The 1,153,433-nt window shown below is 37.2% G+C and overlaps 2 protein-coding genes, 2 non-coding genes and 2 pseudogenes across 4 annotated transcripts; 3 read left to right on the forward strand and 3 right to left on the reverse strand.

Moving 5' to 3' along the window:
- The first annotated feature begins 375,423 nt into the window (after positions 1 to 375,423).
- On the forward strand, positions 375,424 to 952,380 carry ZNF804B (zinc finger protein 804B). The gene is made up of 4 exons (XM_069588178.1): positions 375,424 to 376,324; positions 847,135 to 847,278; positions 942,762 to 942,892; positions 948,673 to 952,380. The coding sequence occupies exons 1-4, from the start codon at positions 376,217 to 376,219 to the stop codon at positions 952,331 to 952,333; spliced, it is 4,044 nt and encodes a 1,347-aa protein (XP_069444279.1). The 5' UTR covers positions 375,424 to 376,216; the 3' UTR covers positions 952,334 to 952,380.
- Positions 416,283 to 417,041, reverse strand: TEX47 (testis expressed 47). The gene has a single exon (XM_069588818.1). The coding sequence runs from the start codon at positions 417,039 to 417,041 to the stop codon at positions 416,283 to 416,285; it is 759 nt and encodes a 252-aa protein (XP_069444919.1).
- Positions 442,094 to 466,190, forward strand: LOC138439043 (small ribosomal subunit protein uS2-like; annotated as a pseudogene).
- On the forward strand, positions 604,043 to 604,115 carry TRNAC-ACA (transfer RNA cysteine (anticodon ACA)). The gene has a single exon. It is a non-coding gene; the product is annotated as a tRNA-Cys (tRNA).
- LOC138439869 (U6 spliceosomal RNA) lies at positions 634,782 to 634,890 on the reverse strand. Its single transcript, XR_011256816.1, has one exon. It is a non-coding gene; the product is annotated as a U6 spliceosomal RNA (small nuclear RNA).
- A 140,926-nt stretch (positions 952,381 to 1,093,306) lies between the features above and the next one.
- On the reverse strand, positions 1,093,307 to 1,093,422 carry LOC138439864 (5S ribosomal RNA; annotated as a pseudogene).
- Positions 1,093,423 to 1,153,433: the final 60,011 nt, after the last annotated feature.

A 1,153,433-nucleotide genomic window follows, 5' to 3' on the forward strand; every position in this document is an offset into this window, starting at 1 on the left:
AAAGAAAAACACCAATACAGTATACTAACACATATATATGGAATTTAGAAAGATGGTAATGATAACTCTGTATGTGAGACAGTAAAAGAGACACAGATATATAGAATAGACTTTTGGACTCTGTGGGAGAGGGAGAGGGTGGGATGATTTGGGAGGATGGCATTGAAATATGTATACTATCATGTAAGAAATGAATCGCCAGTCTAGGTTCCATACAGGACACAGGATGCTTGGGGCTGGTGCACTGGGATGACCCAGAGAGATGATATGGGGAGGGTAGTGGGAGGGGGGTTCAGGATTGGGAACTCATGTACAGCCGTGGCAGATTCACATCAATGTACGGCAAAACCAATACAGTATTGTAAAGTAAAATAAAAAAAAATTAAAAAAAATTTTTTAAAAATCTAAAAAAAAAAATAAATAAGGATAAGTGATGCATGTGGCTAGTATCTTGGCTGGCCGTGGTGGGTGGTTTCAGTCAGTGTTTTCCCTAACAGTGATGTTCTGTCATAGTAAAGACAGCCCTCTCACTAAAATAGTATCTATCAAGGGTCTTACTGGACCATGTAGTTATCATTTTAAACCTTCCCATGGGCTATACAAGGAGATATTTTTATCCTCACATAACTTATAGCCTAACTGAAGGTCTGAGATGTTAAAGTACTCAGTTAATGTTACAGCTTTTAAGTGGTAAAGCTGGGATGGATTCAGTCACAACCAGCTCTAAAGGCAGCATGTTTTCAGTGTGGTCCTTGGACTAGCCGTCTCAGTGCCTCCTTGGACAATATTAAAATGCAGAATCCTGGGTGCTCATATTATGGGGTCTGAATCTGCATTTTAAGATAATCAGGTGACTTATATTCACGTGAAAATTTGAGATGGGATGTACGGCTCTTAAAAACTTGCAGGCAGTTAAATATCAGACATTGAAAACATTCTATTTAAGACACTTTTCATCTTTGGGCCTTTGTGCTTTTTACCTAATTACAAATTAGATTATAGTTTGTTATCCTTCAGCTGTTTTGCTTCTGCATCTGGCTTTCACCTATTCTGACAAGGGTCAGGTGTAGTGCTGGCTTCTGTGATGTTTCATAATGATCTGTTTTGGTGGCATTATCATTAGTTAAAATGACCTTGTGACTATAAAACAAGAAATATTGATTCTCTCCTAACTGCTTGATTTTTCTGTGTATCCAGGTAATCTTCTTGTCACATTCCTTGCCAGACTTACATTTGCTTGTTTAATTCTTGAAAAAAGTTGACTTTTCCCTTGTCGCTCAGAACATTAGAAGTTAGTTGATAAAAGGAAACTCATAGGAACAAGTTTCAGAAGCTAACACATACTTATATCATGCATATGAAATAAATTGGTTACTACCATTGAAAACTGAATTTAATTCTCTTCTTTTGGGTGGTGAAATCAAATAGGGAAATATAAGAGGCTGCCGAGCTCTCAAAGCAGGATGAATAGAATCATTCATGTTCCTCTGGAGAGAAACACATTTTCTTGCCACTGAATACTAAGAAGAACATATTAGGTGTCTCTTTGTTTATAAGGCCATAATGTAACATCATCTATAGTGTCATATTTTTTAAAAAGAAAATGAAAATAATTTTAAAGTATACTTTCCTTTAGGTTCAGTTCAGTTCCGTTCAGTCGCTCAGTCGTGTCCGACTCTTTGCAACCCCATGAATCACAGCACACCGGGCCTCTCTGTCCATCACCAACTCCCGGAGTTTACCCAAACTCATGTCCATTGAGTTGGTGATGCCATCCTGCCGTCTCATCCTCTATCGTCCCCTTCTCCCCCCGCCTTCAATCCTCCCAGCATCAGGGTCTTTTCCAATGAGTCAACTCTTCCCATGAGGTGGCCAAAGTATTGGAGTTTTAGCTTCAGCATCAGTCTTTCCAAAGAACACCCAGGACTGATCTCCTTTAGAATGGACTGGTTGGATCTCCTTGCAGTCCAAGGGACTCTAAAGAGTCTTCTCCAACACCACAGTTTAAAAGCATCAATTCTTTGGCGCTCAGCTTTCTTCACAGTCCAACTCTCACATCCATATATAACCACTGGAAAAACCATAGACTTGACTAGACAGACCTTTGTTGACTGCTGGCGACGGAATAAAACACCAACACTGCAGAGTGCTTTGAATCTTTATATTTTAACACTTGCTTTTTACAGCTGCTTTATTTTATATCCCTTGCACAACAACCTACAGGGCAAGTTGCCAAGCACTATGATTCAGAGACTATACAGTACGCAGGCACAGGGTGAGATAACCTTTACCTTGACTTATTTACTGCAGCTAAGACTTTGTTTTGGGGAACTTTATCAACTTAGAATCCGTTTTGTCCCTGGGTCTGTTCCTTTTGAGGAATCAGAGAAACATCCTTGTGTGCAAGAAATGTTCTTTTCCCATGGGAACAAACAGGATTCTTAGCTGAACATCTCGTTTGCAAGAATGTTCAGCCCTGGTTGAGAGTCTCGTTTGCAAGCACTTCTCAACCTTCTTTATACCTTGTTCCCTACAGTTGACAAAGTAATAACGTCTCTGCTTTTTAATATGCTGTCTAGGTTAGTCATGACTTTCCTTCCAAGGAGTAAGCATCTTTTAATTTCATGGCTGCAATCACCTTCTGCAGTGATTTTGGAGCCCCCCCAAAATAAAGTCTGACACTGTTTCCCCATCTATTTCCCATGAAGTGATGGGACCAGATGCCATGATCGTTTTCTGAATGTTGAGCTTTAAGCCAACTTTTTCACTCTCCTCTTTCACTTTCATCAAGAGGCTTTTTAGTTCCTCTTCGCTTTCTGCCATAAGGGTGGTGTCATCTGCATATCTGAGGTTATTGATATTCTTTAGGTTAGTCTTCAATAAATGCTAAAAGTCATGAAATTTAGATTTCATGAAGTGATTTTGGGCATGGAATGAAAATAGTGTGATGATAGTATTTTGTTTCTTGATGATTAAACAGCTGGATACAGCGACATGGGCTTGAGAGCTTTATCTAAATGTGTAACTTAAAATGTCCTTTGGATTGAGCCTCCCTCTTGCATTAGGTATATGTGAAGTGGGCTTTTTGGCAGTCAAGCCTGGATTTTTAGATGAGTGTGTTAAGTAACAAAATATTCTGCTGTTGGCTCAAGGAGGCTTAGAATACCAGGCATGTTGGCAGGAGTGTTGATATCCCATTGTGAAAGGCATTTTTCTTTTTTTTATGGAAACTCATTGTTGCAAATCTCTTCTGATGAGGTAATGGAGGAAACCAATTTTTGAGAGCACATAGCTTAGTTGGAAACCCTGTAACAAAAGAAGCAAAACTCAAGTATCTTCCCTAACTGTTATGGATGATTATTTAAAACTATGACTACATAGATATGTATATAGTCTGCTGAAGGCAGAGTTTTTAAAAATGAAAAATCCAGTCAACTATGTTTAAGTTCACTCAGCTTAAACCATTTGCTGAACAGTGGCATAATTATTGAACAAAGCAGGACTCAAATCTCAAGGTATTCCCAGACTGGTAAAGAAATAAACTCTCTTAACCCTTACTTAAGTAGAAACAATATTTTGTGCATTTTTATTACAAATAAGGATATAGCCCTAAAAAAACCTGGTTGATATTTTACCCCAGAATCACTTGAAAATACTTGCCAAAAGGGCAGAAAGATAATTCATGTGGGTTCCAAAATCTCCATTTTAAACCAAATTCTCAGGTGATCCAGATGCAGTCTTTGGTGGACACTTTGAGAAATAATAGATGAGAATGGTAACCTTATATTTAATGGAATGACTGGTCATTTTGGATGCATGGAGACCCAGTTAAAGTGTAATGATGAAGGTCATCTGTAAAGACTGATCTTAATAATCACCTTAAAATTTTATTTGATGCAAGTTATCCATGTTAATCTACTGGCATGAAATGTAATGACCTGTTTTATTATTGTTAATTTATGCTCAAACTTCCTTTTGCTCTTCTTTTTAACCAACATAACAATTATGCAGGCTAACTATTCGCCTCAGGGAGATGTTGTAATAGGACTAATTAAATATTTAATATTTTTAAGGACTTAAACAACCTTGTAATTAATATGTTAAGAGGAGATAAAATCAAGATGTTCCCTTTAGTTGGATGAATGTTAATGAAGAACTAGGATCAGGCATCCCTTTGGTACTCGTGTCTGGTATCTTTCTGGAGGCAGGACAGCATAGTGGTTAAACTAATGGCTTTGCAACTCATGGCAGCTCTTCTACTTCCTAACTGTGAGATGTAGATCAATTTTTTCAGCCTTTCTAAGCCAGTTTCTTTTTCATCATCTATAAGCATGGAAATATGAATAGTCTGCCTTTTTAGATTGTTGAAATGCTTTGTAATATATGTGTCCAATAAAAGAAAGTGGTTTTTATGAATATGAATTAATTCTAAAGACCACAGATTTACCAAATATGAGAATTGCAGATTTCTCCTTTTAAACTAGAACTATGGCTAGGATTTTGGAAATGGGTATGAATTTTTAGAACTGATCTCAAATCTGGAAAGGAGAAAGAGTAATAGGAGATAGAGAAAAGTAGGAGGAGGAGGAGAAAATACCTTTAAGTGCAATCCCATGCATAGACTAAAAACAGAGAGAAAGCAAGCTCTGTGCATAAGATGAAGACATATTGTACATATGTAGAGTCAGTGTAAAAATGTCCTCACTGATGTGGACAAATCACAGAATCATCAAATGTTTGTGTATACAGATTATATAGGATATTCATTTCCTAGGTTATGAGTTAGTAAATGAATTTAATATTGGAATGTTTTCACTGTGAGTTTTTAAATGGCATCTTATTTTTTCAAAGTTTGCTCAGAAAAAGAAACTAGACAAACAGAAATCTAGAAAAGTCAAAAATCCCTTTGACAACTAAAAAAGAATTAATTGAGTAAGCATTTAAAATATATATACAGGTACATCTAGTATATTTTCTGAAAGCTTGTTTTCTGATTTATTATATTTTTGAAGGTTTTTCCTTTATGACTAAGGAACACTTTTCTAAAGGAAAGTTTAAATGTAAAATTTGCACTTGTGGATTTTTCCTGATGATATGAACTACAAAATTTTACTTCAGTTCAATTCAGTCACTCAGTCATGTCCAACTCTTTGCAACCCTATGGACTGCAGCATACCAGGCCTCCCTGTCCATCACCAACTCCTGGAGTTTACCCAAACTCATGTCCATTGAGTCAGTGATGCCATCCAACCATCTCATCCTCTGTTGTCCCCTTCTCCACCCACCTTCAATCTTTCCCAGCATCAAAGTCTTTTCAAATGAGTCAACTCTTCACATGATGTGGCCAAAGTATTGGATTTCAGCTTCAGCATCAGTCCTTCCAATGAACACCTAGGACTGATCTCCTTCAGGATGGACTGGTTGGATCTCCTTGCAGTCAAAGGGACTCTCAAGAGTCTTCTCCAACACCACAGTTCAAAAGCATCAATTCTTCGGTGCTCAGCCTTCTTTACAGTCCAGCTCTCACATCCATACATGACTACTGGAAAATCCATTTTTAATATGCTCTCTAGGTTGGTCATAACTTCTCTTCCAAGGAGCAAGTGTCTTTTACTTTCATGGCTGCAATCACCATCTGCAGTGATTCTGGAGGCCCCCCCCACCCCCCAAAAAAAGTCTGTCACTGTTTCCACTGTTCCCCCATCTATTTGCCATGAAGTGATGGGACCAGATGCCATGATCTTAGTTTTCTGAATGTTGAGCTTTAAGCCAAGTTTTCCCCTCTCCTCTTCCACTTTCATCAAGAGGCTTTTTAGTTCTTTGTTTTCTGCCATAAGGGTGGTGTCATCTGCATATCTGAGGTTATTGATATTTCTTCCAGCATTCTTGATTCCAGCTTGTGCTTCATCCAGCCCAGTGTTTCTTCTGATGTTCTCTGCATATAAGTTAAATAAGCAAGGTGACAATATACAGCATTGATGTACTCCTCTCCCTATTTGAAACCAGTCTGTTGTTCCATGTCCAGTTCTAACTGTTGCTTCCTGACCTGCATATAGGTTTCTCAAGAGTCAGGTCAGGTAGCCTGTTATTCCCATCTCTTTAAGAATTTTCCATAGTTTATTGTGATCCACACAGTCAAAGTTTGGGAATAATCAATAAAGCAGAAGTAGATGATTTTCTGAAACTCTCTTGCTTTTTCCATGATCCAACGGATGTTGGCAATTTGATCTCTGGTTCCTCTGTCTTTTCTAAATCCAGCTTGAACATCTGAAAGTTCACAGTTCACATACTGTTGAAGCTTAGCTTGGAGAATTCTGAGCATTACTTTGCAGGCATGTGAGATGAGTGCAACTGTGCGGTAGTTTCCACATTCTTTGGCATTGCATTTCTTTGGGACTGGGACAAAAACTGACTTTTCCAAACCTGTGGCCCCTGCTGAGTTTTCCAAATTTGCTGGCATATTGAGTGCAGCACTTTCACAACATCATCTTTTAGGATTTGAGATAGCTCAACTGGAATTCCATCACCTCCAATGGCTTTTTTGGCCAAGCAGCCTTTGGCCTGCTTCATTCTGTACTCCAAGGCCAAATTTGCCTGTTACTCCAGGTGTTTCTTGACTTCTTACTTTTGCATTCCAGTCCCCTATAATGAAAAGGACATCTTTTTGGGTGTTAGTTCTAGAAGGTCTTGTAGGTCTTCATAGAACTGTTCAGCTTCTTCAGCATTACTGGTCAGGGCATAGACTTGGATTATCATGATATTGAATGATTAGCCTTGGAAACGAACAGAGATCATCCTGTCAGTTTTGAGTTTGCATCCAAGTACTGCATTTCAGACTCTTTTGTTGATTATGATGGCTACTCCATTTCTTTATAAGGGATTCTTACCCAAAGTAGTAGATATAATGGTCATCTGAGTTAAATTCACCCATTCCAGTCCATTTTAGTTCATTGATTTTTAAAATGTTGATGTTCACTTTTTTGCCATCTCCTGTTTGGCCACTTCCAATTTGCCTCGATTCATGGACCTAACATTCCAGGTTCCTATTCAGTATTGCTCTTTGCGGTATCAGACTTTACTTCCATCACCAGTCACATCCACAACTGGGTGTTGTTTTCACTTTGACTCCTTCTTTTCATTCTTTCTGGAGTCATTTCTCCTCTGATCTCAGTAGCATATTGGGCACCTACTGGCTTTGGGAGTTCATCTTTCAGTGTCCTATCTTTTTGCGTTTTCATCTTCTTCATGGGGTTCTCAAGGCAAGAAATTATAAAATTTGTGGAAGCCCAAATAATGAGATTTCATTGTACTTTTCAAGTCCCTCAGCCTTGTAATTATCTTCATGTTCTGTAGGCAAAGGAAGCCATGTTCACTACTCAGTTCTTTTATTCCACAAGTATTTGTGATTGCTGCCATGTGCTTAGCCATTAAAAAAGAGATTAGGGCTTAAACTTTTTCAACAATTATGTATTTTTTTCTAGTCTTTTTAGTGTACCATCACCGAGTATTCTTGATTAATTCTTAAGAAATTTATTAGATACATATAGCTTTCATTAGAACTTACTGCAAATTCCATTGAGGTTCCATTTCGGTTTCATCCAGGACAGGTTCAGTTGATCTATATTATTCTTGAGTTCCATTTTTGTAAATTCTAGTCCTAGAATTTCTCTGTAACCCTAAAATCAACTCATTGTAGTTTGTTTCTTTTTTCTGATGAAACTGCTACGTATCTTTTTTATGTGTATATTTTTATTTTTAAATTAAATTGTATTGGAGTATAGTTGGTTTACAATGTTGTATTAGTTTCAGGTTGATAGCATAGTGATTCAATTATACATATATTCATTATTTTTCATATTCTTTTCACATATAGGTTATTACAAAATATTGAGTAGAGTTCCCTCTGCTTATATAGTAGGTCTTTTTGTTGGTTATTTGTTTAATATATAGCTGTGTGTATATGTTAATCTCAAACTCCTAATTTCTCTCTCTTCCCCACATTTCCCCTGGGGTAACCATAAGATTGTTTTTGAAATCTGTGAGTCTTTTTCTATTTTGGAAATAAGTTCATTTATATCATTTTTAAAATGTAGATTTCACATATGAGTGATTTCGTGGGATATTTGTTTTTCCCTGTCTGACTTACTCCACTTAGTATGACATTCTCTTGGTTCATCCATGTTGCTGCAAATGGCATTATTTCATTCTTTTTTATGACTGAATAATATTCCATTGCATAAAAGTACCACATCTTTTTTGAGGGGGAGGATCAAAAATGATAGTGAAAGTCATTCAGTCATGTCTAACTCTTTGTGACCCCATGGACTGTAGGTCACCAGGCTCCTATGTCAGTGGAATTATCCAGGCAAGAACACTAGAGTGGATACCCATACCCTTCTCCAGGGGATCTTTCCGACCAAGGGATCAAACTTGGGTCTCCTGTGTAACAAGTGGATTCTTTACTGTCTGAGCCACCAGGGAATGGGGAGAGGGTATCACATGTTTTTTAAAATTTTATTTTTAAAAGGAAGATATTGCTTTACAATGTTGTATTGGTTTCTGCCAAAAACAGTGTACCACATCTTTTTATCCATTCCTCTGTCATGCCACTTTTGCGGTCATTCCTGGATGTGTCAGTGAAAAATTTGATTTGAACCATGTACACAGTCCCAACTGAGGTTAAACAAGGCGGACACTCTGCCCTTTTGATTTAGCTTTCCTATGATAGACACACATCCTTGACTTGGTCTGTTTAGTGCCATGTTTATTCCGTTCTCCTACTTTTAGTTGGTGGTTTGAATGGTCTCTAAGCTTAGTGCTGAAGGGCTCTCAAGAGTTTCTGTGCACAGGAAGGCTTTAATGTGACTTATGGAGAGAATATGTGGGGCAAACTTCACATGGGTATGTTGGCCATGATTTCTATATTAATGAGTCAAGAGTATATATTTTAAAAGGCATCTTTAAACTGAAATACACATTAATACAAAGTTAGGCATTGGTTGGTTGATGAAAATACTGTGATCAGAGGCTTGCAGAAATCTAACCCTCTATTTCTCCTTGGAACTACCAGTATTTTAAGGTTTACAGTGACTTGGAAAGGAACCAGTTCCATTCGCCTTTTTGGGGGAGGTTTGAGAAATGCTTGTTGACCATTTATTCTTTTTAGTGGAAGCCAAGACCATGATTTTTTTTTTTTTTGATCCATAGGCAACTACTAACTAAATACAGTGAGATGGAAAATTATACAGAAGATTCAACCATAATTTTTGTTTTTTTCCTTATGTAAAAAAAATAAATCTGCTGCTAACAAACAACAGAATGAACTTAGAGGGTTCTGAAGCCTAGAGAAAAATTGTAAAGTGATAAAATCTTCTTTGGTTGTAGAGATTTATCTATCCTGTTGGTTCCTAGCATAGTTTCTAACAAATAAGGAGGGCTCAAGGTATATTTTAGAAAATAGAGCAGATGTAAGTTGGCACTGCAAGTAACTTAGTGATTTGATAGGGGGAAAATACAAGAAGCAATTACCTAATGGTGACTAGTCAGAGGAGAGAACTTCAGCCTCTTTTAGGATTGAACCATCTCTGGGAGAACCATCTCTGTCACTGGAGTTGAGTAGTGACAAGTATGTGTATCTCCAGACCTACCTTACTGGGGTTTGTCATTAATTCTCTATGTGACCTGGGTCAAATGGTTATGGTTTTTTGCATCTTGGTTTCTAATTGTTACTTTGATAATCAACTTGAGCATAAGACAACAGAGAAATTCACTTAAATTTTAAAAAATATATATGAGACCTGAAAATATAGGTAGATATGAATTCTGAGGGCCTATACTGGAGAGAAAAAGGAGAAACCCAATTAGTGAACTCCAGGAGTTGGTGATGGACAGGGAGGCCTGGTGTGCTGCGATTCATGGGGTCGCAAAGAGTCGGACATGACTGAGTGACTGAACTGAACTGAACTGAAATTTGTTTTTTATGAATTAAATGTTATTTTGAGCAGCTTGAGGTGGTCTAACCTGTTTGCTTGTTCGCTGATGAAAACCTATGTGGTCTATACTGAACGAAGTTGATGGACGAAACTCGTTGGCAAAATATAAGGAGAAGAATCCAGAACCTTGGAAACATAATAACGTTGAAGTGAATTTATCTCTAGCAACTGCTCACCTCTCATACTATGACCTTTAAGTAGCATTAATTTGGCATTAATTTGATAACAACTTTTGGAACAAGATAAGAAAATAAAGGAAGAAACAAACTTTAAAATAATAAACCTAACGTTTTTTCTTGTATTAAAACTGGAGATTGAATCTAGACCAGTCATCAATATAAATACAAAAATTTTAAAAATCATTTTGGCCAGCCACAGTCTTACCCAGCCCTCTGATAAGCTATTACTCTCTGTATTTGGGATTGTGATCTTTATAAAGCACTTTTAGCATTACAATAAGGCATATAAAAAAGTACCTGGTATTTCATTGTGTTAGTATATTGTTAACTTATAGCTTCACTTTTTTAATGGAACTATGTCTTGGTGGACATTAAACATCACTTGAAAGTCAGCTGGAAACTTTTGCTAAATAATTTATCAATGCTTTGTGACAGGCTTTCACCACATATAAACTAGACAGATATACCAACAACTCCTAGCTTTAAAATGATTTTTATACATTACCTTTTCCCCTAAAGCTTTATACTAGTGTAATTTTTAGAAAGCATTTTAAGGAATCGCAAAAAATGTGATGTCATAAAAAATACAATCATACCCTAAACGCCTCCCAAATAAACCAACAGCAGTGTCAATATAAGTGACAATTGGATAAACAGTTACTGTAGCTTTCTGGCAGTGATAATTTTTCTTCTGCGTGGATGCTTTCAGGTTTTTTTAAATAATAAAAATGTAAAAACGCCAGATTTTAGAAATCATAAAATGTGCATCCTATAATTAAATAAGTGGCAAGAATGAAATACATCATTGCCTTACTTAAGCATCATAGCAAACATATAATATGGTATTACCATACCCTCCCCTTTTAAAATTAGATTAGGAAGTGAGTCTAAGGCTAGAAGATGTGAAACAACTTTATCAAGATCACAAAGCTAATATAGTTTTGGGGCTGAGTTTCCAATGACCTAATGCCCAAGCTTTCAACCACATTTGTGTACTTTCTCTAAACCACAAGCTAAGGACTTGGTGGTCTTTTCCTGGTCAGAAATACCATGCTTTTCATTTATATTCTCTTTTGTTATTTACCAATATATGTACAAACTTTATAACATGTCCATAAGCACTCTGTAGTTCTCTTTTGTATTCTGCTTTTTTTTATTATTATTATTACTTAAGTGGAATACTTATTAAGAAACAAAATCCCCAAACCCTTAGTTTTAGTCATATTTTTCCTAATTTATTTGAAAAAGTACATATCTGGAAATAAGTCCAACTGAATTTGAAAATAATGTTCTCTCAACATGTCTTGGTATGATCTTTATTTTCCTATAAGTGGTTAAAGGCTAAAGAAGAATCATCAAATATTAAAGGGCTTCAGTACCGTAGCAGAACTGCTCCAACATCTGCTTCAATCTCCCTGCAGTGCTCTCTCCTGTCCTGCGGAGACAGGAAATATTTCATTTCCTAGACAACCTTGCAGCTGGAAGTCCCCACATGGTTTAGGTTCTGTCAATCAGGAGCACCTACAGGAAGTTAGAATTTGGATATGCAACACCCATATGCTTGTGTGGATACATCAGGTGGGATGGGCTCTGGAGGCCACAGTCCTGGTGACATCTATTTCTTAGGTCATGGCCAATTATGGTGTGATCCTGGGCACAACTTTCTGGTTACAGCGGTAGTAGTAGACTCTTTGGAAGGACAGTTCTTTGGCATTTTTTTGAGGGTCATTTCTCCTCACACCCTTCCAACAATGTTGTAAGGCCCTAACATGCTCAGTTGCTCAGTCGTGTCTGATTCTTTGTGACCCCATTGACTATAGCCCACCAGGACCTCTGTCCATGGAATTTCCCAGGCAAGAATACCGGAGTGAGTTGCCATAATCCATTCTTAGATATAAAGGTACCAGAATGGCTTCTGTTCTGTGTAGTTGAGTCCTAATTAAGATGACTACCTCTGACTTATAGAATGTTTTCTTCATCCTTACAAACTGTAAGATTTGGGGTAAATAGTTTGCTTTTAATCAAATAGGAGTCATATACTAAAATAACAGAAATTTCCCTTCCTTTCTGGAACTACTCAAGATGAATGTATGTGCTCAGTCGTGTCTGACTCTTTGCGACCCCATGGACTGTAGCCCATCAGGCCCCTCTGTTCATGAGATTTTTCAGGCAAGAATACTGGCGTGGGTTACGATTTCCTCCTCCAGGGAATCTTCCCAATGCAGCGACTGAACCCATGTCTCCTAGGTCTCTTGCACTGCAGGCAAATTCTTTACTTTTGAGCCATTGAGGAAGTTCCTACTCAAGATTGGAACAAGTAAACTGCTCTCCCTAGGAAACAAACTTAAGATGAGCAAAAATCTAAGATATTGAAAGTCCTGAAGTTTAATTTCATAAATGTTTTCTTTTCTAAATTTTTGAATCTTTTGATTTGTATACTTATGGCCAGACTTGTTGTAGGTTAATAAAAATGAACAAAAGACTTTCATTCATTATTAAGTTATTTACATGAACTTACTAAAGAAATAGAGTAAATTATTGTAACTTCTTTAATAGGCTCAGGAATTGTTATCTGGGCACTATAAGTGATTTTAAAAATTATTTTTTAGTATGTTACTATGGGATATTGACAGCCTAGTTAGTACCTGTCAAACATTGTAAAGAAATGGTTATATTGTTTAATTCCAACATGTCATATACAAATGATTTTTTACCTGTTCCTTTACTTTTACTGTTCAAATGACAGAACTAAAATATACAGGATAACCGTGAGAGACCCAATTATTTTGATGACATTTAGTATCCCATTATTGTTAGCCTCAAACATTTTTATTATCTTACTGTCAAAAATTCTATCTAAATTTATTAAAAAATTGGAAACTATAATGACATTAAATCAATTGAAAATTGGCTCCAGCTCCATTGTTACACTTTAGCACATCACTTGATTGAAAAAGTCAGCATCTTCTTACATATGTTAATGTTAACATTTAGTGATGAACATTTGCAGCCATATTGTGTTTTCTCCATAAATGCCTTCCTTGCAATACCTAAGACATAGCTTTATACAAAGTCAGGTTGTCTTAAAAGAGATATTCAGTAATGAGTTGATTATGGGTCAGAGTTTCTAAGCAGTTCAATTTTAGTCTTCAGTTGGAAATTTCCTTTTTAAATCTCTAAAATTGCTTCATTTATAGAGTTAGGTAATCAAAGGTAAGGAAATTTTTATAATCTTCAGAGTAGTGTGAGCCATGGGGATGCTCCATGTATTCCTTCCATTCTGTCCTCATTGATCAGGACTTCTCTACTTCATATGTCAATGTTTCTATACTGTCTGTCCTAGGCTTCCTGGAATGATTTTGGTAAGTTTCAATTCTTTTTTTTTTTCCACTTGGTAATTAAAATTTCTTATCAGGATACCTGAACAGAACCCACCTGGACTTCCCCCTTTGCTCTATTTACTGTGTTCCCTGAGTCCCCATAGAGACTTAATATTAATTCATGTTTCTCATATTTTATTGTTCAAACATGATCAGTATACTGTGCTACAGGTAACATTTAATCAAGTCTGTACACTCCCTTTTTGTTAGGCATGTGGATGTCTCCAGTTTTTCACTACTATGTGTGTGTGTGTGTATTAGTCTTTGAGTTATGTCCGACTCTTGGTGATCCCATGGACTGTAGACCACCAGGGTCCTCTGTCCATGGAATTCTCCAGGCAAGAATACTAGAGTGAGTTGCCATTTCCTTATGTAGGGGATCTTCCTGACCCAAGGAGCGAACCTATGTTTCCTGTACTCCAGGAAGTTGTTTTTACTGTCTGAGCCACTACTATGAAATATGTAAAAAGTTTCACTTTTTCTTTTAGATTAATTCTTTTGTCCATATTATCCAAAGTGGAATTAACAAATTAATGGGCAGGAACAATTTCATTCACTCATTCCTTCATCAAATATTTATTCATTTCCTCATATATATCAGAAATTGTGCCTGCTGCTGGGCATATGATGGTGATTATTAAAAGATAAAAAAGATATGATTTCTGCCCTTAATTTTATAGGTCTTGTCATAAATGCCTGATTGCTCTCCAGAAACAGTGAGCAATTTGCAGAACCCCCAACTTTTATTTCCTCCAATCTTTCTAATGTTTTAACATTTTTATTTCCTTTCCCCTCCCCTAGTTTAGTAATTGTATCATGGCACCTTAAAATTATTTTGATTTGCATTTGTTTGATTATTTGCAGGTGAAGATGCACTTTTCTTTAAAAATCAATTTATTCATCTTTTCTATCTGTTTTATTTTAATGGAATAATTGGTAAATTATTTTTCCTTTGATTAAAAGGAATTTCTGTTTTTCTCTATTTTCCTGGAATGCTATTCTGAATTTTGTATAGACAGTAAGCAGATACAATAGAAGAATGAAGTTTCACAATTCTAATAAATACTCTTCTTCGAATAAAATATACAGTGAATTTAAAGATCATTAAAGTAATCATAATATAGTTGGTTTGAAAGATTAAACAACCCCATGAGATCTAATAGTACTTTTGCTTATCCGTAACTATATTAACACTAATTTTATGACAATATAGCTAGAAGAAAAAGGAGCATAATGAGATACTTAATGAATCCTTTAGGAAACAAAGCTAAATTAAACACATTTTTATTTACTTAAAAAAAATCTTGAAGCAAAAATTATCAAACCATCATTGAATAGGTCTTTCTTCAGGAGCTACAGACACTGTGAATGAAAAAAATCCCCCTTAGTCCGATAGTAATGTAAATGGGTCTCCCAACCTATTACTAACACTTCTATAGCCACAGCACTCACATAACCACTAAGCAACTTTAAAGTCTCTGTTTATCAGAGACAGCTCAGCATTAAAGCATGTGTACCCTGCCTGGCTTTAGTGAGTCAGTGCCTTTCCCTCCTACAGCCCCCAGGTCTTCCCTAGGCTTTTTTCTTATTGGAGTTTTGGACCCCAGGCCTCCTTTTTCATTAGTTTGTATTCATTAATTCATTAACTTGTATTCTAAGGGAAAAGACTGAATATAGAAATCCTTTGAGGGAGCAAACAACATATACAAACAGGCAGCAGCAACAATACTCACACCACTCAGATCAGAGTAGATGTACGTCTGTTTTGGTTTTGTTTTTTAAATTTTAGATACAAACAACATAATATTTGAGCAAATTACTTCATTGCTCCCTCTGAGTTTTTCTGTCTGCCAATTTTCAGATTTCCTCATCCAATCTCCAGCTCTCCAGGACCCAAAAACACACATCACAGTTGATGTGATGAGATGACATTGATAAAATCTTTAAAAAGAAATTCTTAGATTGAGCCACGCAGGGTTACTAATATTTTCTCACTGTTTAAACCAACACCAAGGCCAACTGTGTGTCTTTCTTTAGTTGAAATCCTCCAAAGCATATAAATGTTAATGGGGAGCAGCAAAGTGAGGTGATAAAATCGAACAGAAACCATTGTCTGTCACCACCCAGGTTGATAGTGAGAAATGAACAAGTCAAACAAATCAAAATATATTATAAAGCAAACTTTTTCACTTGTACATTGGTCATAAATAGAAGCAATTATTTTCCCTTTCTTGGTTACTAGAATGCTGGTGCTTCAGGGTAATGAATAGGTCCTTTTGTTCTGTTTATTCATTCATTACTTTAGAAGAATTTATTGAGTGATGACTGCTGGGCAATGGATTCTGCTAAGATTCATGGGGAATACAGAAAATATCTCAGTTTCTCTCTACCCGAGAAGCCCAAGACAGAAATCATGGAATAGTTTGAGAAAGATTCTAAGGCAAGCATATGACAGTAGAGAGCATGTTGAGTTTCTAGGTTTAATAGGAATTCAAAATAAGAGAAAAGTTACCATAAGTATAGGTGATTAGGCCTGGGAAGACTTCTTGGGGAAGGTTTCCAGAAAGAGAAGAGTTTTAATCAGGGAAGCTGTGTCAGGAACCTGCTGAGTGTTAAACACATGTTAGGAACTGGTTTAGAAAAGACACTGTGTCTTTAGGCTTGTCAAGAAGGCTAGTATGCCCTTTAGTTAGTACACTGGTATTTCTGTTTGCTGCATTGTCCCTGAGATAATTTGATTCCATGTTGCTTTTCTAGATTGTTGATTTTTGATTTTAGGAGAGATTAAGTATCTTGATGGGCAGGTCTGTGTTCCCTCCCTGTTGCTTGGCCTGAGGCCAAACTATGGTGGAGGTAATGAAGATAATGGCGACCTCCTTCAAAAGGTCCCATGCGCGCACTGCTGCACTCAGTGCCTCCGACCCTGAAGCAGGCCACAGCTGACCCACGCTTCTGCTGGAGACTCCTGGACACTCATGGGCATGTCTGGGTCAGTTTCTTGAGAGGCCGTGGCTCCTTTCTCTTGGGTCCTGGTGTACACAATGTTTTGTTTGTACCCTCCAAGAGTCTGTTTCCCCAGTCCAGTGTAAGTTCTCGTGGTTCTATGGTGGGGTTAATGGCGACCTCCTCCAAGAGGGCCTATGCCATACCCAGGTATGCTGCACCGAGAGACCCTGCGGCAGGCCTCTGCTGACCCATTCCTCCACAGGAGACACTCAGACACAGCTCTGGCTCAGTCTCTGCAGGTTAGGTGTGAGTTTTGTGCCCTTTCCAGGTCTGAGCAGCTCAGGTGACCAGGTGGCTGGTGAACACACTGTCCCAGGTGGGCCATGCATCTTAATCACCTCCCCAGTCCCGGCTGCTCGGTTTCCCAGATGTGCCATGAGAGCACCATCTCAGGTGTGCCGTATGTCTCCTCTGGAGACCTGATCTCAGGCTGCGACCCTCCAGGCTGATGTCAACCATCCTGGATCTCAGGAAGACATGGCTAGCAGCTGGGAGCCTGCTTACAGTTTGGTAGAAGATGCTGTCTCTCAGGCTGAGATTGTAGCAGTCCCTTGCCTTCCAGCTCTGGCTGTCACAAGCGTGTCTCTCTGCCTCTGGCGGGGAGGGACCTGTACACAGCCAGCTAGCTCTCCTTTGGTATTCCCTCAATCCTTTGTTCCGTGAGTGGGCCAGGCTGCACATTAGGTTGTTAGGTTAGAGCCTTTCGCAGAAAAGTTCTCTTTTCCGCAGTTGCCTTAGGTGTGTATTCTGTTATTCCACCCCCCCCCCCCCCCGTTATATTGCCTTCTGAGATTCCAAAACTTGCTACACACCCACCTGTGAAAGCGTTTCCTACTGTGTGGAAACGTCTCCTTCACGACTCCCTACCCAGGACAGGTCTCCATCCTTAACTCTTTTTGTCTTTTATATTTTGTCCTACCTCCTTTCAAAGAGAATGGACTGACTTTCTGGGTGCCTGGTGTCCTCTGCCAGTGTTGAGAAGTTGTTCTGTGAAATTTGTTCAGCGTTCAAATGATCTTTTGATGAATTTGTGGGGGAGAAAGTGGTCTTCCCATTCTATTCCTCTGCCATCTTTAAGCTTATCTTGAGGCAGAGAACCAGAGGTCAAATTGCCAAGATCCGCTGGATCATCAAAAAAGCAAGAGAGTTCCAGAAAAACATCTACTTTTGCTTTATTGACTACACCAAAGCCTTCAGCTATGTGGATCACAACAAACTATGGAAAATTATTAAAGAGATGGGAATACCAGACCACCTGACCTGCCTCTTGAGAAATCTGTAGGCAGGTCAGGAAACAACAGTTAGAACTGGACATGGAACAACAGACTGGTTCCAAATAGAAAAAGGAGTACACCAAGGCTGTATATTGTCACCTTGCTTATTTAACTTATATGCAAAGTATATCATGAGAAACACTGGGCTGGATAAAGCACAAGCTGGAATCAAGATTGCCAGAAGAAATATCAATGCAGATGATACCACCCTTGTGGCAGAAAGTGAAGAAGAACTAGAGGCTCTTGATGAAAGTGAAAGAGGAGAGTGAAAAAGTTGATTAAAACTCAACATTCAGAAAACTAAGATCATGGCCCCATCACTTTATGGCAAATAGATAGGGAAGCAAAGGAACAGTGACAGATTTTATTTATTTGTTTATTTTTGGACTCCCAAATCACTGTGGATGGTGAAACTAAAAGACACTTGCTTCTTGGAAGAGAAGTTATGACCAACTTAGACAGCATATTAGAAAGCAGAGACATTACTTTGCCAACAACGGTCTGTCTAGTCAAAGCCATGGTTTTTCCTTGTAGTCATGTATGGATGTCAGAGTTGGACTATAAAGAAAGCTGAGTGCTGAAGAATTGATGCTTTTGAACTGTGGTGTTGGAGAAGACTCTTGAGAGTCCTTGAACTGCAAGGAGATCCAACCAGTCCATCCTAAAGGAAATCAATCCTGAATATTTATCAGAAGGACTGATGCCATGAAATTAAAAGACACTTACTCCTTGGAAGAAAAGTTATGACCAACCTAGATAGTATATTCAAAAGCAGAGACATTACTTTGCCAACTAAGGTCCGTCTAGTCAAGGCTATGGTTTTTCCAGTAGTCATGTATGGATGTGAGAGTTGGACTGTGAAGAGAGCTGAGCGCCAAAGAATTGATGCTTTTGAACTGTGGTGTTGGAGAAGACTCTTGAGAGTCCCTTGGACTGCAAGGAGATCCAACCAGTCCATTCTGAAGGAGATCAACCCTGGGATTTCTTTGGAAGGAATGATGTTAAAGCTGAAGCTCCAGTACTTTGGCCACCTCATGCAAAGAGTTGACTCATTGGAAAAGACTCTGATGCTGGGAGGGATTGGGGGCAGGGAGAGAAGGGGACGACAGAGGATGAGATGGCTGGATGGCATCACGGATGCAATGGACGTGAGTCTGGGTGAACTCCGGGAGTTGGTGATGGACAGGGAGGCCTGGCGTGCTGTGATTCATGGGGTTGCAAAGAGTCGGACACGACTGAGCGACTGAACTGAACTGAGCTGAACTGAACTGATGCTGAAGCTGAAAATCCAATACCTTGGCTACCTGATGCGAAGAACTGATTCATTTGAAAAGACTTTGATGCTGGGAAGGATTGAAGGTGGTAGGAGAAGGGGATAACAGAGGATGAGATGGTTGGATGGCATCACCCACGTGATGGACATGAGTTTGGATACACTCCAGGAGTTGGTGATGGACAGGGAAGACTCCTGTGCTGAGGTCCATGGGGTCACAAAGAGTTGGATATAACTGAGCAATTGAACTGAACTGAAGTATCTTGAAACCTGCCTCATGAATTCTCTGATTACATAATTGATCTGCCTAGCATTGTCAGTAAGTTTTCTTGTGGATAGTGTTAAAGACAAAAAAAAAAAAAAATTTAAAGTGTTAATTGTATTTGTCAAGATTTGTGCTAGACTTTTCAGAATGTATAGAAAAAATATTGAAGTTTAGCCAAGAAATTACTATTGATGATTGATGATTCCCACCAAAGAGGGATTGTTTTTTCCTGATCCCTACTGTCTGGGGGAGAAATTACAAGGCTTAGACATTTAACTACTGGGTGAGAGAGCAACTTACAAAACATAAAAAAAAATAATGCAATAATCAATAGTAATGCAATAGTGCAATAATCAATAATAATAATAATGAAATAATCAGTTTTTTTGGGTGGTGCTTTGCATTGAAGAGTGAATACAAATAAGCAAGGTTATCCTCCCTTAGATTTTTTTAAAAAAATGAGTCATAGGACCTCCTTATAGTTTGTGATGGATACAAGTTTTACACATATATTGGAAGGAAGAAATATAAATATGACTTTCACATTTAGCGTCATATTTTAAAGTATATGACTTGTCAGGATAAGACAGACCAAACTATTTAATTTACAGTTCCATAAAATGGGCATACTCTTGTATTCTGATGTGCAAAACATTTCTAAATGTTTATGGACAGCAGAAAAAGATGATGTTACACAGAGGTTTTTAAAAACTGAAATAGACTCACTTACCAAGATGATTAGGAACAATCATGTAGGAAGACAAAGTTTATCATTTGTTATACATTTTCCACATAATTCCTTCTCTAGGATGTTTATTCTTAACCTGTACACAAAAATACATCTTTATTTATGGTCTCCAACAAGGTAGGAATGGAAAGTATTTAAGATCTCTGATTAGGTCGTATACTGATCAATGATTTGCCCTTACCAGAGAATGAAAATTCCTGGAATTGAAATCTGGGCATCACTCCTCCTTTCTCTCTATTTTCAGTTTTGTGTCAGCTTCAGTTCTTTCCATCTATATCAGAGAACACCTGAAACATTGAAGCCTCTAATAGTTTAATGGGACTTATTAAAATGTCTAGACACACCTGAAAAAGCCAAAGTATTACATAAGTTGGCACTTTATATGCTCTCTTCTGTCCTTCTTAAAGTGTTCATGCATATAAATGCGCCCTTCCAGATTGCCAGGCTCCTGGGGGCAGGTACTGTGTCTTGTGTTTCCTTTTGCTTTGCTTCTTTTTTCAACCCATCAATGTGGCCGTTGCTTCTCCTGCCTTTTCCAGCCCCCCACTCCTTATTTCAGAAGACAGAGATCATTCTTAATATTTATTGCTAAAATTCTTAATTCAAAATTATACTAACTAGAGAGAAAAATCTGTGCCAACCAATTCACCAGTACATCTGCACTTTTTGGTTTATTCATTGTGCATTTTCATTTTATGGATTTCTTAACATAATGGGGTAAGAAAAGCCATGAACAAAAAGGTAAAATTGACAAATATTAGGACTTATAGCTGGAGGCTGCCCCTCAACCTTTGTGCTAGGAATTTTGCAGGCAAGCCAGGCAGGATCCTGAGGGAGCAATTTCAGGGCAGAGAGAGGCAAAATAAATCCTATTCAGGTGAATAGAGAAACATTTATTCATTGAGACATAAGTTGAAAGAAAGAAGAAGTGTAAGGGGCTACAGACCTCTGAAAGAAAGAAATAGTTGCAGACTCCTGGGAAGAGATATTGTTGGAAATCTTAAAGTCTGAAGTACCAACTGAGAGTACTGTACTGCTTCCTCTTGGGAAAAAGAGGCCTAAGGGTTCAATTCATTTGTTTTGGACTAATAACACAAAAAAAGTTTCTGGCTCTACCCTGTGATTTTAAATAGGAACAAAACATATGCAAGAAAGGAAAAGCAGTCTACAGTATGTGACCACATTGTACTAAAGAACATTAAATTACAAATCAATGAGTGACTTGAAAGGAGATTAAAATTTGTGTTTGTTAGTCTATTTTTAAGCCTTTCTTTTATAAGGCTAGGAAAGAAGGTTATATAAAGTTTAGCCAGCTTTTGTTAAGATCATTTAAATCCACCTTTTCCAATTTCTGTTCTCATTTGGCAGCAAAAAATTGTTCCGATCACAGTTTCTTGAAGTATCATTACTTTGTCAAAAGAAAATATAATTAGAACTGATATTTTAAAATGTACCATAATTGTATTTAGAGATTTGGTAATTTGCTCATGTATGAAATATTCTGTTAATTTAGCAGCAACCTACAGTACTGGAAATGATCTGACAGTTCAGGATTGAGAACACATGTACACTCATGGAGGATTCATGTTGATGTGTGGCAAAACCAATACAATATTGTAAAGTAAAAAAAAAAATAATCATAAATAAAACATTTTTAAAAAAGAAAAAAAAGAAATGTAATCAGTATATTATGTGCCATTATATCATTGAGAAAGAAAAAAAAATCCTTCCAATTAAACTCTGACATAATGCTTTTGAAAAAAAAAACAATAAAAATACCATCTCTTCTACCCTTTTTGTCTATTCAAAGAGGTATAGTCAGTTTCAGCAGTGCATAGGATTAAATGCTTGACATAGCTTTATGGGCATCAGGACCATTTATTTCCTCTCTTCTACTGTACTTTTTCACACGTCTTGTACCATTACTGCAGCAGCATGACAACAAAAGTACCTCTAGATTCTAATACATCCTTTCCAGTTTCTTCATTCGTAACCCCAATCAGCATAAATCTGTTTCTTATTCCTCATTCCTGCCCTGAAAACTGTGCAAATCCCCTTCTTTCTACTATTTTCATTTTTCACTTAAAAGGAGATTTTTTGTTTGTTTGTTTCTATTTGACAACAGTTCGGTCGTTTGAATTCTCCCCTGAATGGTAAATTCTTGTCCAGTTGCCTACATGCTGATTGAGATCAATGAATCAAAGCTTACTGGGATATAATATTTCTCATAAAAAAAGGGGCTCCTTTCCCACAAACTATAAAACTGCACACAGGCATACCTCAGAGATATTGTAGGTTTACTTTGAGACCACAACAGTAAAGCAAATATCACAATAAAGTCAGTCACATGCATTTTTTTCATTTCCTAGTGCATGTGAAAGTTATGTTTACACTATACTGTAGCCTAAGTGTGCAATAGCATTATGTCTAAAAAACTAATGTACATACTTTAATTAAAAAATACTTGATTGCTAAAATATGATAACCATCTTCTGAGGCTTCAGTAAGTAGTAGTAGTAGTAACATAGAAGATCAGTGGTTGCAGATCACCATAACAAATATAATACTAATGGAAAGCCCGAAATGTTGTGAGAATTACCAAAATGTGACAGAGACACAAAGGGAGCAAATGCTGTTGGAAAAAAGTGGCAGTAAACTTGCTCAACACAGGGGTGCCACATATGTTCAAAAGGTAAAAAAACCACAGTATCTGTGAAGTGCAGAAAAGCAAAGTGCAATAAAATGAAGTATGTCTGTACCATATTGAGACATCAAGTATTAAAGCTGTGTAGAAAACAAATTAAGTGAATCTACTATTCTTCTTTCACATCATCTAAGGTTAGAATCATCGAAGTCAAAAGAAATAGATGACTTTGTCCCTTTTTTCTACTGAGAGCACCCTTCCTACAGCCAACTTTCCTAGTTTCTGGAAACTTGGCATTGAGATGTGAGGCTACATCTGAGAAAGTGTACTGTTTGGGCATAATTTAGAGGACTGTAAAGCATCGAGGCCCTGGAGTCAGATACCTTGACGTCGAATTTCAGCTACTCCACAGAACTTTTAGCAAGTTATTTACCCTACCTAAAATTCTTATTCTTATGAACTCTTTGTTTATTACAGCCTTCCCAACTTTCTTTCCCCTCTTTAAAGTGTTCTCCTCTCTTGTGTTATGGGGATTTACAAGAGACTTGACATAGTTACAGACCCCAAATTGCAATTTTTTCTCATTTCTGAGTTTTGTTTTTTGATCTGATTTTCTAGTTGAAAAGAGAATAAGAGTAATGGTGGTACCTGCCTTTTTCGGTTATTATGAGGCATTTGGAGTGATATGTTACATGACTATTATGCTGGATTAAATACTATGTAGCCAAATATTTTAAACAAAGTATGAGCTGAGGTGGCTTCTATGAGATTGGAATATTTTCTCCTAGTATTTAACTTCTAATTAATTGACGATAACCCCTAATTAGAATCACAAAAATTTCTAGTTAATTTCTTTCCTCTTCCTTTTCAACCAATTTCTAATTGAAGTGACTCCTGCAATGATATTGTCCCAGTATTACATTTAAAGTCAAAATATGTGTAGAAATTATATGAATTCTGAAAGATCAATGAACAGAAACCTCAATTAAAATAAAATCAGAATGCTACAGAAGTTACTCTTATACCTTGAAATGATAGAAGAGCCCAACAAGAAAAAGAAAGACTTATTATCTAGTAAGAGCTCAGCCAATGAGAGACTGTCGCAACTCAGCCAGAAAGAAAAAGCCACTATACTTCAAGCTCTTAACTTTCTCAATGAACTGTTTGTTTATTACAGCCTTCCCAACTTTCTTTCCCCTCTTTAAAGTGTTCTCCTCTCTTGAGTTATGGGGATTTACAAGAGATTTGACATAGTTACAGATCCCAAATTGCAATTTTTTCTCATTTCTGAGTTTTGTTTTTTGATCTGATTTTCTAGTTGAAAAGAGAATAGCTTGAAGAACACAAAGTTATATTTGAGAAATATAAATTTCAGTATCTCACTCTGACTAGGCCTTTCTTTCTTTGGTATTGATTTGCAGAAGTGAAATGCATAGGAAAAAAGAATTAAGATCAATTTAGATAACTAAAATAACTGAACAGAAAGGAAATTTAATGTTTGCTCCAGCTGCAATACAGTAATGAATTCTCATTTGTGACATACACTGTTTAGCACGAAATTGATAAAGAATAGGGTTTTCTTCTTATAATACTTTATCTGAAACATTGGTATTTAAGCCATTTATTAACCATATTCCTCATGTCTTTCCAGTTAAAAATTGTTTTAATTGCCTAAAATTTTTTTCTATCAAGTTATATGACATAGATAAATTTATAAATATTTGATTTTTAAGGACTATGGGATGATACTAGGGACTTAAAAGTCTGTTTGGATTATCATTTGATATTCTAAATAGAAATATTCTAACTAGGTAAAACTATAGAAACAGGACTTTTTAGGTGAATGCAATATCCTTCAGTTCAGTTCAGTTCAGTTCAGTCACTCAGTCGTGTCCAGCTCTTTGTGACCCCATGAATCGCAGCACGCCAGGCCTCCCTGTCCATCAACAAATCCCAGAGTTCACTCAGACTCACATCCATCGAGTCCGTGATGCCATCCAGCCATCTCATCCTCTTTTGTCCCCTTTTCCTCCTTCCCCCAATCCCTCCCAGCATCAACGTCTTTTCCAATGAGTCAACACTTTGCATGAGGTGGCCAAAGTACTGGAGTTTCAGCTTTTAGCATGATTCTTTCCAAAGAACACCCAGGGCTGATCTCCTTCAGAATGGACTGGCTGGATCTCCTTGGAGTCCAAGGGACTCTCAAGAGTCTTCTCCAACACCACAGTTCAAAAGCATCAATTCTTTGGTGCTCAGCCTTCTTCACAGTCCAACTCTCATATCCATACATGGTGACTGGAAAAACCATAGCCTTGACTAGACGGACCTTTGTTGGCAAAGTAATGTCTCTGCTTTTGAATATGCTATCTAGGTTGGTCATAAATTTTCTTCCAAGGAGTAAGCGTCTTTTAATTTCATGGCTGCAGTCACCATCTGCAGTGATTTTGGAGCCCAAAAAGATAAAGTCTGACACTGTTTCCACTGTTTCCCCATCTATTTCCCATGAAGTGATGGGACCAGATGCCATGATCTTTGTTTTCTGAATGTTGAGCTTTAAGCCAACTTTTTCACTCTCCACTTTCACTTTCAAGAGGCTTTTTAGTTCCTCTTCGCTTTCTGCCATAAGGGTGGTGTCATCTGCATATCTGAGGTTATTGATATTTCTCCTGGCAATCTTGATTCCAGCTTGTGCTTCTTCCAGCTCAGTGTTTCTCATGATGTACTCTGCATATAAGTTAAACAAGAAAGGTGGCAATATCCTTACCTGGAGTTAAAAGATTAATCCTTCAAAAATGTGTGAAAATGCTTTCCTATAAAACTGTTAGTTTTCAAATAATACAGGCCATTGAACTCTCTATGTGGATGGCCTTGAAAAAGAACAGCATAAAGATGAGTAGATGTAATCATTTTTTGAAAAGTTGGAAAATGTTCTTTAGAATATTCTTAGAGAATTACTTTTTTGAAAGGTTACGGAATGTTTAGAGAAGTGAGTTTGGTCTAGTACCTTTAATTTTGACTAAAGGTACAGTGATTTTTGTCATAAGAGTATACAAGCTAGAATCACAAAGTGTTAAAAAGAAAAAATTCAAAGAAGTTAAGAATGGCTCTCTGTATTACCATTCTCACCATCAATGAAACTACATGTACTCTCCGTCACTCTTATAGGACTAGCTAAGTCTTCACTGTTGACTAAAGGGAAGTGGCACATCAGTAAACATTCTAGGACCAAAGCATTATTAATAATAACCCTTGGTTTGATTCCCAGGGGGAACGGGAACCTGATTTTCTTTATTGGAATCTGAAGCTTTAAGTTGGGGCTGTGGCCCGCTACAGTATATGTGTTTACCATGCTATGTCTTGCTTTAGGTCACAATATGACAGTCATTGAAAACAAACTATATGCTACATCTCCTTGGGAAAAGGAGTTGTATAATTCCTTAAGGAGTCTGTAAAAGCAGTGTGTTTGGTGCCTGAGATGGTGGAGTAGAAAGACTCTGAGCTTACCTCCTCTCATGGGTATACCAAAATTACAAGTATTCATAGAGCAACCATCAATGAGAATGACCCAAAGACTAGCAGGAAATATTTTCCACAAGTAAAGATGTATACATAAGGAACCACAATGAAATGGGTAGGCAGGGTAGAGATGTGGGATAATTAAGATCCACATACCCAGGAAGGTAACCCACAAATGGGAGGATAATCACAATTATAGAGGTTCTCCATATGGAATGAGGAGTTCAAGCCCCAGATTAGGCTCCCCAGTGTGGGATCCTTCAACAGGAAGACAAACTTCCAGAATGTCTCTGCTTTTAAGGCTAGCAACAGAGCTTGTGTATGGGAGAGCTGGAGGTCTATAGAAAACAGCCTCTACTCTTAAGGGCTCACACAAAGTCTCACATGCTCTGAGACCAAGTCCAGAGGAAGTAATTTGGAAGGAACTTGTTTCAGACCCACTTGATGATCTTGGAGAGCTTCCTAGAGAGGCAGGAGGTGAGTGCATTTCTCCCAGGGACCTCGATGCTGGTAGCAGCCATTTTGGGAGTTTGTTCTATCATGAAGACACTGGTATGGGCAAGCATCATCTTAAAGTCCTCCCTCTAGAGAATTAGTGCCAGGGCCTTACCTTCCTACTATCTGGTCATCACAAGTCCCAAGGTCCCCACGTGGTGCAGCCAGCTACCCTTGGATATAGTGCCATTCACCAGAGAGGGAGTACCAGCCCTGATACCTCTGGGTCCCACATCCATCTGTGCTGGGACCTGCCTTACCAAACAGTAGGCTCATACAATTTGTCTACTACCAGGCATCATACCCAGCCATGCTTGATGCTGCCCTACCTACAAGCATACCTAAGTAACATTTGAGGCAGGATCTGGCAGCTGACTGGGCCAGGGGTCAGCATGCTGACTGGTGCACTGGCACTAAGTGGCTTTGCCATAGCAAAAGGGCCCACACAACCCACATGGGAGCATCCCTCAATCATAAAGCACTGTGACCAGGGGATAGTATGCTGCTGGGCTTTCATGACACCTTCTGCATATGGCCACTTCTCCAAGATTGGGACACAAATCTGACATAGCTAACAATAGAAATAAAAACAGAGAATTAGGCCAAAAGAGGAGACAGAAGAATGTGTTACAAATGAAGGAACAAGAACTAAGTGAACTGGAGTTTCAAAATCCTAGAACTAAGTGAAGTGGAGATAAACAATCTACCTGACAATGAATTCAAACTTGGGAGAAGAATGGATGAACACAGTGAGAAATTTAGCAAGAAGTTAGAAGATATGAAGAAGTAACAAATGGAGTTGAAGACTGTAATAACTAAAAAATGCACTAGATGGAATCAACAGATTACATGATACAGAGGAACAGATCAGTGAACTTGAAGACAGAGTAATGCAAATTACCCAAGCTGTGGAGAAAAAGAAAATAGCATAAGTAGGCCAGAAGGGAGTGGCATGATATATTTAAAGCGATGAAAGTAAAAACCTATAACCAACAATAGTCCAGCCAGTAAGGCCATCATTCAGTTTTGAAGGATAGATTAAAAAGTGTTGCAAACAAGCGAAAGCTGAAAGAGTTCTGCAACACTAAACTGGCTTTACAAAAAATGTTAGAAGGGCTCTTTAAGTGGAAAAAAAAGAATACACTAGAAATATGAAAATTATAAAAGTAAAAGTATCATTGGTAAAAGCAAATATACAGAAGGGTAATAAATCAACCACCTAAAAAGCTAGTGCAGAAGTCGCTCAGTAGTGTCTGACTCTTTGCAACCCTGTGGACTGTAGCCCACCAGGCTCCTCTGTCCATGGGATTCTCCAGGCAAGAATACTGGAGTGGGTTGCCATTTCCTTCTCCAGGGGTCTTCCTGACCCAGGGATCAAACCCAGGCCTCCCGCATTACAGTTAAAAAGCTAGTAGGAAGGTTAAAACAAAAAAGTAATAAAATCACCTATATTCACAAAAGGTGGGTAAGGGATACACACACAAAAAAGATGTAAAACATTAAGCCAAAGAAAATCAAAATGCAGAGTTGTTAGAATGCATTTGAACTTAAGATGTCATCAATTTAAAATAATTATCTATCTATCATTATATATAACCCTCCTGGTAACTATAAACCAAAAATCTGTAATAGTACACACAAGAAAGAGAATGGAATTCAAACATAATACTAAAGATAGTCATCAAATCACAAGGGAAGAGAGCAAAAGAATGAGAAAGTAACACAAAAGAACTACAAAACCAATGAGAAAACAATGAACAAAATGACAATAAGTACATAAAGTGTTAGTAATTTAAATGTAAATAGGTTAAATGCTCAAATTAAAAGACACAGGATGACTGCATGGATTTAAAAAAAAAAGTCTTCAATATGCTGCCCACACTTCTGAGCTAAAGACATACACAGACTGAAAATAAGAGGGTGGAAAAAGATATTCCATGTACAAGTTAGTGAAAATAAAGTTGGGGGTTGCAACGGTTGCATCAGACAAAATATATTTTAAAGTCAAGATAGTTATAAGGGACAAAGACATTACACAGTGATAAAGGGATCAGTGTAAAAAGATACAACAATTTTAAATATAGAGTTGATCCTTAAATAATGTGGATGTTAGAGGCACCAATCCCCAGGCAGTCAAAAGTTTTCATATAACTTTAGAGTCTTCCCTCTGTATCCATGTTTCTGAAACTAAAGATGAAGGGATCATGTAGTATTGCACTATGTATTATTTTTAAAAACCTTCCTATAAGTGAACCCACAAAATTCAACCCTGTGTTGTTCAAGGGTAAACTGTATATAGATCCAACATGGGAGCACTGAAACACATACAGTGAATATTAACATGAAAATAGTAGAAGAATATAACACCTCACTTACATTAATGGATAGATCATCCAAACAGACATCAATAAGGAAACACTGCCCCTGCATAAAACAAACAGTACTCTCTCTATATATAGATGTGTGTGTATATATGTGTGTGTGTATAACATTTCATTCAAAAGCAGCAGAATATACATTCTTTTCAAATGCACATGGAACATTTTCCAGGATAGATCACATTTTAGGCCACAAAACAAATCTCAGTTTAAGAATACTGAAATCATATGACGCGTCTTTTTCAACCAGAATGCTGTGCGATTAGAAATCAAATATAAGAAGAAAATTCTATGAAACCCACAGACATATAGAGGCTAAACAATATGCTATTAAGCAGAAATGAGTTACTGAAGAAATCAAAGAGGAAGTAAAAAAAAAAAAAAACAGTCTGTGGGATGCAACAAAAGCATTTCTAGAAGTCTTCTATAGCGATACAAGTCTACCTCAGGAAACAAGAAAGATCTCAAATAAACAACCTAATCTTACACTTAAAGGACCTATAAAAAGAACAAAGAAAACCAAAAGTTAGAAGAAAGAAATAAATCATAAAGTCAGAGCAGAAATAAATGAAATAGAGACTTAAAAAAATAGAAAAGATCAACAAAACTGTGAACTGATTCTTGGAAAAAATAAACACAACTGGTCAACCATTAGCCAGATTCATCACGAAAAAAGGGAGAGGGCCAAAATAAATAAAATTAGAAATGAAAGAGGAGAAGTTACAACCAACACGAGAGAAATACAAAGGATCCTACATGATTACTCTGAGCAATTATGCAGCAGTAAACTGGACAACCTACAAGACATAGATAAATTCTTAGAAATCTCCTGAGACTGAGCCAGGAAGATGCAGAAAACATGAACAAATAATTATCAGTACTGAAACTGAATTTGTAATGAAAAATCTCCCAACAAAACAAAGTCCAGGTCTAAATGGTTTCATAGGTGAATTCTACCAAATATTTAAAGAAAAGTTAATTCTGTTCTTCTCAAACTATTCCAAAAGACTGAGTATAAAAACACTTCTGAATTCATTCTATTAAGCTAGCATAACTCTGATACCAAAACCACACAAAGATACCTAAAAAAACAAAATTAAAAAAATACAATTCATTATCACTAATGAACATGGGTACACAAATCTTCAAAAAATATTAGAAAATTAATTCAACCATATGTTAAAATAATCATACACATTTATTGAGGGGGATTTATCTTATGGATAGGAGGATGGTTCATATCCACAAATCAATCAATATGATAAATCATATTAACAAATTGAAGACTAAAGATTATATGACCATCAAAATTCATAAAAAGCTTACAAATTCAGCATCCCATTTATGATAAAAATATGTTACAAAGTGGATTTGGAGTGAACATTTATTCAAATAGTTAAAGGATATGTATAACAGGCCCATAAGCTAATATTGTATTCAATGGTGAAAAGCTGAAAGCATTGCCTCTAAGATCAGCAACAAGACAAGGATGCCATAGTCCTCAAGGCAATCTACAGATTTAGTGAAGTCACTATCGAGATATTAAATAGCATTTTTCACAGAACTATAATAAATAATTATAACATTTGTATGGCAACTTATAAGACCCCACATAGCCAAAACAGTCCTGAGAAAGAACAAATGAGGTGGTGTCATGCTCCCTGACTTTACTGCAGTGTCATGGTAATCAAAACTACATACCAAGAGCATGATAATAGCAAAAAGCAGGCATAGAGATCAATGTAACAGAATAGAGAGTTTAGAAATAAACCCACACTTATACATTCAATCAATCTACAATAAAGGAGTTAAGAATGTACAACAGAGAAAAGACACTCTTCAGTAAACAGTCTTGGGAAAACTGGACACCTACATTCAAAAGAATTAAACTGGATCACTTTCTCACACTATACACAGAAGTCAAAATGGATTAAAAAATCATATGTAAGACCTCAAATCACAAAACTTTTATAAGAAAACATAGGATGTATACTTTTAGACATTAATCTTAGCAATGATCTGTCCCCTCAAGCAAGGGAAACAAAAGCAAAAATAAACAAACCCCTTCCCTCTGGCAGTCATCTGTCTGTTCTCTGTATCTATGATTGAAATAGGTGAGGCAGGTTAAGAGGAACAAACTTTGAGTTACAGAATAAATGAGTCACAGGGATGATGTACAGCATGGGGAGTATAGTCAATAATATTTTAATAACTTTGTATGGTGATAGATCATATTTAGACTCATTGTAATAATCATTTTGTAGTATATAGAAATATTGAATACGCTATGTACCTGGAAACGATATAGTGTTGTAGTTGTTATACTTCAATAAAAATATTTGTTTACAAAAAATAATAAATTTATATAAATTAATGAAAGCAATGGGTTGTGCACCATAGCAATTCAAAATGATAGTATTCCTTTCGATTTGGTTCAAGTTTGTTTAATGTATTTTGAGGCTGTACACTGTGCCAAGGTCTTTACTAGGCAGTAGAGGCTATAAAAATATATCATTCTAGTCCTATAGGAATTAATAAAATAAGGGTGATATTGACTCCTAAAAGACAAAACCAAACAATCAAAACAAAAAATGCTAAATATAATGTGTATTACTAGATTGAGGTGAAACAAATAAGGCTTCCCTTTTGGGGGGATGGATTGTTTTTCAGGAGGAGAAAGGAAAAGAGATTCCCAGTTGAGAAATATGATGTGTCAGGGCAGAGAGCTATGACAAGTTCGCACAGCAATTAGTTAACCATGTGTGGTCCAGCTTGCAGTAAAATACAACATAGTTTGTTTCTATTTCTGATAACTGCCAAGAGCTTGGTCATCTTCTTTAACTGTCTTTCTACTTTATTTCTTATGAGTCCTGTAGTGATCCAGTGGTTAAGAATCTGCCATCCAATGCAGGGGACTTGAGTTCAGTCCCTGGTTGGGGAATTAAGATCCCAGCTTCCTTGATGGCTCAGTAGGTAAAGAATCTAGTTGCAATGCAGGAGACACAGGAGACACAAATTCAAATCCTGGGTCAGGAAGATCCCCTGGAGGAGGAAATGGCAACCCACTTCAGTATTCTTGCCTGAAAAATCCCACGAACAGAGGAGCCTGATGGGCTAGGGTCCATGAGGTTGCAGAGAGTTGGACACAACTGAGCAACTGAGTTATGCCAAGGGTCAACGAAGCTCAATCCCTGAATATTACAAGATACAGAATTATAATCACTGAATACTGAATTAAAAATTTATCCATGGTATTACCTAATTTCTTTGCTGAATGTACCATTTGACTTTATAAATGTTAAAACATTTATTAAAGATCTTGGAGTTGGATGGAGGTGCTGTTTATTGTCTAGTTAAAGAACTTCACTTGAGGATTGATTATATTGTTGAATTAGAGATTAAATCACAACTTTACTTTCAATCATTAAATAAAATGTGGGTCTAACTATACTCACAGATGGTTTCAGCTTAGAGGTCAAATTTTAATCTGTGTAATTTTAAAATACTGTGATTCTCAGATCATAGAAATACCTGTATTGTATTTTTCAGAGTATGAATTGACAAATTTTTGTGGAAAGAAAGAAGAGATGTATGAAGACACCACATCGCACTTGGGTCAGATATAAGTCCCATATATCTACTTATACTATTTACATTTTACACTGGAGATAGTGTCGTGATAGTTAGGGTCCCTATTGCAGAATAGTAACCTCTATGACAAAGTGCAAAATCCAACACTAAACTCCAATCTAGAGTGTGGGGTAGAGTTAACTGGATAGGACCATTTTTAAAAGAATTGTTAGAAGTAGTTTGTGGTATAGTCCAGTAATTGTTGATTATAAAAGTTGCCAACTTTAGTTTCTGCTCATGGTTTTAATTAGTTTTGATAAATGTAAACCATGTGGTCTTCTACTGCTGCTGCTGCTAAGTCACTTCAGTCATGTCTGACTCTGTGCAACCCCATAGGCGGCAGCCCACCAGGCTCCCCCGTCTCTGGGATTCTCCAGGCAAGAACACTGGAGTGGGTTGCCATTTCCTTCTCCAGTGCAGGAAAGTGAAAAGTGAAAGTGAAGTTGCTCAGTCCTATCTGACTCTTAGCGACCCCATGGACCGCAGCCTATCAGGCTCCTTCATTCATAGGATTTTCCAGGCAAGAGTACTGGGGTGGGGTCCTACTGAAGTGCATTACTCATTATGCTGTCTACAGCTAGTTGTTTCAGGATTATCTATCATGCTTAGGAAGAAGGACTCTTGTCACTCACATAGCTTCAAGGAAGGACAGTTTTGTGGGGAGTGAAATTTACACAGAGCATTTGACTTCAAATATTTAGTTTGTATGTGTGACCCCATAGAAGGCATGAGAGGAAGACTCATAGATGCCACGTGGACAAAACTGAGGATTTCATGTATAAAGTGGACCCCAGAAATTCCTTTTGCGATATTTGCCTCATTGGTATGTCAATATTTATTATTGATTATAATGATGATGGCATTTTATTTCATTTAAAAGCTGAGGGGAAGATTTAGGACATAAATTTAATGTACCATATCATGGAACCGTTTTACAGGTGAGAGCAAGTCCTTTAGTTGCATGATTTTCAAGTTTGGTTGTACTTTTGAATCACTGGGAGAGCTTTAAAAATCCTAAATCTAGATTTTACCCTGAATCAGTTAAATAAGAACTTTTAGGGTTAATGATTCTACAGTTGTGGGGTTAGGAAATCTCTCTCTAGTTTTTGTTTGGAAATAAATTAAATCTTACAGAAAAGTTGAAAGAACTCAATCATACTCTTTACACTTAACAATTCTTAACATTTCCCATGTTTGCTTTATTGTTTCCTCTATATAGCTTAACATTTTTCTGAACTGTTTGAAGTATATTTTGAAAAGTTTATTTTTTAACTTTTGAAAATTATAGAGTTTACCAGGTTTATTGAGATACTGTTGATGTATACCATAGGTAAGTTTAGGCATACAACCTGATGATTCGACACATGCATGTATGGTGAAATGATTACAACAATAAAGTTTACTAACATCTCTATTCCCTCACGTAATTACCAGGTTGTGTGTGTGTGTGTGTGTGTGGGAGTCACATTTAAGATATGATGCAATGTGATTACCACGAATTTCAAGCTTTCTTAACTTGAAAAATATATAATACAGTATTGTTGAAGATAGTCACCATGTTGTACATTAGATTCTTAGAGTTTATTAATCTTACAGCTGGAAGTTTGTGTACTTTAACCAATACCTCCCATTTCTCCCACCACCCAGCTTCAGGCAACCACTATTCTACTCTCTATTTCTATGAGTTTGGCTTTTTTTAGATTCCACATGTAAGTGAGGACATATAGTATTTGTCCTTCTCTGACTTATTTAGCATAATGCCCTAAAACTCCACCCATGTTGTTACAAAAGTCAGAATGTGCTTCTTTTTATGGCCAAATAATATTCCTTTGTGTACATATGAACACATATCTTTATCCATTCATCCACTGGTCAACACCTAGGTTGCATCCATATCTTTGCTATTGTGAATAACGCTGCAGTGAATATGGAGGTGCAGATCTTTCCAAGGTATTGATTTTATTTCTTTCAGATACATACTCAGAAGTGGGTGGATGGATCATACAGTAGTTCTATTTTTAATTTTTTGAGGATCCTTCATATTGTTTTCCATAGTGGTAGCACCAATTTATATTGCCATCAGTAATGCACGAAGATTTCCTTTTCTCTACATTCTGACCAATGCTTTTTATATCTTGTTTTTTTGTTACTAGCCATTCTAACAGGTGTGAGGTGACACCATATTGTAATTTTGATTTGTATTTTCCTGATGACTAGTGATTTTGAGCATCTTTTCATATGCTTGTTAGCTATCTGTATGTCTCTTTGGAAATATGTTTATTCAAATCTTCTGCCTATTTTAAATTGGATTATTTGCTCTTGCTATGAATTTGTATGAGATCTTTGTATATTTTGGATATTAATCCTCTGTAAGATAAATTGTTTATAAATATTTTCTCCAATTTGGTAGGTTGCCATTTTATTTTGTTGAGTTTCTTTCTCTGTTAAAAAGCTTTTTAGTTTCATGTGTCCCACTGTTTTATTCTTGCCTTTGTTGCTTCTGCTTTGGTGTCAAATCCAAAAAATTGTCACAAATCCCAGCGTTTAGGGGATTTTTTCTTATGTTTTCTTCTAGGAGTTTTATGTTTTCAGGGCTTATATTCAAAAGTCTAATCCATTTTAAGTTGATTTTTGTGTATGGTGTGAGATAGCAGTCCAGTTTTATTCTTTTGCATGTGGCTGTCCAGTTTCCTAGCACCATTTACTGAGGAGACTGTTCTTTTGTCACTGTATATTCTTGGATCTTTTGTCATAATTTAATTGACCAGATATATGTGGTAAATTTCTGGGCTCTGTATTTTGTTCCATTGATCTATATGTCTCTTTTTATGTCAATACCATACTATTATGCTTACTATTAGATCTGAAGTCAGGGAATGAGATGCTTCCAGCTTTGTTCTTCTCTCTCAAGATTGCTTTGGCTATTTGGGGTCTTTTGTCATTCTGTACAAAATTCTGTACAATTTTATTATTTGTTTTATTTCTGTGGTAAATATCATTGGAATTTTGATAGGAATTATATTTAATCTGTGCTTTGGGGCAAACTAGACAATTTATCAACATGCTTATTTCTTTTGAGTGCTGAGTAATGTTACATTGGGCTTTCCAGGTAGCTCAGTGTTAAAGAATCCACCTACCAATTCAGGAGATGCAAAAGATGGGGCTTTGATCCCTAGGTCAATAATAGATCCCCTGGAGAAAGAAATGTCAATGCACTCTGGTATTCTTGCCTGGGAAATCCCATGGACAGAGGAGTCTGGTGGGCTATAGTCCATGCGGTCACAAAGAGTCAGACGCAACTGAACACCACCATGCCAATGTTATATTGTCTGGATGGTCCACAACTTATTTATCCATTTACTTACTGAAAAACATCTTAATTGCTTCCAAGTTTTAATAGTTATGAATAAAGCTGCTATAAACATCTGTGTGCAGGTTTCTGTTGTATCTATTTTGATGTTAAAATTATCCTAGATTTGACCAGAGTCTCATCAGAGCTGATTCTAAATTCTGTAAATATCATAATTTTTTGAGTACTTTTTCTCTGGCATAAGATGATGTTCCAGATGCATTTTTTGATGGCAGTGTTGGGATTCAAACATTTCTCCAAGGACTCATGGTTCTTTTTAGTGGAAACAGGTATTTGGAAACCAAGACATGGGTGATATTATACCCTTTAACAAAGTCAAGCATTAGAATGAGCTTGGTGATATGTGATTATGGAAGCACATATTCTAAAAACTAGATTGTTTATTTTGAAGTAAAATTTGCTCACCAATTCCTGAAACCAAGAAGGATATATTCCATTAAGGAAATAAATAGTTAGATCTTATAGTTTATTTTTAATTTTTAAAGAAAGCATTATTAGAGTCAAGAAAAGGAAAGTGCAATTTCACAATCTATGATTTTCTTGCCAGTAAGCAGTGCTATTTCTGTTGTAAGAAACTGTCATAGCCCCATGCTTCTACAAAATGAATGACACCATTTAGGTCTAAATCAGTTGCAAAATGACCAAGTCTTGGCAGTGGTGAAATTGACTTGACATATAACTGTGTTGTAGATAAATATTTGAGAAATGGAATATTGATGCAATTGAAAAGTTTCAGAAACAGCAGTTGCTTCAGAATGGAAGACATGAAAAATGGACAGGTTGGTTCTGTGCTATAGCTTAATTCTGGGGAAGTAGCAAAATAGGATGGGGGAGCCTGGTGGGCTGCAGTCTATGGGGTCGCACAGAGTCGGATATGACTGAAGCGACTTAGCAGCAGCAGCAGTGAAATAGTACACCCCAATGGGGGAAGAAACTAAAAAGAATTAGGTACCAAAGAGTGAAATACAGAAATGAAAAGCTCTGTCTAGAAAAACCAAGAGTCTATTAAAACATATAAAAAGCAAAAGCAAATCCTTAACTAAGAATGAAAACATGTTGTGAGAACACATATAGAAGTAATCATCAAAACTCTAGGAAAAAGATTAAAACAAATTTTTAATTTTTAAAATTTGAGATAAATAAAATATATTAACATTCATATATTAATGAAATTTATTAAATATGACTCGTGTTGGGAAGTATGGGATGGTGGTGGGTATTGTGGGTGGAGGGTTGGTTAATGATGTCACTTTTAAAACCTAAGGACTTACCATGGGAAGAATGCATTTTCAGTCTTGACATCATACAGGAAGTAACTTTCCTGCGAAAAGGGAAAAAATACTTTGGTCCCATCAACATTTGAAGGATAGTAATGCTGATCCTTGAAGATAGAGCAAAGACCCAATATACTGAAATTAGTTGGAGAAAAACAAGTCACTGATCCATTCAGTCTTTTTTTTTAGCAAGTAGAGGAGGAAGACTGTATTTTGCAAAACATGTTAAGGAAAAGTGAAAGTGAAGTTGCTCAGTCGTGTCCGACTCTTTGCGACCCCATGGACATCAGGCACCTCCGTCCATGGGATTTTCTAGGCGAGTGTACTGGAGTAGGTTGCCTTTTTCTTCTCCAGGGAACTTCTCGACCCAGGGATCAAACCCAGACGCTTTACCGTCTGAGCCACCAGGGAGGTCTCCATGTTAAGGAAAGTGGTGTGTATATCAGTGGATAATTCCTGGTGCTTAATGATTTTACTGTAACCAGTACAAGAGCAACAATAAAACATTTTGTGCAATTTGTTAGAAAACTTAGAATTGGACTAGCATGTGGCACACAGTAAAGATCACTGGACCTGAAAGCAGAGGACTGTAGGCCCAGACAGAGAATACAATATTCTTTGATCATTGTATCTTGAGGGGCTACATCCACTTCTTAGTGAACCAAAGTTGGAAATTGCTCTCATAACTTCATCTTCCCTATTTGCATTTATACATAAGGAAATGCGTATGATTCTTTCTCTTCTTTTTATGGGTGGGTGCTACGAGTTAGGAGAAACCTTTGTGTAGCCTTGCACTTGTCACTTTGTCTCTGTGCCTATTTCCTCACTTATAAAATTAACTTTCTAGCCCTGGTACAGGTGACCTGAAAGGATGCAGATGACACCTTGGCATGTCATAGCCCACAGTTATAGCAGCAGTAGGACTAGCAATGATCAGACTATTTGTGAAGCCTTCCCTCAAGTCTTTCTAAGAGCTTTGTAAATTAATAGACCCAACTGATAGAGGAGAAAACTGAGGTGTAAGAATTCCATTGGCTTGGAGCTACTGTGTGGCAGAGCCTTCTACATAGTTTTCCTCCTGACCTCAACCCCAGCTTGCTGTCCCACCTGCCTGGCACTTCACCAAGTCCCTTGAGAGTCAGGTGGTACTAGCCAGTCAACATGCCCACTCTGTGCCCCAGCCCCACCTGACGAAATGTGTATAGTTCATGTTATACAAAGAGGTTGAAGGTCTCTGCAGAGTTTAATTGATGGATTTCACTCTGGAGACTATGATTATTATTGTGGGAAGCTGCTTGTAAATAAGTTAACCCTCACTTAGTATTGTTTGGGTGCCAAATTTCAGGATTTTGCTAGCACTGTGAAGCCAGAGGACAAGAATGATAAGGCCTTGAGATGGACTCATGTTATGTGTTCAATGCAGATGAGAATACAAAATCTGTATAATATAGTTGGTGCTAGAGACAATTATGGCCATATGGGAACACCCACCATTCCCCATGCTGTGGATTGAATTGTAATCTCCTAAATTTCATATGTGGAAGCCCTAAATCCCAATATGATGGTATTTGAAGAAGAGACATTAGGGAGGTAATAAGCATTAGATGAGGTCACAAAGGGTGAGGCCCTCATGATGGAATAGTAGCTCTATAAGAAGGGGAAGGGAGCAATTGCTTTCTCTTCATTATGTGAGGATACAGAAAAGAAGCTGCAAGTGAGCAAGAGAGCTCATGTCAGGAACTGCATCTTGTTCTTTGGCTTCCCAGGCTCTAAAATTTGAGAAATAAATGTCTACTGCTTAATTATTTTGTTATAGCAGCTCAAGCAGACTAATACACTCTTGTAGTCACATATGGAATGCAAACTCATTCAGAAAGTGCTTTATTAATTTACCATAAAATATCTTAACAGAAGGACTAGAAATACCTGAAGTCCTATTCTTGATGAATTCTCCCTCTACCAGTTGAGTTACATGGAAAATCAGTTCTTAATCAGACAGTGATTGAGTGACCATGGGATCAGAACAGAAGGTATTAGATGAATTGAATGTTAAAAAGATAATTTGATGACAGTATTAAAAAAATCCAAAGGGAAGATTTCTCCATAGCAGTTTTCAACTCGCTTGATTATCTCCTTTATTTCTAGAAACACCTCTCTTTTTGCTCCTAAAACATCACACGTTCTCCATTTTTCTCCCACCTCTCTTACCTTTTCAGTCTCTCTGGCTTGGAGATGGGCCTCCTATCCTGGCCTCAACGTATTGCTCTAAGCAAAACATGTTTTCATCTGAACATGTCTTGAACGTTCCCGCCTTTATACTTTCCTATGGTCTTCTTTTGCCCCCTCAAATGTTTACCTTCTTCCGTTCTATTCCAGCAAACCAACAACCTTTTATGAATCAGCTCAAGTTATCCCTCCATTGTTGAATCTCTATAAAAAAGTAAACTTGTTTTCAAATCTCCTATACTTAACTTTACAGACTGGAGAATAATTATGGGAATCAATGAACTGAATGCGTTATACATACGTGTAACAACATGGATAAAACTTGGAAGTAAATTTGGAAAAATAAGTACATGTAGTGCAATGCTATTTTCATGGGGTCCAGGAATATGTATAGTTACATACATATGATAACATGTGATAAATCATAATGATAAAGATAGGAGTTATAAGCATAACATTTAGCATAGTGGTTTCTTCAGTAAGGATTTGAGGATAGGAACTAGATGTAGCAAGTAGGTGGATGCAATGGTGAATGTTATGTTGTAGTTGGGAGGGAATTCACAGTCACTTTATGATTATGCTAGTAACTTACAGTGTTGCAAGTGTTCTTTTGTAAGTATCAAATATTACCAAATGAAATATGTGAAAAAGTTTTATTTGCTACATATCAGTTACAATATTCATTCAAAACTTAGTAACTTGAATTTTATTTAAGAACTCTGCCACTGAAGAAGGCACCACCTGAGTAGACTGGCTAGAGGACCAGACAAGGGCTCTCAAGGCACAGACCACTGTAAAAGCAGCATCATACGGGACTTAAGGACCCTAGATTAGGAGCCTTCTCTGCCACTCACCAGCTGTGTAACCATAAGCAAATTCCTCGTTTCCCTCATCTGTAAAATGAGGGTAATAATAATTCCTATTGCATAGGGGCTTTCCTGGTGGCACTGATGGTAAAGAACCTGCCTGCCAATACAGGAGACATAAGAACACTGGTTTGATCCCTGGGTCAGGAGGATCCCCTGGAGGAGGGCATGGCAACCCACTCCAGTATTCTTGCCTGGAGAATTCCATGGGCAGAGGAACCTGGTGGGATATAGTCCATGGGGTCACAAAGAGTTGGATATGATTGAAGTGACTTAGCAGCTGCAGGGCTATTATGAGGGTTAAAAATATTGATTTATATAAATTGCTTAGAGAATGTCCAGTATATGATAAGAATGAGTTAAAAGATAGCTATTTTATTTGTTGGGGGAAGTTATAGGTGTGTGGTTCTCAGGTTCAATCTACATAAACAAAATCAGTATCATGGTAAAAGACATAAAGCATCCCATCTTGCGTGGGAAGATTTATAAACCCTAAGGCCCACTCAAGAAGTGGTAACTTTTTCCAGTGATAGGATGCCTGTGTGTTTTATCCAGATCATGTTTTCCTGGTATTGAGGGACCTAGAATGTTCAATTTATTATCAAATGGATATTTGAGAGCATGACTTCAGAGAAAAAAGAAAGTATTTATTCCAGGCCACTGTGGCTTGATAAATCAATTCCTACCACCCAGATAATTGGCTGTGCTCCTCTTGCTCACATGCAGAATATTGCTCACCTGCAAAGTGCTGGTAAACACTGTCAGCTTAAGGTCTTAGAATTTCTTCAAGTTTCATTTTTATCCTTCCATGTTTGTCTTGACTGCCTTGTATTCAGTCTTTTTCCTGAAAGGCTAGAATGCAATTAGTTTACTTCAGTAAAATGCAATCACAGAGTTCTTTATCCCCAGTTCAGTTCAGTTCAGTTCAGTTCAGTCGCTCAGTCGTGTCTGACTCTTTGTGACCCCATGAATCGCAGCACGCCAGGCCTCCCTGTCCATCACCATCTCCCGGAGTTCACTCAGACTCACGTCCATTGAGTCGGTGATGCCATCAGCCATCTCATCCTCTGTCATCCCCTTCTCCTCCTGCCCCCAGTCCCTCCCAGCATCAGAGTCTTTTCCAATGAGTCAACTCTTCGCATGAGGTGTCCAAAGTACTGGAGCTTCAGCTTTAGCATCATTGCTTCCAAAGAAATCCCAGGGTTGATCTCCTTCAGAATGGACTGGTTGGATCTCCTTTCACAGTCCAACTCTCACATCCATACATGACCACTGGAAAAATCATAGCCTTGACTAGACGGACCTTAGTCGGCAAAGTAATGTCTCTGCTTTTGAATATACTATCTAGATTGGTCATAACTTTTCTGCCAAGGAGTAAGCGTCTTTTAATTTCATGGCTGCAGTCACCATCTGCAGTGATTTTGGAGCCCCCCAAAATAAAGTCTGACACTGTTTCTACTGTTTCCCCATCTATTTTCCATGAAGTGATGGGACCAGATGCCATGATCTTAGTTTTCTGAATGTTGAGCTTTAAGCCAACTTTTCCACTCTCCTCTTTCACTTTCATCAAGAGGCTTTTTAGCTCCTCTTCACTTTCTGCCATAAGGGTGGTGTCATCTGCATATCTGAGGTTATTGAGATTTCTCCCGGCAATCTTGATTCCAACTTGTGTTTCTTCCAACCCAGCTTTTCTCATGATGTGCTCTGCATATAAGTTAAATAAGCAGGTTGACAATATACAGCCTTGACATACTCCTTTTCTTATTTGGAACCAGTCTGTTGTTCCATGTCCAGTTCTAACTGTTGCTTCCTGACTTGCATACAGATTTCTCAAGAGGCAGGTTAGGTGGTCTGGTATTCCCAGCTCTTTCAGAATTTAAAGGGGATAACTATTTCTCTGTGTTTGAGTTTGTGATATTTCTAATCTTTTCAGATGAGATTAGACTTTATTTTTAGAATTCTTTTAACCATTGGCAAAGCAAGGCCTACCTGTTTTGTGGAAGGGACACACGTGCTGGGACCTTGGGCCTGAGCAAACGTTCTGTCAAGGGCACAGTTTTCCTTCTGCCCCAGGACTCCATTTCCCATTCAACCTTTTCAGGAAGTTCTAAAAGATGACATGGAGAAAACAGAGGCAGTTGGAGAGAAAGAGAAAAGAAGATAGATTTTAAATAGTTACACAGAACAGGACCAGGGTGGTAAGTGAGCTACAGCTTTTCAGTTATAGGATTTCAGGGAGCAAAAAAAAAAAAAAAAGGATAACCCCTCCTCCCAAATTTACTTATTCAATTTTTTGATAACATTTTCCAAATAGTTCTATTTTTAAGGAAATAACCTTCCCCCCCCCCCCCCCTGAGAAAATGAGGGAGTCTGTATCTCTTGTCCCCAAATCATTCCTGACGCTTCTTTATGAAAATAACAGAACAAACTATTACACATGAATTTTATGGACTGCTCTTGACAATAACTTATTAACAAGTTTCTGGAAACGATTTCACTGTTTCTTCATGAGTGATTTACAAGGATCATGGGATGTAAAGAATAAGCCTCTTGGGGTGAGGAAATGGGGTCACTGTTATAGGAGTCCCCAAAGTGCTCTTAATAAGTCATCAAGACCTGGGAACCTTCATACTTCTGTTGGCTGACCGAGAAGTCCTGCCCTGGGAGAATCACGAGGGAAAGACTGTTTATGGTGTGACCTGGGAGGTGCTAAAAGGGCTGTCAGAAATATCTTCCTCATTGGCTAGACCTGGAGCTGTCCGTTTCCACCGTTAGAAGGACTCTCACCGTGCTCTCCAGAAAAGCCTCTATTAAAAATAAATGTTACCTTTGAGGCTGTGGCACCTTAGTCAATGTCAGCTTGAGGATGTGTGCCTGTAGCTGTGAGTGGGAAGGGACCAGTGTCCCTTCAGCAAGGTCAGTATGTTTTGTAGGAAGGTTTGGAAGATGAAGTGAGCAGAAAGTAGTAACTTCTCACGGGCCCCACCTCAGCAAAGGACCTTAGATTCCAAGCAGCTGATGAAGGTGGGGTTGCAACTCTGTGTCAGGTGGGGCAACTCTTTTCTCTATAGCCATTGACTTTGTCTGTATTAAAGTGATACTGCAAATGAGCTAGTCAAATCCTGATATTAGTGCAGAACACACAATCATTGAGCTTCAAAATGAATTTTTTTAAAGCTTTCCAAATCCCGCTTCTATACCTACTGGGAAGAAGGTATAATTTATAGCATAGCTACATTAAACTAACTACACTTGGATGGCATACTAAGTCAATTAGGGTGCTTCATTTTAACAAGGACTTTTTCCAGTTCTGAGGTGTTATCACACAATCAGGTGTACATATTTTTCTGATCCATGTCTCATGCCTTGACAGATCCTGAGTATTTTTCTTTAGTTCCGCCCCCCCCCCCCCCCCCCCCCCCCGCCAATAGAAGAGGTTCTCATGAAGACATCACAAGTAATCTTCTGGTCTGCCATCTTGTAAATTGGAATGGAGCCTACTGATTTCAAAATAAGCCATATGGTTCTCCCTCTTTCGGAAGAGATGTCTTTCTTCTTCTTAAAATTGATCGTTTTATGAGTATGTGCATTATCGAAGTATCTATGAATTTGTAGGAGTTTTTGTTTTTGTTTTATTTTTAACTGTATAATATCCAGCCATTATCAGGTGATTTGTTAGGTTTTTCCCTTTTTGTGACTCCAGGATTTAGTTCCTGCAGGATTGATAGTATTATTTTTACAGTGATATACTGTGTCCAAAAAGTAATATATCTCCACATGACTTAAGGGAGTTGATATTTGACATAAAATTATGATCATGTACAGCTCTGAAGCTATGTACAAAAAAGATGAAACAATAATTTCATTGAATACAGTACATTTTCTTCTGAAATTGATTTTAGATGAATTCCCTTCATCTCTTCCTCCCTGCTGGGCCCGGCTGCTTGCTGTGAGACACAGCTAAATAGGAAGGAGGCTGTTGTTATTTGATGGCAAATTAATTCAACAATTTCAACAAACATTTATCGAATGCATAGTATATGCCAAATATAATGCTACATGCTAGGCATACAAAGAGGAATCAGATATAGTCCTTGCTTCCAAGAAGTTCACTGTTGAGTGAGGCCAGAGAAGTGTTTATAATGAAACATAGTGTAAAGTGGTAAGTACTGACTTAGTGATGATGCACAGGACACATAGGGAAGGAAACGATATTTTCTTGGGTGACATCTACATATGACTTTGACTCCTAACAGGTGGAAATCACAGAATGGATGTGGCAGGCAAAGGCAAAAAGTAAAAACAACATTCTGTAAACTCTAGGACCTGTTGTATATCTAGTTACAAGAAGAGCCTTTGAAACTGGGCTCGGAACAGAGATGAGATTTCAAACTTCCCTTAAATTTATATAAAACTAAAATTTATATAGTGTTTTCTGCTTCCTTGGTGGCTCAGATGGTAAAGAATCTACCTGCAATGTGGGAGACCCACGTTCAATCCCTGGGTTGGGAAGAGCTCCTGGAGGAGAAAATGGCAACCCACTCCAGTATTCTTGCCTAGAAAATTCCATGGACGGAGTAGCCTGATGAGCTACAGTCCATGGGGTCACAAAGAGCTGGACACAACTGAGCGACTAACATTTTCATTTTCATAATAGACAAAGTGCCTTCCCATGAATTAGATCATTTATGCCTCATAGGAAGCCTGTAAGATAAGAATTTCCTGACGTTCCTCTGCTTACAAAGTTTCAGTTATGAACTTTTCCTAATCCAAATGGATCTACCCTGCAGAGTAAAGGCAGACCAATTTATTTGCTGCTAGCAGTTGGTGATAGCAGTTGTTCACTGTCTTTGTAGCTGCTCTGGGTCTCTCCAGTGCTCATGGTCACTTGTAGAAGTAGTCTTTGCACTTAGTTTTGAGTATTTTATGAGTATTATTAGCTACAATATGTAGATTAAGTACATGTAGCATATACAGCATGGATATGCTAGACAAAGGGTTGATTCACGTCCTGGGTGAGAAAGAGCAGGATGGTGTGAGATTTCATCAGTATTCAGGATGGTGCACAGTTTAAAATTTATGAATTATTTGTATTTCATTTATTATTTTTGGACCCCGAGTTGACCATGGATAACTGAAACTGTGGAAAGTGAAACTTTGGATAAGGGGGATCTGCTGTGTATGTAATTCTAGAAAAGGGAAAACTAATCTACAGCAACAGTGGATTAGTGATAACTTGTGGCCAAGGTCAATCCCCCTAGGGTTGGGGGATTGAATGTGAAGATGTGTGAGGGAATTTTGGTGGGGTGAAAATGTTCCAAATCTGGGTTGGAGTGTTGATTAGTTGATTACATGGTTGTGCACACTTGCCAAAACTTATAAGACTTGTACACATAAAATAGATGCATGTTATTGAATGTAAATTATACCTTAATAAAGTTAATCTAAGGAAGAAAACAAAAAGATCTTCTGTACCCCTTTTGACATGAATTTTCTATCTAAATGATATTGTGTGGAAGCTCAAATATTTAATGTTATGAAGTACTATTGCCTTATATGTTGTGAGTTATTGGTATAATAACATAAAATGTTAGAACACAGTAACAATAGATTTAACAATGTTCCCAAATTGAAAACAAAAACAAAAACAAAAACCTTTGTACATGTAAATTCTAAGTTTGAATTGTCATCTAAAAAATTCTTAAAAATATAGATTGTTATCAGCTTAAAAAACCCATAATTTGTGGAATACAATTAATGGCCCATTTATGTAATTTTAAAGGCACTTCTTGTCATTTTACCTGAAGGAGAGATGGGTACACAGATTTCCAAATGTTTTTTTCATGTGTCTTAACTTCTAATGTGGTTTGTTGTAATAAGGGAAAAAAACAGTGACTCTCAAGCTATTCATCTCTCATATCCAATGTGTTCTTAATAGCAGGTTAAATGAGTGGAGATCATTCGAAAGCAAAGGAAGTCCACAAATTAGGTGTAGGATGTTTCTCCTGTTACATATAAAACTGTCAACTCAATTCAAGTAACTATGAGGCACAAAATGTGACCTGTCATAAAAACTATTGAAACCCAGGAACTCAGTAGACATTTCTCTTTCAAGTGAAACTTCAGCATCTTGAAATAAATGTAAGATTTGATGAGTTCAAGCCATTTCACTACTAATCCAAATTACTTCCCCTGTCTTCTTCCCTTCCTTCTCTAGCCCCGTTGCCATGACATCTGGCGGAATGATGGTGTTTGTGTCATTAGGACAAGTCAGAAGTTTCTTATTTACATAGGCGTCCCCAGTGACAAGAAAGATAACACTCATGAAATATACATATGTTGAATTGAATGAATGTTGAAAACTACAAATGAACAAGTGTTTCTACTTTCAAATAGTGACGAATGGCTCCAAGGTAACTCACTCCATAGGAAAGAGTCTGGACATGTAGGAGAGTGGGCAGTGGCAGAGGTGAGGACAATGTGGAGAAGTTGGGGAGCCTAAACTAGACATAAGAGCAGACTAGTCGAGGGGAAAAAGAGTAGAAAGCAGGTAATAGAGGGATAGACACGTTAGGGCCGAGTGACTAAGCATAGCACAGACACATTACATTTTAAATTCCTAACCTTCTGTCATAGAGGAATGCTACCATGGGAAATTTTTTTTTCTTTCCTTTTCTGAATGGACAATTTGCCTGAGAGAATAAACGATAACTATGTGCAACTGTTGTCTCTCCATATACACACCCTGCTTACAGAAGCATTTATTTTCGAGGAAGGTAAAGATTGAAATTCTCAAGGAATGGTTAATCAAAGTATCCTGATGTCCATCACCATAGAATAACATAACATGTGAATATTTACTTCAGGATTTATCACTAAAACTTGTCAGTAAGTTGTTGCTGTTCAGTGGCTAATTCATGTCCGACTCTGCGACCTTATGGACTGCAGCACGCCAGGCTTCCCTGTCCTTCACCATCTCCTGGAGGTTGCTCAAACTCATGTCCATTGAGTCGGTGATGCCATCCAACCATCTCATCCTCTGTTGTCCCTTCTCCTCCTGCCTTCGCTCTTTCCCAGTGTCAGGGTCTTTTGCAGTGAGTCAGCTCTTCCCATCACGTGGGCAAAATATTGGAGCTTCAGCTTCAGCATCAGTCCTTCCAATGAATATTCAGGGTTGATTTCCTGTAGGATTGACTGGTTTGATCTCCTTGCATTCCAAGGGACTCTCAAGAGTTTTCTTTGACATCACAGTTCAAAAACATCAATTCTTTGGTGCTCAGCCTTCTTTATGGTCCGGCTCTCACATCTGTACATGAGTAATGGAAAAACGGTAGCTTGTCAGCCTACATTTCACTGATGTTATTTCCATTAATAACCTAATGTGAAGAAAGCAACTATACTACAATTCTTTTGATATCTTCTATGTAGAAGCTGGTGATTTATATTCTCTATTCTGTGAATCTTTGTTTTAACAGAGCATCCGTGAAGCCACTCTGGTCAATGACATTGACAGGAAGCTCTGGTTCTATGAGTACCTATACTGAGTATACAGATATGGTCCATTTGTTTCATCAATTAGTCTTTGTCTAATTAAAATTGACCTGCCATTATGGAGTTTCAGGTGCATAGATCTGATGTATCTATTTTAATATGGATGCATTGCTTCTTTTAGTGTAGACAGAGACATTAGGTATATTTTCACTAGTGTTGTACCCAGTCAGTACTTAGTACCTTATTTTGAAATTGTGTGATGAAAATCACATTTATGGAAATAAGGCTGTGTTTTTAAATTGAACAACAAGGTAACACAAATTATAGATGATGTATAAGAAATAACTCACTGAATTGAATATGTTATATGCATAAATATATGGTACATTATGCACCAATCAATTGACAATACAGCCAACTAGTACATCATATAGGACATAAATACTACATTTAGACCAGACAATAACAACATAGGAGTGCAGTGAAATGTAGTATGCTTTCATTAATATTTAAAATGAAACAACCTTTCTATTATGCTATCTCTCATTGAAATCAACACAAAACAATAGTATTTTTCCCCCAATTTTTATCTAGCTAATCTGTTTAAGGCTATTTAGTAATTGAAATTTTAATATTTCTTAAAAATCCAACTGTATTAACCAGTCAGATAAATATGATGATCACAGCTGTAAATAACTAAGATAATTGATCAGTGGCTTAAAAATATTTTTCTTCTGAAATACTCCTTTTGTCTATTAGTTATCCTTTCTTCTCAATGTGTACTCTTACAAGTTCACTTTACTCAGCTGACACTGTTTCATTCTTGTTCTGATAAAATGACCAGCTTCTCTTTAAGGCAGAGTAGAACAATTCAAACTTGCTCATTTCCTTATCTTTAAATTCTCTGATTTTCTATTTATGAAGAGCCTCAGCAAGCTCTTCTTTGTGTAGAATTTCTTCAAGTATGAAGATCCTTTCAGAGTGAGATATTTGCACTGGGAACCCTAGATTATTTCTTAGAATACAGTTAAATTAATACAGCACACATATACACATTTTCTGGTTCAAGATCCCAGGGTAGGAATTAAATGTGTGTGAATATTAAAACGTTGAACAGAATGCAGTGGTAGAATGATATATGTGCTAGAAAGGGAACAAACTTGTTTCAAAATAAACTAGGAATTTATTCTTAACTCACTTCAGTCCTCTCACCCATTAAATAAAGCCCATTGGACTGCAAGCAGCACATAAAAGAGGAGTGTCAGGTACCTGATAAACCTGGCTACCTCATCTACTTTTAAGAGTCAGACCTTTCAGAGCCTGGGTATATCAGGATCTGTGAAGAACAAAGGCAATAGCATTTTATAGGTGCTAGGATCAAAAGCTTTCTCCTTCAGGGAGAAATTGCTCTATTATTTTCCATTTCTAGCCTTGGAGTTAGAATTCAGATTGATTCTCCCAAGAGTATAGTCTGGCTAGAGCCTTCTGCAGAAAGAATTTCACTTACCTGGTTTCTTTATGTAACTTTGGATCTCTAGCAGTGGCATAGAGCAATTGAAGAAACATCTCTGGGATGTACAATTGTTTTTTAGAGTATTTTATTTTTCATCCCCCTGAACATATAGATTTGTGGGCTATTACAGAAAATTCTCAAAATGAAAAGTGTGTCTGCGTGGGAGGAGGTAATGAGACAGAAGTGTCAATAAATAATCACCTACTTTGTTGGCAAGATATGAAAGTATTCAGCATCTATTTCTACTTTTGTTTGTGTCCTCACTTATACTGAGTCAGTGATAAAAATCATGACTAATACATTGCCTATAGACACTGTGTTTACTCGCTACAAAAAAAGTACATTTGTATTCTGTATCATACCTTTGTGTATGTGACTTCAAGTGTGTGTGTGTGTGTTTAGTTGCTAAGTCATGTCTGACTCTTTGTGACCCCATGGACTGTAGCCTGCCAGGCTCCTATGTGCATGGGATTTGCCAAGTAAGAATATTGGAATGGGTTGTTGTTCCCTTCTCTGGGGATTTTGCCAACCCAAGGATCAAACCCACATCTTCTGAACTGGCAGGTGGATTCTTTACCACTGAGCCCCTGGGAAGGCCCATGATTTCAAATATGTTTTCTATGGAAGGAAAAACTTGCATAGAATATTTTAGCCTTTTCTTAATTACAAGTTATCGGATCATAAGGGAAAGAATCTTTACTATTTACAAGCTTCTGGATATACAATGCAAAGTATGATGATATGGAACACACAGTCCACTTTCCATCTGACTGTTTAGAGAAGGGTCCTATAATCAATTAGATTTGAACCAAGCTCATGTAATTGAAGAGGAACTTAAAAATGAATATCACTCAATTCAAGGTCCAAAAGTGGAAACATATTCTATAACTCAGAAATGGAGGAATTGACCAAGTAAGATGTTCCAGTTACAATCTTTCTAGACCTGGTCAGAATATATCTGGTGGGTATGTAGGCAAACCTTTCAATATCAGAGTAATACAAGTCTATGCCCCAACCAGTAATGCTGAAGAAGCTGAAGTTGAATGGTTCTATGAAGACCTACAAGACCTTCTAGAATTAACAGCCAAAAAAGATGTCCTTTTCATTATAGGGGACTGGAATGCAAACCTAGGACATCAAGAAATACCTGCAATAGCAGGCAAGTTTGGCCTTGGAGTACAACATAAAGCAGGGCAAAGGCTAACAAAGTTTTGTCAAGAGAATGTACGGTCATTGCAAACACCCTCTTTAACAACACAAGAGATGACTCTACACATGGACATCACCAGATGGTCAATACTGGAATAGATTGATTATATTCTTTGCAGCCAAAGATGGAGAAGCTCTATACAGTCAGCAAAAACAAGACTTGAACTGACTGTGGCTCAAATCCTTGTTGCCAAATTCAGACTTAAATTGAAGAAAGTAGGGAAAACCACTAGGCCATTTATTACCTAAATAGAATCCTTTATGATTATACAGTGGAAGTGAGAAATAGATTCGAGGGATTAGATCTGGTACAGAGTGCCTGAAGAACTATGGAGAGAGGTTTGTAACATTGTATGGGAGGCAGTGGTCTAAAGGACAGAAACTGTATGGACTTAACAGAAGCAGAAGATATTAATAAGAGGTGGCAAGAATACACAGAAAAACTACAAAAAAAATCTTAATGAATGACCCAGATAACCATAATGGTGTGATCACTCACCTGGAGTCAGACATCTTGCAGTGTGAAGTCAAGTGGGCCTTAGGAAGCATCACTATGAACAAAGCTAGTGGAGGTGATGGAATTCCAGTTGAGCTATTTCAAATCCTGAAAGATGATGCTGTGAAAGTGCTGCACTCAATATGCCATCAAACTTGGAAAACTCAGCAGTGGCCACAGGACTGGAAAAGGTCAGTTTTCATTCCAATCCCAAAGAAAGGCAATGACAAAGAATGCTCAAACTACCGCACAGTAGCACTCATCTCACACACTAACAAAGTAATGCTCAAAAGTCTCCAAGCTAGGCTTCAACAGTATGTGAACTGAGAGCTTCCAGATGTACAAACTCAATTTAGAAAAAAGAGAGGAATCAGGGATCAAATTGCCAACATCTGTTGGATCATAGAAAAAAACAGAGAGTTCCAGAAAAATATCCAGTTCTGTTTCATTAACTACACTAAAGCCCTTGACTCTGTGGATCATAGCAAACTGTGGAAAATTCTGAAAGAGATGGGAATACCACACCACCTTACCTGTCTCCTGCAAAACCTGTATGCAGGTCAACAATCAACAATTAGAACCAAACAAAACAATGGACTGGTTCCAAGTTGGGAAAGGAATATGTCAAGGCTGTATATTGTCATCCTGCTTATTTAACTTATATGCAGAGCACATCATACAAAATGCTGGGCTGGATGTAGCACAAGGTGGAATCAAGATTGCCAAGAGATATCAGTAACCTCATATATGCAGATGACACCACCCTGATGGCAGAATGTGAAGAGGAACTGAAGAGCCTCTTGATGAATATGAAAGAGGAGTGAAAAAGCTGGCATAAAACTCAACATTCAAAAAACTAAGATCATGGCATCTGACCCAATCACTTCATGGGAAAAAGATGGGGAAACAATGGAAGCAGTGACAGACTTTATTTACTTGGGCTCCAAAATCACTGCAGATGGTGACTATAGTTGTGAAATTAAAAGACACTTGCTCCTCAGAAGAAAAGCTGTGACCAATCTAGACAGCATATTAAAAAACAGAGACATTACTGTGTTGACAAAGGCTGTATAGTGAAAGCTATGGTTTTTCCAGTAGTCATGTATGGATGTGAGAGTTGGACCATAAAGAAGGCTGAGCACTGAAGATTTGATGCTTTTGATCTGTCATGTTAGAGAAGGTTCTTGAGAGTCCCTTGAACTGCAAGGATATCCAACCAGTCCATCCTAAAGGAAATCAGTCCTAAATATTCATTGGAAGGACTGATGCTGAAGCTGAAGCTGCAATACTTTGGCCACCTGACGCAAAGAGCTGACTCCTTGGAAAAGACCCTGATGCTGGGAAAGACTGAAGGCAGGAGAAGGGGATGACAGAGGATGAGATGGTTGGATGGCATCACTGACTCAATAGACATGAATTTGAGCAAGCTCCAGGAGATGATACAGGACAGGGAAACCTTGTGTGCTACAGTCCATGGGGTGGCAAAGAGTTGAACACAACTGAGTGACTGAATAACAAAAAAAAATATAGAGAGATGTGCCATTTAGTTAGTTTTTCACACATGACAGGCACTATGCTATATCCTGTGAAATAGATATGGTGACCTCCCTTTTATTTATTTTTTTAATATCAATTTATTTATTTTAATTGGAGGTTAATTACTTTACATATTGTGTTGGTTTTGCCATACATCAACATGAATCCGCCTCAGGTATACACGTGTTCCCCATCCTGAACCTCCCACCTTCCTCCCTCCCCGTACCATCCCTCTGGGTCGTTCCAGTGCACCAGCCCCAAGATAATGAAGGAAATAATCCTAGAGGTCTGAAGTGATTTGTCCAATAACCAATAGCTTATAAATGCAGAGAAGTAAGTTTCAATCTTGATCTGCATGGTTCCAGACTTGTGTTTGTAAGTACTTTACTCCTACAGACCAAAGTAGTTTAAAGTTAAGTTAGTATTGCCAAAGCAGAGATATCCTCACCTGTCTGAAGAAATGATTGGGGTCTATTATTCGGAAGGCAAAAACAGACATGAATAATCTATCCAGTTATTTTTACAGGCTCTATAATAACTTTAGATTGACTTATTAAGTTGATTTTATCAATATGGTCTCTTAAGTAACAGTAAAATAAACTTCTCAGCTAGGTTTCTTGGAAAGTTGCAAAATATAAACTTAAAAAGAAGACCTTAAAGATTATATGTCTTGATCCTCTCATTTTATAGGGCTTTTGTTTGTTCATAATGTATGTGAGATTGCCTGAGAGAATGCTGTTTCATGTTTGTATATCTGTGTTGGAGGTGTGGACTAGACTGTCATATTCATTTGGAGAAAGTATAATCATATTGTTGCATCTGAGAGACTCCCATCCAAAGGAAATAGAAATCTATAGTCTGTGAGAGGAATTAACATGAGTCTGACTCACCTTTTATGTTGAGTCAATTAAAATTATGACTGAATTAATTTTCTGTATACTTCATATGCTTACTTAAGGAGCCAGTATATTTGCAGCCTGTATTATACCTTTTTGTATGTGAATTTAATTTCATCACCTTATTCTAGCTCACTATTTTCTACCTTCTTCAAGTATGAGAATTTTTTTAAAAAATTAAAACATTATTTGAATTCCTATAACAGTAATATTTTTAGCATTACTAATTGAGAAAAGACACAATTTCAAATAGTTACTCTTAATTCAGTAACTCTTTTGAATACTCTTATATTTCATGAATGACAAATGCATCTCCTCACATTTGAATGATAGTAGTAAATATATGCAAGGGAACTATCTATTCAGTGTGTAGATATATCTGATGTACACATGGAGTTTTGTAGGTTGCCATAACACCACTTCATTCATTTACTCATCGCATTAACTTTTCATTTAAAAGGTACTGACAGAGCATGCACTACATGCTAGGCACTCTGTAAGGCAGTGGGCATTCAGAGGTGGTCATATAGGCTGGTTCCTGACATCTCAGAGTTCTGAGTATGAAGTGTGTAATGGAGGAAGTTTTCATGGTGAGAGGGTAACAGGCAGGAAGGCCAGGGGTCTCCAAAGGGAGGAAATAGCCTGCAAGTGTCAGGCATTTTTATCTCTCTTAAGCAGCAAGAGGAAACAAACTAGCAAGAGGAATCAAACTAGGGGTATTTTTTCCTTCTCTATACAAATTTAACAGGTTTCTCTTAAAATTCTGTGTTTGCATGACACCTGGTTTCACCTGAAGTTAACTATTCTCAAACCTAGAGTCAACCATTGCCTTTTTCTTACGGAAATGTTTATCTTAAGCTATGCTACTGTGCTATGCATTTACCCCAAACTCTGTCTTCAAGTCGGTTTGCCTTTTGGGCTCAGAACCTACTTGATAAACCAGTATGTTATACTCCGATATTGTTCCTCTAATCTATGTAAATAACACTATTTGTATGGTGCTCTGCCCTTCTTCAAGGTTCAAGTTAATCCTTTTATGGCCCAAGATAAACCATTTGATGCTGAGATTATCCCAAAATACATCTTATGAGTGAGGGGCCTGGTGCCGTTCTAAGTTTTGAGACATTCCTTTCTTTCATTAACAGACTGCTGGTGACTATATAACATCCAGCTGAAGACTAGCAGGGGAGTACTCTTTCTGCCCCCTTCTGATGCCTATGTCAGAAGCTTTCTCTATCTCCTTTATACTTTAATAATGTTACACAAAAGCTCTGAGCGATCAAGCCTCGTCTCTGGCCCCGGATTGAATTCTTCTCCTCCGGGGGCCAAGAATCCCGGCGTCGTAATTCAACAACCTTTCAATGGTACCAGAAGGGCATTAGTCATGGCACTCTGCCTAGCTTGGGGGTCAGAGAAGACTTCTTGAGTCAGTGTCTTATCTGAAACTTCAGGGATGTGCAGCTTTGAGGATGTTGTAGAACGGCCACAGTGCTAAAACCCATTAGCTGCAGACCCAGCTCTAGCCCAGAGCTGTTTCCTATGGAATAATAGAAGCATGCATGACAACCTCATAATATTCTCCCTTTAATGAATGCTGTGGAATAATTGAGACCATGTCAGAATGTCTAGCAAGGCTTTAGTGAAGGCATGGGCTATCAGTGTAAAGGACTTGGGAAATTCCTACAATGGGAGCCTCAGTATGGATTTATCAGAGGCTCATCATGTGTGCTTCCTCCAAAGCATAAAGGTCTGGCCAAGTCTTTCCTTCAAGGAAAGGCTAGTCTTCCCTCCGCACACATGATGGAACTCTCCTGTAGTCATTTATTTATTAAACAAATATTTAATAAATGCCTCTTATGTGCTAAGCACTCTTTTAGGCACTGGGGATATATACAAGTCCCTGCCTCAGAGCTTCCATTCTAGTTGGTAAAAGACAGATAAATATGAGACACATAAGATGGTGATAGTCTTCCCAGGCGATGCTAGTGGTAAAGAAGATCTCTTGCCAATGCAGAAGATGTAAGAGTTATGTGTTCCTTCCCTGGGTTGGGAAGATCCCCTGGAGGGAGGGCATGACAACCCACTCCAGTATTCTTGCCTGGAGAACTGGAGAACCCATGGATAGAGGAGCCTGGCTTGCTATAGTCCATAGGGTCACAAAGAGTCAGATATGACTGAAGCAACTTAGCACGCAAGATGGTGATAAGTGTTATGAAGAGAAAGCATATGAGGCAGAAGGGAAAGATCAAGGTGAGGGTGGGAAGGATGCTATTGAGTAGAAAGTGTGCAGATTAAGTGTTTCTGACCAAATAACATTTCAACTGAGACCTGGAGAGAATAAGAAAGTCCCTCTACTGCTGGGGGGCAGAGTCCACACTTTCCGCTTCTATCAAGTCAGAGAGAATAATATGACCCTTCTGTTTCTATTCTAAAGCCTAACCTCTAAGGTCACGCTTTCTTCCCATGATTTTCTTGCCTCCCATGATGACTGACAGTGTTAATATTTATTGAATTCTAGAGAAATCTGAAGGGAGAAACTAGTTTGTGAAGGTCTTCTGACCCTGTCTAGGTTCTAACAAATCTCTCAGCTTGGTCCACTAGTTTCAAATGGTTGCTGATGCCTATAATAAATTATTATAACCTTTGCAACTTTAAGAACAATTTTTGTACCTCACATTGTGACTTTATCTTTTTCAATGTTACAGTCCCCTAAGAATAAGGTGCAACAAATAGAGCTTACATGTTAGTCATTAGGGTTGGCTTAAAAATGAAATTTCTCTCACCCTGAGCATATAGTAGGACTGTTTTTCTCTGTCAGTTTGAACTTAGCTTTGGTCATGTAGCTTCATTTGGACAGTAAAATGTGAGCGGAAGTGATCTGTGTGTGTAACTTCCAAGAAGAAAGTTTAAGAGCTGTTGTATAATTCACTGCGTTGTTCTCTGCCTCTAAAATCAGGAAAATGATGTGTTGACAAAAAGCTTTCTGTTAGCTGGGTTCCTAAATGATAAGGTTGAGTGATCCCTGGCTTATATATGGTGTAGTGGGGGGTTAATAAACCTTGTTATTTTAAAGCCACTAGATTTTGGGTTTTTTTGTTGGCCTAGTTTGACTTAGCTTAACCTGGCTGATTCAACAGGAGAGAGAGGGAGTGTTTTATTCTTGCACACATGGCTAGGAGTAGGCAGTTGGAATTTACCTGTAATAGGTTCCAACTGAGCTAGGAGCAATATTATCCATGGAAAAGGAAAGATGAAAGCATAGCTAAGAAAGAACTGGAGGTGAAGTTCAGGAGCAACTGGATCTTACATCAGGTTGTCTTACAAGACACTAAAATAGAATCAGTGATTTTTACTGCAAAGAGAGGGAAACAAATGGGGTGACTATTAGGATGCTAGTAAGGGCAGGCATTTAAGAAACAATAGGCATGTGGCAGAAGATTTCTTTTTATGGTACTTCCCATATCCTGCTAGAATTAGGGTGGCAAATAAAATCACTGCTGAGGAATGGAGAAGTACATTCCTCTCCAACACAACCCACGCCCTGGGATAGTTTGAGTATTCTACACTTGCTCTTGCAGAAGCATTCTATACCTTTCTCTGTGCTACTCCTTTCACAGGGAATATGACTTCTATGAGTTGCCTTGATCTCTGGTTTTTAACTAAGTTTGGGCAACGGGAGGAACAATCAGATGCTCAAAGATGAAGGGAGACCGAGACAGCTGTCATCGGTCTCCTGGCTGTATCCGTGCCAAGTTTCTGCGGGTTGGTTGTAACCCTCCACCCAGAGTCACAGCTCCTGGGAGTGACTCTCTCCAGACAGACATTTTCTCAGGGTGCTGAAACAGCTCCCTTTTGCCATTGCTCTGACTGAGATGTAATAACAGCAGACTACTGTTCCTGGCCTAGGATACTGCAACTTTCCTTGCTGGTCCCAATAAACTTGCCCAGTTCAGTACAGTTCAGTTGCTCAGTCATGTCTGACTCTTTGTGACCCCATGGACTGCAGCACACCAGGCCTCTCTGTCCATCACCAACTCTCAGAGCTTACTCAAACTCATGTCCATCAAGTCGGTGATGCAATCCAACCATCTCATCCTCTGTCATCCCCTTTTCCTCCCACCTTCAATCTTCCCCAGCATCAGGGTCTTTTCGAATGAACCAGTTCTTCACATCATGTGGCCAAAGTATTGGAGTTTCAGCTTCAGCATCAGTCCTTCCAATGAACACCCAGAACTGATCTCCTTTAGGATGGACTTGTTGGATCTCCTTGCAGTCCAAGGGACTCTCAAGAGGCTTCTCCAACACCACAGTTCAAAAGCATCAATTCTTCAGCGCTCAGCTTTCTTTATAGTCCAACTCTCACATCCATACATGACTACTGGAAAAACCATAGCTTTGACTCGATGGACCTTTCTGGCAAAGTAATGTCTCGGCTTTTTAATATGCTGTCTAGGTTGGTCATAACTTTCCTTCCAAGGAGCAAGCATCTTATAATTTCATGGCTGGAGTCACCGTCTGCATTGATTTTGCTGCTGCTGTTGCTAAGTTGCTTCAGTCGTGTCCAACTCTGTGCGACCCCATAGATGGCAGCCCATTAGGCTCCCCCATCCCTGGGATTCTCCAGGCAAGAACACTGGAGCAGGTTGCCATTTCCTTCTCCAATGCATGAAAGTGAAAAGTGAAAGTGAAGTTGCTCAGTGGTGTCCGACTCTTAGCGACCCCATGGACTGCACCCTACCAGGCTCCTCCATCCATGGGATTTTCCAGGAAAGAGTATTGGGGTGGGGTGCCATTGCTTTCTCTGGCATTGATTTTGGAGCCCCTCAAAATAAAGTCTGTCACTGTTTCAATTGCTTCCCCATCTATTTGCCATGAAGTGATGGGACTGCATGCCATGATCTTAGTTTTCTGCATGTTGAATTTTAAATCAACTTTTCACTCTCCTCTTTCACTTTCATCAAGAGTCTCTTTAGTTCTTCACTTTCTGCCATAAGAGTGGTGTCATTTGCATTGATATTTCTCCTGGCAGTCTTGATTCCCGCTTGTGCTTCATCCAGCCCAGTGTTTCTCCGGATGTACTCTGCATATAACTTAAATAAGCACGGTGACAATATACATCCTTGACATACTCCTTTCCTGATTTGGAACCAGTCTGTTGTTCCATGTCCAGTTCTAACTGTTGTTTCCTGACCTGCATACAGATTTCTCAGGAGGCAGGTCAGGTGGTCTGGTCTTCCCATCTCTTGAAGAATTTTCCACAGTTTATTGTGATCCACACAGTCAAAGGCTTTAGCATAGTTAATCAAGTAGAAGTATATATTTTGTGGAGCTCTCTTGCTTTTTAGATGATTCAGTGGATGTTGGCAATTTGATCTCTGGTTCCTTTCCCATTTTAAAATCCAGCTTAAACATCTGGAAGTTCGTGATTCATGTACTCTTGAAGCCTGGCTTGGAGAATTTCCAGAATTACCAACATTTATGGGTAGTGCATATTATATGTTGTATACTATTTTAGGAATTGTGCACATATTTACTAAAAAAATAAACTTGACAAACTGTGTTCAGAGGCACAAAGAATATTTTTGCACATCCTTTGATTTTTCTTATGCAATATTGCACATTTATTTTTAATCAAAAAGAGATCCTATTATATGTTACTTTGTAATCTACTTTTTTACCTAAAATTTGTGTGAACATTTCTCTAGGCTAGTATGATCTATATCATCACTTTTAATAGAAGTGCAATTTTTCATTTTATATTTATATATTCTGCTATTGTTGGACATGTGAAATTATTTCCAATTTTTTGCTATTTTGTGAACAAAATGGTGATAACCATACTTGTAGGTAAATGTTTGCCACATTTCTTATTTCTTTAGGATAAATTCCAGTGCCTGTAATTATTGGGTGAACAAATATGAATGATCCAAGACTTTCATAAATATTAGTGAAGATTTCTATTGAGGGCTGTACCAATTTCTTATTACATCGATATTATAATAGTGTTTTTACATATCCTAGGTTCTCATCCTTAACACTGATCTTTCTCAATACAAGTTTGATAGTATCTCATAGCATTTCTTTAATTGCTAGTGAGACTAAGAATATTTTAAAATGTTAATTGTTATTTGCATGTTATTTCTCATTTTGTGAAATGTCTCCATGCCCTTTGCCTAATTTCTACTAGAGTGTTTGGCCTCTTATTACTGAGTTTTAATGTATTTATTTTAAATCAACATTACAAATGCACATAGTTTAAGGAGTCACTTAAACGCATAATTTAAGAAGACGGTAGTCCTGAGAATTTCCTGGTGGTCCAGTGGTTAGGACTTGACACTTTCACTGCCTTGACCCAGCTTTAATCCCCCATTGATCCTATAAATTGTATGGCCAAGAAAAAAAAGAAAAAAGACAGTAGTCTCATTTCTCCTGCTCTCCATTCATTTCCTTTTCCCCAGAGGCAACCCCTTTTAATATTTTGAATTGATTGTTCTGGCATCTCTTTATCTGTAAAACATGCTGGCAAATTGATTTTCCATTATAGAATATGAACATGCAGCTCTTTTCCCCCACTACTTCCCCAGCATGCCTACACTCATCTCTCAATTCTCATACTATATTTATACCATCATTTTGATTAACTCATTATTCACTGTTTGTATTATTATGAGTATGCATTTTTAAAGATGAATTGTGTTAAACTAAGCTTAATTTCTCTTCTGGCACAATATTTTTGTTTGTTGTTTGTATACTTTGTTTCTCCATGGTTAAAAGTCTTAAAAAAAAAAAAAACTTGTCTATTTTCTTTATTTGCTTAGTTTTCTATGTATTTATCAATAGCTTATCTTCAAATTGTCGTCCAAGTTCCTAATCTCTTTCCTGATAGATTTTCTATCAGATTCATTCTCCTTTCTTTGCCAGAGAGTTATAACCACTCCAATATAGACTGGTGGTCTTCTATACCTGAGACACAGATGGTGTCCTGCGATCTCCCTTTATTTTCAGCTATATTATTTCTTTCCTGTTTCTTTAGTGTTGCATTTCCTGTGTCCTGTACCTCAGACATTCCTTTTTTGGTGTTGACTCCCTCTTATTCTTTGTACCTTCCAAGTTCATAGGGTTAAAATTTTAGATTTTAAAATCAGATAATGTCTACTTCCAGGTATACACTTTACTGGGTTCTAGGTTTTCAATAACTTTTCCTCAAGATTTTTGAAGCTTTGCTTCCATTTTCAGATCTGAAGCTATCCTCTTTCCAGATCATTTGACTATGATCTGCTTTTCCTCTCTGGACACTTAGGGTAATCTCCTTTCAGTTTTCAGTGTTTTGAAATTTTACCATGATATGCGTTGGTGAAAACCTATTTTCATGTAGTGCTGAAAACTTGATGGGCCCTTTTAATTTGGACACACATTCTTCAGTTCTGAGTACTCTGAACAGTTTCTTTAATAGTCTTTCCCCTTCTCTGTTCTTTTTTATTTTTATTTTTGATTCTCCTACTATTCAATTGTTGAACTCTGAACTTTATTGTTTTATTTGTTTTTTCTGTTTCTCATATTTATCTGTATGTTTTTATAAACCTCTTCCAGTTGAATTCTTCAAATTAATCTTTCAACACTTTTAATGAGTTTTAAATAGTATTATTACATTTCAAATTTAAGCTTCTTTTTCTTTTGTTAGTTCCCAAACTTTTCTATGTGTATGGCATCCTGTTCTCATTTATAGTCCTGGGGATTGATTATCTGGAGTAATACAGTTACTGGCCCTTGCCAGTGAGACTTGGGTGTTCTTTGGCAGTGTGGTTCCCTCAGAAACTTGGCAGGCTTCTAATCTAGTTGCTTCCAGTAGATTTAAATGTGAAGAACTACAACAATGTTGTTTAACTTTGAAGCTTGAGAATTTTGGGCTTTTGGCTTCTGTGTTTTGAACACCCTCATTAGCTTAAAGGCTGCTGCTTTTCAGAAATCTGAAATAACCTCTTGGGTGGAATGACTACTCTTCCTGTGAACTGAGCCCTTTTTTTCTTTCCTGCCAAGAAACTTTTAATGGAATGTGCTTAAGACAGCCCAGGGTCACCGACTTAATTTTCTGTCAAGGTTGCTACTTAACAACTTGTAAGAGTTTCAATATGGGGTAGAGAAGTAATTGTTTTTTCACCCTGTAAGAATCCTTGCTATGGGCTCCCAGTCAATCTGGATTGCTTGCTGAAGGCAGAGTGTACCTCAGTAACAACGTATTACTTTCCACTTGTGCAAGCAGAATGGCTTGCTCTAGTCTGAGTTTATCCTTTTTACTGTTGTTGTTGTTGTAGTAGTAATTGGCTGAAGATTGCAAGAACTAGCCATCATATTCCCAGATTCTGAAAAGCCCCATTTAAAAACTACATTCTGTGTTGAAATCCTGGTTTGTGTTCCAGAATGAGTTCTGCCCTAGAGTGAGAAATGTTACTACTATGCAGCCTGGAATGTATGGGTATTTGATATCCAGTTGTTAGTTCCTCCACTCAGGCAGCTCTGTATTTTAGGTTCTGTTGCTTGCAGAACCCTGCTTTTGGGCTCCAAATTCTAGTTGAATCAGTTATTAATTTATTTAGCTGTTGCTATCAAAAAACAAATTAATGGTGGTTTAAACAGGTAAGGGTTTCTTGTTTGTTTACGTTTTGTTCTCTGTTTTCACTTAATGTGTCTGGATACTCATAGTTCAGCTGCTCAAAGATATTCTCTGTCTTCTGGATTTGCCATCCTTAATGTCTGTTTTTCACTTTTGTGTTTGTGAGTTGGCTGCTGTGCCTTTTACTTTCTAGGGAGAAGGAAAACTGGGACACATGCTTTTTTACCTTTGATAAAGTTTTCCTTTAATCCCACCTAGCAACCTCTGCTTATAGCTAATTGGCTTGCCATAGGTCACGTGATCTGCACTCACCCAATCCCTGGATAGGACAGGTGTGCTTTAGATAGAAGCTGCTTAGTCAAACCACAGTGTCAGCACAGACGCTGTGCCTGAGTTATTGGGTCATTTTTCCTAGCTCTTGGCCTGTCTGTGATGACCTTTTATTTCAGCTCTCTTGGACATGATCTCTCTCCTGACCAAGATCCAATCTGAGTCTACGCAGACTAGTGGGCTTTTCAGACTTCTAGTTCAATTATGCAGAGCTGTCTGGCTTTCTACCTTCCATAACGTACTGCTGCTCCTTTCTGCCCTGAATCAGCCTCATTTTCTCTCTATCCATTTTCTTCTGTCTCTGCTTTGTTCAGTCAAACCTTATTTATAGGAAGTTCAGTGCTTTAAACTACAGTGCATTCATATAAATGAACTCTATAAAGATTTTAAGGTGTGGTGAAGTTTCCCACCCTTAGGCAAAATATTCAATGCAGATTTCAAATATATTTAAAAATACTTCAAGGCATGTGAATAGATGATCTATGTTTAATTTCTGGTTCTATTAGAGGATATATGGAGGGTAAGAAAATCCCTTATCAGTTTACCTAATCATATGTAAATTTGGTTTTAATGAGAATGTGGTGATCTCTATTTTCATATTATCATTGTCATTCTCATGTTGATCCTTCTTTGTCCTCTAATTTCTGTCTCTATTAGAGCCCGAAGTCAATTTGACACAGAATTCAGAACTTCTTCAAGTTTCTTGGAAAGAAACCTTGAATAAGCATGGTAGATTTTACTGAAGGAGACAAAAGGAAGGAGGGGATTTATATCCTGCACCCCACAGAAAACGACTTACTCTCCATCTTAAACAATGTCCTTTCTTAATGGTTCTTCTGTGGGAAGTCTCTCTTTGACCATTTCCCAGTAAGTGCTCTGCTTTTATGCCACCTCTTCTTTCCTGCCGGATTCTAACCTCTGCCCTCCTTCAGCTTCCTTCTATCATATGGAGCAATTCAGTTCTGACCTGACTCCCACATGAAAAGTTGTTCACACAAGTTCAGAAAGGGGCTTATTAAAGCAATGATACTTTAATTGCTCTCCTCAGAAGATATAAAACTGTTTTAGGGAATAAAAATGTTTTCGGTTATAATATAATCTCATAGTTTTCAAACCAGACTACAATCGATAAAACTAGAAATGTATTTTTAGATTTTGATTATTTAAGCTGGGTTGTTATATTTTTGAGAGACATGCTGGTCCATAGATTGTTTTGGCTAGATAGTCTTTGAAGTTTTTATTCCAGATAGAACACATAGGTAGAATAAGAAGATGATAGTAAGAGGGTAGAACTCCCTTGTTTTTCTGTATATTTATTGGTACTTCTTTATGCATTATGACTGAGTATCTTGGCTGTCCTCTTTTATAACAGAATCCTTGATTCTTGAAGCTAGGTATAGCCTTTTGAACAATTTATCTGCAATGGGCTATTATTAAAATGTTGTGTGGAATTTATAAAGAGTGTCTTTCTTTGTCTAATTCTCTTTATTGCTGATTGAGGTATAGATATGATTTCCAGACCCCCAAGCAGTCATCTTGAATGTTGAAGAGGAAGCATGCTTGTGGATGGCCCAGAGGAGGAAGACATAAGGAGCCTGACATCCTGGAGCACCAAGTTAGCTCTTGGATTCTTATCTACAAAAATTTGTTTACTTGAAAAAGAAACAAACTCTGTCTTGTTCAATCCACTCTATTTTGTGTATTCTGTAACATGCAACAAAACTCATTTCTAATGACGTGTATATTTTATTCCAAGGATTTGATATATAATCAAAGAGCTGTCACTTTGTAGTTAGCGTGTGTGCATGCTCAGTCATGTACTACTCTTTCTGACCCCATGGACTGTAGCCTGCCACGCTCCTCTGTTCATAGGATTATTCTGGCAAGAATACTGGAGTGGGTTGCCATTTCCTCCAGGGAATCTTCCTGACCCAGGGATCAAACTCACATCTCCCATTGCTCCTGCATTAGCAGGTGGATTCTTTAGTACTGGGCAACCTGGGAAGCTCCTTTGTAGCTAGACTGACCTCTAAAGACATGCTTTCTCAAAGGAGTAACTGTGTACTGCAATATGTACAAGAAACATTGGGATATAGGATGAAAATATTCGAACATTTCTTTAAAAAAATCTAGCAATAATGCAATAATGAAGTTAAGGGTTATTCACATTTAATTAGTGAATTGACTGCAATATTTTACTCTACTCTAAATGCTGGACAATCATGTAATTCAAAGGAAGTTCTACAGCTTGGAAAGACTGGTGGTATCAGTCTCAATTCTTGGTTTCTTTTTAGTATATTACAGCATTCAGTATTTTACTTGTCCTGGTTAAGAAGAGTTATAAATTGTATTCTCTAGTTTTAACTAAACTAATCCTCACAAAGTGGCTAAATGACTTAATAATATTTCAGGAAATAAACTATAAAGTTAATGGTAACACAAATGAACAGCAAGAAAATGATACTTTTCTTGTTCGATGATTTTAGCTATCTTTTTGACTGCATTATAGAATAATTATATCACCCCTACTTTACCTCACTAGGGTATTATTATTTTTTAGTGTGAGGGAAATAGCTCAGTACTGTTAGTAGATACAATAAACCTCTCAAAATATTATTTATTAATATTAATTTTTCATTTATAATTTCTATTTTTGTATCTGAAAATAGTATACATAGTATGAGTAAAATAACATATAAATATATATGTATATTTGTATATATGTTTATGAGATTCTTTTTCCTGATGGGGCAAATTTTTCAAAAGTTCATTTTTTTTAAACCTGAAGGAATTTCAAAGCTAAAAAACTGTATTTCCAAGCCTTCTATGACTGAGATTTGAAAAGTTGAAATGAGGGATGGACTTCCTTCCTGCAGTTGTTAGGCTGTTTCTGAGCTAAAATTGTGATAATTCCATGCCCAGCTTGAAAAAAATATTTTGGCAAACAAATGTTGTTTCTTCTCTCTTCTAGTGTCCCAGCAGGTGTGGCCTAAGGTCCAGAATGAAAAGAAATATGGAACTAAGGATAATAGTAGAAATAATCAATGTCATCCAATGAAACTTACCATAATTCTTGAACATCTTTCCTGGATCAGGTTCACATGCTGACATTGGGCAATGAAGTCAGCTCATTTCAATTCATTGGATGTGTGGGATCACTGTTTGTAGAGGAAATAATTCCTGATATTAAAAACTGAGAAATTCTCAAAGTGTTGAAAAATATAGTGACTCTTTTAATCAAGAGCTAAGTTTGTAGGCAATATAGTAATACATCCATTGGTTTTGCTACTGGGACAAGAATTTCTTTCAGTCTAAGGCTAGATTTATTCATCAGTGGAATTTCAGGAGACATGCATCTGACTAGGATAAATGCCAGAAATGTCTATTGTTATTCTGAAACACAGCAAAATATCATTTTTCCAGAAAGGTTGAGCACTCATTGTTTCTTTGTCTCTGAGAATGAGATTCAAAGTAGAATCCAAGGTGTAAGATATTTAGAGTGATACACAGTGAAACACACGTGGATGAATATTTCGTCAACCTGTCTTCTGTCCTATGTTACTGTGATATTGACTAAATGGTATGAGTGGATGATACTTGATCCTTGCTAGGATTTTCTGAAGAATTTTATAAAATAATGTGTCTGAACACTTCATCTGTGGGCCAAAGAAGGGAATATTTAGCTACTGATTCCCATTTACCCACTTGTCAACAGTGATCTCAAGGGCATTGACTTCTGAGATGTGCCTGGTTAATGCCAAGCTGGTTTCTGTTAGTGTCTCATGATGCCTTGGAGAGGTCATGGGGTAAGAAGCAATAACAGGTCTATCCCACAGATACCAGGTAAAGGACTGTCAGTCCTGCACTAACCCGGTTGAACTTCCATTGAACCTGTCATTATAGGAGAGGCTGAAGTAAGAGGTGAATCAAAAGGATCTGTAGTGGTGCACAAGTGACGTTTATTCTAATGGATAACAGCAAACTTTATTTTCTGGGCTCCAAAATCACTGCAAATGGTGATTGCAGCCATGAAATTAAAAGACGCTTACTCCTTGGAAGGAAAGTTATGACCAACCTAGACAGCATATTCAAAAGCAGAGACATTACTTAGTCAACAAAGGTCCGTCTAGTTAAGGCTATGGTTTTTCCAGTAGTCATGTGTGGATGTGAGAGTTGAATTATAAAAAAAGCAGAGCGCAGAAGAATTGATGCTTTTGAACTCTTGAGAGTCCCTTAGACTGCAAGGAGATCCAACCAGTCCATCCTAAAGGAAATCAGTCCTGAATATTCACTGGAAGTACTGATGCTGAAGCTGAAACTCCAATATTTTAGCCACCTGATGCAAAGAGCTGACTCACCTGAAAAGACCCTGATATTGGGAAAGACTGAAGGTGGGAGGATAAGGGGATGACAGAGGCTGAGATGGTTGGATGGCATCACTGACTCAATGGACATGAGTTTGGGTAAACTCCAGGAGTTGGTGATGGACAGAAAAGCCTGGCGAGCTGTGGTTCATGGAGTCAGAAAGAGTCAGACACAAATGAGCAACTGAATCAAACTGAACTGAATAGAAATACTATCAATTCAGTTCAGTTGTTCAGTCGTGTCCGAATCTTTGTGACCACATGGACTGCAGCACGCCAGGCTTCCCTGTCCATCACCAACTCCCCAAGCTTGCTCAAACTCATGTCCATTCAGCTGGTGATACCATCCAACCATCTAGTCTTCTGTTGCCCACTTTTCTTCCTGCCTTCAATCTTTCCCAGCATCACGGTCTTTTCCAATGAGTCAGTTCTTTGCATCAGGTGGCCAAAGTATTGGAGCTTCAGCTTCAACATCAGTCCTTCTAATGAATATTCAGGACTGATTTCCTTTAGGATGGACTGGTTGGATCTCCTTGCAGTCCAAGGGACTCTCAAGAGTCTTCTCCAACACCACTGTTTAAAAGCATCAATTCTTTGGTGATCAGCTTTCTTTATGGTCTAACTCTCACAACTACTGGAAAAATCATAGCTTTGACTAGATGGACCTTTGATGGCAAAGTAATGTCTCCACTTTTTAATATGATGTCTAGGTTTGTCATAACTTTCCTTCCAAGGAGCAAGCATCCTTTAATTTCATGGCTACAGTCACAATGTGCAGTGATTTTGGAGCCCAAGAAAATAAAGTCTGTCACTGTTTCCATTGCTTCCCCATCTATTTGCCATGAAGTGATGGGACTAGATGCCATGATCTTAGTTTTCTGAATGTTGAGTTTTAAGTCAACTTTTTCACTCTCCTCTTTTACTTTCATCAAGAGGCTCTTTAGTTCTTCTTCATTTTCTGCCATAAGGGTGGTTTCATTTGCATTGATATTTCTCCTGGCAGTCTTGATTCCAGCTTGTGCTTCATCCAGCCCAGTGTTTCTCCTGATGTACTCTGCATATAAGTTAAATGAGCAGGGTGACAATATACAGCCTTGATGTACTCCTTTCCTTATTTGGACTCAGTCTGTTGTCCCATGATGATTAAGATGAAGTAAACTAGCATTATGGATCATTTCTGGTATGGTTCAGTTCAGTTCAGATCAGTCACTCAGTCGAGTCCAACTCTTTGCGACCCCATGAACCACAGCATGCCAGGCCTCCCTGTCCATCACCAACTCCCGGAGTTTACCAAAACCCATGTCCATCGACTCAGTGATGCCATCTAACCATCTCATCCTCTGTCATCCCCTTCTCCTCCTACCCTCTAACTTTCCCAGCATCAGGGTCTTTTCAAATGAGTCAGCTCTTCATATCAGGTGGCCAAAGTATTGGAGTTTCAGCTTCAACATCAGTCCTTCCAATGAACACCCAGGACTGATCTCCTTTAGGATGGACTGGTTGGATCTCCTTGCATCCAAGGGACTCTCAAGAGTCTTCTCCACCACATCAGTTCAAAAGCATCAATTCTTCAGCATTCATTTGATAGCAATTAGCAGTTCATTGTTTTTGGAAATATCTCATTTAATCCTGAAACTCAGGGTGATGGTTATTATTAATTCCTTTCTTAAGAGGAGGAAATGGAGACTCAGATACAATTGAATCATTTGTTCAAGGCCACACATTGAATTTTGTTGCTGCTCTGCACTGAGTGGAAGCTTAGAGAAATACTGATGCTGTCCTGTCTAAGGTAAATGTACTCTAACTATTCCTCTAGGTGAGGAGTTTCAAATTCATGTGAGTTACAGGGACCAAGCAGGCAGAGTTAATGACTGAAGTGGGCACAGAGGGGACAATGGATCCTGGGGGAGCTGCTCTTCAGTTTCCAGTGACCTCCTCAGGTTAGAGGGGGCTTCCAGTGGGTCTAGGTTTACTAAATAAAATCAAACACACACTGGAATTGAATCTTGTTTTAAAATCCCAATTTAAATGTGGGAAACAATAATAATACAACCCCACTTGGGTCAATGAAAATACATCTTTGGGCTATATTTAGCCTATTTTGGTTCCATTCATTTCATTTCCTCTTCTCCAGAAACTTTAAGACCCCATCAGGGGACTGCACCTAACATCATTTATTCATCTTTCTAGAATTGGTTTTACAGCATTGTGATTTTGGGATGTGGTACTTTTGGTTTACACTGTGATACATGTGATCCACGATAAGAAACTCATTCTTGTATTTATTGTAAGGGTATTTGGAGGACACTGTTCACTGTGTTGGTGCTCCTTATAAAAAACTAATGGGAAAAAAATTCTCTCTGGACTCAGTGCTAGTACTAGCTGCATTTCTCATGAATATCTTTTAAGTCTTCTGGATGCCAAATTATGAAACTTAGCATGCTTTTTTCACTTGTCTTGCTTTCTAGAACATTCAGAACAAGATTTGTGGCCCATAATAACGAAAGATTAAGGTAATAGTGACACATGCTTTGCATGTTGATCTTGTAGTGAATTTTATTTCATTTCCTACTTTTATCTTCAGTCCACTTTACTTACTCTTGAAAATAATCTTGTATTTAATGAAGTCAAGAGCTGCCACACACACACACAACATGGTATGAGTAATATATTCAGTAAAGGTGAGAATCCAAATTTAAACTCAGAGCTTCAATTCTAAGTCCAGCCTTCTCTCCTTCATGACACAATTTATTCTTGTTTTCAGACTCTGAAACTAAAAGTCGTTGAGTTGGAAGGGAAGTACAGTTGATTGTTTCAGTACAGTGCAGTGATTTTCCTTTTTTTAAAAAAATATGCTTCTTAGTGTATGAATATGTGTGCATGAATACATATGCACATGTAAGATGCTGTGAGGTTTGAAGGGGACTTGAATTTTACACATTCACAGCAGGGCTGCAAACAATTTGACTCTGAGCTTAATGAAAAGTAACATCTTCCTTCTCTCAATTTCAGCGATTTAGATTTACTTGGTTAGAAATTGTGTTCATAAGAAAGCTCTGAGTGTGTGTGTGTGTGTGTGTGTGTGTGTGTGTGACATCTGCCTGTGTATTCCCTGTTTGTTTGGAGCTAGAGGCAATGCTTAGGGGAAGACAAGATGACAGTGGCAAAATCGGTTCAGGCCACTGTCAGTTGTATGGCTAAAATAAAGCAAAGCATGTATTCTGCTCACCTACTATCCCTTGGTGTGGGGAGGGGGTGGTCAGTAAAGTTTAAAGTACCACATTTAGTCTCACATATTCCTTCAGTACTAAAGTGTTTGGAAACTCATTGTGATACTTCAAAGGAACACCAAAATTTCCCTGGCTAGCTGATTATTGCATTATCAACTTAACATCCAAAAATCTATTCAATTTCTTATTCTCCTTTACCTTTGGGCATTTAATTTATCTAAAATCTTATAGGACTATGAAAGCTTTCCAGAAGTCATTAGTTTAGCCTTCTGCTGCCAAGCAAGTCTGCATTTTCCAGTGTTTCCAGAACAATAGATTTTATAACCTCCTTTGGAAACACTTTTGGGCACTTAATAAGCTCTTGCCTTCTACTTAGCCTTCATCCCTCCAGCGGTATCTTGAGCAGAGTTCTTTCTAAGTGACAAAGAAAAAAATAATCAATGACCTTTACCAGTGTTCTTAAAACTTTGTATCAGAATAACCCACAGTGCTTGCTAAAATGCAGATTCCCAGGGCACCAGCATAAGAGGAATTGAGTAAAAAATGTTGGGTAGCATTGAGGAATCTATAGTGTTCTGAAGCTCTGCAGACAGGTTGCTTACTATTCCATGCTTCAGGAAACATTATTTATGCCTTCTACCAGTGAGCCTCAGACTTTGGATTGAGTTTAAATTTATTGCATAGCCATCTTTCTAGAGAATGAGATTTTATGGATCACATATTGGACCTGGGAATTCAGAGAAACTCTTGGTGATGTTCACTGGTGTTTGGGATCTATAGTGTTGGATCACCTCTAATTTTCTATATAAATTTCAAGTTATTTAGTTTCTCTTTGCTTAAAGTCAATACTTCAATGTGTTAAGTATTATTTTTTATATTTTAGAGATATTTGCACAATATTAAATAATGTGTAAATATTCACATGTCACAATTCTTGTCATCTTGGAGCAAAATTTCTTATTATACATAGTAAGTAGTATTGTTCACTTACAGTGGTAATTTTGTGTAACATTAAAAAAAAAAAAAGCCAAAGAAACCCAAAACCATACAGGAAAGTAGGGAGAATTGCATAACAAATACCCAGATATCTATTACCTGGATTTAACATGTGTTTCCATGTTACTGTATTTAATTCATGTTTCTTTTACTTTCAATAAAATATAGATAAAAATGAAGCATTATTTGGATCCTACTCTCTTCAATTTCCATCCCCCGCCATGTTCTTGTAAGTAAATCTTTATCTACATGTATATGTCTTTTTTCTTAGTATACAATTTCAGAAATTTTACCAATGATTCAGACATATTTAAAATCCTGACAAAATTGCTCCAAGAAAGAGTGTATTAGTTTGTATGATTGCTATTATGTATATAAGCTTGCTCTTGTCTGTTAGACTATTGCCAAACTGGGGATTTGTTATTAAAAGTAATTCCTAATTTTATTGGTATAGGTAGTGTGTTACTGTTTACACTTTAATTTTTATTATTATCATTGAATTTAAACATTTGTGATACATTTTTAAATTTAGTTTTTTTGAGTATAGTAATATATTCACATTGTTCACAACCCACAAAGTATTAAAAGGTATATTGTGAAAAGTCTTTCTTCCATTTTCGATAACAAATCCTCTCAAAAGTAACCATTATTTTTGGTAAATTTGTCTACTTCCAGAGTTTCTGTATGTATATTTAAATATAACATGGATATTTCACTAGACTTTCATCTCCTTTTCTCCTTAACACACCAGAATTAGCATATTTATTTGCTGTTCTGTATCTTCATGTTTTTACCATAACAGTATAGCTTGGAGATGTTTCTACGGTGGTACACAGAAAGGCCTCATTTATTTTTTTCTACTACTCAGTATTGCATTATATACCTGGAACATAGTTTATTTAACCAGCCCCTATTGGTAGATATTTGGATTGTTTCCTTACTTTTCCTATTACACATAGCTTTGACATGAGTTACTTCAAATGTGTGTCAATCAACTGGTCAAGTCAAAGGGTATGTTTATTTGTAATTTGATAGATATTGCATTGTCCTCATTAAGTGTTGTAACAATTTACTTCACTCAGGAAATGCATGGAGTCCCTATTTCGTCATTGTCTTACTGAGATGTGATCAAACTTTTGAAACTTTGCCAATCTGATAGATAAAAAGTTTTCTAAGTGTATTTCTGTCCTAATTTTGTATTAAGTGAACTGAACATCTTTTTATATATTTGAGAACCATTTTTTTAAATGTGTACATTCTGGTTCATATCTTTTGGTCATTTTTATATTCAATTGTTCATTTCCTTATCAATTGCAAAGAATCCTGTATGTATTAGGGACGTTTTCTCTCTGATTTGAAAATGCTTTTTCTTTTTTTTTCAGTTGTCTTTTGACTTTGCTTATCATTTTTATTACCAAAAATAGTAAAAAAGATTTTTTTGAGTAGTTCAGTTTATCTGTGTCTATATCCAGAATCTACATGAAAATCTACCTTATCTCATGTAGATTTTGGATTTTGAGTCATACAGAAAGTGACCTTACAATGTAATTCTTCCATGTTTCCTCTTGCTACTTTTATCACTTCATTTTAAAAATATTTAAACCTTTGTTCCATGTGTAAATTACCCTTGTGTAGGTAGGAATTACATTTATTTTTTCAAATGGTTACCGGATTGTCCCAACACTTTCTTGATTAATCTATTTTCACCACTGGCATGAGACTCACTCCATCTTTATCATAACTGAATCATAGATATTTGGGTTAATTCTGGATTTCCTTTTCTACACCAATGTGTCTATTCATGTCTCATTACAACACTGATTTGATTATTTGTATATAATATAACGTCTTAATATCTGATAATAGTAACCCCTCCTTTGATCTTTTATTCCAGTTTTTTCCTGATGGTTCTATTTGATTATTTTTCTATATGAACTCAAAGATCTACTCATCTAGTTAAGAAAAAAATTTTTTAAGGATTGTTAAATTTATACATTTCTTCAAAGAGAATTAAGATTATGATATTGAGTCTTCCTTCTCAAGAACGTGGTGTATCTTTCCATTTGGTCCTGTCTTTTGTGTCTTTTTGTAACATTTTAAGACTTTCTTCATACTGGTCTTGTGCATTTCTAATTTATCCACAGCATTTTATCTTTTTCAATGCTATTCCATATGGAATTACTTATCCCATTCTGTTTCATACTTGTTTGTTATTTTCACTTATGAAAATATATATATTTCCTCATCTGCTGTGAAGATTATTGTCATCTATTGAATTTTAAATTATAACAATTTTTATATTCATAGAAGTTCTATTTAGAAGCAACCTAGATGTCCATTAGCAGACGAATGGATAAGAAAGTTGTGGTACATATACACTATGGAGTATTACTCAGCCATTAAAAAGAATACATTTGAATCAGTTCTAATGAGGTGGATGAAACTGGAGCCGATTATACAGAGTGAAGTAAGCCAGAAAGAAAAACACCAATACAGTATACTAACACATATATATGAAATTTAGAAAGATGGTAATGATAACCCTGTATGCGAGACAGCAAAAGAGACACAGATGTAAAGAACAGACTTTTGGACTCTGTGGAAGAGGGAGAGGGTGGGATGATTTGGGAGAATGGCATTCAAACATGTATACTATCATGTAAGAAATGAATCGCTAGTCTAGGTTCCATATAGGATATAGGATGCTTGGGGCTGGTGCACTGGGATGACCCAGAGAGATGATATGGGGAGGGTGGTGGGAGGGGGGTTCAGGGTTGGGAACTCATGTACACCTGTGGTGGATTCATGTCAATGTATGGCGAAACCAATACAGTATTGTAAAGTAAAAAAATAAAATTTAAATTAAAAAAAACAATAAAGTTCAGCTGGAGCTTTTTCATTTTATTAATTGTTTTAGTTTCTTAATAATTCTAAATAGTTCATTTTATAGTATTTTTCAGCTCTCAGGGGCCAACTTCACCTGTCGGAGGAATCTGTTTTGTCCCTCATGGAATTACCTTTCTTTAGGAGATTTAAAATTTTGCCCTGAGTTTCTCTTCAGCTCAGCTACCTTCCCCCATAGGAGTCCCTTGAGATCCTGGTTGTGAAAATATTCCTAGAGTGCTTATGGGGATGCTTCTTCTGGAGTCTTAACAACTTTCAGTGGTTGTGAAGAGTCTGTATCTTAATTTCTTGTCAAGATACCTTACCTTCTGATTAGTATAGATTGAGACTCTGCATTTCTGGGGTTTGATGTCTCATGAGTTTACTTTGATTCCCACTTAGAGTCCTGGACAGATGGCAAACTTTTTTGCTCTTTCCTCAGGCTTTTCAGTTTTGTTTGTTTGTTTTCCCATGGAAGTGACAGCTCTTCAACACTGTATATTTTGCAGAAGGTTCCATTTCAGCTTTTCTGCTTAACAGCAGGCAGAGGCCAACCTTCTGTTCCAGAGGAAGTGTAAACACTCCATGCTCACATGTGCCCTGGGCCTATGTCTTCTCTAAAAAATCTTAGGATTGCTAAGGCAAGACTGTTCAAACAGAAATTTAAATGGGTAATTTTGTAACATTGGGAAATATTTGAAAAGAATAACAGTATAAACATGGAGAAATTTCTACCTTTTCTTATAGGGAAACATTGGAGAGAAAGACTGTAGTGCTTTTTTTCCAAATGAATGCCTTGGGGTTTTTGTCAATTTGTGCCTGGCTTTAAGTAAAATTTGATAAGGTCTGCATTTTCTTCTCTCACCTTCATTCCTTTTAATGTCAGAAGTTAATTATCCAGTCTATGTAATTATTACCAGCACACGGAGTCTCAGGGCCTGCAAGAGGTTCAGAATTACATACGGACTTTTAGCAATTTACGCAGTATGGGCTTTGAGCCAATTTGAGAAACATTGAAAGCCATTATCATCTATCTGTAAAATGCCTGGCCCTATGTTTGCTGCCTTCAGAAAAGTGGGTTACAAGAAAGCCACAAAATACCACTGAAATAATTGGGCATGCAGGTTTGTAGATACCCATTTGCTAGCTGTACATCCATTGTGTTCTTACTGGCTTTTTTATTTTGAGAAGTCAGGCAAGTTTTTCTTTTGTTCTAGACAATCACTATCCTATACCAGCTAATCATTTTCTTCAGAAGATTTCTTTGCCATAATCCAATCTTTCCTGAAGATAATTTGATTTTATTCTGGGTCCATGAGCGCCACATCCTTGTTGGCTGACTCAGTCATTTCAGAGTGATATTAAGTGTTTTTCTTTCTTTTCTTTGAGTTTAAGGATTGAAGAACTGGATTTCATCCAAAAATTGACATCCTTGACTATTCTTTCTCTTCTTCATATGCCTCACTCTACTTTTAGTATTTTTCTCTCTACCTCTTACCCTATAGGTATTCATACTAGAAGTCACCAAAGCTTTCGAAAATACTAGGTGTTGATCTTTTGTTTTTTCTTTGACTTTTTACCGTCTTTGTAGAATGTTTCTGTCTTTTGTGGGAACTACCTTTTGGCCATGAAGAAAAGTCTTTTAAGTTATTTAACTCTCTTTAAATTATTTAAATTAAATTATTATTTAAATTTTTAAGTCTTTTGGGAATACGAGACCACCTGACCTGCCTCTTGAGAAATCTGTATACAGGTCAGAAAGCAACAGTTTGAACAGGACATGGAACAACAGACTGGTTCCAAATAGGAAAAGGAGTACATCAAGGCTCTATACTGTCACCCTGCTTATTTAACTTATATGCAGAGTACATCATGAGAAACACTGGGCTGGATGAAGCAGAGCTGGAATTAAGATTGCCAGGGGAAATATCAATAATCTCAGATATGCAGATGATACCACCCTTATGGCAGAAAGTGAAGAAGAACTAAAGAGCCTCTTGCTGAAAGTGAAAGAGGAGAGGGAAAAAGTTGGCTTAAAGCTCAACATTCAGAAAACAAAGATCTTGGCATCTGGTCCCATCACTTCATGGCAAATAGATGGAAAAACAGTGGAAACAGTGGCAGACTTTATTTCTGGGGGGCTCCAAAATCACTGCAGATGGTGATTGTAGTCATGAAATTAAAAAATGCTTACTCTTTGGAAGGAAAGTTATGACCAACCTAGACAGCATATTCAAAAGCAGAGACATTACTTTGTCAACAAAGGTCCATCTAGTCAAGGCTATGGTTTTTCCACTGGTCATGTATGGATGTGAGAATTGGACTATAGAGAAAGCTTTTGAACTGTGGTGTTGGAGAAGACTCTTGAGAGTCCTTTGGACTGCAAGGAGATCCAACCCAGTCCATCCTAAAAGAAATTAGTCCTAAATATTCACTGAAAGGACTGACGTTGAAGCTGAAACTCCAATACTTTGGCCACTTGATGCGAAGAGCTGACTCATTTGAAAAGACTCTGATGCTGGGAAAGATTGAAGGCGGGAGGAGAAGGGGACAATAGAGGATGAGATGGTTGGATGGCATCACCGACTCGATGGACCTGAGTTTCAGTAAACTTCAGGAGTTGGTGATGGACAGGGAAGCCTGGCGTGCTGCAGTCCACAGGGTCACAAAGAGTTCACACATGACTGAGCTACTGAACTGAACTGAACTCTCTTTACAGTTATATAAGATTATATCATCTTTTCACTAGGTAAAAAACAACAGCACTATGCATTCTTAGAAAATAAACAGTATTACAACAATCAGCAAGGCACCACAGGAAACCTCCAATTCATGAGTGAGTGGAATAATGAGAGGAGGCTGGAGTTTTGTTGCATTTGCAGACCTCATATATCCTACTGGACTCAACTGCACACTTGGCTGCAGATCCTAAGAGTAAACCATGCACTTGTGTTGTTATATGGAAAGAAACATATATCTTACAAAGGGAACACATAAGCCTCAGGTATGTTTTGCCAGAACATGTGAGCCAATGCTGGTGGATTCTTTACCAGCTGAGCCACCAAGGAATCCCAAGAATACTGGAGTGGGTAGCCAATCCCTTCTCCAGAGGGTCTTCCCAACCCAGGAATTGAACCAGGGTCCCCTGCATTTCAGGCAGATTCTTTACCAGCTGAGCTACCAGGGAAGCCCAATTTTGTGGCCAAACAGTGTAAATTGAGATTTGCCAATTTGCCACCAGATCCAGAAATCTGCCTTTGGTATTCCTAAATTAATACCAGTTTCCTTCAAGACAACAGACATCCCACACAGAATACGGATATGGAACTGGTTAGAAATGTGAACATCCTTCTCTCTAACGACAGGGATTCCATTTGTGCTGTACGCTGACTGCAAAGCTTTTATCCCAAGCCTCACTAGGGAGGTATTTGGGGGAGAATGTGATGAGGACAGCAAAGTGGTACCTCATGGCTCCCTGGGCTGCCTGCACTGATGTGCTGATTTAATTCAAGGATGTGCTGAAAAAACACTTCTCTGCTTGGAGTACAGCTTCCATAGAGAAGCACCTTTGCAGCCAATAAGAATGAGGAGATGACTTTTTGAACCAAGAGCATTTATTCCCAAATGGAATAAATTATCTCAAAACTTGATAATTATAATTAATGTGGTTGGGTTGAAAGTAAGGTTCCCTCTTCCCAGGCTGACTGGGTAAAATGATCTGTTAGGTCGATGTGAGCATTACAGTATCAGTTCACTGACATGGTTGGTCCATGCGGAATTTCAGGAGAGGTGGGCACTGTATCTAGCCTGTGGGATGGTAGATAATGGCTGTGTGTTGGGGCAATAACATACTTTAAACAGCCATTTGCCCCATCCGTTCCTTCTTGCAGAGAATTATGGGATAATTTGCTCTAAAGTAACTCTAACAGAAAACATATTTGGCATGGACAAGGGCCTATAGTACCATCATGATTTTATATACTACTTTTCCTAAGTAAATCCTGGTTTTATTAAACAAACAACCTGGCAGTACAAATCTCTCCTAATTTTTCTCTTAATGCCCCTGTAAAAGGCATTCAAATAGCTTGAATGAACAGGTTTCATTTTATGTCAGGTTTTTTGCTTCATTCAAATAGAATCTACTTTCAGTGCACTTTGCTATGAAGCTATAATGCTATTACTTCTAGGGCACATTATTTAGGAATTGGCCAGCATAAGAAAACTATATGAATTCTTCCACTGGGGGAAGTTTGTTGCTTCAGGATAGGAGTTTTGTTTTTCAAGAAATAGACACACTATTAAAATACCTGTAAAGTACTGTGAAATACTATATTTGGTTAGCTACCCTGTCACCAATCTGGCTTCATTCAGCCAGCTTTTTAGCAACTAACACTTCACTGTTTGATTATGCTGTTTGGGAAACTTGCTGGCCCTGAGTGTGACATTATTTTGTCCTTATTTATTTGTCTCTGACACAGAACCCTTAAATTAAGGACCTAAAGCATCTTTTAGAAACAATGAAAACAAATCAAAGTGGAATTCAGTTTATGAAAGCATTCCAAATCACTTATACAGGTTGAATCCAGGTTTCTACTTATTTTTTCACCAATACAACCCATCCCTCTGGTCATTGAGCAGACCTTTTTTAAGCACTGAGTGCTAAGCACTGACAAGAATACAGACTTTTACGAAAATCTGGTTTCCTTCCCTGAGTGTGGCCCTCCCACCAAATAATCCTATTGTGTCCCATACTACAGGCTGTGAGAGCCTTTTTGAATTTATTTTTAGAAGTACTTAATTTTTTCCCATCTGTAAGTGATCCTCTTCCTCCGTTGTGGGGACAGGGATTCATAGATGGTGGAGTGGGAGTTAGGAGTGGGGGAAAGAGGCTGGCAGTTCATTCTGTGTGGAAACGAGCCAATTTAAGCTTCCCTGAGTAGTGTAGCATAGATTCTCCATAACTCTTAGTTTCTCCACTTTGGGATTGTCGTTTCTAAAGTGGAACCACATTGGCTTTAATCCATTTTCTACATTTGGAATTTTACTGAAATAAAATAGTATGTAAGGGTATGTAATTTGAAATCATGTATGACAGTTTTCAAATCTGGGCTCACCAGTCACAATCTATGTATTTCCACACAAATTCCATCATCTCTCTGAGCTCAGTTTTCTCATTGTAAAATGAGGCTGATAATCATAGCAAGCCCATGACATTGCTTTAAAGATTAAATTGAATATTAAATGTTTACTGTCTGTTACATAGTAACTCCCTTTTTGTTGTTTTTAAATATAATAAATACCAGGAAACTAGAATCTCTGTTCTAAATTCTGCACTCAGTTCTTGACATCTCAACATCAGATGTTAAATTGGCAAAAGTTAAGGAAATTTAAAAGAAAGGGAGTTGAAACAATTAATGTCAATATAAGATTTATTTACACAAGTAATAAGGATAGATGTATTTTTGTATAAACCATATGGAGAACATACTTCTGCAGAGAATTCAAATATAAAAGCATTAAAATTTTTATTTTTAAGTTAATTTATCATAATGCTTATGCTTTCACTCAAGGATTTTGAAATTTTCACCCATGTTTTCAGTAAGTTTTCGGAAACACATGAGGAAGATGTGTGCGTGTGCACGAGTGTCTGTCTGTCTGTCTGTCAGTTGCTCAGTCATGTCTGACTCTTCGTGACCCCATGGACTGTAGCCTGCCAGGCTCCTCTGTCCAAAATTTTCCATGGCTTAAGAATACTGGAATAGGTTGCCATTACCTTCTCCAATGAGGAAGGTATTATCTCTAAATTAAGGATGTGAGGAGAAAAAGATGCACACAGATAGATGCGAGTAAAGTCACACAACGAATGAGAAGTAGAGACTTGCCCTGGCTCTTTCTAGGCCTTCACTGTTTCGGTCCAGGAGCCTGAATGTACAAGGTCACCAGTAACTACTCAGGAATGTAACACATGCCATCTTGAGTCTACTTCTCAGAATGTGTCAAATAGGAGGGATTAACCAACCAGTGACCAATCACTTTCACATCCCCATGTCCAGCATAATGTCCATGCTCAGTGGCTATAATCTTTCTTTCGTCCCATTCCTTTCATTATACTCACTTCTCTAAACCAACTCTCTGGTTAAATACAACTCTAATTACTCTAGACCAGCACCCATATGGCATAAGAAAAATACACACTGAGACTGACTAGTCTCCTTAAATCATGATCTTTAACCTCATTTGGACTCTGAATGCCCACCAACAATCATTCCAAACTCCACTAATCCATTCACTCTTCTACTCTACTTGATAGCTCGTTTACTCTTTTATTTCTCAGGTTCAACACTTTCATCCCTATCTTCATTATCAGAGAAAACTGGGACATTGGAAAGGATTTCCCCAAATTCTCATGACATTTTACTTTCAAAAAGTAAGACCCTTCCAGGGTCTGCCATCCCTATACTCTGCAGTCTTACCTGTAACCATAGTTGTGTGTCTGTATGCCAATCTCAGCCCCCAGGTCCTATCTTCTCTCACCTACTCAAGGACATTTCTCCAGAAATTCTCCCCTTTCTCTCTGGTATCATTATGTTACTTATTTATTATATTTTTACTAGTCTACTTAATCTTTACTGCTAAGTCGCTTCAGTCATGTCAGCATTCAAACATTTTTATTCTACTAAGAACAAAAGAAAACCAAAGAGCAGTAAGAAAGTAACTCTTCTTTAGCTTCCACTTTCTCCAGCTCTTGTTGCCCACTTTCTTTTCAACAAAACTGTTTGAAGCCGAGTTGTCTAAACTCATTTTAGATGTCTTGCTTATTGCTAAATACAGTGGTCACTTCAGTGCTCCTTTTAGTTCCGTAGCAGTGGACACACTGATCTCCCTTCTCTTTAATAGACTTTCTTCCCCTGGCTTCCAGGACACCATGTCTTCTGTTTCCTTTCTGCATCACTGGCTGCTCCTTCTCTGATGCCTTTGCTTTTTCTTTCTCATCTCCTAGACCTCTTAATATTGGCACACTCAGGACAGAGTCCTTGGTTGTTCTATCTGTGATCACATACAACCTTGTGGCTTAAATGAACAAATAAAAAAATAACTCCTAAACTTACATCATTCAATTGGGTATCTCTTACTACCTCCAAAGTGATATTTTTGATTATTTTCTGCCCAGATATCTAACAAATATTTCAGATTCAATGTCCCAGGTTCAACTGAATTTCTGATCCAGCTCTTAAACCCTGTTCTTCTCATTATAAGTGATAGTAAATCCGTCTTTCCTTCTGCTCGTGCACAGACCAGAGAAATCATCTTTCACTCTTCTTTCTCTTCGTATCCCACATTCAGTTTAGCAGAAAATACTGTTAGTTCTTTCTGCAATGTATCTCCAGATATTTCACCAGCATTTGGCCATTTCTCACCACCTTGACGGCTCCCACTTGTCCAAGGCACCATCACTTCATCTTACTTAACAGCCTTGTCACATGGGCTTCCTGCTTCTGTCCATATCCCTCTGCCCATCTCCCACCACTGTATTGTTTACTCAAAACATAACACCCTGAGTGAAACTTTTAACTGTGTTTGTCTTGTCACTTTTCTGCTCAAACTCTAGCAGCAAATCCCATTTAGGATGAAATCCAGTCATTATGCTGTAGTACAGAGCCCTTCATGGTCAGAGCCCAACCCTCTCTCCCCCTCCATCCTGTTATTCTGCCTCATGTCCACTTCACTCGGGCAACATATCCCTTCTTGCTTATTCAAACTTGTCAAGCATGCTTCTGTCCCAGGATTTTTGTACATCTCTCAGAAACCATCTTTCCCAGATGTGCATATAGCTAATCACTTAACTTCATTTAAGCCTTTTCTCAAATGTCAGCTTCTCCATGGGGTCTAATCTGACTGTTCAATTTAAAATTACAACTTATACCATCTACCTGGTGGCTGAAATGGTAAAGTATCTGTCTGTAATGCAGGAGACCAGGGTTCATCCCTGGATCAGGAAGATCCCCTGGAGAAGGGAACAGCAACCCACTCCAGTATTCTTGCCTGGAGAATCTCATGGACAAGGAGCCTGGTGGGCTACAGTCCATGGGAGTAGTAGAGAGTCAGACACGACTGAGCGACTTTCATTTTCACCATCTGCACATTCCCAAGTCTCCTTGCAATACTGGATATTTTTCTATGGTCTCAGTCACTTTCTGATATATTTGCTTATTTATTTTAGCTGTTGTTTCTTGTCTCTGTCTGCCAGAAAGTAAGCTCCCTGGGGGCTAGAATTGCCTGCTTTTTCCACTGATGTATCCTGAGAAAGTACAGTTGTATCATGCAAAAAGCAAATGCTTGAAACACATTTGTTCAGTGAATAATGATTTCAGGAATCCTGCTGCCCTAGAGTTGCCATTATAGATAGAATTGGCATTGGAGTATTTTGGAGTTTGTGGTTTTCTATTCCTGGGCCCAGATGATTCTTTGTTGGAGTCAAGATTTTCTGTGAGGCACTATTGTCCCAGGATGGATTTCTTTTGGAAGACATCAAAATTCTTTTTTCCTAAGGTTTTACAAAAGAATCCCACATGTTTAGCACATTATCTGGTATATTAACAAATAAAGGAGAAAAGCTCCAGACTTTATCTGAACTTTGAATTCTTGTAAAGTGATATGAGTTCTAGAACATACTGGAGCAGAGAACCCTCTGGGTCCCCTTCATGTCCAGCTCCTTGGACCTTGTGGCCACTTGGCATACAATGTGTCATTGCAGATCTATTGGATTGTTGAACCCAGGTCTCCAGCATTGCAGGCAGATTCTTCACCAGCTGAGCCACAAGGGAAGCCCTTGGACTATGCAATGGTTGTTAGATAGTTCAGGTTAAGGTAGAAACAACAGAAGTCTGAAGTCAGATGTAGGATCGTATTGGATCCTGGATTTAATGCTCCAAGCCTCTTCTTTACTATAAAGTAATTGCAAGGTTCACATGAAATAGTGTGTATAATGTTGCCAGCTCAGGGCAGGCACAGAGCAGGACCATTAAGGGTGAATTTTCTTTTCCTGGAAAAGAACTCTGCATTATCTCCTGTTATTTTCTGGGCATCACAAAAGAATTTACCTTGCCTCAATATATGAACATACACCAAAGAGATTAATTTATGAACTGGAAGAAACAGAACAAAGGACTTCTTGCTTCTCTTTTATTAACTCTGAATGCCTCAGATTTACAATGGAAATTACAAGCTCTAGCAGTTTTCTAGGGAATACCAATGAAAAGACTACAAATCATCATTTCTGGAGATAAAAGAACTAAGTAGCCATTTAAATTTTCACTAAGAATATGTGATTGTGAATATTTATTGAGAACCTACTGTGAGCAGTATTAGATGTCTTCTAGAACTGAGTAAAGAAGAGACAGGACTTGTGAATCCCAAAACTACTAAACGTTAATGTGCTTTAATAGCACTGGGCAAAATATTTTTATCAAGACTATTGAAGAGCTTCTAAGGGACTTTCTCAGAGATTGTTAGGCACACTTCAGAGGATGCTGTTAGGAAGCTTTTAGGAGAGTTGTGCAAATGCACAGTCAGCTTAAAGCTGCTACACACATTAATTAAAGCCAATTATTCTCATGTGGTGGCCATAGTTTCAACTGAGAATGACTGCACCACATCTGTTTCCTTCAGGCGCAACTTTAGTCTTTGAGAGAGTGTGTTGGAGATTGAGGATGAAAGAAAAAAAAGAAAAACCCTTAAGAATGTTAAGAAATTCAATTTCTATGTAGTCCTCTAAGAATCACCTACCCATTTAGTGCTACAATTAATTCACCTGCGAAATAGAAGTAGTAACAGTGCAAATAAGAATTTTTTTTGAAATCTCTAATGGAAGTTTTCCAAAATTGAAGTGGGCTGAAATTGACTACAGAAATTATAATGCAATGTGATGACTGAGGAAGCTCAATTTCATTAGAAGGCTAAGTATAGATTGAATTAGTGCTTGTTCCCTTTTCCCTGAAGTTACTACTGCTTATGCCATGAAGGTAACACTTTGGTAGCCAATGTGAGTAATAACAACTTTGAATTGAATTTGTCTAGTCTTCCATACTGAGTTATTTTCAGCTACTCAGAAAAATGTACAAATGTCATATTCTCATGATGCAAAACCAATTTGGACTCTTGGAACTATTTTAATTTATTCTTTTTTAAAAAATATAAATTTATTTATTTTAATTGGAAGTTAATTACTTTATATTCAAATAATTGCAATGAAACAATTGTTGCTTTCTAAGTATTAACTAGGCTGACATAAATGATGGCTTTAAGATACACTTTAATATGCAGCAATAATAAAGTTATGTATATAATTTGGTGTGTCCTCATCAGCAGCTAAGTGAAAATCCAGAACACAAAATTGAAAATAATCTATGATCTTAATTATGCAAAAGCATTTACATACTTCACATTTTCTTCATGTATACATATGCACAGGATATATCAGAAGTAAACATGGCAAATGTTAGCAGTGGTCATCTCTAGGTGATGAGATTATTGATGCTCTTTTTTGTTCTATTCTTTGTATTTTCAATGTTTTCTGGGTTCCAGTGAAAGTCTATGAATCTGATAACAGTGGGAAAAAGCCATTAAAATTATGCTTAAAGGTGCTTTGCACAGGGCAGGGGCATAGAACAGTGATTGCCGAGTGAGTGAATGGGTCTGTCAGGAAAGCTGACAAACTTTACCAGCTCTCTGGCAGCTGTGTTCATCTTTCTTGTAGGATGAGAGTAAATGTCACATCACAAAGGCTTCATTACAAAGTAAATGATGACGTGTTATAAATCACTACCATAAATAATAAGCATGGACTAATCAAGTCCCTTTTGTGATGAGATGTCTCTAATTGCTTTTAATTTCATGCTTTCCCTTACTGAATTAGCTAATTCTTAAATGTGTAATCTCCTCTGTCCTCTCAGTCATTAACATAAATTAGCAATGTTGTACTGTATGCAAATCAGTTGGCTGAAAAAGTCAGTTATGTGGAAAATACTGTAAATAACCTTTTTCAACTCAATTAAACAATTTTGGTGTGAAATCACAGGCTTTAAGGAATAAGTAATTGACTAAAGCAGTTAAAAACCTCTGGGTCCAATCCAGAAAACCTTACACAGACAAAATTTTCACTTTCTTTAGCACTAATTTTCTACTCCCAAGTGTATAAGGATAAGGCCAGAGATGAAACCCTATGTGGACAAAAGAAGAGGGATATGAGATAACATTTCTCAGTGTTACATGAACTATCATAGTCCAAAGTAAAATAGCATTGGATACACAATTATAAGGGATTCCCGGGTGGCGCTAGTGGTAAAGAATCCAGTTGCCAATGCAAGAGAGATATGGGTTTGATTCCTGGGTTGGGAGGAGGGCATGGCAATGATAGCTTACAGTGAATGATGTTTTGTGATGTACAGTGAATGGGATTTGTGATCTCTAAATAAGAAGATTTAGCTTTGGGACCAGGGACCAGGCTTGATCACTCAAGAAACTTCGCGTAGCAGATTTTTATTAAAATGAAAAAAAGACAAAGAAAGCTTCTGACATAGACATCAAAAGGGGGACAGAGAGTACCCTCCTCACTAGTCTTTGGCAAGGGAGCTATATACTTTTTAAATCGGTTACTACAATATATCAAAAGACTGTCTCATGATTGTAAAAATTTTACCAGACCGACTTCCACAATTTAAGTTTTAAGATAGCAGGTTTAGAATTTACCAATAAAAAGATTTTACCAGATCCACTCCCATAATATACATTCTAAGATATCAGGGTTAGTCAGAAGGTTTTCAGAAAGGAGAAATTGTCCTCAAGCAGGATACATTGTTGTTATTTAATCCTTAGTACAGAGTTTAAACTGAGTTTTTGTTGTGTAATCATCAGTTCTGGGCTTAAAGAAAAAAAAAAAACCGTTTTATGTGACTAAGATTAAGGAATGTAGTAGAAAAGACAAACAAAAAAAACCCTATTGTCCTTTCCTCCTCCTTATGACCCCCAGACCCCTTTCTCCTCCTCAGGGACCCTGGACTTCTTATCAGCCTGCCTAGGAATCGACTCTCTAAGCAAACCCACTCCAGCATTTTTGCTTAGAGAATCTCTTGGACAGAGGGGTCTGGCAAGTTACAGTTCTTAGGGTTGCAAAGAGCTGGACATAACTGAAGTGACTTAGCATGCACACGATTATATATAAACTAGTTAACCAAAAAGGACCTACTGTACTGTATAGCACAAAGAACTATACTCAATATTTCATAATAACCTATAAGGGAAAAGAATGTGAAAATGTGTATATATATAAATCACTGTGCTATATAGTTGAAACTAACATGGTATTATAAATTGACTATACTTCAATTAAAAATATTTTTTAAAAAATAAAACAAGTAATCACTATGCTAGCTTATAAAATTTTAAAGTTAATAGTGTAAACTGAAAAAATAATGTTTGCTATATGCTTAATGTATCTTGAGAGAGATTAATTAAAGAAAATTAAATGGTAGTTGAAGATGCTAGATGACTGAAATTTTTAAAAATGGCTTTGAAATATAATATACAAATGTATATTATATTTACCAACTGGATTCTTCAGTGTTTTCTAAACTATGGTCAGCTGCTGTGTACTCTCCCAGGATGCTTTGTTTGCAAATGGAAGTGCATGATAAAATGATTTGGGAAACTTTTATATCATATATACCTCTCTTGAAGGGTCACAAAGCACATTAAGATATTAAAGATCTGGAAACGTGTGCAATAAAGGAACACCTTTAAATTTGTTTAAAACAGTGTTTAGCTAAATTTATAAATAGAACTTTTTTTTTAAATAAACCTAACATCTACTAACATCCCTTTGTGCTAATATTCCATAGGATTCACCTAAAGACCTAAAAGCATTGCATCAGTATTCTAAACTAATGGACATGGATGTGGCGCACATGTAATTAGGAGGTCATCTCTATGGCTGCCACATTCACTTTTTATCCAATAAATACTGTTGCAAGTGGATGCTAATACAGTCTTTTTTTCCCAGGAAAAACTATATAGTGAACTGATGGCTCCTAGGAGACACTTAGATCCAGGCATGTCTGATAAAAAACAAAACAAACAAACAAAAAAAACCAAAACCCTGTTTAAGGTTCTTGATTTAAAAAATGACATATTTAAAAATAATTCAATGGCACAGCAAATATAAAGTGTCTTTTGTAGTCTGAGAAGTATATAGTAACACAAAGGACTCTTCTTTCTGCCCTCTCTCTCTTATTTCCATCTGCTACACTGATAACCATTATTTTGAGTGAAAAACTTTTTTACTTCCTATCCTACATCACTGGATTGTGAGATGGAGTGGGGAGGTCCAATGTCCAAGTCCCTGTTAGGTTTGTTGTTCCACTGTCTGCTTATTTTTCCTCAAGGTTCTGACAAATCCCTTCTGCACAGAGCTCACTCTTCTACTCAATCACTCGTTTGGGTCCTTGTGGCCAATCTGTATAAGCAGGAAACAAAATTAAATCTCTCTCCCAAGTTCTCCTCTTCGACGATCACCAAATTGTAGTTTAGAGGCATACTCAGGGCTGTAGGGCATCTATTGAAAGCTTGGCCTGATGTTTCCTGCCTCATCTTACAGGGTTTTCTATGCATGACTCACATTCACTCACAGTATACTGACTGAACAAATGATACCACATATAGCAAACTGCAGGCTTTCCAGGTGGTGCGGTGGGAAAGAATCACCTGCCAGTGCAGGAGACTCAAGAGACATGGGTTCAGTTCCTGGGTCGAGAAGATCCCCTGGAGTAGGAAATGGCAATCCACTCTAGTATTCATGCCTGGAAGATTCCATGGACAGGATTCTGGCAGGCTCTAGTCTATGGGTTCACAAAGAGTTGGACCTGACTGAGCATGCGCACACACACACACACACACACACACACACACACACACACACATGCACAGCAAACTACAAAATAAGAGGGATCAAAAACAAACAAACAAACAAAAATGATGCATGATCTAGGAAAGAAATCGCTACCTTAACTGTTATCTTTAGCATAACTTTTACGCTAAGACCCTAATATAATGATAATCTTCATTAGTGCCTTCTACTAAGAAAATTCCAGAAAATTGTGCTTGAAATAATAGAGGGATCTACAGAAAATCTTGCTTTCTCTTGGACTATAAACTGCTCAACAGTGAATTTTTGTGCCTTTTTTTCTACCAGCAATCCTTTTAAAGGTAAACTTACTATTAAATTAACATTTATATGAACTCTAAAGAAGAAACAAAGAAGAGCTTCCAAAGAAGAAATATTTATACACTGTATTTCTTGAGGGCAGTTGTGTTGGAGTTTTTATTCAGTAGTGTCTCTGTCCAAAAACTTACATTCACACTTGATTTGCTTTTTAAATAGAGAGTTTGTTTATGAACCATTGCTTATTATTTGCTGTTAGAATCTGTATGCTTCTCTTCTCCCCTGGGCATTTCCCTTGTTTTTGATAATTATTATTTCTCTCTGGGATTTTTTTACATGTATATTTCTTTCTCTCTTGTCAGACTTGTGTTCAGCATTGTTTTCCTAGTTTAAGGTGACTCCAGAATCTATTCTATCGTGATTCCTCTAGGGAGTTGGGTAAAATATTTGAATTTGAAAGCACTTTGAGGAATACATCTCAATCTAACCCACATATCTGAAATTTAAAGAAGGACCATATATCATAGAATGAGTACAAACAAATGATGTTTTATGTCCTCGGTAGCTTGATAAGTTACAACTGAAATAAAACTCTTATTTTCTTAGTGTGAAAAACCTGACCTTTAAATAAATGAGTAATATTTACAGTTACCAAATAGATTTTCAGAAAAAAATGAAAAATAAGACTGGGATAAAACTCTTATTCAGAGATAGAAAGGTAGTCTTTTGTCATCTGTCTAGATTAGCAGTTTTCAGTGGGCATTAGTCCCCTCTGTGGAATATTTGACAATGCCTGTAGACATTTTTAGTTGCCATATTTGTGTGAGTTGCTACTGGCATCGAGTGGGTAAAGACAAGGGATGATGCTAAATATACTAAACTGCACAGGACAGTTCCTCACAACGAGAATTATCTGGCCCCAAATGTCAATCATGCTGAGGGTGAGAAACCCTGATGTGGATCAGTGGTTCTCAGAATGTGGTCCCCAGATCCGCAGCATCAGGATCAGCTGGGAACTTGTTAAACATGTACACTCTCAAAATCTCACCTTGGGCTTCCTATTCAGAGTGAGCCCAGCATCTGTACTTTTAACAAACACTCTGGGGGATTCTGATACATGCTAAAGTTCAAGGGCCACTGGAATGGATATTTTTATCTTCTTCCTTTCCAGCCTTTTAAAAAGATGTGAATTTTTGCTTTCTATTCAACCTTTTACTTTGACCAGTAGCTAAAATCTGAAGTCAAGACCCTTTACAACTAATGTCCACTGAAAACTGCTAATCTAGACAGATGACAAAAGACTGCCTTTCTATCTCTGACTGCAATTTTTCTAATTTTTTAAAGAGTTTCTTGTACCTCAAGAACCTTCTTGTCTGGTGGTCTTCTTGTCTGTCTCTAGTTCTCTGTCCCAAAGAAACCTCCTTCCCAGCAACAAGTGTGTCTTCTTTGTGTTGTTCTAAAATACTGGCAATAGTCGATCCTGTGCTTTGGTCTCCCAAGACTGGTCCACTTCATTTATTGTCAAAAGCTGGAGCTTTGTCCTCCAGTGAGTCAGTGCTGGGAAGTGGAGATTTCACACAGTTGCTTAGGACATGGCATTAATGAGCTTTTGAAGTTAGCATTCTGGGTCTTCTTTAGCCTTGAACCTGTTACACCCATTTTGTCAGGAGTTTAGGGCCATATCCCTATCCTCAGTAGTTCACCTCACACCTGCCAAATCACTTACATGTAGGGTTTCACATAAAACTAAAATCTATCTTGTAAAATGACTCACAGTACACATCTTAGATAATACTGAGTTAACATGGATTTCTTCATATATGAACAAGTGCACTACCTTTTCTTCTTGCCTGTAGTACAAGAAATGGAACATTCAAAATTGTGAAACCAGGAGCTGAATTTTATTAGTTACACCATTTGGTAACTTGAGAAGGACTGTTAGTCCTGAATACTAGTTAGGCCTTTGATTTGCCAACCCATCCTTTCTCTGTCGTGTATTCAAACCCTTATTTCAATGAAGGGAAAAACAGCTTTTGTATGAGCTTTCATAATAGAGTGGAGGAATGCAAATCTTATAATTAAGAACTTAGTCTTCGTTATTAGCCTGAAAATCATACAATAAAATAAATCTGGCAGACACAGCCAAATGTTCTTACTCAGTTAATTTGGAAATATATTCATCTGTTGTGGGCTGCTATGGCAGCTGAGAGTTTTGGTTTCTTTCATCTCTATTTAGGGTTTCTTGCAAGTGGTGCTGCTAAAGGCAGCAAGAACCTGAACGGGACAATTGTTGCAAACGTAGAAAAGAGGTGTCATGTCACCACCTAGAGTTTTTCTCATGAATCATCCCCTTCATTTTCATGAGTGCTGGAGACTTCAACTGATCATCAGGCTTTTCAACTGGGTGATGGCCACAGAGCCACAATTAAGGAAACATACACATACATCCCTTTATCTAGTCAGATAATCTTGTATTCTGACTTGTCATCTGGTCTCTTCACATTGCATTCAGTGTCATTCTTCCAGAATGGAGCAGTAGTCATGCTCTTCATGGTCCTAGACTCCTTTCTCTTTTCTTGGTGTGAAAAAAGAGAGACGGGAATCTGCATTTATCTAGCTTATTGACGTAAATTTGGATGATATCTCTCTGTCCTTTCCTCATACTCTCTTTTTAAGTAGGCAGTTTATTTCTACCTCTTGATAGCTCTGGCTTCCCTTTTGGCCCAGCTGGTAAAAAATCCACCTGGAATGTGGGAGACCTAGGTTTGATCCCTGGGTTGGGAGGATTCCTGGATAAGGGAAAGGCTACCCAATCCAGTATTCTGGCCTAGAGAATTCTATGGACTGTATAATCCATGGGGTTGCAAAGAGTCAGACACGAGTGACTTTCATAAAAAATAGCTCTAGAGGCTTCTTATGCTTTGAGACAGCAGAAGCTCTTTCTGTTCTTTAAAAAGTAGTTGAAATTCAGTAGGTTGCTGTGTTTCTTAAAGGTGATCAATAAAATAAATGCAGACAGATTTCTTTAGAACAATGATCACCCATCAAAACAAGCAATTTCAGGTTGACATTTATGTGTGTTTGTGTGGATAAAGCAGTTTTTACTTTCCTAAGTCTGTGTTTTGGGGAAAAGGCATTAGAGTGGGTGGTGATAGTCCTTGTTGAGCGTGTATGTGTGTCCCTGATAGCAGCAGACAGTGTACGTAATGTCACGGAACAAAGAAAGGAGTATGTGTTTTAGAGTAAGAGACAGTGGGTTACTAGGGTGAAATCTTCAGGCATTTATCAAATGCTTTCTAATTCAGGCTTCCCTTTTTGGAACCCCTGCCTTGGACATTCTGACATCCTCAGCCATCATTCATTTCTCAATACTGATACTAAGTACTTTTCAAATAGGCCTTCTTCAGAAAAGCTGCCAATATGCACTTTGCCACATCATGCTTATCAGATAATTCAAGGTTCTATTTCATGAGTAAGTATGAGATATATTAATGGACCAGCACAAAATTTAGTTTCCACTCCTAAAACCTCTAGAAACAAATAGCAGGGATATGGGCACATCTCTTGCTCTGTTGGAGAAGGCAATGGCACCCCACTCCAGTGATCTTGCCTGGAGAATCCCAGGGACGGGGGAGCCTGGTGGGCTGCTGTCTATGGGGTCATACAGAGTTGGACACGACTGAAGCGACTTAGCAGCAGCAGCAGCTTGCTCTGTTAATATATATTTTACACCATGCTTGTCACATTGCTAGAACACAATAATTTGTATCTCAAATGAGTGAGTATGTGACAAAGACCAATTTGTGTTCCATTAGGAAAGCTAATACTGTTACCAAGAGCCGACTGAAATAAATGGTGCTTTTACTGGTCACTTAAACCACTCCTTTTTCTTAAAATGAAATTGTACATGATTTACTTCAGGTACAATATGAAAGATAATTTTACAGTTACCTTGTTCAACTGAGTTGTCCATCCCAAACAGGACAACTTAGTCTAAACTAGTGTGATGTTCCTACTCCCACCAATAGACTTGTGTCAAATCAGGTAACCTTTGGCTTGTTTTCCTTTTAGACTGTCGCTTAAAGATACAGAGCGGTAGTTACCCGGTTAGATGCTGAGAATACTGATGATAGGCAGATTTCAGCTCGGTACCTTGAGCAGGGGGTAGGATGGGAGAGTAAGAACCACATCCTGACAGTCAAGAGGGCTAATATAGGTGGGGATAAATATTACCCAACCTTCTAAATTTGGGGTTGCCACCTTCATATCTTTCTTCTGGAGAGTTTCTCTTGCTTAGATGGGTCCCTTTAGCTTTGTTTTAAAAGCTAAACACCTTCTCCTCTTTTCTTGTAGTTGGTAGACATTTAAATGGTTTATACTTCTAAACTGACTATCCTATTTCCTCATTAGCTGGATACCTCAAAGAGTCTGGTAAATAAATGGCTTGGCAAAATGTGAGATGGGGAGTTTTAAAAAAGTCTCCACTGGATCAGTTTATCAGATCAATTTCATCTCCTTATCTTGCTGAACATTATGCGTATTGCCATCTCAGAGGGAGAGGTGATGGCACATACTGTTGCTTGAGTTTGGATCCTGGTTCCATCAATTTTAGCTATGTGACCTTAGGCAGATTACTTAACTCTTCTGTGCTTCAGTTTCTCCATTTGTGAAACAGGGTTGGTAATAGTTATTGATACTAGCATGTGTGTATGCTTAGTCACTCAGCCCTGTCTGACTCTGTGATCCCATGGACTGTAGCCTGCCAGGCTCCTCTGTCCATGGAATTCTCCAGGCAAGAATACTGAAATGATTTGCCATTTCCTACTCCAGGGGTTCTTCCTGACCCAGGGATTGAACCCACGCCTGTTGTGTCTCCTGTTACCCTGTTGGAATCTGTAATGTGATGGGGAGGTTTACAGATATTGACCCATTTGTAATCATTTGTATTAACCCATTTGTATGACCCTAATCTGTAAAACTCTTAGAACAGCCTCTGGCATATAGTAAGCACTAGAATATGTTTTTATTCTCCTTGTGTTTGTCTTCCTGTAGGATTAGGCAGTTCACAACCAGAGGAAAATGTGACCACTCTTGGCAGCCCCTACATTATAGATTCTAACAGGCTAACAGGAGACACAAGAGATGTGGGTTCAATCTCTGGGTCAGGAAGATCCTCTGGAGTAGGAGGTGGCAACCCACCTCCGTATTCTTGCCTGGAAAATTTCATGGACAGAGGAGACTGACAGGCTACAGAGGTCACAAAGAGTCAGACACGATTGAGCACCACCACCACTAACAGAGAAGTAGGGCTTAAAGACACTCTCTAGAAGGAATTGTGAGGGAAGGAAACTCTAGTTAACATTTTTTGCTTCTTTCTTTTCCCATTTTCATACTGATGATGAACATATTTCTAGGGAAATTAAAAAATTTTTATCAGTACAACTTGGGTACCTTTATTGTATCCAATTCATTGTTAGGAATGGGTGACAGAAAAATAATGCCTAACAGAGACTCATTTTTCTCATGACACAAGAAGTCTAGAATATTGATTATTAGTTCCTTGGCTGAGGGTTGTTATGGCTATGACTCTGATTTTTGTGGCTTTGTCTTCATATTTCTTACTTTATTGTTTGTCTACTTTCATCTGAGAAAACCAAAGCTTTCCCAGAACTACCTCCACCTCCACCCTACTTAATATCCAGGAACTTTCTACTAATGTCTCATTGACCAGAAATGGGGCATTCAATAAGCCCTAGATGGAGAGGAAGCTAGGAATGTGAGGACACAGCTGTCAGATTTGGTCTAAACAGATCATGATCCACTGCTTGGAATTACATACTGACTCTGTTCATTCTCAGAATCTATTTGCAAAGAAAGTGGGGGCAGGATGGACATTTGCTGAGCCATTAGCAGTATCTTCCAAATCAGCATCCATTTTACTGTTCTTGCCTGTCTCAGTGGTAACCACCTTTATTTGAAATAATATTAATTATTAATTAGCACATTTTAAAGTGTATATCATTTTGTAGTTGTGAAAAACAAGGCAGCTAATAGGTGATGGGGGCATGATTCAAACTCAGGCCCTCTGATGTCATGCTGGTTCTCTCACCCACTTTTCCACAGTGATTGTATTAGATAGAACTAGAGGCAAAGTTCTGGCATCTCTCAGAGAAAACAAAACATGATTTGTCAAGCTTATTAACAGAGGGAAGATTCTCTGGAGTTTTCTACAAGAGAGTCTTGAGCTGAGAGTTATTTGTCGCAGCAAGTGACCCAGAATTTCCATGAAGCACAGTCTCTCTTCTGAGCCCTTAAACACTTCCATCTCTGTACCCATTTCAGGAATTCTGTCTTGATCTATTATATCCTTCTGTCTGGGATTCCCCTTTTCTGTCAATTTATGGTGAGTCCCAGGAAAGTATAACTCCTACAGTGTGGATGACCTTTGTCACTTCTTGACTTTTGTCAATTACCCTTCTGTGATGAAATCTTTTTAAGAAACACATACAGTAAGTGTGCCTCATTTCAGTGTTGGGAGGAGTTCATAGTTCACCCAGGATGCTGTCACATAATTTCCACTTGGATGATGTTTACACTTGGTTTGAGGCCCGTCCGCTCTGGCTTGTGTGTCTAGCTGTGCAGAGGCAGAGAAGGTGCTGCGCTTACATAAAGGAAATTTATCAGTTCTCTTGCAGAGGACATCTTGGAGCCTTTTGTTTAGACTATAGAAATGCAAGGGCATTCATTTCTTTACCTCTCCTTTATGACAGTGGTGGACCTGGGCATGCCATGGTAAGCATAGTAAAATGCAACTCTCTCATACCTGTTACTGAGGAATAAGACACTCTTCCCATTTAATTCTCCCATTATCAACACTCTTGGCATTGTTCTTTTTCCTTTTTGAACCTTCAACACAGAAGTGAAAAGCCATTCCGCTTACCTGACACATCATTAATACTTTAATATAAGTGTTTTCTGATCTCCTCATAACTTTTCAAAATCTGAGAAAGCTTTGGAAACCTTACCACTTCCTTTAGAGCAAGGCTTAGCAAACTTTTTCTGTGAAAGTTCAGATAATATTTTAGACTTTGCTGGTCATATGATCTGCTGAAAATAATCAACATTATCTATAACAAGTAAATGAATCAGCATGGCTGTATTTCAATAAAAATTTATTTGAGGACTCTGAAATTTCAATGCCAAGTAATTTTAACATCCTAGAATTTTCTTCTTTCATTTTTTTCCAACTATTTAAAACAACAACAACAACAACAACAACAACAACAACAACACTCATCTCATCAAAAAAACACTGGCTTAGGGGCTGTAGTTTGTTGAGCCTTGCTTTAAATTACCTCTGTTTAATAGAACACTCTGTGATGGTAAAAATGTTCTATAATATCAAATACTTGAAATATGGCTAATGCAACTGAGGAGCTGAGTTTTTAATTTTAATTTATTGAAATTCGATTTTAAAGAGCCAGCTGTGAATAGTTGCTGTTGTATTGGGCAGACATAGAACTTCGCTGTTATCTGAAGAAGATTCAAAATTCTCAGTTTTTGTATGTCTTAGATTAGAATTTTAACTTCCTGGAAGAAAAATTCTGATTGGCCTAGTTAGGGCAAAATCATGTAGTGTAATAAATACTTGGTTTCCAGGAGTTTCCTTGTTAGTTGGGGTCAAGGTGAGATGGTTCCTGCAGAGGAGAACCTGAGTAAACAAAACAACAGGGGTTTGCTACAATTTCCTGAAGTCTTGCATTTCAAAAAGAGGTCTCTAATGGAAAGGAATGACTTTAAAATGACATACTGTTGGTAGAATCAGTGTGGGAGAGAGATTTTATGTCTGTCCCTCATTTTAGCACCCCTTAATTCATACTGCAATTGTGACTTCTCTAACCCTGGGCCTGTTAGAGAATTTAGCTGTCATTTTGAAAGATGCTACTTGTATAGTTGGCCAGCAAGCATTATCAAGCATCTGCCATGTTCCAGACACAGTGCTGGGTGCCTTCACGAACTGTTTCAGACTTATTCATCTCATGAATGTTCTCACACAAAAAGCTGAAAAAGCTGTTCTATGAAGATTTAAAATGGAAGTAAATGATCTTATCATGAATATAGTATGGATTATTATTCTGTTAAAGAAAGCATTTCAAGACTATATTATTAGAAATTTAAGACTCGAGCCTTATATCAACTTCTGAAACTCTGAAAAAGCTTATTAATATTCAGAGCTTTGACTTTACAAATTAATGGCCTGTTTACCAACTTAAGCAGCTAGTCATTCTTACCTGCTTTGGTAAGTCCCTACCATCTCTAGAAATGTCCTTATTTGTATATGATGGGTGTATGGGAGTGGGGATACTAATTTTGAGTGAGGAATCCGGTAAGGCACCCCTGGCATTTCATTTAAGACTTAACTGGTAGGAAGGTGCAAACTGGGAAAGTTGTGGAGCAGAGATTTCTAGGAACAGCAATTTCAAGAATCCTTAATGCAGAATGAGCTTCCTTTGTTTAAGGAAGGGAAGATAGTCAGAATCTAATGCGGGAGAACAGTGAGAGGTGAATTCTGGGGATGGTCAATAGTCAGATCTCGATATAAAGCATGTTAAACACACAGCACAGACCAAGGAAGGTGTTTCATATTAGCATACAATAGACACAAGTGACATCACTGACTTTGAAGACTTAGGGCTGTTAATTTGTGACTGAGTTGAATGGGAAGGATCAGCCTTCATGAATGGACATGCATCCAATTGAAATAGAAAGTAGGCTTATAGAATCATGTTTCCAGGGTCATTTAAGGTATCATGGACTGAGTAATTCAGAATGAAATGTCTCCTATGGAATGCAGCAGACTGGCCTGGTTGTCAAGAAATCTCTATGTGTCTGGATTGGAATGCTGGGAAATAGATGAACCCAGATGACCAAGAGAAGCTAGCATATCAACTCACAGAAGATGCAGAGCTAGGGCATCTGAACAATGCTCTAAACAGATAACGACAACAATGTGAGGAACTGTAAAGCAAAACAAAAACAAATGAACAAATTGTCAGATCTCTGGAACCCCAAAGAAGCTGAATACGCTGTTTAGTCTGTAGTCTGCTTGCTGGAGGCTGGCACAGCAAACCGAAGATTTGGATCAGCATGTATAGAGGTGCCTCAGCAACAGTGTCTTACATTTCTATGAATGGAAGAAAAAACTAGGATTCCATGAGAGAGATAATTTACTACTTTGATTGTTAATATTTGGAAATATACCTATGAACAGGGAATTTTCAAGGTAGTATTTTCCATGGAGGACATAGAAACCATTTTAAACACATTTATTTATGGTGCTAAAGTGGGGATGACAATTATTAATGAAAATGCAGTCCCACTTGATATAGACAGAATGGAGCTCTACGGAACCTTCAAATCAGTCAACTCAGTCATCTAGGCTCTGCTTTGACATTTCTGCACAGTTTTTGATCATTGGCACAAAGATGGTATGATGTCATCATCAAATGTAATTTACTAAGCTCATTATGGGTATCAAAGTTATTAGGAATCACACAATACTATAGAGAGTATAGACTTGCTGTTATAAACATGTTTTTTGTTTATGAAGATGCAAAAATTTTATCGCTATCAATGCGTGCTTGATCAGTTGCTCAATCATATCCAACTCTTTGCAACCACATGGATTATAGCCTGCCAGGCTCCTCTGTCCATGGGATTATCCCAGCAAGAATACTGGAGTGGGTTGTCATTTCCTCCTCCAGGGGATCTTCCTCACCCAAGGATCAAACCCCTATCTCTTGTGGCTAGTATATTATACAGAAAATTATTATAATCCCCAGAAAATTGTATGAAGATTTAAAAATTTTATATGGCTATTTGAGGATAGATAAGGCAACAAAAACATATTTGCTAAGAACTTTAAATATAGAACTTAAAAATTATTTAAAAGTTTTAAGCTGTTCAGAAGAACTGACTCACCAGGAAAGACCCTGATGCTGGGAAAGATTGATGGTGTGAGGAGAAGGGGATGACAGAGGATGAGATGGTTGGATGACATCATTGACTCGATGGACATGAGTTTGAGTAAGCTCTGGGAATTTGTAATGGACAGGGAAGCCTGGAGTGCTGCAGTCCATGGGGTGCAAAGAGTTGGATATGACTGAGCGACTGAACTGAACTGAAGTTGTTCATGAGGTCAGTTAGCTCTTTTGTATATCTGTTTCATCAAAACCATTCTGTTTTACTTGTAACCATTGAAGAAGCTTCTTGATGACTGGAGAAGAACACAAAAGTGGCGAATGAGGGCTTGCAAAGGCAGTGAGTGTGGATGTATAGTGTGAGTTTAGGGAGATGTGATCCATTTTCCAAACTGCATTATATCTTTTCATTCGAAGATATAATTAGAAATAAAAAATAAGCCACTAAACTTACCTCAAGCACAAATGATGACTGTGGCTAAGGGATAAGATGTGACTTTATTGTATAAATATTATCATTCTCTTTCTAGCAAGGCTATTTTGCCTGCTTAGCTTTATAATTTCTTGTAAGTTTCAAAATAAACAAACAAATGCCTGTCAACAACCTAGTGCTTAATTCTCACCCACTTCAGTTCTTCTTCTTCTAATTAAATATCTTAAATTATATCTTTGCAGCTGACTAATCACCAGCCTGTGCCTTCTTCCCTAGATGGTATAATTTAAGAGGACCAGTTCTCCTGGTGTTGAGGTATCGATCAGCCTTGATGTCTCCCATCAGATACACTTGCCCTTTTCAACCTAGAGAGGTAAGCACAGTTCTCATATATCTCTGAGTTTGAAAGGCAAGCCAGGAATGGAAAGTCATTTTTCTGCAGTATGGCAGTATGAAGCCTTACATGGAAATACCTACTCTTAACTTCTTTTAAAAGTGCTTATTTAACTATAAAATGACTTAGTTTTAGAAAATGATCTTTTCCTATTCATACAATTTTAGGCTCTGTCTTTTAGCAGCATGCACATAAAGTAGAAATAAAATAGAAGTAAAGTATGAAGGGTGAAGATGCCACCTGAGAAATGAATTATGGCTAAAATAACTGTTGAAGGAGAGCGAAGGTGATTTGAAGCCCACACAGTTCTAAATCTCTGCTTCCTGCTAAAGGAGAATTCTGCCAGGAGTACCATATGATATAATGGGGGAGAAGGGAGGCTTTCCACAGACCACTGAGCACTTATTTTCTGGTAACCAGTTCATGTCCTATCCTATTCCTGTAATCTTTTTTGACAAACAAGAACAAATTTTCTTCACCTTTTGGTCATCAGAGGAATCTGATGCCCCTAATATTGACTTTTCAATGTAATTGCAATTTTATCTGATGGCATTTCAAACAAATGGGAGTAATAGTCCTGGGTGTTAATGCAAATATATGCCATTAAAAGACTTAGTGATGGGAATACACATATACACATATACTGGTTTGGAATGGAATGAAGTGATTCTGATGGTTTTAGATTCTTCTTTAGAAAAATCATCAATTACTTAAGTTTGGAATGCAGCTCTCCAAGGGAGAATGTAATCTATAAGTGGTTGAGATTTTAAATTATATCTAATTTTTTGTCGAATGTCCACTTCACATGGCATGAATGCTTATTGATAATTTTTATAATCTCTAGGTTACTATTCTGATCTTTTAGATCACTTTTTCTTTTAATATTTATACCTTCAAATATAATTAGTGATTGCTCATCAATCTAAAAACTTACTTACTTACCTTTAAACATGCATTTTAAAATGCCTTTGGCTGCTTTGAATGTCTTTGTGTGTGTGTTTGTGAAGTTTTTCCTAAATAGCCACAATACAAGAGTAAAGCATTAAAGACTGGCTTAAATATACAAACTGTTCAATTCAAACCTATGTAAATTATTTTGGGTTCAATTATGTTTATTCCATCTGTTTTTATCATCTGTTGTTACAATAATATATCATTTCTACATGGTATTAAAATGTAAATGAATCAAGAGAGGAAACACATCTGTGGACAGTTAGTTAATAAAACTACATTTGGCAAGTGAGCTAAGTCATAATAATTAATTAAATTTCACTGCCCATATATGCTTGTAATTGTATATTTAGTGTGTATTTGCATAATCACATAATGGGATCTATATGATTCATGCTTTGTTGAGTGTAAACTAGATGCACAAATTACCAGTTCCAAACTAGAGTTGCTTATAAGCATATCACAAAGACATTTGGCTTTTTTCGGGAAATGATGTATAGGAAGTAAATAAGAAAAAAAAAATCTTGAAAATGAAAGTTATATATTCTTAGAGCAAAGTAGAAGTCTGAAAAGACAATTCAAGTCACAGACAAGTCCTGACTTTTTTCTCTGAAATCCTGCTTTTAAAATATCTGGTATTTTATTGTATTTAGTGACTATTTTGGGAGGAAAGGTTTGCTCTTTTGAATAGGTGGTGTAGGCATGTTAGATTAGGTGTTATTCTGAGCTAGGCTGAATGTTTAAGGCCCCGCATATAATAACTTTTCATTTAGTAATATTCCAATTATCCAGATCACACAAATAATTGATTTAATTTTCAAAATAGAGCCTCAGTTCAGTTCAGTCGCTCATGTCCGACTCTTTGCCACCCCATGGACTGCAGCACACCATGCTTCCCTGTCCATTACCAACTCCTGGAGCTTGCTCAAACTCATGTCCATTGAATCAGTGATGCCATCCAACCATTTCTTCCCGTCAGTCCCATCTCCTCCTGCCTTCAGTCTTTCCCAGCATCAGTGTCTTTTCCAATGAGTCAGCTCTTCACATCAGGCGGCCAAAGTACTGGAGCTTCAGCTTCAGCATCAGTCTTTCCAATGAATATTCAAGACTGATTTCCTTGAGGGTTGACTGGTTTGATCTCCTTGCCGTCCAAGGGACTCTCAAGAGTCTTCTCCAACTTCTCAAAAGCATCAATTCTTTGGCTGTCAGCTTTCTTTATGGCCCAACTCTCACATCCATACATGATTGCTGGAAAAACCATAGCTTTGACTAGATAGAGCCTAGATAGTTCTTTTAGGGCCATATCCTGGGACAAAATTGTGCATATTAGCCTTATGCTCTTAAATGTATATAATTTACAGCATTCGCTGAAGGTGAGAGGGGACCCATTTCAGGAGTGACATAGTGAACACAGCAAACTCTAGACAAAATCTATTCTGAGCATGACTACCTCCACCTTCTCAAAACCCAGTCCTCTCTAGTTGCTCTGTGTTGAGCTGATCAAAATAACTCACAGCAAGCTCTGAGTGACAAAGGCTTAACTACTCAGGTTTATCTGCATATTGAAAATGAAGCTTGTAATCCAAATAGATTTCAAAGATGCTAATCTGCTCTTACCATTCCCATGCCTGCTACCATTTCCTGCCCCCCTTAATGGATCAAATATAAGTTTAAACTTCTCCATTCATTTATTATAGCATTGCTTGTCAGGTCCTTCATCTTCTGATCATCCTGGTTTACCTCTTCTGCCTTCCTCATCTCTCACAATTATCTGTCTAAGATTAATTCAATTACCAAGAAACCTCAGTTGAGCAAAGTTGACTATTATTATTATTTTTTATTTTTTAATATAACTTTATTTATTTTAATTGGAGGTTAATTACTTTACAATATTGTATTGGTTTTGCCATACATCAACATGAATCTGACACAGGTATACACTTGTTCGTCATCCTAAATCCCCCTCTCCTTCTTCTCCGTACCATCCCTCTGGGTTGTCCCAGTGCACCAGCCCCAAGCATCCAGTATCATGCATCGAACCTGGACTGGTGATTCATTTCATATATGATATTATACATGTTTCAATGTCATTCTCTCAAATCATCCCACCCTCTCCCTCTCCCACAGAGTCCAAAAGACTGTTCTACACATCTGTGTCTCTTTTGCTCTCTCGCATATGGGGTTATCGTTACCGTCTTTCTAAATTCCATATATATGCATTAGTATACTGTATTGGTGTTTTTCTTTCTGGCTTACTTCACTCTGTATAATAGGCTCCAGTTTCATCCACCTCATTAGAACTGATTCAAATGTATTCTTTTTAACGGCTGAGTAATACTCCATTGTGTATATGTACCACAGCTTTCTTATCCATTCATCTGTTGATGGACATCTAGGTTGCTTCCATGTCCTGGCTATTATAAACAGTGCTGCGATGAACATTGGGGTACACGTGTCTCTTTCAATTCTGGTTTACTCGGTGTGTATGTCTAGCAGCGGGATTGCAGGTTCATAAGGCAGTTCTATTTCCAGTTTTTTAAGGTATCTCCACACTGCAACTACTGCAGCTCAATTCCAGAAAAATAAATGACCCAATCAAAAAATGGGCCAAATAACTAAATAGACATTTCTCCAAAGAAGACATACAGATGGCTAACAAACACATGAAAAGATGCTCAACATCACTCATTATCGGAGAAATGCAAATCAAAACCACAATGAAGTACCATTTCACGCCAGTCAGAATGGCTGCGATCCAAAAGTCTACAAGCAATAAATGCTGGAGAGGGTGTAGAGAAACGGGAACCCTCTTACACTGTTGGTGGGAATGCAAGCTAGTACAACCACCATGGAGAACAGTGTGGAGATTCCTTAAAAAACCGGAAATAGAACTATTATTTTTTTTTTAATTGAGAAAATGGTTCAGACACTAGACTGTTTCAGTCTCACAACTATATTCTTCCCTCTGCTAAGGCCAGATTCAGGAGATCAATTGGGTGGCTGTTCCAGGTACCAGTCATTTGAAGATGCTAAAATGTGATTAGAAGAAATGAGAAATATGGAATCAGTTAACTCATGTATTTAAGTGCAATGCCTCTAATAACCAGACAAAAATTTTAAACTGTTCCTTTTTCTGCCAAAGAAGATAGTACCCTTGATTGAAAATAAAAACACAGCACATTGCAGGTACTCCACACTGGTTTAATTGGTTTATCCACTGAGCATTTTTATAATGGGCAGAGCAGATTCAAGTTGAAGAGATGGGGCAGGCCACCAATCCAGCGAACAACCAGATACACAGCTGAAATTCCAAAGGAATTCAAACACTACTTAATCATTAAGATTGAACATATTTGCTTCAGTATTTAAAATTTAAAATCTTTTTGAAAGGCGGGAGGAGAAGGGGATGACAGAGGATGAGATGGTTGGATGGCATCACCAACTCAATGCACAGGGAGGCCTGGCATGCTGCGGTCCATGGGATCACGAAGAGTCAGACATGGCTGAGAAACTGAACTGAACTGAACTTTTTGAAAAATATATGCTCCCTCCCCGCAAAAAAATTCTCAAAAATTTAAGAAAAACGTGCATGTAGAACAAAATCTATTAAAAAGATGGAAATGCTTTGTTGCTCTAGAAATAAAAGACAAAAATAAAAACATTTTAAACCTATTTTGAACAGGCTTAATTGGGAAAAAATGTAATTCATGACATTTTCAAATAAATTAAAATGCTATATCACATAAATACAATAATTACTTTGAACATAAAGAAGAGATGTGATTTTGATTAAAACAACATTTCTGTCTCTGCTGAACATAATCCTTGCTAGGGTGATATGAAAAGGAAGGGCAAAGGGAACATGGAATGGGTGGTAGGAAAAGGATGTGTTAAAATATTAATAGTCACTCATGATCAGTTACTAGAAGAAAGGCCAGAAAAGATATGTATGTATGTTTTTATATATACAGGTATTCATATAGGTAACGAAAAAGAGTTCTGTGAATATTGAAAAGGAAGAAAAGAAGCCTCCAATATCTGGTAACTGGTCTGCTGCTCATCGCCAGGCCCTGTTTACTCACGTTGGATATAAGCAGTTTCACAGAACATCAATATCAGACAAGGTCATCTGATACCAGAATGAAATGAGACAAAAGCAAAGCCATTGAGCCAGCCACAAGCAAACATTCCTATCATAGATAATAAGAATGACTGCTGCTCCCTTTTCATTTATAGATTTGTCCTCATTCTAGTTTAACACGTTATAGATAAGTTTTATTGAGTTACCAGATTATAGACTTGCCCCTGCTTTCTGACAGTACTCCATCTAGGGGGAGCCCCCACTTCCTCAGAGCCTCCACTAATCAACCAACTAAAATCCAAACCCTATCCTGTAACAGTTTTTTTTTTTTTCTGTTAAACACCATATTACCATGACGCCTTTTAGTTCCCATACTTTGTGTTCTGCGTGAATGCATCAGGTAATAAAACCCACCTTGTTCAATGGATTGTCTTTGGCTAAAAGACATTGACAGTATTAACCACTCATTTCTTTTTTCTGCCTTTTCCTTTCCTTGTCCTACCATTTCATAAAAGAAGCATACTCCTTAATTAACAAGTAGTTTTTAGGTTAGAGAATATCTTGGTAGAATTTTCACTGAGTTAGATGAGAAACTCACTGATGGGACATTCTCTCCCTTTTTGAAGGAGAAGGTGAGTGTATATTAGTTTGTAACATGAAAGATATAGGCAAATGCAAGTAGTTCCTGTTGCATGAAGCTTTAATAGGCATAGAGGGTGAAGACAGACGTTGAGGAGCAGACAAGATAAACTGTGTAAACATCTGGTGGTTCGCTCACAAATAGAGTCCCCTTTTCCACCACACTGATTTCAGGGAGCCTGATAACTATAACCTGCACTATCCAGGCTTCCTTTCCCACTGGCTTCTGATTGGGCTTGGCTGAAGGGGGAGAGTGGCCAGGACATTGGCCTGGAGGCATTAAGAAAAAGCTAATGGTGCTTCTAGTGATATTTAAGAGAGTAGCTACATCTCTGTGGTTCTAGATCCAGTTACACACACTACTATAGTTAAAATAAATAACTAACAAGACCTACTGTATAGCACAGGGAACTCTACTCAATATCTTATAATTATCTACAATGGAAGAGCATGTCATAAAAGAATAGATGTATAACTGAATCACTTTGCTATATACTTGAAACTAACACAACATTGAAAATCAACTATATTTCAATAAGAATTCAGAAAAATGATGTTAATGTCTATGGACATTCACATCCTAAGAAGGCCACCAATGATATTGCTTAAAAAAAAGAAAAAACAGGCATTCCTTCCTAGTCGCTTCTGTCTAGTTCCAGCTCACACATGCAAGCCTTCTCAATTTGCTTCTGATAATACCATCTAATCTGTTTGCTCATTTGTCTTTAAATGGTAGCAATTTCCTGCTGTTGTTATTTTCTGGTTGCCTCAACTTTCCTTGTTTTCATCTCTTCCAACATCTCTGTACGTTGTTACCTGTACTAAATTTCCTCTACTGGGATACCAGGATTAAATTATGTTTTCCTTATCTTACACAAATTGATAGACTCCATAAGCCTAATTTGCAGATTCATTTTAAACATGATCATAGAAAATAGATTATGAGTTTTGGCACAGGTCATTTGATAAACTTACATTTTCTAAAATGAGACAGCTTAATTTTAAGAAGCTCAAAGTGATTTCAGATAACCAAATCCTATGCAAACGCAAACCACAAAAACTAAATGCAAATTTATCTTTTTATCCTCATTCTTCATTTTTCTTGGTTATATGCTGTTCCAGTTATACTTGTAAATATTTGAAACTACTAAGTAAAAACATTCTTTATAGTCACTTCCTGATTGTTTGAGTTTGTAAGAATAGACATAACATGACAGGGTTAGGGAGTTAAGATGAAACACGCATCTTAATGATTCTTCTGTTCCTGGAAACTGGTTGAAAGACATGATCTCTTCTTTTTGATGCAAATAAGCCTGGGTTTAGTTAGAGTTAAACACAGATCTAACTGCAGAAGATTATCTTCATTTTTAAAATTTTCTCAATGGTTACTTGTCTGGATCTGCTTTCTCAAGACTAAACAATACTCCAGGGTGCTTTCAAGATCAGAATTGAGTAAGTCTCAATATCTGTATAAGAGACTTCTGGGGTAGGTCATCATCTTTGCAAATTGCCTAATACCTCAGCAAGGTGAAAGAAAACCAAAGTGTAAAATAATAAAATTAACAGAACACTTGATATCTCTAAACTCTGGATACAGTTTATCATTAGAGTTAAGTTGATTCATCTTTTTTGTTGGCATATTTGCTTGTCTGCTACAATTATAGTTATATCTGGAAGTATTTTTTTAATTAATGATTAAATTGTGAGGAAATAATTCATTTCAGAATAAGGGGGTCAGTGACTGGTGAATGTTCTTAGCTTTAGTAAAACCAAAATGCAAAGTTCTGCTTCCTCTGTGTTAATTAACACACTGTAGAGAGCTTGATGTTTCTCACTGGCTCAGGGGAGAGTCCTCACCCACCTTTGGGGCTCAGGGGATTTTTGTTTCTCTTTTAGTTTGTCACCATATATCCAGTAAATGGGCCCCTTGCGGCCTGAAAGAATTAATGCACCTACTTAACTGCCCAAATTACCTCCAGAGAGTGACTTAGAAATGTGGAAAATTTGGCTCAGTGTCTTTGAAGAGCTTTGAGCAAGTTGGATGAAAGCAATCTCCAAGAAGCAAGGAGAAGTATATGCTACTTATTGAAGTATTGAATATGCTTATTAGATGAGCCTATTAGCCACAAGGGATATTTTAAAATTTCAGCAAGTAAACATTCAAACCAGATTAGCTTTGTGCATCCCTCTTTCTACACATACTTGAATGCATAAGTCATTTTATAGACTTACTTTTATGTTGATTCAGGAAAGGTCCCTTCTATCCCTTTTCTGTTGTTAAATAGGCAGGAAAGTGGGTAGAATTGTAGAGTTCAGTAATGTCAAGGAATCAGCATGAAGGAATGGAGATTTCCACTGTGTATACTGTACACGCATAAGTCCAGGGCTTTGAGATATCAAACCACAAGTCATTTTAGAATTTAGACAAAACTGAAAATATAACCTGGGAATGTATTTTGATTCATACCATTTTCCTATGTCTGAGTTATTTCCCTTTTTCTCTGCAAATCTAAATATCATTTACTTCTGAATACCCAGTTCAGCTCTCCTCTTCCACTATCGGGAATTCTCCAACAACAGTTTAATCTATTAAGATCTCCTTCCTTTTAAACCTTCTTGTTCCTATTGCCTGTATCTCTCTGGGGCAAAGTATTAGATATTCGGTCAAACTCAATCAACATTAGTGAAATGAATCAGTCAGAAATTTAATCTTTATTACTTTGCATTGTGTTTGAGAATCACATAACTTGCATGTTATTTGCATTTTCTCTGTTTTAGACTTATTTGTCTTTCTAGACTATAAACTCATTGAAGGCAAAGATTAGTTTTATATCTTTTGGGTATCATTCACAAGGCCTCCTGCAGTCCTCAGATTATATAAAAACCTATTTATTGGTTATTGATGACCCTGTGATGACTTTTTAAATCTTCATATATCAATGAATGGTTGGCCTGGAGCGCTCTAAGATGATTTCAGTGTTCTTCTCCAGATGTCGTCCTCCATCAGATAGTAAGTGATTCAGCACCCAAAAGCCTGGGTGGCTACCTTGTTAATTTCCCATGAAAAAGGTTCACTGCTTAGCACCAATCTGATCTATCTTTCTTCAGATATAATGTTGCTCCTTTGAGTTTAGTGGGTCAAAATTTGCCATTATGTTGTCACTTTAGTATCTTAGACATTCCATTTTTGGTAAAAATATTTTGTTTTAATATAATTTTTTGCCTCTTAGAGCAGAGCTTCTATGTGATTTAAAGCAGGTTCACAACCTTTATCTGAGGAAGCATTTTTATTTCTCTCCTTACATCTGCCCTTAGAAATTATGAAAGTTCAGAAATGGAAAGAGGTGGTATAATTTGTTCAAAGGGGCAGTAAGGCTTGCTACTGCAGGTTTTTGGAAATCTAAATAATTGAAGATAGGTCTAATTTTTCAGAAAGAGCTTCTTTGTTGAATGGCTTAGTGTTGATAAAGGCTTTTTCATATAGAACAACAGAGCCTGCCGAGATCTCAGAGTTCTATTCTGACTTTGAAGGGAACAAAAGCAAGAAAACAGTATTTAAAGGTCCCCTTAATTCTAGCCAGTCAAGCACAAATAAGATTCAGTGCCTCCTGTGTGCTCCTTTGCTAGGTTCTGGAATAAATGCAAGTCAGACACAGGCTCTGTTGTAAGCAGCTCATAATCTAATGCAGGAGACAGAATATACTTAATAGTATATGAACACTGCAAGAATGAATGCATGTAGAAGATGTAGAGCAGGGGCTGATTATTTTTCCTCTGAAAAAAGGCAGATGACTATAAAGCCTTAAGCAAGCAGATTTTGAACTGGGTTTTGAAGTTGGAATTATACAGATAGGACATAGGAGTGTATATATGAGTTATTTGGGAGCAAGACATGAAAAGGTGGGCATTCCAGGAGAGGCCACATCCTTTATAAAGAACAGGAGTGCCAGATGACATGAAAGTATAAATGATACGGTGTGCTTGAGAGGTTGTAAACTGTTCTGAATTGCTGGAGCAAGTGTGAGAAAGTGGTAGTGGAAGATAAGTTTGGAGTGTTAGTCCACCCATCAACATCATAATTCGCTTGTGAAGCTGAGGAATTTGAAATCTGGTTTGTAAAGGATTGGAATCCATGTAAATACTAGAACAGGAAAGAGGAGACATGATCAGGTAATCATTTTAGAAATTTCTCCTGTGTGCTTAGGAAGTTTGTGAAGAGACACAAGTAAATGTAGGGAGATGGGAAAGGGACTTTACAGGTTTATGCAGGAAAGGAGCATATACCTCCATTTGTAGAAAATTAAAAATTGTTTATTGATTTTGTGACATTATTCTTCTTGGTGAGAATTCAAGCGGGGAACATTTCATGCAAAGATGGGCACAATAAAGGACAGAAATAGTATGGACCTAATAGAAGCAGACGATATTAAGAAGATGTGGCAAGAATACACAGAAGAACTATACAAAAAAGATCTTCATGACCTAGATGACGATGGTGGTGTGATCACTCACCTAGAGCCAAACATCCTGAAATGCAAAGTCAAGTGGGCCTTGGGAAGCATCACTATGAACAAAGATAGTGGAAGTGATGGAATTCTAGTTGAGCTATTTCAAATCCTAAAAGATGATGCTGTGAAAATGCTGCACTCAATATGCCAGCAAATTTGGAAAACTCAGCAGTGGCCACAGGGCTGGAAAAGGTCAGTTCTTATTCCAATCCCAAAGAAAGGCAATGCCAAAGAATGCTCAAACTACCGCATGATTACATTCATCTCATACGCTAGCAAGGTAATGCTCAAAATTCTCCAAGCCAGACTAAACAGTACGTGAGCTGTGAACTTTCAGACGTTCAAGCTGGATTTAGAAAAGGCAGAGGAACCAGAGAACAAATTGCCAACATCCACTGGATCATCAGAAAAGCAAGAGAGTTCCAGAAAAACATCTATTTCTGCTTTATTGACTATGCCAAAGCCTTTGACTGAGTGGATCACAATAAACTATGGAAAATTCTGAAAGAGATGGGCATACCAGACCACCTTATCTGCCTCCTGAGAAACATGTATGCAGCTCAGGAAGCAACAGTTAGAACTGGACATGGAACAACAGACTGGGTCCAAACCGGGAAAGGAGTACATCAAAGCTATATATTGTCACCCTGCTTATTTAACTTATATGCAAAATGCATCATGAGAAACACTCGGCTGGATGAAGCACAAGCTGGAATCAAGATTGCAGGGAGAAATATCAATAACCTCAGATATGCAGATGACGCCACCCAATAGCTGAAAGTGAAGAAGAACTAAAGAGCCTCTTGATGGAAGCGAAAGAGGAAAGTGAAAAAGTTGGCTTAAAGCTCAACATTCAGAAAATGAAGATCATGGCATTTGGTCTCATCACTTCATGGCAAATAGATGGAGAAACAAAGGAAACAATGAGAGATCTTATTTTTGGTGGCTCCAAAATCACTGCAGATGATGACTGAACCCAGGAAATTAAGAGACACTTGTTCCTTGGAAGAAAAGCTATGACCAACCTAGACAGCATATTAAAAAGCAGAGACATTACTTTTCCAACAAAGTTCTGTCTAATGAAGCTATGGTTTTTCCAGTAGTCATGTATGGATGTGAGAGTTGGACTCTAAAGAAAGCTGAATGCTTAAGAATTGATGTTTTTGAACTATGGTGTTGTAGAAGACCCTTGAGAGTCCCTTGGACTGCAAGGAGATGAAACCAGTCAATCCTAAAGGAAATCAGTCCTGAATATTCATTGGAAGGATTGATGCTGAAGCTGAAACTCCAGTACTTTGGCCACCTGATGCAAAGAATTGACTCATTGGAAAATATCCTGATGCTGGGAAAGATTGAAGGCAGGAGGAGAAGGGACTGACAGCGGATGAGGTGGTTGGATGGCATCACCCATTCTACGGATATGAGTTTGAGCAAGCCCCAGGAATCAGTGATGGACATGGAAGCCTGGTGTGTTGCAGTCCATGGGGTCACAAAGAATCAGACCTGACTGAGTGACTGAACTGAACTGAACTGGACTCAGGTTTTCTGGGAAGGAAGATTAATTTTATGTTAGTGGGTATGTTTATTTATTCTCAAATATATCTTACCAGCTATTTTTTATGTATCATTCTTCAACCTGTGTGTGAAATTAAGTTTCAAGATCAGCTTTACAAATTCATATAAAGACAAGCTATGATAATTACAAAAATATTTTAGTTGATAAAGATTAACATACATTATTTTCTTGTGTTTCTGACTATGGGACTTTCTAATATCCCAGGACTATTTTATTTTCTTAGATTGAAATAGCATTTTAATATAACTATCCCTGGTTGCACAGTGATAAAGAATCCACCTGTCAGTTCTGGAGACGCAAGAGATGAGGGTTTGATCCCTGGGTCAGGAAGATCCCTGAAGTAGGAAATGGCAACCCACTCCAGTATTCTTGCCGAGAAAATCCCATGGACAGAGAAGCTTAGCGGGCTTCAGTCATGGGTTTGCAAAGTTTAGACACACCTGAGCACACACAAACACATATCAGACCTTATTTAAAAGTTTAGGCTAGAAAACATTCAGATCATGTTGAAAAGAAATTGTCCTCTGTCAATGGGAATATATTTAAAAATACTAAGTCTCTGCATGACATTTTAGGACTTCAGTAAATTATGAAAACTTGCATCTAGTACCCCAGATATTAAGTCCATTTAGGACATTCACAGGTGGTTCATATGTATAGTAGTCCAGGGAAGACTTTTTTATTTCTGGTTTAAGTTATTTAAAATTTGGAAGAAACTAGACTTGTGCTCCTCAAACATTTTTAGCACATTTTAGAAGCATAAGCACCCTAGGTAATGATTTAAAAATCTTTTGTACTTATTTCAGTGCCCTTTATCAAATAATTTATGGAATGAAATTTTATTAAGTGGTACTGATGTATCAGAATATATATCACATTCAATTCCACTTACGACAGTGGTAAAAATATTCACCAGCATATGCAAAGTGGGACATAATTGATGGGTTTCTGTGACTTTCTATTTTAAAACACATCAAAGACTTAATTGAGCATTATAGGCAATTTTCTTCTGACCCGTAATGCATGAAAATATGAATGTAGTAAATAATAGTAAACACTTATATAGGACGTATTATGTGTCTGGCACATTTCAGGTCTTTACAGTAGTGACTAATTTCAATCAGCTGGCATATTATCCTATAAATTATGCCAACATGTATAGGATTCATGTCCCAGTAGTTGTCAAAGTCAGTAATTATTATCAAGGAGAGTCAGTGTTATCCTGGGAGTAATACTGAAGACTCCTGATAGTTCAAATTATGTTTATGACCAATTTGGGCTTCTTCTCAAACTTAGAGAGTAAACATATAATCACCTCCTCTTATTGTCACAAATACTTTGCAGAGCCCCAAGCTTCATGCTGGCAGGTACCACACTCTGCTTTGCTGAATTATCCAAGGAAACTGGGAACCTGCTTATTCATGGTGTCACTGTTGATACTGAGTTTGTACATCCCATGGACAGTTGTCCACTACAGCCTAGGCTCATCCCTGCATGCAGCTGTTGTTCTTCTGGGGAGGAAGGTTAACCTTCACCCCTCCACCCCCACTCCCAAGTGATGAGCACTGCCAAAGGGTCTATATTCTAGGCCTCCTAGGACCCAAATTCTTTAGCTTACCCAGCAAAACTGATCCATTTTACCTCGTTTCCAGTGTCCTAACCAGCCTGGCTGGACCTTTAGGTTTTCCAGCATTAGAAATGTACTGTTCAGAAATAAGCACTCCTCCTATACTCAGCAGGAATCCAGTGTCACCAGCCTTGATGGTCATGTTACTTTGGGGGTTCCATACCATACCCTGATACCAGACTGTTATCGGAGCTATCTAATAAATCCTGATAAAAAGTTCCCTAGTTTTAAATTTCAGAGAGCAGAAATTAGGCTTTGAAAGTGTGAAAGTCACTTAGTTGTGTCTGACTCTTTGTGACCCCATGGACTATACAGTCCATGGGATTCTCCAGGCCAGAATACTGGAGTGGGTAGCCTTAGTACTTAAGGAATTAGGCTTTAAGTACTATTTATTTATCATGTGATCTCTTTAAAAAATTGAATGGAAGTTTATCTAAATTGTATAGTGCTCTAAAATTTTCAAAAGGTTTCACATTCATGATTTCATATATTCTCATAATAACCCTTTTTTCTCTTCCCCTGTATTACCCCTCTCCCATTAGCTCTCCCTACTGGTAACCACTAGCTTGTTCTCTATGTCTGGGAGGCTGCTACCTTTTTGTTTTATTCACTAGTTTGTTGTATTTTTTTAGATTCCACATATGAGGGGAACATGCAGTTTTTGTATTTCTCTGGCCTATTTCACTTAGCATAGTGTCCTTCAAGTCCAAATGGCAAAAAGTTAAGTGAAAGTGAAAGTCACTCAGTCATGTCCGACTCTTTGCCACTCCATGGGCTATACAGTCCATGGAATTCTCCAGGCCAGAATACTGGAGTGGGTAACCTTTCCCTTCTCCCGGGGATCTTCCCAACCAGGAATCGAACCCAGGTCTCCCACATTGCAGACGGATTCTTTACCAGCTGAGCCACAAGGGAAGCCCACGAACAGGAAAGTTTCATCCTTTTATGTGACAGAACAGCATTCCATTGTGTATATATACCACGTCTTCATATGCTGATTGATGGACGCTTCAGTTACTTCCATACTTTGGCAATTGTAAATAATGCTGTTATGAATATTGAAGGGGATGTATCTTTTCAAATTAGTGCTTTTTTTTGTTTTTGGATATATATTCAGAGTGGAATTTCTGAGTTATATGGCAGTTCTATTTTCAGGTTTTTTTGAGAAACATACAAACTGTTTTCCATAGTGGTTGCATCAACTTATATTCTCATCAAAAATGTAGGAAGAATCCCTTTTTTTCTGCATTCCTCCCAACATTTGTTATTTGTGTTCCTTTTGATGATAGCTATTCTGACAAGTATGAGGTAATATCTCAGTATGGCTTTTGATTTGCATTTTCCTGATGCTTAAGACTTCCCTGGTGGCTCAGATGGTAAAGCGTCTGTCTACAATGCGGGAGATCCGGGTTCGAGCCCTGGGTTGGGAAGATCCCCTGGAGAAGGAAATGGCAACCCACTCCAGTACTATTGCCTGGAAAATCCCATGGACTGAGGAGCCTGGTAGGCTACCGTCTGTGGGATCGCAAAGAGTCGGACACTACTGAGCGACTTCACTAACAATACTAAACGTCTTTTCATGTTCCTGTTGGCCACTGCATTTCCTCTTTGGAAATAAAGTTCTTTTGCTCATTTTAAAGTGGATTGTTTGTTTATTTAATGGTGAGATGTATTAGCTGTTCAACAAATTGTCAGAAAGAGAAATTAATTCCATTTACCATTGCATCAAAAAGAACGAAATACCTAGAAATAAACCTACCTAAGGAAATAAAAGATCTGGGAAAACAATGAGACACTGATGAAAGAAATTAAAGATGACACAAACAGATGGAAAGATGTATCATGTCCTTGGATTGAAATAATCAATATTGTTAAAACTACCATACTACCCAAGGCAATCTACAGATTCAATGCAATCCCTGTCAAATTGCCAATGGTATATTTCACAGAACTAGAACAAATATTTCTTTTTATTTATTTATTTATTTATTTATTTATTTATTTAAATTTTAAAATCTTTAATTCTTACATGCGTTCCCAAACATGACCCCCTCCTCCCACCTCCCTCCCCACAACATCTCTCTGGGTCATCCCCATGCACCAGCCCCAAGCATGCTGCACCCTACGTCAGACATGGACTGGCGATTCAATTCTTACATGATAGTATACATGTTAGAATTCCCATTCTCCCAAATCACAAATATTTCTAAGATTTATATGAAAACACTCATTTGTATGAAAACACTATGACCCTGAATAGTGAAAACAAGAAGAAAAGAGCTAGAGGAATCATGCCATCTAGCTTAGACTTAGACTTAGACTATACTACAAAGCAGTACTGTTCTAGCACGAAAACAGACAAAGAGATCAATGGAACAGAATACAAAGCTCAGAAATAAATCCATGCACTTATGATCAATTAGTCTATAACAAAAGAGGCAAAAATATACAGTGAAGGAAAGATAGTTTCTTCAATAAATGATGCTGGGAAAACTTTAGCTACTTATAAAAAAATGAAATTGGAACATTCTCTAACACCATATACAAAAATTAACTTAAAATGAATTAAAGCACTAAATGTAAGACTGGTTACTATAAAACTCCTAGAGGAGAACATAGAACACTCTTTGGCTTAAATCACAGCAATATATATATATATATATTTTGATCTGTCTCCTACAGCAAAGGAAATAAAAGGAAGAAAAAAAAAATAAATGGGACCTAATTAAGCTTAAAAGCTTTTGCACTGCAAAGAAAACTGTTGACAAAATGAAAAGACAACTTTCTGAATGGGAGAAAATTTGAAAATAATATGACCTATAAGGGATTTAAACACTTTTTAATTCTAAAATTTGGACTTCCCTCACAGCTCAGTTGATAAAGAATCTGCCTACAATGCAGGAGACCTGGATTTGATTCCTTGATTGGGAAGATTCCCCTGGAGAAGGAAATGGCAATCCACTCCAGTATTCTTGCCTGGAGAATCCCATGGACAGAGGAGCCTGGCAGGCTACAACCCATGGGGTCGCAAGAGTTGGACATGACTTAGCTGTTAAACCACCACCATCAATTCTAAAAGTTGCTTGGGTCCTACAGTTTGACTTTCTTTTGGCTTATGAATAATCTCAGAGTACAAGGGTTTCAAGTAGTGGTGTCCCTCAAAGTGAAACTATTAGTTCCTCAGTTCTGTCCAACTCTCCATGACCCCATGAACTACAGCCTGCCAGGCTCCTAAATCCGTGGAATTCTCTAGGCAAAAATACTGGAGTGGGTGGTTCTTCCCTTTTCCAGGGAATCTTCCCAACCCAGGGATCAAACCCATATCCTACATTGCAGGCAGATTCTTTATTGTCTGAGCCAAACCACATCTAAATTTAGAAGAGTTCAGAAGAGTAGGTATATGTTTATTCTAAATTTCTAGAAATATATGAGCTCTTTAAATGATAAAAAATAAAACTTTTCTTATTAAATATAATGAAATCAAACCAAACTGTACAATGTCATACCAAATCAAACTAAAACACAGACAATAAAGAAAGCAAAATTTCCTAAACTATGTCAAACTACATACATATAAAAAGTTTAAATGTATTTCTTTGGTTCCTCATTATTTTTTTATTTAAATATATTCTCTGTCTTCATGAGCTGGACTTGAATTCAAAATCTGAATCCCAAATAGGGTATACAATATCCTTTGTAAGTGATAATTTGATTCTATACTAATTAGGAATGCAGATTAAGTGTTCATGAAAACATTTCATGCAATATCTCCACTTTCATTCCTCTTTGTATAGAGAAAGAGAATAAAAATAGAGAGAGGTAAAGGACAGGTGTGTGTGTGTGTATTTCTTATTCTTAGCTCAAAGGATGCAGAAGCAACAAAATTATAGAAAAACTTTGAAGGTCAGGAGGCGATTTTCAAGGTACAAGTGGCTCACAAAGTGACCTCATTGAGTTGATTGGCAAGAGGTTTTTATACACCTGGATATTATAATTTAAAATAAATATTTACAAGATTCTGTTTTTATCCTGTTTCTGTCACAGAGCCCTTTAATCCCTTGGACTTTCTTAACTGATAAGACTACTAAGGGCTTTTATTATGTTAATAAAGTAACTTTTCAGTTCAGTTCAGCTCAGTCACTAGTCCTGTCCCACTGTTTGCGACCCCATGAATCGCAAAACGCCAGGCCTCCCTGTACAACACCAACTCCCGGAGTTCACTCAGACTCACGTCCATCGAGTAGGTGATGCCATCCAGCCATCTCATCCTCTGTTGTCCCCTTCTCCTCCTGCCCCCAATCCCTCCCAGCATCAGGGTCTTTTCCAATGAGTCAACTCTTCGCATGAGGTGGCCAAAGTACTAGAGTTGCAGCGTTAGCATCATCCCTTCCAAAGAATACCCAGGGCTGATCTTCTTCAGAATGGACTAGTTGGATCTCCTTGCAGTTCAAGGGACTCTCAAGAGTCTTCTCCAACACCACAGTTCAGAAGCATCAATTCTTTGGTGCTCAGCTTTCTTCACAGTCCAACTCTCATATCCATACATGACCACAGGAAAAACCATAGCCTTGACTAGATGGACATTTGTTGGCAAAGTAATGTCTCTGCTTTTGAATATGCTATCTAGGTTGCTCATAACTTTGCTTCCAAGGAGTAATCGTCTTTTAATTTCATGGCTGTAATCACCATCTGCAGTGATTTTGGAGCCCAAAAAAATAAAGTCTGACACTGTTTCCACTGTTTCCCCATCTATTTCCCATGAAGTGATGGGACCAGATGCCATGATCTTCGTTTTCTGAATGTTGAGTTTTAAGCCCACTTTTTCACTCTCCTCTTTCACTTTCATCAAGAGGCTTTTTAGTTCCTCTTCACTTTCTTTTATAAGGGTGGTGTCATTTGAATATCTGAGGTTATTGATATTTCTCCCAGCAATCTTGATTCCAGCTTGTGCTTCTTCCAGCCCAATGTTTCTCATGATGTACTCTGGATATAAGTTAAATAAGCAGGGTGACAATATACAGCCTTGATATACTCCTTTTCCTATTTGGAACCAGTCTGTTGTTCCATGTCCAGTTCTAACTTTTGCTTCCTGACCTGTATGTAGGTTTCTCAAGAGGCAGGTCAGGTGGTCTGGTATGCCCATCTCTTTCAGAATTTTTCACAGTTTATTGTGATCCACACAGTCAAAGGCTTTGACATAGTCAATAAAGCAGAAATAGATGTTTTTCTGGAACTCTCTTGCTTTTTCGATGATCCTTTGGATGTTGGCAATTTGATCTCTTGTTCCTCTGCCTTTTCTAAAACAAGCTTGAACATCTGGAGGTTCATGTTTCACGGATTGCTGCAGCCTGGCTTGGAGAATTTTGAGCATTACTTTACTAGCGTGTGAGATGAGTGCAATTGTGCAGTAGTTTGAGCATTCCTTGGCATTGCCTTTCTTTGGGATTGGAATGAAAACTGATCTTTTCCAGTCCTATGGCCACTGCTGAATTTTCCAAGTTTGATGGCATATTGAGTGCAGCACTTTCACAGCATCATCTTTCAGGATTTGAAATAGCTCAACTGGAATTCCATCACCTCCACTAACTTTGTTTGTAGTGATGCTTCCTAAGGCCCAATTGACTTCACATTCCAGGATGTCTGGTTCAAGGTAAGTGATCACACCATCGTGATTATCCGGGTTGTGAAGATCTTTTTTGTACAGTTTTTTTGTGTATTCTAGCTACCTCCTCTTAATATCTTCTGCTTCTGTTAAGTCCATACCATTTCTGTCCTTTATCGAGCCCATCTTTGCATAAAATGTTCCCTTTTATCTCTAATTTTCTTGAAGAGATCTCTAGTCTTTCCCATTCTGTTGTTTTCCTCTATTTCTTTGCATTGATCACTGAGGAAGGCTTTCTTATCTCTTCTTGCTATTCTTTGGAACTCTGCATTCAGATGCTTATATCTTCCTTTTCTCCTTTGCTTTTCAATTCTCTTCTTTTCACAGCTATTTGTAAGGCCTCCCCAGACAGCCATTTTGCTTTTTTACACATCTTTTCCATGGGGTGGTCTTGATCCCTGTCTCCTGTACAATGTCACGAACCTCAGTCCATAGTTCATCAGGCACTCTATCTATCAGATCTGGGCCCTTAAATCTATTTCTCACTTCCACTGTATAATTATAAGGGATTTGATTTATATCATATCTGAATGGTCTAGTGGTTTTCCCAACTTTCTTCAATTTAAGTCTGAATTTGGCAGTCATGATTTGAGCCACAGTCAGCTGCTGGTCTTGTTTTTGCTGACTGTATAGAACTTCTCCACTTTTGGCTGCAAAGAATATAATCAATTTGATTTTGGTGTTGACCATCTGGTGATGTCCATGTGTAGTCTTCTCTTTTGTTGTTGGAAGAGGGTGTTTGCTATGACCAGGGCGTTCTCTTGGTAAAACTATATTAGCCTTTGCCATGCTTTATTCCGTATTCCAAGGCCATATTTTCCTGTTACTCCAGGTGTTTCTTGACTTCCTACTTTTGCATTCCAGTCCCCTATAATGAAAAGGACATCTGTTTTTGGTGTTAGTTCTAAAAGGTCTTGTAGATCTTCATAGAACTGTTCAACTTCAGCTTCTTCAGCATTACTGGTTGGGGCATAGACTTGGATTACTGTGATATTGAATGGTTTTCCTTGGAAATGAACAGAGATCATTCTGTCATTTTTTAGATTGCATCCAAGTACTGCATTTCAGACTCTTTTGTTGACCACGATGGCTACTCCATTTCTTCTAAGGGATTCCTGCCCGCAGTAGTAGATATAATGGTCCTCTGACCCATTCTAGTCCATTTTAGTTTGCAGAAAGTGAAGAGGAACTAAAAAGCCTCTTGATGAAAGTGAAAGAGGAGAGTGAAAAAGTTGGCTTAAAGCTCAACATTCAGAAAACAAAGATCATGGCATCCAGTCCCATCACTTCATGGGAAATAGATGGGGAAACAGTGGAAATGGTGTCAGACTTTATTTTTTTGGGCTCCAAAATCACTGCAGATGGTGACTGCAGCCATGAAATTAAAAGATGCTTACTCCTTGGAAGAAAAGTTATGACCAACCTAGATAGTATATTCAAAAGCAGAGACATTTCTTTGCCGACTAAGGTCCGTCTAGTCAAGGCTATGTTTTTTCCAGTAGTCATGTATGGATGTGAGAGTTGGACTGTGAAGAAGGCTGAGCGCCAAAGAATTGATGCTTTTGAACTGTGGTGTTGGAGAAGACTCTTGAGAGTCCCTTGGACTGCAAGGAGATCCAACCAGTCCATTCTGAAGGAGATCAGCCCTGGGATTTCTTTGGAAGGAATGATTATAAAGCTGAAACTCCAGTACTTTGGCCACCTCATGGGAAGAGTTGACTTATTGGAAAAGACTCTGATGCTGGGAGGGATTGGGGGCAGGAGGAGAAGGGGACGACAGAGGATGAGATGGCTGGATGGCATCACTGACTCGATGGACGTGAGTCTGAGTGAACTCTGGGAGTTGGTGTTGGACGGGGAGGCCTGGCGTGCTGTGATTCATGGGGTCACAGAGAGTTGGACACGACTGAACTACTGAACTGAACTGAACTGAAATCAGTCTTTATCCACTTCACATCGTTTGTCTTTATCAACTTATATATTGGTTCCTATGTTTCTGTACTTCATTCCCATTCTCCTGGTATTGCATGTAACTATTTTATTATATTTCATGTATAACTTTTGGCTCAAATATTTTCTTTCAAAATGTGTATTGTTTTGGGTATAGGTATTTTAATTTATGAGGTTTCCCTGGTAACTTAGAAGGTAAAGAATCTGCCTGCAAATGCAAGAGCCCTGGGTTCAATTATGTATATCATTATTTTTCCTATTTTTTCCCATTAAATATTAATTCCTAGAATCTATCTTTGTTGCTATTTGTACAGCAAATAACCACTTTGCTCTAACCACTGCAAAATTCTTCATGGTGTGCCACATATTGCCCACTTCTTGTTCCCTGGTGGCTCAGACGGTAAAGTGTCTGTCTGCAATGGAGGAGACCTGGGTCAGGAAGATTCTCTGGAGCAGGAAATGGCAACCCACTCTAGTACTCTTGCCTAGAATATCCCATGGACCAAGAAGCTTGGTGCAGGCTACTGTCCATGGGGTCACATATAGCTGGGCACGACTGAACAACTTCCCTTCCTTTATTTCCTATGACGGATTTCTAAGGATCCTTCAATTTCCCACCATCATAAATATTCCTATATGGATCTATGAAAATTTCCCTGGAATTTCTGAACATTGTGTATGCAGTAGTTAATCTGACTAAATAGGATCATAGGATTTATTTCTGTAAGCGGTATGATAATTTTTTCTATATATCCACATTTTCATCAACATTTAGTGTTCTAATTTTGCTGACTAAAATATGTATTATTTCATTGATTTAATTTGCATTTCTTCAAAATCAATGATTTTTGGCATCTTGTACTATGCTTGCTAAATTTATGTATGAATGTGTGCATTTTTAATTGCCTAATCATATCTATGGAGCTTTTAGGAAGATGATCATTATTTTCTCAATTATTCTCCAGCCCTATCACAATCAATGTTGGAGTGATTATTCATATATTCTCTTTTCCTGTTCTTTGATCTTTGCTTGAAAAACAGCAGTCACTTTATTAAGGTATTGCTAAGCCCTAATTTCCTAATTTCCACTTATTTTGCAACTCGCCTGGATTGTTTCTCCTTTATTTGAATATTTATTTCAAAAATATTTTCACTGTTTGAAATAAAGTGAAATGGCTTTATTAAAATAAAATAAAAATAAATGCTTTTTTTGTTGTACATTTTTTGAGGGAATATATCTTGACTATTTTATTTTTTAAACACTCAAATGATACTGTGCTGGATAGAAAATGGTAAGTTTAAAGTTATTATAGCATTTAAATATATTTCTCAATTGTGTTTTTGCATGCAGAAAAGTCTGATGTCAACCTTGTTGTTGTTTTATCTTTGTAAAAGATCTACTATTTCCATCTACGAACATTTAGAGTTGTATCATTGCCTTCATTAATGTTAAATTCACTGTATGTCTTCGCAGGATTTTTTTCTTATCTCTCACTCTCTGAGCCTTTTCAGTCCACAGCCTTTTATTTAATTTTTTGTAACTCTTTGTTTAGCTTCCTAATGCATTTTAAAGCTTATTTTACATTTTGATCTAGTATTTTCAATAAATTCAGTTGACATACTTTATCTAGTTTTTAAAAATTCCATTGAAATCCTGATGCTCCTTTTTTTGACCTGTGAACCCATTGTCACTTGGGAGATGAGCCACTCTGTTTAATAATGTGAGTTGAGAAAGGGTTGAAAACAGGCTTCCAAGTGTTCACTTGTCTCTTGAGCTTAGGAGGATGGTGGGGATGAACCCCAGCACAGAGAACCTCAGGTACAACGTAGACCAGTCTTGATCACTCCCATTTCCTCCTGTATATCATCTTTCTTCTGCCTCCTATAAAGCCTACAGGAGAAACAGCATTAGGAAGATCCCTCCCTAGGTTGTAACTAACCAGTACTCGGGGATTGGACAGGTAGGGAAGTAGAAGCAAATGTTTGGGCACTGCTGCTTAATGGACACCTGCTTATACAGAACACACACCCCTGTGGGACTTTTGCTCCTTGGACCATCTGCACTGGCATCTAAAAGGCTGCCACTGATTTTTAAGGTGAAGACATAGGAAATGATGATCTCAAACACAGAGGAGAGGGCAAAGCAGTACTTACAAAATTATTCTAATGTATTCTCTCACTGGTCCTCCAACTGTCCTGTCGCAAGTTTTAGGCAACTACTACCGCTCAACACATCTTTAAAATCAGCTTTAGCATCTCTATGGAAAGGTTAGTTGCTGAAATACATTTTCCTTCTTACTTCTGTAGTTACTTCAGGGTTAATTTTATAGAGGGAGCCAGAAGTCCCATGTTAAGTTGCCATATGGACAGGAACCAGAAGTTCCTACTATGTTGAGTAAATATTTTTTTCACAAACTGATGTCCTATTTTACAAAGCATCTGTTCATTCTCTTGCCCACTTATTCTTTAGGGTCTTTGTTTTTTAAAATTGATTTTATGAGCTACTTATCTATTATGGATATCTTTATGTTCCCTGCAATTTTAATAGAAATGTTTTAAAGTAAATATTGAAATAAGGATATTTTCTTACTTTTTGGTTTCCTGTGTTGTTAATGAATAAAGCAAATTTTATACTTTCAGTGTAGATAGGTATATCTACCATGTCCATTGGAATGTCCCCCATTACTTTAAATCTTAGAAAGTTCTGGGGATCAGAGGAAATTAAGGGTAGGAAAAATTTAAATCACTTAGATATATAGGATATATATGCGTAGTGAACATCCTGATAAACATTTTAAAAAATCATGTCCATAAATGTAAAAGGCATATCCATCAGTAACTAGTAATATGGGGGAAAATGCTCAGAGAAAATTGAAACATATAAATTGCTGAAAATGTGTATAAAAATCTTTTAAGACATCCATTGGAATAAGGAAAACCCAGGATCCAGGAACCAGGATTCAATAATCTTGAGTTTCAAAGACGTTTGAAAATTTCTAAAGGATAAGCTTATATACTATTTAGCCTTTAAAAATATGTTAAATGATGATGATAAAATTATTGAAAATGTACAGTTTTAACATTTTAAATCTAATAAAAACTTTATATATTAACCAATGATAATAATGTTAATAATAAAAGTAACAATAAATGAAATGACCAACTGTAAGAAAATAAGACAGAATTAGTTGTTTGTTAAATTATTTTCTGTTTACCTTTTAAGAAGGATTATATAATATCTAGAAAGAATATTCCCCGCCCCCAATGATCTGACTTCACCAATGTAAAAACATGGTAGAATGATACCTAGGCGTTTCCTTTTTTTATTTTTAATTAAGTATAATTGATTTACAATGAAGTGTCAATTTCTGTTGTACAGTAAAGTGATTTAATTATTCACATTATATACATTCTTTTTTTAATATTTTTTCCCATGATGATTTATCCTGGGATATTGAGTAGAGTTCCCTGTGCTATACAGTAGGAGCTGGTTGTTTATTCATTCTACGTATAATAATTTACATCTACCAACCCTAAACTCCCAGTTCACTCCTCCTTCTTCTCCCCCTTGACAACCACAAGTCTGCTCTCTATGAATCTGTTTCTGTTCCGTAGATAGGTTCATTTGTTATATTTTAGATTCCACATATAAGCCCTTTTTTATGGTGTTTGTCTTTCTCTTTCTGACTTACTTCAGTTAGTTTGATAATCTCTAGTTGTATCCATGTTGCTGTAAATGGCATTATTTCATTCTTTTCTTATGGCTGAGTAGTATGCCATTGTATATATGTACCACACATTCTTAATCCATTCATCTGTCAGTGGGCATTTAGATTGTTTCCTCATCTTGGCTATTGTGAATAATGCTGCAATAAATACTGGAGTGTGGTTTTATTTTCAATATCCTGTTATCATTTATTATTTCTATTTAAATGTCCTGCTAGAATGTTGCCATCATCTGTCCAACAGAGCTCGCCATTATGATTATGAGAGTGAGCCATACTGGATGCAAGTAAGCAAGGAAAAAGGACATGTCTCTCATTTTAAGAATATAATCTAGAAATTTCACAATTTACTTTCTTTTATATCTCAGCGATGGACCTTAGTCAAAGGTCTACTTTTGCTGAAAATTATAAAGGGGAATTTGGTCTTTATTCTGAACAAATGTGGAGCTAAGCTTAATATTGTGAGTGAAGCAGAGGATGGATATCAAAGGGACTATTAGTAGCCTCTGCACATTAATTCTTGGCCTTGGACAGCTTTTCTATTCCAATCCAAATTTGTATTATTGTGTTGTCTTAAATTCTTAACAATTACAGATTTGTAACCTGAATTTCTGGCAAGTTTCGAATAAACGTTTAGAAAAATTTAAAGTGATCAGACAGATTCTACTTCATGAACTCATCAAGATTGATCCACTGTCAATAAAACCTTTGAAATGTATGAATAGTAGGAAAAGAAGCATTGGATAGAAGGAGAAAAAGGCAATCTAATAAAATATACTAATTCCATCATGTATTTGACAAATGTATATTATTAAGTACATACTATATTTCAGTATTTATCTAGACACTGTCATTAAAATGGTAAGCCCAAGCCACTTTGGCCCCTGCCAGGAAGAAAGAGAGCAAGCAGTTACTCAGATCATCACACAATTAAGTGTGAAATTGGAGCTGAGGTAATCGTTGTGAAGAAAGTCAAATGGCATCAGGGGAACATATACTAGGGGTATTTACCCAGTGAAAGAAATCAAGGAAGTGATCGTTTAATGTGAGCTGAAAGATTCATTCTCTCTGGAAAGAGATCTAGTTCTCATAGAAGCAAGAGGTCTAAATGATCCCTTCTTCTTCCTTCTTCCTCTTCTTTCCTCTTCCTTTCTCCCCCTCTCCTTTCTCCTTTTTCTCCTTCTTATCCCCTTTTCTCCCTCCATTTTCTTCTTCTTCCATCTTACCATTTAGCTTCTTTCCCTTCCCTCCTTTCTTCCTTGTTTCTTCCTTCTTTCCTTTCCAGAGATGAGGTTATACTCATCTCTGCTTATTTCGCTAACAGGGTTATGCCACTGTTCTGAAGATAACTTGGTTCCAAGCCCAGGTTTTGTACACAGCCATGTACAAGTTAATGTTCCGTAGAGATTTTTAAGAAACTAAGACAGGGATACCAGTATGTGATAGGGTGAAATTTACACATGATGAATCATTTGCCAAGAAGGTCTACTTTCTTTAATGTAGATGATTTTGACTTATATTCTGGCTACTGTTACAGTAATAGAGAAAATGTTGATCTTGACCTTGCTGTTGGACAGCTCTGGGTCTCCTAAAATTTTAAACTTAGTCCTTCTTGGATAAATTCAATCCCTTTGGGTTAGTGATCAGTTTCCTGGCATCTCTGCACTCTTCCCTTTTTACATTTCTTCCTCTGCTTCTTGGCTGATATCTCCTCACTATCACTACCATCACCACCAAAGTCCTACCTCCTTCCATCATTCAAGACCAGGAGAAAGATTATACAACGTAATAGTGATGGGGAGTGTGGTTCACCGGCTCCAGTTGACTTCTGGTTGATGTGTAGCTCCTCTTGCCAGCTCTTTGGAAGTTGATTTATATCCTTGCTGCCTTTCCTTCTGACCTGTCTTTGGCTGCTGTAACCTGTAGTCTCCTTTCTCAACATAGGCAGTCCATGTAATTTATCCTACTGTGACTCCACCAGTATTTTTAGCCCCTGCCCTCAACCTTTCACTGGTGCTGCAGATTCCCCATGATCTTTCTTTTGTTTTCTGGTTTGGGAAGTTGATTCTGTACCATTCTGCTAGAAGATCACAATCTTGCATCTTTAGCTATCTTCTGAATTTACCAAGAAGACAAAAAGGAATTTCTGGATCCCCTAAATGTCAAACACAGACTGAATCAAAACAGAGAGCTATTTCAAGTCCATCCACCTGGACCCTCCCCTCAGTCATTTATATTCTTATCACTCAGACACAGTGTTCAACATGGCACCAAAAAAGCCTCAGGGCTCCTCTGAAAGGCATGTGGCTCTTGGAGGTTGTGATAAGGAATAACTCATTTATCTTGGAATTCTACCAAACTATTGGCATGTTTTTACAGTCACGCCTTCTCCCCAATCTCCCTGTTTGACTCTGGAGCTGCCTTGGAGGGTTGTTTAAAAAAGCCTTCCATCTTCCCCTCAGAATTCTCTTTCCATTCTCTCTTTCTGTCAGGCAAGGATGGTCCTAAGTCATTTCTTTTTGCTTCTCAAGATGGTATTTACCCTCTACTTACTTGTAGAAATAAGTACCAAAGTCATATCTATACTAATAGGCAAAGAGCTGCAAAGAAAACTGCAAGTTACAGACAGAAAAATACCAGCAGGGAATATTTTACAGTGTATCATCCTGCTGTAGAGCGGAGGGACAAATACTCCAGACAGAGGAACAATGCATTGAGAGTCCCTGAGGTGAGAAGGAGCAAGGCCAGTATGGTTAGAATGGAGGAGGGAACAACCAGGGTCCTAGGAGATGAGGCTGAAGGAAGTGCTGACCAGTTAATGAAGAGCCTCCTAGACCATGTGAAAGGGGTCTGTTGGAAATGTTTCTATCCAGGTAAGGAACCTGGCTGTGGTTTCTTCTGAATCTTCAAAAAGCACAAACAAAAAGCAGCAAAAAAAAAAAAAAAAAAAAAAAAAAAAAAAATCCTCCCTGTTCTGAATATCCTGTTTGCATTTTATTTTAGCCTAAGATCTGATAACTTTCATGCTTCTGTGAAGTAAGAATAGATGCTAAACCAGAATCCCATAGATGATCATCCCAGGATGATCATAAAGTGCTTTATGGGGTGGGGGTTGTTGTGTTAAAGATGTGTTACTTTTTTCTATTCTTATATGCTGTCATCATTACTAGTTGTGGCAAAGAGAAAGAGGAAGCAGATTCCAGGTCCAGATTGCACTAGGATGTTATAGGCATGCTGGTCATCTTGATGACAGTTTTAGAACCTGATTTTGGTCTCTGCAGACAGCAGAAAGGAGAACAGTGAAACCATAGGGAAACATGTCAAAGCAGTATGTACAGCCTGAGTTGTGGGCCTTTCCTTCAAGTCAATGTGTGCAAAAACTACACTGCCTGTTGTATTGTAGCTTAGTTATTATCGAGCTAAGAGAGAGGACTGAGGCTTGGATAGACCTATTGTACAGGTAGGTTTGCATTACCTGTTGTTTATCTGTAAAAGATGAATATTGAAATTGTGAAGTACTTGCACTCTTTAGAATAACATACTAACTCAGCCTAAATTCAGCATTTGTTATTTTCAGTGTTAGAATCAGTTCAGTTCAGTTCAGTCACTCAGTCATGTCCAATTCTTTGTGACTCCATGGATGGCAGGACGCCAGGCTTCCCTGTCCATCACCAACTCCCAGAGCTTATTCAAACTCATGCCCATTGAGTCAGTGATGCCATCCAACCATCTCATCCTCTGTCGTCCCCTTCTCCTCCTGCCTTCAATCTCTCCTAGCATCAGGGTCTTTTCAAATGTTCTTCACATCAGGTGGCCAAAGATTTGGAGTTTCAGCTTTAGCATCAGTCCTTCCAATGAATATTCAGGACTGATTTCTTTTAGAGTGGACTGGTCGGATCTCCTTTCAGTCCAAGGGACTCTCAAGAGTCTTCTCCAACACAATTCAAGAGCATCCATTCTTTAGCACTCAGTTTTCTTCATGGTTCAACTTTTACATCCATCTGTGACTACTGGAAGAGCTTTGACTACACAGCTCTTTGTTGAAAAAGTAATGTCTCTGCTTTGTAATATGCTGTTTAGGTTGGTCATAACTTTCCTTCCAAGGAGTAAGCATCTTTCAATTTCATGGCTGCAATCACTATCTCCAGTGATTTTGAAGCCTCCAAAAATTAAGTCTGACACTGTTTCCACTGTTTCCCCATCTGTTTCCCATGAAATGATGGGACCAGATTCATGATCTTAGTTTTCTGAATGTTGAGTTTTAAGCCAACTTTTTCACTCTCCCCTTTCACTTTCATCAAGAGGCTATTTAGTTCCTTTTCACTTTCTGCCATAAGGGTGGTATCATCTGCATATCTGAGGTTATTGATATTTCTCCCGGCGATCTTGATTACAACTTGTGCTTCATCTAGCCCAGTATTTAGCATGATGTACTCTGCATAGAAGTTAAATAAGCTGGGAGACAATATACAACCTTGACATACTCCTTTCCCAATTTGGAACCAGTTTGTTGTTCCATGTCCAGTTCTAACTGTTGCTTCTTGACTGGCATACATATTTCTCAGGAGACAGGTTAGGTCGTCTGTTATTCCCATTTCTTTCAGAATTTTCAACAGTTTGTTGTGATCCACACAGTCAAAGGCTTTGGCATAGTCAATAATGCAGAAGTAGCTGCTTTTTTGGAACTCTCTCACTTTTTCAGTGATCCAATGGATGTTGGCAATTTGATCTCTGGTTCCTCTGTCTTTTCTAAATCCAGGTTGAACATCTGGAGGTTCATGGTTCACCGACTATTTAAGTCTGGCTTGGAAAATTTTGAATTACTTGGCTAGCATGGGAGAAGCGTGTAATTGTGCGGTAGTTTGAGCATTCTTTGGCATTGCCTTTCTTTGGGATTGGAATGAAAACTGACCTTTTCAGTCCCGTGGCCACTGCTGAGTTTTCCAAATTTCCTGGCATATTGAATGCAGCACTTTCACAGAATCATCTTTTAGGATTTGAAATAGCTCAGTTGGAATTCCATCACTCCCACTAGCTCTGCTAGTAGTGATGCTTCCTAAGGCCCACTTGACTTCACATTCCAGGATATCTGGCTCTAGGTGAGTGATTACACCATTGTGTTTATCTGGGTCATGAAGATCTTTTTTTGTACAGTTATTCTGTGTATTCTTGCCACCTCTTGTTAATACCTTCTGCTTCTGTTAGCTCCATACCATTTGTGTCCTTTATTGTGCCCATCTTTGCATGAAAAGTTCCTTGATATCTCAAATTTTCTTAAAGAGATCTTTAGTCTTTCCCATTCTCTTGTTTTCCTTATTTCTTTGCATTGAGCACTGAGGAAGGCTTTCTTATCTTTCCTTGCTATTCTTTGGAACTCTGCATTCAAATGGATATATCTTTCCTTTTCTCCTTTGCATTTCGGTTCTCTTTTTTTTCACAGCTATTTGACCCATGCCTCTGCTGGAGACTCCTGGACACTTATGGGCAAGTCTGAGTCAGTCTCTTGTGGGGTCACTACTCCTTTCTCCTGGGTCCTCGTGAGCATAAGGTTTTGTTTGTGCCCTCAAAGTGTCTGTTTCCCCAGTCCTGCGTAAGCTCTGGGGGCTCTATGGAGGGGTTAATTGTGACCTCCTCCAAGAGGGCTTATACCATACCCAGGTCTACTACCCCTCCAGAGCCCCTGCCCCTGCAAAGTCCACTGCTGATCCATGTCTCCACATGAGATGCTCAGACATTTCTGTCACAGTCTCTGTGGGGTCTCTGTGTCCTGGTGCACACAACGTTTGTTTGAGTCCTCTGAGCATCTCTGGCAGGTATGGCTTTTGATTCTAAATACAATTTCACCCCTCCTACTGTCTTGCTGTGGCTTCTCCTTTGCCCTTGGATGTGGGATATCTCCTCAAAGTCACTCCAGTGCCACACAGCCACTGCTCCATTGTTAGAATACACTTTATCTTTTTTTAGTGAGAAGAGATTTTGGGGATAAGTCTAATGAGATTTCTTGTCAACAGTTTTTTTTTTTTTTTTTTTTTTTTCCGTAAGTGTTAAAAGGTGGTCAGTGTGTGTTTGGAGAACAGATTAAAATTGTCTGAAATTGTGAGAAGAGAAAGTAGTCCTGCATTGAATGAAGACAAATCAAAACTGAAAGAGAGAGAGAGAGAGAAAAAAAGAAAAGGTAAAAGGTCACACTTTCAAGTTTCAAATTCACTTTTTTTGAAAAGTAGTAATTTCCACAATTATGAGATGAGGCATCTGTGATTTAATTTGAGCTTCAATACTAATGATCTTTACCGTCTTGAACAAATGATTTGATATGCTGGTGGCTCGAATTTCAGAAATTAAGAAGAGATTTGAATAGATGAAATGCTGTCTTATTTTTCCTCCTGTATCTTACTATACTGTAATGGTTAATTTTATGTGCCAAGTTGATAGGGCCAATGAGTGACCAGCCGGGTGTCCTTAGTGTGTCTGTGAGGGTATTTTTAGACAAGATTAATATTTAGCATTAGACTGAGTAAAGCAGATTCCCCACTCTGATGGATGGTATTGTTGTTTAGTTGCTAAATTGTGTTAGACTCTTTGTAGACCTGGAGACTCTAAGCCACCAGGCTTCTCTGTCAATGCAATTGGACAAGAATACTGGAGTGAGTTGCCATTTCCTTCTTCAGGGGTTCTCCCTAACCCAGGCATAAAACCAGCATCTACTGAATTGCTTCCCTGGGCTTCCCAGGTGGTGCTGGGGTAAAGAACCCACCTGCAAATTCAGGATACTCAGGGGACACAAGTGATGCAGGATTGATCCCTAGGTTGAGAAGATTCCCTGGAGGAGGAAATGGCAATCCACTCCAATATTCTTGCTTGGAAAGTTCCACGGACAGTGGAGCCTGGCAGACTACATTCCATGGAGTCTCAAAAAGTCAGACAGGACTGAGCCACTGAACACTTTACTACTGAGCCAGCTGGGAAGTCCAAGGCACTAATACTAATGTGGGTTGGTCTCATCTAATCACTTAATGGTCTGAAAAGAACAAAAAGACTGACTCTCAGGTGAATAAGAAGGAATTTCCCCCTGCCTGACTGTCTTGATTATTCCTGCCTTCTAACTCAGACTGAAATATTGGCTCTTTCTGGGTCTCAAGCCTGCAGACCTATAGATTTAGAAACTACGCGATCATCTCTCCTGAGTCTCAAGACTCCTGATTGCAGATCTTGGGACTTGAAAGCCTCTGTAATTGCTTGAGCCAATTCCATATATATATATATATATATATATATATATATATATATATATATATATAACTGAACTCATTAGTCACTCAGTTGTGTCTGATTCTTTGTAACACCATGGACTGAAGCACGTCAGGCTTTCTTCCCTGTACATTGCCAAGCTTGCTGAAGCTTGCTCAAATCATGTCCATTGAGCTGGTGATGCCATCCAACCATCTCATCCTCTGTCGTCCTCTTCTCCTCCCACTTACAATATTTCCCAGCACTAGGGTCTGTTCTAATAAGTTAGTCCTTCACATCAGGTGGGCAAAGTATTGGAGTTTCAGCTTCACCATCAGTCCTTCCAGTGAATATTCAGGACTGATTTCCTTTAGGATGGACTGGTTGGATCTCCCTGCAGTCCAAGGCACTCTCAAAAGTCTTCTCCAATATTCACAGTTCAAAAGCGTCAATTATTTGGTGCTCAGTCCAGCTCTCACATCCATAGATGACTGCTGGAAAAAACCATAGCTTTGACCATATGGACCTTTGACAGCAAAGTAATGTCTCTGCTTTTTAATATGCTGTCAAGGTTTGTCATAGCTCTTCTTCCAAGAAGCAACCATTTTTTAATTTCATGACTGCAGTCAGCATCTGCAGTGATTTTGGAGCCCAAGAAAAGCATGTCATGGTTTCCACTGTTCCCCATCTATCTGCCATGAAAAGATGGGACCACCATCATGAAGTGATGGGACTGTCATGACATATATCTATAGCTATATATATATATCATGATATATATATGCGTTGTGATACACACACACAAACACACACATACACACACACATACATACATGTTCTATTTCTCTGAATAACTCTGAATAATACACATGCTGATGATTTTTTAGTGGCTATTTTGGAAAATGAAGGCAAACTCCTCACTGGCATCATGGGCCTGCTCTTAAAAAATCAGTTTTGCTTGCTTCTCAGAATGTTTACTTTTCATTCTTTGAGGAAAGAATGTTAAAGAAATGTATTGCTTGCTCATTGAGTTTTCATCTCTAATTCCCTTAGACTAATTCTGAACATAAATGCAATAAACACAATCAAGGGATAAGATTTTTCATAATTAACAAGTCTTTGGTATAAAATTAGAGATCAAATATTTTGTCTTCCCTTAATCTTCTGTCATTTTACTTATTTGCCATTCACTTTTACTGCCTTTAGGCTATTCCTGGTGGATACAGCCTCATCTCAGGAAGGAACCACTCATCTGGAATCTGGCCAGGTGCACAGCTTGGCTTCTAAAACCTCTTTCATCTTTCCAGGAAGCTGCCAACTCATGTCTTATGTCTTACTTTGCATTTCTGGAGAACATCAGTAGGAACGTGGGCCTGCTCATGTAGAAAATGTTGAGGAGCATATCATATACTTTGGTGCTAAAATTATAAGGAAACATATACCAGCACTTTATTTAGATTCAGTTTCTTATGGAAATCTTCCCAGATTTAAAATTCTGTACTGACAGCTTAACATCTAGTTGATAATTGAACATTTTTCTACAAATAAATAGATGGCATTATAAAAATATAACAATAGAGAATAAACCTCGTGTTTAATTTGGAGACTTAGCTGATGTTTCCTTCCAAAATCCTAAAATTAAAGGTTTTCATGTCTACCTTTACGTCTTAAACATCTCAAAAGTAAGAGAAAATAACGAGAATTTAATCGTTGACATTTCATGAAAATCATCTCTCTTAGAGATATGGGGCAGACCTATATCAGCAAATTTAAAAAAAATGATTTGAGGGAATTATCCAGATATTTTAAGCAAAATGTACATTTTTATTTATTACTTTAAGACCCTTCTAGTATTTATGTGCTACTCATTCCCTTGCTGTTTTTGAATTTTAGTAACTGATTTATATCTATGTGTTATTTTGTTAGTATAGACTTGAATAGAGAGGCAATTTCAGTACTAAATGAAGATATTTATAACATAATTGAAATATTGCTACAGCAGTCCTTATAACACACTGCTATTGCAAATGAATTTGCACACTTATTTAGAAATGTACTTCACCAGGAAAATAGTATAGAAATCATTGTTAGCAAAAAACTAAAAAATAGAATTAGGATCATAATAAGTAAAAGTCTGAAGTTATTATAAAGGTGAAAAATTTCAAGGCTAACCTCTGTTTTGCTGCAAAGATAGGTGAATTATAGACTTGTTCTTATAATTCAAATGTAAAAGCCTGAAGGTCTTTGGAAATGAACAACATCAGGAATTAACATGTTTAGAATTAGATTGTAATAAGAGAAATGGAAAGGAAATTATTGTCATCAGTATAAAAATTGTCTTTATAGAATACTGTCATTTTTCTTAATCCATATTTTAGCCATAATTATTCTTGTATAAGATCACCTTTTTAACCCTTTAAAAAGTACCAAGTCTCTATGTAATATATATTTATTACATACACATATATGTCCTTTGTAAGGGGTTTAAAAGGTGATCTATATATCTATCCAGAGAAAAGTGGGGAGGAGGATGGGTGGAAGGGAGAAAGTTTGGAGAGACAGATGGAGAAAGTATCACAGAACCTGCAGTAAACATCCTCTTGTTGAGCCGAACTGTTTCAGAAAAGTCCTTCATGTAGACATGGGTTTCAGGTCAGAATAGGGCTATCATTCATTGTCAATTCAGTCATGATTATTTCTCCTCTTCGATGCCAATCAACTAAATTGCATTTCATTTTCAGATTATATCAGAAAATCAATATTGTTAGTAAATTAAGTCTGATAGAGTCTTAGATTAAGAATTAACTTTCACCAATGAACACGTCATTGATTGTCAAATTTCTCCTGGCTGGTGCATAGGGAAGACATGAATTGCACTATGAAACTGTTACTGTACTTTGCTGGTCTCGTTCATTCAATCAGCTCTTTTGTTCATTACACGATTAACAATACACTGCACTACTGCCAAGATTTTAATAATATTTTCCAACAATACAAAACAAATCAGGAAGTTAACTCTTTTTATTTTAATTCTTTTCACTGTATATCAGAAACAACTTAGCTTTAAGACACAGACCAAGGTGTCCTTTTCTGGGAAACCCCTTTTGTTGCCCTCAGCTGTTCTGTCATATCCTGTGCGCTTTCTTTTAACATAGCATATATTTTATTATAATGATAATGTTATTTTTCTACTTCTCCAACTAGATTTTCAACAAGTCAACATTTATTAATCCTTTTTCTGAATATTCAGTATCTTGTATATAAATAGGGACTCACATATTTGCTGAATGAACAGATCACTGGGCAAATATCTATACATTTTCATGTCTCTAAGTCTACTAGATTTCCTTCCTGTAATTCAGCAGGTAGAAAAAGGATGAGCTATTTTAGGTAAATTATACTGTATGGACAGACAGAGGATAGGTGAAGAGTATAATTGGCAGGGAGGCTTCCCTGGTGGCTCAGCAGTAAAGAATCCATCTGCAATGCGGGAGACACAGGAGATGGGGATTTGGTCCCTGGGTCAGGAAAATCCCCTGGAGAAGGGCATGGCAGCCCACTCCCGTATTTGTGCCTGAAGAATCCCATGGTCAGAGGAGCCTGGCAGGCTACAGTCCATAGGGTCGCAAGATTTGGGCACGACTGAAGAGACTGAACTCACACAAATGTGTGTTTTGGGAACAGCAAAGGGTTTAATAGGAGCATAGTACTATCTGAACCGATAAAGACTAGAGAACCACTGTTTGTTAACTGGACACAGCGCTCATATATTCTCTCTTTGGAAAAGACTCATCAGAACTTTTTCCTTTTCTTTCACCCCAGTCAGAATTTACTGCTTCTTTTTGCCATTATTTTGTGCTTAATCGCTCAGTCGTGTTGCTTTGCGACCCCATGGACAGTAGTTCGCTGTCCATGGGATTCTACAGGAAAGAATATTGGAGTGGGTTGCCATTTCCTCCTCCTGCCATTACTTTGCAATGTGTCTATTTCCGTCCTACTACTTTAAATATTTTATTGCAAGTGTTTACTTGCCCATCTTGCTTTAGCTCTTGGCAGAATAGTGGAGAGAACTTGGAATTTGCAGTTTGACATATTTTGGTTGAAATATTGACTTTGCTACTTTACTGGGTAATTGATCATAAACAATCACTTAGTCTCCTTGAATCCTATCTAGTTTCTTGTAAGTAAAATATGGAAAATAGTACAAACTCCACAGCAGTGCCATGATCACATATATTAGGTGCATGACAGATATTGAATAAATTATATTTCCTTTTTTCTTTTACCTTCTCTGAAGACAAGAATCGTGTTTTATTAATGTGTTCCTAGCAGCTACATTCATTGACACTCAGATGTTTAACAGATGCTGTTGAATGAATAAAGTATGTGTTTATTTAAATGTCTAATATCTGTGTGTATAATGTGTTTAAGGATTCCCTGGGAGCTCAGCTGGTTAAGAATCCGCCTGCAATGCAGAAGATCCTGGTTGGATTCCTGGGTGGGGAAAATCAACTGAAGAAGGGAACGGATACCCAGTCCAGTATTCTTGGTCTTCTCTGGTGGCTCAGCTGGTAAAGAATCTGCCTGCAATGTGGGAGACCTGGGTTTGATCCCCGGATTGGGAAGATACCCTGGAGAAGGGAACGGCTACCCACTCCAGTATTCTGGCCTGGAGAATTCCATGGACTGTATGGTCCATGGGGTTGCAAAGAATTGGACATGACTGAGCGACTTTCACTTTCAATGTGTTTAAGAATAGATATTCAGGAACATTTTTGGAACATAAACTATTCCAAATTTAGTATTTCAGAATTTGTACTACTACAGTAGTTCCCATATCTATTACTCTACTGTCTTGGCCACATTTCAAATCATCCTGAATTCATATGTGGAAGATGGGAAGAACATTCTAGGCATTCCACTTGCTCAGGCACTCCTATAGGGAAAGCTGGGGAAATAATCATATGTGGCTTAACACAGCTGCTACATAAATACAAATCATTTATCAGACTATCAAAGCTATAAGTTTTCCCTTCCCTGAGGAGGTGCACAGACAGTTAGATAAATTGAATTGGTGTTGTTTGTTACTGGACTATTATAAATCATCAAGTGAGTGTGTATTATTAGCTAGGTTGCTTTAATGTGACATCTTTGGATTCTCAAGTATAATTGCTGATTAAAGATTGCTTCCATGGAGGCTCAGTTTTGCCTCTTGGCAGCATGTCCATATGAGCATCTTATATCATTTCTATAAATATTAGCCATCAGCAAGGTTGGATAAAGTACTAGGCAAGGTCTAAGGATGACTCAGTCTCTTTCAACTTTTCATTTTACTGTGAGTATTTGAAGTTGGTTGAGCTTGCTTTTTCTCTCCTCTTCCTTATGCTTCTCTCCTCCTACTCTTTTCCTGCCCTTCCTCTCTTCTTCTTACCTCCCACTCTCCTCCCTTTTTTAATTGGCCGGCTAGTGACAGACTGCAAGACCGTGTGCCTATATGAAGGAGGTGTTGGAGGCAAATAAACTTTTCACCCTGGGAATCCCATTTTGGCTCATTTCTGCCTCTTGAGAAAGGTGGCTTCTCTTGCTACTCATTTGGAAAGCCCAATGACTTTGAAAAGTATCTGTGCTTTAGTGAAAGAAAGTGGAGAAATGAGATAATGTGATTATGAGGGGATAAATCTTCTACTAAGTGATGTATCTGTCTTGCTAATTGAACTCTCAGTGTTCAGTTATTATGCGGGGCAGGTAGGGGAGGGCAGTGCTTCCCTGGTGGCTCAGACAGTAAAGAATCTGCGGGCTATGCAGAAGACCAAGGTTCGATCCCTGTGTTGGGAATTTCCCCTGGAGAAGGAAATGGTGACCCACTTCAGTATTCTTGCCTGGATAATTCCATGGACAGAGGACCCTGCCAGCTACAGTCCATGGGGTCACAAAGAGTCGGGCATGAATGAGCGACTAACTCTATGCACTATACATAACATACATGAATTTTCTGTGTACACGTATATTAATAGGAGTAGGCTTTATTGCAAAAAAGTGTAAATTCCCAGCTGAGTTTTATCTTATGTCATTTGATGTTATTCTTAATTTTTTTTCAAATTAAACATAGAATGACTTTACTCACACAGGCAACTTTCTAACATTTACTTTCTCATGTTTGCTTTGTGTCAAACTAGATTTTGACATTAATAAGCAGAGATCACAGATCTCTCCTCATCCTTCAGGAAATCCCAGGATTTGTTTTTAGGTGCTCTTCAGTGTATGATACTCAACAGAGTCAAGGTACATTTCAAAAAACTATGCATTAAAATCTTAATTTTCATTAAATAATGAGAGTCTAAAAGTTGCGTTGAAGAATTTTTTTTCCCAGTATGGGTTAAAAAGATACTTCAGACTGACTTAATGCCTTGTATTTTACCAATGCCAGGCACATTTATAAGATTCATACAAGCATATTCAGATATTAAAATAATTTCTCTAGGTGTGCTGAAAAACTGATGTGTATTAAGGAATAGTCAAGTGCTTTAAGTGTTCATGTGTTTCAGGGATGAGGTATTTTTCTGGGCTTCTTGCCCTTCCTGTTTTGGAAGGCAGGCTTTCCCTCTGCTGAGCTTGTCAAAGCCGATAGCCTGGCACTCTGCCTCTGGCACTGAACTCAGTTCAGCGTTTTAGAGAAAAATGAAAAACATCAACATTCTGTGTTTACACTTTGCCAATTGTTATACATAAAAAAGTTCTCCTTTTGATGTTTTATATTTAAGCAGTGTATTTATAATGCCTTTTTCTTTTCACTAATCAACAAGTGTAATTGAAATGCAACTAACTATGCTATGTACTTAGGAATTCATCCCAATATATTTAATATAGTTCTAAATGTGCTAATGTTATTATACCTTTTCCAAATAACACTAGGTTAAATTAAAGCATATTCTATAAAATGGATACTCCTTACCGTAGGGAAATTATATTCGATTTCTTTATATGTTTTCTTGTATTAGAAATAATGACATTGACCAAGGGGAAACAAATGATCTACCTAACAATATTGTATACAAATTAGAAATAAAATGGTCTTATCATTAACCCTATTAGTCTTATTTCATATACAGGGAAACTAGAGTTTATTGAAAATAAATACTTTTGCCAAGGACACATATATAGGCAAGAGAGAGGTGGGATTTGAACCCAAGTCTTTCTGATACCATAGCTGATGCTCCTAAATGCAACACACTATATTCTTTTTTATAAAATAAAAGCCCTCTGAACAGTGGAATTGTGCTTTTCACAGTTTCTATCTAAGTACCAAGCTGATGTTTTCAGATCTATAATATTTGGCACAATTCTCTTTAGTGAGCATTCTTTAAGTTTCCAAATGGGAACAAAGACACTTGCTCAAAGTAACAATTCAACAGTAGTAAAACTGATGGTGAGTGCAGTAATACAAGAATGTTGAAAGCAGAGAGGAAGAAACGACACCATTTCCTGGGTAGTTGTGTTACTGATGATGATGGCAGAATGATTTGCCATTTTAGTTTCTTTTCTTTTAGTTTTATGTTCTATTTTTTAAAAATACATTGTGCGCTCTCCTTGATATCATATTAATGTGCAGAAACAATACCAATTGAACCAGAATTAAAATTCCTTCAGAGGCTTTGTGCTTAAGCAGTGCATTAATATCACCATTATCTTCCTTCATTGGTTGTCTTTTTGAACAATTATTTTATTTCCTAAATATTGGGCCCTCTCTGAACTCATTCAGCAACTTGGCTATTTTGGAAATGATATTAATGTTTAGATTAAAAAATCACACGGCTGATATAGACATATATTGTCTACAGATATGATTGGCTGTCAGCAGTTTCAAAAACTTCACATGATTCTCTGCCACTGTCATTATCAGCCTATGCCTCTCTTTCCTTGAATCACCAGAGTATCATGGTCTCCTCATCTCCTTTGTAGATGGTTTCTAATCAAATTTCTGCAAAGATAATCATTGTTGGGCTTCCCATATGGCTCAGGAGGAAAGAATCCAGCTGCCAATACTGGAATTCAGGTTTAATCCTAGAGTTGGGAAGATTCTCTGGAGAAGGAAAGGACAACCCATTCCAGTATTCTTGCCTGGGAAATCCCATCAACAGAGGAGGCTGGTGGACTATAGTCCATGGGGTCGCAAAAGAGTCAATGACTTAGCGACTAAACAAGAACAATCAGATTTCTGCTCCCACCGCTGTTTTATACAGCCACATCAGAAGTCATCAGCGACTCCTACCTACCAATCACATCACATTTTCTCATCCTCCTCTTCTTTGATTGGTCTCTGCCCAACACAAGTCCTTTCTCAAAATGCTCTGTTCCTGGATTCCATAACCTGGCCCTTCTTGGTTTCCCCTGTTTGTTCTCTGAAAGGCTCTCAGAATCTTTCATGAACTCCTCTTAACTTCTTTCCTTAATGATAAGACATTTTCACTTCTTCTTCCTTGAGAGTTTCATTCATGCCTGGGACTTGAGCTCTCATCTCTCTAAGGTTGACTTCCAATGTCATCTACTTTTCTAAGCTTTAAATCCCTTTATTAGACTTGACTCTTATATTTCTTAATACCTCTCAACTGACCTCAAACACTTTTTGAGGATATGCCTATTTCCATGTTTTAAAAAGACCGTTTTTCCAAATTCAAACTTTTTATCATGGCTTTAAATCTTTCTCTTTCAACAACAATACCGGTTTCTTGTTCTGTCTGTAGACTTTATTCCATGAGATGCTATATCCATTAGTTAGGAATTTAGACTTTAGAACCAGAATGCCAAGTTTGAATCCTTGATCTTTCAATGAAATTCTGTTATTTTGGCAGTAAGTATTTCTTGTGATTATATTCCTTCTTCTGTAAAATGGAGTTGCTTTCCTGGTGGCTCAAATGGTTAAGCATCTGCCTGCAATGCAGGGGACCTGGGCTCGATCCCTGGGTCAGGAAGGAAATGGCAACCCACTCCAATATTCTTGCCTGGAGAACCCCATGGACAGAGGAGCCTGGTGGGCTAGTCCATGTGGTTGCAAATAGTCAGACATGACTGAGCAACTTCACCAGCTTCCTACTTTTCACTTTCTGTAACATGGGATACTAATCAGGGAGTAGTGATAATGATTGAATGTGTTAGCATATGTAAAGTATTTCATGTAGTGCTCACTACAGACATCACTGTGTAACATGTTTGCTGTTCTTCTCATCATCACTATCATCAGCATCACCATCATCTCTAATCTTCTGTTTTCATATCTATCCTGTTTCAGGTTCTCGTAATATCTTGTTCAGTCCCAAGATAGATATCTTGAATTGTGTTTTTCCATCCTCAGTCTTTCCTTATTCTACTTCATTTCATAAGATATTTTAAAGTTACCATTCCAGAAGCAAAAGCAGATCGTTCTGGCCCCCGATTGAAAAATATTCAGTAGTTCTCCAGTTAATCATTTGTGTGATATCAGAAAATCACTAAACCTCTCTGGCTTTAGTTGTTTTTTCATCTCTACCATGAGAGTCAGGGCTGAATGCTCATAGCAAAAAGATTGATTCTGTAACTTTGATTCCCTATCGCCTGTTCTGTGCAACATGTATCCTGAATCATGACATTCAAAGAATTTTCCTGCTTTGGTTCCAAACCGTAGCCCCAGCATTATCTCATTTTTCTCCTTTTTTTTTTTTTTTTTTGCTACTAACCAGCAAGAATGAAATATAGTATTTGTTATTCTATGAAAACATCTGGTGCTGTCCTCCTTCCATGAATATAATTGTGACATTCTCTTTGCCTGAAATGTCCTCTTTATTTACCTAACAAAATTCTGATCTTTTCCCCATGTTCAGTTCAATGTCACTGCTTTCATAAATCTGCCCCACAAATAAATCCCCACACATAATTACAGTTCCTTTCTACTTCATAATCTTATAATGAATAGATCATATTATACAATTGTTTATCTGTCTCTCCTCCCTTAATTGTGATTCCCTTGTAATTTAGGGATGCACATTTATTCATTATTGCCTTTCCTGTTTTCAAACTTGGCATATGCACTATGCTTGCCACATAGTCTCTCCATGGATATTTATAAAATGAACATGTTGGACACCTAGTGCCAGCAGTATTTTATGTGGCAGCAGAAACTTATGAAAATTCAGGGAACACAGTACCGTTGTATAAGAATCCTATGATGTAAGAAGTATTTTCACTGTAACATAGCTATAGAGAACCCCAAGTTGTTGTATCACCTCACTGAAGGCCCTAGGCCAAAGAGAGACCTTTTTCTCAGTGTCAGTGATTTGTGAGTCTATTTTGCTTTTGCTGTTTCAGATGACTTCATATTCTTCTGTTGGATTAGTCTCTTCTTTCCACTTCTGAAGACAAGTACTGTGTCTTAAATAATATATAGGGAAGCAGTGAAATGGGAACTTCTTATTCACTATGGCATCCCTGTGCAAGTGTGCTAAGTTGCCTCAGCCATGTCTGACTTTTTGCAGCACTATGGACTATAGCCCACCCGCCTCCTCTGTCCATGGGATTCTCCAAGCAAGAATACTAAAATGGGTTGCCATGTTCTCCTCCAGGGGATCTTTCTGACCCAGGGATCCAACCTGTGTCTTTTACGTCTCTTGCATTGGCAGATGGGTTCTTTAACCCCAGTACCGCCTGGGGAAGCCCATGGCCCCCCATGGCCTGGCAAAAGGTGGGTTCTTTGTGTGTCTTTGCATGGGGAGCCATAAAATCATGCCTTTATGGGCAGTGCCTAACAGGCCCATCAGAAGCTTGCATTCAGTAGCTGAATTCATCTATGCCAAGACATGACACACAGAGACAGCAGAATCAGGGTCAACCATAAAGACAAACTGCATAGCCTCTCTCTGGATAAATAACATCAAACTGAGTGATGGTCATCTCTATTTTATTTAGAGGTTTCCTAAAATATATACATTTGAAACAAGTGTCTTTTTTTTTTTCTGGTACTTGATTTTCAGAGACTTTTTTGAGTTATTGGGGTTAAAATAGTGCTGTCCTTTGCTCTATGCATTATTTAGAGAAGTCTGGTGTCATTTGTAATCCAATGCCATCTGTCCTTTAAAAGTTAATTGCTCTTCCTGCTTCTAATGCAAAATCTCCATAAACAGAGAGAGGGTCACTGGATTATCTAAGATTAAAATTCTACTTAACCTAAATTCTCTCACTGACCACATAGAACTAGCTCACAGTGTAATTGCCAATTTTCTGTTTGGTGGAGAAAGAGTCACAGTAGAAGAAACGTAAAGAACTTGGTTGAGTTTGTACAGCAAATTCAGAATAAGGATGGGAACAGATGTTGAACAGTGATGCAGTTCTTACAAACTTTTGTTTCCTTTGCTACCCTTGAGCATCTCTTTAAGGCTATGAGTAACTTTACCCTTGCTATTACGTTTGCCAAAATTAGAATGATACATAAAGGTTTTGGCCTGTGAAATTATCATCTGTCACATTAAAATTTCTACTGGGTCTTATTTAATCTCATACTATGTTGGATTACTACATTTAAATTATTAAAATGTAATGAAGTGACCCCACTATCATGTGTATGCATTTGGAAATATGGGTTTCCTAATGAAATTTAGAAACATAGTTGTTATATAAGCATGAGTAATCCTCAAAGCCAAAAGCTTTGAGGGGAGTTCAAAGTTCAGCTGGCTTTAGAAGATCTTTGGTTCAATTCATTATGGAAGCAATACCTCTCACAATTTTGCCTGTGTTGTTTTTGAGTTATGCAACCAGCAAAAAAAAAGGAAAGAAAAAGCTATCAGTAGACAACCTTTTTACTGCAATACTTCAAATGCTAGTCTTCATAGAGTTGAGAACCTCTTTATGTAAAACATTTCAAATCTCTAAGACTATATGATTTGCTAATATTTATTAAAGGTGCTTTTTCATATCGCTTCTCTAAAGAAATAGTAGATATTATATAAAGTTGATTATAGAAAGTTAAATAACTCTATAGGAAAAGCTGAGTTTCAAACTGGAACCTGAAGAATTTTATGCTACAACACTGATCTTTTAACAAGTGTTAAAAGGAATCTGGAATTTTCCCAAAGACTCTGGGTTACATTTTTGCACCTAAAAAAGCCCCCATCCACAAAATTCACTTATCATGTAAATATATAGATCAACAATCCTCTCAGGAATTTCCCAGGTAAACAACTCCCAAACCAGTAAATTTGTGAGAGAGTTCAGCAGAGAAATATATCTATTAATAGAACATACAGCAAAAGAAGGGTGGTAAAGTGCAGATGGCAGCACCCATAAATCACACAGTGTCATCAATGCCATGTTACTCTAGTAAAATGGATGGGTGTTTGTTCCAATTAGCCCAACATTCATTCAGTGAATTGATGCTGCAGCTGAACGAGTCATGCGCATGCTAAGCATTATGTAGTCAGGTGTCTGCCTAAGTTTGTATGCTCATGGCCACATCATCTTCCATGGTCCCTTGTTATTTTTCCTGTTAAATAATAGCCCAGTTTTCACCCTTTTAGATAGTGCTTCATTCCAGCACAGTTTTTTACTTTTTCATGACTATGTTGTCTTTCTCCTTACTTATTTAAATGATTTTCTACTACTTCTCCCACATGGTTTGCTTTCAGCTTCCTCTTTGTATGTTCAAAATATCACTGAAAGATCATTTCCCTGGTGGCTCAGAGGTTAAAGCGTCTGCCTGCAACGCAGGAGACCCGGGTTTGATCCCTGAGTCAGGAAGATCCCCTGGAGAAGGAAATGGCAACCCACTCCAGTATTCTTGCCTGGAGAATCCCATGGACAGAAGAGCCTGGTGGGCTATAGTCCACGGGTGGCAAACAGTCAGACACGACTGAGCGACTTCACTTTCACTTTCTTTCTAGGAAACAACCCCTAGCCCCTACCCCAAGTCACCTTGTAAAGTCAGAGCTCAGATGCAGTGAAAATCCCAAGAGATTTTCAATATGTATAGATTATAGATTCAGCAGTATGGAGGCTTTGGAGAGATAAATTCATTCACCAACTATGCACTGAACACATAAAATGTGCTGCAGCTCTGCTTATTTCTATGGGGAATTTAAATATTCAAAGGTCTTTGCATTTTAAACATTGCCATAATAAGTTGTGATAAATATTAGGAATGAAGAAATGTATGTTTAGCTAGAAGGATAAAAAGGGAGTGTATTAGTATAGTATTTTCTTCGGAATTTACTCTCAAAGGCCTAAATCTGGTTAGTGACAACTAGCATTACCTAGAGCAAGGCATACAATGGATTCCTTTTCCATTACATACCATTACATGAACACTGAATTTACAATTCACAAGGAATGGGGAATTCTTAAAAAAATTTTGTTGTATATTTCAAAATTTAATTATATAATAGATTTCACCCCATATGAACAAATGAAAGAAATGTGGGATGTAATTAATGAAAACAACAAAATAAGACAAATATTATAACCAAAAAAATGGAGTGGGCATAATCTTAAATTTTCAAAGATGCAAATGGTCACCAAAGCCAGAAGACAGTTGGTTCCAGCTTCTAAGATTCTAGAGAAATAAGAAATTCAAATCCGTGGAAGATGGAATGAAACATTAGTGCATTTAAAAAAATCTAGTATTATTTTTAGAAAAGGGCAGTTGAGGTTAGGTGGTCTTTAGATACATTCCTAACATGTAAAAAAATGCTTTTATTTCTTTCACTTTATTTCTACAAATTTGAGAAAGATATGGAAAATAAATTAGGCAATAATTTATATTTGCTTTCCTAAACTCATAGCACTAAGAAATTTCAATGAAGTTAAGCTTTCTCATTAGTATTTTAATTACATTTTTAGTGTTTATAGTGGAGTATGGGCAATAGCTTCCTTACAAGCACAATCTTCTTGCTGACAAGTACATCGAGATGAAACAACAGGAGCCAAAGAGCTTATTCAGTGTTGCTAAAATTTCAAAAGAATAAATTAATATAGTATTGTTACTTAATCTTCATGCCTGACTGCTTTAGCTGTAGAAAACCTAATAATCAGATCAGTGTCCTCATCTGGTCAGGTGTTTGATGGGATGTATTATAGTGGAGAAACTTCCTTTTCATTTTGTTCACATCTTGATTTTGCCAGTTTCCATTCAGAAACCTGAAGAATTTTCATGTATGTAGCATTCTTTGGTTAAAGAAAGATACCACAGTGAATCCATGTTTAACCCTGAAATGATAGCCAAATACGATTCTTTCAGATAATAGTGAATCGAACCATAAGACATTGCTCATGCTTGGCCATTTTTTACTTTGAAATGGTGTGTTCCTGTGGCTCAGCCCATCAGTCAGCAGTATTTCTTTAATGCTTATTACTGCTAGGCTCTTTTCTAAGTCATGTCACATGCATCTGTCATCTTCTTTGTAGCATTCTTTTAAGGTGAGTCCTATTACTGTTCTCCATTTCATAGATGAGAAAACTGAGGTGCAGAGAGGTTAAGCTGCTTGCCCAGTATTGCCAGTGGTTAGGAAGATAGCTATGAAATTCACCCATGTGGCATTAATATCTGTGAAGAAAAAGTGTGAACAGATTAGTGACTGTACGGATTGTTGGTAGGCTTTTAGAAAAGTCACTCTTGTTGCATGCCAGCATATGACAGTTGGACCTCTCCATACCTCAGTTTTCCTCTTTATAATGGGATTAATATTATTCCTACCTTATATATGTTAGTAGGGAACAAGTATTTTCCCACCTGGATGTTTCTTTGTGTGTCAACCCTGTTAACTGTGGCAGGCCATATTGTCGACAACACATCAAGCATTTAAGTAACAAAGGTAGTATTTTAATCTCCCATTTATCTTACCATCAGTTTGGTTTTCAGTTGATTCAAACTTAGGCATGGGAAAGGTTTTTGTTCCCCTTCAAGTCCCTGACAAATAAGGTTGATGCAAGGGCTAGATAAAAAATGCATATAGAAAGTTTACAAAATATAATCTGGTACTTATTAAGCCTTTATTATATTTACTGTTATGACTTAAATATAATCCCTATAGCAAATTCATAGTATAAAATTCCTCTAAGAACTTTAGGGTGTGAATTAAGACTAGTTAAAATGAATAAAATGCATTTTTTAAAAATAAAATGCATTTTAAAACCATACTCTATGATTCAAATCTTTTGCTTTTACTAATTGGAAATGTTATTTATTTTACTAAGATACAGTGAGATTTAATTATTTCATACTTCATCTAAGCCAAAATGACAGCAAAAGTAGTATATAGATTTATTTTATATGCCATTAAGAAAGACAAATGCTTCTAATTAATTGTATGATGCAATAGATTAAAGATACATCACAATTTGGGGGGGTTACATATGCAGAAGCTATGGTTTTTCCAGTTAGAAATGTATGGATGCGAGAGTTGGACTATGAAGAAAGCTGAGCACCGAAGAACTGATGCTTTTGAACTGTGGTGTTAGAGAAGACTCTTGAGAGTCCCTTGGACAGCAAGGCGATCCAACCAGTCTATCCTAAAGAAAATCAGTCCTGAATATTCATTGGAAGGACTGGTGCTGAAGCTGAAACTCTAATACTTAGGCCACCTGATGTGAAGAACTGACTCATTGGAAAAGACCCTGATGCTGGGAAAGATTGAAGGTGGGAGGAGAAGGGGACAACAGAGGATGAGATGGTTGAATGGCATCACTGACTCAATGGACATGAGTTTGAGGAAGCTCTGGGAGTTGGTGAAGACAGCGAAGCCTGGCGTGCTGTAGTCCATGGGGCTGCAAAGAGTTGGACATGACTGAGCAACTGAACTGAACTGCAGTAAGCAAAAATATCTTGCTTATTGATGAAATATGGTAATAAAATCAATGAGTCAGGTTTTTCCCTTCACCCATGAGTTGTGATAGTTTGAGATTAAAACACAGAAGCAGCAGGCAAGACCATCCATACTTCTGAGCTACATTGATGATTTCCCAGATCCTCCTGGCAGTACCAATAGGCTTTTGCTTCAGATGGGCCAAATTTGGAAAAGTTGTATGTACTGTACATTCCACAAAAATGTACCTTGATCATGGACATCAACTATGTCCTAAACTGAAAGCGATTTTAAGTTGCTGAATTTCAATCCGTATTCAAATTATGCTATTTTTCTACAGTACTAGCAAGTCAAAACTCTTTTTAAAAATACATTCATGCATTCCCAAACAAATGCATGTAAGAATTAAAGATTTTAAAATTTAAAAAATAAAAAAACTAAAAAAAAACTAAAAAAAAAATAAAAATACATTCAAAGCATATACTCATGGATGTGTATGCATGACAGTTTACTGAACTGGCTTAAAACAGAACATTGACAAAAACTAATTAATGCAAAGTTAAAACATTAAAATAAATTCTGCAAAACACCTCACTTATGTCAGTATTTCTTTTGATTTGAGTCAATGTTTCTGAGAATGAGAGATTTAAAGAAACCAAAATGAATGTATACACTTTATGCAAAAATATCATACAAGAATATTTACAGTTTTAGTAACGTATCATATCTTTCTGCTTTCAATTTTCAAAGCTATTAAAAAAGGAAGAGTGGATACAAAATTCCCCCCAGGAGAGGTTTTCTCTTCAACTACTGTTTCTTTTTCTTTTAACAGTATTCTCTGCCACTTGGGCATGTTTATTCATGTGTCCCATTGATTCATGTGCTTACTGTACTCATTTACATCTGGTGCACCGTTCGTAGTATAAATTATGGGTTTGTGGAGTGCGACTCTTGATCTGAAATAGCTAGCCCATAAAACTAAGCTATTAGATTAACAAGTCAGTGCATTAAAGGGAGGAATCAACACAAGGTTGATTTTCAGTCTGTTTATCTCTTTCACACCAGATGAGAGCAAAGAGTGACTTGGCATTTATGTAGTTCTTTGGTCTGCCTGGAAAGATTTCTGTGTGTTTTACTGATGTGCTGCCAACAGTTTTAACTTATAGTCTTCAGATCATTCATTCCATGTCCTTTCAGCATTTTGGGGGCTACTATATGATAAGGCTTACTCAGAACAGCAATAAGCAAATACATACTTTGTAGCAATCCACTAGTACTGTAGTTTCTTAATAATCTCCATCCTTCAAGGCCAGTGACCAAGGTACAAAATATTTTCTGTTTCTATGTGCAAAATTTATTCTGTCTGGGGGTCAGTTCAAGTCATAGGTTTTTGGAGCAATACAGGTGACATAATATATCAGAATATTTAGGACACTACCATATTAAGGAGCCATTCAACAACAGTGTGGCAGATTTTGAGGTTTAAAAAAATTGTTAGTGATTGAGTGCTAATAGGGAGAGCTTGGTCAGTATTATCCTACCCCATGGGTAGTGGCAGAAACCAAGTATAGATTTGGAACTTAACTCTTTTCCTTATTTCTTTTGATCTTTCAGAAGCCTTGATCCTTGAGGTACTATGCCTATTGATAGAATGGTAACAACGGTATTGATTTTTTTTTTTTTTCCTGCTTTACCTTCTATGTCATAGACAGTGCACTGAGTATGAGCTGCCAGCGGGCTATCTGAAATGGGCTGAGACTCAAATTATACATGGGATTTGGAGGCTTAAACCCAGGTATTCATGAGTTCTGTTTGTAAGAAGCAGGACTTACAAGCAACACTGATATTTCTAAAGTGAATTTCTCACCTACTCCATGTGCTATGGATGGCGGTGTTCAGGGGGAATTAAAGTGGATGGCAATCTTACTGGGCACCTGCTAAGGTTAGATCACACCACAGCTCATCCATTCTGATTCTGAAACCTCTGTTTTCATGTTCTCACTTACTACGTTACAGACAGGAGGCACAGGGACAGCACTAAGACAGGGCCTCTAAAGTTTACATGACTGAGTGACTGTCACTTCACTTCACTTCTCCACTTGTGCCGCTTGTTAGCTGTGTGAATTTGGGTAAATTCCTTCCTAACTCAGAGCTATGGGTTCCCCTTTTATCTGACTAACATCATAATATCACCTTACAGAGCTGTTGTGAGAGACAAGATCATATGAAATACTTACAGCTATTCCTGGAACATCCTAGATATACTGGCGATGCTCTTCTGCCTCGACTCCCTCAGGATGAATTCAAGATCCGGAGAATTTATTTGCTAAGGGTGTGTTTACATGAGGCAGATATTTCTTCACTGTATTGTACTGTTAGATTCCCCAACTTTTCTCCCTATCCTCTGTCTTTCTGCTTTTTGGGGGTTCTCTTTTCTGGACAGCCTTATTCAGCTTCCTGTCCTTGCTGATCACTCTTGTGCAGAAGACCAGCAATGATCTACCTTCAGCCCTGATTTTTCTTGACAGCTCTTGGCCCATAGTTCTAATTGCCTATGGATGTCTCACGTTTGATATCCTGTCAGCACTTCTAAATAGGAGCGCCAGACTGAACTGATAACTTTTTCTTTCAGACCTGTGCCATTTTTTCCTTGATTGTATGTCGATTTAACCAACCAGCCTGGGAAATTTGGGATTATATTTGATTTCTCTGTCCTTGACAGTCCATCAGTCACAAAGTCACAGCAAACCCTCTCCTGGAAGTTTTTCACTTCCATTCTATCCTCTTAATTTTCCTCGATCCTCACCACGCCTCACACCTTGTCATATTCTGTCATAATCGTGGGAGTGGCCTTTTCACCGATTTCTCTGACCCTTTACTTTCCCTTTTCAATCCATTCTTCACTCAGCTATGAGAGTTGTCACAGTCTCAAGACTGTCATTTTCTTTATGGAAAACTTTGCTGACTATTTCTTTTAGATTACAGTCTAAAACATCAGTGTGGTAGTCATGTTTATGTCCCAGTTTGGCCTAGAGCTACTTTTTATATTAAGTAAATATTAAAAAAATTAACATGAACTTTTTCAACCATATAGGCTAAGTATAAAGTTATACAACAGAAATTAATATACCAACTACTTATAATTAGCATTTGTTGATATTTTCCATATTTGTTTCATATTTTTATTTACATATTTCAAAGTAAAATCTAAAATGCTGTCTCCTCAATCCCTTTCCCTTTGTCCTTGGTATCTATCTACCTCATTTACCCTTTCCTTTTTCATCCCATGTTCTTGGTGGCTGCGACATGAAAGAGGGCTGGGATTTGGGGATGGTAGAAGATCTCAGCAGACATAGCTTCTCTCAGGATAAGACTTCCATGTTAACATCACTGACAGATGAGGAATAGGCAGTATGACAAAGTGATTTCTAATCATGGCTATGACACTTGTAAGCAAGGTGCTCAATTTCTATAAAACTCAGTTTTCTCATATGTAGACTGAATGTTACCATACCTACCTCAAGGATCATTGTGATGTTTACGTGAGATAATGTATGTGACATGCCCGGATCAGAGCCTGGCATTGATACATCAGTTCAGATTTGTAATTGACCATGATGCACTAAATGACACAGGGCTCTTCTCTCCTTGCAGCTGGAATGTACAAGTGCTATAAATATGGCCCCAGGGATTTTTAGAGAGTTATCATGAAATATGGAATGTTTGAATTTGATTTGAACTTGAAGCTGGCAAATACTAAAGTAACCAAATCCCTCTCCCTTTAGTCTACCCCTCTCCAGCAGCCTCTGTGTTAGCCCAGGTTAAAGTGCATAACCTTGTATTAAGGGGGCTTCCCTGGTGGCTCAGACAGTAAAGAATCTGCCTGCAATGCAGGAGACCCAGATTTGACCCCTGGGTCAGGAAGATCTGCTGGAGAAGGAAATGGCTACCCACTTCAGTAATCTTGCCTGTAGAATCCCATGGACAGAGGAGCCTGGCGGGCTATAGTAGGGGTCGCCCGCCAGGGGTAGCATAAAGTAGGACATGACTGAGTTACTAACACTTTCATTTTTCACTTTGTATTAACATGGGTGTGTGCATGCTAAGTTGTTTCAGTCCTTTCTGACTCTTTGTGACCCTGAGAACTTTTGTGGTCATTGCTGATTGTCCCCAGGGAAATCACTGCTTCAGTAAAGGTATTGCCTCTTGCTACAGGAACACTCCCCGTTTCATTCCATTTATATATGTATTTAGGCCAGCAAATAGTTAAATGGGTTCCTAACATATCTTTGGTTTGAGTGATGTTTAAATGACTTCCTGAAATAAGAAATCAATGTTTTATCTGTCACAGAAGCAAAAAAGAAACCCTGTATATATGAATGATTACATTCCTTGCCCAAGGCATGAGTCCCTCAGTGCTCCAGAAAAGTCCATCAGTCCTTGCAGTATCCTTGACTACTGCATTTAACATCCAGGTCACAGAGTTACAGAAAGATATGTAGACTTGGGGACAGATAGGAGGTAGGTTGCCTATACATCTGAGGAAGTTCTTGTGCCTTGCTTACTCTTGCTGTTCATTTTGTGCTCTTGAAGCCTGGCACTCTAACGCCCTTACCTACTGACAGAAGTTGATTAACTTGTGTACAGATAAAACACATGTCCTGTTCAGAACCTCTCATCTTTGACGACTGGGTAAAGTCCTTCAGGGATAATATATCCCATTTAATACAGGAATTATGAACAACCCTTTCTTGTTCTGATATTGAAACTAAGTCTTATTTGAAGGGTGATAGAATTTTTAGTGCCGAGTATCAAAACACTGTTATATAAAAACCCCAACGTTTTACATTTTAAAGAAAGAAAGAAACATGTAATGTTTCTTTGTGATTTTGGAAATGTTGAAAAATATATTGACAAGGCCAATTCCCAAATAACATTGTACTAACTGAAAAGTCCTAGGAAAAGGCAGAAATAGTGATTGGATGCTTCATATTTGCCTACCATTGAAAATAATTTAGGTTGAGGAAATACATTTTTAGGTTTACATTTTTAGGAATAATTTAGCTTGAGGAAATACATAATTCACATATATTAATGAATGAATGGATTCAATTTATATTGAATAATTTTCATCAAGGATTTGTACCCATGAAAAAGCTGGGTTGGAAAACATGGGTTGATGTTACCATTGCTTATAATGAAGGGAGGAAATATAGTTGACTAGGTTGAATGCCAGGGGGTTGAAACAGTACTGAGTTTAAGAAGAATGAATCAACTATTAAAATTAGAAAGTGGCACAGAATTGTGGTTTAGCTGTACTTCAATAAAAAATAAATGTAAAAAATTAATAATTTGTTAGTTGATTCTTTTATTAACTTCTACATCTAAATAATATGTATATAGTGCTATGTTATTATTTTTAAAATTTTAGGATTTATCTTTTGATTTTTCCCTTAAGGATTTACCAAATTCTCCCATTTTGCCACTACTCACATACACACCTCCCTTTCCTCCAATGTCCCAGTATTATTTTTAATCGTCATTTTGGTTATATTAATGTTCATATTTATCTTCCTAAATATGCAAATTAAGATGAGCCATGTAGTAAACGATAACTGCGCTATTTCTTGCTTAATTGAAGATTATATTGTTTTTGCTTTATCTAAAAATATATTTATTACTAATATAATCTCACCTATTCAGTAGTATTAGTAATTCTATTGCTTTTGCTTGATTTTTGGATAAGGTATTTATCAATAATTTAATTCATACTCTCTTCCAGATATCTAAATCTCTTTTTAAGGTGTTCAGTCCTTTCAGGTACTATATCAGTAACATATGTTCTTCTCAGAGCATTCTGACCTGCTTCTACCTAGACTGCTTGCCCTCTATACATACAGTTAAACTTCTGAGACTTCATGTCTCAAAATGACATCACTTATCCTCACACTGACTAATAATTTGGATGGATATACAGTTCTAGATTGGACAACATTTTCCCTCATGTTGTTGAAATCGTTTATTTTCAAGTATCTATAGTTGCTGTTGAGAAATCTTAGAATATAATTTTTGAGATTTTATGGCCCTTTGCATCTCTTCCTGTAGGCGTGTAGTCTCTTTTCTTTATCCTTAGTGTTCTAAATGTTCTTTGATTTCTCTTTGAGTTAATAATCTGTTTACTTAGTTTCTTTTAGTATGAAAAACCACGTCTTTCAGTTATACAGAATTTTCTAAAATTATTTCTTTGATGATTTCTGCTTCCATGTCTGTTCTGTTTTCTGTAACTATTACTATTTCAGATATTAGACTTCCTTCATTGCTCTTCTATTTTTTTAATCTTTTCCCTTTTTCTATTTTTAATTACTTTGTGTTTTGTTATACTTTCAGGAAGAATTAGACAATTTCATCTTCCAACATTCTCCAATTGAGTTTTCACTTTCTGCTATCATATTTTAAATTTTTTTTTCCAGAATGTTTCTTTTTTATAGTATTCTGTTCTTATTCACGAGTGCAAGATCTTTTATTACCTCTGGAAAATGTTAATATATTGCTGATAAATTTTTGAAGTTTATCTCTATGCACAGTCTTTGCTATCTTCATGCTGCTTTTTTTGGAAAGTTGTTTTAATCCTTGTCTTTCATAGTAGAAATTCTGTATCTTTGGTACTTGGTGGTGCTTGATTACATGTTCATATAAAATTATAGAACATTAAAAAATATATTAATAGTTGCTCTAGTCTCATGGACTGAGTTAGACAATTGTGAATTTCTCCATGGGATGATTCTACATTTCTACTTGCTTAAGAAGTCCCTGCTATCAATGTCTTTGGGTCTCTTCTCTGATCTTGTTGGATTCTCCAGGTATCTTTCTAAAATCTCATATGAAGTGTTTGGTGAGCCAAATTGGGGAAGAAAATGTGGAGCCTAATTAGGAGCCAGGGTATTAATTTTTCCTTAATTTCTTTGTTTACCCTTGTATACTATAAGTGATACAGCTTTTAAGTGAGGTTTTATGATTTATGCAAACCCCTGATCTTTTCCCTGAACCGGAATGGGGTTGCCACCTGGTTGCATGGAATAAGCAGATGGGATCTTAAAATCCAAATGGTTCTTTAACAGATTTTTCAAACTTTAATCTTATTTTTGGTTATCACCACCTCTACTATCAGATTCATTTCGTTTTGCTGTATACATCCACTTCTTCATAGTTTACCCCACTGTCAGTTTAGGATTCAGTTTTCTTTGATTTTCTAAGTCAATAAACATCTCTCCACCAGATTTTTAGTATATATATAATATATATGTGTGTGTGTTGTGTTTTTTTTTGTGTGTGTTCTGTTATACAGTCCTTTCTGACTATTTGTGAATCTATGAACTATAGCCCACCAGGGTCCTCTATCCATGGGATTTTCCAGGCAAGAATACTGGAGTGGGTTACTATTCCCTCCTCCAGGAATTCTTCCTTACCCAGAGCTCCAATCCGTGTCTCCCTACCTCCTGTGTTGGCAGGCAGATTCTTTACTGCTGAGCCACACATACCTATATGTACATATATAATTAGATTAATTACAATATCAGTCCTGGTTCCATCAGGGATTAGAAGAGTTACTCAAATTAGAATATTTTGAACAGATTTAACAAAAGGTTCTCATATTCACAAATATACGAAGAATAGAGATATACTAAGAGAAATCAGGCAGCATGCTAGAGTTAGTAACAAGGAGATTTTACTAATCCTAGGCCTCACAGTGTGAAGAGAGGGCATGATTACCTGTACCTTGAGATAGAGACAGCTGCATATGAAGAGGGCTGCTTGACATAAACTGGATTCAGGTTGGATAGATGCAGCCAGACTCCAGGCAAGCCTGCAGGATAGAACTAGGGGAATAAGCACTGTGACCAATTCTATTTCCTCCTTCATCTCTTGATGGTGCTCACGTTTGGTTAAGTTCACAGAGAAAATGTTAAGGCAGCTGATCCCAGTTAGTGAGTCCTCCCCACCTCTCCCACACTCACAGAACAAACTGAAAAAGAACAGACATGGATGTGTAGAGAAAAATGAACATTAATCCTAATTGATTCTGTGATTCTATGATTCTGTTGTCAACATTATTTATTTTAAGAAAAGGTAAAGTTGAAGGGATGTAAACTGTAAACAGTTGAGTGGTAAGGAATAACTAAAGACGCTTACTCCTTGGAAGGAAAGTTATGACCAACCTAGACAGTATATTAAAAAGCAGAGACATTACTTTGCCAACAAAGGTCAGTCTAGTCAAGGCTATGGTTTTTCCAGTGGTCATGCATGGATATGAGAGTTGGACTATAAAGAAAGCTGAGCACCAAAGAATTGATGCTTTTGTACTGTGGTATTGAAAACTCTTGAGAGTCCATTGGACTACAAGGAGATCCAACTAGTCCATCCTAAAAGAGATCATTCCTGATTGTTCATTGGAAGGACTGATGGTGAAGCTGAAACTCTGATACTTGGCCACCTGATGTGAAGAACTGACTCATTGGAAAAGACCCTGATGCTGGGAAAGATTGAAGGTGGGAGGAGAAGGGGATGATCAAGGATGAGATGGTTGGATAGCATCACCGACTCAATGGACATGAGTTTGGGTAAACTCTGGGAGTTGGTGATGGACAAAGAGGCCTGGCATGCTGCAGTCCATAGGGTTGCAAAGATTGAACACGACTGAGCAACTGAACTGAATTGAACCTTACAAAAATGATGAATTTGACTCATCAATTTATATATACATATTTAATGTGATTTGATTTTTGCAGCTTCTGCATAAAATTGCTCCTGATTGGATTTCACCTCAATATCTTTCATGCTTACATTTAACAAAGATGACTTGAAACTACTATTTCATGAATGACACCTATAGAATAAATGCTATTCACATAATTTGCATTTCAAAATAATATGGTGGAACTTTTTCTGATCAAAAACTCCAGTGAATATAGCAGTTAATCTTGAATTTCTATTTCAAAACTTATCAGGATAGACTTTGTGATTTCAAATTCAAGTACAAAGGCAATGCAAGGATCTTTTCTAGTAATCTTGGTTTAATTGAAAATATTTCAGAGGGATCTAGTTATAAGTAGAATATTCTCAGCATTGTGTTTCTCCATTTTCTTCTAATCCTAGAAAAGGCCATACAAATGTTGAAGACAATGTTAATTATACACAAGGGAGTTCAAAAGTTTAAAAAATTGAAGGGAAAAATTCTTCTAGAGGTATTCAGTGCATTAACAAATAGAAACTTTTTTCTTGCAATATGATTGGTCATTGAAACTATTTCTAAGCATCTGGAAAAGCAGAGACACTACTTTACTGACAAAGGTCTGCCAGTCAAAGCTGTGGTTTTTTCCAGTAGTCATGTATGAATAAGACAATTGGACCACAAAGAAAGCTGAGAGCCAAAGGATGTTTTTGAATTGTGCTGTTGAAGAAGACTCTTGAGAGTCCGTTGGACTGCAAGGAGATCAAACCAGTCCATCTGAAAGGAAATCAGTCCTGAATATTCATTGGAAGGACTAATGCTGAAGCTGAAACTGCAATACTTTGGCCACTTCATGTGAAAAACTGACTCATTGGAAAAGACCCTGATGCTAGGAAATAATGAAGGCAGGAGGAGAAGGGGATGACAGAGGATGAGATGGCTGGATCGCATCACTGACTCATGGGACGTGAGCTTGAGCAAACTCTGGGAGATAGTGAAGGACAGGGAAGTCTGGCATGCTGCAGTCCATGGGATTGCAAAGAGCTGGATGGACTTGACAACTGAGCAACAACAACAAAATAGTCGATTTACAATGTTGTGTTAGCTTCATGTGTACAGCAAAGTGAATCAGTTATACAATACATACATCCACTCTTTTTCACACTCTTTCCCATATAGACCATTACAGAGTATGAAGTAGACTTCCTTGTGCCATGCAATAGGTTCTTATTAGCCATCTGTTTTGTGTATAGTAATGTGTTTATGTCAATCTCAGACTTTCAATTTATCCCTCCCCACCCGTTTGCCTCTTGATAACCATAAGTTTATTTTCTTCATCTGTAACTCTATTTCCCCTTGAGGAGGGCATGGCAACCCACCAAAGTATCTTTGCCTAGAGAATCCCATGGATAGAGGAGCCTAATGGGCTATAGTACACGGGACAGCAAAGAGTCAGACAGGATTGAAGGACTAACACTTTTACTTTCACTTTTCAGTTCAGTGCAGTTCAGTCACTCAGTTGTGTCTGACTCCTTGTGACCCCATGAACCGCAGCATGCCAGGCCTCTCTGTCCATCAACACCTCCTGGAGTTCACCCAAACTTGTGTCCATTGAGTCGGTGATGCCATCTAATCATCTAATCCTCCTTCGTCACCTTCTCCTCCTGCTTTCACTCTTTCCCAACATCAGGGTCTTTTCAAATGAGTTAGCTCTTCACATGAGGTGGCCAAAATATTGGAGTTTCAGCTTCAATATCAGTCCTTCAAATGAACACCCAGGACTGATTTCCTTTAGGAAGGACTGGTTGGATCTCCTTGCAGTCCAAGGGACTCTCAAGAGTCTTCTGCAACACCACAGTTCAAAACCATCAATTCTTTGGCCTCAGCTTTCTTTGCAGTCCAACTCTCACATCCATACAAGACTACTGGAAAAACCACAGCCTTGACTAGAGGGATCTTTGTTAACAAAGTGATATCTCTGCTGTCTAGGTTGGTCATAACTTTCCTCCAGGGAGTAAGCATCTTTTAATTTAATGGCTGCAATCACCATCTGCAGTGATTTTGGAGCCCCCCAAAATAAAGTCCAGCACTGTTTCCACTGTTTCCCCATCTATTTGCCATGAAGTGATGGGACCAGGTGCCATGATCTTCGTTTTCTGAATGTTGAGCTTTAAGCCAACTTTTTCATTCTGCTCTTTCACTTTCATCAAGAGACTTTTTAGTTCCTCTTCACTCTCTGCCATAATGGTGGTGTCATCTGCATATCTGAGATTATTGATATTTCTCCCAGCAATCTTAATTCCAGCTTGTGCTTCCTCCAACCCAGCATTTCTCATGATGTACTCTGCATAGAAGTTAAATAAGCAGGGTGACAATATACAGCCTTGACGTACTCCGTTTCCTATTTGGAACCAGTCTGTTGTCCCATGTCCAGTTCTAACTGTTGCTTCCTGACCTGCAAACATGCTTCTCAAAAGACAGGTCAGGTGGTCTGGTATTCCCATCTTTTTCAGAATTTTCCACAGTTTGTTGTGATCCGCACAGTCAAAGGCTTTGGCATAGTCAATAAAGCAGAAATAGATATTTTTCTGGAACTCTCTTCCTTTTTCCATGATCCAGCAGATGTTGGGAATTTGATCTCTGGTTCCTCTGCCTTTTCTAAAACCAGCTTGAACATCAGGAAGTTCACAGGTCACATATTGCTGAAGCCTGTCTTGGAGAATTTTGAGCTTTACTTTACTAGCGTGTGAGATGAGTGCAATTGTGCAGTAGTTTGAGCATTCTTTGGCATTACCTTTTTTTGAGATTGAAATGAAAACTGACCTTTTCCAATCCTGTGGCCACTGCTGAGTTTTCCAAATTTGCTGGCATATTGAGTGCAGCACTTTCTCAACATCATCTTTTAGGATTTGAAATAGCTCCACTAGCTTTGTTTGTAGCGATACTTCCTAAGGCCCACTTAACATTACATTCCAGGATGTCTGGCTCTAGGTGAGTGATCACAAAATCATGATTATCTGGGACATGAAGATCTTTTTTGTGGAGTTCTTCTGTGTATTCTTGCCACGTCTTGTTAATATCTTCTGCTTCTGTTAGGTGCATATCATTTCTGTCCTTTATTTTGTCCATCTTTGCATGAAATGTTCCCTTGGTATCTGTAATTTCTTGAAGAGATTTCTAGTCTTTTCTTTTCTATTGTTTTCCTCTATTTCTTTGCACTGATCACTGAGGAAGGCTTTCTTACCTCTCCTTACTATTCCTTGGAACTCTGCATTCAAATGGGTGTATCTTTCATTTTCTCCTTTGTCTTTCACTTCTCTTCTTTTCACAGCTATTTGTAAGTCCTCCTCAGCTAGCCATTTTTCTTTTTTCCCTTTCTTTTTTTTGGGGGATGGTCTTGATCTCTCTCTCAGGCACTCTATAAGATCTAGTCCCTTAAATCTATTTCTCACTTCCACTGTATAATCATAAAGGATTTGATTTGGGTCATACCTGAATGATCTATTGTTTTTCCCCACTTTCTTCAATTTAAGTCTGAATTTGACAATAAGGAGTTCATGATCTGAGCCATAGTCAGCCCCCGGTCTTTATTTGCTAACTATATTTCTGTTTTGAAGATAAGTTTATTTGTACTTTCCTTTTAGATTCCACACATAAGTGATATCGTATGATATTTGTCTCTCTGTTTGACTTAAGTCACTCAGTGTAACATCCTTTAGGATCATCCTTTATTTTTTGCCTGGATTTGTTTTTAAGCTAGGAAAGGCTCGAGTGTATTTGCAGGCCATGCACAAGGAGCAGGGAAAGAGGGGCATTTGAAAATATAGCAGAAATGGGATCCAGAGTGGAACAGAGTCTTTGTTCTAGAGAAAGGAGAGAGATGAGACTGAGGTCTCAGGTGCAGGGACTGGCCTGAAAGAAGACCAAAGGACATTTTCAGCTTCTGAGATTTGAAAGGAGTGAAACCAGATTCTGATATTTGTCACTCAAAAAGCAAGAAGCTGAAGGCTATTCTTGATAGCTTCAATTTCTCTCTGCAACAGAAACAAGGTCATCAGTAGGGGAAAGGTGGAGAGGGGGGAGGGACTGGGGTGCCCCTTGAGAATGAGAAGAACTCTGTGTATGGCTATTGTGAGGACAGGGGAGAGTCTGGCTAGAGAAGGACCGAAGGCTTTGCATGGGTTCCCCCTGAATGATTGTGCACTTTTCTGCAGCCCCGTTCAGCAGTCTTACATCTTCTGGTATAAATGGAAAATAGCACACTCAGATCTATATTCTGCCTTCTTCTGTACATTTTACTAACTGAACATGAGACATTTGAATCAGCTCATTTAAAAAGGATCATGTGTTTGCTATCTTAGCTGAAGGAGATGTAATTAGACCTTAGGTGGCTGATGTTATTTTTCTGACCTATCTGTTCTGAACATGTCTGGTGTTTAAAGTAAGTGGCCCCTTGTCTCTCCCATTATCTTATGAATGGCATAACTCCTGCTAGTCAACTGTATAGCAGAATTCTTCCTCTCATTTGTACTACTTCTCTGCTTTTTGTCTTGTTTGCCTGTCACAACTCATGTTCAAATGACTCCGCTTCCTGTGTATTATTTCACACACACACACACACCAATTCCAGCACATTTCAGTGACTCTCATTCGGTTTGAAATCAAATTCCTGTTCTTTTTCAAAATCTCACTATTTGTAAGGATACTGCAAAAGAGGCTTAGACAGGGTACAGCAAACTATGGTCTGTGTCCCGGTTCTAAAGTGCTGCTTGAATTGTATATGTGGCCCATGTGCTCTGCTAAATAGCTTCAGTTGTGTCTGACTCTTTGCAACCCCATGGACTGTAGCCCACCAGGCTCTACTGTCCATGGGATTCTTTAAGCAAGAATACTAAAGTGGGTTACCATTTCCTTCTTAAGGGGATCTTTCTGACCCAGGGATCAAACCCATGTCTCTTATGTCTCCTGTGCTGGCAGGAGGGTTCCTTACCACGGCACCGTCTGGGAAGCCATGAGTTGAGAATCAATTTTGAATTGTTGAATGGTTGGAAAAAATCAAAAGTAGGATAATATTTCATGATCTGTGAAAACTATGTGAAATTCAAATTTGAGTGTCCATGGATAAAGTTTTACTGTGACATACTACACTCATTAATTTATGTATATTTATGGTTGGCTTCAGAGAAGGCGATGGCACCCCTCTCCAGTACTCTTGCCTGGGAAATCCCATGGATGAAGGAGCCTGGTAGGCTGCAGTCCATGGGGTTGCGAAGAGTCGGACACGACTGAGCGACTTCACTTTTACTTTTCATTTTCATGCATTGGAGAAGGAAATGGCAACCCACTCCAGTGTTCTTGCCTTGAGAATCCCAGGGACAGGGGAGCCTGGTGGGCAGCTGTCTATAGGGTCGCACAGAGTCGGACATGACTGAAGCGACTTAGCAGCAGCAGCAGCATGGCTGGCTTCTCCTTACTGTGTCATTAAGAGGTTGCTGGAGAGAGAGCTGTATTACCTGAAAAGCCTAAAATCCTCCCTGTTTAGCCTTTGGAAAAAAGTTTGTTCATCCCAGATCTAGAATATGTCTCTGGATATATTATGTAACCACATGCTTAGCTTTTTCCCCTTGCTCTTTAATGCATTTAAATTATTTAAAGAAAAATGTTTTGATACTATACATTTTAATTTTTTTGATAGATTAACACATTTGATAAACTATTTTATTGTCCAGATTTTGCTTCTGTCACTAATACATTCAGTTGATCTTTGTCAAATCCTTATAAGACTTTTAGGTTCACAGATATTGAGAATATAGTGCTGGTAACATGAATAAGCATAGTATACTATTATATAGTATATTACTTGGCTCTGGAGTCAGACACCCTCAGTTCATATTTTGTCTCTGTTACTTCCTTACTGTGTAAACTTAGATAAGCTATTTTTGTTTCTTTGAGATATTATTCATACTCATCTCAGAACTCTCTTGTATTAAAAACTATGAAAGAAGACAAGTTAATGTAACTGAATCACTCCCTTGATTAACACAACACTGTAAATCAACTATAGTTCAAATTTTTTTAACAAGGAAGTAATTTACATGATACAAACAAACATTATTCAACACTTCATGAAGTGAGCAATCTCTCTTCTCAAGGGTCCAGAGAACTGCAAAATGGGGCAGAAGTTGGGAAACTCTTATAGAAGAAAGTATAAGGAACAAGGAAGAGAAAGATGGGAAATGAATAAGAAGCAAGGAAATAAGTGTAGAGCTCAGAACTGGCTCAGCATTTTGTGAACTGGCTGACTGGATATGCTCTGGAGCATTTGCAGGAACAGAGTATATTTGCAGGAAAGTTATCTCAGTTTCAGTTTGCTGATGTGGCATTTTGGGTGGGAGCCACTCTGCCTTGGGCCTAGAAATTTATTTCAACAGTTGTGACAGTATTTATGGTAAAACCTCAATGACAATCATATACTCATTTTTGTGGTTGGTGTAAATCCTTTAGAAGAAACATTTCTTTGCTGGTATAAATTATTACACTCACAAACCTACATTGTTAGTAAGAGCTATCCTTTTAATTTATGGTCCAACTTGTAGATGAGCTTTATAAAATGCCTTATTCTAGTAATCTGCATTCATAACCATATGATGGGGAAATAATTAGAGCTACTTCAGATGTGCTCAAAAATTCCCATTCTGTTGCTATTGCAACTGACTCTGGTTTCACAGATATTAAAATTGGGAAGAAATAGGTGAGGAAAGTAGAAAGGAGGATACAACTGGAAAGTGGAAACAGTAGGTAATCCAGGTAGAATTCTGGAATCATATCCAGGATCTTAAAGCACCACGATGAGGACAGAAAGTGAAAGTCAGAATACTGGAGTGGGTAGCCTTCCCCTTCTGCAGGGGATCTTCCCAACCTAGGGATCAAACCCAGGACTCCTGCACTTCAGGCGAATTCTTTACTAACTGAGGGAAGCATGATGAGGACACTATCCTTACAAATGGAGAATCTCTGCCTTTGGGAAAATATCAAAGGAGCTGATATGAAATGGTGACCAAGTCCAAGGCTGATTTTGCTTAACTGTGGCAGTCTCAATTATGTATAGACTTGGAAAATATTTCCATGAGTTGGGAACTTTTGGTCCAAATATTTCTAGTAGCAGTATAGTCATACATTTTACGTTGAATATACAAGTCTATCCTTACCTCTTTTTGAATTGTTTGTTGTATTTTGACAACAGAATCAATACGGCAGCATGCTTAAGTGGAAATAGTTTTAGAAAGAAAACTTGTTGGAATCTTGGTATCACATAAATTGTGTAATCTTGACAGGTCTTGTTTTTCTTCATTATTGTTTTGTTTTTCTTATTATTATAAGATGGGAGAATCAGACATATCTCAAAGGATATTGTGTGGTGTATATAAGTAAATATATGTGAAGTTCCTGGCATATATTTAGCATTATGTAAATTTTGGCCATTATCATATTAGAAACAATTTCTCTTTGCCTCATACTCCAGGAAAAGATACAATCATTCTGTCAAACTCTTTTATTCAGAATCGTTTATCTTGGAATAATTTTTTCTAATATATCAATGCAATCTACCATTTAACTGTGTTTTAAAATGGATTTTCAGCAACAATATTCTTTTACAAAATTTGATTTTCACACAAAAAAGAAGCTTATATCCTCATTAAACAATCTGCAGAATGAGAAAATCCATTTAAATGAACACAAAACAGATCCTCTTGGTACTTAGCTTAAAGCTTGGTAGAAATTTAAACAGTTAATTTTTAAAGATTATAACTGGAAAAGTAACAGTGAGTTTTTAAGCAATGATTCAGTTACTTGGAGTACAACCACATCAGGTTGAAAAATGATGTTCCTGACAAGTAAAGAGCCCAAAAGGATCAATGGTGATTAATAATAAAGCATGAGGCTGTTATCATCTTTCTTCATGTACAAAAACATGTATTTCACAGGACAGGAATGGAAAGCTGGATGTAATTAAATATTTATATAGATTTATTTTTTTCCCTGACTCTGTGGATGGCCTTAGCAATATAATCTGTGGCAGAGGAAAATTGTATAGTATATCTGTGAGAACGAGAAGTTCATGGGGTCTAAGAGTACAGCCTCAGATGCAAGGCTTAATAAAAATTCATGAAGAATTCAAGGTAAAATATAAAATAGTTTATCCTCTAAATTCTAAAACACTCTTTCCCCTATAAGATTTATATAATTGCCATTCTTTGGGGGAATGGTAAAATATGTTTATCACAATTTTTTTCTGAAAATAATATTTACCACTAAAAATTCATATGGAAATCAGCAAGTATTAATAGAGCACTTACTCTATGTCAAAAACTGTTCTTCAGAACAAAATTGGTAATGAACAGAACAGGCAGGAATTTCTTCCCTTGAGAAGCTTTTGTGGTCAGAGGCAGATGGCTATATTAATGTCTACGTGTGTGTTTTGTAGAAGATGAAGTCAGGGTGGTCATAATTGGGAAAATTAGATCTTATAAGTTCTCATAGGTCTCTAATGACTTTCATTTTTACCCTTGGTGAGAGTGTGAATCACTGATCTCATGAGTGAAATAATCAATCATATTTTAAAAGGACGGCTCTGGTTGCTGGGTAATTCATGGACTGTAAGGAACAAGAAAGGAAGCAGTTGGGGCAGATTAAAGGGTTTTGTATATTTCAGATAAGATATGATGGTGGCTTGGACCTGGGTAGTAGTAGTGGTGGTACAGGAAAAGTTGAATTCTGGATATATTTTAAAAATAGAACCAACAGGATTTGTTAGTAGGTGGTGTATGAGATATACAGTCTTTCCTCCTGAGTATTTGAAGGGTGGAGTTGCCAATTTCTGAGGGGAAGATAATGGAGAAACAAATTTTGGAGTGGGGTCAGTAGTTCAGTTTCACAGTACTAATTTGAAATAGTCCAACTGGCTATAGGAATCTAGATTTGAAGGGAGAAATACATGCTGGAGTTTTAGATATGTAGAAGTTTCAGGCACCTAGGTGTTATTGGAAGTCTGTGTTGAGATCGCTAAAGAGAAGGTCCAAGGGCCATTCCCTGGGGCAGCCCTAAAATCCAGTTAGTGTTTCTCAACTTTAGCTGCATATGGGAATTACCTGGTGACCTTTAACAATACCCAATGGGGGGGTCTCAACCTTAATGGTTTAGATTTACTTGTGCCTGTCATGGGGCAGCCCGAGTTCTGTGGCAGTTGCATCCCGTCGCCTTTGCTGTACTTATCCTGGTCATTAGAAGCAAGTCATGAGCTCCAGTCCACACTGCAGGGGAGGAGATTACACAGGTTCCAGTCCACACTGAAGGGGAAGGGATTAAACAAGGTTCCAGTCCACACTGAAGGGGAGGGGCTCACACAAGGGCATGAACATAGGGTGGAAAGGATCACTAGAATCATCTTTGAAAGCTGTCTACTATGGCACTTGTGTTTATCTTAGTGTATATTTGAAAAAAGACTCACTTTTTCCCAGTTAAACTATAGTGATAACATTTAATTTATAAATAAATATATTGAATCAAAGAAAAATTCAGTAAATCATAATATAGGTAATAATAAGACAGTAGAAGACAACACATACATTTAGGAAACGATGTATTAAAATAAATGACATTTTGTGTGTTAACATTATGTACTATTTTCTACTGCTGTACTAATACTCCCTCGGCTGCCATAGAGATGAAAATCATAAGCCACTAGGCTCTGCCTTTTAGCAACTTCTAAAATGTATAATTCAAAAATATTCTCTGGGAACCATCAAAAATGACACTTGAAAACAGAGATAACAATCTATGTATTGGATCTTCATTTTGCTGAAACTCAAAATGGTGAACTACTGTAGCAGCAATTACAGCAGTTGCAGACTTACACAGTGAAATCCTCCTTCCTTCCCAGACAGCTGCAAAGTTTGAATATTAGTTATCATGTTACGTCTGGACAAAATAAAGGATGCAATAATACAATGAAATTGAAGACAGACACTCATGGGACGTTTTATAGAGAAACTGAAATAGATACTCAAGGTTTTTGCCAATATTACATTATTATGAGATTTATCCTCTTAAAAGTGTCATGGAGAACCAACCTCCTGCATATTCCTCAGTAGAACATTATCATATGAAAACAGATTTAAGATTATGAACTGAAGTATGAAACATTTAGGCTAAGCTGTGTGGAAGAAAAGGAAAGCACTAGTAAGTGCCTCTCATTAGTAGAATTTTAATCTTGCTTCTTTCACTGCAGCCTGGAATGAGGCTCTTACAAATAGTGCTCTGCACGTGAGGGTGGCTGAGTGAGTCGGAGAGTGTATCTGAGAGCCAGAGTCATGTGTAATGTTCTAGTCCTGAGTCTTTGAATAGATATGGCCATCCACATAATTGAGTGTATGGGTTGAAAAGAAAGGACTGAGACACATTTTCTTTCTTATTTCATGGATTCCTCTAACCATCTACTTCAGCAGATTGTGGCACAAGTGTGTTTTCATGTGAGACTAGCTGTTTTTTTCACTGTGAAATACCAGCAGCAAATGTCATATTGGATAACCTTTTTTAGCTAGAAAATGGATAATTACCTCTGTATAAACACCCTTGTGCTTTAGCCAAATATTCTCGGCCAACTGTGAATCACACCACCTTCACCCTTTTATAAAAACTAGAAACTGAAGGGTCCTCCTCTTATTACTATTTCTCTCCTACTCTATATCCTGTATCCTAATATGTAACTGAATTCTGCAGGCTTTATTCCCTAAATATCCTTAAAATCTCCTGAGTCCTCTCTATCTTCACTATAACCAGTTTTGAGCTACCATCTCGTATTTGCATTGATCATTGCAATGAGGAAGTGAATGACATAATTTCTTAAGTTAAGACTTTAAGGGCTTCAGAAAAGGACTACTTTCAGATGACTGCTGTGGAGTAAGAAATACATTTTGGAAGCCATCTTGTGGAGTCTATCACTTAAAACTAAGAAAAGATTTGTCAAAGGTATATAGTTATTTAGTGTCAAGGCCACAGAGAGTGGTTCCTCAGAGTCCTAACCCCACATGCCCAGACTGGGCTTGGTGTGGGGTTAGGGCATCATATTGATCAGTATCATGGAGTTTGAAATGGGGAGTCTTGACATTGACCCTTGGTGCTGCCAGTTACTAACATATGGTCTTGAGCAATTTTTAAAATCTGTCTGGCCTATTTCTTCTTTAGTAGATCATCCTCAGGTATGCTATTTATTCTTTCCAGGATTATTTTAAGTATCCAGTGCTACACAATAAGGAAATTGCCTGGCAAGGTGTTGGATGCACACTAAGCATTTTGTATGTCAGGCAAAAAGTGAAGAGGAATTAAAGAGCCTCTTAATGAAAGTGAAAGAGGAGAGTGAAAAAGTTGGCTTAAAGCTCAACATTCAGAAAACAAAGATCATGGCATCCGGTCCCATCATTTCATGGGAAATAGATGGGGAAACAGTGGAAACAGTGTCAGACTTTATTTTGGGGGGCTCCAAAATCACTGTAGATGGTGACTGCAGCCATGAAATTAAAAGATGCTTACTCCTTGGAAGAAAAGTTATGAACAACCTAGATAGCATATTAAAAAGCAGAGACATTACTTTGCTGAATAAGGTCCATCTAGTCAAGGCTGTGGTTTTTCCAGTAGTCATGTATGGATGTGATAGTTGGACTGTGAAGAAGGCTGAGCGCTAAAGAATTGATGCTTTTGAACTGTGATGTTGGAGAAGACTCTTGAGAGTCCCTTGGACTGCAAGGAGATCCAACCAGTCCATTCTGATGGAGATCAGACCTAGGATTTCTTTGGAAGGAATGATGCTAAAGCTGAAACTCCAGTACTTTGGCCACCTCATGTGAAGAGCTGACTCATTGGAAAAGACTCTGATGCTAGGAGGGATTGGGGGCAGAAGGAGAAGGGGATGACAGAAGATGAGATGGCTGGATGGCATCATGGACTCGATGGACGTGAATCTGAGTGAACTCCTGGAGTTGGTGATGGACAGGGAGGCCTGGCGTGCTGCGATTCATGGGGTCGCAAAGAGTCGGACATGACTGAGTAACTGAACTGAACTGAACTGAAAGTCATACTCTCCTGTTCCAAATTTTAAAGGCTTAAGATATTAGAACAAAAATATTTTTTCCAGGTGTGATCAAAATATCACATTGTTTTCTAAAGTTTCTCAACTGAAAAAAAATTTAAACCCAACATCTTAGTTCTTCAAATGAGGAAACTGAAGTATCGAGAAGTGAGGTGATGTGTCCAAGGTTACATAGTTAATTGATAATGTGATGTGAAAAGGAGAGGCTTTAATTCTACCGAGATCCCTTAGGAAGATACACATCTACATTTACTTCTTCCCTGATCAGTCTTATCAATGACTTAGCATGCATAATCAGAATTTACTTTGAACTCTGCCAAGAAATCCTTTGCAGATAACATATATCTTTGTAGCAGTTAGACAAAGTTTAAATGGCTTCTAATAAACTGTCACTATGTACTATCTTAACAAACTTAGAAAGGTTATCTAGCTTTTGCAGGGTGTTAAAGGAGATTTTCTTCAGTCTATTTAATCTTTAAAGCATTGTGAGTATTTATTTCACTATCTATATAAAATAAGACATAAATACAAAGTAAACTGGGAACTAACTCTTAAGAACTAGAGTTGGCGGTTTCTCATTCTTTAGACAGATTTCATTTCATATTTGAAAGGACAAATGAAAATTCACACTGAACATGAAATAGATGTTTATATAATAATGCATGTGTGATAGTTATGTAAAAATACCTGGGTATCTGAGCAATGTGCCTAGACCAGAGATCACTTTCTGAAAGGAGAATAACAAACTTTCTATGACCTCAAAGCTTTTCCATAAACAGTCATTGTAGTTGGATTGATTCTCCAAGAAGTGGTTAGCCAGTAAGTGAATAGCAGGGCAAATAAAATGGTAGCTGCACAAAATACTTCTGGCTGCCATTTAATTACAATTACATTCAACTTAAAAAACGTTTTCTTCTCATAAGGTATACTTTTTTTCCTAATGAACATTTGTTAATATACATTATTTTTCCTTTCTAAATAGGATGACCATAAAATTTATAATCCACAGAGACAACAAACATAAACCAGGACCATCCTGGGCAAACCAGTGTGTACAATAATCCTACCTCTGTTACACATATAACCAATTAGAATAATGCATGGGGTTGACAGATTGGGAGATGGATGAAGTTTATTTTGGATGCCTTCCTCTTTTCCTTTCTTTGCACTGTTTACCTGTTGTAAACTCTTTCTCTGTGCTCCAGGCTTTCTTGACACCCCCAGTCCTGCTATCTCTCAGTTCAGTTCAGTTCGGCCGCTCAGTTGTGTCCGACTCTTTGCAACCCCACGAATCACAGCACGCCAGGCCTCCCTGTCCATCACCAACTCCCGGAGTTCACTCAAACTCATGTCCATCGAGTTGGTGATGCCATCCAGCCATCTCATCCTCAGTCGTCCCCTTCTCTTCCTGCCCCCAATCTCTCCCAGCATCAGAGTCTTTTCCAATGAGTCAACTCTTCGCATGAGGTGGCCAAAATACTGGAGTTTCAGCTTCAGCATCAGTCCTTCCAATGAACACCCAGGACTGATCTCCTTTAGGATGGACTGGTTGGATTTCCTTGCAGTCCAAGGGACTATCAAGAGTCTTCTCCAACACCACAGTTCAACAGCATCAACTCTTCGGCACTCAGCTTAGGTAGTACCAATGTCAGTGTTGTTCAGATGAAGCTGCCATGGTCCACCATTCTCAGTTGTTAGTTATGTGCTGGAATCTTATCCAACCAATTCACACTGTGTGTAAACCATAACTTGGTACAGAGAAAAAGCACATTAAAGAAACAAACGAACAATTACAGGTTTGAGCTGTGTCCCTACTCTGTCTGGCTATGGGGCTCCTGACAAGTTCATAAGCTCTACAACTGTTCTCTAGAAATGTTTGGATGGTATCTGTTTATAGGATTAAAGCAGTTTGTTCAGTTAGAATGGAGTGGACTCTGCTATATGCCCAACTTGGAGAGCTACAAACTTCTGAATCTATTTTCCACTCCAGTTTTATAAGCTTAAGCCAAGAACATGACATTAGATCTTCCCAAACAAACTGTTTTCTCAGAGAACAAGTCTCCTTTCCTATCTTTTATTTCTTTGCTTAGAGCCAGCTGTAGTTCTTCAGGATCTGAGATATAGACAGAGGATGCGTGAGAGTTGGACTATAAAGAAAGATGAGCACCAAAGAATTGATGCCTTTGATTTGTGGTTTTGGAGAAGACTCTTGAGAGTCCCTTGGACTGCAAGGAGATCCAACCAGTCCATCCTAAAGGAGATCAGTCCTGGGTGTTCATTGGAAGGACTGATGCTGAAGCTGAAACTCCAATACTTTGGCTGCCTGATGCGAAGAGCTGACTCATTTGAAAGGACCCTGATGCTGGGAAAGATTGAGGGCATTTGAAAGGACCCTGATGCTGGGAAAGACTGAGGGCAGGAAAAGGGGACAACAGAGGATGAGATGGTTGGATGGCATCACTGAGTCAATAGACATGGGTTTGGGTAGACTCCTGCAGTTGGTGATGGACAGGGAGGCCTGGAGTGCTGCAGTTCATGGGGTCACAAAGAGTCAGACACGGCTGAACGACTGAACTAAACTGAACTGAACTGAGACTAATGAAAAGACAGAAAAGCATCTCCTAAGGAGCTCCCTTGCTAACGTACAGGGCTGGATTTTGATGGAAAGTAAGAAAGATCTTTTCTCCTTTTTAAAATGATTCTTCAGAATGTGTGTTCACAGTTTTTAAAACGTTTTTGATCTTGTTGCCCCAAATATATCAAGATATTAATAAAATCTACAGTGTTGTGTGGAATACTGATTTCTAAGTTATCATAGAATTTAAGGGGCCACTGATACTAAAATCATGAACTTAGCACCTAAAATAATACCTAATTTAAAAAATTTCTCAAGAATTAAATTAGATAATGACAGTACCAAGTACATAACTAGTTGCTTAAACGTAGATTTTCTTCTCTTGCAATGTGTCTGAGTTTGCATATCAAAAGAAAGATACTGGAAAATAATCTAACAAGTCTTATGTGCGTGTGTACTCAGTTGCTCAGTTGTGTCTTTGCAACCCCATGAACTGGGGCTCTCTAGGTTCCTCTGTCCATGGAATTTTCCAGGAATATTGGAGTGGATTGCCATCTCCTATTTGAGGGAATCGTCCCAACCCAGGTCTCGAACCCACATCTCCTGTGTCTCCTGCATTGGCAGGTGAATTCTTTACCACTGTGTCACCTGGGAAGCCCTAACAAATCTTATATTATTCCCTAAAGGGAATTTCTGAAGGCCTGACAGGTTTTGAGGAAGTGCTTTTGAGTATTTCAATTCAAAATAGTTGAAAATTTAAAGACGGAAAACTGTCATTTTCCCACCAATACATCTATTATAAAAAATTAATTAATTAATTAAGTATACAAAATAGTTAAAGATTGTATAGTCTTAACTTAGATTCTATAATTAATATTTTGCTATATTTTCTTAATCACATATATATCCATCTATCCTTATCTTTATCTACCAATCAATCTTGGTTTTTGAATAAATTTCAAAGTTAGTTGCAGACATCTCTATACTTTACCCTAGACACATCAACATGCATATAATTAACAGGTTCTACACTTATGTTTCCATTATTAAGGTACGTTTTACCAACAGAGAAATGCATACATCTTAAGCGTAGCATTTGATGAGATTTAACAAATGTATAGAAATGCATAATCCAAAGTCCTATCAAGATATTGAATGTTACCATGAATCCAGAAATTTTGTAATACCCACTTCTGTCCCTCATATTCAGTATATAACAATTATGATGATGTTTTTCACCATTATTTAGGATTTTTGTAGAACTCCATGTAAATGAATGCATATTATATGTACTCTTTGGACTCTGAAATTTACACATGTGAATATCAGCAGTTCAGTCTTTATTGCTGTGCGTGCTTGTGTGAGTGCTCAGTAGCTTCAGTCATGTCCAACTCTTTGTGATCTGATGGACTGTAGCCTGCTAGGCTCCTCTGACTGTGGGATTCTTTAGGAAAGAATTCCTGACTGGGTTTCCCTGCTCTTCTTCAAGGCAACTTCCTGGCCCAGGGATTGAACCTATGTCTCCAGCATTGCAGATGGATTCTTTACCACTGAACCACTGGGCAAACCCAGTCTTTATTGCTAGTAGTAGATAATTGCCTTTTAGAAGCCCCTTTAATTCTTCCTCAGCAACAACATATTGCTCTGTTCAAGGATAAAGCCAGTCCATAGCATCTTTTAAACAAAATGGGGAAAAGAGTTTTAGGCAGATTCTTAATTGAGTTGCCCTATATTTGGCAGGTAAGATGGTCTGGTATTCCCATCTCTTTAAGAATTTTCCAATTTGTTGTGATCCACACAGTCAAAGGTTTTGAGTAGAAGTAGATGATTTTCTGGAACTCTTTTGCTTTTTTGATGATCCAACAGATTGCTGGCAATTTGATCTCTGGTTCCTTCGATTTTTCTAAATCCAGCTTGAACACCTGAAAGTTCATGGTTCACATACAGTTGAAGCCTGGTTTGGAGAATTTTGAACATTACTTTAATAGCATGGTGCCATGAGTGCAATGTGTGGTAGTTTCCACATTCTTTGGCATTGCCTTTGTTTGGGATTGGAATGATATCTGACCTTTTTCAGTCGTGGTCAATGTTGAGTTTTCCAAATTTGCTGGTATATTGAGTGCAGCACTTTCATAGTATCATCTTTTTGGATTTAAAATAGCTCAACTGTAATTCCATCACTTCCACTAACTTTGTTTGTAGTGATGCTTTCTAAAGCCCACTTGACTTTGCATTCCAGGATGTCTGGCTCTAGGTGAGTAATCAGACCATCATGGTTATCTGGGTCATGAAGATCTTTTTCTGTATAGATTTGTGTATTCTTGCCACTTCTTAATATCTTCTGCTTCTGTTAGCTCCATACCATTTCTGTCCTTTATTGTGCCCATCTTTGCATGAAATGTTCCCTTTGTTTCCCTAATTTTCCCGAAGAGATCTCTAGTCTTTCCCATTTTCTTGTTTTCCTCTATTTCTTTGCATTGATCACTGGGGAAGTCTTTCTTATCTCTTCTTGTTGTTCTTTGGAACTCTGCATTCAAATGGGTAAATCTTTCCATTTATCCTTTGCCTTTAGCTTCTCTTCTTTTCACAGCTATTTGTAAGGCCTCCTCAGACAACCATTTGCCTTTTTGCATTTCTTTTTCTTGGCGATGGTCTTGATGCCTAACTCATGTGCAATGTCAGGAACCTCTGTCCATAGTTCTTCAGGCACTCTATCTATCAGATCTAATCCCTTGAATATATTTGTCACTTCCACTGTATAATTGTAAGGGATTTGATGTAGTTCATACCTGAATAGTCTAGTGGTATCCCCTACTTTCTTCAATTTAAATCTGAATTTTGCAATGAAAAACAGACTTGTTCCAAATTGGGAAAGGAATACGTCACGGCTGCATATTGTCTGTCACCCTGATTATTTAACTTATATGTAGTGTAGATCATGATAAATGCCAGGCTGGATGAAGCACAAACTGGAATCAAGATCGCCGGGAGAAATAGAAAATAACCTCAGGTACACAGACAACACCAACCTTATGGCAGAAAGTGAAGAAGAACTAAAGAACCTCTTGATGAAAGTGAAAGAGGACAGTGAAAAAGTTGGCTTAAAGCTCAACATTCAGAAAACGAAGATCATGGCATTTGGTCCCATGACTTCATGGCAGATAGATGGGGAAACAATAGAAACAGTGACAGACTTTATTTTGGGACACTTCAAAATCACTACATATGGTGATTGCAGCCATGAAATTAAAAGACACTTGCTCTGTGGAAGAAAATCTATGACAAACCTAGGCAGCATATTAAAAAGCAGAGACAATACTTTGCTGACAAAAGTCCATGTAGGCAAAGCTATGGTTTTTTCAGTAGTCATGTATGGACGTGAGAGTTGGCCTATAAGAAAGCTGAGCACTGAAGAATTGATGCTTTTGAACTGTGGTGTTGGAGAAGACTCCTGAGAGTCCATTGGACTGCAAGGAGATCCAATCAGTCTATCCTAAAGGAAATCAGTCCTGAATATTCACTGGAAGGACTAATGCTGAAGGTGAAACTTCAATACTTTGGCCACCTGATGTGAAGAACTGACTCATTGAAAAAGGCCCTAATGCTGGGAAAGATTGAAGGCAGGATGAGAAGGGGACGACAGAGGATTAAATGGTTAGATGGCATCACCGACTGAATGGACATGAAATTGAGCAAACTTGGGGAGTTGGTGATGGACAGGGAAGCCTGGCATGCTGCAGTCCTTGGGGCTGCAAAGAGTCGGACACGACTGAATGCATGAACTGAACTGAACTGCACTCCCCTATATCTACTGTTGTGCAGTCGCTAAGTAGTGGCTAACTCTTTGAGATCCCATGGTCTTCAGCCCACCAGGCTCCTCTGTCCATGTGTTTTCCTAGACAAGACTACTGGAGTGGATTGCCATTTCCTTCTCCAGGGAATCTTCTCCACCAAGGGACTAAATCCGTGTCTCCTGCTTGGCAGGTAGATTCTTTACCACTGAGCCATCTTGGAATCCCTCCCCTACTTAGGATCTTCTATTTCAGGGTGTTTTCTTAGTTGTTCCTTAGGAATCTAAGTTCTACTTGTCCTTGTTTTGATAGAAATTTGTAAAGAGTTTATTATTTCCTGGGGTTATTTGTTTCTGTCATTAAGTTGCGTTGGTAGGGTTGGGAGTATAGTCTCTTGATTGCACAAATTTCCCTATTAGTTTCATCCTAAACCACAGAAAGCTTATGTAAAGAAACCTTGACAAAGACCACGTTTCAACTGACACTCATTGGGTATGGATAAATCTATGGCAGGAGTGGGAAAGGGAGATAAGCAACCAATTACCACTGTTATTCCAAAGATATGAAATTGATTCTAGTTAAGGCCTAAAGACATCATTAAAAATATGTGCATGTGTGAAAAATTAAATGAATTTATTTGAGATGATTACCAAATGAAACAAAGTAAAAAGATACTCTAAAACCTGTTTCACTAAAGCCCATGGAAGCAATATAATGTTTGACCCAGTAGCATCAAAGCTAGAGCAAATTGCCTACATGTGAAAGCAAAACTGGGTTGGAAGAGAGAAATAAAATGGTTAAAGACAGAAATGCTGCAATAAATTGTTTTATGGCATAACTTTTTTCAAAACTTATCACATACAAATAAAAAAAAACAAATCACCATTTCCTTTCTTTTATGTTTTTTGTTAGGTTTTTTTTGGAGGGGCGAGGGGCATATGTTTTCTATCATTGGGTGATGTTATCTTTCTTTTTAACAATTTCACAATGTTTCAGAGAGATGCTTTTGTAAAATACAATAAAAATAAATTACTAGAAATATTAAACATAAAATTAAAAAATACAAGTCCATAGGGTTTTTTTTTAAATTAAAAAATTATATCATGGTAATTTAAAAGAAAAAGTAGAAAATGAAAAACACAATAAGTTGCCATGTGCACATTATCCAGCTACAACAGTTATAAACATTTTGCAATGTTATTTCCTCTATCTTTCTACTTTTTTCTAAATTATTTTAAAAACAATAGCCAGGTACCATAAATTCTTCAGAACACTTTCCTTACAGGTAGTGACTTTTCATAAATACATTGCCATTTTCATTATTAGTAATACCAAGCATGCTATCTAATGATCAGTCCATAGTCAATTTGCCAGTTGTCTAAAGCATGTCTTTTTATAGTTTATTTAAATCAGAATCTAAACAAGTACCATGCATTGCATTTGCTTAATGTTTATATACATTTTTTTTTCTCTCTAGTAATTTCTGATTCCCCTTTTCCCCATTGCCATTTATTTGTTAAAAACCAAAGTAGATCTGGAAGAATTTTTCACAATCTGGATTTGGTTTTTATTAAATTAAACAGATATCAAAATCAGTATATCAAACAGCCCTAAAAGTTTACAAACACCTCCTTTCAGTTTCTCTGCTTAGCGTGTTGTGTAACAGTAGCTGACAGTCATGGGCATCAATGTGAGCAGTACTGAGTTAATAAAGGCAATCATTACTGTTTTGAAGGTTAATTTGCCAGAAGAAGGGTTTCCCTGGTTGACTCAGTGGTTAAGAATCTGTCTGCCAATACAGGGGATATGGTTCAATTCCTGGGTTGGGAAGATCCCCAGGAGAAGAACTGGCAACTCACTCCAGTATTCTTGCCTGGGAAATCCCAAGGATGGAGGAGCCAGGTGAGCTATAGTCCACTGGGTCACAAAAGAGTAAGTCACAACTTAGTGACCAAACTTCAACAAATGCCAGAATAAAGATATAGCAATAACATATCCATTTCTATTTTTTAATTCATTTGTATTGAGGTAACATTGGGTTATAACACTGTATTAGTTTCATGTGTACAATATTATATTTGCTTTTCTGTGTAACCTACATTCTGCTAACCACCAAAACTGTAGGTTTCTCTCTTCCATTGTACAGTTGATCCCCTTATCCATATCACCCTACCCCCACAGTTCATTATTTTTTCCTGTTTTTTTTTTTTTAATTGGAGTATAGTTGATTTACAATGTTGTATTGGATTCAGATGCACAGCAAAGCCAACTAATCAGGACCCACAGTTCATTCTTTAGAATAATATTTACTCTTCCATTTACAATTCCTAGAGTGTTTACTGGTTTTTAGTGGCTTCTGTATCATAAGTTGATAAATTGTTTAATTTCATAGGATAAACTTCCACTTAACATTTTTAACGTCATTATTTTCAATAAAGCAGAGTTCTTAATACAGAGTTGTAATCGAAAATGACTGCCGTTCATGATAGGACTTATAAAGTAACATAATCAATGCATTTGTTAACAGATATTCTCTTACAGATACGGGTAGTTTGATTTTCCTAAATATGTAGTCTATTAGGAAAAAGTTGAAGGGCATATGTTCAGGCTTTTCCTCCTTACCCTGCCCTACTTCCCATGGCTTGATGCATTTTGTCCTGTTTCTCCTCTTTCCAGCTTCAATTGCCACAAAAATACCATGCCTTTGATGCAACACCAAAGCAGCAGTGGGCACTGATTGTATTTTCACTGTCGACTAAAATAAATTCCTTTGTTGATCAAAAGATGCTTATCAAAAGGATAAAGTGCAAATAGTTCCAAAGCAATGCTAACTTATCTCTGTTTCTGCAAAGACTCATTTTCACACCAGAAGTGTAAAACAGACAGAAACTGTTACTTCAAAAAGAGAAAATTAGAAATTTAGCTTTTGAGTTCAGAGCACAGAGTACCCACACCCACCAAAATCATAGTGCCCAATAAAGTTTCATAACTTTCATTTTTAATAAAGTTGCTTCAAAACTACATGCTGCGTTTTTACATCTTGAATGCATGATTTATTGTACCTAGCTGGCTATATAATGAGATTTTGCATGAAGATTGATTAGTATATTGCTAGGTCAATCAGTATGATAAAAGGTTGAGAGTGAAAATTAAAACCTGCATTAGCAGTTAAAACAGTGGGGCAGTAAGATGGTGGAGGAAACAGCTGCTGTGTTTATTATATAGTTTTGTCAGCCCATGTTTATGACAGTATTGGATGACATCATAAACAGTTCATAAATAATGTACATTCCCAGCTTATTTCTTCTTGCAATATCGTAAACAATGGCTCTTTTCCAGTCATTGCACCTCTGTGTGTTTAATGGACCTTGCTGGGGGTAGTACTGTTTTTAGCAGAAACTCATTACATTGCAGACATTTCTGGAATTGGATGTGAAAGCAGAGAAAACCCTGCAGCAGAGATGCCCAGCAAGAAGGAAAAGTAGCCAAGAAAATTACTGGAAACAAGATCCGAGTTAGCTAGAAGTCAACGGACACCATAATCTTTGTGGCCTCAAGGGATGATGTGATTGAAATAGCCTGATATAGAGCCAAAGAGTGGCTTATCTATTTATTTTGCTTATGTCTGTCTCTCCCCACTGGAATGTAAAAGTCCATGAGGACATGGATTTTTGTCTTTTTTAATTTGTTGTCAGATCCCCAGTGTTTGGCACATAGTACTCATTCAGAATAGTAAATATTTGTTGAATGAATGAATGCCTTGTCCTTCTGAATGGGCGAGTTGGAGGGACATCCCTTCCACCTCAGAGACTACTAGAACACCATAAAGCACTGTAAGGGGACTGGGCTATGGTAGCCTTGGTCGCTTTTTACATTATATCATCTCTTCAAACAATAGCAGTTTAAACATTTTTAATTAATGTAAGAAATATTTTAGTCAAGAGGGATTACCAGTAAGTAGTTAAGTAACCAATGGATCCACTTGACCCTATTTATATCTGAGGGGGGAACTTTGAGGTTAGTAATAATGTAGTTTGGTTTCCTTGTTTTTATGAACAATTCACGCATTATTTCAAGATAAAATGGATAATGAGAGCACATTAATGTGTTCTTCTTGAGAGAACATGAAGGCTGTGCACAACGGGGCACAGCACAGGGTTGTTTAGCTTCCCTGAATGGCTCTACATCAAATGCACAATGGATTTGGAGATTTAGCAAAAGCACTTGGGGATATTAGTGATATTGGATAGGACCTCAGGGTTTCATATTGTTACCAAAGCAAGTTCATGTGCCGCATATACAGTGAGACCAAACAAACCAAAACATCAGAGTTTTGAGCAGAAAAAATTTTGTTGCAGGACCATGCAAGGAGAACGGTGGCTCCTGCTCCCCACCCCCCACAAACCCCAAACTCTCCCAAAGGGTTTCAGCAAAGCATATTAAAAGGAGCGATGATGGAGGCATGTGGTGGCTGTTGCAAATTTCTTTGTGTAGGAATCTTTTGTTCTTATAGCAAGTAGTCCATCTAGGTCAGATGTTTCTGTAAACCTCCAGCAAGACAAATTTATTCTCTATTGTGCAACTTTTTATCTCTATATGAATAGAAAAGTGTTATACCCTTTAAGGTCAGAGCCTTCAGAAAGAGCTATCCCATATATTTCACTCTGGAGGCAACATTCTTAACTTGAAGCAATAGTAATAGAATACAACTGCTGCTGCTACTGCTAAGTCATCTCAGTCATGTCTGGCTCTGTGTGACCACAGAGACGGCAGCCCACCAGGCTCCCCCGTCCCTGGGATTCTCCAGGCAAGAACATTGGAGTGGGTTACCATTTCCTTCTCCAATGCACGAAAGTGAAAAGTGAAAGTGAAGTCGCTCAGTCGTGTCTGACTCCTAGTGACCCCATGGACTGCAGCCCACCAGGCTCCTCTGTCCATGGGATTTTCCAGGCAAGAGTATTGGAGTGGGATGTCATTGCTTTCTCCAATAGAATACAAAGGTTAAAGTAAAAAAAAAACATCTAATATGGAGTCAGATTTGTTCTTTCCTATTGAAATTTGGTTACACAGGGCTTTTGATATTCCGATAGACTTTAATCATAGCATTTGCTAAAGGAGAGCTATTAAATGCAGAGAAATAATAAGCAAGTCTTGTTCTGAGCATTCACTGTATACCCCCAATTTGACTATAATTCCCTAATCATTCTAACTTTATTTTTGTTTTAATTCTCCACCCTCATTAATCTCCTTTAAAAATGAGATTTATTTTCTTAAAGATAAACTGGTAACTAACATGTGAGGTTCTTCAAGTTGAGATTTAACAATCTTAGTTCCTATTTTGTCATCTACCCAAGCCTCTAATAGCAAAACAAAGTAGCAGAAAACAACTAAGAATAAATAGCTCTCTAATTTCTGAAAGTTATATGAAATCCAATCAGGATTAAGTGACTGTATTGACAGAATGGAAAATAAACTAAAAGTTAACATAGTGTCCTTATGGAATTTTAGGTTTAAAATATGAACACCTCTTTGGGTAGAAATATGGGTGCCATGACTCCGGCTTAAACTTAGATATTTTTTTCTGCTCAATTATTTCATATTTAATATCAACCCTGTTAGCTTATAATCTGTAATTCTATACATCTCAGTGTGTATAAGTTAGTTTCAAATCATTGTCAGAATATACACATGGGTATACACACACACACCAAATAAACACCACCTCTTCCTTTTAATAAAATAAAAAAGTTCAATCAAATCAACAAAATTTAACTCACACACTAAATTCATATTGTTCTGTATAAGTGTGGTTACATATAGTCCAAATTCATCCTGTATCAGGTAAAGTAAACAAGAGCTACCTTAAGAGTCTTTTCATTCAAAGAAATGGATGTTTTTATTTAAATTTTCTGTTACAAATCTGAATTAGTGTTTGTAGTTTTCTTTATAAGAGTCTATATTTTGTATTGTTTGGTGATTGACATCTTTTTCATCATGTTTTCTCTTTAATTATTTTAGTATAAGGAAGACATTGATTTTTACATACAAATGTATTTCTTAGTCACTTTTGTGGATATCTCACATGAATTCTAATTATTTTAAGATATTATAGTGGGATTTTTATATAAACAGTCATATTATGTGCCAAAAATAATAAATTTGATTAATTTCTAATGCTAAGTCATGTCCCCTGCATCACTGATGATATTTCTGATAATATTTCTATTAAAGGGACTGGGCTTTCTCCCTTCCTTAATTTATTTCCAAAGGATCCTGACTGGGGAAGTGAGGACAGGAATAGAGGATGAAGAAGCAATAAGGGCAGAATTTAGAAAATAATAATTAGATATGGAGCAGCAAATGATGTTTGAATTAGTTAAGTAGTAGGGAATGTGTTAGAATGACCAGTCAGAGAAGATTAGATAAGGCTTTAGATTGCAAATCTTATGCTAAGAAAATAGCCTATGGGTTTTATGAGCATATGATGATTTTTCATAAGTGTGAGTTGAAAGTACTTTAAACAACCTGTAAAGATAAAACTTAGCAGTGACCAAGGCCATCACCAAGAAAAAGAAATGCAAAAATAAAAAATGGTTGTCCAAGGAGACCTTACAAATAGTTGAGAAAAGAAAAGACACAAAAGGCAAAGGAGAAAAGAAAAGATGCAAAAGGTGGAGAAAAGGAAAAATATATCCATGAGAGTGCAGAGTTCCAAAGAGCTATAAGAAAGACTTCCTCGGTTATCAATGCAAAGAAATAGAGGAAAACAAGAGAACAGGAAAGACTAGAGATCTCTTTAGGAAAATTAGAGACACCAAGGTAATAATTTCATGCAAAGATGGGTACAATAAAGGACAGAAATGGTATGGACCTAACAGAAGCAGAAGATATTAACAAGAGGTGGCAGGAATACACAGAACTGTACAATAACCACAATGATGTAATCACTCAACTAGAGCCAGACATTCTGGAATGTGAAGTCAAGCGGGCCTTAGGAAGCATCACTATGAACAAAGCTAGTGGAGCTGATGGAATTCTAGTTGAGCTATTTCAAATCCTAAAAGACGATGCTATAAAAGTGTTAGATTCAATATGCCAGCAAATTTGGAGAACTCAGCAGGGGCCACCAGACTGGAAAAGGTCAGTTTTCATTCCAATCCCAAAGAAAGGCAATGCCAAAGAATGATCAAACTACCACACACTTGCACTCGTCTCAAACACTGGTAAAGTAACGCTAAAAATTCTCCAAGCCAGGCTTCAACAGTGCGTGAGCTGTGAAATTCCAGATGTTCAAGCTGGTTTCAGAAAAGGCAGAGGAACCAGAGATCAAATTGCCAACATCCACTGGATCATCGAAAAAGCAAGAGAGTTCCAGAAAAACATCTATTTCTGCTTTATTGACTATGCCAAAGCCTTTGACTGTGTAGATCACAATAAACTGTGGAAAATTCTGAAAGAGATGGGAATGCCAGACCACCTGACCTGCCTCTTGAGAAATCTGTATGCAGGTCAGGAAGCAACAGTTAGAACTGGACATGGAACAACAGACTGGTTCCAAATAAGAAAAGGAGTACGTCAAGGCTGTATATTGTCACCGTGCTTATTTAACTTATATGCAGAGTACATCATGAGAAATGCTGGGCTGGAAGAAGCACAAGCTGGAATCAAGATTGCCAAGAGAAATATCAATAACTTCAGATATGCAGATGGCACCACCATTATGGAAGAAAGTGAAGAAGAACTAAAAAGCCTCTTGATGAAAGTGAAAGAGGAAAGTGAAAAAGTTGGCTTAAAGCTCAACATTCAGAAAACGAAGATCATGGCACCTGGTCCCATCACTTCATGGCAAATAGATGGGGAAATAGTGGAAACTGTGGCTGACTTTATTTTTTGGCCTCCAAAATCACTGCAGATGTTGACGGCAGCCATGAAATTAAAAGATACTTGCTTCTTGGAAGGAAATTTATGACCAACCTAGACAGCATATTCAAAAGCAGAGACATTACTTTGCCAACAAAGGTCCATCTAGTTAAGGCTATGGTTTTTCCAGCAGTCATGTATGGATGTGAGAGTTGGACTATAAAGAAAGCTGAGCACCGAAGAACTGATGCTTTTGAACTGTGGTGTTGGAGAAGACTCTTGAGAGTCCCTTGGATTGCAAGGAGATCCAACCAGTCCATTCTAAAGGAAACAATCCTGAATATTCATTGGAAGGACTGATGCTGAAGCTGAAACTCCAATACTTTGGCCACATGATGAGAAGAACTGACTCATTTGAAAAGAACCTGATGCTGGGAAAGATTGAAGGCAGGAGGAGAAGGGGATGCCAGAGGATCAGATGGTTGGATGGCGGCACCAACTTGATGGACATGAATTTGAATAAGTTTGGGATATGGTGATGGACAGGGAAGCCTGGCATGCTGCCATCCATGGGGTCACAAAAAGTCAGACACAACTGAGAGACTGAACTTAACTGAACTGAGAATAACTGAGCAGGGGTGAAATACCTACTTTGGATCCTGTAGGACTGTCTAATGCAGATCATGCTAACATATTAGAAATATATTACTACCAGGGTTATGAGCATTCACTTCAATTTTTTAAATGTTTGGGAGTGAAGAGACTGGAGCGAAAGAGTTTCTCGGGATAGGGGTGCTGTCTATTATATGTCCACCTGTTCACTACAATGGAGAAGAGTTATGGACTGTGTTCTCAGAACTGCAGTCAGCAGGCTTAGTAGTGGAACTTTGCATAACCTATGCAAGTGCCTCCCAAGTGAGAAATTAGTCAAAATGAAACAGTGCTTGCACATGCATTACATCCAGCAGGAGGAGCACCTCTAACAGCTATGTGATACTACACAGCTTATCTCTAATTAGCTTTTCTCCTGGTCTTGGTACTTGAGATATCAGAACAAAAATGAATAGAGAAGTTGAAAGAGGAATAGAGAAGAAGCAAAACAATCCCCATCCTCCTTTGCTTGCTTAAGTCTGATGCAGATTCTATCAGGGACAGGGAGATGAGGGGAGGAAGGAGAAGGCTTTTAAATTGAATTAAATCAGATTGAGACAGTCTGTGACTAAAAGAACTTTGAAATTTGAGGGGCTCTGCCTATTCCGAAAGACACAGAGAAAGAATTAGTTCACAAACATGTTTGAAAGTGGAATGGAAGAAAGAATAAACCTGGTCTCTGCTTGTACCCTATTAAGTCAAACTGTTTCAATGGAATATTTACACAATGTTGGAAGAGGAAATTTTACTATGAGGAGACATGAGAAATCAGAAAGTCAGCATATAACAAGGCTAGCCAGGAATGAGTTTTGTAAACCCTAATGCTGGAGATTGCAAAAGAAAGAACTGGACAGATATGAGAGAGATTTAAGGGACACTTTATTGTATTTTGGGGGGGAATGAGAGTAGGGGATGATGGCTAATTGAATTGAACAAGAAGATAGAGGATTAAAAGATTAATTTGAGATTTGAAGCTGGGAATAATGGTGGTACTATTTACTGAAAGAGAGTAACCAAAAGGGACTCATTGGGCAAATAAGGAATAAATGAGGAAAAAGAAATGTGTTTTGGAAAATGAGACTAAATAATAAAAAGGGAAATACTAAAAGGTCTTTGAAATCAGAACAATGTAGGAACAGGTCAGTCTTCCAAGAAGACTAGTGATTAAAGATAGTGATAAGGGGAAATCGTTTACCGTAGAACTTGTATCATCTCTGACACTATCTACCAATACCAAATAACACCTATAATAATAGTTTATATCGTTGTTCCTAGGGGGAATACCCATAGAATTATCGTGGTCTTCCTATGTGCCATGTACTATGGAAGGACTTTAAATGCATCATCTTATTTAGTTCATATAACAGCATTCTTAGGTTTGTAGCATTATTATATTAAGGAGGAGGAATGGAAGACTTTTGGAGTTTAAGAAACTCACTAAAGTCTTTTATTTATCATTATTTAAATATCCTGCTGCTGCTGATATCCCAAAAAGATGATCAGATATAGAAATGACTCATTTCCCAAATAAATCAATAGATAAGGAAATAACCTCTCATGTATAGAATGCAAGTTGCAATGATGACTAGTAACTGATGGGAATTTTCTACCCTTATGCTCTGTTTTCTTTTATTGTTGGAAATTTGAACATTGCCTTTCTACTACTTGCTTTTTAAAAATAGTATATTGTGATTTTGGTCCTCATGTTCTGATTTATTATTTTTCATACCAGTGTTCTTTTCTTTAAACTTGCCCCCCATTTCATTTTTCTCAAATATAATGCTTTTATTTTAGAAGTTTTAATTTATAGAGTTACTGTGAAGATAGTACAGAGAGCTCCAGTACTCTACTAGAGTACCTCATGCCTATTTTCCTCTACTGTTAATTTCATAGTTTGTATGGTACATTTGTTACAATTAAATAACAAATATTGATACATTATTGTCCTCAACTCATGTCCATAATTTATTCAGATTTCCTAAATTTTTCCCTAATGTCCTTTGTTTTTGTCTAAGACTGAGCCAGGATATTATTTATATTACATTTAGTTGTCATGTCTCCTTGGAGTCCTTTGACTTTGACAGATCCTCTGACTGTGACAACTTCTCATCTTGTTTTGTATGGATATGTATTTTTTTAGTGTTTCTAAATTTGCGTTTGTCTGACTAGACTGGTGTTATGTTTTCTCAGGGATTAGCACACAGAACCAAAGTGCCATTCTCATCATATATCAAGGGACTATCAGTATGACACCACTTTATGTTGTTTTTGACCCCCTGGCTGAGGTAGTGTTTTCAAATTTCTTCACTTTAAAGTTATTCTTTTATTTACTGGGATCCTTATTTATTCTTTGGAAGAATGTGTTAAGGTGCAGCCTCCATTAATATAATGGGAAGTTACACTCCTTCCTTGAGGACAGAGTATCTACATAAATTGCAATTCCTCTCCATGAAATATTTGTCCCTTCTCCCCCATTTAAAGTTAATTTGATTATTTATTTGTATCATTATGGACTGATGGATATTCATTTTTTATTATTGTAATCCAAAATCATTTTATTATTTTCTTGCTCAAATTATTCTAATTGTGGCCATTGGGAAATCTTCCAGTTGGTTCCAATAACCCTTAAATATACCTCTATCATTGTGGGGTTTTTTTTTTTTTTTGAGCATGTTCTTACTTTTCAGACTTCAATATCATGTGTGTTCTCTGTCATAATCTTGTATTAGATATTTCTTTAAAGAGCATTTGTTCCTTTTATTGGATAAAGGTATCTGGAACCAAGATCTAGATACTAGATATATTTTTGCTCCTTGAGTATCATACTTCTATACTCTCAGCTACCAGAATAAGGAAAAACGTGTATTTACTAACCCATGTATACAGCCATTTGTTGTTGCTTCTAAGTTACTCAGTAGTGTCTGACTATTTGCAATCCCATGGACTGCAGCATGTCAGGCTTCCCTGTCCTTCAGCATCTCCCAGAACTTGCTCAAATTCATGTCCATTGAGTCAGTGGTGCCAACAAGCCACCTTATCCTCTGTCGTCCCCTTCTCCTCCTGCCTTCAATCTTTCCCAGCATCAGGGTCCTTTCCAGTGAGTTGGCTGTTTGTATCAGATGGCCAAAATATTGGAGCTTCAGCTTCAGCATCAGTCCTTATAAAGAATATTCAAGTCTGGTTTCCTTTAGGATTGACTGGTTTGATCTTCTTGCTGTCCAAGGGACTCTCAAGAGTCTTCTTCAACACTAGTTTGAAAGCATTAATTTTTCAGCATTTACCCTTCTTTGTGGTTTCACTCTCACATCCATACATGACACTAGAAAAACCATAGATTTGACTATACAGAACTTGTTGGCAAAGTAGCGTTTCTGCTTTTTAATATGCTGTCTAGGTTTGTCATATCCTTTCTGCCAAGAAGCAAGTGTCTTTTAATTTAATGGATGTAGTCACCATGTACAGTGATTTTGAAGCCCAAGAAAATAAAGTCTGTCACTTTTCTATTGTTTCACCGTTTGCCGTGAAATAATGGGACCAGATGCCATGATCTTAGTTGTTTTGAATGTTGAATTTTAAGCCAACATTCTCACGCCCCTCTTTCACCTTCATCAAGAGTCTCTTTAGTTCCTCTTTGCTTTCTGCTTAAGTGTGGTGTCATCTGTATATCTGAAGTTATTGATATTTCTCCCTGCAATCTTGATTCCAGTTTGTGTTTCATCCAGCCCAGCATTTCTAAGATGATGGACTGTGTATATAAGTTAAATAAGCAAGGTGACAATATACAACTTTGACATACCCCTTTCCCAATTTTGAATTGTCTGTTGTTCCATGTCTGATTCTAACTGTTGCTTCTTGACCTGCATACAGGTTTCTCAGGAGGAATGTAAGGTGGTCTGGTATTCCCATCTCTTTTCAAATTTTCCACAAATTTTGTGATCCACAAAGTCAAAGGCTTTAACATAGTCAATGAAGGAGAAGTAGATGTTTTTTGGGAATTCTCTTGCTTTTTCTATGATCCAAAGTATGTTGGTGATTTGATCTCTGGTTTCTCTTGCTTTTCTAAATTCAGCTTGTACATCTGGAAGTTCTTGGTTCATGTACTATTGAACCTAGCTTAGAGGATTTTGAGCCTGACCTTGCTAGCATGTGAAATGAGTGCAATTGTGCAATAATTTGAACATTCTTTGGCATTGCCCTTTTTGGGGATTGGAATGAAAACTGACCTTTTCCAGTCCTGTGGCCACTGTTGAGTTTTCCAAATTTGCTGGCATATTTAGTGCACCAGAAAGTTGGCTTAAAGCTCAACATTCAGAAAACTAAGATCATGGCATCCAGTCCCATCACTTCATGGGAAATAGATGGGGAAACAGTGGAAACAGTGTCAGATTATTTTTTTGGGCTCCAAAATCACTGCAGATGGTGATTGCAGCCATGAAACTGAAAGATGCTTACTCCTTGGAAGGAAAGTTATGACCAACCTAAACAGCATATTACAAAGCAGAGACATTACTTTGCCAACAAAGGTGCATCTAGTCAAGGCTATGGTTTTTCCAGTGGTCATATATGGATGTGAGAGTTGGACTATAAAGAAATCTGAGCACCAAAGAACTGATGCTTTTGAACTGTGGTGTTGGAAAAGATTCTTGAGAGTCCCTTGGACTGCAAGGAGATACAACCAGTCCATCCTAATGGAGATCAGTCCTGGGTTTTCATTGAAAGGACTGATGTTGAAGCTGAAACTCCAATACTTTGGCCACCTCATGCGAAGAGTTGACTCATTTGAAAAGACCCTGATGCTGGGAAAGATTGAGGGCAGAAGGAGAAAGGGATGACAGAGGATGAGATGGCTGGATGGCATCACCAACTCGATGGACAGGAGTTTGGGTGGACTCCGGGAATTGGTGATAGACATGGAGGCCTGGCGTGTTGCGGTTCATGGGGCTGCAAAGAGTCGGAAACAACTGAGCAACTGAACTGAACTGACCTGAACTTAGTGCAGCACTTTAACAGCATCATCTTTTAGGAGTTGAAATAGCTCAGTTGGAATTCCATCACCCCGACTAGCTCTGTTAGTAGTGATGCTTCCTAGGGCCCACTTGACTTCACATTCCAGGATGACTGGCTCTAGGTAAGTGATTACACCATTGTGGTTATCTAGGTCATTAAAATTTTTGGAGGGGGTATATTTTTTCTGTATATTCTTGCCAACTCTTCTTAATATCTTCTGCTTCTGTGAGGTCCATAGCTATACATTTTTATATGCACAGCTTTCTATATCTATATTAAACTAATTATGAGCTCATGCTGCTGTCTCCAACTCTAATTCTCTACATAATGACCATTCTAACCTTCAAACCTTGCTTATCTGTAATCTCCCACTCCCAACCATGAGAAACCAGACTCCTTCTCCTTGCCATCTGTATACTTAATTGTTTAATTCCAATGTACATTTATACTTCCCTGTTGGCTTAGTGGTAAAGAACCTGCCTACCAATGCAGGAGCACAGGTTTGATACCTAGAGCGGGAACATCCCTTGGAGAAGGAAATGGCAACTCCCTCTGATATTCTTGCCAGGGAAATCCCATGGATGAAATAATTCTGGCTGTCAGGCTAACGTCCCTGGAGTTGCAAAAGAATCAGACAGGACCGAGTGACTAAAACAATAAACAACAAAAAATGTACATATGTGGTTATTTCAGTTAATTGTTAACCCATGCTCTAATGAGAAACAACATTGCCCAGTGCTCATGAATAATTTACTTTACTTTCAGTATTGCAGAATTCACTCATTTCCAAAACTACTTGGGAGTTGGTGATGGACAGGGAGGCCTGGCGTGCTGTGATTCATGGGGTCACAGAGTCGAACATGACTGAGCGACTGAACTGAACTGAACTGAACTGATTCCATTCCCTTCAGTGAGATTTCATACATTTGTAACACAGGGTCTTTTGTAACAGTCTGCATTCCATATTGATATTTGCCAACCTCCTAAGTGATTTTTTAATAATGTACATACATTAAGGTTTCCTTTTTTTTCTGTAACGTTCTATGAGTTTTTTTAATGTCTTGTATTGACCAATATAGAATCATAAAGATACTGCTCTAAAGCATACTGCTTCACTGGCCTAAAAAATACTTCAACCTTTAAAGCATGATATTTTCTGTATCAATTATCTCTGTTTTTTGAAAAAAATCAGGATCTATAATTTATCTTTAAATGAGTATGTGCATGTATTATACATATACACATATGTGTGTCTATGTATACACAGTTAACATATTGGTTGAACCTTTTTATAATATTGGAATTACTTTTACTTCACTCTGTGAACAGAAAGTGATATTCACACTTAGGAAGTTAACAAAGTGTCAAGAATATTGGTATCATTATCACATGATGAAATATATTTGTGAGCTTAACCACTGAAGGATATTGTATTACCTAACCTGTGTCACAAATCTGGTGAAAAAGTTTCTGATTAGAAAAGCGTAATGATTCTGTTCATTCTGTTCATTCCATGGGATTGATACTGAGTCATAGAACACAAAGATCAAACACATATGTTTTGCTCCATGTCCCCCCAAAGCCTTCATTGTCATGTTATTACTATTTAGTAGATATTCATTAACAATTATCTGCTTGTCTTCAGGTGTTATAAATGAGACCCTACTGCTAAAGATAGATAATGCAAGAACATGATCAATTTGAAACATGTAGAAAGAACTGAAGTTCAAATGGAAATAATTCAGGGCCTGCCAGTATGTAACTAAAATGATAACAATAATTTTGCCCAGCCAGTTTGCTAGAGTTGGTCTCTGAACTTTCTACCCCGCTTCCCAAAAGACAAATTGGCTGAACTTATTATTATTTTAAAGAGCTAAGGATAACCTTACTAATGTATTTAGCATCATTTTTCATTATCTTTAAGAAGAAACTGATGAAGCATGCTAAAGTTTCCTTGGGGAAAGCTCACAGGAGATTTGTAAATGTACTCTGGGCTACAATTATTGGGTACCAATAAGAATACTTTGGTCATCTGATGCGAGGAACTAACTCACTGGAAAAGACCCTGATCTGGAAAAGATTGAAGGCAGGAGAAGAAGGGAATAGCAGAGGATGAATTGGTTGGATGGTATCACTGACTCAACGGATATGAGTTTGAGCAGGCTCCAAGAGCTCATGATGGACAGATAGGGAAGCCTGGTGTGCTGCAGTCCATGGGGTTGCAAAGAGTCAGACACAATTGAACAACTTAACTGAACTGAACTGAATAAGAAGCAAGTTTTTCATTGAACATTGAAAAATTGTGCATTTAATCTGGTTCTGCAACCTTCTAGCTATGTTATTTTGGGCAAGTCATTTGATGCTCCTGTTTTATCAGCAAAACTGAAATAATAATACCAAGATCATATAACTATTCATCTGTTTATTCAGCATCAATACATGTTTGTTGAATGCCTCTTGTGTGTCACAGGTGTCTTGATAAGTCTTGGAAATGCAGAAAGGGTTAAGAAAATCTTGATAGATCAAGAAAATCTATCTTCATGAAGCTTTTATCTTAGTTAACAAAATAGACATTATACAAATAATTGGTTTTGTGAAAAATGTAACATAGATATATAACGTATTATGAGCTTTATGTCGTGAGGAACACACAATTAACATAAAAATATGTAATTTCTTGTACATGTTTGGTGCTTAAAAGGTATGAATACCATCTACCATTACCATTCAGGTGTTTATTTATTGAGTTTACAGTTATTGGCATCTTTTATTTGGCAATTGGCCTTCTTTTCAGTGGTAAAGAATCCACCTGCCATGAAGGAGACGCAGGAGACCCGGGTTTAATCCCTGAGTTGGGAGGCTTCCCTGGAGGAGGAAATGGCAACCCCCTCCAGGATTGCTGCCTGGAGAATTCCATGGACTGAGGACCGTGGTGGGCTACAGTCCAAAAGGTCGCAAAGAGTGAACACAGCTGATCATGAGCACACACATACATTTGGCAGTGTAATGTGTATGAGCAGGCACCATGTGTATTTGTTACAATTGATATCCCAAACCCATAGCTTACCTTATAGTTTACTCCTGGTGTTGTAATAGAATGTGAGCTTAAATAAAGGTATAATGACATGTATCCATCATTATAGTATTATGTAGCTTATTTTCACTGCTTTCAGAATCCTCCATGTTTCATTTATTCATCCTACCCTCCTACTCAACTCCTGGCAGTCTTTTTACTGTCTCCATGTTTCTGCATTTCCAGACTGTCATTTTGTTGAAATAAAACATTATATAGACTTTTCAGATTATACTTAGTAATGTGCACTTACAATTCCGCCATGACTTTTCATGGCAGGATAGTTCATTTATTTTTAGCTCTGAATGATATTTCATTTTCTGGATGTAGCACAGTTTATATTATAGTTTCCCCACAGATACTCTTGGGTTTTCTGTGCAACATTATATCTCCAGTGAAAAATGACAATTTTTGTTTATTCCTAATTTTTCTTAATTTTATTTTTATTACTTTATTGCATTGATTAAGACTTAAAAGATTACATATTATCAAATTTTGTAATCATGATGATACCAAACGTGTCAAAAAGTTTAGTATAATTGGTCTAATATTATCTTAGGTTAATAGTTTTAGAGGGAGAAATGTTTTATTCAGTGCGGTTTTTTGTCTTTTTATTGTTTAATTTAATTATTCCTGAATCTGTTTCAGAATTTATATTTTTCCAATTTTTAAAATTTTGTTTTTAATTCTTTTTTGTTTGTTTTTTGTTTTATTACTTTTATTTTTTAATATATTTTATGATTTATTTTTATTTATTTATTTTTTAATTTATTTCTTTACTTCATTTTACTTTACAGTACTGTATTGGTTTTGCCATACATTGACATGAATCCACCATGGGTGTACATGAGTTCCCAATCCTGAAACCCCCTCCCACCTCCCATCCCTATCATCTCTCTGGATCATCCCTGTGCACCAGCCCCAAGCATCCTGTATCCTGTATCAAACATAGACTGGTGATTCATTACTTACATGATAGTATACATGTTTCAATGCCATTCTCCCAAATCATCCCACCCTCTTCCTCTCCCTCAGAGTCCAAAAGTCCGTTCTATACATCTGTGTGTCTTTTGCTGTCTCACATACAGGGTTATCATTACCATCTTTCTAAATTCCACATATATGTGTTAGTATACTGTATTGGTGTTTTTCTTTCTGGCTTACTTCACTCTGTATAATCGGCTCCAGTTTCATCCATCTCATTAGAACTGATTCAAATGTATTCTTTTTAATGGCTGAGTAATACTCCATATTAGAAAGGAAAATGGGTACATAGAAATTAGAAGTAATTTCTTGAAAAATTATTATATTACTTCTAATTTCTATGTACCCATTTTCCTTTCTAATATTCTTTATTTAATACCTTCTTTTCATGAACATTACTTTTAGAGATTTGTTACTCTTTAAAATTTTCTCCAAGAGACCTTCTTTGGTTTTGTTGATATTCTCTTTGCTTTGCTTTTCTATCATTAATAATATCTTTTATATTTTGGTCATTTTCCTTCTATTGTATTTATGTATGCAATATCTTTTAGATTTTTTAAATTAGTTCTGTTTCCAAAATATATATCCCTGTGCTATTGCAGATCTGATGATCTTATTCACCATTGTCCCGAGGCAGAGTTGCAGCTCCTTATCTAGGTCACAAACCCAAATCTCTTCCCATCTCTAGTCTGATCCTTTGCCCTTCTAGATCGTCTTAGTTCTCCACATGCCTCATACCCTTCCTTCTACCTGCAATGCTGATCAATTTTCCTTTCCTGACAAACCCTTCAGAACTGATCTCAGATATTCTCAATGAACCCTAGTTTGGACTAAGAGCTCCCCCTGTCCTGTGTACCTGCACCTGGAGAATCTTTCCATTAAACCATTTAGCACTGGAATTGAGTTGGTCTCTTCATTATTGTATCTTCCCAAGTATGCTCCAATTACTGCAGGATAAGAGTCTTGCCTTATTCATTTTAAAACAGATGTTCTATTTTGAAATAATGTCAGACTTATAGAAAAATTGCAAAAATAGTGCAGAGACTCCCTGTAAAATCCCCATCTGATTTTACTTTCTCTAGTGCTATCATTTATGGCATATCTGTCAAATCTAAGAAACCAACATTGACACATTTTATTAACTAAACTGCAAACTTTATTTAGATTTCACCAGTTTCTCCATTAATTTACTTCTGTTCAAGAATTCTGTCCAGGATGCTATATTGCATTCAGTTGTCATACTTCCTTAGCCTTTGCGGATCTATGACAATTTATCAGTCTTTCCTTGTTTTTCTTATTCAGTTTTATAACCCAGCAACTAAGTGATCTAAACTGATATTTTAGATATAGACAATGAATTATTCAGGCTTTGATAGTTCTGCTCTCTCATTTTGCTGTTTGCTCAGTTTTGATGTTTGTACCTGCTGCTAAAAATGTGCTGCTTTATGCAATACACAAATCTCTGGTTCTAGTGCCAGCTAGCTTTACCTTTGGGCTTTATGCTAGTTACTTCTGGCTCATAGGCCTTTCCTGATTTGAGGCCACAGGAATTTCTTGGCTGGCTAATATGTAAATTTCCATACATATGGTTAAAGTTTACAAAACTGATATGCTCCAATATTTCATATCCACAGACTGCTCAAAATAACATCAAGGGATACGGTGAGATCTCACAATTCTTTAGAGCTCTAGCATTGTAAATTCAATAGTTCTTCCATGTCCACAAGACCAGAGGATATCAGACCTTCCTCAGTATTTGGTACCATTGGCTCCTCGCTGGCTGCAGAAGGGGATGATGTGCTAAAGAGCATCCATTACATAAGACAAACCTCTCTTTGGAGGAAATCCCCCTGGTGTATGGACTCTGACCTTGATTGGATCCAGCAGCAGTGAGAATGTGCCCCCAGGGCTCTGTATATTGCACTGGGACCAATAATTCACTACTTGTAACAACATAAAGTGGGTAAGATGAAGAATTCTGGAAATATCTGCATACAGTACTGTACCTTTAGGTTTAGATTATTCACTCATCTAAAAGCTCTCCTTGAGCCCCATGAATGATACCTTTGACCTAACAGATATGCTTTTAAACAAAGAATTTTTGTTTGGATACTTAACTTTTATTCCCTGGAAGTCTTCAGTGATGCATAAGCTTGCTCTAAAAGCAATGAGTGAAAAAATTACTTGGTCTAACTGGATACAGAAAGTAATTTTATAAATTTACTAACAATATCCCAATAGACTTTTCACATTATCCCCTTTATAGCCCTTTGACAAAAATATAATTTAGACAAATCACAGCTTTGGAAATACCTGCAACTGAGAAATACAATAACGAAGATTATAGGGTTTTTCATGAACATCATCCCCAAAGAGTTACAGCCAAATTATTTAGAACCAGTGGTGGGAAATAAAACTCAAGGTTGCATTTATATGTAATTTTATTTGTCCTGAGGCCAGGCTGACTACCAGAGAAACAAAAGCTGATGTAGGGCACAAAGTTTTTACTCAAGATAGATGTTGGACTTTTGTATAATACTTATCAACATAGTAACTGGTACATGTATAATTCCCTAAAAATTATATAATTATGTAGGATAAAAATTTAAAGCCAAATCTGGAAACCTTAGCCATCAACATAAGACTGATGGCTCTGTTTGAAAGGCAATTGAAAAGGTAATTTAATTCTTTTGTTCATCTTGCTAAATGTATATGACAGTTGCTATCTGCTATTACCTGTTCAAGAACTCATAAAATTTTGGTGATTAGTCTAGAGACTTGCACAAAGTAAGTAGGTGATCAAAAGATACTTCTTGATTGAATACATGATGATGCATTTAATTAATACAGTAAAGTTTATGGAGCATGCCAATGCCTTCTTTGACTCCAAGAATTATTTTAAACTTGAGACTAACTTTGAGGGAGAAAAGTGATTATGCTTCATAAAACTAGAGTGGACTTTTAGGGGCCAAATGAGTTTCCAGCTTTTGTGTAGGGGAAAGGGGAATATTCTCTTAGGTAAACCAACAGTACCGAGCTAGATAATTCCCGCAGAGAATATACTAACCCAGTCTTTCATGAATTCTCACAGGACCCCTATTAAACGCATCTTCACTGAATTCCTATCCTTATATCTTTTCTTTACCTTAGAGAATGCTGCCTTAGTAACTCCTCTTTAAGCATAACTCAGATCATTTCTGCCATAAGGGTGGTATCATCTGCATATCTGAGGTTATTGATATTTCTCCCAGCAGTCTTGATTCCAGCTTGTGGTTCTTCCAGCCCAGTGTTTCTCATGATGTACTCTGCATAGAAGTTAAATAAGCAGGGTGACAATATACAGCCTTGATGCACTCCTTTTCCTATTTGGAACCAGTCTGTTGATCCATGTCTAGTTCTAACTGTTGCTTCCTGGCCTGCATACAGGTTTCTCAAGAGGCAGGTCAGGTGGTCTGGTATTCTCATCTCTTTCAGAATTTTCCACAGTTTATTGTGATCCACACAGTCAAAGGCTTTGGCATAGTCAATAAAGCAGAAATAGATGTTTTTCTGGAACTCTCTTGCTTTTTTAATGATCCACTGGATGTTGGCAATTAGGGTTATTTCTTGCTGGGAGAAATATCAATAACCTCAGATATGCAGATGATACCACCCTTATGGCAGAACGTGAAGAACTAGACCCTCTTGAAAGTGAAAGAGGAGAGTAAAAAAGTTGTCTTAAAGCTCAACATTCAGAAAACTAAGATCATGGCATCTGGTCCCATCACTTCATGGCAAATAGATGGGGAAACAGTGGAAACAGTGGCTGACTATTTTTCTGGGCTCCAAAATCACTGCAGATGGTGATTGTGGCAATGAAATTAAAAGACACTCCTTGAAAGAAAGTTATGACCAACCTAAACAGCATATTAAAAAGCAGGGACATTACTTTGCCAACAAAGATCCATCTAGTCAAGGCTATGGTTTTTCCATTGGTCATGTAGGGATGTGAGAGTTGGACTGTGAAGAAATCTGAGCCCTGAAGAATTGATGCTTTTGAACTGTGGTGTTGGAGAAGACTCTTGAGAGTCCCTTGGACTGCGAGGAGATCCAACTCGTCCATCCTAAAGGAGATCAGTCCTGGCTGTTCATTGGAAGGACTGCTGTTGAAGCTGAAACTCCAATACTTTGGCCACCTCATGCGAAGAGTTGACTCATTTGAAAAAAAAAAACCCTGATGCTGGGAAAGATTGAAAGTAGGAGAAGAAGGGGATGACAGGATGAGATAGTTGGATGGCATCACCAATTCAATGGACATGGGTTTGGGTGGACTCCGGGAGTTGGTGATGGACAGGGAGGCCTGGCATGCTGTGGTGCATGGGGTTGCAGAGAGTCTGAGAGGACTGAGCGAGTGAACTCAACTCAACTTGAAAGATCATTTCAGAGATGCATGAGAAAAATGTTAACAGTTTTATTGAGGTATAATTGATACAAAGCATAATATACATATTTAAAGTGTACAATTTGATGAGTTTTTATCTGTATACATCTGCAAATCCTTCACCATGGTGTGGATAATGAGCATAACCACTACCTCCATCAATTTCCTTGTCCCCTTATAATCTCTTCCTTCAACCCTTCCCGCCCACCTCTTCCATATCACCTTCATTCTCAGGCAACCACTGATCTTCTTTCCATCATTGTAGATTAGTTTGCAATCCATAGAGCTGTATATAAATGGAATCATAAAATATGTACTTTTTTTTCTGATTACTTTCACTCACCGCAATTACATCAAGGTGTCGCAGAAAAGAACAAACATTACTTCATATTAGATCTATTTCTTCAGGGCTAACCCTTATGCTTTATTGCATGTGATTTGTCATGCTGGCTCAGCACCTGTGTAAAGGAATGTTGCCTATACTCTGAAACATACATGATGACACATTCTCAAGGCTCTGACCTCTCAAGGTGTAACACTTCTTTGCAGAACAGAAAATAATAATGACTGTCTTGTTGGAAGTTTATAGGAATATTGCAACCAGAGCTACACTGACAGCTCCAAGTGCCAAGGATTCCTGCCCCAAGAGGTTTGCAACAACCAGCCACATCCCCTCACCTTTTAGCATAAAGGAAGTCTGCATTCTGACTTGAAAAAGATGGTTCTTTATCACACTAGTCCACTGTCTTCTTAGTGTGCTGGCTTTCCAAATAAAGTCCCTATACCTTTCCCCATATGTATTGGTCTGTCCTGCAATGAGCTTGGACTCCCTAACAAAGGTTCATCCAGAAGCCTATTTCTTTTTATTGCTCATTACTATTCTGGCTTTCCTGGTAGCTCAGTTGGTAAAAAATCTGCCTGCAGTGCAGGCGCTTCAATTCCTGGGTTGGGAAAATCCCCTGGAGAAGGGAACGGCTACCCACTTCAGTATTCTGGCCTGAAGAATTTCATGGACTGTATAGTCCATGGGGTCACAAAGAGTCTGACACAGCTATCACTTTATTCTAGTCTATGAGTAAACCTCAGTCTGTTTATGGGCATACTTATTGATGGATATTTGGGATATTTTGAGTTTTGGCTTATATTAACACTATGCCAAAGCCTTTGACTGTGTGGATCACAATAAACTGTGGAAAATTCTGAAAGAGATGGGAATACCAGACCACCTGACCTGCCTCTTGAGAAATCTGTATGCAGGTCAGGAAGCAACAGTTAGAACTGGACATGGAACAACCGACTGGTTCCAAATAGGAAAAAGTGAAGAGGAACTAAATAGCCTCTTGATGAAAGTGAAAGGGGAGAGTGAAAAAGTTGGCTTAAAGCTCAACATTCAGAAAACTAAGATCATGGCATCCAGTCCCATCACTTCATGGGAAATAGATGGGGAAACAGTGGAAACAGTGTCAGATTTTATTTTGGGGGGGCTCCAAAATCACTGTAGATGTTGACTGCAACATGAAATTAAAAGACACTTACTCCTTGGAAGAAAAGTTATGACCAACCCAGATAGCATATTCAGAAAGCTGAGACATTACTTTGCCGACTAAGGTCCGTCTTGTCAAGGCTATGGTTTTTCCTGTGGTCATGTATGGATGTGAGAGTTGGACTGTGAAGAAGGCTGAGCGCTGAAGAATTGATGCTTTTGAACTGTGGTGTTGGAGAAGACTCTTGAGAGTCCCTTGGACTGCAAGGAGATCCAACCAGTCCATTCTGAAGGAGATCAGCCCTGGGATTTCCTTGGAGGGAATGATGCTGAAGCTGAAACTCCAGTACTTTGGCCACCTCATGCGAAGACTTGACTCACTGGAAAAGACTCTGATGCTGGGAGGGATTGGGGTCAGGAGGAGAAGGGGACAACAGAGGATGAGATGGCTGGATGGCATCACTGACTCGATGGACGTGAGTCTGAGTGAACTCAGGGAGTTGGTGATGGACAGGGAGGCCTGGCGTGCTGCGATTCATGGGGTCGCAAACAGTTGGACATGACTGAGCGACTGAACTGAACACATTGTTGACTGAGAGGTTTTTGCAGAAATTAATGCCTGTAGCCAGCAACTTGTTATGTAAGTGACTATTGAAACACACCAGTCTATAACAGTGTGGTAACAAAAGATGTATTAATATCTCTGTGGTAAATAAATTGTTAATAAAATTGTTCTGAATAAGATACCAGACTTTGTATGGGTACATTCTTTCCTTTCTCTTAGGTAAATACAAGGACTGGAATAACTAGGTCATGTGATATGTGTATATTTAAATATTTTAGGAACTGCTCCTTGTTTTCAAAAGTACACGTGACATTTTATATTCTGATCAATGGCACTTGAGTGTTCTAGTTACTTCACAGTCTCATCATCACTTTGTATGATAACATTTTTTTAATTTAAGAAATTCTTGGAAAACTGGCATCTGGATCCCAGGGTAACAGTGGGAATCCCAGGCCTATAGCTTCCTCCCCATTCACCTGGTGTGCATTTCTTGGCCCACGGCCAGGAGTGAAGGGATCTTAGAACCTGGGCAATTGTCTCCCTCAGGTTCCTGAGCCAGGTCTAACCACCAGGGAGGGGAAAGATTCCTCCTCAATATGCTTCTTGACATATTATGGACCATTTGAGACACTGGAATTCACTTTGAAGTTTCACTGCCTGCTGACTTCAGCTGGCAAGCATCTTTAGAAATGTTGCCAAAAGAAAGACATCCTTCCTGTATCATTTTCTGTCAGTGGACACTGTTTGTGCATGGATGAATTTTACTTTTTTTATTTCTACTGCCACAATAATGAAGAAACATCAGAGAATTAGAGTAATAAAAATGCAGTAATATTGAAAAGAAGTTGATGTTTGGCAGAAACCAACACAATTCTATAAAGCAGTTATCCTTCAATTAAAAGATAAATAAATTTAAAGCTAAAAGAGAAAAAAAAAAAAGCACTGTCTTACATGTTTTAAAAAAGGAATTCTAATCAGTATGTTGTGGCATCTCATTGTCTTAATGACTAATGATAATGAATATATATTTATGTGCTTAAGTCATGTATTTTCTGTGATGTACTGTCCATTCAGACCTTATATCTTGTATGGTAGACTATTCAAATATTTTGTCCATTTTTCTTACCTTTTAAGAGCCATTTATACATTCAGGGCACAGATTTTATATATACATGTATATATATATATATATATATATATATATATGTATAATTTGCAAATATTTTCTCCCAGTTGGCAGCTTATCTTTTAAACACTTTAGTGATACCTTTCAAATAGCAGAAGTACAGAATTTTGATGACATTCACAAAGATTTTCTCTTATTCTCTTCTCCAGAAATTTTATAGGTTTTTAATTTATTTATTGGAGGTAAAAATATGGCTATCATGAGATTTACTCTCTCAACAGATATTTTTGGTTGTCAACTACTGTGCTGGTAACTGTAGGCACAGTGTTGTACAGTAGAGCTCCCAAACTCTTCCTTCTCGCATGACTAAAATGCTATACTATTTAACAGTATTCTGTTTCCCCTTGCTGCAGACCCTATCAAGTGTTACCAAATGCCAGTTTCTATGCCCGATGCACAGTGAGGCCAACAAAGCAAAACATTGGAGTTTGGAACAAAAAAAGTTCTGTTGCGGGGCCATGGAAGGAAAATGAGTGGCTCATGCTCAAAAAACATGGAACTCCCCTAACTCCTCCAAAGGGTTTCAGCAAAGCATTTTTTTCAAGGCAAGATGAGGGAGGGGCATGCCAGGGTATGTGATCACCTTGTGCACAATTCTGATTGGTTGATGTTGAGGTAACAAGGTAGTGTCACAGGTGCTAACATTATCAATCCTAAGGGCCAAAAGATCTGGGGCTACATGCTCATGATCATCAAGTAGTTCATTTACTCCTTTGGGTGGTGGATTTTAGCATCTGAAAAACTGAGGAAATCTGCATGAAATACTGTTATCCAGTACATCAAAGAGGAGCTACAGCCGAGGATATAGGGGAAGGCAGACTATTCAAGGAAGGTCCCCTTGGGTCCTGCTGGGTTACACAACCACCATTCTGCTTTCTGCTTCTCTGAGTTGGATGAATTTAGTGATGTTTCATAGTTTTCAATGAACAAGTCTTTTACCTTTTTGGTTAACTCTCTGAGCATTTCATTTTTTTTTTTTTCATGCTGTTGGAAACAGGAATGTTTTCTGTTTTTTCTCCTTCTATTTTCAGAATTGAAGCATAATTAATTTACAATGTTATGTTAGTTTCAAGTTATAGCAGATTCTTTTCCATGAAAGTTATTACAAAACACTGATTATAGTTCCCTGTGCTATATAGTGGGTCCTTGCTGTTTACCTATTTTATATATAGTAGTATGTATATGTTAATCCCAACCTCCTAATTTTTCCTCCCCCTCGCCTTTCCCCTTTGGTTTGTTTTCTAAGTTTATTTTCTAAGTCTGTGGGTATGTTTCTGTTTTGTAAGTTAGTTCATTTGTGTGCTTGTTTAGGCTCCACATATAAATGATATCATATGATATTTGTCTTTCTCTGTTAAGGTTGAGAAACCTAATCAACCTACCACATACGTAGAAATACAAATAGCAATTTAGACAAAATGAGGTGACAAAGGAACATATTTCAAAGGAAAGAACGAGCCAAAAACCCAGAAGAAGAACTAAGTCACTTGGAGATAGGCAATTTACTCAGAAATGTTTTCTTAATTTCCATCTTGAGTTGTTCACTGTTGGTGTATAGAAATTCAACTGATTTTTATATATTGTTTTTGTACCCTGAAACTTTATTGAATTTGTTTATTAGTTTACAACTCTTTTTAAATTATGTAAAATGAAAGAGACCAAATAAAATCATCAAAAGGGGAAATCTCTTGCTTGTTTGGAAACTAAGGAAAAACATAAATTGGATAAATTTTATAGGATCATTGAATAATGTAATGGGGGTGTCTTCAGCAGCAGTTTTATCCAAAGAGTTTCTTCATAGAGCCCTTTATTACATCAGCCCTCAATAAAAGCTGAGGACATAAGGCTAAACCATAGTGCTATGAAGACATTTCTATGATTGATTGATTTCCAATCATGACATGAACTGAAGGAAAACATGCAGTGTGACTTCCATGTGTCTAGGACTGATAGGCTTATTTCTGAAATGCACACCGTAGCAACTGGGGGGAGGGGGGAGAACTACATATTAAGTTGTGAAATTATGGTCAAATATTAAAAATGAGTATCTTTTCCATTTTCTATAGCATAAATATATTACTTCTATATTAGACTAAAATAAGAAATGTTTTATTGATTTTTGCAAAGTTTTGAGGATCTTTGTGTAAAAGTCCATCTCAGTTAAAAGAAGCTCTTAATCTTAAAAATCTTAATTATAACTACAAAGTAACAAAAATCTTTAAATACCTTTTGTAAACAGTTGCAACTTACATTGTGAAACTCTCAGTTTCCACTTTAAATCATTTTTAAAGGAGACCTAATTAGGAATCTTTATATAAAACACTTTAGACAAAACTTCTTAAATGAGATGTAAACAGAAAAGCAAACAGGAAGGTAAACTATCATTGCAATAAGGAAACAAAATGAAATGTGTGTAAAAGCATTAATAGGAGTACAACAGGCTTCTACAACTACAATCAGGAGAGAGATGGGGTTTATATATAGTCTTTTCTTTTTAAATTAATGAACAGAGGAATAGAAGGTAGGATAATCAAGATGGCTGGAACACAGCTCCTTAGAAATAGGTTTTCAGTTTGCACAACTGAAGGAATAGTATTATTTTCTGTAAAGGCTCATGAGGAAACACAAGTAGTAAAGCGGCAGGCAAAACAAAATAGAAAATGTGAATGAAACAGAATGGTTTGCATTTGGGATACTGAAATTAACCAGCTTGACTTAATAAATTATTTTGGGGAAGCCAAACAGAAGTTAAAAACAACAGTATTATTTTTGAAAGCAATCCATTTTATAACCAAAAAAAGCCAAGATTAGTGAATTCTACCTCAATTTTTATTACTGACTAAATCTGAGTAAGTAAAAGAAGAGGGAAGAGATGCTGATGCTTTGGGGGATGGAAATGAAAAATGTTAATGCTTAGTGGTGATACTTTGTCCCACTTTTCAAAGACTCATGAGCATGATCATTGTGATCACACGCTCCTATGTAGCCTGCAAAATTTAGAATATTTACTACCTGGCCCTTTCTGGGAAAAGTTTTCTCACGTCTAGACTAAAAACATTTGAATTATCTTCCACTTAGTTGTCACATCTGCAAGAGAAATGGAATAAAAGCCATTAGTAGAAATGATTGTATGTACTTGACAATATTAGAATCTAATATACATTTATCATGACAATAAGCAACTTAGAAGTAGGAAAATGACTTTAAAAGGATTTGTTGCTGAAGAGTATTAATTCCTCTTTTTTGATCATTTGAATACCAAAACTCAAAGAAGAGAAATGGTGTTTTATTGTCCTTTCCCAATGATCTCAAAATGATTTTCAATCCTTAACTAAGCCTCCTGGCAAATATTATCCCTGTTTTACAAATATAGAATTCAGAGCAATGAGAACTTAAATTACTTCCTTAGAACCAGGTGGTAAAATGATAGAGGAATTGGGAACAAAATTATTCTCACAAGTTAGTATTATTTTATATCTTGATTATTCTCCAGCTTCAGCATACAGTTTATTTTTTATTTTTTTTTACTTTTATTTTTATTTTTTACTTTACAATATTGTATTGGTTTTGCCATACTTCAACATGAGTCCGCCACGGGTATACACATGTTCCCAATCCTGAAACCCCTTCCCACCTCCCTCCCCATACCATCTCTCTGGGTCATCCCAGTGCACCAGCCCCAAGCATCCTGTATCCTGCATTGAACCTAGATTGGTGATTCATTTCTTATATGATATTATATATGTTTGCTTTTAGAAATGTTTCCAATTCTTTTTTTTCTTTTTTGCCCCTTGGTTTAAAACTAGGACAAATACTTACTTGAGAAGTTGTGACCATTTTGGCCATTACAATCAAACAAACCTGCAAAATAAAACTTGATCAACACTTCATTCATATTCTTAGTCATCCCTAGAATGTGAGAGTCAGGTGAGGGCCAAGCAAAACAAAATGTACAGTTTCAGAGGAAAATGAAATTATTCAAAAAATTATTCTTTCATTCTTTTCTGGGTATCAGTACATTGGTTTAAGCCTAGAAAACAAAGTATACTGAGTTGTTGAACAAGGAGACATGGTTTCATATTCATTCTGCAAGAGTAGATTAACCAAATCACTAAAATGAGAAAGAAGAGCCTGAAGGACTATGTCTCTTCTTGAGACTGAAGCAATTATCTCTCAATATCTAAAATTCTGCTTCTTTGTCAAAATGCAGTTCGAAAGTTGAGTCCTCCGTGAAGTATTACTTCTGCTTTGGAAGGCTTATCACATCTCCCTCTATACTCTCTTAGAATTGGGTTAAAGCATCTGCCTGGAATATGGGAAACCTGGATTCGATCCCTGGGTGAAGGAAATGGCAACCCACTCCAGTACTCTTGCCTGGAGAATCCCATGGAGGGAGGAGCCTGGTGGGCTACAACCCACGGGATCGCAAAGAGTTGGACACGACTGAGCGACTTCACTTCACTTCACTTCACTTCTGTCACAGTCGTGCTGAGCGTGGCACCCAGACCAAGAACCAAGCAACATGAGTATCACCTGGAAACTTGTTGGAAATGCAAATTCTCAGAGTCTTCACAGAGGCAGAAACTCAGGGGGCGGGATCCAACAGTCTTTCTGTTCACAAGTCCTCCAGGTGTTTCCAGTCCCCACTAAAACTTGAGAACTATGGCTTTCGCAACTCCTACAACATTTCATTTCTGTTTTATTGTAGCTTGCAACGATTGCTCCACTGGCTCTCCAAGGCTGCAGGTATGTTTGTTTAGTCATTGTTTTTTTTATCTTGAACTCCTCATATTGCTAAGACCATGGAGTTTGCAGCATTTTGCATTCAGTATTAATAGAATGAATATTTGCTGTTAAATTGATATTACACTTGACTTTAGTATGTCAGTACATCACATTAGTTGTAAAATATATACTATTGGATATTTTTCCTAGAAAAATAGCATAGTACTTGAGAAAATAATTTTACATATTTTCTCTTGATCCAGTGAGTCCTTAAAACAAAACAAAACAAAACAAAAAACCAGCACAGGTTTTCAAAGCCTGGTATTCCTCGTACCATCCTCAGAGAAGGTTCCTTAGTGATTCTGCTGTGTGCTTCTTATCCTTTTGGTGAAATTGTAATGATTGACCACAAGCTTTGAAATCAGATCAATAGAAATTTTATCCCAGCTCTGCTACATTTTCTCTGTGCTTGTTCAACGTACTTAACCTTTATATGCTTAAGTTTCTATCTGAAAAACAGGGTATAATGCTCATTTTCCTAAGTTGTTATGAGGTTTAAAAATAGAAACTGTCACATGTAAAGTAATCAATAAACATATGCTGTTATTTAATTTTTGGTTTTATTATTATCAACTTGAGGAAAGAACAAATATACATTTTCTACTGTGAATAATTATAGTATGCTCAACTGATTATTCTAAAAGTACTGCATAATTGCTCTACTGTGAAAGAACATAGTATTTCAGCACTAGGGAAAAAAATACCTGGACAATGGTTTATTCTCTAAATTGCCCAATTGATGAAATTACTTTTTTCTAAAGTCTGAGTTGTTACAAAACCCTTAAAAAGAGACAACATGCTGTTTAGGAAAGAACTGTAGACTTGAAATCAGAAGGCCCGCATTAGAGTCCTAGTTCCCTTCTCTTCATGGTTAGGATTTGAGTATAGGTTACAAATCAAGGTGCAAGTTACTTAGCAATCTGAACTTCAGTTTTTCACCTTTGTAAAATAAAACCAACAATAATTTGTAAATTAGTTAATTTTATTGAGTTGCTAAAAGAAATAACAAAATCATAAACGTAAAAGTTGTAAAGTAGTACATAAATACAAGGTGCAAAAACACCTTGCTGTGGCTATTGTAATTATTATAAAATTGAGATTCTCCACTACTCATTATTTGCTGGATGCTTGTGTTATGTGTGAACATGGTTTGCTTTGGAGTCCAAGTGAGAACAAATTGAGTAATATTATTTTAAATAATTTATTTTTAATTTAATTTTTATTTTATATTTGAGTAGAGTTGATTTACAGTGTTGGGTTAGTTTCAGGTGTACAACAAAGTGATTCACTTTATATATATATATGTATACACACATATCGGAGAAGGCAATGGCAACCCACTCCAGTACTCTTGCCTGGAAAATCCCATGGATGGGGGAGCCTGGTGGGCTGCAGTCCATGGGGTCGTGACTGAGCGACTTCACCTTCACTTTTCACTTTCATGCACTGAAGAAAGAAATGGCAACCCACTCCAGTGTTCTTGCCTGGAGAATCCCAGGGATGGCAGAGCCTGGTGGACTGCCATCTATGGGGTCGCACAGAGTTGTGCACGACTGAAGTGACTTAGCAGCAGCAGCAGCATACACACATATATCCATTCTTTTCCAGATCCTTTTCCCATATAGGTTATTACAGAATTTTGTGTAGGGTTCTTTGTGCTGTCAATTAGGTACTTGTTGGTTATCTGTTTTATATATAGTAGTGTGTATATGTTAATCCCCATTCCATGTTCTTGTTGATGTACTCATACCCGCTAAGAATGGGGTTCAGAACTTTGAAACATTGTGCATGTGCTAATAAAATGCTGCTGGACACAAATGACTTCTGCTCTGACAACTGACCCTGCTTGGATTTAAATTGGTGTCCATGAGGCATGCGGCATTGCACTGTATCATGCAGGGCTATCAGATTCTCCCCCTTTGAAGGGAAAGCGTATTTTCTGGCTTACTGTCACTACAGTCCTAGTTAATCAGTTCCCTGGTGCTTCTCTTTATGACTTCAGGCTGTGCAGTAGTTCTGCAGTAAAACTACATTCTCACAGGGCTTTTGATTTTATTTGAAGTTCTCGTTCTTATGCTTGAGTTTTCTATTTCTTAATATTTATGAATGGCATACGAGCTTGATGGCAGTTTTAGAATCAGCCAAGAAGTCCCCCAGGATGTCTGATCTGGCTGTTTTTATAAAAGAACAACCACCACCAGCCCCTTTCCTTTGCTTACTCTGGAGGTTAAATCAACAAAACCATAAGATACATGCCTAAAGTTTGGAGCTTCTCTTGCTTTTTTGATTGAGGGTTAGAGATAGATTTGCTGTAGCCATTAGATACTAAATATGATGCATACATCAAGGAAGGATTCTCTAGACAGGTAGACAGAAGGACAAGCTTGCCTCCCTACAGTATAAGACTTTGATAAGGAGTGATCTCAGTCATTGGGAAGTTAGCTCAGGATTGAAGTAATTTCCAAAACCCAACTGGGATGGACTATCCTGACCTGGGTACTAAGGAATGCAGAAACATAGGCTATGGCCACAGGAATAATACAGTAAGGAAATACAGAAAAGCATGAGAGGACACTGGGAGTAACATTAATATAACTATGTAGTATATTATGTTTCCTCTGTATGCTTTTCTGTATCTTCCAAATTTCATGTAGTGAACATGTATTATTTTTCTCAACAGGACAAATGTGCAGTGAGACATCAGAGGAAATAGTGTAACTTCTTACAAGATTTCTTCCTTCTCCATTCTTGTATTTCCAGAGGTGAGTATAGTGCCTGGATCCTTGTCGACACTCAATAAATATTTGCTGAGTGGAAAAATTAATTCATCTTGAAAAAAACTGCAGAGAAGTATGCCTCATATGGGGCTTCCCTGGTGGGTCAGTGGTCTTTACTACTGCCAGTGCAGGAGACATGGGTTCAACCCCTGGGTCTGGAAGATCCTCTGGAGAAGGAAATGGCAACCCACTCCAGCATTCTTGCCTGGGGAATCCTGTGGACAGAGGAGCACGGTCCACGGTGTCGCAAAAGAGTCAGACATGACTTAGTGACTGAACAATAGCAACAACAACATTAATGCCTCATAGGAGGATGAATATATTAAAAATATAACAATGTGTAACATTACAGTATGTGTGAAGTCATTGGATGGTTTTAGTCATATGAGTGATATAACCTGAATTATGCGTTACAAAATATCACTTTGTATACCATGCAAAAGAGACATTTGGGGGAAAAAACAGAAGTGCTTGACCATTAGAAAGCTATTCAGGACAAAAAAAAAAAAAGATAAGTTGAACTGATGCTGTTAGTAAGGAGTGGTTGCTGTTAACTGTCATTTTGCATAACAATGCAATTATTGTTAGCAGATTGGACATAGGCTATGGGGAACAGAGAGTGGTAAAAAAAAAAAGACTGCAGGTTTTTTGGAGTGAGGTGCAGGAACAATAATGTACCATTTCCTGAGAAGAATAGTGATGGGGGAAGGAATAACTGGGGGAAAGTGGAGAGGACATAATTCTCTTTTGGTCATAATACATGTGAACTTCTCATTATGTATAAGAGATGCTCAGTTAATACTAATCTTATTATTTCTATAAATCTATATAGTTCAGGAGGGAAATCAGCACTAAAGATACAATATGTGTGTTATATTATCAATGAATATATTTACATTTAAATCAACATTTATACATTTAAACCAGGGGATTGGGTGATTCTACAGATAGATAGATAAATAAGTAGATTCACACACACAAATATTGAAAATGTTAGGTGAAGTCACTCAGCAAGGTTGAGTGCTTTTTCTTAACGGTTCTCTGATGCTCAGGTTCAGGTGTGGATTAGGCAGACAGCTGGATTTAACCAAGGCTTACAGTGTGTAAAATGAGTATGACAGAGTGAGAACAAGAGAGTGGAGGGGATATGAAAAGGAGTGCTTTACAATTATGGCAAACACTCTATTGTATGATGTGAAACTTTCTCATGTCTATCAATATTCTAATAAGAATATATCCAAGTCAATTTATAACATATCCAAATGCATAACCATTTTTTTGATGCCTGTCAATATTGATGATGTTTTCATAGCAGAACCCTCTGCACCTGCTCACATGTGAAATATGGCATGAAAAAGTGGACATTGCTTTTTCCTGTGCTTATTTCAATAAAAGTTAATGAACTCTCTCCCTGGGTACCGGAAACCTTTTCTCTGCAATCAGTTTGACCAATGGTTTCTAAAATTGCTTTGTTCTTGAGTCGGAAGGTACTACTTTCTCGTCTTCAGTCCAGAACTGGCCCTGCAAAAAAAAAAAAAAATCCAATGGCATGCACTGAGAGGAAACACATGGCGAACACATGCTGTTCCTGTCTAGGGAAGGAGGCCTCCCTCCCCCCCTCGCCCCACCATAGAACCCAACAGCATTCCGTTTGGGTTTGGCCCGGTGGCTAGCCCTGTCTCTCAGCCTTCCCTTTTCAGTTGCTGTGAATGCTCTTGTGAAGCCTCCAGAGGAAAACACATTTTACTAGAGAAAATCAAATCCCTGACAATAGACAAGAAGATTCACAACCCCAGCAACTGATGATAGGATAACGTGTGGCTGACTTCATAACATGGCTACAGTGAGACAAAATGTGCCAACTGTTAGGAAATGAAGTGTAATAAACTTGCTATAAAAATAGATTTCGAACACCATAATGTAAGGAGAAACAGGAAGCTGCAAAGGGAAAGTGGCAGGGCCATTAAAGGACTGAGTATTCAAGCTTTCATTAGACTTGGCTGCAGTTGGATATGCGCTCCAAGTTAGTGGTATGAACTGTGTGAGGACTGCTGAAGTTGACTCAGTTTTATTTAGGGGCCTTTTTTTCCAACTTGCACCAATATGCCATTGTAAATTAAGATTCTAACATTTCAGAAGTGCCCTTTTCACTTTATAGCCAAACTTAAAATCTTCTTAGTGTCTGCCTGAAGCTTTGGGAGGTGTGCTCTGTTAGTCCATAAGCAAACATTTAATTAATTAGCATTGTTGAGATGGAGCCATAAATATGCATTGACCGAAAAGGAGGGAGGACTTAGGGTTTCGGCTCACTCTTAAGTGAACAGGATGTGGACAATTCCCATATTTATGTGACATTTGTCCTAGACAACAGAGTTGGTGCTCTTGGGACAAGTCAGTCTTCTGTTTGCCTAATGCCACTGTGTGGTATTTCATGACCTGAAGGTGGGAGTAAACCCTTCTGCATAAAGAAGGCAATAAACAAGCCAAGGAACTAGGGAGCTCTTCTTAATTTCCCTCTGGCAACCCAAGTAAAATGAATTGTAAAAGCCACACTGTTTGGAATGTAAAGACAAGGCCCAAATGTTCTTAATTTACTCCCAGGGAGCACTCAATCCAGCTGACTGTAACATAAGGAATTTAATAAAGTAAAAGCAAGTTATCTAGTCAGACCTCCTGCTGCTTTTTTATAATATCAAAATGAAAATAGGCTTAATTTGGTGTTATTGTAATCGAATTCATTATGATATCCAAACATGTTTTATGCTTTCCTCCCCTTGGATATGATGTTGCTGCTGATTGTATGGATGGGAAGGAGGTTAAATTGCTCACTTGTTGAATGCAGATTAACTAATTCTTGATGCTGAGGAATTGCTCACCAAACTTTACAGATAATTTATAAACTGTTCATTTCTAATGGAAATATGCTGGATAAACTGAGTCATTTTATTTTATTTAATGAGCTTATCAGACAATTTTATATACAAGGTTGTTATTAATCCATCATGAATTGTTTTTCTGTAAACTCATTGTAAGTACAAAAGATTAAAGTTGAAATTATCAGCAATGGCTATGCATCCTGGTCTGCTAGGTGCTCTGCAGGCTTCCTCAGATGATATGAGTGTGCTCTATGCCCATGAGGCTGTTCAACGAGACAAAGGAATCACATTAGAAACTGAGCCTTAAAGAATACAGAGGACAGCAGAAGTGTCAGTCATGAGTTCAGAGAGTGAATTCAAACTAATCCCTTGCCCACTGCAGTATGCTTGCTTGGAAAATCCCATGGACGGAGGAGCCTGGTAGGCTGCAGTCCATGGGGTTGCTAAGAGTAAGACATGACTGGGTGACTTCACTTTCACTTTCACCCCTTAAATAGAGAATTTAAGTTTTCCAGCTTCCTACATGGTGGTGATTTCTCATACCTCTCATTTGCCTTTTTGAAGACTGTGACCAACTGGATTTCACTAAGAATAGTGAAGAAACATCATTAATTCAGAATAATCAGGCTGGCTCATCAGAATGTGCCAAACATAAGAAGCTGATGCTAGGAGAAAACTAGAGTTTAACATACCGTACAGAATGGGAAGTGATATGTATATGCTGTATTCTAAACTTCCCAAATGATGATAGTATCGGGTATGGGCTAAAAATGTTAAGCATGGAAAGGATTATGATATATTGCTAGACAGAAAATTGCTTGTAATACATAAGAAAATCATCATCAGTCAATACAGGGAAGACTGTGATAACTGAGAACATGGGTGAGATATACCTATAGATAAATGGGTAAGGCACAGCATCTGTCTGCAGAATGACAGTGATGACTTGATTCCTGATTGGATTGGTACTTTATATATCAATCAATGACGAATTTATCTTTCCTGGTGGCTCAGACAGTAAAGAATTCACCTGTAATGCAGGAGACCTGGGTTCAATCCCTAGGTTGGGAAGATCCTCTAGAGAAGGGAATGGCTACCCACTCCAGTGTTCTTGCCTAGAGAATTCCATGGACAGAGGAGCCTGGCAGCCTGCGTGCATGGGGCTGCACAAGAGTCAGACACTACCGAGAGGCTAAGCACACACACTCACAAGGACCAGTTAAGGGCAGAACAATTCCAGTGTGAAACAGAGACAGACCACAGCCAGTTCAGAATTCTTGGAGATAATTCTTAACTTTTCTGGTCACTTTCTAGGTGCCATGGGTGATGGTTGTTTGGACTTGCCATCATGTGTTTGTGTGTTGTGGGTTAGGATGAGACATTTCTCTTTTGAGTCAGTAATTAGAATAAAAAGATCACATGCCATCTTACTTTCCCTCCTCATAGCCCTCCATCTGTGATGAAGGGTTGCTATTCTCCCAGCTAATAGATTGTGATGCCTTCCTTCTAGAGGAGCCCAACTTTGCCTTAGTTCTTGGTTCTTAAGTAGGCATGGAAATAAAAGTATTAGTTATTTACTCTAGATAGGACTTTGAGAATTCAAACCCAACACAGTATTTTAGGATTTGTGTTCAAGGAGAAAGAAGTGACCATAGAGTTGATCTGATGAAGAGAATAGGATATTGTCTGTCAGTCAAGATAAACTATGGCTAAGTTATCAGCAACCCTTAGGATATTTGAGTATGAAATAGGACTCTCTCCTTCTGATTCACCCTCAGTGCACTGCTAACCAACTGCAAGACCTCAGCCTACTGATGGAAGAGATTGCTAGTGGAGTAGTCTTAATAGCTAGATGGGAAAATTTTCTAACTAAACAATAATAATTCCTTATATCTCAATGGGGGCTTCACAGGAGGTGCTAGTGGTAAAGAACCCTCCTGCTGATGCAGGAGGCGTGACAGACATGGGTTTAGTCCCTGGGTTGGTAAGATCCCCGGGAGGAAGGCGTGGCAAACCACTCCAGTGTTCTTGCCTGGAGAATCCCATGGACAGAGGAGCCTGGCCAGTTTCAGTCCATAGGGTTACAAAGAGTTAAAAATGACTGAAGCAACTTGGCACACACACACATATATCTCAATGGGACTCTAAAATTTAAAGTAAGCACCAACATATGCTATTTACTTGATTGTCAGTACAATCCCTAAACTATAAAATAAATGCAAATGGTAGAAAAAGTGCACTCATTATTTCCTGATTTACTAAAACAGCTCATGATCTGTATGAGACAACGTAAGTCAATATTATATTGTACATCAATAAATCATTCAGGCCTTTCTAAATCAATACCAATATATATGACACTGTTTTATTAGGTTGGGAAGGACACATACATGCATACTATTCTAGAAACCGAGAACTGAAGATAGAAATTAAATCACACAAGATCACAAAGCAATTAGAGAATGAGCTGAAATTAGAACTCAGAATTCTTACTCTTATTCTAACACTGATAAAGAAGATGGTCTCTGCTAATTATTTAATGTAGAGGCAGTCTGAGCCTGTATACATAGGCTTAGACTATATATATGTATATATGATAGACACTAGCCACATCCTTCCAATTCAATATTTAACTACACATTACATATGATATTAAATTTAAAACTATCATTGACTTCCCAGGCAACATGTGGCATCCTTCTTTTCTAAATTTAAATCATTTCATTCTGAAAGTATAAAAAAGACCAGAGGCAACAGCAAGACTTAACTGGACACATTTTTGAGTAAATGTTGCATTTGATTTCAACATTTTTGTCTTGTAATCACAAGCCTGTACTAGCATTTTAAATGTAAGGATTATTAGATGAATAGCATAGAAAAGATAAATTGTCCTGAGGTGCTCTTGCTGGTGTTACAAAGAAGTTATTTTAGAAAGAATTTTTTTTTTTTTTTACATCAAAGCCTTTTCAAAGAGCTGGTTCAGGGAAGAATTTGATATTTACAAAAAATAGTATTTCTAAAACTGCAAAGCCCACATTCTATTAAAAAGAATTCTCACTTCTCAAAAATTTAAAGAACCCCTAGAGTGCTAAATGCAAAGCTCTTTTAAGTAAATGAAATGGACCAGCTGTGAGAAAAAGCTGCACCATGATCCAGTGAAAAGCAATGGTCATAAGCTCTGTCTCCATCACTCTCGAGGCTTGTTTCCTTGAGAAGGAAGTAACATGAGACCTCAGGTTCCTCATGGGAGACCAAATGGGGTTGGACTGTATAATATGTAAGCATCATTTCAGTTTTCAGTTTTAATAACCTATGGTTGTAAAGCCTATATTTTATAGCATTACATGTTTGGATTTGACTCCCTCACTAGCCTACCAAATAAGATTGTTTTAGCATATCTACCCAGATTTCACTGAACATATTTCTTCTTTTTTGCCCATAGACCTCAGCTTTTTGAAAACTTCACCCATGTATTTCTGGAGATTCCTGTTTGCATGTGCTTGTGTATAAATGTCAGTCTTGCCAGTGGCCAGGGCTGTTCACTGAGTCTCTGTCAGGGACACTCAGCTCCACCGCATCTACCAAAGCATTGCTGTTGCTCTGCTGGTCAGTTGCCACGTTATCCAGACACTGTCTCCTGGAACTCCCAAGCTGTAGATCTGTGAGATCCAAGCCCTATGATGTATTTCCTACAATCTCTCTGCCTCAGAACAAGTTTAGAAATGCCTTTTCTTCTTAAGGCTTCAATCCCAGTCATGGGACTGGACTGAGGAAAAGGGTGGGAAGTATTTATATTTCTTAGTTATAGAACTCATGCAGAAATCTGCTTCTCACAGATTCCTTTTCCTCCTAAGCAAATTATCGGTGCCTAGATTCCTGAGAGGTTGTGGAGCCCACAAAAGCCATCTCAATTTCTGCCAAATCAAGGCTTCTCTTTTACTGAACATTCACAAATATTTGCTGGTGGGAATTAATATTTTAGAATGGTACATTACACCTCCTATAATAATTAGCTGCAGTCTTCTTAATAAAGGGACAGGCAATTAGCACAAGGACACATACCTTCAGATTAGAAGTATCTTGTTCTTGGATCACATTGATTTTCCTATTAGAGAGTCTTTCATCAAAGATTTACTCTTAGGAACTAAATTTTCTATCATTATCTGAGTGATATGGTTGCTACTATCAAGTAGATATTCATAACTGTGACTTCAGTTTTAGAAAAAGGAGGTAATACTAATATAGGCATTGATTTAGAAAGGCAATGAGTAGGTTACTAATATCAAGTATAATATGGACTGACACTGTCTCATATATATAGGCTGGTTTAGGTAACCTGGGAATAGTGTGTACAATTTTCCTACAATTTGTATTTATTTCACAGTTCAGAGGTTGTATTGAAAATCAAATAAAATAGCATATATGGGAGTTTACTTTAAATTTTAGAGTTCCACTCAGATATAAGCAGAAGATATTAAGAAGAGGTGGCAAGAATACAGAGAAGAACTGTACAAAAAAGATCTTCATGACCAAGATAATCATGACGGTGTGATCACTCACCTAGAGCCAGACATTCTGGAATGCAAAGTCAAGTGGGCCTTAGGAAGCATCACTATGAACAAAGCTAGTGGAGGTGATGGAATTCCAGTTGAGCTATTTCAAATCCTAAAAGATGATGCTGTGGAAGTGCTGCACTCAATATGTCAGGAAATTTGGAGAACTCAGCAGTGGCCACAGGACTGGAAAAAGTCAGTGTTCATTCCAATCCCAAAGAAAGGCAATGCCAAAGAATGCTCAAACTACTGCACAATTGCGCTCATCTCACACGCTAGTAAAGTGATGTTTGAAATTCTCTAAGCCAGGCTTCAGCAATAGGTGAACTGTGAACTTTCAGATGTTCAAGCTTGTTTTAGAAAAGACAGAGGAACCAGAGATCAAATTGCCAAAATCCGCTGGATCATCAAAAAAGCAAGAGAGTTCCAGAAAAACATCTATTTCTGCTTTGTTGACTATGCCAAAGCCTTTGACTGTGTGGGTTGCAACAAACTGTGGAAAATTCTGAAAGAGATGGGAATACCAGACCACTTGACCTGCCTCTTGAGAAGTCTGTATGCAGGTCAGAAAGCAATAGTTGGAACTGGACATGGAGCAACCGACTGGTTCCAAATAGGAAAAAGTGAAGAGGAACTAAAAAGCCTCTTGATGAAAGTGAAAGAGGAGAGTTAAAGAGTTGGCTTAAAGCTCAACATTCAGAAAACTAAGATCATGGCATCCAGTCCCATCACTTCATGGGAAATAGATGGGGAAACAGTGGAAACAGTGTCAGACTTTATTTTTGGGGGCTCCAAAATCACTGTAGATGGTGACTGCAGCCATGAAATTAAAAGACGCTTACTCCTTGGAAGAAAAGTTATGACCAACCTAGATAGCATATTCAAGAGCAGCGACATTACTTTGCCGACTAAGGTCCGTCTAGTCAAGGCTATGGTTTTTCTAGTAGTCATGTATGGATGTGAGAGTTGGACTATAAAGAACGCTGAGTGCTGAAGAATTGATGCTTTTGAACTGTGGTGTTGGAGAAGACTCTTGAGAGTCCCTTGGACTGCAAGGAGATCCAACCAGTCCATTCTGAAGGAGATCAGTCCTGGGTGTTCATTGGAAGGAATGATGCTAAAGCTGAAACTCCAGTACTTTGGCCACCTCATGAGAAGAGTTGACTCATTGGAAAAGACTCTGATGCTGGGAGGGACTGGAGGCGGGAGGAGAAGGGGACGACAGAGGATGAGATAGATGGCATCACTGACTGAATGGACTTGGGTTTGGGTAAACTCCAGGAGTTGGTGTTGGACTGGGATGCCTGGCATGCTGCAGTCCGACTCTACAAAGATTTGGACATGACTGAGTGACTAAACTGAACTGAACTGAGATATAAGAAATTATTATTAGTGGTAGTAGTACCATTAGTATTAACCACTGATAAACTATTCCCATCTGGCTTCTGAGGCTACTCTGCTAGCAGTCCCTTTTATTTGTATGGCTTAGTGGAAAGAGTTTGAAATTTGCAGTCATACACATGGGATCAGATTTGACTGTACCCCTCACTGTATGACAGAGTAAGTTATTCACAGTTTGAACCAATTTTCTCATCTATTAAGTGGAGATAATAAGTCACAGCTTGTAGAGATTCTCTGAACATTAAATGAGCCCTAATATTAAAAGTTCTTGATACATTACATCTTAACAAATGTCATATATCTGAAGGGGTTCTTTTCCCTAGGTTTCTTACAGATTATCATTACCTCTTAGGATATAGGAAGTGCAGAATGTCACTGTGTGACATTTATTGTGAAAGTAAATTTACCTCTCTGGTCTTTAGACAGCTTAATGTGAAAATATGAAGGTTGGCTTCAAATGATATCTAAAGTCCCTGGAGTTCTAAAATTAGTGATTCCAGAATTTTAAATGTTTAATTCATTAATAAAATAATGTTATTTTTTTCTCTTTGATACCTGTCAAATCACTTTAAAAACTATTATCATACTCTATTTATTTTCTAATAAATTTTTGACAAATTAGACATTCAAGAAATCCACTGAATTTTGTTAAATTAAACCTATATAATACTGAGAGGGGTTTGAAAAAATAAACTCTTGCATTATGATTATCACACATATTATTTAATGAGGGATCATACAGAGTTTCCAGATGCTATTTATTTTTAGTGAGAGATGATAATTAACTTTATTCTACCTATCAGGCAATGTACTATAGGTTGTTTCCTCATTTATCTTCATTGCTCTATGTATGCAAAAATTAACTGACTAAAATTAATCATTTTTTATTGAATATATTTGTATACATGTTATGTTAGATTCAAGTGTACAACATAATGATGTGACCTTTAATTACATTAGAAATTATCACCACAATGAGCCTAGTACCCATTTGTCCTCATACAAAATTATTACAGTGACCGTATTTCTTATGGTGTATATTACATCCCAATGACTTATTTATTTTATAGCTGGAAGATTATCTCTTAATCCCCTTTACCTATTTTGCCTGATTTCCTAACCCCGTGTGGACTTCCTCTCTGTGTGGTTTCATTTTGTTTGTTTTGCTTTTAAGATTGCACATGTAAGTGAAATCATAGGTATTTGTCTTTGTCTGACATATTTCATTCAGCATGATACCCTCTAGATCCATCAGTATTGTCACAAATGACAAGATTTCATTCTTTAGGATGAATAATGTTCCATTGTGTGTGTGTTTATATCTATACATACCACTTCTATTCCCATTCATCTATCAGTGGACACCTAGGTTGCTTCCATATCTTACCTTTTTATAAATAATGCTACAGTGAATAGAGGAGTGTAGATATCTTTTTGAATTAGTGCTTTTGTTTTCTTCAGAAACATAGCCAGTGGTTGAGTTGTTGGACCTTATGGTAGTTCTATTTTTAATGTTTTGAAGAACATCCATACTGTTTTCTGTAGTGACTGTACCAATTTATATTCTGACCAACAGTGTATCAAGATTCCCTTTTCTCCACATCCCAACCAACCCTTGTTATTTGTCCTGTATTTGATGATAGCCATTCTGAAAGATATGAGGTTAAATTTCATGGTGGTGGCTCAGACGGTAAAGTGTCTTGCTTACAATGCGGGAGACCTGGGTTTGATTCCTGGGTCAAGGACGATCCTCTGGAGAAGGAAATGGCCACCCACTCCAGTACTCTTGCCTGGAAAATCCCATGGACAGAGGAGCATGGTAGGCTATAGTCCACGGGGTCGCAAAGAGTCAGACATGACTGAGCAACTTCACTTTGATTTGCATTTTCCTGATAATTAATGATGTTGAGTATTTTTCCCCATATGTGTCAGCCATCTGTGTGTCTTCTTTGGAAAAATATCTTTTCAGGTCTTCTGCCCATTTTAAAATCAGATTTTCATTTTTGGATACTGAATTGTATGAAATATTTGATATTTTAGATATTAACCTTTGAATATTTGCCTTATTAAATATATTGTTTATGAATATATTCTCCTACTCAGTTTGCTGTCTTTTTTGTTTTGCTATGCAAAATCGTTTTAATTTGTTGCACTATCATTTATTTTTGCTTTTGTTTCCCTTACTTGAGGAGATATGTCCCCAAAATACTGCTAAGACTAATGTGAAAGAGCATATTGCTTATATTTGCTTCTAGAAATTTTATGGCTTCAAGTCTTACATTTAAGTCTTCAATCTATCTTGAGTTTATTTTATATATGATGGGAGTGAGTGGTCCAGATTCATTTTTTTCCATGTAGCTGTCCAGTTTCCCCATATAATTTATTAAAAAGGTTGTCTTTTCCCCATTGTATATTCTTATCTCTTTTATCATAGGTTATTTCAACTTATAAATCATATGGGTTTATTTCTGGGCTCTTTGTTCTGTTGATCTATTTGTCTATTTTTTTGGAGGGGAGGGCTATTTGAAATCAGGAAGTGTGATACATTCAGCTTTGTTCTTTCTCAAGTTTGCTTTGACTAATTAAGGTCATTTTTGTTTTCATATAAATTTTAGAATTGTTTCTTTTAGTTCTTTAGAATTATCAATGAGATTTTGATAAGGATTGCATTAAATCCATAAATTGACTTAGTTAATATGGATATTTTAATAAAATTAATTCTTCTAGCTTATGAGCTGAGCATGATATGGCTTTCCAATTATTTGTATAATTTTAAATTATTTCATCAACATTGTATAGTTTTCAAAGTATAGGTGTTTCACCTCTTTAGTTAAATTTACTCCTAGTTATTTTATTCTTTTTAATATAACTGCAAATGTCATTGTGTTTTAATTTTGGTTTCTGATAGTTTGTTATTAGTATATAGAAAGGCAACAGGTTTCATCGTGCTAATTTTTTATCTTGCTTGCTGAATTCATTGATTAGTTCTGATAGTTTTCTTTATGGAATCATTAGTGTTTTCCTATGTATAGTATTATGCAATCTTCAAAAAGTTACTTGTCAATTTGAATTCCTTTTATTTCTTTGTTTCATTGTTTAAAATATGCTTTTACAAATGTTATTAAAGAATGAAATGTAATGATTTAATTGAAGAATAAGAATTATATAGTTTTCATTAAGAAAAAATTTTAAAAATCAGAAAACAAGTAAAAATAGAAGTCATTCGTCTGTTCCTTCCTATCTCTAATGTAGCCACTATTATTATTTATACTTGAGCAATGTGATTTTCTGGCTTTAAATTAGTCAGGTGTTTTCTTCTCACTTATTTTGATGATGAGTTGCTTAAATGCATTCTTTTGGCATTTGTGAATAACTGATTTTTAGACAGGCAGGAATTAACCTAAATTTCATGTGAATATCTGAGACTGAATACCACTCATTGAAATTTAAAATGTTGATAACAATATAACAGAATTTTATCATGTAGAATTCAAGTAAACGTATTATAGTATACAGAGCTTGAAGCAGATAAAAATGTTGTGACATTTGGAAGACATCCAAATCCTAGCTTTTATAACTCTTTCAAAGATACCTGCTGACCTATTCAGAAGAGTGAGTATCCTGATTCACAACCCAAATATCATATAAATTCCCTTTCCATGTCCTCAAGCACCAAAGAGAAGCTCATGTTAATATAAATTTTCTTTGCCACTTTCCAAACTTTATGACCTTTCCCTCCTTGACCTAATTATACAAGACAAACAGTAATTATTTTGCCTGTAGATTTGCTTATCTTCTAGAATTGCACGGAAAGAACAGGTAATCATAAATGTAAGAATAGAGAATAAACGGCATGGGAAGGAAACAGAAAGTGGTTATTTGCTTCACAAAAGCATTCATTAAATATAATTTTTAAAAGTCTTACCTTATTTTCTTCTGAAAAGAATGGTTGGAATTAATCACAGAATTTTTTTAAACTAGTAAAATGAGGGATGTTGGATTTGGAATTATAGTGTATTTATAATCTATCTGGTGTGCTTATTCAAGAAATATTTATTGAGTTAAATTATTTCTTATTTGAGAAATATTTTATTGCTTTATGTTTTATAAATACTTTTAAGCAAGTATGCTGTGCACTTAATTGCTCAGTCCTGTCTGACTCTTTGTAACCCCCATGGACTATAGCCTTCTAGGCTACTCTGTCCATGGGGATTCTTCAAGCAATAATACTGGATTGGGTTGTCATACCTTCCTCCAGGTGATCTTCCCAACCCAGGGATCAAACCAGGTCTCCCACATTGCATACCATCTGAGCCACCAGGGAAGCCCAAGAATACTGGAGTGGGTAGCCATCCCTTCTCCAGAGTATCTTTCTGACCCAGGAATTGAACCAGGGTCTCCTGCATTGTAGGTGGATTCTTTACCACCTGAACTATGCAAGCCCTTAAGCAAATCTAGTTACCCTATTTGTGGAGGTGTTGTTTAATACTAACCCTGGAGGCTCAGATGGTAAAGAATCTGCCTGCAATATAGGAAACCTAAATACCATCACTGGGTCAGGAAGATCCCCTGAAGAAGGGAATGGCAACTCATTCCAGTATTCTTGCCTGGAGAATTCCATGGACAGAGGAGACAGGTGGGCTACAGTCCATGGGGTCCCAGAGAGTTGAACATGACTAACACTTTCACTTTCACTTTTCATATCACCATTATTGACAACCAGTTGTAGTGAGTTTTGCAGTAAGACTTGTTTCAAAATTGTTCCCAATATTTTTCTTGGGGCATAGGATTAAGCAGTGAGCCAAGGGATGCTGAATTGGTATTATTATTATTTTTTCAAATTATTATTCTATCCCACAGCCCAAGAAATTATCTAGGAAAGTAACATTGTCTAATATGTTCTGAGAAAATATTACTTTATATTTTATTTTTGATTATTTTACTTTGGGGGGGTTAGAAATAAAAAGTTGACAATGATCAGTTTGTGTAGGGATTTCTTATTCAAGCTTTCTCTCCTTTGGAAAATATAGAAAAGACTATATCAATATTTAAATAATAAACATATTTTGACTCAAAATATGTTCATGATCTGAAGGTAACTTTATGCTGGTTCAAAAGATCCCAGTCAAGGAACGTTCTCATTTATTAAATCTGTCTCTTGAAGTCACTGAAAAGGTTTTGAACCAACAAGTCTTAGAAGGAAATACATGAAAGAGTAATAAGCACTTTATCTGCTGCTTCTGAGGTAGTGACATTAAATTGAGAGGCTGGTCGAGAAGTTAATTTTGCTTTTATATAGAGTCTTGAGAAGTTGTAATAGAAGTCAGCTATCTATGAAAATTTTGTTGAAATTAGTTACTAAGTCATTTTATAACAGCCAGAAATTCTATAATGCAAAGTCAACTAAGACTTAGGGAAAGGTCAAATAAGAAATGTTTCTCCTTAAATAACCTAAATTCTGCAAAGTAAACAAAAAATGATGACCATGATGTCACATAGTACAAAATGTTATGACCTATCTATCCATCTACTTATTAGTCAATCATTTACCATCATCTATCTATCTATATCAACTTAGAACCACAGATAGACTCCTACTGGGTTGATTCCTAAAAGGCTTTAGGAAGAAGGGTATACTGGTGAGGGGATAAACATAATTAAGCTAAATAATTCAGTGAGGGGATAAACATAATTAAGCTAAATAATTAAGTGAGGGGATAAACATAATTAAGCTAAATAAGTAAGAGGGAGAAGCATGAACTTTTCCAGAATGCCATGAGAACATGTATTTGGGATCATGAACCTTTGAAGCTACAAATATGTGACACAAGAGCTCTAAGTAAGTATGAGAGAGTGTTAGGCACTGAAACTGAGAGAGGTAGTCAGAAGACGAGATTCTGGAGGAGTGTTGGTTATAGATCCAAGAGATCCAATCCAGTGACAGACTTTATTTTTGGTGGGCTCCAAAATCACTGCAAATGGTGACTGCAGCCATGAAATTAAGATGCTTGCTCCTTGGAAGAAAAGTTATGACCAACCTAGACAACATATGAAAGCAGAGACATTACTTTGCCAACAAAGGTCCGTCTGGTCAAAGCTTTGGTTTTTCCAGTAGTCATATATGGATGTGACAGTTGGACTATAAAGAAAGTTGAGCACTGAAGCATTGATGCTTTTGAACTGTGGTGTTGGAAAAGACTCTTGAGAGTCCCTTGGACTGCAAGGAGATCAAATCAGTCTATCCTAAAGGAAATCAGTCCTAAATACTCATTGGAAGGATGACGCTGAAGCTGAAACGCCAAAATTTTGGCCACCTGATGTGAAGAACTGACTCCTTGGAAAAGACCGTGATGCTGGGAGAGATTGAAAGCAGGAAGAGAAGGGAATAATAGAGTATGAGATGGGTGCATGACATCACCAATTCAATGGACATGAGTTTGAGCAAGCTCTGGGGGTTGATGTTGGACAGGGAAGCCTGGTGTGCTGCAGTCCATGGGGTTGCAAAGAGGTGGACACAACTGAGAAACTGAACTGATTGGTTACAGATAAAGATTTCAAACTTTATCCTTACATCTCTAGAAGGGGCTTCCCTGGTGGCTCAGTGGTAAAGAATCTGCCTGCCATGCAGGAGAGGCAAATTCGATCCCCGGTTATGGAAGATCCCGTGGAGTAGGAAATGGCTAACCATTCCAATATTCTTGCCTGGATAATTCCATGGAAAGAGGAGTCTGGTGGGCTACAGTCCATGGAGTATTCATGAATATTTTCTGCATACTTTTATCTGATTAAGCTGTGTCATTGACTTGCTTATTATTGATCTGCCTAGTTTATTTGGTTGAAAATAACAAAATAGCACTTCAGAAGCAAGCGCTATATATTATAATAAATTTAAATACACTCATGGCTGATTCGTGTCAACATATGGCAAAAACCACCACAATATTGTAAAGTAATTAGCCTCCAATTATAATAAATAAATTAATTAAGAATAGCAAAATTTATAGACAATCTGTAACATGTATACAGATTACTGTGAATTTACACACACATACACACCCTATGAATATGTGGACATAATGTTGAATGTTTTCTTTTTTAAACACTTGTTAATTTTTTCCTAACATGTTTGTTTGAACTCTTAGTAGTTTATTCAGTTGCATTTGATAAATGACTCATGAAATTATGTTTTTTATCATTTAGATACAGCAATACAGTATTGCCCTAGGTTAATTTACTATATCCAATAATTTTTAGTAGAACAATGCCTCCTGGCTAACGAATATTTTAGGCTGATTTCCATTTCTGTATAATCTACTCTTCTTTTGAATAGTCATTATATAAGAAATATATAATACATTAATCTCTGGAAATGGGGAACCAGCAATAAAAATATGATGTTTGCAGAGTTTTTTCAATTTGAAAAGTTGTTTTAGCCAGTATTTTATAGAGATTTTTAGTTCATCATTTTAAAATGTTTTAAATAAAAAATAGCTTCCATTTATTGAGTTCCTATGTTAAAATCCTTTTTGCACCATTTATTAGGTATATGAACTTGGAAAAATTTCATTATATCTGTATGTTTAAATTCCAGCATCTGTAAATCAAGGATGATCATACTAATGCTGTCATAGGTTTTGTGAAGATTGTATAAACTAATGCATGTAAAACATTTAAAATAATCACTGCCGAATAACATGCACTTAGTATTTATCATATTGTTATTTTACATGAGTAAGACTAGGATTCTGTCTTGTAAGTGTTAGGGCAAGTTAGTTGCATCTGATTCCAACTTCATATGTGTAATAAATATTTATCTCTTTGGATTTTCTGCAAGCTGTAATGTTATAACCCTTTCCCTTGCTTCACTGGTTTTAAATACCTTACTAAACTTCCAAGGATTCACATCTGTTAAGGTTTGTCTAAACATCTCCTCCTATGAAGCTCGTTCCTTGTAGGCATCTTATCTTTTTAACACATCTTCTTAACAAGAATACTTTCAAGTCAGAAAGATTTATAATTAGCCCATCCCTTTCAGAGTATGTGGTTGGTTGATAATTCTATTTCTTCCTCTTCATCATCATTCCATAAATGAAACACTAGATTACCTGGATCATAGAAATACTGAGTGAATTATTATTCAAATTATCTTACTCTTTCCAATGTGTCACCTTTGTTAGCCATAACTCACCCATTTATATTGTTTTAATTTTTTTTAGGAACTTTATATACCTTAGCAGCTAAAGTTATATTGGAAGGATTACTGAAATGCATAATTTTTAAAAAGTGCTACAGATGATATGCATTAGTCTTTCCCTAAATTACCTACTTGTTCTAGAAAAATTCAAATTTGAGTGGCACAATTTTCATCTCTCAGAAAAAAAGCAGCTTTCAACTAGGAAAAGTGAAGCTTCATTCTACTGAGTATCATTACAGAACTCCTGACCAGAACTGAAGCTTCCTAAAATTCTAAGAAAGCTTAACTGAATGTTCTGTCCTGCAATGATAATGAGAGAGTTGAGTCTTTCCTGATACTCAAAGTGACTTAGTTTTTTGCTTTAAACATTTTGATGAAGCAATATTTATGCATTCAGGAATTAATTTATACTTTGAGATATATATTTTGATTTAAAATCAAAATATGGAAACAAAATCCAACTTATTTCATTATAGCTATAATGTATGCTTAGTAAAATTTAAATATATCTTTTAACATTTCAAAGAGTAACCTTCCTGAATAGAATCAGTTCAGTTCAGTTCAGTCATTCAGTTATGTCTGACTCTTTGCGACTCCAAGGACTGCAGCACACCAGGCCTCCGTGTCAACTACCAACTCCTGAAGTTTACTCAAACTCGTCTCCATTGAATTGGTGATGCCATCCAACCATCTCTTCCTCTGTCATCCCCTTCTCCTCCTGCCTTCAATCTTTCCCAGTATTAAGGTCTTTTCAAATGAGTCAGTTCTTCGCATCAGGTGGCCAAAGTATTGGAGTTTCAGTGTCAGAATCATCCTTCCAATGAATATTCAGGACTGATTTCCTTTAGGATGGGCTGGTTGGATCTCCTTGCCATCCAAGGGACTCTCAGGAGTCTTCTCCAAAACCACAGTTCAAAAGCATCAATTCTTCAGTGCTCAACTTTCTTAATAGATCCATACATGACTACTGGAAAGACTATAGCTTTGACTAGATGGACCTTTGTTGCCAAAGTAATGTCTCTGCTTTTTAATATGCTGTTTATGTTTGTAATAACTTTTCTTCCAAGGAGTAAGCGTCTTTTAATTTCATGGTTGCAGTCACCATCTCCAGTGATTTTGGAGCCCCCCAAAATAAAGTCTGACACTGTTTCCACTGTTTCCCATCTATTTGCCATGAAATGATGGGATTCAATGCCATGATCTTAGTTTTCTGAATGTTGAGTTTTAAGCTAACATTTTCACTCTCCTCTATTTCACTTTTATCAAGAACCTCTTTAGTTCTTCACTTTCTGCCATAAGGGTGGTGTCATCTGCATATCTGAGGTTATTGATATTTTTCTTGGCAATCTTGATTCCAGCTTGTGCTACATCCAGCCCAGCATTTCTCATGATATACTCTGCATATAAGTTAAATAAGCAGGGTGACAATATACAGCATTGACGTACTCCTCTCCTGATTTGGAACCAGTCTGTTGTTCCATGTCCAGTTCTGTTGCTTCCTGACAGATGATTCTTTTATCTTTCCATTTTGGGAGTATAAAAATTTGTATTTTTCAGGATAAATGAAAGTGATAATTACAAAGCACTTTGCATTTCAGAGAATCTGCCTGCTTCTATAGTTTGTGACCCTCCAAATAGTGTACACCAAAGTATCAAGAGTTTGGAGGGACCTCTCCACAAAATGTTTTGGAGGCCATGTAGAAGGAAGTTATTTCCGTTTTGACCAAAACAAACAAACAAACCAAAAAATGTCAGCTTCAGCACCTTTGCAGTCACTGGGATGGCCAGGAATCAGAAAGCTGAAAGCAAGAATCCAAGAGTTTTGGTGAATTTTACCTACTTTAATAAAAAAAAAAATAGTATGCTTTTTACAAAATTGTGGTGCATTAAAGATCTCTCTCTTTTTACTTCACTCTTCGCTGTACACCTTGGTATACCTTCATGGCGTTTTTCCATTCTGTATCTTATTTTATAGTCTTTTCTTAAAATAAACTGCCCTTATAAAATTGAGATACCTGTGTTCTCTGACTTGTGTTCTGACTTGGCACTTATACAGGGGCTATTCATGGACAATGCTTCATGGATCACAGCCTTGTCATGGCAAAGGGCCTTACATAATTTGTTGAAGCTATGAGTCAGGCCATGCAGAGTCACCCAAGTTGGACAAGTCATAGTGAAGAGTTCTGACAAAACATGGTCCACTGGAGGAGGAAATGATAACTCTGTATGCTTGCATGGAGAATCTAATGAGCAGTATGAAAAACAAAACATATGAAACTGGAAGATGAGCCCCCCTATTTGGAAGGTGTCCAATATGCTACTGGGGAAGAGCAAAGGGCAATTACTAATGGTTCCAGAGAGAATGAAGTGGCTGGGCTGAAGCAGAAACGTAACTGAGGTGTGGATGTGTCTGGTGGTAAAAGTGAAGTCTGATGCTGTAAAGAACAATATTGCATAGGTGGAATGTTAGGTCATGAATCAAGGCAATTGGATGTTGTCAAGCAGGAGATAGCAAGATTAAACAACATATTAGGAATCAGTGAACTAAAATGTATGGGAGTGGGCGAATTTAATGCAGATGACTATTAATCTTCTATTGTGGACAAGAAAACTTTAGAAGAAATGGAGTAGCCCTCATAGTCAACAAAATAATTGGAAATGCAGTACTTGAGTGCAACCTCAAAAATGACAGAATGATCTCAGGTCATTTCCAAGGCAAACCATTCAACATTATGGTAATCCAAGTCTATGCCCCAACCACTAATGCCAAAGAAGCTTAAGTTGATCAGTTCTATGAAGACCTGCAACACCTTCTGGAGCTAACACCAAAAAAAAAAAAAAAAGATGTCCTTTCAGCATAGGGGATTGGAATGCAAAAGTAGGAAGACAAGAGATACTCAGAATAACTGGCAACCTTGGCCTTGGAGTACAAAATGAAGCAGAGCAAAGGCTAACAGAGTTTCATCAACAGAAAATGCTAGTCACAGTATGAAAACTACAGGGAAAAACACATGTTTTCAACAACCCAAGAGATGACTGTACACATGTACATCACCAGATGGTCCATACCAAAACCAGATTATGTTTTTTGCAGCCAAAGATGGAGAAGCTCTATACAGTCAATAAAAACATGACCTGGAGCTGACTATGTCTCAGATCATGAATTTCTTATTGAAGATTCAGACCTAAGTTGAATAAAGGAGGGAAAACTGCTAGGCCATTAATGTATGACCTAAATAAAATCCCTTATTTTTAAATAGTGGAGGTGACAAATAGATTCAAAGGATTAATCTCATAGACAGAGAGTCTGGAGAACTATGGACAGAGCTTTGTAACACTGAACAGAGGGCAATGACCAAAATCATCCCAAAGAAAAAGAAATTCTAGAAGGCAAAATGGTTGTCTGAGGAGGCTTTATAAATAGCTGAAGAAGAAAGAGAAGAAGGAGAAAAATATACCGAACTGAATGTACAGTTCCAGAGAATAGCAAGGAGAGAGAAGGCATTCTTCAATGACCAATGCAAAGAAATAGAGGAAAACAATAGAATGGGAAAGACTAGAGATCTCTTCAAGAAAATTGCAGATATTAAGGGAATATTCCATGAAAGCATAAACATAATAAAGGACAGAAACATTAGGAACCTAACAGAAGCAGAAAAGAATAAGAATAGTTGGCAAGAATACACAGAAGAACTAAACAGAAAAGGTCTTAATGACCTGGATAACCATGATGGTGTGGTCAATCATTTAGAGCTGGACATTCTGGAGTATAAAGTCAGGTGGGCCTTAGAAAGCAGTATTATGAGCAAAGCTAGAGGAGGTGACTAAACTCCAGCGAGGCTATTTCAAACACTAAATGATGATGCTGTTAAAGTGCTGTATCCAATACGCTGAGCAAATTTACAAAACTCAGCAGTGACCACATGACTAGAAAAGATCAGTTTTCATTCCAATCCAAAGAAGGGCAATGCCAAAGAATGCTCAAAGTACTGTACAATTGTACTCATTCCATATGCTGGCAAGGTAATGTTGAAAATCCTTCAAGCTGGACTTCAGCAGTATGTGAACCAGGCACTCCCATATGTTTAAGAAGGTAAGCTGGGTTTAGAAAGGGCAGAGCAACAAGAGATCAAATTGTCAACATTCGTTGGATCATAAAGAAAGCAAGCAAACGCGAGAAAAAAACATTTACTTTTGCTTCATTATGCTAAAGCCTTTGACTATGTGGATCACAACAAACTGTAGAAAATTTTTAAAGAGATAGGAATACCAGACCACCTTGCCTGTCTCCTAAGTGCTGTAGGCAGGCCAAGAAGCAACAGTTAGAACTGGACATTGAATAACTGACCATTTCAAAATTGCAAAAGGAATACAACAAGGCTGTATATTGTCACCCTGCTTCTTTCACTTCTATGCAGAGTACATCATGTGAAATGCTGGGCTGGATGAGACACAAGCTGGAATCAAGATTGTCTGGAGAAATATTAACAACCTCAGATATGTAGAAGATAACACTGAAATGGCAAAAGTGAAGAGGAACTAAAGAGTCTCTTGATGAGGGTGAAAGAGGAGACTGAAAAGCTGTTTCGAAATTCAACATTCAAAAAACTAAGATCATAGCACCAGGTCCCATCAATTTATGGCAAATAGAAGGGGAAAAGTGGAAACTGACAGATTTTATTTTCTTGGGCTCTAAAACCACTGTGGATGGTCATTGCAGCCATGAAAATAAAACAGGTTTGCTCCTTGGAAGGAAAGCTATGACAAACCTAAACAGAGTATTAAAAAACAGAGTTATCACTTTGCTGACAAAAGTTTGTATAGCCAAAGCTATGCTTTTTCCAATAGTCATGTATGGATGTGAGAGTTGGACTGTAAAGAAAGCTGAGCACTTAAGAGTTGATACTTTTGAATTGTGGTGCTGGAGAAAACTCTTGAGAGTCCTTTGGACTGCCAGAAGATCAAACCAGTCAATCCTAAAGTAAATCAACCCTGAACATTTGTTGAAAGGACTGATGCTGAAGCTGAAGCTCTAGTACTTTGGCTACCTGATAGGAAGAGTCGACTCATTGGAAAAGATGCTGATGCTGGGAAAGATTGAAGGCAAAAGGAAAATTGGGCAGTAGAGGATGAAAGGTGAGATGTCACCAACCGAATGGACATGAATTTAGTAAACTCTGGGAGTTAGTGAAGGACAGGGGAGCCTGACATACTGCAGTCCATGGGGTTGCAAAGTCAGACACAACTGAGCGACTGAATAACAACAAATTCATGGACAAGTATTTTGACCTGTTCCAGTATTCCGTTTCCTAATCTGTAGAGGAGGCTTCTGAATTAGATAGCATCAGGTGTCTTCAAACTTCCAGATTCTATGACTTTAGCATGTTTGATCAATATTTCAACATTTCTCCTTCACTGTTTCCCTTCCTTCCTTCCTTCTCTCCTTCATCTTGATGTCAGAAACTGTTCTTGGAGTAAAATATACAGCACGTCTGCCTTTATAGAGTTTATAGTAACCATAAGCTGAAAGAAAATAAGTCTATGGGTATATAATGGTGGTGGGAGGATAGTATCAGTGTAGTTTTCCAGAGAAGGTGCCTAGTATGGCAGAAGATATACCAATTATGGTCAATTAACCATGTGTCCTAAGGAAATAAAATTGACTGTTTCTACTTGATTTAATTAAGACCTACTTAATTTGCAGGAAACCTGAAAATTTCAATCTGAAACAACCAAATGTGCATTTTATTACTGCATACTCGTTTTATTATCTAATTTTGTGAGCTGACCATCTCCTTTCTGGAACAAGAAGAAGCTTAGTAAAATGATGCTATTACAACACTAAATATATGAGTTGTAAATGTTTTAATCTTTGTTCTAGTTGATTGCTTAATTTAGTAAATAGATAGAAAAAGATATTTAAAAAATTGGTGGAGATTATTGGATCCTGGCTCAGTGCTTACACTAATTCCTGATGTTACAGAACACTACTGAAGTCTACTAGTAAAGGGAGGTATTGAGGGTAAGATAATAAATGAAAGTTAGCTAAATATGCCTAGAGAGACAGTCAATCAGGCATAAAACTCCTGAATTTCCCCAATTCCTGATTGTATAATTATATAGGTGTGCTAAAGCCAATTTGCATTTACTTACAGAGTTGATTATATATGTCTCTTTCCAACTCTGCAATTCAGTGACTTCACATTGCTAGCTCAAAGTTGACTATGGTAGAAATGTTTATGGAAATTAGCAAACATTGTAAATCAAGACATCTCTCCTACCAGAATGCTGTTATTAACAATTTACTGTCAAAAGACAAACAGCAAATCCCTATATTGGTTCCCTTTAATTTTTAATATGAGTTATTAGGTTGGAAAGGCAGTGGGGATATTTGGGGTATGGCTATAGGAGAGAAAATTCTGGTTGAGTTGCAGGATATAAACTAGAAATTGTGCGCTGGTGGGGAAGAGGATTTACTTGTGCATGAGAGAGTTTAGATCTTATTAGATGATGATTTTTTGGGATTAAGGAAACAAAAGTGTGTGTGTGTGTGTGTGTGTGCGCGTGCGCACGCATGGGCATGCATGTGTTCCTGTCCTTATGCACATGTGTTGAGAATCAAATAAAAAAGAACATAATGGATTAAAGTAGAGTGGTACTTCATGGGCTCAGTGATGCCCCAGTGATTGTTACCAAGCCTTGTTTCTGGCCATGATTGATTAATTCTAGGACAGATATCAGAGCCACATTTGAATAATCAAATTTACTATCACTGCATTTGAATGTGAACTGAGACATCTGGAAGATGGAGGTCATAAGGGAAAGTGAAAGTGAAGTCGCTCAGTCCTGTCCGATTCTTTGCGACCCCATGGACTGTAGCCTATCAGGCTTCTCTGTCCATGGGATTTTCCAGGCAAGGATACTGCAGTGGGTTGCCATTTCCTTCTCCAGGGGAATCTTCCTGACCTAGGGATTGAACCCGGGTCTCCCACATTGCAGGAAGTCGCTTTACCCTCTGAGCCACCAGGGAAGCCCAAGAGATATATAATCTATGGCAAAATGACATTTTGTTTCTGGAGGGTAGTAACACAGTCTTGGCCTCACTAGGCTTGGCTTATTTCAACCCTAGTGAGATCAAGGATCACATTTTTATTCTTCCCTTGTTCAGTAGAATTATCAGCCTAGTAAAGTGTTTTTCCGGAGAAGGCAATGGCACCCCACTCCAGTACTCTTGCCTGGGAAATCCCATGGACAGAGGAGCCTGGCGGGCTGCAGTCCATGGGGTCTCTAAGAGTCGGACACGACTGAGTGACTTCACTTTCACTTTTCACTTTCATGCTTTGGAGAAGGAAATGGCAACCCACTCCACTGTTCTTGCCTGGAGAATCTCAGGGATGGGGGATGCTGGTGGGCTGCCGTCTATGGGGTCACACAGAGTTGGACACGACTGAAGCTACTCAGCAGCAGCAGAACTTCCATCACCACTTTGTTCCTAATTAAAAAGTAGAGTGAATAATTGAACCCTGGCAATGAACACAGTGAGGGGATGTATGGGTGAAATGTACAAGATGTATCCAGTCTAATATCACTTTTTCCTGCAGTCTTTAAATTCTTTCTTTGACATCAACTAAAGGCTTTCTGGCTTTTTAATATCACCTAGCATGAGTCACTCCAGTACTCTTGCCTGGAAAATCCCGTGGACAGAAGAGCCTGGTAGGCTGCAGACCGTGGGTAGCGAAGAGTCGGACATGACTGAAGCAACTTAGCAGCAGCAGCAGCAGCAGCAGCAGCAGCAGCAGCAGCAACATGGGTCATCTTTTCATAAAGTTTTGCTTTCACTAAACCAGCAAATTCTTGGAATCACAGTTAGCTGCCTGTAAGCTGCTGAGTTCCAAATTGCTCTGTGTTCACCAATAGCAAAGAATTAAGCCCTATCCAAAATCACACTCTATTCTTCATGATTGAGAGCTACCAAAATACTTCTCTACAAATTTCCATTTTTAATGATATAAAATTTTAAATCTATGAAACTTTTTCTGGATATAAAATTTTAAATCCATGAAACTTTTTCTGGATTTAATTATTTTATTCTCTACTCTGATTTTGCATTTCAGTGACTGGGAAATTGAGAGGCTATGAATGTTAGAATTAGGTAAATTATTAGATCCATACAGCAAGAAAGATACAATGGGAACATTTTAGAGTGGCTTTATGGGTTGGGGTTCTCCAAATCCTAAGAATACTCCTGGATATGTTAATTTCAATGGATTCTCTAATTTTCTTATTTCAAAATTCCCTAATTTCCTATTTATATATCATATATTGCATAAAAGTAGTGATGTTGTGAATTTAACTAATTTCTTAGTTAAGCATCCCCTGGAATCAGTTTCAATGACCTTTAGCAGCTTCACTCTATGGCTTCAAGAGATAGATTTTTTTAGCATGGTAACATATAGAAACTGAGTATCAGTCATCACCTTGAGGTAGGATTTTCAAGAACTGCTTTTTAGGGTTCTCTTATTTTAAGTTACACTTTGCTGTTAGATGTAGCAAAGATCCTACCATAGCCCTGGGCTTTTTCATCCTTTGTTGTTTTTCCAGTAGCCAGAGTTACCAACTTGACTGACAAATTCTCTACTCACTGCCTGGCTGGAGTATGGGCTGGCACTTTCCTAATGGGAAAGTATCCCAATGGTTTTGTTTGTTTGTTTTATGTCAACCTGATGACAAATTCCCAAAAGATAAATTTATCCGATGATCTGTGGCCCTTGTACTACTCCTAGTTGCCAGTTCTGTGTTCGTCTGGGTGTTTGTGGTTGTAAGCAGTGGACTCAGTTGCTTGCCACAGACCTGCCAGCATTACATAGTATGATGCATAGAATATTAACACAAAAATATGTTTATATCTGCAGAGATGGCATTGGAGACAATACAAAATTATATGTGAAACAGTTATTAGGATATACACGACCTGGCCTGCTAAATGATTTCCCAGTCACAAAATATCATCATCTTATAGATTCAGGGCCATAAAATGGATAGCATAGGAGACCTGTAAGCCTGTAGTAAGCTCTTTTATGGCTTCTCATGACTGGTTGGGATCTAGGGCCTGAGTAAAATACCATCCTTACCAACCTAAGCGTATTGTCCAAGACTACCTGGAGAGTCTTGAAAAACAATACTCACCCCAAAGTGTCTTTGCTCCTTCTTTGTACCTTCTGTAAGAAAAATATATCAGAATTCTTTCTTCTGAAAGATTAAGCCTCCAACCTAAACTTTTTAGACGATTGATTCACAAACTTTGGTAAATATGAGAAAAAAAGAAATGCTTCATAGAAGGAAAGTGGTATAGTTTACAGACAAAATAGCTGCATAGTTTTGAGTCTCAGGAAGGACAGAAAATTCAACTGAAACTGCCTTAAGGAATGAAAATAAATCTTTATCTATTAGGGCTACTATAAGGTCAGTTTGACCCAGCACCTCAAAACTTTCAAGAAACTAGCGTCTTTTCTCTTACCTGCTTTTTGTATCCTAAAGTTGACTCCTTTGTCAAGTCATGTGTGCATAGCACTCAGTCGTGTCTAACTCTTTGCGACCCCGTGAACTGTAGTGCACCAGGCTCCTCTGACCATGGGGATACTCCAGGCAAGAATGCAGGAGTGGGTTACCATGCCCTCCTCCATGGGATCTTCCCAACTCAGGGACTGATCCCAGGTCTCCAGCATTGCAGGCAGATTCTTTACCATCTGAACCTCCAGGGAACCTCATTCATAGTGTCATCCTACCACAATAATAGGCTCAAAAGTCTTCATTCTTCCTCATTTATGTCGAGAGTGAGTGATTTTGTATTTGTGTGTGTGGAAGAGAAAGAAAGAGCTTCAGAGTTTTAGAGGGATAGAAAGAAATGTCTGTTTCAGTCATTGAAAAAAGAAAGTCCCAACCTTCTCTGGGATTGAACTAATTTGGCCCATGTTCATTCATGGAAAATCACATACTAACTAGCTGGTTTAGACATGGGTTTCTTAGTAAATGATGAAAAGCAGTTCTCTGAAAAAAAATGTAAGCATGTTCTATATGTACATAAGGTTATTATGAACTTTACTTGTGTAAAGGACGTTTACCACACAATTAATAAATAATAAGGATACAATACTTTCCAATATGAATTTCACATGACCAATTAATTTTCACATAGTACTTCTGTTAACTTTTGCCAGACTCATGTCTGTAGCCCATGTATGCTTGCAATCTAGTCATGATTTGAAAATAGTCCAGCTGCTCGGAAACCTTACTGATTCATTCATTGATTATGGTAATTATTTGTTCATTTGGACAATACTTTTCAAATACTGGAAGAATATATATTATTTGGCTGTTAATGTGATGTCACTGACTACAGAGTCAGGAAAAGGTATGCACTTATATGGGCTTTGCTGGCGGCTTAGTCAGTAAAGCATCTTCTGGCAATACAGGAGACACAGCTTCCGTCCCTGAGTTTGGAAGATACCCTGGAGAAGGAAATGGCAGCCCATTTCAGTATTCTTGCCTGGGAAATCCCATGGATGGAGGAGCCTGGCAGGCTATAGTCCATGGGGTTATAAGAGTTGGACACGACTTAGCAGCTAAACCACCACCACCACCATGCAGTTGCACATCATTTTATAGAATTTCCACCTTGTGCAGTAAATATGAATAATCTCGAGTACATGCATTCAAATAAAGTATAGTAAAATCACACAAAACACTTAGAAATGGATCTGGTTTGAGTATTTATTATATTTTCATAGAATTTAAATTAGTTTATATAATTTATTTTTTAATAATGGTGGTGTTAGTAAAGGACTGCACATTTTCAAGAAATTTAGCAGCTGGCTCTTCAGAGCTGGTATGAAAAAGCTCCTGCGCACCCCAGGCTGAGGTCTAGGCTACACATTCCTAATTCATAAACAGTGACATGGGGATGGATTATGCTATTGGCTTCAGCAAATTAGGATGGATCCTGAATGATGGATCAAATACCACTGAAACTATATGAATGAGGCCTTAGGGTACTGTTACCACTGGGAAAGGGAAAGTGAATGCTAGTATCGTGTGACCAGTGTGTGCATGCATGCCCAGTCATGTCCATCTCTTTGTGAGCCCATGGACTGTAGCCCACCAGGCTCCTCTGTCCATGGAATTTTCCAGGCAAGAATACTGGAGTGGGTTGCCATTTCCTTCTCTAGGGGATATTCCCAGCCCAGGGACTGAACTCACGTCTTCTGCATCTCCTGCATTGGCAGGTGGATTCTTTACCATTGTGCCACTTGGGAAGCCTTGAATGCTAGAAAGGTGACCAAAAATTTGTGCCACCAAGAGCCTGAGCTTCCTGGTATCGGCAGCAGCAGGAACATAGGGGCTTTTGCTACAGTGCTGCTCTAGATGCTCCCCTACTTCACTTTACAATTCTGTGTGCCTTACCCGAACCTTCTAATTCCTGGGGGAAAAAAATATGATTGTTCTCCTTAGATCATTAGGAGTCAACATTTCCTCTGAATAAAATTGCTATATGCAAAGGAAGTAGGCAAAATGCCTCTAATATATACTACATAAAATGTAAAGTAATTGTCTCATTTTAATTCTCACAGTTGATAATGGATTCCAAATTTAAATAAATGAAATTTCAAATTATTATATCTTTGGAGGTTTTACAACTAAGTCATGGGTAAAAATTTCAGGGACCTTGTATAGTCCTTGCTATTAGATGTACAAAGTTCTTTAAAAAAAAAACAATGAAAAAATGAATAATAATCTGATTGCTTATGATTATGTGATAATTAAATGTAGATTTGGTTACAGGTAACAGAAAATCCCACAGAACACTGGTTTTTATAAACGAGAAGTTTATTTCTTTCTTAAGAGTCTGAAAATAGTCAGTTAAGAGATGCTGTGACACTCTGGAGTCTGAAAACCTCATGACTTCCCTTTTTGCTCTGCAAAGACCTCAGTTTCCACGATAACCTCATGGAATGAGATGAATGCTTCCATTCTAACTTTTATCCTCATCCCATCTAGTAGTAAAAAGGACATGTTCTGAAAGTTTTATATTTGCCTCTCTTTATATTTCTTTATTGACAACTTACAGGACTACTTTGTATTGCTGCAATGTATACTGAGAAATGTAGCCTCTATTGTAAGACACCACGGTCCATCAAAATATTGAGGAAAGTTCAGTTCAGTTCAGTTCAGTTGCTCAGTCGTGTCCGACTCTTTGCGACCCCATGAATCGAAGCACGCCAGGCCTCCCTGTCCATCGCCATCTCCCAGAGTTCACTCAGACTTGCGTCCATCGAGTCTGTGATGCCATCCAGCCATCTCATCCTCTGTCATCCCCTTCTCCTCCTGCCCCCAATCCCTCCCAGCATCAGAGTCTTTTCCAATGGGTCAACTCTTCTCATGAGGTAGCCAAAGTACTGGAGCTTCAGCTTTAGCATCATTCCTTCCAAAGAAATCCCAAGGGTTGATCTCCTTCAGAATGGACTGGTTGGATCTCCTTGCAGTCCAAAGGACTCTCAAGAGTCTTCTCCAACACCACAGTTCAAAAGCGTCAATTCTTTGGCTCTCAGCCTTCTTCACAGTCCAACTCTCACATCCATACATGACCACAGGAAAAACCATAGCCTTGACTAGATGGACCTTAGTTGGCAAAGTAATGTCTCTGCTTTTGAATATATTATCTAGGTTGGTCATAACTTTTCTTCCAAGGAGTAAGTGTCTTTTAATTTCATGGCTGCAATCACCATCTGCAGTGATTTTAGAGCCCCCCAAAATAAAGTCTGACACTGTTTCCTACTGTTTCCCCATCTATTTCCTGTGAAGTGATGGGACCAACCAGATGCCATGATCTTTGTTTTCTGAGAAAAACAGGTATCAAAGGCCAAGGAGATATTGAGGGAAAAATTTCTGTTACAGAATTCTGCTAACCTCTTCTTTTTAGTAACCTGATATTTTTTTTTTCCTCCAGTGTTAACACTTTCAAGTTTATGGTTCCTAAAAAAATCCCTTTTGATACAATTTTTTTTCACCTAAAATATTTTTCATGTTATCTTAATTTGCTGAAATTACAGTGAGGCCCCCCAATACTATTATTTTAGAAAAATACATGTGGTTTTACATTTTTACATAAATATTATACAGACAAGAGGAAATTTTATGTTGACAGTCATACATGGAAAATCCATCATCACTTTCCCTAACTAGAAAACAGCCATACACATACATAAAGTGTAAGTAATGTTACACTTATCCAGATGGCAGTACTCTGAAGCAGTCTAGGCAATTCCCTTTTTGTTATTTGTTTTGTTTTATGCAGCTTTAATTCCTTCAATTCTTCTATCTCCTATTCTTCACTTTCTTTCTTTTTTAATGTTACACAATGGTCTTAATTTTCTTTTGAGATATATTTAACATGTATTTAAATGTAAATTATAGATATGTGTATTAAAAGAAGAACATGCGAAGACCTTCCTGAACCTACCATGCAATCCAAGTACTTATTGGCTAAGTACTGCAGCATCGCCAACAACTTTCACCCCCTTGCACTCCTCCCTTCCATCACTCTGCCACTTCCTTAGGGGAACCACTTACCAAATCTTGTGTTTGTCCTCCCATGAATTCTTATGGTTCATCACATGTTTATGTTTTCCTGAACAGTTGCTTAATTTTTTGTTTTCAGTTTTATTAAATGTTGTACTTTTCACTCAAGTTATTGTTCATATTTATTGGCTCACCCATTGTTTTTCTGCTGTGAACTTTAAAAAAAAATCGGTAATATACTTGCATGTTTGTGTTGTGGAAAAAAATCATACAGAGGCTATAGTCAAAACAAAAGACAGATGTAAGGGCTGAATTTCTGTAGCAATATGCACTTTCTGAAAGATTTTTCAGAAATATCTGGCTGTGTCATATATAGATGCTTAACATAAATTTTCAATGTGAACTAGGTTTTGTGATTTTAAGCCATTATTTATATCAATCACAATAAAATGAATGAAGCAAGTAGGCAATGGGTCTTAGTTTACCTTATGTCTTTTTTCATAGAATAATTTAAGAAATTAAAGCCATGTATCTTTTGACACATTAAGAGAATAATATTATCTTTATAGGTTTTATAAACTCAGCGCACAATATTGAAAAGAAGGGGTATTTGGACCATCCTAAGGAAAATCCATCAATGGAAAGGACTGTTTATAGTATATATAAGATGAAAAGGAAATCTGTATTTCAGTAGTAGATATGCATTCATTCATTCATTTACCCATCGTGTAATTATGCATCAATGATATAAAGATACTCTAATCTGAATGTGCAAGGTAAATAAAACACACACATAGATATCTGAAAATTTAATGATAGGCCCTAAACAGATTAACCAACAAAGAAACATTTGCTTATAAATTATGATTAAGACTATGATGAAAGTAAGTAGATAGCCATATAAAGTGGAAACTTGTCAGTAAAGTCAATGGTAGAAATTAATTTCCTTAAGAAGCAAAATAAATAAATCTGGGAGAGCTTCCTAGAGAGGCTTTTGATGGGCTAATAGAATTTGTAAAGATTAATAAGCTGGCGATAAGCTTAGAAAGGGTATTTAAATATATGGATAATATAAGAAAAATGACAAATATCCGAAAATGTGGGATTTATTCAGAGTAATATAGAGTCCTGTTTGTTGAAGTTGCATGTGTGAGTAGTATTAGTTATAATCCAACACTTAAACAGCATGTTCTCTATTTTGAACAGTGTTCTGAGTTTATCTTAATTCATTTACTCTGCAAAGCCACCATTTCAGGTAGGTTCTATTAGTTTTCCCATCTTTAGATGAGCAAATTGAGGCATGCAGAGGATAAGTAACTTGGTTACATTCACAGAGCTCTGATTTTAGAAGGTCTATCTCTAGACTCTACTCTTAGCCCTTGGACTGTATTGCTTTAAAAAAGGATAGTTGTCTCTGTGAAGGAGGTCCCTGATGATTGTACTCAATAACTTAGACTTTATTCTGCAGACAGAGGAAGCCACTGAAGACTTTGAGTAGACATAAATGATATATTTGGACTTGTGTTTGGGAGATATGGGTCTTGTACCTGTGGATAGGGCAGATATTACATAGTGCGAGAATGAAGTATTATTTGAGGGGAGTGATAGAAATGACCTAAGAAAATCAATCTGAACCTTGACTGAATAATAATTAAAGCCTTGGAGAGGCTTTCTGAGGCTGTAGGTTTCTTATCTATTGTGCAAATTCAGAATAGAATAAAACAGAAGGAAGGGTTGACTATTTTTCAGCCATGAGGTTTACGTATTGATTATTAATCCTCTCTGCAATGGAAGGGTGAATTCAGAAGCGAGACAGAAATGTTTATTAAATATCTACTTTGTGCCTGGAATCAACTTTGGTTCATATTGTTTTCAGTTCTCACAATGGAATCATATGAAATATGGCTTCTCACGGAGTTTTGCTCATCCTGCAGATGAGGATGGCAATACTAATTTTTGACTAGCTTTGTCAACAAGTGGTAGAAATGGAATTTGGAGTCAAGTCCTTTCTGTCCCTTACACTTTATAGCACTGATGGCTGTGCTCAGCTCAGAAGGTAAGTTTGCCAGTCACACAACCTCCAAACACTTGGCTATGTGCTCATCTTGAGAAATGTTTTGAAATAGATGTTCCTTTGAAGTAATCTTCTCTGAGATTGCCTTCATCTTATACCTAAAGAACAACAGATTGAGGCACGATTAAAGAAATCTTCTTCTATTTCTGAGTTACTCACATGACTAACTTAGAGGTGAAAGTTCAAAGACCTCTTTGTTAAGAGGAAGATGTTAAATACTTCTTGAGATTCCCAAGCTTTTTTGTTTTGTTGAATCTTTAGTGTCTCAGATATGTCACCACCATGTCCTAAGGCCAAAAGAAAGACTTAAGAGTTCCACTTATTATGCAGTGAAGTCCAAATAACTCAGTAAACATTTATGTTCTATGACTTAATAGATGTTTGAAGAAAATTACATGCATACATATATTTATTTTTAGATAAGCACAATTACTTCCTAGTGGAATCTATGCATCAATTAAGGACTGCACAACTCTCAGATACTAGAACTAAACTAGATATCACCAGGACCCTCATTTTACTCATTCCACATTGATTTTTGCTTGCTATTTGTTTTTTATCACAGCAGTCACTTAAAAACCAGTTACACAAAGATATGCCATTAGGAAGAAGTTAGCACAATCTACTTCTGGAACTGAACTTCCTCAAGTTAGTAGTTTGCAGTAATCTGACAGATGTTGAGTTTCACTGTTACCCTTAAAATTTAAAGTATCCCGTAGTGCCTGGTAAATTTGCAATGACATCCTTGGGCACAGATGCCGTTTGGGAAACATGAGTATACATTATGTGACACATACCGAGAATGTTAACCTGAACACATTACAATTTGCATTCAAGCATGATTAATTCAAGATGTGTTTTTCACACTTGATGTTTCTATTCCAAATACAAATTATTTTATAGAAGCATCCAGTTGCTGGGGGTGGGGGGAAGATATGGATTTGAAGTCAGTGTTTCTAATCTGTCTTTCATTATTAACAAACAGTTTGTTTTTGATCAAGTTACCTAAAAACTGTGAGTCTTTTTTTTTTTTTAATCTTTACCATGGAAATAATAATAAGTACTTCTTATGGTGGTTTTCAGAATTTGAGTAAATACTGTATCTGAAATATCTGCCACAATCCTTGATGCCTCATGGGCTTCAGTGAATATGGTTTTCCTTCTACCTTCCTCTACACAGAGAGAATATCTCATAAAATTGACCATGTTTCTTTCCTACATAACACATACTTAAAATGAGAAATCCCTCTGTAAAGTCTGTGAAGGGTAATGGTTTTTTTAATTAGCATAAGGAATCTAATACAGATGAGATCAGATGTTTAATTCTGGAGAATTTTTGCTGCCAGAACCATTAACAATCTCCTTTCCAGGAACAATTATCTCAGCAGGAAAGTAAGCACTAAGTGAATAAGAAGGAAGAAGTAGTCAAGTGCAAGACAGATGAGACAAAGAAGGATGAACAGATAGGTGTTCTGTAACAAAATATGTATGTTTCATGTGCTCCTAAAACATAGCTTCTAGGGAATATTATTCTTTCTGAGTTTTTCCTTTATGTTGAGTGCCATTGATCAACATTTTCATTGGGACAAGTAATTCCTAATACATATTTTTTTCTGTGTGTATGTCATGGTTGACTGTGGCTAAGAGAGACTGAACCACTCAATTTTATTGTCCCCTCCACTAGTCTTTCTTTTGAATTAGGTGGGAAAAATATTTCTACTGGAGAGAAATCTCTTACTCATCCAACATTCTTCAGAGCTACATCAGATCATTAACAAGGATTTTCTCAATTAACTACTAAATCAGCAATTAAGGCTTAAGAGATATCTACTTCAAATAAAAGGGTTATTGATTTTAATTCAGTCACAGCTTGTAATTATGGATATTAATCACACAATATTTAACTGTAAAATATTACTCTTTCTAACAGTTAACATGATAAAAGGAGGAAAACATAAATGATTCCAAGTGGAAACATAGCCATGATTTAGGAATGAGATTATACAGTATGACACTAAATTAAAAATAAAAATGTGTAAGCTTTACAACATAATTTTTAAATGACTTAGAATTGATATTTAGGTTTAGTTAAAATTTATCAGGCACATAATATATAAGCACATTCACTGAAGAACCATATGCAACTACAACATGATATATGAATAGTTAAAACTACACTCTGTGCTTGTACAGACCAGTACATATGCCAAATCATGTTTTCATTATATTACATGGAAATGTAATTTGTTAAGTACAGTAGCTTAATTAATTATTTTATGTTTGTGTTCAGTGTTCAGTTGCTCAGTTGTGTCTGACTCTTTGCGACCCTATGAATCGCAGCACGCCGGGCCTCCCTGTCCATCACCATCTCCCAGAGTTCACTCAGACTCGTGTCCATCAAGTCAGTGATGCCATCCAGCCATCTCATCCTCGGTCGTCCCCTTCTCCTCCTGCACCCAGTCCCTCCCAGCATCAGAGTCTTTTCAACAAGTCAACTCTTCGCATGAGATGGCCAAAGTACTGGAGTTTCAGCTTTAGCTCCAAAGAAATCCCAGGGCTGATCTCCTTCAGAATGGATTGTTTGGAATTTCCTTGCAGTCCAAGGGACTCTAAAGAGTCTTCTCCACAACCACAGTTCAAAAGCATCAATTCTTCAGCGCTCAGCCTTCTTCACAGTCCAACTCTCTCATCCATATATGACCACTGGAAAAACCATAGCCTTGACTAGACAGACCTTAGTTGGCAAAGTAATGTCTCTGCATTTGAATATATTATCTAGATTGGTCATAACTTTTCTTCCAAGGAGTAAGCGTCTTTTAATTTCATGGCTGCAGTCACCATCTGCAGTGATTTTGGAGCCCCCAAAAGTAAAGTTTGACACTGTATCCCCTGTTTCCCCATCTATTTCCCATGGAGTGATGGGACCAGATGCCATGATCTTCGTTTTCTGAATGTTGAGCTTTAAGCCCACTTTTTCACTCTCCTCTTTCACTTTCATCAAGAGGCTTTTTAGTTCCTCTTCACTTTCTGCCATAAGGGTGGTGTCATCTGCATATCTGAGATGATTGATATTTCTCCCGGCAATCTTGATTCCAGCTTGTGCTTCTTCCTGTCCAGCATTTCTCATGATGTACTCTGCATAGAAGTTAAATAAGCAGGATGACAATATACAGCCTTGACATACTCCTTTTCCTATTTGGAACCACTCTATTGTTCCATGTCCAGTTCTAACTGTTGCTTCCTGGCCTGCATACAGATTTCTCAAGAGGCAGGTTAGGTGGTCTGGTATTCTCATCTCTTTCAGAATATTCAACAGTTTATTATGATCCACACAGTCAAAGGCTTTGGCATAGTCAATAAAGCAGAAATAGATGGTTTTCTGGAACTCTCTTGCTTTTTCGATGATCCAGTGGATGTTGGCAATTTGATCTCTGGTTCCTCTGCCTTTTCTAAAACCAGTTGAACATCAGGAAGTTCCAAGCCTGGCTTGGAGAATTTTGAGCATTACTTTACTAGCATGTGAGATGAGTACAATTGTGTGGTAGTTTGAGCATTCTTTGGCATTGCCCTTCTTTGGAATTGGAATGAAAACTGACCTTTTCCAGTCCTGTGGCCACTGCTGAGTTTTCCAAATTTGCTGGCATATTGAGTGCAGCACTTTCACAGCATCATCTTTCAGGATTTGAAATAGCTCCACTGGAGTTCCATCACCTCCACTAGCTTTGTTCATAGTGATGCTTTCTAAGGCCCACTTGACTTCACATTCCAGGATGTCTGGCTCTAGATGAGTGATCACACCATCGTGATTATCCGGGTCATGAAGATCCTTTTTGTACAGTTCTGTGTATTCTCACCATCTCTTCTTAATATCTTCTGCTTCTGTTAGGTCCATACCATTTCTGTCCTTTATTGAGCCCATTTTTGCATGAAATGTTCCCTTGATATCTCTAATTTCTTTGAAGAGATCTCTACTCTTTCCCATTCTGTTTTTTTCCTCTATTTCTTTGCATTGAATGCTGAAGAAGGCTTTCTTATCTCTTCTTGCTATTCTTTGGAACTCTGCATTCAGATGCTTATATCTTTCCTTTTCTCCTTGGCTTTTCATTTCTCTTCTTTTCACAGCTATTTGTAAGGCCTCCCCAGACAGCCATTTTGCTTTTTTACATTTCTTTTCCATGGGGATGGTCTTGATCCCTGTCTCCTGTACAATGTCACGAATCTTATTCCATAGTTCATCAGGCACTCTATCTATCAGATCTAGGCCCTTAAATCTATTTCTCACTTCCACTGTATAATCATAAGGGATTTGATTTAGGTCATACCTTAATGGTCTAGTGGTTTTCCCTGCTTTCTTCAATTTAAGTCTGAATTTGGTATTAAGGAGTTCATGATCTGAGCCACAGTCAGCTCCAGGTCTTAGTCTTTGCCCTGGTTCATTCCGTACTCCAAGGCCAAATTTGCCTGTTACTCCAGGTGTTTCTTGACTTCCTACTTTTGCATTCCAGTCCCCTATAATGAAAAGGACATCTTTTTTGGGTTTTAGTTCTAAAATGTCTTGTAGGTCTTCATAGAACCGTTCAACTTCAGCTTCTTCAGCGTTACTGGTTGGGGCATAGGCTTGGATAACTGTAATATTGAATGGTTTGCCTTGGAAATAAACAGAGATCATTCTGTCATTTTTGAGATTGCATCCAAGTACTGCATTTTGGACTCTTCTGTTGACCATGATGGCCACTCCGTTTCTTCTGAGGGATTCCTGTCTGCAGCAGTAGATATAATGGTCATCTGAGTTAAATTCACGCATTCCAGTCCATTTTAGTTCACTGATTCCTAGAATGTCAACGTTCACTCTTGCCATCTCCTGTTTGACCACTTCCAATTTGCCTTGATTCATAGACCTGACATTCCAGGTTCCTATGCAATATTGCTCTTTACAGCATCAGACCTTGCTTCTATCACCAGTCACATCCACAGCTGGGTATTGTTTTTCCTTTGGCTCCTTCCCTTCATTCTTTCTGGATTTATTTCTCCATTGACCTCCAGTAGCAATTTGGGTGCCTATTGACCTGGGGAGTACCTCTTTCCGTATCCTATCATTTTGCCTTTTCATACTGTTCACGGGGTTCTCAAGGCAAGAATACTGAAGTGGTTTGCCTTCTCCAGTGGACCACATTCTATCAGACCTCTTCACCATGACCCGCCTGCCCTGGATTGCCCCACGGGCATGGCTTAGTTTCACTGAATTAGACTAGACTGTGGTCCTAGTGTGACTAGATTGACTAGATTTCTGTGAGCATGGTTTCAGTGTGTCTGCCCTCTGATGCCCTCTTGCAACACCTACCATTTTACTTGGGTTTCTCTTACTTTGGGCATCGAGTATCTCTTCACGGCTGCTCCAGCAAAGCACAGTCGCTGCTCCTTACCTTGGATGAGGGGTATCTCCTCCCGCAGCCCTTCCTGACCGTCAGCATGGGATGGCTCCTCTAGGCCCTCCTGGGCCTGGGCAGCCACCACTCCTTGGACAGGGGTGTGCCCTTCCCAGTCACTGCCCTGGTCTCGGGCATGGGGTTGCTCCTTCTGGCCGCCACCCCTGGCCTCGGGTGCTGCCCCTGGCCTCGGACGTGGGGTGGCTCCTCTCGGCCATCGCCCCTGACCTCGGATGCAGCGTGGCTCCTCCCGGCTGTCTTCCCTGGCCTTGGGTGCAGGATATCTCCTCCTGGCCATCGCCCAAAGTTATTAAAATAACAGTGCAGTTTTTCTATATGGATATAATCATTTTAGTCTTTGAGATCATGTAAAGTTTCATAAAAAATAGAAAAGTCTGCAGCCCACCTCTCTTTCTCTTTTACCAGATGGCAAGATTTTCTTTAGCATTCTTTCATATTTGTCAAAGCTCCAGCTATCAGCCATGTGTTAACTTTTGGCAACCTGGAAAAGACTATTCTGATTCTAGTGGACAGTGTTACAATTATGCACAAAAAATTTTCCTTGCCCAAGACCAATTCTATTTAGGCTTTGTTTAAATTAGTAATCCCAAACTTAATGCTTATTTATATAAGTGACAGCAGACTTTTCACAAAAAGATAGTTTCTGATTATATCTTGTATCAAATTGTTTTTCTTCTAATCTGCCTTTTCATGATTGCAAATTGGAAGTATATTTTTTCCTGTTCTAAAAAGTTTCACAAGTGTTAAACAGCTTCAGTGCAGTTCAGTTCAGTTGCTCAGTTGTGTCCGATTCTTTGCAACCCCATGAATCGCAGCACGCCAGGCCTCCCTGTTCATCACCAACTCCCAGAGTTCACTCAAACTCATGTCCATTGAGTTGGTGATGCCATCCAGCCATCTCATCCTCTGTCATCCCCTTCTCCTCCTGCCTCCAATCCTTCCCAGCATCAGAGTCTTTTCCAATGAGTCAACTCTTCCCATGAGGTGGCCAAAGTATTGGAGTTTCAGTTTCAACATCAGTCCTTCCAACGAACACCCAGGACTGATCTCCTTTAGGATGGATGGGTTGGATCTCCTTGCAGTCCAAAGGACTCTCAAGAGTCTTCTCCAACACCACAGTTCAAAAGCATCAATTCTTTGGCACTCAGCCTTCTTCATAGTCCAACTCTCACATCCATACATGACCACAGGAAAAACCATAGCCTTGACTAGACGGACCTCAGTTGGCAAAGTAATGTCTCTGCTTTTGAATACGCTATCTAGGTTGATCATAACTTTTCTTCCATGGAGTAAGTGTCTCCTAATTTCATGTCTGCAATCACCATCTGCAGTGATTTTGGAGCCCCCCAAAATAAAGTCAGCCACTGTTTCCACTGTTTCCCCATGTATTTCCCATGAAGTGATGGGACTGATGCCATGATCTTCGTTTTCTGAATGTTGAGCTTTAAGCCCACTTTTTCACTCTCCTCTTTCACTTTCATCAAGAGGCTTTTTAGTTCCTCTTCACTTTCTGCCATAAGGGTGGTGTCATCTGCATATCTGAGGTTATTGATATTTCTCCCGGCAATCTTGACTCCAGCTTGTGCTTCTTCCAGCCCAGCATTTCTCATGATGTACTCTGCATATAAGTTAAATAAGCAGGGTGACAATATACAGCTTTATTCAAGATTTTGTTTATTGCAATAGAACGGGCCAGACTAAAGTCTGAACTCAGTTCCACTGAACAAAGGGTGGGAAGACTTTTAAGCACTAAGGTGAGAGGGATATAGTACAGGACATCTGCATTGACTAACTGATTTTACCTGAAAGAAAAGTAAACTTTCTTGTATCTTTGTAAAAGCAAAAAGTTTCATAATTTGGAGTAAGGCGTCCACTGCAGCTAAGCTCTTAACTTCCCACAGAGATTGGGGAATTGGACTACTGTGCCTCCCTTGATGTTGACATATCAAATCAAGGGCTCCCAGGTCTGGAGAAAGACCGTCCTGGGTTGTCAAACTGACAAGATTTTTAAAAATTTACATCACAAATGGGCAGAGAAGGAATTTACATTTTTTTAAAGTAAATGGTCCAAGAAAGGGATATCTAAGGCCTAGAGTCAAGAATAAGCTGTCTAAAGTTTAATCAAGTTGACAGGAACTTTAAGTCTGTCTTAATCACAGGTATTATTGGGAGTCAATTGTAAGAACTGATGTGGATGATGAAAACCTCAAAATAATGGCAAATGGTTAGATGAATTTCAAAATTTAGTAACTACCATATTCCAGTGTTTATTCCTCGTAGAGTCCGTTATGGTTACGATGATGTACTCATTTAGCACACTTTTGAAATCACTATGAAACCCATTCAGAAGGTGATAATTTTGCTCCCATTTGTATAAGTTAGACTCCTTATTCATTCTCACTCTCTCACAGAAATGCATATGATAGAAATCTAGAACCTGTCATTATTTCCCCTGAAGTCATGACCTGTCTATGTATTTAGCTGATTATGGCATTTGAAAAAGCAGGTTATAGTAAAATTCTGACATAGCCATGCATCAACCATGTGATGGGGCTTATAGTTTCAAAAGTACTTTCTTATTCTTTTTTCATTTGATCCATACAAGAATGTCTTGAAGCCGAAGGGAACAGATATGATGACCGCCTTTTTAAAAGAGACAAAATAAAGATTCCCAGAAGCTAAGCAACTTATCCAAGGATATAGAAAGCAATTAGTAGAGTTACCTTTTACTTTTTTATCTGGGTTAAGTCTTCCCAAATACTACTACTCTAATCCTCTACTTGTAACTCAGCCAAAGTGAGATTTTCTGAGGCACATATATTGTTTTTGTTTTGGGGTTTTTTGAACAAATCTGTCTTACTGTTAAAAAGAATGTCCAAATAATTGAGCAAACATTAGGCTGAATAATGTTGTCATTCCTTTGTCTTTTGGATGCTCCTCCTAATTGCTTTTTTCAAAACTTCATCAAATATTAGGATAACCAAAAACATTTAATTTCTTTATTGTAAATGGGTAGGCACCTTTTATTTCTTGTGCATCCATATGTATATATTTATTTTTATCAGCAAATCTTTAGTTTATATGTGTCTCAAATTATTCCTTAACTTCTAATGTTTATAAAATGTTATTTCATCATTAACACTTTCATAGTTTATGTTAGGGTTAGTTTCCTTATTTGGGGTCCAAACTGGCAATTCTCAAAGTATGTTCCATTATGTTTCCTCTTGGAATAAAGTACAGAATACAAGTATTATATGGGAATCTGTGAAAGTGGGTGCAAAGAATCTGTATTAGAGAAGGTTCCAGAGGACTCTGTGTACATTGTGGTTTAAGATACAGTGGCTCTTATTTTAATTCTTCTATCACATCTTGATCTATATATTTCTTTATTCTTATGCAAATCCTCACGAAAAAGCTAGTCTATCAAGGCTACTACCACTATAACTTACTATAACTTATGACATTATACCAATAATGTCAGCAATTTTATAGTAGCTTTTTTCAAAATATTTTTATCTTCTTATTAACACCTTATGACAACATTGTATTGCAAAAGAAAATAACTTCCTCAGAAACTTTCCAAATGAAAATAAAAGTCAAAACCAAAATTATAGACACAGAAGAGAGTTTTTGGAAAGTGGTTTCTTAACCTGCACTGTGTCAATGCCCTGAAATGAGCTATATTTGTACCTCAAATCCTTCAGTACAGTTCATTTCAGTCGCTCAGTCGTGTCTGACCCTTTGCAATCCTATGAATAGCAGCACGCCAGGCCTCCCTGTCTATCACCATCTCCTGGAGTTCACTCAGACTCATGTTCATCGATCAGTGATGCCATCCAGCCATCTCATCCTTTGTTGTTCCCTTCTACTCATGCCCCCAATCCTTCCCAGCATCAGAGTCTTTTCCAATGAGTCAACTCTTCATATGAGGTGGCCAAAGTACTGGAGTTTCAGCTTTAGCATCATTCCTTCCAAAGAAATCCCAGGGCTGATCTCCTTCAGAATGGACTGGTTGGATCTCCTTGCAGTCCAAGGGACTCTTAAGAGTCTTCTCCACAACCACAGTTCAAAAGCATCAATTCTTTGGCCCTCAGCCTTCTTCACAGTCCAACTCTCACATCCATACATGACCACAGGAAAAAACATAGACTTGACTAGACGGACCTTAGTTGGCAAAGTAATGTCTCTGCTTTTGAATATATTATCTAGGTTGGTCATAACTTTTCTTCCAAGGAGTAAGTGTCTTTTAATTTCATGGCTGCAGTCACCATCTGCAGTGATTTTGGAGCCCTAAAAAATAAAGTTTGACACTGTTTCCCCTGTTTCCCCATCTATTTCCCATGGAGTGATGGGACTGGGTGCCATGATCTTCATTTTCTGAATGTTGAGCTTTAAGCCAACTTTTTCGCTTTCCTCTTTTACTTTCATCAAGAGGCTTTTTAGTTCCTCTTCACTTTCTGCCATAAGAGTGGTGTCATCTGCATATCTGAGATTATTGATATTTCTCCCGGCAATCTTGATTCCAGCTTGTGTTTCTTCCTGTCCAGCGTTTCTCATGATGTACTCTGCATATAAGTTAAATAAGCAGGGTGACAATATACAGCCTTGTCGTACTCTTTTTCCTGTTTGGAACCAGTCTGTTGTTCCATGTCCAGTTCTAACTGTTGCTTCCTGGCCTGCATACAGATTTCTCAAGAGGCAGGTTAGGTGGTCTGGTATTCCCATCTCTTTCAGAATTTTCCACAGTTTCTTGTGATCCACACAGTCAAAGGCTTTGGCATAGTCAATAAAGCAGAAATAGATGGTTTTCTGAAACTCTCTTGCTTTTTCCACGATCCAGCGGATGTTGGCAATTTGATATCTGGTTCCTCTGCCTTTTCTAAAACCAGTTGAACATCAGGAAGTTCACGGTTCACGTATTGCTGAAGCCTGACTTGGAGAGTTTTGAGCATTACTGTACTAGCAAGTGAGATGAGTGCAATTGTGTGGTAGTTTGAGCATTCTTTGGCATTGCCCTTCTTTGGAATTGGAATGAAAACTTTTCCAGTCCTGTGGCCACTGCTGAGTTTTCCAAATTTGCTGGCATATTGAGTGCAGCATTTTCACAGCATCATTTTTCAGGATTTGAAATAGCTCCACTGGAATTCCATCACCTCCACTAGCTTTGTTCATAGTGATGCTTTGTAGGGCCCACTTGACTTCACATTCCAAGATGTCTGGCTCTAGATTAGTGGTCACATCATCATGATTATCTGGGTCATGAAGATCTTTTTTGTACAGTTCTTCTGTGTATTCTTGCCACCTCTTCTTAATGTCTTCTGCTTCTGTTAGGTCCATACGATTTCTGTCCTTTATCGAGCCCATCTTTCCATGATATGTTCCCTTGATATCTCTCGTTTTCTTGAAGAGATCTCTACTCTTTCCCATTCTGTTTTTTTCCTCTATTTCTTTGCATTGATCACTGAAGAAGGCTTTCTTATCTCTTCTTGCTATTCTTTGGAACTCTGCATTCAGATGCTTTTATCTTTCCTTTTCTCCTTTGCTTTTCGCTTCTCTTCTTTTCACAGCTATTTGTAAGGCCTCCCCAGACAGCCATTTTGCTTTTTTGCATTTCTTTTCCATGGGGATGGTCTTGATCCTTGTCTCCTGTACAATGTCACGAACCTCATTCCATATTCATGATGGACACATACGTCTTATAGTAGACTTGTAACACTCCATATTGGGCTTTGGGTTAATTATTTGAATTACTATTGATTCCTGATATAGCCAGAGTGAAAGTGAAAGGAAAGGATTAGTCTCTCAGTCGAGTAAGACTCTTTTCAAACCCATGGACTATAGCCCTCCAGGCTTCTCTGTCCATGGGATTCTCCAGGCAAAAATACTGGAAGGGGTTTCCATTCCCTTTTCCAGGGGATCTTCACAACCCAGAGATCAAACCCAGGTCTCCTGCATTGCAGACAGATTCTTGACTCTCTGGGCCACCAGGGAAGCCCAATCCAGAATTTAAAGTAAGAAACAGAAGGAAGTAATTAGGACTAGATTTATACCTTTTTCAAAAGACTTTTATAACATTTAGAATATTCCAAAGATAGAATTGACTGGCATGGGAGATAGAGAAGTGAAGTGAAATGAAAGTCACTCAGTCCTGTCCGACTCTTTGTGACCCCATGGACTGTAGCCCAAAAAGCTCCTCCATCCATGGAGTTCTCCAGGCAAGAATACTGGAGTGGGTTGTCATGCCCTTCTCCAAGGGATCTTCACAATCTAGGGATCAAACCGAGGTCTCCCGCATTGCAGGCAGATCCTTTACTGTTTGAGCAACCAAATAGAGAACTCCCTGTTAACGAGTGGAAACTGAAAGGAATCACTGTACTGGATGAAAAAGCAGACTATTTGATTTATGAGGCCCTTTTAAATACTCTTCTTAATCTCAGAGTATTTAGATTTGCCATCTGTCCAGCCAGAGCTATTATTACTATCCCATTTAATTATCATTCCTTAAATGCTAGTAGTTGTAACTGACTTCACTTTCTCATTTTTGTGGGGCTAAATCTGTGAGATAATGTTAAATGAAGTATTATGCTGTGAACATCCTTGTCCTGAACATAGGCAAAACAAAAATTGAAATTCTTCTATTTGCCCAATTAAATATACAGTTCAATCAGGTCTCATAATTGGTAAGTCATGTAAAACCACAGTAACTTTGAAGGTCTATGGATTGTTCAAAGAAAATTTAAACCTGAAATTATCATTGGTATATTTCTATATACAAAGTTTTCTCTGATAAATTTGCCAGTGATTAGTTTTTTCAATTTGTCAGGAGGTTTTAAGTTGAGTTTTTAGTATATTATTTTGTGAAATATTTTTTGGGCAATTTGGCTGAATTTTTTATTGATAGTAAAATACACTTAACTTAAAAATGTCTGTTTACAGTCAATTGTCTGGTTACCTTGTCCTTGTTTTGAAAAGGACCCTGAAATTACTAAATGTTCATGTAAGCACACCCTTTAATTTCCTATGCAACTGTATTGCATGAAAAACTCTCAAAAGACTGGAAAGGAACAGGTCTTCCTTCTTTCCTCCCCCTTGTCTTATTAAAATTGTACTTTTCCTTTACTAGCCACTTTTGACAGATAAAAAGCATTTGGTGTGTTTTTAAGATACTTTGTAGCGTTTACTCTCTGCATAGCCATTTCCCCATGGGAAGTTTTCTGAAGACAGCATTTGGCAGCTACTTAAAAATGATTGAATTATATTCTAAGTGTTTATCTGCTGTTCATCTTATATTTTTACCTAACAGAGAAGTGCATTGAAGATAGGCTAATTTACAGTTCAAAAGAAGCTAATAGCAACAGTTGCTTTGGCACAAAAACTAAATTTAATTTCCTGAATTAATTGATTTTGGAATTAGCAAACTGGAACTGTAATTCTGACTTCTAAGAAATAATGCATGTAAATTACACAGAGGATTTTGTTCTGAACCTTGTGGCCAATGAAATAAAAAGAATGCAGTTTTGGAAAATGTGTTAAAGGTGGTATTGTTGCAAATCTTTTTACCTTTAGGCTGAGGAGAATGTGCTTAATTTTGCAAGTGTGACTCTGATAGAACAAAATTGCCTTAGTATAGAGGTGATTGTTAAGGGCACGCAACTACTAAAGCACTGAAAAGTGAAAGCTAGTGACTCAGTCTTGTCTGACTCTTTGCATTCCCATGAACTGTAGCCTGCCAGTCTCCTCTGTCCATGGAAGTCTCCAGGCAAGAATGCTACAGTGGGTTGCCAATTCCTTCTCCAGGGAGTCTTCCCAACCCAGAGGTTAAATCCAGGTTTCCCACATTGCAAGCAGATTCTTTACAGTTTGAGCCACAAGGAAGGCCCAGGGAAGCACTAACTAGTTCTAAATGCAGAGCATTTGTATCATCTATGAAGTTGTGGGATAATGTCCATAACAGTCTAGTAAATATTTTACATGACTCACCATACTTTAAAACTTATAAGTGATTTTTATTGCTAAACTATATACAGTTTATTCCTAATTTGTCAGAAAGTTTGTGGCAAGTTTTAAAGTCAGGTGTTTGGAGTTCAGCCTAAAATTTTCTATAGAAATTACATTATACATGATGGTTAAATCTTTAGGCTAATTCATCATGTGTCAGAGAGATCTGTAGAATTCAACATGGTATCAAAGAAATCCAGCTACCATCTTAAGGACAGTGATTTAGAGTTTTGACCTACAGTTCTGAAATATATTTGCTCCCTTCAGTAAGGCCCCGCACCGCCTTTGTGTTCACTTTTCCACTTAAAACTCAAGAGAATGAGATGGCAAGGTGGCTGAAGACGCATTCAAAGAAAATAATTGAGAGACAATAATAGAAGATACAAAATGGAAGAGGAAGAAAATATTTTTGGAGGTAGATTCCCAAATAACTAAATATTGTTTAGGTAATGGCAGCTTGTCTTCTATTCTGTCCATTGTTTAGGGCATGTGAAGTTTCAGACTATTGGGACAGGAAAAATTGTGGTAGCTACTAGACAAATATAGCTGTTTAAATTAATTAAAATTAAATGCAATTAAAATCCATTTCCTCAGTTGTGCTGACCATATTTCAAACACTCAACAGCTGCATGAGTTTATGACTGTCATTCTGGGACAGCAGAGATACAGAATATTTCCACCATCATAGACAGTTCCACTAGACAGAGTTGCTCTAAAGGAGGGATTGACAAACTTTTTCCAGAGGGCTGTAGAGTGAATATTCTAGGCTTAGTGGCCCTGCAAGGTCTATGTCTTATGTTTTTATAACCTTTTAAAAATATAAAAAACATTCTTTGCTCATGGATTGTGCAATAATTGGCTTCAGGCTGAACACAGTTGCTTTCTCCCACTCTAGAGCATCTCATCCCTTTCTTCTGATAAATGCAGGTTAGGAGATCAGAAATAGGTTCACAGTACAAAGTTTTGCTCTGTCTAAGATGGGCACTGATGCTTCAGGTTGAAGCTTAAGCAAGAAATTTTGCCTCTGCTAAGGAAGATGATTTGGTCTGTAGTTTCTATGCTGTGCCCAGATAAGCCAGATCATATCCTTCATTTCAGTGATCCTGGATGATGGAACTTGAAAAAATTTATTACAATATCATAATTTGTTTGCTCTGGAAGCATCTATCTTTGCATACTAGGCAATTTTATGTCAATACATTAATGAAAATATGTATTGATGAAATGTTTCTATGCTCTGATGCAATCTCATTGTAATTAGTCTAAAACTTTTTTCTAAATGTTTAATGTGGTAAAGTAGAATCTCATAGAGTATTTAGTATCTTTAAAAAAATCTTTATTTATACTTGCAGTAAACTGATTGAAGTTTATGTAAATATTGGTATCATGAAAATGTGAACTCTATTATTTTTTATTATTAAATTTCAAAATATTTTATTTTATATTTCTTCTTTAGTCATCACCATTTGTAAAAGTAACCTTAAGTTTTAAATCTTTACTCGCTTTAAAAACAGAAAAGTAAATTTTAAGAGTATTATTTAAAATATTTATGTCTGCAATTTAACAAGATTGTTGAATATCAACTATGTGCCAAGTATTATGCTAAGCACTGTGGGTAAAAATCAATTATGTAATTCCTGATCTCAAGGAACTGACATGTAGCAGGAAGGCAGGTACATAAATCTGTAAAGCAGTATATGAAGTGCAATATAAGTTATTTAAGAAAAAAATGTGGAAGACAGGAGCAAAGAACTGTACCAGAGTAATATCTATAAAATCTTTAGAAGGGACGAGGCATCTCTTTTGGGCTTTTTGGATTTATGGATGAATAAGATATTTTGGAAATGAGAGAGAGAGCCAAGTCCTGCTGTATGAGACAAGTAACATGAATGCATATATGCATCACACACACATACACTTGGAATGAGTACTCAGAGAAAGGAGAGTATAATTTTGCTTGAGTAGCAATTGTGAATGTAGGCTGGTAAGATATGTGTCTAGATTTGTGGTTAATCTGTGTGACTTACTAAAATTACCAAATGCTATAATAAAATAGGCAGTGAGATGAATTTAAGCATAGCCTTGGCTTTATTCAGAAATTTGATTCTGGTGGCAGGGTATAAAATGATTGGATAAAAAAATTAAGGTAGGATGATGCCATAGGAAGCTCTTTCTACAGATAAGGTAAATAGTCTGCTGCTGCTGCTGCTAAGCTGTGTCAGTCGTGTCTGACTCTGTGCGACCCCATAGACCGCAGCCCACCAGGCTCCTCTGTCCCTGGGATTCTCCAGGCAAGAACACTGGAGTGGGTTGCCATTTCCTTCTCCAATGCATGAAAGTGAAAAGTGAAAGTGAAGTCGCTCAGTCATGTCCGACTCCTCGCGACCCCATGGTGTAGCTCATCAGACTCCCTCATCCATGGGATTTTCCAGGCAAGAGTACTGGAGTGGGTTGCCATAAACATAAAATTAAACAAGTAATACAACAATACAATGGACTCTTAGAATTTTAAAGTAGTTGGGAATAAATTTGGGCATAATTTGATCATTTGATGTGGGGTAAGGAAGAAGTTAAAAAAATGAAACCACATTTTATAGCTTGCTATCCAAGCCAGCTTTGAAACTCTTAAAGGAGAAGGATAATCAAATCCATCAATGTGGAAAAGAATTATACAACATGACTGAGTAGATTTATTCGGGGTAGGCAAGGTTGGATCAAAATTCCAAAATCAATGGCTATAACATTACGTGTCTGTGCGCTTAGTGGCTCAGTCATGCCTGGCTCTTTATGACCCCATGAACTGTAGCCTGGAGGCTCCTCTATCCAGGGAATTTTCCAGGTAAGAATATTGGAGTGGGATGCCATTTGCTCCTCCAGGGGATCTTTCCAACTAAGAAATTGAACATGTGTCTGCTGCATTTCCTGCATTGGCAGGCGGATTCTTTACCACTGAGCAACCTAGGAAGCCCTTACATAACTCATCACATTAATAGGTTAACAGAGAAAAAACATAATCAATAGATGTATAAACTGCATTCAAAAGAAGTCTAACACCTATTCATGACAAAAAACAGCAAATGAGGAAGATAGGTTAACTTCTTCAACTTGATAGACAAAATCTGCAAAAAACCCTGCACCTAACATTATATTTACGTGATGAGAAAGTAGAAACCTCCTTAAGATCAGGAACATAGCAAGAATGTCCCTTCTCACTACTCCTTCAACATTGTAGTGAAAGTCCTAGTTAATGCAATAAGACCAGAAAAGGAACTAAAAATTAGACAAAATGGAAGGAAACAGTAATGTTCTCTTTGTTTATAGATGATGTTTTTATATAGAAATACCAAAGAACCAAGAAAACCATTCCAGAAACTAATAAGAAAATATAGCAATGCAGGATGCAGCAATAATTATTTTAATGTTAAAATATCAGTTGTTTTCTATATAACAGCAGTGAACAATTGTATTTTAAATTAAAAAGATAATGTTACTTGTATGGAAATAAAAACACATCATTTGTGTTTCAAGAAATGAAATATTTAAGTATAACCTAACAAAATTCATGATAGATCTGCCTGAGAAAACCATGAAAACTCTGATAAAGGAAATGTAATAAGATATGAGTAATTGGGGAGAAGGCAATGGCACCCCACTCCAGTACTCTTGCCTGGAAAATCCCATGGAGGAGGAACCTGGTGGGCTGCAGTCCATGGGGTCGCACAGAGTCGCACACGACTGAAGAGACTTAGGAGCAGCAGCAGCAGCAGCAGCATGAGTAAATGGAAAGATATTCTATGTTCATGCATAGGAAGATTTAAGTTGTTAAGACGTCAGTTCTTAACTTTATTTATAGATTCAGTGCAATGCCAATTAAAATCCCAGCAAATTATTCTGTGAATACTGTCGAACTGATTTGCAAAAGATCCAAATTAGCAAAACAGTATTGAAGAAGGGAAGCTGAAAGACTAGCATTATCTGACTTATTATATTTACTACAGAACTAAACAAGAGTGTATGGTAATGGTAAAACAGTAGACAAATAGATCAATGGAACAGAATTACAGCCTAGAAATAGACTCACAAAAATTAGTCAGCTGATATTTGACAAAGAAACTAAGATAATTAAAAAAAAAATCTACCACCAAGTCATGACAAAAACTCAATAGAGAAATGATAAACTTTTCAAGAAATGGCCCTGGAACTACTAGACATCCACATGAAAAACTTAGTAAGTTAAATAATCCTACACTTTGGGGACTTTCCTTGAAATCCAGTGGGTAAGACACTGCACACCCAGTGAAGGATGCTGGGTTCTATCCTTGGTCAGGGAACTAGTTCTCATATGCTGCAACTAAGAATTCTCTTGCTGCAATGAAGACTGAAGATCTTGCATGCCACACCTAAAACCCAGTGCTGTCAAATAAATAAATAACGTTTTAAAAATAATCTTACACTTTTGCAGAAGTTTACTAAAAGTAGCTCATAGACCTACATGTAAAACACAAAACTATAAGACTTTGAGAAGATAACAAAGGAGAAAATCTAGGTGACCTTGGATTTAGTGATGACTTCTTATATACAAACAAAAATCATGACCTAAGGAAGAAAAAATGATAAGTTCAACTCCATTAAAGTTACATGCTTTTGCTCTATGAAAGTCACTGTTAAGAGAATTAAAATACAAGGCATAGACTTGGAGAAAATCTTTGCAACACATGCATCATTTAATAATAAAGTATTGTCTCCAAATATACAAAAAATACTTAAAACTCAATAATAAAAAATACCCAATTTAAAAATGGGCAAAATATGAACAGATAACTCCATGAAAAATTATGTAGATAACAAGTAAGCATATAAAATATGTTCAACATCTTATTTCATCAGTTCAGTTCAGTCGCTCAGTTGTGTCCAACTCTTTGCGACCCCATGAATCGCAGCACGCCAGGCCTCCCTGTCCATCACCAACTCCTGGAGTCCACCCAAACCCATGTCCATCGAGTTGATGCCATCCAATCATCTCATCCTCTATCATCCCCTTCTCTTCCTGCGCTCAATCTTTCCCAGCACCAGTCTTTCCAAATGAATCGGCTCTTCGCATGAGGTGGCCAACGTATTGGAGTTTCAGCTTCAACATCAGTCCTTCCAATGAACACCCAGGACTGATCTCCTTCAGAATGGACTGGTTGGATCTCCTTGCAGTTCAAGGGACTCTCAAGAGTCTTCTTCAACACCACAGTTTAAAAGCATCAATTCTTCAGCGCTCAGCTTTCTTCACAGTCCAACTCTCACATCCATACATGACCACTGGAAGAACCATAGCCTTGACTAGATGGAACTTTGTTGGCAAAGTAATGTCTCCGCTTTTGACTATGCTATCTAGGTTGGTCATAACTTTTCTTCCAAGGAGTAAGCGTCTTTTAATTTCATGGCTGCAATCACCATCTGCAGTGATTTTGGAGCCCCCCAAAATAAATTCAGCCACTGTTTCCCCATCTATTTCCCATGAAGTGATGGGACCAGATGCCATGATCTTCATTTTCTGAATGTTGAGCTTTAAACCAACTTTTTCACTCTCCTCTTTCAATTTCATCGAGAAGCTCTTTAGTTCTTCTTCACTTTCTGCCATAAGGGTGGTGTCATCTGCATATCTGAGGTTATTGATATTTCTTGTGGCAATCTTGTTTCCAGCTTGTGCTTCCTCCAGCCCAGCGTTTCTCATGATGTAATTCATGTAAGTTAAATAAGCAGGGTGACAATATACAGCCTTGATGTACTCCTTTTCCTATTTGGAACTAGTCTGTTGTTCCATGTCCAGTTTTAACTTTTGCTTCCTGACCTGCATATAGGTTTCTCAAGAGTCAGCTCAGGTGGTCTGGTATTCCCATCTCTTTCAGAATTTTCCACAGTTTATTGTGTTCCACACTGTCAAAGACTTTGGAATGGTCAATAAAGCAGAAATAGATGTTTTTCTGGAACTCTCTTGCTTCTTCGATGATCCATCGGATGTTGGCATTTTGATCTCTGGTTCCACTGCCTTTTCTAAACTGAACTGAACCACTGTACACCAATTCAAATTACTAAAATCCAGGACACTGCCAACACTAAATGCTCATGAGGATATGAAGCAACAGGAACTCTCATTTATTGCCGGTGGCAATGTAAAAATCATACAAACATTATGCAAGACAGTTTGGTATTAAAAAAAGAAAAAAGCCAAGCCTAGCCTTAAAATATGCTCCAGCAATTGCCCTTATTGTAGATTTATTTGCATTGCCCAAGAAAGATACATTGAAATCTTAACTCTTAGTACTTCAGGATGTGATTTTGTTTCAAAACAGAGTCTTTTAGAAAGGTTATTAAGTTAAAAATGAGTTCCTTGAATGAGCCCTAATCCAGCATAACTGGTGTCCTTATAAAATGGGGGAAAGTGAACACAGAGAGACGCATCACTGTAAACATGAAATGGTGACACAGAGGAAAGCACCACATGCAGAAGGCAGAGACTGGAGTAAATCTTTCTGGGAACACCAAAGATTGCCAGCACCTCACCTAGGAGAGCAGAATGAAACAGATTCTTCCTTACGGCTGTCAGAAGGAACCCATCCTGTTACCTTTGTTTCAGACTTCTAACCTCTAGAACTGTGATAAATTTCTGTTGTTCATAGGGACCGTTTGTGGTACTTTGTTTCAGCAGCCCTAGGAAACTAATACAGAACTTCTGGGTAATTACTCAGATGATTTAAAAATTTATGTCCACACAAAAACCTGTATATGAATGTTTGAATTGAAAGTCGCTCAGTCGTGTCTGACTCCCTGCGACCCCATGGACATACAGTCCAAGGAATTCTCCAGGCCAGAATACTGGAGTGGGTAGCCTATCCCTTCTTCAGTTCATCTTCCCAACCCAGGAATCAAACCAGGGTCTCCTGCATTGTAGGCATATTTTTTCTACCAGCTGAGCTACCAGGGAAGCCCTCCTATGAATGTTTATAGCAGCTTTATCCATGATCTCCAAAATTTGGGAGCATCCAAGATGTACTTCAGTAGGTGAATGAATAAATAAACTTTGATGGATCTAGGCAAAGGAGTATTTTTCAGTGATTAAAAAAATAAGCTATCAAACCATGAAGACACATGGAAGAACTTTAAATGCATAATTGCTAAGTGAAAGAAAACAGTTTGAAAAGACTACATTCTGTATGATTCCAATGATATGACATTCTGGGAAAGGCACAACTATAGATACAGTAAATGATCAGTGGTTGCTAGGGATCTGGCAAGAGGGAAAAAGGATGAAAATGTGGAGTACAGGTTATTTTTAGGGAAGTGAAACTATTGTCTGATCCTGTTACAGAAAATATATGACTTTATCCATTTGTCCCCATGAAATGATATAACACAGTGAACCCTAATGTAAGCTATGATTTTATTAATGTAAATGTATCATTATGTAACAAATGTACCATAATAGCAAGGTGTTAACAATAGGGAAAACTATGCAGGATGGTTGTGAGAGAGTAAGTGGGAGTTCTGTATACTTTCTGCTCAATTTTCTGTAGACCTCAAACTACTCTAAAAATCGGTCTATTAATTAAGAAAACTGCACTTTAATCTTTAGTAGGGGTTAGGTCTGTGCCTCAGTTTTCTCTTCTGCAAAAAAGGACTAATAATAGAACTACTTTATAGAGTTGTGAAAATTAATTGTGATCAGACTATTAGAAACAGTGCTACAGTGAACGTTGGGGGACAAATGCCTCTTTCAATTCTGGTTTCCTCGGTGTGTATGCCCAGCAGTGGGATTGCTGGGTCATAAGGCAGTTCTATTTGCAATATTTTAAGGAATCTCCACACTGTTCTCCATAGTGGCTATACTAGTTTGCATTCCCATCAACAGTGTAAGAGGGTTCCCTTTTCTCCACACCCTCTCTAGCATTTATTGCTTGTAGACTTTTGGATTGCAGCCATCTGACTGGCGTGAAATGGTACTTAATTGCGGTTTTGATTTGCCTTTCTCTAATAATGAGTGATGTTGAGCTTCTTTTCATGTGTTTGTTAGCCATCTGTATGCCTTCTTTGGAGAAATGTCTATTTAGTTCTTTGGCCTGTTTTTTGATTGGGTCGTTTATTTTTCTGGAATTGAGCTGCAGGAGTTGCAGTGTGGTGATTCATTAAAAAACTGGAAATAGAACTGCCTTATGACCCAGCAATCCCACTGCTGGGCATACACACTGAGGAAGCCAGAATTGAAAGAGACATGTGTACCCCAATGTTAATCACAGCACTGTTTATAATAGCCAGGACATGGAAACAACCTAGATGTCCATCAGCAGATGAATGGATAAGAAAGCTGTGGTACATATACACAATGGAGTATTACTCAGCCATTAAAAAGAATACATTTGAATCAGTTCTAATGAGGTGGATGAAACTGGAGCCTATTATATAGAGTGAAGTAAGCCAGAAAGAAAAGCACCAATACAGTATACTAACACATATATATGGAATTTAGAAAGATGGTAATGATAACCCTGTATGTGAGACAGCAAAGGAGACACAGATGTTTAGAACGGACTTTTGGACTCTGTGGGAGAGGGAGAGGGTGGGATGATTTGGGAGAATGGCATTGAAACATGTATACTATCATGTAAGAAACAAATTGCCAGTCTATGTTCGATACAGGATACAGGATGCTTGGAGCTGGTGCACGGGGATGATCCAGAGAGACGGTATGGGGTAGGAGGTGGGAGGGGGGCTTCAGGATTGGGAACTCATGTACACCCATGGCGGATTCATGTCAATACAGTATTGTAAAGCAAAATAAAGTAAAATAAAAATTTAAAAGAAAAGAAAAGAAAAGAAAGGGCCCTGATGCTGGGAGAGATTGAGGGCAGGAGGAGAAGGGAGTGACAGAGGACGGGCTGGTTGGATGGCGTCACCGACTCAATGGACATGAGTTGGAGCAGGCTTCGGGAGTTGGTGATGGATGGGTAAGCCTGACATGCTTCAGTCCATGGAGTCATAAAGTGTTGGGCACGACTGAACGACTGAACTGACTGAACTGATCTGCACACACACTCATACTTTCCAATGACAACAGCTGTAATAAAGAAATGTTTTACACTAACTAAAGAGTTATTGATTAATGAATAAAATCTTGGCAGTGAAAAGTACAAAGGAAAGAACTGATCTTTCTCAGTCAGGTTGGAGTATTGACTCAGACAGGCAGGTCTGACACAGGTACTCAGCCATCAGAGCTCATTTTTCATCTCTCAGGTGATTCCTCTGCATTGGTGTCTGGCTGAGCCAGGAGTCTGACTCAGTCCCAGGGAAAAGAAACAGCACCTTTTCTGGGTTGCAGCTTCATTCCTGAACTTCACTCTGATTGAATCAGTTCAGTTCAGTAGCTCAGTTCTGTCCGGCTCTTTGCAATCCCATGGACTGCAGCACACCAGGCTTTCCTGTGCATCACTAACTCCTAGAGCTTGCTCAGACTCATGTCCATTGGGTCAGTGATGCTATCCAACCATATCATCATCTGTCTTCCCCTTCTCCTCCTGCCCTCAATCTTTCCCAGCATCAGGGTCTTTTCCAATGAGTCAGTTCTTCACATCAGATGGCCAAAGTATTGGAGTTTCAGCTTCAGCATCAGTCCTTGCAATGAATATTTAGGACTGATTCCTTTAAGATTGACTGGTTTGATCTCCTTGCAGTCCAAGGGACCCTCAGGAGTCTTCTCCAACACCACAGTTCAAAAGCATCAATTCTTCAGTGCTCAGCTTTCTTTATAGTCCAACTCTCACTCAGCTGGGTTTATTTGCCTACCTCCCAACCCATCACAAGTCAGGTGACTTTTTGGCTGTGACAGGTCAAACCCAGTCATGTGACCTGCCCAAGACCAGAAATGCCTGGCACAAAATCACTGGCAGAGGGAGGTCTGATGAACAAGCCTGTAGAAGGATGAAGGTTTCTGGGTGGCTGAATAATCCACTCCATCCCACTCGATTCCAGTGAAGATAAACTCATTAGCAAGAAGTGAAAAAGGAAGACATTGGGACCCTTCAGTTGCACTGTGTAGAACACTAATTAAGGCATTGAATTGCGCTAACACAGATCCCTGTGGAAGACACTTTGTTAAAATGAATACTTACTGATGTCAGGACAATTTTGATTAAATGCGTATATCCATTAAAAAAAATAAAAATAAACAATGTAATAAGACATGTAAATCACTTAGCAAAGTGCCTTGTATGTAGCAGGTAGTCAAGCATGTTCTATCTATTTAAAGAGATGTTGCAGTTTCATAAATATCACATATTTGCATTTGTTTTTGAAATGGAAAATTTTGACATAGCTGGACACTATCCTGTTAGAAATTTAATATATACATTGGCATAGAGCTTAATTTCATTTACATTTGTGATTTGTGACTGGTACATAGTGTTGAGACAATCATCTTAAATGAGAGAATCTTCTGGTATTATGTGTTTTCCGATGAGGGCTAAAGAACTTATGCAGCTTCTTGACTTTATGCAGCAGATGCAAACATTGCATGAAATTTACTAGATGGAGTTACTGTAACAGATAGCTGTAGACACATCTTAAATGCCTCATCCCTAGTGCTCTATTAAAACAATCCTTCAGACAAATAAAAAATTAGGACAATATTAGTGCACATATGAGATCCTTAGGGACATTTAATAATGGCTTATTTCTTCTCATTTTATTAAAAAAATTGCTTTTATTAGCAGGTGAGATTGAAAATCAGCTTTATGTTGTCTAACTCAATTTTCAATCTCCAGCAACATAAAGCTTACAGGCTGGTAGCAGTATTTGTAAATTAAAGATTGTTTTAATCTTCAGTGGCAAAGATTTATGAAATATTGCTTTAAATTTGTGCTTCATGTAGTAAAGCAAATTGAATTTATTTTATAGACAAAAGCAACTTGAAGAAACCCATAGATTACTTTGGCCACTGAAGAGTATAAATTATGTCTAACTAAATTTTGTCAGTACTGTGTGTTGAGCTATTTAGATAAAACATGTTTTTGACATTTATTGCAAAATGATACCTTCTTCTAGACTCCTACATTCTCTGGAGTATGGAGTGAATCATTAAGGGAATTAGTAATCTTTCTGTTGACATGAATCACATTATACAAGATGTAAAAATTTAAATGTATTTTTTCTAAGTAAATTATTGTGAAAAGGTATCCAAACCTATTATGATGAATTTGAGGCATGCCAAAACATTATAAAACCCACATGTGTAATTTCTAGGCAAATTCACTGCCATTATTTAGGACTTTTAATGTATATTTAGTCCTACAGGGTGTAATCCCACAAAGAGGTAAGGTAAGTAAATCATTGTAATGGTAGTACCTGCTAGTTTGAAGTAAAACCATTCTTACAGACTGTGAGGCTTTCTAGTCGACACCCCACCACCAATGTTGGTTAATGTTTTATTCTTCTCTAGAAACAGCATAAAGACATCCTCTATGAACAAAGCTTTGCACTAGAAAGAAAATATATATATATATATATATATATAATTTTAAGACTCCAAGGAACAAAACATTTACATAAATGATATATGTATATGATTTATATGTGTGTAAATATTAAAACATAGACTACCAACCATAGGGCTCAACAACTGAGGGGGAATCAAAAATAAAGCATGGGTAGATGGTTTTAAAAAAAAAAACCACTATAACTGGATCCAGAAATACTACTATTTGGTAATATTTATAATCAAATTAGTGTTAATACTAAAATTTATCTGTATGGCAAATGCCACTGAACAGCATTTCAATTCAATAATTTAATTATGAATTATATTGACTGTCATTAATTTGGAAGGAGATAACGAGTCTTTGGTTCACAGTTGTTCACCTTTTTCTTGCAAAAAATGTTTGTCTAGACAAAGCTAACCCAAAACATTACAACCCATATTTGTTATTTATATCAAACTCTGGTGGCCCTGACATGCATAGTAGGTAGCCCTCTCTCCTCCCATTCTGTACTGCTCCACACAAAGAAAGAACCACTTTGGTGATTCTTCAGTGGGCTTTTTTGTATATTAAAGTTGACATATTTCATATTTGGAGATGCTCTTTCAACCCTTTTACTGAGTAAACTTCAGATTTTGCAAAGAACTCTAAGCCAAGGGTCTGTACCAGGTAGAGATTTCAGGATAACCTATTTTAAATCCAATACATCCACTTGCACTTAAAGGATAGAAAGGTTGCTGCCTGGAGCCTCTGCTTCATCCCAAAGAGAAGATAAGGCAGACTCCTAGGGTTTTGGAGTAAGCTTCTCCTGTATGCTGTATTCTGTAGCCTATTGTTGTTTAGTCACTAAACTGTGTCTGATTCTTTCATGACCCCCATGGACTATAGCTCACCAGTCTCCTCTGTCAATAGGATTTTCAAGGCAAGAATACTGGAATGGGTTGCCATTTCCTTCTCTAGTCTGTGGCCTATATGGAGCATGATTAAAAAAAAAATTCCATACCAGAAATACACTGTTGCATTTCTGACTCAGTGAAGAGGGTTTTATTTGGATGATAATCTGGGTATTACAGTGGAAAATAGAAAATATCCCTAAAATAGAACAATATCCCTAAAACTGGAACTATATTATGGTATATCTACAATTGCACAGGCACTGCTTCTGCAAATCAGAGGCCCCTGGCCACCCTTTTGAACTAATCATTTAATGACCTTAATCTCATAGGGAGAGGCTGTAGTTTTTAAATCCCTTTTGTCTTCATTTCTGGGAAGTTCTGAGCCCTCTCCTTGTAAGTATTAATTAGTTCAATTCCACATACCTTTTTGTCAATTGAGAGAAGCCCCCATCCCTACCTATCGGTACTTTATTTTGTTAATCAAATTTTTTTTTTAAATTTAATATATTTCACATAAATTAGAATTGGGAACACCATCATCTTTTTTAGCTTTTTTTTTTTTAAATCTATAAGCTGTTATACATAGCCTTATAAGAGGAAGATTCCTTAGAAGAATCTATCTAGTGACTCTGTTAGGTTGCTTGGTACCCTTGGATGTTACCTGTTTTTCTGGGAGGAGGTGTAGTTACCCAAGCCATGCATTTTGGACATTTTCTATTTTCATTTCTTTTTACACAGAGTAACTAACACCCTAGAAACACTATCCTGTCTTGGACTAATACACTTAGATTCAGAGGAAAGTGAAAGATGAAAGAATAAGAGCATCATTCCTACTGAATAGTTTAGCAAGTTGTAATGCTTTGCCTGCTCCTCTTCTTATTTCTGGCAAACTCTCTTAAAGACCATTAATGACAATGAAAGAATATTATCCTTGATCTCTGGTTCATGATACAGTCAACACAGGAGATAAGTTGCAATTAGTGACCTGTAGTTTGGATCTTTGTCATTGTTGAATCTTACCACTCTCAGAAAAGTAGTTTCTTTTTAATTATTTTTTAAAAATTTAAACATTTTATTTTGTATTGGGGTATAGCTGATTAACAATGTCGTGATAGTTTCAGGTAAACAGTAAAGAGATTCAGCCATACATGTGCATGTATCCATTTTCCCTCCAAACTCCCTTCCCATCCAGGCTACCACATAACATTGAGCAGAGTTCCATGTGCTATACAGTATGTCCCTGTTGGTTATCCAGTTTAAATATAGCAATACACACATGTCTGTCCCAAACTTCCTACCTCTCCCTTCCCCCTAGCAACCATAAGTCTGTTCTCCACGTCTGTGAGCTTGTTTCTGTTTCCTAAGTAAGTCCATTTGTTTAATTTCTTTTTAGATTTCACATATAAAGGTTATCATACATTTCTCCTTCTCTGTCTGACTTACTTCTCTCACTATGACAATCTATAGGTCCATCCATGTTGCTACAAATGACATTTAATTTTTAATGGCTGAGTAATATTCCACTGTGAGTGTATATGTGTGTGTGTGTGTGTGTACACCACATCTTCTTTATTCATCCTTCTGTTGATGCACATTTAGGTTGCTTCCATGGCTTGGCTATTGTAAATCATGCTGCAGTGAACCAGTGGCACAGTGCTAAAGAATCTGCCTTTCAATGCAGGAGACACAAGAGACACAAGTTTGATCCCTGGGTTGGGAAAATCCCCTGGAGAAGGATATGGCTACCCACTGTAGTATTCTTGCCTGGAAAATTCCATGGACAGAGGAGCTTGGTGGGCATGGGATCACAAAGAATCAAACACAACTAAGCGATTAAGCACACACACATGCTACAATGAACATTGGGGTGCATATTTCCTTTCAGAGTATATTTTTCTCCAGATATACACAGAAGGAGTGGATTGCAGGGTCATATGGTAACTCTATTTTCAAATTTTAAGGAACTTTCACACTATTCTCCATAGTGGCTGTACCAATTTACATTCCCACCAATGGTATAGGAGGGTTCCCTTCTCTCCACATCCCCTCCAGCATTTTCTGCTTGTGTATTTTTTTGATGATAGCCATTCAGGCTGGTGTAAGATGATATCTCAATGTAGTTTTGATTTGTGTTTCAGAGACACTACTTTGCCAACAAAGGTCTGTCTAGTCAAGGCTATGGTTTTTCCAGTGGTCATGTATGGATGTGAGAGTTGGACTGTGAAGAAAGCTGAGAGCCGAAGAATTGATGCTTTTGAACTGTGGTGTTGGAGAAGACTCTTGAGAGTCCCTTCGACTGCAAGGAGATCCAACTAGTCCGTTCTGAAGATCAACCCAGGGATTTCTTTGGAAGGAATGATTATAAAGCTGAAACTCCAATACTTTGGCCACCTCATGAAAAGAGTTGACTCACTGGAAAAAACTGATGCTGGGAGGGATTGGGGGCAGGAGGAGAAGGGGATGACAGAGGATGAGATGGCTGGATGGCATCACAGACTCGATGGACGAGAGTCTGAGTGAACTCCAGGAGTTGGTGATGGACAGGGAGGCCTGGTGTGCTGCAATTTGTGGGGTTGCAAACAGTCGGACACAACTGTGACTGAACTGAACTGAAGAATTAGTGATATTGAACATCTTTTCATGTGCCTCTTGGCCATCTGTATGTCTTCCTTGGAGAAATATCTGTTTAGGTATTCTACCCATTTATTGATTGGCCTTTTTTTTTCTTTTTTAATGCTGTTAAGCCTCATGCGCTGTTTGTAAATTTTGGATACTAATCCTTTGCCAGGCACATAATTTGAAAATATCTTCTCCCAATCTGTGGGTTTTTTTTTTGTTTGTTTTGTTTATTGTTTTCTTTGTTGTGGAAAAGCTTTTGAGTTTAAGTAGGTTCTATTGTTTATTTTTGGTTTTATTTCCATTACTCTACAGTCATCAAAAATGTATGGTACTGGCACAAACATAGAAATATAGATCAGTGGAACAGGATAGAAGACCGAGAAACAAATCCATGCACGTATGGTCAGTTAATCTGTGGCAAAGGAGGTAAGATTATACAGTGTTGGAAAGACAGTCTCTTCAACAAGCGATGATGGGAAAACTGGACAGCTCCATGTTAAAAAAGCAAAAATAAATCATTGCTTGACGCCATCCACAAAAATAAGCTGTAAGTGATTTAAAGACCTAAATGTGAGATCAGACATGGTAAAATTCCTAGAGGAAAATACAAGCAGAACACTCTCTGACATAGATTGCAGCAATATTCTGTTTTCAATCCAGACTACTTTCTTAGCCTTTTATTGATATGTTTTTGATCTTTAATTACTAGGCTCCCTTTGAAGGTTATAATGGATTTGGCTCTCTGCACCAAATTGTCAAACAAGTGAGAACAATTAACCCAATAATACACACATCAGGCATGGAATGATATTTCTAAAGAGAAATTTCTAATATAGGAGAATTAATGGATTTGTAGTTTTCTCTGTATTGGTAATGGAGCAGCACATAGGAATATAAGGCATCGAGATACCATAATCCAGAGAAGGCCATGGCACCCCACTCCAGTACCCTTGCCGGGAAAACCCCATGGATGGAGGAGCCTGGTAGGCTGCAGTCCATGGGGTTGCGAAGAGTTGGACACGACTGAGCGACTTCACTTTCACTTTTCACTTTCATGCATTGAAGAAGGAAATGGCAACCCACTCCAGTATTCTTGCCTGGAAAATCCCAGGGATGAGGGAGGCTGGTGGGCTGCCGTCTATAGGGTCACACAGAGTTGGACACAACTGAAGTGACTTAGCCGCAGCAGCAGCAGCAGATACCCTGATCAGAGATGGTCCCCTGGCTGAAGAACCATTGCATGACCTGGACCTTGGGCTGAGGATTGTAGTCACAGCTCTATTAAGTGATAGAGTTTTTCTCATCAGCCCTGCTCTGCCACAGTAATATTTTCCATTAGGAGAGCACAATAATCAGAGACCCCAAGATTAGAGACTGGGGCCCGTGCTTTGCAGTTGTAAATATATGCTATAACAAATCCCTAGCTTCCAACCCTAATCCACACCACCTCAGCTTTCTCACAGAATTAAATTCCTTACTGCTTGTCTGTACCTCTCTTCTATAGTGCATTTGAGTTTTCTATTAATCCTACTCTGCATTTACCCAACATGCTCAGGAAGACTAGGCTGCATGGAATCAGCCTTGGAAAAGTTAATTCTTCTTACGTCTCATTTAGAATCTCTGAAGGAAAATGCCGAGAAAAAATAAATGTGATTTGAAAGGAACAATAGAGTAAACTTTAGAGATGACGTATTCACATGTAGATGAATCCTTTGTAAAACAAAATAGCAGCATGTTGAAACACTGCAAAAGTTTGTAGTTAATGTTGCAGCAGCGATGTGGAAGGTTTACACATTACGTTCAATTTGCAAACTCTGAAACTGAAGTATTACATTTTTCTTCTCAGAGAATCTCTTATATATAAAGGTTTGCCTGGAGTTCTGAAATCCACATTAAATAATGTTGTCAAAATGATGAATCTGTTAAAATATAAGCTTCAATATTCCAATTCTATCTTTAGCTTTATTTAAAGAAATAGGATCAGAACACCACACTCTACTGCTTCATATGAAATATTATAAAAGGAAAGAAATTTGTCAAGAGTCTGTAAATTAAAAGAACTGGTATATGTATATTTGTGGGTGGTGAATGCATTGGTGTGATTATCATGGGATATGATTGAAAGAGAGTTATTGGCTTTCAGAAATGACTTACCTAATGAAAATTTTGTAACATTCAAATAAAATTACAGACAAATACAAAGATTATATATGTATACTGAAAAGTCTTGTGGATTCACAGTCAAAATTCAGCTTTGGAATAATGAAGTTTAAAGTGCTTCCTAATAATATTTAATTTGGATTGGAATTTTTAAATTGTTAATCTAAAAACAATTTAGATTGTTGCTCCTGTGGAAGGAAAAAAAGTAACATTATCAACTCTGGAATAGTGCTTGTGTACTGTCCATTTTGACGTTAGTCTTACTGCCTCTGCTCATTTGGAAAATTATTCAATACTTAGGTGAGCATACTTTTTCCCAATCCACTTCAGTGAGATTGTTTTGTACTTTTGTGATGTTGTGCGTGTGTGTAGGGTTACTTCAGTTGTGTCTGACTCTTCGCAACCCCATGGACTATAGCCCACCAGGTCTCTCTTCATGGAGTTCTCCAGGCAAGAATACTGGAGTGAGTTGCCATGCCCTCCTCCAGGGGATCTTCCCAATCCAGGAATTCTACACATGTCCCTTATGTCTCCTGTATTAGCAGGCAGGTTCTTTACCACTAGTGCCACCTGGGAAACCTCACACTTGTGACACACTTATATTATTTTGTCACTGTCTGTATTCTCTCTTGGGATTTTCCCAACCTCCTAAATGATTTTTTAAAGTATGTATCCATTAGGTTTCACTCTGTGCTGTATGCTGTGAAGTACTATGGGTTTTTCACAAATCCATGTGAATTACAGTACCACTCAGAAGAGTTTTACCACCTTAAAAATATCCTGTGTTCCACCTATTCATCCCTCCTCTCTTCCATTGAACCCCTGAAGTCACTGATTATTTACCATCCCAGGGATGTTTCCCCAAACATCATGTAAATGGAGGCATACAGTACATAACCTTTTCAGACTGGCTGCTTTTACTAGAAATATGCAGCTAAGACTCATCCTTGTTATTTACATGGCTTGATAGCTCATTTATTTTAATTGCTGACTAATATTTTATATATTTCATTATATGTATGTACCATAATTTGCTTATTCATTCACCCATTGAAGAACATCTTGCCTGCTACTAATTTTTGACAACTATGAATAAAGCTAGTATAAACATTCTAGCGCAGGATTTTGTGTGGAATTAAGGATTGAGAACAGTAGGGTAAGTAACTAGAAGCACAATTACTTGATCACATGGTAAGATTATGTTTGGTTTTGTAAGAAGCAGATAAATGATCTTTCAAAGTAGCTATGCACTTTTGCATTTCAGCAGCAAGGAATGAGAGTTCTTGTTGCTCTACACCTTTGACAATTTAGCATTGTCAAATGTATTTTAGCAAGTGTTAACAGTTGTTTAGTGGTATCTTGATATTTTAGTTTTAACTTTCATGATGACAAATTATATTTTTAAATATCTTTTTTATCAAGATGTATTTTTAGATCATTTTGCTTGTTTTTTAATTTGGTTGTCTGCTTTCTTATTGTTGAGTTTTAAGTTTTTTTAATAATTTGTATATAAGTTTTTGAAATCAAATTGGTATTTTACAAATATTTTCTCTCAGTCTGTGGCTTACCTTTTCATTTTCTAATCAGTATCTATTACACAACAGAAACTTTAGTTTTAACGGAGTTCAAATTACTACTGTTTTTCTTAATTGGATTGTGCTTTTGATATTTTACCTAAAAACTTACTATCAAACCCAAGGTAACAGATTTTTTCCCAAGTTTCTTCTAGAAATTTTATAGTTTTGTTTGTTTGTTTGTTTTACATTTTGCTCTAAAATTCATTGTGAGTTAATTTTTGTGTAAGATGTAAGGGCTGTGTCAAGTGCATGCAAAATTTTAAAAATTTTGTTTATTTATGGATGTCCAATTATTCTAGCATCATTTATTGAAAAAAAAGACTATCCTTTCTCCATTGAATTACAGTTTTATTTCTGGGCTTTCTGTTCTGTTCCATTGATTTTCCTATTTGTTCTTTCTCCAATGACATGCTGTCTCAATTCCTAGAACTTTATATTAAGTATTTAAATGAAGTAGCATAAGTTCCTCAACTGCATTTTTCTTCAGTATTGTGTTAACAATTCTAGCTCCTTTGCTTTTCCATAGAAGTTTTAGAATTAGTTTATGAGTATCTACTAAGTAACCAACTGGAATTCTGATTGGGATTCAATTAAATCAAGTTGGGAAAAACTCAGCTGTGTAAGTTATAGCTATGATGCGCTCCTTTAATTGATACTGAATCTGCCAATCCATGAATATAGAATATTTCTCCATCATTATAAATTTCCCTCAACTTCCTTCTTCAACATTTTTCTTTTAGTTTTCGTTACAGATGATCTGCTATTCTATTAGACTGATAACAAGTACTTCAGTTTTTGAATGTTGTGGTAAATGGTGGAAAAGTGGAAGTGTTAGATGCTCAGTCACGTCTGACTCTTTGCAACCCATGGTAAATGGCATTGCTTATTAAACTTCAAATTCCAGTTGTTACTGAAATACAGTAAAGGAATTGAATTTTGTTTGTTCACTTTGTATCATTAGGTTTTGCATTCTTGTTTATTAGTCCCAGGAATTTTTGGTAAATTCTTAGGGATTGTATACATAAATAATCATGCTGTCTATAAATAAAACTGATCTAATTTTTTAACTTCCTAAACTGTGTAACTTGTACTTCTTTTTGTTTTAATGGACAAGCTAGGATTATTCAGCCTTTATCAAAATTACTGATATTTGGCTCTGCAGGCATCTGCTCTCAGTAAGCAGATCAAGTCTTTGTTTCTTGGTATGCATATCTCGTCAGACATTAGGGTTTTAGTTTGTCTTGTGATATGACATCATTTCTCTGATGATTCAAAACAAGTCATTGATTTTCAGTGTGCCTAGCTTTCTTGTTGTTAACAATGGGAGTGACAATTTCCAATCACTTTGCATGTCAGAACTGATCTTGGGAGTCTCTTTATCATTATTTTAAATATTTAATATAAAAAACTTCTACTGCAATTTAAATCCATTTTGAATTATCTCAAGATTTTCTAAATTTCATGTTTCACTGAGAAAACAAGAACTATTAAAACTGAAGAATGATCATACTCTGAAATACAATGATAGGAAATAAAATTATCAGAAATCATGTTACTGGAAAAAATATTTATCAACAAAGCAGTAAAGCAAATTTGCTATCATGTGTGCAAAAATTTCTTATCAGTGTTGACTGCAATAAATTTGAAGACATCATTATTAAAATACGTCAATCAGAAATTGTGTGTAGACATTCCAAGCATAAAAAAATTATGAACATGAGAACAATCCTAAGTTTCTCCCTTAAATTTGAATTTCAGATTTTCTTTGACAGTTTTATATAAATTCAAAGTTTAACTTGTCTATTAATTATTTCTCATTATTTTTATTCTAATTATTTAATATAAAGAACACCTAATGAATTTTTGTACTAAGTTCCTCTTACCTATTCTACAATCCAGTAGAATTTGGTCCAGTGTGTAGTATAGGTATTATCATTTTCTCTGTGCGCCATGGAGTAAAATTGTGAAGGCTATAAGATGAAGGCTGTAAAATGAAGAATCAGGAGCAGAAACCAATGGCCATTATTTATTGTAGTATGCATAGAATCAGAAGTTCATAACTTCTTGTCATTCTGAAAAATGTCTTTCTGTGAGACAAACTAGCATCAAGAAATAATTTTTCTGGGGTCAATAAAACAGGTCAGTTCATCAGTACTGAAGCTGAACCTGAGAATGGTGTCTTTTTTTAATTGGGGTAAGAAAGTTATGGATTTTTATGTTCCTGACACCATCGTCTTCCTTTTCATCATTTTTATTTTGGTGGCTTGATGGAGGTGTTTATGAAGAGAAACAAAGCTTCTGTCTAATGTCAATAGTGGGGCCATTATAAGATCTTGAGTAAGCTTGAGACTATTTCCTGGGTTAGAAATTTTGAGATCTCTTCATTACACAGAAAATTGGATGTCCCATCCCCCGTCCTTCAGTTCAGTTCAGTCACTCAGTCGTGTCTGACTCTTTGTGACCCCATGGACTGCAGCACGCCAGGCATCCCTGTCCTTCACCAACTCCAAGAGCTTGCTCGAACTCATGTCCATCTAGTTATGATGCCATCCAACCATCTCATCCTCTGTCATACCCTTCTCCTCCTGCCTTCAGTCTTTCCCAGCATCAGGGTCTCTTCAAATGAGTCAGTTCTTCACATCAGGTGGTCAAAGTATTAGAGTTTCAGCTTCAGTATCATTCTTCCAATAAATATTCAGGACTCATTTCCTTTAAGATTGACTGGTCTGATCTTTTTACAGTCCAAGGGACTCCTTGCAGTCCAAAGGATGCCCCTCTTTGGCTGTCCCATAAACATGGAAAGTAGTATGGAGCTCTGTTCCCTTTCAGCAGGTCCAGCTCTGCAGCCCAAGCACACCTCTCTCTATGGAGTAGCAGTGCAGGATCAGGGAATCCTTATGTTATGGTCTTGAGTTGTTGGTGGTGACTCTTACCAGACAGTCATGTGTGTTGTTAGTGGTGTGTATTACTGGGCATCCTCTACATTTTCTGAACCATAGGTGAGGTTAAGATTCCATTGAATGGTCTGATTTTCTATTTCTCTCTTTTCACTTGTGTTCCTGGTGTAGTAAAGTGAAAAAATAATGCTGTAATTTATTATCTGCTACATCCTTTATTTTTGTTACCTGATGGTTACCTTGATGGTTAGAACTGGACATGGAACAACAGACTGGTCTCAAATAGAAAAAGGAGTACATCAAGGCTGTATATTGTCACCCTGCTTATTTAACGTCTATGCAGAGTACATCATGAGAAACACTGGGCTGGAAGAAGCACAAGCTGGAATCAAGACTGCCACGAGAAATATCAATAACCTCAGATATGCAGATGACACCACCCTTATGGCAGAAAGTGAAGAAGAACTAAAGAGCCTCTTGATGAAAGTTAAAGAGGAGAGTGAAAAAGTTGGCTTAAAGCTCAACATTTAGAAAATGAAGATCATGGCATCCAGAAAATGCCCATCACTTCATGGCAAATAGATGGAGAAACAGTGGAAACAGTGTCAGACTTTATTTTGGGGGGCTCCAAAATCAGTGCAGATGGTGATTGCAGCCATGAAATTAAAAGATGCTTACTCCTTGGAAGGAAAGTTGTGACCAACCTAGATAGCATATTCAAAAGCGGAGACATTACTTTGCCAACAAATATCCGTCTAGTCAAGGCTATGTTTCTTCCAATGGTCATGTATGGATGTGAGAGTTGGACTGAAGGCTGAGCGCCGAAGAATTGATGCTTTTGTACTGTGGTGCTGGAGAAGACTCTTGAGAGTCACTTAGACTGCAAGGAGATCCAACTAGTCCATCCTAAGGGAGATCAGTCCTGGGTGTTCATTGGAAGGAATGATGTTTAGCTAAAACTCCAATTCTTTGGCCACCTGATGTGAAGAGCTGACTCATTTGAAAAGACCCTGATGCTGGGAGAGATTGGGGCCAGGAAGAGAAGGGGATGACAGAGGATGAGATGGCTGGATGGCATCACCGACTCGATGGACATGAGTTTGAGTGAACTCCGGGAGTTGGTGATGGACAGGGAGGCCTGGCGTGCTGCGGTTCATGGGGTCGCAAAGAGTCGAACATGCCTGAGCTACTGAACTGAACTAAACTGATGGTTAACACATCAGCAAAAGAACAATCATTTCAGAATCTTAGAAAGCCTTGATGAGAATACAAAATATAACAGATATTACAATGTGAAGTATTTAAGTTTGGAATGTTCCTTGGTGAGAGGTAATTTGGCATCTGCAGAAGCAGCCTTGATCATGAGTTCTTTATAGGTTGGTCATAATCAATAATTAAAATACATTTCTCCTGGGAACATAGAATTCTTGATTGCATATGGCCTGTGGACATGGTTCACATGTAATAGCCCTATTTGAAGTTCACTCAGAGCCTTTACTATATTCTTATTTTTTAGCTATGATGTAACTGTACTTGGAGAGAGCTATGATGTGACTGTACTGGGAAAGAGCGTAGGATTAGGAGTCTCTACAAGCACAACTTTGAATGACTTTGATCTTTTTCTCCTAGCCATTGATGGCCATATCAGCAAATTCCCCAATTTTCTGTTATAGCTTGCTCTGGACCCTTTGAAAATAATGTGATACCTGGGTATCATTCTACTGTGAAAATATGTCATTATCTGATGATTAAATGTGATAAAATGCCATGACAGTTTCTTTATTTGGTAAGGAGTTTTGAATGACATATGTCTCTCTAAATTGATCTTTGAGACTCTATTCCTAATTAGCAAACTGGGTATTAGCATCATTTTATAAAATGCATACCTTTCTTTTAAAACTGCACATTCTCTGCGTTGCCCTAATTGGAGTCTATTTGTGTTATGAAATGATGTAGTATATACCTCAAGAAGATATAACAACTTAGTCCTTTATTGCTTCAACATTTGTTTGGACAAATCTATCACAAATCTAAATGCCTCCCCCCACCAAAAAAAAAAAAGGTGAAACTTGGAAAAATTGCCCACTGACATACATAAATTTACCAGAAACACCGAAGACATCTTGCCACAAAAAGAAAATGAACATTAGAGTTGCTTGTTAGGTTGCATCAAAAATTGTGTAGGAGACAAGCTCTTCTTACCATAGCATATTTGACCGGGAACAATTGGCCAGAATGAACTAAAAAGATTATATGATGTGGATGCAAGAGTTGTTAACTTTATTTTTTTTTAATTTTTAAAAATTTATTTATTTATTTTAATTGGAGGCTAATTACTTTATTGCTTATGTCTCCTAGACCTAGTCTTAGCCCTGCCGTATCTTCTCCTGGCTGCCTAGAGGCATGCTGTGCCATCCTCCTGGAGGGGCTTTGAGCAGTTTACTTGCAGTCATCTTGTCTAAAAATATATGCAAGCAGTGGACAACCTATTGATTGATTCATACATACATTCACTTATTCATTCATTTATCCATTTCTAACAACTGAAGCGCTAGAAATAAAATCTGTAATTTCATTTTGAAATGAGTTCAACACACTGAATTTAAAATTCACTTAATTTTAAATATTCAGGTTCATTAAAGGTATAAGGGCAAGTGATCAGCAGCAGGCCTTCTACACGACTCTTTGAAAACCTCTCATCCTTTCAGTGCTAATAAGAGTGTGGGCTTTAGAAACAGCAGCATGAAAACAAGCCCAAATGGTTAGAAACAAAGATTAGAATCTCACAAATGCTTGGATTGACCCCATGACATTTCTAACTGTTCTATTTATTGTGCTATATGTTAGCCGGTTTATTTGAGCGGGCTTATTAGTAACAGACTCATGCATGATCACATTGAGTGTATGAAGCTATTAGCGTTGCCAGATAATTTACATGCAGCAAATGCAGCAGGAGGTTCTCATACACTGCTGTCTACTTTTAATTGGAATTTTGTATTGAAAGTTCCTCTACGAAGGAAATATTTAGCTTCAATTGGACAGACAAAAGAAAACCAGTCTAATGCCATTTTTATCCTTATGCTTGATTCAACTCATATTTATTTACTCCACAAATATTGATATAAAACTTAAAATCTTCTGTGTGTATATATATATATAGTTCACATAAACTTGATATGTTTAAATTTGTATGTATAAATATAAATTTAACTTTATATGTGTACATATATATACATACAAATAAACAATATGAAGCAAGGATTGTAAAAGAGTGTCTGTGGCTGCATATTCTTAAGTAAATGATACTGAGAAATTTTGTTCTAGAGAAATTCAAAATAAAATTTCACATCATACCGTACTTTAATTTCCAGATGGAGAACTAAAGAAAAATTTTAAATCATAGAATACTGCAGAAAATATAGAAGCGTAAAGTGAGTTTGACAACATACATTTTTAAAAAATTTGGTAAATTACAAATATAATACATGATAGTTATGAACAAATGATGTAACTAGAGAAATATTTTAATAAATATGTGAAGAGCTAATCTCAATATATATATATTTACAAATGAATAAGTAATGATGAAGGACTTAAATATATGAATTTAAAAGGAATGAAAATGGTCAGGAAATCAAGTTATTAAATATCATTTATAATCAAAGAAATATGTTGTGGGGTATTATCACTCTTCCCCCATATTTGTAAACATTTGAAATGTACACAAATAATATTGAATTTTGCTTTCTTCCCATTCTCAGCTAACATTCATACATACTAAATATTTGCTAGGCATTTTCCTAAGCACTTTGCATATATCCACTCAATGTAATTTTCATGATACACTTATGAGTTTGGTACCATTATTCTCTTCTTTTTATAACTAAAAAAATCAAAGCATTAAGATATTATGTAAGTCTCCCAAAGTCACAAAGCAAAGTGGTGACCTGAGACTAGACTGTGGATGTTCTGGCTTTGACTTTGAGCTGTCAGCCACTCCAACTACTTTGCCTCTCAATTCCCAGTTAAGGTCAAGGTGAGATTGCGCCTGTCAAAGTGTATATTGATGGATCACTTCTAGAAATCAGTTAGTATGGAAGCACACATACATCCACGCATGTATTAGTTTCCAAGAACCTTAAGTACATAACACAAAGGAAAAACTAATAATAGGCTATGAAATCAGGGCATACAATTTTCTGTATAGTGTGACACTCACATGGAGATGTTTTTAGCCATGGATAAATATGGCTGATTTTTTTAAAAAGCATTCTTATCTATTTTAAAAATTTCCTAAAATGATTTGCATAACCTTTTAGTTCTAAATATCAGTAAAACCCTATTCAAATGTTAAAATAAAAAATAGTAACACATAGGCTCCTTAAACCTTAGAGGGGTTACAAGTTACACTCACTGACTACAAAAAAAAGGGTTATCTCATAAATATTTATCCTTTGTTTACTTGCCCACTTAAGTAGGCTAAAAAAAAAATATAACCTAAGCCCGTATCATTTGCATTTGACTCACTAATTCAACAAATGCTGACTGTGGTCATACTATATGCCAGGCATTCTTCTAGGGATATTGCAGCAAACAAAATATCACAAATTTCTGCACTTGTAGAATTTTTGTTCTGGCAAGGTGAGACAAAGAATAAACAACCATATACATAATAAACAAAGAAGAAAGCAATAATAAGACTAGAGATTTATGGGGGATGCTATTTGTAGAGGATAGTTAGAAAAAGACATCCACATTTAGTGACATTTATGCAAAGACAAAAAGATATACGAGAAGAAGTTATTTAAGGAAGAACATTCCATGCAGAAAGAACAGCAAACATGAAACCCTAGGACGGGAGTGTGCTTAGTTTGCTGGGGAATGGCACGGAGGTGATACGGTCCACGTAAAGTTGGAATGGGGAATGGAGAGGAAGTTGGAGACAAACGTACTCTATGTAGGGCTTTATAGGGCATTGTTAGAACTTTGCATTATACTTCCAATGAGTGTAGGTTTTGACCAGTTGAGTTAAAAGTTCTGACTTAACTTCAGAAGGCTCGTTCTAAATATTGGGTGGAAAATAGATGCTAGGACACCAAAGATGGAGGCAAGAGACCAGTGAGAAGACTGTTACCATAATCCACATGTGAGATTACTGAAACTCAAGCTAGGTTCCTATATAGCCATGGAGAATGTGAGAAAAAATCCAATTTGGTATAGGTTGAGAAGGTAGACCCATTAAGGGTCTCTAATGGATTGGAAATTAGGTATAAAGAAGTTTAAAAAAATGAGTCTAGGGTGAGAGAGAAAGAATGAAGTTAATGTCACTTAAGTTATAACAACATTTTTTATTTTTCCACATCAGAGTCCTACACACTTTTTGTCTTGTCCAATTCTGAGGTGACATGGGAAAGTGCCTCCCCTTTGTGATTTCCTAGCACCCCAAGTTACCTTTTTGACCAATCCATGAGCCTCTTGGGGAAGGATATTGTTTTACTGTTATTTCTATCTTCAGTATCTAGTACAATATCTGGCACGCAGTATATAGTACGTGTAAGATTTGTTGAATGAATATGCTATTGCTTAAGTAGGTAAGTAAAGTCACTCAGTCATGTCTGACTCTTTGTGACCCTGTGGATGGTAGCCTACCAGGCTCCCTTGTCCATGAGATTTTCCAGGCAAGCGTACTGGAATGGGTTGCCATTTCCTTCTCCAAGGGATCTTCCCAACCCAGGGATCAAACCCAGGTCTCCAGCACTGCAGGTAGACAGTTTACCATCTGAGCCACCTGAGAAGTGCTTAAATGAGTGGTTAATTAGATGAATAAATAATACTTGGATTTTCCGTGTAATTCACTATGACATTTTATTCTGTTTTCCAGGGTAGGCTCAAATTAATAATTGTATTTATGTGTTTGATAAGATTTCTTTCATTCTAGGCAGTCTTGAGTTTAAATTTGTTTACCTAAATTACAAGCCCCTTCCCTGGTGGCTTAGAGGGTAAAGTGTCTGCCTGCAGTGGAGGAGACCCGGGTTTGATCCCTGGGTTGGGAAGATCCCCTGGAGAAGGAAATGGCAACCCACTCCAGTACGCTTGCCTGGAAAATCCCATGTAGCCCTTGTAGGCTACAGTCCATGGGGTCACAAATAGTCGGACACAACTGAGTGACGACACATGACAACACAAGCAACATGTAATTATTAAACTGGTCTCCAGATCCTCTGGCAAAGATCCCAGCATCACCAGCTGAGTCCAGATCAAAATACTAATTCACTTTAGAGGGGCATGGAGCCTGTTCTGTGGGGATGACTAAGATGTTATATATCCTGGGACCTCCCTGGTGATCCAGCGGTTAAAACTCTGTGCCTCCACTGTAGGGGAAAGTGAAGTTGCTCAGTCATGTCCGACTCTTTGCCACCCCAAGGACTGTAGCCTATCAGGTTCCACCGTCCATGAGATTTTCTAGGCAAGAATACCGGAGTGGGTTGCAATTTCCTTCTCCAGGAGATCTTCCCCACCCAGGGATTGAACCCGGGTCTCCACATTGTAGGCAGACGCTTTACCGTCTCAGCCACCAGGGAAGTCCCTATAAAACCTTTCAATTCTTCCCTTATAGAAAATTTTCTATTTCTTCATTTTCGTGTATCTAGGCAGTTATAACCTAAACTCACATTTCTATGTTTTATTCCTAACTGATGTTAGCTGTGATATCAGTCCTTCTTCCTAATTTTCCCTCCATATTACTTTATGATTATTTTTCCCCCATTATCCTCAGGATTCATTACATCATTCCTCTTAGAAAGAACTTAAGATCTTCCATCAAGGGATACTGCCCATGTTCCTCAGCCTGATTTCTAGGCGTCTTCAATTCTGGCCAGTATTTATAGCATGGTTCCCTATGCAAGACATTTCTCCATATTACCTTGCCTTTCTTCTCCAACTGTATTCCTCAAATTCTCCTGTTATAGGTAGAGTGCTCTTTGTTTTTTACCTTCTCTGCACTACAACTGTATTATATCATTTCTGTCTTTTATTTGACATATTTTCCTGATGAGCAAACCTTTGAACTCCTTTTCATCAATCTGAAAGCTGCATAACCTTTCAGACTGTGCTCTACCAGCTATTTCAGCTTATTCCTGCCTCAGCTCTCCTAAACGCATGATGTACTGCAGGCATTTCAAACCTTTAAAACTTTTATGATATTGTAAAGTTCCTACATTTTTCATATGAGTTTTTTATTTCCAATTAGATTGTAAGTGCCTTGAAGGCAGAGGATACATATCTTCTTTATTTTCTATTCACAAGTTTTTGTTGGGACCTCAGCAGCAGCACATGGTTTAACATACTATGAACTGTTAATAAATGTATATTCCCTTGATTTAAGAAGTATAATAGTAGATGTTAAACAGCTTTTATATAAAATTCTGTGTGACACTTAGGAGCAAGTTTGTATATTATAGGGTTGGTGATTAGCAGCCATTACCCAAGCATCACCTTGTGACCACAAGATTTATTTTTATTGAGCTTCTTGTCAAAGAGTCAATCTTAGTCTGTGACCTCACATGTCATGAACCAAGCTTTATAAATTATATGAAAATCCAATAATGATACCCATTGTCCATTTATAACTTTTAGTATGATGATTTGCAGAGTCAGTATAGACTGGTAACAGCAGAACAGAGATTTTAGACTCAGACTGAAAGTAAAATCGAAGATACATGTTTATTTACTCTAAGAACAGGTGATATTGTTTCTCTAGTCCATTGTTATCTTCTCTGTACCATAATACAGATGATAATACTTGCTACTTTATAGGATTGTAATGAGACATGCATGTAAGGCATGTGAAACAATGCTTGACACTTGGGAGTCATCAATAAATTTTAGGAATTATTATATATGTCACTGTTATCTTTATTTTTGTTATTAAGGTACAACAAGGCCTAATTTAGTCAGACTATATTATAATGATGCAAATCACATTAAAAATCATTGTCAACTCCTAAGCCAAGAGAATAAGAATTGAGGATGGTGGACCTCCAAAAATGTAATTACGAAAAAGCTTTAATTTGTCCTATTCCTTTGTAGTTCAGTTCAGTTTAGTTGCTCAGTTGTGTCCGACTCTTTGTAACCCCATGAATCTCAGCACCAGGCCTCCCTGTCCATCACCAACTCCTGGAGTTCACTCAAGCTCACGTCCATGGAGTTGGTGATGCCATCCAGCCATCTCATCCTCTGTCATCCCCTTCTCCTCCTGCCCCCAATCCCTCCCAGCATCAGAGTCTTTTCCAATGAGTCAACTCTTCCCATGAGGTGGCCAAAGTATTGGAGTTTCAGCTTTAACATCATTCCTTCAAAGAACACCCAGGGCTGATCTCCTTCAGAATGCACTGGTTGGATCTCCTTGCAGTCCAAGGGACTGTCAAGAGTCTTCTCCAACACCACAGTTCAAAAGCATCAATTCTTTGGTGCTCAGCTTTCTTCACAGTCACACTCTCACATCCATACATGACCACTGGAACAACCATAGCCTTGACTAGATGGACTTTGTTGGCAAAGTAATGTTTCTGCATTTGAATATGCTGTCTAGGTTGGTCATAACTTTCCTCCCAAGGAGTAAGCGTCTTTTAATTTCATGGCTGCAGTCACCATCTGCAGTGATTTTGGAACCAACCTAATTTTTAAAGTTGTATGTAAAATAAGGTAGACTAGAAACCACAAGTTCATCCTGTTGGTAATGATATATTACAAAAATTGATTAAAAATAAAGAATTAGAGAAGAGAAGTAAAAAACAGGAAAAATTAGAACAATTGAAGATCATTTAGTATAAGTAGCATTGCACATTATGAAATAAAATCTTGAGGATATCATTTCTTATATCAAAGCACTATAATTGATGTATTAAATTAGCATGATTTCTCAGAAAAGGTAAAATTATTTATGATAAACCCTGTTTAAGGAGATAAAGAAAATATAATAGATATTTCTGCCAAATACAGTAAGAACATTTTATTGACTTGGAAAGCATTTAGCATATCCAGCTAAAACTGACATTGGGCACACAAATTTATATCACCTCCTCCTGAAATGCCACTAAAATAATAGTAACGGGATTTTTAAAATGGGTATAAAACAAGTGGAAAAAAGTTGGAAGAGGAGAGAGAAAAAAGTAACAGAATTTTATTAACTGGAAAGTACACAGACAAGTGGAAATGACCTAGCAGACCCAAGAAAGTTGACTTCTATTATCAGTTGTGGTAAAGACAGCGGATTTGCAAATAAAATTTCTCTGAAGTGTCAGGTTTTAGTTATTTCTTGATATCAACTTGTTATCTCTAGTTGTAGAGGAAACTGATTATTTATTTATTTTTATTGGAGTATAATTGCTGTACAATGTTCTGTTAGTTTCTGCTGTACAACGAAGTGAATTAGCTATAGGTATACATAGGTTCTTTCCTCTCGAACCTCCCTTCAACCCTTTCCTCTATCCTAACCCTCTAGGTATTCACAGAGCACCGAGATGAGCTCCCTATGCTATTCAGCAGCTTCCCATTATCTATTAATATTTTACACACAATAGTACAAAAAAGATCTTCACGACCAGATAATCATGATGGTGTGATCAGTCCCCTAGAATAGAATGTGAAGTCAAATGGGACTTAGGAAGCATCACTACGAACAAATCTAGTGGAAGTGATGGAATTCCAGTTGAGCTGTTTCAAATCCAATAAGATGATGCTGTGTAAGTGCTACACTCAATATACTAGCAAATTTGGAAAACTCAGCAGTACCCACAGGTCTGGAAAAGGTCAGTTTTCATTCCAATCCCAAAGAAAGGCAATGCCAAAGAATGTTCAAACTACCCCACAATTGCACTCATCTCACACGCTAGTAAAGTAATGCTTAAAATTCACCAAGCCAGGCTTCAGCAATATGTGAACCATGAACTTCCAGATGTTCAAGCTGGTTTTAGAAAAGGCAGAAGAACCAGAGATCAAATTGCCAACATCCGCTGGATCATGGAAAAAGCAAGAGAGTTCCAGAAAAACATCTATTTCTGCTTTATTAATTATAACAAAGCCTTTGACTGTGTGGGTCACAATAAACTGTGGAAAATTCTGAACGAGATGGGAATATCAGACCACCTGACCTGCCTCTTGAGAAATCTGTATACAGGTCAGGAAAGAACAGTTAGAACTGGACATGGAAGAACAGACTGGTTACAAATAGGAAAAGGAGTACATTAAGGCTGTATATTGTCACTGCGCTTATTTAACTTCTGTGCAGAGTACATCATGAGAAATGCTGGGCTGGAAGAAGCACAAGCTGGAATCAAGATTGCTGGGAGAAATATCAATAACCTCAGATATGCAGATGACACCACCCTTATGGCAGAAAGTGAAGAGGAACTAAAAAGCCTCTTGAGGAAAGTGAAAGAGGAGAGTGAAAAAGTGGGCTTCAAGCTCAACATTCAGAAAACAAAGATCATGACATCCAGTCCCATTACTTCATGGCAAATATATGGGGAAACAGTGGAAACAGTGGCTGACATTTTTTGGGCTCCAAAATCACTGCAGATGGTGACTGCAGCCATGAAATTAAAAGACGCTTACTCCTTGGAAGGAAAGTTATGACCAACCTAGGTAGCATATTCAAAAGCAGAGACATTACTTTGCCAACAAAGTTCCATCTAGTCAAGGCTATGGTTCTTCCAGTGGTCATGTATGGATGTGAGAGTTGGACTGTGAAGAAAGCTGGGTGCCGAAGAATTGATGCTTTTGTACTGTGGTGCTGGAGAAGACTCTTGAGAGTCACTTAGACTGCAAGGAGATCCAACTAGTCCATCCTAAGGGAGATCAGTCCTGGGTGTTCATTGGAAGGAATGATGTTTAGCTAAAACTCCAATTCTTTGGCCACCTCATGTGAAGAACTGACTCATTTGAAAAGACCCTGATGCTGGCATAGACTGAAGGCAGAAGGTGAAGGGGATAACAGAAGATGAGATAGCATCACCGAGTCAATGGACTTGGGTTTGGGTGAACTCTGGGAGTTGGTGATGGAGAGGGAGGCCTGGTGTGCTCAGTTCATGGCATCGCAAAGATTCGGACACTACTGAGCAACTGAACTGCACCAAACACAGTAGTGCATATACATCAGTCCTACTCTCCCAATTTATCTCATCCTCCCTTTCCCCCCTCTGTGTCCATTCTCCATATTTATGTCTCTTTTCCATTTGTTCAATGTTAGCCCTGGGAGGTTAACTCCTCAATTCTGGCCCACATTTGAGTGTAGGCTAAGGTACCAAGTCAAAGGACAAAAAGACATGCAGAGAGAACATGAGATGGAATGATATCAGTGCAAGGTAAGTCTGAGATCAGAGGCCACATTTTATCCCACTTTAGCTGTAATCAGAGAAGTAGAGAGACTTTGAATTAAGACAGCAGTGGTGGCCGCCATAGATCCGTACGGTTCAGGGCTAGAGAGCTCTTACTTGAGACTGTAGCAGGTCATGATTCTTCAGAAGAGTTCTTCAGAAAGGCAAACTTGATAGATTATCTTGACTTTTTAACATAACTGAAGACACAACTGATGGGAGAGGGTAGGCTTAGAAAATGTACTTATAGATTAAATCTGTAAAAAAAATAGAAAACTAAGGAAAAATATTGATTCCAAAGAATACTATTATTGGGCATTAAATTGGAATTTTCCAAGCTAGAATACTGGAGTGGGTTGCCATTTCCTTCTTCAGGGAATCTTTCCGACTTAGGGATAGAACACATCTCTTGAATCTCTTGCATTGGCAGGAAGATTCTTTACCACTAGTACCACCTGGGAACCCAATGGATAACAGTCATAAGCATGCATGCACATGCATGCCTCAATAGTGAGTATTATATACATAGTAATAACAGTATAAATACTGAATACTGAACTAAAATTATAACTACACTGAGAGTTATAGGTAATGGGAATATTCATTTATGGGGGTCAAGAAAGAATGAGATGCCAATTGTAGTAGCTAAAATGTTAGAAGTTAGAAATAGCAATATAAATACAGCTTCCCTGGTGGCTCAGACAGTAAAGGATCTGCCTGCAATGCAGGAGACCCAGGTTTGATCCCTGGGTCAGGAAGATCCCCTGGAGAAGGAAATGGCCACTCATTCCAGTATTCTTGCCTGTAGAGTCCCATGGACAGAGGTTGCAAAGAGTCAGACATGACTTAATGACTAACACCTTGGACTTTGGACCCTTGAATATTTCAGTGGGGCAGTTGGGGGGGCACTGAGGAGAGGTGTTAGAGGTACTTATCCTCCCCACAGTTAAAAATCAATTAAAACTCATAGTCAGTCCCCTGCATCCTTGATTTCTCCACATCCATTCCAGATTTAATCAACTGTGGATCCTGTAAACCCCCATTGTTTAAGGGTCAACTGTATATCATTTAGAAATATGGAATACATCAGGAAGTAATGTGAATATTTTCATTTGTCTTCATGGTCTGAACAGTGTAACAGAAGATAGAAAATGTTTTTTTTTCCCAAACTGCTCTTCATACCCTTAAGGGTAGAAACCGCTTGTCCTTCATCTTGGAACTCTCTGCTCCTGCTAAAAGGCAATTAGGGCAATAAAATTTTATCTCCCACAAAGAAAACCTATATTTGAGGTAGATACCTTCCTCTCTTTCCTTAAGAAAGATTCTTTGTCTTTGTTACTGTCTTTCCCTCTGTCTCTTGCTGGAGGGGAGGGGGAATATATGTGATATCTCCTATATAATCTCCCAATTTCATAATTTCTGGAATCAGATATACAGATACCTCCTGCCCCTAACACACACACGCACACACACACACACACACACACATGCAGCAAAGTGATATCTTCCATCATCTTGTCCTGTGGATGAAAATAGAATGTGGACAACTGAGCAAGGTATTCTGTAAGGAAATAATAGGTCTGCCTCTGGTACGAAAACCTAATGTTTACTGTTAGGATAAAATTAATTTGTATAAGTGAAAAATCTTATAAGAATCATCTAAAATAATTGAATTTGGTTATTTCAAAATTGGTTAATAGAATTGATATCAGTGATATCAAGGCTCTTTTTCTTATTACAAGCCTTTATATCTCTTTGACTCAAAACTGTGTGTGTAATTTTAATAGTGAACTTTGAGTTAAAATTTTAAATGATCACCTATAAACCTCATTATCACAAAAAAAGGGTAATTATTTGACATTGACCTTAAAATCAGCACTTGTACAATGTTTACATAGAAGTTTGGTTTTACTTTTACTGAATTGTTTTTTATATCTTACCAAGAATGAATTAACCTACTTTACACACTTGTGGTTCAACACATGAATTCAAGACCTTAATGGTTAAAGGAGCTGAGCTTATACTGCAATTATTTAAGTATGGACACAAATAGCCTTCGAAGAGTGCCTTGGGATTTTTTCATTTTCACTGGGTCAAACCTTTCCTCTCCAGGACCTTTTGCTGCAGATGTAATTGTAGTTTATCAAGGCAGTTAGTTATACACAAAGGATTTCTGAGATGCCAGTTTGAGAAGGTCTGCACAGTATTTTTCTAGCTGCTATCAGCTATATAACTTGGTGACACAAAGATTTTATTCTTGCCCCACATTTTTTCTTCTTAACCTTGAATAGTACTTCTTTGTGAATTACAGTTATCTCAACAGCTTTTGTTGAAAAATAGATGAAAATTGTCTAAGGAACTGTTAATACATTTTGATATTAACATGAAATCTGCTGCTTCAAAGATGGAGATTGCGAAGTAATGAGTAATGTGAATTTCCAAAATTTGCTGCCAATCTGAAGTTATTATATATACAGAACTTATTGCTCCTTGCATAAGTGCTATTTCTTTCTATAAGTAAGATATTTGATAGATATTTGATTTTATTTGGGGGAGTCTTGAAGACTAAATTTTGGGGAAGTTTCCTTCAGTGACATCCCATTTTCTCTGTAAAATTTAATAGTGCTTTTTAAATTTATATTTCCATGTAGTAGTTGTGATTAAAAGTATTCAGAGAAAAATTTATTTTAAAATATCGTATCATCGTTACCATGATTTATTTGTCAGGTGGAAAGTAAAGATAATAGCTAGAGGGGATAATAGAATAAAGCAATTGTTAAAAATTTTTTTTTTCTTTTGGGGTAATTTTAGATTTACAGAAAAAAATTACATAGAGAGTAGAGACTTGTGTTGGCTGAAATAAAAATATACAACATAAGAACTATGAGTTTTAGTGTTATGCTAAGGACTACTCCATGAGTGACAGCCTCTCAGATAGCTCTGAGGAAATGCTCCAAAAAGGTAAAGGGAAAGGATATATATATATATATATATATATATATATATATATATATATATATATATATGATTTTGGTGAAGGAGTGCATGCAATCAAGCATATATCTCAGTAAAAGAATACTGTTAATTACCAGCAACTCAGTTAATGATGTTAGTGCTTTTCTTATATGGGAAGATACAAGAATCCAGGTTCTTAAAAAATTTTCTCCTGAAATATTGCTTATTATCTAAGGATTTGTTTTTCCAAAGCACAGAAAGCCTCATCCTAATCTTTCCCTGAATTCCTTTCAGGGTGCCTTGTAGGCCAGTGGCGGCTGCAGCTAATGGCTTCATTCTTATGGAACCGCATTCTTTGCTTTGCAGCTGCTGTAAACCCTGCATCCTGTTTCAGTTTGCCCTACTGCTGGTGGCTTCCATTGCCATATACCTTTTTCAGAACTAAGAAAACGGTACTGATACTTTGTCCTGTGCTTAGTCTCTCAGTCATGTCTGACTCTTTGCAACCCCATGGACTGTAGCCAGCCAGGCTCCTCTGTCCACGGGGATTCTTCAGGGAAGAATATTGGAGGGGGTTGCCATGCTCCTCCAGGGTATCTTCCGAACCCAGGGATCAAACCCATGTTTCCCACATTGCAGGTGGATTCTTTACTATCTGAACCACCAGAGAAGCCCAAGAATACTGGAGTGGGTAGCCTATCCCTTCTCCAGGGGATCTTCCTGACCCAGGAATCTAACAAGGGTCTCCTTCATTACAGGTGGATTATTTACCAGCTGAGCTACCAGGGAAGCCCACTAATATCTTACTATTAATGAAATACTTTATTTTATTAGGATTTTACCATTTTTTTCCATTATATGGTTTTTTCCCTCCCAGAAAGCAATCCAGTCTAACATATGCTGTTTAGTAATCTTGTCTCCTTAGTTTCCTCTGGTGTTTAATGGTTTCTCAGTCTTTGCTGTACTTGGTGGCCTTGACAGTTTTAAAGAGCACCAGTCAAGTATTTCGTAGAGTTTCCATCAGTTTGGTTTTGTCTGCTATATCATTTCCCATGATTAGACTGGAGTTATGTACTGTCAGAATAAATGCTATAGAGATGATATGCATTTTTCATCCCTTTGTATTAGGGGTACATGATATCCACATGGCATCATTGGTCCTGTTTCTTAGGTAGATAGACTTTGCTAGGTTTTTGTGCTATACAGTTACTAGTCTTCCCTTTCCAGTTTCTATTACTTAGAAATTAGTCAGTAAGTCCAGCCCATACTCAATGGAAGTACAGGTATGAAAATTAAACTCCACTTCTATTTATGACAACTTTGTCTCTTTTCTTTTTATTTATTTATTCAATAAACTTATTTATTTAATAAATATGGACTCATGTATGTTTATTTTACAATTTAGGTTATAATCCAATACTACATTTCCCCCTAACTTTGGCCATTAAGAGCTCTTTCAAGATTTGCTCAGTGTCTTCTTAACATGGCCAAATGGAGTTACTTTTTAAGCACTTTCTTACTTTGTGATACTTCTAGACATACTAGGCCCTTGTTATATTTTTACTGTTCAGCTCTACCCTCAGGCAAGAAGCCCTGGTTTCTTGAAATGGAGAATGGTACTAGAAACCAAAATCTGAGCATTGGATATAAAATGATTGTTAAGAATATGGACAATAAGTACATTTGGTTAAGAGAGAAAAGTTGCAGTGGAGGAGACTAAAATAATAAAAGAAAATGGTACAACTGAAGATATAAACAATAGGTAATAGGAATTAATAGATAGCAAAAATAGTTGGGGAGACGTTAAGTAAAAGGCATCACTCGTTTCTGATATTTAAGGGAAGAATGAGCGAGTCAGACATAGTTTGAAATGGAATTGATGGCAAGAAAGAAAACACATATGAAGTTTCCTTATATTTATTTTATTAATTCATTTCATTTCATTTTATTTTGGAAATTATGTTCTATCCAAAACCACTGATATTGAATATGGGATTGAAGGCTTGACTTAATCAGAAAGGATTTTGAACAGTTGATGAAATGATTATGCTAAGTAACAGGGGTTGTGTCCATTTGAAGTTAGAAAAGCTAGCAGTCAGATTAGTTTTTTGTTTCTCCAAGAATACTCTGTAGGATGCGAGAAAAAGAAGGAAAAAGGTGAATTTAATGGTGTGATTTTGGTAATGATAGATGATAAGTATTTGTAAACATAATGAAGTGTTTTCCAAAACAGAATTTTTAAACCCTCTCACTTTTACATTTTCCGTAAATTTGCATGCTGGTTTACAACCTCTTGGTAGCTTGAAATCCATCCTTGTGGGAGTGTTTATATCATAGTCATTGGAAAAAAACAAATCAGGCCTTTATTTCCCCAGAGATGGTTGTTGAACACATACCACTGCTTTTTCTCCTCTCACCGTACTTTTGAAAAGGTTATCTGTATCTTTTGCTCAATTTTGCCAACCTGAAGAAACCACCAAGGAAGAGTAATGGTATTTCCATGAAATAATAGGCAATTTGTAACTTAATATCACTCTGGGGAGAGGGGAGGTGATAGATGGACTTGTTTATAAATCAGTTGTACTTAGAGGGTCAGATGAAATAAGCCTTTGGGGGAGAAGGGAAAACTCAAGGATCTGGGGAGATTCTAACACTTCTCTAGTCCCAGGTTCAGTGGTCACAGTCCTGAACTGATCTGAGGTGAAGATAAAAATTGAGGCTCAACATCCATGAAAAAGCAGAAGTTTTCCTTTAGGGTAAAATCATATCAGTAATCAACAATGAATTGAAGCGTGTTAATAATTAACTAAAAACAGGAGCTTTTGTGGTGATAGTTGTGTCTTGACTGTATTGGTGGCAACATGATTTCATTGTTACTGTTCAGTCACTAAGTTGTGTCTGACTCTTTATGACCCCATGGACTGTAGCACACCAGACTTCCCTGTCCTTCCCTGTCTCTTGGTGTTTGCTCAAACACATGTCCATTGAGTCCGTGATGCTAAATGACCACCTTATCCCCTGCTACCTCCTTCTCCTCCTGCCCTCAACCTTTCCCAGCATCAGGGTATTTTCCAGTGATTCAGTTTTTCACATCAGATGGCCCAAGTATTGGAACTTCAGCTTCAGCATCAGTCTTTCCAAAGAATATTCAGTGTTGATTTCCTTTAGGATTGACTGATTTGATCTCCTTGCATTCCAGGGGACTCTTAAGAGTCTCCACCAGCACGACAATTTGAGAGCATCAATTTTTTAGTGCTCGGCCTTCTTAATGGTCCAACTCTCACATCTGTACAGAACCACTGGAAAAACTTGACTGTGAAGAAAGCTGAGCACCGAAGAATTGATGCTTTTGAACTGTAGTGTTGGAGAAGACACTTGAGAGTCCCTTGGACTGCACAGAGATCCAACCAGTCCATTCTAAAGGAGATCAGTCCTGGGGGTTCCTTGGAAGGACTGATGCTGAAGCTGAAACTCCAATACTTTGGCCACCTCATGCGAAGAGTTGACTCATTGGAAAAGACTCTGATGCTGGGAGGGATTGAGGGCAGGAGGAGAAGGGGATGACAGAGGATGAGATGGCTGGATGGCATCATCGACTCAATGGACATGAGTTTCAGTGAACTCCGGGAGTTGGTGATGGACAGGGAGGCCTGGCATGCTGCGCTTCATGGGGTCACAAAGAGTCGGACACGACTGAGCGAGTGAACTGAACTGAACTGAACTGACTATATAGACCTTTGTTGGCAAATTGATGTCTCTGCTTTTTAATATGCTGTCTAGGTTTGTCATAACTTTCCTTCCAAGGAGCAAGCCTCTTTTAATTTCATGGCTACAGTCACAATCCTCAGTGATTTTGGAGCTCAAGAAAAGAAAATCTGTCACTGTTTCTAATTTTTTCCCATCTATTTGCCATGAAGTAATGGGACAGGATGCCATGATTTTAGTTTTTTGAATGTTGAGTTTTAAGCCAGCTTTTTCACTCTCTTCTTTCACCCTCACCAAGAGGCTCTTTACTTCCTCTTGACTTTCTGCCATCAGAGTGGTTATCATCTGCATATCTGAGGCTGTTGATATTTCTCCTGGTAATCTTGATTACAAATCGTGATTCATTCAGCCTGGCATTTTGCATGATATACTTTGCATATAAGTTATGATAAGCAAGATGATGATATACAGCCTTGTTCTATACCTTTCCCAATTTGAAGCCAGTCAGTTGTTCCATGTCCAAGTCTAACTGTTGCTTCTTGACCTCAGGTTTCTCAGGAGGAAGGTAAAGTGATCTGGTATTCCCATCTCCTTAAGAATTTTCCAGTTTGTTGTGATCCACAAGGTTATTCCATTATCTTGACTGTGTTTGTGGCAACATGACTTCAGCTGTCCAAATTCATATAACTGTCTAGCTAACAAGGTGAATTTTACTATATGTGCATTTTATCTTGAACCTATTTGGAAATAATAAAACATGGGCAAAGGTATACTACTAGGTGATAGCAGATTGAAAGAAAGCAGAGCTCATAATCAAACCTCTCAAGGCAGAAATCAGATTAAAAATCAAAGAGATAAATAAGCATATTTAACAATCTTAAAGGCTATATATCACAAACTGCTTAAGAGAGGAATACTTATGTGTAAACTAACACAGCAATAGTTCTCATAAAGCATAAAATCAAAAAATTCAAAGGAAAATACACAGGAATACAACTTACAAACAAAAGAATAATGACACCCCTCCCCCTGAAAATAAAACTCAAATAGAATATTTTACCAGAAAACAACAACAAAATGTTAAGAAATGTTTGGGTGAAAATTGAACAGTAAAATTTTAAAATTCTTTCAAACTAATAATACAGTATGATACATAAAAATTCTGTGGGGTAGCAGTAGAACAACTACCCAAAAAAAATACTTTATATACTTATAAAAATATATAAGTAAAAGAATCTCCCTCAAGAGAATTAAACACAGTGCAATAAGCTAATGAAAAAGTAAACCTAAAGAAAGTAGAAAGAATTAATAAAGATAAAAGTTAATGAGTTAGAAAACATAAAAACAATAGAATCAATGAATAAATGTAAAAGCTGGTTTCTTTCAGAAAAGGTATACAAAACAGATAAACCCCTAGCTAATTTACCAAAAGAAAAATTGCAACCAAAGTAAGGTAAGCATTAAAATTCATATTGTGGTAAAATCTTCAGGAAAAAATAACTATTTCTACAAACACACAAACAATTTCAAGGAGAAAAAACAAACAAGGGGTAGTTAGATGGTTAAGAAGAACCTTTTAACCATTTAAACCAAAGAACTTCATTTGATATCTACCTTAAGCAAGCAGCCAACCAACCAACCAACCAAACAACAAACAAAACCGGAAAAAAATGAGAAAAGTGGGACATTTGTGCAAACACTAAATAAATAAGAAATTATTTTTAGGTATGATGATAGCATTTAAAATTATATTTCAAGATGAGTCATTGTTTTCTGAGTTCAACACTGAAATATTTATAAGAGATGAAGTGATAATTCCACATTGTGGAGTGAAGAGGGAGAGGAAAGTGAAATTGCAGATGAAACAGGAATTCCTGAGTTGATAAAATTATTGACAGTAGGTGAGGGCTACATGTAGGTTCAATACATCAATCTCTCTACTTTTGTATAATATATGCTTACTGATTTCCATAATAAGTTGACAATTGTGTGGAATTTAAGACTTTACAAATTTAAGCATGCTACAAATATGAGGCAGAATTAGGATATCCACACATTTGGGAGGCAGAAAATACAGATTTGTCCATAACTAGTCTCACATTCTAAAAGGTGAGCTGACCATACTCAATAACGTAGATAAATCTCATAAGCCTAATATTGAGCAAAATAAATTTTACTGTGACTCCATTTATATTTCAAAACAGGCAAAGTGAAGCTGTGGTTTAAAAGTTTGTTCTGTTCTGTTTAGTCACTAAGTCATGTCTGACACTATTGTGACCCCGTAGACTGTGGCCTGCCAGGCTCCTCAGTCCATGGGATTTCTCAGACAAGAATCCTGGAGTGGGTTGCCATTTCCTTTTCCAGGGGATCTTCCCCACCAGGGATTGGACCCTCATTTCCTGCATTGGCAGGTGAATTCTTTACCACTGAGCCACCCGGGAAACAGAGTGATTGTTCTTTTGGGAGCAGTGACCAGATCATTACTTCACAAGGGGCTGCTGAGGCACTGGTGATTTTGCCTGTCTTGCTATTGTACAGGCAGGTTAAATTTGTGGCAATGCATTGAGTTATATTCTAGTGATTTGTATATGTCTCTGTATACATGTTACGCTTCAATAAAAAGAAGATGGGCAGAGGTGAGAACAGGTGTTCTAAATTTTCTCATAGCCTCCTTTGGCATTGATATTATCTAATCATAATTCTGGGGTTCCCTGGTAGCTCAGCTGGTAAAGAATCTGCCTGCAACGCAGCAGACCCTGGTTTGATTCCTGGGTCAGGAAGATCCCCTGGAGAAGGGATAGGCTACCCACTCCAATATTCTTGGGCTTCCCTGGTAGCTCAGACAGTAAAATCCGCCCACAATGCGGGAGACCTGGGTTTGATCCCTGGGTTGGGAAGATCCTGGAGAGGAGGGCATGACAACACACTCCAGTATTCTTGCCTGGAGAATCTCTATGGACAGAGGAGCCTGGCAGGCTACAATCCAAGGGGTTGCAAAAAGTCAGACATGACTGAGCAGCTAAGCACAAGCACAATCATAATTCCATTACTTCACATGAAACAGATTAAGCAGTCCCACTCCGCTCATTAATAACACTATTTAAAAGCAACCAAGCACTGTTTTTGACAAATTGCTTCTAATTGTAATTTTGTGAACTTATTGAAATAGCTTAAATTTTATTTTTTTTTCTGAGAAATGTATCCTGTCAAAATGGTACATATACTTGAGAGAATAAAAAACACAGTGAATTGGTTATTTCCATCTTCCAACTTACAGAAAAACAGTGAATGAATTTCTGGGTATAAAGGGGACTTAAAACCAAGAAAGGAAATTGACTAAGAATTGTGCACCGGAGATACGATATAGAGGGGGGAAAAACAGTGTGGCACAAAATTCCTATCCTCAACAGAATATCAGTAATCAAGATATCTGTAATTAGATAATAAAGGGGAAGCTTAAAATATTCTATTTAGACAGCAAAATCTTGATATCAAATAACTAAGGTCAATAGAGTTTTGTAAGAGACTAATATAAAACAGAGCTTCCCTTGCGGCTCAGCTGGTAAAGAAGCTGCCTACAACGTGGGAGACGTGGGTTAGATCCCTGGGTTGGGAAGATACCCTGGAGAAAGGAAAGGCTACCCACTCCAGTGTTCTGGCCTAGAGAATTTCCAAACAGAGTCTTTTAAAAAAAATAGTCCCTCTTGAAAAAATAAAAATAAAATATTCAGACCAAATTAGATTTGTACCTCCTCCAAACTTTAAGTCTTATAAAGAAAGCCCGATTTGCAACCAGGCAGATTTGCAACCACGCAGCACTATGAAAACCTACTGATTTATTATAATTAGAAACTTTCTCTCCATGAAATGATGATAGTGATTGCAAACTTGAGAAGTAAAAGATACAAGGAATATTATCAGTATTAACAGAAAAGGTCATTTACCTAGGTTCAGTCATTCAAGAAATCTGTGAGTGAATCAGACTTCCCTGAGTTTCCAGTATATTTTCAGATTCAGCACTGCTCAACTAAAATGTTATTTTCACTTTTTGATATCTCTGTTATATTATGGAAAGGTTTTACAATTTATTAAAAATCAAAGCCAATTAGCTTATTAAAGCTTTCAAAAATAGATTTAAAAGACATAGATTTGTTATTATTTTTTGCCCTTTAACCTAGAAACTTGTTTGATCACCCTATGAGATGGTGATACTTTTCCTATAACTGAACATTTTCCTGTTTGTTTATATTTTTTTATAAACTCGATTTGATTCCTTTCTTTCTCTAGTAGTATGTCTGTCATTGCTATTACTTCTTCAATGAGGAGAAGCAATTTGATTGAACACTTGTTTTTCATCTTTTCCCTGATTCGGCAGCTTGCAATACCACAGGGAACTCTCTCTTAATATTTTTCCTATGTCTGTCATCTTCCGTATTTATGACTGAAGCTGAAAATCACAAGCGATTTTATGTTCTTCCATACTGCTGACTATCCACCTTTGTTCAAAACAATGACATCCCTGTTGTCCCACATTTCACTTCAAAGACTTTGCAGAACCAGGGAAGTATGGGAGAAGTGACTTCAGAAGGGTAAGGAACAATATTTGTTGAGTTTCTGTGAGTCTGAGGCTGTGATGAACATCTTAAATCCAGTATCTCACTTCATCCTCATGGCCTCATTATTTCACAGAAGGCATCACTTTGTGTCAGAGAGATTAAGTAAGCCATCCAAGAGCAAACTCAAGCTTATCTCACTCCATAGCTCAGAGGTATAAGGATTTCGATGAGAAAATGCAAGAAAATTCTAGGCACTCTTCTAAATTATTTCTAAGCTTGGTCAACCCAGCCTTTCCTATCCTAGGGTCGTTGTCCTCTCTTGCTTTGGGGGAGGGTTGAGGGTGGCAGGCACTGTTTTTTTAGATTGATCAAATCTACTTGAGGAGTTATAATGAAGTTACTAATGACTAAGTAGTGAGGGAAGAGAGTCTTTGTGAATGCCCCTTCTTCAGAAATATGGTCTAGCCACACTGAGTTCCCCCTTCCTGACCATCTTTAGCAACTATTACCTGATCTAAAAATCTTAGCACTAGTCTAGTTTGGATGTATATTTTTGTCTTGTCCCACTGGGGGAAAAAGTCAGTTATTTAAAGGCAGTCTTCTTGATAATGTTTTTCTTTAGTATTCCCAAGTTCCCAAGAAAGAGGAATAACTGAATACAATTAAGCTTTTAAATCTAAATTGGCCCAAGTCTCAACCTCTGTCTTTTCTGATTTTTACTGGTTCCACATTCTATGTTGTAGACTGCAGCAACATTTTATAGCGCTGTTCCTTTCTGTGTTGATGTTATTTTAGAAGCAATTGTAGTGTTTGCAGGATAAGGCACCACTCTACTGCAACTTTTGGAATAGACATACACGATTCCAAATGAAGCATTTTAAAATTAAAATGTTTGACTTGCCAGGGAAAGTGTGTGTATGTGTGTGTGTGTAATAGTGTATTTATGGACTCTGTGTATGTATACATGAAATACATATATATGACGCGAAAGTGAGGTGAAAGTGTTACTCAGTGGTATCTGACTCTTTGCCACCCCATGGACTGTAGCCTGCCAGGTTCTGTCCTTGGGATTTTCCAGGCAAGAATACTGGAGTGGGTTGCCATTCCCTTATCCAGGGAACCTTGCCAATCCAGGATTTGGACCCACGTGTCCCACATTGCAGGCAGATTCTTTAATGTCTGAACCACCAAGGAAGCTCCTATACACACAGACACACACGTAGAAATAGGAATAGGAAGTGTCTGGGTCAGGAAAAAAGAGTTCTGTATTGATGCTTACAACCAGATTCACCTTAACATTGTGGCATTGGTTAGCCAGAGCTAGTCTACCCGCTTCTAAATGAGCTCCTATGAAAACCTTCAAGGCTAATGTTGAGTTTCATTCTGTACAGAAGAAATGGGGAACAAAGGATATATTCACCAGAAAGACAGCTGCCCCTCTCCCCTTCTGAAGAGAGAGAGAAAAAAATGTGTTTTTTTGATCTTTTGAAATGGGATGGAAATGATCCTAGATTCTCACTCACTCTAACCTTTGGAATGTAAATACATCTTTTCAGGAACAAGTTACCCTGGGGTCTACAGCATTTATGACCTGAAGATAAAACCAAAGTCTGGGTTTCCTCCTTTTTGAGTTGTAAAGTCCTAGGGAGAAGCTCTTTTTAGTAGTACCTTGATGACTTAACCTAGGGCCCTAATTCAGACTGTAACTGTTTGCTCTCTAGGAAAGATAAGAGAATTTTTATCATACTTTTGGATTAGAGCAATTAACTTTACAGATAAGTACAGATCTAATCCTTACGGGATGTGGAAATTAAAAATGTTATTAGGGAAAGCGAAAACAAGCATTTTTATATTTCCATGTCCAGGAGGGCAGGACTTTTTACAGCAGCACTGAGAAGTCTAAGGGAATTTTAATTTACTATGTGCTTTCACTATCCCCCTACTATTATTATCACTCAAGTTTCTCCTTCAAATATAGCATGTTTTGCCAATGGGAACTATTCTCTGGACCTGGTATATGTCTCAGAAATTTTTCACTTCTGCAGCTTTGCTTGTGATATTCCCTTGATGGAGAATGTCCTCCTGTGTGCAACTCATCCCCGCCCCCCCCCCCCACCACCACCACCACATGGAATATGGCAAATTTCCTAACTGGATAGCTTCCCTTTCTTCTTATATTCTAGTCCTCTTTCATGGCATTTAATCATGTTCTGTTTTTTTTATTATAGATTCCACTCCAGTACTCTTGCCTGGAAAATCCCATGGACGGAGGAGCCTGGTAGGCTGCAGTCCATGTGGTCGCGAAGAGTTGGGCACGACTGAGCAACTTCACTTTCACTTTTCACTTTCATGCATTGGAGAAGGAAATGGCAACCCACTCCAGTGTTCCTGCCTAAAGAATCCCAGGGACAGCGGAGCCTGGTGGGCTGCCATCTATGGGGCTGCACAGAGTCGGACATGACAAGCGACTTAGCAGCAGCAGCAGCAGATATCAGCGATTTTTTTCTAGACTGTGACTCGTTGGAGTAAAGCTTATGTTTCTGATTTAAGGTAATACTGAATGTTAACTTTTTTTTCCCAAGCTGAAGATATCTCATTTATTTATTCATTTTTCTCTGATGACCTCTTATGTTTGTCTTCAATAATATCATAGGAACCTAATATTTTTACTGAAATTTTTATTTACTTTTGAAAGATAATTTAGGTTACTAATTCCTACTCTATCACAGGCAGTCTAAGAACTAAACTTCATAGAAATAAGCATTTGGAAACCACATTAGAGACTTATTATATAATACTTACTATAATTATTTATTGTATTAATGTACTTGTGCTTGTGCTAAATCATTTCAGCTGTGTCTGACTCTTTGTGACCCTATGGACTTGCTAGCCTCCTCTGTCCATAGGATTCTCTAGGTAAGAAGACTGGGGTAGATTGCCACTCCCTCCTCCAGGGAATATTCCTGACCCAGGAATTGAACCTGCATCCTTACGTCTCTTGCATTGGCAAGCAGGTTCTTTACCTGTATTGCTGCCTGGGAAGCCCTATTATATTATACTTAATTATGATTTTATTATATTATTTATTTGTAGTAGGTTGTTGCAAACATAATTATGGTTTCAGACTGTGAGTTTTAAATGATTAAAGCTAGGCTCAAACAATTCTTTATTAATCAAAATAAGAACCACTACAATCAACATATTTTTGCCAATGAGAAATAAGTTTATTCATGTAGTATAAAAATCCGTGTTTGGGGATTTGATGAGTTCTTGGAAAGCGTTCTCTGTGTCCTCCTGGTTGTGGAAGCACTTTCCCTGCAAAAAGCTGTTGAGATGCTTGAAGAAATGGTAGTCAGTTGGCGAAAGGTCAGGTGAATATGGTAGATGAGGCAAAACTTTGTAACCCAATTCGTACAATTTTTGAAGCATTGGTTATGCATCGTGGGGTTGGGCATTGTCATAGAAAAGAGTTGGGCCCTTTCTATTGACCAATGCCAGCTGTAGGCATTGCAGTTTTTGGTGCATCTCACTGATTTGTTGAGCATACCTCTCAGATGTAGTGATTTCGCTGGACTCAGAAAGCTGTAGTAGATCAGATGGGCAGCAGACAACCGAAGAGTGACCATGGCCTTTTTCTGGTGTCAGAGTGGCTTTGGGAAGTGCTTTGGAGCTTCTCGGTCCAACCACCGTGCTGGCCATCACCAGTTGTTGTATATTTTTTTTCACACTTTTTGTTGCACATGACAGTTTGATGAAGAAATAGTTCATTACTGTTGCATGTAGTAAGAGAAGACAGCGCTTCAAAATGATTTTTTGATTTTTGGTTAGCTCATGAGGCACCCACTTATCAAGCTTCTTCACTTTTCCAATTTGCTTCCAATGCAAAACAACTGTAGAATGATCAACATTGAGTTCTTCAGCAAATTCTCATGTAGTTATAAGAGGATCAGCTTCGATGATGACTCTTAGTTGTCATCAAATTCTGATGGCTGGTCACTATGTTTCTCATCTTCAGGGCTCTCATCTCATTTGCAAAACTTCTTGAACCACCATCGTGCTCTATGTTTGTTAACAGTTCCTGGGCCAAGTGCATTGTTGATGCTGTGAGTTGTGTCTGCTGCTTTATGACCCATTTTGAACTCAAATAAGAAAATTTGCTTTTTGTCTAACACTATTTCCATAGCCTAAAATATATATAAAAGAAACAGCAAGTAATAAGTCATTAGCAAAAAACATAAAGAGAGAAATGCATATTAAAATAATGTATAACATAACCACATTTATTTAAAATATATTACATATCAAATGGCTAATTTCAACAATGCAAAAACCACAATTACTCTTTCAGTTCAGTTCAGGGGCAGTCATGTCAGACTCTTTGTGACCTCATGGACTGCAGCAGGCCAGGCTTTATTGTCCATCACTGACTCCCAGAGCTTGCTCAAATTCATGTCCATCAAGTCAATGATGCCATCCAACCACCTCATCCTTTGTCGTCCCTTTCTCCTGTCTTCAGTCTTTCCCAGCATCAGGGTCTTTTCCACTTACTTTTGCACCAACCTAATAATGCTTATTATATTATGCTTAACATATTTATATTGATTGGTATTAGTTGGTACTTATTAATATGTGTGTGTGCTAAGTCACTTCAGTCGTGTGTGACTCTTTGTGACCTGACAACATAGACTCTAGGCCACCAGGCTCCTCTGTGCATGGAATTTTTGAGGCAAAAATACTGGAATGGGTTGTCATGCCCTCCTCCAAGGGATATTCCTGACATAGTGATAAGGCCTCTTTTTTTGTCTCCAGGATTAGCATGCAGGTTATTTACCACTAGCACCACCTGGAAAGCCCTTGTATTAACATATTAATCTAATTCCTGGATTTGAATTATGATTTAATAAATATTAAACTAAGTACATTTTAATTTATTGCTAACATTACAACTTTTGAATTACTCTCAATCATTTTTGAAGGAATCATTTTACAGGATCAGTTCAGTTCGGTTCAGTAGCTCAGTCATGTCCGACCCTTTGTGACCCCATGAACTGCAGCACACCAGGCCTCCCTGTCCATCACCAATTTCTGGAGTCCACCCAAACCCATGTCCATTGAGTCGATGATGCCATGATCTCATCCTCTTTCGTCCCCTTTTCCTCCTGCCCTCAATCTTTCCCTGCATCAGGGTCTTTTTCATTGAGCCAGCTTTTCACATCAGGTGGCCAAAGTATTGAAGTTTCAGCTTCAGCATCAGTCCTTCCAATGAACACCCAGGACTGATCTCCCTTAGGATGGACTGGTTGGATCTCCTTGCAGTCCAAGGGACTCTCAAGAGTCTTCTCCAACACCACAGTACAAAAGCATCAATTTTTTGGCGCTCAGCTTTCTTTATAGTCCAACTCTCACATCCATACATGACTGTTGGAAAAACTATAGGCTTGACTAGACGGACCTTTGTTGGCAAAGTAATGTCACTGCTTTTTAATGTGCTGTCTAGGCTGGTCATAAATTTCCTTCCTGGGAGTAAGCGTCTTTTAATTTCATGGCTGCAATCACCATCTGCAGTGATTAAGGAGCCCAGAAATATAAAGTCAGCCACTGTTTCCACTGTTTCCCCATCTATTTGCCATGAAGTGATGGGACCAGATGCCATGATCTTCGTTTTCTGAATGTTGAGCTTTAAGCCAACTTTTTCACTCTCCGCTTTCACTTTCATCAAGAGGCTTTTGAGTTCCTCTTCACTTTCTGCCATAATGGTGGTGTCATCTGCATATCTGAGGTTACTGCTGTTTCTCCTGGCAATCTTGATTCCAGCTTGTGCTTCTTCCAGCCCAGCATTTCTCATGATGTTCTCTGCATAGAAGTTAAATAAGCAGGGTGACAATATACAGCCTTGATGTACTCCTTTTTCTATTTAGAACCATTCTGTTGTCCCATGTCCAGTTCTAACTGTTGCTTCTTGACCTGCATACCGGTTTTTCAAGAGGCAGGTCAGGTGCTCTGGTATGCCCGTCTCCTGAAGAATTTTCCACAGTTTATTGTGATCCACGCAGTCATAGGCTTTGGCATAGTCAATAAAGCAGAAAGAGATGTTTTTCTGGAACTCTCTTGCCTTTTTGATGATCCACCAGACGTTGGCAATTTGATATCTGGTTCCTCTGCCTTTTCTAAGACCAGCTTGAACATCTGGAAGTTCACAGTTCACATATTGCTGAAGCCTGGCTTGGTGAATTTTAAGCATTTCTTTACTAGCTTGTGAGATGAGTGCAATTGTGTGGTAGTTTCAGCATTCTTTGGCATTGCCTTTCTTTGGGATTAGAATGAAAACTGACCTTTTCCAGTCCTGTGGCCACTGCTGACTTTTCCAAAATTGCTGTCATATTCAGTGTAGCACTTTCACAGCATCCTCTTTCAGGATTTGAAATAGCTCAAGTGGAGTTCCATCACCTCCACTATCTTTGTTCATAGTGATGCTTCCTAAGGCCCACTTGACTTCACCTTCCAGGATATCTGGCTATAGGTGAGTGATTGCACCATCGTGATTATCTGGATTGTGAAGATATTTTTTGTACAGTTCTTCTGTGTATACTTGCCACCTCTTCTTTATATTTTCTGGTTAGGTCCTTACCATTTCTGTCCTTTATTGAGCCCATCTTTCCATGAAATGTTCCTTTGGTATCTCTAAGTTTCTTGAGGAGATCTCTAGTCTTTCCCATTCTATTGTTTTCCTCTATTTCTTTGTGTTGATTGCTGAGTAAAGCTTTCTTATCTCTCCTTGCTATTCTTTGGAACTCTGCATTCAAATGGGTATATCTTTCCTTTTCTCCTTTGCTTTTCACTTCCCATCTTTTCACAGCTATTTGTAATGTGTCCTCAGACAGCCATTTTCCTTTTTTGCATTTCTTTTCCATGGGGATGGTCTTGATTCCTGTCTCCTGTACAATGGCATGAACTTCCATCCATAGTTCATCAGGCACTCTGTCTATCAGATCTAGTCCCTCAAATCTATTTCTCACTTCCACTGTATAGTCATAAGTGCTTTGATTTAGGTCATACCTGAATGGTCTAGTGGTTTTCTCCACTTTCTTCAATTTCAGTCTGAATTTGGCAAAAGGAGTTCATGATCCAAGCCACAATCAGCTCCCGGTCTTGTTTTTGCTGAGTGTATAGAGCTTCTCCATCTTTGGCTGCAGAGAATATAATCAATCTGATTTCGATGTCGACCATCTGGTGAGGTCCATGTGTAGCGTCTTCTCTTGTGTTTGCAGGATCAAATTAAGAGAAAAACAAGAATAAGGGTTTGGAAAAAAGAAAACTTTCTCTGAATTATTTTAATTTTTAGCTGTTTATTTTAAATATTGCTAAGAGTAGTGGACTAATACTAGTTGCAAATATTTAAACATAGACTACAGGCTGAATTTGAACTTTCCACTTCCACGTCACTGTTAGTGAGTTATGATCTGGCCTAAATTTTGTGGGAGAGTTAGAAGTGTACATGATCTTGCTGATATCTACATTTTGTTGTCTGCCTTAATTGTAATCTACCTTTATTGCCATTATAACCCTTAAGTGCTGGATTGTAGAACATTCAAAAACTATGAAACTGAATTTTCAAAGTTTATATCCAAGATCATCATTCTTTGGCAAAACTGTCAGAGGATGAATGTGAGATTGTTTGAGTGAAGAAACTGATTATCTGGGGGATTGTAACAGGATTATTTTTATATTGTTCACCTACATGTGCTGTATTAGACAACCTACTATCCTGTTAGGTCTTCCATAGAGAAAATTTCAAGATTCAACCCTAAACAGAGAGACTTTTGGGTAAAGTGTTTGTCTTCCTCTCAGTTGAAGGAAAAAAATTATGCTAGTGAAATCAATTAAAGTTTACAAATTTGAGCTAGGGTTAATTGCATCAGAAAAACATAAGTCCTTTTCTTTTGAAAAAATGTGTGTTTGAAAATTCTAAAATGTTTTTTTAAAAATTGATTTGCATTGTCAAACACATCAAATATTTCAAAACCATGAATCACTGTATTGTCTCCATGAATTCCAAAATACTCAAACATATCCATAATACTTATTTTTAATAAAATTAATAAAAATTATTCCTACTCTGTATTTTTGATTGCTGTGAAATTTTTTAAAAATGTTACACATAATTTCTGATCAATTTGAAAATTTTTTCTGTGCTTGTGAGAGACAAATTTCATTTATATAAATAAAGCTTTTAACTTCTTTTTCTTTCATTCTTTTTCTTTGTTGGCTTGTGCATTAGCAGTTGTGATGATAGAGCAACAATAAGAACTAAATATGTACCTGTTCAAAGAGAAATCTTTTGTGATTTGCCAATTTGAGTGGGTTGAATTGTATTGTTCTCTTGTATTACATTTAAGAGAGTGAGTGTTTAGAAGTGTTCTGGTGTGTATAGCAATCAGAATACTTGAAAAACAATCTTAGATAAAACTTATTTACATTGAGACTCTCAAATGCTTGCATGTATATATCCTGTCTTACTTTTAGAATTTCCTTAGAGGCAATATGACTTTTTTTGTATGAAGAATATTTACTGTAGGTTACAATTAAACTCTCTTTTTTTCTACTTTAAAAATGTAAACAGCAACATTTTTGGTTGTTGTTATTGTTCCTATTATACTCTGCCCTTGAAATGGAATGCCTTGATGAATTCACAATAAAGTGTTTTTCCCCTTGGAAGTATTTTATAAAAACTCTGAGGCAACTGAACCATACCATATCTGAGGAGAATATCACAGCTGGATGGTGGTAATAAAGTTAGGCATAGTTCCCCTGTCCCATGACTTTTGTCTTGAAATACTTTCAGAATTTGTCTCATCTCAATGGCAAACCACTCCAGTACTCTTGCCTGGAAAATCCCATGGATGGAAGAGCCTGGTAGGCTACAGTCCATGGGGTTGCTAAAAAGTTGGGCACGACTGAGCAACTTCACTTTCACTTCTCACTTTCATGCATTGGAGAAGGAAATGACAACCCACTCCAGTATTCTTGACTGGAGATCCCAGGGACAGAGGAGCCTGGTTGGCTGCCATCTATAGGGTAGCACAGCGTCGGATGCAACTGAAGCGACTTAGCAGCAGCAGGATCTCTATTTCAACTCCATCCATTTCTAGATTGCTCCTTATTCCTTTCAGCTGGACTACAAGTCATTCTTGATTTATCTCTGAGTTCATGAACCCTTTCGTTTGTTCCCTATTTTCTAACTTACCACCTGAAATATTTTTCCATTTATTCTTTGTTTGTTGTTTCATCATAAATGAATTTTTCAAAGGTAAAAGTACTACTCAAACCTTATTCATGACACAAATTCTGTAAGAGAACTGAGGTTATAATTCAGTGGCTACTTTCATGGGGCTTAGTAATTCATTTTTATATGTGCATGCTTCTTAGTTTTCCTAATGTACAAGATCAATCAAAATGCTTTCATTTTCCCCAAGTTATCTGCATTACAGCCCCCTTAAGTTTACCAAATCATTCAATTGTAATACATGTATTTATTAAACAAATGTGGCACTCAAAGAATTGTGCTCTCTGATATTCTTTCCTAATATGACTTAATATGTTTCCCTTTGGAAAGCCAGATAAAAAAAATACAGGATACCCCATTAGTCTTAATTTCAGATAAACAATACTTTTTTGGTATAAGAGTATTAATGCAATATTTGGGACATACTTATTCTAAAAGTATTCATTGTTTGTATCATAAAATTTGACTGAGCAATCTATGTTTTTATTTGCTATATCTGGCAAGGGGGACTTTAGAAATTTCCTTCCCTTTGTGGAGACTGAGTGCTTCACTCTGGATTTCTTGATGATAATATAATATTCTTAGTGCTTTACACATCTTAAGTCAGGTAATCCTCAGAACTACCCAATGATGTAAGAACTAGATTATCTGCCATTTAGATATGAAGGTGTTGAGAAGCAATAGTCAATAAACTTGCCCAAAGTCACCCAACTCAGCTAATAAATATAATTTTTGACTCTAAGCCAGGAACTCTGGAGCAAGAGCTTGAAATATGTGTGTGTGTATGTACGTGTGTGTGTGTATGTGTGTGTGTGTGTGTGTATGTATTCTTTTTCATTATGGTGTATCACAGGATATTGAATATGGTTTCCTGTGCTATACCTATGAGGACTTTGTTTATCCATTCTATACTATATCTATACTATATACTATATATACAACGGAGTCTTAATCACTACATATTACAGCTTCTGTGGAACAACAGCCTTTTATTGGTGCCTAAAGTTGCTCCAGGAAATATACTTGATAGTGACACCCGCTATGACACCTTTATGATCATTCATTCTTAGAAGTGTTAAGTGTATTTTTCAAATGTCAGTCTATTTATTTTTCTGGGTATTTCTAGATTCTGAGGGCGTGGATACCACAAATATCAGTAGGCACCTCTTCTCTGTTACCTGGTGACTCTGAAAAGAAAGTGATGCTATAAGGAGCCTATAATAAGGAGATTGGCTTGTTCCAATGATCATTTCTCCAGATGCTGAAGTATTAGGACATGCACTCTTTCTGAGTCATGTAGTTACACATTCTAAAACCTAATGATAAAAATTCCATTCCTCTTCAGTGATGGTCAGAGACTGTTCCCTATCTGCATCATTTTAGCTAAGAATCTTTCCGTTTCTTTTGCACAGGGTTCTTGGACTAGGCAATAATAAAACTTGTGGTACATAATCTGTCTCTGTGATTCTGTGTATTTATGCAAAGGCAATATGGGCACAATTGTGACATCCCCAAATTCATATGTTGAAGTCCTAACCCCTCATACTTCAGACTGTAACCATATATGAAGGTCTTTAAAGAGCTGATTAAATTAAGGCAAGGTCTCTAGGGTTGGCCACAATCCAATGTGACTGGAACCATTATGTGAAGAGGAAATTTGGATGTACAGATACTGGACACATGCATACACAGAAACAACCAATTAAACACATAAGGAGCAATTATCTGCAAGCCAAGGAGAGAGGCCTCAGAAGGAATTAAATATGCTTACAACTTTATCTTTGAGTACTACCCTCCAGAACTGTGATAAAATACATTTCTGTATTTGATACCACTGTAGTACTTTGTTATGACAGCCCTAGAAAATAAATACAAAAGGCTGCTTCATTTAGGAGGAAAAAGAACTTGATTCTAGCTGTACTTCTGAAAATAGACATCAAACTAATATCGATTAACACTTCCATGAACATGCACTCCCATTTAATCCCATAAGGTTTAAACTACTAAAAATTTAGCTGTCCATACTACAGATGCTGCTGTCATTAGCCACATTACTAGCTATTATTTATTGAGCTTGTCTGTGTGCTAGTATATGGGACTTCCCTATAGTTCAGATGATAAAGAATCTGCCTGCATGCAGGAGACTTGGGTTCTATCCCTGGGTCAGGAAGATCCCCTAGAGAAAGAAATGGAAATCCACTCCAGTATTCTTGCCTGGAGAATCCCATGGACAGAAGAGCCTGGTGGGGCTACAGTCCATGAAGTGACTAACACAACAAAATGTGCTAGGCAATGCACTAGTGATTTTCATAAGATACCTCAACTAATCCTCACTGCTCTGGAGGTTACTATATATTCCTACAGATAAAGGACTTGAGTCCAAGGGCCATTATTCATTTAAACAATGTTCATTGTTTCTTGGGCAGAATGTTGGCATTCAATTAAATTGCAAGCTAATTAAGATCAGGTTCAATATCTTGGATTACCCAGAGACCCAGTACCTGATTGGTGCTTAAATACATATTGAGACTCTCCCCCTAAGATGGTGGAGGAATAGGATGGGGAGACCACTTTCTCCCCACAAATTCATTGAAAGATTATTTGAATGCTAAGCAAATACCACAAAACAACTTCTGAATGCTGGCTGAGGACACCAGGCACCCAGAAAGGCAGCCCATTGTTTTCAAAAGGAGATAGGACAAAATATAAAAGATAAAAAGAGAGACAAAAGAGTTAGGGATGGAGACCCATCCCAGGGAGGGAGTCGTAAAACAGGAGAAGTTTCCAAACACCAGGAAACCCTCTCACTGGCCGGTCTGTGGGGAGTTTTGGAATCTCAGAGGGCAATATAACCGGGAGGAAATAAATAAATAAAACCCACAGATTATGCTCCTAACTGCAACTCCCTGCAAAGAAGTAGCCCAGATGCTTACATCAGCCACCAGCAAGTGGGGGCTGAACAAGGAGGCACAGGCTGCATGCTTAGGGTAAGGACCAGGCCTGAATGCCCTGAAGGCAATCTGAGGGAGCTAATGTGAGATAGCAACCCAAACTGTGGGATAGCCAGAGAAAGAAAAATAAAAGAGGAAAGAGAGAGAAATTTCCCGCTAAAAACTCTAACCTAAGGCACTGCCAGGCCAGCTCACAGAACAAAGGACTGAGAGAATACCAGAGGAGAACTAGCTGGCTGAGAACAGGCCCATCCCCCGCTGGAGGCAGGCAGGTGACAGCCAGAGCTGGAAGGCAAGGGGCAGACTCGGCCCCAGAGATGACATCCTCTATCAAACTGCAAGCAGGCTCCCAGTTGCTAACCAAGTCTTCCTGGGATCCTGGATGGTTGACATCTGCCCGGAGGGTTGCAGCCAGAGATCAGCTCCCCAGAGGCGACACATCGGACTCCTGAGACTACATCCTACTGCGCGCACCTCGGAAACCAAGCGGCTTGGGCAGGGCAGGTGATAAGACACACCGCCCCACCTGGGGAGTGTGCTCTCACCAAGCACCTGGTTGCCTAAGCTTCTTGGATCTGGGAAGGGTACAAAAAGCAGGCCCAAATGAATCTGTGCCTTTGTGGAGTATCCGAGAACCTGAACCTGAGTGGCTTAGACCTGGGAAGTGAACGCAAACCAGGGTCCACCTTAGACAGTTCCCCTGCAGAGCAACCTGGAGCCTGAGCAGTGTAGATGGAAAGCAGACATGCTGTGAGCGGGGGCAAACCCAGTGTGGCCCAGACACTGAGCACTCCCCCCAGACACCAGTGATATTTGTTTGCAGTGTTCCTCCCTCCCTGCATCACAATTGAACAAGTAAGCCTAAACAAATGATCACCTTCACCCCCTTGTGTCAGAGCAAAAGTTAGATCCTGAAGAGACTTGCAAACAGAGGAAGCCAAAATAAAGAAGAGGGAACCCCTTTAGAAGTGACAGGTGCAACAGATTAAAACCCTGTAGTTAGCACTGGCTACATTGGAAGGGACCTATATAGACATTGAGAAGAAGTATAAGCTGGAACAAGGAACTATCTGAAACTGAACAGACCCCACACTGCCCTTAAAAGCTCCAGAGAAATTCATAGATATATATTACTATTAACATTTTTAAATTTAAAAAAATTTTAAGTTCTTTATTACTCCTTTAAATTTTCATTTGTAAAATCTACTATTACCTTGCAAAAAAAAAGACCCTATCTTTAAAGAAAATTTCATATATATATTTTTTATAACATTTGTGATTTTGTTTTTTTAATTTTGTAGTCTTGAAAGTCTGACCTCTACTCTAGATTTTTAATCTTTGCTTTTTGGTATTTGTTATCAACTCTGTACTTTTAAGAATCCAATCTGCAGTACCCGTTTTTACTTAGGAGTGTGATTACTGTCTTGATTGCTTTCTCCCCTTTTGACTCTCCTTTTTCTCCCCCAGGTCACCTCTGTTTCCTCCCTCCCCCTTTTCTTCTCTACTTAACTCTGTGAATCTCTTTGTGTGTTCTGGGCTGTGGAGAACACTTAGGGAACTGATCACAGGCTAGATTTATCTCTCTCCTTTTGACTCCCCCTCCTCTCCTCCTGGTCACCTCTATCTCCTTCCTCCCTCTTCTCTTCTCTATGGAACTCTATGAACCTCTCTGAGTGTTCCAGATAGTGGAGAGCAAATAGGAAATTAATTACTGGCTAAATTGCTCTCTCCCTGTTTGAATCCCCCTCTTCTCCTCCTGGTCACCTCTATCCCCCTCCTCTCTCTTCTCTTCTCCATATAACTCTGTGAACCTCCCTGGGTGTCCCCCACTGTGGAGAACCTTTTCACCATTAACCTAGATGTTTTATCATTGGTTCTGTATGGATGTAGAAGTCTTGAGGCTACTGTAAGAATAAGACTGAAAGCCAGAGGCAGGAGGCTTAAATCCAAAACTTGAGAACACCAGAAAACTCCTGACTCCAGGGAACATTAATCGACAAGAGATCATCCAAAATCCTCCATACCTACACTGAAACCAAGCTCCACCCAAGAGCCAACAAGTTTCAGAGCAAGACATATCAAGCTAATTCTCCAACAACGCAGGAACATAATTCTGAGGACAAAAATACAGCTGGCCAAAAGTCACACCAAACCCACAGACACCTCAAAACTCACTACTGGACACTTCATTGCACTCCAGAGAGAAGAGATACAGCTCTACCCTCCACAACACTGACACAAGCTTCCCTAACCAGGAAATCTTGACAACCCCATCCACAGGGAGGAACTTCCATAATAAAGAGGAACCACAAACTTCCAGCATACAGAAAGACCACCCCAAACACAGAAACCTAAATAATATGAAAAGGCAGAGAAATATTCAGCAGGTAAAGGAACATGATAAAAGCCCACCAAACCAAACAAAAGAGGAGGAGATAGGGAGTCTACCTGAAAAAAAAAATCAGAATAATGATAGTAAACATAATCCAAAATCTTAAACAAAATGGAGTTACAGATAAATAGTCTGGAGACAAGGATTGAGAAGATGCAAGAAATGTTTAACAAGGACATAGAAGAAATTACAGTCAATCAATAATGAATAATGCAATAAATGAGATCAAAAATACTTTGGAGGGAATCAACAGTAGAATAACTGAAGCAGAAGACAGGATAAGTGAGGCAGAAGATATAATGGAGGAAATAAATGGGCAAAGAGGAAAAAAGAAAAAAAGAATTAAAAGAAATGAGGAAAACCTCAGAGACCTCTGGGACAATGTCAAATGCCCCACCATCAGAATCATAGGAGTCCCAGAAGAAGATCTACAACCCCAGATTACTGTACCCAGTAACCTACAACCCCAGATTACTGTACCCAGCAAGGATCTCATTCAAATATGAAGGAGAAAACAAAAGCTTTACAGACAAACAAAAGCTGAGAGAATTCAGCACCACCAAACCAGCTCTTCCACGAATTCTAAAGGATCTTCTCTAGACAGGAAACACAGAAAAGGTTTATAAAATTGAACCCAAAACAACAGAGTAAATGGTATCGGGATCATTCAGTTCAGTTCAGTCTGTTCAGTTCAGTCTCTCAGCCGTGTCTGACGCTTTGTGACCCCATGAATTGCAGCACGCCAGGCCTCCCTGTCCATCACCAGCTCCCGGAGTTCACTCAGACTCATGTCCATCGAGTTGGTGATGCCATCCAGCCATCTCATCCTCGGTCATCCCCTTCTCCTCCTGCCTCCAATCCCTCCCAGCAGCAGAGTCTTTTCCAATGAATCAACTCTTGGCATGAAGTGGCCAAAGTACTGGAGTTTTAGCTTTAGCATCATTCCCTCCAAAGAAATCCCAGGACTGATTTCCTTCAGACTGGACTGGTTGGATCTCCTTGCAGTCCAAGGGACTCTCAAGAGTCTTCTCCAACACCACAGTTCAAAAGCATCAGTTCTTCAGTGCTCAGCTTTCTTCACAGTCCAACTCTCATATCCATACATGACTACTGGTAAAACCATAGCCTTGACTAGATGGACCCTTGTTGGCAAAGTAATGTCTCTGCTTTTGAATATGCTATCTAGGTTGCTCATAACTTTCCTTCCAAGGAGTAAGCATCTTTTAATTCATGGCTGCAATCACCATCTTCAGTGATTTTGGAGCCCCCAAAATAAAGTCTGACACTGTTTCCACTGTTTCCCCATCTATTTCCCATGAAGTGATAGGACCAGATGCCATGATCTTTTTTTTCCGAATGTTGGGCTTGAAGCCAACTTTTTCACTCTCCTCTTTCAGTTTCATCAAGAGGCTTTTTAGTTCCTCTTCACTTTCTGCCATAAGGGTGGTGTCATCTGCATATCTGAGGTTATTGATATTTCTCCCAGCAACCTTGATTGCAGCTTGTCCTTCTTCCAGCCTAGTGTTTCTCATTATGTTCTCTGCATATAAGTTAGATAAGCAGGGCGACAATATACAACCTTGATGTACTCCTTTTTCTATTTGGAACCAGTCTGTTGTTCCATGTCCAGTTCTAACTGTTGCTTCCTGACCTGCATATAGGTTTCTCAAGAGGCAGGTCAGGTGATCTGGTATTCCCATCTCTTTCAGAATTTTCCACAGTTTCTTGTGATCCACACAGTCAAAGGCTTTGGCATAGTCAATAAAGCAGAAATAGATGTTTTTCTGGAACTCTTTTGCTTTTTCCATGATCCAGTGGATGTTGGCAATTTGATCTCTGGTTTCTCTGCCTTTTCTAAAACCAGCTTGAACATCTGGAAGTTCATGGTTCATGTAATGCTGAAGCCTTCTTAGCAGTAATTACCTTAAATGTAAATGGGTTGAATGCCGTAACCAAAAGACAAAGACTGGTTGAATGGATATAAAAACAAGCCCCTTATATATGCTGTCTTCAATACACCCAGCTCAAACCTAGGGGCACATACAGACTGAAAGTAAATGGCTGGAAAAAATATTTCATGCAAATGGAGACCAAAAGAAAGCAGGAGCAGCAATACTCATATCAGATAAAGTAGACTTTGAAATAAAGGCCGTGAAAAGAGAAAAAGAAGGACACTACATAATGATCAAAGGATCAATCCAAGAAGAAGATATAACAATTATAAATGTAAATACACCCAACATAGGAGCACTGCAATGTGCAAGGCATTGCTAACAAGCATGAAAGGGGAAATCAACAGTAACACAAAAATAGTGGGAGACTTTAATACCCCACTCACACCTATGGATAGATCAACTAAATAGAAAATTAGCAAGGAAGCACAAACTTTAAATGATACAATGGACCAGTTAGACCTAATTGATATCTATAGGACATTTCATCCTAAAACAATGAATTTCACCTTTTTCTCAAGTGCACACGGAAACTTCTCCAGGATAGACCACACCCTGGGCCATAAATCTAGCCTTGGTAAATTCAAAAAAATTGAAATCATCTCAAGCATTTTTTCTGATCACAATGTAGTAAAATTAGATGTCAACTACAAAAAAAAAACTATTAAAAATACAAACATATGGAGGCTAAACAACACACTTCTGAATAACCATGAAATCACAGAAGAAATTTAAAAAAATCAAAATATGCATAGCAACAAATGAAAATGAAAACACAACAACCCAAACCTATGGGATTTAGCAAAACCAGTGCTAAAGGGAAGGTTCATAGCAATACAAGCCTACCTCAAGAAACAGGAGAGAAATCAAATAACCTAACTTTACACCTAAAGTAACTAGAAAAAGAAGAAATGAAGCACCCCAGGGTTAGTATAAGGAAAGAAATAATAAAAATTAGGGCAGAAATAAATGCAAAAGAAACAAAGGAGACCATAGCCAAAATCAACAAAGTTAAAAACTGGTACTTTGAGAAGATAAATAAAATAGACAAACCACTAGCCAGACTCATCAAGAAAAAAGGGAGAGAATCAAATCAACAAAATTAGAAATGAAAATGGAGAAATCACAACAGACAACACAAAAATACAAAGGATCATAAAGACTACTATCAGTAACTATATGCCGATAAAATGGACAACTTGGAAGAAATGGAAAAATTCTTAGAAAAGTATAACTTTCCATAACTGAACCAGGAAGAAATACAAAATCTTAACAGACCCGTCACAGGCACAGAAGTCAAAACTGTAATCAGAAATCTTCTAACAAGCAAAAGCCCAGGACAACATGGCTACACAGCTAAATTCTACCAAAAATTTAGAGAAGAGCTAATGCCTATCCTACTCAAACTCTTCCAGAAAATTGCAGAGGAAGGTAAACTTTCAAACTCATTCTATAAGGCCACCATCACCTTAATACCAAAACCAGACAAAGATACTACAAAAAAAGAAAACTACAGCTCAATATGATGAACATAGATGCAAAAATCCGTAACAAAATTCTAGCAAACAGAATCCAACACCATAATAAGAAGATCATATATCATGACCAAGTGGGCTTTATCCCAGGGATGCAAGGATTCCTCAATATTTACAGATCAATCAATATGATATACCACATTAACAAATTTAAAGATAAAAACCATATGATTATCTCAATAGATGCAGAGAAAGCCTTGACAAAATTCAGCATCCATTTATGATAAAAACCCTCCAGAAAGCAGGCATAGAAGGAACATACCTCAACATAATAAAAGCCATATATGATAAACCCACAGCCAAAATTATCCTGCTGTTACTGCTGCTCCTGCTAAGTCACATCAGTCGTGTCAGACTCTGTGTGACCCCATAGATGGCAGCCCACCAGGCTCGCCCGTCCCCGGGATTCTCCAGACAAGAACACTGGAGTGGGTTGCCATTTCCTTCAGCAATGCATGAAAGTGAAAAGTGAAAGTGAAGTCACTCAGTCGTGTACGACTCTTTGCAACCCCATGGACTACAGCCTACCAGGCTCCTCCATCCAGGGGATTTTCCAGGCAAGAGTGCTGGAGTGGCTTGCCATTGCCTTCTCCTAACATTATCCTAACTGGTGAAAATTTTAACCATTTTCCCAAAAGTCAGGGACAAGACAAGGATGCCCACTCTTACCACTACTATTCAACATAGTTTTGGAAGGTTTAGCCACAGCAATCAGAGAAGAAAAAGAAACAAAAGGAATCCAGATTGTAAAAGAAGAAGTAAAACTATCACTGTTTGCAGATGACATGACCCTCTATATAGAAAACCCTAAAGACTCCACCAGAAAATGACTAGAGCTAATCAATGAATGTAGTAAATTTGCAGAATATAAAATTAACACACCGGAATCCCTTGCATTCCTATACAATAACAATGAGAAAACAGAAAGAGAAATTAAGGAAACAATTTCATTCACCATTGCAACTAAAAGAATAAAATACTTAGGAATAAATCTACCTAAAGAAACAAAAGACCTATATATAGAAAACTATAAAACACTGATAAAAGAAATCGAAGATGATGCAAATAGGTGGGGAAATATGCCATGTTCATGGATCAGAAGAATCAATATAGTGAAAATGAGTATACTACCATAAGCCATCTAGAGATTCAATGCAATCCCTATCAAGCTACCAACAGTATTTTTCAGAGAACTAGAACAAATAATTTCACAATTTGTATGGAAATACAAAAAACCTCAAATAGACAAAGCAGTCTTGAGAAAGAAGAATGGAACTGGAGGAATCAACCTGCCTGACTTCAGGCTATACTATAAAGCAACAGTCATCAAGACAGTATGGTACTAGCACAAAGACAGAAACATAGATTAATGGAACAAAATAGAAAGCCGAGAGATAAATCCATACACCTATGGACACCTTATCTTTGACAAAGGAGGCAAGAATATACAATGGAGAAAAGACAATCTCTTTAACAAGTGGTGCTGGGAAAACTGGTCAACCACTTGTAAAAGAATGAAACTAGAACACTTTCTAGCACCATACACAAAAATAACCTCAAAATGGATTAAAGATCTAAATGTATGCCCAGAAACTATAAAACTCCTAGAGGAAAACCTAGGCAAAACACACTCTGATGTAAATCATAGCAGGATCTTCTATGATCCACCTCCCAGAGTAATGGAAATAAAAGCAAAAATAAACAAATGGGACCTAATTAAACTTAAAAGCTTTTGCACAACAAAGGAAACTATAAGCAAGGTGAAAATACAGCTTTCAGAATGGGAGAAAATAATAGCAAAATAAGCAACTGACAAAGAATTAATCTCAAAAAGCAAGTCCTGCAGCTCAATTCCAGAAAAAATTAGTGACCCAATCAAAAAATGGGCCAAAGAACTAAATAGACATTTATCCAAAGAAGACATACAGATGGCTAACAAACACATGAAAAGATGCTCAACATCACTCTTATCAGAGAAATGCAAATCAAAACCACAATGAGGTACCATCTCATGCCAGTCAAATGGTTGCTATCAAAAAATCTACAAACAATAAATGCTGGAGAGGGTGCAGAGAAAAGGGAACCCTCTTACACTGTTGGTGGGAATGCAAACTCATATAGCCACTATGGAGAACAGTGTGGCAATTCCTTAAAAAACTGGAAGCAGAACTGTCATATGACCCAGCAATTCCACTGCTGGGCATACACTGAGGAAACCAGAATTGAAAGAGACGCATGCACCCCAGTGTTCATCGAAGCACTGTTTACAATAGCCAGGGCATGGAAGCAACCTAGATGTCCATCAGCAGACAAATGGATAAGAAAGTTGTGGTACATATACATAATGGAATATTACTCAGCCATTAAAAAGAATGCATTTGAATCAGTTCTAATGAAGTGGATGAAACTGGAGCCTATTATACAGAACAAAGTACGTCAGAAAGAAAAACACCAACACGTTATATTAACACACATATATGGAATTTAGAAAGATGGTAACAATGACCCTATATGTGAGACAGCAAAAGAGACACAGATGTAAAGAACAGACTTTTGGACTCTGTGGGAGAAGGTGAGGATGGGATGATTTAAGAGAATAGCATTGAAACGTATATATTATATCATATGTGAAATAGATCACCAGTCCAGGTTTGATGCATGAGACAGGGTGCTCAGGCCTGATGCACTGGGATGACCCTGAGGGTTGGGATGGGGAGGGAGGTGGGAGGGAGGGTGAGGGTGGGGAACACATGTACACCCATGGCTGATTCATGTGAATGTATGGCAAAAACCACCACAATATTGTAAAGTAATTAGCCTCCAACTAAAATAAAATAAAATTCCCCCCCCCCCCAAAAAAAAAGAAAAGGCTGGAGGAGGTAGTAATTCACTCTCTTTCTGGAAACACATCTTCCACATCATCCCTCTTGTGTTACTCTGTGCCATTTTGATGGGGAGACTGCCCATTGCCCTCACATCAATGATACTACATTGACCCCATAGATAATTTAACCTTGATCCAGGAATGCACTTTTTACGGCTTTGATGTAAACCCATGTAAATATATGAGAACTTTCAATAGTAGAAAGAACATTTGACAAGAGGCTGTAGGGTTTTGTTTCTAGTACCAGTTCTGTTCCATAATGAAAGAAAACCATGAGAAGAATTTAATCTTTCCAATCTGAGTCTTCAGCATTCTAATGAGGACAATTATGGAAGCTTTACTTGCCTCATAGGAGTGATGGAAGGACCAAATAAAGCAATATGAATATGCTTTGAAACACTTGCTTCCTGGAACGTGGGTTATCTTTCAGAACAATGTGGGTTATCTTCTTTCACGTTCATCCAAATTTTCTATCCTTCCTACTCTTTTCACATTCTTCACAGTTATTGCAGGATAATGTGAACTAACTTGCTTATTAATGCTCTATTATATTGTACATACAGATGATGTTTTATTTTTTGCAGATCTTTTTTTGTTTTGCTGAATTAAAATTTTTTCTTGTAAAAAATAGTGAGTAAAAGGGCTTTGCTAATATTCTAAAGTCACTGTACTTTGATGGCAAGTGATATACCTTAGCATTTCTTGTCAAGATTTAACTATTTTTCTAACAGCAGGGCATAATAATATTGGCAATCATAGATGACACTTATTCAACAATTTTGAAACAGGAACTCACCTGAGATATTTTCATATAATACCAACAACTGTATGTGTTAGATATCATTATCTTTCTTACTCCAAATATGAGAAAAATGAAGGCTAGTTAAGGAAGACTTGCCCAAAGTCAGATAGTAATTGTGGAGTCAAGATTTGAATGTTGGTCGTCTGACTCTATGTTCTTAGCCACAGCTTTGGGTTTGAGGAGTAGCAGGTAAACAGAAAACCAAAATGATAAAGCATTCCAGGCAGAAGAGAGGAGGTGGACAACAAGGAGATGCATTTCAAGGACTCATCCTTCTACTCATATACATATTCCATCCTCAGTACCTGGCATGCTGTCTGGCAAAGAGTGGGTATTTAATAAATATTAATGAATTTAATGCCTGAGACTTGGAGTTTCCAGGAACTGCAAGGAGATTGACATACTTGGAAATTAGAATATGATGGGGAAAATAGCAAAAAGTCAATATATGCAAATAAGTGAATAAAGATTTCTGGATAAAGTATTGTTTGAAGCAAGTCTAATCATTCATTCATTCATTTGTTCCTTCTTTAAAAATTTATTAACCACTATTATATAAAATATTTAGAAATAAGATATATAAATAATGAAGCTAGAATCCCTGACTTGCAGAGATACACTTTAAATATTTCAAACAAGAGCTTTGAAGAAGACAGACACAGAAATTATCACTTTTATTGGCAGCATTTCTAGAAATAAAAGCTAGTAAACTGATACCTAGATAATACAATCAAGCAATTATCTCTATTATGTATAATTAGCATTCTAAAAAACTTTTTTATACCAGTCAAATCTCCAGTATTGATTATAATATTTACACGACAGGAATCATTCTTTTAAAATAAGATAGGTAAAAGAATTTACTACCATTTGGTAATAAAGTAAAAGACATACTTATGGTTAATAGATTTCATAACTGAAATGTGATTTTTGCTCAGTCAGTTATAACAACTTGTCATGATAAACTTACTGATGAGATTTAAGCATGTAATGTAAAGGAAACACACAGCAATAAAAACTAATAATATTTTCTGTATATCCCAAACATGTAATTTCAAATTTGAGGGTAAATAATAGGTAGAAAGCAGTTCATCCTTGACAAAAATGCAAAAATAAAAGAAAAAATTGGAATAAAATGAAGAGAAAACTATGTTAGTGAAAGTGAATTTTATAGACACATATATTCTCCGTTTTACTGGCTAATTGTTCATTTGTTGTGTATAGCATTGAATAAAACATCAGTGGCACTTTTCTAGCCTTTAATCCTTGTATTTGTCAATGTAACACCTGTCCATACTAGTTGCCATAGGATGGGTTTCCTGGGAAACACACAACTTAGCATACAACTTGTTTAATACTGAGCTTTCTTGAGATTAAGCCTTGTGGAAAGGAATAAAAAGAAAGCCGAAGGAGAAGTCAAGATGTGGTGGAGACCCAAGGACAGTATCAGCTGAATGTCCAGCTAGAATGAAGCTATAATGTCCTTTAAGAGTTATCTGTCCCAAGTTGGGTTGAGATGGCCCTGCCCAACTTCAGTCCATCATTAAATACAGGCTGACTGGGAAGCTACTTTGCTGCTGCTGCTGCCAAGTCACTTCAGTCATGTCCGACTCTGTGTGACCCCATAGATGGCAGCCCACCAGGCTCCCCAGTCCCTGGGATTCTCCAGGCAAGAACACTGGAGTGGGTTTCCATTCCCTTCTCCAATGCATGAAAGTGAAAAGTGAAAGTGAGGTCGCTCAGTCGTGTCCAACTCCTAGTGACCCCATGGACTGCAGCCCACCAGGTCCCTCCATCCATGGGATTTTCCAGGCAAGAGTACTGGAGTGGGTTGCCATTGCCTTCTCTGGGGAAGCTACTTTACTTTGGAAGAAATGGTTTTTGTCAGCTCAGACCATCTCAGAAAAGGCTGATAGTTGAAGGCAGACTGTCAGCAGCCCTGTTGGCAGTCAGTACTATCTCTTTACAGATGGTTCAGAAAGTATTTCAGGAAAAGGACAGTCTCCTTCCCCACCCCCATCCTATAACCAGTATGACTCCCCTCAGCCAATATTTTTTTCTGTGATTCCTGTTTGGGTATTTTCTAGTGATTACTCTTGAGTTCTAGATTATATACTTTTATATATACTCTGTTTCTTCAGTCATGGTGAGGTGCTATGCTTTTAAGCATGGATTTGTTTTGGAGGGAGAGACATTTGAAGAAAAGAAAGTAATAAAATATTCTATGCAGAGAAGAAAGGGAGAACTGCAGTGAGATACCTCTAAAGCATCAGTCTCTTCTTCCCCTCCCATGTATAATACTATGTCCTCAGCACCTGGCACAGTGCTTGGCAATGATTCATTTCAGTTCAGTTCAGTTCAGTTCAGTCGCTCAGTCATGTCAGACACTTTGAAACTCCATGAATCGCAGCATGCCAGGCCTCCCTGTCCATCACCAACTCCTGGAGTTCACTCAAACTCATGTCCATTGAGTCAGTGATGTCATACAGCAATCTCATCCTCTGTCATCCCCTTCTCCTCCTGCCCCCAATCCCTCCCAGCATCAGGGTCTTTCCCAATGAGTCAACTCTTCGCATCAGGTGGCCAAAGTACTGGAGTTTCAGCTTCAGAGTCAGTCCTTCCAATGAACACCCAGGATTGATCTGCTTTAGGATGGACTAGTTGACCTCTTTGCAGTCCAAGGGACTCTGAAGAGTCTTCTTCAACACCACAGTTCAAAAGCATCAATTCCTCGGCGCTCAGCTTTCTTCACAGTCCAACTCTCACATCCATACACGACCACTGGAAAAACAATAGCCTTGACTAGACGGACCTTTGTTGGCAAAGTAATGTCTCTGCTGTTGAATATACTATCTAGGTTGGTCATAACTTTCCTTCCAAGGAGTAAGCGTCTTTTAATTTCATGGCTACAGTCACCATCTGCAGTGATTTTGGAGCCTCCAAAAATTAAGACTGACACTGTTTCCACTGTTTCCTCATCTATTTCCCATGCAGTGATGGGACCAGATGCCATGATCTTCATTTTCTGAATATTGAGCTTTAAGCCAACTTTTTCACTCTCTTTTTTACTTTCATCAAGAGGCTTTTTAGTTCCTCTTCACTTTCAGCCATAAGGGTGGTGTCATCTGCATATCTGAGGTTATTGATATTTCTCCCAGCAATCTTGATTCCCAGCTTGATTCCTTGCTTCTTCCAGCCCGCATTTCTCATGATGCGTTTCTGGGTATAAGTTGAATAAGTAGGGTGACAATATACAGCCTTGATGTACTCCTTTTCCTATTTGGAACCAGTCTGTTGTTCCATGTCCAGTTCCAATCGTTGCTTCCTGACCTGTATATAGGCTTCTTAAGACACAGTTCAGGTGGTCTGGTATTCCCATCTCTTTCAGAATTTTCCACATTATTGTGATCCACACAGTCAAAGGCTTTGGCATAGTCAATAAAGCAAAAATTGATGTTTTTCTGGAATTTTCTTGCTTTTTCCATGATCCAGCAGATGTTGGCATTTTGATCTCTGGTTCCTCTGCCTTTTATAAAATCAGCTTGAACATCTGGAAGTTCACAGTTCACGTACTGCTGAAGCCTGGCTTGGAGAATTTTGAGCATTACTTTACTAGCATGTGAGATGAGTGCGATTGTGCGGTAGTTTGAGCATTATTTTGCATTGCCTTTCTTTGGGATTGGAATGAAAACTGACCTTTTCCAGTCCTGTGGCCACTGCTGAGTTTTCCAAATTTGCTGGCATATTGAGTGCATCACTTTCACAGCATCATCTTTTGGTCAAACAGGAGACGGCAAGAGTGAACGTCAACATTCTAGGAATCAGCAAACTAAAATGGACTGGAATGGCAATGATTAGGTCTTTAGAAAACATTGTTTACTCCTTTGCTGAAAGGTGGGGGTTGGTTCACTTTTTCCTCCCCCTCCTCTCAAATGTTTAAAGTTTAATTATTTTAAGTTTTTCTGTTTATCTCCACTGCAATTCTAATGCAATGTTTAATCTTCTTCTTCTTCTTTTTTTAATGTACTCTCAACTATCAATACCTCTTAGTTCCCACTAATGAGAAAAGGACTCCAGTGTCCCTACCCTTTCCTTCACCTCTCCCACTTTTTGCTTCCTATCGTCAATCAACTATACTTGTATATTGTTCAGTGTGTTGACATTTTATATTCTTTTTCTGAACCACAGTCATGTTATCTAATGCTTTTTCTCCCTGGCCTGACTGCCAGAATCAAGTGTAATAATAGCTACCAACTGCTCAAATAAATGAAACTTATGAAAACCTTTGGCTGAAGACAATTTTGGAGGTTCTGTCAGCTGATGTTTTCCATATAATGGTTGTCAGCTGGTGCCTTTGGCCTGGACTTAGGCAGTGTGTGTGTTTTATTTGGTCTGTGGAGTATTTTATATATTTAGGCCAGTATTTAAAAAGTGGATGATTTTAGATTGACTCTAAAAGTGAAGAATCAGTGAACAGCATTTATATTGCATTCTGTATGAGTGTTCTCTGGGTTGGCTGCATTTAAGCACGACTCTTATTCAGAGGCTGTATCTCTTAGATTGGTCTTTTATTTTCCTCTTTTCATTCATATTTTATATCCATATTTTATTCTCTGCACTTTAAGATATTTTCTGCTGCTTAATTTGAGCAATTTTAATATAAATCTCTGAGTGCTTTAAAAAATTCTCTAGGTGACACTTCAGTCAGAACCCTAGTTTGTCTAATTTCTCTGATCATGTCAGAGGTTTCTCTTCTGATTCCTGAGAGATTTAAAATGTTTTGTTATTTTCTTTCACAATGTTGATTCTCCTCTTATAACTAAGAATTACTGGTTGTCACTAATAGTCATCAGATGAAGGGTTGAGTAGGTGGTATGGTGTTTCTTACTATTGTGTAAATAGGTGTGTTTTCCTTTCAGATCTTTGCTGCAGGTGGTATTCTGACTGTGAACTCTCCAGAGTGTAAGGCATAGAGCACCAATGTATGTGCAAGGCTCTTCTTTGAAGGTGAGTGGTGGATGTGGTCTAATCACTTTCAGCATCAGGATCCACTTCCTTCTAATTGAGCCCCCCCCCTCATTTTTCTTTCCACTGTCTGGAAAGCTAGAGACTTTTTTCTTCCCTAGACTCCCCAGCAACCAGGGTTCTGGGAGAGAAATAGTTCTACGCATTAGAAAAAAGAGCTTCTTCCTGCTGTCTTTTGGCTGTCTTCTGCTGGTAATAAAGGCACTGGAAATGTACCCCTGCGGGAAGGTTTCAGTTTCTCATCTCCAGTTTTCTGGAGCTTGTCAGGTTGTAGGCAGCAGCTCTTTTCTAATCTGTATGTTCACAACTTCAGTTGTTTCCAGAGTTCTGCTTTTTGCAGAAGTAACAACTGTTTTAGTGATCAGGATCAGTTCTATACTGTTCTGAGAGTTATGTTTAAAACTTGACTGTGTATACTACTGCTCCATAACTTCCACTGATTTTAGAATCACCTAATTCCCATTATTTGATCCTGTCTTGCTTCAAACAAACAAAAACAAAGAAGATCAGAGTGCTTTTATTCCTTTACTGACTCCAGACAGATAGAATAAATGAAGGGGGAGCTAGGGATCAGGCCATAGGCCCTGAAATGACAACAGAAAGGAGATTATTCTAGGAAGTTTATACTAGCTTTCTTGATAATTTTTCTTTTTTTTAAGAGAAGGACCTTTTAGGATTGAAATAAGGCTAGGGTAAATGCCATATATTTGTGCCCTGAGTTGATGTGGGGAGAAGAGCAAGAGGATATCTGCTCCTATTGTTATGTGGCTAGATACTTAGATCTTCAGGTAATTTCACCTTTTTCAGACCCTACCTCACACCATCCTCCATTACATCTACTGCCTTTGGGATTTCAGTGGATAGACTGAGCAACTCTGGAGCTGTTATTCCCGTGTAATATACTCTTAACCTCTTGTTTTTACCAACAGCGATGTTCCAATATGTTTTCTCTCTTCCAGAAATGTTTCTGATTTCTTGACCTACTGCAGACACCCCACACCTATATTCCTAATGATTACTTCAATACTTTTTACTTCAATACAATATTTCATTAGAACTGCTGAGATAAATGAGAGATTTATGAGATAAATAAATTAGAGATGTATGAGATAAATGAGAACAAACAAGCTTGTTCTCAGAGTTGCTCTTTAGTTAGGTTCTCATCTGAAGTACCTGCTTCACCAGTTTCAGAAGCAGAGGTTGAAATAGAAATACTTTCTATCATATAAGTGATCTATCTGGCCATTTTATATTGCTAGTGACTTTTCTACACTTTCATAACAGTTGTAAAGTTTTGTAAACCAATCTTTATTAAATGTATGATCTCTTTCCCATTAGAAGGAAAATATCTAAAACATTTGAATGTTGTATTAGTGGCAGCCAAGTAGACATCATCATATTCTATTTAAATCTACTCATCAAAAGTGAGAAAGCATAAGAATCTGAGTTAAAACTTGTATGTAAACTCTGATGTTGCCATTTATAACTTTGAAAAGTAGATCAAGTTACTTAATCTCTCTGAGCTTCAGTTTTTAAAATTTGTCAAAATGTTGGTAAGGAGATTTACTGTGCAGTATTCAAGCGGTAATTAAATAGTATGAGGTGAACCAATGAAGATGACATATATAGTTTCTATTGTATGGTATTTGTTCAACTTAACAAACAAAAGAAAACTTCTTCTCTGGATAAGTGGAAAAATTCCCCAATGTGAATTCCTTAATGTTACCTCATGAACATAAAGATATCAGTGAAGCATCAGGAAAATGTTATAGGAAATGTATATAGAAAATTCTGCACAAACCTGCAAAGAGAACAGGGTTCATTGTTTTGCCCCCAAAGTTATAATGACAATAGTAATACAGACAGAAGATAATATGGTTAATGTCTTTAAATTATGCTAGATAATAAAAAGAATACTGGTTATGACTTCTGAAGAATATTTTAAACCTCTAGTCTGAATTTTCCAAAAGAATACTGTTAATAAAGGAATATAATACACTGAATCTAAGATATGTCTTGTTTTTCTTTTAACTCATTCAATTCAGTTTAGTAGCTCAGTTGTGTCTGACTCTTTGCGAACCCATGAATTGCAGCATGCCAGGCCTCTCTGTCCATCACCAACTCCCAGAGTTCACTCAAGCTCACATCCATCGATTTGGTGATGTCATCCAGCCATCTCATTCTCTGTCGTCCCCTTCTCCTCCTGCCCTCAACCCCTCCCAGCATCAGAGTCTTTTCCAATGAGTCAACTCTTCACATGAGGTGACCAAAGTTGGAGTTTCAGCTCCAAACTGGAGTTTCAGCTTTAGCATCATTCCTTCCAAAGAACACCCAGGACCGATCTCCTTTAGAATGGAGTGGTTGCATCTCCTTGCAGTCCAAGGGACTCTCAAGAGTCTTCTCCAACACCACAGTTCAAAAGCATCAATTCTTCGGTGCTCAGCTTTCTTCACAGTCCAACTCTCACATCCATACATGACTTCTGGAAAAACCATAGCCTTGACTAGACGGACCTTTGTTGGCAAAGTAATGTCTCTGCTTTTCAATATGCTATCTAGGTTGGTCATAACTTTCCTTCCAAGGAGTAAGTGTCTTTTAATTTCATGGCTGCAGTCACCATCTGCAGTGATTTTGGAGCCCCCCAAAATAAGTCTGACACTGTTTCCACTGTTTCCCCATCTATTTCCCATGCAGTGATGGGACCAGATGCCATAATCTTAATTTTCTGAATGTTGAGCTTTAAGCCAGCTTTTTCACTCTCCTCTTTCACTTTCCTCAAGAGGCTTTTTAGTTTCTCTTTACTTTCTGCCATAAGGGTGGTGTCATCTGCATATCTGAGGTTATTGATATTTAGCTTATTAACTTGATCAATTCAAGTAGCTTTTGAAACCATGAATAAAGTCCATAATTTTGGAGACAGAATTGAGAAAAGGATGATATGAACAAATATCCTGGGCCTTTATCTAGGTAATCATCTTTTTCATTCTTTCTGTGTTTTCTTTTTAACTCTTTTTGAAATTTCTCATTGGGACAAAAGACACTGAAACTCATCATCAGCATATTGTGATTATAATGATTTTGATATAGTTTTTTTTATTGTTGAACATGACCTGGTCACTTAAATAAAATATTAGCTTCCAGTGTTACAAAGCTTTATATCTCCAGTCTTTTCCTCTGATTGGATTTTAAGATTAAATAAGCCAGTGAAATGGAGTCCCTACTCCCACAGTTACAGCCCTGTGGGAGGTCAGCCCCTGAAGAACAAGCCATGGTTTTGATGGGAGGAGAACTGGGGCACATTCTAAATAAAACCCTAGCCAGGATGTGTTGCTTTTGAGACACTGCTTTTCTGGGGTTTATGAGTTGGGTTTTGTTGTTGTTGTTGTTATGAGATGTTTAAGACATGAATTAACTCCTTTGGTTTCTCTCTTTAAGTACACAAACATTTTGAGAAGGCTGAAAGACGTAAAGTCTTCAGCTAGAGAGACACTTGATGTCCCATTTTGTTTTTGTTTCATCTGTCCAAGTGAGAAAACCTGAGCCATGAGGAAGTTGTACAAATTTCCAGAGAAACTTACATTTCCTTCAAGAGATTAAGAATCAGAATAATACTGGACTTCTTAGCAGTGCTGGAGGCTCAAAGACTGTTTTAAAAATTTCCAGTGAAGATTACATCTAATCTAAAATTTTTATACTATCAATCAAATATAGGAATGAAAATAGAATATTTCAGACACACAAGATAATATATATGTTTTTGATACTTCTCTGGCAATCCAGTGGTCAAGATTCCATACTCCCACTTTAGGGGGCATGGGTGCAGTCCCTGGTTGGGGAACTAAGATCCCACATATTGGATGGCAGGGCAAAAAAAAACTATTGAAGGGTATACTTTCCCTAAACCAGGGAGTAAATTAAAAAAAAAGAGAATATATGGAACCTAGGAAATGGGAGTCTAATTAATATAAGCGAGAAGTGAAGGGAATGATGATGACATCATCAGGATGATGACATCATCAGGATGATGACATCATCAGGATGATGACATCATCAGGATGATGACAAAGAGTTTATAAAGAAAATATCTACAGAGTGATGTGACTAGACTGAGCAAGTCAGAGATGTCTAGGAAAAATTTATCTGTGAAGATAGATTGTTAGGATTTCTGATGTATTTAGATACATTGGAGCTTCCAAGGTAGCACTAGTGGTAAGGAATCCACCTGCCAATGAAGGATACTCAAGAGATGCAAGTTTGATCCCTGGGTTGGGAAGATCCCCTGGTGTAGGAAATGGCATCTCCCTCCAGTATTCTTGTCTGGAAAATTCCATGGACCAAGGAGAATGGTGGGCTACAGCCCATGGGGTCGCAAACAGTTGGACACGACTGAGCACACACACACATAGATACATTGAGTGAAGATTTACATAGTTGAGGCATTGTTTGGGGATGAAAAATGATGACTATCTAGAATATTAGGCCAATAAAGATTGCCATGAGACATATCAACAGCCTCAGATATGTGGATGATGCCACTCTACCAGTAGAAAGTGAAGAAGAACTAAAGAACCTCTTGATGAGGGTGAAGGAGGAGAGTAAAAAAGTCAGCTTAAAGCTAAATATTAAAAACATGAAGATCACAGCATCTGGTCCCATCACTTCATGGCAAATAGAAGGGGGAAATGTGAAAACAGTGAAAGATTTCCTCTTCTTGAGCTCTAAAATCACTGCAGATGGTGACTACAGCCTTAAAATTAGAAGATAATTGCTTCTTAGCAGGAAAGCTATGATAAACCTAAGACAGTATATTAAAAAGCCAAGACATCACTTTGCTGACAAAGGCCCATATGGTCAAGGCTATGGTTTTTCCAGTATTCATGTATGGTCATGGGAGCTGGACCATAAAGAAGGCAGAGCACTGAAGAATTGATGCATTCAAATTATGGTCCTGGAGGATTCACGAGAGTCCCTTAGACTCTTGATCTCAGATTGACTGAGATCAAATCAGTCAATCTTAAAGGAAATCAATCCTGAATATTCATTGGAAGGACTAATGCTGAAGCTGAACTCCAGTATTTGGCCACCTGTTGTGAACAGCCAACTCACTGGAGAAGACCCTGATGCTGGGAAAGATTGAAGGCAAAAGGAGAAGAAAGTGACAGAGGATGAAATGCTTTGATGGCATCGGTGATGCAATGGACAAAAACTTGGGCAAACTCTGGGAGATGGTGGAGGACAAGGAAGCCTAGTATGCTGCAATCCATGGGGTTGTGAAGAGTTGAATACGACTTGGCTACTGAACAACAACAGGACAAAAAGAAAAAAATTTTGTCCAAGAAGGAAAAGTAGATGCAGTATACTTTACTACATAGATCTGTCACAAATAGGATTTACCTAATTGTTGTACATTTACTAACTAAATGACTCAAGAAATGATACCAGGCATCAATTCGTCATAATCTGGTTTCTTAATAGGTCAAACTTCACTACTAATGGTTTTCAAAATGCTGAACATATTTCCATTGTCTCTATATGTTAAATAATATTTGCATCAGTAATTGCTCATTATTTCTCAAGATATAAACATGATTTTTAGAGATACCAAATCAATGACAAATTTTTCGAGAATCTGGTTTACAAAGTGAACCTGGAAAGTTTCATTGCAAATTATAAAATATAATAAGTAATTACTAGTTATTAAAAATATGTTTTAAATGTGTGTTTGTTCAGTCTTGTCCAACTCTTCACAGCCACATGGACTGTAGCCCACCAAGCTTCCGTACCCATAGTATTTTCCAGGCAAGAATACTTGAGTGGGGTACCATTTCCTACTCCTGGGTCTCTTCCCTACCCAGGGGTCAGAGTCTCTTGCATCTGCTGCATAGACAGGTGGATTCTTTATCCCTAGCGCCACCTGGAAAGCCATGTTTTAAGTGGATAGTCACAAAAATAATGCATGCTTGTATTATGCACCTTCATAAAAATGATCTCTCTTTGAAAATAGTCAGTGGGCTTCAGTTTTGCACATAGATGAACACTGTCATTTGCTACATCAGGTAGAATAAAAAATTGTAAATAGTTTTCATTAAGGAACTAGTTTAAGGAGAAAGTACTATAATGTGATGTTCTACTGACTAGTGAATTAGAGAAGAGCAACGATATACATGGCTGATGCATGGGTATCAAGTAAAGGGGATAAAAATCTCATCTGTATGCCTAAAATTATCTAATCATTAAGCACAATACTGCTAACATAAAAAAGTTATTTTTTACTGCTATGTTTAACTAGGCTTCCCAGGTGGCTCAGTGGTAAAGAATCCACCTGCAATGCAGGAGACGCAGGTTTATTTCCTGGGTCAGGAAGATCCCCTAGAGAAGGAAATGGCAACCCACTCCAATATTCTTGTCTGGCAAATCCCATGGACAGAGGAGTCTGGAAGACTACAGTCCAAAATGTTGCAAGGAGTCAAATGTGACTTAGCAACTAACCAACAACATTTAACTTTATCTCCTTTGACTATCTATTTTTAAAATGTAGTAAATTAAAGCAATATAAAAAAGTGGATTTAGAATGTCAAAGTATCATAATTAACTGGTAAATCTAACTAGTTTGACCATTTTCATTTTAAGCAAGACTGCATTGGTTGACTTCCTAAAAAAAGACACTTCCATTTTTATTTTTAATTTTTTCTTCTAGTTTTATTGGGCAAAAATTGACATACAATGCTGTATATGTTTAACATGTGTAGCATAATTATTTGCTTATGTATATCATGAAATGATTATGACAGTAAGTTTAATGAACATCCATTATTTCCTTAGATAGAAAATTATAGAAGTAGAAAATTTTTTTCCATATGTTGAAAACTCTTAGGATATATGCTCATAACAGTTTTCATATATAATATATAGCAGTGTTAATTATATTTATCATATTGTACCTTACATCCAAGTACTTATTTATCTTATAACTGGAAGTTTGTACCTTTTTACTACCTTCATCCAATCTTCCCCTCCCCCTGCCTAGGTAGTCACAAATCGAATATCTTTTTCTATGAATTTGTCTTTGAAATGTAATTGACTTACAGCACGATATTAGATCTTGGTATACAGCATAGTGATTTAATATTTCTATACATTTCACAATGATCAGCATAATAAGTCTAGTTACCATCTGTCCCCATACAAACGTATTACATAATTATTGACTATATTCTCCACACTGTGCATTTCATACCTATCACTTATTTATTTCATAACTGAAAGTTTGTACCTCTTTATCTCTCTCATCTATTTCTCTTGTCATCTCACTCTCGCCCCTCTGGCAGCATCCTGATTGTTCTCTGTGTATATATATGATTCTGTTTCTATTCACTATTTGTATTTCTCTGTCTGACTTATTTCACTTAGCATAGTGCCCTCTAGGTCCACCCAGATTAATTGCAAATAGCAAAATTCCCTTCTTTTTATGGCTGAGTAATACTCTTTTGTTCATATATACCACATCTGCATTTCTGTTAATTTACTGATAGTCATCTAGGTTATTTCCATCTTTTGGCTATTGCAAATAATGCTGCAATGAATGTAGGATTGCCCATATCCTTTGAAATAGTATTTTCATTGTCTTTGGATAAACACCCAGCAGAATTGCTGGATTTTATGGTAGTTCTATTTTTAATTTTTTAAGGGAACTGATACTGTTTTCCATAGAGGCTGCACCAATTTTCACTCCCGCCAAGAGTATGACAATTCCCTCTTCTACACTTGTCAACACTTGTTCTTTGTTGTCCTTTTGATAATAGCCATTTTAACAGATGTGAGATAATATCTCACTGTGGTTTTGATTTGTATTTCCCTAATGATCAGTGAGCAACATTGAACAACTTTTCTTGTGCCACTTAGCCATCTATATGTCTTTTTTGAAGAAAATTGTCTATTCAGATATTCTGCCCATTTCTTATATATATATATAAGATATATATATATATATGTGTATATATATATATATATGTATATATATATATAGAGAGAGAGAGAGAGAGAGAGCGCTGCATGAGTACTATGAATCTTGGATATTAATTCCTTATCAGATACATCACTTATAAATATCTTTACCAATTCAGTAGGGAGCCTTTTTATTTTGTTGATAGCTTCTTTCAATGTGCAAATGCATTTTAGCTGATGACCTCTGATTTTTCATTTTTGCTTTTGTTTCTCTTGCCTGAGGAGACATATCAAAAAAAAAAAATGTTAAGACAAGTTTCAGCAAGTATACTGCCTATATTTTCATGAAAATTTTTATGGTTTTAAGTATTATTTTTACCTAATAAGTTTTTCACTCATTCTGATTGTATTTTTGTATATGGTATGAGAAAGCAGGCCAGTCTGATTCTTTTGTATGTCACTGTCCAGTTTCCCCAACACCAATGGATATTCTTGCCCTTTTTGTCATAGATTAATTGCTCACATAAGTGTAGATTAATTTCTGGGTTCTCTATTTGTTACATTGTTCCATGTATCTGTTTTTGTATCTGTACTATACTGTTTTCATTACTGCAGTTTTGTAGTATAGTTTGAGATCAGGGAAACTGATACCTCTAGCTTTGTTTTTCTTTATCAAGATTGCTTTGGCTACTCAGGTTCTTTTTGCTTCCCATACAAATTTTAGAGTTATTTTTTCTAGTTTTGTGAAAAAGTCATTAAATTTTTGATAGGTATTTCATTGATTCTGTAGATTGCCTTGCATATTACGGTCATTTTAACAATATTCCTTATTCCAACCCATGAACACAGTATTGTCTTTCTATCTTCTTGTGTTGTCTTCAGTTACTCTCAACAGTGTCTTATACTTTTCAGAGTACAAGTCTTTTACCTCATTACTTAGATTCATTCCCAGGAATTTTATTCTTTCTGACGCTTTGGTAAATGGAACTGTTTTCTTAATTTCTCTTTCTGATAGTTCACTGTAAGTGTATAGAACTGCCACAGGTTTCTTTTAATATGGTATCTTGAAACTTTACCAAATTTATTGATGAGTTGTTTTTTAGTGGTGATGTTAGGATTTTCTATGTATAGTTCATGTCATAGGCAAACATTGATGGTTTTACTTCTTCCTTCCAAACTTGGATTACTTTTATTTATTTTTCTTGTCTGATTATTGTGGCTAGGACTTCCAATACTATGTTGAATAAAAGTGATGAAAGTGCATCTCCTTGTACTGTTCCTGATATTAGAGGAAATCAGGAAATTTTTTCATTATTGAATATGCTACTGGCTATGGTATATTTCTTTTTTGGTGTGATATCTTTGATTTTTGTATCAAGGTGATGTTGACCTCATACAATGAATTCAGAAGCATCCCTTCTGCAGCGTTTTTGGGAATCATTTGAGAAAGATAGGTGTTAACTTTTCTATAAATGTTTGGTAGACTTTATACCTGTGAAATTGTTTGGTTCTAGACTTTTGTATGTTGGAAGTTTTTCTTTTTGGTTATTATTATTACTGATTTATATCACTGGTAATTGATCTGTAATATTTTTTATTTTTTTCTGATTCAGTTTAAGGAGATTGTACGCTTCTATGAATATGTCCATTTCTTCTAGATTGTCCATTTTATTGGTGTATAATTGTTCATAGTGATCTCTTAGGGGCCTTTATATTTTGGTGATATTGGTTGTAACTTCTCCTTTCTCATTTCTGATTTCATTTATATGGGCTTTATCACTTTTGTTCTGGATGTGTCTGGCTAAATATTTATCAACTTTATTTGTCTTTTTAAAGATATCTTCCTACTTTGGCCACCTCATGCGAAGAGTTGACTCATTGGAAAAGACTGATGCTGGGAGAGATTGGGGGCAGGAGGAGAAGGGGACGACCGAGGATGAGATGGCTGGATGGCATCACTGACTCGATGGACGTGAGTCTGGAGAACTCCGGGAGTTGGTGATGGACAGGGAGGTCTGGCGTGCTGCGATTCATGGGGTCACAAAGAGTCGGACACGACTGAGCAACTGAACTGAACTGAATCTTTGAAAAGAACTCCCAAATATTAAATACCAAAAATGCTGTATAGATTTTTAGGAAAATATTGAGAACATTTACTTGAGAATGTGCAATAACAAAATATTTTGAGTGATTATATAACTAATACCTCTTGAAATATTATTGAAGGAAAATATGTGTATTTTCTTTCATTTAAGGATTCATCTATGGTAAGATGTATGGCTTTTTCAAAACAAAAGCAGTAGGAACATGGAGAAAAGTGCAATGTTTATGCTGAAACACACATTTTCTTAAGAAAATCCAATGACTCTAATGCTTTTAGTGGCATTCTGTTTCACAATTAAAAAAAAAAAAAAGAGGCAACTCAGCATGAAGTAACTACTATACAACACTGCAGATTTATTTCAGCTATTTGAAAGCTATGTTTTCTATCTTCTGGGCTATGATTTCTGCTTCATAATTTACTTTCTGAGTGAAATTAAACAAGTCATTTAACCCTTCTTCACCCCATTCCTTTGTGCTGTAAATGGCAATTATGAAAACTCTATAGTATTTTCTCTATGAGTAAGCCACGGTATCATGAGTAAGCCATAATAAGGTAGTGGAGGTAAAGTCAGACACTATAAAGAGCAATACTGCATAGGAACCTGGAATGTTAAGCCCATGAATCAAGGCAAATTGGAAGTGGTCAAACAGGAGATGGTAAGAGTAAACATCAACATTTTAGGAATCAGTAAACTAAAATGGACAGGAATGGGTGAATTTAACTCAGATGACCATTATATCTACTACCGTGGGCAAGAATCCCTTAGAAGAAATGGAGTAGCCATCACAGTCAACAATAGTCTGAAATGCAGTACTTGGATGCAATCTCAAAAATGATAGAATGATCTCTGTTTATTTCCAAAGCAAACTGTTCAATATCACCATAATCCAAATCTATGCCCCAGCCAGTAATGCTGAAGAAGCTGAAGTTGAATGCTTCTATAAAGACCTACAAGACCTTCTAGAACTAACACCCAAAAAGATGTCCTTTTCATTATAGGGGACTGGAATGCAAAGGTAGGAAGTCAAGAGATACCTGGAGTAACAGGAAAATTATGCCTTGGAGTACAGAATGAAGCAGGGCAAAAGCTAATCGAATTTTGCCAAGAGAATGCACTGGTCATAGAAAACACCCTCTTCCAACAATGCAAGAGAAGACTCTACACATGGACACCACCAGATGGTCAACACCAAAATCAGATTGAGTATATTCTTTGCAGCCAAAGATGCAGAAGCCCCATATATTCAGCAAAAACAAGACCAGGAGATGACTGTGCCTCAGATCATGAACTCCTTTTGCCAAATTCAGACTGAAATTGAAGAAAGTAGGGAAAACCACCAGACCATTCAGGTATGACCAAATCAAATCCCTTACAATTATACAGTGGAAGTAACAAATAGATTCAAGGGACTAGATCTGATAGACAGAGTGCCAGAAGAACTATAGATGGAGGTTTATGACATTGTACAGGAGGCAGTGATCAAGACCATCCCCCCAAACAAGAAATGCAAAAAGGCAAAATGGTTGTCTGATGAGGCCTTACAAATAGCTGAGAAAAGAAGAAAAGTGAAAGACAAAGAAGAAAAGAAAAGATGCACCCATTTGAATGCAGAGTTCCAAAGAATAGCAAGGAGAGATAATAAAGCCTTCCTCAGTAATCAATGCAAATAGAGGAAAACAATAGAATGGGAAAGACTAGAAATCTCTTCAAGAAAGTTAGAGATACCAAGGAAACATTTCATGCAAAGATGGGCACAATAAAGGACAGAAATGGTATGGACCTAGCAGAAGCAGAAGATATTAACAAGATGTGGCAAGAATACACAGAAGAACTATAATAAAATGATCTTCATGATGCAGATAATCATGATGGTGTGATCACTCACTTAGAGCCAGACATCCTGGGATGTGAAGTCAATTGGGCCTTAGGAAGCATCACTATGAACAAAGCTAGTGGAAGTGATGGAATGTCACTTGAGTTATTTCAAATCCTAAAAGACGATGCTGTGAAAGTGCTGCATTCAATATGCCAGCAAATTTGGAAAACTCAGCAGTCCCGCCACAGGACTGGAAAAGGTCAATTTTCATTCCAATCCCTAAGAAAGGCAATGCCTAAGAATGTTCAAACTAAGGCACAATAGCACTCATCTCGCATGCTAGCAAAGTAATGCTCAGAATTCTCCAAGCCAGGCTTCAACAGTATATGAACTGTGAACTTCCAGACGTTCAATATGGATTTCAGAAAAGGCAGAGGAACCAGAGATCGAATTGCCAACATCTGTTGGATCATCGAAGAAGCAAGAGAGTTCCAGAAAAATATTTACTTCTGCTTTATTGATTATGCCAAAGCCTTTGACTGTGTGGATCATAACAAGCCATGGAAAATTCTTAAAGAGATGGGAATCCCAGACCACTTTACCTGCCTCCTGAGAAATCTGTGTGCAGGTCAAGAAGCAACAGTGAGAACCAGACATGGAACAACAGACTGGTTCCAAATCAGAAAAGGAGTACATCAAGGCTGTGTATTGTCACCCTGCTGATTTAATGTAAATGCAGAGTACATCATGAGAAATGTTGGACTAGATGAAGCACAGGCTGAAATCAAGATTGCTGGGAGAAATATCAATAACCTCAGATATGCAGATGACACACTTATGGCAGAAAGTGAAGAAGAACTAAAGAGCCTCTTGATGAAAGTGAAAGAGGAGAGTGAACAAGTTGGCTTAAAGCTCAACATTCAGAAAACTGAGATCATGGCATGCAGTCCCATCGTTTAACGGCAAATAGATGGGGAAACAGTGCAAACAGTGAGAGACTTTGGTTTTGTTTTTTGTTTTTTGTCTTTTTTTGACTTCGAAATCATTGCAGATGGTAACTGCAGCTGTGAAATTAAAAGACACTTACTCCTTGGAAGGAAAGTTATGACAAACTTAGACAGCATATTAAAAAGCAGAGACATTACCAACAAAGGTCTGTGTAGTAAAAGCTATGGTTTTTCCAATAGTCATGTATGGACGTGCGAGTTGGACTATAAAAGAAAGCTGAACACCAAAGAACTGATGGTTTTGAACTGTGGTGTTGGAAAAGACTCTTGAGAGTCCCTTGGACTGCAAGGAGATCCAACCTGTCCATGCTAAAGGAAATCAGTACCAAATATTCCTTGAAAGGACTGATGCTGAAGCTGAAACCCCAATACTTTGGCCACCTGATGTGAAGAACTGACTCATTGTAAAAGACCCTGATGCTGGGAAAAATTGAAGGCAGGAGGAGAAGGGGACAATAGAGGATGAGATGGCTGGATGGCATCACCAACTCAGTGAAAATGAGTTTGAGTAAACTCTGGGTGTTGGTGATGGACAGGGAGACCTGGCGTGCATGACCCTAGTCCATGGGGTCGCAGAGAGTCGGACATGACTGAGCAACTGAACTGAACTGAACTGAAGCCATGATATTGCATATGGTAATGTCCCTATTGTTGGTATTACCTGCAGTTGTCTGTGAAGTGCTCAGTGAATTACCTATAATCTAGCCCTTTGCTCAGTGAGTATCAGTCATACCTAAGGAGTCCTTACTAACATGGTACTGATTCTGCCCCTTAGGTTGCCTGATGTTTATAATCAAACAGAGCCATTCAATTTATGGTTACTGCTTGTCATTGTGCTCTATTCATGCCACTTTTAAGAAATTTCAAGTGATTCTTTTGTAGACTTTTAAGCCCAGGCAAAAGTATAAATTTTTTTAATTGACCATATTTAGGATAATCCTATTTCATTCATCACTGAGCAGGGGAGTATCATCATATTATTGCCTGACATTAATATCACTAAGTGATTTTTTTTCCTATAGTTTTGGAACTAAACCTGAGGCAGACGATCACAATAGCTGGATTTTTTTATCACTGCACCACTGTATATGTTAGATGGAAATCTATTAATTATTTTCAAAAATAGTTTTAAGTTACCAACATATAGGAGAAATAATAAAAGTTCTGATGACAGAACTACATTATTTTTGCTTATAATTACTCACTAAAGCATGTATTTTTCACTGCATGTTAATAAACCATTAATAATAATATACTAAAATTATATATGGTAGAATTATAGTTTTTACATTTAATAAATAATCCAGATTCATGAAGAATTTGGCCTAGGCTGGATTTTTACTTGGTCATAACTAGAGCCTGAGTTATTACTGAAGCTAGTATTATTTTACAATTTTATAGCAGGTGATAGTATGCTCAGCACTTTCCCAAACATTGGAATGAAATTTGATTTATCAGAAAATCAGAATATGACAGGTTGATGTATGTGTTTCTTTTTGGAGGTCTTTCAGAAGTTGCATATATGTAGGTAATTATCTTTTCAATAGAAAATTAAAGATTGCCTTATGAAACTTAAGTTTCTAGAAACATCAGGAATATTTGGTTAACATGTAAACCTTAGTTCTTTTCATTAATGCTGAATTTTTATTATTTTACTCAAAGAGAATATCAGAAATGACTGTGGAATGGGAATACATGTATTACCTTTTGTTGAAAGTGAAAGTGAAGTCACTCAGTTGTATCCCACTCTGCGACCCCATGGACTGTAGTCTACCAGACTCCTCTGTCTGGGATTCTCCAGGGGAGAGTACTGGAGTGGGTTGCCATTTCCTTCTCCAGGGGAGCTTCCTAACCCAGGGATCGAACCCGAGTATCCTTCATTGGAGGAAGACGCTTTACCCTCTGAGCCACCAGGGAAGCTTTTTAGAACATGTAGTTGTCATATGCACCATCCTTGAAAAGAAAGAAACATTATGAAGATGTGCTATGCTATTCTTGACTGCTATGAACATTAGATTCTACCTACTGTTTTCAAGTGGGGAGTCACCCAAGTCAGATTTACAGATATATCAATAACAGGCTCAATTCTCTTTATTGGAAATTTCTTAAATGAACAAAAATAGTACTTGAGAACAAACATATACATAGGAATTGAACCATGCATTTTTTAGTGTATATTGATACACTTGAAAACACATGCAATGTTTATATAAATATTGTAAAGCACTTTCTAACATCAGTACTGAATCTTCTTAGCTTTCAAATGTAGTACTGCCAGAGCTATAGACTCTATTTTTTATAGACGGCATTTCTTCTTGAGTTAATCTGTCCTCATCCCACATGTGTACACCCCATGTTATTATTGTACCACAGTTTGATACTGTGATAGTCATTATTTTTGGTTAATTCCTAAAAATTCTCATTTTTGCGTTAATAAGTATTCAAAGTTGACTTCAGACATCATAGCTTAGGTAAATTCTACAGTGATTTTGCTCCCTGCCTTTATGTTCTACAGAATGTTGGCTGCATTTTGCAGGAGAGGCTTCTATCTGTCAGGTTATATAGCTTTCACTTTTTCTTAAATGTGTGTTCTTTTGTTGACTTCTGATAGACAAATGTGACCAAGAGTATCCTTTTCTTGGGAAATTTCCTTTTATCTTGAAATCTCAGTTGAGGAATAGATGCAAAGGGCCATGTAGCTTCTTAATAATACTGTGAAAGACTATGTGGATCCCTCTGCCCTAGTAATTATTTCACCAGTGCTACTGTTTAACATCCTTTTTTTTTTTTTTTTGGCCCGGCACAGTATCTTAGTTCTGAGATCTTAGTTCCCTAACTGGAATCAAATCCAAGCTCCTTGCCATGAAAGCATGAAGTCCTAACCACTGGACCACCAGAGAATTCCCTAACATGTTGTTTACTATATTAATAGCCTGAAATTCTCACCTTGATTTAGGCTCTTATTAGAATAGGGAAGAATTCTGACTTGAGAAGCTTAGGTTCCACTGAGGTAACTAAAAGCAATCCTAGGTCTTTTACTTTGATTACTGAAAGTGAATGTGTTAGTTGCTCAGTTGTGTCTGACACTTTGCAATCCCATTAACTGTAGTCCACCAGGTTCCTCTATCCATGTAATTCTCCAAGGAAAAATACTGGAGTGCCATTCCCTTCTCCAGGGGATCTTGCCAACACAGGGACTGAACTCAGGTCTCCTGTATTACAAGCAGATTCTTCACCATCTGAGCCACCAGGGAAGCCTTTCATTATTCTCACTCTTAAAATCTATTCTGATATCTGCCTTTTAATTGGCATGTTTAGCTCATTTGTTTCTCTTTGCCCTTATTTTTTTGACCCTCTGTTCTTTCCTTGACTTCTCTTGGATTATTTGAGTAATTTTTATATACTTGATTAACTATTGATTTTTTTAAGCTATAACTTGTACATTATATTTTGTAGTTTCTCTAGATATTCTCACATGCGTTTATGTATAAATAATAATGTATCATTTAATATAAAATGTAGTAACTATAAAGGTCTCCTCTTTCCCTTTACCATCTACCCTATGGCTGTTATGTTTTACATTTATATCAAATATATGTAATATCTATTTTAAACAATCCTATGGATTTTAATGTAGTGAAAGGGAAATACAGCCTTTTCTATTTGCCTCCTCCACATTAAAAAAAAAAAAGGAGAAAAAGAAGATATTTTCTAGGTTTGTCATTCCTTCCCAAAGAACTGAGTTTTCACATGGTATGATTTCCCTTCAGGCTGAGGACTCCATTTGACATTTCTTATAGTAATGAATTTCAGCTAGCAGTGAATTATCTTGTTTTTAACAAAATAATTTGTTTCATTAAATATTTTTATTAACATCAAATTTAAGGTTGGTAGCTTTTCTTTTACTACTTTAATGATGCCATTCCTCTACTTTTTGGCCATAGTGATTTCTGATGAAGAGTTACTAGTAATTCAAACTGTTGTTTATCATTTTTCACTGGCTGCTTTCAAGATTTCTCTTTCGGAACTTTGGCTGTAATGTGCTTCAGCCTGTTTCTACATGAATATCTGTGTTGTTTGGGATTCACACAGCTGTTTGAATCTGTAAATTTTTCTCTTACTAAATTCTGAAAAATTTGAGCTATTATCTCTTTAAATTTTTTGTGCTTCTTTTTTTTATCATCTCTTCTTATGGGACTGCAATTGCACATATATCAGATCTTTTGCTTTTGTTCAAGAGTTCTCCAAGGCATGGCTCATTTTGTTTTCAATCTATTTTGATTTATTTACATTAGGTAACTAGATCATATTGATCAATTTTTATATTCAATGACTTTTCTGTCTTTTCTATCCTGCTTTACAGTAAATCTAGTTTTAAAAAAAACTCAAATATTATTCTCTTCAGTTCTAGAATCTCATTTCTTTCATCAAAGAAAAAAATTATGGTGGTGAAATGCACATAATAGAAATTTTACCATTTAAGTATTTTATTTTATTAATTTTAATTTTTACTTTATTTTGCTTTACAATACTGTATTGGTTTTGCCATACATTGACATGAGTCTGCCATGTGTGTACATGAGTTCCCAATCCTGAACCCCCCTCCCACCTCCTACCCCATATCATCTCTCTGGATCATCCCCATGCACCAGCCCCAAGCATCCTGTATCCTGTATAGAACATAGACTGGCGATTTGTTTCTTATATGATAGTATACATGTTTCAGTGCTTTTCTCCCACATCATCCCACCCCCTCCCTCTCCCTCAGAGTCCAAAAGTCCATTCTATACATCTGTGTCTTTTGCTGTCTTGCATACAGGGTTATCATTACCATCTTTCTAAATTCCATATATATGTGTTAGTATACTGTATTGGTGTTTTTCTTTCTGGCTTACTTCACTCTGTATAATCGGCTCCAGTTTCATCCATCTCATTAGAACTGATTCAAATGTATTCTTTTTAATGGCTGAGTAATACTCCATTGTGTATATGTACCACAACTTTCTTATCCATTCATCTGCTGATGGACATCTAGGTTGTTTCCATGTCCTGGCTATTATAAACAGTGCTGCGATGAACATTGGGGTACATGTGTCTCTTTCAATTTTGGTTTCCTCAGTGTGTATGCCCAGCAGTGGAATTGCTGGGTCATAAGGCAGTTCTGTTTGCAATTTTTAAAGGAATTGCCACACTGTTCTTCATAGTGGCTGTACTAGTTTGCATTCCTACCAACAGTGTAAGAGGGTTCCTTTTTCTCTACACCCACTCCAGCATTTATTGCTTGTAGACTTTTGGATCGCAGCCATTCTGACTGGTGTGAAATGGTACCTCATTGTGGTCTTGATTTGCATTTCTCTGATGATGAGTGATGTTGAGCATCTTTTCATGTGTATTTTAGCCATCTGTATGTCTTCTTTGGAGAAATATCTATTTAGTTCTTTGGCCCATTTTTTGATTGGGTCGTTTATTTTTCTGGAATTGAGCTGCATAAGTTGCTTGTATATTTTTGAGATTAGTTGTTTGTCAGTTGCTTCATTTGCTATTATTTTCTGCCATTCAGAAGGCTGTCTTTTCACCTTGCTTATAGTTTCCTTTGTTGTGCAGAAGATTTTAATTTTAATTAGATCCCATTTGTTTATTTTTGCTTTTATTTCCAGTGTTCTGAGAGGTGGATCATAGAGGATCCTGCTGTGATTTATGTCGGAGAGTGGTTTGCCTATGTTCTCCTCTAGGAGTTTTATAATTTCTGGTCTTACGTTTAGATCTTTAATCCATTTTGAGTTTATTTTTGTGTGTGGTGTTAGAAAGTGATCTAGTTTCATTCTTTTACAAGTGGTTGACCAGTTTTCCCAGCACCACTCGTTAAAGAGATTGTCTTTACTCCACTGTATATTCTTGCCTCCTTTGTCGAAGATAAGGTGTCCATTGGTGTGTGGATTTATCTCTGTGCTTTCTATTTTGTTCCATTGATCTATATTTCTATCTTTGTGCCAGTACCATACTGTCTTGATGACTGTAGCTTTGTAGTAAGTAGAGCCTGAAGTCAGGCAAGTTGATTCCTCCGGTTCCATTTTTCTTTCTCAAGATCGCTTTGGCTATTCGAGGTTTTTTTTGTATTTCCATACAAATCTTGAAATTATTTGTTCTAGTTCTGTGAAAAATACTGCTGGTAGCTTGATAGGGATTGGACTGAATCTGTAGATTGCTTTGGGTAGTATACTCATTTTCACTATATTGATTCTTCCAATCCATGAACATGGTATATTTCTCCATCTATTAGTGTCCTCTTTGATTTCTTTCATCAGTGTTCTATAGTTTTCTATATATAGGTCTTTAGTTTCTTTAGGTAGGTATATTCCTAAGTGTTTTATTCTTTTCGTTGCAATGGTGAATGAAATTGTTTCCTTAATTTCTTTTCTACTTTCTCATTATTAGTGTATAGGAATGCAAGGGATTTCTGTGTGTTGATTTTATATCCTGCAACTTTACTATATTCATTGATTAGCTCTAGTAATTTTCTGGTGGAGTCTTTAGGGTTTTCTATGTAGAGGATCATGTCATCTGCAAACAGTGAGAGTTTTACTTCTTCTTTTCCAGTTTGGATTCCTTTTATTTCTTTTTCTGCTCTGATTGCTGTGGCCAAAACTTCTAGAACTATGTTGAATAGTAGCAAGGAAAGTGGGCACCCTTGTTTTATCCTGACTTTAGGGGAAATGTTTTCAATTTTTCACCATTGAGGATAATATTTGCTGTGGGTTTGTCATATATAGCTTTTATTATGTTGAGGTATGTTCCTTCTATTCCTGCTTTCTGGAGAGTTTTTAATCATAAATGGATGTTGAATTTTGTCAAAGGCCTTCTCTGCATCTATTGAGATAATCATATAGCTTTTCTTTTTCAATTTGTTAATGTGGTGAATTACATTGATTGATTTACAGATATTGAAGAATCCTTGCATCCCTGGGATGAAGCCCACTTGGTCATGGTGTATGATCTTTTTAATGTGTTGTTGGATTCTGATTGCTAGAATTTTGTTGAGGATTTTTGCATCTATGTTCATCAGTGATATTGGCCTGTAGTTTTCTTCTTTTTTGGCATCTTTGTCAGGTTTCGGTATTAGGGTGATGGTGGCCATTTAAGTATTTTAAAGTATACCCTTCATTCTAAACAATGATGCTGTTGCAGTGCTGCACTCAATATGCCAGCAAATTTGGAAAACTCAGCAGTGGCCACAAGGTGGGGAAAGGTCAGTTTTCATTCCAATCCCAAGGAAAGACAATGCCAAAGAATGTACAGACTACTGTGCAATTGCACTCTTTTCATGTGCTAGCAAGATTATGCTCAAATTCCTTCAAGCTAGGTTTCAGCAGTACATAAACCAAGAATGTCCAGATGTTCAATCTGGATTTAGAAAAGGCAGAGGAACCAGGGATCAAATTGCTAACATCCATTGGATCATAGGAAAAACAAGAGATTGTTTTAAAAAAATCTATTTCATCTTCACTAACTATGCTAAAATATTTGACTGTGTGGATCACAACAAACTGGAAAATTCTTGAAGAGATGGGAATCCCAGACCACCTTACCTTCCTCCTGAGAAATCTGTATGCAGGTCAAGAAGCAACAGTTAGAACCAGACATGGAACATTAGACTGGTTCCAAATTGGGAAAGGAGAGTGAAATCGCTAAGTCGTGTCTGACTCTTTGCAACCCCATGGACTGTAGCCTATCAGGCACCTCGGTCCATGGGATTTTCCAAGAATACTGAAGTGGGTTGCCATTTCCTTCTCCAGGGAATCTTTCCGACCCAGGGATCGAACCCGTGTCTCCCGCATTGTAGGCAGACGCTTTACCGTCTGAGCTACCAGGAAAGCCCAGGAAAGGAGAAAGTCAAGGCTATATATTGTCATCTTGCTTATTTAACTCATATGCAGAATACATCATGTGAAATGCCAGGCTGGATGAAGTACAAGCTGGAATCAAGATTGCCAGGAGAAATACCAATAACCTCAGGTATGCAGATGACACCATCCTTATGGCAGAAAGCAAAGAGAAACTAAAAAGCCTCTTGATGAAAGTGAAAGAGGAGAGTCAAAAAGCTTGCTTAAAACTCAACCTTCAAAAAATGAAGATCATGGCATCCGGTCCTATTACTTCATGGTAAATAGATTGGGAAACAGTGGAAACAGTGAGAGACTTTACTCTTTTGGGCTCCAAAATCACTGCAGATGGTGACTGCAGCCATGAAATTAAAAGACCCTTGCTCCTTGGAAGAAAAGCAGCGACAAACCTAGACAGAATATTATTCCTTCTGTTATTGTCTAGCATCCTTTTATTTCCCCTTGCAGGACTCTCTCAAGCCATTTCCTGAAGGGCAGTTCTAGTGATAATGGATTCCTTCAGATTTTGTTTATCTGGAAATATCTTCATCTTACTCTCACCCTTAAATAGTTTTTCAATATATTGTAGTCGTAGTTGAAAGTGTTTGTTTTTCCTTTTAGCACTTTGAATATATCAGACTTTGCTTTCTAGCCTCCAAAGTTTCTGATGAGAGATCTGTTGACAGTCTTATTGGGGATACCTAAAGCTCATCCTGTCTCTGGCAAAAAACGTGCTGGCTTATTTAGGAATATGTGCACAGCTACCTGACAGCAGGTGTAGAATGGATTTGAGTAGATGCAACTGTGCTAAGGGCTGAAACTACCTGCAACTTCCTATTCAGGCCTTTCCTTGAAGTTGCAAACCTTCTAGGCACTAGAGTTCCAAAACTGTTATAACAGATTCTTCAAGTGTAATGTCTAGTTGGAGAAATAGATTCCTAATGCTTCCTACTTTACCATCTTTCCATAATCCTCTCTTATTTGGTTCTCTTTTGCAGCTTTTTATTTCTTCTCCAATATTTGATTTTCTTTTTTCATTGTGATCATATTTTTATGGAACATAGTTATAACAGTTATTTTATATCATCTTCTTATAATTTCAGTAACTGATTCGTCTTGGGATAGATTTTAGTTGATTTTTTTTCCCCAGAATCTGGGTTACACATTCCTAATACTTCATGAGTAAAGCAGTTTTTAATTGTTTCCTGTGCATCATGGATTTTATCTTATGGAGTCTCTGGACTTTGTTATATTTCTCAGAAGTGTGTTGGTGATTTGTTTTAGTTGGTCATTCCTTTGGTTGGAGTCAAATTACAAACTTTGTCTCTTGGCTGGCAACTTAGATATCAGTTCAGTTATTTTATCTTTAACTGTATATGCTTGAGTTTTCCCTGTACCTGTGTAGTTCAGGGGTCAGCTAAATATATCAACAGAGTATAAAAGCATAAATTTGGATTCACAACTATGACTTTGTTATATTTTTGATTTCACCTTTACTTTTGAATATCTGTGAGTTTCCTGAACTTTTCTCTCATTTTCTAGTATAGAAAGGCTGTGGGTTTTGTATTGAAATCTCAGCCACTTTCATGGTGCTAACTTCAATCTGCCATCAGGATAAAAGCTGTAATAACCAAAAACTTACTCCAACCTAGCCCTTTCTAGTCCTGTAGAAACTTAGTTATTATAGAAGACTGGTTTTGGAGTATCTTCTAAAATTTTGTGGACATTAAAATTATTTTAATATCATAATTTAGAGTTTTATGTTATCACCTCATTTCATATTCAAATGCTGAATATTTCATGGTGATTAAATTTTTCTGAACACTCCTTCAAACACTTTCCAAAACTAAATTCTCCCAAATTATATTCAGATACTGATAGAGTGACTTTACAACTATGAAAATAGAATGCTTTTCACTCTGGGCATTTAAATTAACCAACAGTATGATTAAACTCTATTGGGATGCTGAATATTGTGAAGCAAACTAAAAGTCTATGAAGCAAGTATTTCAGTATTCAGAAGGCTTCAGTGGGAATTTTGTCTCTGTAAAGTCCAAAGGTTTGTGATCTATGTTGGTAGTGACCTTAGGAAAAAAATCAAGCGAATAAATTATTGTGTCAAAATTACCTTTATAGGCAATGTTTTTGATGTCAGAGGGCAATCTCTGCTTCCTTTTCTTCTTATAATAGTATCAGTTTCTCGTTGTTAAAGAATTCCTCATCCCAAGCTACTCTATTATTTCTGGAACTTGTAGAAAGGTCAGTGAGTCTCAGGAGTTGTGATTACTTTTTCTAGCTGACATTTATTGATCTCATTACCTTCATGCTCATATTTCAAAAACTTTTTTTCATTCTGTTACCATTTCAAAGATGACAGAAATGCTGCAGTGCTCGCTGTATTAGAACTGTATGTAATTAAAATTGGTACTCTGTGTTTCATCACAATTTCACTGTCAGAACCACAGCATGCATTGTTTATAAATTATATTGTAATAATTAGAATACGTAATGTGCATAAAATCAAGGCTGAACACATATTATAACATATGTATTTTATTTCTTTTCAAGGAAGTGAATGTTGTAAAATCTTTGGGCATAAGCGTTTTGTTAATACTGAATAAAAAATTCATGTGATTCTCACCTTTGCTTGCACTCAATTTCAAATGACTACTTTAAAAAAATTTACACTTTTGCATAAGCAGTTATTTCCTATAAAATCCCAAAGACAATGGTAATAAAAAGATGGGAATAGAGATGACTAAATAAAATTAGGCATAAACATCTTTCAAATATCCTTACTAAGACTGAATCATAAATAGATACATTTATTAAATAGATGTATATCTATTTCTAAATAGTTAACACTTCAGCCCAATTCAATTTGTCTACATCAGAAATTATTTAAAGGGATGGTGAAAAAATTTTTAATTTACATTTGGTTAAGAAGTAATAAAAGTATATATGTAAAAGTAGTCTTATCTTTTGTCTGTTCAAACCATAGTTATACTTAGGAAGTCTGTCCTACCTATTTGCCAGGAGTCCATTCAACCAGAAAGATTTAAGGAGTTTCTCTATGAGAATCAAAAATAGACCCAGGGCATTCAGCTGTCATGATGAATCAGAAATCTAATATATGAATCATTTTCCACAGTTTACGTTTTAGATTGATTCATTAACAAATGGCTCTGATTTACAGAAGTTAATAAATTGTACTTGATAGCTGGGACTAAAACCACTCTTGAGTAAGTATGCCATCGTTTACTATGTAATTTTAGTCCTGTGTAGACTTGATTCTTATTAAATCATTTCTGAGAATCACCAATTTCTTTATTCTTCCTCCTAACTTGAGGGATAAGTTTCAGAGAAGCGGGGTCTTCCTCTCACTGCCATGCATGATTTTGAGTGACCTATTAAGAATTTTAATTTAAAAATTTTATCCATGTGTCTTATAAACACACAGTCTCTTGCTTTACTCATATCTATATAATGATCACTGACACAGTGTATTTGTCAGGCAAATGTAGATCATAAAGTTTGCCAAAAACAAAGACATAGTAATTTTGACTTTCCCATTAGGTGCCCCTCCACACCCCCACCCCACCCCCACCCCCCGCCAACAGCAACAACAAAAGAAAATCTAGACTGAAGTCTGTACTAGCCATATTAGAATATGCTAATTTCAGGAAATAAATGTTTTGATGGACTGTTTTATAGACTAAGCTTGGCATTTTCTTGGAAAATCTGACTTTTTATTATTTTAACAACAAGTATGTTTTATAATACATGAATTATATATGTAGTGTTGAGATAGTCTCTATAATAATTGAATTCAGCTAGGTGGGCCATGAACCAGTTAAAAAACATAAATGATCTGTTTTAATTATGGGGCTTCCCTCGTGGCTCAGCTGGTAAAGAATCCACCTGCCGTGCAGGAGACCTGGATTCAATCCCTGGGTTGGGAAGATCCCCTAGAGAAGGGAAAGGCTACCCACTCTAGTATTCTGGCCTAGAGAATTCCATGGACTGTATAGTCCATGGGGTTGCAAAGAGTCGGACACTACTGAGCCACTTTCATTTCATTTTTTTCGTCTTTTTTTAAAAATTTTACTTTACTTTACAATACTGTATTGGTTTTGCCATACATCAATAAGAATCCGCCACGGGTGTACATGAGTTTCCAATCCTGAACCCCCCTCCCACCTCCTTCCCCATATCATCTCTCTGGGTCATCCCAGTGCACCAGCCCCAAGTATCCTGTATCCTGCATCGAACCTAGACTAGCAATTCATTTCTTACATGATATTATACATGTTTCAATGCCATTCTCCCAAATCATCCCACCCTCTCCCTCTCCCACAGAGTCCAAAAGTCTATACATCTGTGTTCATTTTAATTATATCCATGTCTTCAAATGTGGCAGCCCACAGCTCTACTTGTCACCATTAAGAAGATTTTTCTATGAAATTTGTTACGATTAAAGCTGATTATTTGAAATCAAATCAACATATTCATTGAATAGTACATTGGTTAGGAACCATGCTGTCTTTAGTAGAAAATATGAGAAAGGTTCTGGTACCAAGTACTGAGTTAGCTAATTACAAACATTATTTTATTTATTCCCAGAAAGATAGAAAATTATATTTGTTTCATTTTATGGCTGATGAAATAGGTTCTTGGTTACTAAGTAGGATAGAAATTATTAGATTCCAGAAATACAAAAATACAAATTTCCTTGCTCTATGGTAATGCCTTCAAACTTCTTTGCTCACATAGCCTTTGAATGAATTGTAGAAAATATGCTCCTCAAGTAGGTTTAAGCTGATAGCTAAAAATCTTAGTTGAAATTTTTAATGGTCATAAAAGTACAATTTTACACATTATATTTTCACCTAAAAATTGATCTCCAGATGACTCTCTTAAAAGTGTGTCTAATTAAACCTAAGTACCACCATGATTTGATGCTTTCAGTCTGTTTTTTAAAAGCACACAGACATTATGTTTGGTGGTGTTAGTGTTAAAGAACCACCTGCCACTCCAGGGGACATAAGAGATGCAGGTCCAATCCCTGAGTCAGGAAGAGCCTCTGGAGGAGGAAATGACAACCCACTCCAGTACTCTTGCCTGAAGAATTCCGTGGACAGAAGACCTGGGTGGGCCATAGTCCACGTGGTTGCAAAGAGTCGGACATGACAGAGCATCTGAGTACTTCACATAATACCTTTTTCTCATCAATCTTTGAGTTTGAGTTTACAATCTTCAAAAAATTTTATCTTTAAGTAATACTTTTATGCTTGATATCTTTTATTGATCATCCTATTATACTTCTTTATAATAAAAATAGGTATAATTAAAAATTAATTTTTAATTTCCTATAATCATAAGGCTCTTAACAGTGTCAGACTTTTATATTTTTGGGCCCCCAAATCACTGCAGATGGTGACTGCAGCCATGAAATTAAAAGACACTTACTCCTTGGAAGAAAAGTTATGACCAACCTAGATAGCATATTCAAAAGCAGAGACATTACTTTGCCAACTAAGGTCTGTCTAGTCAAGGCTATGGTTTTTCCTGTGGTCATGCATGGATGTGAGAGTTGGACTGTGAAGAAGGCTGAGTGCCGAAGAATTGATGCTTTTGAACTATGGTGTTGGAGAAGACTCTTGAGAGTCCCTTGGACTGCAAGGAGATCCAACCAGTCCATTCTGAAGGAGATCAGCCCTGGGGTTTCTTTGGAAGGAATGATACTAAAGCTGAAACTCCAGTACTTCGGCCACCTCATACAAAGAGCTGACTCATTGGAAAAGACTTTGATGCTGGGAGAGATTGGAGGCAGGAGGAGAAGGGGACGACAGAAGATGAGATGGCTGGATGGCATCACTGACTCGAGGGACGTGAATCTGAGTGAACTCCGGGAGATGGTGATGGACAAGGAGGCCTGGCGTGCTGCGATTCATGAGGTCACAAAGAGTCGGACACGACTGAACGACTGAAGGTACTACAAATACCTTCACAAATGATCTGTCAATACAATTTTTATTAGTTTTAATGTGATCAGAACAATATATATATATTAAAAGATTGATAATTATTACATGTGAAAATTAAATTTATTGGTTATATATTTCTAAATGAGAAAGATAAAACTTTTCAATTCCTCCAGCTATGGATGAATATTAAGAATCATTAGAATAAGCTATAGTTCAATCAAGTTTGTTGGTCTTAATTTCTGCTCTTATTAATGTGATTGCTGAGAATCCATTTCACATAATTAAGTGGATGGGAGTGGAAGTATCAATGCTATTCAATTCTTTTGAAATTTTTATAGATATGCCAAAAGGCACAAAAATTGTTTTTAATAGTGTAGGTTATTGATTCGACAGGACATGCTGTCAATTTTGTTGACAGCAAACACTTTAAGTTTAAGTGACTTGCAAAACAAGTTGTTAAAAACAGTCATTAGAGTCATTCACTTGGTCAACATCAACACCAATGTATTAGTCAAACTGGCCTTGTTGCAGAGAGAAGTCTATTCTGACTCCATGTTGGAACTATTTCTTTGACTTGTTTTCCATTGTTTTTACTATTATTAATTTAATCATACATAATGACCAGCCTCAGAGAATCCTACTCCTCAACCTGACAATTAAGCTAAAGTTCAGAACCCTGTCCACCTGTCAGTGCCACGCTAGGAAGTAGTTTCAAGATTGATGGCCTTTTTACTTTGTTTCCTTACTCCCCCCTTCCCCATCTCTGATCCATAAAAGAACCTGGCATCCAGACCCCACAAGATGTTTGTTTTGAGACATTTGTTTGTCATCTTGGTCAGTCAGCTTTCTGAATAGTTCTATTCCTTGCCTCAACTTCTCTCTCAGATTCATTGGCCTGTCAAGCAACAAGCAGAGTGAGCTTAGACTTGGTAACAGTCTTTCATTTAATGCCTGGGCTAGTTTTATTTGGCAGGGTGACACTTCATAGTAAGATTCTTGATGGTAAGAGAGAGTCATTTCTTGGGTAAAGTGGGAGAAAGGATTATGAAAGGGGACTTGGGAATAAAGAATCAGCAAAACCTATATCTTCCTAAGATTGTTATTGGAAGAATTCACACAGAAGCTAAGGATATGAAAAGGATCAATATTCTTTGAAAAATTTAACCCTTTGGAAAAGCTTTGCATGTCCTCTGATATATATGTATGTATATGTATATATATACATATGTCCAACCAGTATGAAAACCAGTGCTCTACCCCACACTATGGAAATTGCAGTCTAATTGAAAAGAATGAACAGGTATTTAATTTCAATAAAACTATTTATGCTAAGTCCCTTCAGTCATGTGTGATTGTTTGCAACCAGGACTGTAGCCCACCAGGCTCCTCTGTCTATGGGGATTCTCCAGGCAAAAATACTGGAGTGTGTTCCATGCCCTCCTCCCAGGGATCTTCCCAACCCAAGGACTGAACCCACATCTTCTGTAGCTCGTGCATTGCAGGCAGATTCTTTACCACTGAGCCACTGGGGAAGCTCCAATAAAACAATACAAATTTTAATAAAAGTAGTTGAAGTACACAATAAGCACATGTCACAACATTTGTTTCTGATTAGTTGAAATCACACTGCATGTAATTTTTTTAATCCCATATTTTGTCAATAATGGTCTTCCAAACACTGACATAACTATGCATAAGCCAAGATACAGTATAAAATTAAGTCAAAGTTATGTAGCAGATTTTTTCCTTATTTGGTTAAAACACTCAACTTTTTGTTTAGCTTATCAAATAAGGGGAAAAGAGCAAGAAATTGTTATTCCTTCAGGCTGTCTCACCTCAAGGCTGCCCTAGAACTAAGGGCAGAACTGAAATGCTATTTCTCAATCTGTCCATATTGTTTCTTATCTGTTCTGGTTGCCACGGCCCCCAAGCTCCCTTAAACATAGAAACTCTGTGAGTCCCATCTGAGCTTGACAAAGCTCTACTACCAACTCTCAGAAATCTTTCTATCAATTCTTCTTGTACATCTCATGTTTGACTTTATATATTTCATGTAGCAGACATAAGTATGTGGCTGTTACAGCTATAGAGTAGATTATAGCTCTTTGGTCAATGTAAATAATCCTAGTTGCCTCTGCAGTTTTAAAATATCTACTCTGTTAACATTGACACTTGTGCTTTTTTCTTTCTTGCAAGGTCCAGGAGAACAGCATTCAGTAAATGTTAGCTATTTGTATTTCTCCTTCACAGTTACATTAAAGATACTTATCCTGTTTTAAAACCTACTAGATTTCTATTATACATTGAAACTGTATTTCTCTAATTACATATAATATCTATTTGTATGTAATATCTAATGATAAGTTGAGCACACATTTGCTATTATGTATGTTCTAGTTTTTATTAATATTCGATATGATGTCAGGTCTCTATGATAAACTACCAGAAAACTGAAGACAGTGAAGAAGACTGCAGTGCTGATTTACCTAGAAAGGAGATTCATAGGCAAAGAGAATCCTGGAATGAGTGAGGGCCAGATCTATTCTAGAAAATAGAAAATATGCCACTGTGACTAGAGGTTAACAGGACGGAATGGTATGAGATGGAGTCAGAGAGAGATCTTGTTGAGCTAGATGGTGAGATGCTTACAAATCATGGCAAGGACTTAGGCTTTTTTCTAAGTATGTTGGAAAGCCATGGGAGGAGGAATATGAACGGACTTTTGTTTTAAAAGGATTGCTAAAAAAAAAAAAAAAAAAAGATGGCTAAAGATACTGTGTGAAGAAGAGACTGCAAGGAGATAAGATAAAGATAGTGACTTGGACCAGGGTGATAGCTATAGAGGTAATTAGTTAGTTTCCTCAGAATTGTTAAATTATAGACCAATTTCGAAGAAACATTGAGAGTATTTGTTGTTGGTTCTATATAGTTATGAAGAAAGGAGAGAACTCAGTTATGCCTCTAATGTTTTGATCTGAACAACCTGAAAAAGTGGAATCAGCATTTTCTGAGAAGTGGAACCATGGGAGGAAATGCTATGAAGGAGGTCAAGAGTACACTTTTAAATATGTGAAGATGCCTCTTCTTTATAGAGCTGGAGAGTTTAAGTAAGCTATTTGAATACATTAATTTAGAGTTCAGGAGTGAGGTTTGGCTTTGAGATGCAAATAAGGAATTTTTAGTAGACTGTATTTAAAGACAAGAATTTGTATAAGATCATTTAGAAAGTGTACAGAAATCAAGATTAGAAAAGTACAAGGACAAAGCCCTTGGGCAGGCCCTAGAGTAAGAGCCTTACTACTGTCAAATAGTAGGAAGGCTGAGCACACATATCTTGTTTAATAGGACTTTAACACTCAAAAGAAGAATACCTCAAGGCTTCCCCCATGAAAGTCAAATGTCCAATGTGGTTTCAAGATCATCACGTACATGTCTGAAGTTGTCATCTCATACCAGGGGCCAAATGATACACTTATGAAATTAGATTAGAAATGTTTAATTTTATTAGTAAATATTGTAGATGATTATGGATAGGTCCACCCCACCCTCATTCCAAAATAAAAGAAGAGAAATAGAGTTTGTTGGAGAGGAGGTATGTGTTTGACAAATATCATACTCAAATTAGAGTGAAATTACTGACACTAAATACAAACAAATATTTATAACTGTTTCTTACTGACAAAAAACCTGAATAATTTATTGATGAGCTGTGGGAGTTTTAAAGTGTAACAAGACAGAAATACCCAAACACATTCCCCTACAGTAGCTAAATAATCAATCTTAACCCGGTGAATTTAACTGACCAAGCAGTACAATTTTGACACTCTATTGGAATATATTAAACTTTACTTGTGTGTCCACCTGACCTTAAATTACACATCATCATATGTCAAAGAGAATTTTCAGAGGAAAAAGTAAAAATAGTTGATAATTTATGAAATATAATTTGAAATAAAATGAGATAGAATATTTGAATTCACAAATTGGCAAAAGTTAAAAATATTGATCTTATCTCTCATGGAGAGAGCATGGAGAGAAGATACTATCATTTACTCTTGGCTGGAGTTTAAATTGTCTCAGCATTTTTGAAGCATAATGTGGTGCACGGTATGTTAAAATTGTAGTGTCATCAATTTAGTTTCTTGGATTTTATCCACCCAGAACACTACCACAAGTGTGCAAAGATGAATGTTCAAGTAAATTCAATAGAGCATTGTTTGTATCAGGGAACATTGGAAATAGCTTAAATATTTATCATGTAGGATTTATTAAATAAGTTACAATGTATCTTGTAACCTCTAGACAACAGTTAAAGAATATTAATTAGAAAGAGAAGTCCAACATATGCAGTTATATTTTCCACTTAAGATACAGAAGAGGAGACTTCCCTAATGGTCCCGTGATGAAGACTTCACCATCTAATCAGGTAATGCAGGTTCAATCCTTTGCTGTGGAGCTAAGATTGTACCTGCCTCCTGGCCAAAAAAACAAAGCTTAAAACAGAAGCAATACTATAACAAATTCAGTAAAGACTGTAAAAATGGTCCACATTAAAAAAAAAAAAAAGAAAAGAAAAAAAGATGCAGAAGACAATGTTAAACTGGAAGGCAAGCACTGTGATAATGGTCTGCTTGAGCGCAGGCAATATGGGCAATAAAAATGATAGAGAATTTCAGTTCAGTAATAAAACCAACTAAAAGTGGTCTGCCTTTAATTGTTACCATGAGCTGGAAATTTACACAATATAAGTTAAAAAATACTCTTTCCTCTGAGTTTTCTTTTGTAGTTCAGTCGCTAAGTTGTGTCTGACTCTTTGTGACCCCATGGACTTCAGCATGCCAGTCTCCTCTGTATCTCCCTTGGGGTCATCATTCCAATTGCACTTTTGGAACCCTGCCCTTGGTTGGCTAGTGCAGAAGATGAGAAGTGTGAGTAAGAGATGGGGAAGGGGAAAAGAAAGTTAGCAAGTAGTTAATTGGGGAATGGATTCAAATGTGGAATCTTAATGTATTTGCTGTATTGTAAAGAGCTTTATATGACATGACAGGGGATTTAGCAAACATATTCTTTGTAAATAAGTTTTATTACAACACAAATACATTCTTTTATGCTTGTCTAGGTTGCTCTCCTCCTACAATGACAAGATTTAGCAATTGCAACAGAAAATGTTTAAGAAATGAGAAGCCTAAAATATTAACCATTGGATCCTTTACAGAAAAAATTTTATGGACTCTGTTATAAGTAATGAAATATTTAAATTATATTTAAGAACAATTATTGCTTTTTAGGTTTGAATTACTTTACTCAACTATTGGCTTAGATGTTAATGGCTGTTTTGGCTACCAGCAATTTCTTTCACTTTTAATAAATGCTTCATGTCAATTCCTAGTTTATATATTTTAGCATTTTTGTGTGATTTGATGAGCAATTTATGGAAGAACTGACAGCCTTTTAACTAAATAATTGAGACTTTTCTGTTCATTAAGTAGTCCTTGTTTACAGAGCCTTGTTTAAATACTTGGGGTTTTATGTCTCCTGAATCTTTAGAAGTAATATAAAGATAAAATAAAAATTATATTTTCCCTGCCCCTTTCCATAAATATATGTAGAATGCATGTGACCAGGTTGCTACATAGTTTTGGTGAATATACCTTCGCTGTGCTCATTAAGTTCCAGGAACAGAACTACTGTGTTTATTCAAAACCACATGACATAATTTAAATTAGAAAATCATCCTCTGAAAAAGGTCCAAGTGATTTATACAGGCCTACATTTTTAACGTATATTCTCATTTGAAAGTCTATGTTTTTATGAACCTCTTCCCTCAACAATTTAAAAGTATCTTACATATCTTTCTTAACAGAATGTTTGCTGATATAGCTATTCTCTAAACCTCGGTCAATTGAATTGCGTCTTTTTCTCTGATCCCACACTGAAATATTTATTGAATGGAGTGACAGGAAACCAAAACTCCCAGAATACAAGGCAAAAAGAGAGTTGTTATTTGATAGCATGTTATCAGAGAAGACCAAGTTAGGGACTTGGTGGTGGTGATATATATTTTTTTCTTTTTTGCCAAATCTGCCTTGAAGTTAGGCCTGTCCAATTTTGATCAACTTTATTTATTAGTGATTTATTTCATTATTTGAACTTATAAATGACACAGCACGAAGCTACTTATATATTTTATTTTAAAATTATTGCCTTTCTCTAATTTATTTACTTTACCACTAACTAGTGAGCCCTTAGCATGCATGAGGCTGTTTTCTAACCATGCAGGAATATTAGTATCTATTCTTTTCAAATTCTTTTCCTATATAGGTTATCACAGAATATTAAACAGAATTCTGTCTGATATAATTAGGTCCTTGTTGGTTATCTGTTTTAAATATAGCAGTGTGTACATGTCGATCCCAAGCTCCTAATCTTCCCCTCCCACTAACCTTCCCCTCAGTAACCATAAATTTGTTCTCTAAGCCTATGAGTCCATTTCTGTTTTGTAAATAAGTTCATTTGTATCATTTTTTAAAGATTTCACCTATAAACAATACCATGCAATAATATTCATCTTTCTCTTACTTCATTTAGTATGATGATCTCCAGGTCCATCCATATTGCTGCAAATGGCATTATTTCATCCTCTTTATGGTTGAATAATATTTCATTGTGTATATGTACCATATCTTTGTTATCCATTCATCTGTCAATGGACATTTAGGTTGCTTCCATATCTTGGCTATTGTAAACAGTGCTGCAATGAACATTGGGGTGCATTATCATTTTGAATGACATTTTCTCCAGATATATGCCTAGTAGTATATTGCTATATTTTTAAGGAACTTCCATACTCTTCTGCATAGTAGCTGTACCAATTTACACTCCCATAACAGTGTGGGAGGGTTCCCATTTACCCATACCCTCTCCAGCATTTATTGTTTGTAGAATTTTTGATGATGGCCATTCTGATTGGTGTGAGGTGATACATCATTGTAGTTTTGATTTGCATTTCTCTAATCATTAGCAATGTTGAGCATCTTTTCATGTGCCTCTCAGCCATCTGTATGTTCCTCTTTGGAGAAATATCTATTTCAGTCTTATGACCATTTTTTGATATTGAGTCCCATAAGTTGTTTTGGAGATTAGTCCCTTGTAGGTTGTACTATTTGCAAATATTTTCTGCTATTCTGTAATTTGCCTTTTCATTTTGTTTATGGTTTCCTTTGCTGTGCAAAGCTGTTGAAAATTAAATCTCTGTCCTCAAAGGAGTGTCTGTTCTACATTCAAATGTTGGTATTCTCATATATATTCTCTCTTTTCCACCCCTTCCCTTTCTTGTGTCTTCAAACTTTATTTTTACTAAACTAAACCTTTTGCGAAAGGGTTCTAAGGTGAATGGTAGCTTGAATGCTTACCAACACTCCACCTCTCAATTGTTTCTTTGTTGAAGGAGGCAGCAAAAATACTCTACCAGTCCCAAAGAGGTTCAATACTTGATAATCTGTGATATCCCTGGGGGAATGTAGTGCCCACCTGCACATGAAGAGTCCTGGGAGTGTAGCCTCTGTCCTACTGACCCTCAGGACCTGCAGGAAAGTTAAAAGCTGAGAGAGGGCTGCCTCTTAAATGTAAGACACTAGAAAGATTCTCAGTAGTTGATATCTGGTCTGTAGTTTCGATTTGCCATCATTTTGTCTGTTGTTTCTGTTGACAAATAGACTGCCAGATATTTGTCCAACAAAGATGGGTTTATTGAGGACCAGCAGAGAATTGCACTTGGGGATCTGCAAATATGGCAAGCTATGTGCAAATCCCCACATGGAAAGGGAAGGAAAAAGCTTTTATAGAGAGAAAAATAAAGTTGGGAAAAGAACAAAAGCTCTGCGGCTTTTCACTGGTTGAGTCCTTGCCAGAAAGGAAGAGGAACTTTCCTCTCCCTGTTGGGCTCTGTTACTGTAGCAGGGTGTGAGAGCACCCTCTTCTGGTCTCCTAACTCTAGTTAACTGAGACCTGTTCATTCATTTTTGCATTTTAAAATCATATACCCCAGTAGATGATGTATGGAAAAAATGAGACAAGAATAGGAACATTGAGTGATAAAGTAGATGGTTTTATTAAGCAGCAAGCACATATATAAAAAATATAACTTCAAACAACTATGTGTAAAGAAGTAAACTCACAACTTCAGAGTGTTATTGGGAAAAGTTATATGTGGAATAATCAAGCAATGACTTGAGAAGACATACTGGAAAAATAATTGAATTTGAATGAGATTTGGAGATATCAGTTTAATGAGGGATTGTGTTTAGATGAATAGAAACTAAAAAGATAATTGGAGTGAAGCTAGACTAAATTTCATGAAAAATGTTCATGTGTTTTGTACATATTATTTGAACGAAATTGTGGTGTTGGCATCTACAAAAATCTTTTCTACTTTAGACTGAAATTTAAAATAATTTCAACAAATTTTTTCATTCTACATATCTGATACAAATTATGCTTTTTAAAATACAAATCAACTAAAGCAGATTTTACTCATATAATTCACACATATACACATATACATAAATATATATGTGTGTATATACACACACACACACATATATATATGTAATGATGATTTTGCATATAGTCTAAAAAGTTACCTTTTCTTATATACTCACAAATTAAAGAGATTTGATCACTGTTTTGGAAATGTCGACAAAATAATAAAACCTTCTCTGGGGACATTATTAATAGGCCAATCTGATGAAAATGAAAAGACACATTGATATGCAGAACATGTTCTTGAAAAGATTGATGTATTAAATATTTATGCAAACACATTAAATTGGCAAGTGTATGAAAACATTATTACATATTCATCACCTTCACATTTCATCTTTTTGTAAGAACTTCTTTCCCACGAAACTAAAAGGAATGACTGTAAGTTTTCCAAAGTCACATTTTTCAAATTTTATAACATGGAATAGTTTGTTTTCAGAGTTTATATTAATTCACATAAATAACAAAATGAATGTTGGAACTAGAAAAGACCAATAAATTTACTCAAAACAGGAGTCAAGCGCTGTTTCATCCTGTTTTCTCCTGAATTGCTCCAACCCTGCACTGGAGCCTCCTCATATACAAGCTGCTCCCCAAGAATGAATATTCACTCTGAGGAAGAAATGAGCTCTTTGAGCCCATGAAGTCATTTAGCAAACACTGGTTCTGTGGCAAAAGCTAAACATCAAAAGGGAATTAATGTATTTCCAAAGTACCTAAATTCTCTTAGAGTACAGTAAGTCCAGAATTCTATGGTCTTTGGAAAGTGGTACTTACATTAAAATTTAAATTGACTACACTTCTTATTTAAAGCCAGAAAGTTGAAATGATTCTATATAGGCTCTAAAAATATTCAAGTTTAATATTAACTGCCATATTTTGCTGATACAGTGTTCTGTATTCTAAACCTTCTTTCATCTCCATTTCTACCTCTTTTTTTTCCCCTGCTGAACTCTCATTTCATCTCTTACAACTTTTCATGACTTTTCACTGTTTATTTGATTTTTACCCTACTTTTATTATTATTTCACTCCTATATCATCCTACTTTTTCATCCCTCAACCCATTTCCACAAGCTTCTCTCACTTTATTATTCCCTTCTGCTTGCAGTTTTTTCCTTTTCTACCTTTTCCCTGCTGTTTGACTTTTTTTTTAATTACTTATTTTAATTGGAGGCTAATTACTTTACAACATGTACACCCATGGCTGATTCATGTCAATGTATGGCAAAAACCTCTCTTTGATGTTTTAAAGATTTCCACTTTAATTCCCCCCCATCCCCAGGTTGAGTCCTCATCATCTCTATTATTTGATAGATTATTGTTGGTAACAACCCTCGAGTTGGGTAATAAGTCATTGGTTTTGGCTCTATTTAATTTAACTTGACTGTTCCTACCATACATCATAGTAAAAAATAGTCTATATTGTAACATGGAAAAGAAGGAGGAGGAAGAAAAAGAAAAAGGTCTGAGTGTGGCCTTAGTTCACTAATTTTAAAAGAAACTTGAAACTTAATTCTGGCTGCAATTGACTTCTTCTTGTATAGAAGAAGAACGGGCCATTCTGTGGCCCGTTTTTTCCTTTTTTCTCCAAATGTACTCACTGGAGCCCAATCCTATGTACTATATGAAAGGTCCCCTGCCTCCTCCAAATCCCTGAAGATTTCCAGGTTTTTGTTTCTGCTGCTCACTGTTCCTGACTATTCTCATGCTGCTGCTGAAGGCTGGATTCCTGCTGTTTCTCCCCTTCGTTGCACTGCTTTCTCTTCCCTGTCCTGTCTCCCCATATACATGAAGTGCACACCATGGTCACGCAATCCCTGAAGCACCATTCTTTTAAGAAAAACAAAAAACCATTTACTGAAGAATAAAGGGTAAAAGATAGTGATTAAGCTCAGAACATCATAGCGGCAGATAATAACGTCAAAGTAAAACAAGGTTGTTTGGTTTGACAGCTGCTTGTTCATCCCTGCCTTGGTCTGGCTTGCCTTTTGTACCACATTATTTTCTGACTCAGACAGTAAAGCATCTGCCTGCAATATGGGAGACCTGGGTTCGATTCCTGGGTTGGGAAGATACCCTGGAGAAGGAAATGGCAATCCACTCCAGCACTCTTGCCTGGAAAATCCCATGGACAGAGGAGCCTGAGGCTACAGTCCATGGGGCAGCAAAGAGTCAGACACGACTGAGCGACTTCACTTCACTTGTTCTCTCCTAAGAGCTTGGTTTCCCACATCCTTCCCTTCCTCCCATTCAGGGATCCCCAAACATGTTTTCCTGTGGTCAGGAAAATATTCTATATTCTTGCTATTTTATTATGCAGAGTGATTTATTTCATTTTGTATAACCACTCTGCATGTATTTCCCATGGATGCTGTATCAATTTACCCCACACTGTGGCTTAAAACAACAGAAACTCTCTTACAGTTTTCGAGGTCAGAAGTCTGAAATCAAGGTGTCAGCAAGGCCATGCTCTCTCCCACGTTCTAGGGGAGAGTCCTTGCCTCGCCTCTTCCCAGTCTCTGGTGAGGCCAAGCATTCCTTGGTGTTCTTTGGTTTCTGGCTGCATCACTGATTTCTGCCTCTTTCTTCACATGACCTTCTCTGTCTCTTACAAGGATTCTTTTCACTGAATTTAGGGTTCACTTGAGTAATCCAAATGGTCTCATCTCAGGATCTTTAGGGCATATCTTTTGGCAAGCCATCACTCAGCCCATTACACAGTCTGTCTAAGCAGACTAATTTTCTCAACCTTCACAACAAAAGACAGATAAAATTTCCCAATTTAATTTAAAGAAGAAAAAATAATACTGTTTCTCAGAATAATTCTATAGTCCTTCTAGGACTTTTAGAGTGAATTACTGTTAGATTTTAAGTGATGTTTGTCTTCTCATAAAAATACCCCAACCTTCAAAAAATGGTTAAAAGAACATAACATTTAAGAAGAGGGGAAAATTATTTATAATACCAGAAGCTTACATAAAACTGTATATATATATTTATATAAATGCCTTTATAATTTATATTTGTATATGTGTTTGTATATACATGTATTTGTAAAAATATATACTGTAACCATGACGTGTTTACAGATCTATACTGTTCTTAATCTTAACATATAATAAATCTCTTCAGTATTTTAGCATATTTAATTCACTATTTTTTATTTTTCATTTTAGTTAATGAGGAAATATTTAATAATTGTAGAAAATACAAATAGAAAAATTAATCATTTAAAATTATACCCCCCAAAATAATCAATTTGGGGACACATACATCCTTATTTTTCTCATGCAGTTATGTCTCCATAAACCTATACCTGTAACAGGTATATGAATCTATACCTATAATTAAATCTACATTTATTTATAGTTTTAATTCAAACAAAAATCATATCATTCTTTTCTAGACTTGATTTTTTTTCATTTTTCCAGTTAATGTTAGGATATAATTTTATTTTAAATTGCTTTCTAATAGTATTATTATTCTATATACTATATATATATATGGTATATCATTTTGATGCTCTATAAATGATTTTCATTTAAGATTATTTTCATTATTAAAATGAACACTTAATAAACATACTTTATTACAGTCTTTATAAATATGTGTAATTATTCTCTTAGAATTGTGTATAGACTTTATAAATATATATAATTATTTCTTTAGGATTCTCATAGGTGAATTTGCTGAATCATAGAGTATGTATGTTGTGGCAGAGACTGGTAGTCAGTCATCCACCCAAATTTCTGTTCTCTGCTGTTCTCTGTTTGTTTCAGGAATTTTATTTCCCGGTTTCATGTACAGTTGCATGTGACTATGTGACTGAGTTCTAACCATGGATAGAAGAGTGTTATTTCACACCATCTGTGGGCTAGCTTCCTTACAAGCAGATGTACTTTCTCTGGGCTCTCTTTCCCCTACACTGCCTGTAAGCATCAGAGAAAGAGGTCTGAAGGACAAAAGAAAGCTGTGTCCGTTAGTCACCATGTGGAGGGAACAACCCGTTTACTGGACCAGGAATGTCTACCTCAGAGATTACTCAAAAATTAACTTCTATTGTGGTTAGCCATTACATATTTTGCCTCTTTTAAAAATTATTGTTCCAGGCTAAGTAATACACTTGGTTTTAGAAGTTTTGATCCTTGATGTTAAGTTGCATTTCCCAAAATCTAAGCAGTGAGTCTATCCTTGCTGTTTTTCAACAAAGTTATACTCACATGTTTATAATCAATTTTAATATTTAAAGAAAAGCCTGCCAACACTTTCTAGAGATTCTGTTACATTTATTCTTGGACATGACCATATAATCATGTTGGCAATTTTCCTAAAGAGTCTTAAGAGAGATTGTTAAGGCTGCAGCTGATGTAAGATTATTAATTCTAGGATTTTTTTTTTCAGGGTTCAGTTCAGTTCAGTCACTCAGTTGTGTCTGACTCTTTGTGACCCCCATGAATCGCAGCACGCCAGGCCTCCCTGTCCATCACCAACTCCCAGAGCTCACCCAGACTCACGTCCATCGAGTCAGTGATGCCATCCAGCCATCTCATCCTCTGTCGTCCTCTTCTCCTCCTGCCCCCAATCCCTCCCAGCATCAGAGTCTTTTCCATTGAGTCAACTCTTTTCAAGGTTAACCCTTATATATTCTTCTAATTATTCTTTGCCATGTTGCTATCATGGAATATTTTCTACATAGAAATTTCCAATGGTAAATTAAATGCTTGTATGAATTTCCCAGAAATGTGGAAATACAGAAAAATGGTAGGAATAAATCTGCAATTTTTTATATGGGTTGTAGTTTCAGGTACAAGTGATAAAAATAATCACAATAAGTCCAGTTAGCATTCATCACCACATATACTTACAACATTTTTGTTCTTGTGATGAAAGATCCATTCTCTTAGCTACTTTCAAATATGCATCACAGTATTATTAGCTAGAGTCACCATGGTGTGCATTATATCCTTATGAGTTATTCACTTTATAACTGGAAATTTGTATGTTTTGAACCTCTTCCCACCACCCTACCTCAGGCAACCACTGATCAGTATTCTATATCTGTGAGCTTATTTTTGTTTTACTGTTTGAAAAACAGGTATTTTTGAGAACTAAAAATATGTTATTTATTGCTTAAAATGAAATTAAAATAAATAGCAGTATATGAAGTGTTCTCCTTTATTTTATTTTATTTTATTTATTTAATTTAAAAATCTTTAATTCTTACATGTGTTTCTCCTTTATTTTAAATTCAAATATATATGTATATTGCAGGTATTTTATCTTAAAATATCACTATAACAGAAAAAAAGCTATGTCAGAAAAATTATGACATAAGAGCCCCATCAGGGCTTCCCTGGTGTCTCAATGGTAAAGAACCAGCCTGAAGGAGCTGCAGGAGACATGCGTTCAGTTCAATCCTTGGTTTGGGAAGATTCCCTGGAAGAGGGCATGGCAACCCATTCCAGTATTCTTTCCAGGGACATTCCAGGGGCAGAGGAGCCTGGTGGGCTATAGTCCATGTGGTCTCAAAGATTTGGACACAAATGAGCTACTGAGTACGCATGCATGCATGCCCATCATCCATGATAGGAACTCTAGCAATATATAAGAAGATTAGCTGCAGTGACTTGAACAGTAAACAATCTGCTGCAATGCAGGATACCTGGGTTCAGTCCCTGGGTTGGGAAGATTTCCTGGAGAAGGGAATGGCAACTGACTCCAGTATTATTGCCTGGAGTTTCCCATGGACAGAGGATCCTGGCGAGGTCGAAAGAGTGACACCACTGGGCAACCAACACTTTCACAGTTCAAGGGTTAAAAGGAAATGTTCAATATCGAAGGAAATTAAAAAATAAAGCTCTTTGAGGGGAGAATGGAACTATATTTATATCTAGAAGCTAATTAGATTAATAGCTTATTATTGTTATTAATTATATCTTATAACTAATGTAGTTTAATTCATAATGAAAGTATTTCATTTAAAAAATGTTTAAATTTTCATTAAGACTTTTGGTGTTGGCATTTTGCCTGTGTAGTTGATTTGCATGAAGTGTGATTAATGATAAGTAAAGAAACAGTCTTACAGGTAGAGGGAGATGAAAAATTACCCTAGTAAAAGAAAATTTTATAGGATAACCATTTCAACAACAAAAAACCCCTCGATTTATTAAAATTTTATGACAAAAAAACCCATGTGAAATGTTAATGAGATAAACTTATTAGTCAGTATAAGTTTGATTTGTTTACCCCAGGAATGAGTTTTCTAGGAGAAAGGCTCACAGTCTCACTCTTTTTTAGAAACTGCACAAAGTCACAAGGCAAATAACCAGTTCAGCACAATTTGACAGCACAAATGGAAACATTACAAAACAATTCATCTGTAAATAATCTAAAATATGAAAATAAACATAGTAAAAACTGAAGTCTTCTGGTATATTATTATTCTGTTGCTAGATTACATTCTCTGTTTCCTTTCATTTGAAAGCAGGAATACCTTTAAGAAGACCAGATCCATTTTATAACTCATATGGGACTTTTTACATAGCTAATGGCATAACTGCTGTTATATACCTTTCATAAAATATAAGATATAAGAGCTCTGAGTCACATGATATGAATGATGAATATATAAAATTATATTTTAAATATAATATGTGCGTGTGTATGTGTACGCTAAGTTGCTTCAGTTGTCGCCAACCTTTTGCAACCCCATGGACTATAGACTACCAGGCTCTTCTGTTCATGGGATTTTCCAGACAAGAATACTGGAGTGGCTTGCCATGCCCTCCTCCATGGGATCTTCTTGATCAGGGATTGAACCCTTATTTATGTCTCCTGCATTGGCAGGCGGGTTCTTTACCACTAGTACCACCTGGCTTCCCTAAAGTCCTATATAGATTTTTATAAAACCTAGCCTCCAATGCAGAATTATGATTGGTTCTCATGCTTCTAATTTAGTAAAAACATCCACATTTGCTACTTTTCCTCCAGAGGATTTTCAGCTTGGTGAAAGTAGAAGCCCATGGCTTATCCTTCTCTGATCATCCAAAGGCTGAATGATGCAGATAAAAAGACAGCATAGGTGTAAAGAGCCTAGGCTTTGAGTCAGACCCACATGGATTCTAGCTCTATCACTTAGCTCTGTGACCTTAGATAAAATCTTTAAATTCTCTGAGCTTCAGTTATGTTACCTGCATTAAAGCAATTGGTGCAGAGATGGAATGGCACGATGAATATAAAGTAACTGGCAAATGATGGCACTCCATAAATACTTCCTCAATTCCCTTTCCTTAATTTATGTTGATACTGAGATTCTGGTATTGTTTCTTTTTTTCAATATGTAGAGTTGGATTGAGAAGAAGAAAAAAGGGAAATGTTCTATATTCTTAAGGATTTATATGTGTTGTATCATCTCTAAAGTGATGAGAAGCAATTTTATAACAGAACTGTGGTGTTGGAGAAGACTCTTGAGAGTCCCTTGGACAGCGAGGAGATCCAACCAGTCCATGCTAAGGAAATCAGTCCTGAATATTTATTGGAAGCTAAAGCTGAAACTTTTACTGATGCTAAAGCTGAAACTCCAGTACTTTGGCCACTTGATGCAAAGAACTGACTCACTGGAAAAAACCCTGATGCTGGGAAAGAGTGAAGGCAGGAAGAGAAGGAGGCAACAGAGGATGAGATGGTTGGATGGCATCACCGACTCAATGGACAAGAGTTTGAGTAAACTCCAGGAGTTGGAGATGGACAGGGAGGCCAGGTGTGCTGCAGTCCATGGGGTCACAAAGAGATGGACACGACTGAGTGACTGAACTGAACTGAACTGGTACTAAAATTCATTTTAAGTTTGAAGAGTACATACAGTGAGGTTGTATTTTAGAAATGTGGTCCTGGGAAATCAACAACGGTCAAGTCTGGAAAAGGCTCTTTATGTTCAAATGAATTGTTCTTGTCTTTAAATATGAAAGGGCCATGTTCTAGGAAAAGCAGAAGGGGGTCAGAGTTATAATGAATTGCACTACCATCCATCTTTCTAGACCCTACCAGGATTCTGAGCACCAGCAGGCAGGACAGTAGCTGTTTTTCTTGGCATCTGTAGGCAGCAGGGCTCTCTTCTCTCTCCACAGTGTTGTCAGATTAGTGGCATAGTTTTGGGAAACTGTGAAATGAACAAAATGCTAGGTAAGCAACAAGGACTCCTGTTTTGTTTGCTTGCTTGTGTGTGTGTGTGTATGTGTGTATGATTCTCTCATCTAAAGTTTTTTTCCACCTCCTGTATCCTTCAAAGACTCTTCCTTGAAGAGAGGAAAGAGTGTAGAATGAATTTGGTGCTCTGCACTTGGAGAGTTTTGGATAGGTCATATTTGATTGGTTGTGTATCTCTGAATTATTGTGGAGCTATTGTGTCCTTCTGTTGATGACTCGGGGCAACATCAGTCAGTATCAATCATTTCTCTATGATGTAGTTTTAATTAATCCAAATGACTGAACTGATTCTTTACTTGAACGCTTGTCTCAGAAAACAATTTTAACAAATTCCATGAAATCAGTTTGCTTTCATATCCTTTGCGCTGTATTCTTATAGTTCACAGTATAGATTTAGCTGTATGACTTACTGTTGTCTTCTTGCCAAATTAAATGTGGAAGTCTGAAGGAATCTTATCCTGTTTTCTTGACTTTGATTAGTTCATACAGTCTTTGTTATTTGATTTGTTAGGAGACAGTAGTCAAAATGCTATACCTTGTGTGTTAACAGAGAAAGGGCCCCTTAGTCTCTCTTAACCCAGTTTTAAATTCCTGTAGGTTCATTTCAGAGAGGAAATATCACTATCTCATTATCTTAAGGGTTTTAAAGTTGCTGCAGATAAAGAATGCTTTCTCGTCTTCTCTCCTCACCTTTCTTCCTTTCTTCTTTGCTCCCTCCTGCCCACCTTCCCTTTTGTTTTCTTTCTGACAGTCTCTCTTTCTTGGAATGGCTTAAGCATAAATGGGACTTTACATCTGAAAATTTGTATTTAGTCATACGATCAGAATGATTAATTTTAATGAAAGAATCAAATGTATCTATGGTCTCACATACCTATACATCTGACAAAATTAAGAAATTCTTTCTTTTTACCCCCTGGCTCTGTGGTGATTCATGTTAGCATTGATGGGGCAGCAGGGTGCTAGACTTCTATGCTGCTAATTCTTTTCCCCCCATGGAAGGGGGCAGCCTAATTCATTTCTGTTGAGTGAAGCCCACAGTGGAGCCCACAGAGCTAAACATCTTAGGAATCAGTGAACTAAAATGGATGGGAATGGGTGAATTTAATTCAGACTGCCATTATATCTACTACTACAGACAAGAATCCCTTAGAAAAAATGGAATAACAGTCATAGTCAACAATAGAGTAGGAAATACAGTTCTTGGGTACAGTCTCAAAAATGACAGAATGATCTCCGTTCATTTCCAAGGCAAACCGTTCAACATTACAGGAATCCAAGTCTACGCTCCTACCACTGATGCCAAAGAAATTGAAGTTGACCAGTTCTGTGAAAACCTACAAGACCTTCTAGAAATAACACCAAAAATAGATGTCTTTTTCATCATAGGGGATTGGAATGCAAAAGTAGGAAGTCAAGAGATAACCTGATTAACAAGTGAGTTGGATCTTGGAGTACAAAATGAAGCAGAGCAAAGGCTAACAAAGTGTTTATCAGGAGAACATGCTGGTCATAGCAAACACCCCTTAGCAACAACATAAGAGATGACTCCATACCTGGACATCACCAGATGATCAATACTGAAATTAGATTGATTATGTTCTTTACAGCTGAAGATGGAGAAGCTCTGTTCCTTAGCAAAAACAAGACCTAGAGCTGACTGTGGCTCAGATCATGAACTCCTTATTTCAAAATTCAGGCTTAAATGGAAGAAAGTAGGGAAAACCACTAGGCTATTCAGATATGACCTAAATCAAATCCCTTATCATTATATAGTGGAGGTGACAAGTAGATTCAAGAGATTAGATCTGGTAGACAGATTGCCAAAAGAACTACGGATGGAGATTTGTAACATTGTATAGGAGATGGTGACCAAAATCATCCCAAAGAAAAAGAAATGCAAGAAGGCAAAGTGGTTGTCTAAGGAGGCTTTACAAACAGCTGAGGAAAGAAGAGAAGTGAAAGGCAGAGGAGAAAGGGAAAGATATATCCAACAGAATGCAGAGTTCCAGAAAATAGCAAGGAGAGATAAGAAGGCCTTCTTCAATGAAGAATGCAAAGAAATAGAGGAGAAAAAGAGAATGGGAAAGGCTAGAGATCTCTTCAAGAAAATTGGAGATATCAAAGGAACATTTACTATAAGGATGGGCATGGTAAAGGGAATTAAATGGTAAGAACCTAACAAAAGCAGAAGAGGTTAAGAAGAGGTGACAAGAATACACAGAACTAATATACAGAAAGGGCATCATTAAGATGATCCAGATAACCAGGATGGTGTGGCCACTCACCTAGATTTGGGCATCCTGGAGTGTGAAGTAAAGTGGGCCTTAGGAACCATTATTATGAGCAAAGCTCCTGGAGGTGATAGAATTCCAGCTGAGCAGTTTAAATTCTTAAAAGTGATCCTGTTAAAGTGCTTCACTTTAACTTTAAATTTTCTACATGTCAACAAATTTGGAAAACTCAGCAGTGGCCACAGGACTGGAAAAGGTCAGTTTTCAATTTCACTCCCAAAGATGGGCAATGCCAAAGAGTGTTTAAAGTAGCATATAATTGCACTAATGTCACACGCTAGCATGGTTATGCTCAAAATTCTTCAAGTGAGGCTTCAGCAGTATGTGAATTGAAAACTTCCAGATGTACAATCAAGTTGGGTTTAGAAAAGGCAGAGAAACCAGAGATCATTTGCCAACATCCATTGGATCATAAAGAAAGCAAGAGCATTCCAGAAAAACATCTGCTTCTGCTTCACTGACTACACTAAAGCCTTTGACTATGTGGATCACAACAAATTGTGGAAAATTCTTAGAGATTGGAGAACCAGAGATCAACTTGCCAACATCCATTGAATCATAAAGAAAGCAAGAGAATTCCAGAAAAACATCTACTTCTGCTTCACTGACTCCACTAAAGCTTTAGACTGTGTGGATCACAACAAATTGTGGAAAATTCTTAAAGAGATAGAAGTACCAGACCATCTTTGCTGTCTCCTGAGAAACCTTTATGTGGGTCAAGAAGCAACAGTTAGAACTGGAGATGGAGCAACTGACTGATTCAAAATTGGGAAAGGAGTATGTCAAGGCTTTTATCGTCACCCTGTTTATTTAACTTATATGTGGAGACAGCATGCAAAAGGCCATGTTGGATAAATCACAATTTGGAATCAAGATTGCTGGGAAAAATATCAACTACCTCAGATGTGCAGATGACACCACTTTAATGGCAGAAACTGAAGAAGAACTAAAGAGCCTCTTGATGAAGGTGAAAGAGGAGAGTGAAAAAGCTGGCCTGAAACTCAACATTCAAAAAACTAAAATCATGGCATCCTGTCCCATCACTTCATGGCAAATAGAAATGGAAAAAGTAGAAACAATGACATATTTTACTTTCTTGGACTCCAAAATCACTACTGATGCTGACTACAGCCATGAAATTAAAAGACACGTGCTCCTTGGAAGAAAAGCTGTAAAAACCTAGACTGTACATTAAAAAGCAAAGACATCACTTGGCTGACAAAGGTCCATCTAATCAAAGCTATGGTTTTTCCAGTCATGTATGGATGTAAGGGTTGGACCATAAAGAAGGCTGAGTGCAGAAGACGCGATGCTTTCAAACTGTGGTGCTGGTGAAGACTCTTGAAAGTCCTTTGGACTGCAAGGAGATCAAATCAGTCAATCCTAAAGGAAATCAACCCTGAATATTCATTTGAAGGACTGATGCTGAAACTGAAGCTCCAATACTTGGGCCATCTGATGTGAAAAGCTGACTCACTGGAAAAGATTCTGATGCTGGAAAAGATTGAAGGCAAAGGAAAAGGGGATAGTAGAGGATGAGATGGTTAGATAGCATCATAGACTTAATGGACATGAATTTGAGCAAACTCCGAGAGATAGTGAAGGACGGGGAGCCTGACTTGCTGAAGTCCATGGAATCACAGAGTCAGACACAACTTAGAAACTAAAGGACGACAAACCATACTGGATTAAGGCTCACCCTAATGACCTCATCTTAACTTTGTCATCTTCAACAAATTTATTTCCAAATAAGGTCACGTTTAAAAAGGAGTTAGGACTTCAACATTGGGGGGTGGGTTATGGGGGGTGCAATTCCATGTAATGAAATACCATAAAACTCTTACAGCAATAAAAATGAATGTGGTATCAAGCTACTGAGACTCATGATGGAAGTTTAAAATGCATATTGCTAAATGACAGAAGCCAATCTGAAAAAATATTATGCTATATAATTCCAAATATATGACATTCTTGAAATGACATAAAAAAGGACACAGTAAAAAGATTATTGTTTGATAGGGATTCAGAGGAATTGGAGGAGAGATGAATGGGTGGAACATAGATGATTTTTAGAGCACTAAAACTATTCTGTGTGCAACTATAATGATAGATACATGTCATTATATATTTTTTCAAAACTCGTAGAATATACAACACCAAGAAAGAACCCTAATGTAAACTATGGCCTTTAGTTAATAATATGTACTAATACTGAGTCATCAATTGTAACAAATGTACCACACAAAAGCAAGACATTGATAAAGGGAAAACTGTGTGGGGAAGGGGGAGAAAAAATATGGGCCCTCAGAGGATGAGATGGCTGGAGGGCATTACCGAGTCGATGGACGCGAGTCTGAGTGAACTCCGGGAGTTGGTGATGGACAGCGAGGCCTGACGTGCTGTTATTTATGGGGTAACAAACAGTCAGACACGACTGAGTGACTGCACGGAACTGAACTGATACTTTCTGCTCAGTTTTTCTATAAACCTGAAGATATGAAACAATCAGACGATTTAATAGGGATGGATTAAGATATTCTCTATGTTTTAAAAATATCACTCTGGCTGTGAGATACAAAGAATAAATTTTATATGGAGGCAACATTGAAAGCAGAAGATTAGCTAAGAAGATAACGCAATGATTCAAGCAAAAAGTAATGGTGGTTTGGGCTAAGGTAGGGGCTGTGGATATGGAGATAAGGGGATCAATTTGGGATGTGTTGATAAAGAGTGGGTTTCTTATGATATCAATCATCTATGACACAGCCATGAACCTGGAATCATGTGAAATATCATTTGGTTATAGGCTGAAATCTATTTTGCCGTTCATATCCCCTTCCTTAGAATGAGAAGTCATCAGATCAGATATTGCTTTTTAATAAAAGGGCCTTGTAAAACTGTGCATGATGTTTGCTTTTCACACTTGTTGTGAGAGGATTTGACTTGTATCTGAAATTCATTTAATATAGCCTTGAAGTGTTTTCCTTTTCTTTCACCTTTTCTGAAAAATTTTAATTACTGAAGTTGGAAGGAATCTCCTTTGATAAGTCAACACAACTTGTCAACTTTGTATTTATAGCAACTCTGCAAATAAAAGCACACATTTCTGTTGTTTAGAATGGGCAAAACACATTTAAAATAGAGGCCAGGAGTGATAGAGAATTGTTGCATATGATGACATCACATTAATAGATAATCAGTCACAATCTGTCAAGGAAAAGGGAGCTGGGTTTTTTTTGTTTGTTTTAAAGGCTAGTATTAAAATTGACTGAGAACAACAATTGTGTCAGGTTTTTTTTTTTTTTTTCTGCCTAAATATTTTAAGATGGGTGGCAAAAAAGAAATTAGAAAGCCAAGAACAACCATGGTGGTGGCTGAGTCTACAAGTCTCTGAGTCTATGGCCTGCAGCCCTCCAGGTTTCTCTGTCCGTGAGATTTCCTAGGCAAATATACTGGAGTGTGTTGCCATTTCCTCCTCCAGGGGATCTTCCTGACCCGGGGATCGAACCTTTAGACCTGCATTGCAGGTGGATGCTTTACCACTGAGACACCAGGGAAGTCCACCCTAATTGATTTAAAAAACATGGCAAATTAACAGAATTGGTATCATTCATTTCTAACAAAGAAGGACCTCAAAAAGTAAATAATTTTTAAGAAATTAGAATTTTTTAAAGAATTTAGAAAAATGACTCCAGTCTTTGAAACATTATTATAAAAAGGGATTAGATTACTTTGTTTCCTATGGGAAAACTCAAATGCACATAATAATTAAATGAGCAAGATTGTCAGGATAGCTAATGGATATTTTGAATAAAAAAAAATAATAGGATGGTATATTTGAATTATATACTTTTTCATTACTTAAGTCAATCCTTTCATTTTAGAAAAGCATACCTAATTCTTCAAAATAATCAAGCATTATTAGGAATCATATTTACTTAATGAAGAAGACAAAGCATCCTTGGAACTGTTATTCATAGCATGTGACATCATTCATTTTTCTATTCCATTCAAGAATGTTTACACTTAGGTCCTGAATGCTGTTTGCTACTTACATTTACGAAGAGTGAGACTGTAATTATAGACTGAGACACACGATCTCTTTTTAAAATCCCCACTTTTTTTCTGGCAAATATTTCACCTGATTTTGAAATTTCACTCTTTATGAACACATTTTCTTTGAATAGAATATATCTGAAAGTATATGTATGAGCAACATTACTCACTTTCAGCTTTATGGAAACATTTTGCAACTCTACATCAAATAAATACATCATTATTAAGTAAACACATCTTAGTAGAAATGGAAAAGTGTTTATATTGTATCTGTTGTTTCTGCAATTTTTTAAAAAATTTCAAAAGTTCTTCCCAAGAAGATAGTTACAAAATAATTAATCCCTGCAAGATTTACTTCACAATACCTCATTATCAGTAATTTTCAACTTCAAGTTTGAAAGAAATTGGTATTTTCACTTTATATACTAAGTCACTTTCTAGTATGTAAACACTTTTAAAACGCTTGAAAGAATTTATTTGAAACCTTTAAAACGAGAAATACATTTGTGTGTTTCTTAAAACATTAAGGATATTGCAATAATGTAAACAAAAATCAAGCCTTTATTGGACAGTTACAGAGGTTATATTCATGGGATTATTTTTAAGAGTTTTATGAGTTACCAGAATAGAATTTTAATTTCCTGCTTTCTTTTTTTCTTTTTTACCGGTTTTTGTCATTTGTTAGAGGTCTTCAATGTTATCCAGGATGCAGATGGGGATTATGTTAGAAGAGGAAAAACTGGGGAGAGGCCTGGGTACATTAGCCTTAATCTTGCGATTAATTCCAGTGCTAAGGCAAAAGAGGGGAAAGGGATGACCTTTCCTTTTCGCCCAACACAGATCTGAAGAGGATGAGAGAGATCATCTAGGAAGATCAGCTAGCGGGTGGGGGAGAGGGCGTAGTGATACCTGACTCTGCAAGAGCCTCCTTCTTCCAGAGCTCATTTCAGCAAGAGTCTTTAATTCTCAGTGCGGCTTCCTCTCTGGTGACTTTATTTGCCCTAAACGATACAACATCCATTAAACAACAACAACAACGACAACAACAACAACTTAAGGGTGATTGTTCAAGCTTGTGAAGAAACAAACGTTCTATAAAGAGCAAAAATATCTGCCTCTTTAAGGAAACAAGAAAGACTTGTACGTGCATGTTTATAACTCTGAAGACAAATAAATGGAGACATATGTATGTGTGTTTCGTTTCTATTCCTTATACAAGTTTTCTATCTCAAACTTACTTCCTCTTCCATCCATTACCTACTATAGCGCCTCTAATCTGTTTGCCCTATTGGGGGCTGCACAGCACATCCCTACAGCCGAGTGGGGAGCTGTTGCTTTGGCCAGCGCAGCTGTCAGCCGGAGCGCGGAAGAAATGCTGAAGGCGAGCAGGCAGGGAAAGAGTAAAGAAATGCTCTCCTGCCGCTCAACTCCTCCACCGTGCACAACCACCCCCCGCCCGGCAGGACCCCGCCCCCAATATAACACAAAGTTGGCCCAGAGACACAGGGCTGAGAGGGACAGGGGTTCAGGGCTGCTGATGGCGGGATGATGGAGCGGCGCCTCCCGCCCCCGGGAGAGCCTCCTGCCACCGCCGCAGCTGTCACCGCCACGCCGAACCACTGGCGAGCCCCTCGCCTCCCAGGCGGCTCCTAGCCGTCGCGTCGACAGCCCCCACTCACAAGTCTCCGCGTCCCCAACTCCCAGTTCTCAACCCGGCCCGTCCGTCCCTCCCCGCCCCCTTCTCGCCACTGCAGCGGGGGCAGCGATCTGGCGCTCCGAGGACTCCCCGCCACTCTCCGCGAAGGCTGCCGCTGCTGCTGATTCGCGGCACGGCAGACACAGCCCGGCCGCGGACGCCCGGGCCAGCCCGTGGGGACCCGCGCCTGAGCATCCCCTGAGCGCGCACTGAGTGCGAAGGTGGGGGCGGGAGGGAAAAGGAGGAGGAGTTGCTGGTCACCTAGCGGATCCAGGAAGTTGTCCTTAAAAAATATACATCGTCGATCGGCGGTTGAGCAGCCACCTGGCCAGAGCAGCATGTGGACTGGCTCGCCGGGTCCCCTAAGTGCTCTGTGGCTGCCGCTGCCGCCACCGCCGCCGTCAGAGCAGCTGCTGCCGACAGCAGGAGCCCCGCGCGGGGCGAGGAGCCGGGACGCGCGGCCGCAGCGTCCCCTGCTTACTGCTGGCCGCTTCATCTCGGGAGGTGGCAATCACTGTTGCTGCTGAGAAACCAGCCCGCATTTCCGAGGCTGGTCGCCTGGTGAGGAGTTGAGACTCTACACCTCCCGCCCGGAACCCACATGGCTTGTTACCTGGTCATCAGTTCGAGACATCTCAGCAATGGGCACTACCGGGGCATTAAAGGAGTCTTCAGAGGGCCCCTCTGCAAGAATGGACCTCCCTCTCCGGTAACCTGCACACACGCGCGCGCAGACACACACGTACCACCATCAGAATTAATACAAATAGAAAGAAATGCTGTCCTGGCACAATGAGGGGGAGATGGGTATCTGCCTTGCTCATAAGTGTATTGTGTCTGTTTATGCAATTTGTTGAGAGGCTTGCACATGAGGCGTGTGGGTTTACATGTGTATTTTCAACACAGTCATTAGTATCTATAGTGTTTAGGATGCAACTATTTACCGAATTCAGTAAAGTGCGGGCTTGTGAAAGTAGCTTTTGAGTGCTGTGTCAAGTTATGAATCTGCTGATTTGGGCAGTATAGAAAGTTTGAGTGGCACTTTATAGCCATGCTTTGTGAAGTCATCAGTTGGGATTAGTTTAATCATGGTGCACGTACTTTATAAGACAATAAACTCTTTAAAGATTTTTGCATCAGAGTTCTAGCCAAAGGAAAAGTGTTGGATGCTCATACGGTGAAATATAATGTTTCATTATGGCAGGTAGTTTAAGAAAAGCCAAAGAGTTCTTTGTGAAAATATAAATTAGTTTTTTTTGTACCATGTATAGATGGATTGATATGCAAATTTGAGTGACTGCTACTTAACTTAGTAAACTATTCAATTTAGTTTACTATTTGTTTTAGTATTTTTTGTTTTTAATCAGAATCTATGGCTTCAGTATATATTTTAGTTCATTCTTAGTACATACTATAGATGAATTTTTTAAGGATTCAAATGTTTTTCCAAAAAAGTCATGATTTACTTTTTAAAGTTTTGAATTATTAGTAAGAGATTAAGGGTCTAAACTTGAAGAACATTTTTTTCCAGTTTAATGTGAAAAACCAGTACCTTAATGTATAGTATAAAGAGGGAAAACTGAATTTGTCTCAATTTTATTTTTTGGTGCTTTCCGTTGGTTTTTAATTCCTCATTAGCATGAATTATTCAAAAACTGCAATATATTATAAAAACCTGTGATTAAAGACTATGTGTGATTTGCATGAGAAATCTGAAATCAGAAAGTGCAGGTACCAGAGATATCACTAGGACTCCTGATTGTGACAAACTATTTCCTCACATGCTTTCATGCACTGTAAAAAGTAGGTCATTGCAATTCCCCTGCAACTGTTTAGCACTGAGTCAAAAGTGTAAGATGGAATATACTGTTCATATTGGCATTTACAATTAAGTCATAGAGTTAGAAGGGTCTTGGAGAGTTTTAGTTAAATAAAGCCCATATTCAGTGTTTCTGAGCAGTTGGTCTGAATCCTTCCTGTTTTGAAGGATTCTCAGGACTAGAGTTTCTGCAGTCTCAGCAAACCATCTTATTATTTAACAACCCATGGTGTCAAAATCTTCCTTAGAGCAGACTTAAATCCTTCAAACTTTTCTTTAAGCTCATTTCATCGAGAAAACCTAGAATGTTCCATCTTCCTCACAGGTATTATTTTTTTCCAGCTTTTGATAAGCTCTGTGGCTGTCTTCCCAAACTCTCTGATTGTAGAAATCCATAGTGCTTTAGGTGTATGTCCCTTAATCACTCAATGAATTTAATTTGGTTAGAATATGGAAGTGTTAATCTTCCAAAATGTGAAAGCTTCGCAAAGAAAATTTCTGTTATATGGTCAAAAAGAGTCCTTCCTCTCCCCGAACTCCCCATCCCACTATGCTCATTCATTTCCTAGGAGCCTGAACATATGAATGTCGGCATATGAATGTGGATGTAAGAAAATAGCCCATAATCCACATGGCCCTCCTGGCTGACCAGAGCTCACGTCTACAGGACGCTATTATTATTTATTACTGGGCTGGTTTTCACTAAAATACTGATTTGTTTACTTTTACCTAGGTGTCACATTTTGACTCACTGGACTGTTCTCTCCAATGTTTACAGTTTACATGTTTGACTATACTTAAATTACATTTGCGTCATTTAAAAATATCTGAATTAAACTGTGTATTTCCTAAACCTGATATATTTTGTCTTCTTTTGCATTTTACTATGGAATTTGAATGATTATTTCAAGGTTTGAAAAGTTTCTCACATGAGATGAGCAGTACGTGAAAAGTGATATTTATTCATTCTCTGTCACTGGCAGGTTGTTGAGACAAATCAGATTTTCCTTCACCTTGCATAACATTTAGTCTTTATGCTTAAATTAAAATAGGTCACTATCTTCTGGACCCTAGACCCTTGAGAACTTAAGTAACAGTTTCCTGGTCCAGATGAGTTTATATATGCCTTCTTCATGAATGAGTTGTGAAGCATAAAGGTGAAAACTGGTTATATATCATTTCTTTTTTTTTCCAGTTACTTTCAGGTTAGCAGAAGTATATTGATTTTTTTCATCAGCGTAAGTATTGAGTATTTATAAGTATTTATCATCAGCAGACTCACAGATCTATGGTATATAATTATTTATTTTTCATGAAAACATAGCTACTCTGAAGGTATGTTTTTCAAATTTAATGCCCAGAATGGTCTCAAATTGACCTCTGTGTCAATAATTTAGTTATTTCTACTCACTGAAACTCAGCTCATCTGGGACTATGGATTGGGGTATTTAACTCATTTTCACTTAGTTCTACAGTAATTTAAATATTGGTTCTTATTTCTTAATCTGACTGTCTTTCTAATTGTAATCCATGTTTTTCTGTTTTAGTAGAGCTGTTTGAAAGTAGCACATAACAGAATCATTGAATAAGATTATTTTATAACTTTGTTTAGAGTGGAGAATACCCACAATTCCTTTTTGATGTAATGAGTTTCTTTCTTTGATAGTTCTGATATAAATATACCTGGGTAGTATGAATTTAACATTTCAATGTCTTATAGATATAATTATTCAGTTATGTATTTAAAGTAGTTGTATAATTTGTCATGTTAAAATGACATGTCTGTAGAATCTGAACACATGATGTATTAAACTGACAGTAAAAAGGGGATGCTTATATTTATATACATTTTTATTTGAAAGGATTTCATTTAGAAAACATTGAATCATTACATGGAACTCTTGTAATAAATACTTAATGCGATACTTGAGAAATAAATAAAGCATTTTACCCCTAAACAGTTTTCACAGATCAGTAAACTAAAAATCCTAGAATGAAATTCAGTTCCTATCATCAAAGTGAAAACATTAAAATGTCTTATCTGTTGCATCTCTCTTCTTTTTGGTGACTCGGCATGAAGAAATAGCTTATTGCTTTTTATCCTAATTAAGATGTGAATAATTGATTTGAGATAGTTTATGTTACTTTAAATACAGGAGATTAGAGAAAAAAAATGACAGAGCATCACATAGTGCCTATTGGTAAAAGCCTCCAATTTTAGAAAATATTATAACTCCCACATTTTAGTATATTTATCTCCCACCATATTCCAAATATATAATAAGATTGAATGATGACTTTAAAAATCACAGATGCACACACACACATGTGTCCGTGCATGCCTGCATATATTTATGCATAAATATACTGATATATGGGCTTCACAGTTGGCACTAGCTCTAAAGAACCTGCCTGCCAATGTAGGAGACAAGAGACACAGTTTTACACCTGTGTCAGTACGATCCCTTGGAGGAGGGCGTGGCAACCCACTCCAGTATTCTTGCCTGGAGAATCCCCATCCCCATGGACAGAGGAGCCTGGAGGGCTACAGTCCATCGGGTCACACAGAGTCGGACATGAATGAAGCAACTTAGCACATGTGCATACAGATACACACTCGTTACCAGTGCTCAAGTACAGGAAGCTACCTATATATTATAACCTCTACTGTCAGAACTGTTAAAAGGTAAACTTTCTTACAACTCCGGAACTTGAAAGTTCTTCTACCGCTATGTTTGAATTCAAATAAGTAATATCCTCTATGCAGTGTCAAAAATATTTGAATATATTCTTAGCTATCTTAAGTAATGTAAAATATGATATCAAATTTAAGAGTTGTGATAGTTTATTATAGTTTATTTAATCTGTGTGTGAACAATAGTATGACTGTCATTCAGTTTATCTAGTGATTAAATGTTAACAATAATCATAGTTTTATCTGTGGTACATGATCAGTTTATTATCATTCTTTGCAAGCTTAGATAAAATGATACTTCTTCAAAAGTACTTATTCCTGGGAACTGTATAGACACCCAGGATTATCTGTTGTCTTCCCCTGAAACATTTGATGTGAAGAAAATTCTTGGGATTTTCATCTCAGCAACATATCAGGATCCTTGGACGATGATATTGTTTAATTCTTATCTTGTTTTGTCTAGTGATCTTATTCTAAGTTATATGACTGACTGCATTACCTAATTGAAAGAGGTGATATATAAACAAATGAGCATTTTAAATGGACTAAAAATTTCTATAAAGTTCTCTTTAAAAAATTATCAATGCATATGTGTAAATGAATGAAGTTCTAGTACAGATTAATTACCTTGAGAATGCATTTATTCAGAGAAGCCCTTATGAGGAAATGAGTGCAATTACGACCTTGCTTTTTTTAATGACTATAATAATTGTATGTATTTCCATTATGTTTAACAAGTACATGGTTAAACATATCCAAAAATGTTCTCAAATTGTTGCACTTTTCATGTGCCAAGAATAATTATGAAGATATGTTCTCCAATTGAGAAGTCACCTGCCTCTTCTTCTTGAATTCATGAATACATATAGTACCTTTCATATTGAAACTTTCAGATTTTTTTTTAAGGAAGACACAGTTACATTTCTTACAGAGCATGTTTTCTTTGCTATGTCAAATATTGTCCTAAGCAATCTCCTTTTCTCTCATAGCCTTTTCAACCCATTTCTTCTCTCCCCCAACTAAATGATTAGAGAAACTTGTAGTTGGCATTTGTGCTTTCCAGAATAACTCTCAACTTTCTAGGACTTAATTTATGTCTCTGTAACTTCAGAAAGTTTCTATGATAAGAAGCCAATGAGTATTTGAGTGCTATAACTTGTGGCTTTATTAGCTCATATTGCATTTATTTCACAATTATAATTTAATGGATCAGTTTCTTGATTTGTTTCTTTTAGATGAACAGTTAATATAAACTATATTTTAGGTTTATTTCCCATATTTTGGAAACAGAATAAAACATATTTTCATTAGGTGGCTAAATGGGGATGTTATTTAACATAGAACTTAATCATTTGTACTTTTGTTAAAAAAAAGACTTAATCGTAACTATGAAATCTTTGTTGTGTAAGATTTCACTTAGAGATATAGTTTTCAGGTGTTAAATATTAATAGGGCTTGAGATGTCAATAAGATTAAAGCTGTACTGAGAGCAAAGATTGAGAAGAGTAATATGTATTTTGAATAACTTTTATGAAGTGTGTTTCAGTATGAATTTGGTTTGTTAAACTACACAATGCTACAATAATTCTTTAGGATACACATACATATTGTGTAGAAAATAATTTGAATCAAAATTGAGATAAAAATGCTACTTTGCTTGAAAATATCTTTTGGTTTTAACAGAGTTTTCCAGGTAATTCTTATAAAATGACAAGCAGCAGTCTTGTAGATAGATCAGGCTTACTTAGTGAATAAGGTCTAGAGAGAGATATTAAATATTTGATATGCTCTCATAAAATGCAGAGTTATGATGATAATAGGAATATATCAGTCGCCAAGTTCCAGAGTCTTTCTTGCATTGGAAATGCTTATTGGATATAAAAAGAAACTGTGGAAAGGTGAATTACATCATAAGTAGACAGCATTCTCATTTGTAACTAAGACATTATTAGCTTATTGAACCCGAGAATGCAAAGGAGTATTATATACTATTTAAAATGGAAAGGACTTTTAAAAGTATTCACTACTGATCTTGCTTTTTCTGAGATGGATCCCTAATAGCATACACTGAATTAAAAGTGAACACCGCTTTCATTTAAATTTGATACCAAAAATTTAAACATTACCTTCCAAAAAACGGATGATGTAATTTTCCTTGAGAGATTAAGAAAGCCGTATCATGATCTATATTCCCTTTCTTCTTGGACTGTTAGGAAACCTAAAGACCAATCTCTGGGTTCCCAGAGTGATGCTGACCTTCAAGGCAGCATGAGGTTCTCATTCCTACTTGCCTCCTATTCCTGGTCTAGCTTTTATTTTTCGTTTATTTTCTGTAACTCTCATTCTCTTACATTTATTGTTTTAATGTATAAAGTTTCTTTTAGATGACTTAAGTCTGTTGTGAAAGCAAGTCAGGCTATAAATAAATAATAAAATATAGACTATCCAACTATCAGGATGCTACTCAGGATTTTAGACTAGACAGCTTTGAATGTGATTCATGGATAGTATTCATTTTATTCATTGGTAGCAAGTATAATTAAAGCTGCCAATTTTTTGCTTTGACAATTGGCAAATTCCTTTTGGCAAGTTTGATTTCACTTTTCTGTGGGTGTAAGAAGCAGAATACAGTTTATTTTGAAAAGAGTACTGCCAATTAGCTTTTTTTCTAAAGTCTTTTACCTCCCTGTTATTCTTCTTGCCATTGATCCTTATTCCTTTCATTAGCATGGTTACCAGTTTCTTCAACATCTTTTTTGGTGCATGACTAAATGTTGGCATATACTTCTAACTTCAGAGGCAGAGGTCTCTGCAAATTTTAAGAACCACCCCATTCTGTCTGCTCCCCAACCCGAGCATGCATGTTCCTTCTCTATTCATCAATCACACATATTAATAATTTTCATCTCTAGCTGAAAATTTAGAGCTTCCCCCTTATCTTCTTTCAGAACCGACATACCATTGCTATTCCCCTGCCCTTTCCCCCACAGTTATGTGCTATGCTGTGCTCAGTTACTCAGTTGTGTCCAACTCTTCACGACCCCATGGACTGTAGCCTGCCAGGCTCCTCTGTCCAGGAGATTCTCTAGGCAGGAATACTGGCTGTTGCTGCTGCTAAGTCGCTTCAGTCGTGTCCGACTCTGTGAGACCCCATAGACGGCAGTGCACCAGGCTCCCCTCTCCCCCGGGATTCTCCAGGCAAGAACATTGGAGGGAGTTGCCATTTCCTTCTCCAGTGCATGAAAGTGAAAAGTGAAAGTGAAGTCGCTCAGTCGTGTCCGACTCTTATTCCCCCCATGGACTGCAGCCTACCAGGCTCCTCTGTCCATGGGATTTTCCAGGCAAGAGCATTGGAGTGAGTTGCCATTCCCTTCTCCAGAGGATCTTCCTAACCCAGGGATCGAACCCAAGTCTTCTGCATCTCCTGCATTGGCAGGCAGATTCTTTACCACTGAGCTATTTGGGAAGACTTTCCCACTGTTACAGAGCAGTTCATTTGTCTCGTGTTACCTCCTCAATAGCAGAAGTATACTGTCAGTTTCTCCCTACATATGACATACTTTTCAGATCCCCATTTTGCTATGAATAATTTTATTCTGTAACATGTTCTTTGGCAAGCAAAGGTGATAGGCTTTTTCTCTTTGTGAATAATATGAATACCATTTTGTAAAGAGAAAGTAACTATTGAGTCCCTTATTGAATGATGGAGAGAATGGAGGCGGCTCCACTGAAATCTGACCCTTCTTGTTGATTTGCTTCACCTGAATATGAAGTCAAGAGACAAGAGGTGTCCATATTACTTACATTCACGTTATCTGAACATGTGCATAGTCCTTGGGTGGTATCTAAGAGTCTTCATGATCTAGCCCCTTTGGACATCTTCAGCTTTAATTCTCTTCTTCCGCCTAATCCTATGGTCCAGTCATACTGAACTACTCAAAATTCTTTACTATGACATGTGTTTATGGACCTTTTTGTCATTGCACATGCTATTCTGTTTGCTACAAATCCTGTGGTTTTTTTTTTTTTTTTTGCTACCATTTCTTGGGATATGTTTAAATTATTCTTTCAAACTGAAAGAGTTGTGTTCTCATGTGAATCTACATGAAGTCCCTTATCTCATGAATCAGGTGCTTCCCTTTCAGGCCACAGTCACATAATTGCTTGTAATCACTGTGTTTATTTGTCTCCATTTCTCCATGAGTTGTGAGATCCTTGAAGTCATGTTTGTCATTTTCTTTATATTCTGAGAGCTGTACATAGCTTCTGGTTTATAATTGGTTTCAATAGAAAACAAAAGAATTCCAATTAAAATGTAATTGTTATATATATTCCCTTTGGTCCTTCTGGTAGCTCCAAGAAGAAAATATTTTCTTAGAGAATTGTTCTTCCCCAAGTTAGTTAGAATCTGTTAGAATGCAAACTGTTCTACTGGATTTTGTGGTCACTCTTTCCATAGTGATGCTTCTCACTTCAAATTCTACCAAGATGCTTTGGTCAATTGCCTCAAGTATAATATAGTACTTCCTATTATTCCAAATTGCAAAGTACTTTATTCCATGTAACTGCTTCAGAACATCTTTTGTAAAGGCCACAAGAGGCTGAAGAATGGCTATATATAAATGGATGAAATTCATACCTGAATTAGTTGAGCCATATTTTTCATTGGCACATGTTTAATAGCTTCTGTGAAATGAATTAGGAAATTGACCGTTAGGAAATTGACCGTTCCCTTCCCATTTAGAAGTGTGTAGTAAGAAGGAAAGATAGTTGTTTTCACACCATTTCTCTCTATCTTGTTCTCATTTTCTTTCTTTTGAAAAAGAGACAATCATTTCCTTGTCACTGGCCACTGTAGCCCTTGAGAAAGCACCATCCTGGAGCAGCTGCAAAACGGTTGTTGCATAATTGCCTGCCCTCTCCAATGGCTTAAACTTAGCAATCACACAGTTTCCAATAAGGTTTTGCTAGTACTGATAGGTTTTTTTTTCTTTTTGTCTTGGGTAAGTCAGGATGTGGTCACTATCCTAAAAGAATCTTGGACTTTTTTCTAAATAATGAGTTTTAATTAAAATATCCAGCCATTTCAACTAGACATACAGAAAGATAGTAATACTCTCTGGAATGGAGAGAATCAGGCATTTTGTATGGCCAGGTTTTTTTTTTTTTTTTAACAGTTGTTAACAAATATTTGACTTATTTGTCTTATTTAGAGGACATAAAAATTGGAAGGAATTTTAACAATCTTGTTTAGCTTCCCACTATATACATTTTAAGATATCATTATGATAGCAGATGCCCACATTATAATCCTTAAAACCTTTGGCTTTAACTTAACATAGCAAAAAAGACTGTACAGATGTGACTAAATTAAGGATGTTGAGAAAATTTTCCTGGATTATGCAGGTGAACTCAGTAGAATCACAAGGACCTTTATAAGAGGGAGGCAGAAGTGTCAGAGTCAGAGGGAGAGCTTTGAGTTGTTATGCTGCTGGCTTTGAAGATAGAGGAAAAGGCCACAAGTCAAGGAATGCATATGACTTCTTGGAGCAAGAAAGGCAAGGAGATAGATTCTCCTGTAAAGTCTCCAGAAAAAAATCACAGCCCTGCTAACACCTTGATTTTAGCCTAGTAAGACTTCTGACTTAATAGACTATAAGATAATAAATGTGTGATCTTTAAAGCCAGTAAGTTTGTGGTTATTTGTCAGAATAGCCATAGGAAATGAATACAACTACTCTTAACATGGGCACACATTTCCAGTGGTAGGGTGCCTCTGCTCACCAAAGTGACTGATCCTCTAGTGAGACTGTCTCCTTCTGCCTTCCCCCAATGTCTCTGCCTCCTATTTACTCAGTATTCCTCCTCAGTGTGCCCCTTGGAAACAAGAGGACAGATCTACTCTGTCTTCAGTATTATATCCTTTCAACTATTCAGAGACAGTTGCTGATTTTTCAGTACAGGACTGAAAAATTTGTGAGACCTAACCTTCTTCATGTATATTACTTGCATTATTTTCTTATTTATTAATTGAATTTTGTGCAACTCAAAATACTTTATTACACTGTTTAATGTAATAGATGTTTTGCTCTTTTATTTTTTTATTTTTTGTTATGAAGTAGAGATTTTATTTCCTGTCTTTTAATGTAAACACCTTTTCTATTGAATACAAAGTCATGAGCAACAGTGATATTTTCCTGTAATCTTCTAGCTAATTTATAAATGACCCCTAAATTTCTTGTTAGTTGCTAAAAACCTTACTAGTAGTTTTTTTTTGATTTTTTATATATATATATATTTTTTTCTTTTTTTCTTTTTTTTTCCTTTTTTTTTTTAAATTTTAAAATCTTTAATTCTTACATGCATTCCCAAACATGAACCCCCCTCCCTCCTCCCTTCCCACAACATCTCTCTGGGTCATCCCCATGCACCAGCCAGCATGCTGCACCCTTCGTCAGACATAGACTGGCGATTCAGTTCTTACATGGCGTTTTGCTCTTTTAAATCATGTCTATTTTTTAAATAGTTTTTAATAGTTCCCTTTCATACTGTATACATCCTTATACAGAAGATAAACTTAAGGGCATGTTTTAGGGCCATTTTTCTTGGTTTGTTGAGTCTTTGATTTAGATATCTGCAAATTTCCTAGGTGATGGAACACACTGGCTTTAAAGAAAAAGTAATGGGATTAGTCAAAATAACAATTATAATTTCATAAAATCTTCAACATTCCTATTCTAGACATAGCAGTATCTAAATAGAAAGTTACTTTTTACATTTTGTATTAAATAATGACATAATATATAAATTGTCACAAATTGTAAATGTATAGCTTTTTAATACCTCAGATGTGGATCTATTACAATTTCCTGGAAGCACCAGGTGTGCCTCTTATCAAGCATCACCCAAACCAAAGGCGACTATTGTCCTAATTGCAGATCATAAACCACCTTATTTAAAAAAATGATATTAGAAAGAGTTGTAGTAAGAAATTCATGTCCTTGCAGTTCAGCTGACAACAAAGTCCTCTTTGGGGTAAGTATAGGTAACTAGACAATATTTCCGCTGCTTACTATCCTACTTCACTTTGACAGACACAGCTAACTTGTTAACTATTTGAAATGAACAAGAGAATACTGATCTGGTAAGAATGAATGGATTCATGCTACAACACAGATCGTATCCAGGGTGACATCTGTGATATTTCATTATCTTTCCTTTAATAGTACATGTTGAAATTCAAAGATCTGACCATCATACAGATTTCGATATCTTTGGTTAGGAACGGCTCTGTTGAATTCTCATTATTTCAGGATATGTGAATTATGTATTTAGTGGTGAGCTAGTAAATGATTAAAGGAAAGAAACCTCTATCTTGGACTTCTCATAAAAAAATGAAATTTATGTGCAAATGATATGTAAACTTTATTACAAAGTTGTTATAATCTTATACACATGCATAAGGATAAAATACAAGCCTGTGTTGCTATGGAAACAGGATTATTGCCAAGAATATTATAGATAAAACCCAAACAATGCTCATATTAATCAACCCTAAATTAAATGAATTTAAATATGTTTAAAGAACTGATCATGTATTTTCAATAAAATGCTCAACTTCCAGTATCCATATGCTACATGCTGTGAGTTCAAGAGCTCTGCATGATATTGCTGGAGCAACCTCTAGTGAAGATCACTGATGATTTGTTTTCCTATCATTATAGAAGGAAGATTTGTGAAACTGTGTTATAAAGGAAAAGTAATAAACTGCAATCAATTTTCTTTCTGTGTTCCTACCAATAGTAAGTCACTTGGCTGTAAACTTTTTAATAATCATACTCAGTTACATCCTCTGTGATCATCAGGATAGACTCCACCCCTGAAAATGATAGAGAATCAGTTTTCTACAAGAAATAGAACAGGTGAGAAAGCATGCATGCCTGTGTGCTCAATCGCTAAGTCGCGTTCGACTCTGCAACCTAATGGACTGTAGCCCACCAGGCTCCTCTGTCCACGGGCTTTTCCGAGCAAGAATGCTGGAATGGGTGGTCATTTCCTCCTTCAGGGGCTGTTCCTGACCCAGGGATCGAATCCATGTCTCCTGCATTAGCAGGGGGATTCTTTTACCACTGAGCCTCCTGGGAATCCCTGAGAAAGCATATCTGGAACAAAATTATAATTGGCATAAACATATTCATAGGGAGTATTATGTGAACTTATATAAGCATCACTGAATCTGAAGATCCTAGAAGTAGATCCAATAGACAGTAACTGGAATACAACTTGGGATCTACTTGTGTGACACCAATTTGTGAACATAAAGTTTAAAATTCTTCATTAAGTTGTGAATATAAGGATAGCTCTAAGGTTCAGTTTCTGGTTATGATGAGCACTGTGTTTGATGAAATATGGGAGGAACCTACAACCTCACAATTTCTTACCAGCCTGTTTGGAAACAACTCACTAATGTTTGATCAGTGGTTTTCATGTTGTAATTGTTTTTATTTTTTCATATATTCTTAGTTCAAAGGAAATCTTTGGAGCCAGGCAAAATAGATGGATGCATGCATGTACCCTCAATCACTTCAGTTGTGTCCAACTCTGCAACCCTATGGACTGTAGCCTGCCAGACTCCTTTGTCCAGGGAATTCTCTAGGCAAGAAAACTGGAGTGGGTTGTCATGCTTTCCTCCAGAGGATCTTTCCCACCCAGAGATTGAACCCGCATCCCCTGTGTCTCCTCATTGCAGGCAGATTCTTTACTGCTGAATCACCTGGGAAGCCCCAAATAGATGGAACCTTTGGCTAAAGATGGGGGAAAGCTTTGAGTGGTGAAAACCTTCTCTTTTTCCTCTGGGCAGGGTTGTTGGGCAGGGAAGATACATCTAGGCATGAGCCCTGGGATTTTATGATTTGAATACCACTTAGACAGACTATGGGAGAAGGAAATGGCAACCCACTCTGGTGTTCTTGCCTGGAGAATCCCAGGGACAGGGGAGCCTGGTGGGCTGCCGTCTATGGGGTCGCACAGAGTCGGACGCGACTGAGGTGACTTAGCAGTAGCAGTAGCAGCAGTAGATGGACTATGAGGGGCAAGTATCTGCTGTTTCCAAAGCATAATTAAAATGCATATATCTTATCCAGAGTAACTTAATTAACTATTTGACACATTGCCAGTTAATTCCATCGCTAGACATTGATTATCTATTACATTCAGTCTAAGTTTGAAGTTTTTATTAAAAAAAACATTAAGGTGACTTTGGGATTTCAAGAACACCTTCATAAATAAGCTCAAGGAAGCTCAAGCTTTTTCCTAAACGGAGTCCCTGAGCAGACTTCAGAGTCAGTGGGAAATAGCCATTGTGTGGGACAGAAATCTGGATATAGGAACCTGGTCTGGGAGAAGCCTAAGGTTTCTAGAAGTGAAAACAGAAGAACATTTCAATTGGGAAGTCAATGTCATTAATTCATTTATTCATCCAGTCATGTTTAACAAGTATTGTAAGGGTCTGCTATGTGTCCAACCCTTATTGGCTATGTAGCAAAACTGAAAGATAAGTCATACTATCAGAAATGAAGGTATATGTTACATGCAGCAAATACACTTGAAAGTAATTCTATCTGCACATTTTGGTAAGTGACCAAATTCATTTGGATAAAGCATAAGAAAGAAGGTGAGGGGGGCATCTGAATTGTATGAAGAGAGATGATGGTTGGTTGGCCCATGGCACTGAACGCTTAGGTCAGAGCTTCAAAGTAATTTTTACCTAGACAGTTCTAAACTTTTATCTGTAGATTTTGCCGGTTTGTTCTTTTTGCTTTATTTTGGATCTTAGTAAATTGTTTTTGTTTTTGTTTGTTAGACTGTGACTGCTTATATGAGACCAAGGGAATGACAGGAGTTGAAGGCAGAGTTTCTGTGATCCTGCTGATGTCACTGTGGGGTGAAGCCTTCTAGGCCAGCCTTGAAATTATAGTTGGCTGAGGGATGAAGGGATGTGGTAGAGAGAGTTCCTAGAGGAGAGGCTGCATCAGAGCACTAGTCAGGAGTTTGTGGAGGTGTGAGGATCTGAGTGCTTCCCTTTCCCTTGGGAGAAGGCATGGTTGGCCACCCCCTTAGAGAAGATGCTGTTTCTATTCTATGGAGAATCTTCTGTTCTTAGTGGCTAATGCCAGACATTCCCATTTGTGTGTGTGTGTGTGTGTGTGTTCAGTTCAGTTCAGTCGCTCAGTCGTGTCCGACTCTTTGCGACCCCATGAATCGCAGCACACCAGGCCTCCCTGTCCATCACCAACTCCCGGAATTCACTCAGACTCATGTCCGTCGAGTTAGTGATGCCATCCAGCCATCTCATCCTCTGTTGTTCCCTTCATGTCCAACTCTTTGTGACCCCATGGATTATATCCTGCCAGGCTCGTCTGTCCATGGGATTCTCCAGGCAAGAATACTGGAATGGATTGCCATTTCTTTCTTCAGGGATCTTCCCAACCCAGGGATTGAACCCAGGTCTCCTGCATTTCAGGAACCACCAGATGCAAATATATATAAGAAATATCCTTTATCCTGCTAATGATGTACTTTTTGATGTAAATGAAGGAGCTGGAAAAAATTCTTCTCTTAACCTAATAGCTCAGGTGTTAGGTGCCCAAAATAAAATATAGAATAAAATGAGGAAATGAAAGTATAAGAAGGGAGCAGTAAAGATGAGTCTTAATTCAAAGTTCTGCTTGGAAAGGTCTTTAAGTGCCCCTTGAGAGTGGAGACCACTAAGAGGAAGGCCCCAAGAGAAATAAGAAGACTTAACAGGTCCTGGAAGAGCTCTTTGCTATTCTGCTTAGAAGATAAACTCACCTGTCACCCAGGTTCCCAGTGAAAGATTCTTAGGGCAGTTATAACTGTCTTCAGAGCTCTAGCCATAGGGCTGGAAAAGGTCAGTTTTCATTTTAGTCCCAAAGAAATGCAATGCCAGTGAATGTTCAACTACCATATGATTGTGCTTATTTCACATGCTAGTAAGGTTATGCTCCAAATCCTTTAAGCTATGCTTCAGTAATATGTGACCTGAAAACTTCCAGATGTAGAAACAAGCTGAGTTTAGAAAAGACAGAGGAACCAGAAATCAAATTGCCAGCATACACTGGATTAAGGAGAAAACAAGGGAATTCCAGAAACACACATACTTGTGCCTCATTGATTATGCTAAATTGGCTTTTAATTGTGTGGATCACAACAAACAGTGGAAAATTCTTAAAGAAATGGGAGTACCAAACCACTTTTCCTGTCTCCTGAGAAACCTGTATGCAGGTCAAGAAGCAACAGTTAGAACCAGACATGGTACAATGGACTGGTTCCAAATTGGAAAAGGTGTAGAAGAAGGCTATATATTGTCACCCTGCTCATTTCACTTATACGCAGAGTACATCATGCAAAATGCCAGGCTGGATGAATCACAAGGTGGAATCAAGACTGTCAGGAGAAATATTCAGCAGCCTCAGATATGACGGATGATAACACTCAAATGGCAGAAACTAAAGAGGAACTAATAAGTCTCTTGATGAGGGTGAGAGAGGAGAGTGAAAAAGCTGGCTTAAAACTCAACAGTAAAAAAGATTTTTAAAAAATAAATAATAAATAAAATTTAAAAAATAGAATAATAAAAAAAAAGATCATGGCACCTGGTACCATCACAAAGGTCTGTTTAGTCAAATCTATGGTTTTTCCAGCAGTCATGCATGGATGTGAGAGTTGTTTTTGTACAGTTCCAAACAGAAGGCTGAGCACCAAAGAACTGATGCTTTCAAACTGTGGTGCTAGAGAAGACTCTTGAGAGGCCCTTGGACTGCAAGGAGATCAAACCAGTCAACCTAAAAGGAAATCAGCCCTGGATATTCATCGGAAGGACTGATGCTGTAAAGCTGAAACCCCAATGCACTGGCCACCTGATGCAAAGAGCTGACTCATAGGAAAAGACCCTGATGCAGGGAAAGATTGAAGGCAAAAGGAGAAAGGGGTGGCAGAGGATGAGATGGTTAAGTGGCATCACTGACTCAATGGACATGAATTTGAGCAAACTCTCTGAGCTAGTGAAGATCAAGGAAGCCTAGCAGGTTGCAGTCCATCAAGTCACAAAGAATCAGACAAGACTGAGCAACTGAGCAACAACAACAACCTCAAAACTCATAAAGTTCAGATCCTGTTTTCACAAATCATTTGGGACCCTTGCCACATGCTGTGTGGACACTGTCCAAGATGCTGATGAGAGTGAGGTAAACACAATAGACATGGTATCTAAGGGGCTTGGTGGTGGTTTAGTTGCTGTCATGTCCAATTCTTGTGAACTCATAGACTGTAGCCTGCCATGCTTGTCTGTTCATGGGATTCTCCAGGCAAGAATACTGGAGTGGGTTTTCATTTCTTTCTCCAGAGGATCTTCCCAACCCAGAAACTGAACCCGGGTCTCCTGTATTGCAGGCGGATTCTTTACTGACTGAGCTATGAGGAAAGCCTCATCTAAGGGGCTTAAGAGGTGCAAAATAAGGGAGGACTGGCAGGTAAGGGCCAACCATATAGGCTCCTGTAGGCCATCTGACAAGGAAATAAAGATACTAAGTTGGAAATATGGCTTTTAATCTTAGTACAAAACTAAACACTCTGTGGTCCTGACATAGGTACTCCTAATTACTTCTTGTGGGTTGTACCAAATGAGTTAGGAACCATGGCTTTTTACGTTGTTACAAACAAGAATCAGAAATGATTTACAAATAACAAAATAAGAGTATGGGAGTTGGATCATCATTAATCATTTGTGTAAGTCCATTAAAAATAGGCATTATAAGGGAAGAAGAACTCAGGATTGACTTTATAGATCTATACAGAAAAATTATACTGTGATTTCAGCTTCACCCAAAATATTCCTCTTTGCTGTTTTAGGGTAACCTGGGGTGATCTGGCCAAATGAATATTTTCTTATTTTATGGATATATAGCATTTTTCTATCCAGAAAGCATAGGAAAATAGAGGATTTTTAGAATGTTTTGAATTGATTATAGAAACTGATTTTGTCTTTTTTAGGAAAATTCAGATGGTATTAGAAACAATTAAGACAATAACATTAAAGACCCAAAGTAATAATCACTGGCTTCCTTAGATGAGGTGCCTATGCATCTCTGAAATACATGTGTGGTCACTAAAAGAGGAGTTCCTTCCAGTGTTGCTTGGTGACAAAGGTTGCATGTTTTTATATATATTTAAAAATTTAAAATAAAAACCATGATGTGTGTAGGGTTTTGTGGTGTTGTCTGTATACCTATTTTGCCTGTTTTCTCCATGTCTGTACTCTCCACCGCCTAGACTTTTAAGGTGAGAGCACGGACATTTTCCCCTCCTGTATTTAGTATAGAGAAGTAGTTAAACATATAGATGAGTTGGAGTGAACTAGTTTGACCGCCAACTCCAGTTCTAACTTGCTGTATGACTGCTTCAGCACTAGGAGCTTCAGCTTGTTCTTTGGTGATGATAGTCACCTTGTGGGGCCACTGCAAGATGTGAATGAGCTAATGAATGCTAAAGTCTTAGCAAAGTGCTGGGTGTATAGTAAGTGTGCAATGAAAGGCAGTTGATGGATACTCCTATAGCACTTGGCTTGTTCTGTTATAAACAGGTTTCCTTGACCCCTTAAACTGTTTTAAGCACAGAACTCAAACAACTTGTGGAAACTGTTGCTGTTTTGAATGGTCCTTTAAGATGGCTCTTTACTGTAGCTGTGTTTTCTTGGAAGACAAGTGCAGGCTAGTTAGCTTTCTGTTTAAAAGAACTGTTGCAAGTAGAAGCCCTGTGTTTTTGCAACTTTATCATGATAATGCCCAGTATGCCCTGCTTTCCTGATACAGCTTTAATTCAAGACAATGATACATTTGAAGTGGTTTTCCATTTTTCTTGTTTTCATCAAAGTGAATTGCATTAAACATGAATTGTTTTTATGATCTTGCTGCCATGTGTAATTTTCCTCTTCTTTTCTACAGAGATAGATATTTAATCTAAAACTACTAACTCTGTGATGATAAGCATTCATACTCTTACTGTTTAAATATCTTCACTTCCTTTGAAAATTCTGATGGACCAATCATGTGATTTTCCCTTCCATTATTTTCTCTCCCCAGGAACAACCTGCTTTAATAGTAAACTATTTGAAGTGATGACATATTAGGTGAATAAAGGTTGTACATGTTATATCTATGTTCTATGTTGCTTTATTGGCAAATATTAAAGTCCTTGTGTAGGTATAAGCTTTTATGCACATATATTCTCCTCTTAGGGGGGGAAAAACATTCTCAGCTTTTCAAACAGAGGGAATACAATGCAAGGAATTGTTTATGAATGTGTTGAAAAGGCTGAGGGAGAGAAAAGGGAAGATGCTATTACCAAGAGGTTTGTAACTGCAGGAAATCACTGAAGCTCCTTTGGCTGGAGAAACAAAGGGGAAAGTGGTGCCTAAACCCTACAAGCCTTTCTCTGGTTGTGATTCTGCTTCTGACACCATGTCACCACTGCTCTGCAGAGCTGACAGCCCCGCTGGTGCTGGTGGATTTGCTGCCTGAGTGACTCGTATCTACAACTGCTGGGTGCTGGCACCAATGTGCTCCTGCCACAGAGGCTGGCAGTTGTCTGAGGCTGCTGCCACCACTACTGGAACCTTTGAGTGCTGAGTGCTAAGTGCTAAGGTGTCAGGAGACAGAGCCAAGGAAGAAAATCATGGCTTCCTTCCTTTTGCTAACTTCCACTCTCATACTTCTCTGATTAGGCTCGCTCTTTCCATTGGCAGACGTAACCAGAAACCAACTGGCAAGGAGTTATGGGATACACAATTTATGTGTCCCAGTTCCTAGGGAGAGAGGAATGGTTAGGATAGAACTGACTGGCAACAGAGAAATACCCAGCATTACATTTACATCACTTACTTTAAGACTGCAGAAAGTAAGAGGGAGAGGCATTAAATAATATAGGAAATTATGCTGAATTTTTATACAGAAATCTGAAGGATGTATATGTTCACCCCAGACTTTATGTGTATTAGTTTCCTATTGCTGCTGTAATAAATTACCACAAACTTAGTGGCTTCAAACAACACAAATTTATTATTCTTCAGTTCCATAGGTCAGAATTCCCACAGAGGTCTCACTGGGATAAAATCAAGGTGCAGCTAGGGCTACTTTTCTTTCAGGAGTCTTTAAGAAGAACCAATTTATTTGTCTCTTCCAGCTTCTAGAATTTGCCTATGTTCCCTGGATCATGGCTTCCCATCTCTATTTTCAAAGCCAGCAAGTTCTTCTCCAGCTGCCATCTCTCTCATTCTCTGTAGCTACAAAAAATTCTGTGCTTTAAAGGTTTTTTTGGGATTATATTGGGCCCACCTGGACAACCCAATCTTCTATCCTCATCTGAAGGGTCTTAGTTTTAAAGTTTTAATCACATCTTTAAAGTCCCTTTTGACGTGAAGATAGTATTCACAGGTTAAATTAAATTGTTATTTATTATTATTAAATTAAATTATGGGTATCTAAGGGACCATTATTCTTTTTACCACAACACGTAATTTTAGATTCATAGACATCTGTGGTTATTCACTAGTTATTATCTCCCATAGATATCTTAAACACATAATATCCAAAACTAAGTTAATCTTCTACCAAGTGCATGCTTTCTTGGCTGGGGACATCATTGAACAGTCTAGGCTTGAATTTTGAGAATATTTTTCTTTAATCCCTCAACAAATTAGTACATCTGCTCATTTTAGCTCCTAACTATTTCTCCACTCTATTCCTTCCATCTTTCCTACCACTCCCATTTCCTGGCATGGAAGTATTTTACATTTTCCTGAAAATAATTCTGGATTAACTGTGTCTGGCATCGTAATAGTGAAGTTATTGATATGAATGAGTCCCCATGTTATCTGTTATGGAATTTACAGTCTAGAATGGAAAGCACACATTAGACAAATAAATTTGTAGGATATATGTTTTAGAAGTGAACTTTTCTCATCTTTGATTCATTTTTCAATAATTGGCATTAAAATATTGTGAGTATTCTAGAGAAAAACCATCAATTTGTCTGATTTAAATGCAGTCAGTAATGAGAATCTTTGGTGTATGTATGTTACTTTGTCCTGATTCTGGAAGATTAAGAGGGAAAATAAATTGCATGTCAAATATGGCAACTGAATTAATTGTAGTAAAAATCAAGCTTGTTTTTGTTCAGTCACTAGTCATGTCTGACTCTTTGCAACCCCATGAACTGCAGCATGCCAGGCTCCTCTGTCCTCCACTATTTCCTAGAGTTTGCTCAGATTCATGTCCATTGAGTCAGTGGTGCTATCTAACCATCTCGTTCTCTGCCACCCACTCCTCCCTTTGCCTTTAATCTTTCCCAGCACCAGTGCCTTTTCCAATGAGTCAGCTCTTTGCATCAGGTGGCCAAAATGTTGGAGCTTCAGCTTCAGCGACAGAATGGCCTAGCAAAATCAAGCTAGAATGGCCTTAAGAGCTCATCTTCATTGGTTATTGTCTAAAGGGGATTAAGCTGCAGATTTAAAGTATCAGTGTACCTTAAGTCAGGCCTGGATGTATAGTTTAAACAAGCAGCCCATGAGTTTGTTGTATATATTAACATTTTGTAAAATTATTTAACCAATGTGAACTTGCAAATACTCCTGTGGTTTAGAACTTCAGAGGCCAGCACTGAGGACGGTTTTATGACTTGCTCATTCTCCTGTCCTCCACTGGTAACTCTTAGGGATCCTCTGTAGTGCTTGCCTGGAATTCAAAACACCTCTCTAATGCCCAGGACATAGTGATAGTAACAGATCAGGAGCACTCACTCTACATCAGACATACTTTTCCCAAATACACCTTTCACACATTGTCTTATTTAATTTTTAAAACAGTCTTAAGATGGTGTCACTATTCTATTTGCAAATGAGACGTGGCTCCACGTTTTACAGCTACTGAAGGGGAGAGAGTTGCATTAGGACCCTGTATCTTAGAATCTAATCTCAAGTGTGAAACCACTTGACTGTCATGTGACCATAACAGTTTTCACATTCCTTTATTAAAACAGAATTGTGTTTTAATTGTTGGCTCACATGCTTGTTTCTCTTTCCTTGAGTCTCCTGGCAGTAGGATATGTGTCTTCTTCATCCAGGTAAATGACAGCACTTGGATGCTGCAGGATTTGGGGTTTGGTAGGCACTTAATAAACCTGTAACCCCTTGGTCATTTTTTTATGCATACATTCAATCTTAGTTGATTAGATTGGGTAAAAATGAAAATATTAACTTGAAGTAAATGTAAGATTTTGAGTATCTACACATACGGAAAAATTACATTTTGACAAAACATTCATTTGAACAGCAATGTATTCAGTTCTGGAGAAGGCAATGGCACCCCACTCCAGTACTCTTGCCTGGAAAATCCCATGGATGGAGGAGCCTGGAAGGCTACAGTCCATGGGGTTGCTGAGGGTCAGACATGACTGAGTGACTTCATTTTCACTTTTCACTTTCATGCATTGGAGAGGGAAATGGCAACCCACTCCAGTGTTCTTGCCTGGAGAATCCCAGGGACAGGGGAGCCTGGTGGGCTGCTGCCTATGGGGTCGCACAGAGTCGGACATGACTGAAGCGACTTAGCAGCAGCAGTAGCAGCAATATTCGGTTCGGTTCAGTTCAGTCGCTCAGTCGTGTCCAACACTTTGTGACCGCATGGACTGCAGCACGCCAGACGTTCCTGTCTATCATCAACTCCTGGAGCTTACTCATGTCCATGGAGTCGGTGATGCCATCCAACCATTTCATCTTCTGTCATCCCCTTCTCCTGTTGTCAATCTTTTGCAGCATCAGGGTCTTTTCAAATGAGTCAGTTCTTCGCATCAGGGGGCCAAAATATTGGAGTTTCAGCTTCAGCATCAGTCCTTCCAATGAATATTCAGGACTGATTTCTTTTAGGATAGACTGGTTGGATCTCCTTGCAGTCCAAGGGACTCTCAAGAGTCTTCTCCAACACCACAGTTCAAAAGTATCAATTTTTCAGTGCTCAGCTTTCTTTATAGTCCAACTGTCACATCCATACATGACTACTGGAAAAACCATAGCTTTGACTAGACGAATCTTTGTTGGCAAAGTAATGTCTCTGCTTTTTAATCTGCTGTCTAGATTGGTCACAACTTTTCTTCCATGGAGCAAACATCTTTTAATTTCCTGGCTGCAGTCACCATCTGCAGTGATTTTGGAGCCCCCCAAAATAATGTATCTCACTGGTTCCATTTTTTCCCCTATCTATTTGCCATCAAGTGATTGAACTGGATGTCATGGTCTTAGTTTTCTGAATGTTGAGCTTTAAGCCAACTTTTTCACTCTCCTCTTTCACTTTCATCAAGAGGCTCTCTAGTTCTTCGCTTTCTGCCATAAGTGTGTCATCTGCATATCCGAGGTGATTGATATTTCTCTTGGCAATCTTGATTCCAGCTTGTGCTTCATCCAGCCCAGCATTTCTCATGATGTACTCTGCATATAAGTTAAATAGCAGGGTGACAATATACAGCCTTGATGTACTCCTTTTCCTATTGGGAACCAGTCTGATGTTCCATGTCCAGTTCTAACTGTTGTTTCTTGACCTCCATACAAATTTCTTTGGAGGCAGGCCAATGTGTAAGTGTAATTAATAAATGTTCTGACTTAAACTCTTGTTATTGGCAATTACACAAAACTATAAAGCACTTTCCAGGAACCCAAAGACACTAAGAATGCATAATAATTCAAAAGTGAAGGACTTTTCAAAAATTTTATCTTACATAAATAATTGAAAATAACATAATTTTTCAAGGTGAAACTCCCAAATTATCTGTCCATAGAAGGAAATTAAAATGTATGTATTGCTTCCACTCCTATTATGTAGTTTTCTGATTTTGTCCTACACTAATTCTGCTCATGTAGTTGTTGTTGTTCAGTTGCCAAGTCCTGTCTGACCCCTTGCTAATAAATGGACTGCAGCACGCCAGGCCTCCCTGTCCCTCATCAGCTCTCGGAGTTTGCTCTGCCCAAGTTTATGTCCCTTGAATCAGTGCTGCCATCCTACTATCTCATCCTCTGTTGCTCTCTTCTCTCTGCCTTCAATTCTGCTCATAAATGTGAATATTAACCATCAATTTTATATGTCAAGTAACAAGGCACAGTGGGGTTATTACCTTATTTCTATCAGGTACATATGATTAAGTTACCAATTTCTTAGAAACAAAATGGAAACAAACCCCCGTAAAACCAACATAAGTTCATTTTCATCTTACTAGAATTTGAGCTTCTTGAAGTAATAAAAAAAATTCTTTGTACATATATTAAACCATTTAATTACAATGGTTTGTGATATTTTTATTGTTCTCATTGTTAATAAAGAATATAAATTGGGTATTCAGAACACATATTAATAAAAGTTAATTAACTGATTGGGGTACACTTTTCTGAATTAGTGTTTGAGCATTTATCAAAGGGTAGCTCAGATTCTTCCCATGGATATTAAAAGCAGCAGCAAAAACTTGCTAGAGCACTTACCCTGTGGTTCACTCTGCTGGAAGGTTTTCTAAAGTATGTGTAGACCACCTGACTCTTGGTATGAAAGCATTATGTAACAACAACTTGGCTAATTGGCCCAGCATTCCTGAAGTATCCCAAGGCTGTGGGTCAGAATTCAAGCCATCTCATGCCCTTGTCACAAAGCTTATTGTCATAACTGGCAAATTTGCTGTATGCAAATGGAAAATTTGCAGAGCACTCTCTAAAATAACATTTATTGAGCTGCTGGTTATTTTCATATGCATTTTATCTCATTGAATATTTGGGTGTTCATTCAATTTATAGGTGACAATACAGAGGCCCAGAGAGGTTAACTAATTTTCTCAAGGTTGCAGTCAGCCAGCAGAAATTAGGAGATTTGAACATGAATCTTCTAATGTGAAACTGAGAACTCCTTGCCCTGTGTGTGAGTAGGTTGCTTTGACAAATATTTCTCAGGCTTCTAAGGAATTGTTTGCTTCAAGAGGGAAACAGATATCCATTCCCCACCCCTAACCCCCAACCCACCAACACCACTTCAACTGACTTGAGCAAAAGAAGAGATTATTGGAAGGATTCAGGCATAGGAAATGCCACCAGGTCTCAGCTAGGGCTGGAGAATCGAATCAGGAGCTGAAGTGCTTTTGTTTCTCTGCTATTCTTAGGCACCTCATCTCTGCTTCTGACTTCAGCTTCATCATTTGCTGCCATAAACCTGGGATTTCTCTGCTCCTGGTAGATAGTACTAGTCCAGCCTGTCTGCTGTGTGTGTATACAGAAGGATAGAGATTAGAAGAGGGGAGGATAACACAGTCCCACAGTTGTGACCCATACTCAGAATATCTGCTATGGGAGTCAGTAGAGGTGAGGAGGACATAATTGGTAGAGAAATGATCTGCATTTATACAAAGCCTTTCTTGTACTATGGTATTAAACTTTGATAGTTAAATCTGATTCTCCAACTTGATTTGGAGCAATTTTATGAATATTAATTGGTTTTTGTTGTTTGGGTTTGTGTATGTGTTAAGTCATTTCAGTTGAGTCTGAGAATCCCATGGACAGAGGAGCTTGCGAACTACAGTCCATAGGGTTACAAAGAATTGGACAAGACTGAAGGGGCTTAATATGCATTCATGAATATATACAGTCATGTCTCTATGTCTGTGATTATATTCTGAAAATGCACATAATCCTACTATTTATGCAAGCATTTTATTCCTACTAGTCAACTGAGAGTCATCTTCATTAAAGAGATAGTTTGATGTCTCTTAAAAATACAATGGGGAAAACATTGTCTTATTATCATTTGTAGACTAATTACTTGTGCTTATACAACTATCATTTGGTTAATATTAGCAAGAACAAAGTAATGCCGAAGATGAGAAATGACACTTCTGTTAGTAGAACATGTCAACCTGAAACTGTGTGTTTCCAGCTCCCCTGATATAATAAAATACTCTGAGTAGACATCTTTAGCAACAGACATGGGTGAGTGGTCCTCCGAAGAATTATCCTCCAAAGAGGTTTTTATAGACAAGAGGACCCTTGAGGAAACCATCACAACTCTTTTCAAGTTAATGCTGTATGAAAGCCTTAAATTTTCAGTTTCTAAAAACTTGTATTTGTATTTGAAGGTCAAAAGTGAAAATGTCAATCCCATAATTACCTTCTTTTGTATGTGGTAAAAATAATACAGGAACTGCTGAAGTCATCCCTTTATAAAAATCATCTTATCTTTCTAATGAAAGTGAAAGAAATTAAAAGTGAAAGTTGCTCAGTCATGTCCTACTCTTTGCAACCCCATAGACTTCAGTCCGTGGAATTCTTCAGGCCAGAATATTGGAGCGGGTAGCCTTTCTATTCTCCAGGGATCTTCCCAACTCAGGGATCAAACCCAGGTCTCTCTTCTTGCTTTACCCACTGAGCCACAAGGGAAGCCCAAGAATACTGGAGTGAGTAGCCTATCCCTCTCCAGTGGATCTTCCTGACCCAGGAATCGAACCGGAGTCTCCTGCATTGCAGGCCGATTCTTTACCAACTGAGCTATTAGGGAAGCCCATCTTTCTAATAAACATAGATATTAAGTACATTCTTGGGTGACATCCTGGTTAAAAAACATCCAAAGTAAGAACCTTATTTCTTACAACTGATCACTGAGCTGTTCACCCCTCAAAATTCAATTCAATAATCATATGACTAATGTATCCAACTTTAAATACTTTACATTTTTGCATATTATTTGTGCTTTGTATGACTGTAGAAATTAATACTTATTGTTATGTGGATTTGGAAAAATCTTGTGTTCCAAGAATAAGGCAGTAGAGCTGTAGTCTTGATTTCACCAGAGGGAGTAGGATAGGTGGGGACAATGTCTAGTTCTTGCTTTATTATCAGTCAGTTCTGGGCTTTATTAAGTCCCTACTTGTTCATTTTCCTTACTGAGAGACCTAGGCTGGGATGGACAATATTTAATTAGCTCCTTATAACTCTAGTATTGATGTGCTTTCTTTCGAGAGGGGTTGCTTTCTTGATTTTTTTAAAAATTGAAGTATAGTTGATTTACAATGTTGTATTAATTTCATGTGTGTATCAAAATAACTCAATTATACATATATATATATATTTCAGATTATTTTCCTTCATATATTATTACAAGGTACTAAGTACAATTCCCTGTGCTATACAGTAGGTTCTTATTGGTTATCTATTTTATATATAGTAGTCATGTGTTTTCTTAACCTATGTTATCTTAGAGAGAGAATAGTCATGTTCTTGATAAGCAGTAGTTTTGTTTTGTTTTGTTTTCTTTTCTTTTTCGCTACACTTACCTGACTTGTGGGATCTAAACTCTCAGACCAGAGATTGAATCCAGATCACAGGAGTGAAAGCCCAGAATCCTAACCAGTTGACCACCAGGAAACTCCCAACAAACTATAGATTTTTAAGAGGTGTTGGTCTTTGTTCTGGCTTCCCTGGTGGCTCAGAGGTTAAAGCGTCTGCCTGGAATGCAGGAGACCTGGGTTCAATCCTTGGGTCGGGAAGATCCCCTGGAGAAGGAAATGGCAACAAGGTGGGTAATTGATATATGGGTTCATTTTACTATTTACTTTTTTGAATGATACTTTTTAGAGAGAGAAAGAGGGACATAGCTGAAAAATAGTGGCAATGATAAGGAAATGCTGCAAGGAGAAGATGAAACATCTTCATCCTAAAAATTGTGGTATGTTCATTCTTATGGGGCACCTAAGCATGAAAGGTAATAGAAGTGATAGGATGTACTAGGAAGCAGAAATAGAGAAACTGGAAAAGCTTGCAAGTCTCCTTGAATCATTTCATTTGAAATGCTTTATCATTTTGTTGTGAATGCCATATGAGATGTACTTAGAGTCAAGTTTAATGAATATACATTACAGAGATAAATGGTTCATGAATTCACCATCATTTTGGATTATGCATTATTGCTCTTTAAAATCATTAGTTTGGAAAATTGAGATTTGATTGTAATTTGCAATTTCTTAGCATGCTCTGACTGGGCAAAAAAGGAAGCACTCTGGATAAGGGCCAGATTTCAGAGCAAAATTTACAGATGCAAAGTGCTTGATCCATAAAGTAGATAAAGTACATAATCTGCAATCAACTATAAAGTGTGACCATGGACATGGTTGGTGTGAACCCAAGCCCATGTGCCCAAAGCACAGTGAGGCCAAACCAATGGGAACATCAGAGTTTCGAGCAGAAAAAGGTTTATTAATCACAGAGGCACCAGCCTGGAAGATGGGAGACCCATATTGATCTCAAATCCATCTTGCTGACTCACTAGGGTGTAAGATTGTTAAAGGCAAATGGGGAGGAGAAGGTCTCTATAATCCTGAGTTCAGATAAGATGCGGCAGACTTTCTGGCACCACTTTGTGACTTCCTTTGCCCCCAGTGATGGTGGTTGTTCTACTTGTTCCTAGTTTGGTCTAGTGATCTTCAACTTTCCTCTAGAAGAGAGTAGAGACAGTAGTTGAGGCATTTTGTTATCTGTTTAGGGCCTATGTGATGGTTCAGGAGTTTCAGTTCTCAAGTGACCCTATTTTTAAGTCTGCTTGGGGCCAGCTGGTTGAAGCCACAGGGTGTTACCTCATCAGTTTGGGTCCATAAATCAAGGCATCGGCTTAAGCTAATTATCACGGAAAAGATTATGTTGTATTTGCTTTCTCTTTAATTTTGAGTTCCCTCACTTCACAGTTTGGATCTGTTCTTTGGAACTGAGTGAAGTTCTAGGACTGTAAAGCCTTTTTTCTATAAACAGAAAGGCATATTTACTTGGGACTGTCTCTCAAGGTTCTGCTTGGTTTCAGTCCCCCTTTTCTTGGAAGCTCATCAATCTTGACAGGAATAGGAGTCGGACAAGAAAGGGAATAGAGATTAATCATAAACTTGGCAAGGGAACTTGATTTAAGGTGGACCTAGTTTCAGAAATACCAATAAAATAACCCAAACTTTGAGTTCTAACATCAGGGCTCATACATATTCTAAAGTCACTTTCTGTGCAGCTAGGTTTTTTCTAGAGATTAGTGCAATTTTTTATCTAACCCAAATGTTTATTGAGCAAAATTTCTTGTCCAGAACTGTATAAAGAGTCACTTGAGGACCTTTATGGTACAAGACTGTATTTTGGCATTTTGAAACTGAATAGAGCTTTTTACCCCTTGGGCCATGATAGGATATTTAATGTCACATAAAATCACAGATTCTTTCCTTGAAACCTGAATAAATCGGTGGTCTTCCTTTTAACAAAAAGGATTTTTAAAAAGGGCTATTATATTCCTCATTTGATGCTACAAATTCACTAACAACTCAACACCCAAGCCTTTAGAAATGTTGTATATACTTAGTCTATTTTTCCACCTAATATTCACTCCTGAGCCTGATGCATCTTTCTTTTGCCTCCTAAACTATGTAAGTCACTCTTTCCAAGTCACCAATGACCTCCTTGTCATAAAATCTACTTTTTTAGTCCATTTCTCACTTGACTTTGGGACAGTAGTTGATGCTGATAAGTACTCTCTTCTTTAGGAAATATTATTTTCCTTTGGCATCCATGACACTACTGCCCTCTTCTGCTCTTCTTTTTTCTGCTTCTGGGCAATTTAAATGATGACCTTTTAGGCTTCTTTGTGAGTCTATATTCTTCTGTCCTTTGCCTTCCTTGGGATTTTGAAGTAGGCTCCCTTCCCTTGCACTCTGTATACTTGTACCAGATGACAGTATTACTCTTGAAGCATCAGTCATTGTCTTTGTGATTTTCAAATCTCTATCTCCAAGTATGACCCATCTCCTGAGCTTCAGAACAATGTATCTACCTCTCATATTGAGAGTTTATATTGGTGTTTCTCATACACCTCAAATTCAACATATTCCAAATGGAAAACTTCATCTTATTCCCTGTGAGACTACAGCTTTCTTCTCTTCCAGTATTATTGTCTCAGAGCGTGGCACCACCACCTGTCAATTGCTTTTTGTCCTTGGTGCTTTTCACACTTTCTTCTTTCAATCAAATATCAAGATATGATCTCTTGATTTTTGCTTCCTCTTTCTATTCTCATTGCCATTATCTTTGCATTTCCCATCATTATCTTAGATTTCCTATCATTTCTTTCCTTAAATACTCCAATGGTCTCCTAATTAGCATATCTATCCTGGCTAGTTCTCTAGTTCACTTCCAGGCTCTTCTCTTAATTCCAAGTGGTCCTTCTCTAATGCATTTCTAATCAGGGCACTTCCATGATTAAACCGTGTCTGTATCCTGTTTCACTTAAGAATAAATCATGGCAATTATGTAACTTTGCTGCTGCTAAGTTGCTTCAGTCGTGTCTGACTCTGTGCAACCCCATAAACGGCCTCCTACCAGGCTCTTCTGTCCCTGGGATTCTCCAGGCAAGAACAGTGGAGTGGGTTGCCATTTCCTTCTCTAATGCCTGAAAGTGAAAAGTGAAAGTGAAGTCATTCAGCTGTGTCTGACTCTTGTGACCTCATGGATTGCAGCCTACCAGGCTCCTCTGTCCATGGGATTTTCCAGGCAAGAGTACTGGAGTCGGGTGACATTGCCTTATCTGTATGTAACTTTAAGAGTCTGTATAGTTTGGTCCATTGCCTAAATACTAAGGGCTTCCCAGGTGGAGCTAAAAAAACTCACCTGTCAATGCAGGAGACATAGGAGGCATGGGTTTGACTCCTGGGTTGGAAAGATCCCCTGGAGAAAGGCATGGCAACCCACTCCAGTGCTCTTGCCTGAAGAATCCCATGGATAGAGAAGCCTGGTGCACCATGGTCCATATGGTCACAGGGTCAGACACTACTGAAGTGACTTAACACGCACACACGCATGCGTGACTAACTACTATCTAGTCTCATCTCTTGTGATTTCCCTTCATATTTCAGGTCTTCACTTATTGAAATTCTTTCCATCCTTCTAGCACACTATGACTCTTCTTGCCCATAAATATGAATGTATATCCTCTTCCAGGAATACTCCCCTCCTACTCCTTGCCTTTTATTTGGCTCACTTCTATTTAACTTTCAGAAATCCTATTTTTTTTCCCCTCAGAAGCATTGCCTGATCCTTTAAACTAGGTGAAGTTAGGAAAGGAAACCATTGCAATTTGTATACCCACTATGATAACAATTATCAAGAGTTGTTTCATTTTCTTTTATGTGTTGGGGTAGTGGGAGACAGAGACTGTGTACTCTCTAGGGTAGAAATGATATGTATTTGCTTGTGATTACATTGCACCCCTGAGCCCCCGTGACTGATAAACTGTCTGACACAGTTTTTCAGTTCATACTTGCTGAATGACAAATGCAGAGAGAATAAAAGTCATTGTACGCGAAAAGCAAGAGGCAAGTCATTTCGATATAATGGCAAAGGATACATTTTCACTTATATGTTTATTCCAAATGGAGTAAATGGTGTACCAATGAATCTGGAGGGGACTCTATGGAACGTTTTATGTTGGTGGCTTGCATGGCTCCTGACACATGACTGCATCTATAGAAGGCAATCAATAATCATTGAATTAAATGTTTGCAATGACTTTTATTCAAATAAGGGAAGGAATTAAGCTCAATACGTGCTGTTTATTTTTGGATCCACTAAATATATATATGTATATATATATATAAGATTAAGGGGAGCTGTGGTGGTAAATATTAGAATGCAGGCTAATTTGGGGGATAATTTCTTCTTCAGCTTTTTTTTTTAAATTTACCACTGCTTTCATTCACTTTTATTTTCTAGAAGTTACATACTTACATCAGAAAACATACCTTACTATTTATCTATTTCAACAAAGTATCAGATTTAATATAATGCATATGTACCAAATTTAATATAATGCATATGTATCCGATTTAATATAATGCATATGTTCTAAAGTTCATCCAAAGATATTAATAATGGAAATATCAAACAAAGATTGTTCCAGTCTGATGTGGTTATATGTCATTAATTAAAAGGACAATATTTTCTTACAAACTCTATACTCATTGTTTATTCCCTAACTCAGGAATAGTACTATCCTGTTGAAAAAACTATAAAAACTAATGTATTTGACACTTTTCTCTCCCTCATGACCTATGTTCATTTACCTCTTGATTAGCTCTCAAATTGGTCTCCTAGATCCATTTTCACTGTCGTTAATCTAGTCCAGGCTATTATCTTCTCCTGCCAGAAAATTTGTTACAACCTGCTAAGGAGTCTATCTACACCACCATGTCCCCTGCCAGCTTACTCTCCACTCAGCAGCCAAACCAATCTGATTATGCTCTGCTTAAAATCTTCAGTGACTTCTCATCAACCTTAAATAAGAATGGCCCACGCTTCATGTATCTTCTGACTCCACAGTGCTACCACACTTAATATTTAGATGTCATAAGCTTATATATCAATTCCAGACTTTTCAAATTCCCATCCATCTTTTCACTTATGCAATAAGATAGATATTTTTTTAAATGAATATGTTGGTATTTTACCACAAATACTCTCTGATAGGGTGAATTAGTCATCCATTCAGACATTAGATTTCAAAATTTGAATAAAAATACTTAATCCTACCCTCTGACTGATTATAAGTTAACATAGTCTTTCCTTTTGCCCACATTTTTGGATAAGTTCAAGGGCTCATGTGCTTTCTTTATGATGCTTGTAGATTCTACAGTGTAGATGAGCAGAGATCCCTGAGGGAATAAATCACTTGTTCAAGAGCACATAATGAGAGTACATAGAAGAGATCAGTCATCTTGCTTTAATGTTTTTTTTTTTTTCATTTGGATTTTGATGAGAATAGGGTATGTGCTTAAGAACTGTCACTTTTTAGGACTGAAAGTGAAGAATCAAAGAATTAAAATGTTACAAGGTGTGCAGTTTTTGTCTATGGTAAAATGTACCATCTTGTTGAGTAGTCTATTATTTTTGATTTCAAAATGCAAAATAGAATATAAACTGGGAAGAGAGGGAGAAGGAAGGTGAGACTTGAGTCAGAGAGATCCCTGAGAGGAGATCATTACATTAGTGTGGATTTTGGTAAAAATGTAAATATATTCAGTACTCAGACATTTATTTTTCCCTTCATAAATCAACACTTTACATTTAATGTCATTTTAAAAAAAGGTCCTTAAAAATAGCTAAGTATTATAAAAACAGATCAGAAATGCAAATTACATAGTTAAAATGGAATCAAATTTATACTTTTATAATGACCTAAGCAAATATGGATATAAATTTTAGTCTTATCAAGCATATGTCTCAAAGAACAGATACGTATAGATACTGAAAAAAGGACTTAAAGAACATAAATAAATCACTCTTAAATATGGAATAAAGATCATATACCTTACTAGTAGCTTATTCAGAAAGTATTTTTAATCAAGTGAATTGGGAATGAGCTCTTTTTTTCAATGGGTAGTATTATGTAAAAACAAAAATTCGACTGAATCACTCCCAGAATATATTCCTAGTATCCTTCTAAATTTGGGTGGAAGAAATTATTATGTGCTTAAAACTGAAGATTTCAGAGAAGGTGTCACCATGTTTAGACTTGCTATTTTAGAGATCATCATGAACAATGGCCAAACCCTGGTGGGTCAGATAGGAATATTTTAATTTATTGAAATTTCATAACCATTTTGATAAAAGTAGAATTAATCTTATGGAGAAATTCTTACAGATATTTTAATGACTCCTTTTAAAAATGAGGAGCTAAAGATACAAATATCTAAAAAATCTCATGATTATTATTTACAAGTTGTTGGGAAATGAATATAAAGTTAAACAGCAGCAATAAGACAGAAGACTTGCCAAAATGTGGTTGAGGATCATGTATGATGAAGACAGAAAAGAGTATCTTGAATTTGCCAGGCTTCACAGAAGAAATAAGATTTAATCAATAGCAGAATTTTGCTAAGAGAAGTGAGGAAGGAAGTTAAAGACAAAAAGCATGAAAATATTAGGAAATCATTAGAGAGCAAAGTGTGAGAAAGAGAATGGTGGTTACAGATGAGGGTGGGTCACTTGGTAAGCAAAGATCAGAGAATCAAGGCTTTGGAGATCTTTTGGAATTTTGCTTTTTATGTTCATGAAATGGAAGCCATTGAAGAATTTTGATCAGAGGAATAAAGTTTATTATTGCATACTGTATGCTAGGATGTTTACACCATTATTTCATGCAGTATCCATAACCAATCTTATAATGTAGGTACTGTTCACCACACTCACTTTGTATATGAGAAAACTGAGGTGCAAAAAGGTAAAGAAGCAAATTACGGCTCCACAAACTTTCAGACCCAGCTTTCAATATAGCAGTTCAATGCCACAGGTGGGTCCTCTACCTCTTCTGCCATACTGCCTTTAACTTTGATAGACATACTACACAGAGGAGAAAGACAGAGAGGAGGAAAAGATTGGAGTGAGGATGATCCCTAAGGATGTCACAAAAACAAGGCCAGACACGGAACACTGTGGGAAAAAATGGGTGGGGCTTGGATTGATTGCCTGTCAGTGAGATAAAAGGGAAGGGAGGAAATTAGGACAACACTCAAGTTCTGATTTTTTTTTTTTTTTTTGGCTTCTCTGATAGCTCAGTTGGTAAATAATCCAATGAGACCCCATTTTGTTTCCTTGGTCCGGAAGATCCATTGGTGAAAGGAGAGGCTACACAAGCCAGTATTCTTGGATTTCCGTGTGGCTCAGTTGGTAAAGAATCTGCCCGCAATGCAGGAGACCTGGGTTCCATCCCTAGGTTGGGAAGATCCCGTGAAGAAGGGAAAGGCTACACACCCACTCTAGTATTCCGGCCTGGAGATTTCAATGGACTGGAGTCCTTGGGGTCGTAAAGAGTCAGACACAACTGAGCGGCTTTCATTTTCAAGTTCTGATTTAGCAACTGTGTGGAGAGCGTCCATTTTACAGTAATGGAGAATGCAGGGAGCAGACTGAAGGAATAATAGAGACAAGGAATGATGAATTCTACCCAGAACACGTGGAGATGGAGATGTCAGTCGGATGTTTAGATAGGGCATTATGTGAGGGCTGGAGCACAGAAGGGGTGTGGCATAGTAGTGAAGAGAGCTGTGTTTGTGTTAAATCACTTCAGTGGTGTTTGACTCTTTGTGATCCTCTGGCCTGTAGCCTGCCAGACTCTTCTATCCTTGGAGTTCTCCAGGCAAGAATGCTGGAGTGTGTTGCTGTGCTCTCCTCCAAGGGATCTTCCTGATCCAGGGATAGAACGCGCATCTCTTAAGCCCCTTGCATTGGCACCAGATTCTCTACCACTAGCGCCACTAGCACTTAGAGGCAAATCTAGACCACTAACCATGACTAAGTGTCTGGTTACAGTTAATTATTTAAAGTGATGCATGTCAATGTATGGCAAAACCAATACAGTATTGTAAAGTAAAATAAAGTAAAAAAAAAAAATACTCTAACACAAAGACTGCAAAGCCTACCCCGTCTCACACACATCTCATTCCTATACTGCTTTGTTTTCTGTTCCTATGGCATTTAACCCCTATGTGTTATAGAAATTAGCTTTTAGAATGTCTACTTTCCTCTCAGACCAAATGTAAGAATGTAGACTCTACAAGGGAAAGTATTTCTTTCTGGTTCTTTGTTTGGTCCCAGGTGTCTAGAATAATGACATTGTATTAAGTCTCAATATATATTTGTTGAATAAAGGACAGTTTATTATTTTTCCCACTAAAAAAATAAAATAAGTAAAGTGATGCAGTAGAGATAGGGGACTAGTGTTACCAACTATTGCTCTTACTGTGAACCAAACGCTTAATGTCTTTTTCTGCAAAACAGGTTAGGGTCGGAGGGGATGGGTAGAACAGACATTTGACAGATACCTTTGGGGTTTTATCTTTATATTTTCTTGAAAACTATGCACTGTGTTTATTGTATAAATCCTATCAGCAGGTAATCTGGAATTTTACATAACTGACCACAAGGGGGAGAACTCTAATTCTACATTAAGTCACTACAACTGCAAAATAGCCTTAAAGTACTTGCTATTTTCAGTTGGTGTTAAGCTGTCCCATTTCCATTTCCTCATGGAAGTTTGGGTAGTTCTCTGCTAGAGATAGATTTCACTGAATTGAAATGTGTTGTGGTGTTAAAGTTATGATAAAGTCGCTGAATGTAAGAATCTCTTTGTATTAAGCAATAATTCTCCGGGAAGGAATCCAGATGCTTCTTTAATTAAAATGAAGACAGTATGAATTTTAAAATTCACTCTGGGAGGGTTTTTCCTTCCAAATAACATTATTTCAGTTGTCCTTCAAGAAAGCTATAATCTTTCTGAAAGTCTTTGGTTGCACTGAAACAAGCAGAAAGCCAACCTGTCACTCTGTTGCAAAGTTATAGGTATCAAAGCAAATGGATTAGAATGGTGCTGGCCATATAAATGTCGTATGTTCCTTGACTATATATGAGTACATGTTACATGGTCATTGTTATATGGACAGTGAACATTGTATGTTCAGTATTTAAATGCTCACTTTCTTTTCAGTTTAACTTCTGTGCCTTGGTTTTATGTAAAGTGTAATTGTAAGGAAACTATAATTCTCATTGGGGTGAAAATTACCTTATGAGACTTTCTAATGTTTAATGAGCTACATTTTTGGACTTGATCAAATTAAATTACATTTGTAAGATATGAGTATAGTATTTCTGCATTTTATCATTATACTGAAACAGACACAGCTAAATGAGTGTTGTCCCCTTTAAAGATATAATATTGCTGAGCTCTATAGGGCTCTCAATAATGCAGCTGTTATTGGAAACTTATTTGTGCTTCCCCTTGGAGGCAGTGTCACACCCTTTTAATATGTTCGGTGTCAGCAGATTTTCCTTTGAGAGGGAGTTCAATATTTAAAAACAAGTCTTTCTATGAATGAAGGTTGAATATTAAGTGAAAGTAGCTCAGTCGTGTCTGACTCTTTGTGACCCCATGGACTATAGCCTCCGTGGTATTCTCCAGGCCAGAATACTGGAGTAGGTAGCCATTCCCTTCTCCAGGGGATCTTCCCAATGCAGGGATTGAACCCAGGTCTCCCATGTTGCAGGCAGATTCTTCACCAGCTGAGCCACAAAGGAAGCCCACGAATACTTGAGTGGGTAACCTATCCCTTCTTCAGCACATCTTCCCGACCCAGGAATCAAACCGGGTTCTCCTGCATTGTAGGCAGATTCTTTTTCAACTGAACTATTAAGAAAGCAGGTCACCAGTCAAATTGGAAGATATTATTTGGGATCCAAAAAACTAGATATCACTAAGATATTTTAACTCCCTTTGATTTATAAACCTCCTTATCTGTCATAAAAGAGTCACATAATGTTTTTAGTAATGATGCTGTCACTGAAATGAGTTTAAACTCTCCTAAAGGTAACTATTTTCATATGAATAAACTCATTCTAAAATGTTCACTTAACAAATAAGTAGTTTTATTTATACTCGCTTTGTGCTTATTTTCCAGTTTTCACAAATGATACTTCAAAAATCCTTTAAATGTAAAATAATAGTCTACTGTAAATCAGTGTTTTCATTTAGACATTTTCTATAACTTCTTTCAAAAATGACTCAGGTTTTTTATGTTTTTCTTTGACTAGATGAATTAAGTTTCTGTCAGTATGTTTCACACCAGAAAGTATTATAGATCAATAAAAGGTCTATGCTAGGAAGTCTCATGAAGTAATTTTCACCCCAATGAGGGTTATAATTTCCTTACAATTTCACACATCTTACTTCTGCTTCTATACCCAGTGACTAGCACAGTGCTTGGTCCCCTAGTAAATATTTACAAAACATTAGTTGCATACATGAATGAATAAATAAATATGTACATATATAAATAAACAAATATATATATAAATACACATATACATATATATATAAAATATACATATAAAATTATTCCTGTTATATATTTGTGTTCTAGACTGCTATTATAAATATCCACTCAAAACTTGGTAGCTTGAGTCAACACAAGAATTTCTGCTGTTCACAGATCTACAGTTTAGACAGGGCCCAGTGGGAACAGTCCATCTCTACTCCACTCCCGCACACGGTGTCAGCTGCTCTGGCTTGAAATCCAGGGTTGGCTGGGAGCCTAGAGTCTGGAATTACTTGAAGGTTCACTCAGTCACATGTCTAGTGGTGATACTGGCTGTTGGCTGGAACCTCAGCTGGGGATGTTATCAAGAAACCTGCTTGGATTGCTCACAGCATATTTTAGGTTCCATTCAAGTGATCAAGGCAAAGTGCAAGGCATTTTTAAGACCTTGGAGGTCACATTGGATCACTTCTGTTGTAGTGTTTGTCTAGGCAGTCACAAAGGTCTACCTGATTTCAAGGAGAAGGGACTCAGAACCCACTATGAGATGAGAAGTGTTTAAGGTCATATTGTAAGAGCATATGGGGTGAGATATATTGCAGTGGTCTTTTTTTTTTTTTAAGGATATAATGTGCTGTACTTTTATATACTCAGATATGTAGTTTTACTTGTAAACTACTTCTGTTCACTTTAGAAAATATTGTTCCCAAACAAAATTTACCCTGTTAAATGGATTCATCTGCTCCAATGAACATTTATGGTTCATTTTCTCTTTCCTGCTTTTGCTTGTATCTCTTCTCTTAAATATGCTCATCTGCCCTTCAAAACCTCTTCCTCACATATATTCAAAGACTAAGACTGAAGCTTACTCGCTTTCTTTTTTTCTTCCCTACCTCTCTTCCTTTCTTTACTTCTATTTCTTTCTTCTTCTGTTTGTTTTGTGTGTGTGTGTGTGTGTGTGTGTGTGTGTGTGGGTGTATGTGGCCTGGAAAGCTTTTACTCTAAACTAATTTTGTCAAGTAAACAGTATCTAATAGGTGACTTCTCATGGTTCAAAGAGTAAAAAGCATGTTGTTGAATATTAGGTGTTTAATATTTACCAAATTGATAAAATGTTTGTAAATTATGTATTCTTTCTTAATTTGAAGAGTTTTTTTTTCTCTAAAATATAGTTTTTGTTCTTAAATTTAAATGAAAGGAACTTCAAGTTCAGCTTAAAGTGAAAAATGCCATTCTTTTTCTAAATCTATTTTACTAAATTAAAAAAATAGGAATGGTCTTTCCTGAAATTTGATTCTGACAGGGAACAAATTATCATATTTTCTGCACATGACAAATCTGAGGTGAGTACTGAAATGGCTTTTTTTCCCAAAAAGTAACTGAAATAAACAGTAAAAACGGAAACTAATATGATATAACAGTATTTCTTCTATTCAGTCCAAAGTCTGTTTCACAGGATATTGAAGCAATCTGGGGATAAATATCACTGAAGTAGTAAGACACTTATGTTGTTTAATTGCTTAAAGCAGGAAATTTTAAATAGTGCAAAAAAGCATTAACCTTAGTAAAGGAAGGGGGAGACCAACTTGAAATAAGTTATATAGGAATTGCATATAGTTAGTTGCTATCCATGGAGAAGGAAATGGCAATCCACTCCAATATTCTTGCCTGGAAAATCCCATTGACAAAGGACCTTGGTGGGCTACAGTACATGGGTTTGCAAAAGAGTTGGAAACAACTTAGCAACTAGAAACAAACAAAGAAAACAAACTTGAACCTGACCAAACCCCTTAACCTTTTGTTGTCTAATTTGTAGTTTGACTTGTGGTTTTGGTTCCAATTGCCAATACATATTTATTAACTTTCTGACTGTCCCATAGTTACACAAAATTTCTGTGCTGTTCATTCGAGCTATATTAAACAAGGATGTTGACACTTCTCCAGCTACAATGAACTTACAATCAATGCTTTAAAACAATTGTTTTGAACTTAGTTAATGGGGACTTCCCCGGTGGCTCAGTGGTAAAGAATCTGCCTGCCAACGTAGGGGAAAAGGGTTTGATCCCTGGTCCTGGAAGATCCCACATGGCACAGGGCAACTAAGCCTGTGCGCCACGACTATTGAGCGCACACTCCACAGCCCAGGAGACACAGCTGCTGAAACTCCCATGCCCTAGAGCCTGTGCTCTGCACAAAGAGAGGCCACCACAATGAGAAGCCTGCATATTACAACTAGAACAGCCCCCACTCAGCACAACTAGAGAAGAGCCCGAGCAGCAGTGAAGACCCAACACAGCCAGAAGGAAATAATTAATTTAAAAAGTAATTGCTATCTAGGAATGAAATGGAAAAATAACCAATTTGTTCATCTTACAAAGACTTTCCAAGGGAGGAATCATCCTAACATATCCCTGTCATAAATGTCTGTCCTGTGAATGGTGCTCAGTAAATGATTTGTATGAAAGAATTCAGTGCTTTCTGACAGTGTATTTTTTAGTCATTTCAAAAAACTATTGTGTTCTTTAGCTTTATAATTGCCTCAATGTTCTTGATTATGTCATCCAGAATATGAGAGTTTGAAACTATTTTGAAAGTTTAGGTTTTGTTTTCTGAGTTCAGGGATCATACATATAGAAATTACTCCCTCACTTGAGCTGTTACAGTTTTTCCTACATACTGCTACTGTAATAACAATCACATATATCATATGCCATATTTTGTTTTATACATATTCACCTCCAACTTTAGGTTGCAACCAACTGAAGGGTTGTATTTTTCCCTGAAATAGTATACTCTTAGAACACATTACTATGTGGTGACAGCTTCTCACTGATGGTTGAGAGAATGAATGAGAATCTGAATCTAGTGTTTGCCCTCTTTCATCTCTATTTTTCATTAAAAAATTAAGTTTTTCCATCAATATGATATAAGCCTTTGAGAAACTTATAACCTTAATAAAACCCTTCACCATTGAAAATAATGTGTTGAATTTAATATTAGACCAGATAAATGTTCACGTTTAATTCAACATATTTTTTAAAGATTAATCTATTACCTTTGTGTAGATCTCCATGTTGTTTCTTTTTTAAGGAGAGAATTTTAGGCATATTTTCCTTTTATTTAAGTAGCATACATTCCGTAAGAGATTTGACCACATTGACCACATCATCTCTCTTCATCCTAGAAACGGGAAGGAGCAGGCCATACCACCTCAGAATCTAGGATGATATGTATGGGTTTATTGTACATGTTTATAAAACCTTCTGGGTCCATTAATTCTGCAGAGTTGCACAAGTACTTTATTATTTGTTCTGGGAGGAGTAATTCGGGTGCAGCTTGGTGCAAACTGTCTCCTGGGCCTTTCGGGCTCACTTTCACAGTCTTGAACAGGTGAAGAGCTAGTTTGTGTGTCTGGATGAGGAATTCTGTCATGACCTCTTGCAGGGACTGTGTCTGTGTCACGTCATCTAGGTACATGACCGGCGCTTTTATTACTGAAACATGCCACTGCATAAAGAGCCTTGTTGGGATATTGTGGGACATGACTATAATCTTCATTCCTTGAATAAAAAATTCCATGTCATCCTTTTTATGGCTCAGGTAATCTAAAAGAATTTGGTACAAAGTACCACTGGAGGACTCCAGGATATGCAGAATCGAAGTAGGATATATGAGCAACAATCCTGTCACTGCTTCTCCTAGGTGTCGTTTCAAAATTGACTGAAACAGTTGTTCATAGTAGTCAGCAATATCTTTTTTTTCTATGTTTGCTGTTATCCTGGCCACGAGGAACATCCTATGAAGAAGGAATTTCTTTAGTTGTAGTCTTTGCTTTTCTTCCTGAAATTGCAAGTAATTGCTACGTGGAACTTGTGGCATTAGAGATTCCAGTGGCAAATTCTTTTTGTTGGTCTTTCGGGGATGGCTTCCGAAGGACATGGTGAGTCTTATTTATTCTGCCAGATGATTCCGTTTTTTAGCTTATTGCAATAGTTACATTACCAGGCTACTTCTTTGGTGATAAACTCATTTTTGTTTCTTGTGACCATAAAAAAAAAAACAACAAACTTAGTTGTTCAAATGCTTCCAAGTGTTATCAATAAATAGTATCTTTGAAATAAAAGAGACTGTTGAAACAAGAATCAAATTATAGAATTTTGTTTTAAAATTTACAATGAGATAACTAGCACTCATATCACAGGAAGGAACTCTCCAACAAACTGGGTGGTAGGAAGAAGATGGAGCTTAATCTAGAATAAGTTCACTGTATCATTGTTTACACTAGTATTATTATTATTTTAATTTATAGAATTTTTTTCTCCCCATCTTGAACCATATATATACACACACACAAAGATGAATGTATCCACTGATATTAACAGTGAAAGTGAAAGTGAAGTCTTTCAGTCGTGTCCGACTCTTTGCGACCCCATGGACTGTAGCCTATCACGTTGCTCCGTCCATGGGATTTTCCAGGCAAGAGTGCTGGAGTGGATTGCCATTTCCTCCTCCAGAGGATCTTCCAGACCCAGGAATTGAACCCGGGTCTCCCGCCTTGCAGGCAGATGCTTTACCATCTGAGCCACCAGGGAATCCTGATACTGTAGCCTTGGCATTACATTAAAATGTCTTTTCATTTATATAATGGTAAATACAGATTCTTTTTGGTCAAACGTTTTAAAGGATAGCTTTTATGATAATTCCTCAATTTATACATTTAACTGACCAATAAATTTTTAAAAATCTGGGAATCTCTTAACTACTAATTGGCTTCTTTAACCTTTACTCAGTACAGTGAAAGTTAATAGTATTGCTTGGATAATTAGAGCGAACTTTTGAAGTAAGTAGTTTGGGTTCTTTTTTTAAACTCCTATCAATAGACCTCAGAAATGGCTTTTTTTTTCTTTTGTTGTTGTTGTAGGGGTGAGATAAACAATTCTGTTACTTTTGACTTAGTGTTCTTACCAAACTTTCTCTCTTCCCTGCAAGTCCATTTCTTTCTTTCTTCAAGTGCCTCTCCCTTTTTCCTGTCCTCGAGGTCCCACTGGCTCCGTCACTCTTGCAACTGCCAGTGTCTCGGGTGTTCTCAGGTGCCCTGTGTTCCATTCTGGTTTCCATGGTGCCCTGGGAAATCCGAATGTCAATGGTATTAAAGGGCCAAAGTACACTGGCAACTCAGCTAGATGGTGGACCTGGAAATCCCAGACATTTTCTCTTCTTTTTGTCCACAGTTTATAGAAGAGGAAACCAAAGCATAGATGAGTGCTGTACCTTGCATGCAATTAGCTGAACTTGATTTCTACATGGAATATTAGATTATAGAATTTTGCTTTAAAATTTCTTTTTAACCTTTCACTTTCAGTTCAGTTCAGTTCAGTTCAGTCGCTCAGTCATATCCAACTCTTTGCGACCCCATGAATCACAGCACGCCAGGCCTCCCTGTCCATCACCATCTCCCGGAGTTCACTCAGACTCACATCCATCGAGTCCGTGATGCCATCTAGGCATTTCATCTTCTGTCGTCCCCTTCTCCTCCTGCCCCCAATCCCTCCCAGCATCAGAGTCTTTTCCAATGAGTCAACTCTTCTCATGAGGTGGCCAAAGTACTGGAGCTTCAGCTTTAGCATCATTCCTTCCAAAGAACACCCAGGGCTGATCTCCCTACTTTAACACTCTAAATTACTTCTGCTATTTTTCTCAGTGCATACCTTTATGCTCTGGAGCCAAATGTTTCTGAAGAAACAATCTCCCAATGTCCTTTTGTCTTTGTAAGACAAGGAGAACAGATTAAATACCATTAATTGGTTATTACCCTGTGTCATGAAAGCATCTAGTCAAGAATATCTGTGCTGTGCTTTGTTGTTTCAGTCGTGTCTGACTCTGCAACCCCATGGACTATAGCCCCCCAGGCTCCTCTGTCTATGGGGATTCTCCAGGCAAGAATACTGGAGTGGGTTGCCATACTGCCCCGCCCGCCCCCCCCCACCCCCCGCCACGGATCTTCCCAATCCAGGAAATCCCCCCTAATAGCATACATTGAATTAAAAGTGAACACTTCTTTCATTTAAATTTGATACCTAAAATTTAAATGTTACCTTCTGAAAAACCGATAATGTAATATCCTTGAGATATAAAGAGAGCTATATCATGAACTATATTCACTTTCTTCTTTGACTGTTAGGAAACCTAGAGACCAATCTCTGGCTTCCCAGAGTGATAAGGATTGATGCTGACCTTCAAATCAGGATGATGTTCCCACCCCTACTTATCTGCTATGCCTGGTCTAGTTTTATTTTTATTTTATTTAACCCTCACTATTTTAAATTTATTGTTTCAATTTACAAAATTTATTTTAGATGACTCAAGTCTGTTGTGAAAGCAAGTCAGGCTATAAATAAATAATCAAATATAGGCTATCCAACTATTAGGATGCTACTCAGGACTTTAGACAGCTTTGAATGTGATTCATGGAGAGTATTCATTTTGTTCATTTGTAGCAAGTATAATTAGAGCTGCCAATTTTTTGCTTTGACAATTGGCAAATTCCTTTTGGCAAGTTTGATTTCACTTTTGTATGGGTGTAAGAAGCAGAATATAGTTTATTTTGAAATGAGTACTGCCAATTAGCTTTTTTTTTTTCCCCTAAGAAATCTTTTACCTCCTTGTTATTCTTTTTGCCATTGATCTTTTATTTCTTTCATTAGCATGGTTATCATTTCTTCAACATCTCTTTTGGTTCATGACTAAATTTTGGCATACACTTCTTATTTCAGAGGCATAGGTCTCTGCAAATTGTAAGAACCACCCCATTCTGTCTGCTCCCCAACCCAAGCATGCTTGTTCCTTCTCTGTTCATCAATCACACATATTAATAATTTTCATCTCTAGCTGAAAATTTAGAGCTTTCCCCATATCTTCTCTCAGAACCCACATACCATTGCTATTCCCCTGCCCTCTTTCCTACAGCTGTGTGATGTGCTCAGTCGTTCAGTGTCCAATTCTTCATGACCCAGGGACGGTAGCCCGCCAGGCTCCTCTGTCTAAGAGACTCTCCAGGCAGGAATACTGGAGTTGCCATGTCCTCCTGAGGGGATCTTCTCAACCCAGGGATCCAACCCCGGTCTCCTACATTGCAGGTGGATTCTTTACCATCTGAGCCACCAGGGAAGGCCCCAAGAACATCTAATTTTGCCAGGAATTTATAGAAGAGGAAACTAAGGTATGGAGTATGCAAGTACCTTGCACACAATTTAAATATGCTCTCAATAGCCTCCGTGCTCTGTCTACCTGAGGTAAAGAGAAGATGAATTATTCTGTCTTTTCATCATCACAGGGTCATTCTTTGCTCTTCTATGACATGAAAGTTCCACTACAAATGGAAGTTAGCATATGGTTTTAATAAAGTAAATTGAAAGGAAAACTCCTACATTATACCTGTGATCCAAAAAATTGATGTACTGTCTTTAATTTCTCACTCATTTTGGATTTATCTACACCTTTGATGCACCAGATAATATGAGTTTCACTGTAAGAAAAACAAATGTGGAAAATACCTGGTTGCTAATTTTAGGGGTTTAGAGTCCATTGGGGTGGAAGATGTCTATGAAAAACATAATAAAACCAGACAAATGTTTGTGCTTTAGAACACTAAGGCAGAAAGGATGGCTGGGATTTCTTAGAAAGTTTAATGAGAGAGTTCGTATTTGGGCATGGCCTTCAGGGAAACAACTGGGGAGTGGCTGTGTGTAAGTGTTTTGAATTCATTACTTTACAATGTCAGGATTAGCTGAACTTGATTTCTACCTGGAATGTCAGACCCCACTCTAACCTTTCATTTGTGCTCATGTACTTGGGAAACAGAACACTCTAAATACCTTCTACTGTTTCTCTCAATGTGTTGACCCATCTATACATTTAGTGTAAGAGAATCAATGGTCTAAAAAAAAAAAAATGGCTAACAACTTGGGTAGAACTTTTCACTAAGCTTTTTTTTTTTTTTTAATTGAAGTATAGTTAATTTGGGCTTTCCAGGTGGCCCTGTGGTAAAGAATCTTCCTGCCAATGTGGGAGGCATGGGTTCAGTCCCTGGCTTGGGAAGATCCCCTAGAGTAAGAAATGGCAACCCACTCCAGTATTCTTGCCTGGAAAATTCTATGGACAGAGTAGCCTGGCAGGCTACAGTCCACTGGGGTTGCAAAGAGCTGAACAAGACTGAGCAAACACGCATGTGGTACATAGTTGATTTATTTTTACAGTAGTTCAGGTATACATAAATTATTAAGTAGACAAAACATATTTGATTTAGCAGAGCAAACCAGAGTAAGCTTAGTTACCAAGAGAATACTTAGGTGTTTTAAGATTTATAAAAAATAAAAGGGAAACTAGTTTAATTCTTGAGTGTTTTTTCTCTTGGCAAAAACATTATGGAACAGTGTTTGGTAATTATTTATCAAGGAGATTCAGGCTAGAAATACTTTGTCATTTAGTATAAGCATTTAACAGATGTCTAGTCTTTGTAGAACAATATGCCAGACAGTGTGGAGGTATTCTTGTGAGTCAGATATTGTACCCGCACATGAAAAACTCAATCCTCTTACTGGAGCTTAAAGTCTACACAATTACATTTAATACAGGGCTGGAGAGAAGAAATACTACAGTAAAGACAAACAATGAACACTGAAAACACAAATGCCAGAACAATTAAATGTTGCTGGAAGAATAAGCAAAGCCAGGCATGCAAAAAGTGTGATTTGTATGTCTGGTGGGTGGTGGTGGAGTAGAGATGGGGGTCAGGGAGGGTTTGGAAGAGACTGTAAGCTTGAAGCATAGAGAACAGAAGACATGCATTCACTTCATTAAGAAAATGAGAATAGTCTGGCTTGACTAGAGTAGTTCTCAGACCACAGAACCTGCAGGTTTGTTAAATTGTTGATTCCTGGTCCCTAGCCCTAAAAGGTGTGAGTTAGTCTGCTTAAAGTGAGGTCCACTTAAAGTGAGGTCTGCTTAAAGTAAAGTGACTTTCTGACAGGTTCTCCCAGTAGCTCTGTCTATTTCACTTTAAGGCAGAATGGTCTGGCTTGTGGTGATTTAAACCTTGGCTATTAGAGACATCTTGTGGAGAATTTTTTTTTTTTTTTAAGCTGACTCCTGTTCTTATTTAATTAGTGTAGAATGCAAAAGCCTCGCCTGGAGGAGGTTTGCTGGCATAGACTTGAGGGTAAGCAGAAGAAGGGAGTAGAAAACAAGAAACGAAGTTGCATCCAGTGTTTGGAGAACCCGGACACATGCTCAGAGGTAGGAGAGAATGATTGAGCACATGTAATCCTAACTGTGTTTTAGAAAGTTGCCTGTGAAGAGAAGAGGAGTTAGAGGTGTAGGATACTGGAGGCAGCCAGAGCCCTTTTCAGAATTCTGCAGTTGGCAAATTAGTGCCCTACTGTCTGCCAGTCGACAACTTTGGTTTAGCTTTCCTGGAAAGCAATTTGATGGTATAGCTCACAAGCTTAAAAACTCATAATCTTTGATTAAGTAATATGTCTTCCAGATACATGTCATAAAGAAATAAAGAAATAAAATTGACAAAGATTTTAATGTAAAGATGGTTATTATAGAATTAAAAGAAAACTTTGAAAATTGAATAGATGTATTAATTATGGATTACTATGGTGCCCTGAAACCATCTGAAGAATATTTTAAGTGGAGGGAAAAATGGCATTCTCTAAAATAAAGAATATAATATACAAAATTATATGTACTCTGTGACCCTAATTATATTTTAAAAATATAGAAACCAGAGTAAAGAGAAATCTAGCCAAATGTTAAAATTAGTGGAATTTGGTGGTGATATTTGCGTTGTATATTCATAATATTCTAAGATTGTCTACATTATTGTTCTGTTTAGAAAAAGAAATTAACACTAAAAAAAAAAGGGCTGTGGTGATGGTTCGATGAAAGGTAATGTACGTTTTGTTCTGCTTGTGACTCTGGGCTCACTTATCAGCCCACTGATGGGTAGAATTCATAAAATGTTGGATCCTGAATCAGGCTAAACAAGGGGTGTTTGGGCCTAATGACTGAGTCAAGATAGGAAGACACAGAGATGAAAGATGGAGCAGTTATCAAGACACAGTGTAGGAGTCCAGAAAAATCTTACATGAAGAGAAATGTTTGCATAACTAGCCTAAAGCATACTACTGAGAGAAAGATAGGTCTTTAAAAATTTTAGCTCATATGGACAGTTAGAATTTCAACTAAAGGAGTTGCTGAGATGGAGGAAATATGCATGTCCTCACCAAGGTTTTCATGACTTAATTGGACGAGAGACATGAGAGATGCAAGGATATAAAGATGCTCTGTGGGTTTGAATGTCAGTAACTACAAAGTCTACGCTTTTTTTTTTTTTAATAGAGATGGAGGATAAAGGAGGAAACCTAGATTTTGGAAGAAAAATAGTTGGTATGTATTATGTTGAAATGGAGTTGCCATAGAAAGATGTAGGTATAAATGCAATTAGAATCTGGAGAACTGAGGTCTGGATTGTGATGCAAATTTGATAGTCTCCTACATTGAGGGAAGAGTTGAAACCATGAGAACCAAAATGATTGTGAGATAATGAAAGGAAACGAGACAGTGTAGGTGGACAAGAGTACCATGTAAACCTAACTTTAAGAAGTGGGCAAATGGGACTCAATGAAAGAGGTGGCAGAGCATTACAGGTGCAGAACAAAGGACACGCAGGGCCATGAAGGTCACTATAAGAGAGATGTATAGAAGTAGATGGTAGAGTAAAATTCTAAAGAGGTAAAAAAGCTTGAGGACTGAGGTGACCTACTAATATCGGCAATTACAGGTTTCCTGGAGCCTTAAAAAAATAATAAAGTGGCTGAGAGAAACCAGTTTGCAATTGATCAGTTAGTCAATGTGGTCAAAGTGTAGACCACTCTTCAAAACATTTGGTGGTAAAGAATGAAAGTATCTGATAGTAAATTATAGAGGAGGAAGATTATAGGGTAATTATGCTTCAGTGATCCTAAGTTTTTTCCTAATAAAAACTAAAATGCTGTCTTTTACTAAATTGCTGTTGTGTCCAGCTGGTAAAGTGGAGTCTGAGAATAGAATCCATGTGTTGTATGCTTTGAAAATATTTTAGGATCATCCCTTGTAACAGAGATGTCGGAGACTGCTAATAAAACTAAACTCTGAGCTTTGTTACTTTTCCTCCCTTACAAGATTTATTTTCTGGTTATTTGATGTTTGGAAGAACTCCAAAGATACATGGCTTGCTTAAACTTGCTGTGTGCTCTATGTCAGGTGACATTAGCACAACAAATCACAATTTAGTTTTTCAAAAATCTCTGAGTAATGGATCTTTGAGTATCAAATATCTGAGTATCTTTCTGTACACAAAGATAATTATGATTCACTTCAGTTTAGTTTCTCAGTCGTGTCCGACTCTTTGCAACCCCATTGACTTCAGCACGCCAGGCTTCCCTGTCCATCACCAGCTCCTAGAGCCTACTCAAACTCATGTCCATCATGTCGGTGATTACATCCAACCATCTCCTCTGTTGTCCCCTTCTCCTCTTGCCTTCAATCTTTCCCAGAATCAGGGTCTTCCAATGAGTTGGTTCTTTGCATCAGGTAGTCAAAGTGTTGGATATAATTATGATTGGAGTAATCTTTATAATTTCAGTACAAATATTTACTCTGGTCTATATGTTATATTTATTAGAACACAGCATCAATAAGCTAATATCTACTTTGGTTCTTGCTTTTGGTTTACCTCTGATCAATGTGCTATGGGGAATGAACAAAATGAACTCTAAACAAAGTTCGGAGTTGAGAGGGAACTTAGAATTGCTGGCATAACAAATTCCTCTTGCTGTTAAGGAAGACATAGGACAAAGAGGCAAATTAATAATATGACACTCCAGTTGCTTATCTTATAGGAAGGATGACAAGAACACGTGTACATGAAATACTGAAAGAGGGAAATGATATTTCTTCCTAGAGTACTTTTGAGGAAATATGATAGATGTTTCAATGAGTAAAGTGGTGCTAGAGCTATTCAAGAAAGTTATAGGAATCTGAATTTAGTGATGCTCAATAGAGAACCATCACATATTTTTACACAGGGAAATAATATGTGGGTGCCACATTTAATGGTATTAATAACTGTATTCAAGACGTTTGGAAAGGCACAATTTTAGAGTCAGAAATGCCTGCTAAAATATTGTTGTATTCCATAAATGTAATGAAGAGTTAGGCTACAATGATACTTTTTAAAGCATTTCTTCCTTGGGAACGCATGTACACCTGTGGTGGATTCATGTCAATGTATGGCAAAACCAATACAGTATTGTAAAGTAAAATAAAGTATAAATAAAATTTTTTTTTAAAAAAAAGCATTTCTTTTTAAAGGGAGAGTATTATTATTCCAAGTCTAAGTAAATCATATATATTTTAAGTAACCAGAGAAACAATGTAAATAGTAAAGGAAAGAATAGTGAAATATTTTTAAAAATTGGCTGTCCTAGACATGTAAATGGATTTTTGTTAATTTAGCAGCAAATCTTTGTTATTGTGCAACCTTTTCAGCCCATGCTGAATTCAAAGCTCTTTTGCTCATTCTAACTCAGGAAAATTTAATATTTCTTCAGAAACATACGAACAATAGCAGTTTTGGACATTTCAGAGCCTTGTGGGATACTAAATATCATTTGTTTTAATATATGTGATTATAAATGTCACTTTATTTGTGAAGTGAGTTACAGAAAATGAAAGCTTACTAAGGTGACTACTTTGAAGGACAAATTCCCAGAGTCTTCAGTAACACGACAGTGAGGGCAGTGTAGGCATCTGGTCCTCCATCACCGTTTTTCAGTGTTGGCATCTGCTGGAGATGCATAAAAGCCATTTTGGCCCATGCCTCACTTGTCATTATACTTCCTTGTTTCTACTACAGAGACCTCTCAGCTATATATATATGCCACTGTTGACCTCATAGAAAAACCATTTCAATATGGGTACTTATTCTTGGAGGGATCCTAGGCAAATCTATCCTGGACTTAGTGTGTTGTTGTATGCTGAAATATTGATAATTATATTGTGCCTCTTTCAGCCTTGAGAGGCTCTGAGGCTTACATTTTGTAAGATATTGGCTGAACTAACTAGAAGGTCTTAACTCCTAACCCAATAGGATCTAGTTAGTAGAAATAATTATGATTTTTGTGTGATTATTTTGTATTCTGACAAAACTTTTCAATTGACTATGCCACTCTTGTTCAGTTGTGATATACTCAGAAAAATCTAGCTATTGTTATAAGATGCCTTAAAACATAACTATAAATACAAAATTATCTGAATCATATCACAAATTTTAGGATCAAATATAGAGGTCCTTTGGGTTACCTACTCCTTAGAATTATCAACTCTTTTGGCCAAACAACTTTTTGTTTGTGTTATAATTGCTGTGATTATACCTGTTTACAATGATAATTTTTATTAAATTTTATTTTAAAGTCTGCACTTTTTGGTTTTGACTTGATGAGAAGGGTAACTTTGTTTTCATCATAAACAGAGCTGAAGGTATAAGATTACTTTCATATCTGGCAGTTTTATGGAGTCTTTCACAAGGTAGAGAAATAGCCTGGCCTAGTCATTGCTTGACAAGTTAAATCTCTATTCCACAAAATATTATACCTAATTACCATGGGACCATATTCAATTACCATGGACCCATATCTCATTTGTGTGTGTGTATGTGTGACTTTTCAGTAAGACAGCACTATAGTTAAAAGGAAAACATACTTTTAAGCTTCATCTCTTGACTGAAGGCTCACAGGATTGTGGGGAGTGATATTTAATGAATTTCCAGATGTGAAGACAAGTAGTGTGATCATCCTTAGTTGTTAGACTTTGCTTTCAGTGATATATTTAAGGATCAGAATAGCCTTAGATTTTTTATAAGGTCATTCTTTAAGATCTATGTCTCATAAAAGGAGGAAAATTGTTCTAGGTCATGTTTTTATTGTATCCAAAAAAAATACTGGCTAGTACGTATCCCCTTTGCCTTTAACAAATTGAATTAAAGAAATTAAAAAATGTAATAGCCTTTTGGAAAGAAGACAACTTTATACTTATAAGGTAAACTTTTAAAAAGAGGATCTTTAAAATAAAAATCTTTTCAGGGATAACTAGAACATACTCATGCTCTGCAAAATTTTAAAATTAAATGATCAGATTGTGACAGGTATTTTCTACTTGACTTATTTGTTTTGAGTGGCATACTTTTACTATCATCCTTTATAGTTAAGCCATTTTTCTATAATGAAATAGAAAGGGAAAAAAAAAAAGAAGTTTATGCTATGAAAAGTTAAAAAAGAGATTTGTATTGGTAGGGGTGATGGTAAAGTGGAAAAAAAAAAATTCAACCACATTGTACAGGGAGCTAGATTAAATCTGGAATGCTTTGTGTTTTGTGAGCAGGAAAGAGCCATCCTCTGAATACTAGATAACGTCTGAGTGGAGAGTGTTGCTACAGCAGTATCTGCGAAATACAATCAGGGTGTCTGAAGCCAGCATCTATTTATCTTAAATTAATCATTTTTCCGAGTAGGCAGATGATAATCCTGGTGCTGGGTGCCAATGTCTTTTTATTCATGACACAGATAAAATGGGAGCTCTTTTTAGATTGGTGAGAACTATATAAGGATTTCCAGCTGTAACTCTTCTGCAAGATCATGGACTGCTTTTTTTTTTTTTACCTTCTGACATTCTTTTGGCATTGAGAATCAGTAAATAATTGTTTCTAGAATAACTTGTTGAGCACAACTAAGTCTATTGTACCTTTTTGCCTTTAGGAGAGTATAAACAAGGTATTCTAAATATGAGGAGGCAGCATTTTTTTCTCCTTCACTTTTAAATTCTATAGTCGATGGTGTACCTATAGCTGAGATGAAAATAACTCACTAAGGTGCTAGGTTCTGCAGGTGTTGGGACTCCGCTGTCAGCAGCAGCTATAGGGTGAGTGGTAGCGTGGTGGCTCTGATGCAGCTGACCTCTTATGCCCACGTAACACCACACTGTGGGCCAAGCAATTGAACTTGCACTTTAAACTCTCTTTTCCAAAAAAGTAGACTGGAGAAGTGTTCTGATTTAGAAATAAACAATTTTTAAGAAATAGAACTCACTTCCTAAGCTTTGTCAGTTAAACATATATTATCAACTTGCCTGGGTTAGAAAATAAGATAGCAAAAAGACAGCAAAATTTCTTTGCCCCTAAACTGACCAGTTTACCAGCAATTTGACCATCTTCTCACTCCTGCTTTCTCTACAAAATACATGTGCATACATACATGTTCATCAGGAGAAAGACTTTATGCATTATGACTGCTTGGTGTGAGGGATCTAATTTTTAATCAAATGTTATGGAATATATGCAAGTGTAGGAATTGTAGTCCTAATGGAAAGAATCTAAAAATAATTCAGAACTGAATGAAGCAGTGACTCACATTGTTGGATTCAATTAAATATCATAGTTAACAGGATGAAAGTTAATCTAACTTAAAAATTTGGGAAGGGTATAAGTAAACCTATAATATGTGCTATGTCACTTTCAAGGCTTTTGAACTCAACCCTCATTAAATCCCTGTAATAGACCATGCTTCCCTTGATTGTGGCTCATTTGGTAAAGAATCTGCCTGCAATGTGGGAGACCTGGGTTTGATCCCTGGGTTGGGAAGATCCCCTGGAGAAGGGAAAGGCTACCCAATCCAGTATTCTGGCCTGGAGAATTTCTGGGCTGTATAGTCCCTGGGGTCACAAAGAGTCGGACATGACTGAGCGACTTTCACTTCACTTCAATAGACCATGAATAGGGCTCAAGGTGACCCTTAATGGCACTGACGAAAATCCAGTCAGCAGCTTGATTGAAATCTCAAACCAACATGCAGCTTCAATTGAGAAGGCAACCTCAAAACTATTTTTAGTGATATCCATTCCTTCATGGATAAACAGTTTTTAACCTTGGAAGATTTATAATTTACAGTAGAAATATCTAAATAGTTAAATGTTTTAGCAGCAATATTTTTGTGTAAAGAAGAGACCTGTGTGTGTGTTATAAGAATTTCTAGTGTATAAGAGAATTTGCCCTACCAAGTAACATCTTAAAATGGTTCTGTCTTAAAATGTGTAATAGAGTAAATGGTTTAGATTTTTAGATTGACTCATTTTAAGTTGAACTCTTACCAAGTTACATGTAGTATTGGATCATTCAGGATTTTATCTTGTGTGCATGCTCGTACTCAGTCATGTCCAACTCTTTGTGATCCCATGGGCTGTATCCTGCCAGGTTCCTCTGTCCATGGGATTTTCTGGCAAGAATACTGGAGTGGATTGCCATTTCCTACTCCAGGGATATCTTCCCAACCCAGGGATGGAACTCACGTCTCTTGTGTCTCCTGTGTTAGCAAGCAGATTCTTTACCACTATGCCACCTGGGAATCCTTTAAGATTTCATATGTATCTATATCTATCCATCTGTTTATCTACCTATCTAACCTATTCAGTTTATCAGATAGACAATTTTTAAAGAGATTTCTTTTAAAATAATTATTTTTAAAAATTGGACAAGTGATCAATCAAAATCTTTTAAGTTACTATTAAAATATTTTACATTAATAATTTGTAAATTGATCTAAAAACTTAAAGGTGAGTTAGGCTTTTAGATTTGCACCTTGAATAGATTTAACTTTAAGCTTTAAAACAAAAGGAAACCTAGGAATGATCTTTTCTATGCATAAAGTCTTCTCTCAAGGACACAGAAACACTCTTTATTGACAACATTGATTTGTCTTCTCCCTTATCAGATTGTGAAGAGAGAGCAGTCAACACTTTCAGTTAGAGTGAATGCCTCCTGCCCAGGTGTTTTCAGCCTCTCAGCTTCATTGCTTTCTCTGCCAGGAGAAGGTTGCCATTTTCAATAATGGTGATTAGCCCAGAGTCTCAGAGACCAAGGCTAAGTAGGATGAACCAACTTGAGAAATGGCTCACATGTATTCTGGAAAGGTCTCCACTTCTTTATTATTTTATATAACCAGGTTGTATACATTTCTTATAGAAAATGTGGAAAACAAAGAAAAGGAAAATGATATTTACCTGAACATCATCATTTAAGAAATTAGCAATTGTGTATATTCTGTGATTCTCTCTTTCTAATTGCAGTTGTGTGTAGGTATGTCTAGTTTCACATATTAGTTTACACAATAAAGATCCCTGATCTGACACCACACACACTTTCCATACCATGTTATTATTATATGGCTTTCTACTTTGTTTTCACCACTTAGCAACATATTATGAATGACTTTTAGAGTTAATAAAACATAAATAAGTATAAAAGTACATAAAAATATATTTTAAAAACCTGTGTAAAAGTATATAAAAGCATACAATGTGTTAATAAAATATAAATCAATAACATTTTGTTTAATGGCTATATAGGCCCTTACTAACCAAACCTTGACTCTTGAGCATTTTGTCTACCTCTGTTAAAATAAGCAAAACTAAGTATACATCTTGGACTCATGCCAATGGACAGATTTCATTTTTGTTAATTCATTTCATAATTTCATTAAGATACTTACATATATGAAATATTTGGAGAAATGATTATATATTCTTTAAGGATTTAGAATCATATTATCAAGTTCCCCTCCAAAAATAAGAACCAGTTACTACCCAGTTATTACTCTAAAGGGCTCTAGTTTCTTTTAGTTAAGAATGATGTTTTGAAATTAATATCAGGGCATTAGGTCTACTAGTTGCTATTGAAGTGAAACTGAACCCAGGTCATTCTCAGTGAACAGGGCACATACACACACTTACATTGATATTTCTATGCATATATTGAAAACCATTTCATGCTGAAACCTCCAATTCTAATTCTTTGCCACAGCATGGTGTTCTAATTTTCTTTCTTTCCACATTTGTAACTCTTTAACAGCAGGGTATCTGGTGCCTTCTCTCTGTGTGATTACTTAATCACCACACTTGAACTTCATCCCTCCTTAACAAGCTGCCCTCTATGTAGGCAGTTAGCACTTCCCCATCCAGTGGCTTTATGACTGAAATATCCATGAAGGGGAAGGATGAAAGGGAAAGGGTACAAAGAATATATTAGGGCCATATTTTTTCTGTTTAAAAACTTTTATTCCTGATTCTATTTATAAAAATAAATATTTAGAATCATTTTAGGCCTAGTGAAAAATTGCAGAGATAATACAGAGAGTTCTGGTTTACCCCGCATCCTTCTTACCTGTTGTTAAGATCATACATTAGTATATGTGTCACAACTAATGAACTGACATTGATATATTTTAATGAAATAAAGTCCATACATGATTAACATTTCTAGTAACATTTATAAAGGAAAAAAATGATTATATCCCTGTATCTCCAATATTCTATTTTCACTGCAATTTCCCCCCCTGAACTTGACTGTTATTTAAATAGAGAACACTAAAATTGCTGGTGTGGTAGGAATTCCTAGGAGATCATCCTCCTTATTTATAGATTTTCTTGGGTTTTGCTGCAGCAAACTATTATCTGCAGCTCAGCAAGCTTTTTTTTTTTTTAATGGATAGATAATCTTATGAGGTAAGGTCTGCAAAGTGCCTGGCATAGTGCCCCAGGTCACTTTATTTATCAGGTACCAGACACATAGCATTAGGGGGCTGCAGGTTTTTCAGTGGTCTGCAAAAAATAGGCTTGAAACCAAGAAAGAAAATTCTCTGGAGATTATGATAAAAAGGCAAAATCTAAATGAATACATGTTTTATTAAATGTCTATGAAGCATAACATTATTGTCAACTTCATACGTTGTTAAATTTAGTATTCATAAAAATGTCATATTTGAAAATAATCTATAGACTAGATTTTCTACAAAATGATTGCTGAGAAATCAGAGCTTATCCTAATTAAATGAGAGACTTGTAGCCAATAATTTCAAAAGCAAATGATAATAGTAATTATATATGTTTTTTCCCAGCTAAAATTATTTTAATGTGGGACAGGAATGAATTTTATTATGCTTATTAGCTTGTTAGAATATCTGTGACAACCATAAAAATGTCCCACCTAGTAAACAGTGAGTCACCAGCGAATGTTATTTTTCTTTCCTGATTTTTCTCTCTTTGAATGAATAATTTATACCATAGGGAATAATGACTTGATAATGTAGAAAATACATTTACTGGCAAATTTCAACAGAGTTAGTGATTTTAATTCATTTTGAAGAATATAGTAAAAATAGGATACAGTGAGAAGAAACCCAGACTTGTAGGCTGAAGCTTTTGCTGAGTACTTGCTCTGTCACTTATTTGCTCTTAACTATCAATCTGGTTTCCATTGCATCATCTGAAAATGAGGATATTAATTATACCTGTGTATCTACATGGAAGTAATGCTTGTGAAATCGCTTACTGTGAACAATTAAGTAAGCAATTTACCTGACTTACCTGATGATCAAAATGTTAAATGAAATTACTGATCATAATTCTTATTGTTGGCTCCACTATGGTGGGGCTGTTGATTTAGATATATGTTAGAGATGATAAAGTTGCCATAATCAGAGTATTTTAGGCTCTTCCCATAGTTTTAAATTACAGTTTTTACAAAGTACAGAGCTTGTAAGTAAACAGAAACAGGAAATATTAGAGTGCTTGGCTGTATTCTCTCCATTCACCATTGTAATTCCCTATGAAAGTTATTTCCTACCTTCTCTGTCTTCTTGATTTATTCTTGGCTCCAGTGAAGAGTATGATGCCTGAGGCATTATAGGACCACAACCCAGTGATAAGTTTCATCAACTGTATTAGATGATAAGCACTCATCTAGAATGCATTCTCGCCCATCGCCCCTGACCTCAGACGCAGGGTGGCTCCTCCCGGCCGCCGCCCCTGACCTTGGACGAGGGGTAGCTCCTCTAGGCCGTTCATGCGCCATCGCAGCCTGGCACTCTCTGCCACTGCCCCTGACCGCGGACGTGGGATAACTCCTTTTGGCCGCCGCCCTTCCGGCATGGGGTCCTCCCAGCTTCTGCCCCTGACCTCAGATGTGGGGTAGCTCCTCTCTGCCGCACTTAGTGCGCCGGTCGCAGCCGCCTGTGATTAGTGTGCCGGTTGCAAATCCCTTATGATTATACAGTGGAAGTGAGAAATAGATTTAAGGGCCTAGATCTGATAGATAGAGTGCCTGATGAACTATGGAATGAAGTTCGTGACATTGTACAGGAGACAGGGATCAAGACCATCCCCATGGAAAAGAAATGCAAGAAAGCAAAATGGCTGTCTGGGGAGGCCTTACAAATAGCTGTGAAGAGAAGAGAAGCAAAAAGCAAAGGAGAAAAGGAAAGATATAAGCATCTGAATGCAGAGTTCCAAAGAATAGCAAGGAGAGATAAGAAAGCCTACCACAGTGATCAATGCAGAGAAATAGAGGAAAAGAACAGAACGGGAAAGACTAGAAATCTCTTCAAAAAATATTAGAGATACCAAGGGAACATTTCATGAAGAAGAGATGAGCTTGATAAAGGACAGAAATGGACCTAACAGAAGCAGAAGATATTAAGAAGAAGTGGCAAGAATACACAGAAGAACTGTACAAAAAAGATCTTCACGACCCAGATAATCACGATGGTGTGATCACTCATCTAGAGCCAGACATCCTGGAATGTGAAGTCAAGTGGGCCTTAGAAAGCATCACTATGAACAAAGCTAGTGGAGGTGATGGAATTCCAGTTGAGCTGTTTCAAATCCTGAAAGATGATGCTGTGAAAGTGCTGCACTCAATATGCCAGCAAGTTTGGAAAACTCAGCAGTGGCCACAGGACTGGAAAAAGTCAGTTTTCATTCCAATCCCAAAGAAAGGCAAAGCCAAAGAATGCTCAAACTACCACACAGTTGCACTCATCTCACATGCTAGTAAAGTAATACTCAAAATTCTCCAAGCCAGGCTTCAGCAATACGTGAACCATGAACTCCCTGATGTTCAAGCTGGATTTAGAAAAGGCAGAGGAACCAGAGATCAAATTGCCAACATCCGCTGGATCATGGAAAAAGTAAGAGAGTTCCAGAAAAACATCTATTTCTGCTTTATTGACTATGCCAAAGCCTTTGACTGTGTGGATCACAGGAAACTGTGGAAAATTCTGAAAGAGATGGGAATATCAGACGACCTGACCTGCCTCTTGAGAAATCTGTATTCAGGTCAGGAAGCAACAGTTAGAACTGGACATGGAACAACAGACTGGTTCCAAATAGGAAAAGGAGTCCGTCAAGGCTGTATATTGTCACCCTGCTTATTTAACTTCTATGCAGAGTACATCATGAGAAATGCTGGGCTGGAAGAAACACAAGCTGGAATCAAGATTGCTGGGAGAAATATAAAATAACCTCAGATATGCAGATGACACCACCCTTATGGCAGAAAGTGAAGAGGAACTAAAAAGCCTCTTGATGAAAGAGAAAATGAAGAGTGAAAAAGTTGGCTTAAAGCTCAACATTCAGAAAACGAAGATCATGGCCTCTGGTCCCATTACTTCATGGGAAATAGATGGGGAAACAGTGAAAACAGTGTCATACTTTATTTTGGGGGGCTCCAAAATCACTGCAGATGGTGACTGCAGCCATGAAATTAAAAGACGCTTACTCCTTGGAAGAAAAGTTATGACCAACCTAGACAGCATATTGAAAAGCAGAGACATTAATTTGCTAACTAAGGTCCATCTAGTCAAGGCTGTGGTTTTTCCAGTAGTCATGTATGGATGTGAGAGTTGGACTGTGAAGAAGGCTGAGCGTCAAAGAATTGATGCGTTTGAACTGTGGTGTTGGAGAAGACTCTTGAGGGTCCCTTGGACTGCAAGGAGTTCCAACCAGTCCATTCTGAAGCAGATCAACCCTGAGATTTCTTTGGAAGGAATGATGCTAAAGCTGAAACTCCAGTACTTTGGCCACCTCATGCAGAGTTAACTCATTGGAAAAGACTCTGATGCTGGGAGGGATTGGAGGCAGGAGGAGAATGGGACGACCGAGGATGAGATGGCTGGATGGAATCACTGACTCGATAGACGTGAGTCTGAGTGAACTCCGGGAGATGGTGATGGACAGGGAGGCCTGGTGTGCTGCGATTCATGGGGTCACAAATAGTCGGACACAACTGAGTGACTGAACTGATGGAACTGAGAATGCTTTCTCCATACTAATTTGTCCAAGAGACAACAATAGTGCTATGGCTTTAGCCTTTCTCATAGGTTTTAGAAATCTATAAAGAAGGAAAAATATATATTAAATTTTCCTCTATGAACAATTATATGAAGAACCTGAATTTTTAGGTAATGAGTCATTATAAAAACCTATAAACTGAAAAAGGCCTATTCACCGATAAGTTTACCGAAATAGTTCTAAAAGACATAGTTCTCTTGTTTAATTGACTGGCATTTATTGAATATTTCATTCCTCAAGATTGTTGATCCTTATGTCTTGGCAAGCTCAAGAAACTGATCCAAGTTTTGCTCAGAAAGTATAGTTTCTCATTTTAAGTTTTTTAAAGGTAACTTTTGAAGATCCTCTAATAATTTTTCATCACTTTTCTGAACTTAGTATCATTTTAAGTCGTAATGAAAGCTGTATCCCAAATGTTGTATGGAAGGACAAGCAATAACTCCTTTTTCCTATTTCCTTATATGGTACAACCATGACCTTTTCTTTTAGTTCCAAGCTAATTTAAGAACTCTAAGGTGGGCATATAGATTCTTAATTGGTGATATCTTTTGTAGGATAGATACTTTATTATGGACTTGCTGTCTAGGCTTATCAAGCTTTCTCCCAAGAAAAGCTATGACAAACTTGCTCCTTGAAAGAAAAGCTATGAAAACCCTAAGCTGTGTTTTTAAAAGCAGAGACATCACTCTACTGACAAAGGTCTGTATAGTCAAAGCTATGGCTTTTCCCAGTAGTCATGTATGGATGTGAGAGTTGGACCATAAAGAATGCTGAATGCTCTAAAGATTTGAGGCTTTTGAACTGTGGCACTGGAGAAGACTCTTGAGAGTCCCTTGGACTACAAGGAGATCAAACCAGTCCATCCTAAAACCATGAATATTCATTGGAAGGACTTAAGAGCTAAAGAGCCTCTTGACAAAAGTGAAAGAGGAGAGTGAAAGAGCTAGTTTAAAACTCAACATTCAAAAAACTAACATCACGGCATCTGGTCCCATCACTTCTTGGCAGACATTTGGGGAAACAGTGACAGACTTTATTTTCTTGGGCTCCAAAATCACTAAAGATGGTTACTGTAGCCATGAAATTAAAAGATGCTCCTTGGAAGGAAAGCTATGACAAACCTACACAGTGTGTTAAAAAGCAGAGACTTCACTGAGCCCACAAAGGTCCATATAGTTCAAGTTATGGTTTTTCCAGTAGTCTTATATGTATGTAAGAATTGGACCATAAAGAAGTCTGAGTGCCATAGAATTGATGCTTTTGAACTGTGGTGCTGAAGAAGACTTTTGAGAGTCCCTTGGACTGCATGGAGATCAAACCAGTCAATCCTAGAGGAACTCAATCCTGAGTATTCATTGGAAGAACTGATGCTGAAGCTGAAACTCCCAATACTTTGACCACCCGATGCAAAGAGCTGACTCATTGGAAAAGACCATAATGCTTGGAAAGATTGAGGGCAGGAGAGAAAGGGGGTGGCAGAGGATGAGATGGTTGGACAGCATCACCAACTCCATGGACAGGAGTTTGAGCAAAATTTGGGAAATAGTGAAGGACAGTGTAGCCTGGCATGCTGCAGTCCATGGGGTTGCAAAGAGTTGGTCATGACTTAGTGACTGAACAACAACATAGTTTAGTATATAATACATGCATGACAAATATATTTGAGTAATTGAAATCAGAGCAGAAAAAGAAATAAAAGGAATCCAAATTGGAAAAGAAGAAGTAAAACTCTCACTGTTTGCAGATGACATGATCCTCTACATAGAAAACCCTAAAGACTCCACCAGAAAATTTCTAGAGCTAATCAATGAATATAGTAAAGTTGCAGGATATAAAATCAACACACAGAAATCCCTTGCATTCCTATATGCTAATAATGAGAAAGTAGAAAAAGAAATTAAGGAAACAATTCCATTCACCACTGCAACGAAAAGAATAAAATACTTGGGAATATATCTACCTAAAGAAACTAAAGACCTATATATAGAAAACTATAAAACACTAGTGAAAGAAATCAAAGAGGATGCTAATAGATGGAGAAAGATACCACGTTCATGGATTGGAAGAATCAAGATAGTGAAAATGAGTATACCACCCAAAGCAATCTACAGATTCAATGCAATCCCTATCAAGCTACCAGCGGTATTTTTCACAGAACTAGAACAAATAATTTCATAGTTTGTATGGAAATACAAAAAAACCTCGAATAGCCAAAGCAATCTTGAGAAAGAATGGAACTGGAGGAATCAACCTCCCTGACTTCAGGCTCTACTACAAAGCCACAGTCATCAAAACAGTATGGTACTGGCACAAAGACAGACATATAGATCAATGGAACAAAATAGAAAGCCCAGAGATAAATCCATACACCAGTGGACACCCTATCTTTGACAAAGAAGGCAAGAATATATAATGGATTAAAGACAATCTCTTTAAGAAGCGGTGCTGGGAAAATTGGTCAACCACTTGTAAAATAATGAAACTAGAATACTTTCTAACACGATACAGAAAAATAAACTCAAAATGGATTAAAAATTTAAATGTAAGACCAGAAACTATAAAACTCCTAGAGGAGAACAGAGGCAAAACACTCTCCAACATAAATCACAGAAGGATCCTCTATGACCCACCTCCCAGAATACTGGAAATAAAAGCAAAAATAAACAAATGGCATCTAATTAAACTTAAAAGCTTTTGCACTACAAAGGAAACTATAAGCAAGGTGAAGAGACAGCCTTTGGAATGGGAGAAAATAATAGCAAATGAAGCAACTGACAAACAACTAATCTCAAAAATATACAAGCAACTTCTGCAGCTCAATTCCAGAAAAATAAATGACCCAATCAAAAAATTGGCCAAAGAACTAAATAGACATTTCTCCAAAGAAGACATACGGATGGCTAACAAACACATGAAAAGATGCTCAACATCAGTCATCAGAGAAATGCAAATCAAAACCACAATGAGGTACTATTTCACACCAGTCAGAATGGCTATGATCCAAAAGTCTGCAAGCAATAAATGCTGGAGGGGGTGTGGAGAAAAGGGAACCGTCTTACACTGTTGATGGGAATGCAAACTGGTACAGCCACTATGGAGAACAGTGTGGAGATTCCTTTAAAAACTGCAAATAGAACTGCCTTATGCCCCAGCAATCCCACTGCTGGGCATACACACCGAGGAAGCCAGAATTGAAAGAGACACTTGTATCCCAATGTTCATCACAGCACTGTTTATAATAGCCAGGACATGGAAGCAACCTAGATGTCCATCAGTAGATGAATGGATAAGAAAGCAGTGGTACATATACACAATGGAGTATTACTCAGCCATGAAAAAGAATACATTTGAATCAGTTCTAATGAGGTGGATAAAACTGGAGCTGATTATACAGAGTGAAGTAAGCCAGAAAGAAAAACACCAGTACACTATACTAACACATATATATATGGAATTTAGAAAGATGGTAACAATAATCCTGTATGCAAGACAGCAAAAGAGACACAGATGTATCAAACAGTCTTTTAGACTCTGAGGGAGAGGGTGGGATGATTTGGGAGAATGGCATTGAAACATGTATAATATCATGTAAGAAAAGGATTGCCAGTCTAGGTTCGATGCAGGATACAGGATGCTTGGGGCTGGTGCACTGGGATGACCCAGAGGGATGGTATGGGGAGGGAGCTGGGAGGGGGGTTCAGGATTGGGACTACATGTACACCTGTGGCAGATTCATGGTGATGTATGGCAAAACTAATACAGTATTGTAAAGTAAAATAAAGTTTAAAAAAAAAAAGAAATGCAAAATCAATTTTCCATACCCTAAAACACAAGAACACAGTGGAATATGAAAAAAGAAAGAAAGTAAAACAAACAAAAAAAAAAATACGTGATTTTTTTAGTGATGCATGTGTGTAGTGTCCCATTTTTGGAAAACTAAAAATTAGCACTATTTTGTTAAATACCATCCCTGCAGGCATTCCAGTGGGTGGGTGTGAACCTTTGCAGGACAAGGGGAAGTGGCAGCAGAATGGAATCCTGCCAGCTCCCTCCTAGAAATCAGAGACATCAATCTGTGAGTCTCCCTCACAGGTCTCCTGCCTCTGTCTGATCTCTTCCATAGAGTCTTGATCTGAATGTTGAGTGGCTTTCAGCCTTTAAATCTAGAGTGAATGTTCACAGTGTTCTGGAGCATGGCTAAGACAGAAGAAAGCAGGGAGATAGCCCACACTTGTTCACAGACCCCGGGGTGAGGAGACTCTCCAGCTGCCTTCCACAGGTGCTTCTTCTTATTGCCACTCTCATAGCCTAGAGTAGAATTAGGACTGAGGAAGCAGAAAGGGTTTGGAAGGAAAGGGGAGATTCAGTGGGGAAAGGGGTAATTTTAGTTGTGCATGATAAAATGAATTAACTGATAACTTAAGGTGTCCTCTAGTGCTAGGAATCTGCATAAGACCCCTCAGTATGGAAGAGGGGTGGGATAGAGAAGCCTGTACTGTCCTGTGGTGAACATGGTCAGAAAGCATTTGGATTGCTTGGCTTGGCTGGTGCTGCTACAAGTAATAGTCTACAAATGCCACAGTCACATCATGAAGGCTGACCTACCTTCCCTTTCCAAATCTCCATGGGTTTCTGTAAATCACTCGCAATCACTTCTAGTGGGAAATTCTGAATGTGGCCTATGAAAGGTGGTTTAGGGCATGGATTTATAATGCACAAAAGTATCTATTGTGTAAATGTCAAGAACCACCTTTGTGATGTGAGTTTACAAAGAAACTACAATAAAACCATAATCCCCTGGTCATGATAAACGCCTAGCCAAGTCAAAATGTCCAGGTCCAGGGGGCAGGGCTACATGCTCATAGTGATCCCAAGACTGCAATTTGTATTTGTTGAAATCTTGCTTTAAATGAAAGAATTATTTTTTAAAAGATGACCACATAAAAAGAGTTTGTGATTTTACCCAATATTCTCAGTTGTTTTCTGTGTTTTCAACAACCATGAATGGTATTCATAACCCCTCAAAGTTTTCAACACAGATTTAGTTTAAATTTTGAAATATGTGTCTTGTATATGAACCTGGGAATGAGGAAAAGATAATAGTGACAAAGCAGTAATAGCAAGGATTGCAAAGGAGTAGCATTTTCAAATACAATGACAATTACTCAGTAGTGACTCATATCTTTATACGATATCCTTTAGTTGCATGAAAGGTTATCAGGTACTTGCAGAAATTAAAAATTACAGCCTCATAACCAGTGGGGGAAGTTGAAGTTGTTATAACATGTGTAACATAATCCACCCTATTATATATACACAGCTTTTAGATCACAGGTCTATTCCTATTTTTATTCTGCCACAATTTATACTATTTGTGCTTTATTTGAGGCTCATGAGGAGGAATACTGGAGCATAATTGCGTTTTGAAAACATTCTTTTATGATAATGCAATAGTTTGCTATAGATGGAAAATTTTCTCTGTGGTGTGATGATAATATGAACTGTCCAATATTTGGATATTGATAGATATCCAAAACCAGCTGCAGTGTTATTTGGAAAAACTACATGAGTATAACACCAACTAGTAATATTATATTTATTCATTTTGTTTCACCATAATGATGTTCTATTCAGAGTTCTCAAGACAATGGAACTGTGCAGAAAAATTGTTTTATTATTATTTTATTATTATGAGTTGAGACTTTTGGTTTTGTTGTTTTTATTTTTCTGATGCAGATTTTGTGGATTTTTCATTTTTATATTGAAGTATATTTGATTAATGATGTGTTAGTTTCAGATATACAACAAAGTGATTTAATTATACATATGTATCTATCCTTTTGCAAATTATTTTCCCATTTAGGTTATAATAGAGTCTTGAGCAGAGTTCCCTGTGTTAAATTGTAGGTCCTTGTTGGTTATCTATTTTAAATAGAGCAGTGTATACATGTCAGTTTTAAAATCACATTTGAGTTGAGACTTTTGAAATATCTCCAGTTTTATGAAATTTTTATACAAAAGTGAAATACCAAAACCAAGCTTTATTTTTATGGGAATAACAACAACAAAAGGACACTAAACACTGATCAGACAGCCTTGTGATTGTCTATCCACAAATTCTCCTGATTTGTTTGGTCATTTTTTCTGCTTCAAGTTCATTAACATCATTGACACCCCTGTTTATAGTTTTCACTAAATGCAGCCCACAGGCCAGCTGGTAATGAGGGGAAGCTGTTTTCTCCTAGAATGTTTAATTTTCTCTTTCAGCCTGGGAAAGTATGGGCAAAAAGACAGTGAGCTTTAGTGTAAGAACAGTTGAACAAAGTTCTATCTAGTCTGATGCTTTTCCTCAATTGTAAAATTGATCCTCTTAATCAGTGTTGTAGAGAGAAAAAGAGATAATCCCACAGAGAAGTAGGGTGGAAAATGATAAAAATTCAATGAGGCTTGTCAGTAGTACCACAATTTTGAAGTAATATAACTTACAAGAATAACTCTGTTCATGACACTTTTAAGTACAAATAAAATAAGCAAACACAATATAAATGATTTTCCATTTTGATTTAGCCTCATTCTTGGTTCCATTATCTTAAGTAATCTAGGACCCTCTAATCAAGCATTCAGTTGGTAGAAAGAAAAACTTATAAAAGTTCAGTAAAAACATAGTATATGTACACATAGGGCTGGCATCAGAGCACAAAGCACTCAGAATGAAAACCTCAAAGGCCGTCTCCATGATGGCTGTTACACAGTTACAGCCCACCTGGGCCAGTGGTACTCCTAGCAATGTAAGCATTCAAAGTCTATCCATATTAGAGGTTCATAGATATGCTGGTATGTTTGGCAAATTCAGTATCTCCTGACTAATGCCACAATTATGGGACAAAGCAGTTTCTAAGAGTAAAAGGTCACCATGAGCATGTTAGGAGTTGGCAGGGGGCATCAGACTTAGGGTCATGGAAGGCCGAAGTGGTGAGTGTGCAAGCAGGGAGGAGAGTGATCAGGAATGTGATCAGTGTACTAGGATCAATTCCTAGTGCAGTGAGATGAATACACTTGGCCACAGCCCTTCTTAGTCCCCAGAGAACATGCTGTTGTTCAGTGGCTAAGCTGTGTCTGGCTCTTTGTGACCCCATGGACTACAGCACGCCAGGCTACCCTGTCCTTCACTATCTCCTAAAGTTTGCTCAAACTCATATCCATTGAGTCGGTGATGCCATCCAACCATATCATTCTCTGTTTGCCCACTTATCCTCCTGCCTTCAGTCTTTCCCAACATCAGGGTTTTTTTCCATTGAATTGGCTCTTTGCATCAGGTAGCCAAAGTATTGGAGCTTCAGTATCAGTCCCTCCAGTGAATATTCAAGGGCAACTTCTGGCAAACTGTAAAGTGCTAGATGGAAGGATAGCTTCTGCTATTTGGGCAGATACATTTGCTAATGGCTGGACACTAGAAGAGGAGGAGATAAACATGAGATGAAAAGATAAGTTTTCTGGTAACCAGAAAACTACTGATAATGGCATTAAGTTCCCAGGGCAGCAGAAGCCAAATGTTCCCATAGTGGTGACACCAGAAAGAATGGCCAGCAGTCTGAATGCCCAGAAGGGAAAGGGGAGTGAGACAGCTGCAGCCAAGAGACCTCTGCCCTGATTCTGACTCTGGGATTTGGTTTACATGTGATCACCTTCTCCCCAGTCCCCATGATTCTGAGAGAATTTGAACAAAGAAAGAAGCTTGAGTATATGGTAAATGAAGACTTACAATTTAGTAGAAGACTATGGGTAGGGACCTAAATTCGTCGAGCACTTTCAAATTAGTGTTGTTTAAACACCACTCCTTGATATGTTCCTGGTCCCTTGCTGAGTCTTTTGCCTAATTCTTTGCAATCTCCTATAAACCTGATGCTGAGTTTAGCTCCTTTTGCATTATCATTGGCTTTCTGGCTCTGTTCTTAATTTTTAAATTACATCTGACACATCCCAGAGCCTGCAACACTATCCCAGAATTCAAGTTAAATTTGTCCTGTCATTTCAGTGGGTGGGTTTGCCAAAATAATATGAGCCAGAGTTTTACAATCAGCAGTAATGATTAACTAGGTCTATGAAGGAAGCTTAGGGCAAATGGCTAGTAGATGATAATGCTTCTTAGTGAAGAAGGCAAGATTCATCAACTAAAGCTCTATAACTGAAGGAAAATTCAATAATCAATATTTTGACAATGGCCTTGATAAATCCCAGGCCTAAAAGGCAATGAATGAAAAATTAGAGTTTTCCTGGTACCTTTTTGTCATCATCTAGTTCTGTGTTCAAAGGGTCACTATTATAAAAAGACAGAAGGATGGCTTTGGGAGAGTAGCATGAACTGAGTAGAATCCTGTGAGGAATGATCCTGGGCAGAAGCAAAGATATTGATTTCATTATTCAGAGTCACATTTCTCAGAATGTCAGGTACTTTGTGAGCAGAGTTACAAGCATTGTCATTGGTGATAGTTTTAATACCACTGTTTATGTGCTATGGAATCTCTCTCAATCATCAACAAAGGAAGAGAAGATAGCATGAGGAAGAAATGACTTATTTATGGAATCCAAAGACTACAAGGTGCTAGCCTCTGAGCATCTGGTGTGTGGAAGACCAGAGGTACCAACAAGATACTCTTGAGAACCCAGGGGCACTCTCAGATTATAGCCCAGCTTGTATCCCTGAATTCTCCACACATGTGATGGTCTGCAGAAAACTGGTCTCCACAGAGGGGTAAAGTCAAGTGATATATTCTATTGTATCCCAGGAGACCTGGCCTCTCACCCTGACTTATTCCCTTGACTAGTACAAAACCCAAATAAGTGACTTTTTCCCCCTGGCGCTCAGTTTCCTCATCTTTTAAAAAAGAATATGCATCTTTCTTATTTCTCGTATTTCTTCCAGTATTGGATCTTTCACTTTATCTTTTGAGAAAATCTTGCTCAGTACCATTCTGCACTGATCTGATGATTCTTTGCACTCATCTCACACACTAGCAAAGTAATGCGCAAAATTCTCCAAGCCAGGCTTCAACAGAATGCAAACCGTGAACTTCCAGATGTTCATGCTTGATTTGGAAAAGGCAGAGGGACCAGACAGCGAATTGCCAATATCTGTTGGATCTCCAAAAACCAAGAGAGTTCCAGGAAAACATCTACTTCTGCTTTATTGACTACACCAAAGCCTTTGACTATGCAGATCACAATGAGATGTGGGAAATTCTTAAAGAGATGTGAATACCAGACCACCTGACCTGCGTCCTGAGAAATCTGTATGCAGGTCAGGAAGCAACAGGTAGAACTGGACATGGAACAATAGACTGGTTCTAAATCAGGAAAGGAGTAGGTCAAGGCTGTATATTGTCACCCTGCTTATTTAACTTCTCTGCAGAGTATATCAGTGAAATGCTGGACTGGATGAAGCACAAGCTGGAATAAAGATTGCCGGGAGAAATATCCATAACCTCAGATATGCAGATGACACCACACTCATGGCAGAAAGCAAAGAAGAACTAAAGAGCTTCTTGATGAAGGTGAAAGAGGAGAGTGAAAAAACTGGTTTAAAACTCATCATTCAGAAAACTAAGAGTATGGCATCTGGTCCTAACACTCCATGTCAAATAGATGTGGAAACAGTGAGAGACTATATTTTTGGGCTCCAAAATCACTGCAGATGGTGACTGCATGAAGTTAAAAGATGCTGGCTCCTTGGAAGAAAAGTTATGACCAACCTAGACAGCATATTAAAATATAGAGACATTACTTTGCCAACAAAGTTCCATTTAGTCAAAGTTTTTCCAGTAGTCATGTATGGATGTGAGAGTTGGACTATAAACAAAACTGAGTGCTGAAGAATTGATGCTTTTGAACTGTAGTGTTGGAGAAAACTCTTGAGAGTTTCTTGGACTGCAAGGAGATCCAAGCAGTCCATCCTAAAGGAAATCAGTCCTGAATATGCACTGGAAGGACTGATGCTGAAGCTGAAACTCCAATACTTTGGCCAATGCGAAGAACTGAGTCATTTGAAAAGACCCTGATGCTGGGAAAGATTGTTGGCAGGAGGAGAAGGGAACAACAGATGATGAGATGGTTGCATGGGATCACTGACTCCATGGACATGAGTTTATGTAACCTCTGGGAGTTGGTGATGGACAGGGAGGCCTGGCGTGCTGCAGTTCATGGGGTTACAAAAAGTCAGACATGACTGAGGGACTGAACTGAACTGAACTGATGATTCTTTTGTCTTAAGCCCTTCCTGTGTCTCAACCAAGGTCCATTAAGTTCTGTTCGACTCATCTTTCTCTTTGAATCAACAATGGTCTGGTCCATTCCTGCTTCATTTAAGACAGGGCAATATAAAATAAGGAACACTTTCTTTATATGTGTATGTCCTTTTTGAGAATTTAATTTTGAACTACAAAGTCAGCAAATATTTTGTTGAGAATGATCAGCTAATTATTATTATTTTTAATAAATCAGGAAATGTTCTCATAACATGACTGAACATTCCTGCAAGCCTGTGTGTTAAGTCACTTTAGTCATGTCTGACTCTTGGGGACCAGTCTCTTCTTTCTATGGGATTGTCCAGGCAAGAATACTGGAGCAGGTTGCCATTTCCTACTCTGGGGTATCTTCCTGACCCAGGGATTGAACTCACAGTTTAATGACTATTCACTTTGTTATGGTAAGTGAACTATGGGAAAAAATACTTAAAAATGAATGATACGATAGTGTCAGAAAACACTGTAATCTAGGTGTTCACACTTAAATCCAATGAGTTTAATACTCCTATTTCTTTTATTTTCTACAACTGATTTTATGTTTTTGATTAGAGGAGCTATTTTGCAACATTTCAAAACCTTTTAATTCATACAATACCCTTCAATACCGTTAAAAAATTTTGATTTTGCACATTGTTTCTAAGCAATTCACTTGACCTCACTGAACCTCCTCTTTCTCATCTGTAAATTGGAGAGGCTGAAATAGCTAATCTCAAAAGTGCCTTCCAGTTTGCAAATGTTATAATTTGATGTTGCTTCTCATTTATTGTACACAGTGAGAAAAACTATTTTAGCAGCCAGGCACAATAGGAAAACTAATGATTATGGCTTCAACAGTGGTCTAATTAGGGCATTTAGATATAAATTCAACTTATGCTAAGGTCTTTTTCATGAGACTTGCTTGAATGGTGGTTTTAAGGGACATTACTAGGCTTGGGTGAATTTCAAAGTATCTTTATTTCATGGCTCCAATATTTTTGCCTTACAATAAGTCATACTGTTGTTGTTGTTCAGTCACTTAGTAGTATCCTACTCATTGTGCCTCCATTGACTGCAGCCTGCCAGGCTTCCCTGTCCTTCACCATCTTCTGGAGTTTGCTCAGACTCATGTCCGTTGAGTCAGCCAACCATCTCATCCTCTGTCATCTCCTTGTCCTCCTGCCTTCAATCTCTCCAAGCATCAGGGTCTTTTCCAATGAGTCAGTTCTTCGCATCAGGTGGCCAAAGTATTGGAGCTTCAGCTTCAGCATCATTCCTTCCAATGAATATTCAGGATTTATTTCCTTTAGGATGGACTGGTTGGATCTCTTTGCAGTCCAAAGGACTCTCAAGAGTCTTCTCCAACACCACAGTTCAAAAGCATCAATTCTTCAGTGCTCAGCTTTCTTTATAGTCCAACCCTCACATCCATACATGACTACTGGAAAAACCATGGCTTTGATTATATGACCTTTGTTGGCAAAAGTGATATCTCTGCTTTTTAAAATGTTGTCTAGGTTTGATCATAGCTCTTCCAAGGAGCAAGTGTCTTTTAATTTCATGGCTGCAGTCACCATCTGCAGTGATTTTGGAGCCCAAGAAGATAAAGTCTGTCACTGTTTCCATTGTTTCCCCATCTATTTGCCATGAAGTGATGGGACCAGATGCCATGATCTTTGTTTTTTGAATGTTGAGTTTTAACCCAGCTTTGTCACTCTCCTCTTTCACCTTCATCAAGAGGATCTTTAGTTTCTCTTCATTTTCTGCCTTAAGGGTGGTGTCATTACTGTTAAAAGGTTATGGTGTAAAAAGATTCTGATAATGAGGAATTTTTTTTGAGGAGGATTCTGAGTATATTTTGCATAGGATTATGTAATTTCCAAGACAGAAGGGATACTGGAAAATTTATTTAGACTTAACTTGTGTAGGATTCCCTGGTGGCTCAGATGGTAAAGAATCTGCCTGAAACACAGGAGACCTGGGTTTGGTCCCTGGGTCGAGTAGATCCCCTGGAGAACAGATTGGCAACCCACTCCAGCATTCCTGCCTGGAGAATCCCATGGACAGAGGGCTACAGTCCATGAGGTCACAAAGAGTTGGACTAACACTTTCACTTTCAACTTGTATAGGAACAATGCTAAAAACAAGGCAGTAAATATATGGACCTCATTCATTGATTGGATGATTTCCTTTAGATAATACACAGCTCTTTTAAATAACCTTTTGAATCAGGGAAACTTTAAGAATTTTGACATATATTAAAATATAGTTTAATAATTATAAAGAAAGGATGTTGGTATAAAATTTAAAATTCTACTATGTGTTACGAAACATTCAGCTTAAAAATATTTGTGGTTTATGTTGCTTGTGCAAGTGTATGTGTGTGTTTATTTTTAAACTAACAATCATTTGAACAAATATTTAAAAGGACGTGCCTTTGTTCTGATCTGTCCCCCAGAGTTGCATTTTTGGGTTTTCCTCTCATCTCAGCACTAGGTCTACTTTTTAACTTCTTAATTAGTATCTGAACTTTACTATCTCACTTTGCCCATGTTCCTTCTTGAAGAGGAAGATGCCTCATCTCAGTAAACACGATGCACCTTGTCTTGTATGTCAAAAATCTGGGGACCGTTCTTCCAATGAATTACTAACAAATAATTACATAATTACTAAGTCCTGTTAATTTGACCTTCTAAGAATCTCTTGAACACACCCCATTCTTTCTATCTCTGCTGCCAACAAATTTAAACTAAATTTGTTGATGCATGGGATCGCAGACTTGGACATGACTGTGTGACTGAACAGCAATATATAACTTACTTGGATGTTCTGTGTCCAAAAAACTGCTTCAGAGAAAACCCATTATACTTCACTCAACTTGACAAGCTTTTAAAAGATGTAACTTTTCATCTCTGTTATGGATTACTGATCTCTTTCATATGCACAGGTATAATAGCCTCCTAATCATCTCCCCAGTATACTTTTCCCAGTTCTTTTTTTTATTGTTGTATTGATAAACACTTGAAACTCAAATACCATAATACATCTCCTTCACACAATAATAAGTTAGTTTGAAGAATAGGATTTTTCTGTAATAAAATCATTGAAAAAAAATGGATAACAGTTCTGCCAGCTTTTCAAAAGCACATACACACACAAAGTGAGATTGTTTTGAAGAGGATCCAGTATTCATTTTGGCAATTTCCTGAAACCAGAAGAACTTATTTTTTCTCTAGCTTTGTTGTTATTGTTCAGTTGCTAAGACTCTTTGAGACCTCATGGACTGCAGCACGCCAGGCTTACCTGTCCATCACTATCTCCCAGAGTTTACTCAAACTCATGTCCATTGAGTTGGTGATGTAGTCAATGAGTTTCCTGAGATCATCAAAGACAGTGAAAGTGTTAGTTGCTCAGTTGCATCTGACTCTCTGCAGGCCTGCGACTGTGGCCCAATAGGCTCCTCTATCCATGGAATTCTCCAGGCAGGAATAATGGAATGGATTGCCATTCCCTTCTCCAGGGGATCTTCCTGACCCAGGGATTGAACCTGCATCTCCTGCATTGCAGGCAGATTCTTTGCCATCTGAGCTCCCAGGGAAGCGCCGACCCCCACCCCCTGCCCCAGATCAGATTATCTAACATTAAGTACCCTGTGGTTGTAGGAGTGCCTGGTGTTCTCTTTACTGCTCCACCAAATAATTTTGTCTTTACTCCGTTACTGAACTGCTTGTTATGAGCATAGACAGAGGAGGAAGTAGATTGTTTTGCTGGGCTTTTTCATTATCCTTTATCTGTAATCACATATCTATTGTGGAGATTAGCTGCCTTTTTTTTTTTATTTAAATGATCTTTGAGGTCACTGTGAGAGCTCTGACCAGATCATAGTGCTGAATCCATTCTACCAAAGCAACATGGACCCAAGGTCTGTTCTCTAATTAAATATCAATCATTGTTTCAGGAATGTCTCCTTGGTGAGACGTGTCTTCTGGCGGTAATGAATCTTAAAGTTCAAAGAAGACAATTAAAGGAGTAACCAGTGACCCTTCATGGTCCTCTTAAAGGGAAAGTGGCTAACTCATTTTAGCCAGGATTTAAGGTTAAACATCATAATTGATAATTTAAATGATTTCCTATACTAAGAGAGCCAAGAAAATTTCATATAACAAAATGATGTAATGCCCCATAGTATGTTTTAACTAACAAAAAAGAGAAAGTTGGTAATATGTTATTTTAATAGCTTATGTGACTTTTATTCATGAGTTTCCTGAACCTCTTGTAGCCTGGAAGGAAATCATGATTTGTTTGTTAAAATGTTGAGTTAAAGCATTGATTGTTTTATATAAAATTCTCTTTGAGATGAAAATAAGGTCATGTTACTTATTTAATCATAAGTTGTGCTATGTATTTTACTCTGAGTATATGTTGTTTCACTAATTTTAATAGTGTCATCAATTATGTTGTTGCTTTTAATCATCTTGAATATCCTTGAATCTTTTGATTTTTGTTCACATATTAAAGGCATTTCTGAACCATATATTTTAGTGGTTTGGAGAAAGTTAAGCTACTGTTCATCACTGATTTGTGCTTCTGTAATCTCTCATTGGGCCCACTGACATTTTGGCACAGTGCTTCACTGGCATGATTTGCTTAATGAGTGTGCTCTAATGGGTCTAAGAGGAAAATAAAAAATACTGCAGGTACTTCTGGAGAATTTCTTACAAACCAGCTCATGCTTGATTATTAAAAAGGAATTAGACTGGAGCTTGTATTGCCAAAGGGCATTAGGGAACAAAAATTATGTAATTAAAGTGTTTATGTTGATTGAATTAACCAGAGCACAGAGTAATCTGTAATAAGGATGAAGAGTTATATTTTAAAAAATCTTGTTAAGTTGAATGATGTATGGCAGGTTTTCTCTGAAGAAGTGCTTTGGACATGCATCATCAAAGTCAGTTATATGTTATTTTATATGTAAATGTAATTTCCGTCTGAAAATTCTAAAAGAAACTCTATGCTCTGATTTATCTGGAAATAATATGTGTCAGAGGTTTATTATAGATTGTAGAATATAGTCTAAAATATAGATTATGTATTTGTAGAAAAATAAGGAAAAAAATTTGCAAAGGCCATTCCCAGCTTGCTCAGTTCTCTCAGGCAGGTAAAGATATAGCCACAGCATTTACTGGATTTTTTTCCTATTATTAATTACAATTTCTCCACACTATAAACATGCTCAAATTAGAAATTTTAGAAAATATATAAGTACCCATCCATGTACATACACACACAAAAATATGTCACTTAAAACTCCAACTCTTAAAGATGAAATAATTTTTTATTCTATCTTTTTGCTTTGTTTGAAGTCTGTGTTGTACATGAAACAACAGACTGGTTCCAAATCGGGAAAGGAATACATCAAGGCTGTATATTGTTACCCTGCTTATTTAACTTATATGCAGAGTACACCGTACGAAATACCAGGCTGGATGAAGCACCAGCTGGAATCAACATTGGCGGGAGAAATATCAGTAACCTCAGATATGCAGATATCATGCATACCCTAATGGCAGAAACCGAAGAAAAACTGAAGAGCCTCTTGATGAAAGTAAGCCAGGAGAGTGAAAAAGCTGGCTTAAAACTCAACATTGAGAACACTAACGTCATGGCATCCAGTCCCATCAGGCCAGTTCAGTCACTTAGTCATGTCTGACTCTTTGTGACCCCAGCACCCCAGGCCTTCCTGTCCATCACCAGCTCCCGGAGTTATTCAAACTCATGTCCATTGAGTTGGTGATGCCACCTAACCATCTCATCCTCTGTCATCCTGTTCTACCACCCTCAATCATTCCCAGCATCAGGATCTTTTCAAATGAGTCAGTTCTTCACAGCAAATGGCCAAAAGTATGGGAGTTTCAGCTTCAACATCACTCTTTCCAATGAATATTCAGGACTGATTTCCTTTAGGATGGACTGGCTGCATCTCCTTGCAGTCCAAGAAACTCTCAAGTCTTCTCCAACACCACAGTTCAAAAGCATCAATTCCTTGGCACTCAGTTTTCTTTATAGTCCAACTCTCACATCCGTATATGACTACTGGGAAAAATATAGCTTTGACTAGATGGACCTTTGTTGGCAAAGTAATGTCTTTGCTTTTTAATATGCTGTCTAGGTTGGTCATAACTTTTCTTCCAAGCAGCAAGCGTCTTTTAATTTCATGGCTGCAGTCAAAATCTTCAGTGATTTTGGAGCCCCAAAATGTAAAGTCTGTCACTGCTTCCACTGTTTCCCCATCTATTTGACATGCAGTGATGGGATCAGATGCCATGATCTTAGTTTCTGAATGATGAGTTTTAAGCCAACATTTTTACTCTCCTCTTTCACTTTCATCAATAGGCTCTTTAGTTCTACTTTGCTTTCTGCCATAAATGTGGTGTCATCTGCATATCTGAGGTTATGGATGTTTTTTCCAGCATTCTTGATTCCAGCTTGTGCTTCATCCAGCCCAGCATTTCTCATGATGTACTCTGCATAGAAGTTAAATAAGCACGGTGATAATATATAGCCTTGACATACATACTCCCATCCTGATTTGGAACCAGTCTGTTTCGTGTTCAGTTCTAACTGTTGCTTCTTGATCTGCATACAGATTTCTCAAAAGGCAGGTCAAGTGGTCTGGTATTCCTATCTCTTTAAGAGTTTTCCACAGTTTTTTATGATCCACATAGTCAAAGGCTTTGGCATAGTCAATAAAGCAGAAATAGATATTTTTCTGGAACTCTCTTGCTTTTTTGATGATCCAGCAGATGTTAGCAATTTGATCTCTGGTTCCTCTGCCTTTTCTAAAACCAGCCTGGAAGTTCTCGGTTCATGTATTGTTGAAGTCTGACTTGGAAAATTTTGAGCATTACTTTACTAGCATGTGAGATGAGTGCAATTGTGTGCTAGTTTGAACATTCTTCAGCATTGCCTTTCTTTAGAATTTGAATGAAAACTGGCCTTTTCTGGTCCTGTGGCCACTGCTGAGTTTTCCAAATTTGCCTGCATATTGAGTACAGCACTTTAATGGCATCAACTTTCAGGATTTGAAATAGCTCAACTGGAGTTCTATCACTCCACTAGCTTTTTTCAAAGTGATGCTTCCTAAGGCTCATTTGACTTCTCATTCCAGGATGTCTGGCTCTAGTTGAGTGGTCATACCATTGTGATTATCTGTGTCAGCAAGATCTTTTTTGTATAGTCTTCTGTGTATTCTTGCCACGTTTTCTTAATATCTTCTGCTTCTGTTAGGTCTGTACCATTTCTAACCTTTCTTGTGCCCATCTTTGCATGAAATGTTCTCTTGGTATTTCTAATTTTTGTGAAGAGATCTCTAGTCTTACCCGTTCTAATGTTTTCTTCTATTTTTTTGCATTGATCACTAAGGAAGGCTTTCTTATCTCTCCTTGCTATTCTTTGGAACTCAGGATTCAAATGGGTATATCTTTCCTTTTCTCATTTGCCTTTTGCTTCTCTTCTTTTCACAGCTATTTGTAAGGCCTCCTCAGACAAGCATTTTGCCTTTACATTTCTTTTTCTTGGGGATGGTCTTGATCCCTGTCTCCAGTACAATGTCATGAACTTCTGTCCATAATTCATCAGGCACTCTGTCTATCAGATCTAGTCCCTTGAATCTATTTCTCACCTGCACTGTATAATCATAAGGTGTTTGATTTAAGTCATACCTAAATGGTCTAGCGGTTTTCCCTACTTTCTTCAATTTAAGTCTGAATTTGGCCATAAGGAGTTCATGATCTGAGCCACAGTCAGCTCCCAGTCTTGTTTTTGCTGACTGTATAGAGCTTCTCCATCTTTGGCTGTAAAGAATATAATCAATCTGATTTCAGTATTGACTACCTGGTGATGTCCATGTGTAGATTTATCTCTTGCATTGTTGGAAGAGGGTGTTTGCTAAGACCAGTTTTTTCTCTTGGCAAAACTCTATTAGCTTTTGCCCTGCTTCATTCTGTACTCAAAGGGCAAACTTACCTGTTACTCCATGTATCTCTTGACTTCCTACTTTTACATTCCAGTCCCCTATGATGAGATCTTCCCTGGTGGCTCAGAGGTTAAAGCATCTGCCTGCAATGCGGGAGACCTGGGTTCAATCCCTGGGTCGGGAAGATCCCCTGGAGAAGGAAATGGCAACCCCCTCCAGTATTCTTGCCTGGAGAATCCCATGGACGGAAGAGCTTGGTGGGCTACAGTCCACGGGGTCACAAAGAGTTGGACATGACTGAAGCAACTTCACTTTCACTTTCTTTCCCCTATAATGAAAAGGATATCTCTTTTGGGTGTTAGTTCTAGAAGGTCTTGTAGGTCTTCACTGAACCATTCAACTTCAGCTTCTTCAGCATTACTGGTCAGGGCATAGACTTGGATTATTGTGATATTGAATGGTTTGCCTTGGAAATGAACAGAGATCATTCTGTCGTTTTTGAGGCTGTATCCAAGTACTGCATTTCAGGCTCTTTCATTGACTGTGATGGCTACTCCATTTCTTCTAAGGAATTCTTGGCCACAGTAGTAGATATAATGGTCATCTAAGTTAAATTCACCCATTCCAGTCCATTTTAGTTTGCTGATTCCTAAAATGTCGGCATTCACTCTTGCCATCTCCTGTTTGACCATTTCTGATTTGCCTTGATTCATAGACCTAACATTCCAGATTGCTTTGCAATATTGCTCTTTACAGCATCGGACCTTGCTTCTATCACCAGTCACATCCACAACTGTGTGTTGTTTTTGCTTTGGCTCCATCTTTTCATTCTTTCTGGAGTTATTTCTCCACTGATCTCCAGTAGCATAGGGCACCTACCAATCTGGGGAGTTCATCTTTCAGTGTCCTATCTTTTTGACTTTTCATACTGTTCATGGGGTTCTCAAAGGCAAGAATACTGAAGTGGTTTGTCATTCCCTTCTCCAGTGGAAAATGTTTTATCAGAACTCTCCCCTATGACCCATCCATCTTGTGTGGCCCTGCAAGGCATGACTCATAGTTTCATTGAGTTACACAAGGCTGTGGTCCATGTGATTAGATTGGTTAGTTTTCTGTGATTGTGGTTTTCAGTCTGTCTACCCCCTGATGGAGAAGGATAAGAGGTTTATGGAAGCTTCTAAATGGGAGAGACTGACTGAAGAGGAACCTGGGTCTTGTTCTGATGGGCAGGGCCATGCTCAGTAAATCTTTGATGCAGTTTTCTCTGATGGGTGGAGCTGTGTTCCCTCCCTGCTATTTCAGTTCAGTGGCTCAGTCATGTCTGACTCTTTGCAACCCTGTGGACTGCAGCATGGAGAAGGCAATGGCACCCCACTCCAGTACTCTTGCCTGGAAAATCCCATGGATGGAGGAACCTGGTAGGCTGCAGTCCATGGGGTCGCTAAGAGTCAGACACGACTGAGCGACTTCACTTTCACTTTTCACTTTCATGCATTGGAAAAGGACATGGCAACCCACTCCAGTATTCTTGCCTGGAGAATCCCAGGGATGGGGGAGCCTGGTGGGCTACCGTTTATGGGGTCACACAGAGTCGGACACCACTGAAGTGACTTAGCAGCAGCAGCAGCAGCAGCAGGACTGCAGCACCCCATGACTCCCTGTCCATCACCAACTCAGAGTTACTCAGACTCACGTCCATTGAGTTGGTGATGCCATCCAACCATCTCATCCTCCATCATCCCCTTCTCCTCCTGCTTCAGTCTTTCCCAGCAACAGGGTCTTTTCAAATAAGTCAGTTCTTCACAGCAGGTGGCCAAAGTATTGGAGTTTCAGGTTCAGCATCAGTCCTTCCAATGAATATTCAGGACTGATTTCCTTTAGGATGGATTGGCTGGCTCACCTTGCTGTCCAGGGACTCTCAAGAGTCTTCTCCAACACCACAGTTCAAAAGCATCAATTCTTTGGCACTCAGCTTTCTTTGTAGTCCAACTCTCACATCCATACATGACTACTGGAAAAACCATAGCTTTGACTAATTGGACCTTTGTTGGCAAAGTAATGCCTCCATTTTTTAATATGCTGTCTAGGTTGGTTATAACTTTTTTCCCAAGCAGCAAGCATCTTTTAATTTCATGGCTGCAGTCACCATCTGCAGTGATTTTGAAGCCCCCCAAAATAAAGTCTGTCACTATTTCCACTGTTTCCCCCTCTATTTGCCATGAAGTGATAGGACCAGATGCCGTGATCTTAGTTTGCTGAATGTTGAGTTTTAGGCCAAATTTTCACTCTTCTCTTTCACTTTCATAAAGAGACTCTTTAGTTCTTTGCTTTCTGCCATAAGTGTGGTGTCATCTGCATATCTTAGGTTGTTGATATTTTCCCCAGCATTCTTGACTCCAGCTTGTGCTTCATCTAGAACAGTGTTTCTCATGATGTACTCTGCATATAAGTTAAATAAAAAGAGTGACAATATACAGCCTTGATCTACTCCTTTCCCTGTTTGGGACCTGCCTGTTATTCCATGTCCAGGTCTAACTATTGCTTCCTGACTTGCATATAGATTTCTCAGGAGGCAGGTCAGATGGTCTGGTATTCACATCTCTTTAAGAATTTTCCACAATTTGTTGTGATCCATACAAAGGCTTTGGCTTAGTCAGTAGAGCATAAGTAGATGTTTTTCTGGAACTCTGTTGCTTTCTCAATGATCCAAGAGATGCTGGAAATTTGATCACTGGTTCCTCTACCTTTTCCAAATTGAGCTGAAACATCTGGAAGTTCACGGTTCACATATTGTTGAAGCCTGGCTTGAAGAATTTTGAGCATCACTTTACTAACGTGTGAGATGAGTGTAACTGTGCAGTAGTTTGAGCATTCTTTCTCATTGCCTTTTGGGGTCAAACTATGTTGGAGGTAAATGGCGACCTCCTTCAAAAGATCCCATGCATACACTGCTACACTCAGCACCCCAACTCTACAGCAGGCTACTGCAGACCCACACCTCCGCTGGAGACTCCTGGTCATTCACGGGCAAGTCTGGGTCAGTCTCTTCTGCAGTCACTGCTCCTTTCTCCTGGGTCCTGATGTGCACAAGGTTCATTTTGTGCCCTCCAAGAGACTATTTCCCCAGCCCTGTGTAAGTTCTGGCAGCTCTATGGTGGGGTTAATGGTGACCTCCTCCAATAGGGCTTATGCCATACCCAAGTCTGCTGCACCCAGAGCCCCTGCCTCTGCGGCAGTCCACTGCTGACCCGTACCTCCCCAGGAGATGCTCAAACACAGTTCTGTCTCAGTCTCTGTGGGGTCTCTGGGTCCTGGTGTGCACAAAGTTTGTTTGAGCCCTTTGAGTATATCTGGTGGGTATGGAATTTGATTCTAAATGTGACTTCACCCCTCCTACTGTCTTGCTGGGGCTTCTCCTTTGCCCCTGGACATGGGGTATCTCCTCACAGCCTCTCCAGTGCTGTGCAGCCACTGCTCCAGCGCCATGCAGCCCACCACTTCATGGAAAATAGATGGGAAACAGCGGAAACAGTGACAGACTTTATTTTCCTGGGTTCCTAAATCACCACAGATGGTGACTGCAGCCATGAAATTAAAAGATGCTTTTTCCTTGGAAGAAAAGCTATAACCAACCTAGACAGCATATTAGAAAGCAGAGACATTACTTAGCTAACACAAGTCCATCTAGTCAAACCTATGGTTTTAGCTGTAGTCATGTACAGATGTGAGAGTTGGACCATAATGGAAGCTGAGCACTGAAAAATTGATGCTTTTAAAGTGTGGTGTTGGAGAAGACTCTTGAGAGTCTCTTGGACAGCAAGGAGATCCAGCCAGTCCATCCTAAAGGAAATCAGTCCTGAATATTCATTTGAAAGACATGCTGAACCTGAAACTCCAATACTTTGGCCACTTGCTGTGAAGAACTGACTCATTTGAAAAGACCCTGACACTGGGAAAGATTGAAGCTGGGAACAGAAGGAGATGACAGAGAATGAGATGGTTGGATGCCATCACCAAGTCAATGGACATGAGTTTGAGTAAGCCCCAGGAGTTGGTGATGGACAGGGTATCCTGGTGTGCTGAAATCAATGGGGTTGCAGAAAGTTGAACACGACTGAGCAACTGAACTGGACTGACACATTCCTTTTTATCTTTCCTTTTAAATTTGATATGTTAATATTTCTTTACATCTTTACAAAAATGTTTTGTTTTGTAATGGTTTTAGATTTACATTAAAAAAATAGTAATTTTTCTCTGTGGTCTGTGCCCAGCTTCCTTTGATAACATTTTAAAAAACCACATTTATATGTTTATATAACATTTTATATAATCACAGAGTACAGTGATCAAAAGCAGGAATTGACATTGGCACAATAATTTTGACTAAAGATTTCATTCAGATTTTGCTAGCTTTTATTTTTACACAAACTAACTGTATGTATGTATATATGTTTTGTAAAATTTTATCTTCAGTGTACTTATATTTGTATTTCTTCTTTGGGGAATGAAATAAATATCTTTTCATAAGGTTAAACATCATTTTCACGTTTTTGTCTGTTCATGTATTTTACTCATTTTTCTGATTTTCAGATGTTGTTCATTATTAAGTTGTTAAGTTTTGTCTGACTCTTTGTGACCTCATGAACTGCACCATGCCAGGATTCCCTGTTCTTCACTCTTTCCCAGAGTTTGCTCAGAGTCATGTCCACTGAGTTAGTGATGCCATCTAACCATCTCCTTTTCTGCTGCCCCATTCTCCTCTTGCCCTCAGTCTTTCCCAGCATCAGGGTCTTTTCCAATGACTTGGCTCTTTGCATGAGGTGGCCAAAGTATTGGAGCTACAGCTTCAGCATCAGTCCTTCCAATGAGTATTCAGACTTGATTTCCTTTAAGATTTATGGGTTTGATCTCCTTGCAGTCCAAGGAACTCAGCTGTATTTATGGTCCCACTCTCACGTCTGTGCATGACTACTGGAGAAACCATAAATTTGACTATACAGACCTTTGTTGGCACACTGATGCCTCTGCTTTTTAATACACTATCTAGGTCTATCATAGCTTTTCTTCCAAGGAGCAAGCATCTGTTAATTTTGTAGCTGTAGTCACCATCTGCAGCGATTTTGGAGCCCAAGAAAATACAATCTGCACTGTTTCCACTTTCCCCCCCATCTGTTTGCCATGAAGTGATGGGACTGGGTGCCATGATCTTGGTTTTTTGAATGTTGAGTTTTAAGCCACCTTTTTCACATTCCTCCTTTACACTCATCCAAAAGCTCTCTAGTGCCTCTTTTCTGTTTTCCATTAGAATGGTATTAGCTGCATATATGAGGTTGTTTATTTCTCCTGGCAATTTTGATTTCAGCTTGTGATTCATTCAGCCTATTTTGCATGATGTACTCTGCATAAAAGTTTTCATATGACTTACCACAAATTTCAAGGGTTATTTAAATCTTAGAGAGTAAACTCTTTATTTGGTAGCCATGCTTCAATATTTATTTAAGCCATCAATGATTATTAAATATTTAGATCATATCCAAATTTTATATTTAAAATGATACAATTAACATCCTAATGGATTTCTTGTCATGTCCTAAATATAAATATTAAGGAATCAGGTAGTTTGGTTGAAGTGTAGGCAGGCACATTTTTAAATGTTTTTGTCATGTTGTGTCCCTTAATTTTGAGAGATACTTCCAGTTTAAACGTTTTCAGCAGCATGCACCTTTACCAAAAACTAGAATCAGAGATTAAAAAAACAAAAAACTTACTTAAAAGGTGCATCTAATTCTTTGATTAACAGGGATTCTAAGCTTTTCTTCCTCAGATAATTAAATATTTGTGTTTTTCTTATGTTTTTCTTTTTCTTCTTTTTCTATTAATGTTCTTTGCTCCTTTAAAATTGAAATGATTATTTCTTATTGATTTCTACAAGCTGTTCATATGTAAAATGACAAATTTTCTATCATACATGTTGCCAATTTTCTCTGCTCTAGAGTGTCTTTTAATTTTGTTTTTGCTCTTTATGTTGTATAAATCTTAAAATATTTATAATTATTATTATCAGTCTTTATACACCCAAAGAAATACTCTTTCTAATTAATTTATTTCTTTTACCCATTATTATATGCAGAACTTATTGGCTTGCCATGAATATTAGGTAGAACTCTGTTTCTCTGATTAATTTATGAAGTTTGCCATGGGTTCTCTAGAAGGCAATGGTTTTGTATTTTAGCCCAAATTTACACTATTTCTACCCAGAAAACCCATCAGTAAAAATTGTTTTGTATTTTCCCTTCCCATTAATACTGAAATTTATCTTACACATTTGCTATAAAGTTATTTAAATTATTAAATCACGAAAAATTCACTAATTTAGAATTTCATATGTTTTTCTTTTTCCTTTCACTCTCAATCTATCGTTAGAACACAGATCATCTTGGTCTCACAAAAATTCAATAGAAGTGTTCGTACTAAAAATAGTGTTGTAGTGTTGTCATTTTCTTTATCAGTCATTTTGTTTTAATTGGAGGATAATTGCTTTACAATATTGTGTTGATTTCTGCTGTGTAATAGTGGAAGTCTGTCATATATGTGTGTGTGTGTGTGTGTGTGTGTGTGTGTGTGTATGACCAACCTAGATAGCATATTGAAAAGCAGAGGCATTACTTTGCCAACAAAGGTCTGTCTAGTCAAGGCTATGGTTTTTCCAGTGGTCATGTATGGATGTGAGAGTTGGACTGTGATGAAAGCTGAGTGAGTGCGGAAGAATTGATGCTTTTGAGCTATGGTGTTAGAGAAAATTCTTGAGAGTCCCTTGGACTGCAAGGAGATCCAACCAGCGCATTCTGAAGGAGATCAGCCCTGGAATTTCTTTGGAAGGAATGATGCTAAAGCTGAAACTCCAGTACTTTGGCCACCTCATGGGAAGAGTTGACTCGCTGGAAAAGACTCTGATGCTGGGAGGGATTGGGGGCAGGAGGAGAAGGGGACGACAGAGGATGAGTTGGCTGGATGGCATCACCGACTCAATGGACGTGAATCTGAGTGAACTCCGGGAGTTGGTGATGGACAGGGAGGCCTGGTGTGCTGCTATTCTTGGGGTCGCAAAGTGTTGGACATGACTGAGCGACTGAACTGAACTGATACCCCTCCCTCTTGAGCTTTCCTTCCCCTTCCCCTCCCACCCCAGTAGGCTTTCACAGAGTACCAGCCTTGACTCCCTGTGTCAAAAAGCAGCTTCATACTAGTTATCTGTCTTATACATGGTAGTGTGGGGCCTCCCAGGTGGCACTAGTGGTGAAGTACCCTCTTGCCAATGCAGGAGACATAAGAAACTAGGGTTTGACCCCGGGTCTGGAAGATCCCCTGGAGTAGGAAATGCAACCACTCTAGTATCTTGCCTGGAGAATCTCATAGATAGAGGAGTCTGTGGGCTACACAGTCCATGGGGTTGCAAAGAGTTGCAACCCTTCATGACTTTATGACTTCACTTCATGGCTGAAGTGACTTAGCACATGGTAGTGTGTATATGTCAGTGCTACTTTCTCAATTTATCCTGTCATTTTAAGCGTTATTGACTTCAGTCATTGCTGTTGAAATTTCTTCTAGGCTGAACCCAGCCTAACCTTCCATCTGCTTTTTACCTGTGGGGAAAGCAGAACAAAACAATATGGACAAAAATATTAACTTTCTCCTACCATCTTGTCCCTAGGAACAGATCTCACAGTCAGATTGAAGAGGCAGAGCTGTTCTACATCTGGTCTAGCCATTTATCTTTTCCTTTAATATATTTTTTTATTTTATTGTAGTAAGAGCACTGAACATGAGATCTATACTCAATGCATAGATATGAACTCTGAAGGGTTTCAGCTGGACTGTCAGTTTGAAAGTATCTCAGTGTATCTTTTTAGTGCTAAACTCAATTTGTATTTGATGCTTTTATTTAACCTCCTGTGAATTTAGACTCAAGTTATGCAAATTTTCAAATCTAAATTTCCTATCCTCCTTTCAGTGTTTCCTTTCTGCTTTCTTTAGATCAGCTGTCTTCCTCTTCTTAAGAAAACATTTTACTGATAGTGTAAAATTAAAACTTTTCAAGGATTTGAAGGAAAAAAGGATCACCTCTGTAATTAGAGTTATCCACCTTTTAGTTTTTTTTTTAAACTTTAGACGATCTGACAGTGTAATCTTACTTTTGTCATGTATAGTCCTTGGGATTTCAAGGCAATTACTTAACCTTTCTGATCCTATTTTCTTAATCAATAAAATGGATTGAAAACAGCTTATCTTTTAAGGTGGCAGTGAGGATTAACTGAGGTACTTCAGTTAAATTAAAAAAAAAATAGGTGATTACATGTGCAGGGCATGTTGCTAGGGTATTAAAATTAGGAATGTAAGCATTCAGCCCCTAGGCAATTTTAGACAAATAAAGAATATGGAAAGAGTTTAAGGGTTTCAAAAAGACTGGTCTAGGAGGCCAATGTAGTTTCAATTTCATTATTTCTGCTAATAATATGAAAAAAGTATCTCGCCATTCTATTTAAATGTCTGTTTTATCATTAGTTTAATGGAGAGCTTTAATTCTATTCATCTAATGTAAGAAGGTCAAGTTTCTCAAATAGTCTCTGCTATTTGTAAAATAAGAGCCAAAAATATTAAAAAAAAGATGTTTGAGAATAGCTGATTCTACATTTGTGAGTTTATCTCGGTTGGGTAAGGAAATAGAACCAGAGATACTCAGAAAAGTGAGAGTGTTGGTCACTCTGTCTTAACTCTTTGTGACCCCATTGTAAGCTCCTCTGTCCATGGAATTCTGCAGGCAAGAATGCTAGAGTGGGTAGACATTTCTTTCTCCAGGGATCTTCCCAACCCAGGGAGCAAACCCAGGCCTCCCACGCTGCAGGCAGATTCTTTACCATCTGATGCCAGGGAACCTCACAGTTTAGTGATTAGAGTAGGGCTAGGTCCAGGTTCCTAGTTGTTTTACATTTAAAACATTTCCACAGGTACATCAAAATTGCTGAATTTTTTTTTTTTTTTTTTACCAGAAACACTATTAAGATAGTGAGGTCAGACTTTTTCAGGTAAGTAAAACAACTTTTAAAAATCAGGTCTTCTAATTTTTGAAAAAGGTCTTCTCTATGAATGGGGCTAATTTTCAGCATCTACTTACTTTTAAACATATACCAGTGAGCTGTAGTCATTTGAAGTTTATCTTTAAATGGGAGGCTATAATCAGAAATAATTTGAGCTCCACATATTATAGATACTTATTGAAAGTGTCAGTTCTGTGCAAAAAGTCTTTAAATAAGAAAAATTATGCACAAAATTCTCTTTATAACTATCCTTTAACAAAATGCAATTCTAATAACATAAAAATTACAGAGGAATATAGCCTATGTTGTGATCTAGTCTAAAGATTCATATTACCAAAGCAATATACAAATTCAAGAATGAGCATTCTTAAGTTTTATATAAAACCATGAAAGATCCTGGATAACAAAGCAATATTTGGAAAAAAGAACAATGCTGGGTGCATCATGCTCTCTGATTTCAAACTATACTACAGAGCTATATAATTAAAACAACATGTTATTGGCATAAAAACAGACACATGGATCAACAGACCACAGTAGAGAATCCAGAAGTAAATCTATGCATGTATGTTAATTAATTCACAACAAAGGAGCAGAGAATATACAATGGGGAAATTATAGTCTCTTCAATAAATGGTATTGGGAAAACTAGACAGATACATGAAAGAGAATGAAAGTAGATCACTATCTTATACCATACACAAAAATTTAAAATAGAATTAAATACTAGAATGCAAAGCCTGAAACTATAAAACATAGAAGGAAACATAGTCTGTAAAGCCTGAAACCATAAAATATATTTTAAAAATGCATAGGCTGTAAGCACGTTAACATTAGTCCTGGAAGTGAGTTTTCTCTTTTTTGAATTTGACACCAAAAGTAATGGCAACAAAAACAAAAATAAAATGAATGAGACTACAACAAGCCAAAATGATTCTGTATAACAAAGGAAACCATCAACAAAATGAAAAGGCAAGCTATGAATGAGAAAAAATATTTGTGAATCATGTATCTGAGAAAAGGCTAATATCTGGAATATATGAAGAACTCATAGGACTCAAAGAAGAAACCAGGCAATTCAATTTAAAAATGGATAAAAGATCTAACTATATATATATTTTTTGAAGAAGACTTTCACATGGCCAACAGGCAAGTAAAATGTTGCTCTCCATCTTTACTCATCAAGGAAACACAAATTGGAACCACAATGAGGTACCATCTCATACCTGTTAGAGTGGCTGTTTTAAAAACTAAAAATAAAAAATACTCAAGAGAATATGGAGAAAGGGGACCCTCAAGTACTGTTGGGATTCTAAATTTGTGCAACCACCATGGAAAAAAGTCTAGATCTTTCTCAAAAAAATTTACAGAACTACCATATGATACAGCAGTTCCTCTTTTGGGTATTTGCCTGAAGAAAACAAAACCACTAATTTGAAAAGCTATTTGCACCCCCATGGTGTTCATTACATCATTATTTACCATAGCCAAGATATGAAAACAAAGTATCTATCATCAATGGACGAGTAGGTAAGGAAACTATAATACACATACATATATCATTATATATATTGTAATATTATTCAGCCATAAAAATAATAAAATCTTGCCATTTGTGACAACATGAATGGACCTTGAGAGCTTTATACTAAGGGAAATAACTCAGAGAAAGACAAGTACTCTATCATCTCCCTTTTATATGGAATCTAAATAATAAAGAATAAACAAGCTTTTAGATACAGAGAATGGATTAGTGGTTGCCAGAAGCATGGTGTGAAAGGTGAGAGAAATAGGTGAGCTGTCTTCATTTTTTTCTTAGTTTGAATAAGTTTAATTGAAAACTATTAAATTGTACCACAATAAAGTAGATTTAACAGAACATTATGTTGAAATTTGACCTCAGATGTTCTGTTTATCAGTTTGCTTTTCTTTATTTGGTTTCTTAGATCCTTGTACTTTAGGTTACCAGAAATGTAGCTTTGGGGAATAAATATTTTAAAAGTCTTGACAAAATATATGACAGAATGCTAACATGTAGAATGTCCTAGAACAATATATAATGAAATGTTGATATCTATGGAAGGCACCTACTTTCCATGAAGTTCCACAGCAATATTTTGTGCACAGAGCTACCTAGATAGGGGTTCATGTAGCATTGTTCTGGGCTCCTGTCATGATTTAAGAGGAGCTTTCACAACGTCCAGTGCCCTTGGTGTCCAAAGAGTGAAGGAAGGGGATGTCCTCAAATTCCTTATAGTGGGACTCCTCCGAGCTGGCATGAATCTTGACTTCCATATGGAACACTACATCTACAAAAGGAAGAGTGATAATGTCTTACATCATAAATCTGAAGACAATCTGAGGGAAGCTTCTGCTGAAAGCTTATGCCATTGTTCCCATGAGAAACCTGGCTGATGTCAGTGTCATTTCCTCCAGGAATACTGACCAGAGAGTGGGGCTGATGTTTGCTGCTGCCACTAGAGCTACTCATATTGCTGGCTGTTTCCCTTCTGGAACCTTCACTCACCAGACCCAGACAGGCTTCTGGGAACTGCTAGCCTTCTGAGAACAGCCTTCAGGAGGTTACTGATCCCATTAGACCACCAGCCTCTCAGAGGGATGTCTTATGCTAACCTGCCCACCTTGTTCTGTGTAACAGAGACTCTCTTCTGCACTTTGTGGACATTGCCATCCTAGGCAGCAACAAAGGAGCTCACTCAGTGGATCTGAGTGGTGGGTGCTAGCCCAGGAGGTTCTGCACATGTGTGGTACCATTTCCATGGTAGTAACATCGTAGGAGGTCACACCTCATCTCTAGTTCTACAGAGAGCCTGAAGAGATTGAAAAGCAAGAATGAGCCACTGCTGAAAAGGCAGAGTGACCAAGTAGGAACAGTTTGGGGTTAATAGGCTGGTCCAGCACCTGAGTTAACTGCTATTCGATTGAGATCACAGAGGTACCTAGAGGTTCAGATGTTCTGGGGCCAGTTCAGCAGTGCCTCTGGCCGGCGGGGGTGCTCAGCCCATCACTGAAGACTGGTCTGCATCCCATACTGCTCAGGTCACTGAATTGATAGGTACAAGCCTGAGTAGCCTGAAGTGATTCATTCAGACTTTAAAATATAAAATAAAATATAAATAAGTTTGAGAGAAAGTGTTTCTTTAAAAAAAAAAAAGGAATTCATGCACATATAGAAAAAAACACCCCTGAACTTTCATTGTTCTGTCACTCCTGAACAAAACTACAGTGATCATTGTCTTAGTTAATTGATGTTTATTACTTTAAAATCAGATATGTTAACAGAAGCTGTTACATCTTCTCATGTGCACCTCTTTATGCCAAGATTATGATTTTTAATCTCAATCGCAAAAAAGTAAACTGGTGTCTCTTAGAGAAGATTTTATTCTATTCTTGGACAGAGATAATTCATGGGCATAAAACCTTCTATCATTACCAAAAATAAGGGAAGTTTAAAAAATATATCAAGACAATTACTAAATAGATGCATAATCTAGCTGAAGGAGTTGATCATCAGCTAAGAGAAAAAAATATATAAGCTTGAAATCTTAAGTAATGGAAACATTTCAAGCCTATTAAAGGCCATAAGTTAAAAACGAAACTCAAAAAGTGAAAATAAAATACACACTGGAGTAGTTGTAATGCCAAAAATGGAAAACCTTGATAGATGGTAGATGGTTGGTTTTTTGATTTTCAGTTCAATTCAGTTCAGTTCAGTCTCTCAGTCGTGTCTGACTCTTTGTGACCCCATGAATCGTACCATGCCAGGCCTCCCTGTTCATCACCATCTCCTGGAGTTCACTCAGACTCATGTCCATCGAGTGTGATGCCATCCAGCCATCTCATCCTCTTTTGTCCCCTTCTCCTCCTGCCCCCAATCCCTCGCAGCATCAGAGTCTTTTCCAATTTGTCAACTCTTCTCATGAGGTGGCCAAAGTACTGGGGCTTAAGCCCCAGCATCATCCTTCCAAAGAAATCCCAGAGTTGATCTCCTTCAGAATGGACTTGTTGGATCTCCTTGCAGTCCATGGGACTCTCAAGAGTCTTCTCCAACACCACAGTTCAAAAGCATCAATTCTTCGGCGCTCAGCCTTCTTCACAGTCCAACTCTCACATCCATACATGACTACTGGAAAAACCATAGCCTTGACTAGATGGACCTTAGTGGCTAAAGTAATGTCTCTGCTTTTGAATATACTATCTAGGTTGCTCATAACTTTTCTTCCAAGGAGTAAGCGTCTTTTAATTTCATGGCTGTAGTCACCATCTGCAGTGATTTTGGAGCCCCCCAAAATAAAGTCAGCCACTGTTTCCACTGTTTCCCCATCTATTTCCCATGAAGTGATGGGACCAGATGCCATGATCTTCGTTTTCTGAATGTTGAGCTTTAAGCCAACTTTTTTGCTCTCCTCTTTCACTTTCATCAAGAGGCTTTTTAGTTCCTCTTCACTTTCTGCCATAAGGGTGGTATCATCTGCATATCTGAGGTTATTGATATTTCTCCCAGCAATCTTGATTCCAGCTTGTGCTTCTTCCAGCCCAGCGTTTCTCATGATGTACTCTGCATATAAGTTAAATAAGCAAGGTGACAATATACAGCCTTGATGTACTCCTTTTCCTATTTGGAACCAGTCTATTGTTCCATGTCTGGTTCTAACTGTTGCTTTCTGACCTGCATACAGATTTCTCAAGAGGCAGGTCAGGTGGTCTGGTATTCCCATCTCTTTCAGAATTTTCCACAGTTTATTGTGATCCACATAGTCAAAGGCTTTGGCATAGTCAATAAAGCAGAAATAGATGTTTTTCTGGAACTCTCTTACTTTTTCCATGATCCAGCGGATATTGGCAATTTGATCTCTGGTTCCTCTGCCTTTTCTAAATCCATCTTGAACATCAGGGAGTTCATGGTTCATATATTGCTGAAGCCTGGCTTGGAGAATTTTGAGCATTACTTTACTAGCCTGTGAGATGAGTGCAATTGTGCAGTAGTTTGAGCATTCTTTGGCATTGCCTTTCTTTGGAATTGGAATGAAAACTGACCTTTTCCAGTCCTGTGGCCACTGCTGAGTTTTCCAAATTTGCTGGCATATTGAGTGCAGCACTTTCACAGCATCATCTTTTAGGCTTTGAAACAGCTCAACTGGAATTCCATCATCTCCACTAGCTTTGTTCATAGTGATGCTTTCTAAGGCCCACTTGACTTCACATTCCAAGATGTCTGGCTCTAGATTATTGATCACATCATCATGATTATCTGGGTCTTGAAGATCTTTTTGGTACTGTTCTTCTGTGTATTCTTGCCATCTCTTAATATCTTCTGCTTCTGTTAGGTCCATCCCATTTCTGATTTTAATAATTTTAGTACATGTGTAAGTATATTCTACATACACATATATCTTTGCAATGTTTAAGTATAATTATACATATATATGTATACATATATTGCAAAGACACACACACACACACACACACACACATATATATATGTATATATATATAAAATTATTGGAGAAAGAAATGGCAACCCACTCCAGGATTCTTGCCTGGAGAATCCTATGGACGGAGGAGTCTGGTGGGCTACAGTCCACGGGGTTGCAAAGAGTCGGACACGACTGAGCGACCACTTCACTTTATATATAATTATTACTGATAAGCAAGATAGAAACATATGCCTAAAAGAGGGAGTCAATATAAATATTTTGAGTTTACTTTTTCCTGTGTGTACAAATTAAATATGTATATATGTGTGTGTTTGTATATAATCAGAATCTAAAAGAAAGAATGAAGAGGATTAATTTTTAGTAGCCACATATTCTCTAATGTTAAGGATTCTGCTGAGAAGTCTACAAAATAGGACATTGTAGCAGATGCCTATTTACCAAATAATTTCAGCTCATGATGGTTAGTTTGGTGAGAAGGTTATCCAGCAGTTGATCAACTCTGGTGGTCATATGTGTTAATTATTATAACATCCTACTTCAGAATGCTAATTTAGCCAGATGTTCTAAATGGAAGAATTACTGTATCAGATTCAAACCTTCATTTTCTAGTGGATAAAATAACTGGATGAGCATTCAAGTGATATTAAATTACAGATAAAGCCAACAGACGCTTTTAAGCATAATAAAAAATTTGTATAGGTAATTATACTAGTATGATAATCTAGGTAACATTGACCATTTAGAAAGTAAATAACAAAAAAGTTAACAATATTTCCTGGAAATGAAGGGAAAGGATAGGATTTGCTCAGTGCAACAAATCAAGTCATTTGAGTTTTGCGAAGAATCACTTAGTCCTTAATCCAGAACCAGCAATGACATTTAACCTGTGGTAGAATTCTTGCTATTTTGAAGTGAGAAATTTTTTGTTAATCTAGGAGGCTTCCAAAATAAATATCTACTTAAAATGCTAAGCCTCAGGAGGATATAAAAGTAGGAATAATAATAATAATAATAGGAATGAATAAATATTATAAACACACACATTAAAAATAAATGTATTGCTAACAGCACCCTAATGAACACTTGAGGGAGACCCTGAAAAGATTTCCAGGGCTCTTTCTTGGTGTTGTTCACTTTTCTTTCCTGTGAACACTTAGCCACTTGGATTCTCAGTCTCCTCAATTCGGAGAGTCCATGAGTCCTTCTGCATTCTCTCTCTTTGTGCCATGACCTAGAAACTCTCTTGAAGGAATGAAATAGGGCACTTGTAGGGATGACTGCTTTTGTTTTCCCTCTGTCAAGAATCAGCGCTTTTTCGGTTGTTACCCAGTGTTTTTGAAAACATTTGATTCATATATTTTGTCTGTGTTTTTGCAGAGATGGGAGGAAGATCTAGTCTGTCCCTTTTAGTCCATCTTGTCCACAAGCAAGAGAGCACATGTCTGCTTAATATTTTCTTTGACAAATTGAGAAGTACACAAAAAAGCATTTTTGACTATCATGGCTTTCTTTGGAAAGAGCACTTGTCCATTTGAGTTGAGAGTTGTAACAATCTCCTTTTCATGGAATACAATTTTTACTTGAAAAATTAACTGACAGACAAAATATGGCTTTGAGTATTTGGCACACATTTACTTTAAAATAAGTCATCTTGTCACTTCAAAGAAGTGACAAGTGATAGTATTTGTTGGCAATGAAAAATTCATGCTTTTAAGAGAAAATTAGAATTCAAGAAAAATTGAGATAGCCACCATGAGTTTGAGAGATTCCCAATCCTTACAGAGTTTTCAGATAAAGGTGTTGGTGATATTAACAAATATATTTTTATAAAATATGTTAATATTTGAAAGAATGGCATAACTTAGTGAGCCAGTAATTTTCAAGTGATCAATGTAGAAAACTGATCCATTTTCTATAAGAAAAGACCAAAGTGAAAAATAGACCATTCAGTGTAACAGAGTAGAATGTAAGAGAATGTAGCAATGTGCATAGATTCAGTTTCAGAATGCACACTGCAATGAAGCTTTAGTAGACAATCACTCGTCAAATTTTGGGGTCAGTATCAAGAAGAATGGAATATCTGAAGTTTTCTGAAAAATATATTAAAATAGTCCTCTTATTTCCAACTACATGCCTGTGTGAGTCTGGATTTTCTTCAGCTACTTTAACCAAAAGGACATAGTATTACATATCACATTCAGAAGCAAATATGAAGTCTAATCTCTGACATCATAGACGTCAGGTAAAGACTTGTGCCAAGATGTAAAATACCACCACCACTCTTCTCATTATTTCTTGGGAGAAGATGTAGTTATTTTCTACTAAAATATATTGTTTATTTGAACATATTTTATTTTTTAAATGAATTATTTTCAATTTTAATTTCTTACATGATTATACATAACAACTTAAACAAAACATCTTGAGATTCTCAATATAAGAATTCAGAGACCAGAAATTTTTGAGAACTGCTTCTCTAATCATTGTGATATTTTCAGCTATAATTGACACTTTAACTGACTGTATGCAATGTTATCGAAGTTTTGCTGATATACTCATGACTCTCAAAAATTCTCACAATTGGATAATGAGATAAATATTGTAATCTCCTTTTTATAGATGTGAGAAATGAGGCACAATTTACTCAAACTCATACAGAAATTAAGTGGAAGAAGTCAGAATTTGGATATGGGAAATTTGGAGCCATGTGGTGGTATGTCTCCATAGTCCATACTCCGACACATCAATTTATATTCCTATGCTATGTTCTGTCTAAATCTCACAGTGCTTTCAATATTATAAAGAGTTTATATTAGAAATATTTTCTTGTTATTGTTCAATCATAAAGTATTGTCTGACTCTTTGTGATTCCATGAAGTATATCATGCCAGGCTTTCCTGTCCTTCACTGTCTCCCAGAGTTTGCTCAGACTCATGTCCATTGAGTTGATGATGCTATCTAATCATGTTATCCTCTGCCACCTCCTTCTCCCTCTTGCTCTCAATCTTCCTGAGCACCAGGGTCTTTTCCAGTGAGTGAGCTCTTTGCATCAGGTGGCCAAAGTATTGGAGATTCGGCTTTGACAGCAGTCTTTCCAATGAATAGTCAGGGTTGTTTTCCTTTAGTATTGACTGGTTTTATCTCCTTGCTGTCCAAGGAATTCTCAAGAGCCTTCTCCAGCACACCACAATTCAAAAGCATCCATTCTTCAGCATCCAGCCTTGTTTATGGTCCAAGTCTCACATCCATGCATGATTACTGGAAAAATCATAACTTTGATTATATGGACCTTTGTTGACAAAGTGATTTCTCTGTTTGTTTTTTTTTTTTTTTTTTAATACACTGTCTAGGTTTGTCACAGCTTTCCTTCCAAGGAGCAAATGTCTTAATTTCATGGCTGCAGTCACCATTCACAGCGATTTTAGAGGTCAGAAAAATAAAATCTGTCACCATTTCCACCTTTACCCCATCTATTTGCCATGAAGTAATGGAAGCACTCCTTGGAAGGAAAGTTATGACCAACCTAGATAGCATATTCAAAAGCAGAGACATTACTTTGCCAACAAAGGTCCGTGTAGTCAAGGCTATGGTTGTTCCAGTAGTCATGTATGGATGTGAGAGTTGGACTGTGAAGAAAGCTGAGTGCCAAAGAATTGATGCTTTTGAACTGTGGTGTTGGAGAAGACTCTTGAGAGTCCCATGGACTGCAAGGAGATCCAACCAGTCCATTCTAAAGGAGATCAATCCTGGGTGTTCTTTGGAAGAAACGATACTAAAACTGAAATTCCAGTACTTTGGCCACCTCATGTGAAGAGTTGACTCATTGGAAAAGACTCTGTTGCTGGGAGGGATTGGCGGCAGAAGGAGAAGAGGACAACAGAGGATGAGATGGCTGGATGGCATCATGGACTCGATGGACGTGAGTTTGAGTGAACTCCGGGAGTTGGTGATGGACAGGGAGGTCTGGCATGCTGCAATTCACAGGGTCAGGAAGAGTCGGACACGACTGAGCGACTGAACTGAACTGAATGGGAGCAGATGCCATGATCTTAGATTTTTAATGCTGAGTTCCAAAGCAGCTTTTTCAGTCTCTTCTTTCACCTTCATCAAGAAGCTCTTTAGTTCCTATTTACTCTCTGCCATCAGAGTGAGATCATGTGCATATCTGAAGTTGTTGTTTCTCCTGGCAATCTTGATTCCAGCTTGTAATTTATCCTACCCAGCATTTTGCATGCTGCACTCTGCATAGATGTTAAATAAGCAAGGTGAGAATATACAGCCTTGTCATATTCTTTCCAAATTTTGAAGCAGTCTGTTGTTCCATGTCCAGTTCTAACTGTTGCTTCTTGACCTGCATATAGGTTTCTCAGGAGACTGGTAAGGTAGTCTGGTATTCCCAACTCTCTAAGAATTTTCCACAGTTTCTTTGATTCACACAATGGCTTTAGCATAGTCAATGAAGCAGAAGTAGATGTTTTTCTCAAATTCCAATATTTATAGTGTTTTATTAAGTTTACAATCAGTTGTAAATATGGGAGATACTTTACCAAATTCACAACTTTTTTATGTGTGACAGCATTGAGTTAGCATTGAGGAATATTCATTGTTTAATGTCTAAAGAACATTCACTGTTTATTAGAGTTTTAAGACTTGTATGTTGAGTGTTAAAACAGGTAGAGCAAATAGTGAGGGCTCCTCTCCATATACAAAAGCTGAAGTTTTGGGGATGAGCACCATCTGGATCCCAGACATAATTTTAAAAATGATGACAAATCACATGAGCACCTTGAGCTGTACATGAATTCAGCATGTAGCAACCCTGTGATTTACACATCTTTTTCATTTGAGGATGATGATAGTACTTGACTGTGACAGGAGCATTTACTAAAGACTTACAGATACTTTCACTAGCAATTCCAGACAAAAGTCATTCTATTCATATTCAGACTTTCTGAATCAGTTAAGATTTATAAGACTTGGGTATCTTTTGATTTAGTCTCACTTATAAAGCTGCATAAAGCTGAGATACAGAAAATCAAATTAAGAATATTCCCAATAAAGGACCAAATGAATACTTTGTTCTTGAGGGATTCATGAGGAAGTATTAAGAAGTTAAATACCAGATATACAACTTAGTTTCAAAATACCAACCCACTGTGTGCGTGTGTGTGTGTGTGTGTGTGTGTGTGTGTGTGCATGCATGCGTGCATGTAGAGGAGATTCCCAGATGGCACTAGTGGTAAAAAACTTACCTGCCAATTCAGGAAACACAAGAAATTCAGGTTTGACCCCTGGGTCAGGAAGATCCTGTGGAGGGGAGAATGACAGTGTACTCCAATGTTCTTGCCAAATGTACCACTGATGGATCTAGATAGAATATGTAGATGCTTATTGATTGTACTATCATTTCAATATACTTTTCTGTGTAAATGAAAGTTTTTACAGCAAAGTTTAGGAATGAGAGAAAGAACTCCATGTGAAAACTAGGATTGAAAACAGAATCAAATGTAGTTTTTGAAGTATGCTTCCTTGTATTGTGTTCAAGGCCACAGGGAGTCACATGCGAGCTCCTTGTTAGAGTTTTTAACGTTCCTTTTATATATCGCTTCTTGGCCTTTTGGCTAAGATCAAGTGGTGGCTCAGATGGAAGCATCTGTCTACAATGTGGGAGACCTGGGTTCGATCCCTGGGTCGGGAAGTCCCCTGGAGAAGGAAACGGCAACCCACTCCAGTACTCTTGCCTAGAAAATCCCATGGACAGAGGAGCCTGGTGTCCATGGGGTCGCAAAGAGTTGGACACGACTGAGCGACTTCACTTTTTTATATTTACTTGGAAGGGCATTGAAAGTAATTTTCTATAAACAAAGTGTATGCTTGTTTTGGAATCCTTAGAAATCTTTTACCTATACTATCAAGTAGGTGTTAATACACTTAATGTCTCTTATTTCATAAATATCAGCCACTTTTGACTTGGAGAGTCAACACATTGTAGTAGTAAGAAATGGGGCTCAATTCTTTGGTTCTGATCTTGTGAGTCTTTGGGCAAGCCATTTCAACTCTATGTGCCTGTTTACTAGTCTGTAGAACTGAGATAATAATAGAAGCTACCTCATAAGAAACTTGTGAGAATTCCTTGAATTAACATATGTGAACACCTTAGAACCTTTCTAGCAGCATGGTAACTCTTCAGTACATATTAACTGCTTCTGTTGTAATAAGCAGAGTGTTAGGCAGTCACTGATCAGTCACTAATATCACTTACTTAAAAGGAGCTAAAAGTCTTATACATAGAATCAGACCTTGAACTCCTTGAGTTCAGCAATTCAGTTAAATGTAACTAGAACTTGTATGATTTCAGTTCAGATGTTCAATTAACTATATCTTCCATCTTCATGTATGATCATTGGGCAGTTTTAGCTCTTGTAATTGCAACTCTCAACTTTGTTAGCCTTAAAAAAAAAGATGAACAGATCAGTTACCTAGGCATGCCTTATCTTCACTCTTTATTAATAATTAATAATATATACACAGCACATGACATATAATAAACATTCAATATATGTCATCTTGTTCTTTAGACTGGGGACTAGTTTTACTTTGATTAAAAGTAGTCATTTTCCACTGGAAAAGAGCTCTTAAAAAAAGACATTTATCCTCAAGATTTTTGTAAGTGCTGGTCATATGTTGGCCCCTTCATGGTGAATGCCAGATGATTGTAGATGATCCTTAGAGAAGTGTAATATGAATTAATATCCACATAGGAGACATCCTTTAGAGAAAAATATTCCTACAGACTAATACTAAGTTATGGCACAGAAGCAGGATCCCTGAAGCCTTCCATGGACACAAGGGTGTTTTTCAGACCCATTCATGGCAAAGCTGTGTTCTGACTCCAACTCTGCAATCAGTTGTTCATCTAAAGTGTTTCCTTCTTCATGATCATGGCATTAGGGTAATTGATTGGCAGTGTTTTCTTTCCTATTGCTGGGTTCTCTGCTTATAGATATTCTCTATCTGGATAAATAATATTCTAAATGGAAATTTTCATGAAAAAATTATACAATTTTATTTATACAACAAGTATTTATAAAATCAATATGCCTTATATTTAATTCAGGTCTATTTGATGGTCATTAGCTCATTTCCATCAAATTAAATTATCTTCCAAGGGATAGTTTTAAACTGAAATGAGACTGAGCTGAATAAATTAGCTGAGAAGTCCCTGAACTGGACAAAGGGTGAACCAAGAGTTGATATTGTTATAATTATGTTTAAAAAGGTAGGAAAAGGTGGCATGTGATATGATGAAAAGGTTTCTTACAAAAAATAACTAAGAGTAGACATGTATCTATAAAAATATTTGATGATTAAAATGATTTGAGATTAAAATGCTCTTGGCAGTCTCAATAGTGGAGAGGTTGGTTATGCATCCAACTATATAAACTGAATACTCATTGACTTCTAGGGAATAGAATATTTAAGAGTAGATGATTATATTGTCCTAGTTAAGAAAATTCATAGTGAAACCAGACATTCAGAATATACTTATCTATTGATATTACTTATTTTCTTTAACTTCACACCTAGGTGTGAAATAATCATTTAATATTCATTGTGTAGTAAAGAATTTGGCCTTGCTCAAACAAATATCTTGCTTTTGCCCTTGGTTTCTGAGATATCTATTTAATACCTGATATGAGCATCTTTGGAGAAAGCAATGGCACCCCACTCCAGTACTCTTGCCTGGAATATCCCATGGACGGAGGAGCCTGGAAGGCTGCAGTCCATCGGTTCGCTGAGGGTCAGACACAACTGAGCTACTTCACTTTCACTTTTCACTTTTATGCATTGGAGAAGTAAATGGCAACCCACTCCAGTGTTCTTACCTGGAGAATCCCAGGGACAGGGGAGCCTGGTGGGCTGCCGTCTATGGGGTCACACAGAGTCGGACACCACTGAAGTGACTTAGCAGGAACATCTTTGTTTGAGGTGGGGGCTGGCTACATTGGATGTTGGGGTCAGGTCATCTATACCCAATGGCTTGAAGATGGGGGTTGTCCCCACCATAAACACCAACAGTGTGACCTACAGTGGCAGCTTTGGCTCTTGTGGTATCAATTGACCTAGAGACTGGTTCAGCCATGTGCGCAATCAACCAACGATATCTGTATATTAAAATTACAGTGGAAACTATAGAGATGGAATCTTGGTTGTGTTTCCTTGTTTGGCAAAATTGCCATTGTTACATGTCATTTCCAGGAAAGGAGAATGCAAGTTTCATGTTTGGAATCCTACTAGACTCTGCTTTATGTGTTTCTTCCTTTGAGTGCTTGCAAAATTTGTATTTTTCACTTTAATAAACAATAGCCATAAATATGTTTTCAGGGAGTTCTATGAAAATGCTTGAACTTGAAAGTGGTTTTAGAATGCCCCTGAACTTGTTAGAAATTGGAACAGTGTTGGAAACTATACTTTCATGCTTCACAATTTGACTATTTCTAGGCATTCTTAATAAACGTTATAAGCATTGTTAAATCCTGAATTGCCTTCTGAATTGTCTCAGCCTAAATTATATTTAGTACAGTTTTATTGTTATTTTGGAAATGTTCTATTTCTTAAGAAGAGATAAACACTCAAGAAATAGAATATATTTGGCTACTTACTATATATTTCTGGCTGATGTGTATAATTATCTTATTACTCCAGGTATTTTATTGTTAGGGATATGTCATAGTTTTAGCCATGCTCTGCCTTCTGAATAGACTATTCAATATAAATGGTACATTTTCCACTTAGTGATACAACATACATATTTGGGTACAATAGTTACATTCTAGTCCACATCCATCTCAATTTTTGTGTTTTTACCATGGGTTACATCAAGCACTTTTTGATTGGCACTTTTTCCCCTGTCTAATTTTCCCTAAGGCTGTCTTAGTGACTTAAGAATAGTGACTAATTATTTTGTTGTGTCCTCGTCAATTGTACAAATGAATTGAAGCAGCCAAGAAAGTTGGTTTCATTTGATTAGTTCCCACTCATTCTGTTTCAGCTGTGATCAATTCTTGGGAAGTGAGCTTAGAGAGACCACCTCTCCTATGAAGTACAACACTGCCTTCTCTGTATGTTGGGGGAACATACATTCTATCACAGTTTTATCTTAAAGTGAAAGTGAAGTCTCTTAGTCGTGTCCAACTCTGCGACCCTGTGGACTGTAGCCCACCAGGCTCCTCTGTCCATGGGATTCTCCAGGCAAGAACACTGGAGTGGGTTGCCATCCCCTTCTCCAGAGGATCTTCCCGACCCAGGGATCGTACCCAGGTCTCCTGCATTGTGGGCAGATGCTTTAACCTCTGAGCCACCAGGGAAGCCTTAAATCTATTATTAACAAAACCTTTCACTGTGAGCTTCAGCCTACAGCAGACATGTATAAACAGGTAAGAAAATGAGGAATGGAAATTGAAACACAGAGCCTTTGAGGACAACTACATGAATGGTAGCACTATAGTTATCGAATTATTAAAATCCAGTTAAGGAAGGTGGTCACCTGATTTTCCTGTTCATGAACTATTTAATTATGGATTCTGTTTCTGATATCAAATATTTCTAGACTCTGAAACCTTAACAGTGTGCTGTTTTATTTAGAAAGTATAATCCAGAGATTTCATGGGCACTGTTTCAAAGGAACATATATAAGAAATAATTGCAGTGCTCCGCACCAGTTATCCAATCTCTAATGCAAACTTACTGGGTAAATTCATCTGGTATCTTTCAAAATGTAACAAAGTGTTTGCAAATTATTCCTGAAAACTTCTGAGTATTTTATAATTTTTATTGAAAATACTCACTGACAGAGATAATCTGAATGATTCCACAATACAGGAGAAAAATCTTTCTTTGAAACATGTCCATGCTTATGATTTTTATAATCCTTAAATCATGAGGAGAATTTAGGATTTTGGTTCTATTTTTTAAGAAATAGCTAATCTGGCATATGCAATAAAGTTTGCTGTAATTCTTCAATAGGAAAACTGCTTAAAAGGAGATGAGGAATGCTCTGAAGCAGGAAAAAAAAAAACTTTTGGAAAATATTCTACCTTTATAATTATACTTTTAATGTCAGTGACATCACTATTTGTAAAAATGCCACTATTCACTTTGTTACCATTGAATTCTAACACCTTATACTAACTTACTTATTCCTCAAAAAATGTGTGTGTGCGTGTGTGTGTACTCAGTCATGTCTGACTCTTTGGGACCCCATGGGCTGTAGCCTGCCAGTCTCCTCTTTCCATGGTATTTTCTAGGCAACAATACTGGGGCCGCTTGCAGGGGATCTTCCTGAACCAAGGGTTGAACCCACATCTTTTTTATCTACTATATTTGCAAGTAGATTATTCCTCATACATGATCTGCACTCCAGGCAGATTCTTTAAAACTGATCCATCAAGGAAGCCTTATATAATATGATGTATTTATTAATATCCTCATTTTATAGCTGATAAAATTTAAACTCAGATGGTTTTAGTAACTTGAGCAAGTAGATCAATGATACATAAAAATTAAAAATTCAGTAAATTCTGGAGAATGATGAGACTATAAATCATTTACTGAATGAGAAGAATAAATGAAGAATGAGTGAACAAATGAAGTTAGTGTCAAACTCATTGTATCTTATAATAGCAATTATGAAAAATTTTTTGGCTGTTTTAGGAACATTATGTATAAAAGGTTCCTATTGATGTCATTGATCCATTTAGACATAAAAAAATAAAAAAATGTTAACAAGTTAACATCAAACTTATATCAATTCTTAAAATCCAATTCTCAATAAAATTTTCAATTATATGGAAAAATGTAAAATATAAAGTGACTCCCATATAATCCCATGACTCCCATATTACATTGATTTAACAAATATCAACATTTTGCCACATTTGCTCATTCACTTTCTTGCTGCATAATTTTAAAGTAAATTACATATATATTAAGAACATCTCAAACCTAAATATTTTTGTACCAATCCTAAAATGGGACATTTTCTACCATTAAAATATCAGAAAATATCATGAAATCATTAATATTAATATTATCGTTAACAAAAGTTCATCTATTACATTTTAAAACTTCACCAATTAGTGAAAAATGTTTTATAAAGTTAATTTGTTTAAGATCCAGTTAAGGTAAAGCATGGTTTTGAGTTGCTATGTTCCCTTAATCTTGTTAGACTCTGCACCTTTCCTCTCCTACCCTCTCCCCATCTTTTTTTGACATTGACTTATTGATGAATGGGTCCCACTTATTTATCCAGTTGCTTCTTCCCCCTCATAGTGTCATCTAACTTGTTTTTGCATTCCTCTTATTGGAGAAGGAAATGGCAACCCAATCCAGTGTTCTTGCCTAGAGAATTCCATGGACAAGAAGTTAGATTTAGCAGTCTGGTTATAATCATGTTATTGAATCTTAGGAAGAATTCCCTGTAAGTGGTGCTGTAAACTCATTCCATTCTATCTGAAGGCACACAAAGTCTACTTGTCCCAGGGTTCATTTTTTCTAAGAATGATCTATGGGTTCAGGTGGTAATATTTTGGATCCTCCGTAGTAGATTCTACTGTACCTTCCTCATCTGAATCTTGCTGTGTAAAATACAACTGGAGGGTATATGTTTTAAATTTTGAGTTTCATGCTAATTTCTCCCAGTTCTAACCATATTCATTCTATTTTACATTTTCCTTTACTTGACATATAATTCTGCGTTTTAGAGCAGGAGACAAGGGGAGTTCATCCTTGAATGTTTTTGGCCTTATTCTAATTGGATTAAACTTCAAAAAATATGGAACTTTTCTTGTTTGTGGTTTCCAAGCTGGAAATTCTCCCAGTAAAGCAGAACCATCATAGAAATCTTCCTCTATAGATTTGTTTTTGAAGGGGCCTAGTTTCTTCCTTTTCTGTAATTCCACAAGGCAAGCAAAAGCACTGTTTGCTTCTGGAAAATTTACAAGGCAAGTTGTTGATGCTGTAGTGAGGTGAGTGGGTGTTCAGTGGAAAATCATACTAGCAAATGGTTCTTTCTACACCTAGATTACATCACCTCCCTCATCATCTGTTTTCTGTTGAGCTTCTGATCCTATGTAAAATTTTATTTAAGCTTTATGGTATAAAAGGAAAAATAAAAACACTCACATATGCACATAACAAGCATTACACAGGAAAGTTCCAATTCTTATCCATGTGGATCTTAGTACGTAGTGTAGAGGCCTGAGAATCACTCAGATGGCATCACCCCTGAGGAAGAAGCTGGCAATCCTGATTACTGCTACCTTCTCAAGCTGAGGGGCATTAGACAGCCATGCAAAGTTTGCTAGTGGAACCCAGAGGTGTGGTCCATAAAATATTTTTATCAGTTTTCAAATGACACTGTCTATTTCAAGTCAGCTTTTGCTCAGGCTGCTTTTTTGATTTTTTTCCTCTCATGGGACTTTTCTTCCTCCTTTTTTCTGCCATAACAACTCTTAATTATCCTTTCAAAGCAGTGTACAAATTGTCTCATCACTAAAGCCTTCCCTGAGCCTCTGTTCTAGTTTCTTAGTATAGAACTTACCTGTTTTCAATTGATCTGTTGGTGGAAATGTTTTCTTTCTAAACTGAGAGGCCTCAGAGTTAGACACAATGTCCTTTTCATCTCTGCTAGTGCCTTGAATTATGTAAAAAATGAATATGTGTTTAATAAATGTATGGAAAAAATTGTAAGCCTATGTAACAACTGGAAAAGAGATAAAGAAGAGAAAGCTGTGGGGAGGGGTTGTGGGGAAGGAGGGTAGTAATCAGTATAGTGGTCTGAGGTCTGATTTAAGTCTCTGGCTTGGAATGTCACCAACTTCTAAAGCAGAAAGGCACCAATGGTCAAAGATATGCTGACTCTGGCATAATATTGTGCATTAAGCCAAACATTTAACTATAACGTTAGCTTAATGTCTATAACTCTTGATGTCTAACAACCCCCTCATTGTTTTAAATTCTCAAATAAGCATCCTTTAGAGTATGATATACTGGAGCTGAGCCTAGTTCATTTTTTATTCATAAAATCTCCCAGGGATTGGAGCTCAGCTGTTCACAACACTTCTTTCCATAGGCACAAGGAGCAACAGGAAGGATGGAGGTTCATTTCCTCTTTAGTTTCATATTTGATTCAATGGAATGATGAAAAAAAGCAAATAGTTTGTATGTGTGTGTGTGTATATATATATATGTAATATATGTATGACATATAAACATATGTAGACCACACACACACATGATTATTTAAAGATATGCCACCACCAAATATTGGCCAAGAAGCTTAGAAGAAAATAGAAATTGATGGAAGAAATAGAAACAAGCTTTCAAATTTTGGTAAAGATTATATCAAAAGTAATGTTTGAAGTTTGAAGATGGATCTGGAATGCTTGAAGATGCATTTAGTCTAAAGTAGAGTTTATTAAATTTAGCAAAGTGACCTATATTTTAGAAAACAGAATAAATGGTATACACATATGTATATGAAGTAAAAAAGTAAAGCACAGAAAACTCGTCAACAAAATCCTATGCATTGTAATATTATTCAGGCTAATTCTTGTGAGTTAATATTTTCCTCAATTATGTTACTATCCAATCAAAACATTTGTTCACATAAAAACTGTGTTTCTAATGCTGCATTAAGAAAAAAAAAAGTTTCTTTTCATCAAGAAAATATTTATTTTTATTAAAATGTTATATAAGTTTTGAAGTTTAATTTTTAAGCTTTCTTTTTTTAGACACTGACTTTTTTTTTTTTTTTTTTTTAGATTTTATTTTATTTTATTTTATTTTATTTTTTTTAATTTTTAGTTTTTTATTTTTTAAATTTTAAAATCTTTAATTCTTACATGCATTCCCAAACATGAACCCCCCTCCCACCTCCCTCCCCAGAACATCTTTCTGGGTCATAATAGCCAGGACATGGAAACAACCTAGATGTCCATCAGCAGATGAATGGATAAGAAAGCTGTGGTACATATACACAATGGAGTATTACTCAGCCGTTAAAAAGAATTCATTTGAATCAGTTCTGATGAGATGGATGAAACTGGAGCCGATTATACAGAGTGAAGTAAGCCAGAAAGACACTGACTTTTTAAGCTTAATTTTTATTTTTTATGTTGGACATATCATTGCTGTACAATATTATTTAAATTACAGGTATGCAAAATGTGGTGGTGTGATCACTAAGTCTTGTCTGACTCTTGCCACTCCATGGACTATATAGCCCCCCAGGTTACTATGTCCATGGGATTTCTCAGGCAAGAATACTGGCATGGGTTGCCATTTCCTTCTCTGGGGAATCTTCCCACATCTCCTGCATTGCAGATGGTCTGCTGCATTGCAGGCAGATTCTTTAATGCTGTGCCAACAGAGATCCCTTTACAAAATAGTAATTCAAAATGTTTAAATGCTATACTCCATGTATAATTATTATAAAACATTGGCTCTATTCTCTGTGTTGTATTAATGCAATATTCCCTTGTACAACAAGTAAAACAATTTTTAATCTACCACACTTATTAAAACCATAAATTAAATATTAAGGGCTTTTAATACAATTGGATATGTGTAGAAGTTGTTTAATCAAGATAATCATCAGAAAAGATTATATTGAATGCTTTCTTCAGTAACTGTCTGGTACATTCATGCCTGGCCAGGAGCTACAGGGATTGTTTGGATTCACATTATTTTCACATTCCTTTAGTTGAGATAAATTTTAAGAAAATAAACACTGGGGAAGTATGATGAAAGCAGCAATGGGAAAATGCACATGATAGCAACAGTAAGAAAAAAAGATAAATTCTGCCTATGGACCTGGTTATGCTTCATCAACACAGAGATACCTAAATTATTGTGGTCATTGTGGTAGTTTTATGGTAGTTGCTTTATTTCTTTGTTGGTTTGTCTTCTAACTGTGAACACAATTCTTTAACTTTTCACTTACAGGAACAGTATAAAGGGGAGAAAAAATCATGCTGATAGAGGCATAGACGTGAATTAGTATACACTGTTTGGGGAGTTATTACTAAGCTAGTATGGCTGGAGTGGTGGTTCTTCATCAGGGATCATTTTTGCCTCCGCAAGAATGTTTGGCAATGACTGGAGATATTTTTGGCTCTGATGGGGTCAGGGGTAATGTAACATCTAGTGCAAAGAGGACTGCAATTCTACTAAACATCTTACAGTATGAATAGAACATGCCCCACAACAAAATTTCCTAGTCTTAAATGTTGATGATGCTAAGCTTGAGAAGGCCTTGGCTAAAACAGGAAAACTGAAGTGATAAGAAGAAGAAATAGAAGGAGATAAGGCAGATAGTATTTATGTAATGGGAATGGTGGGGATGACTTTGAATATCAACCTTAGAAGTAAAAGAATAGCATGAGTATTTTCATCAGTGATGACAAAATAAAAAGATAAGGAGAGATGTTGTCTAAACATAAAACTGTTCAGGTATGCATGAAACATATAGGAAGTGCATTATCTAGGCTATGGTGCATATAAATAAATAAAATAAAGTTAGTTTCTAAAAAATAAATAGATGGAGGGGCTAGTATGGGAAATACTAAGCCATGAGATAAAAACATATAACAATATTTTATGGAGGGCTGTTTATTGGAAGTTTAGATTTGATGCAGAGAGTTAGAGTCCTTGTTATGAATGAAAGAAAGAGATGAATGAAAATGGCCATTGAGTGATATTGTTTTTCCAATCCTGTGTTAGACAGATCATACCATGAAGAAAATGAGGCATATGACAGGGAGACTGTTGAAGTTCTGCCCTCAATTTACAAACAAAATAGCTGGCACCCATAAACTATCCTTTCATATACATGAACTGTGCTGGTAAGTTTCTTTTCAGTTTTCTTGGGTATGTACACTTACTTAATCTTTTAGCCTTTCCTCTTCAAGTACATTTCCCAACATTTCAGTGATTTATTTTCCTTTTTTCAACTGTGTTTTTTCTATAATATATCTGACTTCATTTACAATGATGATTCAAATTGAATAGTATATGCTAATATTGTTCAGATCAAAACTCATGAGAAGGAAAGTATATTCAAAAGAGATCATATATAGATAGATAGATAGATCTGCCTATATATATATATATATATATATATATATATATTTAAGGAATTAAAGATATAAAAAGGGAAAGATAGATTCAATCTAATGTTTTATATTTTTTATAAATACTGAATAGGTAACAAGATGTAAATAACTGATTAACAAATGTGAAAATAAGGAAAAGTAATATGTTAAATGTTATTTCTTGCAAATATAAACTTGTCTTCAGTCTTTATTCAAAGCCATTGTGTTAAAGTAACATAATTTTTTAAATAATTGCAGTTAAGGCAAGTTTATTTTAAACATATAGAGTTAAGTTCTCCTTATGTTCTTTTTTTCTCTTTATATTCTTGATTACTGAAAAGAATCTGACATCCTCTTGTCTTCCATTATAAATAAAATAAAAATTCACCAGCGAAATAGTTGAATGTAAATCAATCTAGAAATTCTTTCCAAGCTCAACAGATTAAATGATGAAAAAGAAATTTCCACAGCAGACAATAGACTGAATTTAGCTCTCTGAAACAAGTTTTTCCTTTTAAAGCAACACTGACACTAATGCATCATGGAGTTTATAACGAATTCAGAAGTTAAGTGTTTAAAAACAAGAGTGCATTTTGAAGGGGATAAATGGACAGATAGCGTTTCATGGTTCTTATATGGTATGCATAGTAGTATCAATAAAAGGTGTCTTGATGCTGTGTGTGTGTGTGTGTGTGTGTGTGCTCAGTCACTCAGTTGTGTGCAACTCTTAGAGACCCCACAGACTGTATGTAGCCCACCAGGTTCCTCTGTCCATGGGTTTCTCCAGATAAAAATACTGAAACGGGTTGCCATTTTCTCCTCCAGGGGTTCTTCCTGAACCAGGGATTGATCAAACCCATGTCTCTTGTGTCTCCTGCACTGCAAATGGATTCTTTACCTACTGAGCATTAGTATAAGGTGTCTTGTTAGTAGATTGTGTTAAATTAAAAATGTATACTATAAACTTCAAAAACCAGTAAAATATCACAACAAATAATTGTTGTTAAGGAGATAAAATAGAATTACAAAGAATTTTCAATCCAAAAGGTAGAAAATGAGGAAAAAAAGGAACAAAAAAGAGTTGGGACAAATAGAAAAAAAAAAGCAAGATGGTGTTTTAAAATCCAATCATATCAATGATAATTAAATACACAGTTAAAAAATATAAGGAAGATATTGTTAGGTTGGATAAAAAAGACTCAACTTTATGTTGCCTATAAAAAGTCTACTTTAAAAGTAAGGACACACATAGGTTAGCATTTAAAGGATGGATAATAAAGTAAAAGGATGGTAATAAATGGACCTTCCTCACACTAATCAGTGTAAGACTCCATTTGATATGTGCTGTGGGCGGGCACTGAGCTCCTACAGATTGGCGTTGTCTGCATCTCATAACTGGCTTGGATTTCTATAACAGTGCATTTTTCGACACTTTGCTTAGTACTGTAGAGTAGAGAATCTGCTAGATTATGGTACAAAGGCCAGTAGGTAATTTCTCCATACAGCTATGTCTCTGCATACAAACCGGTTGCTGTTTAGCTGTTAAGTTGTGTCCAACTCTTGCAACCTCACGCACTGTAGGCCACCAGGCACCACTGTCTATGGGATTTCCCAGGCAAGAATACTGAAGTGGATTGCCATTTCCTGCTCCAGGGGGTCTTTCAGCCCAAGAATCAAACCCATGTCTTTTACACCCCCTGTATTGCAGGTGGATTCTTTACCACTGAGCCACCAGGGAAGATTTATAAACTGGTTTGCACTGAAAAAAAGAGCAGGGATTAAAAGTCTTGAAAAATAGCTAATTTTTCACAATTTTCAGAACATATTAGACTCTATGAAATGCAAAAGGAAGGAAGCAGAGACCAATTAATATATAAAAAATTGAGGTATTTTCCTTTTCACCTTTAAGTATTGGGGTAAGGAAGGAGAAACTTTTTGTCCTTTTGACAGTATACAGTTCTCTCAGAGATATGCTAGGAAATGGATTATAGGAAAACATGGAAGATTGGAGAGTACAAGCAGTAAGCAGGGTCCCTAAGTGATCATGCAGTTCCTTAGAATGAGCACCATCTAATATAAAAGACCTCAGGGATGCAGATGGCTACTCTACATAAAGGAATATCTCTAGTTTTCCACTCATAGCATCTCCAAAGTCTAATTAACCTGTGGTGATTACGGGAAGGCAGGAAATTCATTGTGCTAGATGTCATGTTTGAAATGAATCCCACAGTGAAAGAAGTTTGAAAAACTCTTTCTTAAAGAAGGGATGAAAAAAATAAAAAAAATGATTCTGCATCAGATTCTTCTTTCAGACAGGGCAAAACTGAGGCTTGGTACCCCAAGAACATGCATTATCAATGTAAAATTTGGAGATCAGTTCTCGTCCAAGGTAAGGGGCAGTGGCTGTGCTTTGCTGGAGCAGCCGTGAAGAGATACCCCATGCCCAAGGTAAGAGAAAAAGTAAGATGGTAGGTGTTGCAAGAGGGCATCAGAGGGCAAACACACTGAAACCATACTCACAGAAAACTAGTCAATCTAATCACGCTAGGACCACAGCCTTGTCTAACACAGTGAAACCAAGCCATGCCTGTGGGGCAACCCAAAACAGGCAGGTCATGGTGGAGAGGTCTGACAGAATGTGGTCCACTGGAGAAGGGAATGGCAAGCCACTTCAGTATTCTTGCCTTGAGAACCCCACGAACAGTATGAAAAGGCAAAATGATAGGATACCAAAAGAGGAACTCCCCAGGTCATTAGGTGTCCAATATGCTACTGGAGATCAGTGGAGAAATAACTCCAGAAAGAATGAAGGGATGGAGCCAAAGCAAAAACAATACCCAGCAGTGGATGTGACTGGTGATAGAAGCAAGGTCCGATGCTGTAAAGAGCAATATGGCATAGGAACCTGGAATGTAAGATCCATGAATCAAGGCAAATTGGAAGTGGTCAAACAAGAGATGGCAAGGGAGAACATCAACATTCTAGGAATCAGCGAACTAAAATGGACTGGAATGGGTGAATTTAACTCAGATGGCCATCATATCTACTACTGCGGGCAGGAATCCCTCAGAAGAAATGGAGTAGCCATCATGGTCAACAAAAGAGTCCAAAATGCAGTACTTGGATGCAGTCTCAAAAATGACAGAATCATCTCTGTTTGTCTCCAAGGCAAACCATTCAATATCACAGTTATCCAAGTTTATGCCTCAACCAGTAACGCTGAACAAACTGAAGTTGAATGGTTTTATGAAGACCTGCAAGACGTTTTGGAACTAACACCCAAAAAAGATGTCCTTTTCATTATAGGGGACTGGAATGCAAAAGTAGGAAGTCAGGAAACACCTGGAGTAACAGGTAAATTTGGCCTTGGAATGCAGAATGAAGCAGGGCAAAGACTAATAGAGTTTTGCCAAGAAAATGCATTGGTCCTAGCAAACACCCTCTTCCAACAACACAAGAGAAGACTCTACAGATGGACATCACCAGATGGTCAACACCGAAATCAGATTGATTATATTCTTTGCAGCCAAAGATGGGGAAGCTTAGACAGTCAACAAAAACAAGACCAGGAGCTGACTGTGGCTCAGATCATGAACTCCTTATTACCAAATTCAGACTCAAATTGAAGAAAGTAGGGAAAACCATACTGGTATGACCTAAATCAAATCCCTTATAATTATACAGTGGAAGTGAGAAATAGATTTAAGGGCCTAGATCTGATACATAGAGTGCCTGATGAATTATGGACAGAGGTTTGTGACATTGTACGGGAGACAGGGATCAAGACCATCCCCATGGAAAAGAAATGCAAAAAAGCAAAATGGCTGTCTGGGGAGACCTTACAAATAACTGTGAAAAGAAGAGAAGAGAAAAGCAAAGAAGAAAAGGAAAGATATAAGCCTCTGAATGCAGAGTTCCAAAGAATAGCAAGAAGAGATAAGAAAGCCTTCTTCAGCGATCAATGCAAAGAAATAGAGGAAAAGAACAGAATGGGAAAGACTAGAGATCTCTTCACAAAAATTAGAGATATCAAGGGAATATTTCATGCAAAGATGGACTCAATAAAGGACAGAAACGATATGGACCTAACAGAAGCAGAAGATATTAAGACGAGGTGGCAAGAATACACGGAAGAACAGTACAAAAAAGATCTTCATGACCCAGATAAATCATGATGATGTGATCACTAATCTAGAGCCAGACATCCTGGAATGTGAAGTCAAGTGGGCCTTAGAAAGCATCACTATGAACAAAGCAAGTGGCGATGATGGAATTCCAGTTGAGCTGTTTCAAAGCCTGAAAGATGATGCTGTGAAAGTGGTGTACTCAATATGCCAGCAAGTTTGGAAAACTCAGCAGTGGCCACAGGACTGGAAAAGGTCAGTTTCCATTCCAATTCCAAAGAAAGGCAATGCCAAAGAATGCTCAAACTACCGCACAATTGCACTCATCTCACATGCTAGTAAAGTAATGCTCAAAATTCTCCAAGCCAGGCTTCATCAATACATGAACCGTGAACTTCCTGAAGTTCAAGCTGGTTTTAGAAAAGACAGAGGAACCAAAGACCAAATTGCCAACATTCGCTGGATCATGGATAAAGCAAGAGAGATCCAGAAAAACATCTATTTCTGCTTTATTGACTATGCCAAAGCTTTTGACTGTGTGGATCAAAAGAACCTGTGGAAAATTCTGAAAGAGATGGGAATACCAAACCACCTAACCTGCCTCTTGAGAAATCTGTATTCAGGTCGGGAAGCAACAGTTAGAACTGGACATGGAACAACAGACTGGTTCCAAATAGGAAAAGTAGTACATCAAGGCTGTATATTGTCACCCTGCTTATTTAACTTCTATGCAGAGTACATCATGAGAAACGCTGGACTGGAAGAAACACAAGCTGGAATCAAGATTGCTGGGAGAAACATCAATCACCTCAGATATGCAGATGACACCACCCTTATGGCAGAAAGTGAAGAGGAGCTAAAAAGCCTCTTGATGAAAGTGAAAGAGGAGAGTGAAAAAGTTGGCTTAAAGCTCAACATTCAGAAAACGAAGATCATGGCATCTGGTCCCATCACTTCATGGGAAATAGATGGGGAAACAGTAGAAACAGTGTCAGACTTTATTTTTGGGGGCTCCAAAATCACTGCAGATGGTGATTGCAGCCATGAAATTAAAAGACGCTTACTCCTTGGAAGGAAAGTTATGACCAACCTAGATAGCATATTCAAAAGCAGAGACATTACTTTGGCCACTAAGGTCCGTCTAGTCAAGGCTATGATTTTTCCAGTGGTCATGTATGGATGTGAGAGTTGGACTGGGAACAAGGCTGAGCACTGAAGAATTGATGCTTTTGAACTGTGGTGTTGGAGAAGACTCTTGAGAGTCCCTTGGACTGCAAGGCGATCCAACCAGTCCATTCTGAAGGAGATCAACCCCGGGATTTCTATGGAAGGATGATGCTGGGGCTAAAGCTCCAGTACTTTGGCCACCTCATGCGATGAGTTGACTCATTGGGAAAGACTCTGATGCTGGGAGGGATTGGGGGCAGGAGGAGAAAAGGATGACCGAGGATGAGAATGCTGGATGGCATCACTGACTTGATGGACGTGAGTCTGAGTGAACTCCGGGAGATGGTGATGGACAGGTAGGCTTGCCGTGCTGAGATTCATGGGGTCGCAAAGAGTCGGACACGACTGAGCGACTGAACTGAACTGAACTGAAGTATTGTTTGACATAATGAGTGCAAAACCTTGATGGCATCCTCCTTTAGGGATTTGAACATTTCTGCTGAAATTTCACTGCACTCACTACCTTTATTAGCAGCAGTGCTTCTTAAGGCCAACTTGACATGACACTCCAGAATTGCTCTGGAAGACTAACCACACTGTCGTAGTAATCTGGTTCATTAAGATCTTTTTTATACAGTTCTTCCATGTGTTCTTTCCATCTCTTCTTGATCTTTTCAGCATCTACTGCTGCTGTTGCTAAGTCGCTTCAGTCGTCTCCGACTCTATGCGACCATATGGAGTGCAGCCCACCAGCGTCCTCTGTTCATGGGATTTTTCCAGGCAAGTGTACTGGAGTGGGGTGCCATTGCCTTCTCTGCATAATCTACCAGGTCTCTACAACTTTTATACTTTACTGCGCTCATCTTTAGGTGGAAAGCTCCCTTGATGTTTCCAATTTTCCTGAGAAGATCTCTAGTATTTCCCAAATGATTAATTGGAAAAGTCCCTGATGCTCAGAAAGATTGGGGGCAGAAGGAGAAGAGGGTGCCAGAGGATGAGATGGCTGGATGACATTGCTGATGCAATGAACATGAACTTGAGCAAACTCCGGAGATGGTGAGGGACAGGGAGGCCTGGCGTGCTGCAGTCCATGGGGTCACAAAGAGTCGGACACAGCTGGATAACTGAACAACAACAACAACAAACACAACTAATATTGTTTGATCTCTAACTTTCCAATTAACACATATAGCTTCATGCAATACAAAATTTATTGTGAATCAGGGCCAAAACAAGTTTGCAAGCGAATGTTCTGAGACGAGTTAAAGTCTTTGAACTTAGCTAAAAAGATCAGCTGGTGGAAGTTCATTGCAGTATAGCAATTTGAATTTAGGTAACTAAGCTATGTTTGAAAATACGTATGCAATTCACTTTGGGCTATATTTCAAAAATTTTAGTTACTTTATTTTCTGGATAAGCATCAAATTCTCAAGCTCTAAAATTTCGAGTTTCCATGTGTGTACAATAAAAATATCCACTCTGACCTTTTTCTACTAGACTTTCCCTTTCCCTTTCTAGAAGCAGCCAATAAGTAATGTTTTACGTGTTTCTTTTCAGATATATTCTACTCAGTAGCTATGAGTGTCAAAACAACTTGAGGATTTTTTTTTTTTTGCCTTGATTGATGAAGTCCCTGAAGAGTTGACTCCCTTTCTTTGGCTCAGGCGGCCTGACCTCTAGGTACTCAATACTCACACTGAAATTTTGCTGCTCAACTCCAGTTGCCTCCCAGTAAGACTCAGATTAAATCTGGCTGACCCTATGAGAAAAAACGGGCCCGCTGGCCAGTTCTTCAAGATATATATCTAACCATGCTATACTTTTTATTGAGATCCAGAGTAAGCTTCTGATAACAATGGCTGACATTCAGTGTTTACTCTGTTCCATCACGATACTGAGCAGTTTACACATACTACATCACTGATTCTCACACACACACTAAACAATCCCTATGAGGCCAGTGCTATCATTATTGTACAGATGAGGTGACTGAAACATTTAAGCCACTGTACAGTCACACAGCTAGCAAATGATGGAGCTCAGATTCAAACCAGGCAATATCCAAGGTCATACTCTTTATTTCTGTGCTGTCCACACTATACTGCCTCTTACTTACACTGATAAAGCTGTTCTCTTTTCTTGCTAGAATAGAAGCATTGTAGCTTTTTAGAACACATGACTGCTATTAAGCAATGGTTTTCTTCTCCTCCAACCCCTTTCTGTGTCATAGGAGTGACCAAACCCTGCACTCCCCTTTAACCAAATCTCAGGAGGAATGAAAGACTACACTGCAAAACAGCTGTGTTTGTATGTGTGTACATGCATGCACACATGTGTTTTTAGACATATTGTATGAATTGGTATCAACTATCTGGAGAAAAGATAACCTGCTCTAGTATCTGCTAGAATTAGAAACGGCACCCCACTCCAGTACTCTTGCCTGGAAAATCCCATGGATGGAGGAGCCTGGTAGGCTGCAGTCCATGGGGTCGCTAAGAGTCGGATACGACTGAGAGACTTCACTTTCACTTTTCACTTTCATGCATTGGAGAAGGAAATGGCAACCCACTCCAGTGTTCTTGCCTGGAGAATCCCAGGGACTGGGGAGCCTGGTGGGCTGCCGTCTATGGGGTCGCACAGAGTCGGACAAAACTGAAGCGACGCAGCAGCAGCAGCAGCAGCAGCAGAATTAGAAAATTACTATTTCATCAGAGAGACAAACATATACTGAAACAAGCTAAAATAGCGACTTCACTTTCACTTTTCACTTTCAGGCATTGGAGAAGGAAATGCAACCCACTCCAGTGTTCTTGCCTGGAGAATCCCAGGGACGGGGGAGCCTGGTAGGAGGCTGTCTATGGGGTTGCACAGAGTTGGACACGACTGAAGTGACTTAGCAGCAAGTCTGTTTTACACTTCCCGAGACAAGCAAATGGTGAAAAAGGAGAAACACAGTTGAAAGCAGAGCCAGCAGAGTTGGCACATGAAATGTGTGAAAGATTTATTCAGTTATATGAGGAGGGTTGTGTGATGTCAAGTCTTTGTCAAGTCATAAGTGAAAATCTGCATTGCTGTCTAAGAGTTCATGGTAAAGTGGATTTACTGTGGGGAATGCAGAGATTCCAATGTTAAAGAACTCATGACTAAGAGATATCTGGGTTATGCTATCATTAATTTTTCACATTCTTTCCAAACATTTACTGAGCTAAACAGAGTCCCTATCTATCACTAAAATGAATAATTCAAAATATAGGATAAATGATACTATATTAAAATGAAATAACCCCCAGTATAGAGAAATTGATTCCTCTCAGTTATTTCATAAATGTGTGTGTATATATATTCATTGAACTAGCAATATGTTATGTTTCTTCAAATTATAAGTTTAATTTTTGGCCAAGAATTTAACCAATGTATAGTAACCCTCAGAAAAATGACTAGGCAAAGAATGATAGCTATTAAGATGATGTGGCCTCTTTGGATATAGACTGTTCTCATTTAATTCTAACTTTCAGAGCTTTAAACACATATGAGGACTTTGTAAATGTATGCTTAATGATAATAATAATGAAGATATTTGAATGTTTTGAAAGTTTTGTTGAAATTGTACATTTTTAAAAAATATGGAATCCCATGAAACAAATATTTAGGATATATAGTTGGTAATAATCAGTTGGGGGGTTATTCAACTGCCTTTGTTTTTAAACAAAAAGTAAGATTTAACTTTTGAATATCTTGATAAGCTTTGCAAATCCTCAATCCCAGAACTCTACATCACCTACTATTATTTGCTCTTCTACATAGGCAGCTGAAGTTGCAAGAGGAAATTTTAAAATTGTGCAACAAATTTATGGTTTTGCTAATTCACGGGTATTCCAGCCTCAGAGTAATAACTTGTTTTTTTTTAACTTTTATTCTAAGCCAGGCAATGTGCTAGACTTTTAACAGGGGTTACCTTGTTTAAACCTCAGGTAACTCTGATGAATTAACTGTTTTACCTCCATTTTATATATGCCAAACAAATGCTTAAGTGAAGTTTTTATTTATCCAAGTTCCACACATTTAGGAAATATTAGAACCCACCCTTAAAATCAGGAATTCTGATTCCAGGAGCTGTACTCCCAAGTAGTGTATGCCTTTACCTACAATTATCTGTTCTTCCTGACCCACATTTTTTCTTATTCATAAATAGCAAAGGAGATTTAAATACCCCACTCCTCACATTAGAACAATTTCTGGCCTTTCCTAGATGAATATTACCCACAAAAGTTCCTTTCTTCAGAGTTTTCTGTCGAGTATAAAACCTCTTGTGGCAGTAAGAGTTAAAATTGATAAATTTTTGATCCTTTCTCGCAAAAGATGGAAAGTAACTTTAGTAAAAACAAAACAAAAAAAGGAATAAAAATCAAAACTAAGAACTCACACAACTTGAAGTCAAGGAATAGAGATGGGGTTATAATTTCTTCCATGTAATAAGGCTGACCATTTTATATACAGTTGATAATAGTTAAGATGAGCTGGAGAGAATATGATATGTAACTGAATTTGATGAATATTTTATAGTAGATGAAAAATACAGAAAATATTCAATAAATGCTGCCAAATTTCACCATCCCTAAAGAGCTAGGACACACTGAATATAATGAAGGACTTTGAGGCAAGTACAGACCTGGTAAGAAAATCATGGACAGTAATATCATAATGAATTATATTTATATTAAAATCAGATTAATAATATTACTATTAATGTTAATGTTTCATAAAGAGTTTTAGAAATGTTATAGAATAGAAAAATGCAGTGATATTCCAAAGAATAATGACTTTAAAAAAGAACTATTACATTATGAATTTAGGAAAACACAATCAGCAGCAACTGTAGACTTGATGATGCCAATGTTTTACAGCTTTATCTTCTGTTTTTCTGGTCCTACAGCTTTAAGATAGAAATATTTTCAATAGTATTTTCAGGAAATAAAGAAGTTAGAGATAGATTATTAGTGGAGATTCTTATAAACATTTCCTGAATGTAAAGGGATAGATATAAACAGTCTAATGAAAGCATTAAAAATATAGTGCATTAAATGAAGTATACATTTTGCTTAACACTGGGCCTCTTTGTCCAGTGAGCAGGTAGACGTTGTTGGGTTGATTTTTCAGGCAACACTCTTCATTAATAAGTTGAAGGAAAATGTAAGACTGTTATATCAAGAGCTTTGTGTTTTTTGGGAGATTATGTTTCTGGATAGGTTGTATAGGGGGATGTTTTACTAGTAAGTATTTACAAACCAACTCAATGGAATGACTTAAAATCTATGAATTAAACACAAAAATTGGATCAGGCCATTTTTTTCATGTGTTTTGCAACAGTTAATATAAGCCATATGTTAATAAAAGAATGTAACTTTATTCTAACTGGTGATACTATCAAGCATTGCAGAATTATAGTTAATTAAGTTTGTTTTTATGAGTGGATTTGACCTAGCAAAATTTTATTTAGGTAATAAGAATAAATACACTCTTTGATGCTCTTTCCTACTAATTTGAAAACTCTCTAGGGATCACAATTTACAGAGGCATAAGTAATGTATTTTGATTTAGATATTATAATTTAGATCTGATGATTTGAAAAATAGTTTGTTAATCATCAGACCCCTAAAGTAAAAATATTTTCCACAAGCAACTATGTGTAACTAAGATCCCAAGGGAATATTTGCATAAGCATCCATACACATATGTGTAAATAAAGTTTTCAGTTCAGTTCAGTTCAGTTCGGTCACTCAGTAGTATGCGACTCTTTGTGACCCCATGAACCGCAGGACACTAGGCCTCCCTGTCCATCACCAACTCCCGAAGTCCACCCAAACCCATGTCCATCGAGTCGGTGATGCCATCCAACCATCTCATCCTCTGTCGTCCCCTTCTCCTCCTGCCCTCAATCTTTCCCAGCATCAGGGTCTTTTCAAATGAGTCAGCTTTTAGCATCAGGTGGCCAACGTATTGGTGTTTCAGCTTCAACATCAGTCCTTTAGGATGGACTGGCTGGATCTCCTTGCAGTCCAAGGGACTCTCAAGAGTCTTCTCCAACACCACAGTTCAAAAGCATCAATTCTTTGGCACTCAGCTTTCTTTATAGTCCAACTCTCACATCCATACGTGACCAATGGAAAAACCGTAGCCTTGACTAGACAGACATTTGCTGGCAAAGTAATGTCTCTGCTTTTGAATATGCTGTCTAGGTTGGTCATAACTTTCCTTCCAAGGAGTAAGCGTCTTTTAATTTCATGCTGCAATCACCATCTGCAGTGATTTTGGAGCCCAGAAAAATAAAGTCAGCCACTGTTTCCGCTGTTTTCCTATCTATTTGCCATGACATGATGGGCCTGGATGCCATGATCTTAGTTTTCTGAATGTTGAGCTTTAAGCCAACTTTTTCACTCCTCTCTTTCACTTTCATCACGAGGCTCTTTAGTTCTTCACTTTCTGCCGAAAGGGTGGTGTTATCTGCATATCTGAGGTGATTGATATTTCTCCCGGCAATCTTGATTCCAGCTGTGCTTCATCCAGCCAGCGTTTCTCATGATGTACTCTGCATATAAGTTAAATAAGCAGGGTGACAATATACAGCCTTGACATACTCCGTTTCCTATTTGTATAGCATTAAGCTTATTATAGTTATACATTGCAATTAAACATGATATTTAAAATTTTGTTTGCTTAATGTTGGAATATATTTACTTTGTACTTCCTCTGAAGTACTTCAGGTGATATATTTGTTGTTTATATTAAAAGCAAATTAAAGTATACTTTATTGAATATTTTTGTGCATACCTTGTTGGGTAGTTAAACTTTTTTTAGATAACTCTGGCTTCTGTAAATTTTTAATTTTGCAAGTTCAGAACACCCGTGGTGGATTCTTGTCAATGTATGGCAAAACCAATACAGTATTGTAAAGTAAAATAAAGTAAAAATAAAAATTAAAAAAAAAAGAAGGAAATAATCTTTTTAATTGGAACAAAGCAAGTTACCCCCAAATTCATCTGAACTTAGTAGGATATTGAGTTATAAGAATTTAAGGTTCAAGTAAAAATAAAAATTAAAAAAGAAAAAAAGAATTTAAGGTTCATATTTATAGGCCTATGCCTGAAATAACTGGATTGCTTTTGCAAAGAATTATGTTAACAAAAAAAAAATGAAAAAGTAATGAGAAAAAAAAGAAGCTTGATTCATATAAAATCAATTCATTAACTAATATGAACTATAAAGAAATCAGAATATTTAATTTGTTTAAAACAATGGACCTGCAAGATGTTTTTCTTGTCTCTAAATGGCATTTTCGAATACCAATTTAGCAGCAGAACTTTGATGATGTTATATTCCTTTGGGTAATACTTTATGTTTTTTATTCCATATTCAAAGTAAGCTATTTATTCCTGGCAAAAATAAAATTGAGCAAAGTCTATCACAGAATCAGACTAGTTTATCACAAGAAATTCCTGTCCAGGTTGCTGATTGCCTTGTTTTACAATATGAGTCTAACTTATTTCTTTATTTTCAGTTTTATTCTTTTTTCAACAATTATATATTAATCTACCATAGAGTTGCAAACATTGGTTTAAGTGCCAGGGAACATAAAGTTGAGTTAGACGTAATCTGTCCCCATGGGGATCTCAGTCTACCACAGGAGAAACCCTGTCCCTTAGAAATATAGACTTTTAACATGAGTTTGCATGCATGCTCAGTCATTCAGTCGTGTCCCACTCTTTGGGATCCTATAGATGATAGCCTGCCAGGCTCCTTTGTCCATGGGATTCCCCAGGCAAGATATTGGGGTCTGTTGTCATGCCCGCCTCCAAGGGATCTTCTGACCCAGGGGTCAAACCCATGTCTCCTGCATCTCCTACACTGCAGGTGGATTGCTTACCACTGAGCCACCAGGGAAACCTTTAACATGAACAGTTATTTAAAGCACTAGTTAAATACCAGACTGCTACTAAAAGATCTGTATTAGTTCTCTTAACATTTCTATAGTGTGAGTAGATTAAGAATGCCATAGAATCAAATAAAAAATCTGGGACCAGGAGGCTTCAGAAAGGAGAGAGTAATACATTAGAGAGATAATTTTTCTGCTAAGGAAAGATACTTAAGTCAGATGCTGCATATTAGTTGAAATCCAGAAGGCAGGAGCAGAAGCAGTGTTAAAGTTTCTGAAAGCAAAATCTGAAAAATAGTGTTATTACTTCTGATTTTTTGTTTTAATGCCAGAACTAGGGGTATTGTGAAGCATGTGTTAGTAAGTGTAACCTTGAAATGTCAGGCTGGAAGGAGTTGCTGTAGTCTGTACATAGTTCTAGGTATTATAGAAAATGTCTGTAAATGACATTTAATTTAGTTTTCATAGCTGATGTTGGAGAAGGCAATGGCAACCCACTCCAGTACTCTGGCCTGGAAAATCCCACGGATGGAGGAGCATTGTAGGCTGCAGTCCATGGTGTCGCTAAGAGTCGGACATGACTGAGTGACTTCACGTTCACTTTCACTTATGGAATAGCATAGGAGAAGGGAATGGCAAACCACTTCAGTATTCTTGCCTTGAGAACCCCATAACCAGTATGAAAAAGCAAAAAGATAGGACACTGAAAGATGAACTTCCCAGGTCGGTAGATGCCCAATATGCTACTGGAGATCAGTGGAGAAATAACTCCAGAAAGAATGAAGAGACAGAGCCAAAGCAAAAAACACCACCACCCAGTTGTGGATGTGACTGGTGTTAGAAGCAAGGTCTGATACTGTAAAAAGCAATATTGCATAGGAACCTGAAGTGTTAGGTCCATGAATCAAGGCAAATTGGAAGTGGTCAAACAGGAGACGAAGAGTGAACATTGACAATTTAGGAATCAGCAAACTAAAATTGACTGGAATGGGTGAATTTAACTCAGATGACCATTATATCTACTACTGTGGGCAAGAATCCCTTCGAAGAAATGGAGTAACCATCCTAGTCAACAAAGGAGTCCAAAATGCAGTACTTGGATGCAATCTCAAAAACGACAGAATCATCTCTGTTTATTTCCAAGACAAACCATTCAAAATCACGGTAATCCAAGTCTATGCCCCGACCACTAATGCTGAAAAAGCTGAAGTGGAACGGTTCTTTGAAGACCTGCAAGACCTAGAACTAACACCCAAAAGAGATGCCTTTTCATTATAGGGGACTGGAATGCAAAAGTAGGAAGTCAGGAAACACCTGGAGTAACAGGCAAATTTGGCCTTGGAGTACAGAATGAAGCAGGGCAAAGGCTAATAAAGTTTTGCCAAGAGAACGCACTGGTCATCACAAACACCCTCTTCCAACAACACAAGAGAAGACTCTACATGTGGAGATCACCAGATGGCCAACAGTGAAATCAGATTGATTACATTCTTTGCACCCAAAGATGGAGAAGCTATATGCAGTCAGCAAAAACAAGAACGGGAGCAGACTGTGGCTCAGATCATGAACTCCTTATTGCCAAACTCAGACTGAAATTGAAGAAAGTAGGGAAAACCACTAGACCATTCAGGTATGACCTAAATCAAATCCCTTATGCTTATACAGTGGAAGTGAGAAATAGATTTAAGGGATTAGATCTGATAGACAGAATGCCTGATGAACTACAGACGGAGGTTCATGACATTGTACAGGAGACAGGGATCAAAACCAGTCCCAAGAAAAAGAAATGCAAAAAAGCAAAATGACTGTCTGAGGAGGCCTCACAAATAGTTGTGAAAAGAAGAGAAGTGAAAAGCAAAGGAGAAAATGAAAGATATAAGCATCTGAATGCAGAGTTCCAAAGAATAGCAAGGAGAGATAAGAAAGCCTTCCTCAGCGATCAATGCAAAGAAATAGAGGAAAAAAATAGCATGGGAAAGACTAGAGATCTCTTCATGAAACTTAGAGATACCAAGGGAATATTTCATGCAAAGATGGACTCAATAAAGGATAGAAATGGTTTAGATCTAGCAAAAGCAGAAGATACTGCTGATGATGAACTGATGGAAATGCATGAGGCTAGCAACTGAATGGCGCAAATCTAACTGGATGGCTTTTAGTATATGATACTGAGGATTTTGAACTTTATGCCTAGCAGAAGTAGGAAGCTATTAATATTTTTCTTGGCTTGGGTATTACTGATCTCCTAGGTTTGCCTGTCAAGTTTTCTACCCTGGTCCCTAAAATCTTTGATACCCACAGTCTCTAGCCAAATGTTTACTGCATTAAGAATCCTTTTTATATTTTATATCTGTATTCATTCTTTACATTTTCAGTATACTTTCAAACAAAAGATCTAATTTTATTCTCATCAAAATCTAGTGTATACTTTATATCCAGTTTGGAAAAGGAAGAACAACAGCAAAGTGCCCCAGTGACCACCATAATATCCTTTTGGGTATTTATCAATAGAAAATATCTAGAATCGTGTGAATAAGAGAGACTCAGCAGTGTGTTTTAGGGGAGAGTCATTGTTGAGTAGGGAAGGAGAGATGAGAGTAAGGGCAACTGGCAATCACTTCCTCATCTCACATAAGCTGACTTCACTCAGACACTGACAACATTGCTTCTATATCAAAGTACTATCTGGCATTGTTTGGGTGTGGAATGTTTTAAAAAAATCAAATATTCTATTTAATGTAACATTTAGACTGAATTATGTGCTTTCAAATAAGTGGATAAAAAGACATATAATATATAAAATTATGCAGCCAGTATTTTAAGCATTCTTTGATCATTCAAATTTACTTTAGGGTTACCAAATCCTTTTAGATCTTGATAAATTTTTTTAAAAAGTTATTCACAGATTTAAAGCACCATGTCTGGTATTGAGAATGCAAAGACTACAAAGATGAAAGGGCCTTAGGGAGCTAACCACAGAGTCAATAATGCAGTCTTTCCACTGATTAGAGAGCATCTAATTATTCATGACAAGGTGAACAACAGACATAAGAATAGTGGTGGAAAACACAAGAGGATAGATGGGAAAATTAAGCCCAAATACACAGAAAACAATGTTATGAATTGTAGCTCTCACTATAAATATGCAAAAATGAAAGTCATAGAATGTTCTGGGTGATAATTTGCACCATGGGTCTTAAAACCATCCCTTCATAGATTATTTATTGTATTATTTCTTATTATTCAAATTTGAAATTGAAAAATTCAGTCTATGAAATGTTACAAAGCTTGTGTGGCTTTGACTAGGATAGAAGAATAATTTCTCAATCAAAAAAATTTTTATTATGTTTATCATTTTATGATGTTTATCCTCTTATCCTGAGTTCATTTTTATAAACTGACCTCCCTCTTGTACTCAGTAAGTGCAAACTATAAAACTGGATTGTGTTGCTATTGATTCTTGGGTATTTATATTGTGATTTTGTTTTCATCCTGTCATCCTTGACTCTTAATTAGATCATTCACTCCTCTGCACCGCTTTTCCCTTTGCCCTCACCTTTGTCTCGCACTGAGAATCCACCATCTCACACCTGAATGAATGCAGTGGTCTTTCCTTTCACCCTACATTTCATTGTAGTCACAAGAATCTTTTTGAATGACAAATCAGATTATCACTCCCCTTCATAACACCCATCATTGGCCTTATGGGATCAAAGCCTCTAATATGCTACAAGGCCCTGCAGTCGTTTGATCCTTGCCTCTCCTTCCAGCCTCTTCTCATACTGAAGAGGAAAAATTAAAATTTCATATAGTCTCCTTCTCCTTCTGCCTCTGTAACTCAGCTTGCCCCTTGCAAAGTCTAGATCAAGTAGGTCATGTAGTCTCAGAAAGTGGGGACTTGCAATAGTAGGAACTGGAGTTTATCTCACTTACCCTTGTACTGCTCTTTGCAATCACCCAGCCTCTGCAAATCTGCTTAATCATGCCTGTCCAGGCCAGGCATCACCCTCCCCATCTTGACTGCTGGTCCTGATCACAAGACCCCTTAGTTTAAACCAGCCTATTAACAGCTATTGTTTCCCATCACAGTCTGTCCATAAAAACTCTGTAATCCCTTTGTTTGGGGCTCAGAGCTCGAGTGTTAACTCCTATGGACCCACTGGCGAAATAAACCTGAGTTCTCCAACTCTCTGAGTGTGGTGCTTGGTTTCCCCCAAGTACTGGTTTCTGCAACACTACAACCTTTCCCTTGTTCACAATGTCTCGGTGAAACTGACCAACTTTCAGGTATAGGAATACATTTTACTGCTTCCTGTCTCAGGGCTGTTCACATGTTATTCCCTCTCCCTGCAGTGCTCTGTTACTCTGCCCTTCTGCTTCCCACCTTTTTTTTTCTCTAATTGGAGGCTGATTACTTTATAATATTGTGGTGTTTTTTGCCATACATTCACCTGAATCAGCCATGGGTATATATGTGTTCCCCATCCTGAACCACCCCTACCACCTCCCTCCCCATCCCATCCCTCACTCCCTTAATGCTTACATATTCTGTTATCAGCTCAAAAACCCCTGCCTTCAGTTCAGCTCAGTTCAGTCGCTCAGTCATGTCTGACTCTTTGCGACCCCATGAATCGCAGCACGCCAGTCCTCCCTGTCCATCACCAACTCCCGGAGTTCATTCAGACTTGCATCCATCGAGTCAGTGATGCCATCCAGCCATCTCATCCTCTGTCGTCCCCTTCTTCCCCTGCCCCCAATCCCTCCCAGCATCAAAGTCTTTTCCAAGGAGTCAACTCTTCACATGAGGTGGTCAAAGTACTGGAGTTTCAGCTTTAGCATCATTCCTTCCAAAGAAATCCAGGGTTGATCTCCTTCAGAGTGGACTGGTTGGATCTCCTTGCAGTCCAAGGGACTCTCAAGAGTCTTCTCCAACACCACAGTTCAAAAGCATCAATTCTTCAGCGCTCAGCCTTCTTCACAGTCCAACTCTCACATCCATACATGACCACAGGAAAAACCATAGCCTTGACTAGACGGACATTAGTCGGCAAAGTAATGTCCTTGCTTTTGAATATGCTATCTAGGTTGGTCATAACTTTTCTTCCAAGGAGTAAGCGTCTTTTAATTTCATGGCTGCAGTCACCATCTGCAGTGATTTTGGAGCCCCCTAAAATAAAGCCTGACACTGTTTCCACTGTTTCCCCATCTATTTCCCATGGAGTGATGGGACCGGATGCCATGATCTTTGTTGTCTGAATGTTGAGCTTTAAGCCAACTTTTTCACTCTCCTCTTTCACTTTCATCAAGAGGCTTTTTAGTTCCTCTTCACTTTCTGCCGTAAGGGTCGTGTCATCTGCATATCTGAGGTGATTTATATTTCTCCCAGCAATCTTGATTCCAGCTTGTGTTTCTTCCAGTCCAGCATTTCTCATGATGTACTCTGCATATAAGTTAAATAAGCACGGTGACAATATACAGCCTTGATGGACTCCTTTTCCTATTTGGAACCAGTCTGTTGTTCCACGTCCAGTTCTAACTGTTGCTTCCTGGCCTGCATACAGATTTCTCAAGAGGCAGGTTAGGTGGTCTGGTATTCCCACCTCTTGAAGAATTTTCCACAGTTTCTTGTGATCCACACAGTCAAAGGCTTTGGCATAGTCAATAAAGCAGAAATAGATGTTTTTTCTGGAACTCTCTTACTTTATCCTTGATCCAGTGGATGTTGGCAGTTTGAACTCTGGTTCCTCTGCCTTTTCTTTTCTTTTCTTTTTTTTTTTTTTTTCGTTTTTGACTTGCCTTAAAAATCATTACTGTAGTTTTATTTTTATTTTTTTTTTAATTTTTATTTTTACTTTATTTTACTTTACAATACTGTATTGGTTTTGCCATACGCTTCACGTATTGCTGAAGCCTGGCTTGGAGAATTTTAAGCATCACTTTACTAGCATGTGAGATGAGTGCAGTTCTGGAGTAGTTTTTGATATGAGTAGAGATATTGGGATTAGGCTACAGAATTTCCAAAGGCAAAGACCAGTGCAAATGTTTGGAGGCAGAATCAGGTTTGGCAGTTGGCAAAAGAGGCAGAGTAGATTTAATTCAAATTGAACTGTCTCTTTCTCTAGACTGCAGCTGTCTGAAAGGTGGGTTCCATTTCATTTATCTCTGAGGCTTCCTGTACTGAATCACATTTTAAAACTTGGCTCAGCAGTTACCTCCTTTGTGGAAATTTTGTGTGCCTACCTCTTACCTCCTGGCCATCCCCACCAGTTAGTGACACAACTACAATCACCCTAAATAGACCTGCTCCCCCTTCATAAATTCCATCTACTCCATTCATATTTTGTCCTTAAATGGAAGGGTACTTTCTTGTACTCATTTTTTTATACCTTTCTTTTTTCTCTCAGAGTCTTGAAGGTAAGGATTCTTTCTGATTCATTTAAATATTTTCAATGGCTTCAGTGCTTAGCATAATAAGTTAATTAGCATTCAATACATTTGTGTTTTGCAATAAGTGAGACAATGAATGTATGCCTTATGTCTGCCATCCACTCTATTTTTACATTGGTTAAAGTTTCCTGGAAAACAGAATCTGAGGTGAGACTTCAGTGGTAATGTACTTATTGAGATGAGCAATCTCAGTGCTTGGAAGTGGGCAGTGAGGCAGGCAGAATGAGAAATACGATGTTACAGTTGGATCCCAAGGATACCAAGTAGATGTTTGGCTATGTGAGATGTCAAATGGGCTGTACAGAAAATCCACCCCTGAGGGAATATACAATGGAGGGAGTATGGGGGGAAAATTTATCTGTTGGCATTGCCCTTCTTCTTGTTCCCCATTGGGCAATGTCCTGCTATTAACACCCCTGAACGACCTGGCCTCCGGTGGTCTCTGGGGAAGCTAGATCCCATGCTTGTGTTTCATCTGAGATGCAATGGGAAGAACCAGACCTCTGGCATTTGTCTCAGACAGTGGGTGCATCGTGGGTCTGTTGTTGCTGTGACAGCTGTGATGGAGCAAATGGCCAAGGGTCTGAGATACAAGTGAAGATGAGAGACTCTGAGAAGGTGCAAAATCACTGATAATGAAAGCGTCAAACCTTGCTTTCTCCTAGGCTCCTTCTTCTCAGCCCATAAGAACACGTAAGTCAGTCTACGTGTCAACAAAAATGAAACAAACTGCTGGGACCCTAAATTCTTCTTCAATTTTCTACCCTCTTTTTCTCTCCTTTTTGCCCAAACTTTTGTCTAGCTTCTCTGTGTCTTATACTTGACACACTGAAGGGCTGGGTCCCAGCGCTCTTCAAATCCCTGTGTCCCCTGTCATCTCGCATGACTTCATGCTTTTGATCCTGTGGTCCCCTCTACCTTGAATGAACTTTTCTGCTTCTTTCTCTCTTTGTGACTCAGTCCAGATGGCATATTTGCCAGCTCAGTCTGAGTGTTGTGCCTCTCTTAGCAATTTTGGCATCCTGCCCTTACTCAAATCATATTTATTGCTTTGGTCTAATATGGTATGTTTTATGCAGACTCCTAAGATTGAATTATCTCACTTTTTTCATTCATAATTATATATCAATTGTTAGGTTCAATGTCTGGTCCATAATGAGCAGTTAATAAATGGTTAAAAATAGTTGTACTAGTTGGGCTAAATGGTCCAAAAATCTTAGTGAACAATGTAGATCTTTTGTCCTATCTACTTTTAATCTGCGGGGACAAAGAACAGTAAATATATTTTCACCTGACCTCTAATAAAGTATTTAATTCAGTCTTTAGTTGAAATGATTAAAAATAATATTCTAGAAATCTTAGAGTAATGATTATCTACCATAGTCTTTAAAATGGGCCTGATCAGTTATTTCCCTTCCTGCATTAATTGCTTTTCAAGAAGATAGTGTTGATTTGACATTCCCTTAAATATAAGCTGAATTGTTGACTTGTTTTGGTCAACAAAATGTGGAAGAAGTGACTTTAAGAAGATTAAAAGCTTTCATTTTCACTTTGTGGGCATTTGACTGTAATATATGTGATATATATACTGTGATACCACCATTGTCAGGACAATCAAATAGTCATGTGGAGGAATAGAGGCCACATGAAGGAAAACAGGCCATGTGAAGGAAAACTGAGGCCCCAGATATATGAGTAAAGCCCTTCTGTACATTTTAACCCAGTCCTGCAGCCGAGTTAAACGCACCCAAGTGTGTAGTGCCAGGCACTTCCAGCTGGAACAGAATAACCACTCAACTGAATTAAACAAACCAACAAAAATAACAAATCATTGCTATAATTCATAAAAGTTAGGTGGCTTGTTGTACATCCATGGATTACTGAATTACCAGGTTTAACTTTGCATTCCCTTTAAAAATCTGTCTTGACATTATAACTTTGTACTAAAAAGGTTGATTTCTAATTATGGCCCTAGCTATGAAGAAAGTCAAGCATGGTCACTCGGTTTATAAGAATCCATTCAGTGTTTCTGTGGGTGGACCCTTATGGAGTGCACTATGGAATGAGCACAACCAGAAGTGTGCACCTTGCCCAGTGATGATAAACACACAGCAAACCATCATTAGTTGAATAACGAGTGCAATTGGTAAGGAGAAACTAAGGAAAGGAAAAGCATTGACATAATTAAGAATAAACTTACTAACCTGAAATCATGCAATTCCCTAGTAATTTGTCCAATATAATGTAATAATGACAATAGCCATAAGAAAACTTTTATGGAGGTTTTCTATGTGTCCAGGGAATAGCATCTCATTTAATACTCAGAACAATCACATAAGACAGTTACTATTAGGAAATTCACTTTACAGTCAATGAAATTGAAATATAGAAAAGTTAAATAACTTATGCCAAGCCACACAGTAGAAGTTAGAGTCTGAAAAGTTCTCTGACGTGGCAGCCTTCAGGGTTAACTACTAGTTGTACTTATATGCAATTTTTGTTTGTATAATAACCTGTATTATAGATGTATACACATATAACACATACAATGTAACATAATATTCATAAACCTACTATCTATGTATGTTTATATAAGTATATGTTATTTATTTATCTTAATAATGCATGCTGCTGTTCCAAGATGTGTTGGAACATTGAGGTAGTGATTTGCCTTGATTAGTGGTTTATTGACAGTCTGACCACACTTGCCTCCTCCTCCTTCCTTTCCTTCTCTGGACATTGTTGTAAAATTCTCCAGTCCCCTTCACTGCTCATCGGTCAGTGCATGAACCAACTTGCCATGCATATCCATTACTAAAGAGTGAGAATCTGATGGTTGAAGAGAATAAATACATTTTGAACATATCGGAATCTGTTATGTACTCATTAGTGTGCTGTGCTGTGTGTAGTCACTCAGTTATGTCTGATTCTTTGCAACCCCACAGACGGTAGGCCCCTCAGTCTATGGAGATTCTTCAGGCAATAGTACTGGAGTGGGTTGCCATGCCCTCCTCTGGGGAATTTTCCCAACCCAAGGATCAAATTCAGGTCTTCCACATTGCAGGTGGATTCTTTACTGTCCAAGCAACCAAGGAAGCCCAAGAATACTGGAGTGGGTAGCCTATCCCTTCTGCAGGGGATCTTCCCAACCTAGGAATCCAACTGGGGTCTCCTGCATTGCAGTCAGATTGTTTACCAGCTGAGTTACAAGGGAAGGCCTTGCTCATTACTATTTCCCCAATTAATTATTATTCCTTAGTTTTACAAGTCAGAAAAATTCTTTTTACCTCCTCTGTGATCACTCTTATAAAATATGCAGTGACCAGAATAGGAGGGTTGCAGAAGTCGATTTTAACCATTCAGGCACATACACCCACATACACATTCTGAATGCTATTTTACCTGCTAGCTCTTTGCCACCAACAGTTTATTTGCTCACATCATGGCCAATCATTGCCAGCTGCAGTTGGCTGACAGCCTTTATTGATGTTATCAGGACCTTTTATTCATATTTCCCATTAATCTCAGATGCTTTACAGCATATCTAAAGACAGGAAAACATATTGGGCCAAATTTAGAACTATTTTTTAACTTAGTGGTTGAATCTGCTAAGCCATATCTAGATTTCAACCAGCAAAGTAGCTTTGAAATGTTAGTTTGAAACAACTCAAAAGCTTTCTTAGATGTCAGTTCCTTGTGGGAGAAAAAAAGAAAGAAATCTCATTTTAATGATTTAAGTCTGGTTATATCACAAGTACAACATAATCATTTTTTAGTAGGGTGAGAAGAATTACCCACTGAAGATGTTTTGCTATATATATATATATATATATATATATGTATGTATTTAGCCTGTTTTCCTTCTTTAAATACAACCCTCACACATATTAGAGAAGCAATACATTTGTAAAAATCACATATTTTCCTCTTAGAGGATATCTAGTAATAAAATAATTCTTAATCAGAATTATGAGGCAAAAGCAGATTAAGATACTCACACTAGCTTTTAAGTATTTGTAAAAACTTTTCATCATAATTTCTTGAAGAATAGGTCTGGCATCAGCCTCAGCTGTAAAATATGATTTTATTTTAAGCCACTTCCACCTCTCTCCCAGTTTCTTTTTTTCCCCATTAGGTAAAACTATCCTGGGACCCACCTTTCAGTCTTTGCCCTCACAGCTATAACCCACTACTGTTAAAATCAACAGTTTTTACTGTAGGCAAAACTAAAAATTAATTAATCATCCCTTTTTTGGTCTTTCTGACAGCTTTCAAGATTCCCCATCTCTCATCACCTCCTCTTCCTTCAGGTGTTAGAAAACCTCCTCTTTCCTTCAACAACCCATTAAGCAAAGAAAACTGATGTTGACAATCATTTTTCATTGTCTAATCATAAGCCAAAAACAAAAGTAGTATTTAAACCAAATATGTACTTTACCAAAATATGTTTTTTAAGTTCTTATTTTGGCAATGTAAGGTTTTAGCCTCTCTTTGGCAACAAAGGTCCATCTAGACAAGGCTATTGTTTTTCCAGTAGTCATGTAAGGATGTGAGAGTTGGACTGTGAAGAAAGCTGAGTGCCAAAGAATTGATGCTTTTGAACTGTGGTGTTGGAGAAGACTCTTGAGAGTCCCTTGGACTGCAAGGAGATCCAACCAGTCCATTCTGAAGGAGATCAGTCCTGGGCGTTCTTTGGAGGGAATGATGCTGAAGCTGAAACTCCAGTACTTTGGCCACCTCACGCAAAGAGTTGACTCATTGGAAAAGACTCTGATGCTGGGAGGGATTGGGGGCAGGAAGAGAAGGGGACGACAGAGGATGAGATGGTTGGATGGCATTACCTACTCAATGGATGTGAGTTTGAGTGAACTCCGGGAGTTGATGATGGACAGGGAGGCATGGCGTGCTGCAGTTCATGGGGTCGCAAAGTGTCGGACATGACTGAGTGACTGAACTGAACTGAAACATATTTTTTGGTATTAAAGAATGAGAGGCGAGATGTTTAAGGATAAAGGGTTTCTGAAGTGCATGTTTTATCCAAGGATAGGTCTGAAGGTATTATTGATATGAAGACTGGAGGGGTGTCGTAGGGAAGGCAAACCCCCTATGACTTTCTTAGGAGAAGAGATAATTCACATGGTAACAAGTCTTTTCTTGCTAATTATTTGTCTCCAAGATTTAAGAATGCATCAAGTAGAGTTTACTCACATATATATAATTGAAACCAATCCTAAGAGAAAATCATTTAAAAGTAGGGAAACGCACAATTATAAAGTATTTGGAAGAGCTGAATGACCAGACACTAGGTTGGGTACCATAATCTCAGTATAAAACAGTCTCTCCAATAATCCCGCTAATAGAAAGTTAGGCAGCTGGGAAATGGACACTTCCTATTGGTCTTAAAATTTTTATATTGCCTTCTTTTACTGAGTCTGAGATTCAGAGATAAGGAAACTGCCTTGTCATCTTTTTAGAACTGAAAATGGATGCATCAGAGTCATTTCCTCCACCCCCAATCTTAATTGAAATTCAATTATGAGTGATTATGAGAACTTTCAGAGATCTAGCTGCAAGGTAGTCTTGAAAATGTATTGTTTAGTTTTCTATACACTGTAGCACTGAAATATATTGGAAAAGAGGTCAAAAGGAGTCATTTTTTGTTGTTGTTCAGTATGTTAAAAATTTGTTCAAAACTCAAGTCCTTAAGAACCATTTTTATCTTTCCGATTTAAACAGTTACACCTAACAAAAGAAAGCATTACATATATAGGTGACACATTCCTGAATCATTTGCTGTAAAGTAGGATACTGTGAGGAAGGTTTTTACTTTGTTTATTTTTAGGACTTTTTTCTGTGTGTTTATTACTGATGTTAATTAGATATTAATATCTAACATGTTTTCTGTAAGGAAGGATATTAACTTTTAATAAGTTTCAGTAATAAGATAATAATTTAATAGTATTTGCTTCTCCCTATGTCTAATTCCATATTAATTTGAAAATATATCTTATGAAAGGACTGGTAATTCTCGATCAGTTCTACAAGGTCAGGGGAATGATATAAATGAATTTTTAAAATAAATCTGGGAATCATTGAGGGATAAACAACTTAATATGGAATTGGTTCCTGCAGTGAGGTAAAGGTACCTAGAAAATAAAACATACTATTTTTTCATTCTTACTGGGGTGATTGAAAAAGATCAAGTATGGTAATATGAACCATCTCTGTGAACTCTAATTAGCTATGAAAATACAAAGAAATCTTAACTGAAGCCTATAGCAGGTGGATGAGAAGGTGCCTTGGTCCAGTGCAACTAGAGGGAAAAGGGAATAACTTATTGTTATTATGAAAATGAAAGCGTTAGTCACTCAGTCATGTCCAACTCTTTGCAACCTCACGAACTGTAGTCCACCAGGCTTCTCTGCCCATGGGATTTCTCAGGCAAGAATACTACTAGAGAAGTAAAAGCACAATTTATCTTAGTAAAAGAAGGCAACATAAAAATCTTAAAGACAGTAAAGGAAACACAGTCTATCCATGGCTTTCATGTTCACAGATACAGAGGGAGGTCTGACTGTATTACACCATTATTTATAAAGGACTTGAGCATCTGTGAATTTGGGTATCCCTAGAGATTCCTGGGGGCTTCCTTGGTGGCTTAGATGATAAAGAATCTGCCTGCAATGGCACGGACCTGGGTTCAAACCCTCAGTTGGGAAGATCCCCTGGAGAAGAGAATGGCAACCCATCAAGTATTCTTGCCTGGAGAATCCCATGGACAGAGGAGCCTGGTGGAGCTACAGTCCATGGGATTATAGCTGATCCCCCACAGATACCATGGGACAACAGTATGCTTTTTAAATTTTTTAATTCATCAATAGCAGTTAAAATGTAATATAAAATTCATGAATGATATATAAGAGGAAAATTATACCATATTGAACCTGAAGAAAATACAAATATATAAAATAACATATAAAATATATATTTAAACTTATTTAGACAATATGATGCTACTTGTAGAATTTTTTTTTCAGTTACAAATTTCAAAATTACCATCTGAGAATACCCTGCCTAACTGAGAACTAAAAATGAAAGCTAAGTAAAATAAATAATAATAGGTAGGAGATTTTTCTTTTTTGGTTTATAAAATGTACATAATAGGTTTCCATGGTGAACAATCTCAATAGTAAAATATAATTTTTTTTAAACCAAAGCAGCATTTCTTAAGTGTTTTATGAAGACTCAACTAGGAATTTTGTATGCCACCTTTTTTTATTGAAACGCTAGAAAATAGACCCCGTGGACTGTAGCCTACCAGGCTCCTCCATCCATGGGATTCTCCAGGCAAGAATACTGGAGTGGGTTGCCATTTCCTTCTCCAGGCGGTCTTCCTGACCCAGGGATTGAACCTGTGTCTCCTGCATTGGAGGCAGATGCTTTAACCTCTGAGCTACCAGGGAATAACCAGAAAATAGCTAAACACATTGTATTAAGATTCATAGAGTTTAAATAGGCAGAGTCAAATACTGGGTTATCTAGGTGACAAATAGTGGATCTAGGGGAAATTGAACTGATGTTTTAAAATCTATGATCTCTCTACCATGCTATGTGATAATTCCTACTAGAAAGAACTGATTTGCATGTTGGCTGATGCAAATGATTTCCCTATTTTCCACAAGTCCATCTTTTTCTCTTCTTTTGCAGGTTTCCAGGACAGACAGGCTTAGCTTTGCTAACATCTTTAACTCAAGGCTTTCTCACTCTATCCAGTGTTTGCAGAACTTCCAGATCCCAGCTTTCTTGGAACAGATCTCTTGACTGACTCTTTCCTGTCACATTAGATCTAAACTTCTCTTTCCAAACCCTCTATAATATGGTTGCGTCTAATTTAGCTGAATCTTATTTCACTACTCATTCTCAATGCATTCCTGACCCCAAATGAGTCTAGGCTTCTTGAATTCAAATGAATCAGAGATTATTATTCCACTGTCTGTGTCTTTGTTAACAATTATGATCCCCTAAGCCATCATAGGCATGTCTGTGTGTGGGGGGGCGGGAGACAATGGAGGACATTTGGGAAAATATAATATTGAAACAAAATCAAATCACTGATGAAATTCTGTGTGGATATTGACTGATAAGAGCTAGAAAGTACTTAAAAGTCTCTAAGATTAGTGATGTAAATAATTCTCCAAATTAATCTTTTGTTTGTACATCTCCTAAATATACCACTTAATTTCCTTTCTCCATATCTTAATATATGCAACTATGCCAAAATACCTATCGTGTGTGTGTGTGTGTGTGTGTGTGTGTGTGTGTGTGACTCCGTGGTCTGTAGTCTGCCAGACTCCTCTGTCAATGGAATTCTCCAGGCAAGCACACTGGAGTGGGTTGTCATTCCCTTTTCCAGGGGATCTTCTTGACCCAGGGATCGAATCTGGGTCTTCCCTGCAGGCAGAGTCTTTACCATCTGAGCCACTAGGAAAGCTACCAATCATATTCATGCTTCAAGTCATCGAGGCCAAAGGTTACCCTGTTGGCTCTATAAAGGCAAGAATCTATTAGGATGGTGGAAAGGGAGACATAAACACGTTGGCAGGTGACTGAGATATTCATGAAATGAATTAGAAAATACTGAGAGACGGCACGGGGGTTTAGCTAGGAGCAGGGGATTGCAAAAATGCCTTCTAAGTGTCTGGCTGTTATAGCTGATTACATGTTAGTTCCATTTACTTATATAAAAATCCTTGGTGGAATTGTGTTTGAGGTGAAACAATCACATTTGTTCTGGACATGTACCATTTAAAGTGCCAAGGGACTGTATTATCCATGTAGTCTCAATGAAGGTGATATCATCTCCAAAGGGGTGAAACTTATTTCTTGAATGGTGACAAATATCTCACATGTTTATGCACAAGCACTGAGAGGCACATAGTACAAATATACAGTATATAATAGTATTAATGGTAATGGCAATAATGGTATCATGGTATATAAAGTATATAATGATATTAAAATTTCATAGGTGATAAGTAGTTAAACAGTGTCTAAGACTCTTTGGGAAAGGACATATACACACATATAGATGAAAGGTTGTTGCTGAGCTGTCAAAGACGCTGAGATTCTTGGTCTCCAGGGGAGAGGAATTCAATCCAGGACCAGTGATGAGGCTTTATCACTCAGAGTTTTTGTGTGATAAAGTTTTATTAAAGTATAAAAGAGACAGAGAAAGCTTCTGACATAGACATCAGAAGGGGGCAGAAAGAGTGCCCCACTGCTAGTCTTTAGCTGGATGTTATATAGCTACTCAGTTCAGTTCAGTCGCTCAGTTGTGTCCAACGCTGCAATCCCATGGACTGCAGCATGCCAGCAGGCTGCTAGTTAGAGAAAGGAAATGTCTCAAAACTCAGAGACTGGCACCAGGCTCCTCACTCACAACATGCATTTTGAGATAATATTGGCACAAGGTGAGTTGTCCCAGAACAGAAAACAATTGACATGAATCTTGAAGAAAGGCTGATTGCCAAGCAAAGACATAGTCTCATTAATGTAGCTTAAGAGAACATTTGCATGAGTAAAACATACTGGCTTGTCAAGTTGGTTCTGAGTCTTAGGGGAACTGAAGTGAAGACAGAGTCTAGGGTAAATACATAGTTCATTAACATAGCTTAAGAAAAACTTTGGAAATATTAAAAAATATTTCCATAAGAAAAAGCATTGGTTAGCTCAAGATTTGAGAGAAGTTTTAAGTTCAGGTGGAACCAGGTGTCATCATGGCAACACAGAATTTGAAAAGAAACCTCCTTTTAAATTTGTATAGAGAAGGGGAAAAAAATTCTGACACTTGTAGTTTGTTTTCTCCTGCTGCTTAAGAGAGAGAGAGAGAAAATGTCTGACACTTGCAGCCTGTTTCGTCCATTTGGAGACCCCTCGCCTTCCTGCCTGTTAACCTCTCATATGTATTGTCACTGTTATTTAGTCACTAAGTCAGGTCCACCTCTTTGCACCCTATGGACTGTAAGCCTGCCAGGCTCCTCTGTCCATGGGATTTCCCAGGCAATAATAATGGAGTGGGTTGCCATTTCCTTCTCCAGGGGAATCTTCCTTACCTAGCGATTGAACCTGAGTCTCCTGTGTCTCCTGCATTGGCAAGCAGGTTCTTTACCATTAAACCTCCAGGGAATCCTACACACACACACACACACACACACACACACACACACACACACACACACACACACACATATAGAGCAGAAGGAGAAGGGGGCAGAGGATGAGATGGTTGGATGACATTACTGATTCAATGGACATGAGTTTCAGCAAACTCCAGAAGATAGGAAAGGACTGGGAAGCCTGGCATGCTGCGGTCCATGGTGTTGCAGAGTCGGACATGATTTAACAACTGAACAACTATATATACAAAATTTTCTGGGCATAATACTGTGGAAATACCACTATTCATGTCTTCTGAGTTAAGCCTAAAACACAGCCAGGGTTAAACTCTACTGACTAATGAATAGGTGTATATAATGAATAAGAATTCTGTGACTAAGTCTTGTGGAGTTAGCTCCCAAACAGGCCAATTCAGAATACCAACAAATATGATGTTTCTCTAGAAAAGGCACGAAAAAATTCCAATGAGAGACTGAATTTTACGTCTACTGATTATGCTGAGAGTTTAAAGCATTTCATAATAATGGTCATTGGATTTAATACAAGGGAGATCATTGGTTTTCTTAAAGTTGTTTTGAGGAAGCAAAGCAGAGTTGAAGACAAATTACAGTGAGTTGAGGAAATTGTTAGAAACTGGAGAAAATGAATACAGGCAACTCTCGTGAATGGAGACACTATTTGTAGCGCAATAAAATACAGGAATTTTCCAATAGAAGATTTAATATTTGCTTAGTTTGAGGCAATACTGTTAGGAAGGCTCTGTCTTTCCTCTTTTTCAGTTTCTGGTTCTACTTAAGAACATAACCTCAACCTTAAGTGTACTGAGTGACACAGTTTTTTGTTCCCTTGGAAGAATGAAGAAAGATGCCTTTAGATAACTAAAAACCTCTTGCACATACCCATTTTGAGAAAGCTACTTGGAAACATCCAGAACAATAAGGAAAGAAAAAGAAAAACAAGCAAAAAAAAAAAAAAGGAAAAGGAAGACTAGAAATTAGTGAGATTCTTTTCCTTAAATGCAAAAGTATGTTGTAGAGTGAAATTATATATTTGAAGATAGATTTAAACTTTTGATAGATGTTAATTGTCTCTCAAGATTATTGTACAAAGTTTTACTCCATCTGACAGTTTAAGATTACATCACATTTGCATATGCTAGACAGACCTAAATATTAGAGATATTTTAGTCTTTGAAAATACATTAGATAACAAGTTTGTTTTGTTTGAAAGTCATTTTGAGTGAGGTTAAGCATTTATTTCTATATTGGTTGTCTAGTTTGTATATTTTTCCTAAAAGGCCATATTTAATTATCATCCTTTGGGTAGTCATTTTTTTTGTTGATATAGAAAAAACACTTGTAAATAAGAAAAACATCATTTGGTAACAGTATTTCAGAATTTTAAAAAAGTTTGCTTTGTTTTTAATTGTATTTCTTATGAATTTAATGTTTTGTTTTTGCCTTTTCAAAGTTAAAATATTATGCACCCTATTAGACCAAGTGTGGTAGAACAACCTGAGAGCAGACCCTAGGTAGAAGCAGCTTTTATATGTATATAATGGGATTCCCTAGTGGCTCACACAGTAAAGAGTCTGCCCACAATGTGAGAGACCTGAGTTCGATCCCTGGGTTGGGAAGATCCCCTAAGAAGGAAATGGCAACTCACTCCAATATTCTTGCCTGGAAAATCCCATGGATACAGGAGCCTAGTGGGCTACAGTCCATAGGGTCTCAAAGAGTTGGATGCGACTAAGCAACCATGTGTCTGACTCTTTGCAACCCCATGTCCTTGGAATTCTCCAGGCCAGAATATTGCAGTGGGTAGCCTTTCCTTTCTGCAGGGGATATTCCCAACCCAGGGATGGAGCCCAGGTTTCCCACATTGCAGGCGGATTCTTTACCAGCTGAACCACAGGGAAGGCCAAGAAGACTGTAGTGGGTTGCTTATCCATTCTCCAGAGGATCTTCCCACCCCAGGAATCAAACCAGGGTCTCCTGCATTGCAGGTGGATTCTTTACCAGCTGAGCTATGGGGAATATATATATGGGGCAAGAGTGTCTGTGGCTCAGATCATGAACTCCTTATTGCCAATTTCAGACTTAAATTGAAGAAAGTAGGGAAAACCACTAGACCATCTGATATGATTATACAGTAGAAGTGACAAATTGATTTAAGGACTAGATCTGATAGAGTGCCTGATGAACTCTGGATGGAGGTTCGTGACATTGTACAGGAGACAGGGATCAAGACCATCCCCATGGAAAAGAAATACAAAAAAGCAAAATGGCTGTCTGAGGAGGCCTTACAAATAGCTGTGAAAAGAAGAGAAGTGAAAACAAAGGAGAAAAGGAAAGATATAAGTATCTGAATGCAGAGTTCCAAAGATAGCAAGGAGAGATAAGAAAGCCTTTCTCAGTGATCAATGCAAATAAATAGAGGAAAACAACAGAATGGGAAAGACTAGAGATCTCAACAAGAAAATGAGAGATACCAAGGGAACATTTATGCAGAACATTTTATCCAATAAAGGACAGAAATGTTATGGACCTAACAGAAGCAGAAGATATCAAGAAGAGATGGCAAGAATACATAGAAGAACTGTACAAAAAAGATCTTCATGATTCAGATAATCATGATGGTGTGACACTCACTTAGAGCCAGACAACCTGGAATGTGAAGTCAAGTGGGTCTCAGAAAGCATCACTATGGACAAAGATAGCGGAGGTGATGGAATTCCAGTTGAGCTACTTCAAATCCTAAAAGATGATGCTGTGAAAGTGCTGCACTCAATATGCCAGCAAATTTGGAAAATTCAGCAGTGGGCACAGGACTGGAAAAGGTCAGTGTTCGTTCCAATTCCAAAGAAAGGGAATGCCAAAGAATGTTCAAACTACTACACAATTGCACTCATCTCACACGCTAGTAAAGTAATGCTCAAAATTCTCCAAGCCAGGCTTCAGTAGTACATGAACCGTGAGCTTCCAGATGTTCAAGCTGGTTTTAGAAAAGGCAGAGGAACCAGAGATCAAATTGCCAACATCTGTTGGATCATTGAAAAAGCAAGAGTTCCAGAAAAACATCTGTTTTTGCTTCATTGACTGTGCCAAAGCCTTTGACTGTGTGGATCACAATAAACTGTGGAAAATTCTTCAAGAGGTGGGAATACCAGATTACCAGACCTGGCTCTTAAAAAACTAGTATGCAGGTCAGGAAGCAACAGTTAGAACTGGGCATGGAACAACAAGATGGGTTCCAAATAGGAAAAGGAGTACATCAAGGCTGTATATCACCCTGCTTATTTAACTTCTATGCAGATAACATCATGAGAAATGCTGGGCTGGAAGAAGCACAAGCTGGAATCAAGATTGCTGGGAGAAATATCAATAACCTCAGATATGCAGATGACACCACTCTTATGGCAGAAAGTGAAGAAGAACTAAAGAGCCTCTTGATGAAAGTAACTAAAGAGAGTGAAAAAATTGGCTTAAAGCTTAACATTCAGAAAACTAAAATCATGGGCTCCGGTTCGATCATTGCATGGGAAATAGATGGGGAAACAGTGGAAACAGTGAGATAATTTATATTTTTGGGCTCCCAAATCACTGCAGATGGTGATTGCAGCCATGAAATTAAAAGACGCATATTCCTTGGAAGGAAAGTTTTGACCAATCTAGAGAGCATATTAAAAAGCAGGGGCATTACTTTGCCAACAAAGGCCCATCAAGGCTATAGTTTTCCCAGTAGTCATGTATGGATGCGAGAGTTGGACTATAAAGACAGCTGATCCCCAAAGAATTGATGCTTTTGAACTGTGGTTTTGGAGAAAAGTCTTGAGAGTCCCTTGGACTGCAGGGAGATCCAACCAGTCCATCCTAAATGGGATCAGTCCTGGATGTTCATTGGAAAGACTGATGTTGAAGCTGAAACTCCAATACTCTGGCCACCTGATGTGAAGAGCTGACTCATTGGAAAGGACCCTGATGCTGGGAAAGATTGAGGGCAGGAGGAGAAGCAGGTGACAGAGGATGAGATGGCTGGATGGCATCACCGACTCAATGGACATGAGTTTGGGTAGACTCTGGGAGTTGGTGATGTTCAGGGAGGCCTGGTGTGCTGTGGTTTGTGGGGTCATAGAATCAGACATGACTGAGAGACTGAACTGAACTGAAGAAAGAGTGTCATAATTATATTTTGGTTAAATGTGATAAGGAATCTTGGATGGAAAGTTATTTATTTTTTTATGATGAATAGAAATTTTGCTTCTTTTGTGATCCTTACATGTATTAATACTTGTGTTCTACTATTTCCACCATTAATTTAATGGTCAGTGAGGATTATTTTAATTGAAATTTCCTTTAACATCAAAACATTTAGTTAAGGAGATTAGTAGAAACAGACTAACAATATTTCATTAGAGACTTGTATGACCATTATTTCACCATGGAACTAAGGGTATCTCATAAATATTTTCTTGCCGTAAAATGAGTATACGGATCTTTCCATTTTTCAAACAGTGCTTTAAGCAGAAAAGAATATCTTTATAATCACTAACGTATCATAGAGATATTCTAAATTATAACAACAGTCATGGAATGATTCGTAATGGAGTAGAGGCTGTTTGTAGAAAGGAATAAATGACATATAAAGAGAAATTAGAATAAGCTATTTTTTATACAACAGCCTTTTGTCATACAAATAATATTTTTTGAACAGTGAAAAACCTATGTCTAACTGAAGATTTCATTCTGTAATTACAAATGCATCATGAGAATATATTGACTGTTTGGGCCTGTGGGAACCGCAGTTTCATATATTTTCTCCGCTAGATACCTGGCATAAGGCAGCTTCTCCGTCAGTATTCGTTAGAATTTAGGTTTAGCCAATCTTCCAACTTTCATAAAGAAAGTCTAAAACATCTGAACATGTATCAGAATATTTATTGGTTATTGACAGAACATATTAAAATGGTTTAGTTTATAAGTACTTTCCTTTTTAACTCATCTTTTTGTTTGGAAAATGCAATTATAGGGCATTTCACAGCAGGAGAAAAATTTTTTAAAAAATAAGAAATCAGTAGACTTGTGCATTTCCTTTTCTAAAATTATCATCACAGACTTGCAATTTCCCACTATATATTTATTCTGGTCGTTTTTGAAGATATTAGTCTTGATAAGAGGTAATTGAAATTACTACATTACTCTGGGCATCTTGGTTTCAGGGATCATGAGTGACTAGTAGCTGCTTACCAAATGTATCTCAAATAGCCTAGTAAACAAAAAACTATGGAGTACTTCAACTTAAAGTGATTTAAAAAAATAATCCCTGAAAGGAGAACATTAACATTTCTTCTTAAAAAAATTCTTCAATAGAAAAAAAAAATAGCTGATGCAGAAGTTAAATTTTTGTTTGTTTCAATAAAAACCATAGCTCTTAATCCTTTCTTCCTTTAATATGGAGCAAGACTCTGTTAGAGGAAATAAGAAAAGCTTCAGTGATTAGTATCAGCTCATGAACATTTCTTTCTTCACTTGGCATAAGATTGTCTATAGGCAGATGGTCTTCGATTCAAAAATTAATACTGATACAATTCTTCATTAAAATATGTCCTCAAAATATTTTTTAAATGGCTGCTTCTTCTAGAAAATCAGGTGAAAAAATTTTTTTAAATTACTCTTTAAGGAAAACATGATAGAGAAAAAGGGAGAAAAAATATCTAGGAATCATTCTCAAATTTTACTATGTCTAAGAATATCATGAGAAAGTTGTTTAAAATGATTATTTCTAGGCCACAATGCCAAGATTCTAATCCAGTCAGGGTGGTGTCTAGGAAACTCCAGAGATTGCATCTACCCCATTTTGAGAAACAACGAAAAGGAATCTTTTTCCACTGCCTCTGTGGAGTTAGATTTAGTCAGAGAATTCCTGTTTCCTTTTCGTGTGCATACAAATGGATTAGATTTCCAGGACACCATTATGTAAGGTGTGGTTGTTTAACTGGATTGTAGCCAATGGAATGTGAATGCAAGGCAGTTATCAGTCTTAGCTCATAAATCTTCAACACACATGGTTAAAACTCTTTTCCCTTTCCAGGCTAGCTTACAAGGAGGTGACCGCCATGGTGACCTTGACAGTCAACTGAAAAATGTACAGAACTAAGCATTTTCTTCTAAATCAGTGGTTCTCCAATTCCAGTGAACTTACATATCATCTTGTGTGCTTATTACATCTGTAGATTCTCAAATCCCATCACCAAAGATTTTGATTCAGTAGGCCCTGGGAAGTACTCAGGAATCTGCATTTTAAACAATTACTGGGTGATTTGATATGTATGATTCTGAGTCTCAGCTTTGAGAAATACTGAATGTGTCTATGTGCGTATGTAAGGAATATTCAGTGTTCTTAATGTTTATTGTCTCTTCACCTATTGAACTATATCTGTATCTACATCAGTATATATTTACCTTAGAAGAAAGTAGCATTGTATATTACCAAAAAAGGAAAATGGATTTCAGTAAGTCATCTAGTTCAATTCATATCCTAATGAAGACAGATGTCTAATCTTCCCCTTTGTTAGCCACTTTATCTCAAACTAAATAATACCAGCTATTTCAACCATTCCCTTAAGGTACTATTTTATATTCAAAATCATTTCTTTTTTTTTTTTCTGAATATTCTCCATATCCTTTACCTCTTTTGAAAAATAAAGCAAAATACAACATCCTGATGAATATTAACATATTACAGAAATATAATTATTGGGTTTTATATAAATATGCTTTATTTATATCATATATTTTAAATATGAAACATTATTCAGTTTCCTAAATATACGGAACTTTCAAATGTGAAGTACATGCACCTTATTTATTAACATACCTGACTGAGTTTTTCTTGCACTTTAAAAAATAACCTTAAGTTTTTTTCCTCTTTAAATTAAAAAAAAAACCTACAATACTATATACATCTTTATGGCCTTTGGCCTTGATTTCCCTCTAGTGATTTCCTATCTGAGTGTTGAGGAATTATTATACATTCAAAACAAAGAGCTCGGCATGTTATAGAATTTTAATATTTGTAATAGCCATTTATGTTTCATTCCATATGAAAGATGAAGAAATAGGGCTTAGATGTGATAACCTACTTTGCCCAATATCATTCACCTAGTAAATTGCATTGCAAATTAACATTCTTTCTTATTCTTTTGTCTACAAAATAGTAAAGCTTGTGAGAAAATCTTTTATAATTAACAGTTTTCTATAGATACTTCTTATTTCGTGAAATGAATTTTCATCATAACGCTTCTGCTATTGAGTGGAAGTTGCCGAACCGGCGGTCTACAATTATGTATATTAGTTTTATCCATTGAATCACGGTGCACACATTTCCTTCCGAGAAGGATACTAATAATAATTTTCTCTTAATGCTTTTCCACTTTGAGCTCCAAGTGGTCCTGAATACATTACCAAACTAAATCCTCTCATCAACCAATGGAAAAAAGAAAGCACTTTAATGCATATATAATTGTATCTCTTCTTCAAATGCAATGTTTGATTTTTAGTCACCCATATTTGATTATTCTAATTTTTGAGTGAAATCCAAAGTTTATATATTCAGGATGCTACTGTCAAAGTGCAAATAGTTGGAGATCACACTACATTACCTGCCATCTTTCTCAGGGTGAGAATATTCTGTTTTGGATAAAAATTGTCTTTTTTTTTTTCTTCCACAGGATATTGCACTGTTCATAGTTTAGAATCCAAATCTCTAAATGAGATCACTAGCTTGTGTTCACTATGCTAATTCATCTTTTCTCTTAAAACAATACAGGTTTTTCTCTGTGGCTGTTGCTGTTTCAGTTAGGTATTGATCTGATTTTGGCTGAACAATACAACATTGCTAAAGTCTGGTTAAAAAGACAGAGGAGCACATAAGATAATTTAATACAACTTTATACCATTTCCTATTAGAGATTTTGATTTTCTCCTTTGAATAGTCTATCTTTCCTAAGTCAGACAATATTAAAAATGCAGAAGTGCGAGAAGCGACTATGGACAATTTTATAGCATACTAGATATAGGCGATCCATTGAAAAGAATGTCTATTAGGAATTATATCTCTTGTGTGCCTCTTTCAGAAATTAGATTTGAAATTTTCATAATCTTCCTTTAGATTACTTACCAGAATATCTAAATTATTTTTTCACAGTTAAATCTGTAAGACATAAAGGCCTGTTTACACCTGATGAAACATTGTAATGAAATTGGAAATTAATCCCCATATGTTGTGTGCAATAAAATGATGCTTTATTCATTATATTAGCACTCAGGTCACTAAGAAAGTAAAATGTTCTTATTGAATTTACAAGTTAACCTTTTGCTCTGAAAATTTATTATAAAGAAAAGTTGTTCAATGGGAGTCTAAATGCAATGGTCTTGTAGCTGTATTTTTTTTTAGGAAACTGAGGTACTTTGTTAATTGTCCATTAGCAACAAATACAGGCATATCTTAAATTTTACCATAAAGTATTTAAAAAATTTAGCAGATGAGTTAATCCAGAACAATTGAAAATCTATTATAAGCTGTTAATACAAATAAAGAAATTATAACATGCATATATTCCAAAATGATAGCTAAAATCTGGGGGATTTTTTGGTGAAGGTAGAAGGGGTCAGGGATGGTATTTCTCTTGGTGTTTCTCTGTTAAGAGGGAAAGGAGATTTGTAAATGTAAGTAGGTGTGGGTATTAGAGGCCCTACTTTCTTACAGATACTTGGTTCTCTGGGCTACTTGGTAAATTAACCCAGGTATTTGCTATCATCTTCCCTATGAAAAGCCAGTTATTAATGATAATTGCCCTCTCCCTGGTGGCTCAGATGGTAAAGCATCTGCCTACAATGCAGGAGACCAGGGTTCGATCCCTGGGTTGGGAAGATCCCCTGGAGAAGGAAATGGCAACCCACCCCAGTATTCTTGCCTGGACAATCCCATGGACGGAGGAGCCTGGTAGGCTACTGTCCATGGGGTCGCAAAGAGTTGGACACGACTGAGTGACTTTGCTATTGATAGTTGAATGCATTTTGGTTTGAATTATACCCAATGGGGATCCCCCACTGCTTCTAATATCTCAGAGAGTTCTTAAGAATCATAAATTCCTCCCAATCTCCTCTGGCTAGAACTTAACTCCTTGTCTCTCCAAGACTCTTAGTTTCTGCTTCAAGTAAATTCAGAAAAGGAACATGACTCCTTTATATGAACTGCCCCTAACCTTCTCACACAAGATGCACATTTGCTTGGGCCTTTATTAAATAGTCTGGTTTTTACAGTTTGAGGCCACCATAGTCTTTCCATTGACATTGCTGTTAGTGTCAATTGCTCTTCTTTCCCCACTTTAATTTGTATTCTTCCTCTTACCGTGCTACGTTTTCCTCACCTATCAATGTTTAGCTTTCTCTCTATGTTTCCTAAATTCTATCCTGCAAACCATAACTTTTAAACTCAGTGAAAGACAGTTTGCCCAACAAAAGTCAATTTTAGTAGAATAAGTCACTTAAATTAATTGTGTTAACTGTCAGTAGTTGAGTATGGGTATGGCTTGGGTACGGCTCTGCATTCTACTTCCATGAAATTTAAACTGATCTGTAAGATGGATATTATATCTGCTTACATAGATTTGCAGCACAAGTCAAGAAAACATATATTCACTTGAAGCCTAGCACAGCTCTTACACAGAAGTATTGCTCAATAAGTGAGAGTTCTCTTCCCTCTCCCGTATGTAGGTAATTCCTCTCCACTTTCTGCTTCTCAGTCTTCTAACTTCCCACTCCCCATTTTGCTGCTAAATCACTCCCCACATGATCTCTGACCCATGCAGGCACAGACTGTAATATATGACTATAATATGTTATAATATATGACTCTGTTTTACTTCTTTGCTTATAAATATCCATCATTTACCTGTAAATATGGAGTCTAAATTTCTTAATATGGACTTGAAAATCTCATATGCATAGATTCCACTTTGTTTACATCTTAATTTACCTTTTCTTTTCCCCTGCATACAACTAAATCTGTAGCCACAGAAAAGTGTCAGTTGATTCTAGAATGTCTTATTTATTCACTGTTACATCTCTGGGCTGCTACTTCTGCCATTTCTGTCTGTTCTTGCTGTCACTTATTACCTACAAACAGCACCTCCCAACTTTAGCTTTCCTTAAGATCCAGAGCATATTAACTGCTACTTTATAGCACTTACTGTATTGGGTTTTATTTACTTAGTTGTCTCTTTCTACACAACCCTTCCTCTGCCATTTGTATTAAGCCTTGAAATATATATTTTAATCTTCCTTTTGGAGAAGGAAATGGCAACCCACTCCAATATTCTTGCCTGGAAAATCCCATGGACTGAGAAGCCTGCTAGGCTACAGTCCACGGGGTTGCAAAGAGTCGGACACGGCTGAGTGAAATCTTCTTTTTTTTTTTTTTTAAATTTTTAGTTTTTTATTTTTTAAATTTTAAAATCTTTAATTCTTACATGCATTCCCAAACATGAACCCCCCTCCCACCTCCCTCCCCAGAACATCTTTCTGGGTCATCCCCATGCACCAGCCCCAAGCATGCTGCATCCTGCGTCAGACATAGACTGGCGATTCAATTCACATGATAGTATACATGTTAGAATGTCATTCTCCCAAATCATCCCACCCTCTCCCTCTCCCTCTGAGTCCAAAAGTCCATTATACACATCTGTGTCTCTTTCCCTGTCTTGCATACAGGGTCATCATTGCCATCTTCCTAAATTCCATATATATGTGTTAGTATACTGTATTGGTGTTTTTCTTTCTGGCTTACTTCCCTCTGTATAATCGGCTCCAGTTTCATCCATCTCATCAGAACTGATTCAAATGAATTCTTTTTAACGGCTGAGTAATACTCCATTGTGTATATGTACCACAGCTTTCTTATCCATTCATCTGCTGATGGACATCTAGGTTGTTTCCATGTCCTGGCTATTATAAACAGTGCTGCGATGAACATTGGGGTACATGTGTCTCTTTCAATTCTGGTTTCCTCGGTGTGTATGCCCAGAAGTGGGATTGCTGGGTCATAAGGTAGTTCTATTTGCAATTTTTTAAGGAATCTCCACACTGTTCTCCATAGTGGCTGTACTAGTTTGCATTCCCACCAACAGTGTAGGAGGGTTCCCTTTTCTCCACACCCTCTCCAGCATTTATTGCTTGCAGATTTTTGGATCGCAGCCATTCTGACTGGTGTGAAGTGGTACCTCATTGCGGTTTTGATTTGCATTTCTCTAATAATGAGTGATGTTGAGCATCTTTTCATGTGTTTGTTAGCCATCCGTATGTCTTCTTTGGAGAAATGTCTATTTAGTTCTTTGGCCCATTTTTTGATTGGGTCGTTTATTTTTCTGGAGTTGAGCTGCAGAAGTTGCTTGTATATTTTTGAGATTAGTTGTTTGTCAGTTGCTTCATTTGCTATTATTTTCTCCCATTCAGATGGCTGTCTTTTCACCTTGCTTATATTTTCCTTTGTTGTGCAGAAGCTTTTAATTTTAATTAGATCCCATTTGTTTATTTTTGCTTTTATTTCCAGAATTCTGGGAGGTGGATCATAGAGGATCCTGCTGTGATTTATGTCTGAGAGTGTTTTGCCTATGTTCTCCTCTAGGAGTTTTATAGTTTCTGATCTTACATTTAGATCTTTAATCCATTTTGAGTTTATTTTTGTGTGCGGTGTTAGAAAGTGATCTAGTTTCATTCTTTTACAAGTGGTTGACCAGTTTTCCCAGCACCACTTGTTAAAGAGATTGTCTTTACTCCATTGTATATTCTTGCCTCCTTTGTCAAAGATAAGGTGTCCATATGTGTGTGGATTTATCTCTGGGCTTTCTATTTTGTTCCATTGATCTATATGTCTGTCTTTGTGCCAGTACCATACTGTCTTGATGACTGTGGCTTTGTAGTAGAGCCTGAAGTCAGGCAAGTTGATTCCTCCAGCTCCATTCTTCTTTCTCAAGATTGCTTTGGCTATTCGAGGTTTTTTGTATTTCCATACAAAGCTTGAAATTATTTGTTCTAGTTCTGTGAAAAATGTGGCTGGTAGCTTGATAGGGATTGCATTGAATTTGTAAATTGCTTTGGGTAGTATACTCATTTTCACTATATTGATTCTTCCAATCCATGAACATGGTATATTTCTCCATCTATTAGTGTCCTCTTTGATTTCTTTCATCAGTGTTTTATAGTTTTCTATATACTGGTCTTTAGTTTCTTTAGGTAGATATATTCCTAAGTATTTTATTCTTTTCGTTGCAATGGTGAATGGAATTGTTTCCTTAATTTCTTTTTCTACTTTCTCATTATTCGTGTATCCAAAACTGAACCAGGAAGAAATAGAAAATCTTAACAGACCCATCACAAGCACGGAAATTGATACTGTAATCAGAAATCTTCCAGCAAACAAAAGCCCAGGTCCAGATGGCTTCACAGCTGAATTCTACCAAAAATTTCGAGAAGAGCTAACACCTATCCTACTCAAACTCTTCCAGAAAATTGCAGAGGAAGGTAAACTTCCAAACTCATTCTATGAGGCCACCATCACCCTAATACCAAAACCTGACAAAGATGTCACAAAAAAAGAAAACTACAGGCCAATATCTCTGATGAACATAGATGCAAAAATCCTCAACAAAATTCTAGCAATCAGAATCCAACAACACATTAAAAAGATCATACATCATGACCAAGTGGGCTTTATCCCAGGAATGCAAGGATTCTTCAATATCCGCAAATCAATCAATGTAATTCACCACATTAACAAATTGAAAAATAAAAACCATATGATTATCTCAATAGATGCAGAGAAGGCCTTTGACAAAATTCAACATCCATTTATGATAAAAACTCTCCAGAAAGCAGGAATAGAAGGAACATACCTCAACATAATAAAAGCTATCTATGACAAACCCACAGCAAACATTATCCTCAATGGTGAAAAATTGAAAGCATTTCCCCTAAAGTCAGGAACAAGACAAGGGTGTCCACTTTCACCGCTACTATTCAACATAGTTCTGGAAGTTTTGGCCACAGCAATCAGAGCAGAAAAAGAAATAAAAGGAATCCAAATTGGAAAAGAAGAAGTAAAACTCTCACTGTTTGCAGATGACATGATCCTCTACATGGAAAACCCTAAAGACTCCACCAGAAAATTACTAGAGCTCATCAATGAATATAGTAAAGTTGCAGGATATAAAATCAACACACAGAAATCCCTTGCATTCCTATACACGAATAATGAAATCTTCCTTTTAGCTTGACATTGAACTTCATAGAATCATCTTCCACTATCACTATTATACTAACATTATAACTTGAGACAAACAGTAAACCATGATTTAATAAAATTCCTGGCGCCTGTTCCCACAAGGAACCTGTGATTCCCTTTGTGTTGCAGAACTGAGGTAAATTATAAACCTATATCTAGCGTCTCTATTGGAGAAGGCAATGGCACCCCACTCCAGTACTCTTGCCTGAAAAATCCCATGGACGAAGGAGCCTGGTAGGCTGCAGTCCTCAGGGTCGCTAAGACTTGGACATGACTGAGTGACTTCACTTTCACTTTTCACTTTCATGCATTGGAGAAGGAAATGTCAACCCACTCCAGTGTTCTTGCCTGGAGAATCCCAGGGACGGGCGAGCCTGGTGGGCTGCCGCCTATGGGGTCGCACAGACTCGGACACGACTGATGTGACTTAGCAGCAGTGTCTCTACCTCCTTTTGTTACTGCTTCTCCAAGTCACGTAGCATTGGGAGCTCCTGCTTTTCTGAGCTCACTGGAGAATGAACTACTTTAATTATGTGTCACAAAGTGGGAAGTATTCTCAAGTATAATGTGAGCCACATATCATATAATTAAGTGGTCAAACTATTAATAGTACCCTATGGTTAATCAGCCTTTAAACCTATGTGTTTATCTCAAAATCATTTGTTTGTTTTATAAATGATTATTCTCACAATATATAAATATGATACCAGACAAAATATTTGAACTCACCTTACAATTGCCATTTCATTACCTACTTAGACACTGAAACTAAAAAAAAAAAAAAAAAAAATCACATGTACCAGATTTTAAGTCTGTCTTATCCTAATATCTTCTTGTCCATAGAAGAGTATAGTCTGTACCAGCTCCATGTCCCACTTCTGGGTTTCTTGCAATATTATTCATTCCTTGGAATCCCCTGATGTTCTTACCATTAGTAGATAGCACTATTATTATGTCACTCCTTAAGAAATTTGAGTGTTCCACAAATCTTAGCTGTGAATATTGATCATAATGTTATCACATCAAGTTTATGTTTAAAATGTATTTAAGTAAGCCCTGTGTATGCCTTTGCAAAAAGAAAAGCATGGATCCATATTCACCTCACTTACACCCTCTTCCCATTACATCTCACTATAGTCTTTCCAGTAAATCATACTTTAATAATAATTTTATTCTTTGTTTTCTATATTCATATACACTGTATCTGTAATTTATCTCTGAAGAATGGTCAGTGCTAGAAACTAGAAGCAACTATCAGCTGAAACATTTCATTTTAGATAGAAACATTATTTAAAAATTGATTGCCAGTCATATACGCCATATGGAAAATTGACATATTTTTCTGTTGCTGATGATATTTGAACATTTTGTAATGAAAACGAGTTTATTGTATTGGCCACACTGCACTATTTCTCTTTTGAATTGTAGTATCATAGAGAGATTGGCTATTGATCCTTGACCATGTCTTTAATTGAAGAGAGGAGGAGAATGCTACTTAAAATACAATGAAAATTATTCATTGGAAATTATTACTATAAACTTAAAAAAAACTTTACAGAGACAATAGGTTATTTTAATTAGGAGTAATTTTAGAAAATTCACAATAACACTTTCCCATGGGTGCAGAAGTACTGTTTACAAACAATTACTTTAATCTCAATTTTTCAGCATTATTTTCTTAATTTTAAATTAAAATGTTAAAATTGTTGGTTTGTATGATAGTAAATAGTGTTTTCATTATCTTTATAATTGATTAAATTATGTATTTTGTAATTAATAAAATTTGAAGGTAAAATGTTAACCACATAACTGCCTTTCATTTTTTACATTGTATTAACAATAAGTCTAATTAGTTGAGGAAATAAACTTTTGTATTTTGCAGGGATTCTTAATCAAGTAATAGACATTAACTTATAATAATATGGGAATGTGTTATATATTTCAATTACTTAGTACAAAATTGGTGAAGTGAAGTGAAAATTGCTCAGTCGTGTCCAACTCTTTGCAATCCCATGGACTATACAGGCCAAGGAATTCTCCAGGCTAGAATACTGAAGTGAATAGCTGTCCCTTCTCTAGAGGATATTCCCAACCCAGAGTTCCAACTGAGGTTTCCCACATTGTGGGCAGATTCTTTACCAGCTGAGCCACAAGGGAAGCCCAAGAATACTGGAGTGGGTAGCCTATCCCTTCTCCAGCAGGTCTTCTCACTCAACATTCAGAAAACGAAGATCATGGCATCTGGTCCCATCACTTCATGGGAAATAATGGGGAAACAGTGGAAACAGTGTCAGACTTTATTTTGGGGGGCTCCAAAATCACTGCAGATGGTGACTGCAGCCATGAAATTAAAAGACGCTTACTCCTTGGAAGAAAAGTTATGACCAAGCTAGATAGCATATTCAAAAGCAGAGACATTACTTTGCTGACTAAGGTCTGTCTAGTCAAGGCTATGGTTTTTCCTGTGGTCATATATGGATGTGAGAGTTGGACTGTGAAGAAGGCTGAGCGCCGAAGAATTGATGCTTTTGAACTATGGTGTTGGAGAAGACTCTTGAGAGTCCCTTGGACTGCAAGGAGATCCAACCAGTCCATTCTGAAGGAGATCAGCCCTGGGATTTCTTTGGAAAGAATGATGCTAAAGCTGAAACTCCAGTACTTTGGCCACCTCATGTGAAGAGTTGACTCATTGGAAAAGACTCTGATGCTGGGAGGGATTGGGAGCAGGAGGAGAAGGGGACAACAGAGGATGAGATGGCTGGATGGCATCACTGACTCAATGGATGTGAGTCTGAGTGAATTCCAGGAGTTGGTGATGGACAAGGAGGCCTGGCGTGCTGCAGCTCATGGGGTCACAAAGAGTCAGACACAACTGAGTGACTGAACTGAACTGAACTCCTGCATTACAAATGGATTCTTTACCAATTGAGCTATCAAGAAAGCTCAAAAAATTGGCAGTTTACCATAGTTCTTTTGCTGAAATTTTCTTTGTGAGAACTAAAAGTACAAAAACCCTATGGAGGTTTTTAAAGAGTCTCATAAGAACAAGTGTCTGATTTATTAAAGCCTTAAATTAGAAAGTGAAAGTAGAAGGGACCAAAAGGGAAAAAAAAAAAAAAAACCCTTTACACATAAAGTTACAAAAAAATGTTATGTGATGTTTTCCCCATGCTTTTCCAGTTAAAATTGTGACATTCATGACATCAGATTGCTAAAGGGTTTTACATATAAGTCATTTAGGTCTACAATTGAGAAATAATATTCAATCTGAAACTGTTTTTTAATATCTCTAAAAGGTCTGTTTGTAGAACAGGTGGGTTGGTAAACAGATAGTAGTTAAATAGATAAATAGATATAGATGCTACTTATTTCAGGGACATGCTAATAGTACATTTATCCGCTTCTCTATGCTGTTTTGCTATTTTAAAGCAAAGCATGAGATTGTTCTATCCCTTGCCCACTTTAACTCCCTATAACAAAACCTGTAATGCATGCTGATTTTGAAAATTATGATGGACACAGAGAATAAAAATTAGAAATAGCCATGTAATTACTTTTCCTGCCATTTTATAAGGCTGTTGGAAGCTATCATCTGTCAGGTTGTTGAAAGTATCTTATCACATAAAGATCCATGTGACACATGGCTTTTCAGGCTAAAGGCCAAGAAGCAGATGTGTCTGAGTATTTTTTCTGGTCCTGTTTCTTTATGTCTATTATTCTTTGGTGGCCACACTTTTAAGTTGGGTTCTTTCACACTGAACACTCTATTTTGTTAGGTATTCTTTGTGTCAATTCCTAGTATGTTAATTTGTATTCTACTGTATGGCTTTTGATATTTTGGATGTATTTTAATGATTGCATAGTTTATATACTGTTTTTTAAAAGCTAGAAATAGACACAAGTTGTATTTAGCAAATATATACATCTCATTTTAAAATTATTTAAAATATTATTATTTAATATTTATTATAATAAAGAGTTTCATATAATAATGAGTTAATCATTTCAAAATTAATCCACTTCAGATAAGCATACCCCCAAGTGATAGATGACATATTTTAAATACCCTTTAAAATTCTTGGCTTAGATGGTGAGAAAGCAACTATATTCTACAGAGGACCAAAACTATAATAAAAAGTAATTCATATGGTAAGCAATCACTAGAATTGACATTTATCCTGGAAGTATATTTCAGAACTTTTGACCTAGATTCTGAATGTAATGACCAAAGTTCTTGAGGCGTATGAAGCAAAAGTTGGAATGCAACAAATAGGACAAATCTGAAACCACCATTAAAACCCCATAGAAACTCCACAAGGGGCAACCTCCTCTGCAGATAAACTAGTTAAAAATTACTCTGAAAAGGAAAACAATCAGAGAAGTATAAAAATGTTTTTCTAAAAATTTCTGATGAAAATTGTAAATCTAAACAAGTTTAGGCCTAGAAGTGACATTACCTATATAATAATAATAAAAAAACTATTCTCTTCGATGTACCCCTACTAGTGTGTCTTGCCAGGGACAAAGAGACAAAGAGACAGAAGATATGAAGTTTAAGAGACTTACAGGAGAAATAGATACTATTTTAGAGGGAGACTAAAGAAAAAAGTGAATACTGAAATAATTAATAACTCAGAATTTCCAGAATTAATGAATGATGATATTTTGCCTTTATGAGAAGCCCAGTGGATCCCAATGAGAATAATATATTTTAAGTCTACAATAAAATAAATGGCAGTGAAACTTCAGTTCAGTTCAGTTCAGTCACTCAGTCGTGTCCGACTCTTTGCAACCCCATGAATCGCAGCATGCCAGGCCTCCCTGTCCATCACCAACTCCTGGAGTTTAACCAAGCTCATGTCCATCCAGTCAGTGATGCCATCCAGCCATCTCATCCTCTGTCGTTCCCTTCTCCTCCTGCTCTCAATCCCTCCCAGAATCAGAGTCTTTTCCAATGAGTCAGCTCTTCGTATGAGGTGACCAAAGTATTGGAGTTTCAGCCTCAACATCAGTCCTTCCAATGAACATCCAGGACTGATCTCCTTTAGGATGGACTGGTTGGATCTCCTTGCAGTCCAAGGGACTCTCAAGAGTCTTCTCCAACACCGCAGTTCAAGAGCATCAATTCTTCGGCACTCACCTTCTTCACAGTCCAACTTCCACATCTATACATGACCACTGGAAAAACCATAGCCTTGACTAGACGGACCTTAGTTGGCAAAGTAATGTCTCTGCTTTTAAATATGCTATATAGGTTGGTCATAACTTTCCTACCAAGGAGCAAGCATCTTTTAATTTCATGGCTGCAATCACCATCTGCAGTGATTTTGGAGCCCCCCCCCCCCAAATAAAATCTGACATTGTTTCCACTGTTTCCCCATCTATTTCCCATGGAGTGATGGGACCAGATGCCATGACCTTAGTTTTCTGAATGTTGAGCTTTAAGCCAACTTTTTCACTGTCCTCTTTCACTTTCATCAAGAGGCTTTTTATTTCCTCTTCACTTTCTGCCATAAGGGTGGTGTCATCTGCATATCTGAGGTCATTGATATTTCTTCTGGCAATCTTGATTCCAGCTTGTGCTTCTTCCAGTCCAGCATTTCTCGTGATGTACTCTGCATAGAAGTTAAATAAGCAGGGTGACAATATACAGCCTTGACATACTCCTTTTCCTAGTTGGAAAAAGTCTGTTGTTCCATACCCAGTTCTAACTGTTGCTTCCTGACCTGCATATAGGTTTCTCAAAAGGCAGGTTAGGTGATCTGGTATTCCCACCTCTTGAAGAATTTTCCACAGTTTCTTGTGATCCACACAGTCAAAGGCTTTGGCATAGTCAATAAAGCAGAAATAGATGTTTTTCTGGAACTCTCTTGCTTTTTCCATGATCCAGCGGATGTTGGCAATTTGATCTCTGGTCCCTCTGCCTTTTCTAAAACCAGCTCGAACAGCTGGAATTTCATGGTTCACGTATTGCTGAAGCCTGGCTTGGAGAATTTTGAGCATTACTTTACTAGTGTGTGAGATGAGTGCAATTGTGTGGTAGTTTGAGCATTCTTTCGCATTGCCTTTCTTTGGGATTGTAATGAAAACTGACCTTGTCCAGTCCTGTGGCCACTGCTGAGTTTTCCAAATTTGCTGGCATATTGAGTGCAGCACCTTCACAGCATCATCTTTCAGGATTTGAAATAGCTCCCACTGAAATTCCATCACCTCCACTAGCTTTGTTCCTAGTGATGCTTTCTAAGGCCCACTTGACTTCACATTCCAGGATGTCTGGCTCTAGGTGAGTGATCACACCATTGTGATTATCTTGGTGATGAAGATCTTTTTTGTACAGTTCTTCTGTGTATTCTTGTCATCTCTTCTTAATATCTTCTGCTTTTATTAGGTCCATACCATTTCTGTCCTTTGTGGAGCCCATCTTTGCATGACATGTTCCCTTGGTATCTCTCATTTTCTCGAAGAGATTTCTAGTCTTTCCCATTCTGTTGTTTTCCTCTATTTCTTTGCATTGATCACTGAGGAAGTCTTTCTTATCTCTCCTTGCTATTCTTTGTAACTCTGCATTCAGATGCTTGTATCTTTCCTTTTCTCCTTTGCTTTTCACTTCTCTTCTTTTCACAGCTGTTTTTAAGGCCTCCCCAGACAGCCATTTTGCTTTCTTGCATTTCCTTTCCATGGGGATGGTCTTGATGCCTGTCTCCTGTACAATGTCATGAACCTCCGTCCATAGTTCATCAGGCACTCTATCTGTCAGATCTAGTCACTTCTCACTTACTGTATAATCATAAGGAATTTAAGTCATTCTTGAATCGTCTAGTGGTTTTCCCCAGTTTCTTCAATTTACATCCGAATTTGGCAATAAGGAGTTCATGATCTGAGCCACCGTCAGCCCCTGGTCTTGTTTTTGCCGACTGTATAGAGCTTCTCCATGTTTGAGTGCAAATAATATAATCAATCTGATTTCGATTTCCATGTATAGAATCTTCTCTATGAAAGTATATAACGGTATTAAAACGTGTGGAAAACAATCTCATTGAAATGGGGGTTAAGGTTTGTTGAGCTTTGTTTTACTTTTAATCTGTGTAATTTAGGAAACTATTGGAGAGTTAAGCCTTATGATAAGAGGAACTGTAGATAGATACTGTACTCTAGTTGATAAACTTGTTTCCAAAGAAGTTTAATTCTGAAGCCATTATATATAAAGATTGAACTTGTAAATGGATGGCAGGTGGTGGGAGCCAGGTTTCTCACTGAAGTGGGAAGTTACAGATAAGAGAGAGGGAAGGCTAGAATGAACTTTGTGGTATGGATTAGAGTTGGAGGCATCCATATAACTTGGTGTTTAGCTTAATAAAGACACAGATGTATACACAGATAAATATTTATAGATATGTGTTAATATATGCATGGGTTAGTGTACAGATCTAAGTTCCTAGCTCTGTCCTCTGAGAGGACTTAAAAGCTAAAGAGCATATCCAGCACCAAGATCTTGGTTTCTAATATCACTCTCTCGTAAAACCAGAGCTCCGTGAAGAAATGACTGATTCTAGGGCTGATGGGAAGTAATCAAGATGAGCCTAGAGCATCTGGTAGTGCTAGAAAATAAGGAAGTGCTTCATAAATAAAATGATGGAGTACATCAAAAGAATAAAGGAACCAGCTACAAAAGCTCCCAGTGATCAACACTGAAACAATTTGAGCAACAAAATAAACTGTATTGGAGTATAATCTGAAGTATAGAATGACTGTCTAGAATCTGTGGTGATAGAAAAAAAAAATGACTGAATAAGTAAATGGGGAGAATATACAAATTATAGAAGAATGCCAAATAATAACTGTAGAAATAATTCTATTAAAAGGTAGATCATAATTCCCCACTCCTTATATGTGGGCTGCAAATTGTAATTTCATTCCAAAGAGTAGAATGCTTAAAGGGTAGAGGGTAGAGAGAGTTAAGTACAATGGGGAAACTTGACAAGTACTGCCTCAGGGGATGAAGCTTAACATCATTAATGACACATCATGTTGACAGAATGTACCCTTAACACAATGTGCTGAGATCATGCTTATCACTGTGGTCTTTCTCCTCTAACCCACTACCCTAGTCTAACCATGAGGGAATCCAAATGAAGTCTGGGCTTTAGTTTATAATAATTATAAGATTGATTCATTAGCTTTGTCAAATAGATGATGCTAATCTAAGATGCTAATAATATGGAAATTTTGGTATGGGATATATGGGAACTCTGTACTTTCATACACCTTTCCTGTACACTTACATTTTTCTGAAATAAAAAGCTTATTAAAACACCACAGAAAATCCAAGAAGATTGAAAGCAAAATTCAAGATAGTGTTTGTCTCAAGCAGGAAAAGTGAGAGGAATGAGACACATGGGGGACTAATATTTTATTATGTAGGTGATATTTATATTTTTATTGTTCTTGATATTCATGTATACTTCACAAACTATTTTGTATGTATATTTTACAACTTTAAAAAAGTAATGGTTACCTGATGATTAGTGGTACAGAGATGATGAAAGATATTCTAAGGGCTAGGCTGCTCAGGTTTTTCTGGAAGGCAGTTTGTACTCAACTGGCCAATGAATTTAATTGGAATGCTGTAGCTATAATTGATTCTGATTTGAAGTTGGAGTATGAAACTGCAATTATGTGATGTGCCCAGTACTTTTATAAGAGGAAAGTTAGAAAGGTCATCTTTCCAAAGTGAGAAATTTATTTGGCTGGGCATTTAAAAGGCTATACTCTGAGAATTATGCATATTAATTCTCTTTAAAAAAGTGAATAATAATGTCCAAAGTGATAATAATAGCTGCACTTTATTTATGCCTATTATGAGCTCAATCACAAGTTGAATGCTTTCCAATTTCTGCTGAAGGCTCTGCATAGAGAATTGATAATCAAGAGAGATGTTCAATAAACTTATTTTATTGCTATTTTAGTATTAATTTTATGATTACTCATGTTCTGCCAGCCACCATACATACATTGTGGTAGGCTGTATAATGAAAGATATCTAGGTGTTAATTCTCAGAATCTGTGACTAAATGGTCTTATTTGGCATAAGGAATTTTGAAGATGAAATCAAATGTAAAATCTTAAAACAAGGATATCATCTTGGATTCTGCGGGTGGTCCACTGTAATCACCTGAGTCCTCCATAAGAAGGGTGAAGGATGAGTCAAGAAAAAGAGATGTGGCAATGGAATCAGAGGTTCAAGTGATTGTGGTTCAAAGATTGAGGAAATGTCCATAATGCAGATATATAAGCAGCTTCTATACACTGGAATAGACAAGATAATAGATTCTCTTCTCAAGCTTCCAGAAGGAGCACAGCCCTAATGACACTGCTGTGGGGCTTCTGATGTCCAAAAATTTAAGGAACTTTATTTTTGCTGTTTTATAGCACTGAGTTTCTGGTAATTTGTTATAGTGACAATAGGGAACAAATACATTGTGTTATGAAATCCTACCAGAATTCTTTAAATTGGGACTCAGATTTTCAGTTTATAGATGAAGATTTAATTTTAGCAAATTAAGGAATGTATTCAGCTTCTCTTCACAAAGTTGAGATTTGAATGTGTGTTCTTCTTCCTCTGAACTTATACTCTTTCAGCCCTTCCATCACCAGCATAGTGCAGAGGCCATGGAGCTAAGCTGCCTCAGTTGGAATTCCATTTTATTATTTCCAGGGTAGAGTTATTCAACATCTCCAGAAAGAATCATAACTCCATTTTGCCTAGGATTCTTCATCAACAAAACAGTAGAATAACAGTACTTAATCTACAGTTTTGTCATAGGAAGTAAAGGAAGTAGTCTAGTATTTAGTAACACATCTTCATATTTATCTATATAGTCTGGAGTCCTTTATAACCAAATACATCCACAATTTAATTTATTATCCAAACTCTCAAACCTGCCCCACCTCCTATATAGTCTCTGGATTCTTATAGCTTCATCATCTACCTTATATTTTTTACACCTGATTTTCTCTTCCAACCTCCAGCTAGAAAACTTGTCACCGGTGACTTTCCCTTTTGTTGTACACACATTCTGAAAATCTAGTTGTTTACATGAAAAACGTATCACTTGGAACCCATTTAGGGGTATTGCATCTCACTTATATGGTCAACTGTCTTCCCCTCTTCCCTCCCACAGTCTAAAGCTTATTCTCCTGTGATTGTATTTCCTAAAATCTCCCTCTTTAGGCTTTACCTTCCCTTAGAAATTGTTAAAGAATTCCAGAAACTGATTCCATTCAAAGAAAGTCACTTTTTCTTCCAAGAGCTGCTGCTGCTGCTGCTGCTAAGTCACTTCAGTCATGTCTGACTCTGTGCGACCCCATAGACAGCAGCCCATCAGGCTCTGCTGTCCTTGGGATTTTACAGGCAAGAACACTGGAGTGGGTTTCCATTTCTTTCTCCAATGCATGTAAGTGAAAAGTGAAAGTGAAGTCTCAGTTGTATCCGACTCTTAGCGACCCCATGGACTGCAGCCTACCAGGCTCCTCTGTCCATAGGATATTCCAGGCAAGAGTACTGGAGTGGGGTGCCATTGCCTTCTCTGCTTCCAAGGGCTAGATGAAGCTTTACACTGATAAAAGAGTTGCTGATAAAGAGAAGCCTGGGGGCTTTGTTTACTCTGCAGTGATGTCTCCCCTGGTTCAGGTCACAGCACAGGGAGCAGGTACCCATGGGTTTCTGCTATATGGTTGTGACTCTCTTGGTTTATGTTATCATGTTCAGGTGCTGTTTCCTAGAAATGTACACCCAGGCCAGGTTGGTGAGTCCAGAATGCATGCATTCTTAACCATCATCCTTTCCAGAACCAATCAAACACAACTCTTTAGTTCCAGTTCTGACACCGAGTCAACAACTCAGACACATGTCCTCACTCAACAACTCAGCAACTTATAGTAAGTTCCATTGTGGGGTCCTTTCTTTCCTTTAGACATCTTCTTGATTCATAGTGGCATAGTTTCTGTTATCTGAGCAGTATGAGAAGAAAAGGTTAATATTTTGTCCTTAAAGCATTAATAGTTTTAATCCAAAAAAGTCTGTGTTTTTCATGTGTGGTATTTAGGTTTTTTCCTACACTCTCAGTACACTAAGAGATATTGAAAAAGAACAGCTAAAATACATCAAGGAAATGATCCTATCAACACTTTCTGACAATGAATACCTAGTCACCTTATGTAACCTCTCATAATAAGAAAAATCGGCTCCAACTTAAAATATGTCTCCATATTTAAACATGCAGATGACATAATTTCTTCAGCTGTGTTTCACTGGTCATGCTATTTCTCTTTGTTACTGGATGGCATAGCTCTGACCTCTCTCAAAGCTGACCTCCCCTGTTCATATTCAATGCTCTAATCTTCATTCAAACCTATATCATCTTTCACCTGAGACTTCCTCAGCTTCTAATTAATCTTCTCACCGCAAGACTCTCCCCTTTCTAGTCTGCCCACTACTTTCACTTTTCCCTTCAAACAAACATAATGGATTATTTGCTCTTTTGCATAATTAAAAAAAAAACAACAACATTTCATTGCATATGGGATCGGTTTCAATATAATTCAACAAATTTTGATATGAAGGTAAGTAGAAATGGGCTACAGCTTAACTTTCCCGGCTGAAATCCCAGCACTACTACCATCCATAGTTACCCAAATCTTCTATATACATAAAAACCATTGTTTCAAGATATGTGCATTGTATAGAAACCCATTTTTCTAAAGGAGAAAAAAACTAAGTCCTTTCTATATTGCTAGTGTACATATTTATGTGTTTTAATTGACATATAACATTCGTATATAGATTTAAATGAATTCAGTTTGAAACACTGTGATTTATATGACATAAAGTATTAAGAAACTGATGTTTTTCAAAATTTAAACTTCATAAATAAACAGTGCAATGAAATAATGAGCTTGTTTTCTAAAACTATGTTTAACATTGTATGTTGAGGGTTTCAATTTCTTTTGAGATTTCAACAATATAATATTAATAAATTTTAAAAATTGGTTTTAGGGCAACAATATTAGCTGGCACACACACTCTATGTGTAATCATTTGAGTTTCTTTTGATTTATGCAATAGGGCAGCAAGATAGTCAGTGAGTAAACACAGATACACATTGAATAGATTTACTATACAATAGAAAGTAGTCTAGGAAATAACTCAAAATGCCTTCCCTGTGGAATTATTTATTCACCCAAGTAACAATATATGGATTTTAAAGAAATACTGTCTCATGATTGTCTTCAGTGAGAAGGAAATTACTCCAAATTAATACATTAAAAATAAGTTAAAATTAGATAGATTCTCAGAGTAAATGGGGCTCTAATTAATTGAGCTTTGTTCTCTTGTGAAACATTTATGTCTCATTATAAACTCTAAATATCTCAGAGAAAACTTTTCCTATAAAATATGTTACTTAAATATTACTTACTTATATAATAAAGATTTATAGTCACTCATGCTAAGATTAATGAATGTGTACTAAAAATTTCAAAAACAGTATGTTATTGTCATTCCATGTTGAGGTCTTAGTTGGGGCAATAAATGGCTAAATATAGGTATTCATATTTTCATTGTCCACAGGAATTAGACCAGAAATTGTTACTGTTAAAGTGAAAAATTCTGATAAGCCAAATCTATATTTTAAATATAAGCTTCTTGTAATTCCCTCTCCACCAGAATTTTTAAGTAAGGAACAAATAAAAGGAAAATTAAATAGCTACAAATTATAGTTTATATATCTCAGTGGCTTTCTCATCTTCAGATGATAGTATTCATCAACAGAAAAATGGCTGAATGGCTGGCTGCAGTAAGAACAAAAATTGGACGTTGGAGAGCTAGCTGGATGTCACATGCTGAATATCAAACCTGAATTCAAATCATAATAGATAGACTAGAATGCCTAACAAAAATGCAAATAAAAATGTGAAGAATATGTAGTTTTGACACTTTTGTCTTATTTAAGGAATATATATGAAAAGTCAGGGCAGCAATGAAAAACATAATGGTATTCAGTTCAGTTCAGTGGCTCAGTTGTGTCCGACTCTTTGAAACCCCATGAATTGCAGCACGCCAGGCCTTCCTGTCCATCACCAACCCCCGGAGTTCACTCAAACTCACGTCCATTGAGTCAGTGATGCCATCCAGCCATCTCATCCTCTGTTGTCCCCTTCTCCTCCTGCCCTCAATCTTTCCCAGCATCAGGGTCTTTTCAAATGAGTCAGCTCTTCGCATGAGGTGGCCAAAGTACTGGAGTTTCAGCTTTAGCATCATTCCTTCCAAAGAACACCCAGGACTGATCTCCTTTAGAATGGACTGGTTGGATCTCCTTGCAGTCCAAGGGACTCTCAAGAGTCTTCTCCAACACCACAATTCAAAAGCATCAATTCTTTGGCCCTCAGCTTTCTTCACAGTCCAACTCTCACATCCATACATGACTACTGGAAAAACCATAGCCTTGACTAGACAGACCTTTGTTGGCAAAGTAATGTCTCTGCTTTTGAATATGCTATCTAGGTTGGTCATAACTTTCCTTCCAAGGAGTAAGCGTCTTTTAATTTCATGGCTGCAGTCACCATCTGCAGTGATTTTGGAGCCCAGAAAAATAAAGTCTGACACTGTTTCCGCTGTTTCCCCATCTATTTCCCATGAAGTGATGGGACCAGATGCCATGATCTTCGTTTTCTGAATGTTGAGCTTTAGGTCAGTTCAATAAATATGCCTGGAAAATAGGGCAAATAGTGTGGACATTGTGGAATTTTACTTTATTGGACCATTGTACACCTTTTGTGCCTCTGCCTCTCACTTTGTCTCATTGCTTTGGCTTAATGTTGCTCACATATTATTAAAATAGTCGTCCTGCCTCCCACCTCACACACTCCAGTGAAGCCTCATTTGATTTTCCCTAGTGCAGTGTCTTAAGACCATGTCTTAACATATCATGTTGGCATTCTGAGCTCATGTTTATGTCCTTTTTACATAGACTGGACATTTTAGACCTTCAAGAAATGTGTTAGTATTTGTTGAATGCAGACATGGATTAATATTTTTGGAGATGAACAGGTAGAAAAAATCTGAGCGCTTAGTGGCACTCTGAAATGGACATGGTGAAGCTTATCAGGTATAGAAAAATTGTTCTCACTTGTTGTATCATACCCTCTGGGCAGGTTGGCTACTCTCCAGGAGCGGCAGGAAGCAGGGTGAGTGACAGATTGTGGCCACAGTCACTAGCGGCACAAGCCAGCAGACAGAAAACACCTCAGGAGTAAGCCTTGCTGTCTTTAGCAGGGATTTCTTGACACGGGTGTCTGGACAAGGACAGTGCTGTTGATGTGGATCTATGAGCACCTGGTTTATTCGCTATAGTCACCACCACTTTGCAGGAAAAATGACATGCCAAGTCGTGCAGAAACTCAAGGCTCAATACAGGCCTTCTCTGCAGAATCCTAATTACTGTCCTTTTCAGAAGTTCTTCCCTCTTTCTTGCAAACACCTCTGAAACGTGTCTAATTTTATTGGCTCAGTTCCGTATCTTTCTGCCAGCAAAATACAAAAATAAAAGATGCTAGTAGTTAACATGGATGATCACTGATAACCTCTACCAGACACACCCTTATACATGTTAGATTAAGAACGTATTTCAGTCTTTTTTTATTTTTAATTTTTTAAGTCCTATAACTCTTTCTCATATGTTGGTTTAATCCACAAAATTTACGAGTATCCATAATGTGGTGAAGGGGAAAAAGTGGAAGCAGTGACAGATTTTCTTTTCTTGGGCTCCAAAATCATTGCAGACAGTGACTGCAGGGTTGAAATTAAAGGATGCTTGCTCCTTGGAAGGAAAGCTATGATAAATCTAGCAGCAAATTAAAAAGCAGAGACATCACTTGCTGACAAAGGTCTGTGTATTCAATACTGTGGTTTTTCCAGTTGTCATGTATGGATGTGAGAGTTGGACAATAAATAAGTCTGAGTGCCAAAGAATTGATGCTTTCAAATTGTGGCGCTAGAGAAGACTCTTAAGAGGTTCTTTGGGCTACAAGGATCAAACCAGTCAATCCTAAAGGATATCAGTCCTGAATATTCATTGGAAGCACCGATGCTGAAGCTGAAGCTTCAATACTTTGGCCACCCGTGAGCAGCTGACTCATTGGAAAAGACCTTGATGCTGGGAATGACTGAAGACAAAAGAAGGGGGAGGCAGAGGAGGAGATGGTTAGATAACATCACTTATTCAGTGGACTGAGTCAGTGGAATTTGAACAAACTCCAGAAGATAGTGAAGGACAGAGGAGCCTGGAGTGCTGCAGTCCATGGGGTCACAAAGACTCGAACACAACTTAGTGACTGAACAATAATGTGGTGATATTTGGACAAACTACAAAAGAATCATTGAGTATAATTCCATAACAATTATATAAAATTTGCTACATATTTAGTGTACAAAATATAAAACTATCCAATTTTTAAATCTGAGACTTCCAGTGATAAGATATTTTGTTCTTTTCTGTTATGGTTTATCACACGATATTGAATATGGTTCCCTGTGCTACACAGTAGGACTTTAATTTTTATCCATCCTATATGTACTAGTTTACATCTGTGAATCCTAAGCTACCAATCCTTCCCTTCCCCACCCTCATCTTGGTAACAATAAGTCTGAGAAAAATTATATATATATATATATATATATATATATATATATATATATATATATATAAACGACCTTGATATACAGCAAAAATTAACATATTGCAAATCAACTGCACTTCAATAAAATTTTAAAAATACATTTTATATTTAAAATTATACATATACCTACATACATACATATTATATATTATATAATTAAAATTACTTCAGGTAGTGTTTAACCTGAATGTACAACAAAATAAAGTCAAATTAATATAAAACCATTTATTATAATTTAACTACAATTTGGAAAATATACCAGCTTAAATCATTAAAAATATTTCCTATGAGCCACTAAATGGATTTTGTGAACTTCTAGTATGTGATAGACTGTAACTTTAAAAAACACACAGAGTACATTATAATGTGTTGTAGTAAAAATACTGTATATTGCCATTTAGTTTTTAAAGAAACCAATTAGAAACCAGTTGATGCCTCCCTTTTAGAATATGTGTGTGTGTGTGTGTGTATGTGTTTGTGTGTGTTTAAGAAAATTGGAAACAATCAAATGATATTTAAATTGGAAACAATCAAATGATATTTAAATTGGAAACAATCAAATGATATTTAAATTGGAAACAAATTATATTCTACCTGTTTACTATGTAAATTGGATTTTTGCCTTTCATTTACAAACAGGTTCAGTGAATACCTATATATTCAGTAAAAAAAAAAAAATAGTATATGTGTTAATCATTCTCAATTCCATTATGAAGCCATTCATTTCTGTTCAAATTGATTGATTTTGCACATTTTAATAGTTGCTATAACTTTTATATTCCCAAACTGATTTCAATTAGATTGACAGAAAGAAATTCTTTGTCATCAAGAAATCTGGTTTTGGTTGAAGAAAGTAGGGAAAACCACTAGACCATTCAGGTATGACCTAAATCAAATCCCTTACGATTTTACAGTAGAAGTGACAAATAGATTCAAGGGATTAGATCTGATAGAGTGCCTGAAGAACTATGGACAGAGGTTCATGACATTGTACAGGAGGCAGGGATCAAGACCAGTCCCAAGAAACAGAAATGCAAAAAGGCAAAATGGTTGTCTGATGAGGCCTTACAAATAGCTGAGAAAAGAAGAGAAACTAAAGGCAAGGGGAAAAGAAAGATATACCCATTTGAATGGAGAGTTCAAAAGAATAGCAAGGAGAGATAAGAAAGCCTTCCCCAGTGATCAATGCAAAGAAATAGAGGAAAACAATAGAATGGGAAAGACTAGATCTTGTCCAGAAAATTACAGATACCAAGGGAACATTTCATACAAAGATTGGCACAAAAAAGGGCAGAAATATTATGAACCTAACAGAAGCAGAAGATATTAAAAAGAGGTGGCAAGAACACACAGAAAAACTGTACAAAAAAGATCTTCATGATCCAGATAACCATGATGGTCTGATCACTCACCTAGAGCCAGACATCTTGGAATGCACAGTCATGTAAGCCTTAGGAAACATCACTACGAAAAAAGCTAGTGGAGGTGATGGAATTCAAATTGAGCTACTTCAAATCCTAAAAGATGATGGTGTGAAAGTGCTGCAATGAATATGCCAGCAAATCTGGAAAACTCAGCAGTTGACACAGGACTGGAAAAGGTCAGTTTTCATTCCAATCCCAAAGAAAGGCAATGCCAAAGAATGTTCAAACTACTGCACAGTTGCATTCATCTCACATGCTAGCAAAGTAATGCTCAACATTCTCCAAGCTCGGCTTCAACAGTATACGAACTGTGAATTTCCAGATGTTCAAGCTATATTTCGAAATGGCAGAGGAACCAGAGGTCATATTGCCAACATCAACTAGATCATCAGAAAAGCAAGAGAGTTCCAGAAAAATATCTATTTCTGCTTTATTGACTATGCCAAAGCCTTTAACTGTGTGGATCACAACAAACTGTGGAAAATTCTGAAGGAGATGGGAATACCAGACCACCTGACCTGCCTCCTGAGAAATCCATGCAGGTCAAGAATCTACAGTTAGAACTGGACATGGAACAACAGACTGGTTCCAAATAGGAATAGGAGTATGTCAAGGCTATATATTGTCACCCTGTTTATTTAACTTATATGCAGAGTATATCATGAGAAATGCTGGGCTGAATGAAGTACAAGCTTGAATCAAGATTGCCGGGAGAAATATCGATAACCTCAGATATGCAGATGACACCACTTTTGAGGCAGAAAGCAAAGAGGAACTAAAGAGCCTCTTGATGAAAGTGAAAGAGGAGAGTGAAAACTTGGCTTAAAGCTCAACATTCAGAAAACTAAGATCAGGGTATCTGGTCCCATTATTTCATGGGAAATAGATGGGGAAACAGTGCATACAGTGACAGACTTTATTTTGGGGGGACTCTAAAATCACTGCAGATGGTGACTGCAGTCATGAAATTAAAAGATGCTTGCTCCTGGGAAGAAAAGCTATGACCAATCTAGACAGCATATTAAAAAGCAGAGACATTAATTTGCTGACGAAGGTCCATCTTGTCAAAGCTATGGTTTTTCCAGTAGAAATGTATAGATGTGAGAGTTGGACTATAAAGAAAGCTGAGTGCTGAAGAATTGATGCTTTTGAACTATGGTGTTGGAGAAGACTCTTGAGAGTCCCTTGGACAGCAGGGAGATCCAACCAGTCCATCCTAAAGGAAATCAGTCCTGAATATGCATTGAAAGGACTGATGCTGAAGCTGAAAATCCAATACTTCGGCCACTTGATGTGAAGAACCTACTCATTGGAAAAGACCCTGATGCTGGGAAAGATTGAAGGCGGGAGGAGAACGGGATGACAGATGAAGAGATGGTTGGATGGCATCACCAACATGATGGACATGAGTTTGAGTAGACTCTGGGAGTTGGTTATGGACAAGGAAACCAGGAGTGCTGTAGTCCATTGGGTTGCAAAGAGTCAGATACTACTGAGTGAATGAACTGATTGATAGACTGATCAAGAAATCTGATAAGTTTTCTCTTTATTTGTAGGTGCTTGCTAGCAATGATGTTTTTTTTTTTCCTCCTGTTTAGGCATTAGTATATTGTAACTGCTATGCACATCTATCTGAAAAATAAGAATTATCTTTGTTTATCAGTAAAGAATTGAAAATGTTTTTAAAAACAGCAATCAAAGCAAGGCAATATACTGTCTGTGAGAATGCCAAGACATGCATGGATGTGTTCTAAGTCTCTTCAGTCTTGTCCAAATCTTTGAGACTGTATGGACTGTTGCCCACCAGGCTCCTCTGTCCATGGGATTCTCCAGGCAAGAATACTGTACAGGGTTTCCATTTCCTCCTCCAAGGGATCATCCCAACCCAGGGATTGTACCCTGCATCTCTTGTGTCTCCTGCATCAGCAAGCATGTTCTTTACCACTAGCACCACTGGGGGAAATAACAGATCAAAGGAGTGGAAAGAAAAGAAATCAGAAGAGGTCATCTGGGTTTCATGTACCTCGTAGAAATTCTTGCCTCCATTAGTAGAACCTGTTAATCTATTAAAAAGCATTTGGGTACTCTGCTTGCTGAAACCTAGACTGTCATATTCAAGTTCTTCCTTACCTGTAGAAAGAACGAGAAAGGGAAAAGAGAAATTTTGGATAAGGAAGAAAAAGGAGAGAATCCTAGGAAGCTAGGAGCAGAATTCACCTCATTTCAGTCACTCAAACATGTCCAACTCTTTGCAACCCCATGGACTGCAGTATGCTAGGCTTCCCTGTCCATCACCAACTCCTGGAGCTTACTCAAACTCATGTCCGTTGAGTAGGTAATCCCATTCAACCATCTTATCCTCTGTCATCGCCTTTTCCTCCTGCCTTCAATTTTCCCAGCAACTGGGTCTTTTCCAATGAGTCAGTTCTTTGCATCAGGTGGCCAAAGTATTAGAGCTTCAGCTTCAACATCAGTCCTTCCAGTAAATATTCAGGACTGATTTCCTTTGAGATTGACTTGTTTGATCTCCTTGCAGTCCAAGGGACTCAAGAGTCTTTTCCAGCACAACAGTTCAAAAGCTTCAGTTCTTTGGCACTAAGCTTTCTTTATGGTCCAATTCTCATATCCGTACATGACTACGGGAAAAACCAACTAGACAAATCCTTGTTGGTAAGTAATGTCCTGGTTTTTAATATTCTAAATGGGTCATAGCTTTTCTTCCACAGAGCAAGCATCTTTTAATTTCATGGCTGAAGTCACCATCTGCAGTGATATTTAGCCCAAGAAAGTAGTCTGTCACATTTTCCATCATTTCCCCAACCATTTTTCTGTGAAGTGATGGGACTGGATGCTATGATCTTAGTTTTTTTAATGTTGAGTATTAAGCCAGCTTTTTCACTCTCCTCTTTTACTTTCATCAATAGGTTCTTTAGTTCCTCTTCTCTTTCTTCCATAGTTTAGTTCAGTTCAGTTGCTCAGTCATGTCTGACTCTTTGTGACCCCATGAACTGCAGCATGCCAGGCCTCCCTGTCCATCACCAACTCCCGGAGTTACTCAATCTCAGGTCCCTCAGACGGTGGTAAGGGTGGTGTCATCTGCATATCGGAGGTTATTGATATTTCTCCATGCAATTTGTATTCCAGCTTGTGCTTCATCCACTCCAGCATTTTGCCTGATGTACTCTGTATATAAGTTAAATAAGCAAGGTAACAATATACATCCTTGTACTATTCCTTTCCTCAATTTGGAACCAGGCTGTTTCTCCATTTCTGGTTCTAACTGTTGCTTCTTGACCTTCATACAGATTTTTCAGGAGGCAGTTATGGTGATATGGTATTCCTATATCTTTACAAATTTTCCATGTTTTTTTGTGATCCACACAGTCAAATGTTTTAGCATAGTCAATGAAGGAGAAGTAGATGCTTTTCTGGAATTCTCTTGCTTTTTCTATGATCCAGTGGATGTTGGCAATTTGATCTCTGCTTCCTCTGCCTTTTCTAAATCCAGTTGAACATCTGGAATTTCTTGATTTGTGTACTGTTGAAACCTAGGTTGTAGAATTTTGGAGGATATAGATGAAAACAAAAAAGAGGCTGAAAGTTGAGACATAGAAGGACAGAAAACATAGGGCATTTGACTTAAAATTTAAAAGTTAAAAAATTCAAAAGTAGTATCTATATAAAGCCTGTTCACAATGTGTATAGAATTCTAGAAGCTCTTGTGCAAATTGATTCCCATTGAGGTACAGGGGAAAGTATCCAGATATTAGTGATAGACCTGGAACTAGTCTAGTTGTGTAGCCTTAAATTAACCAGTTATGAACTACAGTGGTCTTTTATAAACAGAGATTAAAAATGCTCAGCATGTACCTTTCATGCAGAGATTCTGTACAGACATAAATCACTTGGCATGTCATGGCCTCATAAATGTGAGCCCCCCTTTCTTTTGAGGAGATTTTGTTTAATCTTTGTTGGCATGTTAAAATGGACTCAAATTACTGCTTTTATAATCTAACAATGGAACTCATTCAGATATATGTGGGCATAGAGTGTTCTAGTTAAATGTTACTTAGATAACATGGCTGCCCAGAAGTTGTTTCAATAATGTACTCAACCTTGACTACTTATTTTAAGCCCAATCGAGTGTCTTTCTGAAAGTTGGTTAAAACTTCATTAAAATTTATAACTAAATGAAAGCAGACAGTACATTTTCTCTTAATTGCTAATGGTTATCATTTTAAAAACTGGGAGTTAGTGAAGGACAGGGAAGTCTGGTGTGCTGCAGTCCATGGGGTTGCAAAGAGTGGGACATAGCGACTGAATAAAAACAACTGTTTTAACTCTTCCCCTCCTGAGCTGTAAAAATATATTGCTTCTATATAAGAAGTGACAATCTGGCAACAATAATACAATTTTATAAATTTTTGAAAAATGCAAAACTAGCTGCCTGCACAGGATTTGTCCTCCTGACTGTAGGGACATGCAGAGCCAGGATACTTCTGTTCGGCTTAATACTATGTAACTCTGAGGATGTATATGGAGAAAGCAAAGATATCTCAGGTTGGCAGAAGGATATAGAAAAAGTTCCTTCATAGTTATGACCTCATGTTTCCTTCATCCCTACTTCTCAACCAAACATTCATCCCAGTCTGTCTGCTGCATCTGTCTTTTCTTATGTCACAAATAGATTTTTGTCCAAACAAACAACAAAATGGGAAAAAAAAATCATTCTGGAAGGTGAAGCATTAGATCATACCAATCACTTACTCCTCAGAGTAAAGAAATAAATCAAATTCCTACATGAAAGCCAAGCTCAAAGGTGAAGTAAGTAGCAGAACAGAAGAAGGTAGAACTCTCATGGGAGGAAGTAAAAGTAAGAAGGAAATGACGCAGAACAGGGAGATTTGGTGAGGGGGGATTGTATCATTGAGATAAATCTAAATAAGTACAATTAATCCATTAAATATTCTATTCCAATAATGAAATATGTATTTTATACATATGAAATATGTATAATCTAAATTTTAAAATAGGAAATATTAATATTATATAGCATCGTATGGAGATCTGATACAAGAAAAACTTCATGTGACAGCTAATTACAGGTAATGGTAACACAGAAAATTCTTGAAAGGTGATAACTCTGATGTGTGAGCTCTTTTCTCTGCTGTTTATTTTACCATACGGTCTATTCACAGGGAAGCAGATTATTACCTACAAGGAAACGTCAAATCCTACTGCGCCTCCTCTGTGGTTTCCCATTTCATTGAGTGTTAATGTGCACATTTGTATAATGTTGCCAGGACTGATTCAGTCGGGCCCTTGCCTCTGAACTAATTTTCTGTTTTCTCCTTTCATTCTGTTTCTGCCACTCTGGCCTTCTTGGAGTTTCTGAAATACACTAGACTCCTGCCTCTTTGCTGTGTCTTTTGTCTTTTGAAATTCATGCCCCTATATGTCCTCATGGCTAATGTTCTCATCTCCTTCCTGTATTTGCTCCATGAGGCCATCCCTGAACAAGTAATGTAAATAGAAAACTGCTTTGCTTAGTTTGTTTTCCATAGCATTTAACACCTTCTGACATGTTATATACCTTACTGTCTGCTGTTTTGTCCAAGGCTATATGTCTAGCATCTAGAACAGGTCTGGCACACAGTAGGAGTTCCATAAATTACTAGTGGATAAATGGGATAAGTAAAAGAATGAGCATGGCATTCTACTTTTCTTTATTTTCATGATTTCTCTGAACATACAGGGATGATCTGTATGTTACAACATTTATATCTACCAAATCACCATGAATGTGTCAACTTCCAATACTTAGAATGATACTTTAAAAGCTTGACTATAAGTCAAGTACTTTTACTGATATTAAAATCCATGTGTTTGGAAATAACTGAATAGAATGTGCAAGATGATCCATAATGTTTTTGAAACTTACACAATAATATATATTCAGGTGTCTAGTCAACTTTCCTGACATTTAGTTTACCTTAGTTTCAGTCAGTTCAGTTCAGTTCAGTCGCTCAGTCGTGTCCGATTCTTTGCGACCCCATGAATAGCAGCATGCCAGTCCTCCCTGTCCATCACCAACTCCCAGAGTTCACTCAGACTCATGTCCATCGAGTCAGTGATGCCATCCAGCCATCTCATCCTCTGTCATCCCCTTCTCCTCCTGCCCCCAATCCCTCCCAGCATCAAAGTCTTTTCCAATGAGTCAACTCATCGCATGAGGTGGCCAAAGTACTGGAGTTTCAGCTTAAGCATCATTCCTTCCAAAGAAATCCAAGGGTTGATCTCCTTCAGAATAGACTGGTTGGATCTCCATGTAGTCCAAGGGACTCTTAAGAGTCTTCTCCAACACCACAGTTCAAAAGCATCAATTCTTCGGCACTCAGTTTTCTTCACAGTCCAACTCTCACATCAATATATGACCACTGGAAAAACCATAGCATTGACTAGATGGACCTTAGTCGGCAAAGTAATGTCTCTGACTTTGAATATGCTATCTAGGTTGGTCATAACTATTCAACCAAGGAGTAAGTGTCTTTTAATATGGCTGCAGTCACCATCTGCAGTGATTTTGGAGCCCCCCCAAAATAAAGTCTGACACTGTTTCCACTGTTTCCCCATCTATTTCCCATAAAGTGATGGGACCAGATGCCATGATCTTTGTTTTCTGAATGTTGAGCTTTAAGCCAACTTTTTCACTCTCCTCTTTCACTTTCATCAAGAGGCTTTTTAGTTCCTCTTCACTTTCTGCCATAAGGGTGGTGTCATCTGCATATCTGAGGTTATTGATATTTCTCCTGGCAATCTTGATTCCAGCTTGTGCTTCTTCCAGCCCAGCATTTCTCATGATGTACTCTGCATAGAAGTTAAATAAGCAGGGTGACAATATACAGCCTTGATGTCTCCCCCTTTTCCTATTTGGAACCAGTCTGTTGTTCCATGTCGAGTTCTTTTTTTTTTTTTTTTCCATGTTGAGTTCTAACTGTTGCTTCCTGACCTGCATATAGGTTTCTCAAGAGGCAGGTCAGGTGCTCTCTTTCAGAATTTTCTACAGTTTCTTTTGATCCACACAGTCAAAGGCTTTGGCATAGTCAATAAAGCAGAAATAGATGTTTTTCTGGAACTCTCTTGCTTTTTCCATGATCCAGCGGATGTTGGCAATTTGATCTCTGGTTCCTCTGCCTTTTCGAAAACCAGCTTGAACATCAGGGAGTGCACGATTTACATATTGCTGAATCTTGGCTTGGAGAATTTTGAGCATTTCTTTACTAGCATGTGAGATGAGTGCAATTGTGTGGTAGTTTGAGCATTCTTTGGCATTGCCTTTCTTTGGGACTGGGATGAAAACTGACTTTTCCAGTCCTGTGCCCACTGCTGAGTTTTCCAAACTTGTTGGGATATTGAGTACAGCACTTTCACAGCATCATCTTTCAGAATTTGAAATAGCTCAACTGGAATTCCATCACCTCCACTAGCTTTGTTTGTAGTGATGCTTTCTAAGGCCCATTTGACTTCACATTCCAGGATGTCTGGCTCTAGGTGGGTGATCACACCAACGTGATTATCTAGGTCATGATCTTTTTTGTACAGTTCTTCCGTGTATTCTTGCCACCTCTTCTTAATATCTTCTGCTTCTCTTAGGTCCATACCACTTCTGTCCTTTATCGAGCCCATCTTTGCATGAAATGTTCCCTCGGTATCTCTAATTTTCTTGAAGAGATCTCTAGTCTTTCCCATTCTGTTATTTTCCTCTATTTCTTTGCATTGATCACTGAAGTAGGCTTTCTTATCTCTTCTTGCTATTCTCTGGAACTTTGCATTCAGATGCTTATATCTTTCCTTTTCTCCTTTTCTCTTCTTTTCACAGCTATTTTAAGGCCTCCCCAGACAGCTATTTTGCTTTTTTGCATTTCTTTTCTATGGGGATGGTCTTGATCCCTGTCTCCTGTACAATGTCACGAACCTCTGTCCATAGTTCATCAGGGACTCTATCTATCAGATCTAGTCCCTTAAATCTATTTCCCACATCCACTGTATAATCATAAGGGATTTGATTTAGGTAATACCTGAATGATCTAGTGGTTTTCCCTACTTTCTTCAATTTCAGTCTGAATTTGGCAATAAGGGGTTCACGATCTGAGCCACAGTTAGCTCCTGGTCTTGTTTCTGTTGACTGTATAGAGTTTCTCCATCTTTGGCTGCAAAGAATATAATCAATCTGATTTTGGTGCTGAACATCTGGTGATGTCCATGTGTAGAGTCTTCTCTTGTGTTGTTGGAAGAGGGTGTTTGCTATGACCAGTGCATTATCTTGGCAAAACTCTATTAGTCTTTGCCCTGGTTCATTCCGTATTCCAGGCTAAATTTGCCTGTTACTCCAGGTGTTTCTTTCTACTTTTGCATTCCAGTCCCCTATAATGAAAAGGACATCTTTAGTTTAGTTGTGTACATTTTTATTTAGATCATTTTGTTTGATTCTTGGGTTAAAAATCTTTACACATGATGAATCATTCATATACTTTATATATACATATATATAAATTGAAATGAATAAAGATATGGGTATTGCATTTCTGTTAGATTATACTGCCTTTAAAAAAGAATATAGAACAAAATCTAATTGAAAATTTATATAAGCCAGAATACTAATAGTTTGAAATTAAAAGACTATTACAAATGGAGAATTTTTTTTATTTTCATCTATGAACTTTTTGATAATAAATTGCATTTAAATTTGGCGATTTCAAGAGCATTTGTTATGCACCTGGTGTGCACCAGGCATTGTGTTAAATGTTGGAGAGGAAGACAAGAATAGTCCCCTTCTTAATGAGACTTGAGTAATATATACTCCCTTTCCAGGCTGAGACAGACATAAGAAATAGTAATTGCAATACTATATAAAAGTACTCATCCAATGTCTTTTGTACTTTAGATGACCATCAGATATTTCTTTTCTTCTTTTTAAGTTAATGGTAATAATTTTAAGTACAAGCGATTAGCTGTATTATCAGATTGACCTGTGGGTATAACGTCATATAAATTTGTTCTACTTTTTGTTTATGTTCAAGGCAAGCAAAGGTAAAATATATGCTTAAAATGACTATTCTATAAGGTGGCTCAAAATAGTAACTTTAATTATGTTTATAGAGGTTTGTTACCTCTTATTTCAATTTGTCAAATGTATCCTATGTTATCTTTTCCTTTTTTCAAGTTGTTAGTGGCCTGTTCCACCTTTATCTTGGTACTCTAAAGTATAATCATACTGAATCAATGAGTTTTTCTTCAACAGAAATAAAATGGAAGTTTATGAATGAGCTATCTTTTAACATAATTTATTAGAATCAAGTTCAACATTTTTATCCCTTTTCAATATGTTTCACAGACTTCCCTGGTGGCTCAGACGGTAAAGCATCGGCCTACAATGTGGCACACCCAGGTTCAAACCTGGGTAGGGAAGATCCCCTGGAGAGGGAAATGGCAATCCACTCCAGTATTCTTGCCTGGAAAATCCCATAGATGGAGGAGCCTGGTGGGCTGCAGTCCATGGGGTCACAAAGAGTTGAACACTACTGAAGGGCTCTTCACTTTCACTTTTCACTTTCAATATGTTTCAATGTTAATAGTTCAATCTAAAATCAAAGAAATAATCATTAAAGACCAAGTACATTAATCCTATTTACTTGCCTGAAATGAAGTTGTACAAACCAAGGCTTAAAAAGTTTATTTCCATTCAGCATATTAACAATTCATTTCTTATCTCAGATAATCACGGAAAGTTTTTAATAATCAGTTTCTATAGAATTCACCAAATCGTGAAATTAGTATTTGTTCTTCATTCCATAAAATGTATAACATTAACAGCATGAATCAAGCCTGGAAATTAGAAATACAAAAAACGACTTTGATATTTACGTTCCCTTCTCATTGACTCTAGGATTAAGCTAGCACTACTATAGCATTCAGTTCAGTTCAATCACTCAGTCATGGCCGCAACTCAGTCAGTTGCGACCCCAGGAATTGCAGCACGCCAAGCCTCCCTGTCCATCACCACCTCCTGGAGTTCACCCAAACTCACGTCTATCGAGTTGGTGATGCCATCCAGGCATCTCATCCTCTGTCATCAGCTTCTCCTCCTGCCCCCAGTCCCTCCCAGCATCAGAGTCTTTTCCAATGAGTCAGCTCTTCGCATGAGGTGGCCAAAGTACTGGAGTTTCAGCTTCAGAATCATTCCTTCCAAAGAACACCCAGGGTTGATCTCCTTTAGAATGGCCTGGTTGGATCTCCTTGCAGTCCAAGGAGCTCTCAAGGGTCTTCTCCAAAACCACAGTTCAAAGGCATCAATTTTTTGGTGCTCAGCTTTCTTCACAGTCCAACTCTTACATCCATACATGACTACTGTAAAAACCATAGCCTTGACTAGATGGACCTTTGTTGGCAAAGTAATGTCCCTGCTTTTGAATATGCCATCTAGGTTGATATAACTTTCCTTCCAAGGAGTAAGTGTCTTTTGCAAAGATGGACTCGATAAAGGACAGAAGTGGTATGGACCTAACAGGAGCAGAAGATATTAAGAAGAGGTGGCAAGAATACACGGAAGAACTGTACAAAAAAGATCTTCATGACCAAGATAATCACGATGGTGTGATCACTCACCTAGAGCCAGACATCCTGGAATGTGAAGTCAAGTGGGCCTTAGAAAGCATCATTACGAACAAAGCTAGTGGAGGTGATGGAATTCCAGTTGAGCTATTTCAAATTCTGAAAGATGATGCTGTGAAAGTGCTGTACTCAATATCCCAACAAGTTTGGAAAACTCAGCAGTGGCCACAGGACTGGAAAAGGTCAGTTTTCATTTCCAATCCTAAAGAAAGGCAATGCCAAAGAATGCTCAAACTACTGCACAGTTGCACTCATCTCACATGCTAGTAAAGTAATGCTCAAAATTCTCCATGCCAGGCTTCACCAATACGTGAACTGTGAAATTCCAGACATTCAAGCTGGTTTTAGAAAAGGCAAAGGAATCAGAGATCAAATTGCCAACATCCGCTGGATCATGGGAAAAGCAAGAGAGTTCCAGAAAAACATCTATTTCTGCTTTATTGACTATGCCAAAGCCTTTGACTGTGTGGATCACAAGAAACTAGAAAATTCTGAAAGAGATGGGAATACCAGATCACCTGACCTGCCTCTTGAGAAACCTATATGCAGGTCAGGAAGCAACAGAACTGGACATGGAACAACAGAATGGTTCCAACGAGGAAAAGGAGTATGTCAAGGCTGTGTATTGTCACCCTGCTTATTTAACTTATATGCAGAGTACATCATGAGAAATGCTGGGCTGGAAGAAGCACAAGCTGGAATCAAGATTGCCGGGAGAAATATCAATAACCTCAGATATGCAGATAACACCACCCTTATGGCCGAAAGTGAAGAGGAACTAAAAAGCCTCTTGATGAAAGTGAAAGAGGAGAGCGAAAAAGTTGGCTTAAAGTTCAACATTCAGAAAACGAAGATCATGGCATCTGGTCCCATCACTTCATGGGAAATAGATGGGAACAGTGGAAACAGTGTCAGACTTTATTTTGGGGGGGCTTCAAAATCACTGCAGATGGTGACTGCAGCCATGAAATCAAAAGACGCTTACTCCTTGGAAGTATAGCATTATTGTATACCAATAATTAATTTAATCCTTCAATGAGTTACTGTTATTAACATCCATATTTTACATGATGAAGTTGAGGCTCAAGCAGATTAAGAGGTCTGCAATTATTGTGGTAATTATTTTTCTCTACTTCATTCATCTAGATGTTTGTTGATGTTCAAATGGTTATACCGATGTGTTAGAATGGAGACAGAGCTATTCTGGATTAGATTTCAGGGGATAAATTTGGAAGCTACATGCCTTAAATAAATTGACCACTCAGCACACCTTTACTGAAATGAGTTAAGTTGCAAAAATTCCGACTTTGAAGTCATAAAGGCTTTCTAGTATTGATAACGTAATTATAATGAATAGCTAGAGATATTTTTTATTCTGATAAGCTTAACTTGCCTATCTATCTACAATAATTTTAGTTTAATATTTTACTAATGATGACAATATTGTTTTTAAGCCTATCTATGTTCTCAGTACAATTCTAGAGAAGCTTCATAAAATGTGATCAGAACACAAAATCATTTAGTTAATGAGCCAACACATCCAAAGCAGGGGCTATTAACCAAAGGTATATGCATAGCTTATATATTTTAACACTAATCATAATTGGATGAGTATTTCTACAGTCATCATTCTTTTTATTTAGATCTAAGATCTTTCTCTCGTGTTTGCAAGGTCCACACCGACTTTCATGACTAAGCCATATGCTCATACACTGTATAAAATATTCAGTTTTGGTTTCTTTAAACTAGAGTGGGCTATAAAGTCTTTGAGAAGCAATCTTGAGATATAGCTGTAAGTTCTTATAATTTTCAAAGATATCATAATTGCCTAACCCACATATATTTTGACTAGTTTTGCTCAGCAATTTAACCTTTGTAGAGTCTTCCCAAAGTATTCAAATGAATACCACAGTGGTATAACTCCTTTTCTCAGTCTCCTATATGTTTTAATTTTTAAATTTAATTTTATAAATGCAATAAAAGAAGAAATGGCAAATAATTTGGAGAAAGGCTACTGATTATGGATGAAAATAATTTACATGGTTAGAGTAGAAATGAGTAGGCATTAATCAATAAAAATACCATTTGTCTTCCTTTAGTTAATTGCAACAAATAGACGTATTTTGATTTTGGGTAGAAGTTAATGTGGTCAGTCCATTAAGGGAAGGATGATGAATGTTTTTCAAGAGCTTACATAAAAATTCTAAAGGAAAAAATGATTTCCTTTCTATTTTCTACTTTAAACATCATCAGTTCTGAAAGTAAATTTATTTAAATACTCTATCTTGTGAATGAAAATATATTGTAGTGCATGAGACTGTGGGTACATTCATTTTAAATACAGGTATGTATTTATTTTTAAGTTTCAGTCAAATCAACAACAACAAAAAAAAGCAGTAAATTCTAAAATGATGTTTACTGTCTTTTAAAACAAATCAATGTGAGTTTTCTGTTCCCAATGTGAAATACTAGTTTGTGATTGTAAAAGTATCATTTTTGCATATTAATAAACTAATGCTACTATAATAATAATAATAATAACAACAAACGCTAGCACTAGTATCAGAGAAGGGAATGGCAACCCACTCCAGTGTTCTTCTCTAGAGAATCCCAGGGACAGGAGCCTGGTAGGCTACCGTCTGTGGGGTCATACAGAGTCGGACATGACTGAAGTGACTTAGCAGCAGCAGCAGCACTAGTATAGCATTACTATATACCAAGAAATAATTTAATCCTTTAATGAGTTGCTATTATTAATGTCCGTTTTATACGTGATGAGGTTGAGGCTCAAACAGATTAATTAATTAGCCCAGAGTTGTAAGGCCATTAACCTTGTAAGTGGTGGAGACAGCATTTAAAACCAGGCACTATGGCTCCAGAGTCCATGCCTTAAATCAGTACCAGTACCACTTTCTTACAAAACCCAAAGCCAGATTCCATGTGCCTGAATTTTAGTTTTCAATTCTCCCCTGACAAAGACATGTATTCACTAAAAAGGTAAATTTTAATCACCTATCAAATAAATCCATGTTAACTGACTTCATTCAAGAAAAATTAAGCTATTCAATTAAATAGCTAGTTTAAATTTATTTATTTATTTTTTAAACTGCATTGCCTATATGACTAAATTGGCTGGGAGAACATGCAGAAACTGTCTGACTCTGAATTAAAGTGACAGATTTTATTTTATTGGGCTCCAAAATCACTGTAGATGGTGACTTCAAGCCATGAAATTAGAAGAACCTTCTCCTTGGTAGAAAAGCTATGACCAGCCTAGACTGTATATTAAAAAGCAGAGACATTACTTTGCTGACAAAGGTCCATCTAGTCAAAGCCATGGTTTTTCCAGTAGTCGTGTATGGATGTGAGAGTTGAACCATAAAGAAAGCTGAGGGCCAAAGAATTGATGCTTTTGAACTGCGGTGTTTGAGAAGTCTCTTGAGAGTCCCTTGGACTGCAAGGAGTTCAAACCAGTCTATCCTAAAGGAAATCAGTCCTGAATATTCATTGGAAGGACTGATGCTGAAACTCTAATACTTTGGCCACCTGATGCAAAGAACTGACTCTTTGGAAAAGATCCTGATGCTGGGAAAGACTGAAGGTAGGAGGAGAAGGGATAAGAGGATGAGATGGTTGGATGGCATCACTGACTCAGTGGACATGAGTTTGAGTTAGCTCCAGAAGTTGGTGATGGACAGGGAAGCCTGGAGTGCTGCAGTCCATGAGGCCACAAAGAGTTGTATACCCCTGAGCCACTGAACTGAACTGATATTCAAAAACTGTCTGACTCTGAATTAGAAGCTTAGGAACAAACTGTCTTGGTAAGATTCCTTGGTTAATAACATTTACTGAATGCACGCTTTGAGAGGGTAACAAAGATATAGTGTTTGGGGTCTGGCTTTTCTTATGAATTATACTGCTTTTAAGAAAAAATAATTAATGCCTTTATGTTATAATTTGAAAAGAAATCACAGCTTTTCTGTCACAGATGGCTAAAAACAATCATATTAAATTTTGGCAAGCGCATCTTTTATTATCTAAATAAACATTGCTGAAAATGTGTTTGAAACGAATTAAAAACACTTCTACCAGTGTTCACGTAGTTATTTATCATTTTCAAAGAATATCTGTTCGAACTCAGGGCTTCCCAGGTGATAATAGTGGTAAAGAACCCACCTGCGAATGCAGGTGGGTAGGTAACAGACACTGATTCAATGACTGGGTTGGGAAGAGCCCCTTGAGGAGGGCATGGAAACTCAGTCCAGTGTTCTCCAGTATGTCCTGGAGAATCCCATGGACAGAGGAGCCTGGAAGGCTGCAGTCCATAGGGTCACAGCAGTCAGACACGACTGAAGCAACTTAGCATGCATGTTAGAATTCAAGAGAATCTTTAAGGTATTTTTATAGAAAATCATTGGATTATAATAAATTTATAGTTTGTTAATTTCAGGTATATAGCAAAGTAACTCAGTTTATATATATATATATATATATATATATATGTAATTTCTCAGATTATCTTCTCTTATAGCTTATTACAGAATATTGAGTAGCGTTCCCTGCGCTGAAGCATTCCCTGTGCTAAGACTTCTAATATACATGTTGAACAAATTTTTTTTTATGCTCACTTATATTTGCCAATCCTTCCCTCCCCCAGTTTACTTTATAGAAGATTTTTGAGAAGGGCAGCATTTCATTTACTATGACTGTCATGTGATTATTTATAAAGATGTGTTCACTGTCGTTCAAGGCAGCATGATGTGATGAGCACAACACTGGTTTGGGAATGGGGAATCTGTCCCATTCTCCATCTGCCACTGTTACAGTTTGATAAACAGCATTTCTGCTTATCTCTGAAAATTTAATTGATTTATCTTAAAAATTTAAGATTGGACCAGATAAAGCATAAAATTTTATCATTTTGAAGTATTTATTGATATATATATATATATATATATATATATACACACATATATATGTATATATATACCCCTGCAGGAGAAATTCAAAGATTTAATATGACAAGTATCCTGACTGCAAAAAAATTACCTTTCAGTGAAAATAGATGAGAAAAAAGAGTTAATATTTATTGTTAAGAAGTTACAGATTTTTCATTGCGCAGGCTTGGAGTTTGCTTGATTGCCTTGCTCTTATTCCCTAGCAATCAATTTAGTTTGATTGATATTTTTATGCAGCCTAGTAAGTTCCCTTCACTTGAATTTCATTTACAGAGCTTTTTTCCTACTTTCTAGCAATCAGTTTGACTTGATTGCTGTTTACTTCCTGACCTGTTGATATTGCAAGATTGCTTAAGTGCCCTAATTGCTGGCATGCCCACATGTGAATTTGGTTTTCTCCACATATTTTATGTTTCTATTATTAAATAACTTCATGTAAACAATTGCCACTGTCAATGTGGACAATTTTGGCATTTATAATGTGTATTTCTAACTTGGAATGTAAAATAAAATATTACATTGTCATGAGATACATTATACTGATTATTTTTTTAAAGTCTCCAGTAGATTAAAAAACATAACCAGGGGAAAGACTGAGTTGGTGGATACAGATAGACTGTGGAGAATGCCTTAGGCTATCTTAGAACACAGCAGGCATACCCTGCACATCAGGTCTATTTCTCACCATTGTGAATTTTTAAAAAATAAACTAGGTCACTAAAACTGGGCTCTTTCTGAAAGTAATTTCAGACAGCATTGATAAACTGAATAAATTCTTCATGTTTCAGAGAATTTGAAGCAAAGATCCCTCAATTTAAATTGCATCAAGGTGAAGTAGAAGCTTCTTTGGGATATCATATTTCTAACAGTTCACTGAGAAATTTGATTGCGTTTTCTGTATATTAAAGCAGTGCTTTGCTTGGCCCAATGAACTGCCATACTCACTTTAATAAAGATTTAAACACTCAACCCTATAATCTCTTAAAAACCTTGAAAATTAATTATCCAAAGGACTTACTCAGTGGCTGGTAAATACTAGATTCTCATTCAAGGTGGAGAAACTGCTCTTGGATCTGCTTTATAATCTAAGAGATCAAGTTGTGAATCTTTATGTGTATGTGTGTGTGTGTGTGTGTGTGTGTGTGTGTGTGTGTACTAGTCATTCAGTCATGTCTGACTCTTTGCGATGCTATGGACTGTAGCCCACCAGTCAGTCTCCTCTGTCCATCGAATTCTGCAGACAATAAGACTGGCTGGGGTTGCCATTCCCTTCTCCAAGGAATCTTCCCAACCCATGGATCAAATCCAGGTCTCCTGAATTGTAGGCAGATTCTTTATCATCTGAGCCCACCAAGGAAGCCCCTTATACTTTCCTTCTTTTTATTCAGCTGAGTGTATATCTCACCTGCTATCTACCTTAAGCAAACTGTTTTATAATCCTCACATTAGCTCAATATTTGTGAAGACTAGGTCCAAAGCAAGTGTGATTAAAGAATCAAAAGGAAAGAAGTTCTGCAAACTGAGATTAGGCTCTCTCTACCTCTGGGAATCCTATCAAATCTGAAAACACACAATATCCCCTCAGAATATTTTTTATGCATTCTTGGGTCTTCCAGGTGTCATAAGAGTTAAGAAGTTTCAAATCTAGAAGAATAATAAATACTGTATCATAGAAATATGAATGTATGGGGAATCAGAGCAGGAGAGTTTTCAAAGAAAACCAGGTAAAATGAGGTGTATATGTCATCCAGGATTAAGGAGAAGGAGGTTGGACTTTGAGACTTCCAAAGAAAGGAAGGCAATTCACAGGAAGATAAAAAAAGAACAAATGCTTAGTAAACATTTTTTGTAGGGAAATGATGGGACACAGAAAGGAATTTTAAGACACAGATTTTGCTATGTTCTCCGCTGTCTACCACATCCAGTTCATTTTATACTAGAGTTAACTAGCAATAGTGGCCCTTCCTGGCACAGGTCCTCTATCTAAATTCTTTCAAGAGCTCAGGAAGGTAAAAGGTTCTTTCTGAGTCTTTGGGGTCTTGATTAATCTCAGCTTGAAATAATTTACATGCCAAAGAAACACATATTTGGGGTGGCAGATTTTGCTCCTTTAAAACTCCTTTGACTTTTCTGACATGGTAAGCTTTTCAGTATCTATTTCTTACCTCTTTTACCCTTTTGAAGAAGCCCTTCTGTCTATTTTATCATTCAAATTCTATTTCTTCTTTAAGGCACAATGCAAATATATCTGTGCGTGTGTGTTTGTATGTGTATGCTTAATAATATATATACACTTGCTTATTAAATACACATGTTTATAGGACTGCATCACCCAACAGTGTCTGTCTTCTGGTCCACTCACTTAACAATCTGTTAGTGCTTTGAGGGCAACTTTTGTTTTTGCTATTGTTTTTAACTGAGTATAATTTATGTACAAAAGAAAACAAAAACCTTTGTTTCATAGACTGTTCTTCTGTATTACTAAGTAATATTCTATTGTATGAATATACAAAAATTTACTAACCCATTTTTCTATTACACATTTGTGTTATTTCCAGTTAGAAAATTATTGGTCTATGTTAACTTTGTAAGAAACCACAAAAATGGTTCTCCAGGGTGTTATACTAATTTGCCCTCCCACCAGAAATGTGTGAGACTTCCAGTTGCTCCACATACTTGTCAACATTTATTGCTGCACGTCTTCTTGATTTTAGCCATATTAATATTTATAAAAGAGCATTGTTTAATTGTACCTGCAATTTGTATCTCTAATGATTAATTATGTTTAATACTTTTACATGTGCTTTGTATTGATTGGTATACCTTCATTGGGGAAGTGTGTGTTCAAGTCTTTAGTCTATTTTAATTGGGTTGCTTGTTTTTCCATTGTTAGTTTTTCAGAACTCTTCATACATTCTGGATATAATCTTATGTCAGACATATATATGTATGTGTGTATATATATATACATATACATATATTTATGTATGTACCAAATATTTATTTCCCCAGCTTATGGCATGCCTTTAAGTTTCTGAAGTTCTCAAATTTCTTAATGCTATTTTTTGGTGAGTGGATATTTTAAATTTTGATCAAGTACAGTGTATCAATGTTTATCTTTTTATGGTTGCTACCTTGTGTGTACTGCTTAAGGGAACTTTGCTGACACAAAGGCCACACATATATTCTCTTGTGTATTCTTTTGGAGGCTTGATGGTTTTAAATTTCATGTTTTGTAATATAACCATCCCATGTTAAATTTTGTGTATGGAATGAGCTTAAAAACCAAAGTTCATTTATCTCCATTAAGCCTTGTGGGTTTTAAAACAAATTTAACAATAAATTCTTCATTCTTTGTATTAGTCAATTTCTTTTCACGTGAAAGCCTGATCTTCATTTAGTTGTAAGTCTATTGAGAACCAAGAGTTTTTCAATACTTCTTTTTATCTTCATAGCATAGATTCAGGAGTTTTGCTTTTTTTAAGAATAAAAATTGTATTTGAATTGATTCTAAATGTTATGCATGTTATTATTATAATTATTAGTCTTAAAATGCTTAGTTTTTTTAACCTAGATTCATTTATTAAAATGAATCACAACTTGTGTAGGACTTGCAGATGGAACAGAAGAACACTATTAAAAATAAAAAAGAAAGATTGGTATTTTCAAGACATTTCTCTCAGAAGCTATTAGAATAAACTTTTGGAGTTAGATTGGTCTTGTTATTTTCAAAACATTAGATAAGATTGTTTGCCGTATCAACAGCATAGGCAGTTTTTTTGGTCAGTGAAGGCAGCGATCCTCTTTTATTTAGATAAAATATGTGGCTTCACAGGCATGCAGCAGGATCTGATGGAGTTGCCTCAGTGCTTTAATTGAATGGATTCTTTCTTATTTAATACCATTGTGCTATATGATTCCTTGAGAAGTGAGTCTAGAGTGTAAAGTGTTAATGAAATATTGAAATAACAGTATACCTCTCTTTATGAAAAAGTTACAGATAAAACATATTTAGGTTTCACTGGTGGCTCAGATAGTAAAGAATCTGCCTGCAATGCAGGAGACCAAGGTTTGATCTTGGGTTAGGAAGATGTGTTGGAGAAACGAACGGCTACCCACTCCATTATTCTTGCCTAGGAAATTCCATGGACAAAGGAGCTTAGCAGGCTCCATGGAACCTCAAAGAGTCGGACATGACTTTTCATAATGTATTTAGGAAAACGTATTAAATTGATTACTTCTGTGAGTTTCTATAAATGGCATGAGCAGCATTATTTCTAAAGAAGCTTAGAATCTGATGCATTTTTAAGTATCATCTACATTTTTAAGCACTCTACTGTCTTTTTGTCTATATCCACACAGACTTGTTGATGAAATAATTTAGTTAACTATCAAAATGGTAACAATTTCTAGCAAAAATAGTAAAAGATAACCTGCTTTCCAAGAAGCCTGACTTGACTTTGTGAGTGCCTCAGGATTGCTAAGAGGCTATGGCTGCTAAAGTGGCAGGCTGTAAACAGCAAACTGAGCCAAGTTGCCAAGGGAAATTTGCAGGCTTTTCAAAAAGGGAAACTAAACCCAAAGCACTGATTGTAGTTGAGATGTGAATTCTTGGAAAATGTCTTACTGATTCCCATTGAATATGCCTAAGGGGTTGCTAGATGCCAGGTGGGGTTGTGGACAAATGTTCTGCTTGTTTCTCTACAACTTCACTTTTACCTCTTTAAATTTAGGACATCAACAACAAATTAAACCTAGATTTGAAGCTGAAAATAAAGCTTCTCTTGTGCAAACTTTGGCTTCACTTTTATTCCACTAAAGGAAAAATCTAAAATCTTATAGAGGACTTCATAGGGCTTTTTGTCCTAGGAGGGTCATGTCTGGCATGCCCTCACAATTTTCCTTAGTTTTGTTTTCTCTTTCTCTTTTTAACTAATACCCCTGCTAACACTCTTCCTCTAGTTACATATGAAATAAGGATGCCCTCAAAAGATTTTTTTTCCTGGTGCCAGATAACCAGTGCCAGACATGGAGCACCCATCTTTTGACCCTAGTTAGGACCCCGATCTGTGTCTGAGATATGTTAAAGAACTGCCTGCTGAATCACCAATATGTTCTTTAGAATTTTTTACACAAATAATGACCAATCAGTCAGTTCAATTCAGTTGCTCAGTCATTTCCGACTATTTGTGACCCCATGAATCGCAGCACGCCAGGCCTCCCTGCTCATCACCATCTCCCAGAGTTCACTCAGACTCATGTCCATCGAGTCCATGATGCCATCCAGCCATCTCATCCTCTGTCATCCCCTTCTCCTCCTGCCCCCAATCCCTCCCAGCATCAGAGTCTTTTCCAATGAGTCAACTCTTCGCATGAGGTGGCCAAAGTACTGGAGTTTCAGCTTTAGCAAAATTCCTTCCAAAGAAATCCCAGGGTTAATCTCCATAGTGACCTAAAAAAAAAAAAAAAAGCCAATTATTTTACTAGTAAAGTGAGTTTATTCAGGAATAACAGAGAATTGCAACTCAAGACAAGTCAATTATGGTGAACCATTGGCAAGTCCTAAAAATAGAGAAAAGATGTTAGCTTTTATAGAGGAAAGGGGGAAGCTTCGGACAATTGTGGGGGCTCTTTATTGACTGCAGGTCGTGGGCAGATTGTTTATGGATCAGAAGGAAATCTTTTCTCCTGCTGGGGTCTTCAAGCTGCAGTTGTGTAATACTGGCTTGAGAACTCTCTCTTAAGTGCTTCATGATTCTATTTTAAGTGAGGTTTCTTTTATTCCTTTTCACAAGAGAAAGTGTTCAATTTTGTTTTCTTTGTACAGTTCAGACATATTTTAATGGTTGAGTTTCATTACAAATTATATAGAAATATCTGAGAATTGTTAATAGATAAATAAAAATTCTAACAGTGCACTTTGCAAATTGAATATATGGGTTTAATTTTTCAAAAGACATTGTTGACAAATGAATTATATTTTAACTTAAATATGATTTTTATTTTGGTATGTATTTGTTTATTAAACAAATTAAACTGCAGAAGAAAATATAAATCAAGAGATATATTGGCATACGCAATATTACATTCTTGTGATAAAAATGCTTTACTCTAAATTAGAATTTTAAATGTTTCCAATTGAGAACCTTCTTTCTGAGTTGTATACAGATTTAAATTTTATCCAATTCAGTTTTTAAAAACTGGACTGGCCTATAGCACATTATTTCCCTGCCTTCTGTTAGCAATCTGTTATTATTTTTTAATCCACTAAGACAAATTGGAGTACATATACTATATGTATACGTTCAGATAGTTAGCACCATTTTGATAATTATAATCAAGAATTACAGGAAAATAAGTTGTGTATCTTTAATGGAAATTTCTACTACCGCTGATTTTTATTTTAATAGTACAATTTCCTAACAATACAAACATTTTCCCAGATACACATTCTTACACTAGACACTGCCAATAATTTTACCTGCTCTGACTAGCAATGTTAGTTGATGAGTCCTAAATTCCCAAAGTGTACTTTGTCACAAACAGAATCAATGATATATTAAAACTCTCTGGTTATGCATGAAATGCTATTGGACAAATATTCCCAATAGAGATTCTGTTCTACCTTATCCATAAAATTAAAAATGAGCACACATGATGTACAAATACATAGCTGAATTTAGTGGTGAGATGGGCTATCCCTCATAAATAGAGGGAAGATTAGTGGAATAAAATTATATTTATGAATTGTTTAATTTTCAGAAAGAGGTTTTTTGTTTCATATTTACCTTTTATGTTTTAGTCTAACAGAAATTGAACCATAAAGAAGAGGTTAATGGACACTGAATTATTTTCAATAGATAGAACTTAATATGATCCCTCAAAATCTAGAAGATATTTAAGTACAGTGTTATATTGGAAACAGCAAAGAATGTTCAGGATGTGAAAACAGTTATTAATCTTGGTAGTTGAGGTTCATTCTTCAAATTAAATAGACACTTGGTGAAACTGTAGGTTCATCATAAAAGTAAGAGTATGTAATAACATCTATAATGTAATATATTTAAAACTATATATGAATAATGTTAGGAAAGAATTTGTGCCCTGTAGTACAAGAGGTTCACTTAGTTAGTGGTATCAGAAATACTTCAAATAGCTCCAATGAAAAATTTTTGGAATGTATACATTAAGATAAATAGCCATCTTATTTCATAAAGAAAGCAAAATGTCCCTTTGGATTTAAAAAAAAATGTTAGTCATTTAAAATTAAAGCTTATTTGGGAGAAGTTCTTGAGCTACACTGACTTCCAAGACCCTTTTGACTTTGGTTGGAAGAATATGTGTGGCTAAAGAGTTTATATATTTATTTATTTCCATTTATTTATTTATAATTTGTATAACTGGATCCCACATTCTTTATGTCATAAAATTGTGTCACAACTGAGGTTAAGATATAGACAGCTCAGATTTGAACAGTTGAAACTCATCTATTAAGTGTGAATGAATGACAATCACCAATTCTCATAAACGCTTGAGGGTTTCTTAAGTAAAATAATAAGGTATTTTATGAGTCTTGTATTTAAAAATCTGTCATAATGATATTGTTAATGAGGCAATGCCAGTGGTTGCAGTTGACCATAATTGCTCTATCCACTGTATCGTGTTGCTACTGAACTACTTTGGAGATTCTATGCATCTTGGAAGCCTTAGTTTGACAAAGAAAGATTGAAGATTGGTGGCAGTTATATATTTGACTCAATAGAATAAGACATAAACATCATGTGCTGCTGACTTTTCCCCACTATTTACAAATCTAAAGGAATACCTGCTTAATATATACAAGTTAGATTGTCGTATTTCTCTGTGGATTTTATTACTGTTGCATTATAAAACAGAATAGTCTACTTTCAGACAGATAGAGTATTACAAATCACCGACATCCACTTGAAATTTAAGAAAATTATGCTCTGTGGTTTTAGAAGGCTATGTGTGTATTTATGAATTTCAATAATATAGTTTTTAGTGATTTTAGTGAAAGATTATTTGTTCATATATGCAGGGCTAGGCCTTCCAACTGACAGAACTAGCTGATATGTAAAGTGCTTTAAAAATGAATATTTAAATAATCTGAATACATTGACTGAAATCGTGACATTGCTGTTATTAGAATCTGCTAAAATGTTGATATTTGTAAATGGTTGTGATTGTATGTGCTAAAACTAAAAAAGACTATAAAGATTCTACAGGAAATACACCTAAACATTTCTGTTATCGACCTTCTACAGTTGTTTACAACATTTTGGTCTGGTATAGTATTTGATTCAAGTGGTAAGAAGAGAGACTCAACATCTTGCTCTTTTTAAGTGTATCTTGGAATCATGAGACCCAAGATTCTGTTCTCAGAATAGGGTGACACCCATGTCCACAAAGGTCCGTCTAGTCAAGGCTATGGTTTTTCCAGTAGTCATGTATGGATGTGAGAGTTGGACTATAAAGAAAGCTGAGCACTGAAGAATTGATGCTTTTGAACTGTGGTGTTGGAGAAGACTCTTGAGAGTCCCTTGGACTGCAAGGAGAGCCAGCCAGTCCATCCTAAAGCAGATCAGTCCTGGGTGTTCATTGGAAGGACTAATGTTGAAGCTGAAACTCCAATACTTTGGCCACCTGATGCAAAGAGCAGACTCATTTGAAAAGACCCTGATGCTGGGAAAGATTGAGGGCAGGAGGAGAAGGGGATGAAAGAGGGTGAGATGGTTAGATGGCATCACCGACTCAATGGACATGGGTTTGGGTGGACTCTGAGAGTTGGTGATAGACAGGGAGGCCTGGTGTGCTGCGGTTCATGGGGTTGCAAAGAGTCAGACATGACTGAGTGACTGAACTGAGCTGAACATTATACAACCGTCATATACACTCAGTCATTTATTTAGCAAAACAATGATTGTAGGGTATTTTCTGCGAATCTTAAAAATGGCACCGAGATTCCAGGCTAAATGTGATGGCTAAGTACTAAATTTTGATGATGCAATACAAAAAGGTTTGAGGGGATATTTTCTTGCCACATGATTTTGGAAGATTGCTCTGAAAACCTGATGCCATTTTTTCATTTTAATTTATTTTTTAGTTAGGAGACAGTTGTGAGCAAATTGAAGGAAATGCAGAGAAGCTTTGAATACTGAGTTGTTCAGAATATATAGATAAATCAGGAAATAAGAATTCAACATTAGTCAATAACTGAAAGAGACCAAAGAACCATTTAAAGGAAGAAATTATTATTTTGAGATTTATCTAGAAATAATAAAAATAAATTAAGGAATATGTGTACATTATTATCAGCAAAAACCACCGTAGTAATGAGAGTAATAAAAGAGAATGATCTCTCATGGAAAGATAATAGAATTTCTTTTCACTTATAGCATTTTGAAACTCAGCAAGATAAACCACCAGCAGCAGTGCTAATGTCATGCAAAAAAAAAAAAAAAAGATAAGCAGCTAGTTTTAGTATCATAGATCAATAAATTCTTCTAAAGAAACATGAAAACTTATTGCCATGTGTTTTTAAGAAATTATGAAAAATATTCAAATTATTGGCAATATTTGGGTTACATAGGCTATTGAATTTGCTGGATTTAGGTTCAATTCAGTTATGATTAGGAGATTTTAGATTTCTTAGCATAAGTTAAAATTCAGGAGCTTCATTGGCTGGTTCATTCAAGGGATGTCTGTTGCATTAAATTTCATAATGTTTCTTTGCATGAGTTATTAGCTTTATCTGCTAAGCAGATTTGAGATATGTGTCTTATTTCATTAGAGTCTTACCTTAACTGTAAACATTTATAGAAAATATATATATTATAATAAAATCATATATTAAGATTTAAAATTTTACAATGGAAAATGAATTGTAGAGTATCATTCATGCCTCTTCATATGAAAAAAATGAATGTAATTAATTGTACCACTCAAACATTATGTAGTAGTTTCTCAAATGGGACTGGAATGGTTGTATACATTCATAAATCAAGATGAATTTTTATTTCAGTAAGATGCTCTATGGCTTCAATGCCTAAGGCCTTGTGACAAAATATAGATCCCTCTGTAGTAAAATGAGTGTTTCCCAGGGAGCTTGTATGTATGCACATCTATTTTTGTAGTGAATTCTCTGACTATATTTCTTACATACAGAGTGAAAAGCATTTGAAACACATCAAAACAATATACGAGATTCAACAAAAAGCAAACAGAAGAGATGAAAAGTTTAGTTGACTTGGGCTAGGAAAATGTTAGTTAAAGTAATGCTTTATTTTGGGAGGGAATTTAGTTGCTTAGCTTTTAATCCTGAATGGTATTATTTATTATTTCTGAGTACATTTTATTTCACTTTAGAGCTTCATGTTTAAATATAACTGTGGAAGTATCATCATACACTGAATATCTAGATCCTTCTTTTTGTGCTTGGAGAGTCTTGGATAAAGCTTATTCTTATAAATTGTTGATGTTTTAAGGCAAATGAGCTCACCAGGAAGTATAGTGAAACTAATTTTTTTTAATAATTGGGATTTAGTTATTGGGTCATGTATGGATGTGAGAGTTGGACTGTGAACAAAGCTGAGTGCCGAAGAATTGATGCCTTTGAACTGTGGTGTTGGAGAAGACTCTTGAGAGTCCCTTGGACTGCAAGGAGATCCAACCAGTCCATTCTGAAGGAGACCAGTCCTGGGATTTTTTTGGAAGGAATGATGCTGAAGCTGAAATTCCAGTACTTTGGCCACTTCATGGGAAGAGTTGACTCATTGGAAAAGACTCTGATCCTGGGAGGGATTGGGGGCAGGAGGAGAAGGGGACGACAGAGGATGAGATGGCTGGATGGCATCACCGATTAGAAGAACATGAATTTGAGTGAACTCCGGGAATTGGTGATGGACAGGGAGGCCTGGCGTGCTGCGATTCATGGGGTCGCAAAGAGTCGGACACGACTGAGTGACTGAACTGAACTGAGTTATTGGGTAATATGAAATGGATTCATTTACTGGACTAGAGAGGAAAAGGAACTTTAACGATGCAAGAGAAAATGGAAATCAGGCTCAATTGTTAACCAGAAAAAGGTGCTGTACTCTGGACCAACAGTACTGATAGCCTATATGTTGAGAAGGATAGTATTTTTTTTTTATCAGTTTTTTAGTTGAAGTATAGTTTATGTACAATGTTGTATTAATTTCTGCTATATAGCAAAGTGATTCTGTTTTACATATGTATGATTTTTTAATATTCTTTTCCATTATAGTATATCATAGGATATTGAATATAGTTTTCTGTGCTGTACAGTAGGACCTTATTGTTTATTCATTCTATGTATAAGAGCTTACATTAGCTAACCCTAATCTCCCACTCCACCCTGCCCCCAAACCTTTCCCATGGCAATTACCAGTTTGTTTTCTATATGATTCTGTGTGTTTCATAGATAGGTTCACTTGTCTCATATTTTAAATTCCGCATGTAAGTGATATCATGTGGTACTTGTCTCTCTCTTTCTGACTTACTTCACTTAGTGAGATAATCTCTAGTTGCATCCATGTTGCTGCAAATGGCATTATTTCATTCTTTTTGATGGCTGAGCAGTATTCATTTACACACACACACACCTACCCCATATCCTCTTTATGAGAAGAATAATATTCTTAAAGCAAGAAATTATAAAATCCATTGTGTCCCTTTCAAAAGAACCACTCTCTAATAAAACATTTAAGATTTTGCTAAGGAAAATGAGTTCCTTTTTTTTTTTTTAAGCCTTGTTATAATTGGCTCATGAGCAGCTGTATTTTAGTAACTGTGATTCCAAAATTTTCAGATTGAATAAAAGTTTAGTCTATTTCCTGTGGTCACATAGATCTGATCCTTGAATGACTCAGAATCTATGATCCAGGTACACTTTATCATAGCTCTACTAAAACTGGAAAAATAATAGATATCCACAGTGTAATAATTCTGATTAACAGCCTGATTTCTGAAATAAGCCTGATTCTGAATGTCAGACATGATTTCCTATATCCTAATCATTACACAGATTAGTAGAGAAGAAAAATAGTTGAGTTTGTATTTATGTGTTAAGTGAAGAACCCATCAGAGGCGAAGATCTATCTTTCAAAGGAGTGCAAAGAAGAAAATGGCTACAAACTCTGAGCCTACATATTATGAAGTAGGATCGACAGATGTCGAAAGAAGAATTTTAGGTGAATACAATTCCAGTCTAGTTAAGGAAGGAATTATGTCTTATCACCAAAATATAACCAGATTAAGTACTGAAGTTAGTACAGAAGCTTTAAAATATATATTTTTTTAAATTTGGAACTACTTTTAAAAATCAGTGTAAGTCAGGACACCTCCTTAGTAACTGTCTTATAATTTATAAAATATTATCTATAAAAGTGCATAATCATTTAAAAGGAAACTAACCCTTGGGTTTTTATTTTTAATTGTAGATAGTTGGCATCATGGATGAGATTTTTTCTACTAACATACCATTGTTACTAACATTCATCTGGTAACTTTTAAGCTAGATATACCAAATCACTATTACCAGCTTTTGGTCTTGGAGAAGACAATGGCATCCCACTCCAGTACTCTTGCCTGGAAAATCCCATGGATGGAGGAGCCTGGTGGGCTGCAGTCCATGGGGTCGCTAAGAGTCGGATACGACTGAGCAACTTCACTTTCACATTCCACTTTCAGGCATTGGAGAAAGAAATGGCAACCCACTCCAGTGTTCTTGTCTGGAGAATCCCAGGGATGGGGGAGCCTGGTGGGCTGCCATCTATGGGGTCACACAGAGTCGGACACGACTGAAGTGACTTAGCAGCAGCAGCTTTTGGTCTGGTGAGGATGGGTAGTGTTTCATGGGGTTGGATGACAAGTTTACAGGACTGTAGGTCATTGTGAAAACCGAACCAAAAGTTTATTTTCAGATATAGTATCCAATAGACTCTAGCAATAAACGCATTTATGTATCTGGGATTTTATTTATCCTAGTGTGCTTGTGTGCTAAGTTGCTTTAGTCGTGTTTGATTCTTTGCAACCCTATGAACTATAGCCCACCAGGTTCCTCTGTCTATTGGATTCTCTAGGCAAGAATATTGGAGAGGGTTACCATGCCCTCCTCCAGGGGATCTTTCCAACTCAGGGATCAAACCAACATCTCTTATGTCTCTTCATTGACAGGCGGGTTCTTTACCACTAGCACCAACTGGGAAGCCCTTATTCATCCTTATACTGTTCTAAGTATTTAATGCAGTTTGCAAAACTGTGCCCTCTATATGAGAAAAGCAAATCCATGGAGAAATCTAGAGGAGATAGGAATGTGATTACAACATTTAAAATGAAGCTAGAAGTTGTAGTTAACAAACCAAATGCATGTTGTGAAAGTGGTGTCTTGCTGGAGGTGAGACTTAAATTTGATTCCTGGGTCTCTAGGGAACAATGGGAATAAGAAACAGGATCAGTTGTCTACCTCTGCCCACAAGATAAAGAAAGAACAGTTGTCTAGAGATACTAAAATATAGGAGATATTTCTCTTATGGGTCTAACAAAAAGGAAATTATAATTTTAACAATGTTTTAGTAACATTCTCTAGGAAATATGGTTTGTGTGTTCAGGTGTGCAAAAATCAAGTCACTCCTGATTTTACATATAACAGGACACAGTAAAATAATGTAACTCCACATTTTTTAGGAAAAATTGTAATCCTTTACCTCAATGAAACATAATAAAGATTTATATTGTTTCTTACTGCAAATCTTAGAAAATTATATAAAGATGGTGTTTATAACATATTTTATATAGGATAGACTTATTCAAGAATCCAGTCGAAATCAACTTGGCTCATACCAATTTACCTGAAGATCTTCATTAGTAAAAAATATTTTATAAGCACATCTTAGTAGAATAAACCCCAATATTAGTCAATTATTTTCCCCATAAATAGGTTATATAGATCTCAAATATAGACTTAGAAGTAAGTTTATTGAATTATCTAATTCATTTGCTCTCTAACCTGGTTCATCATCAAATGATATCTGTATAATTCATATTTACAATATATATTTATAAAATAACATTTATGTACCAAATATTCCAAATCTTACAAAAATTAGTACTTAGAACTAAATGCTAATTTCAGACACATTAATTTTTTTATTTGCCTCATGGATAAGTATATTGTATAGTTGATAAAGGATATACTATGTGATCTTTACAGCCATTGTTCTGACAGCATTTCATCTATTAAGTAATTTTGATTTCCATGATAGTAATGGATTAGTTTAAAAGACTAAATGCTGCATTAATCTTTGGTTTTCAATTATAATTTGCTTTGGAGAAAAAATAAATTCAATTCATGGCCGTCTAATAAGTTAGACAGCTACAAGTTATTCATCTTACATTTCTATAATTGGAAAGAAAAAAAATTGAATATCAAAAAAGGCCATATAGCTATATGATTTTAAACTATATTCAATTCTGCTAATAGATTAAGAACTTACTGAGGGCAAAATAACTCACAGGGAAGCATTTTATGTCCCATATCTTTCCTGTCTGTCATCGTTTTCTGTTCTTAATTATAAGGCTCAGGAAATTAGAGTCTCATTACTGATATCTGAAAACAAAGATCAGGTGGATGCAGGCTTTCTGTTTTGGTATCGTGGATGACAGGAGTTGGCCTTGATAATAAAGATGTCTCAGAGTGTTCATTACTGAATTTATTTGTACATAAGAGGCCATATAGAATTCTATGATGCTATTTTGTAAGTCTATGCCATAGTACTGCCTCATAATAATTTTCCATCAGTGAATAAAGATACCACCAAGTTCCTATCCATGTTACAATCTGCTTGTTGTTGAGTTTTATTTTAAAAATGAAGCTCACACTAGTCACTTCTGAGCAATTGTCTCCTATCTTTTTGCTGTTGGAATAAACAAAAAATGTCTGCAATGCATACTTACCTCTTTTTAAAATTTATAAGACTAAGGTTGTATTTATCAAAGGCAAAGCAACTGATTCAACCTGTTCCACATGGTCAGTTCATTGAAATGTTCAACCTAGTTAGGTGGTGCTGCAGAGACAAAAATATGGCTGAAAGCTTGACATATGTATGTATGACAAATAGGTATGACAGCCCTGACATACTCAGCTATCTTGAAAGAGTATTATTTAGTGAAAATGTCACTTGGATACATGCCTTTCTCTCACTTGAAAAATAATAGTAAAAATAATAATAATTAATTCTAACATTTTCCTCATTTTCCTTCTGAAGCAATGAATATTATTAGATTTGTATATATCTTTTCAAAACTTACTCTGTCCTCATATAAATGAACAGAAGTAAAGTGGAGATATTTTAAGTTTATTTCACAAAAATAGGGCTATAGCAGTTAAGTTTGCTTTCTATGTTTAGCTATTTTTAATAGAAACAGTTTAAAAATCATTTAAAATAGGTATATAATATTTCCTAAGTATAACATATTTTGATTCATGCAACCATTCTCCTAGCTACACATATTTATATTGCTTCTAGTTGTGTTTTTTCATGGCTACTATAGATAATGTTTCAACATACCTTCCCAGATGGTACACTTTTCATTTTAGGGTAGATTTCTAAGAGCTGAATGACTGAGCCAGAAGATGTGTGTGCGTTTAAAGGTTATTGCTGGATTGTCTCCAACAATACAAATTACATCCCAAACAGTTGTTTCTGAGGTTGTCCATTATGTATATTCTTGGCATTCTAGACTGTCATTTCTAACCTTTTTTCTCATCCTCTTTTAAAAAAATCTAATCAGTGAAAGATTCATTTATTGTTTGAACTTGAAATTATCTCTCTACACAATATCTTGAACATGCTTTCATGCTTTCTTTGACTTTATTAGATTTCCATATCTGATTTTCATGTTCTTATGTCTTCATTTGTAACTTTCTCATCAATTATAGGTACTCTTAATGTACATAGACATAAACATTTATTCATTGCATGTCCAGCACATATTTTTCCCTTGTAATTTATATCAAAATAAGACACTCTTCCACATCTTGTCTTACCTCTCTGCCTCTAACTCACCTGCAGCCAGCCTGATTTCCTGAGTTTTCTGCAAACAACTGAACATTTGTACCCTCTAAACCCTCCACCTGAAAAGCTCTTCCACAAGGCATCCACATGGTCCTCTCATTTTATACAGAAGTGAAATAACACTACTCTAACTCTGAGTCCATGCTGAGCTTTATTTTTATTTGTAGAAGTAACATTTCTCCTTACTATGTATTACCTACCTTCCATTTTGTTCATGATCTCCTTTGTGATACAGCAGTCCCAGTGAGGATAGGAATGACTGGTTTGTTTACTCGTCTGCCCACAGCATCTAAAACGGCCCTTGTTGTTAAGTCAGTCAGTCATGTCCAGCTGTTTCTGACCCCATGCACTATAGTAAGCCAGGCTTCCTAGTTGTTCACCATCCTCTGGAGCTTGCTCAAGCTCATGCCCGTTGAGGCAGTGATGCCATACAACATTCTCATCCTCTGTCATCCCCTTCTCCTCCTGCCTTCCGTCTTTCCCAGCATCAGGGTCTTTTCAAATGAGACAGCTCTTCACATCAGGTGGCCAAAGTATTGGAGCTTCAGCTTCAGCATCAGTCCTTCCAAAGAATAGTCAGGATTGATTTCCTTTAGGATTGGCTGGTTTGATCTCCTTGCAGTCCAAGGGACTCTCAAGAGTCTTCTCCAACACCACAGTTCAAAAGCATCAGTTCTTTGGTGCTCAGGCTTCTCTATGGTCCAACTCTCACATCCATGCATGACTACTGGAAAAACCATGGCTTTGACTAGACAGACCTTTGTTGGCAAAGTAATGTCTCTGCTTTTGAATATGCTGTCTAGGTTGGCCATAGCTTTTATTCCAAGGAGCAAGCATCTTTTAGCTTCACGACTGCAGTCACCATCTGCAATGATTTTGCTGCTGCTAAGTTGCTTCAGTCGTGGCCATAGGTGGCAGCCCACCAGGCTCTGCCGTCCCTAGGATTCTCCAGGCAAGAACACTGGAATGGGTTGCCATTTCCTTCTCGGAGGCCAAGAAAATAAAGTCTGCCACTGTTTCCACTGTTTCCCCATCTATTTGCCTTGAAGTGATGGAACCAGATGCATGATCTTCATTTTTTTTTAATGCAAATGCTGCTTTTATTTTTTATTTTATTATTATTATTTTTTAATTATAGTTCTTACATGCGTTCCCAAACATGAACCCCCCTCCCACCTCCCTCCCCACGACATCTCTCTGGGTTATCCCCATGCTGCTTTAAGTTGAGTTTTAAGCCAACTTTTTCAGTCTCTTTCTCTTTAATCAAAAAGCTCTTTAGTTCCTCTTCACTTTCTGCCATAAGCGTGTTGTAACCTGCATATCTGAAGTTACTGATATTTCTTTTGGTAATCTTTATTCCAGCTTATACTTTATCCAGCCTGGCATTTTGCAAGCTGTACCCTGCATGTAAGTAAAATAAGCAGGGTGACAATATACAGCCTTGACATACTCCTTTCCCAATCTGGATCTAGTTCATTTTTCTGTGTCCAGTTTAACTATTGCTTCTTGACCTGCATACTTTAGATTTTATAAGTACATTTATTCATTTTAATTTTAATCTCAGTTAATGGTGCCTATAATGGTAAAAAATGTTTAGAAGTCATTGAAATCTTTCAAGTAAATTGTAATAAAAAATTTTTGACCTAGGATTATGTTGTGGGTGTAAGTTGGTTAAATGACTTCCTTTTCTAAAACTTGTGTATAGCAATATAGGCACCATTTAGTATTATTTCCTAATGATCTGCCAATGAATTATTCTTTATTTACTGTTCCAAAGTCTCACATGAGTGAAGTTTTTGGCAATCATTATGTAGGTAAGCATATGTACCATTCTAGGGCCTATGCCACCACAAAGGAAATTGGTGCCTCCTACCTGTTATGGGCTGAGTCATGTCCTTCCTAAATCCATATATTGAAGTTTTAACTTCCAGCATCTGAGAATGTGACCCTATTTGAAGATAAGGTTTTTGAAGAGGTGACTAAGTTAAAGTTAGGCTCTTATCCATCCTGATTTGTGTCCTTATAAGAAGAGGAAAATTTGTGTACATGGAGGGACATCAGGAATGTATGTTTCCAGAAGAAATGCCATTTGAGGACATAGTGAGAAGATGACCATCTGAAAGGCAAAGAAAAAGACCTCAGGTAGAATCAAGAGTGCTTGAACTTCTAGCCTCCAGAACAATAAGAGCATGAATTTCTATTGTTTAAATCACCTAATCTCTGCCATTTTGTTATGGCTACTGTAATGGACTAATAAACTGCCACATCCTGCTCTTCCACTGGACACAAACCATACGCTTGGAGGTATATACAAGCCACATTCTCAATGGCTCTGAGTTTCTTATGGTATCTATGTCCAAAGAGGTTTAGTCCTTCCTAATTATGTACTGCTGTGGGGTTAACAGTAGCATCTGAGGACAGTATAGCCTCCACAGGGTCATGAATAAAAAGAAAAGTGAATGGTTTATTTAGACTCTAGTGATATAGTCAGGGATCTACACCTACAATCTAGTTTAATGTTTTGGTTAGTACATGATAAATTGAAGATATCATATAATACCTAAAGTGTTATTTCTGAGGGAAAAATGACCATTGTGAAAATACCACATTTGAATATTGGATTGCCTCTATTTGATTACAATTGGTGATGGCTTCCATATGAAGAATACAAGGAATTGAAAACAACAAGGATAATAGAAAAGAGAAAAAAGTCATCTCTGGATGTCCTTCTCAAAGAAGCTGAGGAAACCAATCAGGCTGTGGCAGCTGGCCCCTGCAGATGGAGCTGGGCCATCAAATGCACAGAATAGAAAGGATGGGATTGATTTGTTAAGAGGAGTCTGTTGTCAATGGCAAGAGTTCTGGTCCAGCAGACAAGGCAAAGTGTAACAGAAGAGAGCCCTGGAAGTGAAAAAGACTGAAATCAGAGTGAGGGGACAGATTATAACTCTAGGTGAATTTTACAACTGTGGCATGTTTTCTGTGAGGCACAGCCAAACTGGAGGCAAGAGATGGAAAACATGGGCTGGATGCTAAGGGACCCACCTGTAGACTGGGGTTGGGTCCCAGAAAGAAATGAGTTTTCTGGGCCAAAATCTTAAAACAGAAACCTCATCCGTTAGACCAGGATACCACAGCAGGCAGCAAATAGGAAATGCTGAGACTATGTCAATATGTGACAATTTAGAAGTCATTACTTCATTCCAGACAGCAAGCTGCAGACCCACTAAACCTAATGCAAACATGGCTTGAGGAAAAAGTGGCGACCATCTGTGGTTTCAGTGAGGAGGGTGTGGGGAAGCCGTGACACATGTATTTAATTCTGCTCTCTTTTATTTAACATCAAAGGAATTGTCCACATCATATGATTTCTCTACAAAGCCCCAAATGGAGGTACAAGAGAGCAGAGTAATATCACTTCCCGCTGTTGGTATGTAATGTTTCCTAATCCATCTTTCCCCTCATCTTCATTGAAACATAGATAACATCAGCTACTGGGCATTTTTCTTAATTCCTACTACAGAATTACCTGTAACACTAATCTATAATAACACCAACTTGCATTCATATAGAATTTGTATATTTGCTGAATGTTTTGTGTCTCTGATCTAATTTTTTTAGCATGCTGCTTTATTCTGATGTCTTAGGTTCTGCTAAATTACAGTTCAGAGCTAGATGTTTTCTAGGAAAGAAGCAGCTGCTCTGCAGTTTGTTGCACAAGTGTAGGTCTTCTCAAAGAATTAAAATGTGAGTGGCAGCTCATATATTCTGGGGATTTAGGGAAGAGGAACTAGGTCCTTCAAGATCTTGTTGGAAATGTTCCTATGTTCCCAAGAGTGCCATGATCATAAAAACAGTGCAAAAATTGGCAGATTTTTTTTAAAGAATTTTTAGAACTTACAATTCAGATATGGCAAGGCAGAGGCAACTCTCAAAACTGCCCCACTGAAGAGTATCATTTGGAGCAACCGTGATTGAATATTCATTCTGTAGCATCAAAGGCAGTTAGCGACTTTGATTAAACTGGATATATTAGGAATAGAAATACAGAAGTAAAGATTTTTTAAAAAGCTTCAGAAAACCAGGTGATTTCCTGAGAAAAGCAGAGTCATCTTGGTAAAGAAACAAATGGTTAGCGTCTGTACTAGAAAACAATATTGTGATTTAAACTAAGGATTTTTTAGATGTGAGGAAGAGCATCACTTTGTGGAAGGCCAAAGACATCATGCCCACTTGGAGTCATAATTTAAACATTCAGAGAGAGATTAGTGAATTCATGATTCTATTTTCCATCTTATAGGCAGGAGAAAATTGGCCTTATCCCTTTCCTTTAAACAGATCTTGTCTTAGGACACAAATTTGTTGATGGCAGAATTTCTCTGACTCCTTCTCTCCAGTTTCCTCTCTCTTCTCCTGGATATCTGTCTGATGTAACCAACGCAGTTTCCAGTAATTGGTTTCTAGCCTTTTCCCAAGTGACCACCACTTTACTTTCAGATATGTGTGTGTCCTGGCAACTTTTGCCCCTTTGTCAGTTTCATAACCGTATCCTCATTATCTCTTCATTTACAGTAATAGAAAGTGTACCTTGTCTGAAACTTGTCCTTGAATTAACATGCATTTAAATTTTTCTTCTACATGCTTAATTCTCATGACTGAATTATTTTGTAAATCTGTCTTCCACAAGCCTATATGTTGTCTTCCTGAACCCCAGTTTATCCATGACTATATCCTTAATGTCACCTCCAAAGCCTCATTAGTGTGACCATTGACCATCTTTACATCTCCAAGCTGTTAGGTTCACTCTAGCTGTGATAGATCGCCCAGTCATTAGAATTCTCATGGAAATTTAGCTGTAAGTCCCATCTGCCTCCTTAATCTTATGGACTGCCCTTAAATTTTGATACCTTCCTTTAGATTCATACAATCATCTATCCCACACTCGCATACCATTGACTTTACTCCTATGTATAGAGAATTTGAGCTTCTTGAACTAATCTTTCCATTCTGAGGCATCCTGCTTCCACCTGAGCTGTAATCATGAAAGCATATTGCAAATAAATGATACTTGGAAAAACAATCTTTGACTTATAATAAAGTAGCATTATACAGTGTATTTTTAGCTACCAGCTGTGCAAGCAATAAGTAAGAGGCTTTGAAGTTCTAAAAATATTTGGGATGTGTCAAGTGGGAGTTGGCAAATACCTTGGGGTGAGAAAAGCCCTAGATAAGATACATCTGGCATACATTTTTAGGATGTCCTATTTTTAGTCTGTTTTTTGATTTCTGCAGAGATCCAGGGGTGTTTCCCTAAAAAAGAAGCAAAATGACAGACTGTCTTTAGTGAACAAGATAATCTCTGAAGTTTTCTCTCTCCCTTCTTTTTGTCCTTCAAATTAAAATTGTTATGATGCCCGACCTTAGTCTTAAATCATAAATAATAGGAAAACTTTGGATAAAAATGATATTATGAGTGATAAAACACATATTATAACATTAAAATATTTTGTTTTTTGGTTACAGCTATGAATGTTATCATCACCATGATTGTTTTCCTAGTTATTTTTATTGACTAATTATTGCAAACCTTTCAGCAAATTCTTTTTTTGGGGGGACTCACATCTAGCTCACTATATTTAATTGAATTCTTATCATAAGTAGTTCAGTGGAGGTGAATGAAATCCAAGGAAAAATAAAATTTTGTGATAACGTTTATTTTATGTTCTAGCCCTAATATTACCAGTTCTCAGCATATATCCTGACTTCTATTCTCAACTTGAATATAGCATTGCTGCTGCTGCTGCTGCTGCTGCTGCTGCTGCTGCTGCTGCTGTTGCTGCTGCTGCTAAGTCGCTTCAGTCGTGTCCAACTCTGTGCGACCTCATAGACGGCAGCCCACTATGCTTCCCCGTCCCTGGGATTCTCCAGGCAAGAACACTGGAGTGGGTTGCCATTTCCTTCTCCAATGCATGAAAGTGAAAAGTAAAAGTGAAGTCACTCAGTCGTGTCCGACTTGTAGCCACCCCATGGACTAGCCTACCAGGCTCCTCCATCCATGGTATTTTCCAGGCAAGAGTACTGGAGTGGAATATAACATGAGTCCCTAGATAATGTCCTTGTATCCTGCTCAGAAATCAGGCTCAAAATTTTCTGTGGCCATTGGCAAAAATTCAACACCCAAACCTCCTAATAGGTATGGAAATGGAGGAGGGCAAGAAGGAGGGTATGAGTATGTTCCTATATAGAGGTGGGATAACCATTCAAGTGTTCGTGGTGAATTCTGCTTTTTACTACATAATTAGGGTCCTGATGAGAGAGTACGGATGTGAGAGTTGGACTATAAAAAAGCTGAAAATTGATGCTTTTGAACTGTGGTGTTGGAGAAGACTCTTGAGAGTCCCTTGGACTGCAAGGAGATCCAACCAGTCCATCCTAAAGGAGATCAGTCCTGAGTGTTCATTGGAAGGACTGAAGTGGAAGCTGAAACTCCAGTACTTTGGCCACCTGACACGAAGAGCTGACTCATTTGAAAAAACAACCAATACAGTATTGTAAAGTAAAAAAAAAAAAAAAAAAGACACTGATCTGGGAAAGATTGAAGGTGGAAGATGGGGACAACAGAGGATGAGACGGTTGTATGGCACCACTGACTCAATGGACATGAGTTTGTGTAAACTCCGGGAATTGGTGATGGACAGGGAGGCCTGGTGTGCTGCAGTCCATGGGGTCTCAAAGAGTTGGATACAACTGAATGACTGAACTGAACTGAACTGGAGTCCTGAAAAAAAGAAAAAAATATGATTAATTTGTGGGTTAAGTGTCTCAAATTTACACACTTACCCATAAAGTCTGCTAATTAAAGATTTTTAGCTAAAGGTGAGTGTTGGTCATCAACAGATCTTTATCCAGTTTCACCTCTGTTTTCCTTTTATGCTATGGATTATGAAACCATTGCTTTCTTGTCATCTTCCTGTCAAATCTTCTACAGTTTGTAAAAAGGACATTTGATGAACAGGCTTTTCTTTAAAAATCTGCTGCTTTTTCCATCTACATGAAACTTTCATTCTCTCTTCGTGATAGCTTTGGGTTGCTGTAAATATTTCCTGAGTCTATTTGTCAAGAGAGTGTATTATTTGACAAAATATAGCTCTGTTTTGGAAATGATATATTAGAAGACTTTTATTGCAATTCCCTTATAATGGTGATTTTTAAGTATTTTCAAGATACAATAATTTTTTGACTTGTCTTTTCTCAGTGACTTAAATTTACAAATTTCAATTCATAATTGTCATAAATTTATCTTTCGTATATTTATGTCTCCAAAACCATCTCAACCTTCTGGTGATCCAAGATATTTTTTTTTTCCCAACTGAAGAAATGTATTTAATTTAGATTTCTCTTTATAGAAAGAAGGTTCAGAAAAATGTGTTTGGGATAATCAGTGTAGTTGTGGAGTACCTGTATAAAAATTTATAGAAATCTTAAATTTGTCATATCTGTTAATTCTCTACAGAACTTAAAATTGTAATAAAACCAAAAGGTTAGGTTTCAGTATTCACTAGAAGTGAATTCACTTCTTTAGTATTCACTAGAAGATAACTTGTACACATTTAATATTACTGATATTTTTTAAAGTTTCTATTTTGTCACAGTGTCTCAAGTTTTAAACCACATTTTAAAATGCAGTGAGAAGAGAAATTTACTTGATTGTCTGTCGGGACACAGTTGTCAGCAGTATTGACATTTGGTAAGTTTCTATAACATCTTTGAGAAGAGATGGAAAGAGTTTCTGTGTCAGATTTCATCACAAATAGCCAACTAACCTTTTGACAATGTAAAAGGCAACCTGTTTGACCCTAAGACAGAGAGAGAGCTGGCAAGAAAATCATATCTTTAAAAAGTCGTATTTTCTACTTGAGCAAGTATCTGAATATAAATCTAAACTTATGTTCCAAAACAAGTCTCAGATTGCATTTGAAAAGTGCTTCAATTCATGTCTCTTGAATTATCTTTATGATTCATGTATTGAACTTTTATTACCATTGAAGGGAATTACTTGAGATATATATGTCTGAGTGAATTAAGACATTATGTTTTGTGCTATTTGATTAGAAACTGAGGGAGTGTTAATGGCTTGGCATGCTGACCTTTTATGGATTGTTGAAGAGAGTATTTATTAGGAAAGGGAAAACTTTTGATGTTTCTGATATTAATGATTCATCAAATAAATTAAGGTTAAAATATCTTCTTCTTACCACCACCCAAAATCAGAAAGATGGTCCTTTATCACTATACTTGTGAGATGATACTGCAAGTGCTGAAATAAAGTAGAGAGTTATCAAAGCCTTTTTCCTATGAGAAAATGTCATTCCTGTCATCAGTAGAGAATACAGCCCAGCCATCACTTGGCCATTACATTGGCTTTCTTTCCTTGGTCAATAGCTTAGGAATTGAACCATAGCGTTTATAATTCAGTGGTTTCTACATACCTGTCTTACTTTGTCACTGGCTCAGGGGAATTTGATGTATGAGTTTTGCCTCAGTGAGTCAGTTTTATTGATGCTCTTGTTGTAAAAGTTGCATAAATAGGACCAACTTTCCTGGGAAAGATGCTTCTTGCCATAGACTTTAAATTGTTCATAAAATTCTAATTTTACTCTAGGAGATCTAAATTTAGACATTAAGCCCATAAAATCAAATTTGTGGTTATTTCATGCATGATAATTCAGAGAAGTAAATACTTGAAAATATTATAAGAACAACAAGTTTTTTTTTTATCCACAGAGGTGAATTTGACAGAATCAAATATTCCCCAAAGTCCAAAAATAAACAGAGAAATTAAATATAATTATATGCAAAAGCCCATTCTATAATGATTCACTAGAATTCTGTGATAGAAACCATAGAGACTATGGGCTAGAGGTCTAATGCCTATTTTTAGATAATGCTTCATCTCAAACAATGAACTAGAACCTAGATCTGTGCATTTAAAAGAGTCTGAGATTGTTCTCTGCTCTTACTGGGTAAGAAAACTCTACTCACTTACCTGTTAAAACAGTAAGGAAACTGTTTAATCCAGTGATTTGAACCACTATTGAGGAGTATCACTGGTAATCAGTCAAAACCCCAGTTTCCCTATGAATGTACATAGGGTGAAATTATATTAACTACAGAATGCAGGAATCTACAGGATAAGAAATGTAAAAGTAGGGCCAGTATAATTGATACTGTTTAAGCACTAGACAAAGAGAAGTCTCAGACTTCCTCATAATGGCATTTTCATAGTCTAGGGCACACTTCTATACATGAATAATCTAACATTTAGATTTAGATTGCCATTTAGTTAGTAAGATGTCAAAAAGAAGAAAATAAAATGAATAAGAACCAAGTGTCAAAGAGAGAGTGGTCAATAATGTTTTCAGAAATGTAAAGTGAATATATATCTCCATATTGAAGAATAACAGTATTGAAGAACCAGGATAATCTAAAACCCCACCTAAATTTAACTCCAGGATGCTAAAATGAAACAATCCTAAATTTTTGAGGGAAAGAAAAAGAGAAAAAAAACACAACAAATCACACCTGGTTATCTAAAAAAGAATAATGGTTGGAGTAGAAGTCTCATCAGCAAAGCAGTGAAAAAATACAAAGTACTGAGAGAAAAAAAAATCAACTTAGAGTTTATACTCAAGCACATTAAGAAGCAACTCAATTTTAAAATAGGCAAAAACCCTGGATACTTCAACAAAGAAAATAGAGAGAGGGCAAGTAAGCATACGAAAAAGAGCTCAACATCATATATCAATAGAAAGGTGCAAATTCAAACAGATGTCACTATACCTGTCACTATATCTTGATTCAGAGAAGGCAATGGCAACCCACTCCAGTATTCTTGCCTGGAAAATCCCATGGATGGAGGAGCCTGGTAGGCTGCAGTCCATGGGGTTGCACAGAGTCGGCCACGACTGAGCGACTTCACTTTCACTTTTCACTTTCATGCATTGGAGAAGGAAATGGCAACCCATTCCAGTGTTCTTGCCTCGAGAATCCCAGGGACGGGGGAGCCTGGTGGGCTGCCGTCTATGGGGTCGCACAGAGTTGGACACGATGGAAGCAACGCAGCAGCAGCAGCAACAGCAGCAGCAGCATACCTTGATTAGAATGGCCAAAATGCACACTGACAAGACCAAATACTGGTGAGGAAGCGGAGCAGCAGGAACTCTGATTTATTGCTTAGGGAATGCAAAATGACTTAATGTATTCTTACCATACTAACCAGCAACCATACTCCTTGGTATTTGTCAGAATTAATTGAAAACTTAGGTCCACATAAAAACCTGCATGCAGGCTTTTATATCCTTAGGTAGATGAATGGATAAATAAACTGGTACATCTGGACAATGAAATATTATTTAAAAGGAAATGAACTATCAAACCATAGAAACATGGAGAAATCGTCGACCTGTGTCACTAAGAAAAGCAATATGAAAAGACCATACATGCTGTATGATTTTTAACTATATAATATTCTAGAAAAGGCAAAACTATGGAGACAGGTGAAAAAGTCAACAGTTGCCAAGAATTGGGTGAGAGGTGAAGGGTGAATAGCTATAGCATAGAGAATATTTCAATCTGTAGAATTATTCTGGGTGATACCATAATGGTAGATACATGTCATTATACATTTGTCAAAACCCATAGACTATATTACACCAAGAAAGAACCCTAATGTAGACATGAACTTTGCATGATAATGATATTTTAATGTAGATTCATCAGTTGTGACAAATGTACCCCTCTGGTACAGGATGTTGATAATGAGGGAGACTGTGAATGTGTGAGCACTCAATTCTGCTGTGAATCTGAAACAACTCTTAAAAAATCTATTAAAAGATAGAGCATATCAACAGGCCAATAAAATAGAAAATTTGGAGGATAAGACATGAACAAGGGCTTAAAATTTAAGTATAAAATAGGTGACATAATTATAGGTTCAATAGTAGTTTTAAAACTATAGAAAGTTCATTTGGATAAAGCAAAAATTAGATGAAATTTCTCATGAAGAAATAAAGAACTTTCTAGTTCTATAAGCAGAATAAATTGCTACACAGATATAGAATACTTTTTATCACAAAAATGCTATGAAAAGAAAAAGCAGATTAATAGCATTTTGAGAAAGAAGCAAAATACCATTTACAATAATAAATGTAGTTCAGTTCAGTTCAGTTCAGTTGCTCAGTTGTGTCTGACTCTGCAACCGCATGCAGAAATCCTAATATTAACTACCTATAATCAACAATTTATGTAACTATCAGTACATCTGTATGTAACAGCAAAACATTATGACCAAGCAGTTTGTTTTCTTTTTCTTCCCAAAAATGCCCTTGTAGGATGGCACTTTCAGATATTCTGCTCCCTCCCCCTCTGAAACTCTCAAGTTTGACTCTCCTCTTATTAAATAATGCCATTGATTTCCCTTTATTTCTCAAAGACTTATTCCTGGTCTCCTATCATTCTCTCTAAAGATACTTTTTTCTGAATTCTTAGATACATGGACATGGAGATGATGCTTCCAATATCCTGGCTGTTCAGATACCCTTAATCTGCTCTCCTAAAGTGATCTTAACTTCTCTCCTGTTTCATCCATTCAATTCTAAGGTCCCATCCAGAGTTTTCACTGTCAGTAACTTAACTCCACCACAGTTTCATTTTACCTAACTCTCTTTCTGATCTGTTTTTCCCCCCCCTTTTTTCAACATGCTTTATCTCTTATCAGCTATGGATAGGCTGGCAACAAAATTCAGGTTTCCTTCATCTGAAAATGTATTTATTTCCCTTTCATCTTGAAGAACATTTTTGTGGAGTCAAGAACTCTGAATGACATTAGTATGTGAAAACCCTCATGACATTTCCATGGTTTCAGCTGAGAAATCCATTGTCATTTGAATTGTTTTGTAAGTAATGGGCCATTTCTCTCTTGCTTCTCCTAGGACTTTTCTGGTTTTTAGTTTTCAAAGTTTGAATATGATGCATTTTGATATTTGGCCTTTTTAGTTCATTCAGCTTATTGAGTCTTTGACTGTATTATGTCTTGGGCAAAACTGAAACATTTTAATCCATTTTGTTCAACACTTTCTCATCCCCACCCTCATTCTCATCTCCTTCTAGAATTCTGACATAAATTTAGGTCTTTTGTTACATTCTCTTGTTTCTCATTTTTCCCCCTTTCTTCTCTCTCTCTCTTTTTTTAGGATGTTTCTCTCTGTTGTTCAAACTTGATGATTTCTACTGTTCTACTTTCCAGTTGAGTGGATCTTTCTTCTCTCTTCATTCTGCTGTTGAACCCCTATACTGTCTTTAAAAATTTTGGTTATTGTATTTTTTAGTTCTAAAATGTTTATTTAATTCTTTTTTTATGTCTCCAGTTCCATTGCTGAAACTTTTAATTTTTTGTTTTACACATGCTCATAATTGTTTTTTGAAGTATGTTTTGGGCTTTTTTTTTGATGGCTGCTTTAAAATTTTGAAACTAGTTCTAATAACTTTGTCATTTTAATGATGTTTTTATAGATTACCCATTCTCATTCAGTTTGAGATCATCCTGGTTATAGTAAAACAATTGATTTTCAAATGAAACCTAGCCATTTGGAGTATTATGTTATGAGACTCTGGATTTTATTTAAACCTCATATTTTGGCTGGTTTTCCCTGCCACCACTCTGGCAGGAATGAAAGTGCCACTACCTTATTACTGCCTGGTGGGAATATAAGCCCAGGTTCTTAAATTGGCCTCCATTGAATCCTGGGACTGGGGTTCCTCATCACTGCTGGGCAGGGATGAGAGTTCTGGCTCCACATTTGGCCCCCATTGACATCATTCCAGAGGAAGCATGAGAAATAAGGCACCTCTTTCCTCTTTATTGCTTTGTGAGGGATGAAAGTCCAGACTTCCCTCTGCATTGACACAGGTCGGGGATGGGGTGGGGTGGAGCCTGGATAAAAGTCCCAACTCTCTATATGACCATTTCTGACATTACCTTAGTGGAAAGGTTGGGGTGCTCTGTTATAGGCTGAAGAGTGTGGAAGTTTAGACTTTTCACTCTACTTTTACTAGCGTCGATATTAGTATGACCAAAGGTTTTTCCTTAGATTTGGCTGAAATAGAGCAGTTATTGTATAAAATTTCTGTCTTGGTAATCTGCCGCTGCCACATTTTTCTTCTTTTGCTTGAACAAACAAAGTTTGTGTTGTGGCTTTATATTTGTACCCATGGTCGTTTCTGAATCACCAGCTTCCTCAGCTCCAAGTCTAGAATATATAAGGCAAAATAAACAAAAAAATAACCCAGGTTACTCTTCCTTATTTCATTCCTTGAGTCCTGAAGTCACTTCTCAGTGTGTTTCTTATCTCTGCTTTCAGAGTCTCCTTATGTTTACTTAATATAGAGTGTCTTAGGGGTCTACTTATAATTAACTGGAGGATGCGCTTCTTTTTCTCAGAAGTGGAAGTCTTCATTTCCACTTCAAAAAGAAAATTGAAATAATCCAAAGAGAACCTCTAAAAACTCCCACAAAATATTTATTCATCTATAATATTTTCACTTGCACACACTTATTCCATATCCTAATTATCTGTGCTTTTCTCTAAAAAATTCTCACCAACTCTGCATCAGATCCCTTCTAATTTTGCCTATACCAAATTACTGTTTCAACAAATCCTTATTTTTCTTTCATCATCAACATTTCACTTTCTACTTGATCTTTGATTTCCAGTTCCCATTTTCTACTAGACCATTACTTTCAACCTTTTCTTGCCTCAAGTTCTGTTGTCAGATAAACCTTTTGCAGCAAGTGGATAGCTGAGAGTAGTAATCATAATAGACTGAAGGAGAGTAGGGTAGAGTGAAGAGAGATATTATTTGAGGATAGATATTTGCATTTTATTTTGTGTTGTTGTTGTTACTGAATTTTGCTGGAACTTTATCTTAGCCACTGGGGTGTCTTTTCATCCTGGAAAAGAAGCCTAGCATAATCAAGGTACTCGGTTAAAATTTTGAATGAGTGTATGAATAAACAGAGAATTACAGGAGACAAAAGGCCAATGATATTGAGACTAAATGAAGTGCTAATATCCAGTAAAAGCATGAAGAGATCTTTTCTAGTCTTGAGTTCTTATATGTAAATGTATATTGCTTCTTCTTGACATTTTTCTTAAACATTTCCATTTTCTTTTAAGTGTTTTTTTTTCACTATCTTTTTATATTATATGTGTATATCTTATTGCACTGACTATAATAGACCCCATTTTTAGGGGCAGTATTGAGGTACACTGATTTGGAGTCACATAACAACATTTAGATGCAATAAGTTTCATTCATTGATGGTATTTTTTCCCAAAGACCAGAATGATGATTGTATGCATGAGTGTGTGGATGTGACTTGTCATACATGCTGATGCATTTTACCATTATATTTTCCAGCTGAAAACAATCATCATAGAATGTTCACAGCAATTCTAAAGGAGCAAATAATAAAGAGGAAAAAGCTTCTCTCTGTATGTTTTCACTTAGTTTTACTAAATACTGAATATCAAAGGTAATTTATCAGGATTCATAGATTTTTGTGGTTTCAGAAGGGATATTTCTCTATTTTATGTAAGTGAAGTTGGAGACAGTCTCTGCTAAAGCTCATTACCTGGCAGCCGTCCCCTCCACTCTTCTCTGGGTCCAGAAAGTAAAGATGTATAAACTACAGGAGTGTAACTACCAGCATAGGTATTGAGAGAGAGAGAGAGAATATGACATTTTCTCCCCAAGACCATGCATCTTCATACTGAGTTAAGAGGATTCATGTCCATGATTTCAAAGTTAGAAAGGGTAGGGAAATGCAAAGTGTTTAACATATTTTAGGAAAGATACTAAGAATATTGTGTTCTAGAGCAGTGGTCCCCAACGTTGGCAACAAGAATTGATTTCGTAGAAAACTATTTTTCCACTGACCAGAGGTTGGAAAGGGGGTTTTGGGATGATTCAAGCACATTTACATTTATCGTGAACTTTATTTCTAATTTAAGGCCATAGTTAATCTGACAAGAGGTACCAATCCACAGCCTGGAGGTTGGGGACCCCTATTCTAGACCACGTACTCTTACACTACAACTTCATTTTTCATGGTTTGGTTTGTTTCCATATTGATGGGACTTTTGCTGCCGCTAAGTCACTTCAGTCATATCTGACTCTGTATGACCCCATAGACGGCAGCCCACCAGGCTCCCCCATCCCTGGGACTCTCCAGACAAGAACACTGGAGTGGGTTGCCATTTCCTTCTCCAATGCATGAAAGTGAAAAGTGAAAGGGAAGTCGCTCAGTCGTGTCTGACTCTTCGCGACCCCATGGACCGCAGCCTACCAGTCTCCTCTGTCCATGGGATTTTCCAGGCAAGAGTACTGGAGTGGGGTGCCATTGGCTTCTCCAGATGGGACTTTTACTCATACCCGAATCAGTCAATGTTTGATGTGTTTCACTGTATGATAAGGGACAGAAAAGAAACAGGAATATTGTCCCTGCCACTAGGAATGCTGCAAGTCCTTGCTATAAAGAATTTATATTTCTGATGATTTTTTATTTATAGGCTACTGTCTAAAATATTTTAAACAAACAAACAACGAAAGGCTTAAAGAGTCTTGGCATTAGAAGAGAACCTTAAAGGACGTTAAATTTGGCTGTTATCTAGAACATGCTCTTTATGCTACATGATGTTCTTACAATTCCTTTTAGTTTTCCATGGCTCACACACTAAAGGCTCTAATAGAAGGAGGAAATATGTCTATTTGATATTGTTTAAACCAAGATTTCCCAATATTTTTGACCATCATACTTTTTTATTTTCTACAGCTATTAAAATGTAGTTTAAGAAACATACCACAATGTCCTCTGTAGATAATGTACTATATTTGAACTGTGAACAAGTACTTTCTTATGTTGAAATATTTTTCTTTGTAATTTCTGACTACACAAAGCCATAAAACAGTGAACTGAATAAACTGAAAAGTTTTGAGCTTGAATTTCTCTTTTACAGAAAAACCAAAGCCTAGGTTTTCATTGGCTTTCTTGGTCTGGTTTATTGTCATGATACAATTTACCCTTTCTGGGGTATGTCTATGGTTTTAGCAAATGTAAACAGTGTCACCACTGCTGCAATCAAGATACAGAATATCCCCATGACTCTAAAGAGTTTCCTTGGGCTCTTGGGTTGTCAGTCTCCTCCCTATACCCAGCACTTGAGAAACAGGTCTGATTTCTGCCACTATGAATTTGCATTTTTTAGAATTTCATAGAGATTGAATCATATGATTATGTACCCCTCTGAATCTGACTTCTTTCACTTAAATGCTTTTGAGATTTATCACAATTACTCTTTGTAGCAGTGGCTTTTGTCTTTTTATGACTGACCATTACTCTTGGCTGGAAAATCCCATGGATGGAGGAGCCTGGCAGGCTACAGTTCATGGGGTCGCTACAAGTTGGATACCACTGAGTGACTTCACTTTCACTTTTCACTTTCATGCACTGGGGAAGGAAATGGCAACCCACTCCAGTGTTCTTGCCTGGAGAATCCCAGGGATGGGGGAGGCTGGTGGGCTGCTGTCTCTGGGGTCACACAGTCGGACACGACTGAAGTGACTTAGCAGCAGCAGCAGTAGTCTGATATGTGATGTATCAAATATTATCCATTCACCATTTGTTGGATATGTTGATTGTTTCCAGTTTGGGGCCATTCCATATGAAGTAACTATCAATATTTACCAATAAATATATGTTGAAAATGTTTTAGTTTACTTGAGTAAAAATCTAGAAGAGATATTGCTGGATCTTGATAAGTAAGTATTTACCTTTATACAAAATACCCCAAGTGTTTCCAAAGTGGGCTGTATTATATCACAGTCTCTTATAAAAACAGACTGTATTATGCTAGTCTCACTAACAACATATGAGAGCTCAAGATTGCTCTACTTTCTTGCCTCACCAGAACTTGGAACTGTCACTGAAAAAAGAAAGAAAGAAAACAATGTTAGCCATTCTAGCAGGTGTTTAGAAGTCACAGTGCAATTTTTGTTTGAGTTTTCCTAGTATATAATGATGATGACTATCTTTTTATATGTTTTTTGGCATTTGTATCATTTTCATGAAGTGTTCAAATATTCTGCCTATTTTTATGATATTTTTTATTTTGCAACATTGAGTCACAGATTAATTTATTTATTCTGGACACAAGTCTTTATCACATAGATGTTTACACACACTTTGTTCTTGTCTGTAGCTGTCTTTTAGCTTTTTATGTGTCTTCAAAGGGCCTAGTTTGTGTTTTGTTTTGGTTTTAATTTTGATGAAGTCCTATTTACCAATTTTTATTTTATGTGGCATTTTTTAATCCTGTTTAACAAATTTTTAACTGAAGATCAGAGGTGTTTTGTCATGTTTTCCCTAGAATTTCATAGATTTATATTTTATTTTTTGATATATGATATATTACTTTAAAAATTGATTTTGTATATTATGTGAAACATAAATCAAGAAGGCCTAGTTCATTTTTTAAAAAATTAATTTGTCATAAATATATGCTTTTACTATTAGATTTTATATTCTATTCTACAACATGTATACCAGTATCACACTGGTATTAGGTAATGTGAGCCATCCAAAGCTGTTTTTTTCAAAAGCGTTTGGTTGTTCTAGTCCATGTTGTCTCAGCTGTGGAATTATTGGCATTTTACACCAGATAATTCTTGGTTGTACAGGATGTCAAGGTCATCGTAGGATATTTAGCAGCATTTCTGGCTCCTGCCTTAGAGCGTACAGTTAAATATCACCTGTTCTTTTTCAGTCACTCAGTCATGTCCAACACTTTGTGACCCCATGTATTGCAGCATGCCAGACTTCCCTGTCCTTCACGTCTCCTGGAGTTTGCTCAAATTCATATCCATTGAATTGGTGATGCCATCCAACCATCTCATCCTTTGTCGTCCCCTTCTCCTCTTGCTCTCAACCTTTCCCAGCATCAGGGTCTTTTCTGTGAGTTGGTTCTTTGCATCGAGTGGCCAAATACTGGAGCTTCAGCTTTAGCATCAGTCCTTCCAATGAATATTCAGGGTTGATTTCCTTTAGGATTGACTGGTTTGATCTCCTGGCAGTCCAAGGGACTCTAAAGAGTCTTCTTCAGCACCACAGTTTGAAAGCACCAATTTTTAGACTCTCAGCCTTCTTTATGGTCCAACTCTCATATGACTCTCTTTGTGGTCCAACTCTCAGATGACTCCTGGAGAAAGTACAGCTTTGACTACATGGACTATGTCAGAAAAATTATGTCTCTATTTTTTAATATGCTGTCTATGTTTGTCATAGCTTTTCTTCTTAACAGCATTTAATTTCATGGCTGTAGTCACTGTCCACAGTGATTTTGTCTGCTTAATCCTTATCTATAATCTGTTTCTTCCATCAAATGATTTTTGAAGAGACATTTTGAAAAATAAGCCATTCAATAAAATAATCAGAGTTTCCTTTAAATTACAAAACTTAAAATGTTTTCTATTCAACAATTTATTATTTTAATTTGTATCAGAAGTCTAAATAGCAATCACGTAACCTTGAGTCTATGGAAACACAGGTAGAATTCTTTATCTCTTCCCGGTGGCTGACACGTAGACTAAAGCTTTACTCTATAGAACATTTAGCAGTCAGCGCCCTCTCCTTCCATTTGTAAATCTCTGTGCTATTGATAAGTTGTTGTACACCAACAGAAGTTTAGTCAAAGTAACAAGAGAATTATGTGACATGTGTATTAAAAAAAACCACATTTTTTTCTCTTTATGTTTTTGCAGGTTTCAAGAAATTGCTAGTTATATTTGAAACCTTATATTAGTTATAATGGTCAAATTAGATTATGTGTATGAAATATTTTGAGCTATATGATGAGAGAGAAATGTTAGTAATGTAGTTTATAGATCCAATATGCTCCATAAATACTTTTTGGATTGACAGTGCATTTAGGGATGCAGAAAATTTCTGTAGAAACTTAAAAGCCTTGAGAGAAAAGGAAAGCAAGCTATGTTTTACTGCTTTGATTTTATTCTAGTTATTATTACATAAAATATGTATTTATTATTACATAAAATACCTTGGAAAAAAATAGCAAGCAATTAGGAAAATGTTGCTCTTGTGAGGTTCAGTGTAATCTTTTAAATGTCATCCAACCAATGTACATAGTGCCTAAGGAATGTTTGCACTCTGCAGGAATTTTTGCAGGTTATTTTCAATAAGAAATATGTGAAGAACTCCAATATGACAAAAAGATTTCAGTGGGTCTGAAGTGCCTAACACCACCTATAGGAAGGATGATGTTTCTTTCCTGCGTTAGTGTTCAGTCTTTGCTTCCTTCCTCTGTCTTCTTGCAAATATTTTTGAATAGAAATCTGCAGAGACAACTTAGTTATACACTCATCATATTTCTTTATTTAGTATTATGTTGGAGCCTTTGGTCAATGATCATGATAATTTTGATTTGAACAGGAAAATGACTTTGAATCCTACCCATTACAAACTGATTCAAAGGACAATAGATTTTGTAAGCACACACATAGATACACGATCTATATGTGAATATTAATACATATTATATATAGTGTCTACTATTATCTTTCATCATCAATTCTGTCATGATATATTTAATGTCTTTTATGATAGTCTCTTTGAGAATGATTGAAAAATTTAAAATACACTTCTGTGACAAATTACTTTTGCATTCAAAGAATTCAGGATACCTTTTCTATTACAAAAGGTTTCTTAGGAAATATAGAACTATATATACCTGGACACAAGAGATTGGCATTTGAAGATAGGCTAAATGACCATCAAGCACTTACCAACTGAGCTAGCGCAAACATTTTTAAAAAATACCAATTAATGCAAATGTAGGCAAATCCTTCACATTTTAACATATTTCTGAATATCTTCTAAAAGGACAAGTTAAAATAAAAAAAATAAAAACAAGCGAATCTTCAAGTTTGAACTATATAAACACTAAAAAAAAAAAAAATGTGGATTCCTTAGCCAAGGGTAAATTTCTCTTTATTTATATCTGTACCCAGCTGGCCGTGGGTGGTATCTCATTCCTGGAAATTCTATCTTGAAAAGCAAATGCTTCGGGGAATATTCATTTAGCCATGAACAGTCGTGTCTCCAGCTCTGAAATGTCATTTTGAGAAGTCCCTGACGCAAGAGAGAGAAATGCGGCTGTGCTTTGGCAGACTCTGTAATGCTCAGTTCTCAAATTAATGGGTTTTGTCAGGTACTGATGGCTTTGTTGACCATGCTGTACACTGTGATGTGCCTGATGTGACTGGGCTTATGCCATATCTGTACTGATGGGATTACTGTCATTAGTATCATTAATATGCATACATTCTCCTTGATCTCTGGATCTGTTTGGAATTTTCAGAGGAGCTGATTGTTGGTAAGGCTTCAAACTGATGAACATGCTTGTTTTAATTTTTAAAGCAAGAGCAATGTATTATTAACAGGTTTGGGAGTGAGTTGGACATTAAAATGATGTGGTTTAGAACAAAATGCATTTGTTTTTGTATGTGCACTTTTGGTTTGTGATATTATCTCATTTGTTACTATCTCTGCTTATGTTTTAGTACTTTGATGTCACCGATTATATTATAATGGAATGTCCAGGCTTTTATGAATCAATTAATAAACCAGGTTAAAGAAGGAAAAAGCCTTCCTCTATTGATTGATTTTTGAATATCTTTTATTCTTATTTACTAAAAGTAAAATATTGTCATATTAGGCAACTTGAAAAACAATGGAGTAAGAAAGCCCAAACAAAACGATGTATAACCCTTATTCCCACAGATATTTTTTAATATTCTGTATCTGCTTATCTTTCCCAGCTTAGGGAACTCTGCGAAAACAAAGTTGGGTCTCTAAGTATGAGGTCTTGAACTCTCTCCTAGGTTGGTGTTGAACCATGTCCTCACACACTGATTCAATAAAAGATTGGAGATGATATCTCTGAGCACAGGCAATGAGAGGTATCCTGTTAAACTATGAAATAAGTTGTGTTGGTACATTGTGCCTGGATCTCAGTTCTTGGAGCTGTCCTCTTGCTTGTGCATGCTTCTGATACCCCTGGCAACAGATGTCTCCTGGTCCCTTGGCCCCCTATTCCAAGCCTTCCCACTACCACATGTGAACTCTATTGGTGTCAGGATTGAGTCACATGTCCAATCTCCCAGGCTTAGAACTTCTTCCCTGATTGTCCCTCATTCTTCTCTTGGACCTTAGATGACTTATAAAGCGCTACTTGGTTTGGCTCTGGGCTTCCACTCCAAACTGATCTGCTATCATCTTCCCTTTTGTTCAATGAGAACCAGTTTTATGTTATTCTGTTTTTGTTTGTTTCCCCTTATAACACATCAAGATCATTTCCTACTCAGGGCTCTGTACTATGTTAACACATCTGGAGTGTTCATACCCTTGATCTTTACTGGTTGCTAGCCTGGATGTAACCTCTCAGGTCTTCCTTGACTGCCTTGTCCAAGTAACTCTTTAGTAAGAAAACCTTTCCTTTTCTTGATTCCATTTTTATTTTTCTAATTGAACAATAGTTGATTTACAATGTTGTGTTAGTTTCAGGTATTCAGTGAATCATATATATATATGTATATATATGTATATATATGTATATATATATATATATATATTCTTTTTCAGATTCTTTTCTATTATAGGTAATTATAAGATACTGAATATAGTTACCAGTGCTATACAGTAGGTCCTTATTGTTCATTTATTTTCTGTATAGTAGTGTGTATCTGTTAATTTCAAACTCCTAATTTATTCCTCCCTATCCCATCTCCTCTAAAAGTAGAGTTACTATATGAACCAGCATATCCACTGCTAGGCATATATCCAGAAAATGTGAAATCCTAATTCTAAAAGATATATGCACCCCAATGTCCGTGTGTGTGTGTGTGTGTGTGTGTGTTCGTATGTGTTAGCCGCTTAGTTGTGTCTGACTCTTTGCGACCCCATGGACTGTAGCCTGCCAGGCTCCTCTGTCCATGGGATTCTCCAGGCAAGAATACTAGAGCGGGTTGCCATTTCCTTCTCTACCAGCGTTCATAGAGCACTATTTTCAATAGCCAGGAAATAGAAGAAACCTAAATGTTCATCAACAGATGAGTGGATAAAGAATATATAGTACACATATACAGTGGAATATTAGTCATGGAAAAGAATGAAATAATTCCATTTGCAATAACATGGATGGACCTTAGAGATTAACATATTAAGTGAAGACAGAGAAATACAAATATTATATGATATCACTTACATGTGGAATCTAAAAAAATGATACAAATAAACTTATTTACAAAAGAGAAATTGACTCACAGACATGGAAAACAAACTTATGGATCTCATTTTTTAATAGCATACATTGTCTAAAATTGCTTGTGTGTTAATGAATTTATTGTCTATCTTGATTCTTGCCCACTGCCCTCTGCTTATTCTTACACTATAATTTACGTTCCATGTAAATAGGAGTTTGTTTCATTCACCTCTATGTTTCCCTTGTTTATATTAGTCTTGCAATTCATGGGGTCGCAAAGAGTTGGACGTGACTGAGGGACTGAACTGAACTGAACTGAGCACAGAGAAAGTATCTGAATGATACTTTCAGAAAGTATCAGAAATGCTAAATGGATGCTGGTTATTAGAGCTTGGTTATCCCATAGGATGAGTGTGATTGTTGAATAAGTTCCAGATCATGGAATCTTGAGATTCTTTTTACACTCTTTTGGGACAATGGAGGGCTCATCTGCAAAAACAAAAAGGCTCTCTGCTTTCCCCAGAGAAAATGAGAAATAATTTTCATTCCTTCCTAATATAAATACGTGAATACTACAGTATAGCTTTAATGACATTATATTTTATCATATGGATATAACACATTTAAAATCACCAATCCCTTAGTTTTGGTCACCTGGTTTTATTCCTTCTATCTTCTCTGTATTGTCAGTGTCATCTCCATGGATATCTTTGTACATATGTCTTCTGTACACTTTTTATAATTTCCTTCAGCTACATTGCTTGAAATCAAATTGCTGTATTAAAATGGATTCCCCTCTTTGAATACTTCCCATACTATTATATGATAATTTATCTCTTAACATACTAATATTTGAGACACATAAAAAAATAGATCTTTTCAGAAAAGTTTAGAATTCTTGAATCCACTTGTGAACTTTCTAGTTTTAATTTCAATTTAACTGCATTATTAAAGTGAATAAAGATTGATTTTTTTTTTCCCAGAAGAAGAGCCAGAGAAAGTAATTTGTCTGTCTCACTCTATAGCCAGTGCAACCAAAGTAGGAATGTGACTGGCTTCAATTTGTCACTATTTTTTTGCTCTTATTTACTACATTACTCTTTAAATACATGAAGTTCAGAAGAAACTAGGTTCAAGATATACCAAAAAAGAAATAGTATCCATATTGCTCACAGTGTTAATAAATAGAATCCTTTAAGCCTACTTACAGAGATGTGACTCTTTTCTCAAAAGTTAAACTTTATGTTTTCTCTCGAAAGGATGGTGATTCCTTGATATAAGACTGTAAGAATGCTTTCCAATGCAAGAGGGTTTTTTTCCCCCAACATGGCATGAGCAAAGGAATGCAATGCACTTGCTGCCCTGTGAAAAACACCAATTATATTATGTTCCAAAAATGTCTCAATTAAAAAGAAAGGAAGGCATAATATTTGTCATTTGTGGTCATATTCTTAACATACAACTTCCCTGGTGGCTCAGACGGTAAAGCATCTGCCTACAATGTGGGAGACCCGGGTTTGATCCCTGGGTTGGGAAGATCCCCCAGAGAAGGAAATGGCAACCCACTCCAGTACTCTTCCCTGGAAAAATCCCATGGACAGAGGATCCTGGTAGGCTACAGTCTGTGGGGTCGCAAAGAGTCAGACACAACTGAGCGACTTCACTTTCACTTTTTCACTTTATCTTAACATACAGTCCAGCAATCACACTCAGGTATTTACACAATTGACTTGAAAACTCCTGTCTACACAGAAACCTACACAAATATTAATAGCAGTTTTATTTATAATTGTCAAAACATGGAAACAAAACAAGACATCCTTAAAGAGATGAATGGATAAACAAATTGTGTTCCGTGCATACAATGAAATACCACTTAGTGATATAAAGAAATGCTCTATCAAGCCACCAAGAGGCCTGGAGGAACTCTAAGTGCATATTACTCTAGTAAAAGAAGCCTATGTGAAAAGGCTGTCAACTGTATAATACAAACTATATGACACTCTGAGGCAAACCTATAGAGACAGTAGGAACACGGCGTTCCACAACCACAGACAGTGGTTGCCAGGGACATAGAGGGAGAGAGATAAGAATGAATAGAGATTTTTAGTTCTTTTTAGTTCAGTGAAACTATATTATAGATACTATAATATATGACATTGTATATTTGGGAAAATGCACAGAACTGTACAACATAAAGATCGAGCCTTAATATGAACTGTGAACTTCAGTTATAATAAGTGATTGACACTGACTTGTTAATTGTCACAAATGTACCACTAAAGCAATATGTTCATAAAAGGGGAAACTGTATGCTGGGAAATAGTGATATATGGAAACATTTAGTGCTACCTTCTCTATTTTTCTGTAAATCTAAACTGTTCTAAAAATGATGTCATAAATTTTAAGAAAGAATGAAAAGTGGCTTTTTCCTCCTATGTTTATCTCCATTATGGTCTAGTGACTGGTTATACCTAATCTTTTTTTTTTTTTTTGATAGAACCATTTAATCTATTTGATACTACAAACCCACTGACATAGGCTTTTTAAATTAGGTGATTGTACCAGACCACCTGACCTGCCTCTTGAGAAACCTATATGCAGGTCAGGAAGCAACAGTTAGAACTGGACATGGGACAACAGACTGATTCCAAATAGGAAAAGGAGTATGTCAAGGCTGTATATAGTCACCCTGCTTATTTAACTAATATGCAGAGTACATCATGAGAAACACTGGGCTGGAGGAAGCACAAGCTGGAATCAAGATTGCCAGGAGAAATATCAATACTTCAGATATGCAGATGGCACCACCCTTATGGCAGAAAGTGAAGACGAACTAAAGAGCCTCTTGATGACAGTGAAAGAGGAGAGTGAAAAAGTTGGCTTAAAGCTCAACATTCAGAAAACTAAGATCATGGCATCCAGTCCCATCACTCCATGGCAAATAGATGGGGAAACAGTGGAAACAGTGGCTGCCTTTTGTTTTTGGGTTCCAAAATCACTGCAGATGGTGACTGGAGCCATGAAATTAAAAGACACTGCTTGGGAGGAAAGTTATGACCAACCTAGACAGCATATTCAAAGGGAGAGACATTACTTTGCCAACAAAGATCTGTCTAGTCAAAGCTATGGTTTTTCCAGCAGTCATGTATGGATGTGAGAGTTGGATCATAAAGAAAGCTGAGCGCCGAAGAATTGATGCTTTTGAATTGTGGTGTTGGAGAATACTCTTGAGAGTCCCTTGGACAGCAAGGAGATCCAACCAATCCATCCTAAAGCAGATCAGTCCTGGGTGTTCATTGAAAGAGCTGATGTTGAAGCTTAAACTCCAGTACTTTGGCCACCTGATGTGAAGAGCTGACTCACTGGGGAAGACCTTGATGCTGGGAAAGATTGAGGGCAGGAGGAGAAGGGGATGACAGAGGATGAGATGGTTGGATGGCATCACCAACTCAATGCATGGGTTTAGATACACTCTGGGAGTTGTGATGGATAGGGAGGCCTGGCGTGCTGCAGCTCATGGGGTCAGAAAGAGCTGGACATGACTGAGCCATTGAACTGAAATGAACTGTATCAACCAATCATTTTCCTCATTGTCAGGCTCTCTCCTGGTCTTCTGGAGCCCTGTTAAAGCTTCAGACTGATTTTCTGAATCATTATCTTTTTCTTGCTTGTTTGGACTTATATTTCTGTGCCACAGGTGTATTAGATATAGTTTCATCTGAAAAATGGCAGAGAAAATGTTGAGTATGTAAAACTTTTCATTTTAGGTTGCTAAGTAGTCAGTATTATATATCTGATGTTAAAGGGAAAAAAATAATAGCAATATCTGTAAGTCTTCTAGATCTCTTTCAAACCAGTTAAAAAATGTCACTGATCTTGATGTTATCCTGCCTGAGAAGTTAAGTAAGTAATATAACAATAACAGTTTTCTTGACACTCTAATTCCATATTATGAAAAAATTAGGTCCATATCTTAAAGCAAATGAAGTGATAATATGTTAATTTTTAGAGAAATGCTTGCCATCTCAACATTTAATTTTCTAAACTAAATTAATTTGACAGCAGAATAACTGGTTCTCAAATGGGCTCTCTTTTACTTGGATTTAGGTTTGTAATGTGATGGACACAAAAGAGAAGGAAAACCATTAAATATAGTAATTGCACTTTCCTCTGTAATTCATTACAAACACATTCATAAAAAATTGATGCTACCCTATAATTATCATCATAATAATTCCAGTATGTCATTCTATCATGTTATTCCATTCTATGGAAATCATATTTGTAGGACTCCACGCCGTTCAGTGTTTCTTTTGTATTATCTGTCGCACCTGCTTTTCTCTTGTCATGAAAGTTCAGTTTAGATACAGTAAACTATGTACCCTGTCTTATTCATGCTGCATTAATTAGAGCAGTATTTTTCTTCCTTAGAGGATGAATAGTGCCTAAAGATGATAGTTCTGTGATTACATGTTGATAACTAAATTCCTGTAGAATGCCTTGAATTGTAAGTGCATGAAAGCTCAATAGTAGGACTTTGAACCTGTCACCTTGTCTTTTCTCCGCTCTGACTCAGCACCAATGTTGTATATTTATGGAAGGAAGACCATTTGAAGTAGCAAGCTTTTGGTTCATTTGATGTTTTATGTTTTCTCTCCTTTCAGTTAGATTTGTATTTGTCCAGAAGACCTATTTTTGTGATATAATAAGAGTACACATTCAAAGCATTTTCTTTGAGTTATCCTAAACCTTGTTTCTTCCAATTTAATAATTAAGAAACGTTTGACTAACAACCATGATATCATAATTTGCTAATAGAACAATAGATTTTGAGAAAAAAAACCCTATTATTTTGAACTAAAATTTTTTTCTAACAACATTGATAGAGAAATTCAACTCTAAGCTATAATTTCATTGAGTTATTTAATTGTTTTCTTCTTGTCCAGATCTCTAAATTTTTGAAATTCTTTTAAAGGAATTTCTCTAAGCAGAGAACTATACCTGAAATGAAATTATAATTGATAATTTACTTTTAAAGTATTGAGATAGTCTCTTCATTCATAGAAATATATATGAGTGTGTGCATATATGTACACATATATGTGTGTGTATATAAATATATGTATGTATATGTGTATATATATATATATATATATATAAAGAGAGAGAGAGCTTACATTTTTTAGTTATAGATTTGTTTAATTTATTCTATCTTCCCTGGTGGCTCAGACGGTAAAAGCGTCTGCCTACAATGCAGGAGACCCAGGTTCAATCCCTGGGTTGGGAAGATCCCCTGGAGAAGGAAATGGCAACCCACTCCAGTACTCTTGCCTGGAAAATCCCATGGACGGAGAAGCGTGGTAGGCTACAACCTATTGGGTTGCAAAGAGTCAGACATGACTGAGTGATTTCACTTTCTTTTCTTTCTTTATTTAATTTGGAGTGGAACAACAGCTGACAATATTTTCTTAAAGGCAGATTATGTTCCAAAACAGTGAACAATGACATCAGATCATAGCAGCGTAGATTTCTTAGCCACGAAAGGAAGACATCAATTCAAAGGCAAGAACTATGAATATTTATCATGGACAACACTTGCTAAACATTTGAAACCCGCTAGATCCAGAATTTCACTTGGAAATTCAATTGATGATGACAGTTGGTAATTTGCTTTCATATATTGTTATTTCTCTTGTATGATTATTTTATTTTGTAAATTTAATGGACCTAAGCACATAAAATATAACCAAAAGTTTTGTCACCCTTAAAATTATTCATAAAATGAATATTCCCTTATACATATGACAAAACGTACATTTAAGTGATAATTCCAATACTCATATGTTTTATTCAAAGACCAAAACCTTCACATATCTTATTTATGTAACTGTTTTTTTTTTGTTGTTTCTGTTGCATGCAAGAGAAAATAATTCAGTATGAGATACACAGAGCCACCCACAGATGTCACCATGAAATATTACTGGCTTCGTAGCATTTGCTCTGTTCCATCCACTCTAGTCATTGTAAAGTATATGTAACTTAAAATGACTGGCCACCGTGTGGCTTACCATATCTCTCACCATAATATTGTTGACTTTGAAGTTATAGACATACTGTATGGCTTTCAACTCACCTCTAAAGATTTTCAGATTTAATGCCAAGTCCAACAGTCACCTTTTGTGTTTCAGATGCAGGTTCTCATGATGTAGGGTGGTTGTGTTATTCATGATCTTTCCTTGTTCAAGACAAGTGCAGATTAATGATGGTGTTGGGAAGAATTCTGCCCCCATTCCGTTCTGTATTAATCTAAAAAATGAAGGCACATACATGTTTTCTCTTTCACATTATGTTTCCACAGAGGAATGATTTTAAACCTTATCCCCAAAAGTAGACTCGTGATTCCTAGAGACACAGTATCCTCTCAGGGCTTACTTCATCTATGCCTACAAAATAAAGCAAAAAATTGTCATTCTCTTTTGTACTGAGAATTACTCATCTGCTTGATGTGTTGAGCTTTGTTCACTGTTTCACACATTCTATCACTCTCCTCGAGGTTGGCTGCTGCCTGATTTCTCATTTTCATACCAGGATCCTTCTCTGTGAAGTGTTTGTCTTCAATTCCAGTAGGATTCTTAGGTTTTTCTCGTCATCTAGTATACAGTGTTTCACGTATCATCACTGTTTATGGCAAGTTTACCCTTTCAAGTATGATTTGAGATGAAGACAACTCAACTTTGTTATATTACCTTATTAATACATTTTATGCATCAGGTGAGCTCTTGCTTTAACAAATATGTGGGTTTAGATTGTTTGCAGCAATGTTTTGTTAATGATAAAAAGTAGGAGCTTTGTGAAAATATACTGAGTTGAAAAGCTACCCTCACAAGGTATTGTGTATGCCTGAGTCAGTGTCATCATCTTTAGATAAAGTGTAGTTGATTTTCAACAATAAAAAGTTATTAAAACAAGAAAAAAAAACCTCCAGCATTTAATAGGCTGTTAGTTTTCTATTTGGATAAAGCAAAGAAAAATTTTATACTTCTTTTCCTTCTGAATTCACCAGTGATTTTGTCATTTAAAAGTAGACTTAGATGATTAAGATATACTCAGTATAGTAACTCTGAATAGATAATACCTGTGGAGAGTGTTAGTTTATGAAATATATTTTAGACATCTAAGAACTGAGTGCAAGTCCACCCCCATGCCCATACTATCACATGTGTACTAAGGCACAAATAATGAGAAAAGGCTCAATTCTGCTCCAAAGAACCTTGACTTGAAGTTTCACTTGTCCTTTAGAGTGCAAAGGAAAGTTTCCTAAATGGAGAATAATGTTTCAATATTTATAAATGTATTAAAATGCTGTTAGGATGGTTAGTGTCTTATGATTTAAAATGGACAATGTATGCCTTCTTTGGTTGCGTGGGACCATCCTTTACTGATTTTTAAGGTGGTTGGTTGTTGACCTTCTACAATTATGTCTCGTAAGTAGAGTGATTTGTGAAGGTTCACATGCTAGATGAAAGCTGACTTTTGTTCTGACTGCATCTTTGGTGCAGTCTCCTTTTCTACATGACTATTCTGTTTTGAAGTTTTCAACAGCATGGAGCCCTGAGTGCAGCATTGACCTCTTTATAGCTTTTAAAATGAAAAATAAAACAGAAGAAAAAATCAAGCACTGGCTTATAAAGTAGACCCTGAAATGAAAATCTTCAAGAGCTCTAGTATTTAGTTTATTTCATATCTTCTCACAGAATTTGCCTTCATGAGCATGAAGTATAAAACAATGTAAGATCTCAGTGGTTCATAATTAATGTCAGGGAACTATGATTTGGTATGATACAAACTGTGTCACCAAAAGAGAAAGGTAAATAAAAATGATAATTGCTCAGCAATTTACACCAGAGGATGCAAGGGAAAGGCATCTTAAATTAATGGTCCTAAAGCCCTTGATGCTGCCCTGGCACATTTCATCAATCTTTTCTAAGCTGTATCTCCTGTGAAAAGGGGACCTCAGAGGCACTTAGGGAATATCAAACAGTAAATTTTTCAAAAGAAGGCAGCTTTTACATTTTACTTTTGAATTTTCTCTATAGTCTATAAGCTTTTAGTGCGGAATTTGATTAAAACACACTCTGCTGCCTGGAAAAGCTTTTCCTTGTAAAAACTGTCTAGTTTTATGGTCAAAATGGTATCCAACTGCAATATCTTTAATTGCATTGAAGAAACTTGTAGTTACAATTCATTGTCCTGAGATTTTTATAGACCTGAAATGCATTGTCTCTGTACCCACTTTCACAAGGACCAGAAAGTTGCTTTTGCAGAATTTGTATAGAGCGTTTTTTGTACTGACAAATTGTGGTCTTTTCTTTAATAGCACCTGTAAGTGCTCTTCTGTCCACTCAGTATACTATCTAATACTTCAATTTATGTAGCAAGCAGATGGCTAGAAGAGGATATGGAGCTGTATCAAAATAACTAGAAAATCACTAGTCAGGTACCTGGAAAGGAAGAGTAATGCATGCTGTGATCTGATTTGAACTGTCTCCTCACTGAACTCAATATTGCTACTTTTTAGGTCACTTTTTTTAAAGACTCAGAAGGAATAGTGTATAGGAGAATGGCCAGGCATCTACACTTAAGAGGAGGCATAGTTCATGACTGCTCTGTTTGACAAATTATGTCTACATCTTGAGCTATTTATGAAAAATATATAAAATATTTTTAAAATTATTTCATTTATGTGCAATTAATGAAAATGGCTCTATGACATTATTTTCAGAGAAGAGTATTATGAATTATATATATAACACATGTATAATAACATATATAATATATATAATTTCATATATACTTACACATATATTAATACATACCACAGTTCAGTTCAGTTTAGTCACTCAGTGGTGTCTGACTCTTTGCGACCCCATGAGTTGCAGCACACCAGGCCTTCCTGTCCATCACCAACCCCCGGAGTTCACTCAAACTCACGTCCATTGAGTCAGTGATGCCATCCAGCCATCTCATCCTCTGTTGTCCCCTTCTCCTCCTGCCCCCAATCCCTCCCAGCATCAGGGTCTTTTCCAGTGAGTCAACTCTTCACATGAGGTGGCCAAAGTATTGGAGTTTCAGCTTTAGCATCAGTCCTTCCAAAGAATACTCAGGACTGATCTCCTTTAGAATGGACTGGTTGGATCTCCTTGCAGTCCAAGGGACTCTCAAGAGTCTTCTCCAACACCACAGTTCAAAAGCATCAATTCTTTGGCGCTCAGCTTTCTTCACAGTCCAACTCTTGCATCCATACATGACCACTGGAAAAACCATAGCCTTGACTGCTGCTGCTACTGCTAAGTGGCTTCAGTCATGTCCGACTCTGTGCGACCCCATAGATGGCAGCCCACCAGGCTCCCCCGTCCCTGGGATTCTCCAGGCAAGAACACTGGAGTGGGTTGCCATTTCCTTCTCCAACGCGTGAAAGTGAAAAGTGAAAGTGAAGTCGCCCAGTCGTGTCCGACTCTTAGACCCCATTGACTGTAGCCCAGCAGGCTCCTCCGTCCATTGGATTTTCCAGGCAAAAGTACTGGAGTGGGTTGCCATTGCCTTCTAGATGGACCTTTGTTGGCAAAGTAATGTCTCTGCTTTTGAATATGCTATCTAGGTTGGTCATAACTTTCCTTCCAAGGAGTAAGTGTAATTTAATTTCATGGCTGCAGTCACCATCTACAGTGATTTTGGAGCCCCCCAAAATAGTCTGACACTGTTTCCACTGTTTCGCCATCTATTTCCCATGAAGTGATGGGACCAGATGCCATAATCTTCGTTTTCTGAATGTTGAGTTTAAGCCAACTTTTTCACTCTCCTCTTTCACTTTCATCAAGAAGCTTCTAAGTTCCTCTTCACTTTCTACCATAAGGGTGGTGTTATCTGCATATCTGAGTTTATTGGTATTTCTCCCGGATATGTGGATAATTCACACATAGTTAGACCATGGATTCCCTAAATATCCATTACAGTTCAGAGAGAACTCTTGGGTGAGAGCTTTCTGTTTGAGATACTGATTTCATAGGATATGAAGATTTGTGACATGCAGGGTGTCAATAGTTGAATAGAATCTTGCTTTACAGTCCAGGAAGGAATGTAAACACTTGAACTCTTAAATGATAATGGGGAGAAACACTATAACAGAGAGAGGTATTTTTCTTGACAAGGCTACCTAGTCATTCTACCTTTATCTCATCATGGTATAATCAGAAATTTCATCTTGTTTTCTTATAGGAATTTTTTTTTTCTTATATCATGGGTTGAAATGATGTGTTCAGAAGACGTGGAGACATTATTGATCAAGGAGATTCTCTACTTCTTTTGTATCTGCTTTAGAAGCTAAACCTAACACCATTTTCCTAACACCATTAACCAGAATTAGTTCTGTATAAATCTGTGTAAGTCCATACATAAAGTGGATGTATGAGTAGAAACTATTTTCTGCTCTTAGAATGTTGGATGTTCTTCTACAAAAGTTTAACCTTGAAAAGGAGAAATGAGAAATGGCAAACCACATATGAGGAAGGCCATTTCCCCCTTAATGTTTGGCTCTCACAAATATGTCTGAGCTATAAAAAGATGAGAAACTTGAAAACAGATGGCCCATCTATTTCTGTCTATATGAATTGTACAGCATTTGAAAGAAATGTCAATCATATAAATTGAAATCTGAGTACTCTATCATTTCACAAGTTTTTCCTTATAAGCCATTTGTTGATTGCTGCATTATCTTTCCCTTGTTCCACTGAATTGAGAGTATTTCCTGCTTATTAGGATAATTTTGGTATCTAATGACATGTCATTTATCTTTAAGTAATACAAAGCAAACAGGGATAGGTATGGCAATCAATTAGAATCACTTGACTTTTTCAAATGTTTATTATAAATGTGTAATCCCAAATGAAGCACAATTATGAAGTTTATGGGTAGAAGATCACAAACTTAGGAGGCAAAAATTCTGAATTTAAATTATTTTTTTATTTTAATATATGTTCTGTTAAGTGGGAATTGAGGAATTCATATATATATATATATATATATATATATATATATATATATATAACCTCTTCAGGGAAGAAAGTCTTTCACAAATTCTTGATTTGTATAGATTGAACCTTAAAGACAAACAGGCAACATTCCAAATCTCTCCACCAAATTCTTTAGACCTTTCTTTTTTAATATCATATATAACAGTAGCTAGTATTATATGTGTTTGTATTATTTTACATGTGCATACTTATATATAATATAGTGTTATGTATAATTTTATTGGATATACATTTTTATAATTTTATATATGTTACATAAAACTCCCAGATATTTTTTTGGGGGGATGAGAACAGGCATAGAGGATAAACTAAATTGATTCCAACATTCATCTATAACTGCGATAAATTATCAGAACTGTGCATCAAAACTACAAGAGGAACTAGCTGAAAGACCAAGTGACCTAGACCTCCTTTTTAAACTGTTTCAGTGGGTTTGGGATAAAACTAAGACTCATTTGTATTTAAAAAAAAAAAAACTGATTCTGGAAATTCTCACTTGTTTTCTCTTTATATTTATATATAGGAGTGAAACCTTAGCATATCTGTGTTAGCTAATTGCCCCCTAAAATATGTGTTATAATTGTAACCCATAGGTAGAATAAATGAGACAGGATGGATTTATTTATATCCCTTCCTGTCCTCATGGCAAATAGCTATATTTTCTTAACTGTGTGTGAATTTGGGGTAGTTGGAATTTTAGAGTCATTTTCAAATAATAAAATTCATCTGGTTATACACAAACATGAACACAGAGTATTCTCACTGCAGTCATTAGTATTTCTTGACAGGTGTAATATTGTAAACATCTCTGTGAGCTTCTATCAAAGTTAAAACCTCCCCCTACTCCAGCACAGCTTTAGTGATTAAACTGGACTTTGTTGCATAACAGATAAGCCTGCCACCCATGGAATGCAGCATTCTATATTTTTCAGGTATAAGTCAGCCTTAGTCCCTGGTGTCCTCCAAAGTCTAGGTAGAACACACCTACCAAGCTTCCAAATGGTCCACTTGAAATGTCTTTCATCTAATTTTCATTTAATTTACATATAATTTACAGAATAACGGGCTCTCCAGGTAGCCCTAGTGGTAAAGAACCCACCTGCCAATGTGGGAGACATAAGAGATGCAGGTTCCATCTTTGGATTGGGAAGATCCCTGGAGGAGGGCAGGGAACCCCATTCCAGTATTCTGGCCTGGAGAATCCCATGAACAGAGGAGCCAGGCAGGCTACAGCCATAGGGGTCATAAAGAGTTGGATGCGACTGAAACGACTTAGCATGCACCTAGAGAATAACATGTACACTTTTCAGCTTCAGTAGTATAAAAGGAAAGATATAGTTAATAGATTTGGAGGGGATTCAGGAGATGATGAATAAGGGAAAGTCATCTTTATGTAAAGATCTAAGGTTGATGATACAAGAGGCAGAGATTTATGAATACAATTTAAATTGAAAAAGTAACCAATAATATTACTAATAAAAGAATAATAAACAATTTTGAAGAAGCAAGAAAGAGAAAAGTTGATGAGCAATATAAATGGGCATGTTCTTTAGGAATGTGGAGTTCATAAATGATAACAAGAATTGGTAAATTTAAAAACTAGTACAAAGATGTTTATATATAGAAAAATTACCAACAGAAATTTTAAAATACTCTCCCACCACCCTTACCCTAAAGTGTCTGTGAAACTGGAGAAGACAGTGATTCAACATTGTAACCCTTCTCTAAAACTAACTTCCTTAGAGTTATTAAAAGCATTAAAAAATAATAGGAATTTACTATTCAGACATTTCTAAAATATGTTAATTGAGTTTGTCTTTTCTAGATATACTGGAAATTTAATAATAAAAATTGTCAGCCTTAACTTTTTACTGGTAGTAATTATCCAAAAGTGATCTTAGATACTTACATGTAATGATATTTAGTAAGACAATAATTAAATTGCTCGGGGCCTTACATTATGTTGAAACTTACTAATATTATTACACTTCTTAAACAATGTTATGTTAAAATAACATTGAGGCTCTCTATGGTCAAAAATCAGTGCACAAATTATATCTTCAATGATGAAAAACAAAACAAAACAAAAAAACCCCTGACTCCTTATTTCCTTGTCTAAGTGAATCTTCTTTGCTTTTGCCACTAATTTGTATCCTTTTCTTCTTTTCTATAAATGTGAGTGCTGTCTAATATTCTCAGTATTGTGCTCTCCTATTATCTGGCTAGTTCTCTCCACTTTCACAGGTTTATACAGTTTGATGTGGTGTTGGTTCATATCTTCCCTTATCTACCAGATTATTTAGTTTCAACCAATTTGCTGAGTGTAGGGATCACACAGTGTCTGGAACATGGTGCCTACCGTGAATGAGGTGCCTAAAATGAGCTAGGTTATGAATGAATAAATTTGTAGGGAGAAAAAACTTATAAATTACTTTAAAAATATAAGCAGATTCTTCAAACAGGAAATGTTGCTCCACAATGGCACCCCACTCCAGCACTCTTGCCTGGAAAGTCCCATGGACGGAGGAGCCTGGTGGGCTGCAGCCCATGGGGTCGCTAAGAGTCGGGCATGACTGAGCAACTTCACTTTTGCCTTTCACTTTCATGCATTGGAGAAGGAAATGGCAACCCACTCCAGTGTTCTTGCCTGGAGAATTCCAGAGACAGAGGGTTCCCGTCTATGGGGTCGCACAGAGTCGGACATGACTGAAGCGACTTAGCAGCAGCAGCAGCAACATTTAATTACTGAAGTAATTAATTCATAGTATTAAATTATTGATAAAAGCTCAGCTGTTTTCTAGTCCAGAGTGGTGACCAGAAGCACTGTGCTGCCTTAGATAGGTGACTATATCCTGTTTACATCCTCAATCCATATGGCATTATTAGGTTTGACTTCTGAATATACACAATTTTATTAGATATATATATTTATTATTTTTACATATGTACTTATTAAATATACATTTTAGAATTTTGTTGTTTTATATACACAGTGTTTATATTAACCCTTTATCAGATTATTTCCTTTTTCGTTGTCAAGTAGAAATTGGATTGTCATTAAAGGGCTGATCTTTCTCTAACTTCCTTCAGTTAGGTTAAAAAGTGCCTATCTCTTGGTTTTATGGATCAAAGAACCTATAACCCTATCAAAATAAAGCCTATTTGCTACTAATTACATTTGGTATACAGTGACATGAAATTCATTTTCCATGAGGACTCTATTACTGAAAATTCATTTAGTTACCGGTAATGAGGATTCTATGTTAAATTCAATTTTATAAAACATCAAGGTGCATTTGCTTTGCCCTGTATAAGAAACTGATGAGTATGTAAGATGAGGTTAATGCAATGGGTAAAGTAAATCAATTCCATGTCTTAACTAATACCCTTAATAGTTTAGCAAGCCACATTAAAGTTTGCTTTTAAATGGACACTTAGGCTAATTTGACAGCATGTTTGCCATTAGGCAACAATTACTGTCATTAGAGTGACTTTTTTTTTTTCCTTTTATCTCTAGTCAAATCTAGGAAAAAATAAGAGGGAGGAAGAAAGGAGGACAAATTGTTTACTTCTAACATTAAATTCTGGTGCCTGCAAGTCAAACTCATTATGCAGCTGAAGAAACCAATAAATTTTTGCACACTTTGCTGTTATTAGTTAAAATTATATGCCATATACATGATTGCTTAGAGAGAAGGGAGATTTTTTTTTTTTTTAAAGCTGTGTTTTGTATCATAGCATTCATCACTTTCTTCCAATTTTGGAAACAAGATAGAAACTTTCTGTATAAATTGCATAAATATTAGGGTTGTAAAATTGTTTAGCTTTAGTATTGCAGTAGAACATGGAACAGAGTTATTTCTGAAAATGTGAATCTTTCCAGACAAATACATTTTCGTATGGATATAAAACCTGAAGCAATAACATACAACTGGTCTCTTCCTTCTCATTTTTTCTTCCTTCTCTTCCTCTCCTCCTCCCCCTTATTTTCCTTCCTCATTTCTGCCCTCTTCTCATCTTTCTTCCACAAAACAATAATAGTCCAAAGCCTTTGCTGCTTTCAATGAAAATAGATCTTTAAGCAATATAATTCAGTAGTACATCGCATAGTTTTCTTATAGACTCCTCTAGATCAAAGGAGATTAAAAACTTTATATCCCTAATACCTTATAAGAAACCAACAAGTTCTGAAATTTCTTTTTGTAATTTTATAGATCTAACATTGTTTTTCTTTAATATCTAACTTTTAATGGTATAAAAATTAAGTATTGAAAGTTTTATTTCTTATCCATATCTTTAACAAAAGTGTACAAAGTAAGTGGGGCTTGGGAATCCTTCTCATTGCCTGTTCTTATAAATAAAGTTTTATTGGAACAAGCCATGTCTATTTCCTTATCTATTGCTCCTGGCTGTCACCCTCTCACTGGTGGCTCAGACAGTAAGGAATTTGTCTACAGGAGACCAGGGTTTGATCCCTGGGTCAGGAAGATCCCCTGGAGAAGGGAATGGCAACCCTCTCCAACATTCTTGCCTGGAGAATCCCATGGACAGAGGAGCCTGGTGGGCTACAGTCTATGGGGTCTCAAAGAGTCAGATGACTGAGTGACTAACACTGGCTGTTTGCACACTACAATGAAGGAGCTGAAAGGTTGCAACAGCTACTCTCTGGCCCTAAAAACCTGAAATATTTCCTGTCTATCCCTTTACAGCCAGAGTTTACCAACTACTGCACTAGAGCATACATTTCATTTGATATTTTGACCTTGTAGTCAAAGACTGAATAGTCACATATCATTAGTTTGGAAGGCTGCTGCTTCATAATGTATAATTCACCATTTAGACACTTGTTTCTTTATTCAACCATTCTTAAGCATTTCCTGTGGGCTAGGTATTTTTCCATGTGATGAGAAGACAAAACCTGATAAAATAGCCCTTGATGATATGGAAATATACAGTTATAAATTTTAATATAATGTGCCAACCTCAAGTAGAGACATTCATTCTGCCGCTTTTACTCACTTTGCGGACATACTGTGAAAGTTATATGTGTCCCTCCACCTTTCTAGTTCTAATTAATAATTCTCTGAAGAGGGAAGCAGTGCCTTTAACTTCTGAAATCACTCTTCTGCAAACCCTTTATGATATGCAGAGAATTTTCATAAATTATAGGCCACATAGCTATAATTGGTTTTTCTATCTTTTGGATTTACCTCCTTACCGATTATTCCTTTCATACATATTTTTAAAATTAAACTCAAGATGCATGCCCTCCTTCCTTTTTTGAACATTACCTCTTTTATTTTTTTTAAACAGAAACTGTTGTGTTGCTCCAGAATTTTCTTCTAGCAGTATGTACTTTCCAAGGACATACTTGCTCGGCATTTATTAAAGGGATACTCTGGGGGCCTAGACTGGAAGACATGAAGCAGAACTTTCTCTCTCTAACCTGTTGTAGCTCTTACCTCTTTCCTAGTTTATCAGAGCTATGGATGGAGAGATGCAGGGGTTTGTTTGTTTGTTTGTTTGTTGTTTTTGTTTTTTTTTTAAGAAGGTCAAACGTGCTGAACAGATACAAGTATAGGATGAGGCATCAATATTTCCTTATCCTGCATCTGCTGGAATCATTCAATCATCATATGTTTACTGAAAAGCTATTACATGTCCACTGAGGTACTAAGTGATGACACAAAGCCTGAAACTTCAGTAAACATGGATTCCGAATTGTCATTTTCCTCCATCTTTCAATCATTCATATGCCACAAATATGTCCCAGTCTCCCTTTTCCCCCTTTCTCCCCTTCTTGAAATGTCTTCTCTTTTGAAACTGTTTCCAGTTTATCCAGACAGAGTTAATTGTTCCAATCTCTGTTAAAATAGCCCATTATTCATCTCTTGTAGCAATACCTAATATTTTTTGTGAGTTGTGTATGTGCTTGTTAGACTCTATTCCTAATTGTGGCTTTCAGAGATCAGGAGATGTGTTTCACAAATTTTTTCCCCCTACATTCCAACGTAGTTCCTGCTTGGCATAGCATCAGTGTTTAATAGATACTCGTAATAGAGTGTGATTTTTAAAATCCCCCCTTCATTATCAGTTTTTCATAAACACACATTCAACCAGAAAATATAACATTCCTTTGAGAAATAGAAGAAGGTTCTGATCTAAAAGATTGCTTTTAGATCAACATTTAATCATCTTTAGAATTTATTGTCACTTCAACAAATATTTTGTTAGAATTGATAATGTCAACAATATTTGGAGACTGCTAAGTCTGAAAAAATTCAGAGTTCTAATACTTCTATAATTCTTCTTCCTAGTAGTATGCTGCTGCTGCTGCCAAGTTGCTTCATTTGTGTCCAACTCTGTGCAACCCCATAGACGGCAGCCCACCAGGCTCCCCCATCCCCATGATTCTCCAGGCAAGAACACTGGAGTGGGTTGCCATTTCCTTCTCCAATGCGTGAAAGTGAAAAGTGAAAGTGAAGTCGCTCAGTTGTGTTCCACTCTTTGCAACCCCATGGACTGCAGCCCACCAGGCTCCTCCGTCCGTGGGATTTTACAGACAAGAATACTGGAGTGGGGTGCCATTGCCTTCTCCTTCCTAGTATACCTAACTTTAAATTGAAAAGGGAAGCTGTGTTGGGAAAAGGTGACATATTTGAGTCAATATAGTGTTATGAGTGATAATTAGACTTGCAGACTGAATTTCAACAACTTCTAGGCTAACAAGGCCTTATTATGGGCTATGAAACTATGTCACTACACTTATTTCATATTTTTAAAGAGGCAAATTTTCATATCTTCCAAAGCCAAAGCTTGGCGTATAGATGTCCCCCAGAGATTAATGCAATTATTGATTGAATGTTGAACTAACTATTGGTATTTTAATACTTTTCTCCGGAAGAAAATTCAGCCACTCTTTACTCCCACAATAATTGCTTCTCACATATGCCACTTTTAAGCGTTCATTGAAATAATGTGGAGGGGTTTTTTCTGTACATGCTATAATCCATCATGTCTTCTAAGCAGTGTAAGGAGATCTTTAGGGAGGAAACCTGTGTCTTTGTGGATAAAGTTTCGTGCATGATACATAATGCCAGATTGGTTCAATTCAGAGCTTGTAAGCTCTGAATTAATAGGAAAAATTTTGTTTTGAAGTAGTAGAAATTAAAACCCATAAGAAAGCAGGTCAATTATGATAAATTTCCTTGTATATCTTTCTCTTTTCAAACTTGAAAGTTGATATGTTTTAATCAAAAACCAACATACATCAGTAAAACCTACAAACCCATTTAATTGTGATTTTTAATTTCTTAGCAGTCAGTGTTCTCTTCTAGAACACTTTGAAATGGATTTTTTTTTCTTTTGTAAGAAAAAATGTTATTGAGTCAAAGCTATAGCATGCAGATATACTGTTAACAGGAAACTTCAAAGTAAATAATTTTAACAGACTTTCATTCTATAGTGACATACTCTCTTGATCTTGGTAGAAAATGTGTATTTTATTGACTATGATGCCGTGGTAAAATTCAGTGTTAATTCTAGGATCTAGCTTTTCTTTGTAATTGATTTAATGATCAGTGGTTTCCCTTTTCATCTAGCTTTTGATTATTTGGAGAAAAAAAGAAAAACTACAGATAATGCATAGAGGACTTTATAAAACACCTAGTCTTTGTATTGAATAAATAGGACTCACAAGATGCCATTATGACATTGACATGACTATTCATTTTTGCTCTTCCCAAGTGGCGCTAGTGGTAAAGAACTCTCCTGCCAATGCAGATGACTTAAGAGACATGGGTTTGATCATTGAGAAGATCCCCTGGAGAAGGAAATGGCAAGCTGTTCCACTATTCTTGCCTGGAGAATCCCAAGGGCAGAATCCCAAGGGCTACAGTCCATAGGGTGGCGCAGAGTTGGACACAATTGAAGTGACAGCACAGCACAGCCCAGCACATTCCTCTAATCTCCACAACCCTTCTCTCTTTTCTTTTCTTTTCTTTTTTTTTTTTTTTAGTGAAGCAAGTAAAGTATTTATTAAGAGGAAAAAGCATGCAGTATATGTGGATAGACATATGGGCAGACTCTAAAGGAAAGAAGTCCCTGAGTTGTACCCTTATGGCAGTTTGAGTTACTTTTGTGGGGCATTTCTTCCAGGTTTCCTTTGGCCAATCATTTTAATTTGCCTGGTTCAGGTGCATATTTGCTATTTCTCAGGAACCTCTGATGTGCATGCACACATCTCTTAGCCAAGATGGATTCTACCAAAAAGGTGTATGGGTAGAACATCTCTTGGCATCACTCCCCTTTTGACCTCCAAGGAGGTTTTCTGCACATGTGTGGTCAGGGAGGTCTCCTGACTTCAAAGATGAGAAATATGTGTTCCTGGGCAAGGCCCACCATCCTCTCTTAATTGTCCTGCTATTCTTGTCTTAGAGTTTCAGTCCACAGGGGATGACTCTCCAATTGATTTATGCTGGGGGGCAGAGAGTATGGTGGCATCTACCTTCAGCCTCAAATCCTCCCTGAGAAACATAACCCCCCAAAAAAATTTATTGGGAAGATGAAAGGCAGAAATCTATCTTCTGTAATTTCTTCATCCTGACAAGAGGCTATCTAGTTGGGGTCATTAAGCTCTGGACCTGTCTCATTAAAGGGGTCCCCGGGTGACTTCTGTTGTTATTGCAACAGGATCTGTTGTGGGGAGTGACTGGAGTCCCTGCATCACCTTTGCCCTGTGATGTTCTAGAGAAAACACGAATTAAATTAGAGAAGAAGGAGCTAAAGATCAGTAAAAAGCTATTATCCTTGTGTTGCTAAGGGGAGGGTTAGGCAAGAGGCATTAGAATTTTCTTCAGTAGGAAAATGAATGCTAATGTTCTCTACATTGATGTTCTGAGCCTTGGGTCTCTGGAAGAAGAGCCTTTTCCACCAGAAACTTGGCTAAAATTCCTTATGGGATGGACAAAGGTGATCATCGGAAGATCCTTAGAGATCATTAGAGATCCTTCCTGGTTTCGAATGCAGAGTTTCAGGACTGTTTCTTAGTTGACCTCTTCTGGGTATGTAAAAATATTAAAGATAATAAGTATAAGCATATAATAATACTTATTCTGTACATATATAAATATGTATAATATATAAATAAAATGTTACAATATTTAAAATACTCTTTCCCTCATGTGTGCTCTCATAGATACAAAACAGTCTCCCATGCAGAGCCCCTTTAGCTGTAATTCCCAGAATAGCACTGAGGCTCTCTCTCTCTTTTTTATTTCATGTGTTTGCTTGTTCTTGAGTATATTTCCATGTACTGTACGGTAGGTCATTGTTGGTTATCTATTTTATATAGGGTGGTGGTGTTGTTGTTCATTCGCCAAGTCATGGACTCTTTGTAACCTCTTGGACTGCAGCACGCTAGGCCTCCCTGTACTTCACCATCTCCCAGAGTTTGCCCTAGTATGTGTCCATTGAATCAGTGGTGTCTCCAACCATCTCTTTATATAAGGTAGTGTGTACCTGTTAATCCCAAACTCCTAGTTTATCCCTCCTCCACCTTTCCACTTTGGAGACTATAAGTTTGTTTTCTATGTCTATGGGTCTATCTCTGTTTTGTAAATACGTTTATTCATATATGTATGTGTGTGTGTCTATATATATATATATATATATATATATATATATTTTTAAGATTCAACATATAAGTGATATCATATGATATTTGTTTTTCTCTTTCCGGCTGGGGCTCTTTGTGGACCAGCCATCTTCCACCATTTTTCTCTACTCCATTGGATCCAGGATCTGGCTGTGAAATCCTGTTATAGCTTTCATGTAATCCTCTTGGTCAGGACTAAAGGTGTTTTGAGGTAAGTTTTCATTTCTTCAGGGTTCACATTTGGGCCACAGAAAATCACAAACATCCATTTATCTACCTTAAAAGGGAATTTATTCCCAGGCACAGTGCAACTCATGTTGGCTTCCCTGCCAGAGTAAACTCACTGCCATCATTCCTACTACTACAGGTATCATGGGCAGGAACTTGAAGATGAAACACCAAGTCCTCCCAACTCTAGGAGAACTATTGCAAATTCTTCAAGAAGCCTCCTTAAAGATAGCCTTCCTAAGCTTTAGGTGAAAGAAGTACTAATGACATTATAGTCTGCCAAGGGAGGATGGGACTTGCAGTTCTTTCTCCAATAATCTGCCTTATAAAACTCTCCCTAGCCTCTTTCAGCAGAGAAGGCGATGGCACCCCATTCCAGTATTCTCGCCTGGAAAATCTCATGGACAGAGGAGCCCGGTAGGCTGCAGTCCATGATGCCGCAAAGAGTTGGACACGACTGAATGACTTCACTTTCACTTTTCACTTTCATGCATTGGAGAAGGAAATGGCAACCCACTCCAGTGTTCTTGCCTGGAGAATCCCAGGGACAGGGAAGCCTGGTGGGCTGCCATCTATGGGGTCGCACAGAGTTGGACACTACTGAAGCGACTTAGCAGCAGCAACCTCTTTCAAATTATAGACCTGTGTTCTCAACCCTGGAGATTACACTGAGGTTGAACACTACTGCTCAGTATCTGATTAACTCAAGTATCATCTGGATCAACAGCATCAACATTACTGGAAGCTTCAGTTCAGTCGTTCAGTCATCTCTGACTCTTTGTGACCCCACGGACTGCAGCACACAAGGCTTCCCTGTCTACCACCATTTCCTAGAGCCTCCTTAAACTCATGTTCATCACATCAGTGATGCCATCTAACCATCTCATCTTCTGTCATCCCCTTCTCCTCCTGCCTTTAATCTTTCCCAGCATCAAGGTCTTTTCCAATGAGTCATTTCTTCGCATCAGGTGCCCCAAATATTGGAGTTTCAACTTTAGCATCAGCCTCTCCAGTGAATATACAGGACTAATATCCTTTAGGATGAACTGGTTGGATCTCCTTGCAGTCCAAGGGACTCTCAAGATTATTCCCAACACCACAATTCAAAAACATCAGTTCTTGGGTACTCAGCTTTCTAGATCAACTCTCACATCCATACATGGCTACTGGAAAAATCATAGCTTTGACTAGACAGACGTTTGTCAGCAAAGTAATGTCTCTTCTTTTTATTATGCTGTCTATGTTGGCCATAGGTTTTCTTCCAAGGAGTAAACGTCTTTAATTTCATGGCTGCAATCACCATCTGCAGTGATTTTGAAGCCCCTCAAAATGAAGTCTTTCAGTTCCCATTGTTTCCCCATCTATTTGCCATGAAGTGATGGGACCAGATGCCATGATCTTAATTTTTTGAATGTTGAGTTTTAAGCCAGTTTTTTTTTTTTTTTTTACTTTCTTCTTTCACTTTCATCAAGAGGCTCTACAGTTTCTCTTAAATTTCTGCCAGTGTGGTGGCATCTTCATATCTGAGGTTATTAATATTTCTCTCAGCCATCTTAACTCCAGCTTGATTCCACCTTAATTACAATCTTCATCCAACCCAGTATTTCACCTGATGCACTCTGCATATAAGTTAAATAAGCAGGGTGACAATATACAGCCTTGATGTACTCCTTTCCCGATTTGGAACCAGTCTGTTGTTCCATGTCTGGTTATAACTGTTGCTTCTTGACCTGCATACAGATTTCTCAGGAGGCAGGTCATGTGATTTGGTATTTACTTAAGAGTTTTCCACAGTTTGTTCTGATCTACATAGTCAAAGGCTTTGGCATAATCAATAAAGCAGCAGTAGATGTTTTTCTGGAATTGCTTTTTCTATGATCCAACAATTGTTGGAAATTTGGTCTCTGGTTCCTCTGCCTTTTCTAAATCCAGCTTGAAAATCTGGAAGTGCATGGTTCATATACTGTTGAAGCCTGGCTTAGAGAATTTTGAGCATTACTTTGCTAATGTGTGAGATGAGTACAATTGTGTGGTAGTTTAAACATTCTTTGGCATTACCTTTCTTTTGGATTGGAATGAAAACTGACCTTTTCCAGTCCTGTGACCACTGCCGAGTTTTCCATATTTGCTGGCATATTGAGTGTAGCCACTTTCACAGCATCATCTTTTAGAATTTGAAATAGCTCCACTGGAATTCCACCACCTCCAATAGCTTTGTTCATAGTGATGCTTCCTAAGGCCCACTTGACTTCATATTCCAGGATATCTGGCTCTAAGTGAGTGATCACACCATCATGGTCATATGGGTCATGATCTTTTTTGTATCTGGTAGCTTTTTTGTAATTGGAAGCTTATTAGAAATGAAATAGCTCAGGCTCCACATGGGACCTATGAACCAAATTCCACACTTAGCGAGCTCCCTAAGTGATGTGCATCCATATCAGTATTTGAAAATCATGCTCTTTTATACTAGTGGTGCTCAAACTTTAGTGGATATCCTAACTAACTGAAGAGCTTGTTAAAACACAGAATGCTTGCCCTCACCTCCAGAATTTCTTATTCAATATATCTGGAATGAGTCTGAGAATCTGTACTTCTAGCCAAGTTCCCAGGTAATATAGGCCAGGGATTACACTTTGAGAAGCACTGTGTTAGTCCTTACACTGATACTGCAGCTATGGTCATGTGGTATTATCAAGCACATGAATTGTGCTCTGCATTGATATGTGCATATGCGTATAGAATACACCCCTAACTTCAGATTTAGTATTGAAAATGCAATACATCATGTAATTTTTATGTTGATTACATGTTTAAATGCTATTAAATCTATCTAGTCAAAGAAAATGTATTATTATATTATTTTCACCTTTGTTGTTTTTATTCTTTTTAATGTGACTACTGGAAACTTTCAAATTGCATGTATGGCTTACCTTATATTCCTATTGACTAGCATTTTTTATTTTGATCTCTATCTGACTAAGGAATTCCTGAGGGATTTCTGAAACTGATTCTTGGTCACTTCCATTACAAATTTGTTAGTTGGCAATGTATCTTTGGTATGTGATAACAAATCTTGGCAACTTAGGGAAAGTTATAATTTTAACATTTTGGGTTATATGTATAATAGCCTGTTTATTCTTATTAAAAGCCTATGAGTATTCTGTTGTGTCCGACTCTTTGAGACCCTATGGGCTGTAGCCTGCCAGACTCCTCTGTCCATGGGATTCTCCAGGCAAGAAAACTAGAGTGGGTTGCTATTTCCTCCTCCAGGGGATCTTTCTAACCCAGGAACTGATCCCATATCACCTATGTCTTCTATATTGTCAAGTGGATTCTTTACCACTGCACCACCTGGGAAGCCCAAAAAACATAGGGTGATGGTGGTTTACTCACTAAGTCATGTCCAAGTCATTGTAATGACTGTAACCCCAGGGACTGCTAGGTTCCTCTGTGATTTCCCAGGTAAGATTACTGGAGTATTTTGCCATTTCCTTCTCGAGGGGATCTTCCCGACCCAGAGATCAAATGCAGGTCTCCTGCATTGCATGTGGATTCTATACTGAATGGGCCACCTGAGAAGCCCAAAGGCTATTATTGTCTGCTTTTTTCAAAGGAGAAATCTAAGAAATAACATACTGAATTTCCTCTTCCAGCAAGTGGAATCCAAGGATAGGTTTTCTGACTTTCAAATCTGTCCTTTTCTACCTCATTGTGCAGCCTCTACTCTGGAACAGAAATGTGAGAAAATTTGTTCTTTTGAGTTAGTTAGAGACTGTCTGCTCAACTTCTACAAATTGAAATCTGTAAGAATTTTACATAGAAGTAAATACTGTCTGTTGGTAGCTTATTTTTGAATAAGCCATCATTCCTTCTTAATGGAGCAGTGTAATCTTCATGCTGCAAATCTTAGTACTTTTAAATGTATTGCTTCTCTAACTGCTTTTTGTTGATTGGTCAGTTCAGTGCTGTTCTTAGGCTCAAATACCATTAGATATGTTGTATCATTTTTTAGCTATTAATTATAGTAAAGTCTATGAAACTGGACACTATTTGGCTATTTCTTCTATATATGTGACAGATTTCTAAGTAGTCCTTTCTCCTCTTAGACTTCTTGATTGGTCCAGACACAAGTAATGATGGAAAGCATTAGTTGGGTCAATGGAAAGTATCCTTGACTATTACATTCCAAGTCAGCCATGTGGAAATAAATGACTCAAGCTATTTGATGTACCTCTGTGTGGTGCTAATGACGATAGTGTGATCACTTACCTAGAGCCAGACATCCTGGAATGTGAAGTCAAGTGGGACTTAGGAAGCATCACTACAAACAAAGGTAGTGGAGGTGATGGAATTCCAGTTGTGCTATTTCAAATCCTAAAAGATGATGCTGTGAAAGTGCTACACTCAATATGCCAGCAAATTTGGAAAACTCAGCAGTGGCCATAGGACTGGAAAAGGTTGGTTTGCATTCCAATCCAAAAGAAAGGCAAAGCCAAAGAATGTTCAAACTAATGCCCAATTTCACTCACATCATATACGACCAAAAAATTCTCAAAGTTCCCCAAGCCAGGCTTCAACAGTACATGAACCATGCACTTCCAGATGTTCAAGCTGAAAAGGCAGAGGAACCAGAGATCAAATTTCCAACATCCACTGGATCATTGAAAAAGCAAGAGAGTTCAGGAAAAAACATCTGCTTCTGCTTTATTGACTATAACAAAGCCTCTGACTGTGTGGATCACAACAAACTGTGAAAAACTCTACAAGAGATGGAAATACCAGACCACATGACCTGCCTCCTGAGAAAGTTGTATGCAGGTCAAGAAGTAACAGTTAGAACTGGACATGGAACAACAGACTCATTCCAAATTGGGAAAGGAGTACATCAAGGCTGTATATTGTCACCTTGCTCATTTAACTTATATGAAGAGTACATCATGAGAAATGCTGGACTGGATGAAGCAAAAGCTGGAATCAAGATTGCCGGGAGAAATATAATGTCCTCAGATATGCAGATGACACCATACTTATGGCAGAAAGCAAAAAAAAAAAAAAAAAAACAAGAAAAACTAAAGAGCCTCTTGATGAAAGTGAAAGAAGAGAGTGAAAACTAAGATCATGGCATCTGGTCCCATCACTTCATGGCAAATAGATCAGGAAACAGTGACAGAATTTTTTAAAATATAAATTTATTTATTTTAATTGGAGGCTAATTACTTTACAATATTGTATTGGTTTTGCCATACATCAACATGAATCTGCCACGGGTATACACGTGTTCCCCATCCTGAACCCCCCTCCCACCTCACTCCCCGTTTTGGGGGGCTCCAAAATCACTCCAGATGGTGACTGCAGCCATGAAATTAAAAGGTGCTCGCCCCTTGGAAAAAAAGTTATGACCAACCTAGACAGCATATTAAAAATGAGAAACATTACTTTGCCAACAAAGGCCCATAGCTTTAGTCAAAGCTATGGTTTTTCCAGTAGGCATGTATGGATGTGAGAGTTGAACTATAACAAAAGCTGAGTATTGAAGAATTGATGCTTTTGAACTGTGTTGTTGTAGAAGACTCTCAAGAGTCCCTTGTGCTGCAAGGAGATCCAACCAGTCCATCTGGAAGGAAATCAGTCCAGAATATTCATTGGAAGGACTGTTGCTGAGGCTGAAACTCCAATACTTTGGCCACCTGATGCAAAGAACTGACTCATTAGAAAAGACCCTGATGCTGGGAAAGATTGCAGGCTGGGGGAGAAAGGGATGACAGAGGATAAAATAGTTGGATGCCATCACCGACATGATGGACATGAGTTTGAGTAAACCCAGGGAAGCCTGGCAAGCTGCAGTCCATGGGGTCGCAAAGAGTCGGGTAAGACTAAGTGACTGAACTGAACTGAAATGTATGTTGTTTTCTTTAATAAGTAGACAGTATCTTTCTCTTCTAAATTCCTATAAACTTTTTAATAATTATAAGTATAGCACTTACAACTTTATTGAAGTTGTCTACTGCATGATCATCCCTCTGATTAGAAGATGACTTTCTTAAGGACATGGGTGAAATATGTGTGTGTGTGTGTGTGTGTGTGTATGTATATACACACATTTTATATATATGTGTGTTTATATAAATACATATTTTATAAATACATACATATAAACACATATGCATGCAGTGAATGGTTTGCCTTGAAATTAACCCAATGTTGAAATGGTTTTTAAATATATCAGAGAAATCCTTTTCCTTCATTCATAGTTTTCACTTGATCATCAAAATGAGTACCAGTTCAGTTCAGTTCAGTCGCTCAGTCATGTCTGACTCTTTGCGACCCTATGAATCGCAGCACGCCAGGCCTCCCTGTCCATCACCATCTCCCGGAGTTCACTCAGACTCAGGTTCATTGAGTCCATGATGCCATCCAGCCATTTTATCCTCGGTTGTCCCCTTCTCCTCCTGCCCCCAATCTCTCCCAGCATCAGAGTCTTCCAATGAGTCAACTCTTCGCATGAGGTGGCCAAAGTACTGGAGCTTCAGCTTTAGCGTCATTCCTTCCAAAGAAATCCCAGGGTTGATCTCCTTCAGAATGGACTGGTTGGATCTCCTTTCAGTCCAAGGGACCCTCAAGAGTCTTCTCCAACACCACAGTTCAAAAGCATCAATTCTTCGACACTCAGCCTTCTTCACAGTCCAACTCCCACATCCATACATGACCACAGGAAAAACCATAGCCTTGACTAGACGGACCTTAGTCGGTAAAGTAATGTCTCTGCTTTTGAATATACTAGGTTGGTCATAACTTTTCTTCCAAGGAGTAAGCATCTTTTAATTTCATGGCTGCAGTCACCATCTGCAGTGATTTTGGAGCCCCCAAAAATAAAGTCTGACACTGTTTCTACTGTTTCCCCATCTATTTCCCATGAAGTGATGCGACCAGATGCCATGATCTTTGTTTTCTGAATGTTGAGCTTTAAGCCAACTTTTTCACTCTCCTCTTTCACTCTCATCAAGAGGCTTTTTAGTTCCTCTTCACTTTCTGCCATAAGGGTGGTGTCATCTGCATATCTGAGGTCATTGATATTTCTTCTGGCAATCTTGATTCCGGCTTGTGCTTCTTCCAGTCCAGCATTTCTCATGATGTACTCTGCATAGAAGTTAAATAAGCAGGGTGACAATATACAGCCTTGACATACTCCTTTTCCTAGTTGGAAAAAGTCTGTTGTTCCATGTCCAGTTCTAACTGTTGCTTCCTGACCTGCATACCGATTTCTCAAGAGGCAGATTAGGTGGTCTGGTATTCCCATCTCTTTCAGAAGTTTCCACATTTATTGTGGTCCACACAGTCAAAGGCTTTGGCATAGTCAATAAAGCAGAAATAGATGTTTTTCTGGAACTCTCTTGCTTTTTTGATGATCCAGAGGATGTTGGCAATTTGATCTCTGGTTCCTCTGCCTTTTCTAAAACCAGCTTGAACATCAGGGAGTTCACGGTTCACGTATTGCTCAAGTCTGGCTTGGAGAATTTTGAGCATTACTTTACTAGCATGTGAGATGAGTGCAATTGTGCGGTAGTTTGACCATTCTTTGGCATTGCCTTTCTTTGGAATTGGAATGAAAACTGACCTTTTCCAGTCCTGTGCCAAGAGTTACAGGTTTATCACGTTAAACTTTCCATTTTGCAGACATCAGAATATCTCTATCCTAAACATTCTATAGTCTGTAGTAGAGGTTTAAAGGTATATGGATGAATAACTAACATTTTTCCAAAGATATTGGGAATCAGAGTTTTAGTGTTGTTGTTCTTCAATTGCCCAGTTGTGTCTGACACTTTGCGACCCCATGGACTGCATCACACTAGGCCTCCTTGTGATCCTCTTCTCCTTCTGCCCTCTTCTTTTTCCATCATCAAGGACTTTTCCAGTGAGTCATCTGTTTGCATCAGATGACCAAAATACTGGAGTTTCAGCTTCAACATCAGTCCTTCCAGTGAATATTCAGGGTTGATATCCCTTATGATTGACTGGTTTGATCTCCTTGCTTGCTGTCCAAAGAACTTTCAGGAGTCTTCTCCAGCACCAGTGTTTGAAGGCATCAATTCTTCAGTGCTCTGCTTGCTTTATAGTCCAGCTCTCATAACTGTACATAACCACTGGGAAGACCATAGCCTTGACTTATATGGATATCTGTTGGCAGAGTAATGTCTCTGCTTTTCAACAGACTGTCTAGATTTGTCATTGCTTTCCTGCCAAGAAGCAGTTGTCTTCTGATTTCATGTCTGCATCCACAGTGGTTTTGGAGCCCAAGAGAGGAAATCTGTCACTATTTCCAGCTTTCCCCCTTCTATTTGCCATGCAGTAATGGGGCCATATCCCATGATATTAGTTTTTTTTTAATATTTAGTCCTAAGCTGGCTCTTTTACTCTCCTCCTTCACCCTCATCAAGAGGCTCTTTAGTTCCTCTTTGCTTTCTGCCATTTGAGTGGCATTATCTGCATAAAGAAAGGTGAGCACCAAAGATTTGATGCTTTTGAACTGTGGTGTTGGAGAAGACTCTTGAGATTCCCTAGAATTGCAAGGAGATAAACCAGTCAGTCCTAAAGGAAATCAGTCCTGAATATTCACTGGAAGGACTGATGGTGAAGCTGAAGCTCCAATAATTTGGCCACCTGATGCACAGAACTGACTCATTAGAAAAGACCCTGATGCTGGGAAAGATTGAAGGTGGGAGGAGAAGGGGATGACAGAGGATGAGATGGTTGGATGGCATTAATGACTTGATGGACATGAGTTTGAGCAAGCTCTAGGTGTTGATGATGGGCAGGGAAGCCTGAAATATTGCAGTCCATGGGGTTTCAAAGAGTCAGACATGCCTGAGCAACTGAACTGACTGATCCACATGTCTGACGTTGTTGATGTTTCTCCTTCCAATCTTGATTCCAGCTTGTAACTCATCCAGCCTGGCATTTCTCATGATGTGCTTAGTGTATAAGTTAAGCAAACAGGGTGACAGCAGACATACCTGTAATACTCCTTTCTCCAACTTGAGCCAATCAGTTGTTCCATATAGAGTTCTAGCTATTGTTTCTTGACCTGCATATGGGTTTTCAGGAGATGGATAAGATTGTCTAGTATTAACATCTCTCTAATAGCTTTCCACTCTAAAGGAGATCAGTCCTGGTTGTTCTTTGGAAGAAATGATGCTAAAGCTGAAACTCTAGTACTTTGGCCACCTCATGTGAAGAGTTTACTCATTGGAAAAGAGTCTGATGCTGGGAGGGATTGGGGGCAGGAGGAAAAGGGGATGACAAAGGATGAGATGGCTGGATGGCATCACTGACTCAATGGACCTGAGTTTGAGTGAACTCTGGGAGTTGGTGATGGACAGGGAGGCCTAGGGTGTTGCAGTTCATGGGGTCGCAAAAAGTTGGATACGACTGAGTGACTGAACTGGACTGAATAGCTTTCCACAGTTTGTCAGGATACACACAGTCAAAGGTTTTATAGCACAGTCGATGAAACAGAGATAGATTTTTTTTTTAAATTCCCTTGCTTTTCTATAATCCAGAGAACATTGGCAAATTGATTTCTCATTCCTCTTTCTTTTTAAAATCCAGCTTGGACATCTGGAAGTTCTTGGTTCATATAATGCTGAAGCCTAGCATGCAAGATTTTAAGCATGACTTTACTAGCATGGGAGATGAGTGTAACTGATGGTTAGCACATTCTTTGGTACCGCCCTTCTTGGGAATTGGGTATGAGGACTGATCTTTTCCAGTCCTTTGGCCATTGCTGGGTTTTCCAGATTTGCTGACATAATGAATGCAAAATCTTGATGGCATCATACTTTAGCAATTTGAATAGTTCTGCTGGAATTTCACCACATCTGCTAGCTTTATATTGGTATGCAAAACCATTAAACATTTGTGTTTCTTTAAAGAAAAAAATCCACCATCTCACTCATTATATAAAGAAGTTAATTTCTAAAGGCTATAATCCTTTAAAAACTAAAGTAAAAACCATTTTTTGAAAATATAAATTTATTTTTATTTAAAAATTTAATTTACTAAAATCTTGCTCTTTCATGCATGTACTCTACTTGGCAGTGGTCCAGGAACTAGGAGAGGGCAGCTTCTGTGAGATGCAGGCCATCGTGTAGATGTATGAAGGGTAGTGAGGGAAATCTGGTGACTCTTCCTTATTTGCAGGGATTTCTGTACACAGCACACAGCAGAAACTCCTCTGTGACCAGTTCAAGTGTCTGAGTTCCTTATGCTTGCATTTTTGGCCTAGTAGGACTACCATTACAGACAAAGGAAAAAGCACAAAAAGTCATGCTCTAAAATAGTTGAAAAAGGGAAGTCACTCAGCCTTGTCTGACTCTTTACAACCCCATGAACTGTAATCTGCCAGGCTCCTCTGTCCATGGGATTTTCCAGGCAAGAATACTGGAGTGGGTTGCCATTTCCTTCTCCAGAGGATCTTCCTGACCCAGGGATCAAACCTCGGTCTGTTGCTTTGCAGGCACTCCCTTTACCGTCTGAACCACCAGGAAAGGTCATATGTCCTGTTTTAACAGGAAGATGTGAATCAACATACCTTATATAAAGGGCAAGGATCAGAAATACTAGAAGACTGTAACACGTACAGGAATCACAGACCCTTTAGCATTATAAAGCAGTTCTATACCCACCATGGATGATTTATTGATTCTTTCTTATTGACAAACTGATTGCATACATGCCAAAATGAATAGATTGGAAGCAGAAGGAAATTTAGATGTAAAAAAAAAAAAGTTATGGATGATACATTTTTCTTCTAATAGGAGCCAATAAACCTAAGTATTCCTTCAATATAATGTACCCTGTGCCTCAAATATTCCCATGTAAATGGAAATATAATTTCCAGTATTTTTTTTCTTTGGATGGATCCCCAATTCATAAAAAGGTAACAGGGTATATCTGAGTTCTGGTAAACAAAGATTCTGATAGTCATAAAATACCTTAATGTAATATTAAAGCAATATAGCCAGGTTAGAAGGCCTAATTGTTTAAATTCCTTCTCCCTTTTTCTAGTCCCTATTCCAATAATAAATATTTTCCAACATCCTCATTCAATTTATTTCCTTCTCATACCTCCAATTCTTTTTTTTAGTTTTTAAAATTTTTTTTTATTTTTACTTTATTTTGCTTTACAATACTGTATTGGTTTTGCCATACATTGACATGAATCCGCCATGCGTGTACATGAGTTCCAATCCTGAACCCCCCTCCCATCTCCCACCCCATATCATCTCTCTAGATTATCCCCATGCACCAGCCCCAAGCATCCTGTATCCTGTATCAAACATAGACTGGCGATTTGTTTCTTACATGATAGTATACATGTTTCAATGCCATTCTCCCAAATCATCCCATCTTCTCCCTCTCCCACAGGGTCCAAAAGTCCGTTCTATACATCTGTGTCTTTTGCTGTCTCCCATACAGGGTTATCATCATCTTTCTAAATTCCATATATATGTGTTAGTATACTGTATTGGTGTTTTTCTTTCTGGCTTACTTCACTCTGTATAATAGGCTCCAGTTTCATCCACCTCATTAGAACTGAATTCTCTAATGGCACTACTGACTACTAATGATTTGTGATTCTCCATATTTTTATTAATTGTGGAATTTCCTTTCTGCCCCACAGCACAAATAATCTATTTTTAGAAAATAATATCAGTCTATTTTCTAGCTTTTGCTGTGTTTAGCTTCTTAAGGAGTGAAACCAAATTTCTTTCCAAAATGCTTGATGCTTACTGCCTACACAAATGATGAGCATTTCAGAGGTTTAATGTCAAAGCCTTTGACTGTGTAGATCACAATAAACTGTGGAAAATTTTGAGAGAGATACCAGACCACCTAACCTGCCTCTTGAGAAGTCTGTATGCAGGTCAGGAAGCAACAGTTAGAACTGGACATGGAACAACAGACTGGTTCCAAATAGGAAAAGGAGTACGTCAAGGCTGTATATTGTCACCCTGCTTATTTAACTTCTATGCAGAGTACATCAAGAGAAATGCTGGGCTGGAAGAAGCACAAGCTGGAATCAAGATTGCTGGGAGAAATCTCAATAACCTCAGATATGCAGATGACACCACCCTTATGGCAGAAAGTGAAGAGGAGCTAAAAAGCCTCTTGATGAAAGTGAAAGAGGAGAGTGAAAAAGTTGGCTTAAAGCTCAACATTCAGAAAACAAAGATCAAGGCATCCGGTCCCATTACTTCATGGGAAATAGATGGGGAAACAGTGGAAACAGTGTCAGGCTTTATTTTTTGGGGCTCCAAAATCACTGCAGATGGTGACTGCAGCCATGAAATTAAAAGACGCTTACTCCTTGGAAAGAAAGTTATGACCAACCTAGATAGTATATTCAAAAGCAGAGACATTACTTTACCGACTAAGATCCGTCTAGTCAAGGCTATGGTTTTTCCTGTGGTCATGCATGGATGTGAGAGTTGGACTGTGAAGAAGGCTGAGCACTGAAGAATTGATGCTTTTGAACTGTGGTGTTGGAGAAGACTCTTGAGGGTCCCTTGGACTGAAAGGAGATCCAACCAGTCCATTCTGAAGGAGATCAACCCTGGGATTTCTTTGGAAGGAATGATGCTAAAGCTGAAGCTCCAGTACTTTGGCCACCTCATGCGAAGAGTTGACTCATTGGAAAAGACTCTGATGCTGGGAGAGATTGGGAGCAGGAGGAGAAGGGGACGACCGAGGATGAGATGGCTGGATGGCATCACGGACTCGATGGACGTGAGTCTGAGTGAACTCCGGGAGATGGTGATGGACAGGGAGGCCTGGCATGCTGCGATTCATGTGGTCACAAATAGTCGGACATGACTGAGTGACTGAACTGAACTGAACTGAGTGGTAAAGAGTCTTCTTGCCAGTGCAGGAGACCTGAGAAACATGGGTTCAGTCCCTGGGTTGGGAAGATCCCCTGGAGGAGGAAATGGCAACCCACTTCAGGATCCTTGCTGGGAAATCTCATGGACAGAGGGGCCTAGCAGGCTACAGTCCATAGGGTTGCAAAGAGTTGGACACAACTGAGCGTACACACACACACACATACTCACACACACAATATACTTAAGAACCATGTATCCAGTAAAACGAAACAGCAAGGATCCCAGTACATGAACAAATTCCAGCTCTTGTTTGCCTTGCTCTGCTTTATTCCCTGTAGCTAACATCTTACTATATTTTTCTATGTTTCCTCTCTACACAGTAAATCACTTTTACTTGATGTATCTCTCCTGGCATTTACCTCTGACTCACCTTAAATACCAGGCTGCATTTGCCCTCATCACAGTGTACTTCCAGAGCTTGATACTTGTCTTTTCTTCTCCCCCTAAATCTAGTTCTAGCCCTTAAGACCCTATGTTAGGGCTATTTCATTATACAAAAGAAAAGTGGGCTTAAAGTTGAATGAAGTTGAACAAAGCCAAACCTACTTACTGAATAAACTTAAGCGGTGCTTCGTTTCCAAGCAAATCATTTCTTAAATAATGGTGATACTTTCTTAACTTGAAATAATTTAAGTCATTTCTTCTCTTTGAGTCTATTATTCAAAGTCCTCCATCAAATAGCTCTGTGTAGTACAGCTTGGGTTTTTTCTTATGCTTTTCCCAGAAGATAGTTATTTACATAATCCTTAAATGCTTGCTTCTTACATTTGTATGTCATTGTCTTCTGTACAATAAACATTTGTAACTATTTTGAAACATCCTTCAGCTCAAGCTCTTTCAATAAGCAATTGATCATACCCTTATGACATCAGCCATGTGGCCTCACCTATTTCAGAGTGCACATACAGGAGTTTGTTTTGTATAGAATTTATATTTTTATAAATAATTTATATTGTTATAAGGGGAAGTTTCAAGTGTAAGGCTTATCTCCCCAACTGGACTCTAAGCACTAGAAAGAAATCACATATCTTGTCTATATATCTTTGAGTTGCTTGAAAACCTAACGTATTACTGATAGAAACATAATAAACATCAACAGTCTTAACTTTGTAAGGAATTGTTATTGTTGTTTAGTTGCTAAGTCGTGTCCAACTCTTTTGCAATCCTATAGATTGTAGCCTGCCAGTCTCCTCTGTCCCTGAGATTTCCCAAGCAAGAATACTGGAGTGGGTTGCCATTTCCTTCTCCAGGGGATCTTTCTGACCCAGGGATGGAAACTGCAAGTCCTACATTGCAGGTGGATTCTTTACTGCTGAATGAATTGGCCTCCTTTTTCATACTTTAATTTTATTTTGAGAACACATTTCTTATTGGTATATTAAACAAAACTTCTCTGTAGCTAAAGGAGTAAGAACACACTAAAAACTGTTTTACCACCACAAAAAGAAAAATAAAACCCCTCTACATTATGAGAGTATGAATTCAAATGACAAAGAAATGAGACGTGGAATGAAAATAAAATATCACCAGAGAGAGATCAAAGCTTTATTTGTTCTTTTGAAAACATGGAGATGTGGGTATTCAAAGTTACTGTCTGAATTGTTGGTCAACATGAGAGAGATTTATTCTTCTCTTTCACATAGAGTGATACTTGACATGGGAGCATATATTTTAAACACCATTTTCAAATGGGCAAAGAATATATGTGTTCACTAATGTGTGTACAGCATAAATGCTTAATTATAACACTAGTTATTGGAAAGCTTTATTTAATAAGAAAAGGAGCAGAGATCAAACCACAAGTTTCATTTTGTATCTGTGAGTCTGTTTCTGTTTTGTCTATAAATTAATTTGTATTATTTTCTATATTCCACATATAAGTTATGTCATATATTTGTCTTTGACTTATTTCACTAAATATAGTATTCTCTAGGGCCATCCATTTTGCTGCTAACAGCAATATCTCATTCTTTTTTATGTCTGAGTAATATTCTGTTGTATCTGTATACCGCATCTTAATCCAGTTACCTATTGATAAAAATATGGAGTGCTTCACAAATTTGCATGTCATCTTTGCACAGGGGCCAGGCTAATCTTTTCTGTCTATAGTTTTCCAATTTTAATATATATCCTTTCAAAGCAAACACTAATTAGTGTTTGTTTTTAAGTTTTCAGACGGTGTCAATGCTGCTTTGTGTTAATGCTGCTTTATTTCCTATAAAAGAGCAAAAATATAGGCTATTGATAGATATAACTAGAGATACAACTTGCACTGTAGATATGGCAGAACTGCTGTTCTCTTCCAACTGTCTTATACTGAGCTTTACATCTAACTCCACCCCAAAAGTGGCAACAAAGCAATGAGAAATAAGCATTTGCTCATTTCAATCATGCACAAGCTCATTTACATGCTAGGACATCTGTGTAATATATCAAGTATAGGGTCTTGCTGCTGGGCTTTGAGAAAAGCAATGCCATTACTGGAGTAAAGCTTCATTTCATTCATTTTGAGAAAGTTTACTTGATTTTATTCTTATAAAACTAATTAGTCTTTGTTCTGAGCATTAGAGTAAAATGTAAAGTAACAAGAGATTATCCAGGTCTCCCAAAAGCTTTCACTATCAATATAGTATTAGATATGTTTATTCCAGATTTTCTTTCTTTTTTTTTTTAGTTTTTTATTTTTTAAATTTTAAAATCTTTAATTCTTACATGCGTTCCCAAACATGAACCCTCCTCCCACCTCCCTCCCCATAACATCTCTCTGGGTCATCCCCATGCACCAGCCCCAAGCATGCTGCATCCTGCGTCAGACATAGACTGGCGATTCAATTTTTACATGATAGTATACATGTTAGACTGTCATTCTCCCAAATCATCCCACCCTCTCCCTCTCCCTCTGAGTCCGAAAGCCCGTTATACACATCTGTGTCTCATTCCCTGTCTTGCATACAGGGTCGTCATTGCCATCTTCCTAAATTCCATATATATGTGTTAGTATACTGTATTGGTGTTTTTCTTTCTGGTTTACTTCACTCTGTATAATCGGCTCCAGTTTCATCCATCTCATCAGAACTGATTCAAATGAATTCTTTTTAACGGCTGAGTAATACTCCATTGTGTATATGTACCACAGCTTTCTTATCCATTCATCTGCTGATGGACATCTAGGTTGTTTCCATGTCCTGGCTATTATAAACAGTGCTGCGATGAACATTGGGGTACATATGTCTCTTTCCATTCTGGTTTCCTCGGTGTGTATGCCCAGAAGTGGGATTGCTGGGTCATAACGTAGTTCTATTTGCAATTTTTTAAGGAATCTCCACACTGTTCTCCATAGTGGCTGTACTAGTTTGCATTCCCACCAACAGTGTAGGAGGGTTCCCTTTTCTCCACACCCTCTCCAGCATTTATTGCTTGCAGATTTTTGGATCACAGCCATTCTGACTGGTGTGAAGTGGTACCTCATTGTGGTTTTGATTTGCATTTCTCTAATAATGAGTGATGTTGAGCATCTTTTCATGTGTTTGTTAGCCATCCATATGTCTTCTTTGGAGAAATGTCTATTTAGTTCTTTGGCCCATTTTTTGATTGGGTCGTTTATTTTTCTGGAATTGAGCTGCATAAGTTGCTTGTATATTTTTGAGATTAGTTGTTTGTCAGTTGCTTCATTTGCTATTATTTTCTCCCATTCAGAAGGCTGTCTTTTCACCTTGCTTATATTTTCCTTTCTAAGCAGATTTTTTTTTTTGGTTTTGATAATATATGTGTAACGATTTATTCAATTAATATTACAACTTGTTTATAAAATCAGTTTTATCTTCTTGATTCTTCATCTTACATAAATTTCATCATAAACAATATTATCGTACATAATTTTCACTGTATTTGAGTTAATGTTGTTAAATCTGAGTGATTTAATTTTTTCATCATAGGCTAACTCTTCCCTATTAGTTTCTTTTATTCAACTGACTTTTGTGTAATGCACCCAGTTGTATGAAATTTCAAAATATAATATGATGCAGTATTTATGTAAAATTCAGCAGCAGTATTATTATAAGAAATTATGTTTCTTATTTCTTTAGCATCTCTTTAATATTTATGTAAATGTGCAAAGATGATGACAATGCATTTACGTAATTTTGACCTATCATAGCATGCCAGTGAAATTGCTTTTTAAGATATTTCATGACATTTATAGCTAATTTTACTCAAATTTAGAATATTGATTTTGCTAAAGAACATTGTATTTTACTTTATATCTGCTCCTGTCCGTGTCTTAAGTGAGATTGCTCGTATGTTCTTCCTTGACCGATGTATATCTTAGTTCCCATAACAGATTAGAACTAACTAAAGTTTTAGTAAATTAATTAATTAATGCATTTTTGTAACTCTTATTATGTTTGTTTGAATATCTACAAAGCCTCTAAAACATATGAAAAATATGTTTGGCTTAAAAAGGAGACAATATTTGTTGGCATGGCAGTTTTCAAATGATAAGCTTAATTTTGAAGTTTTTTCTTGGATACTTTTTAATTTTGCTAGTGTAGTTTTCAGCTACTTGTCAGCTAAAACCTTCAACTAAGATAATATTTTATTTATTTAGATTGTTTGACTCAAGTGTACACTTCAGAAATCTTCCATAGAAATGTTCTTATTTTTAACACTACCCTTCAAGAAAAATGGTTCTGTTTAGAGATCTTCCCCTACTTTACTGGTTCTTCACATATTTATTTGTTGCAACACATTCTTAAAAATACTCAAATCATTTTTTGCTTTGTTTTAGTCACATTCATTTATTTCTATCACATACATTAGTATAATAAGGCTTACATAGGAGATGGTTATAAAAACGTATCCTCTTCATCAGTTCCCTGTGGATCCATTTCCCATAGATAAGAAGCAAATTATAAAAATTAATTCCAGGCTATATGCCAGCTTTCAGATTGAAATCAATTAATGCACACAAAGAAACAGCTGATGGTCTGGACTAGATTGTTTGATTTTGTTGTTGATAATGTCATTCATTTTGTTGTGTTTTCTGGAAGAAAACTAAATGCTAAGTAATGACTAGTCCTTCAAGAACTTCAAATTTCCAAAGATACCAGCATATTGCCTGCTTTTTTATTGCTACAGTTCTATTCTCCCTGAACCCGCAGGCATGTAAATGACATGAAAAATAATGAGAGGGAAGATTAGGTGTCAGAGAAGGAAGATCTTTGATTTGCACATGGGAAAACAGATGGGCGAAGATGAAATTAAGTGGTTAGAAAATTGAACCTGTGTTACAAAATATTATAAGGAGTTATAAATTTTAAGTCACATGAAATATACTATAGGTATAGCACACATAATAGACATATTATCTAGCTAGCAAGGACGACTTTAATTTTATCAAGTCACACCTCAAAGAGGAAAATTATAAGAGTGGAAATCACAACTAAAATAGTCCATGGTGCTACTCCAATACCATAAAAACATGCATCTGACTAAGCAAGCCATTGCACATTTCCTCTTAAATTATTTCCCTTAATCCCAAACAAGCCCCACCTCCAGTTGGACTGATGGTACCCATTCCAAACTTCCTGGTTTGGTGACTCTTTGTCATATTTTCTTTCTTCCCTCTCAAGAGATCTAATGTAAGCTGTCATCATCTAATTTTTTCTGCTGGCATTTCTTATAGTCATGAAGGTACACCTTTGATAATCCTTTTCTGTAAGTACACATAAATTCTTTGTAACACCTCTGTACCCTTTCTGTTCTCCCTTTTCTGGCAGGTTATCTTAGGAAATCATTCCCACTATAAATTATTATAAAATACCTGGATTATGATTGAAAGATAAGACTATTTTTCATGCAAATCATGTTACTAAATACTCATTACATTTTCTTCCAGACTTCTCTTCCTACCACACCCTGTTTCTTGATTAATGGCACCAAGAGATGCCCAATTAATTTCTCCATCTCTCAAACCAGTGAAGGGGAAATCATAAAGGTTCATTCCTCCCCCACCCCAATGATAATAACTAGTAATTGAAACCAAATGTCTATCTCTTTATCACCTCTCATGTCTCACCACTTTTCCCCTTCCTCAGAAAGCTGGATTATTAGCTTAAGTCATGCTTTCATCTCCTGTTTCCACCATTTCAATATTTTTTAATTGATCCTGCCTCTTTTGTCACCCCTTTCTTATCTATCCTTAAGACGGTCGTCAGGGTAAGATTTTAAGTTGCTAATCAGATCACGCCATACTTTTACATACAATTCGTCATTAACTTCCCATTCCACTAAACTTAAACCCCATCTTCTTGGCATGGCACATGAAGGCTACAATAATTGAGTTTCTGCTTGCCTGTCCAAGCTTATTAGAATCTACATCACACTCTGTGTGTTGTAGCCATCTCAGAATTCATCATGTCAGTTTGCCCCTTCACAGATGTTTTCTCTGCATTGAATAGACTTCTTACTCTCAGGTCTTGCTTTCTTTGCCTAAGCAATTATTTCTAAGATTAATATAACACTACTTCTTATTTTAATGTTTCCCTTTCTACGTATTAATGTTACATTCTATCATTTTTAATTGAAATTATATACCCTCACAATTATATTCTGGGTTAAATAGGCCATTGTGAGCTAGCCTAGAAATCTTACCATTATTTGTAAAGTGTTTCAATTAAAACAAAAGCCACAAGTTCCAAATGACTGACTGGAAAGCAAATATTTGGAACATAATCTATTTGTAATTTTGTTCCCACTGGTTATAATACCAAATGAAGAAACAAGATCAAATCTCAGAGGAAGGCTTGCTTTGTTGTTAAAACATATGTTTCTAGTGATGTAGGCATGAGAGAGTAAAGAAAGGTATATTTCTATTTAACATTAAATTAAATGCCAGATGCTATTTATTTATGTATTTTTTATTTTATTTTTATTTTTTTATTTTTTTATTTTTTTAATTTTAAAATCTTTAATTCTTACATGCGTTCCCAAACATGAACCCTCCTCCCACCTCCCTCACCATAACATCTCTGTGGGTCATCCCCATGCACCAGCCCCAAGCATATTTATGTATTTTTTAAAATTTTTATTTTTACTTTATTTTACTTTACAATACTGTATTGGTTTTGCCATACATTGACATGAATCTACCACGGGTGTACATGAGTTCCCAAACATGAACACCCCTCCCACCTCCCACCCCATATCATCTCTCTGGATCATTCCCGTGCACCAGCCCCAAGCATCCTGTATCCTGCATCGAACATAGACTGGTGATTCGTTTCTTACATGATAGTATACATGTTTCAATGCCATTCTCCCACATCATCCCACCCTCTCTCTCTCCCTCAGAGTCCAAAAGTCCGCTCTACACATCTGTGTCTCTTTTGCTGTCTCGCATACAGGGTCATCATTACCATCTTTCTAAATTCCATATATATGTGTTAGTATACTGTATTGGTGTTTTTCTTTCTGGCTTACTTCACTCTGTATGATCAGCTCCAGTTTCTAGAAACAACAGGGCTTGGCTCTAAGTTTAAAAATGAACTACTAGGGAATTAAGCACTTAACTGAACGCTACTGCTGCTGCTTCTGCTAAGTCGCTTTAGTCGTGTCCGACTCTGTGCGACCCCATAGACGGCAGCCCACCAGGCTCCCCCGTCCCTGGGATTCTCCAGGCAAGAACACTGGAGTGGGTTGCCGTTTTCTTCTCCCTTAACTGAATAATGTACGGCAAATAGTAGAGTTAAGTTTCTTACTGTCTGAGTGGGAGATTATAGATAAGTAAGTGGAGAAGTATGTTTAGCGGAGCAGTAAACACACACATATACATACATATGGGTTATAGCCTGCTGGTCTCCTCTGATCATGGAATTCTCCAGGGAAGAATACTGGAGTGGGTTGCCATTCCCTTTTCCAGGGGATCTTCCTAACCCAGGGATTGAAACTGGGTCTCCTGCACTGCAGGCAGATTCTTTACTGTGTTTATTTAGAGTGGTCACTTTTTATGATTATCATCATATCCAGTTAATAAGGGATGTGATTAAAATCCTGTACATGTCTTGGTGCCACTACCCTTTTTAGTCTCTCGCTCCTGGAGAGGACTATCTTTCCCTTTATCACTCTTAGTCTTACCAGGCAGAGGCACTATGCCTTCCAGGTAAGGTCACTAGCCAAAACCTTATGTTTCCACTCTGTTTTTTAAATTTTGCTCCTCCTACTCACATCCATACTCTGCCCCAGGTATGTCATGTCTAGTCCTCCTGTTCTGAGCATCTATTATTTCTAGTATCCTCCTGTCCATTTAATCCTAGCTAGTCCTCTGGTTGTGGCAGTGGTTAGTTGAGAAGTCATGTCCAACTCTTGCATCCCATGGACTGTAGCCTGACAGACTCCTCTGTCCTTGGGATTTCCCAGGCAAGAATATTGGTTCTCCAAGGGATCTTCCTGACCCTGGGTTCAAACCCAGGTCTCCTGCATTGCAGTCAGATTCTTTCCTGACTGAGCCACCAGGGAAGCCCTAGTTCTCTACTCATTTCTGCTCATGAACCTCAGAGCTTTGGGGGAAGTTACTCTAATCCCACAGGATATTGAAGAAGAAAGTGGAAAAGTGGGATTTGCCCTTGAAAATGAAAGCATGTGAGTGTCAACTCCAAGTATGCAAGAAATGGAAGAAAGAAGACACACTGGATGCAGAAATGCAGAGAAAAGACTATTCCATGGACTAGCATCACAATGCATGAGAGAAATCATCCCCAGGATATAAGAAGAGCAGAGAAGTAGATGTTATTTCCAAATTTACTTAATCTTAAAAGGTACCTTGCCCCTTTGTTAAAATGTAGATTCAGACACCCTACCCTAAGTTCAGCAAATCATAATCCTGTGAGGAAGGGGTCTAGAAATCTGATTTTTAAAGTTCCAGAGTGCTACTTAAGATTGGTTAATTTTGAAAAACCCTGGATAAATTGATGGTAAGCTCACAGAGACATGAAATGTCAAGAGAACTAGTGAGCAGGAACAATGATCTTCCTCATCCCGCAATATGGGATAATTGGGCTAAAAGCAGGGGTAAGTGCAGAGTCCTAATGCACAGAGTGCTGTGGCTTCCTTAATGAGCCTGCATTAACTCTGCTGGCTGCAAATACTTCTCAGTAAAATAGAAGTAAAATGGCTTTTACAATAAGACTACCAAGATTTTGTTAAATATGTTTAACCATTAAGGAAAACATGTGGGATGTTTACTTCATCTGAAGCAATCATTTGCTATTAGTATTTAGCCATAACTTTATTCTCTTTTTTGTTCAAAGTTTCTCAACCTGTGGTAGGGGACAGGAAAATATTGTTTGAATGGCATATAGAGCAATCACAAGATTTCCATCAATTTTAGAACAAAGCTAATAATTTATGCCTTAGAGATTATCAATATATTTTCAGAGAATCATCCTAGACTCCTGTTCATTACTGATAAAATTAAAACAAGTACACTTTATCTTGAAGTTTTAATAAAAATAATACATATTTCATAATATTAGCACTAAAATATCTCATACCAATGGTATGTAAAGTTGCGGTCCCTATTTTAACCTAAAGACTAGCACTTGAGGAAAATAATTTGCTTATTCATCATGTTTTATTGATTTTTTTTCAACTAGATTTATAATTTGAATGATTGAAAGAGAAAAGTGTGGACAAGGGCAATTCATAATTAAAGAACTTTTTATAACTTGTTTTGTAGTATCTACTGATTTGATTACTGCTTCTCCAATAAAGATTCTGTTTCTCATTCAGTATTCACAAAGATTAATTTTAATCAAAGCATTTTTATCATCTTATTCTTTAAAATGTTGATACTTTTCTTAGTAAAAAAATGAATAGCTGTTTGAAATTTAAAAATAGCATTTTATGGAGAATAGGGGACAAATGAATCAATATATCAATGTTTTTCCTTTTTACGAAAAGATGATTTAATTTTTAACATTCAGTTCAGAAAATTCACAAAGGGATAAGCAGAAGGGAGGTTTGTGTATGTTCTACTGGCTACTAAAAAAAATTTACTTCCACATATTTTCTTTAGGCACCTAATTAACATTTTATTTAGTCTAATCCCTTTGAAAATTTGTTAACAACTATATTCTTTGTTTCATCCCTCAGTGATACTTTAAAATATCTTTCTTAACTCAATGCATAAATGAGAAATCCCTTGATTATTCAGTATTTTCATCATGTCCTTGAGTAGGACTGAGAAATGTTATTTGCTAAGAAAGAATTCAAGGTTCTAGAAGACTCTTGGAATGGAACTGTCTTTTAACACAAACCTGCTATCCCAAGAAGACTCAAAAAGGCATCAACATCTGCCACAATTGTTATTAAATATTCCTTCACTGATTCTCTCCTAATTCAAGATATTTTTTATTAGAGTATAATTTGAGCGACTTCACCTTCACTTTTCACTTTCATGCAATGGAGAAGGAAATGGCAACCCACTCCAGTGTTCTTGCCTGGAGAATCACAGGGACGGGGGAGCCTGGTGGGCTGCCATCTCTGGGATAGCACAGAGTCAGACACGACTGAAGTGACTTGCAGCAGCAGCAGCAGCAGAGTATAATTAACAATGTGTTAGTTTCAGGTATCCAGTAAAATGATTCAGTTATACATACACATGTATTTATTTATTTTTCAAATTCTTTTCCCATTTAGCTTATTACAGAATATTGAGCAGAGTTCCCTGTGCATAGGTCCTTGTTGGTTTTCTATTTTAAATATGGCAGTGCATACATGTTGGGCTTCCCTAATGACTCAGACTATAAAGGATCTGCCTGTGATGCAGGAAAGTGGGATTCAATCCCTGGGTTAGGAAGATCCCCTGGAGAAGGGAATGACAACTCACTCCAGTATTCTTGCCTGGAAAATTCCATGGCCAGAGAAGCCTGATCAGGTATGGTCCACGGGGTTACGAAGAGTTGGACAGGACTGAGCAACTAACAGACACACATACATGTCAGTCCTAAATTCCCAATCTCACGCTCTCCTTGACTTTTCCCTCATGGTAGCCATAAGTTCATTTCCTAAGTCTTTGAGTCTGATTCTGTTTTGTAAATAAATTCATTTGTATCCTGTTTTTTTTTGTTTGTTTGTTTTTGTTGTTAGGTGCTGCATTTAAGTGATATATTTGTCTTTCTCTTTCTGACTTACTTCACTTACCTCTGACTTACTACACTACTTCACTTGGTATAATAATCTCCAGGTCCATCCATATTGCTGCAGATGACACTATTTCAAAATGTTTGTAATGGTCAAGTAATATTCCATTGTATATATGTACGACATCTTTATCCATTCATCTGTCAATGGGCATCTAGGTTGCTTCCATGTCTTGGCTACTCTAAACAGCATTACAGTGAATATTTTGGGTGTGTACATCCTTTTGAACCATGTTTTTTTTTTTTTTTCCTGTATGTATGTCCAGGAGTGTGATTGCTGGATAATATGGTAGCTCTATTTTTAGATTTTTAAGGAAACCCCATACTGTTTTCCATAGTGGTTATATCAATTTACATTCCTACCAATAGTGTTGGAGGAAACCCTTTCCTCTATATCATCTCCAGCATTTAGTTTTTGTAGATTTTTTGGTGGTGGACATTCTAACTGGTATGAAGTGATATCTCATTGTAGTTTTGATTTGTATTTCTCTAATAATTAGTAATATTGAACAATTTTTTCATGTGCCTCTTGGCCATCAGTATGTCTTCTGTGAAGTAATATACATGACACAAACAAAATGATAGATACATTTTCCAGATGGTGGTGAAGGTTATCATAACCCAAAATATACTTGTCTTAAATTACAATTTTATATGTAATTTTATAACTATACATACTATGATGCATTTAAATGTCTAAGTAGAGGAAGGATGCATTATTAACAATAAATTTTATGTTTAGGAGAGTTAATCATTTGTGATTTTGATTGATTCATATTTTATGTACACCAACAATACATCATTAAACAATGGACTGTAGAAGAATAATGTGAAGATAATTTGATTATTTCAGTAGGTAAGTGCTTTGGTCATATGTCTGTAGGGTGATTCCAAGATAAATACCCAGTTTCTTGATGAAATTCTAAATGAATCCTTAAAGTCTGAAAAGAAAAATAGCATCAAAAGGTATCCAATCCAATAATTTTACTGGTTTCCCATTTATGTTGTGAACTGACTTTTGGGGAAAGAATTTCATACTTCCTGCCCTCTCTTTCTCAGGTCTTCTTCATACCTCAAGCTACTAGTGTGCTAAAACAGGTTTGGTGGTAACAAAGTTAGCTCCTAATTTGCAAAATCCAGTGGGTTCTCTGTGGTCTCATCTCCGTTGTTCTCTGTAGCATTGCTGCTGCTGACTCAGCTCTTCTTGAACTGTTCTCTTCTTTTGTGTACTTAGTATTAATATTTCCCTCAATCTGATTTCATCTCCTCAGTACTCTCCAGGGTTTTAGTTGAGGTTCTCTTTTCTCCTTATTTTATAATCCTCTTTTTTTAAAAAATGTAGTATAGTTGATTTGCAATATTGTGTTAGTTTCAGGTGTACAGCAAACATATAGTCCTCTTATGCAATCACACACATGATCATGGTCCGTATGCTAGAGACCCCGAAAACTCCACCAGGGTCCAAACTCTTCCTTGCTTTCCTGGCATTTCATTTCCTTCCCATTCCTGCATAGAACATTCAGATATTTCAAGTACCAGATGACCCAAATAAATGTGTTGCATTACCCTCCATACTCTGCACAGCCACACTGTTTCGACTCCTGAACAATTTGTGTCTCTTTAATGGCGTCAACATCCATTCATGTCTTCAAGAATTCCTATAATGTTCTTTTAGATTTCCGCCTCCCTTATACTACATTAGATTTGTCATAAATTCAAGTTAATTCCCACTCCAGAATATCTCAAGGTATGAAGACTAAGAGTCAGGGTAAAATAAAAGTCAGTTAGAATGTATAATAGTGGTAGAAAAGGAAAAGGAGGAGACATATTAGACACAATTCTCTTTCTATTCCACCATCCCTCCTTGGTTAAAATTTAAGTATGTCTCCATATTTCTTACTGGATAATATTGAAAACTGCTAATGAGGCATGATCTTATCCAATTATTTTCCTAAATGCCTACATTTTTCCCCTGTTGAATGTCATTTTATTCATGCATTTAAGTGATATATTTGTCTTTCTCTTTCTGACTTAATTCACTTACCTCTGACTTACTACATCTTACTACATCTTCTACTTCTATACTACGGTGCCTTTGTTTATTCCACTTTCTTTCTCTGCAATATCTTTCTATTTTATTTTCTTCTGGAAACTCCACCTATCTCCACTAATTCTTTCCCTGGAACCTCCTGTGACAGCCCACAAGTACCATTACCTCTTCTGTGACTCCAGGACTTTTTCTGTTCTCTTGCAGTCCCTTCTTCACTAGACAAAGCTCCCTTCCTCATCTATCTGCAAGCTTTGACCTCTTCAAGGGTGCAGACTCTTAGACACTTAGCACATATTCATCCAGAAAACTGATACTCAATGATAAGTAAGTGACTGATTTCCTTAAAGAATATTCACATTATGTAATTGTAGGGGATATTAATTGGTTCTTCAAATTATTTTATATCAATAATGGCCACACCAAATTTGCTCATGTTTAGTCCCAATTACCTATTTTCCTACTTCTTGTAGCATAATCTGATTATGACATTTGGTGCTCATTAAGTCACACAGGGTCTTCCCCAGTAGCTCAGCAGGTAACGAATCCACCTGCAATGCAGGAGACACAGGAGAGGCAGGTTCGATTCCTGGGCCTGGAAGATCCTCTGGAGAAGAAAATGGCAGCCTATTCCAGTATCCTTTGCTGAAAGGATGGACATGGGATGGACATGGACATGGGAGCCTGGCAGGCTTCAGTTAAAGGGTCTCAAAGAGTCAGCCATGACTGAATGACTAAGCACGCATAGTCACATAGATCATAACAAATAGAAAAGGCTCAATAAAGAAAACTTCACTGGGAATGTGGTCATCATAAGGGGGACTCCGTGTTTCTATTCAGTGCAGGCTATTAGAGCTGTAAAGCTAACAGTGTAAGAGTATTTGCTCGTTCAGTCCACAAATACTTACTGAGAACCTGAAACAGGTATAATATACACAATATAAATTAAAATGATTCATCTTGTAAAAAGTCTTTCCTAGTATTTAGTTAATGACTTCTAAACAGGGAACAATCTTCTATTGCTAACACAGGAACTGACTGAGTGCAGAGAAGGTGAATGGAGAGCAGGACTCCATTGTTGCATGTTCCTGGAGCACTTTATAGGACTCTATGGGCAATTCTGGTATCTTTTTGTCCTTTGACGATCCTCTCTGTGAATCCAGTCATTTAAATCCAACCTTATAACACTCCTGGGAAGGTAGGGCAAATAGGAGAGAAATACCCTTCAAACAAAGCTCACACCCTCTAGAGACACCTGAGATAGAAAAGAAAGGAGATAATTGCCTATTTCTCTGTTCTACCTAAGCCCATTTGAATGAAATGGGAAGAAAGAATCATTTTTATATGACTATACAAAGACGAATCATTTCCTACTTTCTTTTGTAACTGTGATGGAAGCAGCAAGGAACTGAGTCTAATGAGAAAGATGGCTGGTCCACATCCCAGAAGATCTCAGTTCCAATACTGTGGCCTTAGGCAAGTCTAAGTCTCTTCTGAAGGTTCTCACAGTTTCTTTGTATGATGATGCAACGCATACGGTATCCCAGAAAGCGCATCCCTACTCTTATGAGTTTCCTTTGCCAACTAATTACAAAGAAAGATTACCAAGGGTACCATGAAACATCATGGGACAATTTCTACACTGACTCAAAGAAGTGGTAGTTTGAAAAGACGTCATTTCATTTGTAGACAAAGGGAAGATAGAGGTTTTTTACTCAAAAACAGTTACTAACTATTGTGCTTTAGATAAAGGATTTGCTGTATCATCAGGAAACAATGTGTAACTCCTTTGGATAAAAAAATTAGGATTTTTAAATGTAAAAATTTTATAATATATATAAATTTAAAGCACTTCTAAGCAACCATCATATAAATGATTTTTGAGTGTAATGTATAGATAGGGCCATACTTTTTAAGTGCTTAACTTAATTAAGTTAGAAAGTAAATATAGGAAGATATAATAAGCTTCACAATGAACAACAGTTTACAAATCTTATTTTAGCAATTCATCTTTAGTGATTATGCAAAAGATGAAGTCCCTTGTTATAAATACTCGAGAAAGGACTGGAATCCACAGTTATTTCCCTTCAAGTGCTATGTTGTTAAAGTTTTATTGACCCTGCCTTTCATGGACTTAAAAGCTCTTGTGTCATATTCAGGGAAGCAAATTAGCTGCTGCCTTTTCATCTCATATTGGAGGATATCGTCAAGCGAGATCTATGAACAATAAACAATTGGCTGAGAAAAAAAGGAAAGTGAACCAAATGTGTTGTTGGGAACAATATATTCATAAAAATGGTAGAGGAAGATAAAGCCAACAATTGTTAAAAATCAGCTGATCACACTGCTTTCTATATGGGCACAACTGGAGTCCATGCTAATATAGAAGTCAACTCAATTCTTAAATGTGAATCAGTCTAATTCCGAAGAAGTCTTCAGTAGTGATTTGAGACATAGTTATTACACAAAATTACCAATTACAATTGCTTTCACACTCCTATCCTGTACTTTTTTTTTTTTTCCAAAATCCTTACCAATTTCCAGAAGCCAAGGTTGGGATAAGTGGATGTACAACCAGCTGCATTTCAATTTCACTTGCAGAGTAATAGCTAACTATTTCCTATCTGAGAAGTTTCCTCTAGACTATAAAAGCACAGAAATGGTATATATAGTGTGTTCCAAGATTCATTTACTACTTTAGGATGCAGCAATGTAACAGAGCTCTCCAAAAGAAAAAGACCCAAAGTGGAATATAGGGATAAGTCACCGCAGAGTTAGCTGAGATGTCTGATTTTGAAAAGCCCATAATACCTTTAGTTGTTTTGCTGGATATTGTGCAGATATTTCAGGATAGTACACTTCACTTTGCCAGGTTCAAAATGCTCACTGGCATAATTTGTGATCTGGGGTTTGCCGAATGCATGTAAGAGCTGAGACAAATTGGCAGAGAGAAGATACTGGCAAAACTTTGATATGCAATTCCTAGAAACTGAAGAGCTGTGTGACTAGTGTACAGAATGATTTTTGATCATAATGTTTTAGTACCAGACTGAGTCATTTAGCATCTACTCACTCCCTCAATTTATCCATAAAGAAATTAAGGCTCAAAGAAGTTAAGTGACTTGTCTGAAGTCAAATGGGTTCAGAATCAGAATGTAATATAAAATTTCAGATTCAAAACCAAGTACTATAAATATATTGAGCATCTTACCTACTGCACTTCAGTCATGTCTTACTATTTGCAGTCCTATGGACCGGAGCCTACCAGGCTCCTCTCTACATGGGATTCTCCAGGCGAGAATACTGAAGTGACTTACTATGACCTCCTCCAAGGGATCTTCCCAACCCAGGGATCAAACCCAAGTTTCTTATGTCCCTCCTTCATTGGCAGGTGGGTTCTTTACCACTAGCGCCACCTGGGAAGCCCTATCTTACCTCCTGCTGTCTCATATTAGTCTACCTCTGCTCCATAAGCTTACTGCAGTTAGTCAATTTATAAATAGTGTTCTGTTCTCATAGCCAGGATATAATTAATGTGAATGAAAACCCATTCCTTACTCGTGCCAATTCAATTATATCAGTCGTGTTTCAACATGTGGTAGAGTCCACTCTGAATACCATAGTCTCAGGAGGAATACATTTGTGTACCTATTCTGAAATTGGAGTTTCAGGCATAAATTTGTATGTTCAGTTTATCAAGTAACAAGATGAGAAGGATTTTACAATATAATATGGGGATCAGATATTGAATATTTTTTTAAAGACATCCCAACAATTCGAAATTTATTTCCATGTTAGGCAAGTATTATTGAATTTGTTGCTGGTAATATCTGTTTGGAGATCTTTAAACATATTAATAAAAATAAGTCAATGAAAGTTAAATGATTTTTAAATTACATTTAACTTATTTTTAAAAACAGTTGATATAAAACTGACCTATTTAAGAAAGGGTGATTTTTGTTTTTCTTCTGAATTTGGTTATATATTTTCAAAATAATACTTTTTAAACTTTGAACTCCCATGAATAATTTAGTCATTTTACTATGAAGTTTTTTGTCAATGGACATGAACTTGGGTAAACTCTAGGAGATAGTAAGGGACAGGGAGACCTGGTGTGCTGTAGTCCATGGGGTTCCAAAGAGCCAGACACAACTTAATGACTTAACAATAACAATACGAAGGTTTTTTAGGAAGTCTTTGGCTGTGTGAATCATAACAAACTAGAAAAATTTTAAAGAGATGGGAATGCTGGATCACCTTACCTGTCTCCTGATAAACCTGTATACAGGTAAAGAAGCAACAGTTAGAACTGGACATGGAATAACTGACTGGTCCCAAATTGGGAAAGCAGTATATCAAGGCTGTATATTGTCATCCTGCTTATTTAACTTATATACAGAGTACATCATGTGAAATGTCAGGCAGGATGAATCACAAGCTGAAATCAAGATTGCCTGAAAAATATCAACAACTTAAGGCAGAAAGTGAAGAGGAACTAAACAGCCTCTTGATGAAGATAAAAGAAGAGAGTGAAAACACTTCCTTGAAACTCAACATTCAAAAAACTAAGATCATAGCATCCAGTCCCATACCTTCATGGAATTTAAAAGGGGAATAAGAGGAAGTGGTGACAGATTTTATTTTCTTGGGTTCCAAAAATCAATGCAGATGGTGACTGCAGCCATGAAATTAAAAGATGCTTGCTTTTTGGAAGGAAAGCTATGAAAGACCTAGACAGCATATTAAAAAGCAGAGACATTACTTTGCCCTCAAAGGTCTGTACCTTCAAAGTGATGGTTTTTCTAGTGGTTGTGTGTGAATGTGAGATTTGGACCAAAAGCTGGCTGATTGCCGAAAAAGTGATGCTTTCAAATTGTAGTGCTGGAGAAGACTCTTGAGAGTCCCTTGGACTGCAAAGAGATCAAACCAGTCAATCCTAAAGGAAGTCAACCCTTAATATTCATTGGAAGGACTAATGCTGAAGCTGAAGCTCTGATCCTTTGCCTATATGACGCAAAGAGTTGACTCATTGATAAGAGTTGACTCACTGATACTGGGAAAGATTGAAGGCAAAAGGAGAAAGGGCTGGCAGAGAATGTGATGGATTGACAGCATCATGGATTCAATGAACATGAATTTGAGCAAACTCTGGTATAGTGAAGGACAGGGAATTCTGGCATGTTGCAGTCCATGGCATCACAAAGTCAGACATGACTTAATGATTTAACAAGAACAATATGAAGTGTGATTATAAAATTAAGGAAATACATATAAAACAGTTGAATTATTCACACAAGAAATGCAAATTTATATTTTGAAGCTGTGAGCCTAGTTGATTTAAACAGTTTCTGGTTTGGGTTTTTTGTATCACTGTTGCAAGATTATTTTGTATTATGTTAGGCTATGACTGTGTTATTCATAGGAATGAATTGTATAATAATAGTGTGCTGATGCCATGCAGGTAACCATGACTACTACTATTGTTCCATCAGTTTTTGCTCTATGCAGCAGTGGATATTTTTAGTGGTTCTATTATTTTCGCTTTTAAAATTTGGAACCTAAATTATAAGTCACTTCTATTTTCTAAAAATCTTGCATAATTCTATGCAGTGTTTCCTCCTTTTAGATATTTAGGTATGGAATACCAGAAAGGAAGCTTGGGCAAGAGTCTTCTAATTTAAACAATAAATGTCAGTCAATGAGGCCACTGTCTTCCTTGTTTCCCAGGGTATAATATTTATATTTCTTAAAATTTCTTTTGAGCTTTTCTCTCACTATAATCATTAGTTACCTGCTATCCTTTATTATGGGCTTCTCTGGTGACTCAGTGGTAAAGAATCTGCCTGCCAACGCAGGAGATGTGGGTTCAATCCCTGAGTCAGGAAGATCCATCCTCTGGAGAAGGAAATGACAACCCATGCCAGTATTTTTGCACAGGAAATCCCATGGACAGAGGAGCCTGGCAGGCTACAGCAACAACAACAACACCATTCTTTATTATGAGAGTTCTAAAATCCTCCACTTTTAGCCCATTCACACAAACATCAAGCCTTCACCATTTGTACTGATCATTGAAATACCCTTTTGACTGGGCTTTACACCATTCTTCACATTGTGGATTCATCTTGTCTCACTAACCCTTCTGACTCATTTCTTTCTACTTTATTCTGTTCCACTGCAGCATATTTTCTATTACACAAAGTTTTCCAAAACTGGGCATTTCTAATGTCAGATTGTGGAACTTGATGTGAATGTAAAGTGAATTATCCATTAAGTGGGGAGCACTATGGGTTTTATGGGGCCTTCCACTGGCTGGGTACAAAGCACTGAATGGCAGCGTATTTGAAAGCTTTGTAGTATACATCACATTTTTTTGGTGGTTGTTGTCATTCTTTTGATAGTTATGAATTTTATCGTAAGCAAAATTACAAGGTGAAGGTCAAGGAGGATTTTATAGCTGAAATACTTCTAAGTATGTAGACTGAAACACAAATAAACTATTGCTGTTGATTTAGGTAAGCAAATTTATTTTTCTCAGGTAGAAACAAAACACTCAAGTTAATAAAACCCTTCATTAGTGAGATTTTCTACTGAGGAAAAGTTAGTTATTGCAGACATAAAATATGATACCACTTTTATGAAAGTTACTCATAAATTCTAGAGCCACTGATTCAATCTGAAAGCAGTGTTATGATCAAAGAGATGGAGTCCAGTAATCAAAAGTTATATCAAATAGTTCAAAGTCTTTACTTGGATGTCTTAAAAAGTGTGAAGTGTTTCAAAACATAACACTAATAAATTTCTCCTTTTTTCCCCTGAAACTGCCTTCATTGCAGACCTGCAACACTCCTCAGAAACCCCTCCAACGAGCTTTGAGTCTTTTTTTTTTTTTCTGCCCCAGATTTTTTATTATGTAAACACACCTGGCAGTTCTCTACAAGGCATAATTATTCTTCTGTAATTTAGGGAACAAAGGGAAAATTGGACCAGGTATTCTCTTTGGTCTGGATAGTTTTCAGTCACAAAAGTAACTGTTTTTGTAACTAGATTTTTGATAGACAATTTTATAGCAACATACACATCATGCTATAGTAGAGCAGACTGTACTGGAATTGGCCACAAATCCTTTGGATTTAAAGGGGGTTCAAGAGAAGAGAATTCAGTGCTAGATAAATAATGTTTTTTATTATTGTTACCACACAATCTTAATCTCCCAGATTACAATCCAAAGAGATCTTGTTTTTTTTGATTATTTTAACCTAAAAAACCAACATTTCTTTTCTGTTTAATTCCCTGTATTCAGATGATTTTCATTATGGATACATTTCATTTTTAAGACACTTTATATTTTATATGGTCACACATAGGAAAATATCCAGCAGAATGTACAACAAATTTATATAAATCAGGTGTAATCTACTCATTTTCATCATTGTGAAGGGCCAGTATTTTGCTTATCTGATTTTCAATCTTATATGGAATAATACTTTGAAAAATATAACAAAAATCCATTAAAGCAATTAGTGATTATTTTATTTATAATAATTATATAACAAAAATTACACGTGGTTGGATGTCATGGCCGTATCAAAATTTCCTGTTACATTTGATGTCTGTACTTACCTCACATAAGATAAGAAGGAACAAAAAGTTCTGAAAACAGTTCTCTACCAGCAAGCTCTGCTGATAGACTCCAGAAGAGGCATCTTTTTCACAAGAGGCTTCTCAGCTGTTTGACTCAACTGACCTCCTCCATAAATGTAGATATTTTAAGTATTTTTTTGATCATGTATATTATTTTCTTATGCACTAACAATGTCACCGTAGACCATTAAACACTTCTCTGCTAGTGACAAAAGGTATGCTTCTTAATAACTTGGATGGCCAGACTTGGCCCCCAGTGGAAACTGGTGTCTGCCTCCCTTGTTTTCTGGCTGAGCCCTCTGGACCATACACAGTTTTCACCCTTAGATGCAATAGCTCTCATTTGGTTAAACTCATTTTGATTTCATTCCAAGCCCCAAGTTGGTTTCTCAGTCTTCACAAGAGGGAGAGGGTAACTAGGCAATCTTTGCAGGATAAAGTGGCTTACTGTGGATAGAGCATGATTTTTTTTACAGCAGGATTGTATACCTGAGTTGGAAGAAGCAAACCTTAATGGATCATTTATGCTAAATGAGCCTCCATTTCTCACTTATACTTTCCAAAATGCATAAGGCATTTTACTAAAGGTCTTTTGCTATTAACCTAATTTATATTTACATTTACTTAAGTCTACAAGGTTGGGGTGCTTATTTGGTTGGGTTTTCCAGGTCCAGGAAACTCTTAAGAGGAACTCAGTCTTTGAATGTGTTATATAAAGCTATCCATGGTGCAATTTATATATATATATATATATATATATATATATATATAATAAAATAAAATATTATTATGCTTTTAAAAATTGCAGGGACATAGACATACATTTAGAAGCATTAAAAATGTAGGAAAAAATAGTTGTATAGAAGCAAATAAAAAGAGGCCCCGATATTAAGACCAGTTAAAAAGAGAAATTTAAAGAATATAGGTGGTCAGGATGTTGAAGTAAGTTTGCTAATGCATATAAAACTAGTTAATTACATGTAGAGCAATAAAATGTCATGTTTTCTAGAGACAGGAAATCAATTTTATCTCAAATGAAATTCATTTGCATTGTTATGGACAGTAATCATTTGCTTGACAGTTCTGTGCAAGGTAACTTCAACTTCTATTGTGGTCTAGTTAATAGAAAATTAATTAAAAGTACATACCCCTATTGAATGAGAATTTCTCATTAGCTTTCATCTCTCCTATTCTCCAGTCTCACCTGTACTAGATGACCTTAGCCTCTACTTAAGAAATATTGAGACCAATTGGCATACTTTCCCTCCTGCATTACAGGGCTTGCAGAATTCCACTCAGCCAGAGGTTTTCTTTCTCTTGCAAGCAAATCTTTCTACTCTTTTCATTCCAATTTCTTTGAGTCCCTCCCAGCTTTAACCTCTCATTCTTAAGTGTTTTCAACTTTCCTATTTCAATGACTATTTCCTTTTCACCTGTGTTTATGTTTCTTTCACATCACATGTTTCACCGCTCTCAGCTCCCTTTCTTCCTGTGAAGACTTGTTTCCTTCATATGCCAGCTGAACTCCTAGATAAGGAGTCCTCATCCTTGCTGCTTCCACAAGGTAATTGTTTATTTCATCACCAAACTTTGGGAGTTTGAGGTTCACTTTGCTGCCATGTGGCCTTTCTCAAATGTTATCCTCTAGTGTCCCATTTTCATAAATCCTGCAGTATCAGCGTCTTGATTTTCAGTTTTCTTTCTTACATCTGTGATTCAGCATTCTCCGGAGGCTTCTGCTTGCCACTCTCTTTGCCTGGTTATTATAGCATTTATTGTCAGGACTCTACTCTTGATTCTCGATCAATCTCTGAATATGAGCCATACTCATAATTTCATTGTTTTAATACTTGATCCAAAAATATACCTCCAGGTTGAACCTCTCAAATTCTAGTCATATAATTCCAGTTGCTCCTAAAAGAAGATAAATATTTCTCATGGAAAATTTAATACATCTCAAAAACACTGTATCTCTTCACAAATGGTGTTCCAAACCAGTTTCAAAAAATATTAACACATTTTTCCAAATCTCATGGGAAGAAAGACTTTCATTTACTTCCATAAACACAATGTTATTATTAAATCTTATCAGTGTTATCTAATGTTATCTCCCAAATTTGTCCTCAGCTTCAAATCCATCACCAAATCCTTATATTAGTGTTATATTTATTATTTTTGTGTATGTGCTTATTTTACTTCCCAGCTAAGCTATAAGCCACCTAAACAAAAGAATTTTATCTTTTTCTTAAACAGTTCAAGTAACTAATTAGTAATTAAAATACTAATACATTGCAAAACTTTATAATTCTCAAAGCATATTATTTTCTAATGTAATCTAGTGACTGAATCTCAGTGAGGTCAAAGGGTGTTGCTAAGTTTCACAGCCTGTAAAGGACAAACAGAAAAGAAAATTGTGTTGCCTGAACTTGCGTGCAATGCTTCTTCATAACTATTCATCAACTTCTTAGTCATCTAGAATGATATAACTTAGAAAAAAATTAAGCCCATATTTAACTGTTAATCTAAAGCAGTTGCTACTACTTCTCTCTTAGTAGAGATTATCTTTTTTCCTTTTTTAGCATTTAGGTAGCAGGAGAATTCTTGGAGTGGGTGGTAGGGTTTGTAGAGTAAAAAAAGATATGGAAAATTGAAAAGCTTCTCTACAAAATGGGCAACATTCACTTATTGAAAATACAGTCTCCATAGAAGCATTTAATAGCATTAATAGCATTTTTCACCTTACTCTGGGAAAGCAAAAGTTTTGTTAAGTGTTATTTGCTTCGTATCCCACCCAAAACTTTGAGAGCAGATAGCCTTGCTGTAAAGGGTTATCTTTACATCTTATAAAACTCTCTCATTCAAGGGCTGCTTTTCTCACCCACCATTAGGGAGCTAAAGTTACTGTGTGTTTCAAACCAGAGTCTAAGGATACTGAAAGTTCATATAAAATTAACAGTTTTTAATCCCACTTTGGAACACATTTCTTCTATAAAATATTAGATTTTGATTGCTAAGCTTCTTCACAGGAAAAGTCCAGGATGTTCTGTTGTACAGAGATAATTTATTATTGTGTAAAAGGTTTTGTCAGAGTAAAAATAAAGTTATTTCAGTATTTTATCCTGAGTAATAAGATTTTATCACAGAACGGTAATTTTAAATTAGTCATGCTCCTCAGAGCAATTAAGACAGAAGAAACAGATGGGGATTAGAAAAGCTAGTACTCACTATTAAAAAAGTTCTAGCGCATGAGCCATCTACTTAAAAGTGAAGCATTGGCTCCACCTCATTTTTTCATGATGGTGGACAGCTGGCATCTGCACTGTGAGGGCTCCATTAATGTGGAACTTACTTCCTTTCTTCACTTAAACCTGAGACTCTTGTCAGACTGTATCTTAGGCTTCTCTTGTGGTTTTGCTTTAAATTACTTTGTTTTCTTAACATTCCAAGTTTTGATGAAAATCTAATTTAAATTTCTTTGCTTGTTTGTGCTGTGAATGATTACTGAAGGGCATACAGGTATGTGGGACAGGGTTTCTATAATTTTCTAAAGGGAAGATTTCTTGATCAGCAGTGCTGCCTTTGAAAATAAGCTTGAGAGTTGCTTCCCTAATTCTTAGATAAGGGCATGGTATCACAGAGATACTTAGCTATTCTTAACATCCACTTTTTGCTCATCAGTGGAAGAGAACATGGGATACCACATGTGAGTAGAGCAAGGCAAAATTAAATAGAAGAAAACAGTGGCTGGATAGAGAAAGAAAATAGAAGGGGAATCAAGTGTTTTAAATAATAACTCATTGTAATCCACATTCATCCCTGAGGCAAGTTTCACATAGTCTAAGAAAAAATTAACCTGGTGGGTAAATAAACATACATACCACAAGCACTGACTTCCACAGATTTTTGTCATCAAGGACAATGAGAGAAGTTGGCCATATCCACACATCAGACTTCCAAATCCAGAAACATCAAATGTCGATCACAAAAAGAATCATGCGATTTGATCCTTCGTTCCTGGTATTCCTTTGCCAATTCTACCACTTTCTTTAATAGCTGAATAGGTAGGTGGTGGCTGCCTTAGGTGTTTTTTCAAATGCAGTTTCTAACAGTGAACTGCATAATACGAAGTTCCCCAGTGGGTCTGTTTCACTAGTGAACTTGATTGGCTCAGTTTGTTCAAACACCCAACTGAGGAATCCAAAGACTTGTGTTTAAGTCCCTAGTGGGAAAATGTGTGAAGATGATAGAGGTCTTTCCTCACCGAACACAGTGGTCAGTATGTCTTGAAAGAAATAGATTATCATTCCTCTGCTTTAAGGAAAAAACACTCCAAGAATTCTGTTTTATTGACACAGGAATGAAGTAAGATTATACATGAAGTTCAGCTAAACTAATACTTTAAAAGATGGAATTTTACATTGATTAGTTCTACTCTACTAATCATTTCAAGGAGCTTCCCTGGTGGCTCAGATGGTAAAGAATCTGCCCGCCATGCAGCTGACCCAGGCTTGACCCTTAGGTTGGGAAGGTCCCCTGGAGAAGGAAATGGCTACCCACTCCAGTATTCTGGCCTGGAGAATTCCATGGGCAGAGGGCTATAGTCCATGGCATCACAAAGAATTGGATGATTGAGCGACTAACACTTTCACTTTTCAATCATGTCAATGTTCTTGGACATTTCATCACATTTAATTATTTCCCATTAAGAATGTAGTCTTGGGCAAGCCTCAGTGTCTCATATCACTAAAGAAAAATACATTTGTTCACACCAGCCACATTCAGGATTCACATACATTTGCATGAGGAACACATAGAAAATCAGTACATGGAGGGGTAATGTTCTGTACAATACTTTTTTCATTAATTCTCTTGTATGATCATTCTTGACCCCCCCCCCAACTTTAGCTGCTCCTTCCTTTCAGGCCTCAGCTCTTATACCTAGACTTTTCTTGACTGCAGCATGGGATTGCTCTTGTGTTATTATTCATCCCACATTTTCCCATGGAGTAAAGAAGTTTGAAATGGAGAATAAAGTATAATGAAACTAAGCTGGCATAGGATTCTTAACTTTGTCAAATTGGCAACCCACTCCAGTACTCTTGCCTGGAAAATCCCATGGACAGAGGAGCTTGGTAGGCTGCAGTCCATGGGGTTGCTAAGAGTCGGACATGACTGAGCGACTTCGCTTGCACTTTTCACTTTCATGCATTGGAAAAGGAAATGGCAACCCAGTCCAGTGTTCTTGCCTGGAAAATCCTAGGGATGGCGGTGGTGGGCTGCCATCTATGGGATCTCACAGAGTCAGACATGACTGAAGCAACTTAGCAGCAGCTGCAACAGGCAAGACCCTGCCAAGTGGACGGTGTCTGGAGCTGCACTTTGACCCTTTATATGTCTTCTTACAGCCCATGACATGTCTTTAGATGCTTCATATTTTAGATTAAAATAGTGAAGGCTTCTTTGCCAAGCAGCTGTGATTTTTGCAGAACTCTCATGTCTAATAATATCTCAATTGAGTAGATGAGATATAGCTTAGCCCTCGTGAAACTAGACTATGAATAACCATTTATTTGTAGTTGAGAGAAAGCAGGCATGATTTCTTCTCCTGATAGAGCCTACCCCATAATTTCCTTTACAGTATTTGATAGTCATTTATTTTCGGTGACAATATTGAGTGTGGGAGTTATGTTTCACTGCTTAGCTTTTGATAGTTTTTTGTTATGGAGTTTTAGCCTCTCTCTCCCGAATTAACTAATAATTTAGTTCACTAACTTATGGTTACCTTTCCTTTTACCTATCATGACACCTATAGATGATAATATTTATTTTACATATGGGGTAAAAATGTGACTGTCACTAAAGATCTGTCTACTCCAAAATCTGGACAATCACTGCCTTCACACATGGTTAGCTGTTCATTTATAAGCAGTGGCACAGTCAGTAGGAGGCTCTGTAACTGCCTCTTCTGGGACTTGTTGAAAAAGCTATTGCTTTCTCTATAAACATTTTCCGGAGTCCTCTCATAGAAGGGTTTCCTCTTTTTTTTTCTGATGAGTATCTAGAACAGTGTTCACTCCCTTGGGTGGTCCTGATTAATACCATTTCCCATGTGCCTGCATTTATGGTACATAATGTCTCCTGGGCTCAGAGACAAACATAGTAAGATATACCTGAAGTTGGTGCTATTTCCTGCAATGTAAATTAAAACACACACACACACACACACACAAGTAAATGTCTGAGAGAACTGAAATTTCGTTGAAAGCACTAATAACCAGAAGCATTGCCTTAGCCAGGATTTGAAAACAAACAAACAAACAAACAAAAACCTACATTTGTTTTAGCTTGAATCTCAAAATACCCACTAATCTCAGGTATCTTCGGCCTCTGCATTGCAGGATCCATTTAGAGTTGTCTTTAAAAGGAACCCCTAAAGACTTGATGGCAAGAGAAGTTAGGGAATATTCTGAGCCTTGAGTTTGTCTCTTGGGGGAAAAAATGTTTCTTTCAATTCTCTGCACCATAGCCATGCATGGCTATATAGCACCAAAATGCGCTGGCGATTAATGCTAACAGGCCTTAAAGTACATGTCTATATGAACCCTACAAATATAGAAATGTATCTTAACAGAAGCATATGGTGCCCATTTCAGGCCTGTAGGGAACAGGAAGGGATGAAATTTTTCACATAGCTAATTACATCTTCTTATGGAGACAGTCACACAAGTCACTCATATGGTACATGATTTGCCCACTTTTACTACTTCTCAACTCTTTTTACTTTTCTTAGTGCTTACTATACAATTTAAAGTAGTGATTTAACCATTAGTCTTAAACATTTTCTTGATTTTCAAGTACTTATAACTGAGTTTGAACTGATTGAACTCAGAGGTATTTTAAACCTGCAGAGGCAACTCAGTCATGGCAGTAGAGACACTTTAAAATGAAATTGAAGTGGGCAGATGTTGTACTTGATGAGTGATATAGGTCTTGTTATTTATAATTAGTTAACCTAGATATAAAATTAAGCATGCTACAGTTTGAGTCCTTGACTTGTCATTTGTTATGAAATCAGTGAGTTACAAAGTAATTAAGATAACCTGTCTGTTAATTAAAGTCTGTATTACAAGTGAATGTGTTAGTATTTGGATAACCGAGATGCCATGTCTGGATACCATTCCAGAATTAAATATGATTTTATTTAATGCATTATAGGAAATCAAGCTGCTTTGAGGTTATTCACATGTTTAATAAGACAAATTCTTTCTTGAAGCGGTTTCAAACCACTGCTATAAGATAGGAATCACATTCATTTCTATTTCCTCATAGTTTGTCAAGATGAAATTTCATTAATTTTTTTTTAATTTTCAAAAGCAATTGCACATATGTGGTACATATATGTACCACATTTCTTTACCCATGTCATGTTGATGGACATTTAGGTTGTTTCCGTATATTGGCTATTGTAAATAGTTCTGCTATGAACATGGAGGGGAAGATATCTCTCTGAGTTCATGATTTCAATACTTTTCGACATATATCTATAAGTATGATATATATGAATAGATATATCTACAAATAGGATTGCTCATATGATAATTCTATTTTTAATTTTTTGAAGAAACTGTTTCTCATAGAGGCTGTACAATTTAGTAATCCCACCAACAAGCGTATGAGAGTTCTGGTTTCTCCATATCCTAACTGACACTTCTTATTTTACTTTTCCCCTTAATAATGGCTATCCAAACATGTATAAAATGATATCTCATTGTGGTTTTGATTTGCATTTCCTGGGTAGTGATGTTGAGCATCTTCTCATATATGTCTTGGTCATTTGTTTATCTTCTTTTGGAGAAATGTCTGAGTCCTTTCTGATTTTAAAATCAGATTATTTGTATTTTGTTTTGTTAGCGAGTTGTAGGAGTTCCTTGACATTTTGGATATTAATGATTATCAGATACATGGTCTATAAGTATTTCTCATATTCTTTATACTGCCTTTTCATTTTGTTGATTGATTCCTTTGCTGTGAAGAAGCTTCTTGTTTTGATGTATTCCCACTTGTCTGATTTTGCTCCTATAGATTGTTCTTTTGGTGTTGTAGCCAAGAAATCACTGCCATGCCCAGTGTTATGAAGATTTTCACCTATATTTTCTTCTAGGAGTTTTATAATTACAGGTTTTACCTATAAATCTTCAGTACATTTTGAGTTTATTTTTGTGTATAGTTTAAGACGTTTAACTTTGTAGCATCTTTCAAAATTAGGGAGCATGATGGCTCCAGATTTGTCTCATTATTTTAAATTACTTTGGCTATCCAGAGTCTTCTGTGGTTCCATGTGAATTTTACAACTGTTTTATCAATTTTTGTATAAATGCCATTGAACTTTTTATAGGGATTTTATTGTGTCTGTAGATCACATTGGGTAATGTGACCATTTTAACAATATTAAGTATTCCAGTCCATGAACAAGAAATGTCTTCCCATTTGTTTGTGAATTCTCTAATTTTGTTCATTAGTAATTTTCAGTTTTCAGTGTACTAATCTTTTACCTTTTTGATTAAGTTTATTCCTGAGTATTTTAGTATTTTCAATGAGATTGTGTTCTTAATTTCCTTTTCAGGTAGTTCATCATTAGTATATATAAATGCAACTGATTTTTGTATGTTAATTTGTATCCTGCAACTTTACTAATTTCATGTAGTAGTTCTAATAATTGTGTGTGTGTGTATAGAGTCCTTTGGATGTTCTACATCTAAGATTGTGTCACTTAAAATATCAATATTTGAAGTCTCAATAAGGAGGAAAGAGTTCACAAATGAAATAAAACATGACTAGAAAAGCAGGAAGAAAATGATGATGATTAAGAAAATTCTTGAGATACAGAGTTTCAAAGAGTGATAGATCAAATAAAGTAAAGCATTGACTGAGAAGTCTCCACTGGTTTGTGTAAAAAGCAAATCATTATTGGCTTATGCAATAGTGATAGAGCTTAACATGTTTAAATGCCAGAGAAAAGGAGACAGAAGAGAGAAATATTTGAAGATACAGGGAACAGAAAGAATATACAGAAAGAAGAATCGTTAAGTGCTAGCTCTCTGAGGATATTGGGGGAGACAACATTCTGCACAAAATTGATCTTAATATGGGAGAGGAATTTCAATGAAGTAAAATATAAGCAAAAACGTAGTTAGAATTGCAATTTTAGAGCCTATGGATGAGAAAAGAAACCAACCATAGATTTCTCAGCACTTCTTCCTGCCATGCAGGAGGCTAATTAAAACTTTGTAATTTTGACATCCGGTCTCTAAAACTACAAACTAACTTATGAGGGTGTAGTGGTCAAAACACAGAATACTATATGTTTGCTCTCTTTTTTCCTTTTCTGTCTTTTTTCCTTTTTGGTTATATATAGGAAGAGAGGACCTCTTCTAGATGATTCTACATTGGTACCTGCAAAATTTAAATGTAGAAACAGAGAATGTTGTGGAAGACTCTGTCCTTAGAGCATGCCTTTTTTTGCATGGCAAGACCCTAAGGGTTGGTTTAGGGCAGATGCAAATCTTAATGTCATCTCTGAGATAGACACATGACTCTCTGGCCTAATGACCCTACCTGTCTCACTTGACATCCTCAGTGTTCTGCTTCTTGTTACAGGAAAGAGTCTGAGTTGGTCAGTTCCTTATTTGGCTTGTCTGCAAATATGGAAGGCTTATCAGACTGGTCAGTTGGATAATCCTTTGACTTTTTACCTCTGGATTTTGTTTATTATCATTTGTCTAGCAAGGATTTACTTTACATATTTACTGAACCCATGATACCTGGGCTCATCACATTTATTCAGCCTGAGACCTCTGGAATATTTAGGTGACAGATAATTATATAATGATTTGTTACATGTTCAGTTCAATTCAGTCACTCAGTCGTGTCCGACTTTTTGCGACCCCATGAATCGCAGCACACCAGGCCTCCAATTTGAGGTGGTTGCAAACATTAACTTGATTAGCTCCTGTGAAATAGAAAGCAAAGCCATGTACTAGGAGTGAGCAGGAAGTAGGGTATTTGTAGGTTTCAGTATGATGAAGAAGCATGAAATGGCATTGGAGAGAACACTCTAGCAAGAAAAATAGGATTGCTGGGCAACGTCACAAGCCATTTGAGGTTGGAAACCACAGAGATATAGTGTCCTGATTGCATGCAACTGTCAATGTGCATGCAATGTGCAATGTGCGATGGTGATAGTGCATTTACAGAGCGGTTTCTGTGGCTTTGAATGCCCTTTTCTACTTCTATTAATTTATTAAGAGAAACCTGGTCCTATAAGTATCAGCTCACATGCTTCATTCTCTGTGAGGCGTTTTAAAGCAAGAGATGCTATACAATAAATTTTTGTTAGATTAAAAATTATGCTTCCTTTATGCTTACTCTTCTATAGTCATTTTCTTAAGTTCTTAGTGCTTCAAGCTTCTTTACCTGTCAAACATGGATATTAACAATGCCTATTTATTAGGGTTATTTTGTGGGTTAAATAATTTCACACATATGAGTTAACACATAAGAATGTGAAGCAGTGTTTGGCACAGTTTAAATGCTCAATTAAAATTACTCATATATATTATTTATCAATGATAGTCTTATTATTGAGCTTAGTACAGGCTTAACAAGTATAGCAGTTCTATGTCAAGTGCTTGCTGAACAAATGAATGACAGTGGATAAGATAATAAATACATTTTTTTGGAAAAACTGATAGTAACAGTGGAAGGATATTTTGAGATGTAATATGAAGTAAAAGAAAGCAACATACAGACTTTGGAATCATGCTGAGTTTGTAGCTGGTTGATCTTGATTGAGCAGATTGCTAAATTTCCCTGAGTTTAAAGTTGTTCATTTGCAAAATGAATATAATGGTATTCAACTCATGGAGTTGTAGTGATGACTATACATAGTTTCACTCAAGAAGTGAATGGTGGTGTGGTGGTGGTGTTTTAGTCGCTAAGTTGTGTCTGACTCTTTGTGACCACATGGACTATAGATCACCAGACTCTTCTGTCTATGGGATTTCCCAGGCAAGAATTCTGGAGTGGGCTGCCATTTCCTTCTCCAGGGGATCTTCCCAACCCAGGGATCGAACCTGAGTCTCATGCACCGCAGGCAGATTCTTTACTGACTGAGCCAGCAGGGAAGCCGAAGAGGTGACCACCAGCTTCATGACGGAGGTCACTGTTGCCTTTCTCCTGTCACTTTTTACCTTTCAATTGTTAGACTTAAAATATTATGACAAAGCATCTCAGTATAGTAATTTTTCTTCTTCCTAAAATGTAATTTTCATCTTCATTTTAATTAACTTCTCCATCCAGTAAGGTAATTATCCTGAGTGGCGAAAGTTGGAGTGATGGGTGCTGTTTACAAATTTCAGGTGGTACGATGTTAGTAATATTCTGATGTTTGCCTAAATAGAGGAACAGCAATGTTGCACAAAAGACAGGACTCAATTTTGATACAAAATCTGAAACACAAAGAGACTTATTTTGGGAACAAAACAGCTAAAAATACTGGGGTTGTGTTTAAGTTAACAGCTGCAGACATTAGTCATGAGCGTGTTACAAAAGAGTTAATTCAGTTCCTTGGGTGAAAGAGATGCAGAAGGAAGTCTAACACGGTCTGCTGATGAGATGAGTCACTGTGATTATAACAGAAAATAACATAGTGGTTGAAAAAAGCTCTGATTCCTAATTGGTTGCTGCATTGCAAGATCAGCCTCTCTTAAAAAGTCACAAACCAATAGTACACTCAGAGGAAAATAGTTTATGAGGTCCACTAGGACCTCATTGATTCATAAACAATTTGAGTTTTCCCATTACATTTTTTTTTAAACTGTATTTTCAAGGATCAAGGGAAAGTGAACCAGTTCTTTGATTCTTGACTTTGGTGGAGTGAGAGAGGGTTGAGTTTAGGCAGTCATTTTCGCCACCTTGAATCCAAGTGTTAGAGAGTATATTTATTTCTTAATTAATGTGAACAGCTGTTTATGACAAAGAAAAGAGGAAAGATAAATAAATCCACTAATACTTATTTCAGCCTCATGTTTTACCACATTGTTCTCATTTTTCTCTTTCTCTCTCACTCACCACTCTTATATTTTAAGGTTCTACCCTTAAATGCAGAGTGTCCATCCCTATTAGCCCAGCTTCATTTATCAATAAATTCTTTGAAAAAATAGTTTCTATTTCCCTGTGTTTTCCCTGAGTTATTTTTCAAAATAGATGAAGAGTATCATTCTCAAAACCAAGTCATTCACATCACTTCTCTTCAGTTGCTCCCCTGGGTTTCCACATTTGCTTAACGTTAATGGTCCTTTGTAAAGACATGTAACCTTGACCTCCTCTCCAGTCTTACTGACTTGTGGATTTCTTCTTCTGACATTATACTGTTGCATCTATTAAATGCATGTTTCTTTTGTATATATTCTTGCTGATGTCCGTTTGTATATACTGTGAGCCTTTCCTGGGCTGTCCTTCCTTTGGCCTTCATCACTTGTCAAATGTTAGTTCTTCCTTCAAAACCCCACTCAGTAATTTCTTCTACTGTTAAACTTTCCCTGTGGCTCATGTAGAATCAGATACTCACTCTTGTCTCTGTGCCACCATGTACAGTATTCTTCTATGGCTGCCTATCTCTCTCTTCCCATCATGGTTTCTATAACTACCTTCACTGCCAGACACTGAGCTACTTACAGGCTCAGCACATTCAGCTTCTTCTCTTTAATTTCCAAAAGACGTGATACAGGGTAGAGGGTAAAAAGAAAATTTGGTTGAACTTAATTCACAAATTATAGATAATGATAAACTTCATCAACAACATAGTATAAACAAAAGCATAAACAATTAATTCTAGTTTTCCTTACTTTGCCATTAAAACTTACAGGATGTAGAAAAGATAGATATTCTCTGTAGACTTTGGCTTTCTGCATAGTTACAGAAGGAGTTGAATAAATAATAGTCAACTCCCTTTTCAGCAAAAATATATTTTAAGCCTATATTGAGACCACTGGAATAAGCTAAACAAACTCTTTCTGTGTCTCTTATAATGGCTGCATGATCTTATTTTTCAAACAATTTATATCATATTGTTAGGTAGTTACAATAGGAAAAAGGAGTCTAAAATGGTGATGGCCAAAAGACTGCTGTTGCTACTGCTGCTGCTAAGTCGCTTCAGTCGTGTCCGACTCTGTGCGACCCCATAGATGGCAGCCCACCAGGCTCCCCCGTCCCTGGGATTCTCCAGGCAAGAACACTGGAGTGGGTTGCCATTGCCTTCTCCAATGGATGAAAGTGAAAAGTGAAAGTGAAGTCGCTCAGTTGTGTCCAACTCTTAGCAACCCCATGGACTGCAGCCTGCCAGGCTCCTCCGTCCATGGGATTTTCCAGGCAAGAGTACTGGAGTGGGGTGACATTGAAAAGAAAGAGAAAAGCCTGTGAAAATGGAACAAGAGAAGACACGTGGACTGGAGTGAGAACTTCAGGTGAAAAAAACACACCCCTTTCATGATTAGCCCAATTTGCATAGGGCAGGCTCTGCAGGGAAAAGACAAATGCATAAAAGGAGGAAGCCAAGACAGATTGAGGCCTCTTCTTTGGGCCACCCTTGACCCACCCTCATGCCTCAAGGATGTACTATCCTTTGCTTGAGAATAAAACTCTGAGCTGTAACCGAGCTGTAACACTGGTCCGCTGTTTCAGATCTTTGCTGCAGCAAGACAGAACCAAGGAAATTACACACTCCTCTGGCAATATCATGCAAATACCATATTCCAGAGACTAGTAGGTTACTTCCTGGGAAGGACTGTTAAAGGTGAATTTACATCTTTAGGTGAAAGGCAGCCTTTTCAATAATCATGTGGTTCCAAAGTTGAGGTACATAAAGGGAGCAGGTTTGTTTGGCATAGCTAGAATTCATTTTGTATTGGCTAGTACTTTAATATTTCCGCACTACTATTTTTTTTTTTTATGCTGATACAACCTATTCAATGACTTAGAGGCAAATATTCTGTGTTCTCCTTTGTTTTAAAGCTTTCAGTTTTGGAGTATGAGTAATATATTATCTAAGTTTCAGGCCAAGGTCACACAAACTATTTTACTTTGAGTTGAAATAAACATCAAGCTACTCAATATGATAGAATTAGCTGATCTTGCAGCATTTTCAGGAGGCTGAATTTTTCCCTCAATTTTTATGTCACAGTGATGTATTTCAAAGAAAGTCAGAAATTATTTCAAACTTTTGTGACTTCAGATGTGGAAAATATATGCCTTGATAGATTTTTGTACATTCCAGGTACCTGGAGAATGTGTGTGTGGTGATGGGGTAATAGGGAGAAGGAAGGGAATAGAGAGAATGTATATGGGGGAAAGTAACAGTGTTAGTCACTCGTTTCCATCTCTTTGCAACCTCATGTCTAGTCAAAGCTATGGTGTTTCCAGTGGTCATGTATGGATGTGAGTGTTGGACTGTGAAGAAGGCTGAGCACCGAAGAATTGATGCTTTTGAACTGTGGTGTTGGAGAAGACTCTTGAGAGTCCCTTGGACTGCAAGGATATCCAACTAGTCCATTCTGAAGGAGATTAGCCCTGGGATTTCTTTGGAAGGAATGATGCTAAAGCTGAAACTCCAGTACTTTGGCCACCTCATGCGAAGTGTTGACTCATTGGAAGACTCTGATGCTGGGAGGGATTGCGGATAGGAGGAGAAGGGGACGACAGAGGATGAGATGGCTGGATGGCATCACTGACTCGATGGATGTGAGTCTGAGTGAACTCTGGGAGTTGGTGATGGACAGGGAGCCCTGGCGTGCTGCGGTTCATGGGGTCACAGAGAGTCAGACACGACTGAGTGACTGAACTGAGCTGAACTGAACTGTAGCTCATCAGGCTCCTCTGTCCATGGTATTCTCCAGGCAAGAATTCTGGAGTTAATGGGCATTCCCTTTTCCAGGGGATCTTCCCAACCCAGGGATCAAATCTTGATTTCTCACATTACAGGCAGATTCTTTACCTTCTGAGCCACTAGGGAAGACAATTTAGGGGAAAAACTAAGAGTCAATAAATACCTAAATATTTCTGGAGATAATCTGGCTAAGTTTTAAAGTAAGTGTTAAATGTTAGGAACTAATACAAGGGAAACAAGAGTAATAAGTTTTTCATTTTATATGAGACAGACAATATAGATTTACTTGCTTACCTTTCTTTAACTTGATTTCAGAATACTTTTATTTTTTCCAGAATGATTTTAAAATCATGAGATCAGCAATACTTTAATAAGGCTTTTTACATGTAAGGAGATTTCAGATTCAGAAGCATAATAATATGTATATAACTGGGTATAAGAAGCCCTGCATGTGAATATATGGTCAGGAAGAAGGCTTAGGACTTTACAAGTTGAGCAATCTTGAGTATGAATGTCAGTTTGAAAACAGAAGGGACATAAATGAGTAGAGAAGGGAGAGGCCACCCACTCCAGTATTCTGGCCTCGAGAATTCCATGGACTGTATAGTCCATGGGGGTCACAAAAATACATGATTGAACAACTTTCATTTCACTTTCAAATGAGCAGAAATTAGATGTGAAATTGTTATAATTTCCAAATAAGATCTACCTGAGAATGCAAAAACCTTTACCTTTGGAAGACAAATATGCTAAGTCACTTCAGTTGTGTCCAACTATGTGTGACCCCATAGACGGCAGCCCATCAGGCTCCCCCGTGCCTGGGATTCTCCAGGCAAGAGTACTGGAGTGGGTTGCCATTGCCTTTAGAAGACAAATATATTTCCTTTTAAATTTAAGGTGAAATTTGAAACATGAATTTATAAAATTTCTATGTGAATGCTTTTACCCATAAAGAAAAAATGTCATCTTAGATAAATAACATAATTAAAGATACTGGAAAAGAAACATCAAGTCAAAGACTGGGTATCACTAGCCATTATGATATAACTAAGAAATAATGATAAGTTTATTCCTAGGCAGATGAGAAGTACTTTTTTTTTTACTTTCAGATTTCCCAATCATAGCATTCTTGAAGTTAACCACTAGCTAGTTAAGGAATTATGAACATCATTCACTATATCATTTAAAGTTTTATTTATCACTAGTATAGTATCAACATTTATAAGTATATGTTTCATTATTCTATTTTAAACACAAAGCACTTTTTTTATATTTATCTGCTTTATTAAGGTATGATTTACATGAAATACAATTCAACATTTAATTGTATAGGTTAATGAATCTTAACAAATGGTTACATTTGTGTAGGAACTACAACAATCATGATGTAGAATATTTCCAGGACCCCCAAAATTCTCTAGTAACCTTTTGCAGTCAGTTTCCTCATCTAAGTTGTTGAGTGCATTGGCCAAAGTTGTTTTTACTTTATTATCCTTTTAATGTCTGAAATTTCTCAAGTGATACGCCTTACATCATTCCTAATATTGAGATATATATCTTCTCTTTTTTCTTTTTAAAAAAATTTATTTTTATTTATTTATTAAATTTTTTTTTCTTAATTTTATTATTATTTTTTACTTTACAATATTATGTTAGTTTTGCCACACATCAACATGAATCCGCCACAGGTATACATGTGTTCCCAATCCCGCAACCCCCTCCCACCTCCCCTACCACACCATCCTTCCGGGTCATCCCAGTACTCCAGCCCCAAGCATCCTGCACCCTGCATCGAACCTAGACTGGCGGCTTGTTTCTTATATGATATTATACATGTTTCAATGCCATTCTCCCAAATCATCCCACCCTCTCCCTCTCCCACAGAGTCCAAAAGACTGTTCTATACATCTGTCTCTTTTGCTGTCTCGCATACAGGGTTATCGTTACCATCTTTCTAAATTCCATATATATGCGTAAGTATACTATATTGGTGTTTTTCTTTCTGGCTAACTTCACTCTGTATAATCGGCTCCAGTTTCATCCACCTCATTAGAAGTGATTTGAATGTATTATTTTTAATGGCTGAGTAATTGAAGGATAATTGCTTTAAGAATTTTGTTCTTTTCTGTCAAACATAAACATGAATCAGCCATAGGTGTATAGATGTCCCCTCCCTCTTGGACCCCTCTCCGATCTCCCTCCCATTCCCACCCATCTAAGTTGACACAGAGCCCCTGTTTGAGTTCCCTGAGACATACACAAAATTCACATTGGCTATCTATTTTATATAGTAACATAAGTTTCGCAGAGAAGGCGATGGCACCCCACTCCAGTACTCTTGCCTGGAAAATCCCATGGACGGAGGAACCTGGTGGGCTGCAGTCCATGGGGTCGCTAAGAGTCGGACACGACTGAGCATCTTCACTTTCACTTTTCACTTTTCACTTTCATCCATTGGAGAAGGAAATGGCAACCCACTCCAATGTTCTTGCCTGGAGAATCCCAGGGACCGGGAAGCCTGGTGGGCTGCCGTCTATGGGGTCGCACAGAGTCGGACGCGACTGAAGCGACTTAGCAGCAGCAGCAGCAGCAATAACATAAGTTTCCATGATACTCTCTCCATACATCTCAACTTCTCCTCTCTCTCCCTGTGTGCATAAGTCTGTTCTCTGTGTCTGTTTCTCCATTGCTGCCTTGCAAATAAATTCATCAGCACCATTATCTTTCTCTTTTTTTGACTTACTTCACTCTGCACAATAGGCTCCAGTTTCAGCCACCTAATTAGAACTGACTCAAATGTGTTCCTTTTTATGGCTGAGTAATATTCCATTGTGTATCTGTACTGCAGCTTCTTTAGCCATTCATATGTTGATGGACATATAGGTTGCTTCCATGTCCTAGCTATTATAAATAGTGCTTCAGTGAACATTGGGGTACATGTATCTTTTTCAACTTTGGTTTCCTCTGTATATGCCTAGGAGTGGAATTGTTGGATCGTATGTTGATTTTATTACTAGTTTCTTAAGGAATCTCCATACTGTCTTCCATAGTGGCTGTATCGATTTGCATTCCCACCAATGGTACAAGTTCAGTCCAATTCGGTCACTTAGACATGTCCAACTCTTTGCGACTCCATGGACTGCAATACGCCAGGCCTCCCTGTCCATCACCAAATCCCAGAGTTTACTCAAACTCATGTCCATTAAGTCAGTGATGCCGTCCAACCATTTCATCCTCTGTCATCCCCTTCTCCTCCCACCTTCAATCTTTCCCAGCATCAGGGTCTTTTCTAATGAGTCAGCTCTTCTCATCAGGTGGCCAAAGTATTGGAGTTTCAGCTTCAGCATCAGTCCTTCCAGTGATCATCCAGGACTGATTTCCTTTAGGATGGACTGGTTTGTTTTCCTTGTAATCCAAGGGTCTCTCAAGAGTCTTCTCCAACAGCACAGTTCAAAAGCATTAATTCTTTGGTGCTCAGCTTTCTTTATAGTACAACTCTCACATCCTACGTGACTACTAGAAAAACCATAGCCTTGACTAGATGGACATTTGTTGGCAAAGTAATGTCTCTGCTTTTTAATATGTTGTCTAGGTTGATCATCTTTGCATTAAATGTTCCCTTGGTATCTCTAATTTTCTTGAAGAGATCTCTAGTCCTTCCCATTCTGTTGTTTTGCTCTATTTCTTTGTATTGATCGCTGAGGAAGGTTTCTTATCTCTTCTTGCTATTCTTTGGTACTCTGCATTCAGATGCTTATATCTTTCCTTTTCTCCTTTGCTTTTTGCCTGTCTTCTTTTCACAGCTATTTTTAAGGCCTTCTCAGACAGCCATTTTGCTTTTTTGCATTTCTTTTCCATGGGGATGGTTTTGATCCCTGTCTCCTGTACAATGTCGTGAACCTCCATCCATAGTTCATCAGGCACTCTATCTATCAGATCTAGGCCCTTAAATCTATTTCTCACTTCCACTGTATAATCATAAAGGATTTGATTTAGATCATACCTGAATGGTCTAGTGGTTTTCCCTACTTTCTTCAATTTCAGTCTGAATTTGGCAATAAGGAGTTCATGATCTGAGCCACAGTCAGCTCCTGGTCTTGTTTTTGTTGACTGTATAGAGCTTCTCCACCTTTGGCTGCAAAGAATATAATCAGTCCAATTTTGGTGTTGACCATCTGGTGATGTCCATGTGTAGAGTCTTCTCTTGTGTTGTTGGAAGAGGGTGTTTGCTATGACCAGTGCATTTTCTTGGCAAAACTCAATTAGTCTTTGCCCTGCTTCATTCCGCATTCCAAGGCCAAATTTGCCTGTTACTTCACGTGTTTCTTGACTTCCTACTTTTGCATTCCAGTCCCCTATAATGAAAAGGACATCTTTTATGGGTGTTAGTTCTTAAAGGTCGTGTAGGTCTTCATAGGCCCATTCAACTTCAGTTTGTTCAGGGTTACTGGCTGGGGCATAGACTTGGATTACTGTGATATTGAATGGTTTGCCTTGGAAACGAACAGAGATGACTCTGTCATTTTTGAGATTGCATCCAACTTCTGCATTTTGGACTCTTTTGTTGACCACGATGGCTCCTCCATTTCTTCTAAGGGATTCTTGCCTGCAGTAGTAGATATAATGGTCATCTGAGTTAAATTCACCCATTCTAGTCCATTTTAGTTCGCTCATTCCTAGAATGTCAACGTTTACTCTTGCAGTCTCCTGTTTGACCAATTTGCCTTGATTCATGGACTTGACATTCCAGGTTCCTATGCAATATTGCTCTTTACAGCATCAGACCTTGTTTCTATCACCAGTTACATTCACAACTGGGTGTTGTTTTTGCTTTGGCTCCATCCCTTCATTCTTTCTGAAGTTATTTCTCCACTGATCTCTAGTAGCATATTGGGCACTTACTGACCTGGGGAGTTCCCCTTTCAGTATCCTATCATTTTGCCTTTTCATACTGTTCATGGGTTCTCAAGGCAAGAATACTGAAGTGGTTTGCTATACCCTTCTCCTGTGGACCACAAAGATGGGCTCAATAAAGGACAGAAATGATATGGACCTAACAGAAGCAGAAGATATTAAGAAGAGGTGGCAAGAATACACAGAAGAACTGTACAAAAAAGATCTTCTCAACAAAGATAATCACAATGGTATGATCACTCCCCTAGAGCCAGACATCCTAGAATGTGAAGTCAAGTGGGCCTTAGAAAATATCACTATGAACAAAGCTAGTGGAGGTGATGGAATTCCAGTTGAGCTAATTCAAATCCTGAAAGATGACGCTGTGAAAGTGCTGCACTCAATATGCTGGCAAATTTGGAAAACTCAGCAGTGGCCACAGGACTGGAAAAGGTCAGTTTTCATTCCAATCCCAAAGAAAGCCAATGCCAAAGAATACTCAAACTACCGCACAAATGCACTCATCTCAAATGCTAGTAAAGTTATGCTCAAAATTTTCCAAGCCAGGCTTCAGCAATACGTGAACCATGAACTTCCAGATGTTCAAGCTGGTTTTAGAAAAGGTAGAGGAACCAGAGATCAAATTGCCAACATCCTCTGGATCATCGAAAAAACACGAGATTTCCAGAAAAACTTCTATTTCTGTTTTATTGACTATGCCAAAGCCTTAGACTGTGTGGATCACAAGAAACTGTGGAAATTTCTGAAAGAGAAGGGAATACCAGACCACCTGACCAGCCTCTTGAGAAACCTATTTGCTGATCAGGAAGCAACAGTTAGAATTGGACATGGAACAACAGACTGGCTTCTAAGAGGAAAAGGAGTACATCAAGGCTGTATACTGTCACCCTGCTTATTTAACTTATATGCAGAGTACATCATGAAAAATGCTGGACTGGAAGAAGCACAAGCTGGAATCAAGATTGCTTGGAGAAATATCAGTCCCCTCAGATAAGCAGATGACACCACCCTTATGGCAGAAAGTGAAGAGGAACTAAAAAGCCTCTTGATGAAAGTGAAAGAGGAGAGTGAAAAAGTTGGCTTAAAGCTCACCATTCAGAAAACGAAGCTCATGGCATCTGGTCCCATCACTTCATGGGAAATAGATGGGCAAACAGTGGAAACAGTGGCTGATTTTATTTTTTTGGGCTCCAAAATCACTGCAGATGGTGATTGCAGCCATGAAATTAAAGGACACTTACTCTTTAGAAGGAAAGTTATGACCAACCTAGATAGCATATTCAAAAGCAGAATGATTACCTTGCCAACAAAGGTCTGTCTAGTCAAGGCTATGGTTTTTCCAGTGGTCATGTATGTATGTGAGAGTTGGACTGTGAAGAAAGCTGAGCGCTGAAGAATCGATGCTTTTGAACTGTGGTGTTGGAGAAGACTCTTGAGAGTCCCTTGGACTGCAAGGAGATCCAACCAGTCCATTCTGAAGGAGATCAGCCCTGGGATTTCTTTGGAAGGAATGATGCTAAAGCTGAAACTCTAGTACTTTGGCCACCTCATGGCAAGAGTTGACTCATTGGAAAAGACTCTGATGCTGGGAGGGATTGGGGGCAGGAGGAGAAGGGGATGACAGAGGATGAGATGGCTGGATGGCATCACGGACTGGATGGATTTGAGTCTGAGTGAATTCCAGGAGTTGGTGATTGACAGGGAGGCCTGGTGTGCTGCAGTACATGGGGTCGCAAAGAGTCGGACACAACTGAGCAACTGAACTGGCTGAGGTTGGTCATAACCTTTCTTCTAAGGATCAAGTGTCTCTTAATTTCCTGGCTGCAGTCACCATCTGCAGTGATTTTGGAGCCAAAAAAAATAAAGTCAGCCAGTTTCTACTGTTTCTCCATTTATTTGCCATAAAGTAATGGGACTGAATGCCATGATCTTTGTTTTCTTAAATTTGAGCTTTTAGCCACCTTTTTTCACAATCCTCTTTCACTTACATCAAGAAGCTCTTTAGTAATTCTTCACTTTCTGCCATAAGTGTGGTTTCATCTGCATATCTGAGGTTATTAATATTTCTTCTGGCAATCTTGATTCCAGCTTGTGCTTCCTCTAGCCCAGCATTTCTCATGGTGTACTCTGCATATAAGTTAAATAAGCAGGGTGACAGTATACAGCCTTGATGTACTCCTTTTCCTATTTGGAACCAGTCTGTTGTTCCATGTCCAGTTCTAACTGTTGCTTCCTAACCTGCATATAGGTTTCTCAAGAGGCTGGTCAGGTGGTCTGGTATGCCCATCTCTTTAAGAATTTTCCACAGTTTATTGTGATCCACACAGTCGAAGGCTTTGGCATCATCAATAAAGCAGAAATAGATATTTTTCTGGAACTCTTGATTTTTTGATGACCCAGCAGATGTTGGCAATGGATCTCTAGTTCCTCTGCATTTTCTAAAACTAGCTTAAACCTCTTGAAGTTCATAGTTCATGTATTATTGAAGCCTGGCTTGGAGAATTTTGAGCATTACTTTACTAGCGTGTGAGATGAGTGTAATTGTACGGTAGTTTGAGCATTTTTTGGCATTGCCCTTCTTTGGAATTGGAATGAAAACTGACCTTTTCCAGTCCTGTGGCCACTGCTGAGTTTTCCAAATTTGCTGGCATATTGAGTGCAGCACTTTCACAGCATCCTCCACATCCTCTCCAACATGTATTGTTTGTAGACTTTGTGATGATGGCCATTCTTACTGGTGTGAGGTGATATCTCATTGTAGTTTTGATCTGCATTTCTCTAATAATGAGCGATTTTGAGCATATTTTCATCTGTTTGTTAATCATCTGTATGCCTTCTTTAGACAAATTTCTGTTTAGGTCTTTCCCCACTTTTTGATTAGGTTGTTTTTTTTTCTGGCATTGAGTTCTATGAGCTGCTGTATATTTTGGAAATTAATTCTTTGTCAGTTGTTTCATTTGGTACTATTTTCTCCCATTCCTTTTCACCTTGTTTATAGTTTCTTTTGCTATGCAAAAACTTTTAAGTTTAACTAGGCCCAATTTGTTTACTTTTGTTTTCATTTCCATTACTCCAAGAGGAGGGTCATGGAGGCTCTTGTTTTGATTTATGTCGCTAATTGTTCTGCCTGTGCTTTCCTCTAAGAGTTTTATAGTTTCTGATCTTACATTTTGATCTTTAATCCATTTTGAGTTTATCTTTGTGTGTGGTGTTAGAAGGTGTTCTTATTTCATTCTTTTACATTTAGCTGTCCAGTTTTCTCAGCACCATTTATTGAAGAGGCTGTCTTTGCCCTGTTGTACATTCTTGCCTCCTTTGTCAAAAATAAGGTGCGCATAGGTGTGTGGGTTTATCTCTGGGCTTTCTATCTTGTTCCATTGATCTATATTTCTGTTTTTGTGCCAATACCATACTGTCTTGATGACTGTAGCTTTGTAGTACAAATGCATGAATGAATTTTGAAGTATATTCAATCTCTTCCTATGTATTCATATTTATGGTATTATTTGCCATTGAATACCAGTAAATAATTTCAAAGTCATTTTATGTCTAATCCACTCAGTAAGAATCTAGTGAGGATCACATGCATTAATTCTTCTGGAGGTTGGAGATAACAGATAAATAAAATGCAGTCTCTGCCCTATAATCAAATAGAATAGATTTTTGGAAAAATATTGTTAACTGTCAAATCACATCCACTAAACCCAGAGTGCCTGTGCTTGAATATAACTTTTCCTGTCTGATTCAATATATTTTATTAGAAAAATGAAGTTTAAAAGTTAGTGCATAATTTACTGATTACTTGCTACTCTCATCATATAGGAAATTTTGAGCTGATATTTTATCACTCAATTTTCTGTTGAGGGAACAGTAGAGACTAAATTTCTATAGCTGTACACTGTGCATTCACATATGAGCACAGACAGTTGCATTCAGAAATGGTATTAATAAGCATTCTGGAGAAATATAATGGTGAAAGCAGTGATAGCTTACAGTGAAAGATGTCAGACTCCTGATTTCTAAAGAGTTAGCTTCAGCACCAGGGACCAGGTTTGACCACTCAGTGCTCTTGTGTGATAGGAGTTTTATTACAGTGAAGAGGGACCGAGAAAGCTTCTGACATAGACATCAGAAGGGGGTGGAGAGTGTCCCTCTCACTAGTCTAAGCAAGGGAGTTATATATTTTTAGTTAGTCATTACAGTAAATCAAAAGTTGTCTCAAGGTTGTAAAATTTTACCAGACCTACTCCCACAATTTACATTTTAAGGTAACAGGATTAGAACTTAACAATAGAAAGATCTTCCCAAACCCACTCCCATAATATACATTTTAACAGGATTAGTCAGAAGGTTTTCAGGAAGGACAAACTGTCCTCAAACTGGGCACTGTTGTTGTTATATAATCTTTAGTATAATCTTCAAACTTTGTTGTTTGTTGCTTGTTGCAGTTCCAGGCTTAAAGATAAAAAACCATTTATGTGACTAAGACTAAGGAATGTAGAATTTAAAAAGACATTTGTCCTTTCCTCTTCTTTGAGAATTCCCAGATCCCCATCTCCTCAAGAACCCCAGACTCCTTTCTCCTCCTTGAGGATCCCGGACTTCTTATCAACCTGCTGAGCAATTAATTCTCTCAAGAGTATTTTAAAAGAGAATTTTTTAAAGTGCTTTACACCAGGTATCACTTTAAAAAATCTTATCTTTTAAAATACTGCTGAAAGAGTCAATGAAATTAAAAGATGCTTGCTCCTTGGAAGAAAAGCTGGGACCAACTTAAACAGCATATTAAAAAGCAGAGACATTACTTTGCCAACAAAGGTCTATCTAGTCAAAGCTATGGTTTTTCCAGTAGTCATGTATGGATGTGAGAGTTGGACTATATAGAAAGCTGAGCACCAAAGAATTGATACTTTTGAATGGTGATGTTGGAAAAGACTCTTGAGAGTCCCTTGGACTGCAAGGAGATCCAACCAGTCCATCCTAGAGGAAATCAGTCCTGGATGATCACTGGAAGAACTGATGCTGAAGCTGAAACTCTAATACTTTGGCCCCCTGATGTGAAGAACTGACTCATTAGAAAAGACCCTGATGTTGGGAAAGACTGAAGGCAGGAGAAGGGGATGACAGGTTGAGATGGTTGGATGGCATCACTGACTCAATGGACGTGAGTTTGAGTAAACTCTGGGAGCTGGCGATGGACAGGGAAGCCTGGAGCAGAAGCCTGGTGTGTTTAAGTCCATGGGATTGCAAAGAATTGGACATGACTGAGCAACTGAACTGAATTGAACACCAGGTATCATTTATTTTTTGTTACACAGCCTATTTGGAAAAGACCTACCTGCTCAAAAGAAAGAACAACATGATTACTGTTGTAATTTTTTATTCTGAGGGGATGCTATGGGAGCAGGAATATCACAGGCAATTCATTTAAAAAAGGTTCTATCACTAGCAATGAATAGGATTTAATTTCATTATGGTTCAAAAGTCTCCCAAGGGTGTTATTCTGATTTCTTGTTCTGGGAGCCAATTGTGTTATTAGAATAACAAGATGGTATATTTTTGTAATCACCTCCATTGGCTTTTTATTTTGAAGAGAGTGTATGTTTCACTTGTGATGGAGGAGATGAGTTGAGTTAGATATTGATCTTTAGAATAAAGCCTGGGAATGAAGTGGATATTCTAGGCAAAGCTCTAAGTGACAAGTTTTGATTAGTCTTTCTTAACCTCAGGCAATTTCTTGATTGGTTAACAATGAATTGGGCTTTCAGACATTACTCAGCTAACATGATCATATTTCAGAAATGTAAGGAACAAAGGAAAAAGTTGGCAGATTCCAAAATTTATGAAGATACTGATTCAAGCATACTGGATTCAGTCAAATGTGGTATTTCTGGTAGGACGTTGAAGGGAAAACAGTACACTGAGAACTTTGTGATCATTCATATATATATGATTTATTTACGCTTCGAAACTCTTTTCTCTACATTTATTTGATGTGGATTATAAAACTAAACACAGGATTCTAGTTAAAAGGAATAGAGCAAAACATAATATGAAGCACCTACAGTGCTCACAATAGTTGAGCACTCAGTTTTAACTCTGAATTTCCTGTAAACCAAAGCAGAATGAAACCTATATTGGGATATATAATTCTTAGACTTGTTGGGTTGCTGGTTTGACTCATCAACTTAATAGCTGTAAGTAAATTATTTATTTTCTCTCTTCCTCTCTAATCCTCAGGGCTTCCCTGGTGGCTCAGACAGTAAAGAATCTGCCTGCAATTCAGGAGACCTGGGTTCAGTCCCAGGATTGGGAACATCTGCTGGAGGAGGGCATGGCAACCCACTCCAGTATTATTGCCTAGAAAATCCCCATGGATAGAGGGCTCCAGTCCATAGGGTCACAATGTTGGACACGACTGAGCAACTAAGCACACTCTAATCCTCAAGCACAAGAGGAGATAATAGTACCTACATCTTAGGGCTGTTTTGGGAACGACTGCTATCGCTACATGTAAGACATGTAAAAGAGCACTGTACACATTGCAAATGCTCAGTATAGTTCAATAAGTATTAGCAATGAATATTAATAGTGTTATAATTGTCTGCTAGATGAGAGTATGATCATTTATATAGGTAGTTTATTCCTCCCTTCAGTTCAGTTCAGTCGCTCAGTCATGTCCAACTCTTTGTGACCCTATGAATCGCAGCACCAGGCCTCCCTGTCAATCACCAACTCCTGGAGTTCACTCAGACTCTCATCCATCAAGTCGGTGATACCATCCAGCCATCTCATCCTCTGTCATCCCCTTCTCCTCCTGCCCCCAATCCCTCCCAGCATCAGAGTCTTTTCCAATGAGTCAACCCTTCGCATGAGGTGGCCAAGGTACTGGAGTTTCAGCTTTAGCATCATTCCTTCCAAAGAAATCCCAGGGCTGATCTCCTGCAGAATGGACTGGTTGGATCTCCTTGCAGTCCAAGGGACTCTCAAGAGTCTTCTCCAACACCACAGTTCAAAAGCATCAATTCTTCGGCACTCAGCCTTCTTCACAGTCCAACTCTCACATCCGTACACGACCACTGGAAAAGCCATAGCCTTGACTAGAAGGGCCTTAGTCGACAAAGTAATATTTCTGCTTTTGAATATGCTAAAAAAGCACATAGGGCCAGGATAACTTGAAGGGAAATTGCTTAGTAGAATACACTCCTTATTTAAGTGTGACATTCAAAAAGGCACAGGAATATATTCTACCAAAGTATGTTTCTTTTTATCAACTCTACCCAGAAACCGAGACCTGAACATTAATGCATAATGCAGAAAAGGCATTTTGCAGCAAAGCGATGAAGCAGTATAGTATGCACACTGGATTTCCTGTTAATCTATTACAGGAGTAAAGGTCTGAGAACTTGGGGTATTGTACACATGAGTCCACCTCTTCATTTACTAAGAGTCTGAAGTAGCTTTTGCTTGGCTTGAGTCACTTCCAAGCTGAATTCTGTTAAGTGAAGAGGTACTCTTCTGTGTGGTGACTAATGTGAGGACTACATGCTTGAGTTATCAGACTTTAAAGAGCCAGACTTGGCTTTTGTGAAGATGTGGAAACCAAAATTGTTTTCTTGCTACAAGGTTTAACTTACTTTCTCACATCAGTTAGTCTCCAGAATGTCTGTAGGTAAAATGAATATTTTTTCTGCAAAATGAGTTTAAATCTACTGAATTACCTGCCACATTACATGGATGAGAAAATTTTAACCTAAAGAAAATTTAAGGAGAAATGTTATCATTATATCATTCTAACCCCTCAAAACAAAAAAGAAACATTTGTGTGAGTCTTATGAACAAGGTCCACATTTCAATGGGGCTCTTTTCTAGCTGGTCTGCCAGAATCAACTGGCTCCTAAAAATACCAGTAGGAAGTCAAATTGAGAAGTTAAGATTACTACTACAGACAGTCCTCTAAATAGTATAATTCTAGTGTTGACATTGTTCTATGATTCCAGATTTTTGCTTGGAGGTGTATTTTACCAGCATATGATAAATGCCATCTCACTAGAAAAAAAAACATTGATTGTGCTATTTTTTGTAATTGAACCAAATCAATTCAACACATATATCAAAATATTTAAATATAAATTTTAAAATTGTATGTGCATCTAGGACATAGAAGTAATGAAAGATAGTAAAAGTGAAAGTTGATAAGTCATGTCTGACTCTTTGTGGCCCCATGGACTGCACAGTCCATGGAATTCTCCAAGCCAGAATGCTGAGTAGGTTGCCTTTCCCTTCTCCAGGAGATCTTCCCAACCCAGGGATCAAACTCTGGTCTCCCACATTGCAGGCAGATTCTTTGCCAACTGAGCTATCAGGGAATAGTACAACTTAAACTTAAGATTCAGAGTTATTTTTTAGTAAGCTATTCCTTCTAGTGGAGTAGAAGTATGATAAAAGATCAAAGAAGACTGGGAAATGAGTTACACTTTTTCTAGTTCAGCTCAACTACAGATAGTCTACTGATAAAGAACACCAATTCTGGCTATAGATTTAGAGAAGGAATTGGACTTTAGTCTAAGTTTTAATGTTTACTTGCTGTGTACTTACTGTGTATAGATAGAATATTTCTGAAAGTTCTGTGTGAAGTTCTCTGACTTTGGAAGATGAAAAAACCTATTTGAGGAATTTCATGAGGATTTTTTAAAATAGAAACCATAGTTAAAATTGTCTCACTTTGAATTAGATATAGGACATGCCTACTTGGTGTTGACTGAGATAGTGATAATTATTGCCTTGATTCCTGTCTCATGTACAATATCATGAACCTCCATCCATAGTTCATCAGGCACTCTGTCTGTCAGATCTAGTCTCTTAAATCTATTTCTCATTTCCACTGTATAGTCATAAGGGATTTGATTTTAGGTCATACCTGAATGGTCTAGTGGTTTTCCCTACTTTCTTCAATTTCAGTCTGAATTTGGCAATAAGGAGTTCATGATCCAAGCCACAGCCAGCTCCTGGTCTTGTTTTTGCTGACTGTATAGAGCTTCTTCATCTTTGGCTGCAAAGAATATAATCAATCTGATTTTGGTGTCGACTATCTGGTGATGTCCATGTGTAGAGTCTTCTCTTGTGTTGTTGGAAGAGGGTGTTTGCTATGACCAGTGCATTGTCTTGGCAGAACTCTATTAGCCTTTGGCATGCTTCATTCTGGACTCCAAGGCCAAATTTGCCTGTTACTCCAGGTGTTTCTTGACTTCCTACTTTTGCATTCCAGTCCCCTATAATGAAAAGGACATCTTTTTTGGGTCTTAGTTCTAGAAGGTCTTGTAAGTCTTCATAGAACTGTTCAACTTCCACTTCTTTGGCATTACTGGTCAGGGCATAGACTTGAATTACTGTGATATCGAAGGGTTTGCCTTGGAAACGAACAGAGATCATTCTATCGTTTTTGAGATTGCACCCAAGTAATGCATTTCAGACTCTCTTGTTGACTATGATGGCTCCTCCATTTCTTCTAAGGGATTCCTGCCCACAGTAGTACATATAATGGTCATCTGAATTAAATTCACCGATTTCAGTCCATCTTAGTTCACTGATTCCTAGAATGTCGATAATCACTCTTGTCATCTCCTGTTTGACCACTTCCAATTTGCCTTGATTCATGGACCTAACATTCCAGGTTCCTATGAAATATTACTCTTTAGAGCATCGAATCTTGCTTCTATCACCAGTCCCATTCACAACTGGATGTTGTTTTTGCTTTGGCTCCATCCCTTCATTCTTTCTGAAGTTATTTCTCCACTGATCTCTAGTAGCATATTGGGCACCTACTGACCTGGGGAGTTCATCTTTCAGTGTCCTATCATTTTGCCTTTTCATACTGTTCATGGGGTTCTCAAGGCAAGAATACTGAAGTGCTTTGCCATTCCCTTCTCCAGTGGACTACATTCTGTCAGGAAGCGACAGTTGGAACCAGACATGGAACAACAGACTGGTTCCAAATAGGAAAAGGAGTACATCAAGGCTGTATATTGTCACCCTCCTTATTTAACTTATAGGCAGAGTGCATCATGAGAATTGCTGGGCTGGAAGAAGCACAAGCTGAATCAAGATTTCTGGGAGAAATATCAATAACCTCAGATATGCAGATGACACCACCCTTATAGTAGGAAGTAAAGAAGAACTAAAGAGCCTCTTGATGAAAGTGAAAGAGGAGAGTGAAAAAGTTGGCTTAAAGCTCAACATTCAGAAAAGTAAGATCATGGCATCTGTTTCCATCACTTCATGGCAGATAGATGGGGAAACAGTGGTTGACTTTATTTTTCTGGGCTCCCAAATCACTGCAGATGATGATTGCAGCCATGAAATTAAAAGATGTTTATTCCTTTGAAGGAAAGTTATGACCAACCTAGACAGCATATTAAAAATCAGAGACATTACTTTGCCAATAAAGGTCTGTCTATTCAAGGCTATGGTTTTTCCAGCGGTCATGTATGGATGTGAGAGTTGGACTATAAAGAAAGCTGAACACAGAAGAATTGACGCTATTGAACTGTGGTGTTGGAGAAGACTCTTGAGAGTCCCTTGGACTGCAAGGAGATCCAACCAGTCCATCCTAAAGGAGATCAGTCCTGGGTGTTCATTGGAAGGACTGATGTTGAAGCTGAAACTCCAGTACTTTGGCCACCTGACACGAAGAGCTGACTCATTTGAAAAGACCATGTTGCTGGGAAAGATTGAGGGCAGGAGGAGAAGGGGACGACAGAGGATGAGATGGTTGGATGGCATCATTGACTCGATGGACATGGGTTTGGGTGGCCTCCAGGCGTTTGTGATGGACAGGGAGGCCTGGTGTGCTGCAGTTCCTGGTGTCGCAAAGAGTCGGACGTGACTGAGCAACTGAACTGAACTGAATGATTGCCTTAAAATGTTTGCTAAATGAGATTTTTCACTACTGACCTTCATATTAAAGGATTTGGATTCCTAATGATTTTTAAACTTTGCTTTCCTATATCATTAGCAGAAAGTCCCTCTATATTTTAGGAGAGAAAAGATCCCAATGTGAAATGAGCTCTAATTTCAGCTATAATATTTTTCTAACAGTGCAGAACTGGTGCTACTCTGAAAGATGGAAAGAAATGTGTTCTACTTAATGAGTTATCCATCCCCTCTAAGATAATTGAGAGAATCAGTGATGACATTGAAATCTAGAGTTTATGAACGAGTTTTATCCTTTTAGGCTTCTGGGGCAAAATTAGCTGAAAACACTTTTTTTCGTAGAATAAAATGATACAGAATATATGATACTAGTATTATAGAGATATGAGATGAAAGCAGGTTTTTAAAATCTGGATGAGAGATAACAAAATACTGTATATAATGTACACAAGACATATAATTAGCAATTCAATTTTTGCTAATAAAATATGAGAGTATATTCATTCATTTCTATGCTTTCTTACATGTTTTATTGACTTCTTATACAGGGATTGTATGTGTAAATCTAATGTGGAAATCAAAGATAGCTGTGAAGTAAATCAATGTCAAAATGCTGAAAGAAGAAATTTGAGATACTCCTTTTAAAAATATAAAATGATTACTAAATCAACTCATGGATGTCTGACATTCCTCCAGATTAATACCAGGGTGCTCTGAGGCATACTAATAGCATACAGAAGGAAAATTTTAATTTTTTGATGAAAGATGAGGGCCATTTTAAAGATACACATTCCCCAGATTTATTATTTAATCACAAATATTTGCAGCCCAAGGTAGAAATTGCTTTGATGTAAATATTTACAGTTATACACAAAAATAAACACAAAATAAACACAATGGTATTTAAATCATCTTACATCATCAACCTTCATTATTTCAAATATGACACAATAAAACTAATTCCTACTTTTAATTACAAACATCTAATTATTTTTTGTTTAATTAAATGGAATATTTTGAGTGGGTTATAGAGTACATTTAGCCATGGAAGTGTCTGAAACGATGTCATTGAGAAAACATAATATAGCATCAGCCATAAAACGTCATGGTTGATGAGAAACTCACTGAAAGCCATTCAAAGGATTTCTCTATTAACTTTTGCAAATGCATGCTTTAATCTATAAATCTTTATGGGAAAACATTTTAACAAATGTACTATGGTTTACATTTAAAAGCACTATGTGGTTTATAGTTAAAAGCAATTATGATTCACTCTATCTGCTGATCTGGCTCAGGGCAAAGTGATCACAGAACACAAAACCCCCTTTTAAGGACAGTAAGGATAATTGTTTAAACTGAGAGCATCAGCAGCCCTCCAAAAGGGGTCAGTGACATCCTTGTAATAAGACCAGCTTCACTGAATATATGTTAAGAGATATTAGAGGCCAAATAAGTTTATAGAGGGGGAAAAAAATAGGAAAAGATTGCAGTAGAACTGTCTGTTGCCTATATGTACCAGGATACTCTTCCAGGTGCCTCAGCCTTAGGAAAACTCCTGACCTGACCCTCTCCTCCCTCCTCCATAGGTTATTTCTTCTTTTCCTTATGCTGAGTTAGTGGTGTCATCTTGTATCCAAGGGTTCAGTTAGAAACCTCAGAGTAACTCTGAATTTACTTATTTTCTAGCTTCTTCCATATTAAACCAAATCCAGATCTTAACATTCTCTTTTTATTTGTTGTCATTATTTCTTCTTTTGTTGTTTTCCTGCCTCCATCTCTGTTAACTCTCTTCATTATATCCTCCACTCTGTGGTCAAAGAGAACTTAAGAACCACAACCTCAAATATAGCTGCTTGAACATTTCCTTGTTTTGTCCTTTCACAGAATTAAGTCCAAGTGCTCTAACATGGTGCTTTCAGTTCAGTTCAGGCACTCAGTCGTGTCCAACTTTTTGGGCCCCCATGAACTTTAGCACACCAGGCCTCCCTGTCCATCACCAACTGCCAGAGTCTACCCAAACCTGCGTCTATTGAGTCGGTGATGCCATCCAACTATCTCATCCTCTGTTGTCCCCCTGTTCCTGCTTGAAAAGCATTCTGAAATGTGTATTCTAGCCCTATTTCTTGTCTCATTCAGCTCTTTTCTGACTTTCCTGCTATATTTCAGCTACTTGTTGCTTTCCTGGCTTCCCGATCTTGGTATATCCTGAGTATCTCTTGCTATGTGTTAATACATCCACAATTTAAATTACTTCTTATTAGGCTTCTCGTCTATTAGTTCTTGTTGTTCAGTTACTTAGTTGTGTATGAATCTTTGTGACCCCATGGACTGCAGCACAGCAGACTTTCCTGTCCTTCACCATCTCCTGGAGCTTGCTCAAATTCATGTCCATTGAGTTGACGATGCCATCCAACCATCTCATCCTCTGTCAACCCCTTCTCCTCCTGCCTTCAGTCATTTCCAGCAAACTTTTCCAATGAGTTGGCTCTTTGCATCAGGTGGCTGAAGTATTGGGCTTCAGTTTCAGCATCAGTCCTAATGAATATTCAGGGTTGATTTCCCTTAGGATTGCCTGGTGTGATCTCCTTGCAATCTAAGGGGCTCTCAAGATCTTCTCCAACACAACAGTTTAAAAGCATCAGTTCTTCAGTGCTCAGCCTTCTTTATGGTCCAACTATCACATCCATACATGACTACTGGAAAAACCATAGCTTTGACTAGATGGACCTTTGTCAGAAAAGTAATGTCTCTGCTCTTTAATACACTGTCTAGGTTTGTCATAGCTTTTCTTCCAAGAACAAGCATCTTTTAATGTTATGGCTGCAGTCACCATCCACAGTGATTTTATTGCCCAAGAAAATAAAGTCTTTCACTATTTCTGTTGTTTCCCAATCTATTTGCCATAAAGTGATGGGACAGATGCCATAATCTTAGTTTTTTTTAATGTTGAGTTTTAAGCCAGCTTTTTCACTCTCCTCTTTCACCTTCATCAAGAGGCTCTTTGGTTCCTCTTCGCTTTCTGCCATAAGGGTGGTGTCACCTGTGTATCTGAGGTTATTGGTATTTCTCCCAGCAATCTTGATTCCAGCTTGTGCTTCATCCAGTCCAGCATTTTGCATGATGTACTCTGCATATAAGTAAAATAAACAAGGTGACAATATACAGCCCTGATGCACTCCTTTCCTAATTTGGAACCAGGCTGTTGTTACACGTTCAGTTCTAAGTGTTGCTTTTTCTGAAGCTTTTTAAAAACCTTACTTGATCTCTTCCTTGTGTATTTTGTGACTCCCTTTTCACAAGATTTTGGATTAATTTCTCCACTGAATTATGGCTTATTGATTTGCCTTTCTGACTCCCCTATACTCAAAATAAGTATCTTATTTAACTTTGTATTTCATAGACTAACTTAGATGTTTCCCTATTTAATACTATTTACTGATTGAGAAACTGATAATTAGAAGGCCTAGATTGTAATTGTGAGTTTATGCTAATTTACTACTGTGATCTAGGCAGGGCACTAAATTTGGCTAAGCATTTATGGAATGAATGGTGGAACAAGACAAGTGGTTCTGAAATGTTACTAGGTCTTTAACGTATTCTAAATTCTAAATCAGTGCACGTAGAGAACATAAACCATATTGTATTGGCTCTCATTGAGAGAAGTGACAAACAATTTTTTCTGCAAAGTTTTCATGTCTTATTGTTTAATCTCATTTCATTTCATTTCAAGGGACCGGAAATGATTAAAATCAAGGACTGACTGGGATGCCAATATATAGCCCACAGCTAACATTGTGATGTGCATATTCAGTTGCTCAGTCATGTCCAACTCTTTGTAACCCCATGGACCATAGCCCACCAGGCTCCTCTTTCCATGGGATTTTTCAGGCAAGTGTCCTGGAGTATGCTGTCATTTCCTCCTCCAGGGGATCATCCCAACCCAGGGATTGAACCCATATCTCTTGTGTCTTCTGCATTACAGGCAAATTCTTTACCACTGAGTCACCTGGGAAGCCCTCACATTACTCACTTCACTTCTTTGTGCACACAAATATCAGCAGCCACAGATAATTCCCTAACACCAATAACACGTAGGCTTTCATGCCTTGGAGTTTATTGAAAGCAATGTTGACTGCTGGGAACATTTTATTAGAACTGTTGGGTAGTATTTATTGGAAGTAATATTGACAATCAAACACCATTAAGCAAAGGCAATTCTCAGTAATGCAAATGCAAGTTTTCTTATTAAAAAATATGGAAAATATAGTATAGACTATCAAAATGGAACTGAATTCAAACCTTGGCACTGATATTTACTGTTTGTGTTGTTTGTGTGATTTTAAATGTTAATTCTCCCAAACTAATTTCCTTCACTTACTCATAGAAAAAAAAAAAGTTGTTTGACCTTTTTACTGAAAATATTAGATATAGTGTATATTAAAAGATCAAGAATAGTGATTGGCAGTTTTTACATATTGCTGTGCTGTGCTGTGGTAGGTCGCTTCAGTTGTGTCCAATTCTTTGTGACCCTATGGACTGTAGCCTACTAGGCTCCTCTGTCCATGAGATTCTCTAGGCAAGAATACTAGAGTGGGTTGCCATGCCCTCCTCTAAGGGATCTGCCTGACCCAGAGATTGAACCGGCATCTCTTATATGTCTCCTGCATTGGCAGGTGAGTTCTTTACCATAGCACCACCTGGGAAGCCCTTTTACATATTACTATGATGATAATCATTTTAACTATTGATAATATATTATGATTAAAAGTGTCTTAATTATGTTAAGAAGGTAAGTTAATTAGAATATAAACCTGCTAACTCTGGTACTGCTATTTCTCTTTGTCGGGAAGATCCCCTCAAAGAGGAAAGGTCAACCCACTCCAGTATCCTTGCCTAGAGAATCCCATGGAAAGAGGAGACTGGTGGGCTACAGTCCATAGGGTCACAGAGAGTTGGACATAACTGAAGTAACTTAACATGCATGCCAGGTTGAAAGATGGTCTTGAAATAAGAGAAGAAATTATGTAATGCAAAGATGTTAAAGAGAGAAAATTCTAAGTTTTATTACAAAAATTCCCTTTACAAAATTTACTTAACTGATTATTGTACATGTCTTACCATTCCCTAAGTACTGCTCTTAATTATTTCCTTTCTTTGGATTAGCTAATGGTTTTGCTTAACCTCTTCTTATGCATTTTATTAGATAAGTCAAAGCTGAGTTCAATGTAGACTAAGGATTTCTTTTAGCAGAAATCTTAGATATGAAATTTATATGACAAATTGTCTAGCCTTTTGCTTCAGTTTCACAATTATGTTTCAGTATGAAACACTTGCTGACAAAGTAAAAATATATTTTTATTTTCTCATTAAATATCCAAACACGTTCGTAGTCAGATTTCACAAGTGTCTCCTTTTTGGATTGTTAAAACTAGTTATTGTTCATCATTGCCATATCATTAATAATCCAGTATTGTGAACATTTAATAATGCTGGCATGTTCTGGGACTTTTTGAGGTACCTTGTATATAATAAGAATGGGAAATCACCTTGATTAGTACAAGGTCAATGAGCATGTTATGTGGGAGATGATAGGAAGAAGCACATTTTCTCACCAAACCCAATATTCCACCAAATGGAGGCTGTCATTTTGCTCCATATCAGCTTGACCATCACTCTTGGAAGATCAGAATAACCTGTGATTCTCTTGGATGATGTGTTGGAGTTAACTTGTACTGGTTTGTAAGAGCTGACTATTAAAATTTTAGGACATTTGCCACCTAGTTTTTAAATAGTTAATAGCTTGAGATTGGCCATAGTGTAAATATTTATAGCACATACATTGCAAAATGCTTCTGCCCTTCTAACCCCTAAAGATCCTGCTGTTCAACATTCGTTAGCATATCTGGTTCACTTCCACAACTTCAGGATTCAAAGTGAATGTCACATAACCCTAAATTTAATCACTATGCAGCAGAGATACAGACATCAGAAGTTGACTGAGGAAACCTGATTTCTGTTTAATTTAGCTATTACCAAAAGCAACTGGATCCTGATGCATATATTCATTCTCTGTTATCAAGTTTCAAGTGAAAAAGATTTAAAATATACATCTGAATCTATACTGCTCTGGATATAACTCCTTTCAAAAATTTCCATCTAAGTCCAGAAATAAGTACACATAGAAATAAATATAATTTTCCATTAATAAACAGAGTACCACAGTTTGGCTGTTTTAGGTTCAAAGGGCTGATGCTTTCAACTTAAAAGCATATTTTAGAAGATAGATTAAAATTTTATAACATTTTAAAATAGAGATGACAAAAAAAGATTATTACCAGGTGACTTACATATGGAATTTTATCCACCAATGCAACATCATAAACTTTCTGTAGGACTTCCTTTCTAGTCCCAGATGAAAGGGGGTTATAGTTTATTGCCAAATAAAGCATCATGGAAGAGAATCTTAAATTAATATTCAAGTGGTTTTAAATAATTGTTTCTCTAAAATGAAGTCACACCATTTTCAATCTATATTATAATTTAAATGGAAAATTGGCAAAATTCCAGTGCTTGCTCTCTCTATAGTTAAAGGTTCTACACCTCATTCCTTGTAAGTACACGAGCCTTGAAGTTATGTCCCGAGTGATCAGAGTCACTTTATTAATTCACTGTCCATCAGGACTCATTTATAATGCACTTTTTCTTCTCAGAGATGGTTTAATGTTCAATAGAGAATACAATGCTGATCTTTTAAACGTGCATTAAATATCTTCATCTGCTAAAGTGTTACTTATTAAAAGACCTTTCCGTAAAATAATTAGGAAATTGTCTTCCTTTTCCAAACAGGGTTTATTTTTCATTTAACAAAACTTGCTTGTTAAATAACTGAAATAATAGAGACAAATCAGGAAAAAAATAAATCATAACTCTAGTTCTTCTTACTTCTTAGCTTCTATAGCAATAATTTTTGACAGTGTGTATGTCATTTCATATTGCTCTCAAATATATACAAATACATACACACATAGATATATTTCTTTATTATTTTGTTTGAGATTTTACTAAGATGAAAGAATAGCGTGAACTTTATCCTCCAACTAGGTTTTTACTCAAAATTTTATTATAGGTATCGTTTTTTCAATCATACACTCACTAACCTTGTGTGCATCCCTGGGTGTATTCATTACCTACTTTTACTGCAATTAAAAAAAAAATACAAGAAAGGTGCTTATATTGCTCTCTGAATTTTAATAAATACTATCAACTTTGTCTCCAAATATATTACTTAAACCTAACTGTACTTAACAAAATTATTCATTTCTTCCATAGAATTAAAACATTTTAAACACTACCAGAAATTCTGTTGATATAAAAATAATAGCTTCATAATATTTTGTAAAATTGAATAGAATCTGTTTCTTATGGGAGATTTTGCAAAAGACATTTTGGTTGCAATTTTTATAATACTAGTTGTCAGAAGGATATTCTATCAAATGAATGAATAAGTTACAGTACTTTAGTCAAAGCCATGCCCTTGTTCCATTTACCTTCTCATTGTCTTTATAGCAAAAAGCAATAAATTCTAATCTGACAGATGCTTGGAATCTTGTTGCTGAACTCAGCGATGTTTCTTGTCGTTTTTACTTTACCTCAGGCGCTTTCATTTCTGTGTTAACTCCAGTACCCAGAAAACAATAAAAATATATTGGCAGCTTAAGCGGAATAGTAAAGTTGATTTGGATGAATTCTCTCTTCAGCTACTAATATTGAATATCTACTGTAGTAATATTAATATTAAAAGTAAACTAATTTGTATTTGAACTTTCCTGTGGGGATCAAAGAAGAGTTTTGCATAAATGTTATTAGTTTTGACAGAGGCTTATGCCTTTTGTTGTTGTTGTTTTTTGCCATAGTAATTGTTTTTTGTTTTAGGATAACAACCATTCTTTGTAACTTCCTTCTTCCCTTCCTTTCTTCCTCAGTGATTTTCTTCTCTCCTTCTCTCTCTTTTTCTTTCCGTCTTTTGTTGAATAAAATAGATCAGATGTTCTTACTGATTTTTGAAAAAAATCCCCAAATCTGTATAGAGACCCTTTTGTATTGAAGGTAATAATAATATGAGAGTAATAAGGGAATTGAAGGTAGAAATTGAAGTTCCAACATAATGCTGGTTACTGGTCTTCTATTGATATAGTAGTGTTATAGAAGGGAGAACATTGGGAATAGTGTTATCACCACTACTTCCCAATGTCAGCACGCTCATGTGACTTTAATCTCTTCCTACCCTGTAAAATCACATGTTCACAACTGTAGCCATCCTGCTACTTAATATGTAGTGTTAATCCTTAAAACTCTTCCTTATATACATATATAAAATATTGCATATAATATATAATAGTATACGTTAATCCCAATCTCCCAGTTTGCCCCTCGCCTACTCCCTTCGTCACTGGTAACCACAGTTTGTTTTCTACATCGGCGACTCTATTTCTGTTTTGTAAATAAGCCCATTTGTGCCCCTCTTTTTTAGATTCTGCATATAAGTGATACCATATGATATTTGTCTTTCTCTGTCTGATTTATTTCACTCAGTACGACACATACACACTGCTATATATAAAATAGGCAACGGATAAGGACCTGCTGTATAGTGCAGGGAAATCTACTTGGTACACTACAATAGCCTATATGGGAAAAGAATCTAAAAAGAGTGGATACAGGTACATGTATAACTAGTTCACTTTGCTGTACACTTGAAACTAACACAACATTGTAAATCAACTATACTCTAATAAAAATGAAAAACAACAGCAAAAAACTCTTCTTTACCCACCAAGTTTCATGCAGAGTTCAGAGCCCTAACTGTCTCCTAGGTATGTGACTTAACCTGGCAGGCAGAGGCTTTCATAGGAGTAATTGTCCTTAATTAGCCTGGTCCTTTCCTTCAGTGTTCTCTTTCCTGGCATTCGCACTGTCTTTCAGAAAATTAATTCTTATTTTTTATATGGTCGCTATGTAATAATGAAACCATTCAGACCTTCTGGGGTGGGGGAAAAATCAAACACCAGTGCAGTGCCTGGCACATGATTTTTCCCTAAAGACCAGTGTTTTGAAGAAATTCCAGAGCATATCACCACTTACAGATGGTTGTGGCATAGAAATGAAGACACCTGAGAAATGAGACCCAAGAAGGGACAACCAAGCACTGAGTAGATCTGTTTTCATTTTATTTCTCAGTGGACACAAGGTACCAGGAAAAGGCACATCTTCTTCCCAAATGTCTCCATCTTCCAACAGGAAAATGCCTTGTCTATTTTAGCAGACAAGTCTGAATCATTCTTTCTTTCATTTTTACAGTGTGGAGTGAAGAAGCTGTCAGATATTTTCTGGGAAGCTGATCTCTACCCCTCTCTGATTATAGACCCTCCCTACTGGCATCTTTTTCCTCTCCCTACCTTTTATCTTTTTTCTTCCTTGTTTTCCTCCTTCCTTCAACAAATATTTCTTGAATATCTACCATGCTGCAGACTCTATTCATGACATGGCGACAGATCTGTAAACACAATGGGCAAGACTTTTGCTACTGTGAAGCCTTACATTTTAAAGCTGGGAGGCAAATAATTAAAATAAATACTTAGGTACAAAATTTTAACATCATTGTGGTTGCTATGAAATGTAGTGTGATGAGCAATGAGTGTTAGATTGGGTGAACATGGAAGACCTACCTGAGAAGCTGTATGAACAAAAGAGAAAAACCATTCATCTGGAGTTCTAGGACAGAGGGAGAAACACTTCTGAGGAAGGACTGAACTGGTGGAGGAGGCCCTTGTGGATGGTGGATGAGATCCTGGAGGCCACTGTTTAAGTTCAATGGGAGGAAAATGAATTGTTATAAGTAGCAAAATGCTAAGATCTGATCTGGAGTTGGTTGCTGTGTTGAGAAAGTATTGTTGGGGATCAGCAGAGAGATCATTTTGGGGACAGGATAAATGAATTAGCATCATAATTAGGGTGACGGGGTCCATCTCTAAGATTTGTGTGTTGTGTGCTTTAGTCATTTATTCGTGCCCACCTCTTTGCAAGCCCATGGACTGTAGCTCACCAGGCTCTTCTGTCCATGGAATTCTCCAGGCAAGAAACTAGTCCAAGAACAAGTGAAGAATCCTGACCAAACAACCTATCACCCTGCCCCTCTCAGGAAGCCTGGCATGCTTCAGTCCACAGGGTTGCAAAGAGTCAGACACAACTGAGTGACTGAACTGAACTGAGGACACTCTTTCCCTCTGTGCATAGCTTCATTCATACGAGTGAACACTACAGTCACTTGAGCAGGAAATTCCATGAACCCTTTTATTTGGAAATAGATGTGGAAATGGGATTGTGGAGTGTTGAGAGGTATGAATGCCTTGACTCAATGATTCCTTGTCCTTAGGGAAGGCTGAAGCTGGAGGTGGGCAAGAGTAGGCCTAGTAAAGGTGGGAGTCCAGGGACAGGCGTGTTGGTTGTTTAGCTATAAGGGAAGTGCTGATGCCAATTTAAATAAGGAGTAAAGTAGAGATAGTGGCACAATTTGGAAGTAAAGTCAAAAGAGTGATCATAGGGTCTTGAGGAAAATAGACAGTGTGTATCTTCTTTGTCACGGGGAAAGTAGGCATAAGATTAGGAGGAGACTATGACAAAACAGCAGTGTTGGAGAGTCCCTTGGACTGCAAGGAGATCCAACTTGTCCATTCTAAAGAAGATCAGTCCTGGGTGTTCTTTGGAAGGAATGGTGCTAACACTGAAACTCCAGTACTTTGGCCACCTCATGCAAAGAGTTGACTTATTCGAAAAGACTCTGATGCTGGGAGGGATTGGGGCCAGGAGGAGAAGGGGACGACAGAGCATGAGATGGCTGTATGGCATCACCGACTCGATGGACGTGAGTCTGAGTGAACTCCAGGAGTTGGTGATGTACAGGGAGGCCTGGCGTGCTGCGATTCATGGGGTCACGAAGAGTCAGACATGACTGAGCGACTGAACTGAACTGATAACAAGACTAGAAGCCCACTAATACAGCAAATAAAACACCTCCTATTTGTAAGCCTGATGTGTCCTTTGTGTAGAGCAGTCTTGTTGTTATAACACTCAAATAGACAGGAAGGAACCATTGCAGGAAAAGCATAACAGCGCTCAAGTTTCAGAAGCAATCAATGAATTACTTTCCTTTAAATGGGATGAGGTAGAAGGTTAATTATCTCTCAGAGTGGGCTTGAATTTGACCAGATAGACCTAATTTCCTGAAACCAACTAGACATCTAAGCAGAGGGCAGTAAGGGCAAAGATTAAAGAGAAAAGGAGGCCATGAGGCAGATTGTACAGTCCTGCCTGGTGGCAGGGGTTCAGAGCGAGGACCACAGCTCCGTCAAGGACTTAGGATGCAAAACAGACTCTCTTCATTTAGCTTTTAAAAATTATTAATTAATGAAAAAATATTTATTTCTGTATACAGAGAAGTAGAAATAAAATTTATATTATCCTTGGCTTCATGAATGTCCAGGTTAATAGTAGGACGTTGAGGGGCTGTGAGAGATGGAGAGAGATGGGTCTTGTTAGAGGAGGGAGGAGTCAGATGATAAATAGCCATTGAGAGGAGCAGTGGTGGGAGTGTGTCTTTGGAGTGGACTTGAAGTAGGAGCAAGTGGGGATTATTTTATTTTCAAGTGAGTGAATGAAATACTGATTCTATAGTTTAATCCTGTGCTATTACATTACCAACCGAAAGCTTCTCAGTTCCCTCCCCAGATTGAAGAGTTTAGTGCCTGACTTAAGAGAAAATTCTGCTTAGAGATTAGGCTAAGGCATCCTGACATCCAACATAAAGAAATGCACAGATGAGCAGTAAAGTACATCTTTATGAAAATCCATCTAGATGGTGACCTAGCCTAAATGTAGAGGTGGAGGAGGAAACTGAGGCATACTCGGTCCCAGGAAAGGAGAGAAGTGTTGCATACTTTCTGGGGAGAGGTCAATTTTCAGGCTTGGTAACATCAAAACAACATTAACATAACATCCCATTTCATTGATTACATTTTTCCAGATGCTTACTTGCCCTTATAACTGGTAGTAAGATGATTTCCTTATATTTATTAGAAAAACAACTTTTATATTGAAGATCTGCAAGTAAAATGTGTTGAAATATGGGGACATTTTGAAACTGCTTAGGTATGGTAGAGGTTAATGCTTTCAGTTATATCTTAATAATTACTGTCATCAGGTTTCTACCTTTATAGCTTTTTAATTGTTTAAAGATCATAAACCAGAAAATTTAGTACAAGCTTGAGAAAGGTCCTTTATGGTATAACATAATTTTATACTGATATTATCACTATAAAATGATTCACCAGAAAAGTGTCTTAATGGATTTTACTTTCCACACTTCTGATTAGTATTTTTACTATAATACTCTATGTAATCTGCAGTGTGCTACAACATTGCTGCTAAATAAATATTTTTCTTTTATTTAAAGCAAACATTTTAAAGTTTTAAAATCAGACTTATCATGAGGATGCAGAACAAGGAATAGGTAAGTCTGACAAAAATCAAAGAACAAAAGGAAGACTGTAGTCCACTGAGAAAAGCCAAAATTACCCCTCAGAACTTACAGGTTCTTTTCAGGTCAAATAATCCTCTTTTGACCAAATTCATTTGCCCTATCCAAATATGCCGAGACTATACTTATGAACCTCCATGTGTGTATTGATATCAGGGGAAAGGACACATCAGAGAGCATGAATTTCAACTTGTCTGTGTTCAAAGATTTAACTGCCACCTGTGTATTTAATTCTGAGATGTACATATCCAAAACTGCTCATGCTCTCTCCCTAGACCCACACTTATTTCTGCAAGGCAGTACAACTGTGGATAATGCAGTGATTTTTTTTTTTTAATAAAGCAAGAGGAAAGGAAATCAGAAATGGGAGAGACCAAGATGTATTACATGTAGACTTTGTGCTATGGTCTGTGTTTGGCTCCATATTAAATTCTGTTTGCTCCATTGTGCCAAGTGGCACAACACCGATCACAAATAATCCCTGCCAGTTAGTAGTTGTGTTAACTTTTTAGTTGAAGAAATGATTCTGCTCCTCCCAGTATTGCCCAGCTAGCAAGAGTCTTCCTTAAAAGCCATCTAAATATAACACCTCCTACATAAAAGGTTCAATAATCTCCAAAAGTCTTTGAGTAAAATGTAAGCTTTGGAACAAGATGGTCTTCGTTTTGCCTTGTACCAGCTGTGTGAGTGTCTGTGAGGTAATTACTTCTACAATTCACTTCCCTCTTCTTAGATTACATAATGATCAAAAGGGCTAATATATGTGAAATGCTGAGAACAATGCCACATTAATGATGATATTTATCGTTAATATTTTTCCTTCCGCCTCTAGTTCATCTCTATGGGGATGTCTCGCAAACACCTGAGCTAAACACCTAAGTATGTGTCATCTCTCTCCCTTATGCTTAATCTCCTCTTCCTGACTATTCCAAATGTTAACTATTACCCAGGTCAGGAATCTTGGTTTCCTCAGAATTCCACTGCATCTAGTTAGTTGCTCAGTCCAGCAGTTCTGCCTCCTATACCTATCAAAAGTGCCGTCACCTTCATCCCAGCTTCCTTCACCTGACTTAACACCAAGTCCAGACTTGACCTCCATAATAGCCTTCTGATGAACTTATCTTCCAACCTCTGGGCTCTTCTAGTCCACCCTTAACACTGTTGCCAGAGGATTATTTCTGAACTACTGATCCAGAAAATACAATCCTGTCCACCTTCCGCTTGACAATCCTTCCATGGGTCTTCATTCTACACAGAAGAGCATTTGAACTTCTTGACAAGAAGTGGTTGGCACTCATGGTTACTTTCTTAGCAGCTTCTTGCCTTTTGTCCCCTACCTCCTATTGGAACGCATCACTTCCCCATTTCTATCCCTCCAAAATACTCTTGCTATAAGCAATATTGAAATGAATGCTCATATTGTTATATATGCTGTATTATAATAGGCTTCCATGCCTTTGTCTATGTTGACTGCCTGCCAGAATGTATTCTGTAGGTACTACTTTATCCACCTATTTCCTATTTGCCCCTCAGACAGTTGAAGGGAGTCTTATTTGTGACAGCTTTCCTGACTTCAACTCACCTTCCACCCTGCAAAAGTTAGTCATTTCTCTCTGTGCTCCAGTCAGATAGGAACAATCAGTCCATCAGATCTGGCATTTGTTATATTATCTTATGATTTCTTACTTATACATTAACTTTCGTCTTTACATGCTCATAAGCCTCTTGAGGGCAAGGTTATAGCTTGTAATTTTTGCTTCCTTGTACCGAGAGAAGATCCCAGAATATATTAGGCATTCAAATAAATATCTGTTGAATTGGTAAATAAAATAATTTGAGATAATTGTTCACCTATTATTTCCTATTGAGTGGACATAAATCAACTCAGTTTCTCAGGTTAACTGAGGTAAGTAGTGAAGTGAAGTGAAGTCGCTCAGTCGTGTCCGACTCTGCGACCCCATGGACTGTAACCTATCAGGCTCCTCTGTCCATGGGATTTTCCAGGCAATAGCACTGAGTGGATTGCCATTTCCTTCTCCAGCGGATCTTCCCGACCCAGGGATTGAACCCAGATCTCCCGCATTGTAGACGCTTTACCGTCTGAGCCATAAGTAGAATTAATAATAATTTAAATATATGCATGCAGTTGTATATATATATATATTCAAATTTTTATGTTCTTTTTCTACTTGCTGATATTCTAAGGATTCAGTTATGAAATAGTGCATTTATGGCATCTGAAGAAAGTTGCTATAATTAGAACTTAAGATAGACTAATGACATACTTCTTTTGAATGTTTACTTTACTCTTACTCATTTCTGATCTTAGGTAATATACTTTAACTTCCTCAGATACATCCTCACATTTAATATAATAATAAAATTTTATTTCACATGGATTTTGTGAGGAGATAATCTATTTACACAATACTTGGTACACTGTTGGACATGAAAGTAAATGCTTTGTAATTACTAGCAATAAATATCACTTATACTCAAAAGACACATTCCTCCCCACTGGAAACAAATATTCAGAAGTGCTAGTCAGACTAAGCAACTTTCTCTACTCTTTATCATCATGTCGTTGTGGATACTTAGTCATTTCCGACTCTTTGTAACACAGTGAATTGTAGCCTGTCAGGCTATTCTGTCCATGGAATTTTTCAGGCAAGAATACTGGAGTGGGTTGCCATTTCCTACTCCAGGGGATCTTCCTAACACAGGATCAGACCTGCATCTCTTGGGTCTCCTGCATTGGGAGGCAGATTCTTCACCACTGCACCACCTGGGGAAGCCCTCTTTTATCATGATAGTAGTAGTAGTAGTGTAAGTTGCTCAGCTGTGTCTGATTTGTGACTCCATGGGGTTCTCCCAGCAAGAATATTGGAGTCGGTTCCATTCCCTTCTCCAGGGAATCTTCCCAACCCAGCAATTGAACCTGGATCTCCTTATTACAACAGATTTTTTTTAATCATCTGAACCACTAGGGAAGCCCCTTTACCATCATAAGAGAGGTCAAATTTGGGGCGTTTTGGAGACTTTATATATATATATATATATATATATATATATATATATATATATATATATCTCAGATGCTGTGCTAGTCTCAGAGAGCATAAAGCTGTGTAAGACTGAATCCTCAGTCTAGGATCTCATGTCTATGTTTCATCCTCTTCAAAATGTTCATCCAGGAATGCAGGATGGAAGCAGTAGAAAAGTAGAGACCTATCTTAAATGTAAATTGAACTGAAATGTCAGCAGCACAAATGATCAATCAACAAATACCTCTTACATTTCATCCCAGTGGGACTCACAGAAGAAGTTTCATACTCTTCATATGATTATTGTAAAGGAAAGTTGGCAGTGAATAAGGTGGGACAGTGAATAAGTGATAAGGAAAGTATATGTAGACCACCCTATACATTATGATTTATAGGAAGTGAAAAAAATAGAGAATTGTTCATTTCGAGAAGGAGGAAGACCGTGAAAAACTTAAAATACTGCCCTTGGATTCAAATGATTTAACTAAGTTGCTGCTGCTGCTGCTGCTAAGTCGCTTCAGTCATGTCTGACTCTTTGCAACCCCATGGACTGCAGCCTACCAGGCTCCTCCGTCCATGGGATTTTCCAGGTGAGAGTACTGGAGTGGCTTGCCATTGCCTTCTCCGATTTAGGATTAATAATACTATAATACTAATACTAATAATACTAATAATACACAGTATTCTGTGTATTTCTCTTAATAGACTATCCACTAATATTTATTGGACAGCTGAGAAAGTCATCATTCTAATCTTTAGCTTTCATCTTACATTGTATTCTGTTTTTCTAATTTTTCATTCTCTTTATGAGAACACTTATGACTTCATTGCCCCCATCTCCTGATAATCCAGGATCATCTCCCCTGGAGATGTTTACTTTAACACATCTGCAAAGTCTCCTTTGTGTTAAGTTGACTTATGCATGCCTGAGGATTAGGAGGTAGCCATCCTGGGCAGCTATTATTCAGTTTACCACAGTGTGATCACATGGTTGCATACAATCTGTAGAACTAAGATAATTCTTACACAGTCAGATAAGGTGGCTATTTCTTTTAACTTCTTTTAACTCAAGTCTGGTCATTCTTGTCAGCATTTGGGGTTTTAATAGTAATTTGGGTTGAGGATACACTTAGTTTGGTTTTAATAGGAGTCCTACTGCCTTTTGTGCCAACTCATTAAGCATTGTGCCTTAAAGACTGTGCTGAAGGTCATATTGCAATATGAATACATCCTATAGTACCCAGCAGTTTAAGTATATGGGTATTGAGGGAGAATAGGACTCAAAATACATGGAGCCTTAAACCAATATGTGAAAATGTGTTGCAACCATCAAACATGTTAAAATTATAAGCAAAGAAATTATTTTTCTTCTGACATCTGGTCAAAATTATTACTCAGTTCAGTTAAGTCACTCAGTTGTGTTTGACTCTTTGACTCATGGACTCATGGACTCATGGCTCATGGACTGCAGCATGCCAGGCTTCCCTCTCCATCACCAGCTCCCAGGACCTTACTCAAACTCATGTCCATCGTGTCGATGATGCCATCCAATTATCTCATCCTCTGTCGTCCCCTTCTCCTCATGCCTTCAATCTTTCCCAGCATCAGGATATTTCCCAATGAGTTGGTTCTTCGCATCAGATGGCCAAAGTATTGGCTCTTCAGCTTCAGCATCAGTCTTTCCAATGAATATTCAGAGCTGATTTCCTTTAGGATTGACTGATTGGATCTCCTTGCAGTGATTCTCAAGAGTCTTGTCCAACACCACCATTCAAAAGCATCAATTCTTCAGCACTCAGCTTTCTTTATAGATACAAACCCTGCACTGTAGAACAAACTACATTTTTTATTCTCTTTATAGAAAACGGTATTACCAAATTTTTGTTATATGAAGAGACAATGAATTAAAAAATTTTAGAGAAAAAAAATATTTTAAACCTGTACCAAACCATTCATGATAAAAATATTAGCAAAAATATTAGAAAATAATTTTTTTCTGGGTTATGTGCTCTTGTGATCCTTGTCTGATTTAAAAATTTTACTTTTTGTGAGTCTTTTCTTATCTTGCATACTTACTTTGATACCTAAATGTCTTATTTTTGTCTTAAAGAGGATTCCATGGTTCTACATACACCTCCATCTATGTAATATGCAGGCCTCACAGAATCAGAATCTGTCATTGATAACACTTGTATCAGCCAGGGTTAAACAGAAAAGCAGATTATCTATCTCTGTGTGTTTATCTGCCTACCTATGTTTCATCTGTCTATCTATCCACACACCTATCACATACCTGTCTATCTAAGGAAATGTGTAGTGCAAGAAACTGGTTTATGTGATTATGTTTGAAGTCTGGTTAAGTAAGTCTGAGATCTATAGGGAAGGTAGTGAAAAAGGGAAAATTCAGGAAAGGGGTAGCAGTTGTAGACCAAACTATTGCTGGGGTTCTCTTTTACCAGGAAGAGTTAAGCTCCTTTTAAGGGCTCACTTGGCTAGAGTGGGCCCATTTAAGATAATCTCTCTTCTTTAAAGTCAGCTACTCATACAGTCACCCCTTGAACAAGATGATTTAAAGTGTGGGTCCACTTATACATGGATTTTTTTTTTTACACTAAGTATCATAATACTATACAGTTTTTGGTTGGGTCCACAGACAATGAGGGCTTACCATAAGTTACATATGGATTTTCGACTATTTGGGAGGTTGGTGCCCTAACCACTGTGTTGTTCAATGGTTAATTATATCTGCAGAAATACCTTTACAGCAGAACTGAGATTAGTGTTTGTTTGAATAACTGAAAAAAGGTATGTGTCTGGAACAAATTGACTACTCCTCTCCCTTCCTTTCCCATAGCTAAGTCTAGTAAAACTGACACATCAAAACTCCAAGACAATACTCTTAGTGTGATTAGCGAAAATAACGATGAGAGTTAGAAGATTGCAGTCCTCTTATTATCCTTTGTGTTTATTATCTTATTTGATTCACAGGTATCCCAGCCAGTAAATTCTTAGGAAGGAAGTGAAGCAGGCTAATTCCAGGTGATACAGTGGTAAAGAATCTGCCTGCCAATGCAGGAGACACAAATTAGATCCCAGGGTCAAGAATATCCCCTCAAGGAGTAAATGGCAACCCACTCCAATATTATTGCCTGGAAAATTCCATGGACAGAAGACCCTGGCAGGCTACAGTCCACAGTGTCACAAAGAGCTGGTCACAAATGAGTGACTGAGCATGTATGCAGGCAATAACAGTAATTAACCATAGGAGCTCTGAAGCCACAGGATCTAAGTTTAAGTCCAGTATTCATCACATTCAACCTGTATGACTTTAAGTAAATAACTGAACCATGGTATCTTCTTAGAGAGCTAATGCTTAAGAAATAGAAAATTTAAATGAGATAATCCGTGCAAAATGCTGAACGCAGTGGGGTGAAAAAGCGCTTGAATATTGGTATTCAAGAGGATCTTAAATATCAGCTATTTTTTACCAGATAACATAATTAATTCTTTTGTGTATACCTTTTCATTTAACCTTCATAGTTATTGTTGGATAGTTATAATGACTGGGCTGGGTGATTAGGAAGATACTATGAGCTTTATCTTTTTAAAGTCACAGCAACATACCCCATCCTGTGACTTTTGATGTATTATATAAGTATGACATGTATGTAAGTAGTCATGTATGGATGTGAGAGTTGGGCCATAAAGAAGGCTGAGCACCAAAGAACTGATGCTTTTGACGTGTGGTGTTGGAGAAGATTCTTGAGAGTCCCTTGGACTGAAAGGAGATCCAACCAGTCCACCCTAAAGGAAATCAGTTCTGAATATTCTTTGGAAGGACTGATGCTGAAGCTGAAGCTCCAATACTTTGGCCACCTGATGCGAAGAACCAACTTTGGAAAAGACTCTGATGCTGGGAAAGATTGAAGGCGGGAAGAGAAGGGGACGATAGAGGATGAGATGGTTGGATGGCATCACCGACACGACTGACAGGAGTTTGAGTAGGCTCCAGAAATTGATGATGGACAGGGAAGCCTGGTGTGCTGCAGTCCATGGGGTTTCAAAGAGTCAGACACAACTGAGAGACCGAGATAACTAACTATGACATTTGGAATAATGACTGTAGCTTGATACTATTTTTATTATATTCTACCCAACTATGTATACTGTTGTGTTGTATGAATATTTTATGATGTAGAAACAATGTCCCTAAAACCCAAATGTTTGCCTAAGGTCATTGTCAATTTATAAATAACTTCTAGTCATTGATCTCTTTGCAAGGAGAGTGAATGCAATCAGAAGTGTTAGTATATTACTAAAAAGAAACATTTCATTTGAAAGAAAGTTATCCTTACATTTTTCTAAATGAACTGTTTTGCTAGATTTAGTTGCCCTGAATTGAGAATAGAGAGCAAATTACTAGACAAGAAATAAACCTACAGACTAAATATATTATAGTCCTGAAGAGGTCTATCTGTGATCTTCTAAAATTTGTGATTTGCCATTTAAAAATCCGCATTGTGACTGAGGATCTCTCCATTAACCGTCATGTGAACGAGATTAATTGCCAAGTCATCCAAGAATGTGTAATTGAGAAAAGAGCAAATTGTGCCTAACTAGTCTAGAAAAATTTCCATTGTAAGGAACAAAACTCTTAGAGACACTTAGAAGGCTGCAGACAGTTGTCGAAGCAGAGTTGAGTTTGTGCCCAGGAGAAAAGACCTCTGAGATAACTGAATCAAGTCCCATGCTCCAAGCTGATAACTGGGTTTCACTGAGAATGATTGGACAGTCAGGCACTTTCCTACATCAACAAAACCAGCATTGACTTACCAGTATCCAGTAGACAGAAGACAAAAGAAGGGGAATTTCCAGGGTTGGCCTATTTATCATGTGTCTGCTCTAATGAAAGAAGGAAACACATAAGTTCCAGGCTTTCCTGCCATAATGACCCTGAACAAGGTAACAAGAAAAGTTCTTTAAGCCTCTTTATCCAGAAGAATTCAATTGAGTAGACAGACTATGAAGGGGTACAGAGTGTTTAAAGGGCAATTCTTTCCCCCAGGAGGACTCACATACAGTTAGAGTCTAAATGTCTCTTATGAGACTGTGTATGTGAAATGAAAAGTCAACGCTATTGCAGAAGTGTATTCGAAGCTCATTAAGGAGAAGGAAATGGCAACCCACTCCAGTGTTCTTGCCTGGAGAATCCCAGGGACAGGGGAGCCTGATGGGCTGCCGTCTATGGGGTTGCACAGAGTCGGACACGACTGAAGCGACTTAGCAGCAGCAGAAGCAGCAAGGATAGGTAGAACACTTTTTAAAGTAGAAAAAAAGATATTATGCATAGTCTAGTCATCCAAAGACAGTTACTGATTCCTTCCCTTCAATATTTTTAATGCACAATTAATTTTTTTCATTTATGTAATTGATCACATGATTTTATACTTTTTGAACTTTAACATTCAATAAGCATTTTGAGTGTTTTTCTATGATGTTTATATAATGATTTTCATGACTACACAATATTCTATTTTGTGATTGTGTTGTATTTGGATCTGTATGCTAAGATCTTCACACTATTGAAAATAATCACTATACATCTTTTTTATAGTATTTTTTTCCAGTATTTAACATTGTGCTTGAAAGCATAGATGCTCAAATTGAATAAACTCAATTTTAACCACCTTTTATTTGAATGACTTTGGAAAGTATTTCTACTCACAAAGTTTCAATATCATCATCTGAAGATTAAGATAATATGCCTGCTAGTGGCACAGAGTTAAATGAGATAATAGACATAAAACAAGAAGAAACATACTTATTGTTTGATAAATGTTAACTTTTATTGAGTTTGTTTTCCTAAAAACAAGCAAGTTATTGTTTGTTTGATACCTCTTGCCTAAATATGTTTTCAAACACAGATAATTAAGAACTAAACACATCAGTCAATAAGATATTATAGATTGTGTTTTGTGCTATGAAGGAAGTGAAACTGTAAGGTGTCCTGGAGTTTAACATCACTTGTGGTGATGGGTTAGAGGCAGTTAGAAGTTACTTTTGTTGTGTTCTTAGAATCCTAGTGAAAAAATTTTGAGGAAACAGTAATAACACAAAATCCTGGTTTGTGAGAGTTTAGCAAGTTTGAGAAACAGAAAGTTGATGAGTGGCTGAGGTACACTAAGAATGAGGATAGAGGGGAGGGCTCAGCCAGACCTCAAGGTCATGATAGAGATCCCAGTGTGGTGTAGAGTGAGTGTACTGTGACATCATTGGAGGGTTTATTCCCCATGGTGAGTTAAATATTAGCATTTGGCTACTAGTCTCATCTTAGCTGAGATAGTTAAATTCCTTAGCTGGGAGCAAGTTAACTAGCCTCTCTTAAACCATGGTTTCTGCATTTATAGATTGATGGCAATAACAGGATCTGCCTCCTTGGTTTGTTTCGAGGACTAAACGAGTTATAACACATAACAATTTTTAACATTCTGCCTAGCATATAGTAAAGATTTAATAAAGTTTAGCCTCTCTGGCTAATTGCAGGTGCAACTTTGGTAAAGCCAAATAGCCTATTAATAGTACCCCTGCCTTGAACTAAAAAGTATGCTGTTCCTAAATGGGTATTCAAGATTCCACTTGTAGAGAAAGAGAAAAAATTCCTCTCATATTATAACATTATCCAAATTCCTAGTTATCAAGATTTCAAAATACTATAAAGACTAGCTTAGTCAGGAAATTTCAGTGCATAAATAAATCTTTGATAGGAATGTTAAATTTTAAATTGCCGTCTCTGACTTAAGTATTTTTAAAGTTAAGAATGTCTCTGTAGGGTCATTTCATGTGATGTAGGGATCAAAGGACTCAGACAAAGGCATAATTATCTAAGAAATATAGAAATGAAACTGTAGTATCAGAGGAGAGTCCTTCCCATAAAACATTACTCCCAGCAATAATCAGTAAATGGCAAATTCAGGCACTAGCTTGTATCCTGATTTCTATCTCATTAGATCACAGCTTTCTTATTCTCAATTTCAGGTCCGTTTTGCTCAATTTCCAATTTAAAATACACGACAGGACCACATTTTAACAAAGGAAATGTGCTTATCTAATAGTATAAATATTTGCAATTTATTTAAATAAAATTTTTCAAGTTTGCAGAAGAGATGATGTGTATGTACACACACACACACACACACACACACACATATACAATACAGTCACACACATATATTTACCTTCCAAGTGCATCCTTCTGAGAAATACTTATTTTCCCCTCCTAATCATGAAATCCTGTTTGTCATTCCTGCAATTTGCTAACAAACTCCATTTGCTCTCTGTCTAATTTATCAGAGCTGGGACATGTCCCATGCTGGGTCAATCAAAGACCAATACATCCTGGCAGAAGGTGATTAGAATGGGGAAGAAAGGTTGAGCTAACCTAGGGAGGGCAGAGATTTTCCAGAGAGTTAAACTTGGAAATGGAAGGGTTAAGTCTTAGCTTCTCTGCAGGTGGAAATATGAGGCTTTAGAGAAGTGCTTTTCATGACATAGCCCTAAAAAAATTTCACCCATCCTTCTCTGCAGAGAGAAATATGAAGCTTTAGAGGAGTGCTTTCCATGACTGATCCAGCTTGGCTGGATCCATCCACCTTGGACTGGATAAAGCACAAGCTGGAATCAAGATTGCCAGCAGAAATATCAATAACCTCAGATATGCAGATGACACCACCCTTATGGCAGAAAGCGAAAAAGAACTAAAGAGCCTCTTGATGAAAGTGAAAGAGGAGAGTGAAAAAGTTGGTTTAAAACTCAACATTCAGAAAACTAAGATCATGGCATCTAGTCCCACCACATCATGGCAAATAGATGGTGAAACAGTGGAAACAGTGGCTGAGTTTATTTTGGGGGGCTCTGAAATCACTGCAGATGGTGACTGCAGCCAGGAAATTAAATGACACTTGCTCCTTGCTCCTTGGAAGAAAAGTTATGACCAAACTAGACAGCATATTAAAAAGCAAAGACATTACTTTGCCAACGAAGGTCCATCTAGTCAAGGATATGATTTTTCCAGTGGTCATGTATGGATGTGAGAGTTGAACTGTGAAGAAAGCTGAGCACCGAATAATTGATGCTTTTGAACTGTGGTGTTGGAGAAGACTCTTGAGAATCCCTTGGACTGCAAGGAGATCCAACCAGTCCATCCTAAAGAAGATCAGTCCTGAATATTCACTGGAAGCTGAGCTGAAGTTTTCAGCTGAAGCTGAAACTCCAATATTTTGGCCACCTGATGTGAAGAACTGACTCATTTGAAAAGACCGTAATGCTGGGAAAGATTGAAGGCACAAGGAAGAAGGGGATGACAGAGGATGAGATGGTTGGATAGCATCACCGACTGAATAAACATGAGCTTGAGTAAACTCTGGGAGTTGATGATGGACAGGGAGGCCTGGCATGGAGTCAGACACGACTGAGTGACTGAACTGAACTTCCATGACCCAGACTTTCTATTTAGTCTAAAATAGAAAGAAATGAGATCAGTCTGCAAAAGACAGAAAGCTGCATAAATGATAGAAAAACACACTTGTCTCCCATGTTCTGGAGTCTAGTTTTCTCTGAGGCTTTAGGCACATTTCCTTCCCCATGGTTAGAATAACTTGGGCAGCCACCTCTTGAAACTCTAGGGATCCAGACTTACAGAAAATACTTCTGTGCTTTCCTTGCCTTTTTTAGTACCTACTGCCCAGCAAATTATATAACTACACAGTCAATGCTTTTCAATTAAAGAATGAGCACTGGAACTGGACTATACTTGAAATATTCTTTCAATAATTCTTAAATGTGTGGGTATCTGATAGAGTATGAACTTTCTTTAATCCATCTAAACTGACCTTCTCTTCAAAATTATTACCTGAAATCTGGGACACTGCAGCAGAGGGGGCCAAGTATTATACTCTCCCTTTAGGTATCTGGATAAGTGACTTAATATATCTGTGTGAATAAAAACTCCATACAAAATGAATAAGGATACTTCCAATAAAAGTGATTTCAAAAGAGTGGCATGAGGATATATAAATATAATCAGAAAGGCAACACAGAATAACCCGTTGTTTAAAGAAGAACTCTAGGGACTCTTTTTGTTATATTTTTCTTGTTTCAACTGTATTCAGAAAATGAAAATACGTAAAGAGGAAATAAGGCTCTTGCTTGGGAATCACAGACGAGCTCTTTTATTTTGATCTTCTACTATATATCACAGAGAGGAAACACAAGACTCAGAGATACACTTGGGTAATAAATAATTAGATTTTTGAAATGCATTCAGGTCAGGGTCTTCAAATAGTTTGTTCAGAAAATTACAAAGTAGTTAAAAGTCTTCAACCTGAGCTTATAGAACACCAAAGCTTGAAATGATGACCCATTAAAAACCTGATAAAATAATAAATTCCACAAACATCTTTAAAATTAATTTATTTTTTATTGAAAGATAATTGCTTTTCAGAATTTTGCTGTTAAATTTGTCAAAACATTTAAAGTGAATTTTAAAAAGATTGGGGTTTAGTGACTAAAATAAGATCGTCGCCACTGTAGAACACACACACACACAAAGCAACCCATGAACACTTCTAATTAAGTCCCTCATTGCTTTGTAGAAATTATGTATATATTTTGCAAAATAGTACTTTGTAAGTACAGCTTAGAAAGTATTCAGCTTGTACCTTGAGGAAGTATGAATTAATAAGATGAGGCATTCTCTACATTGGGGAAGGGTGTTCAAATGTATGAGTGAAGAAGGTGCTTACTAAAATAGATTTTTAGTAGAAAAAATAATTTCTTATATTGCTCGTATGCTTTAAGTTTTATTATAAAACACTACTTATGTGTACTTAATTGGTTTTCTGAGTATACTGACATAATGATATGATCATTTCCTTTATTTTGATAGATTTCTTATATCAGACCAGTCTTGCATTTTTGTATTTGTAATGCTGGACCTAGGCTATATTCATAAGTAAAGTTAGTCTATTATTTTCTTTTAATCCATTTTGTTGTATTGGTTTTCTTGGATTCATGATAAAATTTAGTATTTGAATAATATCCGAATTATTTATTTTTCAAAGTTATATGAAAGTCACCTGAAAATAACTGTTGCCTGCAGATCTTTAAATATTTTTGATCTATCAATTATTATTAACCACTTGTCATTGAATTATTATTATAAAATTATTATTTGCTTCTAAATTTTAATTTTCTTGACAGAGTTTAACAAAATATTAAAGATGGTGCCAATCTTAAATTCCCTCTGTCAGGTTACAGAGATTGATTCTGATATGATCTTATAATCCCAGTCAGGAATTTAGCATCCACATAGGTCTTTTGCTGGCATGAATAGGATTATTCCCCTGTGATGCCAGGGGACACCACAAGGCAAATATCTGTAGGAATAGCATAACACAAAACAAAACACCAGGGGAAGTAAAGAAGAAAAATGGAGAAAGGTAGAGTATTGATGATATTTAAGTTCTGGATACAACCATGCCTGAAACAAAAGCTATCTCCCTGAGTGTTCATTTCTGTGAGTCAATAAATTCCAATTATTTGATGCCAGTTGGAGTTGGGCATTTTGTAGAGTCAGAAGAGTTTAGTTAAAATGATCTATACTCCCATTCTAGGAAAAAAAAATGTAGATACATATATTCAGAGCAATGAAAAATCAGTTATTAAGAATCTTTTTCTCCTTATAAGAAAAAACATTGCTGAACAATTACTTAAGTCCAAATAACTTTTTGATAATATGATTGTGATATTTAGTAATTATTACTGAAAGATTCTTAGAGGAAATTTGTGTATAAAATGAACTGTAGTAGCTAAGCAGCATGATGGTAATGAGAATTATTAAAAATGGTAGAGGCTTAAGCATGTTTACAGACTTATAGGAAGGATGGAATTGCGAATGTTTGAGAAAAAGAGTTGATGCTAAGATGGTTTTCTGAGGACAGAAGGGGTTGGGAATGTCAACTAAAAAAACATACTCACAACATAAAAGTTGAGAGTTATGTTTTATTTGGCAGGAATTTTTAGGGCTTTAAACCCAGGAGGCAGCATCCCAAGTAACTCTGAGAGAGCGAGGGGGGAGGAGGAGTAGCTAATTGATATGTAGGAGCTTTGCACCAAAGGGCAGGTAATGTGAGCAAAAGATTACTTTTAATTAAAGAGAACCATTAATAGAAATCTCAAGCTAAGGAATTTAGTGCTTTTCTATTTATGGGATGATGCAAGAGTCTGGACTCACAGAAATGATTCTTTTTAGCATGCACCTCAGCTATCTGGGAACAGTATCCTGCGTTTGCACATCCTGAGTTTCCTCAGGGATCTCTGGAGCGAGTGGCTGCAGTCTGTTGGCTGCTAGAAGGCAGGTATTCTTTTCCTTCCTGAGTTCCTTCAGGGGTCGCTAGTTTACTATAGACTGTGACCGCAATCACTGATGACTGTGACATCCTATGTTTACTGATATGGAAGGCAATATTCCATTTATGAGGAATTAAAGTCAGAGAAGGCGATGGCACCCCACTCCAGTACTCCTGCCTGGAAAATCCCATGGATGGAGGAGCCTGGTGGGCTGCAGCCCATGGGGTCGCTAAGAGTCAGACACGACTGAGCAACTTCACTTTCACTTTTCACTTTCATGCATTGGAGAAGGCAATGGCAACCCACTCCAGTGTTCTTGCCTGGAGAATCCCAGGGATGGGGGAGCCTGGTGGGCTGCGGTCTATGGGGTCGCACAGAGTCAGACATGACTGAAGCGACTTAGCAGCAGCAGCAGCAGGAATTAAAGTACTGCTGGAAGAAGGAAGTGAAAGCAATAGGAAGAAGAGCCCTTCTGGGGCAGCCCAAAAGGGGCAGTGTATACTGTGTTAGGTCAGTGAGAATGGCTAATGGCTCCTGTCTAATGGCTTCAATTTCCTACAAAATATTAGGTGAGATAATCTATAGTCTGAGTCACCAGGGAAGCCCAATCTATAGTCAGAGGATATGTTCAGGGGCTATAGTTAGGAGAACAATGGAGGATATTTGACACAGTGACAGTAAAGAGCTGTCTACACAGGCAGTTTAGAAGGCTCCTCTGATGTTGCTTTCTCTGTAAATTCAGACTCAATAATCAGTTCTATTGTGTCACTTTTTTCAAAAGACTTGACCAGGGAACTGGTTTCATGGGATCCTTAAGAACTGCAGAAGTTTAAATGGGGCGTGAGGGTAGGAGTAAAAGCAGAAAGGTAGGAGGCTGCAGACTTCTGACAGGAGAGTTATTGATTACAATAATGGACCACAGAATCATAGCAAATCAGTGAAGAAGGAAGTTTGACAATGTTCTTTAGTTTTATTAATGTATAATTGACAAATAAAATTATAATATGTTTAAAGGGTACAATGTGGAATTTGATACATATATATATTGTGAACGGATAACCACAGTTGAATTAACACATCAATCACCTTATATATTTACCTTTTTAAAATTGTGAATGCTTAAGATCTTAACAAATTTCAATGATGTTAATACAGTATTATCAACTATAATCACCACATTATGCATTAGATACTAAGAACTTTTTCATCTTATAACTGAAAGTTTGTGCCATTTTACCAACTTCTCAACATTTCTCCTATCCTCAAGCCATTCTGCTGCTCTTCTATGAGTTCAGTTTTCTTTTTTTGAGGGGAGGAGAGGTTTCCACATATAAGTAATGCCAAACAGTATTTGTCTCTGGCTTATTTCACTTAATGCTCTCCTCCTTCATCCATGCTATAACAGATGACAGGATTTCCTTCTTTTTCAAGGCTGAATAATATGCCACACTTTCTTTATTCATTCATCTGTCAATGGAAACTTAGGTTGTTATTAAGGATATTTTGAGTAATGTTGCAATAAACAAGGGAGTGCAGTTATTTCTTTGAGATAATGATTTCTTTTCCTTTAGATATGTACCCAGAAATGATTTTCTAAATCATGAGAGTTTTATCTTTAACTTCTTGAGGTGCTTCTGTAGTGTTTTCTATAGCAGTTATATCAGTTTAATTCCTACCAACACATCCTTGCTACAACTTATCACTTGTCTCTTTTGATAATAGCCACGCTAACTGGCATGAAATGTTATTTCACTGTGGTTTTGATGTGTGATTCCTGACAGTTTTTAATGTAGAAGTTTCTAACTTCTAGAAGGTATAAAACTGCTCACAAAAATTAAACATTTAAAAATTGGAATTGTTTTAGTTGGGTGTTGTTTTGAGGGAGGTGAGTTAATGAAGTTGATTATTCTTCAGTAAGATTTTGAAATAACAGAGAAAAGAAGAAAACCTAATGGCTCTTGGTGCTATAGCATCTTATGTCCTGCTCAAGTTCAAAAAATAACTTTTTAGAAGTCTTGAATTTGAAGATATGATTGATCTTTTGATTAGAAACACTGCTCCTTCCTAATCATTTTTTTCTTTTAATGAAAAATATTATATTAGATTCCCCCAACGTTCTGCCTTTCTTAAGCTAATCAAGGGAATTCAACAGAAGCTAGGTGAATTAACAATGAAAAATATTTAACTATATCAGTATAAATAAAAGCACCTAGAGTGTTATCCAACTTAAAAATATTTCCAGGAAGACCACCAGGGAAACTTTTTACATGACATCTGGTTGAACTATTATTTTCACATTTATTCATGTTAATTAATTGCACATTCTGTTAAAGCCTCTTTCATATTTAAATAGTTTTTGTAATAAATAAGACTAATAAGAACCATACTCAGAAGGCATTACTCTTTAATAGAAGCTTTCTATGACTATTGAAAGTCAAGAGGACAAGATTTTATTAACATTAAACGTTTACCAACTTACTAGTGGGATAATAAGTTAGAATGTTGCAAGTGTATAAATTGTTTTCCATTAGTATGGTAGATTGTACCATGAAGACAAACTGACTTTTTCAGACTTCTACAGTATCTCAAAGTATATTATTGCTTCAGTGACTTGAGGGCGATAAAGTGTAATCAGTATATTCTGTGCTAGGAAAAACAAATCTCTCCCTTTAGCATAGCATGAAGTCATTGGAAATACTCAATTAAGAATTTTAGAAATGGTTGGTCTTGCTTCTAATTTGTGATATCTTCTAAAGACTAGTATGCAACAGTCTTTGGAATTAATATATTATTGTGAAAATAGAATATTTTTCTTATTTTAGCTAGAAAATATTTGTTTTCTTACTGTTCTCTGCCAGTACATGAGAGTTCATGGCATTTTATTCCCATCAATGAGGGATATTTACTATGATAGGAAAGCCTGCCATAGTAAGGGTTTTCTTCATCCTAAAATATTATCTAAATATTTTATAATCTGATGAGTAAAATAAGAAGTTAGGGCAATATAAATATGGTTAAAATTATATATTTTACATTATGTAATTTTTACCACACACACACAAACATTTAAAAACAACAATAACAACAAAAGTATTGTGGTTTAAAAGTTTGTTACCTATCAAACCTGTTAAATAATTTTTTCTGCCTAAAACCTTTTCAGTTGTTTCCAAAAGCATCTACAGTTTTGCCTGTTCCTGTATAAGGAACTAAAATGACTATTGAAGAAGAAGAAATTCAGGAGTCTAAGAAATAGAATTTTTCAGTTCTTTCTTAATTTCCTTTTCTATCAATCATTACATATTTGAAAAAGTATTTTAAGTTTTCAAAAAAACAGTTTCATTGGATTTAAATCATAATTTTGCTAATATAAGATAGAACAAGTTTAACTTTACTTCTTCAGGAGACAGAAAGAGATGGAGTATGGGGCTATATAATATGACAGTTAGGAAGTAGCATTTATGGCTCTTGTTCTTTTTCTCCATTTAACTTTTTTAAATTTTCTCTTTCATCCATAATTCTTTCAGCTTTGAAAGGCTCAATGTGGAACTGCCTCATCTCACATTCAAGTGTATCAAATCTCTCTTAATTTTCCAAAATATACATATCCATTTAACATTAAAATTAAAAAAATAAAAAACTAAAAATAAATAAATAAATACATAAATAAATAAATAAATAAATAAATAAATAAAATGAGAGAAAACCTAAAAAAAAAAAAAAAGAATACATTTTGGCAAAGGCCAAGAACTAATGGGCTTCCCTGGTGGCTCAGACCATAAAGCATCTGCCTACAATGTGGGAGACCTGGGTTCTATCCCTGGGTCGGGAAGTTCCCCTGGAGAAGGAAATGGCAACCCACTCTAGTACTCTTGCCTGGAAAATCCCATGGACAGGGGAGCCTGGTAAGCTACAGTCCGTGAGGTCACGAAGAGTTGGACATGACTGAGCAACTTCACAATCTTCTTCAAGAACTACAGAGATGCCATTTTGGAATGAAAAATAAGGGTATGGAAGTGCAGCCTTGGCTGTGAATCTTGAATATAGATATAGATATTCTAGCTCAAGTTGAAAAATTAAATGTCATTTGGTCATTTTTCTACCCAGAGTCAGGTTGTGGGGCACACACAACCTTTATATCTGGACATTCTCTTTGCAGTTCTATGTTTATTTATTTATTTATTTATTTATTTTTTAAATTTTAAAATCTTTAATTCTTACATGCGTTCCCAAACATAAACCCCCCTCCCACCTCCCTCCCCATAACATCTCTCTGGGTCATCCCCATGCACCAGCCCAAGCATGCTGTATCCTGCGTCAGACATAGACTGGCGATTCAATTCTTACATGATACTATACATGTTAGAATGTCATTCTCCCAAATCATCCCACCCTCTCCCTCTCCCCCTGAGTCCAAAAGTCCGTTATACACATCTGTGTCTCTTTCCCTGTCTTGCATACAGGGTCGTCATTGCCATCTTCCTAAATTCCATATATATGTGTTAGTATACTGTATTGGTGTTTTTCTTTCTGGCTTACTTCACTCTGTATAATCGGCTCCAGTTTCATCCATCTCATCAGAACTGATTCAAATGAATTCTTTTTAACGGCTGAGTAATACTCCATTGTGTATATGTACCACAGCTTTCTTATCCATTCATCTGCTGATGGACATCTAGGTTGTTTCCATGTCCTGGCTATTATAAACAGTGCTGCGATGAACATTGGGGTACATATGTCTCTTTCCATTCTGGTTTCCTCGGTGTGTATGCCCAGCAGTGGGATTGCTGGGTCATAAGGCAGTTCTATTTGCAATTTTTTAAGGAATCGCCACACTGTTCTCCATAGTGGCTGTACTAGTTTGCATTCCCACCAACAGTGAAAAAGGGTTCCCTTTTCTCCATACCCTCTCCAGCATTTATTGCTTGCAGATTTTTGGATCACAGACATTCTGACTGGTGTGAAGTGGTACCTCATTGTGGTTTTGATTTGCATTTCTCTAATAATGAGTGATGTTGAGCATCTTTTCATGTGTTTGTTAGCCATCCGTATGTCTTCTTTGGAGAAATGTCTATTTAGTTCTTTGGCCCATTTTTTGATTGGGTCGTTTATTTTTCTGGAATTGAGCTGCATAAGTTGCTTGTATATTTTTGAGATTAGTTGTTTGTCAGTTGCTTCATTTGCTATTAATTTCTCCCATTCAGAAGGCTGTCTTTTCACCTTGCTTATATTTTCCTTTGTTGTGCAGAAGCTTTTAATTTTAATTAGATCCCATTTGTTTATTTTTGCTTTTATTTCCAGAATTCTGGGAGGTGGATCATAGAAGATCCTGCTGTGATTTATGTCTGAGAGTGTTTTGCCTATGTTCTCCTCTAGGAGTTTTATAGTTTCTGATCTTACATTTAGATCTTTAATCCATTTTGAGTTTATTTTTGTGTGCAGTGTTAGGAAGTGATCTAGTTTCATTCTTTTACAAGTGGTTGACCAGTTTTCCCAGCACCACTTGTTAAAGAGATTGTCTTTACTCCATTGTATATTCTTGCCTCCTTTGTCAAAGATAAGGTGTCCATATGTGTGTGGATTTATCTCTGGGCTTTCTATTTTGTTCCATTGATCTATATGTCTGTCTTTGTGCCAGTACCATACTGTCTTGATGACTGTGGCTTTGTAGTAGAGCCTGAAGTCAGGCAAGTTGATTCCTCCAGTTCCATTCTTCTTTCTCAAGATTGCTTTGGCTATTCGAGGTTTTTTGTATTTCCATACAAATCTTGAAATTATTTGTTCTAGTTCTGTGAAAAATGTGGCTGGTAGCTTGATAGGGATTGCATTGAATTTGTAAATTGCTTTGGGTAGTATACTCATTTTCACTATGTTGATTCTTCCAATCCATGAACATGGTATATTTCTCCATCTATTAGTGTCCTCTTTGATTTCTTTCATCAGTGTTTTATAGTTTTCTATATATAGGTCTTTAGTTTCTTTAGGTAGATATATTCCTAAGTATTTTATTCTTTTCGTTGCAATGGTGAATGGAATTGTTTCCTTAATTTCTTTTTCTACTTTCTCATTATTCATGTATAGGAATGCAAGGGATTTCTGTGTGTTGATTTTATATCCTGCAACTTTACTATATTTATTGATTATCTCAATAGATGCAGAGAAGGCCTTTGACAAAATTCAACATCCATTTATGATAAAAACTCTCCAGAAAGCAGGAATAGAAGGAACATACCTCAACATAATAAAAGCTATCTATGACAAACCCACAGCAAACATTATCCTCAATGGTGAAAAATTGAAAGCATTTCCCCTAAAGTCAGGAACAAGACAAGGGTGTCCACTTTCCTTGCTACTATTCAACATAGTTCTGGAAGTTTTGGCCACAGCAATCAGAGCAGAAAAAGAAATAAAAAGAATCCAAATTGGAAAAGAAGAAGTAAAACTCTCACTGTTTGCAGATGACATGATCCTCTACATGGAAAACCCTAAAGACTCCACCAGAAAATTACTAGAGCTAATCAGTTCTATGTTTAGAAGCAAATGCAGCTTAAGAAAGTTAGGCAGGTGTCACAAATTAGTAAAATACTATGAAATAAGAAAAACCCAGTTTGACTACAGAGTCCTTTACTCTTAGCCATATGGCCTTCAATCAATTATTCAACATCTGGGAGCTTCACTTATTTAGAGTCAAATAGCAATTAAACACTTTTCTCTCTTCAAGTACCCTTATGCAAATACTACAGTAAATAAAGCTGTCCTTACAAGACTTACATTCTAGCTGAGGCAGACAGATAGCTTAAAAAGATGAAAAAGTAAAATCTATATAATTTAGATATTAAGAGAAGGGGAGATACACACATAGAATGGGGACAATGACTGATACATGAGGACTGATATTTTAGATATGGCCCAGAAGTGACTTCTGAGTAAACTAACCATGCAGATATCTAGGGTAAAAGCTTTCTAAAATGAGAAAATACTTTGTCTATAACTTTGAGATAAGATTCATACTGGCATGTTAAAGGAGCACTGTGTATGGCTGTTACACAGTGCACAAGCTTGAGGATGGTGGCAGGAGAGGAGAAGATGAAAACGATGAGAATAGAGTCACCTGGGATGTGAGATTCTGAAGCACTCTACACGTCCTGGGAAACCAGTGAAGGCTTTCACCATAGGCATGATGTGATTTGACATATGCCTTTACAGGATCACTCTCCCTACTGTGTTGAGAATAGACTGAAGACAGGGAAGTCCCTGACACAGGGAAGACAATTAAGAGAGATTGCAGTCATTTAGGAGAAATAAGGTGGCTTGGATCAGGGTGGTGATGGCGATGGTGAGAAGTAATCAAAGTCTAGATACATTTTGAAGATATTTTAGTCAAATCCCACAGAAATTAATTGAATTTGAAAAAAAAAAGACATTGTGAGAGAAAATGAGAAGAATATTGCATCTTTGGTCTATTCACATAGAAAAGAAAACTGAGCATCTTATTTGTACTTTTGCTTATGGAATTATTGTGAAATACATGTTGTAAGAATTAAATAAGTGCCAGTTGCTATTTGGGGCATTTGCAGTATCTAAAATCAGACTTTTCCAGAGCCTGAATATGCAGGATTACATCATTTTCAGGAGGTGCTATACTTTCTTTTTGAATATAAGAAACCATATAATAAGCTCTTTATGTCCAGTTAAGTTCAGTTAGTCACTCAGTCATGTCTGATTCTTTGCAACCCCATGGACTGCAGCACACCAGGCTTCCCTGTCCATCACCAATTCCTGGAGGTTACTCAAACTCATGTCCATCGAGTCGATGATGCCATCCAACCATCTCATCCTCTGTCGTCCCCTTCTCCTCTTGCCTTCAATCTTTCCCAACATTAGGGTCTTTTCAAATGAGTCAGTTCTTCCCATCAGGTGGCCAAAGTATTGGAGTTTCAGCTTCAGCATCAGTCCTTCCAATGAATATTCAGGACTGATCTCCTTTAGGATGGACTAGCTGGATTTCCTTGCAGTCCAAGGGACGCTCAAGAGTCTTCTCCAACATCACAGTTCAAAAGCATCAATTCTTAGCATCCATACATGACCACTGGTAAAACCATAGTTTTGACTAGATGGACCTTCGTTGGCAAAGTAATGTCTTTGCTTTTTAATATGCTGTCTAGGTTGGTCATAACTTTTCTTCCAAGCATCTTTTAATTTCATGGCTACAGTCACCATCTGCAGTGATTTTGGAGCCCCCAAAAATAAAGTCTCTCACTGTTTCCACTCTTTCCCCATCTATTTGCCATGAAGTGATGGGCCCAGATGCCATGATCTTAGTTTTCTGAATGTTGAGTTTTAAGCCAACTTTTTCCCTCTCCTCTTGCACTTTCATCAAGAGGATCATTAGTTTTTCTTCGCTTTATGATTATCTGCATATCTGAGGTTATTGATATTTCTCCTAGCAATCTTGATTCCAGCTTGTGTTTCACCCAGCCCAGCATTTCTTCAAGATGTACTCTACATATAAGTTAAATAAGTAGGGTGACAATATACAGCCTTGACAAACTCCTTTCCTGATTTTGAACTAGTCTATTGTTCCATGTCCAGTTCTACTATTGCTTCTTAACCTGCATACAGATTTCTTAGGAGGCAGGTCAGGTGGTCTGTTATTCCCATCTCTTTAAGCATTTTCCACTGTTTGTTGTGATCCACACAATCAAAGGCTTTGGCATAGTCAATAAAGCAGAAATAGATGTTTTTCTGGAACTCTCTTGCTTTTTTGATGATCCAATGGATGTTGGCAATTTGATCTCTTTATGTCCAAAGAAAGCTTATTGAATTTTCATTTGTCAGGATTTTGATTAATAAGGACACCAATCTGCAGAGATCAAAGCAACTCTTCATAGTCCATCTCTGGCAGCCATGTTATCTGGCCTCAGTCTGTGTCCTGAGGAATATTCCATTTAATAAGTGGATCAGTTCAGTTCTACTCCAGCATGCTCCATCTGGAAATCTCCAGAAATGTGAGAGGAGATCTGTGATAAAGAGTGGTCCTCCTGTAAATTTAAAGTGCATTTTGTAGCAAGTCTAAAGCATGATATAGTGTTTTCATTTTTTTTTATAATAAAGAATCCACATAGACACTTTAAACTTATTGGGAAAAAATAAATCTTAACTACATATTCAAATCCATCCACAGTTATCTATCAAAAAGCAATAACTAAATTTTCTTTACACTGAAATATGAAAAGTGTGATGTGTCCTGAGTGTTTTGATTTGATACATAAAAGTTGATGTAGGGCTCTATAAATGCTATAACAGAGTTGGACTTTCAGAGACAAGGGGCAGATAGCCAAAGGGATGTTGGAACAATAGAGATAACCTGGCTTTTGTTATTTTGCATATAGTAGATCTAACATCGCTTTCGTAGAAAAAGAACTCACCCTTCATCAGAGACACTGGTCAATTTCAGGGCCAGAAATTTGAAATTTAGTGTTAGGAAAAGAAAATGAGAAATAAAATTGAAGGTAGGATTGAATCAGATTATCAACTTGTCAGGGAAGGAACTGAGCTGGACCCCCTGTTCTTTGAAAAACACCTTCCTAACCTTTCCAACTTGATATACTTGCCTCATTAGATATTCTCATAACTTGTTGAATGCTTCCTTATCATAGTTATAAATTTATATTTTTATATTTGATCCATATTGCTCACTGCCAATCCACTATATGCTTGTAAATTCCACCAGGGCTGGTTTTGTTCACCACTGGGAACATTATGCATAAGCTCAGCATATGGTAAGTAAATGAACTCAGTCAGTTGTTGAAGGAAATGAGGGAGAGATGAAGGAAAATAGGTCATCAGAGGATCAAGATTTGAGCAAATTTATTTTAAATTACATGAAGATCATTCTAAGGTATAACTACAAATTTAAATGATCTCTAAAATGAACATTTTGGGAAAATGGATCTTCTTATATTCCTTCACTATTTAAAAAAATCTGTGTTCATTATTCTCACTTTCCCATTTCTACTGAGCAAATTGTTCATATTTCTCTACTTTAGCCTTATGGATTATTCTGTTGATAACCTGTGAAAAGCAAATTACTTTATACTCAATTTTCTATAGTTTTCTTCTTTGAAACATCCCTTATATTTGAAACAATTTAGTCCTTTTTCAAATCTAAAGAGCCATCTTTTCTTCCTTTAAATTCCATAAATTTAATGAAATGATTTCTAAGCTTCAGGAAACTCTAACATTATCCAGTTCTAATAATTATTTCTTTATAGAATATGGAGGGAACATTTCAACCTTTCAGCTTGTATATTTTGAAATATATATATTGTGTCAGTTGCTCAAGATCTATATGGTATTTATTTTTCCATGAGCAACCAAATAACCAAACTACATATGAAGGGATCTTGGTAAATGCACCTGCATATTATATGTAAATGCCACTAATAATAGTAATAATATTGAGCTCGTGAAATATAATAAATGAAAGAGACAACTAGCGAGTCATCTTAAATAATTTTGAGACATATATTTGTCTGTTCAACTGCAAAATAGATCATTGAAATAATAGAAAATAAGATCCAGATTATCTCTTTGTTTTATCTACATATGTTTCCCAGTTCTCAAACTCAAAATTGTATATTAGGACAAATGGATTTAAGTATTCCTTATCATTTCTTTTTCTCACAAATACCTACTAGACTAATACTCACTTTATATTTTTCCATTCAAATTCAAAACAAAATAAAAATCTTTAAATCTTTCTCACTTGAAGGAGTAGAAGACTGTACTATACAGTTTGTTGCATGACCCACATGAAGTTTAAAAAGAAAAAAAAAAAAATTATCTTTGAGTGAAAGGCCATTCATAATCAAGTTACTGCTTGGAGTGGGAGTGGGTTCAAGGTTCATAAACCTGAAATTGTACTCTTACTTTACTTCTAACTAAGCTAACTTGTAGACTAACTGAAGTAGTTAAAAACAAAATAAATCACCAACTTAGATGAAACCCTTATTTGAAATAAATGTGATGCTTTATGGATCTCACAGTAGTCAATGGAAAATATTCTTAATGATTTAAATAAGTGTAAAAATCTTATGGTGTGTAAAATAAATTAATTTGCTGAAGATAATTTCATTTCTTCAGGTAAATTGGTGACAGTTGACAATTCCCTAGATACTCAATTTTTAGGTGACCACATTTATTGGGAACATGAGAGTTGATCTACTATTAACATAAAAAGTATTTTAATAACAACCTGTTTTCTTTGATGTTCTTTTTTTAAAATTATTGAAGTGTAGTTGATTTACAATATGGTGCCAATCTCTGCTCTATAGCAAAGTGACTCACTTATACACATGTGTACACTCTTTTTTTGTGTTCTTTTCCATTATGGTTAACCACAAAACATCCAATACAGTTCCTTGTGCTATACAGTAGGACCTTGTTGTTTATCTATTCTAAATGCAATAGTTTGTAATATGCTCTTATGTTCAATGCTATTTGGAGTTAAGAAGTTTCAAAAGAATTTTATTTTTTGTGAATTCTTGACCAAAATAGATCCTCTTTGCAAAATATTTTAGTATTCCATTTAATTGAAATTCTGCAAATTAGCCTAGCAAGGGTAAATATACTGTGTTTACTAGTATATAGTATGAAGCATATTTTACACACACACACACACACACACATGCAGATTGTTGCTGTTCAGTTGCTCAGTCATGTCCACCTCTTTGCAACCCCATGGACTGCAGCATGTCAGGCATCCCTGTCCATCTCCCAGAGCTTGCTCAAACTCTGCATATGTGAGATTATTGATATTTCTCCCAGCAATACAGATAAAACCATTAATATTACAAAAGTATTATGAATAAATATGTGGAATTATTTGAACTTTCTGAAATATTGTGAAATAAGAAACAGTACGTGCTTATAATCAAATTTGTTAGTAATTTCAGCTCATTGCCTCCTTTCCAAATCAACTCTCCTGATTCTGAATCTCTAATCATCTGGGAGCAAATCAGAGCAAGTTTACAAAAAATAAATATAAAACCAAACCAAGAAGGAATGATCATGATTGTTACTATATACTTCAGTTCAATCAGTTTAGTTCAGTCGCTCAGTCATGTCTGACTCTTTGCGACCTCATGAATCGCAGCACGCCAGGCCTCCCTGTCCATCACCAACTCCCGGAGTTCACTCAGACTCATGTCCATCAAGTCCGTGATGCCATCCAGCCATCTCATCCTCTGTCGTCCCCTTCTCTTCCTGCCCCCAATCCCTCCCAGCATCAGAGTCTTTTCCAATGAGTCAACTCTTCGCATGAGGTGGTCAAAGTACTGGAGTTTTAGCTTCAGCATCATTCCCTCCAAAGAAATCCCAGGGCTGATCTCCTTCAGAATGGACTGGTTGGATCTCCTTGCAGTCCAAGGGACTCTCAAGAGTCAGACACTCTTATTTCCCATTTCTTCCCAAATTGTTTATTATGATATCATATTCAGAAATCCATGTATTTAAGGATATGTGAATAACTTTTTATGGTTAGATAAACATGTTCACACATTCCAAGCTTCAGTTCAGTTCAGTCGCTTAGTCATGTCCAACTCTTTGCTCCCTCATGGACTGCAACATGCCAGGCTTCACCATCCATCACCAACTCCCAGAGCTTGCTCAAACTCATTGCATATACTTTGAAAAGAATTGCAACCATTATAAATACTGTTTCCTCTAACTTAGTCAAGCATCGTAAGATATTTTACCTCTGGAGGTATTTTTGTTTCCAAAAAGTAACAGCTGCAACCTATGGGGCAGGTTCATACTGGAGAAAAACTTATTTCTCCTGTTTGTCTTTGAATTGAATCCTAGAGGATGGGAAGATATGGTGATTAAATGTCTCCAAGGGTATTTCAGATGTGGTGTAGGGGCCATTTGATCATGCCTGAGGCCCAGCTCCAGTACAGGACCATGATTTCAGCCATGTTGTTGTATCTCCTGTGGTTTGGTTATAAAGCCTCATGAGAACAGTTGGGGAAACAGAAGAAGCTGGGCATAGATGAAATAGGACAGAGATTATGAAACAGCTTGTAGGCCAAATGCTCTTGGGGAGTGGTCTAGATATTCAGGTCCCTGATCAAAATGGCAAAGAAACTTGATCTACAGGTAGAGCCCAGAAGATGAAGAAACTCAACTGTCACAATCCCATGTTATGTGAGGAATACTATTTCAGGGGAGTTTCACAGCCAGTGAGTACTTTTGCCAGTCTCACAGAGTGAGGGTGAGTGGGTTGAAGAGGGTTGGAAAGTGGGAGAAAGAATGATAGAAACCTAGCAGGCTGACTGGATTTCAAGAGAAAGCTCAAATCACAGGAGGACCAACTATTGTCAAATTGAAATACTAAACGAGAGGTTGGATAATACAGAATAAACTATGCTGTGCTGTTAGCAGAGTCTGTAGATCACAGACCTTTATCTCAGGCACGGTGGAGCCAGCCTTACTGGGCAATGGCTGCTAATATTTCCCACCATGGCAAGGGCTTAGCATTGCTATGCATGACAGGCCAGTCTTAGTGACACCAAAAATAGGCTTATTCATATTAGTATTGAAACTCTAACCATTTATTTTGGTGCTGCTGGAACTGACATAGAATGTTGTATCAAAAAGTTCAAGTAAGAGGCATACATTACTGAGACTGATTTTGGAATCTCTCTACATGTGTGTGCACTCAGTCACTCAGTCATGTCTGACTCTTTTTGACTCTATGGACTCTAGTCTGCCAGATTCCTCTGTCCATGGAATTTTTCAGGCAGGAAACTAGAGTGGGTTGCCATATCTGTAAATGCCTTGAAATGTTTAGATTATAGCAAGTAGTTTTATTTAACAAAATAGTTTCCCTGAATTAGATGAGTTCTCTAAAATAACTGCTAATTATTTATCTGATTTATTTTTACATATTTTTTTCAAGCCAGATTTTTAGTGCTTATTTCCTAATATTTTTTACTAATGTTTTCTAATGAATAAAATTATCATAGTGAAATCTGAAATATAGTAATTTCTTTAAATAATCATTTAGGCTATCAGTTTATTGTATTAATAATAAAAAAGATGAATATAGTCTTTGAAAAACATGTACTGTAGCTTTTTTCATTTCAAGGGGATGAATTGATTTTGTATACAATTTCATTTTCCTTGACCCCTTCTTAGATTAATGTTTCTAAAAGTAGTAACCCTGTTCAGCATGCATTCTATAAGCTTAGAATATGCTTGTTCAAATTGAAGTTCTCTTGAAAAATCAATGCTGCCTTTGTTGGTAAGCATTTATGAATGGAGATGTTTTCTGTGTTTGGAAAGTTCTACTCTCATCCCTTTTTTCTGCATATTTTAAGGTTTACAGTAGTTTGCCAGAAGAAATGATTGGATTTTTAGTGTTTATAGAATACCAAGTAGGGAATCATCTATTGTTTTTATTGGTCACCTACAGTTTCTGAGGGCTTTCCTGCTGGCTCAGATGGTAAAGAATCTGCCTGCAATGCAGCAGACCAGGGTTCGATCCCTGGGTCGGGAAGATCCCCTGGAGAAGGACATTGCACCCCACTCTAGTACACTTGCCTGGAGAATCCCATGGATAGAGGAGCCTGGTAGGCTGCAGTCCATGGAGTCGCAAAGAGTCAGACACGACTGAGCGACTTCACTTTCACGTACAGTTTCTGAAGAGTTTTGAACAGGAACTCTTATTTGACCACCTAAGGATAGCTTTTCTAGTTGTTGAGAAACATTCTTGTAGTTGATGAATTGAACTGTAATTATTTTCTGGCTTTTAATTACTTCCTAAATCTGCTCTGTTCATTTTGCAAGACTGTTAACCCATTGAAGCATAGTTAATTGTGGGCTTGTAGATTCAATGATGTTTGGATGTTTCACTTGGAAGCATGAATACTCTGTATACCACTCAAATGACCACATTCTGTTTGCCTTACAAGTGTCTCTGTGACACTTTGTAGGATGTTTTGTTTCTGTGCAAAGGAGGCACACAGCTATAAATTGACAAGGTAAGTAATCTTCTGATTCCAGTAGTTAAATGCTGTTCTCTAATGGATTTTACTTGTCACTTTTAATTCTTTTTAGTGTTTGTCTGCATTTCATTAGAATAGCTTTATCATTCAGATTGCCCCCATGTTGGTTAATCTTAAAGATTTAATGGTTTATCTTCAAACTATGGCAATCCCTCAAAAATATAATAGAAAGATATTTAGATTCTTCAGGGACTTTTTAAACTTGATTTCTTTTCAACCCATTTTTCTTCTTTACACTTCATGTTTTTGCAAATAAAGTATTTTACATTTTCTACATGTCCTGAGCAAGCTTCTACCTTAATCTTCCATGACTTAATCTACTGACTAAATATGAGATAGTTGGTGAGGCAGTGAGGGGAGAGTCTGTTATTATTTCCTGTTCTGCTTGCCTGATATGATTTGATTTTTTTTTTTAATTTACAAGGAATAAGTTTTCACTGTGCAGATTCAGGTACTGACAAAAATATCTGTAAGACTTTTCAGGGTCTAGCAATAGCACTGAAGTGAATTTGTAAAAAAATGGCTTATTATGTGTTTCATGATGCAAAAATGTGATATTCAGCTGTTATTTATTCTACTAGAGAGCATTTTTTATTATGCATATGATCTCTATATATGAAAATGACAATTCACATCCAAATATGTATATTGAGATCGTATCTCAGTCTTCTGTAGCTAGTGTATTTACCACATAGCCATTTTATAAGGTATACTCTAATTAGTAATTTATGGTGTTTGGTTGATGGGAACAATTAATTGATATAAGACTAATATGAAAGATAAGAAAATGCAAAAAGTTTTGGTATTAGAGATAAGACAGACTCTCTAGACCTTTTCATAATTAATAAATTGGGGTAAAATTGCTCTATCTTAGCTGCAAGTACAATGGAATTATTTAACAGTCCTATCTGGCAAAGGTTATATGATGTTGAACCATGAGGCAGATAGTGGAAGTACAGAATGCAAAATTTCATGGGTGCTTTTGCAAAGTTTGCTGAAGTGAGATCTAGTACACGACTTCTATTACAAGTTAGTTCTGCCTGGAAGCTTGTATATAAGTAATTTGTCAATATAGTTATAATGGAAATCTGTCTTTGTATAAAATGGAATCCATGCCAAATTATACTCTTTAGTGTTCAGAGCATAGATACTTGAAAATGAAAGGAAGCATGATTTTCAAAGAACTCAGTGTATTTATTGATTTTTTAGACTGCATCAGTGAAGTGACAAGACAAAATTGATATATGCTCAAAGGTTTAAATGGATTTCATTTTTTTTTTTTTTTGGTAATGTAACCAAGAGGTTTAATGCATAAGTGTGAAAATGGATAAGACAGTTATTATTTTCAATTTTTGATTTCCCCTCATTTAAGTTTGTAGTTGTGCCAAAATGATATTCATCTCAATTATTGTATGTTTTCTGATAAAAAAAAAGGTTCATATTTTCAGCAGTTAATATGACCGTTAAGCTTGAAAATCCTGGGAGTCATTTCAAATCCTTTAAGTGACTAGGTAGATAAGAAACAAATAATGATCAACATTAATTTTAAAAATACAGTATCAATGTAAAAGGAGTAAATATTAAAATTAATTGAATGTACAAGCACAGTGGCTCACTTAAATATTTTTAAGTCTTAAAATATACTTGATTAAAAGTTTTTGACTGTGGAACCCATTGGCCATGAGCATTTACCCTAAAGTGTTCCACTTATGTTTGTCTTATATGTAATACAAATAATTGGGTGATTGATTCCATTTACCATTTTTTCCTTTTCTGAAATCTTTTATTGTATTATTCTCATTACCTACTACAAGAATATATATTGTGTGTTGGGCAGAGTGTGTTCTTCTTGGCCACAACCAAAAAGAGATTGTAGAGGCGATGGCCATGTTCAGTTAGAAAATTTTTCACAGTAAAAATCTCTCAACAATCATATGGCTGTGATCTATACAGCACTTACATTATGGCAGGCCCTTTTCTACTATCTATGATTTCCTAGTATTTTCTTGTATTAGCTTATTAAATTTTCACCACTACTCTACAGGATAGGCATGTTTGATACTATAGACAAAAGAGCAAGTTTTCCCTGGATTCATGCAGTTTCTCAGAATTAGAGACAGCATGACAGTTCAGTCAGGATGACTTGAGAATCTGCTTTTCTATCAGTGTTCTGTAGCTTATGTGTTGTATGTTTTGGTAATTATTAATATTAAAGCATAATAAATAAGGTCAAACAGACAGGGGGAGATATCTGAAAACTAGATCAATCAGATACTAAAAGGGAAATATGAAAAGGGAAATAACTAAATACTAAAAGGGAAATAACAAGTAAAATACAAATTCTAAGAGGGAAATAACAGGTAAATATTTTCCATTCATCAAGCTGGTTTTAGAAAAGGCAGAGGAACCAGAGATCAAATTGCCAACATCCGCTGGATCATCAAAAAAGCAAGAGAGTTCCAGAAAAACATCTATTTCTGCTTTGCTGACTATGCCAAAGCGTTTGACTGTGTGGATCACAGGAAACTGTGGAAAATTCTGAAAGATGGGAATACCAGACCACCTAATCTGCCTCTTGAGAAATCTGTATGCAGGTCAAGAAGCAACAGTTAGAACTGGACATGGAACAACAGACTGGTTCCTAATAGGAAAAGGAGTACGTCAAGGCTGTATATTGTCACCCTGCTTATTTAACTTATATGCAGAGTACATCATGAGAAATGCTGGACTGGAAGAAGCACAAGCTGGAATCAAGATTGCCAGGAGAAATATCAATAACCTCAGATATGCAGATGACACCACCCTTATGGCAGAAAGTGAAGAGGAGCTAAAAAGCCTCTTGATGAAAGTGAAAGAGGAGAGTGAAAAAGTGGGCTTAAAGCTGGCATCTGGTCCCATCACTTCATGGGAAATAGATGGGGAAACAGTGGAAACAATGTCAGACTTTATATGTTCGGGCTCCAAAATCACTGCAGATGGTGACTGCAGCCATGAAATTAAAAGACGCTTATTCCTTGGAAGGAAAGTTATGACCAATCTAGATAATATATTCAAAAGCAGAGACATTACTTTGCCGACTAAGGTCCGTCTAGTCAAGGCTATGGTTTTTCCAGTGGTCATGTGTGGATGTGACAATTGGACTGTGAAGAAGGCTGAGTGTCGAAGAATTGATGCTTTTGAACTGTGGTGTTGGAGAAGACTCTTGAGAGTTCCTTGGACTGCAAGGAGATCCAACCAGTCCATTCTGAAGGAGATCAGCCCTGGGATTTCTTTGGAAGGATTGATGCTAAAGCTGAAACTCCAGTACTTTGGCCACCTCATGCAAAGAGATGACTCATTGGAAAAGACTCTGATCCTGGGAGGGATTGGGAGCAGGAGGAGAAGGGAACGACAGAGGATGAGATGGCTGGGTGGCATCACGGACTCATTGGACGTGAGTCTGAGTGAACTCTGGGAGATGGTGATGGACAGGGAGGCCTGGCGTGCTGCGATTCATGGGGTCACAAAGAGTCGGACACGACTGAGCGACTGAACTGAAGACATAAAAAATACAGAATGGCAATAGGAGACCATAATGGGTCCTAAACTATTAAAAAGTTTAGGCTATATGGTAGTCCCTTACAATTCATTACAAGCTATTGTTTACCTATGATGTGTTCTTGCTGGCTTTTAGTAGAACAAAAAGATACAATCTGAGCGAGACCCATGGGTAAAGCTCTCAGGCAATGTGGATTCAGCTAACACTTTACCTCGGGTCCTGCACTTGCCTTTACTTTTTCTACAGAATGGCCTAGGCAGTACTTGCACCACTTTTGCATCCTGGAGACAGGTTAGCTCCTGCCTCAAATGTTGCTTTTGATGTTGGGAAGGAAAACCCTACTGTGGCCTATGCCTCCAATTTCTGGGTTTCCTTGTTGCCTTGAACCCACTCAATCTGAACATACTGGGATAGAGCACCTTGTGGAGGTAAAGCTGAACAATGGAAGAGGGTAGCTAGCAGTTATTTTCTCTCTTCTTCTCCTAAGCTACTTTTCAAAGATGCAGCTATTATTACAATGCCTCTCTGAAGAGGTCTGGTGAAACTGAGCCATCAGCCTCCTCTGGAGCAATACCCATGTGATGCTTCATGCAGTGGCCTTTAATAATTTCCCTTAATGATGTTTATTGTTGTTTTATATAGTAAGATGTATTTTTCAGCTCAGTGCTAACTCTTGAACAAGAAATTCTACAATGTTAAAATTACTATCCTTTTGCTATAACAAGATATACTGTTTTACTGTGATTGTTAGTTGTGATTATTAGTTGCTTAAAAATGCACTGTGCTTAGATACATATCACTGTATTTTGGGACACATTTTCTCATTTCTCTGGATAGGTATCTATGGAATCATACACTTAAGTATGTAGTATTTTTAGTTGTATTCTGCTATGACAGCAGATAATGTCTGAAGATTTCCTAAAAGTAAAAGTGAGTGGTACTGTAAATCAAGTATTTTTATTTTGAAATGCTTTATAAGAGGTAGAGGAAAAACTTTTTATTTATTGCACATACGCAAAATGCATGTACACACATATCAATGCACACACACACACCCAGTACACTTGCCTATTACAAGGGCAGAAACACCTTCAAATAAAACATCTAAATATGTTGCAATATAAATATTCAAATAGAACTAAATTCAATTCATTCTCAGGTCACTGTAATTTTAATTTGATACTATGTACTTGCAAATGTGCAGGTGGCAAGTGCATATTCAAAATGCAGCTGTTTTATTTTCTGCTAATTTTACTTTCTAAAGACATTTCATGTACTGATTCTTAAGGAAAATTACACTGAATAATCCTCAGTGAGACAGTATTTACCTAGAATGGATTCTAGGCTGAGCTATCTGGAATCTATGAGGAAGAACTTTCCAGAGATCTATATATTTGGATTGGTTAGAAAAAAATTACGAGGCCTGAGTTTTCTCTCAGATTTTTAAAGTAGTTGTTAAATTTAGAGAAAGTAAAACAAATATAGTTAATCATTACAACTGTGAAACACAAAAATAAATTGAAAGCATATTCTGAGCTTTAAATATCTAGTGGGCAGCTGAGCTTTCTTTTATCATTAATTAGTGGTGGATAATTTTTTGCATTCATGCCTTATATATTAACTTTTTCTCATCAAAATTTCAATATCCAAGCCAGAAGAGATGAAATGTCCACATGATAAAATTTCTGTTTTGTTCATTTCTATAGCTCTAGCTTATAGAAGGCTTCCTGGCATATAGTAAGTGTTCAATAAATATTTGTGGCCTGAATAAATATGAAAATAAAAATGTTAGAAAGATATAAGAAGAGATTAAATGTATCAGGGGATAGTGATTGATACTCAGGGTTTTCAAGATGTGATTATTTTCTTTCTCTTTATATCCTAAATGAATAGTAAAAATGTTTAGCATATAGGAAAGAAGGGTTATCAAAAAAGGTTGACAAAGTAAATTTAAACCAAATCATTGTATATAAGTGTAGTTTTAGTTTCTTGACTACTTCTGTATAATCAGCTGCCTCATGGTGATTATTAGAGTATAAAGGTAGGAAAATGGAATATTCAGCATTACTGACTACTTCATCGAGAAAACCTATCTGGTAATTTGGGAATGTTGGACTGCTCTGCTACTGCTAAGTCACTTCAGTCGTGTCTGACTCTGTGTGACCTCATAGACGTCAGCCCCCCAGGCTCCCAAGCCCCTGGGATTCTCCAGGCAAGAACACTGGAGTGGGTTGCCATTTCCTTCTCCAATGCATGAAAGTGAAAAGTGAAAGGGAAGTTGCTCAGTCATGTCTAACTCTTAGAGACCCCATGGGCCACAATCTACCAGGCTCCTCCATCCATGGGATTTTCCAGGCAAGAGTACTGGAGTGGGGTGCCATTGCCTTCTCAGTTCCCCATAATACAAAGGACCTCCATAATATGACCTCTTATAATGTAAAGGCTTTTCTATACTGAGTCAAATGCAAAAATGCTGAGGGAACACATGTGTCATTCAGAATAAAAGGCAGCAAGTAACACTTTTGAGGAAAGTTTGGACATGCATTGAGCAGCAAAGAGCAGATTTACTTATTACTTTTGTCTAATTTTCATTATATCCTTCATTTTATCTTTTTATGAATTCTACTTCACTTTTATCAAAACAATTTGGAGCAAGGCTAAAATTATATGGGTTTAGGATTGTCAATCACCTTGGGTAATGTCAGTAAGGGAAAGTAAAGCAATTAAAGTCTTTCAAATGAGCTAACTTAGATGTAAATTAGATGCAAATCACATCATTTTAAAGAAAAACCAACAATTTTCTTTCAAACATAAGTAGGGTAGTTTATTAGTCACTCAATTGTGTCTGACTCTTTGCAACCCATGGACTATAGCCCACCAGGCTCCTCTGTCCATGGAATTCTCAAGGCAAGAACACTAGAGTGGGTTGCCATGCTCTCCTCCAGGGGATCTTCCCAACCAGGGATCAAATCCAGGTCTCCTGCATTGCAGGCTGATTCTCTACTGACTGAGCCACAGGAAAGCCAAACATGGTAAGACCTAACTAACATGGTAACAGTAGTAATAGCAGATGTCACCTATACTGTAAGGCAAATGGTTTATTATTTTATAAAAATCTTCCACCAGATTTGCCTTATTTGGGAAAATGAATAATTTCACAGCTATGAGTAAGTATATCTGAATAAAAATAGAGAACAGATAAGTAAGTAGCCTCAGTCAAACTAAAAGTATGTACAAAAAATAAAACATGACACAGTCTTATTCAATTGAAAGAGAATAAACACTTGGTTCCTAGGATTCTGAACATATTTTGCCAGGAGCAATAGTACATAGTAGTAATGGGCTGGCCTTTGTCTTCACTTCCCCTTCGTGGCCTCTTCTTTTCACTGAAACCACCCATCAAGATTCTGTGCCTTCCTATGCCACACTGTCTGCTCAGGGCTTCCCACAGAGGGGTTCAGTAAATGAGTGAAACTCTGAATTCCAGGCATCTTGTTTTTATTTCCTTTTCCTTCATCAACATGTGCCTGTTCAGAATCTTATGTTCTGCCTGCTTGGCTGGTCAGTCTTTACATAGAGTATGTGGAATTGTTAGAGGCAGAAAAATCCTCTATTCTCCCTATTTATTCTTGTTATATGGACTTTAAATATTTATGCTATACTTTGGGTTATATTCCAATATTTATTTTGTTGCTCAGACTTTTCCAGTGTTGACCATTGGGAGCTCTTTCCATTGTTTCTTTGGCCCCTTTACATACTTCCATTCTTGTCATTATTTTCCCTGATGTTTCAGTTGAAAGGGCCTAGAAGCAATGGCACATCAGTAGCAATGAGTATACCTAACATTTACATCTTGGTTTTTAATATGTGTATACTAACCCATGCAAGGGCTTACCTGGTGGCTCAGAGAGTGAAAAATCTTCCTGCAATGCAGGAGACCCAGGTTTAATCCCTGGGTCAGGAACTTCCCCTGGAGAAGGGAATGGCTATCCACTCCACTGTTCTTACCTATAAAATTCCATGGGTAGAGAAGCCTTGTGGGCTGCAGTCCATGGGGTCACAAAGAGTCTAGATCGATAAATTTTCTGTGTGTAACCACAGATATCTATACTAGGCTAAAAAGGAGTTCATTCTGTTCTCTCCAACTTTGACCTATTACCATATGAATCCTTCTAGCTTCCTCTTATTTGTCTATGATCTCTCACTCTGACTGTATGAAAACTGACTCTAAGCCATTAACTAAATTTTCCAGTGTACATGGAAAGTAGTTTCAGAACTATTACCTCTATCACTGTGGGGAATAAGGTCTTCAACTAAAGTACAGTGCTAGGTACAAGTCCCCTTGCCTCTAGTCTTGAGCACCCCTCTCATTTCTAAAGTTAGTTAGGGCAGCACACTTCCCCTCTATTCTTGAAGTGAGATTGTTTCATAATTTGAAATATAGTGAAATTATTTTATCACATTCCGTTCTAGAAATCCCTCATACTTCTGAATGATTTTTTAAGTCTTAAACTTTAAAGTTTGCTTGTTGTGACTTAAAGGTCTATGAGTATTGACAAATACATAGCCTCATTATTGACGCCTATAGTGTCAGACAGAACAGTTGCAAACACCCTAAGATTTCCCAATATTCTATTATATACTTGAAGTCGCTAAGAGAGTAGATCTTTAATGTTCTCAGCAAACACACAACACACACACACACACACACACACACACACACAATATGAAGTGCTGAATGTGTTAAGTAAACTTTTGTAGTAATGCAAATTCAACTTATATAACCAGGGAAGCCCAAGAATACTGGAGTGGGTAACCTATACTTTCTCCAGCAGATCTTCCTGACCCAGAAGTTGAACCAGGGTGTCCTACATTGCAGGCAGATTCTTTACCATCTGAGCTACCAGGTATACACACACACACACACATATATATGTACCAGCTATAAAAGCCCAACTTATACAACATTATGTGTTGATTATATCTCAGTAAAGCTGGGGGGAAAAAAACCCAAAACATGTCTGACCTCATTTAAAATATATCATACTTTAATATCTTGTAATAACCTATAACGGAGAAGAATCTGAAAATGGATGGTGTGGGTATGTTCAGGTAATTTTTATAACAAGGGAAACACTGGAATTTTGATGCATTTGCACCTGAGGTACAGTTATTTATAGACTCTGACAATGGGCACATTCCTCCATTCCTACAATGTAGTTCTTATTAATAGCAAAAGCTTGTTTATACATTTTGAGTCTGTGCCTGTTTTCCAAAACATAAATGATGATTGCACCTTTATATCAATTTCAGTATGAGTTGAATTCTTTATTTTGCTTATACAAGATTGGTGCTTTTAAAATTCACATTAAAAACTCAGTGCCTAGGACAACAGACCTAAAAACTAGTTTGACTTGTAGTCTCAGGATATGATTCAATTTAATCTGATTGAAAACATTTAAAGGGGAGCAGCAGTACTATTTGTTTCAAAGTTAAGTCTCTAGAAATATGTATCATGGACTACATTTTTCATAAATGGAAAAGCTAAAAGGTAAGCATTCCAAAAAATATAAACATGAAAATTCTCATAAAGTTCTTTTGTCACAATACAATATGTTCTATTATATATGGTTGTACAAGAGACAGTTGTGCCAAAATGAGAGTATATATTGAAAGGTATATGTCGGTCTTGCCTGATGTTAGACCAATGATTATACAGACATGCACAAGTATGAAACAAAGATCAGTGTAAATCATCATTTTTCGTAATCAGTGATAAGCTTACAAAAGTTTAAGTATATACTATGGGAAAGCAAGTAAACTGTTTCAAGATCTGTACAAAATTAAATTATACTACAAAAGTTAGCAAATGGGATTTCCAACATGTTAAAATTTGATACACAATACATTTGCATTTTTTCTTTCAGGTTTTTTAACTTTTAAAATATATACGAAAGTGTTTTTGGTTGAACCTCTGCAGCTCTCCTAGAGCTTCCAGTAGGGCTTATTAAAAATCCATCCCTGCAGAGCCCAGTTTAAAAATCAATATCCCAGCAAATAAGTAATGTATTAATGTAAGGCTTGACCAGACAAATAAGTATCAAAACTGAATACAGGTCTGGTGATACAGGCAAGGATGAGACGAGTCTGATATGTAGAAAGGAACCATGGAGATGACAGCTGTCCAAGGAGCACTCAGTGGGAGCACTGATCCTGTGTCAGGTGTTGATCAACAGTTTTTATCAAATGCTCCTTTTCCTTGGAGTTGCCTAGAACGTTCTTTGGTTGTCTTTTGTGGTCTTTTTTGACTCAAAGTGACCCATACATTGTAGTATGAGAAGTAATATGTTTGCTGCTATTACTACCAAATTGTTTCTTGGGTGAGTGTATTTTTTTTTTCAGTTCCTGATTTTAAGATAATTTAGTCTGAAAGATAAGTATGGAATTTCAGAAAGATGTCTTAATTTTTTCTGTACTGCTTAAAAATGAGATCTATTTCATTTGTATTTTTGAATGTAGGTTTCCTCTTGTACTCCTCTTCAAAGTAATTTTTATCATACATGTACGTTTTCTGAATTGATTAGCTACTTTTAATCTAAATGGCTGACAAATAGATCCATTTATAGGGCACTACATGTATATAAAAGGAAATCAAGTTGACATTATGCCATGAAACTGGGTATTTTATTGAGCTGCGGACATTCCCAGCAGACACTTCCTCAGATCCTCCTGTCATCTTCATGCGTGCAGTGTTGAATTATTCCCACCTTACATTTCATCCCTGGCATCGTTGATCCTTAATCTTTGCTTACCATGAAAGTCGTTTCGGTTGCAAAGACCAACATCCTCAAAGCCTCACAGATTGCTTCCAGCTAAATCCTATATTCAAGTTCATGCTGAGTCCCCAGCTGAAATTAATGGGAAACGTGCAGCTGCATCCCCAGGTGGACCTCATCTTCCCTTGCTCCCTTTAGTCCTCCTCAGTTGCCTTTTTACCATTTGACGGGTTGTTGTGACTGCTTCAGAGCAAAGCACACACTCTGTTGCAGTGACTTTCTTGCTGGCTCATTTCACTTGAAGGCTGAATTTTCTTGTACTTGGGCCACAAATCAATTTCAGCAGTGTAGATGTTTGTAATACACATAAATGAGTTGGATGAAAGCAGTGAAACAAAATTTCTGAGTCTGCAAATGAAGCTGGAATTGGAAGCAGAGGAAATAATGAAGGGCAATGAAACCTGATTCAAGGAGAAGTAAGTTGGAGTGTGAGTACTAAGAGGCACTCAATCAACTTAAATGATGACAAATATTAAATAATTTTAGGCGCAAAGAACCAAGCTGGAGACTATCAGTTAAATAGAAGAATGAATCAGCATAAACCAATAACTATATGGTTTGAAAGTTATTATAGAAAATCACAAAAGCTTTCAACTCAAAACCTAACAAGAAATCAATAGAAACACAATAACAGTTTATATTTTGGAAGCAATAGGATGCCTATCACTTTGCAGAAACCAGTGATCAAGAAACCAAACACCACACTCAGAGAGTTGGTGAACTCAGGTTTATTACAGTGGCTGGCCCAGAGGAGTTTACACTCCAAGCTCTGAGCCAGGAACAAAGGGGTTACAAAGTTTTTATAGACAGACTATAATGGGCAACACTAGCTGCTAATAGGCTGGTTTAAACAAAGGGTTTTGGGGCAGGGGAACAGCAGTCAAGATGGGGAGGGGTATGCCCGACCTTTAGAGGGACAGGCATGATTAAGCAGGTTTGCAGGGGCTGGGCAATTGCAAAGAACAGGATGAGGGTGAGTGAGATAAGCTCCAGTTCCTACTATTGTAAGTCCCCACTTTTTGAGACTACAGTGACCTACAGGATCCAGACTTTGCAAGGACCAAGCTGAGTTACAGAGGCAGAACAAGCAGGAGGTTATGTAAAACTGTAAATTTCCTCTTCATCATGACAATGAAAAAATTATAATTCAGAAACTTGATTATATCACTGTAGAAATAACTCTCATTTACTTAAATTTGTGAAGGACTTTATTGAGTTGGACATCTCACAAATTTGCAAACTCTGATTTATCTTATGATGAAGTTGCTTGAAGGAAATTTTGTTTTATTGTAAATGAACCACCCCCTTTTTACATAAACTGTTTATAAAACTTTTCAGTAAAAGTATCTGCTTTGATAAAGTTGTCATTGCCTCGTCATATCATTGAGCTGTCATATACTTAGCATTTTTTTAAAAATTCCACAGTTCTATATTAATGTAATCATTATATTTAATGCTGATAGTGTACTAGCTTGGACAATGACTCAAACACTTCACATTTTACATATATTATCAAGAATAATCTTTTACAAAAAATCCTTTGAAGTAGGATCAATGAACAATTTACGTCTCAATTTTAAATCTGGGATGAGGGGGTCAAGGGAGGCTGAGAAGTAGGTTGTCTAAGATCATACACAGTAAGAAAGGGAGCCTAGGTTCAAGCCCTGGATTACCTTCAAAATGCATGTTCTTCATCACCATGCTATCCTTACAAATTCTGTGCCAAGCAAAAAGCATTGTAGTAAGTTTTGCTAATGAAGAAACTGAATACAGAGTAGTTATCTTAATGTGCCCATTAATGCAGCAATCTTAATGTGGCCATTCAGTGGCTCTGCACTCAAATCCCAGTTGTCTAACTTTGAATTCCATGCTCTTCCTATACCACATATACTTTCTATACTCCCCAAACTCTTACCTTTCCACCTTTGGGTACAAAACAGAATGATGGAGAAAAGCCCTTGATTCTAGACTGTAAACTGCCAGGGTGTTGTAATTTCGATAAATAATTGTTTATTTGCTCAGATACCTGTTCTAAGTCCATTGAAATTTGCATTTTTACCCATGGCCATAATAAGCATTGATAAACCAATCCTTCTGAAAGCTTTAATCATAAATACCTTAATCAACTTTTCCTTATAGTAAAATTTGAATTTAGCTGAAATATTTTCTTAAGTGAAATGCCTAGATTCTATCAGTGCATTCAGGAACATGTGAGGAAATACAGTAACTGAGACAGTTATTAATAAACACCTTGTGTTATACCAGTTTTTTCTAAACTGAGTGCTTTGTTCAGAAATATTCTAAGAAGAAAACAATAGACTGGCTAGATACTGTGATGAACTTCGTATTGGAAATCCTTGAGGACAGTCCCAGAAATTGAGATCATAGAGCTAAGACCTGTGAAGTGCCTGCTCTTAAGCTACATCATAACTTTACATCCTTTCTTCGAAGTGATGATCTAATGATTGCAAGAAAAAAAGGTAAAAGGGAGAATAGAATGCACATTATTACCCCCAAAATGTTAAATTACATGCCCTAATGTCTTATATATATGGAGATGTGTTTTGAAATTTCCCTGTTCCCTGGGAAAGGAGCAGCCTCAAAGAAATAGACTCAGTCCTAGGAACTGGGATAAGGCACCATGAAAGAAAAACGGTATTCAGATGTGACAAACACAGGGAGCTGGAGATTTAGGCAGAGATGGGCATCATGGGTATCAATGGGTATACAATGGGTATACAATGGAAGTGCTGTAGGTGGTGGATTGGAGTAGTGATCACAAGTTCAGGGCCAAATCATGTCCATGATTTTCTTGTGGAGAGATCTCTGCCTGGGGAAAAATGCTCAGTAGGGTTTGGACTGGGATTTTGAGGTAAGACATCATCTCAACTGCCAAGAATAAGGCACACCTCTAGTTTTAGAAGTGTTAGTCAAGTTATAAAGACAAGGGTCAGACTCAGAGATGCAAAGTTGAAGCAGGTTGGGTATAGTAACTGGGTGGTGTGATATCTGAACCGAACTATCTGCAGAGATGACCCCATGGCAATCCCGAGACACTTGCACAAAAGCATTGTTATCTTTTTTTTTTTTTTTCAATCTGGGAGAGGCTTCAGCCTTTGGATGTTGACTCATATAGCGCAGTTTAAAGAAGGTAAATTTTGAAACCTGGAATCCAGGTAGAGAGTAAAAGTATGCATTTAAATCTCCTCAGAATAATTTAACTAGTGTATGAAGTACATGTATTTTACCAACATATTTTTTCCTCAGGAAAATGACAACAATAAACCATATTGTCAAGGTAGTTTCAAGGTTATATACCGTGTGTATGGTATGTGTCTATCAGGCTTATACTGATATTAGATACATATTTTACCTCTGTTTCATCAGAAACTTTCAAATGTAATTCATATCAAGCTACTGCCAGAAATAAAGGAACCCATTCTTTTTATTTTAATCATTTTTCTTCAAACCAGAATTCATTAATGGAATACAAAAAGCAGTGCAATTTCAGAATGAAACCCTTTAATGTAGCAGTTTTAGTGCATACAAACACTCCAAAGCATCTTATTTCCTCACAGTCGCTACAGCAAAACTCAATAATCTGTATTCATTATATACACTAGCTTCTCCAGCAGGCAAGCTTAGCTTTGAGCTATTTACATGGTGTGCAGATTGCCAATTTGGCACGGCTGGCATTCACACAGACAGGTCAGAAGTGAGTATTTTGCATTATCAGATATATTTCATTCATGACAATATTGCTATCCTTCTCAAATCTCTTCACAGTAATCTGCATTCATTAAACTTAGTGTGATGTTAGAGGTGAACATAAATAGCTACCCCTCTTAAAATATGCAATCATATCTATTGATAATGATCAAATATCTCAATTATTTTTCACTTTTAAAACTATAAAGCAAGTTAGCTCACATTTATAAAAGGAGTAAAAATTTCAATTTCCTGTAAGAGGAAAGTTGACTATACAAAAAGTTGACTAATTTCGTATGTAGAATCAGAAGCAATTCATTTTAAATAACTAGTATGTACACAACACAAAAATTATATTGCTTTTCACATTTAATTTGTGGATAATGCTATCAATTTATTTAAAAGAACTTCTAAATGAAATATAAGTTGCAAGAGGGCAGAGGTGGTGTCAGTCTTAGTGCCTGCTTTATATGTAGTACCGAGCATGGAGTTCAGCATGTGAAGGCCCTCAGGACACACTTGCTAAAGCATGAATTCAAAGTAAATTTAATAGATTTATGAAATATAATTTAACATTATATTTGTGTTTTCTCGATGGACAGCTGTTAAAAACATACCCATTTATCATGAGGTTTCTGTGACACTTTATGTAATTATTTAAACTCTTGGGAACTAGTGTTAATACTATAGCAGCTCTAAGGATGTTTAGTATTATGTGCTAGTTTTCAGTGTTTTAAATCAAATGATACAGCAAGATGCTCATAGTCTACGGCTCCATACCACTCAATTTAGCATTCAGAAGTTAGAGAAGTAAAATTTAGTCTTTTAGAATACACAGAAATAGAACAAAAAAATACAAAATGCTTTTAAGGCAAGATGTATGGTATAAGCTAAAAGGAGGGATGGGCAAGTGACCATGAATGAATGCCTTTGGAGGCTAGCTGGAGGCAGAGTTCATGTAGAGAGAAACCGGAGAGTTAGATGAGAAAAGTGGAGACTCTTAACTGAGAGGTTTGACTATCAGCCTTCCGAATGGATAATTGGTAATACAATTAAAGCTGTTTTGAATCCCACTGAAGAGAAATAAAATTAGACAAAAAAGTATGTTTTATAAAAGTTCTTTACTTCTACCAAGATGTGCTGGAAAGTGGGAAGACCAGGTAGAATGTTACTGTGGCAATGCAGACATGAGGTTTAAAAAAGTCTGGACTGAGATGTGGTAGGAAAAATTTGTGAGTGGAAAGGCAATTCAGTGCTATGTTTGATAAAATGGAAAGAGGACCAGTTAAATATGGAGGAAGGACTAGAGCAGAGGAAATAAAAGATAGATGAGGTCTCTAAGCAGGAGATTGTAACATCGCTGCAGGCAGGTGATGTCATTGAACATACTTTGGACACCAGAATTTTTATTTTGGAGGTGAATACTTTGGTTTGGAGCTAAAGGCATTTGATGACTGTGATTCCTACTGGAAGTGTTCAATAGGAATTGTAAATATCATTCTGGAACTCAGATAAAGTTGTTAAAAGCTTAATTATTTAAAGTAAAATGAAGAAAATGGGTGAGTTTCCAAGAATGCAGTCCAAATGAAAAATTAACCTGCTAGTTTTAAATATTAGCTAACATATAAACAATTTTTATTTATCATTAGTGTCATAAGTTTATGGATTTCATTAGTGCAGTAATTTCTAATTCTTTAATACTGAGGATCACTTTTTATCATCATGCATGATGAAAGTTATTTTCTTAATATGTGAAAATTTACTGATGAACTATAAATTCAGTGATTTTTTACATGAAAATTTATATTAATCACTACCACTAAGTATATCTACCTTAGTAGCTATATTTATATATATATTTAGATACATATATAAATAAAATTTATATATTTATATAAAAATACATTTATATAAAATTTATATATTTATATAATTATATTTTATATAATACTATATATAAAAATAAAATATATATATATTAGATATATATATCTATATATATTAGATATATATCTAAAATATATTACATATATTTTTAGATAGTAGATATATAGTAGAATATTTTTGCATATGATGAGATATCTATGGTAGAGTGGCATTGTGAAATATAAGTTGATAAGCTTTTCCCAGACTTTCTGTTATAGTCACTGAGACTCCCTTGTTAATAGGGGAAGACTCCTAGTGCCTTAGGAAGAATGCATAGCTGAAAACATTTTACATTTTTAAGATTCTAAGTTTTAAAGATAGAATTTTCAATTGATTAAGGGATGTGCATGAATAGATAAGGGCATCTCTTATGGCTCAGATGGTAAAGAATCTGCCTGCAGTGCAGGAGACCTGGGTTTGAACCCTGGGTCAGGAAGATCCCTTGGAAAAGTGGATGGCAACCAACTCCAGTATTCTTGACTGGAGATTTCCATGGACAGAGGAGCCTGGAGGGCTAGAATCCATGGGGTTGCAATGAGTTACACATGACTGAGTGACTAACCTTTTGTGTTTGTGTGTGTATGTGTACATAGATAAATCCAGAATTTTTCATGCTGTTAGACAAGATATTTGACTCTGGCAAATATATGGGGAAACAATGGAAACAGTAGCAGACTTTGTTTTCTTGGTGGCTAAGATGGTAAAGAATCTGCCTGCAATGCAGGAGACCCAGGTTTGATTCCTGAATCAGGACGATCCTCTGGAGTAGGGAATGGCAATCCACTCAAGTGTTCTTTCCTGGAGAATCCCATGGACAGAGGAGCCTGGCTGTGGGGCTGCAAAGAGTTGGACACAACTGAGCGACTAACACTACCACTACACTAAAATCATTGCAGATGGTGACTACAGCCATGAAATTAAAAGATGCTTACTCCTTGGAAGAAAAGCTTTGACAAACCTAGACATCATATTAAAAAGCAGAAACATTACTTTATTGACAAAGGTCTGTCTAGTAAAACTATGGTTTCTCCCATAGCCATGTATGGATGTGGGAGCTGGCCCAGAAGGAAGGCTGAGTGCCTAAGAATTGATGGTTTTGAACTGTGATGTTGGAGAAGACTCTTGAGAGTCCGTTGGACTGCAAGGAGATCAAACCAATCAATCCTAAAAGAAATCAGTCATGACTATTCATTGGGAAGACTGATGCTGAAGCTGAAACTCCAGTACTTTGGGCATCTGATGCGAAGAACTGATTCATTGGAAAAGACCCTGATGCTGGGGCAGAAGGAGAAGGGGACTAGATGAGATGAGATGAAATGGTTGGATGGCATCACTGACATGATGGACATGAGTTTGAGCAGGCTTCAGGAGTTGGTGAAGGACAGGGAAGCCTGGCATGCTGTAGTCCTTGGAGTTGCAAAGAGTCAGATATGACTGAGCAACTAAACTGAAGCTTCCAGTAATGTGGATGCTGTTGATCCAGATGATACTTGAGTTAACAAGGGACTGAGCAGTGGTGCTCAACCCCAGCATAACCCTCAGGGTTGAGAACACAGGTCTATAATCCAAAGAGTTGGACATGCCTGCACGGCTGAACTGAACTGAGGCTAGAGAGAACTGGGGTAGAATGGTTAATTTGGGGAAGAAGAAAGGTGCAATGCATGCATGTGTTCACATGCCCTCTGTTCCCTCTCCCATGAACCTGGGGTGGGGTATTCCCTTGCAAGTGTGAGAACATGGCAGAATTGCGTCCTTCGTCTCAGACTTAGTCTAAGCAAAACGAACAAGTGGAGCGGGCCATTGACAACTTCCAAAAGCTCTCAACAATTACTAAGCGGCATAGGAGGTAACCTGTACTCAGGAGGTAACCAGAACTCATCTCCTGTGAGTTCTTTGTAGGGTGCTGAATTGAAATGGGAGCAAGAGTGGGATGCTCCCCAGAAGTCTCCTGATTTGGGTGAAGAACAAGACTTCAACAAGTTGTGGCATGGGTTACCTGTCCTGGGACTAGAGAAGGAAACATTTCAATCTTCTAGGACTGTCACAACCAGGAAGTCAGAGTTATCAGAAGGAAAAAAAGCACACATGAATCATCTGAACAATATAAATAATTAATAATATAATGAATATTTTTTTCTTTTCAACAGTCTCTTAGAAAAAGCACATGTTTATTTCTCTATGGTCAACTTCCATCCTACATCCATATGGGTGCACAAGCCTTTCCATGGCCATAGCAATGACGCATCTATTCTATGCTTTCTGTTGCTGGTCATATTCTAAGCAATTTCAATACAAAAACAAAGCCTTGATCATTATGATTTGGTATGACTGCATGGAACAAATCACAAGTGTCCCAAATAAACAATGAGAGGTGACAGTGTAACCATAACAACTTGATGTTTCTTGTTTGCTTGTCTCAACAACTAAAGCAACGTAGAATGTAATTTTTCTATATGAAAAGGAGGAATACAAGCTTAAACAATTTGTGATTAAAATAGATTAATCATTTCCTCCCATTCACCTATTAGTGAACATAAGTTATGATATAATAAAAGTAGTTAGTTGTTTTATTTTCTTTTTCCACCCACAGAGAGCTGGGATGGGTGGCTTGTATCTCAGACAGAAAGTGCAGAGAAAAGGGCATGGACTTGACCATTAATCTTTCAAGGGATTCTCAGGGAGAGAAAAAATAAAAGTTGTCACGGCATCAGTGGTTTCTAAAGAAAGATGAGGCATGAGATAAGAGAAAGATGGTTGATCATCTCCACAAACAATAAGGAAGTAAAACATTTCAAGAAAGAAATATCTTTGATACCTTTTATGTTACAGAATACAAAACTTACCTCAAAAGGGACTCACATTTAAAAACTTTTCCCTATTCTAGAATGATTTCACTCCCTTTAAGTAATCTTACAGGTCCTCTCTGGAATGATGATCATGCTTACTTGGAAATGCAGGGACAGTGCAGCAGACAGGTCACAGAAGGTCAAGGAGGATGATTCTATCAGATGTGCGAAGATCTAGGTCAATAGTGACCTTTTAGAAAACCATGTCTGTAGAAAGGCTGGCAGAAGACAAATTGCAGGGGTTAAGTAAGAAATTCTTGATGAAGGGAGGAGAGAAATGGCTGAAAATCAAGATATGTGCCCACAATAAAGTGGTTGGTAAAAGGGTAAATGTTAGGATAACTTATGTAAAATGTATGCTGGAAAGGAAGACTCTAATAGAGAGATAGTGCTTTAAAATCCTGGGGGGAGAGAAGAAAAAGAGCTCCTAATTTGCTGTTACATTTAAACTGTAGACCTATTTAATAAATAAATGCTTTCCTGCAGAGTTGTGTCATTAGTGTAGGAGAAAAAAATGTCCAGCTAATAGTTATCATCTATTCATAAGCATGAAGTAAATCATGTTGGGGTATAATTAGTAAGAGAGCATCAATAAAGGAAAAAAATATTTTTAATCACTAATCATCCTGGAATAAATCATGCATTAGGTATAATTACTGGAAGAATACTTAGATCTTTGCAAGTAATTTGACAGCATGATTCTATTTAATTTACCGACCTATTTCAAATGAAAACATGATGCTTGTGATGTATTTTATTGTCTATTTGTTATAACAGTACATTGAAGTGAGAATAAAACTATTTTGAGATAGCAAAGGACTGCCTGTACTCCTAAAGAGTTGTGATAGTAGTCAAAATGTTCTAACTTTATTAAATTTTCTATCATTTTAATTTATTTTAAATTAAATCTCTCTTTCTTTAATGGGAAAGGCCATTTCTGCAAGTCATTTTTGTCAGCTGTCCCAGTGCTGGTTGCTGATCTGGTAGAATCTGACCCATGACACCAGGAACCATTGAATTTTGTCATCCTGTTACCTTCTGATTTTATTTTCATTGCCCTTCCCTTCCGTGGACTCATTGCCGCATCTTTCCATCACTGTTGGAGTCAGGGGTCAATCTCATGACACATCTTTTTTTTATTCTCTTTTTAAATCTAATACCTAGTTGCTCTTAAGCACATCTGTAATCACTTTTACTCTCTTTTTCAGAAAACCAATAGCACCCCTGAACTTCTCCTTTGTTATCGGTTAGTTCATTTTTTTCTCATCTAGCAAATGAAAAATTATATTTTGCCACTCTGCCCCTAGAGAGAATTATATGTTCACCATTGCATAAGTCATTTGTCTCATGTGGTATGCTTAATTTACATGTGGAAATTAAGCATACCACATTAAATGTATGCTTCTTTGAACAAAATTCTGTTCTGGATCCTAATAATTATAAAGATGGCTCTGCAGCAGGGAAAAGACAAACATCTATGGCATTTGCCTTTGAGGAGCATACCCATATGATATAGCCAGCAGGTGACAAAACCAGTGGCCTCAACATTAGAATTCAGAAGAAGAGCACAGAAATGCAAAGATGTTTCAGAAGAATAAGCTAATGGCTGAGTTGCTGGGTACAGGTGGGTAGTTGAGTCAGGGGTGTCCCAGGCAAACAAAATAGCACAACAGAAATGTCATACCATTTAGTACGTTCACAAAGTTGTAATTAGTTCTCTATTGCCAGATGATAAAAGACAATATGGGTTAAAAAGTGAGCAAATGGGCAGGACCTAAGTGACTTGAAACAGTGAAGTACCATAATACATTTTTCAATGTTGAAGCAAACAGTTGGAAGCAGTGTGGAGGATGTATTCAAATTGAATGAATTGAAGGCAAGTTGACTAGATAGAGGGCTATGACAGCAAGATAGCTAAGCTATAATGTGGCTCTGGATGAAGGGGGTACCAGCATGGATGGACAAGTTTAAGTAAACAGTGCTTTTCCTTTAAGTTGATTGACTTTATATTTTAGAGTAGTTTTAGGTTTGCAGAAGAATTTAACAGAAAGTGCTGAGATTTCCATATACTTGCTCCACTGACACTTCAATTTTCTCTATTATAAACATCTTGTATTACTGTGGTACATTTGTCACTACTGATGAATAATGCATTGATGCATTATTAACTCTAGACCATAGTTTACATTAGTGTTCACTCTTTGTGTTATACACTTTTATGGGATCAACTGTGAATCAATGTGAATCAACAAGAATTCACAATACCATGTCTACCAATACACTATGATAATAGAATAATGTCTCTTCCTTAAATATATCCTGTGTTTACAGATTCATCCCCCACCTCACTAAATCCAAGGAAACCACTGATCTTTTTACTTTTTTACCTTTTGTCATACAGTTGAATCATACAGTAAGTAAACTTTTTAGACTGCCTTATCTATGTTAGCAATATGCTTTAAGCTTTCTCTATGTTTTTCGTGGCTTGATAGCTCATTTCTTTTTATTGTGTATAATATTCTATTGTATGAGTGTGCCTTAGTTTTCTATCTATTCACATACAGAAAGATATCTTGGTTGCTTCTAAATTTTGGCAATTATGGATAAAAATGTTGTAAACACCAAAGTATAGTTTTTTTTTTATGTGTGCACATAAGTTTTAAACTCATTTTAATAAATACCAAGAAGTGTGATTGCCAGATCATTCAGTAGGGTATACCCAACTTGCAAGAAACTACCAACTGCCTTCTGAAGTAGCTGTACCATATTTGATTCCTGAGTCAAGTGGGCCTTAGAAAGTATCACTATGAACAAAGCTAGTGGAGCTGATGGAATTCCAGTTGAGCTATTTCAAATCCTAAAAGCTGATGCTGTGAAAGTGCTGCACTCAATATGCCAGCAAATTTGGAAAACTCAGCAGTGGCCACAGGACTGGAAAAGGTCAGTTTTCATTCCAATCCCAAAGAAAGGCAATGCCAAATAATGCTCAAACTGCTTCACAATTGTACTCATCTCACACGTTAGTAAAGTAATGTTCAAAATTCTCCAAGCCAGGCTTCAGCAATATGCAAACCGTGAACTTCCAGATGTTCAAGCTGGTTTTAGAAAAGGCAGAGGAACCAGAGATCAAATTGCCAACATCACTGGATCATGGAAAAAGCAAGAGAGTTCCAGAAAAACATCCATTTCTGCTTTGTTGACTATGCCAAAGCCTTTGACTGTGTGGTTCACAATAAACTGTGGAAAATTCTGAAAGAGATGGGAATACCAGACCATCTGACCTGCCTCTTGAGAAACCTATATGCAGGTCAGGAAACAACAGTTAGAACTGGACATGGAACAACAGACTGGTTCCAAATAAGAAAAGGAGTATGTCAAGGCTGTATACTGTCACCCTGCTTATTTAACTTCTATGCAGAGTACATCATGAAAAACACTGGACTGGAAGAAGCACAAGCTGGAATGAAGATTGCCGGGAGAAATATCAATAACCTCAGATATGCAGATGACACCACCCTTATGACAGAAAGTGAAGAGGAACTAAAAAGCCTCTTGATGAAAATGAAAGAGGAGAGTGAAAAAGTTGGCTAAAACTCAACATTCAGAAAACTAAGATCATGGCATCTAGTCCTATCTATCACTTCATGGGAAATAGATGAGGAAACAGTAGAAACAGTGTCACATTTTATTTTGGGGGAGGGGGGCTCCAAAATCACTGCAGATGATGATTGCAGCCATGAAATTAAACGACTCTTACTCCTTGGAAAGAAAGTTAAGACCAACCTAGATAGCATATTAAAAAGCAGATATATTACTTTGTCAACAAAGGTCCCTCTAGTCAAGGCTGTGGTTTTTCCAGTAGTCATGTATGGATGTGAAAGTTGGATGGTGAAGAAAGCTGAGCACCGAAGAATTGATGCTTTTGAGCTGTGGTGTTGGAGAAGACACTTGATAGTCCCCTGGACTGCAAGGAGGTCCAGCCAGTCCATTCTAAAGGAGATCAGTCCTGGGTGGTTTTTGGAAGGACTGATGCTGAAGCTGAAATTCCAGTACTTTGGCCACCTGATGCGAAGAGTTGACTCATTGGAAAGACTCTGATGCTGGGAGGGATTGGGGGCAGGAGGAGAAGGGGACGACAGAGGATGAGATGGCTGGATGGCATCACTGACTCGATGGACATGAGTCTGAGTGAACACCGGGAGTTGGTGATGGAGGGAGGCCTGGTGTGTTGCAATTCATGGGGTCGCAAAGAGTAGGACACAACTGAGCGACTGAACTGAACTGAACCGAACAATAAATAAAAGTTACTGTTGCTCCGTAACTTTGACAGAATTCCATGTGTGTTTTGTGTTTTTCCCATCTAACAGGTGTACAGCAATATCTCATTTTCATTTGTAGTTCCCTAATGACATATAATATTGAACATATCTTCATATGCTTATTTTCCATCTATATATCTTTTTAACAAGCTATCTGTTCAGATGTTTTCATCACTTTTGAATTGGGTTGTTTCTTCCATATTGTTGAGTTTAAATAGTTATTCATATATTTTGAATGGGTGTGTTCAGTAGATGTGTTTGAAAATATTTTCTCCCAGTTTATATCTTCTGTATTCATTTTTTGGCACTGTCTTTGCAGAACAGAGATTTTTAATTTTAATAAAATCCTACTTTTCAAGTTTTTCTTTCAAGGATCATCCTTTTAGTATTGTATGTAAAAACTATTTACCAGTACAACTATGTGAAACCACTGAATTGTACACTTAAAAGTGGTTAAAATATTAAGCTTTATGTCATGCACATTTTCACACACACACACACACACATACACACACACACACAAGGGCACATATACACAAATTCATTTCCATACCCAAGATCACCAAGATTTTCACCTACGTTATCTTCAACAAGTTTGACAGTGTTACCTTTTACACTTAGGTCTATGATCTATTTGAGCTAATGTTTGTGAAAGGTATAAAGTGAATGTGCAGATTCATTTTGTTGTCTGTGGATGTCTTGTTTTTCCAGCACCATTTGTTGAGAAGACTCTCATTTCTCTATGAAATTGCCTTTGCCCTTTCATCAAATATTTGTTGGTTCTATTCCTGTAGGTCTATTTCAAGGCTCTCTATTCTATTCCATTGACATATTTGTTTATCCTTCATTCAGTACCACACTTTCTTGATCACTCTATCCTTGTGCTTAGTCTTAAGGCTCAGTAATGTTAGTCCTCCTTTTCACAAAAGTCCTTCTTTTTCTTTAATAATCGATGGTTAGTCCAGGTGTTCTGCTTTTTCATCAAATCCTTAGAATAAGTGTATAGATAAACACAGAGTAACCACTAGAATTTTGATTGTAATCATGTTGAAAATATAGGTCAAACTGAAAATAACTGACATCTTAATCGTATTAATAGTTTTGTGAATTGCTATGAACATTGCAATTTTAAGTTGTTCAGTGCTTATTTTAGAGAGTAAAAACACAGGAATTTAGGGATCACTTTCAGATCTTTGATTGGGTCTTGTCAGTGAGTTGGGCATAAGATTTTGTTGTGATAATGATGAATTGGATATTGACTATTTAGAATTTGAATTTCTACATGAAAAATCATGTAGATTTTTCTACATGATACAACCAAGATGCAATTGAGCAAAGTGATCTGGAATACTGGGGCTGGTTGGAATATAAACATTTGGAAATCTTCAGCATACCTATAATTAAACCCATGGATACGCATGCTATTGCCTAGGGAGAATGGATGATGTGAAAAGATATAAAAACATGTTAGAATATATAAAAATTTAAGGGTAGATATAAGAAAAGTTGCCCAGAAAGTAACCACTGTGAAAATGCCAGAGGTGAAATGAAATAAAACAATAAACAGTAGAAAACATTGCTTTGGAAGCCACAAGAGAAAAGAATTTAAAGAAAGCAACATCCCAGTAGTGCTAAATGTAATAAAATAGCATGAAGAGTAAAAGTGAGAAGGTTATAACTCACGAGTATGAATTAATAGAGCCACGAATGTAGACGACGCATTAAAAAATGCTTATCCTGAGAGAGAGAACACTGTGATTAAGGATGGAGGAGCCTGGGGAGAATTATAGTAATCACCTTTACTATGTCACCATTAGCATCATTGTTGTCATCGTCATCATCACCATCATCTAGCCGGTATAAATAGAAGTGCATTTATATATTGAGGGCAAGAAACTAGTAGAAGCCTGGGGGTGAGAGAGAAGGATGTTTCCCCAAAGTGATGAATAGGAATGTGATTCCAATCACAAATGCAGAAATTAACCTGGACAAGGAATTTTCTCTCAAGCAATTAAGAAATGAATAGAGAAATGATCAAATGACAGAAAACTTGATGTTAGGGCCCTAGAAAAAAATATAAATTCTAAATGTTTAATAATCATTTTCAAAAGTTAATACAAAATTTTTTCCTCTGATCCTGAATAAATATTCAAGAAAATATTCAACTAACTTACCTCCAATGTCTTACATTAAAACTTAGCATTGATTTGTTGGAAGCAGAAAATTTTGACTCCTTCTGCATGAATTTGTGCAAAATATGCAGATGAAATTGAGACTCGAGTCAAGAAGGCAGCTCCTCATGCTCTCTCTCATTCCTGAGAGTAAGGACAAGGCAGCAATATCAGACATTGTTGCATATTTGTATTTCCCAGCATACTTTATACAAACTTTGAACAGTACAGTTCTCTGATAGATGGATAGATAAGGCATAGATTCTGGTTATAAGTTTGTTCCTTGAATGAAATCTGGTGCCACTGATTTTTATATTTCTTGCTGATGTTCTTTTTTTTCTTTGCTCTCTGCCTTTCATAATCCAGTTATAGGGAATTTAATGCAGAGAGTTGATTACATAGACATTGAAAGGCTTGGAAGAGCAGGACAGAGAAACATCTTAGATTTTAACTTCAGAGTTAAATGATCATAGCTGGGGGAAGAGTAATAAGATGTGAGGTTACCAGTGCTCATAATCCTGAAGTATTTCCTGGATCTAGTTCAGAGAGATGAAGGAAACCCATGAAGGTGCTGGGAACTCTGAGAGGATTTGAGTACTGAGGCTTGGGCTAAGTATGGTGTTCTCCCCTGTAGGCATCAGAACTGCACTTAGCTTTACTGTGTCTGCAGAGACTGGCAGCAAGAGAAAATCTTTTCCCTGTCTTGCTGCCTACCTTTTTCCTATGAGTTTCTCTAGTGGGGGAAAAAAAAATGTGGCCAAGGAATCTGGAAAATGTAGTTTACAGGAAGGGCCTTGGCTTCCTTAAAATGCACAGCAGAACAAAAAGAAGTAGGCAAGGGAACCAAGGGCAAAACAAAAATATGACTGGCAAAATGAACTTTTCATTAGAAGCATTTTTTGACAAGACTGTGGGGTAAAAGAGGGTTTTCAGCAAAAATTGCCATGTTTTCTACTAACCACTCAACAATGTATCTGAATTCAGGACATTCCAAACATGGAGAAAAAGATTCAGTATCTAATGCCAAACTTTACTCAATGGAGAAATAAAACATCTGCAACAAACTTATTATCTGAGGAGAATTGGCAGAAACTGATGATTGAAGCTGATGCATCATTGTCTGGTGTCCTGGAGATTTTCCCGCCCCAGGGAGCAACCTGATATTAAAATACTAGGCGAGATTACACCCATAACTGTTCAGGGGGAGACAGGATATCAGGGTAGAAATGAAGAGCAAGACATCTTGACCCCAGAGGCATCTTCAAGTAGATACATTCTAAATCACTACAGAAGTTGAGGGTCTGAAAATAGATTCCTGTAAAAATATCATAACTCTATATTTCTTGGGAATTTTTGTGAATGTCTACATGGACTTTACTTTGAAGACTGCTGAAATAGGTAACTTTGAAAAATGTGGTAGGGAGTCAAAATTTAAACTCAAAACATGCAAAAGAGAAAAGAAACATTATTTTCTTTAATACTTTCAACTTGCTCTGAATTCTTCTGTTAATTATTAATAGGACTTGGGTAACATGGAACTTAAATGCTCTATTTAAAAGTCCATTTAAAATTTGAAGTGATCACTTTGATTCCATTTAATATTTAATTTATCCATCAAGAATGATTTTACTTTTACAAAGCGTTTCCTATCATACTCCTCTTCCCCAAGGGTGCTGTTTGGAGGTTGAGGTGGGTATGTATATTCAATGGTTGTTTTCCACTGCCTTCACTTAAAATGTCCATCTTCCCCTCTGAGGGGCTCGGCAGTTTGCTTCATGACCAGTCCACTCTTTTATACAGGTTTCTAGCTGCTAAAGTTGGGAGTATTGTCTCTTTTTAGCAGATTTCGTATCTGAGGCCTCCTTCTCTCAACTTCTGGCCACTTTTGAAGTTTCACATTTTCTCATTTTCTTTTATCCATCTAGATTCCTCTGGCAAATTGCTATATTATTGGCATAGGCCAAGAGCAAGTGGAAACACTATCCTAGACCTCCTCAACCTGACACACTGCCTCAAGTATGTAATGGCCCCATCATGAGAGTGTACAGCTAAGTATCCCATTGATAAAAATAGAAGATGAATCCCTACCCCTTCCCTGTTTAAATCACACATATTCACTCCAGCTTTGAAGTCGCTCAGTCGTGTCCGACTCTCTGCGACCACATGGACTGTAGCCTACCAGGCTTCTCTGTCCATGGGATTTTCCAGGCAAGGATACAGGAGTGGGTTGCCATTTCCTTCTCCAGGGCAATCTTTCTGACGTAGGGACTGAACCCGGGTCTCCCGCGTTGCAGGCAAAAGCTCTACCCTCTGAGCAACCAGGGAGCCATCACTCCAGCTTTAGATCCATAAATAAGAGGTAGTTTGGTCCTAATCTCTATCGTTAATAATCCTAATCTCTATCTTTAATAATCTCATTTAATAATAAAGTACTACTAAGAATATAACTAATTTGAGACTCAAAACAAGCATTGATCCTTTTGTTCCAGGGTTAATCTGCTCTATTCCTAAATTTTTTTAAATGGAAGGAAATTGCTTTGCATTGTTGTATTGGGTTCTGCCATACAATAATGAGAATCAGCTAAAACTATATATATATATATCCCTTCCCTCTTGAGCCTCTCTCCCCTCCCTCCCCATCCCAGCCCTCTAGGTCATCACAGAGTGCCAGCCTTGGCTCCCTGTGTAACATATAACTTCTCAGCAGCTATATATTTTACACATGATTGTGTATATATGTCGATGCTATTTTCTTCATTTGTTCCACTCTCTCCTTCCCTCACTGTGCCCTCAAGTCTGTTCCCTACATCTCCATTCCTTTCCTGGATTCATCGACACCATTTTTAGATTCATCCATACCATTTTTCTAGATTCCATGTATATGTATTAATATAAGCATATTTTTCTCTTCCTGACTTCATTCTGTATAACAGGCTCTAGGTTCATCCACCTCACTAGAACTGACTCAAATCCATTCTCTTTTACGGCTGAGTAATATTCCATTGTATATATACACATGTATATATACCACAGCTTCTCCATGCATTCATCTGTAGATGTACATCTAGGTTGATGCCATGCCCTGCTATTGTAAATAATACTGCAATGAACATTGGGGAAACTGCGATTTTTTTAGACTTGTGGTTTTCTCAGGGTATATGCTACTACCTCATTATAGTTTTAATTTGCATTTCTCTAGCAACCAGTGATGATGTTGAACATCTTTTTGTGTGTTTATTGGCCATCTGTATGGAGAACTGTCTGGTTAGGTCTTCTCCCTATTTTTTTGTTTGTTTGTTTTGATTGAGCCATTTGTTTTTCTGATACTGAGCTGTATGACAGTTGTTTCATTTGCAATTATTTTCTCCCTTTCTGAGGGCTGTCTTTTAATCTTGTTTATTGTTTCCTTTGCTGTGCAAAAGCTTTTAAGTTTAATTAGGTCCCATTTGTTTGTTTTTATTTCCATTACTTTAGGAATGGACATTACTTTAGGAATGGCTTCTTTAAGGCAAAGAAGATCTTGCTGTGATTTATGTCAAAGAGTGTAGTGCCTATATTTTCCTCTAAGAGCTTTATAGTCTCTAGTCCAGGTGGCACTGGTGGTAAAGAACCTGCCTGCCAATGAGGAGATGTAAGAGACGTGGGTTCAATCCCTGGGTCAGGAAGATCCCTTGGAGGAGGGTATGGAAACCTGCTCCTGTATTCTTGCCTGAAGAATCCCGTGGACACAGTAGCCAAGTAGGCTACATTCCATAGGGTCATACAGAATCAGACATGACTGAACCAACCTAGGATGCACGCATGGCCTTGCATTTGAGTCTTTAATCCAGTTTGAGTTTATTTTTGTGTATGGTGTTAGGAAGTGTTCTAGTTTCATTCTTTTACATGTAGCTGTCAAGTTTTCCCAGCACTATTTATTGATGAAGCTCTTTGTTTCATTGTATATTCTTGCCTCTTTTGTCAAAGATAAAGTGCCCAAAGGTATGGGCATTTATCGCTGTGCTTTCTATCATGTTCCATTGGTCTATATTTATATTTTGGGGCCAAACAATACACTTCTCAGTAACCTAGAGGTCACTGAAGAAATCAAAGAGGAAATTTAAAAAAATACCTAGAAATAAATGACAATGAAAACATGACAACTCAAAATCTATGGGAGCGGTAAAAGTAATGCTAAGAGGGAAATTTATGGCAATACAAGACGATCTCAATAAACAAGAGAAACATCAAATAAGCAACCTAATCTTACACCTAAAACAACTAGAAAAAAAAGTCCCAACTTTAGGGGAAGGAAAGAAATCATAAAGAATAGAGCAGAAATAAATGAAAAAGAAATGAAAAAGACAGTAGCAAATATCAGTAAAACTAAAAGTTATTTGTTTGAGAAGATAAACAAAATTGGCACACCATTAGCCAGACTCATCAAGAAAAAAAGGGAGCATACTCAAATCAATAAAATTAGAAATGGAAAAGAAGTTAAAACAGGCAATTTAGCAAAAAGATCTTAAAGATCCTTTAAGAGGCTACACTGAGCAACTATATTTTAATAAAATGGACAACCTGGAAGAAAGGAATAAATTCTTAGAAAGGTATAACCTTCCAAGACTGAACCAGGAAGAAATAGAAAATATGAACAGACCAATCACAAGCATGGAAATTGAAACTATAATAAGAAATCTCCCGACAAACAAAAGCCAAAGGCCAGATGGCCTCACGGGCAAATTCTACCAAAAGTTTAAAGAACTAATACATATCCTGCTCAAATTCTTCCAGAAAATGTACAGAAGGAACACTCCCAAACTCATTCTACAAGTCCACCATCACCTTGATACCAAAACCAAAGATCACACACACACAAAAAAATAAAATTACAGGCCAATATCGCTGATGAACCAAGATGCAAAATTCCTCAACAGAATTCTAGCTAACAGAATCAGACAACACATTGAAAGGATCATACCTCATGATCAAGTGGGCTTTATCCTAGAGATGCAATGACTTTGATATATAAGCAAATCAATATGATACACCATATTCACAAACTGAAAGATAAAAACATTATGATTGTCTCAATAGATGCATAGAAAATATTTGATGAATTTCAACACCCATTTATGATAAAAACTCTCCAGAAAGTAGACATTGAAGTAAACTACCTCAACATAATAAAGCATATAAGACAAATCCACAGCAAACATTATTCTCAATGGTGAAAAACTGAAAGCATTTCCTCTAACATTAGGAACAAGACAAGGGTACCCACTCTCACCACTGTTATTCAACATAATTTTGGAAGTCCCAACCACAGCAATCAGAAGAGAAAAATAAATAAAAGGAATCAAGATTGGAAAAGAAGTAAAACTCTCACTGACTGCAGATGACAGGATTCTCTACATGGAAAACCCTAGAGATGCCACCGGAAAATTACTAGAACTAGCCAATGAATATAGTAAAGTCGCAAGATATAAAATTAATACACAGAAGTCCCTTGAATTCCTATACACTGACAATGAAAAATCAGAAAGAGAGATTAAGGAAACAATCCCATTCACCATTGCAACAAAAAGAATAGAATACCTAGGAATAAACCTGCCTATAGGAACAAAAATCTGTATGCAGAACGCTATATTCCTAAAAATTAATGCTTCACATTGAATGGATGAAACAGCCAACCAATCAGTGAACATGCTACCTCAAAAAAATGTTTCTGTCTTTATGTGTATTTTATGGGTGTGGGGTTTAGTTGCTAAATCATGTCTGACCCTTGCAAACTCATGGACTGTAGCCTGTCAGGCTTCTCTGTCCATGATATTTTCCAGGCAAGAATACTGGAGTGGGTTGCAATTTCCTTCTCCAGTATTTTATGAGTAGAACTAAAAAATGTTAATTTTTTATATAATCTGGCTTTCCAAATAGCTCATTCTGCCTTATATAAGGTCAAACATCCATAAAATATGTTGTTTGAGAAAATAAATTATATTGCAGGTATAATATTGCTTTAAACTCCAATTATAACTTTGTTAAGTACTTAACATATCCATATGTCCCTTGGATATAGTGACAAAATGAAGTTAAGTGATCTGAAGGGACTATAAGTATTTTTTTGGCTAGAGGTTTTTTCAATACGCTTATTTATTTAAGTATAACATGCATACAGATATACTCACAAATCATAAGTCTATAGAACTCCTTACTAATGATACAGATACACTGTTTAAATTCTCAGGAAAAATAACTGAAACCATATTTCTATTGAAACTGAAACCATTCCCATTTGATCTCTGCTCATGCTGTACAGAACTACAAATGTGTGGCTAATGAAGTTGCTCAGTCGTGTCCAACTCTTTGCGACCCCGTGAACTACACAGTCCATGGAATTCTCCAGGCCAAAATACTGGAGTGGGTAGCCTTTCCCTTCTCCAGAGGATCTTCCCAACCCAAGGATTGAACCCAGGTCTCCCGCATTGCAGTCAGATTCTTTACCAGCTGAGCCACCAGGGACAGAACTACAAGTGAATGGTTACGGTGGAGTTAAAAAAAAAAAAATTATCCATTTTTTTAGTATGTCACCAGTTTCCACTTTATTTAGTCTCTTCAAGCTATCAACAGTGATGCATTCTCATTACAGCCACATTTTCTCTATTTAAAGTTTTTTTTTCCAATGGTTTTAATATGCTCTTTGTTCTAAGAAACAATAGGTACAGAATTTCTGAAACATGTTTATTTTTCTAAGCTGCTAGTGTTCTGATTGTCTGAACTCTAATAGACTTGAGAATCTCAATAGAGGGTAGACTACTTGAGTTCTATCTCCCTTGGCTTTTTCATAGTTCTCTGATTAGACATGCTTTTCATTATGTGTATTTTAGAAATTATGTGTATTTTAATAATTATAAAGTTCTAAGGAAATTGTACTGTGGCCTTAAATGCAAAATAAAAATTCTTAGCAAGGTTTTACCTATTGTGAACATGTCTAATTTCTTAACAGAAGATTGAGATTTGGCTAATTACAGTCATCATTATTAGTAAATATTAATTAGTCAGTTATTTTTTAAAAATCAATGAAAAAGATTTATCTTTTAATTGAGGACAGAAAGAAAAGACCATCAATCCTGAATAAGGTATTTGCATTGTCTGCTCATGCTCAGTTGCTTCAGTCTTGTCCGACTCTTTGCAACCCTATGGACTGTAGCCTCCAGGCTCCTCAGTCTATGAGAATTTCCCAGCAAAAATACTGGAGTGGATTTCCATGCCCTCCTCCAGGGGATCTTACCAACCCAAGGATAGAACCTCCACCTCCTGTGTCTCCTGCATTGCAGGTGGATTCTTTACTGCTGAGCCACGGGGTAAGATTGGTTCAGTAGGTGTATAATTTATGACAGGTATGGTTATTAAAACACTTTATGTTGCTGTCTTAATTACAAGACTTGGAAAACAAGGTAGCTTCATTATAACTGAGGATTCTGCATCTCCAGATCCATGTGAAAAGTCTTCAAAAGAATGAGTCTCCATTTCTATATTTGGCCCTTAAATCCCCAAATGGGTTATTTTGAGTCTTCATAATCTCTATAATTAAAATAAAGTTATAAAAACTTATGTCTTATATAAAGAATATTAAATAAATTATTCCTAAAATTTATTTTAAAGATTCAAAGATTAAGCTTCAGTTCCACAGGTAATAAAGGCTTCTTACCAATTATGCTAATTGATAGTGCATAGACTTCATTTTCATGAAAGTAACTTACAACCCTCACCTTCATTGTTTATTGATGCACCAGCGTAGTTCCAATGCACCAGCATAGTTCCTTATATCTTCTTCTTCTAATGACAAAATTTGGAGGTAACAATTGGAAAAAAAATATTTTTTTCCATGAGTAGACTCTTCAGTGAGCTTCTCTGGTTGCTCAGCTGGTAAAGAATCTGCCTGCAATGCGGGAGACCTGGGTTCAATCCCTGGGTTGGAAAGATCCCCTGGAGAAGGGAACAGCTACCCACTCCAGTGTTTTGGCCTAGAGAATTCCATGGACTGTAGAGTCCATGGGGCCATGAAAAGACAGACATGACTGAGTCACTTTCACAGACTCTTCAATGGAATGGATCCCATTAGAGCACTGCTGTAGATTGAATAATGGTCCCCAAAATAGTGGATCCTGATACCTAGCACCTGTAAATGCTACCTTATATGGCAAAGACTTTTCAGATGTGAGTAAAAATACTGAGCTAGACATATCCTTGATTGCCATAAGTGAGTGAAAGGTGCTCAGTCGTGTCCAACTCTTTGCAACCCCATGGACTATAGAGTCCATGGAATTCCCCAGGCCAGAATACTAGCATGAGTAGCCTTTCCATTCTCCAGGGGATCTTCCCAACCCAGGGATCAAACCCAGGTCTCCCACATTGCAGTTGGATTCTTTACCAGCTGGGCCACAAGGGAAGCCCATGATTATCATGGACCCTAAATGCAATCATGTATGTCTTTATTAAAAGGAGGCAGAGGGCGATGAACTGCACAGAAAGGAGAAAGAAATGTGAAGATGGAGCTGAGAGAGGCTTGAAGATGCTGGCCTTGAAGACTGGAGTAATATGCCATAAACCAAGAACTTCTATTAGTCATCAGAAGCTGAAAGGAGCAAGAGGTAGATTCTCCTCTACAGCCTTCAGAAGGAGTGTGCCCCAGGTGACTACCTGATTTTGGCCTAGTGTTATTGATTTCAGACTTCAGGCTTCCCTGATGGGTCAGACAGTAAAGAATCCACCTGCAATGTGGGAGACCTGGATTCAAACCCTGTGTTGGGAAGATCCCCTGGAGAATACCATGGCAACTCACTCCAGTATTCTTGCCTGGAAAATCTCCAGGGACAGGGGAGCCTGGCAGGCTACAGTCCATGGGGTTGCAAAGAGTAGAACATGACTGAACAGCTAAGCACAGCACAGCTTGCTAAAGTATGACAGCATAAGTTTCTATTGCTTTGAGACAATTTGGTAGGTATATGTTATATTAGCCATAGAAATTAAATTGGGCACCATGCATTACCTATAGATAATCATATTTTATGACAACAGCTAGATTATACTAGGTCAATATGACTCTCGTATGTTTCTCTCAAATTGAATATTACTCAGATTAAAGAATTCTCCAAACATCATTAAAAAAAAACTACATTTTATGTTATTATAGCTTATTCACTGTAATCAATTAACTCCCTGGTTACCTTTTAAAATAACTTAAATTGTACTTTGTGAAGACTTTCTCCAATCATGAATCAAAAGAGCCATTACCCAGTATAATACCTGGCTGGATAAGTTCAAGTAATTTGCTCAGTGGAGTGAAGTCTGAAAAGGTTCAGATTGTGATACTTGTCAGCCATAATGTTGATGCTGTCTAGACTGAATTGTAGGTATATTAAACATGATATTTTTGGCATTGAGAAAATTTGTCATTCATATTCTCATATTCATAAACCACATGACTGTTGAAAAACAAGCTTTAAAAGCCTGTAATCATGATGCTTTCTTTTAGAGTTGGTACATAAATATAAAATCTTCCATTGAAGTTTTAAAAATATTCCAGTAAAGTTTTTAGAGTTTGAGTTCTGTGACATTTTCTCAAGGCTGATCATGAAAACATTTTCTGCATTTCAAACTACCTTTTTAAAAAGTGATGGAAGGCATACCATTTGTCAGCAGACTTTTAATTGTATTGTACACTTGATGTACAATAGGAAAAATTCTTTTGTGCCTAGAAGGTTTTTGTGTTTGAACAAAGAAAATTCAATCAAGGAGCAATTAATCTTAACCTAGATCAGAAGGAAAATGAATAGACCTTATTTCACAAATGGAATGAAAAAAATTATTTTGAAAATTGACATACACATTTGAATGCTACCACATGCTGTGCTCTTAATCTTATAATTATTTTATGAAATATTTATTTTTGTTCTCATTTTACAGCTAAGATAGCTAAGGCTTAGAACAATTAAGTATCTTCTCTTTGGAGTACTGAGTCAGGCCTGGGAGCCAGGTCCAACTGGCTCTTTCCTGCCTCCATTTAGCATTATCTTAATATTACAATCATTTAATTAATTATTGTAACAACCCCATGGTTTTTAGACCATTTAACTTTATTTGCATATAGAAAATGGGATTTTGACTCTCCATACACTTTATAAAATCCATCTTCTCTCAGAAATTACAGAAAAATGTCACTCAACAAATAATGAAGTAGGGCTTTGTTTGATTAAATAAAAACAAAATGTTACCTCTTGAGTTTTATAGTGCAGTGTAATGAATTTTTCAGAAGAAAGGCCTGGGCCGGCGGCGGGGGAACGCTGTAACATAAAGTGCCCCTGGACCTCATACTTCTAATGTCATGAAACTAAATTCTATCCCTAAATGCACTAACAAGTTAGTTATTACTTTTGGATTATTTCAGTTGTTAACTAAAACGTAAGGAGGCTCAAATCTGTTTCAGCAGGAAGTTATAAAACTCTAAGTCCTCATTAAAAATTGCAAGATTTGTCCTTATCATACTTCTGTCCAACATTCATTTTTTATTACTCTAGAGTTCTCTCTAGGAAGGTATGTATAGAAATTAGATGAGGTCAGTGATAATGGCGGCTTCCCTTGTGGCTCAGTTGATAAAGAATCCACCTGCAACGCAGGAGACCTGGGTTCATTTCCTGGGTAGGGAAGAGCCAATGGAAAAGGGAAAGGCTACCCACTCCAGTATTCTGGCCTGAAGAGTTCCATGGACTGTATAGTCCATGTGGTCGCAGAGTCGGACAAGACTGAGTGACTTTCACTTTATAAAACTATAACACTTTCATGTAGGGTGTCACCCTGTTTATTTAACTTATATGCAGAGTACATCATGAGAATCACTGGGCTGGATGAAGCACAAGCTAGAATCAAGATTGCCAGGAGAAATATCAGTAACTTCAGATACACAAATAATACCACCTTTATGACAGAAAATGAAGAAGAACTAAAAAGCCTCTTGATGAAAGTGAAAGAGAAGAGTGAAAAGTGGGCTTAAAGCTCAACATTCAGGAAACCTAAGATCATGGCATCTGGTCCCATCACTTCATGGCAAATAGATGGGGAAACAATGGAGACAGTGGCAGACTTTATTTTTTTGGGCTGCAAAATCACTGCAAATTGTGACTGCAGCCATGAAATTAAGATACTTACTCCTTGGAAGGAGAGTTATGACCAACCTAGACAGCATATTACAAAGCAGAGACATTACTTTGCCAACAAAGGTCCATTGAGTCAAGGCTATGGTGTTTCCAGTAGTCATGTATGGATGTGAGAGTTGGACTATAAAGAAAGCTGAGAGCGAAAGAATTGATGCTTTTGAACTGTAGTGTTGGCGAAGACTCTTGAGAGTCCCTTGGACTGCAAGGAGATCCAACCAGTCCATTCTAAAGGAGATCAGTCCTGAGTGTTCATTGGAAGGACTATTACTGAAGCTGAAACTCCAATACTTTGGCCAACTGATGCGAAGAGCTGACTCATTGGAAAAGATCCTGATGCTGGGAAAGATTGAAGGCAGGAGGAGAAGGGGATGACAGAGGATGAGATGGTTGGATGGCACCTACTCAGTGGACTTGAGTTTGAATAGACTCTGGGGGTTGGTGATGGACAGGGAAGTGTGGCATGCTGCAGTCCATGTTGTCCAAAGTGTAGGACACGACTGAGGAACTAAATTGAGCTGGAACTGAACTGAATTGATGATAATGGTGATGATGATGATGATAGATGATTTCATATCTGACAAGAAAGTTCCACCATGAAGAATTCTGTGATACATTCCCAGTCATGACCAGGTCAACATTAGATATTTTTCAACATATGCACCCTTTTTAAATTTTATAAGCCAATTGCATCTATAAATGCATCATCCTTGGTTCAGTGAAAGAGTAAAGGAATATGACATTCGAGTACTTACAGATAAGTAAGTACTTACTGATATTCCAGGTACTAGACTGAACTCTTGTCATACATGACCTCACATGGCCACTGTGGTCTTTAAATCTCTAACAGTGATTTCCTACCCTGGCTGCATGTCAGCAATATCTAGAGACATTGAAAATTAATGAAGCCTGGCCTAAAAAGCATTCTAGAAAAATCACATCAGACTCAAAAGGTCTGAGACAAGTATCAGTTTTTGTTTTGTTTTTTTTTTTCTAAGTCTCTCATCTGAATTAAAATATGAAACCTGGGGTATGGAAGGATCATAAGCTTTAAGGTAAAAATGTTATACCATTTACCTCTATTTGGTCAGCTTATAAAATCTGAGAGGCCTTTCTTCATTGAACAGTCCTTCTGGCAAAAAACAACGTCTATTATGCATGAGATATTGAAATGTTAATTCAGTTTGCTGTCCCTCATTCTTCCTCATAATCAAAATAAATCAATAATAAGATAATTTGCCCAAAAGACTCTCACCTCTAGCTCTGATACAGTTCAGTTTATCTTCTTTATACTGAATTTACTGATTCCTTCTATAAGTCAAAAACATGTATCTTTTCTGGGGAATTCCAGTGAAGAGAATCAGAAAAGGGAGCATGAGACACTGCACCTGGCTGTGTCGTTACTCCAGTATACCAAACTAATCACTCAGGCAGAACCAGCCTTGTTTGATAATTCCAACATGGGAGACTACTAAGGCATAAAAATCATATAAAAGTGCATAATTTTTTAAAATATGAGCTTTTATTGACTTTCTCTCTTTATTTTTGTTTGTTTACCCAACATGTTCTATATCTCTGCTGCTGCTGCTGCTGCTGCTAAGTCGCTTCAGTCGTGTTCAATTCTGTGCGACCCCATAGCTGGCAGCCCACCAGGCTCCCCCGTCCCTGGGATTCTCCAGGCAAGAATACTGGAGTGGGTTGCCATTTCCTTCTCCAATGTATGAAAGTGAAAAGTGAAAGTGAAGTCACTCAGTCGTGTCCGACTAGCAAAGTTTATTTCTCCAAGTGGGTTGGATTCCTTTGACCTGTGTAGCATCTTTTTTCATCTCACTGGTTGAAAAAGAGGTGGAATAAGGTATAGAGTTATTAGTAAAATTCAACTAATAACCATCATAAGTCACAGAAGAGTTAACACAAATAGAAAATTGTTTCTTAAAATAACACTATTTCAGGTGCGGCTTTTCTGATCCTTTAAAAAACAAAGATTAGATGTATGGAAAGAGTAACATGGAAACTTACATTACCATATGTAAAATAGATAGCCAACAGGAATTTGCTGTATGGCTCAGGAAACTCAAACAGGACTCTGTATCAATCTAGAGAGGTGGGATGGGGCAGGAGATGGGAGGGAGGCTCAAAAGGGAGGGGATATATGCATACCTATGGCTGACTCATGTTGAGGTTTGACAGAAAACAACAAAATTCTGTAAAGCAATTATCCTTCAATAAAAAAGTAAATTAAAGTAGAAAAATACACCACTATTCCCCAAGTTATTTGTTTGTTTTTAACTTCCTTTTTTTTTTTTTGATGTGGCAGAAGACAAAAATTTTTGTCAACTCTTCAAATATTTTGCAAGCAGAAAACAACAATAATTGTAGTGATTGTTTAAGAGTAGGACTGTGTTAATGCCTAATGTGTTGAGTTGAAATACTTAGGGAAACTGGATTGCTTTTTCTAATAAAAGTAGAGCTACCATTGATATGGCTTGTACGGTACAAGATTTGTATTTCCTCATCTTGTAAGGGTAGCTGCTGAGAACCTGGGAGATTAACGAACCTGCCTAAGAGGTGGCAAAGCCAAAATGTGAATTCGCGGTCCTTGCTGAACTTCATACCACCAAGCCCTCTGCTCAAGACTTTATGGACTGTCTGTAGAGAGCTAACTGCTTTGTGGTTAGAGTAACAACTTGCTATTTGGCTTGGAATTCACAAAAACCTCTTGATTTCCTCTAAGAGTTGGATTGATTTATAAGACCCATATGAGTCCTACTTATAATTTTACCTGGGAACATAACTTCTACGAAGTCTCTGTGTAAAGTGTTAAGGTATCTTCAGTTTGGAGGTATACCTAGCATACTTGACAGCCCATTTTTAACATATCCTCTCTAGTACAGAAGTAGTAATAATCATGGAATGAAATAAATGGCAAAAATAACTAGAGAAGTAATGCAATTTAAAAAGTTTATTGAAATTTTACATAAACATACTTAATTCAAAAAAACAAATAAATGCTATAGTACAAAAAAGTGACATGTAATATTTTTAAATTACATAAATTTGTTTCTAAAAAACACAAAATACCTACATATGGGTTGTTCACAGTAATTGATCATAAAATTATAAGTTATTTTCTAGTCTTCCGTCAATTAAAAAATTGTCATACATAGATTATTACAAGTTATACAGAAAGATAGGGTAACTTCTTTTTCCATTTTTATAATCATTATGTTATTAACGTCATAATGGAGATTTAGTTAGTGCCACCAGCCAATGTAGGAAACACAAGAGATGCAGGTTCAATCCCTGGGTTGGGAAGATCCCCTGGAGGAGGAAATGACAACTCACTCCAGTACTTTTTCCTGAAAAATCCCATGGAAGGAGGAGCCTGGAGAGCTACAGGCTTGCAAAGTCAGGCAGGACTGAGTGGCTGAGCGTGTAACAACCCAGGTAGTGCCACAAAAACATAACCTGCACAGAAGCGAGCTTTAATGATTCCAAACTGCTTTGAACTTGTTCTCAAAACAAATTGTGTGTAATTGGGTCTATGTGTGTAGAAGGGCAAATGCATAACTAAAAAATATCTGAATTAATATTCATATAAAATATAGGGTTTATTAAAGGGTAACCAAATGTGCTAATTTCTTTTCACATTCTGATTTCCTGAAATGATATCCCATGGTTGTCTCCCATTCATTCTTTGTTCCACTGTAATGTATATTCTGCAAAAGCTTCTCTGGTCATAGCCACTCCAAGGTCCATAGGAAGTCATCCTTGGCCCACTTTTGGGCTTCAACAGCATCAGTGCATACTGTTTTCATACTGCTTTTGCAGTGCATTTGACAGGGGGATTTGGTTGTCTCTTATGCTTGAGAAAATATGAAATCCTAGAATATATTAGAAATGACACATTCAATTCTGAGCCTTCAGGACTCAGTTCAGGGCTTGTTTGTAAGGGTCACTAAGTAAACATTTGTGGAAGAAAGGAAGAAGGAAAGAAGGGAGGGAGTTTTACCATTATTTTGAATAACTTGTAAGTTCAGAGTAGGGGCAAGAGGACCAGAGTTCAAATGAAGTTCATGTATGTCAGCTACATTGTCAGGAGCACATAAGATTTGTTAATATGGCAAGCAAATTATTTTTGCATATATCAAAATTCCCCATAATGCTCAAATTATTACAGGTGTAATCAATATTCTGAAATTCTTCATGTTAAGCACTCTGGTAGATACTGAGAATACTAAGAGGACTAATATATTTTATCTGAACTTAATATGTAAGTTTACTTGTTAGGAATAAAACACAAAAAAATTAAAGTTAATTATGATGATGGTGATAGCTAATGTCCACGTACCACTCACCATTCTCCAGCCCTAAGGGTTTCATCTGCATTTCCTCATTCATTTTTTCTAACAGCCTATGAAGTAGGTGGTAACATTATTACCATATTACAGATGAGGAAACAAGACACAAAGAGAAAACAAGTATTTTGCCAAAGGGCACACAGAGTAATTGGTGGAGTTGGTATTGTATCTAGGAATAGCATGACAATTTTAGATATTTTTAAGACCTTGCAGTCTTAGCATAGAGCATAATTACCTGTGACCTTCATTTTAACCCAAAAGCTGTGATATGGTAAGAGAGAATACAGGCAATCATTTGGGTTCTAAGACACAGCTAGGTGCAAACTCCCCTCAGGTCCTTATTTACACACAGATGGGCTTTGCCCCCACATTGTGCCACCAAGAGCTTGTGGCACATTTGGCTTCGGGAAAGTTTAATGTAGAAGTTGCTGGCAGGGTATGTTATACCCTTTGGCGACTGGTCTTACTAGGACTTCTCTGGTGGCTCAGGTGGTAAAGCGTCCTGGAGAATGGCAACCCATTCCAGTATTCTTGCCTGGAAAATCCCATGGACAGAGGAGCCTGATAGGCTATAGTCTGTGGGGTCACAAAGAGTCGGACATGACTGAGCCACTTCACTTCAATCTAGTTACTAGTCAAACCTGGCTGTCAAACAGATTATGAGCTGTGAAAAGCAAACTGATTCTGGAGGTAGCTTGGGGAATCCTGACTTAAACAGCACACCATAAATCCTACGTTTTTAAATTGGTGGTGGTGGTGGCAGTGGTGTAGTCTCTAAATCATGTCCTTCTCTTGTGGCCCCATGGGCTGTAGCTCGCCAGGCTCCTGTCGGTGGGGATTCTCCAGGCAAGAATACTGGAGTGGATTGCCATTTTCCTTCTCCATTTTAAATTGGAGTGTAGTTGTTTTATACTGCTGTGTTAGTTTCTATCATACAGGAAAGTGAATCAGCCATATATATCCCTTCTAGTATATCCCCAGCCTGTTTCAAAAGTCAGTGATTATAATTTTACAATGTGGTCTGTAGGTGAAAGCCAGTAGAGATTTGTAGTTTTATTCAGGGGCCAGATACACAAAGGAATCTGGTTGGTAATTTCAGTGTACAGCTTTCTTGTCCTAGATAACTTCAAAGTCCTTAGAAAAAGTGTTAAAAGTAGTCTCAGCCCAGAAAAACTTGCTCTCATTTAGGCATCCTCTTTTGTTCCACATTTGTAGGACAGTCTAGGATTGGCTGAGTAGGGTTATGTTCTTTATTGTTCTCAGGACCAATGCTTGGCATCACCATTGACCTTTCCTCTTCTCAAGAGGAAAATTCTAGAGGCAATGTTTCCTAATATTTTAATATTTTACAGATGTACTACTATTGATGTGTAAACATAACAGATGTCAGGGAAACGTCTTGGCTTTCTTCTTAATCTCATAAGCTTACATGGGTGTCTAACAGCAGGCCTGATTCTGGTGATGAGCTGGCTATCCCTTCTGTAAGTAGCACCAAGGAGAAGACCTAAATAGACTTTGAGAGCTTAATGGTATACTAGTAAAATTACTGTAAACAGTAGTCCGTTTCCAAAGTGGTCTTATTAATACTCTATGTTGCCATGAAAATATATCTATGATATATTTACATAAGCTAATTAACCACAGATAATATACATTGCACATATGATTCATGGGTGAAGAATACATACATAATGTATATAATATGTGTGATTAATTAGCTTGTCAGAAATATGAGTTATCAAAATAAGTTATTTTTATACTGACTTCTAAAGCGCTTGCTTTTTTTTGCTTATTTATTTTTTAAATTAATTTATTATTATTATTTTACTTTACAATATTGTATCAGTTTTGCCACACATCAACATGAATCCGCCACGGGTGTACACATGTTCCCCATCCCGAACCCCTCCTCCCACCTCCCCACTGACACCATCCCTCTGGGTCATCCCAGTGCACCAGCCCCAAGCATCCTGCACCCTGCATCGAACCTAGACTGGTGATTCTTTTCTTATATGATAGTATACATGTTTCAATGCCATTCTCCCAAATCATCCCACCCTCTCCCTCTCCCTCAGAGTCCAAAAGACTGTTCTATACATCTGTGTCTCTTTTGCTGTCTCACATACAGGGTTATTGTTACCATCTTTCTAAATTCCGTATATATACGTTAGTATACTGTTTTGGTGTTTTTCTTTCTGGCTTACTTCACTCTGTATAATCAGCTCCAGTTTTATCCACCTCATTAGAACTGATCAAATGTATTCTTTTTAATGGCTGAGTAATATTCCATTGTGTATATGTACCACAGCTTTCTTATCCATTCATCTGCTGATGGACATCTAGGTTGCTTCCATGTCCTGGTAAAGCCCTTGCTTTTGTTATTCTTCTTAATTCTTTAGTTCAAGGAAACTAATTTCTACCAAGATAAATTTAAAAATCCTAATAATCTTAGTAATCAGCATAGGTTACTGTCAAGCATTCACAAGTATTCTGTTAAGGAAAAAAGGAATATGGGTGTGGATTTTAGCTTAATTTTTTAAATAAAATTTTTAAAATTGAGAATCCTATTTTTTAATTGGAGTATAATTGCTTTACAATATGGTTTTAGCTTTTGCTACATAAAGTGAATCAGCTATATGTATACATATATCTCCATTCTCTTGAAGCTTCTCACCCCATCCTTATTTCACCTCTCCAGGTCATCACAGAGCACCCAGCTGAGCTCCTTGTGTTATACACCTATACTCACTTGTAGTGGTGTGGACGCACCTAGAGTCTGTCATATAGAATGAAGTGAGTCAGAAAGAGTAAAACATGTTTATTACAGCATATATGTGGAATCTAGAAAAGTGGTACTGATGAACCTTTTGCAGGGCAGGAATGGAGATGCAGACATAGAGAAGGGACAGCAGGGGAAGGGGCACAGGAGCGGTGGGGGAAGGGGAGAGTGAAATGAATTGGGATAGTCACACTGACATATGTATACCACCATGTTTGAAAAGATAGCTCGTGAGGAACATACTCTTTTTAAATGCTCAAAGACAAAATTTTTATTAATTCCACTGGAATGGATATACCTTATACATATTGTTCCTTTAATTCACACCTCTAGGTCTTTATGTTTTTTTTTTATAGGACAGAGTGAGTACATTATAGCCAACATAGTTTATGCATGCATCCTTTGCTCTCAAGTGCCTTCAAACTACTAATTTCAGAGCACTATGCTAAACTCCAATAATCTAAGATAATTTAAAGTATAACATAATGTTTGTGACAAAATTACATATTTTTATACCAGATATTTTCTTCAATTATTTCAAAAGTGGTTTGAGTTTCTGAGCAAAAAAAAAAAAAAAAAACTGACTCCAGTGACTTATTGATATTTTGGTTTCTTGAAATTTTAATTTGTTGGTCAGTCACTCAGTCGGGTCCAACTCTTTGTGATCCATGGACTGCAGCACACCAAATTTCCCTATCTTTTGCCATCTCCCTGAGTTTGCTCAAACTCACGTCCATAGAGTCAGTGATGCCATTCAACCATCTCATCCTCTGTCATCCCCTTCTCCTCCTGCCTTCAATCTTTCCCACATCAGTGTCTTTTCCAATGAGTCAGATCTTTTCCAATGAGTCAGCTCTTTGCATTAGGTGGTCAAAGTATTGGGGCTTCAGCTTCAGCATCTGTCCTACCATTGAATATTCAGGGTTGATTTCCTTTAGGACTGAATGGTTTGATCTCCTTGCTTTCCAAGGAACTCTCAAGTGTCTTCCACTACAGTTCAAAAGCATCAGTTCTTTGGTGCTCAGCCTTCTTTATGGCCCAACTCTCACATCTGTATATAACTACTGGAAAAACCATAGATTTGACTATACACATCTTTGTTGCCAAAGTGATATCTCTGCTTTTTAATATGCTGTCAAGTTTTGTCATAGCTTTTCTTCCAAGGAGTGAGCATCTTTTAATATCATGGCTGCAGTCACCATCTGCAGTGATTTTGGAGCCCAAGAAAATAAAGTCTGTCACTGTTTCCATTGTTTCTCCATCTATTTGCCATGAAGAGATGGGACCAGATGCCATGAACTTAGTTTTTTGAAGGCTGAGTTTTAAGCCAGGTATAAAGTGGATTTTGATGGAAAAAAAAATTGAAAAATTCTGGGCAACCCATATTGCATAAAGTTCTTTTATATTAATCTGTACTATGCTAATTTTCTTATATAATATCTAAAAGAGTAGTGCCATATACTGGATTTTCCAAAAATACTTACCTCCGAATCTTTTTTAAAGAGGAACTTCTTGATGATTCCACAGTCATGGATTGTTCTTTGGGAAATACTGGATTAGAACATCTTAAATCTTCTGGAAAATGGAACTGAACCCAGTTTTGGATTAACACCAATCTTTAGTCAAAACATGAAATAATCCCCACATAGACTACTGAGTTTATTTTATTCATGATGCCTACTTATCTTACAAATAATAAGTTTTAGAGCTTATGCATGTCAAAAATCAGAATACAAGGACAATATTGTTAGTTATTTAAAAAATGGAGTATCAGAATTTTATATCAAATTGCTAGAATTTAAAGACTCCTTCTGCTTTCCGAAAATTTTAATATTAAGATTGTTTTGTTTGTTTATTTTGTTTTGATGACCCAATGGTTTTTGAAATATATGAAAGACTCAAATGTTCATATTTTTCTACATATTCAGGGATCAGGGATTCTTTAGTTTGCAGGATCTTCTGAGATTAAGATCTTCCATTTCTTCTGTAAATTTTACTATGATATGATCCCATATGAAGGCCAGTAACCTGTTAAAGCACCATTAGAATACTGAAATAGTGGCAAGATAAATAGATCCTACACAAATAGCTTTACCTCTTATAATGTAGATTTTTCCAAGGAAAATGATACTTGTACTACCTACTTAATAGGGTTGTCAGAAAATCAAAATGAAAATAATACACTGTGTGTGAAAGTCTTTTATAAATTGCAAAGCAGTCTACAAAGACCAGAGAATTCAATAGTGATAATGATCATGAGTCCTAATTGTACCTGATGGTTTCTGAAAGATATAACAGCTCATAAGCTAACAAAAGCAAAACATTCATTCAAATACAGATTTGTCAAGGCAAATGTTTACTTCAAAACATAACTCATTTTGAAAAAATACTAAATAAACATTGATATTGATTTTAAGCACTTTCTAAATATTTAGAGATCAGTTCTTTAAAAGAATATAAAAGTGAAAATAATTAAGTGTGGTAATTTTTGTTTTGAAGTGGTTTGTTTTTGACTTTTTTCTTCTTACAACATTGGAAGAGCACACATACCTATAAATACATTTTTTTAAAAGTTACTGTGTTGTTCAAAGGAAAATTATTTTAAGTGAAAGTCTCTGAGGCAGTGAAGAAAATATGCTGAAAGTGCCTCAATGATCAGAATGTTTTTTTCTTGGAAAAGTTATATAGCAATTTTTAAAGATACAGGTCAGAATGTGTCTTTGCTCTCAATTTTGATTTTTATATACTCCCAGATGTTTCAGCAATATTTGGGTCTCTATGGAAATAGTTAAGGAAAGAAAATGTAAACCCAGCAAACATGTAGTTCTTTTTGGTCCCATAAGAAGGCCATACTGTTATTACATTACTGAATAATATATTTTTAGGTTAACACAAATCACATAGAAATCTGCTTTAAACACAACTAATACATCTTTTAATTTTAAAAAAGTAAAATGCAATTGTACTTTCTGGTGATAAATTCAAGCAAAAATAAAGGGAAAGGCAAAGAAAATTCATCTAATATCTGATTTTACTTTATCTAAAATATTTATAATTACCATTTTGATATAAAATCCTGAGCATGTTGCTCTACCAGGCCAGAAGAGATTTTCTTTAGAAAATGGGATCATGTCATGTATAAAATTTCATAAGCTTTTGGCACTTAATATTTTTTGTGGACATTATAATTGCAGATCATAATATTTCATACTTTCATAGTATTCCATTGAAATTAATATCATAATTTTTAGCCTGTTGAAATTATTGGACTTTTTTTCTAGTTTATTTTCTTTCCTAGTATAAAACCTATGATGACAAAATATTTTAAATTAACATTTAAATATTAACATTAGACAATTATTTATTAATATTCAAGTAGATATGTAATTGCTATGCTTAGTTTAAATTTAGCACTTTTAAAATTTTATGCATATGGCTAGATCTCCTTTGGAAAACTGGCCATTTTCTCTTCAACAAAATTATATGAAAATGCCCTTTCCCCATATTCTTATTGTGATCGAGGTGTTAACAATGTGTTTTTCCCTTACCCACTCTGATGGATAAAATGTGACGTCACATTATTTCAATCTGTATTTATGTGTTAGTAATGAGGTTAAAGCTTCCCTAATAGCTCAGTTGGTGAATAATCTGTGTGCAATGCAGGAGACCTTGGTTATCTTCCTGGGTTGGGAAGATCCACTGGAGAAGGGATAGGCTACCCACTCCACTATTCTTGGTCTTCCCTTGTGGCTCAGCTGGTAAAGAATTTACCCGGAATGTGGGAGACCTGGGTTGGGTCCCTGGGTTGGGGCTCTCGGTTGGGAAGATCCCCTGGAGAAGGGAATGGCTAACAAATCCAGTATTCTGGCCTGGAGAATGCGCCTGTAGAGTCCATGGGGTTGCAAAGAATCCAACATGACTGAGTGACTTTCACAAAGAGGTCAAACATTTTTCCATATCTATATTGGTCTTTCATTTTCCCTTTGTGCAATTTACTGATTTTTCTTTCTCCCTTTTGCATATAATTTGCTCATAACTTATAAACTATTATTAACATTTTATTTTAAAGATATTTTCTCATTTTTCTGTATTTTTCTATTCTTGTAGATAATTGTCTTTGTATTTGATGCATCATTACAAGTAAATACCTGTCTTTTTCCCAATGTATTTTATTGAAGTATATGGCATCCAGTCCTATCACTTCATGGGAAATAGATGGGGAAACAGTGGAAACAGTGTCAGACTTTATTTTTGGGGGCTCCAAAATCACTGCAGATGCTGATTGCAGCCATGAAATTAAAAGACACTTACTCCTTGAAAGAAAGTTATGACCAACCTAGATAGCATATTGAAAAGCAGAGACATTACTTTGCCAACAAAGGTCCATCTAGCCAAGGCTATGGTTTTTCCTGTGGGCATGTATGGATGTGAGAGTTGGACTGTGAAGAAGGCCGAGTGTCGAAGAATTGATGCTTTTGAACTGTGGTGTTGGAGAAGACTCTTGAGAGTCCCTTGGACTGCAAGGAGATCCAACCAATCCATTCTGAAGGAGATCAGCCCTGGGATTTCTTTGGAGGGAATGATGCTGAAGCTGAAACTCCAGTACTTTGGCCACCTCATGCGAAGAGCTGACTCACTGGAAAAGACTCTGATGCTGGGAGGGATTGAGGGCAGGAGGAGAAGGGGACGACAGAGGATGAGATGGCTGGATGGCATCACTGACTTGATGGACATGAGTCTGAGTGAACTCCGGGAGATGGTGATGGACAGGGAGGCCTGGCGTGCTGTGATTCATGGGATCACAAAGAGTCGGACACGACTGAACGACTGAACTGACTGATGTTGAAGTATTGATTTAGAATATTGTGCTAATTTCTACTTTATAGCAAAGTGATTCAGTTATACGTATATATACATTCTGTTTCATATTCTTTTCTATTATTATTTATCACAGAATATTGAATTTAGTTCCTTGTACTGTGCAGCATGACTTTGTTGTTTATCCATTCTCTATCTAATGGTTTGCATCTGCTAATCCCAAACTCCCAATCCATCCTTTCTCTAATCCCTACCCTTTTGGCAATCACCAGTTCTCTGTAAGTCAGTTTCTCTTTCATGGGTGTTTATTTTGTCATATTTTAGATTCTATATATCAGTGATATCATATGACATTTGTCTTTCTCTCTTTGACTTACTTAGTATAATATCTAGGACTGACCATGTTGTTGAAAATGGCATTATTTCATTCCTTTTATGGCTGAGTAATATTCCATTGTATATATATATACCACATCTTCTTTACCCATTCATCTGTTGAGGGAAACTTAGGTGTTTCCATGTCTTGGCTATTATAAATATCTCTTTTACTCTGGAAACGAGAGGGGAGCTTACGGGCATGAGATCTGGGCCTTCCAAAAACAGCCTGACCCACTGATGTGAGATCTTCATAAGCGTGCCTTATCTGTGGCTTTTTAATGGTTGGTCTCAGATAAGAGCAGTCATGCCCATGTTTGGATGGGGGTTTTCTCCTGCCCTCCTCACATCAGAGTTCATTGTGATGCTTGCTCCACAGCCACTTTTTGCTCCCTCTGCAATCATGTTATTTCCAGGTCGGACCTAGAAACCTACATTTAGCTGATAGGTGTTTCTTACATATGGTCAACTTTGAGACCCCTGATTTCATTAATACTTGAACATTAATCCCTATGTATATTCAGGACATCATTATCAAAAAAGCTATTGATGTTATTTTTTATTATTATTATTTTTTACCTTTTATCTTACATTTTTAATACTTTAAGAAGCTTAGTAACTCAGTAAGTAATATCATTTTGTTAGATGAGAACTGCATATAACCTTTATTCCCTTTAGTCATGATGGCTTCCACCTAGTCCAAAGTTAAAATTAATGCTCAGTTTTAGAAAATTCCATTGATTTACATTTCTGATATAATTATGTATCTTAATAGGTTACATGACATTATAGCCTTTAACCTTATCCTAATTCTTCTATAGCATTTCTATCATCTATTATAAACTACCACAAATCATTTGGAGAGGGAGGTGGGAGAGGGGTTCGGGATTGGGAACACGTGTACACCCGTGGCAGATTCACGCTGATGTATGGCAAAACCGATACAATATTGTAAAGTAAAAAATAAAGAAATAAATAATAAATTTTTTTTAAGTAAATAGAAATAAAAAAGAAAGGAAAAAAGATCATTTGGAAACAAGAAAGGAAAAATAATAAATGTGTATTCAAGTAAGCTAATGTAACAACAGTAGAATGCGATCTTCTCTTGCTAGCTAGACTTAAGGCCTCCAAGGCTGAGAAAAATATAGTAAATGCCAGGTTATTATGTAAATAATGACTAAACATTTTGGTCCTTATTACATTTGAGGAACTGTACTAACACCTTTATGTTTATTAATCCCCTACACTATTGGGTTGTGTGTGTATGTGTTAGTTGCCCAGTCATGCCTGACCCTTTGCGACCCCATGGACTATAGGTCCGCCAGGCTTCTCTGTCCATGGAATTCTCCAGGCAAGAATACTGGAGTGAGTTGCCATTTTCTTCTCTTGGGTTAGGTAAAATGCTACTACCTATTAGTATCTCCATTCACAGATTAGGATATCAGGCAGGAGGAGTTTAAGTAACTTCATTAAGTTTATTTAGCAGGTTGGTGGCAGAGTCAGGGTTTGTACCCAGGTTGCCTGGCTCTAGAACAGTGCTCTTAGCTACCAAACCAGACTCAGTTCAGTTCAGTTGCTCAGTCGTGTCCGACTCTTTGCGATCCCATGAATCGCAGCACACCAGGCCTCCCTGTCCATCACCATCTCCCGGAATTCACTCAGACTCACGTCCATCGAGTCCGTGATGCCATCCAGCCATCTCATCTTTGGTCATCCCCTTCTCCTCCTGCCCCCAATCCCTCCCAGCATCAGAGTCTTTTCCAATAAACCAGACTAGCTACCTTCTAACCTGAGAGAGAATGAAGTCAGTCGCATCAGCCTGCAAAGAAAAAAGATGAATTTGGCAAGATATAGAGGTTCCTACCACTAACAGTGAGAATGTATTTGAAGAAAAATCATCATTCCCTTCAGCCCCTCCTAGAAAACTGTGTATTCTTCCCCTCTCCCCTTAAATAAGAAAGAGGTTTCAAGGGAACCTTTTGGAGACTTTATTATAGTGATTAGTGTTGATCCTTAACAAGAGAACTTACCAACTGAAGTGGTTTGTCTGGCCATAGAGTAGTGGGGGAAGAGTTGCACTCCAAATAAAAAGTAGGTGCGGGGCCTTCACACCTGAGGCAACACGAGGGATTAACCTTGGGAAGATGTAGGTGGTCCATCTGCCACTGTGAAGGGACATATCCCAGGAGGTTGACCAAAGTGGAAAGACCTAGGAGAGCAGTGAACAGCCGAAGTAGAGCAAAGCAGATTTCTGGGGAAAGCATTGACCACATAAAGGAAATTTCAGTACAGACGACCATGAAAAATGTGTAGCCCACTGCTTGGCAGGAAGTAGAATTCAAGCATGGTTGTATTTTCCCTGTAGAAATAGGCCATTTTCTTACTGAAGAAACACATTTGAGAAAAGTTATGTCAAGTTTCCAGTATTTTAGAAACTTTAGGACTAAGTTTTATGAAATGTGTTTATTAGCCCAAACTATTAAAAACTCCGGTATAGCCTATAGTTTTGAAGAACTGTTTCATCAACTACTCTTAAGCTGACTCATTTCTATTTTCCATTTTGTTTTTGTTGGCCAAAGGGCTTGTTTGGGTTTTTCTGTACCACCTTAGGGAAAAACAAATTTCTTGGCCATCCCAATATATACAAACACATCTCACAAGCTTCTCCTTCCTTAGATTGTGATGATCCTGGTACCAAAGCCAGACATGGTATGGCTTTGGATTCCTGTCTACTGTTCTTGCAAAGGTTAGAGGTAAGTTCATATATTTGCAAAGAACTTTGATTTCAGAGAACATATAACTAAAATTTAATTTATGCAACACATTTTAGAGAATTAGGTGAAAGAAACTTAATATCTAAATCTGCTTTGTTCTAATTTAAAAGATAATCACAGTATCTTCACTGTGGGAGGTCTCTCAGTAAACAGGGATTTAAATTTAGCATAATTTATTTGAAAAATAGAAAACCTGCCAAAATGATCCACACATTAAGTTATTTCAGTTTTACAGGACACATATTAATTAGTGAGAGTAATAAAATATTGCCAGCCTCCGTAGGCAGCCGTCATCACTACTGAGACCCAGACAAGATGAAAAGATCCATTATACATAACATGGACAAATGTTGATTAAAGGGTAGACTTCAGGACTGCCCTAGCCGTGTCTGAAGGTTGTAATCACAGAGGACTTGGGGAGAAAATGCTCAGAGAACAGCAAAAGCTGCAAGGAAGAGTCATCTGATGAAAGGGAAAAGATGGGAAAATTTAAAGGAAAATGTCAAAGGAAATTGCTTGGTAAGAGCTCTACTTACGTATGACTCTTAAGAAAATTGTCTTCTTAGGAAATTGTAAGTTCTCAAAATGTCTTAAATAAGAAATGGACATAACTAAGCATCTTATAGATCAAGCTTAGTATTTTCAGACTGTAGATAAATTGTTTCTTCATGTCATAGCTCCCCATTCTTCAGAGAAAGATTCAGGATTTGCTGGAATTTGGGCTGTAAAGTAGTTTCAGAGAGATATTTGATTTCCATTCAAGTTGGGTAACACAAAAATTGAGATAAGACCTCACCAACACTTATTTGAGTAATATCATATATGAATAATTACACAATTTTGAATGAGATAACCTAGTACAGTACTATGTAGGTAAGGTGATATTGTGTATATGTATTGCTGCTACTGCTGCTAAGTCGCTTCAGTCATGTCCGACTCTGTGAGACCCCATAGACAGAAACCAGCCAGGCTCCCCTGTCCTTGGGATTCTCCAGGCAAGAATAGTGGAGTGGGTTGCCATTTCCTTCTCCAATGCATGAAAGTGAAAAGTCAAAGTGAAGTCGCTCAGTCGTGTCTGACTCCTAGCGACCTCATGGACTGCAACCTATCAGGCTCACTCCATCCATGGGATTTTCCAGGCAAGAGTACTGGAGTGGGGTGCCATTGCCTTCTCCAGTATATGTATTGAGTATTTGTTAAAATTAACTTAATACTGTACTCTGGATTGGGAGGATAAAGAAACGCTAAAGTGAAAGTTGCACAGTCGTTTCTGACTCTTTGCGATCCCAAGGACTATACAGTCCATGGAATTCCCCAAGCCAGAATACTGGAGTGGGTAGCCTTTCCCTTTTCTAGGGGATCTTCCCAACCCAGGGATCGAACCCAGGTCTCCCACATTGCAGGCAGATTCTTTAGTAGTTGAGCCACCAGGGAACCCCAAGAATACTGGAATGGGTAGCCTATCCCTTCTCCAGGGGATCTTCCTGATCCAGGAACTAAACCAGGCTCTCCTGCATCAAAGGCAGATTCTTTACAGCTGAGCTACCAAAGAAGCCCTAAGAACTCCTAGCTTTCTACTTACTTGAAGGCTCTTAGGGAGAAAAAAAGCAACATACATTAGAAAAATTTTCAAAAACAATGTAATGTATTGTGCAATTAAGTACTGTGTTATGGAACATAGGATTATGACACTTCAGAAAAAAAATTAATGCAAAGATACTGAAAGGATGTTCTGGAAAAGGAAGAACTTGAACTGGAGCTTGGAAAATATATAAGCAACAAAAATTCAGAGATTGAAAGGAAGAATATTTCAAGAAAGATAGTGGCCAAAAATTTCAAGAAAAGGAGAGGCAAGGAGTTTGAACTAGGGAACCAGTGTAGCATAGTAGCTAAGAGCAATCTCTGGAGCCAGGTTTATCTGGACTTGAGTCCCAGCAGGTGTAACCTTAGACATTATGTGGTCATTTTGTGTCATACTTTCCTTGTCAGTAAAATAGCACTTCCATTTTAAGGGATTATTTTGAGCAATAATGGGTTTATATATGTAAAACACTTATATTAGGACTGAGTACCAAGAAAACAATCAACAAATGTTAGTTATTATTACTTTTGTTATTGTTGTTGCGCACTGTTATAATATGTGATTTTCATGGCTAGAGCGAAACTGAATTATATAACAACAGGAAATACCCCTGTGCTCAATAGTTTGCCTGCATTTTTCTCTTGTATTCCCAGCTACCACCCCCTGGATAAGGAAGCATAATTCTTCTCACTTTACAGATAAAGGGTCTAATAATTAGAGAAGCATTTTTTTTTCCCCTCAAGAATTCTGTTGCTAATAAAGAACAGCCAAGAGTTTGAACTCAGGTCTTTTGGTCTTCACCCTGATGTTTTAAATTAATGCATTACCTTGCGTTAACTTAAAGCTTAGCACTGAGATTTTGGCAGGGGATCAGACAGAAGTGTGCTAGATGAATTCAATGCAGAAAAGAGTCCAAACTCAAGAACACCAGCCAGGTAGCCATTGGTGTCAGTGGCAGTACTCTAGGTAAGGTGAGGTGAATGAACTAAGATGGTGTCTCTGAGGGAGATTTCCCTGGTGGCTCAGACGGTAAAGTGTCTGTCTACAATGCAGGAGACCTGGGTTCAATCCCTGGGTCGGGAAGTTCCCTGGAGAAGGAAAAGACAACCCACTTCAGTACTCTTGCCTAGAAAATCTCCTGGACGGAGGAGCCTGGTGTCACTGAGACTGAGAAAGCAGAACCAGGGCACTAGGTTCCTTCAGCAGGAAAAAAAGTGGATAGGTGCTGGAGTCCAGCTCCAGCAGCTAGGGATTCAACTTGAAGAGATGAACTGTGTCAGCAATGAGGCAGCCTCTCAGTTTTCTTGGACCGCCTATTTATTTCAAGTTTAAGATTTTCTTTTATACTTTTACAAAAGCATTAGGTCAGAGGTTTGACATTTTCAGTTTCCCCTCATCCAGATTTACTATGTCCATAAATCATTGTTGCTCTTCAAACAGAGTTCCTGCTTCAGGGATTCTCTGGAGATCAGCCCTACCATCTATTATCTGCTTCCTCTAATGTGTCCTATAGTTAACTTGTGATTACATTGTAACTCATGCTACATTCCTCAGTTTACTACTTATCTTCCTAAATCCTATTTGCCCCTAACATCCTGAGCTCACTATCTCTTAAAAAGGCTTCTAGCTATAGCGCCTCTAAAAATTCCTAACTTCTATAAGCTACAGTAAAATATGCTAACTTTACAACATTCCTTAAATCTTTAACTTCTATTTTAATTATTTCTAAGCCCTAAATTCAGTAAACTCCTTTGCCATAAACATTTTCCTCACAAATAGGTTTCAGAGAGCAATCCCTCCCATGGCCTCAAGCTGCGGCCTATGTGCCCTGGAACACTCTTTTGTAAAAGTCCTTAAACAAATGTCAGTGATTAACTTTATGAATTATTCTCTGAGCATAGCTGCAGAAGGCTTTGTGCCTTCTCATGCTCCTCTCAAGAACAATAAGCACCTTAATATTCCTTTTTAGTCAACTCAGCCAAGGAGAGGAAAAAACAAGTCAGAATTACAAGGTCTAACTCCCTCATCCAGGGTCCGTGCCTGCGGAATGAGGAGAGGGCTGTGGGGCCGTGCCTCCATTTTGTCAGGATGCCTAATGCCGCTCCCGACAGATAGGATGTTTTTCTGGGACTTGAGCATAAGAGTTGGTGACTCTTGGTTATGGAGTCCAAAAGACCAGGAGAACGGTGGCTTCTGAAGGGCTGGCATGGAGAGTGGTGCCATACCTTTCACATAAGCCCAGAGCTATGGAGCCTGTCATTCATCTCCTTATTTTTTATGATGCTAGCTGGACCCATCCTCCTCGTCTTCATGAGATTTCAAATTAACTCTCCTGTTAACCTGTGTTGCATTTCACTTACCCCTCAGGGGCTCTTGTTGACATGACATTCTCTGAGCTGCTTGCTATACAAAAGTCACTTACAGAAGGACAAAGTATTGTCTGGAAGAGACAGACAATAGTAACTCCTCCTAATGCAGCTGAGTTCTCTGTTTTGTAGCCTTAGACCCTTTATGAGCAAGGAGTAGAAATATACATCAGGGCTAACGCACTTCAGCAATATGAAAGGTTTCTACAAGAAAAATGCTGCTAACAGTAAATGGTTTGTATAAAGATAAATCATAATGGAGTGGTAATTTGAGTTAATACTGTACCTCTCCTTGGGGAACTCCAGGTGCTCAAAAGACACCATCTCATTACTATTTTGAGTACCTCTGAGAAATATGTAAAAAGCATCATTTTCTCCAATTTTTGTATAAGGACCTGTCACAGGGAATTTAAGTGACTTGTTAGTACATAGAAGTGGATTATTTATTTCATGGGAAGGATTATTTCAGTGAATTGGTTTAGTGTCTCATGAAATTAGTCACTCAGTTTAAGGGGGAAAAAAACACAATTAAAGTTCTCTGTAGAAACCAATAAGCCAGGAAAAAAAACCTCTTTACCTATTTCAATATGTATTTTGGCAACACTTTGTGGACTTGTTTGAATTTAATAAATAAAACCAAGTACAGAATCATTCTGTGTCTATTAGAGTAACTAACCATGTAGTTATTTGAAGTTCTTGGTGAGAAAGATGAAAGTTTTAAGAGGAAAATGTACGAAATCTGAGGCTTCTGGGCAAATGTGTGACAGCCAGAATGGAGATGCCATTTTCTGGGCTTCATCGTCTCAGGCCAACTCTGCTCAGTGACAAATTGACATCCCCACCAGAGCATGCTCTTTGCACCCAGAAATAACAATAAAGAATGACAGGTCACTTCCTTGGAGTTTCTAAGGAAATTGCAGTGACATCCGCTAACTCATTTCGGTGTGCTGGTCAATGGAATACCTACCACTCACTGGTCAGTAGGGGCATCTGCCCTACTGCTTCTCTGCACAACTGCCCCCATCACTCCAGCTCACCTCAGGTGTGTTGATTCAAGAATCACTCAAGTCAGTTTTGAAAGATTCTAATGCTTATCATCTTTGGTGGTCTTTTGGGGGTAATTTCTGTATAAAGCAGTTACAGTCATTATGCTTGATCTTTATGCCTAGAGATAATATTTCCTATTTCCTTTGCTGTTAATTGTATGTATTGCTAAATATCCTGTTCTCCTGTTAACCCACTTTAACTGCTAATTATAGCCTTCTTTGTGGATGCAGATCTCTGGCTAATCAAAATTTGTTATTTTTAAACATTTCTATCCCCTTAGCCTTTTTCCTTTAGATAGGTAGGTTTAGTTGCTCAGTCGTGTTCAACTCTTTGTGACCCCATGGACTGTAGCTGGCCACGCTCTTCTCTCCATGGGATTCTCAGCCAAGAATACTGGAGTGGGTTGCCATTCCCTTCTCCAGGGGATCTGCCCAATCCAGGGACTGAACCTGGATCTTCTGCATTGCAGGCAGACTCTTTACCAACTGCGCCGCCAGGGAAGCTACAAGAAGATTAAAAAGAAAGTGTTTATTTCTTGATGGTGATAAAACCATTCAGATTTACTGTTTGTTCTGGAGTCAGTTTGAACGGATTCTTATAAGAATTTGTTCATTGCTTCTAAGTTTCCATATGTATAATGTTTTTTTCTTTATGTATATATATTTCAATAGTAGGGAAGCAGTATTTGTATTACAAAACCTACATTGATGGTCTGTTAAATCATTCAATATGAACCCTTGTTCTCAGCTACAAAATTATTTGTATAATTAATATAATCATACAAATACAATAATAATAATTTGTAAAATTGTATTTGGTTGTTAATTACTGATTAGAAAACAATAATTTTATTTGGCAATTATAAAGATAATGAGGACTGAATTGAAATGCTTATGACCTTTTTTTTTCATGTATGACCTCCAGTAGAAATCTACAAGTGTTAAACCCTACGTTATTTTTTCTGATTCGAAAAACCTGAGAAAGTTGGTCATTCTCTGGTACATATTTACATGAGGTATGAAGCCATATGTAAGCCAAGAAAGTAGCTTACATATTCACTGCTCTTGGATATTTTCCAAATGTTGCGAAAACTTTCTGTGCAACTGTCTTTTCTCTGAGCCAGTGGTGCCTCTGTTCCTCCTTTACTCTACCTAAGCAGCTCTTTATAGTCACATTTTCTTCTGCTCGTATCAGAGTTTCATTTGATTTGCCACATTTTGACTTTGAAAAGGTATAACTGAATAACAGTTGCTTTATCTCATGTAGCTATTTCCCATCAGGATTCCTATCATAAAGGTCTTGTTGGCTGTAAATTCTTTACCTGTACAAGCCATTAGATATGTTGATATTCTTATATCTTCCTTGTACTTTCATATACCCCATGTGATGCACAGAGAGAGTATTCAGATGAAGGCTTTTTCTGAGCTCATTGTTATCTTATTCCTGCTATCAGACTTGATTTTAATATTTTTAATATATTTTTGTTCTGAAAAATGGTATTACAAATCTATATACTTTTGACATCTTTCTACATATTCTTGTCTGACAGGTAACATGAACGTGCCTCTCACCACCTTACATGTGTTTACCCTTAGAGAGAAGACAAGATTGATGACTTAGATGTTCTAAAATACATTTGAAACTGGCATAAATTAACAGAATGTGAAGCTATCATTTAGCTTAATATTCTGTAGTGATAGATTATATCACAATAAAGAGAAAACTGAGAAATCTCAACTGCATTTTTGTATTGGAATTATTTTTTAACTTTGGAAAGTAGTTTGAAATTTATGAGCTTGGCACTTACTTGTGGCATGCTGATGTCATGTCCTAAAATGATAACAATATAAGCAGCAGATTTTATGTAGAACAAGATGATTTTTTAACATAACTGCTAGGATTCCAAATACTCTTCATTCGTTTTTCTACTGAAGAAGAAATAAGCTCAGGCATTTTAATATCTCCTTTAGGTAAGGGTAGTTTGACCCTGTTTGTATTTTATATGGCCTGGTTAATATTTTGCTAAAAAAGTACTTAACTACATTTGTTTCACCAGGTAGGAATGTTATTTTCTTCTGTTTGTCTTTGTACTATTTTTCATTATGATTTAAAAAAAAAAACCGCACAGAATAATGTTTAACTTTTTAATACCTTTAAATTTTTTGTATAAATTTTAGTCTCTCTGTACCCAAGCGAGATTATGTACTCTAATCTATTATACATTCTTAACCTATTCTTTTTTACTTTATTGTGAATATAACATGAGAACTAGCCTCTTAATTTTTAAGTGTACATTAGTGTTGTTGATTATCGGCACAATGGTTATACAGCAGATCTCTAGAATTTACTTATCATACATAACTGAAATTTTATGCCCACTGATTAGTAACTCCCTATTTCCACCTTCCCCTAGCGTCTTTTAATATATGTGTGTGTGTATAAATATATATATATATATATATATATATTTTTTTTTTACTTATTTGTCTGCACTGGGACTTAGTTGCAGCACACAGGATCTTTGATCTTTGTAGCAACTAAAGCTCCTCTAGCCTCTTGAAATCAGCATTTCATTCTGATTCTATGAATTTGACTATTTTAGATACCCCATATAATGGGAGGACTTCTCTGGTGGCTCAGATGGTAAAGAATCTGTAGGCAGTGCAAGATACCTGGGTTTGATCCCTGGGTTGGGAAGATCCCCTGGAGAAGGGAATGGCAACCCCAGTATTCTTGCCTGGAGAATTCCCATGGACAGAGGAGCCTGGTGGACTAAAGTCCATGGGGTCACAAGGAGTTGGACATGATTAAGTAACTAACAGTTCAACTTTCATTTCTTTATATGAGGGAATTCAAAGATTTAAATAAAAGTGTTTTTCTTTCTGTGGGCTTATTTCACTTAACATAATATCCTTAAGAGTCATTCATGTTGTTGCATTTTGCAGAATTGTCTTTTTTTTCTAAGACCCATGAAAAATATCCAGCTGTATATATATACCATATTTTCTTTATCCATGTATCTGTTGATAGACATTTATGTTGTTTCTGTATCTTAACTAAAATGAATAATGTTAAAATGAGCATGTCAATGCATATATTTATTCAAGATCCTGATTTCAATTATTCTGGATAAATACCCAGAAGTAGAATTGCTGGATCATATAATAATTCCATTTTTAATGTTTTGAAGAACTTTCATGCTGCTTTCCAGAATAAATGTGCATTTTGCATTTCCACCAACATTGTTCGTGTTTCAATTTCTCCACATCCTCACCATTTCTAGTTGTCTTTTTCTTTTCTTTTTTTTTTTTTGATACTTGCATGTAATATTTTTTAGGGTACAATTAAGTAACGCTAAGTTCATTCACATTGTTGTACAGTCATTACTACTCACTTCCAAAACTTTATCATCATCATCCCAAACTGAAATACAAAGTGAAAGTGTTAGTCACTCAGTCGTGTACGACCCTTTGAAACCCATGGACTGTAGCCCACCAGGCTTCTCCGTCCATGGGAATTCTCCAGGCAAGAATACTGGAGTGGGCTGCCATTCTCTTCTCCAGGGCATCTTCCCAATCCAGGGATTGGACCTAGGTCTCTTGCATTGCAGGCAGATTCTTTAATGTCTGAGCCACCAGGAAATCTAGAATCTCAAACTGAAATGATACACCCACAAATAATAATTTCTCATCCACCCTTCCTCCAGATTCTGGTAATTGCTATTCTATCTTATGTCTGTATCAATTGGACCATGTAGATAGCTAATTTCAGTGAAATCCTGCAGTATTTGCCATTTTGTCTGCTTCTTTCACTTGTCATGCTTTCAAGGATCATGCGTGTCGTAGCATGAATCAGAATTTAATTCCTTGTTAAGGCTGAATAATATTACTTGTATGTATATATTCATTTTGTTTATTCATTCATTCATAAGTAAACATTTGGGTCGCATCTACCTTTTGGGCTATTGTGAAAAATGCAGCTATGAATATGGTTATACAAATATCTGTTCAAGCATCAGCCTTTAAAGCCATCAGATTTTTATTTAAAGAGTGGTTTATGCCTTATAAAACAATTATAATCCTAAACAAAATAATAAATTATGATCACTTTGGTATATTAATTGATTCATTCCGTAAAAATATACTTATTTCCCACTGTGGGCCAGATCCTCTGTTTCATGTTAGTGAGCAAGGGTGACAAGTGCAGTGTACTTCCTTGCCTAGGTTACTTGGAGTCATTTGTTAGAATGGATTCTGGTTCAGTGTACTAACTCAGAGGATAAATCCTCTCTCTCTCTCTCTCTTTTTTTTAAATTTTCAGTTAGTTCTATAAAGCTTAGTTTAGGAAATTAAAAAAAAAAAAACTGTTCCTTAATCTTCTAAATTTAAAGTCACAAAAATTGGACATATTTTCTATTTACTTCCTGAACTCTGTGCTGCATTGGCCACTCTCTAGAAGTTCTTGGCATGATACCAAAATGAACTGGGATCTTCAGCATGCTCTGAGTCAGTGTTCAAATAAAGAGAACACTGAGGTTCCAAATGACATATAAACTCATTATCTTCCAACAGGGAAGCATTAAGCTATCATCCCCTAGACACATATTACCATAGAATGACTGTAAACATCAGGACCTGGTCAAAGATACTGATGGGATCCACTTTTTTTTTGTAAATTTAAACATGACTTAAAAGAAGATAGAAAAAAATCAATGAACATTTATCAGTAATGAGACAAAAAAATGACCTTATAACATTAGCCCATTTTGTAGGATGCAATAATGTACCCATGAAACTACAGAATTACTTATATATATATTAGAATGTGACATTTATCTAAATGTTGGGATAATGAACATGGCAATAGAAACTGCCAATCAAGAATTTCTAAGAGTGCTTGTATTGAAATTATGGGCCTATAAATTGTGTTAAATTTAAAATCCAACAGTGGGCTTAATTGACAATCTGGAGGTAGTTTTCCCATAGATGTCTTATAGACATCTGGAAAGAAAGTCATTCAGACATTAACAGACAATAATTGTTTCTTCCTAATATCTTCCATATAAGTAGACAGTTCTCAAAATGGTACACCTTGAAATATTCAGAAGTAATTCCTGCATGTGTTTTAAACTAAGGAAATCAGAATAGCAAAGATAACTGTAATTGGGAAAAACATGTATTCTGTGGCTCAGATGAACCAGGATAAAATAAACTGTGTGTAAATTGAAAGTGTTAAAGATAAGTCATATCCTGAAAGTGTTTATACATGAACATGTAAAATGTAAAGAAATCCATGACTAAAATGTGATTCTACAAGTAGTCCTAAAAGAAATTTTATCATGTTATAGGCAGACCATGTATATGCTTCCATCCTCTGACCAATCACCAGCTGAATCTCTAACCCAGATATTGGAGAGCAAAGACCATTTTCATTGGTTTCATTATCAATTATAGAATGACAATGGTTCCATTTCTCATTTTGCACCTGTGTTTGTTTTCCCATTAGCAAATATTAGCAGATTATATAAAAAATGATCTAATATTCATGAGGGAAAAGGTCAAAATAATTGTCATGTTGAATTAAACAGCTTTTTTTTTTGGTCTTGAGCGTAGTAACTAACACATTACATGATTTGCATACATATAATGAGAGGAAATATACCACAGAGAGGAGGTGTTCAGGAATGTGGCTGACATGAGTTCATACTGCAGCTCTGCTACTTTCAATATCTATCAGTCCAGTTGCTCAGTTATGTCAGACTCTTTGTGACCCCATGAATTGCAGCACTCCAGGCCTCCCTATCCAACACCAACTCCCAAAGATCACCCAAACTCATGTCCATCCAGTTGTGATGCCATCCAGACATCTCATCCTTTGTCGTCCCCTTCTCCTCCTGCCCCCAATCCCTCCCAGCATCAGAGTCTTTTCCAATGAGTCAGCTCTTCGCATGAGGTGGCCAAAGTGCTGGAGTTTCAGCTTCAGCATCATTCCCTCCAAAGAATACCCAGGGCTGATCTCCTTCAGAATGGGCTGGTTGGATCTCCTTGCAGTCCAAGGGACTCTCAAGAATCTTCTCCAACACCACAGTTCAAAAGCATCAATTATTTGGCGCTCAGCTTTCTTCACAGTCCAACTCTCACATCCATACATGACTTCTGGAAAAACCATAGCCTTGACTAGACAGACTTTAGTTGGCAAAGTAATGTCTCTGCTTTTCAATATGCTATCTAGGTTGGTCATAACTTTCCTTCCAAGGAGTAAGCGTCTTTTAATTTCATGGCTGCAGTCACCATCTGCAGTGATTTTGGAGCCCAAAAAAATAAAGTCTGACACTGTTTCCACTGTTTCCCCATCTATTTCCCATGAAGTAATGGAACCAGATGCCATGATCTTCATTTTCTGAATGTTGAGCTTTAAGCCCACTTTTTCACTCTCCTCTTTCAGTTTCATCAAGAGGCTTTTTAGTTCCTCTTCACTTTCTGCCATAAGGGTGGTGTCATCTGCATATCTGAGGTTATTGATATTTCTTCTGGCAATCTTGATTCCAGCTTATGCTTCTTCCTGCCCAGCATTTCTCATGATGTACTCTGCATATAAGTTAAATAAGCAGAGTGACAATATACAGCCTTGACGTACTCCTTTTCCTATTCAATACCTATAACCTTGAACAAATCACTTAACCTCTGAAAATTTGCATTTTCCAAGTTTCCCAATAGGATGTAATGTCTATATCAGAGGATTTTATAAATGGTTAGTTAAACTACTTCTTGTAAAATACATAGCAGGGCACCTCACAGATAGTACTTTTTCAACAAACTTAGTTATATTACTGATTGATTATAATTCTGTTGTATTAATTGCTAGTAAAAGTTTACCCAGCATTCATTGTATAAGTAAACGGCTTCCAGATACTTCTAGCATACAAAGAGCCAATATGAGTATAGGAGCAAGAAAGAGAAAAGAAATAGGCAAGATGCTCATTTTCTTGTAAAATTCAATCTTACTTTTACTTCTAACTCTGTCTACTATAAACAAAGAAAAATGAGGATTATATTACTGAAGCAATTCCAAAATAATGTTATCTATTTTAAAATATTAGTATCAAGATCTTGCAGAGTAAAATAAAAACTAATTTGGAAATTAAATCAGTATTTTCTCTAAAGAAATCAAAAGAACTTGATTTACCTACTCACCCACCTTCCCAACGTCTGCTGTTGAAATGCAGAAACTCAAGAGGTTTGTGAATAGAACTTTTGATAATCACCTAACACAGGCCATTTTGTCAGATAGAAAATACTTAGCAGAATCTAATAAATTATGTGGCATTGACTGCCTCTGCTCAATATTCCCTTATGTGAACTCACTTCAGTTTTTTTCTATTCTCTGAAGAATATATATATATATCTTTTAATATCAGTTTCACTCCCTTTCTCTCTGTTGCTGCCTTTAAAAAAAAAGGAAAGGCTAGCCATAAACAATCAAGTCAGTGGATGCCTGTGAGAATTATGTTGCTCTTTCTGAGTCACTCCCAGGGCTTCTTTAGAAACTCTGAGTTTCTGCCCTGGAGACTTAGGCTGATTTTCTGCTTCTGACTCCTTATCCTGTCACTTAATAGAAGAAGGCACAAGAAGGTTACCACTGAGCTGAAATTGAAGTCAGAGCCACTGACCCTACTGCATGAACCTTTCATTTTGTTCCCCGAGATGGGTCATATCTTATTTGTCCACTGTAAAATTTTAGTGTCTTTTCACTGAATTCCCATTCAGTATTTTAAATCAATTTCCCAAGGGCTTCCTAGGAAAACATATCCAGAAGAACAGAATTTTAACTGCCAGTCATGAACTTACCTGTCTTATCTTTGCTTGTGATCCTTTCTAAATAAAGTTGCAAAAGCTTGATCAAGAATTTCAATCATATATATATATATATAATTACACAAATTGTATACAATTATACAATATATACAAAGTTGTCATTCCATTCAAGGTAATTATAGTTACCTGGTGTTAGCTAGTACTGTTAATAAATTAACAAGGGAATTATTATTTTGCTTCTTCGTAAATAATACATAGTGAGTGAATACACAGAGGTGGTAATTTATGTCTTCTCGGCTATTGTAAAAATGGTAAGGCACTTTTCAAATCTTAATGTCAAAATAGTCATTATCTAAAACCTGAGATAAGAGTTTTATCACTTAACATGTAGTGAGAAAAATCCTGAATTCTATTTTCATTGTAAGTGCTTAATCTTAGAGATTCCATCTTTCTAAAAATTCATGCAATCCCAGACCAAGTAAACAAATAGTAGACCCCTTTTTGAAACACATCCTGGCAGGAGCCAAGGGTTTATTCAGGAGTTTTCAACATCATATGCAGTCAGCACTCATGTTTATCTGCTAAATACCACTTCAAAACATCCGTTGCTGACAACTGGCCTAGACCTGGCTCCATTCTGAATGGTCCATATCTGTGCCAGAATAGGTCACTGTCTGTCTGGAAAACCTGATTTGATGATGATGTGGTAGGGCCCAGGGAGCTACAAATATATATGCAAATGCATTCTTATTGAGAAGATCTAGGGAACACAGAAAAACAAGAGAAGCACACAGCTAGGAATCTGTTGCCCTGACCTCCAATCCCACTTTTTGCAAAAGTTCAATCTCTGCTATTAGGTAGATCACTTAATGTCTCTGTATCTCACTTTATCTGGAAAGTGTGGGGATTTTAAGATTGTTTAAAAGATATAAGAGCTATAGAGGTCATAGATCCTCTAATAGCTCTTTCATTTCTAAAGTGATATTTATTTGTTGAGTCATTGCTTAAGTAACTGTCAAGAGATGGAGTTGAGAAGTTAAGTGCTTATCCCCACGGACAAAATGGAAAAGCTCAAAGGGTCAAAAAAAAGTGTAAGCAGTATTCTGGAAAAGGCGGGAGGAAGGAGAACTAGCTCAGGCTTTCTGAGGGGCTAATCTTTCCTGGAGTACATGGTAGGCTCTTTGGATGCTGTCTCAATATTGTGATGTTCTTAAATATTATTCTATGAGTTTCTATTCTACTTATGAAGCTGGTATACACTTTAAGCAGGTGAGAAATTGGGACCTTAAGGAGTGTTAGACAGAGAGAAGGATAGATTATTAAAGATTAAACTAAAATTAGTATATTAGAACTAGAATAACTGGTGCAGAGTATACTAGAGTGGACATTTCAGAAAGAAAAGAATAAGATAAAAGAGATATGGACATGAAATTATTAGATTGTGAAAAAATAATGTTTATTTTGATCCATTTTTCAAGATGCTTAAATTAAACACAGAAGACTCAATTGAATGTCTCCCTTCCCAACCACCACCACATCTGAAATTTGGAATACTACATTTGATGTTTATGTGAGAATTGGGGGAAAGCAAAAGATGGTATTTTTTTGACCCTTGAAACTTCTTCATTCCTAGTAAAGATTACATTGAGATTTTGCTGTATTTATTTTATTAATAATTCCTTGATCCAATGTATTATTTTATTAATAATAGGTATTCCCTGGTAGATCAGCTGGTAAAGAATCTGCCTGTAATGCAGGAGACCCAGGTTCTACTCTTGGATCAGGAAGATCCTCTGAAGAAGGAAATGGCAACCCATTCAGTATTCTTGCCTGAAGAATCCCATGGACAGAGGAGCCTGGCAGGCTACTATCCGTGAGGGCTCAAAGAGTTGGACATGACTTAGTGACTAAACCACCACCAGTCTTATCACTGACATACTTGATCTATCCATTTCCTATATGATAGTAAGACACATACTTTGATTTAGAAATTGTTTTAACTATTAAAAACACCTGTGATCTCTTCTCAAGAAACAAATTAATGCCAAAGTGGAACTGAACTCACAGACAATAACTTATTGCATTGAGTAGGGAGACCACAGGTGTTTCTCATGATTACTGTCATTAAGCTTCATCATTCAGAATGTGTTTTTGGCTGCAAGATGGTAAATGAATTTGCTACAAAATGTGCAACTCTTTTAAGTATTCTAGAACATAGACCAAGTTGTAATAGAGAATGGGCATCTAAACAAACCTATCACCTCCTGAAAAAAAGCAATTTCCCTCAAAATAAGTGGCACAGTCCCAAGAGGCCTGTCTCAAGACTCTTTGATTAGAGCTATAATCCAGAGCACTGTTAGGCAGGGTAGATGGAGGTACAGGAGAATCCACATTCATGGCCCATATTTGCTGTTGAAGGCGACCCCCAGGGAGGAACACTGTGTAAGGGTTATAGCGCAGGATGCAGATATGGTTTTGTTTGTTGGTTTATCTGCCTGTTTTTCAGGTACAAGTGTTAAATATTATTGAAAACTTTGGGGCATTAATTTTGATAATTCTTTTAATTTTCTTTCTTTTTTAAAATATAAATTTATTTGTTTTAATTGTAGGCTAATTACTTTATGATATTGTATTGGTTTTGCCATACATCAACATGAATCTGCCACGGGTGTACACGTGTTCCCCATCCTGAACCCCCCCTCCCACCTCCCTCCCCATATCATCCCTCTGGGTCATCCCAATGTACCAGCCCCGAGTATCCTGTATCCTGCATCAAACTTGGACTGGCGATTTGTTTCACATATGATATTATACATGTTTCAATGCCATTCTCCCAAATCATCCCATCCTCGCCCTCTTGCAGAGTCCAAAAGACCATTCTATACATCTGTGTCTCTTTTGCTGTCTCGCATACAAGAGACATGTATAATTTTCTCTTTTTTAAATGTTGATGTATGAATTACACTAATAGAAATATCAATGTTAAAGCATCCTGGTGTCCCTGGAATTAACCCAACTTGGACAATATGCGTATGTGTGTATCTGTGTGAATGCTGTCACTTCAGTCACATCCAACTCTTTACCACCCTATGGACTATAGCCCACCAGGCTCCATAGCCCATGAGCTTCTCCAGGCAAGAATGCTGGAGTGGATTGCCATGCCCTCTTTCAGGGGATCTTCCTGACCCAGGGATCAAACCATGTCTTAATTCTCCTGAGTTGGCATGTGGGTTCTTTACCACTAACCCCACCTGGGAAGCTGCTGGATGAGGTACACTATTATTTATATTGATTTATAAATAGTTTACATTATTTTCACTGATTTATTATATATATATTTGTATAGATTTGGATATTTTGTTTAGAGTTTTCCCATATTTATTCCAGATAAGTGAACTAATTTCTTTCTTTCATAGCAAGGAGTCAAATAATACTGTTTCAAATTACAGTACATTTTGAAATTTGGTTTTCCAATTGCCCTTACTTTAGGGAAATATTTTAGGAATTCATAGGTCTTATTAAGAGGACATTTGTGTACAGTTCAGCAGTTTCTTCAGTTTTAATGGACTTCCTTTCCTTCTGCTAAATTTAAACAAAATTAAAACGTTTTTATTTAAAAATTAAGCTTTTTTTTTGAGTCTTTTGAACACTCCTGACACATGAAAAAAGAGGTGTCAAAAATAATGGTCATACATTATTAAATGACCATTATTATTGTCACCCTGCTTATTTAACTTATGTGCAGCGTGAAATGCCATGTGAATGAAATGCCATGTGAAATCATGTGAAATGCCAGACTGGAAGAAGCACAAGCTGGAATAAAAATTGCCGGGAGAAATATCAATAATCTTAGATACACAGACGACACCACCCTTATGGTAGAAAGCAAAGAAGAACTAAAGAGCCTCTTGATGAAAGTGAAAGAGAAGAGTGAAAAAGTTGGTTTACAACTCAACATTCATAAAGCTGAGAACATGACATCTAGTCCCAACACTTCATGGCAAAAAATGGGGAAACAATGGAAAATGTGAGTGACTTTATTTTCTTGGGCTCCAAAATCACTGCATATGGTGAACTGTTACAAAATTAAAAGATGCTTGCTCCTTGGAAGAAAAGCTATGATCAACCTGCTGTTGTTAAGTCACTTCAGTCGTGTCCGACTCTATGCGACCCCATAGACAGCAGCCCACCAGGCTCCCCCGTCCCTGGGATTCTCCAGGCAAGAACACTGGAGTGGGTTGCCATTTCCTTCTCCAATGATCAACCTAGATAGCATATTGAAAAGCAGAGACATTACTTTGCCGACAAAGGTCCGTCCAGTCAGAGCTGTGGTTTTTCCAGTAGTCATGTGTGGATGTGACAGTCGGACTATAAAGAAAGTGAGGACCGAGGAACTGGTGCTTTTGCACTGCGGTGTTGGAGAAGACTCTTGGGAGTCCCTCGGACTGCAAGGAGTTCCAACCAGTCAATCTTAAAGGAAATCAGTCCTGAATATTCATTGAAAGGACTGACGCTGAAGCTGCAACTCCAATACTTTGGGCACCTGATGCAAAGAACTGACTTATTGGAAAAGACCCTGATGCTGGGAAAGATTGGAGGCAGGAGGAGAAGGGGATGACAGAGGATGAGATGGCTCTATGGTATCACTGACTCGGATATGAATTTGAGCAAGCTCCGGGACGTGGTGATGGACAGGGAAGCCTGGTGTGCTACAGTCCACAGGGTTGCAAAGAGTCAGACAGGACTGAGCGACTGAACTGAACTGATTTCTCAGTTTTATTTCATTAAAATTTTTATTCTCTGTCTTTTCTGTTGTTTGATTTTTTTTTCATAAACATGCCTTAATCCTTCAAGAAAATAAAAACAGAATTCTTTATTTAAAAATACAAGATAGAGTTACTTATTTTCTTGCTGTTAATATTCACTAAACTAAATTCACCTTGATATTTTCTTATTCCAAAATTTAACCTAAATTACTACAGTGTTGCTGATGACATATTTGTATATATACTGAGCTTATGCCAGCTGATGTTCAGATGACAAGAGCCTGTAGGGAGTGAAGACGGGGGCATGTTCTAGGTCATTGACCATCTGTTCTGATTGTCCTTTCCCATGTCCCTTTGTCCTTAAGCACTTTTGGTATCATCCATGGGTATATACAAAGATATTAACAACAAAAACTAAAATGTCATATTGAGATGGGAGGAAGATCAAAGCCCTCAATTAAAGTAACAACCTTTTGCTTTCCCTTCTGTTATCTTGTTTTAAACAGCTGGTGCTTATCAATCACTGCTTTCCTTTCTGTGATCTTGCTTGCTGGTTACATCCGTGGGAACTAGGGCTACCTGGCGAGGGTAGGGATCTGAGATGTTTGAGCAGGAAGTTTATCGTTTATAAAAGATACCCAGAACAAAGTCAGGGTGCTCAGCCTTTGGAGGTGACTCCACTGGACCCTCACCAGTGCTGAATAAACCCTGCTGTTCTGCATCTTTGAGTGCTACCTGTCTCTTTGTGAGGCCATGGTTTCCATAACAAGATCTTTTTAAAATGAATATCATTAACTATTTTAATATCTTTAGATATCTACCAGGCTTCCCTCATAGCTCAGTTAGTAAAGAATTTGCCTGCAATGCAGGAGACCCCAATATCTACCAGCTTACTCTTTTATTATGAGCCTGACTATATCTCTAACATATAAATCATATCTATCTCACGTAGAAATGTGATCACACAATATTTGTCTTTCTGTAACTGGCCTATTTAATTTAGTATAATGCCCTTTAGGCTTAATGGTGGTTACCAGTGCCTGTGGCATGGAGGGAAAGGGGAAATGAAGGAAGGAAGGGAGGGAAGAAGGAAGTGAAGGAAGAAAGATAAAGGGAAGAAGGGAAGAAAGAGGGAAGGAGGGAGGAAGAAAGAAAAAGAAAAACAGAGAAAGAGAGCAAAAAGAAAAAGTAAAGGATGGGGGAAGGGAGGAAGGAAAAATGAAGTGGTTGCCAGGGCTAGCTAGGAGAGAGGCGTCATGAGGACCGTTTAGGGGATAGTCTTAGTTTTGCTAAACGAATGAAACGAGTTCCAGAGATGGATGGTTGTAACAGTTGCACAAACATATCAATATACTTACTACTACTGATTATTGTTGTTGTTTAGTCATTTTGTCATGTCCGACCCTTTTGTGACCCCATGGACTGTAACCCACCAGGCTCTTCTGTCCATGGGATTTCTCAAGCAAGAATACTAGAGTCGGTTGCCATTTCCTTCTCCAGGGAAACTTTCCAACTCAAGGATCGAAACTGTGTCTCCTGCTTTGATGGGCAGATTCTTTCCCACTGAGTCACCTGGGAAGCCCTAATACCACTGAACTGTACACTTAAAAATGATTGATAGTAAGTTTCATGTTATGAATATTTTACCACAATAAAAAAGTCATGAAGGCAAAAAAAAAAAAAACAACCCAAAAGACCAACCTTGATGCTACAACTTAAAAAGTATACTATTTTGTAAGTATCTTCTTATTTTTTTATCACCAGCATGAAACTTACATGTGCTCTGTAAATCCTTGTATCATATTATTGTTTGAATCTTGGGCAGGACTCCAATCAGCTGCCCAGACAGCAGCCTGAGTAGAATGAGGGTTGGAGAAGTGAGGAAAGAACAGGCAGGACAGGAGACTGAACTTCCAGAAGTATTTAAACCAACAGGGGTCCCCAAAAGGACACAGGGTGGACTTGTTCGGCCTTTATTTTGGTGTCTCTAACTGGCTGCTCTGTAGTGTTTCACGCAGGGTGAATCTGACACATTCATGTGATCAGCCAGCCATAAAGAAAAAAGCCAGCCCAGAGCTCTCCCGTCGCCACGTGCCCCGTATTTCCGTCATCTGTGACTATCTCACCGTCTCTCACTCGGATTACTGCAGACTCTTTCCTGCTTGGCCTTCCATCCTCCAGCCTCACACCTTCTGATCTGCCTTCCAATTTTCTGTCACCAAGGTTTCTAAAATACACACCTATCTTGTTCTCTGCCCCTTCTCTGCTCCGTTTTCTGTAAAATCCCTGTGTCACAGCATCATGTCTTGGCATAGGGGGCTTTCTTTACGTGGCTCTTTTTGGTCTCACCAGCCTTCCTCTGCTGTGCTCCCTCCACCTCTCAGTCTTGTTATTGCTACTCCAACCATCCTGAATGCCTTGCACATAGCTAAACATGTCTTTCTTGTGTCTTTATATAATTTTTCATTCTATAGTTTTTCCTAGAATGCCTTCTTTGATTATGAACACTTGCTTTCTTCCCCCACCGCCCCCCAACATTTTCTATAGACATTGCACTATCTAAGAAGTTTCCTGACCCCTTCTTTCACAAGAAGAATCTATTTCCCTGGCATGTGTTCCCTTGCTGTGCTTTAGTGTTACTTCATTTATAGCACTGACAATGATAACACTTTTGTCTTATCCCCTCTTCTAGATTATATCTCCTTTCAGATAGGAATTATGTCTTCATTTTTGTAAATTTCTATTTGCCTATAGATTAGAGGTAATTAATATAAAATTTGCAATGAATGACTACAAATGAAAAATGACATTTATTTGAAAAGATGCGATATGCCATCTATAGGAGAACCAGATTTTCATATCTTGACAGACCTTTTCTGGGTGAGTAAATTTGTCATATTACAGTCCTCTCTGATTATCTACTTCACAGCTATAAAATGGAAATAATAACTTACCCTTCTGAACATGACTGTGAGAGTAAAATGAGATAAGGTAGTTAAAAAATGCCAGGAATTTATAGTAAATATTCAAAGTGTTGATTCTTTTTTATCTCTGTGTTGTTGTAGAAACTTGCCTCCTCTGTAGTTTTATTGTTATTATATTGTTAATACATTATATGTTACATATATATTATATTATTATTATTAATTCAATTAATGATTACTTTTGTACCACTTCCATTAGGCAATGTTAAAATAAATTTCCTTTGGACATTATCTCTAAGTTTGGAAAATATGAAAGGTGTAAGTGATGGTATCTACATTCATCAAGACTGAAGGTCTCCACCTGTCAAAAATAAAATCAGTTCAGTTCAGTTCAGTTCAGTCACTCAGCCGTGTCCAACTCTTTGCAACCCCATGAATTGCAGCACTCCAGGCCTCCCTGTCCATCACCAACTCCCAGAGTTCACTCAGCTTCACATCCATCGAGTCAGTGATGCCTTCCAGCCATCGCATCCTCTCTCATCCCCTTCTCCTTCTGCCCCCAATCCCTCCCAGCATCAGAGTCTTTTCCAATGAGTCAACACTTCGCATGAGGTGGCCAAAGTACTGGAGTTTCAGCTTCAGCATCATTCCCTTCGAAGAAATCCCAGGGCTGATCTCCTTCAGAATGGGCTGGTTGGATCTCCTTACAGTCCAAGGGACTCTCAAGAGTCTTCTCCAACACCACAGTTCAGAAGCATCAATTCTTCAGCACTCAGCTTTCTTCACAGTCCGACTCTCACATCCATATATGACCACTGGAAAAACCATAGCCTTGACTAGACGGACCTTAGTTGGCAAAGTAATGTCTCTGCTTTTCAATATGCTATCTAGATTGGTCATAACTTTTCTTCCAAGGAGTAAGTGTCTTTTAATTTCATGGCTACAATCACCATCTGCAGTGATTTTGGAGCCCAAAAAAATAAAGTCTGACACTGTTTCCACTGTTTCCCCATCTATTTCCCATGAAGTGATGGGACCAGATGCCATGATCTTAGTTTCCTGAATGTTGAGCTTTAAGCCCACTTTTTCACTCTCCTCTTTCAGTTTCATCAAGAGGCTTTTTAGTTCCTCTTCACTTTCTGCCATAAGGGTGGTGTCATCTGCATATCTGAGGTGATTGATAATTTCTCCCAGCAATCTTGATTCCAGCTTGTGTTTCTTCCAGTCCAGCGTTTCTCATGATGTACTCTGCATAGAAGTTAAATAAGCAGGGTGATAATATACAGCCTTGACGTACTCCTTTTCCTATTTGGAACCAGTCTGTTGTTCCATGTCCAGTTCTAACTGTTGCTTCCTGACCTGCATATAGGTTTCTCAAGAGGCAGGTCAGGTGGTCTGGTATTCCCATCTCTTTCAGAATTTTCCAGTTTCTTGTGATCCACATAGTCAAAGGCTTTGTCATAGTCAATAAAGCAGAAATAGATGTTTTTCTGGAACTCTCTTGCTTTTTCAATGATCCAGTGGATGTTGGCAATTTGATGGAATTTTGAACTGAAAGTTCACAGTTCACGTATTGCTGATGCCTGGCTTCAAGAATTTTGAGCGTTACTTTACTAGTGTGTGAGATGAGCGCAATTACTCAAGTAATTTAGCCTTGCCTTCTTTTTCCCCCAAAGATGGCAATTACTGGGCTTTTTATTGCTATGTGATGTGAGTTCATTGTCACTTCAGTCAAGTCCAACTCTTTGAGACCCCAGGGACTATAGCCAGCCAGGCTCCTCTATCCGTGGGATTCTCCAGGCATGAATACTGGAGTGGGTTGCCATTCCCTCTTCCAAGAGATATTTCCAACCCAGGGATGGAACCTGTGCCTCTTCTGTCTCCTTGCATTGACAGGAGGCTTCTTTACCTCTCGTGCCACCTGGGAAAACCTTATTGTTGTAGTAAGAGTAATTCAGAGCCTGATAAACACTGAAGGAGGAGAGAGGAGGAAAAGACCATTGTGGAGTTTACCCCTCTTTCTGTTCCCTTTTCCCCTCACACACCAGGCATTTTAATCACCCTCATGTACTTGAGAACAGCACAGATGTAGGAGGAGAAGCAAAACAAAACCAATGTGTGACAGGCCATCTGCTAGGGGTGCTCTTCATATTTAGGACAAGGACACACAAACAGCAAAGATGTGACCTGGAGGACCTGGAGTAGCTACCTCTATATGTGGGATACAATTAGGTTGAACATAGTTAAGTGCAAAATTTCCCTTATTCTTTCAAATCATTTGAAACCAAAATAGTGTTATCTGAAATACAAATTAATTAACACATCCTATGTAATAAAAAGGAAATGTAAAGATCTCCTAAACTAATTAGTGATCTATCTTTTTCAACTATCGCTTTTCCTCCACAATTAGTGAGAAAGCTCTTGATTGTTGTAGCTGTCATTTTCTCTTTTTATAAGCTGTAAAACATGTACTCAAACATTTCTTTGATGAACATATTGTCACCTAGTAAAATGTAATGGGACATCATTTTTTTTCCAACAAAATGACAAAGAATAAAGTCTTTGATAATAGTATTCTTTGATGTTATAAAAGTTATCAGATTTCCAATCTGGTGCCTGCAATTTTGAAGAGGATTCATTAATCACAGTGGAGTAATTATCTTTGGCAGTCGTCTTTCTCTGAGTCATGAAAAGCCCTGAAGGTGAATGTTATTATACAGTGGAGAGGAATAGAATATTCGTGGTGTTTGGTGAACAAAGATTTCCAAGTACAACAAGCTATATTTGAAAGAGAGTATGTAGTGTAAAAAGCATAGCTCTATAATCGTGTAATGACCTCCAGGGCTTACTCCTGTGTTTACTACAGAATTGGCATTGACCTTTCAACAGGGACAAATGACAGGGTATCACACAGCAGATTGTGTGTACATGAACATCAAAATTTCCTAGACTTAACCATACTGTGCTTCCCTCAACTCCCCAGGTGTGCCTCACTTTACAAATAAGCTCATAAGCTAAATCGATGGGAGGCACATAGGCCAAATTTTTCTCTAGTGTCTGGTTCAAACATTTTCTGTCTTCTCCTTTGTTTGTGCACAGTTATATAGAGAATGTAAAACACAGGTCAGGTGTGAACTTGACTCTGAGCCAGGAAAGTAGATGTAATTTGAAAAATTGCTCTCATAAGAGGCTGAGAATAACTAATTGAAACAAACGTAGAAAATACACTGAAATTTGATACTGTAAATTAGAAGTACTTGCCAAATATATTTAGCTTAATGACTAAGAACACAAAGTAAAATTGGTGGAAATTAGCCTATTATTTTAATATTTTGGAATACATGTATTAATTTCTGAAAATGTCATAAGGATGTTCTTATGACAACAGGCCTCATTAAATCCTAACCCCAACTTAAGCCTTCAAAGAAGAATACATCTCAACAAACTTACATGATGAATGTATTTTGAATTATTTTCTTTGATCTAGCCTCAAACTCCTTTATAAGATCCAGACTCTGGTTCAAACATCTGCTAACTGCTCCAGAGTTGCTCAATTCAAAAATGTTTGTCACTAGATTTGTTATCTCCTTAAAGTAAATAATCATATTGTTGTTCCATTTCTAAGTCACATTTGACTCTTTGTGACCACATGAACTGCAACCCGCCAAGCTCCCCTGTCCTTTATTATCTCCTGGAGTTTGTTCAAATTCATGTCCATTGAGTCAGTGATACTATCTAACCATCTCATCCTATGCTGTCCCCTTCTTTTGCCTTTAATCTTTCCCAGCATCGGGGTCTTTACCAATGAGTTGACTCTTTTCATCAAGTGACCAAAACATTGGACAGCTTTAGCATCAGTCCTTCCAATGAATATTCTGCATTGATTTCACTTAGGATTGACTAGTTTGATCACCTTGAGTCCAAGGGACTCAAGAGTCTTCTCCAGCACCACAATTTGAAAGCATCAATTCTTCATATAGTATTATGTTTAAATTAAAGGTACTGCTTTCCATAAAATATCCTAAGCTGAAAATCTGTTGTTAAGTCACACAGTTGTGTCCAACTCTTTGTGACTCCATGGACTGTAGCCTGCCAGGCTCCTCTGTCCATGGGATTCTCCAGGCAAGAATACTGGCATGGGTTACCATTTCCTTCTCCAGGGGATCTTCTGGACCCAGGGAGCAAGCCCAGGTCACCTGTGCTGCAGGCAGTCTCCTGCTGTGCACATGGATTTTTACCAACTGAGCCACCAGGGAAGCCCCAGTCACCTTTTCCTATCCTCTCTTCAACCCTCCATCCTCTTCTGCTGCCAAGTTCTATCAGCTTCATTTCTGAAACACCTCTAGGATTATTTTCTCTTTCCTTTGCTCAGGACCAATGCATCAGTTCCTGCTCTCACCTTTCCTATATTTGATTGTTACTCTGACTTTCTAACTGCTGTCTTGGTCCTGTTCTCATATACTCTAATTCTCCTTCTAACTGCCACCAAAATAATAGTATAAATGTAAATCTTCTCTCCTTGCTTAAAATGCCTGTTTTTAAATGAATTGCTGTTTATATTTGTTATCTTCTAACATGACCCTAAACAATTGTCTTAAATTATTCCCTTATACTTTGTTTCTTTTCTTCTTCAATCCACCTTTTCATCCTCCATATCTTGGAAGAAGATTTTCCTCTACTAAATTTCCTGTTCAAAACCTTATATATGTCTTTCTCCACCTGGCAAATAAATAGTGATTCTCTAAGTATCTGTTCAAATGTCCCTTCTCTGTGACACATTTACCTAAAACCCCAACAAAGGTCAACCTCTTCTTGCGATGAACTTCATGAGTACTTTTAGAAAATCCTTATTTATCATATAATCCAAAGCTTGTTCCTACACTTGCTGATTATCAGAATCTCTTGAGGAACTTTTAAACAAGAGAACTACACAATTTATGGAACTCTACTGTACATTTTTTAGAGTTATTTCTGGAAATGGAGTCCCAGAAGCTTCCAGGACTTGACTACAATGGATTTGCTCATCTCTTTATTCCCAACTGTGAGGGTGTTGCCTTGTACACAAAAAGACATTAATAAGTGCTAGCCAGAGAAAAGGTGAAGTCCATTAGCCAGTCTGTCCTCCACTCAGATCTGCAAGTTCACTCCACCCTCATCTTTGACATTAATCTGGTGATAGCTTGGGCTAGTACCTACTAAAGCTCAGAGTAAATAAGCAACAGGAAATCTATAGAACTTTATAGATCAAAGAGTTCATGTAACAGAACAAATTGAGCAAGGGCTTTGAAGGTGGACAGATTTTGGCTTTACCATTTTCTAGTTCTGTAATCTTGGATATGTTACCTAATTCATCTGAGCCCCAGATTCTTCACACGTAAAACTGGTATAAGACTGCATTGCTGTAGAGAGTTGGGAGAATTAAAAGAACTGGTGAAGGTAAAGCACAGAACAGAATAGGCATATATTGAACGGTGGCCCCTATTATTACAAACCTTTAGTGGTCTTCACCAACTTCATGAGTCAACATCTGATAATATTTCATAAATGAGTACTTTCTTCTAACATTTATCTTTGAAATCTTTAACTATCTGTATAGAATTGTGCTCACTGACATGAAATAAAATATTTACATAGTTTCTGCTCAATAATCCTTTAACAGGAAAATATTCAGGGTAAAATAAGAAGCCTTTATCCATGGTTTAAAATCCTGCATCAGTTTAGGGAAGGTTTAAGAACCAACTCTAAGTTGGTTAAGAATATAAATTATCTGTAATGTTCCTCAAACAGTCATCCTTTCTAAAGAATCATGGGAACACTCACGAGCACTCAAAGTCAAGTCTAAATCAAGCTAATATCTCCTATAAAGATAGCTACCCAGCTGAGTGGTGACGTAAGAGTATTTGGGTGGCCAAATGATGCTGTGATGTTCATATCTACTCATTTTCTCTTCATCTTGATAGTTTTAAATAACGGTAATTCCAGGGCAGATACTATCCTTTAGAACATCCATTGTTCAGCATATTTCCGAAGCAATTTTTACTTCATAATGAATTATTCTAGTTTAATTTGGCTTAGACAATCTATAATTTTGGCAGCTGCACTTTGAGACAGAACTTCCTGTGATATCTTTGTTTACACTTTGTATGTGTGCATGTGTGCAATAAATCAGGCTCAATAGTGTCTCCCCTGTCATATTCCATCATATAACACTAATAAAATTTGACATGCTCTGGGATCTTGTGATGAATAACCATATGTGGCGACAACTTGGAGAATACTTAAAAAATATGCTCTGAAGTGGTTTCAAAACCTTACATGTACTTCCAAATTGTTGAAGTAACCTTTATAAAATAAAATTCTCCGGCCACAAAAAGATTAATTTAGGACTTTAGTAGAAAACGCATGGAGAGATATTCACGTTAAGCTTATCAATAGCCATTATATAACACAGGGTTATAAAATGTAACATACCTAACATTGCAAAAAAGATATTCCATATTTCATATGAATACCAGAGCTATAAGACAATAACATGAAAGAATAAAGACATCACAGATTACAAATTTAATCTGTATTTTTTTTTCTTTTGGTTGACTTTTGGATGAGTCTGTCTCCTGAAATAGTCATTATTTATATGCTGTTGAGCTAGATTCTGAACTGAATGCTTTGCCCATGGTAAGCACTTTACAGTACTTAGTTTTGCTGCCTTCCTGTATCAATATTGCCATTTGCTAGTTGAAGAGACTGAGGCTAAGCCAGTGAAATTAACAAAAGTCACATAGCTAATAAGTAGCGGAGAGATGACTAGAATCCAAATATTTTGTTCTGTTTACAAACACTGCAGTCTCCAGGTTCTGCTGCTCAGTTGTCCTCTTTGACGAAACTGAATGTTCTGCCCGGACACCATATCCTTGTGGCATTCAAGTCACCTTTCCTGTAGAGCTCGCCTCATGGCTAGCGTTGTATTCACCAGGAAGGGAAGAGGTGATTCTGCCTGAGAGCCGAGGACTGACTCCCACAGCTGCGCAGAGACCTTTGTCGCCTGTGAAAGCATACTGTGCAATTCTGCTCTGATTAGCAGCACAGCATGACTTCTGAAATCAAGCAATTTCTAAAACCCAGCAGGATTCATCTAGAGAAAGCCCTGTCAACACTCTTCTTAAACCTATACGTACTAAATTTGGTGCTAAGCTTTCACACTGAAGCCCACAGAATATTTCCTGGGTGTCGTGAACTCAACATTCTATGATTTTATATTAAAAACAATTCTTCTATTGGAACAAACTGATGTACATGAAACAATGGCTAAGGTAATATGAGCATTTTCATAATTTTATTAGTATTAAACTTGAAGACAGTAAAATTGGAATTAAAATGATTAAAAAACAAAAGTCTTTCTCTTGCTTTAAACACTTTTCTTTTTGCTGAATAGGAAATTCTTTTTTAATTTATTTTTTCATTGAAGGATAATTGGTTTACAGAATTTTATTGTTTTCTGTCAAACCTCAACATGAATCGGCCGTAGTTAAACATATATCCCCTCCCTTCTGAACCTCTCTACCATCTCCCTCCCCATCCTACTCCTCTAGGTTGATACAGAGCCCCTGTTTGAGTTTCCTGAGCCAGATGTCAAATTCCTGTTGGCTATCAATTTTGTATATGGTAATGTAAGTTTCCATGTTATATTTTCCATACATCTCACCCTCTCCTCTCTCCTCCCCATGTCCGTAAGTCTATTCTCCATGTCTGTTTCTCCATTGTCACCCTGTAAATCAGTTCTTCAGTTCAGTCGCTCAGTCATGTCTGACTCTTTGTGACCCCATGAACCGAAGCACACCAGGCCTCCCTGTCCATCACCAACTCCTGGAGTCCACCGAAACCCATGCCCATTGAGTCAGTGATTCCATCCAACCATCTCATCTTCTGTCATCCCCTTCTCCTCCTGCCCTCAATCTTTCCCAGCATCAGGGTCTTTTCAAATGAGTCAGCTCTTCGTATCAGGTGGCCAAAGTATTGGAGTTTCAGCTTCAATATCAGTCCTTCGAATGAACATCCAGGACTGATCTCCTTTAGGATGGACTGGTTAGATATCCTTGCAGTCCAAGGGACTTGAAAGAGTCTTCTCCAACACCACAGTTCAAAAGCATCAATTCTTCGGCTCTCAGCTTTCTTTATAGTCCAACTCTCACATCCATACATGACTACTAGAAAAACCATAGCCTTAACTAGATGGAACTTTGTTGGCAAAGTAATGCCTCTGCTTTTTAATATGCTGTCTAGGTTGGTCATAACTTTCCTTCCAAGGAGTAAGCATCTTTTAATTTCATGGCTGCAATCACCATCTGCAGTGATTTTGGAGCCCAGGAAAATAAAGTCAGCCACTGTTTCCCCGTCTATTTGCCATGAAGTGATGGAACCAGATGCCATGATCTTAGTTTTCTGAATGTTGAGCTTTAAGCCCACTTTTTCATTCTCCTCTTTCACTTTCATCAAGAGGCTCTTTAGTTCTTCTTCACTTTCTGCCATAATGGTGATGTCATTTGCATGTCTGAGGTTATTGATATTTCTCCCAGCAATCTTGATTCCAGCTTGTGCTTCTTCCAGCTCAGTGTTTCTCATGATGTACTCTGCAAATAAGTGAAATAAGTAGGGTGACAATATACAGCCTTGACATACTCCTTTTCCTATTTGGAACCTGTCTGTTGTTCCATGTCCAGTTCTAACTGTTGCTTCCTGACCTGCATATAGGTTTCTCAAGAGGCAGGTCAGATGGTCTGGTTCCCATTTCTTTCAGAATTTTCCACAGTTTATTGTGATCCACACAGTCAAAGGCTTTGGCATAGTCAATAAAGTAGAAATAGATGTTTTTCTGGAACTATTTTGCTTTTTTGATGTACCATTCTAGATTCTGTATATATGTGTTAGAATATGATATTTATCTTTCTCTTTCTGACTCACTTCATTCTGTATAATAGATTCTAGGTTCATCTACCTCATTAGAACTGACTCAAATGTGTTCCTTTTTATGGCTGGATAATATTCCATTATGTATATATGTACCGCAGCTTCTTTATCCATTCATCTGCTGATGGACTCTAGGTTGCTTCTGTGTTCTAGCTATTGTAAATAGTGCTGCAATGAACAATGGGAAACATCTGTCTTTTTCAGTTTTGGTTTCCTCAAAATTCTTGATAAAGAATGTTTTGCCTGTTTATGGCGAATTGGCATAATGTCCCTAAACTTGGGTAAAATTGAATGAACATTATTAATTCCACTTTGAAGCCTTATTAAATTATGAAATCATTCCCTCATTTTCTGACCTAGGAAATGTACTATCATAGTGATTTATAAATTATTAACTTCTATATCAATACAAGACAAGGAATTTTATCCCAGCATTTATTATATATATTTCTCATAAGTACCATATTGTAATGCCTTACACAGATAATGATAATGGATAATGTGATGGCAAAGAAGAACTTTTTTAGCATTCAACATATGATGTATTATTTTGACATTCTAATAATATCAATTCTTCTGGAATCAGCTTAACATCCATGTACTTTAATCTGTAGCATGTGGACAACATCACTACTGGGGGGAAAGAGAAAAGTATTATTAAATGTGAATATACTTCCTACAATTGGTAACTTTTGAAAAAGAAATGTGTGTGTGTGTGTGTGTGTGTGTGTGTATACATATATATATTCCTAGCCCTCTTCCTTCTTTTTTTGGTTTTCTTCTTAAACATTCAGTTTGAAGCTTTATTAGAAATTCATCTTATGATCATATGCAGGACTTTAAAGCTGGGATTGGAGGTGACTGTTGAGATACCATCTAACCCTATTGTTTTTCAACTGCACTTTAGGAATAATAAAGTGAAAGTTGCTCAGTCATGTCCTATTCTTTGCGACTCCATGGACTGAGTTCCTGGAATTCTCCAAGCCAGAATATTGGAGTGGGTAGCCTTTCCTTTCTCCAGGGTATCTTCCCAACCCTGGGTTGAACCAAGGTCTCCAGCATTGCAGGCAGATTCTTTACCATCTAGCCACCAGGGAAGCCTTAGGTATAGAATGAAAATCAAATCCCTAAGTGACTTTTGAGCCAAAAATAAAATCCAGGAAAATACAGTGTAATTCTTGATTCAATGCACTATAATATAGATATCAAATAAATTTTCCTTCCTGTTTGGGAAAAAAAATGCTCCTTAATTCTTTTAATTTACAAACATCTTTTATTTTTTCCAACAGTGAAGCCACAGCTGCCCACAGAGGCCATTAGCAGCTTTAATGATTTTAACACTTGAAGCCTAAGTTAGGAGTTCAGTATTTCTTAACTTAAAAACTTTATTTAGTTTGTGTCACCTTTTAAATTGACAAACTCTTTTTCTTTTTTTTTTTTGGAAGGAGGAAGCAGCAGAGAATAGGGCTTTAATGTATCAATTCATTGTCTCTATGGCAGAGAAAATGTTACAAAATCAGCCCAATGCAATGATATTGTACATTTTTGTGAAAGACGGGAAAAGTGGGTTAAGTCTAATGCTCTTCTGTCATTTAGTGTTGTCCTTCTTTCATTTGCTTGTCTTATTTTCATCATTCCTGAGTAATCAGTATAAACTCTAGTCAACAAAAGGCAGTTATAACTGAAATTTTTATCTATTAGTGGTAGTGTCGTTACTAAGTTGTATCTGACTCTCACAGCCCCATAAACTGTGGCTGGCCAGGCCCCTCTGTCTATGGAAATTCCAAGGCAAGAATACTGGAGTGGATTGCTATTTCCTTCTCCAAAAGTGCTATCTGCTTCTAAGGTTAAAGATATCTTTATGAATCATTTATGTATTTTCAAAGTATTATCTATAGTTTGAGTAGACAGTAGAAAAGCGGGTTAAATCTATTATTCTTCATAAATCTTTTCCACACAGAGCTCCAAGTTAAAAATAAAAAAGATTAACCTAATTGCAGATATTGTCTTTTTAATCAGTTAGAACTATTTTCTTCTTTCCCTTTTCCTTTATTCTTTCATTGCCCTCTTCTTCCTTCTTCCCTTCTCACATTCCTTTTCTCCCTTCCTTATTCTATTCCTTCCATTACTCTTTTCTTCCTTCATTTCTCCCCCCTAGATATCTTGGCAAATATCACCTCATATTTTAACACAAATGAATAACCATTTTGTATTTCCTTAGTTTGAAAGGATTTCTTTTAACAACAAAACCAGTATCTCTCAAACAATGCTTCCCCAAGGATTATTTAAGAGCATTAAAATGTTATTCAGCATTAACAATGTTGTATCAAATATTTAAAAGTTTCTAAGAGAGTAAATCAAGTTTTCATCAAAACAAACAAAAAAAAAGAATTTGTAACTATATGAGGTGCTGGATATTAATTAAACTTACTGTAATCACTTTACTATACATATATATCAAATCTTCATGTAATACACTTAAAACAAATATAATGTTATGTGCAAATTATACCTAAATATCCTGAAAAAAACTAGTAAAATGTGCTATCCAATATACTCATTTTGTAATCAAATGAGTTTTTATAACTTTGCTATTCCATGAACTGTAGCATGCCTGGCTCCCCTATCCTTCACTATTTCCTGGAGTTTTTCAAACTCATGTCCATTGAGTCAGTGATACCATCCAACCTTCTCATCCTTTATCACCCTCTTCTCCTACCCTCAGTCTTTCCCAGCATCAGGGTCTTTCCCAGTGAGTTGGCTCTTTGCATCAAGTGACCGAATTATTGGAGCTTCAGTTTCAGCATCAGTCCTTCAAATGAATATTCATGGTTGATTTCCTTTAGGACTAACTGGTTTGATCTCCATGCTGTCTAACAGAGTCTTATTGACATTAGTATATAAAGGGGTAAGTGAGAATAACTGCAAAAATTTCTGTGTCTCACCCATAAACATTATGTGGCACTGTTTTCCCAGGGACAGCAATTTAAGAAACACTGAACTGAGCTAATTATAGCTGTATAAAACCATTCATGTGATCTCACAAGTGTCCCAGTTTTTTACACCTCTGAGGAAGGTATCATTGGGAAAAATTATGAGTAAATTAACTTTAATAGATTGTATATTTTGTAAAGCAAGCATTATGATAAACAATCTTGCTTCTGTTGTCATAGTCTAAGGAAAGCTCCCAGGGAGAAGGTTTCAGGCACTTATGTGACTCCCTTGTTGTGGGTTTTGTTCTTGACATTGATGTTCCCAGTAACTCTCTCCATCATGCCTTTAAACAACACAGAAAAAATGTCCTCTTTGTGTGTTTATTTCAATACCAGACTTATCTTTACTATTTTGATGGCCAACTTTCTAAAATTTATTACAGGCTTCCGTATTTTCTTAAAGATTCATACAAGTTTGATGGTTTAGATATATTGCAAACCCTATTTTACTGCTGGTGTTCAGTCACTAAATCATGTCTGGCTCTTTGAGACCCCACAGATTGTAGCATACCAGGCTCCTCTGTCCTCCACTATATCCCAGAGTTTGCTCAGATTACTGTCCATTGAGTCAGTGATGCTACTTAACATTAACACTAATGTCTATTAACTATATTCAAGACTGTTTTTATGATAAATAATGAGAATAATAATTTAATAGTGACAATTTACAAAGTGTTTTCCATGTGAGTATACCACATATTTCCCATGTTATGTCATTTAATCCTGATGGTATCTATAAATGACATGTATTTCTATCTTATTTTCAAATATGTGTAAATAGTGTTTTCTTAATATTAAATAGTTTACCTTGCCAGGGTCCAGCCCCGGTGGATCCAGGGTGATTTGAAGGTGGGGATGGAATCAGTGTCCTAGGAAAAATCTTAATTACAGGTATAGAGAGAGATTAGAAACGGATAGTGTAGTAGGAAAATTAGTGGAGAAAAAGACGCTGAATAACTTGGTTTACGTGGAATAACACCCATGCTCCAGATGGGAATTCAGCCAGAAAAACGGGGAGCAAGAAAGAAATGACATGGGGGAATCAGTCTTTCCAGAAACTGATCCGATTTCTTTATTTTTCAGGTTTGTTTATATACCTTTTTGTTATACATAGGGATGAATACAGAGTCACGCGGGGGTCAGCAGACCTGACTCTTGTCACAATCAGGTGCTTCATATAAAATTATACAAAGGTCTTATGGGTTTAACATGATTAATCTTAAAGGTTAATACTTATTTTTCCTATATGCTAGTTATATTCATTATAAGGGCAAGGAATATGGAGATTTAGCAGCAAATATTGGCTCAATAAATGTAAACCCTTCACCAATGTTCCCCTTAAGATCTATTTTGTCTTAAGATAGTGATAAAGTTACATTTTTACATAGCAAGGACACAGTGATTTATAAAAAAGTACAGTGATCTATAACAAAAGAGAAAATTCATTAACTCAAAAAGTCTAGTATTGCTAACATCAAAAACTACTATATTTCCTTTTCTATATTCCAAATACATTGATTAATATATTCCCAGGTGCCTAAGGATATGGAGGCCTGGCGGCAATCATTGACTCAACAATGAGAAAAGCCCTATGCTAATACTCCAAACTCTCTGTGCTATTTATGGTTGAGAGGTTGTCACACAAGCTAGTCTGTCAGCAGAGAGGTTTGACCTGGGACACCCTTGTCACACCCAGGGCAGGGAATTAGCAGTAATTATTGGCACAATAAATGAAAAACCTTTCACCAATATAATTCCTAATCAACCCACTATACTATACTAATAATTTTCTAACTTTTCAAAAGAGTCTGTATATAGAAAGTTTAAAGCATCTCGTGCCTCTCACGGTTGGGAGGCTGTAAACAATCACATGTGGCCGGATGAACCTGATCAGGGAGGCTAGAGGACCTCCAGAGGAATTTCTAAGTTGAAACACTCTTGTCACACCCAGGAATTTTTATTAACTGGAGCTGCAAGTTAACTCCTTCTCCAAGAGAAATGGTTATGGGGGAGACCCCCCCGTAAAGTCAGAGGTGTAGGTGAGAGCATGAAACAGACTCTGGTTTGGGGGTTGGATGCTCGGGAACAGGGTGTTTCCTGAGGCTTGATCTTGCCTTTGCGTATGCCAAGCCTTCTTCCTCGTGACCTTTGCCATGGGCGGAATTCCTCATGCTAGCCCCCGGCATTACCCAATATTATAGAGCTAACAGGTAGAATATTCAGGATCCAAACCCACATCTGCCAGATTCAGAGCTTGTATTCTAAACTGATTATTCTACCTCATACTACAACTAGAAAGCTACAGATGGAATTAGTTTATTTTTATAGTATTCTCTGTCTTTCCACCAGTGTGGAGATGTATGTATAACTGAGGAAGTCCATCCACCACTAAGCTCTCTCTGAATCTTAGATATTCTGCTAATGAGATATGGACTCTGCAGATAGTGAAGTGCCTGGGGTCTCTACAAGGTATAGAAGATACAGTAAGGAATTCCAGAAGATGATAAATACAAGAGAGTTAGATTGGATTGATGAATATAATGAAAACATTTTACTTCACAAAAACATAAAAAATGGCAAAGTAGAATGAGGAAAACAATTAAATAAGAAATTTAGGGGCAAGCGCATTTGTCCAATGATGCAGATTTTAAAATTTTTTGAAAGTTAGAAACATCCCTGACTTATAGCTCAGGAGTAATCCAAGACAGGGGTTTTAGCACGGAAACTGCAGGAAGATTTTTTTTTTTTAGGTTTCTTAAAGAACCCAAAGAAAAGGTAATCAAACAAGAACTGAATAAAAGCACCAGAATGCAACATCTGAAATCACCTGTAGAGACATGTTTAAATGCCTGTATTGTGGGTTAGCCTATATCTAGCTGAAATTAATACAATTTTTGTGTGTGTAATAAGTTTTCTCTTTATACAGTCTGTAAAGAAAATTTACACTGCACTCCAAGCAGGAGATTCTGTTTAGAACATGTGATTGTGAAGTACTGTGCCAGCCTTAGATTATAGAAACCCAGACTAAAAAAAAATACATCAATTTGACTCACCTTCTCTAAGGAACTATGAAATTAAACAACCCAAGTATACAATAATGTTATTAGATGATTTTGGAGGAGAAATAAGAGAGTTCCTAAATAGAATCATTGCATATAGGTGTGAACATCCTGCATGGTTTCCCATGCATTTGTTATCAGAATGTGTTTTAGGTAGCTTTATAATTCATTTCACTTTATGCCTTGAAAATTACATTGTGTTTCCTTATAAAATGACTTTTATGTTGCTAGTGACCCTTTTTGGCATAGAAGTGATTTCAGAATGCCATCATAATTTGCATAATTTTAAAAAGAGTTTCTGGACTGGCATTCCACCCTCCGGTCCCCATACCTGCAGTGCTTGCAGGTTATACCGCTTAGTAGGCCATTATTTTCTTTAACTTGCATTTGTGTACATTGGGATTCCAACATGAAATGAATTTCTATGCATCAGAAAAACATGGGACTTAATTACCATGTTGGATTTTAAACAAAGCAATTCATTCCCGACAAAGGAAGTTAGAACATATGCGGAGTGTACTTGATTCTACAATGCTTTCAAAAGACTGTGAACAGTTGGTATGAGAGTTGCCAAAATTAAAGAATAACTTTTATGAGGAGAATAAAAGAGAAGTCCTGCTATAAAAATTCTTTAGAGTTCATTGAATGCTGCATATTCCAGCTCAGGTAGAACTGCAAATTATGACATTTATTATGAAACTGGGCTTGAATCTCCAACAGAAAAATGAGGGGCCCAAGTGGTGACCATTAAATTATACAACTTGTTATAAACTATCTTATTATTCTACTATTCTATGTAGCCTCACCTTTTATTACATCTTAAATGCAAACTAAAGAAACCACCAAGAAAAGACCTTTTCTAGCAAGAACAGTAAAGTAAAATAGGCATTAAAGCACAGACTTATAGACATACAGTACCTATTCAAACAAAATCAGTACATTGTTCTTAACTCTGAGTACCAATAATCTAAGTCTAAACATGGCATTCAATAAAATGATTAGGGAAATTAAGTATTAACAGAGATAGACTTATCAACTAAAAAATTTAACTATCCCATTCAGTTCAGTTCAGGCACTCAGTCGTGTCTGACTCTGCAACCCCATGAACCACAGCATACCAGGCCTCCCTGTCCATCACCAACTCCCAGAGTTTACCCAAACTCATGTCTATCTCATTACTCTCTCTTAAAAATGTTTTTTTTTCTTTTATTTCTTCCTTCTGTAGTTTTTTGTAGTATATACCAATTATCATAAGATTTTTCAGTAGTAAATCCTGTTAGGAAAACACAAACCTATGGTGTGAAAATAAGTGTTTACAGACCTTCTGAAGCTAAATGAAATCCCTATAGTGTTTTTTTTAGATACATGGGCAAGCTGTTCTACTACATTATTTTAACACATCTCAAAGCTAAATTGAGGGAGAGAAAAATTTAGTAAAAGATTAAACTGCAGTTGTGCTGCTGCTGCCGCTGCTGCTGCTGCTGCTGCTGCTGCTGCTGCTGCTGCTGCTGCTAAGTCACTTTAGTTGTGTCCGACTCTGTGTGACCCCATAGATGGCAGCCCACCAGGTTCTCCAGTCCCTAGGATTCTCCAGGCAAGAACACTGGAGTGGGTTGCTGTTTCCTTCTCCAATGCATGAAAGTGAAAAGTGAAAGTGAAGTCACTCAGCCATGTCCAATTCTTAGTGACCCCATGGACTGTAGACTACCAGGCTCCTCTGTCCATGGGATTTTCCAGGCAAGAGTACTGGAGTGGGGTACCATTGCTTTCTCCAGCAGTTGTGCTAATACCTCATAATTTTTTTATACATTTAAAACGGAATTTGATATTCTTCACTTTGGGCTTCAAAAGTCCTAATGAGCAGTTGAAACCTTAGTTAATATTATTGGGACTTGTTGGTTCATAAAAAGTGAACCGTCAAACCCAGAGATTATAAGACATAATACATAGAGAGCGTACAGATTTTAATTTAGAATATTTCTTAATCTTTTTTAGTTCAGTTAAATACTTTTATTTGAGCATGAAAATACTTATTGAAGTGGGGCTGCATTTTGTGTCTTTTTACTTGAAACATAGTATAATTCATCATCCACAATTTATTTGGGTTATTCAAAGTAGAATGAGATCTTAATTGATAATTGTGAAGCAATATGAATGCCAAACCTTTCTAGATGTGTGCTATTTCTCCTATTTTAATGCCATTTTTCTCATATGTAATTCAATAACATCAATTCTTGAGTCTTTCCAAAGCACTGAACCTGTTTTTCAAATAAACAGCTTTTATATTTAAAATATTTATTTTAACAATATATAAAATATTCAATTAAATATAATTATACAAGAACGTAGTGCCATGAATAGATTGGGGAAGAAATATGAATAATTTATGAAAGCATACAACTTGAGTGTTGGGAAGTCAAGCGCTCAAATTCAGAAGCATGGCATACAGGACAAGCTTTCACCGCACCCTAGGATTCAGAGAGTATGGTTAAGAAAGAACAAGAAGTTACAGGTAAGCCTTCAAGTCAGTTATTTAGAGATCAGTTCAGAGCGCTTTTACTGAAAACTTTCAAAGGTCTCCAGATAAAATGAAAAACCAACTTATAGTACACTTCAAATCTACTTCAATTTTCTGTTTGTACACTTAGAACCCAGACAGAAAAGATCAATGAAACAGTTATTTGGAAGGTTTTGTAGCCAATGACTTTAAATGAAGTCACTAAACATGGCTGGATGGCATCACTGACTTGATGAACGTGAGTCTGAGTGAACTCCGGGAGTTGGTGATGGACAGGGAGGCCCGGCGGTGATTCATGGGGTCGCAAAGAGTCGGACACAACTGAGCGACTGAACTGAACTGAACTGAACTGAAACATGTTTTTGTGAAGTTTTGTGTGAAAATAAATAGAGTTGAGTTTGATATGACCAGAATTATAAAATTTTACTCTTTATATCAAAATGGGGGCTTCCCTGGCTGAGACTGTAAAGAATCCGCCTGCAATGCAGCAGACCGCGGTTCGGTTCCTAGGTTGGGAAGATCCCTTGGAGGAAGGCATGGCAACCCATTCTAGTATTCTTGCCTGGAGAATCCCCAAGGACAGAGGAGCCTGTTGGGCTACAGTCCATGGGGTTGCAAACAGACACAGCTGATATCAAAATGCGGAAATATAGATATTTTTTTCTTTTTCATAATGCAGTAAGACAGATGCTTACTCCTTGGAAGGAAAGTTATGACCAACCTAGACAACATATTAAAAAGCAGAGACATTGGTTTTTCCAGTAGTCATGTATGAATGCGAGAGTTGGACTATAAAGAAAGCTGAGCGCAAAAGAATTAATGCTTTTGAACTGTGGTGTTGGAGAAGACTCTTGAGAGAGGCCCTTGGACTGCAAGGAGATCCAACCAGTCCATCCTAAAGGAAATCAGCCCTGGGTATTCATTGGAAGGACTGATGTTGAAGCTGAAACTCCAATACTTTGGCCACCTGATGCGAAGAGCTGACTCATTGGAAAAGACTCTGATGTTGGGAAAGACTGAAGGCAGGAGGAGAAGGGAACAACAGAGGATGAGATGGTTAGATGGCATCACCGACTCAATGGACATGAGTTTGGGTAAACTCCAGGAGTTGGTGATGGACCGGGAGGCCTGGCATGCGGCCGTTCATGGGGTCGCAAAGAGTTGGACATGACCGAGCGACTGAACCGAATTGAACTGAATCCCTTTGATGTCATAATCCTGAATCTTTTGGCAAATTACTAAATGTGTCCATCTTTTTTTTTTTTAATTTAGTAATTAACGTATGCATGTAGAAACTGTAGCTACACTAATGACTTTGCCCTTGTTCTTTACAGCAGGGAAATGAGAGGTTACTTCACTGCTAGGCCTCTCTAAGCATGGGATGATCACTTTGATGTACAGCAGACAATAATACAACATTATATAGCAACTATACTCCATCGTGGAGTATAGTATAGAGCTAGTATCATCTGTCTTTCCAAATATTTAAATAGATACCCCAGTAAAACTCTTCAGTTAAACAAAAATCATGTCTAGAGAGCCTGTGCCAATGGCTGTCAACTATCGATAAATAGTTCCCTCCAATGTATTTTTTTTTTCCCCACTGACTGGAGAGTTACTTTTTTCCCCACCTATTAGAATAAACTTGAGATATCTTACCAGGTAGGTTTTATAGCAATGTAATAAATTTAATGTGCTTAATTTACATATTTAGAACTTGGCATTTGAAATATGCTGCTGCTAAGTCGCTTCAGTCATGTCTGACTCTGTGCGACCCCATAGACGGCAGCCCACCAGGTTTCCCCGTCCCCAGGATTTTCCAGGCAAGAAAACCCCAGTGGGTTGCCATCTCCTTCTCCAATGCATGAAAGCGAAAAGTGAAAGTGAAGTCACTCAGTCGTGTCTGACTCCTAGCAACCCCATGGACTGTGGCCAACCAGGCTCCTTTGCCATGGGACTTCCCAGGCAAGACTGCTGGAGTGGGGTGCCATCTACTCACAAACATAACAGCAATGGAAAGTCACTAATTAAAAATTAGGTAAAGAGCTGCAGCAAGGTGTTTATAAATAACCAGAATTTATTGTGGTTAAGTAAAACAAAGAGAATTGAATCTCATTCATAGTTTAAAATTTGAAGCAGGCTTATCCTCTCCCACTCCTCCACTCTGGTTTGAATTAATAAAACATGATCTTTGGTTCAGAATTGCCCTTTTAATGGAATAAAAGTTTAAGCAAGTATTTTGATGCACCAATAGCATATATTTCATTTTCCCTCAAAATGAACAAGCTTTGAAAAATAGAGCTAATTTCATCACAATATTTGGTTAGAATGCTTAAAACAGAAGGTAATGAGTGATTCTAGTGGTGCCATAGAGACTCATGGCTTCTAGAAACAATTCAAGGCACTGATTGCAATTTGAAAGCTGCTGCATGAGCCCACCTGAGGCATCAATTAATCCCTTGAACTCTTGCTATTACACATTATTTAACAAAGGTCCTAATATTAATAGCACTACTTCTTTGACTCAAAAAGTTAATCCTTGACTGTGTGAAACATGTGGCTGCTTTCCTTGTAAATTGTGATTCAAAGTTATAGAATTTTACATTAAATCCTACCCTTACCCAGTCAACAGTAATCTCCTCTCTTCCCTGTATTTTTTATTATTATAGTGGTACCCAAATTCTCCTTATCTAGTCAAATTTTAACATTTGAGTAATTTGACATAAAGGCATTATAGATCACTGAATATCATTTAAGTATGAAAATGGTTACATTAAGTCTTTATATAAAATATTGAACAAAGCTGAACATTTGTGTGTGTTATGACCCAGCAATTTTTCTTTAGAAGATATGTCCAAATATTTATAGCAGTTCCATTCAACATAGTCAGTCCCAAACTAAAATATTTAGATGTGCTTCAAGAATGCAACGGATAAGTAAATGAAAATATATCCCTACAAGGGGGATGCCACATAGCAATGAAAATGAACATAATATCACAAGTAATTACATAAATCCGATAGCTATACTTTAAATCAAAAGAAGCAAGACACAAAAGCACATATGCTAATGAGTCTAATTATCTTCCTACCTACCTACCTACCTTTCTGTTATGAACTGAACATTTACATCCCAGCCTAATTCATATCTGAAGATCTTAATCTACAGTGTGATATTATTTGAAGGCAAAGTCAGTGGGAAGTGATTAGGTTATGAAGGTACAGGCCTCATGAATGGGATTAGTGCCCTTACTAAAGAGACCTCAAAGAGCTCCTTGCTTGTCTTCCCATGTTAAGACAAAGCAAGCACTATAAATAGCACATTTTGTGAAATGGAATTGCCCTTTTTGAACTGGAAGTGAGCTCTCACCAGACATTGAATCTGCTGGTTTTTTGATACTGGACTTTCTCGCCTTGAGAACTGTGAGAAATTAATATTTACTCCACCCAGTTTATGGTATTTTTGTTATAGCATTATGAAAGGACTAAGACAGTCTATCACAGGCAAAACTGATCTGTACTAGAGTTAAAAGTTGGGATAATAATTATCTCTGGTGACGGGGGGTGGGGGTGTCAAAGTATGATGATTTTATACAGCACTGATGATTTGCTGTTTCTTGATCTGGGTGCTGGCTGAAAGATGTTCACTTTATAAACATTCATTGAGCTTACTGTATGTGAATTATGTTTTAACAAAAGTTGTACTTGAAAAAGCATATTTGCTGAGAGAAGCTTCCTAAGAGGCCTGTTATGTGCCAGTTTATTCCCTACTAGCAAACAAAGCAATAGGATGCAGTCTTAATATTTCAACCTATAAGCTTTCTGAATTCTGAATTAATTGAAATAGAAACTACAACAAATTAACTTTGAGCAGATGACATTTAATTCTAGTAAGATCAAATAGGAAATTGCCCTTTCCTAAAGATGCTATTACAGTTGTGTACTACCTAATTGCAGATACTAAATCATTTGCTTTTGTTCATTCTATTTTTAGAAGCATGGTATGGTGGGTAACATTCGTGAATCAAAAATTTAAATAACGTGAGAAGACACCTAGGGGTATTGTTAAAGAACATTCTCCAAAGTCAGATGAAGCTAATTTGAGCTTAACCTTATCAGCAATCAAAATTCAGAAAATACAACATCCTGAGATGTTCATAAAAATTATATGTGGCGGTAGAAGACTTTAGATGTCAAGATGTGGTAAGAGAGTGCTAGTATAGTTGTAGCTACTGTCCATAATAAGCATGTACTAGGTAAAAACCCGAGGAATAATTTACTATTGTTGACCAAAAAATCTGGAGAAATGTACCTTATCATTAGTTATCAGAAACACAGTTTTGAAGTGACATAAAAGAAGGAATGTTAAATTAAGCTTTTCTTAACTACTTTGTAAAAGACAAGCTTGCCTCTCCCTCCAGAAAAATAAGGGAGACAGTGTGAATGCTTCTCTGCTTTTGTTTCCATAATGATGGGTAGTACAGAAAATATGCCATGATTATGGAAAGTTGTTGTTTAGTGGAAATTATCAAAATTGAACTGAATATTTTCATTGCTGACCTATAGTCTCTGCTTTGATCTAACAATTATCTGATTCTACTCATGATTGTATTTTGGCTACAACTAGAGCTTCTCTGCCCACATTTGAGGGCATTTCCATTTATTTGTTCAAAAACATATACTTTGAATGTCTATTCCCTACCAGGAAGTGTGTTAAATTCTAGGAAAATATGGAAATGAGTACATGATCTTTTTAATGAAATAAACACTAAAGACAATATAAGTAGGAAGGACAAAATTGTTACAGTTCATATAAAAAGAGTAGAGGACAATGGGAGCTCATGGCAAAATATTACCTTTGGCCATCATGATAGATAAGATATCTTGATATCAACTTTAAAAAAATGTACAGCCTGAGAGCTGTGAGTTAAGTTTTATTTGCAGCAAAATGAGGACTACAATCTGAGATATAGCACCTCAGCTGGTCTGAAAATCTGTTCCAAAGAGACAAGGGGGAAGGAGAGTATATATGTGATTTTGGTAAAGGGGGAATACATGCAATCAAGTGTGTATATACTTGATGTATATCTGTATATATATATACATATATATATATATTTGTGTGTGTGTGTGTGTGTGTGTGTGTGTGTGTCTGGAAATTTTCTTCTGGTCTCATGAAGCTCCTGCTAGTCATGAGAAAGAGTCATCACCCTGAAGGATTTTAGTACTTTTCTAGAGTTGAGGAGATAAATGAATTGGGCTCATAAAATCAGCTCCTAAGAATGTCTGTCTGAAGACCTTTGCTGCCAGTTTTCCCAGAGCAGAGTGCCTCATTTCTGCTCTTCACCCCAAACTCCTTCAGGGGGTGCTGGACATCAGCAGCAGCAGCATGTGATTTAATTTTTGTAGAGGTAGATTGCTAGGACTCATGGCAAGTGCCAATTTGTATCTGAAAGTGGCATAGGCATAGCAAATGCATAGAGCTGGCTGAAGCATAAATGTGAGGAGACATGAGAATAGCACTCCGGGAAGAAGAAGGGTTCAAGCAAAGGTACAGAGGAGGAAAAACAAGGGTCACTCATAGTAGTAGTGAATCATTTACTGTGACAGGAACATGAGACATGTACAGGAACACCGTGAGAAATAGACTGAACTATATATTGGAGCCAGATCACAGAGGAATTAAGAATTGGTATTTTTTTCATTAGGCAAGTGACCCAAATGACATTATTTATTGGGGAACTGCGTGTGTGTGTGTGTGTGTGTGTGTATCCTAAGTTGCTTCAGTTGTGTCCAACTCTTTGCAACCCTATGGACCATAGCCCGCCAGGCTTCTCTGTCAAAGGAATTCTCCAAGGATGCCATGCCCTCCTCCAGAGGATCGTCCCTCCCCATCAATCAAACCCACATCTCTTTAAGCCCCCTACACTGGCAGGCAAGGTTTTTACCTCTCGCGCCGCCAATCTGGGAAGCCCATTGGGCAACTGTATGTAAGATGTATTGCTGCATACAAAGAACCCCTGAAGGAATACTGTAACTTGGTCTACTCATCTGTGCAAGAGAAAAGTCAGGATAAGCAATGGCAAAAAAAAAAAAAAAATTGACAAAACTCATATGCTTTTAAATTTTGTTTTTCTTTTATTCTTTAAGGAAGAAATATTCTTTTTTTGTTGTTGCTTTTTGTTCCTTTGCCTTTAAACCCTGTAGTCCTAAGTACATTTGCAAGCTCAGGTAGAACAAATCTCAATTGTGAATAGAACATGGAGGAGGAAATGGTGACCCACTTCAGTATTTTTGCCTAGAGAATCCCATGGACAGAGAAGCCTGGCGGGCTACAGTCCATGGGGTCACAAAAAGTCCGACATGGCTGAGTGACTAATACTTCCTTACTGGCAAAATGGCTGTGACAAGACTGACCAGGATCATAACACCCATTTTATGAAGAAAAATAAGAAGTCAGTGATAGTCATTTATTTATGCAGCCATCTGCACATTCGTATCTAAATCCTTCTGGGATTTAAATATGCAGCTTCCAAATACAGGATCTTGTGAGGAGGCCTGAGTCACTCAGAAGCCAGCAGGAATGACAGGCACCAATGAATCTTTTTTGCAGGCCCTTAATTCCAATATTTTATACAGTTAGCCTTTTTATGAGTGGTTGTCACTGTGGAATCAAGCAAACTCCAGTACATAGGTACACAGTTTCTTGGCTCTCCGTCATGCAAAGGCTAGTCTGCTTGAAAAGGAGATGTATGGAAGGTGGTTCAAAATAAGATCAGACTTGGATGATGGAATTGTCTGAGCTGAGCTTTACAGTGTGCAGAGATGCTGTAAAGAACTCTGGACAAGCCTTTGAGTTTCAAGGACTGCAACCTACATACACAAACACACGAGCACACAGGCACACACACGCACATGCACACACACTTCCATCAAAGCAGCACCTCTTTGGTCTGCTTTAAATACAGTACTGAATTTTTCTCTGATAAAATAGCAGTGGAAACTGCGTGCCTAGTACAAGAGCTCATGGAATCCAGTTTAAGGATTCATTTCATAGATGCTATAAACAGTTAAGAAAAGAATAAATGATTTGTCTTTTGCTTCTTCTTCCCCTAGCCGTCTGTTAGAGAATGAAAGGTTAATAATATAGTCTTTATAAGGTATTTAACATAGATTATGTTAACTTTAAATGCAATTTATTTCTCTTTTATATTCTTTTAGTGTTCTTTGTAAATGATGTTTCATGATTTCAATATTTAGAAACAATGCTTCTTTTGTGCTTATTTCCCCTAGTAGTTAAAGAATACTCCTAACTCTCTTCCTTTTCTACAGACAGATTTCATCATTGAGTTCTATAGATTCTAGAAAACTATATATGAGACAGCCCACAACTTCTAACCTAGATGCCTATTTGATATCAATATTACAATCAACCTATTTTCCAAACCTAAAATTGGTTGTCCTAGCGACAACCAAACAGGATATTTGGTGTTAGGACTCTCCCAGAAAGTCTGGGAACATTTTTAAGTTTTGAGTTTTCTTTAAAACACTACTGCATTAAAAAATATGGAAGGCCTGTGAAAAGATTCTATCATTGTATTAAAATTTATTGTGCCTACACACAAACACTGATATATTAAACTGACTATTTGAGCCTTGTACTTTTACAGTCAAAGGTTATCCATTAAAAGGAAAGTATGAAAATAAAGCAATCAATAAAAATATATAGATGTTGACATGGTATTAACAAATAATTTTATAAATAAAAGGTATAATATACCTTTTGCACATATATAATTAAAGTAAAAGTATTTATTAAATAAATTACCACTGCCACAAGTGAGAATATCTTAAAAATATTATTATGCACAGTATAATGCTAATTCCTGTTTTAAAAAAATTGATGAACTTTTTAAAAGCAAGTTTATTTTGTACCACCTAAAAGTTAGTCTTTGAGTAAGGAGATATCTCACTATAAATAACAACATTTTTATTCTTATATAGAAAAAGTCTTCAATCATTGGATATAGTAATATTTCTATATTATTTTATAAGAGCTACCCCCAAAAATAGGGGCAAAAAAGTGAAAATTAAGAAAAAGAAAGCTATTCTTGTCATGAAGTCAAATGCATAGAAACAAACATTTAAATATAAATACTTTCAGAGTTCATTTTCCCCAACATGTATATTACTTTTAAAGATTACATCTCTTGCCCCAACTCTTCATTTGTTCAGAATAAGGCAAAAGACTTTGTCCCTATCTGAAGGATTATTCCTGATATGCCTTATACCAACCATCTGATTTTAAAAAAAGTAATTCTCTCTCCCTGCCAGAGTAATCTTTTCTTGATTAAAACTGACATTTAGAAAAAGGAAACAATATATTTGTTCACCTACATGAGCCAGGAGTGATATGGCTTAGTAGTTGTGTTGCATTTATAAATACATCTTTGGCAACTGAGAAAATCACTTTTCTTATGCTCACTTAGAAAATGATAAGAGCCCTTTGCAATATAATCTCCAAGGAAACAATCATTCTGAGGACCTAGAGAGACAAGCCTCTGCCTTTCTAATCTAAATCTTTCTGCCAAGATATCTGATAGATTCTGTCAACCCTGATAACTCTCTTAGGATGCAATTCCAAAGTTACTCTCAGCATTTTGTTTCCAAAAGCACAGATATCAGAGTCCTTTGATTTTTTTTTTTTTTTTTGGAAATTCACTTAATCCTTAGCTCTGCACTTGGAATGTTGCCTTGTGGGGCTCCACATTTGAAGTACAAGGGCGTATCTCCTCTAATCATTGCATTCACCACCATGGGCAGAGAAATAAACTTGGTTCTTAGTGGTTGGGCTTGATCCTCTCAATTTTCTGTCTTTTCTTTTTGTTTCCTGACATGGAAACTCATTTAACTGAAAGAGAATATTTTCTACCTGAAACTTTCAATCCATCATATTCTTTCTTATTGGTGAATTGGAAATATGGCAGTTCAGCAATAAAAAATTATGTTTATGTTTTTGAGTCATTTATCTTGGGTATCTAAGGGAACACCAAAAAAGCAGCTGAAAACAAATAAAAACAAAATGAAAATCAGGCTAAATAAGTGGTGTCACACATCTAGATTATAATTGTATAATCAGATGTCTTTTTTTAAAAAAATTCAATTTTCTATCAAGGCATAATTGATTAACAATGTTGTGTTAGTTTCAGGTGCACAGCCAAGTGATTCAGCCGTAAGCATACATGTATCTATTCTTTTTCAAATTATTTTTCCATCAAAGTTTTACAGAAATTTGAGAGAAATCCCTGTGCTGTGCAGTAGGTCCTTATTGGTTATCTGTTTTGAATGTGGTAGTATGTACATGGCAGTCCCAAATACCTAATCTATCTCTCCACTCCCATCCTTCTCCCTAGTAACTGTAAGTTCAGTCTCTAAGTCTGTGAATGTCTGTTTTGTAAATAAGTTTATTTGCTTCATTTTTTTAGATTCTGCATATAAACAATAGCATATGATATTTGTTTTTCTCTGTCTGACCTATGCACTTAGTATGTACATCTCCAAGTCCATTTGTGTTACTGAAAATGGCAATATTTCATTCTTTTTTGATGGCTGAGTAGTATTCCATTTATGTATGTGTTCTGTACCTTCTTTATCGTGGTATTTATTGGTGGACATTAGGGTTGCTTCCATGTCTTGGCTATTGTAAGCAGCACGGCAATGGACATTCTGGTGCATGTATCCTTTTGAATCATGTGTTTCTACGGATACATGCCCAGAAGCAGAATTTCTGGATCATATGCTAGCTCTATTTTTAGTATTTTAAGAAACCTCCATATGTTGTCCATAGTGGCTGTACCAGTTTACATTCCCACCAACAGTGTAGAAGGGTTCCCTTTTCTCTACACCCTCTCTGGCATTTATTGTTTGTAGATTTTTAAAATGATGGCCATTCTAACTGGTGTGAGGTGATATTCCTTGTAGTTTTGACTTGTATTTCTCTAATAATTAATCATGTTGAGCATCTTTTCATGTCTTAGTCATAGGTATGCCTTCTTTGGAGAAATGTTCCTTTAGGTCTTCTGTCCATTTTTTTATTGGGTTGTTTGTTTTGATAATTGAGCCACTCGAACTGTTTGTAAATTTTTGAGACTAATCTCTTATTGGTTGCATCTTTTACAGATATTTTCTGCCTTTTTGAGAGTAGTCTTACTGTTTGGTGTGGTTTCTTTTGCTGTGCATAAGTGTTTGAATTTAATTAGGTTCCTTTTGTTTATCTGTGTCTTTATTTCTATTAGTTTTTCATTTTAGCATAAATAAATTGAATCAAGATATTTGGAAGATTTTGATATGCTGTTAAGTCATTCAGTTCAGTTAACTTGCTCGGTCTTTTCTGACTCTTTGTGACCCCGTGAATCGCAGCACGCCAGGCCTCCCTGTCCATCACCAGCTCCCAGAGTTCACCCAGATTCACGTCCATTGAGTCAGTGATGCCATCCAGCCATCTCATCCTCTGTCGTCCCCTTCTCCTCCTGTCCCCAATCCCTCCCAGCATCAGAGTCTTTTCCAATGAGTCAGCTCTTTGCATGAGGTGGCCAAAGTACTGGAGTTTCAGCTTTAGCATCATTCCTTCCAAAGAACATCGAGGGCTGATCTCCTTCAGAATGGACTGGTTGGATCTCCTTGTAGTCCAAGGGACTCTCTCAAGAGTCTTTTCCGACACCACAGTTCAAAAGCATCAATTCTTTGGCATTCAGCTTTTTTATAGTCCAACTCTCACATCCACACATGACCTCTGGAAAAACCATAGCCTTGACTAGATGGACCTTTGTTGGCAAAGTAATGTCTCTGCTTTTCAATATGCCGTCTAGGTATAACAGATGCCATTTAGTATAGTGTCTTTTGTGTCCTGGGCTTTGTCTATAGTAGAAAAGGTTTGGAGAATAAATGAGTATCCATCCATTCTAAATGAATGAATCCCTGTGGAAACTAGGGAGGCTAAAAAATTCAGCTTCCTCTTCCCAAATTCTTTCCTCACTTTCATATTTTATTGTCAGAAAGATTCTATTAACTAACTTTTTTCTCTTCAAAAACACACATTCATATTTAAGAAGACTGTCTCTAAAAGACAAAAATTAATGGCATAGTCTTGGAATTCAAAAGAAACTTGTCAATTAACCAAACCCCTATTTTAGAAATATGAAAGCTAGAGACAAGACACTAGAGATAGGTAGTCATGCAAATCAATCTGGAAGTAAAGCTAGATATTAACTTACCTAGTTTCCCTGTCTCCTACCTCAAAAGAAGAGTCTCACATCATTTATTGCATTTTCTTTATATGAATGACTTTTAAAAACTGCATGTCCAATTTAGGTAAGATAAATGCTTGCTAAACACAGAATTTAAAAAAAAAAAAACAACGTAAATAGAACCAAGTTTTTAAGAATAACATAAATTAAAATTTGCATAAATTTTTAAAATATTCTTTTCAATATCAAATTTTCCTATGTATTCCACAAAAGTAAGTTTTAGCTATTTGCGTATATATTTGTATCAATGTTTTAATTTTCAATATTTATTGTGAATTTATAAAATGTTCAAGTGAGCCATTAATTGCAATATGTAATTCGATATTGATTAGCCATGATGTTCAGCAACCACTGTCAAGTAGTCATAAGGTACACAAAATTATCTTTTATGACATAAAATTGTCACCTAAATGTTGTCGATGCCTCATAAACACTGATGGAATGCAAAAAATAGCTCACCAAATTATTGAATTTGCTTTCAACTAGATGCTGAATAACTTATCAGCTGTTATGTTGATGCCTACAGAGTATGAGTTAACTATCTTATCAACTGAATTACTTGTTATCGCTTCAGGAATATTTTGATCTCTATCTAATGAAACCTATATTAAAAAATTTGAATGATATTCATTGTATTCTCATTTTACACTCAAGCATTCTTACTCCTTCATAAGATAAAGGTAAAATATACCACCAGACCAAACACATGAAAAAGGGGAAAATACTTACCTGAGGATATTGCATAAGGAGCAGAATGAAAAACAATGTAAAGCAATTTTATTCTAATTAAAAAAATAGGTATATACTGAAAAAAAAATTATTGATGCTGTTCTGTTTGGGATAGTATCTGCCCGGAGCTTTTCTCAACAGTGCAAGAATAAAGAATTCCTATCAAGAGTACAGGAAATAAATTAGAAAGACTAATCATTAACTTTTTCATGTACATAGTTAAAGTGCGCAGTTGAATGAGTTATGACATACATTACACAAAGTCACAACTATAATCAAGACGGTTTCACATGTCACCACCAAACATTTCTGAGTACCCACTTATGCTTCCTTCCTTCTTGTCCCCCAGTTGAAAATACCACTGAAAGGTAACCAAGTGCCTTGTCCCCCAGTTGAGAATACCACTGAAAGGTAACCAAGTGCCTATTAACAAGGGGATGGATAATTTTGACAAATCCATATCAGAGAATGCCATCCTACAATTAAAATGATCAAGTAATATGCACAACACGGATTAATGTCAAAACAACTATGCTGAGTGAAAAGTCAGACAAAAAAGTGCATTTTTGTAAAATCTTATGAAATACAAACCCATTGGATTCTATATTCTATAGACAAAAAATAAAACATTAATATTTAATTTTGTTTTTGATAAGGTGTGTATGTTATTTAGTTAAGAATTCAGTTTTATATCCTTCAGTTCCTAAGGCCCAAACAAAACAGTACAAAACAAAAAGTCCTCAGTGCCTGACTGTAGCAAGTTTAAGAATTCCTTTAATACTAATACAGGTTTCTACAAAAGTGTGACAGGAAGAGGATGAAAAGCAGATGCAAAACAGGTAAAAAGTTGTCACAAAACCAACTCTCCATTTGTTGATGGCTTGTTTTTACAAATTTGTCTTTTACTAAACAGCATATCTATATGATACTTCTTCCATTTTTTCCTTTTTGTCCCTTGCATTGGCTGTATGACTATGATTGTTTTTATTTATTTATTTATTTTTTTAATAATTGTTTTTATATATGTTATGTTTTCATATGTTATTTCTATCTTGTGACTTCTGCATTAATATAAAAAGGGGAGAAATATTTTTGAAATTTTACTTATGAGGAAATGGGAATCTTAGCTATTAATTTATTAATAATATCTTTGTCACTTGATTACTCACTGTAACCCATATCAAGTTCATAAGAACAACTTAGGGTCATGATTTTCCCACTTATTATAATACAGTTTACACATAGGTTGGTGAAGTTTAATTTAGTTAAATGGAGACACAAGAAAGTAGATATTTTTCTGCATTTTAAATTTTTAATATTGAGGAAACATGACTTTATTTTTATTTGAATAAATTATTCTTCAATTGACTAGCAAATTGAATGTTTAGATGTTACTAAATATCTTTTAAAGTAATAACTTTTTATGAGTTTATTTTGACATACAGATACGGACATTAAAGATTGATGAATGGAACATTGACCTTAGGCCATCCAATTTTTCATGAAAATGTTAAATGGAAAAACAAAAGGACTGGCAAACATCAGCAGATAATTGTTGTTGTTTGGTCTCTTAGTCATGTCCGACTATGCAACCCCATCGACTGCGGCATGCCAGGCCTCTCTGTCCTTCACTGTCTCTGGAGCTTGCTCAAACTCTTATCCATTGAGTCAATGATGCCATCCAACCATCTCATCCTCTGTCATCTTCTTCTCCTCCTGCCCTCAATCTTTCCCAGCATCAATTCTTTTCCAGTGAGTCAGCTCTTTGCATCAGGTGGCCAAATTATTGGATCTTCAGCTTTAGCCTCAGTCCTTCCAATGAATATTCAGGGTTGATTTCCTTTGATCCTGCTGTTTAAGGGACTTTCAAGAGTATTCTCTAGCACCACAGTTCAAAAGCATCAATTCTTTGACACTCTGCCTCCTTTATGGTCCAACTCTCACATCCATTCATGACTACTAGGAAAAACAAAACAAAGCATAGTTTTGACTATATGGGCTTTTGTCGGCAAAGTGATGTTTCTGTTTTTTAATATGCTTTCTAGGTTTGTCATAGTTTTTCTTCCAAGGAGCAAGTGTCTTTAAATTTCTTGACTGCAGTCACTGTCCACAGTGATTTTGGAGGGCAAGAAAATATAGTCTGTCACTGTTTCCATTTGTTCCCCATGTATTTGCCATGAAGTGATGTGACTGCATGCCATGATCTTAGTTTTTGAATGTTGAACTCTAAGCCAGCTCTTTTACTCTCCTCTTTAACTTTCATCAGAAGGCTCTTCAGATCCTCTTCACTTTCTGCCCTTAAAATGGTATCATCTCCATATATGAGGTTATTGATATTTCTCCCGGCAATCTTGATTCCAGCTTGTAATTCAACCAGTCTGGGATTTCACATAATGTACTCTGTATATAAGTTAAATAAGCAGAGTGACAATATACAGCCTTGACATACTCCTTTCCCAATTTTGAACCAGTCCATTGTTCCATGTCCAGTTGCAATGTTGCTTCTTCACCTGTATTCAGGTTTCTCAGGAAGCAGATAATGTGGTCTGGTATTCCCATTACTTTAAGAATTTTCCACAGCTTATTGTGATCCATACAATCAAAGGGTTTAGTGTAGTCAATGAAGCAGAAGTAGATGTGTTTTGGAATCCCTTGCTTTTTCTATGATCCAACAGATGTCGGCCATTTGATCTCTGGTTTCTCTACCTTTTCTAAATCCAGCTTGTACATCTGGAAGTTCTTGGTTCACATACTGTTGAAGCCTAACTTGAAGGATTTGAGAATTACTTTGCTAACATGTGGAATGAGTGCAATTGTGTGGTAATTTGAACATTCTTTGGCATTGCCTCTTTTTGCAAATAGAATGAAAACTGACCTTTTCCAGCCCTGTGGCCACTGCTGAGTTTTCCAAATTTGTTGTCATATTGAGTGCAACACTTAAGCATCATTTTCTAGGATTTGAAAAGCTCAGCTGGAGTTCCATCACCTCCATGAGCTTTTTAGCTGAGTGACCATACCATCTTGGTTATCCAGGTTATTAAGAACTTTTTTGTACAGTTCTTCTGTGTACTATTGTTACTCTTCTTAATCTCTTCTGTTTCTGTTAAGTCCTTACCATTTCTGTCCTTATAATTAAACTTTTACAAACTAATGTTTGATTGTGATACTATCTTGATAAACTTATGAGTTGATTTAAGGCACATAAGTTAAATGGGAAATTTTTTTGGAAATACTACCACACAAATGCATATACACACACAAGTTATTTTTAAAGTTTTTACTTGCTAAACAGAATAATCGGTGTGGGTCTAGACAGGCTTTTTAGTTAAAGTCCATAAAATTTTATCTTTGTCATTTTGTTATTAATAATAAAATGCTTAACATTTAAATCACCTTCTAAATTTGTGGTCACCCTGGGTGAGTGTTTATTTCTGTACAATAACAGTAGTATTTATAAGAATATATTTTTTCCTCTTTTAATGAAAAGATTATAGAATCAATTAGATCATAAGGCTGTTAGTGAAAAACACTAAGTTGGTACATGTTTTATACTAAATAAAAAATTAACCTTGAGGCCCTGAATATATTTGTCATGTCACATCGGGAATATGCTCACATAAATGCAATGAAAGTTAATACACATCCTTGTAGAATAAGTATATGTTATTTATTTCTAATATTTGAGGTACATTTCTGTATGTTATAAACTGATAAACTTTCAAATCATGATTTTTGTATAGGGTAGTAAAAATTTAACAGAAAATATCCAAAACTTTTAAAAAATCAAAAACAAAGTCCTTAAAACATTTGTCCCTCTGCACTTCTGCCAAAGGCAGAAATCCAAAAGACACAGTAGCAAAGGGACAGTTCAGGACACCAGCTCAGTTCACCATCTACAGTAGAAAGCAGAGCCTGTTTATAGAAAGAAAAAAATGTTTGTTTAATGCAAGAAACATTATTTCTAACAAGTAACTTATCCAGTATATGGCACCGTGGAGAGTTTCAAAATAAAAGAGTCAGCAATAAAGGGCACTTGTGTCCTCAAAGGAACACGATTAAGTGTCTGGCTGAGGTTTCTGCTTGTTTTTGCATTGGATTTCCCCACCTTTAGTTTGCAACACAAAGACAGATCTCATGGGAAGAAAAACTTGTCATCCACATAGTACATCACTCAGCTGGGAAGATAACTTCATCTCTTCCCTGTAGGTGCGGGGGGGGGGGGGGGGGGGGGATGCTTTTTATTGAACTTTGTGGGCCCATTCTTTATTGTTTAGGTGTCAGTTATGGGAAGCTAGGCTCCCCTTCCCCAACAGAGCAGGCATTTTTTAGTTCAGTCCTCATGGACCACCCTCCACCCAGCTCCCGTCAAATCTCCATTCCCAATCCAGACACTTCTTGTTCTCACGAGCCAGATGTCTGTCTTCAGCAGTCACTGTGTGTTGCATTCAAATCTAATGCCATGTTTTTGTCTTTCCTGTTAAACTCTGTAAAAACAAAATGGAACAAAACAAAATCGAGAAAGTATAAACAAATAGCATTATACTGCTGGTAATATGCAAAGTATTTCATTTGATTTGTTTTCACAATCAGTGTCACAGTCCTATGAGTTAGTTACTGTTATCAAGCACTCCTGATTTGGGTGAAGACACAGATAAAGATGAAATTTCTGGATGCCCCTCATGCGGAATAGACCTTTGATTTAAACTCAGTCCATCTGATTCAGAACTATATTCCTAACCATGAGAACATATCACCTCATCTATTTTTAATGGACTTCCCTGGTGGTTCAGATGGTAAAGAATCCACCTGTGAAGTGGGAGACCTGGGTTCAATCCCTGGGTTGGGAAGATCCCCTGGAGAAGGGAACAGCTACCCACTCAACTATTCTGGCCTGGAAAATCCCATGGACAGAGAAGCCTGGTAGAGTGCAGTTCATGGGATCGCAGAGTCAGACATGACTGAGCGACTTTCCTTTCCTTTCACTTTTCAGCATTTAACACTACAGGGTTTTTTTTTTCCTTTTTTTTCATCTATAGCTATAGATGATAGGTATATAGGTAGGTTGGTAGGTAGGTCAATAGACAGATAGATAATGTGACTGCTGAGTGATACCTAGAGGTGACAGTGTTAATGACTCCATTGTTTCTGGCTCTGCCACCTCATGGACTGTCACCTGCCAGGCTCTTCTGTACATGGAGTTTTCCGGGCAAGAATACTGGAGTGGGTTGCCATTCCCTTCTCCAGGGCATCTTCCTGACCCAGGGATCAAACTCGAGTCTTTGCATTACAGACAAATTCTTCAATGTCTGCTCCACTAAGAATGATATTAGGTGCTTTTTATGTTTGAACTTATTTAATCATTATACTTGGAGAAGGAAATGGCAGCCCACTCCAATATTCTTGCCTGGAAAACCCCATGGATGGTGGAGCCTAGTAGGCTAAAGTCCATGGGGTCGCAAAGAATCAGACACGACTGAGTGACTTCACTTCACTTCACTTCACTTCAATCATTATACTCATTATGGGAAGGTGACATTATTATCCTTGCTCTACAGAGTTTCCCTGATAGTTCAGCTGGTAAACAATCCAACTTCAATGCAGGACCTCGGTTTGATTCCTGGGTCTGGAAGATCTGTTGGAGAAAGGATAGGCTATCCACTCCAGTAGTCTTGGGTTTCCCTTGTAGCTCATCTGGTAAAGAATCCACCTGCAATACAGGAGACCTGGGTTTGATCCTTGTTTCGGGAAAATTCCCTGGAATGGATAAAGGCTACCCACTCCAGTATTCTTGCTTAGAAAATTCCATGAACTAGTCTGCCGGGTCACAAGAGTCAGACACAACTGAATGACTTTCACTTTTTCACTATTGAATACCATGGAGTTTGCAAGCAGTTGAGCAAGGATTCAGAGTCTTAACCCTGATCCTGTTCCTCCCTAGATAGACATCCAAAGTGCCAGCTTATGGTTTTTGGGCACACAAAGACCAAGAGGACTGCTCCTTTGTGAGTGTTTGCTGCTACTCCTATGGAGTGCCCTAAGGGTGTTTAGAAGTTTAAAGGCATTGTCATTTCTTATCAGTGAAATTTGTATTTTTTTAATACTATGATGACTTTTTTCCTACTAAAAGGTTTATATGCATCCCTGCCATCACTGCAGCTAGCACAGAAGAGAGATTTGCTGAGGAATGGCCTCTAGTGAGAACACAGATTCCAGCCGAGAGATGTAACAGAATATTCAGATAGCAGTCAGTCAAGAATTTCCAGGGCATAATGAGTGGAGAGGAAAAAAAAAAAAAAAAAAAAAAAAAAATATATATATATATATATATATATATATATATATATATCAGAGAAGGCAATGGCACCCCACTCCAGTACTCTTGCCTGGAAAATCCCATGGATGGAGGAGCCTGATAGGCTGCAGTCCATGGGGTCGCTAGAGTCAGACACTTTCACTTTTCACTTTCATGCATTGGAGAAGGAAATGGCAACCCACTCCAGTGTTCTTGCCTGGAGATTCCCAGGGACGGGGGAGCCTGGTGGGCTGCCGTCTATGGGTTGCACAGAGTCGGACGCGACTAAAGCGACTTAGCAGCATACATATATATATATAGGAATCAATTTAAAAAATAACTTAATTATGCTTTAGTATTCAAAGTGAATTCAGACTTTGTGTAAACACTCTGAAACACAAGCAGACATTCCAAGAGAGACGTCCAGGGAAAATAATCACAAGGAGAACACTGAGGAACAATATGAGCAGAATCATAATTCCTGTGTTAACTATTGCTCAGAAATGACACCAGCTGTAATAGGAGTCAGAGAAGAGAAATTCATCCTCTCTCTAAAGTGTGTATGACTTCCTGTTTATCAATACGTAGAGTAAAATCTATATTACTCTCATTGCAAAATGTGAGTTTATTCATTCTTAGCAATATTTTATGTCACCTTCTTAAACTCCAGAATTAGATCATCAACTGCCATTTATTTTTTGTATGTAAGAGTCAAATGCATGACAACTAATTTAGTCTTTTTGTAAAATTCTCTAAATAGGTTTATTCTGCTTTGGTATGTAGGCACCTTATAAAGTATCAGGTTATTTCCCTTCTTTGAAAATATATAGCACTTAACATCCCCACCATGTGACTGTATATTCCTTTCTATTGTCACTTTCAATTTGTGAGTTAATTCTATCACTTCGGGTGGTCTGAAAGCCTCTTGAAAATAGGAGTTATGTGTTATTGTTATCTTGCACAGTAGAATAACACAGCAAATAATCCAAACCTTTATAATATAACTAAATCCCCACCATACCCTAAATTGCTTCAAGGGCAACACAGGAGTTAAAAAAAAATCATTTCAGGAATAAATTCTTTTTTCTTCTGCTTTTCCTTCCTTTTTATCTAAGATATCCCTCCAATAGCAGAAAAGAAGGTAGCTTCTCCCTTTCTAAAGCCAGTTTTAGTACTGGCTCAGTTCAGTGTTCAATCCACTGAAACTATCTATAACTAACAATCTATAGACTAGCAAAGCTCTTAATATTTTTTTAAACCTTAGGAAAATAAAAGGAGGAAGCCTTCTACTGAGAGTGATTCTGTCTCCTTCTGTAAAAGATAGTTTGAAACAAAGTATTTTATTTCTGACATTTCAGGAGTAAGAACATACTCTCTAAATAAGTTCTTAGATAGATTTTGATTGTGTTAAGAAGATAAAGAGTATATATCAGTATCTAATATATCAGCTTGAATACTATATACTCATTTATATATGTTAAGTTTCAGAGATGCAAAAGCTCATCCTTTAGATCAATCTCCTCTTCCAAGAAAGAAAATAGACTTCATAGAATTTGTGGCTGTGCTGGTTTTCTCAGAAGTTGAAGGCAAGGACTGGAATTAGTCCAGATCTACTACTTATCATTCTACATCAATCTGGGCAAAACCAAAGAACTTCTGGATTACATATCTTTTAATTAGAAAAGAATTTCTGAAGTCCCGTGCATGCCTACAGGATGATTCTAACTTTCTTATTCCACTTCTTTTACAATAGACCCACAATTTCTGTCCTGTGTAGCTGACTTTCTTTTCAGTCTAGCTCTATGCACCACGAACACACACAATAGATTATGACACAGCTATATGGCTTATTGAATTGGTGCTAATGTTAACAATAAGTACAGATGCTCCAACTGCTCAAGCAACTGTGAAAATCTGTTTCCACTCTTCACCAAAGTCTAGATAGGCTGTACTATGGGTTCTGCTATTGTGACACATAGTAACTTTTACTCCAGTTTTCAGCTCATCAGACTTTGACTTTAATTGACAATTGTATTTGTCTTCAATAAAGCAAAAGTGTGTCTATAAAACTGGTATGCACAATTTCTTTTGAGGATTTGTCAAGTCAGTGACCCAAGTTTTACAAAGTTCTATGAGAATAATAATTAATAGATAAAATGTGTGATGAATATTTCTTCCAAAATATATGAAAGCAGAGCCAAGCTTTTGTACATCAGTTCATGATCTTAAAATGAATATAATGTAGTTTAGAGCATTTCCTTTAGTCCATGTGAATGACTTCCTCTCAAAGAAAACTAGCATTCTAATAGACTTTCCTCACTTTTGAGACATTTTTCCCAGCTTGAAGTTAATATTTCAAGATTTGAGACACAGAGCTTTTGTATAGCATACTTCTTTCACAATTGCTAGTTTTCTCTAAGTTTGAAAGTAAATTACCTATTAGAATTTCAATAGATAGAAACCTGCAGCAGCCAGTTTGAAACAATGAAGTGCCTTTGTGAGCACAATCACTTTTTAAACATTTCTGGTTCTAGAACAAGTAAACCAAATGTAGCTGACTTTTTATCAAACAAGATAGCAAACATTCAGAAAAACAGAGAGAAAGTCCTTGGAGTTTATTTATCTGGCTCATATGTCCTTTTTTAAAAGCAAAGACTTTGGCTTTATATTATTTTAGCCCATCATTTTAGGAGTTGCTAAGCCTATTTTAGTGAAAGGGGATGGGAAACAGGGCTTTTTAGAAATGTACAGATTGATTCTGGAACCACCTGAGAAGGCCTTAGAACAGGAATTTATTTGGCAATCACATGGATCTTCTTAAAGGGAACATGTTTGCAGTTAATTCTCAAGCAAAAGTGAAACAATGTCTAGGTCAGCATCACTTAATGACCATTTCTTTCCTAGACAGATGTTGCAAATGTTGAATTTTTAAAAAATGATTTGTAATTGGGCAGGTGTCACTAGCAACTTTCCAGAAAACTTAGTTACCTGACAGTTTTCATTGATTTCTTCTATATTAGAAAATGAAATGTCAGACACTATTAATTGCATTTTTACGATAAGTAGTTAGAGCAGGAGTAATGGCTAAATGAAAGTATTTCCTGTCTAATGCACAATAGGTTATTAATTTCAATGTATTCAATTTAGATGAATGCAATATGTCTATATTCATTACAGTTATACATATCTGTGGGCTGAATTGATGTGGTAGTAATTACTACATTTATAAATGGGACACTATTGTCACTCTGGAGGAAGAAAATACATTTTATTACCATATTTTACATACCTACATAATAGACACATTTCAAAATCTTTCTTTTGAATATAGAAATTTCACCCTTTGAATTTCCAGTGTATCTAATGATTGTAAATATGATCTGTCAGTAGTTCTGCTTTGCTCAAGGGTTGCTGAGGGTCTCTCTCTCATGAAAAATAACAGAAGAGAACTGGTGATTTCAAGATATCTCCATAAAGAGGAGCTCTCTTTGTCATCTGGTCCACCTGGAACTCAGCCATGTACATTACATAACCAGGATTATTTTTATACCATCCATTGTTCTTCCTGAGTTCAATGAAGGTAGGACTATCAAAATGTGATTTCATTGCACATTTTCATTTTTTTAAGCAATAGGCAATTTTTAATAATTTGCTTTATTTTGGGCTTTGCTGGGTCTTCACTGTTGCACAGACTTTTCTCCAGCTGTGATGAACACGGGCTACTCGGGAGCTGCAGTGCGTAGGCTTCTCATTGTGGTGGCTTCTCTAATTGAGTAGCATGGGCTCTAAGGCATGCAGGCTTCACTGCTTGCAGCATGTGGGCTCAGTAGTTGCGTCTCCCAGGCTCTAGAGCAATGGAATAGGCTGAATGGCTGTGGCACACAGGCTTAGCTGCTCCGCAGCATGTGGGATCTTGCCAGATCAGGCATCCCATCCATGTCTCCTGCACTGGCAGGTGGATTCTTTACCATGAACCACCAAGGTTTTAGGCACCCTTATTATTAACATTTTACATTAATGTGTTAGATGACTATGTTACAGTTGATGAACTGATACTAATGTGTTATTATTAGCTAAAGTCTATAGGTGACATAGGGTTCACTCTTTAAAGCATACAATTATATGGGTTTTGACATCACCATACTCATTTCAGACTTTCTGGTTCTCTCCCTTTTGACACAATAAATAAATAGGCAAAAAGTCAGAAAGACATTAAATGTATTTATTCCTTCACTCACTACATATATTCATTAATGAATTCAATAATGGATTTTGATAGGCATGAACTCCAGGCCAAGGACTGCTATTTAATAGATTCAGCCTTGTTTCTGACCTTGGGCAAATTTACATATATTTTCATGTGTCCTCTTTTTCAACCCCACTTTAGAATATTGCCTACTTTTACTGGTGAGGGCTAGGATGTTCTCTGTAAGAGACTGGTAGTCCTTGCATCTTCATGGGCTCATACCACATGGTGTCCAGTTAAATCTCATTGGTTTGCTTGTGTTTTACTATTTCACTGATTGCTAAAAACACTCTGAAAACCAGTTCATAACCTTTATGAACTTGTGCAATGCAGTATCTGTAAGCGATATGGAAATTATACCTGTCCCCTTTTTCCTTTATGGCGGACATTCACAGGTAATAAAGCAATAGCTACTCTTATGATTATTTCAGGGTACAGCTGGAACTGCATTATATGCTTATGTGTTTTTCTAATAGAAGAACTGTATATTAATTTATGCTGAGAAAGATGAAGTTGGTGGTATAGAATACTGATGAACAAAATATGTGCTTTTCAAAAATAATTTCTGTTCAGATGCAGCCATTAGGAATCTTCTCCAAAATAAGCAGTTATATAAGCAAGTTTTAAATATTTAATTGTTGTTTCATGAACATAAAGGCAGTTATCACTCTGGCACCTTGCCAGTGAGTCAGAAATGTGTCATTATTTCCAAATTAGAAATGATACGAAGATGTACCCAAGGATGCTACCTAGTGACAAGTTCACGTATTTAATATGTTGTCTTCTGAGCAGCTTGAATGAATCACTAATAAGAGGGCAAAGCTCTTTTTTTTTTAAATACAGGATGTGGCTGATGTTATATTTACCTGGCCACTGATGGAAAGGTCAAATTTAATTATGTCCAGTTTCAGTCTGGGAAACTAATACTTGATTCTTAACAAATTGTAAGGAGAACTATTGGTTATGGTAAAATGAGAAGAGCATTGGAAATCAGTAATCTATAGTTCTGATTGTGAATCTATATGCAGTTGCAGCCCACTATTACTTTAGGATAATTCTTCAGTAGGCTCTTTAGGATCTATAGTTTTTAAAAGGATTGTTCCAAAAGTTCCATATGTTTAGAATCATACTCATCTATTTATTCTGCCATAGTTTCAACAGTTTAATTCCCTATGATATGATTTAACATTGCCAAGGTAAGCCAAGCTATCTGATACATAGTAGGAAGTTATACTTTTTATCATTAATTTAATTTATTCAACAAATACTGAGTTTTTTCCTAAGTAACAAGTAACAAACTAGATATTATACAAGACCATTTTTAAATAAAATAAGCCAGTCACATATTTAGGGAAATAAATATTAGTAATATTAATGTTAATGGCATCCAATGCTCTTTTGCCTCTTTGTGGAATTTCTAAACAGTCCAAATGTTAAAAAGAAATTGTGAGATAAAAACATCTTGAAAATTCTATTCAAATAAGCCAGATTTAAATTTATTATCAGGGACTGTGCTTTCATATGAGATGGTGGGTTGAAGAGGATAAGGACTCCTATCACTTGCTCTTATTTTCATCAGAAAATGAAAGTTAGTTTGTAGACTCATAGGAGAATGGTATATTTTTAAAAAATTAGTGTTACATGAATACAATGATACACATAAAAGAAAGACACATACACACACAAAATGTCCAAAAACATTAAGTACCCACTTTTAGCATACATTCTACTAAGTACTTCCATGAAATTGATCTCATTTTATACTCTTAATAATCCTGCAAGCTACTATTATCCTCCTTAATTTCTAATACTGATAAAACTAAAAACTTAAGAATTTAAACTTTTAAGAAAGAGGCTGAGATCCAAGTTAGTCAGTCTTCAAGGATTATTTCTCCGTGTCACAAACTTAAAATAAATATACAAATAAAACTGTCTAAAGCAAGTTTTTCATTACACAAACTGTTACAGAGATGCAGGAAGGCAGTGGGGACCAAGAGAGGTTTTTGAATTAGTGTTAGTCACTTGGTCAGGGGAGGAAGAAAATTCACTGTCTTTGAAACAGGATTTTACTTGTGGCCAGTGTAACAGAAAAAATTAGAGAATATTAAAAATTCTTAAAGCAATCTCTTACACATAACAGTGAAAGGTCAAATATGAAACTTTCATGGAAAGAATATGAATTCAATCCTCAAAGCTCCAATACCACCAAGGAGATACTAAGAACAGCAGTGATTCCTTCTTTTCCTTTTCAATAATCAGGGCACATATGCACATCCAGTAGAAACAGGACTACCACTTTGTATTTTCCTAGTGCCTGTCTCTCAGCTTCAAGAGCTTTATAGATTTTAAAAATTATAATGAGTCCTCTGACTCTTTCTGGGACCTAGGGGTTCTGTATCATTTCAAATCTACTAAAACAGGTAGCAGAGGTACCTCAGAATTATGCAGCATCTGGATACAGGCTAAGTAATTAGGGCAGCCATGAGCCTGGTGATTAATAGCTCTGAAGTCAGATGGATCTGAGTCTGAATCCTGTCCCTGCCCATCAACATTGAGTGAATTTCTAGATGTGTTTTTGCCTTGCCTTCTTTATATGGGATAAGAAGAGATGATATTTTATAAAGTTGCTGTGAAGACTAAACGAGTCAACAAGTGTGAAGTGCTTGACAGTTTTCTGTTTATTAAAGAGAGAGCAATGGGTTTTAGAGTGTAAGCATCATTACAATAATAAGAATAATTTGGTAGAGAGCATTCATATTTCTAACTAAATGCTTTATGCTAGTCAGAACACTTGCTACCTTACAGGCATACCTGTTATATGCATGAATATGAAATTCTTGGTGTGAAAAAGTGTATTTTCTCTCTTTGCACTCAAAATATGACTTATGAAAAGTAATTAATTACTACAAAATTCTTACTGAATTGTAACATAAATGCCTACTGGCAGTGCCTACTGTTTTAAAATGACTTATTCAGATAAATGTCATATTAAATTTATAATACTTTTTCAACATTTAAAGAATCACTGAGAATGGTTAACAAGAAGTTTTCTTATATTTGATAAATGTTATTTTTTTATTAAATAAGTTTTTAGTCTCCTCTTCTAGGCAGTCTTTAGGAAGGGAACTTTTTATAACTAGCAAATCAATGATGGAATTTTATATCATATGTTATATATCTAATGTATTATTATGAATTTTATTCATTTTTAATTTTACAAATTTACTGATACTGAGAATAGGTGGGTATTTTTGCTCCTTTCATATTTAATCCATATCTGCAATTGCACTCATCTCACACACTAGTAAAGTAATGCTTAAAATCTCCAAGCTAGGCTTCAACAATACATGAACTATGAACTTCCAGGTGTTCAAGCTGGTATTAGAAAAGGCAGAGGAATCAGAGATCAAATTGCCAACATCCGCTGGATCATGAAAAAAGCAAGAGAGTTCCAGAAAAACATCAATTTCTACTTTATTGACTGTGTGGATCACAAGAAACTGTGGAAAATTCTGAAAGAGATGGGAATACCAGACAACCTAACCTGCCTCTTGAGAAGTTTGTATGCAGGTCAGGAAGCAACAGTTAGAACTGGACATGGAACAACAGACTGGTTCCAAATAGGAAAACCAGTACGTCAAGGCTGTATATTATCACCCTGCTTATTTAACTTCTATGCAGAGTACATCATGAGAAATGCTGGGCTGGAAGAAGCATAAGCTGGAATCAAGATTGCTGGGAGAAACATCAATCACCTCAGATATGCAGATGACACCACCCTTATGGCAGAAAGTGAAGAGAAACTAAAAAGCCTCTTGATGAAAGTGAAAGAGGACAGCGAAAAAGTTGGCTTAAAGCTCAACATTCAGAAAACGAAGATTATGGCATCTGGTCCCATCACTTCATGGGAAATAGATGGGGAACCAGTAGAAACAGTGTCAGACTTTATTTTGGGGGGCTTCAAAATCACTGCAGATGGTGACTGCCGCCATGAAATTAAAAGATGCTTACTCCTTGGAAGAAAAGTTATGATCAACCTAGATAGCATATTCAAAAGCAGAGACATTACTTTGCCGACTAAGGTCCGTCTAGTCAAGGCTATGGTTTTTCCTGTGGTCATGTATGGATGTGAGAGTTAGACTGTGAAGAAGGCTGAGCGCCAAAGAATTGATGCGTTTGAACTGTGGTATTGGAGGAGACTCTTGAGGGTCCCTTGGACTGCAAGGAGATCCAACCAGCCCATTCTGAAGGAGATCAGCCCTGGGATTTCTTTGGAAGGAATGATGCTAAAGGTGAAGCTCCAGTACTTTGGCCACCTCATGCAAAGAGTTGACTCATTGGAAAAGACTCTGATGCTTAGAGGGATTGGGGGCAGGAGGAGAAGGGGACGACCTAGGATTAGATGGCTGGATGGCATCATGGACTCGATGGACTTGAGTCTGAGTGAACTCGGGAGATGGTGATGGACAGGGAGGCCTGGCATGCTGCGATTCATGGGGTCACAAAAAGTCGGACACGACTGAGCAACTGAACTGAACTGAACTGATGATTATTACTGTATTGCAATTTACAGTGTTCATCTCTTCACATGTAATTCTTCCACTTTGCTCCTTTTTTGTTTAGGTGCTAAGTTATGTCTGAATCTTTTGTGACCCCGTGAACTGTAGCCTGCCATGCTTCTTTCTCCATGGGATCTCCCAGGCAAGAATACTGGGGTTGGTTGCCACTTCCTTCTCCAGGGGATCTTTCCAAACCAGGGATCTAATGAAAATCTCCTGCATTGCAGTGGATACTTTACCACTGAGATACCGGTTGTTGTTCAGTCGCTCAGTCATGTCCGACTCTTTGATACCCCACTGTCTGTAGCACACCAAGCTTCCCTGTCCTTCATGATCACCTGGAGTTTGCTCAAACTCATGTCTATTGAGTTGATGATGCCACTAGGGAAGCCTGTAATTCTCCCATGCTACACTGTTAAAGTCTGAAGAAAGACTTATTAAGAAATTAACCGTTAAAGTTGCCTATTAAGAGATTCTTGCCTGTACAAGTGCTTGATGATAGCAGGATGAAAGTATGGTTAGATGAGTGGAAAAATGAGTGGATGACAGCATGATACAATGGAAAGTGCACCCCTGCCTTAATGTTACCTGATTTTATGCAAATCATTGAATTACTAAGTATTGGTTGCCTGTTCTACTATTAATAAATTGCAAGATTAAATTACATGATGGCTTCTCTACTAGTCTGAGACCTTACCCTCCAGCCTGCTGGAACATATAGGACTGGGCCAACTCAGCTTCATCTCCATAGATAGTCTACTTTTACACGTCAGAACTGGTCTACTTCATTCCAAGCAATGCCATGAGCGACTAGGTTGTGCTTCTTTTACTGAAAGTAGCTCTCGCCCTAACCTCGTTTTAAGTTTTGCCAAAAATCCTTAAGAAAGAGTTTTTTTTTTTCTCTTTTTTTCCTCTATGATTCTGCTATGCCTACCCAACTCTTGGATTGTAGTCTCCTCTGCCTGAGACTCTCAGGTTTTTTCCCATTTCTATTCCCTAGTCTCTACTGTTGGGCTTATGCATTTACTTCTGGCTTTGAAGGACAAACTATTGTGAACCCTGTATGGCTTGCTAATTTATCCACTTATGTATCCTTCCTCTTTTAATCAGGGGACTAGGATATGCCATGGTAGAATATCAATAGTCCCTTAGAGGAAAGAGAAATGGGTATATCAGCACCATATCCTGACAAGAAAAATTAAGCAAGAAACAGGGTATGTAATTTAGTCAGATGGCTTTGTAAAATGTGAACGTTTATAGGGAATGATATAGACTAAAATGTTGTGAGACTAGAACTCTCATAACTTTTTTCATTGAGAGCCATGTAATGTCATAATTAAAGGATGTTTTAGAAATAAAAGATATTTAGATATAGATGCTGAGACTAACTGGAAAAGCTCTACTCTGGCCATGAAGCTATTGTCATAAAATCCTTTGTGTAACACATAATCTGGAATAATGTGAAAATACATTTTTACTGACAAATTCACCCTAAATTCTCAGTTGTTGTCACCCATTATGCAACTCCAGTTAATGAAGCTGAGGCAGAGTTGCTCAATGTCCAAGCACATGGTCAATTTTCTGAGGCTGTGTCACTGTAAAGTAAGAACTATGGGTAAACCACTGTAGACACTCGTTCCAATCCAATTGCTAAAATTATACTGAGAAAGACCGTAATTTCTAGTGAGAAAGACTGGATGAAAAAAAATAATTATTTCCCCTGATTTTAAATCTGCTATTCAATAGTAGCCTACTACTACTGCTCCCACAGTTATCAAGTAACTGTATAATCTCAATTCCTTCAGCAACTGGTTTATTGGTCTTGAAATTGGTGTCTACCTTCTTGTTTCTGAATATATCCTATCAAGTAGCTTTGATATGCCCCATTAACCTAGAATGTAACCAGATTTCTACTTCAACTCTCTTAGCTAGGCACTCTGGATATTTAGTCTAATTTGCTCTTTATTAATGTACTAATGCCCTTCCTGCTTCTTGCCATGTGTGTTAGACTCATATTGGTGCTTGAATCACTATGTTCCCATATCTAGATTAATTGCCTCATCAGTTCATCCAACCCTGTGAGAATCTTCCCAGAATGCTTTCTAGTCTGGGCAATGATATCCCTATGATTTAGACTTATGGCCCAGTTTCTTTTCATAGAAGGTTAGTCATTTTGGAGATACAAAGCTAAAATCCATTCTTTATTTCGTTCACCCATTCTTTATGCATATTTATTTGGCATCCTTTACATGCCAGCTGTTCTTTCATCTAGGCACTAGGATAATAGAGCAGAACTTGCAGGATGGTAAGAGGCATGAATATGTAAGCCATCATTATCCATTAATTTATGTCATGCATATTAAATAAGGACCTATTCTGGGCTAGATAATATGTTTGGTACTGTTGACACAGAAATGAATAAAACAATTCTTGCCTTTAAAATATTTATGGGAACCATAGACATGAAAACAATTTTTTAAATATCATATGGCATGTCTGATGATAAAATTTAAGAGGGTAATATGGGAACATATGCATTTGTCACTATTATTCTATAGGCAATGAGAAAATTCAAGAGGATTTTAAGTGGGGAAATTATGTGGCCAAAATTCTGAAACAGTTAACTAATGAGAATTTACTATATAGCTCAGGGAGCTCTCTATTCAGTGCTCTCTGTTGACCTAAATAGGAAGGAAATACAAAAAAAGAGGGGATATATGTATAAATATAGATGATTCACTTTGCTGTACAAGAGAAACTAACAATATTTTAAAGCAATTATACCCCAATGAAAATTAATTAAAAATAATTTTGAAAATTGTAACGCACTCATTAGCAATGCCTAGCAGGAGCTAATGTTTGTGGAAGAAGCTTAGGCCAAAGTTAGAGATTTTGGATAAATAAGGCTCTAACTATGGTATAACGTGTTTGAGTGAACTCCAGGAGTTGATGATAGACAGGGAGGCCTGGTGTGCTGTGATTCATGGGGTCGCAAAGAGTTGGACATGACTGAGTGACTGAAATGAACTGAACTGAACTGAACTGAACTATGGTATGAAAGTGATTACCCTGGGAGAGTGTGTGAATTGGATAAATCAGTTGGCTGAAGACAGAATTGTGTGGAATACAAAAATATAAGGGGTAATATCAAAGAAAGAAATGTCTGTGCAAAAGACAAAGTAGGAATGATCATAGATGTGTTTGGTAATAAGCAACATAATGGAGGCTTTCTCCTCCTCGAAATACCATGGAAAAGGATTCCGGGAGGGTCCAAGAACTGGGTGTTGAGAAAAGGCTCACCAGTTATCAAGGCGGGAAAGGCATAATGTAAAGAGAGAATAGTAAGTTCCAACACTTAAGATCTCAGGTAGGCTAAAGTACATGAAGCAGTAGGTGAATATTACAAAAGAATGCAATCAATGCCCGATAAAATTTTATAGTAGAGAGGTCTTACAGTTTGGGGATGGGTCACTGGTTACGTAGAGGACATGGTAGTGATATTATAGTTAGATGGGTCAGCAGTATCACACCTGGAGACAGGTGACAAGAAGACAAAGAGTAATGACCACACTGAAGCTAAGGGCTCAGCTCCTTTAGGATAAGTCATTATATGTTCATTGATAACTTAGGATTAGGCCAAGCTGAAAGTTGCTTCCATTGTGCCATAGATTTCTTAAATGTAATGAGGCTAACCATCTCCTTTGAGTTACAGTAAAATTAAATTACCAACTTGATTAATATGAGATCTGGTTATACTATTAGAAATATAACCAACATTTTTGCCTTTTTTTTCCCAAAGGATTTTCCAGAAAAGGAGAAGTCCACAGCAAAGGCCCTGGAAGATGTAAAGGCAAACTTTTACTGTGAGTTATGTGACAAGCAGTACCACAAACACCAGGAGTTTGACAATCATATTAATTCTTATGACCATGCTCATAAGCAGGTAAGCTGAAGTGGGAAATAACCTTCATATTCCTGGATTTCTACTTTCAGAATACAACATCTGCAACTGGCCTTATTTATCCTCATCTAAGTCGCTGAGATGTTACACCAGGTTTTTTTCCTCAAAAGTTGTGTTTTTTGTTTTAATATTAAGTAAAATACATTTTCCTAGAAAGAATAGAGGATCAAATAGTAGACTGACATTTATTTTAAGATTACATGTGTGAGGAAACCAGGACTCAGTAAAAATAGGGCCAGATTCAAAACCACCTAGTTACTTAGTGGCAGATCTAGAATATTGGACGAGTATTAGGATAAGATGCAGCATAGAATTTTTTTGAGTTCCAAGGTATAGGGAATACTAAGTTTGGGGGAAAATTTTTTTCAATAGAATGTTATATTTTTTGTAAGAATATCCTCTTAGGAAAATCAAAGTGATTACTTAATAAATGAACCATTGCAGACAAGCTAACAAAGACAGTCTCAGACAAAGGCAAAGCTGAGGGGTAACGGAAGATATAAATATATAAATAAAATCAGTGTTGATATTCTACACAAGATGCTAAGATTCTCTTTTTTCCATTTGTCTGTGAAAGAGCAGGTTATTATCCTCATCTGTTAAATTTTATCATTGCTGCATGATGTATGAGGACATTAGCACTTTAGGAATTATAGGTGTCAAACACCACTAAGAAAGAAATCCCGTATGGCCATAGGATTATTGCTAAGAGCTGAGAAGTTGCACAATCCTAATATCATGGAATATATGGGTAAATCTTGTATAATCTAGATCTACAATATTTATTCAGAGTGAAAAGCAATAAATATTTTGAATAACATCACTAGTATGTATTGAGTACATATAAAATATATGGCATTTACAGTTTCTATTAATATCCTTCAAACTAGAGCATGAATATATAATTGACTGGATGTCTCTGACAAGAACAAGAACGACAGGAATCATTGTTCAGGATTGAGATTTCCAAATCTGAGTGTATGTAATCATCACTTTGGAACCTGTTAATAATGCAGATTTCTGGATTCTCCTTTAGCTATTCTAACTCAGTAGTTTCTAAGATAGGGCTCAGGAACTTGCATTTTAAAATGATACAAAATATAATTTTTCAAATGTATATTTATAAATGAAGTATGTGACTACCATCCAACTCCAACAATGAGTCTTGTTGCATTCATAATACCAAAATTTACTCCTCACACCTGCCACCACTTTGGATTATTTTGAAGCAAACTCCAGATATCATATCATTTCACGTGAAAATATTTCAAGATGTTTAATGATGCTTAAACAACATAGCCATCATCATGCCTAAAAGTTAACAGTGTTCATAGATCATTTGTCTCATAAATGATTTGTAAATTTGGGTTCGTTGAAATCCAAATGTATCACAATTTTAGCTGATACATCTTTAAGTTTCTTTTAATATTTATTTAAACTATGGGTTTTCCACTCTCCCTTTAAATTGTGCTCCTTGCAATTTGTTTGTTGAAAAATAGGATTGTTTCACACATTTGAGATTTTGCTGAATACAACTCAGTGTTGTCTTTTCACATTTTTTCTGTCTTCTGTATTTCCTTTAAACTGATTGTTACAGATAAAACCTGGTCAAATGCTGGTTTCTTGGCAAAAACATAGTAGAGAGTGTGTTGTATCTTTCCATAAGGAAGTATATGAGATCAAGTTTTCTTTCTTTCTATGACTTGCAGTTTGATCAGTGGGTTTAGGTACAATTGCCATGATCTTACCCCACCTACATTTTGCTTAAATCTACTACTTCATTTAGAGCTGTAAAATGATTATATTATCTTTGTGTCTTTTATTAGATAAAATATATCTATAAAGATAAATTTCCCAAAAGCATCACCCAAAGTGAATTTTATGTAGGAGTGCTTCAGGCTGCATTTTAAGAAAAAATTTATTCTGGAGATTTGGAGATATAGGTGACCATGGAAGGTCTCATGGGACAGTGATATTTTATCAGTGTTTTAGATATATGCAAGTAAATATGTAAAAAGAGATTCAAGATGGGATAGCATTCTTGAGAGTGGAAACACAAGGAGCTAAGGTGAGGAAATGGAGGAGTACAAGGCCTCCTTTGTAGAAAGTATTGGACTACAGGAGGGTGAATTGTCCACACTTGATCTGCCTTCTACAGCTTGCCTTTCACTCTGGAATTCTGCCTCATCAGTTCCTTTTTTTAATCACTTTCCTTAATTTTATTTCTATTGTCTTTCTCACATTTTGATAAAACAACCCTTCCTCAGTGCTTATATTCCATCTATTTCCCCATTTCTTCTTTTTTTAAGAGTCCTAGCTTTCTAACATTCCTAGGCATGCTCCTTGTTCAAGCAGTGATTGAGTGGCCATTATTTGCTTTTGTGCTGATTATAGCCAGTGGAAAATTTTGATCCCTAATTTCAGGAGGCCTAATATCTTACCAGGAAAAATCCATGGACGGAGTAGTTTAGTAGGCTACAGTCCATGTGGTTGCACAGATTCCATATTAGAGAAATTATTATCTAGGATACTAAGAGAACATATACAAATTATTTAGGAATGACGAGTTGACAAATGAAATAGAAATCCTAAAAATGAATTAGAAGTTAGCCATGTTAACCAACTAAGAATGGAAAGTTACCTTTATGGTATAAAGGCATGGGGGCAGTTATAAAGCATGACCCACACATAAAGAAGCTGCAAAAGGATACACTGTGATCACTAAAGTCATCCTCAGTGTCTTGGGGACTTTAAACATCTTTGACGCTCTCCTTCATTTCTCCCATTCTTCTCTTGCAATAGACCTCATTCTCCATCTTCCCTTTGCATCCTCTTTCCACCATCTATGTTAATCTCACTCCTGATTCTTTGCTAGCGGCTTCTAACTGGACTCCCTGCTTCTAGTATTTTCCATGTTCTACACTGACCTATCCATTAACAGCTAGATTGATCTTTCCAAACTCTCACATTTATTCAATCACTCCCCTTGGAAATCTTCAATGACTGCTGGCTGACATTTTGTAAAAGTCTGAATTACTTAGTTTGTCATTCAAGATACCCACAGTTTGGCTCTGGCATCTATTTCCAGATTTATCTCCTCCAAACCCAGAATTTTCCTATTTCTTAAAAGATTCATTATGCTTTTCCACCTGCTCATATTGGCTCATACTCTTCCCTCTGTCTGGGATCCCCTCCTGTCTTATGGCTGTATTTCAACATATGCTTCAGTAGATTTAATATACAGATTGATAACTTACATCTTGATATGAAAAAAGCTGAGATCTCATGGTAAGCTGACTTAACAGCATTTTCTAAATTCCTTTTGATCAAAGGATCATTAATATTGTGCAGAATTTTGTACTTGCTGCCCACTTTGGGTAACACTGAAATAATTTACCACAGACCTCATAAGATTATTTTCTTAGATCAATATTGAAATACTCCCATCTAAAGATTTATTTTGGTCCAAAATATTTTGAAAATTACCTGAACTCTAAATGAAGCTGAGTTTACAATTTGCCTTTTAAATGTAACAATTTTAGATACAGAAAATAGTAAGTATGCACAAAGTAAAATATGCAAAAAACTTTTTTTTTTCAAATTCCAAAGCTAAATATGTCTATTTGGTTCTTGCTTCAGTAGGAGCTCTTCTTGATTTTGATGCTGTTTATAATAACAGTAGTAGGGTTTTGGATGGGAGCATTTTCTAGCCTAACTAACAGGAACAGTTGCCTTAATTTTATTTTCATGGGGATTCAGAGTAAATATCTGGCCTCTACTGTTGACAGGATAACCCTCTCTACTTTCCTTCTCTCATTTATAATTACTCAGGATCTTGCAGTTTAATAAGTGATTTCTAAAGCATTTATGTCACCTTGTGTCTAAATAGCAGTTCTATGTGTTTAATTCACTTTATTGCAAAGATCATATTATTCACAGATTTATTGTAATTATAGAGAAGTAAGTTAACACTTATGATTATACAGTGGAAGGGACAAATAGATTTAAAGGACTAGATCTGATAGACAGTGTGCCTGATGAACTATGGACAGAGGTTCATGACATTGTACAGGAGAGAGGGATCAAGACTAACCCCAGGAAAAAGAAATGCAAAAAAGCAAAATGGCTGTCTGAGGAGGTCTTAAAATGTAGCTGAGAAAAGAAGAGAAGCAAAGGAGAAAAGGACAGATATATGCATTTGAATGCAGAGTTCCAAAGAATAGCAAGGAGACATAAGAAAGCCTTCCTCCGTGATCAATGCAAAGAAATAGAGGAAAACAATAGAATGGGAAAGACTAGAGATCTCTTCAAGAAAATTAGAGATACCAAGGGAACATTTCATGCAAAGATGGGCTCAATAAAGGAGAGAAATTGTATGGATCTGACAGACGCAGAAGATGTTAAGAAGAAGTGGCAAGAATACATAGAAAAACTGTACAAAAAGACCTTCACACCCCAGTTAATGACAATGGTGTGATCACACACCTAGAGCCAGACATTCTGGAATGTGAAGTCAAGTGGGCCTTAGGAAGTACCACTACAAACAAAGTGAGTGGAGGTGATGGAATCCCAGATGAGCTATTTCAAATCCTGAAAGATGATGCTGTGAAAGTGCTACACTCAATATGCCAGCAAATTTGGAAAACTCAGCAGTGGCCACAGGACTGGAAAAGGGCAGTTTTCATTCCAATACTAAAGAAAGGCAATGCCAAAGAATGCTCAAACTACTGCACAAATGCACTCATCTCACACGCTAGCAAAATAATGCTCAAATTCTCCAAGTCAGGCTTCAGCAATATGTGACCCGTGAACTTCCAAATGTTCAAGCTGGTTTTAAAAAAGGCAGAGGAACCAGAGATCAAATTGCCAACATCTGCTGAATCATGGAAAAAGCAAGAGAGTTCCAGAAAAACATCTATTTCTGCTTTATTGACTATGCCAAAGCCTTTGACTATGTGGGTCACAGTAAATTGTGGAAAATTCTAAGAGATGGGATTACCAGACCAACTGACCTGCCTCTTGAGAAACCTGTGTGCAAGTCAGGAAACAATAGTTAGAACTGGACATGGAACACCAGACTGGTTCTAAATTGGGAAAGGAGTATGTCAAGGCTGTATAATGTCATCCTGCTTATTTAACTTATATATAGAGTGCGTCATGAGAAATGCTGGGCTAGATGAAGCACAAGCTGGAATCAAGACTGCCGGGAGAAATATCAATAACCTCTGATATGCAGATGACACCACCCTTATGGCAGAAAGTGAAGAAGAACTAAAGAGCCTCTCGATGAAAGTGAAAGAGGAGAATGAAAAATTTGGCTTAAACCTTAACATTCAGAAAGCTAAGATCATAGCATTTGGTCCCATCACTTCATGGGAAATAGATAGGGAAACAGTGGAAACAATGAGATAATTTATTTTGGGGGGCTCCAAAATCACTGCAGATGATGACTGCAGCCATGAAATTAAAAGATGCTTACTCCTTGGAAGAAAAGTTGTGACCAGCCTAGCCACCATATTAAAAAAGCAGAGACATTACTTTGCCAACAAAGGTCCATCTAGTTAAGGCTATGGTTTTTTCAGTAGTCATGTATGGATGTGAGAGTTGTACTATGAAAAAGCTGAGCACTGAAGAATTGATGCTTTTGAACTGTGGTGTTGGAGAAGACTCTTGAGAGTCCCTTGGACTGCAAGGAGATCCAACCAATCAATCCTCAAGGAGATCAGTCCTGGGTGTTCATTGGAAGGACTGATGTTGAAGCTGAATCTCCAGCACTTTGGCCACCTGATGCGAAGAGCTGACTCATTTGAAAAGACCCTGATGCTGGGAAAGATTGAGGGCAGGAGTGAAAGGGGACAATGGAGAATGAGATGATTGGATGGCATCACGGATTCAATGGACCTGAGTTTGGGTAGGCTCCAGGAGTTGGTGATGGACAGGGAGGCCTGGCGTGCTGCAGCTCATGGGGTCGCAAAGAGCCGGACATGACTGAGTGAACTGAACTGAACTGAAGTTAACACATAACTTTTAAGAATGAAGTAAAATAATCTGGGACTCATAGCTTTGAACTAATTCAACTGGACATTTAATAATGTTTTCTGCCGCCGTTGCTGTTGCTACTAAGTCTCCAGTCATGTCTGACTCTGTGCGACACCATAGAAGGCAGCCCACCAGGCTCCTCCATCCCTGGGATTCTCAAGGCAAGAACACTGGAGTGGGTTGCCATTTCCTTCCCCAATGAATGAAAGTGAAGAGTGAAAGTGAAGTCGCTCAGCCGTGTCTAACTCTTAGCGCCCCCATGGACTGCAGCCTACGAGCCTCCTCTGTCCATGGGATTTCCCAGGCAAGAGTACTGGCATGGGTTGCCATTACCTTCTCCAAATAATGTTTTCTATAATTTAATAAAAATTGAGATATGCTTCTTTTAGAAAAAGCTTATCAATAATTACAAAGCTTTTTTTGTCTATTTCTTCAACAATAAAAAATGAATTTCTAGATTTTACAATCATGTTCTATACGTAACTCAAGTTTTTGAAAATAATGATTTTTTTAGCTATTGCCTTGAACTTCTTAAAATTTTCTGTGAAATACTGGGCATTAATACTAAAGCAATTTGAGTGTGTATACAAATTATAATTGCTTGGATAAAGAAAGTATTGCAACTATTAATATAACTACCATGTCAGTAACAAGTAATTCCTTCTGAGAATATCAAATTATAATCTTTTTTGGGGGGAGGGGGGACTGTTAGTGGCAAATGCATAATACTGAAACAAATAATACACATTCTCAGAAGCAATACAAGTTTCTTCTGCCCCAGAAACATTCTGACTCATTTCAGTTTAGAGAAAACAAATGAGCCGAATCTCCATACAATTAACCCATAAATATATCTTCAGTAATAAAAAAAAAATCCACTTTTAGATCCTCCACATGTGACATTTAATCCTACTAATCTTCATTTTCTTCACAATAGGATTTATTTTCACTCAGGAGTAGTTGTTCACGTCTCAAGCTTGGATTTGAACTCCAACTGATTCATTCTTAAATTACTGTTTCAGATTTTCCTCCATCTTTACTTGCTGCAGATAAAATAAGCAAAACAAAATCATCTCTTTTCATCTTGACTCCAAGTGGAAAAGATTCTCAAAGATGCTAAATGAATTCAATTTAATTACCCTTGCATTGTTCCTATAATTTGATTTATGTTTTATCCAAATACTGCTCAATGATGCATTTCATTATATCATATTTAAACTACTACTCATCTTAATATGGCAACAGCATTCAAAAGTATATTTGATTTGTATGGTTTGTAAGATTAAAGAAGAAATACAAATTATAGTGTCTAGAATGAACACTCTCAGAACCATAAATGTTGGTAAAACAGAATCACACTTATTTCCTGCCGTATTTTGCATTCTATAACCTCAGGTTTCTGGTAGATTTTAAATTCCTATACCTGACCAAAGCCCTCTCACCCAAGAATTACCCACCAGTAAGTAGAAACTCTATTAGCAAAGAAGTATAAAAGAACCAAGACTGGTCTTATAATTGCTTCTGGATCATAATTCAACTTTTCCAAAATACTGGTTTCACCCTATAGAGGCTTTTTAATCTTAAGGTTACCTCCCAACTGAAAAATCAATTTATTATTAATTTTTAATTTTTATTTATTTATTTTTATTTTTTTCCTTTACAGTACTGTATTGGTTTTGCCATACATTGACAGGAAAAATCTATGTTCTGGCTTTGTTTTTCAGACGTGCTAAGTGGTTTCCTGCCTTAGTGCACTTGTCATATCACTTTCTTCCAGAAATTTCTTTCAGATGATTTTCAAATTTCTGATTCCTCTCTTCATTTGTACCTTAGCTCAGTGACATCTGTTATGCAGGGTTTTTCTTTGGTAGTCAGTTGCCAGTTCTCAAAATTCTAATACCCTATTGGTATAGTCAATGGGTTGGAATCAACTTATACTGGCTCTCCAGAGCCAACTGTCTAATATTTAAGAATCTTGTGAATTGGTTCTTAAACCATTGGTAGCTTGAAATTATCAATTTTAGGAGATCCACAAACATACAAATAGGGCTTTATATAGTTCATTTGATTTTTCCATAGACTTGAAATACCAGCACACCATTGTTTAATACTCTTTAAGAAAACAAAAATTTACCTTTTGAAATTTCTGCCCCTTACACTGTTCCCTGCTGTTAACTTCACAAAGAGAAGAACGAGGCATTGTTGTCTCTGTTGGCTATGTATCCCTGTACTTCTGGAATTAGAGCAGGTCTAGCACATAGGAAAGCCTTAATACAAATTTTTTAGTGAATGAGTAGTTGAATAAGTGAGTTTCTAGAATTTATCATGCTACTCGGTCCTACATCAATATATTCACACATCATTGATTAATCACAGCTTTTTTTTCTGCTAATTGTATCGAAATATAATTGTTGTACATCAATGGGTATAAGTTTTAGGTTACAGCATGATGATTTGATTTACATATATTGTGAAATGATAGCCACAGTAGATGTTATTGAGCTTTTTACTAAGTTATATGAGTTCTTCATATATTTTAGACATTAATCCCTTATCAGATAGATAACTTGAAATTGTTTTTCCCATTTCATCGGTTATCTTTTCACTTTGTTGCTGGTTGGGATTTCTACTTGGGCACTGTAGGTATGAACTCAGTCTGCCAAGTCCAAGTGCTGACTATTTTAAGACCCTCCACCTCACTTCTCTGTCATGATTCCCAATGGTCGAGCCCTACAGATTCCCTTGCAGTCTGGGGCAAGATCAAGGAAAGGGCTCCCACAAAGTGACACACAGTGTTGGGGGTAGGGGTTGGCTGTCCACCCTGGATTCCCCTTGCTCACTGGAGAACCTGAAGACTGAGGGGAGACCCATCCACATGGATTCACTGGCCTCCTGGGGAAGGGACAATAATATCCATGTGTAACTGCTTCTCTCACCTTGCAATTCAGCGTCATGGTCTCCATGATGCAAGGGGTGCTTTAGCCTCACCTCTTTATTCTAGGATTTTCTCAATGATGTCTTGTTCTTGGATGGTTATTAGCTGTTCTCACCAGAGGGAACAAAGTCAAGAATGACCTATGTCACCATCTTTGTGATATTACCCTTAATCACTCCTTAGGTAAGTAATGTGAATGTAGTGAGCAACATCACAAGTTCTTTATAATTGTTAAGAAAAGGCTGTCATGAAAATACATTTTTACAACTTAAGAAAATACCTGGACCCATATTAATGCTGATGTAGTGTTCTGCTCTAAGACTTTTAGACTTTACTCTGTGGGAAATTACTAGTCTCCATGAGCTTTTAAGTAAGCAAATGATAGTATCAGATTTGTGGTTTAGAAGAAAAAACCTAAAATTAGGATCGGAAGGTAAGTGAGCTCAGTTCTGCAGTCAGAAGGGAGCCTGAGAGATGACTGGAGTATTTACAGCAGTGACAAGGAAAGGAAGGGAGAAGGGTACCTCTAGAAGATTGTCCATGGCTTGCAACATGTGAACACATGATCTTATATCACTTGTGATCAGATAAATACAAATTTGGAGAGTTTTCAAAAAAAATATGTCAAATATGAAAGTAGAATTTTACTACCCACTGTTGACATGATGTAAGACACTAGAAACTATAAAACATTGCTGGGGGGATATAAATTGTTTCAATCTTTGATGTTCAGCTTTGGATTATTTATCAAAAGACTTAAAATGTGAATTTTTCCTATTAACATTTCCATCTGGCATATATTCTAGAAAAATAATCACATTAATGTCAAAGACTTATACACAAGGATATATAAAATAGAGTAATACCAAAAGCAATCTAAACATAGAGTGAAAAGAGAGTAACTGAATTATGATACACATAAACCAAAGTTCTGTGTACAATTTAAAATCACATTTAGATCTATATTTTATATGAAATGAATTCTTAAAAGGAATGCTTGGATACTTGTTCATTTTAAAAATTAAGGAATACATAAATATGGAACATTGAGTAATGGTACTTAATTGTAATTTGGTCCATAAGTTTCTAAATGCTTATTATCAAATCATAAACTCATATAAAAGATAGACATAATTATGAGTATATTACACATATTAATCTGCCTCCTATGTTTTTGTTTATATCTTATCAATCCATAGGACTTATATTTTATTGTGTTAATACAGTGCTCAGTATTTATGTCATTGTGACTTGTAAATATTTTTTATTTGATCTTCATAAGGTACTTTACTTACTTTATGATCATATTTTCTTTCTTTTACACTTATTTTATTGCTGGAGTTAGAAACTGCCTTATTCTTAAATGTGCTTCATTATTTAAAGTCTCTGCCTATTTCTAATTCATCTCTTACATATCTACCATAAATAGGAAAAAAGTGTCATTACAAAATATCAGATAAATGAAATAATAGGTCAATCAGTCCTAGCCCAGCCCCTCCCTTTTTGGACAAAGTCCTCTGTCTTTCTGCTCCAGTGTTACCAGTTTGCTCTCCAGATCTGCACAGATCTTCTTTCAGGACTTCTCTTTGTCATCATCCTATGAATGCTTTTGTTTCTCTCCTAGATTATACTCCTTGTTTCCTTGATCTCATGACTTTCTATATCATATTTCCTCCTTTTGGTAGAACCTACTTTGCAGAAGCTTCCTGAGCACGTACTCACAAGGTAAAATTTTACGGCCCTTGTCTATCAGTAAATATAAATGTGTTTATTCTACACTTACATTTTATTTACATTTCAACTGGCTTTTAGACTTTAGTGTTGCTCCTGAAAAGTTATGTGTCACTTGGGATCCTAATTCTTCCTTTCAGAACCTTATAGACTTTACTCTTCCTCATTTCATTTTATACCAAACATTTTCATAGTGCATGCTAGGAGGTACCAGTTCAATTCAGTTCAGGCACTCAGTCGTGTCCAACTCTGTGACTCCATGGACTGCAGCATGCTAGGATGCCATGTCCATCACCAACTCCTGGGGTTTACTCAAGCTCATATCCATTGAGTCAGTGATGCCATTCAACCATGTCATCCTCTGTCATCCCCTTTTCCTCCTGCCTTCAAACTTTCCCAGCATCAAGGTCTCTAAAATGAGTCAGTTCTTCACATCAGGTGGCCAAAGTATTGGAGTTTCAGCTTCAGCATCAGTCTTTCCAATGAATATTCAGGACTAATTTCCTTTAGGATGGATGGTTTGATCTCCTTGCAGTCCAAGGGGCTCTCAAGAGTCTTCTCCAACACCAGAGTTCAAAAGCATCAATTCTTTGGTGCTCAGCTCTCTTTATAGTCCAACTCTCACATCCATATGTGACTACTGGAAAAACCATAGCTTTGACTAGACAGACCTTTGTTGGCAAAGTAATGTCTCTGCTTTTTAAAATGCTGTCTATGTTGGTCATAACTTTTCTTCTAAGTAGCAAGCACCTTTTAATTTCATGGCTACAGTCACAATCTGCAGTGATTTTGGGGCCCCCCAAAAATTAAAGTCTGACACTGTTTCCACTGTTTCCCCATCTACTTGCCATGAAGTGATGGGACCAGATGCCATGATCTTTGTTTTCTGAATATTGAGCTTTAAGGCAACTTTTTCACTCTCCTCTTTCACTTTCATTAAGAGGTTCTTTAGTTCTTCTTCACTTTCTGCCATAAGGGTGGTGTCATCTGCATATCTGAGGTGACTGATATTTCTCCTGGCAATCTTGATTCCAGCCTGTGCTTCATCCAGCCCAGCATTTCTCATGATGTACTCTATATATAAGTTAAATAAGCAGAGTGACAATATATAGCTTTGACGTACTCCTTTCCCAATTTAGAACCAGTCTGTTGTTCTATGTCCAGTTCTAACTGTTGCTTCCTGACCTGTATACAGATTTCTCAAGAGGCAGGTCAGTTGGTCTGGTATTTCCAACTCTTTCAGAATTCTCCACAGTTTATTGTGATCCACACAGTCAAAGGCTTTGGCATAGTCAATAAAGCAGAAATAGATGTTTTTTTCTGGAACTATCTTGCCTTTTTGATGATCCAGCACATGTTGGCAATTTGATCTGTGGTTCCTCTGCCTTTTCTAAAACCAGCTTGAACATCTGGAAGTTCATGGTTCACGTATTGCTGAAGCCTGACTTGGAGAATTTTGAGCATTACTTTACTAGCATGTGAGATGAGTGCAATTGTGCAGTAGTTTGAGCATTCTTTTGCATTGCCTTTCTTTGGGATTGAAATGAAACCTGCCCTTTTCCAGTCCTGTGGCCACTGCTGAGTTTTCCAAATTTGCTGGCATATTGAGTGTAGCACTTTCACAGCATCATCTTTCAGGATTTGAAATAGCTCAACTGGAATTTCATCCTTCCATTAGCTTTGTTTATAATGAAACTTTCTAAGGCCTACTTGACTTCACAGTCCAGGATGTCTGGCTCCAAGTGAATGATCATACCATCATCATGTAGAACTTTTTTGTATAGTTCTTCTGTGTTTTCTTGACACCTCTTCTTAATATCTTCCGTGTCTATTAGATCCATACCATTTCTGTCCTTTATTTTGTACATCTTTGCATGAAATGTTCCCTTGGTATCTCTAATTTTCTTGAAGAGATCTCTAGTCTTTCCCATTCTATTGTTTTCCTCTATTTCTTTGCATTGATCACTGAGGAAGGCTTTCTTTTCTCTCCTTTCCATTCTTTGGAACTTTGCATTCAAATGGGTATAACTTTCCTTGTCTCCCTTGCCTTTCACTTCTCTTCCTTTCACAGCTATTTGTAAGGCCTCCTCAGAGAACATTTTGCCATTTTGCATTTCTTTTTCATGAGGATGGTCTTGATCACTGCTTCCTATACAATGTCATGAACCTCCATCCATAGTTCTTTAGGCACTCCCACTCTATATTCATAATTTAGGTCATACCTGAATGGTCTAGTGGTTTTCCCTACTTTCTTCAATTTCAGTATGCATTTGGCAATAAGGAGTTCATGATCTGAGCCACAGTCAGCTCCTGGTCTTGTTTTTGCTGACACTATAGAGCTTCTCCATTTTGGCTGCAAAGTATATAATCAGTCTGATTGTGGTATTGACCATCTGGTGATATCCATGTGTAAAGTCTTCTCTTGTGTTGTTGGAAGAGGGTGTTTGCTGTGACCAGTGCATTGTCTTGTAAAACTCAATAGTCTTTGCCCTGCTTCATTCTTACTCTAAGGCAAAAATTGCCTGTACTCCAGGTGTTTCTTGATTTCCTACTTTTGCATTCCAGTCCCCTATAATGAAAAGTACATATTTTGGGAGTGTTAGTTCTAGATGGTCATGTAGGTCTTCATCAGTTCATTTCAGTTCACTCTCTCAGTCAGGTCCGACTCTTTGCGACCCCATGAATCGCAGCATACCAGGCCCCCTGTCTATCACCAACTCCCGGAGTTCACTCCGACTCATGTCCATCGGGTCAGTGGTGCCATTCAGCCATCTCATCCTCTGTCGTCCCCTTCTCCTCCTGCCCCCAATCCCTCCCAGCATCAGAGTCTTTCCAATGAGTCAATTCTTCACATGATGTGGCCAAAGTATTGGAGTTTGAGCCTCAGCATCAGTCCTTCCAATGAACACCCAGGACTGATTTCCTTGAGGATTGACTGGTTGGATCTCCTTGCAGACCAAGGGACTCTCAAGAGTCTTCTCCAACACCACAGCTCAAAAGCATCAATTCTTCAGCGCTCAGCTTTCTTCACATTCCAAATCTCACATCCATACATTACCACTGGAAAAACCATAGCCTTGACTAGATGGACCTTTGTTGGCAAAGTAATGTCTCTGCTTTTCAATATGCTATCTAGGTTAGTCATAACTTTCCTTCCAAGGAGTAAGCGTCTTTTAATTTCATGGCTGCAGTCACCATCTGCAGTGATTTTGGAGCCCCAAAAAATAAAGTCTGACACTGTTTCCACTGTTTCCCCATCTATTTCCCATGAAGTGATGGGACCAGATGCCATGATCTTCGTTTTCTGAATGTTGAACTTTAAGCCAATTTTTTCACTCTCCTCTTTCACTTTCATCAAGAAGCTCTTTAGTTCCTCTTCGCTTTCTGCCATAGGGGTGGTGTCATCTGCATATCTGAGGTGACTGATATTTCTCCCAGCAATCTTGATTCCAGCTTATGCTTCTTCCAGCCCAGCATTTCTCATGATGTACTCTGCATAGAAGTTAAATAAGCAAGGTGACAATACACAGCCTTGATGTACTTCTTTTCCTATTTGGAACCAGTCTGTTGTTCCATGTCCAGTTCTAACTGTTGCTTCCTGACCTGCATATAGGTTTCTCAAGAGGCAGGTCAGGTGGTCTGGTATTCCCATCTCTTGAAGAATTTTCCACAGTTTCTTGTGATCCACACAGTCAAAGGCTTTGGCATAGTCAATAAAGCAGAAATAGATGTTCTTCTGGAATTCTGTTGCTTTTTCCATGATCCAGAGGATTTTAGCAATTATATCTCTGGTTCCTCTGCCTTTTCTAAAACCAGCTTGAACCTCTGGAAGTTCACAGTTCACATATTGCTGAAGCGTGGCTTGGAGAATGCTGAGCAGTCCTTTACTAGTGTGATGTGAGTGCAATTGTGTGGTAGTTTGAGCATTCTTTGGCATTGCCTTTCTTTGGGATTGGAGTGAAAACACGTTTTCCAGTCCTGTGGCCACTGCTGAGTTTTCCAAATTTGCTGGCATATTGAGTGCAGCACTTTCACAGCATTATCTTTCAGGATATTAAATAGGTCTTCATGCTGCTGCTGCTAAGTCGCTTCAGTCGCGTCCGACTCTGTGTGATCCCAGAGACGGCAGGCTCCCCCATCCCTCGAATTCTCCGGGCAAGAACACTGGAGTAGGTTACCATTTCCTTCTCCAATGCATGAAAGTGAAAAGTGAAAGTGAAGTCACTCAGTCATGTCTGACTCTTAGCGACCCAATAGACTGCAGCCTACCATGCTCCTCCATCCATGGGATTTTCCAGGCAAGAGTACTGGAGTGGGTTGCCATTGTCTTCATAGAACCATTCAATTTCAGCTTCTTCATCATTATTGGTCAGGGCAGAGACTTGGATTACTGTGATATTGAATGGTTTGCTTTGGAAATGAACAGAGATCATTCCGTCACTTTTGAGACTGCATCCGAGTACTGCATTTCAGATTCTTGTTGACTGTGATGGCTACTCCATTTCTTCTAAGGGATTCTTGCCCACGGTAGTAGATATAATGTTCATCTGAGTTAAATTCACCCATTCCAGTCCATTTTAGTTCACTGATTCCTAAAATGTCCATGTTCACTCTTGTTTCCTGTCTGACCACTTCCAATTTGTCCTTGATTCATGTACCTAACATTCCAGGTTCCTATGCAATATTACTCTTTACAGTATCAGACTTTACTTCCATCACCAGTCACAGAATCAGATATTCCTAAACCTAGATTTCTACCTGGTTCACTTTCTCAAGAGAGCAGGCCTGCTCAGAACAGGATATCTGTCAGAACAGGATAGGAGCCTGGTGGCTCATTTATTCTTGTGTACTTTAGCCAGTTCTCTTATTTTTAGTCCCAGTCTCTGCTTTTCCACTTCTACTTTCATAGCAGGGGTTTGCTAGATTAATGTTAACTTATCCTCATCTCAGCAGTCTAGTCTGCCTTGTTGCACATCTTCTTTCCCCTCCCTGCCTGCCTCTGTCCCTTCCACCCTCTTCTCTCCCTCCCTCCTACTCTCCTTCCATTCCTCCCTCTCTCCTTCCTTCCTCCCTCCCTTCCTTTCTCTCAATTTTTTTCTTTCCATGTACCCCACTATCTCTTTTATTTCTTAGTAAAATTGAACCAATGCTACATGTCTCAGAGAGGTACTGTGACAATTAATTTAAAAATGCACAACAATCCCTAACCCATGTCTAGCATAAGTACACAATAGAGCTGATGGAGGCATATTTTATCAGGTATGCTTTCCCAGGGAGATTCCTACTGTCTTCATGTCTGAGTCTTTGTGACCCCATGGACTGTAGCCCACCAGGCTCCTCTGTTCATTAGATTTTCCAGGCAAGAATACTGGAGTAGATTGCCATTTTCTTCACCAGGGATCTTCTCAGCCCAATGATTGAACTCATGTCCCCTGCAACTACTGCATTGGCAGGAAGATTCTTTACCACTGTGATTTTTTAAGAATAATGTATGAGAAATTCTTTCATCAAATGGAAAGTAAATTGAAAAATACCTCAAATGTATCTTTTATCTCTGAAGTTATTATTTTATAACTTTGTGGTTAAATACAATCTCTCTCATTTGATTTAATCTTGGGCCTGGACTAGGCAGTGAGAAAAAAAATAGTAATTTGCTACTGCTCTTCAGTCCCTAGAGCCATAACGTCTACTGGCCTTTTACTTCATGAACATAATTTAGCAACTTCACTTTGATGTAGGTCAGATTTCAGACAGCATGAAAAACTGGCAGAGTCTTGGTTCTAAAACATGCATATGCTTTTTGTGTTGGCAGATCCATAGGTTCCATTTTCCTCGCTTATTTTTTAGTTTTTTCAACTTCCATTATAGCTTCCTACCACAATATTCCAGCATATTATGACAGCTCTATACTAAGTGAGTATTGCATGAAATTAATTCTGCAGTGTTTAATGATAGCACCTTTTATCTCATTGTTCAAAATTTACAAGTGACAATATTATTCTTTTTACCTGTTGAGTGGTATTATATTTTAAATATCTGGTTCTAGATGAGATTCTCCATATAACAATATAAATTAACTACTGGCAATTTAGGTAATAAAAAAATACCCAGTATTATAAAATAGCTAAAATATTCCAGAGGTGTAGATCAGGCCTGAGCTCACTGAAAACATATGTTAATGATAAATCCAAAGGATAGAAAGGGGATCAATATTTTATATGTCAATCATTTTTAATTCATTGTTTTTCTCCTATAGTCATGTAAGTCTACCAGGCATACATGGCAATCATTCAGTAATTCACTATTTTAGGCATTTGTTCAAAAATCATTTGTGGTATGTATATAGAACTGTGTATTCTATAAATATAAAAATAAATAAGCACCTCTAATTTCTAGTTCATTATATATGGAACTTGTCACTCCAACCCACATAACCAGGAAAAAAATTGAACAACCTGAAAATCAGCAACTTTTCTTTGATCCATCACAGAACTAAGATTCCAGGGAAAACTGCTCCACTCAAAACTGGAGAGATAGATGAGTGGATACAGGAATCACAACTTACTGAAGTATAGGGATTCAGAAGGAATACCGGAATGAGTAGCCATTCCCTTCTGGGGGCGGGGGGAGGAGGCGGGGGTGGGGGGGGGTGTCTTTCTGATCCAGAGATCAAACCCCAGTCTCCTGTATTGCAGGGGGATTTATTTTACTGTCTGAGCCACCAGGGAAACCCAAAGTGTAGGTAGCAGGGTAGGAAAAAATAAACTATAGCTGAGGAAATGCCAGAAGCTCAAAGTAGATGAATTTGAATTAAAACTCTGGTAGGGAGGGTGCAACCTTAGGTAGACCATCATGAGTTTATTAATTTTACCTTTGGAAGCTCTATTTTATAGTGAAGATGGGGCGAGGGGATTTCCTTGTGCTTTTGGCAGAAGTAGAGGAAAGGTAGCCATTTAAAAATATGTCAGAGAATTCTGGTGTTCTTAACAGGATTTGGCCTCAAGAAAAGCTGTTTCACCAGAGCCTAACCAACATTGGAGGAGAAGGCACTGGCAGCCCACTCCATTACTCCTGTCTGGGAAATCCCATTCAAGGAGGAGCCTGGCGGGCTACAGCCCATGGGGTCGCGAAGAGACGGACACGACTGAGTGACTTCACTTTCACTTTTCACTTTCCTGCATTGGAGAAGGAAATGGCAACCCACTCCAGTGTTTTTGCCTGGAGAATCCCAGGGACGGGAGCCTGGTGGGCTGCTGTCAATGGGGTCGCACAGAGTCGGACACGACTGACGTGATAGCAGCAGCAGCAGCAACCAACATTGAAAACAGATATACCCATCTCTGTCTCTGACCTTCCTCTCTCAACCAGTGGTGGTGTGGAAGAGGATAGCCGGTCCTGAGAAGCATTTATGAAGGTTATAGCCCGGGGGATCACTAGAGACTGAGACTTAATCAGAGGACTACAGAACTCCCTGTCTTTTCCCACCAAGCTCTTATCACATCAGTAGGGCTCCTACAAAATAATAGAAGAATACATCAGAAAGAATATATTTCTAGCCTTACTTAAGAAGTCTCCAAGAAAACGTGAAGTGTGACAGAGGAAATAAAAACATGTATACCAGATGAAATTTAGCTCCTTACAGCTGCAGTTGTACCAAACAGTAAAGACAACCAAACCACTTGCCAAATAACTGCAAAACCTTACTCTAAAGATCTGTTTGTTTCCATTCCTTTTACCCAATACAGTATGTCTGGCTTTCAAGAAAATAATTGCAAGACATACTAAAAAACAAAAAGCACAATTTGAAGAAACAGATCCAAAATCAATATAAGACTCAAATATGCAAAGTTGTTGGAGTTCTAAGATTAGGAATTTAAAACAACTATGATTATTTTACTAACGATTCTAATGGGAACAGTGGATACATAAAGACAGGTGAGTAATGAAAGCAGATATGGCTAAGGAAATGATCCGTGAGCTTGGAAAAAAAATGCTAATAGAAGCTCCCAAAACTGAATGGGAAAAAGAAAAAAATGAAAAGGAGAAGACAGAGTATCCAAGACTCAATGGACAATTAAAAAAGGAATAATTACAGAAGAAAAAAAAAAAAGATGTTTGAAGTAATCACGGCTGAGAATTTCCCAAAATTAATTACAGACAATAAAGATTCAGGTAGCTCAGAGACATAAATACTCAACAGATACATATATATTTCTGTCTCAGGAGTAAAGATTCCACCCAATGCAGGAAGTGGGGTTCAATCCCTGGGTTGGGAAGATCCTCTGGGCAAGGAAATGACAACCTACTCCAGTATTCTTGCCTGGGAAATCCCATGGACAGAAGAGCCTTGTAGTATGTAGTCCATGAGGTCACAAAAGAGTTGGACATGACTTAGGACTAAACAACAATAACAACAACAACACACATCCAGGCATATCATATTGAAACTGCATAAATTTAAGAACAAAGAAAGAACCTTGAAAGAAGCTATTGGTCAGTGGAAAACACCTTAGCTATAGAGAAGCAAAGATAAGAATTACACTATACCTCTCCTTAGAAACCATGCAATCAGGAAGAACAGAGTGAAATATTAAAGTTGAAAGAAAAAAATACCAATTTAGAATCCTGTGAATAGTAAAACTGTCCTTCAAAAGTGGTAGCTAAGTAAACACTTTCTCAGGCAAAGAAAAGTTGAGGGAATTTGTTGTCAGTAGACTTACCTTATAAGAAGTGTTAAATGTGTAGGAAAGAAGGAAAATATATGTCAGAAATTCCATTTATTTAATGAAAGGAATAGCATTCAAGAAGAGATAATGGAAAAAAAGAGATAATGAAGGTAAAATAAATCATATTTTCTTATTCTTGTTTTAACAAATAACTATTCAAAATAATAATAGTATCAACCATGTATTCAGTAATTATAGCTTATGGATAAGAGCCATGAATGACAGCAGGGAAGAACTGGAAATAAGTGACAGGAGGGAGGAGTTGGAAATATTGTGCTATAAGATAATTGCACTACCCAGGAAGTAGCTAGTGTGTTATCTGAAAGACTTGGATTTCTTGTAAATTTTTTTTTTATAGACTCAAGGGAAACTGCTAAAAAAATTTAAAGAAGTATAATTGATATGCTAAGAAAGGAAAAAAAATAGAATCCCAATTAAAACTAGAAAAGGCAGAGTTAAAAACAAAAAATAAGAACAATAAGAGCAGTAAATAGAAAAGAGTCACAAGTATGATAAACATTAATCCAACTATATCAATAATCACTTTAAATGTTAATGTTCTGAATTTATCAATTAAAAGAGAGAGACTGTCAGTGTTCATTAAAAAAAAAAGAGACCCAAATATATTTTGTTTGAAAGAAACCCACTTTAAATAGAAAGACACAAATTAAAAGTGATGGAGAAGTATATGCCTTGATAACACTAATCAAAAGAAAGTTGGAGTAACTGTATTAATTTTAGGCAAAGCTGCCATTAAAGAAAGGAAAATTATCAGATATAAAGACAGGCATTACATAACAATAAAGAGGTCAAAACATCAAGTGAAAGTGAAAGTCACTCAGTCGTGTCTGACTCTCTACGATTTCATGGACTGTATAGTCCATGAAATTCTCCAGGCCAGAATACTGGAGAGGGTAGTCTTTCCCTTCTCCAGGGGATCTTCCCAATCCAGGGACTGAACGCAGGTGTCCCATATTGCAGGCAGATTCTTTGATTCTCTACCACCTGAGACACCAGGGAACCCCAAGAATACTGGAGAAAATAACCTATTCCTTTTCCAGCGGATCTTTCTGACTTAGGAATTGAACCAGGGTCGCCTGCATTGCAGGCAGATTCTTTACCAGCTGGGCCACAAGGGAAGCCCCAAAACATCAAAGACATAATAATACTTCATGTGTATGTGCCTAACAACAAAGCATCAAAATACATGAGACAGAATCTGACAGAACTACAAAGAGAAACTGATAACCCACTACTAACACTTTTAGTGTTTCTATTGGTAATTGATATATCGAACAGGGAGAAAATCCATAAACACATGGCTGAACTGAATACTGACAGGTCCAACTGTCATCTATACACTACTTTGTCCAACAGCATGAAAATATATACTCCTCACAAGCTCACATGGAACATTCACCAAGATATTCTAGTCATAAAACACAACTTACATTTACAAAATAGAAATCACACAAAATATGCTCTCAGATAAAAATGAAATTAAGCTAGAAATCAATAATGGAAAGATACTGGAACCTCCCCCCAAAATAATTGGAGGCTAAAGCTATTTCTAAATAAATTGAATCAAAGAAGAAAGTCTCAATGAAAAAATTTTAAATATTTTGACATGTTCAAATAAAAGGTAATTTATCAAAATTTGCGGGCTGCAATCAAAACAGAGCCTAGAAAAAATTATAGAATTGAATGTTATTTTAGAAGAAAGATCTAAAATCAACAATTTAAGCTTTTACCTTAGGAAACTACAGAAAAGAGCAAATTAATTTCAAAGTAAATGATAATTAGAGCAAACCAATGAAATTAAAAACAGGAAAGCAATAAATTTAATAAAACCTAAAGCTTGTTCTTAAAAAAAAAAGATCAATCAAATTGGTGCACCTCCAGCCAGGCTAACTGAAAAAAAGAGAGAGCCTAGACATAAATTACTAATATTAAAAATGAAATATTAAAATAACATTAAAAATGAAACAGGAAACATCTCTACTGATCTCATGGACATTGAAAGGATAATAAAGGAGTATTATGAACAACTATATGCCTACAAAATTGGTAACTTTTTTTTTCTTAAAATTTTTTTCACCAATTCTGTCTCTTTAGAGCAATAGTAGCAATGGCTTTCATAAAGTTAATTCAGTAGGAGAACCAACGAAATTATGCCAGGGTATAAATATATATGGGTTTCCCTGGTCGTTCACCTGGTAAAGAATCAGCCTGCAATGCAGGAGACCCCAGTTTGATTCCTGGGCTGGGAAGATCCCCTGAAGGAGGGCATGGCTACGCACTCCAGTATTCTTGTCCAGAGAATCCCCAGGGACAGAGGTACCTGGAGGGCGACAATCCATGGGGTCGCAAAGAGTCGGGCATGACTTAGTCGGAGTGACTAAGCACAGCACACATAAGTATATGTGATTGTATGAGTTGCTCAGAAATTAATTCTGAGCAGAACAATAAGTGCATAATGAAGTTTTCTTTCGATAGTCATAAATTTGAGGTATTTTTGTTAAGTATGAATATAGTCATTTCATTTGCAGACTAAAGACATACCTCTATGCTTTGGTTCTGTGAGAGAAACAAACTTAAGTTCATCTCAGTGTGGAAATGGGCTTCTGTTTGAGGACTAGGTTGGAGGAACACTGAAAAAGATAGCTAAGATTTTTCTCAAAAAGTAGTTTTATATCTATTATGGGGCAGAGAGTAAAATTCTCAATATTTTATAAGTGTGTTTGATTCAATTTTAGACAGAAAACTTTTAGAAATGAAGTCTGAACAACTTGTAAAAAAGTGAACTATATTTTCAATGTAGTAAAAAAGTCATCTCAGTCAATCTCCATTAAAATTTTTAGCTCAATGATATAGCTTTCTGACTTATACCCCAAGATGAACTATGAAATGCATACCTAGTTAATATAATGAGCTTGTTCTCAAAGTGGAGTTATTAAATACAAGCTGATTAATGGTTAAAGCATATAAACTTTCATTTATTCCTTTTGATTGAAATTATGATTCTGTAGTAGATTTTCCCCTTTTCTTTCTTTTTCAAAATTTTTTCATTGTGGTAAAATCTCTTTTGTTTTGTAGTAATCAACTAAATGGGAAGAATTGTATTGAATTGACTTCGAGTAAAATAGCTTTTCATACTGTTCATGGGGTTCTCAAGGCAGGAACACTGACGTGGTTTGCCATTCCCTTCTTCAGGGGACCATGCTTTGTCAGAACTCTCTATCTTGGGTGGCCCTACATGGTATGGCTCATAGTTTCATTGAGTCAGACAAGGCTGCATCCCTGTGATCAGTTCATTTAGTTTTCAGTGACTGTGGTTTCCATTCTGTTTGCCCTCTGATGCAAGAGGAGAGTGAAAAAGTTGGCTTAAAATTCAATATTGAAAAACCTAAGATCATAGCATCCAGTCCCAACAGTTCATGGCAGATAGATGGGGAAACAATGGAAACAGTGACAGGCTTTATTTTCTTGGGCTTCAAAATCACTGCAGATGGTGACTTCAGCCATGAAATTTAAAAAATGCTTGCTCCTTGGAAGAAAAGCTCTGACCACCTAGACAACATATTAAAAAGCAGAGACATTACCTTGCTGACAAAGGCCCATCTAGTCAAAGTTATGATTTTTCCAGTAGTCATGCATGGATGTGAGAGTTGGATCATAAAGAAAGCTGAGCACTGAAGAACTGATGCTTTTGAACTGTGGTATTAGACAACATTCTTTAGAGTCCCTTGGACTGCAAGGAGATCAAACCAGTCAATTCTACAGGACATCAGTCCTGAATATTCATTGGAAGGACTGATGCTGCGACTCCAATACATTGGCCACCTGATGTGAAGAACTGCCTCATTAGAAAAGACCATGATGCTGGGAAAGATTGGAGGCAGGAGGAGAAGGGGACAACAGCAGATGAGATTGCTGGATGGCATAACTGCCCTGATGGACATGAGTCTGAGCAAGTTCCAGGAGCTGGTGATGGACAGGGAGATCTGGCACGCTGCAGTCCATGGGGTTGCAAAGAGTCAGACATGACTGAGTGACTGAAATGAACTGAACCAAACTGAAAAGAACTCTTGCAATCAAACTAGGTTCTAACCCAAGATATAATAATCTACTCAGCCTCTTTGAGCTGTAAATGATACCCACTTCATAGAATTTCCAAAAAAAATAATATCACAATAAAATTGCTCAATGCAGTTCTTGATCCAAATAAATGCTACTTGTATAAAGACACTCTTAAAATTATGTGTATAGTAGAATTTTTATCTTGCTCTTTTCTATTGAGAGTTTTGGTTTTCAATCTCGTAGAATATCATCAAATGACAAACCTAAAAATTAAAAATATAATCAAATTCTTATTCCAGAAGAATATCAAAGAATCTGAATCTTAAAGACTTTTGATTTTTTTTTTTTAATTTTTAGTTTTTTATTTTTTAAATTTTAAAATCTTTAATTCTTACATGCATTCCCAAACATGACCCCCCCTCCCACCTCCCTCCCCAGAACATCTTTCTGGGTCATCCCCATGCACCAGCCCCAAGCATGCTGCATCCTGCGTCAGACATAGACTGGCGATTCAATTCACATGATAGTATACATGTTAGAATGTCATTCTCCCAAATCATCCCACCCTCTCCCTCTCCCTCTGAGTCCAAAAGTCCATTATACACATCTGTGTCTCTTTCCCTGTCTTGCATACAGGGTCGTCATTGCCATCTTCCTAAATTCCATATATATGTGTTAGTATACTGTATTGGTGTTTTTCTTTCTGGCTTACTTCACTCTGTATAATCGGCTCCAGTTTCATCCATCTCATCAGAACTGATTCAAATGAATTCTGAGATATAAAAGCTTCATGAGCATTAGCAGATAGTAGTGTATTGAGCATTCATTTCTTATACCATATCCAAATTCTCTTCATAAATTCAAAAGCTAAAGGGAAATAACCAAAATGAGATTTTTTCCCCACAAAGTAATGGTGATAAATATGTCCTTGATCTATAATAAAGTCTGAATGATCTTCAGACTTTATGGAAGTCCATATGTTCAATGCATCACTAAAGAAATTGAAATCAAATTGAGATTCAATTTTGAATAAGCCTAATGTGCATAAAATTTGAAGTGTAAAAGTTGCCCTTTTCAAGAAAGTATCCTGAATCCAGACATATGACTGGAAAAAAAAATTTAATTGATCATAATACTAAGAGTCATGGTCACCTATTCTTCAAAACAGTTGTTTTTTTTTAAATGATTGTGGATGACAAAGTTATTCTTCTTATACAGGAAAAGCTTGATGACCATCTTAATTTGGGCCAAAATTATTATTTTGAAGAACTGAACAATTGGCAAAACTGAAATAAATTTGCTTTCTCTTAAACTTTTTTTCTGAAGTAATTACAAAATATTAACTTTATTGACTATATATAATATTGGCCGTATAAAATGGTCTTCTTATCACTTTCCATAATGTGTACTCAGAACAAATGTTTCATAATAGGTACTCAATGAATATTTGTTTAAAACCTAAAATTTTAAAATATTTTGAATCAAAGCTACCTTTGAAAGTCACTTTCATTCTGAGTAATTATTTGAGAACCACATATGTATTCTTAAAGTTCATTGTCAAGTTTATGTAGCTCCTTAAATACAAATAAAATTGTAATATATGTGAGGCTAACTGCCTTTGCTAATGACTGTAATGGGTAAATTCTTCCTACTCCTATAATTAACCTTCAAATTCAATTCAACAAACATTTGTTTAGCCCCTGCTATTTGCCAATACCTGCCCAAATTGATTGATGAGGAAAATCTGAGTAAGACATGTTGCCCGTCTTCAGGAAGTAGATATATGTGTGGTAAAGAACTGTCTGGATTTTATTTTTGAAACTGGTGAACAGAAACTGTGAGGTGCCTAGAAAAGTGAGATGAGGCGAGTAAGACAGATATCCACATATTCTAATATGCTAAGTCAAGTATTATGTCAGACACAAAATTTTCCATGGAGATTGAAAGAAGGGAGAAAAGTCAATATGGAGTCCACTGTGCGTGTGTGCTCAGTCATGTCTGACTCTGTGACCCCACAGACTGTAACCCACCAGACTCCTCTGTCCAGGGCATTTTCCAGACAAGAATACTGGAGTGGGTTGCCATTTCCTACTGCAGGGTATCTTCCCAACCCAGGAATCAAACCTGTGTCTCCTGCATCTGCAGATGATTTCTTTACCACTGCGCCCCCTGGCAAGCCCAATAATGTATAGCAAAGGTCCATTCACATAGGGAGAATTGATTCCCTCTCAAGATGATTAAAAGTGGAACATTACAGTTTATCTGAAGTACATGTGGCATTCAACTGTTCACTTAGTATTATTAGAAATTGTTATTTTATTGTATTCATTTTTCACAAGCTATAAGGTTTTTAAGATCCTAGACTGCCATGAGATTTGAATTTATACTTATTTTATATATTTATTATATATAGTTCATTAGTTATAAGTGAATTATATATATGTGTATGTATATATATATCTATAAAAGCATGTATAATTTTAAATTTCAGAATTGGTGCTATTATACAAGGAAATAAGCATGGCTTATGTTAGTAAATCATATCTCACAATATAATTTATGGATTTCTATTGAAGTGTTCTGATGAGTAAGTTTAGAATCCTGCAATCTTATTTTTAGGGTTAGGATATTGTTTTCCAATTAATTAAAATTGGATTTGAATTTTAAAATTCAAATCTGTTTTTCAGACTTTATATACTAAACCTCAGGAAGGATTTTAACATTGTGGAGGATATAAAGGTAATGTGGAAAGTGGGCAAACTGCCTGGCTAGAGTCTAAAATTATGACTCCACCACTAATGAGCCATGAGAATTTGGGAAAGTCACATAGTTTCTCTTAGTTACAGTTCTTCATCTGAAAACTATGATAATACCTGTCTCCCCTATCCCACAGGGAAAGTAATTGCGAAAAAGCTTCAGTTCAGTTCAGTCGCTCAGTCGTGTCCGACTCTTTGTGACCCCATGAATCGCATCATGCCAGGCCTCCATGTCCATCACCAACTCCCAGAGTTTACTCAGACTCACGTCCATCGAGTCAGTGATGCCATCCAGCCATCTTATCCTCTGTCATCCCCTTCTCCTCCTGCCCCCAATCCCTCCCAGCATCAGAGTCTTTTCCAATGAGTCAACTCTTCGCATGAGGTGGCCAAAGTATTGTAGTTTCAGCTTTAGCATCATTCCTTCCAAAGAAATCCCAGGGCTGATCTCCTTCAGAATGGACTGGTTGGATCTCCTTGCAGTCCAAGGGACTCTAAGGGTTCTAAAAATATAAGGTATTATGTAAACCTGAAAAACAATAAAATTTATAACTCAATATTTGTGTAGAACTAGTAATTTTCAAAATATATTCTTAAAATCCTAGTTGGCTAGTAGAAAACATGCTTATAGATGACTCAGGAGTATGGAAAAGCCTGACTCAGTGAAAAGGCCTTGCTTTCACAGTCAGAAGACAGGGTGGCTCCCTGGCTCATTCACTTTTTAACTTCATTATTTCAGCCAAGTCTTTTAAGCTTAATGAATCCCTTCAGTTTTCTCAGATGTGAAGCTGGGCTAGAAGACTGGGCCCATCCATCTGAGAAAGTTGATGTGATGATGACAGTGAATTAAGATGATGTGTGTTAAAGTACTCCATCAACTCTGAAACAGAAACAGACTTTATTTTTCTCATCTTAACTTTCAAAACAAATCTAGCTGCATAGTATCTTAACTCAAGGCAGGAACTACAGAGATGAGAGCAGTCCAGAAAACCTGGGATGAGGTAGTTACTGGATCCCAGGCCCGACTCAAATCTGCCAAATTTTAGGCTCAAAGCCAGGGATGCTCCAGAGAAGCTGGACCACAGGCACTGCCTGTCATGAAGTTGTCCAACTATTCCAGTTATTCGATGCATGCTGACTGCTGCCCACACTAAGCTATGAGATTCATAAAAAAGTATGCACCAAAGAGTAATGATAGGCAATTGCTACTCTCAAAGCACTTACAAGTCCTGGCAGAGAAATAATAAATAAATATAAAACTGTGATAAAAGATAAATTCTTTAAATCACTTAACAGGAGTCACAAAGAATATAAATTAATTGGCAAATGAGATTAATAAGGCTGACTCAAAATGAGGCTTTTTTTTTTCCCCCAAATTATGAGCAAACTGACCTGAGTATATCTGTCTATAAAGCCGGAGATCCAAGTTGGGGAAGGTGAGGTTTAAAATGCAGGGATGGTTGAGGATGAGGGTAGTGGTGATAATCAAACAAAAACTTTTCAGTAGTCAAAACAGGATTGGATCAAAGCATGAACAAAGCAGATTTGGAAAAGAGGAGAGAAGCAGAACACTGAGAACCAAGGCATTAGTAGAAGACTGTTTATAGCAATGCATATTTGACATGTAGAAGAGAAGGATGAAGAAACTTAAATCTTACCATCTTGACTTTCACTGCCTTTTACTGAGCATACATGCCTAAATCATAAAACTAGAAGTTTTCTGCACATGAAGTTAAGATCGATTTCTGGGTCATAACTCATTTTCAGATCATAAAATCATGTCAGTGGGCTGCAACTGAAATATTCAAGATAAAGTTGTATATTCAAAAATAGAATTAAATAAAACAAAAAAATATCAGAATACATTTTGTAAGGGTAACTCAAGCAATTTTATTGCTGTTAAATATATAGGTATGGGATTGTTTTTCTGTGGAGTGTAATAAAAATATTCAAAAGCCACTGAACTGTAGGTTCTCTATGAATGGAATAAAAATGTTGCCAAAAGGCAAATAGAGCTGGGATATAGTTTGCTAATATAGGTCACTGGCCTAGAGAGCATGATGCCCTGCCTTTCTGTAGTGATTGCCAGGAAGCCAGAGCATGAATTCAGACAGAAACTAATGATGCTGATCTAAGGTTAGAAGTTAGGCCCAGTAGAAGCAAAACCGTTAGTGATGGTATCCTGCTGGTTGTTGAGGCCTGGTCTAAGGTGGCAGAACTGAGCTTCTAGACTAGTATAGGGTAGTCATCTATTTTAAACAACTCTAACTGTTAGAAAATATCTTTTCCTTTGAACCCCAAGTTTACCTTCTTTTAAAGTCTACCTGTACTGTCTATAGTTCTCTCTTCTGGTGCCACACTATAAATCTAATCACTTCTGTACAAAAAGGATTTTTATGTATTTGAAAACAGCCTGTCATTCAGATCAATTTGTGTCTAAATGTAGGGGCTCAATCTGAAAGCCTCGGAGGCTCAGATATTCAGAATGTCAGGTACAAGAAGCTGGCTGAAGTCCTAAGCATGGTAAGGGGCTGGTCTATATAGGACAGAGTCTGGTGGATTTGAAGATTCCCAAAGTGAATGGAATATGTACACGGATCAGTAGAGGCCAGAATGTAAAATTAAATGCAGATCATGAAATGAAACTGAAGCCACAGCATCATATCTGAACCCTTCCCTCTCTTTGAAGAGATCCCGGACGGAGAGATGACCTGGTGCTCCAGAGGACAGAAGTGTGACCCTTTTATATCCTAAGTCCTCCTAGTTCTTCAGCTTTTCCTCAAATCATAGTTTTTCAGCCCTTCTCACATTCTCAGAACAACATAGCACTTTAACTTTTCTAAATCCTATTCTCAATCTTATTCTTTCTACAGCACGTCAGGTGTCTGTTACTGGCTGATTTATTATGTGTGTGAACATGTAAAGTATTTATCAGTTGAATTTCAAATTAAGCTCTTGAAAAGTATTGAGCTATGTAAGCTTTTGTTTTTTGTAATGACTTATTCTGTGTTTGGCATTATTGGTAGCCCATCTAGCCATAGGGGCTCCTTTACACAGATCAGTTTATTTATACCTAGAGACGCAGTGACATGAAGAGATGTTTTGCTAATACTTTTATTAAGCTTTTAACACTATGGAATTTCTTGATATATGTGGAATTTAACTGATTGACTTTTTATTCCAGTGGTTTCAGAACTATTATTAAAAATATTCAAAGTTTTATGGAGATCACTTTCAATATATATGATTTCTTTTTATTCATGTGTATTCAATATTAGGCAAGCACATTCTCACACTGGTAAATCAGATCTAAATTCTAAATTAAAATAAATACTTCTCCACCCTTACAACTACAAATTACTCATTAAATGAGGATGAAAGAACAGTTCATTAATTATTATAAATTGTTGAATAAGCTATTCTTGTTTCCAATTACTAATATGTTTAAAAGGGTTCCCTTTTATCTTATATATCATCATATTCATACTATCATTTTACAAGTAGAAACAGTTCTTTAGAAACTGAATTCTTTTAATAATTTTCTAAAATCATTTTGTTTGTGAATACTGACAGAACCTGGCCTTTATTTCTAGTTTGAAAATAATTTTTATCTTCCTCCAGATTTTATGAGGTATTTCTGAAGTATTTTTAGAAAGAATATGTCTATATATCCCCTAATGATTATGTGAGCTTTGCCTGTGCTTGTTTATACAAAGCCTATGACGGGGTGAAAAGCCTTTCCCCTCTCTTCTTTTTCTATAAAAAGTGTGTTTTGTGCCACTGGCATTGTCTTGTGGTTATTTTTTTAACTGAAAACTCAGTATGTAGTTGACCATGTATCTCATCCCTCCCCAAATAACCTCTGCTATTTATAACTTAGAAATGAATTTTCTCTTCACTGATCTCTTGCTTGATTTATAACTGACATGGTTCTTATATTTTCTGCTTATACCCTTATTTCATATTAGGTACATCTCTATTTTATTTTGACACATCTCAGCTTTATTTTATTTTGGTACATCTCAGGTTTATTTTTTACTTTACCTTAGATTTTCTTCCCATTCATATACATCTTCAATGCTCTCCTCCAAGTATTATTAAAACATAGTCTCAAACCTTGGGGGCAGAGCATAATTTCTTACTCAGCACTTAAATTTTCCCTATTAAACTTTAATCTACAATTACTTTATCCACTGGTTAGTAAGAAGATAACACTTCAGTATTTCAAAATGGGCTTAGTACATTGATTTAAAGACATGATAGACTCAACTTACCTTAGCTCATTTGTAGTTGTAATTTAGTCTTTATTTAGATTTAATTACTCTTCCAAACTGTACAGTTTCTGTTACAGACCGCCACAGTACCCCATCCTCATCATTAAGAATTTCCAATATTCCCTGAATTTCTCTCAACTGTCAGTACCTACCTCTCAACCTGAATTACTTCTGTTTCTCTACCTGAAACAACAGAAGCCCAATCGTACATATAAAAGAGACTGTGTTAACACTGACCCATCCCCAGGAATCCCAAACAAATGACTCTCCTGAGTATAAATATCCCCGTCCCTTTCTCTACATACAGGAGAATTTCCAGGCATGGGTTTCATCTCTTTCTCAGTACAGGTGTCCCCTGCCTTTTGAAAGTTTACATTGCATTACTTTGCTTTTCTGAATCACTTATATTGATATCTGTTTTGTGATAACTGAAAGAAATCCAAAGATGCATTTTGTTTTTGTTAAAAAAAAATATGCAAAGGGAAAATAGTGTTTCAGATCAGATCAGATCAGTTGCTCAGGCGTGTCTCTTTGCGACCCCATGAATGGCAGCATGCCAGGCCTCCCTGTCCATTACCATCTCCAAGACTTCAATCAAACTCACATCCATCGAGTCGGTGATGCCATTCAGACATCTCATCCTCTGTTTTCCCCTACTCCTCCTGCCCCCGATCCCTCTCAGCATCAGAGTCTTTTCCAATTAGTCAGCTCTTTGCATGAGGTGGCCAAAGTATTGGAGTTTCAGCTTTAACATCATTCCTTCCAAAAAAATCCCAGGGCTGATCTCCTTCAGAATGGACTGGTTGGATCTCCTTGTGATCCAAGGGACTCTTGAGTCTTCTCCAAAACCACAGTTCAAAAGCATCAGTTTTTCAGCACTCATCTTTCTTCACCATCCAACTCTCGCATCCATACATGACCAGAGGAACAACCATAGTCTTGACTAGATGGACCTTTGTTGGCAAAGTAATGTCTCTGCTTTTCAACATGCTGTCTAGGTTGCTCATAACTTTTCTTGCAAGGAGTAAGCGTCTTTTAATTTCATGGCTGCAGTCACCATCTGCAGTGTTTTTGGAGCCCCAAAAAATAAAGTCTGACACTGTTTCCACTGTTTCCCCATCTATTTCCCATGAAGTGATGGGACCAGATGCCGTGATCTTCATTTTCTGAATGTTGAGCTTTAAGCCAACTTTTTCACTCTCTTCTTTCACTCTCATCAAGAGGGATTTTAGTTCCTCTTCACTTTCTGTCATAAGGGTGGTGTCATCTGCATATCTGAGGTGACTGATATTTCTCCCGGCAATCTTAATTCCAGCTTGTGCTTCTTCCAGCCCAGCGTTTCTCATGATGTACTGTACATAGAAGCTAAATAAACAGGGTGACAATATACAGCCTTGACATACTCCTTTTCCTATTTGGAACCAGTCTGTTGTTCTATGCCCTCTTCTAACTGTTGCTTCCTGACTTGCATATAGGTTTCTCAAACGGCAGGTCAGGTGTCTGGTATTCCCATCTCTTTCAGAATTTTCCAAAGTTTATTGTAATCCACACAGTCAAAGGCTTTGGCATGGTCAATAAAGCAGAAATAGATGTTTTTCTGGAACTATCTTGCTTCACTACGAACAAAGCTAGTGGAGGTGATGGAATTCCAGTTGAGCTGTTTCAAATCCTGAAAGATGATGCTGTGAAAGTGCTGCACTCAATATGCCAGCAAATTTGGAAAACTCAGCAGTGGCCACAGGACTGGAAAAAGTCAGTTTTCATTCCAATTCCAAAGAAAGGCAATGCAAAAGAATGCTCAAACTACTGTACAATTGCACTCATCTCACATGCTAGTAAAGTAATGCTCAAAATTCTCCAAGCCAGACTTTGACTGTGTGGATCACAACAAACTATGGAAAATTCTGAAAGAGATGGGAATACCAGGCCACCTAACCTGCCTCTTGAGAAATCTGTATGCAGGTCAGGAAGCCACAGTTAGAACTGGACATGGAACAACAGACTGGTTCCAAATAAGAAAAGGAGTACGTTAAGGCTGTATATTGTCACCCTGCTTATTTAACTTCTATGCAGAGTACATCATGAGAAACGCTGGACTGGAAGAAACACAAGCTGGAATCAAGATTGCCGGGAGAAATATCAATCACCTCAGATATGCAGATGACACCACCCTTATAGCAGAAAGTGAAGAGGAGCTAAAAAGCCTCTTGATGAAAGTGAAAGAGGAGAGTGAAAAAGTTGGCTTAAAGCTCAACATTCAGAAAATGAAGATCACAGCATCTGGTCCCATCACTTCATGGGAAATAGATGGGGAAACAGTGGAAACAGTGTCAGACTTTATTTTGGGGGGCTCCAAAATCACTGCAGATGGTGACTGCAGCCATGAAATTAAAAGACGCTTACTCCTTGGAAGAAAAGTTATGACCAACCTAGATAGTATATTCAAAAGCAGAGACATGACTTTGCCGACTAAGGTCCGTCTAGTCAAGGCTATGGCTTTTCCTGGGGTCATGTATGGATGTGAGAGTTGGACTGTGAAGAAGGCTGAGCGCTGAAGAATTGATGCTTTTGAACTGTGGTGTTGGAGAAGACTCTTGAGAGTCCCTTGGACTGCAAGGAGATCCAACCAGTCCATTCTGAAGGAGATCAACCCTGGAATTTCTTTGGAAGGAATGATGCTAAAGGTGAAGCTCCAGTAATTTGGACACCTCATGCGAAGAGATGACTCATTGGAAAAGACTCTGAAGCTGGGAGGGATTGGGGGCAGGAGGAGAAGGGGACGAGCCAGGATGAGATGGCTGGATGGCATCATGGACTCAATGGACGAGTCTGAGTGAACTCCGGGAGTTGATGATGGACAGGGAGGCCTGGTGTGCTGCGATTCATGGGGTCACAAAGAGTCAGACATGACTGAGCGACTGAACTGATCTTGCTTTTTCCATGATCCAGCGGATGTTGGCAATTTGATCTCTGGTTCCTCTGTCTCTTCTAAAACCAGCTTGAACACCTGGAAGTTCATGGTTCACGTATTGCTGAAGCCAGTGTTTAGCATTGTTTAGTTCACTGTGAGCACTTATAGAGACCCTGTGCACCCCAAGCATCAGAATGGCGCCACCAGGCTTCTTCCTTGGGAACTGCACTCAGCATTAAGCCTGCACGCCTTTGAACTCTGCCTGTGGGTGTCTATGCTTTATCTTATTCTTATATCCATTGGGCTTCTCTGATGGCTCAGTTGGTAAAGAATCTGCCTATAAACTACCTTGGGTCAGGAAGATTCCCTGGAGAAGGGAATGGATAATCACTCCAGTATTCTATCCTGAAGAATTCCATGGACAAAGATGCCTGGCGAGCTACATACAGTCCATGGCATCGCAAAGAGTCAGACTCGACTGAATGACTAACACTTTCACTTTTTCCATTAGCAAGGTGTGTCCCAAGATCACGCTTTAAACCATTTTAATGTACAAGAGTTTTCATAGGAATGGTCTAGTTTCAGATACAGGGGAAACCTGTACTTTCTCTGTAATGAAGCTTCAGCTGCTCACTAATCAACAGCTAAATAGCGTCAGTCAGTCAGTCAGTTCAGTTGCTCAGTTGTGTCCGACTCCTTGCCACCCCATGAACTGCAGCACGCCAGGCCTCCCTGTCCATTACCAACTCCCGCTGTTTACCCAAACTCACGTCCATTGGGTCGGTGATGCCATCCAAACATCTCATCCTCTGTCCTTCCCTTCTCCTCCTGCCCTCAATCTTTCCCAGCATCAGGGTCTTTTCAAATGAGTCAGTACTTCACATCAGGTAGCCAAAGTATTGGAGCTTCAGCTTCAGCATCAGTCCTTCCAATGAATATTCAGGACTGATTTCCTTAGGCTGGTTTGATCTTGCAGTCCAAGGAACTCTCAAAAGTCTTCTCCAACACCACCTTTCAAAAGCATCAGTTCTTCGGCACTCAGCTTTCTTTATAGTCCAACTCTCACATCCATATGTGACGCCTGGAAAACCATAGCCTTGACTAGGTGGACATACCCTTTATTTATTGGTTTTCTTCTCTCTCTACCACTATACTTATTCCCTGCCAGTTTTCCTGGCTCTCCTAAATGCACTGCTTGCCCTCTAATCCTTGTCTCGGCATCTCCTTCAGCATTTTCTTGCAGTCGTGTTTCCCTCATCTGTAAAGGAGTAAATTAGGGGACAAGTATTGTACAGAGCCTAACTTAATAGCACATGCTCTAAAACCATTGCATCTAGTTAAAATAAGTTTTATAATCTCTTGCTGCTAAGTATTCTCTCCTAGATATGACTCTGGTTCTTCTGTGTCTCAATAGGATGAGTGATTTCACATTGGGTGGATAGGACCATCCTAGAGGTCACCAGTGTGACAAAACTCGCGGTTACCTATGAGAAGCTTACACACTGTCATCAATGTCTTTGATTACATCAACAGTAATACAATGTCATGTGGTGAGAATAGTCTTTTTCTTGCAGTTCTGTCTGAATCACTACAGACACTAAAGAGAAAGAAGTTCCAATGAAAGGCTATGGAAGAGCCTATCTTTTTAATTTTCTTTTTTAATCCCCATAAAAGAACAATATACTATGATCTTTTACACTTTTCACCAACTTCTCTTCACCAGACTATTTCCTACACATAGTGTAAAACTCAGTTTACAGGTCTTATACAAACCTTGTCCTACTCTTTCAAATCTTTTGAGTTACCTTTTTTATAAACTGCCATAGCTTCCAACATTTATTCCTTTCATGGCATATTATCTACTGAATTACAAACTTCCTGGTTATCCCATTAGCAATGTCCTAAATTGGTTGGACTAGATTATTTATTATTGCAAATCCAGCACCTAGAACAGTATTTAGCATGCCCAGACACTAAAAAGTTAGATAATAAGTTATACTTACCAATAGTGTTAAAAAGAAATGTTATTGCTAGATTTTGAAATGGTTTTAATGAAATCTGTACAGTTACAGAATATTTTCTATCCTACTGCCTCAAATGAGCACAGTTAATACTGGCCTTCTCATTTATTGACCTTACTTTTATGGTATCATGAAATTAACCATATCCCTTCATTTCCAATTTGTAACCAACATTAAACTTGCTGACAGATAATCTCTGAATATTTTTGGTTTTAGATACAAAGAAGGCATTAAATCATCTCTTACACCATTAAAAAAGGTAAAAACAACTTAAAACATTAGAATTTTATTTAATTTCTGCATAAGTGAAAGCAGAGAAAACTAGATGTCAAAATATGTACTATTTCCAAAGCCTCCATGACATGAAAATTACATTTAATTATTTCATTTCCTGTATTTATATTACCAACTCAATGGACATGAATTTGAGCATACTCAGGGAGATAGTTAAGGACAGGGAAGCCTGGCATGCTGCAGTCCATGGGGTTGCAAAGAGACATGACTTAGCAAACTGAAAAAGAATTATTTATCACTTAAATTTTTATTTACTGATCTTCTAAATGCTGAAACATAGAATTTATCAGTTTGATAAAGGGTTAAATGATGTGCTTTACTTGCTTATTAAATAACCATGTATCAGAGCAGTGCTGTAGGAGAAAAACTTAAATAATCAAATGCCACTGAGCACAGGGCAGTGATTGCTTTTGCCTTAAGGCAACAAATTTCAGTTTTAAATGTCAGCTTGCACAATTTGTTTTTAATTTTAAATATATGCATTTGTGAAGACAGCTGGGTTTTATTAAGAAATGCTGTACCTGCCACCCTGGGAACATTTTCTTTTATGGCAAAGAAAACAAATAAATTGGCAGTTTTAATATTTGGAAACAGTATGTTTGGAATAAGAAGTTTATTTTAATCATTACTAAGAAATATCTAGCAAACAGAACAGCGATCCCTTTACATTTAATGGCTAGATAAGCTAAGTTTGTCGTAAAATGTTACAGAGGAATTAAATTTGCCACATTTTAAAGTGAATACTAATCAACATGCAAATAAGCAATTTAACCCTCTTTAAATTGGAAAAAAAAAAACCCTTGGGACAGTTAATTTCATAGTTGTTAGCAACAGCCAAATCACTGTCAGATGATTCTTCATATTTCATTATATAAAAAATTACAGAAGCACATTATCAGACTTCTGTATTTAGAATGGAATGAATGAGAGTCCTGCCTGGCAGAAAAATGTTTTATTGTTTGTGTACTGATGTTTAATTCTTCTGGAAGAGTGGAAACAAAAACATCCAGATGGAAACTGTGGATGTGTTAAGTGGGGATGGTACAAGAGAAAGAGTTGTTGCAATAATGTTCTGCATCATTTGGTAAACTGCTTAAGATCTGAGTAGGTTCGGGTAACAACATTACCTAAAGCACTGAAATTTTACCCAAATGCTGTTCTATCCCAGATCTGAGAAGCAGGCCTATTCTGTGCCTTTCTGCTTCTTAGTTAGGTCTCGGGGTTCTTGCAGAGAGGATCAACAGAGCCCAAAGAGAAATATTTGAATAAACAATATAACTCCCTGATGGCTAATAAAAAAGTCACCCCAAACACACTAATTTGAAACACAAAATAGTTATGTCTGGAGATGCTATTGGTATTATATAGCTAATAAAAGAATATTATGAAAACTTAGAAGCAATGAATAAATTCTTATAAGAATCCATTCAAACTGATTCCAGAAGAAATTGTAAATCTGAGTGGTTTTATTGCCATCAAGAAATAAGTCCATCACCAGATGAATGGATAAGAAAGCTGTGGTGAAAATGAAAGTAAAAAGTGAAAGTGAAAAGTGAAAGTAAAGTTGCTCAATTGTGTCCAATTCTTTGCATATACACAATGGAGTATTACTCAGCCATTAAAAATAATACATTTGAACCAGTTCTAATGAAGTCGATGAAACTGGAGCCTATTATACAGAGTGAAGTAAGCCAAAAAGAAAAACACCAATACAGTATACTAAAGCATATATATGGAATTTAGAAAGATGGTAATGATAACCCTGTATGGGAGACAGCAAAAGACACAGATGTATAGAACAGTCTTTTGGACTCTGTAGGAGAGGGCAAGGGTGGGATGATTTGGGAGAATGGCATTGAAACATGTATAATATCATATAAGAAATGAATTGCCAGTCCAGGTTCAATGCATGATACAGGATGCTCGGGGCTGGTGCACTGGGATGACCCAGAGGGATGGTACAGGGAAGGGGGGGGGGGGTTCAGGATGGGGAACATGTGTATACCCGTGGTGGATTCATGTTGATGTATGGCAAAACCAATACAATATTGTAAAATAATTAGCCTCCAATTAAAATAAATAAATTTTAAATTAAAAAAAGAAAAACATCGTTTAGCATAAAAAAAGAAATAAACAATTTCTTTTTAATATTCTCATCATGATAATGCTAGTCTAGGTAGTTAAAAAAGCAAGCTTTTTAATTCAGATAATTTCAATTTACACCATTACTTCTAGACCATATAGAAAAAGAAAGATTGACAACAAAGGGTAAAGAATATAAAAAGTTTAAAAAGAAATTGCAGGCCAAAATGACTCATAAGCAGAAACAAAAATATATTATTTGCACCTAAATCCACTTATGAAATAAAAATATATGATCTAGACTAGATTTTTCCCAAGAATGCAAAATCCATTTACTACTAGAAAATGAATTAAATAATTCATCTCATTATTCCTATAGTAGATGTAGGGGGAAATTTTAACATTCAATATTACTTCAGGATAAAAATTCTTAGGCCACTAAAAATAGAAGGAAACATTGTTAGAATGGTAAATGACTCTTATTAAATATATATGGATAATATGTACTGTCATGTTAATGGTACATGTTGAAAGCTCCCAGTTCAAATAGGAATAAGAAACAAATAAATTATCCTAGTATCACAGTTTCTATTAAAAATTGTATTAACCCAAGTTAATGCAGACAGATAAAATACAGAGAGATGAATTAGAAAGGAAGATACAATCCTGTCATTATATCTAATACATAATTGAACAAACTGAAAATAGAATTTAGTCAGGTTATTGTTTAAACATCAGTATTCAAGAGGAAACTACATGGTCTACAACAGTAAAAATCAATTGTTGTTGTTCAGTTGCTCAGTCATGTCTGACTCTTTGTAACCCCCATGGACTGTAGCATGCCAGGCTTCCTTGTCATTTACCATCTCTTGGAGCTTGCTCAAATTCATGTCCATTGAGTTGGTGATGCCATCCAACTATCTCATCCTCTGTTGTCCCCTTCTCCTGCCTTCAGTCTTTCCCAGCATCAGGGTCTTTTTCAATGATTTGGCTCTTCACAAGTGGCCAAATTATTGGAGCTTCAGCTACAGCATCAGTCCTTTTGATGAATATTCAGGGTTGATTTCCTTTAGGATTGTCTGGCTTGATTTCCTTGCAGTCCAAGGGATTCTCAAGAGTCTTCTCCAAGACTTCTCTTCAATTCTTCTTTCAAGAATTGAAAGCATCAATTCTTCTGCATTCAGACTTCTTTGTGATCCAATCCTCACATCCACACATGACTACTGGAAAAACCATAGCTTTGGCTAGACGGACCTTTGTCGGCAAAGTACTGTCTCTGCTTTTTTATGCACTGTCTTGGTTTGCCAAAACTTTTCTTCCAAGGAGGCACATAAGGTGGTCTGGTATTCCTATCTCTTTAAGAGTTTTCCAGTTTGTTGTGATCCACACAGTCAAAGGCTTTGGTATCATCAATAAAGCAGAAGTAGGGGTCACACAGAGTCGGAAACGACTGAAGTGACTTAGCAGCAGCAGCAGATGTTTTTCTCAGGAGACAGGTAAGGTAGTCTGGTATTCCCATCAATTGGAGAATATAATTATCTTAAAAGATACACAAGCATGCATGCTCAGTTATGTCCTACTCTTTGGGAGCTTGCCAGGCTCCTCTGTCCAAGGGATTTTCCAGTTAAGAATGCATGTAAGAATTAAAGATTTTAAAATTTAAAAAATAAAAAAACTAAAAAAAAAAAGAAAAAAAGAATACTGGAGTGAGTTGCCACGTCCTCCTCCAGGGGATCTTCCTGACCCAAGGATCAAACTCATGTCTCCTGCATCTCCTACATTGGTAGGTAGATTCTTTACTATCAAGCCACCTGGGAGAAATCCATATAAAAATATAGTCATTGCAATTATATCAAAAATATAAAATACCTAAAGTGGAAATTGTGACAGATTTTATTTTCTTAAGCTCCAATAACACTGCAGGTGGTGACTACAGCCATGAAATTAAAAGACACTTGCCCCTTGGAAGAAAAATCTAGACAGTATATTAAAAAGTAGAGACATCACATTGCTGACAAAGGTCCATATAGTCAAAGCTATGGTTTTTCCATTAGTCATGTATAGATATGAGAGCTGGGCAATAAAGAAGGTTGAGTGCCAAAGAATTGATGCTATCAAATTGTAGTGCTAGAGTAGGCTCTTGAAATCAACCCTGAATATTCACTGGCAGGACTCGTACTGAAGTTCTAATATCTGTCGATTTGACGGGAAAAACTGACTCACTGGAAAAGACTCTGATGCTGCAAAGAATTGAAGGCGACAGGAGAAGCAGGCCACAGAGGATAAGATGGCATCACAGACTCAATGGACATGAATTTGAGCAAACTCTGGGAGATGGTGAAAGACAGGGAAGCCTGGCATGCTGCAGTTCATGGGGTCACAAAGAGTCAGACACAAGTAAGCTACTGAACAACAATGTTAACTAAACTACCAAGAAATAAGCAAGTTCGTTGGGAGGAAAAATACATATGATTTTATTGAAAGATATTAGAAAAACACCTGAATAAAGGAAACAACATGACCTTAAATATAAAGTTTTGGTGTTGTATATGTGAATACTCTGTCAACTTATGATACTCAGAAACAACAATAGCAACAACAACAACTCAACAGTATTTTCTGCGGAATGTGGTAAAGTGATTCTATATAAAAGAGTGAATGATTGAAAACACCCAAGGAACCATTTAAGATGAAAAGTAAGGTTTTATTAAATACTGCAGTTACTAAGACAGAAAAAAGTTGAAGAGAGAGGCAAGTAAACAAATGGAATAAAGTAACAGGCCCAGAAACCATCTTTTTAATGAATGCAAATTTGTTTTAGATCAGAGTGGGCACTGCAAACCCATGGGCAAAAAAAGAGACTATTAAATAAATAATATTGGGAAATGTGTCATCTATTTTAATAATAAAATGAAATTAGATTTCCATCTAATATTCTATACAAATAAATATTAGATGTGTTAAGGATTTATATGTATATACAATTATATGAAAATATTTTATAATTGTAATGGAAGGAATTTTGAAATCAAATTATGGGAAGTATAAAGTCTAAAGGAAGAAATTGGTAATTTTAGCAGTATAAAACAGTTTAAAACTTGCATTTATCAAAAGATACTTTATAGATAAGCAAAACACAAGTAATAATTTAAAAGATATTTCTGGTATTTACAACTGGCAGAAAATCAATATTCAGAATACTAGCAGTAATAATAGGCGGTTAATAAAAAATGGATGAAAAACTTGGATAGGCATTTTGTACAACAAGAAATATAGATGGTCCATAAACTTATTTTACAAATACTTAAACTTTAGTAGTCATCAGAAAACTTGACATTAAAACCTCACCCATTTCCAAAACATAGACAACAGATTGCAATAATTTTTCAATATTTATGTTGAGATGAGTATAGATGATAGAAACCACTTTGGTGAATGTAACTAAAAATAGTTAAGCATGAATATGCTTTGTGAACAAGCAAATCTTTTCCCATGCATATAGACTAATTCACATTTGCTTCGAGATATTTTTCTACTATAAAAGGTGTATTCTTAACAAGATTCCTTGTTATGGCAAGAAATTGCAAACAACTCGAACTATCAAAAACAACTGACAAAAAGTACTGAGGAAGAGTTATACCTTGAAATGCTATAAAGTATAGCAAATGAACATTTTGTCACTAGTATATCCAGATGGATAAACTTCAAATACATAATATTGATCAAACAAAGTCAATTCATAGGATAAGGCACACAATATACTTTGATTCACATAAATCGGCAAACCATATGAAGCAATAGCATATTGTCTAGGCTTACATGCCTTGGTGGTAAAATTATAAATCACTAGGTGAATGATTTATACTCTTCAGAAGAATGGCTACCTCTGGGACGGGGGGTGGGGGACAGGTTAGAGGTGCAGTGTTGGTACAACAGAGACATTTATAGTGCTGGCAGCTGATGGTACCTTCTTAAGTTTGGTAGTGATTGCATAGGTCCTTTTAAACTTATTCTCTAAGCTGCATGTCTTTAGTTTACTTTTGAAAGTGAAAGTCACTCAGTAGTGTCCAACTCTTTGCGACCCCATATACAGTCCATGGAATTCTCCAGGTCAGAATACTGGAGTAGGTAGCCTCTTCCTTCTCCAGGGGATCTTCCCAACCCAGAGATCAAACAAATGACTTCCACATGGCAGGTGGATTCTTCACCACTTAGCCATCTACTTTTAATTTATCACAAATATTAGAATTACTATTTTTTAGTATAGTATATGCTTATGAAATATAAAATGCCATTGTGGGCCAGACGTTTAAGTTAGACAAGTTGCTACTTTTCCTAGTGTGTTAGTACTCTACAAAATGGCTTATTAAAGGACAAATTTTAGAATATTTTCTTCTCATCAGTTGTGCTGAGTTTAATTAAAATTGCACATGATTACCAGAACTAAGAGGCTGGATTCTCTCCTGTAGCAGAAGAAATTTCCCTCAATTCACAATAACATTATATCCTGAAATTAATTCCTAAAAGAAATTATCAAACATCCTTCTAAGAATCCTTTTAAATTTTGCTTTGAAATCAGCATATGATATATATAAAGTTCTATATGGTTGGTCCTAAACAAAATGCCATATATCATGGTGTGGTGGAAAGAATACTGAAAGAAGAATTTCAGTTCATGTTGGTTTTGTGTATTATAAACCTAATCTCTGAACCCTAATTTCATCATATAATGTTCATACTTTTGTTATGTAAATAGTCACATGGAATTAAGCTAACAATAATGTCCTTTACTTATGAAGCAGATTACTATTCTTTATCTGAAATCACTATTTTTTTTTTCCAATGAGAAACTCTACCTGTCTTTCAGGTACAATATATAGACCTTGGTATATCATAATCACCCCACCCAAATGTGCCAACCTTGAATGATCCCTCATCAAAAGACAATTTTATTCCCCTTAGCTGCTCAGTGTCCTGTTCTCCCAGTCTAATAAGTAATTAACACTTAGCCATGTCAGAGAGGTATGAGTAATAATGTTATGGTATGCTTATTGATTTGATTGTATAGTTGTAACAAAATAATGTAGAAAAAATCATATAGGATGAATCTTTGTGACCCTATGAACTATAGATTGCCAGGCTTCTCTGTCCACAGGATTCTCCATGCAAGAATACTGGAATGGGTTGCCAGGTCCTCCTCTAGGGGAACTTCTCCACCTAGGGCCCAGGTATCGAACCTGCATCTCTTACATCTCCTATATTGGCAGTTGGGTTCTTTACCACTAGTGCCACCTTGGAAGCCCAAATAAATAGTCAAGACAACACTTTTGTAATTGGAGAATAAAGTATAGGTGTAAATGGTAAGAAAATGTATAGGTATAATGAGCTAGGGCTTCTCTGGTGGCTCAGACAGTAAAGAATCCACTAGCAATGCAGGAGACCTTGGTTCGATCCCTGGATCAGGAGGATCCCCTGGAGGAGGGCATGGCAATCCACTCTAGTATTCTTGCCTGGAGAATTCCCTTGGACAGAGGAGCTTGGCAGGCTACAGTCCATGGGCTGCAAAGAGTCAGACAGGACTAAGCAACTAAGGACATCAATAATGAGATAGTATCCCATAGCCTAGTCATTTGAATCTTCTTTCCATGTGAATCACTCTCTCTGGGTGTATTTATGTTTTAATGTTGGTTATCTAGAAATAATATTTTTGGAAAATGCAACTCCAGGATTTAAGAATCTTTCCCTAATTAATCTTAACTTGAAAGAAGAAAGAGGTTTTTAGTAAATCTTTTAAGGGAATAAAAACACCTTGTGAATTACAGAAGCTCACATTCTTCCATTGTCAGCTTTGTTGATTCTCCTGGACCCTACAAAAGAAGATAAAAACAGAGTAGAGATAGGGTATTTGTCATTTTGGGTTTTTAAACTTTTTAATCAGTTTTGCTCTCAGAGAAGTTCTATGCCCTTCTTCAGTTAAGAGAGTTTCTCTACTATCATTAATTCAATTAGGCCTCCTGTCCAAGCTTGTTATTTTCATGCTCTAACAGTTAAGCATGATGATTAAGACTGCTATGAGGATGATATCATCCTCTAGCTCTCTGCTACTATTAATACATATTTTAAGAACTCTATTTGAATTACTCTTAACTCTCTGGACACAGGTAAGTTATCCATTGATTAGATTTCCTGTCTTTCTTTGAGTATTGTTTAATATTTGTGACTCATCTGTGTACTCATCTCTGTAGCTGAAGTGTCCTATAATGACTGTCTCCTCTTTTTTGTTTAGAGAGATGCATACAGGCTGATTTGTGGCTGTCCTCTTTTTAAGTGACTGAGAGAGTGGCATCCCTTGGCAGTTGGTTTTCTGAGGCTGGGTACTCAAAAATATTGTTAGCCATTTGTGATTCGTCTGTGCCTCCCTTTCTCTAATCTCCTTCACTTACCATTTCTACCAGGAAAACTTTTCTTCACTGTTGCCAAGGGTAATCTAGCTGGCTGCTTCTATGATACCATAGCTAATAACTCAGCAGCTTCTTTCTGAGGCCCCTCCTGTTCATGAGCTTCACACCCTCCCAGCAGACTATCATGATGTTGTTTCTATATTTTGCCACTATGGTTTGCTCTGTGGCATTTTCCCTTTTTGCTTTCTATTTCTCAGGGATTCTCTAGTTTCTGGTTTATGCAGAGTGGCTTTTTTGAGTAGTGCTATGTATTTCTTTATTTTGGTATATGATAAAAATCATATCCTGTCCTCCTATATCTTAGCATTGTATCTGATTTAAGCAATTATTTTTCTGTGATGTAGGGGATGTTCAAATTGGATCTAGAATGATAAATCATTTTTATCTCAAGCACTATATCCTATTGACTTGTAGAGGCTGCCTAAAGTGAGGGTTGAGAAGGAGAGAGAGGTCACCTCCAGAGTCAGAAGAAAGACTGCTACGATTGATGATGGACAGACAAAATGGCAAGGCAGCATCTGGCCCTGAATTTGTTTTCCAGGATTATAGATAATAAAAGTCATAGGACAATTGTGTATTTGTATGTTTGTGATTTATGATAAATTATTACAGCCAATAAATGGATGAGCCCCAAAAGGATGTGTTAGGTGGTGGGAACAAAACCAGAAAGGATTGGAGGTGGGGAAAGGAGACACTAAGGAGAAATTCAGAACTTAATTTGTGTGGAGCCAAAGCTCCTGTTCAAATATAAGTGATGGGAGAAAGTCAGGTTGGGCCCTAACTGGTTAAGGCCATCCATGCTAAGTTAAAGAGTTGGTATTTAAAATAATATGAAAAGACAGACTGCTGTCCTTTCTTATATTCCTGAAATTTACTGTTTTAGTCCACTTAAACTTTACATTTTTAAAAACAATTTTATAGAATCATTTGAAAGAATGAAATGATACATTAATATTCTAAGAAAATAGAAGTATTTTGTGAAAATGCAGATGATTTTTCCTCATTAAGAACCAAGAGCAACAGGAATAAGGCATTTTCTGTCTGCAGTGTGACCTGCCATCTGTTTGTCCCTTGGTCCCTGGCACTAGTTCCAGGCAGAGATGAAAACCAGCCCCTGGAGTGGATACAGCCACATTAATTTGCATTAAGGGCTCAGAGTAAGTTCCCATATTGCAGTCCTTTCAGGGCACGACTTCTGGTCACTCCACTTTGCGACAGACATCTTGAGTAGTGGAAGAAGTAAGAATTTTAAGGATTCTTTGTAGCAATGAGCACAAGTAGTTGATGCAAGAATTCTACTATTACCTGTACTTAGATTTTTTCCTCCCACTACTTGTCAGAGGATTTGAGGTTTACAAATCTGTTCTTGAAGATGTCATTTGGGGCTTTCACTGTTCTCAGAAGCAGGGTCAGTTATATTTCTCTTCTGAACCACCTGTCGATTTGTCTTTAACAACCCACCAGAATAGCTGCCCTCACAGCCCTGCTGTTGCTATTTCTGATGTTACCAGTCTAGCACCCAGGTTGACTTCTTTCCTTTTTACATAATCATTTAGGACAAAAGAAGTATTCTTCACGACAAAGGCAATATTTATGTTTCAGAATTTTGAGTGACCGCATGTTAATGCATATAGTAGATAAGATGGACTCTCACATTTCTGAGTAGCATTGACCATAAATAATTATACCACAACAAGAATTACAGGAGGACTACATACCACTGATTCTATCTAGTTACAAAAATGTGGATTTAACTTAGAACATTCTTTTATTTAATATGTAATACAATTTGATATATGCAGCCAAAATGAGAAGTGCAGTCCAAATAATCCCAAAGTTCTTCTTGCACGAATCACCTTCCTACAGATGTTATCCTAATATTGATCTCTCTTTTAACTTCAAGGTGAGCTAAATTGTCACTCTGAGGAATCAGACTTTATACTTCTTTTGCCACTTTAGCCACACACCCTTTTTCTTTATGTTTCCTTATTTGATTCCAGAATTATTGCAATTGTGATAAGTATAGTTTCCATCAGGTGTTATAAAAAAATTTATTTCTCCTTTTCCAGAAATAAAAATGTGGAAAAATGGTTCCAAAAACTTATGAGCAATGCAGAGAATTTTACTAAAGTTGCATATAATAAGTTTTGTCAGTATCTTGTAAATCAACTGGAATGGGTATATGCTACCTAGATAAATTGGAAAAATTACTTACTTGAAAGGTGGGTTTTTTTTTTTTCCCCATAATTAAGAAGTTGATTAGTTGGAGTGATCTGCATTTGTGCGTGGTCAGTCACTCAGTCGTATCCAACTCTTTTTGACCCCACGGACTGTAGTCCGCCAAGCTTCTCTGTCTATGGAATTTTCCAGGGAAGAATACTGGCGTGTCTTACCATTTCCTCCTCCAGGGAATCCTCTCAACCTAGGGATCAAATCCATGTCTTCTGCATTTCAGGCATTGGCAGGCAGATTCTTTACCACTGCACCACCTGGGAAGTTTGCCAACTGGTTATTTTATCCTTCTTCTGATCTTGATTTAAGCCCTGTTTTATATCCTTGCATTCCCTGCCTTGATTTTTTTGATACAGATACTTTGTTTCCTCTTATTGGTACCTCTAGACTATGGAATACCCCTACTTCTTTTCAAAGATATACTTCCCACTGCTGGAAATTAGATGCCCCTTCTCCTCTGTGAACTTAATTCTATCCATTAGTAATATTTCTGTTCTGTATATTTGACATTGGCTGATATTGTCAGGATTCTGGTGGTTGCAAATGACAAATCAAAATAGTGTGATTACCTATGAAATTTATTGGTTTAAAATTTTGAGAAGCCAAAGAAAAACCTAATTTTAGACATGACTACATTCAGGGACTCAAATGATAATATCTTTCTTTCATCTACTCACTCTAATTCTCTCTGTATTTTGGTTAAACTTGCTTCCACCAAATATGGTCTAGTTCCACATGGGTCGCTTGTAGGTACCTAGGTACTTTGTTTCTCCAAGCCAGTAGCTTAAGAAAAGAGAATTTCCAGATGTCTGATGCATTCTTTAGGTTGGGGCTTCCCTGGTGGCTCAAATGGTAAAGCATCTGCCTGCAATGCAGGAAATCCAGTTTCGATCCCCGGGGCTGGAAGATTGGAGAAAGGAATGGCAACCTATTCTAGTATTCTTGCCTGGAGAATTCCATGGACAGAGGAGCCTGGAGAGCGACTGTCCATGGGGTCACAAAGAGTCAGACACGATTGAGTGATTAACACACATTCTTAGGTTAGAACTACTGCCAGAATCAAAAAGAATGAATAGTGGGGAAGAAGTTGTTTTCTAATAGAAGGATTTTTCTTATTGGGAGAAGAGAGGAAGTAATATGCAAGCAACAGAAATCCTTTAAATATGTTTGTTTCTCAACGCTCCTTCATTTTAACTTCATTCTTCCTTTTTCTGCAATAACTCTCTTTTGTCATATAAGTGGTGGCACATTTCACCTTACTTTTCTATTCATCTTGCTGAGATGGACACTTTGACCCAAAATCTACTGAAAGTTTTTCTCCTATATTTTATTAAGGACATCATCCTTCCTAAAATTACTGCCTGTTTTTCTTTTTTACATAATACCTGATCACATCATCTTTGTTCGAGACTGAATCTTAGCCTTTATAATACATCTCTATCCTATAGGATACTTTCTAACTTGTATCTCCTTTTGAATTTCTTTCTTTTCCTCCTCTATCTATTCTTTAAATAAATCTTCCCCTGAGTTCTGTTTTTATTCCAACATCAATGTCGTTTCATATTTGATATAATTTTAATAGCTTTTATTTAAAAGCAGAGACATTACTTTGCCAACAAAGGTCCATCTAGTCAAGGCTATGCTTTTCCCATTGGTCATGTATGGATGTGAGAGTTGGACTGTGAAGAAAGCTGAGCACTGAAGAATTGATACTTTTGAACTGTGGTGTTGGAGAAGACTCTTGAGAGTCCCTTGGACTGCAAGGAGATCCAACCAGTCTGTCCTAAAAGAGATCAGTCCTGGGTGTTCATTGGAAGGACTGATGCTAAAGCTGAAACTCTAATATTTTGGCCACCTCATGCAAAGAGTTGACTCATTGAAAAAGACCCTGATGCTGGGAGGGATTGGGGGCAGGAGAAGAAGGGGATGACAGAGGATGAGATGGCTGGATGGCATCACCAACTCAATGGACATGAGTTTGAGTAGACTCTGGGAGTTGGTGATGGACAGGGAGGCCTGGCATGCTGCGATTCATGGGGTCACAAAGAGTCGGACATGACTGAGCGACTGAACTGAACGGATTATCCCTAAATGACAATAAGCACAAATTCATTATCTGTTTCCCAGGACATTATCCAAAAGTGCAAGCCAGTTTTTCCAACTGCATATCTATGAGTACAAACAAAAAACAATCTATAAAAAAGAAAAAATCAGACATTTTGTAATAACCTCTCTCTTTCCCTCTTCTTATTCTACATGATTGAATGACTACCAAATTCCTAATTGAAGCACCTAAGAATATAAGAATCACTATTGGCTTCTTACTTTTTGATCTGCACATGAAAAATGTCAGCAAATCTTATCTGGAAACTATTTCATGTTTCCCATAAACATTGAAGCAATCTCATCAATAGAACTTCCTTAAACTATTTAAATAGCTTCCTATTGTGTCAATAGTTTCCAATCTTCCCTCATTCTAGGTAGCAGGCATAATGTACCTAAACCAGATGGCTGTCTTTAAGGAAACTGAGGATTATTAAAACATTTCAATCTTTGTGTCTCTTTGGCTTATAGGGTAAGATTCAAACTCCTTAACACTAAAATTTTCTTTTATTGTTTCACTTTCTCAGTCCCACAATTGCCCATTCCATATTTCATCTACCTTAAAATATTTGCCATTTTCCCAACATGTCATTTTCCTGAATAACTTCATTTCTTTGCTCATACTGTCCCTTCTGCCATGAAACCCTTCCCCACTGAACTCATACTCAAACGACATAGAAAGGTCCTTAGCACATAGTAGATGCTCAAAAAATATGTATTGGTGTATGAATAAATGAATTATATAGTACTTACTTATCTTCATTTTCATATTTTCTAAGTTGGGATAAAAATGTATAAGGTTTTTTTTCAAAATTGGTTACAATTTATTAACATACATATTTTAATCAGGTGATGTTGTAATACCTAATGTGATAAACTTGTCCCTTAAACAAGTAAAACAGGAGCCCCCCCCCAAAAAAAAACTGTGCACATATTTATAGCTTAATTAATTGGAGAAATGTTCTTAATAATTTTAAATCAAGTTAATGAAAGTCAAAGACATGGTTCAAAATAAAGATGCCTTCTCAGAGTATTATCCTTTAATATATTCCATAAAATGACTACTGAGTTTTTGTTACTGAACTCGAGTTTAGTTGCTTACTGTTCAGAAGCCAATAATTGATAGGCAAGAGTCCATAGAAAGGAAAAATGATTTAATCAGAAAACCAGTAATCTTAGCAGTAAATGCACTCATGTCCCAAGAAGACTAACTCCAAAGATTTTGCTCAGCCATGACGGTTTTTAAAGAGAACAGAGTATGTAAGAATCGCTGTAAATCACTGAGGCAGGAGTTTGGATCCTGGATCATTCTCCATTACATGCAGAATGCCTGACTCTCTCTTTAGATGTCCTCTTGCTGCATGATCTATGGCATACCGAATTGCTAAGAGGGCTGTTGGCACCAGAGAACTCAGGTCAGCCTCTCAGTTGTGTCCAACTTTTTGCAACCCCATGGACCGCAGCATGCCAGGCCTCCCTGTCCATCACTAACTCCCAGAGCTTATTCAAACTCACATCTATGGAGTCAGTGATGCTATCCACCCACTTTATCCTCTGTCATCCTCTTCTCCTCCTGCCTTCAATCTTTCTCTGCATCAGGGTCTTTTCTAATGAGTCACTTTGCATCAGGTAGCCAAAGTATTGGAGTTTCAGCTTCAGCATCAGTCCTTCCAATGAATATTCAGGACTGATTTCCTTCAGGATGGACTGGTTGGATCTCTTTGCAGTCCAAGGGACTCTCAAGAGTCTTCTCCAACATCACAGTTCAAAAGCATCAATTCCTTAGCACTCAGCTTTCTTTATAGTCTAACTCTCACATCTATACATGACTACTCAAAAAAAAAAAAAAAAAAAACATAGCCTTGACTAGATGGACATTTGTTGGCAAAGTAATGTCTCTGCTTTCAATATGCTGTCTAGGCTGGTCATAGATTTTCTTCCAAGGATCAAGTGTCTTTTAATTTCATGGCTGCAGGCACCATCTGCAGTTATTTTGGAGCCCCCCCCCCCCCAAAAAAAAAGTCTGTCACTGTTTCCATTGTTTCCCCATCTATTTGCCATGAAGTGTTTGGACTGGATGCCATGATCTTAGTTTGCTGAATGTTGAGTTTTAAGCCAACTTTTCCACTCTCCTCTTTCACTTTCATCAAGAGGCTCTTTAGTTCTTCTTCACGTTCTGCCATAAGTGTGGTGTCATCTGCATATCTGAGGTCATTGCTATTTGTCCCAGCAATCTTGATTCCAGCTTGTGCTTCATTCACCCTGGCATTTGCCATGATGTACTCTGTATATAATTTAAACAACCTGGGTGACAATATGCAGTTTTGATGTACTCCTTTCCTAATTTGGAAATAGTCTGTCATTCCACTTCCAGTTCTAACTGTTGCTTCTTGACCTGCACATAGATTTCTCAGGAGGCAGGTCAGGTGATCTGGTATTCCCATCTCTTTAAGAATTTTCCACAGTTTGTTGTAATCCATACAAATGCTTTGGTGTAGTCAATAAAGCAGAAGTAAGTGTTTCTCTGGAACTCTCTTGCTTTTTCAATGATCAAATGTATGTTGGCAATTTTATCTCTGGTTTCTCTGCATTTTCTAAATCCAGCTTCATTCTTTACTTAATTCTTTATTCTTTTAACCCAGGAAAAGAATCAATAGGTTAGGCAAGTCATAATGTACATTCAGGAGAGTATAAGTCAGGAGTCAGGTTAAATTCCCTACTGATCTCATTCATATAATTAGGTGTTTTAAGGTTAGAGGGGAGCATAAATGGGCAACAGGAAAGGAGCAAAAGAAGTTGCTTTCATTTTGTGGCTATCCCTTTATTTTCCTGTCGCTTCTTAAAATGATCATTTGAACTTTATTTGTAGCACATCAACTCTCTGAGAGTCATAGAAGAAAAGAATTATTTCATCCTCTCTGTTTCTCTCTCTCAGATTTATAGGTGAAATGTTCTTTTTTTTTTTTAAGGAACAATATATACACCACCCACCTTAAGATCAAGAAAACTAAACAAGCATTTAATTAACTCTCTCAGACAGAACACTGGAAAAGCCAGCTCCAATTCTGTTTATCTACTCCTTGGTTTTTGGACAAACATTGCATTTATACTGCCTTCATGTCTTCTGACAGTGTTTGTGAAGCAGAGAAAAACAAATACTATTAAATCGATTTTCAGATGCTGGTGTAGCTTCAGGTTTAAAAACTAAAACAGCTCTTTCTTTTGATTCTAGAAAATGTGTTAACTGATTAAAAGACTGCTTCTCAATTTTTATAACAACCTAAGCACTGTTTCCCTATATGTGGAAATTCCAGCCTTTTAGTCACTCAAGCTGAAAACTTTGACTTCTCTTTTTCTCTCTTATTGAATATAAAATCAGGAAAACATGTTGTCACTATAAAAGGTAGCAACTACTTACCACCTTCTTGGCTATTAACCTTGGCCTAACTGTAATAGCGTTTCAACCAGTCCACCTGCTTTTGCTCTTGCCCATTCCTCGCTTGTTGTACTCTCAGAAAAATAGTCCAATCATTCTTATCATTGTATCGAAACCTTCACCTCTTGCATCTGCCTCAAAGTAGAAGCCAAAGCTGACAAGGATTCACCCCCTCTTACTCATTTATTCTATTTCACTGCTCTCTAAGCACTAGCTATTCTGTTCTCAGTACTCCAGCACTTATAGCTTTATCTGGCTGGGATGTTTTTTCCCCACAAGTGAATTCAGCAGTTCACTTCAGATCTTTGATTTAATTCCATCTTTTGTAAAAAGGCCTTTTCCGATTGTCTATTGCATTTGCAACCCATTCATTTGCTATTTCACATCCCTCATTTCCTACCGTGTTATTTTTAGAGTTTTCATCATCTGTTATTCTGTACATTTTCCTTATGAATTTATTGTTTTGTCTTCCTCCTACAAGAAAGTGAGTGCCACAAGGACAAAGATTATTTCCTATTATGATACTGTTTTCCCAGCATCTAGAAAGTTTACCTATACCTATTAGACTTTCTAAAAGTGACCTATTGTCTTTGTATAAATTGCCCAAAGCGTAGTTACATAGGTAACCAGGTTCAAAAAGTGTTTTTAGATATTTGCATCTCTAGTATATATCAGCTGCATGTTATTCCCAAAAGCTCTATTGTGTTTTTATGGGGAAGATTTAAAAAATAAATACTTAATTTTAAATTTACAAAAAAAAAAATATGGTTTTTTTGAGAGTACATAGATTGAAAATTCTGAGATAAACTAAAGATATATTTAAAAAGCTATTTTATGCATGTTTAAGGATAAAATTTTAAATATATTGTGATAGTCAAACTAAAATCATAAAAATTTAAGGAGTGTGAGGCTCTTTGAAATGATTTTTATTATAATCATAAGACCTCTTTAACTAGACACTTGACCATATTTAGATAAATTTTGAACTTAGCTTGTATTAACATATTTGGAGAACTGACTATTTTAAAACTTTCTTTTGTATTTTTACTTAATATGAATCTATGGGTGTTGCAATACCCCTCAGGGTCTTTTTAGCACATCAACCTGTTGAGCAATAGAGATTGAATTCTCTAAATCATACAAGCTGTGTTAAAAAGTTTTTTTCCCTTTTCCTGAAAATTATTGAATTATTGTGTGAGTTTTAGTGTATATTTTGTTTGAGGGTTGTGTGTATATCCTGAATTTGCTTGCATGAGCAATAGAAATGTACAGTCAAATAATTTAAGGTAATTTGCTTGACTATCAAATTTAGTTGAATTTTTCAGTTTAGTACTAGTTGTTTGTGTGCTATAATTCATATTTTATGCTAAAGATCCACCATCAACAACATGTAAAAGAATTTTTTAAGATGCTGATATTTTAATATCTGTGATATAATAGCTAATCTGAATTCAATCATTAGGCTGTATATGAAGCTTCAAAAATATCATGACCATCTGCACCTTTAACTTCATGACTGATGCTGAGATTTTAGCAGCATAATTGTTTCTGGTGGATCTACTCATATATCCTGGTGCTCATGTGTTTGTATTATAGAATATTTTTTCTTTAAAGGATACTTCTTTAAGGTCTGCATACTATTATAATTGCTATAGATGATAGGCTGGCAGGGTATTAAATTTGTTTTCTAAGTTGGACTGCAAACATTAATTAGTAAGTAGGTCAGGAAGCAACAGTTAGAACCGGACATGGAACAACAGACTGGTTCCAAATAGGAAAAGGAGTACGTCAAGGCTGTATATTGTCACCCTGCTTATTTAACTTCTATGCAGAGTACATCATGAGAAACACTGGACTGGAAGAAACACAAGCTGGAATCAAGATTGCCGGGAGAAATATCAATCACCTCAGATATGCAGATGACACCACCCTTGTGGCAGAAAGTGAAGAGGAACTAAAAAGTTTCTTAATGAAAGTGAAAGAGGAGAGTGAAAAAGTTGGCTTAAAGCTCAACATTCAGAAAATGAAGATCATGGCATCTGGTTCCATTACTTCATGGGAAATAGATGAGGAAACAGTAGAAACAGTGTCAGACTTTATTTTTTTGGGCTCCAAAATCACTGAAGATGGTGACTGCAGCCATGAAATTAAAAGACACTTACTCCTTGGAAGAAAAGTTGTGACCAACCTAGATAGCATATTCAAAAGCAGAGACATTACTTTGCCGACTAAGGTCTGTCTAGTCAAGGCTATGGTTTTTCCAGTGGTCATGTATGGATGTGAGTGTTGGACTGTGAAGAAGGCTGAGCACCGAAGAATTGATGCTTTTGAACTGTGGTGTTGGAGAAGACTCTTGAGAGTCCCTTGGACTGCAAGGAGATCCAACCAGTCCATTCTGAAGGAGATCAGCCCTGGGATTTCTTTGGAAGGAATGATGCTGAAGCTGAAACTCCAGTACTTTGGCCACCTCATGCAAAGAGTTGACTCTTTGGAAAAGACTCTGATGCTGGGAGGGATTGAGGGCAGGAGGAGAAAGGGATGACAGAGGATGAGATGGCTGGATGGCATCACGGACTTGATGGACATGAGTCTGAGTGAACTCTGGGAGATGGTGATGGACAGGGAGGCCTGGCGTGCTGCGATTCATGGGATCGCAAAGAGTCGGACAGGACTGAGCAACTGAACTGACCTGAATCTTTATTTGGCTCCCAGGGGAGAAAAAAACAAGAGCTCTACATTATCTTATGTGGGAGTCTTAGAAACTTCTGGAGGACTGGATTTCTACCAGAATTCTCTCAAATATTAAGATAACATTTTAAGAGCCTATAACTAACGCTAAATTCCAGTGGATCATCTAAGGAAATAGATCTTGCACTAGCATGAATGTATTTCAAGCAGGATAATTTGTGATAATTCATTACATTAGTTTTTTTTTTTTTTAAGTTAATACTGGTGAAGAGCACAAGTTAATAGAAAGAGCTAGAATTTCTGATCCAGATGATGCAACAAGTCTAGGTTATGATGCAGTTCTCTGCTTCAAACACATGGCAGAGCCAAGTACAGTATGAACATAGACAACAACAAATGATGTAACTGTGTTCCAAATGAAATAAATATCTCAACAGATTACACATAGGTCAGAAACACAAAACATAACAGAGTCCTGGTAGATTCTGGATCCTAAAGCAAAAAAACATATCCCCAAAATTGCAAAGTAAAAAGAAATAAATGTAAAGTGCTCAGACAGAGTCTAAAACTCTGCTGGAAATGTGGCCTTAAATCAGACTTCCCCATGCTGGAAAGAAAGGAGATACAACATATAACTTCAACAGTGGCAAACCACCAACCGTGTACTGCTTTTAACAAGTTGCCAATCAGGGAAAGTAGGAACCATAGAGTCCCAGGGATATTAGACATAACATAAAGGGGCGCAAAGTCCAGTTACAACAAGGAAACCTGATTAACGTGAGAACCCTGGGATAGGTAACTTAAAAAATGATAAAAGAAAGAGTAGAAAAAAATAAAGGAACGAACAGAAATAAAAATAAAGACTTTCCACTCAGAGTGATCCTCAGAGTAAAATGCCAAAACAATGAAGAAATCAAATGACAAGTGTAGTCAGCTGAATAATTGTCCCCCAAAATCCCTGCAGTCTATATTTGGTATCTTTTATGCTTAAAGGACCATTGCAGTTGTGATTAAATTAAGTGTCTTGACATGGGGACTTTGTCCTCTGTGTGTGTGTGTGTATGTGTGTGTTTCTGTGCATGCTCAGTCATGTACAACTCTTTGCAACTCCATGGACTTTAACCCACAGGCTCCTCTGTCCATGGAATTTTCTAGGAAAGAATGCTAGAGCAGGTTGCCATTTCCTACCCCAGAGGATCTTCCCAACCCAGGGATCGAACTTGCATCTCATATCTCCTGCATTGGTAGGCAGATTCTTTACTGCTGCAGCACGTAAAGGGCAAATGCAATCATCACTTCAGTTCAGTTGCTAAGTCGTGTCCAGTTCTTTGTGACCCCATGGACTGCAGCATGCTAAGCTTCCCTGTCCCTCACAGACACCCGGAGCCTACTCAAACTCATGTCCATTGAGTCAGTGATGCTATCCAACCATCTCATCCTCTGCCCTCCCCTTCTCCTCCCACCGTCAATCTGTCCCAGTGTCAGGGTCTTTTCCAATGAGTTGGTTCTTTGCATCAGGTGGCCAAAGTATTGGAGTTTCAGTTTCAACATCAGTCCTTCCAATTATTCAGGACTGATTTCCTTTGGGATTGAATGGTTGGATCTCCTTGCAGTCCATGGGACTCTCAAGAATCTTCTCCAGCACCACAGTTCAAAAGCATCAATTCTTTGGCACCGAAAATGCAATCATATGGATCCTTATAAGGAGAGATAGAGAGAAATTTGACCTCACAGAGAAAAGCTTCCTCTCCTGTGTCATCACTCTCATCACGGAGGCAGAGGCTGGAGTGATGCAGCCACAATCCAGGAAGATTGGTGGCTACCAGAAGCTGGAAGTAAAAAAGAACACATTCTCCCCAAGGCCCAGTGGAGAATGCTTGGGCCTCTCAGCACACTGATTTCAGCCCAGTGAAACTGATTACAGACTTCTGGCTGCCAGAAAGGGAGATAGTACATTTCTCTTGTTTTCAAGCCACCAAGTTTGTGGAAGTTTATTACAGCAGCCATAGGAGACTAATATAATAACCAATACAGCTAACAAAACGAATCGGAGCATGAAATTAAAGGGAACTTATTTCACTGAAATTTCCTATCCCTTTTCTCCTGGTTGTTGGGAATAATGACATTGTCAGATTTCTACATTTTAAGCAGAAGCAAGTCTATTTTATATTTTAATTCCAATAACTTCAAAAATATTTGTATTTTGCACTCAAATATGAATGCTGATTTAATAGAGTATAAAATTTAGGATTCAAAATAATTTTCCCTCAGACCATTAATGATATTGCTCCATTGTTGCCTAGTAATGAATATTGATAATGATAATCGCAGTTTTTCAAGTTCAGTGCAAAGATTTTCATGGCACTCTTCTCAGTTATGATGATTCTTGGCAGGGAGTAATTTTTGTTTGCAAGTTCCTGCTGCCTGGTCTTTGGATGGTAGTTCAACGGATCTTATTCTATCTCTGATAGTAATGTAGGAGATCAGGCTGTGTCATTATGTGAGGTTTCTGATAAGTTTTATTTTGAAGGTGAGGGCTTCTTGCTTCTCCTAAAAGCCAGCAACTGTCTGGGCTCGTTTTTATAGCTCTCTGCTCTCAATGTCTGTATCCCATCCTAAAATAGGAGTAAATACCACTGTGGTCCACTGTTCAATACAAGATGCTGGGTAGCATAGTTACTCAAAATGCAATTCTTCAGTGATTCACTTTTTGGATTGCTGTGAAGCTCTCTTATTGACTCTGACTTTGCATGTTACCTGGAAACTTTCTCACCTTGAAGACTGTATTTTTCTGCAAATGTTTTGTGTTCCAATTGCCTACTGAATGATTTCCCTTAATTTATTATCTTTCTGAAATGGTCAAAATAATCAGTCTCATTTTTGTTTTATTATTTTCCACTGTTTAATTTTGTGTCATAAAGTTGTGTTGTCTCATTTCATTGGATTTGGGTCAGGATGGAAAATACAGATTATGTTAAATATGCAAATTTGAATCATCTCAACTTCAAATATATTATTTGATTATAATGATGTCTATTCATTTCCAAGGCAAACCATTCAATATCACAGTAAACTGAGTCTATGCCTGACCAGTAATGCTGAAGAAGCTGAAATTGAATGGTTCTATGAAGACCTACAAGAACTTCTAGAACTAACACCAAAAAAAGATGTACTTTTCATTATAGGGGACTGGAATGCAAAAGTAGGAAGTCAAGAAATACCTGGAGTAACAGGCAAATTTGGCCTTGGAGTACAGAATGAAGCAGGGCAAAGGCTAAGAGTTTTGCCAAGAAAATGCACTGGTCATAGCAAACACCCACGTCCAACAACACAAGAGAAGACTCTACACATGGACATCACCAGATGGTCAACACTGAAATCAGATTGATTATATTCTTTGCAGCTAAAGATGGAGAAGCTCTATCCAGTTACCAAAAACAAGACCAGGAGCTGACTGTGGCTCAGATCATGAACTCCTTATTGCCAAATTCAGATTTAAATTGAAGAAAGTAGGGAAAATCACTAGACCATTCAGGTATAACCTAAATCAAACCCCTTACGACTATATAGTGAAAGTGACAAATAGATTCAAGGGATTAGATCTGATAGACTGCCTGAAGAACTATGGACAGAGGTTCGTTACATTGTACAGGAGACAGGAATCAAGACCATCCGCAAGAAAAGGAAATGCAAAAATGCAAAACGGTTTATTGAGGAGCACTTACAAATAGCTGTGATAACAGAGAAGTGAAAGGCAAAGGAGAAAAGGAAAGATATACCCATTTGAATGCAGGTTTCCAAAGAATAGCAAGGCAAGATAAGAAAGCCTTCCTCAGTGATCAGTGCAAAGAAATAGAGGAAAACAATAGAATGGGAAAGTCTAGAGATCTCTTCAAGAAAATTAGAAATACCAAGGGAGCATTTCATGCAAAGATGGGCACAATAAAGGATAGAAATGGTATGGACCTAAAAGAAACAGGAGTCATTAAGAAGAGGTGGCAAAAATACACAGAAGAACTGTACAAAAAAGAGCTTCATGACCCAAGTAATCTAGATGGTGTAATCACCATCCTAGAGCCAGATATTCTGGAATGCAAAGTCAAGTGGGCCTTAGGAAGCTTCACTGTGAGCAAAGCTAATGGAGGTAATGGAATTCCAGTTGAGCTGTTTCAAATCCCAAAAGATGATGCTGTGAAAGTGCTGCACTCAATGTACCAGCAGATTTGGAAAACTCAGCAGTAGCCACAGGGCTAGAGAAGGTCAGGTTTCATTACAATCCCAAAGAAAGGCAATGCCAATGATGCTCAAACTACCGCACAATTGCACTCATCTCACATGCTAGTAATGTTCAAAATTCTCCAAGCCAGGCTTCAACAGTACATGAAATATGAAATTCCATGGTTCAAGCTGGATTAACAAAAGGCACAGGAATCAGAGATCAAATTGCCAACATCTGTTGCATCACTGAAAAAAGCAAGGAATTTCCAGAAAAACATCTACTTCTGCTTTATTGACTATGCCAAAGTCTTTGATTATGTGGACCACAATGAACTCTGGAAAATTCTGAAAGAGATGGGAATACCAGACCACCTGACTTGACTCTTGAGAAATCTGTATGCATGTCAGGAAGCAACTGGACATGGTTAGACCTGGACATGGAACAACAGACTGGTTCCAAATAGGAAAAGGAGTACTTCAGGCTGTATATTATCACCCTACTTATTTAACTTATATGCAGTGTACATCATGAGAAAAGCTGGGCTGTATGAAGCACAAGCTGGAATCAAGGTTGCTGGGAGAAATCTCAATAACCTCAGATATGCAGATGACACCACCCTTATGGCAGGAGATGAAGAAGAACTAAAGAGCTTCTTGATGATAGTGAAAGAGGAGAGTGAAAAAGTTGGCTTAAAGCACAACATTCAGGAAACTAAGCTCATAGCATTTGGTCCCATCAAATAGATGGGGAAACAGTGGTAGACTTTATTTTGGGGGGTTCCAAAACCACTGCAGATGGTGACTGCAGCCATGAAATTAAAAGACGCTTGCTCCTTGGAAGAAAAGTTATGACTAACCTAGACAGCATTTTAAAAAGCAGAGACATTACTTTGCCAACAAAGGTCCGTCTAGTCAAGGCTATGGTTTCTCCAGTAGTCATGTATGGATACAAGAATTGGTCTATAAAGAAAGCTGAGCACTAAAGAATTGATGCTTTTGAACTGGAGTGTTGGAGAAGACTCTTGAGAGCCCCTTGGACTGCAAAGAGAAACAACCAGTCCATGGTAAAGGAGATCAGTCCTGAATATTCATTGGAAGGACTGATGCTGAAGCTGACACTCCAAGACTTTGGCCAGCTGATGCAAAGAATTGACTCATTTGAAAAGACCCTGGTGCTGGGAAAGATTGAAGGTGGGAGGAGAGGGGAAGGACAGAGAATCAGATGGTTGGATGGCATCACCAACTCAATGGACATGAGTTTGAGCAAACTCCAGGAGCTGGCACTGGATAGGGAGGCCTGGCGTGCTGCAGTCTATGGGGTCGCAAAGAGTTGGACAAGACTGAACAACAGAACTGAACTGATAATAAAAAATTGGCTCTTTTAGAGTATGGCAGACTCCATGAAATTATTAAATGTTTAAAATTGGACTATTCAAGATAAGATAAAACTCTGGATCTATTATTATCATCCTCATTTAACTAGATTTGCGTCATTTTTCCCTGACCTTCTTATTTTCATCAAATTTTTAGTATTATGAAGTTTTATGATGGGTGATAATCAAGGGCTAAAAAAGAAGGTCTATTTTAAGATATACTCACTTAGGGTGTCTTTAGCTAGGGAATATTTAGGTACACAAAACTCTTTTCAACTTTTTAGACCCATACAACTTTCTCCCTAATGAGCTGCTGGCCCGTCTATCCTATCTCCTGCCTTAAATGCGGGAGCCTGAGATTCCAATGAAAGTATTTTAATATTGATTTGTTATGTACTCATTTTGTTGGAAAATCACTTGAGTCAGTATGACTACTTGTAGTTTTTAGTGCTCTATATTAGCTAAATAACTGTGAGCATGTAATTGGACTGATTCAAGTGGTATACAGTTAACATAGTAAGGTGTTAACATTCTCATGAAATCTAAATCTTTCAATACCATCTTAACTGGTATAGGTAAAAAGTGTTGTGGCTGACACAGTCACTATTTCAAATAATGTATGCTAGGACTATGTTTTAATTCCCTTTCTCTATATATCCTTTTAATGACCTTATACTAAGTTCAATTAATTGCACACATGCTAACCTGAAGTAATAAAACTAGAAAGAGACGCATTTCTTTGTATTGATGAAATGCTTTCTCTTTAGGGATGGCTGGTCATCCCTGGAGGCAACTGGTCTTGTTATTTAAATAAAAGAATCACTTACTCTTAAACTACTGTTATAATCATCGCCTTTGAAAGCTATTTTCCAAAAATAAATTGTCCATTTCAGTATATACCACTTCCAGAAAAATAACCATAAGTTTAAGCACAGTTCAGAGAAGCTTGTCTGATATTCTGTTCTGTCTGTGACATATAAATTGTGAAATAGTGTCTGAAAGGAGTTGTGCCCAAATTAACTCTGGCGTATAATGTATATCCCTTAGAACAGTGAAATTTCAATTTCACATTTGTCACTTTTCCTTGGTGTTGTGTGTGGGTACTTTTTATTTTAATATAATTTTAAATTTATATTTTAAAGATATATATGTTTATATATGTATATATAAGAATTATATATATTTATAAGAATAGTACAAAGAACTATGATATATCCAATTCACCAGTTGTTTGTATTTCTATTATTTTGTTTGTCTGTTTTCTTTCTCTAGAAATTCAATTGTATTTTTTCCTCTAACCATTTAAGAGTAAGTTGGAGACCTCATGTCCCTAATAAATCGAGTGTGAATTATTGAAGAGTAGGAACATTGTCTTTAGTTCAGTTCAGTTCAGTCACTCAGTCATGTCTGACTCTTTGCGACCCAGTGGACTGCAGTACACTGGGCCTCCCTGTCCATCACCAACTCCCAGAGTTTACCCAAACTCATGTCCATTGAGTCGGTATTGCCATCCAACCATCTCATCCTCTGTCGTCCCCTTATCCTCCTGCCCCCATCCCTCCCAGCATCAGGGTCTTTTCAATGAGTCAGTTTTTCACATCAGGGGGCCAAAGCATTGGAGTTTCAGCTTCAACATCAGCCCTTCCAATGAACGTTCAGGACTGATTTCCTTTAGGATAGACTGGTTGTATCTCCTTGCAGTCCAAGGGACTCTCAAGAGTTTTCTCCAACACCACAGTTCTAAAGCATCAGTTCTTTGGTGCTCAGCATTCTTTATAGTCCAACTCTTACATCCATACATGACTACTGGAAAAACCATAGCCTCAACTAGACAGACCTTTGTTGGTATAGTAATGTCTACGTTTTTTAATATGCTGTCTAAGCTGATCATAACTTTCCTTCCAAGGAGCAAGTGTCTTTTAATTTCATGGCTGCAGTCACCATCTGCAGTGATTTTGGAGCCCCCCAAAATAGTCTGTCACTGTTACCATTGTTTCCCCATCTGTTTGCCATGAAGTGATGGGACCAGATGCCATGATCTTCGTTTTCTGAATGTCGAGCTTTAAGCCAACTTTTTCACTCTCCTCTTTAACTTTCATCAAGAGGCTTTTTAGTTCTTCTTCACTCTCTGCCATAAGGGTGGTGTCATCTGCATATCTGAGGTTATTGATAATTTTCCCAGGAATCTTGATTTCAGCCTGTGCTTCTTCCAGCCCAGTGTTTCTCATGATGTAATCTGCATATAAGTTAAATAAGCTGGATGACAGTATACAGCCTTGATGTACTCCTTTTCCTATTTGGAAACAGTGTGTTGTTCCATGTCCAGTTCTAACTGTTGCTTCCTGACTTGCATACAGATTTCTCAAGAGGCAGGTCAGGTGGTCTGGTATTGCCATCTCTTTCAGGATTTTCCAGAGTTTGTTGTGGTCCACACAGTCAAAGGCTTTGACATAGTCAATAGAAAAGAAGCAGATATTTTTCTGGAACTCTCTTGCTTTTTCAATGATCCAGCAGATGTTGGCAATTTGATCTCTGGTTCCTCTGCTTTTTCTAAAACCAGCTTGAACATCTGGAAGTTCACGGTTCACATGTTGTTGAAGCCTGGTTTGGAGAATTTTGAGCGTCTGACATAAACATAAAAGTTACCAATACAGAAAATTAAAGATTGAGATAGCACTGTTTTCTAATGCCCATATTCAAATTTCATCAATTGTATTAATAATATCTTTTAGAACTGTTTTTTCCTGGGACTAGAATCCAAACAGGGATCAGAGATCACAGTTACCTGCATCTTTTCTGGTCCTCTCTAATTTGAAATACTCCTAATCCGTGCTCCTTTTGTGTATAGTTCTTTTCTTGGATGGGGAGGTAAAATTTTTGTATAGTAGACTGCATATCTTTAATTTTGATGAATGCCTGTGATCAGCACTACTATCAATACATAGGATATCCCCATCATCTCAATTCTCCTTATAGGTGCAAACGTAGATTTTTATATCTTGTGTTCAGCTTCTTGAGCTCATCAAAATGACTTTGTAATGTGCTCATATCTTTGCAGAGAGCAATTGTTCATAGTGTGTGTTACTATTTTATTATTTGTATATATTTTATGTTTATTTAGCAGTTTGAATTGGTGGGAAATTATTACTTATTTGGATGTTATGATAAACTGACTTTAAATATTTTGTGCAAGTTCTTTTCAATTTAATTTTGTGGATGACCTGCCTCTTGAGAAATCTGTATGCAGGTCAGGAAGCAACAGTTAGAACTGGACATGGAACAACAGACTGGTTCCAAATAGGAAAAGGAGTACGTCAAGGCTGTATATTGTCACCCTGCTTATTTAACTTCTATGCAGAGTACATCATGAGAAACGCTGGGCTGGAAGAAGCACAAGCTGGACTCAAGATTGCTGGGAGAAATATCAATCACCTCAGATATGCAGATGACACCTCCCTTATGGTAGAAAGTGAAGAGAAACTAAAAAGCCTCTTGATGAAAGTGAAAGAGGAGAGTGAACAAGTTGGCTTAAAGCTCAATATTCGGAACATGAAGATCATGGCATCTGCTCCCATCACTTCATGGGAAATAGATGGGGAAACAGTGGAAACAGTGTCAGAATTTATTTTTTTGGGCTCCAAAATCACTGCAGATGGTAACTACAGCCATGAAATTAAAAGACGCTTACTCCTTGGAAGGAAAGTTATGACCAACCTAGATAGCATATTCAAAAGCAGAGACATTACTTTGCCAACAAAGGCCCGTCTTGTCAAGGCTATGGTTTTTCCAGTGGTCATGTATGGATGTGAGTATTGGACTGTGAAGAAGGCTGAGCACCGAAGAATTGATGCATTTGAACTGTGGTGTTGGAGAAGACACTTGAGAGTCCCTTGGTCTGCAAGGAGATCCAACCAGTCCATTCTGAAGGAGATCAGCCCTGGGTGTTCTTTTGAAGGAATGATGCTACAGCTGATTTTCCAGTACTTTGGCCACCTCATGCGAAGAGTTGACTCATTGGAAAAGACTTTGATGCTGGGAGGGATTGGGGACAGGAGGAGAAGGGGACGACAGAGGATGAGATGGCTGGATGGCATTACGGACTCAATGGATGTGAGTCTGAGTGAACTCTGGGAGTTGGTGATGGACAGGGAGTCCTGGCGTGCTGCGATTCATGGGGTTGCAAAGAGTCGGACACGACTGAGAGACTGAACCAAACTGAACTGAACTGATGTCTATTTCAAATTATTTTGAGTAAATACTTAGGAATGAATTGCTATATCATAGGATAAATACTGTTTTACTTTTATAAAAACTTGCCTAACCTGTTTCTGAAGTGGTTGTTTCATATTGTATTCCTACCAAACATGTATGAGAGTTGCCAGTTCTAGAATAGGTAAAACTAATCGATGATTAAAAAAAAAACATTTTTTTTAGAGATGGAATAATTCCATAAGTTACTTTTGTAGCCAGTGCCCATTTTCACAGATAACACCCCTGTACCTTGATGAGGTTACTAGTCAGATTTCTAGAACTCCATAATAAACATTCAGCCCTTCTTTCCACCTCTGTTTTCTGAAGCTTGAGTGTGTGAGTGAAGTCAGTCGCTCAGTTGTGTCTGACTCTGCGACCCCATGGACTGTAGCCTATCAGGCTCCTCCGTCCATGGGATTTTCCAGGCAAGAGTGCCGGAGTGGATTGCCATTTCCTTCTCCAGGGGATCTTCCTGACCCAGAAATCGAACCCGGGTTCCTGCACTGCAGGCAGACGCTTTACCGTCTGAGCCACCAGGGAAGCCCTTCTGAAGCTTATGATCTGTCAATTATACAATTATACAGATTGCCAAGCTCTTCTCTAAGATCTTAAGAGTTGTCTGCTTTTCAACTTTTTTACAAGTTTAACCGAGGGACTTAGTATTCAGGGAAGATAGCCTATTCAACCAACTATTCATGCATTATTGTAGGAATTCTATGTTACTCTAAGTTTGATTATCAAGTTAGACAGCCTATATACAGTTATCTGGAATATGTTATTTTGCCATTCACAAATTTCCTTTGAAATTTAAAATAATTTTTTTCTTAATGTTGTTATTTTGAAGTTGGAACTTCATTGATGTTTTTTCCAGCTTTATTGACATAACTGGCATATAACATGAAATAATCTTAAGGTAAACAATGTGAACTCAATATCCATATATGGTGCACAGTGTTTACCACAATAAGGTTAGTTACATCCTTCACTTCATGTATTTATAATTTTTTGTTGTTATGGTGGGAACATGAAAGCTCTACTCATAGCAGCTTTCAAGTGTATAATATAATAATGCTACTCTAATCACCACACCATATATTATATCCCTGGAACTGATTCAACTTATAGCTGAAAGTTTTTATGCTTTGACCAACATCTCCTCATTTCTCATTTCTCATCCCAACTCTCAGTCCTCAGCAGTTACCTTTCTATTCTCTGTTTCTATGAGTTTGATGTTTTTAGATTCCGTGTGTAAGTAGGATCCACAGTATTGTCTTTCTTTGTCTGACTTGTTTCACTTAACATAGTGCCCTTAAGATCCGTTCATGTTGTCACAAATGAGCGGATTTCCTGTTGCATTGTATATACAATGATTTTTTCCCATTCATTCCTTTGTTGGATACTTGAGTTGTTTCCATGTCATGACTATTGTGGACAATGCTGCAAAGAATATGGAAGTGCAGATAAGTCTTTGAGATAATAATTTCATGTTCTTTGGATAATTACTAAGAAATAATACTGCTGAATCAAATTGCACTTCTATTTTTAATTTTCTGAAAAAATCACGATACTGTTTTCCACAAAGGTTGTGTCAGTTTACCTTCCCACCAACAGAGCATCAGGATTCCCTTCTCTCTACATCTTCAACAGCGTTTCTTTCTTTCTTTTTTGATAATACCTCTTCTAACAGGTTAGAAGTGATATTTCATTGCATTTTTTGCTTTCGATGATTATTAGTAATTCTAAGTATATTTTCATACTTGTTGAACATTTGTCTGCTTTCTTTGGGAAAATGTCTATTCAAGTCTGCTACCCATTTTAAAAATCAGGTTGTTCATTTCTTATTATTGATGTTTATGGATTTCTTATGTATTTTGCATATTAACCCTTTGTCATATATATGTGTGTGCTAAGTCACTTCAGTAGTGTCTGACTCTTATCGATCCTATGGACTGTAGCCCACCTGTCCATTGAATTCTCCAGGTATTAATACTTGAGTGAGTTGCCATGCCCTTCTTCAGAGAATCTTCCCAACCCAGGGATAGAACCTGCATCTCTTGTATTTCCTGCATTGGTAGGTGGGTTCTTTACCACTAGTGCCTCCTGGGAAGCCCAGTTTGTCAATAGTTTCTTTCATTTCATACATTGCCTTTTAATGTTGTTGACTGTTTCTTTTGTTGTGGAGAAGATTTTTAGTTTAATGGTTTAATGTACTACTGTTTGTTGATTTTTGCATTGTGGCTTATGTTTTAGATGGCATAGCCATAAAATCATTGCCAAGACTCTTATCAAGATTATTCTCTCTGCTTTCTTTTGGGAGTTGTGGTTTCAGGTCTCACATTAAATCTTCAACCCATTTTGAGTTAATTTTATATGTAGTGTAGAATAGGAATCCAACTTTACTACTTTGCTTATGAATATCTACTTTCTCTAATACCATTTATCAGAGAATCTTATTTCCCTGTACGGAATTATTGGCTTCCATATCTAATATTAGTTGGCCACATGTGTGTGAATTTGTTTCTGAGGTCTTGAATATGTTCCATGGATCGGTATGTCTATTTTTATGTCAGTGTCCATTGGTCTATGTGTCTGTTTTAATGCCATGTTTTGATTACTATAATTTTGTAATATAGTTTGAAATCAGGAAGTTTGCTACCTCTAACTTTGTTCTAGCTGATGAATACTTTGTCTATTTTGAGACTGTTATAGTTATACATATGTATTTCATTGCTTTTCTGTTACTGTGAAAAATGTCATTGGAAGTTTTATAGGAATTGCAATTGAATCTATAGATGACTTTGGGTAGTATGGACATTTTAATGATGTTAATTCTCTGAATGTGAATATAAGCTATCTTTCCACTTATTTGTGTATTCATTTCTTTCTTCAACGTCCTGTATTTTTTGTATATAAATCTTTTGTTTCCTTGTTTAAATTTATTCATAAGAACTTTATTGTTTCTGATGATATTATAAGCTAGATTGCCTTCTTTATTTTTCTTTTAAATAGCTCATTATTAGTGTTCAGTTCAGTTCAGTCACTCAGTCGTGTCCGACTCTTTGCGACCCCATGAATCGCAGCACACCAGGCCTCCCTGTCCATTACCAACTCCCGGAGTTCACTCAGACTCACGTCCATCGAGTCAGTGATGCCATCCAGCCATCTCATCCTCTGTCGTCCCCTTCTCCTCCTGCCCCCAATCCCTCCCAGCATCAGAGTCTTTTCCAATGGTCAACTCTTTGCATGAGGTGGCCAAAGTACTGGAGTTTCAGCTTCAGCATCATTCCTTCCAAAGAAATCCCGGGGCTGATCTCCTTCAGAATGGACCGGTTGGATCTCCTTGCAGTCCAAGGGATGCTCAAGAGTCTTCTCCAACACCACAGTTCAAATGCATCAATTCTTCGGTGGTGTATAGCAGTGCAATTGATTTCTGCACATTAATTTAGTATCTTGAAACTTCACTGAATTCATTTATTATGTCTGATAGGTTTTTGGTAGTCTTTGGGATTTCCTATGTACAGGAATATGTCATTAGCAAAGACATAACTTATACTTCAACCTCTATACACTCTTCCTAGATAGGGAGTTCAGTTTTCATGCCAAGCAGTGCCAACTTAGGGAATGAGGTGTTGCAGGAAAACAAACCCAACTTCTTCCCTTGTTTGTGCTGTTATTCTCAAGTCTTTAGTTCTATTATGTTGCTGGAATTTCTTATGTGGACTGTAGAGCTCTCTCAGAGCTGTTTTTGTTCATGGATAGCTGTCCAGTTGTTAAACTTTGTAAGGGAGAAAGGGAAATAGAGGCTGAAGTCTCCCATGTCTCCATCTTGGTGATATCACTCTTGAAATTGAACTTTATAAATGGGAGTAGTTGTTTCTTTCTTCTTTCTGGGATTATGATATTTGACTCTGCCTTAAGTTTTATCATGTATGACAACTAAAAGCATTTTTAAAGAAGAGAGATATCATATTTTTAAACCTTCAAAAACAAATGCAAGCAAAAATTCCAAGAACAGTAACAACAAAACTCAGCTGCTTCATTCTGAAGTCTTCAGCAACATTGTCATTTGAGGAGTGTCTAGTTTTCATTGTGGACTAAACACCTTTGACCTGACTAACTGCTCTAAAATCTCCAGTGCCTGATAATAAGCTTAGTTTTATTTTCCCTAAGGGTCTGAGGTTTAACTGCTTCCTCTCATTTTAGCGCTTAAAAATAAAACACATGTGTCTATTTACAACATTTCTTTCTCATGATCAGAGCAAAGTTTCTTGTTTAATTAGACCACTAATGGCCTTAGCCAAAGGAAAATATCTTACTGAAACAAATTATTTGTTTTGAAAATAGTAGTGTCAAGAGTACAAATAGATCTTTAATTGATGAGTAATATCCCAACAATTAGTTCTGCTGTCTAAGTATTCCCCCTCTGCTAACCCCTCATCACACTGCTTCTCATCTTAGGTCAGGACCCATCATCTCCTGCTTAGTTAGTTTTTTTGGCTCCCATTTTATGCCCCATTCCCCACCCCACCCCCCAGCAGCCAAACTCATCTTTCTAAAATGCCCTTATATCTATATTCCACTTCTCTGCTTAGAGCATCCATTACCTTCCTTCCCAAGTACCTCTTTATAGTTCAAAATAATGCTTAACCTGCTTATGTTGACCTAAAAAACTCTGCAGATCCCATCTTATGTCTCCTGTCTCCTCACTTACCTTTGCCTACTTTTTACCCCTAATCTGCTTGCAACTGTATTCTGTAGCCTTATAGGTGCACTTCTGTGTATGGAACTTTGTACATGTTCTTTCTTTGATCTGGAAAACTCCAGAGTGTTTTTGCCCTTTACTAGTTAATTATTCTTCCTTGATGTACTAGTGACTGGGGGAAGGAGGTGATGATTATTTTTAATTGGTCATGTATACATCTCTGACTGTGGGATCTTGTGTTCTGAAGATGAGAATATATTAGCATCTCTGGAGAAGGAAATGGCAACCCACTCCAGTATTCTTTCCTGGAGAATCCCATGGACGGAGGAGCCTGGTGGGCTACAGTCCATGGGGTCACAAAGAGCCAGACATGGCTGAGTGACTTCACTTCACTTCACTTCAAGGAAAAAAAGAAGATATTCCAGAAAGGGCATGATTCCTGAGTTCAAAAAGATTATGGAGCACTAAAGCAATAGAAAGAAGCCAGCCGAGCTGAAGAACAATAGAATGGAATAACCAGGATAGGGAAAATGATAAAATATAAAGCTGGAGAGGGATAAAGTGTTTAAATCATGTATAGAGTCACAGACTATTCGAAGGATTTGGATTTTAGTTGATGATCGTTTCTAAATCACTGATAAGTTTTAATCAGAAAAGAGGCTTAGTCTAAAGGTATTTTAAATGATTTCTCTGTTTGCTTTATGAGTAGTGGGTAAATGTGAGGGAGAATGAAATTGGCAGGTGAGAGCCCAGCTAGAAAGTTTCTATGATGTTTGAAAGGATATGATGATAGCTTGGGTTAGAGTGGAAGTATTGGATCAAAAAAGCTATTAATATAAGCTATAATTTAGAAGTAGAGTCAAACAGACGTGCTAATGGATAGGGAGTTGAAGAAAATTGTCTTACATTTAGGTAGAGAATTTAAAGACTAGTATTTTTCAAGTTTTTCCTTTTTTTTTTTCCTGAAATAACAGCTGATAGACAAGAAACTGTAATAGATGCCTGAAGCTTACACGCTCACTTATTTTGACAACTTTCCACCTTGTTAGACTTTAGCTGATCTCTTGGCAATCTAAGTGCATTCATGTATGACTACAAGATGCTCGTTATTTATATTATCTAATAAAGCAGGCTGCAGTAGATGGTCTTGTCAGGACAATGCATTGCTCTCCTTGCCAAATCGATATGACATGTTATTCTACCTTCCAACCCAAACTGTAAACCTAACTCACTATCATCACATTAATTTCCCTCAGTAACAAATTCTATTAATGTTCTCTCCTGCTAAACATGGTTTTCATGACCCACAATGTTTAGCACAAAATTTATCTTTTAGGCTTGGTATCACTTACACATTCCATGTTTCAGCAAAAATATAACTGCTTGGTGTTCCAAGTAGTCCAGAATTTTGCTATCCTCTCACTTTGTTCTGTAGTCTTCAGTAAGACATGTTAGGATCCTATCTCTCTAATAAAATGCTACCATCATCAGGGATTGGAATGACAATAATGCATAGTGAGTAAGAGAATTAGTGAAGAAACATGGGTTAGAATCTGCCCCTCTAACTTATTAGATGTGTGGCCTCCAACTCATACTTGTGCTCAGTTGTGTCTGACTCTCTACAACCACCATGGCCTAGCCCACCAGGCTCTTCTGTCCGTGGGGTTTTTCAGGGAAGAACGTTGGCATGGGTTGCCATTTATTCCTCCAAGAAATCTTCCTAAATCAGGTACTGAACCCGCATCTCCTACGTCTCCTGTGTTGCGGGCAGATCGAACCTGCTGAGCCACATTCTTACCTTCTCCTAAGGGCCAATTTCCCTTTCTCTAAGATGGGGAAAATAACAGTATCTATCTTATAATCTTGCTTTAAAAATTAAGCGGCATATTGTAATAACAGGTTTCATGAGAGTGACATAAAAATAAGCGTTTAATGATCGGTATTGATAGCTTTATTAAGACTCATTTTAAATGCTATGAAAGTGTTGCTCAGTTGTGTCCAACTCTTTGCAATACCTTGGACTGTAACCCACCAGGCTCCTCTGCCCATGGGACTCTCCAGGCAAAAATACTGGAGTGGATTGCCTTGCCCTTCTCCAGAGAATCTTCATGACCCAGGGATCGAACCAGCATCTCCTACATCTCCTGCATTGCAGGTGGATTCTTTACCCCTGAGCCACCAGAGAAGCCTTAAATGTTATATTACAAAAATCTCATGATATTGGCTTGAACTATCAACTTAAATGGAATGTTATATATTACAATTCTTTATATACATCCACACAAATACACACACACACACTCATATACATGTGACCAAAAATAACCTCCTACATTTTCACTATCATAACAATTTTATCCTCATCTCTTGCATATTTATCTTACTCTGATGAACATTAAGTTTTGTATATACCACTGAATAATTTCATGTGCTAAACATTTTTTCCTCTGATCTACAGCCAGTTTTTAGAAGACTTGTTTCCTTTTTCCAAATTGCTTGTACTCGCAGCTTCTACTAAACGAGAGTAAGCCACAGCTCTCACTCCTCTGTTACAGGTAACTGGGACTTGGCTAGAACCCTGGCCCTTGTTTTGTGTGGTATATTCTTTCCCTTCTTGAGATAGAAATTAAAGTTAGAGAATCTGTCACTTTGAGCCCAGTAAAGCCAGAGTCTGGAGTGGACATGTTGGAGTCTAATACATTCCAAAAGAGACAAAAGCATGATGGGAAGATATACTAGAATGGCATTTGAGTGCCCAAAGAAGGAGAAATGGAAATCATCTAATCTATTGACAGATAAAATCATCTAAATTCAAAACTTTCTTTTTTCTACTGTCAGTACTTTCTGAAGCCTAACCACACTTCCTGCCAGGTCTTTAAATTGCAGTATCCTATGCCCTTCCATGAAATCATCTCTACTTTGAGCAAGTTTCTGTTACTAACAAGAAAGTCATCCTTGTTGGCAACTCCATCCATATCTTCTTTCCTTTCGTGTGCTAGTAGCCAGTTGAGCATCTTTGTTGACTTCTCTTATGCACAACTCCTAGCTCAGTGTCTCACACAGAACAGTATTAACAATCTGGATAACCCTTAATTGTTTTGAAAATGAAAGTGCTAGTTGCTCAGTCATGTCAGATTCTACAATCCCATAGACTGTGGCCCGCCAGGCTCCTCTGTCCGTGGAATTCTCCAGGCAAGAATACTGGAGTGGGTAGCCATTCCCTTCCTCAAGGGACCTTCCCAACCAAGGTATCAAACCTGGGTCTCCTGTATTGCAGGCATATTCTTAACTGTCTGAGCCACCAGGGAAGTCGATTGTTTTTACCATTTATAATCTTGAATTTAATACTGTGCTGCTCAGAGTACTGAATCAGACATTTAACAAGAGAATTTAAATTGATTTTCTTTGAGAACTTTGGTAGCATTTTATAAAAATCCTTTAGATTTTCTCTAAGCCCCTGGATTTGGATAAACCTGTGCTGGGAATTACTAAATTTGACTGAAGTATAATAAGGAGCATAATTGGCTTTTCATATTAGTAATTCACATGCATTTGGAAAAAGCAAAGCTATTTCCTGAATGGGAACCTTAGTAAATAATAATTTTTGTGAAGTAGAATTGTATTCCAAAGGTTTCACTTGTTAACCAAGGAGAAGGCAGATGTTCTTAGGTTGTTGGCCCAGAGACATTCTAAGTTTCAGATGTTAAATCCCAAGTGAACATTTCAAAGCTTTCACAAATGCATGTTTTTAAAACTACAATTTAAGTAAAATGGAAAATATAACATGAAATGTAATTTAAAAATCTTGGCCCTGTGAGGATGGCAATGGCATGATGCTAAGGGAAAGTGATGCTGGGTAACAAAGTACTTAAAGAATCTATAAGAGAAAATAGAGTGTAGAGGTTACCAGCCAGATGGAGTCAAGCAGCATAAACTTCAAGTAAATTCTGTAAAACTGATTTTTAGTTGTATACTTCTGGGCAAGTTACTCAGCATCTCTCAGCCCCAATTTTCTCATCAGAAAAAAGTAAGTTGTGGGTATAAATAGTAGCTACAGGGCTTCATGGGAAATTAAATCATATTATTTAAGTAAAGGGCTTAGTGTAATGCCTGACATGTGAAAATCTCATAATTTGTGTGGGCAGATGCTGTTCTTGTTTTGTTGTAGTCATTATAGGCAGATTTTCATGTTATTTTACTTGTTTTATGACTCTTATAAATTGGTTGGAAAGGACTATAAAACTTGATCATTTATTTATGAATAAATGGTGATTGAAACTTGAAAGGGCAAACATCAAAATGTTAACAAGGATCTTCGCTAATAAGTTAGCTGAATGAATATTTTTAATTCTTTCTATTTTGTGCAATCAAAATGGCCGTAATGCTCTCCTCAGTTTTTACTGAAGTTTAGACAAGTTTCCTCCTTGCTATAGACCCCCGACCTTCCTTTCCTTAGAGCATTTATTTTGGAAAACATGCAATTGTAAATGTTTTCTCTGTCAGTTTAAGATGTAAATGTTCCATATTCCAGAAATGTCCTCTTAAGCCCTGAGAGTCAGTCCTTTGAAATACAATCATGGGATGAGAAAGAGTCTCTATCACCCAGTCTTTGGGGGAGGATGGAAGCCTAATTTCAAGAAGGGCCAGTTGATAAACACAGATGGCCTATTTCCATTGATGGGCCTCCCTGGAGTATCCTTTAGTACTATCTCACTAGCACATCCTAGCCTTTGAAAATCCTCCGGCTTTTTGTTTCACTTGAGTTACCTTCAGTGTCTCTCCCGTTGCAACTGCCCCCCTCCTTTATTGAATACATTCTTCCTTGCTTGTTCAGCTTGTCTGGTGCAGTCTCTTCTTTTATATCACAAGCATATTTATGGTAAAAATGAAAACACAAGGGGGATATGTTTGTCTCTGTGTACATAAGAGAATGTTTGCTAACTAAAATATCTAAAGAAGAACTGAAGTTTGGTCTCTTAAAGCATTTGCCTTCAGACAGACTTGTTTCTTAGCAGATTATAGTAGCTGTATTTCTGCACAACCTGCCAGCTTTCAACCCTTAGCTTTAGGGATGAGGGGAGTGTCAGCCCCAAAGACCTAGTAACTGATTTTCAATATTTCATCAAAATAAGTATGATAAACATAAATATTATATATCTCCAAGAAAAAAAAAAGCTTTGCTAATAAGGTTTCAAGCTCTACCAGATTATTTCATATATTCATATTTTCCTTTTTCTGGTATTATTTTTTAAAAAGAGATTTTTTTCAGCCCACTTACATTTGAACTTCATATGAAATTGATTCACTTATGGTTTCATACCTGTTATCCTTGAATATTGATGTATGCTTTTTTATGATCATATTTATTCTAATAAATTTGTAAAGCAGCTAATGGTCACAAAGAGTTGGACATGACTGAGCACACGCACACACACACAATGGTTGGATGATTTGTTTAGGAAAAATGATATGTGGCCTTCTGAACTTATCGTTTCTAATATATTTAATAATTTTTGCCCAAGTTTTGAATCACCATAGTTAATAAGGTTTGGGAAATTAGATTTAAAATAGACTAAACGAAGTAATGGATAAGTAGAGAACACCATGAAATAGCTGTTGATAGCTGAATTATCTAAACAGATTTCATTTTGTGAGGCATAATTTGTCTCCAAATTTCAGTTCATTGCATAATCAAATTATAGTTGTGTCTTCATGATATTTTTTGATTTGAATGTGAAAGCAGGTCAAATACTTAATAAGGAAGGAATTAGGAAAAAAAAAGATAATCTTTGCCAAGGTCAAGAATCTCACTTTGCCTGTCTCTCTTCTTATCCCGTCAAGTCCTGAAATCTTATTTCCACTGTACTTTGACTCACAACTGTAAATTGTATTTATTTATTTTGCTTAAAACATCCTTATATCAACTGGTGTTCTTTTTTTATTTTATAGGAGTATTAAATGCTGTAATATTATGTGACTCTTACATTGAGAAGATGAAATTTTGAGGCACTGAATTTGATGAATTAATTAGTTTCAAATGTTTCTTAAGACAACAAAAACAGCAGAAATAATGTGGTAGACTTTCTCTTTTTTAAGTCAGCTAATTTCAGAACTGATGGTAAAGATACTAATATATGAAGGAATTAAAGCAAGACATCTTGTGACATGATTATAACTTGCATATCATTCCCAGAAAGAAGCTATCATAGGCAATTTGAGTAGTTTTTAAGAACAAAGACTCAAGAATTAGACTTTTTTTCCAAAACTTATTAATAACCCTGGCAATATTATTGCAAGGAACAGCTTTTGTTCATTTGTACAGTTTTATCTATGGATGAATTTCTAGATAAAGAATTGCAGAGCCAATGGGATAGTACATATAGAAATGCAATTGCTGTTGCCAAATTCCCTTCTGAAGGGATTGCACCCCCTTTGACTCACACCAAAAGTGAATGGATGTGCCATTTCCTCATATATCCAGTACTACTGGGGAAACTCCACGGACAGAGGAGCCTGATGGGTTACAGTTCATGGGGTTGCAAAGTCACGACTTAGTGACTAGCCAGCAACAGTAATTATAAAACACAGTGACAAGTCTGTTCTCTACGTTGAAAGTCTGCATCTACATTACTGCCCTGCAAATAGGCTCATCAGTACCATCTTTCTAGATTCCATGTCAAGGGAAGGAGAGGGTGGGATAAATTGAGAAAATAGCATGGAAACACTTATATTACCATATGTAAAATAGATAGCAAGTGGGAATTTGCTATGTGAAACAAGGAGCTCAACCCAGTGGTCTGTGACAATCTAGAGGTGTGGGATGGGGTGAGAGATGGCAGCAGGGCTCAGGAGGGAGGGGACATAGGTATACTGGTGGCTGATTCTTATTGGTGTATGGCAGAGGCCAATGCAATATTGTAAAGCAATTATCCTCCAATTTAAAAAAAAAAGTTAAAAAACAAAATGTTTGAAAAGTGAGAAAAATGGGGTCTCTCTGATGGATATATTTCTTTATGAATATGATATTTTATTTTTAAAAGTAAAAATGAATCTAAGTCACCTTTCTTAGTGCTTCTACATTTCAACCTAAAAGTTTTAGCAATAAACATATTTGGGGATATTAATACAAAACACACAATGAATAATGCAGTTTTAGAAAAAAGTATGAATATAACCCTTTGTTTTAATATTTTTAAAACAGTAAATAGCATTTCTCAAAATTTCAAGTCATTTAAACCCTGGACAAATTGTGTACAAACGTTATACATTTGCCTAAAGGCACACTAATGTTTATATTCTACTTACATATCAAAATTTACTGAAAAACTTGAAACTAATTTTGAAAAAATTCTTTCAATGTTTTAAAAGTTTAAGATTTGTAGAGTATCTTGCTATTTCAAAATAAAGTATAAGTTTGATCTCGGTGGTAATTCATCCACTTGGAATACTCTTCCAAGAAGATTTTGTAATCACTAAGAGAAAAAGAAAGAACATATGTGCTATTTTTGATTAGCAATGGCTATGGATAGTGATAAAATTTTGTTCAAGTAATTTCAACTTTGCAAGGAATACATTGCCAATCAAATTATTGGCTTGTCAAAAAAGTACCAATTATTGAGAAAATAGCTAATGTGAACCTAAGTTTCTATTATCTAGGAAATAAAATTTTTGAAAATAAATTCTTCTCTAAAAAATAAATAAAATCCAGTTTATTTTAGGAGATATATCAAGAGTTAATATTAAAAGAGAAGACATTTACCCAACCTTGCCTAAAATACACTTTTAATCAAGTATATACTCAGTTACAACTGTGGTTTCCCAGACTCTTAAAATTAGCAACAAGGCATGTGATGTAGTTTCTCACAATCCATCTCATACGTGGAGCTATACTTTTGAGAAACAAAAACAGAATACCAGTATTTTAAAAGACCACTTATCATTTTCACTTGCAAAAAACAAAGACCTCTGACTTTTTTTTTAGTGTTATGCAAAAACAATGCTTCTTTTTTATTTTTGTCTAGGTTGGAGGGGGGCGGGATATCCAAGCACTTAACTATATTTCTTTTCTCTGCAGTACTTCCAGGCAAAGATAGGCAAAGTATAAAAAAGGCCATGAATCTCATATCTGCCTAATGTTGTTTTGTGTGAGCAATGCTAGAGAAACACTTGAAATAAGAGATGATTCTATTGCTGAGTTCTGAAATTAGTTGTGCATTAAGTTGCTCTGGGGGATTCTATTGAGCAAGAATATTCAGGGCCTGATCTGTTAACAAAGTCAGGCTTTATTCAGTTATACTTGCTGTAGGAAACTTGGGAATGTTAAAGGCAAGTCAACATCTTAATAGAAATACAAATATATCTCATTTTATTATGCTTTACAAATTTTATACTTTTTAGAAATTGAAGGTTTGTAGGATCCCCTGAGCTATCAGATAATGTTTAACCTGTTTTGCAACAAAGTATTTTTAACTAAGGTATATGTATTTTTAAAGACATAACATTCAGTTCAGTTCAGTCACTCAGTTGTGTCCAACTCTTTGTGACCCCATGAATCGCAGCATGCCAGGCCTCCCTGTCCATCACCAACTCCTGGAGTTCACTCAGACTCACGTCCATCGAGTCAGTGATGCCATCCAGCCATCTCATCCTCTGTCGTCCCCTTCTCCTCCTGTCCCCAATTCCTCCCAGCATCAGAGTCTTTTCCAATGAGTCAAGTCTTCACATGAGGTAGCCAAAGTACTGGAATTTCAGCTTCAGCATCATTCCTTCCAAAGAAATCCCAGGGCTAATCCCCTTCAGAATGGACTGGTTGGATCTCCTTGCAGTCCAAAGGACTCTCAAGAGTCTTCTCCAACACCACAGTTCAAAAGCATCAATTCTTCGGCACTCACCCTTCTTCACAGTCCAACTCTCACATCCATACATGACCCCAGGAAAAGCCATAGCCTTGACTAGACGGACCTTAGTCGGCAAAGTAATGTCTCTGCTTTTGAATATACTATCTAGGTTGGTCATAACTTTTCTTCCAAGGAGTAAGCGTCTTTTAATTTCATGGCTGCAGTTACCATCTGTAGTGATTTTGGAGCCCCCAAAAATAAAGTCTGACACTGTTTCCACTGTTTCCCCATCTATTTCCCATGAAATGATGAGACCAGATGCCACGATCTTCATTTTCTGAACGTTATTGCACACTTAATAGAGTTCAGTAGAGTATAAACAGAACTTTTATGTGGAATAGGAAACCAAAAAAATTATTGTTACTTGCTTTATTTTGATATTCACCTTATTGTAGTCATCTGAAATTGAAGCTGTGGTATTTCTGAGGTATGCCTATCATAGAAGTTATCCCGGAAGCACTGAAGGTTCTTGAGTTTCATATTTATTACTATCAGTTAAATGAAACTGGATATTCCTCCAAATACCATATGTCTTTCTCCCACCACTACTATCTGCTTCTTTACTGCTTTCTTTGACTGTGTTATGTATTTCTCACTGGGAAAATATCTCATGTGGTGTGTAAATATGGAATTAATACTTCCCTTAACCTGAACTTACAAGAACAGGGTGGTTTCTCTCCCTGTAGTTGGCAAACTTTCTAGAAAAGGTCACATAGTGCATATTTTGAATTTGTGTGTGCATGGTTTGTCTCAGGGACTTTACCTCTGCCATTATAGTTTGATAGTAACTAGAGATGAGATATAATCAGGTTCAGCTCAGTTCAGTTCAGTTGCTCAGTCGTGTCCGATTCTTTGCGACCCCATGAAACGCAGCACGCCAGGACTCCCTGTCCATCACCAACTCCCAGAGTTCACTCAGACTCACGTCCATCGAGTCAGTGATGCCATCCAGCCATCTCATCCTCTGTCGTCCCCTTCTCCTCCTGCCCCCAATCCCTCCCAGCATCAGAGTCTTTTCCAATGAGTCAACTCTTCACATGAGGTGGCCAAAGTACTGGAGTTTCAGCTTTAGCATCATTCCTTCCAAAGAAATCCCGGGGCTGATCTCCTTCAGAATGGACTGGTTGGATCTCCTTGTAGTCCAAGGGACTCTCAAGAATCTTCTCCAACATCACAGTTCAAACGCATCAATTCTTTGGTGTTCAGCCTTCTTCACAGTCCAACTCTCACATCCATACATGTAATCAAGTGGGTGTGGCTATATTCAAGTAATACTTCATCGACAACATGGGCTGAAGGCCAAATTTGACCCAGGGACCTAACTCTAACACTGTATACCTAAGTAGAAAATCAATTCCAAACCTTCTTGAAAGAATTAGTAATTTTACATTAAGGCCTTTATAATGTTGTGGAGTAAAAGGATTTGGAAATTTCTCACTATCCTGCATTGCTGTCCAATGCCTTAGATCCTATAGAAGATAATTTTATATTTGAAGGAAGCTGTGCTCTTAATTGAACACTAACTGTACTCATCTCTTTTGACAACATTTGGCAACTTCATTTGGGCAGACACTGCTAGTTAGCTACTCACTGACCATTCCACCCTCTTTCCTTATGACAAAATCCAGATTTGTATAAGGTATGGCCACACACCTCACTAAAATCTTGAATTTCTCATACCTCTTGCTTAAATGTCAATAGCATGTGACATCCTCTAGCAAATGATATTGCAATGAAGTCTACTTGGTCCAGTTTCCAAAACACTGCTGTCTTTACGATAAAAATAGTAGAGTCAGCTTTTATCCTTGGCTCTTACAAAGACTTTGTGTGGATCACAATAAACTGTGGAAAATTCTGAAAGAGATGGGTATACCAGGCCACCTGACCTGCCTTTTGAGAAACCTATATGCAGGGCAGGAAGCAACAGTTAGAACTGGACATGGAACAACAGACTGGTTCCAAATAGGAAAACCAGTACGTATTATCAGTACCAGTATTATCACCCAACTTATTTAACTTATATGCAGAGTACATCATGAGAAACGCTGGACTGGAAGAAGCACAAGCTGGAATCAAGATTGCCGGGAGAAATATCAATCACCTCAGATATGCAGATGACACCACCCTTGTGGCAGAAAGTGAAGAGGAACTAAAAAAAGCCTCTTGAAAGTGAAAGAGGAGAGTGAAAAAGTTGGCTTAAAGCTCAACATTCAGAAAACGAAGATCATGGCATCTGGTCCCATCACTTCATGGGAAATAGATGGGTAAACAGTGGAAACAGTGTCAGACTTTATTTTGGGGGGCTCCAAAATCACTGCAGATGGTGACTGCAGCCATGAAATTAAAAGACGCTTACTCCTTGGAAGGAAAGTTATGACCAACCTAGACAGCATATTCAAAAGCAAAGACAACTTTGCCAACAAAGGTCCATCTAGTCAAGGCAATGGATGTGAGAGTTGGATTGTGAAGAAAGCTGAGTGCCAAAGAATTGATGCTTTTGGACTGTGGTGCTGGAGAAGACTCTTGAGAGTCCCTTAGACTGCAAGGAGATTCAACCATTTCATCCTGAAGGAAATCAGTCCTGGGATTTCTCTGGAAGGAATGATGCTAAAGCTGAAACTCCAGTACTCTGGCCATCTCATGCGAAGAGTTGACTCACTGGAAAAGACTCTGATGCTGGGAGGGATTGGGGGCAGGAGGAGAAGGGGACGACAGAGGATGAGATGGCTGGATGGCATCACGGACTCAATGGACGTGAGTTTGAGTGAACTCCAGGAGTTGGTGATGGACAGGGGGTCCTGGCGTGCTGTGATTCATGGGTCGCAAAGAGTCGGACACGACTGAGCGACTGAACTGAACTGAACTTCTTTCTTCTTTCTTGGAGAGCAATTCTGATAACTAATATTTCTCAAGTTTATTGCAAGCAGGAGGATAAAGTTGCTAAAAACTGATAGCTGAAAGAAGATTGGGCTGTGGACTTCTTTAAGAAGGCATAAGTACCATGGTTTGCTTGAATATAGATTCTTGGTTAAGAGTGAAATAAAGTTCATTTGATTATGTCACTATAGCCAAGTTTCTGATACATACTGGTATCTGGTATCATGAGCTTTAAAACATCAGCTCTATTTGTATGAGTCACATGATACAAAATTCAATTTTATACCGGAGTCTAATTTCATTGATTTCTCATGTCTGTGTCTATCTTTATTTTAATAGTTTCTTCTTAAAGACAGTTCTATTTCAGAAAAGCATTTAGACAGGGAATTGAAAAAAATCTCAGAAACACTTTCTCTGTGCTAAGACAATCTTAGTTTGCAGGTTTGTTCAGGTTAAATAGTTTTGCCTACAATATTCTCAGCAGGCATTGCTGACTCTAAACTAGGGTATGAAAGAGTGGGAGGATGAAGTGGAAACTGAAAGAGCTTTTAAAAATCAATATAATGCTAGGTTGTATAAGATGGTGAAATACAAGAAATTGCTCTTAAAGAAACAGCTGGAGAGCTGGGTCAGAGTGCATTAGGTCAAGTTTTCTTTATGAACTGAACTAGGAGGAGTTGACCGTGGAGGCGTCACACAGCTGGGAAAGAAAGCTACAGAGCAGATAATAACTTGCTAAATAAAGATTGTGTCATGATAGAAACTGAGCAGTCTTCCAGGAGGGCAGAGGTTGTCCGTGGAATTTCTTAAGATTTTCTTTTGAGACTCCTAGAACCTAGTGCAGAAACATTTATTTCCTAAAATGTCCCCAATAGGAATGTGATTAATTCTCTTTATATTTAAAAATAATTTCTTGGTCTTCTACACATGTAACTGGGAGTGTTAGAAATAAAAATTAGCCTCACAGAAAAATCTCCATAATGATTTTTCTCTCAATACCCATTCTAACTCTCCTGATAACCAAAATCTCCTGATACCCATTCTAACTCTGTATTTTGATATTTGGAAGTATTTATAAAAGAAAGAGCTTTATAAAACATTTGAGCAATTTTTGGCATAAATAAAATTTTTAAGAGAAATTATATGTAATTTCCAAAATAGACTATAATGTGTGAAACATTCTGACACTTTCCAATATTTTTCTATGGAAACAATTTTGAAACTTTGTTGCATGAAGAAAAATGTGTGGATTTTCCTGGTCTAGAATTGTTCTTTTGTTGCTCCTGTTGAGTTTATTTCCCATGGTCTAGGCTGCTATAGAATGCAAAATGATTTTTTCTGAGGTCTTATTAACTAAGTATTAGTCTAATCCATGTTTACTCAAGACTTAATCTTTAATTAATGAATTTTCATTTGCTCATTTCAGAAATTATAGATTTCTCCAAATCTGAACATACTATCTATAGATAGTACATGGGAATTAATAGTATTCTAATGTGGCAGGTATGTTCTTATCACACTAGGAACATCAGGAAGAGCAGAGATTGAAAGCCCTTTAACTTCTACAAAACCAGCATAAAAAGCAATTCCAGCGCCCACTCACCAAAGTACTTCCTTTGTATTTCTGTCAATTATTTCACAACAGCAATCTCTAGGGATATTTATATAGTATTGGCTATATTCCTGCCTGTTTTAATGTGGCTTGCAAAGGCATTACAAACCTTAGCTTTGGTTATGCCATGGTGCAGAAAATAAACCTTGCAGTTAAACCAAATGAAAGTCTGTGCCTGTATCACTGCTGACTTGGATCCTGACCATACTATCTAGAGGATGGACGGATCTGGGTAACTTCTCAGAAATAATGAGAACGTTGCAGCTGTCCATTTGCTATTTGAAGACAGGGAATCGTGGGTCTTGGAAGGGGATGGTTGGCTGCCTTGCTTGGGGCATATACTTTAATTACCTAGTTATATGCTCCTCTGTAAGCTGTGGAAGTGTCCCAGGGTACTTTGAGTTAGAAAGAATATTATTTTCTGCTTGAACCACATTTTCAGGTTGTCCTAAAATCTAGAAACATCCTATCCTAGCATTTGGACAGTGGTGTCTTCAGTCTTGGCTCTGCCTGTTTGGAACATCAGGTTCAGCCCATCAAAGAATCCAAATATGAGCATCTCCAGGTCCTAATTGTTGAAGCGCAGTTGACTGAGTACCAGCAATTAAATCTAGAGACTAGAAATTCATGTCCCAGCATGTGTAAGAAGAAACTTCCAGATCCTGTTAAGTATTTAACTTAGTGCTGGAATGTGAAGAAGTTTGAGACAGCGTATCTGCCCCAGGTTCATTTCTTCTCGGCTATTTTTAGCTTGCTTGTGGCATGACTGGTCCTTGGGGCAGGGAATCACATTGAGAGATTATGCTTAAATGTGTTCATTCCAGGGACCTCCTTCTGGTCAGTAGACTGAACTGTAACTTCAAAAATGGGAGGACAGTGAATTACCCAGGGCTTCCTAGGTGGCCTAATGGTGAAGAATCTGCCTGCCAATGCAGGAGTTGCAGGAGATACAGGTTCCATCCCTTGGTCTGGAAGATTCCCTGGAGAAGGAAATGGCAACCCACTTCATATTCTTGCCTGGGAAATCCCATGGACAGAGGAGCCTGGTGGGCTACAGTCCTTAGGGCCTCAAAAAGTTGGACACGAATGAGCAACTGAGCACAGTGAATTCCAAGGTGCTCCAGACGGAGAACCCTGGTGTGCTGCAGTCCATGGGGTCGCTGAGAGTTGGACACGACTCAGTGACTGCACTTTCACTTTTCACTTTCATGCATGGAGCAGGAAATGGCAACCCACTCCAGTGTTCTTGCCTGGAGAATCCCAGGGACGGCAGAGCCTGGTGGGCTGCTGTCTATGGGGTCGCACAGAGTCGGACATGACTGAAGCGACTTAGCAGCAGCAGCAGCAGCCAGTGCTTAGGACTCTACACTTCCACTGTAGAGAGCACAGGTTCAATCCCTGCTTGGGGAACTAAGATCCTCCATGCTGCATGGGGTGGCCAAAAAAATTTTTTTTAAATAAGGGCTTTTTAAAACAGAGGGACCTATATATATATATATCCCTATATATAGCACAGGGATCTATGTTCACTGTCCTGTGATAAACCATAATGGAAAAGAACTTGAAAAAGAATTGTACATATATGTACAACTGAATCACTTAGCTGTACAACAGAAATTAACATTGCAAATCAACTATATGTCAAGACAAATGTTTTAAAAATAAAATGGGAGATTTGAAAATAATGTTTTATTTTATTTCACTATCTGTATTTCTACAGCTTCTAGACTGCAGTAAAAATGATGGCATGCAAAAAACAGGAAATAAGGAAAGTCCCATTTCAACATGGAGAATTTTTTTGACACATACTACTTTTTACATAATTTAATTCTTATACCATGATCATATTACTGTTCAAATTATATCCATTCGTATTCTCAATTATTGTTTAATGATCTACAAATGTCTTCCAAATCATTTTGGTACAAAACATTTCAAGGCAATTAATTAAACATTTCAAGACTTTTAATTTCACAAAGTGGAACTGTTTTCAGTGTCTAGACTTTAAACTCTTTTCATTTTTCTTTACTCTAATGAAGATTAGACATCTTGTTTTCAAGTCACAGTTCTTTTCTTGGCCTCTTCTTTGATGTGGATCAAGTCATTTAACCTTCTATGTGTTTGATTCTTCATATCTAATATGAGGTTAACAATTTTGACCTTTTGCATTGGGGTTTTGTTCTGCTGTGAAGAAAAACATTAATGTCTGCAAAGTGCCCTGAGATCTATGGATGAGAATCTAGAGATGGAAGGAATTATTCTATATCAGAGAGGAAAACGTAAATATGCTTGAGTAAATTCATCTCACATGTGTGTTCTGCTTCAGTGAAGGTGAACGGAGAGTGTTCACTGGAGTGGGATGCTGTTTGCAGGCATATTCTGACTCAGAAGCAATAATATTGGGAGTATTGCTATTCAAAACACATGGAAACTCACTGCCCTGATCAATTTGCCTCTTTATTTATTCATAGCTGAATTCCACTTTTGCAATGCATGTGCCAAGAACTCTTGTTGGCAGGTAGGGAAGTAAAGACTGTTTAATTTGTGCTGTTAAAATGAACCTGAGAAAAAAATTAAATCGCACATATTTCATAAAGGTATTTAAACAAGTTTACCTCCATAAGCCTTATTTTGTTTATTGCTGAGAGAGACAAACTGCACTGTGAAAGTTGGAGAAGATACCTAAGAACTGTTGATACTTTTCCTTCTTTACCTTGACCTCTGCATTAGTCTTTTACTGCATTGCTTTTAACCTGGCCAAAGACCAAGTTAGGTGGCTGCCATTCAGGACCATGAAGGATATCTCTCTACCATTTCTCTAAAATTCCTTTCACAAATACAAGGATATGAACTGATGTCCCTGTTTTCCTTGAGAAAATATTAGACATCTGGTCTTCTACCCTCTTCCCTGATTGAGTTCTATTTTTGATAATAGCAGTGGCCGCAAGACTGGAAAAGGACAGTTTTCATTCCAACCCCAAAGAAAGGCAATGCCAAAGAATGCTCAAACCACCACACAATTGCACTCATATCACATGCTAGAAAGGTAATGCTCAAAATTCTCCAAGCCAGGCTTCAGCAATATGTGAACCATGAACTTCCTGATGTTCAAGCTGGTTTTAGAAAAGGTAGAGGAACCAGAGGTCAAATTGCCAACATCCGCTGGACCATCAAAAAAGCAAGAGAGTTCCAGAAAAACATCTATTTCTGCTTGATTGACTATGCCAAAGCCTTTGACTGTGTGGATCACAAGAAACTGTGGAAAATTCTGAAAGAGATGGGAATACCAGACCACTGGACTGGCCTCTTGAGAAACCTATATGCAGATCAGGAAGCAACAGTTAGAACTGGACATGGAACAACAGACTGGTTCCTAATAGGAAAAGGAGTATGTCAAGGCTGTGTATTGTCACCCTGCTCATATAACTTATATGCAAAGTACATTGTGAGAAACTCTGGGCTTGAAGAAGCACAAGCTGGAATCAAGATTGCCGGGAGAAATATCAATCACCTGAGATATGCAGATGACACCACCCTTATAGCAGAAAGTGAAGAGGAACTAAAAAGCCTCTTGATGAAAGTGAAAGAGGAGAGCGAAAAAGTTAACTTAAAGCTCAACATTCAGAAAATGAAGATCATGGCATCTGGTCCCATCACTTCATGAGAAATAGATGGGGAAACAGTGGAAACAGTGTCAGACTTTATTTTGGGAGGCTCCAAAATCACTGTAGTTGGTGACCACAGCCATGAAATTAAAAGACACTTACTCCTTGGAAGAAAAGTTATGACCAACCTAGATAGCATATTGAAAAGCAGAGACATTACTTTGCGGACTAAGGTCCGTCTAGTCAAGGCTATGGTTTTTCCAGTGGTCATGTATGGATGTGAGAGTTGGACTGTGAAGAAGGCTGAGCACCGAAGAATGCTCTTGAGAGTCCCTTGGACTGCAAGGAGATCCAACCAGTCCATTCTGAAGGAGATCAGCCCTGGGATTTTTTTGGAAGGAATGATGCTACAGCTGAAACTCCAGTACTTTGGCCACCTCATGTGAAGAGTTGACTCATTGGAAAAGACTTTGATGCTGGGAGGGATTGGGGGCAGGAGGAGAAGGGGACGACAGAGGATGAGATGGCTGGATGGCATCACTGACTTGATGGACGTGAGTCTGAGTGAACTCCGGCAGTTGGTGATGGACTGGGAGGCCTGGCGTGCTGCGATTCGTGGGGTCACAAAGAGTCAGACAGGACTGAGCAACTGAACTGAACTGAACTGAAAAATTTAGGCAAAATGATTATGTTTACAGTGCTTTATTTAAAATGTGTCTGGGACAGAGAAGCTCATCAAGATTAGGAGACCACCTGAGATGAGATTAAGGGAGTGCAAGCTGTGCACACACCCTAGTCTTGCCAGAGATCCCACCCTTGAACCATTGTTATAAACCCCCTCATCAATTCTTTAAGCTTGAGGCACTCAGTTTTTCAGGCAGGAGCCAGCTATGTCCCCCTTTACCTGGCAAAGCAATGAAGCTATCCTTTTCTACTTAAAAATATGGGAGGAGCATTAACATTTTAGCTAATTGGGCAGTGATAAAAGGTGAAGCATATTTGGGTTTTTTTTTTTTTTCAATAAAAATTGTTGTTTAGTTGCCAAGTCATGTCCAACTCTTTGTGACCCCGTGGTCTGCAGCATGCCAGGCTTCCCTGCCTTTCAGTGTCCCCTGGAGTTTGCTCAAACTTCTGTCCATTGAGTCAGTGATGCTATCCAGGCATCTTTTTCCAAATCATAAGACATGTCTATTCAGTGACAGCTTCTGAAAGGAAAATTTCAGTAGTGATGTTAAACCTGAGCAGTCTGTTTGGCAGAGATGTGATTTTGTGTTTACCCACAGACAAAACCATTTTATCTCTTACTTTGGCAAGTGTGGCCATGTCTCTTTAAACTCTTGGGCAATAGGAGGAAATTAAAGGCCAAATTGAAATGTAATATGTACCAACTGTATCTACTGAACAGTTCCGGGGGTTCTGTTGACAAGAAAATTCAGCTTCCTACCAGCATTTAGTTTAGTTTAGTCGCTCAGTCATGTTCGACTCTTTGCAACCCCATGGACTGTAGCATGCCAGGCCACCCTGTCCATCAACTCCCAGAGTTTACTCAAACTCATGTCCATTGAGTCGGTGATGCCATCCAACCATCTCATCCTCTGCTGTCCCCTTCTCCTCCCACCTTCAGTCTTTCCCAACATCAGGGTTTTTTCAAATGAGTCAGCTCTTCGCATCAGGTGGCCAAAGAATTGGAGTTTGAACTTCACCATTAGTCCTTCCGATGTATATTCAGGACTGATTTCCTTTAGGATGGATTGGTTGGATCTCCTTGCAGTCCAAGGCACTCACAGGAGTCTTCTCCAACACCACAGTTCAAAAGCATCAATTCTTTGGTGCTCAGCTTTCTTTATAGTCCAACTCTCACATCCATACATGACTACTGGAAAAACCATAGCTTTGACTCAATGGACCTTTGTTGGTAAAATAATGTCTCTTTTTTTTAATATGCCTACCAGCCTTAGAAAGATCTCAATTATTATTATTATTTTTTTCTTCTTTAAGGTTATCCAGCTGTGAACCAAAGAACAGGCAGGACTTATCACCTAGCTATAATAGAGGAAGTTCTGTATTCTTTACCCAAAGGGATCTAACTTAATCCCTTGTAGCTGCTATCAGCATAAGGACATTTTCCATAATGTTTTACTTATCTCTAAAAACAGGCACATAAATGATCTCCTTGATGTTTGCAATAGCCTAGTGAACTTGTTCGGAGAAGGCAATGGCAACCCACTCCAGTACTCTTGCCTGGAAAATCCCATGGACGGAGGAGCCTGGTAGGCTACAGTCCATGGGATCACGAAGAGTCGGACATGACTGAAATGATTTAGCAGCAGCGGCAGCAGCAGTGGAATTGTTAGGGACCTGCATCATCTCCACTGGGCAAATAAGGAAACTGTAATACAAAGAAACATATCCGATATCATTACTGTTCTATGACACACACATACACACATATGTATGATACATTCTGTTTTATGGAGAAATTTTGAGGAACACAAATTTTTAATTTTCATCACAGACAGCTATCTGAAGGTTTAAAAGGAAAATGTTTTGTTTGGGTAGTGCAAATATGATATCCTCTATATTGGAAGGCAATAGGATATCATAGGGCCTACTTGGTGGCTCAGATGATAAAGCGTCTGCCTGCAATGCAGGAGACCTGAGTTCAATCTCTGGGATGGGAAGATCCCCTGGAGAAGGAAATGGCAACCCCCTCCAGTACACTTGACTGGAAAATCCCATGAACAGAGGAGCCTGGTAGGTTACACAGTCCATGGGGTCACAAAGAGTTGGACATGACTGAGTGATAGGTTTGAAAGGTTCTAATAACCAAGGGCAAAATTGAAATAAATGAAAGTTGCTCAGTCGTGTCCAACTCTTTGTGACCCCATGGACTGTAGCCTTCCTGGCCCCTTTGTCCATGGAATTCTTCAGGCAAAAATGCTGGAGTGGGTAGCCATTCCTTTCTCCAGGGGATCTTCCCAACCCAGAGATCAAACTCAGGTCTCATTGCAGATTCTTTACCATCTGAGCCACCAGGGAAACCCAAGAATACTGGGGTGGGTAGCCTATCCCTTCTCCAGGGGAGCTTCCTGACCCAGGGATAGAACCAAGGTCTCTTGCATTGCAGGTAGATTCTTTACCAGCTGAGCTCCCAGAGAAGCTCAAGGGCAAGTTTCAAATAAAATTTATCAAGGAAAAGTTTGACAACAAATCAGTGCTTTAATCCTAAATTTATTATTTTCTTCAGTAGTTACATATGATCTTGGATTCACAGAAAATAAAAATATTTCCATAAAACATTATAAATTATTCAACACAAGATGAGGAATGTATTCAAGATGCTTGCCTTTTCTGTCCTCTCCTTTAGAAAAGGCTCCACCCACTGACCTTGTAAAACTGTCCAGATGTCTTAGTCATCATTATGGTTACTATTTCTGATGTCATTGTTTTTTTTTTTAATATATATATATATATATATCCATCCATTGTTTTCTGAAGATATATATATATATATATATATATATATCCATCTACCTGTTAGTATTTTCCTTTTGTCCAATGATATTCTTTAACATTGCTTATCATGTGGTTTTCTGCTGTTGAATTCTTTCAGATTTTAGTGTTTGATATCATCTCTATTTCACCCTTTTTTAAGGATATGTTCACTGGGTCTGGAATTTTATTTTCAAAAGTTTTAAATTTTCTTTCAGAAATTTGAAAATGTTGCTCCACTATATCCTCAATTGCTTGTATCTAATGAGAATTCTGCCATCCTCATATTCGTTCTTCTGTACAGAAATATGTCTTTTCTCTCTGGATACTTTTTTTAAATTTTCACTTTTTCCTGGCTTTGAAAATTTTCATTATGCTGAGCCTTGGTGTAGTTGTCTTTACATCACTTGTGCTTGAAGTTTTTTAGGGGAGAGGGGAGAGAATCTGTGTATTTAGAGTTTTCAGAAAATGTGAAATATTATCACCCACTGTATTTTCAAATATCCCCTCCTCTTTCTTCAGAGACTCCAACCACACATTTGTCCACTGTCTCTTTTCTACTTGTTTGAATATATGGTGCGCAGTTATAACTATCTTAATATACTTTTTTGCCAATTCTAGCATCTGTGTCAGTTCTGTATTGGTTTTAATTGGTTGTCTTCCTCATTTTTGGATGTGTTTTCTCACTTCTTTGCATGCCTAAAAACTTTGATTAGGTGTCATTTATTTTTCCTTGTTTGTGCAAGTTTATATTTTTATAAATATTCTTGAGTTTGGTTCTGAAATGCAGTTTAGTTGCTTAGAATCAGATTTATACTTTTAGCTTTGATAAAATGATAAAAATCATTTCTTAGGCAAATGTAAAGCAGTGCTCAATATGTGGCTAATTATTCTCTGCTGAAGCAAGACTCCCTGAATTCTCTACTCAGTGTCCCAGAGCTTTTCCAATTTTGTTGGCAACAACAGGCACTATTTCTGGTTCTATATGAATGCTAGGCATTGTTTCCATTAGTTATTTAAGGTGGTTGTTTTCTTGGCCTGGCATAGTTGTCTTACACACATGTAGTACTGATGAGTATGCCGAAATTTGAAGGGCCCCCTCTGCAGAACTCTGCAGGGATTTCTTTGTGTAGTCTTGAGCACTCAGCTTTGGCCAAGACAAGACTGTGACTTCAGGTCATTTTCTAGTTTTCTGTGTTCATTAAAAATATTTTAGCTGTGCTGATTTCCTCAACACAGCAATTCTCCATCCCCACCTCCCAGTCTATCTTAACATTTCCTGTATGCTTCTAAAGCAACTTGTCCACTCTTTCTTTTTTTAATATAAATTTATTTATTTTAATTGGAGATTAATTACTTTATAATATTGTATTCGTTTTGCCATACATCAACATGAATCCACTAGAGTTATAAACGTGTTCCCCATCCTGAACGCCCCTCCCTCCTCCCTCCTAGTACCATCCCTCTGGGTCATCTCAGTGCACCAGCCCCAAGCATCTCAAACCATATTATAAAAATATCTGTTCACTTGTTTCTCCCTTGAGGGAAAGGTAGTTGATTTGTGCATTTCTATATCTGCAGTATATAGTAGAAATTAACAGTATTTGTTGTAGGATGAATGAGACAAAATTCTCAATCATCTCTGTAACTCAGAAATAGGAGTACAATATTGGAATCTGAAAGGCTATTGAAAGAATCAGGTATACCTGGAAACTTCAAACAAGATTTGGATAATGAGATTCATCAGATGTTGTGAGTGAATGAGAACAGGTTTCCTTTCGTAGGCTATTCAGGTTTTATATCCTAGTAATATCAAATATTGTTCGGTAGTTTGAGCATTATTTGTCATTGCCTTTCTTAGTGATTAGAATGAAAACTGATCTTTTCCAGTCCTGTGGCCACTGCTGAGTTTTCCAAATTTGCTGGCATATTGAGTGCAGGACTTTCACAGCATCATCTTTCAGGATTTGACATAGCTCAACTGGAATTCCATCACCCCCACTAGCTTTGTTCGTACTGATGCTAGAAAGGCCCAATTGACTTTGCATTCCAGGATGTCTGGCTCTAGGTGAGTGATCACATCATCATCATTATCTGGGTCATGAAGCTCTTTTTTGTACAATCTCCTGTGTATTCTTGCCACCTCTTCTTAATATCTTCTGCTTCTGTTAGGTGCATACCACTTCTGTCCTTTATCGAGCCCATATTTGCATGAAATATTCCCTTGGTATCTCTAATTTTCTTGAAGAGATCTCTAGTCTTTCCCATTCTGTTGTTTTCCTCTATTTCTTAGCACTGATCACTGAGGAAGGTTTTCTTATCTCTACTTGCTATACTTTGGAACTCTGCATTCAAATGTTTATCTTTCCTTTTCTTCTTTGCTTTTTGCTTCTCTTCTTTTCACAGCTATTTGTAAGGCCTCCTCAGACAGCCATTTTGCTTTCGTGCATTTTTTTTCCCATGGGGATGGTCTTGATCCCTGTCTCCTGTACAATGTCACGAAGCTCTGTCCATAGTTGCCTAAGAAAGGCAATGCCAAAGAATGCTCAAACTACCACACAATTGCACTCATCTCACATGCTAGTAAAGTAATGCTCAAAATTCTCCAAGCCAGGCTTCAGCAATACATGAACTGTGAAATTCCAGAGGTTCAAGCTGATTTTAGAAAAGGCAGAGGAACCAGAGATCAAATTACCAACATCCGCGGGATCATCGATAAAGCAAGATAGTTCCAGAAAAACATCTATTTCTGCTTTATTGACTAGGCCAAAGCCTTTGACTGTGTGGATCACAAGAAACTGTGGAAAATCCTGAAAGGGATGGGAATACCAGACCACCTGACCTGCCTCTTGAGAAACCTGTATGCAGGTCAGGAAGCAACAGTTAGAACTGGACATGGAACAACAGACTGGTTTCAAATAGGAAAAGGAGTACTTCAAGGCTGTATATTGTCACCCTGCTTATTTAACCTATATGCAGAGTACATCATGAGAAACTCTGGGCTGGAAGAAGCACAAGCTGGAATCAAGATTGCCAGGAGAAATATCAATCACCTCAGATATGCAGATGACACCACCCTTATGGCAGAAAGTGAAGAGGAACTAAAAAGCCTCTTGATGAAAGTGAAAGAGGAGAATGAAAAAGTGGGCTTAAAGCTCAACATTCAGGAAACGAAGATCATGGCATCCGGTCCCATCACCTCATGGGAAATAGATGGGCAAACAGTAGAAACAGTTTCAGACTTTATTTTTCTGGGCTCCAAAATCACTGCAGATGGTGATTACAGCCATGAAATTAAAAGATGCTTACTCCTTGGAAGGAAAGTTATGACCAACCTAGACAGCATATTCAAAAGCAGACACATTACTTTTCCAACAAAGGTCCGTCTAGTCAAGGCTATGGTTTTTTCAGTGGTCATGTATGGATGTGAGATTTGGACTGTAAAAAGAGCTGAGCACCAAAGAATTGATGCTTTTGAACTGTGGTGTTAGAGAAGACTCTTGAGAGTCCCTTGGACTGCAAGGAGATCCAACCACTTCATCCTAAAGGAGATCAGTCCTGGGTATTCTTTGGAAGGACTGATGCTGAACCTGAAACTCCAATACTTCGGCCACCTCATATGAAGTGTTGACTCTTTGGAAAAGACTCTGATACTGGGAGAGATTGGGAGTAGGAGGAGAAGGGGACGACAGAGGATGAGATGGCTGGGTGGCATCACCGACTCGATAGACATGAGTCTGAGTGAACTCCAGGAGTTGGTGATGGACAGGGAGGCCTGGTGTGCTGTGATTCATGGGGTCACGAAGAGTTGGACATGACTGAGCGAGTGAACTGAACTGAACTGAATATCAAATATTAAATAAATATATCATAGAGTATTTTATGTTCAGTAGTAATTGAGAGTAAAGAATAAAATAAATCCTCTCCTCTTATTAAAGAAGCCACGGTCTCTCTTTCACTCAGTTGAACTGCATTCTCTGTGGTCTCTTATATTATGCTGGGCAATTTCCAAAATGTCTTTGCTCATAAGATAACTAAACCCAGTAACTAGATAATTATGCGTATGGGGGCTGAGGAGGTGAGAGTAGGAGGGTAAGGAGAAATGGGGATTTTTATAAGCCTCTCACATCTTCTGACCAAGGCTTTAAGGTTTAGGTCTTACAGCTCTAGAGGGTTATCAGCTCTAGAGAGTTGTTGAACCTTTTTCTTTTTTTTTCCCCTGATAACAAACACATGGGCCATAATTTTATTTTTTGAAGTCTCCTGTTTTTTAAAAGGCCCTGAAGCATTTGTCAAAAACCAAATTTAGGTTGACTCTGCTTTTCTCTCTGTGGTTGTTTCTAGTTCTGTGAAACTCTTGCTCTTTCTGCTCAGAATATTTTCTTTGAGAGAGAATTCTGTTTCCCTCCTTAAACGCTTAGCCTGGAAACAGTGATTTGACTACAATCTCCTCTGAACGTGTTCCCTTTCAAAAAGGAAACTAATGATCATTAAAGGTCTTGGTCCTTATTCTGTAGGTGAGAAATAGTCTACCATAATATAATTGCCTATTTTGCCTTTCCTGGAAAATGTCTTTTTATACTTTATTTGGGAAATAAACACAGATTAAATGACACAGATTTCAGGCAGTTTAAAATCATTTTATATGGGTTAAGAAGGCTACTCTTTAAATATACTCTTAAATCAGGATTAAGCCCCAAACTTCAAGATGGTCATTTGATTGTGGCTGTATCTCAATTTGTTCATTATCATTAGGCTTCCCTGGTGGCTCACGTGGTAAAAGAATCTGCCTGCAATGTGGGAGATCTGGATTCAATCCCTGGGTTGGGAAGATCCCCTGGAGGAGGGCATGTCAACCCACTGCAGTATTCTTGCCTGGAGAATCCCCATGGACAGAGGAGCCTAGCAGGATATACTCCATGGGGTTGCAAACAGTTGGACACAACTGAGCAACTAAGCACAATGCCATATTCTGAAGTAGTGATCCAAACAGGTAATGAGTAGCATTCAGTCTTCACATAAGGCAACTCTTTTAGAGACAAGATTAATTAAAAGAAGTTGTAGGCCAAACCTCTATCCTGAATTTAAATACCTGACCCATTCTTGTCCTCCTGGATACAATATAGAAATCAGAGTTGGATAAATATCTCCATGAGAGAAAAAAATGAATTAAGAATTGCATTTAGAGCAAATCTTACACAATAACAGATTTCTTTACTGAAATAAGCTCATTTTACCCAGTGTATTTCATCTCAGCAATTTTCAGGAATAAGAGTAGTTATGTTTTATAAGTGAGAGAGCTGGTGACATTGCATGGAAGAAAGTGCATTGCATAACTTTCTCTCCCTTTATACCCATTCATATATTGCACAATATCCTCCACTTATGTTTTCACAGGCTCAGAGATGATTGCAATTACATACCCAGGGTGGTCCTGGTAAGGACTGGGGTCCAGCTTTGCAGTACAATTCTGTAGTGATTGTGACAAGCTTTGATAAACATCCCAGTTGACAACTAAGTTGATGTTGAAGCAGAGAAGAGAATTGATGGAGAAGGTGCTTCCCTATCCAGAAAGTAACCTCTGTACCTTGGACCGAGTTTAATAATGAAGCTTTTGGATGGAAAAGCTTATTCATAGCATCCTTTCTGTTTTACTTCTTTGTCCACAGAGACTGAAAGAATTAAAGCAACGTGAATTTGCTCGAAATGTAGCTTCCAAGTCATGGAAAGATGAAAAGAAACAAGAAAAAGCACTTAAGCGACTTCATCAGCTGGCTGAGTTAAGGCAACAGTCTGAATGGTAAGAATTCAAGGTGCCTCAGATGGTTCAAAACTCTCTTCAGCTTCTCAGAAAATTTCAATGATATATTTTTTTGGTTCTCTAAACAATGTAAACAAATTATAATCAATCAACAGATATATCTGAAGGTACATATTCCTAATAGCTAAAGGGTTATAAATTAATGAGTTTGACATCTGGGTTTTTTCTTGCCTAATATTGTTAATGTGTTCTTTAATGAAATGATCCAAGAATGATTCTAATATACAGGCATTTATTGTATCCAGGTGATTTATATGTATCTTATGCATCTCTATAGTGCTTCACAGTTATTTTGTCTTGTAATGTTAATTTTTAAAAAGTCATAAGTAACAATGCATCTTCTAGGAGAGGAAATAAATCTGTACATTCCTCTGTACACACCTGAAACTAGAATAAATGGCACTATCATTGTCTGTATGACAAACCAGACGTAATTAATGCAGTTAAATTTACCACATGGTGCCATTTAAATTGATAATTGTAACAAGCATTACACTGATACATTCTTGTAGCTGAAAAATAGCAGTTTTACATGAGCTCGAAACTCCTGAATGTTTTGTAGTAAGGAGATTAGTACCTGGAGCTCAATTACACTTGCAGATTGTGATTTGTGTTCATATGAATCATACTGTAGAGCACTAATGTAGCTAATTAATGTAGCTGACAGCAAGCTGGTGAATTGTGACATTTGTAGTTCTATGCCAAAATTTAAACTCCTACTGTTTAAATGAGAAACAATATACAGTAAACTTGGGAGTGAATGACTCAATTATAATAGCATAAAATATTAGATCTTATATTTACTTTTAAGAAAATGTTTTTTAGGATCAATTTTGAATTAAGTTTCAGTTAGTATTCACCTTGCAACTACTCAAGTATTTTTGTCACTATTTAGAATATTTTTAATTTGCTTATAAAGATGTAAAAAAGATAATATTAAAAAATAAGTGAGAAATTTGATATAAAGAAAAAAAAATAAAGGTTAGAAGACCATGTGTCCAGAGGTGAGGTTAATACAAAAATGCATATTTTTAGGGCACATGCAACCACAGAAACAGGACATATAACTGGTACTGAACTTATTACTTGTCAACACAATAAAGATCAAACATACTGTCAGTAAGATATCAGACAGTATATCTTGTCAAAGCAGGGCTTAGAAGGAGGAGACAATTGAGGGAATGTGTTAAATCCTGGATGATTAATTATGAAGTACAAAAAGTCAAATTATAAAAGCAGGGCAAGTCTCACTGTAGAGAGACCCTTTAGATAGGTTCTTTAAAGTCACACAACAATAAAAATAGGAGTAGTCTTAATGCACAGGATTTTGATTCCTTTGTTATTATGAAAGTTGTCACACTTCTACGCTTCTCCTCACCATTCCTTATTTTCTTCTGGAAGCAGACAAAGGATCAGAGGAGCCTTGATGGTGAGGACAATGATGACGATGATGCTTTTATTTAAAAGTTCTAAGTATGCAGAGTTATCTAGGAAGTGTCTTGAAAATTAAAATAAATAATAAACTCTATTGGGGTTGAGCTGCCTTTGGAAATCTTAATAACTAAATGAAAACAAAACTAGGCATTTTCTTCCATAAAGTAGTTAGGCACTCTGGGTCCCAATCTGATCATATTGTTAGGAAATGATAGGTGTTCAGCTTCCCAGATACAGAACTTGGAACTAGAAAAATTACTTTTTTTTTTTTCTATTACCCACCATCTGCCCTACAGATAATTGTTCTCTCAGATTAGTAGCCCACTTGCCCTAAGGGAGGTCTGTTCATAGCATTATTAACTATTTTCATTTTGGCAACTGAATTAACAAGTGAAAAAAGTCATCTGTGTTACTTCTTGAATAACCCTTCTTTGTCCTTTGTTCTCATAAAGAGGGCTTCTGAGTAAGATGACATAGATAACAGAATTCTTCCATGACCCTATGGAGAGGAGAGATGAATTTACAGGTAGTAAGAATATTTGAATAAGATTAATTTAAAAAAAAGATAGCAGAACAATGTTAATGAATCTTATAAAGGGCAGTCAACCTTAACGACCTCTTAGGTAGATCAACACATGATTCTTCAGTAAAACTAATTCTCTTGTTGGGAGAGGAAAGAGATTCACTCTGTTCATAAATTTCTACTATGTATAAGTCTAATGTATCTTGATATGGACATTTTTTTTCAAATTTTAAAAGTTGTGACCGTTGCTTCTGAGAGTATGACATTCTTTATATAAGAGCTGGATAATGTGGAACATTAGGAAATTACATTGCTTAAAAAAATCATGTTATTTTGATATGCTTTGCTTCCTATTTGAAAAGTGTACTTTTTGCCCAGGAGAGAATTAAATTATGCATATGTTGAGTTATCAAGCATTGGATTTGGGAGAACTATTGAAATGGACAAATACATTAATAAGAACTAAAGGGTAACTAATGTCATTTCAAAATTATAAATAAAAATAATTAGGTAAAAATACAGAAATAAACTAAAAATTATTCTAGAGGAGAGAGTGAAATTGTAAATGGGAGTATGACAGCAAAGATTAAACCTTTAATCATGTCACAAGGCATAGTCTATGTCTGACGCAAGACACAGCATGCTTGGGGCTGGTGCATGGGGATGACCCACAGAGATTTTATGGGGAGGGAGGTGGGAGGGGGGTTCATGTTTGGGAACGCATGTAAGAATTAAAGATTTTAAGACTAAAATAATAAAAAACTAAAAAAAAAAAAACAACTTGAATTTAAATAATAAAATTTAAAATATCACAAAGATAAAAAACAAGAATCTTCAAAAGTAATAAAAACAGATTTAAGGTATAGGAAATTAAATTTTATAAAGCAATGAGATAAAAAGTTTAAATCATAAATATAAGAAATAGATATGAATAATAAGGATGAAATGTTAATATTGTGAAAATATAATCATAAATGTATATTGAATTGTAAAGTGAGAACAGAATAAGGACAAGAAGAGCAGAATGTAACACATAAGAGCAAAGAAGCTTAAACACATTTGGAATACTACAAAAGGAAGAAGCTTTTACACATATTAGAAAGATAAATGGTGACGTGAAACAGCAATATAGAAAAGAATGTTTAGACTAACATAAAGTAAAGAAAGAAAATGCATGAAACAATGCCAGAATAATAAGCAAAACCATTATTAAGGAAAAAGAGAATATAAAAAATAGTCCAGTATCTACATCATAATGGAATAATTCAAGAAAGGAGATCAATGTGATGAATAAGAGAAAAGTTTTCATTATGAAATAGTTACTGTAAGGAGCAGACCCTTTAAAATATTTTCCAAATTTAGTTTTCCACAATATTCAAGGATACAACTCTAAAGTTACAGGCATTATTAGTTCATGGAAAAAGAGCTGTCTGAAATTATTAAAGACTGGTAACTAAAATTATTGTTTGTAAAACAAAATCTATATGGATATAATAAACAACAGATTGGATGCTGAAAAATATTGAATCTATAAAATAGAAATTAAAAACAAATTCTTTTTCTGAACTAGAACAAGAGACTAAAAGAAGTAGAGTTTTAATATAAGTAATAGGACCAAAGGATATAGTCATGAGAGCAAATAAATTTAATGTATAAATTCTAGGATAATATACTAGGATAGGGAAGGGCAATAATCAGATAAATCAGAGAAGAAAATGTATCTGAGCTGAAGAAGTTGAATTATAAGTTCCCAGAAATTCTGGAAAAAATTAACCAAAAGAAATCAATTTGTAACTATAGCTTGGTAAAGTGAGATATACACATAATTATATGTATGTATTAAGTATAACAAAATACATATACATATATGTACGTGTGAGTGTGAAAGTGAAATTTGCTCAATCGTGTCCAACACTTTGTGATCCCGTGGACTGTAGCCCATGGAATTCTCCAGATCAGAATGCTGGAGTGGGTAACCTTTCCCTTCTTCAGGGGATCTTCCCAGCCCAGGGATCAAACCCAAGTCTCCTGTATTGCAGGCAGATTCTTTACCAGCTGAGCCACTGAGAAGCCCAAGAATACTGGAGTGGGTAGCCTATCCCTTCTCCAGCAGATCTTCCCAACCCAGGAATCAAAATGGGGTCTCCTGTATTGCAGGTGGATTCTTTACCAACTGAGCTATCAGGGAAGCCTCACATATGTATATGTATATGTATATGTATATGTATATGTATATGTATAATAAAATATATACATGTAAATTATGTATATATACATAGTTCATTGTTTGAAATAAGCATAACAAAATATGTATACATAAAAAGGAAATTAATAAAATCATGGAAATACACAAGTGGATTTGTTTCAATATGAATAAAAGTAGGCTAATTAAATATGTCTCTATAATATTAAACATATAACAACAGTGAAGGAAAGCAATAAAATTTGGTGAACACAAGGAATGTCATGACACCAGAGTTCTAAGGCAGTTGATCAAATAGTTAAGTAAAAGCAATAAGAAAGAATTTGTAAGAACAAAGGCTAGGAAAGGACTCCTCCCCCATTAGAATTTATGCTGCATGTGAAAAAGATATCTGTTATTTTAGTACTATTTGCTCAAGCAATAAATGACTGCATAAAAATGAAGTAAAAATCTAAAATAGGAAAAGGCCAACAAAGCATGTCCAAAATTGTGGAGGGAAAATAAAAAGAAAAAGAAAGCCAGCTCAAAACCAACAAGTAAAGCTGAAAGCAAGTCAGCTCAAAGCAAGAAAAAGGGAAACAAAGCCAGCTCACAATGATGCAATTTGTATTGCTTTCCCCTGCAGTAAAATTTGTTTTGTAGTAGGTGTTTCGCAGAACATTAGAGAAAATTTTAATCTAAAGAGTTTCCTCTATTTTATGTATCACCCTTTCTAGTTTCTGATTGAATTGGTAGTCAAGCTCAAAAGAATAATCTTTAAAAATCTGTCAAAAGATAAAACATATATATGCAAAAAAAGATAAAAGGAAAATATTTTGATGAGTAAGAAGCTAAAAAAGGATTTCAGACTAACTGAAGACATTGAGGTAGCATGTAAAAATGTGTGTTACTTTCTTAGAATTGATCAAATTAGTGACAAGTCATAAAGATAGAACTAATTACCCTGTTTCATAAGAAAACAAACATGAAGGGATTTTAAGACTGAGGAAACAAAAATTATATAGTGCTTGACCTTGGCATCACCAACTCAATGAACATGAGTTTGAGAAGCCCCAGGAGATGGTGATGGACAGGGAAGCCTGGCCTGCTGCAGTCCATGGGGTCGCAAAGAGTCGAACATGACTGAGCGACTGAATTGAACTGAACTTTAAACTAAAAAAGTGAATAAAAGAGATAGGTTTATTCTTTGGAAGCGACTTTCATTTCTGTTTTTTTCTTCTCCTATTTAAGTGAAGGCACTAATTGGAAAACTCTTTGCAAAATAAGGTTAAATCTATATTCCAAAGAATTAGTAGTCTCTGGAGGACATATTGTGATATAAATACAATGCTTTATTTTCTTTAGCAGCACTAGCATAAGATATTCGCTTGCTATTGCTTTTTGCTAATTTCAAAAAAACTGACTTAAGCAAAGCATTTTAGAAATAGCTACTATAAAACATAGAGATACTGTTACATAAATGCAGTGAACTGTTATATTGCAATAGACATACTTCAAAAATAGTATCAGAACCCATCATCATACACTATGAAATGTTCATATATAGATAAAATTTCAAATTTGATGTCTTAATCATTCAAATATTTGTTTTATTTACAGTGTTTCTGGAAATGGACCAGCATACAAAGCCCCCAAAGAGGCTACAGAAAAAAAACTTCAGCAAGGAATTTTCCCAGTTAAGAATGGTAGAAAGATAACATGCATGAAGAATGCTCTTCTCCTTAAAGGAAAGAATCTCTCCAGAAGCATTGCCGATAAGCAGCGGTCCACCACAGCAAATCGACACCAGTTGCAAACAGACCGACGTCGTTTGTTTGGAAATAGGGTACCACAAACATCCTCAGATCTCAGCAATGCAAATCATAGGACAGGAGTGTCATTTTCTTTTTCCAAAAAAGTGCATCTAAAATTAGAATCTTCAGCATCAGTTTTCAGTGAGAACATGGAAGAAACCCACGATTGTAATAAGTCACCCATCTACAAAACAAAATCAACCGCAGAGAAATGCATGTGCTGCAGGTTTGCAAATGAAGATACACATCTCACTAAGGAAAAAGATATAAACATCTCATCAAACCATCTGGAAAGTATTTTACACAATACCCTCTCCATAAACTCTCAAATTTTGCAAGACAAGAATGACTTTGTTGATGAAATGCTGGAAAGTTCGATTGGCATTCATGCTTCATTCAGTAAATCTAACATTCATCTTTCAGATGTAGATTTTACTCCTTCCAGCAGAGCAAAGGAAACTAGAAACACATTGAAGAACACTTCAGAAAACCACATTAATCACTCATGCCAAGTCAATGTTTCCTCTAGCCCAACAAACATTTACAAGCATAGTGATGCCAGGATATTTGAATGTCTGGATGAGTTTCCATCAATAGAGCCAAGCGAACAAAGCAGTTCAGTTTATCTGAATCCCAAGTCCAGAAAGGAGAAGAGAGAAAAATCGTTAGATAAAACAGAAAGAGTTAGCAGAAATGCACAAAGTTTTATAAGAGAAGCATATCCCCATGATGTGAAGTCCAAAGCATTGCCTTTTCTCCACGTAAAAAGCAAGGATGGCCATACCACTCTCCAATGGCCAACAGAACTTCTTCTCTTTACAAAAACAGAGCCCTGTATCTCTTATGGCTGCAACCCATTATATTTTGATTTTAAGCTTTCTCGAAACACAAAGGATTGCCGTGATCCAGAGGATTTAAAAACAGAATTGCAGAAAGAGCCCTCAGAAATGAAGACTACAATGGAGAATCAAGTCTCAGGTTTAATTAAAGACCAACAAAAGTTAATCCAAGAAGATAATCGGTCTCTGAAACCAAAGATGAGGATAGCTGATCCAGATTGGGAAAATTTCCAGAGGAAATATAATTTGGGCTGCAACAATTCTGAGCCCAGTATGAGTAAACGTAATTTTAATGCAAGTGATTTGGAAATGAAAAATCCTGAAGTGCCTGCTTACCTTGATATCTCTCTAAAGAATTGTGTAGGAAACAATAAAAATGGTGGTAATGAACTTCAAGAATCTTCAAGGGCCCATTGGCAAAGCTGCCAAAGGGTAATTCTAAATGATGCAAACGAGGGCCTATCTTTTTCTCCTTGCATCTCTAGGACAAAAAAGCATAAACTGATTTCTTGTGATCCTCATCTGGATGTTGAAGAAGGGAATCAGTTCACCTGGAAGTCTAGTCCTTACACAGTAAGGGATCACAGTGACCATGGGAAGGATTTCGGTGTGATTTTGAATAGTAACTACATCAGTATGACCAGCGGGGTTTCTGGATGTGGAAGAGCAAATTACAAGATAAGTTCTCCAAAGGTGTCTCTGAATAGATGTTCTAGCCCTTCAGACACATCCCATGTCAGTACATCCAGCTTGAGAAGTTCTTATTCCAATCATGGGTCCAGTGGACATGGTAGAGGTAATTTGCTCTACTTTTGCAAACGAGAACACAACTCAGTTGAAAGGCACAAACGGAAACGCCGAAAGCACAGTTGTCTCTGCTTGTCTGATGAGCTAGCAAAGAGTGACTGCCCACAGTCTGAAATCGAAAGAGGAAGGAGCTGCAAATTGTGGGAATCAATTAAAAATGAAAAATATTCAAAACATGCTTATGGTCATTGCAGAGAAAAACATAAACTGGGCAAAAATCAACAATTTTCATGGCAAAAATCCAGAAGAATCACCCAGTGTGACTTTAGCTCACAGGTTTCTTGTGCTGGAAACGGTGAAAATCCATCTAATTGTCAGGGACTTCAGCACAGCAGATTGGGCTCTCACTCAAGAGAGAAAATGTATTACTTAAACAAAAGTAAAAGGAATCAACAGTCTTTGGACAGCCCTCATATTTGTGATCTGGGAAAAGTAAAACCCGTGCAATGTAACTCTGGGAATATCAGCTACCTTCTAAGGAACTGTTCAAGAAGCCCTTCAGATACCACAGAGTTGAACCCTATAGAAGGAGAGAGGACCTCCCTGACAGCCAAAAGCCTTTTAGAAAGAGTACAAGCCAAGAAATGTCAGGAACAATCAATTCAGTTTGAGATCACATCAAACAGCTATAAAAATGAATCCGAGACTCTTTCACAAATCCAATGTGTAATTCCATTTACACCACCAGGCTGTAACAGACCTTCATTGCCTTTGCCTGAAAACACACCAAACAAAAGCAGAAGAAAGGATAAAGGCAGTGCAATGCAAAAAACTACTGATAAAAACAAAGTCAAAAGTTCCCCGACAAGTGATTTTACTGTTTTAGTGGGCACTGATTGTGATAATCATCTTTCTAAAGGTATAATTCATGGAGTAGCAGAATCTCACTCACCAAACATGAAAAAGAGCCCAACAACAAAAGAACAACCAAAATCATTAATCAGTGAAGTCCAACCTTCTATTCAAAGCTGTGACCCAGTACCAAATGGTTTCCCTGGTGCTTTTCCATCTAATAGATATAATGGTATTACTGATTCAATGGAGACCAAAGAGAATGACATGAATCTAGACCTACAGGATGGAAGCATGCAAATGAATCAGACAGAGGGGAATATAAACTCTTACTATGACAGAACTATGCAGAAGCCTGACAAAGCAGCAGATGACTTAGAAGTGTGTCATAAATCTCTCTCTCCTCCATTAATTCAACAGCCCATAACATTTTCTCCTGATGAAATAGATAAATATAAGCTCCTACAGCTACAAGCCCAGCAGCATATGCAGAAACAGCTCCTATCAAAGCATCTTCGAGTTTTGCCTGCTGCAGGGCCCGCTGCTTTTTCTTCGGCCTCCACTGTACAGACAGTTCCAGGTCACCAGCAGGCTTCCATAACCACCATCCACCACACATTCCTGCAGCATATTGTTTCTGCTTCCATAAATGCTCATAACGGTCATCTCCCTATAGCTCATCTACATCCTCTCTCCCAGCCGCGTTTTAATCCATTCACATTTTCACCTTTGACCCCAACCATCATCCCTGCACACCCCACTTTCTTAGCAGGTCATCCCCTGCATTTAGTCACCACTGCTCCCTTCCACCCATCTCACATAACATTTCAGCCCTTGCCCCCTGCAGCATTTATCCCCACCTTGTTTGGCCCCCACTTCAACCCAGCTACAACTTCTATCATCCACTTGAATCCTCTAATTCAACCAGTGTTTCAAGGTCAAGATCTTTACCATCATTCTTGCTCCAGTCAGATGCAACCATTAAATGGAGTGAAAGAGGCCTTAAATGTGTCAGCTCGCTTGAACTAAAAGCCCTTCTTCTGGATAAATAAAACAAATTGTCAGTACCTACAAAATGATGTATTTAAAGTGGTTTGATTATTATTATATTTCAAAGGGTGGTGCAATGCAAAAAATGTGACCAATATAGAAATGTAAACTGAATTGCCAATATTGTAATAGAAGCATTTTAAGAACCTCTTAATTTGCTAAAATTAATTATACAAATTTAAAGTAATTTGATAGAAAGGCAGAGGGGTATTTTGGGATGAGTTCTCATGTAATGTGAAACAACAAAAAATGTAGGCATATTAATATTAAAAAAATTAAATGGAACATAATACTCTTATCTTCTAGGTGTTCGTTGAACGAGTGAGTAAATGAATGAATGAATGCACGTTTGTTTTTATTCATCAGGTAATAATAAAAGATCAGTGAAACAAACTATGTGGTAAAAATAGTTCCTATGGTTCACTATTTACTAAGCTTTCAATCAATGTAATCTGTTTCAACCAATATAAACTATATTTTCATAGGAAATGAGAGATAGCAAGAAATTTTCTAACTAATTCAGATTAAAAATTACTCTTCAATGCAAAACAATCTTATCCACATTGTATGGCTGAGTTTGTGTGGAAAATTGAGTTATCTTCATTTCACACACTTCTATGTTAAGAGAATTTTATATTTGCAAGAATCACCAATATCTAAAGTTAAGAATATTTAATTTTGGTATAAGAAAACACATATTTGCAATTGTTAGTATTTGATCATACAAAATAAAGCTAAAATATACTATGAATAATATTTTAATACATTGGTCAAACTTTCAAATATTATTGGGATTAAAATATTAAGTTTTCTTTATTCTCAGAAATCTGTGTTCAGCCAACATATGCATATCAATTACATATGAGGTGAAGGTATTGAAAATGTCAAAAGTCTTATCTGATATTTATTGAGAAAACTTTAAAGAGTTTGGTGTGTGTTTGTTCAATTTTGTTAGAAACTAATAAAATGCAGTGAATTATGATTAATAAAATCACCATTCCCGTAATTTTGCAAACAGTTTTAAACATTCATTCAAAATACTTTCTGACCCACAGAATTTGCATTTCTTACATCTATGTTTCTGAGTAGCCCTTCAGTTCAGTTTATTATTTTATATTCTTAAAAGCATAGAAAACTTGTATGACTACATAGCCCCCATAAGCACAGGTTTCAGAGAAATTCAAATTAAACAAAACTGGAGGTAATCGGTCATCACCGCTGTGTGTATGATGATGCAAACTTCCCTATCACTAAAACCTGAGAATGATGGCTTATTCAGCCTTGGCTTCACAGGTAAGAGAACTGTCCTTACAGAAACTCTCCTGTGCATCGAGAGAGTCAGGCTGAGCACTAGACCCTCATTATCTCCTTTAATCTTCGTAAATGTATTTTGAGATCAATATTATCATTTCTCTGTACAGATGAGAAAAAATGAAGGATTCGGTCCTTAACACTTGCAAACAAGAACTGATGTTGGTAAGGGAGAGATAGAGAATAAATTGAATCAAAAATTTTAGCATAAAGAAGTCCCATAGTTTCCTAGATACCACCAGAAACTTGTGGGATGGAAGTTTTGACTGGAGTATGGCAGTGAAAAATCCTATTTTATCTAAAAGAAATAGAAAAAAATGGAAAAAATCATCAAATAGCAGAAAATTCTATACTTGTGTGGAACTCCATAAAAGTTATTATGAAAGACCTTTGATAAACATGAATGATTTCAAAAAAGATAGATGACAAATGACCTAGCACATAAAAAGGAAACTAAAGTGAATGACTGTTTCCTAAAACAGATTACAAAGTTGACATAGAGCCAAGACAGAATAATTATAGGAACTCACCAGGAGACTTATCATGAAAAAGACAGCACCTGATTAATATTTATAATTGTCTTGGTGGCAATTTAATATCTCAGAAGGTTAGAACAGGGAACCTCTACTTGGACACTTAATTTTGACTAACCAGGGTAGCCTGATAAGAATTGATGGCATGGAAATGACTATCTTATATTATCAATGATGAAAATGTTCATTGGATATACTTACTCTCTTGCACTGTGAGAAGACAGACTTTGCAATCTAAATAAAAGATAACTTGTACTCCAAGTAGGAAATTATAAAAGTTATAGCATAACATGAGCAAATCTACCATTACAAAAGATTTCAATGAGAAGAAAAATGTAGTCCTTTAAACATCCCAATATAAACAGAATAAGAAAAACATTCAGAGTAACTGAAAAATTCTTGTACATTCATAAACAGTAAGACAATAGCCATAAATCAAAAATGAACAGAGACCAAGTTAAAACCACCATTCCCAAATATTGGGAATATCAAAACAAATTGCTTTTTTAACTTTGATGAATGAAGAGATGATCTAATAATAATAATGTCACTTCAATCTGATTTTGTTTTGCTTTCCTTATTAAGGAGAAACATTCTTTCAAGTGGAAATTGTAGAAACAACATGGAGAGGAAGTTTGGGACATATAGAGAAAATTATTTCCTGGTCACTTTCAATGAGTTTGAATCTTCACATTTAGGAGAATTACAGAAAATATTAAAATTACCTAAAGAAAGTCTCATAATTATAATTGTTCTTGAGGAAATAGGCAGACTAGAAGAGAAATTAGAACAAGCATCTCTACTTTAATAAAAGAAAGAATATTTAATGTAGATATTAGTGATTTAGTTCAGTCAGTTCAGTTGCTCAGTCACGTCTGACTCTTTGCGACCTCATTGACTGCAGCACGCCAGGCTACCCGATCCATCACCAACTCCCAGAGTTTACTTAACCTCATGTCCATTGAGTCGGTGATGTCATCCAACCATCTCATCTTCTGTCATCCCCTTCTCCTCCAGCCTTCAATCTTTCCCAGCATCAGGGTCTTTTCAAATGAGTCAATTCGCATCAGGTGGCCAAAGTGTTGGAGATTCAGCATCAGTCCTTCCAATGAATATTCAGGACTGATTTCCTTTAGGATGGACTGGTTGGATCTCCTTGCAGTCCAAGGGGCTCTCAAGAGTCTTCTCCAACACCACAGTTCAAAAGCATCAGTTCTTTAGTGCTTAGCTTTCTTTATACTCCAAATCTCATATCCATACATATCTACTGGAAAAACCATAGGTTTGACTCAACGGACCTTTGTTGGCAAAATAATGTCTCTAATATGCTATCTAGGTTGGTCATAACTTTTCTTCCAAGGAGTAAGTGTCTTTTAATTTCGTGGCTGCAGTCACCATCTGCAGTGATTTTGTATCCCCCCAAAATAAAGTATGTCAGTATTTCCACTGTTTCCCCATCTATTTGCCATGAAGTGATGGGATCAGATGCCATGATCTTAGTTTTCTGAATGTTGAGTTTTAAGCCAACTTTCTTACTTTTCTCTTTCACTTTCATCAAGAGGATCTTTAGTTCTTCTTCGCTTTCTGCCATAAGGGTGGTGTCATCTGCATATCTGAGGTTATTGATCTTTCTTCTGGCAATCTTGATTCCAGCTTGTGCTACATTCAGCCCAGCATTTCTCATGATATACTCTGTGTAAAAGATAAACAAGAAGAGTGACCATGTATAGCCTTGATATACTCCTTTCCCTATTTGGAACCAGTCTGTTGTTCCATGTCCAGTTCTTACTGTTGCTTCCTGAACCACACACAAATTTCTCAGGAGGCAAGTCAGGTGGTCTGGTATTTCCATCTCCTCCAGAATTTTCCACAGTTTGTTGTGATCCACACAGTCAAAGGCTTTGGCATAGTCCATAAAGCAGAAGTAGATGTTCTTCTGGAACTCTCTTGCTTTTTCGATGATCCAGTGAAAGTGAAATCTCTCAGCCGTGTCTGACTCTTTGCGACCCCATAGACTGTAGCCTACCAGACTCCTCTGTCCGTGGGATTTTCCAGGCAATAGTACTGGAGTGGATTGCCATTTTCTTCTCCAGGGGATCCCTACCCAGAGCTCGAACCATGGTCTCCCACATTGTAGACAGACGCTTTACTGTCTGAGCCACCAGGGAAGTCCTCAATGATCCAATAGTTGTTGGCAATTTGATCTCTGGTTCCTCTGCCTTTTCTAAATCCAGTTTGAATCTCTGGAATTTCATGGTTCTGTACTGTTGAAGCCTGGCTTGGAGAATTTTGAGCATTACTCTACTAGCATGTGCTACTGCTAAGTCACTTCAGTTGTGTCCGACTCTGTGCGACCCCATAGACGGCAGCCCACCAGGCTCCCCCGTCCCTGGGATTCTCCAGGCAAGAACACTGGAGTGGGTTGCCATTTCCTTCTCCATTGTGTGAAAGTGAAAAGTGAAAGTGAAGTCGCTCAGTCGCGTCCGACTCGTAACGACTCCATGGACTGCAGCCTACCAGGCTCTTCCATCCATGGGATTTTCTAGGCAAGAGTACTGGAGTGGGGTGCCATTGCTTTCTCCGTACTAGCATGTGAGATGAGTGCAATTGTGCAGTGGTTTGAGCATTCTTTGGCATTGCCTTTCTTTGGGATTGGAATGAAGACTGACCTTTTCCAGTCCTGTGGCCACTGCTGAGTTTTCCAAATTTGCTGGCATATTGAGTGCAGCACTTTCACAGCATCATCTTTTAGGATTTGAAATAGCTCAACTGGGATTCCATCACCTCCACTAGCTTTGTTCATAGTGATGCTTCCTAAGGCCCACTTGACTTCACATTCCAGTATGTCTGGCTCTGAGTGAGTCATCACACCATTGTGATTATCTTGGTCGTGAAGATCTTTTTTGTATAGTTCTTCTGTGTATCAACTCTGTCACATGTCGCTGAGTCAGGTAAGAAGACAGAAAATTAAGTATCTCATTAGTCACGTAGTGTTTCTTTATTACCTTCCCCAGAGATGTGGTGAAGTGACTGGGAGTGAAATACATTAAAATGTATGGGTATTTTATAGAGAGACATTTTATAAATATTCTTATGAACTCCAAATTTGAGAGAGGGTTATAGAGACTGCTTACAAGTCTTTGTGTAGAACTCTGTTACAGTCAACCTTTTATAAACAGGGACAAAATCATGGAAGACGTGTCTATCAAACAGGAAAACACAAACCCAGGACAGGAGTGTAGTGAACGCACAATGCAATTGAGATAAATTCAAAAGTATAAAAATGGGACAAAATTTGAAAGGAGAAATTTAACCTGAATAAATTTCAAATTCTACATTTATCTTTAATTAACAGAGCTTTGTACACATAGATTATTGGGGAGACAGAGCCTCATTCTAGTTCATCAATAAAATGAAGGGTTTAGTAGGTTCAAGCTGCATATGATTCAATGATTTTTAAGAAGTTGCAAAAAGTTATGAAATATTAGGTTATATCATAGGAATTATATAAAATTAGTAAAAAGGGATTCATGTTTTTAAGATTATTTTTATTAATATATAACTACATAACATTCAGTTCAGTTGCTCAGTCCCATCATTACAAATTTTTTCTCATGAGTACTTTCAATATCTACTCTCCTAGCTACTTTCACATATGCAATGCAGTATTATTAACTATAGTCACCGTTCTGTACATTATACACCCTTGATTTATTCACTTTATAACTGGAAATTTGTATTTTTAAACCCCTTTCATTTTGACAACCTCTGAGCCCTACCTCCCTGCCTCTGGCAACCATCAATCTGTTCTCTATATCCACGAGTTTGAGGTTTTTGTGTGTTGATTGTTGCTTTGTTTTGATTTTTAGATTTCACTTGTAAGTGCGATCACATGGTATTTACTTTCTCTGAATTATTTTGCTTTGTATAATGCCCTCTAGTTTCATCCCTGTTGTTGCAGATGTCAAGATTTCATTTTTTAATTGATAAATAATATTCCATTGTATACATATACATATATACATTTATATATATATATATATATATATATATATATATATATATATATATCACATTTCCTTATCCATTCATCCATCAATGGACATTTAGACTGTTTCCATGTCTTGGCTATTGTAAATAATACTGCTATGAACATGGAAGTGCATGCATCTTTTCAAATTAATGTTTTGAATGTTGCTTTTTCAAATACCTAGAGGTAGAATTACTAGATCATATGGTAGCTCTATTTTTAATTTTTTGAAGAGCTTCCATACTCTTTTCCATAATGGCTACACCAATTTATATTCCCACTATAAGTGTATAAAGGTTCCCTTTCCTACACCTCTTTGATCTCTTGTCTTTTAAATAGCAGCCATTCTAACAAAATTTTATTTTGCTATTGAGTTGTATGAATTCTTTATATATTTTGAATGTTAACACCTTATCAGATATATGACTTACAAATATTTTCTCCAGTTCAATAGATTAGACTTTTCATTTTGTCAGTGGTTTCCTTTACTGTGCATAACATTTTTAGTTTGATGAACTGTTTATTTTTCCTTTTATTTGCCTTAGGTTTTGGTGTCATATCCAAAAAATCATTGTTAAGACCTATGTCAAGAAATTTACATACTGTGTTTTCTTCAAGGTGTTGCACGTTTTCCAATCTTACATTCAAGTCTCTAATCCTTTTAGAATTAATATTTTTGTGTAGTATAAGATAGCACTTTTTATTCTATAAGGAATTTTTTTTTTTTTGAGCTTGGATAGAATAGACCATTTGTGGAAAACTCTGTGCTGTTCCAGGACACAATTTAAGAGAATTGTTGGCAAACTGAATTGGATGCATAAGTGGCAGATGTGACCAGTTAAGAGATCAGATTAATTTTATGCTTTTACACTGATGAATAACATCAGCTCTGTGAATTAACAAAAATTATTAACTAAATGAAAACTAAATTTTTAAATATTCTAGAGAAATATTGGGTTAAGTAGTTTTACTTTACTTTGGTATATCTCAGAATATTTGACAAGCAGCATGTACTAGACATTTCCAGGAGAAGGATAGAATATGTTGAATTTCCAAAAGTAATGAAAACATTTTTTTTTTTTTGCCCGTGCACTCTCTCATGGAATTAATGCTTTGTAGAACAGACTCTGGTAATTGCCATAGGAAAAATAAAGAAATCATTATGTGCACTGCAAAGAGAAGAACACTTGCTGTGAAAAGAAATATATGAGAATAACTTTCTAACTTTAAATATCTAAAAGGTAGCACAGAAATGTGTACGGTGGAAGATCATATTTATTATCTTTAAGGCAGGAAGGGTAAACACTACAAAAATGTAGGTGTTGACTCAACATGAAGAATAACTCAACAATTTAAGTTATTTGTATAAAGTTGTAAAACCTCCATCCTGAAATATTCAAGAACTTTTGCATATTTAGATGAGCAAAAAAAAAAATTAGAGCTTTTCAGAATACTTTTCCTAGAATTTTGCCTGTGATCAATGACATATCCAGTTATTCTCAAATATAATTTCCAAGTTGTTGATTCATAGGGCTTCTTTTTAAATTAAAAAGAAATTTTTAATTTTTTCTTCTGATTTTTTTTCATCTGATTATACTCAAAATATTCCTGCTAAAGAGAACATTCTGAGCCCTTCTCTTACTTCCCCCAAATTAGTTTGTGGGCTCAAATTTTTTTTTTTTAATTTCACTTGAAGTACACTTTGGAAGAAAATTAAATAATTCTAATTATATATTGAATTATAAAATAGATTATTTTAAAATAATTTCCACTGTGACAGATTTTATTTTCAACTTTGTTTCTTTCACTTGCACAATTATTTAACAGTTGACTTTTCTTTTATGCTATTACTTGATTTTTATGGAATTATTCTCTTTATGGGATTACTCTTTCACACTTGGATCATAGAGACACATTTTTTGTGTGTCTTAAGCTATAAATGCTTAATTAAAAATGAAAATGTTTTAAGAAAGACTATAAAATCTTTACACATACAAATAAATGCACACACTTATCAATATATTTTTCTTGGAGATTGAGAAGGAATCCAGCCTCACTGGATTCAAGGGATCATTAAATAAAATAAGTGCTTAGTATAAAGAACTACAAATTTGGAAAACTTCATCTACATTTTCATTCCCTGTCATATTCAGCAAGAAAAATTAGAGTGGGTTATAAAAAACTGTATTACAGTATTTCCTTTGAGTTCACTTTTATGTATGTTATAAAATAAAGGAAGTAATTAGAACATAGGGAGTAGTTTAGAAAATTTCCAGCTCCCAGGAATTTTTCACTCAGGCAGACATTTCATAGAATGATCCCCTGAAATTTCTATTTCACTTATAGAAAATGGATTTTGACAGTGACTCCTTTTCTTCAGTTTCTGCCAGGACTTAATGGAATCTCCCTGTTATTTCTGAATAGAAATATATTCAAAGAAATTAATCCTCTACAGCCTTCCCATTAAACAGAATATTTAATAAGCAAAATTACTCAGGATCATATTTCCAGCTCTGGCTATCTCCCTCGTGCATGAAATTTTTGGTTACTTATAAAGCTCCCAATAATGGCAGCAACACAGCTTCTGAATTTTACCATAGTACTTTCAAGCTGATCTAAAAACTTGTATTTCAAGCATTTGGATCAATAACTGGAGATAGTGAAGATGGCTCTCCCTCGTGGAGTACCACTCCCAATGCTCCAGATGTCTATAAATGAAACGCCTAGTGCCCTCCCCAGGCTGTATGGAGAATTCACTGCTATTTAAATAGTGAAATGACATTGCCAAACATTTCAAATCAGTAGCATATTTTTCTATCTTCCCTAAAAACTTTCCCATGACTTTTCAGAAACAGGTTTTCTGAAACATTCTGAAGAAATATATGTGAGTATCAGATCCAAAGAATACAAATCTCACACATCAGTGTATGTAGCTAATGTACTTAGGAGCAAAACTGACCTAGTGTTTATCTCTGGCCCAGCAGGGGTCAAGAAGAATTTTAATTTTGATTCCTTAAATGAATGAACGCCTGAAAAGAAATATCCTCTAATTGGAATCTGAAGTATTAGCAAGTATGTGACCACATGCACACAGTAGTTAGGCAAACAGTTGACTGCCCTTGTGTCTCAGACTGAAACTAAATTTCCTCCTAAATTATGGTTTCCTGGGTCTAGAGGATTTTCAAAGGTTATCATTTCATTCCAGCGAAAACATTATCCACTTCTTCTACTATGTAGACATTTGAAAGTGATTACTGTGTTGCTTTGGATTAAGCTGTATTAAAATGGAAACAGTGGCTGAATCAGTTAGGCTTAGAATAAGCCAATATTAGAAAGATAAGCCAAAGGGTCTTTTTTTTTTTCATTTTATGCAGTCTTGAATCAGAGGGAGACCTCCCAATCCTTTTCTTAAATCCTTTCCCGAAATCAATGCCTCTTTTTGCACCCCACCCCCTTTTATTAAATAGCAAGAATAGAAAAGAAAGATAAATCAGGCAAATTGGAATCTGTAAAATGTGTGTGTGTGTGTGTGTGTACAAACAATTGTGCATATGAGTGTGAGTTCTTAAAAATATACTCTTTAGTCTTTAAAGATCTTGACATTTGTTCAGAATAATGTTTTTCAAAACACATCCACATTTTAAAACAGTCAACTTCTAGAAATATTTATTTTCTTCCAACTGAAATTGTCACTTGCTTCTATTTGTGAGAAATTATAAAATAGCTAATAATGTAAACTGGTTATGTAGCTTTTTAAAACAAATTCTCACTTTAATTCTATTTAAAGTATTTACTTTGTAACTAAACTGGACAATAATCCAGCAATATCATACACAATCCAATAATTTTATTTTATATCCTCTGTACAGAACATTTTTTATTATACTGTGGTGAAGTAACTTGCACTATTGTACATGCAAAGCAGTTTTTTTAGTTATTCAGTATTACCTGGACTGTAGTTCAATGCAATAATATTTTTTTCAATAAAAAGCATAATGGTATAAGAGTGTTAGTCATGTATTTCTAACAAAAAACATACCAAAATAAAAAAACAAAAATCAGAAGCAAAATGATATGGAAATATGCTGTATTTTACATTGCTGAATTTAAAATGCATTTAACATTTTATTTATTATTGTATATATTTATATTATATATTTAAAGACTGAAATTTCTTAGAGTATTTCTTAAAATTTTAGTGGTACAAAACAAAGCTGTTTCCTCAAACTGAAAATAAATATGACTTTAAAAGTTACCTAGATGTATTCTTTGTTTAAACCTAATATACTATGTGAAGCCCTGTTTCTGTCTGCTTACTTAAAAAAAAAAAAAAAAACTGTGATCTAATAGTTTTTAACGGTCTGACAAAGCTTTATAAACACTCTCTGGAATATATTCTCTAGCTGATAATACAATATAGACACATTGGCATTCTGTCTGTTACACTAATTTTAATGTAAACTTGGAAAAATGATAAATGATCCCGATCAATGTTATCCTCAGAAGGACTCAACTCAGTAGGAAACCTCTTTAATCAAGCATGACCAATGATGTGGGATTACAACTTTACACTTCACTTAACTGTCACTCCTAACTTTATTTTCTTTGCCTTTGCCTTTCCCAAGACAACAATCAGTTCAGTTCAGTCTCTCAGTGGTGTCCAACTCAGCGATCCCATGAATTACAGCACACCAGGCCTCCCTGTCCATCATCAACTCCCGGAGTTAACTCAGACTCATGTCCATCAAGTTGGTGATGTCATCCAGCCATCTCATCCTCTGTCATCCCCTTCTCCTCCAGCCCCCAATCCCACCCAGCACCAGGGTCTTTTCCAATGAGTCAACTCTTCGCATGAGGTGGCCAAAGTACTGGAGTTTCAGCTTCAGCATCATTCCTTCCAAAGAATGCCCAGGACCAATCTCCTTTATTATTATTATTATTTTTAGTATTAATTTTCTTCTTGGTTTTATTTTATTATTATTATTATTTTTAGAATGTACTGGTTGGATCTCTTTGCAGTCCAAAGGACTCTCAAGTGTCTTCTCCAACACCATAGTTCAAATGCATCAATTCTTTGGCACTCAGCTTTCTTCACAGTCCAATTCTCACATCCACACATGACCACTGCAAAAACCATAGCCTTGACTAGATGAACTTTTGTTGGCAAAGTAATGTCTCTGCTTTTCAATATGCTATCTAGGTTGGCCATAAATTTCCTTCCAAGGAGAGAACGTCTTTTAATTTCATGGCTTGCAATCACCATCTGCAGTGATTTTGGAGCCCCCCAAAAATAAAGTCTGACACTGTTTCCACTGTTTCCCCATCTATTTCCCATGAAGTGATGGGACCAGATGCCATGATCTTCGTTTTCTGAATGTTGAGCTTTAAGCCAACTTTTTGACTCTCTTCTTTTCCTTTCATCAAGAGGCTTTTTAGTTCCTCTTCACTTTCTGCCGTAAAGGTGGTGTCATCTGCATATCTGAGGTGATTGATATTTCTCCCAGCAATCTTGATTCCAGCTTGTGTTTCTTCCAGTCCAGCGTTTCTCATGATGTACTCTCCATAGAAGTTAAATAAGCAGGATGACAATATACTGCCTTGACGTACTGCTTTTCCTATTTGGAACCAGTCTGTTGTTCCATGTCCAGTTCTAACTGTTGCTTCCTGGCCTGCATACAGGTTTCTCAAAAGGCAGGTCAGGTGGTCTGGTATTCCCATCTCTTTCAGAATTTTCCACAATTTATTGTGACCCACACAGTCAAAGGCCTTGGCATAGTCAATAAGGCAGAAATAGATGTTTTTCTGGAACTCTCTTGCTTTTTCCATGATCCAGCGGATGTTGGCAATTTGATCTCTGGTTCCTCTACCTTTTCTAAAACCAGCTTGAATATATGGAAGTTCACGGTTCACGTATTGCTGAAGCCTGGCTTGGAGAATTTTGAGCATTACTTTACTAGCATGTGAGATGAGTGCAATTGTGCGGTAGTTTGAGCATCCTTTAGCATTGCCTTTCTTTGGGACTGGAATGAAAATTGTCCTCTTCCAGTCCTGTGGCCACTGCTGAGTTTTCCAAATTTGCTGGCATATTGAGTGCAGCACTTCCACAGCATCATCTTTCAGGATTTGAAACAGCTCCACTAGAATTCCATCACCTCCACTAGCTTTGTTCGTAGTGATGCTTTCTAAGGCTCACTGACTTCACATTCCAGGATGTCTGGCTCTAGGTGTGTGATCACACCATCATGATTATCTGGGTCTTGAAGATCTTTTTTGTACAGTTCTCCTGTGTATTCTTGCCACCTTTTCTAGCTCTTATCTGCTAGATTTTAGTATGATTTATTCTGTGCAAAAACTCAGACTAGGTGTTCCTAGAAATGAACACTAGTTGCTCTCTTGTTCTTAAATCTTATTGATGCTTATTCTTTCTCCTACCCTCTACCAAGCTTTATCCAAGTCCAAAAGCTTCTTGCTTCTGCACTTTAATTGGATGCCATGTTGCTGCCTGTGTATTAATGGAAAAGAACTCTGCTTTGTGAGTGCAAACCTGGTGTCAACCCCAGGCTTTCAATGGAGCAGTTCTACAGCTGCCAATCATCTGTCTCCCCAGACTTCACCCTACTTTTTCTATTTCTATGTTGGATGCTTTTTCAGAAATCTCCTAAGGATTAAGAAGTACCTTTCACACAACACACACACACATACACACACACACACACATGCACACACACACACATACCTTGGCTATTGACAAGAGTCATGATAGGAACTCTCATTTCTTGGTCAATTTGTCACCATTTATTGATCACCTGTGAGGATCATGTCTTGTTCAGCTATCCTCCCCACTAACTAATATCCTGAATTCCCCTTGGGTGGGATAGCCAATTTTGCTTGAAGATAGAAGATGATGTTCCTAATTGCACAGAGATGTAGACACAAATGGTGATGGGTGATCTGTATACTCAGTGTCTTCACCTCCCTCGTGTGTGAAGCTTTCGCTGTCTTTGTTCACCATCTGTGTAATTTTCTGTTCATCATGGAAATATTTGACTCTGACATAAAATGGGTATTACATACTCTTGAGGTTGTGTTCTCTTATTACATCCAGTAGAATTGAGTCAATTCCAAAATGGCATGTTTTAATGGTTTGAATCATAGAGATAAAATTTTCTGAACTTGTGAATTTGCTCAGCCATAAATAAATGAGAGGTACTTCACAGCCTGGCACACTCATAAGAGTGCTATGTTACTTAAAAAAGTCTTAGGGGAAACAATTTATAAATTAAATATTTTCCTTACTTCCATTTTATCAGAGAGATAGTTCAAAGACATCATATTTCAATTATTTGGCATGGGTATAGCATATAACATCTTCAGAAAAGTCTCTCCATGAGACTGTTCATGAGTCTCTTCATGAGACTGTTTCATTCTTTAAGAAAATATTTTAATAGGCTCTCATCCTTTGTCGTTAGTTATTCATAGTTATTCATCCTTTGTCAATAGTTAATCAAGAAGATTACTTACATATTTCCAAGACTTTGAGAAATTAAAGATAATTTGTTATAGAAATATTCATTAGGAAACAACTAATATAGTCTTCGAATTACTCATTCCTTATATAGCTGTTAGGATTAGTCAACATTGACTAAAACAAAGGCAAAATTAATGTTGAGTGGAAAAAATCATGTGATGAGTCAGTCATGGTGGATTATTTTTTTATCTGGATGGGCATCCTTATCTGTATACACTGATGTTGACTATCAAACTCTCAATTTAGTTTAATGATATTACATTATCCAGTTAGAGCTAACATTTACCTTTAACTTGACAATTTTAATTTTAAAACAAGTATTTAATCTTAATATTTATCATAAGTAATAAAATATTTAATTTTAATCTTAGTGCAAGAAATTTCAGTAGGCTTCATGGAGTTTGTAGAATCCTAAAATTTATCTGTATATAATACATGAAGTATGTAACATTGGAAACACTGCTATAATTGAATTTCAGAAATGAATTCAAATACATTGTATTTAAAGTACTCAGGACATGAGATGAACTCAAATAACACGTCTTTTTCAGCCAGAACATTCCTGAGAAAGGTCCCATTCAAACCTCATAATAATCTATTCTTAACAGCATTTATTGATATTCTTATTTGGAACAATTTCTTCATTTTTGACTCTTGATCAGGATGTATTTACATTTTGTCCTTAAGCCTGCTTGGTTTCTTATTTGTAGCTCTTTTCTCTTCCAGAGCTTCTTTATATCCCCAGTCTTTAAATGTTGGGGTAACCCAGGGCTTAGTCTTCAGATATCATCTTGTCTCTATTACACAAACTATGTTATCTTATTCAGTATCTGGGCTTAAAGAATCCTTTATACACTGCTGGTATTTAACTTTGTTTCTTCGGGTATGGCTTTCCTTGTATATTCATCAGTGAACTCAAAACCACCTTTGAATATCTCCTAGTAATCAGAAACTTAAGGTCCAAAATGAATTCTTGGTTTGCCTTCACAAATCCATTCCTTCCCCAGTGCTCCACACCTCATAAAAGAGCTCAATCAGCCCCTCAAGTTCTCATTTTAAACTCTTGAGCATCCTCTTGGATCTGCCTCTTACGAATCACACATCCTTATCACCAGCTTATCATCATGTCCCTCTAATCCTACCTTCACAATACATCCCAAGCTGATCTATCTCTTTTCCTCATCTCCATTGTTACCGAATACATCCTGATCAAGAGTCAAAAATGAAGAAATTGTTCCAAATAAGAATAAGTATAGTTCATCATCTTTTCCCACTTGCTATTGTTAAGCTAGAAATAACCTCCTACCTTGTTGCCTTGCATCTCATGGTCCTAGAGCTTAAATTACAGTGAGAAGACAGACTACTATCATAAAGATAGAAATCTTTTAAATTGCTTCACAGTGTTTTGGAATAAAATCCAGTGTTCTCACAACACCCTTTAAGATTCAGTTTCATCTGAAATCTCTACAACTTCCTCTTCTTCAACTGTCTTTTGGTCACAGGGACCTTGCAGTTTCTCAAAAAGACCAAGAGTTTCCCATGCAGGTACTGTTTTCTCTGACTAGAAGGTTCTTTTCTTAAGGACTCTAATGATTCCTTTCTCTTTTCAATCAAGTATTTTTACAAATATCTCCTCCCTGAGAGGATTTTTTTAACCACCAGTCTAACAGAATATTTACTTTATTATTCATGCATTTAGCCTTGAATTATTTATTCCAGCAGTTTGTAATCTACTATTTTACTATATGGGTTCCCTCATAGTTCAGTTGGTAAAGAATCCGCCTATAATGCAGGAGACCCTGGTTCAATTCCTGGGTCAGGAAGATCCCTTGGAGAAAGGATTGCTTACCCACTCCAGTATTCTTGGGCTTCCTTTGTGGCTCAAGTGGTAATACATTTACTTTTGTATTTGTGTTTATATATATATTTTTAATTGTCTCATCCTAGAAATACATTTTTGAGAGGAGACACTTTATAAGAGCAGGAATTTTTCCTCTCTTGTTCAAAGTTATTTTTTAATTTCTTAGACTCATATGAGGAACATGAGGAGAGACCTTATAAATATTTGTTGAGTAATAGAATGAGATGAAAAACATTCTTAGCTTGTCAGTTGATTTGGGGCAATACAAATTTACAGAGCACCAGTGTGCAAAGTTTCATGCAATTTATTAAATAAATTATATAATTTATATATTAAAGCCTAGATTTTCAATCGAAGAGTAGATGTGAAAAAAACTTTCTTGATTAATTGATAAAATATTTAATGGATGTGAGGTGTTGTTTAGTTATTTTAATTTTCAGATTATCCACAGGTAATGATATATTTTCTTGAAGATATAAAATTCACAGGCCTACATAAAGCTTTGACACATACTTGTGAGTTTACACTGATTTATAAAGATATTTATCATATAATCTCTATAAATTCCAGGATTTTCTTTGATCCTGTTGGTCAAAGACAGTATCACTATTATCATCTGGGTGCATATTTCTACTCCTCCATACATAATGCTCCTACTGCTCTCTGCAAGTGGTGAGACAAGCTGGAATTTCTCCTGGATATTGATTTCCTCTATTATTCAATAAAAATAAAGTTATTAGCTACTATATGCAAGACAGATATAGTGATATATAAACATTCAAAAGCCTTGTTCTTATGGAGCTTACATTTTACTGGAGGAGGAGAAAAACTAAACAAACTATGTGTTAAGAAAATGATAGCAAATGCTGAAAAGTTATTGGCAGTCTGTGCACAATGGAAGAGGCTGTATTTGTACCTACATATCTGTTTGGTTCCCAAATCCATGTTTCTTCTATTACCTGACATGGTGCAAGGTAGACATCCATGTCTGGTTAATAAACAATGCTTCTTTGTTTGGTTGCTTCCTTCAAAGAAGGATGATGAGTAGAAGAAAATCCATTTCTTTTGAATGGCTTCAGAGAATCTTTAGAGAATTTACCCAAATGTCATCTACATATTGACTTTGAGACTGTAATTATACTAGTTCAAAATCTGTTGGTACTGAATAATTTAAAATGTGATGGCTATGCATGGGAGAGGTAATCATGAAATATGGACTCATGACATATTTACATAGATAGGGGAATGTGCTATGGTTAGATTCTTCTGCTGTCATTGGCAACTAATGCATGTCCAGGAAGGGGAAATCCAATTTTAGAAAAGGACTGGTGACGCTGTCTTTTGAGATCTCTGTTTTAGGAAAGTAGTTTTGTATGAGGCAAACTTAAAGCTTTTGGAGCTTTCCAGAGAAATCTCATTTTATTAAGAGGCTAGGCACTCTAGGATTTGTTGCTACTCAATTCAAATAGTTGCTGTATTTATTCAAGTGTGACCCTTTCTTATGTCTCTGATATACAGCTATTGTCTTACATATTTTATAACCAGCAGCCTTTTACTAAGTGTTTTTATTGTCTATTATCCCAATCATTTTATGTTTTCTCACCAACTTGAATAATAGCTGGATTCCTTTTTATCCTAACTTGGGCAGAAGGAAAATAGAAAAAAAAAAAAAAAGCCATATGAAAACCTGAACTCTTTAGGAAAAGTCTCTTCCAGATTTCCTAACTTCTGATTGGTTGTCTTTGCCAATGAGAAAGAAATGTGCTGTCAATAAAGTCTGACTGATAAGTGAGGCTCTTTTGGCAATACTGCTTTAAAGGGAATGGTGTCTTTTGGTCCATATCCAGTAAGCCTCCTTGGAAGATCGTACTTTGAATTGCAGCACCAGCCTTGACTTCCTTGTTTCCAGTTGAGCTATTTCACCTGTTTGGCAGCATGCCGTTGGTTCTTTTGCTACTTATAGAGATGTTTCAATGCTTCCAGCTGATTTCTGGCACAAGCTTGAGGCATTACACTGCCCATCCTGGAGGCCTGTTCTGTTTCCTAGATATTCTGCTGCCCTCATCAATTTTCTTCACATGCCAGTCCTGCCAGAGTTTGCGTGTTCACAATCACGTTGTCAATTTGAAGAAGCAAATGCATCCTGAACCCTGACCAGTGGGGATTTTATTCTGCCTGCTGAGATTGTGTGGGTGGTATTTGCCTTAGAATTCAGAAACTGGTTGTGACATGTAGAAAAATTCTCATAAATTGTCTGGGACCACATAGTCACTTTGTCTCCTTGGTTCTTGATATAGGACACAGTGCCAGGGATGGTGTTCCTTAAGAGACAGTGGGTTCAGATGCAAATTTGAGGGGACTATCGCTAACAAAGATTTCAGAGATATAAAGGGATTTAAATATTTCTATAGAAGAGTTAGCTAATCCAGAAGTTGCCAGTGTTATATCTCCTCAGTCAAGATCTGCAGCTCTACAGTAGGAAAGAGCAGAGCAACCCTTAGTTGATGGTTAAAACATAGATAGCACAGTCTACTTGTCTCATCTTGACTCAGAGGAATGATAGAAACATTACTGCACTATGCCACAATTCTCAAGTTCTAGAGCAGTGGTGTACTGGTGATATTGCACCCTATTTTTTTTAATTACTATTATAACTTTCATAATACATTATTTCTTAGCTAGCATTTTAAATTACACAGAAAATTTCATGGAGTGAGAATACCACAACCGACACAATCATTTCTCATTTTATTGTTATTTAGACTCTCCCTCCAGCTTTTTGCATCAGTGTCATGTAGTTTTCAGTAAAGAAATCTTTTACTTCTTTGGTTAAATTTAATCTTCAGCATTATATTGTTTTTATTCTATTGTAAATAGGGCTATTTTATTTATTACCTTATCAGAAAATTCGTTGTTAGAAACACTACTGATTTTTGCATGTTAACTTCTATCTGCAACTTTACTGACTTTGTTTACTAGATCTAGCAGTTTTCTGGTGAAGTCAGGACTGTAAGGCCTGGTCCAAACAACCTTCAGGTGTTCCTACTTAGGCTTTTTGGCTGCTAAGGACCTGGAGCTACACTCAACAGTGGGAGGGGCTATGAATTAGCTCTTCTGCTTGGTGAAGTAAGGGAAACCTCTAAGCTAGGCAAGGCTTTTAATCTTTAGTCTTGACTCAAGCTGACCCGCTCTGCAAGTTCACTGGTCGAGTAGCATCACTGACTTTGCTCTGTAGACTGCAGGTTCTGCTTGTTGTACCCTTGGCTCAAGCATTGTTGGGCTATGCAGTATCCAGGTGTTGCTGATCATGCTTTCAATTTGGGAAGAAGCCAGGGAGCTTCCTTTAGCAGGGAGCCAGGCTATGACTCAGCAACTTTGCCTGATGACCCCTGCATCCCACCACGTTTTCTCCTGAGACTTCCACCATCTTGGCTCTGCAAACAGCAGAGCTACTGGCTGAGACTACAACTTGGATGCTGTAGGTAGGAAGCCCCATTTATCAAGATTCTAGTGCTGGTTGTTGCAAACCCCTTCCCCCATCTCTCCCCACAGATTTCCCTTCAATCTTTGTCTGGGTAAGACCAGAATGGACACTCCCCCAAAGTGACGCTAGTCTCTTTTCCCACTGGAGGAAACGTAGGCTTGGGTAGACCTCTGACCATGCTGCTGTGCAGGCCTGGGGGAGAGAGAGTGCTGTCAGCCTGTAACTGCTTTTCTTACCCTTCTAAAGCAGTCTGTCTTGGTCTTTGTGTTACAACCCCTGTGTTCTAGGATTTTCTCAGTGGTGCCCGGTCCATAAATAGTTCTTGTAAAAGGATGTTAAGTGAGGAACGGCCTGTGTGGCCCTCTCCACATGTTCACTCCTGTTCCTATAAATGTAAAAAATTTTCCTAGCTGTGGGTCCTACTTAGTGTATAGATGTATGTATATGTATATGAGTTATATATTTTGGGTACCTCAGACAGTAAAGTGTCTGCCTACAATGCAGGAGACCTGGGTTCGATCCCTGGGTCAGGAAGCTCCCCTGGAGAAGGAAATGGCAACGTACTCCAGCACTCTTGCCTGGAAAATTCCATAGATATAGGAGCCTGGTAGACTACAGTCCTTGGGATCACAAAGAGTTGGAAATGACTATGAGCAACTTCACCGGTTCACTGGTTTGGAATTTACATAAAATGAGAATGCTTGTGAGAGCATGTGGTTTCTGTTTTTTAATGGACTACAAATAATGCCATGCCTTAATCATCATGCTGTGTGTTTTTATTCCTTGACTTGCATGCAGGTACTTTATACACCATCCAAATATGTAATTGCCTGGCTAGGAATCAAATATTCTCCTCTAGGGTCTTGTTTCTTGGCATTGTATTTTTCATATTTCCTTTAAGAAGAGAAAATTGCACTAAAAATAAGTGTCGACTAGCCGTTTCAGAGCTATTTGTAATGGAAAACTGCACCCGTATAGTGGAGTATCATGTGTTCTTACAGTTAAGAGACTTCAGAGCTCATTTAGACCCAGAACAGTGGCTACTACCTTGTAGACACTAAGTAAGATTTTCTTGACTTAATGGATAAAGTACCAGGTTTAACTTTATACACACTGTTTTTAAAAGTTTGTCCCATAAGTACAAAAGACTTTGCCCAGATGAACTGGTATTCTATAAAAAATAAACTAGTTCTTCACTACAATACTCTGCCATCTATTTATTAATAGATTTGAATGAATGGTTTTATTTGACTATCACTAATAAAAGGTCAAAGTGTGGACTTCAGTATCAAATTGTGCAATTTCAAAACTCGGCTCTTTTGCTTTCCAGCTGTGTGACCTGAGGTAAGTCCCTTAACCACTTTGAGCTTCAATTTCTTCATTTAAAAGTGTAGCTAATGATAGCACACATCGGTGTAATAGGAAATTTGGCTCGGAGATAGACCCCTAACCCTTAGGAAAAAGAATTTGGCTGGTCTTTGACCTGTGTTCCTAGGAAATCCGACAGATACTACTTCCTAAGTAATAGAAATGTCTTTGCTATTCATTGTAGCTCCTGATAATTTATCCTAATAAGGTCACTCAGATCTGTCCCTAGAAAGTTTAAGCTCTTGACTCAGGATAGAAGTTAGCTGTGCCAAGAAGACCAATCATGTTATTAGAAGGTTGGGGCCTTGAGCCACATGATATGGGGTCAACCTCTAGGGAGAAGAAGTAGACTGGAGATTGATTGAAATCTTAGCCATGTAACTCAGTCATGCTTATATGAAGTCTCATTGTCACTGTGGACAAATAAGCTATGGTCCCTGTTTGGTAACAGTCTATGTCCTGACTCCACAGAAGGCACGAAAGGATAGTGGAAGCTTCATTTTGGGACCCTTCTTGACCTTGCTCTATATGCCTCTGTTCTTGGATAGTTCTGATGTGCTTGTTTTTTGACTGTAATAAAGCTATGCTCACATATATAATATTTTCTTAAGTTCTCTAAGTCATTAAACCTGAGAGGGTAGTAAAAATATCTGAATTTGTAGCCAGCTGGTCAGGAGTAAGGATGTCCTGTAGACCTTTGAACTTGAAGCTGGTGTCTGAAGTGAGGGGCAGTATCATGGAGGACTGTGCACTTCATCTATGGCATCTGTTGTTAACTGTGGGTAGTTGATGTCAAAAGTTACCACAATATCTCAGAGTTATTGTGAGACTTAAATGGTTCAGAGTATGTGAAATACTAAGAATAGGAACTGGATGCAGTGATTGTTACAAGTGTTCTCTATTATAATTAAAGGTTCAGGTTCTTCATGATTGATAAATATTATGACAATAAGGGCTAGTCACTTTTTAATATGTTTTATTTAAACTTTAGGAACACTCTAAGATGTTATTATAAAGCTACTTTTCAAATTGTTTAAGCAACTATATTTAGTAAGTAATAAATGGGCATTTAAAAAGTCTGTGGTTTTTATTACAATGTAATATAGCATTTCCCATTTACTCTCACCTAAGCCTGGAATCTCCTTTTCCAGGAAAAAATATTGTGGGTATAATCACTTTAAATTTTGGGCTTACTTTTTTGTTGGTAAGAGAAGAGGAATGGAAAATTTATCTCTATATTTCCTTATAATTGAACCACTCATTATTGTACTGTATAGAATGCTTCATTATCTATCATAACAAATAGACTGCAAAAATTAGGATAATGCAAGCTCAATATGCTTATTTTAATAAACTTTATTAAAGTTATTTTTAGTAAGTACTGGGTATATACATCCATGTGGCTGCTGTCTTATTGTATACAAAAAAATTCAAACAATGGAGAATCTTGTGTCTTCTGTCTTCACCTTATGGTGCCCAAATCTTCCTTGGGTGTCATCTCCAATTCATCTGAACAGAAGTCAGGGGAAAAATGAGAAAATAGGAAATGGCTATATAGTTTAAGCCTAGAAATAATTTTAACTTACATTCTGTTGACTAGATCTTAGTCATATAGAAACATCTAACTGCAAGGGAGTCTGGGAAATAGAGCATAACTGTAGAAGAGGAGAAAATGCAATACTAGCAGTTTAGTATATCATTGTTAATTTTTCATACACTTTCTATGCATCCCCATTAAGTCCTGGAAGAAAGTAGTCAATAACAATTAAGTGGCCATTGATTATTTCACTAAGGTCCTCCTCTTCAATGAAATACTCTCTTGCCTAACACAACTTAAAAAAATGTTGTTTTTCACTGGTTGGTCCCTTTTGCCTAAAATTTCCCCATTTACATTTCAAGCTTTTGGTATTCATTGTAGAAACTTACTAGAGGCATTTCTGGTGTAATTCCCTATTAAAATACAAATTACATCATCAGGGATAAATGTTATCAGCCGTTTATACCTTGGAAAGAATGAGTTTATCACATGCTTTCCTACTGGCTCTAATTCATTGTAAGTCTTTTCATTGATGGGGGAGTGGGGAGAAACACAGGCAGGTAGCTGACACAGTGAAATTGGCAAATGCAAAATCTCCGTCACATCTATTCTCACAGCTCTGTCTAGAAACAGCTCGATTCTTTTATACATGCGCCATCATGTGTCATGGGTGTCTTTACTTCTTAAAGGGGCATGAAAAAATAGGTCTGATTCTGGCAGTCTTAAATATCCATTTCTTCTCTTGAGTGAAAGAAAAGCAAAATGTTTAAGAGTCTTCCTTTTGTTCTTACCTTTTCTACTTTTTATCATAAAGCTGAATGTTGCTCCTCTTCCTCCTTCTCTTGTCCCAAATCCTGTGGCAAGGATAAAAGAGTGGAGAGATGGTGTTTGCTAGTCTCATGGATATGAAAAGACACAGTTGCAGAACTCTGGGGTTTAGGAATGGAAATTGTGCTGTTCTAATAGTCTGATATGGTCTAGGTCAGTTATGCAACCTCTGACTCATACCACCCCTTTCTCCTGACATTTGCTGTCTTTTAGTTCCAAAATATTAGATTTTTTAAAAACTGAAAAGAACTAGTATTTCTCCATCGCAAATATAGTTTCTTAAACATTGCATCTATTACTAAATTTCCCATACCCCACCTTCCAGTTGGTTAAGTAACAGAATATTTCACTGCATAATTCTTAATCTTGCACATCTACTGCAAAAGTCTATGCAATAGACAATCGAGGTTTTATTAAAGTTCTTGCCTGTTTGGAAAACTCAGCAGTGGCCACAGCACTGGAAAAGGTCCGTTTTCATTCCAATCCCAAAGAAAGGCAATGCCAAAGAATGCTCAAACTACCACACAATTGCACTCATCTCACACACTAGCAAAGTAATGCTCAAAATTTTTCAAGCTAGACTTCAACAGTGCTTGAACTGTGAACTTCCAGATGTTCAAGCTGGATGTCGAAAAGGCAGAGCAACCAGAGGTCAAATTGCCAGCATCTTTTGGATCATCAAAAAAAAAAACAAGAGAGTTCCAGAAAAACATCTATTTCTGCTTTATTGACTATGCCAAAGCCTTTGACTATGTGGATCACAACAAACTGAAAATTCTTAAAGAGATGGGAATACCAGACCACTTGATCTGCTTCCTGAGAAATCTTTATGCAGGTCAAGAAGCAGCAGTTAGAACTGGACATGGATCAACAGACTGGTTCCAAGATAGGAAAGGGGTACGTCAAGATTGTATATTGTCACCCTGCTTACTTAATTTTTATGCAGAGTACATCATAAGAAATACTGGGCTGGATGAAGCACAAGGTGGAATCAAGACTGCTGGGAGAAATATCAATAATCTCAAATATGTGGATGACACCACCCTTATGACTGAAAGCGAAGAACTAAAGAGCCTCTTGATGAAAGTGAAAGAGGAGAGTGAAAAAGTTGGCTTAAAGCTCAACGTTCAGAAAACTAAGATCACAGCATCTGGTCCTATCGCTTCATGGCAATTAAATGGGGAGACAGTGGAAACAGTGACAGTCTTTATTTTGGGGGGCTCCAAAATCACTGCAGACGGTGACTGCAGGCATGAAATTAAAAGATGCTTGCTCCTTGGAAGAAAAGCTATGACAAACCTAGACAGCATATTAAAAAGCAGAGATATTACTTTGCCAACAAAGGTCTGTCTAGTCAAAGCTATGGTTTTTCCAGTGGTTATGTATGGTTGTGAGAGCTGGACTATAAAGAGAGCTGAGTGCTAAAGAATTGATGCTTTTGAACTGCGGTGTTGGAGAAGACTCTTGAGAGTCCCTTGGACAGGACTCTAGGAGATCCAACCAGTCCATCCTAAAGGAAATCAGTCCTGAATATTCATTGGAAGGACTGATGCTGAAGCTAAAAACTCCTATCCTTTGGCCACCTGATGTGAAGAACTGACTCATTTGAAAAGACCCTGATGCTGGGAAAGAGTGAAGGCAGGAGGAGAAGGGGATGACAGAGGGTGAGATGGTTGGATGGCACCACTGACTCAATGGACATGAGTTTGAGTAAATTCCAGGAGTTGGTGATAGACAAGGAGGCCTGGTGTGCTTCAGTCCCTGGGGTCGTAAAGAGTCAGACATAACTGAGTAAGTGAACTGAACTTGCCTGTTAGTGCTTGGTGATATCCAACTGATCTATAGAATTATATATTCATTACTAATAAACATTGCTTATGTTTATAATACTTCTTACTTGGCCAAGTCCCTGGCAAGTGTATAGATATAGTCAGGCTAAATTCCCTTTCAACAATAACTTCATCTCTCTTGGATTGAAGTATGAAAACATTACCAAAATGAGCACTGAGGATGTCACAGCTCCACTAATCCCTCATGGTATATGACTTGGGGATAAGCAGGTAGATGTTACTCTGAGTCATCATTTCAGATCTCTTATACCTGGAACCAATACTTCAGATGTAAAGGGGAGACCAAGAAGGGAGAGAGGGAGGAAGAGGGAGAAGTACTTCTCATCTGTGGTTTCCAGGAAGGTGGTGTATACTTAGATGATGAAATTAGACATCACTACCATTTTGTCAGGGTAGACTTTAACTGGTGGCTCAAAGTTATCAAATCAATTAATAGAGAGCAGATATATTAAAAAATTAGATAGGGATTTAGGTCTGACACTTCATATTGTTTTTTTTCCCCCTCAGAGAAAAAGTATACATTTGAAATATTTCAGATAATCCCTCAATATTGCTTCCATTCTTTATACATTTATTTTGCTTGTTTAGGATTCTGTTTCTTCATAGATATTTATAGATACACACAGATATGCTACAAAGTGTATTTTCTTTCATAGCAGGTTTGTTTTCAATCAGAAATAAAGATGGAAGGAAAGTTAAGAACCAATAGAAAAACTGAGATATTTTCAAAAAATATTTTGAACTGAACAAATTCATGTCTGTTCAGAGAATATTTTGATGGTATGTCTGGTTTTAAACCCAGCACTTTTAAATAACCCAGCTTTATTTCCTGTTTATCCTGGTTCATTTTTGAGTATTAGTAAAAAATACAAAGCAAAGAAAAAAAAATTTGTGCCACATATCAGGAAAAAAAAACTATTCAAAACCATGCATATTAGCATAATATGCTGATAGGATATGAGCAACTTAAATATATTCAAGTTAAGACATGGCTGATTTCAAGGCTGAACGACCTGTACTGGGTAGGTACTTGTCAGGACCTGCACTTCCAGGAGAGTGTCTCTGCAATATTCCTAGGAACCAGTGTTACTCCAGGTACTACAGGAAGCTCCAGATAACAACGGATTGTTCTGTATATTTTACATACAATATGACTAAAATAAACTGGTGTGTGATACTTAAATTTTAATTTTTTGCCCAATAATCTGTATCTTAAAAAGCATAGTCTCTGAAAAGCATGCTACAGAGGATTGAGAACAAGACCTACGGGCCCCTACTGCCTAAGTTCAGATTTCAGCTCCATCTTTTGACAGCTATGGAAATGGGAAACTCCTTACCCTTCTGAACCTCAAGTTTCTCCTCTATCAGAATAATAGTGATACTTTCTACCTCATGTGTTTGTAGTTTAAAGCGTTTAGAATCTGGCACAAATAAAGGTTTAGTTACTATCAACTACTGGTAGGATTGTTTACCTTCCATTTAAAAGCAAAATATTTTACCATGGTAAGGAGAATGGGGCGGGGAGAGGGGGACTCAGTTTGAGTTCAGCATAAATTAAAAAGACCGTAAGCCTCACTACCCCTGAGATGGACCCAGTCACTCATGCTCATTTATTTCCAGTTTCTTTGCTTATCTGTGGACTTCAGAGTAGAGAGGAATGGAGCCCCTGCTTTCCTCAGTTGCCTTGACTGAGCCCTAAGCACACCTCCTGATCATTGAACCATGTATCACACTGGTATTAATCTATAAAACAGGATCCTGACACACCCTGAAGATTCAACTTTGATCATCTTAGAGAAAATTCCTAAATAGGCAAACTTACTATCTAAATTATTGATATCAGCAAGAAACTCATAACATGATTATGAACAATTTTATTGACCTCCAGCTTTTCACCTGAGTAAGTTAGGGTCTTCTGAGAAGTGGATGCCAAATTGGGATTATCTGTGCAAGAAAATTAGTGGAGAAAATGCCTTTGAGGAAAACTCAGGAAGTTGTCAGCAAAGACTGTCAGAACTCTCAGACCAAGATGCAGGTCTAATTCCTCTGAAGAAGAGAAGGAGGCAAGAAAGGTTGAGTAGGAAAAGTTTTTGTAATGCAGTTGAAAGAAAGTTTTAGCAAAGTTAATGAGGATAACTCAAGCTACCAGTCATAGGAGTCTCATCTCCCAGGAAGTGGCCTGGCTTTATACCTTTGTTTTATTCAGTCACTGGCTGTGAGCAACCTGGTGGGAAGTGTAACCCATGAGCAGACACATCGGTAAGTTTCAGTATACATCACTTGGTTCCATTGGTTAGTTATTCTCCCTGCCATGAGATAAATGAGAGGATACTTCATGGTCACCAAATCACCTGATTCTCAAACCTCTTCCTCAACAATATCTCCACTCTGCAATGATGAGATTTCACCACCTCTTCTATTCAGACATTGGTTTGTGTCCCCCACCCTCTCCTCTCAGCCTTTAACTCAACTGATTTTCAGAACACCCCTTATGCCTTTGATTGTGAATATCACAGTAAACTCCAAAGACAGCAATGACGTTCAAACTTTTTGTTTAGGTTTAACTATTACCCAACTCTAGAGATAGAAATAATTCCCTGAGCAAGCATGATCTCTAGTTGTTATTAATATATACCAAGATAAATTATGATAGAGAACTAATTACATGAAACTTACAGACTCAGGCAGATCAGTATGTTAAAACAGAATATAAGCAACAATCTGCATTAATATTGTGCTTTGTTAATTGATGCTCCTACTTCCCTGGTGCCTACAATGCGGGAGACCTGGGTTCAATCCCTGGGTCGGGAAGATCTTCTGGAGAAGGAAATGACAACCCACTCCAGTATTCTTGCCTGGAAAATCCCATGGATGGAGGAGCCTGGTAGGCTACAGTCCATGGGGTCTCAAAGAGTCGGACACGACTGAGCGAATTCACTCACATGATTGGAGAAGGAAATGGCAGCCCACTCCAGTATTCTTGCCTGGAAAATCCCATGGATGGAGGAGCCTTGTAGGCTACAGTCCATGGGGTCTCAAAGAGTCGGACATGACTGAGCAACTTCACTTTCACTTTTTATGATTGTACAGACAAATTAATATTCAAATATCCTGATATGTTTCCAAATCTATAAACAGTAACCTTTCCCTTCAGTTTTGTTTTCCTTTCATCAGTGTTTACTAGTTTAAACGATATGGAAAATGATAACCAATAATAATAACATAACCAATTACAAACCTGACTTTACAGAAAGGAGCATTAAACTTCAAACCAGTGACAATAACCAATTTACCAAGCATCCAAATATACATCGGTCAGACTTCTCATTAGCATGTCAAAACATTCAGATGTGGTGGAATTTTGTAGCAAATTATAAATGATTTATGAAAAGAAAAATTTGTAGTCTATCTTGGGCTATAGAAGCAGAGAAAGAAAGAAACTCAGAGCTAATTTTACTGTGCTTTGCAGATAGAATTCCATATGACCAAAAGAGATTTTTAAAAAATTACTATTTTCTGCTAGTATCTTAGCTCAGGTTTTCACAGCAAAATACCACAGATAAGGTGATTTAAACAACAGGAATTTATTTATCATAGTTCTAGAAGCTGGGAGGTCTACCACTAAAATGCCAGCAAGGTAGATTTCATGTTGAGGCTTTTTCTCATAAGCTTGTAGGTGGCTGCCATTTGCTGAGTGCTCACATAACCTCTTTTATATGCATGTGGTGAGACAGAGCAAGCTCGTTGGTATCTCTTCTTATAAGGACACTCATTGCATCATGAGGACCACCCTACACTCAATTAAATTCAATCCTAATTACGTCCCAAAAGCCCCATCTCAAAATAGTATTGCATTGGGGGTTGCTGCTGCTAAGTCGCTTCAGTCATGTCCGACTCTGCACGACCCCATAGATGGCAGCCCACCAGGCTCCCCGTCCCTGGGATTCTCCTGGCAAGAACACTGGAGTGGGTTGCCATTTCCTTCTCCAATGCATGAAAGTGAAAAGTGAAAGTGAAGTCGCTCAGTCACGTCCTATTCTTCACAACCCCATGGACTGCAGCCCACCAGGTCCCTCCGTCCATGGGATTTTCCAGGCAAGAGTACTGGAGTGGGTTGCCATTGCCTTCTCCAGCATCGGGGGTTAGGGCTTACACTATGTGAATTTAGGGAATGGGGACTCAAACATTCAGTCTATAATATAAAGTGGTGGTTCTAGCTTCAGATCTGACACCTGTAGCCCAGCATGGATTCACAGCATGGTCAAATGACAGTACCTCCCAGGTTAGCTGGAGGTCCATTCTTTTCCATCGGTAGTCTCTTTGCAAATTCTCTCGTGGATCCCCAGGGTTCTTTACTCAGATCTTTGTGTCATTCCTCCTCTGTCTGAAAGTTATCTACTGTGAAACTGAGGTTTCAGGGGTATTCCTCCGAGCCCGCTGCCACAATGGTGACCTCCTGATCTGCTGTTGTTGGTTCCTTCCAGGGTCACACTAACCACACTGAGATCTTAGAGTTACTTATTAAGCCATTACTACATGAAGAAATGCCTCACATGTAGTACACCATCACTGCTGTCGCAGCGCCATGTCACTGCCTCTGTGGTGCTGAGGTAAGTATCTGCTGTTCCTCCCAGGACTATGTATATGGCTTAAGTATCCCATAGTGAAATCCACTTGAGCACCAGGTATTAGAACTCACTGGCACCCAGATTGTCAGGCACATGCAATGTGCATGCTCATATACAAACACAGAGTTGTGTCCCTAACAAGGTGCTTAGAGTGGTATCAGTGGGTACCCAGGAAGCAGAGACCAATCTACTTCTGTCCCGATACTCAGATAATATAGAATATTAGACACAAATTCAGACTCTTCTCTGCTTATGGTTAGGTTTATCTCAGAGGTTTGGCCTTTTACTTCATATTGCTGTCAGTCTTCTGTTTCATTCTGTAGGCTTCAGTACACATAAAATTTCAGAGAGAAAGATAATCTTTTGACAAAGCTGGTCTGTTGTCATGTTTGGCCAGAAGTTTCTGCTTTTAACTTCTTCATGATAAGTTGGGTATATGCTTTATATAGGGGCTTCCCAAGTGGTGCTAGTGGCAAAGAACCCACCTGCCAATGCAGAAAACATGAGCGATGCGAGTTCAATCCCTGGGTTGCAAAGATAGAGGAAGGCATGGCCACCCACTCCCGTATTCTTGCCTGAAGAATTTTGGGCTACAGTCCATAGGATAAAAAAGAATCAGACATGCCTGAAGCGATTTAGCACACACATACTTATATCATGATAGATAGACAATGGGTTTTTACTCTGAAAATTTCACCTGATAATAAAAACATTGTAACCTATTCTATAGCACTGGGAACTATAGTCAATATCCTATAATAACCTATAATAGAAAAGAACATGAAAAAGAATATATGTGTATAAGAATATGTTTATAAATATATATATTCTTATACAATGCTCACTTTGCTGTACATCTGAAACATTATAAATCTACTATACTTAAGAGGGAAAAAGCATTGTATCTTATAAGCCAAAACAAAAATGACAGGGCCCAATTATGAACCTCAGTGCCCTGGGGAAATAACCATGACACTCTGGACTGCTTTTCCTCTGACTCCAAATTTCATACTCTTTTATGAGGTTAAAGAATAATAAAGATCATGTCAGTTCTAACATGGGCTTCCGCAGTTTGCTTTGAATACCTCATTCTTGGGGTGAAAAGCTACAACTCTCTAAGTGGTCTTAATCAGTAGGTCTGACTTTTACAGTAAGCTCTACAGGTAAAAGATACCTGTGCAGGTATCTGTGCCCCAGAGAAACGTAGTCGTCTGGTTCAATCTTGCCTTGTGGTGTTCTCCCAGGGTCTGAGGTCGTGCCACATCTCTGTTCAGTATAGACTCTGAAGTTCTTTCATGACCCAGAGCCCAACAAGGAGCCGGGAGATGGGAGCTGAAAATAAGTCAAGGTCTGGTGATGAGAAGGAGACAGTACACCCTGGAGGCCACTAAACCATTGGCTTCTGACCTGGGAAGCAGGGTGGTCACAAAGATGGGTGTAGTTGGAGAACCGCTCTTCAGTACTGATCACTTAAAATGTGGCTGGTTTCCCCAAGCTCTTGTTATAAAGCTGAGCATTGCAGTTTCCATCTTCAGCTCTATTTCTACCTCCTGAACTGTTGGCATTTCTTTAACATCAATCATGAGGTTGCTGTGAACCTTCCCTGTTTGAACTCAGTTGATGCTGAATTTATTTTTTCGGTATCTAATTTTATCATAAAGTCTCAGCTCTGAAATTAAACCTGGGTTATATCAAGTCTCTTGGGATTCTGAAGTTTGTGTCATACTGGCTTTCTCAAGTTTTATTTCCTAACATGAAAAAAAAAAAACCTTCAAGTCTTAGGAAAGAGAATACACAGACTTTGGGAACTGAACAGCATCTAATCACAGCAGCAATACCCACAGTAATAGATCTGTAGTCACAACAGCGTGGTAGTTTAACTGCCTGTTGCTCTCATAAATCTTCACTTTGTCGCTCACACTGTCCCTGTGTCTCTGTTATGCCATGCTAGGGACTGATTTCTTCTTCTTCTTTTTTTAATTGGAGGATAATTGCTTAACAATGTTGTATTGATTTCTGCCATATAAAAATGTGAATTAGTTAAGAAAATATTATCAGAATAAAGTATACTATTATTGCTGTCTTATCTATAATAAATTAATTCATGGTAAGGCACTGGAATCTTCTATCAGATACTCTAGCAAAGTCTTGTCACAGTGTAAATTAGGCAAGAACTGAACAATTTTGTATTAAGTTCTGAAATGAATGCACTTTGCATTGGGTTATGTATTGAGATATAGGTACAGGAGGTAGCCCCAACAAATGAAGCAGCCGGTGAGATCAGTCTCCAAACTATTTCATTCCAATTAAGAATATCAATGACTTAAATGAATAATCCTACCATCTAAACTGGAATAACTTATGCAGGATGACATGGCTTATAAGATCATAACAATGATGGTTATATTTTGCCTTTACATGTACTGAGAACAAGAGTTGCAGTAGGAACAGCTCTGGGAATCATACCCCTTGGAAGGATCGGAAGCCTCAAATAATCACGAATGCCCTAAGACCTAAAGAAGGGGTTGTGTCCCGATATGAAAGAGGCAGCAGCCCCTGTAACAGCCCCAGATGGGCTGATGCCTAGGGCAATCCTCTACTCATCCAGGGCCAGGCTTGGGGCAACTGCTGCTGCTCTTTTTACTACAGTGGAAGTTTCTGGAGGCTCTCTCCCACATCCCTTTACTGCAAGCCTTCAGTAACAGTGTTCAACCTGCTCCCTGTTCACATGCATTTTTTTTTTTTATGAAGAAAAACCTATACTTTGAGATGGGGGGAAGGTGGTTTACTCTGCAGCAAAGCCTTCTCTGCATTTTTAAGTTAGAGTTAGGTGAAAATAGTATTAACATATACATGCCATGCAGAATATCTCAGTTGTGTTGACAAAGAAGGATGCCATGAATTCTTTAGTCTTGTGCGTTAGTCATTCAGTCATGTCCAACTCTGTGACCCCATGGACTGGAGCCCATCAGGCTCCTCTGTCCATAGGATTATCCAGGCAAGAATACTGGAGTGGGTTGCCATTGATTTCTCTGGGGGATCTTCCCAACTCAGGGATTGAATCCAGGTCTCCTGCGTTGCAGGCAGACTCTTTACCAACTGAGCCATCAGGGAAGACTAATGAGTGTCAGCTTTCTAATTTAAGAGCTGTATAATCTTTTTTTTGGGGGGGGGTGGTATTTTCGTACTTAAAAAGATGGTAGAATTATGTTAAGTCCCCAGGACTAGAAACCTAAAAGGTTCCATAAATTTGCTGAAGGCATCTTTTTGTAAATTAAACAAATTGCCCAAATGCCTCTTTCTCGGATTGTGAAATCATTCTTCATGAATAAATTCCCACTAGGAGTCAAAATGTACATCCAGCAAGAGTTTCAATAAAGCATCTAGGAATGTAGGCTTTTGATATGGGGTTAGTTTTCCATCCTAACGTGTCCTCCCTATGGGTCAAGTTTAGAGATTTTTCCTTGTGCCTGTCCCCAAGTCCCATCACATTTGTCAAGGGACAGTCCAGCCTTTCCCTCAACAAGTTCCAGAGCTGCAGCATTCCCTGGACATTTTATCGCTTTGAATTTGGGTTCAAGCAAATGTTCATTCATGTTCCTTTTTTTTTTTTAATTCAAGCATTCTCAAAGTATTTACTAGAATCTTGCTGAGTGAATGTGTGAACCACATTCACATATAGAAGATAATAATGAGGTATACAATTGTATTCTTAAGACCTTTGTCATTCAGAAATAAAGACTGGAGGCAACTGCATTTTAGTCACCATGTTATCTCCAAAAAATATAGATTTTTGGCACATAGTGAACCCTCAGTGTTTATCAAATGAATTAATTAATTAATAAATGAATGAATCCTGATGCTAGAAAAGGTCATGTGAATTATCTTAAGAGAAAAATAAACATTTTGCCTTTTGGGATCTTTGACTATCCTATCATGGGACCAGAGATGACACTTTGGATGAACTCTCTTCAGTTAATAACCCCAAATACAGCTGGGAAAATTTACAGCCCTACAATTGTAACTCTTTGATTTGGTTTTCTTTCGGTGTGAGTTGATCACTACAGGTCTAGTTAACATCTGTTACTGCACAGATACAATTTTTTTCTTGTGATGAGAACTTTTAAGATCTACTCTCTTAGAAACTTTAAAATATGCAATACAGTACTATTAACTATGGGCTTCCCTGGTGGATCAGATAGTAAAGAATCCACCTGCAGTGCAGGAGACCTGGGTTCGATCCCTGGGTGGGGAAGATCCCCTAGAGGAGGGCATGGCAACCCACTCCAGTATTCTTGCCTGGAGAATCTCCACTGACGGAGGAGCCTGGCGGGCTACCATCCAAGGGGTCGAAAAGAGTCAGATAGGACTCAGCGACTAAGCACAGCACATTATTAACTATATTCACCAGGCTCTACTTTACATCCCATGACGTGTTTATTTCATAAATGGAATAAACTTTTGGACCCCCTTTATCCATTTCATCCATCCCGTACCTCCCTGTCTCTGGTCTGTTCTCTGTATCTATGAGTTCACAGGTTTTTGTTTTTTTTTTTTTCCACATATTAGTGAGATCATATGATATTAATCTTTCCCTGTCTGGCTTATTTCACTTAGCGTAATGCCCACAATGTCCCTTACCTTACTGGACTGTCTAGTGGGCAGGGCACAGCTTTAGCACTGGAAAAACCTGGAAGAGTTCACCTCCCTTTTATTTCTCCACTGCTACCTTTTTTGGGGGGGAGGGCGGGGTCTTTAGCTAAGCTCTGTATTTGATATCCAGACACATAGTAAGTACAAATGTTCCCTAAAGGCATGTGGAATAACTCTTATTGATGCCAGGTCCCAGTGGGTTCTGAAGACAGGGCTTTCTCATGCAGAGATAGGATACATTGTACCTTATGGAAAGATGCTCACAAGTAAATTCCCAAGGGGAACAAATACACAGTACGCAGAAAAAAGAAAAACATATTTCAGTTCGATGTTTAGGTTTTCAGTGAAAGAAAAGCTGAGGTCTGGAAGGATAGGTTTGGGCAAAGTAGTCTTCTTTCTGTCCCTTAACTATGGTGAGGTTGTCCCACATCAAGGTTTCTGTTTCTTCCTTTGGGAGGGTCATTTACCTATATCATTTTATGATTTTTTTTTATTCACCACATTCAGACACAGGTCAAATTTCCTCTCTGCAGAGATCCTTCCTTGACTACTTAACTAAAGCACTTCCCTGTTGGTGCTAACCAACAGGCTAAATAACATTAGCCTATTAACTCAGCACTGAACAATATTTTACATTTTTTTCATGTTTTCTAGGTATATGACACTCTTAACACTATTTTCAGTCATTCTTTTCCACTGCTATGTCCAGGTGCCTGGCCAAGGGTGTTAAGTAACTTGGTGGAGACTTACTGAGGGGTAGTAAAGGGCTTTGAATCCTAGACTTTTTTGAGTGTACAAAAGGGAAATTCACTGGAATTCCTTTAGCTGTGAGAGGGCACATGTCCAGAATTGTGCCTCAGAGAAATTATATTGATGGCAATATGCAGTCTGGATTAAAGAAGAGAGACCCTGGCACAGGAGTCCAGGAAAAATAAGGGTGTCATATTGCTCTTTCCCTAGTTGATGTGGAAAATATTGCTCCAAGTTATATTTCTTTGCACAGGATAGTAGCAATTTAGATTAGAAACAAGTTTTAAACTGAAGGAAATCTATTATTTAAACCTGTTAAATATCATACATTATACATATTTCCCAAAGCAGCTGTTAGTTGCCTGTCTGTGTGTTTAACAAAGTCTCATTTGGCTGTTTAAAGTTATCAACATGTCTCTATAAAGATGAAGACAGCTATTAACCAAAGAACCTAAGCATTTTAACCCAGATGATGCAAAGAGTCTTGGAATTCAGAATTTGCTGCAATTATTGCAGTTAAAAAATAGTGAAAGCTTGAGATGGTATGTCCTTGTATTCCAGGCACTTGATGAGGGATAATAATAATGATTATGATAATCTCATCAAAATCATGCAAGTATGTTTAAAAAGCCTAAAATGAGTTTCCTGCTGAGATGATAAAAAGGACTTTTTTCAGGCCAAGGAGAGAATTTAATTTCTATATAGTCTAATTAACTTCACACAGAAGAAACAAACAAACAAACAAACAAAACACACACAGCTATTACATGACTCCATGATATTTACTCTCAACCATGTGTTCAGTTCAGCTCAGTCATGTCCGACTCTTTGTGACCACATGGGCTGCAGCACGCCAGGCTTCCCTGTCCATCACCAACTCCCAGAGGTTACTCAAACTTATGTCCATTGAGTCGGTGATGCCATCCAACCATCCCATCCTCTGTCATCCCCTTCTTTTCCTGCCTTCAGTCTTTCCCAGCATCAGGGTCTTTTCAAATGAGTCAGTTCTTTGCATTAGGTGGCAAAGTCTTAGAGTTTCAGCTTCAGCATCATCCTTCCAATGAATATTCAGGACTGATTTCCTTTCAGATGGACTGGTTGGATCTCCTTGCAGTCCAAGGGACTCTCAAGAGTCTCCTCCAACACCACAGTTCAAAAGCATCAATTCTTCAGCACTCAGCTTTCTTTATGGTCCAACTCTCACATCCATACATGACTACTGGAAAAACCATAACTTTGACTAGATGGACCTTTGTTGGCAACTGTGTGTAGCAACAACAACAAATCAACAGTTAAGTTATTGAGTACTAATGATTGAAAACTATTTACAAATGTATGTCACTGGCCAAATAAACTGAAAGAAGTATGGATGAGTCAGTGCAAACGTCACAGCTATTGGCCAATGTTAGGAAAATAAGTCATTCAAAGGAAAATCATCTTTTGAGACATTCAAGAGCTGGATGTTGTGTATATCTATTGATCCCCTATGATTTTTCCACTTTAGCTTATTGCAATTTTTCAGGAAAAAATTTATTCCCATATTCTGTTTTTATCACATTGGTTTCAAGCCTCCACTTCAATCCTGCTGCTGCTGCTAAGTCGCTTCAGTTGTGTCCAACTCTGTGTGATCCCATAGATGGCAGCCCACCAGGCTCCTCTCTCCACAGGATTCTCCAGGCAAAAATACTGGAGTAGGTTCCCATTTCCTTCTCTAGTACATGCATGCATGCTAAGTTGCTTCAGTTGTGTCTGACTCTGTGTGACCCTATGGACAGCAGCCCACCAGGCTCCTCTACCCACGGGATTCGCTAGGCAAGAATACTGGAGTGGATTGCCATTTCCTTCTCCTAGGTGTCTGTTTAAAAGATATAATGTATATGAGTCAAACCATCATGCTGTACACCTTAAACTTTTACAAAGAGGTAGGAAAAATATAAATAGGTAAATTTTTTAAGTTAATTTACCAATTCATTAATGACAGATCTGATCATGACTCATTTCTGTTTATAACCTGTGAATGGATACCCAGAATCAATTTAAAAAAAAAAAAAACAACAAACAGCCCTCTAGACAGGGAGCATATAAAAGTTCTTCCTTTGTTGGCGCCTTGCCTGATTCTTCAGCCATGTTTCCTAAACCCCTCTCCTTTACACTTAGCGGATTAATACCAAGGTGATTTTTGTATCTATAGTTTCATAACTGCTTGATTCTATTTGTGTTGCCTGGAATGCCCACTTTTCCTACCTCACCTTCTTTCTTCCTCTTCTAAGTCTTAACTGAAGCTTCAATACCAAATTTAAACATCATTTCCTCAATGATGCTCTCCCTATATCTTCACTTCTGACTTAGTTAGACTTAGGCTTTAACCTAGACTTCCATTGCATTCTGGATATTTCTATCATTACTTATTAAACTTATTGGTAACCATTTGCATCATTACCTAATTTTTCAATAACATCTGTACTCATTTAACTCCAAGAATTCATCATCCTCACTACTTCTTTCAAAAGCTTATGAAAGCATCACCAAGGCCATTCTTTATATGAAATATAAATCACCATTTAATTCTTACTGTGTTGCTTAATCAGTTGCAATGTTTGATATACTTGAACACTCCAAATTTTAATATTTAATGAAGTATAGTATATATAAATCCCATAAATTATACAGATATAGGTAAAAATTCTTTTTTACAAATCGAACATACCCATGTACTTACCACATATCAAGCTATAGAATATCTCCAGCACCACAGAAGCCCCATCTAGGACTTCCTTGTCATTATCACTAATTTCTATTGAAAGTTAATTACAAAAGATTAATTTTGCCTGTTCCTGAACTTCAGCTGAGCCACCAGGGAAGCCCTTATATTAAATACAATGACATCATTTGTACCCTTTTGTGTTTTGGACATTTCCCTCAAGACTGGGTTTGTGAAATTCACCATGACGTCTCATGCAGAACCTCATTCCATAGTTCATCAGGCACTCTATCTATCAGAACTAGGCCCTTAAATCTATTTCTCACTTCCACTGTATAATCATAAGGGATTTGATTTAGGTCATACCTGAATGGTCTAGTGGTTTTCCCTGCTTTCTTCAATTTCAGTCTGAATTTGGTAATAAGGATTTCATGATCTGAGCCACAGTCAGCTCCTGGTCTTGTTTTGGTTGACTGTAGAGAGCTTCTCCACCTTTGGCTGAAAAGAATATAATCAATCTGATTTCGGTGTTGACCATCTGGTGATGTCCATGTGCAGAGTCTTCTGTTGTATTGTTGGAAGAGGGTGTTTGCTATGACCAGTGCATTCTCTTGGCAAAACTCTATTAGTCTTTGCCCTGCTTCATTCCGTATTCCAAGGCCAAATTTGCCTGTTACTCCAGGTGTTTCTTGACTTCCTACTTTTGCATTCCAGTCCCCTATAATGAAAAGGACATCTTTTTTGGGTGTTAGTTCTAGGTCTTGTAGGTGTTCATAGAACCATTCAACTTCAGCTTCTTCAGCATTACTGGTGGGGCATTGACTTGGATTACTGTGACATTGAATGGTTTGCCTTGGAAACGAACAGAGATCATTCTGTCGTTTTTGAGATTGCATCCAAGTACTGCATTTCAGACTCTTTTGTTGACCATGATGGCTACTCCAATTCTTCTGAGGGATTCCTGTCTGCAGTAGTAGATATAATGGTCATCTGAGTTAAATTCACCCATTCCAGTCCATTTTAGTTCACCGATTCCTAGAATGTCGACTATCATTCTTGCCATCTCCTGTTTGACCACTTCTAATTTGCCTTGACTCATGGACCTGACATTCCAGGTTCCTATGCAATATTGCTCTTTACAGCATTGGACCTTGCTTCTATCACCAGTCACATTCACAGCTGGGTATCGTTTTTGCTTTGGCTCCATCCCTTCATTCTTTCTGGAGTTATTTCTCCACTGACCTCCAGCAGCATATTGGGCACCTACTGATCTGGGGAGTCCCTCTTTTAGTGCCCTATCATTTTGCCTTTTCATACTGTTCATGGGGTTCTCAAGGCAAGAACACTGAAGTGGTTTGCCATTCCCTTCTCCAGTGGACCACATTCTGTCAGACCTCTCCACCATGACCCTCCAGTCTTGAGTTGCCCTCTGGGCGTGGCTTAGTTTCGTTGAGTTAGACAAGGCTGTGGTCCTAGTGTGATTAGATTGACTAGATTTCTGTGAGCATGGTTTCAGTGCGCCTGCCCTCTGATGGGCAACACCTACCATCTTACTTGGGTTTCTCTTACCTTGGGCGTGGAGTATCTCTTAGTGGCTGCTCCAGCAAAGCACAGCCACTGCTCCTTACCTTGGATGAGGGGTATCTCCTTCCACCATCCTTCCTGACCTTCAACATGGGATGGCTCCTCTAGGCCCTCCTGCACCCGCACAGCCACCACTCCTTGAACGTGGGGTTGCTCTTCCCAGCCGCCGCCCCTGGCCTTGGGAGTGGGGTTGCTCATCCCGGTCGCCACCCTGGCCTCGGGCATGGGGTTGCTTTTTCCTGCCGCTGCCCCTGGCCTCAGATGTGGGGTGGCTCCTCTCGGCCCGTCGCCCCAACCTTGGATGCGGGGTGGCTCCTCCCAGCTGCCGCCCCTGACCTCGGATGCCCCTGACCTGATGAACTATGGAATGAGGTCTGGGACATTGTACAGGAGACAGGGATCAAGATCATCCCCATGGAAATGAAATGCAAAAAAGCAAAATGGCTCTCTGGGGAAGCCTTACAAATAGCTGTGAAAAGAAGAGAAGTGAAAGCAAAGGAGAAAAGGAAAGATATAAGCATCTGAATGCAGAGTTCCAAGAATAGCAAGAAGAAATAAGAAAGCCTTCTTCAGCGATCAATGCAAAGAAATAGAGGAAAAGAACAGAATGGGAAAGACTAGCGATCTCTTCAAGAAAAGTAGAGATACCAAGGGAATATTTCATGCAAAGATGGGTTTGATAAAGGACAGAAATGGTATGGACCTAACAGAAGCAGAAGATATTAAGAAGAGATGGCAAGAATACACAGAAGAACTGTACAGAAAAGATCTTCATGACCCTTTCATGATGGTGTGATCACTCATCTAGAGCCAGACATCCTGGAATGGGAAATCAAATGGGCCTTAGAAAGCATCACTGTGAACAAAGCTAGTGGAGGTGATGGAATTCCAGTGGAGCTGTTTCAAATCCTGAGAGATAATGCTGTGAAAGTGCTGCACTCAATATGCGAGCAAATTTGGAAAACTCAGCAGTGGCCACAGGACTGGAAAAGGTCAGTTTTCATTCCAATCCCAAAGACAGGCAATGCCAAAGAATGCTCAAACTACTGCACAATTGCACACATCTCACACACTAGTAAAATAATGCTCAAAATTCTCCAAGCCAGGCTTCAGCAATACATGAACCATGAACTTCCTGATGTTCAAGCTGGTTTTAGAAAAGGCAGAGGAACCAGAGAACAATTGCCAACATCCAGTGGATCATGGAAAAAGCAAGAGAGTTCCAGAAAAACATCTATCTCTGCTTTATTGACTATGCCAAGGCCTTTGACTGTGTGGGTCACAATAAATTGTGGAAAATTCTGAAAGAGATGGGAATACCAGACCACCTGACCTGCCTTTTGAGAAACCTGTATGCAGGTCAGGAAGCAACAGTTAGAACAGGACATGGAACAACAGACTGGTTCCAAATAGGAAAAGGAGTACATCAAGGCTGCATATTGTCACCCTGCTTATTTAACTTCTATGCAGAGTACATTATGAGAAACGCTGGACTGGATGAAGCACAAGCTGGAATCAAGATTGGCAGGAGAAATATCAATCACCTCAGATATGCAGGTGACACCACCCTTATGGCAGAAAGTGAAGAGGAACTAAAAAGCCTCTTGATGAAAGTAAAAGAGGAGAGTGAAAAAGTTGGCTTCAAGCTCAACATTCAGAAAACAAAGATCATGGCATCTGGTCCCATCACTCCATGGGAAATAGATGGGGAAACAGTGTAAACAGTGTCAGACTTTATTTTGGGGGGTTCCAAAATCACTCCAGGTGATGATTGCAGCCACGAAATTAAAAGATGCTTACTCCTTGGAAGAAAAGTTATGACCAACCTAGACAGCATATTCAAAAGCAGAGACATTACTTTGCCAGCAAAGGTCCATCTAGTCAAGGCTATGGTTTTTCCAGTTCATGTATGGATGTGAGAGTTGGACTGTGAAGAAGGCTGAATGCCAAAGAATTGATGCTTTTGAACTGTGGTGTTGGAGACGACTCTTGAGAGTCCCTTGGACTGCAAGGAGATCCAACCAGTCCATTCTGAAGGAAAACAACCCTGGGACTTCTTTGGAAGGAATGATGCCCTAGCTGAAGCTTCAGTACTTTGGCCACCTCATGCAAAGAGTTGACTCATTGGAAAAGACTCTGATGCTGGGAGGGATTGGGGGCAGGAGGAGAAAGGGACGACCAAGGATGAGACAGCTGGATGGCATCACTGACTCAATGGACGCGAGTCTGAATGAACTCCGGGAGTTGGTGATGGACAGAGAGGCCTGGCGTGCTGCGAGGCATGGGGTCGCAAAGAGTCGGACATGACTGAACAACTGAACTGAACTCTCATGCAGAAATAATTCTTTATAAAGCCAGGCAGATGGGTGAGTTCCCTTGTATGAATATACCATGATTTGCTTACATATTCTTTGATGCTTATTTGTTTTTTTCACATTTGTAGCCATTGAGAATAATTCTGCTGTGAACATTGTGTACTTATATTTTGGTGAAAATATGTATGTGTTTTGATTGATTATATACCAAGTAGTAGAATGTCAAATCTGGATTTCCCAGGTGGCTCAGCAGTAAAGAATCTACCTGCAATGCAGGAGACATGGGTTCAATCCCTGGGTCGAGAACATCCAAGGAAGATCCCTTGGAGAAGCAAATGACAACTCATTCCAGTGCTGGGACATCCTATGGACAGAGGAGCCTGTTGGGGCTGCAGTCTGTGGGGTTACAAAAGAGTCGACATGATTTAGCAACTAAACAACAACAACAAGAAAGTCAAGTCACATGATATGCATGTGTTAGTCTTTAGTGAATACTGACAGTTTTTCAGACTGGTTATATCAAATTCCCATAAATAGTGTATGATATTTCCTCTTGTTCTGTATCATCTCCAATGGTTCTAACTTCCGCTATTTATGTGCTTGTGCTCAGTCGTGTCCAACTCTGTGACCCTGTGGACTGTAGCCCACAATGCTCCTCGGTCCATGGAATTTTCCAGGCAAGAATACTGGAGTGGGTTGCCATTTCTTTCTCCAATGGATCTTCCCAACCCAGGGATCAAACCTGTCTCCTGTGTTTCCTGCATTGGCAGGTGGATTCTTTAACACTACGTCACCTAGGAAATCCCTATTTATTTATATATGCAGTTAAATTACTTGTGGTTTTAATTTGCAATTCCCTATTAACAACAATGAGTTTTGTTTCTCCTTACCGGTACCCACTCCAGTATTTTTGCTTGGAAAATTCCATGGACAGAAGATCCTGGCAGTCTATAGTCCAGGGGGACAAAAAGAGTCAGACACAATTGAGCACACACACATTAATATATAACTGGTATATAATAGATTGTATCAGTTTAAGATGTACAATGTGATGATTTGATACATAATCCAAAATGATTAACAGGCTAAAGTTAGCTAAACACATCCATCCCCTCACATGTTCACAATTTTATTTTTTTATGGTGAGAACATTTAAGATTTATTCTCAACAACTTTCAACAATATAATATATTTTTGTTAAATGTATTTAACAATCTAATATTTGTCATGAAGTCACCATGTCAAATTTTAGATCCCCAGAACGTATTCATTTTGTAACTGGAAGTGTATGTCCTCTTTTCCTTCACATTCCAGGCCCTAGCAGCAGCCATTCTACTGTGTCTATGGGCTGTTTCTTTTTAGATATCACATTTAAGTGAGATTATATAACATTTGTCTTTGATTTATTTAGCTTAGCATGATGCCCTCAAGGACTTCCCTGGTGGCTCAGTGGTAAAGAATCACCTGCCAGTACAAGAGATGCAAGTTCCATCCCTGGGTTGGAAGGCTCCCCTGAAGAAGCAAATAGCAACCCACTCCAGTATTCTGTTTTAATTAATTGGAGGATAATTACAGTATTGTGATGGTTTCTGCCATACATCGGTATGAATGAGCCACAGGTATACACGTGTCCCCCTCATCCTGAAACCCCCTCCCATCTCCCTCCTCACCATATCCATCTAGGGTTAGGGTTTGACAGAAGAGCCTAGTGGGCTACAGTCCATGGGATTGCAAAAGAGCTGGACACAACTTAGTGACTAAACAACAGTGCCCTCAAGGTCCATCCATGTTATTCCAAATAGCAGGATTTCCTTTTGTCCCATGACAGAATAATATTAAATTGTATGTATACAACCACACCATCTTAGTTTATTCTTTCATCCACTGACAAATAGATTGTTCCCATAGCTTGGTGACTGTAAGTAATGCTTCAACAAACATGAGATACAGTATCTTTTCAGCATCCTGTTTTCATTTCCTTTGATTATATACCAAGAAGTGAAATTACTGGGTCTTATGATAATTCTATTTTTAATTTTCCCCCCAAACTTTAAACTTTTTATTGTTTATTGGAATATAACCAATTAACACTGTTGTGGTAGTTTCCAGTGAACAGTGAAGAGTTTCATCCATATGTATACGTGTATCCATTCTGCCTCAAACTCCCCTCCCATCCAGGCTGCCACATTAACATTGAGCAAAGTCCATGTTGTTTTTTGATGATAGCCATTCTAAAAAGTGTGAGGTGATATCTCATTGAGATTTTGATTTACATTTCTCTGATGATTAGTGATGCCTATTGACCATTTGTATGTCTTCTTTGGAAAAAAGTCTATTTCAGTCCCCTGCCTAACTTTTAATCAGTCTGAATTTTTCTGCTATGAGATACATGAGTTCCTTATAGGTTTTAAATAGTAACTCCATGTCTGATGCATGGTTTGCAAATATTTTCTTCCATTGTGTAGTTTGCCTCTTTCTGTTGACTGTAACTTTTGCTGTGCAAAAGCTTTTTAGTCTGATATAGTCCTACTTGATTATTTTTTGCTAGTGCTTGAAAGTTGTATCCAAAAGCTCACAGCCAAAACCAGTGCCAAGATTTATTTTCCCTGTGTTTCCTCTGTGTGTTTTTAATTGATTTTGAGTTAAATTTTATGAGTGGTATATGTCCAATTTCATTCCTTTGTATACGACTATCATGCATATTCTGGTGTGTTGGATGGAATGTTTTGTATATGTTTGTAAGGTCCATTGGTCTACAGTATTACTCAGGTTCACTCTTTCCTTATTAATTTTTCATCTGAATAAGCTATCCAGTATTGAAATGGGATACTGAAGTTTGTATACTATTATTTTGTTGCTCTCTATTTTCCCTTAAGTACTATTAATGTTTACTTTATATATTTACTTGCTCCAATTTTGGATGCATGGATGGAGGTGTGTGTGTGTGTGTGTGTGTGTGTGTGAGTGAATGTTACAGTCTCTGAGGAATAGCTTAGTGACTGATTTTTTCTGAAAGTCTGTTTTTTTCTCTCCTTATATATGTTCCCTCTCTCTCCTTTTAACAATTTGCAGAGAGTATATTTTTCTATCTCTTCATTTAGTATATTTTTAGTATATTTTTCTGTCTCTTCACATGTCTCGAAAGCTGAAGTGAATCTCTTGTAGGCAGCATATTGTTGGATCTTATTTTTTATCCATTCAGTCATTTTGTATCTTTTGCTTGGAGAATTTGTTAAGTGTGCTTTAATTCCTTTATCTTTATGTTTGTGTAATTAGTGTAGATTTTTCCTTTATTATTACTGCTAGTCTTCCTTGAAACATCTTATAGACCTCCCAGTCCATTTTAAACTCTAACAACTTATCTTTAATTGAACACAAAATTTCTGTACTTTTACTTCTTTCCCCACATTTTAGGCTACTGAGGCCATGCTTTGTATCTTTTCAAGTTTGTTACATCCATTAACAAATTTTGGAGTGGCTAGAGCTGAGTTTTGTTGTTCTTGTAGTCACTAAGTTGTGCCTGACTGTGACCCCATGGACTGCAGCATACCAGGCTTCCCTACCCTTCACTATCTCCCGGAGTTTACTCAAACTCATGTCCATTGAGTTGGTGATGCCATCTAACCATCTCATTCTCTGTTGCTCCATTCTCCTCCTGCCTTCAATCTTTCCAGTATCAGGGTCTTTTCCAATGAGTTGACGCTTCATATCAGAACCGAGTTAGGGATCTTTTAAGAAATTTCTTAGGTACATACATGACTGTCTTGCATCTCATCTCTGTCACCAGAACTGCTCATGAACTGTGGCTGGAAGAGATTGGAATTAACTGTAGGATGCTTTCAGGTTCTCCTGGAATGCAAACATAAGTATCCCCCACTGCTTCCTTGGCTAGCATTATTGCTCAAAATGAGTAGTGATAATCAAATTTTGGAAATAGACTCTGATGAAGTAGGCTCTGACCAAAAAAATTTATATATATATATATATATATATATATATATATATATATATATGCAAGCAGTGTAATAATTACCAGAAATATTCTGAAGTTACAAGTGAAGGAAAATGAGTGAAATATCAGTTTCAGGACAGTGATTGCCTAATGGTAACAAACGGAAATGTGGAAGACTTTGAGCTGCAAAGTTGATCTGGTTCATACGGCCTAGAGCACAGCCAAGTCAGGTGACAGACTCCACCAGAGTTTGCCACAACTCTCTGCAGCACAGCTTGCTCCATATACAATGTGTAGAGCCCTTCTTTCTCTTTCACTCTAAAAACACAAGTCCCAAATATTATAATCTGTACCTTCACACAGGAAGAACAAGGTTTTTGGCTTTCTGCCCACACTTCAGTTAAATACCAAAAGTTGTCAGAACACTCTTTAGTACAATGGTTTCTACTGCTATATTCGGAGTCCCTGAAATGGAAACAAACTTTTTTCTTGAAAAAGAAAATAAGATAAAATTTGAGTTTAAAGTGGACTTAAAATTGAGACATCTTTAGAGATGATTTTGTTATTTCAACTCTATGAAATACAAATGCTGAAGAAACATCAATAAAATTTAAAGGAACTATGAAATTGATTTGACTTGATACAATCCTAAGTGGCAGCTTTAAGTAAGCCTTCTTCTTTCTTGTAAATTACCTTGAACAACTGCTCTTTTTGAAATAACTTACCATTTACCAAAATCCTCTCTTGGTATTTTACTGTTAGTGAATATTTTCCATTAAGGTTGGGCCAATTACAGAGCAGAAATGTTACTTAAAATGCTTTTCTTCTTGCTGCCACAAAGGTCAAATGTCTAAGAAAGCTTTGTTTGAGTGGACTGAGTCTTCTCTTTGTAATGATCCTAATTCTTGGAGAAGGCTTATGAAGCTCCTGATATTCATTCTTACATCTCTATTCAGGCTACAGCTAAGCAAATGATAAATTATCTGCTAAGATTTTTTTCCATAATGTAGTAATTTCTCTATCTAGTTGCACAGTGAGTAGTAACAAAGGGATTTCCCAGCACAAATTGTTGGTTTGCTTCAATTTGAAAATTATTTTAGGAGAAACAGGAACTAGTTAAGGTCAATTTCTTAAATTACTACAGGGCCGACAACTTAATTGTTATTAGTAGATTTTCATGCAGTTTAGCACTAAATTGCATAAGATTTTGTTGCTTTTGACATCTCTTTGGCTGACCAGAATATTTTATAATACTCTGATCATATATTTAAATTCACTCAAGTGAATCCAGATTTCCTATCTGTTAATAACTTCAATATTTAAAAATGATCAGTCTGTTAGAAATCCTATCTGAGAGGAGACAAAGGAAATGATGAAGAAAGAGTCAATATACTTTTTATCCTTCATTAGACATTAATATTTCTCTTGGAATATGATCCCAAATAGATTAACATTTCCATCTCCAGAAATATGAACCAGAATAGGCACCATAGGAGCCCAAACTCCTGAAGCTAGTGATTTCCCATGATTTTTTTAAAATTTATTTTTAACTGAAGAATAATTACAATATTGTGTTGGGTTTTGCCATACATCAACATATATCATTCTATTTTCTTACTCATTTGTACATGCTCTGTTTCTGTCAGCAATGGATAGTTAGATTCTTAGTTATATACTTTAACATTTCAGTATAAATGAATGTGCCTGTCAATTTCTAAAGATAACTTAATGAAGGTTCTTGAGAAATATGATTTTAAATGTTACCTGTGGTGAAAATGTGACTTCAGGACTCTCTCCCACACTGTTGCTAATGGAATACAGTGATAATAGAGATTGGCCAGAAGACCGGGGATAATCCTATGTCATATAGATTCAACTTGAGATTATTGAATTTTTAAAGCACATTTACCTATCTGGTTTAGTTTAGTTGAGATGAACTGTCAAATGTGTCGGTCTCTCCTTGGAGAATGAAACCTGAATATTTTTGAATGCCAGAATAAATGAGAATAAATGCCAGAATAAATGAGAATAAGTGCCAGAATAAATGTCATTGCTGTATATGTCGATCACCATCCACAGCATTGATGGACTGTATTTATTCTTAAATGAGACTAATTGTATAGTATGGTTATTCCAGATATATTGTTGTTGGTTTGCAGTCGCTAAGTCATATCCAACTCTGCAACGCCTTGGACTGCCACATGGCAGGCTTCCCTGTCCTTCACTATCTCCTTGAGTTTGCTCAAACTCATATCCATTGAGTCAGTGATGCCATCCAACCATCTCATCCTCTGTCATCCACTTCTCCTCTTGCCCTTAATCTCTCCCAGCATCAGGATACTTTCAAATGAGTCAACTCTTGTATCAGACAGCCAAAGTATTGGAGTTTCAGCTTCAGCATCAGTTCTTCCAATGAAGATTCAGGGTTGATTTCTTATAGGATTGACTGGTTTGATCTCCTTGCTGTCCAAGGGACTCCCAAGAGTCTTCTCCAACACCACAGTTCAAAAGCATCAGTTCTTTGTTGCTCAGCCTTTTTAAAATCCAACTGTCACATCCATCCATGACTACTGGAAAAGCCATAACTTTGGTATACAGACCTTTGTCGGCAAAGTGATGTCTCTGATTTTTAATACACTGTCTAGGTTTTTCAAAGCTATTCTTCCAAGGAGCAAGTGTCTTTTGATTTCATGGATGCAGTTACTGACTGCAATTATTTTGGAGCCAAGAAGATGAAATCTGACACTATTTTCACATATTCCCCATCTATTTGCCATGAAGTGATAGGACCTGATGCCATGATATTTGTTTTTTGAATGTTGAGTTTTAAGCCAGTTTTTTTTTTTCACTCTGCTCTTTCACTTTCATCAAGAGGCTCTTCAGTTCCTCTTCGCTTTCTGCCATTAAAGTGGTATCATTTGCATATCTGAGTTTGTGATATTTCTCCCAGCAATCTTGATTTCAGATTATGATTCATCCAGCCTGGCATTTCATATGATGTATTCAGCATGTAAGTTAAATAAGTGGGGTGACAATATACAGCCTTGGGGTACTCATTTTCCAGTTTGGAACCAGTCCATTGTTCCCTGTCCAGTTCTAAATATTGCTTCTTGCCCTGTACACACGTTTCTCAGGAGGCCGGTAATGTGATCTCGTATTCCCATCTCATTAAGAATATTCCACAGTTTGTTATGATCCATCCAGTCAAAGGACTTAGCATAGTCATTGAAGCAGAATTCGATTTTTTTGAGGGGAATTTCCTTGTTTTTTCAATGATCTAGCATATGTTGGTGATTTGATCTCTGGTTCTTCTGCCTTTTCTTAATTTAGCTTGTACATCTGGAAGTTCTTGGTTCACATACTGCTGAAACATAGCTCAAAAGATTTTGAGCATAATTTTGCTGGCATGTGAAATGGATGTAATTATATGGTAATTTGAACATTCTTTGGCATTAGAATGAAAACTGACCTTTTCCAGTCCTGTGGCCAATGCTGAGTTTTCCAATTTTACCGGCCTAAGGAGTGCTACTCTTTAACAGCATCATCTTTTAGGATTTGAAATAGCTCAGCTGGAATTCCATCACCTCCACTAGCTTTGTTTGTTGTAACACTTCCAAAGGCCCACTTGACTTCACACTCCAGAATATTTGGCTCTAAGTGAGTGACCACACCATAGTGGTTATCCAGGTCAATAAGAGCTTTTTTGTACAGTTCTTCTGTGTATTCTTGCCACCTTTTCTTAATCTCTTTTGCTTCTTTCAGGTTCTTGCCATTTTTTTTTCTTTTATTGTGCATGAAATATTCAGTTGGTAACTCCAGTTTTCTGAAAGAGATCTCTAGTCTTTCCCATTGCATTGCTTCCATCTATTTATTTACACTCTTCACCTAAGAAGTCTTTCTTATCTCTTCTGTCTTTTGGAACTCTGTATTCAATTGGGTATATCTTTCCCTTTCTCCTTTGCCTTTTGTTTCTCTTCTTTTCTCAACTATTTATAAGGCCTCCTCAGACAACCATTTTGCCTTGTTGCATTTCTTTTTCTTGAGGATGATTTTGGTCACCAACTCCTGTACAATATTATGAACCTCAGTCCTCAGTTCTTCAGGCACTCTGTCTACCAGATCTAGCCCCTTGAATCTATTCATTAGCTCTACTGTATAATCATAAGGGATTTTATTTAGGTCATACCTGAATGACCTAGTGATTTTCCATACTTTCTTCAATTTGAGCCTGAATTTTGCAATAAAAGCAGATGATCTGAGCCACAATTGGCTCCAGGTCTTGTTTTCCATGACTGTATACAACTTCTCCATCTTTGGCTGCAAAGAATATAATCAATTGGCTTTGGTTACTGACCATCTGGTGATCTCCATGTGTAGAGTCATGTCTTATGTTGTTGGAAGAAAGTGTTTTCTATGTTTCTAACAATGTGTTCTCTTGCCAAACTCTGTTAGCCTTTGTGCTCCTTCATTTTGTACTCCAAGGACAAATTTGCCTGTCATTCCAGGTATCTCTTGACTTCCTATTTTTGTATTCCAGACTCCTATGATGTTAGTTCTAGAAGACCTTTTAGGCCTTCATAGAATCATTCAACTTCAGCTTCTTTGGCGTTAGTGGTTGGGCATAGACTTGAATTACTGTGATATTGAATGCTTTGACTTGAAATGAACTGAGATCATTCTGTCATTTTTAGATTTCAACCAAGTACTCTATTTGGGACTCTCTTATTGATTATAAGGGCTATTCTATTCCTTCTATGGGATTCTTGCCCACAGTAGTAGATATAATGGTCTTCTGAATCTAAATCACTCATCCCCATCCATTTTAGTTCACAGATTCCTAAAATGCTGATGTTCATTCAACTATATTAGATGGTAATAATTTTGTAGCCTCATTGTTCTTAAGATATTTGAAAGCACTTTCAACATGATTTCAATATTCAATACATTGGTGAGGCCTTAAGCTTGTCATTAAAAAAGAAAGAATTTGAAAGAAAATTTACCGTAGATTCAGTTCAGTTCAGTTCAGTCGCTCAGTCGTGTCCAACTCTTTGCTACCCCATGAATCGCCAGGCCTACCGTAGATTAGTGACCATAAAAATACCACCTTTTTGTGTGTAATGGTGTCTCTTTTTTTCCTCTAAAGTGTTATTCTTGGAATGATGCTAGTAATGATCACCGAATTACATAGCTTTTGACATTTCATGCATTCTGCGAGTTTGTCATCTTTATGTACAACTTTCTTTCAATCTTTTGTTAGGTGTAAACATTATTTTTAAATAAGGAAATATAATATAATTTACATGCGGTCCACCTATTTATGAGCCTATAATCTTCAGTTCCTTGACCTGAGAAATGATAATGATTTTTCTCAAGGCCCACATTAATACTTAGAAGCCAAAAAATGAAAAAAAGTCAAGGTGTTAAATATATACTATTTTAGACACAGTCGGTAGGATGATAAATACAACTTTCTGCAAAGGAAACATTAACACTCTCCTTCTTAAAATTTGTATGTCCTTTGTTTCCCAAGTTCCACTCTTGTATTTCTCTCATTAATTTCCTAGTGTTAGGTGGAAAGTTTATGGACAGAATAACTCACTGAAAAAATAAAAAATAATTTAATGTAAAGTTGCATCCTTGAGTGGAATATTATATTGTCATCAAAAAATAAAATCATGGGTACAGACAAAAGAGTACTGAAATATATTTTTACAGAAGTGAAATACTGCAAATTTTCATAGTATGTAATAGATACAGATATACATATAAATTGCAAATATGCCCACTTGTGATTGTTTGTGAATTATGCATATCCTATGTACTCCATATTAATAGTAGTAGTAATTTCAGCAGGGTTTCCATTATTCTACTCCTACTCTAACACTATTGTTTAATTATTTTAGCTTCATATCTTGTTTTTCATATTTAGTGATCTTTGTGTGAACTCAACCTTGTACTTTTTTAAAAAAAAACACAATTATCATTTTAATAACTTTTTAACTCAACTGTGAGAGTATGTAAAACTCTGGTAGGATTTTGAAAGGTATTAATTTGGATTTATAAAGTGTTATAAAAGGAATCTGTATTTACATAAAACTGCCATTGTCACCCTCAAAATAGCATGACTCTAGAATTTTAGACTTTTGTCTTTCTATAATTTGTCTTTCTTTGGATTGTATCCATAAAATTCTTGCACGACTTTTTATAAATTACAAAATTTTCAATTTACATTTTGTAAATGCAAGATAACATTAGTATTGTTGCAGCAATGCATCATTTTTCTATTATAGGTTTTAATTGGTTGTTGCTTGTGTAGAGAACACAAAATGATAAGAAATAATTGAACTCTTATGTTAGTCCTGTATAAAGCAAGCTTGTTGAGTTATATCACTTCTATGCATTTTAAATTTATTGATTCACTTTGTTTATAGGAAAAAACCCTATGTTTTCTTCTATCCTTAGATAATGCCTTGTTAGATCAATTGGTCTATAACTCATCTGGTTCTTTGCTCTAAAACAATTGATATAAAATGATAATTACTTTTTCCTTGAGTAGTATGTGAGCTTGGGTAATTTTGTATATGTCTGTATGTTTTAATTATATCTTAAATTTATTTTTAATAATATTTGTATCACTAGAAACTCATTTTATCTAGCTTTTTCAATCTTACTGGTATAAATTTGCCAACATTACTCACTGATTTTTAGTTCTTTTTTCTACTGGCACTTAATTATTATTTGTTTTTCTTCATTAATTTCTCCCACTGTCTTTTCTCTCCCTCATTGATTGTTTTTTTTTTTTAGTGTTCTTTTCTTTTTTTAATGATTGCTCTTTAGTAAGCAACAATCTTTCATTTTCCCTATAATTTTCTGCTCTTTTGGTTTTTATGTTTAGATTATTAATTTGTTTTAGAGTGGTATGGTTGGGGTTTTTTGTTGTTGTTTGTTTTGCTTGATTCTGAAAGGATTTCTAAATTTGATCTTTCAGTTCACTGTGTTGTTGTTCAGTTGTTAAGCCATGTCTGACTCTTTGTGACCACATGAACTGCACCACAGCAGAGTTTGCTCAGACTCATGTCCACTGAGTCAGTGATGCCATACAACCATCTCATCCTCTGTCGTCCCCTTCTTCTGCCCTCAATCTTTCTCAGCACCAGGGGTGTTTTTTTTTTTTTTTTCCAGTGAGTCAACTCTTTGCATCAAGTGGCCAAAGTATTGGCCAAAGTATTCAGCTTTAGCATCAATCCTTCTAATATATATTTAGGGTTGATTTCTTTTAGGATTGATGGGTTTAATCTTGCTGTCCAAGGCACTCTCAGGAGTCTTCTGAAAAGTTCACTGTACAGTTACCAACTATGTATAATTTGCTCTTTATCCATATATTTGTCTCATATCAATAACTTAAATTATTAAATATCTAACTTGTTTTCTTGTCTTTTTTTGTTTTATACTATCCTGTTTTAATTTGAAGCAATGATTCCTTTCATTGTCTGATAGACTCATTTTTAAAGCTCTTTTCTGATTTTTTAGTAACTAATTTCTTTTTAATATGAGATCTCTATTGTATCTCTTTCAAAATATTAGGCTTTTTTGGATTTTTCCCCTTACTCTCTGAATCCTCACGAGCCTAGTAGCTGCAGCTGTTTCCTCTATGGATCCAGTGAAGTGAACACCTACTAAAATGATGGACTAAGTGTTTTTAGCTGGAACTGTGCCATCTTTTGGGATGCCCTTGCCTATGGCAAGCACTAGATTTACTCTGAGACATCACTTGTCAGGCATGCCATTAAAGCTCCTCTCTACTGTGAATTACTTTTCCTCTTTAGGAGTTTGCATTTGTAATATTATACTAAGTTTAATTTTCATATATTTTCTGTTATTTTTCAGGTTATGTGTTGATGAGGGGAATTTAAACATGATTTCATTATCTAGATGTATAAAATACTATGTTACTCTTATAATGGAAACTTTAAAGTGTCTACAGAGTCATTGGAATGTATTACTATCCTTGCTTATATTGAATTTTATAGTTTCATGTAATTAAAATATAAGCATAAATCTTGATATTTTAAAAATCTTTCTCAAAATCAAACAATCCTTTATTGCTATTCATTTTCAGATAATACACACACTTATAATAATACAAAGCCATTTATTTACTGAATCACAGAATATGCCACAATACAACTCCTCAGCACAGAATCCAGATCTATTACATGTCGGCTCTTTATATGGAAATTCTAACTAATCGTCCTTCATTATCACTTCCTTAAGTCCTCTATCCTTTACACTGAAAAATGTATAATTTTATAGGATGTCTTCATTAACTTACTTAAAAAATCATAATTAGATAATGTAAATTAAAAACTGTCATTCACTTGACATAGGGGGCAGGATTTTCTTTTCTAATATTTATGGTAACCTGAAATGTTACAGATGCTTTTGTTCAGAAACTCACTTTAACTTGGCAACTTTTTCTGATAACTTTACTTTATTTGTCTCTTACTCCCTAAATTCTATGATAGATTTTGCCCAAAAGTAATAGAATTTGACCTAAAGATAAACAAAAGTTTGCTTTAGAGATGATCTCTCAAGTTAACCTTATTTAAAAATAACCATTTCTTAAAATATCTGAGCAATTTAGTATTATTATATAAGTATTAGGCTTTTTTAGAAAAAGGCAGATATTAATATATCTATCATGCATAGAAAGGTCTTTCCTCTAATTTTGAACCACACAGAGAGTTCATGTGATGAGAAAATGTTAATGTAGAATGATAACCTTGAAATAATTCTTTACAAACCTGCTTAATTACTTCTTCCAGTGTTTCAGCTAGTTGCATTCTTAAATTTTAGGCCTCCTTCCCTGGCGGCTTTACTTCCCTGACAGTAAAGCATCTGCCTCCAGTGCGGGAGACCTGGGCTTGATCTCTGAGTCAGAAAGGTCCCCTTGAGAAGGAAATGGCAACCCACTCCAGTATTCTAGCCTGGAAAATCCCATGGATGGAGGAACATGGTAGGCTACAGTCCATGGGGTCGGAAAGAGTAGGACACGAGTGAGCTGCTTCACTCTTTCTCTAAATACTATGTATTTTCTAAAATACTGGCAGGAGGCTCATGGCCATTATGCCCATAGAATGATTTTAGATAATATGATAGCTTCTGAAAAGTATGTCTTAATAGAACAGCTTGGAGAAAGTGAGTAATATTGCAGTTAAGTGTCAAATAGTGTGTCATTTTATCTCCATTTTATACTAGATAAACCACTTCACAGTGATATCGGTGCAATTTTAGATTTACATCTCTTTTCCTTTCTTCCACTTCTATGATTCCTGTAGAGAATTTATTGATTATGGAAGACTTTACTACTGAGAAGATTTATTTATTTAGTTTTTGGTTGGTTTTATTTCAGAATAACTAGCAGCATTTTATTGGAATGAAAATTGATGAGCCTTGTATTACCATACTGATAAAGTCTCCACTGTTCATTATGGGGGAGTGGGTATTTGCTCCTCTTAATCCCCACAGTCAGTGAGGGAGGTGATTTGGGAGCCAAGAGAGATTCTTTTGCAGTAAGAATGGTCTCTTATTGAAAGGATGCTCATTTCTTAGTTTTGGTCAGCTTTGTGAAAAACTATTCACAAGGGATCATCTTGTGCTAGTTTGTGGTCTAGTTATACAACATTAAACACTTTTGAGATCCATCTGAGGAAAGTAGAGCCTTTTTCCTGCCCTGATGTCATGTTCAAGGTCAGTTTTGCTTTAATGTGATGAGTATCCAGTAGGGAGGAAACCATCCACATGACTTTCTCCAAAGGCAAGATCTGAAGGCCAGGATCCAAAAGAGTGGGATTGCCAGGGTGATGGAGTTGAACTCATACTTTCACCTTTCACTAGGATACAGTTTATTGCAATTGATCAGATATTTAAATGTAGAAAATTAAAACATAAAATTATTGAAGAAAGCATTAATATTTTAAAGAATCTTGGAAAAGTCCAAGTGTTAAAAATTGATTTCTGTTAAAATGCTAAATTTTTGTATAAATGTTAAAAAGTCACATTAGAAATGTGACATATTTAGATGATGCACAGAAAATCAAAAGGTAATTGACAAACAGGAAAAAATAGTTGTAACTCAGTGTCTTATATATATATATTTCTAATAGAAAGAGGAACAAAGACTATCAGACTACCCATGGAAAGTGCATTAAAAGATGCAAATGGTCTTTTTTAAAAAATAAAATGAATTCAACTTCATTTAACTAGAAATTCATTCTGAAACTTCAAAAACAAAATTAAAAAGACAGTGTAATACATTCAACTGTCAGGGGAGTTTGTAATTTCCTTGGTTCTGTCTCGTTGCAACAAAAAATTGAAGCAACGGATGGCCCAGTGTTACAGCTCCATGTTACAGCTCAGTTTTTTTTAGAAAGCAAAGGAAAATACATCCTTGAGATATGAGGGCGGGACGACCCAAAAGAGGAGAAGAGAAGCCCCCAGCTCAATTTTGGCTCCTCTTTTTATATGTTTTTTTTTCTCCTCCCCCTGAGCCTGCCCTATGTAAATTGGGCTAGCCAGGAGGGCTATTTGTTTTATGTGAGATCCTCACTTCCATCCTCTGACCTTCCTTTGTTCTATTTTTGCAGACTTTTCCCTTCTTTGTCTTTTAGACACCGCCATTTTGGACTCCTTTTTCCTGTTCAAAGTATCTAACACAACTAATAGAATTCTATATATAACATGAAAAAGTGACTTACTAATATTTGAAGGAATATCATGTTGCATAAAAAAATAAAAAACAAAAATATCCTTAAAAGGACAGGGAAGCCTAGTGTGTGGCTGAACAAAAACAACATAATTTAATTTATACTCATGAATAAGCATGCCTTCTATTGTGATAAAATTCTGAATGGTGTTTGTCTCTTGGTAGGTTGGATATTGACTTGAAAAAGATCAAGAGATTCTTGGATACTAATTATAAGCCTTAATTTTTGAGTAGAGGTTGCACAGGCATATAAACATATACAAAATTTCACTGAGTTGAACACTTTATTCAATGAGATATAATGTTTTATCTCTTATATTAGCAAATATAAAACAATCTAATATTTATATATATATCTAATAGTTATATAATCAAATAATATGCCTAGTAATATATACAGTGATTGGTTGAATCACAGCTACATTGATACAAAGATAAAGTGGATAGTAAATTGGCATAGCCTCTGTAGAGTAAACTTAGTAATATCTATTAATATTACAAGTAGACACAGGTATAAAATGAATATATGAAGCCCTATTTGTAATTCTCGAAGAAGAAAAGAAAACTGTCAGTAAGTTGTGCAAGTAATCCACAGGTGGGAAGACCTAAAACCTGCCATAAAAATGAATGAGAAAGTCTTTTATGTACCATTATGGAATAAGTTCTAAGATATATTAATTAGAAAAAGCAAAGTGCAGGGCAAAATACAGCACTATTTCATGATAACAGTGAATTGAACTGAGTCATTTGCTTGCATATGCACAAAATATCTCCAAAAGGGTACACAAAAAAAATGATAAGATTTATTTTTCCAGGAAAAGGAACTTATGTGACTGAGGCTGAAGGTGGGAGCAAATTTTTGTGCTTTTTTTGGGTAACTTTACATTATTGAACCATGTGAGTACAATATATACTCAAAATATTAAAAGTATAAGCCATTATAAAAGCTAAAGACATTGTTAATTTGTGAATAAACAAGAGTCTGATGGTAGTAATTGCCTCTTGAGTAAATACATAATAGTGGTCATAAAATAGGGGTGGGAAGGGTTCTATTTATATTACAGTTCTTCCTTGGCATCCACAGTGGATTAGTTTGAAGACCCCACCCTTATTCCCCACCTACAGACAGGACACCAAAATCTACCGAAGCTCAAGTGCCTTATATACAATTAACTAGTATTTGCATGCAGGCTAAGCACATTCTCTTGTATATTTTAGATCATCTCTAGATTATACTAATAATACCTAATGAATGTTAATGTTATGTAAATAGTTGTAAATACATGTGAGTACTCTTTAAATAGTTGCCCAGTGTGTGGCAAATTCAAGCTTTGCTTTTCTGAACTTCCTAAACTCTTTTTCCCAATACTTTCAATCAGTGGTTGATTGAATTCACTGTTGCAGAACTCACAAATATAGAGGGTCATTGTATGCATGTTGATATACTTTGATATTTGTCTATATATCATACTGCTATATTTCCTGTTAATAATCAATGACATACATTTTACAGAACACTGGAGGAAGTAAATGATTTTGAAAAGACAACTCATTAGGATGATGGCTACATGTGTTTAAAGCAAGTTCCTATGGAGACATTGGTAAAGACTGATTTAAGAATGTTAACTTCTCAAGAGAGACAAGGATGAGATAAGCCATGTGTAGAAGAAAGAAAGTGAAGTCGCTCAGTTGTGTCCGACTCTTTGTGATCCCATGGACTATAGTCTACCAGGCTTGTCTGTCTATGGGGTTCTCCAGGCAAGAGTACTGGAGTGGGTTGCCATTTCCTTCTCCAGGGGATCTTCCTGACCCAAGGATCGAACCCAGGTCTCCTGCATTGCAGGCAGACACTTTACCCTCTGAGCCACCAGGGAAGTCCAATGTATAATGTCTTTCATACCACAAAAATGTTTTAATTTGGTCCTGTCCTAGGGGAATGTGACATGCAGTCACTGTACACATGTAACTTTGCAAACAGAATACAGATTTGTAAGAACTCTTCCTAACACTGTGCCACTTAAAATACAGTAGACTGAAAACTATACAAATTAAATCTATCTGTTCTTTCAGCAGTTTATATCAGTTTATATTAACTAATATTAAATAATAATATGAGTGAGATTTATCAGCTTGTTTACATTCAGATGGTCCAGTTATAAATGTCTTTCTACATGACTGTGAGTACTAGGCGAGGGTTAACACAGTGAGTGATATTTCCAAGATCAATGAAGATTTTACTTTTCTTAGGTCTTTTGTGTTACAGAGGCTTCCCTGGTGGCTTAGACAATAAAGAATTCAACTGCAATGTGGGAGACCTGGGTTTAATCCCTGGGTTGGGAAGATCCCTGGAAAAGGTAATGGCTACCCATTCCAGTATTCTGGCCTGGAGAATTCCATGAACAGAGGAGCCTAGCAGGCTACAGTCCATTGGGTCACAAAGAGTTGGACATGACTGAGTGATTTTCATGTTTTTGTTACTGAGGCCCATGTTGATGATAAACTCAGTTTATGAAAGGCTCAGATTATAATAACCACACATACGTGTGGCAGTGCAGTGAACATTTAGTCAATATCCAGTATAGGACATAAAAAGTGGGCATGATGACTAAGTATTGTAGTAATGCCCCTAAACTTTTCTTGCTTAAGGAATGTTATCAAAAAGTGTCTGGTCCTGGGCAATGGACCATCTGCAAAAAATCAGAATACATACCAAAAATGGCTCTTCTGCCAAAGGTTCAGCATAGATTCAACTCAACAGCAGAAAGAAAGCAGCCAATAGTGAAAACACTAATAGCAGCAGACAACAAAAATGGAAAGAATAAAACATAAGAAACCAATTCCAGGTTAACAAGAAAACCAGATAAATATTTGATGTATATTACTGGAAGTAGCATGCTGCTGCTGATAAATCACTTCAGTCATGTCCAACTCTGTGTGACCCCATAGATGGCAGCCCCCAGGCTCCCCCGTCTCTGGGGTTCTCCAGGCAAGAACACTGGAGTGGGTTGCCATTTCCTTCTCCAAGGCATGAAAGTGAAAAGTGAAAGTGAAGTCGCTATCTAAATTGATGAAAAATGAAAGACAATATACTTATATAAAGGTTTACAAAAGAACTTTACAAAAAGTACCCTTGATCATAATCTTTCTGTAGCTCAGTAATACTACAAAGGACACACAGGAGATCATCAGATCTTTGATAACACCAGGTGTTTAACTAGGCTATGCATTTGGAAACACAGACTAGCATTGTTTGGGATTTTTATAATGCTTGTATTACTTAGTTTTTGTTGCTGTTCACTCACTAAGTTATGTCTTACTCTTTGTGACCCCATGGAGTGCAGCATGCCAGGCCACCCTGTCCATCACCAACTCCTGGAGTTTGCTCAAACTCATGTCCAGTCAGTGATGCCATCCAACCATCTCATCCTCTGTCATTCCCTTTTCTTCCTGCCATCAGTCTTTCCTGGCATCAGGATCTTTTCCAAGGAGTCAGGCTCATTACATGAGTTGGCCAAAGTATTAGAGTTTCAGCTTCAGCATCAGTCTTTTCAATGATTATTCAGGAGGGATTTCCTTCAGGATGGACTCGTTGGATCTCCTAGCTGACCAAGGGACTCTCAAGAGTCTTCTCCAACACCGCAGTTCAAAATCATCAATTATTTGGCAGTCCGCTTTCTTTATAGTCCAACTCTCACATCCATGCATGCCTACTGGAAAAACCATAGCTTTGACTAGATGGACCTTTGTTGGCAAAGTAATGTCTCTGCTTTCTAATATGCTAAGTTGATCATAACTTTTCTTTCAAGGAACAAACGTCTTTTAATTTCATGGCTGCAGTTACCATCTGCAGTGATTTTGGAACCCAAGAAAATAAAGTCTGTCACTGTTTACATGTTCTCTCCATCTGTTTTGCCATGAAGTGATGGGACTGGGTGCCATGATCTAAGTTTTTTGAATGCTGAGTTTTAAGCCAGCTAGTTCACTCTCTTTTTCATCCTCATCAAGGTTCTCTTTAGTTCCTCTTTATTTTCTGCCATTCAGTTCAGTTCAGTCACTCAGTCAAGTCTGATTCTTCACGACCCCATGAATCACAGCACGCCAGGCCTCCCTGTCCATCACCAACTCCTGGAGTTCATTCAGACTCACGTCCACCGAGTCAGTGATGCCATCCAGCCATTTCATCCTCTGTCGTCCCCTTCTTGTCCTGCCCACAGTCTCTCCCAGCATCAGAGTCTTTTCCAATGAGTCAACAACTTCACATCAGATGGCCAAAGTACTGGAGTTTCAGCTTTAGCATCATTCCTTCCAAAGAAATCCCAGGGCTGATATCCTTCAGAATGGACTGTTTGGATCTCCTTGCAGTTCAAGGGACTCTCAAGAATCTTCTCCAACACCACAGTTCAAAAGCATCAATTCTTCAGTGCTCAGCCTTCTTCACATTCCAACTCTCACATCCATACATGACCACTGGAAAAACCATAGCCTTGACTAGACGCACCTTAGTAGGCGAAGTAATGTCTCTGCTTTTGAATATACTATCTAGGTTGGTCATAACTTTTCTTCCAAGGAGTAAGCGTCTTTTGATTTCATGGCTGCAGTCACCATCTGCCGTGATTTTCAAGCCCCCCAAAATAAAGTCTGACACTCTTTCTACTGTTTGCCCATCTATTTCCCATGAAGTGATGGGACCAGATGCCATGATCTTTGTTTTCTGAATGTTGAGCTTTAAGCCAACTTTTTCACCCTCCACTTCCACTTTCATCAAGAGGCTTTTTAGTTTCTCTTCACTTTCTGCCATAAGGGTGGTGTCATCTGCATATCTGAGGTGATTGATATTTCTGCTAGCAATCTTGATTCCAGCTTGTGTTTCTTCCAGTCCAGCGTTTCCCATGATGTACTCTGCATAGAAGTTAAATAAGCAGGGTGACAATATACAGCCTTGACGTACTCCTTTTCCTATTTGGAACCAGTCTGTTGTTCCATGTCCAGTTCTAACTGTTGCTTCCTAACCTGCATACAATTTGCATATCTGAGGTTATTTGGGTTTATTAATATCATTGGTAGTACCCAGTTTTCCATGGAACATGACAATGAAACTGGCTATTCACTGGCTATTGATTTTTCTAAAGGGTGAAAATTACTATTTGTCTCTAAGTTTTTAGATTTTCTTCTAGCATTATTATAAGATGCTTATGTAACTAACAGTCATCACAAAGTAATATATTCAATATTTTGCTTTGATCTTGAGAACAGATTTTATTGAGCAAGGATCATAAGTGAGGTATCTAATAAGCTATTGAAGGATTGTGTTAATTAGCCAATGAAATTTTTCATTTCTAGCATATTACATTAACTCCTCTGTAAGCTATTAATAATAATAGAAATATCTCCCACTTAGTATACAATTGTCAGGGTCTATCATAAATGTTTATATCATTTTACTAACTCTCAGGATAATCCTATAGAGCAAATACTATGTTCTCATAATTTTACAGATCAGAAACCTGTAGCTTAGAGAGGATATAGGAAACAATACTGTTGAAATATGTAGCTAAATAGGCTATTTACAGAAATGTAGAAAGGATTGGGGAAACCAACAAGGTACGACATTGAAAAAAAGAACAGCAAAAACCCATTATACCTCTAAATTTCATTGGCAAGAAGAACAAGAGATGAAACAGCAGTACTGAAATTGTGTAAGAACTGAAGTAGAAGAAGAAGGGCCAGTATGGAACATCCTAAAAAGGCTAAAAATTGAGTTACTATACAATCTAGCAATCCCTATTCTAGGCATATATCCAGAAGAGGTACAAACTGTAATTTGAAAAGATGCACCCCAGTGTTCGTAGCAGCACTGTTTACAACAGTCAAGACTCAGAAGCATCCTAAACGTCCATCCACAGATGAATGAATAAAGAATGAATGTGTGTATGTGTGTGTTGGCTATTGGTAAAAAATCTCCCTGACAGTGCAGGAGGCTCAAGAAACACGAGTTCGATCCCTGCATTGGGAAGACCCCCAGAGGAAGAAATGGAGCCCCGCTCTAATATTCTTGCCTGGAAAATTCCATGGACAGAGGAGCCTGGCGGGCTACAGTCCATGGGGCCACCAAGAGTCAAACATGACTGACTGAGCATTATGTGTATATACACACACGCATATATATAATGGAATAATGTTCAGCATAAAAGAGAAGGTGATCCATGCCATTTGCAGCAACATGGATGGACCTAGAGATTAGCAAGTAAAGTAGGTCAGACAAGAGAAAGACAAATATCATATGATACCACTTATATGTAGACTCCAAAATGATGATACAAATGATCTTATTTACAAAACTGAAAGAGACTCACAGACAAAAGGCAAACTTAGGGCTATCAAAGGTGAAAAAGGGAAGGATGGAATAAATTAGGAGTTTGGGACTAACAGGTGCAAACTACTATATATAAAATAGATAAACAACAGGGACCTACTATATAGCTCAGGGAACTACATTCAGTATCTTGTAATAACCTACAATGGAAATGAATCTAAGTATATGTATCAAAGGGCTTCTCTGGTGGATCAGATAATAAAGAATCCACCTGCAGTGCAGGAGACCTGAGTTCAATCCCTGGGTTGGGAAGATCCCCTGGAGGAGGGCATGGCAACTCACTCCAGTATTCTTGCCTGGACAATCCCCATGGACAGAAAAGCCTGGTGGGCAACAGTCCATGGGATCACAAAGAGTTGGAAATGACTGTGCAACTAAGCACAGCAGAGCACTTATATATCAAAAGAAGGACCAGATTCTGTCAAACAGAACTCTGAGTACTTGATTCCAAGTCTTGTTATCTTTCCTGATAGCATGCAGTTGAGCAGATGATGATCTTCAGATGTCCCCAGTGTCATAGCTTCAACCAAGAGGCAAAATACAATATCCATTTTAGTTATGGTTAGTTTTCTCTGGGTTCAAGATCTCATTCCTACTGTTGAAAAGTGGGGTCTGGAGCACTAAATGCAGTTACTGCTAATGTAGCAACAAATATTATGTGGGCATGAATATCATTTCCTCAGGGCAATTAGGTAAATCATCCCAGTGGTCATTCATCAGTAGGGGTTTAAGGACAGGCAGTGGAATACAAATCAAGGAAAAGTATAAGACAGTTTGAAATCAGGAATAGGAGACAGACTGGTAAATGTTCTAAGATAATCTTATAATAATTATTTAATGAATGCTTTTTAACTCATTTATCTGAAAACACATTATGTGAAAATGAAAGTGGCTCAGCTGTGTCCGACTCTTTGCGACCCCATGACTATAGAGTCCATGGAATTCTCCAGGCCAGAATACTGTCTTGGGTAGCCTTTCCCTTCTCCAGGGGGTCTTCCCAACCCAGGGATTAAACCCAGGTCTCCCACATTGCAGACTGATTCTTTCCCAGCTGAGCCACCAGGGAAGCCCAAGAATATTGGAGTGGGTAGCTTATCCCTTCTCCAGGGGATCTTCCCAACACAGAAATTGAACTGGGGTCTCTGGCATTGCAGGTAGATTCTTTATCAACTAAGCCATCAGAGAAGCCCTTCATATCATACCAGGAAAACCTCATACTTGACATATAATGTGGATCATTTTGGAGTATTTCCTAGAGTCCATATTTTTAATTGTCCAACATGCATGTGTAGAAGAAAGCCAGGTAGAAAATGTGAGATTCTGGAAAGCTTATGTTCCAGTGATGAAAGAAATGGAGATATTTATCCTGGAAAAGGAAAAATATCTTAGTGGAGTCTGGTGTTAGACTAAAAGTTAGCCTGTCTAGTTACAATAAGCAGAACTGGGACCATTAAGAAAAAAGGAATGATCAAAGAATAAACTTGATTTTGATGTTTTTAAAAAACAAGATTCTATTTATAGTTCTAACTGCTAAATTATATCTAAAGTGGGTTGCCTTGAAAGGTGGTGAGTTCCTTGTCACAAGATGATATCAAAGACACTTTTGAAGTCTAAGATTCTGTGAAATGCGATTAAACTAAAATATCAAATTTAACAATATTTCTGGCCTCTGTATGGTTTCTTGTCTTACAGAGAGAGATTTGCCCAGACAGTTCAACTGGTTGAAAGTGAGTTCCCAAAAGTTTCCAGAAAAACAATTTTTTAAAATGCTTTCTTCTAAATTGCTTTTTTATGAATTCAAAATAAATTTTAAAACTCAACAGGATGTTGCCAAAATTTATAGAGCTTTTATTATTCTATTTTCATTAATTAGGTCTTTACAGTATACATCAACTCTTTATCAGGAATCAAAAGAGAATGAGAATTTTAATGTATAACTCCCATTAGTATTCTACCATTAGTGAGTTAAAGCAAATTAAGTGTCGGCTGGTACAATGTCCTCTTCCTAAGACAAGGTAATCTTTTGCGTTAAAGAAATTCTTCAAAGTACAGGATATCATATCACTAACTCATCACCATCTTGTGACTAGACTCTTCATATTAGAGTGTAATGAGAGAATCAACAATTATGTGAGCTTGGAGCAGACAACATAGGAGACATAGGAGAATCTTGCCAATGGATGGCAAGAGTATAAAAATCAACAGATCTTATGTGTTTTTAATAGGGATGACATTGAATCTGTAGACTGCATTTGGTGGTATAGTAATGTTCACTATATTGACTCTTCCTACCCAGGATCAAGGAATATCTCTTGTCTATGTCGTCTTTGATTTCTTTCATCAGTGTCTCATAATTTTCTGTGCACATTTCTTTTGTCTCCTTAGGTAAGTTTATTCCTAGATATTTAATTTTTTGTTGCAATGGTGAATGGGATTGATTCCTTAATTTCTCTTTCTGATTTTTCATTGTTAGTATATAGAAATCCAAGTGATTTCTGTGTATTGATTTTGTATGCTACAACTTTGCTAAATTCACTGATTCACTCTAGTAATTTTCTGATACTATCTTCAGGGTTTTCTATGTACGATGTCATGTCATCTGCAAACAGTGAGAGCTTTACTTCTTATTTTCCAATCTGGATTCCTTTTATTTCTTTTTCTTCTCTGATTGCTCTATCTAGGACTTCCAGAATTATGTTAAATAATAGTGGTGAAAGTAGACACATTTGACTTTTTACTGATCTTAGGGGGAATGATTTCAGTTTTTCACCACTGAGAATAATATTTGCTGTTGGCTTACTATATATGACCTTTACTATGTTGAGGTCAGTTCCTTCTATGCCCATTTTTGGAAGAAAAATTTTGTCAAAGGCTTTTTTTGCATCTATTGAGATCATCACATGGTTTTTATCTTTCAGTTTGTTAATATGGTATATCACATTGATTTGCATATATGCAAAGAATCCTTGCATTCTTGAAATAAACCCAATTTGATCATGGTGTATGAGCTTTTTTATGTGTTGCTGAATTCTGTTTGCTAAAATTTTACTGAGGATTTTTGCATCTAAGTTCATCAGTGATATTGGCCTGTAGTTTTCTTTTTTTGTGTTGTCTTTGTCTGGTTTGGTATCAAGGTGATGGTGGCCTCATGGAATGAGTTTGGAAATGTTCCTTCCTCTGCAATTTTTTGAAAGAGTTTTAGAAGGACAGGCATTAGCTCTTCTCTAAATGTTTGATAGAATTCTCCTGTGAAGCCATCTGGTCCTGGGCTTTTGTTTTTTGGGAGATTTTTGATCACAGCTTTAATTTCAGTGCTTGTAATTGGGTTGTTTATAATTTCTATTTCCTCCTGGTTCCGTCTTGGAAGATTGAACTTTTCTAAGAATCCATCTATTTCTTCCAAGTGATCCATTTTATTGACATATAGTTGTTCATAATAGTCTCTTACAATCCTTTGTATTTCTGCATTGTCTCCTTTTTCACTTCGAATTTTGTTAATTTGATTCTTATCTCTTTTGTTCTGAATGAGTTTGGCTAAAGGTTTGTCAATTTTATCTTCTCAAAGAACCATATTTTAGTTTTATAATCTTTACTATTGTTTCTTTCATTTCTTTTTCATTTATTTCTGCTCTGATCGTTATGATTTCTTTTCTTCCACTAATTTTGGGGGGTTTTTTTGTTCTTCTTTTTCCAGGTGTTTTAGGTGTAAAGTTAGGCTGTCTATTCGATGTTCTACTTGTTTCTTGAGATAGGATTGTATTGCTATAAAATTCCCTCTTAGACCTAGTTTTGCTTCACTCAATATGCCAGCAAATTTGGAAAACCCAGCAGTGGCCACAGAACTGGAAAAGGTCAGTTTTCATTCCAATCCCAAAGAAAGGCAATGCCAAAGAATGCTCAAACTACTGCACAGTTGCACTCATCTCAGCTCAGTTCAGTTCAGTCACTCAGTCGTGTCCGACTCTTTGCGACCCCATGAATCACAGCACGCCAGGCCTCCCTGTCCATCACCAACTCCTGGAGTTCACTCAGACTCACGTCCATCGAGTCAGTGATGCCATCCAGCCATCTCATCTTCTGTCGTCTGCTTCTCGTCCTGCCCACAATCCCTCCCAGCATCAGAGTCTTTTCCAATGAGTCAGCTCTTCGCATGAGGTGTCCAAAGTACTGGAGTTTCAGCTGTAGCATCATTCCTTCCAAAGAAATCCCAGGGTTGATCTCCTTCAGAATGGACTGGTTGGATATCCTTGCAGTCCAAGGGATTCTCAAGAGTCTTCTCCAACACCACAGTTCAAATGCATCAATTCTTTGGCGCTCAGCCTTCTTCACAGTCCAACTCTCACATCCATACATGACCACTGGAAAAACAATAGCCTTGACTAGACGGACCTTAGTCAGCAAAATAATGTCTCTGCTTTTGAATATGCTATCTAGGTTAGTCATAAATTTTCTTCCAAGGGGTAAGTGTCTTTTAATTTCATGGCTGCAGTCACCATCTGCAGTGATTTTGGAGCCCCAAAAAATAAAGTCTGACACTGTTTCCACTGTTTCCCCATCTATTTCCCATGGAGTGATGGGACCGGATGCCATGATCTTTGTTTTCTGAATGTTGAGCTTTAAGCCCACTTTTTCACTCTCCACTTTCCTTTTCATCAAGAGGCTTTTTAGTTCCTCTTCACTTTCTGCCATAAGGGTAGTGTCATCTGCATATCTGAGGTGATTGATATTTCACCTGGCAATCTTGATTCCAGCTTGTGTTTCTTCCAGTCCAGCGTTTCTCATGATGTACTCTGCATAGAAGTTAAATAAGCAGGGTGACAATATACAGCCTTGACGTACTCCTTTTCCTATTTGGAACTAGTCTGTTGTTCCATGTCCAGTTCTTACTGTTGCTTCCTCACCTGCATACAGATTTCTCTCACATGCTAGTAAAGTGATGATCAAGATTCTCCAAGCCAGACCTCAGCAATAAGTGAACTGCAAACTTCCTGATGTTCAAGCTGGTTTTAGAAAAGGCAGAGGAACCAAATTGCCAACATCTGCTGGACCATGGAAAAAGCAAGAGAGTTCCAGAAAAACATCTATTTCTGCTTTATTGACTATGCCAAAGCCTTTGACTGTATAGATCGCAGTAAACTGTGGAAAATTCTGAAAGAGATGGAAATACCAGACCACCTGACCTGCCTCTTGAGAAATCTGTATGCAGGCCAGGAAGCAACAGTTAGAACTGGACATGGAACAACAGACTGGTTCCAAATAGGAAAAGGAGTACTTCAAGGCTGTATCTTGTCACCCTGCTTATTTAATTTATATGCAGAGTACATCATGAGAAACGCTGGACTGGAAGAAACACAAGCTGGAATCAAGATTTCCAGCAGAAATATCAATCACCTCAGATATGCAGATGACACCACCCTTATGGCAGAAAGTGAAGAGGAACTAAAAAGCCTCTTGATGAAAGTAAAAGAGGAGAGTGAAAAAGTTGGCTTCAAGCTCAACATTCAGAAAACAAAGATCATGGCATCTGGTCCCATCACTCCATGGGAAATAGATGGGGAAACAGTGGAAACAGTGTCAGACTTTGTTTTGGGGGGCTCCAAAATCACTGCAGATGGTGACTGCAGCCATGAAATCAAAAGACGGTTACTCCTTGGAAGAAAATGTATGACTAACCTAGACAGCATATTGAAAAGCAGAGACGTTACTTTGCCAACAAAGGTCCGTCTAGTCAAGACTATGGTTTTTCCTGTGGTCATGTATGAATGTGAGATTTGGACTGTGAAGAAGGCTGAGTGCTGTAGAATTGATGCTTGTGAACTGTGGTGTTGGAGAAGACTCTTCAGAGTCCTTTGGACTGCAAGGATATCCAACAATCCATTTTGAGGGAGATCAACCCTGGGATTTCTTTGGAAGGAATGATGCTACAGCTGAAACTCTAGTACTTTGGCCACCTCATGCAAAGTGTTGACTCACTGGAAAAGACCCTGATGCTGGGAGGTATTGGAGGGAGGAGGAGAAGGGGACGACAGAGGATGAGATGGCTGGATGGCATCACCGACTCTATGGACGTGAGTCTGAGTGAACTCCGGGTATTGGTGATAGACAGGGAGGCCTGGCGTGCTGCAATTCATCGGGTCGCAAAGAGTCGGACACGACTGAGCAACTGAACTGAACTGATAGGTTTTGAGTTGTCATGTTTTCATTGTCATTTGTTTTTGTAAAGTTTTTTTATTTCCCTTTTGATTTCTTCAGTAACTGGTTTGTTATTTAGAAACATCTTGTTGAATCTCCATATGTTTCTGTTTCTTACAGTTTTTTCCTTGTTATTGATATCTAGTCTCATAGCATTATGGTCAGAGAAGATGCTTGATATGATTTCAATTTTCTTAAATTTACTGAGGTTTGATTTGTGACCCAAGATGTGGTCTATTTTGGAGAATATTCCATGTGTACTTGAGAAGAAGGTGTATTCTTCTGCATTTGGTTGGGATGTCCTGAAGATATCAATGAGATCCACCTCATCTAATGTATCATTTAAGACCTATGTTTTTATTAGTTTTCTATTTTGATAATTCACCCATTAGTGTGAGTGGAGTGTTAGTCTCCTACTATTATTGTGTTACTGTCAATTTCTCCTTTTATGTCTGTTAGTGTTTGTCTTACGTATTGAGGTTCTTCTATGTTGGGTGCATAGATATTTACAATTGTTATGTCTTCATCTTGGATTGATCTCTTGATCGTTATGTAGTGTCCTTATCTCCTGTAATCTTCTTTAAGTCTAATTTGTCTGATATGACGATTGCTACTCCAGCTTTCTTTTGCTTTCCATTTGCATGGAATATATTTTTCCATCCTCTCACTTTCAGTCTGTATGTGTCTTGAGGTCTGAAGTGGGTTTCTTGTAGGCAGCATGTATACAGGTCTTGTTTTTGTATCCATTCAGCCAGTCTGTGTCTTTTGGTTGGAGCATTTAATCAATGCACATTTAAAGTAATTATTGATATATATGTTCCTATTGCCATTTTCTTAATTGTTTGCAGTTGATTTTGTGGATTTTTTTTTTCCTTCTCTTGTATTTCTTGACTATATAAGTCCCTTTAACTTTTGTTGTAAGGCTGATTTAGTGGTACTGAATTCTCTTAACTTTTGCTTGTCTGTGAAGGTTTTTATTTCTCCATCAATTTTGAATGAGATCCTTGCCAGGTGCAGTAATCTTCATTGTGGATTTTCCCTTTCAGTACTTTAAACATATCCTGCCATTCTCTTCTGGCCTGTAGAGTTTCTACTGAAAGGTCAGCTGTTAAGCATATGGGGTTTCCCTTGTATGATACTGTTGCTTCTCCCTTGCTGCTTTTAATATTCTTTCTTTCTGTTTATTCTTTGTTAGATTAGTATGTGTCTTGGTGTGTTTCTCCTTATGTTTATCCTGTATGGGACTCTTTCCTGCCTCTTGGATTTAATTGACTATTTCCTTTCCCATGTTGGGGAAAATTTCAACTATAATCTCTTCAAAAAATTTTCTCATATCCTTTTTCTCTTCTTCTTCTGGGATCCCTATAATTCAAATGTTGCTGTGTTTGATATTGTCCCAGAGGTCTCTGAGATAATCCTCAGTTCTTTTCATTCTTTCTACTTTATTCTGCTCTTCAGAAGTTATTTCCACCATTTTATCTTCCAGTTCACTGATTTGTTCTTCTGCTCCAGATATTCTGCTATTGATTCCTTCTAGAGTATTTTTAATTTCAGTAACTGTCTTCCTTGTCTCTATATGTTTATTCTTTAATTCTTCTAGGTCTTTGTTAATTGATTCTTGCATTTTCTCCATTTTGTTTTCAAGGTTTTTGATCATTTTACTATCATTATTCTGAATTCTTTTTCAAGGTTTTTTTTTTATCATCTTTACTATCATTATTCTGAATAATTTTTCAAGTAGTTTGCCTATTTCCTCTTCATTTATTTGGACTTCTGTGTTTCTAGTTTGTTCCTTCATTTATGTAGTATGTCTCTGCCTTTTTATTATTCTTTTTTAACTTGTTGTGTTTGAGGTCTCCTTTTCCTAGGCTTCAAGATTGAATTCTTTCTTCTTTTGGTTTCTGCCTTCCTAAAGTTGGTCAGGACTTCCCTGGGGGCTCAGATGGTAAAGCGTCTGCCTATAATGCAGGAGAACCAGGTTCAATCCCTGGGTCAGGGAAGATCTTCTGGAGGAGGAAACGGCAACCCACTCCAGTAGTATTCTTGCCTGGAAACTCCCATGGATGGAGGAGCTGGTAGACTACCATCCATGGGCTCCCAAAGAGTTGGAAATGATTGAGTGATTTCACTTTCACTTAAGGTTTGTTTGCTTGTTTTTCCTCTGATGGGCAAGGCTGAGTGAGGTGATAATCCTGTCTGCTGCTGATTGGGTTTGTATTTTTGTTTTGTTTCTTATTTAGATGAGGTGTTCTGCAGAGGGTCAGACACAACTGAATGACTTCACTATCACTTTTCGCTTTCATGCTTTGGAGAAAGAGATGGCAACCCCCTCCAGTGTTCTTGCCTGGAGAATCCCGGGGATGGGGGAGCCTGGTGGGCTCCTGTCTATGGGGTTGCACAGAGTCAGACACGACTGAAGCGACTTAGCAGCAGCAGCTGCAGCAGAGGGTGCTACTGGTGGTTGGGTGATGCTGGGTCTTGTATTCAAGCGGTTACCTTTGTGTGAGTTCTCACTGTTTGATACTCCCTAGAGTTAGTTCTCTGGTAGTCTAGGGTCTTGGAGTCAGTGCTCCCACTCTAAAAGCTCAGAGCTTGATCTCGAGTTTTGTACATCTATAAATTCTTTTCTGCTGATCAGGTACTCCTATCTGCTCTCAGCTGGTGTTTGGCATGCACTTCTGTGTCTGAAGGTGTTTTCCTCATGTATCCATTAAGAGAGATGTACTCCAAGTCTACATACTCCTCCATCATCTTGTTCTCCAGGATTCGTTTTTAAAGAGAGAAACTGAATGACTGGTTACACATAGGACACCTAAAATAGAATGGGGTGCTCTCTCTCTCTCACACACATAGACACAAACACACACTCACATGCACATATTATAAATATAATTACAATGAATAGATCCTTAATCTACAGTAGAAAATGGATGGAGCAGCACTGAGGAAATCAAGGAAGTTCAGGCAGCAGTCAAGGAATTTCAGGGAAGTAAAGGCTCCACCAGGTACAGAGGCTTGAAAAGTTAAAATTCTTTTAATAAGCCACACAACAGCACTAATCAGCCGCAATGACTTGGTAAAACATCACTGGCAAATACCAATTGGTTGTATCCTTAGTATGATTCTGTGCCTAAATATTGATCTCACATTTATTCAAAAGCTTTTATTTTTAAAAAGAAAATATTACAGTATTTGACTCAGATGCAGTTGGCTCATCATACATGGATCAGGGGAAAATAGTGCTTATAGTAAAAACAGTAAAATACTTAGCCTCTAACAGTTCATTTACATTGTCTCTTTTCTCCTTGATTCTAATCCTTTCCTCCCCTGAAGCATACACATTGGAGATAAAATAGACTGTCCTAAGTGCAAATTGCCCTCTTCACTGTGGGTTCATGCCCTACATTGATCTTAATGTTTTGGCATAAACATGATAGCATGATACCCATTGGGGATGAGGGATTTTCTAGAGTACATGCAATTTCTCTTCTAATTATAATAGCTGCCATGCTGAGTCTCGTCTGCAGCCTCCAGATCTTTTTGAAAAGAATGAAGTCACTCTTGCCTGTCAGCTAAAGCCAGCAATTCCCAAAGATTGGTCCTACTGTTAAAATAAGAGAACTCTCTTTTAAACGGAGATCTCAAAGCAAAGCCTAACAAGACATTTTTTTCTTCTTACTCCCTAACTCTGCTTGTTATACCCTCAAAATTAAAACAGCTTATCAGCAAATTTACCAGTGGGCATCTATAATTTCACATATTCTCATATATCTAGAGAAAATTTTAAATCTAATTATCAGTGTTATTAAAGTGAATGTTAAAATGATCTCCTGATATCTGATTCCTGAGTAAACAGAGAATGATGGGTTTCACCAACCTAGGGAACAGTGTGGGAGAAAATGCTAAAGGAAAATACATGGCTAGTGTTATGTAGCCAGTTTTCACTTTATTATCTGCCACCTGCCCAAGCTAAAAATCTTGGAGTCACTCTTACTTCCTTTTTCCCTTATATACCAGACCTATTTTTAAGAATTGGGTCACTTACCCATGGCTTTCATTGGCTACATTAGTGTCAGCATCTCCTGACTGGTGGCATTACTTCTGCCCTGACTTCATCCTAGAGTTCTTGCTCAAAGGAGCAACCAGCCAGCTTGTTCTTAGAAAGCATATGTCAGACTATACCATGCCTCTGTTTATATTTTTTAGTGGGTAAAGCCCAAGTGTTCTCAGTGCCCAGTAGCACCCTATTATATCTTAGCTTCTGTGGTCCCAATTCATTCTGATCATTTCACTCTTCCTGGGAAGAAGAGACCCACCACAGCTTCTATGACTTTGCCTTGGCTATTTGTTTGATCTTCCCCAAAACTTCTTTCATGTCTTGACTCAAATGCCATGTACCTGGAAAGACCTTACTGAGATACTCTGTCTACTGAACTCTCAAACTCCATGCTATGGAGCTTTCTTTCCAACTTAATTTTGCCAGCTCATAGTTTGTCTTATATTTAAAATGGAGGCAACTGATAGCACTGAGTTGTCGTTGCCAAAAAAAAAAGAAGCTAATATGTGAGCACATATGGCTTATTGTACAGACCAGTGAGTGATTATCTTTTATTATGAAATATATATATATATCTAAGAGAGTATATGTATCATGTAGGTCTCTGAAGAGATTATACCTGTAGTCACTTCCACAATTAGTAAATTGAGTTCTCAGTATTCCATATCCTGACCACAACTTTGTATAGATAGTTTTATGTTTTCCAGTTTAGTAATATAAAAGGATAGTTCATTATAAAATTAATTTCCCTGATTACTAATGAGTTTGTACATCTTTTAATATTTTGATTAATCATTTATACTTCCACTTATCAAATACCTCTTCATGGTTTGTATTTTGTTTCCTCCTTTGTCTTCATTGAGTAGTCTCAGTCAGTTCATTTCAGTTGCTCAGTTGTGTCTGACTCTTTGTGACCCCATGGGCTGCAGCATGCCAGGCATCCCTGTCCATCACCGACTCCCAGAGTGTACTGAAGCTTGTGTCCATCGAGTCAGTGATGGCCATCCAACCATCTCATCCTCTGTTGTCCCCTTCTCCTCCTGCCTTCAATCTTTCCCAGCATCAGAGTCTTTTCAATGTTTTGTTTTTTTTTTTTTTGCATCAGGTGGCCAAAGTATTGAAGTTTCAGCTTCAGCATCAGTCCTTCCATTTCCTCTGGGATGGACTTGTTGGATCTCCTTTGCAGTCCAAGAGACTCTAAAGAGCCTTCTCCAACACTACAGTTCAAAGCATCAATTCTTCAGCTCTCAGCTTTATTTATAGTCCAATTATCACATCCATACATGACTACTGGAAAAACCATAGCCTTGACTAGACAGACCTTTGTTGGCAAAGTAATGTCTCTGCTTTTTAATATGCTGTCTAGGTTAGTCATAACTTTTCTTCCAAGGAGCAAGCATCTTTTCATTTGATGGCTGCAGTCACAATCTGCAGTGATTTTGAAGCCCGCAAAAATAAAGTTAGTTTTCTAAATGATCTTGGTTTTCTAAATGTTGAGTTTTAAGCCAACTTTTTCATTCTCCTTTCACTTTTATCAGGAGTCTCTTTAATTTTTCTTGGTTTTCTGCCATAAGTGTGGTGTCATCTGCATATCTGAGGTTATTGATATTTCTCCTGGCAATCTTGATTCTAGCTTGTGCTTCATCCAGCCCAGGGTTTCTCATGATACACTCTGCATATAAGTTAAATAAGCAGGGTGACAAGATACAGCCTTGATGTACTCCTTTCCCAATTTGGAACCAGTCTGTTGTTCCACGTCCAGTTCTAACTTTGCTTCCTGACCTGCATACAGATTTCTCAAGAGGCAGGTCAGGTAGTCTGATATTCCCATCTCTTTCAGAATTTTCCACAGTTTCTTGTGATCCACACAGTCAAAGGCTTTGGCATAGTCAATAAAGCAGAAGTAGATGTTTGTCTAGAAATCTCTTGCTTTTTTGATGATCCAGCGGGTGTTTGCAATTTTATCTCTTGTGTATTCTAATTATATTCTAATTGAATATTTTCTATTTAATGCTGGTTTTTTATTAATTTGTAAATTTTTAAACACATTTTGGATATGAATTCTGTATTATAAGTGTTTTAAAGTGTCTTCTCCAAGTTTTCAGCTTATAGTCATTTTAATGTAGTCAAATATGTATTTTCCATTATGATTTGATCTTCTTGGGATCTTATTTTTAAAACCCTCACTATTACAATGTCCAAATTCATATTTTAACATTTGCTAAATACTTTTGAGATTTGGTCACTCATACTTGTCTACTTTTTTTTTTTTTAAGTATATTTGACTTACAGTGTTTTATTTGTTCCAGGTGTACAACATAATAGTTCAGTATTTTATGGTTTATATTCCATATAAAGTTATTATAAAATAATGACTATGTACAATATATCTTGATAACTCTTATTCCTAGTAGTTTGTACCTCTTAATCCTCTTCACCTATTTTTCCCTCTTCCCTCTCATCTCCCCTCTGGCAACCACTGGTTTGTTCTTTGTATCTGTGATTCTCTTTTTATTTTGTTCTATTTTATTTATTTTTTAGATTTCACATGTAAATGAAAACACAGTATTTGTCTTTCTCTGTCTGACTTGTTTCACTAAGCATAAGTACAGGTCCATTCATGTTGTGGCAAATAACAAAATTTCATTGTAATAATCCATCATATATATGTGTGTGTGTGTGTATCTGTCTGTCTGTCGTCTCTGGTGGCTCTTCCCTGGGAGCTTCCCAGGTGGCTCAGATAGTAAAGAATCCACCTGCAATGTGGGATACCTGGGTTCGATCCCTCGGTTGGGAAGATTCCCTGGAGAAGGAAATGGCATCCCTCCAGTATTCTTGCCTGAAGAATCCCCATAGGCAGAGGAGCCTTGGGGAGTACAGTCCATGGGGTCACAAAGAATCGGACATGACTGAGCAACCATTGGAGAAGGAAATGGCAGCCCACTCCAGTGTTCTTGCCTGGAGAATCCCAGGGACAGGGGAGCCTGGTGTGCTGCCATCTGTGGGGTCACACAGAGTCGGACATGACTGAAGTGACTTAGCAGCAGCAGCAGCAGATCAACTAAGCACATTTGTGTGTCTACCATATATTTAAGTTAATTTTCAAAAATATTAATATTTTAAGATTATTGACATTTTACTTTTTCATTTGAATTAACTAATTGTCTCAGAATCATTTGCTAAATAATAATTTCTCTATTGATGTCCATTGTAATACATCCGAGTTTTTTGTGTCATTTATCATTTTTTATTTATTTTTGACCCCTGTGTAACCTTCCCAATGAGGATTTCTTGGATTTCCTTATTTAAATTTAGCCTCATCTGCACAACCACACACAGTTTACACACTTTGTACTTTCTACTGCCTTCTTAGCTTAATATTTCTTCATAGCATCTATCACTGTCTGAGATATTATATTTTACTTATTCATCTCATGTATTGCTTTCCTCTCAATTATAGAAACTCCACAGAATTTTAGTTTTATTTGCTCTATCATTACTATATCATCAAACTTAACAAATTGGTATATGTAACAGACATTGAAAAAATAGTTAAATTATATTGATTAGATAGTCTACATGTTTATTGCCATTCTGATGCAAACTTTATAAGAAACTGATATTTTGCATCTTGATCCTTTCACCTGGTCTTCATTAAGGGTATCTTGTACCTGATTTTTTTATCTTCCAGGAACATTGGAGAGTTAGTTTTCAAAACTATAAAGAGAAAATCCTTTTGAGAAGGTTTGTATGAAATCTGCATGCTAACTTAGATGGAACTGTTTTTGTTTTTTTTTTTTTTTTTACGTAGAGCTTTCCTCTCCACAAATATCATTTATCTCTATGTAAAATTTAGATATTATTTAATTGCCTTCAAAAACATTTTATAATTTTTTACATAGAGTTCTTGCATACATTTTGCTAGTTTAATTTCATTGTATATTTGTTGCTACAATGAATAATAATTTTTAAAATTAGAAGTTGGCATGATGGGAAATTAAAAGGAAACAGGTACTCACTTTATTTTATTATTATTTTTAAATATATATATTATATTGAAGTATAATTGAGTTACAATGTTACAGGTGCATAGCATGATGTTTCAGTTATAAAAACACACATATATTATTTTTGAAATTGTTTTCCATCATAGGTTAATACATGACATTGACTATAGTTCCCTATATTCTACAGTAAACCTTTGTTGCTTGTTGCATATCTTTTTTTTAAATTAGAAACATATCATTCTATCCATACTAAGTCAAACAAGTGAGATAAAAATGTTATAACTTTTTTAGTTAGGCAAAATTCATAATTTTCTAAAATATATATACTATATATATTTATACATATGTATACAAAAGTTTTTCAACTACACTTGGTAAAAGCTTGAGAAAGAACAACAACAGCAAAGAAATGGTGATGGAGAAATGTGAGAACATAAACTAAATGAAATGGAAGCACTAAATATGAAATAGAAAATTTGAAACAAACTAGATGAAAGCAAAAAATTATCATATTCCAGTTGTTTTAAAACATGACTGCTCATCAGAAATATATCTGGAGCTCTGAAGAAAAAAAGGAATACCTGAGAATTTGTGTTTTTCAAAAAATTTCAAGATAGTTCTGATAAGCATCTGGATTTTAAAAAGTGATTACAGGTTTTTCTATTTGATCCTGGTTTTGTTGATATGGAGTTCTGTTATATTTATGTTGACCAACAATGATATAATGATCTTGAATAATAATTGCATAATCATAATTGTTTTCACTATCAATAGCCAGACAATAAGACACTTGCAATTACAAGCCATAATGGGAACATGATTATCTTAACAATATAAAATAATTACAATTTGTGGAGGTGATGGAGCTAGTGAAAATGATGGAATTTCAGTTGAGCTATTTCAAATCCTAAAAGATGATGCTGTTAAAATGCTGCACTCAGTATGCCAGCAAATTTGGAAAACTCAGCAGTGGCCACAGGATGGGAAAAGGTCAGTTTTCATTCCAATCCCAAAGAAAGGCAATGCCAAAGAATGTTCAAACTACTGCACAATTGCACGTAACTCACATGCTAGCAAATTAATGCTCAAAATACTCCAAACTAGGCTTCAACTATATGTGAACTGACTTCCAGTTGTTCAAGCTGGATTTTGAAAAGGCAGAGGAACCAGAGATCAAATTGCCAACATCCGTTGGATCACGGAAAAAGAAAGAGAGTTCCAGAAAAACATCTACTTCTGCTTTATTGACTACACCAAACCTTTGATTGTGTGGATCACAACAAACTATGTAAAATTCTTCAAAAGATGGGAATACCAGCTTACCTGCCTCTGGAGAAATCTGTACGCAGGCCAACAAGCATCAGTTAGAACTGGACTTGGAACAAGAGACTGGTTCCAAATTGGGAAAGGAGTACGTCAAGACTGTACATTGTTCACCCTGCTTGTTTAATTTATACATAGAGTACATCATGTGAAATGCCAGGCTGGATGAATCATAAGCTGGAATCAAGATTCCAGGGAGAAATTGACAATAAGAAATATTCTCAATTTTGGGAGAAATATCAATAACCTCATATGCAGATGACACCACCCTATGGCAGAAAGCGAAGAGGGACTGAAGAGCCTCTTGATGAAAGTGAAAGAGGAGAGTGAAAAAGCGGGCTCATTCAGAAAACTAAGGTCATGGCATCCAGTCCCATCACTTCATGGCAAATAATTGGAGAAACAGTGAGAGACTTTATTTTCTTGGGCTCCAAAATCACTGCAGATGTCGACTTCAGTCATGAAATTAAAAGATGCTTACTCCTTGGAAGAAATGCTATGACCAACCTAGACAGCGTATTAAAAAGCATTACTTTTCTAACAAAGGTCCATCTAGTCAAAGCTATGGTTTTTTCAGTAGTCATGTATTGATGTGAGAGTTGAACTGTAAAGAAAGCTGAGTGCCGAAGAATTGATGCTTTTGAACTGTGGTGTTGGAGAAGACTCTTGAGAGTCCCTTGGACTGCAAGGAGATCCAACCAATCCATCCTAAAGGAAATCAGTCCTGAATATTCATTGGAAGGACTGATCCTGAAGCTCCAACACTTTTGTCACCTGATGCAAAGAACTGACTCATTCAGGAAAGACCCTGATGCTGGGAAAGATTAAAAGCAGGAGGAAAACAGGAGAACAGTGGATGAGATGGTTGTATGGCATCATCAACTTGATTGACATGAATTTGAGCAAGCTCTGGGAGTTGGTGATAGACAGGGAAGCCTTGTGTTCTGCTGTCCATGGGATCACAAAGAGTCAGACATGGCTGAGTGACTGAACTGACTGACTGACAATTTGTGGATATCAAGCAGAGAGATGTGATAAGTGGAAGTGCATACAGGCACATGTTTTCATCGACCTACCCAGGCTATGTCTTTCAGTTGGTGCTTTTAATCTATTTACATTTAAGGCAGTTATTGATATGTATGGTCCTATTACTGTTTTCCTAATTATTTTGGATTTACATTCTTTAAGTCTTTTCCTTCTCTTGTGTTTCCTCCCTAGCAGAGGTCCTATAGCATTTGTTGTAAAGCTGGTTTGGTGTTGCTGAATTCTCTTAACTTTTCATTTTCTGGGAAACTTTCGATTTCTCCATCAAATCTGAAGGAGTGTTGCTGGGCAGAGTATACTTGGTTGTAGGTTCTTCCCTTCATCCCTTTAAATATATCATGCCATTCCCTTCTAGCTTGTAGAGTTCTGTTGAGAAATCAGCTGATAGCCTGATGGGAGTTACCTTGTATATTATTTTTTGCTTTTCTTTTGTTGCTTTTAATATCTTACCTTTCTTTAATTTTTGTCATTTTAATTATTGTGTGTCTTGGTGTGTTCCTCCTCCAGGTTATCCTCCCTGGGACTCTTTGTGCTTCCTGGGCTTGGTTGACTGTTTCCTTCCTATGTGTTGGAAGTTTTCAGCTTTTTTTCAAATATTTTCTCCAGTCCTTTCTCTCTCTCTCTCTTCCTTCTGGGACCCCTACAATATGAATGTTGGTGCATTTAATGTTGTCCCAGAGGTCTCTTAGGTGCCTTCATTTCTTTTTGTTCTTTTTTCCGTATTCTGTTCTGTAGCAGTAATTTCCACCATTCTGTCCTCCAGGTGAGTTATCCGTTCTTCTGCCTCATTTATTCTGCTATTGATTCCTTCTAGTGTATTATTAATCTCTGCTGTTTGCTTTTTAGTTCTTCTAGGTCTTTGGTAAACATTTCTTGCATCTTTTCAGTCTTTGCCTCCATTCTTTTCCTGAGATCCTGAGCATCTTCACTATCATTATTCTGAATTGTTTTTCTGGAAGGTTCATTTAGTTTTTTTTTTTTTTTTCTGGGATATTATCTTTTCTCTTCATCTGAGATATAACTGTCTGCTTTTTCTGTAATATAGTTTTTGTTTTAGCTGCTATGAGATTTTGCTGCTTCTTGATTCTTCTCTCTGCCCTCTGATAGATGAGGCTAAGCTTCTTGATGGGAAGGATTGGCAATGGAGAAAACTGGGTCTTGCTCTGGTCAGCAGGGCCTTGCTCAGTAAAGCTTTAATCCAATTATCTGCTAACAGGTGGGGTTGCACTCCTTCCCTAGTAGTTGTTTGGCCTGAGGGTTAATGGCAGTCTCTAAGAGGATTTATGCCAAAAGCCCCCATCCCTGTGGTGAGCCCCTGTTGACCCACACTTCTACAGAAGGCCCTCTACAGCAGGTAGTTTTGGTTCAGTCTCCCATGTTGATGTGTGCCAAATTTTGTGTGTGCCCTGCAGGACTGGAGTCTCTGTTACCCTCAGTCCTCTGGAAATTCTGTAATTAAATCCCACTGGCCCTCAAGGCCAGAGGGTTCCAAGTCCCTTTGTCAGATCCCCAGGCTGGAGGCCTGACATGGGATTCAGAACCTTCACAATAGTGTGAGAGCTTGTTTGGTATTATTGTTCTCCATTCTGTGGGTCACCCAACTGGTGATTCCAGTAACAGCCAGTGTTGAAATACACTGTTTTCGGAGAGTACATTCCAAGAAGTCAAACTGTAAAGATACAATACTATTAATATTATTAGATAATGTGATTAGATAATAATACATTGAATGCCCAAGTTTTAATTTTTATATCTTCTTTGACTTAGACTCTCAATGTCCCATGGCTAATTAAAAGATCAAACATTGTATTTCAATGTTAATGTCTCATAACAGGTACTTAAATGTATATAAAGTAACAAAATATTTTAGTTTTCAATGTTTAAAAGTGGAAAAAGTATTTTGAGATCGAAGGATGTATAGTCAGGATCACTAGATAGTATACAAGAAAAGAAAACTAAATGTAACAAACATCTCAGTATTGATAAATGGAAACTTTTTTTTTCATGGATTTAATAATATAAAAAATATCAAAATTCTTAGAAAATTTATTAAAATAATCCACATAAAACAAAGTTTATATTATTCTAAAGACAGCAATATGGGAATATTCTGAATAATAGAATCTGTTGCATTTCTGTTACAGAACAAAGACATGAAGAGTCCTGAGCAGGAAAAGGAAGAAAAAATAGGGAGACTGATATTGAGTATAATATTCTAAGAGAATATGGTTGTGTAGGAATTCCTCTTAGAAAGGCAATTCTTTTTATTTAGGAAAATTGGTAGAAGAAATTTTTTGAGGGTTAAATGTGTTATGGGTCCTTCTCCATAATCAGAATGGGGATAAATAAATAATTAGTATGATTAAAGTTGAGAATTTTTTCAGTTTCCTGATAAAACCTGAGTGAATCAGGGAGGGAAAACACTTAGCAACATAACTGAATGCCAGAAGTCTGGGGGAGGAGGCTGACAAAGTTTGATTTGCCTGAGAGAGAAATCATGGCTGCAGAGAGTGGAGAAAAGTTACCATACTAGGAAGGAATCTAAACTTTGGAGTCCTTATCTACTTCATTTCATTCAAAATTTTAAGAAGAATGTGACTTTATGTGACCAGAGACTTGAGACTTTCTAGGCAGAGAACACCTGAGTTATGCACACATGACAAGCCCTACTAGGTATCCTGGAAATAAAGTTCACTGATCATGGAAAAAGCAAGAGAGTTCCAGAAAAACATCTATTTCTGCTTTACTGACTATGCCAAAGCCTTTGACTGTGTGGATCACAATAAACTGTGGAAAATTCTGAAAGAGATGGGAATACCAGACCACCTGACCTGCCTCTTGAGAAATCTGTATGCAGGTCAGGAAGCAACAGTTAGAACTGGACATGGAACAACAGACTGGTTCCAAATAGGAAAAGGAGTACTTCAAGGCTGTATCTTGTCACCCTGCTTATTTAATTTATATGCAGAGTACATCATGAGAAACGCTGGACTGGAAGAAACACAAGCTGGAATCAAGATTTCCAGGAGAAATATCAATAACTTCAGATATGCAGATGACACCACCCTTATGACAGAAAGTGAAGAGGAACTAAAAAGCCTCTTGATGAAAGTGAAAGAGGAGAGTGAAAAAGTTGGGCTAAAGCTCAACATTCAGAAAACAAAGATCATGGCATCTGGTCCCATCACTTCATGGGAAATAGATGGGGAAACAGTGGAAACAGTGTCAGACTTCATTTTTTGGGCCTCCAAAATCACTGCAGATGGTAACTGCAGCCATGAAATTAAAAGATGCTTACTCCTTGGAAGAAAAGTTATGACTAACCTAAATAGCATATTCAAAAGCAGAGACATTATTTTGCTGACTAAGGTCCATCTAGTCAAGGCTATGGTTTTTCCAGTGGTCATGTATGGATGTGAGAGTTGGAATGTAAAGAAGGCTGAGCGCCGAAGAATTGATGCTTTTGAACTGTGGTGTTGGAGACGACTCTTGAGAGTCCCTTGGACTGCAAGGAAATCCAACCAGTTCATTCTGCAGGAGATCAACCCTGGGATTTCTTAGGAAGGAATGATGCTAAAGCTGAAGCTCCAGTACTTTGGCCACCTCATGCAAAGAGTTGACTCATTGGAAAAGACTCTGATGCTGGGAGGGATTAGGGGCAGGAGGAGAAGGGGACGACAGAGGATGAGATGGCTGGATGGCATCACTGACTCGATGGACATGAGTCTGAGTGAACTCCGGGAGTTGGTGCTGGACAGGGAGGCCTGGTGTGCTGCAATTCATGGGGTCACAAAGAGTCGGACACGACTGAGCTACTGAACTGAACTGAACTGATATCAAAAATCTAAATCTAGGACTCTCAAATCAGGGCACTTCAGAGTTGGCTTTTGTGGGAAAGGAGAGATTACAATGTAGGATGGTCGTCCTAGAGGTTGGTCCTTAAATTAGGATATACATACTGGGGCTTACATAACAACTTACAAGGGGGCAGCATAGGCATAAATATTAAGATAGTTAATATTCAAATTTTAAGTTTCCATATTTACTCCTTAAAAATGCAACTGCAGTTTAGGTCTCTTGCTGGGTCTCTATTCCCATTTTTCCTTTCAAAATATCTCCTCTCAGTTTACAAAAGAAAAGCACTTTTCCCAAGCTTGGCAGAATCTCTCCATGCTGTATTTTGATGGAGTAAACATACTTCTAAGGGAAAAGTGGCAATTTTAATTATTAGTGTCGAGAGGCTTCCTTTAATCAAGACATCTCTCTCCATATTTTTTTCATATTAGTGTCCATGACATAGGCTATTAGAAATGGGATATGTTGTACTGTGTTGAGATATTCTGAATTTAAGTATATCATAGAGCATGGTGGTGGGATTCATGACAATTTTTCCTTAACTACTTTTCCTTTCCCTTCCAATGACAATTGTCAAAGAATTCATAATTCTTGAGGAAGAATTCTTTGTGATGTTTGGCAAAAGTTTACATATATGAAAGGTTTTAATTCATTTGTCTTCTAAAAATATAACTTACAAGATTTCTGGAACCTATTAACAAACTATTAAAAAACTATTAATTTTTAATTAGAAAAGATAAATGTTAGTGAAAGTAAATAAAACTAAAAGTATCTTGCAGTTAATATTACTGTGAAAGCCTTCTCCAAAATAACATTGCTCCATGTAAAAGCTAGAAATTATTCATGATTGCAGAATACATTGTAATATCTGTGGCACTTTTTCATAGTTTAAAAATATTAGATACCAAACCTATTGTTGCAATTAAACTGGTTTCTCCTATTCAAATAACACTATATTATGTAAAGATCAGATAGGACCATCTGAAATCAGATAGAAACAACAGGGAATATTGTTCAATATTTTGACAGAAATTGTTGTAAATAAAACTTGTATTCCTTGAGTATTGAAGATCTAGGGATAGCTCTAGTTATTGTCAGTAAATAATGTATGTTCATATGTATAGGGAAGAAAATCAGTATTGGTAATTATGGTGTGGTATGTAATTCTTGCCAAATAATCACTTAGTAGAGAGATTTTCTGAACATTACACAGTGATATTTGAGTTAATTCTGGCCGAATGGACAATGATCAGGTACAAGAATGGTTTATTGCTTATTTCTGCATCTTGAAATCTTAATTTATTTTGAGAAGGCTATTTTTTTAACAGTCTCTTTAAATTGTGTGTCATCTGGGACTTTAGTAAGTACTGAAAAAAATTCAAATACAATCGTAAAATCACAAATAGAGTGAGGTAATATGAGATTCTAAGTATACAGATCAGAAAAAATCAACTTGTTAATGATGTCAGTGAGACACTCACCAGGGCTTAGGAAGTAGACTGAACTACTCAGTCTGAAATGGTAGAACATAGAAGCTCTAGTAAAGCATGAGTTTTATGCTTATGGAGAAGAAGGTAGTCTAGGAAATATAAATTTACCCATTTTCTTCTAAGCTGAATATTCTTAATCAAAAGGCAAAAAAAGTGAATGTCTTTAGTTTCCATGTCCAGATCAGAACACTAAAAATAAATTGAACAGTTAAATGAATGTTGACCACAGAAACAGTAAATATGCTAATGTGTTCATTTATACTTGATTCGTTTATAGGTCTATAATCTCTTAATCTCAATTTCAAAATCTAGTTATATAGCTAGTTATAAGGTAATTATATAGCTTATTTGGGAACAAAAAACTCATGTGAGGTTATTTTTAGTCTTTATGTTACTTTAACTTACTAAGTATGTGTGATTATATGTACAGAAATAGTAATAGACTTGATTATAGGGTGCTATCCTCACATCAACTGAGAATGTTATGTAGTATATGATGTATATACTTAAAAACATTACACCAAAACACTGAAAAAGAGCTGTCGATGCATGTTAATGCTAATTTGTACAAATAGAGCTTTCAAAATATTCTAACCCCTCATTGCTTGTTCAGTTGCCCAGTTGTCCTTACTCTTTGAGACCCCATGGACTACAGCACTCTAGGCCTCCCTGTCCCTCACCAACTCCCAAAGTTTGCCCAGTTCATGTCCATTGCATATGTGATGCCATTCAGCCGTCTCATCCTCTTCTCCTTCTGCCCTCAATCTTTCCCAGCATCAGGGACTTCTCCAATGAGTCAGCTGTTGGCATCTGGTGACCAAAATACTGGAGTTTCAGCATCAGTCTTTCCAATGAGTATCCAGGGTTCATTTCCCTTAAGGTTGATTGGCTTGATCACCTGAAAATGAACATAATATGTCACTCATCTACATAGCAACTTTTACAGAATGCTCCAAGTGTGACTGATACTGTTCTAGATGCTGGGAATACAAGGTCATGCACATTTGCTTTTTTTTTCTTTGGCCATGTAGCACATTTTGAGCAGTTTTCTTCTTTTTTTTAATTTTTTTAAATTTTATTTTAGTTTTTTATTTTTTTAATTTTAAAATCTTTAATTGGGGATTTTCTATGTTATGAACCACACTTCTCAAATAAGAAAGCTGAAACTAACTTTTATTGCCACTGTCCTTGATCGAGAGCCCAGCTTTGCGACCTAGAATTCGCTAATCACAAGCACATACTCCAGACTTTGGTCCTGAAAGGAAGAACTATAGGAAGCAGATACCAAAGAGGGTACTTTTCTAAATGCTTTTCCTGATAGGTTAGAGCCCCCATAGCCGAAAAATTGGACTTCCAAGATAGGATATCGTCAGCATGTGGACAGTGGTTTCTGGCTCTGGTGGCAATTGTGATGGAGTGCGTTGAACCATCCCCACTGTGAGCCTTCCACACTTTTTCTGGTGGCTTAACCTCCCAGTCTGCGTAATCTTGCCTCCTGGAGAGTCCATGAGCAACTACTAACTTTTAATAAATTTATTGCTGTTTATGATAACTATGGGTTAGGTATTTTTGCAATTAACAACCATGATTCATATAAACAGTGAAAAAAGTCCCTGACCACATAGGGCTAGAAGGGGAAACAGATAAGTTAATATGCTGATCAGCACGGAATAGAATATAAGGCTGTTGTGTTTTTTTTTTTTTTTATACACATGAACAGAGGAAGAGGATTATTTTAGAGGCATGGCAAGGGCAGAACTCTCAGAGAATAAGGCACTGAAGTAAAATCTAACCAAAGAGAGGAAGTGAACCATGTAAATATCAGGTGGAGAAACCATAAATACATGCTGCTATAGAAGCTTGATTTAGATATTTAACAAACAGCAAGAAGATTTGTAACTGAACTGAGTCAAGAGAAATGTAGAGGAAATAAGGTCTGAGGATAGCCAGGGGCAAACATGTTTAAGTCTTTGTAGACTACCGTTAGTGTGCTTAGAACTAGGAGGAATGTCTATCTGAAATGGAGAAATACTGAGTCTTTAATTTACAAAATCCTTACAATAAATCTTATTATATAATGTCCACTAGTCAATGTGACAAGTTAGAAAAGTTAATTTTTGTGGGTTTTTATGAGTTAACAGAATTTAAAATAGTTTTTATGCTAAAATTACATGGTAGGATGCAAATTTTGCATGAGTTTTAAGATTGTATCAAGAGGGCCCTAAAATAGTTTAAATTTGTGAACAATTTATGGTAAATTTCTCAACCTCTTTTTGGTATGGGTTTCATATTAATATCTTATACAACAAGGTATTCTTAGTAGCAGAAGTTTGAGAAGAACTACATTGATAAACAGTGTACAATGAGAAGAGTGAAATATGAATTAAATGGATAGTAACAAAATTTTGCTCATTTATATAAGATAATGTGATTTAGTGAAAGAGCATGGAATTTCAAGTCACTCAGTATTGGATTCAAAGTTTGTTCTCTTCAGCCATTTACCACCCAGATGACCATGGGAAAGACACTTTAATGCTCAGGACTTGAATTTCCTTATCTGTAAAATTAAGGAACACAAAACATATCATGCAAATTGTTAATAATATTAAGTAAGGCAGCATCTCTAAGGAACAAACTAAGACGCTTCCCATAAATGACAAGATTATGTATGTTTTTTTTTTTAAGTTTATTCTTTAGTTTGTTTCACAGCACAGTTCAAGAGCTGAAAGGGAAGCAGAAGGAAAAAAGGATGCTTGGAATAATATTTTATCCTCACAACAGCAGTAAAAATAAAAGAGTTGTTTAAGAAGAAACCTTTTAGTGGGTTTTCACAATAGAGCTTGGGAGCTTCATGCCTATTGATAAAATCCATAGGTTTTAAGTGTGTTGAACTTGCCATCATCATTTTTATTGCTCCCTATCTCTCCAAAGCACCTGGAGATATAAAAGCTGATAATAAATCAGGACACTTCCCACACCTGAAAGTAGAATGGGAATAAACTCAAGATACTGACTTTTAAAACATCTGTTAGGGAAGTTTAGCAAACTTTGTAGATCTTACCAGTGAGGGAAAAGCTCAAAAGCTAACACTGAAGACATGTCCTAGAACATACTAGGACATATATATATATATGGCTATTTGTTGGCTATCCAGAACAGGAGCCAACTCAAAACGAGTACAAAGATACAATCATTAATAGTCTAAGACATTCTGAAAGATGTGTTCTAAGAGGAGGTTACAGTCAGAAAAGTAAAAAATTAAAATTTAATAATAAAGAAATTAACAGATACGTAAAATAGCCCAGCACCATTTATGAAACTGTGAGGGACTATGAATAAAGGGATATGTGGTAAAACAGTATGACAAGTAGATTTTTCATAGTTAAATGTGCATCAAATGGGGAATATTACTAGCACAAGACAGACTAGAGGAAAGACACGGAATTTGTTAAGGGACCAAAAGGGCTCAAATTGCAAATAGCAGCTTCATATTACACGACAACACTAGGAAGTTACTGGTGGTAGGCTTGGGGGCATGCATATATGAGCATCCAGCTGGCACGGAAAACTTGTGTTGCAACAGTTGTTTTCATTCAGTCGCTAAGTTGTGTCCTACTCTTTGTGACCTCATGGACTGTAGCACCTCTGTCCTTCTCTATCTCCTGGAGTTTGCTCAAACTCATGTCCATTGAGCTGGTGAATTGATCCAACCATCTCATCTGTCATTAATAAAGTTCAATTAATAAAGTTCAAATAATGACCTTGAGTTAAAATGTAGGATTTACAGTTTATTGGCATCATTCCATGTGTGGCTTCAAATCTTCCTCTTCATGTAACTGTGAGTGTAGCCCTGGGTAAAGACTCCCATCTGTAAAGCGGGCATACTGTCTTCTATCTCAATACCATATATGAAACAACTGATAAATATTTTGGTACCTAACAAGTTCAGTTGCTCAGTTGTGTCTGACTCTTTGTGATCCCATTGACTGCAGCACACCAGGCCTCCCTGTCCATCACCAACTCCTGGAGTTTACCCAAAGTCATGTCCATCGAGTCAGTGATGCCGTCCAACCATCTCATTCTCTGTTGTCCCCTTCTCCTCCTGCCTTCAATCTTTCCCAGCATCAGGGTCTTTTCAAGTGAGTCAGTTCTTCAAGTCAAGTGGCTAAAATACTGGAGTTTCAGCTTCAGCATCAGTCCTTCCAGTGAACATTCAGGACTGATTTCCTTTAAGATGGACTGGTTGGATCTCCTTGCAGTCCAAGGGACTCTTCTCAAGAGTCTTCTCCAACACTGCAGTTCAAAAGCATCAATTCTTCTGAGCTCAGTTTTCTTTATAGTCCAACTCTCACATCCATACATGACTACTCGAGAAAACATAGCCTTGACTAGATGGACCTTTAAAGTTGGCAAAGTAATGTCTCAGCTTTTTAATATGCTGTCTAGGTTGGTCATAACTTTCCTTCCAAGGAGCAAGTGTCTTTTAATTTCATGGCTGCAGTCACCATCTGAAGTGATTTTGGAGCCCCCCAAAATAAAGTCTGTCACTGTTTCCACTGTTTCCCTATCTATTTCCCATGAAGTGATGGGACCAGATGCCATGATCTTAGTTTTCTGAAGATCATGTACCTAGCAGGTTCTTGAGGTGTATATTGTTAGTATTAATAATTTGTTATTGATATTATTATTAAAAGTTGTTATGAATGTCCCTTTTCATAATTCTTTTTACAGTCAATTGCAGCTATCTCTGCATCTTTTTCTAAAACTTAAAAATAATATATACTATGCTGCTGCTGCTGCTGCTGCTGCTGCTGCTGCTAAGTTGCTTCAGTCGTGTCTGACACTGTGTGACCTCATAGACGGCAGCTCACCAGGCTCCCCTGTCCCTGGGATTCTCCAGGCAAGAACACTGGAGTGGGTTGCCATTTCCTTCTCCAATGCATGAAAGTGAAAAGTAAAAGTGAAGTCACTCAGTCATATCCAACTCTTCGCGACCCCATGGACTGCAGCCCACCAGGCTCCTCCGTCCATGGGATTTTCCAGGTAAGAGCACTGGACTGGGGTGCCATTGCCTTCTCCAAATATATACTATAGATGATACTATATTTTTATACTCACTTTTCAAGAATAAGCAAGATGGTCAAGATCAAGATGTCATATTAACACATTATTAGCTCTTGTTATTTCTAACTAAAACATAAGCATCAAGAACATCAAACTAAAAGGCCTAAGGGAAGAATATAATCTTTTTAGTCAAAGGGAAAAAAAGACTGCTAATGCTTCTGCATGATATGACTGAAACCTTAGTATATTGTTTCAAATTCTTTCCATTTAAGTTTGAAGATAAATATTTGTTTTTGTTTTTTTTTTTCTTTTCCATAAGCAGATATAAGCTATCTGGTGCCCTAATTCCCTACCAGGACCCAGAAATTCTAGAAGCTATTCTGGACTCAAGATTCTATGAGAGGTTTAACTGTTCTCAGTTAAAGGAATTATTTCAAAAATACCAAGTTCAGGGGAGACTTTCCCTCTGGAGAAATTAGAAGATGGTGCTAAATATGAAGCATCTAGAAGTTTTCAGCCCCACACATTTTTCATCAGCTTTTTCTGAGCCCAGTAGGATTTTATCATTTCATATCTCTTGCTCAACCTGGCTCTGTAATAAGTATTGTGGGCCGTATTTTTAATCAGTCAACCTCTTTATCAGTTTGTGCCCATATACTGAGGACAGTTACTAGACTGACAAATCTTGGGGTTTAAGTTAGGTAAATAATTCCTCTCAAATAGAACACAGGAGCTAGAACCAGCTCCCATGTCCAACTTTTTATTAAAATGCTAGGAAATACTTTTTAGCTTCTGAATTTATATGATGAATTAAATATTTTCCCACTAACTTGACTGATAATCTAGGGACATGCATGTTTGGGGTTTGATTTTTGACTAACCTGTGAGCCCACATATAAAATTGGAGCCATCCTCCACATCAGTTTATTGAATATGCTACAGGTTTGGTGGCCCGTGTGGAAGTTGATGAACAAACAGTGCAGTTGGTCAGCTTAATACCTCTGCTCATGACTATGTAAATCAGTGAAGGAATTGAAATTAATTTTGCCAAGATTGCAATGACAATAATAACTGGCTTAGGTTCCCCTCTGTGGAATTAAAGGCAGTATTTTTGCTTTTGAAAACTTACTGGCATTTATATATTTATTGAAAACCATTTCACTTTTTCATCAACTGAAATTTCTTTGTAGAACTACAAATGGCCCAAGATTAGACAAAGTCTTTTGTCCTAAAGAGTTATTACCCCCAAGTGGAGAAATAACTCTCATTTCAAGGACTGGTGCCAGAGGAGTAGTTTTCTTGCTGGGAAGAAATTGAATACAGCTTCAAGTGAAGAAAAACCCTCAAGACAGCGCTATTTGGCTTTGTCGACACAGCCGGCACAAAGCAATTGTTTTAAAGGTGTTTTCTAAACATATTCAGATAATCATCTCAATTTGTCCATTTTGCAGAATGGATAGATTTCATAACAAGTTGTTGTTTGGATAGCATGGCTCATGGGAAGAATAGAGTCTAGATGCCAAGGAATGGGTGGAAAGCCAGTTGTCAAAATTATTTCTTCACCTGCCTTTCTCAGGGTGTGTGTTATGATAACCTCTGCATTCTGAAAGCTGCATGTTGGGCAAAAGTCCCAGTGCATACTGCATGGATTTTAAATTAGGATAAAATATTAGAAGCTTCTTCAGCTTCATGGTCAGGGGAGAATGAACCTGCCCATGCAGACTGAGATGACATCTTTTGAATAAGCAGTTTTAAAAATGTAGGCAAAGTATCCAAAATTCACAAATCACTCTACTCAAGGGAATTTCATAGCAGTGCTCATGAAAAGAAAAGAATCTAATGTGAAACATTTTGCAGAGCTTTTCACCATGCTTTGACATTATCATTCACACTCTAATCTACTTCAGAAAACAAGTGGGGAAAAATGAGAGAGGGTACTTGATAAAACAGCCCTAAACATATTGTCAATAACTGCCTAAAGAGTCTACACACTTTGAAAAATCTAAAGATTCTTGGTTTTAGAGTTGGGCAATACTCTTATCTGATGAACAGACAAATATTGATATCTAATGGCTGAAAACTGTTACTCAATTATCAAACAATCGTTAGTGCACAGTAAATGCAAGGACTATTTTTGTGTTAGTCAGAAGCACTGTTTACTTCTCCATGTGTTTCTAAGAATCCCCTATTAAGTTGTCCCTTTGAATTAGTATTTATTCAGAATATTTAAATAAAAGACAACCACATAAGAAAAGCTGTTTATTTCAGTTTTACCCTAAAGGTGACTGTTCTACCAAAGCCAGATCAGAGCAATTTCTCAGTCTCAGACATCTATGAAAAACCCTCTTGATTCTCCCCATCTCATTTTTAAATAAAGAATAGAAATGAGAATGTATGAGTGTAAGCTGGACTAAGACAATAAGTGGAAAAAGTGAACTAGCTAGTAGTACTGAACTCTACTTCTGACTCCTCTTCATATTTCTGAGTCTCATTATTCTTTTACATAAAATAATCTGGATTAAAGCGGCATCTGCTATAAATGTCATTTGTAAATTTTCTTGGCTATAAAATATCATGAATCTTTTACTGTAGATCCATGACATGTATATACACAAGAGACAATAGTGCCTTGCATTTTGTAAGGTATATAATTTTCAAAATTTTACTAATCATTATCCAATCCATCTTTATCTTTCAAAATCCATTTTTTCATTATATTTAATTTTTATAGAATTTTTAAATGTTACTTTTCATTTACAGTTATTACAAAATACTGGTTATATTCCCTGTGTTGTACAATACATTACTGAACCTATCCTACATACTCTACTTTGTACCTCCCACCTCCCCTACCCTATGTTGCTTATCCCCCGCTATACTCCCACTGGCAACCATTAATTTCTTCTCTACGTAGGTGAGCCTGCTTCTTTTCTGTAATATTCACCAGTTTGTTATATTTATTGGATTCCTTGTATAAGTGATTTCATATAGTATTTGTCTGTAACTCATTTCACAAAGCACTGTACCCTCCAAGTCCATCAATGTTGCTGCAAATGGCAAAATTTTATTATTTTTTATGGCTGAGTAATATTCCATTACTCATGTGTGTGTGCATACGCACACACACACACCATATTCATCTATTGATAAACATATTGCTGCCATTCTTGACCATTGTCAAGAATCACGCTGTGAACACTGGGGTGCTTGCATCTTTTCAAATTAATATTTTTGGCTCTTTCAAATATAAATCCAAGAGTAGAAATTCTGGGTTATATGATAGTTCTATTTTTAGTTTGCTGAGAAACGTCCATACACTGTTTAACAGTGGCTGCACCTGTTAACATTCCCATGAACAGTGTACAAGGGTTCCGTTTTTTCCACATGCTCTCCAACATTTGCTATACCTGTTCTTTTTGACAATAGTCATTCTGACAGGTGTACGCTGATACATCATTTTGGTTTTGATTTGTATTTCTTTGATTATTAGTGATGTTAAACATCTTTTTATGTGCCTAAAAAGCAGCCAGGGTAATTGAGGAGTTTGTCATTTGCAGCTCTTCTGCATTTAGGCTCCAGAAGTTTCCAAAAATTACCACTGAAATGTTCCTACAAGTTTATGTTTTGGGGGAGTTTTATCTCAGGTAAACATTTCTCTCCTGTGACTCTAAACTTGGCTGTCTTTCCATATTTTGTGGTGACAGTTGGCCCTATAGGTTCAACTCTCTGAGTCCAAGAAAAATTTATCATTTTAAGAGTTTTAACCATTTCTTTCAGTAAAAACAGGAGTGACAGATTTCAACTCTTAACCTTTTAGTTTAAATTTGCAAACAGAGTTCATATTCTGTTTATATTCCATTCACTGTTGAAAATATAATTTTCCCTTGATCCTCTTACAAAATAGAAGCAATAGTCAGCGATGTGTCACTCATTTCTTGATGCTTGGATCAAACTGAGAAAAGTGGTATCAAAGCTTCTGTTTGCTTTTTCCGTTTTTGCTCTACTTGGTGGAGCAAGATTAGCCATGACACACGAGGGTGTGCCTGGAGTTAGGACTTCAGATGACTCAGAGCTCGGCTTCTACACACTCCCAGCATAGGTTATTCTCCTCTGTAAGAAGCAGTAGTAATTTCTACGAATAAAGCAAACTCAAATATGGTCCCAGAGCCAGCACCTTTTCAGTTATTCTCAGGCCTAAAATATGGAAAACTACGCTACTATTAAATAAGATAATTATAACTGTTTTCCTTTTTCTTATCATTTTTGTTGCTCTCTTCATTTCCCCACCCATTTTTATTTATAGAAAGCATTGTTTTTATATAACCTAGGATAATTAGAAAGTTAGTAGTAATTATGCTGAGAAGGCGATGGTACCCCACTCCAGTACTCTTGCCTGGAAAATCCCATTGACGGAGGATCCTGGAAGGCTGCAGTCCATGGGGTCGCGAAGAGTCGGACACGACTGAGCGACTTCACTTTCACTTTTCACTTTCACGCATTGGAGAAGGAAATGCAACCCACTCCAGTGTTCTTGCCTGGAGAATCCCAGGGACGGGGGAGCCTGGTGGGCTGCCGTCTATGGGGTCGCATAGAGTCGGACACGCTTGAAGTGACTTAGCAGCAGCAGCAGTAGTAATTATCAAGAGTATAGTTCCTTCTTTAAAGTATAAACCTGGTCGAACAAAATGTATAATATTAATCTCAGTTAAATTGGTTATTTTAATAAAAACAGAGGGAAAAAGGAATCATTTTTCATCACTTTAGTAAGTTTGACCCACAAACGGTTACAACCAGGAAAGGACAGTCTCTTGAGGGAAACATTTTCTCATTCCTTCAAAAGCCCAGAGTTCTTCATTTGTAGTGCTTTGGTGTCCTCATTTTCCCCCGTCTGGGTTATACAGTACCAATATATATCGATATTTAAGCACAATAAAAGAAAACAGTAAAATTTGAACACAAATATTAAAGCACAAGGATTCCTGTGAATGGCTAGAGAGTTTCTGGAGATTTACTTGTCAGTGCTAAGCCCAACATATTGACAGAATGAAAATAACAATGCCTACCTTATTGGTATAATAATTTTCAGTAGATGAAGAATAACCTTGTCTTCTATTTACTGAGGAAAAGCAGTTAAAATTCTAAAACGTAAAAAGTGTAGTTTTTAGACAAAAAATACCTGAATTTTAATCCTGCTCTAGCTAAGTAGCATCAAGGAGTCTCACAATCTTTTTAATTTGTTCCTTTACTCTTAAAATGGATGTTCAAATACTTAATTGGCAGGGTTTTTGAAATATTTAATCTTAATTATTAATTAAAATATATTTAATTTTATTTCACCAATATAAAATGTAGAATGGTAGATAGTCAATAAGTTATAATTATGATTTTTTTAGTATTTTTAAATACTAAAAGTCTCACAGGCATATATTTCTTTAAAAATAATCATCACAACTTGCAATTTGAGATGGAGAAAAATCTGTTACTCTGTTTATAATTTTATGAATCTGGATAACATGATCTTTCTGCCTGTAAGAAAAGTAAGAAAAGGAAAAAAATCATGAAGAGGAGAAGGAAGAAAGAATAAGACGAAGATGGCTCCACTCCAGAATATTTGTATGTGATGTGGTATTTAGGCACCTCATCCAAGACCTTTGAAAGACAGTAGGAAGCCTCTACTACTTTTATTCATGCCGAGGGAAGTTTGTCTCAGCCAAATTTGATAGTAATTAAAGTTTGTTTTCAAAATTTAGTGTTTGAAATAGTGTTTCCAACACTCTATTTTAGTGCTCTCTCCAAGTCCAGGTTAGACCCTGCCACCTACTCTCAGAAGCTGTAGGTCTTCTTCACTCAGTTCTGTTCTCTCAGAAAGACTGATAACCTTAATATATATTACTTTTCATATATATGTTGATATTTGAGGTCTTATTTTTAATTAGGGAATTATAGTTAGGGATATTGTAAGGAATAGGATAAGGATATTGCCGCAGGGATAGTATAAAGCATTTCTAGGTAAGGGGTCTCAGGCACCCGTCAGAAGGAAAGAATAACATGCTCGTGTGTGTATGTGTCCCAACTTATGACTTTGTGGACTTTTGTACAGAACGTGGAGGATAGCAATGCCTAGCAGCCTGAGAATATAGATATTATTACACTTGGCTTTGCAAAAGTGTCTTATTTTTTTTGAATACTTGTTTTCAGAAATCCTTATAAAATTAAAGAAACTTTAATAGAGAAAGAAATATCACTTTTTCAGTTTGTTTATTTCATAAATTTGAAACAACTTGTGAATGTTTGGAAGGGGTATTAAAATGTGTTACCTATTCCAAAGAAAATCATAAAACATTGAGAACATGAAAAAATGTTTTATGTGTAAAATATCCTCATAAAAACAAACCACAAATATTGAATAAGCAAATTCATTTCAATAAACCTGAGATTTTGGTTGTTGTTTGTGATGCCGCTGGTGGTGATAAAGTATGTGTTTGTGTGTATGTGTGTGTGTGTTATAAATAACTCTGAAACCCGTGCATCTTTAATGCTGGAACAACAGTTTTCATGTGGAGTTTCACCAACCTATGTGTGAAAGACTGCTGAGAGGGTGAAATACTTCACATGTTCCTAGAAAAGAAATAATGAAGTAAATCCACTATTTAGATCTGAGTGTTATTGCAGCCTCATTAAAATAACAAGGAAATTATAACTTTTTCAAATAATAAAAAATCTAAAGTGGTTTAAAGTAGCCTTAAGCGAACATATGGCAACCAAAAATAGAGGTGAAGAATAGAAATTCAGCTCCTACCTTAAGTCTGAGGAAACTTCGCCATGAAATTAAAAGACACTTACTCCTTGGAAGGAAAGTTATGACCAACCTAGATAGCATGTTCAAAAGCAGAGGCATTACTTTGCCAACAAAAGTCCGTCTAGTCAAGGCTATGGTTTTTCCAGTGGTCATGTTTGGATGTGAGAGTTGGACTGTGAAGAAAGCTGAGCGCCGAAGAATTGATGCTTTTGAACTGTGGTGTTGGAGAAGACTCTTGAGAGTCCCTTGGACTGCAAGGAGGTCCAACCAGTCCATTGTAAAGGAGATCAGCCCTGGGATTTCTTTGGAGGGAATGATACTAAAGCTGAAACTACAGTACTTTGGCCACCTCATGCAAAGAGTTGACTCATTGGAAAAGGCTCTGATGCTGGGAGGGATTGGGGGCAGGAGGAGAAGGGGACGACAGAGGAAGAGATGGCTGGATGGTATCACTGACGCGATGGATGTGAGTCTGAGTGAACTCCAGGAGTTGGTGATGGACAGGGAGGCCTGGCGTGCTGTGATTCATGGGGTCGCAAAGAGTCAGACACGACTGAGCGACTCAACTGAACTGAACTCATCAGAATTCACATATTAATATTTTGTTTCTATAGTGGTACCATGGAATTTAATGCTACTTCCAAAGTACCTGCAGTTCTCACTTACGATGAAGTCTCCATCTAAAAGAAACAGTCATCCTCCTTTCTTAGCAAAATTGTAAGACCACTTATAAGCAATCATTTGAGGAGAAAAAGATGGTTTTCACTTTGTAATGGATGAATTGAGGTAGAAGTTGCTGGAACTCCAAGTCCATTAAACTAATGTCTATAGAATAAATGGCAGGCTGAAAACCAAACAGATGAAACCCTACCCATAAACAAACAATTTTTTTAATTAAATTGAATTAAAAAGTGCCAATTGAGAGAAATTTTCAAGGGAAATAGTATCTTTTTCTTGGTACTGCAGGAGAAGCAGAGAAGGAAAACAACATTTGAAAAGAATATTCCATATCAGAGACCAGGGAAAACTGTAGAACATCCAGTTAGTGGTACAATTTGGGGTAAAGGAAAAAGCAAAAAGATAGTCTCCAGTTTCCTCTCCACAAACCCATATCTGCATTGTTTGTGTTTCTCTCCTTTTCTCTGTCTCTAATGTTATTGCTTTGGAATTCACCAAGTGATATTTAAAGGCATAATTAACCTTCCCCATTGTATTTGTTAGTCATGTGAGCTTCAGAATATACCCCCTAACTGCATACTGGATCTGGGAGCCTACTGTGAGATAAAGGGCATCTATCTTAAGAGATTGCTTTAAATGGTAATTCTTTCTTAATTTTATTGCCAATCTGATACTACTTTAGATTTGTTTTTATTATAAAGACCATTCTGTTTATCAATATATTCTAAAAGTCTACATGAAAATATTTTTATAAAGCCAAATTTAATTTCTAGTTAATCGACATTACAGTTTTTGAGGTGCTATAACTTCATTCTTTAAATCTTTCTTTGAATCAGCTTTATTGTGATACAGTTTATATGTAAATAAATGCACCCATTTTAAGCATAAGGTTCAATATATCTTGACAAATTTATGTACACATGTAGCCACTACCATAATCAAGATAGAGAACTCTTCCATGATCACAGAAATTTCTCTGATGTTTCATTCTAGTAACTCCTAGTAGCTCCACTGAAGTCCCAGAGAATATCTGATCTACTAACATAATATATTAGCTTTGCCTATATATAGGCGGAATCATAAAGTATGTATGCTCTTGAATCTGGCTAATTTGATTCAGCAAAATGATTTTGGGATTCATCCATGTTGTTAAATGTATTAAGACTTGATTTCTCCTCATTTGCTGAGTAATATTTCCATTGCACTGCTTATATAATTGCCAGGACATTGTTTATTCTCAAATTTTGCTACATAAATAAAGCTGCAAAGAATCTATGAAAATATAAGTACACATCTTTGAGAAGACATTATATTTTCACTTATTTTGGGTAAATAATTTCCTGATGACTTACATTGTAACCTTGACAAATATTTTAAGATTTCCCAGGTATTGTTTCTGAGTTATAGTTGAATGTATTTGTATTAATAACACATACAGTTGTCATTTTTAACACTTTTGAGGCTTATTTTATAGCAGTATATTTCTAAGTGTACTTGAAAAGAGTATATATTCTGCTTTTGAAAATAGATTTGTATAAATCTCAACTTGAGTAATTTGTTTTATATTGTTTTAAATCTTCATACTCTTAGAAATTTTGTGTTTACTTTTCCTGTCCTATCAATTATAGTAAGAGGATGTTGAATTCCTCATATATAGCTATAAATTTATCAAATTCTTTTTCTCGAAAATTTTAATGTTCTTTGAAGCTCTATTAGTTTCATACATCTTAGATATTTATTTCTATTTCTATATACACTGCAATTGTTATCACCACCATAAATTTAGTATTTGATATTTTATATATTCTTCAAATAGACTTCTTCTTATAAAATCTCTTTATCCCTTACAATATTCTATTTTGAAGTTTGCTTTTTCTGATACTGATATAGTCCTCTAGCTCTCTTTATTTAGTCTATGCCAGATACATCATTTTCTATTATTTTATTTTTAACCTTTGTAAACCATTAATACCTTTAGAAACCTTTCTAAAGCAAGCATTTCTTATACACAGTGCATTTTTAGTCTTCTTTAAATTCAGTATAACCATCTCTACCATGTAATGGAATACTTAGACCACATAAAATTAAGGTAAAATGATAATGTGTATGGTAGGAAAAACAATGATCCCCTAAAGATGTCTATATCCTAACCCAGAAGACCTGTGATGTTAGGTTATATGGTAAAGGAGATTAAGGTTTCAGGTGAAATTGAGGTTACTAATCAACTGATCTTAAAATAAGGAGAATAATGTAATTTATGTGAATGAGTTCTATATTATCCTAGTGCTTAAAAGGAAGCACTGGGAGAAGGAGGCAAAAGAAAGAGATGGTGGCGTGAGCACTTGCCCCAATGTTGAATGAAATGGACCATAAGCCAGGAAATGTGGGTGGCCTCTGCATGCTAAGAAAGTGAAAGTAAAAGTCCCTCAGTCATATCTGACTTTTTGTGACCCCATGGAGTATGCAGTTCATGGAATTCTCCAGGCCAGAATACTGGAATGGGTAAGCCTTTCCCTTCTCCAGGGAATCTTTCCAACCCAGGGATCAAACCTAGGTCTCCCCTATTGCAAGCAGATTCTTTACCAGCTGAGCAACCAGGGAAGCCCAAGAATACTGGAGTGGATAGCCTATCCTTTCTCCAGTGGATCTTCCTGACCCAGGAATCCAACCAGTGTCTCCTGCATTGCTGGCAGATTCTTTACCAGCTGAGCTATGAATTCTCTTCCTGGGTATCTAGAAGGAATACAGCCCTATTGACCCCATTGTTTTAGCTCACTGCAACTCATTTCAGAGTTTCATTGTCTGGAATTTTAAGATAAATTTATATTGTTTAAACCACTAAATTTATGATGATGTATTACAGAGGTCATAAGAAAATAATGCAGATGTCATAATAATAATAATAATGCTAGTTGTTCAGTCGTGTCTGACTCTTTGTGACCTCATGGATTGTAGGTTCTCATGGACTCCTTTGTCCATGGAGTTCTCAAGGCAAGAACACTGGAGTTGGTAGCCGTTCCCCTCTCTAGGGCATCTTCCTGTTTGATGGTGTCACAGAGCTTACCAAACAAAACTTGTCATAACCAAAGGTATTTGGGAAAAAGTAAGTAAGCCACTTTCAAGTCTAGCCATCTAAAACATCTCATGACATCTTCTACTCTTTCTCTGTGACCTTTATGGCCCCGTATTCCAGGTAAAATAACTATAGATGGGAGAGGCTTGACTTCACGAACCACTTGTAGAACTATTTACATTATGAGAGCTGCTGGATCCACATTAAATGAAATAAGAGCTAGAAATAAACCTTTATTTAGTAAGTTATTGATATTTTAGAGTTTCATTATTGCTGTATCATATCTCACCCTGTTTATATATATTGAGGTAGATTCTTAATAGTACCTTATTTATGGAAATTCTGATAATGTGTTGTGTACTAATAAATTACCCTTAGATTGCCAACCAGAGAAATTAAACTCTTCGCTATTGACACATTGTGATCCCTTACAAATAAATCCCTACTTCCTCTACTGAAGATCTCATGGAACAAATAAGATGTCTTTATTTGATATAATCTAGAAGAAATGCTACCTATGAAAAGGTATAAATATCAGTTTGTTATAGTCTTAAAGAAGAAATGTCACTCAGGGTATCATGATTTTCATTGGCCTTAGTCCTTTGTCAAATTATCAAATCCAACATTAAGTCATTAGACCTTTATGTTATTAAGTCCCTAGTGGCTCAGACAATAAAGAGTCTGCCTGCAGTGTGGGAGACCCAGGTTTGATCCCTGGGTCAGGAAGATCCCCTGGAGAAGGGAACGACTTTCCACACCAGGATTCTTGCCTAGAGAATACCATGGACAGAGGAGCCTGATGGGCTACAGTCTGTGAGGTCTCACGGAGTTGGACACAACTGAGCAACTAAGACTTTATGCAATTATTATCTAAACTAAGCATGAGCATTTATGATTGATAAATGGATCTAATTCTGGGACATAATATAGGAAAATGAAAATTGGATGAAAATTTTCATTGTATTAGCTGCAATACACATATTTCCCTTACAATTCAATAGTATTTTAGTGCCTTCATTATGTAATTTGCTAGTTTCAGAAATATCTTTCCCTAAATAGGTTGTATCTAGTGGACATGGCATATAATAATTGAAGAGGTTATAATGCCAAGTGTTCTGTGGTATTTAACAAAAGTCAAGCACAAATTAAATAAAAATGCTAAGGGATAAAATTGCTAATCTATTATAACAAATGAAGGCTGCAAAAGTCTTTATGGAAACCTTTCCACTAATATACAATTAAGAGATGAATATAAGTAGAAGAACTACTGTATTTGATCTTTGAAAACCTTCACAACCAGGACTTTGTTGACTTGAACTTAAGATTTTAAAATTAACAAGCATGAGAACTTAGAAAATGCTTGATTGCTCACTCCATGGACTTGTAACAATAGATTCTTATTTATGCAAAAGCATGAAATTATTCTTTAATGTCTATCCATTTGTGATGTCTCACTTAGAAATTATGCCCCAGCTTAAGGAAAAAGAATATTCACAGACATATATATATTTTTTAAAGACTATACTCATTATCACAACATAATTCTACTTTATAAAGCAATTAAACATTTCCTATTTAATGTATTCTATAGACAGAGCCTAGCTTCTAAACAACAACATAGAGCTTATCATTTTTCATTTTCCATAATGCATTAATGTAATGTTTTAAAATAATTTGTTTGAAGAACACTGTTACTTAGAGGTATAATATAAAGAATTAAGTCGGTAGCTTAGCAATACTTGGCACCAAACTTCTTAGAGATATGTCTACATAACTTTTAGAATTTTTGGTCCTTGTAGATGAATGGCAAAAAGATCTTCATAAAGGATGATTCCATTAGGGTTAGGACAATGTTAATGGGGCAGAGGATATAATACTGGTTTCATAAGCTCTTCTTTCATGGATTTTTGCCATTGCCTCGCAAACTGCCACCTATTGAATTAAAAGTCTTTATTACTTCAGAAGTGCATATTTGCCCCAGGGAAAGGAAGATATAAAATAATCAAATAAAAATAAGAAAGTTAGCTGAGAATCTAAACGGATTTCTTATAACTCATAGCAAGGTACAATGCTTAAAATCTTTTTTGATTTTTTCAATCATATATGATTTTTAGGGGGAAAAATTTTTTCTGAGTTCAAAGAGCTTGGCTTACAATATTAAAAGATGTGAGCCAGTAGGTAATGCTTAGATGACAAAATAAAGATGTTTAATGATAGAAAATCTGGCTTTCCTCCCCCAAAAGCAATATAGTAGACTGGTTGGCAGAATAAGGGATAGCTGAGAGCCGAAGAGTAAGAGTGAAAGATTATATTTTAGAATTTGAGATATGGCCTCATCACTACTTCCTCCCACCACTTGAATCTGTGGCCAACTGTTTAGAACATCTTGTTCCAGGAACATGTAGGAAAGAGTTACCTACATTGCATACTATGAAAGATAATAAATTCTGAAAAATTCATTTCTAATAACACATAGAAATAAGATTTTTCAATGTAGATATGTTTATACTTTTATGTCAACAGACCTCTCCAAAATTTATTAATTTATTAGCAAATTTTAAGAATAAGAAAATGACTTACAGCTGATGATTTCATTGGCAGGACTCCCAAGTTTGGGAGAAAACAGAAAATCACTTCTCAACTATTTCTGTAACTTATATCAACAGTAAACCACAAAGTTATCAACCCGCAGCCTTCCAAAGGGGAGACTAAACAAAGCGATACATGGTGCACATTTGGGAGACTGACAAGGAAACTAACAAAAAGCAGTTACAGGGCAAAGTTGATATTTCTTCCTTCCTATTGAAATTTGAAGAAGGCAATGGCACCCCACTGCAATACTCTTGCCTGAAAAATCCCATGGATGGAGGAGCCTGGTAGGCTGCAGTCCATGGGGTCGCTAAGAGTCGGACACGACTGAGCGATTTCACTTTCACTTTTCACTTTCATGCATTGGAGAAGGAAATGGCAACCCACTCCAGTGTTCTTGCCTGGAGAATCCCAGGGACGGGGGAGCCTGGTGGGCTGCTGTCTATGGGGTCATAGAGTCGGACGCTACTGAAGTGACTTAGCAGCTTAGCAGTGTTGAAATTTACTCCTGAATATTGTTGCCAAATGTGGGATTTTGGCTGTAGAAACACAATAAACAGTTTTAGAACAAATATATAGCTGTAAAATCACTACCAACAATGATACAGAACTTCAAGTCAGGGTGGAAAATAAAGCAGTAATTATTGTCCCTGCTTTCCCCACAGTCACTGAATAACACATGCGATTTTGTGTTTGAGGAGTAAAAAATGGGGAATAAGTTAATTGTGTAAAAAGGAGAACTAAAAGAGAAAATGGGAAAAGAAATGTGTACAAAAATCAGGAAATGCAAGTGTGAGGCCACATTTTACGGCTGCCTCTGCTTCTCTGGTTGCACACACCCATCTCTTTCCTGGTCTCAAGAGTTCTAAAGATGCTGTGAACAAGCAGCAATCAGCAGTGCCAGAAGATAATTTCTGTAATGTATTAGGCCTATAACAATTCTCATTATCATCATATTACCTTTCACATTCCTTGTTCCCAACTCAGAGTGCAAAATGCAGATGGCAAGTTCCTTAGAGAAGGCACATTGTTTTGCTGCTTAATGTTTCCAAATGAAGATGTATAATGAATTGTGCATAGCATATAATTACAGCTTATTTACTGTATTTAGCATTGAACAGTTCAGAACCAGATGCAAGTGTCTGAAGAAAACCAGAAGAGTCTCTTACTAGGCACAGGACACAACATGTATAGACCTAAATTTATAAATCAAAAGCATAGTGCTTTTGAACAGATATTTGACTATAGTGACAAATCATAGCTCTAGTGATGATTTTCAAAAGTCCCATCAGGTTGAAGGCTGAAGTTAGGACACGCAATTTTGCAGCCTCTTCTGTTTTGTATGTTTAATTCTGTAATTATTTATTTGTCATTAGGAAAAGAAGGTGAAAATGTAGTATCTAGCCTCAGGGAATACATTTCTGGAAGCTGTTCATAAAGGATATATCAGCAAGAGCACTAACATTCTAGTTACATTGTAAAACATCAGAGATTTATATTTTATTCAACTATTGAGTATAAAACACTGTACATAGTCAAAAGAAAAGTCATCCTTAAGCCTTTTATCAGAATTTCTCATAATGTTATTTAGACACACTGCCAGCATGCCTTTTTAAGATTTCCTTACAAAGCAGATGTAAAATTCTAGGCTGTCTTTGAAATAGGGTTAAAAGTGATTTAGATTTTATTCCAATAATATATACCTCATGGAAATGAACTCCTGAGTTTTGCCTGTATGTTTGAAAATAAGTGAACATGAGAATAATCCCATCACTTTCATCCCTGTCATATTCATAAGAAAAAGAACAAATATTTCTAATTATCTGATGTTTGGTCAGAGTACAGAGTGGACTCTCTTGTTTTGTGGATATGAAATTTGAGTCATAGATAAAAACATTTGAGCAAGTTTTCTCTATGTAAAGAAATTATTTAAATAAGATTCACAGTGTTTGCATTGCCATACATCTACTTTTTATTAAGATATTAATGCTTAATATTATTTTTTATTTAAGTATAATTGACAAAGGTAGTGGAGTTGATAGAATTCTAGCTGAGCTATTTCAAATCCTAAAAGATGGTGCTGTTAAAGTGCTGCACTCAGTATGTCAGCAAATTTCAAAACCTCTGCATTGGCATGGGACTGGAAAAGGTCAGTTTTCATTCTAATCCCAAAAAAGGCAATGCCACAGAATGTTCAAACTACCATACAACTGAACTCATTTTCCATACTAGCAAGGTTGTACTCAAAAACCATCAAGCTAGGCTTCAGCAGTATGTGAACTGAGAACTTCAGATGTACAGCCTGGGTTTAGGAAAGTCAGAGGAACCAGAGATCAAATGGCCAACATGTGTTGGATCATGGAAAAGCAAGGGATTTCTAGGAAAAAAATAAAACATCTACTTCATTGACTATGCTATGACATAGCATAGTCATAGGTGAATGACAACAAATGTTGCAAAATCCTTAATGAGATGGAAATACCAGACCACCTTACCTGTTTCTTAAGAAACCTGAATGCTGGGCAAGAAGCAATGGTTAGAACCTTACACAGAACTGACTGGTTCAAAACTGGGAGAGGAGAATGACAAGGCTGCATATCGGCACCTGTTATTTAACTTCTATGCCGAGTTCAGTTCCGTTGCTCAGTTATGTCTGACTCTGAGACCCTATAGACTGTATCACACCAGGCTTCCCAGTCCATCACGAATACCCAGAGCTTGCTCAAATTCATGTCCATTGATTCAGTGATGCCATCCAACCATCTCATCCTCTGTTGTCCCCTTCTCCTCAGGCCTTCAGTCTTTTCTAGCATCAAGGTCTTTTCCAATGAGTCAGTTTTTCACATCAGGTGGCCAAAGTATTGGAGCTTCAGCATCAATATCAGTCCTTCAATGAATGAATAGTCAGGACTGATTTCCTTTAGGATTGACTGGTGAGATCTCCTTGCAGTGCAAGGGACTCTCAAAGTCTTCTCCAGCACCATAGTTCAAAAGTATCAAATATTTGGTGCTCAGCTTTCTTTAAAGTCCAATTCACACATCCATACTTGACTACTGGAAAAACCATAGCTTTGACTAGACAGACATTTGTTGCCAAAGTAATGTCTCTGCTTTTTAATATGTTGTATAGGTTGGTCATAGATCAATGGAGACGTAGGACTCTGCATACATCTATGCAGAGTACATCATACAAAATGCGGGGCTGGATGAATCACAAGCTAGACTCAAGATTGGCAGCAGAAATATCAACAAACTAGAATGTGCAGATAATACCACTCTAATGGCAGAAAGTGTGGATCATAATAAACTGTGGAAAATTCTGAAAGAGATGGGAATACCAGACCACCTGAACTGCCTCTTGAGAAACATGTATGCAGGTCAGGAAGCAGCAGTTAGAACTGGACGTGGAACTACAGACTGGTTCCAAATAGGAAAAGGAGTACGTCAAGGCTGTATATTGTCACCTTGCTTATTTAACTTATATGCAGAGTACATCATGAGAAATGCTGGGCTGGATGCAGCATGAACTGGAATTAAGATTGCTGGGAGAAATATCAATAACCTCAGATATGCAGATGATACCATGCTTATGGAAAAAAGTGAAGAAGAACTAAAGAAACTCTTGATGAGAGTGAAAGAGGAGAGTGAAAAAGTTGGCTTAAAGCTCAACATTCAGAAAACTAAGATCATGGCATCTGGTCCCATCACTTCATGGCAAATAGATGGGGAAACAGTGGAAACAGTGGCTGACTTTATATTTTTGGACTCCAAAATCATTGCAGATGGTGACTTCAGCCATGAAATTAAAAGACACTCCTTGGAAGGAAAGTTACAATCAACCTAGACAGCATATTCAAAAGCAGAGACATTACTTTGCCAACAAAGGTCCGTCTAGTCAAGGCTATGGTTTTTCCAGTGGTCATGTATGGATGTGAGAGTTGGACCATAAAGAAAGCTGAGTGTCAAAGAATTGATGCTTTTGAACTGGGTGTTGGAGAAGACTCTTGAGAGTCCCTTGGACTGCAAGGAGATCCAACCAGTCCATCCTAAAGGAGATCAGTCTTGGGTGTTCATTGGAAGGACTGATGTTGAACATAAAACTGCAATACTTTGGCCACCTGATGCAAAGAACTGACTCATCTGAAAAGACCCTAATGCTGGGAAAGATTGAGGGCAGGAGGAGAAGGGGATGACAGAGGATGAGATGGTTGGATGGCAACCATCGACTCAATGGACATGAGTTTGGGTAAACTCTGGGAGTTGGTGATGGACAGGGAGGTCTGGAGTGTTGTGGTTCATGGGGTCACAAAAGGTCAGACACGACTGAGTGACTGAACTGAATGACAGAAGGTGAAGAGGAACCAAAGAGCCTCTTAATGAGAGGGAAAAAGTAAAAATGCTGGCTTAAAACTCAACATTAAAAAAGCTAAGGTCCTATCACTTTATGGCAAATAGAAGGGGAAAAGGTGGATGCAGTAACAAATATTCTATTCTTGGGCTCCAAAATCACTGCAAATGGTGACTGCAGGCATGAAATTAAAAACACTTGCTCCTTGGAAGGAAAGCTATAATAAACCCAGACAGTGTATTCAAAAGCAGAGACATGGCTTTGCCAACAAACGTCTGTCTAGTCAAAGCTATGGTTTTTCCAGTAGTCATGTACAGATGTGAGGATTGGACCATGGAGAGAAGGCTGAGTGCAGAAGAACTGATGCTTTCAAATTGAGGTAATGGACAAGACTCTTGAAAGTTCCTTGGACTGCAAGGACATTGAACCAGTCTATCCTAAATGAAATCAGCCTTGAATATTCTTTAGAAGGACTGATGCTGAAGCTGAAGCTCCAGCCCTTTGGCCACATGATGTGAAGAGCTTACTCATTGGAAAAGACCCTGATGCTTAAAAGATTGAAGCCAAAAGGAATGGAGGGTGGCAGAGGATGATATGGTTAGACAGGCATTCTAGACAGAAAATTCAGTCGATATGAATTTGCAGCAAATTTTGGGAGCTAGTGAAGGACGAGAAAGCCTGGTATGCTGTGATCTAGGGGGTCACAAAGAGTTGGGCATGAATTATCAACTGAACATCAACAAAAAATAATTGACTTGCAATATTATATTAGTGATTTTTTATTTCTATATATTATGAAATGATCACATACCCTTTTGTCACCATACAGAGTAATTGCAGTATTATTGACTATATTCCCTATGCTGTACATTACAACTCTGTGACTTTTTTTTAATAATTGCTAATTAGTGCTTCTTACAGGCCTTTCCAAATTTCTCCGCCTCCTCACTATCTTCCCCTTTGCCAGTCATAGTTTGTTCTCTGTATCTATGAGTCTGTTTCTGTTTTGTACTATTGGCTCATTTGTTTTGATTTTTAGATGTGATGTATAATTGAAAACAAACAGTATTTGTCATTCTCTTATTGATTTCTCTTAGATTCCTCTAGTTCCACCTTGTTGTTGCAAGTGATAAAATTTCATTTTGTTTTTTTAGTGGCTGAGTAATATTCTGTTGTATAGTATCTATGTGTGTCTCTGGGTGTGTGTTCAGTTCAGTTGTTCAGTCATGTCTGACTCTTTGAAACCCCATTGACTACAGCACGCCAGGCCTCCCTGTTTATCACCAACTCCCGGAGCTTACTCAAACTCATGTCTATCAAGTTGGTGATGTCATCCAACTGTCTCATCTTCTGTCATCCCCTTCCCCTGCTTTCAGCCTTTACAGCCTCAGAGTCTTTTCCAGTGAGTCAGATCTTCACATCAGGTGGCAAAAGTATTGGAGTTTCAGCTTCAGCATCAGTCCTTCCAATGAATATTCAGGAGTGATTTTCTTTAGGATGAACTGGTTGGATCTCCTTGCAGTCCAAGGGGCTCTCAAGAGTCTTCCCAACACCACAGTTCAAAGGCATCAATTCTTCTGTGCTCAGCTTTCTTTATAGTCCAAATCTCACATCCATACATGACTACCGGAAAAACCACAGCTTTAACTAGATGGACCTTTGTTGTCAAAGTAACGTCTCTGCTTTTGAATATGCTGTCTAGGTTGGTCATAATTTTTCTTCCAAGGAATAAGCGTCTTTTAATTCCATGGCTGCAGTCACCATCTGCAGTGATTTTGGAGACCCCCAAAATAAAGTCTCTCACTCTTTCTGTTGTTTCCCTATCTATTTGCGGTGAAGTGATGGGACTGGATGCCGTGATCTTAGTTTTCTGAATGTTGAGTTTTAAGCCAAATTTTTCACTCTCCTCTTTCACTCTTGTCAAGAGGATTTTTAGTTCTTCTTTACTTTCTGCCATAGGGTGGTGTTATCTGCATATCTGAGGTTATTGATATTTTTCCCTGTAAACTTGCTTCTTATATATTTACATCTTCTTTATACACATATGTGTATGTATGTATATATAAAGAATATGTAAATATATAAGATATGTATATATGTGTATAAATATATATAATTTTTTCCTTATAAAATCATCTATCAGTGGGCCCTTAGATAAGTTTCATATCTTAGCTACTGTAAATAATGCTGTAGTGAACATGGGGATATGTGTATCTTCTCTGTCATTAAATAGAATATTTATCATTATATTTTCTAATGCTAAATGCTCAGAAGTTTAATTGCTGGAATGTATGGTAGTAGTAGTTTTATTTTTTAAGGGATCTACATAATGTTTTTTATATTGGTGTACCAATTTACATTCCCACCAGTGATGAGTTCTCTTTCCTCCACATCTTTGCCAATTTTTGTGTTTTTTAGCCATTCTGACTGATGTGAGGTGATATTTCATTGTGATTTTGATTTATATTCCCTGATGGTTAGAGAAGTTGGTTTATTCATTTATTTATTTGATTGTGCTAGGTCTTACTTTTGGCACATGGAATCTGCAATCTTCATTGCAGTGTGCAGTATCTTTAGTTGTGGCATCTGGGACCTGAGCATCTTTTCAAGTGCTTATTGGCCATCTGTATATCTTCTTATGAAAAATGTTTATGTCCTATACTAATCTTTTAATCATATTGGTTTGCTATTGAATTTTATTCTTTACATGTTTTAGATATGAACCCCTTATCAGATATATCATTTGCAAATATCTTCTCCCATTTAATAGGTTATCATTTTGTTTCATAGGTCGCTTCCTTCACTATGAAAAGTCTTTTACTTTGATGTTGTCACATTTGTTTATTTTTATTTTTGTTGTCCTTGCTTGTGGAGACAGATTAAGAAAAAATAGTGCTTAGACCAGTGTTAAAGAGCATACCAGCTACATTGTTTTCTAAAAGTTTTATTCTTTTAGGTATTACATTTAAGTCTGTAGTCCACCTTGAGGTTATTTTTGTATATTGTATAAGAAAGGGGGTAAGTTTCCCTCTTGCACATATATCTGTCCAGTTTTCCCAACACCATTAATTGATGAGACTTTCTTTTCCCCATTTTATATTACTACCTCACTTGACATAGATTCTTTGACCATGTAAATATGAGTATATTTCTGAACTCTTCATTCTGTTTCATTGGTCAATGTGTATGTTTTTTTGTGCCAGCACCATATTGTTTTGATAACTGTAGTTTTGTAGTATAGTTTGAAATCAAGACACATGATACCTCCAGCTTTGTTCTTTTTGCTCAATATTCCTTTGGCTACTTGGAGTTTTTTATTCTATACAAATTTTAGAATTATTGGTCCTACTTCTGTGAAAAAATCATGGATATTTGCAGTCTTTAAATTTAAAAAACATTTTTTTATCCTCATTAAAAGCTTTGTTTTCATTCCCATACTGGTGTGTTAATAGGTTTATCAAACTTTAACATGAAAGTGAAATTTGCTCAGTTGTGTCCAACTTTTTGTGACCCCATGGATTGTAGCCTGCTAGGCTCCTCTGTCCATGGAGTTCCCCAGGCAAGAATACTGGAGAGGATAGCTTTCCCTTCTCCAGGGCATCTTCCCAACCCAGGAGTCAAACACAGATCTCCTATATTGTAGGTGGATTCTTTGCCATCTGAGCCATCAGGAAAGCCCAAGAATATGGGAGGGGTTAGCCTATCCCATCTTAGGGAATCTTCCTGACCCAGGAGTTGAGCAAGGATTTGCTGCATGGCATGAAGATTCTTTACCAGCTGATTTATCCTAACAGAGGGAGGGATTGGGGGCAGGTCCCCAAGGGGGACGACAGAGGATGAGATGGCTGGATGGCATCACTGACTCAATGGACGTGAGTCTGAGTGAGTTGGTGATGGACAGGGAGGCCTGGCGTGCTGCGATTCATGGGGTTGCAAAGAGTCAGGCACGATTGAGTGACTGAACTGAACTGAACTGAATCAAGACAGAAATCCTTTTTACCTTCTTCCTCCCCAGATTTGCTTATTTTGAATTCCCTCCTCTTTCAGTTCATGGTTCCTCTTTCTCTTTCTTTTTCTCTGTTTCTTTCATGACTTTCTTTCATGATTTTCTTCCTCCCTCCCTCCATCCTTCTCTCTGTCTCTTGCTCTCTCTTTTATTTATTTTTTTGTGTGTAATTACAACCAGAGATACAATATAAAATTTTATATGTCTATATCTATCAATACACACATATTAGAGTTTCTTTAGGGTTTAAATCAGGGCTGTCCAATAAAAGCTTCCTGTGATAATAGAATTATTCCATAATCTGTACTGTCAAATAATGTATTCACTAGCAGCTGAAATATATCTAGTGAGACTGAGGAATTATAGTTTTAATTTTATTGATGTTATATAAGTTTAAATTATTTAAATAGTTACATGTGGCTAGTATTGGAGAGTTCCAGTCTATCCCAAGAAATGGAGTTGCTTGGGAATCATTTATGCACATTTAAACGTGAGCTAAAGTCAACTTGCTCTCTAAAACAGAATTTAGTTTCTGTACTCAATTACATATGCAATTTCTTATGGATGCAACTATTCTTTTAGTTCCTTGATTATATTTAGTATTAATAGGTTTTTACACTTTTTGTGTACTGCAGTGGGTGACATTAGTATCTCATTAATCATTTAACCTGTATTTGCCTTCATCGTCTTATATTGCCCGTACCTTTATTTGCCAGTCATGTTTTTGTCTATTACCTTCTTATTTTTCTGTTGAAGTATTTATTTACCAGCTTCTGATTAAAAGGTATGCTCAGATTATGTTCTTCCAGAGAGGAAGTAGGTCTCTGTTAGTTTAAGTAGTCTTTAATGATATTTGAACTTGAGCAATAAAACATTGATGTACTTGACTTGTCTTTAATTTTAATGAATTTGAAATTTAATTCTAAATGAATCTGAAAATATTTTTTTCATGTCCATGAAAAACTGAAGGATGATCTAAGTTTCATAAAATATAAATTATTTGACACAGAGCCATCTTATCTAGAAAAATGACATATGTCTCAGATGATTGACTTTTCATGTTTGTAAATAGCTTTTGTACATTTCTCCAGGTTTATTTCCCAGTTAATAAATATATTTGCTAATGTAGATCATACCTTTTTCACTTACTTATATTTTTAATTAAGTATTATTGGTGGATAGAATGATGTTCACTTTTAAAATATAGATCTTCAGATCAGTAAACACAGTGAGTTGCAAAATTATGAGCTAATACAGGATTATTGTTGTAAGCCACTGAGTTAAGGACAATTTGTTATGAAGCAATAGAAAACTAATATGATTGAGATGTCTTTAATTTTAATGTAAATATTTCTAAAGCTCTACAGGTATATACACTGTTTTCTTTATGCTCTTATCAAATGTATTTCATCAAATTAAAGAATTTCTTTTCTTCTCATTTATAATTGTTTAAAAATGAATGTAGAAATATATTTAATAATTTTTCTGTAACTAATATAATCATATGGTGTTTCCCTACTATAGTAAAATTACTCTAACTTTGAATGTTAATATTGTTGTATTATCTAATACTGAATCTCCCTTGCATTTCTGAATTATGACTACTTGTTTTATCATTATTTTATACTAAGACAATCTGTACTTGTAACTAATCTGTGAAATCTATGGTGTCTGTTTTCTCTCATTTTCATATTCTACTGGATATGCTTTGAATCATTTTAAGGTGATGGGCAGAGGTGCTTAAAGGAGTATGCGTATGTTGATTTCCTATCTGGAAGCTGTAACAAAATGCTTTTGAAAGTACATCATTGCCCAAGGATATTGAGATAAATTAAAAATGGGGAGGTGTAGTCATGAGCAGGTCTCCCCAGGAAGCAGATTTGGAGAGAGTTGAGCATGTAGCTAAGGATTCACTAACATCCATGGAAGGAAAAGGAAGAAGACAGGAGTGGGCTGTGGGCAATGTGAAGCTACATTGTACTGACGTACAATGTCAGTCTGGGGAGTTCTAGACTTGGAATGTTTTTTTGGAGCTATCCTGTGTTGGCCTGAGATGACCCCACTTTTATGTATCCATGTTGTGTAGTCCTAGCTCATGGGTTACCCAGGACAAGAGTATGAGAGTGAATAAGGCAGCTCTCTGCAGCTAAGACTGTCCCTGAAGGAGCTGACCATATAAAACTGCCTACTGTCAGCACTCCGAGAAGCTGGAGCAGTGTGCTCATTCTTAAAGTGAGAGTTGGTTACACCCCCTCAGTCTTTGCCATGGGTATGCATGGATAATGAGAAAACTGTTAGGCCTGAATGACCTGTTTAGATAGGGTCAGCACTGATTTTAGCTGACTTATATGGGATAGTTAGGTACTCCAGAATAATCCCAGGTACACTAAAAGGGACCTTGTGTATACTGCAGATGTAAAAATAGTATGTGGTGCTTTGTAGCTCATGCCTCTAAATTAATTAGTGGAGGTACTTGAAGAATGACTGTTCAACATTTTCAGTGTTTGTAGTTTCTCACTTCTCTAAAGCCTATGAGTCACAGTGATGGTCAAAATAACCTTCTAGGTAGTGAGAATTGGAAAATTGGCAGATATCCTGAGCCACAGTTTCTCAAACTGCAAATTTGTGAAAACAAAATAAGCATTTGGTGTCCGAGGTTTTACCTGCAACAGTGCCTGCCCTCCTCCAACTTTGTGCCACATGGGTGGTATAGACAGGACAATGTCAAGTTTAGTTCCCTTACTTCTTTCCTAAACTTCACTTTCTCTTTGTTCCAGCCTCCCTCAAATGCCTAGTTGATAAAGAGATTGTTTTATTCTGCTCAGCCTAAGAATTTAATTTGAAAAGAAGATCAGAAACCAGGGAATATTTGATTTATGTTAGTGCTACATCCAAGGACTCTATAGAAGAATAATATGCTTTTTTATGAGACAGTAGTGATATCAGTTGGGGTACAAAATGGGAATGGTTTATGGTTTGGCTATAGGCTTGTAGTCCAGAGACCAAAGACTTAAGTCTCTGCTCATTTGTTCGCAGACTTCACACCAACTCATTTCACTTGTATTGGATTTATTTTTCCGGTCTCCCCAAATGGAAATGATAAACTATATTATGGAGATTTATGTCACAGTTTCACACTGTTTCTTCCATTTATTTAATTCAAAGAACTTCCCATATACTATTTCATTCATTTGTATCTCTGTAAAAGCAGCATGTCTTGCATTAAAACCCTTCTGCAGGGTAGGAGGTAGATGAATGACCTAGGGTCAGTATTTTAATGGATGATACAGTGTATATTGAAAACCCAGTATTTTGAAGTAAGATACAAAAATGCTTGCCATACTGCAAACATTTATGTTATGTTGTGGCTGGCAATGATATCCTTAATAGGTGGTCCAATTCTAAGATAAAATCTGACTTATTTCATCTCTTTTGTTTTTACAGTTTTCTTATTAGTATCAAATATTTTTGATTTGGTAACAGATAATTTATCCCTTCAAGGAAGCTTTAATCCTTGTTTAATTCTCAGATTTCAATATTAAGCACCCTGAGTGCGAATTTTACCTGAAGTTTATCTTGTTGAAAAGACTCTTTACACATATATAGTCACTCCTGTAAACATCCGAAACTATCAAGAGCCCCATAAATGTTATATCTCAAATACACTTTATGTGAATTAGATTTACTAAATGTGTAAATAAGCAGTAAGTTAAAACAGGCTAAGTTGTTACTGATATGCAGAGCTTCATATAAATATGACAACAAATGACTTCTCTTGTATTTCCTTTTTAAAGAGAAATAAGATATACAGGAGACTCAATATTTTTAGCAATCAGAACAGCCTTGGGTAAGATTTTTTAAAAGATAAAAATAAAATTCTAAGAAGACCACTGATCTGAGAGTCTGAAAACTCAGAATAAGCAGGACTTTAAGTCATTATATTTGCCTTTAGGTAAGTATACTGATGTACTGTGTATTGAGAGGATGTTGTGATCTTATGTGAATTAGAGTTAAAAAACTCTCAGTCCCAGGTATTTGGAATAGATTAGATTCTTAGTTTCCGCCTAACTAAATCATAATAAATCATACCACTCTCTCTGGATTTTATTTGGCTTTAACTTTAAGGTATATACACCTCTTTCTAGTGTCACGTCTTTAAACAGTGGCCTCAACCTTTAGACTCAAATGAGAGAATGTATATGAAAAACATTCTATGTATAAATCCACCAATTATTTTTATTATTTTTATTGTCTCCACATATAATGCAACCCTGATAACTCCATTAGAGGGGAACATTCATTAATAAAACATAACTCTAGAGATAAAGATATAAGTTTTATTCCTGCCTTACAGAATTTCTTTGATGGTCAGCTGCTCACCTAGTTTTGCCTTCCTAGAAGTTACAATTCTGAATTTTAGAGAGAAAAACAGTGCTGTTATTTCTTAATGAGTACTCGCTGGGCATTAAATTTAAGGGCAGTAATTACAACAACAACAAAAATCTAAGAAAATATGACAATCCGTGCTTGAATTCTAAGACAATATGTCATCTTCTCTTTATTTTGATTGTTACCTCTATGTCAGTTAACTGTTTCCCCCTTGGCACTTAATATTTCCCCTTACTTCATTGTAGGATATATTTTGATTTGTGGAATTTTCTAAATGATATGGAGGAAGTCTTTCTGCAGCTTTGTCAGAATCCTTCCCTAACCTATTAAAATTGATTAAAATTGGAGTTTGAAATATCTACTGGTGGGAACTGGCTGTCCATTTTTCTTAGGGTGATTTAATATTAATGAAATTAATTACTAAGCTGGAGTACCCACCAGCATACATGAAAAGCCTCCAGCCTACCAGTCCAAGCATAAACTATTTCAGCTTGGTTTTCCAATCTGTAGTATCAAGATATGAACCAAGTCCTATGCCCATTTCTTTCTCCAGTAATAACTGATTTCTAGTAACAGTTACCATTTTGGTTAGTTTATTTGATTTTTATTTTTCTATGTTTACTCTTCATACCTCTCACCTCTGATCCCATTTTTTCATAATTTACAATTCAGTTTTAAATATTTAATGCTAAAATATTTCATATTTATATATTTAAAAGAAATTAAACCACACTTTTTATTCCAAATAGATAAACATACACTTAAGCTGAAAATATGGCCTGGCTCCCAGTTCAAATCATCTAACTTTGGGGACATAATTACAGGCAGAAACTGTGACTTAGGTCCAATTATGTACTGGGCCCATGTTGGGTGCCTCCTGTTTTTCAAAGATGAGTAGCCAAAATAAGAATTTAAATCATAAGTTCAAGGAAATTCAGGGTATATCTGGTTTCTGCTAGTTAAAGTGTCATATGGGAATCCAGAGGGGAGGACTCCTGTGTCATTCACATCCTTCCCTGACTTGACCCAAGCCTAGGTGTCTCAGAAGCTGGTAATTAAACACAGTTCTTCTCAATTGCTTATCTTTGTTCTTCATGAAAACACTTTATTGCTGTAATGTATTGATGTTCAGTTTAAATGAACATAACTCTATTCTCCCACCCTGCATATATGGATGGGAGTGGAGGGGGAAGGGAAATGGAGGGGAAATGAAAACCACTTGAAATCATATAGTAATTAGTTTCTCTATTTGAAAGCTCTAAATTTAATTAAACAGCAGTGATAGCCAGCAGTAAACTGCTACCCCTGGGAGAGGGGAAAATGTCAAATTTCATTCTGGAAAGACTTTTACAAAAACACAGACACAACGTTGATTCAGTTTTATTTTGAAGATTTATTTCATACCAGATCAAGCTACTCAAGACTAATTCAAACCTGTCTCCCAGATGCAATAAGTGTGAAGAACTAAAACTTGCTGTCAGATGATTTTTGTAACATCTCACCTTATCTAAATATTGTATACTGATGTAAGAAATGATACTACGCAAAATCTTTGTTAAGAAATTTTTAGCTCAAGAAAATACATATGCTATTATGACATCGTATGGGTAATATTATATATGTGTGTGTGTGTGTGTGTGTGTGTGTGTGAGAGACAGAGAGAGGTTTTTCTTTAGAATGATCCATTTGTGTATGTAAGCTTCTCAGATGGCTCAGTGGTCAATGTGACCTGCCAATGTAGGAGACGTGGGTCAGGAAGATCCCTTGGAGGAGTAAATGTCAACCCACTCCATTATTTTTACCTGAGAAATCCTATGGACAGAGGAGCCTGGAGGGCTACATGACCATGGAGTCACAAAGAGCTGGACACAACTTAGTGCCTGGATGCAAGCAATGACTCCTTACTGCTCAGTACATATTTGTGAATACATAAATCTCCTTTTCTTATCACATAAATGTAACACAATGGGGAAAGTTATTTTAGTTTTCTTAAAGGAAAGTCTTACTGCTAAATGCTATGTTAAATGTATTCACTCACTACAAGAAGAGAAGCAACATGTTTGAAAAACTATACAGCAGTTCCTCTGAAACTATACTAAGGAGTCCCAGAATTAATTCAGGGTATAAAGAACTGATTATAAGGCCAAACCACAACCTACATGTTGCAACTAAAAAGTAATCACTTCATTCACTATCTAATTTTTCCTTGTGAACTGACAAAGATCCATCATAGAATGTAGTACCAGGGAACCTATTACATACATACCTAAAAAATATTTATAGAGCCTTTGATTCCTTTCAAGGCAGATTTGAATCAAAAATTTTTAAACTAAAAGGCAGTTAGAACTGGACATGGAACAACAGACTGGTTCCAAATAGGCAAAGGAGTATGTCAAGGCTGTATATTGTCACCCTGCTTATTTAGCTTATATGCAGAGTACATCATGAGAAACACTGGGCTGGAAGAAACACAAGCTGGAATCAAGGTTGCCAGGAGAAATATCAATAACCTCAGATATGCAGATGACACCACCCTTATGGCAGAAAGTGAAGAAGAATTAAAAAGCCTCTTGATGAAAGTGAAAGAGGAGAGTGAAAAAGTTGGCTTAAAGCTCAACATTCAGAAAACAAAGATCATGGCATCTGGTCCCATCACTTCATGGGAAGTAGATGGGGAAACAGTGGAAACAGTGTCAGACTTTATTTTGGGGGGCTCCAAAATCACTGCAGATGGTGACTGTAGCCATGAAATTAAAAGACACTTACTCCTTGGAAGAAAGGTTATGTCCAACCTAGATAGTATATTCAAAAGTAGAGACATTACTTTGCCGACTAAGGTCCACCTAGTCAAGGCTATGGTTTTTCCAGTGGTCACGTATGGATGTGAGAGTTGGACTGTGAAGAAGGCTGAGAGCTGAAGAATTGATGCATTTGAACTGTGGTGGTGGAGAAGACTCTTGAGGGTCCCTTGGACTGCAAGGAGATCCAACCAGTCCATTCTGAAGGATTGGGATTTCTTTGGAAGGAATGATGCTGAAGCTGAAGCTCCAGTACTTTGGACACCTCATGCAAAGAGTTGACTCATTGGAAAAGACTCTGATGCTGGAAGAGACTGGGGGCAGGAGTAGAAGGGGACGACAGAGGATGAGATGGCTGGATGGCATCACTGACTCGATGGACGTGAGTCTGAGTGAACTCCGGGAGATGGTGATGGACAGGGAGGACTGGCGTGCTGTGATTCATGGGGTCACAGAGAGTCGGACACGACTGAGCAACTGAACTGAACTGAACTGAAAGGCCGTATATCTCAAAGAAAATATACAAATGACAAATAAATATATAAAAGATGGCCCACATCATATGTCATTAGGGAATTACATGTTAAAACAACTGTGAGGTATCACTATACATCTGTTTGGTCAAAATTCAGAAGACTGACACCACTAGATACTCAGGAATGTGGAGCAACAGGAACTCTGATTCAGTGCTGCTGGGAATGCAAAATGGTCCAGCCATTTTGGAAGATAGTTTAGTATTTTCTTACAAAGCTAAACATGCTCTTACAAAGCTAAACATGATCCAGCAAACACTCTCCTTGGTATTTGCTCAAAGAAGTTGAAAACTATCATCCACACACAAACCTGTACACAGATTTTTATACAAGATTTATTTTGGCTTCCAAAGCTTATAAGCAACCAAGATGTCCTTCAATAGCTGAATGGTTAATTGAAATGTGATACAGTCTAGACCACAGAATATTGTTCAGCAGTAAATATGAAGGTATTACCAAGGCATGAAAAGACATGGAGAAATATTAAATGCATATTACTAGGTGAAAAAGGCCAATCAGAGAGAATTACATATTGGAGGATTCCATCTATATGACATTCAGGAAAAGGCAAAATTATGAAGACTGTTAAAAAAAAGCCTGTGGAATTGAGCTGCATAAGTTGCTTGTATATTTTTGAGATTAGTTGTTTGTCAGTCAAAAAATGGGCCAAAGAACTAAACAGACGTTTCTCCAAAGAAGACATACGGATGACTAACAAACACATGAAAAGATGCTCACTTCAAAACCACAATGAGGTACCATTTCACACCAGTCAGAATGGCTGCGATCCAAATGTCTACAAGCAATAAATGCTGGAGAGAGTGTGGAGAAAAAGGAACCCCCTTACACTGTTGGTGGGAATGCAAACTCGTACAGCCACTATGGAGAACAGTATGGAGATTCCTTAAAAAATTGCAAATAGAACTGCCTTATGACCCAGCAATCCCACTGCTGGGCATACACACCGAGGAAACCAGAATTGAAAGAGACGTGTACCCCAATGTTCATCGCAGCACTGTTTATAATAGCCAGGACATGGAAACAACCTAGATGTCCATCAGCAGATGAATAGATAAGAAAGCTGAGGTACATATACACAATGGAGTATTACTCAGCCATGAAAAAGAATACACTTGAATCAGTTCTAATGAGGTGGATGAAAATGGAGCCTATTATACAGAGTGAAGTAAGCCAGAAAGAAAAACACCAATACAGTATATTAACACATACATATGGAATTTAGAAAGATGGTAATGATAACACTGTATGCGAGACAGCAAAAGAGACACAGATGTATAGAATGGACTTTTGGACTCTGTGGGAGAGGGAGAGGGTGGGATGATTTGGGAGAATGGCATTGAAACACGTATACTATCATGTAAGAAACAAATCACCAGTCTATGTTCAATGCAGGATACAGGATGCTTGGGGCTGGTGCACGGGGATGATCCAGAGAGATGATATGGGGTGGGAGGGGGGTTCAGGATTGGGAACCATAGCGGATTCATGTCAATGTATGGCAAAACCAATACAGTATTGTAAAGCAAAATAAAGTAAAAATAAAAATTAAAAAAAAGCCTGTGGCTGCCAGAGGTTTTACATAGGGAGAGAGGTTGAAGGGGAGAGGGTAGTAAGAAGAGAGGGTAGTGAGGAATGACTAGGCAGAGCATAGTGGATTTTTAGGGCATGAAAATACTCCATGTGATACTATAATGATGGATATAGATAATCATACATTCATCCTTACCCATAAAATGGGTAACACCAAGAGTGAACCGTAATGTAAAATGTGAACTTTGGGTGATTATCATGTTTATGTGTAGGTTCATCCTTACTAATTTGTTAAGTGATTTTGTTAATGGAAGAAGTTATATATGTGTAAAGGCCTAGAGTATATGGGACATTTCTGTACTTCCCCCTCAATTTTGCTGTGAATCTAAAATTGCTCTAAAAAATTAAAGTGTTTTAGCAAAAATTCAGCATTTTGCCTTTGGTAAGGCAGGTATCTCTAACTGTGCTACCTAAAGTTGATATAATATAAAATAGGAGCAAACACCAAAATCATGAAATGATATGATTCACACATTATAATGAACAATAATGTTAATGACATCAAAAGCACATGCCTGCTAATCATATGAATTGATTTCCTTCTTTTGCTTGGCACTAACACAATAGCAGCAACCAAAATCAAATTTACCAAAATCAAAAAATCAGAATCAAAATAACAGCAACCAAATTTTTCTAGTGTTATGCATTATACTAAAGGAGTATCTGGTGAATACACAGATGTTCTTTCAAGTGAGTGTGAATTACCCTTGTTTGAGGCCCCAAAATATCCAGTCTGACAAGTTGGCAACATTTGACCTTTAAGAATTTATACTAAGATGTTAGTTTCTTTTCACCCATTATATGACAGTCACTTCTTTCCACCTTCCTCTGCCAAAGTTGCCACACAGTACATGTCCTGTCTCTCCTTGGGAGGTCTTGTGCATCTTTGGAATCAGTAAACACAAGTTTACTATCCCCAGTTCTCTCATGAGTTCAATGAAGTCATGATTCAACAGATTATCTGGATTTTTCTTGGTACAAGTAAAGAAGACAGTCTTTTCAGTTTCCTATAAATTATGCAGCAGAAGTAGTGACTTCAAATACATTTGTTCATGGTTTTAATAGGTGTGTACTATTCATTGCAAATATTTTACCATAATTTACTAACAATACTATTGAACATTTTGTCTTTTTCCAAAAAGTTTTTTTTACCATTAAGAAATAATATTATAATAATCACACTTATGTATACAGCTTAATTTTTTTTTTTAGAATTGTTTCCTGAAATAACTACTTGGTTCAAAGAGAATAGGGTCAAACTGCAGGCTGCTGGGTTTGAATTATGTTCTGCCATTGATTGCATTATTTTCAGGTAGTTATTAAGCTCACAAAGCATTTTTTGCAAAATGTTTTCATATTTTTTGGAAAATAGGGATAATAATATCTATGTTATAAAATTTTGTGATATGTAAATGAGATAATCCACATGTAGTGCCTGAGAGTAGATCATCATAAGCTAAACATGCAATTATGGTTAGTTATTATAAATCAATGATGAATCTTTTTGCAGACTCTGCAAATGTCTTTCCAAAATGATTGTGGCAAATCACATTGTACTAACAATGCATAACAACAAAGTCCTGCACATTTAAGTGGCTGATTTTTTATTTCATCTAGGAAACACAGTTTTCATATATGTATTGTGTGGTATGATATGAGCAAATCACCAGAGTTTGTATGAAGACAGATATGAAATACCTGGGTCAGATCCTGATCCTATATTTGTTACCAATGTGGACTTGGAAATTTTTCTTAATTTCACCACTTTTCACTTTCCTCAGTCTTAAGAATGAGAATAATAATAATTACTTTTAGTCATAGCTGGCATTAGAAATAATATAGGCAAATTACTTAGCAGATTGCATACTCAAAATGAGACTCTCACCTTTAAGCATACATTACAGATTACTGGGAGATCTGAGGATGTGCAGTTGTATCCCAAACTAGTCTCATCAGGATTTCTGGAGGTAGGTTTCAAGTATAGGTACTTTTCCACAGCTCCCCACTGGGTGTTACGTCCTTACCCATGTTATAGCAACTAATATGTATAAATGATTTCACAATTTATAAATAATTTCATTATCATAATTTGATTTGACTACTATAAAAGCTTTGTTTGTATTGAGAATTCCTACATATTTAAAAAAGTAAGTAGATTCTGAGCTATGATAGCTAGCAAATTCGACACAAAGTCCTTTGCCTTGCTCTGTCTTAGTGTATTGCATATATCAGCTTATCTGATGGTCCTGAATCTGTATATATCTCTTGCTACATTTATATTGTGTATGGCAGAATCTGTAGCACAAATTCTCCATACCAGAGCCAGTCAAATTCTTGTACAAAATCTTTGAAGGTAATCCTCAGGTTTTTATTTCCTTCCTAGTTGGTGCCATGATCTTATATACACAGAATATCATCACATTGCTGATAACCCTGCTTTTTCTGTAAAAGCATCCCATTCTTTGTTTATGAACACCAGGAACCTAAGTCCATAGACACTCAAAAAAGCTGAGCCCATAGGGTCACAAAAAGCTGGACGCGACTGAAGCAACTTGGCATGCATACAAGAGGAGAATAATTGGATGGGGTTTGGGAGCGGGAGACCTTTACACAGAATCCAAGAGAATAAGCTTGTTGATGAGTAAAGAGGTAGTTTTCTGGATTCTGCCTTAATGCAGGGATCAGACTAACAGGCACTTGGACATAATTCCAAAACCAAAGAAATATTTTTTCTGCATAGGTGAATAAGCTAAATCTCTCTTTTTCTCTGTGTGCTAGTCTGTGCACCATTAAGGTAGCCTAAAGGAGGGATTTTTGTAAAGTGGTGTCATATGCCACTCGCCAACACTACCTATAAAGCTATATGCTTTTCCTGGCCCCTCTATATATTCTTGATTGAAACTTGCTCATGTGGTCCAATAAGTTTTTGCAGCTCAGTTCTGAAATTGATTTTGTATCATCTCTCTTAAATTAAAAAAAAAAAGGTCTTTTTTTTGACTGCTGAAAAATTATGTTTGGGACTCTTTCAAAGATATATCGGGTTCCAATATACTGGTTAAAATAAGAATATTGGTGATATAATGAAATAGCTTGAAAGGAAAATAATATACACTTAAAAGAAATAATATATCTTTGATAGAAAATAATACATCAACACCACTAACCAAGATTTAGCTTATGTAATGTAAAAGCTCTAACTGAATTTATGACCAACCTAGACAGCATATTAAAAAGCAGAGACATTACATTGCCAACAAAGGTCCATCTAGTTAAGGCTGTTTTTTCCAGTGGTCATGTATGGATGTGAGAGTTGGAATATAAACAAAACTGAGCACCAAAAAATTGATGCTTTTAAACTGTGGTGTTGGAGAAGACTCTTGAGAGTCCCTTGGACTGCAAGGAGATCCAACCAGTCCATCCTAAAGGAGATAAGTCCTGGGTGTTCTTTGGAAGGACTGATGTTGAAGCTGAAACTCCAGTACTTTGGCCACCTGATGCAAAGAACTAACTCATTGGAAAAGACCCTGATGCTGGGAAAGATTGAAGGCAGGAGGACAAGGGGACAACAGAGGATGAGATGGTTGGATGGCATCACTGACTCAATGGACATGAGTTTGAGTAAATTCCGGGAGCTGGTGATGGACAGGGGGTCCTGGCGTGCTGCAGTCCATGGGGACACAAAGAGTCAGACACGACTGAGTGACTGAACTGAACTGATAACTATTTTGATAGCTACCCATAGGTGTCCTTATATCCTTTTTGGAGATGTGATAATATTGTGAAACACCAAGGACACAGGCAAAAAAAAAATTCTGCTGTTGATTCAGTTTCTTTTACATTTTAACTTAATAGTGGTACATTGAAAATGAAGACTCTGTATGCTATAGTATATATTTTAATTACACTTTTATAAACCTGAGTGAAATATAATTAAAATGCACTGATTATAGAACTATAATATGAAAAGTCTATTATATTCAGGCACATATTATAGAAAATGTAATTGATTTCTTAACCAGATGAGGAACTCTTCTACAAAATCAAGAAAATAATTTGTTTGTTGTGTAGATTTATTAGCAGTTATTCTTATCCTAGGTTAAACAGTTGAAAAAATAAAAGTTTTATAAGATAGCAGTATTAATAAACATACAGCGATTCTGCTTCTACCTCCAGAATTGTTTTTACCCACAGTTCACTTCAGGAAAAGCAGGTTGACTCTACTGTTTATTTTAATAGTTCTCACTCAATATATATCTTCTTTTAATATAAATTTATTTGTTTTAATTGGAGGCTAATTACTTTATAATATTGTATTGGTTTTGCCATACATTGACATCAATATATATCTTCAATGTACCTTGTGGGTATTGGCTCTGATATTTCATGCTGGTACACTGTAGTACGATCATCCCTTCAGACCAAAAAACACAAACACAAGACAGAATTCAAGATGGTGCTCCATGACTTGTCACTTCCAAAAACATAAAGTTTCCTTTAGCAGGAATGTAATATACTCGTTATTGTGGCTAAATTCTCATTGAATAAGACAAGAACAGTCTGCATTCAACACCATCTACAATTAGTTGTTTAAGCTGTACCTAGACAAGGCAATTATTTAATACTAATACAAACAGAAAGATCTCTTTTGCTTCTCTTTCACTCTACCATTAAAAATCCAGAGAAAGATTAATAATCTTTCATCAAAAGTTTTCTTAATGAGTCAGACCCTCTTGGTTAAAAATGTTTTGATGAAATATTTAAGTATAATTCAATAATAATAATAATAAAAGCTAGCGTTTATGCATGTGTGTGTGTGTGTGTATATATATATATATATATATATATATATATATATATATATATAGAGAGAGAGAGAGAGAGAGAGAGAGAATGTATATATGCTTCCCAGGTAATAACAGTGGTAAAGAATCAACCTGCCAAAGCAGGAGATGCAAGAGAGGGGTTTTAATCGCTGGGTTGGGAAGATCCTCTGGAGTAGGTAATGGCACCTCACTCCAGTATTCTTGCCTGGAAAATTCCAAGGGCAGAGGAGCCTGGTGGGTATAGTCCATGGGGCCCCAAAGAGTTGAATATGACTGAGCAGCTGAGCACACCTTGTTAAATATATAGAGTATATATGCAGTTTCCTTTAAAAAAAAAAAAAAGTAGACCAATCATTTGATATAAAAATCTGATTAACTACTTTCATTTGAGAATAAAGTAAGATGAAACTAATTCCATGCTCAAAATAGATTAAATGATGAGGTTAGGTTTCTCAGGAGAGATATTTATTTATCAGTATTATAACTTCTAAATCTATAATCTTTGCATGAATATGTTAATCAAATAGGTAGGCTGCCTGTATTTTTCAGCATAGATGTGATATTTTACACTTGGAAATTTCCAGTTAGTATCAAGCAAAATATTGCTGGTCTGAAGTCTCTAGGAATAATCTGAGTTCAAGTTTTTACTTTCCTTTCTAATACGTGACAATTTATGATATGGACTTTACCCTGGAAATTTCCTCATTATGTCTAGAATGTCTGCCTCAGGGAGCATGGAGTGGCTAACTTAGTCTACTGTCAGTAAATTTCCAGGACTTAGTTGTTTTCAGAATAATGTTTTGTGTGTGATTTAGTCAATGATGATAAGCATGCTAATTCAACATCCCCAACCTTTTTGGCACCAGGGACCAATTTTGTGGAAGACAATTTTTTCATGGAGCGAGGGTCTAAGAGATAGTTTCAGGATGATATAAGCACATTACATTTACAGTACACATTATTTCTAATCTAATACTGTCACTGACCCGACAGTACAGACATACCAATCTGCGGCATGGAGGTCAGTGACCTCCACACTAATTGGTCACTTTGAGGTCAGAATACTACAAATGTAGTCAAGTTCCAAAATTGATTTAACAATCTCAGAGAAAACTTGCTATATTCATAGAATCTTGTAATCTCTGAAGAGATGATGGCATCTTTGAAGTCAGTGAGGGGATGGCTAAGATCTCAGAAGTGAGTTGATAATTCCCAGGGATTCCACAGGACATTTTCTCTTCCCTCCAGAGACTCATAGGCAGAGGAAGAATGTTATTTGTAAAAACTATCAGTTTGTCCTCAGCCAAGGTCATGAGCATTTCAGCAATAAAGCACCAAACAAATGTACTGTATTCTGCACATTTTCATGTGCTAGAGACACAGACATAATTTACTTGGCAATAATAGCAAATATCACAGACAAGGCAGAAGTGCTTTCAAGGAGATTGAATCCATGCTCTGCACAATTAAGCAGTGCTACCCACCCAGTGAGGATGCTTTATAGTGTCTCATATTTTCATAACAGCCAGACTGTTGGTAAATTTAAATAAAAAGTTTAGTCCATAGAACAGTGATTGACCCAGCTAATGAGATGTTAAATCAAAAAAAAAAAAGAAAAAGAAAGGATGGAAGGAGAGAAGGAAGAGAGAAAGGAAGGGGAAAGGAAAGGAAGAGAAGAAAAAAGATAAACACAAATCACAATTACAGTAAGACATAGAGCTAGATACATAATGATTTAGACTAATCCAAAGCTCTGCTTTGATTTATAAAAAAGAACAAAATCTATAAGATAAGCAGCAATAAATGTGTCCTGTGGCTCTTAGGATATAATTTTACAGTAGCGTTACTACAGGGCTTTCCAGGTGGCTCAGTGGTAAAGAATCCCCCTGTCGATTCAGGAAATGTGAGTTCAATTCCTGGGTCAGGAAGATCCCCTGGAGAAGGAAATGGCAATCCACTCCAGTATTCTTGCCTGGAGAATTCCATGGGCCAAGAAGCCTGGCAGGGCTACAGTCCATGTGGTTGCAAAGAGTTGAACACAACTTAGCAGTCAAACAGTAGTCGCAACAGCTTTGCTACTGTTTCAGACAAAATGCACAATATTTTTTTACTATATTGCTCCCATAGAACTTTAGCCAAAAACAAGTTGAAACTATTCAGTAGCAATGGCTAGTGGAGAAGGCAATGGCACCCCACTCCAGTACTCTTGCCTGGAAAATCCCATGGATGGTGGGGCCTGGTAGGCTGCAGTCCATAGGGTCGTGAAGAGTCGGACACGACTGAGCGACTTCACTTTCACTTTTCACTTTCATGCATTGGAGAAAGAACTGGAAACCCACTCCAGTGTTCTTGCCTGGAGAATCCCAGGGACGGGGGAGCCTGGTGGGCTGCCGTCTATGGGGTAGCACAGAGTCAGACATGAAGCGACTTAGCAGCAGCAGCAGCAGCAGCAATGGCTAGAATTGCCATGATGAACCCAAGTTTGAAAACCATGGTATAATGTTAAAAACCTAGAATTTAATATTATGATTAAAGGATTTTGCCCAAAATATTGGTACTTTTGCTTGTAGTTGTATTTTTCAGGTTAGAAGATAGAAGGAAGGGAGTGAAGGCAATAATATTTTTTGGGTGCCTAGTATGTGTCTTGGTGCATTCTGTTTTTATGTACACTAAACATCGCCTAGACAGCATATTTAAAAATCAGAGACATTACTTTGTCAACAAAGGTCCATCTAGTCAAAGCTACGGTTTTTCCAGTAGTCATGTATGGATGTGAGAGTTGGACTATAAAGAAAGCTGAGCACTGAAGAATTGATGCTTTTGAACTGTGGTGTTGGAGAAGACTCTTGAGAGTCCCTTGGACAGCAAGGAGATCTAACCAGTCCCTCCCAAAGGAAATCAGTCCTGAATATTCATTGAAAGGACTGATGCTGAAGCTGAAACTCCAGTACTTTGGCCACCTGATGTGAAGAACTGACTCATTTGAAAAGATCCTGATGCTGGGAAAGATTGAAGGTGGGAGAAGGGGACAACAGAGATGAGATGGTTGGATGGATCACCGATTCAGTGGACATGAGTTTGAGTAAACTCCAGGAGTTGGTGATGGACAGGGAGGCCTGGTGTGCTGTAGTCCATGGGGTTACAAAGAGCTGGACACGACTGAGCAACTGAACTGAATTTACTGAACATCATAGTGATTTTGCTAGATAGGCCAGTTGATAAAAACTGAGATTCAAATAAGTTGTCTAACTTTTTGCTACCAGATTAGATAAGTGGGATTTACCTTTAATTTGCTTTTTCCCAGATATGTTGAATTATTATTAATGGAACTGCCATCTGGTCACCAAACCAAGATTAACCAAAAATATTTTATTCATGCGACGTGTTTAGTGCAATAGCTAACACAAAGGAAGTTCTCTATAATGTTTAATGGTGATAATGATCGTATCAGAATTTTCCTTTGTATCCAAGTAGTCCTACACATTTCTCCATATTATCTGCCTAATAGTCCCTCTTAGTTCCTTTCTTCAGCTCTCTATTCTAAAGCCTTCATTCAAGCTCATGTCATCTCTTCATTTGATCATAAATATTGTCAAATGATTTCTTATTTACAGCTTTGCCACCTCCTCCCAAAGCTACATCCATTCTTCATACTGTTACCATGGTTTTTCCAAAATGAAATTTATATTATTGCCTATTGCTTAAGATCCCTCAGTCATTCTCAGTAGAAGGTATGAATCTTTCTTTTCAGGGTATATAAATTGTCCTATCATATATCTAAAATATGAAAGCTACTGTTTACTTACTTAACACATTATGTATTATCTCTCAACATTTCTATTTCCCAATAGCCAAGTTAAAATTCTTAAATGGTATAAATAATTCTGTGCTATCTGACAACCTGCCCTATTTTTAATTATTAAACATTAGCTCTCACCACTCCCATTTAGCTCATATTCTAGGACCCTAAAATTCAACTATCAGTTTCTTAGGTCTCCCAGAATATATCATGGCTTCATGCTTAACCCTGATACCTTTGACAATTAATTTATTGAAGGAAATGTATACTTACATATAAATATTATTGTTGTTCCATTGCTAAGTCATGTCTGACTCTTGGACTGAACCCCATGTCTGAACCTCATGAACTGTAGCACACTGGATCTTCTGTCCTCCACTATCTCTTGGAGAGTGCTCAGATTCATGTCCATTGAGTCAGTAACGCTTTCTAACCATCTCATTCTCTGCTGGCCCCTTCTCCTTTTACCTTTAATCACTGCCAGCATCAGGTTCTTTTACAAAGAGTCAGCTCTTTGCCTCAGGTGGCCAAGGTATTGGAGCTTCAGCATAATTCCATCCAATGAATATTTAGGGTTGATTTCCTCTAGGACTGACTGGGTTGATCTCCTTACAGTCCAAGGGACTCTCAAGAGTCTTCTCCAACACCACAGTTCAAAAGCATCAATTCTTCAGCACTCAGCCCTCTTTAAGGTCCAGCTTTCAAATCTGTACATGACTACTATAATTTTGACTATATGGACTTTGGTCAGCAAAATGATGTCTCTGCTTTTTAATATGCTCTCTAGGTTTGTCACAGCTTTTCTTCCAAGGAGCAAGCATCTTTTTTCATGGCTGCAGTCAGCAACCACAGTGATTTTAGAGCCCAAGAAAATAAAACATGTCCCTGCTTCCAGTTTTTACCTTTCTATTTGCCATGAAGTGATGTGACTGGATGCCATGATCTTAGTTTTTTGAATGTTGAGTTTCAAGCCAGCTTTTTCACTTTCCTCTTTCATCCTCATCAAGAAGCTCTTTAGTTCCTCTTTAGATCCAGCCCAGCATTTCACATGATGTACTCTGAATAGAAGTTAAATAAACAAGGTGACAATATACAGCCTTGTCATACTCCTTTCCCAATTTTGAACTAGTCAGTTGTTCCATGTATGGTTCTAACTGTTGCTTCTTGACCTGCTTAAAGGTTTTTCTGGAGACAGGTAAGGTGGTCTGGTACTCCTTTCCCTTTAAGAATTTTGCACAGTTTGTTGTGATCCACACAGTAAAAGGCTTCCATGTAGTTAATAAAGCAGAAGTAGATTTTTTTTCTGAAACTCCCTTGCTTTCTCCATGATTCAATGTATGTTGGCCATTTGATCTCTGGTTCCTCTGCCTTTTCTAAACCCAGCTTGTACATCTGGAAGTTCTTGTTTCATGTATTGCTGAAGCCTTGTTTAAAGGATTTTGAGCATAATCTTGCTAGAATGTGAAATGAGCTCAATTGTATCGTAGTATGAGCTCTTCCAAAGAGTTATAAAGAGGTAGAAGAGAACAAAGACCAGGAGAGTGAAGTTCATGACACTTTAGTATCTGAGTTGTTGTGTCACATTCTTTGATGATAGAAATAGGTTCTATGCCAAGTTTCAGGATTTACCCTGTGCAGGCTGCTAAAGTTAAGCAGTGTCTGGAGAGGAAATAAATGCAATAGCACTCAGGATTCTCCAATAAACACAAAGCCAATTTCTGAAGAGGCAGACAAACTGATTCTGGTGTAGTCCATCTCTTGTGGCTTTAAGATCATCTTGCAGATTCTAATGATATCTTGCTCTCATGTGAGAATAGGATATCTTTGTACCTTTTCTAACAAGGACTGCACAGGTTCTATCTCTAAAGATAATAACAAATTTTAGCAAGATGAAACTATAGTCTACAAAGCTGCAGGGATCCCTAGAACCAAGATTGATTTTTATCATCTCCCTCTTCCGTCACCCATTCAAGATTGCCCTCTTCCTTGGGCATTGCTTCCTCTCATCTGGTTTGCTTGTTTGCTGAAATGACCTAGATATTAAATTCAAACTGAGTGTCTAGTTTCTCAGTTGGGCAAATATCATAGTGGTCATGGAAATATCAAATGATGTCCTATTGAATCACCTGGGTTCCTGATCTACTTTTCCTTCCTCCAATGCACAGTTTTAACTCTCTGTGGTCTCTCTGGTAATCAAAGCCGGTTTCCATTTCTAGTAAAGTAACTCCATTTTTGTCTACTAGTATCTCTGCATGAGAAACCAGAAGTAATCAAGTGATAGTTTCAGCTATCAGCAGAGTAAAACCTTCATTGCATTATCTGGTGGAAGTACTTCCCCTGTGCCTTACAGAGAATCAAGGCCTTTATCCAAGGTGAAATTGAAGATTTGGGAATAGAAAGTTTAAAATCCATGAGTAAGGTTGTTAACTATGATAGAGAGGTCAGTCATTCCTCTTGTACCCATAGGTTTATTATTATTATTATTATTATTTTTTACTTTATTTTGCTTTACAATACTGTATTGGTTTTGCCATACATTGACATGAATCCGCTGTGGTTCCCAATCCTGAACCCCCCTCCCACCCCATATCATCTCTCTGGATCATCCCTGTGCACCAGCCCCAAGCCTCCTGTATCCTGTATCGTACATAGACTGGCGATTCTTTCCTTACATGATATTATACATGTTTCAATGCCATTCTCCCAAATCATCCCACCCTCCCCCTCTCCCACAGAATCCAAAAGTCCATTCTATACATCTGTGTCTCTTTTGCTCTCTCGCATACAGGGTTATCATTACCATCTTTCTAAATTCCATATATATGTGTTAGTATACTGTATTGGTGTTTTTCTTTCTGGCTTACTTCACTCTGTATAATCGGCTCCAGTTTCATCCACCTCATTAGAACTGATTCAAATGTATTCTTTTTCATGGCTGAGTAATACTCCATTGTGTATATGTACCACAGCTTTCTTATCCATTCGTCCACTGATGGACATCTAGGTTGTTTCCATGTCCTGGCTATTATAAAGAGTGCTGCAATGAACATTGGGGTACATGTGTCTCTTTCAATTCTGGTTTCCTCGGTGTGTATGCCCAGCAGTGGGATTGCTGGGTCATAAGGCAGTTCTATTTGCAATTTTTTAAGGAATCTCCACCCATAGGTTTTAGACTTGTCCATTCTAGCTGTCCAAGACACAGATTCATATATAGGTCATTGATTTAGATCATATACCACATCCTAGAAGATAATATTCAAGATCTTATTTTCAAGCTAAGCTGATACAACAGTTGTATCTTCAAAGAACAGCTCAAAGCATCTGTCTATATGGTTGCTTCTCCAGTAGATCTTTTGGTCATGTATCTGTTAATATTACATCTTTCTTATTTAATGTTCCTTGAACTGAAGCAGTATTATAGAATATTATGACTTAAAAAATCTGATATTTTGAATCTTAGGTTTAGGTGTGGGTGCTGGCACTGAAAATAGAAAAGACAAAGGTTTATATGGAGAGTATGTATCTGGTATAGTAAAGAAATGGTGTTCTCTCCACCACAGTGGAAATGGTCCAGTGTAATCAGCCTGCCATTGGTTAATATGGCTTTATGGAGGAATTGTACCAAATCAAGGGTTCAATATCAATCTCTGCTGCTAGAGGTTTGGGTATTCATCAGTGGCAGTGGCTACATCACAGTAGGTAGGGGAGCTCATGTTGCTAGATTCATACATAGTTTTCAAGTATGCCACTATGATCAGTCTGTTCACACATCCATTCACACTAAAGAGCCAGGGAGTAACTTCCAGAGTTTCTGTCCATCTGATTGTTGAGAATTTACTCTCTGGTGGCTGCTTTCTGGTAGTCATTTACTCGGGATACAAAGATCTGAAGTCTTTCTGCATATTTATATAGGTTTATCCACATACTTTCCCTTCTTTAATACTTTCCCCTTCTTTAATACTTCAGTAATTTTTTTCATACTTCTGACCAACTAGACAAGGTATTAATTTTTATCCAGAAGTTAATGCATTATATATATCTATTAATTTTCTTCAGTTTGAAGTGGATGTTCAAGCATCCGGCTCACAGATCTAGCCACTGGAAAAATATTTCTTTGCCTGTGGTTTACAAAATCACACTTTAATGGGATTATAATCTAGCAACAGATTAATTCCAGCTAGTATCATCATATTACGTGAAATTACTCAGTGTCCCATTCTCATAGTCTCTACTAGAGCACAGGATCTGCAGCTTAATACATTTCATTTAATGAACATTTTTAGTTAAAACACTACTAAATAATCTCCAATTAAAAGACAAAGTCCCAGACAAAATATTAAAGATACATCACGTAAAGGAAAATACAACATATCAAAATTTATGGGCTGCATCACAGTCAGTGACAAGGAAACTTACACTCCCAAATATAAACATTGTAAATTAGAAAATCTAAACTCCTACATCATGGACATAGAGAAGAAGAGTGAAAGAAAAGTAAACCTAGCAGAAAGATAAAAATGATAAAGATAAGGGCAAAAGTCCATTAATTAAAAAACAAAAAATAGAGAAAACCAATACAACAAAGATCTGTTTTCTTTAACCAATAAAAGTGACAAATGTCTAGCAAGAATGAACAAAAAAGAGAAGGAGAAACACAGTGTGCCAGTATTATCACTGAAACAGAGGATATCGCTACAGAACTGCAAGACATCAAAAAGATGAAGACTTCCCTGGTGGTTCAGTGTTTAAGTATCCACCTGCCAGTTCAGGGAGTATGGTTTCCATCCTTGATCTGAGAAAAGTCCACTTGCTCCAGAGCAGCTAAGCCTGTGTGCTCTAGAACCTGTGAGCCGCACCTATTGAGCCCGAGTGCGGCAACTACTGAAGCCTATGCACCTAGAACCTAAGCTCCTCAACAGAGAAACCGACACAACCACAATGAAGAGCAGCTCCTGCTCATCACTACTAGAGAAAGCCTGCATGCAATGCTGAAGACCTCACACAGCCAAAAATAAATGATTTTTTAAAAGATATGGATAGTTCTACACATGTAAATTTGACAACTTAGATTGAATAAGCCTTTCATTGAACTACACAAATTGCTATAACTCCCTTAATATGATTGAGTAAATTTAATTTAATCCATATAGCTATCATTTATTCCCCCAGAAAAAAATCTCTAGACCCTAGATAGTTTCACTGGAGAATTCCTCAAACTTTGATGAGATTTTTTAATAGTTCAGTTCAGTCACTCATTCGTGTCTGACTCTTTGTGACCCCAGGAATCTCAGCACGCCAGGCCTCCCTGTCCATCACCAACTCCTGGAGTTTACTCAAACTCATGTCCATTGAGTCAGTGATGCCATCCAGCCATCTCATCCTCTGTCGTCCCCTTCTTCTCCTGCCCACAGTTGCTCCCAGCATCAGTCTTTTCCAATGAGTCAACTCTTCGCATGAGGTGGCCAATGTACTGGAGTTTCAGCTTTAGCATCAGTCCTTCCAATGAATACCCAGGACTGATTCCTTTAGAATGGAGTGGTTGGATCTCCTTGCAGTCCAAGGGACCCTCAAGAGTCTTCTCCAACACCACAGTTCAAAAGCATCAATTCTTGAGCACTCAGCTTTCTTCACAGTCCAAATCTCACATCCATACGTAACCACTGGAAAAACCATAGCCTGAACTCTCTTGCTTTTTCCATGATCCAGTGGATGCTGGCAATTTGGTCTCTGGTTCCTCTGCCTTTTCTAAAACCAGCTTGAACATCTGGAAGTTCATGGTTCATGTACTGCTGAAGCCTGGCTTGGAGAATTTTGAGAATTACCTTACTAGCGTGTGAGATGAGTGCAATTGTGTGGTAGTTTGAGCATTCTTTGGCATTGCCTTTCTTTGGGATTGGAATAAAAACTGACCTTTTCCAGTCCTGTGGTCACTGCTGAGTTTTCCAAATTTGCTGGTATATTGAGTGCAGCACTTTCACAGCATCATCTTTCAGGATTTGAAATAGCTCAACTGGAATTCCATCACCTCCTCTAGCTTTGTTCATAGTGATGCTTTCCAAGGCCCACTTGACTTCACATTCCAGGATGTCTGGCTCTAGTGCTACACATAGAAGTGTTCTAAACCCCATAGATTCTCTACAATTTAAAAAAGTTCCCAAAGGAAAAAAAACAATCCCAGTATGATATCGACTCACAGATTATGATCAAATTCAGGTCTAGGTACAGGATCATAAGGTTATCAAACCTTCATGGATATTAAATTAGAAACCTCTAAACGTTTTTGATGTTAATGCTAGCATCATAATAGAAACATTGATTAGATTTGGAAAATGCAAGTGGGTAAACCTGAGATTCTTCAAATGCTTCTTACCCCTCTTGCCTAGTACAGACAGTCCCTTGCCACTTACCATAGCTTCCCCTTTGCATGGAGATTCTGCAAAGACCTCACCTAAGCACATGTCCAATAAAACACTGTTCTCCTGAAATCCATCACCACCTATTGCCTCCAGCCCAATAACCAGAATCAGCTTTCAGCACATTCCAAATGGGCTGGAAAGCAATCCTATAGTAAACCAGGACACCTCAAAATATGAACCACCAGCCACTGAGCACATATGTGTGGTCATGGATCATAAAGAGCAGCAGATGGAAAGATAAAGCTAAGCAGAAGAGAATTTATTCAGGAAGGTATTTAGCCATGACTCAGGATATGAAATATTGGCAAAAATAGATGTAAATTTACCTAATAATTTTATGGAATGGCTCCTTGAAGCCTGAGCATGACAACAGTTGACCGTAAATGAGATTGAGATATTGTACATTTGACAAAGTGTTGAAGAAGGACTCAGAAGCCTTAGGAGTTGAAAAGTTAGAATAAATTGATTCTATAATACCTAGGAAAAAACAATCTTTCTATTTTTACGAAATAAGCCCAGAAGACATTTTAAAATTATTATTGGTATGGTAAAGAATGCCTTAATAAGTGAAACATCTGAACTTTGAAGAAAGAAGTGATGGCTAGTGACTGCAGTCCAGAGACAGTAAGAAGTGTTGCTATGTAATTAGGTGTCCAGTCTCGATGGGAAGGATGGGAATCCAGAATGGCATAGCTTGGGAAGCAGAACTTAGCTGTGAGAAGTAAGGGAGGCATAATTACTGTACTAGGCAACAGTGTTTCTTCCAATTGGAGACTAAGGTAATAGCTAATAAATCATGACATTCTTAGGGATTTGACTGATGTGTACCTGACGAGGCTATTCCTCTATTTATATAACGAAACAATTAAATGCTGGCAAACAGAGTGGAAATTAGAATAATCTCAGAGTACATGAAATTTTAAAAAGCACTATGCATTTTGATAATCATTAGTAGAATCCTCCTTTGGATGACTCTTAGGGGAAAGGTGTGTCATTTTATACAGAAAGGTGATTTTTATGGTCATTAATAAATAATAAAAACTTCTCAAATTGTTTTTTTTTAATGGTCAAGTTTAAGGTCTCACCAATTTATTGAGTCAACTGAAATCATTTTGAAAGTGTTCAGTATATTAACAATGGGATTAATAAAAATTATTATTGTTTAATATATTTAGGATAGCCAGACTGTACAGTTAGCTCTCATTTGAAAACAAATACAGCCCATCAGTGCTGTGGACAGTGACCCACAGAAACAGCAATAAAAGGGTCATTTATCCTGGCATCCAACAAAGTTCAGGTTTCAGTCTCCAAGGGGAACCAACACGTTTGACTGTTCACCTCAAGTAAACTGAACCAGGAAAGTAAATCTGCTTTGAAAATACAGTGTTCTCAAGTTGAGTCTGTGTGACATAGGTTATTCTTGCTCTTCTGGAGAATCTCTGCTGTCACAGTACTCCATTAGCAAGGGGAAGGGAGAGTGGCCTGAAATCACATCTTATTCATAGACAGACTTTTAAAACATATTTGTCAAGGGCTTCACTAAGTTACCTTTAGAAATTGTCAGGCATATTAATTTATACTCACATATGAGGCTGAATTGAATAACAATCTAACTATCCATTGCTGACAGGAACACTATGTTTGTACACAAATGAGACCAATGTACACAAAATAGACCAATTGTGGGAAATCCCTAGTTGCGGGAGTTTGTGTCCCTACTCTCACTGTTCTAGTTCACATTTATGGAAATTGAATGTTAATCTACTTGGGATTATGTCTCAGAAATGTTTATCTCTAATCAAGAGTATAAAGTGTATTGATACTTTTCTTCATTATTTTCTTTGTCTCCTCTCAGATAGGATTTGTAACTGGTTGATCATTCTAAAATGCTGAAGTTAGTATCCAGAGAGGAAATAGAAATATGATATACACTATAACACATGAAATCAACATGTGAAAATATGATCAGAATACTATAAAATATTCTGGCCAGAAAGACTCTAGCCAAAGAAATGTCAAACCAACAGAATCCTATGCAATTAAATGTAAACTGCATGAAAATCTATTAGTAAAAATTAAATTTTAGCTCTGTAGTAAGTTGAGAGATTTACTTAAGTTACTGTTTATCTTATATTAATTTTGCAAATTGAGGCAAAATGAACAATTTGTGCTGCAAAATTCCTTTGTTACTATGCACTGTGCCACTAGATAGAGAAATACTACACCATGTGAAAAATCCTTGAAGTTAATTTATTACTTTCTCAGCTGTAGCCTGAAGAGGGGTGTAAGGATGAGCATCAGGGGCTTCAAAAGTCTTCTCCAAGACTTCAAGTATCTCAAGACAAAAACTCGGTCAACCCAAACAAAGTTCTCTCATACATTTGAACTTTGTGGCAGCAAGAAGCAAAACATTTTAAACAACATCTGTGCTCTGTAATTGACTCAACCTTAATGGAAGATATTCACTAACAGAGTCAAACACCAAGGCAGGATTTCAGCAAATGGCAAGTTATTTCATAAAGAGCTCTGCTCAAGATAATTTATAAGAAAGAGAAAGGCTTACTTAAGGCTGCCACTTAGAATTGAATGAAGTCAAATCAATTTCATAGTTCCTTTAAATTTTATTGATCTTTCTTCAACTTTTGTATTTCACAGAGTTGAAATAACAAAACATCTCTAAAGGTACCTCAATTTTAAATCCACTTTAAACTCAATTTTTATCTTCTTAATTTCTTTGTTAAGAGAAAAGATTTGTTTCCATTTCAAGGACTCTGAATACAGCAGTAGAAACCATTGTACTAAAGAGTGTTCTGACAGCTTTTGGTATTTAACTGAAGTGTGGGCAGAAACCCAAAGAACCTGTTCTTCCTCTGTGAAGGTATAGATTATAATATTTGGCACTTGGGTTTAGGGGTGAAGAAGAAAGGAGGACTCTACATATTATGTATAAAGCAAGCTGTGCTGGAGAGTATTGCAGCAATTTGTATGGTGGAGTGTGTCACCTGACTTGGCTCTGCTCTAGGCCCTGTGGACCAGATCAGCTTTGCAGCCCAAAGTTTTCCACATTTCCATTTGTCACCATTAGGCAATCATTGTCCTGCAACTGATAAATTCTACTCATTTTCCTTTACTTGTAGCTTCAGAATATTTTCAAGCAATAATTGTATTTATGCAACTGTAAAATAGCATTTTGCTTTTAAAAAATGTTTAATTGGAGGATAGTTGCTTTACAGTATTGCGTTGGTTTCTGCTGTGCAACAATGTGAATCAGCCATAATATCCCCTCCCTCTGGGAGTCTCCCTCCCACCGATCCCCCACCACCCTACACTTCTATATAAGCACAGAGTGCTGGGCTGAGCTCCCTGTGTTTTACAGTAACTTCCCACTATCTAGCTGTTTTACACATGGTCGTGTATATATTTCAGTGTTTTGTCAGAGTCTCCCTCACCAAAAAACACCTTTGAGAGACTTGTTGCTCTCCTGGTAGAATTAAAACTCAGAGAAGCAATGTAACAAAGTCTATTTCCAAAATTTGATCTTCACTACTCAGACAACTCCATATTATTACATTGTAATATTGATATTTTAATGTGTGTCTACATTTTAATTTCCCCCCTCCCTTGAGTTCAGTTCAGTTTAGTCACTCAATTGTGTCCAACTCTTCGTGACCCCATGGACTGCAGCACACCAGGCCTCCTTGTCCATCACCAAATCCTGGAGTTTATTCAAACTCGTATCCATTGAATCAGTGATTCATCCAATCATCTCATCTCTGTCTTGTCTCCCTTCTCCTCTGGCACTCAATCTTTCCCAGCATCAGGATTTTTTCAAATGAGTCAGTTCTTCACATCAGGTGGCCAAAGTACTGGAGTTTCAGCTTCAGCATCAGTCCTTCCAATGAATATTCAGGACTGATTTCCTAGGATGGACTGGTTGGATCTCCTTGCTGTCCAAGGGACTCTCGAGAGTCTTCTCCAACACCACAGTTCAAATGCATCACTTCTTCTATGCTCAGCTTTCTTTATAGTCCAACTCTCACATCCGTACATGACTGCTGGAAAAATCATGGCTTTGACTAGAGGAACCTTTCTTGGCAAACTATCGTCTCTGCTTTTTAATATGCTGTCTAGGTTGGTCATAACTTTTCTTCCAAGGAGCAAGCATCCTTTAATTTCATGGATGAAGTAACCATCTGCAGTGATTTTGGAGCCCCCCAAAATAAAGTCTTTCCCTATTTCCCCAGCTATATGCCATGAAGTGATGGGACTAGATGCCATGATCTAGTTCTCTGAGTATTGAGTTTTAAGCCAGCTTTTTCACTCTCCTCTTTCATTTTCATCAGGGGGATCTTTAGTTCTTTGCTTTCTGCCATAATGGTGGTGTCATCTGCATATCTGAGGTTATTGATATTTCTAGCGGCAATATTGATTCCAGCTTGTGCTTCATCCAATCCAGCATTTCTCATGATAAACAGTGCGTGTAAGTTAAATAAGCAGGGTGACAATATACAGCCTTCCTTGACGTACTCTTTTCCTAATTTGGAACGAGTCTGTTCTTCCATGTCCAGTTCTAACTGTTGCCTCTTGACCTGCATGCAGATTTCTCAGGAGGCAGGTCAGGTAGTCTGGTAGTCCCATCTCTTAAAGAATTTTCCACAGTTTGTTGTTATGTACACAATCAAATGCTTTGGCATAGTCAATGAAAGCATAACAAGATGTTTCTCTGGAGTTCTCTTGCTTTTTCGATGATCCAACAGATGTTGGCAATTTGATCTCTGGTTCCTCTGCCTTTTAAAAATCCAGCTCAAGCATCTGGAAGTTCAGGGTTCAGGTATTGTTGAAGCCTGGCTTCGAGAATTTTGAGCATTATTTTGCTAGTGTGTGAGATGAGTGCAATTGTGCGGTAGTTTGAGCATTTTTTGGCATTGTCTTTCTTTGGGATTGCAATGAAACCTGACCTTTTCCAGTCCTGTGGCCACAGCTGAGTTTTCCAAATTTGCTGGCATAGTGAGTGCAGCACTTTCACACCATCATCTTTCAGGATTAGAAATAGCTCAACTGGAACTCCATCACCTCCACTATCTTTGTTCGTAGTTATGCTTCCTAAGGCCTACTTCACTTCACATTCCAGGATATCTGGCACTAGGTGAGTGATGACACCATTGTGATTATCTGAGTCATGAAGACCTTGTATTTGTAAGGCCTCCTCAGACAACCATTTTGTCTTTTTGCATTTCTTTTTCTTGGGTATTGTCTTGATCCCTGTCTCCTGTACAATGTCATGAACCTCTGTGCATAGATCTTCAGGCACTCTGTCTATCAGATCTAATCCCTTGAATCTGTTTGTCACTTCCACTGTATAATTGTAAGGGATTTGATTTTGGTCATACCTGAATGGTCTAGTGGTTTTCCCTACTTTCCTCAATTTAAGTCTGAATTTGGCAATATAGATTTCATGATCTGAGCCACAGTCAGCTCCAGGTCTTGTTTTTGCTGACTATATAGTGCTTCTCCACCTTTGGCTGCAAAGAATATAATCAATCTGATTTTGGTATTGACCATCTGGTGATGTCCACGTGTAGAGTCTTCTCGTGTTGTTGGAAGAGGGTATTTGCTTTGAGCAATACGTTCTCTTGGCAAAATCTATTAGCCTTTGCCCTGCTTCATTCTCTACTCCAAGGCAAATTTGCCTGCTACTCCAAGTATCTTGTGACTTCCTACTTTTGCCTTCCAGTCCCTTATAATGAAAAAGGGCATCTTTTTTGGTGTTAGTTCTTGATGGTCTTAAGTGAAGTTGCTCAGTCGTGTCCAACTCTTTGCGACACCTATGGACTGTAGCTCACCAGGCTCCTCCATCCATGGGATTCTCCAGGCAAGAATGCTGGAGTGGGTTGCCATTCCCTTCTCCAGGAGATCTTCCCGACCCAGGGATCGAACCCAGGTCTCCTGCAATGCAGGCAGACGCTTTAAGCTCTGAGCCACCAGGGAAGCCCAAAAGAAAAAATAAAGCCTACAGCACCCGGTATTCCCAGGCAGTCTCCCATCCAAGTACTAACCAAGCCTGACCCTGCTTAGCTTCCGAGATCAGAGATCGGGCACGTTAAGGGTGGTGTGGCCGGAGACTAGGTCTTCATAGAACCGTTCAACTTCAGCTTCTTCAGCATTACTGGTTGGGTCATAGACTCGGATTACTGTGATATTGAATGGTTTCCCTGGAGTGTTAGTGTTCAAATTATTTCTGTGTATTGTTTCCTGATTAAACTACAGTTGTTTTATTTTTTTTTCTGCATGGATTTAGTTTCATATAATTACAATAATATATATATTTTTTAGTTTAATGAGATTATATGTTGCATTTTCCAATGTTTTTACATCATTTTAATAAAACATAGTGCCCAGTGGAATTTTTCCCTTCCTACTTTTTTTTTTCCTTGTTGTAGCCTTTTCTTTTTCACTTAAGGAGAGGTTTTAAAGCTTCTTATAAGATTAGCTTAGAATTAATATTGATGAATTATTTCACTTTTTGTTTGTCTTAGGAGTTCTTTATTTCTCCAAGTCTGAATAATAACCTTGCTGGGTAGAATATTTAAATTGTAGGTTTTTCCCTTTCAGGACTTTAAATATATCATGTCACTCTGCCGGCCTGCAAAGTTTCTGCAGAAAAATCAGCAGTCAGTCATTTAGTGGTTCCCTTGTGTGTGTCTCTGTTTCTCTCTTGTTGTCTTTAGAATTCTCTGTGCTTTGATGTTTGCCATTTAATTATGATACGTCTTCATTTTGTCTCTGGGTTAATCTTGTTTTGGACTCGCTGTGCTTCATTTTTCCGGCCATCTGTTTCCTTCTTCAGGTTGGGTAAGCTTTCAGCCATGATTTCATCAGATATATTTTCTAACCCTTTTTATGTTTCTTCTCTTTCTGGGACACTTATAATGCAAATGTTAGTACACTTGATGTTGTCTCAAAGGTCCCTTAAACTATTTTTATTTTTAAAAACTTGCTTCTTTTTGATATTCTGATTGAGTGATTTGATTTCAGGGATTCTATCTTCCAGATCACTCATGAATTCTTCTATATCACCTAATCTTGCTATTCATTTCACTAGATAGAGGAGAAAAAGGAGTCCAAAGTGGCACTTAGAGGAAGTGGCAACTAGAAAAAGCCCGCAAAGGGGACAAGGAAAGAAAGCCTGTGAAAAACCGCAGCTCAGAATGAGAGCCTCTGATGTGAAAACACACCCAAACACACCCCCTTCCCTGATTGGCCTTGAACACACACCCTATTTGCATCCCCTCCCCTGATTGGTGATGGATACAAGCCCCCATTTGCATGGGGAATAGCCAGTCGAGACCCAGGAATGTCCAAAAGGAAGAGACAAAAAGTATAGAGGGAAGTCAAATGAGTTGAGACCACTCCTATAGGGTTTAGTCTGCTTTTGCGTCTTGAGAGTGTATTGCATGCTGTCTGCTTAAAAAATCCTGCCTGCTGGAGCTGTAACTAGTCTGTTGTTCCAGTTTTTTGCTATGATGAGACAAGAAAAACTAATCTGACAATTCTCTCTAGTGTTTTTATTACAATTACTGTATTATTTTTTCATATATTCTAGTTTTTGTTAAAATTATCATTAGGTTCGTCTATTCTATGTTCGTCTAAACCATTCCTATGTTTAGTTAGCATTCTTATTACTATTACTTTGAACTTTCTGTCAGCTGAACTATTTATCTCTCTTTCATTAGGGCTTTTCCCCAAGTTTTTCCCTATTCTTTCATACGAAATATATTCCTCTGACTTCTCAGTTTAATTTTTTCTGTCTCTGTGGAATTATGTGAAACAATTATCTATCCTGGTTTTGAAGGTATGTACTTGTGTGGAAGCGTCCCTGTGCAATCTGAGTAAGCCCAGTGGCTTTGGTGGGAAAGCTGGATCTGAAGTAGGTACAGGCTGTGTCTTCCCTGGAGGTGTGCTGGCAGCTGCAGCCTTGGTGTGAGGTAGGGCTGAAGTTGGAGAGGATAGATCTAGAAGCAGGTGTCTAGAACCATAGGTTTCCTTTACGCTCAATGGCCTTATCAAGGACAGAGGTGAGTCCAAGGGCATGAAGTAGAAATCTTGAGAGAATTGGGTTTCTCCCTATTTTCATGAAAGTCTCTGCCTTATTTGGAGCATGGCTGGGTTATGAGGGCTTGGGGCTGCACTTCTGTGCTGGTTTCACTTTTTCCCCTAGCGTGCATGTCTTGGTTAGAGGCTGTGGTGTGGCAAGAAGAGTTGGTATCACACTACTGAATTGGTTTTGCATCCATCCAAGTGTGTGCAAGGGCTGATGCTCCTGCTGTGGTGTTTATTCTTTTCTCATATAAGCATTTAAGATCAAAACATTTGATGAAACTACAGCTTTTCCTATATTTAGCAAGTATGGACATATTGTATTTTCATTATTAATTTAGTTGTTAATATGTTTCAATCTCTATTATAGCTTATTTGGGATCATGAGTTATTTGCAAGATTCTGCATGATTATTTTTTAGCTAGATATTTTTGGATGTGGATATTCGTTTCCTACTGTTCATTTCCAGCTTTTAAATTTAGCTGACTTTTGCTCAGTTCTGTGTAATTCAGTTCATGTAATTCCTCAGTTCTGTGTAATTCCTTATGATATGTTGTATAATCTATTAATTGATAACTTTTTAAAATGTTTCTTTTATATGAAGTAGTCAGTAGTGCTATTTAACAAAATACTTCCAATTCTTTCAAGTTGTTATGAAGCTTGTATTGTACTGCTAAGTGTCTAATAATCACTGTGGCTCAATGCTTAATTGCACTGTTATGTGGCACCAGCATGAAATACATTTTTGTTGTGTTAACCCACTGAGATTTGATTCTTTTTGTTACTGCGGGATTATAAACCAACCCTGATTTGTGGATAGATGATGTTAGAAGCCTGGCAGTGAAAAAAGGAGGTAATCCATGTTATACATGTTATACATCAAAATACTTAATAAAACTACCACCTGTTATAACTTGGATGCCCAATCATGCATCTAATAATTATGTAGCACTAGGAGAAGTAGTTGAAAATCCAAACAATATTGGCATGTATCAGTTGGCAGTAGCTGTTTTTATGAAGCTATTATGAAAGAGATTTAAAGAATGCATGCTTATAAAACATATTTTATCTCATCATTTGGCACAGGGTTTCTTTCTAGTCTATCAGATCAACTTGCTAATTGTTGTTGAAATCTACTATATTAAATTCTGTCTAGCTATTACTTTCTGAGATTATTTTAAAATCCTTTACCATGCTAAAGGTAAATATTTCTTGAACAGAGGCTAAAATATATTAAGTAAAACATTCTTCTCAAATTAGTTGTTAATAGAATTACAAATTTCTGTTGCTCAAAAGACACAAGTAAAATTAATGAAAAGGCAAACCAGGAAATAGAAAAGGTATTTTGAGTAAAAAGAGCAAATAGCTTAAGTCTACAGTAGACTTAAGAAGTATAGAACTTCCTGCAAATCAGTTTGAATAAGAAAAAGGTCAAACCAAAATTTAAATATATATATATATATATATATATATATACACACACACACATACACACACACACACAAAAGAAGTATGGACACATCATCAAAAAGCTAATAAAACTTTGAAAAGATTCTTAAGGAAATGCACATCAAAATCTCAATAAGAAACGGATATATACCAAAAACTGTTCAAGTGAAAAAATAAAAAAAAACTCTCATATACTGCTGCTGGGAGTGTAAATTTGTATAACCCCTTTGCAAAAGTGTTTTGTGGTATCAATCAAGCTCAAATTGATAGCTATGTCCTAGCTATCCCAGTCACACAATAAAGATCTTTGAGGATCCCAGCTTTATGTTAAGGAAACCCACTGAACTCAGTAAGCTAGGCTAGCCATAGGACTCATCTCATTTTTTTGCCTTCTCTCAGAAAGAACTGTTCTGTGCTGCCTATTGTCCAATATCTTAAAATGATTGTTTCAACTACTTAAATGGTTTTTAGTATTTCAAGGCAGGAAGTTAAACTGTTTCATACTGCTCATCCATCTTGGTTGAAAGCTGATGTTGTATGGCTTTTTGTTGACTTTCTGCTCTGGCCGTTTCATCCCCCTGCTGGCACAGAACATGCAGCGGCAGTTGCCCTAGTGGTATACCTGTGCTGTGATGTCTGTCTCAATTCCAAAAATTTTTGCCAATAATCTGAAACACTTTAAACTCATGCATAGTTAGCTTGTGAATTTTTTTTTTTTTACTTTTCTACCCTTTTTTCCAGGAATTTAACAGGAAATTAAAATTTTTTCTTTCCACATACTTTGATTTTTTTTTTAAATCTCTTTATTACAAACATATGTTCACATTTTCCCAAAAAGGAAATGTAAATCCTAGCTGATAATTGTATTTCAGTTTGGGGGTTTGCAATGAGATCACCTATCTGAACTTGCTTTTCTGTGTTTTCATATGTTGATGACAGCAGAAAATGCTATTCTTATGTATTATTAAATTTTATGATAAAACTCTCTAAAATGCTTGGAATTGCTTATTAAGATGCTATAAAACTAAAACTATTCTTGAACTTAAAATTTCTATGAATATGGATAAGCTACTAAAATGTGTGACGGCCCAAGCGTAAAACAACGGTAGTTAAATTTCTCTTTAAGTTCCTTTTATTGTATCTTATTTTATTTAACAGAGAATGAAAAGGTGTATTCTTTTTGATATTTTGTTATTTCTCTTGATGTGGAAGAAGTATGCATGTAATCAGGGTACCACTAAATAGCCATAGTAATTAACAGTGACTCAAATTTACTAAAGAACCTGTATTTAATTTTTAAAGTTTTTATATAATTTTAAAGGTTACTTTCCATTTACAGTTATTGCAAAATATTGGCTCTATTCCCTGCTTTGTATAATATACATTTGAGCCTATCTTATAGCCAGTAGTCTATACCTTCTACTCCCCCACTTTTTAACTTTGCTGCTTTCTTTAGCAAGGCACTGATTGGCAAAATAATTAATGGCTAAAGTTGATTTTTTTTTGGTGTGAAAAGTGAAAGTCGCTTAGTCATGTCCAACTCTTTGTGACCCCATGGACTATGCAGTCCATGGAATTTTCCAGACCAGAACACTGGAGCGGATAGCCTTTCCCTTCTCCAGGGGATGTTCCCAGCCCAGGGATGGAACCCAGGTCTCCCTCATTGGAGATGGAATCTTTACCAGCAGAGCCACAAAGGAAGTCCAAGCATACTGGAGTGGGTAGCCTATCCTTTCTCCCGATCCAGGGATCTACCAGGGTCTCCTGCATTGCAAGCAAATTCTTTACCAACTGAGTTATCAGGAAATTCCCTTCCTCCCCGTTTTTGTTTGTTTGTTTGTTTGTTTGTTTGTTTTTGGTTACTCCCATTGAATTCACCTCTACTCTCTCATTTTACTCTGGGGTAGCCTATAACTTGGATGGAAGTCATATGCCTTTCCAGGATGTTAGTACCTACAGCCATGGATGTCGATATTGTCCTTTTAGGTTCTCTTTTGCCTGCTTCTCTGCAAAGTAGTATATATTGAATCTCACAATCATAGTCAAAATTATTTGTTACTAATGCTTTAATACAGAGTCAGCAACTTTCTCTCAGTAAGGGGCCAGATTGATAGTAAATATTTTTCAATTTTAGGCCCTTCAGACTCTGTTGCACCTACTCAACTCTGTCCCTGTGACACCAAAACAGCTCTAAGCACAATGTAAATGAATAGGTGAGGCTGTTTCCCATTAAAACTTCAGGTACAAAAAGGCAGTGGGCTAGATTTGGCCTGTGGCCATAATTTGCTGAATTCTAATTGAATATCTTCCCAAAGCAGTATGTTAGAATTTTGACAGAAACCTCTGGGAAACCCTGTAACTGAAGTTTTAAAAGTGTGCTTTCATATGGCAATAGAGCTGTAAGTCATACATTTTAAAGCCATTCAGCATCCAGAGCAAATCATGTTATTAAACAGATATATATGTATATGAAGAGTACCTCATGAAAAAATTTTTGACAGTTTTTCATATTTATAATACTATAGGCAGTATATGAGAGTTTAATGTCCACTGCAATTAAAGCAATACCAAAAAAAAGGCTGATTTTTATTAACTTTCAAAAGCATTGTCAACTGATGATTATAGTACTTGAGAAACATTTTTTTTTCTTTTCTTTCTTTTTTTATTTATTTTTTTTTATTTTTTTATTTTTATTTTATTTATTTTTTTTTTAGTTTTTTATTTTTTAAATTTTAAAATCTTTAATTCTTACATGCATTCCCAAAATTTTAAAATAACAGAAATTATGCAGTGGTCAGATATGGAGTTTGGTAAATTACTTAGTATCCCATTTAAAAGAAGCCTCATTTTTTTCAAAATTATTTTCTAATATGGATATATACTCATTGTTTTTCAAAATTATTTTCTAATGTGGATATATACTCATTTTCTAATATGGATATTTTAAGAGTGGAGGTCTACCCTTAAAATATCCAAATGAAGATCCATTCATAAGCTATAAGTCTCAGTGGGATAAGCATGATTCTGTTAACTAACTAAAAAATATCATCAATGTAATTTCTCCCTAACAAGGGAGCAGTTCTCTACTGGTTAATGTTTCTCCACTGCTATTTGTAGACTGTGGAGAAGGCAATGGCACCCCACTTCAGTACTCTTGCCTGGAGAGTCTCAGGGACGGGGGAGCATGGTGGGCTGCTGTCTATGGGTTCACACAGAGTCAGACACGCCTGAAGTGACTTAGCAGCAGCAGCATATGTAGACTGTAGAGTTGCATTTCTTTCCTTTAAAAAAAAATCTAGTTTGAATAAATTTTTCTTTGGAACTTGTCCGAAATACCATGGGTTTTCCAATAAAACTTAAATGATTTTACTAAAAAGTTGTGTGATGGCTTTGAAGACTACATCCATGGTTTCAGGTGATATGGGGGAAAAAAATTAGTCAATGAGTGTTTTCTGCCATGCTATCATTTCTATCTCTTTAGCTGTCTTTTGTGTTGGTAGCTTTGCTGTAAAATATTCCAGCTGAGATATATTTGGCCATTGTAATGACATTCTTTTCTTGGCTAAATCCAGGTGACTTAATAAGTTTCTTGAAACTAAATACAAGAATAGAAAACATTATTAAACCATTTAGAACATTTTTAAAAAGCATATTCAAAGATTACAGTGGTCACTAGGCAGGAACATTCCATTTCTTATGCCAGTAAGAATTTGATGAGCTTTTATAATAACAGGTCAGGATCTCAAGTAATTTTTCAAGTCATTTCACAGTAATTCCAAAGTTATACATTTATTCTTGAAATTAATAGTGTGCCATAAATCTTGACTTTCATTTTTCCTTAAAAACCCATACCTTCATTTATTCAACAGATGCATCTTGAACCTACTACCTGCTAAGATTTAGGAAGTGAAAGATGAACAAATTAGGTGTAATTTCTGCCCTGATAAAATTAACAGTCAAGCTGGCCAAATCAGACACTAAACAAGTAGAAGTCTATGTATAATAATTTCATTATATACTAAACTGATACATATGCATATAAGTGCTTCGTGAAAGAAACTGTCTTTTCACATAATTACCATGAATACTGTATGGGGATTCAATGAAGGAAACAATCCTGTGACATTGAAGAGTGACAGGTTCTTGTACCCTGTACCAACCAACAAATGAGGATCCCAGCAATTCCTCTGCCAAGGAAGAGTGCAAAAGAAGCCGTAGGTCACTGTTACTCTGTTTTCTAAGGAGTTTTCTAAAGGAACAGAAATGTTCTAATAAATCAGGGCTACTTTATGATAGTAGTAATCTGTAGAATGGAAAAATTATTTCAAGTTTGCTAGTGCACATTAAAATGATTTACATTTTCCTTTAACTTTAGTTTCTTAAACTTCTCAGCTCTCTAATCCCATGGGCATACCCATGATAACCCTTTATTCTTATCATTTCAATTTTGAGAAGCCCTTAGGTCCCTCACGCTAGTGCTCTTCCAAGTGGAACGCTGCAAGTCAGGGGAGAGAAGCCACATGACATCTTCTTCGGCTAACACCCTGGTTTGGTTCTGATTGACATGTGGTAAATTCTTGGTCAATCTGACATCACAAGATGGAGCCTAGGCTCCCACAGAATTGTTTCTTTTGAAATGTCAGGCTTCTGTGCAACCAGGGCACTCTTCTGAAATGGAGTCAAGATTCAGGACCTTCATCTCACTTCTGATTTAACTGTTCTCCACATTCGTCTGTATTTGGAAAGCAGTGGTCACACTGGAGAGTTTATTCTTACTGTTCTCCTGAATATCTAAACATGGCACTCTCAAATCTAACTTAATGCCTTAACAACTAAAAGAGAAAAGCACTGTGAAAAAGTCACACCTGTGCAAGAATCTGAAACACAGAATGGCACGTATATTAAATAGGATTACATTTTTCTACAAGCAACAGACAAGCTAAAAAGCAATGGCATAAATTACTAACCATCTATCTTCTTCTTGTAAATAAGAAGTAAACAACCAACTGTTGATCTCATGGAGTCGTCAAAATCCAGTTTCCTTCAAGCTTTCAGCTCAGCCTGTCTTAGCATGTGGTTTTCATCCTCAAGTTTCCTTTTCAGTTATTCTCAAAATTTCAGAATTTTACAAACATTAAAAAAATGTAACCAATATTTGCTTCCTCGTGACAGTAAAATGGCATTGGATGCCATATAGTCACAAGCATTTATAAAATCCGGGTAACTACAGGGAGCAGAGAGAAGGTACTTGTTTACACTTGATAGCAGTGTTGTCTGAAAGCTGACAAAGCATAGCACCAGCTTCTGAGGAACCAAAGGGCAAAGCCTTGAAAGCTTGCAGGACTAGAGATGAAGGAGAGGGAGGCAATGTGAGAGGAATGCTGCCCTTAGAAGCGTGTGACGACAGACCAGGAAGGGCAAATGGCCGTAACTCTTTAGGATCCTTGTACAACTGACGCACTGTTTATGGTGGGGGAGCCTCATCTTATGGAAGGAAGGAAAATCCTTCGTCTCTACTTAATCTTCCCTAACACCTAGTCAGGGGCTTGAGAGGCACATTTTACCACTCCATGTGTGTGGAGATTAGGCTCACTACTTAGTCTTTGCTGGGGTGAGTAGAGGTGGGAGTCCACAGGTTTCTTCTGCAGTGTTTGGTCAGAGTAAAGTGGCTATTGTCTTAAAGTTTTCTTTGGCTTGACTGCCCTGGACTGTTCCTTTGGCTACATGGAGCAGACTTCTCTGGTCCTTTTGTAGTGTGCACTGTTAACATTCTAGATTGTGGCTTCTTCAGCTCCCAGTCTGGGATTATTGTTATTCCATTGCCCAGACATGTTCGACTCTTTGCAACCCCATGGACTGTAGCATGCCAGATTTCCCTGTCCTTCACCATCTCTCAGAGCTTCCTCAAACTCATGTCCATTGAGGCAGTGATACCATCCAACAGTCTTGTCCTCTGTTGTCCCCTTTTTCTCCCACCTTCACTTTTTCCCAGCATCAGTGTCTTTTCTAATGAGTCAGTTCTTCACATCAGGTGGCCAAAATATTCGAGTTTCAGCTTCAGCATATGTCCTTCGAATGAATATTCAGGACTGATATCCTTTAGGATGGACTGGTTTGATTTTCTTGCAGTGCCAGTTACCATCAAGAGTCTTCTCCAACACCACAGTTCAAAAGTATCAATTATTTGGCACTGAGCCTTCTTTATGGTCCAACTCTCACAGCCATACATGACAACTGGAAAAATCATAGCTGCGACTGTTAGGACCTTTGTTGGCAAAGTGTTGTCTCTGCTTTTTAATATACTGTCTAGGTTGGTCATAGCTTTTCTTCCAAGGAGCAGGCATCTTTTAAGTTCATGGCTGCGGTCACCATTTGCAGTGTGGAATATGCGAGGCAAAAGGAAAGTCCAGGGAACACATCACTACATCGTTCCTCAGGCTGGAGTCATCCTAGCCAATCTGGCTTGTTTCCACTACTTGTTAGTATCTTCTCATGACTGTTTTATATATAATGTCCAGGATTGCCAGATATATTTACTGGGAGAAAGAAAAGTATGTTTACCACACCTTCTTGGAAACAGAAGTTGACGAGAGCCAAGGGCAAATTTTTATTTCTATAAAGTAGATTTACTAAATGTTGAAAAAAATTTAAGTGAAATCCCTTTTATTTAACCCATTATGTTCAAGAAGGCCTCAGCAATTCAAAATGTTAATTTTGATGTACTGTGCCAGTGTAACTTGCATTCTATATAAGCTGACAAACATCTGTAAACATATTCCAGCTTCAAAAGAGTTTCCTCCACCCCTAAAGCTAAAGGCAAATCCTGGAGATAAATATATTAGTTGAAACAGATTATTTATATTTAAATAAAATAGCCATTTAGCATTTAGTATTTCTTACAGAATATCTTTTATTTTGCCTTCATGTTGACTCCCTGAGAGATAAATTCTTTGTTATTAGGCAGCAGATTGAAGAGTTGAGGATAAGTTCAATAAAGGAAGGTCTTCTCTTGTGGCTCAGAGGGTAAAAAATCCGCCTGCGATACAAGAGACCCAGGTTCGATCTCTGGGTCAGGAAGATCCCCTGAAGAAGGGAATGGCTACCCACTCCAGTATTCTTGCCTGGAGAATTCCATGGACAGAGGAGTCTTGCAGGCTACGGTCCATGGTGTCACCAAGAGTCAGACACGACTGAGTGACTAACACTTTAACTACACTAAAGGAAATTTGCCACCATTCCTTTGCACACCTGCTGATTTCAGAATGTCTCATCAAAGGTTAAAATGTCCTCATTCTAATGCCATGCTTGACCTTTTAAAGGAATGACGTGCTTTATTTGTTCTGGGTACATTTTTCCTCCACATATTACTATCTCTTGAAATCCAAAGCCTCTTGAGAGTGTGATGGGATGATTGTCCTTGCTGCCTGCATGCAATGCAAGATAAAAAGGTGCAGATTGGGTGCCAGTGTCTTAGAGGAGAATCTCAAAGACAATATTGCCGTCTTCTTTTATTTCCTAGGAAGCAAATGGCTGTGAGTTGGTAGGATGTGGTCAAGCAGAGGGCTTGTGCTTTATTCCTAAACCCAGAAAGCAAGCAGACTGACTGTATTCAGTTACGAATCTCCTCAGGAATTATCTCTAATGACTTTTAGAGCTTGTTAGATTATTTTAATAAATCCTGTGCCACCAACACTTTGTTGGAACCAAGGTTACTATTTTGCAGAAAAATATGGATATTTATGACTCAAATAGAAAAGTACTTCCAAATTCCAAACTCTAAACATGAAAAATGTTTTAGGAAAATGTTAGCCATTTATTCACTTATATTTTTATACATGCACAGAAGTAATACGTGATAAATTTGCAAGAAAACATATCTCTCTATAAATTTTTTGTGTGAAGAAAATGTGTCGTGGTTTCCTTGGCAGTGGGTTTCTTTCATAGTTCTTAATATTGGACATGTTTCTTTAAAACCTTCTTTTTTTAATTTTTATTACAATGTAGTTGCTTTACAATGTTGTGAGCAGTACAGCAAAGTTATTCAGTTAAATGTATATATGTGTGTGTGTGTACATCTTTTTTGGATTTCCTGCCCTTTTAGGTCACCCAGAGCATTGAGTAGAGGTCTGTGTGCTACACTATAGGTTCTCATTAGTTATCTATTTTACTAATAGTGTATATATGTCAGTCGCAGTCTCCCAATTCATCCCACCTGCCACTTTCCCCCTTGTTATCCATATATTTATTCTCTGCATTTGTTTGTTCTCCTCTTCTGCTTTGTAAATAAAATTGTCCATACCAATTTTTTTCAGATTCCACATGTATGCATTAATATACAGTATTTGTCTTTCTCTTTCCAACTTACTTCACTCTGTATGGCAGTCTCTGGGTCCATCCTCAGCTCCACACGTGACCCAATTTCACTGCTGTTTATGGCTGAGTAATAATCCCTGGTGCATATGTGCCATATCTTCTTTGTCAATTCCTCTGTTGATGGGCATTTAGGTTTCTTCTATATCCTGGTGATTGTAAATAGTGCTGCAATGAACATTGAGGTGCATGTATCTTTTTAAATTAGGTTTTCTCTGGATATATGCCCAGCGGTGGGATTGCTGGATCATATGGTAGTTCTATTTAAAGTTTTTTCAGGAAAGTCCATACTATTTTCCATAGTGTTTGTATCAATTTACATTCCTGTCAACAGTGTAAGAAGATTCCCTTTTCTCCACACCCTCTTCAGCATTTATTTTTTGTACATTTTTTGTTGATGGCCATTCTTACCATGTGAAATATAGTTTTGATTTGCATTTATCTAATTAGTGATGCTGAGAATCATTTCATGTGCTTCTTGGCCTTCTTATGTCTTCTATGGAGAAATGTCTGTCTAGGTCTTCAGCTCTTTTTTTTTTTTACTGTTTTTTTTTTTTTCTTAATATATTGAGATGCATGAGCTGCTTGTATATTTTGGAGATTATTTGTCAGTTGCTTCCTTTGCAAATGTCTTGTCTCCTAATCTGAGGCCTGTCTTTTCATCTTGTTTATGGTTTCCTTCGCTGTGTAGAAGCCTTGAAGTTTGATTAGGTCCCATTTGTTTGTTTTTTTTTTTTAATTCATTATTTTAGGAGGTTCATCAGAAAAAGATCATGCTGTGATTTATATCATAGTGTGTCCTGCCTGTGTTTTACTCAGAGTTTTTATAGTGTCTTGCCATACATTTAGATCTTTAATCCATTTGCAATTTATTTTTGTGTACAGTGTTAGATAGTGTTATAATTTCATTCTTTTACATATAGCTATCCAGTTTTCCCAGCACCACTTATTGAAGAGGCTGTCTTTGCTGCCTTCTGTACATTCTGGCCTCTTTTGTCATAAGTGCATGAGTTTATCTCTGGGCTTTCTATCTTGTTCCATTGGTCTATACTTCTGTTTTTGTACCAGCACCATCCTGTCTTGATCACTGTAGCCCTATAGTATAGTCTGAAGTTAGGGAAATAAATATATATATATATATATATATATGTGTGTATATATATATATATAATGTGTATATATTTATATATATAAACACTAAAATATATATTATATATAGAAAGTAATATATGTGCAATTTATTATATGGGCTTCCCTTGTGGGTCTGCTGGTAAAGAATCCACCTGCAATGTGAAAGACCTGGGTCCAATCCCTGGGTCAGGAAGATCCTCTGGAGAGGGGAAAGGCTACCCACTCCAGTATTCTGGCCTGGAGAATTATAGTTTATATATACATAGGACTGTGTAGTCCATAGGGTTGCAAAGAGTCATACTATTATATATTATATAGTGCAAGCATATGCACTTTAGATACCAGTAGTTACAAATATTAAATATTAATCTGAAGCCATTCTCAAAGGCTTTACTATGTGAATGCATATGTTGACTTTTTAAAATAATGCTATAGTATTCAGATTTTTCACTCATTTAGTCATAGGATATTTTTTTCTCATATATCCTTTCACTCAGACACCTGGGAATATGGTTTGGATAACATCTGTCTAGCTTCTTTTATGTCACAGGGCTCCAGTGTATATTCTAATTTTCTACACAGTAGCGTAAAATACACTATTTTACATAGTAAGGTCATATTACTTAACAGCTGCTACAAATGTACTGTTACTTTTATGTTAGAAATGTTTTTTAAACATATTAACTTATAAGACCTTAGTGTACCTAGATACTTAGTAATTGTTCAATAAACGCCCATGGAATAGAATCACACACAATAGTTTCATTTCCACAGTTCTTAAAAGAGGAACCTATGAAAGGAAGGTTCATGGGGGGAGCGTCATTGCTGGGACTGTTACGCATATCATATTATATATATATATCACCCTTCTATATTTATCACTTCATTAAGTCTGTGAAAAATCAATCCTCTATGTACAATAATTAGTAAAATAAAAAATCAAATCTAGGCCCTTGTAGTGCATATTTGAATCAACTGTCTACTCTTTCATCTATGCGCACAGGCAAAAATCCATTTTCTTTCCAAATTATATTGATTATCATTATTTTAATCTAGCACTTTTTTCCATGTTGCTAAAGTATTCTGAATCATGTATATTTATTTTCTTCTGGCATTTCTTAGTCATTCTGTAGGTGAGTGTTTCTTTTAGTCACATGTGTATTTCCTTTGGACCCACATTCCCAGACAGTGGAATCTGTGGTTTATTATTGCAGCACATACCAAATACTCACTGCATGCATACTCAACATACTACATGCAAGTTGGTTGGCAAAATGAAAATCTGACATATTTATAAAAGAATCATGAGAAGAGCAGTTAAAAAGAAAAACTTTGTTTGCATAAGATAGATGTCAGATGCTCTCCAGCCTCATGATTAAATTATTCATGTTCAAGGAAGATTGAAAGGGACTAAACAAGAAATATTTTGTACAAGGAAGTAGTCACCTCTTTGAAGCATTTTTAAATGAAAATTCTTTTCAAAACATCTTTTAAAACATTTCATAAAAGATACAAAATTGTAAGTGATTGACTTTTTGTTGTTATCCTCATCGTGCTGAGATGTTCAGTCGTATATGACTCTTTGCTACCCCATGGACTGTAACCCGGCAGCCTCCTCTGTCCTTGGGTTTCTCCAGGTAAGAATACTGGAGTGGGTAGCCATTTCCTTCTCTAGGGGATCTTCCTGACCTAGGATTATACCTATGTCTCTTATGTCTCTTGAATTGGCAGGTGGATTCTTTACTATTAGTACCACCTGGGGAGCCCTTTTGTTGTTATAAAGGGTACATTTTGGTCAACAGTAAAAGTATTGAGATTCTTTCCCCTCAAATGATAAATTCATCATATAAAGTATTTTATTTATTCACAGTGGCTCATTATGGGACTCAAGTTATCCAGCCATTTTTCCAGAAAAAGTGACTAATCATTTATTTAAAACATGGGGTTGAGTAGATTAAGCATGAAAAAGAAGGAAATTACAGGCAGCGAAGCCCTCAACTTTTAAAGCACCGGATTTTCTCTTTCGTTTCCCTCTCTTTCTCTGTCTCCTTGTCCCCTCCCCTTTGGTATTTCTGCTCTCTACCATACATTCTGAGGAGTGCTCATTATTCTTTTTTAAATGACAAGGGCCATTCCAATCTTATTAAGTGGAAACTTGACCGATAGCAATGAAAAGGTCACTTGTGATTCAGGCTACAAGTGATAAAAATTTAGGAGTTAAGATCAACAGAGACTGGGAGGAAAATTGAAAAAAAAAGAAATAAAGATTTATAGACATGAGGCTATTCAAAGAAGACCAAGCCCTGCCAGTTGCTGAGAAATCAAATTGATGACCAGAAAATAATATCAGATTAAGAAATATGAGGTTGGTAGGGCCTCCTGAAGCACAGACCGGGGACACTGAGATATATTTTTAGCCGATTATGAAGGATCCGGGAATGGATAACTCTGAAATCCTTTTACACTACATCACAATGTGTCATATATTCCCTGAGAAACTCAATTACAAAGCATCTCAGACAACATGAGTGGCTCTTGTTGAAGTGAGAAAAACTTTGAAAGTGACATGAAATGCTAAATTGGCTTTCAGGGTTCAAGAAAGTATTTTGTTAAGTAGCCTAAACCCTGATTTTATTCAGCGCAAGAATCTCATATCTATAGGTAACTACTCATGACCTGTGAAAGGTAGCTAAGTCGATTTTTAGAAAAGTTAAGATTGTTCGGAGCCCTTAAAATGAGCACAGACATGCTTTTTCATTTATAATTATTTAAGGTCTCCTCCTTTTTAAGTTACCCTTCCCTAGCTTCAGTTCAGGAGAAGTTACTCAAAAGTAAACAAATACAGGAAGTTTTTATATATATAGAAGGATTGCTGATGAAGGAAAGTGGGGAAGAGGTGGAGTTTTTGTTGTTGTCTTTTAGTTTTGTTTGTGTTTTCAGGGATGAAACAAAATAGAATTTTTGAAATACTACAGAAAAGAAATTAACTCACTCTAAGAGCAATAATGTACTTAAATAAATTAACGCATTAACAAATGCTTCTCCCCCAAACCAAATTAATTGATGGGGTAATAATGGTAGGTAGTATTTAAATTCAGTTCTTGGTATGGGATAGTAACTAGTCTAACTTTTGATGTAGGGTCTTTCATTAGTATAACCACTTTACATATGAGATAACAGGGCTGAGAGAGAATAACCCCTAGGTCCGAGTTGACCCAGGCTTTGAGTTCAGGCTATGTGGGCCTTGAACAACTATGTTGCACTGCCTTATAAGTTCCTTCTCTTAATAAAAATAGACTGGAAACTACTAACTGTAGTAAAAATAGCTGCTGAAATGGGCCCTTGTCATTTTCTAAGCTTTACCTTTGTCACAGTAACTCCCCAAATGACTATAAAAGGTACTTCCAGTCATTTCTGTTTGACAGAGGATGGACCTGAGCTTCTATATGAAGTTAAATAATTTAACCTAGGACGGTAGTTTTCAATGTTAAATGTACATAATCATCACCTCCAAAGTTTATCAAAACACAGTTTCCTGGACCCCAGCTCTGGAGCTTCTGATACATTAGGCCCAGGGTATGGCCAAGATTTAGTGATACTCCTGGTCAGAGGACCACATGTTGAGAACTACCACTCTACATAATAATGTTAGCAGTTGAATTCGAACAGTTTATGTTCTAAACCCTTACTTTTATCAACACATGAGTCTAGAAGTTTTGTAATGTTTATCAAGCACATAGTGGCTAATACATACCTTTTGGATGAGAGCATCTGCCAACTGACCCCTAGATTATACTCCAGATACCACTAGGGCCTTAACTGCCTGCAATGCAGGTGACCCCAGTTTGATTCCTGGGTTGGGAAGATCTGCTGGAGAAGGGACAGTCAACTCACCCCATTATTCTTGGATTTCCCTTATGGCTCAGCTGGTAAATGATCAGAAAGTAATGAAAGAGACCCAGGTTCAATCCCTGCATTGGGAAGATCCCCTGGAGAAGGGAAAGGCTACCCACTCCAATTTTCTGGCCTAGAGAATTCTGTGGGCTGTATAGCACATGGAATGACTTTCACTACCACTACTACCATTGGGGCTAGGCTTCAATAGTACATTTAAATTATGCTTCAGTAGTAAGTGAACCAAAAACTTCCAGATGTAAAAGCTGGATTTAGAAAAGGCACAGGAACCAGAGATCAAATTGCCAAAATCTGTTGGATCATAGAAAAAGCAAGAGAATTCCAAAAAAAGAAACAAAAAACAAACAAACAAAAAAACCCATCTACTTCATTGACTATACTAAAGCCTTTGACTGTGTGGATCACAACAAACTGTGGAAAATTCTTAAAGACATGGGAGTACCAGACCACCTTACCTGTCTCCTGAGAAACCCATATGAAGGTCAAGAAGTAATAGTTAGAACTAGACACAAAACAACAGACTGATTCAAACCTGGGAAAGGAATACATCAAGGCTGTATATTGTCATCCTGCTTTTATAACATATATGCAGAATGCATCATGAGTAATGCCAGGCTGGATGCAGCACAAGCTGGAATCACAATTATCAGGAGAAATAACAATAACCTCAAATATGCAGATGACACCACCCTAATGGCAGAAGGTGAAGGGGAACTAAAGAGCTTCTTGATGAAAGTGAAAGAGGAGAGTGAAAAAACTGGCTTAAAACTCAACATTTAAAAAAAAAAAAAAGCCCTAACATCATGACATCTAGTCCCATCACTTCATGGCAAATAGATGTGGGAAAAAAATGGAAGCGGTGACAGACTATTTACCTGGGCTCCAAAATCATGGTGACTGCAGTCATGAAATTAAAAGGCACTTGCTTCTTGGAAGAAAAACTTTGACAAACCTAGACAACATATTGCAGAGGCATTACTTTGCTGACCAAGGTCCATATAGTCCAAGCTATGGTTTTTCCAGTAGCCATGCATGGATGTGAGTTGGACCATAAAGAAGGCTAATCGCTGAAGAATTGATGCTTTTAAACTGTGGTGCTGGAGAAGACTCTTGAGGGTTCCTTAGACTACAAGGAGATCCAACCAGTCAATCCTAAAGGAAATCAGTCCTGAATATTCATTGGAAGAACTGATGTTGAACCTGAAACTTCAATACTTTAGCCACCTGATTCCAAGAGCCAACTCACTGGGAAAGACCCTAATGCTGGGAAAAATTGAAGGAAGGAGGAAAAGGAGTGACAGAAAATGGGATGGTTGGATGGCATCACCGACTCAGTGGACATGAGTTTCACCAGGATATGGTGAAGGACACAGAAGCCTGGTGTGCTGCAGTCCATGGAGTCACAAAGTCAGACACGACTGAGCAACTGAACAACAGCAACCACTGGGGCTCTAGCTCCTTCCTAGCTTCATAACATACCTTCCTTTATAGTCCATTTGGCTCTGGAAATGGCAAATCTTACCATCTCAGGTTAATTGCACATGTTGATACAGTTTCTTTGTTATTGCTTTGCATCAACATATCTTAGTTTGAGCCATCCTGATGCTGAATCTGGCCTTTGTACCTTGACATCAAATTAAATCTCAGAGACAGAGTTTTGGATGAAGCAGAAAAGAGAAGTTTCACATCTTTGCTTGGTAGAAGAGACCAGAGTAGGCTAGTGCCCTAAAAACTCTGTGTCCTGACCTGGAGGGTTTTGTGAGGAGTTTTATAGTAATGGGTCAAAGAGGAGGGCATGATCTTTTCATGAACATTCTTCTCATTGGTTTGTGGTGAAGAGATTGGGAGTCAGCATTGTCAACTTTCTGATTCCACCTGGTCTGGGGTCTAAGTGCTTGCAGGCAGTGTACAACTAACTTCTCCCACCTGGTGGGAGTTTCAGAATCAACAAAACTGCTCAAAGATATTGTTATTTATATCCCTGGAAGGACAATCAGGACCCTGCCCAAAGGCTGCACTCTTGTTTCTTAACTGCTCCTTCCTTGTCTTCACTTAGCCTCCCTTCCCTGATTAGTAGCTTTTTGAACCTGCCCTGTGAAACTCAGGGAAGGTTATGGAGGCTGAGTGAAGTCAATTCCCTATAGTTAAGAAATGAGAGATACAAACACTTTCGTGCCCAGGAGTCCCACAGAGTCCTGCTTGGTTTCAATCCTTTTCCTTCAGAGACCTTAATAGACAAAAATAATCCCTGCTTCATAAGTTTGTTATAAAGTTTAACTGAGTTGATAAATATAAAATGTGTAGTATATAGTGCCTAGTTTATAATCAACTTTCAATAAATCATAGTAATTTCTCCATCCAAAACATGTAAATAGTAAGGCATTATTCATAAGAATCTTCTGTGGACTAAAGAAGCAATGAGTGAGTGACTGAAGTTGCTCAGTTGTGTCTGCCTCTTTGCAACCCCATGGACTGTAGGAGCCTACCATGCTCCTCTGTCCATGGGATTTTCCAGGCAAGAGTACTGGAGTAGGTTGCCATTTCCTTCTCCAGAGGATCTTCCCAACCCAGGGATCAAACCCAGGTCTCCTGCATTGTAGGCAGATGCTTTACTGTCGGAACCACGAGGGATGTCTCTAAAGAAGCAATAGTTGTAAAATATTTTGCAGAGTTCCTGGCATACAGTTGATACTCTATGCTTTAACTTATAACTTTTACCAAAGGATTAAATTGAATACATGTACAGGGGGTTTGGAGAAGGAAATGCCAACCCACTCCAGTATTCTTGCCTGGAGAATTCCTTGGACAGAGATGGGCCACAGTCCATATGGTCACAAAGAGTCAGACATGACTGAAGCAACTCAGCACACAGGCACATGGGGTTACTTTGTGTGAGCTTTCTAGCAAGATAAATTCAAAGCACAAGAGTGAGGCATATGTTTCACCAGGCAAATAGATGTTGTTTCCTGAAACTGGCATGTGAGTGAACTTGGTTTGGCTCCCAGTGGATGCCTGAGAACTTTCTGGCGTGGCGGTAAAAGGACTAACACTGCTCACAAAACGGCAGACTTGTTCACATAGGGGCAGGAATGAGGGACTCTGCACAAGGAAGCGCACAAAGCAACCCTGACCAAAGTGCAGAGAACAGAGAAACTGTCAAACCAGCCCTCCTTACCAGAGGTAACTGGAAGAGAGGGGAAGGAGAGTTTGAAATAGTACCTCCTTGGCAGGTGGGATTGATTTCCTAGCATGTTCATTTTAACGTGATTCAAAGGCAGTTACTGGGCTCGAAAGCCGAGTAGCTGCCTCAGGAAGACCTGCTGCCTGAGGTTCACTGAAGAATGAGATCCAAAGCTGATGAAGGTTAACATGTTGCCTGGAACTGATGAGGTCAGGAGAACCCAGTTTCAGCAGCAAGAAGCAAAGGAGTAAGAGGACCCAATCTGGCGATGAGACACAGGGAAGGCAAAATAAAGGCCAAGGAGAGAATTCTTGGAATAACAGGGTCAGTTATTCTCAAATGTGAGTCAGAACTGGTAATTCAGAATTTTGTCTTACATCTAGGTTTTGAAAGGCTCTATGCTGGGAGGGACTGGGGGCAGGAGGAGAAGGGGACGACCGAGGACGAGATGGCTGGATGGCATCACTGACTCGATGGACGTGAGTCTGAGTGAACTCTGGGAGTTGGTGATGGACAGGGAGGCCTGGCATGCTGCGATTCATGCAGTCACAAAGAGTCGGACACAACTGAGCAACTGAACTGAACTGAACTGACTGAAAATTTCCCTTCTTTGACGATTAGAAGTGTTAAAGCGCACAGATTGGTTGAACCTTAAATCAGAATATACTATGGGTTGAATCATGCCTTCTGTGAAATCCTAAGCTCCGCGATCTCAGAATGTGACAAGAATGTGATCGGGTCTTTTATAGAGGAAATCAAGTTAATGAGACGTTATTAGAATGATCTTATCAATCCCAAATGATTTCATTCAGTAATTTCTTTCTGAATAAAAGAACGTGTGATTAAATATTTCCTACTTTTTAAAAGTATAATTGATTTACATTGTTGTGTTAGTTTCAGGTGTGCAGAAAAATTATTTCTCAATGGAAAAATCATTTAATATTTTTTCTATTCATTTTACTCATCTGTTAGAAAAGCCTTATGATCTGATCTTAATAAATTATGATTTCTGTGATTTATATAGTAAAGGACCCCATGGATCTAACACAGTCATAATTTTTGGTCATGTGTAGGTTAGCTTTCTTTTTTAATAACTTACTTATTTAAATTTTAAGTTAAAAATTATTCATTTAAAAATATATTGATCATAAAAGTCTTGTATACTCATAGTTAAGCATTTTTATGCAGAAATTATGGAGAGGAAAAGTAAAATTGTTGACATAACTATGATTCATAGATAACTATTGTCAATATTTCTATGTGTTTTATTCAGTCCATTTTTTAGGACATATGTAATTTAATAAGAAGATACAATCTTGGTTTATTGTTTAACCCTTGTTTAATACCTCTCTTATTGTGTCTTTTGCAACATATTTGTAAGAATGCAGAGATTTAATAATTAATGCATAAGGAGAATTCATTTGGAAAATGTCTTTTGCAACTGCTTTATCAGATTCAATTAAATGCACAAGTCACCTTCCTTTAAATTAGAGAGTTGCTTATCTAATGTATTCCCATAAGAAAATCATTCATGCAAATTAAATTATTTCTTTCTAAAGGTCTTAGGGGTTAAAAAAATGTAACATATCTTACCAGTCACGCAAAGATGTTGGGAAACAAAGAAAAATTGTATACTTCAAACAAAAGTGACCACCAGAGAAGCATGACTGGGCATAAGCATTTTGCACAAAGACAAACAGATAGTTTGATAAACATTCCAGACACCTGAAAAAATAAATGGTTGATGACATGACATAGTAGCTTCTCCCTGTAGACACTGCTTGCTCTCTTAGGTGAACAACACTCTAGCTCTTTGAACATGACATATGCATCTATTTATGAAAAAATATAATTATAATATAAATTGCATTTATATTGAAAATATCATTGTTTTCTTGAAAAGTGAAAGTGAAGTTTTCTCAGTATTGTCCAACTCTTTGTGACCCCACGGACTGTAGAGCCTGAATTCTCCAGGACAGAATACTGGAGTGGGTAACTTATCCCTTCTCCAGCAGATCTTCCCAACCCAGGGATCAAACCCAGGTCTCCCACATTGCAGGTGGATTCTTTACCAGCTGAGCTTTGATTCTTTACCATCTGTATATGAAAGCAGTGGCTAAATGATATTTCTTTCAAAGAGCACATACAGACACATACATCCACAAACACACTCTTCCAGAATGCTGAAACACATGAAGCAACTGAAATTTAATATAAGTTAACTGGTAAAATTCTGTAGCACAATCATAGACTCCCATTGAAGATCATTTATATGCAAGAGTATTCATACATGTGGATAATCCTTAATGGCTAAACCCTATTCTGATTACTTTTCAATGTATAAGAGTTTGTGTATGCTATTTAGCCTACCACTGGAGCCCGTATTGAACTTGTATAGGAGACATCCAAAGGAAAAGTGCTCTGTGGCTACTCACCAGTCCTGTAATGAAATTAAGTTCTGATGACAAAGCGAGATATTACTGGAAATTTTCTAGGCAAACATAATCTATCTAAAACTCACCAACTCATAATTAAAAAGCAGTTTGCTTGGCCATAGGGATGTGGATTGAAACACATTAGAATAAGAATAGAAAATTATGGGAAAATAGCAGCTTCCTGGATACTACTTACAGGAAATGGATTAAAAGCTTCAGTGAAAGCAATACAAGCAAGCTTGAGCCTTTAGAGAAGAGAAACCATAAAAAGAGAAATTGACCATCAGGCTCGAGTAAAAGCAGGTTGACATTTCTTTGTATAAAAGAACTAGGATATTTCAAGATTTTAAAATCAGGAAAAGCATTTCACTGTTTACTAAACAATGTTACCCACATCACTTCTAGCATCCATCTGGGATATGTTTCATAGAGAAGGAGAGCCCTCTTAGGCATTTCCCCAGTAGCCAAGAAGATACTCTGCTTTCATCTATCCACTGTACCAAATCCAACTCAAAAAGATTGAGAACATGGGCACAATAATAAAATAACAGTAGTCTTTGTTCATTTCAGCTTAATCTTTTAGGTAAAAAATGAATTTTTCTAATTTAAAACATGAATCAATAACAGCGCTTCAGAAACTTGGCCTTCTCTCCTAATTCCCATAGCTCTCAGTCCATCATAATGATAGCAGAAGACCTGCCACCTAAAGATTGAAATTTCCAAAGAAATACTACATCCAAGAGTGTTTATGAAATAAAATGGTGATATTGGCTTGAGAGGCTTTTTCTTGAGTGAGGAGTTGTAAGCGATACAGATGGAAGACTTACCTATAAATCATGTTTAACAGTTACTAAAGCATTTTCAGTGAATTACTTCATAACATCCTAAAAACTGTGCTGAGCTAGTGAAATAGGTTTTATCAGCATTTCAAAGGCAAGGGAACTAAGACAGTGAGGTTAATGAAATAACCAAGGGCAAAGTTTTTTGTTGTTGTTTTTTCTTAATATTGTGACATCAACTAAGATTCAGTACTCGAGTATTTCTATTGTGTATTTTACATATAGCTATACAAAATAGTCATGAATCCTCTTCTACTTCTTTTGTCAAATGAAATCATCAAGGCTGCATTGTATTGGTATATAATCCTTTTCTATTAAAACTCAGAAGATAGCACTCCTTTATTTTCGAACTTGTCACAGTGCCCATTGATCACTTATATGTTTACCGGAGTCATACTTCTCTGGAAACATTTTACAGTCTTCTGTTTTTTCTTACCTTTGTGCTCTGAAAGTTCAGAAGCTTTTATCAATAGGTAGGATTGACTCTTCTACAGATGGTTGGAGAACCACCTAATCTAAAGAGATTCGTGTTCTTTTTCTATGATTTGTTTGTTTATTTTTATTTTTTGGCTGTGGTGGGTCTTTGTTGCTGTACACAGGCCTTGTCTAGGTGCTGCTAGCAGGGTCTGCTCTCTAGTTGTGGTGCTCAGGCTTTTTATCGCTGTGGCTTCTCTTGTTGTGGAACACGGGTTCTACGCACGCTGGTCTCAGTGGTTGTAGCTTGCGGACTCAGTAGTTACGGCTCACGGGCTCTAGGTTGTGGGCTCAGTAGTTGCGGTGCATGGGCTTAGTTGCACTGCAGCATGTGGGATCTTCCCACACCAGGGATTGAACCTGTGTGTCCTGCATTGCAAGACAGATTCTTAACCTCTGGACCATCAGGGAAGCCCCTGGTGTTTCTTAAACTATGGGAAATTGATTCAATTATTTCTTATAAAATATTCCTCTCAATTTTTTTCTGATATGTTATCTTCTATAACAATTATTTTTCCCCTTTCTATTCAGTCTTTGCATTCTGCCAAGTCTGTCTGTTTCTCCCTTCCCCTCCTTCCCTTTTCTCCCTCTTTGCCTTTCTACCTCTCTCTGTGTGTGGTTTAATTTCAAAGGATTCTTCCCTGGTTTGTGAATGTTACCTTTTCAGGGCATTTGCTTCTGATTTCATGCATTTGTCTGTGTATAACATGTAGAATTCTAAAAATCTCTTACTTCCCGAATTACCTCTATAATCTTTGGCCTTTGGATCAGTAGTTCTGTTATTCATTCTTTATAATGTTGAAATCAACATTTCGTGTGTCTAATTATCATTGACCATTTATTTATATCTAAAGAATTAAAAATTGGCTTAATCTAAACAGAAGGCATGCATTTCCTCCATTGTGTGCTTTGGTCTCTTTCCCTCATCAGCTACACACCAAAATGGAAAGATTGCCCTGACATGCTCTAAAAAAGTAGTTTGTAGTAGGTGTAGGTTGTAAGTTACTATGTTCTGCTTCAGGTCTAAGTGGTAAGAATATTAGCTGGAAAGCCACAGATGCCAGAATATGAAGGATTTTATTTAAGAATAGTTACAGCCACAGGCCTATTTCTCCTTTAAATAAAGCATCAGTACCTCAGTTAACACTCCAAAACAGAGAAATAAATACCTACAGCTATAATATTTAAACTTCCCATGGCTATAATTCTATATCTTCAAATATTGGCTGGTAAATATCTTAGAAATCCATTCAGTTACTCTGTTTTTGTGTATAATAATTTGTGGTTGGGAGTATTGGGATGGGAGGGGTACAGGAAATGCAATAGGGTTTTATTAAAAAATATATCTATTAGCCACATGATACTATTTGCTTTGTGATGGTGAATCAAAGAAATTTCCAAATAAAACAAATGTGAGGATCCATCACTGATGAAAGAATTTTCTCAAAACAATATTCTAAAAACAGGGGATGTGTGGTTCACTACTCATGAGACTTACAAGCCACAAGTGGGCAAAAAGCCAGACTTTTAGTTTTATCCTCATAGTGTGAAAAAGTTGTTAGTCAATTCATAGCACAGAGCAAATGCATGCTGAAGTCAACGTGGGACAGTAAATAATTAAAAAAGGACAGCTTGAAAGAATCTCATTCAGAAGTGAAATTGCAGGATAGGCTTTCATCCTGAATCAACACAACAGTCTTCACAGTCCAAATTGCCAGGTAATAGCCTGAGCAGATGATCACCAGAAATTAAGCATGAAGTCCCAGCCACCCTTCCTGAATGGCAATCACAGGACCCAGATGCCAACCTTTGAAAGACCTCTCACTAGCAGCAGGATTTGACATGTTGGCAGGCTTTTCAAATAGTTTCCCTGGCATCATTGAAGTTGCCTCTAAGTCAGTTATGTGATTAGATTCTTCAGGAAGCCTGGATTTGCTTATCTTCCTCTGTGCTGTATCTTTGGACAATGCAGCTTCTCATAAAGACAGGTAACTGTGCAGTTCCCATCAGTTTGGACTGCTTGTTTTCCAAAAGTGAATATTTTGTTAAACTAAGTAAATAATCAAGCCAATTTTCCAGAAAATACTTGCCTAAGCAAGAATTCCTGAGTGGCCAGAGAGAAAATATGTTTATGATGTTTTCAATCTGGGTGCTGGTCTTTCTTTCTTCCTGGTCCCCATTCCTATTTGAGTTTCCAAAGATTCTCTTCATCTTCTCTTACTATAATAACCAACTACTTCCTCTTGGATCACTCTAAACTTTTATTTTAGGACAGAATTAGAGAAAAAGGAAGATTAAGAATGGTCATTGGAAACGTCTTCCTGGTTTATATCATTATTATGTGTTTTGCCAATGCATGCAACCTGAAGACGGATAAATTTATTTAATTAAATCACATAAAATTAAGGAAATAACATAAACTTTCTCAGTAAGCATGTCAACCAGCGAAATGAGGTCCCTAGGGCACTCGTACCTGTACACATGGGAAATAAAGGCATCTTCTTCAAAAAGTGAAGTGCATCACATGAGAATTTGATCTCCTTTGTATTTTGTTAGGACTGAAAATGGCAATGTTTGAGTTATGCTCTAGTAACTTTCAAGGTGGAATCAAGACTGCCAGGATAATTATCAACAGCCTCAGACATGTAGATGATAACACTCTAATGGCAGGAAGTGAAGAGAAACTAAAGAGCCTCTTGATGAGAGCGAATGAGAAGAGTGAAAAAGCTGCTATGAAACTCAACATTCAAAAAACTGATCATGGTGTCCAGTCCCATCCCTCCATGGCAAATAGATGGGAAAAAAGTATAAACAGTGACAGATCTTATTTTCTTGGGCTCCAAAACCACTGCAGTTTTAATGAAATTAAAAGACACTTGCTCCTTGGAAGGAAAGTCAAGACACACCTAGACAGTGCATTGAAAAGCAGAGATATCACTTTGCTGGCAAAGATCCATATAGTCAAAGCTATGGTTTTTCCAATAGTCATATATGGATTTGAGAGTTGGACCATAAAGAAAGCTGAGCACCAAAAAATTGTTGCTTTTGAACTGTGGTGTTGGAGAAGATTCTTGAAAGTCCCTTGGACACAAGGAGATCAAACCAGTCAATCCTAAAGGAAATCAGCCCTGAATATTCACTGGAAGGACTGATGCTGAAAAAGATTCAAGGCAGGAGGAAAAGGAGGTGACAGAGGAAGAGATACTTGGATGGCATTGCTGACTCAATGGGCAGTTTGAGCAAGCTTCAAGAGTTGGTGAAGGACCGGGAAGCCTGGTGTGCTGCAGTCCATGGGGTCACAAAGAGTCAGACACAACTCAATGACTGAACAACAGGGCCCTGAGATGACCAAACTTATACATGTATTATTCTAATGATGTTCAGTGGAACTGTGATGCACCTTATTTTCAGGAACATAAAAGCAATGCTAAATAATATATTTAGGATAAAAATAGTATTCCTTTATTTTTTCCATTGTGCCAAATTCTAGAGAATATACTAAGGCTGCATATGATAAAACACCTCCTTAAAGTTTCACTTTGATAACATAATTAATTTATCATTTCTTTTACTAGTAAAAGTGATCTTCCCTGCCTCCATAGAATCTTTCTACATTTTAATGACTGTGCATATTTGATTTATTAAAGTATGGGTCACTGTGAAGTTAGAAATGAAATAATAATCGCATGTCATCTCTCTTTAGCTGTCTCTACCACAGCACTCAGTGACTTTCATTTTTTCTATATATTTTACTCTCTATTCCCATCTGTCAAAGAAGGTCTGACTAGTTAGAGCAGAGGTTATTCTCACTGGGTCTGAGGGTGGAGGCCTTCTTCCTTAGCCATGGGTACCAAGAAAATTACAAATGAGACAGGCCTGATCTTCAGCCAGGGGAGACGGTGCTAATCAATCTTAACCATCAGACCATCCCCTGCTTGAGTTTTCAGGCAGCTTTAAAGAAGATTAAACAGAGTTTTTTCCCATTTTCTTCTTTTCCCTCCTTTAATTATTTTTGCTGGTATTATAAGATGAAGGAGGGAGGAGATTTAAATAGATCTTTTATTCAACAAATCTATTTTATGACTCCCAAAGTAAAGCTTTCAGCACTGTAATTGGCTGGGGAAATTAACAGAGTAATACTTAATGTGTGAACTACAAGTTTAACTTGTTTCTAGAAAACCTTGTTTTATCCTCTGGCTGAAAAGGATATTTGGAAGCTATCCTCTTTAAAGAGTACAGAATACAGATACTGACCCAACATTTCAAATAGTATATTCTGGATTGACATTCAAAGACCTAAATATTTAAAGATAATGTAGTAAAATAATGCTGCAATATTATATTATGGAAATGTGGAGAAGTAATTTTCTTTTATTTTTAAAAGCAAAATTTCATCTCATTTTGGTGGTGGCAATGTTAATGGCAAATGTATGAATAAAATGATGTTCATTTTCTTCCATTTCCATTCGGTTCAATCTGCTTTTACCACTTTCCATTTTAGAACTTCTTTATTTTTTATTAAAGTTAGGACTGCAAGTTGCTCAGTCACATCCAAACTTTAATATGTAAAAACTCAAATTACTTTGGTATTAATATCAAAAATTTATGTAGTGCTTTACATTTTCATATATTACATACACCATGTGTCATTTGAACCTCATGTAGTGTACCAAGGGGAGAGATTGTTATCTGAGTCTTACAGATGTGGCAACACTGATTCAGAGAAGTTAGGTGACATTACCAAACTAGAAAGTGATGCAGTCAGAATGTGGTTTTTTAGATCTAAAGCCAGAGATCTCTAAGCTGTGCGTTCCACTATTTTTATCTCCTTAGCCTTTCCTCACCCAAGCAGAGTTTTCAGTTCAGTGCAGTTGCTCAGTCGTGTCTGACTCTTTGTGACCCCATGAATTGCAGCATGCCAGGCCTCCCTGTCTATCACCAACTTCCAGATTTACTGAAACTCATGTCCGTTGAGTCAGTGATGGCATCCAGCCATCTCATCCTCTGCCGTTCCCTTCTCCTCCTGCTGCCAATCCCTCCCAGCATCAGGGTCTTTTCCAATGAGTGAACACTTCGCATGAAGTGGCCAAAGTATTGGAGTTTCAGCTTCAGTATCATTCCTTCCAATGAACACCCAGGACTGATATCCTTTAGAATGGCTTGGTTGGATCTCCTTGCAGTGCAAGGGACTCTCAAGAGTCTTCTCAAACACCACAGTTTAGAAGCATCAATTCTTTAGCACTCAGCTTTCTTCACAATCCAACTCTCACATCCATACATGACCACTGGAAAAACCATAGCCTTGACTAGACGGACCTTTGTTGGCAGATTAATGTCTCTGCATTTTAATACACCATCTAGGTTGGTCATAACTTTCCTTCTAAGGAGTAAGTGTCTTTTAATTTCATGGTTTCAATCACCATCTACAGTGATTTTGGAGCCCAAAAAATAAAGTCTGACACTGTTTCTACTGTTTCCCCATCTATTTCCCATGAAGTGATGGGGCCAGATGCCATGATCTTCGTTTTCTGAATGTTGAGCTTTAAGTCAACTTTTTGACTCTCTGCTTTCACTTTCATCAAGAGGCTTTTAGTCCCTCTTCACTTTCTGCCATAAGGGTGGTGTCATCGGCATATCTGAGGTGATTGATATTTCTCCCAGCAATCTTGATTCCAGTTTGTGTTTCTTCCAGCCCAGCACTTCTCATGATGTACCCTGCATAGAAGTTAAATAAGCAGGGTGACAATATACAGCCTTGATGTACCCCTTTTCCTATTTGGAACCAGTCTGTTGTTCCATGTCCAGTTCTAACTGTTGCTTCCTGACCTGCATACAGGTTTCTCAAGAGGCAGGTCAGGTACTCTGATATTCCTATCTCTTTCAGAATTTTCCACAGTTTCTTGTGATTCACACAGTCAAAGGCTTTGGCATAGCAATAAAGCAGAAATAGATGCTTTTCTGGAACTCTCTTGCTTTTTTGATGATCCAGTGGATGTTGGCAATTTGTTCTCTGGTTCCTCTGCCTTTTCTAAAACCAGCTTGAACATCTGGAAGTTCACGGTTCATGTATTGCTAAAGCCTGGCTTAGAGAATTTTGAGCATTACTTTACTAGCATGTGAGATGAGTGCAATTGTGCGGTAGTTTGTTCATTCTTTGGCATTGCCTTTCTTTGGGATTGGAATGAAAACTGACCTTTTCCAGTCCTGTGGCCACTGCTGAGTTTTCCAAATTTGCTGGTATATTGAATGCAGCACTTTCACAGCATCATCTTTCAGGATTTGAAATAGCTCAACTGGAATTCCATCACCTCCACTAGCTTTGTTCATAGAGATGCTTTCTAAGGCCCACTTGACTTCACATTCCAGGATGTCTGCTCTAGGTGAGTGATCACACCTTCATGATTATCTTGGTCATGAAGATCTTTTTTGTACAGTTCTTCTGTGTATTCTTGCCACCTCTTTTTAATATCTTCTGCTTCTCTTAGGTCCATACCATTTATGTCCTTTATTGAGCCCATCTTTGCATGAAATGTTCCCTTGATATCTCTAATTTTCTTGAAGAGATCTCTAGTCTTTCCCATTCTGTTGTTTTTCTCTATTTCTTTGCACTGATTGCTGAGGAAGGCTTTCTTATCTCTCCTTGCTATTCTTTGGAACTCTGCATTCAGAAGGGTATGTCTTTCCTTTTCTCCATTTCTTTTCACTTCTCTTCTTTTCACAGCTATTTGTAAGGCCTTCTCGGACAGCCATTTTGCTTTTTTGCATTTCTTTTCCATGGGGATGGTCTTGATCCCTGTCTCCTGTACAACGTCATGAACCTCCATCCATAGTTAATCAGGCATAATATTCCCTTAAGGAATAATGGATTTACACTGCTGTGTTAGTTTTTGTTGTAAAGCAAAGTGATTCAGTTATATATATATATATATATACACACATATATATATATATACACACACACACACACACACACATTATATATATTCTTTTTAGATCCTTTTCCTTTTTAGATGATTACAAAATGTTTCTAGTGTTCCCTGTGCTATACAGTAGGTCCTTGATGGTTATCTATTTTATATATAGCAGTGTTTACATGTTCATCTCAAACTCCTGATATATCTCCCCTCTTCTTATCATGTGGGTTCATGAAAATTTCTTTCTTCACACTACATACCAATCCCTGACCAGCAAATATCTTACTGTTTTTCAAGAAGAGAACAAAAGAATATATGTATGTAAACATGAGGGGGAGGGAGAGAGAGAGAGGGAGATAGATAGTCAGGTACACTGGCATACCTCATTTTATTGTGCTTTATTGCATTCTGCAGATATTGTGAGTTGTTTATATTTTATTTTACAAATTGAAGGCTTCTGGTAACCCTACATCAAATAAGTCTATTGGTACCATTTTTCCAGCAGCATTTTCTTACTTCATATTTCTTTGTCACATTTCTTTATTATTATAGAAATTTGAATGTTTTCATTAGCAATATATTTGTTATGGTGATCTGTGATCAATGATCTTCAATATTACTAGAACACAAATGATTATGATTTTCTGAAAGCTCAGATTGAGGTTAGCATTTTTTAGCAAGAAAGTATTTTTTAATTAAGGTTCATATATTATTTTGTAGATATAATGTTATATCACACTTTATACCTTACCATATAGTGTAAGCCTACATTTTTTATACACTGGAAAACAAAATTTTGTGTTGACTCACTTTATTGTAATATTTGTTTTATTTTAGTGGCCTGTAACTGAACCCACTGTATCTCTGAAGTATGCCTATAAATATAAACTGTATTTGTTGCCCTAAATCTGATTAATTCATCATTTTCTTCTCAAGGTGAAGTCCCACTTATCTCTGGAAGCCATAACAATAATGGAAGCTCATCTCCATTCAGTGAAAGTAACCAAAAAGTACTTTAGAATGTTGATTTGCTATTCACAATTTACCAGGTGCTTTTATGTGTGTTTTTTGTTTTGATTTCTCAAAACAAGTATGTGAATCAGCTATTATTATCCTTGAGTTTCAAGTCAAAGTGTTTGTGAGACATAATTTCTCCTCCAATTGCTTAATCTGATGTTTCAGTCTAGCACTTCCTACGAGTTCTGAGTAGTGAGCCTGACTCACTGTGTCGTATCAGTCAAACTGATGCTTCCCCTAATGTTTAACACTCGGTACCCCTTGTAACAACCCATGAAATTCTTGAAGTATTGCTTGTTTCCTCTTTCTTTGCCTGAAGTACCCTGGGTCTGAACAAGCTGACCAATTCTCCCTAGCAAGGTCATTAATCCTAGCCATCTCCTCGCACCTTCAGGATCCTCATATCCATCTAAGATAAATGATTTAAAGTAAATTACAAATTTCAATGTAAAGGTAGCTTAATATCACTGAACCATTAAGAGACATAATTTCCACCAAGGGAAGAAGATGGCCATTTCATCACAGAAAGTCTTCATAATTGGCATCTCCTGACTTACAGCACATTTGCCAGTGGTTGCCCTTAATATTAGAGGATAATCAACTCACAGCAGTGGAGGAGGAGCACAGAGCATCAAGTGGGAGCTATGAGGCCAGAAAATCACACGACCAACACAGATTCAGAATCCCAGATGTCTCTATCTACTGCCAGAACATTCTGACTCTCAGCAAAAATAGTACCATCATTTGCTCCACAGCCCCAAAGTCACAGTCAGTCTCCATCCTCACATAAATATTTCATATTATAAAACCCCTTCAGAGCCCCGTAACTCAAGCAAGCTTCTTTCAAAATGACAAATGATCCTCTGCCCTAGAGAGACAGATTTCACTGACTTCCTCAATGTATGTTTCAGACAGAGTGTTCTATGACGAATTTCGGTAACAACAGTTATTCCGCTGCTCACAAGCCTAATAGCCAGACAGCCGTGAGGAGTCTTGACACCAAATTCCTGGCCTTAGGTTCAACAGTCTGGACAGCAGTCTACTTGGCTGTCTGGTAGGCAGTGTCTGCCCCCTTGGTGTTTGATATGGTGCAGATCATTAACTTCAAAATGCTCAGACTGACAGGCTAGGGAAACTGTTATCTGAAGAGAGCCTGAGATTTGGAGCACCTTGTTTTTTAATATTAGCTAAGGACTCAAGAATATATATTCTAACTGACCATTATATAAAGATGCTAGTAACAGTGACCTAAAAACAACAGTCTCAAGAAAGTGCTTTAGATAAAATGCCTCTATTATTGGACAAAAGCCAAATGATTTTCATCTTCATCAGCCTGTAAGCTTCTTTTCAGTGTCTCAGACTCAGGGTCAGACACACTTTCACTCTGAACTCCACCAGACCAAACATGATAAGAAATCAGTGACAAGACAAGGATTCCGTGCTGACAAAGCATTTTCCTGCTTTATGCATCATTTCCATTCATTCATTTATTCATTCAGTTATCTACTATGTTAACACAGTACCTACTATATTCTGGTTAGTGTTCCAGACACTGTTTATAGAGTGGCAAGTAAGAAAAAAATCAAGTTCCTGTAATTCCAGTGGAGTCATAGGGTGCATGTGGGTGTATGTGTGTGTGCATGCATTAAAAAGTGCTAGGGAGTAACACTAATAGGAACCCATGGGCCAAATAATATAGGACTTTGTAGGTCACAGAAGAGAAAGTTGTGTACCTTTCTAAGTTTAATTAGAAGCAAATAAAGGGATCTGAACAGGAGAAGGACATAATAAGATTTACTTTGTAAGAATATCCTTTTGGCTACATGGTGGAGAATTTGAGAAACTACAGAAGTAGAAAAATCAGTTAAGGATCTAAGACATCAGTGCTTGATAAAGCTGAGGGTGTTTGGGTGAAACTAGCAAGGAGGAGAAAATATTGACCGATTGTGAACCAGTTTTAAAGTTTGACCTAATAGGAGTGAATAGAAGTGTCTGAGAAAACACCCATGAGAGGCTCTTAATTGTTCCTATAAGCTCCTGGAATTTAATCATAGGAGACTGGAATGCAAAAGTAGGAAGTCAAGAGATACCTGGAGTAACAGGCAAGTTTGGTCTAGGAGTACAAAATGAAGGAGGGCAAAAGATAACAGTTTTGCCAAGAGAACACACTGGTCACAGCATACACCCTCTTCCAACAATGCAAGAGACAACTCTACACATGGACATCACCAGATGGTCAATACCAAATCAGATTGATTATATTATTTGCACCTGAAGATGGAGAAGCTCTATACAGTCAGCAAAAAACAAGACTGTATTTGCTTGTTATACAAAACCAGGATCTGACTGTGGCTCAGATCATGAACTCCTTATTGCCAAATTCAGATTTAAATTGAAGAAAGTAGGGAAAACATTAGACCATTCAAATATGACCTAAATCAAATCCCTTACAATAATACAGTGGAAGTGACAAATAGATTCATGGGATTAGATCTGATAGAGTGCCTGAAGAAATGTGGACAGAGGTTTGTAGCATTGTACAGGAGGTGGTGATCAAAACCATCCCCAAGAAGAAGAAATGCAAAAAGGCAAGATGGTTGTCTGAGGAGGCCTTACAAATAGCTGAGAAAAAAAAAAGAGAAGCTAAAGGCAAAGGAGAAAAGTAAAGATATAGCCATCTGAATGCAGAGTTCCAAAGAATAGCAAGAAGCTATAAGAAAGCTTCCTCAGTGATCAATGCAAAGAAATAGAGGAAAACAACAGAATAGGAAAGACTAGAGACCTCCTCAAGAAACATAGAGATAACTGAGGGAACATTTCATGCAAAATGGGTACAATAAGTGACAGAAATGGAATAGACTTAATAGAAGCAGAAGATATTAAGAAGAGATGGCAAGAATACACAGAAGATTTATACAAAAAAAGACCTTAATGACCTAGATAACCACGATGGTGTGATTACTCACCTAGAGCCAGACACCCTGGAGTGAGAAGTTAAGTGGGCCTTCGTTCATCACTATGAACAAAGCTAGTGGAGGTGATGGAATTCCAGTTGAGCTATTTCAAATCCTGAAAGATGATGTTGCAAAAGTGCTGCACTCAATATGCCAGCAAATTTGGAAAACTCAGCAGTGGCCACAGGACTGGGAAAAGCCAGGTTTAATTCCAATCCCAAAGAAAGGCAATGCCAAAGAATGTTTAAACTACTGTATAATTGCACTCACTTCACATGCTAGCAAAGTAATGCTCACAATTCTCCAAACTAGGCTTCAATAGTACATGAACTGAGAAATTCCAGATGTTCAAGCTGGATTTCAAAAAGGCAGAGGAACCAGAGATCAAATTACCAACATACATTGGATCATCGAAAAAGCAAGAGAGTTCCAGTAAAACTTCTGCTTTATTGACTACGCCAAAGCCTTTGACTGTGTAGATCACAGCAAACCATGGGAAATTCTTAAAGAAAGGGGACTACCAGACTACTTGACCTGCCTCCTGAGAAACCTGTATGCATGTTAAGAAACAACAGTTAGAACCAGACATGGGATAATGTACTGGTTCCAAATTGGGAAAGGAGTATGTCGAGGCTGTATATTGTCACTCTGCTTATTTAACTTATATGCAGAGTACATCATGCGAAATGCCAGGTTGGATAAAGCACAAGCTGGTATCAAGATTGATGGGAGAAATTTCAATAACCTCAGATAAGAAGATGAAACCAGCCCTATGGCAGAAAGTGAAGAGGAACTAAAGAGCCTCTTGATGAAAGTGAAAGGAGACAGTGAAAAAAATGGCTTAAAATTCAACATTTAAAAAATGAATATCGTGGTATCTGATCCATCACTTCACGGCAAACAGATGGCGAAAATAGGTAACAGTGACAGACTTTATTTTTGGGGGCTCGAAAATCACTGCAGAGGTGACTGCAGCCATGAAACTAAAAGATGCTTGCTCTGTTATGCTCAGTGTCCGAGTCCCCAAAACTGAGAGAATAAGACGTCCACAGCAATGCAAAAGCATAAAGGGGTTTATTGCTAGCTCGAGCCAGGGCTCTTGTCACATCCAACACAGTGGAGTAGAACAAGAGCCCCAGCCCAGATTTAAAGCAGTATTTATAAGTTTAGAACAAAGACAGGGAGTTGGCAAGGGTTGATTGGCTACAGGGGTTTCCTGGTATTTACTAATTGGCCAGTTATCATCCCTCTGATTGGCCAGAGTTATCATCCCCAGAAGCCCTGGTAGCATGACTCAGGGATTATTTTTGGCCTAGTGCACCTCTCTGAGCCTGTCATGGCTCTGGTGAGGTTGTAACAGCTCCTTGGAAGAAAAGCTATAACCAACCTAGACAGCATATTAAAAAGCAGATATACTGCTTTACCAACAAAGTCTGTAAAATCAAAGCTATGGGTTTTCCAGTAGTCATGCATGGATGTGAGAGTTGGACCATAAAGAAAGGGTAGCGCTGAAGAACTGATGCTTTTGAACTGTGTTGTTGGAAAAGACTCTTGAGAGTCCCTTGGACTGCAAGGAGATCCAACCAGTCCATCTTAAAGGAAATCAGTCCTGAATATTCATTGAAAGGACTGATGCTGAAACTCCAATACTTTGGCCAACTGATGCGAAGAACTGATTCAATGGAAAACACTCTGATGCTGGGAAAGATTGAAGGCAGGAGGAGAAAGAGAGGACAGAGGAAGAGATGGTTAGATGGCTTCACTAACTTGATGGATATGAGCTGTGCAAGCTCTGGGAGTTGGTGATGGACAGGGAAGCATGGCGTGCTGCACTTCATGGGGTGGCAAAGAGTTGGATACAACTGAGCTACAATGGCACCCCACTCCAGTACTCTTGCCTGGAAAATCCCATGGGTGGAGGAGCCTGGTAGGCTGCAGCCCATGGGGTCGCGAAGAGTCGGACACAACTGAGTGACTTCACTTTCTCTTTTCACTTTCATGCATTAGAGAAGGAAATGGCAACCCCCTCCAGTGTTCTTGCCTGGAGAATCCCAGGGATGGGGGAGCCTGGAGGGCTGCTGTCTGTGGGGTCGCACAGAGTCAGACACCACTGAAGAGACTTAGCAGTAGCAGTAGTAAAGCTACCTAACTGAACTGAAACTGCTGGATATCCAGTGCCATTTACTGAGGATAGCAAGACTTCTGTAGTAGATTTAGAATTCAATTTGTGTTTCTCTGATAATGAATGATGTTGAGCACCTTTTCATGTGTGTGTTAGCCATCTTTATGTCTTCTTTGGAGAAATGTCTGTTTAGTTCTTTGGCCCATTTTTTGATTGGGTAGTTTATTTTTCTGGAATTGAGCTTCAGGAATTGCTTGTATATTTTTGAGATTAGTTGTTTGTCACCATTTCATGCCAGTCAGAATGGCTGCTATCCAAAAGTCTACAAGCAATAAATGCTGGAGAGGGTGTAGAGAAAAGGGAACCCTCTTACACTGTTGTTGGGAATGCAAACTCGTACAGCCACTGTGGAAAACAGTGTGGAGAGTCCTTAAAAACTGGAAATAGAACTGCCTTATCACTCAGCAATCCCACTACTGGGCATACACACTGAGGATACCAGAATTGAAAGAGACACATGTACCCTAGTGTTCATCACAGCACTGTTTATAATAGCCAGGACATGGAAACAACCTAGATGTCCATCAGCAGATGAATAGATAAGAAGTGGTGGTACATATACACAATGGAGTATTACTCAGCCATCAAAAAGAATACATTTGAATCAGTTCTAATGAGGTGGATGAAACTGGAGTCTATTATATAGAGTGAAGTAAGGCAGAAAGAAAAACACCAATACAGTATACTAATGCATATATATGGAATTTAGAAAGATGGTAATGATAACCCTGTATGTGAGACAGTAAAAGAGACACAGATGTATAGAACAGTCTTTTGGACTCTGTGGGAGAGGGAGAGGGTGGGATGATTGGGGAGAATGGCGCTGAAATATGTATAATATCATATATGAAATGAATCACCAGTCCAGGTTTGATGCAGGATACAGGATGCTTGGGGCTGGTGCACTGGGATGACCCAGAGGGATGGTACGGGGATGGAGGAGGGAGGAGGGTTCAGGATGGGGAACACGTGTACACCCGTGGCGGATTCATGTTGATGTATGGCAAAACCAATACAATATTGTAAAATAATTAGCCTCCAATTAAAATACATAAATTTATATTAAAAAAAGAATTCAAGATGTCTTTTAGATAACCGCTGGAATTACTACATTGGCAGTTGGAACACAGGTCAGGGAGAGGTTGGCAATTAAGTTAAAATTGAAGATTGATCCTTCCACCACATAGGTGATCTTTAAAGAGAAAGGATTAGAGAAGCGTGGTCTGAGGACTGAACTTTGGCAGACTTTATCATTCAGAAGTAATGGAGGGAATGATGCACCATGGGAGACTGAGCCGTGGATGAAGTAAGAGGAAAGGAAAGCCAAGGTAGCGTGTTACTTGTTTGTATTATTACTGGCCACAGGAATCACTGTGGGAAGAGCATGATCTTGTTACTAGGAAGAAGTTATCACTGTTCACCCAGTGTTTCTTTTTCACATTGGGCACCTCTGAAATAAGTGCATCTTGTTATTGATGGTATCTTAGGACTGTGTAACAGTTAAAATGGCAGACTTTTTCTTTAATATTGGTGCATAAAATAATACTGTATCTTAAAATATTAATGTTGTTTTAATAATGAAATTTAGTGTCATGACTATATAACATAGCACATACACAGGCAAGTTAGTTGACGTTCATATTCTCTGTCTCTCTCACATCATTAAGTACTTGAACATTCTTTTTTGAGGAGTTTTGAGGATGACATAAAGGAAATTTCATTTTCTCCTTATAAAATAGCAGAAAACAAATTAATAAGTTCCTGCATATGATATTCAAGAAGGGTATTCTAAAGTCACATGCTATATTATTTATTTTTCTTGTTGTATATAAGCTTTTTTATTTTGTGGTGACTATATTACTCTCATACTATAAACCCTTCCAATTACAATTCACTCCTCTACCAAGCTAATAATTTTACAACTAAGATATAACTTGATATTGAATCACTCTAAATTTTCTAGAAATGAAGGGAAATCATGGCCATAAAAGAAAACTAACAAATTTTTTTCATGCTAATTTTGCAACTGAATTTCACCTTCAAACATATAAAAATTGCTTTTTATAATAAAGTTGACACTGAAAGTGATTTTCAACTATACAGCTATCAAAGGCCTTATGTAACTTGAAGTAGCAAACAACTTCACTGTTTTACCAAAGAGTAGTGTTTCCCTGGTGGCTCAGACAGTAAAGAATCTGTCTGCAATGCAGGAGACCTGGGTTTGATCCCTGGATCTGGAAGATCGCCTGGAGAAAGGAATGGTTACCCATTTCAGTATTCTTGCCCAGAGAATTCCATGGTCGGAGTGGACTGAGGAGCCGGGTGGGCTATAATCCATGGGATGGGAAAGAGTCGGACATGACTGAATGACTAACACACACACACAGTGAGTTAAACAGTACATATAGTCACTGTACATTGGTCATGCTCAGTAATTGGTTCTGCATCATAGCAAACTGATATTAAATATTGAAAATAATATTGAGATTAAATAGTAAAAATATCAGCAAATATGCTATATGTATGGATATAAGACATACCAATTTATGCAGCTTATTACTGCTATCAGTGATTTTTAAATAACAATTGAGTGGATACTGCTTGATTGAGGGTGTTTTAAAATTTCCATGGTTATTCTGTTTCAAAGATGGAAATGTGCAACTATCTTGACTTACCATTTTGTCACCAACTATTCATGTCCATCTACGTCCCTAAGTTGTTCAGCTGCAGTAATGAGTCAAGATCAGTTAACCACAAGCCCCATAATGGATCAAGTCACAATTTTTCTTTTTTTTCCAATTCATTTGAATTTAGAAAGAGACAGCCTGGTTTAATCTGTCTTCTGAAATGCAAGGTTAGCAGACTGGAGGATATCGGTTGTCACTCTTTTTGACACTTCCAATCAGTCAACCTTGATTGGTCATGCAGTTGGACTTTTGGAGCTAAGAAAATGATGTTTCTTGCCTCCTCTACTAATGCTTGATATGAAAGTAAAATGCATCTTGATTTCAAATTTTAAACAAGTGGTGAATTTTAGGTTTTCTGTATTCAAGTCTGGTCTGTAAGACATAAAAACTTATGAAGCTAAAGTATATTTCAATGAAGAGCCAGGTTGCTGTATTTTCATTTGAAAACAGAACTAAATTGAAAAATAACCATAATGTAAAATAACCATAAAGCAAAAATCACTTCTAAATATATATCTTATAGAATCCTTTATTTTTTACTCACACGTCATATTTCTATCTAAAAGGAAGAGGAACTCTTCTTAATGAGATGAAATAGAAAAAGAACTTGCAGTTTCCATTTTCCTAAGGATCATGAAAATGATTTGCATTTCAGAGACTGGAACGAACATGTTTATTAGAAGAACTATAGATTCAAATGGTACCCAGATAATCTGTCTACAAAGCTAAGTAGAACAGTGGAAGCAGTATGATCCAGAAGATTTAGGGTCATGCTCATATAATATCCAAAATTAGAAATCAGTTACTTTATTTGTTGGGGGAATTAAAAAGGATTATTTATTTATTTATTTTGGTGATGCTTTCCTCGTATGACTTAATTTATTCTATGAAATGGTTATATAAAAATCTCTCTCCCCACCCCCATTGTTCTTTCCATGAGAATGGCCATTATATTGCCCTTGGCATAGCTTTGGGTAAATCGACTATTGGTGACCCTTACTTAGCCTTCCAGGCTCCTCTGGCCATGGAATCCTCTAGGCAAAAATACTGGAGTGGGTAGCCTTTCCCTTCTCCAGAGAACCTGTCCAACCCAGGGACTGAACCCAGGTCTCTCACACGGCAGGTGGATTCTTTACATCTGAGCCACCAGGGAAGCCCAAGAATGCTAGAGTGGGTAGCCTATCTGTTCTCCAGGGGATCTTCCCGATCCAGGAACTGAACCAGGGTCTCCTGCATTGCAGGTAGATTCTTTACCAGCTGAGCTGCCAGGGAGGCGCCATGTTATCATTACCCAGCAACATATTCTCTTTGAGCAGATGAATTTGCTTTTGCTGAAACATCTGGTTGAAGGAACTGTTTACTTAACCTTGTGAAAATCTGTTTTTAGCATATTCTCTAGCAGTGTGATACATTGTCTCTTGCAGTCCATATGTGAGAGTCACAGTGGAAATATACCACTGAAGTGGAATATAGAACTAAATAGACAATGGAGAGGAATAGACAGAGACACAAAATGTATATCATAAGTCTAAGAGCTTATGATACAGTGTTGGAGACAGCTGTTATGGTTGTTCTATTTAGTTATTCTATTTCATGTGATAATTTCAACTAGGACATATGCAAAAGGTACCTACTGTCAGTAGAATGAAACATTGCACTTAATTACATTGAAGAAATAATCTTTGCAATAATAATGGCAAAGTGGGCTCAATGATATGAGCAGCATATCCTTGGACATTCATAGGAAGAATAAAAGTTTCTTCATTAGAGAATCTGGGAAGCTAGTTTGTAACTGATAGTCCTAAAAGTATGAGGTGTAAAGAGATACAAGGGCTAAATAATGCAGAATTTGTTTACAGATCATCATAGTTGGTCTGGAGCACTGAATGTGTTGATAAAATGAAGGAGATATGAATAAAATTAAAAACGAGAAATTAATTTTATGAACCTGTGATATTTTGGCCATGGTGTATTGAAATTTATATACAGTATTCATTACATCCACAATGACATCATCAAAGTGAGTGCTATCATCAATTGAGTGATAAAGATGTCTGTCTGTGTATGTTGGTTGCTTAGTCATGTCCAGCTTTTTGTGACCCCATGGACGATAGCCCGCCAGGCTCTTCTGTCCATGGAATTCTCCAGGCAAGAATATTGGAGTGGGTTGCCTTTCCCTTCTTCAAGGATCTTCCCAACCTAGGGATCAAACCTGGGTCTCCTGCATTGCAGGCGAATTCCTTACCATCTGAGCCACCTGGGAACCCAAAGACGTCTAGACCCAGATAATTATAACTTGTTAGATAAAACAGAAAAAAAATGGGAAAACCCGAATTTGAATCAATTATATTGGATTCTTTCCATTATACATGTAGCATTTTTAAAAAAAAAAGTTCAGATGAGATCAAAACTATCACTTAAACCAAAGCCTGGGATCCTCCTGGGTTGGTACGTGAAATGCCTGAATTCACTGCATGAATTATCCTTAACAGTAACTTAAGAAGCATTTTCTCAAATTTTTTAACACTACTCCATCTCATTCATCTTATGGCTTTTGATAAGAAAGTACCCAAAACACTGTCCTTTTTTCTTCCAGTGTGAGAATTAAATGTAATAAATTATGTTCAAACATTTGGAATAGGATGAGAAAGAGGTAGTCCCACATTTTGCAGTGTTTTGCCAAAATCAGTTGTAGGCATGACATTCAATCTTCTTTAACCATGTATTAATTCATTAAAATCACTTAATATTACTGACAAAATAGCAATACTACGTGGGTTTGTGCTCTTTACTAAGAATATTTACTCACCAGTCTATGTTCGATGCAGGATACAGGATGCTTGGGGCTGGTGCACAGGGATGATCCAGAGAGACGATATGGGGTGGGAGGTGGGAGGGGGCGTTCAGGATTGGGAACTCATGTACACCCATGGTGGATTCATGTCAATGTATGGCAAAACCAATACAGTATTGTAAAGTAAAATAAAGTAAAAATTAAAAATTAAAAAAAAATAAAAACACAAAGATATTTTTTCTAAAAACTCACTTGGAGTCCTTAATCATAAGGATTAAATATATTGAATGAATGTTTCAGAAAGTGGCTAGACAGGTATCTGACATATTTAGATTATTAAGTGTGTATTAATTCACTTATTCATTCATGGATATAGTTAATTGAAGCTTCCCCAGTGGCTCGGCAGTAAAGAATCTGCCTGCAATGCAGGAAATGGTTTGATCCCTGGGTCAGGAAGATCCCCTGGAAAAGGAAATGGCAACCCATTCCAGTTTTCTTGCCTGGGAAATTCCATAGATAGTAGACTGGCGAGCTATAGTCCATGGGGTAACAAAAAGAGACAGACATGACTTAGCAACTACACAAAGCAATGCCAATGCATTAATTGAAATAAATCAGCTGTGGTGAGTTAGTTTAGGGATCAAAATGTTGGCCATAATACTCATTTGCATGAATTCATCTCTTCCCCAAAATGTAACTTTGTATTTAGACAGTACCTTGTAGTGTAAAGTATCAGAAGGCAGTATCATGTCTTTATTTTGCCTTGTGAGAGCAATGTAAGCAGGAGGTAAACTGGATGCTCTTAACAAGGACAACTAACTAATCTCTCTGTCTTCTATTCTCCAAATAATTACCATTATTTTCCCCCTGTTTATGCTTCCTACCCTTCTGAGCATTTTGATTACTACTGACCACTCTCAAATTCATTGCTATGTTTGAGAATCAACAGGAATATTAAGGGTAAATAAAACTTTAAAATGTCAAAAAGAATTCTTGGATGTAGATTTGGTAATAAAAAGATACTTTTGGCCAAAATATATTATTTTCTTAGCTTGAGTTTCCTAACAACAAAAACTGAGTGGTGTGGATTATGCAAGTGGTTTCCTAGGCAGAAATCTGTAGGAAGTGAGGGAGGCAGCGCTGGGTAGGGGAAGAACCTTGGTCAAAAGAGAAGGTCACCCAAAGCCTCAGCATGGCCTCCTCTCCTGTGGATCTCAGGAGAATGGGTGATACCACACAACTGTCATGATTTTCAGCAAGAGGGCTGGACTTTCACACCCCCCTTTCAGTCAGTCAGTGACTCTGGAGGGTGAAACCTCCCAGGACCCCCTGGGACAGGTGATGCTTGTCAGTCTAGAAGTTGTTCTCAATGTATGGTCCCCAGATCAGCATCACCCGAGGAACTTGTTAGCAGTGATAGATTCTTGGACCTTAGCCCAGACCTGCTGAATCAGAACTTCAGGGGTTGGGGCCCAGCAGTCTCTGGTTTAACAAGCTCTCCAGGTGATTCTGATGCACTGAAGTTTGAGAACTGTTGGTTGAGGGCAGTTCTCCAGAGAAGAAAGCTATGAGCCCTTAGCTGCTGATCCTCAATGAATTGTTGGTTTAATTGCCCTATAGGGCTCGCATACATGCTAAATGCTTCATAAATCATCCTTGTATTAATCACCACTGTAGTCTTTGTAAGCATCATAGTTTAATATCTGCCCTACACGAATATGCTGGTTATATCCCAGTCTGAAGAACATGACAGTCTACCTAAATCACTTTTCCTTGGCACTCTGCTGTCCTCATCACCCCACTCTCCTACTTGGGAAGAGCTTACTCTCTGGGACTATTTATCACATATAACCTCCCCAATCCAGAGCCCACTTCCCCAATCCACTGGACTGTGTCCCTCCTGGCTACGATATGCCTGCCCTGACGACACCCCCAGAGCCAAGTATAAGATAGCCCCTTTGCCCCAGAGCCCACTGAAATTATTCAAACTAGCCAGTCCTGAGCCTGTATATTTGTCTTGCCTGTTTCTTCCAGAATCAAGACCCTCGCTACTGCCTCCAGACCAGCCTGGTGCTTGGTTCTTTCCTGTGTGTCCTCCTGTGGTGTGCCGTGCCTCCTCTTCCTAGGAAGGGTGAGTCACATTTTATTATTATTTTACATGGCTATCACTTTCCTGACCTGTTCAGTTCAGTTCAGTTCAGTTCAGTCGCTCAGTCGTGTCCGACCCTTTGCGACCCCATGAATCGATAACTCGCATTTCCATTAATGTACTCTACTTGAAATCATGTCTCCATCACAGTCTACTCATAAAAGGTGCACAGGAGATTCAAAGGTGGATTGAAGAGTCATACCACAGTTTGTGTGAAACCAACCGGTAAGTCACTCCCATGGATTTGAATTAAAATTTCAAGTGTGATGGTTAAAGGGAAAAAAGATTCCAAACAGATGCCATATAAAATTCTGTCTCACATAATTCTCACAATGTGAAAGCGAACAGACTCAAAGTTCACTGCAAAGCTCGGGCAAATATTTGAGTCTCCCACATAGACTTTGCCTGGAAAAGAAATTCAACGTGCCCCCTGTGCAAGGATGTAAATAATCTTTTCCTTGGAACATCACACTTTGATTGCAAGCATCCCTTTCATGCTCACATGCAAAACACAGTAAAGATTTTTATCATAAAAACTCTGGTATGTATATTTTTGGTCAAAACAAAACAACAAAAAGTTCACTGTTTGCTTTCACAGTGAGTATATATGTGCCAAGGCTGAAACTCAAGGTGACAAACAAACATTAAAACTACTGAATGTATAACAAATGTAATTCTATTACAAAGCAATTTTCCTGCAATAAGTAATGTGACATGTATTTTCCGTCATTGATTTGCATTGATTATTTTTATGAATTGTTCAGTCAGAAGCAGTGATTTATGATGTGTTGATTCTTGTTCCTGAATGTATGTTCCGCTTTGAGTGACGGTATTTTATTTATCAAGGACTGAAATTCTAAAGTGTAAACACAGTCCTAGTGCTGGTGACCTTGTCTTTCAGGTATTCTCTGGTGTGCCAAACTGTGAAAATTGCAGGAGATACATTTATCTTCATCATGTGTGTTTGATAGCAGTTATTGAATTTTTAAAATTAAATACTTTTCAGGCTATTTTAGAGTCCAAAATTTGCTGCAAAATTTTCTATCTTATGAGTGATTTATTTGTGGGTCCAAAGCACTAGAGGCTATAAAGCTATGGGCCAAAATATTCTTGCCCTGTATATAGGTTAAAAGGTTTATCTCATTGGAGGTGCAGCTAACTCTTTGCACAGATGCCAAAACACAATGATGTTTGACATGGACAAGTTGTATCATCTCCAGTGGTCAAAGCTGGACTGGACATTGGTATCTTTCTCCCTTGAGAAATACTCTATGGCTAACAGAGTTTTCAGTTACTTGAAGATTATGAATCATTCCTGGCATAATTCAAGACTTAATTCTGCTTCTGACGTTAGCAGAACAATGGAAGGAATAATGTCAGATTGTTTAAAGGATGGTTATCTTAACTTTTAAAATGGCGAAATGTTATACAGCTTATCATTCTCGGGCAAGATAAAACACACTGTGATTATACAACAGAAGGCTGTATTCCAAGACACAGAGATTTGTTTATACGATTTAGTTTATACTTGAGGGAAAAAAAGATTAAGAATTACTATTTGAAATGCACAGCATTTGAAATGCATTATTTTCTCCAGCTGGTAAACTTTTTAAGCACAGAAAATTGCTTTAGTGTATTAGCACCTTCTGGTTGACTGTTTCAGCACTGCTAACAAATTCAATTAAGCATGATGATTGTGGCAAATAAAGATAATGGTAATGACAATATTAGTAAAACTGGCTATACTTTCACAAATGTTTGTAGTTGTCTAGGTGCTTTGGATGTCTATTTACTTACTTAATCATCAGAACAACCCCGTTAGGTCCATTTCCCAGATGAGCAGGAGTTGCACTCATAACCTGTATATGGGTAACTGGAATTGGACAGACTGGGTTCAAATCCAGGCTCTTCCACTGGCAAGGTGGGTGACCATGGGCAAATTACTTGACCTCTGACACACATTATTTGACCTTTAATTTGTTGACTATTTAAAGGATCCTTAATGAGAATACTATTTTTAATGTGAGTAATACCTCTGATATAGATTGATAGCTTTCCTTCTATATTGTCACATGATTGAATTCCCTCCTATCCACACCCACGGTGACTTTATTAGTGCATATCCTCATTTATTTCATCTAGGCAAATCCCATTCTTTGCCCTCGCCTCCAGTGATATTCTGGAACAAACTGTACTGACTCATGAGAACACACAGTTACTTCTGTACTTTCCAGGACTTCTGAAATCCTGTTATTAAACCATTGGCAGCTTGAAATCAGCCACAGTCAGGAGTGTTAACACCAGGCAAATCTGTAAGCTCTACAAATCAGGGCTTTCTCCATCGACGTCCTGCCAGAGATTCAGTTTGCCAGCACATCAGCCTTTTTACTGTCAGTAGAGGACTATCCAAAAACATGCACTGAATCACTTTTTGATGCACTTCTATTCACTTCCCAATTCCTAGAGTCCAGACTACTTAGGCATTGCTTATAATTATTTTTAAACTTGAATGCAATCCAGTCTTTCCAGCCACTCCACCTCTCACCTTTTCATACATGTTTATACTATGTTAGAGCAACTCTTGACCTCTTATTCCTTAAACATATTATGAAACTCCCTACCTCTATATTGTCCTTCATGCTTGGTTTTTGTTTTTTTGGTCTACCTAGAATCCCCTTCATATTATATATACTTAACAAACTCATTTTTTTGAATTTTCCTTGTTTAATTTTGTCTTCCAATCTGTCTAACCTCTTAAAGCCCCTCAGACTCCTGGGGAGGATAAGAAGGAGGACAAAATCTCCCTTATCTGTTCTTTATAGCATATGTGTAAATATGAACATTGTGCTTATCACACTCATTTATATTTGTTTAGTTACCTACCTGAGTATATCTAAGGTTCAAGCTGATAGTTTACTACCTAGAGTACAGTCGGCATTAGTCAAAGAAAAATTGTACAAAGGTAGGCAAGGAAGATTTTGGTCAATACTACTACAATAGGGGAGAGGTATTGAACTCAACTGAAACAAAAGTTAAAAGAGTTCTTAAGCGCTGGGGCGAGTGAGCAGCAACGTAGTAGATAATGTTGGAGAAGCAAGTTGGTCAATGTGATTACTGCCTTCTGTGTAATTAGAATGAACACACTTGGGCTTCTACACTCCCCAGAGACTGGGATATAAGAGCTCTGCTTTTGTGATGTTTGCATTTCAAAGAGAGAGTTTTCAGGTCTTTTTTTCTTCATTTTTTCCCCCTAGTTTTATTGAGATTATTGACACAAAACATTGTTTAATGTATATAAATAGTCTTGGTAAATGCATATATTGTAAAGTGATTACCATATAAGTTTAGTTAACATACGTTAGCTCATATAATGTTACAGTTTTTTCCCAGTGACACCTTTTAAGATAACTTTCAAGTATCCAATACAATATTATTTATTCTAGTCACCATGATGTAAATTATATCCCCAAACTTTTTTACCCTAAATCTGTAAGAAACTTTCCACATTCTTCACCCATTTCACGCACTCTCCCATCCCTACTGTATCCCCCATCTCGGCACCATCTATCTATTCTCGGTATCTAAATGCTATGAGGTTTTGTTTGTTTGTTTTTTGCTTTTAAGATTCCATATGTAGGAAGTGGTATCACACACTATTTGTCTTGCACTTTCTGACTTAATTTCACTTAGCATAATGCTTTCAAGGTTCATTCATGTTGTTGCAAATGGCAGGATTTTCTTTTTATTGCTGAACAGTATTCCTGTGTGTGTGTCTGTAGTGTATACATATTTACATTTTCCATGTTCATTCATCTATTGATGGAAACTTAGTTTGTTTTCGTGTCTTGACTTTTATAAGTAATTCTGCAATAAACATAGGAATGCAATTATCTTTAGAAGATAGTGATTTGGGACTTTTTTTTTTTTTTTGGATGTATACCCAGAAGTAGAATTGCTGAATTGTATCTCCACCCTATTTTCCACAGTGGTTATATGAATTTAAATTTATACCAACAGTGTACATGGGTTCCCTTTTCTCCACATCCTCATCAGCATTTGCTATTTTTTATATTTTTAAGGATAGCCATTCTCATAGGCATGAGACATTTCATATTATGATTTTGGTTTGCATTTCCCTGATGGTTAGTAATATTGAGTCCCTTTTCATGTACCTGGTGCCTGTTTTAATATCTTGGGGAAACTTTCTACTCAATCCTTTGCCAATTTTTATTTAGACTTGTTTTTGTTATTCAGTTGTATGACTTCCTTATAAAATTTGGGTGCTAACCCATTACCAGATGTGTAGTTAACAAATATTTTCTTCCATTCTGTAGGTTACTTTTTCATTTTGTTGATCCTTTCTTTCACCATGCAGAAGACTTTTAGTATGATGTAACCCTATTTGCTTAGTTTTGCTTTTGTTGATTGTGTTTTAACTATCATATCCAAAAAAGTCATTCGTAAGACATAAGAAGATTTTTCCCTATGTTTTCTTCTATAAGGTATATGAATTCAGATCTTATATTTAAAGTTTTAATCCATTTTGAGTAAATTTTTCTGCATGTTCTAACATAGAAGGTCTATGTTTACTCTTGTGCCTGTGAATATCCAATTTTCCCAGCATTACTTATTAAAGGAGAGTGTCTTTTCCTGATGAGGTTTCTTGTTTCCATGGTCAGATATTAGTTGACCTTATATGCATGGCGTGAGTTTATGGATTTAGTTCTGCAATCAAGAATACACCCGTCTAAAGTCTAGTGAAGCTGAAGGAAACATCAAGGTCATCTTTTTTTGAATTTTTACTTTTAAAATTGGAATATATTTAACATATAGCACTGTAAATTTAAGGTCTCCAAGTAATATATACCTTAAAGTACTGTTAATTTGATACATTACTATTTTAATATGGTTTATATATATATGTGTGTGTGTGCGTATATATATATATAGTTTCCCCTGGGTTTCCCAGGTGGCTCAGTGGGTAAAGAATCCACCTGCAATGTAGGAGACAGAGGAGACGTGGGTTTGATCCCTGGGTTGGGAAGATCCCCTGGAGAAGGTCAGGGCAACCAAGTATTCTTGTCTGGAGAATCCCATGGACAGAGGAGCCTGTAGGGCTATAGACCATAGCATCGCAGAGTCAGACACAACTGAAGTGACTGAGCAAACACTGCGTGCGCACACACACACACACACACATGTTATGTCACATGATTACTATCACCATTGTACCTCCATGTCACATGATTATAATTTCTTCTTAGTGGTTGGAATAATTAAGATCTCGTCTCTTAGCAAGTTTGATGTTTATAATGCAATGTTGTCTGTCTTCAGTATACTGTGCATTTGATTTCTAGGTCTTATTTACTACTTGCAAACAGTATGCCCATGAACATCTCTTCCCTCTACCCCCTACCTAGCATCTGGGAACCACTGTTTGATACCCTGTTTTTATGAGTTTGGGTTTTTTACATTCCACATATAAGTGATTTACACTATTTGTCTTTCTCTATTTAATTTATCTCACTTAGCGTAATGTCTTCAAGGTCCAACCATGTTGGGTTTTTTTCCCTTACCTTTTATTATAAATTTTTAAATAAAAAATAGAATATAATGAACCCCCAAATATTTACCACCCAGCTTCAAAAATTAATTCATGACCAATCTTATTTTATCTCTATTCCTACCTACCTATTTTGTCTCCAGGCTTTATTTTTCCTTCAGAAATTTATGTTTTTGAATTTTTATTTTGTATTGGAATAGATTTGATTAGGGGCTTCTCTGGTGGCTTAGTGGGAAAGATTCTGCCTGCCAGTGCAGGAGATGCAAGAGACACATTTGATTCCTGGGTCAGAAAGTCCTCTGGAGAAGGAAATGGCAACCCCTTCTAGTATTCTTGCCTTGGAAATCTCATGGACAGAGGAGCCCCGTGGGCTACAGTCCATGGAGTCACAGAAGAGTCGGACACCACTTAGCAACTAAACAACAAAAGATTTGATTAACAATATATGAGGTGTTAGTTTCAGGTGTATAACAAAGTGATTCACTTATACGTGTATCTATTCTTTTTACATTATTTTCCCATTTGGCTTATTACAGAGTACTGAGCAGCATTCCTTGTGCTATACAGTAGTTCCTTTCTCGTTATCTATTTTAAACATAGCAGTGTATACATAGCCATCCCAAACTCCCAATCTGTCCCTTCCCCCTCCCACAACCTTCCCCCCATAACCATATGTTGTTTTCTAAGTCTGTTGGTCTGTCTCTGTTTTGTAAATAAGTTTTTTTGTATTTTTTTTTTAGATTCTACATTTAAGTGACATCATATGATGTTGGTCTTTCTCTGTCTGACTTACTTTACTCAATATGATATCTCTAGGTCCATCCATGTTGTGCAAATGGCATCTTTTCTTGTGCCTCTTGGCCATTTGTATATCCTCTTCAGAGAAATGTCTTTTTAGGCCTTCTGCCCATGTTTTGATTAGTGTGTTTGTTTTTATGATATAGAGCTGCATGAGCTGTTTGTAAATTTCGGAGATTAATCCTTTATCAGTGGCATTGTTTGCAGATATTTTCTCCCAATCTGTGGGTTGTCTTCTTGTTTATGGTTCCCTTTGCTGTGCAGAAGTTTCTGAGTTTGATTTGGTCCCATTTTTTATTTTTCTTTTTATTTCCTTTATGAGATAGGTTGAAAATAATATTGCTGCAGTTTAGATCAAAGAGTGTTCTGCTTATATTTTCCTGTAGAAGTATTATAGTATCTGGCCTTACATTTAGGTCTTTAATCCATTTTGAATTTATTTTTATTGATTATGCATAATAATGTTTTAAGACTTGTTTTAACTGATATTGTGCATCCCATTAGTCAATGCATTCTAACCACACTTTTGACTAAGAGCAAATAATATGTTAACTTTTTTATATAGACTTTTAGTAATTTTCTAAATGGTGACTACCAATTGATGTTATTTGGGTTTTTTTTCCTATCAGTCTATTTAAATAAATGTTCCTAAAGAGCTGTGCAAAAAAATTTTTTTAACAAATAGCATCATATTTTGAATATAGTAAAATAGTTGACTATTCAGAGGACCCTTCAAGGAAAGGTTATTTATATTGGTGATAATTACCACAGAATTAAATGTTTTATAAAAATATATCTCTTATACTGATCACCCTGGAAAAGAACTGAGGTAATTTTGGTGTTCTTTTTCTTGATTGCAATGCAGGTTATACAGGTGTTCATGAAAATCCCTTAAACTTTACCTTTGTATGTACTTTTCTGAAGACAATATTTTATATGCACATTTTTCTGATTAGTATGCTTCAATATAAAAGATATAGAAATATGACAGGAGATTTGAAATTCAGGCATTGGCTTAACATACTTGAGACAAGTGTCTTAACTTATGTATGTGTCTGTTTCTGCATGTGTAATATAATATCACTTACCTGATATACTCATTGTTTAGATCAAAAGGAATCACATATATAAGTACAGTGTATTAACCATAAGTTATGTGAAAAAAGGAGTTATTATGAATATATTAATATTCCTAATATTCCATCTTATTTAGAGTCTTACTTGTAACCCTGTAGTAGAAAATGATTGACATGCTCTGCAATTTGTTTATGCTAAATTTATTTATAAAATTTTCCTTTATTTTTTAATTGAAGTCTATTTGATTTACAATGATGTGTTAGTTTAGGTGTATAGCACAGTGATTCAGTTATACACACTTATCTATTTTTTTTCATATTCTTTTCCCTTATAGGTTATTACAAAATATTGAGCCTAGTTCCCTGGTCTATACAGTAGGTCTTGCTGAGTATCTGTTAATATATATGTGTATATGTTAATGCCAAACTCCTAATTTATTCTTCCCCATTGGTAACCATAGCTTTGCTTTTTACATCTGTGACTCTGTTTCTGTTTTGAAGATAAGATCATTTGTACCTTTTTTAAAGATTCCACATATAAGTGATATAATACATGTCTTTCTTTGACTTTATTTAGTATGATAACCTCTAGATCCATCTATATTGCTGCAAATGACATTATTTCATTTTCAATAGCTGATTAATAATCCATTGATAAATATATCACATCTTCTTTAACCATTCATCTGTTGATGAACATTTAGGTTGTTTCCATATCCTGGCAATTGTAAATAGTGCTTCTGTGGACATTGGGGTGTATGTATCTTTTCAAATTATGGTTTTTTCTGGCAATATGCCCAGGAATGGGATTGCATAATCATCTGAGAGGCCTATATTTAGTTTTTTAAGGTACCTCCATTCTGTACTTCTTCTGCTTTATTAACTATGCCAAAGCCTTTGACTGTGTGGATCACAAACTGTGGAAAGTTCTGAAAGAGATGGGAATACCAGACCACCTGACATGCCTCCTGAGAAATCTGTATGCAGCTCAAGAAGCAACAGTTAGAACTGGACATGGAAAAACAGACTGTTCCAAGTCGGGAAAGGAAGACATCAAGGCTGTATATTGTCACCCTGCTTATTTAACTTATATGCAAAGTACATCATGAGAAATGCTGAGCTGGATGAACCGCAAGCTGGAATCAAGATTGCCGGGAGAAATATCAATAACCACAGATGTCCAGATGACACCACACTATGGCAGAAAGCAAAGAAGAACTAAAGAGCCTCTTGATGAAAGTGAAAGAGAATGAAAAAGTTGGCTTAAAACTCAACATTGAGAAAACTAAGATCATGGCATTTGGTCCCATCACTTCATAGCAAATAGATGTGAAAACAGTGGAAACAGTGACAGACTTTCTTTTAGGGGGCTCCCAAATCACTGGAGATGGTGACTGCAGCCATGAAATTAAAAAAATCATGCTCCTTGGAAGAAAAGCTATGACCAACCTAGAGAGCATATTAAAAAGTAGAGACATTACTTTGCCATCAAATGTCCATCTAGTCAAAACTATGGTTTTTCCGGTAGTCGTGTGTGGATGTGAGAGTTGGACTATAAAGAAAGCTGAGTGCAGAAGAATTGATGCTTTTGAACTGTAGTATGGAGAAGACTCTTGAGAGTCCCTTGGACTGCAAGGAGATCCAACCAGTCCATCCTAAAGGAAATCAGTCCTGAATATTCATTGGAAGAACTGATGCTGAAGCTGAAGCTCCAGTACATTGGCCACTTGATGCAAGAACTGCCTCATTTGAAAAGACCCTGATGCTTGAAAAGATTGAAGACAGGAGGAGAAGGGCATGACAGAGGATGAGATTATTGGATGGCATCACCGACTTGATGGACATGAGGTTGAACACACTCCAGGAGTTGGTGAAGGGCAGGGAAGCCTGGCATGCTGCAGTCCATGGGGTAACAAAGAGTTGGACACAACTGAGCAACTGAACTGATACTGTTCTCCATAGTAGCTGTACCAATTTACCTTCCAAATGACTGAGTAGAAGGGTTCCTTTATCTCTACACTGTCTCCATAATTTATTCTTTGTAGACATTTTGTAGACATTTTAATGATGATTGTTCTCACAGGTGTGAGGTGATTTACCATTTTAGCTTTGATTTGCATACCTTTATTTTTGCTTTTAATAGCAACTTTTTATCTCTTGATCTTATTATAAGGATTTAATTTGGGCAGGGATATCTTGCTTCCAATTTTTTAACATTTAATAGAAAAACTTCATAACAGAGCAAAGTTTTTAAAAAATATGGTAAAACTTGTACACCTACCACCTAGGTTTTCCTACTTCCTCTTTTTTTATATATAATTTTTTACTTCAAGTAAAATTAACCTATATTTTGTTGTTTTCTGTCACTAAGTTGTGTCCCACTCTTTGTGACCCCATGGACTGTAGCACACCAGGCTCCTCTCTCCTTCACTATCTCCCAGAATTTGCTCAGATTCATGTCCATTTAGTCAGTGATGCTGTCTAACCAACTTATCCTCTGCCGCCCCCTTCTCCTTTTGCCTTCAGTCTTTCCCAGCATCACGGTCTTTTCAAATGAGTTGGCTCTTCACATTAGGCAGCCAAAGTATTGCAGCTTCACTAACAGTTTTTTCCAGTGAATATTCAGGGTTGAATTCCTTTAAGATTGACTGGTTTGATCTCTGAGGGACTCTAAAGAGTTTTCTCCAGTGCCACAATTTGAAAGCATCGATTCTTCAGTGCTCAGCCTACTTTATGGTCCAACACAGAGGTCTGTTCATGACTGCTGGAAAAACCATAGCTTTGATTATATGGACATTTGTGGGCAAAGTTTTATCTTTTTTTTAATATGCTATCTATCTTTGTCATAGCTTTTCCTCCAAAGAGCAAGCATCTTTCAATTTCATGGTTGAAATCACCCTACAGTAAGTAATTTTGGAGCCCAAGAAAATAAAATCTGTCACTGCTTCCACTTTTTTCCCCTTCTGTTTGCCATAAAGTGATGGGGCCAGATATAATGATCTTAGAAGTGAAATGAAGTCGCTCAGTTGTGTCCGACTCTTTGCAACCCCATGGACTATAGCCCACCAGGCTCCTCCATCCATGGGATTCTCCAGGCAAGAATACTTGAGTGGGTTGCCATTACCTTCTCCAGGGGATCTTCCTGACCCAGGGATCGAACCTAGGTCTCCCATATTGCAGGCAGACATTTTAACCTCTGAGCCATGATCTTAGTTTCCCTAATAACATACTGGACACCTTCTGACTTAGCCACCTCATGCAAAGAGTTGACTCATTGGAAAAGACCCTGATGCTGGGAGGGATTGGGGGCAGGAGGAGAAGGGGACGACAGAGGATGAGATGGCTGGATGGCATCACCGACTCAATGGACATGGGTTTGGGTGAACTTTGGGAGTTGGTGATGGATGGAGAGGCCTGGCGTGCTGTGATTCATGGGGTCGCAAAGAATGAGACACGACTGAGCGACTGAACTGACCTGACCTGACCTGACCTAGGGAGCTCATTTTCTCATTTCATACCTTTGCCTTTTCATGGAGTCCATAGTGTTGTCTTGGCAAAATTACTGGTGTCTGTTGCCATTTCCTCCTTCAGTGGACTATTTTGTCAGAACTCTTCACTATAACCTGTCCACCTTGGGTGGCCCTGCCTGGCAGGGCTCATGACTTCATTAAGTTACACAAGCCTCTTTGCCACAACAAGGTTGTGATCCAAGAAGGGGTAACCTTTATAAGTGTACAGTATTGTGAGTTTAGACAAATTTGTGTAACCACCGCCATAAGAGGATATATAATATTTCCATTATCCCAAAGGTTCCTGAGTGTCAGTCTATGGTTATTCTCTGCACTCTCTTCCACTCTCTCCCACCAATATCTAGAAACAACAGATACAATTTCTGTCCCTAATAGTTTCACATTTTACGGAATGTTATATAAATGGATTCTTATCGTATGTAGCCTTTTAAACTAGATTTTGTTTTCATTTAAAATTATGCCATCGAGGTTCATCAATGTTACTTTTCTTAGTAGATATTTATTTTTACTTGCTGAAATTGATATCATTATTTATTGTACCATAGTTTATCTAATCACTAGGTGGTTAACATTTTAATTATCTCCCACTTTTGTCAATTATGAATAAAGTTGCTAAAACGGTTTACCAGTATTTTTTTTTTTGTATGGTAGAAACATTATAGTCCTAAGGAGTGAAATTTCTGAATCATATGATGATCTGTGTATAAATTAAAATGTCATTGCAAAAGTATTTTCCAAGGTGGCTGTATCACTTTGCATTCTCATGACAGTGTATATGAGGACCCTGATTAACACCTCATCTTTGCCAAAACCTGGAATTTTCAGGGGTTTGGCAGTTTTCATTATTTTTTTTTGATGATAGATATATATATCGCGTTATGATTTTGGTTTTCATTTCCATAATGATTAATGATATTGGGTAACTTCATGCTCATATGTTTGTTATCCATGTCCTGCCAAGCATGTCTGTGCAAATTTCCTCTTTTAAGAAAAAAAATAATAATAAAAACTGAATGTTTCTGTTCTACTGGGAAAATTGTGAGTTCTTTATATTTTCTGTTTGTGTTTTTTTAATCAGTATTCCTTACAAATGTTTCTGTATTTTCATATTTGCATTCATATTCATTTTCAGTTCCAATTTATTTTTCCTTCTTTCTTCCTTTGGGTTTAGTTTTTTCCTCTCTAAGATGCAGGATTAGATCCACTTTGAGATTTTTATTTTATTTTCCAATGTAAATATATGATGTATAAACTCTTATTTAGGCACTTACAGCTGCATCTCATACATTTTTGTATGTATTTTTTATTCAATTCAGAATATTTCATTCCCTTTGTGACTTTTTACTTGACACAATGTAATTATCAAGTAAGTTTCTAATATTCAAGTGTTTGTGGGGATTTTCCAGGTATGTTTTTTATATTTAGTCTATTTAGTGTGTTTCCAACTCTTTAACTTTGTTGAAGTTTATTTTAAGGTCCAAAATATGGTCATGTGGTGAATCTTTAATGAGAGCTTGAAAGTATGTATTCTGCTGTTTGTTTGTTGCAGGATTCAATTAAACCAAGTTGACTGATGGTATTGTTAAATCTTATATATCTTCAGTGTTCTCTTGTCTCTGGGAAAGAAGTGAAGTCTCTATCTGTAATTGAAATCTTGTCTATTTTCCTTTCAGTTCTATTGGTTTCTTCATAAATTGAAAGAAAATATGTGTGTACCTATATAATTGTTATATCTTAATGAATTGGTGTTATCATCTTTATGAACTTTTCTTCATAAAGATAATATTTTTTATTCAAAAAGCTATACCCTCTGATTTCGGTGTACCCAATCCATTTCTCTTCTAAGTACTGTTGAACATCTTTCTGTTTTAATTTTAGCATATCAATTTTCATATATTTAAAGCAGCTTTCTCTTAGATTTTTTAAAACCCTAGAAATTATATGCTGTCTACCAATCTGTTTTTCAATTGGGTGTTTAGCTCAATTGTTATAACCCAATTGATGATGGGATTTAAATCTGCCATCCTGATAGTTCGTTTTGTGTGTCCCATCTATTCTTTCCTCCCTTTTATTCCTTGTTCTGAAAAACAGAACAGTCATTTTTTTTAACGACTCCATATTGTTTCCACTATTGTATTCTTAGTTGTTGTTGTTGTTTTTAATTTTAGCAGTTTCATTAACAGTTAAACTAAACACTAATATATCAGAGTCTACTTTTAAATAATATTATATCACTTTATATTATATTTAAATCTTGCAGCAATATATTCTCATTCTTCTATGCCATCCTTTATTCTATGTTTGTCTTACATTTGAATTTTGCATAAAATATCAAAAGACTATTACTTTGTTTTAGGTGGTCTTATCTTTTCAAGTGAGTAAAATTAGAAAAAAATAAAGATAACCTATATTTACTGTCATTTTACTGTTATTAAGCACTCTTCTCTTTGTGTGGATTCAAGTTTTTATCTGGGATCCTACTCTTTCTGTGAAGAACCACTTTTAACATTTCTTGTAGAACAGTCATTCTGACAATAAACCATCTTAGCTTTTGTCTGTCTTGTAGCAAAATCTTCACTTTGTCCTTATTTTTAAATATTTTTTTTCTGGGATAGAAGTTTAGGTCAAAAATTTGTTTTTCTTTAAGTGCATTCTGTGTGGCTTATGTAACTCCTGATAAGTCTGGTGTTAAATTTCGTTTCCCTGTCTTCTCCTTTTACCATCTGACCCACCAGCCTCATTCTGGGTCAGGAAGATCCCCTGGAGAAGAGCATGGTAACCCACTCCAGTATTTTGCCTGGAAAATTTCATGAACACAAGAAATGACAGGTTACAGTCCATTGGGTCACAGAGAGTTGACCACAACTGAACAACTAAAAACATTTCTCCTGCTGGGTGCCTGATTTGTACATGTTAGATTTAAGTCGCCTGACAGCATATCATGACCCTTGGATACTCTCGCATTTTATTTTCACTAGTTTTCTCTTTGTTTCATTTTGGATAATTTTTATTGATGTGCATTCAAATTCACCGATTCTTAACATTTTTTAGTCTTCTGTTAATCCTATTGAAGAAGGAATTTCCTACTGAAAAAGAAGGAATTGTTTGTCAATGATAGTTTTCTTTTATTTCTAGCATTTTAATTTAAAATTTTTTATGGTTTTAATCTCTGTGCAGAAATTGACTATATTTGTGTATGGTGGCCATATTTTCCTTTGAGTCCTTTAACATATAAATCATAGTTATTCAAAAATCATTGAGGTACTTTTATTAAGAAATTAAATTTCAATATAAACTTTTTAATTATAAGGCATCCTGGCATAATAAACAAGTCACAAAAGAGAAAAGTCAGGGGATCTCAGACTTATCAACATCAGCATACAATGTCCTAAAACAATTTGGTACTGTTCAATAAAATTTTATATAGTCAAATGTACTTAAACATCAACACAAATAGGCATTCACAAGCATGAAGGAACTCAAGGAATTTACTAGCATTTATTAACTAAATTTTGAGGAAAATCAGTGTTAATTATTCACTGAACATTTAATTGATTAAAATATAAAATTATACTGTCCTATAAGGAAAGCTGCAATCTATGGTCAATTTTATTTATCTTTAATTTTTTTAATAAATGTACAGAAAAATGTGTGCAGTCACCTAAAAATGCCAAGTATAACTGTTATGATATAAATGGGATAAACTCAGTAATAAATATGTACTTTTGAGTAGTTCTATAAAGTAAAAAATGATCACATATCAACTTTAAAAATTGTTTTTCTTTTTTTTTTTGTTTAGTTTTTTATTTCTTAAATTTTAAAATCTTTAATTCTTACATGCGTTCCCAAACATGAACCCCCCTCCCACCTCCCTCCCCAGAACATCTCTCTGGGTCATCCCCATGCACCAGCCCCAAGCATGCTGTATCCTGCGTCAGACATAGACTGGCGATTCAATTCTTCCATGATAGTATACATGTTAGAATGTCATTCTCCCAAATCATCCCACCCTCTCCCTCTCCCTCTGAGTCCAAAAGTCCGTTATACACATCTGTGTCTCTTTCCCTGTCTTGCATACAGGGTCATCATTGCCATCTTCCTAAATTCCATATATATGTGTTAGTATACTGTATTGGTGTTTTTCTTTCTGGCTTACTTCACTCTGTATAATCGGCTCCAGTTTCATCCATCTCATCAGAACTGATTCAAATGAATTCTTTTTAACGGCTTAGTAATACTCCATTGTGTATATGTACCACTGCTTTCTTATCCATTCATCTGCTGATGGACATCTAGGTTGTTTCCATGTCCTGGCTATTATAAACAGTGCTGCGATGAACATTGGGGTACATGTGTCTCTTTCAATTCTGGTTTCCTCGGTGTGTATGCCCAGCAGTGGGATTGCTGGGTCATAAGGTAGTTCTATTTGCAATTTTTTCAGGAATCTCCACACTGTTCTCCATAGTGGCTGTACTAGTTTGCATTCCCACCAACAGTGTAGGAGGGTTCCCTTTTCTCCACACCCTCTCCAGCATTTCTTGCTTGCAGATTTTTGGATCACAGCCATTCTGACTGGTGT

Source organism: Ovis canadensis, chromosome 4 (genome assembly GCF_042477335.2).
Source record: "Ovis canadensis isolate MfBH-ARS-UI-01 breed Bighorn chromosome 4, ARS-UI_OviCan_v2, whole genome shotgun sequence".
Taxonomy (NCBI): domain Eukaryota; kingdom Metazoa; phylum Chordata; class Mammalia; order Artiodactyla; family Bovidae; genus Ovis; species Ovis canadensis.

Coding starts and splice junctions, on each gene's coding strand:
- ZNF804B (XM_069588178.1), top strand. CDS start 376,217: ATGGCTTGTTACCTGGTCATCAGTTCGAGACATCTCAGCAATGGGCAC. Junction 847,279..942,761: donor ATGACCATGCTCATAAGCAG/GTAAGCTGAAGT, acceptor CTTTGTCCACAG/AGACTGAAAGAATTAAAGCA. Junction 942,893..948,672: donor TTAAGGCAACAGTCTGAATG/GTAAGAATTCAA, acceptor TTTTATTTACAG/TGTTTCTGGAAATGGACCAG.
- TEX47 (XM_069588818.1), bottom strand. CDS start 417,041: ATGTCCTTCGGAAGCCATCCCCGAAAGACCAACAAAAAGAATTTGCCA.